Source organism: Ambystoma mexicanum, chromosome 13, assembly GCF_040938575.1.
Source record: "Ambystoma mexicanum isolate Mex_15411 chromosome 13, UKY_AmexF1_1, whole genome shotgun sequence".
Lineage (NCBI taxonomy): Eukaryota > Metazoa > Chordata > Amphibia > Caudata > Ambystomatidae > Ambystoma > Ambystoma mexicanum.
In genome coordinates, this window is record NC_090938.1 from 404,285,722 (window position 1) to 405,396,653 (window position 1,110,932).

At 49.9% G+C, this 1,110,932-nt stretch overlaps 1 protein-coding gene across 6 annotated transcripts; it reads right to left on the bottom strand.

Moving 5' to 3' along the window:
• Positions 1–50,784: 50,784 nt before the first annotated feature.
• On the bottom strand, positions 50,785–966,036 carry RNF31 (ring finger protein 31). Of its 6 annotated transcripts, none has more exons than XM_069633995.1 (22): positions 965,975–966,036; positions 858,121–858,337; positions 857,362–857,508; positions 801,948–802,103; positions 774,698–774,757; positions 763,893–763,989; positions 759,039–759,198; positions 621,760–622,282; positions 621,386–621,661; positions 619,724–619,975; positions 511,369–511,551; positions 503,160–503,366; positions 502,712–502,885; positions 465,629–465,727; positions 456,869–456,958; positions 386,418–386,532; positions 289,131–289,252; positions 288,702–288,815; positions 125,607–125,664; positions 125,243–125,339; positions 114,050–114,221; positions 50,785–51,796 (listed from the first exon to the last, which is right to left on the bottom strand). In XM_069633995.1, the coding sequence occupies exons 2-22, from the start codon at positions 858,298–858,300 to the stop codon at positions 51,746–51,748; spliced, it is 3,333 nt and encodes a 1,110-aa protein (XP_069490096.1). In that variant the 5' UTR covers positions 858,301–858,337; positions 965,975–966,036; the 3' UTR covers positions 50,785–51,745. The 6 variants fall into 6 exon arrangements, with proteins under 6 accessions (XP_069490096.1, XP_069490100.1, XP_069490099.1 ...); XM_069633999.1 differs by lacking the exon at positions 965,975–966,036 and adding an exon at positions 965,681–965,749 and having other exon boundaries at positions 50,785–51,793; XM_069633998.1 differs by having other exon boundaries at positions 51,604–51,796; positions 858,121–858,331; positions 965,975–966,003.
• Positions 966,037–1,110,932: the final 144,896 nt, after the last annotated feature.

The following is a 1,110,932-nucleotide window of genomic DNA, read 5'->3' on the forward strand; positions in this document are numbered from 1 at the left end:
AACACCAAGGGTTCGTTGAGATGGAAGTCCGACGGTACCTTGGGCATGAAGGAGGGGTGCGTCCTGAGCACTACCCTCGTGTCGTGAAAAGTCAAGTACGGGGCCTTGCAGGAAAGGGCCTGGATCTCTCCCACCCGTCGTGCAGAGGTGATGGCCACAAGAAACGCTGTTTTCCACGACAGAAACTTCAACGGAGCCGAGTGCAGAGGCTCGAACGGAGGTCCCATGAGCTTGGTCAGCACCACGTTGAGCTCCCACGCCGGGGCCGGAGCCTTCACCGGCGGGAACGATCTGAACAGCCCCTTCATGAACTCTTTCACCAGACGATGAGACCACAAGGACGTCCGGCCCGTGGTTCTGGTGTATCGGGAGATCGCAGCAAGATGAATCTTGATGGACGCGTGTGCCAGTCCAGCTTTGGCCAGCGTCAGCAGGTACGGCAGTACCTGGGGAGCCGTAATCCGTAGAGGGTTAATCTTCTGTGCGTGGCACCAGACAGAGAACCTCTTCCATTTGTGTCCGTAGCATTTAAGAGTCGAGGACGCCCTGGCCTTTGCAAGAACCTCTCTGCAGTCGGCCGGTATGTCGTATCCTCCAAACTCTAGCGCTGCAGGAGCCAGGCCTGCAAGTTCAGCGATTTCGGGTCGTGGTGGAGGATGGCGCCTCCTTCCCTGGAGAGTAGATCTGCGTCCACCGGCAGCTTGATTGGCGGGGACGCTGACAAGTCCAGAAGGTCCGGGAACCATATCTGCCTCGGCCACGCAGGTGCGACGAGGATCATCCTGCACCGTGACCTCTTGAGCTGGTTGACGAGCCGGATTAGCAGTGGCAAAGGAGGGAACGCGTAGAGGAACAGGCCCTCCCAGGGGAACGAGAAAGCATCGCCCATGCTCCTCGCCTGGGGAAACCTGCTGGCGAACCTCCGGCACTTGGAGTTCGTCGCCGTCGCGAACAGGTCGATCTGGGGTGTGCCCCACCGTCGGAAGAGGCGATCCACTAGATCCTGCCGTAGTTCCCACTCGTGGCACGAGCGCAGCTCCCTGCTGAGTGAGTCGGCGATGGTGTTTTTTATCCCTGCCAGATTAAACGGCACCAGAAACATCCTTTGGGCGACGGCCCAATGCCACAGGTCCTGTGCCTCCTTGGACAGTGCTGGGGACCTGGTTCCGCCCTGTTTCCTGATGTAAAACATGGTGGTGGTGTTGTCGGTGAAGATCCTCACCACCTTGCCCTTGAGGGACGGAAGGAAGGACCTGAGGGCCCAGAACACTGCACGGAGGTCCAGGACGTTGATATGGAGGGACTTCTCCGTCGGGAGCCAAAGGCCTCTCGCGTGCAGATTTTCGGTGTGCGCTCCCCACCCTTCCAGGGAGGCATCCGTGGTCACTGTCTCCTGGTGGTCTGGGGTCTGGAAGTCCATGCCCGCCGTCAGATGCGCGCGGATGCCCCACCACCGGACCGCTCGGCGGAAACTCTCGTCGAGTGTGATCCTCTCCTCGAAGCCGCCCGTCGTTTGGATCCAGCGCGCGTCCAGGAACTCCTGCAACGGGCGCATCCGGAGCCTGCACATGGGAATGAGGTAGATGCAAGAAGACATCATTCCGAGGAGGGACTTGATGGACCTCACCTTGGCCGCATCGGAAACCAACATCCGCTGTACCTTGCCCAGGATGGACCTGGTCCTTTCCTCCGACGGGGAGGCCAGAAGGGACACTGTGTCGAGCTTCGCTCCCAGAAACAGTGCGTTTTGCGCGGGTACCAGGTGGGACTTGGCGTAGTTCACGGAGAATCCCAGGTCCGTGAGAAGTTGGACGGTCCTTGCCGTGTGATCCACGGCGAGCTCCCTCGTCTTGGCTCGGATGAGCCAGTCGTCCAGGTAGGGGTAGACGTGGATCCCCTCGCGGCGCAGCTGCGCCGCCACCGGTGCAAGGCACTTGGTGAATACCCTGGGTGCCGACCGTAGTCCGAAGGGGAGGGCTTTGAACTGGTAGTGACGCCCTTGGACCACAAACCTGAGGAATTTTCGGTGCCCCTTTAGGATGGGAATATGGAAGTAGGCATCCTCCAAATCCAACGACGACAGGAAGTCTCCTTCCTCCAGCTGACCCAGGACGTGCTGGAGGGTGACCATCCGGAACTTTTGCGCCTTGATGAACTTGTTCAGACGTCGCAGGTCCAGGATGGGGCGCCATCCCCCCGTCTTCTTCTTCACGAGGAAGTATCTCGAGTAAACTCCGGAGCCCCGAAGCCTCTTTGGGACGAGTTCGATGGCGCCCTTCCTGAGCATCGCCCTTACCTCCAGGAGAAGTTGAGGGACGTGAAGTTCTTTCCTGGCCACGGGGGGGACGCGCGGACACCTTCTTTGAAACTCGAGCGCGTGGCCCCGGGCCAAGGTGTCCAGCACCCAACGGTCGGTGGAGATGGACTCCCACACGCTGACGAAGCTCGCCAGCCGGCCTCCCACCGGGGTGCTTCGGTGGGGGCCCGACCCCACGGCCGGTTCAATCCTGCTTCGACGAGGCTTTGCCGCCTTGTCCTTGGCGACGACGGCGGGGTCCGCCAGACTTGCCTCGTCCTCTGTAGGCCTCCTGAGCCGACGAGCGGGCCGCTTGACGGTAGGTGGAGAAACCGCCGCCGGAACTTTTGGAGGCGCCCTTGCCTCCGCTGCTCCGAAAGGGCGTCCGTCGTTGTTGCAGAACTCCAAGGGCCCGGGCCGTCTCGGTGTCCGCTTTAATGGCCTGAAGGGAATCGTCCACTGTTTTCCCAAACAGGTTGTTCCCATCGAAGGGCATGTCCAGGACTCTGGTCTGAACGTCTTGACGGAAGTCCGTAGCCTTGAGCCATCCACGCCGCCTAAGGCAAACGCCGTTGCCCAACTGGCGGAACCCAGTGTCGGCGATGTCCGTCGCAACGGTAATGGCGTGGTCCGAAGCCACCTCACCTTCCTGCAGGATCTCCAGGGCCTCTGCCCTCTTGTCGTCCGGCAAGAAGTCCAGCAGGGGAGCCAGTTTGTACCAGAGCTCCCTGTCGTAGCGGGCCACGATAGCCAAGGCGTTGGCCGCTTTAATCGTCGTCGCCGCAGACGAGATGACTCTGCGTCCCATAGCGTCCAATTTCTTTCCCTCGCCGTCCGGTGGGGAAGTCGATGTGGAGGCCGCACCCCCCCCGCGCTTTTTTCCTGGCCGCCGCGGAGACGACGGAGTCCGGGGTAGGCTGTGCCCGGAGGCACAGGGGGGCCGTGTCCGGGACCCGGTACTTCTTCTCGTACCGGTCTCTTCTAGCTGGCATCGTGGAAGGGTTCTTGAGGAGGGTGAGGCCCTCATCCCAAATGTCGTCCAATAGAGGCACTGAGAGGACCGTCTTCCTCTTGGCCTCGCGCCACTGATAAAGGAAACCTTCCTTCTTCTTCTCCTCAGGGCAGAGTTGGAAAAGCTCGGATGCCCTGGTGATCATGGAGTCGAACGATCCAATCTCGTCGGGCGGAGAAGCCCTGGTGGGAGGCGACGACGGTACATCCTCGTCGTATACCTCGTCGTCCGTACCCGTCGCTGCCGTGTCAGTCCCCGTATCATCCCCTCGGGTGGACGGGGAGGAGGGCTGGAAGGGGCGCGACGGCTGAAAAGGAGGCGGAGGGTGGATCCTTCTTTTCTTGGTAGGGGGAACACCAGAAGGTCCCGGTTCTGGGTCCCCCGACGGGAGAGGTTCCGTCGGCAACGGTAGTCTCGTCCTTATCTCTGAGCATAAGGACTGTATAGCCAACAAAATGGCCGCCGAGTTGTCTCGCGGCGCTGGCAGAGGGGAATCCGACGGGCGATCAGAGGCCCCGTCGGTACCCTCGACGATGTCGTCGTCACCTGCGTCGGGATCCATCCCGACGGGCCGGTCTTCTTCCACGCCGAGGCCGTGGCTTAAGACTTCGACCAGCTCCTCCTCCGAGGTTGAGGCCGAATCTACGACGACGCCCTGCCCCCCCTTTTTCTTCCCCACGGGGGATTTCAGGGGGTCCTATCGATGGGCACAAAAGAGGACTCCCTCCGAGGTGGCAGGGAGACTCTGAGCCCCGAGGTCGCCACCACTGGTGTAGCCTCCACAGGCTGAGCCAGGGCCACCGCAACAGTTTCGATAGAGGGCTTGGCCGGATGGATTAAGGCCTTCACCACCTTAGGTGCGCTCACCGCCTTATCCTTGAGGGGGGGACACTGCCTCGCTCCCCCTCCGCCTTCGAGCTCGACCGGGGCCTCTCCAGGAGCTTCGCCGGGTGCTCGGCCTTCCTCTTACCCGACCCAGAGCGTTGGCTCGTGGTTGATGGTGCCGGGGAGGGTGCGCCCTGCCTGGCGCCCGTAGAGCCCGACCGTTCGGCGCTGCCGGTGCCAGCGGACTCGCGGTGCTTGGCCTTATGTTGGACCCCCGTCGCCGGGGCGTCCTCAAAGGTCTTAGAAGACCGCTCGGATTTCTTCCTCTTCTTCTCGCCGGATGGGCTCTTCCCTTCCAGCCAGTTGGCGAGACGTTGATGGCGGTCCTTCATGGTCCGCTCCGACATGTTGCCGCAAAACGCACAGTCCTTCTCCACGTGCGTCTTGTCCTCATGTAGGCAGTAAAGACAAAAAGAGTGTTCGTCCTCCTTGAAGACGTTCTGCAGCTGGCATCCAGGGCAGACCCTGAACAGCTTTCCGGGCGTCGAGCTCCCCTTCTCCTGGGCCATGACCGGGCCTGAGAAACTTCTGGAGTCCTCCAAAAGCGTAGCTCGACGAAATCTTCACCCTTGAGGGGCGCAGACGAATCCGACACGGGTCCCCGTTGATCGGATGGAGAATCGGTGGAGCTTGAGGCTCTTTTGACCGAAAAAACGAAGTTTTTGAGAAAAAACGTGAAAAAAATAGCACTAACGCTCGAGAGCAATAGCACGAGGATCCCAACACATGAACGTGCGGTAAAAATCTGAAGATGGCTGCCAGAGGCGGTGCTTAGGTAGAGGGCAGTCATTGGCTGTGGTCAGTATGACGCAGAGACCAGTGATTGGTTATTACTACGAAAGACAGATCAGAAACGAAACTGATACTGGTTTTTTCTTTACCGAGGATTCCCAGCCTGACGACGGGGAATATTCATGAGCATGTGAATCCATGCCAGACCCCATGCTGGAGAACAGTCGACACTGGCGCTGGTGTTGGGGCCGACAAGCCCTATGGTCCCACTATCAAGTGCTCTTCAGGGACCACTAGGAGAGCTGAGTGCAGCAAGACCAGCAAGCAGATGCCCCTTCACAGTGGCTGGAGGTCCAGAAACGCCTGCTTGGGCGCACACCCAGTAATTGTCTATCACTGCTGCTGCCCCTTTCTTGAGGTCTGGGATGTATAATGTCATGTTGCACTTGCTGTTGATCCCCACAAAGACACTCCCTTCATTATAGAAACACAGTTCATGCATCAAGGGCCTAAACCCAGAATTCCTTGAGTCACTTTAACGAAACGTCAGGCTCTTCAGCGCTGGCGCTTCTGCGACCAGCCAGTCTTCATCGGCTACAAAGAGTCTTCCTCCCACTCCTTGCTTCAGGTAGCATGGCTTGCACACTGGGAATTTGTGTCTGTCAGTAGGAATTGCATTATGCTGTATTACGCTGATTGTAGAATACTAGAATGGTTGTGTACCTGGTTAGAACTATACACTGCATGTGTAAATATTCTTATTTACTTGTTGTGACTTGTTGACAGTTTTTACTCTTCATAAAAGCAGAGGGGGAAAAGCACTCTCAAAATCAACAAAGAGAAGCGCTCTGCGATAAACTACACTACCCAAAACTCCTAGATTCGCCTTAACGAAACATCAGGCGCTTCAGCGCCAGCACTTCCACAGGCTTCGTCGTCCATGCCAGACGCACTGCGTCCCGCGCCCAGAACGCTGATGCATTTCCACTGTTACCCACTGAGGTACGAGTTGCCTTCTCTTAATCCTGCCCTATTGTGACCGTTTTGCCCAGTGTTTTTTGTTTCCAAGCTGATAAAGCCCTCATTTGCCTTTCTCAGTATGGGTATCCATCCAGAGCTCACTTTAATACTTTCTCTACAAAAGCTAAAACGAAAAACTGGTAGAGAATTAGGTTACTGAATTCTACAAGAATGTCACTAATAGATTACACCTTGGGTCTGACAGCACTGTGAGAAATGTTACATGCCGCTGTTACAAACTCCAGTGGCACAGGCACCTTGGGCCCACCCTTATTACCAGAACCAGGCGCAATAGATGCATCCGTCCGGACTTCAGTCCTAGCTCAGCCCCAAGCAGAGCCCCGAATCTAAGCTTAGACATCCCTCCTGGTTTTAGTTTTTTGGTAAAAATCATAACTAGGGAATGGGGGCGGAAGGGAGTGGCTCTCCTGGTTAAGTCTGACCTGCACTTTTTCGAGGCCCACATTACTTGATTGGGATGCAAAATCATCCGTCTTAAATTTCTCCCTAATGTTAACTGCTGCATCAATTTCATTCTTGTATATCGACCTCCAGGTAAGATGCCTGTGTTTAATGAAGACCTACTTCACATTTTGGCACCTCTTAAACCTAACAGCGCCACTTTACTTTTAGGCAAACTGAATAGATGGTTTGCCAATTCGGAAGATAAGGAAACTATATAATTGGTAAGACATCTGAAAAACCAAAACTTTGATATCCTCAACACAGAACCCACACATGTAGGGGGAAACATCCTGGACTGGGCCGTTGTCAGGAATGTCACCATGAATATTACCAAGACTAGACCCTGTGCTTGGTCTGATCACTGTTTCATGGATTGTCTTATGCATTACCCGAATACTCCCAGAAAAATCCATAACTTAACCAAAGTAGTCACCAACAGAAACCTGAAAAGGATTGATCTCGATGATATGCATCAATTTCTCACATCAGCAGTGGAAAATACCTCTGATTTGGACCCCCTAGAAGCATTAGCAAATACATATAATAATCAGCTAATCCCCTTTCTGGATAGAGTTGACCCTCTGAAAACCAAACTGCCAGCAATCTTGGTTTTCCCACGTCTTGGTAACACTAAAAAGAACAAAAAGGCAAGCAGAACGCCTATGGGAAAAAAATCAAACGGATGAAAACAAAACTTCCTGGAAAACATCCCAAACCACCTACAAAAACAAAATTCTGTAGGCAACACAGACGTTCTATAACCAAGAAATAGAGAAGGCAGGAAAGGATTCCCAAAAATTATTTGAAATCTATCATTACATTACAATACATTATTTGGATTGTGCACTGTGGACCATGAGGCATAAAGTAGCAGACAATTGGGACAAAAACAGATAACACTGAGCATATAGCTCACAGGGAGTAGAAACTCCAGAACCAGCTTGTGGGAAAGGAAGCTGCTAACTTATTTGAACAGGTACGTTTTTGTTTTTAGATCTTTCTTGAAGACAGCCAAGTAACTTTGTAATCTAAGTGTAGTTGGTAGCTGATTCCAAAGTTTGGGTGCAACCAATTGTAAAGACCCCTTTTCGGCTTTTGAAGTTCTACTCCTAGGGACTAGTAGCAAGTTCTGTCCTCAGGATCTCAATGCTCTGCCGTTGACTTTATCAATGATGAAGTCCTGCAGATATGAAGGCATTAGTCCTTGTCTACACTTAAATGTAATGGCTAGAATCCTAAACTTAACACGTGCTTCTATAGGAAGCCAATGAAGCGACCGCCTAGCTTCTGTAACGTGGTCTTTCCTAGTCAGACACATCACAACTCTTACAGCCCTGTTTTGTATAATCTGAAGCTTATGAGCATCTCGTTTACTAAGGCCCATAAGTAAAATACCACACTAGTCCATCTTGGCACCAATAACGGCACTGGCAGTAGTTTCTGCACTAGCCAGTGTGATGAGGGGCCTAACATGATAGAGCAATTTCACATAGTACAATGATGCAGAAACCACGCTAGTAACATGTGGGCTGATAAAGAGCGTCTGATAAAGGATCACCCCAAGATTTTGAGTTTGGGGACCGGGATGATTTGTTCAACCCCTAACCTAAAGGAGCCAAATTTACTGTCCAATTTGGCAAGTGCGGCTGAACTACCCACAATCATGATTTCAGTTTTGCTCTTATTTAGCGCCAAGATATTGTTGAGCATCCACTTCTCAATAAGGTCAAAAACTCTATTTAGCTCTAGTTCATCCTGCGGGTGGCAACCTGAGAGCGGGACAACACATTGAGTGTCATCCGCGTAGTTCGAGAAAATAAGCCCCTCGGCCTCCAAGTCGGAAAAGAAGGGGGCCATAAAAATATTGTACAAGCACGGGGACATGCTTGCTCCCTGCCGAACTCTGAAGAGAACCGGAATGGGAGAGGCCTCTGCTATTTCCTAGCCGACTCTAATGTGCCTGCTCTTCAAGAAGGAAGCAATCCATGAAATCGCCTGCGGTGAAAAGTTAGCCACCTCAGACAGTCTAGACATCAGTATTGAATGATCGATCAAATCACACGTCGCCGATTGGTCGAGAGATATTAGCAAGGATAGAGACCCTTTATCCAGACGATCCAGCAGTTTTGACTTTAACTCGAGAAGAGATGCCTCAGTGCCAAAATTTCGACTAAATCCTGATTGACGCGCATGCAAGATAGGGTACAAATTTAGATGTTCCGCAATCTGACCGTATGCCACCTTATCTAATATTTTTGATAGAAACAAAGTGCTTGATATTGGGCGGTAATTCAGAGGGTTATCCGTAGCCAGGCCACCTTTTTTCAGCATCTGCGTGACCATGGTTTGTTTCAAATTATCTGGAACACTGCCTTCACACAGTGAGGTGTTGAAAAAATGGCAGACTGCCTTTATGAGGGGAGGGGGGGACAGGTTTGTATTATTAAGGACGAACAGAAGTCCCCTTTACACTGAGTAGGTTTTAATTTTTTTTATAACTTTTTATAAAGTCTCCTTTGTGATTGGATGAAACTGGAATTGAGCAACCAACGACTTACACCCTGAGGGCTTCAGATGTCCCTTAGTGGCCATTAAGGGAAGTTCCTTCTTACGATCCAGCATCCGTGCTCCTATGCCTAGTAGTTTCTTTTGCATGCCATCTTGTATACGCTGGCACCAAGTGGTGTCCCTTATCTCAAATTGATCAGATGGGAAGGGAACAACCTCCTGTTCCTTAAGGATTTAAAACATTTCCTTAGCATCTGATGCAGCATTTGCTATTCTTATGTTTTGAAAATTCTGCTTAGCTTCCAAGACGGCTAATTTGTAGTTCTTAGCTAAGGTCTTGTAGGATTGCAATAAGGCTGGAGAGGGAGCAGAGTTCCAGGAGTAAAAAGCCTTGAGTGTTAAGGATTTTAGCTTCCTAAACTCAGCCGTGAAACAAGGTTGAGTTTTGGTTTCAAGATTCTTTTGTTTCTTTAGCGGCGCTAAAGTATTGGAAATACTAGCCATGTTAAGTACTAACCCAGAGGACACGGCTTGGAGCGGTATATCTAGTGATAAACTGATATTACTGTCCAGTAGAGGCATTATGTTGTTCAGAGTAAGGCGTTTCAGATTCCTTGACAGGACATAGCCCTTAGACAAATTTCTCATTTTCACGGGAACTTCAATTTCATAGTCTGGAAAAATCATTACTTCCACCTAAGGTCCATATACCATCTAGGGAAGACTGTATTGAGGTACAGCAGGCATTTGCCAAAAAAATCTCTTCAGCTACGGCTAAAATCTCTAAGATACCGCAGAGTCATACTGTAAATCTCAGCCTGCCAATAAAGAGGACTGTGCATATTCTTTTCGCTTTCAACCAACAAGGGGCGAAATGTGCACTTTCCTTAGAGCTATGCACCCAACCCACTGTCATGGGGAAATTGAGTCCTCAAAGTTAATTCAAAGTAACCCTAATATCTTTGTGCCTTTTTTGGTTTGTTTTGTGAACTCTTCCTTCACCACGGCTCGGTTCCTGACACAATCAAACAGTTAGCGATTACGCCCCTAGTTGAAAAAACCCAACCTTAACCCAAAGGATCAAAACATCTACGCCCCATAACAAATTCACTATTTTTCATGTTGCACTGTTCGCTGCTGAGAACACTGTCTATTTATTGGATTTACTGAGCACAGCTCTGAGAAAGTGATACTTGATGGTGAAATTGGCTAAGCCACGCCCATCTGGTAACGTGGTTTCAAAAACGGGAGCGTGCGCAAGCAAGCAAGCGCTATCAAGGAGGGCTGTTTTTGCTTCTGCTCGTCCTCCCCACATGTTGTGCTGTTCACTGCTTGGAACGCTACTTATTAAATTTACTGAGCGCAGCTCTGAGAAAGTGATACTTGATGGTGAAGTGAGTACCTTCGAGTCAGACTGCAAAATTATACAAGTTATTTTGCTCAGATTGTGGAGTAATACTCTGTTGTAGATTTGCTAAGCCACGCCTATCTGGGAACGTGGTTTCAAAAAGGGGAGCCTATGCGCAATCAAGCGAACACAATCAAGTGAGCACAATCAAGCAAGCCCTATAAAGGAGGGCTGTTTGCTGGCTCAGTTGAGCCTGCGGAGGACAGCTCCTCCTTGTTGGCACGAGCTATCCCATTAAGTGGTCTGTACAACAACATAGTCAATTGCCTTGAGAGGAGGCTTGGCTTGTAGGCCCCCTGTTTTACTCTGGCAGTGATGTACAGATTAACGACGCATATGCCTCTTCGGGGCAGAGGCCCAACCATAGCGAATGCTCCGGTGGTGAGTAACACAATGGAAACAACTAATGGCGTTGCGATGAGGAATAAGAGGCCGAAAATGAAACGCTGAAAAACATTAACAAGGGATGTGAGACGTTTATGGAGTGCGAACGTGTTAGGGAGAATTCTCTCTTTAAGCTGAATTTCCTAACCTAGTGAGTCCCCCAGCAGCTTTGCTGGATTTCTGGAGTTTGTTTTTTTCCTCCTGCCAAGAGTGAGACTCTTTTTCTCCCACTCTTGGACATGATTTATGGTATTCCTTTGACTGGTAATGTGTTTTGTGGGCTATGGTGTCCTTTACTCCATAGGGTCTCATGCGTTTTTCTTATGTGTGTTACACAGCACCCTCCGTGCAGTAACACAGGGGTGTCATAGTAACACCCCACCATAGACTCCATACCCTGGGACTGACTACTGTCTTCCAGGGCATGTAAAGTCACCATTGGCTTTACTAGTCCTAAATTATTAACAGAAACCAGTACAAACCATCATATTGTGGACGTACTGGTCAGGCCAATTCGATTGCCCCGGGGTCTGTTAGTCGAGGGGGCACGTCTCCGTCCCCCCTGATCGAGTTTTGGCTGGTGGCAGTGGAAACTACTTTTTATATATGACCGCGAATATTTTCCTATGGGATTTTCCCATTGTTCGAGGCTACCAACTTTAATTATTTAATTCTCATAGCCTCGAACATACCGCCGGTTTATTTAATTAATATTAATTATCTGGTTGGTATTTTTTGCCAAGATTCGATTCTAAAATGGCGTTTGTGTTTCTCTTCTGTGACTCCAACCCAAGTCGAGCCCTTTGTTCCACTTTTTGGCGGGCTTCTCCACAGATGCCTCCAAAAGTGGTGCCACTCTTTATGGGTACCACAGGGGGTGTGGGAGGGGGTTTAGGCACCCTGGACTGAGTTATCTTGGTAACTCAAGTCGCACTCTTGTGTGATTGGCCTAAGTGGCTTAGCATGTTTGAGTGACAGCTAGGCTGAGTGAATGGGGGTTTTCTGCATAAAAGCAGGGCTTTGGGGACTGGAACTTCAGAAGTCGCCACAGGACCTGAGAATCTGAGGGAGAAGCGGAGCCGACCTACCACGACGACACCACCAGTGGAGCCCTGCGGAACCGACTCACCACTTCCCGACGACAGAGAAGATCTCCCGGCTGGAGAGGCTTCTTCCCCTGACTGGTGGGCACAACCAGTTTACCTTTCTTTCTTCACACCCCAGCCCGGTTTGTGGTCGAACTGCCCGTGCCAAGCACCCCGGCGGCCGGATAGCCAATCACCACTGAACCACGAATCAACGGAAAGCTCCTTGTACCTGAGAAAACTCTGCGGCTGGTTTCTTCCCTGGCAGTGCAACGGGCCCCTGTCTTCCTCCACGACGAGATCCTCTCTTCCCCCGGACGAAGCACTGACTTGCACCCGCTGCCAGGAACAACTGCCCCCGCTGGAGCGTTCTCACCACTTTAAGGTACCGTGTCCGCCAGGCCTCCCTTTCTAAAGATTGCAACAAGGTAATAATAACTCCTTAACCTTCTGGACTGGGCTGGCCGCCTTGACCCTCTAACTGGTCCCTTTTCTTTGATCCAACTTTACAAGACTTTTGTGCACTGCAACCGTGTGACCTTGGACACATTTCGTTTCGATCCTCTTAAAGCGGATCCGGCCTACGGACTCTGAATTCACGGTTTTACTTTGCCTTCCTCTCTTGCTATGTGTTCTTGTAAAAGTGTTGGGATCTGTTTCAATTTGTTCTCTGCTTTTTTCTCCCTTTTTAAAAAATGAACGTTTAGAGTGCCATCTACGTTTAGCGCTCACCGCTGTCTGAAAATAAGTGGGGCTTTACTTAAGACTTGTCTAATATTCTTTTAAGGGAGTGTATATCTTTTAGTGACCGTGTTTTTGAATTGGTTACTATTAGTGCCTGTGTGTTTTTTCTAGATGTGGTTTTAAATAAATAATTATCTCTTTTTTACACCAAGCCCTGGTCAGTGTTTACTTGTTCTATTGTGTGCTCTTGACCTATTGTGAATACTCTGTATACTGCCTAACTCTTCTTGAGGGAAGTCTGACTGCTCAGCCACAGCTACCAAGTGAATCTGTGTGGTACAGACTGCTACCAAGTGGGTTTACTGCCAAACACCTGTAGTCCTAAATCTTTTGCAGTGGTCCCAGAGGGAACTGCACCGGTTTCTGCCTAACATTGAACGCAATGAGGAAAACAGATGTATGTAAATCAAGTGTGATAATTGAAACAGAAAAACATCACTGTGGGAAGCAAATGCAACGTAATGGTGTGACCGACTGCACTGAGACAGTAAGCAGTTCGAAATTAGATAACTCCATTGCGGATGTAGATTTACTAGCAAAATCCAAGGAGAGCATATTACTAAGGAACGCATCTACGAGGAGGTTAATACGGATTGTAATATAATTGAATGTATTCATGATGTTGATAACGATATGAACCGTAGTGAAAATGTATGTATTCATGAAGATGATGATACTGATCGTAATGAAATGCAAATATGTGCATTGAAATCAAATGAAAGAGAGTGGATGAATTGAAAAATGAAAGTTTGCTAATGAAGCTGTTCTATCCGGGCAAAATGCTAATGCTATGATACACGAGATAGATTCAATTGAGCGACCGCTGTTGCATTCACAAGTTGTAGTTGCAAACGCTTCTGAGACGTGTGGTGCAGAGGGGGCAAATAAAACTCAGCCAATGAGCGCTATGTATATTGAAAATGAAGAAAGTATAATAAGCCCTAGCTCTATGTAAGTATGCCAAACTCAATTAGAATTACAGCCAGGAAATCACAATTACAGTTTAAATCTCTCTCACTCTCTGGTATTTTTTCCCAATCAGTCTATTTCTTCTGGTGACACATCAGCCTCTACACTGGAAACATATGCTAGACCCACACCTAGACTATCCTTTGGCCTACGCCATCCGCATTTATTGCCGCAAGATATTACATTGATTGCTGTAAATAACAACCTATTTGCACTAACAAAACTATATGAGGCTTTACTAAGTAAAGTAGCTGACCAGGATATTAACTCTCGCCTTTTCTGTGCCAAGATTGATTGGCTAGTATATAATTTACATCTTGAAAAAAATCACATGTTTGAAAAGCAAACTGATACAAATGTGAGGGACATAAGCGAAATGCAACAGGAAGCTTAATTGATAGTGAAGCAACAAATAGATGTGGGTCTGCAAATTGAAGACTGGTGTATAGGGCATGATGAACACAGCTGTAGTACTTTTTTAAAATTTGATAAGTCGAATCAAACACCCAGTGAAAATATATCTACTTAGGTTTTACCTATGATCGATGAGGTAGTGGAAAGTGTCACAGAGGCAGCCTTTATACCAAGAGAAATATAAGAACAATCGCTATATGAAGTGTTTAAACCGCATAAAGCACGTAAAAAAAGAGCAAAAACAAATTGAGAGGACAAAAAAAATCTAAGAGACAATAAGTTCAAAAAAATAGTCCATCAAATAATGCTAGTAAAATATATTCAGCAGTTATCAACACCAGATAATCAAAAGGGTATTAAAAGAAAGCATAAAATGAAGAAAGCTCCAACTCTAGCCGAAGAGTTAAATGAGCAGGTAGGACAAAATATTGATATAGAAACAATTAATATTGAAAATGTCGCAATTACTGATGAGATCTTAATGAATGTATCTACCTATTCATTACCATCTGCTGCATCTCAAATAGAAATTGAAGTGACTCAAGAAATACAGGCTGCACAAGAAGTGATGGTTATACATTAGAGGACCTTAAAGTGAATAATCTAACTCAAGAGAATGTTAAAGATTTTCTTACTCTTGATGAGAAGCGAAAATTGAAAAAAGCTAGAGATAATAAAGCTAATAGGCAAAAGGATGTAAATCTGCCTCCTCAAGAGTGCTGTGATGAAAAAAAAGGAGAAGTAAAATGTCTGATATAAGGTTCACTGACCTTCTTAAAATAACGATGAGAGATCACAGAAGAAGTGATCCATTTCCAAATCGCTCCACCCTAATGTTGGCATTTAAAGCGTTACAAAACTGTGTTTAATAAAATCATGCGATATTGAATCTCTTCGATTTAAAAGATCACGATGGTTGGATACGGTTGTCTTAACGATTCCGTCAATGATCATAAAAGAGATCATTTGGAGTGAAAGGCACGAGCTTGAGGAGGCTGTTTTCTATCTAGACTTGTCATCTTCTGTAGAACCTGAGGAAAAAAGGTGCTCCCATGAAAGATGTGGCTTCCATTGAAAGAAATAACATCTCGATAAAGTGTAAAGGGACTTCCGGCAAATTAGTGAGAACAGTTTGCTTTGAATCTGATAATCATGTGGAGAACAATTCTGATTGGTCATGGTTAGAAAAAGCCTTACATGGCAAACACCCACAACGTAAAAACTAATGCCAAAGCGCTGAGGAGCCAACCACAATAAAGATAGTGAGTAGGAATACCAGAGGGCATAGACACCTCCAAAATCTTGAGCAGGGAAATTGTTACGCAAATGCAGAGATAATAGCCTTGCAGGAAACGTAGCTATTAACAGATCCATTGCTATCAGGCTACTAACTAACTTGTATACCAGCTGTTTATGGTGGTAAAGGAAGACCCTCAGCGGGTTTACTAGCTGCGATTAAATTAGATATAGTGACTTGATAGCATGGGTTTCCCCCCCATTCATGTCTCCAATTGGATCCATGTCTCCAATTACCCCGTATTACATTCAAAGATAAGAATAATGCCAGAAGGCCACAAATTGCAGTCCTTAACATATACCGGAATTCAGCAATGTTAGCAGATTAATTGTTTTTGGATCATGTAAGAAGTATGCTTGACTTAATAGCCTTGGACAGAAATATTAGATGGTCACTAATAGTAGGAGATCTAAATTTGAGATGCTTGGGAACTACAAAACCAAAATTGTCATCTAGAGCTAGAGGGTGGTTAGAGTTAATGAGAATGAGAGGGTATAAAATGCTGAATGGCTTGATGAAAAATGACACTCCCCAAAACATACTTGTTCAAGATAGTTCCTAAGCGCAATACTGGGTTATGCTTTTATCTCAGAACATGGGCTATCACAAGTAAAAGATTGTATGATTATCCCATTATCCCGGCTGCTGCCAGTGATCATGACATTTTGGCTATTTTATGCAATATTTCTATTAATAAAAAAGATGAAGTGTACCCTTTTCCTATTGAGTTATCTCCGAGCAATTACATTAGATGGTCTGAATATAATTTGGTGAAACTAAAAGCTACATTGATAAAAGATAACCAGGAAGGTAGGAGAAACTAAGAAAATGTTGAAGCACTCCAGACTGGTGCAGAGTAAAAGAAAAGGAGGGCGAACTCAAATTACGCATAAATATAGGTTTGATCCACAGATTTGGAATTTGAAGAAAGAAAAAATATCGAATAATAGGGCAGATTAAGCTTTCGAAACGCCAAAATTGGAGACTAATATTGGCAAACATACGAGCAAGATATAAAAACGAGCTCTGATATCATAAAGAACGTAATATTCAGCTATCTAATGAATCTATATTACGTGCGTTGACTGCTAAATTCAGTGTGGAAATTTGGAGGTTGTTGAAAGTGATGCCGAATGATGCCTCTGCCTCAACACTTCTTAATAGTATTAATGAGGGTGTTTGGAACTCCTACTTTACAAATTTATTTTGATCAAGTAATGAGTCTAGTGTCTAAGAAGAAAGCTAAACTGGACTCACTTATCTTCTCTCAGGAAGACATTATGATTTTGATTGAACGTTTGAGTACATTGCGGGCACCAGGCCCTGATGGATTAACACATTTGGTTTTAAAGACAAATCCAAGGGAATGGGCAGAGATTCTGCATCTGATCTTTCAGAAAATACTGTTTACAGGATTCATTCCAACATCTTGTAGGAATTCTCTGATAGTGCCATTGTCCAAGAAGGGCAATAGGAATGATCTTTCTAATTATCGTCCTATTGCCCTTCTTTATATTCCTGGGAAGATATTAGATTGCCTTATTTTGGGCGAACTGAAGACATGGTTAGGAATGAGTGGAGTGATTGATCCCGGTCAATCAGGTTTTATAGTTGGATTGGGGACAACAGTTAATTTAATAACATTATCGGCTCTTAAATACCAGGCCCTGCATTCAAAACAAAATATCTATTTGGCATTTGTTGATCTTCGCCAAGCTTTCGATTCTGTACCGAGACAGGTCTTGTGGCAAAAGCTGTTAGATGCGAAATGCCCTCCTTCGATCTTGTACTTGATCCAACAATTATATTAAAAAAACATCAATAAAAATCATACTCAATCAAGATGGAAAACTGTCAAAGTATACGAACTTATAGGGGGCTTAAACAAGGCTGTACCCTTGCTGCAATTTTGTTTAATTTTTATATTCATGATATAGGAGTAGCTTTAAAAGCAGCACGATCATTCGCACCTAAAATGAGCGGTATGAAAATTTCACGTTTGTTATTTGCGGATAATATTGGGATTATTGACCAAACACCCATAGGGCTTCAGAGGCAGCTACATGTCCTTAACAATTATGTAATGGCAAACCAGTTGTCTATTAATTCTGCACAAATGAAGGGTTTGATCTTACCAGGGGCAAAGAAACCCTATCGAGGGAAAGCTATATGGTGGATTGGAAATGATGAACTGGATATTGTTGCTAAGTACAGGTGCCTAGATGTAGATATCAATGGATTAGTAGGAGAGACAACATATAAGAAAGATTCTAAATAAATTAACAAATCTGATATTATTACACAAATATTGCAAATTTTCATATAAACCCATGCTGATTTTTTACATACAAAAAGTGATTCCAGTGATAACGTACGGAGCGCACACGAAAAACGCAAACGACCTCCCGAAGTGGGAGTACTTAGAGGGCAAGTTCTGGAAATCAGTGCTTGGGCTGCCCATGAGTACACCAATACAAGTCAAAGTATGAACTTGGACTAACCTTGTTACAAGTTTTGGTCGATTGGCAGACTGAGCTTTTATAGGATATGCCTCCTAGAAAAGGAGCATAAAAATACGTTGATTCCTATCTTAACAATAGCAACAACTAAGTCTAAAAAATGTACCTTTTTCTACCAGTGGAGGAATCATTGTAATTTATTGTTGGCAAATGTTGGTTCGGACACAAAGATGCTAATAGAGAATCCTGATGGAGTCAAAAAGAAGTTATATAATATGGATTGGATAAATCTGTGGGAGAAGTGCCAAAAATATGTTATACAAATGGGTTGTTTTGAGATTAAAGCTAGGAAAGCCCTACCTAAATATTTCTTAAAATTTCCAGGTCCAGAATACCAGAAGGCAATTTTAAGAATGCGCTTTAATCTGTGGCTGACGAGCGCAGTCCTAGCGACCCAAGCAAAATATGTTGCTTCTGTAACGATCCTACAGCTGAGGTAAATTTGCAACATTTATTAACAAAATGCACTGCCTTGACTCAAAAAGGAACAAGTTACTTACCTGTAACTGTTGTTCTCCAGCATGGGTCTGGCATGGATTTACATGCTCATGAATATTCCCAGTCATCAGGCTGGGAATCCTCGGTAAAGAAAAAATCAGTAACAGTTTTGTTTCTGATCTGTCTTTCTTAGTAGTAACCAATCACTGGTCTCTGGGTCATACTGCCCCCAGCCAATGATTGCACCCTCCCTAAGCCCCGCCCCTGGCAGCCATCCTCAGATTTGGTAGCACGTAAAGTGGCAGTATGACCAAGTGAAGAGCCGCAGAGGGGTAGGAGGGAGGGTTCGCATGTGAATTCATGCCAGACCCATGCTGGAGAACAAAAGTTACAGGTAAGTAACTTGTTCCTTCTCCAGCACGGGGTCTGGCATGGATTCACATGCTCATGAATATAAGAATACATAACAGTACACACATGCACAACCACGGGAGGTGGCAAGGCTCAACATTAAGCATTACATAAACTCAACATTAAGCAACTCTTACCTCCTTCACCAGCCCCACCTTCAGGCGAACAGGTTGCGCAGCACTGCTTGCCCGACTCTGGACTCCTCCCTGGAATCCCGGTCAACGCAGTAGAATCTCGTGAAGGTGTGCGTCGACCTCCACGTAGCAGCCCTGCAGATGTCCAGCAGGGGCACACCAGACAGGAACGCCGTGGTAGCAGCGATCGCTCTGGTAGAATGGGCTCTGACGGCCGGGCAACGGTCGGTTTGCCAACCGATGACAGTGCATGATGCAGCCGGAGAGCCATCTGGAAATGGAAGCCTTCGAGAGAGCCTTCCCTTGGTTCACAGGTCCAAAGTTCACAAACAGCTGTGATGTCTTGCGAAAACTCTTTGTTCGGTCCATGTAGAACTTCAGCGCTCTAGCTACATCCAGCGAGTGCAAAGTCCTCTCGGCTGGCGACGAAGGCGACAGGAAAAAGACTGGTAACACCAAGGGCTCGTTGAGATGGAAGTCCGTCGGCACCTTGGGCATGAAGGAGGGGTGTGTCCGCAGCACCACCCTCGTCTCGTGGAAAGTCAGGTACGGAGGCTTGCAGGAAAGGGCCTGAATCTCTCCCACACGTTGTGCAGAGGTGATGGCCACAGGGAACGCTGTCTTCCACGACGGAACAGAGCCGAATGCAAAGGCTCGAATGGCGGGACCATGAGCCTGGTCAGCACCACGTTGAGCTCCCACGCAGGGGCTGGAGCCTTCACCGGCGGGAACGATCGGAACAGTCCTTTCATAAACTCCTTCACCAGGCGATGAGACCACAGGGACGACCGTCCTGCAGTTCTGGTGTATCGGGAAATCGCTGCCAGATGTATCTTGATGGAGGCGTGAGCTAGTCCACCTTTGGCCAGCGACAGTAAGTATGGTAGCACTTGAGGGGCTGTAATCCGTAGAGGGTTAATCTTCTGTGCATGGCACAAGACAGAGAACCTCTTCCACTTGTGTCCGTAGCACTTGAGAGTTGAGGACGCCCTGGTCTTTGCAAGAACCTCTCTGCAGTCAGCCGGGATATCGTACCCTCTAAACTCTAGTGCTGCAGGAGCCAGGACTGCAAGTTCAGCGACTCCGGGTCGTAATGAAGAATGGCGCCTCCTTCTCTGGAGAGAAGATCTGCGTCTGTCGACAGTTTGACTGGTGGGGACGCTGACAAGTCCAGAAGGTCCGGGAACCAGATCTGTCTCGGCCACCTCGGTGCAACGAGGATCATCCTGCACCGGGACCTCTTGAGTTGGTTGATGAGCCTGAGCAGCAACGGCGGGAATACATGCAGGAATAGGCTGTCCCAGGGGAACAAGAAAGCATAGCCCATGCTCCTCGGCTGGGGGAACCTGCTGGCGAACCTCTGGCACTTGGAGTTCGTCGCCGTCGCGAACAGATCGACTTGGGGCTTGTCCCATCGCCGGAAGAGTTGATCCACTTGATCCTGGCGTAGTTCACACTCGTGGCACGAGCGCAACTCCCTGCTGAGTGAGTCGGCGATGGTGTTTTTTATCCCTGCCTGATGAAAGGGTACCAGAAACATCCCCTGGGCAACAGCCCAATGCCACAGGTCCTGTGCATCCTTGGATAGGGCTGGGGATCTGTTTCCTCCCTGCTTCCGGATGTAGAACATCATGGTGGTGTTGTCGGTGAAGATCCTCACCACCTTGCCCTTGAGGGACGGGAGAAAAGACCTGAGGGCCCAGAAGACCGCTCGGAGCTCCAGGATGTTGATGTGGATCGGCTTCTCCTTGTAGATCTCCCGTGTGCGCTCCCCACCCCTCCAGGGAGGCATCCTTGGTCACTGTCACCTGGTGAGCTGGGGTCTGAAAGTCTGTGCCTGCCGCAAGATGCTTGCGGGTGCCCAACTACCGGATCGCCTGGCGGAATGTCTCATTGAGAGAGATCCAGTCTTCGAAGCTGCCCGTCGCTTGCATCCAACGGGCGTCGAGGAACTCCTGCAGAGGACGCATCCGAAGCCTGCACAGGCATACTAGATGGCCAGCAGATGCTGCACCTTGCCCAGGATGGCCTTTGTCCTTTCCTCCGGCGGTGAAGCCAGTCGCGCAACTGTATCGAGCGTCGCTCCCAGAAACAGTGCCACCTGCGACGGGACCAGGTGGGATTTGGGGAAGTTGATGGAGAAACCCAGGTCCGTGAGCAGCTGGACGGTCTTTGTTGTGTGTTCGACGGCGAGATCCCTTGTTCTTGCCCGGATGAGCCAATTGTCCAGGTAGGGGTAGACGTGGATCCCCTGTAGGCGCAGCCGCGCCGCCACCGGTGCCAGGCACTTGGTGAACACCCTGGGCGCCGACTTCAATCCGAATGGGAGGGCTTTGAACTGGTAATGCCGTCCGGAGCCTCTTTGGGACGAGCTCGATGGCACCCTTTTTGTGCATCGCCTTTACCTCCAACAGCAGTTGAGGGACGTGGTTCTCCTTCCTGGCCACGGGAGGAATGCAGGGGCACTTCTTTAGAAATTCGAGTGTGCGCCCCTTGGCCAGGGCATCTAGCACCCAACGGTCGGTGGAGATGGACTCCCACACGCTGACGAACCTCGTCAGCTGGCCTCCCAACGGGGTGCTTCGATGGGGGCCCGTCGCAACGGCCCGTTCAGCCTTGCTTGGCAGCCGCCTTGCCGCCTTGGCCTCCTTGGCGACGATGGCGAGATCCACCTGACTTGCCTCGTCCCCTGTAGGCTTCTTGCGATGAGGAACGGGCCGCTTGACGGTATGTCGAGGAGCCGCCGCCAAATCCCTTGGAGGCACCTTGCTTGCCTTCGGAGTTCCGAATGGGCGGCCGTCGTTGCTGCAGAACTCCCAAGGCCCGAGCCGTCTCCGTGTTGGTCTTGATGGCCTGAAGGGAATCATCTACCGTCTTACCAAACAGGTTGTTCCCGTCGAAGCGCATGTCCAAAACTTTGCTTGTACGTCTTGGCGGAAATCCGTCGCCTTGAGCCACCCCCGCTGTCGAAGGCAAACGCTGTTGCCCAATTGGCGGAAACCGGTGTCGGCAATGTCCGTGGCCACCGTTATTGCGTGGTCTGACGCCACCTCAGCCTCCTGCAGGATCGCCAGGGCCTCTGTCCTCTTGTCGTCCGGTAGGAAGTCCAACAGGGGGGCGATCTTGTACCACAACTCCCTGTCGTAGCGGGCCACAATGGCTAGGGCGTTGGCCGCCTTAATTGTCGTCGCCACAGAAGAGATGACTCGTCGTTCGATGGTATATAGTTTCTTTCCCTCGCCATCCGGCGGGGAAGTAGAAGTCAAAGCTGATGCCCCCCCGCTTTCTTCTTGGCCGCTGCCGAGACGACCGAATCCGGGGTCGGTTGCACTCTAAGACACAAAGGGGCGGCATCGGGGTCCCGGTACTTCTTCTCGTACCGGTCCCTCTTGGCAGGCGTCGTGGACGGGTTCTTCAGGAGAGCAAGTCCCTCGTCCCACATGTCATCCAGCAACAGCACCGCGACGACCGTCTTCCTCTTGGCCTTGCGCCGTTGGTAGAGGAAGCCTTCCTTCTTCTCTTTGGGGCAGAGCTGGAAAAGCTTGGACGCCCTGGCAATCATGGTGTGAAACGAGCCGAATTCGTCGGGCGGGGATGCCCGAGGAATCAGTGACGGGAGGTCAGTCCCGTTGTCACTGCCGTCGTCATCCGTCCCCGTCGTGGCCGTATCTGTTCCTGTGTCATCCCTCGGGATCGGTGAAGGAAACAAAGGCTGAGAGGGCCGTGAGGGCTGAAAAGGTGGGGTTGGATGAATCCTCCTCCTCTTGTTTGGAGGGCTTCATGACGGACCTGGCTCAGTCGGGTTGTCCGTCGGGGGTAGGGGCAAGCTCGTCCTTATCTCCGTGCATAAGGCTTGGATTGCCATCAAAATGGCCGCTGAGTTGTCCTGTGGGTCGGGCTGCGACGGGCACGACGGTTGCTCCTCCTCCACGGGAGCCTCGTCGTTGCCACCCTCCCTCTCGTCGTTCCCCTCGTCGGGATCTCTCCCGTGGGAACGGGCTTCTTCCAAATTCTTGTCAAGTCCCTCTTCGACTTCAACCAGCTCTTCCTTGGAGGCTGTGTCCGTAATGGCCACCGCCCCCCCCCCTTTTTCCACCGGGTTCTTCACGGGGGTCTTCTCGATGGGCCTAAAAGAGGATTGCTGGGCCCTGAGGTCGCCACCACTGGGGTAGCCTCCACAGGCTTCGCCAGGGCCGCAGCGACTCCCTCAATAGAGGCCTTGGCCGGGTGAATCAAGGCCTTCACCACCTTGGGCGCGCTAGAGGCCTTCAGCTTAGGGGGGAGGGTCACTGCCTCGCTCCCCTTCGGCCGGTTCCTTCGAGATCGACCTGGGCCTCTCCAGAAGCTTAGTCGGGTTCTCGGATTTTCTTTTCTCTGGGCCAGTCCGTTGGCTCGTGATTGATGGCGTCGGTGAAGGTGCGCCCTGCCTGGCAGCTGAGGAGACCGACCGTTCGGCGCTCCCAGTGCCTGCGGACTCGCGGTGCTTCGCCTTCGGTTGGGCCCCCGTCGCCAGGGCGCCCTCACAGGACTTAGAAGACCACTCGGACTTCTTCTTCTTCTCACCTGCTGAGCTCTTGCCTTCCACCCAGTTGGTGAGACGGGTCCGACGATCCCTCATGGTCCGTTCCGACATGTTCACGCAAAACGCACAGTCCTTCTGCACGTGCGTTTTGTCCTTGTGAAGGCAGTAGAGGCACCTCGAGTGCTTGTCCTCCTTGTTCTGTAGCTTGCATCCAGGTCAGTTCCTGAACAGCATGCCGGGTGTCGAGCTTCCTTTCTCCTGGGCCATGTCCACGAGGTAGGCATCAGAACTTCTGGAATCCTCCAAGAAGCGTAGCTCGACGAAAATTTCACCCTTGAGGGGCATAGAAAATTCCGAAACTGGTCCCCGTTGATCAGAAGAAGAAACAGTGGAGCTTGAGGCTCGATTTAACCAAAAAATGAGATAAATCTCTTTGAAAAAAGCGCTAAAACGCAAAAAAGCTCGAGAGCTATAGCACGAGGACTCCCAACACTTGAACGTGCGGTAAAAATCTGAGGATGGCTGTCAGGGGCGGGGCTTAGGGAGAGGGCAGTATGACCCAGAGGCTAGTGATTGGTTACTACTAAGAAAGACAGATCAGAAACGAAACTGATACTGATTTTTTCTTTACCGAGGATTCCCAGCCTGACGACAGGGAATATTAATGAGCATGTGAATCCATGCCAGACCCCATGCTGGAGAAAGAAGAGTTTTTATAAATGTTTAGGTGTTTTTAGACTATTAACGTATACAGACATGTGGCAGAGAATATTTAATGCAGAACATATATCCCTAAACTTAGCAGTAAAATCGTTTTTAAATCAATTGAAATTGGGAGCTGAAAGTGATAAATAGTTATCTATCTAATCTAATGTACTTTTGCAGTTGTAAATATTGGAGAATTAAGTGATAGTATTCATGTTTTTATTGATGCATACGGAGGATATGTTAATAAAGCAATTTACCCCGAGCGGCAGGGGCATTACCGACTCAGGTAATGCCCTGGGCCCATAGTTAACGAAGGCCCTGGGGCATTACCCGAGTCGGTAATGCCCCTGCCGCAAGGGGCATACAGCTATTAGTACCCCGGCCCGCAAGAAATGCTTGACCGGGGCACTAAAATCTTTTTTTGTCCCGAAACGCTGTTGCGTTTCCAGAGGAAAAAAAAGACTGAGAAAATGACTGCCGGGAAAGGGAAAACAAGTCTGTTTTCCTTTTCCATGGCGGCTATCAGGAGTGGACGCGCTGGAAACAGAAGCGTTCCCAACACGTCTGCTCCCGAGAGGTAAGTGGGGTTGGTAGGGCGGAAGGGGGAGCGGAAGGGGAAAAAAAAGAAAAGAAAACGTACCGCGGTATCCGGTGGGGGACGATGGAAGCCTCCAGCTGTGTGGAGGCTCGGAGCGGGGTAGGCCCCGCTCCCAGTCTCCACACGCCTGGAGGCTGCCATCGTCCCCCACCGGGGACCAAGGGATAGAAGGTAAGTGGGGTGGGGAGGGCAGGGCAGGGAGGTGGGAGGAAAGGGGAAAGAAAGAAAAAGCCTTACCCGAGTCCCCGGCGGGGGGCGAAGTCAGCCTCTCAGCCGTGGGGAGGCTCGAAGCGGGGATGGCCCCGCTTCGAGCCTCCTCATTGGAGGACAACGCGGCCGGGTAATGCCTCGGCGAGGGCCAATCAGAATGGCACTTTCATTCTGATTGTGGCCTCGCCGGGTACTAATTGGTTTTAGAGGCGTTTTATATTGTATTTATGTGCTTTTATCTATTGGTGTGTTTTTGTATTTTTTCATATGGAATTGAAAAGGTTAACATTTTTAGCCAAATCAAATAAAGTATTAATAATAATAATATTTCTCTTGAAGATATTGGACAAAGTGGCATCTGTGCAATTTCAACAGCACTTAGAAGAACTGGATATCCTGCACCCTATGCAATCTGGTTTCTGTCCACAACACAGCACAGAAAGTGCCCTATTGGATCTGCAGTCGCATACACTGGACTATTTGGAAAAGGGCAAAGCTGGCCTTCTAGTACTTTTAGACTTGTCAGCCGCCTTTGATTTACTAGATCATAGTTGTTTATTAGACGCTTTGATCACGACTGGGGATTGCTCGTAAGAGTTACTATAAAAGGGCACCTGGTTGATGCCTCGCTCTACACAGGTAAGTAGACTTAAATAACACAATTGAGCGAGGACATTTCAATCCAACTTGAGAATACACACTCACCCTCCTGAGTTTCAATAGAATCAAGTTTGACCAAATTGAAAGCTGCTGCAGTTATTATTTAATATATATGCAGCAGGTGTTATAATACACGTAGAAGTTGAACATTGGACTTTCAGCATGATACATCAAAAATACATGGTGTAGTACATGAATAACGAAGTATAAATCAACAATATTTGGAGTTATTTAAAGAACAGGTCTGTTGAAAGACAACAAAGAACAGGCCTGCTCTTTGTCTTTCAACCGTCACTGTTTGACATATATGTTCGTTTGACTTGGCAATTACACCTTTTATTTCTCATGGGATCAAGGCTGTACATAGAGAAATCGGGAGTTGTCGGAGGCGGCCTCTGTTTGACGGAGACTTACTGAGAGGTGCGGCTTGACACTCCTCCACGCCACTCTTGCACATCACTCGGGAAGGTTCGCAGGAAGGCTCACGGAAGGCTCAGCTGCGACTGCTTCCTGCTTCCTCGTAGGAGTGCGGTGGGTCCTTTTTTCTAAACGCCGGCATTGAGAACGAGAGGGAGAGCTCTTTGCTGTGCCGTGACCTGTTTCGGCAGCGGCGGGCATACTACTGCAGCAGAAACAAATTAATTACATCGAGCCGTATCGCAACTTTAACGGCAAGTCCTTGACCCGGAGTTTTACACGGCTCGGCAGCACGGCAGCATAAGGTAGACATCACTGAGTGAAGGTGGTGTGAGCGCACAGCAACCCCCCTGTAAAAATAGCAGGCAATGTTGATTGCCCTTGTTTGGCCATAGTTGACTGACCTGGGCTGGTCGCATGGTTACCTAGGGATAAACCCTATTAAGGCACGGTATTAATTGACAGGGTGATTTCCTGGCTTTTTCAGTTTACTTATTGCCTTTGTATTTCTCCATGTCTACTGTCTATTGCCAGACTAGGCCGGTTGAAGCAGGTAGATGCACTTTCAAACTGATGTGCATGGGATAAAGTATGCAAAGTCACGGGGAGACTGTGGGAGATAGTCCTTTGATCCCCTGTGCTAATTAGTACGGCTGAACACGCTGCCTGTCCCTTGCTACCTGTCCCTCAAATGAGGCTGACTTAAGAACAACGTTTAGCTAGTACAGCTGGTGTTCTTAACAGTTGAAATCAACGGTACTATAGAGTTAGAGGATGTTTCTATTATCCTCTTGTGGATCATTTAAGGGAACTTTTGGAAAGACAACGAGTACCTGTTCTGCGGGGGCTGGTTATAATTTACGTAAAACGATAGAGAAAGTATCGACAGTGGGAATGGTTAATAAGATGGGCAAAGGTAAAAGCAAAAAACCTCTTCCTGTAACAACGTGAGCCATTACTTTCTTTCAACCCAACCCACCAGCAGAGGGCAATTTGACACAAGAACAGTTTGTGGTACCGCCCATAGATCTGGACAACCACTCCCCGGAGCAGACCATTAATGGAGAGATAGACACATATCTAGGACGGAATTATTGTCTATCAATACAAAGGCAGATGACTCCAGCTGTGATGAGACTTCCGGAAGTTCATGTTTTGAATACCTTGTCCCCTAATTTGACGCAACCATTGAATGTGGCAGCTAGGCTGTCTGCCTCACCAAATTTGGAGGCACTTGCGATGGATCCCACCGGTGACTCCTTTACCTCGTCAGGTGGGTTTAAGGTGCTACAAGCCTCAGTGGCGTCACTGCAATTTGCGCTGAAAATACTATTAAAAATGTGTGGGCGCATTCTTGAAAATACTATTAATATGGCTGCGGCAAATGAGGCTTATTGCAACGTGACAGATAATGCAGAGAATAATCTCTCTATTGCTGCTGTTATGGTGGAGGCAGAGCCAGAGAACAAGGAGAACTCTGTCCAGGAAATCGAGGCTCCTACAAATTCTGAGATTTTCTTCTCTCGTAAACAGAGGAAAATGGCTAGAAGGGCAACTATGAGGAAGAAACCCTGTGTTGAGGCCTCACTACCTCAATCAACTGCTATACCTATCAAGACTACAAAAAAGGCGAAGAAAAAAGCGACGCGGGTAAAGAAGCGACAGTTGATAAAAGAGGGGCGCTTAAGCAGCTGGTTTATCACTGAGAAGGACAATGAAGTTAATAGTGCTATGGAAAACTCGATTGCGCTCTCAGACTCATTTATGGAAGAAGACCCTGATAAGATCTCTTCCACTCCCCGCAGTAGATGTACAACCTCCCCCACAAGAGAGAATGTTAATTTAACTTCAAAGGAGGCAGGTACGGGACAGGTGGGGATCAAGAGGAATATATGTATTATTAAGAACCTCTACCAAAAGAATGAATCTGACTGGCTCACGGGAAATGAACTCCTTACTAGATTGTATTCAATTCCACAATTGAGAGTTCTAAGATCTGAGGATTTTGAATTCATTGAACCTCTGACTTGTGTGAACACCAACGTCTCTGCTATCCACTGTAAATTTCAATCTACCATACAATTGATGAGATCATATAAAGACAATTTAGTTGAGGTGGACGTGCAATTGGACGCAGATCCTGAAAAGGAAGATCATAATTGCCCTAGGAATAAGATTCCGGAGACCAAGGATAAGACTATGAAGCCTTTGGTATCTAAAGAGAAATCTCCCCAGATAGAGGACATCCAGAATGTCTTGAAGTGGCTGGTGGAAGCATTACCAGCAGTCCTCAATAAGGACTGAAATTTTGCGATTCTGTCTTGGAATTGCAGGGGTTTTAACCATCTGTTTCAAGTAGGAGGGTCTTAGTCTATAGTAACCAAGTACCCTTGTTTTTGTTTACAGGAAACATGGTTAACCTCTCAAGTTGTGCTAAATGGATACACAGTATATCAATCCATGGCTAATAAGGGACTTCGGGGAAGACCATATGGGGGTCTGATTGTGGGAATCAAGCATAATGTCAAATCTCGTCAGATTGAGACTAATTTAGACAAAATTCTTGTTGCCGTTGAATTTGAATTGTGATCTGTGGATCATATGGAAAGCATCTTGTTAATCACTCCCTGCTCCCCGCCTGGTGCGGTCCATAATGAAGCAATCCAAGAATCTCTGCATGAGACTATGATAAAATGGTCCATAAAGCAGGGTAATAAACTCATTGCGATTATGGGGGACTTTAATTGTCACATGTGGGGAGGGAAATGGTCTACAAGTAATCCTCTCTTAAGGGCTGAGAGTAACATGTGCCAGACGAGAACTTATATGATGGGACTACAATGGTTGAGTTTCTTTAAACTCTGGGACATGGACATGATTAATGGAAGATCGTTGGGTGATAATCCTGGCAAAGAAACTTGGGTAAATGGTAAATGTAAGAGTACTCTTGATTACGCGTTTGTTATCCCGGAATTGGCAATTCTTATTAGAGACTTTGTGGTGTTGGATAATAATTGGAGTGATCATGCTTTACTTTCATTGACAGTTGCACCGTACACCACTAACATTCTTGTAAATCTCTGGGGACTCTGAGGGTAAATCGTGCGGCCACACGTATTAGTTGGTCCGAGAAAAACATAGCTAAAGCAGCTCTGGACATAGCGGAGACGCGTCATCCAGAGATAGCCATTTTCCAGGAAATGACAATAGATAACCTCGAGAACTGGATATCTGCTTTTTCCATTGAACATGCTTCTTCGAGTACGGGACTAGCATGGACTGAACAATTTAAAGTAAACAGGTATGATTTGGAAATTAGGGATGCTAAAAGATAACTTAGAACAGCAATCCGAAAAGCTAAGAAGTCTTGCCCTACTATACAGTCCTTCCATACTCTGAGTAGATTGCTTAAGAATAAGTACAAAATGTGGATTAAGCAAAAAAGATACCTAAATAAACTCAAGCAATGGCAGGACACGGTGCGTGTTTTATGCACTAAGAATACTTGTAATATATGGGCAATATTGGGGGATGTTCGGGGTAACAGGAAAACCCCCATGATCAATCCTATCGGTGCTGAGAAATAGGAAAGATTTTTGTTAGAACGTAATATCGATATGAGAGAGAAAAGTAGCATCATAAGGAAGATTATTCCTCCTGTCCCTCCTTTCTCGATTACGGTTGACCAACTTATAAATAAAATAAAAGAATTAAAATCATCCCGAGCCCCGGGGCCGAATGGTTTGGCTAATGTCACTCTGAAAAACAAGCCGAGGTTACGGGCGGAGCTTCTGAAGATTCTATACGAAAAAGTCTTCTGTGAAGGGAAAATCCCAGACTCTTGGTGGAGGGCAATATTGATCCCTATACATAAAAAGGGAGACAAGTTAGAGCCAGCTAATTATAGAGTATTGTCCATGCTGGACTGCACTAGCAAAATTTTCGCCAGTTTTCTATTAAAATAACTTCAAAGTTGGATCGATCAGAGGTCTTCTTTATCGTTTCCAGAGTGGTTTCAGGCAGGGATAACTCCACTACGCGCAATCTGCTCATTTTGGACACCTTGCGTATGAATGCCAGAAAAAAGGGGAATCCCCCCTATTTATGCCTTATTTGTAGACTTTAAAGCGGCTTTTCACCGGGTACGCAGAGAGCTACTTTGGGCTAAACTAGAAATGGTTGGCTGCCCCCAAGATGATCTTTACTATTTAAGAATTCTTCATTACAACAATACGGTTTGCCTAAAGCTTGATTCACAAGGTAACATGACAGCACAAGTGGAGCAGAATCGAGGGGTTAAACAGGGGTGCGTCACTGCACCAACACTATTCAATCTATATGTGTGTGACCTCCCCTTAGCTATACTCGAGGTACATAACTGCGCACCTCGTATAGGGGCAGAAAGATGCGCGGTACTTGCGTACGCAGACGATCTTGTCATTCTTGACCATACATTTAGTGGTCTGCGACGTTCTGCGGAAGCACTCTGGTTATATAGTAAAAGGAATGAGCTAGCAATCAATCTGGAAAAGACTCAAGTGATGGTTTTCTCCAGCAAAAAGATTGCTCGTATAAGACTTGAAGTGCTAGAATCTGTTATGTTATACCCCTTCCTATAGATATTTGGGCATTGAGTTTGAGATGACCAATGACTATCTGCCCTGTATTCAAGCTCGCAAAATCAGAGCAGCTCAAATCACGGCTTTGGTTTATCGATTTACTCTGACCCATGTGGGATTTAGCATCTGGACGGCTCGCCTATTGTTCCAGCAGGTCTTCACCCCTATGATGATTTATGGCCTTGAGGCCCTACAAAAAAATGTACCTTAAGTGGCTACAGGTGGTGGAGGGCAAATTTTGGAAAACAGTTTTGGGCCTCCCCTCCTGTATTCCGATGGCCATCATCAGTCTTGAACTGGGGTTGTTATCCTTGAAATCAATGGTGCTCAAGAAAAGGACAGAACTCTTTTTGAAGCTTAACAGTACTTCTTGTAACCAATTGTTGGTCTCTTTGTGCCAAGAATTGTGTATGGAAGCCAAGAGATCGCTATTAAAAACCAGTATTGAAAATTATTTGCACACTATAAATTGGAGCTGTCGCCAGGATACATTTTCCCCAGCAGCGAAATCTGCTTTGTCAAGGAAAATTGACTTGGCTGACTGGATAGATAATTATGCCCATTTAGAACTAAAAAAAATATGATTTTGTGAAGTATATTATATATACACACAAAAAGCCTCAACAGTACTTAAACTTATGTCCTAGCATTAGACTCGACAATTTATTTTACCTACAAGGATCAATTATCTACCAGTATTACAAAATACTGGGGTAATAAATAAATGAACCGATGAGGAGCGATGCTGTAGATTATGTGAGGACAAAATAATAATTGAGTCAGGGCAACATGTGTTAACTGGTTGCTCGAGAATGCTAAATACTTATAAAAGATATGGGAAATATGTGCATAATATGGAGCATATAAAGGAGGAAATATTTTGGTGGCGAAACTTGAATTCCACAAATTTGAAATGCTTAATAGCAATGTATAACTTGTGGTTAGAGATCGAGGGACTATTGGGTATCTCTATTTGAGACAATTGTATTGCTTGGGAATTATTCTCGTGCTTAGCTAGAGGTTTACAGAATGAACTGCAGATTGAATATTTATTTATGGATGTATATATGATAATGTTTTAGAGCTTATCTTATTGAATGTATTGAATTTTAGGCATTTTGATACAGTTTTAGCCCGTTTTATGTGTATTAATTATGAACACGTAATTTGTTTTTTTCCTTTTCTTGTTATTGGACTATGTATATATAATATGTAATCATGTGAAAAGTTTATTTATAAACAGTAACACATTAATAATACATTATTTCTCATGTCATCCCTGCTATGCCACAAAGAGAATGTTTTTTTCCTAATTTTTAAATAACTCCAAATACTGTTGATTTGGACTTCGTTATTCATGTACTACACCATGTATTTTTGATGTATCATGCTGAAAATCCTATGTTCAACTTCTACGTGTATTATAACACCTGCTGCATATATATATTAAATATTAACTGCAGCAGCTTTCAATTTGGTCAAACTTGATTCTATTGAAACTCAGGAGTGTGAGTGTGTATTCTCAAGTTGGATTGAAATGTCCTCGCTCAATTGTGTTATTATTTATGATTGCTCTAAAGAAGCCATAGACTGGATTCACACCTTCAGCAACAGGGAATCTCAAATAAAATGGGGCAGAGCTTCCTCCGATGCGGAGAAAATAGTCTATGGTGTCCCACAGGGAGACTGCTTATCACTGGGTTTGTTCAAACTATACATGAAGCCTTTTTGTGACCTATTTACCAGCCAGGGTGTTTATTTAGTCAATTATGCTGATGACACCTAGCTCGTGATTGAGCTGTGTGGAGACTACAAGATGATTCAGCTAGGTTCGCCAAAAATGTGGAGAAGTCCCTGCACGCTCACACCAGAAGCCCACTAGGGAAAAAGGCACAGCACTCCTCTTGCAAGGAGAACACGTTTTATTCTCATGAAAAACAAGTAGGCGATAGCAAACAACTCTGCTGCCACAGAGCACTCTGGCAAAACCAAGGCAAGCAACACATTAAAAGGGTGCACATCGTCACCAGTAATGTAATTTACAAATTCAAATGGCTGGTTGTTGTGACACTATACATAGGCGGCCTGCTCTACATGGGATGCCAGGTCATTGGTCCCAGCTTCTCCTGTCCATTTTCTTCCATGTGGGGTCTTCTCACTGAGTCATCAGGTGCTGGGCTCCGTAATTGGAAATTAAGGATGCAACTTGTAGCACACCCTATCTGTGGCCTAATGTGCACCCGGCACTGCAGACATGGGTGCAGAAGCTGCATTCGAGGTCACCCAATCTTATAAACCCCAGCTCGATCCCACAAATGTCAGCACCGTTCCTGGTCCTTCCAACCTGGGCTTCAAATGTGTTACTTTCCCTCCCTGGCACTCCACAGCACAAATCACAGAGGCCTTCAATATTTTGCTGTGATCTTTATAATAAATGGGTGTTGGAACAGTTTTATGGTCTGGGGTCTTGGGCTGGCTGGTACTCTGTCTAATAGTAAAGCCATATGGTATATATCTTATTTCATATGTTTTAAGGAGCGGGGGAGAACAATTCATGGGCTGAACAACAAACAAAGCAAAAAAAGTTCCCAAGGATAGGGAACACTCATCCCCTGCACACTGTCATAGGCTCAAATAACCAAACATTAAATGAGTGTCTTACACAGATGTACAACTTTTTCAACGAACTGACAAGTATGTTTCAAAATACCACTTTTTTAATAGTAAGATGTGTTAAACCAAAAGACCTTGCAGATTATAAGGTACATTTGGTTTAAGAAATCTTACTATCAATTTACATGCTTTTCGTTGAGTTTGCAAATTTATGTAATCCATTTACTGAAAAATATCCTTCTCTGATTGTTTATAGAAATATCAACTGATCAAGACCCCCCTATTCTTTTCTTTCAAAGAAATATATACATTTTTTATTAATTGACCCAAAGCGTTTCAATAAATCCCTCCAAAGGGATTTATTGAAACGCGTTGGATCAATTAAATAACATTTTATATATTTCTTTGAAAGAAAATAATGCTTTGATGTAAATTTATTATGTTCAAAGTTTCATGGGCTCAACCCACAACAGAAAGTGGTATTTTGAAACATACCTGTCAGTTCATTGAAAAAGCTGTACATCTGCGTAAGATACACATTTAATGTTTGGCTATTTTAGCCTATGACAGTGTGCAGAGGACGGGAGTTCCCTATCCGTGGGAACTTTTTTGCTTTTTTAGGGTCTTAGGTCTGAGCATCTGGTCACTGTAGCTTAAAGTTTGGGCCGAAGTAGGTCAGAGGCTTGTGACCTCCTTCTCGCAGGATAGCTGCTCGCAGGGAGCTCAGGGCCCCCTTAATGGCCTTGCAGGGAACATTCTTTCTAGGTTACATGTGCTAACAGTATGAGACAATGAGAGGTTTATGGGGTCTCTTGGATTTTTTGCTTTCCCCACTACCGGTCAAGCTGTAATCAATCCGCTCCCGCATTCACACACGTATCTCTATGCTCTGTGCTCAGGCCTACCACGCTGAGCCAGGCTTCGATTTAAAGATTGCTACAGTTTTCTAAAAATGGTGCCCTGTGTCTAGTACAATCTGCACCCAATCTCATAACCAACCCCTGATACAGCTTCTATTGGCAACCCCATGCCCCCTATAATCTCCTGAGGCATCTACAACACAGTCTTGGGCGTCTGACGCATCCGAAAACTTTTGGGAGCCTGGGCCGATCGCCCCTGCTTCCAAACAGGAGCCTGCTCTGCAAATACCCTCCCAAGGGGTAGAGGCAAGCAGAACCTCACCAGGAGAGACTCCCCTATTGGGCACAAGGACTCCCGTTCTGATGAGGAACTCCATAAGAAACACACCATTAAGATACCTCTGAAAACATCCAATAAACAAAGATATGAAGAACATACAAATCTTATTTATTAATGTTTTTAGTTCTCAGAACTTTTCATATCAACAACATATCAATCATCTTAATTAAACATAATATAGCACACACATTGTTTAAAACATACTACATATACCTCATTAGTCCCATATAAATTCCTTAGTTATCTTTAAGTAGGTAATAAAATTCCACATTTCATGATTCACAAGTAATTTGATCATTATCCTACCCTAAAATCAGGTTTCAATAAAACCATTAACACAATTTCATTATATGCGTTTTGTGGCTCCCTAATATTCACATTTACCTATACAACTGTTTATATAGCACATTAATTCATATCATTGTAAGCCGCTAATCTTCCTTCACTCGGATAGTCTATAATAGTTTCTCAATTTCCACCACAATTTTCTGCCACATCCTAAAAAGTGCAATGTTAGGGCTAAGGCTACTTGGCTTTAAAACATCTATACCAAAAGGCAGTTGTTTTTATCCAATCAAGATCATGAAGAATGTCCTCTAGGTAGCGATGTAAACCAATCCTAATGTTCGACATCTCGTCAATATATGTCTATTGGATTACAATAAATGATTAACTTGCACAGCCTACAGCTTCTTTGATTTTTCGGAATCCCCAATCAAGAGCCAATGACCCCCAATGTAGGCAAGGTGGTTGAACCACAACAAAAGGACAAACCTTCTCAATCCAGGTGACGGTAACTCTATATATCTTTGTGGATGCAAGTCGGCTGTTGGAAGATATCAAAATCTGTTATTGCAATCATAAAACCTAGACAAGGGAAACGACCTGTGGAGGAATACAGATCATGCAGCAAACAGAAAGAAAAGAATGTGACGATACGCTGGGCAAAGCCCAGGAAAGCATTATAAAGGAAGTAGGCAGAGACTGGTGAGGGAGCCTGCAAGTTACAAAGCATGCACTTGTTCCTTAGGTGGTGGGCCTGCTTGGCTTAAGGTGATTAAGGGGCCCACCCCCACACCGACAAGTGCAGAAAAAAGTCCCAACCGATCTAGAGTCCCAGTGGCGACGTCCTAACGTCCTAGAGCACTTCAAGCACAAGAGCTAATGGAAAATGGGAGACTGAAGAGAATCCTTACTGGCCCGCTCATACTCATCCAAGTTAAGATAAGACATTTACATTGAGTGAAGAGAAAGAGAAAGATTACTGGCATGCTCATACTCATCCCAGTCAAGATAAGATATGCGCATTGAGTGGAGAGAAAAAACGATTGCTGGTACACTCATACTCGTGCCAGTCAGGATAATATATTCACATTGAGTGGAGAGAAAGAGGATGATTACTGGTACGCTCATACTCGTCTCTGTCAAAATAAAATATTCGCACCAAGTGAAAAGAAGGAAAATCGTTACTGACACGCTTATATTCGCCCCAGTCAAGACACGAGACAAAGAGAATTATTATTGGGACTGTTAAACCTTTCCCAGTCGAGAAAAAGTGTTGTAGGAGAAATAATACTGGAACGCTCCTACATGCCCCAATCGAGATAGAAGATGGATGTTGAAGGAAGAGAGATTGACGTGGAATGAGGAGAAAGAAAATCATCACTGGAACGCTAACACTCGCCCCAGTCGAAATAAGAAATTGGTATTAAAGGAGGGGGTGCTGTTGGACGCCGTCAGACATGGCCGCTTGAGTTGGTAGCTGCGCCATTTATGGAAGATCCGTGTAAATATCCTGTGAGTTCAGAGTGACTGGTTTCTGTCTTCGGTGCGGGCTGTGTGTATTATCCCCCTGGGCATCGATTGGTATCTTTGTCGTGTCCCCGGTCTGGAGTTTGGGGGACTGGCGGCGATCGGAGGGGGCCGGAGGCTCGTCATGATGAAGCCGCGATCTTACGGTGGTTCCCGCCCTCTGCCCCCCAATCGGCCAGTGTGTCTGTGGAGCTGTGGCTCAATGGACTTTCGCTGCTGAGCTACTGGCGGTCCGCAGGCTCTGTGCGGGCTGAGTCCCCCCGTCCCTGTTGGCGCTGGTCCTGAGTACTGTGCCCTTCCCGGAGGAACGACAGCTGGGCGCCCGGGGTGCAGCGGATGCGGGGCTCCCCTGCGGGCCGCGGCCGCTGGTTGTGGAGATAGCTGCGGCCTCGGCTAAAGGAGGTGCCGGGCCCCCTGAGACTGGTGCTGGCTGGGTCGCGGCTGCGAGGGGGCCCCCTGCCGCTGGCCCCCACAGTGGACGGGAACATCGCGGCTTCTCCCGATGGGCCTGTGGGATGTGCTATTGTTGGGGGCGCATGACCCATCCTCTGCCTGCAGATCTTACGGCTGGGTCTCGTGCCATTTAGAGAAGTGATCCGTAGGGCCTGGACATACGCCTGGTACTGCAGCATTTACCGGTTGCGAGAGCCCCCACAGTAGGTTTGTTTGTGGAGCGGAGTTTGGTGGCTTGACAGAAGTTAACGACCGAAGATCCTGGAACGGGCTGTATGGTCAACTGCCTCCTTTCTGGTTGTGGAGGTGAGTACTTGTTCACTCCCCGGGGGCCGCCGTGTGCGCTGTGTGTGAGCGGCAGGCCTGCTGGGTTTTGGTTGAGCCCTCCCCCCCGGCTGGTGACATGGCTGGATAGCTAGGATAGCCTGCATCACTCATCCTGCGGTGGCCATTGGTCGGGTGGGATTTCGCCCATCGGTCTGCGCCACTGGGAGAGAAGTGCTGAGGGTCGAGATGTGGTGGTGCTGTGCAGCTAACGTACTGTGTATATCCTGTAGCTGGGCGCATACTACATCCTCTCCTTCACTGGGATCTCTCCTGACACCTATGGTCTGTTTAGAGTGGCCTCTTCGTGGAAGGAATGACCAGAGTCAGCAGAGCTAACAGAAGGGGCCCGATTGATGCATTCACTAACTCTGTGCAGGAGGGCGGGGGCGGGGAAAGCCCGCATGGCAGTCAGTCGACGCTCTTGGGCCTGGCGGGAGATACTCCGGACCCGTACATGGCGGCCCTACAGGCTGGGTTTGCAACAGTAAATTCCAAATTGGATGAAATGAGGTCCACGATGGCGCTCATCAAGGCTAACTTGCATAAGGTGAGCTCTTGAACGACTGAAGCCGAGACCCGAGTTGGCGCGCTGGAGGATGTAACGGCCACGCATAGAAAGGAGATTGATTCCATCAAAACGGCCCTTAATCTGGTTCAAGTGAAGTCTGACGATCTTGAATCGAGGTCATGCCGCAATAATGTAAGGATAGTCGGGCTCGCGGAGAAGCAAATCAACACCCCAATGGAGGTGTATATGGAGGGGGTGATTCGATCCATTTTTCCGGAAGCCCAATTTTCAGAACAGTTTTTGATTGAGCGTGCTCATCGATCTCTGACTGCTCCGCATAAACCTGGGGCCCCACCGAGGACGGTTATTGCCCGGTTCCTCAATTACCGGGACAGGGACATGGTCCTTCGCCTCTCGAGAGAAAAGGGCACTTTGGTATGTGACTCAAATAAGATTCATATTTATCCAGACTTTTCAAACAGTGTTCAAGCTGCACGCTGTACCTTTGACCATGTCAAGAAAGCGCTGAGGGCACGGTCTATCCCATATGCAATGCTTTTTCCTGCTAAATTGAGGCTGCTGCACGAGGGAAGGGCTCAGTTCTTTGAATCTCCAGAAGAGGCTATGAAATACATTGAGCGGAACATCCCGCATTCTCAACGTCAGGCAAATGCTCAGTCCGGCTCAAATACTTGAAGTCTGATCACCTGAATTCAGAAGATTATGGCGCGGTGGCTGTAATGGATTGGCAGGCGAAGAACGGTGGTCTGGAGGGTTGCCCAGAGCAATGCCAGTGGTTAAGATTCATTCTAAACCTTCCAGCCATCACCTCTTTTGTTTTGGCTTTGTCACCCCGAGTGGGACGGGTATGCCCAGACGTGGGTCCCGTGCCTGCTGGGCCTAGAGACCCAGGCTACTCCTCACTGATGAGCCCCAACAAGGGCGAAACATGTTTGGGGATGCTTGTGGTCTCGTGTAGAAGGGATGTGGCCTAGCAGTTCGGGCTGGACTGCCCCTTTTGGGGTGGGGCCAAGCCTGATTTGCATATGGTCTTTCCCCTTCTGTAATGGGTTGGCAGGCGAAGAACGGTGGTCTGGAGGGTTGCCCAGAGCAATGCCAGTGGTTAAGATTCATTCTAAACCTTCCAGCCATCACCTCTTTGTTTTTGGCCTGTCAGGTTGGCCTGGTCGGTTTGGTCACGTGGACGGGGCCACCAATAAGTGTCACCCGAATTTTTCGTTAAAATGTTGAACTTTAGTTTGGGGTCTACACTGTTCATTTGGGGGATAGTGAGGGAGGAGGGAGGGAACACGGGAGGACCGGTGGCCCGAGAGTTGCAGGGCACACGACATGGTATGATGGTCGGAGCGTCATGAAGATCTGTCTTGTGCAGATGATCTCGCATCCAGAACTAATACCCAGGAATACGGCCAGGGGCAAAAAATATATTGCTAAGTCGTTACTGTATCGGTTTGAACTTAAACCCTGTGCAATTGAACACGCTAAGGTTGATGCTTACTAGGGGGCAAACAGTGAATTTGCTTACATGGAACTCCCGGGTTTTAGCTCATCCAATTAAGGCCAGAAAGGTTATGGCGTATGCAAATAGACACAGGGTGGATATTCTCCTCCTGCAAGAAACTCATGCCACCCAAAAGATTATTGATTCGTTGGCGAGCAGCTGGGGTTCCCAAAGGGATAGCCACAAACTACTCCACGATGGCCAGGGGTGTGGCTATTATTGTGCATAAGCGCCTGAACTTTCATAAGTCTAAATCCATAATTGATGAGGATGGGCGATATGTGATCCTATGGGGGCAGATGAACAGTGAAGAGGTTATCGTCAATACCTATGGTCCGAATCTGGATGATCTGGCATTTTATTTACGGGTTGTGGAGCTTCTGGCATCCGTAGGCTCTGCTGCGGTGATTTGGGGAGATTTGAATCTAATCCTGGATCTGGGGCTTGATCGGTCTACAGGGCACTGCAAACAGTACACTAAAGCGGCGCTGACGCTAAAGCAGGTGATGTCTACTCTGCCGCTGAAAGACATGGCGTGAATTACATCCACTGCACAGAGAGTATACATTTTATTCCGGAGCTCATGGCTCCAGTTCGAAAATTGACTACTGGCTGTGTTCGCCTGGGCTGCTTGCTGACGTGGAGCATTGTGAAATCCTTCCAAGAACATTGTCAGATCACTCTCCGGTCCTTATGCGGCTGACATCGAGGAATTCTGTTCATTCCGTTAGATCTTGGCGTATGCCCCCTGTTAGGGAGAATTCTCTCTTTAGGCTGAATTTCCTAACCTAGTGAGTCCCCCAGCAGCTTTGCTGGATTTCTGGAGTTTTTTTTTTCTCCTGCCAAGAGTGAGACTCTTTTTCTCCCACTCTTGGACATGATTTATGGTGTTCCTTTGACTGTTAATGTGTTTTATGGGCTATGGGGTCCTTTACTCCATAGGGTCTCATGTGTTTTTACTATGTGTGTTACACAGCACCCTCCGTGCAGTAACACAGGGGTGTCATAGTGACACTCCACCATAGACTCCATACCCTGGGACTGACTACTGTCTCCCAGGGCATGTAAAGTCACCATTGGCTTTACTAGTCCCAAATTATTAACAGAAACCGGTACAAACCATCATATTGTGGACGTACTGGTCGGGGCAATTCGATTGCCCCGGGGTCTGTTAGTCGAGGGGGCACGACTCCGTCCCCCCTGATCGAGTTTTGGCTGGTGGCAGTGGATACTTCTTTTTATATTTGACCGCGAATATATCCCTATGGGATTTTCCCATTGTTCGAGGCTACCAACTTTAATTATTTAATTCTCATAGCCTCGAACATACCCGCCTGTTTATTTATTTAATATTAATTCGCCGGTTGGTATTTTTTGCCAGGACTCGATTCTAAAATGACGTTTGTGTTCTCTTCTGTGACTCCAACCCAAGTTGAGCCCTTTGTTCCACTTTCTGGCGGGCTTTTCCACAAAAGCCTCCAAAAGTGGTGCCACTCTGTCTGGGTACCACAGGGGGTGTGGGAGGGGGTTTCGGCACCCTGGACTGAGTTACCTTGGTAACTCAAGTCGCACTCTTGTGTGATTGGCCCAAGTGGTGAGCCGGCCGGCTCACTACTTAGCATGTTTAATTGACAGCTAGGCTGAGTGAATGGGGGTGTGCTGCATAAAAGCAGGGCTTTGGGGACTGGAACTTCAGAAGTCGCCACAGGACCTGAGAATCCGACGGGGGAGAAGCTGAGCCAACCTACCACGATGACACCACCGGTGGAGCCCTGCGGAACCGACTCACCACTTCCCGACGACAGAGAAGATCTCCCGGCTGGAGAGGCTTCTTCCCCTGACTGGTGGGCACAACCAGTTTACCTTTCTTTCTTCGCACCCCAGCCCGGTTTGTGGTCGAACTGCCCGTGCCAAGCACCCCGGCGGCCGGATAGCCACTTACCACTCGTTGTGATCCTCTTAAAGTGGATCCGGCCTACTGAACTCTAACTTCACGGTTTTACTTGCCTCCCTCTCTTGTTTTGTTCTTATGAAAGTGTTGGGATCTGTTTCATATTATACTCTGCTTTTCTCTCCCTTTTTAAACAAATTATTAGAGTGCCATCTACATTAAGCGCTCACCGGTGTCTGAAAATAAGTGGGGCTTTACTTAAGACTTGTCTAAATATTCTTCTAAGGGAGTGTATATCTTTTAGTGACCGTGTTTTTGAATTGCTTACTATTAGTGCCTGTGTGTTTTTCTAGATGTGGTTTTAAATAAATAATGATATCTCTTTTACACTAAGCTCTGGTCAGTGTTTACTTGTTCTACTATGTTCTTTTGACCTATTGTGAATACTCTGTATACTGCCTAACTCTTCTTGAGGGAAGTCAGACTGCTCAGCCACAGCTACCAAGTGAATCTGTGTGGTACAGACTGCTACCAGGTAGGTTTACTGCCAAACACCTGTAGTCTTAAATCTTTTGCAGTGGTCCCAGAGGGAACTGCACAGGTTTCTGCCTAACACCCCCAAACATGCTGAGGGATGAGTCGGTGCTAGAGCCCCTCTGTGTGGAAATTGAGGAGTTCTTCTGCCACAACGAAGGGTCCGTCGACTCCCTGCAATCTGTTTGGGAGGCATTTAAAGTATGGCTGAGGGGTCAGTTGATGGGAACGTCCTATGGTATCCTGAGAGACATCAGGAGGGAACTCACACAAGTCGAGAGAAAGCTCCGCGAACTTGAGGTCAACCAGCCGGCCGTCAAAGGAAGTGAATATCATCTGCAAATTCAAACTCATATATGGAAACATTCAAGGCCCTGGCTGACAGAGAGCTCCATTTCATTTCCCAGCCCATGCGGGCGCAAAGGTATGGTGAAGGGAATAAATCTAGCAAGATCATGGCTGATTTAATCTGAGCGGTAACAGGAGCTAGGCAAATTACTAGTATTTCAGACTCTGATGGGGCGATACGGACATCCCCGGAAGCCATAAATGATGTGTTTAGACAGTTTTATGCCTCACTGTACACCAACGCTGACCTGGTCGATCAGGAGTACCTCAGAAGTTTTATTGACTCTATCCTACTCCCTGAGCTGGAGGAGGAGGAGGAGAGGGCGAAGTTGGACCTCCCATTGACAATTGATGAAATTGAACATGCTATTGCAGACTTGCGAGCTGGGAACGCTCCAGGATCGGACAGGATCCCAGCTGACTTTTATAAGGTGTCTATAAGGGGTCTTGAGACGGGGTGCGGCCAGTCACAATGAGGGAGGCTGTCATTTCTGTGCTGCTTAAACCACATAAGCCTCCCCAGGATCCCTCGTCCTACCGTCCTTTATCTCTTATGAACACTGTTACAAAACATTTTGCTAAAGCTATAGCTAATTTTTTGCCATTACGTCACAACTAGACCCCAAAGCTAAAGTAGCTGCCATAACCCTAGGCGCTGAAAAAGCTTTTGATTCTGTTCCTTGGAACTATATGTTTTTGATTTTAGCCAAATTTGGGTTTGGACCGGCTTTTATTGTTTATATCCGAATGTTGTATAAGTTACCAACTGCTAGGGTAAGAACTAACAGTAACATGTCATCTCCCTTTGAGCTGGAGCGAGGTACGCGTCAGGGCTGTCCCCTTTTATTTTTGCTCTCACCATCGAGGGGATGGCTGTCAAGATTAGACAAGAACACACTTGGAGGGGCATACGTATCAGGGGTTCCCCACAGCTCCTATCATTATATGCGGATGATACGATGGTCTACGCCAGGGACCCTAAGACACATTTACCCCCTATTATGACTGCGATCTCCAAGTTTTCTACCTACTCAGGCTATAAAATTAACCAGTCAAAGTCTGAGGTCATTCCGCTAACCCCAGCCACCAGGCAATCTCCGGCATTACATGGGTTTAAATGGTCCCCTACTACGGCACGCTACCTGGGTATAATATTGGCTACAGATAGACCAACACACCTTGCAAACAATCATGAAGCGTACCTGAGCATCCTGGAACACAAACTACAACTTTGGGGGGTGCTACCAATATCTACTAATGGCAGAGTGGCAATTCTTAAAATGGTTGTGGTCCTCAAACTCCTCTACTTGTTCTGTGGGGTTCCCGTTTGGCCCGGTAGGGTCTTCTTTCAAAGGCTACAAATACTTTCTACTGCATTTGTGTGGGGAGGGAGGGCAGTCCGAATTAATTGGCCGAAAATGTGTGAAAGGTTTGAAACTGGTGGTTTGGCGGCTCCAGATTACTTACTATACTACCAGGCAGCGCAGGCGCACTTTGCTCGATACTGGGCTACCACGGCAGAGCCGCATGCTCATGGTCTGGCCGAAAAGTTTGCAGTAGCTCCCTCCAACATACAGGCAATGCCGTTCTCCGTGGTTAAGGGGAACATAACAGATGTTGACTCCGTGGCCACCACGGTCAGAACCTGGTCGTCCCTGTTCACTAGGGTGGGATGTGAAACCCCTTTCTGGCCATTCCTTTCTTTGTGGCACTACCCGGGGCTGGAGCCTTCGTTTGATTCAGCACTCCAAAAGAGATGGGACCCCGATAGGGTGATGAGGCTGGGTGATTTATATCCTGGGGGAATATTTGCCACGCTGCAATTGGTACAGGAAAAATTGGGAGCCGGCCTAATTATTACCCTACAATACTATCTGTTTAAAGCGGCATGCAAGAAACAATGGCCCACATTTCCAAATGCCCCAGAAACTCACCAATTTATCGCCGCCACCATGACTCCAGACGGGTTTAAGGCACTTTAGCTAGCCTCTACAGGGTGGCGCAGTTATATTCCCCTTCCAAAAATGGTATGAAACAAAGGTGGGAGCATGATCTGGGTATTGTGATAGATGATGCTAAATGGTCTAAATATTGTCAGCATACTAAATCTATATCGCTTAATGCCAATTTTCGTTTGATACAATTCAAAATCCTGAATCACCTGCATATTACACCACATAAAGCGTCCAAATTTAGTCGAGACCAACAGCCCATATGTCCTAAGTGTAGCTCGTGCCCGGCAGATTCTATCCATATGTACTGGAACTGCCCCCCCCATTCCGGGCGTTCTGGGGGTTAGTGATATAGTTGGTTCATCCATTCCAGCAACGCCTTTAAAGTACTTATGGGAGATATTGGTAAGGCATCTGTCAAAACCCAGCGTCTTGTTGCTCTTGCAAGTGCGGTAGCTACGAGGAACATTCTTCGATGTTGGAAAGCTAGGGTGGCCCCGACTCAAAGCCTGGCTGAAGGTCTTGATGTACGTTCAAGAGGTTGAGAAGTTATATGTTCGATCTGTGCCGTCAGCGTGCAGACTGAAAGACATTTGGGCTCCGCTAAGGGCATACCTAGATGCCAAGCGAGACAGTGGGGATGAAATAGATGATCGAATTTGCTTAATGCTTAGCTTCCGAGCCTGCTTGCTTATTTCAGAATATGGCAATTTATTAATAAATGCAAAGTTCCTGGTAAAACGCTGTTGCTTTATTCGCTAGACTTTACCCTGTCAAATTTAAGGTGTGTGATGTGCAACTCGCCTAGGGAGGGGGATGGGGTAAGGGTTTTTCTTTCGTCTTGTTGTGTTTCCCGTTTGTTGTTTGGGGAGTTTACATTGTGTATTCAAAAGGGTGTTAATTGACAGTGGAATGTTCCGGGGGATATATAGATGACTCATGGGTGTAAGTGTAAATTTGGCTCATTTGCTTTGATTTGTGGTTTTATTTGAGCTGGATGAGTTAGTGCTCAATATGATTTGAAATTTACAATGTACGTTTACACCATCTTCTCATGCATTGTCCCAGTATTATGGTTAAAAATTTGAATAAAAAGATGTTTAAAAAAAAAAGAAATTGGTATTAAAAAGGAAGAGAAAGAATTATTACTGGAATGTTCATACTTGTTCCAAGTGAATTAAGAAAATAATATGGAATGAAAATCCTCACTTGAAGGTTTATAATCCAGGAGATCAAGGAGACAACTCAGAGATATTACTACCAAATAGGACATATTGTGAGAGAGACAAATCAAGAGAAAAGGTTGAAACAGAAAACAAGGGCCAAGGCGGAGGTTAAACCAAAGACTGATAAGTAAAGATCAAGGACTCTACTCAGAAAATGAAGGGATAAGTTATAACTGTTAGACAAAGTTAGCCTATGAAAGGAAAAGGATAAATACAAATAGAGTAGGAGAAGAGAAATACAAGGAATTAAGGAATACTCAAAGGAAAGAGGCACTTGAAACCTTGACGAACCCAGTAGTAGAACTGTGTGACCTAATAACAGTAGTTACCAGGAACTAATTAAAAGTACTCTTTTGAATAGAAACTTGGCGAAAAACCTCAGAGAGGAGAGGGAGTAAGTCTCCTGGCTTTTGTTGTCATAATGGTGGTGGGGTTAAGAGTTGGTTAGTTTGGACAGTGGACTGATCCTGATTTGGACTCTCATTGACAAGCACCTTAGTTAGTTTTGTTTGGTAGTGAAGCCCTTAGTGTAGGGACTGACAGGCATTTGTTTCTTTTAGTTAATAAAGAAGTACCAGTCAGATGGAAAAATCAGAGTTTGTGTTCTTCTTCTGACCCGCTACAGTACACAATTTGAAGATATCAACTTAACCAAATTCAGATTGTGACATGAGATGAAACACATATCCAACTGTAGAAAATCGGTGTATTGTTGGGGAAGGCAGGTCAGTGTTTGATTTAGTACTACTATTAAAGCACTTCTATGTATAAACGTATCATCTGGTACTGTGTTAACATCAAGGTTGCTGGTTTCCATGGATGTAATTTCAGGGGTGTTTGTCCCCCCCAACTTTCATGGCACACCATTTTGTCTCCATTCATTTGGCTGGGGCACCTTTTCTTCAGATGGTATGTCCCCCAAACATTTTCAGTAAAGTTACTCCACGGCTGGTTTCCCATATTTCTGATAACCTCTCCCTCCATCTCTCCCAATTTCTTCCTCTACCCCTCCCGTAGTTTGAAATACCCCTCTTTTTCTGGGACATTTTTGGTTTCCCCTTTTGGGATAGAACACTCATTTCCCCTAAAAAGATCAGTGTTAGGTGGAGCTTTTCTCAATGGTCCTACGATGTTCTCTTCTTCTGCCGAGATGATGTCCGACAATTCTGGGGTGATGCTATTGTAATTAAAGTGGCTGCATTGTCTAATGATGTTTGATACAGTGAATCAGACTTCTTAGCTCAAGTATATATCCTGCCATTTTAGACGTTTTGACGTTTTGTAATTATCCTTTGTCTAATTTCATCTTGAAAACTCTGTAATGTATTATTCATTTTCTCCCAAAAGTCTGTTCTATATTAAACAATCTTTTCCTACCTTTAATTAACCTTTAAGAGACTATCTCCTCTTGTAATTGTCCATGGTTGTCACATATTTAATCAATACGTTTATCATACTAAAAGACTGTTCAGTTAAACCAGCTTCCCATTCGTGCAACAGGCTGATTTTTCTCTCCATAACTAGGGAAGGTTAAGATGCAGAGACCCCTCTGTATCATTTTGAATTCTAAATTGTTTGAAGGGTAGTACATTTCCACCATTTAGACAGAGGTGGGGCAGGAGTAGGATAGGATGAGGGAAAGGGGAGGCAGAGAATTGGTCGGCATGGCAGAGGGTATGGGTGATCCCATACCCATTAAAAGAAAAAAGATCAAAATATAACAACCAAATTTAGATCGATCATATTTATCACTTTCAAATTTCTATCAATGAAACAACATACAACTCTGCAAACACTACCTCTTGTCCTGCGTTCTAAGAAAACATGGGCGATTACATTGACTTCACATGGTTATGGTACCATTTGTTATGGTAGTGCCAAGGCATGAAACAAAATATCTTGCAATTTTAAAAATGGTACATGTGGAGGTGGTTCAACATAACCAAGGTGTGCTTTTGTACTTGTTGAAACTGCAGAAGAAAGACTACATTTTCTGAGCATGCTCAATGTACACAGCCAGTGTAACTAAGCTCACCGTTATCTAGCTATTCTCCCTGCAATTCTAGGTCACAGTCTGTATGAAGGCACGCATGATCTAAATCTTTGCTTTGCAGCGTCATAGCTCAATGGGGCCGAGCGGTGTGCTACCTCCTTCTGCAATGTGTGGTGACAGAGTAGTGTGACACAGATGTGGTCATGTAGTCTGACAAAGTGATTACAAAAGAGGTGGTAGTTTGAAAAGCTTTATTTTGATTTTTTTAGCCAGGTTTTGGTTTGGGCAAATATCTACAGGTACTAGGGTTGAACTAAAACCAAAATGGGATCACATTAATGAAGAGAGGGGTAGCAGAATAACCAAAAGTGTGAAGGGCAAGGGTTTCCTGCACACCTTTCTATAGGAGTATGGGCGAATGGCCATCTAACTTAACAAGTTTGAGTCCCCTTCTAGACATTCTCCAAAAAAGGAACTCCAAATGGTGCCAGCAGACAGTCTCACAAACTAATCTTATAAATCCTTCAACCACTTGGCTGACCCCAAGCTACAACAGAAAAGCTCAAACAGTTCTTGTCCAAAGTAAAGTCCTAATATCAACTTAAAGTATCTTCCTATCCATTCCAGTGATAGAAGAAGTCCTCTGTTTCCTCTGCTGTTGCCTTTAACTTCTAGGTACAAGACTAGGTTGGGATTAGCCCGGTGGACAGTAGGGTATAGTGTCCGTCTCACTGTTGAACCTCAATTCTGCTGAGATATAGTAGTGCTGTCTCACCCTTTAGCCTGAAATTGGTAGAATAATGGGATAAAGGGCCAGTCTCACTCTTTAGCTTGCTATGTGGAAGATACTGGGATATAGTGCAATCTTACTATTTAACGTCTCTGCTTAAGGTACTATGGTTACTAGTAGAGAGCCTCTTCGTGCAATCTCCTTCCCCAGCTGGTATTAGGCTTCCATCCTCTCAGTCAAGTTGCTGGTGCATAGCCCCCCCTGGCTTCCAACTGTGGGTTGCTCATTTGACTTGTTCTCACAGTTTCTCTCTTAGTTTGGGTCACTGGTGGAGCACCTATCTTGGTTATACAGTTCCCCACTATGGGTTACTCCCTATGCGGGCTTGGTTGGGGTTGCAGGTGGAGCTACTCTTCTGGCTCTCTAGTTCCCCAATCTGGTGATTTTCTTTATCGGGCTTCCCTTGGCTAGGGTACGGGGTCTCTGGTGGAGCACCATCTTGGATCTCCAGTTCCCCACCTTGAGTTACTATCTTTCTTCCAACTCTGCTTGGTGAAAGGTCACACCTCCCTTGGTTCTCCAGTTTCCCCAAACTGCGTCTTACCACCAGAATCCGTCCTGCAAAGTGGCATACTGCTGCTGCTTCTGTAGCTCTCCCTTTATCGGGGCATCCGAGCGCACAGCGTCTCGGGTCGAGGACTTCTCCTGTAACCTTGTTGCTAGAAGACTACTCTTTGGCATCAATGGCATTCTCCTTTGTATCTGGGTCTTTGGGCGGGCATTCGCCTGTTTCACTGCCTTCTGCTGTATCACTGCAGCTGACTGTTTCACCGTTCGTGTGTGTCTATTCCCACTGCCTGCTTTGGAGTTTTATACTTGTTTAAGAGGGCTAGTCATTTTCCTGGTAGATTGCTGCAGCTTTCTTCTTTACGAACCTTTCCTAATTAGTCTGACCCCTTAATGAGCCCATTTGATTCACCTGGTAAGTAGGGACCTATATCAGAGATACAGTGTGACCACCACCGTGGGAATCATACAGAATCTGTGCCGCAGAATGAGGAGGCAGTCATTCATTGACCCAGGAAGGCCTCCTGGTTCTCTCCAAGATAAGTATGGTGTCTGGGCTGAATGGAGGAGTGCTCACGCCAGGGCATAGCTCATGCAGTCCGGATCATCTCTGTGCCCTTCTGCAAGAGACGTGGTCCAGGTACAGGTAGTTCTGTGACATGTAGCCCTGTCAGGATCTGACCCACCTGCCATGCAGCACCACTACATGCATGCATTCAGAGACTGTGTGACATAATTGCAAAGTTAAAACGTACAAACAGCCACTGCATTAATGTACTTGTTTTACTGCTCAGTTTTAGACCAATCCAATTTCATGCTCCATTCCGGGTTTGGGTTCAACCAGCAGATACATTCTGGTACATGTATGCTGTCCAAGAGGCAGAAAGCTGGAGGAGGCATACTGAGCAAATTTGTTTGCAGCAAGCTACTAAGAGGTGGAGAGGCTCCAATTGCATTCCCCTGTTCCAAACGACTGCAGGCTAGGCTGCAGAGAGCTTGGAGAAACCTTTGCCTTGTGTATTCTGATATTGCAGTCTCTGCTTTGTACTTTGTATCTCTATCCTGTCCTGTACCTGGTTATTTCTTTCAACGCTGCTTTCCGCCTGTATTACATCTTGGTCCACTGTTGTGTAAATGGATTAGTATGAGCCCTGGGTTGGTCTCCATTCAGATCAGATAAGGGAAAGGCTTCTGCTGCCTTCTCCTAGTCCGTTGAAGTCTTACCTGCCCCAGTATATGGTCTCCAGTTTTACCCTTACACAGAGTACAACAGTCTCTTCGGTACGCCTGACTCATGGCGCTGCTGTATGACCATTGTTAAGAGTACTCTGCTGGTACCGATCCCAAGGGCTTTCCCTAATCCATGGAGACCACTTAAATTCCAGTACAACTTTTATTCTGATCAATCTGTGTTGCCCAGTACATTTGCTTGTCTTTGCATTCTCTCTGTCATTACTTACAGTCAGCTCCTGCCCCTGCAGTTCCTGTGAAACCTGGTTCAACTAAGATTATCTTGGTATGTACCCTATTTCTGTTCTACGCTTGCATTGCCTCAGGAATCTCCCCTTATCTACAGTGCATACTGTGAGATATAGCCTTTGCCCTGTGCACCCCGGTTAGCCTCCTAAATCCCCTGGCTGTTTGTGTTTCCCTGGGCACACAGTGAATTTGCATGGGGTTTGCAGCTGTATCAGGTTTGAAGGAGGACTGAGTGGAGGATTTCAAAATTGCATTGTTGTTACTGTTTCAGTTAGAACATGTGAACGAGGCAGGTTCCCACAAGCTACCCCGCTTTTACACACAGTTGGAGGTCAGACTGAGTGTGTTGAGTGCACAACTACTGTTAATAAATCAGCAGTAGCATGAGGTCAGGATCACTTAAACCAATTTATTCAAAAACATATATAAAATTCGCAAACGGCAGCATAACACTTCATTATGCAAACATAATGGTAAGACACAAATCTGACAGAAAACAGCAAGGATACAGTCCAATGCCACATGCAAGTGCTAATAATGCATGGCTACATTTATAGTGCTGTTAGTAACACAAGTGAAAGAGCAGTCCATGATGTAAATCACAACAGCAATCCACTACAAGTGTCAACACACAATGTGCTTCTGGATTAAAGGGAGGGACAGTGTCATCACATCAATTCCAGTTAGAAGAAATTGTGCTCAAGGAGCAGGATTCATGGCAACGGTTATGATTATGTGTATGACATAGAATTGGAAGAGCGGGTTCTTTGGGGTTGAACGAAGGTTGATGACCTGGGTATCATATCACAAGGCATAGGTGGCACTAGCAACAGGATTTACGAATGCAGTTGTCATCCCTAGTGTTGTGATTCATGGGTTGAGGAAGATGGCACCAGTGCTATATCACACACGGCAGGTGTCACTAGTGACAGGACTCATGGATGAGGCTGGCGATACTAGTGCTATGATCCATAAATAGGGAAGGTGGCTTGAGTGATATGATTCTTATGCAAGAGAGGAAATAACAGGTGGCACTGCCTATGATCCAACTAAAAGGAATAGGAAGCACTAATGTTGGAGTGCAGGAAAAGTGCCAGCGACTACTAATGCACCAAATTGGACTGCAAGTAAATACGAAAAATGTATGAAGAAAAGTTATTTTCCAATAAACAGATTCATATTCTAAAGAAGTCCTGTGGTTTATTTCATGAAATTACATGTGCAAAGAATGCATTGATTCACTGGAAGATTCATTTTATAAAAATAAACATATCAATGACAAAAAGTTACAGATTTTAAGAGATGTTTGGCTAAATTGGTGGCGACACCTCCCCAGAGACAATTAAAGAGTACCCCTTCTTGATAGACTGCATCAGGTGTCTTCCTTTTAGGATGTTTGGAGTGCTGCCTTTTTCACATACTTCCCATCCTTCCTTGGTAGTCTTCCCACAGCTCCTTCATTTCAAGTGACTCCTGAGTAGGTCTTGGGGCAATGGTTTCGGCATTCCTACAGAATGTGCACCCAGCAGCTTGGTTTCTGGAAGAGGCTGCTTCAGCGTTTATAGAGAGCTGGTTCTGGGGGTTCGCTCATCAGGAAAATGAAAGGCACAGCTTTATCATCTGGAGATTTTCTGATGGAGTTGCTATATGAGGCTGTTTTGCCATGGATAATGGATAGACACTGATGTATCTGGCACATGAATACTGAGGAGTCTTTGCATAGGATAGTAGTTGTATGTGTATACGGGTGAATCTGGATTTGCCAGCCACATCAATACAGAGACACTTTGGATGCGACCGTACTAGGGATTGCTGAATATGACTATTGCATGGAGAGTAGGGGTCGAGGGGGTCTATGGAACTGGCAGTAACATGGAGTCTATGAGTGCAACAATCACATGGGTGCTAGGTGTCTCAATACGACGGCGTCACTTCAGGAGTAGTAGGTCTCTGGGTGGTACTATATATTCAAATGTGTTTGTCTCTGGATTGCAGTAACTACTGAGCAATGGTTCGCTAGCTGTGAGGGTCTGTCAAGTTCTGTTGGGGTTGGGAATCTATGAAGGAGAAGCTTACATTTATACATGGGTCTCAATGTGATATAGTCACTTGGCTGAAGTCATTATTTTGATCTGTTAATTTTTCCTTGGTATTCTCTCCCCCAATGGGACATCCGTCATCAGCTTCTGCAAACCAATAAGAAGAGATAAGGAAAGAATGGGGGGGGGATAAGTGATAGGGAGGCAGTGGCGAAACAGATGGGAGACAGGGGAAGAGTAGGGAGCGATGTAAAGGAAGACCAGAAGGAAACAGGGCGGGACAGAAGTAGGTAGCCATGGGAGATGGACAGACCGATCCAGGTGCAGGACGGGGTAGTCAAGAGAGGGATAGAGAAAGAGGAAAAAGATGAGGAACCGGGGAGAGGGGAAGCTCACCGGGAATGGAGAAGGAACAGGTTGAGAGATGAGGGAGAGAGGTTAGAGACAGCGTGGGAGAAATTAGAGGAAACAAGAAAGACAATGAGGAAGAGAGGGAGACCAGTCAGAGAGTGGAAGAGCAGAGGAATTCAGGAGCAGGAAGTGGAGGATAAAGGAGGGAACGCGTGGGAAAGAGGAGGAACAAGGGGGCAATGGGGGGAGAAGAAAGAGTTAAAGATGAAAGTTATAAATATGTGAGAAAGAAGTAGGAACACCAAAGGGTGGGATAGTGACATTCAGAAGTGGGAAGAGAAATGATGGTGAGGAGGAACATAGGGCAATAGAGACAGGATGAGAGAAGAAAAGAGGCATACAGAAAGAAGGGGAAGCAAGAGTGGAAAAATGAATTAGAAGGGAATGAGTGAGGAGAGAATGTAAGAGAAGGGAGATAAAAGGAGAGAGCCTGTTATAATATGCTTTCACTATACTATACATAACACTTGATAAATACACCGTCCCATAAGGTTCAATGTGTCTCACCTACCATCATATTCAGAATTTAGTGCAAGTTATTGTCCGTAGTAATAACACATGGAGTTCTCATTTCCCTGTTTTGTATTTATTTGTATTTTATTAGGTTTTACATAGCGCTTTACACAAAAGCACTTTCCTTTCTATAACCCTTTTCTCTCTTCTTTATCCCTCTCACCTTACCCCATGAGTTGAAATATGCTCTGCAGTATTCTAAGATCCGCTTTCCACCCCCTTTGTTAACAACAGCATGTTTCAATCATTAAAACAGAAAGCACTTAGGAAATCTTCGCTCCTTTATCCACTAGAATGGTGAAATGTGTGATGGCGTGGAGGAACCAATGGCACTGTGATAACAAGTAGTGCATCAATGCTTCATCACAGTGAACACAGACAGTGTAACAAAGTGCAATTATTTAAATTGTATATATACACACGCACGTCATGTCAGTAGATGTATTTATATTTTTATTTATTAAACTTCAATTTCAAGGTGATCTGCAACTAGACTACACAATCATCTTGGACCTCCCATTTGTGTTGATTTTCTGGTTTAGATGGATGTCTTTCCCTCTTATTTTCTCGATGGGTTCCTTTTTATTATTTATCCATGTCTTTTACAGTAGGCGTCCTTTAAAAGAAGAGATTTTTTGTATGCCCCAGTTTTAGATGTTTTGTAGCATTTTAACTAACAGGGGATGTGGTTACCCAATAACGGTACTCTCTTGGTGACCTTGGAAGGAAGGATGAAAGGCTGAGTGAGTCTTGCTGGGATTGAAACATGTGACCAGCTGTCTGTTGGAGATCTGAGTAACGAATGCTTAACAAACATAACGATCTGACCATCTCGGCATTGGTTATAGGTTATCGCCTAAACGGAGTTACAGTGATTTGGCTTTCTGATCACTTCTAGAATTATGGTTGTGTTTGAGTTGTGAAATGTGGCTCACTACTGCTGAAATGGCAGTAATGGCTTAAAAGGGTGCACATTGTCATCAGTGACGCAAGTTACATAGGTGTACAAATTCAAATGGCTGGTTGGTGTGACCCTATGCATAGGCGGCCTGCTCCATATGGGATGCCAGGTCATTGGTCCCAGCTTCTCCTGCCCATTTTCTTCCATATGGGGTTCTTCTCACTGCGTCATCAGGTGCTGGGCTGGGCAACTTGTAGCACACCCTTTCTGTGGCCCCTAATGTGCACCTGTTACTGCAGACATGGGTGCAGAGGCTGCATTCGAGGTCACCCTATCTTAGAAACCCCAGCTCGATCCCAGACGTGTCAGCGCTGTTCTTGGTCCTTCCAACCTGGGCTTCAAATGTATTACTTTCCCTCTCTAGCACAAATCACAGAGGCCTTGGATATTTTGCTGTGATCTTTATAATAAATGGGTGTTCGAACTGTTTTATGGTCTTGGGCCGGCTGGTACTCTGTCTAAATAGTAAAGCCATATGGTATATATCTTAGTTCATAGGTTTTAAGGTGCAGGGGAGAAAAATTAGTCCGGGCACATGGGCTGAACAGCAAACAGAGCAAGAAACATTTCTCAAGGATAGGGAACTCCCGTCCCCTGCACACTGTCATCGGCTCAAATAGCCAAACATTAAATGAGTGTCTTACACAGACGTACAACTTTTTCAATGAACTCGCAAGTATGTTTCAAAATACCACTTTTTTATAGCAAAATTTGTTAAACCAAATGACCTTGGACATTATAAGGTACATTTGGTTTAACAAATCTTACTATCTTGCGCTGTCTGCAGGAGGAAGGCACCTTCTTTCATATACTGTGGGAATGCCCCCAGATTCAGGAATACCGGCAACGATGTTGTGATAAACTGTCTGCAGTCCTTGGCCGCACCATCTCGAGAGACCCTAGGATACAAACATTTTTTTTGACAGTGCAAGTGCCACCATAACCCAAAAGTGCCATCCGGCCAGCTGCTCGAAAGCCGGAGACTGACCTTGTATGTGTGGGCCACTAGATCCCAGGTGTAGTACATGTACCAAAAACTGACCAGAGTTATATTCCTGCAAGGCGAGTACCAGTAAGATTGAAAATCAGAGTTTGTGTACTTCTTCTGACCCACCAGAGTACACAATTTGAAGATATCAAATTAACCAAATTCAGATTGTGACATGAGACAAAACACATATCCAACTGCAAAAAATGGGTGTATTGTTGGGGAAAACAGGTCAGTGTTTGATTTAGTACTACTGTTAAAGCACGTCTATGTATAAACTTATCTGGTACCGTGTTTACATCAAGGTTGCTTACTTCCCATATTTCTGATAACCTCTCCCTCTGTCTCTCCCATTTTCTTCCTATGCCCCCCAAGTAGTTTGAAATAGCTTTCTTTTTCTGGGAAATTTTTGGTTTCTTCTTTCGGGATAGAACACGGATTTCCCCTAAAAAGATCAGTGTTAGGTGGTGCTTTTCTCAATGGTCCTACAATGTTCTCTTCTGCTGCCGAGCTGATGTCAGACAATTCTGGGGTGATGTTATTGTAATTAAAGTGGCTGCATTGTCCAATGATGTTTGATACAGTGAATCAGACTTCTTAGCTCAAGTATATATCCTGCCATTTTAGTCGCTTTGACGTTTTCTAATTTTCCTTTGTCTAATTTCATCTTGAAAACTCTGTAACGTATTATTCACTTTCTCCCAAAAGTCTGTTCTGTATTAAACGTAATCTTTTGATACCTTCAATTAATCTTTCAGAGACTGAAATTGTCCATGGTTAATTGTCACATATTTAATCAATACGTTTATCATACTAAAAGACCATTCAGTTAAACCAGCTTCCCATTCGCGCAACAGGTTGATTTTTCTCTCCATAACTAGGGAAGGTTAAGATGCAGAGGCCCCTCTATATCATTTTGAATTCTAAATTGTTTGAAGGGTGGCACATTTCCACCATTTAGACAGAGGTGGGGCAGGGGTAGGAAAAAGTGAGGGGAAGGGGAGGCAGAGGATTGGTGGGCAGCACAGAGTGAGTGGGTTTGGGTGATCCCATACCAATTAAAAGAATAAAACAAAATATAACGATCAAATTTACCATTTTCAAATTTCTATCAATGAAACACCACACAACTCTGCACACACTACCTATTGTCCTGCGTTCTAGGAAAACATGGCCTTTACATTGTCATTTGTTATGGTAGTGCCAAGGCATGAAGCCGTCACCTGAGAAGCAGGACGGAGAGCTCATTCTGGGAAGAAGGGTTCGAGAATTACAGCCATATCCCAACATCCTCACAACCTCTTGTATCCTCACAGGGGCAGTTCCAACCACCAGAGCAGTCCACAACACGGGAGCAGGGGAAGAAGCCTGATCCGGGGAAGCCAGACCCTGGGAGGGCTGCAACCGTGCACCAACGTCCCCGCAGAGACCAGGTGAGCGTGACAGAACACAAAGCATCTCTGAATCTCTGCCTGGGCGTTATGAAGACCTCAGAAACTGACCAGTTGGCCCAACTTCTGGGGGAACTGCGGGCCGAAGTTCATGCTTCTAGACAAGAAACCAGTGCCTTACGAAGGGATCCAATTGTAGCCCTAGAACAAACTGATTACTTGGCAAGACAGATGCTTCAGGCTCACGGAGGTCAGGTTCCATTACCAGCGATTGCACAGCCTCCTCTGCCGCAGCCATCGCCACCAGTCCAAGTGGTACTTCCAGGGGCAGTGCCACTGTCCCCACCCGAACGTTTTACCGGTGACCCAAACAAGTATGCTATATTTATGAACCAATGTCGTCTTCACTTTCTATATAGCCCTGGAGCCTTTCCTGACGATAGCGCAAGAGTCGCCTTTGTTCTTTCATATTTAGGAGGTAGTGCAGCGGACTGGTCAATACCATTAGTAAACCAGAATGATCCTCTACTCCGAAACTTTGGGGAATTTCAGCAGGAAATGTAAAAGTTGTTTGCTAGGCACACCCAAGGACAAGCCCTGGATATCGAACTATTGTCCCTCAGACAGGGCAATCAAGATCTGCGGACTTATATCGCCACCTTTAATCGTCTCATAGCACAGACAAACTGGCCCGAAGAGAAGAGGACCACACTCTTTTATCAGGGATTGCGTGGGGAACTAAAGGATGTGCTAGCCCACGTGGTCAACCCTCCTGAAGGTTGTGCAGAGTACATCAATCTGACGGTACAACTTGATCACAGGTTGCAGAATTGAAAAATGGATCGCACAAGAACTGAAGGAAGGTCGGTCTATATGCGACCTCGGGACAATCCAATCAAAACCCACGAACCAACAGAACCAATGCAGATGGGGGAATTACAGGCTCCTATCTCCAAGGCGGAGAGAGAGAGAAGAGGAGACAACAACTTTGTTTATATAAAAGCAGGACATTTCCTCCGGGACTGCCCAGTCAAACCTCCCAAAAGGATTGTAGGTGCAACGGACAATGGTAATGAAGAGAAAGAACTAAATCCGGAAAACTCCAACGCCCGACAAGCGCAGGGGTCCACTTGTTGAGCGAAAAGAAGGAATCTGTACAGACCTCACCTGTTCATCCCGGTACTTTTGGTCAACCATCAGCAACCAACAAAGGTACAGTGGAGGAGTGGGAAATTATATTGATCAAGATCTGGCTGCACGAATAGGCCTTCCTCTCCAGCAAAAGCTCAAATCGGAAAACGTCACAGCAGTGGATGGTTCTCATTTGTCATCTGGCCCAGTGATGCAACATACCGACAAAGTCATGCTAATGTGTCAGGATGGTCACCGGGAAGACATCTCCTTCGACCTTATTGGGGCTCCCCAGTTCCAGATTATTTTAGGAATGCAGTGGCTGGAAACACAACCCACGGATCGGCTGGTGAACACGAGTGCTGACCTTTGCTACCACAAAGAAGTAAAGACCAAGGAACTCAAAACGAAACCTATCTTGGGACTCTCTGGTTCCCTACCCCCGGAATATCTGGATTACCAGGATGTGTTCCAGAAGGAGCAAGCAAACACCCTGCCTCCCCACAGACCTTGCGACTGCCCGTTCGATCTGGTGCCCGGAGCACAAATTGCCTGCAGCTGAATTTACGCACTAACCGAGCAAGAAAACCAGCATCTGAAGACTTACCTGGATCAGTACCTAGCCAATGGTTTCATCTGCCCGTTTAAGTCCCCTGCCTCTATGGCTCTTTTCTTCATACCAAAGAAAGAGGGCGATTTAAGAACTTGTATAGATTATAGAGCACTGAACCAAATCACACGGAAGAACAGATGCCCCCTACCACTCATTCCGGAGCTGCTTGATCAAGTTAAGAATGCTCAAATCTACACTAAACTGGACCTACAAGCGACCTACCATCTTGTAAGGGTTAAAAAAGGAGACAAATGGAAAACGAAATTCCGAACCAAATATGGACTTTTCGAATATCAGGTCATGCCCTTCGGATTATGTAATGCCCCGGCGGCGTTCCAATTCTTCATGAACTATGTGCTTCATGAGTTGTTGGACGTTAGTGTACTCGTTTACATTGATGACATTCTTATTTACTCTACGTCCAAGGATGATCACGTTGGCCATGTAAGAGCAGTTCTGAAAAAGCTTTGTCAGTATCGGCTGTTTGCCAAACTGGAAAAATGCTTCTTCTATGTCACGGAAGTAGAATTTTGGGGTTTCATGCTTACCCCACGAGGAGTTCACATGGATACACGCAAGGTGGATGCTATCCTTCAGTGGCCGTCACCAACATCCACAAAAGGAGTACAAAGCGTGCTCAGATTTGCCAATTTTTATCGACTGTTTATCCCCAGGTTCTCGCAAATAGTTCATCCAATCACCTCCTTATTGAGAAAATATGAGAAATTTCTTTGGTCCCCTGAGGCAGAAAAAACTTTCCAGGAGCTGAAATTGGCCTTCACCTCAGCACCAGTTCTTCAGCACCCTCGACCCAACCTACCATATATGGTCGAAACAGATGCCTCCAGCATAGCCATGGGAGCCGTCTTATCACAGAGAGACACGGACACGGGACAACTACATCCCATAGCATTTTGGTCCAGTAAGTTTTCCGCTCCGGAATTAAACTACGCAATCACTGACAAGGAACTGTTAGCAATCAAAGGAGCCTTAAAAATATGGAGACACTGGCTTCTGGGAGCCAGACACACTGTCACGGTTATTACGGCTCACTGTAATCTACAATATTTGAAAACAGCCAGGGCCCAATCTTCACGCCAACTCCGCTGGGCTCCTTTCTTTGCAGAATACGATTTTGTCATTACTTACAGACCAGGAGTGTGCAATGAGAAAGCCGGCGCCCTAGCACGTATGGGAGAGGACAAGGAAGCTTTCGCAACATCTGAGCCTGTGGCCATCATTCCAGAAGAGCGGATTCAGAACCAAATCGCAGCAACCACCTGTTTGGAAGACTCAAAAACGGATCTCCGATCTCAGATGAACCAAACTGCACAACAGGAGTGGTTAGCTCGGGGAGACCAATATTCCATCAAGGATGATTTACCCTATTTTCAAGGAAGACTATAAATTCAGGACAAGACATTGCAACATCAGATAATAGTAAATTACCACAAATCATTAGTGGAAGGACATCCTGGGACCGCCAAGACTCGGGCCACAATTCAAAGGGCTATTGGTGGCCAACCTGGAGAAAAGACGTTGCCCAATTCATCGCCACATGTGGTGTATGCGCACAAAACAAATCTCAGAAGCTATGTCCCGCAGGGTTATTACGTCCCTTGACTGTACCACCAGTGCCATGGCATACGCTGTCTATGGACTTTATCACTGATCTGCCTCCCTGCAACGGATTTAACACAATCTTGGTTATTGTGGACGTATTCTCCAAGATGGCCCATTTTATTCCATTAAAGGGGCTTCCTACTGCTTCCGCCCTTGCCACTGTGTTTTTGGAGCAAATTGTCAAGCTACATGGTTTCCCGTCTGTATTAATTTCAGATCGCGGAACACAATTAGTCTCAGCTCTCTGGAGGAGGTGCTGCAAAATAGCCAAGATTGACCTCCGGTTATCCACGAGTCATCATCCCCCAACCGATGGTCAAATGGAAAGGACCAACCAGACCTTGGAGCAATACCTAAGGTGTATGCTGCAACAAACTGAGGAGTCCTGGAAAAATATCCTCTGGTTGACTGAATTTGCATACAGTAATTCCGTCCACACTAGCACCGGACAGACCCCGTTCTACACAGTGCAAGGTCGGCATCCTCGAACGTCCACATTTGATCCACTTGACAAACTGGAAATGCCAGCAGTCACAACATGCACAAGACTATCTCTCGAACCCTTAAAGAGACAGCTGAAAATCTGACCAGGGCCAAAGAACAGAAAACATTTGCAGACTGACATCGAAGGGAGGCTCCGCATTATCAAGTTGGGGATAAAGTTTGGCTGCCATCCAAAAATATTCCATTGAAAGGACCCTGAGCCTTACGTCCTAAATACCTAGGACCTTACCCCATCAAGGCCATCATTAATCCTGCTGCCATGAAATTGGATTTGCCAGCTAACATGCGGATCCATCCGGTATTCCATGTCTCTCTCTTAAAACCGATGAAGTCAGGCACTCAGATTGAAACACCACCTGAGCCCGACATCATACAAGGGGAACCGGAATATGAAGTCAAAAACATTCTGGATTCCAAGATAGTACGATCTAAACTGTATTACCGGATAGCTGTAAAGGTTATGGACCTCAAGATCATACATGGGAGCCTAGTGAATTCGTCCATGCCCCACGACTAGTAAGACAATTTCATCGAAATAACCCCCCCAAACCAGGACCAGGAGGGTGAGTGCCCGTGAGAGGGGCCTAGAGGGGGAGTGCTGTCATGGCCATAGGGCAAGGACCACAAGTTACATCACTTAAAGGGTCCAGTTGGACCCAGTCCTGGCGCCTTTGGCGCCATGCTCATGAAAAAGTGTGCTCTGCACACTTTATTCCTAGTGCACGTGTTATTTCATCTCTTGCAGGGCTCCCACGTGCATCCAGGCCGGGCGTGGCCATCGGAATGCATTGGGCTACATGTGCAGCATCTTCTGGGAATGGCAGGGTGGAGCCATCAAGCAGAGCAGAGGGGTGTGGCTGGGACCAGGCTATTTAAACCTGCTCCGCCCGCATACCATAACTTTGCATTAGTCTGCTCATGCAGCGTAACGCTCACTGCCGCATGAAGCGCTTCTTACCTGATTCCAGCAATACCATTGCCTGAGCGCATCTTACCTGATTCCAGCAAAACCATCGCCTGAAGCGCATCTTACCTGAATCCAGCAATACAATTGCCTGAAGCGCATCTTGCCTGATTCCAGCAATACCATCGCCTGAAGCACATCTTGCCCGAGTCCAGCAATACCATCGCCTGAAGTCTACCATCGCCATAAGCGCATTTTACCTGCTTTCAGCAATACCATCTACCATTGTCTAAAGCGCATCTACCTGACTCCAGCAACTCCATTGCCTGCAGCGCTCCTTACCTGCTCTGCAGGTCCAACACTTACGTGGGAGCTCTTCTCTACCACCATCCTCGCGGCTGCAGACATCCATCATCCGCCAACAGATCTTCGGACAGCTGCTCCTCATCGGACGTCGCCAGGCCATACCTGCAGGAGAAAAGGACAAATAAGGTCAGAAACCACATAAAGACAATTCGCTAAGGTCGCCCACTACACAATCTTCGTGCTGACCCTAGGGCCCAAACTTACCATCTATTTTGGGACATTGTAAACTCTTCAGGGCGCCGTTCGGGCTCACTTCCAGCACCACGACTCAAGGGCTCCTTTGATTGCTAATAATTCTTTGTCGGTTATGACATAGTTCTTTTCCGGTGCTGTAAACTGATGGGATCAAAATGCTATGGGATGTAACTGCCCTGAGTCCGGGTCCTTTTGCAATTACACCGCCCCCATCGCCACGCTGGAGGCATCGGTCGCAACCTACATAGGGCAAATCGGGTCGACAATGCCGAAGAACGGGTGCTGAAGTGAAAGCCAGTTTTAATTCTTGGAAGGCTTTTTCAGCGTCGGGGGACCAGGAAAACTTTTATTCTTTCTTAGTAAAGAAGTCATAGGATGCATGATTTGAGAAAATCTCGGGATGGGGTAAGCATGAAGCCCAAGAACTCGACTTCCGTGACATGGAAAAAATGTTTTTCCAACTTGGCAAACAGCCAATGCTTACGGAGCTTTTCCAGAACGGCGTTACATGACCCACATGCTCTTCTTTGGGTGCTGAATAGATGAGGATGTTGTCTATGTAAAAAAGGATACAAACGTCCAACAGTTCGTGGAGTACATAGTTCATAAAGAACTGGAATGCTGCTGGTGGGTTGCATAACCCAAAGGGCATGACCTGATACTCGAAAAGTCCGTATTTGGTTCTGAATGCTGTCTTCCATTCGTCGCCTTTTTTCACTCTTAACAAATGGTAAGCTCCCCGTAGGTCCAATTTTGTATAGATTTGAGCATTCTTTACTTGGTCAAGTAGTTCGGGAATAAGTGGCAGAGGGAATCTATTCTTCACGGTAATCTGGTTTAACGCCCTATAATCTATACAAGTTCTGAGGTCCCCTTCCTTCTTTGGCACGAAGAAGAGAGCTGAGGAGGCTGGGGACTTGGACGGGCGTATGAACCCATTAGCTAGGTACCGATCTAGGTATGTTCACAGGTGCTGGTTTTCTTGCTCAGTCAGAGCATAGATTCTGCTGCAGGGAATTTGTGCCCCTGGGACCAGATCGATTTGGCAGTCGTAAATTCTGTGTGGAGGCAGGGTGTTAGCTTGTTCCTTTTGGAACGCGTCCAGAAAATCTTGGTATTCGGAAGGTAATGAACCAGAAATTCCTAGGATGGGTTTCCCCTTGAGTTGTAGATTCCTCACGTCCCCCATTGTAGCAGCTCTTTGGACATTTTTGAGAGAAGGTCAGCTTCCTTGTACGCCAGTCAATCCCTGGGTTATGGGTTACAAGCCACAGCATTCCTAGGATCATTTGGAACTGGGGGGCCCCTATAAGATAAAAAGAAATACTTTCCTGATGACCATCTTGACATATCAGCGTTACCTTCTCAGTGTATTGAGTTACTGGCCCAGAAAACAGCTGAGAACCATCCACGGCAGTAACGTTTTCAGAGTGTGGCTTTTGTTGAAGTGGAAGGCCTATCCGGGCGGCCACATCCTGATCGATGTAACTTCCTACCCCACCACTGTCATTGTAGGCTTCTAGCTCATGTACGCTTGACGGTTGTTGGTGATGGGTTATTAATACCGGGATGACCAGGTGTGAGGTCTGTACAACTTTCTTTATTCTGCTTGACAAGTGGAACCCTATACTTGCCGGGCGTCTGAGTTCCAACTTCTGTTCCTTTTCTTCATTGTCGTTGTCTGTGGCACCTACCATCTTCTTGGGGGGATTAATTGGGCAATCTCGCAGAAAATGTCCAGCCTTACCGCAAGCAAAGTTGTTGTCTCCTTTTTTTACCTCTCAGCCTTGGAAATAGGAGTTCATAATCCCCCAATTTGCATAGGTTCAGTGGTTTCATGAGTTCTAGTTTGATTGTCCCGAGGTCGCATGTAAACCGACCTGCCTTCAGCCCTTGTGCGGTCCATTTTTCGGTCTTGCAACCCATGGTCCAATTGCACTGTCAGGTTGATATATTCCGCACATCACTTGCCACTCCCAGAGATCCTTGAGCAAGTACATCTTTTAATTCACCACGTAGCCCTCGGTAAAAGAGTGTAGTCCATTTCTCCTCAGGCCAATTAGTCTGCTATGAGACGGTTGAAGGTGTCAACAAGTCGTGGCTTCCTTGTCTAAGAGACAGTAGTTTGTTATCTAATGCTTGTCCTTGGGTGTGCCTGGCAAACAATTTTTCTAATTCCCGTTGGAATTCCCCAAAGTTCCGAAGTATTGGATCATCCTGGGTTACTAATTGTATGGACCAGTCAGCTGCACAGCCTCCCAAATAGGAAAGTACAAAGGCCACCCTTGCGCTGTCGTTAGGGAAGGCTCCTGGTCGGCACAGAAAGTGGAGGCGGAACTGGCTCATGAATACCGCGTATTTGTTAAGGGTCACCAGAGAAGCGTTCTGGTGCAGCCAGTGGGACTGCCCCTGAAAGTACCACTTGCACTGGTGGGGATGGTTGTGGCAATGGAGTTGGTGCAATCCCCGGTAACAGAACTTGTCCTGCGTGTGACTGGAGTATTTGTCTTGCCAAATCATCCGTCCGTTCTCGGGCTATAATAAGGTCTCTCCTCAAGGAATTAGTCTCTTGTCTTGAGGCATGCACTTCAGCCCGCAGCTCCCCCAATAATTGGGGCAACTGGTCGGTTTCAGAGGTTTCCAGAATGCCCAGGCAGAGATTCGGAGAGGCTTTGCATTCTGTTACGCTCACCTGGTCTCTGCGGGGGCATTGGGGAACAGTTGGAGCCCTCCCTCGACTTGACTCCCCTGGATCGACTCTCTCCCCCAGCTGCTGCAGAACCAACTGTTCTGGATGCTGGTATTGCCCCTAAGAGAAGATGAGGCAATGGGAATGGCGTGGTGGTGTTGTGAATCCCCTCGACCTTTTCGTGCCAAAACAAAGTGCGCAAGCATTTTCCCATGCAAGCTCACCTGTTTTGTAATGCTGGGCTCTCTGTCCTGCTTCTTGTAGCAGGGGCACGTAGAGTGGACCTAGTTGCTTTACTGGTCCGTGAAAGTGGCGATCCAGATCGGCTGCGACCAACCACGTAGTAGGTAAGTCTTTCGGCAATGAGTATTGTTCATTTGTTGTTATACCTTTTGCCGTGTTTGTAAATAGTAATTCTTGCAATGTCTTTTCTCTCCCCAATAGGTGTGAAGATGACTGATCGGCATCGCAGAGTGAGTCCGGGAATTCCCTTGAAAATGATGGAGCCATCAAATTAGCTGGTAAATTGGCCTTTAAGATAGATCTCTAGAGTCAGGTATGGAGTGGCCAAGCATTAGGTATTTATGTGACTTCTAACCTGTAGTGTTCTTTTTCCCTTGCAGGAGAAGTCTGGTGGTGTCGAGCGGAGTCTGGTTGCTCGAAGGTCGATCCGCGGCTGCTGGATGGAGGTACCGTGAAGAGGAAGAAGAGAAGCAGAGCTCCCGTGTAGCTGGACGTCCGTATCAGGTGAGGAAAGGCTCTGACTCCGATAGCGATGGGAGACAGGCAAGATGCGCGCACAGCGATGGAGCGCCTGGAATCAGGTAAGGTGCGCTTTCGGCGATGGAGAGGCTAGAATCAGGTAAGATGCGCCTTCCGCGATGAGGTTGCCGGATTCATGTAAGATGCGCCTTCAGCGATGGGGTAGCTGAGGTAAGATGCGCCTTCAGCGATGGAGATGCTGGAATCAAGCAGATGCACGACGAGATGAGGAACAGGTAAGAACAGCGTTAAGCGATACGTTGCAGAAAGCAGAATAACGCAAAGAAGAGGCATGTGGGTGGGTTGGCCTTAAATAGGCTGGCCCTGACCCTCCCTTTGTCCCCGCTTTGTAGCTCCAACTTGCCACTCCCAGAGATCCTTGCACGTGCCTGTAAAATAGTTGGCGGGAGATAGTTATATTGGTTCACTTAACTTTTATTTTACCATTCACTCTTGGCACATCATAAAACAACGTAAATAGGTTATCTTTCTTGGAGTTTCTCCGCTTGCCTTAATTGCTCACACAGTGCAATGTTATCTCCGCAGATTCTTCACATGCACCGCGTAACCCTCGAGAATGTCCAAAATAAAGGCTGAGATGGCTGCAGGCTTTCACTCCTTCAAGCCCAGCTGCCTGCCGTGATAAACTCTCACACCAATGAAAAAAGAAAACACTCCGGTGCCAGTCCTCACTCTTAGGATTGCCTTCCCGCAGTCTGCTGTCCTTCCCCGCCAGGTTGGGGTTTAGGTGCTCTCACAGGATAGGGAGTTGTCTTGTGACCGTTCCGCTTCTGGCTAATAAGCCCACTGATATGCCTCACTGGATTCACTCCATTCAGGCGCTACCGCGCTCCGCTCCTGCAAGAAGCGAGAGCTTCCTAGTACTTTTGCTTTGCTTTTCACCCCTGCTCCGCTCCTGCCCTCCAATTAACCCCCGCTCGTCCCAGCAACGTTTCTCCCACACATGCAATTGGGTTTCCCTCCCCCTCTCGTGCATTCTGTCCGAAGTTGCAACATGCCTCCGTTTTTCCCTTTGCGGGCTTGATAGAATATGGACCCACAGCTTCCAGCCTATGCTGTTTTTGTGTATTTCATATATTTTTCCTCCCTGCCTAATGCTGTGTCTCGTGTGGGGTTCTGGGACATGTAGTATGTCTGTGGTTTGGTTCTGCCCTCAATACTGGCTCTGGACGGCTGGCTATCGGCAGTTTATGCTCCTTTCCCCTTCCAAATGCCAACAGCTGTGTTTCTGGCTGGTGCGCCGGATTAACCCCCTCCTGCCTGGTTTGTCTCGCAAATTCCTCGTTCCTCACGGGACTTCGAGCAGCCGCCACTGCTTCACTCTCACAGTGCCTTCCAATGATTGTCTATGGCCACGCCTGGCCCTGATGCATGTGCCTCAGGCACAAAGTGTGCAAAGCACACTTTTCCATGAGCCTGGCACCAGGACTGGGTCCATTTGGACCCTGGGGGTGAAGAAGGCCTGGACCCTTCTCCAGTGGCCATGACACCCCTAAAAACCACTCAGCCTGAAAATGCCTCTTCTACCATTGAAATGTTAGAACCCAAAGAGCAAAGGGTAAGTAGTAGAGGCCAAAGAAGAACCCACTTTGTGGGGGAACTCCGGACTATCCCCTATGAAAGAGAAGAAATCCTTGAGGATTCAGGTAAGCAGACCTTCTCTTTCAAAAATGGGGGGATCCGTCCCAAAGAAAAATGGGTCCCAAAAGACCCTGAGTGGGACAGGGTAAGTATGGAGATCGACCCAGAACCAGAAACATTTTAATGCCAAACATGTGAGCTAGACAGAATTGAAACGGAGGGGATGTCCTTTCTCCAAACAGGTTCTGATAACTGTCGCCAGGTAAAGGTGGACAGCCAAGGACAAGGAGTATTCCCCAACAAATCCCATTGCGAGTTGCAAAGATTTTATTTTACAGATTCCCAAACTCCAACACAGAAAATTGCCCAAGATCTCACAGTGTTGGTGTTCAATATTAAGAAAATGACCACCGGGCTATTAAATAACAAACTTTCTTTGGCAGATTTTATGCACTGGTCAGTGTGAATTATCAGCTCAGGTGGATACTGAATCCCAAACCACCCTCCTATCCAAAAGGGCCTTTGACCAACTAAACTCAGGAGAGGGCCACCAAATTCCACCACTTCCCGGACAACTCCATCATTTCAACGGGAATGATATTTCTGATGAAGGGACTGCAGACCTGGACATAAAAATTGCTGAAACATCCAGTGATAGTTGAGACTCCAGAGGGCACACCTTGTTTACTGGGGAACGATCTCCTGGGGAGGTTATTACCTATGAGCGATTGTGTAAACAAGGTCCTCTGGAATCAGACTAACGGCCCAAAAAAATTAAAAATGAGAACCAATTATGTAAGCCTGAATGGTACCTGTCACTTTATTGATCAACGTTGTGAGAATGTAGAGTTCCATTTCAAGAATAACCAAGTCCCAGACATCACTGTCACTGGTAATGGGAACCCTTCCCCCATTCTTGAAAATCAACCTTACTCTCAGTTTTAAGTAGCAATCCACACTGGAAGGGAATAGCCTAAAATGTTACACCAATCAAAGGTCAGAAGAAACATTGAGTCCCGTGAAACCAGACAAGGCAGAACCTGCTCAAAGTCTGACGGATTTTCAGAAAAAGGGCAAACTGTTGTTTTTCCCCATTTAGTTAAATGAGGGGGAGGAGCCGGTGCTCAACCGAGTATGCCTGAATAACAGAAGTAGCTTCATCAGCGAAGAATTATTTAGGAAACTCTGAAAAGATCAGACCATTCCCACATTTAAACTGAATGACAAATGGGAAGTAGGTCTGGAAACCCCAAATTCCAAACATCTCCTGCCTAGTAGGTCTATGCTAAAAATGTCCATGGCAACAAAAGCATAGAAAATAATTGTTGGGCCGTGTGAGATGTCCCTTCTGCCTTTTATCTGGTAAGTGACATTCTCAATCGATTCGCAATTAATTTGATGACCTAGAGACCAGCAAGAAAGAATATGAAGTAGGGGACAAGGTTTACCTGAACAATTTTCAAAGGAATCAGGGCAAGGAGTGGACATTCCTTCCACCTTGGTGTGTCGCCTTTGAAATTGTAGATAAAATATCACCTGTTGCCTACAAGATCTGCATCCCAAAATGAGAACAGACAGAAGGAAAATGGGTCCACACCAATCAGTCGAAAAGCTGTCATCCCGGACTCGCTTTATGGCTGAGGAGCCAAATGAATGTCGAGCAGTGGAGCTATCTGAAGAATGAAAAGGAAGGATAAAAAATCAGATGGAAACTAAGACGAATATATATATATATATATATATATACACACACACAACAGGGAGTAATTGACTGGGTGCTCATTGTAAAGGGGAAGACAATAAATAAAATGTGTCTTGTAAAAATGGTGAAAATGTCTGTTTATACTTATATGCTGTTGTTGTTGTCAATTCTAAATCATCCAGGGAAATGTGTGTAAAAAGTACTGAACCTCTTTTTCTTTCAATTATTAGAGAACTAACCGCCTTAACTTCCAGCCTGGGGGAGAAAGGAGAATCCAGTGAGAACCCTAGGGACCCCGGAAAGAAGGATGAAAGGGGGTGCTGTGCCACACCCACAACCCAAAGATGGAAGGGGAGGCTGGAGTGCCTAACTCCCTAATGAAGGAAGAAAGAGGGTGTCATGCTACACACTCCAACCCAGAGATCGAAGGGGAGACTTAAGTGCCCAATCCATAATGAAGGAAATGGAGCCTGACGGGCTCCAACAGAAAGAGGAATACAACAACAAAATAAAGGGGAACACCTGATGAAACCCCACTCTGCCCTGCTCTTCAACACCAAACATGGGCGGGTGGACATATGGGGTGAAATCAAAGGCCCCAAATTCAAGGGTTCCTTTTACATGTAAAACATGATTTTTAAACACTGACACAAAAATGGCTTTGCATGTGTGTTTGCAAGTTAAAGCAGTTTAAATGTTACAAATGTACCCCTGCTAAAATAAAAATGTTGGGGGAAAAAGACATGGCGCGTGTTGACAACAAAAAGTAATGTATATAATGTTTTGCATGCAAAATACCAGCAAGACATTTGAAAAGAAAAGCTCACTTTGTTTCTATTAAAAAGTTTCTGTAGGCCCAAGGTAAACCCTTTGCTTGCTGTGGGACAAATGTCACAAAGAACTCCCCCCACAGAAAGACTGGTTTACATTCCCCCAGCTATTTTACAACTGCAATAAAATGTGGCTTGCTTGAAAGGTATGGAAAACCAAGTGTCCTTTAGGCTTGCTGTCTCTGCAGGGAAATTTCTCTTGGCTGGAGCATGACCAGAATTTAAGCAGGAGGTGTATAAACGGGGGCTGCAATTAAGAAAGCCTTGCGGAAAAGTAAGCTGCAGAGGGGCAGGCTGGGAGGGTACGATGTGGAATACGTCAGAGGAACATCCCATCGAAAGAACGTTACCAGGTAAGATAAGTAACTTGTTCTTCGAGGGGATTGTGTCCTCCGACGTATTCCGCATCTTTGACAGACTCCCAAAGCAGTACTAACATATGGAGGTAGGAAAAGAATTTATAATTTCATTAATTTAGAATGCCCAATCAAATTGCTGAGTATAGGACTGCCTTATAGGATATAGGATTCCCTCTGGAACCGCCTCCCTACCACTCTAAAACAAGAGGATAACCATCTCCGGTTCCGGAAGCACCTCAAGACCTTCCTCTTTTCTTCTGCCTTCGCTCCCCCTCTCTCCTGCTGATCTGTTCTCTCTTGGTACCATGCACCTGGCCACCCTCTGTCCTTCGGGCCCAGGTACCTGCTCACCCTGCCACCCTCTGTCACAGGTTTCCCCCCTTCTCACCTGTCTGTAATTGTTTGTTCGGGATCTTCGAAGTTGCCTTCTTACGCACTGTTCGGGTCTTGTACAACCCTGTGCGTGAATCCTCGGATTCCAGCGTGTGGTTCGTGACCCGACTCCAGGAAGCGTTCAGATGTCCGGGATAAGTCCAGGAATGACGAAGAGCGCACTCGGAGAATGCGCTCGCAATCCAGGGGTGCAGGATGAGGAAGAAAGGGAAGGATGATAGGAGAGGAGAATCAGGGGACCGGGAACCAGGAACAAGAAGAAATCGCCGTACGAACTCCGGCCACACACGTCCGACTACTGCAAGCGGTAGCATTGAGGCGCGCGGGCCGCAGGGGCGTGCCTGTTTTGTAGAACGTAGAGCGTACGATGCAAAGACTGGCAGACAGCGTTCCGAGTTCCCCGGCCATGTTGGGAGTACAGTTGAGTTTAATCCCCTATGGGTCAGGGACTACAAAGTCCAGAAGGGATGCGTACGGTGGTTCATGACACCCTCCCACACTGCCTCCGGGCCACCCCTTGCATTGGGGTCTGTATCTCTACCCATAGAGCCCCCCCTTTTTCTTCCTGCACTTATCAGACCTACCCTGTTTGCTGCCTTAAACCTAGCACTTGCAAATTGCTGGCTGCATTACCACTGTTTGTTGCCTTTATTATTTATTTATTGTTAATTTATCTGTTTCTCCTCTGCTTCGCACTTTCCAGTTCTCCCCCCTTCCATGCACTTTTCCCCTCCCCCCTCTCCCATGCACTTGCGCGTTCTCAATGTCAATGGGCCTAGTAAGGTCGCTGTTTTGTTCTCACCTGTTCTCCTCCCTTGCCTTGTCGCGCTCTGAAACACTTGGGTACGAGCGCAATAGAAATAAAATATCAATCAATTACCAAAGGCCAAATCTTGCCCATGGATAGAGTCCAGGGAATAGTGTCTCACAAAGGTATGGACATAAGCCCACGTAGATGCTTCGCATATACTGCAAATCGGGACGCCCCTCTCTAGAGCTGTGGAGGCAGCCACACCCCTAGTAGAGAGAGCCCGTAAGCCTACTGGAGGGTCCTTACCCGCCAACCGGTAACATTCAGAGATCGTCAAGATGATCCATCTGGACAAGGTCTGCTTGGAAACAGCCTGATCTAAACACCTTCCAGCATAACATACAAAGCGCTGATCTTCCACTCTGACCCGGGACATCCGTGAGAGATAGAAACTCAAAGCTCTCCTAGGATCCAACCTATGGAGCCACTCCCCTTCCTTACCAGGATGCGGAGGAGGATAGAAGGCCGGAAAAATCAACTTCTGGCTTAAATAAAATTCCGACACAACCTTCGGAAGAAAAGAAGGACGAACCCTAAGGACAACCCTGTCCTTATGGAACACCGTGAAAGGTGGCTTGGCGGAAAGTGCCTGCAACTCACTCACTCTACGTGCGGAAGTAACTGCAACTAAAAATACAGTCTTAAAGGACAGCAGTCTCAGCTAGCAAGAATGTAAGGGCTCAAACGGAGCTCCCATTATGAACTTTAAAACCAAATTCAAATCCCATCCCGGCACCTGGAAAGGTGACGGTGGAAACACATTAGTTAGCCCTTTTAGAAACTGAGAAATCAAAGGGAACTTAAAATAAGAACATTCCTCAGACGAGCGCTTAAATATGGACAGTGCCGCCAGGAAACCCCTAATGGTACCCACTTGCAGGCCCTTGTGGGCTAACGAATGCAAAAAAGACAGAACCAAAGGAACGGAACATTGGAAAGGATCCACATTCTGTACCCTGAACCAGTCGCAGAACTTTCTCCAACAGCAACGGTACAGGGATTTTGTTGCGGGACTTCTGGCCGAAAGCAACACCTCCATCACGTCCTCAGGGAGGTCCCAATCCTTATACCTCAGCCTTTCAGATACCAAGAATGGAGAACTCGACCCCCTCTCATGAGAGCAGATCGTCTCGGTAGGGAAGACGGCGTGGAGGGCAGATGGATGTCTAGAAGGTCCGGGTACCACGCTCTCATGGGAGGGGGTCGAGTTCTCCATGCCAGAGCAATGAGTATCATCCGGGAACCAAACCTCTGTAACCTCTGCAACACCTGCGGAATGACGGGGACTGGAGGGAACGCGCACAGTAGTGGGAAGGACCACTCCACTACGAACGCGTCCTTTGAGGCTCCTCTTGGAGGAAATTTCTGCAAGCAGAATCTTTCGGACTTCCGGTTGACACTGGTGGCGAAGAGATCCACTTGCGGGGTTCCCCAAAGGGCGAAGATCTCCAAAAGAACTTCCTGAGCCAGCTCCCACTCATGAGAGACCGTGCTCTGCCTGCTCAGAGCCTCCGGCGCTGCGTTTTCGTCTCCGTTCAGATGAACTGCCGAGATCGACATTTCCTGCTGGATGGCCCAGAACCAGAGCTGCATCGCCTCCCCGCACAGTGGGAGTGACCCTGCCCCCCCCTTTTTGTTGAGGTAGTACATGGCCACTGTATTGTCCGCCATAATCAGGACATTCTTCCCCCACACAGACGGCAGGAAAAGCCTTCATGGCTAGCCTGACAGGCCGCACCTCTAACAGATTGATGTTGAGTCTGGACTCCGACGGAGACCAATGACCGCTGGCTGTCAGCTCATTGGCATGAGCTTCCCAACCCGTGAGGGATGCGTCTGTCACGATCGTCACCTCCGGCCACGGTTGCCAAAACGGAGCCCCTTTCAACAGATTCCCTTCGACGGCCCACCACAGACGGTCCTGGGCGACCGAGGGCAGAATCTGAACAGGATGCGACATCCTGCAGGAGAGCTGTGACCACTTCATCTTGAGCGCCCACTGCAGAGATCTCATCCGCAGCCTGGCCTCTGGCACCAGTAAAATGCAGGATGCCATGAGGCCCAGCAATCTCAAGAACTCTAATGTCGGGAGACTCTGGCCACGTTGAAACTTGTCCACGATCTGCAGAATGTGATGAGCCCTCACTCGGGGAGGCGAACACTGCCCCAGGGATGTGTCGAGCACTGCTCCGATGTACTGGAGCCGCTTGGTAGGTGTCACATGAGACTTCTTTAAGTTGAGGGAGAAGCCCAGCTTGTGAAGGGAGTGGCAGGTGATGTACAGATCATCCAGGGCTTGCTTGGAAGAGCGCGCCCTGATCAACCAATTGCCCAGCTAGGGGTAGACGTGAATCCCCCCTCTCCTGAGATACGCTGCCACCACCACCATCAGCTTGGTGAAAACCCTCGGGGCGGAGGTCAATCCCAACGGCAGTACTCGGAACTGAAAATGCGGTGCACCAACCGTGCACCTCAGGCACTTCCTGTGCTTGGGATGAATCGACACATGAAAGTAAGCATCCTTGAGGTCGAGAGACACCAACCAATCCTGAAGTTGAAGGGCCTGGAGGACTTGAGATAGAGTAACCATATTGAACTTGTCCTTCCTGAGGAGCTTGTTCAAACCACGCAAGTCCATGATGGGTCTCAATCCTCAGTCTTCTTTCGGGATGAAATAAATATGGGGAATACCATCCCTTGTTCCTCTCCGCTACAAGCACCAGTTCTATGGCGCCTTTCTCCAGCAGGGATAGGATTTCCTGCGCAAGGAGCGGATCCAGACGCTTCAAAAAGAGCTTCCCCGGTGGATTGTTGTGAGGCCTCTGCTGGAAAGGAAGACAGTAGCCGTGGGCTATGATCTCCAGAACCCACACATCTGAAGTAATGGCACGCCATTCTACAAGGTGCTGCGCCAGCCTTCCCCCAACCGGCGAACCATGGGCCATGGCCTCATGACTGAGCGGAAGCGGCTGCGGCAGTGTCTGGGGGTAAGGAGGCAAATGCCCGAGCAGCTTTGGCACCTCGAGTACCTTGTTTTCCACCTCTGGTACTCCTACGTTGGCCCCTTTGATTGGCAGCTCCTCTCGATCTACCAAAGGAAGAGTAGTATTGAAAGGAACCTCCCCTCCATAGCTGTCCCCTAGGACGAAAAGGCGGAGGTTGACGTACTGCAGCGCTCAAGGACTTCGCTGCAGCTTTGGAGGTCTGCAACCTCTCAAGGCTCTTGTCAGCCCTGCTGCCAAAAAGATGGACACCATCAAAGGGCATGTTGAGAAGCCGGGACTGTACATCAGGAGCAAACCCCGACGTCCGCAACCACGCAAATCTGTGCATCACGGTGCGCGCCCCCATGCACCGGCTGACACAGTCTGCCACGTCCAGACCCGACTGAACAGATTCACACATGGCATCCTTGCCATCTTAAACGAGGGCTAGAAAATCATCCCGTTCTTCCCCTTCGGGAATATGTTCAGCCACCAAAGATACACAATTCCACAGAGTGTGAGTGAATCTTGACAAGGCACAAACAGAGTTGGCTGCCTTTAAAGCCATACCCCCAGATGAAAATACTTTCTTCGCCCAACCATCAAATCGCTTGTCTTCCCTATCAGGAGGGATGGTAGGGTACGCAGCCTGCTTCGCTGTGGCCGTAGCCACCTGCACCACCAAACTCTCTGGAGTGGGGTGTGTAGACAAGTAGCAGGAGTCACCACTGGCTGGACGGTATTTTTACGGAAGCGACTTGTTCACTGCCGGGAGACTTTCCGGAGCAGTCTAAGCCGCCGCCACCCTTCTTTGTAAGGCCATATGAAATGAAATGGCAACACCGGGTCAGTGGGTGGCCCTTGGTCCAATATATCTGTCAGGTCATCCTGCAGAAAATCCACAGGTGGAGCAGACCACCCCAGGTACTCAGTCACCCTCGACATGAGATGTCTGAATGAGGACTTGTTATGTGTACCAGGCTCAGGCCTGCCAAACTCAACCTCCGGAGAGGTGTCCAGACCACTGGCGTCATGCAAGGACTGACGTAGGTCTTCCATTTGGCTGTGACCAGACAACAGGTCATCAGGAACCTCAGGAGGTACAACCCCCTCCTCATCCAACCCTTCTTCCACCTCTGAAATATAGTCCAAAGGCTGGAATAAATCTGGGGGGATGACCAGAGAAGGGGTCAAAGACAGGCCTCACTGACTTACTGAGGGCCTTCCTCAGAGTTTCCACAGCCCTCCGGGGCACCTCCGGTAAATCCTCCAGAAAGGCGGCAAGGGCACCGATGGAATTGGCGTCGACATCGACCGAGGCGCCGACGACTTCGACAACTGCTTCGAGGCCAGAGCCCCGAGCGTGTCCTTCAACGGCCTCGGTGCCAATGGCGTCGACAACTTCCTCTGAGCCGGACCAGAGCATTGCCAGTGGTTAAGATTCATTCTAAACCTTCCATCCATCACCTCTTTGTTTTTGCTTTGTCACCCTGAGAGGGACGGGTATGCCTAGACGTGGGTCCCGTGCCTGCTGGGCCTAGAGACCCAAGCTACTCCTCACTGATGAGCCCCAACAAGGGCGAAAAATGTTTGGGGATGCTTGTGGTCTCGTGCAGAAGGGATGTGGCCTAGCAGTTCGGGCTGGACTGCCCCTTTTGGGGTGGGGCCAAGCCTGATTTGCATATGGTCTTTCCCCTTCTGTAATGGCTTGGCAGGTGAAGAACAGTGGTCTGGAGAGTTGCCCAGAGCATTGCCAGTGGTTAAGATTCATTCTAAACCTTCCAGCCATCACCTCTTTGTTTTGGCTATGCCGACCAACCTTGTCCGATCGGGACCTCGGCTACTCCCAATGATCGCACCGACCGCCCGAGCCCGAAGGCGTGCGAGCTGCAGCTCTAGCTCGTTCCTTGCCGGCTTCTCTCGAAGGCGCGGACGGAACGATGCCCTGCGATTCGAAAATCGCCATTATCTCCTTGCGCAACGCGTCCCATTCCGCCGGCGTTGAATGCTTGGTGGGACAAGCTACCCGCCGTCTGGCGGAGTCCTCTGACGAGGACGGGGAAGGTGACCGGTGACGGCCTTCCGAGAATGCCTAGAAGAGGCAGAAGAATGGCGGGACCCACTCCGCGACTGAGACCCCCTGGACTTACGCCTAAGCGGAGAGTCGTCCCTCGAGTCGTTGGTCGAAAGTCCATCAGATTTCGATTTACGGGGTTTAGATACCCTACCTACCGTTAACAACTTCTTCCGCTCCCGCAAGGCCTTCGAAGTCAGGGACTGGCAGTCATCGCAGTCGTCGGTGGCGTGGCTTTCGCTGAGGCACCAAAGGCAGACGCCGTGCGGGTCCATGATGGACATTTTGGAACCGCAGTCCCGACACTTTTTGAAGTCCGACTTCGGGGTAGAAGAAGACAAAGACATGATCTCAAACTTTCACAATCGAAGTAGAAGAATCTAGCGTGCCGGGATTCCGAAGCGAACACGTTCGCAGAAAAAACAGAACTGAGGCTACAGGCGTCGTGCATCCTAGATAGAACATCCGGTGACGTCGACCGTCGACGGAGGTCCTCGAGGGAGCGTATCAACGTCATCGACGCAGGACACCTAAAAAGTTTTCCGAAGCAGCACAGCGGTGGTAATTACAGTCAAAGATGTGGAATACATCGGAGGACACAATCCCCTCGAATAGGTGGTATAATGTAAATAAAGGGAAACATGTTACAGAAGTTTATTACGTGACTCAAGGATCTGCTGGTTAAATATATTCGATAACCGTGGGTGGGCACCAGACATATAACTTTCGTCTGCCATGAAGTGTAAGATGATGGAGGTGTGTAGCTTCTTGCAGAAAGAGTAGTGGGCAGAGGTTCGATGGCACTTGCATGCTGCTGTGATTGGCATGTAGGCGCACTCCAGACTTGGGTCCTTGTTCCACACGTGGGTTTCCTCTCTTTATGCCAGCAGAGGGGGATATATATGGTATACATTACTCACCGTAATCGTATTTCTGATGCTTGTATCTGCTTAGATTCACATGCTGTGCATAGGCCGACATCTAGTGGAAGTTGCAGAGTATTACAGTTTGTTTTTCGAAACTCGAAAAGGGGCGTTGACATAGGGTGTGCCAGTAGTACTATCCCTAGTGTGACGTCCACTGTACCCATGATCCCTCACGTGTGTAGGACCCCCAGATTGTATTTTTTCTGACATGAGGTAGCATGAGGAGTAGCGTGAGAACAGATTATCCAAGCAGATAGATGGATAGATAAGACTACAAGCATCCATGCGCCTTCTCTCAGAGGGGAGGAAGGGTAGGCGCATGTGAATCTAAGCAGATACAAGCATCAGAAATACGATTACGGTGAGTAATGTATCCCTTCTGAGGCTTGTGGAATCTGCTTAGATTACATGTTGTGCATAGATTAGCGAGCAGTGTTAGAAGAAGGTGGTGGGATGTGAGAAGGGGCATGAGCAAACAGATGTCTTAGAACCGCTTGTCCCACTTGAGTATCTGTCTTGGAAGGAGTGTCAATGCAGTAGTGCTGAGTAAAAGTGTGAATAGAGCTCCAAGTAGCTGCTTTGCAAATGGTGTCAAGGGGTACATTTGCAATGAAAGCCAGAGTGGCCCCAGTGCCTCTTGTAGAGTAGTTTCTTGGCGTAAAAGGCAGAGTTTTTTCAGAAAGGGAGTAACACAGCTGGATATAAACGACTATCCACTTTGAGATGGCACCTTTAGAGACGCCATCTCCCTCTCTGCCTGTAGCTACGGAGACAAACAGTTGGTCTATTTTTCTTAGCGGCCTGGTCTTGTCTACATAGTAGAGGACCGCTCTTCGCACATCTAGAGTGTGTAGTTTCACCTCAGCAGAGCTTTTGGGTTCTTGGAAGAAGGCCGGAAGCATGAACTTAGGTGAGAACCTAGGGTGTGTTCGTAGAACCAGTTTATCCTTATGAATAGTAAAGAAAGGATCCTGCACTGACAGAGCCTGAATTTCACTGACCATTCTTATGGATGTAATGGCTACTAAGAAGGCAGTTTTATAGGTCAGGTGTTTGAGACTGGCTTTATGCATGGGTTCAAAGGGGGGCCCCATGAGCTTAGTAAGCACCGCATTAAGGTCCCATCCTGGTGGTGGGTTTGAAATTGGAGGGTGGAGTCTCTTTACCCCTTCCATGAAGGCTTTAACTACTTGTACTTTCCACCACAAAACCTTGTTATGGGAGGTGGTGTAGGCTGACAGTGCCACCAGGTGTACCTTGAGAGAATTAAATACCAACCCTGCATCCAGCAGGTGGAGCATGTAGGTGACAATATTGGAAGGAGTGCAATCAGCCGGGTTGATTTGCTTATTTTGGCACCAGATAACAAATCTTTTCCATTTATCAAAGTAACAGTGTCTCATGTTTGGTTTCCTAGATTCTTTTAGGATGTCCATGCATCTCTGTGGTAGGTTGAGATGTCCAAACTCTATGACTTCAGGAGCCATGCTGCTAAATTCATTGAGCTGGGTTGAGGATGCACTGTTTGACCTTGGTGCTGGGATAGTAGGTTGTGCCAGCACGGGAGTCTGATAGGTTCAGACACTGCTAGTCTGCGTAGGTGTGGGAATAACGGTTGCCTCGCCCACATGGGAGCAACTAGGATGAGCGTCATCGATTCCCTGTGCATCTTGTTGACCACCTTTCTTATGAGAGGAGTTGGTGGAAAAGCGTAGGCAAACATCCCTGACCAGTTCATCCACAGGGCGTTCTCCTTGGAGTCCGGCTGGGGGAACCTGGATTCGAATCCTGGGCATTGTCTGTTTTCGCTTGTGGCAAATAGGTCTATAGTGGGGAAACCCCACTGTAAGAAGATGTCTTCTACGACTTCTCTGTGTTGACACCATTCGTGTTCTTCTGGCAGGGGATCTCTGCTCAAAGTGTCTGCTAGAGAATTGAGATCCCCTGGAACATGTTGAGATCACAGGTAAATGTTCAGTCTCAGAGCCCATGTCCACATTTTCTGGGCAAGCCTGGACAGAATTGGCAAACAAGTCCCTTCCTGCTTGTTTATGTAAAACATAGTTGTCGTGCTGCCTGTTAAGATCTGCACTGAAAGGTTCATCAGGTGGGGTTCGAACGCTCGAAGCGCTCTGAAGACTGCCAGAAGCTCTAGCAGATTGATGTGATTCTTGGCCACTGTGTGAGACCAGAAACCCTGCGCTGTGTGGTGAAGGAGGTGTGCTCCCCACCCCGATAGGGACGCGTCTGTAGTGACTACAGCCTGTATCTTCGGATCGAAAAAGGGCTTCCCCTTTGACAGGTTCTCTCTTGTCCACCAGTGAAGACTTTGTACAAGTGTTGGTGAAACAACCACTAGATCGTCCCACCGACCACTTGTCTGAGACCACTGTTTCGCCAACCATTCCTGCATGGGTCGCATGCGCAGGCGCGCGTGGGGAACCAGGTATATACATGAAGCCATCATGCCTAGCAAACGCATCGCTTTGCGCACCCTTATCTGACGACCGGGCTGATATTGAGGAATTTGCAGTAGTACATTCCGAATTCTTTCCTCTGATGGAAAGGCCAACCCCTCTTGAGTGTTTAGGACAGCTCCTAGGAACTGTTTGAAGGGGCTTGGCACCAGGCTTGATTTTTACTCGTTGATAGAGAAACCCAATTCGAAGAGGTGGTCAATAGTTCTTTGGATGTTGGATCTGCAAATTACTGGGGTTTCCCCCATGATGAGCCAGTCGTCCGGTAAGGGTACACTGGGAGTGCCTCCCTGCGTAGGTGTGCTGCCGCCACCGCCAGTACCTTGGTGAATACCCTTGGTGCCGAAGCTATCCCGAAGGGCAGTACCTTGAACTGGTAGTGCCGACTGTCCACCTTGAAGTGCAAGTACCTTCTGTGCGCTGGGAACATGGAAATATGAAAATAGGCATCTTTCATATCCAAGGTTGCCATGTAATCCCCCTTTTTTAGGAGGGGGATTACCTCTTGTAGCGTAGTCATACAAAACTTTTGGGGCTTGACATACTTGTTGGCAGGCCGTAAGTACAATACTGGGCGCATTGTCAAATCCTTTTTTGGCACAAGGAAGTAAGTTGAATAAATACCCTTGTTTACCTGGTGTCCCGCGACGAGTTCTATCGCGTCCTTTGCTAGCAGATTGGCGATCTCCTCGAGGAGAATCTTCTGATGTTCTAAAGAGTGAACTCTTTGTCGTGGAGGATGGTTCTGGGGACGCTGCAGTAGTTCTATACAGTACCCTGCGGATACTGTTGACAGCACCCATCTGTCTGATGTGATCCCTTCCCAAGCCTGGGTGAAGTTGGAAATGCGTCCCCCTACTGGGGTTGCGTGAGAAGGGACCCTGAACTGAGCGTCACTGCTTTGGTGGAGGCGGGCCGCCTCCTTTACTGGGGCTGCCTCTGCCTTTACCACGTCCTCTCCTATTACCCCTGCCGTAACCCTGGGTAGACTGTTGGCTGTTGTTGTTCCACTGTGTACCCTGCCCCTGGGAATAGTTTGATCCTCTCTGGGAATTTTGGCCGCGTGGGCGACGAAAATTACTATTCCCTCTCTGGTTAGGGGGTTTATTGGTTAACTGGCCAAGGGACTTGAGTGTCTCGTATTCGTCCTTGGCATTCTTCAGCGCGTCCTCGACCGCCTTACCAAACAACAGATCGGCTTCCACCCGTTTGTCCAACAATGATGCCTGGGTTTCTGCCTTAAAACCAGACTGCCGTAACCATGCATGTCTCTTGATAACAGTACCTTCTGCTATCAATCTGCCTGCGTTGTCCGCGGCGTCAAAGGTTGCTTTTAAAATGCAACCAGACACGACTCTACCCTCTGCGGAAATTCGCCTCGAAGGGGTCTGTAGACCTCATCGGTGTCTCAAACCGGGGCTTCTTACTTGGGGGGATAGGATCATTAGAGCCTGAGGGTGTAGCCCCTTGTGGATTATATGAAAGGAAATGGTCTGGAATTTTATCGTAAAAGTCTGCCAAAGAAGACATCCTTGACATGACCCTATCTATGTCATCACTCGACCATTTTTTGGAACTGGGAAGGACTCTCTCAGAAAGTCTAGGAGATTTATCTTGAGTAGATTTGCTGGTTTTAGAAATATCAGCAGACCTGGTCTTGTCTGTCTGTTTAGGAGGAGTGGAGTGTATCACAGGGGTGGAAGAGTGCAGAGGCTGCTTCTTCTGCTGTTTTCCCCCCTCCCCGGGAGTGGAAAGGTTTTTTCCCTGTCCCTTTGTGGCTCCGGAGGTTTTCAACGCCTGGCGTCGAGGATCGGGGGTAGAGTCCCTGTCCTTCGAACGTGGGGCCGCGCTGATCTTGTCTGCGGGCTCCGACTCCTGGAGAGCGGCCTGGGGGTGGAAGTCGTCTTCGTCCTCCGACGATCGAACTTCTGTTAGCCTAGGGAGCGAGGCACTCTTGGCAAGAGTGGATGATTGCCTGGAGTCATGCGGTGATCTCGATCGAGAACGCCCAGAGGACACCGATTCGGACCATTCTGTTTGTGCCTCTTTCCGAGAACTCGACGTCGTTGAGTCTCGGTTGGACTTCGTGTGTTTTGTGTGAGTGGCGTGTGAAGCGCTTGTGTCGCCGGGGGTCTTCCCCATAGCCGCCCTGTTGGGCGACCTTCAGAGGTCGGGGACCTGCGCTCGGCTGTCTTTCGATGCCGTAATGCCCTCGCCGTCCGAAAGCACGGCGTCGCTGCCATCGCTGAAGGCGCCCTCCGCTGCCATGGCCGCCTGCCTGGCGTGGTGGGCCCAACGCTCGTAGAACGGTCCTTAAGTGTCTTAGGTTTAAACCTACTACACGCTCTGCAGTTCGCTTCGGGGTGGTCCCTCGGCAAGCAGAGATTGCACGTGGCGTGCCTGTCGACCCAAGGGTATTTGCGATTGCACTTGGGGCAGAATTGAAAAGGGGTACCCTCCATACGCACCTTGAGGCAGCGGGCTGGTAAGTGTAGGAAATGTATAAGGTGTACCTATATACCAAGAGTGTAGAGTATGTCCAACCCCCCACTCTCCCTACTTGCAGGGCCGAGGCCAGAGGCCTTCCAAGGCCCGGGCCTCGGCCAGAGGCCTTCCGAGGCCCAAATCCGTCGTGCAGCAGCCAACGGTCGATTTCTTCTCCAAGCCGGCGTCGAGTGTCGAAGTTCGACGTTGGGATGGGGAAAGGATGTAAATTAATCAATATTTTAGCAAAAGTATGGCTAAGGCCAGGGGACTCCGCAAAATGCTTCCGACCAGTATGACGGGAAAAAACAATCTGAGGATCCTAGACGCGTGAGGGATCTTGGGTACAGTGGACGTCACACTAGGGATAGTATTACTGGCACGCCCTGTGTCGACGCCCATTTTCGAGTTTCGAAAAACAAACTGTAATACTCCGCAGCTTCCACTAGATGTCGGCCTATGCACAGCATGTGATCTAAGCAGATTCCACAAGCCTCAGAAACTTGATTACTCGGTCTTGGTAGAACCTTCAAGGATTGGTTGATGCCCTATTGATGATGGATTGGCCTTGGAGGCGCATATAGGTCTCTGGGTTTGGATGGGGTTGTTGGGGTGCCATAATTAGGGATGTCAAGATGTGAACAATGGGTGGTCACTATTGTATTTGAGTGATGTTGCCTTGTTCTTCTGACTTTGCTTGTGCCCTGGGACATGTGGGCCCTCCCTAGATCTACTGGAAATAAAGGGGTTTGCAATGGTCATTGAGTATTTGTGCATGATCTGAGGCCAATGTCAACAGGGTGTGGGGTTCATTGGTGGGCTGTGTGTTACGCTCACCTGATATCCATGGGGACGCCACCCAGCCCAGGTTGGAGGATTTGCACTCTCGAACCCTCTCCCGGTCCCTTGGTAATGCCTCTGGTTAAAGATGAGTCAGCAATATAGGAGAGCTGGATTCAATACCAGATTGTCTTTATGTTTTCCCACCTCCCTTGGCCTCAACTCCTTCCTCCCTCTTGGGCCTTCTCCTCACCTTAATATTGTAAAAGGTGGATTCTCCATCCTGCTCCTTGTGGCAGGGGCACGTAGATGTGGGGGCGAGCAGTGACCAAGTTACTTCACTGGCACAAGCCCCCCTGTGGGAATCCAGGCCTGCTGCGACTCCGTAGGTTTGCTGCTTTACAGTCTTTATATGCAGTACTTATGTTCCGTTTAGTTCAAATAATAATGTCTTGCTTTTTTCCTTTTAGGTATGGAAAGGTATTTTGATGTTGTCATGCAGTTTGAAGATGAGCATGGGCCGGTAGGCGAAAGCGCGGTGTGCGCGATGCTGTTCGGTGAGTAATGCGCGATGCGCGGCACTGTTTCGCCTTTTATATTGCTAACCTGTGTCTTTTCTCTCCTTGCAGGTTGCGATGTTCCTCGCCGAGCGCCGTAATGTTCCAGCAATGATACTGACCAGGAGATGACTATCCAGGTAAGAATTGTGTGGCTTTCTTCATTCGGGAGGAAACGGGAGGAAACGTGAGGAAACGCTTATTAATGCTGTCTTTCTTTCTCCTCTTTCCATGCTATGTTATTCCAGGATGCATGCGGTGCCGGATGATGGAGTTCGTACCTTCAGGTGAGTGGAACTGAAGTCAGCGATGGATTGAAGACAGGATACTGTTCCAGGTAAGTTTCGTAGTGTTCTTTCTCTCTCTGCAGGGCCTTGGTTTCAGGTAAGCTGGCATCAAAGAACTGGACACGGTGAGCGTTACGCTGCCCACAGCAGAATAACGCAAAGCATGTTCTGCTGTTTGGGTGTGGTTTAAATAGTCTCAGGTAAAGTAGTCCAGGTAAAATAGTCCCAGGCCTGCCACACCCAAAGTAGTCCAGGTACAGTAGTCCCAGGCCTGCCACACCCAAAAGACTAGACCGCATAGCTCAGTTCCTTATAACTGAGCTATGTGGGACCCTCCATGTTGGCTGAACCCCACTCCACACCCCCCCCCCCAAGTTAAATAGTCCCAGGTAAATAGTCCCATTCTAATGTTGGTCTTCATGATGGTTATGAGCCTGGTGCCAAAGACGCCAGGACTGACTCCAAGAGAATCTTGGATGAGGTTTAAGGCCTTTGATCTGGCCCTAACTGGAAGGCTGACTTGCCAGTGAGGGCCAGGGGCAAGGGTCATGACACTGTGGAAACAGTGATCTTGATACTGGAAACTAGGATAGAAGCTTTAAGATGACCCTTAGGCTATCGGGATTTGGAATCAGTGATATGATATTACTGATTTATGTTTAACCATCCGATATTGGTGCACAGTTCCCCAGTCCTATTACTAATTATTGAAATATCTGATGTATTTGATGTATTACATGCGATTCATAATACGATCTGCAAGTTTAATTTAAGAGCGCTAGAGAAATTAATTGTTCAGGATGATGTGGGATATGTACTTATAGGGAGTAAATGCTAGTAGTGATATAATACTGCTGGCTATATGGAGAAGGTTGGGAAATACAGCTTCGTCAAATAGGTCATAATGTATGGTGAGATGGTTCAGATAGTGGCTCCGCAGGGACAACTTAATTACTCATGAATATTGATGTGCTATACACAAAGGGATTCTGAACATGTTAACGGTTATTTCAAAAATATTGAATATTATATAAATATTAGTTGTGATTGGTGAACTGGGAAGCTGAAAATGAATGCTGTTTACTGCAAATTTTTATCAACCAGATAAAGTAAACATACATGGAATGTTGTGGGTTTGAAAGGCAATAAACTGAGTGAAAGGTATGATAGGATGGTGTTTATCCGGGATGTTGACCAGATTGAAAATAATGGTGATTTGATTTGGGAAGTGAATGGGAGGTCATGTCTATTACATAGTTTGGAGAATGACAGGATACTAATGCGCACAACATGCAAATGTGAAGATACTTAATTCAGAATTTAATATAGATGGGGTGGTATTTATTTCATATGAGGGTTTTTCAGTTGTTTTATAATTAGTATAAAATGTTCTGATGTTTATAGGAGAGGTGTCCAGGACACTGGACTGGTTAAAATGTTATATTTAGTGTTGTTGGTGACTTGCATCTATTTCAGCGGAGGGATGGGGGGGGGAGTCAGGTTCATATCTGTAAATCGCTTGTTAGGATTAATACATTTGGCTGAGGTTCCTTTATTTGGACATTCGGACACGGGTGGTGAATATGTCAGATGACCTACGTGTGATTACATGGAACGTCAATGGATTAAATAATTAAAAGAAAAAGATTGAAAGTTATGACCTATTTAAAAGAATTGAAGATTAAAAAGATTAAATCGAAAACCTGAACAGAGGTTGGGTGGGGAGGGTTTATGGCTCTTCCTTTTCCACACGCTCAAGGGGAGTTGCAATTCTGATTCGGAGAAATGTCCCAATAAAAGTATTGAGAGAATTGTCAGACCAAGAGGGAAGAATGGTGGAATTACTGGTTAATATTCAGGGATGTAAAGTGGCATTATGTAATATTTATGCCCCGTCTGTCGATGATGGGTAATTTTTTAGGAAAGTGGCTCAACCATTACAAGACCTGGGTACATATAATATTATTCTAGGTGGTGATTTTAACACTGTTTTGGACACAAATTTTGATAGAAGTGGGTCTGTGAATAGTAAGCAGACTGATTGTCACTATCAGTCTCTGAAAAACCTACTTGAGGAACACACCCTGCAGGATTGTTGGGGAGGATGGAACATCCATTGGCTAAAGAATATAGTTTTTACTCAGGTGCACATTCTGTTTATTCTAGACTTGATATGTTACTGACAGCCGGGAAAATGACAGCGAACCATAAAGCAAGAGAAATAGGCAACATTCTGCTAACAGATCATGCGCACATAACAATGTGCATTAAATTGGTGTTGGAGAAACAAAGACAATATACTTGGAGAATGAACAATGTAATCTTAAATGTAGAAGATGATTTAGAGAAATTAAAGACCGAAATAGATTTTTTTATGTCAGAAAACCACAAGGGTGAGATACGGCCTGACATTGTATGGGAAGCTTTCAAATGTACCATGTGAGGCTACTTGATTAATCCAGCGTGAAGTATAAATAGGAAACATGTTACTAGACAAAAAGAACTTGAGACGAAAATTGGTGTTTTGTCTAAGAGAAAAATGGCAGATCCAAAAGTCTCGGATGGTACTATGGAGTTGCTGAAACTGAAGAGAGAACTGAAAAATATCATTGAGGAATGGACAGATCGAAAAATATCATAGCCATAAATGTGTGTATTTTGAAAAAGGAGAGAAATGTGACCGATGACTAGCCTATTGACTGAAGAAGAGGGAGTCGGAGTGATCTATCACATGTATTCAAGACAAGGAAGGACGGGTCACCTTTCATCCAGAAGAGATCAACAAAGTCTTTTGTGACTTTTATGTAGATTTATATCGGAATGAATTTGACACATCCATCGGGGGAGGTAATTTTCTTGACAAAGCATAGCTTTCCAAACTTACAGATTGTGATTCACAATTGCTTGAAGAATTAACTTTGGATGAGATCAAAGGCACAATTAACAGATTAAATGTTAGGAAATCGCCAGGGCACGACGGTTTTCCAGTAGAGTTCTACAAGTTGTTGCCAGATTCGGCCCTCGAATTACTAAAGGATATGTACGTGGGCTCTCTAACGAATGGTCTATTTCCGACATTTACAAGACATGCAATGATATCTGTCTTTCCTAAGAAGGGGAAAGATGATAAGCTTCCTGCGAGCTATAGGCCGATCAGCCTTATTAACACAGACAATAAAAAATCATGGCAAAGGTCTTTGCTATTAGGCTGGAAAATCTTCTCGCAACTTTGATCAATGAGAAGCAATCAGGTTTTGTGAAAGGAAGAAAGACAGTAATATTAGGAGGCTGTTCCATACGATTGATAAGGCGACTGATCCATTAGATGGCGCTGCTGTTTTTTCATTGGATGCAGAGAAGGCATTTGATCGAGTGGAATGGGATTTCCTCTTTTTAGTCCTTGAAAAAATGGGATTCAGGGCGAATTTCAGGTCATGGATTAAGCTACTTTATTCAGATCTGATAGCAGATGTCAACACCAACGGTAGACGTTCAGATTCGTTTAAACTGGAAAGAGGGACAAGACAGGGGTGTCCTCTTTCTCCATTGTTATTGCGATCGAGTCACTGGCTGCTGTGATTAGAGATGACCCTAATATACACGGAATGTCATGTTGGGGGATGCAACAAAAGCTATGGTTGTTTGCTGATGACATACTTCTGATTCTCCGGAACTTGGAACAGTCATTACCGACTCTCTTGGAAGTGTTACCTTCATTTCACATTTCTTCTGGCTATAAGATAAACTGGACAAAGTCAGAGGTGATGCCCCTAGTACCTTACTGTAGTAAACGATATATAACGTGTCTGGGGTTTAGGTGGTGCCCGGATAAAATGTATCTTGGGATTGGATTACTCCGAAGGTCAGTGATTTAACATGAATTTGCTTTGTATGACCTTTAAGAGCGATTTAGAGCGTTGTGGTTTACTGAATCTTTCGCTATGGCGAAAGGTTAATGCTTTAAAGTTGGTCTCGACCCCTAAGATCAATTATATCTTGAGTATGATCCCACTAAATATTGATGCTCATTACTGGAATGAATTGGACAGACTTATTCAAGGTTTTCTGTGGGACAAGAAAACACCTAGATTAAGTTTGTGGAAGCTACAATTACCTTTGGCGAAAGGAGGTCTAGGAGTGCCAAACTTTAGGGCCTATCATCTTGACTTTATTAGTGATTTTATAGTTCAATTCCAAGCACCGGTACCTGATGCGTGGGTTGTGGCAGAGGCAAGTTATAATAGTCCTTTGTCACCAAGGGCATTATTGACCACGGTATGAAGAGCAAGGAGTGTGAAAGATCCGTTAACTGTCTGTCTGAGAAACTCATGGAAGAAATTGTCCGGATTGTTGGGTGTGTATGAATATAAAGATCCTGGTGCATCAATATGGATGAATCCTTCTATTAAATTGGAAAACCAAACTTTGTTCTGGCCAGAATGGTTTTTGGGAGGTGTCAGTTGGATTGATGATCTATTTAAAGAGGGGAAATGGATGAGTGCTAGAGAATTACAACAACAATGTAATATTGAAAATTTCAGGTTTTCAGATTGCAGGAAATTAAAGATTACTATTGGTGAGATTGATTTACAGGCTAGACTGAATCTGGATTTTCTTACAAGAGAGTCATTGGATGGAGAAGGTGGCCTAGCTAGCCGAGTATACAAACAGATTGTGAATGAATATAAAGGAAATGATTTACTGCAAGGTGAATGGAGTCGAAGGATTACAGTGGAGACATGGACAAGGATGTGCGCAAATGTCAGACTTTGTTCCCTGGGCTTAACTGAAAGAATGAGATAAATTAAGATCCTAAATCTGGGTTTATTGGACTTCTGTTAGGATCTAGAAGAGAGGTTTGAAGGATGATTCGGAACGTTGGGGCTGTGTTCATGAGACTGGTACACTGGAGCATATGATGTGGGATTGTAGTAAGGTGCGAGGTTTTTGGAAAGAAATGGGAGTAATTTTGGAGAAGGTCTTGAATGTACAGATTGGTTATGACTTTGAAACACTGATATTGGGAAATTATGTACTCACTCAGTGCCAAAAGAAGCAGTTGTTTAGAGGTGGCATGGTTGGAAAAAAATTATCCTAATAAATTGGAAATCTAATATTACTCTAGAAAAGGAAGCCTGGTTGAATGAAATGCATGGAACTTTTTTTATATAGGAAACAAGACAAGAGTGGATTATTTACTAAGATTTGGAGAACATTTCTGGCTTTATATTGAATCTGACATTTGTATATTATATGATGTGAACCAAGTGACTACCGGGGGGGGGGGGAGGGGGGGCAAAACATGCAAAGCTGCCTTTATTGAATACAGAAATGAGTAAAAGCAAGCAAAGCAACTTTTAATTTATCAACTACATGCAGAGTTGCTTTTATCGAATACCGAACTCATTAAATACAAGCAAAGCAACCTTTAATCAATCAACCTTTAATGAATACTGAATTGAATGAAACAAGTAGTTAGCTTTATTGAAAACCAAAATAGAAGAAAGACATAAGGGTGCATTTATTTAAGTGAAACCCGTAAAGAACTATTTATGGAATAACAAATTGGATGATTGAATGAAATTAAATAAGAAAAGCTGCATTTGTGATGGAATGAACAACAAACTGAAAACTAAAGAACAGCTAAGTTGAATGAATAACTATGAAGCCAAGATTGAGAAACCACTCATATGTTAAAGTTGTGAAGCTGCATTTGAGAAACTACTTGTTTGGCTATATATAGAACTTCTCAAGGAACCTTGGAAGTTCCTGGTTGCGTGACCTGTAATGGGTGGACCGTGTGGTCTGAAACTGTGCCAAGACCAGAGAACTATTATATGGTGCATCCAGAACTATTGAAAGTGAATACTAGGTTCCTGCTTGCGTGACCTGTAAAGGGTGGACTGTGTGGTCTGAAACTGTGCCAAGACCAGGGAACCCCTACATGTTGACAAGGAAGTTTGCTGTAGTGAAAGAAGGAAAACAAATGGTGAACGTCAGACTTGGGGAAGAGAGCCCTGAGTTGTAAAGTCTTGTTGAAAACCAATCACCGTTCTTCGGCCTCCTGGACCCCCCCGGAGGCCTGCCCTGCACACGCTGTCTCCGCGGGGGGCAGAGCGGGGCTGCGTCCAGCGCTCTGGGGGGCGGGGGCCATTTTGATCGCTCCTGCGGTTAGTTGCGGGCACAGGAGAGCTGTAAGGAGTGTGTCCCAGTGAGCGCCTAGTGGCTGGCGTAACGGTATTATAGCGGCACAGTGAGTCAGGGGGGCTAAGAGTGGGACTACTAACAACGCTGCCCCCCCTGCCCTCCGGCTGGGGAGCCGAGGTGGTGGGGGACCCGCTGACTGGGTTCTCCTCTCTATTCCAAACAGAGCACTATTGCCCACCGTACCTCAGCTTCACCAATGGTCACCCTTCAGCCCATGTTGCCCCCCTTCGCCTGTGCTATCCTTGGTCCCATCACCCTAATCTAAATACACAGTGAACAATGTTAGAGGCACCTGGAGGGGGGAGGACTTACTGCTGTTACTGGCCTGCTGGGCTCGATGATTGGGGTCGGATGAGGGGTCAATCGGTGGGACTGTAGCATCCACCATCTGTGAATTCTGAATTAACTAGTGGTGCCCTGGTCCGCCCTTTGGGTGTACATTTAAGGTCTCTCAGTCTTCCAGGTGCCACCTCCTCCATCCTGCTCATCTCCTTTCACTGGTGCATCACACAGTGGTGGTGGGACTGTTCCTTTATTCATCCATACCTCTTAACGACCCCCTTGAGCCCCCCGTTCCTAGCGTATCACACGATAACACGCCTATACCCAGCTCCTGGAATGGGCAACCAGAAGAAACAAGCGAAGATGGAGCAGTATGCCAAGTCGGACTCTTCGCATCTTGGGGCTGAGCCTGGCCCATCCCACCTTGATATTTCTGCGCTCAGACTCTCTTGGCACTGAAAGGCAGCACGGATAATTTGGGTGCTATTGACGCACTAACGTGCAAGGTGGATGTGTCAGCAGTACAAATTGAGAAACTATGTGGCAGGATGTCGGAGGCAGAGCGCAGGATCGGGGAGGGGAAAGACAGGGTTGGGGAACTGCAATGCAAGGTGGAGTCTCTGCAACAGATGGTGAAGAGTGTGGTCGCCAAGAATGATGACCTGGAGGGTAGGTCCAGAAGGAACAATATAAGGATTACAGGGGTTGCCAAGTCCACCCCTATAGACAATATGGAACTTTTTGTGGAGAAGCTGCTTAGAGAGGTTCTTGGCAACCCCCCCGTTACCAACATGTTCATGGTGAAGCTTGCCCACCGATCCTTTGCGGCTAAACCCCCCCCTTAGGCCACGGAGAGAGCCATTATCGCCCGTATTTTTAACTATCCGGATCAGGATGTGCTGCACTGCACCGCTAGGGAAAACAAGACCCTGCAATGGGGCTCTGCTACAATCCGACTCTTCCCAGACTTTAGTCAACAAGTACAAGACTTGAGGAAGCCCTTTCAATCTTTGAAAAATGTACTGAGGAAAAAAGACATTCGCTCCTCTATGATGTATCCTGCTAAGCTTAGGGTTGTTTACCAGGGGAAGACTTTATTCTTCACGTCACTGGAATCTGCGGAACGGTTTGCTTCTGAAATCCCAGATCCCTATCATTCGCCCTAGGCTGACTTGGTTGAGATTGTTTGGCCACCCTGTTGCGATATGCTCGTGGATCCTCAGTTACTCCCCGGAGGCCCACCTAGTGCTTTCTAGAAACAGTTACTAAGCTTGTCACTACCATCGTAGTAGCCTAATGTGGCACATGAGCCTCTGGCCAATAGGAGGCACACAGCGGCCGCAGGCACCCCCCATGCCCAGCGGCACTTAAGAGAGTTGAAGTTCAATGGTGGGTTTTGCATGGGTGGGGGGAGGGACTTGCTGGCCGGTAGGTTGGAGTTGCTGGCGTGGGTGGAGGGTGGGGGAGGGCATCTATAATTGTTCACCTGTTGGCCCACTTTGCGTTGTTCTCAGTTCATGGGGATGGGGTGGGTGGGTTTTCCCTTCCGGGCCCATAACAAGGTATGCATGTTATGTTTTGGTTAAATGTCTCTGTAACTCTACTCCAAATGAAATACCAATAGTACCAGATTATTCATCTAATACCAGTCCAGTCTCAACATGACCATCCCCCGGGGGCTGCAGGTACCTGTTAATTCTGATATCACTCTGCTCACATGGAACATCCAGGGCTTTACTAATGCGAAAAAGACTCTCCTTATTTCGAATTATGTGGGGAACCACCATGTTAACGTCTTGTGCTTACAAGAGACTCATCTGGGAAGGGATCACAAACTTCCGGCCCTGCCGGGTTGGGGTGTACATAGGTATGGGTCCCACTCGTCACATTCCCGGGGGTAGCAATATATATCAATGCAGCTTGGAATTTAAATTACACAGGCAAGTGTCGGATGGAGAGGGTCGGTTTATTCTGGTGGCGGGTAGCATTGCGGCATGGTCCGTCATATTCATAAATGTTTATGGCCCTAATTACGATTCCCCTGAGTTTTTCCAGGCATGTTCGGAACACCTATGAACATTTTCGGGGTACGAGGTGGTTTGGGTGGGGGACTTTAACTTAGCCCTCTCCGCGACACTAGGTAAATCCTCCACGGCCCAAAGATCACTTACCAGTGCTGCTCAAAAATGGCATTCCATTGCTTCAGATTACTCCTTGTTCGATATTTGGCACTGGCTTCACCCAGAGGCTCGGGAATTCACCTTTCATTCTAGTGTACATGGGAGCTCCTCCAGAATTAACTACATCCATTTGTCTCTGGGTTTGTCGTGTGGGGAGGTGATTCTCCCCCGTACTGTATAGGATCACTCCCGAGTGTTGGTGAGGTTCGAGGGTCCTCCTGTCCTTCTCAAGCAGCTTTGATGGAGGTTCTGGGCTCGGGCGCTAGAAGACGTGGCATTTCGGGAGGATCTGCGCAAAGCCATCGCAGAATTTTTTCAGATAAATATAGACTTTGTCCCTAGCCCGGGGGTTGTATGAGAAACGTTTAAGGTGTACTTACGGGGTTGGTGCATGTCTCGGGGGGGGGGGGGGGGAGGTCCTGAAAAGCATGCACAGAGCAATTGCCCTCAAAGAGAAAGAAATAAAAAATATGGAGCTTCTTCAGGGCAAGGTGGATTCTCCGTTGCTACAGGCTGAACTATGGCTGAAAAGGCGAGAAATTCGGGAGGAGAGATTCTTGGGCGAACCAGTCGCGGCGCCGAGATTTGGGGAGTGAGATCGGCCGAGTAGGTCCCTGGCCTGGGCCATTAGACAGGAGAATCGTTTAGAGCCCATATTAGAAGTGGAAACCGCCACAGGGGAACCTACCAGGGACGCAGTGGAAATAAATTAGGTATTTTGCCAGTACTATGAGAAGTTACACACCGCACGCAGTGCGGCGGGGCATGATGACATCAGCCAATATCTCGATAGAGTCGCCTTGGGGTGGCTTGACTCAGAGGTTGGGGGACTACTTAACGACCCCCCTACTGAGGAAGAAATTCGTAAGGTGATACAGTCCCCCCCAAATGGTAAGGCCCTGGGAACGGACAGGATTACGGCTGAACTATACAAGGCCTTTCCCGCCCTGCTTATTCACCATCTCAGTAATATGTTTGCGGAGGCAGCCTCTTCTGGGGTGCTTCCGGAATCTACTCGGACTGCCCTAATCACGGTGCTTCTTAAGCCTAACAAAGACCCTAATAAATGCTCGTCGTATCACCCCTTGTCCCTGATAAACACGGACAATAAAATCTTTGCAAAGCTGCTAGCGAAGCTGCTTCTCCCCCATATGCCCGCTTTGATCCTCCCGGATCAAGCAGGATTTAACCCAGGAGGATCCACCCAGAATAATTTGCGCGGATTGTTCACCTTGATGCACAATGTGAATCCGGACGTTCCTGTCGCTGTGGTGGCCTTGGACACTGAGAAGGCGTTCGACTCGGTTGAATGGCCTTTTCTGTTCGAGGTCCTCCGACGTACGGGTGTGGGCACCACGTTCCTCACCTGGGTTTGGCTTCTCTATTCAGCCCCGCAGGCTATTGTGTACACAAATGGAATCCAATCCACTCCTATTTATCCAACTAGAAGCACTAGGCAGGGGTGCCCTTTTTCTCCCCTCTTATTCGCTTTGGCCATCGAGGCGGTGGCCTGTGCCCTGAGAGAGTTCCATTCCCACCGGGACGTGACTATATGTTCATGTGTGTCTATCGTCTCCCTCTATGTGGACAATTTGTTGTTATATATAAAATACCCTCAGACCAATTTCCAACCGGTGATGGAGGAGATATCCTCATTTGGGGCGCTGTGCGGTTTGCAGATCAACTGGTCCAAATCTGGGGTACTCCCGCTTACAACTGGAGTTACGCCACAAGATGTGGGAGAGGCCTTTGCGTGGCGCCCTCAGGGAATTCGCTGTTTAGGTATATAAGTGTCCACTTCCCCTACCCGCCTCTACAAGGAGAACGATATTGCCATCTTGCAGTATTTGGAACATAGGGTGGAGGCTTGGGTGCGGCTCCCTATTTCCCAAGCGGCCTGCATCTCTCTATCCAAGATGGTTATTCTGCCGAAGCTATTATATATTTTCAACAATGTCCCAATATGGCCCCCCCATCTCCTTTTGAATCGCATTAGATCCCTGTGGTCTAGGTTGATTTGGGCAGGGAAACGGCCTCGCATCTCTTTGCGCACGATGTGCTCTCCATGCGCTCAGGGGGGTCTGGAGGTCCCTGATCTTTTCCTCTATCATCTGGTGGCTCAGATTCAATATTCAATTTGGTGGTGGTCCCCCACGAATAACACTCCTCATTCGCAACTCGAGAGGTCGATCGATCAGACTGACGACCTTAGGGGATTCTTGTGGGCAGTCAGGGATCGACATCTGAGGGCGGAGGTTCAACCTCTGGGGAGTACATTGAAGGCTTGGGACTACTTAGCGAAATGGGCTGGGCTGTGACATTGGTATTCTCCCATGATGGCCACATACAGAGTCCACGGTATTCCTCTTACACATGAGCAAATCTTCATTCAACACTTTCAGAGCCTACACATTTTTACAGTGGGGGATGTGGCACTGGATGGCAAATTTATAGCCTGGGAGGACCTTAAAGACAGGGGCGACTGATCCCCGATCACCCTGCTGTTATACTTTCGCCTTCGTGAGGTGCTGAAATCAAGGTGGCCTGACTTTCGGGTCGCCCCAACGGTTTCCCCTGTGTTGGAGTACGTTGTGAGCCCGACATCCTATAGAACGGTGATTACATCCTTAAACAGCCTGGCCCGAATGCTAGTGTCTCCATCCTCATCCCAATACAGGGTTAAATGGGAAGCCAGTATGGCAGGTGCATTGTCTGAGACCCAATGGGGTTCTATACTCGCTCAGACTAAATCAATCTCTGTCAATAATAGATTTCGTCTGATCCACTTTAAATTTGTACATCAACTGTACTATTCTCCTCTCTCATTACACAAATTGTTTCCTCTTAGGTCCACGAATTGCAAGAGATGTCAGCAGGCCCCTGCCGACTTTTACCATGTGGCATGGCTGTGTCCTCATATCCAAACTTTTTGGGAGTCCATCACTGAGGTGGTGGCAAAGGTGGTGGAGGGACCAATTCCATTTACCCCCGAGACCTTTGGTGGAACTGCAATCAGTTAGTGGTAGTCGCTTAGTAGCCATGGCCTCTGTGGTCGCTAGATCATTAGCAGCGCGCACATGGGGGGCAGCCGCAGCCCCAACAATCCATCATTGGTTGAATTCTATGTCAATGTGCGAGAGGAGAGAGTCACAATACAACCAAACTCTCCCCCTCAGCTGTAGACCCACGGACTACTGGGTGGCCTTCAGAAGCTACATGTCTAGTAACTCGCACTGTGAGAGCACATCACCCCCGCAGGGTAGTCTGGAAGTTTCTCCTGCAGGACGTCAGGGGGCTTTGGCTCCAGAGGCTACCTAGGATCTTCACTTTGACCTGGTTTTGTTTGGGGGCTCCTATCTTTATAACACTTGGACAATGTCAATCTGGATTCTTGTTGCTTTGTTGAAATGCTTCGATGTGATGTGGTTGTTGGAATGCATGACCTGGTCGCTGCCTTCTTGCGGACGGACCTGGTTTTGAACAAAGCTGCCCGAGTCTCTTCCGACTCCAGAGTGCGTTCAGTTTCCGGGACGCAGATACAGGAATCCGGGGAACTAGGAAAGGTGCAACTAGCACACGAGTCCAGGAAATAGGAGGAAAGGAAGGGGAAAGGAACGGGTAGATAGACAGGTACAAGGAAACAATACCGCGAGCTACGGGACACACGTCGGATCGCTACTTTGCAATAGCAATGAGACGCGCAGAGCCGCGGAAGGCGTGGTCTATTAATAGAATACGTTACGTCCAGCGCGTGGAGCGAGAAAGGGGTTTCACGCTGGACGACCATGTTGGGAGTATTATGGAGTGCACGCCCCGTTGTGACAAGGACCAGGAAGTCCAAAAGGGACGTGTTCTGTATTTCATGACAGCATGCCTCCTCCGAAGACCCTTTCCTCCAGGTTTGCTCAGGTGTATTAGGTGAAATCTTCTGAGCAACCGAGGGGCCTTGATATTAGAAATAGGTTCCCAGGTTCTTTCACTAGGAGGGTATCTTTTCCATTCAACCAGGCATTGAAGCTGGCCCCGTTTATACCTGGAATCGCAAATCCGGGATACCTCATATTCCAGTTGGTTGTCGACCAGCAGAGGAGGCGGTCTACAGGATTTCCGGGAGGATGGAATGTAGGGTTTCAATAAGGAGGTATGAAAAACAGGATGAATTTTCTTCCAGGCGTCTGGTAGTTCGATCCGGTATGAGACGGGGTTAATAATTTCCTTGATGGGAAATGGACCATAGTACCGGGGGGGCAATTTGTTTGGTCGTAGATGTCGGGGTAGTAATTTTGATGACAACCATACTTGGTCACCGACTGCATAAGAGGGGCCTGGTCTTCTTTTGGAATCTGCATATCTCTTGGTCTGCACTCTGGCCTTCTCTAAGTATTCCTTGGCCTCCTGGTGTATGTTGACAAGGGTTTCGATCCAGGAGTCAACAGTAGGTACCGGTGTAGAATGAGGAAGAACAGAGGGTAAAACCGATGGATGGAACCCTTGACTACAATAAAAAGGACTGGTTTTGAGCACTGAATGTTCAGAGTTGTTGTAGGCGAACTCAGCAACGGGTATCAGGAGTGACCAGTCATCCTGGACCTTGGTGGCGAAACATCAAAGATACTGTTCCAGGGTCTGATTCGCACATTCTGTGGCTCCGTCGGTTTGTGGGTGATACCCTGAAGAGAGGGCACGTTGAATTCCCAGAATTCGACAGAGATGTTTCCAGAATTGTGAGACGTATTGAGGTCCTCTATCAGATATGATCTTGGAAGGAAGTCCATGCAGGCGGAATATGTGTTCCAGAAAGATTCCAGCTAGTTTGGAGGAGGATGGTAGTTTACTGAGGGGCGTAAAATGAACCATATGAGTGAACAAGTCTATGGTAACCCTGATAGTAGTGTATCCTCGAAATGGTGGTAGTTCCACAATGAAGTCTGTAGCAATGAATTCCCATGGCCTAGTTGGCAGTGTTGGTTGCAGTAGAAGATCCGCCGGTCTCTTGTTATCATGCTTATTTTGAGCACAGACAACGCAAGCTTGGACGTACAGCTGTACGTCAGTCTTCATCTTAGGCCACAGAACTGTCTCTGTATAAGACGGAGGGTATTGGTGATGCCACGATGCCTGGAGTGAAGTGTGTCATGACAGAGGTTTATTATTTTCTGTTGTAATTTCTGTGTAGGAATGAGCAGTGCATTGTCCTTGACTAAATATCCTTCTTTGGCTCTTAGATTCCATTGATTTTTCCTTGACATATCCTTCCATTACTCAGAGGATTGGGTTTGTGCTCGGATTTCTTTCAGGTGGTTGACTGCTTGAGCTACGAAGATCGTGGGGGAAAACATCTTAGGGTATGCCTTATCTTCAGTGGTTACGTAGTCAGGACGTTGAGACAAGGCGTCGGCAATCAGGTTATGTGATCCGGGAACATGAGTGATGTGGAACTGGTACTGGGCAAAATAGTAGGCCCAACGCACCTGATGACTATTTCAACATTCCAATGACTGTAGAATCTGAAGATTCCGATGGTCCATACGGACTTGGACTGGATGTCTAGCTCCTAGAAGTAGATGCCGCCATTCAGTGAAGGCTTGGCGGATGGCTAACAATTCCTTTTCCAGGACGGAGTAGTGTGTTTCACTCGGAGTCAGGGTTCGTGAAAGATAAGCAATGGGGTGTTCCAGTTTATCTTCTAATTTCTGTTTCAACACTGCTCCTATGGCGTAATTAGAGGCATCCGTTTCCACTAGAAATGGTTGGCTTATGTCGGGTTGGGCTAAGATAGGAGCTTGTGTAAACTCGGTCTTCAAACGCTGGAAAGCTGTGTCTTGCTGTGTGGACCAGATAAAAGGGGTGTCCTTCTTTAAGAGAGCAACGATCGGTTGAACAATCTCGGAAAAGGTGGATATGAACTTTCAGTAGAAATTGGCAAGCCCCAGGAAGGATTGAACTTGTTTCACGGACGTGGGAGCAGGCCAAATGCCAGAATAGCCTTTAACTTTGAAGGGTCCATACCAATTCCCTCTGGGCTAAGGATAAATCCTAGGTAGTGAACAGAGGTAACGTGAAACAAGCATTTTTCGGGTTTGGCTAAGAGTTGGTGTCCACAGAGTCTTTGTAGTACTGCCTTTACGTGTTCTTCATGCTTTTGAGGGTGCTTGGAAAAGATCAACATGTCATCCGGATATACAATGACGAAGAGTAACAACATGTCAGAGAACACCCTATCCCTAAAACGTTGGAAGACTGCCGGGGCATTAGCTAGTCCAAAGGGCATGACCAGGTATTCGTAATGGCCAAAGGGTGTTCTAAAGGCGGTTTTCCACTCGTCTCCTTCCCGGATATGGATCAAATGATAGGCACCCCAGAGATCCAACTTGGTGAATATTACAGCGCCTCTTACGGCTTCCAGGATATCCGAAATCAAGGGTAGTGGGTATCGGTCTTTGAGGGTGCATTGATTTAGGCCACGATAATCGAGGCAGGGTCTGAGTTCCTGGGTATCCTTTTTGGGAACAAAGAATAACGAAGCACCTGCTGGAGATTTTGAAGGTTTTATGGTGCCATTTTCAAGGTTGGTATCCAGGTATTCTTTGAGGGCCTTTTTCCCGGGTTCAGAAAGGATGAACATCCTGCCGAAGGGAATCACTGCTGAGGGTTCCGTTTCTATTGCGCAGTCTTCAGGCCTGTGTGGGGGTAAGGCCTGGACTATGGCAGTCGAAAACACATCAGCGTAACCTTGGTAGGCCTCAGGGACTTGTATGATATTGGAAACCATGAGTGGTGTTTCTTGGTCTTTATGCAGTTCCTTAGGGGGTGTTAATGAAGGTTCCAGGAATAGACAGTGAGACATACAAAACTCTGATCCTAGGAATAGTGATCCTGCTGTCCAGTTGATATACGAATTGTGTTTTTGTAACCAGGGCATACCCAATACCATGGGGTAGTTGGCTGACTTAATGATGTCGAACCTAATCAGCTCTTGATGGTGATTTATTGACATCTGGATCTCCTTGGTCTGCAGGCTTACGGGCCCTGAAGTGAGGGGTCTTCCGTCGATGGCTTCTACAGGCTGCAAAGTACTTTGTGTCTCGTACGGAATCTGGTGACTAGCAACCCAATCAAGATCAATGAAGATCCCCATAGCTCTCCAGTCTACCAAGGCCAAAATGGGATAGGTCTTGCTCTTCGATGGTTATAGAAATGCCTGTAGTATGACCAATTTGTTTTTTCCAGGAGAGTTCAAGGATGGAATTGATGTGGAGCAAACATCTCTCTCCCGAACTCTGCTCCATCTTGGATCGGGAGCGGTCGTTTCTCGAATGCCGAGGGGGGGCTAGAGGACATTCCCTAACCAAATGTTTGTCCGAAGCACAATACATACACAACCCCGCATGAATCCTTCTCATCCTTTCTTGCGGGGATATGGGTCCACGGAAGGCTCCTATCTGCATGGGTTCTGTGACTGAGCCTGGGTTTGTGTCCGTTCTGACGGTGCTCTCAAAGGACACCTTGGAAGGATTTCCCCTGGATTTCTTCTTTTCAGCCTTTCTTTCCTGGATACGGAAGTCTATTTGCATGGCAAGGTCCATTAGTGCCTGGAATGAGTTTGGTCGAGCCACTCTGGCCAACTCATCATTAATCTCATCATTCAGTCCGACCTGAACAGGGTGAAACTCGCCTCAGAGGACCAATCAGCTTCCTTGACCAATTGTTTGCATCGGGTCACATAAGTGAGAATATCCTGGGAACCCTGCTGAAAGTCTAACAGGCGTTCCTGGGCACTATAGACCTGCTCAGGGCGATCAAACATGTTTTTAAGGGCCTGTATGAACCCATCACAGTCATCTAGGAGGGCATCGCCGGAGTTAACGAGGGGTGTAGCCCAGGTTAAGGCATTCCTGGAAAGGTGGGAAATTATGAAACCCACCTTAGCCCTGGGAGTCGAAAAGTAATGAGGCTTAAATGTAAAGTGGACCAAACATGAATCCAGGAATCCACAAAGGGTTTTTGCTGACCCATCGTATTTGTCAACAATGTCGCCCAACAAGACGCTTTCTTTTGTGGCCGAATCCCGGGATAGCACCAATTGTTTGAGTGCAGCGTTTTCCGCCTTTAGATTTTGGACCTCGGTGGATAGTTCTTGAATGCGACGCATCAGGTCCTGAACGGCGGCTTCCATGTCGCTATCGAGTTCGGCCTTCTCACCTGGGTCCGTTCTTTGCTGGAGTCCTTGGTCGCTGCCTTCTTGCGGACGGACCTGGTTTTGAACAAAGCTGCCTGAGTCTCTTCCGACTCCAGAGTGCGTTCAGTTTCCGGGACGCGGATCCAGGAATCCAGGGAACTAGGAAAGGTGCAACTAGCACACGAGTCCAGGAAATAGGAGGAAAGGAAGGGGAAAGGAACGGGTAGATAGACAGGTACAAGGAAACAATACCACGAGCTACGTGACACGTTGGATCGCTACTTTGCAATAGCATTGGGACGTGCGGAGCCGCAGAAGGTGTGGTCTATTAATAGAATACGTTACGTCCAGGGCGTGGATCGAGAAAGGGGTTTCACGCTGGACGACCATGTTGGGAGTATTATGGAGTGCACACCCCGTTGTGACAAGGACCAGGAAGTCCAAAAGGGACGTGTTCTGTTGTTCATGACACTTTGGGGCACTGTTAAGGGTCTTATCCATTGCCGTTACTGTCTTGTGTCTTGGTGTGTATTGAAAAGTTAATAAAAAACAAGTAAAAAAAAAAAAGAAAACCAATCACCAAACAAAGCTTCAAGACACTTCTTTTTGTGTTATATTTGAACATTGAACTTGGGGGGAGGAAACCCTACTACATATTGCCCTGAACTTTATTGAATTTGGGGAAGGGCACCCTAACCGTTGCAAAAGTGTGGAACTGTGTTTCTTCAAGTTTCAAACAAAGGTAATTGAACATTGTGAGGAATGTATTGACTTTTGGGGAACCGAAGCTGAAGAGTAAGCCTGAGCTAGAAACAGCTCAGAACTTTATGTTTGAATCACTGTTTAGTTTATGGTTGACATCCGTACACATTGTTTTGGTTTGGTTGCGAGGGCAATTAAAGGTTTTGGACACACATAGACTTTGCAGATGAATATTCTGACACAGACTTTTCTTAGTTTCTTTAGGTAGGCACCTTAGCTTAGGGGAAGATAGGCTTTACTCCATCCTGCCATTTTCTTATTAACACCTTTGTTGTTAAACTTTGAATCTGTTGTCTGTGTCTCCTTCCATGATACCAACCTCACAGTAACCTTGATATCTTTCTCAGCTGCTAGTCACAAACGTTCTTATTTTTATCAATCACTGTTTCACAGGGTATTTGCAAGCTCTGGTTTTTCAGGCTTCCGCAACCGTGATAGCTTTTACAGCCGTGAATAACAATGTTCATGCCTTGTAACGGTATGTTCTCCGTTGGGTTTCTCAGGCTCCCGTAACCTCGTGAACGTTCCCAGCGGCTACTTATCTCTGTAGCTACGGTCCAGTATTTGCTGAGCTCGGGGACTGGGGCTCCCTCAAATTATCAGGTCTCTGTGTCCGCTAGCGGCCTACCACCACTCGTTTGTGGTTGGGCCACCAGATGAGGGGTAGTCCTTCCCTTCTCTGCTCCCCATCTGACCTCGGCTTTTCAATTGGGTAAAATGCCAACCGTTCGGCTCGCTGCTTACTCACCTTCCCGGCTGCCACAGGATCCTCGGCCCAGCGTGGGTCCGCCCCGCCACAACATCAGTGATGCAGAGGCTCGGCTCTGCGTAGCACGTCTCATTTCTCTGTAGGAGTTTCCTCTCTTATACATTTCACAGGGACAAACAGAATGGTGTTCTTCGCTGATCCTAGCTTTCAGACTGCTTTCAGCATTGCCTGTAGCAAATACATTAAAAGAAGGAGCTTTGTGAAATCTGGTCGCTGCAGGAGATATTAAAGTTGGTTGCACATTCATATATGCAAGGATGTTCTGCTTTGGAAAGGGAGTGATTGTCCCCAAGATGGGAGTTAGTCCCAGTGAGTTCCCACTTTCCGAGAACCCTAGGCCGGGTCTTGCATAGCAGGCTTAACTCTCTAGCCTCAAAGCAGGTGGCTGCCCTCTGGGGAGAAGGGACGAATTGTCCAGATTTGTCAGAGTACTTTGAACCCAGCAACCTGTAACATAACCTTGTGTCATGGTCACAAGTCAGGGGCACAGGCAAGCAGGGGTCGCATGCACAGGAGACCTGGGTGGACACTGTCCTGGCGCCTTTGGCACCAGGCTCACAAACAAAAGTAAACAAGAACATCCATTTAACACCAAAAAGCTTTTATTATGGACATAGCACTTCAGATGTATTAACCGAGAACATTCCATCCATTAAGCAGGATGCATTAACCTTGAACATTCCATCCATTAAGCAGCCCCAAGTGTATTCTTGGGTGTGGCTGCTAATGGATTGCCTTCACACATGCTCACTCTCTAGGAGTGGCAGGGTGTGGCTGGTAAACCGGCCCTAATGGGCGTGCCCATGATCTCAGCTATATAAGCTGCCCCGATCCTCAAGGCAGACGCTTGGCATAAGTCTGCACTTGCAAGCAGCGTAACGCTCACCGTCACCTGAGGTCAGACTTACCTTTGAAGATCCTGCTTCCTGGACATCCTGCTTCCTGCCAGCATACTTACCAACTGGGGGAAGCTTTTCTTACCTGTACATCTCTTCGGCAAACCAAGTATTCATCGTTACACTTTCCGGAACGCCGAAATCTTCATCTTGGCACCGCAGCATGACACGCTCCATTGTCGACAACAGCGCCTGCAAGGAAAAACAGAACAGAAGGTTAGACATCGAAAAAACAGTCAGTTTAAGGTTGCGCTTCCCTTAAACCATCACTTACCTGCTGTCAAACATTGCGGTAGCATCCATCTTCCATCCGGCCGTGTCTCGCATCTCACAGCTGCATTGAGGCCACATTTCCATCTAAGGGAAGAAAACAGAAGAGAGACAATATTGCGGGCATAAATAGGAGCAACATATAAAGAAATTAAACAGAATGAACAGCATCACAAGAGCTCAAGAAAGACTTACCAATCATAAGGAGAAGCATAGTCGAGCAGGACTGGGCTAATCCTTATCAGGGATCAGTGAAGGAACTAGATCCCATTTGACGCGCCCCTGCCAGAAGTAGCAGGACTGAGAGCTTATCTTCCATAATTCACAAGTGAGCTTTATGGGCCGGCGTATGCTCACAGAAACTGTACTTTGGTGTGAAGGGTTCAAGAGGTACAACAATCACAGATTGGCGCACTCACACACTCTTATCTCTACTCAGGAGCAGTATCACCACGTACCACCGCTCGCAGCTTTTCTACTGAGGGAGAGGCCTGAAAAGGGTGATTCAAGTTCAGGGAGGGCTACAACCGTGCCCCAACACCTTCCCAGAGACCAGGTGAGCGTGACACCTTGTGCCCATGAGTCTTGACCACTATAGAGTCTCACTTCTCTCTCATCCCCCATCAATTTCTTATCCGCTGATTGCTAGGAAAGATGTATCTTTTTGCACATTTTCTACATAGTTTCTATAGACACCATTTCTTTTTGCTCTTTTTTTTCAAGAAATGTTTTTATTGTTTACACATATTAAACAGCAGAAGAAAAAGAAAAAAAAAAACACCATAACCACAATTCCCCAGCTCCCCCCCTACCCTCTGGAGGATTCCCCCTTCGTTCTTGTGGAGTTACTCAAGCTTCAAATAAATCCAGAATACTGATTTTGTGAGGGCACCACTGTACCATACAGTCCGACTGTAGAAAGTCCAGCACCACCCACCATTCTTTCGAGAAGGACCCATTGGAGCCTTGCAAATTATGAGTCAATTTTTCCATTGTGACAAGAGTCTACACCTTCTGAAGCCAGCTAAACACTAACAGAGGGTTTCGTTGCTTCCAATTCTGGGCTATGGCTGCCCATGCCGCAATAACCAGACCCATAAAACTCCTCCATTGCGCGTTTATGTATTCCTTGGCTATATGATCTCTCATCCCACACAGCCAGACCCTCTTCCCCCAATTGGGCCAAGTTATGGAACATCCCCCTGCATTTGGGACTTCACTTCAGTCCAGAAGCTCTGAATCCCTTTACAGTCCCACCAGATATGTCTCCAACTGCTCCCCGCCCCCCGCAGCCTCTCCAGCATAGTTTGGACGATTGTGGATACATCAAGTTTAGCCTCTCCGGAGTACAGTGCCATTGCATAACGATCTTAACCCACATTTCCCTCATTTGGATGGATCAGGTCAGTTTAGAGATGCTCCCCCAGAGCTCCCTCCACTGAGGCTTGCTAATGGGATCCCCCAATGTCCCTTCCCATTTTACCATGAAGCTCCACCTGACATCCTCCGTCTGCACATTTATAAATGTATAGAGAGCCGACACCAGTTTCTTCGACCCAGAATTAGTTAAGGTGTACTTTTCGAAGGGGGTAAAATCCCTCAAGGCCACCCGTTTGATACCTGGGGCCGCCCAGCCAGTGTTGGAGCTGCTCGTACTTGAATCTGTCTGACTCTTTCAGCTTTAAATGCCTGGTGCAGTCCTCAAAAGACTTGACCTCTTGGTCCTGAAACATATCTCCTATTTTTGTCCACCCTGCCTGCTCCCATTTCTTGAACACCCCTCTCTCCATTCCTGGGGGAAAGTCTGGGTTCCCGAACATAGGTGTAAACAGGCCCGGTACAATTGTCAATGTGCCCTTCCGTGTTTGGTCATCCCAGGCGTCGAGTGTGGCCCCCATGACTTTACTGATAGGCAAATTAGGGTGTCTATGGTGTATCCCTTTCCATAAAAGCTCCACCAAGGGGGATCTTGCCACCGCTTTGCCCAGATTTCTTGCCCCTCCCCCCCAATCCATTCCTTTAAAACCCACAGTTGCGCCACCTGGTAGTACCTACGGAGGTGCAGGAGTGCCACCCCCCCGTCCAGGCTCTGTGATGTCAGAACTCCTCGAGCCAGCCTAGGGGGGTTTCATTTTCCAGACAAAAGAGGAGGTTGTCTTCGCAAGTGCCCTGAAGAAGGAGTTGGGGACTCTAATCGTAAAGCCTGAAAGTAATATAACAGCTTTGGAAGGACGGTCATCTTAACCGATGCTATGCACCCCCACCAGGAGATCGCCAACAGGTTCCAGCGCTCCAGATCCCTCTCAACTTTCACTAGGAGTTCTGGGTAATTTTCCCCAAAGAGGCTATCTATCCTGTCTGTAAGGGTAACACCTAAGTATTTTATCCATCTGCCCGCTAGCTTCAGGTTTAAAAGAGGTCACCACCTGCTTGATCTCCCCACCATCCCCTGCCAGGATTAATAATTGCTACTTGTTTCTGTTAATCTTCAGTCCTGACAGCGCCCCAAATTTCTCAAGTTCCTGAATTACCATTGGTAGGGTTCGAGCCGGATCAGATAAGGCAACTAGCATATCATCAGCATACGCCACCACCCTATGCTGCGTCCCAGCCATTTCGATCCCTGCAATCGAGGGAAGTTCTCTGATTCTTATCAACAGTGGCTCCAGGAAGACGACATATAGAAGAGGCGATAGTGGGCATCCCTGTTTGGTGCCCCTCGACAGTTCTACCCTACCCATGAGTTCCCCATTCAAAGCTATCCTAATAGCAGGGGTGTTATAGTTGGCCTGGATCATTTTCAAAAATTGCTCCCCAAAACCTATGCCCCATAGGTTCCGAAACAGCATGGACCATTCTACCCAGTCAAATGCTTTTTCGGCGTCAAGCGCCAGGAGTGCTGCCGGGGTTTGCTTGATCCCAATCTTTTCCACTAAGTGAATTATTCGCCCGATATTATAATGGGTTTGACGGCCCGGGATGAAGCCTGACTGATCCTTATTTATCAGTTTGGGGAAGAGCGGGGACGTCTTGCTGCTAATATTTTTGTGTATATTTTGGAGTCTAAATTGATTAAGGCGATGGGGTGGTATGAACTCGGAAGCGTCGGATCCTTTCCTACTTTGTAAAACACCAGCACTTTGGCCTCATTCCTAGACTGTGTCACATTTCCCTCTTCCTTGAAGGTGTTATATAATTTCGCTCAAAACGGAACAAGGATGTCTGCATATTTCTTGTAAAAGGCCGCCGTGAAACCGCCAGGGCCCGGAGCTTTATTTACGTGGAGCCCTCTTATTGCCTTTCATATCTCATCTTCCCTTATCTCCCCTTCCAGGGATTCCCTCTCATCATCTGTTAAACTAGGTAGATTTATCGCTTTTAAGTAGGAATCCTGGTCCGAGCAAACTGGATTGCCGAGGCGTACAATTCCTGGTAGTAGTCCCTAAATACCACCCCCATGTCTCCTGTGCGGCTTAAAGTCTTCCCCTGTGCATTCCGTAGCTGCTTAATCGAGAGTTCCTGCTGCTTGGCTCTCAACTGCCTTGCCAGGTACATATAGGCTTTATTAGCCTTTATGTAGTACCAATGTCGGAGATGGAGGAGACTCCTCTCCGCCTTTTTTGATCTAGTTGGCCCTCCACGTGCCTTAACGCTTTTTTCAGGTGGGAGGTGGGATTCCGTGTAAGTTCCCCTCGAATGTCCGCCATCTTCAATTCCAGCTCCTTCTCCCACGCATAACGCTGCCTGCCTTTAGCTGCCTTCAGGGCAATCAAGTGCCCCCTCATGACCGCCTTAAAGGCCTCCCACACAGTCCCCTTATTAACGTCACCCGTGTCATTGAGGGCCCAGTACTCCTCTATCTTTTCCCTAATTGCGTTCCTGGGGAAGCCTCCATCTCCAGAGCCCCGACTTCCTCACCAATGTCTTTACTTCCAACCATAGAGGAGCATGATCTGATAAAGAAATGGGGCCTACATCCATCCCTTGGGCCTCCCCCAATAACCCCACTGTAACCCAAAAATAATCTATCCTAGACATTGAATTGTACACGTGGGAGAAGTATGTGTACCCCCTATTCTGGCCATTAAGTTCATGCCACACATCGCACAGTGCTAGGTGACTCATCTGTTGGCGAAGATCTTTTGAAGGAGCTCCCGGTCCTTGACTGCCCCCAGTACTCCTATCAACTGAGGGGTTCCATGCCAAATTCAGATCGCCACCCAGAATTACCTCCCCGTTTGCGAATTCCTCTAGCTTCCCCACAATCTCGCTCATAAAGCCATCTTGCCCCATTTTTTGAAGCGTATACCGAGGCCAACGTGAGATTCAACCCTTCTGTTGAGACATATTGAAATGCAATCAGGGCCCCCCTTTTTTTGTCTGCCGCATTAGATTGCACTATCCGCTTGTAACCACTTAGGCGCAGCCTTGCTTTATCCCGGAGTCTGATATGCGTTTCTTGTAACAAGATGTCCCCTCTCTCCCTTCTCAGAAACTCTTCTACTTTCTTCTTCTTAACTGGGGCCTTTAGGCCTTGCACATTATATGTTAAAACTCTCAGCTTCCCCATAGGCTATGCCCCCCATAAGTACTTAATCCCCCTTTGGACCCCACGTACCGTCTGCCCTCCGGATCCCCTTCCCCCTAATCCCCTTCCTCCCCCCTGAACTTGAACTCCCCCCAACAACCCAACAACTGTCCCGAGGAGGGCCCAGGGACCTATGTTTTCTAAGGCGCACGGCCCATCGCACCTGACACTCAGCAAACTCGGGAATAACTCCTTGGGGAGTCCTCAACCCTGCATTACCTTCGGTCTCGTGTGATTCCGGTGGAGAAGCCCTCACCGGGCCGCGATTCCATGTGTCCATTGGAACGCTAATGTCCTCCATCCTTTCCAGGCCTATATATTCACCATCCCCCCTGGAGCTTCTTGCCCCTTGTTCTTCTTGCGCCTGCTGCACTCAATGCTTTCCTCCCCCAGACTGCTTCCTCTTGCGGTGTGTCTCTTTCCATTCCCATGGTTTCTTGCAAGGTTCCGCCAAGGGCCACAGGTGCTTTTCGACCCCATCCTCCTCCTGGATGCCCATCACCTGCAGCCCCTCCTCGCAAGACGTCACCCTTCTCTGCTTTCCCTCCCAGGAGAATAACAATCCAAAAGGGAAAGTCCATTTGTACCGGATCTTCTTCGTCACCAGTTCCCTGACCACCTGGTCCATCGCCCTTCTCTTCTGAAGAGTCACCATAGCCAGATCTTGATACAGGTGAATTTCCACCCCATTCATCTTTATGTGGTCCATCCCCCTGGCTTTCCTCAAGATCTCCTCTTTCGTTGGGTACGAGGACATCCCCTCCAAGACATCTGTGGGGCGCTCAACCGGCTCACCCGTTCTTTTGGGGCCCACCCGGTGGACCCTATCAATTTTGACGATTTCGGTATCCTCCGCTGCCAAGATGTCTCTGAAAACTTCTTGCACCGCCTTCTTTAGGTCCTTTTCTTCCATCGCCTCCACCATACTCTTAATGCGGATATTCGATCTGTGGGACCGATTTTCTAGGTCCTCACACTGGAGCTCTAAATTGTGTGTCAGCCGCACCATCTGTTCCTGCGTTTCGCTATATTGCTGCGCTTCATCTTCCACATTTTGCACTAGTGTATCGGTACACTCCTCAAGCTTTGAGACATCCAGCCGTAGTGCCTGGACCGCCTGCTTCATGTCTTCTCTCATATTAGCAAAATGATCCTGTAACGTGGACATGAATTTGTCTTGCAGGTCCCTAAACCATAACTGCATGTCCTCCTTTGAAATTTGCGTTCCCTGCTGGGGGGCCCTATTCTGAGCCTCGGATGCCTCCGCCTGCATTCTCCCTCGGGTGCCGCCAGCGGTATCGGCCGACCACATCTGGACTAAATTAGCATCCTGCTTGGAGGGCTTAGTTTGTGGCCCAGATGCCCCCCCTTCCCTTTAGTCTTGGACATAGGGGCTCCAACCGCGACCCTCCAGCCACCACTGAGTTTTGCCTCGCACCTGCTGGCGCCTGCTATTCGTGGAGATGCTCCTCCAACTCACGCCCCCCCCCAGGGGCCTCTGCTCACTGGGAAAATTCACGCTCCAACCCTGCCTGCATCTCCCTGTACTTCACCATTTCACCACCTGGGGGGGAAACAAGACCGAGTGTGGCCCCGCTGGGTCTGCACCTCCACCACCCGCCTAGGGAACTCCAGTTAGCCGGGCCTCCTCCGCACTAGTGCCCCCGCACTTAAACTGTGGGGCCTCAAAACTGCACCTCCCGTGCAGAAGGCTCACTTCTGGGGCCTCAGCCCGGGTATTGGACCAAGACTTTGGGGCGGGAGGGATGCCCCTGGTTCCCCAGCCGCTATCTGGGGGCCTCCGCTCGCACCACTCCCCTGCCGTTTGCAAAATCTCTAAGGGAGGGAGCCCCTCGCCAGCACCACAACTCCTCCAGGCGGCCCCCCGCTGCTGGCTATGCGAAAGCTGGGGATGTTGTAGAGTCCCTTCAGGCGCCTGCATGCCCGCTCGCACGGGCGTCTCCCTCTGGCTGCACTGGACCACCTCCGAATCCCCCTGCATGCGGCGGCTCTCCTTGCCTGCCTGGCAGCACGTTCCCAATCGGGGTGGGGGGGGGGGGGAGTGCATGGCCGCCCGGACTACGCTGGGACCCCCCCTGGTGGCGCTCTCCTCCCGCGTGGCCGGCTCCAGATTTCTCCTTAACTGGCGCCTCACCTCCCAGCCTCTGTAGTAGCCCCTGCAGCCCCGCTCCGCTCTCTGGGTCCGGCGGCGGCCACTTCCGGGCGAACCCGCAGCTGGATGGGAGATGGTGCAGCCCCTCTCCGGGGGGCCCACCACAGGGCCGGATTCTGCTTCTCAGCTGCGCCCTCCTGAACCATCGGCAGCGTCTCCCTGGAAAAGAAAATGGCGCAGTTCCTCACTGCTGCAACCAAGTTCACTGCCCCTCACGAGCCGCCTCTCTCGATCCCGGTGTCACCTCCTGGAACCGAAGGGCCGGAAAGCCATGCTACTGCTCTCCCAATGCTTCACTGGGGTGCTTTACTATCGCGGACCGTCTCCACACCGCGGCCGCCATCTTCGAATACCTCTTTTTGCTCTCTTTTTGAACATGTTCTGACATTTTGAAGGGAAGTAAAGCCTTCAGCTTCCCTCCACTTCTCTTTTGTTCATGGTTATCAGGAAACAGATCAGTCCTTCAGACCTTTAATACTGGGAAACGTTGCTTCCCTTTTGCATTCTTTTACTTTTTAACAATGCAAACAGCATCTTACAAAGCAGTGCAATGAGGATACTTTAGCATCACCTTAGCTTTTTACACATAGAACTTTAAGTTACCTTTTTATGTGCCTAAAGACAAGCTGGTAGCAGCAGATATATTGGTACCATTGTTGCATTACTTTTAGTGTGCACATTTGCGTTCACCACGTATGGCCACTGTACGTGGCTACTGCCCTAAAATGGCAGAACCACAAGATTTTCACTTGCTTCTTTGGCTATCTTGTTGTTTGGAGCCAAGAAGAGCAGCCAGCTGAAGATCCGTAGATGACTCCTAAAGTGGCTCATCATCCCTTCCAGTAGCCGGCCTGGTGAAGCCCTGCTCCTCTGATTGATCTCTGAAGATCCTGAACAGTGCTTCAGACCGTGGCTTAGTGAGACGAAGTAGTCTCAATGCCCACTCGAGGATCCAGCCACCCAGAGCCTTCAGAAGTGTCCCTGGACTACCCGGGTGGACTGACCAGCTCTCTCGTGAGCAACCTTGACAGAAGCGTTGCTGTTCTGCGTTCAAGCCCAGCACTTTGGTGGTCGCCAACTTGTGCCACAAGTCACTCACTTCCCGAATTTCAGCCTCCCAGCATCAAGGGATCCTGTTCTGGAGCAGCCTCTGCGACCGCAACAGAAAGGACACCTGCCGTTGCCTGTGTGCAGAGACCATCACTCGAACTTGCCCTTCTCCAACTTGTGAAGTGTCCTGAGAAGGTATGCATGGGTGTTTCTTGCATTACTCCATCGACAGAGGTTGCATCTTGCAGCTGCACCAGACCAGAAGAATCCTCAAACCTGCAACTCCTGGGCACCTCTCACTGTAAACAACGGCGGAAGAACGAGTCGCCAGCAACCCCCAGACGATCCACAAATAAATCTGGGAAAATCTGAATCAGGGGGGTAAGTAAACGCAGTGCATCTGTTCCCCTTTAGTCATCCATAAGATAACATTGGGAATAGGACCCTTTTTCTCCTGCATTCCATTCGACTCACCTTTTGGCTGTCGAACATGAGGAGAGAAACCTGATATATAAGAAAAACATTTACTTAACTTAGTAAAATTGTTGAAGAACTTTCTGAACTATCACTAACACAAACAAATTACAACTCGCCTGCAGAGACTCCTTTGACTTTTGGGCACACAGCCTCATTCTACTTAAGGTTTGGACTGCTTACGTTATGTTAATGAATTGTGACCTGGTTCCATCATTTATTGCATCTAATATACTTACCTGCTTTGCTAAATAAGTCATTTGATGTATTTATGAACCTATGATGAATGTATATATTTATATCAGAGTATCGTGCGATAATAGTACCTGTTAGATTCATTTTTCAGTGTGCCCAAAGGCCTGTAATAAATACCTATGTGTTATACTTCAGGTCTAAATTTAATTATTGTGTGCCGTACTGTGTGTACTCATTGGTGGCCCCTGACCCCACTCGCACTCCCGAGAATAACCCCTGCCTGCTCTGCACACTACCTTGATTGAGTTTTGGCTAACCTCTGTGAGAACCCTGAGGGTATGATCACTTCTACTCCCTAGGGATCTTCTGTTCAGGTGGCCAGGGAAGTGCCATTGCTTTTAGATCCCGGCTCTGGGGGTGGATAAGCGAGGGATTATCACCTGGGTGGAGTGTCCTTGGGGATCTGGGTGAGAAATGGTATCCCCCCTTTCCTAACACTGACCTATTTGAACCCTAAGGAGGGATTTCCCAACCCATAACTCCCCATTAACCCCTTTCTGGTACTGAGACGAAGAAGAGGAGACTGGGAGTCATACCCACTTCCTATGGGAAACACCACTATAGTACTGCGACGAAGAAGAGGAGTATGCAGACATCTACTACTGAAGGTCAGACATGTCCCAATAATCAGATTTATTATGCTCAGGCAATACCAACTAACAACATACACCTGAAACCTATTAACAGGGCTCAGGTGTATAAAATGTGGAGCCCAAATCAGTACAGAGAGAGCTGCTATGGTACAGCAGGAAGAGCTGCCTGGGGCCAGAAGAACAATCTGCCTGGGGGCCGGAAGAGCAAGCTGCCGTGGTGCAGGAAGAGAGCTGCCTGACAGCAGACCTTGGTGGCAGGAGATCCGGAGTTCGGGAGACTTGCCACTATCCCGGAGGACCCACAGAACTAGAAGCAAGCAAGTCGCATGGTTGTTGCAGGACCGGGAGCCCATTGCAGTGAAAGAGAACAGCAGAAGCTGTCAAACTAACGAAAAGCAGAAAGACTGCAAACCGTAGCCGCTCCGATCGCCGGCGTTTGCAGAGAAGTGCCTGGCGAGGAGGAGAAGGGAAAGCAGTCTGCGGCCCGGGTGGTTCGGAGGTAAGAAGGAGCAACAGTGACCGCTGCGGTAGAGTGGGAAGACACAGTGAGGGTCAGATGACTCGGTAATGCTGGAGCACTCCCAGGGAGCTGCAGGCAAGTAGCGGTTCACAGAATTGAATGCAATTACTTGAACTTGAATATCAAACTGAACAAAGCACTACTTGAAGATAATTACTCAATCTTGAATACCAAACTTAACGAGAAGCACTATTTAAATGCAATTACTTAATCTTGAATACCGAACAGAACGAAAAATACTATTTGAATGCAATTACTCGACCTTGAATACCCAAAGTGAATGAAAAGCAATACTTGAAGGCAATTGCTTTATATTGAATAACGAACTGAACAAACAATACTGCTTGAATGCAATTACACAAACTTAAATACAGAACTGAATGAGAAGTACAGTGTGAATAAAAATATGCAATAATAAATACAGAGCAGGAGAGAAGTATTGCTTGAAGTAAACCCAAGGCATATTAAACACTGAACGAACATTGGCAAATAAACTGACAAGGCGTGTTGGACTTAGAAAAAGCAGTATTGCATACAGAACTAAAGCAAAGAGGTTAACAAAACGATGTGGAGAAGACTTGCAAAAGACTGATGTACAAGAGTGTAACAACAAAGGCCAAAGGGGAGATACTTATGGTTGTGTGACCTGTGATGGGTGGACAGTGTGGTCTGACAACTGAACCTAGACCTGAAAGTTCCCCACTGTGAATTTCACCTACAGTGCAAATCAAGTCAAGGAGAAGCACAGGGCTCCTGGTTGCGTGACCTGTGGTGGGGGGACTGTGTGTTCCGACAACTGCGCCAAGACCAGGGGGCCCTAGATAGAGAGAAGCCTGAAACTTTGTGGCAAGTCAATTCAGTACTACAGTGCAGTCTTGGGGAAGGGAATCCTGAGAACTTAAAGAACTGAGAAACACTATCTTGTGGAAGGGACGCGCAAGACTCCCTTTTCTGCGAACTGTGCTAAATTGAACCTGGGGATGGGAACATCAAGATTTGGCAGAACATTGGTTAGAACAACAGCTATTGGAACTATATGAAGCCTGAAGTATAAGACCCACTTAAGATGAAAGCAGCGGAGCCTTTATTTTTAACACTATTTTGGTTAAGAGAAATCCCACACTTTGCTTATTTATAGATTTGAGGGCAAGCATAGGTTTTGGGATGCAGACAGAACTTTGATTTGAACTTACTGACTCAGACTTTCCTTAGCTTTCTTTAGGATATAGAAATCCACATATTAGTTTTAGGGCAAGTTAGGCCTTACACCATCCTGACATTTTAATAAAGCTTGTTCAAACATGAGTTCTGTTGTCTGCGCTATCTCGCTTGATACCATGTCTGTCTCACACCTCTCAGAGTTCCCCGTTCTCTATATCTAGGGTGGCCTCCTAAATTCTGTCCAGCAGGCCAGATTCTAGAAATCCATCTTAAGACTGATCACTTCACTATTTGGAAACCAGCGTTTTAAACAAATAAAGAACAGAGAATAACTTCAATAAAGAAACAATACCAACAAAACAAAAATGTGTTTAAAATGTATATGGGGTGGGGTAAAGGATTAAAACGTGTGGTAAGGGATTTGGGGTGGGTTTAAAAGCATAGGGAAATGGGGGATTTTGGGTCACCCTGAAATAAAAAATAAATAAAAATGTGATATTTGTTTGTTATAAAAGTTTCATTATTGAAGCATTCTCAGTAATTGTATTTGTTACAATCGCATGTAACCCATCATCGTCTTCTCCTCCCCATCTAATCTTTCTCTCCAACACCCTGCATTTCCCTTTCGTCACTCCCTCTCTACATGCCCCCCTCAATCCCTCTCTGTTCTGTACAACCTAGATTTATCTCTCCCCTCCATCTTTGTCTCTCTTTAAATACTGACCTTCAGTATCCGAGTACAGTAGACCTGGTCATCCTCTGCTGGGATTCTCTGTGTGGTCCCCTGGGGCAGGTATCGGTTGCATGTGATGTTCAGCTCATTTATATCATATAAGTTAGCTGGATCCAAGGTATGGTTGTTAATAAGTCTGACTAGGTACTCTTTATAGTGTGACCTGCAATAGAGGAATTGAGATAAATGGTTAATTGAGAGAGGTAGATACAGCAAAGAGAGGGAAAAAGAGAGCAAGAGGGAGATGGATAACAGGATATCGTGAGAAGAGAAGGAACAGCGGGGACGGAATCAGGATGCATAAGGGAGCAGGAGAGTGATAGGGAGTGGGATATATAAGGGCAGAACTTGACAGGGGAAGGGAGAGAGAGCATTTGGGAAGAAATCATGCAGGGGTTGAGGAACGGTAGAAGGGGGTTTGAGTAAACAGTTATGAAGGGAGTGGGAACACTAAGGAATGGGGCAAAGGCACAGAACCCCATGTAAAAGGAACTAGAAATGTATGACTAAGATAGCAGGGAGGAAAATATCTAAGAAAACAGGAGCAAGGTAGAGACATCACAGAGGGTGAGAGATGAAGGAAGTAAGAGTGTGAAGACAGAAGCAATGGGATCGTAGAAGTGGTTCTACGTAAGAAAGACATGAGTATTTACACTTGTTACAAAGACAGGGGAAACCCTAAAAAAACAATCCAGAAACAGGGTTTGCAATTTACGTCTTTATTCAAGCATTTACAATATGCAGGTCTTTGAGAGGGTAGGTTCTTCCTTTTCAGAGATAGTAACAGGCATGGCCAACTGAAACAAAGAGATACACTTCCTGGAACATTTTTGGCAGATGGCAATGCTTTTGCAACCTCTCTGCAGTCCTGGTATTACTCTGCCGGAGCTCAGGTCAAATGTCCTATCCCCAACTTCCCTCTCCTGACAAACACCAGCCTTGATGCTCTTGTGTCCTGGCCTCCCTGGGATCGCTAGGGAATCTCACCTTGGATAGCGGGTGTCCTGAGTCAACTAGGCCATCTCTTGGGGGTCACGCGACAGTCTGTTATCACTTAAGTATGCAAACAAACTCATTTATGTATAGAAATCATAATAGAGCTATACAGTTTTGGCATAAAAATGAATACTAAACTTAAAATTGATAACCGAGTGGAGGACACAGGTCCTCGACAATGGGGTGAGAGAATTTGACTAGAAGAACAGTTAATGCAGGGGAATTTTTGGAAACAAACTGTTGACAAGGACAGGACAGAATAACATTGGAACAGGATGGTAAATTTAGGATGGAGGGAATGACTGAAGTGCTGTAGGGTTATCCGTGAGGTTAGGGAGAGACAGAAGCAGGGTGGAGTAATGTAGAGTGCTAGGAAACATGTTCTTCAGGAAGCAGGAGGGTTTTGAGGTTGGTTTTAAATAGTGTTAAGAGTTTGGAGTAGTATGGAGAGGAAGAGCATTCCAGAGTAGGGGAGCGAGGAGAGCGAGAGAATGGAAAAGACAGGTAGTGCAGGGGATCGAGTAGTGGAAAGGAGGTGAGCAGAGGATGATCGTAACGAGCGAGGGGAGAGTAGGGAATGAGCTGAACAGATAGGTAAGGTGGGGCAAATACATGGATAGTTTTGAAAATGATGAGAAGAAGTTTATACTTGGCTTTTTGTTTCATAGAGAGCCAGCCAATATGGCGACAGAGGAGGTACAGGTAAAGCGAGAAAGGCTGAAAGGTGTGCATTCCGTGAAGATGAGTACTTTGTCCAGAGGTGGAAAAGCATAGTTGTGAAGGCAATAGAAGAGAAAGGCACAGTAGACAGATCTAGAACGGTCTAAGGAGGAGATTAGCTGTTAAGCAGTATTGAAAGGAAGATGACTATTGTTTCTGATATTGAGTGGATTGAGTCTGGCTGCAGAATAAGATTTGGAGATGAAGAGGCAGAAGTGAGATGGGTTGAAGATAACACCAAGGTTATGAGCGGGAGCAGAGTAAGGAAGGTAGTTATTAAAAAAGAAGAGGGGGAGAGGAAGAGATAGTCTGTTTGGCTAGGAAGTAGAGAACATCAGTCTTAGTGGAGCTTAGCATAAGCGAGACGCCACTCAATATTTGATGGCAGAGGGGCAGTTTGACATTTTTGACAATAGCTCGTCAGATAAGGAGGGAAAGGAGAAGATCTGAATGTCGTCAGCAAATAGTTGATAGAAGAAGCCGTAAGAGGAGATCAGTGTGCCAAGAGGTGAAGTATACAGCAAAGAGTGGACCAAAGACAGACCTTTGGGGAACTCCAACAGTATGGGGAGGTAAGTCTATTCTAGGACACCTGAAAGTGTCTAGAGGCAAGGTATGAAGCAAATCAAGCAAGGGCTTCATCTCCAATGCCAAGAAGAGATAATGTAGAGAATGCCAGAATGGTTGACAGTATTGAAGGCGGCAGAGATGACGAGAAGAATATGAATAGATGAAGTTGTGGACATCGAGGAGCGATGTCTCGGTAGAATGCAGAGGTTGGACGCCAGACTTAAGAGGGTCCTCAAGATTATGAGTATCAAGGAGCTCAGTGATTCAATTGATAACTACTCATCATAGGATGTTACACTCACCTGGTCTCTGAGGAGGCATTGGAGCATGGTCGCAGCTCTCCCAGGGATGAAACTCCTCTTGTCTGTTCCTCCCTCTGCGTATGTGTGGGGAACTGCAGTGATGAGCAGTGCGGTTCCTGCGTGAATATAAGGGGGGTCATATGAGTATGCAGCCTGTGGTCCCTGACCCCTTCTCGCTGGATGTGGCTTCCCTGGGGTAGCACTACTCTTGAGGCTCACCTGTTGAATGATGATGAGCTCTCAGTCCTGCTGCCTCTGGCAGGGGTCCTTGTTCAAGGGAACCGAGTTCCTTCACTGGTCCCTTGTCGCACAAGTCCAGGCTTGCTGCGACTAGTCCATTTCTCCTGTAGGTAAGTGTTTCCCTTGTTTCCACTTGCCCGCTTGTCTTCCGACTGTTGTAATTGTATTTGTAAAGTTTGTTATCTGTACTTTGTATGTAATGTCTCTTTTCTCTGCTCTCTCCCCTTGCAGGTGGTGTAGCGGTGCTGGCGGTAGCAGAAGCGGAGCCATCGGTACGGAGGAGCGGGGCTGAGATGGTCCGACAGCTGGTAAGTAGCCTTTAATGGTGCCTTAGGGTACCTGTTGTGTTTTAAATGTGGCGCGAGCCTGGGATGGGTGTTTTCGGGAGTTCTAAACTTGTCTTGACTTCCTTTCTCGTTTCAGGACTTTGGCTTCGTGAGACAGAGAGCGCAGGTGCTGTGGCGTTGATTCAGGATCTGCCAAGAAGATGGAGCGTTGCCGTGAGATGCGAGCCAGGGTCCAGGTAAGGGTGCTGTTGTTGCAGGATCACGAGGTAAGTAGCTGGTCCAGGCGGCGGTGAACGTCACATTGCACGGAGGTGCAAAGTTACGCGAAGCGTTTGCTTGAGGGATCGGTGGGTTTATATAGTCTTGTTCCTGGCCACGCCCAGTAGCTCTGGCCTGTCTGCTGTCATGCCCTGCCACACCCGATGAGTCAGCACCTGAAGACCAGGCCTAGGGAGCCACGCCCGATGAGTCAGCACATGGGGATGTTCTCTGGAATAAAGGCTTTCAGCACCTAGAAAGTTCTTGTAAAATGAAAGCACTCCGGCACTGAAGTAAAATAAAAGCACTCCTGCACTGAAATAAAGCGTTCCTGCTGACATCTCTATATGAGACTGGCACCAAAGGCGCCAGGACTGAGTCCAGCCAGGGCCCCTGCGTTTATGAGTCCCAAATGGACATAAGTGAGTCAAGTGAACCATTGCCCCTGTCACTAGATGGTGTGGTTTTTGTGTTCTGGGGCCCATGGCCGTGATATAGGATTTTGGAACTGTGTGCTAGAAGAGAGTGTTAGAAGAGAGACAGGAATAAAGTTGTCAGTACAGTTAGGACAGAGACCAGGTTTCTCAAGGAAAGGGGTGACAATAGCGGACTTATAGCATGAGGGAAAAGAAGCATTATCAAGAGAGGAGTTGAAGAAGGACGCAAGATGTGGAGCAACACTGGGAGCTATATGTTTCACAATATGCGGGGAAAGTAGGGGCACAGGAAGGGTTAGCCATGATCAGTAAGGCAAGAATCTCATCAGGGTTGGGGCGTGCAAAGGAAGACATAGTAGCGGGAGAGGAGGGTAGGAGTGATTGAGAAACACAAGCAAGAGAAGGGGATATAACGTAGGTAGCGAGGGTACTGCGAATGGTCTAAATGGAGAGTTTAGGAGATGTTAGAATTAAGTTGAAGGATTTTTGGCGGTGCCTGGGATGGGATGACAGATGAAATGAGAGTTAGAAGTCACATTCGTCAGAGTCAAGAGCGGATGAGTAGTTTTGAAGAAAAGTGAGGTAGAGTTGGAGATCTAAGGAGTGTCTTGACCTTTGGCAAGTGCAAAGCTTTTTCTACATTGTTGTTTTCAGGGTGCGGATGAGCAGTGCAATCCAGGGCCATGAAGGGGAGAATTTAGAAGTGGAAAAAGGATAGCAAGAGGAGAAGGGACCATATAGAGCAGTGTTAAAGTTAGTGAAGGCTTCTTCGGTAGATGAAAAGGCGAGTTCAGCATAGGAAGATCGAGAGAGTAGCGTAGGTCAGAGAGGTAGTAAGGGAGATTGGATGAGGGGAAAGTTCGACTTAGTTAAGTCTTTTAAGGCTTGCCTTTCTCTTTCTTGTGCTCCCAAAGAGGAAATGCCATTAACAAAATAAACTCTTCCTCCAAAATCTGGTTCTGGGTTTCCCTGTGTCACACTTAGTTTTCAAACATCTGAAAGTTGTTAGCCACAAATAGTCTCTCCTGGTCTTTCAACACAGTCATTTACAGCCTCTTGGCACAACTAGGCTCAGGCATATCGCATCCTGTATTCTGATGGGTTCTCTCAATAGCCCCAGGATGGGTAGGCACTTGAGAAAGACTAAGCACTGGTATACCAGGAGAGTCTCTATGTGCCTGAGTCAGTGCAATGCTGCTGCTCTGGCCACAAAACTTAATTCTATCACCCAGCCTGCACTTAGTTTCCTACTTGTCGCACAGATGGTTCACTCATTCTTGGGGACCTATCTCGGTCTGGCCACTGACACTTGGGCTATCCGTTTGTTGAACTACTTCCTGTTTCACTACAAGCTTGTTCCTCCTCCCATTCCGAACAGAAAATAGTTGGATGTTGGTTGTCTCACTGACTAAGTGGCTAGCCCTACGCCTCCAGGGCCCTCTCCAGTCTCTACTTCTCCTACTTTCAACATCTCATTCCCACCTCCAGAAACATTCTCCTCCTGTAATTGCACCCACCTTTGTACCAAGATGTACTCGTGTCTCCTCATTTGCACTTTTCTCCTCCAACCACTCTTTCCTCCTTTTTTTCTGAACACTCTCCTTCAACCACTGCCCTCTCCCCTCTTGCTCGCTGTTCTCCTACACCACCCTATTCCCCTACTACACTATCCCCCTCATTTCTCCTGTACACCTCTAACCCTCTTCCTACCTCTAACACTAAAGTCCCTCTTGCACTCCTATTCCTGCACCTCAAACTGACTCATACCCTGTCTGCTTCTCTTGCACCCTCAATACTCTACCTCCTTCACCTACATCTTCCACACCTCATTTGCCATCTCTGCCTCCTCCTTCTGCACTTTCAGCTTGCTTTCCACAGCTTTCTGCACCTCCGGTCCTCCACATTTGCTCACTCTACTGCTCCAAACACTCACACTTCCTTATGCTTCTGCAAGGTATGTAGCTCCCCAATACGTGCCCCTTGGCTGGGCGATGGTCAATGGCTGGCACGTGTGTACAATAGTGATACTGAGCTGCGGATTGGTATACCAGCAAGTATTTAGGTGATTTTAATGTGCCTCAAATTGCGCATTGCACCAAAAAGACCAAGCCTATAATACAGGGCCCTGACAACATGATTTTCTACTTGTACACATGCACAGAGAAATGCAGATCTGGTGTGCACATCTGAGCAGGCCGGCAAGGACTATGGCTCTTGCTTGCGGACTACAGATGCTGTGAGGGTAACACTGCTCTGCTGATCTAGTTTGGTGTTTCTTCCCTTTCCTTCATGTGGGTCTGCATATCCACAGCACTGAAGGCTACCTCCTCCATGGCTTGGTCCAGGGGTTTATGACCTAAAATGTGGTGGGTGGAAGGTTTTGAATAAATCTGAACCACTGGCACTAATCTGGTCAACCTTCCACACCGCCATTTGTTTGCCTGTATGTGCCATCACAAAAGAGGTCCAGGCATATGCAAATCAGTCAGGTACAGCCACCAATGAGAGCAGCCCAGCCCGAACTGCTAGGCCAAGTACCCTCTGCATGAAAACAATAGCAACCTCAGACATGTTTCGGCCTTGTTGGGCCTCATTAGTGAGGTGCAGCTTGGTTCCCTATGGCACAGCGAGCAAGGGACACACACCTGGGCATTCCATCTCTCACACAAGGGGACAAACTATAAGCAAAAGAGTGGTGGGTGGAAGGTTTTGAATACATCTGAACCACTTCTTTCCCTAAGTAGGGAGACTGGATCTGGCTGGAGGGAGACTCTGGGGTTCTTAGGGTCCCTGCAGGGGCTTTTTGAGGCAGAAGTGCCGGGCTTTAGAAGCAGCGGTTAGAGGCAGCAGCACCGGGGTCACCATGCCCTACCTAGGAGAGGCACATCATTGGTTTCCCCCTGCCCCCACCAGGAGAAATTTGTGCTTTTGGAGGGGAGTTGGTTCCTGGTTACCTAAAACAGACTACAGCTACCACAATTCCTTGAGACCTATTGAGATAAATTTGTAACACCTGAAAAGACAGCCTCCCTGATGATTGTTAGAGACATGAAAGTGCTTGGAGGAGAACTGCAACTTGAAATGCAGCAGGTATCTAAAAGTGGGTGGAAGGTTTTGAATACATCTGAACCACTTCTTTCCCTAAGTAGGGAGACTGGGTCTGGCTGGAGGGAGACTCTGGGGTTCTTAGGGTCCCTGCAGGTGCTCTTTGAGGGTCTGTCAATGGTGAGGTTTAGGCGATCCAAAAGTTTCGGGAGCAAGAACCTCAAAAACAAAATTCTACCATGACACTTCCATTTGCAAAAAAGCATGTGAAGGACTCCCTTAGCTTTAAAAATATGGTGCTAGGTCCAAAAGCAGAAAAAGCTTGCATCTTGTAAACACTCCTAAGAGACGTTAAAGTTGCCATTAACATTTTCCACGTGACTAATCAAATGTCGGCTGTAGCTGTAAATTCAAAGCGTTTGTGTGTCAGGGCTGCCAAAACCATATTAAGTTCTATTATTGCTTCTTACACCAGGAGGGGCCTCCTGACTGGGGGGAAGAAATGCCTAATGAGACACTCAAGGTGTGCTGTTAAAATTGGAAAGAACCAACCCTTCATATTTCCTGAAAGCAATAAGGGCACACACACACAAATCCCAGGGTGCAATTGGGAGGAACCAGCATGATCCCACTTTTGCATTCATTATTTTAACCATGTATCAGATACATTTGCAATGAGGCTTCAAAATCTGCATGTCATACTAAGGATCCTTTAGATACACACCATAGACAATCCAGCATACACAGACTCTGCAATCTGGGATGGCATTCTATCTTATATCTTTCTAGGTAAGATGAAGGTTGAAAAAGGCAGCTCCAACTATACCTGTAGGACTGACTGACTGTTTTTCTTGGGGACATCAAAGATCCGGGAAGCGTAACATCATCTGAGTTCCAAACAAGGTACTGAATCCACTACTAAATGCGTACTTACAAGCTTCAACACTTCCTGAAGAAAAGCTAGAGTCTACCCGAAGTATAGTAAAGGGCAAAGGATAGCTTGGGAGGGGAAGAGGGAGGCAGAAGCCTCTTGAAACCACCAAGAGAAGTCAAGCGTCTGTAGACGGTTGTTGCCAAGCACAAACATGCAATGCCAGCCTCTGACCAATTGAACCGTGGATCTAGCGCCACACTCATTGACTCCTCAACTCAGCGGCTGCTGTTGAGGAGTGGGGCAAAACTGAGCCTTTAGTTGCTGGATTAAGTTTCTTGTGGCAATGGGTACTGAGCCACCGATTTAGTTGATGCGCCCTGTGCTCTTGCTGGCCTCTAACACCACTAAATGTCCTCGAGTGGGAGTCCTGTCTATTCTGGCCTTGCTAATAATCATTCATGACCGCCTTGGTTATGAATGCCAGGAACTGAACTGTCTGGGTACTGGTTGTCTTCTATGTCTGATTCCTTTATCTTTTGAGGAGTAGAAAATATCTATCAAACTGAAGATCCATGGGCTTAAAGGATTGTGTGGGTGGTGCATGTGGCTCCTGAGGGGTTTGGCTTTCTGGGATTCCACTGGAATCCATATCCCATAAGTCTGCTGAAGAGAAAGCTTGAACAAGTTGCGTATGGTAGACACTGCTGATTAGCTAACCCCCAAATGTTTGATTTGTGCACGAGTGTGTGATTGGAGGTTAGGATGACCCATAAACCCTTTAGTTTGGCTATAAAGGCTGACGCTCTGCACTGGAACTTTTTGGGATCTTTTGAACTTCAAGAAACCAGACGGAAAAGCTCTGTTTCTCTGATGAGCAGAACGATCCATGTTCGGTGCTCCTTTTTCTTGATCCGGGGGGAGGGGCATGGGACAGCTGGATACGTTGGTTTAAGTAATTCATATTATTCCACCACCTAGGGTTCACCTATGCTGCCTGGGCCCTTTTGTTTGACACATGATTGTAGCAGGATCTTAGTAGAGCTCTCCCATCGTGGTGCCCTCAAGTGCAGTGCCCTGCTGCACTTTAATCAAACCATGACTTGTGACCCCTAGCCTAGTTAGGGTCACTTGTTCCAACTACAATCTCAAGTTGCTGAGGCCTCAGTTTCTTCATGTCCACATCTTGAAGGGGTACTGCCGACCGCAACTGAGCTCAGTAGTCTGTTCCTCGGGGTCACGATCTTCATCTACTGACGTTGCCCATCTGGCTGACCATCACAACCATAGCTGCTCTAAGGACTCAGGTTCATCAATGGTGTGGCTAAGCCACAGTTTCTTTTCACGCTGCCTAACACAGAGAAAACTATTTGTGTCCTTGAAATTTATATGTGATGTTACAAATGTCTAACTGTTTATGTGTTTGCTAGTTTTATGTGAACTTCATGGCAAACGACACCTGAGGTTGAGTTTGTCTTACACACACAAAGTGGTTGTTGTGCCAAGAAACTTTTGGTTTCGTGTGTTGTAAATATTTTCTGTACTTCCGGTCAAATACCATTTTAGATGTTATCTCTTGAGTGTCTATTTTATGTTGAACTGCACAACTTTAGATAAAGAACAAGATTGATTCTACACAGAGTATGAATAAGTAATACTTTCTTTATGCAAAGGTTGATAAAAATCAGGAGTATTCTGTGAGCACTTTTTCACTTGGACCTATTCAATTGTAACTTTTGTTTCCCATTGTTAACTACTGACTAACACTGGGACTTTGGGGGCCGGGCGTGATTTCTGTGCTCAGAGGTCTGAATTTCACTGAACATCCAGTTGGAATTAGTAGACTTGTGTGAACATTCGATCTGGCGAGATCCCTACTGTGTGTTTTCCCTATGTTCTGAAAACTTACATCACTTAGCTGTAAAACAATGTTAGTCAATTTTGCACAGCTTTAGGAATTAAACATATTTTTACAGATAAATTGTGTGGACTTTCCCTTATTGTATATTTATCAAAACTGTTTACTGTGTCTATAAACCAGCTCTCTCATTCTTATGCGTTGCACTGACTGCTCAGGCCATATGTGCCCTTGGCGAAGCAGCATTACCCTGAGGAAACACCCTGTTAACCAAGTAGGGTTGCCATATCTGTGTCACAGAAATAAGGCCAAAGAAAAATGACCATAACAAGGATGGACGGGCTGGGAGGGGGAGGAAGTAGCAGGCGTGCAAGATTTCCCCTGGAGTGAGCAGATGTGTTGGCAAAGCCGGTTTGACAATAGTAACCTAATTGAGGGGCGCCTGCTACCTTTGTTGAATTCTTTGAAGGAACTTGGGGTTGGCCAACCTAGGTTACCTGGGGGCAACCAGACGTGGACTCCCTGCTCACTGTGCTTAGAGAGGCTCAGCTTCACCTCACTGATGATGCCCAACAAGGCTGAAACACGTGTATGGGGTTGCAGTTGGTACTCTTGTTCAGAGAGGAATTGCCATAGCATTTTGGTGCTGGACTACCCTTGTGGGTGGGACAAAGACTGATATGCAAATGAATATTTCCCATCTGTGAAAGGTACAGTGAGCAAAAAGCAGATGGCTGCGAACTCTCAATGTGGTTAACAACCACTGAACAGGTTATCATGCCTTGTTTTTTCGAGAGAGGGGCGCCTGCTACCTTTGTTGAAATAATTGAGAAAGCTCCTGCCACAACAAAAGATTAGAGATCAAGGAGGAAGGGTTCAAGAAAAACCATGCTGGATGAGTTAGGGAAAGATCCTGGATGGGGATTTATCGTGAGGTAGTTAGGAAGAGAAATACGACAATTGGAAAGATAATTGAAGAGAAAGGAAGGTACAAATAAAGGGTCAGGAATAGGATAGATGACCGATGGCAAGATGAGGAGACATTGAGTATGAGAGTGAAGCGAGAGTTTAAGAAATACATTTGAGGAAGAAAAAGATGAGAGTTGTAAAGATGAGCAGAGAAGGTGATGGAAGTAAGAAATCTGGGAGCTGAAGAAGTGAGGGATATGAGAGATGAGATCAAATAGTACAAGAAAAGTACAGACTGAAAAAACAGACAGATTAGAGGGTGAAGAAGAGATGGATAGAGACAAGTAAGAGACAAAGATTTGGGGAGGAAGTGCAAGGAGAGCTGGGAAGAAAGGTCTTAAAACAGTGAGATATCAGGGAATTGGAAACAATGATAGAGATCGAGAGAGGAAGCATAGAAGATGAGAACATAAAAAATATATTGGAACACTAGGGAGTGGAAGAGGAGATGACAGGGATACAACTGAATAGGCGTGAGACACGGAGGAGCAGGGAGTTAGAGAGAAGACTTAGTGAGTGAGAGGTAGTAGGGAGGCCTACATAAGAGAACAGGTCAGGGAGCAGGGAAGATCAGGGAGGAGCGAAAGTAACAACGGCTTCAGAGGGGGGGGGGGGGCAGAGGGCAGCTTACTTGCACAGTCCAGCGTGTCCTGCTGTTGTCTCTTTTCCACAGGGTTCATCCTTCATCCTGTCCAGGCCTTCCTTCTGCTCTAGAACACGGCAACCACCTACATAGATAAATGGAAGGATAATGACATTTTTTACATCTCCTATGAACAATATCAATTTTCCCCATTCTGGTATTCTTCACTGAGCGTGCAATGTGGTCCTTTGGGATTTCAAAGAATGCTAACGGACCCGCGAGTTCAGGGAGTGCTATTTCAGTTTGTGTCATCCATTACTCTGGCCCATGTGATTCAGTGTGAACAGCAGAAATGATTAAGGGTATTGTAATATCAGCACAGTTTCCGGCATGGTGGCCCATGGACTCTCACCTCCAGGGGCAGTTTGCGTTCCTGCAGGGGGGTCTGTATTAAAAGCAACCTTGTTATCCTGAAAAGAAAAGAAAAAACTAGAATCAGATCAATGTAAGCTAATGTAGAATGGATCCGGTGTAAAAGCATGAGGAACAGAAATACGATTATTGCAGCTCCAAAAATACAATGACATGAAATTAACAAGCAGAGACACTGCAAGGTATCCAGCACTGCTTTGATGAAATTACCTGATTGACAATCTGTTAAGGATTTCCATTTTAGCATAGGATGGAAACTAAGGGCTAGGTTTCCAAAAAATAGTGCAAATAAAAGGAGAGCAGAGGATGCATTGGTTTCACTTGTGCTATTTTCAGAAATGCACAGACCACTTTATTCACATTCTCTTTGGGGGATGGAAATGCTAGTGTTACACTCACGGTTTAAGCGGTGGCTGTCACACTTCAAATGCAAATCATGGCAGGGTCAGAAATGACCCTGCAATGATTTGCGCCTCCACCTGTGCCTGTTCTGAACAGGCACAGGTGAAAAGACTGTAGTGTCTAGGCATTTTAAAGCGCATCCCGTTTGAGAATTCTGGGTCTGCTTTAAAATGCCCAGAAACGCCCTCTTATTTGTGCAAATGCGCTAAAGGTAAAACAGGGCATCTAATGCCCTTTGCGAATTGGGCTAGCGCATCTCTTCACTTGCACCCAAATATGTTTTGATAATCTGTGCCCAAGTATTCATACCCCAAGAGATAGATTCACCTGAAGAATACAACAATTGACAGCTGTCTACAGAGAGCTAGGTCACAGGGTGCTTTTTTTTCAAAGCAGGGGCTATACCTGAATCATTTACATGTTCTGTGCTCGTGGGTAGATTCAGTCAGATCCTCTTGTAACCAAGGGAGTTGCAGGTGCTAGGCTAACTGGTGGTCAGTGCCAGGCCATTCTAGGTCTTCTGCTGGGGACAACACTTGCCACTTGCATTTATATACACATTTGATGGAACACTGAAACAAAGCAGGCTTTTTCTATTTTATGTATTCAGTGTACAAACTACAGTCCATATACATTAATAAAAACAGAGTTAGACTCTTTTTGAAAGGAACTGGGTTACTGCTGCATTTTTTTTTATTTGTCTGTATATTGTTTTTACTACTACTTACATACAAAAAAAACTAAATTATCTGTGATGGATATATCACAATGATGAACCCAGCAAAGAAAAATGCGAGAGGACGCCCCTCTGCTGGTTTACTTACTCTATTTAAAATAGGTATAAACCTAGAATTAATAGAATCTAATAACATCCAAAAGGGAATCCAAATCTCTATTCTTAGACAAAAAAGACCTAATAAGTTGGTAGCACCCCTCTATAAAGAACATCTATTAGTGGAAACCATTGCATTAGTAAACCTTTACTGGAACCCAATTGCCATCGCAGATCAAAAATATATAGACCTGGTATGCTCAGCGATCAACAAAATGACAGTACTGTATCCAGGCTTAAACTTTATTCTATGTGGCAATCTGAATATACACTTGTATGATAAGAAGGGATTAGATCTAGAGCAGCACATGTTATCACCAAGGGCCCGGATATGGAGTAAAGAAATGACGGCGATAGCTCTGCAAAGAGTTTCAATAACTGATAATGATACAAACTGTACAGCTTTCACATGGACCCGTGGCACTTCAGCAGCCACAATCGATTACATATACATGTCAATTAATCTTCACTCCAAAATAAAGAAAACTGGAAATATTAAAACATCCAAAAGTGATCATGAGATCCTGATGATTGAATGGTCAATGGAAAATCAAGTGAACAACCAAATATCACTTCCAGAACTAATGCTGAATAATAGGTCGATCAGATTAAGAATTCCACAATATGCTCTAGAAAAACTTCCAGAACTCTTCGACGCGGATCAACTTGAGGACAAAAAGAAATTGAACTGCACTTGGCTACTGCAACCATACAAAAATATGACTACGCTGTCTCAAGGCTCTGGTAAAGTACATCAGCCTACAATGTGGAGATAAGAAGGAAAAAACTCGAGTTACGAAGATCCATCAGCCAAATAAAGGAAAAATCACCATATGATCTAGCAACGATCAAACAACTTAAACAAAGATACCGAAATTGGAGAAAAAGCATAGAGCAACGCAAGATCAGAACGATGCAGAAGGAATGTTATATGCCTTAAACAACAAGAACACTTGAAACCTTTGGAACTTGTTGAATCCAACTGTAACACTTCAGATGAAGTTAAACGATGTTTCTGAGGAAATTTGGATGAAACACATAACTGATTTGTAACAGACCACCGAAACTTTGTGTCTGACAACAAGCGATCCTCCTATACCAACTTGCACTTTGGAATGGGAATCAGAAGATATAGAAACATGCTATAACAAAGCTGAACCCATCAAGAGCGCCGGGACCAGATGGTCTCTCCAACCAGATAATTAAGAAAGATCCGAAAATCTGGAAAAAGATTTGTGAGAACTGTTCAAACTAATCTCTAAAACCAATAAGATCCCACGCTCTTGGCAATTAGCAGTCCTGATACCGATATTCAAACAGGGTGGTCAAAAAAATCCCTATAACTACAGACCGATTGCCCCGTTAGATCCATTAGGAAAAATCTTTCCGACAATACTGCTAGAACAATTGCAATTATGGGCCAAAGAAGCGAATATGAATGCGACGAGACAAATGGGTTTTGTAAAATACATAGGCACCAATATCAATCTTCTTCTGCTAAATCTAGTAAAGCAAGAAGCATTCAGAACCAAAACAACCCTTTTAGCCTGCTTCGTCAACCTACAACAGGCCTTTGACCTTGTGAATAGAAAACTACTATGGGAAAAATTACGAACTTGGGGTTGCCCGGTGAACATAGTTGAACCCATTAAACAACTTTACTCTAGTACATCTATAAGAATAAGGATGTCCAAGTCAGGCATGATGACAGATTCTATACCCACCTGGAATGATCTAAAGCAGGGCTGCCCTTTGGAAGTGAAACTTTTCAACCTTTTCACATCAGACTTTGAAAAAAGAATACAAGTTCCAGAAACAAATCCACCAAGATTACATTTGGTACCGTTATCCTGTATAACCTATGCAGATTATATTGTCTTATTATCACAAAACAGGAGAGGACTACAAACGGCCCTGGCAATCCTTGAAACTTACATGGAACTGAATAAATTGAAAATCAACGTACGTAAAACCAAAATAATGAATTTGACATTCAAAAAATGGTTTAAATAAAATAAACCACTATTCCTGTATAAAGAAAAACTCATGCAAGTGAAATCTGTGAAATATCTGGGAATTTGGATAAATCAAACTTCAACGGAAAGTGAATGGACAACACATCTAAAAAATAAGGCCCTTTCCCTTGCAAGACAATGACGAATTCTGTATTGGAAATATGGGAAATTTTTAATGAAACCTATTGTCACCTTCCATCGACAAAAGGTAACAGCTATATTGACATATGGAGGTGAGACAATGTTGAAGTTAACTCTGGATATTTGGTATAAATTGGAAGGGATCTTCTGGAGAAAAGTGCTGTCCCTCCCAAATTTGCTACCTATAGCAAATATAAGATTTGAGTTAGCATTGCAATCAACGCAATCAATCATAACTTGGAAAAAACTAGATATTTTCAGGAAAATAACTAAAGATCAAAAAAATCCCATAACTGCGGATATTCAACACTGAATTTCATAACTCCAAAGTAACTGTATTTGAAATATGGAAACGGCAATACACTCAATTCAACTTGAAGCCGATATCTCGAAGGACATGCTCCTAAATAGACCAAAAAAAGCCAAGAAGAAACTAATCAGCAACGATTGGATTGAAACAATCAACCAAAAATCCAAATATCAAGGAACTCTAAATTGTATTTCTGATAACAGAACGGTGAATATCCTACCAAAGTACTTGGATCTGTTTCCAGTTTGACACATAAGAGACACGTAGCTAAGACTTCGTTTGAATATCTTCCGGACGAGAGAGCTACTGGCGAAGAGGAAATTAATACCAAGCGATTTGAACTTTTGTCTCTTCTGCAAAGTAAACACCATTGTGGAACCACTGGTGCACATCTTTATGCACTGCCCAGCCTTAACGGAATAAAGATCTATTTACAGAACATTCTACATGAAAACTTCAATTCCCTTATCTCCTGAGGAAAGATGGGGAAAATGTTTGTCGGGTGACAACAAAAAAGACATTTGCACGCTGGTGAAATTCTGGGAAGGAATTGTTGACCTGCAGTAATTATTTTTCTCCCTCTAGCCTAAAATGAAACGTTTTGGAAACGAAACCAAATCATCAACAAAAAAAAAACACAATAAAAACAACAACATGAGCACCTAGCCCAGGCGCATCCAAAACCTCACCTATGGCCAGCCCCATACACAACACAACCCACCCATAATCTTGTTCGCTGATGATCCAGGAGAAACTCGTAAAGGACGAAGCAAACCAAATTGCTTGATAAACAACAGTACAGTCATTATTAGATGCATGTCTTCCACCCAATTAATATGCTGTGGCTCACCATGTAGGCGGTCCGATTCCATTACTAGGATACAGTCCACATGTGCAATTACCCATATATACCCCATCAGACTCATGCCTGCTCCTGGCATCCCTGGCTCTGCAACACAGGTAGCAGTGAAACCACATACCCCTTTTCGGGGGGGTGGAGGGGAAACTGAGATTGGATAAGGTTTGCAACAGGTCCCACGCCTCATGCCACACACTATAGGGGCCTGTGCCCCACAACTCCTGGCAACGACATCCAACTTTGATTTGGACCACTTCTTCAAATCCCTGAGTCAGTTGCAAAACAGTGGTTGCCCCTGGTGCCTTCCAGGACATTGTGAGGGTGCACTTAGCAATGATCAATCCCAGGGGCAGTACTGGAAGGAGCATGTTATGCCTCTTTCCCCTTTCACAAGGGAGTACACCCAGTAAACACTGTTGGACAGTACCCTGTATGGGTAACCCAGTAAGTTCTACCAATATGTCTATCACCCGCTCCCAGAATACCTGAACCCCAGCACAGCCCCACCCCATGTGCAGATATGTTCTCACCTCTCTTCTACATCTCCAGAAATTGGTTTCTGATCCTTGGGCCATTTTGGCAACCACAATAGGTGTTATGTATGCACACATCACACATTTATACTGGATCCACTGGAACAGTGTATTCTTAGATACCTGCTTCGCATGCACAAGAATCTTAATCCAGTCACCGCCAGTGAGTGGTTCTCCCAGGTCTTCTACGTATGCAGTAATAAAATTGTGGCAAAAAAGTCATTTGTGAGAGAAATCGTGGTTTGACCCGATACCCATTATACCCTGCTCCCCTTAAATGGTATAATTGGTCCAAGGGTTGCAGGGGTGTCCCCCGCATCCATTACATGGATTGCGGCGGCAAAACAACTGCCTTTTTGGTGCAATTTATTGTGTAAACACTGATTCTTGCTGCGATTTTAACACATAGAACTGTCTTCTCCCCACCTAGTCCACTGACCTGCCGCACCATCCAATCTGGCCAAAATGGCAGTAGCATAGATCTCTGTTACACTCCTGACACCCTCAGTCAAGCTCCTCAGAGAAAGATTGATCACATGCGTCTCCGGTCGCACCGGGAACCCCTCCCATAAACCTCTAACATCAGCCATCAACCTGGCAGACTTCCAAAAATTAAGTCGTACTCCCGGATGCGCTTCTCTGAAAGCTAAATACATGGTGGCTTTATTACCCCATCCAACCTCCCCAATCTAACCGGGTAACACTACCAAACCTCTGCTTACCCACTACATACCCTAACCTACCACAAGAAAGAATTTAATAACACTAAGACAGATTCCTTATAAGTAGTCTTTCTTGCGCTGCTCAATAATCAAACATTTCCATATATGTGTGCCTTGAACGCTAAATACTCCTTCAAGGACAACTCATACAGATCATTCTTGTTAAATCTGTGAAAAATATTGGTTTACAGACTTTTGCTTATCTGTCCGATAGTTTGTAAAGACAAGTGAAATACCAATTCATTTATTTTTACAATTTAGCATACATTCCATTTGGATATCAATCTATCCTTCCACATATTAAATTAATTTCAATTATCCTTAATTATTATTGCTTATATCCCCCTTAATTCCATATATATCAATCGCTGCTCTACACCAAAATCATATTCTGTTTCATACAATCATTTTTATGTCATTTATTCCTTTATATTTTACAATACACCTTGCGCATATGGAAGGCTCTCCAAATTCAATTATCCTCCACCCCATAGTTCTTTATTTACAACTCTTGCTAGTTCACCCTCGTTTCCTGTGCGTCTTACTCACTTAGTTGCTAAGAATTATTCTAGTTGAGCTTCCCAATACACATGTAAACACACAAACCATAGCACAACAAATATGGATACTGTTGTATCTCATCATAGCACTAATACTAAGCTCATATAAACAATTATCTGTACATCTCAACATACTTTTCTTTACATGGCAAGTTGAGGAGTGTTAGGGAGAATTTTCAGTTTCTGTGTTAATTGCCTTTAACCTGAGAGACCCCCAGCACTTTTGCTGGACTCAACTATTTTTATTTTAATCTCCTGAGTGAGTGGAACTTTTTACCACTCACTCATTCTTTTTCTCTGACTGGGATTTTTATTTTTCACTGTTTTATGTAGTCTGGTAAACTCCATATGTTTAATACAGGCATCTGCTTTTTGCTTTGCGTCACCCAGCACCCTATGTGCAGTGCCACTGAAAAGTCCCTTGGACTTCGCTTATATTTAAATACATTTTCTTGTAAGAACTAACTTTGGTCTTACTTACCTTTTCTTTTGTGGGTCCGACACACACCACCCTATGTGGGGTCCTGGGGGGCGGGGGGGGTTACATTTTAAATCCTTCTCCCACTCCTCATTTAACTTTTTGTTACAAATGACTAACTTAAATGGCTAGTGGTTACTTTTTACTACCTGGTTACTAACAGTCTGATTTCTCAGCTTCAGTACAGCACCCATGGTTATGTATGCAGCTGTGTTATGCTGTTTGGGTATTCGATTTATACCATTGAACATTGCTGGGGTTATGTCTAAAAGATGATTGGGTGATCTGGTGGAGGAGACGGTCTGTGTATCTAAGCGGGTTGGGATTTGGCAGTGGAACTGAAAAATGTTGTGATTTTGATATGATGTAGTTGCAGTGGATTTTTAAATTCTTATATGTTATAATAACGCAGTGGTTTTATGGTTTCCTGATTTTTGGGTTACAGGGGATTACTTGGGGAGTTCAAGTTCTTTAGGAGAGGAGTCCAGGATGTTGGACTTCTTGGAATGTGTTTTAGAATCTTTTTCTATTAGCTGTTCTTGCCGTTTTGCATCTGTTTCAGAAAGGGGGGGGTTAGGGGTCTCGGTTGGGGTCACAAATACTTTCAAAGGTCTGTTGAGGGGGTCCTTATTGAGTTGGGTTGGGGTGGATTTTCTGTGTTTGAATATGGGGGATCAATTGCGAGTTATCTCGTGGAATTTGAATGGTCTGAATAATGCACAGAAGAAACGGAAACAGTTGGCTTATATGAATGAGTTGAAAGGGGATGTTTATTTTCTCCAGGAGACACACCTTTTGAAAGCAGATCTGAATGGTTTGACGAAAGGTTGAGTTGGGAAGGTCTATGGCTCATCTTTTGAGTCTAGGTCTAGGGGTGTGGCTATTCTTATAAGGGAAAATGCACCAATCAAGGCGGTCAAGGAGATATGTGACAAGGAAGGTAGAATGGCTGCGGTTTTAACAAATATTCAAGGAAAAGATGTCATTTTTTGTAATGTTTATGCGCCGACATCGGATGATGGTGCCTTTTTCAGTAAGGTAGCTCAAACAATTCAGGACCTCAGGTCCAGTAACATAATCTTGGGTGGCGACTTCAATACAGTTGTGGATTCAGCTTTGGACAGGAGCAATACTAGACACTGTCGTAGGATAGGTATGCAGTCTCGGGCTTTTCATGATCTGCTTGAGGAACATAATCTGAAAGACTGTTGGCGAATAGAAAATGCCTTAAAGAGGGAATATACTTTTTATTCTGGTGCACATGCTGCATATTCCAGAATTGGCATGGTGTTGATGGCAGGAGATTTGTTGCAGGAATACAAAACTAGTAGTATAGGTAATATTGTGCTGACTGACCATGCTCATGTTTCGGTGGATTTGGGTTGGAGTTTTACTATGTGTAGACAAAAAACTTGGAGACTAAATACTAAATTGCTGGACAGTCTGGATGAGATGGAACAAGTTACTTACCTGTAACTGTTGTTCTCCAGCATGGGTCTGGCATGGATTCACATGCTCATGAATATTCCCCGTCGTCAGGCTGGGAATCCTCGGTAAAGAAAAAACCAGTATCAGTTTTGTTTCTGATCTGTCTTTCGTAGTAATAACCAATCACTGGTCTCTGCGTCATACTGACCACAGCCAATGACTGCCCTCTACCTAAGCACCGCCTCTGGCAGCCATCTTCAGATTTGGAAGCACGTGAAGTGGCAGTATGACCAAGTGAAGAGCCGCAGAGGGGTAGGCGGGAGGGTTCGCATGTGAATCCATGCCAGACCCATGCTGGAGAACAACAGTTACAGGTAAGTAACTTGTTCCTTCTCTAGCATGGGGTCTGGCATGGATTCACATGCTCATGAATAAAGAATACATAGCAGTACACACATGCACAACCACGGGAGGTGGCAAAGGCTCAACATTAAGTATTACATCAAACTCAACATTAAGCACCTTACCTCCTCACCAGGCTCACCTCAGGCGAACAGGTTGCGCAGCACTGCTTGGCCGACCCTGGACTCCTCCCTGGAATCCCGATCGACGCAGTAGAATCTCGTGAAGGTGTGCGTCGACCTCCACGTAGGAGCCCTACATATGTCCAGCAGGGGCACACCAGAAAGGAACGCCGTGGTAGCTGCGATCGCTCTGGTGGAATGGGCTCTCGGACGGCCAGGCAGCGGTCGGTTTGCCAACCGATGACAGTACATGATACAGCCGGAGAGCCATCTGGAAATGGAAGCCTTCGAGAGAGCCTTCCCCTGATTGACAGGTCCAAAGTTCACAAAGAGTTGTGACGTCTTCCGAAAACACTTCGTGCGGTCCACGTAGAACTTCAGCGCTCTAGCCACATCCAGCGAGTGCAAAGTCCTCTCAGCCGGCGACGAAGGCGACGGGAAGAACACAGGCAACACCAAGGGTTCGTTGAGATGGAAGTCCGACGGTACCTTAGGCATGAAGGAGGGGTGCGTCCTGAGCACTACCCTCGTGTCGTGAAAAGTCAAGTACGGGGCCTTGCAGGAAAGGGCCTGGATCTCTCCCACCCGTCGTGCGGAGGTGATGGCCACAAGAAATGCTGTATCCACGACAGAAACTTCAACGGGGCCGAGTGCAGAGGCTCGAACGGAGGTCCCATGAGCTTGGTCAGCACCACGTTGAGCTCCCACGCCGGGGCCGGAGCCTTCACCGGCGGGAACGATCTGAACAGTCCCTTCATGAACTCTTTCACCAGACGATCAAACCACAAGGACGTCCGCCCCGTGGTTCTGGTGTATCGGGAGATCGCAGCAAGATGAATCTTGATGGACGCGTGTGCCAGTCCAGCTTTGGCCAGCGTCAGCAGGTACGGCAGTACCTGGGGAGCCGTAATCCGTAGAGGGTTAATCTTCTGTGCGTGGCACCAGACAGAGAACCTCTTCCATTTGTGTCCGTAGCATTTAAGAGTCGAGGACGCCCTGGCCTTTGCAAGAACCTCTCTGCAGTCGGCCGGTATGTCGTATCCTCCAAACTCTAGCGCTGCAGGAGCCAGGCCTGCAAGTTCAGCGATTTCGGGTCGTGGTGGAGGATGGCGCCTCCTTCCCTGGAGAGTAGATCCGCGTCCACCGGCAGCTTGATTGGCGGGGACGCTGACAAGTCCAGAAGGTCCGGGAACCATATCTGCCTCGGCCACGCAGGTGCGACGAGGATCATCCTGCACCGTGACCTCTTGAGCTGGTTGACGAGCCGGATTAGCAGTGGCAAAGGAGGGAACGCGTAGAGGAACAGGCCCTCCCAGCGGAACGAGAAAGCATCGCCCATGCTCCTCGCCTGGGGAAACCTGCTGGCGAACCTCCGGCACTTGGAGTTCGTCGCCGTCGCGAACAGGTCGATCTGGGGTGTGCCCCACCGTCGGAAGAGGCGATCCACTAGATCCTGCCGTAGTTCCCACTCGTGGCACGAGCGCAGCTCCCTGCTGAGTGAGTCGGCGATGGTGTTTTTTATCCCTGCCAGATGAAACGGCACCAGAAACATCCTTTGGGCGACGGCCCAATGCCACAGGTCCTGCGCCTCCTTGGACAGTGCTGGGGACCTGGTTCCGCCCTGTTTCCTGATGTAAAACATGGTGGTGGTATTGTCGGTGAAGATCCTCACCACCTTGCCCTTGAGGGACGGAAGGAAGGACCTGAGGGCCCAGAACACTCCACGGAGCTCCAGGACGTTGATATGGAGGGACTTCTCCGTCGGGAGCCAAAGGCCTCTCGCGTGCAGATTTTCGGTGTGTGCTCCCCACCCTTCCAGGGAGGCATCCGTGGTCACTGTCTCCTGGTGGTCTGGGGTCTGGAAGTCCATGCCCGCCGTCAGATGCGCGCGGGTGCCCCACCACCGGACCACTCGGCGGAAACTCTCGTCGAGTGTGATCCTCTCCTCGAAGCCGCCTGTTGTTTGGATCCAGCACGCGTCCAGGAACTCCTGCAACGGGCACATCCGGAGCCTGCACATGGGAATGAGGTAGATGCAAGAAGACATCATTCCGAGGAGGGACTTGATGGACCTCACCTTGGCCGCGTCGGAAACCAACATCCGCTGTACCTTGCCCAGGATGGACCTGGTCCTTTCCTCCGACGGGGAGGCCAGAAGGGACACTGTGTCGAGCTTTGCTCCCAGAAACAGTGCGTTTTGCGCGGGTACCAGGTGGGACTTGGCGTAGTTCACGGAGAATCCCAGGTCCGTGAGAAGTTGGACGGTCCTTGCTGTGTGCTCCACGGCGAGCTCCCTCGTCTTGGCTCGGATGAGCCAGTCGTCCAGGTAGGGGTAGACGTGGATCCCCTCTTGGCGCAGCTGCGCCGCTACCGGTGCAAGGCACTTGGTGAATACCCTGGGTGCCGACCGTAGTCCGAAGGGAAGGGCTTTGAACTGGTAGTGACGCCCTTGGACCACAAACCTGAGGAATTTTCGGTGCCCCTTTAGGATGGGAATATGGAAGTAGGCATCCTCCAAATCCAACGACGACAGGAAGTCTCCTTCCTCCAGCTGACCCAGGACGTGCTGGAGGGTGACCATCCAGAACTTCTGCGCCTTGATGAACTTGTTCAGACGTCGCAGGTCTAGGATGGGGCGCCATCCTCCCGTCTTCTTCTTCACGAGGAAGTATCTCGAGTAAACTCCGGAGCCCCGAAGCCTCTTTGGGACGAGTTCGATGGCGCCCTTCCTGAGCATCGCCTTTACCTCCAGGAGAAGCTGAGGAACGTGAAGCTCTTTCCTGGCCACGGGGGGACGCGCGGGCACCTTCTTTGAAACTCGAGCGCGTGGCCCCGGGCTAAGGCGTCCAGCACCCAACGGTCGGTGGAGATGGACTCCCACACGCTGACGAAGCTCGCCAGCCGGCCTCCCACCGGGGTGCTCCACTGTTTTCTCAAACAGGTTGTTCCCATCAAACGGCATGTCCAGGACTCTGGTCTGTACGTCTTGACGGAAGTCCGTAGCCTTGAGCCATCCACGCCGCCTAAGGCACACGCCGTTGCCCAACTGGCGAAACCCAGTGTCGGCGATGTCCGTCGCAATAGTGATGGCGTGGTCCGACGCCACCTCACCTTCCTGTAGGATCTCCAGGGCATCCGCCCTCTTGTCGTCCGGTAGGAAGTCCAGCAGGGGAGCCAGTTTGTACCATAGCTCCCTGTCGTAGCGGGCCACGATAGCCAAGGCGTTGGCCGCTTTAATCGTCGTCGCTGCAGACGAGATGACCCTGCGTCCCATAGCGTCCAATTTCTTTCCCTTGCCGTCCGGTGGGGAAGTCGATGTGGAGGCCGCACCCCCCCCCGCTTTCTTCCTGGCCGCCGCGGAGACGACGGAGTCCGGGGTAGGCTGTGCCCGGAGGCACAGGGGGGCCGCGTCCGGGACCCGGTACTTCTTCTCGTACCGGTCTCTTCTAGCTGGCGTCGTGGAAGGGTTCTTGAGGAGGGCGAGGCCCTCATCCCAAATGTCGTCCAGTAGAGGCACCGCGAGGACCGTCTTCCTCTTGGCCTCGCGCCGTTGATAAAGGAATCCTTCCTTTTTCTTCTCCTCAGGGCAGAGTTGGAAAAGCTCGGATGCCCTGGCGATCATGGAGTGGAACGATCCAATCTCGTCGGGCAGAGAAGCCCTGGTGGGAGGTGACGACGGTAGATCCTCGTCGTATACCTCGTCGTCCGTACCCGTCGCTGCCGTGTCAGTCCCCGTATCATCCCCTCGGGTGGACGGGGAGGAGGGCTGGACGGGGCGCGGCGGCTGAAAAGGAGGTGGAGGGTGAATCCTTCTTTTCTTGGGTGGGGGAACACCAGAAGGTCCCGGTTCAGGATCCCCCGACGGGAGAGGTTCCTCCGTCGGCAACGGTAGTCTCGTCCTTATCTCTGAGCATAACGACTGTATAGCCAACAAAATGGCCGCCGAGTTGTCTTGCGGCGCTGGCAGAGGGGAATCCGACGGACGATCAGGGGCCCCGTCGGCACCCTCGACGATGTCGTCGTCACCTGCGTCGGGATCCATTCCGACGGGCCGGTCTTCTTCCACGCCAAGGCCGTGGCTTAAGACCTCGATCAGCTCTTCCTCCGAGGTTGAAGCCGAATCTACGACGACGCCCTGCCCCCCCTTTTTCTTCCCCGCCGGGGATTTCACGGGGGTCCTATCGATGGGCACAAAAGAGGACTCCCTCCGAGGTGGCAGGGAGACTCTGAGCCCCGAGGTCGCCACCACTGGTGTAGCCTCCACAGGCTGAGCCAGGGCCCCCGCGACAGTTTCGATAGAGGGCTTGGCCGGATGGATTAAGGCCTTCACCACCTTAGGTGCGCTCACCGCCTTATCCTTGAGGGGGGGGACACTGCCTCGCTCCCCCTCCGATGGGGCCTTCGAGCTCGACCGGGGCCTCTCTAGGAGCTTCGCCGGGTGCTCGCCCTTCCTCTTACCCGGCCCAGAGCGTTGGCTCGTGGCTGAAGGTGCCGGGGAGGGTGCGCCCTGCCTGGCGCCCGTAGAGCCCGACCGTTCGGCGCTCCCGGTGCCAACGGACTCGCGGTGCTTGGCCTTGTGTTGGACCCCCGTCGCCGGGGCGTCCTCAAAGGTCTTAGAAGACCGCTCGTATTTCTTCCTCTTCTTCTCGCCTGACGGGCTCTTCCAGCCAGTTGGCGAGACGTTGATGGCGGTCCTTCATGGTCCGCTCCGACATATTGCCGCAAAACGCACAGTCCTTCTCCACGTGCGTCTTGTCCTCATGTAAGCAGTAGAGACAAAAGGAGTGTTCGTCCTCCTTAAAGACGTTCTGCAGCTGGCATCCAGGGCAGACCCTGAACAGCTTTCCGGGCGTCGAGCTTCCCTTCTCCTGGGCCATGTCCGGGCCTGAGAAGCTTCTGGAGTCCTCCAAAAGCGTAGCTCGACGAAATCTTCACCCTTGAGGGGCGCAGACGAATCCGACACGGGTCCCCGTTGATCGGATGGAGAGTCGGTGGAGCTTGAGGCTCTTTTGACCGAAAAAAACGAAGTTTTTGAGAAAAAACGTGAAAAAATAGCACTAACGCTCGAGAGCAATAGCACGAGGATCCCAACACATGAACGTGCGGTAAAAATCTGAAGATGGCTGCCAGAGGCGGTGCTTAGGTAGAGGGCAGTCATTGGCTGTGGTCAGTATGACGCAGAGACCAGTGATTGGTTATTACTACGAAAGACAGATCAGAAACGAAACTGATACTGGTTTTTTTTCTTTACCGAGGATTCCCAGCCTGACGACGGGGAATATTCATGAGCATGTGAATCCATGCCAGACCCCATGCTGGAGAAGAAACTAATTTTGAGACATTGGAAAACATCTAACCCTATTACTATTGAGGAATGGATTTCAGAGATGCAGTCTCCAGCGGATATGGAGAGGGTGTTGTATCGGACAGAGAAAAAAACTGCATTATTTAACAAGATTTGGGGTACATTTCTGTTGTTATATTAGACCAGTTCATTGATTGTTTTGTGACTCCTGGGGCGGAGGAGGGGTTTTCTGCTGTATATAGTTTTGTTGGCTTTGTTGTCATTGCTTCATGATGTGTTATTATGTACATATTTGTTCTATGTTGTGTAATTCTTGAAAATAAATATTATTTTTAAAAAGTACAGCACCCATGGGTGACCATTTTCTCAAGATGGCCCCAGTCTTCTTTTTTTGCCATTTTCCGTTTTTGTCAGTTCCTTCTGGGCTTTTCTTCTATCCTTTAGAGTAGATTTGAGTCCTTTGTGAGTTTTGCCTTTGGCGGGCTTCAGCCCTGAAGCCCGCCCAGGCTCCAGTGTGTCTGGGAAGGCATGAAATGACAGAGGAGCCCGAAACGTCACTGTTCTTTGTCTGTGGGTATTCTTGGCTGAAACCAGTTCTATATGGAAGGCTGGCTATCCTGGGGGACTGCCAACCCCTAGATTCACAGCTCTGAGTGTGTGTATGACTGGGATCCAGCATATAAGGCGGGAATCGTGGGACTACAGACAGAGCCGACCACTGGAACAAGGAATCTGAAGCAGAGGACGAGCAGAGACACCAGCAGTACCTTACAGAACCGCAAAAGCACAGGTGAAGCCTTGCAGCTGTGCTGACCCTGTTTTCACATCAACAGGGAAGACCTGCCAAGGTCGGCTTTCTCTCTTAGCCTGATGGACCAACTAGCCTCAAGACCTTCATTTTGAGCCATCCCCCGACTTGCTGTGACTTTCCTGAGTTGCAAAATCCCAATACCCGGGGTAACTGGACCATTATTGAGTACATCGTCTTCCAAAGATCGAATCCAGTTGAAACTTTGCAGGCATCCGTGTGGACCTCCAGAGGCAGGAATTAATCACCAAACATCTCCTCACCGGAGTTCAGGACTGAGTAAACTAAGAGAATCCGATCAGCGATATTTGTTTCTTCTTGGAGCTAAGAGAAAGGTGCCAAAACCACAAAGCTGCTGGAGTGAGCTGAATCCATTGCTGCTGACCCCTCGAGTGCTGCCGCAGAAGCCTGCCAGAGGCCCCCCTTTCATCACCACGACCAAGGAGCCGGAATTAGGGTCTGCAACATTGCACCTAGAAGGAAGCCATCTACAATTTCTTCTTCGCTTTAAAGGTACTGTGGGGCTTGGGTTGTAATTACCTTTTCAGTGCTTCCCGGCTTGGGAAGTGCTGTTTTCTTCAACTGAGATGTTACCTCAACTCCTTTGTGCAGGCCTTACAGATGGGCACTATCAGGTAGGCTCCCCTTGAGCTCTGGTCTTAAGAACCACTGACTGGTTAAATAACTGTTCCTCTGAAGATCTTAATCAGAACTGCAACTGTCCATTTGACTTTGGCTGTCCTGGTTTCCCAAAGGTCCATCGTCTGATCCTATTGGCTTTGGCAATGCTGGTTCCTCCATAGGTTTTAATTGTGAACACTTTTATTGCTAGGAAACAGACTGCCTATATCCCTCTGAGAGTATATTTGTTATTAACAGTTGCTAAAGTGTGTGCTGACTAACTGAAACTTTCCCTACCAACTCCATTTTGTAAAGGTGATATATATAAGTGCTACTACTGACCTTCATTTACGTCACTCTGTGTGCTGGATATGTTAAGCATAGAAAAGGTTACTAACCTGCATTATTGTTTCTTATATAACTTGATTCCATTTCATAATGAATGTTATTGTTAGTGGCGGCATTTTAGAATTGCTTGTGCGCCTTGTGTGTATATACAAAGATACTTTAATATAACTTTAAGTCAGTTTGTTTTTACTTGGATACCTGTGTGAACTGATTTCATTGTACTGCTATACAGCTCACATTATTCCCTCCTAAGATATGCCTGGCTGCTCAGCCACTCTACTGACTTGTGTAGTACAGGCCTATATTAAGTGTTGGGTCCCTAATACCAAGAGATAACTCTTATGAATTCCCACACCAGTTGGACTTTAGAAAAACTCACCTAACAAGGATACAAGCCCATTCACCCACATCCTAGAAGTTGACCCTTCATATATAACTTAACCCATCCAATAAATCGATAACCCAATCCCATCCTTTCCAACACCAGCCATGAAAACTCCCAAAAAATTGAGTCAAATGCCTTATAGGAGTCCAAACTAACTACTGCCACCTCATCTGATGAGTCCATGAACTTATCAAGGATAAGGAAATGCCTCCCGAGATTATGAGCCATGCTCCTGCCTGGGAAGAATCCAGTCTGGTCCAGGTGTACAAGCTCCTGGACTATCCGTCAAAGACGGTGAGCCAGTATATTACACGTAATCTTAATATCCACATTGATCAAGGACAACGCCTTATAGTACCTGCAATCAGCTCTGTCCCAGGCTGCTTAAGTGTGGACTACCACCAAGGCCTCCAGCATAGAATTCGGAAACCTATCCAAAGCAAATGCTTCCAAATAAACCTCTGGAAGCTTTGGAGCAAGAGAGAAGATCCTTACACGCCTTGTGAACATACACCGTTTAGCCATCAATTCCCAGTCTTACCCACATTTAAGCTATCAATTGCACCCACCACAACCTGCAGCCCTATAGGGACACCAAGCTTATCTAGCTGTACAACTGTTGGTCTGTTTAATCCAGCCTTATCCAACTATCCGACAGCTTGATCCAAAGCAAACCCATCCTTCTAGAGTACAACCTCTCGTAAAAAAGTCCCTAAAGTCCCTGCAAATATCCTCCAGACCAACCAACACGTTGCCATTCACACCCCTTATACCACCAAATGACCACTTGCCCCCCTCCCACTTCACCAACCATACAAGCAGCTGGCACGCTCCATCACCCTTAGATTGTTGGCGCTCCATATATCTTGTATATTCAAAAGCATTAAAGGTGTTCTGTGCCTTGGCCACATCTCTCCCCACCAGACTCTAGGAAGCCTGCACACTCCATCCCCCTCACCACCTTTTAGTCTCTCCAGCCCAACCATGTCGCCTTGCAGGCTCTGGACAGTATCAGTGAGTGCACTCCGTACCCCTACCCTGGCATAAAAACAAAGGCCTCTGATAAACACCTTCAGCATCTCCCATTCAGTATACCGATGGCCAGTGGACCCCAGGTACACTCAAGAACCTGAGTAATCTCATTTTTAAGGGAAGATCTAAATGCTATGTCCTGCAGCACAGTAATATTGAACATCCCCATTGGAATAGGAGCCACCCGGAGCAGCTTCAATATTTCCAGACAAAGTGGTGCATGATCAGATAGCATACTGTCCAGAATTTCTGCACCTACAACCAACCAATCCGCCTCTTCCCCACAGAATGCATAATCAATGCACGAAAAGGAGCTCTGTAATCCAGAGTAATAGGAGTAACAGTGCACGACCCATGCTTCAGTTGCCATACATCAATAAGGAGTCAATATGAGCCTGGAGAGCGTCTTAATCGCCCAGTTCGGTGGTCTAGTACATTTATATTTGGCGTGTCCCATTTCTTACATAAGACACAGGTAAAGTCCCCAACCACCACACCCCATCAACACGCTGTTGTGTAATCAATTCATGTATACTATCAAAGAAGTCCACTTGGTCCATGTTAAGAGACTAAGTATCCAACAACAGCACTGACAGGCCCATGAATCTGCCTAATACCCCCCACCTATCTCCCATCCTGGACAAAAACAGTGTGTCATGTATCGATAAGTGCACTGAGTCCATAACCCACAGAAGAGCTCCCTGCGCATAGGAAGATAATGATGAACGCACCACACGGCCCCTCCACCTCTCAGAATTTAGCCAGCTCTTCACTCATCAGGTGAGTCTCCTGCAATATAACCAAATTGGTTATATGTTATCTTACCAACCACAATTACATTACAGAGTGGTAAATTTCATCACGGACAAAATACCGAAAACACTGATCTCTTATTTTTTTTTATTTGGGGGAAACAGGGGGGGGGCAAGCCCCCTGTACTTTTACCCTCAGACTCCGTTAACGTACAAAGGGAATATGGCAACATGAAGTCGAGATTCACAGAGAGGATTTCCAGAAGACATTCTAAATAAAACGATCATCAGAACGGAACCACTAAGACGGGAAGAACTTCTAAAAGGAAATAAAAGAAAGGAAAACTGCACGCTGATGCACTCTTAAATTCTGAAGTCAGAGCTACCAAATCAAACGGATTATCCACAAAGATTGGGGATTAATTAAGTCAGATCCCTACCTCAACCGGCTATTCCCATAACCACCTATGCTCACCTACGAAAGGGGTAAAGATATTCGAGACACCCTGATTAGTGCAGAGACACCCAGGAAACTGGACAAATTACCCTGAGCAGACCTAAATGTGGCACTTTTGCGTGCCTCAATTGTCAACATTGTACTAGTATCATAAAGGGTGACTGCATCAGACATCCTAACACAGGCAAAAAAATCCCTCTTGAAGAATATGCAACCAGTGATAGAAAAACATAATTTATGCTTTAAGGTGTCCATGCGGGAACTACGATGTTGGTAAAACAATCAAAAGGGCCAAAGAGAGATGGACGGAACACAAGTCAAGTATTAGAACTGCCAACAACAAATCACCGGGATTTAGGCATTTCAAAGAAAATTGACACCATAGCACAGTTAAGATGCATCATCCTTGAGGTAATGCATCCTCTATCAAGCGGAAGTGACTTGTCCAAAAGACTTTCACAACGTGAACGGTTTTGGATCCACAATTTGGATGCAATGACATCACTAGGGATTAATGAAGAGCACTATTTGGGTCCTTACCTTTAACTCCCAATTGGCACATTAGACATCAAGGTCAGATCAACTTGTTACAGCTACTTAAGAATTGATAAACATATATCTCTCTGAGAGATGCCACAGAATGTGAACTCTTACAGAGGCAGCCAGGTTGACCTTTATGACATCAGGTTTGAAACTTGGTTATTGTAGAAGAATGTATTAGGTACATATCGGCTTTCATACCACAAGAATGTGACACCAATTGAGACAGGTTGCTCCTTTACAGTGTCTGTCTGGTTTATAGTAAAAAAGTCGAAATGTCGAAAAAAAAATGTTGAATGTAAAAAAGTCGAAAACACATACATATAATAGGAAAAGTCATAATTTCGAAAAAAAAATGTCGAAAAAAAATCGAAAACCCAAAACACTTTTTTTTTTTTACCCAGATAGTAACCTTTATTATGGGGGGGGTCCCCCCCAACCACCCATCCCAAACCCCTACCCCAACCCCCCCCCCTCCCCATCCCCCCACCCCCCATAGATATACCTTTAATTATTTAAAAAAAAATCTTTAATATAATATTAAATAATTAATTAATTATTAAAAAAAACCATCCCAAACCCCTAACCCCATCCTCCCCATCACCCCCACCCCCCATGGAAATACCTTTAATTATTTTTAAAAAAAGTTTAATAAAATATTTATTATTAACACATAAAATCGAAAAAAATCGAAAAAAAGTCGACATTTTTGTTTTTCGACATTTTTGTTTTTCGACTAAATATTTTCGACATTTTTACTTTCTAAAATATTGTATTCGACATTATGACTGGATACCGGTCTGTCTCAGGGCTGTTTGTTTTCAACCTAATATCCTGCTATGAACTATGAATAATATTACCATCTAGATAGCCAAGAACTTTTTTTTTGATCTTGTGGCAATCCAACTTTCAATTTGTTGGCTTATTACATGGTTATCAAGTGAGACATCACAACCACTAAATGTTTACCTGCATTGACACCTTATGCCTTCCGAATCTTACTAGAACTTCAGTTATTGGTTATACACCGGAGGGACAAGACTAGAGGCGCTAAGCCTCCACCTTACTTACTATAACAACTTAGGGCAAACCGTAATTCCCTTTTGATGTTAGTTTACTCTAACAATCATACCCTTAATATCTAGTTGAAAGTGCACTAGGGGCTTTTTAGGCCATTGGTCACCTTCATCCCCCGTTCCAAATCTATAACTAGTGGCTATTACGATTCCACTGTGATCTCTAAAATTATACAACTTTTTGGTAAGACATTTGACAATCTGTCTCATCAATCTTTTAGCTATTTCCCAATGCATGCATAGACTTCGGAAGTACCAACAATAATCTACACTCGACCACCACTTGTTAATCAGACGTCTGATACATCACATTTTTATTTTTGCACATTTAATTTTTTTTGTTTTGCAGGAGAACATAATATCACAACAGTACAATGTTTCAGACAACAAAGAACATGAAACTACAACCACTGGTAAGACACCCCAGCAACCTCCCCCACTTACATTAAAGCCCTCCCACATCACGCACTCTGCCTCACCCCACCACCCCCTCAACCATCCCCAAACTGTATACTCATCCTTTGTCCAGTTTGCAGGCCCTAGGAAGTTGCATAGCCAACGTTTCGGCACCCTTAGCCCGCATCCCCTACTTACTCCTTGATCCCCTTCTGAGTGGTGTCACAATTTAAACAATCCTCCACTGCTTTCAAGCCATACCCCACTACAATTCTACCTGCCGTAAAATCCCTCTCCATCACCCTGTCTGCATGCCCTGTGTCAAGTGTCTAACTGTGAAAGGGTACAACTCCATTTCTGTCGGCCACCGGCCTTCCGTGGAACCCTGCCGTGATTCTTTCGATCAAGTAAATGCTCTTGGCTACATTGATCCATTCTCTCTTACTAGGTGTATGTTCGTCTTTCCATTTGGTGGCCAGGAATAGAGCTGCCACCATTTTAGGGAGCCTGAAGTATTCCACCTCCTCCCCCTCCATTCCAAACAAAACCAGAAGGGGATTTTTATCTATAGATATCCCCTCCAGGTCTCTGACCCAACTGAGGACCTCATCCCAGAAGGCCTGTATCCTAGGACAAGCCCACCACATGTGCCAGTAATCCACCCTCCCTTCACAGCCCCCTCCAGCACTGTGGACTCACATCGGGAAACATCCTGGACATTAGACCTCGCATCGTCGTGCCCCTGTCGAGCAACTTCTCAAAGGGGGTGAGCTCTCTAACCGTCTTATCCCTTACCCTTGCATCTGTGAGTACCCCTTTTAGTTGCACGAACAGGAATACAGAAAGTTTGCCTATGCCCAGGGCTTCTTCTAAGTCCGCTATTGAGATGAATTTCCCCCCCCTTAAAAAGCTGCCCTATCCTCTCCAAGCCCACTTCGAACCACTCCTAAAACCGTCCTGGGACGGGTATGTTGTCTCTAATACCAGGTACCCACAAGTGACCCAGAGGCGAGGGCCACGTAGTGACCCCCTTCATGTCCGCCCCTGTCTCCAGATTTCCCATATAGTTCCCAGGATGGGGTGATCCCGTATTCTCCATGACAATTTATTCCTGGGGACCCACAACCATTCCCAAACCATGGCCGGGCTCAGGTGGAAGTTATCCATTGTCGCCCATTGGTGATCTGTCTGGGACTGTAAGTGGGGGATCATGACCCTAAACTGAGTTGCCTTATAGTAGAGCCGCATTTCTTGAAGGCCTACCTCGCCTTTCTCTGTTGGTAACGTTAGGGTGGACCTTGGGATTCTAGCCTTCTTCCCCTGCCAGAGGAACCTGTGAAGGGTCCCCTGTACCCCCCGAAAGAATCCCTCTGGTATGTGTATTAGTAACATTTGGAATAAATATAGCCCCCTCGGGAGGACCACCATTTCCATTGCATTCAGGCGACCCATCCAGGAAATCGTTAGCTTTTGCCATTTTGTTAGGTCCTCGTGTATTTTCTGCATTAGTGGGGAGAAATTAGCTTCATATAAGCTTTCCAAGTCTCTAGTGAGATTGACACCCAAATACCGCATCACGGACACATTAACCTCCAGCCCAAGTGGGGTGAACCTTTCAATGTCCCCGTCCCTAGCCCTATCCAGGGGGAAGAGTACCGACTTCTCCCTATTAATCTTCAGCCCAGGCCATAGTGCTCAATCAGCCAGAGAGCCGCTGGAACGGAATTCAGGGGTTCGCAAGAGTAACAGTTTCGCAAGTGTAGCAATATATCATCAGCATATAGGGCAGCCTTATATTCCACCCATCCCATGTTGATACCCCGCACCCCTGGGTTATCCCTAACCCACTTGGCGAGGGGTTCTATTGACAGAGCGTACAGCATTGGAGTGAGGGGGGCACCCCTGCCTGGAGCCCCTCCCGAGCGAGAACCACCTCAAGAACCCCCATTCACCATACCCAATGCCATAGGGGATGTATACGCCGCTAGAACCCCTTGCAGTAACCTTTCCCCTACACAAAACTTAACTAAGACGGCCCTGAGAAAACCCCATTCCACTCGGCAGAAGGCCTTCTCCGCGTCTATTGAAAGAGCCGCCCCCCGCCCCACGTCCTGGGATGCGTGCATGAGATGTAATGTCTTCCTCATTGTGTCCGCTCCCTGTCACCCCATAATGAACCCCACCTTGTCCGAGTGAATCAGGCTCGACATATACCCTTCCAATCCCGTGGCTATAACCCTGGTGTATAACTTGGCATCCGTATTGAGGAGAGAAATCAGCTGGTATGCACCACAGTTCTCATGGTCTCTACCCTCCTTGGGAATCAATGTGATCTAAGTGCGGGAGAACGATTCCGGTGCAGTGCCTGTATCGAGTATATTGTTAAACAGCTTGGTCAGGAAAGGAATTATGGCGGGAAGAAATGCGTTTTAAAACCCAGAGGTGAAGCGATCCTCCCCCGGTGCCTTTCACCCATTAGTAATCTCGCCACTGCCTTTTTTACTTCCTCCTCCGTTATGGGGGCTTCCACCGCAGAGGAGTCTTCCTCAGAGAGTTTGGGCAGGTTAATGGCCTCCAGGTAGGCACCCACATCCTGTGCCTCGGAGGAATCCTATGCTGCGTACAATTTCTCGTAGAAGGCTGCAAAAGCTTCCGGAATTCCCTTTCCTGTTAGACCAGCTACCCCATCATGCCCTCCTATTTCTGTGACCCACCTATCCACACGCTGACCCCTCAGTCGTGTGGCCAATAAGGAGTCTGCTTTATCCCCCTTTTTGTAGAACTTTTTTTTCAGGAAGAGCAGGCTGCGGGTGACTTTCCCTTCTTCCATGAGTCTCAGTTCCTTCCTCTTATCCCTCGCCTCCTGTATACGCTCCACCCGACTCCCAGAAGGGTCAGGTGTCTAATCTCCTACCTAATTCTCCTCTCAACTACTGCCCTTTCTCTCTTTGTACAGGCCCCTTCCCGAATTAGGATCCCTCTCCACTTAGCCTTCCCAGCCTCCCAGACGGTCCTCATGTCTACCTCCCAGTAATCATTGATCTTGCAGTATTCCTCTATTTCCTTTTGCACCTCGGTGAAGAACACCGGGTCCTTCCAAAGTGATTCATTGCACCTCCATTTCGAACCTTTTGGAGAAATGCCTGCCCACTGTATGTCCACTGTCACCATGTCATGGTCGGACCACGAGATCGGAACGATCTCAGAGCCCAGAGCCTCCTCCCATATATGTTGCAAGATGTACAAATAATCAATCCACATGTATGTCCCATGTGGTGGGGAGTAAAACGTGTATCCCCTTATCCCTGGGTGGAGATGGCGCCATATGTCCCTCAGCCCTCCCTCCCCCATTGAGTCATGAAACTCGTGGTGTCCGGGGATACAAAAAAGGTAGTAGCCGCTCCTCTCTCGAAAAGACACGGCATGATAACCTGTTCAGTGGTTATTAACCACTTTGAGAGTTTGTAGCCATCTGCTTTTTGCTCACTGTACCTTTCACAGATGGGAAATATCCATTTGCATATCAGTCTTTGTCCCACCCACATGGGCAGTCCAGCACCGAAATGCTATGGCAATTCCTCTCTGAACAAGAGTACCAACAGCAACCCATACACGTGTTTCAGCCTTGTTGGGCCTCATCAGTGAAGTGAAGCTGTGCCTTTCTGAGCAGTGGTGTCCGGGGCCCTGCATATCCCGTGTCCTTTCCCTACAGGTCTCCCTGTCCGTGGCCGGATCTGCCCATGTATTGAGGTCTCCCCTGTGATCAGATGCCCCAAACTTTCTACAAGGATTTTTGCCATTGTATCCTTCAGGAACCGTAACTGTCCCTGGTTTGGTGCGTTCACGGTAGCGAACGTGAACCACACCTTCCTAATATCCCCCGAGACCAGTAAGGCTATCCCGTTTACGTTAGACCAGACCTTGGTGACCTCCATCCTCAGACCCTTTTGTACCAGAATGCCCACCCCCACCTTTCGCAGAGGGCCAGAGCCCCAGAATTCTCGACCGACATGCCCACAAGGGATCCTTCGTTCCTCCCCCTTAGAGTACTTAATTTCCTGGATAAATATAACATCCAGCTCAAACCTTTGGAATTCTCTCACCAACATAGATCGTTTGGTGGGTGAATTTAAACCCTTCACATTCAGAGTGCCAATCCGTAGGCAATCACCCCCTGCTCTATTTCCCACCGATATGCTCATGTTATCCCTGTCCAGGGGTGGCCTGCCCTCCTCTTTATGGACTTCATTCTGTCAGCCTGAACCTTGTGCAAACCTAACTCTACCTCTGTTACACCCAGCACCAGTTTGGTTCCCCCCCCAACCTCCCCTTCTTCTACCCCCCACACGGCACTCGATTCCGCCCTGTTAGAATCACTGGGTAAAAACCGAACTACCTGTGTGAGGGCCCCTGCTTTCCACACCACATATATTTCAGCCCCCCTACTTTCACCAAATTTGCATCTGTTGCCCCATTAAAGCTCCTGTACACTCCCCCCTCTCCCCAACCCGCCATATCCAACTGATCCATGGGATTAACTGCCCCCCCACCCAAGAATAAGAACCATAACTCACAATGCCCCCAACCTCAGGGGGGTGGGGAGGGGGGGGTGATAACAAAATGTTACCCAGGCTCCCAGGTCCGAGTTCGTTGGGACAGTCATCTTCAAAAGCTCCACCACCCCTTGGTGGCTCGCGTTCACACGTTGCCTCCATCCCCCTCCGCCGAGGGGGGGGGGTGTTCAGTTTCCTGATCTTCCGCGAGCCCTTGATTCGCCTCCTCCTTGCCCCTGTTTTTTCCCCACTGACCTTCATATGGCTTCCTTTCCCTTGAGGTGTGGGGGGCGTCACTCCTTCTCCCATCAGTTCGCTCATTTCCCTCTTAATCTTCGTCTCCGAAGTAAGTCTACATTTGCATCCCTCCACTTCAAACAATATGGAGAAAGGGAATCCCCACCTGTATATGATTCCCTTTTCATTTAGCCAACTAGTGAGGGGGGCGTAGAGCCTTCTCTTAGAGAGGGTGAGGGACGATAGGTCCTGAAAACTGTCACCTTTGCCGAGCCATACATTATGGGTACCTTCCTTCTTGCCCGTTTGAGGATTTGGAGCCTATCACTATAGTTGTGGAAGCGAACAAGCACAGATCTGGGGCCATTGGCCGCCCCCCAGCCCTGTGTATCCGCTCTATCTTGACCTTGTCGATGGCGTGGTTTTCAAAAATGAGTTTGGTAATAGCGAAGAGGGCACTTCGCAAGTCCTTCTCGCCCCCCCTTTCTCAGGAACTCCGAAGAAGCGAAGGTTGTTGCGCCTCTCGCGATTCTCTAGGTCATCCACCTTCAGGAGGATTTCCTCCTGCCTTCTTTCAACCCACATGAGCCGCACGTCTATCTGGGTCTCCAACGTGTCCAGGGAGGACAGGTTATGTTCCACTTCCACCAGCCTTTCCTCCATCTTGTCAATTCTGTTGGTGATCTTGTCCACTCTCCCCCCAATGTCCACCCTCATGCTTCTCATCTCTTTAAGAAGGTCCGCTACGTCCTTTTTGGTGATATATGATATGATATGATAAGGCATTTGTAACATGCCTATACACGGCGCGTTTCAAGGCGCGTGGCACCAGCATCTTCTCCTGTCGTTATCTCTTGGTCCCAGTCGGGTGTTCTCCTCTCTGGGGTACGTGGGGTGTATACAAAGGGGGCCAATTTCTTCATCACGTCCAGGTGCCGCCACCCCACACCTTGCCTGTGCCGTTGGGTCCCTGGGAGGGTCCGTCCGATCTCGAGCCAATGTTGCTGTGCCTCCTGGGCCTGATGGCGCCTCTCTAAACATAGAGAGATGCCATCAGGCCCGGGGGGTACAGCAACATTGGTTCGAGATCCTGCATTCCTGAGGGCGGAGTCCCCGGGGGACGCTCTGGTGTCCTGGCCGACTGTGGTCGGGGAAGGCGGGCACCTGCCCCTGCACTTTTCCAGGGGGCCCACACCTCCGCCAGCGAAATCACAGTCCTGCTCCTCCCATCCGATGGCCCAAGTGGATGGGCACCACTTTCTACTCCTTCACTGCCGCCAAGGCCCCCAGCACGATCCTATCCATCTGCTGGGGAACACCCACATCCGCCTCTTCTCTTACTCCTCCGGGTTTGTCTTTCTGCTATTTGGGGGCCCCTGGTCCATGCAGCTCTGTGCACCTCTCCACTTTCCAGCTGCCCTCAGATGGATGGCCCTCACTTGTTGACCTCACTGTCCTGCACCTCCCGCTAGGCAGTCCAAGCCATTTCCCACCACCTAACACTGCGTCCTTGCTGGCGGTCCTCCCAGCTCGTGCCAATCCTGTTATCTGAGCTCCTCATTGCAGCTGTGTGCTTTTCCAACTGCCCTAGGGGGTTTTGGGGCCCTCTCCTACCCTAGTGGCCCACTCGATTACCTCGGCGCACCTCCTGGCCTGACTGGGTGACCCCAGCACTTTCTGGGCCCTAGCATATCCCCTGTGCCTCCCAGTTCGCTGGCACTTCCTCCCCCCCCACCCCCCCCCCAAGGGGCCAGCAGGGAGGAATCCCTGGCCCGGCTACAGCGACTATGAACATATATAGGGGGAAGTCCGCCACTGAAAGCTGTCTTTAGTCCACCGGGGGCCCCCGGTTTACTATGGGGGCAGAGGCCGGGCACTCCTCTCCCTGCAACAGGATGCCTCCGCAAGTTCCAACCTCTTCCTCTCCACTCATGGGGAGGGGGGGGGGGGCGGGGATGGTGAGGGGGATTTAAGCCCTCAGTCGCTCCTTTAGTGTCAAGAGGTGTCATCCGCTGTATGCGCGGTGTGCGCTACGCCGGCCGAGCACCCCCCGCTCAGGTGCAGTAGGGACCTCCACTGTCCCAGTGGGAATTCTCCGGGAGGCCTCAAATGGAGTATTGCGCTCCACAGACGCCCTCCTAGCCTCCTCCTCTGCTCAGTGGGGGGGGGGGGCTCTGTGAAGTGACCCACTCCACCAGGTCCACTGGGGGGTCAACTGCGGCACTCTGGGCCCACCTCCACGAGTCAGGGAGGGCGGGGTGGAGCCGTCTGACGGCACCACGCGCAGGGCCTCTCACCTTGTCTTTTGGCCAGGGGGGAGGTTCACCCCCCTACACTGGCCGGGCGGGGGGTCCTCCAGTTCCAACAGTGGACCATGTATTGGCCATTGGCTCCTCGTTGATGAGGTCTCGTCTGTCGTCTCACGCTCTTCCGAAGCACTCTGGGGCTCCTCCTCCTTGCGGCGAGGTGTGCCTGTGCATTGGCCTCCAAAATCGGGAGGAATATGGGGGTGGTCACTGTTCCTTTGGAAGCCCCTGATCTATACTGGCATAGTGGGCCACTCCTCACCCCGTGGAGAGCCTCTCTCCTGGTGTCGTGTGGCGGCTCGGGGCTTTGTCACTGGCCGCTGCTGAGAGTCCAGTGCTTTTCTCCCGTTTCCTGGCACCCCCAGTCTTTGGAGTTGGAACGGGGAGTGCACCCAACCTTTGCATGTCTCATAGATGTATAATCTTCTCGGAAATCAAAAAATAAGAGGAATACCATCCCTTGTTCCTCTCTGCTACAGGCACGAGTTCTATGGCGCCTTTCTCCAGCAGGGATTGAATTTCCTGCGCAAGGAGCGGATCCGGACTCTTCAAAGAGAGATTCCCTGGTGGATTGTCTTGAGGCCTCTGCCGGAAAGGAAGACAGTAGCCGTGGGTTATGATCTCCAGAAACCACACATCTGAAGTAATGGCGTGCCACTCTGCAAGATGCTGCGCTAGCCTTCCCCCAACCGGCGAACCATGGGACATGGCCTCATGACTGAGCTGAAGCGGCATTTCCTGATGGCAAAGAGACAACAGCCCAAGCGGCCTTGGCACCTCGAGTACCTTGTTTTCCACCTCTGGCACTCCTACGGTGGCCCCTTTGACTGGCAGCTCCTTTCGCTTTACCAAAGGATGAGTAATAACGAAAGGAAACTCCCCTCCATTGCTGTCCCCTAGGACGAAAAGGCAGAGGTTGTCGAACTGCAGCGCCCAACGACTTCGCTGCAGCCTTTGAGATCTGCAACCTCTCAAGGCTCTCGTCAGCCTTGCTGCCAAAAAGATGTTCCCCATCAAAGGGCATGTTGAGGAGCCGGGCCTGCACAGCAGGAACAAACCCCGATTTACGCAGGTTTGCGTGGTTGTGGATCACGGTGCTCGCCGCCATGGACTGGCTGACGCAATCTGCCATGTCCAAACCCGACTGAATGGCCTCACACATGGCATCCTTGCCATCCTGAACCATGGCAAGGAAACCATCCCGTTCGTCCCCTTCGGGAATATGTTCAGCCGCCAAGGAAACACAGTTCCGCAGAGTGTGCGTGAAACGAGACAAGGCACATATGGAGTTGGCCGCCTGAAGCGCCATAGCCCCTGCAGAAAACACCTTCTTCGCCCGGCCGTCAAAACGCTTGTCGTCCCTATCAGGAGGGATAGTAGGGTACGACGCCTGCTTTGCCGGGGCCGTAGCCGCCTGCACCACCAAACTCTCCAGAGTAGGGTGCTTGGACAAGTAGCAGGGGGCCACTACTGGCTGGGCGGTATTTTCGCGGCAAAGACTTGCCCACTGCCGGGAGACTCTCCGGAGAAGTTCAAGCCGCCGCCACCCTCCTCTGTTTAGCCATATGAAACGGCAGTACCGGGTCAGTTGGTGGACCAATGTCGAGGATATCCTTAAGGTCATCCTGAACAAACTCCCCTGGGGGAGCAGACCATCCCAAGTACTCGGTGACCCTAGACATAAGGCGCCGGTACGAGGAGTCGTCATGAGTGCCAGGCTCAGGCCTAAAAAACTCGCGCAGTGGCATCGTGCAGTGACTGTCGTAGGTCCTTAAATTGACTATGGCCCGAGAGAATCTTGTCTGGTACCGTATCAGGAACCATGCCATCATCAGAGCCCTCATCCACCTCTGAAATAAACTCAAGATGGTGGGAAAAAGGCACAGAATGGGACCCAAAGCCATGCTTGACCTTGGCCAGAGCCTTTCTAGGGGGTTCCACCGAGCCTCGGGGTACCCCCGTCGACACAGCCTCGAAAGGCGTCGAGTGAATCGGTGCCGGCGTAGAGAGAATCGGCATCGATGACAGATGCAGCGCCGACAGCATCAACGGCGTCGACACAGGCCTCGTAGGCGGAGCCCCGAGCGTGTCCTTCGACATCCTGGGTGCTGACGGCGTCAACGACTTCCTCGGAGGTGGAGCCTCGAGAGAGTCCATCGAAGACCTCGGCGCCACAGGCATCGATGTCTTCTTCGAAGACTTCACAGGTTCGCATGGTCTCGAGCTCGTCGAGGACCGGGACCTGGAACGGGCATGACGAGAACGATTCCCTTTGTCCGAGCGGGACCTCTCCCGTGAATCGTGCCGACCATCCGAGCCCGAAGGCGTACGAGCGGTGTCTCTCGACCGATCACGACCGACCCCACTCGGAGGCATGGACGGACCGGTGCCCTACGATTCGAGAATCGCTAACATTTTCTTCCCGAAGGAAGCCCATTCCTCCGGTGTTGCATGCTTGGTGGGCTAAGCGACCCGCCGACGGGCAGAGTCCTCGGATGAGGACGGGGAAGGCGACCGATGCCGGCGCTTCCGGGAATGCCTCGAAGAGGCAGAGGAGTGGTGGGACCGACTCCCGGAGCGAGACCCACTGGACTTCCGACGACGACGCGGAGAGTCGCCCCTCGAATTGTCCGTCAACCTCGACTTCCGGGGCTTGGACACCTTACCTACCGACAACTTCTTCTTGCGCTCCCGCAAGGCTTTGGACGGGAGCGACTGGTAGTCGACACAGTCATCCCTGTCATGGGCCTCCCCGAGGCACTAGAGGCAGGCGTTGTGCGAGTCCGTCACCGACATCTTGGACCCGCAGTCCCCGAATTTCTTAAAGCCCGGATGCGGGGTGGAAGACGAGGTAGACATCTTCACGAAGAAATACTTCACAAACACCAAACAGGTTCGAAGAACCGAGAAACAACAGAAACTCCAAAGAGTCGAGGCGCGCCGAGATTCCCAAAGCGAACACATTCGCGGAAAAAACAAAACTGAGGCTACGGGAGTCGTGCGTCCTACTTATAACATCCAGTGACGTCGGCCGTCGGAGGAGGTCCTCGAGGGCGGCGTATCAACGTCATCGACACAGGACGCAGACGCTGAAGATTTTCCAAAGCAGCACAGCTGTGGTGATTACTGTCAGATATGGAATATGTCGGAGGACCCAATCCCCTCGAATTAAGTCTTATTTCTGTTACAATTTTTTTGTAGAAATCTTGTGATTACACGCCCCCTGATGAAGAGTTTATTTGAAACGCGTTGGGCCATATGTATATTAAATGCCTGAATGTATTTTTAATTGCATGGTCTCTTGCATTAATTATCAGTATGAATGAACTTTGGAAAAAAAAATGTTAAACCACACAAATTATCTTGTTCAAATTGTGAAGTGGCAAATCTGGTCCCACATCAGGAGCCATTTGTCGCTTCCCAAAGAAAAGTCTGGCTTTGATTTGGCCATAGACAGTGTGCAGGGGACGGGAGTTCCCTAATAGGAAACCTTCTTGTTATCTTTGTTGTTTATACAACCTATATGCCAAGGTTGTTGTTTTCTCCCCCGCACCTAGAAATACATTACTTTTCTGGTTTAAATTTCATTTATTAACTTTGAGAACTTCTTGAGTCAATTTAAGGAGTGCACTGTTTTTTCAAAGTTTGGTTTGAACATTTACAAAAAAAGGTAGCAGGCACAGCTCCACCTCACTGATGAGGCCCAACAAGGCTGAAACACGTGTATGGGTTTGCTGTTGGTACTCTTGTTCAAAAGGGAATTTCCATAGCATTTCGGTGCTGGACTGCCCATGTGGGCGGGACAAAAACTTATATGCAAATGGATATTTCCCATCTGTGAAAGGTACAGTGAGCAAAAAGCAGATGGCTGCGAACTCTCAAAGTGGTTACAAACCACTGAACAGATTATCATGCCGTGTTCTTTCGAGAGAGGGGCGCCTGCTACCTTTTTTGTATGGTTTGAACATTTAAAATTCAACCATCCCCTTTGGGTAGAACCATAACTTAAGACCCTCAGTCTCCACCCACCTGCTTGGTGGGAAACTGTATTTTAGTTCATTACTAAAAGGCATATTTAGCCTTTGTAATCTTCTGGCACATTTTCGGTGCCCTGCTTAAAAAAATCGACAAGGCCCAAGCTGTGAAAGGGGCTTCTGCTTTCAACATATAGAGGCGCTGGGCCATACTGCATGAAGATGTTCCCTCTGAAAACAAGGACCAGCAACCACCTCCTTAACCCAGTATAATTGGGGCAAAACAACAGGACAGCCAGCAAGCATACTCAATCCCGCTCTATTTGCCATTACTTCTCCCAATGGTAAGCAATTTAAACGGGCTCAGGTAATATGGCTTTTGGGATTTCTTGTTGGAAGATAATAAGATCAATATGACCTTCTAAGACATTTGAGGGATCCAGACAGGTATTGATGACTGGGATCATTTCAAGAGTGGTTCAGGAGAATCTGAAATTCCAGGTGAAAATGCACCAAATGACTGTTGTCCGATTTGATGCACTGGGCGGCTATAGCGTTCCAAGGCCCTGTGCATTAAGCGCAGGTTCACTGGTCACATGACATATTTGAGATTGCCTCCAACCCCAGAGTCAAGCTTTCTACCATACAGGGTGTTTTGGATGCTTTCATGGCTTTTTTGTCAGCTGCCACATATGTGGAACCTGTGACCTATCTTCATGAGAAAACCCAGAGCTCCTGGAAATGGCTCTATGTTCTGGGACGTGTAGGTTCCTGTTGGGGGTATGAGAGGGCTCTGTAGCTTCTGTGTGCCGCCCTATAGGTAGCCGAGGTGTAGCAGTACATTCCAAGCCTCTCAGCAGAGGAGAGGGGAGGACGATATACATCAAAGCACTTTTATTAGGTTAATTAAAGGATCCACAAAGTGGTATACAAAACATACATGGTAAGTACATAATGTCAAGGAGTTCCCCCCTTCTCACCTGGATCTGTTCCTTGTTGGGGTCCTTGGTCGCTGTCTTCTTGCAGACGGACCTGGCTTTTACTAAGGCTGCTCGAGTCTCCTCCGACTCCAGGTTGCGTTCACTTCCGGGATCGTGGAATCCAGGAATCCAGGAGTCTTGAATGGAACCGACTTGCACGAGAATCCAGGAAACAAGGGAAGGGCTAGAAAGAGGAAGGGAACGAGGGCAAGGAAACAAAGCCGCTAACTAGGTACACACGTCTGGTAGCCACTTGCGATAGCATTGAGACGCGCGGAGCCGCGGAAGGCGTGGTCTATAAATAGAATAGGCTACGTCCAGCGCATGGAGCGGAAAGAGGTGTTTACGCTGGACGGCCATGTTGGGAGTACTAGGGAGTGCAAGCCCCGTTGAGACAGAGACCAGGAAGTCCAAAAGGGGCATGCTCTGCGGTTCATGACAGCATGCCTCCTCCGAAGACCCCTACCTCCAGGTTTGCCCGGGTGTATGAGGTGAAATCTTCTGAGTAGTCGTGGAGCTTTGATATTTGATATAGGCTCCCAGGTCCTTTCACTATGAGGATATCCTTTCCATTCGACCAGGTATTGAAGCTGGCCCCGTCTGTACCTGGAATCACAGATCTGGGACACCTCATATTCCAGTTGATTATGAACCATTAAAGGAGGGGGTCTGCAGGGTTTCCGGGAGGAAGGAATGTAGGGTTTCAATAGAGATGTATGAAAAACTGGAATAATTCTTTTCCAGGAGTCTGGTAGTTTAATCCGGTATGAGACGGGATTTATGATTTCTGTGATGGGAAATGGACCATACTAACGGGGGGCCAATTTGTTTGGCCGTAGATGTTGGGGTAGTAATTTTGAGGACAACCAGACTTGATCACTGATTGCATAGGAAGGTCCTGGTCTTCTCTTGGAGTCAGCATACCTCTTGGTCTGTGTTCTGGCCTTCTCCGAGTAGTCCTTGGCCTCTCTGTGTATGTTGACGAGTGTTTCAATCCAGGAGTCAACAGTAGGTACCGGTGTAGAGTGAGGGAGAACTGAAGGCAAGACTGAGGGATGGAAGCCATGACTACAATAAAAAGGGCTGGTCTTAAGTGCTGAATGGTCAGAGCTGTGCTATGCAAATTCAGCTACGGGTATCAGGAGAGACCAGTCGCCCTGAACCTTGGTGGCGAAACATCAAAGATATTGTTCCAGTGTCTGACACGTTCTGTGGCTCTGTTGGTTTGAGGGTGATATCCCAAAGAGAGGGCACGTTGAATTCCTAGAATTTGACAGAGATGTTTCCAGAATTGTGAGATGTATTGAGGTCCTCGATCGGATATGATTTTGGAAGGTAGTGCATGCAAACGGAATATGTGTTCCAAGAAGATTCCTGCCAGTTCAGAGGAGGAGGGTAATTTACGCAGGGCCGTAAAATGAGCCATATGAGTGAACAAGTCGGTGGTAGCCATGATGGTAGTGTATCCTCTAGAAGGTGGTAATTCCACGATGAAGCCTGTAGCGATAATCTCCCATGGTCTTGTCAGCAATGTAGGTTGTAATAGAAGACCCGCGGGTCTCTTGTTATCATGTTTATTTTGGTTACAAACGACACAGGCTTGGATTTATCGACGTACATCAAACTTCATTTTAGGCCACCAAAACTGTCTTTGTATAAGACGGAGGGTATTGGTGATGCCGCGATGTCCCGAGTGGAGAGTGTCATGACAGAGGTTTATTAATCTTTGCTGTAACTTCTGTGTAGGAATAACCAATGCATTGTCCTTGAACAAATACCCATCCCTGGTCCTTAGATTCCATAGAATTCTTTTTGACGTATCCTTCCACAGATCAGAGGATTGAGTTTGAGCTCGAATTTCATCCAGGAAGTTAACTGCTTGAGCTACAAAGATTGTGGGGGAAAACGTTTTAGGATATGCCTTGTCTTCAATGGTTTCGTAGTCAGGAAGTCGAGATAAGGCGTCAGCGATTACATTTTGTGATCCAGGAACATGAGTGATGTGGAACTGGTACTGGGTGAAGAAATAGGCCCAGCGCGCCTGACGACTATTCCTACACTCCATTGATTGTAGAATCTGGAGGTTTCGATGGTCTGTACGGACCGGGGATATTTCGCTCCCAGAAGTAGGTGTCGCCACTCAGTGAAGGCTTGACGGATGGCTAACAGTTCCTTTTCCAGGACGGAGTAGTGTGTTTCGCTGGGAGTCAGTGTTCGTGAAAGATAAGCAATGGGGTGTTCTAGCTCATCTTCTAGCTCTTGTTTCAAGACCGCTCCTATTGCGTTATTAGAGGCATCCGTTTCCACTAGAAAGGTCCTGTTTGTGTCGGGTGGGGCCAAGACTGGCGCTTGTGTAAAGGCTGTCTTCAATCGTTGGAAAGCCATTTCTTGTGATGTAGACCAGTTGAAGGGAGTGTCGTCCTTCAGGAGGGCTACGATCGGTTGTACTATCTCAGAAAAGGTGGAGATAAACTTTCAATAGAAGTTGGCAAGCCCCAGGAAGGATTGAACCTGTTTCACGGAGGTGGGAGTAGGCCAGGCCAGGATGGCCTTTACCTTTGAAGAATCCATACCGATTCCCTCTGGACGGAGGATAAATCCTAGGTAGTGAACAGAGGTGACGTGAAACAGGCATTTTTCGGGTTTGGCTAATAGTTTGTGTTCTCGGAGTCTCTGTAGTACAGCCTTTACGTGCTCTTCATGCTTCAGAGGGTCCTTGGAGAAGATCAATGTCATCCAGATAGACAATGACGAAAAGAAACAACATGTCCGAGAACACCCTATCCATAAACGTTGGAATATCGCCGGGGCATTAGCTAATCCAAATGGCATGACTAGATATTCGTAGTGGCCAAAGGGTGTTCTGAAGGCGGTTTTCCATTTGTCACCTTTCCGGATACGAATCAAATGATAGGCACCGTGGAGGTCCAACTTGGTGAAAATTATTGCGCCTCTCACGGCTTCCAGGATGTCCGATATCAAGGGTAGAGGGTACCGGTCTTTGAGAGTACACCGATTTAGGCCGCGGTAATAGAGACAGGGTCTGAGTTCCTTGGTGTCCTTCTTGGGAACAAAAAATAACGAAGCACCAGCTGGAGATTTTGAAGGCCTTATGGTGCCATTTTCGAGGTTAGTTATCCAGGTAATCTCTAAGAGTCTTTTTCTCAGGTTCGCAGATGAACATTCTGCCGAAGGGAATCACTGCTGAGGGTTCTGTATCTATTGCGCAGTCTTCAGGTCTGTGTGGGGGTAAGGCCTGGACAATGGCAGTCGAAAACACATCAGCGTATCCTTGATAGGCCTCAGGAACTTGTATGACCTTAGACACCATGAGCGGTGTCTGTTGATCTTTAGGCGATTCCTTTTGGGATGTTGACGAGGGTTCCAGGAACAGGCAGTGTGACATACAAAATTTCGAGCCTAGGAACAATGATCCCGCTGTCCAGTTTATGTAAGGGTTATGTTTTTGTAGCCAGGGCATACCCAATACCATGGGGTAATGGGCCGATTTAATTATATCAAACCTAATCGGCTCTTGATGGTGATTTATTGAGAGCTGAATTTCCTTGTTCTGCAGGCTTATGGGTCCTGAACTGAGAGGTCTTCCATCGATGGCCTCCACCGGTTGCATGGTACCTCGTGTTTCATAAGGAATCTGGTGGCCCGCAACCCAGCCTTGATCGATGAAGATCCCCATAGCTCCACAGTCTACCAAGGCCAAAATGGGATAGGTCTTGCTCTTGGAGGGTGACAGAAATGCCTGGAGAATGATCAGCTTGTTTTGTCCAGGAGAGTTCAAGGATGGAATTGACGTGGAGCAAACATATCTCTGCCGAAGCTCTGCTCCATCTAGGATAGGGAGCTGGCGTTTCCCGAACGCCGAGGAGGCGCTAGCGGACATTCCCTAACCAAATGTTTGTCCGAAGCACAATACATACACAAGCCTGTATGGATCCTTCTCAACCTTTCTTGCGGGGATATGGGTCCACGAAATTCTCCAATCTGCATGGGTTCTGATTCAGAGGCTGAACTTGGGTTATTATCCATCTTGACTGTGCTCTCAAAGGACATCTTGGTTGGATTCCCCCTGGACTTCTTTTCAGCCTTCCTTTTCTGTATGCGGAAGTCAATCTGCATAGCAAGGTCCATTAGTGCCTGGAATGAGTTTGGTCGAGCTACTCTGGCCAACTCATCCTTTATCTCATCATTCAATCCTCTCCTAAACAGGGTAAAGCTTGCCTCAGAGGTCCAATCAGCTTCCTTGGCTAATTGTTTAAATCGCATCACATAAAAGAGCATATCCTGGGTACCCTGTTGAAAGTCTAACAAACGTTCCTGTGCAGTATAAACCTGTTCAGGACGGTCAAACATGTTCTTTAATGCCTGTATGAAGCCATCATAGTCATCCAGGAGGGCATCGCCAGTGTTAACGGGGGGCGTAGCCCAAGTCAAGGCATAACCGGATAAGTGGGATATAATTAATCCTACCTTGGCCCTGGGAGTAGAAAAGTAATAGGGCTTGAATGTAAAATGGACTAGGCATGAATCCAAAAATCTGCAAAGGGTTTTTGTCGAACCGTCATACTTGTCGACAATGCCGCCCAAGAGGACCCCTTCTTTAGTGGCAGAATCCCTGGATAGGACCAACTGTTTAAGTGCAGCGTTTTCCGCCTTTAAGTTTTGGTTGATAATTCCTGCATACGCCGCATCAAGTCCTGAACGGTGGCTTCCATGACGTTATCTAGATGGGTCGGGTGGCGCCTCAAACTGTCAAGGAGTTCCCCCCTTCTCACCTGGATCCGTTCCTTGTTGGGGTCCTTGGTCGCTGTCTTCTTGCAGACGGACCTGGCTTTTACTAAGGCTGCTCAAGTCTCCTACGACTCCAGGTTGCATTCACTTCCAGGATCGTGGAATCCAGGAATCCAGAAGTCTTGAATGGAACCGACTTGCACGGGAATCCAGGAAACAGGAAAAAAGGGAAGGGCTAGAAAGAGGAAGGGAACGAGGACAAGGAAACAAAGCCGTGAACTAGGTACACACGTCTGGTAGCCACTTGCGATAGCATGGAGACGCGCGGAGCCGCGGAAGGCGTGGTCTATAAATAGAATACGCTACGTCCAGCGCATGGAGCGGAAAGAGGTGTTTACGCTGGAAGGCCATGTTGGCAGTACTACGGAGTGCAAGCCCTGTTGAGACAGGGACCAGGAAGTCCAAAAGGGGCGTGCTCTGCGGTTCATGACACGTAAAGCAATTGAATCATTTTCCAATGTTCCAACTGAGAACAGTCTCAAATTTTGGGGATGACTTTGGCTGAGGATAATAATTCTTAACTTGTGGCTTACATTACTGAGGTGGAGAAACTTTCTTTCCTGTAAAATATTCTGTGCCGTCTGCAAGGCCCATGACAAGATGAAATATATGCCATTGTCAAGAAAGGCCTTGGACAAACAACAGGTAATAATTTCCACTTGGAACATTGGGAAGGTACACTTAATGGAAAAGGAAATGTAAATAGATTTGCAGCAAGGTACCCTTAAAATTACAACAGTCTAATAGTTCCTTTGGGATGCAGCTGAGGTGTTGGAAATGGATCACAGGTGGCAGAAAGGTGAAGAGGTAGACATGGAAGATCATAGACGTTGTCAGCCAGAGGGGGTCTGTTTCAATGGATGATGCAAAAATACACTACTAGAGAATATTGTATCCATGTATGCAGGGACAAAAGAAATTATATGAAGTTTAACTCAGAAGGGGAACATAGACACATTTCTTGATTTTATAACGGGCCCTGGCAAGGTTGCGGCGACTTCCACCATTGCAAGATGGGTTAGGAAAGCAGGCATAGATAGAGGGTGGAAAGATGGCCTTCACATCAGCATCCAGTTTTGTAACATCTTTGTTCTGAGTTAAAGAGACGAAAGAGTTGAGTTATGGGATTGGCTAGAGAATTACGAACATCTACGCAAATTAAAAAGGTATAGGTTCACGGAAACTAGATTATATACTTTCAAGAAACCACAGAAATACCTGATGCTATGCCCGTCCCCAAGATTAAGGAGGTTCATACTCCTATTAAGAATGGAATATCTTCCCATTAAGATGACCACTGGTATCATGGAAAAGATACCCAGAGAACAACGCTATTGTCGCCTGTGTAAGAATCAGGAAGCTCTAGAGAAAGCTAAACATGTACTAACTGAATGCCAGGGTATGATGGTTGACATAAAATTACACTTAAGTATGTTTGTGCATAATTGGGAGACTACTGGAGACATGCTGTTCTGGAATCATTGTGTAAACACCAACAGTATGCGTCTGTTAACTGCACTCTATTCCATTTGGTTAAGAGTGGAAGATGAGCTGGGTATATCCATATGAGGAGAGCTAGCCATCGTACTGGATAGAACTATGGGATAATACTGACCAGTATATGTATTTTAACTGCCGACATGATAAGAAATAATCAAAACTATGCTCATGTGTAACTATGGTGTGCTATTTCACGAAGAATTTTCATTTAATTTTAATTTTATGTTTATGGTGCTTTGAATTTTGTACTGAAAGTAATTAAGATGTATATGTGTAAAGTTTGAATTTTTAAACTATATCACATTAAAGATATTATTATTATTAAAAGAGACGAAAGGGGATCACAAATGATCGTTTGTAAATCGGTAGTGACCGACTGTTACGTTTATACAGAGAGAACAGTAATTACCCGAATTGGCTCTTTTGCTGAAATAACAGGTGCCATTGTGCCTTACCGAAGTGGTACGCATTTCATCAACCTCTGAATGATGTAAGCCTTAGGGAACAGTCACCAGATTTTTAAATCCGTAAATTACAGATAAGCAGGCACTCAATTTACTAAACTACTTTACCTCATGTAGAATGATTACAGTAGCAGACCCTAAGACGGTATTTCTATCTAAATAATTTAATTACTGGAGGAGGTTGGGGTAAATGTGGCGGTCATGGCCAGGTCAGTCAGATTTATTAGGTGCAGTTAAAATGTGAACTGTGAGAAAGCAAACAGTCTCTGCCCCCACACCTGCTGGAATGCATCCTGGCCTCTCGCCTGCGGATGCTGCATGCATCTACAGCACACGCCTTCTTGAGCACTCAGCCCCGAATGGCCCCCAACGCACCTGTGACTTCTGGAAAACATGCCTGCCGGCCTGCCAACCAATCACTCGAGTCTGTTTTAATTGCTGCGGGTTGCTTTTTCCAACAAGTTCAACCGTCAAAGGCGAAGCATAGCTGGACTTCAAGTGAACACAGCTTTAGGGAGTAGCGGTGGCCTTTGAGGTTGAGAGGACGCCTGTGTGCTTTCAGCCCCGTCTCCTGGTGGAGATAGCGCCAAGGTCGAAAGGCATGCATTCCTTTCGACAGACTCGTAGGAGGCAAAATGGCCTTCAATAGACGACCGGCTTGGTTATATCTTGTTGGCTGACATTTTAAGAAACGAAAGCGGGTCACTGCTGAGGTAAATCACTAGGAACAGGCTACTGGCGGCAGTTCACAGAGAGGACACGAAGGAACTGACCTGACTCTTTTTGCTCCAATAACAGCAGCTAGAACATTCCGCACTTCAGCGATACCCACTGTACCAATCTCAAAAGGATACGTGTCTAAGAGCCCAGATTTCAAACCCGCAGCCTGCTGGTTAAACTCACTCTTCTGCGGCAGGCACACAACTCACTGTGCTATTTAATCGGACGTAGAACCGTCCCTCGCAGATAACATTGTGGGGCTGTGGTGTAGATTTTGGAGCATATACATACATACTTTCACTAGGGGAGGAGGTTAGGAGAAAGCGATGACCAATTAAGTTAAATGTATTCGAGGCAGCCAAAATATGGTAGTGGTACCCAGTCAAATACACTTTAACGACGTGTCTTAGACCTCTTACGAACACCGTCCGGAACCCCTAGTATGCCATGTGACATTAAAGAACCGTCAGATGTTTGTGTGACAGCGTTTTAAATTCCGAAAACATTGAGAATATAAAAAAAACACATGGCCTCATTTTAAAACAAGCATTGCCAATGCCAACAGTTTGTGCTTTTGTGTAGGCATGGGAAAAGCACTTGCCAGGCACAGCCGGAATGACATTAACTGGCCACTGATGGGAGCAGGTGCAAACTGGGGCGAGTACCTGGGCATCTAATAGCAGTGCCTGGCAAATGCCTAATACTTATACACAAGGCACAACTGAAGGCTTTGCCAATGCTTGTTTTAACAAGACTTTGACGAAGGACACGCAGAGTGCTTATAAAATCGAGTGGCTGAAGGCAGCAGATCCGATAAAGATATTTTTATTACATCGGTAGCAGGTTTACAACTCCAATCATTAACTCTCAGAAGACTGCTTTGAAAAAACTCTGGCAGGCACTAGAACGCAACGTTTGATGGCAAGACGTGAATAAAATGAGCTCGAAGAGTTCCCATGAGGTGGCGTTTTGAGCGTGAGGGGCAGTAACTGGGAGGGCAAATAACCAAACATCACCTACAGGCTGTGTTTCCCTCCTCATATGCCATTCCGCCCAATCTGTGCTCTAATGCAGGAACCGCAAGCGACACCCAATAGCCCAAACTAAAAATGCAAATTGCTGTAAAGACAAACGATGCCTGCGAGGAGGGATGCAGCAGAGGTTTGATCTCCGCTCCTGCATCTTGTCATTGCAGGAACATTTGACAGGGAGGTAAATAAGGGTGTAAAAACATTACACATTGCTTATACGCACGAATTTCTCACTCCGCCCTATTTAAAATGAGGCGGATGGTTAATAGTGGTGGCATTCTTTCCTCCATATTCTCAGTGAAATCAGGCCCCACAAAGGGTGGTGTGGGAATCAGGATAGTGAGGTTGCGGGATAAGCATCTGCTCATTAGTGCCATCCTCACATTTCTGAAACTGCAGTCTTCGCTTTGGTGATAGACGCACCTCCAAGTGCCCCTGAAGCCTGCAAACGCCCCCTCCCCGCCCCATGTAGTACAGATTCTGCCACTAGTTCATAGTTTATTGATGTAGCCCGAATTTCCAGTCTGATGCAAGAATCAACGTCAACATCCACTGCGCTTTACTCCAGTAACCCGGATCATCTGCTGTTCTATGTCAGCAAGCGTGACCGTGATTGCCGGGGAACCTTGCGCTCTTATGGCACATCCTCTCACCTCTCCTACCGCCACAGATATTTTCCCTGCCTGCTATAAAACAGCCACTGTCGTCTCAATCATTAAAAGCACTGCTGACCCTACAATCCGTCCTCCTTCAGACCCATCTCTCTCCTGCTGCACCACTAGAAGGTCCTTCAGCGATATGTCTTTAACCGTATTGTCAGTTACCTCTCGATGATCACTCCAATCAGGATTCCTAAGCTCACACTTCACTGAACTGCTCTTGCGCATGTCTCAAACCTTCAACCTGCAAAGGTCCTTCATCCTTGCTCCACCATAATACTTCATCTGTGGACTATTCCGTCCTCCCTCAAACCTCCTCCCTTGGCTTCATGGACAACACCTGCGACTGGATGGCCTCCTATCCCCACTCATGGAATTCAAAAACCTCGTCCCCCACACCCTATCCAACGGTTCACCAACAGGGCTCTGTCCTCAGCCCACTGCTCTTCCCGGAGCAAACGCTTCCCATGCTTTGGCTTTCACTACCAGTTGTAGGAAGGTCGAGAATAGAAACATTCAAAGTGATAAGCTTGAAACTAAAGTGCCTTCATTAACTATGTGGTTTTGGGGTATGTGTTAGACAAATGTCTATAAGAACTAGGGAATGGTCTAGAAATGATGGTGGCTAACTCTGAAAATCAGTGTTAAGGATGGGGCAACACAAAGCAAACAGCAATATTGCTCCTTTCAAGCTATTCCCATTTAATGGTTCTTTAGGGTCCTCTATGTAAGCAGGCTCAGGATTGGTACTTCCTGTGGTTGACCAGTCTCGGTTCTCTTGATTGGCCCTCTCTGTAATGGATTTTTATTTGGTTTGGAATTGCATGACTACCCCCTTGGTATAGGGTACATTTTAACTGCCGCTATTGTTATTGTTATCAAATAAATGATCTAAGGCTTTCAAAAAGGTTCCTGGACCACTGGCCCTTCTTGGAATCTTTGGTGTGCTTGTTGGCGGTTCTGCAGTGGTCAGTGGAAGAACTAGGTGCTCTGGCCGGATCACACAGTGCAGCCTGGATTTTTGCTTCACTGATTGCGTAGGAACGTTCGATTCACCTAGCACTCAGTTCGCAACATATCACCAAACGTTTACTGTCTGACTAAACATCGATAGTTCAGGAAATCTGTTTGTTCCATCAACATTTTACTGTTTGGGAAAGACTTTGCCGTCTGTTTCCTTCAAATGCCCAGGGATGCTGGGACTTTGAGGTCTTTTCAAGGGTTGCAGGACAAATGGCTTCCCAGGAGGAACTATAGAAAGCGCTTCACAGATGGGGTGACAAGCCAAGGGAATTATGTTCCATCTCCCTTATTAATTGGGTAGCACCCGGCCTGTCCTTAATCCCCTGTACTAGTTTGGCTGCCTTTTACCTAAGAATAGGAAGTTTCTCTAACTCTCACACACTCCTTTGCTGACCACACCCAGAACTTTTCCTTCGCCCCTCACATCTCTCCAGGCATTGCCAGCTGCCTCACTGCCACCCGTCACTGTATGGCACTTCAATGCCAGATATGGAACAAGTTACTTACCTGTAACTGTTGTTCTCCAGCATGGGTCTGGCATGGATTCACATGCTCATGAATATTCCCCGTCGTCAGGCTGGGAATCCTCGGTAAAGAAAAAACCAGTATCAGTTTCGTTTCTGATCTGTCTTTCGTAGTAATAACCAATCACTGGTCTCTGCGTCATACTGACCACAGCCAATGACTGCCCTCTACCTAAGCACCGCCTCTGGCAGCCATCTTCAGATTTGGAAGCACGTGAAGTGGCAGTATGACCAAGTGAAGAGCCGCAGAGGGGTAGGCGGGAGGGTTCGCATGTGAATCCATGCCAGACCCATGCTGGAGAACAACAGTTACAGGTAAGTAACTTGTTCCTTCTCCAGCATGGGGTCTGGCATGGATTCACATGCTCATGAGGAACAAGTTACTTACCTGTAACTGTTGTTCTCCAGCATGGGTCTGGCATGGATTCACATGCTCATGAATATTCCCCGTCGTCAGGCTGGGAATCCTCGGTAAAGAAAAAACCAGTATCAGTTTCGTTTCTGATCTGTCTTTCGTAGTAATAACCAATCACTGGTCTCTGCGTCATACTGACCACAGCCAATGACTGCCCTCTACCTAAGCACCGCCTCTGGCAGCCATCTTCAGATTTGGAAGCACGTGAAGTGGCAGTATGACCAAGTGAAGAGCCGCAGAGGGGTAGGCGGGAGGGTTCGCATGTGAATCCATGCCAGACCCATGCTGGAGAACAACAGTTACAGGTAAGTAACTTGTTCCTTCTCCAGCATGGGGTCTGGCATGGATTCACATGCTCATGAATAAAGAATACATAGCAGTAAACACATGCACAACCACGGGAGGTGGCAAAGGCTCAACATTAAGCATCACATAAACTCAACATTAAGCATCTTACCTCCTCACCAGGCTCACCTCAGGCGAACAGGTTGCGCAGCACTGCTTGGCCGACCCTGGACTCCTCCCTGGAATCCCGGTCGACGCAGTAGAATTTCGTGAAGGTGTGCGTCGACCTCCACGTAGCAGCCCTGCATATGTCCAGCAGGGGCACACCAGATAGGAACGCCGTGGTAGCTGCGATCGCTCTGGTGGAATGGGCTCTCGGACGGCCAGGCAGCGGTCGGTTTGCCAACCGGTGACAGCACATGATACAGCCGGAGAGCCATCTGGAGATGGAAGCCTTCGAGAGAGCCTTCCCCTGATTGACAGGTCCAAAGTTCACAAAGAGTTGTGACGTCTTCCGAAAACCCTTCGTGCGGTCCACGTAGAACTTCAGCGCTCTAGCTACATCCAGCGAGTGCAAAGTCCTCTCAGCCGGCGACGAAGGCGACGGGAAAAACACAGGTAACACCAAGGGTTCGTTGAGATGGAAGTCCGACGGTACCTTGGGCATGAAGGAGGGGTGCGTCCTGAGCACTACCCTCGTGTCGTGGAAAGTCAAGTACGGGGCCTTGCAGGAAAGGGCCTGGATCTCTCCCACTCGTCGTGCGGAGGTGATGGCCACAAGAAAAGCTGTTTTCCACGATAGAAACTTCAACGGGGCCGAGTGCAGAGGCTCGAACGGAGGTCCCATGAGCTTGGTCAGCACCACGTTGAGCTCCCACGCCGGGGCCGGAGCCTTCACCGGCGGGAACGATCTGAACAGTCCCTTCATGAACTCTTTCACCAGACGATGAGACCACAAGGACGTCCGGCCCGTGGTTCTGGTGTATCGGGAGATCGCAGCAAGATGAATCTTGATGGACGCGTGTGCCAGACCAGCTTTGGCCAGCGTCAGCAGGTACGGCAGTACTTGGGGAGCCGTAATCCGTAGAGGGTTAATCTTCTGTGCGTGGCACCAGACAGAGAACCTCTTCCACTTGTGTCCGTAGCATTTAAGAGTCGAGGACGCCCTGGCCTTTGCAAGAACCTCTCTGCAATCGGCCGGTATGTCGTATCCTCCAAACTCTAGCGCTGCAGGAGCCAGGCCTGCAAGTTCAGCGACTTTGGGTCGTGGTGGAGGATGGCGCCTCCTTCCCTGGAGAGTAGATCCGCGTCCGCCGGCAGCTTGATCGGCGGGGACGCTGACAAGTCCAGAGGGTCCGGGAACCATATCTGCCTCGGCCACGCAGGTGCGATGAGGATCATCCTGCACCGTGACCTCTTGAGCTGGTTGATGAGCCGGATTAGCAGAGGCAAGGGAGGGAACGCGTAGAGGAACAGGCCCTCCCAGGGGAACGAGAAAGCATCGCCCATGCTCCTCGTCTGGGGAAACCTGCTGGCGAACCTCCGGCACTTGGTGTTCGTCGACGTCGCGAACAGGTCGATCTGGGGTGTGCCCCACCGTCGGAAGAGGCGATCCACCAGATCCTGCCGTAGCTCCCACTCGTGGCACGAGCGCAGCTCCCTGCTGAGTGAGTCGGCGATGGTGTTTTTTATCCCTGCCAGATGAAACGGCACCAGAAAAATCCCTTGGGCGACGGCCCAATGCCACAGGTCCTGCGCCTCCTTGGACAGCGCCGGGGACCTGGTTCCGCCCTGTTTCCTGATGTAAAACATGGTGGTGGTGTTGTCGGTGAAGATCCTCACCACCTTGCCCTTGAGGGACGGAAGGAAGGACCTGAGGGCCCAAAACACTGCACGGAGCTCCAGGACGTTGATATGTAGGGACTTCTCCGTCGGGAGCCAGAGTCCCCTTGCGTGCAGATTTTCGGTGTGCGCTCCCCACCCTTCCAGGGAGGCATCCGTGGTCACAGTCTCCTGGTGGGCTGGGGTCTGCAAGTCCATGCCCGCCGTCAGATGCGCGCGGGTGCCCCACCACCGTATCGCTCGTCGGAAACTCTCGTCGAGCTTGATCCTTTCCTCGAAGCTGCCCGTCGTCTGGATCCAGCGCGCATCCAGGAATTCTTGCAACGGGCGCATCCGGAGCCTGCACATGGGAATGAGGTAGATGCAGGAAGACATCATCCCGAGGAGGGACTTGATGGACCTCACTTTGGCCGCGTCGGCCACCAACATCCGTTGCACCTTGCCCAAGATGGTCCTGGTCCTCTCCTCCGACGGGGAGGCCAGAAGGGACACTGTGTCGAGCCTCGCTCCCAGAAACAGTGCGACTTGCGCGGGCACCAGGTGGGATTTGGCGTAGTTCACGGAGAATCCCAGGTCCGTGAGGAGTTGGACGGTCCTTGCCGTGTGGACCACGGCGAGCTCCCTCGTCTTGGCGCGGATGAGCCAGTCGTCCAGGTAGGGGTAGACGTGAATCCCCTCGCGGCGCAGCTGCGCCGCCACCGGTGCAAGGCACTTGGTGAATACCCTGGGTGCCGACCGTAGTCCGAAGGGGAGGGCTTTGAACTGGTCTAGGATGGGGCGCCATCCTCCCGTCTTCTTCTTCACGAGGAAGTATCTCGAGTAGACTCCGGAGCCCCGAAGCCTCTTTGGGACGAGTTCGATGGCGCCCTTTCTGAGCATCGCCTTTACCTCCAGGAGAAGTTGAGGGACGTGAAGTTCTTTCCTGGCCACGGGGGGGACGCGCGGGCACCTTCTTTGAAACTCGAGCGCGTGGCCCCGGGCCAGGGCGTCCAGCACCCAACGGTCGGTGGAGATGGACTCCCACACGCTGACGAAGCCCGCCAGCCGGCCTCCCACCGGGGTGCTTCGGTGGGGGCCCGACCCCACGGCCGGTTCAATCCTGCTTGGACGCGGCCTTGCCGCCCTGACCTCCTTGGCGACGACGGCGGGGTCCGCTAGACTTGCCTCGTCCTCTGTAGGCCTCTTGCGACGACGAGCGGGCCGCTTGACGGTAGGAAGCGAAACCGCCGCCGGAACCTTTGGAGGCGCCCTTGCCTCCGCCGCTCCGAAAGGGCGTCCGTCGTTGCAGGACTCCAAGGGCCCGGGCCGTCTCCGTATCCGCCTTGATGGCCTGAAGGGAATCGTCCACTGTCTTCCCAAACAGGTTGTTCCCGTCGAAGGGCATGTCCAGGACTCTGGTCTGGACGTCCTGCCGGAAGTCCGTAGCTTTGAGCCATCCACGACGTCGAAGGCAAACGCCGTTGCCCAGCTGGCGGAACCCAGTGTCGGCGATGTCCGTCGCCACGGTGATGGCGTGGTCCGAGGCCACCTCACCTTCCTGCAGGATCTCAAGGGCCTCCGCCCTCTTGTCGTCCGGCAGAAAATCCAGCAGGGGAGCCATCTTGTACCAGAGCTCCCTGTCGTAGCGGGCCACGATAGCCAAGGCGTTGGCCGCTTTAATCGTCGTCGCTGCCGACGAGATGACTCTACGCCCCATAGTATCCAATTTCTTTCCCTCGCCGTCCGGCGGGGAAGTCGATGTGGAGGCCGCACCCCCCCCCGCTTTCTTCCTGGCTGCCGCGGAGACGACGGAGTCCGGGGTAGGCTGCGCCCGGAGGCATAGGGGGGCCGTGTCCGGGACCCGGTACTTTTTCTCGTACCGGTCTCTTCTAGCTGGCGTCGTGGAAGGGTTCTTGAGGAGGGAAAGGCCCTCATCCCAAATGTCGTCCAACAGAGGCACTGCGAGGACCGTCTTCCTCTTGGCCTCGCGCCGCTGATAAAGGAAGCCTTCCTTTTTCTTCTCCTCAGGGCAGAGTTGGAAAAGCTCGGAAGCCCTGGAGATCATGGAGTGGAAAGATCCGATCTCGTCGGGCGGAGAGGCCCTGGTGGGAGGCGACGACGGAAAATCCTCGTCGTATGCCTCGTCGTCCGTACCCGTCGCTGCCGTGTCAGTCCCCGTATCATCCCCTCGGGTGGACGGGGAGGAGGGCTGGAAGGGGCGCGACGGTTGAAAAGGAGGTGGTGGATGGATCCTTCTTTTCTTGGTAGGGGGAACACCAGAAGGTCCCGGTTCTGGATCCCCCGACGGGAGAGGTTCCTCCGTCGGTAACGGTAGCCTCGTCCTTATCTCGGAGCATAAGGACTGTATGGCCAACAAAATGGCCGCCGAGTTGTCTTGCGGCGCTGGCAGAGGGGAATCCGACGGGCGAGCAGGGGCCCCGTCGGTATCCTCGACGATGTCGTCGTCGTCACCTGCGTCGGGGTCCATTCCGACGGGCTGGCCTTCTTCCACGCCTAGGCCGTGGCTTAAGACCTCGATCAGCTCCTCTTCTGAGGTTGAGGCCGACTCTACGACGACGCCCTGCCCCCCCTTCTTCCCCACGGGGGGTTTCACGGGGGTCCTATCGATGGGCACAAAGGAAGACTCCCTCCGAGGAGGCAGGGAGATTCTGGGCCCTGAGGTCGCCACCACTGGTGCAGCCACCACAGGCTGAGCCAGGGCCGCCGCGACCGTTTCGATAGAGGGCTTGGTCGGATGGATCAAGGCCTTCACCACCTTAGGTGCGCTCACCGCCTTATCCTTGAGGGAGGGGGCACTGCCACGCTCCTCCTCTGCCTTAGAGCTCGACCGGGGCCTCTCCAGGAGCTTCGCCGGGTGCTCGGCCTTCCTCTTACCCGACCCAGAGCGTTGGCTCGTGGTTGATGGTGCCGGGGAGGGTGCGCCCTGCCTGGCGCCCGTAGAGCCCGACCGTTCGGCGCTCCCGGTGCCAGCGGACTCGCGGTGCTTGGCCTTATGTTGGGCCCCCGTCGCCGGGGCGCCCTCAAAGGTCTTAGAAGACCGCTCGGATTTCTTCTTCTTCTCGCCAGACGGGCTCTTACCCTCCAGCCAGTTGGCGAGACGTTGATGGCGGTCCTTCATGGTCCGTTCCGACATGTTGCCGCAAAACGCACAGTCCTTCTCCACGTGCGTCTTGTCCTCATGAAGGCAGTAAAGGCAGAAAGAGTGTTCGTCCTCCTTGAAGACGTTCTGCAGCTGGCATCCAGGGCAGACCCTGAACAGCTTTCCGGGCGTCGAGCTTCCCTTCTCCTGGGCCATCTCCGAGACCGGGCCTGAGAAGCTTTTGGAGTCCTCCGAAGTGTAGCTCGACGAAATCTTCACCCTTGAGGGGCACAGATGAATCCGACACGGGTCCCCGTTGATCGGATGTAGAATCGGTGGAGCTTGAGGCTCTTTTGACCGAAAGAATCGAAGTTTTTTGTAAAAGCGCGAAAAAATAGCACTAACGCTCGAGAGCAATAGCACGAGGATCCCAACACATGAACGTGCGGTAAAAATCTGAAGATGGCTGCCAGAGGCGGTGCTTAGGTAGAGGGCAGTCATTGGCTGTGGTCAGTATGACGCAGAGACCAGTGATTGGTTATTACTACGAAAGACAGATCAGAAACGAAACTGATACTGGTTTTTTCTTTACCGAGGATTCCCAGCCTGACGACGGGGAATATTCATGAGCATGTGAATCCATGCCAGACCCCATGCTGGAGAAATAAAGAATACATAGCAGTACACACATGCACAACCACGGGAGGTGGCAAAGGCTCAACATTAAGCATTACATCAAACTCAACATTAAGCATCTTACCTCCTCACCAGGCTCACCTCAGGCGAACAGGTTGCGCAGCACTGCTTGGCCGACCCTGGACTCCTCCCTGGAATCCCGGTCGACGCAGTAGAATTTCGTGAAGGTGTGCGTCGACCTCCACGTAGCAGCCCTGCATATGTCCAGCAGGGGCACACCAGAAAGGAACGCCGTGGTAGCTGCGATCGCTCTGGTGGAATGGGCTCTCGGACGGCCAGGCAGCGGTCGGTTTGCCAACCGATGACAGTACATGATACAGCCGGAGAGCCATCTGGAAATGGAAGCCTTCGAGAGAGCCTTCCCCTGATTGACAGGTCCAAAGTTCACAAAGAGTTGTGACGTCTTCCGAAAACACTTTGTGCGGTCCACGTAGAACTTCAGCGCTCTAGCCACATCCAGCGAGTGCAAAGTCCTCTCAGCCGGCGACGAAGGCGACGGGAAGAACACAGGCAACACCAAGGGTTCGTTGAGATGGAAGTCCGACGGTACCTTGGGCATGAAGGAGGGGTGCGTCCTGAGCACTACCCTCGTGTCGTGAAAAGTCAAGTACGGGGCCTTGCAGGAAAGGGCCTGGATCTCTCCCACCCGTCGTGCGGAGGTGATGGCCACAAGAAACGCTGTTTTCCACGACAGAAACTTCAATGGGGCCGAGTGCAGAGGCTCGAACGGAGGTCCCATGAGCTTGGTCAGCACCACGTTGAGCTCCCACGCCGGGGCCGGAGCCTTCACCGGCGGGAACGATCTGAACCGTCCTTTCATGAACTCTTTCACCAGACGATGAGACCACAAGGACGTCCGGCCCGTGGTTCTGGTGTATCGGGAGATCGCAGCAAGATGAATCTTGATGGACGCGTGTGCCAGTCCAGCTTTGGCCAGTGTCAGCAGGTACGGCAGTACCTGGGGAGCCGTAATCCGTAGAGGGTTAATCTTCTGTGCGTGGCACCAGACAGAGAACCTCTTCCATTTGTGTCCGTAGCATTTAAGAGTCGAGGACGCCCTGGCCTTTGCAAGAACCTCTCTGCAGTCGGCCGGTATGTCGTATCCTCCAAACTCTAGCGCTGCAGGAGCCAGGCCTGCAAGTTCAGCGATTTCGGGTCGTGGTGGAGGATGGCGCCTCCTTCCCTGGAGAGTAGATCCGCGTCCACCGGCAGCTTGATTGGCGGGGACGCTGACAAGTCCAGAAGGTCCGGGAACCATATCTGCCTCGGCCACGCAGGTGCGACGAGGATCATCCTGCACCGTGACCTCTTGAGCTGGTTGACGAGCCGGATTAGTAGTGGCAAAGGAGGGAACGCGTAGAGGAACAGGCCCTCCCAGGGGAACGAGAAAGCATCGCCCATGCTCCTCGCCTGGGGAAACCTGCTGGCGAACCTCCGGCACTTGGAGTTCGTCGCCGTCGCGAACAGGTCGATCTGGGGTGTGCCCCACCGTCGGAAGAGGCGATCCACTAGATCCTGCCGTAGTTCCCACTCGTGGCACGAGCGCAGCTCCCTGCTGAGTGAGTCGGCGATGGTGTTTTTTATCCCTGCCAGATGAAACGGCACCAGAAACATCCTTTGGGCGACGGCCCAATGCCACAGGTCCTGCGCCTCCTTGGACAGTGCTGGGGACCTGGTTCCGCCCTGTTTCCTGATGTAAAACATGGTGGTGGTGTTGTCGGTGAAGATCCTCACCACCTTGCCCTTGAGGGACGGAAGGAAGGACCTGAGGGCCCAGAACACTGCACGGAGCTCCAGGACGTTGATATGGAGGGACTTCTCCGTCGGGAGCCAAAGGCCTCTCGCGTGCAGATTTTCGGTGTGCGCTCCCCACCCTTCCAGGGAGGCATCCGTGGTCACTGTCTCCTGGTGGTCTGGGGTCTGGAAGTCCATGCCCGCCGTCAGATGCGCGCGGATGCCCCACCACCGGACCGCTCGGCGGAAACTCTCGTCGAGTGTGATCCTCTCCTCGAAGCCGCCCGTCATTTGGATCCAGCGCGCGTCCAGGAACTCCTGCAACGGGCGCATCCGGAGCCTGCACATGGGAATGAGGTAGATGCAAGAAGACATCATTCCGAGGAGGGACTTGATGGACCTCACCTTGGCCGCGTCGGAAACCAACATCCGCTGTACATTGCCCAGGATGGACCTGGTCCTTTCCTCCGACGGGGAGGCCAGAAGGGACACTGTGTCGAGCTTCGCTCCCAGAAACAGTGCGTTTTGCGCGGGTACCAGGTGGGACTTGGCGTAGTTCACGGAGAATCCCAGGTCCGTGAGAAGTTGGACGGTCCTTGCCGTGTGATCCACGGCGAGCTCCCTCGTCTTGGCTCGGATGAGCCAGTCGTCCAGGTAGGGGTAGACGTGGATCCCCTAGCGGCGCAGCTGCGCCGCCACCGGTGCAAGGCACTTGGTGAATACCCTGGGTGCCGACCGTAGTCCGAAGGGGAGGGCTTTGAACTGGTAGTGACGCCCTTGGACCACAAACCTGAGGAATTTTCGGTGCCCTTTTAGGATGGGAATATGGAAGTAGGCATCCTCCAAATCCAACAACGACAGGAAGTCTCCTTCCTCCAGCTGACCCAGGACGTGCTGGAGGGTGACCATCCGGAACTTTTGCGCCTTGATGAACTTGTTCAGACGTCGCAGGTCCAGGATGGGGCGCCATCCCCCCGTCTTCTTCTTCACGAGGAAGTATCTCGAGTAAACTCCGGAGCCCCGAAGCCTCTTTGGGACGAGTTCGATGGCGCCCTTCCTGAGCATCGCCTTTACCTCCAGGAGAAGTTGAGGGACGTGAAGTTCTTTCCTGGCCACGGGGGGGACGCACGGACACCTTCTTTGAAACTCGAGCGCGTGGCCCCGGGCCAAGGCATCCAGCACCCAACGGTCGGTGGAGATGGACTCCCACACGCTGACGAAGCTCGCCAGCCGGCCTCCCACCGGGGTGCTTCGGTGGGGGCCTGACCCCACGGCCGGTTCAATCCTGCTTCGACGAGGCTTTGCCGCCTTGACCTCCTTGGCGACGACGGCGGGGTCCGCCAGACTTGCCTCGTCCTCTGTAGGCCTCCTGAGCCGACGAGCGGGCCGCTTGACGGTAGGTGGAGAAACCGCCGCCGGAACTTTTGGAGGCGCCCTTGCCTCCGCTGCTCCGAAAGGGCGTCCGTCGTTGTTGCAGAACTCCAAGGGCCCGGGCCGTCTCGGTGTCCGCTTTAATGGCCTGAAGGGAATCGTCCACTGTTTTCCCAAACAGGTTGTTCCCATCGAAGGGCATGTCCAGGACTCTGGTCTGAACGTCTTGACGGAAGTCCGTAGCCTTGAGCCATCCACGCCGCCTAAGGCAAACGCCGTTGCCCAACTGGCGGAACCCAGTGTCGGCGATGTCCGTCGCAACGGTAATGGCGTGGTCCGAAGCCACCTCACCTTCCTGCAGGATCTCCAGGGCCTCTGCCCTCTTGTCGTCCGGCAAGAAGTCCAGCAGGGGAGCCAGTTTGTACCAGAGCTCCCTGTCGTAGCGGGCCACGATAGCCAAGGCGTTGGCCGCTTTAATCGTCGTCGCCGCAGACGAGATGACTCTGCGTCCCATAGCGTCCAATTTCTTTCCCTCGCCGTCCGGTGGGGAAGTCGATGTGGAGGCCGCACCCCCCCTGCTTTTTTCCTGGCCGCCGCGGAGACGACGGAGTCCGGGGTGGGCTGCGCCCGGAGGCACAGGGGGGCCGTGTCCGGGACCCGGTACTTCTTCTCGTACCGGTCTCTTCTAGCTGGCGTCGTGGAAGGGTTCTTGAGGAGGGTGAGGCCCTCATCCCAAATGTCGTCCAATAGAGGCACTGAGAGGACCGTCTTCCTCTTGGCCTCGCGCCGCTGATAAAGGAAGCCTTCCTTCTTCTTCTCCTCAGGGCAGAGTTGGAAAAGCTCGGATGCCCTGGTGATCATGGAGTGGAACGATCCAATCTCATCGGGCGGAGAAGCCCTGGTGGGAGGCGACGACGGTACATCCTCGTCGTATACCTCGTCGTCCGTACCCGTCGCTGGCGTGTCAGTCCCCGTATTATCCCCTCGGGTGGACGGGGAGGAGGGCTGGAAGGGGCGCGACGGCTGAAAAGGAGGCGGAGGGTGGATCCTTCTTTTCTTGGTAGGGGGAACACCAGAAGGTCCCGGTTCTGGGTCCCCCGACGGGAGAGGTTCCGTCGGCAACGGTAGTCTCGACCTTAACTCTGAGCATAAGGACTGTATAGCCAACAAAATGGCCGCCGAGTTGTCTCGCGGCGCTGGCAGAGGGGAATCCGACGGGCGATCAGGGGCCCCGATGTCGTCACCTGCGTCGGGATCCATCCCGACGGGTCGGTCTTCTTCCACGCCGAGGCCGTGGCTTAAGACTTCGACCAGCTCCTCCTCCGAGGTTGAGGCCGAATCTACGACGACGCCCTGCCCCCCCTTTTTCTTCCCCACGGGGGATTTCACGGGGGTCCTATCGATGGGCACAAAAGAGGACTCCCTCCGAGGTGGCAGGGAGACTCTGAGCCCCGAGGTCGCCACCACTGGTGTAGCCTCCACAGGCTGAGCCAGGGCCGCCGCGACAGTTTCGATAGAGGGCTTGGCCGGATGGATTAAGGCCTTCACCACCTTGGGTGCGCTCACCGCCTTATCCTTGAGGGGGGGACACTGCCTCGCTCCCCCTCCGCCTTCGAGCTCGACCGGGGCCTCTCCAGGAGCTTCGCCGGGTGCTCGGCCTTCCTCTTACCCGACCCAGAGCGTTGGCTCGTGGTTGATGGTGCCGGGGAGGGTGCGCCCTGCCTGGCGCCCGTAGAGCCCGACCGTTCGGCGCTCCCGGTGCCAGCGGACTCGCGGTGCTTGGCCTTATGTTGGACCCCCGTCGCCGGGGCGTCCTCAAAGGTCTTAGAAGACCGCTCGGCTTTCTTCCTCTTCTTCTCGCCAGACGGGCTCTTCCCTTCCAGCCAGTTGGCGAGACGTTGATGGCGGTCCTTCATGGTCCGCTCCGACATGTTGCCGCAAAACGCACAGTCCTTCTCCACGTGCGTCTTGTCCTCATGTAGGCAGTAAAGACAAAAAGAGTGTTCGTCCTCCTTGAAGACGTTCTGCAGCTGGCATCCAGGGCAGACCCTGAACAGCTTTCCGGGCGTCGAGCTTCCCTTCTCCTGGGCCATGACCGGGCCTGAGAAACTTCTGGAGTCCTCCAAAAGCGTAGCTCGACGAAATCTTCACCCTTGAGGGGCGCAGACGAATCCGACACGGGTCCCCGTTGATCGGATGGAGAATCGGTGGAGCTTGAGGCTCTTTTTGACCGAAAAAACGAAGTTTTGAGAAAAAACGTGAAAAAAAATAGCACTAACGCTCGAGAGCAATAGCACGAGGATCCCAACACATGAACGTGCGGTAAAAATCTGAAGATGGCTGCCAGAGGCGGTGCTTAGGTAGAGGGCAGTCATTGGCTGTGGTCAGTATGACGCAGAGACCAGTGATTGGTTATTACTACGAAAGACAGATCAGAAACGAAACTGATACTGGTTTTTTCTTTACCGAGGATTCCCAGCCTGACGACGGGGAATATTCATGAGCATGTGAATCCATGCCAGACCCCATGCTGGAGAATAAACTCTTCCAAAACGGAAATCCTATTTCTGCCTGCAACCAATGCTATCCCCTCTATCCCATGTCCCTCCTCCTGGGCATCCTCATCCCCCTCTCAAGGCTCACAACATCATGGTTTCCTTTGACAGCACCATTGGACCCCCAACAATTCTTCACATCTCTTCAAATTAACGTTCTTAACATCAGAAAAATATGTCCCATCTCACCTACCATTCGAAAAAATATTAACCTCCACACTTGTGCTCAGCAAACTTGATGAGTGCTCAAGCCTACTCTTTGGTTTTTCCCTGTACTCATTCTATCCCCTTAATAAAGTCCACATGTGCACGTTCCAGCTTACCACAATTACCCCCCCCACCTCCACATACTGCCACCCTGCTGGATGGCTTTCCATGCAAAATTGCTCTCTTTAAATTCCTACTTTTCGTCTGCATAGCTATGAAAGGTCTTCGTACTCACGCTCTACTTTGCTGACTGCATCTCTTTGTATCTTCCCTTTTGACCTCTACAACCCCCTCCCCTCCTTAACCTTTCAGTCCCCTGCACTGCCTGTGCCCCCCTCCCACTTCCCCTCCTTCTACCTACTCCCTCCCTTCGACTGAAAGGCCCTCTGCCCAGACATTAAAGCCAGCCCACTGTGGAACGATTCAAAACCAGACTCAAGCTACACTTGCAATTGAACGGACTTCTCTACCCCCTCCCCTACTGCCGACACACTGGGCACACACAGTTCAACCCTTCCCACTAAACCCAACACATGTTCTATATGTATCATTCCTTAGGCTGCAGCACTAGCCTAATCTATTCTTTGCCAATTATGTACGTACCCTAGGCACAGTCATATAATCATGTTCTAGCACCATAGCCCCTCACCAACGAGTTACTCTCACTAAGATACCCCTAATCTTTTGTAAAGCCACCCTACACAGGGACTGCCTTTGGTAACTACATTGCTTCCTGTGTGTGTAATTTCTGTTTGAAATGGCACTCCAATAGTCAATAAATGCAAATTAGAAATCTAAGATATGTGGCTGTGTTGTGAGATCTCATGATTACCATGGTCATGACTGTCTCACTTCTGATACCACTACAGGCACAACCTCGCAGAACTCTCACTGCGTACTCTTCTTTCCCTTAATCTGAATGCCTACCCAGGAGCTGACAGATCTGAGAGCTTGCAAGTGGAGTCTAGTTTAGCTTTCTGTGATTCAGCCGCCTTGCATCTTGTTCCTCAGGAGGTTGGAGTTGGAGGGGTAGTTCCTAAGTTGTAAATACACGTCGGCTTGAGGTAGACTTTAACCAAAGGGCTGAGTTCTCACAGGTGCCTAGAATTACAGAGACAAGTGTTACCCAGAACCTCTCTTCTCTGGGCCTGCCAGCCTCCCTTGGAACTTGAACCAGTCGGGAAGAGAGTGGACAGCAAAGGTGTAGATCAGAGGGACTTCACATTCACAAGGTTTCACCGGTTATCTGTAAATGGTAGCATGATGCAGCTGTCATAGGATTCTGGCAGCAGCCAGCAAGAAAGAGAGGTCGTAGTATGTAGTGTGGCATAGACCCTCTATCCTTCCCCCATGCTCCGTAGAAGCCCCTGAAACACTTGCACCACAGGCATGTCAGCCTGCAGGGTAAATGTCGAGGTATTAAACGTTCAGGATGTTAAGAAATCCCTCAGCTCTGACATTCTCGCCCCTACATTGTGGAACTCTCTCTCCCTGTCGTCCTCGACAAGCTTAAAAAAAGCGGGTAAAACTTTATCTTTCAATTTAAATGCTTAGATTATACAAACGACCAGACTCCGTTGTAATTGTTTATTTAAATAGCGCTTATACACAGGTGGAGTGCCTAAAATCGCACTCTGCCCTTTCTACCCATGTGTGTGTTTTTTTGCTGCCTCTTTGTTAGTTTGTCGTTTGCACACTGAGCCACTATAAGAATTAAATAACATAGCCTACATATAAGCATCATCGTTCTTGGGTAGGAGACAGTTTAGTTTGTTTTGCTGGAGAAAATGAAATGGCCAACTTTTCCTTTTAATGTAGATGAGTGCAAGCCAATCAATAAGGGGTGTCAACATTTTCACCAATCAATGCATGCGGTGCCAGAGGTGTCCCTCGCTACCCAAACAGCAGCTCTGTCCCTCTGCGCTGTGAGTGGTATAAGGCTTTAGTGGCCTGGCACATCACATCTCAGATTCAAAAGGGCACCTTTGCCAAAAAGGAACATTTGATTTGAATGATTAAGTGAGGATGTTGTTGAATCCAACTCCAGCCCTCCACCGTACTCCTATACGGAGTCTAGGGAGATACTAAGCCAGATCCGGAGTGAGGAAGTTGTGGTGACCCCAATTCCTTTCCTCCCACCTACCTCCCCGGAGTATGCATGGTCTATGTCTGCTGGTATTGCTGTCACCTCCACAATGCCAGTCAGCCTCTTCTCTGAAAAGAGAACGCAGCTGCCAGAATGTACTTGGGTGCAACCAAGACACCCAGACCGGAAACAGGGCAATGGAATTGAGAACAGAAATGGAATGGATTGGATTTTTTATTGCCAGAGATGAAAAACCCAACAGCAAATTTACCAAACCCCGAAGGACGCCAGCAGAATGGTGCTGCAACGGGAGTGAAAAGGGACTTCAGTGGAGCCAGAGGGACACAGAAATCCTCACAAAACCGATTTGGAAGCAAAACTCACTAGCACACGAAGAAAGCCACAAGGAAAACAAGCACCCTGAGCACAAGGCTGCTAACTTGCATATGGAGACTGTAAAGGGAGTGCGCCTAAAAGCGTTTTTGATGGTGTCCAGGGATAGCTTAGCCAAAAATTGTTCAAAAGGAGCATGTGACCAGGATGACCAATGAGTCAGGAGGAGTAGTGAAAGGGTAAAGGCTGGGTTATAACAGCTAAGCCAGCAGAATCTATGCGATCACTGTGTTGCCAGTAACTGCGCAGACGAAAAGGTCGATGCCAATTAGGGTGCAGCGCAGTGATCAGATAGATCACTTTGCCCGTATCCCCCGGTCTGCATTCCCCTAACGGCTCCTACCCCCCACTTACCCGTACAGCGGCACACTTGTGTGAGTGTGTGTGCCGCTATCCCAGCGGCATCAGTTCCTCCCACTTACGTGGGTCGGAGCTGATGCCGCAGGGTCCTTTAAAAAAAAAAATCTTGTCCCCCACTTACCACAATGGTAAACAGCGAACACCCCCGCAACTCCCTACTCCCGTTACTGCGCCCAAGTAGAGCGAGGGACACCCCCGCTCTGCTTGGGCAGAGTAATGGGAGTCAGCAAAAGAGAATGTACCGAAGTCGCCATAACTGCCTAGTCGCAGTTTCGTGGTCGACATTTTGGTAATTTCTTTCAGCCAGCATAGAGGATAACGGAAGATGTTCGGGTGAGATCTGGTGGTGGATCAAGAGACCAGGCTGAGGGATGGTGCAGTGGAGTGTGGAGGAGACTGTGCCAGTGTTCTGAGAGAGTGCAGGTAAGATATTGTGCGTAGGAGTGTGGTGCCAGTTGAGTGTAGTTTGTTGACGGGTGTAAAACGTGAGTTCAAGCAAGGTGAGAGATAGAGTGAGGGAGATAAGTGTAGGTGGATTGAGAGAGGGTGAGAGTAAGTGACAAAGTGTGTGTGAAAGGAGAGTGAAGATGTAGTACTGGGGAGGGCTGGTGGGAGAGACAAGCAGAGAGTTTGGGCAAGATCAGGAAACAGAGTTGTAGACAGATGTTCTTGAAGGCGAGTGGAGTTTAGGTAGAAACAGTGTAGAGAGAGGTGCAGGTAGTGTAAGGGTGGCAGAAGTGAGGGGAGAGGAGAAGGAGGGTGAAGCAGATGGGAGAGCAGAGTAGATAGGAGGGAGAAGGGACAGAAGTGAGAGGAGAAAAAAGAGGTAAAGTTAGAGAGTGAGTGAGTCTAGGAAGATCACAGAGAGAAGAGTTGAGATAGAGGGACAGAGAGAGACAGAGAGAAGTGGGAGACAAAGAAAAAACCCAGGTGACATTGGGCAGTCCAACAGGCCAGAGGAAGGTAGGCTTTACAACATCCTGTAAGGTAAATTGTTAGAAAGGGCCAGAGCCTTTAGGTTTCCCAGCCAAGGTTAGGAAGACTTAGATAGTAGGAGCCATTTTGCTTTGGAGTATTGTCGAGGAGTCTGAGATTTAGGGACACCTGGGTGGGAGTGGAGGGAACACAGTGCGAGGTCTCAAGGGCCGTAGGTACCCCTCTACATTCAACTATTCCAGTCTTCCCAGAGCACTGCTCTAAAACGTTGATAAAATACCTAGAATCTGCTATCTTTGGCTGTGGATTTCTGAGGCCATCTATAACAGCAGCTACTGATCAAACAGTCACATTTTTGTCACAGTTCTCCTTGGTCATGTAAATGACTCTTACGAAATAACCATTGTCAGGAGGCATCTCCTGAGGCCTGTGTTATCACCCCAGATCACCACCATGTTCTAAGTAATGTCAAAGGTGGACTCGAGGACACAACTTTTTCACTATTCACAGCAATGTATTCGGAAATAGAATCCATCAACAACCATTAAATACAACATTAAAAACGCCTACATTAAAGCGATCAGAATACTCTAAACAATGTACGAAGTAACAATACAAAATACAATAAAACACAAAATGCAGCAACTCCCCTTCAAAACGAGTCCTTTCTAATAATTTAATCGAAAGCATCCTTAATAAAATCAAATACACATTTCACATCGTTGCTGTACATAAAAAAGGCCATAGCATCCATACAAGTTCTTATTTTGTTCTTAATAAAATGAGACCTAACCAGCGTTTCCTCAGCCTTGCAATTCGTTACAAAGTGCATCAAATCTTCGACACATCCCAAACCACAAGGGCAGACCTTCTCCTGGCCCAGCCATGGCGCTCTTGCTACAAGTGTTAACACATTTAACCTGGCCATTAAAATATATCTAGGTCAATCAGGAGTTTTAATCTTGGTTAAAGCGGGGGATGGCCAGGGTTCGTTTGAGCGTCGGAGAGTGATATTTTAATGAGTGCAGTTTCATAGTTCTGTCCTGCAATGCGCGAAATTCCTATTCTGCTGCTCTTTTTTTTAAGAAGCCTGCTCTAAATATGCGTTAGATCAGCCAGAGCCATTACGTCCCCCAGCTCCCAATATTTCATTAGAGCAATCCCACTGTTGTACCAGCTCGTATGGTCTTTACTAACATAATACAGAGAGAGTGCTTCATTGCAGTAGTGATATTTGGGTGGTTTATCGTGAAATTCAACTGAGCATTCAGGAAGAATTCTAAAAACCTCTGTTGTGCTTGGAGGGTTAAACTAAGTTCACGTTGCAAAATGTCCTCCGGACCATTGGGGGCAAAACCCGCAATCCTCAGAAAGACAGAATTTAGTACAATTTCCAAACACCCGCAGGGAGAAGCCGCCCAGATCTCTGCACTGTAAAGGATAGCCGCATTCATTTTAGACACCATTACTTGGAGACCCTTATCCAAACATTTCTCCCCAAATTGGTTGTAAAAGCGGACAAGCCCTCGTAATCCCACAACTGCATGCTTAGCAACCGCTTTTATACGATTTGTCTATCCTCCCATTTTGTTGAAGATCAAACACAGATACATGTATTTGTCCACCACCACCATTAACAATTTGTTCAGGACCCATTTCAAATTCGACTTTCCTTTGCCCTAAACAAGTCTCTTAGTTTCAAGAAAATTCAATGTAAGGCTGTGTCCTAGCAAATAATTATAAAAATACGCTAGACTCCGCTGTAACCCACCAGGCGTTCGACCCAAACGGACTGTATCATCAGCGTATAATAATGGTCTGAATTAATTCCCATTCAACAGTGGAGGAATTAGACCTTGAGTGACTTTATGAGGATTACAATTAAATATAAAAGTGGGGCAAGTGGGCAACCTTGCTTCACTCCTACATTTGTCTTCAAATCTCTTGAGTACTTTTAATTACTGGCATACCTAACCATAGCTGTGGTGTCCACACAGAGCAATATCATTAATTCGAGGAGCCTGCGTGGAACCCTGATCCTCCTTGGCTTTGCCCATAACAGTTTACGGTTTATAGAATCAAAGGCCTTATTTCGGTCCAGCAAAAAACTGTTTTTAATGTGCAAATAAGGAAAATCACAGATTAGGAATTATGTGTCTAGCCCTGATAAAGCTGCCTTTAGATGAAACATTTGCATGTGCACCAGTGGGCGATTGTTGGCACAGGCACAAGGGCACTGACACACCAGTGGCATGGAGTAGATGCAAGGACATTTTCATTCAATAAATATTAAATACATGAAGATAGCTCAAGAGCTTATTGAAAAAGTATACTGAACTGTGCGCACTAGGTTGGGGGGGGGGGTTGTTTTTGCATGTTTTCCCAGTCTGCTTCTGCTGTTACAGCCATTTCCCCAATAGTTGCTGACAGTGGATTACTATCAAACATAATTATATCTTCCTGCAGAAAAGAACAGCTTCAAATGACAATGCATTACTTACCGTAAAAGCATTTCTGATGGTTGTATCTACTTAGATTCACATGCTGTGCATAGTCCGACATCCAGTGGTCACTGCAGGGTATTGCATCTTGTTTTTCGTAGTCGAAAAGGGGACGTCGACAAGGCGTGTCTGTAACACTATCCCTATAGTGACGTGCGTTGTACCCACAATCCCTCACGCGTCGAGGTCCCTCTGCTTGTATTTTTTCTGCCCTGAGGGAGCCTTCTATATGTGAGTGAGTACAGAAAAGAGAGAGAGATGTAGAAAGGTGTCTATGTTCCTTGCATCCGAGCGGGGAGGAAGGGTGGGCGCATGTGAATCTAAGCAGATACAGCCATCAGAAATGCTTTTACGGTAAGTAATGCATTGTCTTCTGATGTTTGTTAATCTGCTTAGAATCACATGCTGTGCATAGACTAGCGAGCAGTACCCGGAGTTGGCGGTGGGTTATGAGAAGGAACAGTAGAGAAAAGATGTCTTAATACTGCCTGTCCCACCTGGGAGTCAGATCTAGAGTGTGCATCTAGACAGTAGTGTTTTGTAAAGGTGTGCACAGAACTCCAGGTTGCCGCTTTGCAGATGGACTCAAGGGGAACATTTGCAATGAATGCTAGGGATGCCCCAGTGCCACGAGTAGAATGTGCTCTTGGCTTGAAGGGTAGTTCTCTCTTAGCAAGAGTGTAACAGAGAGTGATGCACTGAACAATCCATCTAGATATAGTGGATTTTGAGACTGCATCTCCTTCTCTTCCTGCTGCCACCGAGACAAAGAACTGATTAGTCTTTCTCAGTGGTCTGGTTCTTTCCATATAAAACATGATAGCTCTGCACACATCAAGTGTATGCAGACTTTTTCTTCCGAATTGGAAGGGTTTTGAAAGAACGTTGGTATTTCTATTGACTGGTTTACATGGAATTTTGAGATTAATTTCGGTGCAAACCTTGGGTGCGTGCGTAGAACCACTTTATCTTCGTGAACTGCTACAAAGGGGTCTAAAACAGAAAGAGCCTGTAGTTCACTTACTCTCCTAATGGAGGTGATAGCTATTAGGAAAGCGGTCTTAAGAGTGAGGTCTTTAAGAGTTGCTTTGTGCATGGGTTCAAAGGGTGAGCCTATGAGTCTGGTAAGTACCACATTCAGGTCCCAGCCGGGAGCTGGGTTTGCTATCGGAGGGTGAATTCTCTTTACTCCCTCCATGAAGGCTTTGATAACTGGGACTTTCCACCACGACCCTTTAAGCTGGGAAGTGGTGTATGTAGAAAGTGCCGCTAGGTGGACTTTAATGGAATTGAACACTAGACCTGAGTCTAGTAAATGGGTCAGGTACAGGACAATGTGCGTGGGGGAGCAGTCAACTGGGTTGATGCTTCTTCCTCTACACCAGATGCCAAATCTCTTCCATTTGCTAGAATAACAGTGACGAGTGTTAGGCTTTCTAGCCTCCCTGAGGATGTCCATGCATCTCTGCGGGAGTTGTAAGTGTCCAAATTCTATGATCTCAGGAGCCAGGCTGCTAAGTTCATGGTCTGAGGGCATGGATGCAGTGTCCTGCCCTTGTCCTGTGACAGCATGTTGTGCGGGCAGGGAAGTTTCACTGGGGGGGATAGAGACATCTCCATCAAGTGAGCGAACCATGGCTGCCGGGCCCACATAGGGGCCACTAGTCATGGTAACCTGTTCCTGGTGCATCTTGTGCACAATCCTGTTGAGAAGGGAGTTGGGGGAAAGGCGTAAGCAAATTTCCCTGACCATGGAATCGATAGACCGTTTCCCTTGGATTGGTTCTGGGGGTACCTGGAGGCGTAATCTTGGCATTGTGAGTTCTCCAGAGTTGCGAACAGGTCTATTTCTGGGAATCCCCATTGTGTGAAGATGTCGAAGACGATGTCTTCGTGCAACTGCCATTCGTACTCAGAGGGCAGAGGGAAGTCTCTGCTGAGTTCGTCTGCTAGCAGATTGAGTTACCCTGGTACATGTTGCGACAGTAGGAACATGTTGTGTTTGAGAGCCCACTTCCAGATATTCTGTGACAGCTTGGACAGTCCTGGAGAGTGGGTGCCCCCTTGCTTGTTGAGGTAGTACATGGCTGTGGTGCTGTCCGTAAGTACCATCACTGTCTTCTTTTGTAGGTGTTCCTGGAAGGCTTTTAGTGCCTTGAACACGGCCAGTAGCTCCAGTAGGTTTATGTGCTTGGATGCTACGCTCGGAGTCCACACTCCGTGAGCAGTCTGATGGGATAGGTGAGCCCCACATCCTGTGAGGGATGCGTCTGTGGTTAGAGTGGCTTCCACTGTGGGTGTGGCAAAGGGTTTCCCTCTTACCAGGTTTTCCTTTGTCCACCACCGTAGCGAGAGAACCAAGGCCTGCGAGACCACCACTAGATCGTCCCATTGTCCGCTGGCCTGACACCACTGTCTGTTGAGCCACTCTTGCATTGGGCGCATGCGCAGGCGCGCGTGAGGTACCAAATAAATACATGACGCCATCCTTCCTAGCAAGCACATCGCTTTGCGCACCGTCACCTCCCGACCTGCCACATATTGGGGGATCTGAAACAGCATGCTTTGGACCCTCTCGTTGGAGGGGAAGACGAGGCCGTCCTTTGTTCGAATTAGAGCCCCTAGGAATTGTTTGACTTGGCTGGGGTCTAAGCTGGACTTCTTCTCGTTGATGGAGAAGCCCAGTTGGAACAAAAGGTCTACAGTCTTTTGGGTGTTTGAGAAGCATGTCTCGTAAGAATCCCCTGTTATGAGCCAGTCGACGAGGTAAGGGTATACTGGGATGGATAACCTGCGCAGATGGGCCGCTGCCACTGCCAGTACTTTCTTGAATACCCTTGGTGCAGATGCTATGCTGAAGGGTAGCACTCTGAACTGGTAGTGTTTGCCCTCTATCATGAACCTGAGGTATTTTCTGTGCGCTGGCAACATTAAAATATGAAAGTATGCATCTTTCATGTCCAGTGTCATGTAATCTCCCTGTGATAGCAGTGGGATCACTTCCTGTAAGATCACCATACGAAACTTTTGGGGTTTGACAAACTTGTTCGCTGGGCGCAGATCTAATACAGGGCGCATGGTTAGATCCTTTTTGGGTACAAGGAAGTACACTGAATAAATGCCTTCTGTTACCTGAGATAGAGGCACGACCTATATAGCTCCTTTTTCCAGTAACTGGTCCACTTCTTGGAGAAGGATGGCGAGGTGTTCTGGTGTCATGCGTCGTCCCCTCAGGGGTTTGTATGTTGGGGAACTGTTGAACTCTATACAGTAGCCGCGGGCTACGGTGGATAGTACCCAGTGGTCTGATGTTATTCCCTCACATGCTGGAAGAAAGGATGTTAACCGGCCCCCGACCGGCGATGCATGGGAGGGGACCCGAATCTTCGCGTCACTTGGGTGTTGTTGGTGGCTTGGGAGCCTCTAGGGGTGGAACCCCGGCCTCTCCCCTTGCCACGGCGTTGACCTCTCTGATTGTACTGGCCACTATTACTTTGGTAGTTGTTGGCAGAATATTGAAGTTGTTGATTCTGTTGCTGGCGTTGGCCACGAAAAGAACGCTTGTTGCCAAATCCCCGCCTGTTAGGGGGCTTTGAGATTTGGTCCAAGGTCTTTATGGTATCAAATTCTTTTTTCGCTTTTTCCAGTGCGTCGTCCACTGCCTTTCCAAAGAGGTTAGACTCTTCAATAGGCTTGTTAATGAGCGCCGCTTGCGTTTCCGCCTTAAACCCGGAATTGCGAAGCCAGACGTGGCGCTTCAGCAGAATTCCCTGTACCAAAGAGCGGCCAGCTGTATCCGCTGCATCGAGGGTATTCTTAAGGATGCATTGGTTGACCAGAGACCCTTCATTAACTGTAGCCAGCAATCTAGTTTTTAGGGGTTCAGGGACTTCCTCGATGTCCTGCTTAAGCTTTCCCCATTGCGCATCAGCATAGCTTGCCAGCAATGTGTTATTATTGGCAATTCTAGTTGAGAACGCTGCCGAGGTGGTAATTCTTTTGGCTAGGGCATAAAGCTTTTTCCCCTCCCTCTTTATTTGGGGGTGCCTTGCTGGTAGACAGTGGAACTCCAGCCCTTTTCCTAGTGTTAGTCACCACTAAGGAGTCCGGGATTGAGTAACCCTTAATGTATAGTCGGTCTGATTAAGAGGGTGAGAACAATTTTTAGATTCTTGGATTAACCCCTCTTACTAGTGCAGGGGTGGCCAGTGAAGGGTTGATTTGTCTCTTAACAGAGGCGAGTATTGGAATTGTTTGGCTGGTGGGGGGTTTTTCTTTGATAATCCTTTCCACAAAGTCAGTGTCTGGGGTGACCTCCCCAGTTTCGACCTCTAAATATGCTGCCGCCTTCCTCAGCAGCGCATTAAAGGTGGGCTGGTCGTCAACAGGCGAAGGGTTCCTGACTGGTGTGGTCTGAGGAGACCTGATGTCTATAATGTCTGGCTCTGTAGACGCTGATGGTGACTGCCAGGGATTTGGGTCACCCTCACCTGGGTCTTCTTCGTACCCTTCCTCACTTATGTTAGTGTCCTCATGGAAGCCTTCTCCCTCTTGTTGGTCTTCATCATTAATGAACTCCTCCTGGAAGTGAGTGTCCTCTTCGGTGAGGTCGTAAGAGTTCATATCCTCCTGAAAGGGGTTATAGAACAACTTCGGGTATTTAGCCCTTGGACTTTCTAGGAGTACCTCCCTAGGTCTTTTAGGTGTCCTATTTTCTGGAATGGCCATGAATCTGTCTAACTTGTCCATACAGGACTGGAACTTCTCTAAGGTCCACTGAGGTAGGCCAGAGCGGTCTGGAAGTGAAAAGGGAGTCTCTTCTCCTTGTATTCGCCTAGATCTGTCCCATAGCGTCGAAGATAAGGTGCCTTCGCCTTCTGAGAAGTGTTCTGGCAGGCTAGGGCTTTCCGTCGACGGTGGGAGCTGTCCCAGCCTACTTTCCGGCGCCTTCGGCGTTTCTTTGGCCTAGTGCGCGGTTTTCGGCGTGTCACTTGACGTCCGTCTCTGGCCGTCCTTAGAAGATATACGCGGGAGGCTTTCGGCGATCATTCTGTCTGCCGAGGGATCGCTCGCCGTCGCGCTAGGTACCGTCGAGCCTTTACTGGCAACGTGCGCACTCTTACCAGGCGTGTCGCCGCCTGAGGGTTTGGAGTTAGCGCCCTTATTTCCAGAGTGCCTGGTCGCCTGTCGCGGGAGCGGTGGTGGGGAGGGCTGGCGACCCTTACGGTCGGCGGAAGACGCCGGTGGGCCCGGCGCCTCCGTTGGCGCTATGGCTGCCTTCGTCTTCGACGAATGCGTGCCGTGGGGTATGTGTTTTTGAGATTTCTTGTGTGCGTTCTTGTCACCAGGGTGTTCATCCCCATAAGCTGGCCGTGAGCCGGGCTTGTCGGGGCCGGCGACGGACGAAGAGGAGCGCGAACGCTCCCTCGAGAGGTCTACAACCTCCGTTACGGAGGCCGTGTAATCACTGTCCTCGTCACATTCGGCGGCGGCAGCAGCGGGCGAGGAATCTGACCTAGACATGGCGTAGGCCGCCCACCTTTTGACCGTACGGTCCTTTATCGTTTTGGGTTTAAGTAACTTACAGGCCGCACAGCCGTCCTCCTTGTGATCGAGGGGCAAGCAACGGTTGCACCGCTTGTGCTTGTCCTTCCAGGTATATTTGCCTTTGCAAAGTGGGCAAAACCTAAAGGGCGTCCTCTCCATAGCTGAGGGCAAGAAGTGTGATTACGACCTCGAAAGAGAGGGAAGGGAAAGAGAAAGGCATTCTCGGAGAGAAAAGAAAAGACCACACAACCCCACTCTCCCTACTGTTTAAGGCCGGCGAGGCCAGGCCACGTGTTCGGCGACGCTGAAGGATCTCCTCCGCTCGTCCTTCCATCGAAGATCTTGCTCGGCGGAGATACAGCTTGCAGCTTCGTCGAGGGAGGGATCTATATGTTAGATATTAATAAAAATAAGTGACCAAGGGTCGAAGAAATGATTTCGCAATGTCTCTCGAGGAGCTCCGCATAGAGGCGACCAATAACTGGGTGGAAAAAAACAATCTGAGGGACCTCGACGCGTGAGGGATTGTGGGTACAACGCACGTCACTATAGGGATAGTGTTACAGACACGCCTTGTCGACGTCCCCTTTTCGACTACGAAAAACACGATGCAATACTCCGCAGTGACCACTGGATGTCGGACTATGCACAGCATGTGATTCTAAGCAGATTAACAAACATCAGAAGAACAAGTTACTTTCTTACCTGGTAACGTTCTTTCGATGGGATGGTCCGACGACGTATTCCATATCTATGACAGGTAATCACCACAGCTGTGCTGCTTCGGAAACTTTTCCGGCGTCTGCGTCCTGCGTCGATGACGTCGATACGCCGACGTCGAGGACCTCCTCCGACGTCCGACGTCATCCGATGTGATAAGTAGGACGCACGACGCCTGTAGCCTCAGTTGTAGTTTTTTCCCCCAGAACGTGTGACATAAGTCAACTGCCAGTCAGACACAAAGCCTTGCGGAACGTAAGCTGCAATCGCAAAAGAAATTCTGCAGCGGGGAAGGCAGGGCGGGAGCGATATGGAATACGTCGTCGGACCATCCCATCGAAAGAACGTTACCAGGTAAGAAAGTAACTTGTTCTTCGAGGGGATTGGGTCCTCCGACGTATTCCATATCTATGACAGACTCCCAAAGCAGTACCAGAGCAAGGAGGAGGGAAAGAATTTATAAACAAATTTAGAATAGCCAATCAAATAGCAGAGCAAAGGACCGCCTTGCCAAAGGCCAGATCCTGCCCTCTGATGGAATCGAGGGAATAATGCCGTACAAATGTATGTACTGAAGCCCAGGTGGCTGCATCACAGATGTTGCGAATAGGAACACCCCTCTGCAGGGCAGTAGATGCAGCCATACCCCTGGTAGAATGGGCCCGCAAGCCAGCCGGTGGGTCCTTACCCGCCAAGCGGTAACACTCCGAGATGGCCAAAATAATCCAGCGGGACAAAGTCTGTTTCGTCACAGCTTGCCCCAAACGCGTACCAGCGTAACCAATAAAGAGTTGATCGTCCACTCTGACCCGGGACATGCGTGAAACATAAAAGCTTAAAGCTCTCCTAGGATCAAGCCTATGGAGCCTCTCCTCTTCCTTACCAGGATGCGGAGGAGGATAGAATGCCGGAAGAACAACCTTCTGGGCTAAATGAAATTCCGTCACTACCTTCGGAAGAAAAGAAGGACGAACACGAAGGACAACCCTGTCCTTGTGGAAAACAGTGAAGGGTGGCTTAACTGAAAGTGCCTGTAACTCACTCACTCTGCGAGCGGAAGTAACCGCAACTAAAAACACAGTTTTCAGAGTTAACAGCCTCAAAGGGCAAGAATGTAAAGGCTCAAACGGAGCACCCATAAGAAACCTAAGAACAAGGTTTAAATCCCAACCGGGCACCAGGAAAGGTGACGGAGGGAACACATTAGTGAGCCCTTTCAGAAACTGTGAAATTAAAGGGATCTTAAAGTAAGAACACTCATCAGACGAGCGCTTAAAGATGGACAGCGCCGCCAGGTAACCTTTAATGGTACCCACTTGCAAGCCCCTGTGGGCCAAAGAAACCAAAAAGGACAGAACCATGGGGATGTCACATGCAAAAGGATCCACATTCCGAACTCTGCACCAGTCGCAGAATTTACGCCAACGGCAACGGTACAGAGACTTAGTTGCTGGCCTTCGGGCCGAAAGCAACACCTCCATCACGTCTTCAGGGAGGTCCCAATCCCTATACCTCAACCTTTCAGAAGCCAAGCGTGAAGGTTGAGGGATCTGACCTCTGGATGGAGAACCAGACCACCCTCCTGTGAGAGCAGATCGTCTCGGTAGGGAAGACGACGTGGAGGGCAGATGGACAAGTCGAGAAGGTCCGGGTACCACGTCCTCCGAGCCCACGACGGAGCAATGAGGATCATCCGGGAACCGAACTTCCGCAAACCTCCGCAGCACTTGCGGGATGACGGGGACTGGAGGAAACGCGTACAGCAGCGGGAACGACCAATCCACCACGAACGCGTCTCCTAAGGCTCCTCTTGGAGGAAATTCCCGCGAGCAGAACCTCCCGCACTTCCGGTTGACACTGGAGGCGAAGAGATCCACTTGAGGGGTCCCCCAAAGGGCGAAGATCTCCAGGAGAATCTCCTGAGCCAACTCCCACTCGTGAGAGATCGCGCTCTGCCTGCTCAGAGCATCCGCCGTCACGTTTTCGACTCCGGCCAGATGAACTGCCGAGACCGAAACTTCCTGCTGGATGGCCCAGAACTCGAGCTGCATCGCCTCCCTGCACAGAGGAAGTGACCCTGCCCCCCCCTTTTTGTTGAGGTAGTGCATGGCCACCGTGTTGTCCGTCAGGATCAGGACATTCCTTCCTCGCACAGTCGGCAGAAAAGCCTTCAGGGCTAGCCTGACGGCCCTCAGCTCCAACAGATTGATATGGAGTCTGGACTCCGACGGAGACCAACGACCGCTGACTGTCAGCTCGTTGGCATGAGCTCCCCATCCCGTGAGGGATGCATCCGTCACGATCGTCACCTCCGGCCAGGGAAGCCAAAATGGAGCCCCCTTCATCAAGTTGCCTTCGACGGCCCACCACAGAAGGTCCTGGGCGACCGAGGGCGGCACCTGAATCGGGTCCGACATCCTGCCGGAGGACTGCGACCATTGCATCTTGAGTGCCCACTGCAAAGATCTCATGCGCAGGCGAGCCTCTGGCACCAGAAGAATGCAGGATGCCATGAGGCCGAGCAACCTCAAGAACTCGAACGCTGGGAGCGTCTGGGCATGCTGAAACTTGTGCACCATCTGCTGAATGTGAAGAGCCCTCACCTGGGGAGGAAAACACTGCCCCAGGGAAGTGTTGAGCACTGCTCCGATGTACTGGAGCCTCTGCGTTGGCGTCAAATGGGACTTCTTTAAATTGAGGGAGAAGCCCAGCCTGTGGAGGGAGTGGCAGGTGACGGACAGATGATCCAGGACTTGCTCGGGAGAGCTCCCCCTGATCAACCAATCGTCCAGGTAGGGGTAGACGTGAATCCCCCCTTGCCTGAGATGCGCTGCCACCACCACCATGAGCTTGGTGAAAACCCTCGGGGCGGAGGTCAATCCGAACGGCAGGACCCGAAACTGAAAGTGCGAGTCGCCAACCGCGAACCTCAGGTACTTCTTGTGCTTGGGATGGATCGGCACATGGAAGTAAGCATCCTTGAGGTCGAGTGACACCAACCAGTCCTGAAGCTGAAGGGCCTGGAGGACTTGAGAGAGAGTAACCATCTTGAACTTGTCCTTCCTGAGGAGTTTGTTCAAACCGCGCAAGTCCATGATGGGTCTCAATCCCCCGTCTTTCTTGGAAATCAAAAAATAAGGGGAATACCATCCCTTGTTCCTCTCCGCTACAGGCACCAGTTCTATAGCGCCTTTCTCCAGCAGGGCTTGAATTTCCTGCGCAAGGAGCGGATCCGGACACTTCAAAGAGAGGTTCCCCGGTGGATTGTCGCGAGGCCTGTGCCGAAAGGGAAGACAGTAGCCGTGGGCTATGATCTCCAGAACCCACACATCTGAAGTAATGGCTTGCCACTCTACAAGATGCTGCGCCAGCCTTCCCCCAACCGGCGAACCATGGGACATGGCCTCATGACTGAGTAGGAGCGGCTGCGGCGTTACCCGAGGGCAAAGAGGCAACTGCCCGAGCGGCCTTGGCACCACGGGTACCCTGTCGTCCACCTCTGGTACCCCTGCGTTGGCCTCTTTGACTGCCAGCTCCTCTCGCTTTACTGAAGGATGAGTAATAGCGAAAGGAACCACCCCTCCACTGCTGTCCCCTAGGACGAAAAGGCGGAGGTTGGCGAACTGCAGCGCCCAACGACTTCGCTGCAGCTTTTGAGGTCTACAACCTCTCAAGGCTCTCGTCAGCCTTGCTGCCAAAAAGGCGTTCACCATCAAAGGGCATGTTGAGGAGCCGGGACTGCACATCAGGAGCAAACCCCGACTTCCGCAACCACGCAAACCTGCGTATCACGGTGCTCGCCGCCATGGACCTACTGACGCATTCAGCCAAGTCCAGACCCGACTGAACGGACTCACACATGGCATCCTTACCATCCTGGACCATAGCAAGGAAACCCTCCCGTTCAACCCCTTCGGGAATATGTTCAGCCGCTAACGCAACACAGTTCCACAGAGTGTGCGTGAAACGTGACAAGGCACAAATGGAGTTGGCCGCCTGAAGCGCCATACCACCAGAAGAAAACACTTTCTTCGCCCAGCCATCAAAACGTTTGTCGTCCCTATCAGGAGGGATGGTAGGGTACGACGCCTGCTTTGCCGGGGCCGTGGCCGCCTGCACCACCAAACTCTCCGGAGTGGGGTGCCTGGTCAAGTAGCAGGGGTCGCTACTGGCTGGACGGTATTTACGCGACAAGGATCTGCCCACCGCCGGGAGACTCTCCGGAGCAGTCCAAGCCGCCGCCACCCTTCTCTGTAAAGCCATATGGAACGGCAGTACCGGGTCAGTTGGGGGACCAACATCAAGGATGTCCGTCAGATCATCCTGCACAAACTCCCCTGGGGGAGCAGACCATCCCAAATACTCAGACACCCTAGCCATAAGGCGCCGGTACGAGGAATCGGCATGGGAGCCAGGCTCAGGCCTACAAAATTCCACCTCCGGAGAGGTGTCCAGTCCACTGGCATCATGCAGTGACTGCCTCAAATCGTCAAACCGACTATGGCCCGAGACAATTTCATCTGGCACCAGACTAGGAACCAGGCCATCAGAATCCTCATCCGCCTCCGAAATATATTCCAGGTGGCGAAAAGGCACCCGAGAGTGCTTGCTCTTAACCAGAGCCTTCCTAGGGGGTACACCCGTGACACGAGGCACCTCCGACACGAAAGGCGTCGATGGCGCCGAGCGAATCGGCGCCGACGCCAAGAAAACCGGCAACGGCGCCGAGAGGATCGGCGTCGACGTCGAGGAAATCGGCGTCGACGTCAAATGCAGCGCCTCCAGTATCGGCGGCGTCGACACAGCCCTCGAAGCCGGAGCTCCGAGCGTGTCCCTCGACGACCTGATTGTCGACGGCTTCGACGAGGCCCTCGAAGCCGGAGCCTCGAGAAAGCCTGTCGACGCCCTCGACGCCTCAGACGTCGATGTCTTCCTCGAAGACTTCACAGGAGCACACGGTCTCGAACGCGTCGAGGACCGGGACCTGGAACGGGTACGGCGAGAACGAGCCTCCTTGTCCGAACGGGACCGCTCCCGTGACTCGTGCCGACCACTCTTGCGAGCGGCGTCTCTCGACCTCACACGGCCGACCCCACTCGGGGGCGCGGACGGCTGAGTACCCTGCGACTCAAGAATCGCCAACATTTTCTTCCCGAAGGAAGCCCATTCTTCCGGCGTCGCACGGCTGGTGGGGTAACCGACGTGCCGTGCAGAATCCTCGGAAGAGGACCTGGAAGGCGACCGGTGACGGCGCTTCCGAGAACGCCTCGAAGAGGCCGAGGAGTGGCGAGACCCACTCCTAGAAGAAGACCGACGAGACTTCCGACGATGACGCGGAGAGTCACCCCTCGAATCATCCGTCGAAAGCCCCGCCGACTTCGACTTCCGGGGCTTGGACACCCGACCTACCGACAACTTCTTCTTACGTTCGCGTAAGGCTTTGGACGTGAGCGACTGGCAGTCAACACAGTCATCCGTGTCGTGGGCCTCCCCGAGGCACCAGAGGCAGGCGTCGTGCGAGTCAGTCACCGACATCTTGGACCCACACTCCCCGCACTTCTTAAAGCCCGGACGCGGGGTTGAAGACGAAGCGGAAGACATCGCCGAAATTCACAAACGAACAGGTTCGAAGAACCAGAAAGAACAGAACTCCAAAGAGTCGAGGCTTAGAACCGAGAAACACGAAGCAACACGTTCGCGGAAAAAACGGAACTGAGGCTACAGGCGTCGTGCGTTCTACTTATCACATCGGATGACGTCGGAGGAGGTCCTCGACGTCGGCGTATCGACGTCATCGACGCAGGACGCAGACGCCGGAAAAGTTTCCGAAGCAGCACAGCTGTGGTGATTACCTGTCATAGATATGGAATACGTCGGAGGACCCAATCCCCTCGAAACATATATACATTATTTTGTTTCAGGTTGGCGCTTCTTAACCCGAACACTGCTCATTGTTTTGCACTTCATGTATCAAGGGTACACAGCTGACAACCATCTCACAAATAAATATGACAGCATAAAGACAAAGTCGTGATGAGGACACCAGAACACACTCCACACCAAGGGGTAACACAAGCAACCCTTTTTCTACTAGAATAAGTTGTGAGGAAACATTAAGAAATATATTTGTGAAACTTGAACGCCTCTCAACAAAGGACGTCAATAAATGCTATGAGAAAGCCACTTGAACTATCTCGAAAAAAAACAAATACCCAGAGGTTTGAGAATACTCACCTTTCCTTATTTCTATAACACAAAGGACTCAGACCCGCAGATCAATGGGAATTGGACTTAAAATGAAGCTCCAAGAAAATCATAAAATGAATAGCAGAGCACGCAGCTACAGAACACAAAAGAGTAGAGAGGGAAATTGAAATTGTGGAGGAAGAAATACAGGAAAATGAGGCTCCTGAAACTACTAAACAGAAAAATGTCAAAACACTAGACAGAACAGTCAAAAGGAATTAGGATGACGTGAAACTTAGAAACGTAAGAAAGGTCTCACAAGATATGATATCATATGGCATTTATAACGCACCTATACACAAGTGTTTGAAGGTGCGACGAGGCAAGGGAGGGGAAACGGAGGGAAGACAGACAGCGATCCTACTAGGCCAGATCGCGCAAGTGCAGGGGAGGGGGTAAGGGGAAAAAGTGCAAAGGTCAAGGGGAGGGGGCAGTGCCATACATAGGATAACAGTAAAATGAATAAAGACAAAAATACATAATTACATAATAAAAGTGCGGCCAGCAGGTGGCAAGTGCAAGGGTAAGTGCAAACATGAGGTGTCTAGTGCTAATAGGGTCTGTAGGGATACAGAAAACAGTCCCCGAATGCAACGTTTGCCAGGGGTCAGTGCAGGTGTGCAACTGGCGGGCAGGGGACCTGGGCCCGAGATCAGATGGTAGCCAGGTAACCAGTGCAGTTTCAGATTCAGCCAGGAGATCAGCAGGGGAGAGGAGGAGAGAAAGCAGAAGCAAAGAGAAAGGTCTTGAGGTGCTTCCGGAACCAGAAATGGTTCTCCTCAAGTTTCAGAGAGGCAGAGATGACAAAGATTATCACCTTCATAGAGTGTACACCTTTTAACCTAAGTACTATGAAAATATTGGTAGCACATCAAGAGACAGTACACCAGGAACAGGAAAGGCTTATCTAGATTTCATTGGAAGATTTATTGTCCTCACATATCTTGAGAAACTGTCTAACCTTTTTCGATCCCTAACCTTTTCCTTTCTGCAACCTCAGAATCTGCATATAAATGCCATTACTGTCCTTGTGATTAAAGTCACCTCAGGGTGTAGGGATTGTGCAAGAACCATATCCAAAGATTATCCACTAACGTGTTTTGTTTCAGAAAAGTATTTTAAAGTGTATTTACATGGTTACAACGAATTGCCTTTTTAAAGAACGCTTATTTAAAATTGGTTAATTAAATAAATAACTATTTATAACTGAAACCTTGAGTGTGTTACCTGGCTACATGTATTTACGGATTTCCTTTGTACAGCTCACATTTACCCCTCTTAAGATAGGCCTGGCTGCTCAGTAACACTACCAACTTGTGTAGTACAGCCGTATATCAAAAGGGGAGTTACCTAGTGTTGTGTAGTCTCACACAGTGTGACTGCATCAAATCTTACCTAACACTGGTGGCAGGCGGTGGGATTGGTGTAGATAGGTTACATTGATTATTTGTTGTACCTGTGCCCAACTAAGTCAGCCACAAGGCTAAGCTCCATGTCATAATCTTTGTGGGATTGATTATGGCTATGAGTGTTGTCTTGTGAAGGACAGTGATGTCACTAACATTCTAGGTGGAGTGTTGATGTGGTGATGTCACTGGGACTCTAGAGGGAATGTTGATGTATGTTTGCTGTGCAGGGTTCTACTGATGTCAGTTGGACCTAAGGTACTGGACTAGATGGATGTCCCAGTGCTTTCTCTACTTTACAACTAAGAGAAATAAACCTACATGTAAACTACTTCCCTTCTGGTGTCCATGATTGGGAAGGAGGCATAGTTTATATCACTGGCGACAAGGATGGTTCCAATGCTGCTGGGAGGGGGCAGCTGGTGAGAAGCACTGCCTTCCTGGGAGACATCCATCGAGCAGGAAGAGGCTGCAGGCCGGGCGGTGCAGTGGAAGTCCAGGTTGGGGCCTAGGTCCAGCGGAGGCATTCAGCAGAACGGGCGGTGCAGAGGTCTGGTCAGGGTCCAGGTTGGAGATCCTGAGGGTCCGATTGCCTTGTGGCCAGATGTTGTGGCTGTGAGTATCGTGTTTGGCAGCGCAGTAAAGTGACTAGCGAGCGCTCTGCATCCAGCCGGTGGAGCTGCACACAAGTCGGTGCAGGATTGGAAGTGGCCCAGTGAATCAGTCGCTGTGGGCGCTCTGTGTTGGGGCCGGTGATATTGTGTGGCACAGTCGCTGTCCCGGATGTTACGGATGGGCACGGAGGATTTGTGGAGGGTCTCACCTGTGGTGGCCAGGTGACCCTGTATCAATGTGAGCAGTTCCGTTGTGGAGAAGAGCAGTGAGGTCATCCGATGGAGAGCTCTGCGGGCTGATTCTGGGGATGGAGGAGCTAGGGAGCGCCGATCTGCAGGCACGGTGGTTGCTGGCGCAGCGGAGCCAGGGAGCAATGTTTCTCCCCTGGCTTTGGGAACAGCTGTGATGACGTCGGCTGGGGCAGGTCTGACGGCGATCGGAGGAGCATTTGTGCTTGGTATGGTGCTCCAGCTACGCCAGCTGGAACGCAGCGCTGAAGGCCTCTCTGGCGTGGGCGTGGAACGCAATGTTCCTCAAGAGGATTACGCCGTCGCTGAATGCGGAAGCCGCGGTGTTACGGAAACGAGCAATGTTTCTCTCATGGCGTTGGGAACAGCTGTGATGACGTCGGCTGGGGTAGGTCTGACAGCGATTGGAGGAGCATTTGTGCTTGGTATGGTGCTCCAGCTACGCCAGCTGGAACGCAGCGCTGAAGGCCTCTCTGGCGTGGGCGTGGAACGCAATGTTCCTCAAGAGGATTATGCCGTTGCTGAATGCGGAAGCTGTGGTGTTACGGAAATGCTTCCTCAAGAGGATTATGCCGTCGCTGAATGCGGAAGCTGTGGTGTTACGGAAACAGCACCTTGCTACCCCACCTCTTAGGTGGGGTAGCAAGGTGTGCTGATTTTAGGACAGTCAGGTGTGGTTGTTGGTCGGGCAGCGAGGTCCTGTTGTTGATTTAAGGTTTATTTAGGTGCTGTCTAGGGCCCGGTTAGGGGTAGTTAGTGTTGCCATTACTGTACTTAAGGGGTTTTGAGGTGCTGTCTATGTCTTGGGTAAGGGCAGCTAGGTGCTGTCTGGTCATTCAAGGGGCAGTGAAGAGATGTTTGGTACTTTTAAGGTGCAGGGTGGTGCTGCCTGTGTCTAGGTTAAGGGGCAGCCAGATGATGCTTGGTCATAAGTTTCATTTTTGGGTTCCTTTCTCCTTTGTTGTTATTCAGCTGGTTAATAGTGGGGTGCCTTCAGACTTTGGGGAGGGCCTGTGGTTGGGTTTCCAGCTGTGTGTTTTCAATTTGACAGATTATGGGTTAGAATTGTGGTGTAGCACAAGGGCTTGGTTGGGAGCTGCTTGGAGATGGTTGGGCCATTTAGTGCGGAGCATTGATTGGCGGTGTTCATCCATCCTCATGGTGGGTGATGTGATTTGTCAGTGCTAGGGAGGGAGACTTATGTCATAATCTGTGTGGGATTGATTATGGCTATGAGTGTTGTCTTGTGAAGGACGGTGATGTCACTAACATTCTAGGTGGAGTGTTGATGTGGTGATGTCACTGGGACTCTAGAGGGAATGTTGATGTATGTTTGCTGTGCAGGGTTCTACTGATGTCAGTTGGACCTAAGGTACTGGACTAGATGGATGTCCCAGTGCTTTCTCTACTTTACAACTAAGAGAAATAAACCTACATGTAAACTACTTACCTTCTGGTGTCCATGATTGGGAAGGGGGCATAGTTTATATCACTTCACCAAAAAGATAAGCGACTGTAACATGCCAAATATGGATAACTTTAATGAGTCAGCCCTGATTTGCCTGGCAGTAGAACAACTGAAAGGTGTGTAAAAGTAGGGGTCTGACTCTGAAAGGAATCTAAATTGATTGTAAGGTTGTTAAATCACCAATGCTTGGGTAGGAGGCCTTTAACACCTTCTAACCAAATTAATGTGGAAGATAATGATGAGGATGCTAGTTTAGAGTTGAACTCCAATCTGCAAGAAGAGTGGAGGAGGGGGAGGAGTCTTCAGAAGTGAGCCACCCTCTTCCACAGCATGCCCCTGTACCTCAGTCACGTCCCATTTTGACCCCACAAGGTCCAAATCTAAGCCCAGAATATATTTCACTTAAGAGACTAAAATTAGAGTTGGAGTTAAAAAAAATGGTATGTGCAATCTGAAAACAAACACCAAGAAGTGAAACTAAGAGAAATAGAAATGCAGCATGAAATGGAAATGGGAACAATGATGTCCCTTGATTCTGCTTCCCTTTCAGGGTCCTCTAGGTCTGCTAGTCAAAAGAGGCCTTGCCTGCCTGAAGAAGCAGTAAGTATATATGAACCTAAACTTGATGTGTTGAATTGGCCGAGTACGTTTGGATACACCTATCGTCTTCAAGGAATAAGTGGGAATGATTTGATTCCATGGCTCATGTCTAGGCTCCCCTGAATAGTTGTGATGCTGTTATGGAGTTGGATACCAGTGAAAGAAAGGATTATGAGTCAGTTACGCTGGCATTAACAGCCATATTTGGGAATACTCCATCCCAGTACCGTAAGAGGTTTAGGACCCTCAAAAAGACTGATGGTACCCCTTGGGCTACCTGAGTATGTGAATGTTTGCATAACTTAGATGGTTGGGTTAAGGGGTGCAGAACACACACCTTTGAAGGAATGAGAAATCTTTTTTTGCTTGAATCTATTTTTGATGTCTGCTCTCCTGAGCTGACACAGCACTTGGTTGACTAAGGAAATTGATCCCAAAAAACTAGCACAATCAGCTGACTTATAGGTAGCCTACAGGGCCACTCATAAGGATTCTGGGGCTACCTCAAAGAGGAGGAGGGAAAGCAAAAAAAGATGAGAATAAAGACATTTCTAATTCCGACCACCCAGAAGAGGGCCACAAACAAAATAAGGGTAGATCCGATGGGAAACCTCATAGGTCTAGTTAACAGTCTGGTGCCCAAGCAAAGGGAGGTCAACAGAAACCTCCATTCTTAAGAGCATTTTGGAAATGTTTTGTAAGTGGGTCTGTATACCATTTGTAAGGGGATCTCAGATGCAAGGGTAAGCCTGCAGTGGTTAGCACTGCCTCATTTGCCTTCATCCCTTAGGGAGAAGTTTCAAATAGCCAGTGCACACTTTCACCTACTGGCTGAAGAACCCTTTGGGGTTCAAACCAGTGTATGGGACAAGTTACTTACCTGTAACTGTTGTTCTCCAGCATGGGTCTGGCATGGATTCACATGCTCATGAATATTCCCCGTCGTCAGGCTGGGAATCCTCGGTAAAGAAAAAAACCAGTATCAGTTTCGTTTCTGATCTGTCTTTCGTAGTAATAACCAATCACTGGTCTCTGCGTCATACTGACCACAGCCAATGACTGCCCTCTACCTAAGCACCGCCTCTGGCAGCCATCTTCAGATTTGGAAGCACGTGAAGTGGCAGTATGACCAAGTGAAGAGCCGCAGAGGGGTAGGCGGGAGGGTTTGCATGTGAATCCATGCCAGACCCATGCTGGAGAACAACAGTTACAGGTAAGTAACTTGTTCCTTCTCCAGCATGGGGTCTGGCATGGATTCACATGCTCATGAATAAAGAATACATAGCAGTACACACATGCACAACCACGGGAGGTGGCAAAGGCTCAACATTAAGCATTACATCAAACTCAACATTAAGCATCTTACCGCCTAACCAGGCTCACCTCAGGCGAACAGGTTGCGCAGCACTGCTTGGCCGACCCTGGACTCCTCCCTGGAATCCCGATCGACGCAGTAGAATCTCGTGAAGGTGTGGGTCGACCTCCACGTAGCAGCCCTGCATATGTCCAGCAGGGGCACACCAGAAAGGAACGCCGTGGTAGCTGCGATCGCTCTGGTGGAATGGGCTCTCGGACGGCCAGGCAGCGGTCGGTTTGCCAACCGATGACAGTACATGATACAGCCGGAGAGCCATCTGGAAATGGAAGCCTTCGAGAGAGCCTTCCCCTGATTGACAGGTCCAAAGTTCACAAAGAGTTGTGACGTCTTCCGAAAACACTTTGTGCGGTCCACGTAGAACTTCAGCGCTCTAGCCACATCCAGCGAGTGCAAAGTCCTCTCAGCCGGCGACGAAGGCGACGGGAAGAACACAGGCAACACCAAGGGTTCGTTGAGATGGAAGTCCGACGGTACCTTGGGCATGAAGGAGGGGTGCGTCCTGAGCACTACCCTCGTGTCGTGAAAAGTCAAGTACGGGGCCTTGCAGGAAAGGGCCTGGATCTCTCCCACACGTCGTGCGGAGGTGATGGCCACCAGGAACGCTGTCTTCCACGACAGGAACTTCAACGGGGCCGAATGCAACAGCTCAAATGGCGGGCCCATGAGCCTGGTCAGCACCATGTTGAGCTCCCACGCCGGGGCTGGAGCCTTCACCGGCGGGAACGATTGGAACAATCCTTTCATAAACTACTTCACCACGCGATGAGACCACAGGGATGACCGTCTTGCGGTTCTGGTGTATCGGGAAATCGCTGCCAGATGGATCTTGATGGAAGCATGAACCAGTCCAGCTTCGGCCAGCGACAGTAAGTATGGTAGCACTTGAGGGGCTGTAATCCGTAGAGGGTTAATCTTCTGTGCATGGCACCAGACAGAGAACCTCTTCCACTTGTGTCCGTAGCACTTGAGAGTTGAGGACGCCCTGGCCTTTGCAAGAACCTCTCTGCAGTCAGCCGGGATATCGTACCCGCCAAACTCTAGTGCTGCAGGAGCCAGCCCTGCAAGTTCAGCGACTCCGGGTCGTGATGAAGGATGGCGCCTCCTCTGGAGAGAAGATCTGCGTCAGTCGGCAGTTTGACTGGTGGGGACGCTGACAAGTCCAGAAGGTCCGGGAACCATATCTGTCTCGGCCACCTCGGTGCGACGAGGATCATCCTGCACCAGGACCTCTTGAGTTGGTTGATGAGCCTGAACAGCAACAGCAACGGGTGGAACGCATACAGGAACAGGCCGTCCCAGGGGAACGAGAAAGCATCGCCCATGCTCCTCGGCTGGGGGAACCTGCTGGCGAACCTCTGGCACTTGGAGTTTGTCGTCGTCGCGAACAGGTCGATTTGGGGTTTGCCCCATCGCCGGAAGAGTTGATCCACTTGATCCTGGTGTAGTTCCCGCTTGTGGCACGAGCGCAGCTCCCTGCTGAGTGAGTTGGCGATGGTGTTTTTTATTCTTGCTAGATGAAAAAGTTACCAGAAAAATCCCCTGGGCAACAGCCCAGTGCCACAGATGCTGGGCTTCCCTGGACAGGGCTGGGGATCTGGTTCCTACCTGCTTCCGGATGTAGAACATCGTGGTGGTGTTGTCGGTGAAGATCCTCACCACCTTGCCCTTGAGGGATGGGAGGAATGACTTGAGGGCCCAGAACACTGCTCGGAGCTCCAGTATGTTAATGTGGAGCGGCCTCTCCTCCGGAAGCCACAGGCCTCTCGCGTGAAGATCTTCGGTGGGCGCTCCCCACCCCACCAGGGAGGCATCCATCGTCACCGTCACCTGGCATGCTGGGGTCTGAAAGTCCGTGCCCGCTGTGAGATGCGCGCGGGTGACCCACCATCGAATTGCTTTGCGGAATACTTCGCTGAGCGGGATCTTGTCCTCGAAGCTGCCCGTCGCTTGCATCCAACGGGCGTCGAGGAACTCCTGCAGAGGGTGCATTCGGAGCCTGCACAGGCACACCAGATAGATCCAAGAGGACATCATCCCGAGAAGGGACTTGATGGACCTCACTCTGGCCACGTCGTGGCCAGCAGATGCTGTACCTTGCCCAGGATGGCCTGCGTTCTTTCCTCCGACGGCGAGGCCAATCGCGCCACTGTACCGAGCTTGGCTCCCAGAAACAGCGTGACCTGCGACGGAACCAGGTGGGAATTGGGGAAGTTGATGGAGAATCCCAGGTCCGTGAGTAGTCGGACGGTCTTTGCCGTGTGTTTGACTGCGAGTTCCCTTGTCCCTGCTCGGATGAGCCAGTCGTCCAGGTAGGGGTAGACGTGGATCCCCTGCAGGCGCAGCCACACCGCCACTGGTGCTAGGAACTTGGTGAACACCCTGGGCGCTGACTTCAATCCGAACGGGAGGGCCTTGAACTGGTAGTGCCGACCTTGGACTATGAACCTGAGGAACTTTGTGTCCTTTTAGGATGGGGATGTGAAAGTACGCATCCTCCAAATCCAACGATAGGAAGTCGCCTTCCTCCAGCTGGTCTAGCACGTGCTGGAGGGTGACCATCCGGAACTTCTGTGCCTTGATGTATTTGTTTAGCAGACGCAAGTCCAGGATGGGACACCAACCTCCTGTCTTCTTCCTGACGAGGAAGTATCTTGAGTATACTGCGGAGCCCCGGAGCCCCTTTGGAACACGCTCGATGGCTCCTTTCTTGAGCATCGCCTTTACCTCCAACAGCAGTTGAGGGACGTGGTTTTCCTTCCTGGCCACGGGAGGAATTCGGGGGCACTTCTTTAGAAATTCCAGAGTGTGCCCATGGGCCAGGGCATCCAGCACCCAAGGATCGGTGGAGATGGACTCCCACACGCTGACGAACTTCACCAGCCGGCCTCCCAAAGGGGTGCTTCGGTGGGGGCCCGACACAACGGCCGGTTCAGTCTTGTTTGGAAGCAGCCTTGCTTCCCTGGCCTACCTGGCGATGACGGCGAGATCCACCTGACTTGCCTCGTCCCTGTAGGCTTCTTGCGACGAGGAGCGGGCCGCCTGACAGTAGGTCGAGGAGCCTCCGCCGAATCCTCTGGAGGCACCTTGCTTGCCTCCGGATTTCCGAAAGGGCGGCCGCCGTTGCTGCAGAACTTCCAAGGCCCGAGCCGTCTCCGTGTTGGCTTTGATGGCCTGCAGCGACTCATCCACTGTCTTTCCAAACAGATTGTTCCCGTCGAAGGGCATGTCCAAAACCTTGGCTTGCACGTCCTGGTGGAAATCCGTCGTCTTGAGCCACCCCCACCATCGAAGGCAAATGCTGTTGCCCAACTGGCGGAAACCGGTGTCGGCAATGTCCGCGGCCACGGTTATGGCGTGGTCTGACGCCACCTCACCCTCCTGTAGGATCACCAGGGCCTCTGCCCTCTTGTCGTCCAGGAGGAAGTCCAACAGGGGGGTGATCTTGTACCACAATTCCCTGTCGTAGCGGGCCTTAATCGCTAGGGCGTTGGCCGCCTTAATCATCGCCGACGCGATGACTCGTCGTCCCATGGCATCCAGCTTCTTTCCCTCGCCGTCCCGTGGGGAAGTTGAAGATGAAGCCGATGCCCTCCCCCCGCTTTCTTCTTGGCCGCTGCTGAGACGACCGAATCAGGGGTCGGCTGTGCCCTAAGGCGCAACAGGGAGGCGTCGGGGACCCTCGCCCCGTTGGTAGGGGAAGCCTTCCTTCTTCTCTTTGGGGGGAAGGCGACAAAGGCTGAGAAGGCCGTGAGGGCTGAAGGGGCACTGGATGAATCCTCCTCCTCTTGTTTGGAGGGATTCCCGACAGACCCGGTTCAGCCAGTGCGTCCGTCGGGGGTAGGGGTAGTCTCGTCCTTATCTCCGTGCATAAGGCTTGGATTGCCGTCAAAATGGCCGCCGAGTTGTCCTGCGGCTCGGGCTGCGACGGGCGTGACGGGCGCGACGGTTGCTCCTCATCCACAGGAACCTCGTCGAACCTCCCGAGGGACCGGGCCTCTTCCAAATTATCGGCCAGTTCCTCCTCGGAAGTTGTGTCCGTGTCCGTAACGGCCACCGCCCCCCCCCCCTCTTTTTCAACCGGGGTCTTCACAGGGGTCAGGGAAACTCTGGGCCCCGAGGTCGCCTCCACAGTCTTCGCCAGGGCCACCACGACTCCCTCGATAGAGGCCTTCACCACCTTGGGCGCACTTGAGGCCTTCACCTTAGGGTGGTTCCTTTGAGATTAACCAGGGCCTCTCCAGAAGCTTAGCCGGGTTCTCGGATTTTCTCTTCCCAGAGCCAGAGCGTTGGCTTGTGGTTGATGTCGTTGGTGAAGGTGCGCCCTGCCTGGCAGCTGAGGAGCCCGACTGTTCAGCGCTCCCGGTGCCCTCGGACTTGCGGTGCTTTGCCTTCTGTTGGGCCCTTGTCGCCGGGGCGCCCTCACAGGACTTAGAAGACTGCTCAGACTTCTTTTTCTTCTCACCTGCTGGGCTCCTGCCTTCCAGCCAGTTGGAGAGACGGGTCCGACGATCCCTCATGGTCCAATCGGGCATGTTCATGCAAAACGCACAGTCCTTCTCCACGTGCGTTTTGTCCTCGTAGAGGCAATAAAGGCATTTCGAATCCTCGTCCTCCTTGAACACATTTTGTAGGTTGCATCCTGGGATCTCCTAAACAGTTTGCCAGGAGTCGAGCTTCCCTTCTCCTGGGCCATGTTCTTCTCATCCGTGAGGTAGGCCTCAGAAACTTCTGGAATCCTCCAAGAAGCGTAACTCGATGAAAACTTCACCCTTGAGGGGCGTAGATAAATCCGAAACCGGTCCCCGTTGATCGGAAGTAGAAACAGTGGAGCTTGAGGCTCGACTAAACCGAAAAATTAGATAAATCTCTATGAAAAAGCGGAAAATGGAGTAAAAGCTAGAGAGCTAGAGAGCTAGAGAGCTATAGCACGAGGACTCCCAACACTTGAACGTGCAGTAAAAATCTGAGGATGGCTGCCAGGGGCAGGGCTTAGGGAGAGGGCAGTCATTGGTTGGGGGCAGTATGACCCTTAGACCAGTGATTGGTTACTACTAAGTAAGACAGATCAGAAACAAAATTGATACTGATGTTTTCTTTACCGAGGATTCCCAGCCTGACGACGGGGAATATTCATGACCAGGTGAATCCATGCCAGACCCCATGCTGGAGAAGGTGTGTTACCGAATACCAAGCCGATAAGTGTTGTGTAGTCTCACACAGTGTGACTGCATCAATTCTTGCCTAACACGGAGCAATGAAGATCAAGGAAGCAGAGAAGCCCCTTGCTCTAGTGGTTGCAAGCGCATGATAGGTGTCAGGACATTTAAAACTCCAAACCAGCATGAAGCAGGGAGACACTGTCGGGAGGAGCTTCATACTCTTGATGCCGACTGAGGGACTGCTGAGCCGCACAGGAGACTGTGGAGTCGGAAGGCTTGGGAAGTCGGCAGAGGAAGGAGGACTGCAGAAGCAGGTTCACCGTGCTGGAACCGTGCCAGGACGTCTTCCTGACAGCCACAGGAACCGAAAGCAGTTCCAACACCGCCCGAATAGAGAGAATTCAAGTTTGCGGGAGCGCTGAACGGTCGGGCTCCTCAGCTGCCAGGCACCGGGAGCGCTGAACGGTCGGGTTCCTCAGCTGCCAGGCAGGGCGCACCTTCACCAACGCCATCAACCACAAGCCAACGCTCTGGCTCTGGGAAGAGAAAATCCGAATGTAAAAAGTGCGTAAATGCGAATGTAAAAAGTGAACCACATGAAAAAGGCCTGGCAGGAAAAGTATACCAGGAAAAGATAAGTTTGTGAGTCAAATTGCATTAAGTGTGGAAAGACCCTGGCACGGGAGTATAGCAGGTGTCCTGCGAGGCTGGAGCCTGTGTCCCAGTTGTTTTTGCTTTAAAGCTTTGTTGAATAAAGAATCCCAAGGAAGACTCCTACACTTAGGATTGTGAATGTTTGAAAAGACCTGAGAAAGGGGGAACTTCTTCCTAAAAGTTGACTGCAACACCAAGAGGAAAGATATCCTCTTGTGCTACAAGGAACTTTGATTGTCTTGCTGATCTTTCGTATTGGTGAAGAGAAACCTGGGGAAGGGACCATTCCCTGGAACTATGAATAGTATCCGTTGTGACATTAAATGTCACATATGGTTAAAACAGTAGTGCACACACATTAGTCTGTTAGTACATCCCTTAGTTATATTACTATCCGTTGGGAACTTTAGTGTTGGAGTTCAGTCTCGGGAGGATAGCTCAGCGGCAATATGCTCGCCTTGGAAGCAAGATGGCACGGAGAAACACAGGTTTGATCCCCGGGTCCACGCTTAATACCCAGAGGTTTATAAATAATATATCAGTTACACCTTTCTTTTGAACTATGTGAGGGCTAGAACAGGATTTCAGACAGAGGACATTTTTGCTTTGGACATCTTGACATAGGACAGACCCTTAGTTTTGGTTGTGTTAGGGAAATACCTCCTATAGTAGGGATTGTGAGGCATTTTCCAACCCCCTTTGACTTTGAATAAATGTTTGTGAACACAATCATTAGTTTGCTGCATCTGTCTCTCATTCCTGGTGCCTAGCAGTTGCACCCAGCTCCTCTGCAGCAAGCACATGCTCAGAGTTTCTTCTGTGCCATATCTGCCCCTAAGGAATAACTGAATAGGGAACAACTTGAGTGGCCACATTCAGACCTCTTTCTCAGGTGCTGCTTAGTTGGTTTTCTCTCTGGCCCACCACTGTTAATCAAAAGAGAAGCCTAGGTGGGTATCGGCTGATATAGCGGGTGGCTGTCACATTTTCGAGCAGTGAGTGCAGCAGCAGGGGCTTGGCATCCCCCGTCACCAGGACCTATACTCAGGCCTCCACTTTGTTTTGCTGCAATCAGCAGTCATGGGACTGGCTCCACATGTCCTCTTCCTTATTCCCAGGCACCACCACCACCATATTGCGCGCCACTTTTTCTCATGTCACAATAAGCTCCCAGACAATCCCTCTCATTATTACCCAAATAGAGTGGTAGGGCTATCCTGAGCAGCAGTTTTTTCCTAATTGGGGCCATCAATTTAGCTGTGCTTTCCATTAACAATATTCATAGTTAATCATTACTGTTGTTAACAAGATTTCTAAAACAACAAATTCATTAGCCCCACCAGAATCTTTTTAACAGTTCAACTAAATTATTTTCCTCCAGACATTAAACCAATGTTTTACAGTTCACTGTTTCTGGTCACTTTTCAAAGTTAATAGTCTGTTCCTCAATTTTGTTTTGAACATTTTTCTCAAGGCACTACACAATTTTTTCTCTCTCAGTGACATACTATCCCAAATAACAGGACACCCACAACTAACCTCATCCCTTCACACCTGTAGCAAACAGGCTACATGTGATTACTATCGGAAGACAGTGATTAGAAAAAGATGCTGTGAGGCAAACGTCCTAAATTGCTACTCTGGTCTGGTATCATATTATTTCACTTTTCCATAACTGCTTAACTATTTTTCTCTGATGACTTCACAGAGATTCAAATGTCTTTTGTGGTCACTGAGGCGCACTTAGTTCCTCATGGTCAGGGTACCCCATGTTACATGTAGGCCTTTGGACCCGATTAATTAGATGCTGACCCAAAAAGCAAAGGCAAGTGGAATAGGGGACCTTCCATGACCCTTCATAATGACAAACCTTGTAGAAACTCTACTTTGATACCAGAGTGAGACTAGGCCAACTGCTCCTTTCTCCTGAAATAGTGGAACACACATTTTCAAAGCTCTGAATCCTTTGTCCTCGAGGACCCCTAGCTTGCCAACAGCCAGAAAGTTCCACACAACCAATCGACAAGGGGGAGCACTGTAGCTGGCAAAGGGTGGTAGCTAATAAAAGGGTTGAAAGACAAGAGTAATAACTACAAAGATGTATAGTCGCTACATTCTCCAGAGTGTGTTCTGAATGGACTGCCATCTCATAAGTGTTCCTACAAGCTTTTCCAACTAAAGATGTTCTCTAGGACTGGACCATTCTGCTTGATTCCACAGCTTTAGAATTCCACCACCAATACAGACCTATTGTTCATTATTTAAGATTATCATCTGTGAAGGCGTCAAGACAGACAACAGATTAAAAGTTCAAAACAAACTGATTTATTAAAGTAGATGTCACGATGGTAGAATGCCTAACTTTCCCGTCACAATGGTAGAATGCCTAACTTGCCCTATGCTAAGGTGGGATTCCCTTACCTGAACGAATCTAAGGTAAGACTGAGTCCAAGTGTTCAACTTAAGACTGTCTGTGTACAAAACCTATCCTTGCCCTCGCAACTAAAGCTAAACAACGTAACAGGATTTCAATAAATAAACGGCAACCAACATAAAGTTCTGAGCTTTTTCCAGCTCCCAGCTTCATCTTCAGCTCCCCTTCCCCAAGTTCAAGACAATTCCTCCAGTTTAAGGCAATATAGTTACACACAATCCTCGGGGTTCCCTTCCCTAAGTTTCAGCAACACAGTTCAAAAGAAACAGTTCTTGAGACTGTGTTCCCAAGACAACAAATGTAACTTTCATGGTTCCCTTCCCCCAAGACTTCAGCTACACCAGTTCCACTTATTTCAGTCTTTCAAACAAATGGTTTAACAGAAGTCAAGGTTAGCTTGATCTTTTTCCTGGATTGCCTCATGCATTAACTGGCAGTGCCCCTTCTTGGTTTATTTCATAATGTTATTTCGGTTCTCACAGTTAAGGGCTCTCTGGTCTGGACGCATTTGTCAGACCGCATGGTCCACCCACCACAGGTCGCGCAACCAGGATCTCTCTCTTTGTTGGCCTCTTGGCTTTATGGATGATATTTACAGTTCTCTGGCTTCTACTTGGTAGCCTCCTCTTGCCAGTCTTTGTCCTTGCTGCACTGCATTTATTTATAAAGTTCACTCTGTGGTGTTCTTACTCCTGTCTGACATTTCTACGATGCTCTTTCACACTTGTGCTTTTTCTTATATATTGTTGTCATATGGGCATCTTCCCTCTGACTGGCCTTTTATCATTTGCTTTGCCCATAAATTGTCACTTAATTTTATATTCACCAAGCTTAATTGCGAGATTTCATTCCGCTCGGTATTCACCAAATATTCAATATGTAAAGTTTCATTCAGTTCGGTGTTTAACAAATGTTCAATATGCTTAATTTCAAGTTCACATATGGTTCGGCATTCAATATACATATATAGCATGTTCAATGTCAAGAGTTTCCTTTAATCCGGTAAAGTATTACCTTTTCGCCACCCACTAGGAACGACCCCGGCTGCCGAGTGCCTCTCCAGACACTCACAGGTCTTCGGCACTGTTCTTCGCCGGCTCCTACTGCTTCCTTCCAGCCTTGCAGGCCGGTGGGCCACTTACTGCGAGCCCTGCTCGCAGTTTGGGTCTTGTCTTGCCCTTGCTGGTTGTTCTGCTGCTTCCGTCTGACGGCAGAGAGCGTCCCTCTCTCCTGCACTTCCACTGCTGGTTTCTCGCCACAGAGGCTCCTGCAAAAGCCTAACGGCCCAATTAGTTTTGGGCTCAAGAGGCTTTCTGGACTTCTAGCCGGCATCCTGGCTCCTCCACAGGTCCCACCACGGCTGCCTCCTCCGAAAACGGGTCCCCTGCTGGTCTCCTTCCCACAGGCCTCCCTGTCTCCTCTCTTGCTGCACGTCTCCCTTTATACACCTGCAACCCTTTGACAGGTTGCAGGTGTGGACTTCCAATTGTGTTTGCCTGACTATGATTAAGAGGACATTCCTGACCTTCACTATACTCTGCAGGCATCTTCCTCGTCCCAGTACTAAAGGGGTGGCATAGCATAGTGTGCATTACTGTCAGTCTCCTCTTCTTCGTCTAAGTACTTTCAACTGTCACATGTGGGGAAATGAGGGGAGCTGGCTTATAATTGCCCATAAAGGTTGGGGGAGGGTTAGGTTGGTTGTGAATAGGGAAAGGGGGATACCATGTTTCGCCCATCTTACCCCTAATCCTTTTCACCCTCTTTCTGGTGCGTTTGGACTGGTGATTTCTCCCATTATTTCTTGGTTAATGGGACATGGACAACAATATCCCATAACTGCCTCTGGGATAGAGGCTTCTTCCTGAAATGGAAATGCTGAATACTGCGCCTCGCCTAAGAACATCTCATTCCCAATCCCCAATGACCCTCCACCCAGGTGATCCTCCTTCGCTTTTCCACCCCCAGGGTCACGATCCAAAAGCGATGGCCCTTACCTGGAACCTGCCCGGGGGACCCAAGCGGAGTAGGAGTGGGAAAAGACTCATGTTTCTCACACATCCTGCAGATGCTTACAGATGTTGCAGGATCTTTTGAACACATAATTGCACCTCTGTAGCCTCTGACATCCCCCAGAGACATCCATCTACTAGCTCTGGCTAGGTACACTAAGATTTCAGACTGCGAAGCACCAGAGCATTTGATTAGTCGAAAGAATTCTCCAAAGTGCTGTTAAGGATTCTAATGGGGCATCACACACCAGACCAGGACTCTTGATACTGACCTAGGATGCAGTGCACAATTTAAACACTTATTTACTAAGAATTCAGATTGAGAAGGCACACAACCTGTCTTATGCCCACCTTTACAAAGACCCCGGGTCGCAATGGACCATGAACCAGGCCGGTGTAATAATGCAATATTTATTTTATTTTTTAAATCAATTTTTATAGGTATTTAATGGTAACAGAGAGCTTTTACAGCGAGTAAACTTTTGGGCGGGTGCCCATCATAACACTTCAAACAAACCATAAATCCTCTGAAGTTTTCACCCACCCTACCCCCTCCCCCTAAACCCATTGTCTCGGGACGCAAAAACAGCTTTTTCCTAGTGCGTCTTCTGGGGCAACTCCGACCGTGCTAACGGCCGTCAGTGGTTAACCGACTCCCCCCAAGTCTTAGACAAAGTGTTATATGCTAAGGGTGGTTTCGGGCCGGGTCGAGGGACCCTGTGATTCTCCTGATGTTTCTTCTACGTGGCCAAATGCCTCCATAAACTGTAGCCAGTCCATCTCTATCTGAGCGCTTGAGCCCTGTATCGCTGCTGTGAGTCTTTCCATGAAATAAATGTTCTTGGCCACCGCTACCCACTCTCTTCTCGTTGGAAGGGCGGTCTTCTTCCATGTTCTAGCCCGAGCTTCCAAGAGTAACGAGTGTGTCAGGTCTGGGAGTTTTTCCCAGTGATCATCCCTTAGCTGCAGACCAAACATTAACAGGATAGGATCTTGTGGGTAAACCCCCTCCCCCGCCTCCTTTAGCCAGCTCAGGACTTCTGACCAAAAAGCTTGAACCATCTTGCATGACCACCACATGTGCCAGTAGTTGGCTTTTTCCCCACATCCATACCAGCACACCGGGTGCACGTCTGGGAACATCTTAGAGAGAGTGATCGGGTCGTACTGCCACCTATGAAGAAGTTTGATGGCATGTGTCTTGTATTGGCAGGAGATGGAGGTCTTGAATGCCCTACTGCAGATGCGTCCCCACAGACCCTCTCCTATTCCACAGCCCACGTCCCTCTCCCATTTCCTTCTGAGGCTTTTGGTTGTTCCCTCTCGGGGGATCATAAGGGCTCTGTAAAGGAGGGAGATGAGTCCTTTCATTTCTATATGGGAGTCTAGGATTTTTCGACAGGGGTAAGCTTTCTTTGTATACAGGGCTTTAGTTTTGGCTTCATTAGGACGCCCTTGAGTCATAAATATAGAAGAGTGGAGAGGCTACCAATTCCCAAGGCCGCCTCGAGCTCCTGAATGGTTATGAAGGTGTCCTCCCTCACTAACTGACCGACTCTGGCTAGTCCAGCTTCAAACCAGGACTGGTAATGTTCATGGCCTGGAATTTCTTCTAAGACTGGTGTGGAGCAAATGTGACTCAGGGGCGAGGGCCAAGTGGTCACCTTGTCTCTAGTTCCCTTCCCTGCCAGGGCTTACCACATCGTTCCAAGTATGGGGTGGTTCCCCTTTTTGGTAGCTACTTCAATTGAACCCATAACCATTCACCCACCGTGACTGGGTGCAGATAAAAGGTTTCAAGATAGACCCATTGTTTGTTGGGGTCCTCCCTAACATGTGGGGCCAACACCCTAAGCTGGGCCGCTCTATGGTATGTTTGCAGGTCTGGGAGGGCTACTCCCCCTCTTTCCTTGGGGAGGGTGAGGGTCTCATATCCTATTCTGGGTCTCTGGCCCTGCCATATGAATTTGGGGATTCGTTTTTTGGCTTCACTGATGTAGGATTCCGGGGCCTCCAACGGAAGCATCTGGAAAACGTATAGCACCCTGTGGAGGAGGTTCATCTTTATGGCATTTATTCTTCCCATTCATGATATTTGCCCCTTCGCCCAACCCTCCATATCCCTGAAGAGTTTATCAAACAGAGGGGGGCAGTTTGCCTGGCTTAGGTCTTCATTGGGTCTTACAATATTAATCTCCAAGTATCATATGCCCTCGGTGCAGATTTGGAGACCCAGGGGGACCAATTCGGCCAGATTCCTTTCCATATCTGGAGCAAAGGGAAAGATCCTCGAATTGCTTATGTTTACCCTGAACCCTGAGAAGCGACCGAACTGTGCAATGACCAGCAGGGCGGCCGGGACCGAAATAGCGGTGCTCCCTCAAGTGTAGCAGAATATTGTCTGCATAGAGGCCTAGTTTGAAGGTTTGGTCGCCTATGTCGATACCATGTACCGTCTGGGAGCCTCTGAGGTATTCTGCCAGGATCTCCATGGTCATGGCGGACAGGAGCTGGGAGAGGGGGCAACCCGTCTCGTCCCTCTCTGGAGGGCAAATATGCGTGACAGGTGGCCATTGACCGTGACCTTAGCAGAAGGGGCTGCGTATAGGGCCTTAATGGCTCGTCTGATCCCCACCCCAAAACCCAGCTTCTCAAGTACCCCGTGCAAGAACCCCCAGTATACCCGGTTGAACTCTTTTTCAGCGTATATGGATACCAGGACCGGGTTGCCCCCCTTCGGTGCCACCTCCCTCATGACATGCAGGGTCTTGCGAAGGGTATCCGCCCCCTGCCTCCCCTGTATGAAGCCCACCTGGTCAGAGTGGATTAACCCCGGCATGTAGCCATCGATCCTCGTGGCGATGATCCTGGTGAATAGTTTTGCATCCACGTTCAGGAGAGAGATCGGTCTGTAGGAACGACAGTCTGCCGGGTCCTTACCCTCCTTAGGAATCACAGTAATTGATGCTTTGACAAATGATGGGGGTCATGATGCGAGAGAATAGATTTGCCAGGAATCCCGCTAGGTGGCCCGAGAAGGCCTTGTAAAAGCCCGCAGTGTACCCATCTTCTCCCAGGGCCCTTCCCAGCTTCAGGCCTGATATTGCCTTGAGTACCTCCTCCTCTGTTATCGGGGCATCCAAGGCGGCTGCTTCTGGGACTTGAAGGGTGGGGAGGGTAACCCCACTGACGTATGCATCAAGTGTTTCCTTCTCTGACCCCCCGTCCCTCCCGTATAGAGTTTCATAGAAGCCAGCGAACTTCTCAGCTATGCCTTCTGGGTTTGAACTTTCCCCTTCTTCCCCGCTTACAATTCTTGTCACTCACCTCTCAGCCCGTTGACTTCGGAGTTTAGCTGCCAACATGGTGTCTGCCTTGTCGCCTTTTTCATAATATCTTTGGCGTAGGTATTGGAGTCCAGCTACTATTTTGCCCATCTCTAATTCCCTCAAGTCATGCCTCTTTCCTCTTGCAATGCCCAGGTCCCTCTCCCTCTCTGCCTCTCCCTTCCAATCTCTCCAGTGTGAGAATCTCGGTCCTCAGCCTGTGGGCCAGGAGAGTCCTCTCCCTCTTCTTGGAAGCCCCTTCGCTAATCAACCTACCCCACCAGGTTGCCTTCGCCACCTCCCATATTACCTCCCGGGCGACTTCTCCAGTATCATTTAGCTCAAAGTATTCTCTGATCGCCGTTATCATCTCCTCTTTAAAGACTCCGTCCCTAAGGAGGAAGTCGTTACATCTCCATAGGGATTCCCTGGGTTTTAGGCCCGATATGCCAATGTCCGACCAGACCAGGTCGTGGTCTGACCAACTAACTGGGCGAATCTGAGGCCTCCATTCTGCTCATGTACTGGTACCCTGTAAATAGTCTATTCTAGTCCTTGTACCGTGGACTGCGGAGTGGAAGGTGTATCCCCTCCCCATTGGGTGGAGCTCCGTCCATATGTCCACCAGCCCCTGCTTCCACATTAAGTCCCGGAGCCCTCCACCTGGTTGTCCCCCTCTACTGCCTGGTGGGATAGCCTTATCACTATGGTCCAACTCCCGATCCGCCCACATATTGAAATCACCCCCCAGGATGAGGAGCCTTTCCGCTCTGGTCAGCACCTCAGGAAGGGCTTCTTGGATAAATCCCATCTGACCCACATTAGGGCAGTATATAGCAGCTAAAGTAATTCTGGAGTTATGTAAACTCCCTGATACTACCATGGCTCTCCCGTCCTCCCTTCCCCATTGGGTTACCTCGGTCAGCTTATGGTTCCTGTGCAGTATGATTCCGACACCACCTCTCAGTGTGGCCGGATGCCCAAAAGGTCTAACCCACATGGGATCCCGAGATCGCCCTCTCCTCGCCCTTGACCGCTCTGGTTTCTTGTACAAAGAAGATATCAACTCTCGCATTTTTCATTTCCCTCCCCCAAAAGAGAGCGCTTCGTTGGGGAGTTAAGCCCCTTAATGTTAAGGGAACCTATTCTAAGGGTCTCGGCACGGCCCTTTTTCTCATTGTCTGTCATCGTTTCTTTGCCTGGTGTTCATCTTTACCCCGGTCCGGTGGGAGTTGCCCTGTTCCCTTTTGGAGCTGGATTCGGTCTGGACCCGAGGTCTTCTATCCCTACCACCCTCCCTTCCCCATTCGGACGCCTGCCAAAGGGCAAGCCACCAGGATGAGTGTGTATCCGTACCCCGCGGGGTATCTCAGCAAACTCTGTGTCCCCGGCCGGGATTGCACAACTGGGTCCTTGAATTCCGTGAAGGTGAAACTTTATTCGCCTAGTCCTCCCCCACCTGCGACGTGGGGGTGTTAGGTTTCCTGAATTTTCTTCTGCCCTTTGTCTTCTTCTTTGTGGACCAGGGGCCCTCAGGTTGCCTCCCGGGTTCCAGCCATGCTTGTGTGCCTTCTTCATTTCCCTCCTCTGGCATATCACCCTTGAGCACTTGGAGGACTTGCAAGGCTTCTTTGTCGCTAGTCACCATATAGTCTACACCAGATCGCTCGAAGGAGAGGACGAATGGGAACGACCATCTGTATCTTATGTCCTGGCTGGTGAGCCACTGGGTGAGCAGGCGACAATTCCTTCTGCGGGTGAGGGTAGTCAGGTCTTGGTAAATTCTAATTGGGTCGCCTTCGAAGATGAAGCTCTCAAGCCGTCTTGCCTTCTCCAGGACCTCAATTTTCTCTCTGTACCGGAGGAAACGTACCACAATGGACCTTGGGCACCCTCCGCCTCGGTGTGCTCTTTCGAGCTGGACTTCCTTGCCCCCTTCTAATGTAAACAGTTGGTTAATCAGACCTTGAACTTTCCTCCCCACATCGGCCGCCGTCTCGCCTCTTTGCTGGGTAACGCCCAATATGCGTAGGTTATTTCGGCGTTCCCTATTTTCTAGGTCATCCATCTTCAAAGTTATGTCCTCCTCTCTCATTTCAAGGTCTGTTAGCCTTGTCTCATATTTCATGTCCAACAGGTCTGTTTGGAGGTGGTTATTTTCCATTCCTTCCATTTTTTCCTCCAAGGTGTCCACTCTTCCTCTGGGGTCCACTATTGAGGCCTGTATGTCAGTGCGAATGGCTTGATTTCCTGAAGGATGTGCTTGAGATCATCCTTCGTTAGCGCTGCAGGGGTGGGGGGGGTCGCTGCCTGAGGGCATGGTGACTCCGTGGACCTCACTCAAGGCTGTTTGTGCGCGACAAAAGCATTGGAGGGAAACTATTGCCCCAGTGGCTGGAGGCCCCAGCGCTGTTTCCTTCGTGGTCGACTTCCCCCCTCAGTCTCCTCACCTCCTTTTCTTGTTGTCCTCTGGGCAGGCCGACGCTCTAGGGCTGGGCTCCTCCACTCCCTGGCGCCACCGCGTATGGATGGCCCCACAGGCCTCCCCGCTCAGGGGTGTGGTGTGCGCCGGGGCGGGGGCCCCTGCACTCTATACCCCGATGTATTCCGAGGGGAGGGCGATGGCGTGGCAGGGCAGGATGCCTACCGGGTCCCCAGCGCACAATGGGCCAGCTCGCCGGCGCCCCCTATGGATCTCTGGTGGGGGTCACTCAACCCGGGGCTCCAGATGGGGGGGGCTCCCACTCCGCTCAGGTGGGCCGCTACTGAGGACGTTGTCGAAGTCGGCCTCTGCTCGCTTGCTCCTGCGTACTGCTGATGAGTGGGGGGCCCGGATGGTGCACTCCTCCATCGCCGGGCTCCCGCAGTTCCTTGTCTTGGCGGGGGTTGGCACATCATGCCACTCGTGCGGGGCTATGGGCGCAGGAGTGTCGCCACCCGCGCCGGGTCTCCCGGCGTGTTTTGTAGGTGTGGGTCCCCACACTTCGGGCCTCACCCCGGTCCCCGGGGTGGGCGTTGGTGCTGCTAGTTGTAACGCACCCGGGGTCCCAGGTGTGGGCAGCACGCAGCTGTTAGCCCTCCTTTGGGAGGCTTCCCCTGGACCCTCGGCTCAGGGCTGCGCTGGGCTTGGTCCCTGGACAACGGCCTCGGTGGGGCTGACCGCCCAGGGTGCAGGTTCTCTCGGGCTTCCAAGAATAATCCCACCCGGGGATTGGGACTGCACGCTAGGCCCCGCGGGGCAGGAGGAGCGCGAGTCTTACACGACTGGCATGCTCCGCGCCCCCTGGTGGTCTCCAATATTTATTTTTAAACTTCAATAAAAATCACACAAATATAATATAGGGCAGCAATCACGTGTGGTGACAATTACACTGTAAATTGTTAGAACACACTTAGTTTCACCTTGTTACATGAGATACGCACTGCACAATTGAATACAGGCAAGATTACGTTTTTGGGTGGAGTTTTTTGATAGCACCACCGTTAATATTTCCCCCTGCAACACTCCCTCAAACCCCTATGAAATTAATTATGGGTGGATGGAAAGGAGTGGCAAGGAGTCAGGTATACTAGGCAACAAAAAGAATTAAAATCCAACCCCCACGAAATGGGAGGATTTAAAAACCTTTGCAATTGAACAAAATAGCACTCAGAATTAGTAAATATTTGTTTTACATGTGCAGTTGAATGAATGAGGTGAAAATGAGTATAGCAGGATCAAAGATGTAAGCACACTAGCAAACTACAAGGCAATGTACTAACAACAGGAATACAGTTTGGAAAATCAACTTTGGAAGGAAAAACACAGTGCAGCCAAATCACATGTGCAGAAATTGCATTTGCTTAGTTTCACATGTTCAAAATGTCAAAGCAGCTTGAAAAATCGGTTAAACAGACAAAATCGGAATGCGGTTTTGATGTTAAGGGACAAATGCACATCACAGGTATAATATTAAAGTGAAAGGGTAACTCTGAAGGGATGACAGTATGAGATTCTTAAAGGGGAAGGAACATTGGTTTTTAAACGGGAATCAGTTGCACTGGGAAAATTGGTTTGAAAAGGAAATGACAAGCCTTACTGAAACCATATTTTAGTGGTTAGAAAAGAGGAACGCCACCCGTGAAAAAGGGTTAAGCTGCAGTTCCAACTACCTCACGCCATGTGTCTCTTTATGTGGGAATTAATGAATTCAAAATAGTACTAAGGACTTACGCAAGGACTGGAATGAGTTGGAAAGAATGGCGCGAACACTTGGAGATCACTACAGATTTTCCTAAAAACAAGGTACACTGAGGATTCTGACAGTTTTTAAGGATTTTGCTAGGGCAATTATAGTATCTCTATGGGATTGGACTTAATACAAGGTAACAAAGCAAGGGATGCAGGGTGTGGTTGCTGGGGAAGGGAGATAGTCACAACAAGCACTTGAATGGGGTAGCTTGGATAGCGGACCGGGTTTCTGGACAGCGAGGCAAGGTCTGGTCACTGCACACAGCGGCGTGGATCAGCTGGGCAAGCAGGTAGCGGGCCAAAAGCTGGTCTGGTCACAGGATACTCCCAAAAGTGTACCACAGCTTTTCACCCTTTCTCCCTGAATTATTGGGATTTTTGTGGGGTTTTTCGAGATCAGTGGTTCTGCCTGAATAGGGTCAGCTAGCTCTGGCCTGGCAGTGGAATCTGGAATCTTTCAGGATGAATCTGGAATGTCTGGGTCTCTGGATGCATAGGAGCTGGAAAAGTCAAAAGAGTCCAGAGCTCCCAATGCCTCCCCTTTATATAAGGAGCATGGCATCAAAGGATTTCACCATGGGGCAGAACCAAGCTAGGCCTAATTCCTAGAATCGGATAGGTCAATCTGTAATGTCACCTCCTCCCTGGAAGCAGATTGGACTGAAGGAGGGGGCTCAGTTTTATGGGGGGTGTTTTATGAAGTACGGAGCCACCCAACAGTTACTTTTGCTAAAATCAGTTATGACACAAAAATGCACCTTTTTACAATTGTTATTCCATATTTGACACAGAACATGGCATTCCAACTCCCAAGGTTCTACGATGTTGTTTCGTCCTCCTAATAATCTTTTGCAATTTCTAATGGGAACAGTCTCCCCTAAAAATCTACAAAATCAGTACACTGAAGCCTATCAATGTGGGACATATTTGCATCTAACTTTCATAACTGTGTCATGCACAATTTTTTCATAAATGTCATTTTTCTGGCGTTTGCGTATCCAACCTGCTAGGAAAAGCTACAATGTCCTATTTTACTGGCGCAAAAATTACATTCGACCTGTTAAAATTTTGCATTACTGTGTTTTCAGGTTGCAAAGATAAAAGTCTTAAAGTTTATTAAATAAGAAATGTTTTTTGACCAATGTGGGCCAGCTTTGTCCCCAAAGAGGGGCAGTCTTTCCACCCCCAAGTCAATCTGGCCCACTGGCTCAGAGGTTGTCATGATGACTTCTTTGATCCTGGCAGTTGCAGCTGAGGACAGGCGTCACCAGGACTTCTCACCTGTGTGTCCTGGAAGTCCATTGTCTTTTAGCTGCAGAATGCTGCTTCGTCTGACGAGGGTGTTACATTCTCCCCCTTGCCCAATCACAGTTTGCAGGGGGAAGGTCCCCTTGGGGTAAGGTGATTCTGTTCCCAGGAAGCAAGGCCCTTTGAAGCCAGGGCCTGCCAAAAGCCTGTTCTGCTGGTTTCACAGTAATTTTATTTATTTATTTTTCTTTCCCTTAACCAAAAAGCAAGTATTTTAGAAATAAGTATCATGTATATGTTTAAAGCAAGCCCCATCATATTTCTATGCAAGCACAGGGCCTTATTTTAACATTTGATTTTTTTAAAGGACATTTTCTTGTTTGTCAAAAGCACCATTTTACATGTGGGTTAATTCTGCTTAAATGTCACTTTCAAATGCAGATTTCTCTCACATCTGTGTCCTGAGTATTTCCATGGCCCTAGTCAATTTCCACCACAAAGGAGTCTGTCCAAGGCAAGAGTCCAAAGACACTGACATAAGCAAAGAGAGAGAGGGCTTCTTGTGAAGAGTTTGTATGTAATATTTTGTTGCAAAAGTAAAGCCTTTTGCGTATGGCTTTGCTATTTCACAGATTTTGCCTGACACAACATGCCATTCAGTAAGGCAGGCCCTCATTTGCAGGTGTACACCGTGAATGTATATGGGCATTAATGTGTCTTACTGGAACAAAACTGTGTACTGTTGAAAAGATAAAAAAGAGCATCAGGGCGCAGTCATTTTAAAAAGCAGAATATTTTCTTTTTCAGTGAGAAGTTTTGAACTGGCAGCATAGCAGTGCTGCCTTTCTGGCAGCAATTTTCGAGGTTTTCTGTGTTTCCTCTTGCCCCATGTGTGTCTGGTGAGACAGCGCAACCCTTATTTTGGTGACTGCAAAACACAGTTTTAAGGCAAGGCGATAATGCTCAACAGAGCCAATACAGCTATTCTGCTGGTAACTGCCGATGTGTAGTTTGGTGAGGTAGGGGAGTTTTACTGGGCTGGTAATGTACCCCACAGTGCTGAGTGATCCAGGATGCACTTCCTACACACCCCTTCTAACCTCACCACCCATGCCTTCTCCCAAAGGGTCAATCAGATGTCTGTACGGCTCCACCCATTGATAACGAAGACCCTCAACCCGATGGCCTAAGGTACCAATGAGGAACATTAAACATACACCAAGCCCTAGTTTACTTAAAACGATACAGACTGGTCTGGAGCCTAAAACGTTTTGAATTTGGTGTTTTGTTCAGGTTTAGTTACCTACTATGGTGTCTAAATATTCACTTCTCTGTAAACCTATGTTGAAGTTATTTATCTTTTTGGTGTCAACAGTCCTTTTATTCAAAGTATTATAATGTTTATTGTCGACTCACTACCTCACCCAAGGGCTTGGCTTTCGCTGCTCAACAACTGCGACCCCTGGGTGTGCCACAGAGATTCCAAGAGAACCCCTGTTCTGGCCAGATCAGTTACCTGAACACTGTGCTTTGGCAACAGGAGAAGCTTGTGTTGTGACAGAGTGTTGTGACAGAGTGTGTGTGAGAGTCCTGCTGACTGCAAGTATGCCCACGAGCATGATGGGGAATATGTCTGGGAGAGGGATTGTGCTATGAATAACAAATTACTTACCTTTCTGTGATGTTCTTTCTGATGGATGTTCCAGCCACGGATTCCTCATCTATGATCCCAGCACAGCTGTTCTTCTGAAAGTTTTGCGCTGCACGGTTCTGCTTTGGGTCCGTCCGACACCTCCATGCGTCTTGCGCCGGAAGTAACGTCCGGATCAGTATAAGTAGCTGTGCCGTGCCCCATGACCTCAGTTCCACCCTCTTCCCCTAGCACTCTGCCGCTGAGTGACCTTAGAACCAATGGTGTACTAGCTTCCCACAAGAGGAGCAGCTAGGGAAGTCGATGAGGAATCCGTGGCAGGAACATCCATCATAAAGAACGTTACTGAGAGGTAAATAATTTGTTCTTCTAATGGATTCTTTCCTGCAAAGTATTCCTCATATATGATAGACTCCTAAAGCAGTACGTAATTTGATGGAGGTAAGAAGCAAGGACACCACTTAAACCAGAAAACTCTGGAGGACTGCACTACCAAAAAAGGCATCTTGGCCTGCTAGGGAATTCAAGCAATAATGCTTAGCAAACATGTGCAAAGATGCCCAAGTCGCAGCCTGACAGACGTCCAGGATAGGGACTGCCCAATGCAGGGCTAAGGTGTTGGCCACTCCTCTGGTAGAATGAGCTCTGAGAACCTCAGGCACATCTTTCCCAGCCAGATCGTAGCATTCTGAGATCCAGAGAATGATCCACCTGGAGAGGGTCCGTTTGGTCACAGCCCACAGCCTTGCCAGCACGAGCACCAGCGTAACTAACAAAAAGCTGCTCATCTTTTCTAGTCTATAAAGCACGAGCAACGTAGGACTTAAGGGCTGATAACAGTTCCAGTTGATTAAATTGTTCCTCTGCCTTCGAAGGGTGAGGCGGGAAAGAAAACGCAGGAATATGGATCTTCAAAGAGAGACGGTAATCCGAAACTACCTCCGGTAGAAAAGAGGGTCTCACTCTCAAAGTCCCCATCTCTTTTGAAAAACCAAATAAGGAGATAAAACAGACAATGCCTGGAGCTCACTCACCCGTCTTGCTGAAGTGATGGCAATCAGGAAAATCACCTTAGGGTTGAGCAATCTAATAGAAAAGGAATGAAGGGGCTCAAACGGAGCGCCCATCAGAAATTTTAAAACCAAATTCAAATCCCATGCTGGAACCACAAACTGGCAGGGAGGAAACTGGTTACACAAACACTGCAAGAACTGCTGAACAGTGGGGATTGTGAAAAACGAGCCCTGTTCCGGGGACCTCTTAAACACAGAAATAGCAGCAAGGAAACCCAATCTGTAGGCACGCTTGGGCCAAGGAAAGCAGAAAATCCAACACAGGGGACAGAGAACAGAACAAAGGATCCAGGTCCCTCTCCCGGCACCAAATCGAAAATGTACACCACCTGCAAGCATAAATGGATTTAATAGCAGGCCTCCCAGCTGAAAGGAGCACATCAAGGACGTCTTCCAACAAGTCCCACTCCTTGTGTCTCAGTCTCTCAGTAGCCATGCATGATGGTTCAGGCTGTTGGGGTCCAGGTGGAGGACCCACCCTTCAACTGGGAGAGCAAGTCAACTCTCCTCAGAAGGTGCCAGGGAGGGAAGACGGACATGTCCAGCAGTTCCAGATACTATGTTCTCCGGGCCCAGCCTGAGGTTATCAGGATCAGTGTGGTTCCGTACAGACAGTCTCGGGAGGACCAGCGGAATGATGGGAATCGGTGGGAATGCATAAAGGAGGTCGAAAGTCCACTCGACTGTCGAGGCATCCCCAAAGTTCCTGGTCGAGGAAATTCCCTGGAGCAGAACAACTCGCACTTCTTGTTGACACTGGATGTGAAGAGGTCTGCTTGAGGAGCCCCCAAAGGGAGAAGATCTGCTCCAGAACTTCCTGACAGAGGTCTGTCTGCTCAATGCATCTGCTAGTACGTTCTCCTTTCCGGCCAGATGAGCCGCTGTCAGAGAGATGCTGTTCTCCAAAGCCCAGGACTATAGTCTCATTGCTTCTCTGCACAGAGGCAAGGACCCCACACCATCTTGTTTTTTGAGATAGTGCATGGCCACTGTGTTGCCCACCAGGATTAGTACAGTCTTGCGTTTTACAGAGGAGAGGAAAGCGACCAGAGTCAGCTTGATCGCTCTCAGCTCACGCAAGTTGATGTGTTCTTGAGACAGCGGGAGACCACAGGCCGTTCACTGTGAGATATGACAAGTGACCACACCAACCGGTCAGAGATGTCTTCGTGACCACCGTCACCTGGGGCCAAGGTTGTCAAAACAACACTCTCTTCAGCAGGTTGTCCCGATAGGCCCACCACACGCCATCCAAGGCCACTTGACTCTAGACCTCCGGCGTCTGGCCCTGAAACTGCGACCATTGGCAACGAAGAAGCCACTGAAGCAATCTCAAGAACACAAAAAGGAGGTCATGTGCGTACGATTAACACAATCAAAGGAAAAATGCAATGCAATGTATAGAACGTTTTGCAAAAGTAAAGTATGTGCAATAAATGTAAAATAATACAAATATTCTGTTAAACAGAAGTACAAAAAAGGCATCATCCAATGAGAATCATATTTGCATAAACAACCCTACCCAGACATAATCCAGATGGCAATCAGACTAACTACACGCGGACTACACCCAGATACTCATTCCCATCTCTGGAGACTATGCAACTGACAGCAAAACCCTTAACGAAATCTACTCAGTAATACAAGCATGGATGGCGCAACATGGTGTTTGTATAGACGACGAAAAAACTGAGCTGCTTATCCTTGGTACACACGCTAAACTGAAAAAACTAAACAATGCCTTCAAATCATTTACTATAGCTGGCAACTCCATTTCTGTCTCAAACAACACTAAAACTCTCGCCATTTACCTTGATGCCACCTTATCCTTCTCCAAACAAACCAACGCGGTAGCAACATCATCCGCATATACTTGTAAACTAATCACCGCCTGCAGGCCCTTCATTTCCACACCTAATTGCATCACACTTGCTAGAACTCTAGTTCTGTCCAAAATCGATTATTGAAACGACCTCTATTTAGGTACTAGCCACAACAACAAACAAATTACAAGTAATTCAGAATAATGCCATCAGGGCAGCCCTCAACATACCCAAGAAGTTGCATATTTCTGAGACTAGACACAACCTGCACTGGCTCCCGGTAGAGCACAGAATAGCTCTCAAAACTCTTGCCCTAACACATAAAGCTAGGGCCAACCTCGCTCCAGCCTACCTTACTAACCAACTCACTTCACATACGTCCTCAAGACCACTTAGAGCGGCTCAAGCTAACATAATGTCCATACCGAGATTCAAACTCCACAACTCGGGAGGTGCTAGCTTCCCTGTACGGGCATCAAAGCTATGGAACACCCTCCCTGCCTCCCTCAGATCAGAACCCTCCTTCCACTTATTCAAGCGCAACACTAAGCGTTGGCTTCAGGACGTGGATACTATGACAGTTTAACTTTCTTGATCTTAGGCTTCTCGTCTGCCCTACTGTATTTATTGTAAATACTGTACTGTATTATTTAACTGTATCCTCCTTTATTTACTGTATGTAACTGCAACCTGTATGGCTCTGTAACACGTATGTATCTTCCTTATCTACTGTATGTAACTGTAACGTTCTGGAACCCGTTTTAAATTGATGCGCCTGGATGCCCTTGGGCCTGGCTGCGCTTTACAAATAAAATAAATACAAATAAAATAAACTAGTAACATGCACCAAGTCCAAGAAAAAAAAGAATTCACATCCAAAACAAAAAATATAATGAAAACAAGTGACAGTATCCAATCCTGTCTGGTCTGTGTTTGAAAACCTAGTGAAACCACAACAAGCATGCACTTATGCAGCATAAAAGTTGATAATTTCCTGGCCAACTCGAGTTTCGGCTTGAAATGTCATAATTTCCGTACACACCGCCTTGATCAGGGCCATAGAAAAGAATTTCAGGTTGGGTAAAATCTGTCAAAAAAAAACCAAGGGTCAGAGAGACCATGTAAAATTTAAAATTCATATTTGTGACCTTGCAAGCATCTTAGTCCGACTCACCCATGCCTGCAGCTATATATTGTGAAGGGCAGTCTGTGCCATTTAAAAACAAAAGCAAGAAAAAAAGTGAAGGACCAACGTGGACACAAACCAGACATCCGTTGCACGCCCATGCCAATACCACAGTGCACTCCCCAACCTCACTAGGCCAGAGACTACCACCCATGGAATGGTAAAGCATACGCATGTCTGTTCTTACCAAGTTAATGGCTGAGGGAACTTTACAGTTGAATCTGACATCCACATGGATAGGACCGCAGTCTACAAAATGAGCAAGACTTTCAGCCCAATGGCGCTGACCACAAAATATAGGCAGTTGACCTGGCTTAATTGCTCTACCTGTCCTCAACTATATGGTGCTTACCTAAATGGAACAAGGTATTCACGCTACTCCATAGCTACTGAAGCAATCTAATGCGCAGCCTTACCTCCGGCACGACTAGGATGCAGGAGGCCATGAAGCCCAATAGGTGCAGGAAGGGGGAGGCTAGGACTTGTGTTTGGAAGATTTCGACCATCTGAGAAATGTTTGCCACTCGATCCTCGGGTGGAAAGGCCCAGCCCAGACAAGTGTCCAAGACTGCTCGGATGAATCGGAGACACTTGTAGGGCAGAACCTGAGAATTTTTGAAGTTCAGGGAAAAGCCCAAAAAGTGCTAAAGAGTGCATGTATGGAGTAGATGCTCCGACACGAGCTCCAGTGAGCGAGCCTGGAAGAGCCAGTCATCCAAGTGGATGACGACAAAAGACGGAACGGCAAGACCTTGAATTGGTAATGTTGTTGGCCCACAGTGAACCTCAGGTACATTTTATGCTTTGGTTGAATCTGCAAATATAAGTAAGTGTCCTGAAGGATCAGGGAAACCAACCAATCCTGCAGATCGAAGGCTTGCAGGTTCTTGGCCAGAGTGATCATCTTGAATTTGTTCTTGCGAAGAATCAAATTCAGTAGCTGCAAATCCAGAATGGGGCGCAAGCTTCCGTCCTTCTTGGGCAAAAGTTGATGGGGTTGTTCGATAGTGTTCTTCGCCAGAAGTTGATGGACCTCCTCCAGAAGGAGAGGGTCCGCAAAAAGATGGGTGGACCGAGGACAGTGGTTCGGTGGGTGTAGAAGCAAGGGAAGGCGTGAGAAACCTGAAAGTGTCTCCCTGTCTACTCCCGGGGATGTCATCCAGGTGGTCAGGACACAGCCATCGCTTTTGGATCCAGTTCCTGGGGGTGGACCAGTGCGGGAGGATCACCTGGATGGGGGGTCCTTGGGGATTGAACACCGACGGGTGAGACTCGTTATCCTCTTCTTTCAACACCTTTTCTACATCCTACCACATAGGACATTCAAAACCACTGCCCCCTCCCCCTTTCCGACACGAACACTTTCGCATGACTCACCAGAGAACGGAATAACACCAGAGCCTTTTACCTGACATGTCCAATACAAGGGTTAGGCAAAGTCAGGTGATTGATCAGAACCACACACATCTGACGGCTCTTTCCTTTCCCCACAAGGATAAAAGGTGGAGCGAGAGAGCACAGTACGAGCATGGCAGACAGCACAACGGCACAGCTAACCAGGCACAGTAGTTCAAGAGAAGGAGAAAGGTGGCAGGAATAGAGAGGGTGGCGAGGATAGAAGCAACCTTTCCCTTGTCGTCCCAGGCCTGCAGAACCTTCGTAGAAGAGGACATAAGACCGCAAACAATAGCACAAGTGTCTTGCAGCAGATGTCAACAGTACACAGGGCAAGCCTATGCCACAAAGCAGGAACAAAAGAGATTCCTGCCTCCGTGGTACCGGCTTTGACTCCAGTAAAGAGGAAAGCCAAGCGGTTCATCACAGTCGAGGGGAGAATCAATAAGAACTGTGTTGAATAAAAGTTGCAAGGTGGCAATTTGAAGGAAGTTCAAAGAACTGTAAATTGTAAAAGGGAATACCAGGTGCAGAGTGAACTGGCACCACGTGGTGCTAACTGGAAATACTCAGGTCAAACCTAGGTTGAGTGAAACTTCAGATACGTGGTCATGCAGGAGGTCAAGCAAAATCCCTGTACAATGAAAAGTCTTTGATCTAAAAACTATTTAAAAGCAAGGGAAGTAATTTCCATAAGTATTGAACTGTCTATAAGAAAATTGTGAAAGTGACGATGGGTCAACTCCCAGAAGAGGGGGACCCACAAGGGGAGTGAATCCTGCATGGTGCAAAAGTAAGGGAAGCGAATCCCGCTGAGAGAGAAAGCAATGGGAGTGAATCCCGATTCACATTTGGGGTCAGCGCCCAGAAGAGTGGGACCAAGGAGGTGAAGCCATCACCCAAAAGTGGTGTCTCAAGGGTGAACGCCTAGAAGAGGGGGGCTCAGGAGTGAAGCAGTCACCCGAATGATTTGTGGAACAGAACTGTTTGTTTGTTTGAAACTATCAGGCCCTCGAGGGCAAGAGACATTTTAGTGGAAAGAGACTTTTTATCCATCGGCGAACCTGATAGCTAGAGCAGAACTGTCAGCTCGTACTGAGGAAAGTTCCAGTGTGTGCTGTGCTCGGGAGATCCACCTTGTGCTGAAAACGTGGGGAAGGGAGACCCCTGGCAATCACCTCCTGACTTATGATTTCAGAACACTTCTTTCTTTTCTTGAAAGTTATCCCACAACCTTTTTATATTAGTTGTAAGGTTTCGCAATAGGTTTCTTAGTATAGGCCCTTTTTATTTGACACAACGCCACTAGGACTGCCTTATTTTTATTTGATGGTTGACGCTTGCTCCTATCTTAGATTTAGGTTTAGATTAGGCATTTTTCTATCCTGCATTAATTGTTCAATAAACACCCTTGAACAGTGATCGCTTGTCTGTCTAACATGTTGCCACCATGAGTTTCCCTGGAACATGTTGTGCGAGTAGAAATATGTTGTGTTTCAATGCCCACAGGCAAAATGTTCTTGGCTAGTTTGGACAGCCCTGGAGAGTATGCCCCCCTGTTTGTGTATATAAAACATGGCTGTGGTACTGTCTGTTAGGATTATAACTGTTTTGTGAGCTAACTGTGTCCTGAATGCCTGAAGTATTTTGAGGACTACTCTCAGTTCAAGAAGGTTGATCCATTTCTTGGTCAATGCTTGTTCCATACCCCGAGGGCAGTGTGATGGAGGAAGTGAGCTCCCCCACCCCCTGTCATTGATGCGTCTTTTGTAAGAGTGGCATTGATCGCTGGGGTGTTGAAATGTTTTCCCTTTAACAGATTGTCTTTGGACCACCACTGTAGAGAATGAACCAGAGGTTGCAAAAGGAACAAGTTACTTACCTGTAACTGTTGTTCTCCAGCATGGGTCTGGCATGGATTCACATGCTCATGAATATTCCCCGTCGTCAGGCTGGGAATCCTCGGTAAAGAAAAATCAATATCAGTTTCATTTCTGATCTGTCTTTCTTAGTAGTAACCAATCACTGATCTCCGGGTCATACTGCCCCCAACCAATGACTGCCCTCTCCCTAAGCCCCGCCTCTGGCAGCCATCCTCAGATTTGGTAGCACGCCAAGTGGCAGTATGACCAAGTGAAGAGCCGCAGAGGGGTAGGTGGGAGGGTTCGCATGTGAATTCATGCCAGACCCATGCTGGAGAACAACAGTTACAGGTAAGTGACTTGTTCCTTCTCCAGCATGGGGTCTGGCATGGATTCACATGCTCATGAATAAAAGAATACATAGCAGTATACACATGCACAACCACGGGAGGTGGCAACAGGCTCGACATTAAGCAATACAACAACTCAACATTAAGCATCTCTTACCTCCTCACCAGGCTCACCTTAAGCGAATAGGTTGCGCAGCACTGCTTGGCGACCCTGGACTCCTCCCTGGACTCCCAATCGACGCAGTAGAATCTTGTGAAGGTGTGCGTCGACCTCCACGTAGCAGCCCTGCAGATGTCCAGCAGGGGCACACCAGACAGGAACGCTGTGGTAGCTGCGATCGCACTGATCGAATGGGCTCTCGGACGGCCGGGCAGCGGTCGGTTTGCCAACCGGTGACAATGCATGATGCAGCCGGAGAGCCATCTGGAAATGGAAGTCTTCGAGAGAGCCTTCCCTTGATTCACAGACCCAAAGTTCACAAACAGTTGTGACGTCTTCCGAAAACTCTTCGTGCAGTCCACGTGGAACTTCAGCGCTCTAGCTACATCCAGCGAGTGCAAAGTCCTCTCGGCCGGCGTCGAAGGGAAGAAAACTGGTAACACCAAGGGCTCATTGAGGTGGAAGGCCGGCGGCACCTTGGGCATGAAGGAGGGGTGCGTCCTCAGCACTACCCTTGTGTCATGAAAAGTCAAGTATGGCGGCTTGCAAGATAGGGCCTGAATCTCTCCCACTTGTCGTGCAGAGGTGATGGCCACGAGGAACGCTGCCTTCCATGACAGGAACTTCAAAGGCGCCGAATGCATAGGCTCGAATGGGGCTCCCATGAGCCTGGTCAGCACCACATTAAGCTCTCACGCCGGGGCAGGGGCCTTCACCGGCGGGAATGATCGGAATAGTCCCTTCATAAATTCCTTTACCAGGCGATGAGACCACAAGGACGCCCGTCCCGTAGTCCTGGTATATCGGGAGATGGGAGCCAGATGTATTTTTATGGAGGCGTGAGCTAGTCCAGGGGCCGTAATCCGCAGAGGGTTAATCTTCTGTGCACAGCACCAGACAGAGAACCTCTTTCACTTATAACCGTAACACTTGAGAGTCGAGGACACCCTGGCCTTTGCAAGAACCTCTCTGCAATCAGCCGGGATATCGTACCCTACAAACTCTAGTGCTGCAGGAGCCAGGCCTGCAAGTTCGGCGACTGTGGCTCGTGATGGAGGATGGCGCCTCCTTCTCTGGATAGAAGATCTGCGTCTGCCGGCAGCTTGACTGGTGGGGACGTTGACAAGTCCAGAAGGTCCGGGAACCAGATCTGCCTCGGCCACGCCGGTGCGACGAGGATCATCCTGCACCTGGACTTCTTGAGCTGGTTGATGATGCGGAGCAGCAACGGCATCGGAGGGAACGCGTATAGAAACAGGCCGTCCCAAGGGAACGAGAAAGCATCTCCCATGCTCCTCGGCTGTGGGAACCTGCTGGCGAACCTCTGGCACTTGAGTTTGTCGCCGTCGCGAACAGGTCGATCTGGGGTTTGCCCCATCGTTGGAAGAGTCGATCCACTTGTCCTGGCGCAGTTCCCACTTGTGGCACGAGCGCAGCTCCCTGCTGAGTGAGTCCGTGATGGTGTTTTTTATTCCTGCCAGGTGGAAGGGAACCAGAAACATCCCCTGGGCGACGGCCCAGTGCCACAGATCCTGGGCCTCCTTGGATAGGGCTGGGGATCTGGTACCTCCTTGCTTCCGTATATAAAACATTGTGGTGGTGTTGTCGGTGAAGATCCTCAACACTTTGCCCTTGAGGGACGGAAGGAACGACTTGAGAGCCCAGAACACTGCTCGGAGCTCCAGAATGTTGATGTGGAGAGACCTCTCCTCCGGGAGCCAAAGGCCTCTTGCGTGGAGGTCTCCGGTGTGGGTCCCCCAACCCTCCAGAGAGGCGTCCGTCGTCACCGTCTCCTGAAACGCTGGGATTTGAAATTCCGTGCCTGTCGTGAGGTGAGCACGGATGCCCCACCATAAGATCACCCGACAGAACTCCTCGTCGAGAGGGATCCTGTCCTCGAAACAGCCCCTCGCTTGAAGCCAGCGGGCGTCGAGGAACTCCTGTAGCGGACGCATCCGAAGTCTGCAAAGGGGTACAAGATAGATGCATGAGGACATCATCCCGAGGAGGGACTTGATGGACCTCACCCTGGCTACGTCCATGGCTAGCAGGCGCTGCACCTTGCCCAGGATGGTCTTGGTCCTCTCCTCTGAGGGGGAGGCCAATTGCCCCACTTTATTGAGCTTCGCTCCCAGAAACAGTGCTATCTGCGATGGAACCAGGTGGGATTTGGGGTAGTTGATGGCGAACCCCAGCTCCGTGAGTAACCGGACGGTCCTCGCCGTGTGTTCGACGGCGAGTTCACTTGTCCTTGCCCGGATTAGCCAGTCGTCCAGGTAGGGGTAAACGTGGATCCCCTGCAGACGCAGCCGCGCCACCACTGGTGCCAGGCACTTGGGGAAAACCCTGGGTGCTGACTTTAATCCGAACGGTAGGGCTCTGAATTGGTAGTGGCGTCCCTGAACCACGAACCTGAGGAACTTCCTGTGCCTTTTTAGAATAGGGATGTGGAAGTAAGCATCCTCCAGGTCCAAAGACGATAGGAAGTCGCCTTCCTCCAACTGTCCCAGCACGTGCTGGAGGGTGACCATCCTGAATTTCTGCGCCTTGATGTACTTGTTTAAGCGACGCAGATCCAGGATAGGGTGCCAACCGCCTGTCTTCTTCTTGACGAGGAAGTACCTTGAGTACACTCCGGAGCCCCGGATCCCTCTCGGGACGAGCTCGATGGCACCTTTCTTGAGCATCGCCTTTACCTCCAACAGTAGTTGAGGGACGTGATTCTCCTTCCTGGCCACGGGAGGAATGCGAGGGCACTTCTTTTGGAATTCCAGCGAGTGCCCGTTGGCCAGGGTGTCCAACATCCAACGGTCGGTGGAGATGGACTCCCACACGCTGACGAACTTCGTCAGCCGGCCTCCCACTGGGGTGCTTCGGTGGGGGCCCGACAACCCGACCGGGTCAGTCTTGCTTGGAGGCGGCCTTGCCGCATTGGCCTCCTTGGCGACGGCGGCGGGAACCCCGTTGCTTGCCGCGACCTCTGTAGGCCTCCTGGGAAGAGGAGCAGGCCGCCTGGCGGCAAGTGGAAGAGCCACCGCTGGATCCTTTGGAGGCACCCTGTCTGCCTCCGGAGCTCCGAAAGGGCAGTCGCTGTTGAAGCACCCCCAGGGCTCGGGCCGTCTCCAAGTCGGTCTTGATGGCCTGTAGGGACTCATTCACCGCCTTACCAAAAAGGTTGTTGCTGTCAAACGGCATGTCCAACACCCTGGTCTGGACGTCCTGGCGAAAGTCTGTCGCCTTGAGCCATCCTCGTAGTCGGAGGCAAACTCTGTTGCCCAGTTGGCGAAATCCAGTATCGGCAATGTCCGTTGCCACCGTTATGGCGTGATCCGACGCCGCCTCGCCTTCCTGCAGAATTTCTAGGGTCTCTGCCATTTTGTCATCAGGCAGGAAGTCTAGCAGGGGAGCTATCTTGAACCAGAGCTCCCTGTCGCAGTGGGCCGCCACGATCGCTAAGGCATTGCCGCCTTAATTGTCGTTGCCGCCGACGAGATGACTCGTCGTCCCATAGAGTCCAACTTCTTGCCCTCGCTGTCCGGCGAGGAAGTGGAAGTTGAAGCCGCCGCACCTACTGCCGCCTTCTTAGCCGCTGCCGAGACAACAGAGTCCGGCGTGGGCTGGGCCCTGAGGCACAAGGGGGCGGCATCGGGGACTCAGTACTTCTTCTCGTACCTGTCCCTCTTGGCGGGTGTCGTGGAAGGGTTCTTGAGGACAGCAAGCCCCTCGTCCCAGATGTCGTCGAGCAAAGGCACCGCGAGGACGGTCTTCCTCTTGGCCTCTCATCGTTGGTACAGAAACCCCTCCTTTTTCTGTTCTTCAGGGCAGAGCTGGAAGAGCTTGGATGCCCTGGTTATCATGGCGTGGAAAGAGCCAATTTAGTCGGCTGGAGACGCCCGCGGGGAGGGGTGAAGACGGGATGTCCGCTGTGTCATCGCCGCCGTCATCGTCCGTCCCCGTCGCTGTATCCGTCGCCGTATCCTCTCTAGGGTCCGGCGAGGGGGATGAGGGGTCCACCGGTCTCGCAGGCACGAAGGGCGGAGCGGGGTGGACTCTCCTCCGCTTGTTCGGAGGGTTTGCCGACGGGCCTGGTTCTGGATCCTCCGTCGGGATGCATGGTAATCTCGTCCTTATATCGGTGCATAAGGATTGGATTGCCAACAAAATGGCCGCCAAGCTATCCTGGGGCTCGGGCAATGGCTGCGACGGACGGGATGGCCGCTCCACTGGGCCCTGTTCGTCGTTGTCGTCGCTATTTTCGATCACGTCAGCAGGGACCACCCCCTGGGATCCAACCTTCTCGAACCTCTCGTTGAGGCCTATGAACCTCTCGTTGAGGCCTAAGGACCTCTCATTGAGGCCTATGTACCTTTCGTTGAGGCCCTTCTCGGTTTCCACCAGTTCCTCCTCAGAGGCTGATTCCGAGTCTGTAATGGTCACCCCCCCCTCTTCTTTTTCAGCCAGGGGCTTCACGGGGGTCTTAGCGATGGGCTCGAAAGAGGAATCCCTCTGTGGTGGCAGGGATGCTCTGGGCCCGGAGGGCGTTTCCACAGGCATAATCTCAGCCGGCTTCGCCAGGGTCGCAGCGACCACTTCAGTAGAGGCCTTTGCCGGGTGGATTAAAGCCCTCACCACCTTAGGTGCGTCCTGGGCCTTCGCCTTGGGGGGAGGGTCAGCGCCTCGCTCCCCCTTCGAGATCGACCGGGTCCGCTCCAGCAGCCTACCCGGGTTCTCGGACTTCCTCTTCCCCGAACCAGAGTGCTGGCTCGTGGTCGAATGTGCCGGGGAAGTTGCGCCCTGCTTGGCAACCGAAGAGCCCGACCTTTCGGCGCTCCCGGTGCCCGCGGACTCGCGGTGCTTGGCCTTCTGTCGGGCCCCTGTCGCCGGGGCGCCCTCACAGGACTTAGAAACCCGCTCAGACGTCTTCTTCGCCTTCTCACCTGCTGTGCCCTTCTCCAGCCAGGCGGCGAGGCGGGAACGACGGTCTTGTTTGGTCCGTTCCGAAAGGTTCTTGCAGAACGCACAGTCTTTCTCCAAGTGCGTCTTGTCCTCATGAAGGCAATAGAGACATTGCAAATGCTTGTCCTCCTTGAAAATGTTCTGTAATCCGCATCCAGGGCAGCACCTCGACAAGGGCCTCGAGCTTCCCTTGTCCTGGGCCATGTCCGTTGAGGTAGGCCGCAGATGTTCCAGAATCCTCCAAGAAGTATAAACTCGACGAAAGCTTCACCCTTGAGGGGCGTAGAAGAATTCCGAAACGGGTCCCCGTTATCGGAAGTAGAAACGGTGGAGCTTGAGGCTCGATTAAACCAAGAAAATGTGAAAATCTCCTGAAAAACGTGAAAACGCAGTAAAAAAAACCTGAGAGCTAAACACGAGGACTCCCAACACTTGAGCGTGCTGTAAAAATCTGAGGATTCCTGCCAGAGGCGGGGCTTAGGGAGAGGGCAGTCATTGGCTGGGGGCAGTATGACCCAGAGATCAGTGATTGGTTACTACTAAGAAAGACAGATCAGAAACGAAACTGATACTGATTTTTTCTTTACTGAGGATTCCCAGCCTGACGACGGGGAATATTCATGAGCGTGTGAATCCATGCCAGACCCCATGCTGGAGAACTACCACTAGATCGTCCCACATACCACTTGCTTGTGACTACTGTTACACCAACCACTCTTGCATAGGAAGCATGCGCATCCAGGTGTGTGGCACTGGGAAGATGCAGGAGGTCATCATTCCTAGCAGGTGCATTGCCTTTCGTACTGTCACTTGATGACCGGCTACATACTGAGGTGCTTAGAACAGCATGTTTGGACCCTCTCGTTGGAGGGGAAGACTAGAACGTAGTCTGTATTGATTAGAGCCCCTAGAAACTGTTTTACTTGCCTGGGCACTATACTTGACTTCTTTTCGTTTATGGAGAAGCCCAACTGGAACAACTGGTTGATTGCCTGTTGTGTGTTCTGTAGGCACCTTTGAATTGTGTCTCCAGTAATTAGCGAGTCATCCAAGCAAGGGTACAATGGAATGGACTGCCTTTGCAAGTACAATGCCAAATGGTAGACCTTTGAATTGGTAGTGCTTGTCTCCCAATTTAAATCTTTGGTATTTTTTGTGCACTGGCAACATTGAAATATGAAAGTATGCATTTTTCATGTCCGGTGTTGCCATGTGAACCCCCGTTTTAGTAATGGGATGACTTCCTGCAGCGTTGTCATCTAGATTTATTTAGGCTTCACATACGATTTTGGTGTTTCAGCCGAAGAGAACACAATTGCGTCTGGGTTTGCTCTAGTGGTATTTACTGGGCTTTCCCTTTGATTTTTTTTATGCAGGGATGAAGAAAGTTGTCAATGGGCTTCCTCAAAATATTCTGAGGCACAAGGGGTCTGTTTTTTAGGAGAACTAGGCTTCTTATGGTGCTTCTCCATCGAAAAGTGTGTTTTTGGCTTTTTCGACAGCCGTTTCTCACGTCTCCGCCTGATCCGTTGTTACGGAGAACTTTCATTTCTATGCTAATTCCCATCACCCTTAGAGACCCCCAGCTCTTTTGCTGGATTTAGGACTTTTTCATTTTAACCCTGGAGTGAGAGAGAGCTTTTTCTCATTCTCTCATGTGTTTTTCCCTGATTTGGATTTTATGTTTTCACTGTTTTTGGAGTCTGACAAACTCCATAGGCATCTGCTTTTTGTATAGTGACACACAGCACCTTCAGTGCAGTGTCACTGAGAAGTCCTTTGGATTTCTTTTAAGGTTTAAATACCTTTTCATGAGTGAACTACAGTTCCCAAGAATAGTAAGGTGAAATGTATCTTACTTACCTTTTCTCTTTGTAGGTCCAGCACACCATCTTATGTGCAGGAAATCCAGATCCAGAGTCCACCCACCAGAGTACCGGACCGAGGGAGCAAGGAAGCGCCAACCAGAGGTATCCGTTCTGCATCAGTTTGTGAAGTGCTGAAACCGCGATGTGCAGCTGAAAAGAAAAAACCCGTAGTTGCCAACGCCAGAGTACTGCAGCAGGTGCCCCTCCAGACATCCTCCCTCTTGTCCCCATGACTGAGGCTCAGGAACCAGGGTCTGCGTGGCTGTAGCAAGACAGAATCCAGCTGGATGCCTTTCTTCTAACCAAAGGTACTTTTTTGGGCTTGGGGGTACTTACCTTCTTGCCTTAAATCGTGTGGTCTCACTTGAAGCCTGCACTTAACTTTCTGAGTTGATTTCAACTCCCTTTATACAGGCTTCACAGTTTGTGTTCCCACAAGTGATTTTCTGAACTCTCTGACTTTGTGAAAGACTTTTATCCAAGAAGTGCATCAGAACTATAGAGTTTGTCCAAATGACTTTGGCTGTCCTGGCTCCGTAAAGAGATAGGGCTACTGCCGGCTTTCACCCTTCCCTCGCTGCTTCTGTTGAGGAGCGGCCTCAGGGTACGTGCTTGGGTGTAGTGTGTGCATGTGCACTGTCATCACCAGAAGCTTTCCCCATAGCAGTGAGCTGCAACTGCCTTTTCGAGGCTGGGACATGGGCGCGGGAGTCGGAAGGTTCCGTTGTGGTGTCTTCGGGCTCTGAATCGGAGCCTCCGCTCCTTTGGCCTTCCTGATCGGACCCGAAGAGTCCTTCATCATGGTGTGTGCTGGCCATCGCTTTGTTAGGCGCTTTTTAATCGTTTTAGGTCTAAAGAGCTTGCAATACACACCCTGTCAATGTTCCTTTTCAAACTTCGAAAACTCCATGTGCATACTCTGCAGCTACCACTAGATGTCGGCCTATGCAAAGCATGTGATTCTAAGAAGATCCACAAGCCTCAGAAATATATATACGCCCACACTTAGGAGAAATAAAATTGCATATGAATCAATTAATAGTGAAACGCAGGTGAGTAGTCGGATGCATAGAGTGGACAGATCTCTTTTAGAATCAACGCAAAACAAATTTCCTCAAACTTCTAAAGTGCAAAACTAAGATGGTTTCGGGCCTTTTGCCCAAAAGTCTCCTGTTCCAAAGCATATACTACTTCAGGTAAGTTTATACAGAGAGTTGCAGGGCCAGCAGTTATGATTAATAAAGAATTATTAAAAATTAGACAAATGTTCAAGTAAAGTTCAGGTGAGTACTCAACTAAATCCAACACACTAGGATAGGCCTACAATATTTAAAATACCATATATGTACTAAAGCAGACAAGAATATTTTAGATAGCAACTACATTTTAACAAGGGTGCTGCCTTCATATGCCATGGATGGGGTCATGATATGGAAGAGTTAGACCCAATAGAATCAACATAGGCTGATGCACTGGCATAGCTATGCCACTTATATGAAAATAAGACAAGACCCGTCCAAAAATATCTCTGATGAGATTATCAGTTACGGAAGGGACAGAGACTGGATTACTAAAAAGGAATTTGATTTCTTGACTAACAATCAAGGGAGGATACCAACCATCTATGCCCTCCCCAAGATTCACAAAAATAGTGAAAACCCACCAGGACGGCCGATCGTGTCTGGGTGTGGATCCACTCTAGAACCAGTTTTTAAGTTCATAGACTTCTTTTTAAAGCCAATGAATGTCCTAACCTCGTCATAACTACGCGACACACACACACCATTCAAACCTTTGAAGGAATGCCTTTTGACCCGTCATCATATCTGCTGGTAACCATGGACATAAAGTCTTTGTATACCAGCATAACATAAAATGAGGCGATTGAGTGTATGAGGAGACAACTAATTGAATACAACCTACAGAATAGAATCCCTGTGCCATTCATCATTGAACTACTATCTTTGGCTCTTTGCAAGAACTACTTTGATTTTGATGGCCAATTCTATTTCCAAACTAAAGGAACTGAAATGGGCGCTACTTTCACGCCCAGTTTAGCTGTCCTTTTCATGTCGGAATTCGAGGAGATCAATGTTCTCTGCGATACCAACCCATTTAAAAGAAGTCACATACACCAATGGAAGAGGTATATCAATGACATTCTCTTCATCTGGGAGGGTACAAAGGATACTTTAACACATTTTCTGACCTGGCTTAATAATATCAATGCCAATATTCAGTTTACAATGGAATCAAGTGAGACCAAGGTCAATTTTCTGAACCTGGAAATCAAACACAAAGAGGGTATGATAAAATGCAACCTCTTTCGAAAACCGAGTGACAGAAATACCCATCTACACTTTTCCAGTGACCACCCCAAACACCTCAGAGAGAACCTTCCATATGGCCAGTATTTAAGAATCAGACGCAACTGTATGGATATTGAAGATTTTTACCAACATGCGCAGGACCTGGACAGTAGACTCACCCTGAGAGGCTACCCACACCACATAATCTCTAAATCCAAAAGGCGTGCCAGATTCTACAACAGGGAGGGTTTATTATCACCCTAAATAAAAGTGCCGAGCCCTCGCGCCAGGACCACGTGTGTTATTACACACTGTACTCACTCTCACAAAATACGTAAACTTATATCTAAATACTGGCCTCTGACTCGGCTATGCCTTCAAAATGAACCAGTCCCCAGATTCGCCTACAGACGTGCCAAGAACTTGAAAGACCATCTGGTCCATTCAAGATTTGTCAAACCAGCTCCAAGACTAGGTTTATGGAACCTGAGGAGTACAGTTGGACATTTTGCGTGCGGGAACTGCACGGCCTGTAAGTTTACGAGAGAGACCAAAGACTTTGTAGTGAATGGGAGGCCACAGACCCTCCGTAACCTAACTAACTGCAAGAGAAAACGAGTGGTGTACGTCATAGAATGTCCCTGTGGCCTCAGGTATGTGGGGCAGACGATGCGAGCAGCCCATATCAGAATTTGTGAACACCGATCCAGAATCCAGTGTAAAATGCTGAGTGCACCTCTTGTCAACCACTATGTGGAACTCCATCATTCTGTTGACGACATGACTTGGTGAATTGTGGACATAGTACGATGGATCCATCGGCATGACTTTCCAAAATGGTTTGAACAAGGAATTTATACCCTCGATATAACTTGCCTCTACAGGCGAACCGTGGAACAGTTGCCTTGACTCCAATTGCTCTCTCAGACTTAGCCTGCCTACGGCCATTAAAAATATATATATATTTTTTTTGTTATATTTGACTACAAACAGCTTCATACGTTGAACAGTACAGCTTCGCACATCAATAGCTAGACATAGTTCTATTATTTTATTTAATTCTACCTGTTCTACTTTATGATTCTTTTTCTAGCTTTAGCGGTTTGTCAGTTTTGCTTTTTCCAGGTGGGCTGATTCTGCTGCGATATCTTGCTTTAGCGAGACAAGCCAATGCCCCCCTCTCCACGCTAGCCCGATGATTAACGGGGTTTAGCCTGGAGGGTTCAATGTGAATGAGAGCATGGAATGTGTCCGGAAGTATTGTCTATTTGTGCCATATGCCCATGCAGAGGCTCCTCCTGCACCGGGCTACCATGAGATCTCTTTCACTACACGCCAGCCTGCCTGGTTTTAAGTGCAGTTGCACGTTTTTTGTATGCCCCCCCCCCCCAGAAAGCTTATTTGAGCACGAGGCAGATTCTCTACACAGCCACGCTTCTCTAATATATTTTGCATTACATTTGCCCCCCCATCTTTCCAATTCAATTTGCAGTGGAAGCAGTCTTTTCTCATGATTGCCTCACCTTGCAATGTTGTACCATTCCGCGAAGGAAGACAACACCCCCTCTCCATGACAACCCTTTTTCTAATTGGGCGTCACTCAATGGGGCCAGAACGAATGGGAACTTCCCTTTTCATTTCTTCACTCGACACACCCACGTAAAGGCATTTCTTGTGCCTGGTTACCACGGCAACTTTTTTGCGACTCGACGGCCTGCCTTATTTATATGCAGCTGCTTCTCTTTATTTATTTATTTAATATTTATATTGGCGCCGGTAGCTCGCGAGCCTCGCGGCGCAGAGACAAGAACACGAAAGACAGACAAATGGTGAAAGGATGGATAGGATGGGACGATCACATAAGATTACTCTGACTGGGAGTGGAATGGGTGGCGATTTATTTGAAGAGGTGGGTTTTTACCATTTTGCGAAAGCGGGTATAGTTGGTTTCCAGTCTTAGATGGTCCGGAAAGTTGTTCCAGAGACTGGCAGCAAGAGTCGGAAAGGCTCTGCCTAGACCGCTTTTGAGTTTGTGTGGGGCCGTTGCAATTTTGCCGAGTTGGGACGATCTCCGTGTTCTATTTGGAACGTAAAGGCTTTTCTTGTGCCTGGTTACCATGGCAACCTCTTCTTAACGCGCCAGTCTGCCTAATCTATGCCCTGGAATGTCCAGTCGAGCATGACGCTGCAGCTTCGACTTCGCTGACTCTTCTTTGTCTTTCAAGGCGAGCAGTCGCTGCCTCCATGATTCCAGGTAGGATAGCCACAAACGCATACAGTGTAGCTTTAATCCCTGCAACCTAGGGCCCCTGGAGATATGATGCTTGACTAAACTATGTCAGTCACCAACCCTGAAAGATTTTACCACATATGCTGCGAGGACCCGTTCCGGTGAGGCGCTCTAGAAGATGAATGCTGTGCGTTTTGATTCGTTCTCTCTGAATCGCAATTTCTAGTGGATTTTTCAATAGTAGGTAAGAGTCCACGCATCCCTGTTCTAATTCAACCATTGGTGTGTCACTGGGATTACACATCACCAATCATACCCATGTGTCCACCTCGTATTTTTTGGCACGTTAAAAATCCACTGTCTGCCGAATTTCCTCTTACATCTCTATATTTTCAAGTTTCCTTTTTCCTTTTCAACACCAAAGTCCGGGGTATATTAACCGTTATGGTGCCACCAGCAGTACACACTACCAACTATATTCATGTTTCCATTTGGCATCTTGTTAATTCCACTCCCTGCTGCATTGTCTCACTCCAATTTACTACCCTAGCTCTGTTTTTCTTGCCCCTCCAGTTGTTGGATTTACTCAACAGTGAGGTAGTGCACCTGCCTTGATGTATTACTGGCGGACTGTTACAGATGTTATCTCAAGCCTGTGAAAGAATCCCAATATACTTGGACAACAGCACTACAGATTCCTCCTGTCTTTAATGTGTATACAGGGTGAGTGATCAGGGCCTTTTTGATCCACACCAGCAGCAAGAATTTTTGTTTTTACCTTAGAACAAGTCCAAAAGAGTTCTCCCAGTACAAATTTGTTCTATTCTTCTCTTCCCCCTTTAGGGAGAAAAATCCTACTACATCATACCTGCCCTGAGGAAGGCCCTAACAACTGATGCCAGATTGGCACGCTGAAACGTGTTTTTCATGTTTTGTTCCTTCTCGTTTTGGAATAACATTAGGAACTAGTTTATGATCTCTCTTGCACGTTGGCAGACAACAACAATCATGTTGATAATCGCTGATTAACACCCCCCTTTAACCTATCAGGGTAATTTTTAATAGACCCTGGTAGCCTCTTTTCTGTAGGAACAATTGGTTTCCTACAGAGTTTTTTCTCAATTAATTTGTCAAAAATCATTTGAATTGCTCTGATGATGACCCTTTTCTGTTATTTTGCAAACTATGTATAGATTATAAAAGCTTTGTCTTATGTCTTTTCCCTCTTTCAATATTTTTATTAAATTTGTGTAAAAAAAGATTTATAATTTTGAAGAATTTAAATATAAAATGCTTTTCCTGTATTAAATTAAACTTGTACTCTAAGGACTTCTCTTTGGTTTATTTATGTGAGTTTGTTTCAAGCAAACTCCTCTTATTTTTGGAGATAATCAAAATTAATGACAGAAATAAGGACTGTCTGAAGCGTGGGTACTCTTTGTTTTGCTTAAATAGATATGCCACTTCAGCATTGTATGTCCAGTTACCTTCATATTATGCCTGTCATAGCTGCATGTCGGGTATTATATGATAAGTAAAGCCCACACACTGCCAGTTGCTACAATACTGCAGTATTCAAATATCCAATAGATGAAAGTCAACAACAATGTACTGGCGCATTAATGCTTTGATTCATGATAAAGATTGGTTATTTACATAGCGCTTTCGCCAAAGCACTATACATAACACGTATTTAAAAAAACATCATTCCAACTGAAGTTGGTACTCATTTAGCAACCTCAGAAGAATGAAAGGCTGAGCTGGCCTTGCCGGAATTCAAACCTGCTACCTACAGTAAAGAAAAAAGAAAACCTCTCGCACTTCACGCTTAGTAAATGCAGCTCTGCAACATGTTTGACAAAAGATTATACGGTTTTAGTAATGCTTGAGTTAAAGGTCATATAGCCTTAAGTGGGCTTGTTAAGTCCAGTTTATTTTCTTGTGCAAAAGACCAGCCAAGACGTGTTTTGAACAATGTCTTTTTTAAGGCTGAGGCAAGGTAGGCGATTCCATAACACATCATATTTTCTGTAGCCTTGAGTAAAAGATGTCAAGCTACAGTAACACATACCTAGATGGGTTGCGCCAAGATGCAATCTAACCATGTAATAACACTTGTGCTTCATAGGCAGATATTGGGACGAGGAAGAGTGGCACTAGGAGTAATATTGATTACCGGTAAGTAATCCAGGTATGCAACACAAGCACACACACACAAGCACACACACAAGCACACACACAAGCACACACACGAACGCACAAGCGCGCACGCACAAGCGCGCACGCACAAGCGCGCACACACACACACACACACGCACACACACGCACGAGCGCACACACACACACACACTGCCCATTTACACACGCACTCATTCACCGTTCACTCACACAAGCATGCACAGCCACCCAATCACTGCACACATTACATCATATAGACACACTTTTACAGTCAAATAAATAAATGTCCTTACCTTCCAGAATCTGTTGCTCCTCGACTGCAGGCATGACTCTGGCTCCCATGCTCAGCATGCACATAAGAACCAGCCGCGGTTTGCGTCATGCGCAGCAGAGAACAGACGCCAGAGCCATCCATGTGCTGAGGGTAGGGGGCGGGGCTTGGGCATATTTCAAAATGAAATTATTTCTTTTTCATATCCAAGCCATCCCCAGGGGTTGCAGAGGCAGTGCCAGGAGTTGCAAGAAGGCTGCCAGGGGTTGCAGTTGCGACCCCTAGCAACCCCCAAATGACATCCCTGGTCGAGACAGGTTGTTCCCACTGCTTCAGGGGTCAAAGCATCAGCGACGGCCTTCTTCAGATCAAGACAGAGGAGCATGTCTTCACCGTGAGAACACTGCAGGGCTGTCCTCAGGTCATCAGTGGGCTGCTCGTCTTCGCAGAAGTCTTGCTTCCAACGATGATATGCCAGTCGCAGGTGTCCCCCTTTTATCTAACATTCAGGCTGGTAGTAAACCCAAGCCCACCAATGGTAAGGCCCTGTACCATTACAATAGTCAGTGGCAATCCAATCCTGGATAGCCACTGGTCACCACATCTGCCCATCAACAGACTTTCAGGAACCAGGATGTCGACTGTGACTAAACAGTACCGGCCCCTTTCTCTGGCACATAGAAACAACACCCTTTAGCCACGAAAGTCACAGCTTTTCACGGGAAAGGGATTTCCAGAGAGGGCATTTCCTGACCTGAAAAGGCAGGAAGAAGGCCAAAGAACACGTGAAAAATCTTGTGGTACGGCCATTTTAGGTTGCTAGCCACCTTTAGTAGCCATTTAAGCTAAATGCAAAAGTGTACAAGTAAAGTAAAACAAAAACAGTAAAGATATCAGAGCTGCCAACAGCTTGTCGTGGGCACATTTGCAAAAGTAATCCAACACCATTATATAAAATGTTAGAAGGATACTAAGCATCCTAACTGCACTTCACTGTAAGGTGATATGTGCAATTGTAACAATACAAGAATTGATCAAGAGAGACAGTCTCTCAGTACTGATAGTCTTAGGGACTAGTCAATTTCCCCATATAAATAAACAAAACAGTCAAGGGAAGTAAATCAGAAGGCTTTACTTAACTTCAAAAAGTCAGCACAGGGTACAGTACAAACCAAACAAAAGGAAAGGTTGTCCCATAGAAATCTATCTGGGGAAAGGTGCAAAAAGATTTTTTTTCCTAACAGACTGCTTGACAGAAAAATATAAAATCACCTTAGGAAGGAAAGCATAATGTGCTCTAATAGGCACTCTCTCTATGAAACAGAATGTAGTGTTCATGAATTCAGAGTGTTTGCACTTCACTCACTCTAAGGGCTAATGTAATAGAAACCGAGACAGCTGCTTTTCAAGAGAGATACTGCAAATCACATTTGTGCACAAGTTTGAAAATTGTGGGATAAGAGGGCATGAGCTTAGAAAGAACATGCAGCTCCCAAGGAGGATATGGCTTTCTGACAGGAGAGTACATTTTGTATTCCCCTTTAAAAAATCCTTCTGAATAAGGATTCCTTTTAGGAATTATTTCAGTAGCTAAACCGGCAGAAAGGTGCACTTTTCCTTACATACTGTGGATGTGAAGGAGAAATTACTTACCAGTAATGTTCTTTCTATAGATTCTCCTCTCACAGATTCCTCATCAGATAGATATCCCTCCCAGCATCGGCTGCTCGGAAAACCTTTCGACAGGGGGCATATTGCATCTCTGTCTTGACTCGATGCGTCGGTCGTCGACTCCGGATGTGACATATACTGTGTCACTGCACCCCCGTACCTCAGTTCCCCACCCTTTTCCCCAAGCTCAGCCACTGAAGAGGAACACCAAAAGACTGGTAAACAGCCAAACTGTTATATAAAAGAGGAACACAACAAAACTGTGGTTTTATTTATTTTTTTGGATGAGGAACAGGACTGTCAGAAGGTGTAGAGGATCACACTTCTGAATGGCAAAAAATTCTAGCTAAATGGAATAGCCCATATGATATATTGGAACAAACAAGTCCCTGTAATAATTAGGTTTCTCAACTGGACAGGCGAATGAAAACTCAAATATATCACATTAAACTTCTGAAAGAATGGAGAGAGATCCGATTAGTAACCTCCGCATTTCCCAGAATAAACAGACAGTTAACATGCAATAAAGGCACTTTTAAGGCTGAGCTGGATGGGAGGGTGATGAGGAATCTGCAGGAGAAGAATCCATAGAAAGAACATTTCCAGTAACTAATTTCTCCTTCAATGGATTGCTTTTCTACTGCAGATTCCTCATCAGACTAACACTCTCAAAGCAGTACGCGGACTGGCTGTCGGAGGAAAGTCCCGATACCAGAAAGTGATGAAGCCCTGTTCTTCCAAAACGAGCATCAGCCTCATGTGACACATCCGAACAATATTGCTTGGTAAAAATGTGCAATGAGGACCAAGTCGTAGCCCGGCAAATGTCTTTAACTGGTACTCCTCTTTGCAGTGCTAAGTATGCTGCTAAACCTCTTGTGGCGTGCGCCCTGATGCCTGATGGAAGCTCCTTCCCTGCGTGCTGATAGCTATGATGAATCGTAAGTGATTCACCCAGGAAACCTGGCCTGGAATCCTTCTCATGTGGCCAGGGAAAAAGCAGAAGCTTTCTGATCCTGACCCTGGGTGCAGTGTTAGCTGGGAGGATCACATGGGAGGGGCAACAGGTTAGGAGGAATGGGGGATTCCTTAGGTAACTTTGCCCAAGACCCCAATCTCCTAATAGCATACTTTAAAATAGAAGCTGTTGAAAGGAGTGACTTTTGTGTAGGGACTTTGAGTCCCAGAATTCCCAGAGTACTGGGACGAAGAAGAGGGCCGCAGAGGCACACGGTTGCAGAGTGCATCCCATTAAGGTTAATGACCCACACCTGAGGATGTCTTCGAGGCACAAAAGGCCCCCTCAGATGCAGGTCAAGAGACCAAGGTGGAAGAAGGCAAGGCAGCAGAAGCAGCAACAGCAGCAGGAGAGTAGTTAGTGGAGAAGTTGCAGAGTTTCAACGAAGCAGCAAAGGAAGAAATTGTGGAAGAGCCAGGATGCCGGGACCATAGTAGCGAGAGAAATAAATGCCGTTCCTGAGAGGGTCGTATGGGCTCGAGATTTCAGCAGCACAGGGTGCGTAGCGGAAAGCGCACCTTTTTATGACATTCCCCATGGTAAAGCATTCAACGGTGGCAGGTAAGCACTGGATTGCTGGGGAGCCGACAACCTCTCCTATTCGGCTTCCCACGTCTGTAAGTAACAGACGTGGGAAGCCGAATAGGAGAGGTTGCCCGGCCGCACACTAGGGCTGAGGCAGACCAGCTGGGAGCTGCTAGGTACACGGATGTGCACACCAAACCTGGTGAGTTCACTATTATATTGTGACCCTGGAGTGCTCCGTGATTACCCATTGCTTGAATCCAGACTCCCTTTTGAATACCAAACTAACATAAAACAAATGACTGATTATGACACATACAAAGCTGATATAAAACAAGGTACATGTCATAAAGAGACTTTAAAGATCCCACCTGAAGGTGGTGATTGTGATATAGTGGGTAATAATAACAACCAACCACACAAAAGGGCAGTATCTCGAGAAGGGAACACAAACCACTATTGTCAAAGCTAAAAGGGATGCACATTAAGGCAATTGATCAGGGTTGCCTATGCCAAAAGATAACTGAGCCTAACAGTGTGTGTGAAGAATAATGCCCAGGTGTAGAGAAGGGAGTAGTTCCTTACCTGTAACTCCATTTCTCCAGCGTTGGTATCTTTCATGGATTCACATGCTGTGAATATTCCCCATCGCCATGCTGGGGCACTTTGGTCACTTTAACCTAGCGTTTTCCTATGGAAAACTTCTACACTTTAGTGTCCTATCAATGTCTTTTTTGGGTGCTTTAGTCCCCACCAATAGGACGTAAGGTATAAATAGACCCACCCCCGCGGCTTCCCTTCAGATTTTAACCTCCAAAGTAGAGGGGACCCGGACCAGGTTTGCCTACAGGGGCGGCCGGCGGGCGAATGTGAATCCATGAAAGATACCAAAGCTGGAGAAATGGAGTTACAGAAACTACTCCCTTCTCAAGCATTGGATCTTTCATGGATTCACATGCTGTGAATAGATTACATAGCAGTACCAACAATGCATGGTGGAGTGTAAAAGGCAAACCAATGAACAAAATGTATCACATATGAGAAAACAAGCCCATCAAGTAAGTTCAAAATAAACACCCCGAAGCTGTGGGGCTTACCTTATTGGAACAGGCGCTGCAGGACCGCACATCCCACTTGTACATCCTCACCATGCTGCTGCCCCAGAAAGTAATGCCGGGTGAAGGTATGCAGCACCGCCCAGGAGGCCGCCTGGCAAATGTCCACCAGCAGAATCCCCGACCATAACGCCGCAGACGAAGCCGTGGATCTCGTTGACTGAGCCATAGGATTCTTCCTCAAGGCTTCCCAGCTTTAGAATGGCACAACAAAAAAGTAGAGGACACCCAACGTGGGAGTCCTTGTTTGGAGATAGCCTGTCCCTTGTTGGACAGACCATAAGCCACAAACAGTTGCTTTGACTTCCTGAAGTCTTGAGTTCGATTCAAATAAAACTTTAACGCCCTCTTAACGTCCAGAGAATGCAGAGCCTGTTTTGCTGGTGTGGATGCTGAAGCAAAAAACAAGGGCAAAACAATAGAGAGTTTGTGAAATGCTGTTGGCATTTTGGGAATAAAGTGCGGATTAGTGGCCAGAACAACCTTGTCCTTCAGGAATCTCAAGTATGGAGGGCCGACTACCTATGCCTGCAACTCCGATATTCGCCTGGCCGAAGTAATTGCCACCAGAAAAGCCACCTTCCATGACAGAAACTTCAAAGGATTCATCGACATTGGTTCAAAAGGTGGTTTCATCAGAACCAAAAGTACCACATTAAGGCTCCAGACCGGCACAAATTTCTTCATAGGAGGAAACGTTCAAAACAACCCCTTCAAAAAGTGTTTCACTAACCGATCACTAAACAGAGGTCGCCGCACGACGCCTCAGAGTAAACCTGAATATCGCAGCCCAATGTACTTTAATGGAGGACATTGCCAGGCCCTCTTCCGCTAAATTCAAAAGATACGGGAGAACCTGCTCCGGGGAAATGTTCAAAGGGTCAAACCCAGGCTGGGCCTTACACCACACGCAAAACCTTTTCCATTTACATCCGTATGAGACGTAATTCTCCATACGGATGTTCCAGAATAGGAGCCAGCCTATGCCACATTTTGCGATGATAGCGGGCTATGATCGCCAAGGAATTAGCTCCCTTGACTGTCGTCGCCCCAACAGTCAAAACCTTCTTCCCAAAGGCATCCTGCCTCCTGGCCTCACTGTCCGGAGTATTAACACATTTGTGTTGGCTTCTGGCCTTCCTGCTGGCTGCCGCCAACACCACTGACTCAGGCGTGGGCTGTGACACCAAGCATTTTGGGGTAGACTCCAGGGCCTTGAACTTCTTCTCAAGCCGACCTTTGACAGCCAGCTCTGAAAATGCATGGTGCATCATGCGCAGGCCCTCCAGCCACACATGGTCAAAAATAGGCACGGAGAAGACAGCCTTCCTTCTCTTGCCCATATGATCAAAACAGGAAGCAATCCTTCCGCGCTTCTTCTGGTGCCAATCCAAACTCCACACACGCCTTAGACATCATGGCGTGGAACGCCCCAATATCATCTGGGGTGGGGGGGTGGCTGCGCCAGACACCGAGGCTGTTCAACCTCCATGTCTGTATCCCACGCGTCGTCCCTCGTCAGCGAAGATGAAACAGTAGACAAAGTGTCCCGAGGAACACTCTGTGGCTCAGACTCTGGCAGCTCGCCTTCTTTTGGATACGACGGCGGATGACCTTCCCTCACCGGCAACAGCACAGGTAACCATGCCGGAGGAGATTTCCTCTGAGGTACACCAAGGACCTGGACCACCGGCACCGCCGGGTTCAAATTCGGAGGAAGCAACCTTGCATCCAGCTGGCCCAACAACGACTGCAGCATGGACAGCACATGGAGCGACAAAAGAGACTGTGGGTTAACCAGCGGATAACCGGCTGGACCAGCACCCATTCCACTCAACGTCGAAGGCCCAACACTTTGTAGCCCCAAAGCCGACAGGCCCAGCACATGACCCTGGTCGTCGTCAACCTCTGATGACACTGAAAAAGTTGCTGTATCTTGATGCAGAATGTTGTCGGGAAGAAGAGAATCAAAGGCGGAAGACTGCCACGGCCCCACTCGTCGACAACAATCCGTCCGTTTCCAATTGCGTGGACAAGAACAGCATCGGTCCACTGTCAATCACTGTCAGACTTCAATGCAACTGTCGACGACGGGTCCACCGTCGACGAGGTCGTCGTCGGCACCGCTTCCCTCGGCGTTGACTTCACTGGCAACCCGGTTTTCTTAGAAGCACTGGACCAGTGTTTAGAAGATTCCCGGCTGGACGACGACCTGTGATGGTCCCCAGAAGACAGGCGCTTAGATGACGATTCCTTTTCCTGCGCCTTCGACTTCTCGGGCCTACTACCAGACCCTAGGGAATGGTCCAACCGACCATGCTTGAACGAAGAGGAACCCTTCAACAGCGGCTTACTCGAAGATTTACTGCTCTTCCGCATTTTCAATGCAGGCAAAGCCGGACGAGGTTTCTTCGCCTGAGGTTTGGCCGATGCCACACAGCGATGTTCCGCAGACTTCCCAGCCCGCTCTGAGGACAGATTCCGGACCGACCCCACCTCTGAAGCTGGGTACGTGCCCTCATTGAGCCAACAGATAAGCCGCTGATTGCGGTCCTTAAGAGTCTTCTGCGAGAAACCCTGACAAATCTCGCAATTGTCTGCCAAGTAATGGGGATAAAGGCAGTAGAGGCAATCCATATGGCCGTCACCTTCATACACCTTCTTCAAACCACAAGTAGCACAGGGCAGAAAAAGAGACTTCTTCTGCCCCCCTGAAGACATCGTAGCTCTCGAGTACTAAAACGCACATGCAAAAAACATGAAGCACACAAGGTGTTCCCAACAGTTTGGAGACAGTTGAAATCTGAAGGGAAGCCGCGGGGACAGGGCTATTTGTACCCTACGTTCTATTGGAGGGGACCAAAGCACCCAAAAAGGACGTTGATAGGACACTAAAGTGTCAAAGTTTTCCATAGGAAAACACTAGGTTAAAGTGACCGAGGTTCCCCAGCCTGACGACGGGGAATATTCACAACATGTGAATCCATGAAAGATCCAATGCTGGAGAATGTCTTAAACCCACATTGCCAAAGAAGTGTGAAGAAGAGAAAGACTTATTATCAGAATTTGGTTAATAGTACAAAGGCGGAACAAGATTGGCACGGGGGCTGCCATTCAGATAAAAGAGGTTCAGGAGGAAGGAAGCATTGCCTGTCTTGCATGTGGCAAACACTCAGGTGTGATAAATTACATCAGTGTGATTCTTGTATCACTTGAAGAAAGTCCTAAACCTAATTGTGTGAAGCAGAAGACATTGTTAGAACCTTTGAAGTTGACCCATACCCCAAAAGCACTTAGAAGTAGTAGATGAGCTAGGCAAGGGACCATACCAGATCCTAGAACGTTATGCCAATTGGTTCTGCTCGGGCAGGAGAGTATACCCACACAGAGAACTGCAGTATTTTATCCTGGCTGGCATGAGAGTATAGCAGACCAAGAGCATTTGTAACCATTGGCTCTGTTCTGGCATGCATACACCAGGGTGTAGTCGAAGTGGTAACCTGGCATGAGAGTAAACCAGGTGGAAACTCATAAGTACTGTGGTGGGGTAAAGCTTATGACAAAGTGGTGCCAAAATATCCTGACAAAACATTTGTTTTAAGTTAATGAAGTTTGAACTATTTTTTTTTTTTTTGTTTTATTGGTTTGACAAAGTTAAACCTTTAACATTCCCTTAGCAATCCCTCCTCAAAGAGGTGGAGGCCACCCTAAAAATAGGGTCGAGTTCCAAAATCTCTAAATGATCGTCCCTAGGCCGGAGGCACTAGTTATTTGGGTGGCATCCACCTCAGATTCCCCCTCCTCCCACTCCAGATTCAAAGATTCAACAAATTTCAGAGCATCCAAGGTACGGCCCACTTTCTCAGCTGTGATGAGCCTTTCCCAATACTCTTCTTCATTTTCCTCCGTGATCAGACTCGTATAATTTCCCATATACATCAACCGAATTAGTTTAAGGCTCGGGCAGGTCAACATCACATGCCTTATAGTTTCCAATTGGGCCTTCTTTCGGCAAAATCTACAGTATGCTAGTGATTTATCAATTTGCCTTCTACGCCACCTTAATTCTCTCGAGTGCCAGATGTTAAACCTACAGCGCATGAGCAGATCACGATAGTGCTGTGAGGGGAATTTCATCAAATATGGAGGTAGTAAATTCAGGACTTTGCGTTCCCAGATGACATTGTGACATAGGTCTCGTGCTGATTTCTTTTCCTGTGTTTCCTCCCAATCTTTTTCCCGATTTGTTCTTTTTGCCTTTTCTGGATTGTTTTTCAGAGTATCTTCGGAAATCGACAGATGTTTCAAAGTATCTTCACACCTCTTTTTCCAGTCTTGTAGAATTGAATCACTACTGGAATCGCCTAGCTTAGCTAGGATTCTGAATGGTGCAGGTGGATTATCTAAGATGCACTTTCTATAGAGGGATAATGATTTCCACGTCGTGATTGAAATGACGGATTGCAGTCTTAATTCCATTCTTATAAGTTCCAGGGGTAATGAATTCGGAAGGCGCAAAATCTTTCGCCAGAAGTAGGCTTCACATTGGTTCCAGACCTCCCAACGTAGGGCTAGAAGAGCCTCGGCTCCATATGTGATGACGGCTACTACCTTTTGCTTGTAGAAGGTTATAACCGGCAATAAAGAGAATTTCCCATATCTGCGATGTACAAGTAGCCCTTGGTTAACCAGACTTTTTAGTTTTTCTCTGATCAGAGTATAATGAGCCTGCTCATTATAGCTTCGGTTAATTCTTATCCCAAGGTAGATCGTAGTATCGACCACTGCCAGTTTTTCTTTATTTAACGACCATGAGTATATTTTCCCTGCCGATTTCTTTCCGTGACTTGATTTCATGGTCAGGATCATTGATTTTTTCGCGTTTACTTTCATATCATTCATTTTCAGATATTCATTAAAGGCCTCAATCCTGCGCTGAAGACCTATCGGCGTCTGATCCATGAACACTACATCATCCGCATAGAGCATCCAGGGTATATCTATGCCATTGATCTTCGGTGGGAAGGCCCGGATCCGATCTTGTGAGGCTTTCATATCAGCCATGTAAAGTATGAAGAGAAAAGGGGCGAGGGCACATCCCTGCTTAATGCCTCGGGATGTCTTGATCTTCCTTGATAGTCCACCATCTGCATTAATCTGAACTTGGATTGAAGTGTCCGTATACAATGCCTGGATTGCTTCCAGTAGGTCCACAGGGCATCCCCAAGCGTTCAGTTTAGCCCAGAGCCGTTCTCTGTTTATTCCATCAAACGCCTGCTCGAGATCAATAAAGGCCAGGTAGATAGTTGTTTTTCTTTTTAAGGCCTTCGCTTTTAGTATATTGATCAGGAACAGGTTAAGGCAGGTGCCCACTCCACTCACAAAGGCAGTTTGTCGCTCGTCTAGAATTCCGGCTTGAGCTGCCCAGTTCTTTAAATCACGTAGAAGGATGGAGGCAAAGAGCTTGCCAATGGAGTCTAGTAGCGCAATCGGCCTGTAATTTCTAGGGTTGCCACGATCCCCTTTTTTAAAAATAGGCACAATGTAGGCCTCCGTCCACGTACTAGGTATTTGTTTAGTTCTCGCTATTTGTTTAAAGAGGGCGTGAATTAAATCAGACCAGCCTTCCATACTTTCTTTTAACATTTTGTTGGAGACGCCGTCTGGTCCAGCCGCCCTAGAAGAGCTTAATTTTTTGATCAGCATTTGGATTTCTTCTTTATCAAAGATCAATGACCACGTAGCGTTTCCTGTTGTTTTTTCCGCAGCCTTTCCCTCAGTTTTTCCTTTGAACAGGGCAGTATAGTGGTCGAACCAGTTTTTCTCGGAGACTTGGTTAATACCTATGGCCGATTGGTTTGAGTCTCTGTTATTAATAAGATCCCATGTGCTTTTTGTGTTGTTAGCTGCTAAGGCTGCCATCATGTGTTCTGCGTCACTTTGAGTTCTTTGATATCTGGTTGATTTTAGCCAGTTCTTGTAGATTTGACGGCATTTTCTTTCCCGATCACGTTTGTCTAGGCTATGAGATTTTTTAATACGCCTAAGGTCAGCTCTGTATCTTTTTCGTCTGGCGACTACAAATTCATTAAAGGCGTGTTTCTTCTTTATTTGCTTCAGCTTAGATGGGTCATACTGAACCTCATAGGCTTTGAACAGCCATTTATAATCGACCACCTCTTTGCCCTTTTCTACCGCTTCCTGGAAGTTTTTCACCAGTGTTGGAATAGTCTGGTCTTTAAGTCGCAGTCTGTTTCTTCCCCAGGATATCTCAGTTTCCTTCACTTTTCCTCCCCTTGGGAGAGTTCTTAAATTCCATGCAAGCTCAGTTTCCAGAAGAGAGTGATCACTATTTGCTTGCTTGATCACTCGGAACGAATTTATCCGGGCCAGCGTTTCTCTTCCCACAAAGCAATAGTCCAAGCAAGCTTTCAATTTTCCGCTATGCCAGGTGTCGGCCCCCATTAGATCACCCTTTGTTTGGCTATTTAGCATCATCATATCCCGTGTGCCCATTTCCGTCATCCATTGGCTTTCTTTTCCTGTAAGATTTTCTATCTCTTTGATTTTTCCCCTTGTGTCAAGGAGCTTGATGTTTAAATCACCATTCAGTAATATAAGATGATCTTCTTCCTCCGTCATGGACTTGTCAATGGCTTTCGTGATTGATTTTAGGTATGCCCCTGGGTTAGGCATTTTTTCCCTCCAGTATGTGTTAATCAATAGCAATTTAGTCGTCTCTTCCTGATTTTCTGTTGTAGAGGCTATTTCCAATATTTGAACATAAGGATTTGGCATTTCGTACTTCAGTATTTGAAGGTTGCTATCGATTTTTTTTAGTACCAGTAAGCCAGCAAACGGTCGACCTTTTAGCCCCTTCTTTGCCGGATTGAAGAAGACTTCAAATCCGTCACATATCGGGGGTTCACACAGCCATGATTCTTGGATACAGATGAGATCATATTTAGTCAGGAAAGCGCTTTCCGTCGAGAACAGATGATGGAATCCTCTGGTATTCCATGAGGCACAGCGAACGGATCCCTGTCCAGCTTCCTCATTCTATTGTTTCTTTTTTGAGTTGTGTTCCTTTGACAAGGGATACCGTACATTTGATTTAATCTCAAATTTGTTTTCATTTATTTTGTCCTTTCTTGGGTTTTGTGAATTATCAACCGTGAACCTCAGGGTTTTTAAGTTTTCGACGTTTTCTTTAGTACTTTGTAAGTGGCTTTCGGGGTTTTTGTTCCCTTCTTTTTCGCTTTCTTTCGAAATCTTCCTCTTATTTTCCTCTTTTTCTTGTCCTTTTTCTCCCCACCTTTTCCCCGTTGATTCTTTTTCGGTGTAGGGTGAGTACTCATTATTTTCCTTTTTTCTATCCTTTGCGGTTACATCGGTACTATCAGGCTTAAAGTCATCCTCCAATTCTGTTACGCGGAACCCCTTTTTTTTAAGGATATCAGCAGCCTTCAGAAATTTCTGCTTGATGTCATTTGAGTTGAGATGTAATATAACTTGGTCCATTCTCTGTTCTTTTGGGAATTCCACAATTTTGATATCTTTAGTAGTTATCATGCGTAGAGCTGATGTTTGGTTGCAAAGTGAGACAACGTAGCTTCTGTTGAGTAAAGCCCTTCTTGGACCATTTGATGTCGTCGCTAATTTCAGACATCGTTCTTTTGATGGGGCTGTCCTCGAGGGGGGAGCGGTCGCTTTTGTTTCTTTAATGCTCTTCTTTGTTTCTTTAATTCTATTTTTACCATCTTGTTTTAGATGAGAATTTTCAGGGTGAAATTGTACCCTTTTTTCTTTGGTAGCCAACATTTGTCTTTTTTGCTCTAAGGTTTTGAAGTTAGCAAAGTTGTCATCAGCCTCGTTGAATTCTTCTACTTCCCACGAGTCAGATCGGTTTTTTTTCTCTTTTAAGATTATCGGCAGGATATCTCGTTGGGGTGTCTTACGATTGGGGGGGTTAGAACTTCTCTCCACCAGCTCCCAGTTGTCCATAGTTTCCCATTCTGATGGGCTGATGCATTGCCATTTTTCATCCTCTCTATATTCTTCCATAATGTCAATCAAATCACTTAGGTCTTCTCGTTGGCATGATTCATCTCCATTTACCTTCTTGGTCGGAGTCGGGTCATGCCCCCCTCCCACTTCCTTAGCATTCGTATCTGCCGAAATAGTTGTGTCCCCCATTACCAATTCTCTCCTCGGCTTCTTTGCCTGTTGGGGATTTTCTCGTCTTGGTGGTGTTCTTAGATTCCTTAAAAAAGCCCTCGAGCTATTTGTCTTCCGTTTTAATCCTTCATTTTTAGTTTTTTTTCCATTTTCATTAGGTTTAGTCTTCAGCTCACTTTCCTTATCTAAGAGCAGGTCTTTGGATGTCCCACCTCTAAAGATGGCGAAGTTTGTTTTTTCTGATTGTAATTTAATATCAGAGGTTCCCATCCCCTTACAGCCAGGAGAGATCAATATTACCTCTTTGGTCATTTGCTCATTTTGCATAGGTTGATATGGTTTAATTTTGCTCAGTTTCATGGGACCTTTACCTCGACGCGGATTTTCAACCACGCTTATCTCATCTTTTTCCTGTTTACATAGATTTCGCATCCACTTGCAGTCTTCCAGGACCGCCTCCATCAATAGGGACTTATCATTAGCATCTCTCCTTGCTAGATCCGTAAGGCGATTTTGCCAAGTGAGCGATTTTTCGGCTTCTTTGTCCATTCGTACATTTAAATTTCTCAAGGACAATTCTGTTTGTATGTTTGCCTCTTTGATTTGTATGTTAGTGGTCATCTCTTTCACAGAATCATTTATCATCTCATACAGTTTTAGGTATGGGGCCAGTGTGATGTTCAAAGAGGTCATAATCACTTGCTGAAGGTGTTTCATATCCTTTTCTCTGGTCAATTGGTAAGCGTCTTTAATTAGGTGTGTAATTTGGTCTTTCGTAGAAGTTTCAGAGCACTGCTCTTGACCGTCCAACACAGAATGGCCTTGTGGTTTTGAGCTTGTCGGTCTCTCTTCGAGGCATGGGTTTCTCCTCTCCGTTAAAGATCTTTGTAATAGGGTCAGTGGCCTAGGGTCTCTTTGGGGTTTTGCAACGAGGAGCTCAGCCTCCGCGACCTCCGACTCCAGAGAGTTCCCTTTTATTTGATCCTTTTCGAGTTCAGCCATTTTTTCGCTTATTATCGAGAAGCTCCTCCTTTTTTCTCTCTCTATTTTCCCCGTCAAAAGGGTAAGGTCTTGCATGATTTTGCTAGCTAAATTTGAGTTGCTCAGATTTGCTAGTGGCAACATTGTCATTCCCTCAACACCTGTAGTTTTTGACGGAATTTCGCTATCAAAATTCCACAGGGTTTCCTTTTCTAGTCTGGCCTTTGGGGGGAGCATCCCCTTTGGATAGGGCGACTCCGGAATATCTCTATGGAGGGTCCAAGAAGGAAATTGATGGGTCGTTAGGTCATTAGGTATAAGGGCAGTTGCCTCCTGCTGGATGTTATTTTGGGGGGTCTTTTCCTTGAGCCACAGACCTCTGTTCTCTTCCCTGTATGGCTGGGAGATGTCACTTATTGTTGTGGGTTCTTCCATGGCTCTCAGATGTTGTTTATTTTTCTCTGTTTCCCTGTTGGGGTCTGGCGAAGCTTTCTCCCATAATTCTAAGTCTTTTGTGGTCCATTGAACCTCCTTTTCCCAGACAGACTCATACAGTAAAGGTCTGTTTGTAGTTTCCTTTAGGGTCAAAGTAGGGGAGGTCAATGGCAGACTAGAGTTTTCATCCGAAATGCTTTCGCACATATTTAGTATAGGTGCAGTACCATAATTGGCTGCATCATAAGTCGGCATGTGGATAGTGTCAATTCCCTTCCTTAGGGAGATTGCAGGTGGTATCGAATCACGTGAGTCTCTCCATATTTCAAAGTTGCTAGGCTGTTCTGATATATCCATTGTCTCTTCAGGGCTCAGATTAGCCGAGAGAACTGGGCTTTTCTCGGATGATACCCTTACCATTTGGTTTACTTCAACTAAGCTTTTTTCTTTGTCTCTTGGGGACTCGGTGTTGGTCGTTTTACTCAGATATCTTTCATCAGAAATTGAATCAGACTTCTTAGCCTGGTCGGCATCCTCGTGCGGGTTCGATGTTTCAACGGGGGGAGAAGGATGACTTATAAGTTCTTTGACAGTAGGAGCTGTGCAAGCCATAGGTAGAACAGGCGATTTTGGAGCTAGCCGCACAGGGTCTTCTATTGCCATACCCAGCCTTTTCTCACTACCTGTATCAATCGTTGGGGCCCCCATAGATGAGCTTTTCCGCTTCTTGGTGCAGAAAGGTAGGCGAGATTGTTTCAGCGTTGACATGTTCTGTACACACTCTGGGCTGGCATTTGCTTCCGGAAGTGATGTAAATTTTTGCCTTACCTGCAGGCGAGTTCGCACGGCTGTTCCTTGTGACTCCATGTGTACAGCCGTAGGTTTCATCCTGTATTGCAGCTCCTCGGTGTGAGCTTTATTTCCTCAGCTCCGCTTGTCGTTACAATAGGCTATTGCGTACGCAGCCCAGCAGCCAAACAGCACAACAGCAGGATACTCCGTTGAGTCGATGCCCTTTGCGCGCTCGGGCTTAGCGCCGCAAGGGTGCTTGGGAAGTCCTTATATACTTCCTGGAGGCGGTGCACGGAGGCGGGAAAGGGGCGGAGCTGGATTCGCACTTCTCTCTCCTTCTCTCTCCTTCTGTGCGCCGCTCCTCGCTCTCCTCGCTCTCCTCACTCTCCTCGCTCTCCTCGCTCTCCTCGCTCTCCTCGCAGCAACAGCAACAGCTGATCAGGACCGTAAATGCAGCCACAGCACAACAGCAGGATACTCCGTTGAGTCGATGCCCTTTGCGCGCTCGGGCTTAGTTTGAACTATTCATTGTTGATGACAAGAAGCTGTCTCAAGACCTTGCCTAGAAGGGGAAAGAGGAAAGCTTTGTTAAACAATTGTGAATCATCATTGGAATCCCAAGTTGGAACTTTGTATTGTCAAATTGGATGAGAAAGAGAAGTGAAGTGGAACTTTTGTTATGACACGTTTGTCCTTTTTAAACATTTAAAGAAAGGCCTGCTTGAATCTAGATAAGGGGAGCTTGCCCAGGTTATCCGAAGAAGCAGCTACTGTGTTGTGATTTATACCGATATATTTGTTGTTGGTAAACTGCCATATATTATTTATTTATTGTGTATATAGGTGTGAGGGACAGAAACCTTTTTGTTAGAGTTTGTCTTTATTTTAGTCAGGTAACTGCTCGTCAGGGTAGGGATAGTGAGGCATTTATCCAACCTTTTGAGTCAATAAAAATGGCATCCTTTGAAAAACGTTCACAAAGTTGTCTCCCTCACATTTCTGACCCCTCATATAGCACTCCGCTATACAAAGCATTACCCAGCGGGAGATTGTCCATTAGTAACAGCCAATCCTTTCCATGACAGGGAAAAGCTAATAACAATTGATCAGCCTTCCTGAAATCAGATGTTCTCACCACATAGAAAATAAGGGCCCTGTTGGGGTCCAATCTGTGGAATCTCTCCTCTTCATTAAAAGTGCGAGGAGGAGGGTAGAAAACAGCTAAGTCAATGCTCTAGGAGATGTGAAACTGACATGATCTTGGGCAGAAACCGAGGTTGCACTTTCAAGGACACCTTCTCCTTAAAGAAACAGAGAAAGGGAGACATGCATGACAAGGCCTGCAGCTCACTGACCCTTCTGGCTGATGTGATTGCCACCAAAAAGACAGTTTTCAGCTTGAGCACATGAGTGCATGAGCTCAAACGGAGCCGCCATAAGAAAAGATAAGACCAAATTAAGGTCCCAATCCGGGACAACGAAAGGGATGGGCGTAAACTTATTCACAAGACCTTTCAGGAATTGGACCATAACCGGGATCGTGAATAAAGAACTTTGATTCAGGGACCTTTTGAAAACAGGCAGTACCGCCAAATACCCTTTGATGTTTGTACCTGAAGGCCTGAAGAGGGAAGTGACAGGAGGAACTCCATCACTGAAGTGGTGGAGCAAGCGATCGGATGGATCATGCATTCTCTGCTCCACGCTTCAATCCTTCTCCATCTGCACGCATACAACAATCTTGTAGAAGGTCCTCATGCAGCCACCAGCACCTCAAGTACCTATTCCGAAAGGTCCCAGTCATTTCCCATCCTCTCAAGAGCCATGTATGTAGGTTGAGGGACTCCACCCGACTTTTCGACTGGGATAGGAGGTCCGGCCGCCGAGGCAACCTGAGAGGTGGGCAGATAGCCAAGTCCAGAAGTTCTGGGTACCATATTCTCGTCACCCAATCCGGGTCGACCTAGATCACGGTTGTTTGAAACCTCCTAAGAACCCACGGGATGACAGGAATCAGGGAGAAGACATAGTGGAGGTTAAAGACCCACTCCACCAGAAAAGCATCCCCCAGTGTGCCTCTCGCTGGAAATTTGCTAGAACAGAACTGTTTGCACTTCCTGTTGGACCATGTCACAAACAGATCCAATGATTTGGTTACACCATTGAGTGAAGATCTCCTCGAGAACTTCTTAACATGCCTCCCACGTTATACCGTACTGTGCCTGCTTAGAGCATCTGCCAGTCTGTTTTCCGCCCTCGCCAGATGCAATGCCGAGACAGAGATCTTGTTCTCAAGTAACCAGAACCACAGCTGCATCGTCTCCTCGCACAGGGGCAGAAACCCAACACCACCGAGAGAGGGCACAAAAGCTTTCAGTGCAAGCCTGATAGTTCGCAGCTCCAGCCTCTTGATGTGCCAACAGCTCTCCATAGCTGACCACAGATTGCTCACCTGCAGTTCGTCACAATGAGCGCCCAAACCCTTCAATGACACATCCATGATCACCCTGGCCTGAGGCCACGGAGGACAGAAGGGCCCCCCTCCCCCCATCATGTTGTCCCTAATAGCCCACCAACAAAAATGTATTGGACACTGACCTCAACATCCGGAGAACATTCTTCAGGGAGCTGAAGTACTGGGACCACTAACTCCTTAGTAGCCACTGTAGAGAATGCATTCTCAGCATAGCCTCTGGCACCACAAAGATGCAGGATTTTATGAGGCCCAGAAAGCAGAGGAAGGAGACCGCTGGCAAGCTGGAGTGGCTCTGGAACAGATCGACCATCCGCCTTACACTGGTGACTCTCTTCTTTGGACGGAAAGCCTTCCCTTCCAGAGCGTTCAGGACTGCTCCAATGAACTAGAGCCTCTGCGCAGGTAGAAGATTCAGGAAGAAGCCCAACTTGTGCAGTAGCGAGCAGGTGTCCTCAAGATGAGACGAAACATGCTCCGCTCACGTCCCTCGGATCAACCAGTCGTCCAAGTATGGGAACACATGGAAGTCAGATCTCCTCAGGTGTGCCGCTACTACTGCCATCAGCTTGGGGAAAACCCTGGGAGCAGAGGCCAACCCAAAGGGGAGCATCTTGAACTGGTAGTGCTTTTCCACTATCAGGAAATCGCAAGAACTTCCTATGCTGGGTGTGAATAGGCACATGGAAGAATAAGTTACTTAGCAACAGTGAGAAAGATATGCAAAAGCATACAAAAAGATCCAGGACATTGCGCCTTTATAAAGGTAAATGCAGATGTATTTTATTCTCATCTGTAATATGAAAATTGCCCTTCTAATTACACGTGTTTCGGCCCCTATCGGCCTTTTTCAAATTAGGGCTGGTGTAATCAAACTGATATAAAATTGGATATACAGAACAATGTATTATGGCATACATATTCGAGGTAAATGCAAAAAAGAAAAGGCAATACATGCATTCAAAGTAATATAATATAAGAACATCAAAATGATTGTATAGATAACAAACAAAAACATTCATTTAAAAGTTGTAAGAGAATTGTTGAACGGCAGGGGTATAGAGGGGAGACATACAAACAAAACAGGAGACAAAAGACAAGTAATGCATTAGTCACGGTTATTCACTAAATAATGTGTGCAGTAAAAACCACCGCTACTTCATGTCAAAACTTACCCACACCGGGGATCTTTGACTTCTCATTCAGAAAAAGTGTATTGGGTCAAATCCCATTGTTATCTAATCGGTTACCAAGAGAGAAATATAAAATTGTCTTTCAATTCAGAGTTATCACGTGTAGAATGCTGCACTCGAGTCTCAGTATTGCGAACGCGGTATTGCTGGGTTAACGTAACGTAAGTTGGGTTAACGTGTGTATTATACAAGTTATGATGTATCATGTAACGTTTTCACGTCCACAATCAAAAATCGCAATAATATGAATCGGTAAATACGCTGAGGCAACGGATGTCACTTGAAAAGGAAAGTAGTCACTCGCGTCGGCTTCGCTGATCCACACGAGCGCCATCTTGGGACTATTTTAACTCTTCCCATGGCTACCTGACGCCGAATATGCCGCTCCGCCCTGTTACTTAGCAACATGCGCGCGGATCCCTTAAACTGCATGAGCTGATAGTTGTTGTTTGTGTTTGCTGGTTTTACCCACTGAGCCAAAGTCACGAATATATCCCTACCTGATTATATTCCTCGAACTATTTATGGATATTTTTAGAAAAAATGCTGTTGCGTCATTGTTGTAGAAGTACCTTAAAGGTATATACTCACTGAATTAAATATTCTCATGTTTACTAGAGCTGAACTAGTTATTAACTGTCAATTCAAGAGCAAAAAAGGAGTATTTGTCAGAGAGTAAGCATATTAATGCTTGCTATGGGTGAACTTATTATTGACTTTCAATTTCAGAGTAATAAAAAGTATTTGACAGAACATCAGTATATTAATGAACACAAATGTTAATCTACATTGTAGTTGAGACAGTATTTACCTTACAACTTTAAAAAATACTTGTACCTATACCATAACAGGTCATTATCAGCATGTCACAAAATTATAAACACATAGGTGAAGTTAGATATATTTAAGTAACTATAAGAATGATGCCATTTCAGTATCAAGATTTAAGCCAAGTACAGTTGTGTTAAAGAAACAAATGATTTTAGCTTCTGCTTGGCGTAATGCTCAGACTCTATACCCCCCTCTTGTTCATAGTAACGTGCTTTAAACCAATAAATTGTATATCCGCCTTATCGTCCAACTGGTGATTCTGTTGCCAATGAACCAAATTTATTGATTACAGATTTGATTTTCATATTACAGATGAGAATAAAATACATCTGCATTTACCTTTATAAAGGCGCAATGTTCTGGATCTTTTTGTATGCTTTTGCATATCTTGCTCACTATTTTTGACAGATTTCTCGTGGCTTACCGTCGGTCCAGTGGTGTGCGACACATAAATGAATGTGAGGAACAGAGGGGTGATTCCTGTCCCCAGTTTGGATTTGGTTACAATTATTTTTTGCATTAAGTTAATGTTGAACGAGTCGCCCAACAGACCAGCTGTAACCCTAAGCCCAGCACTCTTGTCTTACTTAGCAACAGGTAACGTTCTTTCGACTGGATGTTCCTCCAACGTATTCCACATCTTTGACATGTAATCTCCACAGCTATGCTGCTTCGGACATTTTTCGGCAGAGGGTGTCCTGCGTCGATGGCGCCGGGTCGATGTCCCTCGAAGGCCTCTGACGAAGGTGACGTCATTGGATGTTCTAAGTAGGAAGCACAGCGCCTGTAGCCGTTTTCCCTCCACAACATGTGCCATAACGCACACCAAGCCTCCATGACTGCACATAGCCTTGTGGGAACGCAAGCTGCAATAGCATAGGAAATTCTTCAGAGAGGCAGGCTGGGAGGGCAATGCTTAATACGTTGGAGGAACATCCAGTCCAAACTCTCAGGAGTAGGGCGAGTGGATAGGTAGCTGGGGTTACTACATGATGGGTGGTATTGCTTAGTCAACAACTTGTTGACCGCCGGAAGAGACTCTGGGGTGTTCCAAGCAGCAGTCACCCTTTTCTGTAACGCCACGTGAAAAGGCCACACAGGGTCAGTGGACGGACCCTGATCTAAAATGTCAGTCAGGTCATCCTGATCGAATTCATCTGGAGGGTCGGTCCACCCCAGGTACTCCGTAACCCTTGACATCAACCTCCTATAGGAGGACTTGGCATGAGCCCCAGGCTCTGGCCAGCCAAACTCCATTTCAGGAGATGTGTCCAGGCCACAGGCATCATGTAAAGACTGACGCAGATCCTCCAATTGACTGAACTCAGAAAAACATGTCAGGAGCGTCAACAGGAGCATCAAAAGGCTCCAACTCCACATCAGACCTCTCCTCATCCTCATAGATATCTTGTATAGAGTGAAAGAACTCCCTCCTAGGTACAGGAGTAGACCTGGAGTGAACAGTGGGCCTCACAGTCTTAGAGCCTTTCTCGGTGGTTCCACAACCCTAGGGGCCGCCACCGGCAAATTTAGACCTGTAGGCCCCAATGGCGTTGAGGGCGCCTACAGCTTCGACAATGGTGCTGAGGGCTCTGAGGGCAAGGCCCTGAAAGCCGCACTCGATGGGCATGGCGCCAACGCGGTCAACACCTTCCCAGACTTCGATGGTCTCGCCGGGGACGAGGACCTCGACCTGGATCTGGCACGTCTCTGGCGATATACTGGAGCCTTGTCCGAACGGGACCTCGACGGTTCGCGATGTTGATCGCACCAACCGCCCGGGCCCGAAAGCGCACAATCGTCGGTGCAGATGGGGCAGTGCCCCGAGATTGAAAAATCTCCAACATTTTCTCCCTGAATGCCTCCCACTCCTCCGGAATAGTGGACTTAGTGGGGCAAGCCACTTTCCTCGCAGAGCCATCATCCGACGAGGACGGGGAAAGCGACCTGTGACGCCACTTCCGGGAGTGCCTCGACGAGGACGAGTGGCGAGAACCACTCCGGGACCAAGATCCCTTTTGACTCCATCCGACGGGGAGAGTCATGCTTCGAGTCGTCAGTGGAAAGACCAGTAGACTTCTTGGATTTACAGGGTTTGGATACCTGACCTACCTGCAACTTCCCCTTACGGTCCTGCAAGACCTTGGCAGTCAACAACTGGCACTTCGAGCAGTCGTCGGTATCATGGCTCTCACCCAGACACCACAAGCAGATACGGTGCGGGTCGTGATGGACATCTTGGACTTACAATCCCTGCACTTTTTAAAGCCTGACCGCAGGGTCGGAGTAGAAGTAGAAGACATTATCGAAGTAGATAACACGAGGTGAGCTGAGTTCTCGAAGCAAACACGTTTGTGAAAAATAAATGGAACTGAGGCTACAGGCGCCGTGCATCCTACTTATAACATCCGATGAAGTCACCCTCGACGGAGGCCTTCGAGGGACATCGACCCGACGCCATTGACGCAGGACGCCCTCTGCCGAAAAACTTCTGAAGCAGCACAGCTGTGGACATTACATGTCAAAGATGTGGAATACGTTGGAGGACACAATCCATTCAAAGTATGCCTCCTGAAGATTGAAGCGCCTGGAGAATCTGAGCATCCTGAATTTGTCCTTGGGTACACAAAATGGGACCCAATCCTCCTCCCTTCTTGGCTAGCAGGAAATACCGGGAATACCAGCCCGATCTTCTCTGCTCGGGAGGTACCTCTCCCATAGCAACCTTCAATAACAGGGCTCTCAGTACTTCCTGTTGCTCCTATTCCAGTTGCTGAGGGACAGGGGTGGTCTGTCTGGCGGCCATCGCAAAAAAGGAAGACAGTAATACCATTGGATGAGCTGCAGTGCACAGACGTTATCTCTCTCCACTGTGGCACCTCCTCTCCAATTTTCCCACCATCGGGAAAATGTGGGGGATGAACTCAAAACTGTTTTGAGGTCAGAGCTGACCCCCGCCACCGCTGCTGAAGGCTGCTGGCCTCTAGAGGCTCCCCTACCCCTACCGGTATTGCAGGAAATGGCTCTGCCCCTGTTTAGGTTGCATGGGCTGAGTCTTCATTCCGAATGAGGCAAACCACTGCTAGCCTCTATCCATGGAGGCGAAGCTGAAGGAAGATTTTGCCGGTTGCTGAACAGCCAGGCCCAGCGACTTTGCAGCCAACTTGGACTCTTACATCTTTCCAATGATTTGTCGGCCTCGGGGCCGAAGAGATGTTTGCCATCAAAGGCAATGCCACAAGCATGTTCTGAACATTAGGGTCAAAACCTGAGCTGCGCAAGTAGGCTTGCCCATGCATCACTGTTGCCGACCCCATCGCCCTACCATCAAAATGTGCTATATCCAGACAGGATTGCAGAGCCTGGCAGGATACCTCTTTGCCATCAACCACAAATCAGAGAACCCTCTCCTGCATTTCCCCCTGCGGGATGTACTGTGCCGCTTCTTGAACTGTCCTCCAGAGGACATATGTGTATTTGGCGAATTAATAGGAAGCCTTGGTAGCCTTGAGAACCATACTGCCAGCTGAGAATTAGAGGTGGAACTAGAATTCCTAGTGCAGACTGTGGCCACCTGGACTACTAATCCTTCTGGTGTTAGATGGGTGGATAGGTAGGGGATCCCTCTTGCCGATTTGTAATTTTTTGAAAACTCGGAATGCGCCGGGGGAATAGAACAATGTCTTTGCCACAGTATAGCGATCGGGTCAGCAATTACTAAGTTAAATGGCATAGCCTGTGTCCCCACATTGAGGATGTCAGTGAGCTTGTAACCCGAAACTGGCTTAGCTGGGGCAAAGAGGATCTGGGCGTTGACCACCCTCTCCACAGTTTGTTTGTAGGAGGCATTGGCAAGCAGTTTGAAGGCACCGTCCATAAATTGATGGTCGGTTTTGGCCCGAGCGCTTCGAACCAGACAGTCTCATTGTCGCCGGACAGACCAGGCGTAGCTGGGACTGATGAGGTCTGCTGCTTCGAGAATTTCCCTGTACCCACAGCGACTGCCTTCATCATGTCAAGCATCTGCTCTTTAAAGATTTCCCACTAGGCGCAGCTAGTACCTTTGCGAGAGCAGGACTTACCTCTTTCCTCGTATGAATCTGAGTGGTGCTGAAGACAGCGCCAACGTTTCATTTTGTGGAAAGAGGACGATGAGGAATGACTCCTGGAGTTCGACCTCTGTTTGGCCTTTTTATGGTGCCGGTCCTCTTTCTTTGGGGTGGGGTCGTCAGTCTCGTGGCCGGAAGACCTCGTAGCGGCTCGAGCTGGTGACTTTGACTGCAGACGTCCCGGCTTCAATTTAGCGGATGCACCCTCAAAGATTTAGGGTTCATCTTTTGGCACGACCCACTGTCCTTGGTCACGTGGTTGGTACCTAGGCACTAAATGCAAACACTGTGTGGGTCGGTCAAAGATATTTTAGAATTACAGTCAGGACATCTTTTGAAGCCTGAGAGTTTTGGAGCAGACATCGCGATTGAATAAATGTTGAATACTCACCAAAAATTGAATTCGAATGACAAAGAAATGCTCTCTGATGAGAAGAACCGTTCCTCAAGCAGCATGCCTAGCGCACAGAAAAAAGGAACTGAGGTACAAGGCGTAGTGATGCAGTATATGTACGGTGACCAATGCCAAATCCGGAGTCGGCGATCGAGTCAAGATGGATCGATGACTGAGTCGAGATGCATTGTGCCCCCTGTCGAAATGTTTTCGGACAGCTGACGCTGGAAAGGATATCTATCTGATGAGGAATCTGCGGGAGAAAAGCAATCCATTAAAAAGGGCTTTTATAGGAAACACGGCAAGCCCAATTTACCAAAAAAAAGACTAAGGCAGTACCATTTGCTATTGAAAGGTCGTAGGAACTTCTCTGTTGTTTCAGCACCTCACTGCAATCAGTCGCCTGGCAAGTTCCTATGCCCATATTGCAGGTGTTCAGGATCCATGCGGTCATGTTCAACAATTGCAGATTTTGGTGATGCCCACTGTCGTTCACCTTGATCAGCAGGTCTGGCCTGCATGGCAGAGTCAACTGTGGGACCTCAGAACGGTGGCTCAAATTTGAGTACCGCCAATGACTAAGCCAGGCAGGAGCTATAAGAATCATTCACGTTCTGGACTGAGTATGATGATCACTCTGGGCAACTTTGGGATGGGAGGAAACATAAAAAAGCCCTACCAAATAAACAAAAGGGCTTTCCCTTTGAATCGCGTCTCAGAAAACCTATAGATGAAGCATGGGCATATTGCGTTATATAAATATAGAAGTGGGGCGACCCATCTTCCAAAGATAGATCATTGCATAACATCATTACGCACCAATAACTGGTTTTCTAGGAACTTCCTGCTTACAGCACCTCTGAATGGACTGCAGTGATCGTGGGGTTTCTCATTAAGAACAACCTCTAGATATTCTGGGCTTATTTGGAGAGGAATCCAAACCTTGGCTTCCCTTATTTGTTGAGGTGATACATGGTTGTAGCTTTGGCATTTTGAAAAAAGATCAAAGCAACCTTTTTTGTTGGCAGGAAAGCTTCAAGGGTTAGATGCACAGCTCTCAGCACCAATATACCGATGTGATACTTTTTCTCCTTGTTGCACCAGGTCCCGGAGTGGTAAACTAGCCCATATGGGTGCACCAACCCTCCAAGGAGGAATACATTACGATTTCTTGTTGTGTCGTCAGTTTTCGAAAGTGAATCCCTCGCAGTAAGTTTTCCTCCCTGCACCACCATTGAAGGGAGTCCTTTGTTGACTGGGAACTATCAGTAGCTTCTCCCAATTGTTCGACTTCTGAGACTTTTATCAATGCATTCTTCTAGGTCTCATATCAACACTGGTGTAAAGCACAATCAAGATGCATGATGCCATTGAACAAAGAAGCAATACTATTTTTTCTGGGTGTGGTAGGAACGAACAAGACATTGCTTGACATTTTAGTCTTATAGAAGATAAACTGTCCTGATGGGACCACTTTCCTGAGTACTGTGTCCATGGTTGAACTCGGAAGGTGAAACATTTGAAAGCTTCCATCAGAGTTTTTCCAAATTGATTTGCAGTGTTAGTATGGAATGATCTTGCGCAACAGCATAAGCTACACTGAAGGGAGCGTTGGGGGGGAGGGGAGAGCGATTGCACAGTAAGCAATCGCCCATTAGCAACCATAATGATACACAGATCAGTAGGTAATCGCTTACATATAAGTATTGGTAATGCAGAGAGCTTTGGCTTTTATGTAGGCATAGGAAAAGCATTTTCGAAAAGCATTTTCCAGGCACTGTCGTGATATCAACTGGCCATCGATCGAAGCAGCTGCAAAATATTACAAGTACATGGGTATATCATAGCAGTGCCTGGCAAATGCCTAATACTTATACACAAGCCAAAACTGTTGGCTTAGCCAATGCTTGTTTTTAATAGGACTTCAGTTAAGGACACGCACAGTGCTTATAAATCAAGGGGCTGAAGGCAAACCTGGTTGACCATTTTATTAAACCAGTAGAAAGTTTACATCTCAAATTAAGTCATTGACTCTCAGAAGACTGCTTTGAAAAATCACTGGCAGGCCCTTTGGCACAGTTTGATGGTGAGGCTTAATAAAGCTAGTTCAATTATATCCCATTTGGATGTATTTTGGGAAGAGAGGGTTAGTAAGTGGATGGAAATGTCCATAGGGATTAGCAGGGTCATGGGCAGTGAAATGGGTGGGACCAAACACCACCTACATGTTTTGTGTTTCTTATATGGCATTTCTCCCTAGCTGTACTCTAATGCAATAGGTTTGGCTAGCCAAAACTAATAAGTGACCACCTTTGAAGGTGGGGTGTGGGCATTTTGAGAAGGATGTGGCTGGAGTTTGGAAGGATGTGAGGGGAAGAATGGAGGTGTGTAATAGGGATGAAATCGGGGCCCTAGGAAAGTAAGGTGACAAGGCTGCCTTGAGCTTATCTGTGGACAGAGACACACAAGGAGGAACAGAGGTGGAGATACCTCCGCCAACACCAGACAACAACCCAGAGGACTGTCAGAAAAATACAACCCAAGAGACTGTGTGATTAGGAGACACCCAGAGATCTTGTGAAGTTTGTAAGGAGACATTTGAACCGTTGACTAAACAATGTTCTAACACTTTACATTAAAGTTGGATCACTGGAGAGGTTTTTCGTGTTAAATAAAACTGTTTTGTACCAAACTTTGTGTTTTGACTTTTTATGAACCCCACTTGACTGTATGACATACATATCCCATAGGGAAAAGGAGAGAAGCCTACACAGCAACGTAAAATCAAGGTAGGAAGAATGTATCATAGCTGTTACAACGTAGTATTACTTCAGAGCAGTAAAAAATGACGAGGAAGAGGAGGACTAAGGGTAATGGAAGACCATAAACAATCCAGGCATTCTCTGGTAGAGTAATTAGGATGGGCTAATTCCCTGGCAGTCATTCTGAGAAGACATTCTAGTTCAAACATTACAAAACATATGTTCTCTGATTTAGGAGTTATAGGGAACATTTTCACTGGCATAGTCATGATGTATTCATATTCTCTAACACAGAATACACAGTTTTTCTGATAGACACATTCAATCCTACCTTGCCTGCCGGACCCCTCACCACCTATTATACACCTGCCTGCGTTCCACTTCATCCAATCTTGTAATTCACACCTTCACCCTAAGCCTACCTACAACTTCTATCACCTACCCCCTAACCCCAAAGAATAAACCCTCACGCTGAATCATTTTGCAATTTGCTAAGAAAACCACAATACTGGGTAAATAGCACATCGCTCTTTGAATTTGTAGATGTGTTTACTTTTGCAAAAACAGTGGCTAGCGTTATATTTATGACAGCAATGCACTAAGTGAGTTTTCCATATTCCATTCTCATATTTAGTCACACTTAAAGATACCTTTATTAATATATGTCATTTATAACGCGCCTGTACGCAAGTGTTTCTAGGCGTGACAAGACAAGGGAGGGAAGACAGAGGTAGGACAAGACAAACAGTCTTACTAGGCCTTGTGTCATTCAGATAGTGCAAGTGCAACAATGCAAAGTGCATGGGAAGGGAGATGGGGGAAGTGCCAGAGAAAGGGAAGTGCAATCAGGGCAGCATTGCTCTGAGTAATTGCAGCCAGGGCAGCATGGCTCTGGGTAAGTGCAAGAAGGCGGGGGACTGTTACAGCCCCTAAGTGCACTGTAGGCCCGGAGGCAGTGCAGGCGAGACTGATCATGGAGGCACCTGGTACCCAGTGAGATTCTGAGGATAGCCAAGCAACCATATTGGTGCAGCAGACAGGTAGGTCGGCATGGGAGAGAGAGAGAGAGAGAGAGAGAGAGAGAGAGAGAAAGCAGAGGAGAAAGGAAGGTCTTGAGCTGCTCCCAGGGACTTTAGGTGGTCCGGCTCAAGTGTGAGAGGGGCAGGGAGGCCATTCCAGAGGGAGGCACCTGCAGGCGAGAGATCTACCCGCCCCCCACACTCTCTGCCTGGAGGAGCGTCTGACCTTCAGAGTTTGAGGTAGCAGAGCAAAGGGCTCGAGAAAGAAGGTATTTTGGAAGAGACAGTTGGATGTAGTCTAGGCCCTAGCCCCAGAAAGCTTTGTGGACGATGCAGATGGTCTTGGACTTGATCCTTGCAGCCCCCGAGAGCCAGTGGAGAGATTTCAGGGCTGGAGAGATGCCGTCCCTGGGCTTGAGACCAAGGACAGGTCTTGCAGTCCTGTTCTGGATTAGTTGCAGAGGGTAGAGGAAGGCAGATTGAGAAAGAGGCTGTTGCAGTAGTCCAGCTTAGAGAGAACCAGGGCTGTGGAGAAAGGAAGAATACCTCTGAGGAGGTGCAGCTGGTAGTCGGACTTCTTGGCAAGGTCCGTGATGTGAGGAGAGGAGGAGAGAGTGAAGTTGAAGATGACACCAAGTTTCTTTTGCCTCACAGGAAGGCAGAGGAAGAGTGCTCAAGGATGGGGCCAGAGTGAGTGAGGGAAAGTGGGCACAGGGGTCCCAATGAGAAGGATCTCAGTCTTACTGGTATTAAGGCAGAGATTGTTGGAGGTGCACCAATCCCAAATCGTGAATAGACAGTCAGAAATGAGCGAGAGAGGGGAGGAGGCTGAGGGGAGCCTGAAAGAGAGTGTCACCTGCATAACATTGAAAGTTAGAGGAGAAGGTGGAGATCAGGTGGGACAAAGGGGCCAGGTACAAATTGAAGAGCCAGGGTGAGAGGTTAAAGCTCGGAACACCACATGTGGAGAGAGAGGTGGTGGAGAGAAAGGACCCAAGAACTCAGAGGGTCGGTCTCAGAGGAAAGTCAACCACTCCAGGGCCTGATCCGTGATGCCCAGGTTCTCACGGATTCGATTGATTAGGATGGTGTCGTTGACCGTGTCAAAAGCAGAGGAAAGGTCAAGTAGGAGGAGGACAGAAGGATGGCTGGAATCAAGATTGGTGAGCAGATCTTCACGGGTGTTCATGAGAGCAGTTTCCGTGCCTCTGGTTGCTCTGAAGCCAGACTGATGGTCATGGATTCAGCGTGGAGAGTAAGCTGTGAGATGGCCAGCTTTTCCAGGAGTTTGCCCAGGAAAGGAGTGATAGAGATTGGCAATAGTTTGCCGGTCAGGTAGGATCGGCAGAAGGATTTTTAAGGAGGGTGTGCACAACGGATTGCTTGAGGAGAGAGAGGAAAAATCCAGTGGCGAAAGTTATTTTTTTTTTATTTTTTTTTTTATTTGTTTTAATCAAACTAATGATTTTTACAAAACTTTTTTCTGCTATCGTTGTGTCATGTTGGTTTCTTAGTTTAAGAAGATTAAAAGTTAGTTTGTTCAGTTTCTCTAGAGTCTTCAGCCAGCTAGTGGCCCTTTTTAAAATTTGTCGTCCTATGCTGGATTGGTTTCCAATTTGCTTAAGGCGTACTGAAGTATTTTGGTGGTAGCGGTTTGCCAGGTTTGTCTGTCTCCACTTATCATCCTTGACCACCAGCATAGTTCAGTTTCAAGCGATAGGTCAGACGTAAAATGTTGCATATAGCTGAACCTGACCTTTCCAGTTTCTGTGCAATTGAGGAGAAGGTGCCTTACTGTTTCCTTTTCGTTTGGCTTCCTACAAAGTCGACAGTCGCTGGTCTCCGACAAACCTCTGATAAATTTTATTTCGTTTGTAGGAAGTAAATTTAACCTGGCTCTTAGGAGACAGTTTCTAGCTTGCCTGTTCGGAAATTGGTTTAGATAGGCCTGCAGTTCGTTCAGTTTTTTTGTATTTGGAGGGAGGTGTAACGTTAATTTATTTTCCGAAGCTTTCTCCAACGTCAGGACCCAATCAAGATCTTTTAATTTTCTTAGAGCCCTCGTTGGATTTGACAGCAGCTCCTCTTCGTCGCTCTCGGTTGATTTAAGGAGTGTCAGCATCCTTTCTTTCCACGTCAATAGCAATTTGTTGGTGCCCATGTCCAGTTCCGTCTTTATTAAGTTAAACAAGGTAGGGCTCGTTGTTATCAGACATTTTCTGAACAATTTAAGAGAGCTACAGTTTACTGATCCTAACAGAGACAGCAAACTTAGCTCCCTACGTATTGAGGCAACAGGCGTAGAGGAAGGCAATCCCAGAACAGTTCTCCAATAGTAGGCTTCGAGTTTATGCCAGATGGTAGTGGGGAGTTGTAACATAGCTTCTACTCCGTGTGTTATCGAAGGCACTACTTTGGATTTGTAGAAATTCACCGCTGGTATCATTGAGAATCGGCCAAATTTTCTGTCGATTGCCTTACCTTTTGAAGCTAGTTTCCTCATTTTCGAATGGAGTGCATCTTGCATGGCAAGGTCTTTTTTCGAGTTGTCCAGTGTCACTCCTAGATATTTGAAACTCTGTACTTTTTCAATCAAGGAGGAACGATAATACCATTTGTTGTTAGCTGATTTCTTCTCAGTTCTTCCCAGGACGAGAATTTTTGTCTTCTCCTTGTTAACTTCTAGGTTATTTGCTGTTACATAGGAGTCCAGGTTGTCCAGTTGCCGTTGCAAGCCCACTGGGGTCTGATCAATCAAAATTAGGTCGTCTGCGTATAGGAGTCTACTTATTTTTTGCAGTCCCAGTTTGGGTGGAAAAGATCTTACCGACGATTCTGTTTGCTGATAGTCTCCAATGTAGGCCAGAAAAATTGACGGCGCCAAAGGGCACCCTTGTTTGACTCCTCTATTTTCAAAATCCAGTGGCGAAAGTTATTGCAGAAATCGGCCAAGGCTGGAGCGAAGGTGTTAATGTGGTCCTTGATGGGTCTGGAGGAGCAGGGGAGCACCTGTTTAGAGGACACTTTCATAGATCAGAATTGTCTAGAAACATCATCAGGTGTTGTCGTAGAGACAGAGGAGAGAGTAGGAGAGGGAGAGGCACTCAGAGGGTGGCCGAGAGAGGGAGAGGGAGAGGAGAGAGAGGATAGGATGTCCTGAGTTTTAGTCGTGAAGTGAGAAGCCAGAGCAGTACAGAGTGCCTGGGAGGGAACAGGAGAGGTGAAGACGGCAGAAGGATTGGCCAGCTCCTTGCAGATTTTAAAGAGTTTGGCCGTGTTATTAGAGGCGGCGGAGACACTGGCTTGGATGTGGGATCTCTTCTTGGACAGGATATAGTTTGTATTGACTTTGGAGTCGGCAGCAGGCCAGTTTGACAGAGGTTCCGCCCAAAGCCCTTCACTTCCCCTCAGCCACCCCGCACTTGTGTTTCAGTGTGGCTAGGTCGGAGTCATACCAAGAGTTTCACTTGAAGGTAGGCTTCAGACGGATTCTCATGACAGAGGCAAAGACGCCCGAGTATTGGAGATAGAAAGATGCACGTTAGAGAGGGCTGCGTCAGAGTGCGAGTCAGCCGCAGGTATCGGAGGAGCAGAGAAAGTATAGGTAAAAGCACACGCTGCATGGGACGAATGACTGAGAAGGAAAAAGTTACTTACCTGTAACTGTTGTTCTCCAGCATGGGTCTGGCATGAATTCACATGCTCATGAATATTCCCCCTCTTCAGGCTGGGAATCCTCAGTAAAGAAAAAATCAGTATCAGTTTTGTTTCTGATCTGTCTTTCTTAGCAGTAACCAATCACTGGTCTCAGGGTCATACTGCCCCCAACCAATGACTGCCCTCTCCCTAAGCCCCGCCCCTGGCAGCCATCCTCAGATTTGGTAGTACGTAAAGTGGCAGTATGACCAAGTGAAGAGCCGCAGCGGGGTAGGAGGGAGGGTTCGCATGTGAATCCATGGCAGGCCCATGCTGGAGAACAACAGTTACAGGTAAGTAACTTGTTCATTCTCCAGCATGGAGTCTGGCATGGATTCACATGCTCATGAATATAAGAATATATAGCAGTACACACATGCACAACCACAGGAGGTGGCAAGGCTCAACATTAAGCATTACATAAACTCAAAATTAAGCATCTCTTACCTCCCCACCAGGCTCACCCTCAAGCGAACAGGTTGTGCAGCACTGCCTGGCCGACTCTGGACTCCTCCCTGGAATCCCGGTCGACACGGTAGAATCTTGTGACGGTGTGAGTCGACCTCCACGTAGCAGCCCTGCAGATGTCGAGCAGGGGCACACCAGACAAGAACGCTGTGGTAGCAGCGATCGCTGTGGTCGAATGGGCTCTCGGATGGCCGAGCAACTGTAGGTTCGCCAACCGGTGACAGTGCATGATGCAGCCTGAGAGCCATCTGGAAATGGAAGCCTTCGAGAGTGCCTTCCCCTGATTTACAGGTCCAACATTCTAAAACAACTGTGAAGTCTTCCGAAAACTCTTTGTGCGGTCCACGTAGAACTTCAGCGCTCTAGCTGCATCCAGCGAGTGCAAAGTCCTCTCAGCCGGCGACGAAGGCGACGGGAAGAAAACAGGTAACACCAAGGACTCGTTGAGTTGGAAGTCCGACGGCACCTTGGGCAGGAAGGAGGGGTGCGTCCTCAGTACCACCCTCGTCTCATGAAAAGTCAATTATGGAGGCTTGCAGGATAGGGCCTGAATCTCTCCCACGCGTCGTGCGGAGGTGATGGCCACCAGGAACGCTGTCTTCCACGACAGGAACTTCAACGGGGCCGAATGCAACGGCTCAAATGGCGGGCCCATGAGCCTGGTCAGCACCACATTGAGCTCCCACGCCAGGGCTGGAGCATTCACTGGTGGGAACGATCGGAACAGTCCTTTCATAAACTCCTTCACCAGGCGATGAGACCACAGGGATGACCGTCCTGCGGTTCTGGTGTATCGGGAAATCGCTGCCAGAGGGACAGTAAGTATGGTAGCACTTGAGGGGCTGTAATCCGTTTGGCGCTCCCGGTGCCCGCAGACTTGCGGTGCTTTGCCTTTTGTTGGGCCCCTGTCGCCGGGGCGCCCTCACAGGACTTAGAAGACCGCTCTGACTTCTTCTTCTCACCTGCTGGGCTCTTGCCTTCCAGCCAGTTGGAGAGACAGGTCCGACAATCCCTCATGGTCCGATCCGACATGTTCATGCAAAAAGCACAGTCCTTCTCCACGTGCGTTTTGTCCTCGTGGAGGCAATAAAGGCATTTCGAATGCTCGTCCTCCTTGAACACATTTTGTAGGTTGCATCCCGGGCAGATCCTAAACAGTTTGCCGGGAGTCGAGCTTCCATTCTCCTGGGCCATGTTCTTCTCGTCGGCGAGGTAGGCCTCAGAAACTTCTGGAATCCTCCAAGAAGCGTAAGGAACAAGTTACTTACCTGTAACTGTTGTTCTCCACCATGGGTCTGGCATGGATTCACATGCTCATGAATATTCCCCGTCGTCAGGCTGGGAATCCTCGGTAAAGAAAAAAACAGTATCAGTTTCGTTTCTGATCTGTCTTTCATAATAATAACCAATCACTGGTCTCTGCGTCATACTGACCACAGCCAATGACTGCCCTCTACCTAAGCACCGCCTCTGGCAGCCATCTTCAGATTTGGAAGCACGTGAAGTGGCAGTATGACCAAGTGAAGAGCCGCAGAGGGGTAGGCGGGAGGGTTCGCATGTGAATCCATGCCAGACCCATGCTGGAGAACAACAGTTACAGGTAAGTAACTTGTTCCTTCTCCAGCATGGGGTCTGGCATGGATTCACATGCTCATGAATAAAGAATACATAGCAGTACACACATGCACAACCACGGGAGGTGGCAAAGGCTCAACATTAAGCAGTACATCAAACTCAACATTAAGCATCTTACCTCCTCACCAGGCTCACCTCAGGCGAACAGGTTGCGCAGCACTGCTTGGCCGACCCTGGACTCCTCCCTGGAATCCCGATCGACGCAGTAGAATTTCGTGAAGGTGTGCGTCGACCTCCACGTAGCAGCCCTGCATATGTCCAGCAGGGGCACACCAGAAAGGAACGCCGTGGTAGCTGCGATCGCTTTGGTGGAATGGGCTCTCGGACGGCCAGGCAGCGGTCGGTTTGCCAACCGATGACAGTAAATGATACAGCCAGAGAGCCATCTGGAAATGGAAGCCTTCGAGAGAGCCTTCCCCTGATTGACAGGTCCAAAGTTCACAAAGAGTTGTGACGTCTTCCGAAAACACTTCGTGCGGTCCACGTAGAACTTCAGCGCTCTAGCCACATCCAGCGAGTGCAAAGTCCTCTCAGCCGGCGACGAAGGCGACGGGAAGAACACAGGCAACACCAAGGGTTCGTTGAGATGGAAGTCCGACGGTACCTTGGGCATGAAGGAGGGGTGCGTCCTGAGCACTACCCTCGTGTCGTGAAAAGTCAAGTACGGGACCTTGCAGGAAAGGGCCTGGATCTCTCCCACCCGTCGTGCGGAGGTGATGGCCACAAGAAACGCTGTTTTCCACGACAGAAACTTCAACGGGGCCGAGTGCAGAGGCTCGAACGGAGGTCCCATGAGCTTGGTCAGCACCACGTTGAGCTCCCACGCCGGGGCCGGAGCTTTCACCGGCGGGAACGATCTGAACAGTCCCTTCATGAACTCTTTCACCAGACGATGAGACCACAAGGACGTCCGGCCCGTGGTTCTGGTGTATCGGGAGATCGCAGCAAGATGAATCTTGATGGACGCGTGTGCCAGTCCAGCTTTGGCCAGCGTCAGCAGGTACGGCAGTACCTGGGGAGCCGTAATCCGTAGAGGGTTAATCTTCTGTGCGTGGCACCAGACAGAGAACCTCTTCCATTTGTGTCCGTAGCATTTAAGAGTCGAGGACGCCCTGGCCTTTGCAAGAACCTCTCTGCAGTCGGCCGGTATGTCGTATCCTCCAAACTCTAGCGCTGCAGGAGCCAGGCCTGCAAGTTCAGCGATTTCGGGTCGTGGTGGAGGATGGCGCCTCCTTCCCTGGAGAGTAGATCCGCGTCCACCGGCAGCTTGATTGGCGGGGACGCTGACAAGTCCAGAAGGTCCGGGAACCATATCTGCCTCGGCCACGCAGGTGCGACGAGGATCATCCTGCACCGTGACCTCTTGAGCTGGTTGACGAGCCGGATTAGCAGTGGCAAAGGAGGGAACGCGTAGAGGAACAGGCCCTCCCAGGGGAACGAGAAAGCATCGCCCATGCTCCTCGCCTGGGGAAACCTGCTGGCGAACCTCCGGCACTTGGAGTTCGTCGCCGTCGCGAACAGGTCGATCTGGGGTGTGCCCCACCGTCGGAAGAGGCGATCCACTAGATCCTGCCGTAGTTCCCACTCGTGGAACGAGCGCAGCTCCCTGCTGAGTGAGTCGGCGATGGTGTTTTTTATCCCTGCCAGATGAAATGGCACCAGAAACATCCTTTGGGCGACGGCCCAATGCCACAGGTCCTGCGCCTCCTTGGACAGTGCTGGGGACCTGGTTCCGCCCTGTTTCCTGATGTAAAACATGGTGGTGGTGTTGTCGGTGAAGATCCTCACCACCTTGCCCTTGAGGGACGGAAGGAAGGACCTGAGGGCCCAGAACACTGCACGGAGCTCCAGGACGTTGATATGGAGGGACTTCTCCGTCCGGAGCCAAAGGCCTCTCGCGTGCAGATTTTCGGTGTGCGCTCCCCACCCTTCCAGGGAGGCATCCGTGGTCACTGTCTCCTGGTGGTCTGGGGTCTGGAAGTCCATGCCCGCCGTCAGATGCGCGCGGTTGCCCCACCACCGGACCGCTCGGCGGAAACTCTTGTCGAGTGTGATCCTCTCCTCGAAGCCGCCCGTCGTTTGGATCCAGCGCGCGTCCAGGAACTCCTGCAACGGGCGCATCCGGAGCCTGCACATGGGAATGAGGTAGATGCAAGAAGACATCATTCCGAGGAGGGACTTGATGGACCTCACCTTGGCCGCGTCGGAAACCAACATCCGCTGTACCTTGCCCAGGATGGACCTGGTCCTTTCCTCCGACGGGGAGGCCAGAAGGGACACTGTGTCGAGCTTCGCTCCCAGAAACAGTGCGTTTTGCGCGGGTACCAGGTGGGACTTGGCGTAGTTCACGGAGAATCCCAGGTCTGTGAGAAGTTGGACGGTCCTTGCCGTGTGCTCCACGGCGAGCTCCCTCGTCTTGGCTCGGATGAGCCAGTCGTCCAGGTAGGGGTAGACGTGGACCCCCTCGCGGCGCAGCTGCGCCGCCACCGGTGCAAGGCACTTGGTGAATACCTTGGGTGCCGACCGTAGTCCGAAGGGGAGGGCTTTGAACTGGTAGTGACGCCCTTGGACCACAAACATGAGGAATTTTCGGTGCCCCTTTAAGATGGGAATATGGAAGTAGGCATCCTCCAAATCCAACGACGACAGGAAGTCTCCTTCCTCCAGCTGACCCAGGACGTGCTGGAGGGTGACCATCCGGAACTTCTGCGCCTTGATGAACTTGTTCAGACGTCGCAGGTCTAGGATGGGGTGCCATCCTCCCGTCTTCTTCTTCACGAGGAAGTATCTCGAGTAAACTCCGGAGCCCCGAAGCCTCTTTGGGACGAGTTCGATGGCGCCCTTCCTGAGCATCGCCTTTACCTCCAGGAGAAGCTGAGGGACGTGAAGCTCTTTCCTGGCCATGGGGGGGACGCGCGGGCACCTTCTTTGAACTCGAGCGCGTGGCCCCGGGCTAAGGCGTCCAGCACCCAACGGTCGGTGGAAATGGACTCCCACACGCTGACGAAGCTCGCCAGCCGGCCTCCCACCGGGGTGCTTCGGTGGGGCCCCGACCCCACGGCCGGTTCAATCCTGTTTCGACGAGGCTTTGCCGCCTTGACCTCCTTGGCGACGACGGCGGGGTCCGCCAGACTTGCCTCGTCCTCTGTAGGCCTCCTGAGACGACGAGCGGGCCGCTTGACGGTAGGTGGAGAAACCGCCGCCGGAACCTTTGGAGGCGCTCTTGCCTCCGCTGCTCCGAAAGGGCGTCCGTCGTTGCTGCAGAACCCCAAGGGCCCGGGCTGTCTCAGTGTCTGCTTTAATGGCCTGACGGGAATCGTCCACTGTTTTCCCAAACAGGTTGTTCCCATCGAACGGCATGTCCAGGACTCTGGTCTGTACGTCTTGACGGAAGTCCGTAGCCTTGAGCCATCCACGCCGCCTAAGGCACACGCCGTTGCCCAAATGGCGAAACCCAGTGTCGGCGATGTCCGTCGCAATAGTGATGGCGTGGTCCGACGCCACCTCACCTTCCTGTAGGATCTCCAGGGCATCCGCCCTCTTGTCGTCCGGTAGGAAGTCCAGCAGGGGAGCCAGTTTGTACCATAGCTCCCTGTCGTAGCGGGCCACGATAGCCAAGGCGTTGGCCGCTGTAATCGTCATCGCTGCAGACGAGATGACCCTGCGTCCCATAGCGTCCAATTTCTTTCCCTCGCCGTCCGGTGGGGAAGTCGATGTGGAGGCCGCACCCCCCCTGCTTTCTTCCTGGCCGCCGCGGAGACGACGGAGTCCGGAGTAGGCTGCGCCCGGAGGCACAGGGGGGCCGCGTCCGGGACCCGGTACTTCTTCTCATACCGGTCTCTTCTAGCTGGCGTCGTGGAAGGGTTCTTGAGGAGGGCGAGGCCCTCATCCCAAATGTCGTCCAGTAGAGGCACCGCGAGGACCGTCTTCCTCTTGGCCTTGCGCCGTTGATAAAGGAATCCTTCCTTTTTCTTCTCCTCAGGGCAGAGTTGGAAAAGCTCGGATGCCCTGGCGATCATGGAGTGGAACGATCCAATCTCGTCGGGCGGAGAAGCCCTGGTGGGAGGTGACGACGGTAGATCCTCGTCGTAAACCTCGTCGTCCGTACCCGTCGCTGCCGTGTCAGTCCCCGTATCATCCCCTCGGGTGGACGGGGATGAGGGCTGGATGGGGCGCGACGGCTGAAAAGGAGGTGGAGGGTGAATCCTTCTTTTCTTGGGCGGGGGAACACCAGAATGTCCCGGTTCAGGATCCCCCGACGGGAGAGGTTCCTCCGTCGGCAACGGTAGTCTCGTCCTTATCTCTGAGCATAAGGACTGTATAGCCAACAAAATGGCCGCCGAGTTGTCTTGTGGCGCTGGCAGAGGGGAATCCGACGGGCGATCAGGGGCCCCGTCGGCACCCTCGACGATGTCGTCGTCACCTGCGTCGGGATCCATCCCGACGGGCCGGTCTTCTTCCACGCCAAGGCCGTGGCTTAAGACCTCGACCAGTTCCTCCTCCGAGGTTGAGGCCGAATCTACGACGACGCCCTGCCCTCCCCTTTTTCTTCCCCGCCGGGGATTTCACGGGGGTCCTATCGATGGGCACAAAAGAGGACTCCCTCCGAGGTGGCAGGGAGACTCTGAGCCCCGAGGTCGCCACCACTGGTGCAGCCTCCACAGGCTGAGCCAGGGCCGCCGCGACATTATCGATAGAGGGCTTGGCCGGATGGATTAAGGCCTTCACCACCTTAGGTGCGCTCACCGCCTTATCCTTGAGGGGGGGGGACACTGCCTCGCTCCCCCTCAGATGGGGCCTTCGAGCTCGACCGGGGCCTCTCCAGGAGCTTCGCCGGGTGCTCGCCCTTCCTCTTACCCGACCCAGAGCGTTGGCTCGTGGCTGAAGGTGCTGGGGAGGGTGCGTCCTGCCTGGCGCCCGTAGAGCCCGACCGTTCGGCGCTCCCGATGCCAGCGGACTCGCGGTGCTTGGCCTTGTGTTGGACCCCCGTCGCCGGGGCGTCCTCAAAGGTCTTAGAAGACCGCTCTGATTTCTTCCTCTTCTTCTCGCCTGACGGGCTCTTCCCTTCCAGCCAGTTGGCGAGACGTTGATGGCGGTCCTTCATGGTCCGCTCCGACATATTGCCGCAAAACGCACAGTCCTTCTCCACGTGCGTCTTGTCCTCTGTAAGCAGTAGAGACAAAAGGAATGTTCGTCCTCCTTAAAGACGTTCTGCAGCTGGGATCCAGGGCAGATCCTGAACAGCTTTCCGGGCGTCGAGCTTCCCTTCTCCTGGGCCATGTCCGGGCCTGAGAAGCTTCTGGAGTCCTCCAAAAGCGTAGCTCGACGAAATCTTCACTCTTGAGGGGCGGAGACGAATCCGACTTCGGATGGAGAGTCGGTGGAGCTTGAGGCTCTTTTGACCGAAAAAACGAAGTTTTTGAGAAAAAACATGAAAAAATAGCACTAACGCTCGAGAGCAATAGCACGAGGATCCCAACACATGAACGTGCGGTAAAAATCTGAAGATGGCTGCCACAGGCGGTGCTTAGGTAGAGGGCAGTCATTGGCTGTGGTCAGTATGACGCAGAGACCAGTGATTGGTTATTACTACGAAAGACAGATCAGAAACGAAACTGATACTGGTTTTTTCTTTACCGAGGATTCCTAGCCTGACGACGGGGAATATTCATGAGCATGTGAATCCATGCCAGACCCCATGCTGGAGAACTCAATGAAAACTTCACCCTTGAGGGGCGTAGATAAATCTGAAACGGGTCCCTGTTGATCGGAAGTAGAAACGGTGGAGCTTGAGGCTAGACTAAACCGAAAAATGAGATAAATCTCTATGAAAAAGTGGAAAACGCAGTAAAAGCTAGAGAGCTATAACACGAGGACTCCCAACACTTGAACGTGCGGTAAAAATCTGAGGATGGCTGCCAGGGGCAGGGCTTAGGGAGAGGGCAGTCATTGGTTGGGGGCAGTATGACCCCGAGACCAGTGATTGGTTACTACTAAGAAAGACAGATCAGAAATGAAACTGATACTGATTTTTTTCTTTACCAAGGATTCCCAGCCTGACGAAGGGAATATTCATGAGCATGTGAATCCATGCCAGACCCCTTGCTGGAGAAGGTAGGTGGCAGTGCTGGGTTGGGCCAAGCCGGAGGGACAGGGTTTCAGGTGAGAAGAGAGCAGAAAGTGGTCAGTCCAGGAAAGAGAAGTGGTAAGCAGGTTCGAGAGGGGGATGTCCGAGGCGATGAGAACACGCAAGATGTGTCCGGCAGAGTATGTCGGACAAGAGGGTAGAACGGAAAGAGAGAGTGTTGCAGAAGAGCCCAGAGGAGGGATTAGAAGCATCCAGGTGGATGTTGAGGTCTCTGAGGAGAAGTTGAGGGGTAGAGGCAAGGAGAGAAGGGGGGATTTCAGCCCACTCAAAGGAAGAGGGCAACCTGGCCATGTGTCCTGTAGATGGTGGCCACAGTCAGAGAGTGGACAGGACCGCTAGAGAGCCTGCAGATCAGGCATTCAAAGGTGGAGTAGGCCTGTGTAAAAATGACAGAACCAGGGACCCACTGCCGAAAGATCAGAGCTACTCCACCCCTGGGTCAGTTGGTTATGGGTTATGAGAGGATCTTGTAGCCATCAGGGAGGAGAGTGTCAAAACTTGTAACAGAGCTGGCTGTGAACTATGCCTCGGTGAGAGCAAGGACATCCAGGTCAAGTTCTTTGAGGACGTGGTAGATGTCGGAGGAGCGTTTGATAGATTGAGAGTTGAGTAGCGACGTGGAGCAGGTGGCCACATTTGAAGGTCTTTTGGGGTGGGGTACAGGCTTGAGGTACACCCAGCAGAATTGGTAGAGGGGCCCGTGAATGGGCAGGGATGGTAGCAGGAGGAGACATAGTAGCCAATTTGAAATATTCATGATCTGTCATAGTGAAAGCTTAGACCTCTGAAGCAGGGCGCAGCAACTTTACCTTTTAAAGCAACCGCAGCCATACAAGGTCAAAGTCTGTTAAATATTGGTGCCTTTTTTTCTCTAGTGAGCCCGCTTCCTAATCTTGCAAGACCACCCTCTGTCCTATGGTTGCTATCTCCATATTTCTATGCAACAACAGTCTGATCCATCTTGGCCTCTCCTTAAAGTACATCCTGATCTAATACTTCTAAACCATGCCCTTAGACCCACCTGACCAGCCCACACTCTGACTCTGCCCCACACTCAATTATTTAATTCACCCCCATCCAAATACCACTCCCAGCATTCCCTTCCCTCCCAGTTTAAACAAGCCTACCTCTGTGCCCTCACAATGTTATCTTGCTCTCCTGTTCAGCTCAACCCAGACTGCTCTTCATACCTAGCAAACCTGCCAGCCAATACTGCACTCTCCTCCCCCCACCCACACAACTGTGCTCTTCCAAGACTGCTCACCTTTAATAGTTTCTGCAAGCGGTCCACGTCCCAGTCACGCAGATAGAACAGACAGTCCCGAGGATGATGGGCATGTAGAGTCATCTTTACCAGACAGGAGGGCTCTGTGCATTTCTGAGAGATGAGACACAAATCATAGCTAAAAGGCACGCTTAGGCCAGAAAGAGGTAAAGTTTAAATCGCCTTCCTCAACCATTCCCACCCAAACATAAGAATTCTGCCAGATATCATGACAGACCACAGAGGACCTTTCTAGAGGTGTTCAAAATGACAAAGGTCAACATATTGGAAAATGTTTAGTACACGTATCTAACTTTCCCTAAACTAAATTTGCACATCTGTAAGAATTCCGTTTATTTGAACAATGCAGATCACAAGCACACAAAAGATGACCCAACAAAGCAGAGACAGATGAACAATGGTTCTTACATTGTTGTTGTGGAAGAAAGTGTTGTAGCAGCCGCTGCAAAACTGGTGGCGGCACTGGGAACAGATGAAATGCATGCAACCACCTCGAGCAAGGGCGTATGAATACTTACAGTGTGGACAGTCTAAGGAAGACAAAAATACAGTATGAGCTTGGACCCTTGTCAGGGGACATAGAACTGTCATTGCAGAATATAAACAGGGCGTACTACTGACATTGAGAGCAGGGGAAGGTTGGACTGACAGAATAATATATTAAGAACCTGTAGAACCAGCATAATAGAAACATTTTTTCCCCCATTTTCTTATAGAGCAGACTTCAATTCAAGTAGCAATAATGCGCATATCGGAACAAATTTAAGGCAGTAAGAGCATCTTGAACATGAGGTGCTGATTATTTGTATTGGGTATTGTTAGGGAGAATTCTCAGAAATGTGCTAATTCCCTCCACCTGAGAGACCCCCAGCAACTTTGCAGGATTTTGAGGACTTGATTTTTTTTTAACATGGAGAGCGTGTGCCCCTTTTTCCCCACTTTTACTGTGATTTTGACACCGTGTTTCTTTTGGGTTGTGAAGTCTGACAAACTCCATAGGCATCATCCTTTACATTGTGTCACACAGCACCTTTAGTGCAGTGACACAGGGAAGTCTTCCAGATTTCCCAGAGGTTTGACTACCTTCTCTGGGATAAACTACTGTTTCCTAGAGAAGTAAAGTGAAATTGACTTTACTTACCATTGTAACTTTCTAGACCCAGTACACACCGGGCCTCATTACGAGTATGGAGATAGCCATGGTGCTGTTAGCGCTATGGCTGCCTCCATACCGGGCTCCAATACCAGGTTCCTGCAATGAGGAATTACCGGGTCATTCCCATATTGGAGGACCCGGTAATTCCTCCTTGCAGGAACCCAACCCCATTTCAGCAACCATAGAGCTCAATGGGAATGGGGATGGAGGTAATAACGGGCACATTACAAATGGCCCGTTATTATCTCCCTCTTCCCCTCGCGGGACCCTCGTAATAGGCGCTCCCGTAATGAAGGGTGTTGGTCCCGTACCGGCACCCTTCATTACGGGAGCGCCAGGGTCGTAATGAGGACCACTATCTTACAATAGAGTGCTGGAGGGGTTAACTAGTATCCCCTTTGTCTAGCTTCCCCTTTTCTCACTGAATGGCTGGTGGCAGTGGTTTCGTTTTGAACTATCATGGTGTGTATTTACCGCAGGCTGCATTCACAGCTACAGTAAAGCACCCACAGTAGCCATCTTTTTTCAATATGGCCCCCGTTCTTCCTTTTTCGCCATTTCTTTGTGGAAAGTTCCTTCTTGAGATCTACTCAGTGCACCAAACCAGGTTTGGTCTGTCTGTTCATTTTGCCTTTGACAGGATTCACGAGTGAAGTCTGCCTCTGGCTCCAGAGTGTCTGGGGTAGGCAGGAAGTGAGGGGGTGCCCGAAACTCCCTGTGCTTAGTCTCCTAGGAGAGCCAAATGCACTCTGTGGTGATTGGCCGGCTGACTGTCCGGCAAGGACAGCTACCCTGCTGTGTGACTGACAGCTAGGCTGGAAGGAATGGGAGAGAACTGAATAAAAGGTGAGTTTTTTGGCTTGGAGGGCAGAGTCGACTACTGGACGAAGGAACCGGAGAAGAACTTGAAGAGGACTCCTGCTGCAACTCCTGGACCGTTGGTTTTCCCGGTGAAGCCCTGCTGCAGTGCCAAAACACCAAGTTTGCATCGACAGAGAAGCCCCTGCACGGATGATTTCTCCCCTTGAGTTGGTGGCACCAATCAACTCCTAAGTAAGCCACCTGGACACCCATCTCGGAGCTGGTTGAATTTCCACAGAGTTGCTGCTGGAAACCGTATAGCCAGGGAGAGGAGCACCAGATTGTGTGCGTTACTTTTAAACTGGCCTAGAGCTTTTGGAAGATCTTCCGGACTCCCAAGAAGCAGGACTGACCGAGCCTGAGCCCCCTCAACAGAGTGCGGGACCCTAGAAGCAAGGAAGTCTATCTCAACAGCGAGGAACCGTGGTGCTGCTATTTGCGGTAGACGCGAGAAGCTGAAACACTGAACAGCCACTGAAAGTGAAGTTTGCCGGTTGAGAGTTTTGACCGTCCCAGTGCATTGCAGGAGTCCCCCAATGTCCTCCCTCCTGTCCCCACAACTGAGGCTCAGGAACAGCGAGATCTGCAGCGCTGCAGAGGAACAGAAGTCATCAGCTGCATCTTATTCTTAATTTCTAAGGTACTGTAAAAAGTCTGAGAGAACTTACCTCTTACTGTAGAGTCTTTACAACTTCTACAACTCACAAGTCTAATCAGCTTGTGGCCCTACATTTGAATCGTCTTTTCATCAAAGACTCCCAAGAACTTGTGCAAAGACTTTTCCATTTACTTACTATAAGTGCTTCATCCTATACAAGATTTTTGCCCATTGAATTTGGCTTAGCCTATTGAATTGTATGACACTTCTTGGAGGATCCAAAAGTATTTGCCTGCCTAGGAAGATTTGTTGTTCTAATAACCTTTTCCTTTTGCCAACTTCTAAGAGGATTCTAAATGCCAACAGTAGGATATTAATGTCCCCAGCGCCCTAGTTATTGAAGTCACCTGTGGGTGTAGGCTGTGTCTGTGGGCCATCCCAAAAGGGTCTTTACTGATTTAGAAACTAAGAGTGTACAGTATTTAAGTGCATTTGTGTGTTACTATTATATTGCTCCCTTCTGAAGAAGGCTTATTCTAAATGACTGATAAATAAACAAATAATTGTTTATTCAAGAAACCTTGAGTGTAAGAGTTTATTTGAATACCTGTAAATGTGAATCTCTGTCTAACTCCACTACAGCTCACATTGACCCCTCTTGAGAGAAGCCTGGCTGCTTAACACGCTACCAAAACTGTGTAGTAAAAGCCTATACCAAAGGTCGGATTTCCTATACCTGTAGTCAGAGTTGTGTGTAGTGGTCCCAGAGGGTACTGCATACAAACTTTGTCTAACGGGTATTTATTAAGTGCCTATACATCAAATAGTATTTCACATTACACAGAAAAGTATGACATGTGTGTTCCCGTTGAGCCCTGATTACAGAGAACAGGGAAGAGACAGGGAACAGGTAAGAGAATACAACTGATATAGGAAATTGTATATGTTTACTAATTTAATGGTAATAAAATAATTTGTCTTCAAACGCACAGTATTTTTAGTCAAGTGTTTAATGGAAGATTAAGCTTGGCTCCCCAGCTCCAAAATTGGTAAACCTAGCCAAATTTAGGGCTAACATCTTAACATTAAGAGGGGGCAGAATTAATTTACAGAACGTCAGATGTGACTGGCGTAATGTCAAGAAAATGTAAACCTAACATACGGGAAACCAAAGGAATGCAGGACGCATAAAATATATCAGGCAAACGTAGGATTGACAATGTGAGACTTTATTGTCTGTCCATCAGACAATATTGGCCGAGTACCCAGAAAACATGGATGGTTACACACTCCCATTGGGACTATTTTAGAGGTTGCTTTCTTACATCAGAGATTATTCGACACTACACTTGAAACCCATAGAAAATATTGCGATTGCAACCCCACCGCGACACAGAATATTTGTGTGTACCTCGTCCCATCAGAAATGATACTAGCAATTACACCCCCATCATCCAAACAATAGTGGAGCTTTTACTTTAACACTAAACAATCTAAATGCTTTATTTGTCCGTTAGTGATTATTCGAGTATCCACTGGTCCTCTCTTCTAAAGAACATTATGTGCTATACTTTTCCCCCACTAGAAATACAGAGCATAACACCACTCCTAATAATAAAAGTTGCACCCATCCACAACGGAAAACAAAGTTACAGTTTGACTCATCTTTGAGACAGTAGTAGTGTTACACTTTCATTATCCTATCAGAGAACATTTACATTTCCAACCTCAGATATAGGTGGTTACGCACTCACCACAGAAAATAATGATTTTTACATACGTCTTCCAGAAAACCCAGGAATACTTTTTGTACCCATCTGTGAATATTGGAGGTTAAACTAGAATTTTCCTTTTAGGAACAAAGGGGATGTGCTAGTCTTCAACTAGAGAAAAACAAGACTAATTTCTTCCAGAAAATGAATGCTGGTATGTCCTACATAGTGCTAGTATGTTTCTTGCAAATATGTAGGGCAGCAAATAACTTGCATCATTATCAGTGGCCTTCATTGTATCTACCTTTGAAGGGTGAAGGGTTAGGAGACTGGAACCCAAGAACTGCCGGTTAAAAACAGAAAACACTAGCAAAAACATAAATCACAACTGAGCTGTCCGACTGCCAGGCTGTCTATTGGGGCTTACACAAAACACTTTAGGAAATATTGGGGGTTACATTGCTGTACTCCCCCCCCCCCCGACTCAGAGTATAAGGTCACCGTCTACCACTCAATGGGATATGGTGGGTACACTTTCCCCTCTGAAAACTGGGTGACACCCCCAAATGACTACGGAGGATTACACAAACCTGCTTGCATAGCCCTTGAAAATATGTCTGTAAGAAATATGGAGGTGGTGCAGCATAGTTTAGTTTTGTTTAGTTCAGGATCAACAGGATACCTTCGTCAACTAAATGTAGTATTGTTAACTGGACATTTGGAAAGTGCAAGCGACCATGCATTTGGCCTTGTTGTGTTGTATGCCAGCCGGCAAATAGTGTTACACTGGAATGTCCTATTCAACCTTGACATCACAAAAACCAAGAAACCTCTGTATTTTACAATTAAAAAGCAACCGTTAGGGGGGCGCTGTTGCGCGGCAACCAATATGGCGGCACTTACTTAGATCTCCCAGAGCCCGGTGCCATTTTCGGGTGAAAATCGTCATCTGCATCGTGCTGCAAGATACTCATTTGCAAACGAGTGGCTCCCGAAAGCACCTGCCACATGTTGACCCTAATTACACACCGATGCTGGTCTGAATGAATATTCAGCGGGGGATCGGGCCTGCTGCAGCGAGCGGGGGATGGAAAACTGAGCGCCGCGGCCACATGTGAGGGACGGGCACTACCAGCAAAATCAACATTACTGAAGAATTGCGAGGCTACGCTCAGTGGCAGATTTAAGGCAAAGGGCCCCGTGGGCAGCACCTGACACAGGGCCCTAGGTGGGCGGGGCATGGAGGCGGGGCTTTGGGTGGGCGGATTTAATTGTGGTCACAAGTGAAGAATGGCAAACTTTAGGGACAAAAGCTATGTTTGTATGAAGTTGTCTTTATTACAGTTACCTAGGGGTCTGACTAACTGGAAACCTGCAATGCTCGGTGTAAGTCCAGTAACATGCTCTTTCTGCTGCCCTGTTGCAGCTTTTTCTGGATGTGTCTTTGTGGGGATTAGGTCTGGCGGTATTCCGGGTGTGAGCGGGTAGAAATTGTTCTAATGTCAGAGTATTATGCATCAGTTCTATGGGGGATACAGTATGGCCGTGAAAAAGGCTCCCTGTAAGAGAAACGCGTAGGGCCTGATTTACACACGTTTTTTAACACTGGAAAGTCCCAATGAAAACATGTTTTGTAAATCCGGCCCTTAGAAAATAAATCGCTATTTTAAAAGCATTGTGAATAACTACTACAAAATGTAATTTGAAGTGGCTAATTTAGAAGTATTTTAAACAAGTATTCCAAACTGTAATTTGAAAGGGGCACGACGATGCTGTCTGTGGCCAAAGGCCGCCTTGTATTTGGGGACTGTGTAATATACATGGCGTTAAAATATTACACGAGCAAGTGAGCGCCAATATATTACACCTTTAAAGCGCTTAAGACCGAGATACGAATTATTTTAAAAAACATGCTTTTTTAGTAGGAAAAAACCGTGTCTAGGGCAATATTTCATTTTCATAAATGCGGATAATTATATTCGAAGGAAAAAAGCACGTTTAATTGTAAACATGTCCATATAAATTGCTTAACTAGAGCAGTTAACGGGGTTTATAAATAATACACTTGTCGAGGGCATGCATTAAAGGGCCCAAGTCTTTCAGGGAAGGGATGCGCTTGGGCAATCTGAGCTCCATCTGTTCCCATTACAGTAGGACCGTAGCTAAAAAATGGGAATTATACAGGATAAACCGAGCCGCCTCTAAAGCAAGGGCTTTGAGCAGAAGAGCGCTTCGCGGCCGATCCAAGCGCTTCAAAGGGCCTTTCACGTTTTACATACACACACACACGCACACGTTGAGCAAATCAGCCCGCTAACAGATTGCTTCACTGCTGTCCTCTGCATTTATAATAGTGCCTCAGAGAAACAGGACCCTGCTGACAGGCAATGGTCTATAAAACTGCTGAGCGGCAACTACAATACGCATTCCTCTATAAAAGGAAGCACCGAAGCACCGCACTTTAAATATGTCTAAACAGAAGTTTGACCAGAATGATTGAACACGTCCAGGGAGCTGAACTGGAGTGACGTCACAGCTGAAAGGGCCCTGTGCTGTGTGGAAGGGGTGGGGCCTGGCACAGGGGCCCGGTCGTCATTTGTTTGTGACGACCGTTAAATCCGCCTCTGGCTACGCTTGCTGAGAAGGCTGTTCGTAACACGGTGAGTCCAGGTGAGGATTAACAGTGCCTCATGGCGGCGAGTTCGCTGTGGTGCTTGCGCTGCGGCGAGCGGAGTGTGATACCCTGTTGACTGTGCGACGGCTGTTCAGCTGAGCTGCCGGGATCTCCATAAGAAGCACGTCCCTGTGACAAAGATCCCAACGTGAATGATTGCCGGAGAGGCATACTAGATGAGCCCTCCCGAAGCAGAGAATGCCCAGATTGCAGCAGTGAATTCTCCGAGGCCTCTTTGGTTTTTGCACCCATACTTGGTGTGAGTCTGTGATGAAACGGACTCCTGGAATGCTTTACTTGATCATCCTCATCAATCCAACATGTAGCCGCTTGTGGCCACACAGCACCTTACCAGTTCGATTTTTGACATTCGCATCTCCACCTCCTGCCCAGCCAAGAGCCACTGCACACAGTCAGGGTAAGAAGGAGGTGACTGTCTGTATAACGGAGCATTTCTCACACGTGTAGAGTGGTACCTTTGGCATTCCTTGGCCTCTGTTAGTGGAGGGGGATTAGTGGAAGACAAGTGGGGGCTTGGTTGTCTTGAGAAGCTAGCCCAAGGAACCGCAGTTTGACAAGAGGCATAGGAGAGGCATAGGATAATGGCATCGGGAAAGGTAAAGAAAAAAGGCCTGGCAGAAGAAAACAACTTTTTCATTCCCTGTAGTGGGCAACACAACCTTGCAAAGCCTACACCTCAGGACCCCGTTATTAGCAGTGCTGGGCCAGATCGAACAGTCGATACCACGACTGGAAGGTAAACTTGACAAATTAACTGAGAAGGTGAACTTCTATGCTTGAACAGAAAAAAACAGCGAGCTGGATAAACAATGCATGCCAATGTAATCCCTGGTGCAGAAAATCATTCATGAAATGGAGTCTGTGGGTGAAGCGTACTACGGTGACGGACAACAGACTTGAATTTCTTGAAAATGCAATTCGTGCATCATAACTGCAAATTATTGGTCTCCCAACGGGTGCTAAAGGGGACGACCCAATAGGCTTTGTCTTGTCATGGGTCGCCGAGCTGCTTGAATTCGACGTGGAAGAAGACCCTATATATGTCGACTAGTGCTATAGGCTTAGGCAAGTGGGACCTAAAGCAAAGTTGCTATCCGAGGTGGGTCGCATACTGTTGGTGCGGCTAAGTGATTCCCGAGACAGAGACAGGATCCTGAAGGCGGCAGCGTCCAAGAAAATGGTGGAATTTCAAAACCATAGGATCCATTTCTTCCCAGATCTTTCCCCAACCACTGACAAATAAAGAAGGGCCCTGAATGTCACAAAGAGGGCTTTTTTGGAACGTCGGGTCAAAGCGGGCCTGCTCCATCCGGCCAAGCTCTGGGTGACCTGGAATGGGAAGGAGTACCTCTCGGGGGTGGATTGGAGGCAGAAAAACTGTTGAAATCCATACCTGCTGGGACACCACCTGCTGACAATAATGGATGAGGGTCTGGGGGAGAATGGATGAGGGTCTGGGGGATAACGGAGTAGTGTTGCCCATAATTTTCTCTTGCTGCTTGGTCTTCTCTCTACATAACATGTATGGTTAGGTTTGCACTGTCCATCTGTCATCCTCCCTACTATGTGCTCTTAGGATATTTTCGGGTCTCTGGTCATGTATGGTCCCTGGGAAGAGCTGGTGGCACCTTGTAATATCTTTCGGGGCACCTTTTGTGAACAGTTTTGGTTGCAAGTGATATCATCTTACCCCCCCTCCCCCCACACCCACTAGTTAACGTGGATGTCCAATGTTGTTCTGCTATAAGACTCAGTAACTGAACTGGATTGAGATGGTACGATTCTGGAGCTTCCTACTTTTGTACCTCTGTTTTTTTTTTTTAACAAAAAAGCAATTGGTAGAGGTGGTTCCTTCCTAGGAATCATCATATGCCATAGAGTTAGACAAGCCATAGGCCTACAGTGGTCGCAGCACTCGAGCACAGGATCACACATTGACATTAGATGGTGATTGGAGAGCCTGGCATTAGCTGTATTTTTCCCTTTTAAATATAGAACACCCAGTAAATGAGGAATGTGACTTTACGCAGTATGGGAAACATTCAGAAATGTGAACACTTCATACAGGCATGTCCTTCATATTTTGAAATAGCTGCCAATAGGCTATGTGCTGTCCCCCCCAATACAAGCTATCAATCACTCACTCCTAATCCCACCACCCTTTTCCACTGAATTAGCCCTCATGCTGCTCCCATAACCTATTTGCTGAGATTAGGATAAGACTGTTGCTGTGTATACAGAGCATGCCACTTTGAACTTGTGAATGTGTTCGACAATACTCTGGCTACAGATTTGTTTGAATCACAACCATACATTACTTTACAATATCAATTTCCATGATCATCTATAGAACCGCCTAAATATACATGTATTCAATATTAGTACCCTTCCTTGAAAGTTCTGATTTGCTCAACCAATCTGGAACGAGAATTCTGAGCAAATTCCAGGCATGATCTGCCCATTTTTGTTCAGAATTTTCTTTCCTGCTCTGCTGTGTCGAATCAACCAGAACATCCCTTAGTAGTGGCTCCCTGCTGTCCTTTCCCAGTTCCCTTAACTTCTTTCCTCTCTCCCGCGTACCACCTTACTAGCCTGTGGCCTCTTCAGCTGGCCACTTCCACACCACCAGCCTTCTCCAGAGCCAGTGCACAGCTCTTCCCCCTTTCTCAGTGCCCAGGCTACAACTTTACGTTGCCTCTGTGCATTGTGCCATGCCCCCATAACACAGCACTGCTCAACCCTTCCCCAGTCGCTGCCCATTTGAAGAGATAAAAAGTAGCCCAGCAGCTGCCCCAGCCACAGGTGATAACATTCTTAGCAACTTTTTTAGGAATTTCCAGCCAGTAGATCGCTGGAAGCCTTGTCCTAACGCCCTGATAAAGGTACATTTGTGCTTTGTGGTGTTGCTTTTTATTTACTTACAAGTACTCTGGGCATAAAGTACAGAATTTACCTGTGTTGGCATCCGGTATGTTCAAAGTTTGTATAGACCCATTCCCGGTAAACTTTATGCCAAACTTGTTAGTATTGGTGTGTGTAACGAAAGTATCAAATGATTCCTGGGTTCCTTTCCAAACAATTAGAACATCATCTATGAAGCGCCTCCATGCAATAAGATTAGTTTTAAACAATTCTTGAGTATAGATGTGCGTTTCCTCATATGGAGACATGAAAAGATTTGCCAAAGAGGGGGCGAATTTAGCGCCTATGGATACCCCCTTTGCCTGTGAATAGTATTTAAGACTCTCAAATGGGATAGATGATGTTCTTATTGTTTGGAAAGGAACCCAGGAATCATTTGATACTTTTGTTACACATTTTTGTTGAGAATGGGTCTATACAAACTAGAACATACCGGAAGCCAACAGAGGTCAATTCTGTACTTTATGCCCAGAGCAGTCATCAGAGATCTACAATAGATAATATTCCTACAGGTGAATTTTACAGAGCCAGGAGGAACTGTAGCAAATATACAGACTATTTGAAAGAATGAGATTTACTTATGGGAAGGTTTACCAATAGGGGATATAGTCGGAACAATGTAATTAAAGTGGCAAACAAATACAGTAAATATAACCAGTTGAACTTATTACTTGACTGTAACAAAAAGAAACCAAAACAAGAGCAGATTTCTATTATAATGCAATATTCACAAGATATATCAACTCTTTATCGTTTGGTGTCAAAACATTGGCATATTTTGAGATTAGACAAAGATCTGCTACCCTTTCTGTCGGAGAAACCTAAGTTCACTTTTACCATGGCCTTAACGATTAAACAGAAACTAAGCCCATCTTTTTTTTAACCTTAAGGATGATCAAACCAAAGAGAAATGGCTTAATAAGAGTAAAGGTTTTTTCAAATGTGGCAATTGCAATTACTGTAAATATGCTCATGGTAACTGCCAATCTTTTACTGATACCAATGGAGCGACTATCAAGATCAATGGGTTTATTCATTGTAAAAGATGTTAAGTGGTATATGCAATTATTTGTGTTTGTGGCAAACTCTACATAGGCAGCACTATTAGACAGTTGAGAGTCAGAATTAGGGAACATCTTGCGAGTTTGAGAAATCCCAATTCCAAATCCCCATTGGCCATACATTGGCAAGAAAAACATCAACCGAGTAGTAAGGAGGATAGCCAGTTTATTGGACTAATGAAAGCTAGGAAGGGGCAACGAGGTGGTAACCTCAGGCTTAATCTGAGACGAATTGCGTGCAAACTAATTTGTTACTTGAGAAATACTTTGATTGGTCTCTATTGTGAGCATGAAATGCATGTGTTTTTGTGATCGAATAATTTAGGGCCGTTTTTACATTAATTAAAATATGAATATTAAAATATCCCCTCTTTTTTGGGTTCCGTTGAGCTGTGAAGCCATTCCATCTCTATCCAAAACACAATAGTACAATAAGAATGGGGACAGTGATCTAATCCATAGGAACAGAGACATCACCTATAATTGCAATTGATATTTTAGGGTTTCAATCCCATCAGTAGATTTGGAAATTTGGAAAGTGCACCATCACTTGCTGAAATAGCAAAACAGGTACCAAGAACCTTAATCGCAATCTCTATCAAGAAAAGTAACAGGAATGATTATTTGAAACTGTATATTCAAAATGGACTCAATTGCTGGAATATGAAATGAGATAATCGAGGTTGTTTGTTTATGAGTATTAAGAATGAGGAATATTGGGCATATTATGTGTACTCACAACGGATATGGCACATTTAGAATATGAGGCAGGGTGATATTAATGATGCCAAGTCCACGTGGAATGTTACAATGATCTTTAAAAGACAAGTGTTCAGTTACTCCTAATTGGTTACAATCATATACTGGATTGAAATATGCAAGTACTTATTAATTTGAAGAGAGATCCGAACGCCATTGAAAATGACGTGCGTGGGACGTTTTGTTTACCCGTGACGTCATCACGTAAATATGCCGCGGTTTACTTTCGCAGCTCTTGCGGTGGGAATTCACTGCTCCAGGATGAAAGGCAAAAGGTGCAGGCACTGTCCTGCAACACTTTGATTTAAAGGGATCAATCCCTCAAACACTAAACAGGTAAATTTGTACACTTTGGAATACAGTTGTAAAAACAGGGGAACTTTTAGCAGGACGATTTTTGTGGATCATATACTTCTAGTCCGTTACTATATCTGATACTATGGTTTGCTTATCCACATCAGGGGAACTGATTATATATTTCCCTGTCATTAATTGGTACCTCTATAGCGAGGGGAACTGAACCCTGAATTTCCTGACATAGCGGTAACTTGTTGTGGTAAATAGTTGTTATTGTTTAGATATGTAAACTAAGGGTCTAGCAATACGCTTTGAATAAAGGATTCCCCCCCCCATCTGATACTTCTTATAATAGCCAACCATAATGAGGATAATTGGTAATTATAACAAGTATGGTAATATTTGGCCCAATCCTATACTATTTTGCACTTTCTATAGGTGTTTGGGCTATTTGAAGCCGGATTTTGGAGCTAAAGACACACTCTATAGAATCTGTCAACAGTCAATAGACTACAAATATTGGCACACCTGCTGCAGGTTGGTTTTACATTTGGATCCCGTCTGACTGTGAATTTCTTTGCAAACTAAAAGTATTGTATGGTCACAAATTGGTTTCTCTTATAGATGAATACTATATTAGATGGTGATTAAGACCAGGCTGCTATTAAAGTGCATACGAATATCTGTCAAGCAACTAGTTCAAGAGAGGGAGACTAATAAGCAAGTGTGAGGGTAAGCTTGTTTTAGATTAGTTCTGCATGTCAAGAGATTGCCACCTTTAATTACTTCTGAGCACATTATATCAACCAATATTCTACAATAAGAAGCAATTTTTGAGGAAACAATTTCAGACACACAATTTGGAATGGTTAATGAAATTATTGGATATGGATGTCACCATTAATATATTGGATTTGATAGGATGGCTTTGCATGCCACAGTCACATTGGTGTGCATGATGGAACAATTTAAAATTACTTTTTAAAGTATATAGTGGGGCTTGAGTCCCGTGTGTATGAATATGGATAGAGAGATTGGATGCTAACTTTTGTTTTTTTACATTTTTTCAACAACTTTTCAACCATCTTGAACATACCCGTCCATCCTGACCTGATGTTTGACACAATATGGTATGGTTTTTTTTTAATTGGTTTGATATATGAATATCTCATATTTTGTTAACATTGGTGAAACATATATTTTTGAATAATTATGTGATGTGCATATATATGGAGTACTGAAATAATTGTGATGGGTGAACCAATTAACAACCTTGAAAACGACCTGTGGTCGAAACACGTGTCGGCTGTCTACTACATAAAAAAACTATAAGAGACATTACCTAACCTAGCACTGGAGTTACTCTAAATTGAATTTGAGTTGATTAAAGTGAACTCTGAGGTTTGAGCGCGAGATAACTTCCGACATTGAATTTGTCTGTATGTACTGATATCAAACTCTGTGGGAAGTATGAGGGAAGAGATTATTCACTGCCACCTTTGTGAACTTGAGAATAACATGAGAGTGGAACTAGCGCACATCATTTATAACGATCCCACAACCTTAATTTAGAATCCTAAAAAACCTGTCGCCAAATCCTTACAGTTAAATAAGAAAAATAGTGTGGGATGGTGTTTCACAATAAAAGAAAGAAGGGTCACAAATGATAAGTTAGGATGCGGTAGCCGGGGTCTCCCTTCCCCCACGTTTTTAGCAAGGGACAAGGCGGGACCGCCTGAGCACAGTACACTTTCGGGTGTCCTCCGCACGAGGCTACAGTTCCTTTCTCAGATATTGGGACCTTTGGTGGTTAAGTCTCTTTTCTACAAAAAGTTTTTTGCCTTAGGTCAGCTGTACCAAAACAATAAAAGTTATTTTGTCAATCTTTTACATTGGGCGACTACACTTCACTTTTTGGCTCTCCCTCAGCTGGGCTCAGACCCCTCTTCAATATTAGCCTCCCTCCGTTACTGGTACACCACGGTTTTTATTCAAGAAGAGACTTCATCTTTTGCATACATGAATCTTAATGTCTTTTTAAACAATCCACTGCGGAGATCCCTCAATCGGGTTCACTCTTTGTCAACACAATGTTCGTGGGGTTACTATGCTTCCCCCCGTTCTGCAGGCTTCCCTCAGTCAGGTTCACAATTGCCAATTTCACAGTTCTCTCTGCTTTTCACCTTACAGGTTTTACTTCCCTTTGCTTCCTTTTGTTGCACGCATCAAAGACTTTCGACTGTACAAGGGGTTTTACTCGACCCTTGTATGACCACTTCAACCTTCTCTGTGAGGCACTCATATAGTAGTTTCATCAAACATAACGGGAAAGGGACCAGCCAGAGGCTTTCGAGTGAGCACCCACGTAGTGCCGGACCACTCTGCAGCTGTCTTTCCCCTTCGCTTCCGACAGTTCTTTAATGGACCTTATGTTGCCATTTGCAACCTTTGCTCAACACAGTTCGGTTTCTTTATCGGTTCCCCCTCCAACTCACCAGCTGTGACAAACGCTTGGCTTTTCTTGTCGATGGAGTCAAGGGTGGTACCACGGTAGCCGGCTCCCCTCTCTGCCTTGATCCTCAGCATAGGAGGGCTCCTTGTACCGTTGACATCTGCTACAACAAACTTTAGCTATTGTTCGCAGTCTTATGTATCCTTTTCGGAGGCTTCGCGGGTCTGAGTGGAAAAGTGCAAGGTCTCTTCACTCCTTGCCGTCCTTTTGGTTTGTGCAGTCATTCGTCTCAGTATATCTGCCTTGTTGTGCAGTCTGCCTTGCTCGTAGTATACTCTCGTGCTCCACCTTTTATCCCTGTGGGAAAGGAAAAGGGTCGTCAGGTGTGTGTGATTATTATTAATTGCCTAACCCTTGTGTTGGGACATGTCAGGTAAACTGCTCTAGTGTTAGTCGTTTTTTCCTGGTGTACGAAAATATTCATGTCAGAAAGGGGCGGGGGGTTAGAGCTTCTAAGTATCCTACCCCCAGGTACTGGATCCAATAGTGATGGCTTTGTCCTGGCCACCTGGCTGACAGATCCCTGGGGACTAGTCAGGGAGACACCTTCAGGCTTCTCACATACCCTTCCTCCATGAGATGCAGTCACATTGGTTTCACAGGGGAACCAGGAAAGGGAATCTGCATTTCCCTGCTCGCATGACCCGAGGGTTGGAGTCTTTGCATTGGCTAATCCAAACTAGGGGTCATTGATCAGTAATAAGGATGAACCTTCGTCCTAATAGGTAGTATCTAAGATGGATAATGGCCCACTTGATGGCCAGGGCCTCTAGTTCCACCACATAGTACTTTTTGTTCACTTGTGAATAGCTAGCCACTAGTAAACAATATGGAGTGTTCCAATCCATGTGCAAATCTGGGACAGGACTGCTCCTAACCCTGTAATTAAGGCATCCGTCTCTAATACAAACTCTTTAGAAAAGTCAACTACCTTCAGAATTGGGTTGTGGCACACAGTCTGTTTTAATGTGTTGTAACATATCTCAACCTCGTCATTCCAATGAAGTTTCTGGGGTTCGGCATTCTTGCGTTTATCTGTTAGTTGGGCTGTTCTTTCCGAAAAGTTGGGGATAAACCTACAGTAATATCCTGTCAACTCGAGAAAATCTCTAAGAACACTTTTGGTCTTGGGAGTTGGTGTATCTAAGACGGCTTTTATCCTCTCATGTTGAGGCTGTACATTCCCATTCCCTACAAAGAAGCCGAGGTATTTCACGGCTGACTGGGCCAATCTGCATTTAGCTGGATTAGCAGTTAGGCCAGCCCCTCTGAGAACTTTCATGATGGTATAAAGATGGAAGAGATGGTCCTCCCAAGTCTTACTATAAATGGCAATATCGTCAATATAAGCTCCACAGAAATCGGAATAGGGTTGTAGGATTTTATCCATGAGGCGTTGGAAAGTAGCTGGTGCGTTGTGTAAACCAAAAGGAAGGACTTTGAATTGGAACAGTCCTAGAGGCATTGAAAACAGTCTTTTCCTTATCTGGTGCGTATCCGGGAACTTGCCAGTACCCTTTGGTTAGATCTAGGGTAGATAGAAACGTGGCTGCTCCGAGTTTACCAATTAGGTCATCGATGCGTGGCATGGGATAGTCATCGAAGTTCGAGATGGCATTAACTTGTCGGAAGTCTATGCAGAATCTCCAGGAACTGTCAGATTTGGTGACCAGAACAATAGAAAAGGACCATGGACTTGAAGAAGGCTCGATAATATTGGCTTTCAACATTTTGTTCACCTCCTCAATCACTATCTGTTTACAAGCTTCTGGAAGTCGATTTGGTTTCAAATGAACCACTTTATCCTTAGGTGTTCTAATATAACGGTATGTGCCTTTTACTCCCCATGGTTTTTCTGACAATACATCTGGAAATTAGGTGATTACATCTTTTAGATCTTCTTCTTCTTGTTGGATAGACAGCTCGGAATTAATTAAGTCAAAGTTAGCCATCTCTTCGGGAACCATGCAGCCTAGTACTTTGGCATGGGTGGCTGACGGGTTCTCTTTCCACTCTTTCAAGAGATTTACGTGATACAAGTAGACCTTCTGACTTCTGCCCGGTTGGGCTACTTCATAAATACAGGTTCCCTTCATTCTACTATCTCATAGGGTCCGTGCCACTTGGAGACAAGTTTGTTTTCTGAGGTGGGTAAGAGGACCAGTACTTTCTGTCCTATGGAAAATTATCTTAACTCACTTTTGTTATCGTAAGTGGATTTCTGTTGGTTCTGGCCCTTCTCCATAGGAGTACACACTAGATCTCAAACCCATTTCATATGTTCTCCCATTCTGGTGGCGGTTTGCAAGATGGGAATAGGTGCCTCTTCTCGTTCTTGCCAGGTTTCCCAGAGCATGTCCAGGACATCTTTAGGTTCTCTACCATAGAGCAGCTCAAGGCAGAGAAACCTGTAAAGGACTGAGGGGTTTTCCTTACTGCAAATAATGCCCACAGGATCATTTGGTCCCAGCCTTTACTGTCCTCATTTACCAATTTTTGTAAGATTAGTTTTAGGGTTTTATTGAAACCTCTTGAACTGCCGTCTCGGTATGTCTGCCTCGTTGTGCGGTCTGCTTTGCTCCTCGTGTGCTCTCGTGCTCCACCTTTTATCCCTGTGGGGAAGGGAAAGGGCTGTCGGGTGTGTGTGATTATTATCAATTGTCTAACTCTGCACGACCCTTGTGTTGGGACATGTCAGGTAAACAGCTCTGAAAAGGGGGTGGAAGGCAGAGCTTCTAAATTTTCTTCGAGGTAGGATAGGGAAGAATTGTTATAAGGAAGGGGGAACCGCATCTCACCCATTGGTGTCCCACTTCCACTCCCAGAGGACCCCCCCATCCAGGTGATACTTTCGCCTTTTCAAATGCACATTGCATGTTGAACAATTTGATGTCCAAAATATCCCATGCTGCCCTCCTGCTAGATATCAACTCCTTGTTGATCAGTGCCATATTCATTCTTGATTTGTTTGAGTAAAGCTTTGTGAAGAACAATTCCTGTACTCTTCCCGCTCTTATTTGCACCTGACTTGAATTTTGAAAAGTGTTTGATTTTATAAGGGACCAAAAGGCTGTACCATTACTTACCCTTATCGTATCGAATTTAGCATAGCTACTGAGTATTTCTGATATAATAGAAATCTGTGACCCTTCATCCAGTTCGTGTATATTTGTCTTATCTTTTTAATCGTAGGGATACCAACCTTACCTCCCTTCTGAGCCTCCCTGGCCTGTCTCCTAAACAGCTTTTTATCCTCCTGCACAAGTATATCAAATTTATGAGTATGTGCGATATTTCCAGAGTTTGTATATAAGGCTCTCACTGAGGTAAGCCTCTTAGGACCTTTTGCATAGATGGAACAAAGTCTGCAGGAGCCCCACCCTCAAAACTGCTGCTAATGTAATAGGCTTCCACGTCCAAATTGAACCTAGATAACATTTGTGGGTGCCAAATAACTGCCTGATCTCTTGGCCTTACTTCAATGCTAAGATCTGCAGCCTTTATAGCCTGTTTACAGTACCAATCGAAGGTTAGGATAATTTGACAATGATCACACCCACTATGATTAATGACTTCTAGCCTACTACAGAATGGCACCAGCTCATTCAAGACACACACAGTCTAGCATAGATCTCGCTAATTGATTTGACCACGTATAATGGGGCAGGATAGCCCCCAACAGATTACCATTTAATACAGCGATTTCTCATTCATATAAAACCATTTGAATAACTCTCCCTCTCTCTCTTAATTCCTGGGACACCTTCCGCCTCTCTTCAAGGCTATAGAATGCAGCTTTTAGACATTTGCTATTCAAGTCACCAACAAGAATCATGCTTGTATCCAACTCTAGTGAATATACCTCTAGGATCACTAATATTTCTTCCAGTAGGTCTCTTAAGGCCGTAGTGGCGGTATCGTAGTATACATCTTTCTTTCCACCTTACAATGTCCAACCATTTTAGTTTTATTCCCAAGATATAACTCCTACCCACTTCCAAATGTTCTATACTAATAACAGAATCCATGTGTACGGCACACAACAAGCCACCATGTGGCAGTCCTCTATGACCCTTTCTCGCAGGCTCAAAAAACATTTCAAAACCTTTCAACAGTGGCATATCAAGCAGCCAGGGAAACAAATATCACAAGATGACCATAGATCATAATTTGATTGAAGATGCTTAAATACACACGTGTTCCATGAGGCCAGTTTTACAATGGCACTTCAACATTCTTTTTGTGTGTCAATACTCACATTTTCCATTGTGTTTTTAACTTGAATTACTAAGGGGTCCCTGGGAATTAATACCAGATTGCTTGAAATTATGTCTGTACTTTCACCCAACATTACCGGCTCTACTACATCAGCTATTACATTACATAGCCCAGTTGATCAAATGCCGGGGCCTCTGACAAAACAATGTTTTTTGCCAGTTTGGAGAAAAAACCCAATCTTACTACATCTACCCAGCCGTTATAAATAAACTCCACCTGGGCCAAATATTTCGTGGTGAGTGATTTTAACGGTTGGATTTCCCTGAATAGTGCAATTACATACTGTCTATTCAAAATTTAAAAAACAAACTGGAAAGGCTCTTTTAAGGGTTATACAGGAAAGATATGCAAGATAGCTCAGCGGGTTGAGCACTCGCTGCTGCGATCTGAGCGTGACCTGCAGGTCGCAGGCTTGAATCCCGGCAAGGCCAATTCAGCCTTTCATCCTTCCGAGGTCGATAAATGAGCACCAATTTAGGTTGGGTGATATTGTATGTAAATATGTGCTCTGTAAAGCGCTTTGGATTAAGGCACTATATAAATAACAAATCATTATCATTCATAATTTATAATGTGCTATCCATGGACCGGAGGCTTAAGGGCGCCAAAAAGGACATACACACAAGAAACATAAAAGAAGAGAAGAAGATAAAAAGCATCAAGGATAGCTAAGGCAGCTAAAAAGGAACAAGTTACTTACCTGTAACTGTTGTTCTCCAGCATGGGTCTGGCATGGATTCACATGCTCATGAATATTCCCCGTCGTCAGGCTGGGAATCCTCGGTAAAGAAAAAACCAGTATCAGTTTCGTTTCTGATCTGTCTTTCGTAGTAATAACCAATCACTGGTCTCTGCGTCAAACTGACCACAGCCAATGACTGCCCTCTACCTAAGCACCGCCTCTGGCAGCCATCTTCAGATTTGGAAGCACGTGAAGTGGCAGTATGACCAAGTGAAGAGCCGCAGAGGGGTAGGCGGGAGGGTTCGCATGTGAATCCATGCCAGACCCATGCTGGAGAACAACAGTTACAGGTAAGTAACTTGTTCCTTCTCCAGCATGGGGTCTGGCATGGATTCACATGCTCATGAATAAAGAATACATAGCAGTACACACATGCACAACCACGGGAGGTGGCAAAGGCTCAACATTAAGCATTACATCAAACTCAACATTAAGCATCTTACCTCCTCACCAGGCTCACCTCAGGCGAACAGGTTGCGCAGCACTGCTTGGCCGACCCTGGACTCCTCCCCGGAATCCCGATCGACGCAGTAGAATTTCGTGAAGGTGTGCGTCGACCTCCACGTAGCAGCCCTGCATATGTCCAGCAGGGGCACACCAGAAAGGAACGCCGTGGTAGCTGCGATCGCTCTGGTGGAATGGGCTCTCGGACGGCCAGGCAGCGGTCGGTTTGCCAACCGATGACAGTACATGATACAGCCGGAGAGCCATCTGGAAATGGAAGCCTTCGAGAGAGCCTTCCCCTGATTGACAGGTCCAAAGTTCACAAAGAGTTGTGACGTCTTCCGAAAACACTTCGTGCGGTCCACGTAGAACTTCAGCGCTCTAGCCACATCCAGCGAGTGCAAAGTCCTCTCAGCCGGCGACGAAGGCGACGGGAAGAACACAGGCAACACCAAGGGTTCGTTGAGATGGAAGTCTGACGGTACCTTGGGCATGAAGGAGGGGTGCGTCCTGAGCACTACCCTTGTGTCGTGAAAAGTCAAGTACGGGGCCTTGCAGGAAAGGGCCTGGATCTCTCCCACCCATCGTGCGGAGGTGATGGCCACAAGAAACGCTGTTTTCCACGACAGAAACTTCAACGGGGCCGAGTGCAGAGGCTCGAACGGAGGTCCCATGAGCTTGGTCAGCACCACGTTGAGCTCCCACACCGGGGCCGGAGCCTTCACCGGCGGGAATGATCTGAACAGTCCCTTCATGAACTCTTTCACCAGACGATGAGACCACAAGGACGTCCGGCCCGTGGTTCTGGTGTATCGGGAGATCGCAGCAAGATGAATCTTGATAGACGCGTGTGCCAGTCCAGCTTTGGCCAGCGTCAGCAGGTACGGCAGTACCTGGGGAGCCGTAATCCGTAGAGGGTTAATCTTCTGTGCGTGGCACCAGACAGAGAACCTCTTCCATTTGTGTCCGTAGCATTTAAGAGTCGAGGACGCCCTGGCCTTTGCAAGAACCTCTCTGCAGTCGGCCGGTATGTCGTATCCTCCAAACTCTAGCGCTGCAGGAGCCAGGCCTGCAAGTTCAGCGATTTCGGGTCGTGGTGGAGGATGGCGCCTCCTTCCCTGGAGAGTAGATCCGCGTCCACCGGCAGCTTGATTGGCAGGGACGCTGACAAGTCCAGAAGGTCCGGGAACCATATCTGCCTCGGCCACGCAGGTGCGACGAGGATCATCCTGCACCGTGACCTCTTGAGCTGGTTGACGAGCCGGATTAGCAGTGGCAAAGGAGGGAACGCGTAGAGGAACAGGCCCTCCCAGGGGAACGCGAAAGCATCGCCCATGCTCCTCGCCTGGGGAAACCTGCTGGCGAACCTCCGGCACTTGGAGTTTGTCGCCGTCGCGAACAGGTCGATCTGGGGTGTGCCCCACCGTCGGAAGAGGCGATCCACTAGATCCTGCCGTAGTTCCCACTCGTGGCACGAGCGCAGCTCCCTGCTGAGTGAGTCGGCGATGGTGCTTTTTATCCCTGCCAGATGAAACGGCACCAGAAACATCCTTTGGGCGACGGCCCAATGCCACAGGTCCTGCGCCTCCTTGGACAGTGCTGGGGTCCTGGTTCCGCCCTGTTTCCTGATGTAAAACGTGGTGGTGGTGTTGTCGGTGAAGATCCTCACCACCTTGCCCTTAAGGGACGGAAGGAAGGACCTGAGGGCCCAGAACACTGCACGGAGCTCCAGGACGTTGATATGGAGGGACTTCTCTGTCGGGAGCCAAAGGCCTCTCGCGTGCAGATTTTCGGTGTGCGCTCCCCACCCTTCCAGGGAGGCATCCGTGGTCACTGTCTCCTGGTGGTCTGGGGTCTGGAAGTCCATGCCCGCCGTCAGATGCGCGCGGGTGCCCCACCACCGGACCGCTCGGCGGAAACTCTCGTCGAGTGTGATCCTCTCCTCGAAGCCGCCCGTCGTTTGGATCCAGCGCGCGTCCAGGAACTCCTGCAACGGGCGCATCCGGAGCCTGCACATGGGAATGAGGTAGATGCAAGAAGACATCATTCCGAGGAGGGACTTGATGGACCTCACCTTGGCCGCGTCGGAAAACAACATCCGCTGTACCTTGCCCAGGATGGACCTGGTCCTTTCCTCCGACGGGGAGGCCAGAAGGGACACTGTGTCGCGCTTCGCTCCCAGAAACAGTGCGTTTTGCGCGGGTACCAGGTGGGACTTGGCATAGTTCACGGAGAATCCCAGGTCCGTGAGAAGTTGGACGGTCCTTGCCGTGTGCTCCACGGCGAGCTCCCTCGTCTTGGCTCGGATGAGCCAGTCGTCCAGGTAGGGGTAGACGTGGATCCCCTCGCGGCGCAGCTGCGCCGCCACCGGTGCAAGGCACTTGGTGAATACCCTGGGTGCCGACCGTAGTCCGAAGGGGAGGGCTTTGAACTGGTAGTGACGCCCTTGGACCACAAACCTGAGGAATTTTCGGTGCCCCTTTAGGATGGGAATATGGAAGTAGGCATCCTCCAAATCCAACGACGACAGGAAGTCTCCTTCCTCCAGCTGACCCAGGACGTGCTGGAGGGTGACCATCCGGAACTTCTGCGCCTTGATGAACTTGTTCAGACGTCGCAGGTCTAGGATGGGGCGCCATCCTCCCGTCTTCTTCTTCACGAGGAAGTATCTCGAGTAAACTCCGGAGCCCCGAAGCCTCTTTGGGACGAGTTCGATGGCGCCCTTCCTGAGCATCGCCTTTACCTCCAGGAGAAGCTGAGGGACGTGAAGCTCTTTCCTGGCCACGGGGGGGACGCGCGGGTACCTTCTTTGAAACTCGAGCGCGTGGCCCCGGGCTAAGGCGTCCAGCACCCAACGGTCGGTGGAGATGGACTCCCACACGCTGACGAAGCTCGCCAGCCGGCCTCCCACCGGGGTGCTTCGGTGGGGGCCCGACCCCACGGCCGGTTCAATCCTGTTTCGACGAGGCTTTGCCGCCTTGACCTCCTTGGCGATGACGGCGGGGTCCGCCAGACTTGCCTCGTCCTCTGTAGGCCTCCTGAGACGACGAGCGGGCCGCTTGACGGTAGGTGGAGAAACCGCTGCCGGAACCTTTGGAGGCGCCCTTGCCTCCGCTGCTCCGAAAGGGCGTCCGTCGTTGCTGCAGAACCCCAAGGGCCCGGGCCGTCTCAGTGTCCGCTTTAATGGCCTGAAGGGAATCGTCCACTGTTTTCCCAAACTGGTTGTTCCCATCGAACGGCATCTCCAGGACTCTGGTCTGTACGTCTTGACGGAAGTCCGTAGCCTTGAGCCATCCACGCCGCCTAAGGCACACGCCGTTGCCCAACTGGCGAAACCCAGTGTCGGCGATGTCCGTCGCAATAGTGATGGCGTGGTCCGACGCCACCTCACCTTCCTGTAGGATCTCCAGGGCATCCGCCCTCTTGTCTTCCGGTAGGAAGTCCAGCAGGGGAGCCAGTTTGTACCATAGCTCCCTGTCGTAGCGGGCCACGATAGCCAAGGCGTTGGCCGCTTTAATCGTCGTCGCTGCAGACGAGATGACCCTGCGTCCCATAGCGTCCAATTTCTTTCCCTCGCCGTCCGGTGGGGAAGTCGATGTGGAGGCCGCACCCCCCCCCCCCCGCTTTCTTCCTGGCCGCCGCGGAGACGACGGAGTCCGGAGTAGGCTGCGCCCGGAGGCACAGGGGGGCCGCGTCCGGGACCCGGTACTTCTTCTCGTACCGGTCTCTTCTAGCTGGCGCCGTGGAAGGGTTCTTGAGGAGGGCGAGGCCCTCATCCCAAATGTCGTCCAGTAGAGGCACCGCGACGACCGTCTTCCTCTTGGCCTCGCGCCGTTGATAAAGGAATCCTTCCTTTTTCTTCTCCTCAGGGCAGAGTTGGTAAAGCTCGGATGCCCTGGCGATCATGGAGTGGAACGATCCAATCTCGTCGGGCGGAGAAGCCCTGGTGGGAGGTGACGACGGTAGATCCTCGTCGTATACCTTGTCCTCCGTACCCGTCGCTGCCGTGTCAGTCCCCGTATCATCCCCTCGGGTGGACGGGGAGGAGGGCTGGACGGGGCCCGACGGCTGAAAAGGAGGTGGAGGGTGAATCCTTCTTTTCTTGGGCGGGGGAACACCAGAAGGTCCCGGTTCAGGAACCCCCGACGGGAGAGGTTCCTCCGTCGGCAACGGTAGTCTCGTCCTTATCTCTGAGCATAAGGACTGTATAGCCAACAAAATGGCCGCCGAGTTGTCTTGCGGCGCTGGCAGAGGGGAATCCGACGGGCGATCAGGGGCCCCGTCGGCACCCTCGACGATGTCGTCGTCACCTGCGTCGGGATCCATCCCGACGGGCCGGTCTTCATCCACGCCAAGGCCGTGGCTTAAGACCTCGATCAGCTCTTCCTCCGAGGTTGAAGCCGAATCCACGATGACGCCCTGCCCCCCCTTTTTCTTCCCCGCCGGGGATTTCACGGGGGTCCTATCGATGGGCACAAAAGAGGACTCCCTCCGAGGTGGCAGGGAGACTCTGAGCCCCGAGATCGCCACCACTGGTGTAGCCTCCACAGGCTGAGCCAGGGCCGCCGCGACAGTATCGATAGAGGGCTTGGCCGGATGGATTAAAGCCTTCACCACCTTAGGTGCGCTCACCCCCTTATCCTTGAGGGGGGGGGACACTGCCTCGCTCCCCCTCCGATGGGGCCTTCGAGCTCGACCGGGGCCTCTCCAGGAGCTTCGCCGGGTGCTCGCCCTTCCTCTTACCCGACCCAGAGCGTTGGCTCGTGGCTGAAGGTGCCGGGGAGGGTGCGCCCTGCCTGGCGCCCGTAGAGCCCGACCGTTCGGCGCTCCCGGTGCCAGCGGACTCGCGGTGCTTGGCCTTGTGTTGGACCCCCGTCGCCGGGGCGTCCTCAAAGGTCTTAGAAGACCGCTCGGATTTCTTCCTCTTCTTCTCGCCTGACGGGCTCTTCCCTTCCAGCCAGTTGGCGAGCCGTTGATGGCGGTCCTTCATGGTCCGCTCCGACATATTGCCGCAAAACGCACAGTCCTTCTCCACGTGCGTCTTGTCCTCATGTAAGCAGTAGAGACAAAAGGAGTGTTCGTCCTCCTTAAAGACGTTCTGCAGCTGGCATCCAGGGCAGACCCTGAACAGCTTTCCGGGCGTCGAGCTTCCCTTCTCCTGGGCCATGTCCGGGCCTGAGAAGCTTCTGGAATCCTCCAAAAACGTAGCTCGACGAAATCTTCACCCTTGAGGGGCGCAGACGAATCCGACACGGGTCCCCGTTGATCGGATGGAGAGTCGGTGGAGCTTGAGGCTCTTTTGACCGAAAAAAACGAAGTTTTTGAGAAAAAAGCGTGAAAAAATAGCACTAACGCTCGAGAGCAATAGCACGAGGATCCCAACACATGAACGTGCGGTAAAAATCTGAAGATGGCTGCCAGAGGCGGTGCTTAGGTAGAGGGCATTCATTGGCTATGGTCAGTATGACGCAGAGACCAGTGATTGGTTATTACTACGAAAGACAGATCAGAAACGAAACTGATACTGGTTTTTTCTTTAACGAGGATTCCCAGCCTGACGACGGGGAATATTCATGAGCATGTGAATCCATGCCAGACCCCATGCTGGAGAACTGTAGTACTAAAAGAGTTACTTAAAAAGCCATGTCTTGAGTTTCTTTTTAAAAACATCGATGGATTTCATTCCCCTGAGCTCAGGGGGTAGTCCATTCCAAATTCTTGGTTTCCAATTTCTCCACCATTATAGAAGTAAAGAAAAACTATGGGGCATGAAAATTAATAACCGGGTACACTTGCTTGGTGACTCCAGGAATATCTGAGTACATAGCCTTTTTACTAACAATATCTGATCTGATTTTTATCAAGGTTACCCTGCATTGCTTCCTGGATTGATGTACACCAGGCTGCATCCTTGGGAATAGTGGATATCTCCTATCTATAAGGGGTGGCCTGTTCCTTTAAAATTTTAAAAAGCTCCTTGGTTTCATATTGTGCGTTAAAAATTCTATTATTAAAATGATTTTTCTTTGCATTAATGATCGCAAGTTTGTAATCTTTTGCAGCTCTTTTATTTACAGGTAAAGAGGAGGGGGAGGATAGGCTCTTCTTCCAAGCACAAAAACATTTCAGCATATATGATTTGAGTTCCCCAAGTTCTTCAGAGGACCAAGCATTTCTAGGAACAGCTTTTCTTTGTATTAGGTTTAAGAAGAGGGAGAATGAAATTGGATAGAATTTGAGGAAAATCATCCATGACCACTGGAGGTCTGTATAGAAGCAGAAGATTAGCAGTTGCCTCAGCAGTTAGGACTAGTTTCACGAGTATCATTTCAATATCTTCCAGAGGAGGGTGTTTTACTTCCCAAATGGACAGACAAAATGTATAATTAGGGCCACTCCACCCCCCCTACCTTTAATTCTGTCATGCCAGACCATACTGTATCCATTAGGTAGAGCCAGGTCTAAAGAAAGTCCCGCAGCTTCATGGCCCCAAGATTCTGTTATGGCACGGATGTCGATTTTTTCCTCCACAATAAAACCAGCTACCTTGGTAGCATGTTTAATCAACAATTAAGTAAGACTATTTTTAATCCGGAAACAGGAGTTGTTTTACCTATGCAGTTCGAGGTTATATCTGTGACGGCCACGTTCTGCCTTCGAAGGTTTGTAGTCTCATCTTCAATCAGGGGACTGACGGCACATTGGTCATCCTGGTCAGATATGACCGGTGAAGATCCTGCGTCCGTACACAGAGGAAGCGGGGCGTTTGAGTATCCCCTCCACCCCAAAGTCATTCAAGATAGTAATATTGGGGCTATGATATTCTACTTGGCTCAAAGAAGTTTTTTGAACTAAGGGCATTACCTCAGGATGCGAGGGTCTGCCCGTATTGCTTGCAAAAATCTTCCTCGCCGTGGCTATTGCAGCCAGCACTTCCACAATTCCCATTGTCACGTCCGATGCAAGCAAAAATGGTGTCTTCCTACTTCCGGCCCTTCACGGATCGCCACATACCTCTCCTGCCTGGTATGCAAATAAAAAGGCACGAGACTGACCAAGCGGCCTGGAAGATGTAGTTTCCTGATGACAATGCATTACTTACCGTAAAAGCATTTCTGATGGTTGTATCTGCTTAGATTCACATGCTGTGCATAGTCCGACATCCAGTGGTCACTGCAGAGTATTGTATTTTGTTTTTCGTAGTCGAAAAAGAGGACGTCGACAAGGCGTGTCTGTAACACTATCCCTATAGTGACGTGCAGTGTACCCACAACTCCTCACGCGTCGAGGACCCTCTGTTTGTATTTTTTCTGCCCTGAGGGATCCTTCTATACGTGAGTGAGTACAGAAAAGAGAGAGAGATGTAGAAAGATGTCTATGTTCTCTCCATCCGAGCGGGGAGGAAGGGTGGGCGCATGTGAATCTAAGCAGATACAACCATCAGAAATGCTTTTACGGTAAGTAATGCATTGTCTTCTGATGTTTGTTAATCTGCTTAGAATCACATGCTGTGCATAGACTAGCGAGCAGTACCCGGAGTTGGAGGTGGGTTGTGAGAAGGAACAGTAGAGAAAAGATGTCTTAATACTGCTTGTCCCACCTGGGAATCAGATCTAGAGTGAGCATCTAGAGAGTATTGTTTTGTAAAGGTGTGTACAGAACTCTAGGTTGCCGCTTTGCAAATGGACTCAAGGGGAACGTTTGCAGTGAAAGCTATGGATGCCCCAGTGCCACACGTAGTGTGCGCTCTTGGCTTGAAGGTTAGTTCTCTCTTAGCAAGAGTGTAACAGAGAGTGATGCATTGAACAATCCATCTAGATATAGTGTACTTTGAGACTGCATCTCCTTCTCTTCCTGCTGCCACCGAGACAAATAACTGATTAGTCTTTCTCAGTGGCCTAGTTCTTTCCATATAAAACATGACAGCTCTGTGCACATCGAGTGTATGCAGGCTCTTTTCTCCCAAATTGGAAGGGTTTTGAAAGAAAGTTCGTAGTTCTATTGACTGGATGACATGGAATTTCGATATGAATTTCGGTGCAAACCTTGGGTGTGTGCGTAGAACCACCTTATCTTTGTGAACTGTTACGAAGGGGTCTAGAATAGAAAGAGCCTGTAGTTCACTTACTCTCCTAATGGAGGTGATAGCTATTAGGAAAGCAGTCTTAAGGGTGAGGTCCTTAAGAGTTGCCTTGTGCATGGGTTTAAAGGGTGAGCCCACGAGCCTGGTAAGTACCACATTAAGGTCCCAGCCAGGAGCTGGGTTTGCTATTGGAGGGTGTATTCTCTTTACCCCCTCCATGAAGGCTTTGATAACTGGGACTTTCCACCATGACACCTTAAGTTGAGAGGTGGTGTATGCAGAAAGTGCCGCTAGATGGACTTTAATAGAATTGAACACTAGACCTGAGTCCAATAAATGGGTGAAGTAAAGGACAATTTGTGTGGGAGAGCAGTGGACTGGGTTGATGCTCTTACCTCTCCACCAGATGACAAATCTCTTCCACTTGCTAGAATAGCAGTGGCGAGTATTGGGTTTTCTAGCTTCTTTGAGAATGTCCATGCATCTCTGAGGGAGTTGTAAATGGCCAAATTCTATGACCTCAGGAGCCAGGCTGCTAAGTTCATGTTCTGTGGGCATGGGTGTAGTGTCTTGCCCTTGTCCTGTGACAGCAAGTTGTACGGGCAGAGCAGTTTCACTGGTGGGGACAGGGACATCTCCATCAGGTGCGCAAACCATGGTTGGCAGGCCCACATCGGGGCTATCGGTATCATGGTGACTGGTTCCTGGTGCATCTTGTGCACTATCTTGTTCAGCAGAGGAGTCGGGGGAAAAGCGTAAACAAATTTCCCTAACCATGGTATCCAGAGACTGTTCCCCTTGGATCGGTTCTGTGGGTATCTGGAGGTGTAATCTAGGCATTGTGAGTTCTCCAGAGTTGCGAACAGGTCTATTTCTGGGAAGCCCCATTGTGTGAAGACGTCGAAGACGATGTCTTCGTGTAACCGCCATTCGTACTCTGAGGGCAGAGAGAAGTCTCTGCTGAGTTCGTCTGCTAGCAGATTGAGTTCCCCTGGTACATGTTGTGACAATAGGAACATGTTGTGTCTGAGAGCCCACTTCCAGATGTTCTGGGACAGCCTGGACGGTCCTGGAGAGTGAGTGCCCCCTTGCTTGTTGAGGTAGTACATGGCTGTGGTGCTGTCCGTGAGGACCATCACTGTCTTCCCCTTGTAGGTGTGTCTGGAAGGCTTTTAGTGCCTTGAACACCGCAAGTAGCTCAAATAAGTTTATGTGCTTGGAAGCTACGCTCGGAGTCCAGACTCCGTGAGCAGTTCGATGGGATAGGTGAGCCCCCCATCTTGTGAGGGATGCGTCTGTGGTTAGAGTGGCTTCCACTGCGGGGGTGGTGAACGGTTTCCCTATTACCAGGTTTTCCTTAGACCACCACCGTAGCGAGAGAACCAAGGCCTGCAAGACCGCCTCTAGATCGTCCCATTGTCCGCTGGCGTGACATCAGTGGCTGTTGAGCCACTCTTGCATTGGGCGCATGCGCAGGCGCGCGTGAGGTACCAAATAAATACATGATGTCATCATTCCTAGCAAGCGCATTGCTTTGTGTACCGTCACCTCTCGACCGGCCACATATTGAGCGATCTGAAACAGCATATTTTGGACCCTCTCGTTGGAGGGGAAGACGAGGCCGTCCTTTGTTCTAATTAGAGCCCCTACGAATTGTTTGATTTGGCTGGGGTCTAAGCTGGACTTCTTCTCGTAGATGGAGAAGCCCAGTTGGAACAAAAGGTCTACTGTCTTCTGGGTGTTTGAGAAGAATGTCTCGTAGGACTCGCCTGTTATGAGCCAATCGTCGCGGTAAGGGTATACCGGTATGGACAACCTGCGCAGGTGGGCTGCCACTACCTTCGTGAATACCCTCAGTGCAGATGCTATGCCGAAGGGTAGCACTCTGAACTGGTAGTGTTTGCCCTCTATCATGAACCTGAGGTATTTTCTGTGCGCTGGCAACATCAAAATATGAAAGTATGCATCTTTTATGTCTAGTGTTGTCATGTAGTCCCCCTGAGATAGCAGGGGAATTACCTCCTGTAATGTTACCATACGAAATTCTTGTGGTTTTACAAATTTGTTCGCTGGGTGCAGATCTAGTACAGGACGCATGGTTAGGTCTTTTTGGGTACAAGGAAGTACACTGAATAAATACCTTCCATTACCTGAGATGGGGCACGACCTCTATTGCTCCTTTCTGTAGCAGCTGTTCTACTTCTTGCAGGAGGATGACAAGGTGTTCTGGTGACAGGCGTCGTCCCCTTGGAGGTCTGTAGGTGGGGGACCGATTGAACTCTATACAGTACCGTGGGCTACGGTTGACAACACCCATTCCCATGCTGAAAGGAACGATGTTATCCGCCCCTAAACCGGAGACGGGTCATTTGGTGTTACTTGCCGGGGTGCCTCTGGGGCTGGAGCCCCAGCCTCTGCCCTTGCCATGGCGTTGAGCTCTTTGGTTATACTGGTTACTAGTACCCTGATTAGAGGGCCCGTTGCCCGCAGTGTAATGCTGTTGCTGCTTTTGGCGTTGGCCACGAAAAAAGCTCTTGGTCCCAAATCCCCGCCTGTTTGGAGGCTTTGAGATTTGGTCTAAGCTCTTTATGGTGTCGAATTCTTTCTTCGCATTTTCCAGTGCATCATCCACTGCCCTTCCAAAGAGATTTGACTCTTCTATTGGCTTATTAATGAGTGACGCCTGCGTTTCTGCCTTGAAACCGGAATTGCGAAGCCAGACGTGACGCTTCAGCAGAATTCCCTGCACCAAAGAACGGCCAGCAGTTTCTGCCGCATCAAGAGTGTTCTTAATGATGCTCTGGTTGACCAGAGCTCCTTCTGTAACTGTAGCCAATAAGCGAGTTGTTAGAGGTTCAGGGGCTTCTTCGATGTCCTGCTTAATCTTTCCCCATTGAGCATCAGTATAGCTTGCCAACAATGTATTATTATTGGCAATCCTAATTGAAAATGCTGCCGAGGCGGAAATTCTTTTGCCCAAGGCATAAAGCTTTTTCCCTTCTTTATCTGGGGGTGCCTCGCTGGTTGACAGTGGAACCCCAGCCCTCTTCCTTGCGTTAGTCACCACTAAGGAGTCCGGGACTGAGTGACCCCTGATATATAATGGGTCTGACTGAGAGGGTGAGAACAATTTCTCGATTCTTGGATTGACCCCTCTTACCAGCGCGGGGGTGGACAGCGATGGGGTGAGTCATCTCTTAACCGAGGCGAGGATAGGAATAGTTTGACTAGTGGGAGGTTTTTCTTTAATAATCCTTTCGACGAAATCAGTATCTGGGGTGACCTGCCCAGTTTCAACTTCGAAATGCGCTGCTGCCTTCCTCAGTAGCGCATTGAAGGTGGGCTGATCGTCTACTGGAGATGGGTTCCTGACCGGTGTGGTCTGAGGAGAAGAAATGTCTATAATGTCGGGGTCTGTAGACCCTGATGGCGACTGCCAGGGCTGTAAGCCACCTTCACCTGGGTCCTCCTCGTAGCCCTCCTCACCTATGTTAGTGTCATCATGAAAACCTTCTCCCTCTTGTTGGTCTTCATTATTCACAAACTCATCCTCTTCCTGGAAGTGAGAGTCCTCTTCAGTGAGGTCGTAAGAGTTCATGTCTTCCTGTAGGGGGTTAAAGAGCTTCGGGTATTTAGCCCATGGCCCCTCCTGGAGTACCTCCCTTGGCCTCTTGGGTGTCCTATTTTCTGGGATGGCCATGAACCTGTCTAGCTTGTCCATACATGACTGGAACCTCTCTACGGTCCAGTAAGGTAGGCCAGAGCGGTTTGGGAGTGAAAAGGGAGTTCCCTGTCCCTGTAGTTGCTTAGTTCTGTCCCATAGCGTCGAAGATAGAGTCCCTTCGCCTTCTGAGAAACCCTCTCGCTGGCTAGGGTCTTCTGTCGACGGTGGGAGCTGTCCCAGCCTACCCTCCGGCGTCCTTTGCGTTTCTTTGGCCTTGTGAGCGGTTTACGACGTGTCACCCGCCGTCCGTCTCTGGCCGTCTTTAGAAGCTATACGCGCGAGGCTTTCGGCGATCAGCTTCTCCGTCAAGGGATCACCCGCTGGCGCGCTAGACAATGCCGAGTCTTTACTGGCAACGTACGCACTCTTGCGAGGCGCGTCGCCTGAGGATTTGGGGTTAGCGCCCTTATTTACAGAAAGCCCGGTCGCGGAAGCGGTGGCGGGGAGGGCTTGCGACCCTTACGGTCGGCGGAAGACGCCGGTGGACCCGACGCCTCCGTTGACGCTATGGCTGCCTTCGTCTTCGACTAATGCATGCCGTGGGGTATGTGCTTATGTGGTTTTTTTGTGTTCGTCCTTGTCGCTGGGGTGTTCATCCCCATAAGCGGGGCATGAGCCGGGCTTGTCGGGGCCGGGGACAGACGACGAGGAGCGGGAACGCTCCTTCGAGAGGTCTACAACCTCCATCGCGGAGGCTGTGTAATCACTGTCCTCGTCACATTCGGCGGCAGCTGGCGAGGAGTCAGACTTAGACATCGCACATGCTGCCCACCTTTTGACCCTGCGGTCCTTTAAAGTTTTGGGTTTAAGTAACTTACAGGCCGCACAGCCGTCCTCTTTGTGATTGAGGGGAAAGCAACGGTTACACCGTTTGTGCTTGTCCTTCCAGGTAAACTTGCCCTTGCAACGCGGGCAAAACCTAAAGGGCATCCTCGCCATAGCTGAGGGCATGAAATGTGATTACGACCTCGAAAGAGAGGGAGGGGAAAGAGAAAGGCATTCTCAGAGTGTTAACAAAGAAATGACCAACAACCCCACTCTACCTACTGTGTTAGGCCGGCGAGGACCGGCCACGTGTTCGGCAGTGCCGAAGGATCTCCTCCGCTCGTCCCTCCGTCGAAGATCTTGCTCGGCGGAGGACAGCTTGGCAGCTACGTCGAGGGAGGGATCTATGTGATAGTTAATAATAATAAAACGACCAAGGGTCGAGGAAATGATTTCGCAATGTCTCTCGAGGAGCTCTGCATAAAGGCGACCAATAACTGGGCGGAAAAAAACAATCTGAGGGACCTCGACGCGTGAGGGGTTGTGGGTACACTGCACGTCACTATAGGGATAGTGTTACAGACACGCCTTGCCGACGTCCCCTTTTCGACTACGAAAAACAAAATGCAATACTCCGCAGTGACCACTGGATGTTGGAATATGCACAGCATGTGATTCTAAGCAGATTAACAAACATCAGAAATAGGAGTTACGGCTGCTTTAAAACCCGCTAGACTGCATGCAGACCGTGGCTCTTAGGAAGCTAGATGGAGCCGAGGAGCGGCACTTGGCAAACAATCAGAATTCTTAAAGCTCACTAAGTAAAAAGGAGCTAACTAAAAACAAGACACACTAGAATACAGGAGTTAAAAATAAAAGCTAAAAATGAACGGAGGAAATAGATAAGAACAGACACACGATGTAGTGTAAAAGCACCGAGTGTCTAAAACCAAATATAGATAAAGAAATACGCAGGCAAGAAAGAAATAAAACAACAAAGTATGGAGAGAATTCAGACTGCAAACTATGCAAAAGTGTTCTAATGGGAATATGAAGGTTTTAAGCTGCAAAGCACTAAAGAACCCAGATATTGAGGGAAATAGCAATGTTTTAGTAAACTCAACAAATACCATTGTAGGTTACTTACTCAAAGTGGTTAGAACTAGAGTTGTACCAATAAAGCTTTGACTTGGTTGTGAATCTGTTTTTCATGATCCTTGAGCACCAAGAGGCTATTTCAGTACAGGATATGCCCTCCTATCACATTGTATCCACATTTGGGAAGACTTCTTTTTATTTAAACCTTTAGACTCCATGTTTCAGAAACCACTCCCACACATGCTTCCACCAAAGGCGCTGGTTCATTTAGTTGCCTCACTCGTTCAGTGGAGCACAGATTGTTCATAACCCATGTGCTTTTAGTAAGTTGACACCGGCCAGATTTTCACAATGTCCCTAACAGCCAGCACCCCCACTCAGAAAATTGTTCCAGCACCACTGCCCACGGCGGTCTCCCACCCCCTCGACTGGGGACCTCCAAACGCAATTACACCGGGGCGTGATCTGACAGTGTGTGTGCTACGATGGACACATCCGAGACCTTTCCCACAACTGAGTTAGAGACCAAGAAATAGTCCAGACGAGAGGCTGCGTTATGGACTGGGGAGTGAAATGTGTACCCTGCAATCCTGGAGTGTCTAGTTCTTCAAATATCCCTTACCTCCCATGTCCAGCAGATATCCGGAATTTTACATATTGCCTTTGGCGATGATCGGTGGGCTCCCTCTGTCCTTTCCCAGTCAGGGTCCATGACTGCGTTAAAGTCCTCTGCACATATGATCTTCCTGGGTGGCATCCTCTCTTGTTGGTGACCAATCCACCCCAAATTCGAAATGACAGAGGACCCAATTTCTCGGTCTCTGCATAGTGCTAGGTCTCTATCCCAATAATCGAGCAATCAGGCAATCAGCTGCCTAGCTGGAGCTCCAGGCACTGGTTTCCTGCCACTAGGTATACAGTGGGCTCTCTCCACGATGAACAAAGCCGAGAACTCCTCGCCGCCCAGGATCCCTTTAAGCAGATTCTCCACCATTCCTTCCATGTTGCTTTAGTCCGCCGCCTCAGGTACTCCTATTATGCGCAAAATATTCTGCCGAGATCTAGATTCAAGGTCATCTTGCTGATCAGAATGTTCCTTCATTGCCTTTTTGATTGTAGCCAGATCTCTCACAGCTGTGTTGGTTTCATCCTCAATTGGGGTACACTCAGCCCTCCACCTCATTTAGACAATCCACATCTTTATGCAGGCAGACTTGCATGTGATCTACTTTTCAAGTGTCCATTTTGCCATCTAGTGATTGTATCCTTGCTTATAATTGTCCAAGCATCTTTTTAAGTCACCAAACACTCCGCGAGGGTCCAGCATCACGGGCTGCGAGTGCTCGTCTGTGGGGCACTACCCCCCACTGTCATTGATTTAGCCGGGGTTGAAGCTTCGAGGTGTAGTTTTGATTGTTGCTTACCCGATTTCTGAGACTTTGACATGGTACTGTCCCGTGGCCCGGACCAGATCCAAGGGAGTAAATGATCAGCGGCTCGCTCCCAGAGATCCTCCTGAACGCTAGATGATATGTGACTCGCCCCTGAGACACCCCTCACACTGCCAGTCAGGTGTTGTTCCCTTTTCTGGTGTGGCAAAGTAACCTGGGCCGCTTCGTTCCCTTTCACACTGTATGTGGGTATCAGTAGCCTGGCAGTGTATTTATTCAAAGGGCCTCACTGCTTTGATGTACCCGTCTGGTTCTCTTCACCCCCTGCAGATGCCTCTTTCCTCCTGAAGTCTGCTTAGACAGCACGTTTGCCTCCCATCAACCAGGGTGGTCGGTAGCGCCATGCCGGATATTTCCTCCTCCTTTCCTTGGCTCTCCAGGCTCTCGCAGAGTCACCTTGATATCCTGTGGTTCAGCCATATATATATTCCCACAAAGTAGCCAGCACAAGCAGTTGGTGGCCAGGAAGCAACTGGTGGGTCAGCTATCAATCGGGGAAGGACCAAGCAGCAGATGTGTGAAACATGAACATGCAATGATTACTTTGTGCTGCACTTTTATACAAGCTGAGTTGAGAGCTAGAAAGACATGTATTCAAAGCAGAGAAGTTCCTAATGGTAGTCCTACGATTTCTTGCAAGTGTCCTCCTGGTCGATCAATTCTTTTAAAGGTAAGGTGTCCTTCTCTGCTGTGTTGATCTTTCTTAACTGCTTGTGGTCGTACTTCTCAACCTCCTCCTTCAGTTGGGGTCCTGTTCCCCCGCCTAGGTGCGCAACCCACAACGGTGCTGTGTGGTGGGGCGTTAGCTGATGTGGCTCGCCATGGCCGCGGTCCTCCACTCGGGTCCACGAACTGTGCCCAACACCTCATGGCCTCAAGGCACCGGGCCCCCTCCAGTATTTTTGTTGATCCGCAGGAATCTAGCCACCGACGGGGCTTCCCACCCGCTCCACTGTGCCACAGCTTCAGCGCCCTGCCGCAGGGGGAGGCACAGCCCCACGCGACCCAACGCTCCCCTGGGGGGGAGACAGAGTCCCCAGTGTTGTGCCCCAGCGCCTAGACCCAGTCAGATGGTTAACAAGGGGGGGTCTGTTCTGACGTGTAACGTTTTAGGGGCGGGACTACTTCCTGATTCTAGTAGGCCCAAGTAATTTCTATTGTGTCCAAGGAAATACAAAAACACTGTAAATGTGAAGATGTACATGAAGTAGTTCAGACAAAAATAGGTATCATATATACAGCTTATAAGTTTGCTTTGCTGTTGGGTGCATTTAGTTAATCATGCATCAGTATTATTAATAAAAGACTGTTTGTACCGAGAGCAAACAGAAATGCAAAATAAATTTTTCATTCAGAGATACTTGGTGTGCAGGAGGTTAGAACAGTCTTAGCCCTGTCCTCACACCATTATAATGGCCAAATTAATTGACAAAATGCAATAAAACAAAAAGCAGGGTACCCACCACCATTAGTGACAAGTGATTATCGTGTGTTCAGATGCAAGACAACCCAAAACAAAAACATTAAATGGGAAAATTCTTGGTTGTCTGTAGCCAGGCTGGAGGGTGACCTAACACGTGGCAGACAGGAGATGCCCTGCTGATGCTGCATCACTGCCTCGGGGCCATCGTTGCAGTCCAGTCTCTATTCGCAGCAGACGGCTGTGTTCATAAACAACCATTAGCATCACCTCTGCATGGGCTCCCATCGCAGTCCCTTGCCAGGGCACAGCAGCAGATCTCTGATGTAGAGGGATCCTGGGGGTCTCCACTCAGCCAGATCTCGTCCCAGTCGCCTCCAGACTACCCTCCGTGTTGTCCGCTGCGGTTGCACCAGTGCCTCACACAGGCCCACCACGTTGCCGCGTTCAGAAAATCACTGATGCCGATATCTCTGCGAGCACAGCCTTCCGGATCTTCAGAGTTTCCACATACATCCACCAAGGTTATGTGAACTCATGGGAGTTTAATAGGGGTCTCCGCAGTTCCAGATGAGCAGGATGTAGACTGGATAGTTTAGGGCTGCCCTGGAGTTCACGGGCCTGCGGCCATCTTGACAGGGCTCTCTAGCACCCCCATCTGGGAAAACAAACATTAATCTGGTTTTTCAGTATGTTAACTCTTAATTCATTTTCTGCAGTATATAACTCCAGCTCTTCATTAGGTTCTTCATCCCCATAAACGTGTGGCTGTTGGGCAAGATTTTCATATCAATGATACATTTTCCTGACCTGTGTCAAACCCAGAACTTTTTGCTGGACTGGTAGATTATGTTTCCCTATACCTCAGTGAGTGGGAATCTTTTTCCACACTCACAGTCTTTTACTCTTTTTAAGGGTGTCATTGTTTAGACTCCCCACAGTGTCTTTTAAAAGTTATCCTCTGACAACTTTTTGGCAATAAGTGCGTATTATTGCTGGGTTACCCTAGGGGCTCCCCTTTTAACTTTCTCTGACTAAACTTGTGAGAACTACAGTTCCCAAGGGTAGAAAGGATCTTTGGATCCCTTCTACATGTTATTTGGTGAAACCAGTACACCCAACCTTATGTGGAGTGCTGGGGAGATACAGTTTTAGTGTGAAAGGGGATACATTGTAACAATCCTGTTACAGGGACAAGCTTATCTTGAATGGCTCGTGGCAGCAATACCCTTTATTAATTCGGTGCACCTTTACCGCGGGCTATTTGCACAGCCCCGTAAAGGCACCCATGGGTGCTCATTTTACCAAAATGGCCCCAGTCTTGTTTTTTCACCATTTTAGTGTTCCTTGACCTTTATTGTTCCTTCGCCTGACATCCAGGGCAGGAAATGCCTTTGTGCGATTTTCATCTTCGGCGAGAGTCCTGTGGACTCTCCACCCAGGCTCCATAGTGTCTGTGAAGGCAGAAAGCGAGGGAGGAGTCCAAACCTCTGCTGCCCTTTGTCTTCCAGCCTTAGTGCAGGATTCCAGGTAAACTGGGAGTCTGGGTGTCCTGAAAGGATTCCCAACCCCCGACCCACCAGTTTGAATGTTGCAAGAATGTTTGATTGGCTGGGTTTGTGCATAAGAGTCCGAACCTGGAAACTGAAGAGGTAGTCCACCACTGGAACCAAAACCTAAGAGGAAGATGAAGAAACTGCAACCAAGATGATTTCCAGCGACCAGAGAGCCTGCTGTGTAACCGGAGGCGGCTGTAGCCCTTCCTTTCAATCGGCCTCAGGACTCTGAAAATGAGGACCCCGACCAAGAGCCTGGTGAGACACACTAGACTGATTTTGAGCCATTCCATGCCGTGCTGCGACCTTGCGGGCTGCAATACCCTTGAACCTTGAGCCATTGTCCAGTGCACAGTCTTCCGAATCTGGCTGAAACTTCGTGGGCATCCTGCTGGATCTCCAGAGGCACGATTCAGTACAAAAGTCCCCTCACCAGAGTGCTGGACCTTGCAAACAACGAGAATCCGACCAGCAATTTTCTGTCTTATTCTGTGCTCCTGAAAAGGGGCCAAATCCACAGAGCCAGATCCAGCTGCGAGGAAACTCTTGCCTGGAGCCTTCTTCCGTGATCCCTGCTGCAAAAGTCCTTCCAAAGTCCTGTTTTCTGTCTTCTTGACAAAAGAATCCATCGACCAGGTTTTTGGCTGCATATCCTGAAGTCTTCCTGCTGCAACTCTTCTTCTGTGCTGAGGTACTGTGTTGGCTGGGGCATTTTACCTACCTTAAGCCTTGGTGATTTCTTTACAGCTTTGGGGTGCTTTCTGTGATTGGGAGGCCACTCATCCAGTTCACCCAGGCCCCTGCGGAATCCTCCTAGGGTGAAGTCCCTGGACCCTCAACTAACTTGAAAGTGAAATACTTACTTGTTTGAACAGTCTTCCTCGGGAACTCTGACTTTGCCTGCAACTGAACCCTATCTCACCCTGCCTACAGCTGGCACCTAGACCACTAGGGTCCCTCTACTGCCTCTGAGTGAACTCATGCTATAGAGTATGGGAAGGACTGGATAGGCAAAGGGTTCTGCCTTGAAAAGAATCACAAGTGTTAAAAAGTGACTTACTTGTACAAGAAGTTGGTTGGTAACTGTAACTCATAGTGCACAGTTACACAAGTTCTTACTTACCTTGAATGTGTGTTGCACTATTCTGAAAAGTATATGGGATACATTACTCACCGTAATCGTATTTCTGATGCTTGTATCTGCTTAGATTCACATGCTGTGCATAGGCCGACATCTAGTGGAAGCTGCGGAGTATTACAGTTTGTTTTTCAAAACTCGAAAATGGGCGTCGACACAGGCGTGCCAGTAATACTATCCCTAGTGTGACGTCCACTGTACCCAAGATCCCTCACGCGTCTGGGATCCTCAGATTGTATTTTTTCTGACATGAGGAAGCATGAGGAGTAGCGTGAGTACAGATAATCCAAGCAGATAGACAGAAAGGTAAGACTACAAGCAATTATGCGCCTTCTCTCGGAGGGGAGGAAGGGTGGGTCGCATGTGAATCTAAGCAGATACAAGCATCAGAAATACGATTACGGTGAGTAATGTATCCCTTCTGAGGCTTGTGGAATCTGCTTAGATCACATGCTGTGCATAGATTAGCGAGCAGTACCCGAAGAAGGAGGTGGGATGTGAGAAGGGTCATGAGCAAACAGGTGTCTTAGAACCGCTTGTCCCACTTGTGTATCTGTCTTGGAATGAGTGTCAATGCAGTAATGCTGAGTAAAAGTGTGAATAGAGCTCCAAGTAGCTGCTTTGCAAATGGTGTCGAGGGGAACATTTGCAATGAAAGCCAGAGTGGCACCAATGCCTCTAGTAGAATGGGCCCTTGGCGTAAAAGGCAGAGTTTTTTCAGAAAGAGAGTAACACAGCTGTATACAGTTGATAATCCACTTCGAGATCGCGCCTTTAGAGACGCGATCCCCCTCTCTGCCTGTAGCTACGGAGACAAACAGTTGATCTGTTTTTCTTAGCGGTCTGGTCTTATTTACATAGTAGAGGACCGCCCTACGCACATCAAGGGTGTGTAGTTTCACCTCAGCCGAGCTTTGCGGGTTCTGGAAGAAAGCCGGAAGCTCGATGGACTGGTTTACATGGAATTTAGATATAACTTTAGGTGAGAACCTAGGGTGTGTGCGTAAAACCAGTTTGTCTTTGTGGATAATAAAGAAAGGATCTTGCACTGACAGAGCCTGAATTTCACTGACCCTTCTTATGGAGGTAATGGCTACTAAGAAGGCCGTCTTATAAGTCAGGTGTTTGAGACTACTTTTATGCATGGGTTCGAAAGGGGGGCCCATGAGCTTAGCTAGCACCACATTGAGGTCCCATCCTGGCGGTGGGTTCGAAATAGGAGGGTGAAGTCTCTTTACTCCTTCCATGAAGGCTTTAACTACTGGTACTTTCCACCACGATACTTTGTTATGGGATGTGGTGTAAGCCGAGAGGGCTGCCAGGTGTACTTTCAGAGAGTTAAAAACCAACCCTGCATCCAGCAGGTGGAGCATGTATGTTACCACGTTGGAAGGAGTGCAATCAACTGGGTTGATTTGTTTATTCTGGCACCAAATAACGAATCTCTTCCACTTGTCAAAGTAACAGTGCCTAGTGTTTGGTTTCCTGGATTCTTTTAGGATGTCCATACACCTCTGTGGTAAATTGAGATGCCCAAACTCTATGACCTCAGGAGCCATGCTGCTAGGTTCATTGAGTTGGGTTCCTGGTGCACTGTTTGACCTTGTTGCTGGGACAGTAGGTTGTACCAGGCTGGGAGTTTGATGGGCTCGCACAGCGCCATCCTGCGTAGGCGTGGAAACCATGGTTGTCTCGCCCACATGGGAGCAACTAGGATGAGCGTCATCGATTCCTTGTTCATCTTGTACACCACCTTTCTGATGAGAGGGGTTGGTGGAAAAGCGTACGCAAACATCCCTGACCAGTTCATCCACAGGGCGTTCCCTTGGGAGTCTGGCTGGGGGAACCTGGATGCAAATCCTGGGCATTGTTTGTTTTCGCTTGTGGCGAATAGGTCTATAGTGGGGAAACCCCACTGAGAGAAGAGATCTTCTACGATCTCTTTGTGAAGGACCCATTCGTGTTCTTCTGGAAGGGAGTCTCTGCTTAGGGCATCCGCTAGGGAATTGAGCTCCCCTGGAACATGTTGTGCTGATAGGAAGATGTTCCGTCTGAGTGCCCATATCCAGATTTTCTGGGCAAGCTTGGACAGATTTGGCGAACGAGTCCCTCCTTGTTTGTTCAGATAGAACATGGCTGTCGTGCTGTCCGTCCGGATCTGCACCGACAAGTTTAGTAGATGGGGCTCGAACGCCCGAAGCGCTCGGAATACTGCCAGAAGCTCTAGCAGGTTGATGTGGTTCTTGGCTACTGAGTGAGACCAGAGACCCTGAGCTGTGTGGTGGAGATGGTGAGCTCCCCACCCAGTCAGGCAAGCATCTGTAGTTACCACTGCTTGTACTTCGGGATCGTAAAAGGGTTTTCCCCTTGGGAGATTCTCTTTTGTCCACCAGTGTAAGCTCTGTACGAGTGTTGGCGAAACGACCACTAGATCGTCCCGCTGACCACTTGCCTGAGACCACTGTTTCGCCAACCATTCCTGCATGGGACGCATGCGCAGACGCGCGTGGGGGACCAGGTAAATGCATGACGCCATCATGCCCAGTAACCGCATTGCTTTGCGTACCGTTATTTGTTGACCTGACTGATAATGTGGAATTTGCAGTAGTATATTCCGAATTCTTTCTTCCGAGGGGAAGGTCAACCCTTTCTGAGTATCTAGGATTGCTCCTAGGAACTGTTTTGAGGTGCTTGGCACCAGACTTGACTTCTTCTCGTTGATAGAGAAGCCTAATTCGTGGAGGAGGTCGATAGTCCTCTGAATGTTTGACCTGCAAATTCTTGGGGTTTCCCCCGTTATGAGCCAGTCGTCCAGATAAGGGTACACTGGGATTGCCTCCCTGCGTAGGTGTGCAGCTGCCACCGCCAGTACCTTGGTGAATACCCTTGGTGCTGAAGCTATCCCGAAGGGCAGTACCTTGAATTGGTAGTGGCGACTGTCCACTTTGAAGCGCAAGTATTTTCTGTGCGCCGGGAGCATGGAAATATGAAAATAGGCATCTTTCATATCCAAGGTTGCCATGTAGTCCCCCTTTTTTAGGAGGGGGATTACCTCTTGTAGCGTGGTCATACGGAATTTTTGGGGCTTGACATACTTGTTGGCAGGCCGTAAGTCCAATACTGGGCGCATTGTCAAATCTTTCTTTGGCACAAGGAAGTAAGTTGAATAGATACCCTTGTTTACCTGGTGTCCTGGGACGAGTTCTATCGCGTCCTTTTCTAGCAGAATGGCGATCTCCTCGAGAAGGATCTTCTGATGTTCTAAGGAGTGTATTCTTTGTCGTGGAGGGTGGTTCCGGGGACGCTGCAGTAATTCTATACAATATCCCGTGGACACTGTTGACAGCACCCATCTGTCTGAGGTGATCCCTTCCCAAGCCTGGGTGAAGTTGGAAATGCGTCCCCCTACTGGGGTTGCGTGAGAAGGGACCCTGAACTGAGCGTCACTGCTTTGGCGGAGGCGTGCCACCTCCCTTGTTGGGGCTGCCTCTGCCTCTTCCACGACCTCTCTTGTTACCTTTACTGTAACTTTGGGTAGACTGCTGGTTGTTGTTCCATTGTGTACCCTGTCCTTGGGCATAGTTGCCTCTTTGTGAATTTTGGCCGCGTGGGCGACGAAAATTACTGTTCCCCCTCTGGTTCGGGGGTTTGTTGGTAAGCTGGCCAAGGGATTTGAGAGTCTCGTACTCGTCCTTGGCATTTTTAAGTGCGTCTTCGACCGCTTTCCCAAACAATAGATCTGGTTCCACCGGCTTGTCTATTAATGACGCCTGTGTTTCTGTTTTGAACCCCGACTGCCGTAACCACGCATGTCTCTTGATAACAGTACCTTCTGCTATCAATCTTCCTGCGTTGTCTGCAGCGTCGAAAGTTGCTTTCAAAATGCAACCAGACACGGCTCTCCCTTCTGCTGAGATCCGAGCCAACTGGCCCTTTAACGGTTCAGGAGCAGAGGCTATGAGCGCCGCGGCCTCTTCCCATTGATGGCAGTTGTAACTTGCCAACAGGGTGGTGGAGTTTGCAATCCTTGCTTGGTAGGCGGACGTTGAGGCTACCTTCCTGCCAAACCCGTACAGTCTTTTGCTCTCCTTGTCGGGAGGAGCTTCTGACGACGATAAGGGTGTCCCAGCCCTCTTCCGAGTGTTGGTAACCACTAGGGAGTCTGGTTTGAGATGACCTCTTATATAAAGAGGGTCAGACTGGGCTGCCCGAAAAAGTTTTTCGACTCTGGGGTTGACGGCTCTGGTGAGGTTAGGATTCACCAGGGATGGATCTATTCTACGTTGGATGGATTTAAGGATAGGGATGGTCTGAGCGACCGGCCTCCTCTCTCCCACCAACTCTTCTGCAAAGTCCCTTTCCTCCTGTACACCGTGGGTGTCGATGTGAAAATGTTCTGCTGCGCGAGCAAGAACTTCATTAAGGAGGGGTTGGTTATCAACTGGCGAGTCGGTAACTGGGGCTTCGCTCTCTACCGGGGAATCTACTCTGTAAATTTCCTCATCTTCTACCTCCTCCAGGTCCTCATCCTCCGCATAGTATTCAGACCCGGTTCGTTCCTCCATAATTGAAAACTCCTGGTCCCCTTCAGGGAAAGGTTGTCCTTGGTATCTGGGGTGTGGAGTAGAGTATGGAGTAGAGTAAGGCTGCACCTCGAAGGGGTCAGGTCTTTCGACCCGGGCCTTTTTACTTAGGGGGATAGGATCAGAGGAGCCTGAGGGTGTGGCCCCTTGAGGGTCATACGAAAGGAAATGTTCTGGGTTTTTGTCATAAAAATCCGCTAAGGAAGACATCCTTGACATGACCCTGTCTATGTCCTCACTGGACCATTCTTTGGAACAGGGTATGACTTTAGTAGGCAACTTAGAGGACTTATCAAGGGTACCCTTGCTGGATGTTGCTGTCCCAGTAGATTTATGTTTATCTGTCTGCTTGGGGTGGAAGGATGGTCTTACAGGAGTGGAAGGCTGAGCTTTCCGCTGTTTCCCTCCCTCCCCGTGCGTGGAAAAATGTTTTCCCTGCCCCTTAGAGGCCCCAGAGACTTTCGACGCCTGGCGCCGAGGGTCGGGAGAGGTATTTTGTTTCGAGCGTGGGGCCTCGCTGGTGTTAACTGCGCTCTCTGTCTCTTGGAGCGCGGCCTGGGGGTGGAAGTCGTCTTCGTCTTCCGACGATCGAACTTCCGTTAATCTAGGGAGCGAGGCACTCTTGGCAAGAGTGGATGATTGCCTTGTGTCATGAGGCGATCTCGATCGAGAGCGCCCAGAGGACACCGAGTCGGACCGTTCTATCCGTGCCTCTTTCCGAGAAGTCGACGTCGTCGAGGTTCAGTTGGACTTAGTGTGCTTAGTGTGTGTAGGTGTAGCGCTTGCGTCGCCGGGGGTCTTCCCCATAGCCGCCCTGCCGGACAACCTTCCGAGGTCGGGGACCTGCGCTCGGCAGTCTTTTGACGCCGTAATGCCCTCGCCGTCCAAAAGTACGGCGTCGCTGCCATCGCTGAAGGCGCCCTCCGCTGCCATGGCTGCCTGCCTGGCGTGGTGGGCCCAACGCTTTGTCGAACGGTCCTTAAGTGTTTTAGGTTTAAACCTACTACACGCTCTGCAGTTCGCTTCGGGGTGGTCCCTCGGCAAGCAGAGATTGCACGTGGCGTGCCTGTCGACCCAAGGGTATTTGCGATTGCACTTGGGGCAGAATTGGAAAGGGGTACCCTCCATACGCACCTTGAGGCAGCGGGCTGATAAGTGTAGGAAATATATAAGGTGTACCTATATACCAAGAGTGAAGAGTATGTACCACCCCCCACTCTCCCTACTTGCAGGGCCGAGGCCAGCGGCCTACTAGGCCCGGGCCGAGGCCAGCGGCCTTCCGAGGCCCAGATCCGTCGTGCAGCAGCCGACGGTCGATGTCTTCTCCAGCCGTCGTCGAGATCGATGGTCGACGTTGGGGTGGGGAAGGATGTCAATAAATAATTTTAAATTGCAATAATAGCAAAAGTATGGCTAAGGCCAGGGGACTCCGCAAGATGCTTCCGACCAGTATGGCGGAAAAAAACAATCTGAGGATCCCAGACGCGTGAGGGATCTTGGGTACAGTGGACGTCACACTAGGGATAGTATTACTGGCACGCCTGTGTCGACGCCCATTTTCGAGTTTCGAAAAACAAACTGTAATACTCCGCAGCTTCCACTAGATGTCGGCCTATGCACAGCATGTGATCTAAGCAGATTCCACAAGCCTCAGAAATAAGGTTACATTACTCACCTGTGAATTGGTTGTGCCACTTCTCCAAAAGTAATACTGTTGGTTTCACTTTATTATTCCTGTCAGGATAATTGTATGCATGTCCCCAAATGGGTCTTGCTTCCCCGTTGCTTGTAGATCCTTAAAAAAGTATATAGGGTTTAATTACCTTGAGTATAACTGTGTTATCGTAAAATAAGTTATTGCCTCCCTTAGTCTGTAAACTGAAAAGCAAATGTGATTGAATATTACACCCCAAGGTCCAACTCCCCTAGAATAACTGTTATCCTGATTAAGAGTCATAGGTTTATACTGTACCTAGAATCTGTGTTTCACTAGATCATAAAAGTTTACTGTCCAGTTGATATTGCTATGCGGTTTCCTGCTGAGCGTCACGGTACAACTGATAGGGTATACTACCCTTGTATTACTGTAAAGTAATCTGAAAGTAACTAATGGTTTTACCCCCCCAAGAATAGGTTGCCCAACACTGAATGTGTATACATTGGTTTGACTTCCCCAGTACTCCGGTTAGGTGTTCCAAATAAGGTTATATGCTTTGGTCTGTGCACCTTCAAGCATAGTGTTGTATTTTTATAAACGTGGTGATATATAATGTGATAGTACTTATTCCCCCAAAGAGCTATCTGGGCCTACTTGTATTTAAACCATTTATCTTTAGAATACATAGTGTTTCAGTGTTTCTTTGGCCCATATGTGTAATACAATTTCATTGTACTGATTCTACAGCCCTCTTTCCCTCCTAAAATAAGCCTGGTTGCTCTGTCTACGCTACCATGAACTCAAGTGATACAGCCTTATACTAAGAGTGGAGTCTTGTACTGTCTCAGTTGAATGGTTTTACTAAACCCTTAGTTGTACTTCAGAAAAACTGTCCTAACAGTGACTAAACATGATCAAATCATCTGTGTAAAAGCATGCATGTGACCAGGTTATGACCAATTTTGGGAGAATGTCTGGCCTTCTGATCCAGACAAGCCGGCAAGTCTGCAAGAAAAAGGTTAAAAAGCAGGGGCGCCAATCAGCACCCCTGCTTTACCTCCATTCACTCTGAACTTTTCCAACAATACTCCACCATTTCCCAGACGTATCTGGGTAAAATTGTCGCTATGTAGTGCTATAACAATTTCCAATAGCCACCCTGCGCAGCCCATCCTCGCCAGCTTTTCCCATAGCATGGACTGATTTATTGAATGAAAAGCAGAATGAAAATCTACCACCTTGGAAGAGCATTTGACACATCTGGATAAGGAGTTGCAGGCCTTGAAAAGTGCTAACCTCACTATCAAGGCCACCAAGTGCCAGATAGCTCAGGGGAAAGTCATATCTTGGTCATGAGGTAGGAGGGGGTCAAATCCAACCTCTCCCCAGTAAAGTACAGGATGTACATGACTGGGAGACTCCCACTACTCAAACCCATGTGAGAGCCTTTTTGGGCCTCACTGGGTATTATCGCATTTCATGGCGGACTATGGAACCATACCGGCACCTCTGACAGCTCTGACTTTACCCAAACGACCTAGGAAGGTTAATTGGACTGAAGACTGCCAGAGGGCCTTTAATGGCTTGAAAGAAAGTCTGTGTAGGGCACCTGTGTTGTGTGCGCCTAACTACAGCAAACCCTTTATCGTCCAGACGGATGCCTGCGACACCGGAATTGGAGCGGTCTTGTGCCAGTTAGATGACAAAGGGAGGGAATCATATTCATCAGTAGACAACTCAAGGGTAGGGAATTTAGGTGGGCTACTGTTGAAAAGGAATGTTTCGGCATAGTTTGGAGCCTTAGGCGTTTTATTTTTTTACAAATTAAGCTGGCCTAAGTTGCATCTAGATACAATTGTGAATGTTAGCATATGCCACACTTAAAATTGAGAACATTAGCCTGTGCCGTACCAAGATAGGATTGTGAAGGTTAGTGAGTGCCACACTTAGACGGAATTATGTAGGTCAGCAAGAGCTACACTTAGAATAGAGAACATTACCCTGCGCTGTATCTATATAGGATTATGAATGTTAGACAGTTAGACGGAATTCCTAACTTTGCCCTGCGTCGCCTCTAGATGGAATTGTGAATGTTAGCATATGCCACAACTAGATGGAACTTGAATGTTAGCATGTGCCACACTTAGAATTGAGAACATTAGCCAGCGCCGTAGCTACATAGGATTGTGAAGGTTAGCGAGTGCCACACTTAGATAGAATTATGTAGGTCAGCAAGTGCTACACTTAGAGAGAACTGCAAATGCTTGCATGTTAAATGTCATATAACCCACTAACCAATATGTACTCAAACTCCCTGCATACTCATCTAAAAAAAAAACCTCACACAACCATCTCTCGCACAACAAGCTGCACGCACTTCACCACACTGCAACAACACATAAGCCTCACCTACAGCACACGCGGACTGACACCGATACAATACTCGCACCAAAGCTCAGCACCTGGTGTCTACCGAGTTGAAGCTGCCAACAGTACACCACTCCTCTCACTGTGCTACTCCCTCTTCACTTTACTAACCCATCCCACCTTCTCGTTTACAGATACGCCAGATCACCTGGGAACCAATTCTGTTGATGACGGTGCGCTATATAAGTACCTTTAACATAACATAGGCCACATATAGAGGCAAACTTCCTTTGATGCCTGCCCTTAGAATCAGTGCATCCAACATCCTGTTGTTGTAGAGTGTACTTGACCCTGATGGGAATCCCATTTGAAATAGATGCAGCAGATTATTTGAGAATGCCCAGCTTTGCAACTCAGCGAGCACGTATGATGCAAAATTTTCCCCAGAGACATCTAACATAGACAATCTATAATTCCCAGGTAGTAGACTTTCTCCTGCCTTAAATACGGGTACTAACAGCGCGTCTCTCCAGGACTGGGGAATTTCTCCGTCTTCACATACCTTTGGAAAAAGTTAAAGCAAATATCGAAGCCCAGCCCTTAGGGTCTTGCTTCAAGACTACCGCTGCTAGCCCATTGGGCACCGGGGCTCTTGAGCTTTTTAGACTCTTAATATTTTTACGTAAGTTATGCCAATTAAATGGTAGAGCCCATCCCAGTCAATCCCTCTTTGGCAATTTCCATACGTTACATGTCAGCTGCTCACTCTACATTTTTCCACTATGAACTTTTCCATTCCCACTCTGGTATGGGGTTAACCAGATGACCATCTTTACTGTCCCTTGCCAGAGTGAGACTCTGCCAAATGGAGCTGGTGCTCTTCTTACACAATGCCCCCACCATGTGCTGCCAGTTAATATTTTGTTTTTCTAACACATCTTTTGACCCCATTACGATGTTGGTTTTTACATTTCTTGATCTCCGCTATCGTATATTTCAGCGACATCCTACTGTTTTTTATGTGCTGGATACCCGCCGTAGATTGCGCTTCATCGCTTGTATAACGGGGTCATGTACACGTTTCACTGAATTTGCCTTAACACCATATAGCTTGCCTTGGCTGATACCAACTTTATGTGTCATGGCATACAGCCAATCTTCAATTTCCGTGGCAGTAAGGTCAATCAGGTTTAAGCATGAGGCTTGGGCCGGAGCGTATCTTATAGCTGCACATGCTTTACAGATATTTTCACAGGACCAAATAATACTATTTTTTGTATTGTTAGTCCCCGCCTCCCCAAACCCCAGGTCTTTCCCAATTATACTACAGTTTAATTGTAGGCAGAGCAATGCATGGTCACTATATTGATTTGTCACAGCCTCAGAATCTTTTACCCTTTCAAATAAGGCTTTCTTGCCACAAACGTAGTCAGGCAGATTTTGAACCCGTTCGCCAATCCCACATAAAGTGGACTCACTTTGCCCCTTGCCCATTTCGACTCCCAGTGGTCATTACACTAATTGGCAAAGGTCACTGTTGGAGGCGTTATTCCACACTGGGCATTCAAATCTCGCCCAATCAGAATTATGTCTCGGTTATCGCGCTCCTCCCAAACTCACCAGAGTCTCATCAATACAATCATACACTTCACTTGTGATGACTCCACCGGTGGGTCATAAAACCATTAATAAGTAGCACACAAAACGATGCCTGCCGCTCATTAAATGTGATCTCCACCAAAAGTAAATTTTTACTACAACCCGGCGTGGAAATTACTCTGCACTGCAGTTTAGAACTTACACCCGTGATTAAGACCCCCCTCGCCCCCGTAGGCAATAAGGAGTATAAGTCCATGTCTCCTGTAACAAAGATTGGGTACTGGACAAGCCAATCTATAGATGCACCATTGACAAAATGAGAATTGCCTCTGGTATTCCAGCAGGCAATTTTCATATCTCATACTTGGGTCGCCCCAGATCTTTCAAAAGCCCCTTCAGCCATTTCGCCATTTCCACCCGTTGTCATCCAAGGTGCCTGTATTTGTTTTGGTCTCCTTGCAATATGCATGCGGACCCTGCAGTGGAGCCAATGGCTTACAATTACAGCCCTTAATGGGTACATTCTCTGGGGTTATGTCCACGTCATATCCTAAGTAAATAATGTAATTCTTATGGGCTCTAATCAAAGATGATGTCTCTGGGAGGGAGCAATGTATTGTAGTCATGAAATTATACTTCGGACCTAAAGGTTGAATAAAATCAAAGTCACAGAAAAGCAATGTCCGTACAGATGGAATTTTAGCAAACAACTTTAAAACATCTGTTCTATTAATATTGTGTCATAGGGAATCCTTTGGTGTTTTCACTGTTAATGTTTTACATGAAGGATCCAGCAGCTCGTCTCACCTTCTCGGTCACCCAGATGCTAGCTTGACCATCGCGCCCCCGTTCTTCTCCTCTCCCTGGGATGGAATATCCAGACAGATGGTCGAGCGTGTGGTCATTACCTGAATGTTAGCTTCGTCCAGGTCCCCGCAGACCGATATAGTGTGGCAATAAGCCCCTCGACGGTGGACCAATACCATCCCAGGCAGTATTGGCCCGCCGTAGATGGGCTTATTGCCATTAGTATCCCGGCCCGTCAAATAAAATGGCAGCTGGGAAAGGGAAAACGTAGTCTGTTTTCCCTTTCCATGGTCGGCCATCGGGAGCGGACGAGCTGGGAAAAGAACTGTTCCCAGCGCGTTCGCGCCTGAGAAAAAGAAAAAAGAAGGTAAGTGGGGTTGGGAGGGCAGGGAGGGGATAGTTTGCAGGGGAGGGGGGTGGAGGAAAAAGGAAAAACATACCGAGTTCCCGGCGGGGGACAAAGGCAGCCTCCAGCCTTGGGGAGGCTCGGAGTGGGGATTGCCCCATTTCGAGCCTCCTCATTGGCTAAGGGGCTGCCACGCCCCCCGTCGAGAACAAACGCAGGTACGTACGTGCGTGGGATTCCCGGCCAGGTAATTCCCCGGCGGTTTCACAATCAGAATGCTTGTTACATTCTGATTGACCCTCGCTGTGAACTAATGTTTGTTAATTACCTTGAATGACCCTGTTCGCCAAAGTTCCAACCAAATGCTTTTGCCTTTTATTAGCATTTTTCATGGTTTTTCTCGTTCTCAGGAGCTCCGAACCGTTTGATCTAATGGTGGAATTCATGCCCTGCCTACCGCCTGTTTTGCTTACTGGCTTCGTCAGAGTAGCCACACGTTGCAACCTCTTGACACTCGTCGGTTTCTTACACGTCGGGTAAGATAGTGGCGAGGCCGGAGGTGAGACGAGCTGCACCTGTAGGCCATTAGAGTCACAAGGGGGCTGTGAGGTGATCTCTATAGGCAGAGCACCGAATTTACCATTATTTCACTAATAGGAATTTTGGAATGCCCCACATTCCCATCTCTAAGTCGATTTTGCTGGGGAAGAACTTGATTTACGAGCTCAGTTTTTTTAAGTAAGTAGACAGCAACTATAATAGAGCCATTATTTGTTGCTTTTGTTGTGGGGAAGTCCCGCCCTGCTCAGCCTCCTCGCTGATCTTCGGGTGCCCCGAAGTATTACATAGACTGTAGCACAGGTTCAGCAGGAAATGATTATCAATATCCCCAAACAAATCCCTTAATGCCCCCTGTTGGTTATCCGAGGCGAGTGCTGGGGGTTTTTGGTTCGAAGATTTCACCCCAGCCGCCTCCTTGCCAGTTCCTTTGATTGAGTGACAAAATGCTGTTATTTTATTTGTATTGTTAATGACTGCCTCTCCCCGGGATGTGGTGATTAATTGCTGACCCTCCGTACGAACACCATCTGAGTCTGACCTTCGCTGCATATCATGTTTAGATCCGAACGGCTTACGGTACAGCTTATTTTGCAGGTTGTATTTTTTCGTTTTCACTGGAACTTTGCCCGGCATTATCACATTGTTACTGTTACACCCGGGGCAGACAAGGAGTTACCAGCGCTGTACAGTTCTACTTTTCCGCAGGCACACCCCGCTCACGTTACTAGTCCAGGAGAAGATGTGACCAAGTGAATTACAGTAAAGGTCGCAGAATTTCCAGACTCACGGCCCCCTCGGACCACAGCATACCACTCCTGCTCCGTTTTCTGCGGTATCTGGGGTTTAAAAGTCCTTGCTCACAGAATAGCGCTGAATAATCACACCTCAACCCAAGGGCCACTGAAAAAATACTTATGGCACAGCGTACAGCATATACCATAGCAGACCACTTCTCCTCCACTTCTCCACTCCGCGTTCCGCACTAAATGCACTCTCGAAGTTATGATTAGATAAGCAGGAGCTAAAAGCAGCTCCTGGATATCTGTATTATTACCCATTGAGCAGGGGCTATGAATTTGGAACAAGGAACGCACATGTCACTTGTGCATAAGGTACTAACTTAATAATGGGCCTCATTATGATGTTAGCGGTAATGGTATGAACGGTGCCGGCAAGGCCCCGGCACCGTTCATACCGTCCAGCCGAATTACGAGTTATGCGCGCGGGTGACTGACAGCCCGCCAGGTCTTAACTGGCGGGCTGTGCGGCACCCGCGAGCATAACTCGTAAATGCGCCGTTATCAACAGTTCCCGGCGCATCCAGGTTCCCCAACCCCATTCTGCCCGGCAATACCGCCACCCGCAAATGGGCAATTACCAGACCATTCAACTTGTAATGGGCTGGTTATTGCCCAATCGCGGATGGCGGTGCTGGTAGCGAGCATGGTGGGAGCCGTGCCTGCCATACAGGCACGGGAGGGCTACCGCCATGCTCGTAATGAGGCCCAATGTGTCCAATATGTATGGTCACGTATGCTTTAAATGTCATAAAGGTGTGTCCTAAATCCCATCTAAAGGTAATTCCAAATGCACAAAGTTAATGTCACATAGTTATGTTTGTTAGGCATCAGTTGGCTTGGGGAACCACAAGTAGCTCCTGGCTGTTGTTGCTGTCAAGCTAACAAGGCTCTTCTAGGCTACAATCAATTTTTGAACTTTGCAAACCAAACAGTCATTTACACGCAACACAAATTACTGCTAATGTAATGTTACAGTACTAGATATCTATACCAAAAGGTTATGATTGCTCTGTAATTAAAAATATATAGTTGCGTGCAGTGCTAAACACTGCCTTTATGTATGTTCAAACTATGGCCTGTAATGTTTGCCTACTGTGCATGTGTTATGAATGCAACATACATGCATAATAGTGCAAAGGCCCCTACGGTAATTGGTTGTTCTTGGGACTGATAGACCCATTTATACATACTGCTAGTTCCACATTAGTGTAGCATCTCATTTTAGACAGCCGAGTCCCACGCTAAGATCAGACTTGTTATCTCATTCAGTGATAGCAAACTGTACCCAAAACATAAAACAGCTAATATAACACTACTATACTAGCCACCTATGCCAAAAAGGTCACTTGCCTGTAATTATAAATCTATAGTCGGATGCAAAGTACTGTTTTAATGTATGTTCAGACTGCAGTCTGCCATAATGCCAGGCAACCCAAAGTGGTTTGAGGCCATGACAATGGCAGTTCGGTGGCATACAAACATCACATAACATAACCCAAGAGAAAGTTTAAACAATCCCCTCAATGACTTCACACTTTCTAAAGCCTAAATCACTTACTCTAACTATTCTTAGCTACCTTTCAAGAGATATAATAGATATTTAGATATATACAAATCCATGTGGGTATTCCTTCATTAAAAGTAATAACATCCTGTATACACACCTCGCAGTGTGAGAGCGATCCTTAATCTTTTGACCATAGCTACCACTGGGTAAGGAAGCTGGGATACAGTCGGTTCTCAAAGATTTAGGAAAGAAAGGATAGGTTATCACCCTAGCAGCAGGGTATTCTTCATTCTTCCTACCAGACAGGGCATAGGAGTACATTAACCAGGTTACTCACCGTAGTGACCACCTTACTCCTAGTCTATAGTCCCCTTTCCTCCATACTTATCGGACATTCCTCACTCCTGTGGATCGGGACCAGAGCACTTTGTAAAAGGCATCACATTTTTCAAAAATGTGTCCTTCCTCTCTTTTTACGCAGGGTACAGCACACGGCCGTAATCCCGCCCTTCTTAGCTCCGCCCAGCGCATCGCCCAGCAGTCATTTTCTATGGAGGAAAGGGGACTATGGACTAGGAGTAAGGTGGTCACTACGATGAGTAATCTGGTTATACTCCTACGTCCCGTCCCCTTTCCTCCATACTTATGGGAGATTCCCAAGCACTCCTCACAGGAACTACGGGTGGATGGAAACCCCCATACTGAAAAGGTTTTTCAGCACAGCCTGGCCAAACTGAGCATCAGATCTGGAGCACAAGTCCAAGCAGTAATCTTTACAAAAGGCTGATGGAGAAGCCCAAATAGCCACTTTCGCGATGGTCTCCCAGGGGACATACTTTTGAAAGGCAACAGCAGCTGCCTTGCCCTGTACCAGATGTGCATGGATCCCTTTAGGAGACTGTAGACCCTGAATAGTGTAAGCCTCTGTAATACAGGCAGCAATCCATCTGGAGATAGTCGCTTTGGAGGCCTGCTTGCCATGCGGGTTACCAAAGGTCACCAAAAGCTGAGAAGAACTCCTAAATTCCAAAGTTCTATCCAGATAGAACTTAAGAGCTCTTCTGACATCCAGGCAATGCAAAACCTGCTCAGCTTCCGAAGCTGGGTTTGGAAAGAAGACAGGCAGTGAGATTGACTGATTAAGATGGAAATCAGAAACCACCTTTGGTAAGAAAGAAGGATTTGTCTTAAGGACAACCTTATCCTTGTGGAAAACCAACTAGGGATGCTCCACGACAAAGCTTGGAGCTCACTCACACGCCTTGCCGACGTAACGGCAACCAAAAAAGCCACCTTCCACGAAAGGTGCTTAAGATCTACCGTAGCTATTGGTTCGAAAGGCTTATGGCACAATGCCGTAAGAACCACGTTCAGATCCCACGTCGGATGCGGTTTGCGAACAGGAGGGTAAAGACGCGTTAGACCCGCAAAGTGCTGTTTAATCACTGGATCAGACAGTGAAAAAGAGCACTGGTTCGTGGATAGGTAGGCGGCCACAGCCAAAAGTTAAGTCCTGCATGAGAGGACATGAATACCCGATTCTGCTAGGTGAGAGACGAAGGACAAAACAGTGTCAATCGTAGCCACCCTGGGGTCCAACTGTTTAAGCACCAGTGACAGAACCAAAGCCACTTACTCTTATACTGAGACCTCGTCGAGGGCTTCCTGGCTGCCTGAATAATGCGCATGTTGTCAGTGGACAGGTTTAGATGCCCTAAAGATCTGAACTCAAGCACCCTGCTGCCAAGCTGAACGATTGTGGGGAGGGGTGCCACAGTTGCCGATCTCTCTGGTGAAGCAGATCGGAAACTAACGGAAGCCTGATTGGTGCACACACCAACAGATGTTGAAGCTCTGAAAACCAGAACCTGGCCATCCATCACAGAGTTATGAGCAGAAGAGAACAATTAACCGTGGTCTTCAGCTTGCAAATTGTCCGATGAATCAGAGGCAGAGGCGGGAAAGCACATACCCTCATTTTGTGCCATGGAATCTCAAGAGCATCTCCCAGAGAGGAAGCACCCAGCCCGTTCCTGGAGGCATACAGAGGAAGTTTCTTGTTTGCCGATGTTGCGAAGAGGTCCACTTCCGGAGTGCCCCAACACAGGAATATCTTCAAAAGGACCTCCGCTTTCAATTCCCACTCGTAGCTGACCATTGTTTGTCGGCTTGTCAGTCTAGAAATACGGATACCTCTACTTTGAGACCGCAAACGCATTTTGGTGGCCGTGGGCCAACCGTCTCATGCACGATATATGACAAAATATAGGTTTCCGAGTTTGCCAATGAAAGGTCATTTCGATGAAACGCCATTTTGTTTTCTAACCATTGCTCATTGCTTTCTGTTCCTATTGCTTCGCAGTATATTTTCCGCTTACACTGCTCGACTGTGAAACATTGTTGTCTGTATGTGAAAAGGACAAGGCCGCAGGGCCGTGAGGATAACAAGAGTTCGCTGAAACACAAACGTAGGCAGCGCCAGGAAGAATGCCTGGCTCCCTCCCGAATGTAGCCTTGAGGCAGAGCAGCAGGGCATCTAATCATTTCACAGCTGCCAGCCAGTCTCGTTATATGGTAGAATATGTTAGAATAATAACGCAGAAGGCTTGAATTATGCTTTTCTTATGGCCCCCTTTGCTGAGCCCGCTAGAGCATGTCGGCTCCCAGGACGCGAATAGCACCTGATAGATAGCAAGGTCTGGAATGCAACCCCCCCACCCCCGTATGTAGTTCGCTTCCAAGAACAGAAGCGCTGTGTTCTATTCAACAACTGAAAGATGCCTTCGCACTCACAAATTGCAAATTGTTACTAGAATAGATATTTGAAGGTGTCATAGTGGTCGGAGATGTCCATCATCACACCAAGTTAAAAGACACCCAATAAAGGGGGGGGGGTGTTAAACATGTCATAGCTGATTGTTTGATATGCATTTTGTATATATGTAACTGATGTACGTAATTCACTCTCTTGCGTCCCTCGAGGTCTAGAGATGCACGTCGCGGGACGTGAGACCGAGTTGTCCAACTGAGACTTTTGCTTTGTAATAAAACCCTAGCTTTGGGAATACAACCTCGTGTATAGCGTATCTATCGTATGTGGTGACTCGCCTTGTTTCCATAGACGTCAGGGTCCCCTAGGGGCCCCTTTCAAGATGGCACCCGAATAGGGACCCTCCCCCACTTGTTCCATCGCGTAACGTTGTAATTGAGTAAGGCAGAGAACGGCGAGGACGGGACGATCGAGCCGGGATCAAGAGGTGTTCGGGGCGCACTGTAAAAATTATGAGACTATTTTGCAGATCTGCACACATCTGATCCCTGATCGACATGCCTGGCTAGAGAACAAGGAGGCGAGGGTCCCGAAACGAGGCGGAAGCCAAGAAACGCAGACACGACGTCCTTTAGTGCGTCAGTATACAGACAACTTGATTTATCAGGTGAGTCATTCCCTGATTCAAAGTATCCTGATATTGGTTGAGAGTTGACTTTGCAAAATCAAACGCCTTAGGTAAGGTTGATTAACCAGGGGGAAGGTTGAACATGCCTGGGGTATTGTCCACCTTAGCAGGGGTTTTCCGCTGTGGTAGACAATCTTTGGAAGATGGCCAAATTGTACCACCTGGGGGAACGCCGGCGTATGAGATGTATGTGAAGTATGGAGTGGGTGCGATAATATTCTGTGAGACTTGGCATAGGCAAACCAGAAAGCAACAAGACCATCAGTGGCCGATTAATTACTGGTAGTTTTGAGATAGCGAGGATAGACAACCTGGAAAGGGTGTCGATAAGAAAGAAAGCGCGTCCTGCAGCATTTGAGACTATTAAAGACTGGAGAAAGGAAGCAATGCTCCGATTTAAAAGCAGAGCAAAGTATGCGCGCAGGCATAAATCGAAAGGTGAAGTAGCGGAAGAAAAAGAAGAGGAGAAGTGGACTGGGAGTCTGAGAAGGACAGGTAGGCGTGACCAGTTGAATATAGAATAAATATATCCACAACGAGAATTACACATAGCAGATGAATTGATAGAAAACATATTGACCCCTACAAAACAAGGCCCAAGATCAGAAGTAAGACCAGACACGTCAGTAGCTATTGCCCAGACCCCGCCCGTAGCTCAAGCTCCCCCTCCGGTAGCTCAAGCCCTCCCGCAGCCACAGACCGTGCGCGTAACACTTCCTATTAGCCAATCAGGCCCACAACAGGCACTCCCTGTTCCCATTGTCCCATCCGCACCTCCCGCTTCAGGCACAGACTCTGTACCATCCGTTCCTCCCGGGGTTGAAGTTGAAACCGCGGGAGAAAGAGGCGGGACTGACCAACGGGGGTGTACGAGGGTAACCCGCAGCGCAATCAGCAAAGAAAGGAAGGTGGAATTGCAGCAACAGGCAGAGATGTATATAGACGGGAATGATGGGACGGCAGCAGTGGCTTCGATATATGACTTCCGTAGAAGCAACGAAAGACAGGTGGTGTTGGAATGCATGGGTGACTATTTGGTGGAGAAATGGAAACAGCTAATTGGGAAATTACCACTGCAGCGATTGTTAGATATGAATGCATTAGCACGATGTAGGGAGAGGGATGAAGAAGGGAGAGAACATGTATATAGACTTTTTGAGCTTAAAGATGAATTAGATAATGATTATGTCGAAATGTTTACTGCACCTGTCAAAGTGTTTACTACACCTGCATACAGGAGTAGGGATATCGGGAGACCTGCGAAGGGAGAAAAGGGGTCGCATAATAAACGGCAGCAAACCATCGCCGGGGCAGAAGGAGATGGTGAACGAATTATCGTTGTTAAAACAGGTGGGGGCGAACTTGAAAGAATGTCTAATAAGAACACAGGTATTAATGCAGCAGGTAGTGGGACATAATAGAGGGCGAGGGAACGCACAAGGAAGGAGTAATTTGAATATGCATGGGGGAACAGTGGGACCGAATCAGTGTGCATATTGCAAAGAGGAAGGACATTGGCGAGCGCAATGTCCTCCTGGTCAGAGGAGACAGCATAGAGGACACCCAGGAGCAAATGGACCAAATAGGAATAGTATGCAGCAGCATCATAATAACGGAGGTAATCAAAACCAAGGCCCAAACCAAAATGCCCCAAACCAGAGTCAGGGACAGCAAAATGAACAATATGGAAATCAAAGTGGGGGAAATAGAGGGAAGAGTGGAAATGTTTTCGATACACAGCCAAACACGTATTACAGTAATAGTAATGATTACAAATCGGACACTTGTTATTTCCCCAATAGGATAGCCCAGGACAGGGGTCGGAACCAGTGTCTATTCCCGTGAATCAGAGAGGACCCTACATAGAAATGAGAGTCGCGAATGAGGAGCAACGCTTTCTTGTAGATACAGGAGCACAGAAGTGTTCAATAGACCATCACTTGGTTCCGGATATACCACTGTCAGGGCGAAAGAATATTTCCGTAGGGTTTGCAGGTACACCAGTCATAAACCCAGTGTCCAAACCTGTTCCAGTTACCATAGGACCATTTACTGAACATTGTCCTTTCCTTCCAACAGAAAATTGTGGAGAAAATATGTTGGGATTAAACTTGTTGAAAAAACTGGGTTCTGTTATACATTGCACGGCAGATGGAGTGTTTCTAACGATATGGCCACACGATGCCCCTGTGTCAGAATTCATGTCCGAAACGTTACCAGGGGAACTAAGTAAAGTACCAACCTGTATATGGGCAATGCAGGACAACGATGTAGGATGTTTAAAGATAGAGCCAGTAAAGATTATTTTGAAAGAAGGTGTTACCCTACTGCGAATACCCCAATACAAAATTTCAGTTGAAGGTGAGAAAGGATTGAAGAGTATTGTTACAGATTTGGTGAAATTGGGGTAATCGAGGAAATCACAGGCAGTACATGCAACAGCCCGATTCTTCCGGTTCATAAAAAAGGAGGTAATGAGGTACCATACCGTTTCATAATTGATCTACGCGCCGCAATTTCCTCTAGTGCCAGACGTCACTACAATATTGACAATGATACCTATTTCAGCAGAATATTTTAGTGTAGTAGATTTGAAAAACGCATTCTTTAGTATTCCAGTGGACAAGGAGAGCAGATATTTGTTCGCATTCACATTAGGACGACGATCATTGACATTTACGCGGATTCCGCAAGGTTACACGGAAAGTCCAAGTATTTATAGTAGAGTATTAAAAGAGCAGCTAGACATGCTGGAATTACCCGTGGGTTGTGAACCTTTGCAATACATAGACGATCTACTGCTAGCTGCAGACACAGAGGAGATTTGTAAAGAAAGCACTGTATTACTACTGTCACACCTAGCGGCACATGGCCATAAAGCTAGTTTGAAGAAATTTCAGTATAATCGAAAGGAGGTGGCCTATTTGGGCTACCTACTTTCGAAAGGAGGGAGAAGACTAACGCCAGAACGCATAGAAAGTATTTCTTGTATGCCTATTCCAAAGACACAAAAAGGAGTCAGAGCCATAATAGGCATGGCTTTATTTTGCCGACAATGGATTGGTAATTTTGCGTTAATTGTGAAACCATTAGTGAATTTAACTAGAAAGGATGCGGTTATGCCTTTGCAGTGGGATGAGGAATGTCAGAAAGCATTTGATGGATTGAAAACTGCATTATGCTCGGCTCCAGTTTTGGGTACGTAGAACTATGAGAACATTTTTAGACTATTTGTGTGTGAAAGTGAAGGATGTGCATTGGCGGTTTTGACAGAGGAACAAGGTGGAAGAAATAGGCCGTGCGGCTATTTTTCTTCTGCGCTGGACCCTGTAGGGCGCACACTACCACAATGTTTGTGACCTGTCGCGGTGGCTGCTGCGTCAGGGAAACAAACGGAAGGAATGGTATTGGGGCACACTTTAATTCTGATGGTGTCACATGCCATAGACGTTCTATTAAATAGGACACAGACGCAACACCTCACCTCTGCTAGATTGACAAGATATGAGATTATCTTGATCGCGCCCCATATCCAAATTATGAGGTGTAGCGCTTTGAATCCTGCAGAATTAATGCCACTAACCATAAAAGAAATTGGGAAGAATGAATCACCCCCCTCGATTGCTTAATGGTCACTGGGGAAGAAACCAAGGGAAGAGTGGATTTAAGTGATATTGCACAGAAAGAGCCGGATGGAGAGTTATTTTGTGACGGCTCATGTTTTAAATTACCAGATGGCACGACAACTGCCGCATACGCCATCACTACTCTAGAGAGTGTTGTAGAAAGAAAAAGAATTCCCTATAATTCAGCACAGGCCACGGAAATAATAGCATTGACCAGAGCCTGCGAGATTTCTGAAAATTTGAATGTGAATATATATACTGATAGTCAGTATGCTTTTGGAGTGGTTCATAATTTTGGTCGACTCTGGGCTGAGAGAGGGTTTCTGACATCACATGGCAACATGGCGCCAGAAAACAACATGGCCCTTTGATTGTACGATTGCTGTCTGCACTCACGTTTCCAAAGCGCCTAGCAATAGTGAAATGCGAGGCACATAAAAATGTAACATGCAAAGTAGGAGAGGGAAACGCGTTTCCAGTCAGAATTGCGAAACAAACTGCTACTGATTTGAATACCAAAATGATGACGGTTCAGAGGAAGTACCCTGTATGATAGAAGATGGAGTTGCCACTGTCAAAGAAATGCAGGCCGAGGCTACAGCCGATGAAATACAGGGGTGGGCAGAGGGATCTGCTGAGTTGGATCTGGAGGGTTGTTGGGTGGACAAGGGAACTAGAAACTGGATGTTGCCAAATTCATATGTGACTGCAATGGTCACAATGGCCCACAGCCCTACGCACATCTGTGCGAAGAAAATAATACAGCACCTTTCTACAGTTTGGCAGAATGTAAACATAAAAAAGAATGCAGAGAGGTTGGTGCAGAACTGTATCACGTGTTTGCAACACAATGTAGGGAAGGGAACAGTGACTCCAACAGGCAGTTTTGGCCCGCCCTCCATGCCATTTGAGGTCATTCATTTTGACTTCATAGAGATGGAGAGGTGCCAAAACTTAAAATACGTCTTGGTGGTGATCTGTGCATTCAGTAAGTGGGTGGAGGCATATCCTTTGAAAGACTGCACAGCAATGAGTACGGCAAAAGTAATGTTGAAGGAGTACTTTTCCAAATTTGGCTTGCCCCGAGTCCTATGGTCTGATAATGGACTGCATTTTGTGGGTGCAGTGGTATTACAGATATGTGCTGGTCTCCAGATTGATAAGATATTCCATAGTTCAAGGCATCCGAGTTCTGCCGGTCTTGTGGAGAGGCACAACGGGATTCTTAAATCAAATATTAGCAAGATTTGTGCGGGAAGCAAGTTGAGTTGGGTGGATGCATTACCAATAGCACTATTATGCATGCGTACGTCTGTACAGGCTAAAACTGGGCTCTCCCCGTACGAGATCGTAATGGGGAGGCCGACAAATGTTTGGTGCGCACCTCAGCCAAAGCGACTAAGTGAGATAGAACATCCTGTGCTTAGTACTTATTGTGGCCTTTTAATGCAGAAATTGCGTTTGATTCATCAGCAGGTGCAGGAGGCATTACCAGTGAGATACACCGGTCCGGGGCACGCGCTGGAGCCAGGAGACTGGGTGCTGCTAAAGAACTTTGAAAGGAAGTCATCATTAGTACCCAGGTGGCGCGGGCCCCATCAAGTACTTTTGACAACGCAGATGGCAATAAGGGTAGATGGAAGGAAGTCGTGGATCCATGCCACCCATGCCAAGAAGATTCCAACTGCACTGAAAGACTTGCCTGACACTGATGACCGGAAAGAGACAGCGGTCCCAGAAACGAAAGAAACTGTTGCCAGTGGGCAGCCACCTAATCTGCCAAAACGAGAAGTGAAATTCAAAGCAAAGCCTGAGACGACTGCCAAAGAGGGGGAAGGGCAAAGAGTGCCCCAACGTGGCCCAGCAGAATCGACATTACTGCTGGCCGACACGAAATCTGCCTTGCAAATACCAGCAGAAACAAATTGTGTACCCCTTTGGCGCCCACCAGCACTTGCCAGCACACCAAAGAATGGATCTGCATCATTGGCGCGGCGCTCACCAGCACCTGCAGTAGCGCCACAGGCTGACTTCAAGCCTGAATCTGGAAGTGCACCGGCACCGTTCACGGATCATACGATACCAGGAGCAAGGCAATACAACCTGCGGCCTCGGAAGACAAAGTGATCCGCAGTTCTTTTTGGTGTTTATGTCAAACCTCTGGTTCAGCTCATGGACGGAGAAGGAACCAGAGGTGTAGAGGAGAGAAGCGTGAGAATTGTGCAAGTCGGACAATTCAAGACTCGTGGCTCCTCGGTGCGATCATAAAAAGTACATGTGTATGGAACCAGAGCGGACAAGTTGGGCGCACATGGTACTATGGCAAGTGAGATAACTGATCAAAGGTCCTCTGAGCAGTATAAGAGGGGCAAGTGATCTTGCCTAAAAACGAATAATCGAATCCAGGCTAAAAAAGACAGGCAGAACTGAACTGTGACAATTCCATTGAACTTATTAACATCAGAGCAAGTGCGACGAAGAGAGATATCCACAACAAACTGTGATAAAAAAAGAAGGACGACGAGAAACATGCCGGGACCGGTTCCAGCCTCCTCCTGCACCACCACCGCTGAGAATGAGTCAATTATAAAGACTATAAGCTTAAGAAAAACGCATGGTAAAACAAATTTATGCTGGTACTAACGATAATAATGGGCTTTATGAGCGTGGTAGCACCAATATCGACCGCCCTAATATTATGGTGGGTAGAAACAATACACCCATTAGAAATGTTTTTACCAATAAGTAATATATCCACTACTGAAAGCCCGGTTCAGGTGATAACTTATACCTTACCCCCAATGGAAGAAAAACACAGGGAAGGTTTTGGAAATAACACCTTATTGAACATAATGAACATGACACATGCAATCCTGAAGAAAACAAACTGCTGGGTATGTACCCATTTACCACAGCATGCTGGCAAAGGAATAGGGTGGTATGTGCAGCCATTACCATTAAGTTCTGCATGTGGTGCATCTTTAGGTGCAATGTTCTATGGGAAATGGAATGAGAGTAATACGGGTCAATTAGACAGAACAAACATGAATGAGTTTGAGGAGATAATAATGAAGCCTGTGGGTTGTTCCATTTTCCATAAAGCACAAGTAATAGCCCCAGAGCCCTCGAGGAAAAATACACGAAAGATAACACGACGAAATAGACGAGATAGATTGTCCCCACCAGAAAAAACATCTGTAATGACATTTCCTGTAAGAACAGAAGGGGACAAAGATGCAATTCCCCCATCTTACACAGTGAATTATAGCCCAAGAACTGTCCCTTTTTGTCTAAAAAAGAAAGGCTCTTTTTCAGTCGGAACATAAGCTGGTTGTATGAATACAGTGGTACTAAAATGGGAAATAGAACCAGTATACGTAGGTGATCCAATTTATTTTATATGCGGAGAGAAAGCATACCCTTGGTTGCCCAGAAACTGGGGAGGTACATGTTACCTAGGGCTACTGTTCCCAGGAGTATTCCTCTTAGAAACAGCAGCCATGGCAGATTATCCAGAAATAGAGTGAAAAGGACTGACAACGGTGTTTTAATAGCAACTGATGTAGCAAAATCATTGATTCCATTCTTAGGGCAGATAGTGAACTCCTATAACATAAGGCAACTGTCCAGAATCCTAGAAAATACAATAAACACAACAACAGATATATTATTTAACATGACGTTGGAAGAAAGAGGAATCAGGTTAATGACGCTGCAAAATAGAATGGCTCTCGATGTGCTCCTGGTAGATCGTGAGGGAATTTGCAAAATAGTGGGATCAGCATGTTGCGTTTATGTCGATGATTATGCCCCCATGATCTTTGAAGCAATAAAGAAAATGCACGTTCTAAGCTCTGAACTCCCTACTGGAGAAGGGAGCTGGGGAATAGAATCTTGGTTTTGGGGAATACTACGATCTTGGGAAGGAAGTTGATCTCAATATTAGTAGTGGTGTTTGGAATATTCCTAACGTGCTGTTGTTGTATACATTGTTTACCCATAGTTTGTGCTGAGGTAACTGAGGGATGTACGGAAGGATGTATGCATATGATGACGAAGAAAAAACAACCTCACGATCGAACTGACCCAGACCCAGATGAGACGAGAGCAGTAAAAGAGTTGATGGCAATAGATATTGATGAGGACAATGATGTCCACGATAGCATGCGAGACTCAGACATAAGTGCTTCAGATTCATCATCACTAGAGGAGGTTTCAATAAATAGATGAGACGTTTGGCATACGGCCAAAGGAGGGTTTGTCAGTCTAGAAATACGGATACCTCTACTTTGAGACCGCAAACGCATTTTGGTAGCCGTGGGCCAACCGTCTCATGCACGATATGACAAAATATAGGTTTTCGAGTTTGCCAATGAACGGTCATTTCGATGAAACAAGAATCGACATTTTGTTTTCTAACCATTGCTCATTGCTTTCTGTTCCTATTGCTTCGCAGTATATTTTCCGCTTACACTGCTCGACTGTGAAACATTGTTGTCTGTATGTGAAAAGGACAAGGCCGCAGGGCCGTGAGGATAACAAGAGTTCGCTGAAACACAAACGTAGGCAGCGCCAGGAAGAATGCCCGGCTCCCTCCCGAATGTAGCCTTGAAGCAGAGCAGCAGGGCATCTAATCATTTCACAGCTGCCAGCCTGTCTCGTTATATGGTAGAATATGTTAGAATAATACAGCAGAAGGCTTGAATTATGCTTTTCTTACGGCCCCCCTTTGCTGAGCCTGCTAGAGCATGTCGGCTCCCAGGACGCGAATAGCACCTGATAGATAGCAAGGTCCGGAATGCAACTCCCCCCCCCGTATGTAGTTCGCTTCCAAGAACAGAAGCGCTGTGTTCTATTCAACAACTGAAAGATGCCTTGGCACTCACAAATTGCAAATTGTTACTAGAATAGATGTTTGAAGGTGTCATAGTAGTCGGAGATGTCCATCATCACGCCAAGTTCAAAGAAACCCAATAAAGGGGGGGTATTAAACATGTCATAGCTGATTGTTTGATATGCATTTTGTATATATGTAACTGATGTACGTAATTCACTCTCTTGCGTCCCTCGAGGTCTAGAGATGCACGTCGCGGGACGTGAGACCGAGTTGTCCAACTGAGACTTTTGCTTTGTAATAAAACCCTAGCTTTGGGAATACAACCTCGTGTATAGCGTATCTATCGTATGTGGTGACTCGCCTTGTTTCCATAGACGTCAGGGTCCCCTAGGGGCCCCTTTCAAGATGGCACCCGAATAGGGACCCTCCCCCACTTGTTCCATCGCGTAACGTTGTAATTGAGTAAGGCAGAGAACGGCGAGGACGGGACGATCGAGCCGGGATCAAGAGGTGTTCGGGGCGCACTGTAAAAATTATGAGACTATTTTGCAGATCTGCACACATCTGATCCCTGATCGACATGCCTGGCTAGAGAACAAGGAGGCGAGGGTCCCGAAACGAGGCGGAAGCCAAGAAACGCAGACACGACGTCCTTTAGTGCGTCAGTATACAGACAACTTGATTTATCAGGTGAGTCATTCCCTGATTCAAAGTATCCTGATATTGGTTGAGAGTTGACTTTGCAAAATCAAACGCCTTAGGTAAGGTTGATTAACCAGGGGGAAGGTTGAACATGCCTGGGGTATTGTCCACCTTAGCAGGGGTTTTCCGCTGTGGTAGACAATCTTTGGAAGATGGCCAAATTGTACCACCTGGGGGAACGCCGGCGTATGAGATGTATGTGAAGTATGGAGTGGGTGCGATAATATTCTGTGAGACTTGGCATAGGCAAACCAGAAAGCAACAAGACCATCAGTGGCCGATTAATTACTGGTAGTTTTGAGATAGCGAGGATAGACAACCTGGAAAGGGTGTCGATAAGAAAGAAAGCGCGTCCTGCAGCATTTGAGACTATTAAAGACTGGAGAAAGGAAGCAATGCTCCGATTTAAAAGCAGAGCAAAGTATGCGCGCAGGCATAAATCGAAAGGTGAAGTAGCGGAAGAAAAAGAAGAGGAGAAGTGGACTGGGAGTCTGAGAAGGACAGGTAGGCGTGACCAGTTGAATATAGAATAAATATATCCACAACGAGAATTACACATAGCAGATGAATTGATAGAAAACATATTGACCCCTACAAAACAAGGCCCAAGATCAGAAGTAAGACCAGACACGTCAGTAGCTATTGCCCAGACCCCGCCCGTAGCTCAAGCTCCCCCTCCGGTAGCTCAAGCCCTCCCGCAGCCACAGACCGTGCGCGTAACACTTCCTATTAGCCAATCAGGCCCACAACAGGCACTCCCTGTTCCCATTGTCCCATCCGCACCTCCCGCTTCAGGCACAGACTCTGTACCATCCGTTCCTCCCGGGGTTGAAGTTGAAACCGCGGGAGAAAGAGGCGGGACTGACCAACGGGGGTGTACGAGGGTAACCCGCAGCGCAATCAGCAAAGAAAGGAAGGTGGAATTGCAGCAACAGGCAGAGATGTATATAGACGGGAATGATGGGACGGCAGCAGTGGCTTCGATATATGACTTCCGTAGAAGCAACGAAAGACAGGTGGTGTTGGAATGCATGGGTGACTATTTGGTGGAGAAATGGAAACAGCTAATTGGGAAATTACCACTGCAGCGATTGTTAGATATGAATGCATTAGCACGATGTAGGGAGAGGGATGAAGAAGGGAGAGAACATGTATATAGACTTTTTGAGCTTAAAGATGAATTAGATAATGATTATGTCGAAATGTTTACTGCACCTGTCAAAGTGTTTACTACACCTGCATACAGGAGTAGGGATATCGGGAGACCTGCGAAGGGAGAAAAGGGGTCGCATAATAAACGGCAGCAAACCATCGCCGGGGCAGAAGGAGATGGTGAACGAATTATCGTTGTTAAAACAGGTGGGGGCGAACTTGAAAGAATGTCTAATAAGAACACAGGTATTAATGCAGCAGGTAGTGGGACATAATAGAGGGCGAGGGAACGCACAAGGAAGGAGTAATTTGAATATGCATGGGGGAACAGTGGGACCGAATCAGTGTGCATATTGCAAAGAGGAAGGACATTGGCGAGCGCAATGTCCGCATCTACAGAATAGAAATGGGTCTGGTCAGAGGAGACAGCATAGAGGACACCCAGGAGCAAATGGACCAAATAGGAATAGTATGCAGCAGCATCATAATAACGGAGGTAATCAAAACCAAGGCCCAAACCAAAATGCCCCAAACCAGAGTCAGGGACAGCAAAATGAACAATATGGAAATCAAAGTGGGGGAAATAGAGGGAAGAGTGGAAATGTTTTCGATACACAGCCAAACACGTATTACAGTAATAGTAATGATTACAAATCGGACACTTGTTATTTCCCCAATAGGATAGCCCAGGACAGGGGTCGGAACCAGTGTCTATTCCCGTGAATCAGAGAGGACCCTACATAGAAATGAGAGTCGCGAATGAGGAGCAACGCTTTCTTGTAGATACAGGAGCACAGAAGTGTTCAATAGACCATCACTTGGTTCCGGATATACCACTGTCAGGGCGAAAGAATATTTCCGTAGGGTTTGCAGGTACACCAGTCATAAACCCAGTGTCCAAACCTGTTCCAGTTACCATAGGACCATTTACTGAACATTGTCCTTTCCTTCCAACAGAAAATTGTGGAGAAAATATGTTGGGATTAAACTTGTTGAAAAAACTGGGTTCTGTTATACATTGCACGGCAGATGGAGTGTTTCTAACGATATGGCCACACGATGCCCCTGTGTCAGAATTCATGTCCGAAACGTTACCAGGGGAACTAAGTAAAGTACCAACCTGTATATGGGCAATGCAGGACAACGATGTAGGATGTTTAAAGATAGAGCCAGTAAAGATTATTTTGAAAGAAGGTGTTACCCTACTGCGAATACCCCAATACAAAATTTCAGTTGAAGGTGAGAAAGGATTGAAGAGTATTGTTACAGATTTGGTGAAATTGGGGTAATCGAGGAAATCACAGGCAGTACATGCAACAGCCCGATTCTTCCGGTTCATAAAAAAGGAGGTAATGAGGTACCATACCGTTTCATAATTGATCTACGCGCCGCAATTTCCTCTAGTGCCAGACGTCACTACAATATTGACAATGATACCTATTTCAGCAGAATATTTTAGTGTAGTAGATTTGAAAAACGCATTCTTTAGTATTCCAGTGGACAAGGAGAGCAGATATTTGTTCGCATTCACATTAGGACGACGATCATTGACATTTACGCGGATTCCGCAAGGTTACACGGAAAGTCCAAGTATTTATAGTAGAGTATTAAAAGAGCAGCTAGACATGCTGGAATTACCCGTGGGTTGTGAACCTTTGCAATACATAGACGATCTACTGCTAGCTGCAGACACAGAGGAGATTTGTAAAGAAAGCACTGTATTACTACTGTCACACCTAGCGGCACATGGCCATAAAGCTAGTTTGAAGAAATTTCAGTATAATCGAAAGGAGGTGGCCTATTTGGGCTACCTACTTTCGAAAGGAGGGAGAAGACTAACGCCAGAACGCATAGAAAGTATTTCTTGTATGCCTATTCCAAAGACACAAAAAGGAGTCAGAGCCATAATAGGCATGGCTTTATTTTGCCGACAATGGATTGGTAATTTTGCGTTAATTGTGAAACCATTAGTGAATTTAACTAGAAAGGATGCGGTTATGCCTTTGCAGTGGGATGAGGAATGTCAGAAAGCATTTGATGGATTGAAAACTGCATTATGCTCGGCTCCAGTTTTGGGTACGTAGAACTATGAGAACATTTTTAGACTATTTGTGTGTGAAAGTGAAGGATGTGCATTGGCGGTTTTGACAGAGGAACAAGGTGGAAGAAATAGGCCGTGCGGCTATTTTTCTTTTGCGCTGGACCCTGTAGGGCGCACACTACCACAATGTTTGTGACCTGTCGCGGTGGCTGCTGCGTCAGGGAAACAAACGGAAGGAATGGTATTGGGGCACACTTTAATTCTGATGGTGTCACATGCCATAGACGTTCTATTAAATAGGACACAGACGCAACACCTCACCTCTGCTAGATTGACAAGATATGAGATTATCTTGATCGCGCCCCATATCCAAATTATGAGGTGTAGCGCTTTGAATCCTGCAGAATTAATGCCACTAACCATAAAAGAAATTGGGAAGAATGAATCACCCCCCTCGATTGCTTAATGGTCACTGGGGAAGAAACCAAGGGAAGAGTGGATTTAAGTGATATTGCACAGAAAGAGCCGGATGGAGAGTTATTTTGTGACGGCTCATGTTTTAAATTACCAGATGGCACGACAACTGCCGCATACGCCATCACTACTCTAGAGAGTGTTGTAGAAAGAAAAAGAATTCCCTATAATTCAGCACAGGCCACGGAAATAATAGCATTGACCAGAGCCTGCGAGATTTCTGAAAATTTGAATGTGAATATATATACTGATAGTCAGTATGCTTTTGGAGTGGTTCATAATTTTGGTCGACTCTGGGCTGAGAGAGGGTTTCTGACATCACATGGCAACATGGCGCCAGAAAACAACATGGCCCTTTGATTGTACGATTGCTGTCTGCACTCACGTTTCCAAAGCGCCTAGCAATAGTGAAATGCGAGGCACATAAAAATGTAACATGCAAAGTAGGAGAGGGAAACGCGTTTCCAGTCAGAATTGCGAAACAAACTGCTACTGATTTGAATACCAAAATGATGACGGTTCAGAGGAAGTACCCTGTATGATAGAAGATGGAGTTGCCACTGTCAAAGAAATGCAGGCCGAGGCTACAGCCGATGAAATACAGGGGTGGGCAGAGGGATCTGCTGAGTTGGATCTGGAGGGTTGTTGGGTGGACAAGGGAACTAGAAACTGGATGTTGCCAAATTCATATGTGGCTGCAATGGTCACAATGGCCCACAGCCCTACGCACATCTGTGCGAAGAAAATAATACAGCACCTTTCTACAGTTTGGCAGAATGTAAACATAAAAAAGAATGCAGAGAGGTTGGTGCAGAACTGTATCACGTGTTTGCAACACAATGTAGGGAAGGGAACAGTGACTCCAACAGGCAGTTTTGGCCCGCCCTCCATGCCATTTGAGATCATTCATTTTGACTTCATAGAGATGGAGAGGTGCCAAAACTTAAAATACGTCTTGGTGGTGATCTGTGCATTCAGTAAGTGGGTGGAGGCATATCCTTTGAAAGACTGCACAGCAATGAGTACGGCAAAAGTAATGTTGAAGGAGTACTTTTCCAAATTTGGCTTGCCCCGAGTCCTATGGTCTGATAATGGACTGCATTTTGTGGGTGCAGTGGTATTACAGATATGTGCTGGTCTCCAGATTGATAAGATATTCCATAGTTCAAGGCATCCGAGTTCTGCCGGTCTTGTGGAGAGGCACAACGGGATTCTTAAATCAAATATTAGCAAGATTTGTGCGGGAAGCAAGTTGAGTTGGGTGGATGCATTACCAATAGCACTATTATGCATGCGTACGTCTGTACAGGCTAAAACTGGGCTCTCCCCGTACGAGATCGTAATGGGGAGGCCGACAAATGTTTGGTGCGCACCTCAGCCAAAGCGACTAAGTGAGATAGAACATCCTGTGCTTAGTACTTATTGTGGCCTTTTAATGCAGAAATTGCGTTTGATTCATCAGCAGGTGCAGGAGGCATTACCAGTGAGATACACCGGTCCGGGGCACGCGCTGGAGCCAGGAGACTGGGTGCTGCTAAAGAACTTTGAAAGGAAGTCATCATTAGTACCCAGGTGGCGCGGGCCCCATCAAGTACTTTTGACAACGCAGATGGCAATAAGGGTAGATGGAAGGAAGTCGTGGATCCATGCCACCCATGCCAAGAAGATTCCAACTGCACTGAAAGACTTGCCTGACACTGATGACCGGAAAGAGACAGCGGTCCCAGAAACGAAAGAAACTGTTGCCAGTGGGCAGCCACCTAATCTGCCAAAACGAGAAGTGAAATTCAAAGCAAAGCCTGAGACGACTGCCAAAGAGGGGGAAGGGCAAAGAGTGCCCCAACGTGGCCCAGCAGAATCGACATTACTGCTGGCCGACACGAAATCTGCCTTGCAAATACCAGCAGAAACAAATTGTGTACCCCTTTGGCGCCCACCAGCACTTGCCAGCACACCAAAGAATGGATCTGCATCATTGGCGCGGCGCTCACCAGCACCTGCAGTAGCGCCACAGGCTGACTTCAAGCCTGAATCTGGAAGTGCACCGGCACCGTTCACGGATCATACGATACCAGGAGCAAGGCAATACAACCTGCGGCCTCGGAAGACAAAGTGATCCGCAGTTCTTTTTGGTGTTTATGTCAAACCTCTGGTTCAGCTCATGGACGGAGAAGGAACCAGAGGTGTAGAGGAGAGAAGCGTGAGAATTGTGCAAGTCGGACAATTCAAGACTCGTGGCTCCTCGGTGCGATCATAAAAAGTACATGTGTATGGAACCAGAGCGGACAAGTTGGGCGCACATGGTACTATGGCAAGTGAGATAACTGATCAAAGGTCCTCTGAGCAGTATAAGAGGGGCAAGTGATCTTGCCTAAAAACGAATAATCGAATCCAGGCTAAAAAAGACAGGCAGAACTGAACTGTGACAATTCCATTGAACTTATTAACATCAGAGCAAGTGCGACGAAGAGAGATATCCACAACAAACTGTGATAAAAAAAGAAGGACGACGAGAAACATGCCGGGACCGGTTCCAGCCTCCTCCTGCACCACCACCGCTGAGAATGAGTCAATTATAAAGACTATAAGCTTAAGAAAAACGCATGGTAAAACAAATTTATGCTGGTACTAACGATAATAATGGGCTTTATGAGCGTGGTAGCACCAATATCGACCGCCCTAATATTATGGTGGGTAGAAACAATACACCCATTAGAAATGTTTTTACCAATAAGTAATATATCCACTACTGAAAGCCCGGTTCAGGTGATAACTTATACCTTACCCCCAATGGAAGAAAAACACAGGGAAGGTTTTGGAAATAACACCTTATTGAACATAATGAACATGACACATGCAATCCTGAAGAAAACAAACTGCTGGGTATGTACCCATTTACCACAGCATGCTGGCAAAGGAATAGGGTGGTATGTGCAGCCATTACCATTAAGTTCTGCATGTGGTGCATCTTTAGGTGCAATGTTCTATGGGAAATGGAATGAGAGTAATACGGGTCAATTAGACAGAACAAACATGAATGAGTTTGAGGAGATAATAATGAAGCCTGTGGGTTGTTCCATTTTCCATAAAGCACAAGTAATAGCCCCAGAGCCCTCGAGGAAAAATACACGAAAGATAACACGACGAAATAGACGAGATAGATTGTCCCCACCAGAAAAAACATCTGTAATGACATTTCCTGTAAGAACAGAAGGGGACAAAGATGCAATTCCCCCATCTTACACAGTGAATTATAGCCCAAGAACTGTCCCTTTTTGTCTAAAAAAGAAAGGCTCTTTTTCAGTCGGAACATAAGCTGGTTGTATGAATACAGTGGTACTAAAATGGGAAATAGAACCAGTATACGTAGGTGATCCAATTTATTTTATATGCGGAGAGAAAGCATACCCTTGGTTGCCCAGAAACTGGGGAGGTACATGTTACCTAGGGCTACTGTTCCCAGGAGTATTCCTCTTAGAAACAGCAGCCATGGCAGATTATCCAGAAATAGAGTGAAAAGGACTGACAACGGTGTTTTAATAGCAACTGATGTAGCAAAATCATTGATTCCATTCTTAGGGCAGATAGTGAACTCCTATAACATAAGGCAACTGTCCAGAATCCTAGAAAATACAATAAACACAACAACAGATATATTATTTAACATGACGTTGGAAGAAAGAGGAATCAGGTTAATGACGCTGCAAAATAGAATGGCTCTCGATGTGCTCCTGGTAGATCGTGAGGGAATTTGCAAAATAGTGGGATCAGCATGTTGCGTTTATGTCGATGATTATGCCCCCATGATCTTTGAAGCAATAAAGAAAATGCACGTTCTAAGCTCTGAACTCCCTACTGGAGAAGGGAGCTGGGGAATAGAATCTTGGTTTTGGGGAATACTACGATCTTGGGAAGGAAGTTGATCTCAATATTAGTAGTGGTGTTTGGAATATTCCTAACGTGCTGTTGTTGTATACATTGTTTACCCATAGTTTGTGCTGAGGTAACTGAGGGATGTACGGAAGGATGTATGCATATGATGACGAAGAAAAAACAACCTCACGATCGAACTGACCCAGACCCAGATGAGACGAGAGCAGTAAAAGAGTTGATGGCAATAGATATTGATGAGGACAATGATGTCCACGATAGCATGCGAGACTCAGACATAAGTGCTTCAGATTCATCATCACTAGAGGAGGTTTCAATAAATAGATGAGACGTTTGGCATACGGCCAAAGGAGGGTTTGTCAGTCTAGAAATACGGATACCTCTACTTTGAGACCGCAAACGCATTTTGGTAGCCGTGGGCCAACCGTCTCATGCACGATATGACAAAATATAGGTTTTCGAGTTTGCCAATGAACGGTCATTTCGATGAAACAAGAATCGACATTTTGTTTTCTAACCATTGCTCATTGCTTTCTGTTCCTATTGCTTCGCAGTATATTTTCCGCTTACACTGCTCGACTGTGAAACATTGTTGTCTGTATGTGAAAAGGACAAGGCCGCAGGGCCGTGAGGATAACAAGAGTTCGCTGAAACACAAACGTAGGCAGCGCCAGGAAGAATGCCCGGCTCCCTCCCGAATGTAGCCTTGAAGCAGAGCAGCAGGGCATCTAATCATTTCACAGCTGCCAGCCTGTCTCGTTATATGGTAGAATATGTTAGAATAATACAGCAGAAGGCTTGAATTATGCTTTTCTTACGGCCCCCCTTTGCTGAGCCTGCTAGAGCATGTCGGCTCCCAGGACGCGAATAGCACCTGATAGATAGCAAGGTCCGGAATGCAACTCCCCCCCCCGTATGTAGTTCGCTTCCAAGAACAGAAGCGCTGTGTTCTATTCAACAACTGAAAGATGCCTTGGCACTCACAAATTGCAAATTGTTACTAGAATAGATGTTTGAAGGTGTCATAGTAGTCGGAGATGTCCATCATCACGCCAAGTTCAAAGAAACCCAATAAAGGGGGGGTATTAAACATGTCATAGCTGATTGTTTGATATGCATTTTGTATATATGTAACTGATGTACGTAATTCACTCTCTTGCGTCCCTCGAGGTCTAGAGATGCACGTCGCGGGACGTGAGACCGAGTTGTCCAACTGAGACTTTTGCTTTGTAATAAAACCCTAGCTTTGGGAATACAACCTCGTGTATAGCGTATCTATCGTATGTGGTGACTCGCCTTGTTTCCATAGACGTCAGGGTCCCCTAGGGGCCCCTTTCAAGATGGCACCCGAATAGGGACCCTCCCCCACTTGTTCCATCGCGTAACGTTGTAATTGAGTAAGGCAGAGAACGGCGAGGACGGGACGATCGAGCCGGGATCAAGAGGTGTTCGGGGCGCACTGTAAAAATTATGAGACTATTTTGCAGATCTGCACACATCTGATCCCTGATCGACATGCCTGGCTAGAGAACAAGGAGGCGAGGGTCCCGAAACGAGGCGGAAGCCAAGAAACGCAGACACGACGTCCTTTAGTGCGTCAGTATACAGACAACTTGATTTATCAGGTGAGTCATTCCCTGATTCAAAGTATCCTGATATTGGTTGAGAGTTGACTTTGCAAAATCAAACGCCTTAGGTAAGGTTGATTAACCAGGGGGAAGGTTGAACATGCCTGGGGTATTGTCCACCTTAGCAGGGGTTTTCCGCTGTGGTAGACAATCTTTGGAAGATGGCCAAATTGTACCACCTGGGGGAACGCCGGCGTATGAGATGTATGTGAAGTATGGAGTGGGTGCGATAATATTCTGTGAGACTTGGCATAGGCAAACCAGAAAGCAACAAGACCATCAGTGGCCGATTAATTACTGGTAGTTTTGAGATAGCGAGGATAGACAACCTGGAAAGGGTGTCGATAAGAAAGAAAGCGCGTCCTGCAGCATTTGAGACTATTAAAGACTGGAGAAAGGAAGCAATGCTCCGATTTAAAAGCAGAGCAAAGTATGCGCGCAGGCATAAATCGAAAGGTGAAGTAGCGGAAGAAAAAGAAGAGGAGAAGTGGACTGGGAGTCTGAGAAGGACAGGTAGGCGTGACCAGTTGAATATAGAATAAATATATCCACAACGAGAATTACACATAGCAGATGAATTGATAGAAAACATATTGACCCCTACAAAACAAGGCCCAAGATCAGAAGTAAGACCAGACACGTCAGTAGCTATTGCCCAGACCCCGCCCGTAGCTCAAGCTCCCCCTCCGGTAGCTCAAGCCCTCCCGCAGCCACAGACCGTGCGCGTAACACTTCCTATTAGCCAATCAGGCCCACAACAGGCACTCCCTGTTCCCATTGTCCCATCCGCACCTCCCGCTTCAGGCACAGACTCTGTACCATCCGTTCCTCCCGGGGTTGAAGTTGAAACCGCGGGAGAAAGAGGCGGGACTGACCAACGGGGGTGTACGAGGGTAACCCGCAGCGCAATCAGCAAAGAAAGGAAGGTGGAATTGCAGCAACAGGCAGAGATGTATATAGACGGGAATGATGGGACGGCAGCAGTGGCTTCGATATATGACTTCCGTAGAAGCAACGAAAGACAGGTGGTGTTGGAATGCATGGGTGACTATTTGGTGGAGAAATGGAAACAGCTAATTGGGAAATTACCACTGCAGCGATTGTTAGATATGAATGCATTAGCACGATGTAGGGAGAGGGATGAAGAAGGGAGAGAACATGTATATAGACTTTTTGAGCTTAAAGATGAATTAGATAATGATTATGTCGAAATGTTTACTGCACCTGTCAAAGTGTTTACTACACCTGCATACAGGAGTAGGGATATCGGGAGACCTGCGAAGGGAGAAAAGGGGTCGCATAATAAACGGCAGCAAACCATCGCCGGGGCAGAAGGAGATGGTGAACGAATTATCGTTGTTAAAACAGGTGGGGGCGAACTTGAAAGAATGTCTAATAAGAACACAGGTATTAATGCAGCAGGTAGTGGGACATAATAGAGGGCGAGGGAACGCACAAGGAAGGAGTAATTTGAATATGCATGGGGGAACAGTGGGACCGAATCAGTGTGCATATTGCAAAGAGGAAGGACATTGGCGAGCGCAATGTCCGCATCTACAGAATAGAAATGGGTCTGGTCAGAGGAGACAGCATAGAGGACACCCAGGAGCAAATGGACCAAATAGGAATAGTATGCAGCAGCATCATAATAACGGAGGTAATCAAAACCAAGGCCCAAACCAAAATGCCCCAAACCAGAGTCAGGGACAGCAAAATGAACAATATGGAAATCAAAGTGGGGGAAATAGAGGGAAGAGTGGAAATGTTTTCGATACACAGCCAAACACGTATTACAGTAATAGTAATGATTACAAATCGGACACTTGTTATTTCCCCAATAGGATAGCCCAGGACAGGGGTCGGAACCAGTGTCTATTCCCGTGAATCAGAGAGGACCCTACATAGAAATGAGAGTCGCGAATGAGGAGCAACGCTTTCTTGTAGATACAGGAGCACAGAAGTGTTCAATAGACCATCACTTGGTTCCGGATATACCACTGTCAGGGCGAAAGAATATTTCCGTAGGGTTTGCAGGTACACCAGTCATAAACCCAGTGTCCAAACCTGTTCCAGTTACCATAGGACCATTTACTGAACATTGTCCTTTCCTTCCAACAGAAAATTGTGGAGAAAATATGTTGGGATTAAACTTGTTGAAAAAACTGGGTTCTGTTATACATTGCACGGCAGATGGAGTGTTTCTAACGATATGGCCACACGATGCCCCTGTGTCAGAATTCATGTCCGAAACGTTACCAGGGGAACTAAGTAAAGTACCAACCTGTATATGGGCAATGCAGGACAACGATGTAGGATGTTTAAAGATAGAGCCAGTAAAGATTATTTTGAAAGAAGGTGTTACCCTACTGCGAATACCCCAATACAAAATTTCAGTTGAAGGTGAGAAAGGATTGAAGAGTATTGTTACAGATTTGGTGAAATTGGGGTAATCGAGGAAATCACAGGCAGTACATGCAACAGCCCGATTCTTCCGGTTCATAAAAAAGGAGGTAATGAGGTACCATACCGTTTCATAATTGATCTACGCGCCGCAATTTCCTCTAGTGCCAGACGTCACTACAATATTGACAATGATACCTATTTCAGCAGAATATTTTAGTGTAGTAGATTTGAAAAACGCATTCTTTAGTATTCCAGTGGACAAGGAGAGCAGATATTTGTTCGCATTCACATTAGGACGACGATCATTGACATTTACGCGGATTCCGCAAGGTTACACGGAAAGTCCAAGTATTTATAGTAGAGTATTAAAAGAGCAGCTAGACATGCTGGAATTACCCGTGGGTTGTGAACCTTTGCAATACATAGACGATCTACTGCTAGCTGCAGACACAGAGGAGATTTGTAAAGAAAGCACTGTATTACTACTGTCACACCTAGCGGCACATGGCCATAAAGCTAGTTTGAAGAAATTTCAGTATAATCGAAAGGAGGTGGCCTATTTGGGCTACCTACTTTCGAAAGGAGGGAGAAGACTAACGCCAGAACGCATAGAAAGTATTTCTTGTATGCCTATTCCAAAGACACAAAAAGGAGTCAGAGCCATAATAGGCATGGCTTTATTTTGCCGACAATGGATTGGTAATTTTGCGTTAATTGTGAAACCATTAGTGAATTTAACTAGAAAGGATGCGGTTATGCCTTTGCAGTGGGATGAGGAATGTCAGAAAGCATTTGATGGATTGAAAACTGCATTATGCTCGGCTCCAGTTTTGGGTACGTAGAACTATGAGAACATTTTTAGACTATTTGTGTGTGAAAGTGAAGGATGTGCATTGGCGGTTTTGACAGAGGAACAAGGTGGAAGAAATAGGCCGTGCGGCTATTTTTCTTCTGCGCTGGACCCTGTAGGGCGCACACTACCACAATGTTTGTGACCTGTCGCGGTGGCTGCTGCGTCAGGGAAACAAACGGAAGGAATGGTATTGGGGCACACTTTAATTCTGATGGTGTCACATGCCATAGACGTTCTATTAAATAGGACACAGACGCAACACCTCACCTCTGCTAGATTGACAAGATATGAGATTATCTTGATCGCGCCCCATATCCAAATTATGAGGTGTAGCGCTTTGAATCCTGCAGAATTAATGCCACTAACCATAAAAGAAATTGGGAAGAATGAATCACCCCCCTCGATTGCTTAATGGTCACTGGGGAAGAAACCAAGGGAAGAGTGGATTTAAGTGATATTGCACAGAAAGAGCCGGATGGAGAGTTATTTTGTGACGGCTCATGTTTTAAATTACCAGATGGCACGACAACTGCCGCATACGCCATCACTACTCTAGAGAGTGTTGTAGAAAGAAAAAGAATTCCCTATAATTCAGCACAGGCCACGGAAATAATAGCATTGACCAGAGCCTGCGAGATTTCTGAAAATTTGAATGTGAATATATATACTGATAGTCAGTATGCTTTTGGAGTGGTTCATAATTTTGGTCGACTCTGGGCTGAGAGAGGGTTTCTGACATCACATGGCAACATGGCGCCAGAAAACAACATGGCCCTTTGATTGTACGATTGCTGTCTGCACTCACGTTTCCAAAGCGCCTAGCAATAGTGAAATGCGAGGCACATAAAAATGTAACATGCAAAGTAGGAGAGGGAAACGCGTTTCCAGTCAGAATTGCGAAACAAACTGCTACTGATTTGAATACCAAAATGATGACGGTTCAGAGGAAGTACCCTGTATGATAGAAGATGGAGTTGCCACTGTCAAAGAAATGCAGGCCGAGGCTACAGCCGATGAAATACAGGGGTGGGCAGAGGGATCTGCTGAGTTGGATCTGGAGGGTTGTTGGGTGGACAAGGGAACTAGAAACTGGATGTTGCCAAATTCATATGTGACTGCAATGGTCACAATGGCCCACAGCCCTACGCACATCTGTGCGAAGAAAATAATACAGCACCTTTCTACAGTTTGGCAGAATGTAAACATAAAAAAGAATGCAGAGAGGTTGGTGCAGAACTGTATCACGTGTTTGCAACACAATGTAGGGAAGGGAACAGTGACTCCAACAGGCAGTTTTGGCCCGCCCTCCATGCCATTTGAGGTCATTCATTTTGACTTCATAGAGATGGAGAGGTGCCAAAACTTAAAATACGTCTTGGTGGTGATCTGTGCATTCAGTAAGTGGGTGGAGGCATATCCTTTGAAAGACTGCACAGCAATGAGTACGGCAAAAGTAATGTTGAAGGAGTACTTTTCCAAATTTGGCTTGCCCCGAGTCCTATGGTCTGATAATGGACTGCATTTTGTGGGTGCAGTGGTATTACAGATATGTGCTGGTCTCCAGATTGATAAGATATTCCATAGTTCAAGGCATCCGAGTTCTGCCGGTCTTGTGGAGAGGCACAACGGGATTCTTAAATCAAATATTAGCAAGATTTGTGCGGGAAGCAAGTTGAGTTGGGTGGATGCATTACCAATAGCACTATTATGCATGCGTACGTCTGTACAGGCTAAAACTGGGCTCTCCCCGTACGAGATCGTAATGGGGAGGCCGACAAATGTTTGGTGCGCACCTCAGCCAAAGCGACTAAGTGAGATAGAACATCCTGTGCTTAGTACTTATTGTGGCCTTTTAATGCAGAAATTGCGTTTGATTCATCAGCAGGTGCAGGAGGCATTACCAGTGAGATACACCGGTCCGGGGCACGCGCTGGAGCCAGGAGACTGGGTGCTGCTAAAGAACTTTGAAAGGAAGTCATCATTAGTACCCAGGTGGCGCGGGCCCCATCAAGTACTTTTGACAACGCAGATGGCAATAAGGGTAGATGGAAGGAAGTCGTGGATCCATGCCACCCATGCCAAGAAGATTCCAACTGCACTGAAAGACTTGCCTGACACTGATGACCGGAAAGAGACAGCGGTCCCAGAAACGAAAGAAACTGTTGCCAGTGGGCAGCCACCTAATCTGCCAAAACGAGAAGTGAAATTCAAAGCAAAGCCTGAGACGACTGCCAAAGAGGGGGAAGGGCAAAGAGTGCCCCAACGTGGCCCAGCAGAATCGACATTACTGCTGGCCGACACGAAATCTGCCTTGCAAATACCAGCAGAAACAAATTGTGTACCCCTTTGGCGCCCACCAGCACTTGCCAGCACACCAAAGAATGGATCTGCATCATTGGCGCGGCGCTCACCAGCACCTGCAGTAGCGCCACAGGCTGACTTCAAGCCTGAATCTGGAAGTGCACCGGCACCGTTCACGGATCATACGATACCAGGAGCAAGGCAATACAACCTGCGGCCTCGGAAGACAAAGTGATCCGCAGTTCTTTTTGGTGTTTATGTCAAACCTCTGGTTCAGCTCATGGACGGAGAAGGAACCAGAGGTGTAGAGGAGAGAAGCGTGAGAATTGTGCAAGTCGGACAATTCAAGACTCGTGGCTCCTCGGTGCGATCATAAAAAGTACATGTGTATGGAACCAGAGCGGACAAGTTGGGCGCACATGGTACTATGGCAAGTGAGATAACTGATCAAAGGTCCTCTGAGCAGTATAAGAGGGGCAAGTGATCTTGCCTAAAAACGAATAATCGAATCCAGGCTAAAAAAGACAGGCAGAACTGAACTGTGACAATTCCATTGAACTTATTAACATCAGAGCAAGTGCGACGAAGAGAGATATCCACAACAAACTGTGATAAAAAAAGAAGGACGACGAGAAACATGCCGGGACCGGTTCCAGCCTCCTCCTGCACCACCACCGCTGAGAATGAGTCAATTATAAAGACTATAAGCTTAAGAAAAACGCATGGTAAAACAAATTTATGCTGGTACTAACGATAATAATGGGCTTTATGAGCGTGGTAGCACCAATATCGACCGCCCTAATATTATGGTGGGTAGAAACAATACACCCATTAGAAATGTTTTTACCAATAAGTAATATATCCACTACTGAAAGCCCGGTTCAGGTGATAACTTATACCTTACCCCCAATGGAAGAAAAACACAGGGAAGGTTTTGGAAATAACACCTTATTGAACATAATGAACATGACACATGCAATCCTGAAGAAAACAAACTGCTGGGTATGTACCCATTTACCACAGCATGCTGGCAAAGGAATAGGGTGGTATGTGCAGCCATTACCATTAAGTTCTGCATGTGGTGCATCTTTAGGTGCAATGTTCTATGGGAAATGGAATGAGAGTAATACGGGTCAATTAGACAGAACAAACATGAATGAGTTTGAGGAGATAATAATGAAGCCTGTGGGTTGTTCCATTTTCCATAAAGCACAAGTAATAGCCCCAGAGCCCTCGAGGAAAAATACACGAAAGATAACACGACGAAATAGACGAGATAGATTGTCCCCACCAGAAAAAACATCTGTAATGACATTTCCTGTAAGAACAGAAGGGGACAAAGATGCAATTCCCCCATCTTACACAGTGAATTATAGCCCAAGAACTGTCCCTTTTTGTCTAAAAAAGAAAGGCTCTTTTTCAGTCGGAACATAAGCTGGTTGTATGAATACAGTGGTACTAAAATGGGAAATAGAACCAGTATACGTAGGTGATCCAATTTATTTTATATGCGGAGAGAAAGCATACCCTTGGTTGCCCAGAAACTGGGGAGGTACATGTTACCTAGGGCTACTGTTCCCAGGAGTATTCCTCTTAGAAACAGCAGCCATGGCAGATTATCCAGAAATAGAGTGAAAAGGACTGACAACGGTGTTTTAATAGCAACTGATGTAGCAAAATCATTGATTCCATTCTTAGGGCAGATAGTGAACTCCTATAACATAAGGCAACTGTCCAGAATCCTAGAAAATACAATAAACACAACAACAGATATATTATTTAACATGACGTTGGAAGAAAGAGGAATCAGGTTAATGACGCTGCAAAATAGAATGGCTCTCGATGTGCTCCTGGTAGATCGTGAGGGAATTTGCAAAATAGTGGGATCAGCATGTTGCGTTTATGTCGATGATTATGCCCCCATGATCTTTGAAGCAATAAAGAAAATGCACGTTCTAAGCTCTGAACTCCCTACTGGAGAAGGGAGCTGGGGAATAGAATCTTGGTTTTGGGGAATACTACGATCTTGGGAAGGAAGTTGATCTCAATATTAGTAGTGGTGTTTGGAATATTCCTAACGTGCTGTTGTTGTATACATTGTTTACCCATAGTTTGTGCTGAGGTAACTGAGGGATGTACGGAAGGATGTATGCATATGATGACGAAGAAAAAACAACCTCACGATCGAACTGACCCAGACCCAGATGAGACGAGAGCAGTAAAAGAGTTGATGGCAATAGATATTGATGAGGACAATGATGTCCACGATAGCATGCGAGACTCAGACATAAGTGCTTCAGATTCATCATCACTAGAGGAGGTTTCAATAAATAGATGAGACGTTTGGCATACGGCCAAAGGAGGGTTTGTCAGTCTAGAAATACGGATACCTCTACTTTGAGACCGCAAACGCATTTTGGTAGCCGTGGGCCAACCGTCTCATGCACGATATGACAAAATATAGGTTTTCGAGTTTGCCAATGAACGGTCATTTCGATGAAACAAGAATCGACATTTTGTTTTCTAACCATTGCTCATTGCTTTCTGTTCCTATTGCTTCGCAGTATATTTTCCGCTTACACTGCTCGACTGTGAAACATTGTTGTCTGTATGTGAAAAGGACAAGGCCGCAGGGCCGTGAGGATAACAAGAGTTCGCTGAAACACAAACGTAGGCAGCGCCAGGAAGAATGCCCGGCTCCCTCCCGAATGTAGCCTTGAAGCAGAGCAGCAGGGCATCTAATCATTTCACAGCTGCCAGCCTGTCTCGTTATATGGTAGAATATGTTAGAATAATACAGCAGAAGGCTTGAATTATGCTTTTCTTACGGCCCCCCTTTGCTGAGCCTGCTAGAGCATGTCGGCTCCCAGGACGCGAATAGCACCTGATAGATAGCAAGGTCCGGAATGCAACTCCCCCCCCCGTATGTAGTTCGCTTCCAAGAACAGAAGCGCTGTGTTCTATTCAACAACTGAAAGATGCCTTGGCACTCACAAATTGCAAATTGTTACTAGAATAGATGTTTGAAGGTGTCATAGTAGTCGGAGATGTCCATCATCACGCCAAGTTCAAAGAAACCCAATAAAGGGGGGGTATTAAACATGTCATAGCTGATTGTTTGATATGCATTTTGTATATATGTAACTGATGTACGTAATTCACTCTCTTGCGTCCCTCGAGGTCTAGAGATGCACGTCGCGGGACGTGAGACCGAGTTGTCCAACTGAGACTTTTGCTTTGTAATAAAACCCTAGCTTTGGGAATACAACCTCGTGTATAGCGTATCTATCGTATGTGGTGACTCGCCTTGTTTCCATAGACGTCAGGGTCCCCTAGGGGCCCCTTTCAAGATGGCACCCGAATAGGGACCCTCCCCCACTTGTTCCATCGCGTAACGTTGTAATTGAGTAAGGCAGAGAACGGCGAGGACGGGACGATCGAGCCGGGATCAAGAGGTGTTCGGGGCGCACTGTAAAAATTATGAGACTATTTTGCAGATCTGCACACATCTGATCCCTGATCGACATGCCTGGCTAGAGAACAAGGAGGCGAGGGTCCCGAAACGAGGCGGAAGCCAAGAAACGCAGACACGACGTCCTTTAGTGCGTCAGTATACAGACAACTTGATTTATCAGGTGAGTCATTCCCTGATTCAAAGTATCCTGATATTGGTTGAGAGTTGACTTTGCAAAATCAAACGCCTTAGGTAAGGTTGATTAACCAGGGGGAAGGTTGAACATGCCTGGGGTATTGTCCACCTTAGCAGGGGTTTTCCGCTGTGGTAGACAATCTTTGGAAGATGGCCAAATTGTACCACCTGGGGGAACGCCGGCGTATGAGATGTATGTGAAGTATGGAGTGGGTGCGATAATATTCTGTGAGACTTGGCATAGGCAAACCAGAAAGCAACAAGACCATCAGTGGCCGATTAATTACTGGTAGTTTTGAGATAGCGAGGATAGACAACCTGGAAAGGGTGTCGATAAGAAAGAAAGCGCGTCCTGCAGCATTTGAGACTATTAAAGACTGGAGAAAGGAAGCAATGCTCCGATTTAAAAGCAGAGCAAAGTATGCGCGCAGGCATAAATCGAAAGGTGAAGTAGCGGAAGAAAAAGAAGAGGAGAAGTGGACTGGGAGTCTGAGAAGGACAGGTAGGCGTGACCAGTTGAATATAGAATAAATATATCCACAACGAGAATTACACATAGCAGATGAATTGATAGAAAACATATTGACCCCTACAAAACAAGGCCCAAGATCAGAAGTAAGACCAGACACGTCAGTAGCTATTGCCCAGACCCCGCCCGTAGCTCAAGCTCCCCCTCCGGTAGCTCAAGCCCTCCCGCAGCCACAGACCGTGCGCGTAACACTTCCTATTAGCCAATCAGGCCCACAACAGGCACTCCCTGTTCCCATTGTCCCATCCGCACCTCCCGCTTCAGGCACAGACTCTGTACCATCCGTTCCTCCCGGGGTTGAAGTTGAAACCGCGGGAGAAAGAGGCGGGACTGACCAACGGGGGTGTACGAGGGTAACCCGCAGCGCAATCAGCAAAGAAAGGAAGGTGGAATTGCAGCAACAGGCAGAGATGTATATAGACGGGAATGATGGGACGGCAGCAGTGGCTTCGATATATGACTTCCGTAGAAGCAACGAAAGACAGGTGGTGTTGGAATGCATGGGTGACTATTTGGTGGAGAAATGGAAACAGCTAATTGGGAAATTACCACTGCAGCGATTGTTAGATATGAATGCATTAGCACGATGTAGGGAGAGGGATGAAGAAGGGAGAGAACATGTATATAGACTTTTTGAGCTTAAAGATGAATTAGATAATGATTATGTCGAAATGTTTACTGCACCTGTCAAAGTGTTTACTACACCTGCATACAGGAGTAGGGATATCGGGAGACCTGCGAAGGGAGAAAAGGGGTCGCATAATAAACGGCAGCAAACCATCGCCGGGGCAGAAGGAGATGGTGAACGAATTATCGTTGTTAAAACAGGTGGGGGCGAACTTGAAAGAATGTCTAATAAGAACACAGGTATTAATGCAGCAGGTAGTGGGACATAATAGAGGGCGAGGGAACGCACAAGGAAGGAGTAATTTGAATATGCATGGGGGAACAGTGGGACCGAATCAGTGTGCATATTGCAAAGAGGAAGGACATTGGCGAGCGCAATGTCCGCATCTACAGAATAGAAATGGGTCTGGTCAGAGGAGACAGCATAGAGGACACCCAGGAGCAAATGGACCAAATAGGAATAGTATGCAGCAGCATCATAATAACGGAGGTAATCAAAACCAAGGCCCAAACCAAAATGCCCCAAACCAGAGTCAGGGACAGCAAAATGAACAATATGGAAATCAAAGTGGGGGAAATAGAGGGAAGAGTGGAAATGTTTTCGATACACAGCCAAACACGTATTACAGTAATAGTAATGATTACAAATCGGACACTTGTTATTTCCCCAATAGGATAGCCCAGGACAGGGGTCGGAACCAGTGTCTATTCCCGTGAATCAGAGAGGACCCTACATAGAAATGAGAGTCGCGAATGAGGAGCAACGCTTTCTTGTAGATACAGGAGCACAGAAGTGTTCAATAGACCATCACTTGGTTCCGGATATACCACTGTCAGGGCGAAAGAATATTTCCGTAGGGTTTGCAGGTACACCAGTCATAAACCCAGTGTCCAAACCTGTTCCAGTTACCATAGGACCATTTACTGAACATTGTCCTTTCCTTCCAACAGAAAATTGTGGAGAAAATATGTTGGGATTAAACTTGTTGAAAAAACTGGGTTCTGTTATACATTGCACGGCAGATGGAGTGTTTCTAACGATATGGCCACACGATGCCCCTGTGTCAGAATTCATGTCCGAAACGTTACCAGGGGAACTAAGTAAAGTACCAACCTGTATATGGGCAATGCAGGACAACGATGTAGGATGTTTAAAGATAGAGCCAGTAAAGATTATTTTGAAAGAAGGTGTTACCCTACTGCGAATACCCCAATACAAAATTTCAGTTGAAGGTGAGAAAGGATTGAAGAGTATTGTTACAGATTTGGTGAAATTGGGGTAATCGAGGAAATCACAGGCAGTACATGCAACAGCCCGATTCTTCCGGTTCATAAAAAAGGAGGTAATGAGGTACCATACCGTTTCATAATTGATCTACGCGCCGCAATTTCCTCTAGTGCCAGACGTCACTACAATATTGACAATGATACCTATTTCAGCAGAATATTTTAGTGTAGTAGATTTGAAAAACGCATTCTTTAGTATTCCAGTGGACAAGGAGAGCAGATATTTGTTCGCATTCACATTAGGACGACGATCATTGACATTTACGCGGATTCCGCAAGGTTACACGGAAAGTCCAAGTATTTATAGTAGAGTATTAAAAGAGCAGCTAGACATGCTGGAATTACCCGTGGGTTGTGAACCTTTGCAATACATAGACGATCTACTGCTAGCTGCAGACACAGAGGAGATTTGTAAAGAAAGCACTGTATTACTACTGTCACACCTAGCGGCACATGGCCATAAAGCTAGTTTGAAGAAATTTCAGTATAATCGAAAGGAGGTGGCCTATTTGGGCTACCTACTTTCGAAAGGAGGGAGAAGACTAACGCCAGAACGCATAGAAAGTATTTCTTGTATGCCTATTCCAAAGACACAAAAAGGAGTCAGAGCCATAATAGGCATGGCTTTATTTTGCCGACAATGGATTGGTAATTTTGCGTTAATTGTGAAACCATTAGTGAATTTAACTAGAAAGGATGCGGTTATGCCTTTGCAGTGGGATGAGGAATGTCAGAAAGCATTTGATGGATTGAAAACTGCATTATGCTCGGCTCCAGTTTTGGGTACGTAGAACTATGAGAACATTTTTAGACTATTTGTGTGTGAAAGTGAAGGATGTGCATTGGCGGTTTTGACAGAGGAACAAGGTGGAAGAAATAGGCCGTGCGGCTATTTTTCTTCTGCGCTGGACCCTGTAGGGCGCACACTACCACAATGTTTGTGACCTGTCGCGGTGGCTGCTGCGTCAGGGAAACAAACGGAAGGAATGGTATTGGGGCACACTTTAATTCTGATGGTGTCACATGCCATAGACGTTCTATTAAATAGGACACAGACGCAACACCTCACCTCTGCTAGATTGACAAGATATGAGATTATCTTGATCGCGCCCCATATCCAAATTATGAGGTGTAGCGCTTTGAATCCTGCAGAATTAATGCCACTAACCATAAAAGAAATTGGGAAGAATGAATCACCCCCCTCGATTGCTTAATGGTCACTGGGGAAGAAACCAAGGGAAGAGTGGATTTAAGTGATATTGCACAGAAAGAGCCGGATGGAGAGTTATTTTGTGACGGCTCATGTTTTAAATTACCAGATGGCACGACAACTGCCGCATACGCCATCACTACTCTAGAGAGTGTTGTAGAAAGAAAAAGAATTCCCTATAATTCAGCACAGGCCACGGAAATAATAGCATTGACCAGAGCCTGCGAGATTTCTGAAAATTTGAATGTGAATATATATACTGATAGTCAGTATGCTTTTGGAGTGGTTCATAATTTTGGTCGACTCTGGGCTGAGAGAGGGTTTCTGACATCACATGGCAACATGGCGCCAGAAAACAACATGGCCCTTTGATTGTACGATTGCTGTCTGCACTCACGTTTCCAAAGCGCCTAGCAATAGTGAAATGCGAGGCACATAAAAATGTAACATGCAAAGTAGGAGAGGGAAACGCGTTTCCAGTCAGAATTGCGAAACAAACTGCTACTGATTTGAATACCAAAATGATGACGGTTCAGAGGAAGTACCCTGTATGATAGAAGATGGAGTTGCCACTGTCAAAGAAATGCAGGCCGAGGCTACAGCCGATGAAATACAGGGGTGGGCAGAGGGATCTGCTGAGTTGGATCTGGAGGGTTGTTGGGTGGACAAGGGAACTAGAAACTGGATGTTGCCAAATTCATATGTGACTGCAATGGTCACAATGGCCCACAGCCCTACGCACATCTGTGCGAAGAAAATAATACAGCACCTTTCTACAGTTTGGCAGAATGTAAACATAAAAAAGAATGCAGAGAGGTTGGTGCAGAACTGTATCACGTGTTTGCAACACAATGTAGGGAAGGGAACAGTGACTCCAACAGGCAGTTTTGGCCCGCCCTCCATGCCATTTGAGGTCATTCATTTTGACTTCATAGAGATGGAGAGGTGCCAAAACTTAAAATACGTCTTGGTGGTGATCTGTGCATTCAGTAAGTGGGTGGAGGCATATCCTTTGAAAGACTGCACAGCAATGAGTACGGCAAAAGTAATGTTGAAGGAGTACTTTTCCAAATTTGGCTTGCCCCGAGTCCTATGGTCTGATAATGGACTGCATTTTGTGGGTGCAGTGGTATTACAGATATGTGCTGGTCTCCAGATTGATAAGATATTCCATAGTTCAAGGCATCCGAGTTCTGCCGGTCTTGTGGAGAGGCACAACGGGATTCTTAAATCAAATATTAGCAAGATTTGTGCGGGAAGCAAGTTGAGTTGGGTGGATGCATTACCAATAGCACTATTATGCATGCGTACGTCTGTACAGGCTAAAACTGGGCTCTCCCCGTACGAGATCGTAATGGGGAGGCCGACAAATGTTTGGTGCGCACCTCAGCCAAAGCGACTAAGTGAGATAGAACATCCTGTGCTTAGTACTTATTGTGGCCTTTTAATGCAGAAATTGCGTTTGATTCATCAGCAGGTGCAGGAGGCATTACCAGTGAGATACACCGGTCCGGGGCACGCGCTGGAGCCAGGAGACTGGGTGCTGCTAAAGAACTTTGAAAGGAAGTCATCATTAGTACCCAGGTGGCGCGGGCCCCATCAAGTACTTTTGACAACGCAGATGGCAATAAGGGTAGATGGAAGGAAGTCGTGGATCCATGCCACCCATGCCAAGAAGATTCCAACTGCACTGAAAGACTTGCCTGACACTGATGACCGGAAAGAGACAGCGGTCCCAGAAACGAAAGAAACTGTTGCCAGTGGGCAGCCACCTAATCTGCCAAAACGAGAAGTGAAATTCAAAGCAAAGCCTGAGACGACTGCCAAAGAGGGGGAAGGGCAAAGAGTGCCCCAACGTGGCCCAGCAGAATCGACATTACTGCTGGCCGACACGAAATCTGCCTTGCAAATACCAGCAGAAACAAATTGTGTACCCCTTTGGCGCCCACCAGCACTTGCCAGCACACCAAAGAATGGATCTGCATCATTGGCGCGGCGCTCACCAGCACCTGCAGTAGCGCCACAGGCTGACTTCAAGCCTGAATCTGGAAGTGCACCGGCACCGTTCACGGATCATACGATACCAGGAGCAAGGCAATACAACCTGCGGCCTCGGAAGACAAAGTGATCCGCAGTTCTTTTTGGTGTTTATGTCAAACCTCTGGTTCAGCTCATGGACGGAGAAGGAACCAGAGGTGTAGAGGAGAGAAGCGTGAGAATTGTGCAAGTCGGACAATTCAAGACTCGTGGCTCCTCGGTGCGATCATAAAAAGTACATGTGTATGGAACCAGAGCGGACAAGTTGGGCGCACATGGTACTATGGCAAGTGAGATAACTGATCAAAGGTCCTCTGAGCAGTATAAGAGGGGCAAGTGATCTTGCCTAAAAACGAATAATCGAATCCAGGCTAAAAAAGACAGGCAGAACTGAACTGTGACAATTCCATTGAACTTATTAACATCAGAGCAAGTGCGACGAAGAGAGATATCCACAACAAACTGTGATAAAAAAAGAAGGACGACGAGAAACATGCCGGGACCGGTTCCAGCCTCCTCCTGCACCACCACCGCTGAGAATGAGTCAATTATAAAGACTATAAGCTTAAGAAAAACGCATGGTAAAACAAATTTATGCTGGTACTAACGATAATAATGGGCTTTATGAGCGTGGTAGCACCAATATCGACCGCCCTAATATTATGGTGGGTAGAAACAATACACCCATTAGAAATGTTTTTACCAATAAGTAATATATCCACTACTGAAAGCCCGGTTCAGGTGATAACTTATACCTTACCCCCAATGGAAGAAAAACACAGGGAAGGTTTTGGAAATAACACCTTATTGAAGATAATGAACATGACACATGCAATCCTGAAGAAAACAAACTGCTGGGTATGTACCCATTTACCACAGCATGCTGGCAAAGGAATAGGGTGGTATGTGCAGCCATTACCATTAAGTTCTGCATGTGGTGCATCTTTAGGTGCAATGTTCTATGGGAAATGGAATGAGAGTAATACGGGTCAATTAGACAGAACAAACATGAATGAGTTTGAGGAGATAATAATGAAGCCTGTGGGTTGTTCCATTTTCCATAAAGCACAAGTAATAGCCCCAGAGCCCTCGAGGAAAAATACACGAAAGATAACACGACGAAATAGACGAGATAGATTGTCCCCACCAGAAAAAACATCTGTAATGACATTTCCTGTAAGAACAGAAGGGGACAAAGATGCAATTCCCCCATCTTACACAGTGAATTATAGCCCAAGAACTGTCCCTTTTTGTCTAAAAAAGAAAGGCTCTTTTTCAGTCGGAACATAAGCTGGTTGTATGAATACAGTGGTACTAAAATGGGAAATAGAACCAGTATACGTAGGTGATCCAATTTATTTTATATGCGGAGAGAAAGCATACCCTTGGTTGCCCAGAAACTGGGGAGGTACATGTTACCTAGGGCTACTGTTCCCAGGAGTATTCCTCTTAGAAACAGCAGCCATGGCCAGATTATCCAGAAATAGAGTGAAAAGGACTGACAACGGTGTTTTAATAGCAACTGATGTAGCAAAATCATTGATTCCATTCTTAGGGCAGATAGTGAACTCCTATAACATAAGGCAACTGTCCAGAATCCTAGAAAATACAATAAACACAACAACAGATATATTATTTAACATGACGTTGGAAGAAAGAGGAATCAGGTTAATGACGCTGCAAAATAGAATGGCTCTCGATGTGCTCCTGGTAGATCGTGAGGGAATTTGCAAAATAGTGGGATCAGCATGTTGCGTTTATGTCGATGATTATGCCCCCATGATCTTTGAAGCAATAAAGAAAATGCACGTTCTAAGCTCTGAACTCCCTACTGGAGAAGGGAGCTGGGGAATAGAATCTTGGTTTTGGGGAATACTACGATCTTGGGAAGGAAGTTGATCTCAATATTAGTAGTGGTGTTTGGAATATTCCTAACGTGCTGTTGTTGTATACATTGTTTACCCATAGTTTGTGCTGAGGTAACTGAGGGATGTACGGAAGGATGTATGCATATGATGACGAAGAAAAAACAACCTCACGATCGAACTGACCCAGACCCAGATGAGACGAGAGCAGTAAAAGAGTTGATGGCAATAGATATTGATGAGGACAATGATGTCCACGATAGCATGCGAGACTCAGACATAAGTGCTTCAGATTCATCATCACTAGAGGAGGTTTCAATAAATAGATGAGACGTTTGGCATACGGCCAAAGGAGGGTTTGTCAGTCTAGAAATACGGATACCTCTACTTTGAGACCGCAAACGCATTTTGGTAGCCGTGGGCCAACCGTCTCATGCACGATATGACAAAATATAGGTTTTCGAGTTTGCCAATGAACGGTCATTTCGATGAAACAAGAATCGACATTTTGTTTTCTAACCATTGCTCATTGCTTTCTGTTCCTATTGCTTCGCAGTATATTTTCCGCTTACACTGCTCGACTGTGAAACATTGTTGTCTGTATGTGAAAAGGACAAGGCCGCAGGGCCGTGAGGATAACAAGAGTTCGCTGAAACACAAACGTAGGCAGCGCCAGGAAGAATGCCCGGCTCCCTCCCGAATGTAGCCTTGAAGCAGAGCTGCAGGGCATCTAATCATTTCACAGCTGCCAGCCTGTCTCGTTATATGGTAGAATATGTTAGAATAATACAGCTGAAGGCTTGAATTATGCTTTTCTTACGGCCCCCCTTTGCTGAGCCTGCTAGAGCATGTCGGCTCCCAGGACGCGAATAGCACCTGATAGATAGCAAGGTCCGGAATGCAACTCCCCCCCCCGTATGTAGTTCGCTTCCAAGAACAGAAGCGCTGTGTTCTATTCAACAACTGAAAGATGCCTTGGCACTCACAAATTGCAAATTGTTACTAGAATAGATGTTTGAAGGTGTCATAGTAGTCGGAGATGTCCATCATCACGCCAAGTTCAAAGAAACCCAATAAAGGGGGGGTATTAAACATGTCATAGCTGATTGTTTGATATGCATTTTGTATATATGTAACTGATGTACGTAATTCACTCTCTTGCATCCCTCGAGGTCTAGAGATACACGTCGCGGGGCGTGAGACCGAGTTGGCCAACTGAGACTTTTGCTTTGCAATAAAACCCTAGCTTTGGGAATACAACCTCGTGTCTGGCGTATCTATCGTGTGTGGTGACTCGCCTTGTTTCCATAGACGTCATGGTCCCCTAGGGGCCCCTTTCAGGTGGAGAGCATCCGCTGTGATGTTCAGCTGGCCCTTGATGTGTACTGCCACCAGCCAGACACCATGCTGAACCGCCCATTCCCAAATCTGAATGGCCAGATCCACAAGAGGTGGAGACTTGGTGCCCCCCCGTTTGTTGATGTAAAATATGGACACCACATTGTCCGTGCGGACACAAACTACTTTCTTGGCAATGACCGGCCTGAACGCCTTGAGCACCAGAAAGATCGCCAGAGGCTCCAGATGATTTATATGAAGGAACTTGTCTTGTGGCGACCAGAGGTCGGAGCCCTGAAAAAGATCCAACGTCGCACCCCATCCCAGAAGGGAGGAGTCCGTTGTGATCGTCACCATTGGAGCAGGGTCTTGGAACCCCACACCCACCGACAGGTTGCTGAGAGACGACCACCACGTCAGGTCCACTCTCATGAAAGCCGGAATCGATATTATCTTGGAGTCCGGATCCACAGCCTGACGCCAAGAACTTCGAAGAGCCATTTGCGTCCGCCTCATTTTGAGCCGAGCAAGGGGAGTGCCAAAGCGCACGAGGCCATGAGGCCCAGAAGCCTCTGGAACCACCAGGCCGACATGCTCTCCGATTGTGCAAACATCTGACATGTGGCCAACAGATCCGCCATTCTATCCCTGGTCAGATAAACTCTACAGTCGATCGTGTTCCAACGAAAACCCAGGAAAGTCAGGTCCTGAGAGACCATCATGGAAGATTTCCGCCAGTTCACCGACAGCCCAAGGTGAAACAGGAGCTGGAGGAGAGACTGAAGATTGCTCGAGGCTTTCAGCGGACAAGGACTTCGCAGCAGCCAATCGTCCAAATACGGATACACATGGATACCCTGTAGCCGAAGATAAGCTGCGATAACCGACATCATCTTTGTAAAGACATGCGGTGCCGAGCTGAGGCCAAAAGGGAGCAATCGGAACTGGAAGTGCTCCTCCCCCACAGAAAACCGTAGGTATCTCAGATGTGGACTCCAGATCATGATATGCATATACATATCCTGGAGGTCCACCACGCTGAGCCAATCGCCATTCTGTAAAGAGGACTTTATCTGACCGGGCGTGATCATCTTGAATTTCTCTTGGGGTAGAGAGAGATTGAACTGGGAAAGGGCTAGGATGGTGCGCAGGCCAGCCTGGTTGGGTTTGGGCACCGTAAACAGTCGGGGATAGAAGCCCTCCCCTCGCTCCCCCGGAGGAACAGGTTCCACTGCCCTGAGATCCAGCAACTTCTGAATCTCAGCTCTGAGGGAGGGCGACCCCGACTGCTGGAAGGGAGGATTGATGGGTGGGGTAGGGGGAAGGGGGAAGCGGAAGCCCGCCCGAGCGACTGACAAGACCCAGCGCTCCTCGATGATGGTTTGCCATGCCTCCCAATGAGACGCAATGCGTCCTCCCACCGGGATCTCATGCGAGCGCGGAAAACCCTAATTTTGCTGGTTTGTCGGTGGCAGCACCACCTGAACCTGAGGAGGAGGCTGAGGAGCGGGAGAAAAACCGTCTCCGTTGCTGCCTTCGGCGTGAATTTCCCGACAGAGTGTCAACCCTGCAGAATTTCTGATCTAAAAAAACCCTGAAACCAGAGGAAGGTGGAGGGTTTGACAATGATCTCTGTGTCCTGAAAGGAGGTTTAACCAGGATAGACAAGAACTTGGCGGTCTGAGTGCTGTCTTTAGTTTTGGTCAGCTCCACGTCTGTTGTAGAGTGAAAGAGCTCTTTGCCATCGAAAGGTAGGTCCAAAACCTTATCCTGCACCTCCTTGGAGAACTTGGTGGCGTGCAGCCAAGCTTGACGAGAGGTATCCACACCAAGCATAAGGCTTCGGGCCGAGGTGTCGACGGGATGCACCGCAGCCTCCAGGAGATCCTGTGCCAAGACTCTGGCATCCGACAAACCCACTTTGAAATCTTCCAACTTTTCAGCGGGAATAAACTCCTCAAACTCCGACAGACCTATCCACATTTTCATATTCGCCCCCGCTAACACCAGTTCTGCATTGCCTTGACGCAGCTGAAGAGCTGAGTTAGTGAAAATCTTCCTCCTAAGGGAATCAAGAAGCTTATCTTCCTTGGCCAGAACCTGTGTAGCCGTCGAAGAGGAGGATTACACAGGTCTGGATTGCAAAGTGGCTGCCGCCACTACCGTGGAGCAGGGGGGCGGACACGACGCTAAGGCCACTTCTTCTGAAGAATAGAGCCTGTAACGCGCATCAATATTCTTATTGACAAATAGTCCAGAGTGTGGCTTCTCCCAAACTTTACGGACCTCGGCCAAAACGTCCTTCGGTAAGAACAAGCCGGTACGCTGCGAAAGAGATAACGTGAACGCCCCCGAAAGCCTGCCCTCCTGCAGAGCGGGGCTGGTCTTCGCTGTCCTGATCTCCCTGTAGATCGTCCAACAGGTCCCGATCAGGTTGAGTCACATCAGGCACCACAACAGCCTTGTCCACTGGGGGCAACGGAGGCGGGGGTGGAAGAGTAGGGGGGAGGCCCAGCCGGTAAAGGTGGCGCCGGCAGAGGCACAGGAACCTATCTCCCTGAACAAGCCTCGAAAGTACTCCTTCATGGGTCGGAACGCATCCGTTTTTTTAAACTTGCCGAAAAAAGCGTCCTCCGCCGATGACTTAGGTGTGACAGGAGGAGGCCTCTCATGAGGGGAGTAATTCCAGGGGTGTAAGGGAGAAGGTTGCCAAGAGGGCCCTTCCCCACTGTTGTCTACATAAATCAAGGGCGCTGATGCCACCGGCAGCGAGACATTGTGCGGTAGAGGCATCCGAGCGTTCCAGTCATAAACTGGACGAAACGGATGTGCACAAGGAAAGCGATGTTCACCTGAAAAAGCACCCCCTACACCTAGGGCCGATGGCGTAGTTGTAAGGGTTGTATCCAAAATGGCCGCCGTGGTCTTGGTGGGAACGGCCGCTATTTTGTCGGCATCTGAGGAGAACTGCGACACATGTGGAAGTGAAGCAGGGGTCCCCACAACTGGGTCAGGGGTCTTCATTTTAGCCTTAACACAAGGAACCTCGGCCGAGCCGGTACTGTGTGGCCTAGAATGTTTCAGTGACATCGTAACAGCCAAACTAGCCTTCAGAGGAATAACCTCTCCACTGCCGGTAACGGAGGGATTACGGTCCAAAACCTCACTCCGTGCCCCCGCAACAGAACTGGGATCACTGCAAAAGCGGGAATGATGACAAACACACCTCACCGACAAGACCATAACAGGCCTCTCAGAACTGTTGGTCACCTTAGCCTCTAAATGACAGGCCTCTGACCCGAGTCCGGTAAAAGCATCCTCACGAGGGGCCTCGAACTTTCGTTCGGTGTCAACAACCTCAACCGAGGTCTCAGGGCGCATCCCAGTGATTTTACGGGAAGCTCCAGTCAAGGAGAACTCGGAGCAAGCTCTGGTACCCGATGCCTCAGTAGAACTGGGCCCACAAACAGCCCCTACAGGAGGGGCCTCAGAATGCAATCAGGTGATAATAGGCCCCTTACAGAAGCCCTCAGAGAAAACTCCGGTAGAATTTTTAGTCCTGGAAGGCACCTCAGGGCTAGCCCCGATAATACAGCTATTGACGCTCCTCCCGGACCGGGAAGACCCCGGGAAGGAGTCCCCCGGCCGGGGTGCCCTAAAAAATAAAGGACTCAAAGGGCGTTTCTTTTTTTCGTCGATGAAAGTTTGAAAATGCGCTCGGGGAGTACGTTGAAAAACCTCCTCCCACCACTCCAAACGATGTTGAAGCGCCCAGACCGAAAGGGAGTCACAGTAAAAACACGAGTCCCACCGCCGGTCCGGACCCAAACACTCTAAGCACACAGGATGGGGATCCGCCCTAGCGAAGCGTCGCTGACAAGAAGAACAATTTGGAAAGTCTAGCTGAAAAGGCATAGACTGACTACTACGCGACTGCTAAGCCAGAGCAAGAGAGGAGGAACTGGAAGGAAAAAACTTCCGAAAACGCAAGTGCGTCCAGTCCAGAGCGAGCGGAGAAAAGGACAGATGGGCGATGAGCTGGGCAGAACTAAGAAGGGTGGGGTTACGGCCGCATGCGGTACCCCACGTAAAAAGAGAGGAAGGACACATTTTTGAAAAATGTGATGCTTTTTACAAAGTGCCCCGGTCCCGTCCCACAGGACAGAGGAATGTCCAATAAGTATGGAGGAAAGGGGTCGGGACGTAGGAGTAATAGCACATACCTCGCACAGTAAGCCTATAATGCAGTTTGCTTATACAGGAGGGTGTACAAAGGTTGTAAACTCACTAATTCCATTCTCTTGCAGGTACATTGCCAGTCCTTGCTTCTGATATTCTGGGTCATTTTCACGTTTCCAGTTCACAAAATCTTCACAAGAGATACCCTGGTGCTGTACTTCCCACTACGGACCAAGAAAATAACACAAAACAACAAATCAGCATTTTAGGTAACAAGGAAGCCTTCAATGCAACTGCCCCACTGCCAGAGAAAGGCTCCTAACAGCCAGCAGTCCAATACCAGAAGAATAAGATACTTTCATGCTATTCTGCTCTCCTGCACTGGTATCTTTCACATGTTTGCAAATTTGAATAGTCCCCACATTCACACTGGGATTCCCCAGTGCATTTAAATTCATAGACGTTTTAGGTCAGTTGCCTACCATCTGTGACACTTTTAGAACATTAAAGAAGAGAATGAGCTAAAAGCACTACCTTAGAGACCATTTTTGATAAAGAAGCATGAACAATTTATAAATCCGCCTCAACAGTGTGGCAATGGTTGTTTGTAAAACTATTAGAATTATGGAAACTACTTTTCTCTTTCCAGCATTAGGATCTTTCCTAAGATTCATCCTAAGATTCACATGCTTCAAGAGATAGTAAGCAGTGATTTACCAAGGAAAACAGGTGGTAAAAGAATTAATTAGTGAGCGTATGAGGAGTTCTCAGGATGATTTCTCTTCATATCTTCTGAAGTGTTCAGGTTAAGCACTAAAGTAACAGCCTTACCTCTTGAATGGGCCATCATCCTTCCTGGGAATGTCCCATTGCCTTTCAAGTTACAAAACGTTATGCAGAATACAAACCTCCAGGGAGTCCCTGCTTGGATTAGGCTTTCAGCTTAGTATTGAGATAAAAGTAATGAACAGTTTGATTCTCTAAAATGCTTTGTTCTGTCAATGGAATAAATCACTATCCTATTACTGTCTAATGTACAATGAGCTCAATAGGATGGAGGCGCTAGATTTCGGACGAAATGCTGATAATGGCATTGGAAGTGCAGCAGTGTAAGTGGCAGCGTAAGTGCAGTCTGTTGCACAGATCCTTACCTGCAAAGACTGCTGCTAGAGGAACAGTGTTTTTGTTGCACCAGGAGGAGGAGGGGGGGGAGCAGGCTTCATAACAGGCTCCCAGCACGGAGCTGATGTGTGGCAGTGTAAGTGAAATGTGCAACAGTTCGATGCATGAAATGCATACAAAGGACATAAAGGGAACTTTTTACGGCTGAAGGGTAAACAGTACGTAGGAGCGCAATTATTTTTTATACCATTCAGTTGGTTCGCTATAGCTCCAATAATTACCTCCTCTATTTGCTGTGCTGCCAACTTGGAGAAGGACATTAGCCCAATGTTCGAAGTACAATCTTCGAAGCAACATGGCTATTCCAGAAGCAACTTGTCCTCCTTCCCCCATTCTAATTCAAGAATCATGTCCCTCAGAGAAATAGGTGGTCAACATACAGGTAGAGGGAATGGACAAGGCAGTGCAATGTACCACAATCAAAAAACAAGGAGGAAAGATTATAATTTTTTTTTCCAAGTGCCTGAGCCCGTGTTATTCCCCCAATAATATAACACAGAATTCGTCTGGGGTTGCACAGTTAAAAAAGTCTCGATTCAGCTAGTGCATCATTATTAAACAAACAGCTTCCAACTCAGCACGGTCAAAACCGTCCTTAAATGTGGGCCCAACGTGTAGGTCTATGGGAGCTCTTTCTGTGGGTGGGTCAAGGCAAACGCTGGATAATAGCACGAAGGGTCATTGTAAAGAGGATGTTGGTTCGTCGGCTATGGTACCTCTGGCTACTTTGTCCTCCTCTTCGATTTCTGCTCTCTATCTTGTACTGCATTCTCTGGTGAGACTTTACGATAATATAAAGGAAGCAGTACAACACAATGCTTGCTTATAAAACTCAATTTGAAGAAAACTGAGTTTTGAGGATGGCAGTAAGAGAAACAGTAAACCAAGTATGCACTAGGCTACTGAAGAAAGCGGGTCTATAATATTTCCACAAAATAGCAACACCAAAACCAGGCAAGTCAAGGGCTAGAAGTTCATGAACAAACAACCTGGCACTAATGAAATTATACACATTCATAAAGGTTACATGGTTTAAATTGCTCTACTTTATTGGCTGGAGATTTCAATCAGTGGCTTCATAATAGCTCTGATAAAGAAGCTACAACACTGGAGGATGCCTTAAATAATATCGACTATCATGTCATCAATAACTCACCGACTCATAACAAGGGCAATATCCTCAACTGGGTAGTGGATAGGAACCGGATTGTGCAGGTTGACAGCACAACACTCTGTATTTGGTCAGACCATTGCTCCATGGTGTTTCAAATTCACTTACAAAACCCCCTCCTTAAAGGAAGGAACACTGTTAAACTAGTAAAAAAACATAACATTAAAAAAGTCACGGCGAGTGACTTGACAGAATGTTTGATTCTTATCATGACCTCAACCACATAGTGAGATTCCCCAAAGATCCTTGTTGATGCTTTTAACCATACTTTGGGTTCTAGTGCGAGACAACACCACCCATCAGAAATGGTGAGAGAAAATGGCTTAAATGCCTCATAGAATCAAACGATTACAATCTAGAAACTTCTAGAAAAAAACATAGAAGTTATCAATCTGTAGAAAATAATTTCTATAATAAGCAGATCAAGGATGCAAATAATAAGAGGAAATTATTAAATCCTTAGAGAAACTAGGCACTTCACCCACATTTTTCTCTCCAACAAATCACAATTGTCTCAACACATAACAGGCTTTTGAGGCAAGGGTAGACAAGGCCCGTTCTAAGATCAGACATGAACTGTCTAGAAACTTGCCTGATATACCATCTAATTCCGACATTGTACCTCAGGAGAAACATGCTGAATTAACTTTTGCTCCTATTACCATCTTTGATATGATGAATATTTTATCAGCACTATGCCCTTCTCAGTGCCTAGAAAACATAATCCCACCTAATTTAATCCTTGAGCATAAAGAAATCTTTGCCCTTTCCTTGTCAGGCTTGTTAATTCTTTGCCTCTTAGTAATCAGGTTCCGTACTCTATAAAAAAAAAGGTCACCATTACACACCTTTGACTAAGAAACCCGGGCTTGACCCCAAAGTTACAAACAATCTCATAACGAACTGCAACCTTCTGTGAATAATCCTGGATAAAAGTGCCACAATCATTTACTGAAGCATTTTACACCTTACACTCCAGACAATCTGGCTTTCGTCCTCATTACAGTATTGAGACGGGTTTCCTGGACCTGCAAACTCACATGCAGAACATCGCAGATAAAGGCAAATCCGGAATGCTTGTATAATTAGACCTGTCAGCTGCATTCAATCTCTTAGACCATGATCGTCTCCTCCTTACTCGGAGATATAGGACTGTGCAGCTCAGATACCATCACTTGGGTGCAGTCTTTTTCATCACACCTGACCGCTAGAGTCTGCTGGAGGGAGTTCACCTCGCCTCCGGCTCCTATTAGCTACAGTGTTCCACAAGGGGCTTGCATGTCTCCTTTGCTCTACAACCTTTACATCAGGCCTCTATGTGACCTCCTATATGAGCTAAAAGTGTTTTTCACTTACTACGCTGACAACACTCAGCTAATGCTCAAACTTACAGGGGACTAGGATTTTGACTCCACCAGCTTGCAAACTATATAGAGCTGCATTGAAACCTAGATGTATTTGAAACTGGATGTGCCTCAACAGGAATAAGGCCAAGCAGATGACATTCAGCACTGCTTGCACCAGGTTTAAACTTGATCTCAGATATCAGTCTTTATACACCCATGACTCTAGTATACAAGTTTCCAAAAAGATCAAATCCCTGGGCTTCCATCTAGATTCCCTGCTTGGCTCTGAAAACCATGTTAACTTCTCGTACTATCTGAGATTACTGAGGAATCTTCAACCTTTCCTCTCTGAATCCAATAGTGCCTCGGTTGCACGGGCAACCATTCTGTCTAGACTGGATTATGGAAATGCCCTCTTGATCAGTGCTTAGAAGAAAAATATACATGATCTACAAGTGATCCAAAATGACTCTGTATGCACCATCAAAAAGAAGTCAAGTAGAGAGCACATTACCCGTAGTCGGCAAGATCTACACTGGCTCATGATTACTGCTTGTCTACAATTCAAGGCGGCAACTTTGGTCCATAAATCGTTATATGGTTCGCTACCACTGTACATTAAAAACCTAGTGTCTCTTCCATTAGACCTCAGATTATTGAGGGAACATAACACTTTGTCGTCATCTAAAAACACTGCTCTTCCACTGAGGCCTTCTTAATCTTTTTCTTTTCCTGCTTGTCCCGTCCAAGATGTTGTACCTTTGTGTTTTTGTTCTGAGGCCCTGATGCCTGCGGGATCCAACGCCATACACAAATAAATAAAAATAATTAAAAAATGCCAGACAGCCTTATGCATGTATTATTTAATGACGTGGAAGACACAAGTGAAGTGGAACTCTCCATAAATGTACTACCACCGGCTAAAGAGCAACTCCCATTTTTGTAAAAAAGAAACCCAAAACGAAAGTAACAAACAAAAAAATCTATACATGGCCAATCTAAATAAGAAACGATCCTCAAGGAAAGTTGAGGAAACTAACCATATTAGTAGACAAAAAGATTTAACCTGAAAATATAAGAGGAATAAGACCAATTCCCAAAAGAAAACATCTGGCCAAAATAAAAAGCAAAGCAAGATGACAAGATTGTTCATGCCAGCTAGTCACAGACCAGACTCACAGGTTGATATAATGTAGAGGAGAACTTTGGAAGGCAGGCTTTAGAAATGGATGGAATAGAAGCCATAAATTTTGGTTCCGAAAAATCAAAAATGATTGCACCAGTGACAAATTCTTGGATAAGCTTAACAGACCAGAGCTCACATTCAGCCAATTATTGGTTGTCGGACAGACCCATTCATGGATACTGAAAAGGATAAAGGTCATCTAATTGGTTTTAAAGTATTTTTTTATGATGAGGACTTTCGGCCTTGGAATTGCTCCAAATTATTATACATCTTTGCATGGATCCCCTCTTTAAGGGCGATTGATTCGTCTGATATTGCTTAAGTGGTATTTCAAAATGATAAGGTTGACAACGATGTTGTCCATTTTCAATCGAACATTGACATTGTTGCTCGTCTTGTGTGGGAACAGATCGATTGTTTTAACAATATGGGATTAGATGTTTATTGTGGGTAAGATAATCAAGTGTGCATTAACAGAACACAACAGGGGAGAGTGAAATTGTAAGCAACCTCTTGAAACATGCTCATCGTTAACTTTTTAGTGTGACGACTCAGGGAAAGAGGTGGCAGAATTGTTCTTGGCTCAGATGCCCCAGGTAAATGGAACCAACACAGAGAAGGTTGGTCTTGGTCAACTTGTATTTTAAGCTCCACAAGAGTTTTCAAGGAATAGTTTTTAGCTTGTAGCAACTGAAATGTTTGTCATGGAGCACAAGAGGCTACAGCAATATTTTAAATAAGATCTCTCAATATTTAGCAGACTGTTGCCTGATTATGTTCAAGAAACATGGTTAACTACACCTCTTTATACAGTAGGACTTTTTACTTATGTTAAGCAAGGCCGAAGGAAAAGTCCCAACAGGGCCTAGCAATTGCAGTAGGTATAAATCAAGGTTTCGTAAGTTCGCTGATCGACACTTATTCTGATGGTTTATAGGCCATGGGATTTACCATGATGGGTGAGAGGGGGGGAGACTGAAATGTTATTGGTTAATATATATTAGACTCCAGCCGCTGCTAATCAAACAGAATTGTTTAAAATACTAAATTATCTTCTTGAAAGCTGATTTTCCAATGGTAAAAATAACATAATATAGCAAGAGATTTGATTTGTACGTGCTGTCCAGCTTTCCAACTAACTGCGTCCTCAGGTGCTGTTCCAGGGCAATCTAGTGGTAGAATAGAAAGAAAACAGTTTTATAGGAAGGGTGAACCTCAAAGTTAATGACATGGCTATTGCAACTAGGAAGAAATTGTTAAAAAGGATATAAAAGAAGTGAAGAGATTATCTCAAAATGTATCCGCCTAAAGACACGTTATAAGAATTGGGTTAGAGTCGAATAAGGGGTTGGTTGTAACTGCGCAATGGCAGATTATGTTAAATGCCCTCCGTCTAAACGACTCTAGAAAATTCTTGGTGATTATTAAGCTACACTCCAGTCCTCAAGTAGATAAGCAGGCCATGAATCCTATAGCATAAACTATTTGGATTACATAAATCGAGGACACCAATTTTAAAGATATTTCTGCAATAGTGTCACTTCGGCCTATGAAGGTATAGAGGTAAGAAACTTTGCTGACATCACGGTTGAGGACATTGTGGAGGTTATTAATAGATTAAAACCCTCTAGAGCGCTGGGGACGGATGGCCTTCCCAACATCTTCACATCCGACATCTTAATTAAGTATGATCCCGAGACCTGGGACCACATCATACACAATATGTTTACAATTATAATCGCAACCGGGGAAAAACCTTGCAGTTGGAGGAAATCCACACTTATCCCAGTGTTCGAATAAGGGTCCTCGTGATGCACCAGAGAACTATAGAATACTGGCTAAGGTGGATACAATACCAAAGATTTTCTCCTCCTTCCTGCTAGAAAAGGTCAACTCTTGGATAGTCACGTCTAAAGTACTTAGTATAAAACAGACGGATTTCAGAGGGGGGTAGGTACTGTGAAGGCATCATGGAGTAGGCTCAGACAAGATTAAAATGTGTTGTCAAAAGTTTATTTAACTTAAAATGCAGGATGGAGTAAGGCCTAACTTACCCTATGCTAAAGTGGGATTTCCCTACCTAAAGAAACTAAGGATAGTCTTTGTCAGAAAGTCCAAATCAAATGTCTGTCTGTGTCCAAAACCTATACTTGCCCTCACAACTAACTGTATACAATGTGTAGGGATGTCAGCATCAAAAGAATAGTGTTTAAAATAAAATTCAGAGCTTCTTCCAGCTCTTGGTTTAGGATCAGCTCTTGGTTTAGGATCAGCTTCCCCCAGTTCAAAACAGTACACAAAATATGAGGATTCCTTTCCCCAAGAGTTCAAATCTTCTAACAGTTCCTTGGGACACTTCCCAGCTCCTTTGATTTCAATACTTTTCAACAGTTCATTGTAGGCCGTTCTGTTTCTTAACTTCGAGTTCACATATAAGGCTGTTGCAAAACACCAGTTTCTTTATGCATATCTTCATTGGCTTTTCCATGCAGGGCACTCGGCCTAGGCGCAGTTGTCGGACCACACGTTCCACCCATTACAGGTCACACAACCGATAACCCTTCTTACTGCTTTCATCAACAATTAGTTACTGCTTCCATCTGACAGTGATGTTTAGTTGATTCCCCAGTGTCACACTCTTCAGACACTGTACCGGGACTTGCCTAGTCACCATGCACTTTTTTACACTTTTCTATATTCCTCTGGTTCTTGCCAACACAGTTTTCCTCTTAACCTGTAATTTTGGGGCCATTTTGGCCAATAATGATTTCTCCATTTCATACCCTTCTTGGTATTCTCTTGCCTTTGCCAATACTTGTTACACACAATACATTCTATGGTATCTGCCAAATGTAATACTTTGCTTTCACTACTTCCATGAGTGTTCAACTTCCTTTTCACTGTGTACGGCATTCAAAAGTGCTTTCAATTACTTTCAGTTCATTCAGCATTCAAAAAGAACGTTTGTCATAAATTACCAAAGCATCCTGGTATGAGTGATTCCCTGCTTTACACTCACCGGATGCACACAGCAGCTTCCTACTGCTTGGAGTCCCTCGCAACAGGCTTCTCAATGCTCCTTCAGCGTTCTGGCTTCCTCAAACTCTGCCTCTCCCTCGCGGCATCCACGGAAAGCACCACTTGCTCTCCTGGTTTCTTGCGGCAACTGGGGTCAATCCGTTACACTCACCTGGTCTCTGCAGAGGCGTTGGGGTACGGTTGCAGCCCTCCCGGGGGTGAGGTCGCTTGGATCCGACTTCGCCCTCTGTGCTTATGTGGTGACTGGTGGTAATAGGTGATGCTGCTCGGAACTGCTCCTGCGTGGAGAAAAGGGGGCGTGAGTATGCCAGCTTGTGCGCCTGATCCCCTTCCAGACCCCTTCTCCCAAACCGTGGTACACGTGGGATGCGCTGTCCCTGGAAAGCTCACCTGTTGATTAGGTTTGGCAAGCACTCCGGCCTGCTGATTCAGGCAGGGGCGCTTGTATGATATGGACCGAGTTCCTTCACTGGTCCCTTGCATGTGGTAGTCCAGTCCTGCTGCGATTAAGCCACTATACTTCAGGTAAGTGTTCCTGTTTGCCTTTGTCTTTCCTCGTCTGTTTTTGTTGTATTGTAAAGTTTGTTGTCTTGTATTGCTTTCAGTTCCGCTTTTGATGTTTGCTCTTTTGCTTTCTTCCCTTGCAGGTGGTGTCGCCGGCCCGGCAGAAGCTTCGGAGCTCAAGGCGGCAGCCGGAGGTGACGAGGAACGAAGCTGCAGCGGTACTGTAGCTGGTAAATTGTTATCTAGGGGGGGCGCAGGGTTCAAATGTGGTGCAGCCCTAGGATGGTTGTTCTTACCTTGTCTTTCTTCTTCACAGGGTCTGAGTTTGTGGATGCGGAGCCCGGTGCTGCGGCGTCGGGATCAAGATCACGGGATGTCAGGAGATGAGTCCACAGATGAAGTGATGAAGCACTGGTTTCCTGGAGGTGAGTATGCAGGAGAACCCCTGGTTTAAAAGGTAAGTAAACCGGTCCAAGCAGCAGTGAGCGTCACATTGCACGCAAGTACACAGTAACGCGAAGCACCAGCCTTAAGGATGGAGCAGCTTATATAGCTGAGCTTCTGAAGCCATGCCCACCAGGTTCAGCCTGCCTGCTACACCCTGCCACACCCAATGAGTCAGCACATGAAGACCAGGCCTTGGGAGCCACACCCGATGAGTTAGCACAAGAGGATGTTCTCTGGATTAAAGGCTTTCAGCTCCTGGAAACTTCTTGTAAAATAAAAGCACTCCTGCACTGAAATAAAGTCAAAGCACTCCAGCACTGAAATAAAGTGTTCCTGCTCACATCTCTATATGTGCCTGGCGCCTTTGGCGCCAGGACTGATTCCAGCCAGGGCCCCTGTGTTTATGGGTCCCAAAGGGACATAAGTGAGTCAAGTGACGCATTGCCTCCATCACTAGATGGTGTGGTTTTTGTGTTCTGGGGCCTGTAGCCATGACACAATCTGCGTTTCACAGCTCCTGCTGCGCGGGCCCATTCAGGAGGATAGCAGGACCTCCAGACCCGACCATGGCCCCAGCGTCTCTTTCTCCTGCCCAACACGACTCCCGGCAGCTGAGTCTCCAGCTCCTCTCTTCTCCAGCCCGTTCCACTTCTCTCAATGTGGCAGGCATTTTTATATATCCATCAGGTGTGTTAAGTGACCCCAGGTGTTGGTCATTGAGTTCAATTGCCCGACTATGGAGAACTCCATTAGTTGGACATGCCTGGTTGTTACACCAATATTCTTCTATAGCCCTCTTCTTCATCTCAGTACCAGAGTGGTGCTTGGAACTGTCAATAAAAGGAGTATACCTCCTTTTGTCTCTGATTTGTGTGCATCAGTCTAATGAGGATGTGTCCCTCCCAGTTGGTCTCTTCCTCGCCCAAGTACTAAGGTGGTGTTTCTGTGGGAGATTTTGGAGGGAATAAAAGGGAAAGGGCTGACAGTAGCCAACAAAGGCTTGAGGGCTAGAGGGTTCATTGTGAAACACGAAAGGAGGATACCATTTTTTATTTTATTTATTTATTTAAATTTATATAGCGCGCAAGCAGCCCAGGGGCATTGAGGCGCTGTTACTTGCAATAACTTAGTTACATGGTACATATGATAGCGATTGTTGACACATTATGAGTAGTACAGGAAATCATACTGTTGTTACAAATATAGCATTTGGGCTATAATTACAAACCTAAATGATAAGTATTTGTGGTGATGTGTCGGTCCTTATGTGAAGAGGGTAGTTTTCAGTGTTTTGCGGAAAGTGGTGAGGGAGTCCTCGCCACGGATGGTGGGAGGTAGGGCATTCCAGAGGGTGGGCGCGAGGTAGGGGAAGCTGGACCCACCCGCTTTTACTCTTTTCACTAGTGGCACAGAGAGCATGTTGGTGTACGGGGATCTGGTTGGCCTGGTGGTGGAGACAGGGTGGATCCTTTGAGAAAGGTAGGCAGGAGCAGTGAAGTGAATGCACTTGTGGGTCAGTGTCAGGGCTTTGAATACGATCCTTTCCTTTATTGGGAGCTAGTCGGCTAGTTTTCTGGCTTCAGAGATGTGTTCTCTTTTAGCAATGCCTTGGGCTGCCCGGAGAGCATTGTTCTGTATTACTTGTAGTCTCGCTAAGTTTTTGTTGGAGGTTCCAAGAAAGAGTACATTGCAGTAGTCTAGCCTGGAGCCGGTGATGGCTCTGGCTATGTTGGTGCAGTTCTCTTTGGATATAAAGGGCCTGATTGCGTTGATAAGTTTAGCATGATATGCAGCTGCGGATGCTATTGCGTTGACTTGTCTATCCATGGATAGGCTGGAGTCCAGGTAGACTCCCAGAGTTTTGACAGAATCGGAGACCGGGATTTTAATGGAGTCAATGGTGAAGTGGCTAAATTGGACATCTAGGTTTTTTAGCGTGTCAGGGGAACCTACCAGGAGGAGTTCCGTCTTGTCAGAGTTGAGGCATAGTCCGTTGTCGGCCATCCAGGCTTGGATGGTGTTGTAGAGGTTGAGGGTCAGGGAGTCGGTGTCATAGATACCTGTGAGAGTGAGGAGGATCTGGGTGTCGTCGGCGTAGTTGGTGTATGAGATGCCCATAGCGTCGAGGATGAGGAAGAGGGGTCGTGTGAAGATGTTGTATAGGGTGGGGGAGAGACAGGAGCCTTGGGGTACACCACAAAGTATAGTAGTTGGGGATGCGGCGGCTAGGTCAGAGAATACTTGCATAGTTCTGTCTTGTAAGAAGGAGGTGATCCAAGATGTGGCCTCTGGGGAGAATTTGGCGGTGGAGGAAAGGTGGTGGCAAAGGACGCCATGATCCACGAGGTCAAATGCCGCGGATAGGTCAAGGAGTAGGAGAAGTGTGGTTTACCCATGTCTCTAGCATCGTCCATTTGGTTCTTCAAGTCAAGTAGGGCGGTTTCGGTCCCGTGTCTAGGGCGGAAGCCAGATTGGCGGAGTCCAAGGAGTTTGTTCTCTTCAATGAAATGCTGGACCTGCAAGTAGGCTGCTTTGTCCAATATTTTGAGGAGGAATGGGACAGTGGTGATAGGTCTGTAGTTGTTGGGGGAGGTGGGATCGAGAGTTGGTTTTTTCAAGAGAGGTCGGACCCAAGCTTCCTTGAGGGAGGCGGGGACTTTCCCTGTGGTAAAGGAGGCATTAACAAAGGCTGTTAGGAAGGGCGCTAGCGCTTCCGTGCAGTCTTTGATAATGGAGGCTGGGCATGCATCACCTTTGCAGTTAGAGGGCTTGATGTTCCTCATAATGTTGATGATGTCTTTTTCTTGGATTGGTTTGAAGGAGAAGGGTAGGGGGGGATCCGTGGCGTGTGACGGGATAGGGATATGGCTACTGGGTACATGTCTCACCTAAGGACATCCTCTCCCCACTCCCCAAGTTCCCGCCACCCAGGTGATCCTCCCTCACATATCCACACCCAGGGTCGGGATCCAGAAGCAATGGCCTTTCCCAGGCCACCTGAGAGGGGATCTTGGGGCAAAAGAAGTGAGGACGCCCTAAGGTTCCTCACAGTACCCTGGCTAATTTATGGTCCCGGAGGATAACTGGAGCGCACACCTCTTTGTGGTAAGTTAGAGTGGGTCTGAGTAAAGAGTATTCTATGATAATTCACAGGTGCAGGGGAGAATATGCGACTCTGGTGAATAAAGTGAACTAGTAGTCAACATTTCCAGAAGCACTTTATCCAAAGAAGAAATTGACCTACTGAATCTAGAACTGTCATTCGTTCCCAATAACAACACTACATTATTTGACAAACACATTACTGTAGCCAAACTAATTAGGAAAATGAGACAAAGTCTTTTTTGACTCACTACCCCCAATGGAAGAAAGATCCAAAACTTTTTAATATTTAGAAATGAAATCTAAGCGCACGTTCAACCCTAGTGTGAAAAACTCTGCCCTAGATTTATTTGAGAACTTCATGATCAAAGATCTTAAATCCATCAAATACTTTGACATTAGAGAAAACAACCTTAGAAAACATCAACACACATGTATTATAACCAGAGCGGTTTGCCATTACTTAATGACAGGGATACCTATATTTAATCCTAGACCATGAACCCAAATCAACCATTGTACCTATAATTGAAGACATTCTCATAAATGCTCTCAATGAAGAATGGATTACGGAACGTACTAAAGATTACTTGAGTAACTAATTTCCTATCATGCCAGTATTTTACGGTCGACCGAAAATTCACAAAAATCCACTATCGCCCCCATTAAGACCCATCGTTGCTGCTACCGACAGTATTTTCGATCCTTTGTCAAGATATGTGGATAAACTCCTCCAACCAATAGTGCAGAATAGTACTACTTGCCTAAGAGACATCACACACTTTTGATTAACATTAGAACATTTGCCTGAATTCAACCCTGACTGGACACCATTTACTCTAGATGTATAAAGTTTATACATATTCATTCCCCATAGTGAAGGACTCAATGCCCTTGAAAGGGCCTTACTACGAGAATAATATTGTCCCTCTAATAAAGTCTTCACAATTGAACTGGTGAAGATTATCTTGTACAATAATTACTTCTGATTCCAGAAAGATTACTAACTTGAAATTTCAAGCACGTCCATGGGTTCCTCCATGGCATCCGCTTACAGCAATTTATTTATGTATGCCTTTGAAACTGAAGACATTTTAGAACATCCTACTTGGAAACCCAAATTTGGAGAATGGAAAAGATACATTGATGATATCTTTGGAATCTGGAAGGATCACAAAGAAGAATTACAGTTATTTCTGACTTACATTAATGAACGACTGACAAGAATTAAATTCACACTAGAAATTGGCACCCCCAGTGTCCACTTTCTAGATGTTCTCGTGACACCTTGCAGCAATCAACTTAACACTTCCATTAACAGTAAACCGACGGATGTGAACAACACACTACATTATGCCAGTTATAACCCACCACATTTCAAGAACAACCTACCACTGAGTCAATACATGAGAATACCTAGGATTATCTCAGACTACCCGGCCTACCAAGAAGCTACTGAAGATATCACTAATAGATTGAGAACAAGGGGCTATCTGATTACAACATTAGAGGAAGCCAAAAAGAAGACAACACTTTAACTAGAAAGAATCTTCTAACGCCCAAATCACATACAAGTGATCCACCTATCAACCGCCTGATGAAATTTTCCAAACAAAGTAGTCAGATTAATCGATTAATTAAGAAAAACTGGAAAATAACGCGATTAGATCCACAGCTCACAAAACTCTTTCCCAAGCCACCGATGATAGCATACACACGTGGAAGGAACTTTAAAGACAGCCTAGTTCAGGCTAAAAGGATTACTCAGAATAAACAAGGATTCTTATCCAAGCCCAATTATAGCATATTTGTGTGTCTACATTGTGGTCACTGTAATAACATTCAAAAAGGTGACTATGTGAGACACCCCTAAACTGGAGAAAAATTGAAATTACGACAGTTCGCTACATGCAACGCCAAATTCTTAAAATATGGCTTAATATGCCTTTGTGGACTCTATGTAGGTCAGACTATAATGTAAAATCAAAGACAGGATCACTGAGCATAAATCCAACATCAGAACGCAAAAGGTTAAATCTCCAGTGGCAAGACACTTTGCGAAAATACACTCAATAGCACAGTTTAAATTCGTAGTGCTAGAACTTGTTAGAACCCCACCAAGAGGTGGCAACCCAGATACTACTATCCAAATGAGAAATGTTTTGCATCCATGAATTGGATTCAATGAACACGACTGGAATGAATGAGGAATTTTCACTTACCCCATTCCTATGGATCTCCGGTACTACTGCATTCCTCAAGCTTTGTGATTATCTAAATCCAACAGGATTACTATTTTGCATTTACTATCCATTAGTTAAGTATATTTAATTATCAAGTATCACTGTATGTATTGTTACATAAGGATTACTTTACTCTTGATATATTGTCATACCTAACAGTTACTAGAGCCACTGTGACTATCTAATGGATAGGATAATTACTATCTCCTGAATCACTTGTATTTGACTCATTGTTTTCTACTTCTACAGTAGACTTTTGTACTATGAATTACTACATTTACTGCTCCAAAGGGATCACTTTTTTTGAAAATGTATTACCAATTGGAGATTATTATACAGCAGTGGGCTGTATGATTTGATGAATATAATGTACTCTGCCTCGACTCACAAACAACTATCAAAAATGAGATCCTTTTTCTGTAACCAACTGTTTAGATTTTAATTGTTATACAGAACGGAACTAATTGTACCAACTGTACCGAATGTAACTTACCTTACATGTTGTAAATTGGTATTGATATATTTTAGGTAATTTTATCATGCCAACTGAGTAAATGTTATAGCTTTCCAACACCAAATCACCATAATGTGAGGGATCTCTTTCTCAGGTGGCCAGGGCAGGGCCATCGCCCTTGGATCCAGACCCTAGGGGTGTACAAGTGCGGGAGGATCTCACCTGGGTAGCGAGCCATCTGATGGGGAGAGACGGTATTTTCCCCTTTTGACACTTCCTCCAGCTTTATAGGCCATTCTAAATCCTGTCTGGGTACCCCCCCCCATAATTCCAACAAGTACCAACTCAGAGAGGAGGCGTTTGAGAACCAGGAGAAAGAAATGGCAATTAGCATCTCGTGTATTGCAACTGCAGGACTATCCCCGTCCATAGTAACGCCTCCCTACTCTACTATCCCTCAGTTGCCATACATTATTTTAAAACCCATGCTGTTAACCCCTCCACAATTCCAACAAGCCCCAACACGGAAGAGAGGCAATCACACATCACCCCATACCCTACAACAGGACTACCCCCTTTTCTGACAATATTTTACCTGATTTTCTAAAATTCCCTAGTAAAAACTACACTTCCCAGTATTCCTCCCCTCTACAACCACTGAGACGAGGAGGAGAGAGATCAGGAGCATAAGGATTACCCATAGGAATCCCTGGGTCATTTAAGTCCTATGGACGACCAACATGTTGTCCCGCTAACGAGGACAGGCAGGGTCGGGCATTCCCCCTTCCAACCACTCGCACATGGATCCAATCACTACTCCCAGGAAGTATAAAAGGCGGGGCAGGAAAGCACACTGAGCGAGTTGGGGATGCTGGAAGGTGCAGGAAGCCGGAGGAAGACCAGAGGAGCTGCAGAGACCTGGAGGAGGAGTAAACTGCCCTCACACTGGCCCTCTGAGTTCAGAGGAGACTGTACAGAGGAGTGCGGCTGTACCTTCAGAAGGCAAGTCCAGGGGTAGCTGGGGTTGCCTGGCAGTACCAACAGCAGAATTACTTCCCTGGGCCAGTCAGGCAAACCCAGGTCTCTGAGGGTCAGCAGGAGAGACCCTGACCTCAGACCTATATCTCCTTTTTGCTCCTACAGCTCCCAAGGCCAAATGCCGTATTGGGGAGCTGAGAAGTGGGAGCAAAATACGAACAGTACATCATGGGACTGGAAGTCCCAAAAACCTTTCTGTTGAAAACTAGAGGTGTGAGAGGAGACTCGAGCCTGGCGGAGGGAAGCCTTCTTGGTGAACCTTGGAGGGGTCTGAGCCCGACAGAAGGAGAAGTTACCAGAAGGAACTTTTGTTTTTGTAAGAACCATCTCAGCCTGACCAAGGGGGATCCTAGGGTGAAGAGTAATCACTGATGTGAAAGTTACCAAAGGAACATTTGTTTGTTTACTGTTTTTGGTACAGCTGACCTTCTAAGGCAAGAGACTTTGGCAGACAAGAGACTTGGCCCCGGAAGGTCCTAGCACCATTGAAAGGAACTGTAACCTTGTGCTAGTGAGGCAGGAGTGTGCTGTGCTCGAGTCCCGCCTTTGTTCCGTGCTAGAAAAACATGGGGAAGGGAGCGGGGGTTATCTTCCCCTAACTTTCTCCTTGGTATCCCGGGTTCACATTTTCCACAGTTCCCTCTTTCATTCAGCAATCAATGCAGATTTGAAGACCTGACACAGGCATTTGTCTTCGTCTCAGACGTGATAGTCTTTACAAACCATATTTTGGTACCCAGAGAATATCCTAATGAGGTGGCATTTATATAACAAACACCAGTAATTCACGAAAGTATTTACCTTTAGAAGCATCACACTTATGGGTTCCTTTTGCTTTACTTTATAGATTTGAATGGAAGCTAGAAAATTGTTGAACTTCATGAACTTAATGAAAATTTCACTCCTGAAGAAGGTATTTCTTCCGGAATAACGTGAAGCTCTTTTTAATTGTTGACTGTTTAAATCTATTTGTGTTATATGAATTTCTCTTATGATATACCTATTAAATGTTGTTACAATTTGAATTGTGGTTCTCAACTTGATACGAGCATATTGCGTTGACTTAACTGAAAAACAATCCCAAAATTATAACAAGATATGACTGACTACTTTGTCAGTAAATGTGGTGTGCAGGGGACACGAATGTCCACTAGTTTAGGACACTTATTCTTCTAATTTATGGTCACTAACTTTCTTGATTCGCACCTTCCTCTTGGGCAAGCAATCTCCCCTATACATATGTTGTATAGATTATAGTAAGACGTGCGACACAGTCAATCGCCAAGTGCTCTGGGCGAAATTGAAGTGTTGGGGCCTTCACACTGATGTTTTATTTTGTATTAGATTAATGTACTCGGTTAACACAGTGCAGCTCAGATTAAACCAGGAAAGCCTGCTTAGCTCCAATATTAAAACAAAAATCATGGCCTGAAACAGGGCTGTACCATGGCACCGGTTCTGTTTAATTTATATAGAGCAGATCTCGAGGAATCTGTTACTAAATGTAATAACTTTCCTCTGCGGGTGGGTTCTCATACGATAGCCTGGCAGTCCTATGCTGATGATATTGTTCTTTACAGCCACACTCCGATAGGGCTCTAGCGGAGTATCATCGTCCTTTGTGAGCACGCTGATAGGAACAACCTGGCCATTAACCTTGAAAAAAAACAAAATGTTGGTTCTTAAGTCTGGGAAAAATAGGAATAATTTCTTTTTTTTTAATGGTGGTTTAAAGATGAGCAAGTAGAAGGTATTAAGAAATACTCATACTTGGGCATTCCCATCACAAACTCACTCAGCGTGAGCATCCTAGAACGAGCTATAATGGTAAAAGTGCAAAGGAAATGTAAAGCAGTTAAATAATGTGTCTCTCACAGCTGTGTCTACTCCTTAGAAGGTCTATTGCAAGTATATAGCTCTAGCATAACACTGTGTGCACTGTATGGCTTGGAAATCTGTAAGAACAAGAGACCCAGTGGCTTACGAAGTTGGAGGGAAACTTATGGCGTCCCACATTAGGTCTGTCCAAATCCACCCTGATTGAGTCGATACAATGTGAATTGGGACTCACTTCCTTGCTGACGCAGGAACAAATCGCGACTAGAATCTTTATGTTGAAAATGCTCTGTGAAAAAGAACTCGACACATCAATGTATTCAAATGTTTCAGATTTATTAGAAATCAGTTCACTGCATAAGTTCCTAAAACCTAGGCTATCGATATTGATATTTTATTTATATTGCGCTTGTACACAAGTGTTTCAGAGCGCGGCAAGGGAGGGGAACAGGGGAGAACAAAACAACAATCTTACTAGGCCCAGTGACATTGAGAACGCGCAAGTGCACGGGACAGGGTAAACGTGCATGGGAGGGGGAGAAAGTGGAAAGTGCGGATCAAAGGAGAAAACAGATTAATCATAATAAATAAATAATGAAGGCAAACAAAAGAGTGGTAGTGGAGCCAGCAAGTTGCAAGTGCTGGGTTAATGCAGCAAACAGGGTATGTCTGAGAAGTTCAGAAAGAAAAAAAAGGGTGGGGGAACTGTAAGGGTACAGATACAGGCCCCAGTGCAAGGGGTGGCCTGGAGGCAGTGCGGGAGGATGGCAGGGTGAGCAGGTACCTGGGCCTGGGCCAGGAAGACAGAGGGTAGGCCAGGTGCACGGTGCCGAGAGAGAACAGATCAGCAGGGGGAGGGGGGCGAAGGCAGAAGCAAAGAGGAAGGTCTTGAGGTGCTCCCGGAACCGGAGATTGTTCTCCTAGAGTTTCAGAGTGGCATGGAGGATGTTCCAGAGGGAGGCCCCAGCCGAAGACCGAGATCTACCCCCAGCTTGTTTCTTTGAGAAACGTCTGACCCTGAGGGAGTTAGAGTTAGAGGTAGAGGAGCAAAGAGGGGAGGTATTTGCGGAGGGCTAGCTGAAGGTAATTTGGACCCAGGCCGCTGAAATCCTTGTGGACAATAGAGAGGGCCAGAGTGAGGCTGACGGAAATCCACTCCTTTGATGAGATTGACTTTACTATCACATACCCTCTTATTTTAGGTTGAGCAGCAAAGGATATCAAACAGAAGGCCCTAACTTGGACAAGAAATAATAATATGTACGAGTTGAACAAGAAGATTTGACTAATTACGCAAATGTTTCCTGATTTATGCTCCTTTTAGATATTTGATTAAAATTAATAATGCCAAGGTTAGGGGATTTATGGTCCAGATCTGTTTAGAACAGTTACCTACCTTGGCTCGCATAGGCGCTTGGGAAAATATACCCCGAAAGGAGCACTTATATAGGATTTGTAAATTGGAGATCGAAACCACAAGACATCTATTTACTGGCTGTGACAAGCTAAAAGAACCAATCATGGGCCTATATCTATTTAGGAGAAAACCTGGTTTTGAATTGTAGCACTTACCATATTTGGCAATTTTTAATTAAGATGATCAATTTTAAAAGCTTTTCATATTGAACTGTAATTAGGAATTGTATTGTGAAAACAAAATCAAAATATCGAGGCTGAGTACCCCAAAAGGAAATAAACCGAACACGGGTTATAAAGGAACATACAAAGATCTTTATTTTATACTGAACAGTTTTCCAAGAAAAGTAACAGATAGCTATCGTCCCTCAGTACAACACAACGAACTCCAGCGTGGTTCAGTGTGCTTAGTGAGAGACGCTGTACATTAGAATTCGTTGCTCTTTTATACCATTTGCGAACATAATGTCCAACCCTACTTCGGGTTAATATTCCTCTAATACATTACTGATCTAGGGTTCATGCCAAGTTCATACCACTATATGCATAGGGATTGCCTTTAATACATTCGCCAACAAGCCTACACGGTAACAGTGTATTTTAGGATTTCTCAAAGGTCTTCTCAAACATTAATACAATGTAGTTAAACAAGTGTTCTTAGTTCAGTATTTGGATACATTGTTCTTAACATATGCTCGTGGATTAGTTTCATTGCACGAGTAATCCTTTACACACAGGTCAGCGAAGGACAAGGTCTCAGTTCACGACCCCAACAAGTGGCCTGCAGGCAAGTTACATATTAATTACACACAGAGGTCAAGACGGCCATGTTGTATTTCGGAATGACATCGTCCACCATTTTCACTCACAGGGTGACTTTACAGAGAGAACCTAAAATGGCGGATTGACCTAAAATGGCGGTTTACATTGATTCTAAGGTCAGGACCTTGCAACACGGATTCCTTCTCAAGTGGCTTATAAGCAGCTTGGCTTAGGCCAATATACATATATTCGTTGCAATAGGAGGTACCATATAATTTCCCGTTTGACAAACCCTCCTTTTGGCCAATGCCAAGTGCTAAACTACTTTGGATCACCTTGCAAATAACTCCATGCATCATCGTCCATGCACCCTGAATCGCTGTCAGAAATATCTATTGCCATCAGATCATTCGCTAACATTTCCTTTAACACGTATTCCTTGGAGGTTTTATCCGGGGCATACACTTTATGTCCTATCGTACCTATCGCTTGTGCGCAACATCCCCCTAGCATCGAACATATACTAGGAACAAAAGGAAAAACAGAATTCCCAAAATGATCATTAAGACCAAAAGTACCTTCCAACACCAAGATCGCAAGAAGTCCCAGAACCAAGCGCTAAGATCCCAATTTTCCTCGGGAACATGCACTTCTGAACTAAGCACGTGCAGATTCTGTATTGCCTTGAAGATAGTTGGGGAGGAATCTGGCACGAAAACACAGCAAGCAGACCCCACTAATTTACACACTCCACCACGTTCAGCTTGAATGACATCTAATGCCATCCGGTTCTGAAGTGCTACTAGTCTTATCGCTTTCTGTTCTAATGTCATATTATAGAGTATGTCCGTGGTCCGGTTGATGGTTCTCTCCAGTACTCTCGCTAGTCTTCTGATATCTTCAGAATTCGCTATCTGTCCCCAAAACGGCACAAATGATTTTGCTACATTTCCCAAGACCTGTGCTGGAGTGTCACCATTCTCGTCCCGCCGTGTTCCCTGCCAATCCCTGGGCAACCATGGAAATGCTACATTACCACAAACAAAGTAGACAGGTTCGCCTACATACACAGGTCTGTCTTCCCCAGTCAAATTTGCAACGTTGGCACAACCTCTAAAATCTCCCATTGATGAGTACCATTCCTCTGTATGCAAAAAGAAACGGAATCAGGGCTATGGTTAACAGTGTAAGGAGGAGGCATGGCATCCTTATTGCCTATCGGAGCCATCTTGAAGGAAATCAAAGATTGAAAAGGATGAGACAGTCTGTCAGAAGGCCTAATAGAAGCAACGTTGAGCTTACTCCTATTTGCGAAAAGCGAGCATCCCAGGGGAGTCAGAACACGTTTCTCAAAGCTATTCAAATTAGTACCATCAATGTTCCCCGAGATGCTATCGTTCCAACGACCAAAGAACAGTGCTCTAAGAGAAGCATAACAAGCAGTTGTCAAAGGTAACGGATGAATATACCAACCTAGCCCCTTATCCCCGTGTTGCGGTAAATGTGAGCAGACCCAACAGTTGGACTTATTAAAAATGGTAAGCGTGGCATTCATGATAAGTAGCAGAGTATTATTGTGGTACCTTTGTCTATGCTGGAAGTCCCTAGGGGACAGAGTATGCAAATGTAGGAAGGGAGTAGAAACAATAGGTACATTTTAAGTCGGTAACAAGGACTCTAAAGGATGAGTTTCCTCGAGATAGCATAAGACTAAGACAGTGACTATTATAAAACCAAATATTATAAGAACACAGCAATATGTTTTCGGGGCCCAAGTACTTTGTCCATTATCCCGGTTGGTCACACAATCATTTACAAGTCCCACACGAGCAGTAGCGGTGGGAGGCATTGTAGTCTTCAAACGGAAACCCCCAATGTTTGTTGCTGGCGACCTCCCGGCCGCGCGACTTCTTAGTCCTTCCACAACCCTAGCCAACAGAATCCCCTTTCTCAAATTTGGGTAAAAACAAGCCCTCGAAGATCCTTTCCTTCTTCAAATGCACAGCAAAACCGTGCCGTAAGTCTATTTTCTTGGACTTCTTTGCTTTTCCCGGTACTGATTGATCCGGAAACAATGTGTCGTCACTTCCCGTTGGAAGCAACGTATCAAGAGCAAGTGAAGATGCCGAATTTGAAACAACAATTTCCGGAAGCAAAACTTTTGGAGAGTGTGGAGACAAAATGGCAGGTTTCCCAAGCCTCACGTGCTCAGAAAGATTCTCTGATACACTCTCAGCGCTATTTACTGCTTTGGGATCGTTGGTTGCGGCATTAGCGAGGGGTTCAGTTTCTTCTGTATCGTGTGGCACTGGGTGAGGAAGTTTATTGACATGCGACGCGTGGATCCAGTTCTTTCTGCCAGAAACCCGCACCGCCGTCTGTGTGACCAACAGGACCTGGAATGAGCCCCGCCAGCGAGGTGCAAGGCAGGAAGAGTGATCAAATGCCTTGATGAGCACCCAGTTCCCAGGCTGTATGCTGTGGCCCGGGCCCTCGTAACTCACAGGTAAAGCCTGGCTGCAATAATCTGAAAGTAATACATTTTCAACATTTCTCAAAGATCTACATTTAGGAAGGTTCCAGATATTGGCAGGTCTCCCCATCACCACCTCAAATGGAGAGAGCCCTGTCTTAGTTTGAGGGGTTGTACGCATGGCTAATAACACGATCAGTAAGGCATTTTAATTTAGTGCTGGCACACGTCTTAGCGAGCTTGTTCTTGATGATACCATTGTGTCTTTCTACTAGTCCCCTGCTCTGAGCGTGTCTGGCCGAGTGGAACTGTTTGGCGATCTGTAATGCCGCACATATCTGCAGAATTACAGCAGTGACAGAATGTGGACCATTGTCTGACCAGATGACTCTTGGTAGCCCGAACCGCGGGAAGTATTCTTTTAACATGGTTTTCGCAGTAGTCATGGCTGTAGCATCTTTTACAGGGAAAGCCTCAACCCATTTACTAAAAGCACAGATGACCACTAATACGTACTTCATATTGTTTCAAATGGATGACTTCGAAGGGGACAGAGGGTGGCCCAAAACTTCCCCTTGGAGTTGCTGTCCCCTTTCCCACATTATGTTGTAGGCAAATCATGCAGTCCTGAACATAGCGCTGGGAAATTTTCGAAATTTTGTCATTTGCCCAAACTTTCTCTAACATTTTCGTGACTTTCTGGGCACATATATGCGTAGGGCCATGGGCCATGATGACCATCATCATTGCATAAGCGTCAGGGAGTAGCCATTTCCCTTCAACTATGTCCACCCAAGACCCATCATCATCGAGTTTCCCCAAGCCTTCAGCCCACCTCTTGGATTCCTCTAATGTGGCATCGGCTTGGATATCCCGTACAGACCCAACACCCTCATCCATTGTATAGGCATTTACAGTCTCCCTTGAAACATACATCTCCGTAAAGAGATCGGTAGCAGTTTGTCTAGCCATCTGATCAGCGAAAGCATTCTCTTTTCCTATGTCATCTGTAATCTTTCGATGTGCTGCACATTTTATGACGGTTAACTGAGTAGGGAGCACAAGCGCTGAGAGCAGTTGTAATATTAGCGAGCCATGTTGGATTTTGGTGCCATGTGAAGTTAAGAACCCTCTCTCTGACCAAAGTCTCCCAAAGTTGTGAACCACCCCAAAGGCATACTGACTATCAGCATATATGTTTACTGTAAGCCCTTCGGATAGTTCACAAGCTCGGGTCAATGCTATAATCTCCTTCGGATAGTTCACAAGCACGGGTCAATGCTATGATCTCTGCGGCCTGCGCAGAGTTATGCGTGATTCTCTTGGTTTCCACGACCGTGCTTAATGTGGTGATTGCATAAGCAGCTGTGGATGTACCATCTGGAGGTTTGAAGCAGGAGCCACCACAAAACAGCTCTCCTTGCAGATTATTCAAAGGAGCGTCTTTCAAATCAATTCTACCCTTTGTCTCTTGTTCAGTAGTATACAGAGAGTCATGTGACTCATCGCCGCAAGCAATATCTTGCGGGAAAGGTAGGAGTTCGGCCGGATTAAGAACACAACACCTCTTAATTTGGATGTGAGGAGCAAACAAGATCAATTCATATCTCGTCAACCGTGCGAAGTGAGGTGTTGCGTTTGGGTTCGGTTCAGTAGAACATCTACAGAGTGAGGCACCATCAGGGTTAGATCATGGCCTAGATTTAAACCCAGCAAATTCTCTCCACAATTTGAAGTCAAAAGGAATGGACAGTGGTCCGTAAACAGACCCAAAGAAATAGGTACCGGAGAAGAAACTGGACAAACAACTGGTGTGCCAGAAAACCCTACAGAAACATTAGTTTGCCTTGACAGTGGAATGTTTGGAACCCGTGAATGATCAATGGAACACTTCTGTGATCCAGTATCTATCAAAAACTGATGTTTCCTATGTCCTACTACCATTTCAACATAGGGACCTTTCTGATTGACGGGAATAGGTGTAGGTTCCAAACCCTGCTTCGGGCAATCCTAACGAAACAGAATATCATCAAAAGGAAGCTCTTCAGATAGATATGCAGCAGAAGGATGATCAAATATGTTCCTAGTATCCACACTCGGAGTCCGATTATCCTGTGAGAAAGGTTGCTGAGGATCCTGTGCAAACTGACCTCTACCAGGGCCCCCTACACCTGGGCGACCTCTGGATCGTCTACCCATATTCCCAAATGTTTTATTTGACCTCTGTTGAAGGACGGGGCATTGTGCATGCCAATTACCCTCTTGTCGACAATAGGCACACTGGTTATTGTTCACAGGACCCAAGGGCATATTCCCTTGGGGAACATACTGACCTCTAATCTGCAAACTACCCCCTCTGGGGATTTGCTGTAATAATACATTAGTCTTTAAATCATCTTTTCGTCTTTCAACTCTATCTTTTTCATTGTTGACACCATTCTCGTAGTACTGAGCCATGTGCAGAACTTCTGATTGGGACTTCGCCTGCCAAGCGCTCTCAGAAGACATAATTTGTGACTGGATGTCGGGCAGCAATCCACGCACAAATTTGTCCACAAATAATCTTTTCCCAGACTCTGTGCCTAAGTCTTGTCCGCTGAAATCCGAGAATACCTGTCTGAACCGATTAAAGAACTCGGTAGCACTCTCAGACTTCCCATGGACACAGGCCGTAAGTTTGTCCCAAATAATTATTTTCTCAGGAATTATGGTTTTCAATTTTGCAATAATTCTATCAGGCAGAGTTATTATCACCTGGGGCGGTCTTTCACCAGCTAGACTTTCTCCATCGAATATAGTTATGATCGCCCATATATCTAACAAACCCTGGTACGTCGTCTAGAGTCCTAACTTGTTTCCATAAATCTACGGGCAGGAGTACAGGAAATAACAAATCATTATCATCTAGGGTGAACACTGAAGACTGCAAGACGGACTCTATTTCTTTATAGAATCCTGTCGGATTTTTCCTAATATCAGGAATAGATTACTAATAGTATTCACTTCCTGTCTTGAGAACGGGACATGAACAAATTGTGATACATAATGTGCAGGAATGTTCACAGCGACTACATTTGTTGCAGGATCAGCCGCAATCTCAACCTTCGGGACAAATGTCAGAGGAACCTCTCTCATAGGCAACTGAGAAGTAGGCAACTCCGAACGCTTACTAAGCAACAGAGCTAAATCGAGCGCTAAAGCAGTTGAAGAGTGTCAAGTGAAAAAGCTCATTTATAAATACTCAATAACTCTGTGGGACAACTAATTTTTCTCTTTACCAGGCCTTCGTTCATTTAACAATTTGTCGATGAATGCGTCGGAAACATGAAGGTCTTTAGAAGGATACATTTTCTGAATTCCAAGTGAGAAAGCCCTATCCATAGTCCTAGTCGACTCAGCATGTTTATCTTGGTCATACAATAATGCTTTTTCGGCGTTTGTTTTATGACGGCGCGCATGTTTTGCTCTACTCTTAAGTTGCTGTAACGCTTCTTTTTTCCAATTCTGCAAAACATCGAATGCTGCAGGTCTAGCCTTTTTCTTTAAAAGAATCGACTCTAAATACTCAATACGAGGGATTTCAAAACTACCATTGATTGGCCACTGAAGTTCAGAGGCATGTCTGGTTTGTCTGTGCCAAATATCATTAAACACTATATTTCCAATGCCATACTTACAGTACATAGTACACGCCGGCGACCCCTTCTGTAGTGCTGGACGGCTAAATTCCAAAGATTGTCTCTATCACTGCGGAACAACGCAATAAAGCAGGTAGACAATTTCCCAGGCATATCAAAATATTGGTGTTACCTGGTCAATAATTGTGTCTGCAGATACAATACGCCTGGCATGATGCCTATCCCCAGGCATCTGGACCAAGCCCATCAGCCCCGGGAGCAGGCATCTAGACATTTATTAAAACCTCAGCCGCCCCGGCTAGGGGCTATCTGGGTTCAGTCCTGGCGCCTTAGGTGCCAAGCTCATAGTAGAAATCAGTCCTGGCGCCTAAGGCGCCATGCTCATAGTCATTACTTACCTCAGGCAGACCATGCTGCAAATTACTCCAATCCAACGTGAAGCCTGGAAGGGACTATTTTACTACAGGGACTATTTTTTACTCGGGTGTGGTTCTAGGGACTTCTTACCTGGGACTACTTTTGAGGCTATTTAAACCACGCCCGATCAGCAACACACGCTTCGCGCTATTCTGCATCCAGCAGCGTAATGCTCACCGTGCCTGCAAGTCAGCATCCAGACCTCTGCCACGCCTGTCCTGAATCCGGAGCTCCTAGAGAAGAAGGAAAGCAGAGGCAAGGTTAGAAAACAAACTTTATTCCAGTTTCTCACCTGATTCCAGAATCATCACGTCTCAGCACCTGGAAAGGGCATTCTTTCTACACGCGTTGCATTGCCAGCTGCAGCGCCGCGCCATGATCACCAGTCCTCATAGCACCTTTCAATCCGGCGCTGCCTCCATCATTTCTTCGCCGGGCTCCAGCATCTCGGGACAAAAGAAATAACCAGGTAAGCCGAAAGAGCCAACAAATACAATCTCTCTTACCACCATAGACTTACCTGATTTACCACCGGAGGCATTATTCTTTAACTCTCCACATAGTTAAACGCCGCATCTGAAAACAGAGAGAAAACAACACGTTAAATACATGCATCATTTACCGGACAGCATCGGGTAATACAGACTCTTACCTGAACGCCATCTACCGCCACGAGACCATCTTTTCTCGAACTCCACTGCAAGATAAGAAAGGAATGGGACAAGAGTGAACATCGAACATATTGAACTCTATGAACCCTATACTTACTGGTCTTTGCCAGGAACCTCAGAGTCAACTCTCGTCCGGAACTCCCCCAACGCCTTCTAACCAGTGAAGCAACTGGTGTCTACGCGCCCCTGCAATCCACGCAGGATGGAGAGCTCATCTTTCAAGAATATAAGGTGAGAGTACTGGAAGGGGATTTCGGAGGTGTTTAGTGGGGAACGCAGGGAGGTGCCATCACTGGAATCCACGGGTGGCTAAATTCCTCTCCCACTTGCAGGAGAATCCTTCTACGGGTCAAGCAGACGAGATTAGGAGGGCCAGTCGAGTCTGTCATGTCTACACTACGCATCACGTTGGTGGAGGCCGCAGCAGTCCGGGTCCGACCGACGCCCCTGTGTGAGCCAGGTGAGCGTAACAACGCCAAAATCAAATTATCAGGATATTTAAGAATCGGGTCACGACTCACCTGATCAATCTTAAGAATCTTATCTAACTAATCTTACCTCGTGTTTGGTGATTTCGGCAAATCTGCCCGCCTCGATAAGTGGACTCTCGTCAAGATGCCGTCTCGGACCACAAGCTAATCGTCCAGAGATCGGGTCGTGCAGCACTGCTGAGGTGTCGCGTCTCGTTCAGAAGAGGCCCCAAATTTTGTCACACTGTCCGATCCCGGTCCGATAGCGTGTGTCAACCTTCGACAATCCGGCATCAATCTTGAGGGTCCCAATTCGGGTGCCAACTGTGAAAACAAAATCAAAATATCGAGGCTGAGTACCCCAAAAGGAAATACACCGAACACGGGTAACAAAGGAACATACAAAGATCTTTATTTTATACTGAACAGTTTTCCAAGAAAAGTAACAGATAGCTATTGGCCGTCAGTACAACACGACGAACTGCAGCGTGGTTCAGTGTGCTTAGTGAGAGACGCTGTTCATTAGCATTCGTTGCTCTTTTAAACCATTTGCGAACATAATGTCCAACCCTACTTCGGGTTAATATTCCTCTAATACATTACTGATCTAGGGTTCATGCCAAGTTCATACCACTATATGCATAGGGATTGCCTTTAATACATTCGCCAACAAGCCTACACGGTAACAGTGTATTTTAGGATTTCTCATAAAGGTCTTCTCAAACATTAATACAATGTAGTTAAACAAGTGTTCTTAGTTCAGTATTTGGATACATTGTTCTTAACATATGCTCGTGGATTAGTTTCATTGCACGAGTAATCCTTTACACACAGGTCAGCGAAGGACAAGGTCTCAGTTTACGACCCCAACATGTGGCCTGCAGGCAAGTTGCATATTAATTACACACAGAGGTCAAGACGGCCATGTTGTATTTCGGAATGACATCGTCCACCATTTTAACTCACAGGGTCACTTTACAGAGAGAACCTAAAATGGCGGATTGACATTGATTCTAAGGTCAGGACCTTGCAACACGGATTCCTTCTCAAGTGGCTTATAAGCAGCTTGGTGTAGGCCAATATACATATATTCGTTGCAATAGGAGGTACGATATAATTTCCCGTTTGACAGTATGATCATTTGAGTTTATGTATTTTATTGTGAAATGTTTGAATAATATGTATACTGTGTTTTAAGGTTATATTGTAACCACAAATATGGTAATAAAAAAAAGAAAATGTATAGCGGTCGAGACTGGATGGAGTTAATGGAAAACTGGGGCTTTGTAATGCTACCATTTGATGCAAATTTACCTTTTAGCAATGTGGTTTTATGGCGTAGAAGTCCAAACCATTCATTGACTGGCTATATGTCCCATTCTGTAAACTAGAAATATTCACCCCTAAAGACGGTCTTCACAGAACTCAGTGATCATGCATTAATATCCGGCAATATGGAGGTGGACCTCTTGGTTTCTAGGAAGGCAAATCATTTGGCCCTGGTGACCACTTATAGATATGGTAAGGGGATAAGGTGGAATATGTTCATCTCTTGGCTACGTTTTTCAGTAATAATAGAAGTGCAGCTGAATCCTTCTCATCCTTAGCCTCATGTGTGGAACGGCTAGCAGAATCGCTAGACCCAGGAGATGTTGATACCGCCAAGCAAGCCGAGGTCACTTCTCTGCTGAGGAAGTGGTTGGTGGCCCTCTTGATGGCCGAGATCTTGTCTCCCGACGGGAAGACCTTCTCGGAGCACATGTCCCAAATGAGTTCCAGGAACGTCAGAGTCTGCGTAGGAAGCAGCTGTGACGTCTTGAGGTTGAGCGAGAAGCCCAGGTCGTGCAGTGTGTTCATAAGGGCATGGAAGGAGTGGAGAACCGCCTCCGGAGATGTGGCCCTGACGAGCCAGTCATCGATATATGGATAGATGTGGAGGCCCTACTCCCTGAGGAGGGCCGCTACCGAATTCATGAGTCTGGTAAAGACCCTGGGGGCCGAGTTGAGGCCAAACTGGAGGACCTTGTATTGGAAATGGTAGCCCATAATCCTGAACCGTAGAAAAGAACGATGGGGCTGCCAAATCAGGACGTCTAGGTACGCTCCTTCAGGTCTAGGGAAAACATGCAGTCTCCATTGATTAATTTCACTGCTATAAAAGCTGGAGTAACCATCTCGAATTTTTGCAAGGGTAAGGAGAGGTTGAGGGTGGAAAGGTCCAGCAGAACTCTCGGGCCCGCCTGGTTCTTCTTCTGAATGGCGAAAATCCTGGAGTAGAAGCCAAAACCTCGCTGGGAGGCTGGAACTTCCTCCACTGCATGGTTCTCTACGAGTGACCGGATCTCCGCCAAAAGAGTTGTTGTCCCAACCTGTGGAGGGGAGGAGAGGCTGGGATGGGTAGGCGGTACCCCGTGGATACTACAGATAGGATCCAGGGGTGCGCAAAATTCTGGCGCCAGAAATGTGCATGGAGAGCAAGCCTGCCCCCCACCGGAGACACGTGGACCTGAAGGGGCGTGTCATGCCATCTTTCCCTTGGAGGCTGAGGAGGGGGGACTGAAAAAAGCCCATACACCCCCCTCCCCTTTTTGTTGTTTGCGCTGGCTTTGAGACGGCGAGCAGTCCGGCTGCCTGATCTGCGTTCCTGGAAGCCACGGAACCCCCCATATGTACGACCCTTTTCCGAGCACTGCTGAGATTGGGTGTACGATTTGGGCATGGTTTTAGTAAGAATGGATAAAGACTTTGCCGTTTGTGAGCTGTTGTTCTTTTTGTCCAACTCTTCGTCTGTAGAGGAGTGGAAGAGGCCACCCCCCTCCAACGGAAGATCTAGAATGCACTCATGGACATCCGGGTTGAACTTCGTTGCTCAGAGCCAGGCTGTTCTCCTCATGTCTGTGGCAATGCAGATGGCACGACCTGAGGTATCGATATGAGCCACTGTGGATTCCGTGAGGTCATGCGCCACGAGCTTGGCCTCTGCTAGCCCTGCATTGAAGCATGATTGGCAGTGGGAGGGGAGTTCCGGGAGGAAGTACGCAATTTCCTGCCATAACAGTTGGTTGGCGGCAGCCAGCATGGCATCTGTGTTGGCCTGACGCAGGTGCAGGGAGGCGTTGGAGTAGATCTTCTTGCCGTAAGCCTCCAAGATCATCTCCTCCTTGTCTAGCAGCGCTGCAAAGGAGGCGGCTGAGGACGACTGCGGCTTGGAGTAAAGTGATGCTGCAGCGATCACCGAGGAGTGTGGCTGAGGATGGGTCGAGAGCAAGAGTGTGTCCCCCATCTACCTGTACTTGGCGTCCAGGCGTCGGTTGACCAGCTGGACCGAGTGGGGTTTGAGCCAACTCTTCTTGGCCAGGGAGACTACATCAGTTTACAGTGGAATCCCCGTGTTTGCAGAGGGGCATCTTGTGAGGACTTTGGCCAGAACCCCCTCTGCCGGCTGTTCGACCTCGGGTTGAGGGAGGCCTAGGTACTCCGCCAGACCAGCAAGACGTTTGTGGAAGGCCCTGGCTGAGGATGGCGTGTCCGGATCCTCCTCCTCGTCCATGTCCTGTGGATCCAGAGGATCTTGTGGAGGAGGAGGAGTAGATGGCCCTGGAGGCTGGGGTACTGAGACCGCAGCCGGAGGATGAGGCGGTGGCAGAGGTTGCATAGTAGGCTGTGGAGCCAGAGGAGGCAGCTGCACCGGGGTCAGGGAGCCCGATGGAGGCCTCTGGGGTGCCGCTAGCATTGTGGGGAGGACTTCCCTGACTGCGTCCTTGATGATAACCCCCATCTGAGGAGACCTCCTGAGGGCGAGGAATTTATCGAAGAGTCTCTCCTCACTGGCTGAAGAGGTGGCAGGGGTACCAACAGGGTAGCGGGGGACTGCTGGAGCCGCTGCGTACCCAGTTCATATGGACGCATGGGAAAGTTGCCCTGCGCATATGAAGGTTAGACATATGCACCTGGTTGCGACCAGTCCCACCCTGACACTCGTTCTTCGCCGAATTCGGGAAATGGCGTTGGACGGGTGTTCCTGTCTGGCGCGGCACCCATTTTGTCGAGCTGCCTGCCACGTGCCTGCAATGTGTTGCCCAGCCCGCTGGGTCCGGCCTCATCCAAGACTCTAGCGTGTGGATCACGAGACCTGCCCTGCTCCTCAGGCCTCGGCCCGGTAGGTGTGCCACCTTCGACCCGGGGTTCGGTAGAGCTGTGTATAGGCACCCCCTCGGATGTACTGCCGGTATTAGGGCGTAGCCCCTCGGCCATTGTGCCGGTAGGAGGGCATAGCCCCTCGGGTGTAGACCCGGTACAAGAACCTTCCAGTCCGTCGACACTGCGTCCGGGAGGATCCGAAGACCATTCGACCCGAAGGTCGGCAGCTGAAGCAGCCTCGGTGCACATGCCGGTGGAAGGACCTGACCGGTCCTTCCCGCGCGGGAGAGTCCCTGGGAAGGAGTCTCCCTTGCGGAGTGCGCTGGAAAATACAGGCCCTACCGTGGACCTGGGACGATATTTCACGAAGTTCTTGAGATCCTCTGGAGGTGACTTCTGGAAGAGCTCCTTCCATCTAGCTAGTCTGTTCTTCGCTCGCAAAGCCAAACCCAGGAGCGCTGGTGAATTCGGCCCGTTCCCGTCGACGCGAAAAAGGGGACTGAGGTGTGGCGCCGGAGGGCAAAGTCAGGGCAGCGCATGCTCCCTGGGCTGCGCCCCAGCGTGCCTCTAAATTTAAAGGGGAAGAAGGTTTTTCTGGTGAAAATGGTTCCGTCTCCCGTCCCTTGGAAGGGACGCCCATAGAGTATGGAGGAAAGGAGACGGGACGTAAGAGTATAATATAACCAACACCACATATGATGCACAGTTGGTCAGGGCAAAGAGGGAGAAATGGGCTATGTTCATTTATTGTGCAATTATTAGGTGCTTATACAACAAGTAAATTGTGTTTCAAAACGCCCACAGGGCAACAGGGAGGAATCATGGGATAGAAAACAATTAATCCACTGGAGGATAAAGACGAACCTACTAGGCTTTGTGGGCATTCAGAGCATGCAAGTGCAGAGAGAGGAGGAGAGTGAGGGATGGGAGTGGGGGGGTTAAGTGCTGAAGTGCCCATGCTTGTAAGTGAGCAGCAGGTGTAAAAGTGCAGGCCTACAGTGGCGAAGGCCAGTAAGTGCCAAGGAGAGTGCTGTTCGTAGGCAGAGGTGATTGGGTGTAGGGGGCCAGGGCCCCCAAAAGACACACAAGGGCCCTGGTCACCAATCACAGCAACTGAGATTAGCAGAGGAGGGAAGAAGGGATGGAGGAGGTGAAAAGGAAAGTTTTGAGGAGCTTCTGGAATTTGAGGAGGTCCGGCTCAAGACGAAGAGGAAGGGTGAGGCTATTCCATAAGAGGGAGCCAGCTGAGGCAAGAGATCGGCCTCCAGCCCTCTGTTTAGCGAAATACTTGACACGCAGAGTTGGTACCGGAGAAACAGAGGTCTAGAGGGCGAGTATTTAGTAAGAGCAAATTGTAGATAGCATGATCCTCAGCCCCAGAAAGCCTAATGGATGATGCAGTGGGATTTGAACTTGATCCTTCAGTAACTAGGAGCCAGTGAAGAGTTATTAGGGCAGGAGAGATGCGGTCCCAGGGCTTGAGGCCAAGGATAAGTCTTGCTGCCCTATTCTGGTTTAGCTGGAGGGGTTGTAGAGAGAAAGACGGTCGATTCAAGAGAAGGCTGTTGCAGTAGTCTAGCCTACAGAGAACCAGAGCTCAGGGAACATTGAGCTTCTGTGGGAAAGTGAGAAAGTAAGAAAGTTGGAGTTCTTGGCAATGTCCTGAATGTGAGGAAGGAAAAAAAGGAAGGAAAGGAAAGAGAGGAGTGGAAGATGACTCCAAGGTTTCTGGCTTGAAGATGAAGGAGAAGGGGGAGAGCCCATAGAGGATGGCCACAGTGAGGGGCAGAAAGAGGGAGCAAAGGATAGGAAGGATCTCAGTCTTGCTGGCATTGAGGCAGAGATTGTTGGAAGTGCACCAGGACTGGATGGCAGATAGGCAGTCCTTGAGACTTAGCAGTAACCGGGACAGAAAACGTGGCTACTTATGCAGTGGAGAAATGCAAAATCTGTCAAAATAACAAAAACATGACAAAAGGTTATACATTTCAACTAGTCATCAGAGAGAGTGAAAAGATTTTGAATACCGTAGATGGGTAAAATGCCTCATATTTCTGGGAGACAGAGGTGTGAGCAGTCACTGCAGTCTCCGTGGGATGGGAAGGGTGCTGCTGTCTGTTCTGTGAAGCTGTGCTGCTCGGTCCCAGCAAAACAACGAGGGACTTGGCTTCGCCCCCTTTTTACAGAGGAAGGAAGTGAGGCAGTTTAAAAGCTGATCCGGGATACCCTTGCGGCATAAGCCCACTGCAGGGAAAAGCGCAGTCTGCGGCTGTACTCAGTGACGGTGGAAGCAGGGCAGCACCAACATTGGTGAGCAAACCAACAACTTACAATTGCTAACGACACTCAGTAAGGAGTAAGCACGTTATGAACGGCCCTCCCGGCCCCCGCCCTGTGCAGCATTGATCTACCCAGCGCTACTCCCCCACTGGAATAAGAGGCCCAAAGGCCAAGCAGACAGAGGGCATTTTTACATTTATCCACAAACCCATTTTTAATCCACTACTCCTAGAAATGTTGGATCTTTTTTTATAAAGAGAGTGGTTCAGTGGTCCACATATGGCCATCTTAGAGTGGGTTTACAGTGGGTTTTCTGGATTCTACATAAACCTTTTGCATTTTGCACAGCTACTGCTTATTTTATACTATTTTAAACTTTACTATATTGTTTTGTTAATATAATTTTATACAATTTGGCACTATTTGCACAAACTGCTGACTATCTAATCTAGTTGGAGGAGCCCCAGGAAGTGACTTTGTTCTTATCTTGAACAATGGGGAAAAGAAAAGCTGCCAACCCGATTTCTCCAGTGGACGGCCACAAAAAACTTTAAAAACTATTTAAACCCATAGACAATGTCAACGTGTTGATAACTGAGATTACAGATTTCCTGGGCAACATTGAGGCTATTGATACCTTTGATGTAAGGAAGAGGGCTACTGTGCCACATGTGCCCCCCACAGTGATATCAGTTAAGCCCCCTACGAACACTACTGTAGCATGATCTATAACTCTCCCCATCCATCAGCCATATCCTTAGATTCTCTAGAAAGTAGGTCAGGCACACAATTTGACCCAATTGCCCAAAGGAATGGCCTGTCGCCAGGAAGGGGAAAATATGAGTTGACCCACTGCATGCATTTACGGTAACCAACCCACACTGCCAATGCAAAGGTAACAACTATATAATCCCGGTCTCAGGGCCAGACATATGTCCAGGCAAAGGGCATATTGAATGCAATCCTCTTCTCCCGCCCTTATTAATGCGTTGATAGCTGTGTCAAGTGAAACTCAGGCAGGAGATACAGCTCCTCGATTGACAGGGAAGGAGACAGTAACAATTGTAAAGGACCCCGCCACTTTCCTGGTGGAGGGGCATACAACTAATCATAGTGAATCTCTAGTGTACGCAGTACCCCTGTCTAACAGTTTTGAAATCCTAAGCACAGAGGCACAGACACAGGATAAGGAGCTAGGTTGTGAGAGAGTCAACAAAAAGAGTAGGGGAAGGAAGGGTGGGGGAAATGATTCTTGTCCAGTAATGACTTATAGAACTTGTTTATCCAAAGGGAGGTCAGAAACGTTTGTTAAGTTAAAACACCAGACAGTATTAGGAATATAGGCATTGGAAGTATATGCAATGGTTGGAACCCCAGTGATATAATGGTAGCTTTAACTAATATTACCAAAGAAGTAACTGAACTAAGGAGCGAAGTGGCCAGCCTGGTCAAAGTCTCCGAGGCTAGCCCAGATCAGCCAGAGTTAATGAATCTTGCCCAGGGCACTGCAAACTCAACTACGGATTTGACGAAATTGGACCCCGGGTTGGGGGGACAGAACATGCATGAGTACTCTCATCAGTCACAAAGCAGCACTAGGAGCTGATATGGTTAGAGGTCAGAAGCCACTTGGGAAACCACCTAAGAGTACATGTACCTGCAAAGACAGAACAGCAGGCTATACTAATAACGGTGGTGCAGGGGGTGTTTTACTCCGTGTTGGCTATCCCGCCTGATCATGTTTATAGGAACAAAGGCACAGGATGGCTGACCAATAGCAAAGGGGATGTGCAAAGGAACATGCAACATAGGCATAGAACCGATGGTAAGACAAAACCCAGAGGGAGTATCTCAGCAGGGGGTGACTGTAGAAATGGGTACTTGTACAATGTCCCAAAATTGACCACGGGATGTGTTGAGGTTCAATCATCACTAGTGAATAAAATCACTCACTGGCTGCGAAATGTAAGAGGGTGTAAGTCTGATTAGAGAGGACATCCTACATTGTGTGAGGGGCAGGATGCCTAAGGGAGACAGCGACTTTGTTCAGGTCTCTCTGAGTCACCCAAGTTTGGTTGAGGGTCTTCTGTCAATCGTAGCACGGTCTTACCCCCTCGTATGTACAATAATTTCTATTTGACCACGAGCACCCTGTTAGATTGTAATATAAGGCGGACCTCTAATGGGTTACGTAAAACCCCAGAGTTTGCGGTGGGTAGGATGACAGGACTCGATGATGTGGATTGACTGCCCAGTAAAGGCAATACGAACCCCCCCCCTTACGCCCCAGGAGTATCAACGGCCGATTGATGGAGGCTGATGACAATAGGGGTTTGAAGGTACTATCCTGGAATGTAGCTGGAGGTTAACAAGGTATTGGCAGACTCTGATTGGGTTAGATTTATACACCAATTTGACCTGGTTTGCCTCCAGGAAACATGGACATTGAGCCCCTTTGAACTACAGGGGTTCGGTTCCTTTTGCCTGAATGCTAAGAAAGGTTTTAGAGGAAGGCAGAATGGAGGGTTGGCTATGTTGCTCAGCCCTGCTGCAGATTTTGTAGCAAACGTGATCCCTATGGGTACTGATGATTTAATGTGCCTAGAGTTGACTAGGAGTAACGGGAGGCTTTTGTTGATATATGACATTTATAACAGGCTTGGTGGGAACGCTCAGTCTTTCAACAGCCATCTGCCGATGGTCCTGGCTATGGGCGATTTTAATGTACAATTTGAACCTGTGGAAGCGCTGGCCGGTCTGTGGGACAATCAGGATACAACACATGAGATTCCCATATTAGAAACAGATAAGCCTGCCAGGACATGTTCTGGTGCTCTAGATGTAGCTAGGCTAATATAAGAGGTGGGTTTGCACTCCTGTAATGGGAGGGTGTTACCCTATAGACCAGCAGGAGTGACATATGCAGGCCATCAGGGCAGCTCAAGGATAGACTAGGTCTTAATCAGCATGGCTGACTGGGACATGGTAACAAGTATTGAGGTGATTGCTCGAAGTGACAGTGACCATTACCCACTAAGTTGTGCTAGAAGTGTTGAGCAGGGGCAGAGTAGTAAACTGGGAGGTCCAAGGGATGGGAGGGTGCTCACGGCATCGGGACTAGCAAAGAGGGGTAAAATGGTTGGCGCAAGAAATGGGAGCGATTAAACCACTCATTTATGCAAACATTGATCGTCACATTGAGGGCATTTGTATGGCAGATAGTACCTCACCCAGCATTGGAGACCTGTTCACAGATATTACTTTGCTACATTTCTTTGTCAAGCCAGTGGGAAAGCTAAGAAAACCTAACTTTGGCAACAAGGGCTGGTTTGATGATGAATGTCAGCAGGCCAAAAAAGACATCTTAACTTAAAAATCTAAATGTGATTGATAAACCCACCTTAAGAATTCTCAGAGCGAAATATAAATTAATTGTAACATCAATAAAGACAGAGTACACTGCTAGTAAATGGGAAGAACTGCTACTTTGCAGCGAAAAAGGTGACCAAGTTAATTTTTTGGAAAAATGTTGCTGGTAACAAAATCAAAATCAGTGGGGCTCATTTCATGTAACATTCCACTCCCCCCACAATCCCCCCCCCCCCGCCCGAGTATTTGGTACAAACATTTTAGTGTGATCTATAAAAATGAACAGGGCAATAAACAGGAACTACCTCTGCAACACACTAACGTGTACTGAACTCCTGCTACCTTTTCAATTAGTGAGGTGGAAGAGGCCCTTAAGGGTTTACTTGGTGGGACTGAGTTCCTACTGATTTGCTGAAAGATAAGCCACGAGTATGGTCACCGCTGTTATAATGTGTGTTTGATTTTGTGACAGGGGTGTCCCACGATCTTGCCGCAATTTCATAATAATTCCTTTGTATAAGAAGGGTGACAATAAGAATCAACTATTGACCCATATCGCTTTTGGATGCAGTGAGCAAAGTGTATGCAAAAGTGCTGTTGACCCGCCTACAAGATTGGGCTTTAGAGAACAGTTTTATTAATCACCTCCAAGCTGGGTTTTCCCCTGGTATAAGCATGATAGACCAATGTGTCAGCTTGAATGTAATACTGGCCAAACATGTGTCTTTGCAACAGGTTAGAGTCTATGCCATTTTTATAGATCTCCGTACAGCGTTCAACAGCATTTCCCATTGCAAACTGTGGTCTGGGCTGAGGGAGAAGGGTGTTCCATGGGCCTTTATTGGCTGCTATTCAGAACCTTTACTCTGATAATAGGGCGTCAGTGAGATGGGTAGATGGTGAGCTCACAGGTTCCTTTGCTGTTGCGAGGGGTGGTCCGCCAGGGGTGTGTGTGTGTGTGTGTGTGTGTGTAGGCCCCCTTCATTTTTGGTTTGTATATTAACGCTATAATAGAGGAACTGTTGGTCTCCGGTCTAGATTGCCCCAGGCTTGGTAACAACAAATTCCCAGCATTGTTTTATGCAGATGACGCTGCTCTTTCGTCCACACCCGATGGGGTTGAGGCATAATTTGAGGGTTTTCATCAGGAAATGTAAAGAGCCTTCAACGATGCTCATCCTGGAAAAAACAATGGTGTTGGTATTTGAACGGAAAAGTCGTGAAAAGACCAAATGCGTTTTTTTTGGTAGATGAGTACGAATTAGAGCAAATATGTCACTACGATTACCTAGGGATCAAGTTTTCGAACAATCTTACGCGGACGGCCCATCTTGCAAATGCCACGGGAACCCCGGAAAAGTATAGCTGTGGAATTTGCAGTGTCTATAATAAGGGTGCCATCTCCCCAGCGCTAAAATTGTTCAAAGCCTGGGGTTGGGTAGCTGCCTCGTATGGGGCTGAGCTGTGAAGACTTTGCAAAACTACTGCACTAAAGGTAGCTGAGAATGTTTTTTTACGGGGTATACTTGTGCAAAGGCGCCTCTATGGCCAGCCTGCCCTCGGAATGCGATTTGAAGACCATCAGTGAAGAACTTGTAAATAAGCCACTACAATACTGTATCAGACTGTGGAGTACACCAGAACTAGGGAGGTACTGAGAAGTGCTTACAAACTTACGGAGTGTTACTGGTTCTGGCTTGCTCCTATGGTTTAGGTGCATTCAAAAGCGCTTTGAAGAACTGAACTTGATTAGCATATGGGCTAACCCAGAGGGGTTACCATCTAGCTCAAAGTTGGCTAAGACAAAATGCCATGTAGCCACCATTAGGAAAATGAAGAGGTCGTGTGTTGCATTAAGAACAGGTACCCTTTATGTAATGTCTAAGCAATTAGAAGGCTTTGAACCTTATTTGGATTGTGTGGCCCTTGCATATGCCCGAGCCCTATTTGTCCAACTGCGCAATAATACCCTGAAGGTGGCTGTTTTTACAGCAAGATGGTCAATCACAACAGATGTACAATGTAAAGTGTGCGGGAACTTTGAGGAATCTATAAAATATTTTTTGTTATTCTGTCCAGAGTACAGTAGAGGAACAAGTTACTTTCTTACCTTGTAACGTTCTTTCGATGGGATGTTCCGACGACGTATTCTACATCTATGACAGGTAATCACCACAGCTGTGCTGCTTTGGAAATAAAATGTCGGCATCTGTGTCCTGCGTCGATGATGTTGATACACTGTCCTCGAGGGCCTCCGTCGGGCCGACGTCACCGTATGTTATAAGTAGGACGCACGACGCCCGTAGACTCAGTTGCATGTGCAAAGTGGGAGCGAGACTTGAATAGCAAATTCTCGTATGTACAATGGAGAAAGTGTTGTCTCCTTACCAAGGAGGTGTCGATGAATGCTGGATACTGGTTAATTCAGTTTAAAATACTAAACCAGTTGCAGTATACCCCTGCCAAGATGGTTAAGTTCTCCCCGGGGGCAGCAAATGAGTGTGTGAAATGTGGGGCTACTTTGGCCAACACTCTTCATATGTTCTGGCAATGCCCTCCAATTGCCCGATACTGGCAAGCAGTGGCTGATACATTGGAGGAGGTTGTTAATGTTCCCCCTTCTATGTCCCCCCTGAAATACATATTAGGAGACATTGGTAAAGTGGCGATAGTTACCAGAAGGTTTTTCAATTTGGTATGTATTGTTGCTAAAAAATGTATCCTTGGTCACTGGAAATCTAAACTGGCACCAACGCATGAGGAATGGTTATGAGATCTGGTATATACCATTGAGAGGGAAGAGACCTTTATGACTATGTAAGGAGGCGCTCTCTGTATGCTGTGAAATCAATTACGTTGAGGCTGAAAGTAGTTTTTTTTCTGTTGTATTAACTTTTACTTTCTTGGCTTATTGGTAAAAGGATATGTCTTCAACTCTTCTGACAACCTTGTCTCGGAATAACCTCTATCAGCGCCGTTGGATGCTTCAGGTAAGTCTTAAAGGCGTTTTCTTCAATCCTCAGTCTATCTTACAGTCTCTGAAAGAACAATTCGCCTTGTTTTTCCTTCGCTCTTCTTGTCCCATTTTATCCGTGTCTTCGGCTCCTTATTTTATTGTCTCTGATCCTTTTACAAAAAAAGCTCTAGTGCTTCATTTACTAACCAGGTACGTCTCACTTTGTTATTTCTATAGTTATTATTTAGACTTTCTCACTTCCATCTTTTGTACGTTGTCAATTAACTTTCTTAATTTCCTTGGTCAATAGGTTTCGACTTGTCTTTGGTTTAAACACTCTTAGCTTTGTAATAGTCCTTTCATAACATAACACGTTTTATACTTGCACTTCTCTTCTCATTCTTTTGCCTTCACTCTCCTTTCTATGTCTCTTAGTTGCGCTTATATGCTTTCATTCTTTCATCATCTGCCTTTAGACTGAAAACGATCCTTTTCCGTGAGACTCTATTCAGCCCCTTCATAACTGGCGATCTCCGCCTTTCACTGCCTTTCTTTTCTTACCTCCGCTGCTACGAAGGTCTTCCTCTCCTCCGGTCAGCTGCTTTCTGTGGTTCGGCGTCGTCGGGAGGACTCCGCCCCTCACCTCAGCTGACTCCTTCCAGTCGGCGGCTCCGAAGCACTCCGCTTCCCCGCTCAGCTGTCTCCTCGGTCTTGGCGTCCCTGAGCGAATTCCGCTCCTCACCTCTTCTGACGTAACAGTCTTTGGTTCGAGTGCCTCAGGAGTCTTCTTGTACGACCTCGTACCAGTACAGACACGACTGGCCTTCTCTCTCCCCTCTCACGCCAACTCGGCACTCAGCTGTCAATGCTTTGAACTTCTACAAAACAGCGATTCAGACGGTCGCTTCAAACGAAACTTCAGCTATATAATGAGGGTTAAGCGCAATGGCGCAACTTTCACTTCGCTTCCTATCTTTAAAATTAGTTTTCACGTTCCGCTTCAGCAGGAAATTTCAGTAAGCCCATCCATAACCGTCGTTTTCACTCTCCTGCCCCTCCGTCTCCTAGAAACCAGGAACAACAAAGAATAGTCAAACACTGGAATCCCTGCTGGTGATTGGCTATAAACACTGTCAATTACTTCCTCCAGCTGACAGATGCAATTAACCCTTTGTTACCCTGCCTATCCTGTTTATCTTGGTATTGCCAGAGCCAACGCCTGACTGCAGATCTCCTGCACACTTCCCAATGGATTCATTACAGACTACCATAATGACTGCCTGTAGACCAAGGACATCTGGGCCCCTTTCCGCCTCTACCTGGCCCAAATGGGGACCTTGGACACTGCCCGGCAACACGCAGCATAGATAGTGGAAGTAATGCTGACCTGATACTGGGATGGCCCTAGGACACGGATCATCAACTGCCTGTTGGCTCAGGCTTGGACCCATATTGTCATGTCACACTTTGTTTATACCCTGCTGTGCCAATGTCAAGTCGTCTTTCTTTTTTGGTTTTGTTAAATAAAGTTTTTTTAAAAAAAAGAAATTAAGCTTGCTAGCTCCTTCGTATGCAGGAATTATTGCATGTGAAGTGCCTGATATAGGGCAGATATATGTAGCCCATTACACAAGGCTTCCATCCCCAAGATCACGGCTATTTTTTTTTTACACAAACTTATGAAACATGATTGCGTAAACTTTGGTTCCTGCCGCCCAGAGATCTAGGTATTAACTGTCTCTAGTTTCCAAGATAGAACAATAGACAGTCTTAGACAGTAGGTGCCAATATTCGATAGAGCTAATTTGGGGTTAAGGATGCCTGGATTAGGGAGGCGGGGTTGTAACAAGATGCGGGAGAGGGTAGGCCCCACAAATAAACAAAATAAAAACCCTTGAACTGTCTCTATGGCTAAGTGGTTTCTGCACTATCTGTGACAAAATCATCCATAGGTCATTCCCTAGTAACCACTTCTGTGGGTACCTGGAAGCAAAGGTTGGGCATTGGATATATTAGGCTGTTGCAAAGGTTGACCCACAGTGCAAAAATCAATGTCAGTGTGTCTGTGTTTATTTCACACTTGTGTTCTTGTAGGAGCACTCCGCTTTAGATGTCTGTCAGGAAGTTGTGATCTTCTGGTACGGGTTGTGCTGGGATGAAAACTTGTCTCCTGATGCAGCAGGGCCAAATCTGTTGTGCAAGGAGCAACATAGGACTCCAGAGTGTGCCACCTACTTTGTTTTTGTAAAACATGGCTGCAGTATCGTCTGATAATTAGCATACAGATGCTTATATGTATAGGGCCAAACTGATAGCCAGGAGTCCTAAAACGTTTTTGTTGATTTGTCCAAGCCCCATGTCCCGTAAGCTCTTAATAATGGGCTTCTCAGCCAACCTGAGAGGCGTCATTGTTGATAGATATTTTAACTGATGGGTGGTTGAAAAGTGTCCCATTTAGTGTGTTTGCCTCTGCCCATCAACTACCATTACCACTCTTTGCGACACCACCACTAGATCACCCAGTCGGCCAGACACCTGTGACCAATGGTCTAAGAGCCACTGTTGTAGAGGGCGCATATTTAGGCGGGCCTGTCGAACAATTAAAATGAATGAAGTCATTGTTCCTAATAGCTTCAATGACCGTTCTCTGAGTACCAACCTGCTAACAAGGAACCTGGGCTAATAATACATGCACACACTCGTGAGGGATAAGCAGGTGCCCGCTCCTCGTCTAAAATTGCTCCATGGAATTCTTTTATTTATAACGGTGTGAGGTTTGACTTGATTTTGTTGATTGAAAATGTAGTTGGAGGAGAATGCCCATGTTTTTTTGCGTGTTCTGCAACCAAATCTCCTTAGTTTCTCCTGTTATTAGCCAGTTGTCTAGACATGGGTACAGGGGAAGGTTTTAGCTTTGAAGTTGTGCCGCCACCACTGCAAGCACATTGGTGAATACATGAGGTGCTAATGGAATTCCAAAACGAAGTACCAGGACAATGGAAACGACTTGAGCATATTTTGAACCTTAGAAACTTTTGATGTCCTGGGAACAATGAAATATGAAAGAATGTATTTTTCATATACAATGTTTGCATATTATCGCCCTTTTTTAGGAGGGGGATTACTTCCTGAAGGGTGTTCATCCTGACTGTCTGCGGCTTAACATACTTGTTTACTGACCAGATGTAGAAGAGTAGACTTTTTGTTTTGTCTTTTTGGGGTTATAGGAAATAGAGGGAATAAATACCCAGGTTTAGGTTCACCTGCTGGCTGGTGTGAGAAACCTGAAGGTGTCTCCCTAGCTAGTCCCCAGGGATCTGTCATCCAGGTGGCCAGGACACGGCCATCACTTTTGGATCCAGTTCCTAGGGTTGGACCACTGAGGGAGGATCACCTGGATAGGGGGGCCTCAGGGAGTGGGAATGGGACACCTACGGGTGAGACACAGTATCCCCCTTCCTTCCAACACCTTTTCCCCACCCTCTCAAATAGGACATTAAAAACACTGCCCCCCCCTTTTCCAACACGCACAACACTTGCCCACAACACAAAAGACAACACACTAACATAAGAGCCGTTTACCTGACACGTCCCAATACAGGGGGTCAGGCAATTGATCAGAATCACACACACTCGACGGCCCTTTCCCTTCCCCACAGGGATAAAAGGTGGAGCAAGAGAGCATAGTACAAGCAAATCAGACCGCACGAAAAGACAGCTACCCAGGCCCAGCAGTTCAAGAGGAGGAGAAAGGCAGCGGATATCGAGAGGCTAACTAGGAAAGACACGGCCTTGCCCTTTTCAACTCAAACCCACAAAACCTCCACAGAGGGAATCGTAAGACTGAGCCCAAGTGTGCTGCAACAGATGTCAACGGTAAACGGAGCGTGTCGACGCTGATAAGCCGGAGCGAGGAAGACTCCTGCTTCCGTGGTATCAGCCTTGACTCCCACTACAAAAAACACCAAGAGGTTCATCAAAGCCGGTGAGTTGAAGGGAGAGCCGATAAGAACTGGGCTGTGATAAAGGAAAGTCGCAAGGTGGCATTTTGAAAGAAGTTCAAAGGAACTGTAAAAGTGTTAATGGAAGACCAGCTGCAGAGGGAACCAACACCAGGTGGGTGCTGACTCGAGAAACTCTGGTCAATCCCAACTTGATTGAAACTACAGATACCAGAAGGCAATAAGAGAGCCGTCAAAGTGGTCATAGAGGAGGTCTAGCAAAATCCCTGTACAGTCGAAAGTCTTTGACTGACAAACTGTTAAGAAAAGAAAGGGAAGTGAATCCTGCTAGCATTTAAAAGCAAAAGAGAATAGTGAAACGGCAAGAGTGAACCCGACGGAGGCATGCCAGTAATGAGGGGCAAAGTCTAAGTTCCCAAGAAACAGTCGGTTGACAAACGTGAACCCGGAAGAGGGGTGTCCATAGTGAACTGCTTATAAAGACATTGAGATTTCTGAAAAGCTAGAAAAGCCATAGTGAACCCGGCAGAGAGAGACTGAAAGTAAAGAGGGGTCAGCACCCGGAAGAGGGGGACCAAAGGGTGAAGAATCCTCACCCTTAGTAAACAAGGAAACAAACTCATTTTGTTGAAGGAACTTTTGTTTTTGTTATTTGAATACGTCAGGTCCTCGAAGGCAAGAGACTTTCAAGAGAACCAAGACTCGGCGATCGACGGCCCTGATAGCTGAAACTGAACTGTCATCTCGTGCTGGAAGAGCTCGAGAGTGTGCTGTGCTCCAAGATCCCACCTTACCCCGTGCTCAAAACGTGGGGAAGGGAGATCCAGTATACTGAATCCTGACATATTATTTGTGAACACTTCTTTCTTTCTTCTGAATACTATCCCACACTCTCTGTGTATTAATTGTAAGGTTTGCCAATAGATTTCCTAGTGTATGCCCTTTTTTTTTTGACACACCACCACTAGGACTGCCTTATTTTTCATTTGATGGTCGAAGCTTGCTCCCATCTTAGATTTAGGTTTTGTTTAAGCGTTTTTCCAACCAGAATACAGTTTAATAAACACCCTTGAACTGTGATCATGTGCGTCTGTCTTTACTGTTGCCACCATGAGTTCTTTACACTGGGAACTAGTTCAATGGCATTCTTTGACAGAAGTGCCTCGACTTCCTTTTGTATGAGTTCAAGATAATCTCGCAGCATTTTTCCATTACGTGGTGGCAAATTGCGTATTTTGTCTACAAGCTTCACACAGTAACCACAACCCAATGTATCTAACAACCACTTGCCAGATGTGATAACCTTCGATGTGTGTGTGAATTATGTTATTCTTTCTCCTACTGGGGACAAATGGAAGGGTATCAGGAGCTTTGGAGGGAGAGGAAGCCACTTTTGCGGTTTGCCCTCCATCTCTAGAGCTGCCTCTGCACAGCTAAGGAGTAACTGGAAGTCTGACTGCGGCTCTGCGACCCACCCACTACTAAAAGGTAGTGTTAGGGTGGATTGAGGTAGGACTAAAAGGCATGCTACGAAAGGTTCACGGTATGTGGCATCGCCCCTCTGTTGGTAATCCTTGCCTGAAAACTGCTCTAGGCTTTTAGAGTGTCATGATCTTTCACCTCCCTCTCTAGTGCATCATCAACTCCCTTTCCAAACAGCACTGATTCCTCAACTTGCTGGTCTGGGTGGGCAGTTTGTGTTTCCACCTTTATTATATGCCCACCCGTAGCAGGGCATGGAGTTTGATAACTACTACCCCTGCTATCTGCCAGAATGGTGGCTCTGCAGTGTCAATCGTGTTTTTAATTACTGCATTTGCAGTTTGCTTCCACTCCTGCAGGATATTTTCAAAGGTGAGTTGAAGCTGGAATATATATGCCTAGAGATTGCAGGTCATCCCACTGGGATCGATTGTACCTAGCCACGGGTGCTGTATCATTAGCAATACACACGGTGTACGTTGCTGAAGTTGCAGCCTTTCGTTCAAAACAGTACATGTGCCTACTCTCTATCAGAGGCTACTCTGTATTTGAAAGGGGTACATTGGCTTTTTCCTGGCTGTTGAGAGGACCAGAGAATCCGGGGCTGGGTGGCCTAGAATATACATTGGGTCACAAGGGGAAGGCTTACATTTCTTTTCTCTTCAGAGGTTTATTGGCTTTACAGAGATCGTTATTGATGAGTTAAGGTAAAACCGACTCCTTCACTGATTTTAATAATGGGATGCAGTGTGAGTCAGGCTTTTTCTCCTCTAAAATGTCCTATATACAATCAATCAAGCTCTCACATTAGGAGACTTCAACCTGGGCTAAAATGACCCGGATAACCATTGCGCCAGCGCCATAGCCAACACTCTCACTGAACTAGGCTTCGTGCAAAGATGCTCGACACCACGCACGCAAAAGGCAGAACACTCGACTGGGTGGCTGACTACAACTGCCTAGTGAATATCATAAATACTTCACCTTTAGCCTGGACTGACCACCACCTGGTATCATTCATGCTTTCCAGCGACAGACCCTCACCTACACCCATCACTAAGGCCCCACCCACTCTCACTAGAAACAAGAAGAACATGACAGTAAAAAGACTTATCCCCAACCTACTTCCCACACTTAACACACTTCCTGACAACCTGGATCCCGAGTCCCTGGTCGAAGAATATAATAAGATTATGGCCACCTCGCTGGACCGCTTCACCCCCTTAAACTTAGATCCAGTAAACCAAAAACGCACCTCAACAAATGGTACACACCATTCCTCAAAAATCTAAGGCAGCAAAAAAGAAACTGTGAGGGCATTTGGAAAAAATCCCCTACAATCTCCAACAAAACCAAATTCTCTAAACTAGCTGCACTTTACAAAAAAGAAATCTACCTGGCCAAACAAGCTTCCTTTGACTCTCGTATATCCAAAGCTAAATCCAACATGGAAGAACTTTTTTCCATCCTCAAAGAAATAGAAACACCCATAGCACCCCTTGACACGTGCATCAAAGATAAAAACTGGTGCTCAGAAATACAAAGTGCCCTAGTGAATAAAATCGTGACTCTTCAAAGCAAAATCTCCAGCAAAAGAGCCACCCTGAATGACACCCTTAACTCAAAAGTTCCAGATAAACCCATGCCCATAGACCCCACCCGCTTCCAGTTCTCTAAAGTCAACATATTGGAAGTTGAAAAAATGATCCTGTTCCTGAAACCGTCCAGCTCAATAAAGATGGTGCCCGTGATCTCTCCCCTTTCATCACAAAATTGATAAATGCCTCCTTCGTTTCGGGATCCATCCCAACTAACCTAAAACAATCCTGGATACTCCCACTACTGAAAAAACCCACACTTGACCCAGCCATACCTACAAATTACCGTCCTATAACGACTGTTCCCTTTTTACTAAAAATTCTGGATAAGGTTGCCTATGTACAAATACAGATGCACTTGGAAGAACACAACCTTCTAGGATGTAGACAATCTGGATTCCGTCCAAAACATGGGACCGTAACTGCTCTCATTGACCTGAAAGCACAGATCGATCGGCTCAGAGACAATGGACAAGCGGCCATACTCCTCCTCCTCGACCTATCTGCAGCTTTCGATTTGGTTGATCACTCTATCCCATGCTCACACCTCAGCTCACTTTTCCACTGAAGCCATCACCTGGATCACATCCTTCCTTAACGGTAGGACTATGAGGGTCTTTTCTCCCACAGCGGCAGCTGACCCTATACCCATCACCTGCGGTGTTCCTCAGGGCTCCTGTGTCTCCCCCACACTATACAACATATTTACCAAGCCCCTTTTCGATGAGTTGGATCATCTTGGTATCACCTACACTAACTACGCAGATGATACTCAGATCCTCCTTCCGCTTTCAGGAGATTATGAAAAGGATTTGGCCTTGCTAAATAGGGTGTACATCATCATCCAGGCATGGATGGCCACTCATGGACGATGCCTGAATGATGATAAAACAGAGCTCATCATCTTAGGTACCACATTCAGTATAAAGAAACTAGGCCCTGCCTATAATTCCTTCATGATTGACGGGAACAACATCAAAGTCGGACAGGAGGTCAAAACATTGGGATTCTACCTAGACTCTACCTTTTCCCTCAAAAGACAAGTGACCTCTCTGGCATCCGCCACAGCCTATATGTGTAAATTAATCCACGCAGCCAGACCTTTCCTGTCGAATTCCAGCTGCCTGACACTTGCCAGAGCCCTCATATTGTCTCGCCTCGACTATTGCAATGCCATGTACTTGGGGTCCACCAACGCCACCACCAGTAAATTGCAAACCCTCCAGAACAACGCCCTCAGAGCAGCTCTGGGCATTTCCAGAAGAGAGCACATTACAGGATTAAGCCAACAGAACAACTGGCTCTCCACTAGAGATAAAATTCTCTTAAAAACGGCATCACTCACCCACAAGTCCCTTAACAATGCTGCCCCAATCTACCTGATCAACAGATTCCACAGACAACCCTCCCTAAGACCGTCAGAACTATATACAAAGACTGTTTATCTGTTCCCCATTACAAATGGGCCACCACAGGGAGTAACAGTTTCCTGGTAAAAGCTGCCAAGCTCTGGAACTCGCTGCCTCCAAACCTTAGAGCAGACCTACCCTATCAGAAATTCCGATCCAAGGTTGTCTCCTGGCTGAAATTGGAGTCCCATTAAGACAATGAAATGCCCGGCGCTACCCGCACACATTGTAACCATGTGTGCCTTTCTTGCTTACTTGTTTATTACGGTCCTATAATATGACTGCTGATTTGTATATAACACTATGTACCTATTTTTGTATCATGTATTTTCTCTGTGTATTGTAAACAAGCTTTGAAATGTCTTAAATGCTGCGTCCTGATACCCCTGGGTACCCTTGCGCATTATAAATAATAAAAACAAACAAACAAAAAAATCTCTTGTTTACTCTTGAGCCTTCATGCCAGATCCTTCTACTGCCCTATTAGGCACGGTTGTGTACCGACAATGATCCTCGGTTGAAGATAAAGTAGCTCTAGGGTCTTCTTCATCAGGAGGCACCATGACAGTCATCTGGGTCTATAAATTCATTCGGACCCTGAGAGCATCCCCCGTGTCGGGTGCCATCCCCCATGCAGCTTGTACCTAAATATAGATCTTCCTACTTACCAGAGCATGTGTCTTTCTAGATCTCTTACTAAGTGGCTCCTCATGAGATACTTCAGTGCATTTACTTTGACCTCTCCTTTCATGGTCTTCCATGAAGTATACCACTGTGCTCATGTTTTCCTTAAAGTCTTTTGTTGACTACTCTGAGTTTGAGACATTTGTTCTGATGCAATAGCCACTTAAACAGGTGTTTCAGCATCAATGACTTTGATGCCTTCTTCTTCCTCCTCCCCCAAATTCTCCTCAGACTCTGAAAATTCTACTAGTCCCTGGTGTTGCATGGTCGAATAAAGTGTAGGATCTCTCTCGGTTTATGTACTCTTTCTGTACTGTGGAAGATGTGGAGTGGGTGTAGTTTTCTTTTGAACCACTATCTGCCTTCCCATGTTTTTGTGTAGGACGTGGATGTGTGTCTACATTGTGGCGTTTGCATCTACTTCAGCACTGGCATCTACTGCAAACCTTGTGTTTCATGGTCGAACCCAACCTTTCTAACTTTTTTGATTATAGTTTGTCTCCTTATGCGAGAGGGTATACCCACACGTGGGTCCTTACTCGCTGCGCCATAGGGAACTAAGCTGCACCTCACTGATGAAGCCCAACAAGGCCGAAACATGTCTGGGTTGCTTGCGTTTCCGTGCAGAGGGGACCTAGCGTAGTGGTTCGGGGCTGGGCTGCTGCCATTGGTGGAAGTACCCGACTGATTTGCACATGGCTGGACCCCTTTTGCAATGGTGCAGGCAGGCTGAAAAAACGATGGTGTGGAAGGTATCCCAGAAGAGTGCCAGTGGTTCCGATTAAATCAAAACCTTCCACCCATCACTTTTTTGGTCATAGTTCGAACCCAACCTTTCAACATTCTTGGAGCACGTACCCTCATGATGGTGTTTATGTTTATTTTATGGGAGCGTGCAGCCTCTCGATTGCAGGGCACTTCTCCACTGCACAGCGTGACTTTGAGCCATCGCAGCTGCTGACCGGCCATTAGGACTTGCCTACTGGTGCTTCAATACTGGCTCATCGAGGTTGCTGCCAATCCTGGTATTCGAAACCTTGATGTCAACAGCCTGCATTGGAGTGCTTTGGGCTTGGATTTATCCTCAGTAGGATCCTTGGCCAGACAATCATCGCACACATTTCGCGTATCTTTCTAAAAGAATTTAGAATTCAATTAAAAAGCTTTATTCGGCTGTAAGTTAGCAAAGATCAGAAAAAAGTGCAAAATGCAACAACCCAACAACTATAAAAAAAAACACAATATTATCAATCAAATAAAAACAAGTACATGAGACATCTAAAATTAAGTCAATATTCCACATGGAAAATTCAATAGGAAAATGTGCAAATAGAAAGCACATCAGAGCATTTGTTCTATAAATTGTGTCGTCACTTTGTTCGCCCCCCTGCGAAAAGACAAAGGCCCAATCAGAGTGACATGAGTTAGTCATCAGGAGTTAATAAAGAGCCAGACGACATTGCACAAACGGTTGTTGTCTGTTTACAAATATGTGTATATGCAGAGCAGAAGACCACAAAATGTAATATATCTTCCACGCTGGCATTACACAAAGGACAGCTAATGTCCAATGAAGAACCTTGCCACTTAACTGTATTAGCGCTCAGCCAAAAATTATCAAAACGTGCCCTAGTGATCAACCAACGGTCTAATTATTTTTGTCTCAGAGTAAGATATAGTTGGAAAGAATCCAAACTACTGACCGCTAGATGACTCTGATTAGCATTTATCATCAGTTCTCGTGATTCTCGTTGCTCTTTAACAAAGCTTTTAAACCTTTCCTTATAACTATTCTTCTGAACATTAGTCAACAAAGTGCAAGGTGCTAAAAGTGCTTGTGTATTCATCTGGAAGACGCTCGATTTAATATAGTAAAGCCAAGGGACCATTATCGATCCTTCTCTAGTCAAGATTTCCTTAATGATAAATTGGGTAAGAGCAACCTTGGTATTCACCCTAATTTGCAGCCAATGGAGAAGTGGGGCCTAATGCCATCCATCTTCCAAACAGCCCGCACCCAACCCCACATGGACTGTGAAATTGACTGCAGAACCAGGAAGGCCCAAACGAATTTTGAAAAATGTATTCTCGATAAAGTGTCGTTCTGACATGTTTGCCCATAGTGAAGCACCATAGTTAATGGCTTCCTTTGTCTGAATTTCATCGACCATAAACATCATTCACAAGTGATGGCCCGGGCACATTGCCATAAAGCGCATCACACCTCCTAGGGATTGGCTCACACTCATTTTGTTTATTAACATGGGCTTTACCCATCATCAAAGAAGAAAAACGTATTCCTAAATAATCAAACTCAAATACCCTAGGTATAACGACAGCATCACTTAACATGTTTCATTCAGGAGAATGATTCAAGAGAACAAGAGCACCACCAGCAACCCCAGAGACACGCTTCGACCAAGTCAGGCCTCATCAGTGAGGTGAAACTGTGCCTCTCTAAGCACAGTGAGCAAGGGGTACACATCTGGATTACTGTCTGGGGTTGCTGTTGGTACTCTTGTTCAGAGGGGAATTGCCTAGCATGTCGGTGCTGTACTGCCCAAGTGGGTGGGACCAGACTGATATGCAAATTGATATTTTTCCTCTGTGAAAAGTACAGTGAGCTAAAACGTGGTTGTGGACCCTCCCGAGTGGGAACCTACCCAGAGAACAGGTTATTTGGCTGTATTCTTTATCTGTAGAGGGGCTTCCAGACATTTTGCATATATAAGAACAAGGGCTTGCACAACCTTCCTTTTTAAAAATTGGGGAAATCATTGCATCTTTCCAAGATTAAGGTGAAACACCCGACTTTAGGATTGCATTAAAGTAAATTGTTAAAAGTGGAGCCCACATTTCGGATAGATCTTGGAAGATCGGCAGGAACTGCATCTGGCCCGGGCCCGATTATGTTGTTGGCTTCAGATGGCTAGGGTCAAGTCTTTTAAAGAAAAGTTTAACACCACAACCGAGTTAGAGATTTCAGATAACTCTATGAGCCATAGTATACGTTTGAGAAATGATCAACCGAAGCCCTGACTTCAACTGTCGTCTCTGTTCCCTTCAACACACGTTTATAAAGTGTCTCTAATGCCACAAATTTCCAGAATTGTTGGGAATCTCTACTAGATGCAGCTTCAACCAATGATTCCTAAGCCTGCTGATCTAGCTCTAGCTTATGTCTCTCTACGGCTGTCGTATATTTTGCCCTAGCATGAATTACATCCATTATAGTAGTTCACACGGCTATCAAGGTGGCAAAAAGTTCCCTTTTGGCCACTTTATATTGTTCATTAAACCAACCTCTAGCTTGGGGCTTCCTACCAGCATAGTCTTTCTGGAAAGCACCTGATAGGTTCCCTAGTAGTTCGATGAACATAATCACTGTGAATGAAGGAGCACACATCATCAAGAAAGGAACTGATCAATAACACATTTGGGGCCAACACTTCATTCTGAATATTAAGATTCTTCAGCTTAGCCCATTTTGTCCTTCTCTTACCAAAGGGATTAACCTCTGCCTGCTCATCATGGTTAATAGAGTTAGAACTTGCAATATTCTGCGGTCAGGCGATGCTTAAGCTAATGGGACAATGATCACTACAAGACTCACTCAAGATTTCGAATGTATCAATCATATGCCAATGTCTGGTCGATATACAAAAATAATCAATGGCAGAGGTGCCATAAAGGTTGCTTGGCCCGATATATAGGGTTCAACGCGTCCATTCGCTGAGCGCAACCCCATTCAATAAGTCATAGGCCAAATAATACCCCATTAACACAGGTCCGTGTGTCCTGCAGCTGGGGATATGGAATCCCCAAAACCTGATCCTCCGATTCCTCCAATAGGCCTTCTGGGAGCCCATTACCCAGATTAATATTAAAATTGTCCCCCAACATGACAATGGTATTGACATCCACCTTATAAATCACATTGTCCTCCAGAAAATCCTTAAATAAGGTCAGTCTGTCCTGTTCGGATTTATGGTGACTGTTGTAAAAATGAACAATGGTAACACTATCCCTTTTGCTCTGGGTTAGATTGATCATTTGAAGGTATCCTGCAGTCCAATGAGGCCTTCACCAAGATCAAGAGGCCCACAAAGCAGTGTACTCTGTTCTTACTAGCAGGAGAAAGAACAGACATGTAACCATCTAAGAAAAGGCTTTCAACAGCCCATGTTTATTGCAAAAGTACCACATCGAATAACTTAAAAAAGTATAATATCTGCATTCTGGAATTTAGATTTTGCTCCTGTGATGTTCCAAGAAAGAAGCTGGATTAGGTTCATTTGATGGGGCCTACTTCCGACGCCTTCAGTGCCTGTCCCAAAACTGGTGGGATCTTACAAGCAGGGACTATATCGGGAGTAAAATTACATCTAGGACATCATTCAAATGTGATGTTCTCCATTTGGGTTTCCGAAAACAGGCACAGCCTAGGGAAAGGGAAGAGAACAGAGGCATTCTGTTGGCCCCGACCAATAACACTAAATATCCGCCACACTATACCTTACTGTATGGTGGTGTTTGTCGAACACCGTCAAACGTCCTCTGCTATTCCCTGGTATCGATTGGCTGTAAGTCGGCCGTGAAAGAGCAGTCTGACGTTGAGCAACAATACAATTCCTTCCCACTATTCAAAATTGCAGCCAACTGATGGTAGAAAAAAACAATCTGTGGACATCAACAAGTGAAGGATCATGGGCCCCTGTAGATGTAGGATGCGAATAATGTAACAGGAAAACCCATGTCGATTCCCATTTTTTTAAATAAAAAAAAAATATAAAATGTAATACTCTGGATCAACCACAAGATGGCAGCCTATGCAAAGCATGTGATTAAGTATATTAACCAGTCTCAAAAATGTGTGTATGCCAAATTGAAAATGAGCACCAAATAGATTATATTGTTTTGCTTTTGTCATTTATACAGCGCCCTTTCTCCATTTGTATGGCCTCAATTCGCTTTATTGTTGGAATGCCCTCAGGGACAGAAGTCCATGTATGGGAGATTTTAAGAGTTATCTTTAAGATGCGTGTGTGCATTTTGACGGGTTAGGACTTTGGTGGGCTGGCTAGGCTCCAGTAAGCAGCCCGGAGGTCAGGTGGGTGGGCGATTGCTGTTGGTGGCTTAGGATAGAGTGCTATTAGCAGAGGCTCGATGTGTGCCCAGCTAGACCAAAAGTTTTCGTAGGTTATCGCTATACACTAATAGCAGAGGTATTGAGGCACGTCAGGGGTCTCAGTGTGGATGGCTATGCAAGCTGCTAGACCAGATTTACATAGCCATAGCTGCATTCTAAGGTGCATCGGTGGGTGGCCAAGCCTGCGGCCTGTGTCCACAGACGTGGTATAAGTTATACATACCTTAAACTCGGATAGAGTTAATCTTCAATGTGGCTTTCCTATGCTCAAACGCTATTGGCTGGTCTCGCCAAATGAGGACTCTTGAAAGCTGAGCAGTGGGAGGAGGGCCCAGAGGGGGGTGAGGTACAATCGTCTGGGAGTGACGGTGGTGGGAGAGTTTATCACTGTATCACTGGGGGGGAGGGGGCAATAGGTGTGTTGCCAGGTTTGGGCCAGTACTTCTGTGTGCGTATCCCAGCACAGAGTGCAAGAAGATTTAAAAACATGGCCAGTGTGTCTGGCGATAAATCATCCAACCAAAGAAATGCTGTTCATGAAACATCAAGGGGACATTTCTAACAATCTTTGTCTATTCTGCGCACATGCGTCGAATCTTTGAAACATCTGGGAATTGAATGTGAAGCCCTAAAAAGCCAGAGAAGTTTGTTTTTGGAGAAACACGCTCCAAAACATGATAATATGGAAGAGTGGTGGCAGGCCCTCTTATCTGGCAAGAATTTCATGTTAACGTGTGCTGCAATTGATTATTTTGATAATATGACGAACTAGTAGTGATGCTCGAGTGTTTCAGTGCTTTCTTCTAGGTTCAAGCTAGGAGGATTGCATAGTTTTATGTTTTCTCAAGAGTGTGACAGAAATGCAATGTAAAGTTTGTAATAAACTGAATTTAGAATTTAAATAAAAGAAATCATCCACGAAATTGGGGTTTTCGACTTTTTTTATCCACTGCCACCAAAATACTAAAAGCTCACTGCAGAGCTATATCCCATGGTTGTTGCATATTGGTGGTCCATGAGAGGTTATGTGGCACTACTTATTTGCTTAAACTCTGACAATCCATATAAAAAACATTGATCTATCTCATGGAACAGACCATCTTCCACCCAAGCCTGTGCTATCTTTGCTAACTCTTAACACCAGCTAACTGTGCAGCCCCCTCCCTGGATCACACAATCTACCCTTTTCCATATTCATTGCTCTCTCTAGCCTGTTACCTAGCCTACACCTTTCATTCTTTTGCTCCAAAATGCAATTAAAGAGGTGAAACAGTCAGAAGATATGCTGGGCATCCCACTGAAATAAATGGAAAAAGATGATAAAAAAACACTTAATTCAGTATACGTCCCAATTTGTAAAATGGCTGTGTTTCTCCAGTCTGCACAGGCACAGTGTACTTCGTCTGATAATCCTAGCGTACTTCCAGTTTGACAATCTGAACATCCACCCAGTTTGCAAAATCTCAGCACACACACTGCTACGCAATTACAGTATACTCCTACTTTGTACAGTACTAGTATACTCCCATTTTGGCAAGCGGTATGCTACCAGTTTGACACCTCTTCTATAATTAGTTTGTACACATTGAACATATTATGAGCTTTCCAATTCCACAAACCCCATGGTTTAATAATCCAAGACATGATTCCAGTCTATTCCCACTTTGCACAATTACAGTAAATGTATCATTTTGGAATACATTTTGCAGCATCCTAGTATGCAGTTACACAACTGCTATGTATTCCTAGGGATGTGGTAGAATATTTACCCTTATTATCTATATTACAGTACGCCTTTTCTATGCCTCCATTTCACCCTGCGCCCAGCACACTTGACTGGGCTGGCAGATTCCTGCAAGCACCAGTAACACACGTCATATCCACTGGCACCTATCTCCATAGGCTATGCCAATACCATTTATAGAATGTAATGGTTTGCGAACTTGTTTTCGCCTAACATATGCTGACTATGCTCGCAGGGCTTGTTATGATCAGGTTTCCAGTAAGGACAAGAGTTTGTTCCTATTATGCTACGAGCCACCTGGGCACATGCCAATTTGATTCTATTATCGATAGGGCTATATATGATGCTTCTCTGAGCCTAGACAACAGAGCTCCTTCTGGCAATTTCAGTGACTTGTCATAACATGCTTTTCATGCCTCAGATGACACTTGTCTATTCTGTGTTATCTTGTGCATAATAAGAAACCTGTTTTTCCCTCAGCATAGCTCCTGTGTGGATATTTCCTGTCTGATCCTCCGTGTCAGTCTCTGGCCCCACTTGGACCCTGTGGCTTTTCCAGGCCACAACACTACTTTGCAAAATTCCAGTATTTGTGCAGTCTGCACAATCAATCCCAGCATATTCTTAAATCCGTGATCAGATGGATTTCTAGAATCTGGCCTGGGACAGATTTTAGGAGGCCACCCTAGTTATAGTGAATAGGGAACTCAGAGGTTAGCCAAAACCCAATCAAGGTAAACGTGGAGAGCAGCCAAGTCTATTCTCAGGAGAGAATAAGTGAGGGTGGGGACCCTCAATGTGTGCACACAATATATAATTCAATTTAGAAATTTTTATTGCATTCACCATAGGTTCATGAAAGCATTAAAATGACTTCTTCAACAAAGGGGTAAGTAAATACAAATGGAGTGAATAAAACCAGATCACAAGAGAATTCCCTAACCTAAGCAGTCCAATCCCTAAGAAGAAGGGGGCCTTGTTCCCCAAACAGTCGCAGTCTCTTAAGTTAGGTTCCAATTTACTTGTGTTGGTGATAGTTCAAAGATGATATTCAACAAGATTACAAAGTTAAGTAATTGAGTGCTTATGTTTCAGACAATACTAACCAGGTTCGACGACCAAAAGGCAGTGGAATGGAAGGTTTAGGCAACAAAGGGACTTATTCCCAATGTTATCCTGGGGAGAGGCTGGGGAGTATGGGAGGCAGATGCTTTGCGGTTAGTGGTGGTTAAATTTCCAAGGTGACCAGGATTCTGCCGGTCAGGTCAAGATGCAACCCTTGGTGATGAAGATATGCAAGATTCACCAATAAAGGTCTCTCCAGGACACTTCACAGTGTGGGTGAAGGTGAGTTCCAGTGACAGTCATCACACAGGCGACGGCAGGTGTCCTTCCAATTGCGGTTGAAGAAGCTTCTCTAGGACAGGATCCCTTGAGGATGGGATGCTAAAATTCAGAGGGAAGGCGCCTTTTACCAGAAGCTGGCGACTACCAAAGTTCTAGGTGCAAACGTGGAATGGCGACGCTTCTGGCAAGGTAGCCCACGAGAGAGCTTGTCAGTCCACTGGGTAGTCGCAGGACACTTCAGAAGGCCCAGCAAGGCTGAATGCTCGAGAAGGTGTCGAGACTAATTGGTCTCACTAGTCCAAGGGTTGAAGCACCGCTCAGGGTCTTCGGATGTCAGGTAGTCCAATAGGGCTTCACTGGGTCAGATGCAGGAGGGGATGCTAGGCGTTACGAGAGATTCTTGGCTCCAACGCTGATCTGAAGAAATGGCTGCAGGAGTCCTCATCTTATCCAAAATCCAGCCTGGAAGCAAATCCAATCTGACCAATGGTAAAGAGTGGCACCATTCAAACAGCTAGTAGGTAGTTGTCTAATCAGGGACAACTATTGGTTTCACTCATGACCCACACCTAGATTCTCTGGCACAACAGATGTGGAAAGGTGCTAGACAGACTCACCGCCTTCATGGGTGACACACACACTAAGGTAGCACTTAACCATGAATGCAGCAGCTTCCCTGGGCAAGTGCGTGACCTTACATGAGATTTCCTTATCTGGCCAGGCAGGGGAGAAGCCAAACTACAATATGGCAAAAATCTTGTTGCACGACTATTTAAGGGCACTAGCCACATTTAGTAGCCATACGCAGGGAACGCGAATGTGAACACTAAAAAGAAGGTAAAAATGGTAAAAATGAAATGTATCTGCTGCCACCAGCTTGTCTTTAGGCACATATAGAAGTACCCAAAACTTCTAAGTGTAAAAAGCCAGGCTGATACAAACGTATCCCCATTTGTGACAGGACCAGCGTTGTAGCCCTGTCAAACTGGGTCAGGGGGGAGCCCCCCCCCCCCACAGCACAACACAGGTGTCTGTATGCAGGCAGCCTGCCCCGCCCCACCCTTTCTTACCAGCAAAGATGACTGCCTCCGGGCTGTGGATGGATAGGGGCAGAAGCACCATGATGAGGACGCTGCTAACGGTGGGGCTAGGGAGAGCCCCGCCACATCAAGCAGGAAGCCCGAAGCCACCGCTGCATCCCCGTCATGGGATACCGCAAACGCACAACACCGGCTGTAGGAGGCAGCAAAGGGAGACGCAGCACCAAGGTGTCGCATTAATCAAAACATCAGCCAGCTAAGGAGTGTGGCTCCAGCTGGTAAGTATCAGCTGGAGCATGCTCAGAAAGTCACCACTAACCCCCCAGGGAATAAACCCTTAGGAAGGCTTGGAAATCCACTATACCACCAGGGATGTCTTATAAAAGGCCCCAGAAAGGCCTTAACCACTATACCACCCGGGACATTAATATTTTAAAAGTGCCTGCAGGCCTTAAGGAATCCAGCATCCTGGGACCCCAGCAGGGTCCATGTTGGAAAACCGGCAGGGCTTACTAGCCATTTTAAAGCCTCCCATGACCTTCCCCTGTAAGAGCCCTTAGAGGCAGGTAAGTGATTGCCCAGGGTAAGCAGCCAATCCTGGGGGGGGGGGGGTATTTAAGGAGGTGTGAGTGTGCAAGTGTGGGTTAGTTCTGTGAGGACGTGTGAGAGACTATTGGAGGCGAGAGCGTTTGGAGTGTGGAGGCTTATTGTTAAGGAGGGGGTCTCTGTAGTGTTTGTGGGATGAGAGAGGAGAGTTAGTATTAGGAGGTAGAGCTAGAGTAGGAGTAGTGGCAGAGTGGAATAGTAGTAGTGTCAGAGGTAGCAGTGGTTGGGAGTAGAGTTGGTAGGTGGTGGGAGTAGCCAGCGCAGGACATTGGTGATAGAGGGGAGGTTAGTAGTAGAATGAGAGCAAGGCATCATATCCCTGAGAAACTGGAAAGGTAGTAGAGAGGGGTAGTGGTAGTAGCAGAGTGGGAACAGTAGTCGTGTTAGTAGAGTGGGAAGAGCGACAATGAGTGGAAGAGTATGAGGGGCTATTGGCATTAAGTGAGATAGAAATTACGACGAGGGGAAAAGCAAGAGGTGGGAAAGTAGAGTGAGAAGGGGAAAAGAATCAAGGTAGATGGATACTTGGAAGTACAAGAGGTAGTAAAGAAAAGAGTGGTAAAGGAAGTAAGATCGAAGGGTGAAGGTGGAAAGGAGGAGTGAAGAATTGGAGGGACAGTTACGTGGTGGGAGGAGAAAAGATTAAGGGTTCAGTACAGAAAGGATTTAAGTGTGAGAGGTTGTGAAAGGAGTGTGCGTGATGCAGGGTGAAAAAAGACACCATTCCCTGTTCCTGCAGGCTAACCAACGATAGGACAGGAAAAGCTAAAAGTTCCCTAGGGAGTCAGGTAGCCATCGTTTTAGAGCAAACACCTAAAGTGTAGAGAAGAAGACAGCCAGATGGGTGTTACCGATCTGAAGTGACTAACAGCCTGGTAGGGATGTATGGGGCTGGGAGGTGGGTCGCAAGCTTGGGAAGTTGAGAGAGGAAAGGGACGTCCCTAGCCCCAATCATCCGCAGCTCCTTAGACCCCAAAGAATAAAGAACAGAACCAGCCATTCTGATAATTACGTTTAATAAACACCCATGAACTTGACTTTAAGAGTCAGTGCGGCCCGTCACATGTGGTGTCATCGTGGGATAGACCAAATCCCTAAACAGAGATCGCCCCCGCACATCGAAAGGGAGAGATTGCCGGAATACATCCATCCTGGAAGGTTCTGAATCACTCACCCTTTTTGGACCACAGGCAAAAAGTGTGGGGAGGTGTGGAAAACCCCACATTAAACAGGGAGAAGGGACTCCAGCATATCTCAAGGAGGGATCCCATAGAGCCCGTGAGGAACCGATAGCACAGCAGAATGTCAATCCTACGGATCCCTCACTGAAACCCTGCCTAAAATCTCCTCCCAGCAAGCCAGGGGAAAGCAGACGCTTCCTGATCCTAACCCTGGGGGTGGTGTACTGCATGAGTTTCACCTAGGAGGAGACAGGGCCCAGAATGGTGAGGAGATTCTGTGCAATAAAACAATATTTTTCCTCCAACAGGAAGATTCTTCCCAATGTACCTAAAGAGGTCATGGTTTATTGAAATTTTAATGTCTCTCAACCTAATGTTAGATCTAGGGTTGTAAAACCTAAGGTTATAAAATTAGAGCAAACTATATCGAAAGAGATCCTTTTTGGTATCCCAAACTAAATACCTGCCTCAATCCCAAGGGTACACTACTTAAGGATTTTGGAAATGTTGCCTTCATTAAACCATCTTCCTCATAATAGCTCATAGCCCCTCTATAAAACACCTTAAGGGAATTAAATATACCCTTGTAAGTAATGCAGAAGTGAAAAACTAACTGTTGACACAAACTACAAGTCCCAGAATCCTAGAGGAACTGAGACGAGGAAGAGGGCTGAAGAGGCCTGTAGACAAGTATTGAACCCGTGAGGCATAAAAGGTCCCCTCAGGAGAGAAGGAGTAGAAGGAGGTGGAACGAGAGCTGGAAGGCTGACTGTAGAAGTAGAGGCAGAGAAGAAGCACAAAGTTGGCAAATCACAAGAAAGTGGAAGAACCAGAGGGATGCCGAAACGTGGCAACATCAGATTTCGCCTTCAAGTTTTGAGAGAGTCCTGTTCTTCCAGAATCTGAAGTGCAGAGGCTGTGCAGCGGAAGACATGCAGAAGACTATGTTTTCCACATGTGAGCCTGATTGCAGAGCTGCGAACGTGCAGGAAACTAAGGCCAGAAGCAAGAGGCAAGCAGAGGGTCTCGGAAGAAAAAGGAACTCACAAATCAGTTTCTTTGTATATTTGTTGTTTAGTATGACTAACAGCCTGGTAGGGACGTCTGGGTTGGAAGGCGACAGGCCCAGGAAAGTTGAGAGAGGAAAGGGACAGCTCTAGCGCCAATCATCCCCCAACTCTTAAGACCCCAAAGAATCAAGAACGGAACCAGTCATTCTGACAATTAAGTTTAATTAACACCCTTGAAATTTGACTTTAGGAGTCAGTGTGATTCTTTGTGGCGGGCCCCCCACATTACACCACTGCACTGCATTGTAAAATGCTGTGTGCAATTTTAAAAAGTCACAAAAGGTAAAAGGGAAACAGTTTACCAGTACCGATAGTCTGAAAGACTGATCAGCTTCCACACAACAAATTAGCAAAAGGCAGGGGAAGTGAAGATGAAGGCTTTACATCCGCTCAAAAAGTCAGTAGAGGTTAAAAATCAAAGCAAAACGAGTGGGGGTCCATGGAAACTATGGAGGAAAGATATCGGTTTTGGCAACTTTCCTCAACAATTGGCAACATCCATATACTCCCCATTTGCCAGCTCTAGTTTTCACAACCCCGGTATGTTCCTAGTTCAACAGACTATCCCTAGTACATTTTCAGTTGAACAGTCCCGGTCTACACTTAGTTTGAATATTCCCAGATTGCAAAATCCCTGTTAATATCTAGTTGAACCAAAACAGTATGTTACAAAATTGCAGCATGCTCATTTATTCCCAGTCCTACAATTAATTACATATACTCCCAGTTTTGAAAATCCCAGCATATTCCAGCTTGTACAATCCGAGTCTACTGCAAATTGAAGATTTTGCAAGAGTCCCAATTTTAGTATGTTCCCAGTTTTGCAGCCCAATTTGTGAAACCCCAGTATTCGCCAAGCAACTGTTCCCTAATTCCAGTATGTGCCATAGTTGCAAAATCAAAGTATGTTTCCAGCCTAGGCAATCCTTGGATATACATTTGATAATCCCAGCATGTGCTTAGTTACTAAAATCCCAGTTTACTCCAAATTGGAAAGCCCCATTATAATATGTGTCTGAACTACCCTCCTATATTAGCAATTTTACAATTGAAGTATTTTCACATTTTCTTCTCTAACCGAACTGTGCACATTTTCACTAAACTACCAATTGATTGTAACAAAATGCTGCTATACAACCAGTGTACTATTAAACAATTCTAGTATACTCATATGGCACTGTCACACAATTCAAGTACAGTAATAGTATGCATAGAGCTAGTCTATTTCCGGTCCCTAATGTTCCGGTTTGACAATTACAGAAAGCTGCTAGTTTTGCACTCCTCCTATTATATATTCGCTGTTACAAAATGTCAGTAGTGCATGTCTAGTTTAGCACACCCAGTGTATTCTGATCTTGCCAATCTTAGTCTACACCCATTGTGCAAAATCTCAGTATAATGTCAGTTTAACAGCACCAGTAGATGTTGCACTATAAATTGCAAAGCTGTCCTAAATGTCACATAGAGCTAGGGGCCTCTACAAACCCCTTCTTGTTCAGGTCAAACTGAAAAGACATTACACATCTTCCTTCTCACTATAGGACATCTAGACAAGCAACATGATGAGGCTCAGAACCCATCACACAGACATGCCTTTGCACCTACTTGAGGGGGTGGTGGAAGAAAGAAAAGAGAGAACTCCAGCAAAGTGCTGCAGTTGTAGCAGTGTGTTTTGGTCAAACGTTGGTGATTTGGAAGGGTGCAATGTTTTTATAGTGGGCGGAGGAACTAAATCGGGTGGAGCACCTATAAATGTACTGGGAGCGCAAAATGCTTCCGCCTAGTGCTGCAGTTGTATTAGGCTGGAGCATGGTACATGATTTGTTTCTGGCGAGTCCATCTTTACAGCTTAAGCACTGCTTTCAGCTATGATCTATGCAGCAACATGAAGAAATGCCCGGAAAACAGGGGGTGGGGGGAGGGGTGTTCTGGGAAACCAAGTAACTTTGGGTCTCACCTTAAGTTACCAGGGGACTCCAGACGTGGACCCCTTGCTCACTGCTCTTGGAGGGACACAGCTTCACCTCACTGATGATGCCCAACTAGGCTGAAACACGTGTATGGGGTTGCTGTGGTACTCTTGTTCAGAGGAGAATTGCCTAGCATTTCGGTGCTGGAATGCCCCTGGGCAGGACAAAGACTGATATGTGTGGAAATTTCTTCTCTGTGAAAAGAACAGTAAGATAAAGACTTGGTTGAAACTCTCCCAGGGGCCATCCACCCAAGAACAAGTCAATGGGCTTTATTTGTGCTGGTAGAGAGTTTCCCAGACCCCCCCTGTTTTGCATACTCTTATTAACAAACTACCTTACACATACTTGCATCTAGCCTAGTGTGTAACTGGGATTCATTGCACTGCTCAAGTTGTAGTTAAATGTTTTTTATTTTACAATGTTCAATCTATGTAACTTTACATTCAAGGCACATTTTCCCTACTGCTGTGTTCTTGAATCTAGGTGCATTTCCTCCCACTTCTGTGTATCTTGCTGTGTACATGTACTTTTAATTAATCTAGGTGCTTTTTCTCCACTGCTTTTTCATTACAGTCTATGAGACTGTCAGTTAGATGTTTTGGAAATTATCTATGTACTGCACTTAATGGATTTGGGGGGTACGAAATGTGTTGCACTTAGAAGGGACCTCTTCCAACTGCACGGATACTCGCACATACCTACCAATATGCGGACTCTCTCCTCTGCACCTAACAATAGAATGCGGCTATCCCCCATGATTAATTTCAGCCTTGCAGCAAACATAATTATACACCACCATGCACACCTCAACAATCTTTAGAACGCAGCTATACAACAAAATAAATCGGCATAGCTGCACACATGATCTTATATACCAGCACTACCTCCGCTAGAATGCAGCTACCCAAGACAATTCGGCCTACCTGCACACATACTACTGGTCTCACACAACCTCTACACTACTACTGGCATTAGAATGCAGCTGCCCATCACAAAATTCAGTCTAGCTGTACACATACTGAGTGCACACATGCACTGCTTACCACCCTACTTTCTCCACTGACCTGGACTATGGACTCAGAGGGTGTTCAAACCAGAGCCCATTTAGATCATACCAATGGTGAAAGGCGCTATACAAAACATTTCTCCAACCTGCTCCTAAAGGACCTTGTGGCAGAGCCTCTAGTAGGATTCCTACTGCAATCCAAAATAACTTGGCAGTGAAGGAATTATATTTGCTGGATCTAAGCTTCCATCTCTTAAGGATTTGCTAACAATCAATATATGTTGTAATCAGGCAAAGATTAGAAAGGAAGATATTCTCTCATCCAGCAGTGAAGCATTAGACTCCTGGTTGGGTGACAATGAGTCTCGTCAGGTATTGATTGGGGGCGATTGTAACCTTTGTTGCCCAGACCTCTATAAAGGGTAACCCAATAACAATCCTTTTGCTAAAACAAAATTCAGTAAGTGGGGTTTGAGATGAGTCGTACTGTTCGGGCTTAAATAAGCTAAATGGGAATGTTAAGGGTGATATACCTACTGAACAAACCGGAGTCATGATTCTAGTTTGTCAACAGTTGATTTTGTTTTTGTTTCTCGTTTTCTGTTATGAATTCCTCTTTCAGTCCTCACAATATATTGCAGACAACTTTTGATGTCCTCCTTTTGGTTTTACCCAAAGTCACTGGGCTAACTCAATTGTCCGTAAATTTGAGTAGGAATAAAATTAGTAGGGAATCGCTGCTCATCAGTCATTGTAATAGAAAACTATACTGGGTTTAGGACTACCCAAGTATAAAAGAAAAGCTTGATTGTTTTTCACCAGACAATTTGTTGTCCTTTTTATAATGTAACAAATTTACTCCCAACTCTACACGTTGTGGAATTAAAAGGAAATTCATGTTTTTGACTTCCTTATTCAAGATAAAAGTGAGTACTGAGGCAGACTCTGTTAGGGAGAATTCTCAGAAATGTTCTAATTCCCTTATACCTTAGGGGCCCCTCAGTACTTTTGCTGGACTGAAGGACTTTTCATTTTTAACTGGAGAGAGGGAGACCCTTTTTCCCACCCTGTCATGTATTTTTCTGTGGTTTGAACTGTTTCTTTTTGGTTGTGGAGTCTGACAAACTCCATAGGCATCATCTTTACATTGTGGCACACAGCACCTTCAGTGAAGTGGCACAGGGAAGTCTCTTGGATTTCCCAAAGGTTTAAATACCTTCTCTTGGATAAACTACTGTTTCCAAGAGCAGTGAAGTGAAATTGATTTTACTTACAGTTTGTAACCTTCTAGACCCAGCACACACAATAGGGTGCTGGAGGAGTTACTTAGTTATCCCCTTTGTCTAGTTTCTCCTGTAACAATTTTATGTTACCCTTTCTACAATTAATGGTGGCAGTGGTTTACTTTTTACTACCATTGTGTGTTTTTACCACGGGCTGTGTTCGCAGCTGCAGTAAGGCACCCATTGGTGCCCATTTTGTCAAAATGGCCCTGGTCGTCTTTTTTTTGCCATTTCTTGTTGCAAAGGTCCTTCTTGAGATTTACTCTGCGCGCTAAACCATGTGTGGTCCCTTTGCTTGTTTTGTCTTTGGAGGGATTCACGAGTGAAGCCCGCCTCTGGCTCCAGACTCACTGGCAGGGGCAGAAAGTGAGGGAGGTGCCCGAAACTCCCTGTGCTTAATCCCCTTGGTTACAGGAATGCACCCAAAGGTGATTGGCCAGCTGACTGTCCGGCAAGGACAGCCACCCTGCTGTGTGATTGACAGCTAGGCTGGAATGAATGGGAGAAGCCTGCATAAAAGGTGAGGCTTTTTGGTGTGGAAGGCAGAGTCGACCACTGGGCGAAGGAATCCGAAGAACTTGGAAGAGAGGCCTGCTGCAAGTCCTGGACCGTTGGTTTGCCTGATGAAGTCCTGCTGCTGTGCTGAAGCTCCCAATTCGCCTCGACTAGAGAAGCCCTGCAAGGATGACTTCTCTCCTTGAGTTGGTGGGACCAATCAACTCCAAAGTGAACTTGTTTGGAAATCCTCTCGGAGCTGGCTGTACTTCCACTGCTGCTGCTGGAACCGAAGTGCCAGGAAGAGGAACACCAAATGGAGGGCATCACTTTTAAGTCGGACCCGAGCTTGTGGAAGATCATCCGGACTCCCAGCAAGCAGGACTGACCAAGCCTGAGCCACCTCAACAAAGTGCTGGACCCCAGATGCGAGGAAAGTCCAGAGTGGTATCCGAGAGACCACAGTATTGCTACTTGCAGAGATGCGAGGAGCTGAAACCGCGAAGTGGCGCTGAATTGAAGTTTGTCCTTGGCTGCTGCTGACCGTCCCGTCGTAGTGCAGGAATCCCCAGAAGTCGTCCCTCTTGTCCCCATGACTGAGGCACAGGAACAACAGGATCTGCAGAGCTGCACAGGAACAGAAGCCAGCTGGAAACATTTCTTCTAACCAAAGGTATTGTAAAGTTTAAGAGGACTTACCTCTTGTGGTGTAGCCTTACTTGATCTCAGTTGAGACCTGTCTTGGTTAACCTTGCAGAGTTGCTTACAGCTTTGCACCTCATAAGCCTCCCAACTTGTGGCCCTACATTGATTCCACTTTTTCTACAAAGACTTTTACTTAGCTACAAGAAGTGCTTCAATTTACCTAGACGTTTGCTAACTTAACATTGGCTGGCCTGGCTCCCTGAAAGACACTTATTACCTCTGAATTGGTGTTTCACCTTTCCTCCAGGAAAGGGTGCATTTACTTTGCATTGGAGGGTTAAAAAGTACTTACCTGTTCAGAATATTTGTGTAACCTTTGTTTTATTCTTAAACCCTTTTCTTTGACACCAAACTCAGTATTGCACTAAATGTACCAGTGATATATTAATGTCCACAGTGTCCTAGTTATTTAAGTCACCTCAGGGTGTAGGAATAATCTGTGTGCCACCCCAAATGGGTACTTGCTGATTTAGAGAACCCAAGAGTGTGTATTTTGGAGTGTATTTGTGTGTTACTGTTATATTGCTCCGTTATATTGCTCCCTTCTACAGAAAGCTTATTCAACTGACTGTTAAATAAATGAATAATTGTTTAATCAAGAAACCTTGAGTATAAGAGTTTATTTGAATACTTGTCACTGTAAACCTCTGTGTAGCTCCCATACTGCTCAAGTGGACCCCTCTTGAGATAAGCCTAGCTGCTCAGCCACATTACCAACCTGTTTAGTACAGATTTATACCAAAGGTTGGGTTCCTATTGCCAGGTGGTCCGGGTTGTTGTAGTGCACCCAAAGGGCACTGCACACAATCCTGCCTAACAGACTCTTAGGAGAATTAAGCAGGATATAATTTCAGAAGATGTCCAAATGTTTGCTCAAAGGAAGGTAAAACAGATCTATAAGAACTGACTTCGAAGATCCAAGTATAAAATATATCAAAATGATAAGGCCAACTTTTTGGAGCTGCAACAGGGCGAGAGCCAGCAAGATGGCCAAACGAATGTGATATATGAATCTTTCTGGATAATCCACTTACAAAAGCACTCAGATCGATCATCAGATATGCTGATTCTCCAATATTATCTGCTGACAGTTCCATGGTAATTACTGTCATCTAACAATGACATAGAAAATGTAATTCATGAATCTAAATCCTCTAGAACAGGGTTGTCCAACTCAAGTATCACCTGTATCGATCTGATATCAGCATTTGACAGTGCAGATAGATCAATATTGGGGCTACATTGATCAAATTGAGTCCACCTATGGGTCTCCTAAGGCATAATAATCATGTTACACTCTGAATCAGAAATCCAGATTTGTTTGGATAGTAGATCTATCATCAAAAATTAAGACTTACAGGGCACTCAGGCAGGGATGCTGATTTGATCCCTTTGTGTATAATCATTACATCTCTGACTTGGGCGATATATCTGAGGCTGTCCATTCCTTCTGCCCCTATTTAGGCCAGATCATTGTTAACTAATTGGCATGTGTTGATGACAGTGATCTTAAATGACACCCCTGTTGGCCTACAATATTCTATTATAAAGTTTTATCAGTATGCAGTGGTTAATGATTTAACCTTTAATAGGGATAAATACAAAATAATATGCATTACTGGTGAAAGAAGTGTCTCGTTTTTAAATATTTGTAACAACAAATTGGATGTGATCTGTCAATGAACATTTATTTTTTTCTATTGCTAATAAACCGACAACCCAATTAGAATGTTCTAGATTGGGGCCAAAAGTAATTTTTTTTTGCAGCACAGCTGAAGAAGATAAATATGAAATTTGATTGCTTCTCATTTTTGCAGATGATTCAATATTACAAGGCTAAGGTGGTCCCGATGAGAGTCTATAGTTTAGGAATAATGGAGCTTGGAGAAGGCCATGTTTTAAACAAACAGAAGGGCCTTTTATGGCGACACATGCTCTCTCTACCTAATTGCGTACATGTCTTAAATATTACATGTGAATTGGAATTACTGCCTTGGGTTGTGAAATCTATAAATGTATACCTCGATATAAAGATCTTATAAAATCTATGGGAGGTACCCCACATACCATTATTAATCATCAGGAACTGACAAATAAAAGTTGTGGGTGTCAGAGTATGCTAGAGTCAATTTAAGGTTATAAATTATGTCATGATTTGGTCATCGAGGAATGCAAGTTGGGGGTACCGCCCCAACATTTAATAGAATTCCAGAATTATATTCCAGAATGCCACCTATAGAAATTATTTTTTAAGACTTCAATCTATTGCCCAAATATTAATTTATGGGACTAAGAGCCAAGGTTCTTCACATGGACTGTTGTTTTTGTCAGATTTGTACTTTGTCTCTTTATTCCACCAATATCTGTACTTGAATCCGCTAAGAGACAATATTTCAGGAAATGTGTTTCGAACTTCACTTCATTTGACAGTGAAGTTTTCCGGAGGTGTATTTTAGCTGGTAAACAAGTTTCTCTTATTTTGACAACCCTCATGTTCATTTAATTAATATAATCAATTAATTAGAGGGATGATACCCCTTAGAGTTGCCTTTGTAAATAAGGGAATGACATGAAAATTACCATGTTAATATTTTCGTGATATTTTAGATATGTATTTTTTATATTCTATGTTGCCTCGTGTTTTTAAAAGATGTGGTTAATTATGTATTTTTTGCGAGGTTTGTTTTTAACTGTCACACAAATAAACTAATAACTAAAAAACAGAAAGGCTACAGTGCTGGTGCCTGAAAGAAAGGCTTTCTGACAAAATTGCACATGTAACAGATAGTTAAAGCAACAAATTATATAGAAACGTGCAGGAGTACAAGACAAGGACTCCCCTTTTACTCTCCGTTTCCTTACAATAAAGTTTAGCAACTTTTAGCCGTGGCGTATAAAGCTCCATTGCTGTATAACCTACAACTACATTGTAATCCCTGCCCACTCAACAGCACTAATGCACCATAATTATAACTCCCTCATATTCAATGGTCCACCAACATAAGCTAAAATGTCCTTGCAACAAGCATGAATAAACTGAAGCTTCCTCACAACCAACTCTCCTTTGTCATAATTCAAAGCTTCCACATTTGAGTTTCTAAACCACTTCCTATACAATTCTAAAAACAAGCTTAAGAACAAAAATAAATAGTACACCATTCTCTTCAGCTCCCCCGGTCACTACTCCTACACCACTTTTGACACCTCACTCAAACACTACTCCTTTACCTATAGATGCAAGAAGCCACTTACTACACCATAGCCAGTGCTCCTACCAAGCACTCCTACACCACTGACTATAACCTCCACACATCCAGTACTGCTACCATTCCCTCCAGCTTCTAATAGACATCAATTGGATACCATCTCAATGGCTCAGTACAGTAAGCCCTTCAGACATCACACAGCCAGTACTAAACCATTCACTACAGCTCCTCCACAGTGAGCACCTCTAGACCATTCACTAAAGCACCTTATATCCAGCACCCCATACCATAATCTACAGTCCCTCACAGCCAACCTGCCTACACCACTCGCTACCATCCCGTCTAAAGTCGGTACTATCCCTTTCCATGAAAGCTCACATCCAGCACTACTACACCATTAACTGTGGCCCAAAACCAGCACTCCTATTTCATTTATTACATACACAGCCAGGCTTCTACAAAGAGTAGCAATTTACTCACCGGACGTTTGCACTTGATGCAGAAGCTCTTCAGACATTGTGGGCATTGTGCCTCAATTTGCTGCCGCTCATATATAAACCCATAGGAACACTGCAAAAATAAGATATCAATACTCAACAAACATCACTCCACACTGAACCATGCCACCCCCAGTCACTGACTCGTGACTTTACTGGACTATACCCGTGACCTGAAGAACTACAGAACCCTGACCTCCCTACTAAATGGCCTATAAATCTAATTTCTTTTACCCTGACCCATTGCCCGACTGCAAATAACTGTCTGTAAATCACTGTACCCAAACCAATACAATTAGTATTCTCTTACCCTGAACGCGGCTTACTGTACTCTTTTTACCTCATGCCCAGGCTTGCAATGCCCTTTAGACTTTGACCCCTGAACTTCTCATACTGTACTCTGTCCCCTATGCCTTAAGACCTGCTGATCTTGTACTCTAAACCAAAACCGGCACTTCAGCATTCTAAACACAAAATAACTCCACATCAATCCATCTCAACAGGAGGTCATCCAAGGATGGCTGAAAGACACACATCTTGGTGGATACACTGATCAGTTGGCTAATGAACCATGTACAGTGCACTATGGTTCATTAGTGTCAGCAAGGAACAAGTTACTTACCTGCAACTCCTGTTCTCCAGCATTGGTATCTTACATGGATTCACATGCTCGTGAATATTCCCAGTCATATAGCTGGGAAACTTCTGTAATATTAAAGCAGTTTTGCTTTACAGCCTAAAAAACGGCTTGTCATTTATATAGCACATTGCTGTCACTTTGGGTCGGACTGCTCTAACTAATGATGTTTGTCCTCTTTAGCTCCACCCCTGGTGGCGACCTTCAGATTTAAGAGCGCACATAACCATGGCAGTAGGAACCATTGGAACCCATAGCGGGATAGGACGGAGGATCGCATGTGAATCCATGTAAGAGTTACAGGTAAGTAACTTGTTCCTTTCTCCAGCATTGGATCTTACATGGATTCACATACTCACGAATATGATTATACAGCAGTACAAACAACCATGTGAGGCGGAACAGCTCAACAGAAGCAATGCAAACTCACATCTGGAACACGCACCTCAAGCAGGTTGCATAGCAAGGGAGGGAACACCAGACAGGAATGCTATAGTTGCAGCTACACCTCTGATGAAATGCACCCTTGGCCTGCCTCGCAGAGGCCTGTCCGCAAACCGGTGACAATGCGAGATGCAGCGAATAGCCACCCAGAGATGGAAGCTTTCGATCGAGCTTTCCCTTTATCGTCAGGTCCAAACGCCACAAACAACTGAAGTCTTGCAAAAGTCTTTTGTGCACTTCAATGCATGAGCAACGTCCAGTGAATGCAAAATCCTCCCTGCAGGAGAGGTAGGAGAGCCAAAGAAAACTGGTAGGTTTATGGGCTCGCTGAGATGAAAATCTGATGGGACCTTTGGCATGAAAGAAAGGTGGTACATAGTGTCACCATAGAGTGGTGAAAAGTCAAATATGGTGGCTTGCAAGAGAGAGCCTGTAATTCCCCAACATCTCTAGCAGAAGTAATAGTGACCAAAAACACAGTCTTCCATGGGAGACATTTTAATGGAGCATGGTGAAGAGGCTCAAAAGGAGGGCTCATTAACTTGAAGAGAACCACATTGAGTTCCCAAGCTGAAGCAGGCGCTTTAATTGGTGGGAACGTTCTGAAAAGGCCCTTGAGAAACTCTGTAAACAAGCATATGTGACCAAAGAGAAGTCTTGCCAGCTGCCCCAGTCTAACGCGAGACAGCCGACAAGTGAACCTTTATTGAGCCGTGTGCTAGGCCTGCTTTTGCCAATGACACGCGATACTGCAGGATCTGTCTAGCTTTCATACGAGGGTCGAGTCTATGAGAATGACACCATATAGAAAACCTTTTACACTTATGTGTGTAGCAGGACAGAGTTGAAGGAGCTCTAGCCTTTGCCAGAATCTCACAGCATTCTAAGGATAACTGGAAGTTTCCACATTCTAAGGCTGCATAAAACAGGCCCTCAATGTTAGGGACGCTGGGTCATGATGCAGGATGGCTCTGCCTTGCCTGGATAGTAGGTCTGGAAGAGGAGGAAGCTGGATGGACGATGGCACCGACAAATGCAGCTGGTCGGGGTAATAGATTTGACATGGCCACGCCGGGGCAATTAGAATCATCTTGCACCGGCTCCGTTTGAGTGCATTGAGTAGTCGTACAAGAAGAGGACCCTGAGGGAACGCATAAAAGAAATAGACCCTCCCAATGGATGAAGAAAGTGTCGCCCCCATGGATCCTGGTTTGAGGAAACATGCTGGCAAACTGGCTGCACTTGGAGTTGGCTGCCATGGTGAATATATCGATCGGAGGCTGGCTCAAACTCGAGAATAGTCCACGAATTTGTTCCTGATGGAGCTCCCACTTGTGGCAGGATCGCAGCCAGATGCTGAGGGAATCCGTGATGGTGTTGTGGATCCCGGCCAGGTGAAGTGGAATGAAGAACATCCCCTGAGCTATGGCCCAGTGCTACAGCCCTTGAGCTTCCTTGGCGAGAATGGGAGAGCGAGTCCACCCCTGCTTCTTAATGTAGAACATGGTGGTCGTGTTGTCTGTAATGATGCAGACCACTTTCCCCTGTAGCTGGGGTTGAAAAGACTTGAGGCCAGACCACCCCCCAGAGTTCTAACACATTGATGTGAAGTAACTTGTCCTCCTGTGACCAGAGACCTCTGCCATGGAGTTGTCCTGTGTATGCCGCCCACCCTTCCAGGGAGGCGTCGATTGTGACAGTCGCTTGAGGAGTCTGAGGGCAAAAGGGGGCACCCTGCGTTAGGTGCTGCTGATGCTTCCACCACTGAAGTGATCACTGAGACACTTGCTTCCATCTGGTATCTAGGAACTCTTGGAGTGGCCTCATGTACAGCATGCAGTGAGGCACCAGAGGGATGCAGGAGGACATCATCCCTAGCAGAGACCTGATCAAGCAAACTGTTGTTACCTTGAGAGCAGACAGCTGCTGAATCTTGCAGATCGTGGCATTGATTCTGTCCTCTGATGGAGTAGCAAGGCACTGCAAGGTGTCCAGCTGGGAACCCAGGAAGAGCGTGTTCTGAGACGGCGATGGACAGGGATTGGGTAAGTTTATGGAGAATCCCAGAGACGTAAGACATCCAATAGTCTCCATGGTATGGTGCAGGACCATCTAGTGAGACTGCACCTGGATCAACCAGTCTTCCAGATAAGGGTAGACGTGTATACCTGTGCAACGCAGATGGGCGGCAACTGGAGCGAGGCATTTGGTGAACACACTTGGAGCAGACTGTAGTCTGAAGGATAGAGCCTTGAACTGGTAGTGCTTCTCCTGCACTATGAAGTGAAGGAAACATCTGTGCTTCCAGTGGATGGGAATATGGAAGCATGTGTCTTCCAGATCTAGAAAAGCAAGAAAATCCCCTTGCTCCAGTTGCTCGAGAACCTACTGCAACCTGACCATGCATAATCTTTGTGATTGAAAGAACATATTGAGCTTCCTAAGATCCAGAATAGGTTTGCAACCACCAGACTTTTTTCTGACCAGGAAGTACCTGGAGTACACTCAGGAGTCACAGAGATGCAGTGGAACAGATTCTATAGCCCCCTTTTAAAGCAGGGATCGAACCTCCTTTAGGAGGAGGGACAGATTAGTTCCCTTTTACGTATGAGCGGGATTTAAGGGCATTTGTCCATAAATTAGGGTGTGCCCTCCTTGCACGATGCTGAGCATGCACCTGTCGGTGGTGATGATTCACCACTGGTCGACCAAACGAGACAACCGACCCCCCCACTGGAGTGCTGAAGAGAGTCTCTCCTTCCCAGAACTAAATGACTGCCTCCTCTGATGGAGGGTTCCTAGGGAGCAGGCAGTGTCTGTGTCCGTTTTTATGGCCTGAAGGGTCTTGCCGACCATCTTGCCAAAGAAGTTGAAGCCGTCAAAAGGCATGTCTATGACTTTAGATTGGACGTCTGGGCGGCAATTGGTGGTCTTCAACTGAGAGGAAGTGGAGGGCATCAGGCGCACCCTCTGACAAACTCGACTGCCGACTGCTCCAAAGGTAGTACAGACTTCTTTCAAGAAGAGAGCCTACATCCAAGCCTGCGTCTCTGCGGCATCTAACTACTTGGCCAAACTTTTCAAAATCTGCAAGGAGCTGGCCAATCCTGCTGCAGTCTCTACCTCTACTGTTCACTCCCAGCCCCTCTGCATGGCCCTGGCTTCTTATTTTACCACTGAAACTCAGGACATCGTGTCCACTCTCCCTTCCTCCAACTCCTCTTTCTCCTACTCTGCCACCCCTGTACCGTCTTCAGACACTTCCCCTCTTCCTTTCAACTCCTTTCCCCTGTTCACCCCTGACGATGTTTCTAGACAAGTCCATTCTATGAAAGTCTTGTCAAAGCAGGTTCTCCCCTGCTCATCCAGAACCATCAAAGAGCACATTGACACCCTGGCTCCAGCCTTGTCTGATTTCTGCAATCACTCCTTTGCCACTGGAACCTTCCCTCACCTCTTAAGCGCTCCCTTGTGCACCCCCTTAAATCCTTCCTCTCTGGCTAACTATTGCTCGATTTCCATCACTCCTTTCCTGGGCAAACTCCTGGAAAATCTGGCCAATCTCCCAGTTTAATCTGCATACTGAATCTGTTGGTTGTCTCCACGACCAGCAGTCTGACTTCAGAGCTGCCAGAAGCACGGACACTGCTCTCGTGAACACCCGCGAAGTCTTGCTCTCTAATCTTGACTCCTCATTCTCCATAATATATCCTCTGCTTTTGACACGGTCAACCATGCCATCCTGCTCAACCGCCTCCTATCACTGGTCAGGCCCTGTCCTGGTTGACCTCCTTTCTCACTGACCGACCCTGCCAGGTACAACTGGGATCTTTCCTCTCTTCTATCTCGCTCTACTTGTGGTGTTCCCCAGGGGGCTAACCTTTCTCCCTGGCTATTCAACCACTACCTGGCACCTCTGGCCCACAGCATCGCTACATTCTGTTCTAACATTCAGTGTTATGCGGATGACACCCAGCTATGCTTCAGGCTCTCTTCAGCCACTTCTGCCCTTTCTCTCATACCTGACTGACTGGCCGCAATTCAGGAATGGTGTGCTGCCAATGATCTCTGACTTAATGCCAGTAAGACCAAGATCCTCTTCATCGGAACACCTGCTCCTGCCTTTCCTCTCTCTCTCTGGCCGCCCACCGAGGGACCTCTTCCTGCTCCATCCTGTAAGGCTAAGAACCTAGGTGTCATCTTCAACTCCACCCTCTCTTTCTCTCCTCACATCTCTGACATCTCTAAGACATCACACTTTCAGCTGCACCTCCTCTGAGGTATTCTGCTTTTCCTCACTTTCCTCCAGAAGCTCACTGTCTCTAGAGCCCTGGTCCTCTTCAGGCTGGACTATTGCAACATCCTCTTTCTAAATATGCCTGTCTCTACTCTTTGATCTTTACAACACATCCAGCACAGGACTGCGAGACTTGTCCTGGGCCTCAGGCCCAGGTATCGTATCTCTCCAGCTCTGAAATCTCTGCACTGGCTCCCTATGACTGCAAGAATCAAATTCAAGACCCTTAGCGTCATCCAAAAGGCTTTCTGCCGCCTGGGACTGCACTACCTCCAACTTTCTCTTCCTAAAGATCTTGCTTCTCGACCTCTCGCTCATCCACCTCTAATTCTCTGAGGGTCAGACGCTTTTCCAAGCAGAGAATGGGGTCAGATCTCTTTCCTCGGCTGGGGCCTCCCTCTGGAACATCCTCCCTGGCTCTCTCAAACTTGAGCAGAACCACCTACGGTTCCAGAAATAACTCAAGACCTTCCTTTTCGCTTCCACTTTCTATCTTCCTCTCCCCTGCTAATGTCCCTGATAGCTCTGCACACTGGTCACCTGGCTACCGCTGAACTCGGGCCCAGGCTCCTGCAAGTCCAGTTGCCCTTGCACTGCCTCCGGGCTTCCTCAGCACTTAAGGTTCTGTATCTGTAACCCTACAGTCCCTTCTCTTTGCACGTAAGAGCCACCCTCTGGCAGCACTTATTGAGTCACCTGCACTTCTCACCCCCTCCTCCCAAACATCCTTGGCACTTCTCCCTTCCCTTCTTCCCCGCACTTGCATGATCTGAATGAAAAGGCCTAGTAAGATCATTGTTTGTCCTCCTTTTGTTCCCCCCTTCTGGTCTTGTCACACCTAGAAACACTGGTGTATAGGCACGTTATAAATGACTTCTATCATACCCACACACCGTAGGACAGCTCTGTTTCCCATCTGGCGGAAACCCGTGATCGCCCCACCCAGAGCTACTGTGATCCGATGCTATCTCACCCTTGTGCAGCAAAGCTAAAGCTTCCTCCCTCTTGTCATCTGCCAAGAAGTCTAAGAGCAGTCCCATCTTAAACCATAGTTCGCTATCACATCGGCTAACAAATTTGCACACTTGATAGTGCTAGCTGCTGTGGTAAGAATTCTTTTTACGAAAGCATCCAGCAGTTTTCCATCCTTATCCGGTGGAACCAAAGATTAAGATGAAGGGTTAGCTGACCACTTCCTGGCAGTGGCCGAAACTACAGAGTCAGGGGGCGGCTGGAAGCAAAGACACTTGAGAGTGCCCTCAAGAACTCTATATTTTTTCTCCAGTCAGTCCTTTTTCAGTGGAGCTGCAAACAGGTTCTGCATGACCAGGAGACCATCCTCCCAGATGTCGTGGAGTAAAGGTATAGCTATCACCGATTTCTCTGTTCTTCAGGTACAAGGTTGAAGTGCTTCGCAGCATGCATTAATAGAAGATGGAATGACCCCATTTCATCTGGCGATGAACTTGTGGAGGGTAGATCGACATCCGGATTCTCTCCATCTGCCGGAACCAGGTCATTATACTCATCGGCTGTAAGGGTACCTTGGAATGTGTATGTATCTGGACCCTTATCAGAGTCCATAAGGGAAGCCACTGGATGCAACAAATCCTGTGCTGGCAATGGAGGCCAAGGCTTATGTAACTTCTCCGCAGGAGGTTGTGTGGGACACACTTTAGGAGCACAGAGGGACCAGAGGGGGTTGTCGCTGCTGTAACTCTGTTACCAGAGACTGGAAAGTTGATAAAATGTCCTGCAACAAGTCCCTGGGTGCAGGGTGCACTGGGGCTGGAGCGGATGGTCCAGGGGCTGAAGACTGCAGAGGTTGATGAGGTACAAGTAGAATGGGATCACTGTCCACTTCTATCTCATTCTGGCTTGAAAATAGAGCCTCCGCATCTTCTAGCATGCTCCTCTCCTGTAGCGCTTGGGCAGGTGGCTTTGCTTTGGCCACAGGCACCAAGGTCAACAAAAGGTTTATCCTTCATGGATTTCAGGAAAGAAACCACTGGTGGAGCCGGACACCACGTCAAGAATATTGCTGATGCTGGCCTAGGGGGCAGCACCACTCTGGAGATTACGGATTTCGTGGGTAGAAATCTGAAGATGACCACCAGGGGTGGAGCCAAGGAGGACGAACATAATCAGTTGAGGCAGTGTGACCCCAAAGTGACCACAATGGGCTACATGCAGTTTTTTAGGCTTTAAAGCAAAACTGCTTTAATATTATGATATGATATGGCATTTATAACGCGCCTACATACAGAGGATTCCCAGCCTAACGACGGGGAATATTCATGAGCATGTAAATCCATGTAAGAACCAATGCTGGAGAACCATTCCTTCCAGCAACACATCAACAAAAAAGTCCTAACTGCCGGGTATTAATTAGCATTCCTCTGGAGGCTGAAACCCTTTTTCCCCACCTGAAGATTCAGAACCAAGGTCCAGGCCCTAGTAATCCGGCCCCACGGTCCTATCATTCTCCTGCCTGTGTGCTGGCCACATACCCACCTCCCTCCCCACGCCTTAGGGACCTTCAACATGCTGCTGCATGCCTCATAACTGGGAAATAAGACATTTGACCAAATCTCCTGCATGCAAAGAGAATTACACTGGCTACCATCCCAGTCATGATACTCTTCAAAACTGCCTTCATCACATATAGGGCAACACTACTGGTCCTAACACCAGTCTACCTAGTCAAAAAATGTGCAGGCTCAGGTGGGACGTGCTCCTCTGGGAGGCACATCATTGTAAGGCTAGAGACTAACCTGGAACACAAATAGAAAACGAGTAAACAGGCCTCACCATGCCTACAGGGATAACAGCCTGGTCGCAATCAGGAAGAAACTCAAGACACCGATCTTCTGGGAATACCTAGTGGTCTCTTAGGACATGCTACTTCTAGTTGTATACCACCCCTGTAGTATGGAATATTCAAGCTACTATAATCTGTAATCTTCCCTTCCACTGGCCTCTGTTAACCCCAAATTATATGTACAGCAACCCGTTGCTTCCTAGCAAGATTAGCGCTATATAAACCCAATACAATACAAAATAGAAACCCCACTCCCACCTATAGCCTCCACACTGAGTGCAGCACGATCCAGGTCCGCCCAGATGCCCTCCATGTTTGCTACACAGTGGCCCCTGCTTTACACAATCACTCCATTTTGACCCTTGAATTTCTATACTAATTTCACTCTCCTAAACCACTTGATGCACTCTGACCCTGACCTCAACACACATCTGCACTGACCAAAATCCTACCAACAAAGAGTCCCACACATCCCATCTGAATTAGGCTATAGCGACACACAAGCCAAATACCTGCCCAACCTCACAATCCCAGATTGACTTACGTGAGTGCACCATAGAAATTTCTCATCCTTCATCAGTGTGCGTTCCGTCAACTTTCTGTGGAAGAGATCAAGGATATCCCCATCCAGGCAATCCCGCAGCTGCAGGGGTCAGAAAAAAGCAACAAGGTGAAGTAGGGAAATGATGCGATTGAGAAGGTGGGTGGGAAGCAGGAGAGAGCAAAAGGAAAACAGACATGGGCAAGAGGAAAGGAACAATAGAGAAGAAGTGTTGCACTGGATTTCCTGTTGAAATAAATGCAAAGCTTGCAGTGTATGCTGCAGACAACATGTGACACTCAGAAACACAAAGACTCACAGATAAAGGTGTGGCAATATTTTGCAATCTAAAAAGCTTTGGTATTTGCATTCCTGTCTTTCTTACAGTGGTGACGCTGTGTCTGAGCACTACAAGATCCAGGAGCAGCAGCAGTGACTGTGGGGCGGAGCCCTTTGAACTGCCTCCCTTTCCTTGTATGGGGGTGGGGGGTGACAGTAGCACTAAAGCAGCGCTTTTGCATTCCTATCTTTCTTACCTGTGATGACGCTGGGTCTGAGCACAAAGCGTATCGCCATCACGCTGTCGGGCAGAGGGTCAGAGGCCGAGGCGGGCAGGACCGGGATCCCTGCTGTTACACCCTCAATCAGCATGTAGACTGTGAATTTGCACTTGGCCACCACAACTGCTCATGCTGAAGCCTCTACTTTATCTATGTTAAGCATTACATCGACTACTTCAAAAACAAGGTCTCGGAAAAACACTTATCAGTGGCACGGAACGCTTAAGAAGCGTAAGATGTAAGAGCACATCAGTAAGTGATGAGGAAATGAGATCCAAAATGACCAACTACTTCACCCCTATCCCCAATGATAAACATATCATCAGAGCAGATTAGGAACAGAGTTCAGACAGCCTAACATCGTTGCTTGTTTGTCTGGTGAGTAAACTGACACATGAGATTATCCTATCACCCCAAAAAATCAAAATCAAGGGGAGGCCTGCTCCCTCTCCATCTAATTTAATAGAGACTGCTTCTAGTGTATGTCCCCAGAGGTCCTCCCTCTTGTCCCCACGACTGAGGAACAGGAACACCAGGATCTGCAGAGCTGCACAGGAACAGAAGTAATCTGCTGCATTTCCTTCTAACTAAAAGGTAATGTAAAGTCTAAGAGAACTTACCTCTTGTTGTAGATGATCTCTTCACAAGCCTAACAGCTTGTGGACCTACATTGATTCTTCTTTTTCTTCAAAGACTTCCAAAACATTGTGCAAAGACTTTTCTTACTTACCTGCAAGAAGTAATTCAGCCACATAGACGTTTGCCTATTGACTTTGGCATAGCCTGTTTCACTAAAACACTCTTCTCTCCTCTGACATTGGGGAGGGTTGATAAGTATTTGCCTGCTTAAGTAACATTTGAGATCTCTTGTTTGCTCTAATAAGCTTTTCTTTGACACAACTCAGTACTATTCTAAATGCTAACAGTAATATATAAATGTCCAGAGTGTCCTAACTATTGAAGTCACCTGAGGGTGTAAGAAGTGTCTGTGTGTCTTCCCCAATGGGTGTTTGCTGATTTAGAAATTACGAGTGTGTATTTTGAAGGTATTTGTGTGTTGCTATCATATTGCTCCCTTCTAAAGAAGGCTTATTCAAATGACCAGTAAATAAATAAATAATTGTTTTATCAAGAAACCTTTAGTTTAAGTGTTTGTTTGAATACGTGTCACTGTGAATCTTTTTGTAACCACTCTACAGCTCACATTGACCCTTCTTGAGATAGGCCTGGCTACTTTCCCACCCTACCAACCTGTGTAGCTCCGACTTATACCAAAGGTTGGGTTCTATTGCCAGGAGGCTGAGGTTGTTGTAGTGCACCCTAAGGGTACTACCCCAAATGTTTACCTAACACTACCAGTGTTTCCCAGGATTGGGGAGGGGGAGATTGGGTGTGAACTCGAATACTCCCTGATGGTAGAAAAGGAGGGGGGGTGATGGGCATTACGAATGGGCCGAATATTGGGTCTCCCCTTTGAACATTCTCCCAGGATTCTCCACTCAGTTGGTTGTCCCTTTTTATTCTGCCTCCAGAATCAGGACTTGAGAGAGACAGTATTTCTTTGGGCCTTTGTGAAGTATAACCATTGGGAATAAGGTGGGAAAATCCCTGGGTTTTCCACAGTAACTAAGATGTTTCCGCAGATGGTGTGTTTAACCTTAATCGTAAAATCAATAAATCATTAAGGAGAAAACAGTGAAATATTGAAAAGGAGAACAACCCAACAGGAAAGCATGTTCTGAAGAAATCTAATGGAAAGACAAAGAAAGCTGCTTAGAGTGCTATTGATGGCGATATGTGTCAATACCTACTGGCACTAGTACCCTGGCCTGGACAAAACAATGATATTCCTGCTAGCATCGACGAACGGAAAAACCTCATTGATCTAACGCACCATAATGACAATCATCTTGGAAGATAATGAAAGCCTATTCAGAGAAACAAACTTGCCCTTAGACTCTGTTTAATTGCTGGAGGAAGGTGAGGGCAGGATAGGGGCTCTGCCAAAGACAGTTAACAAGCAACTCAGGACCTCCTCACATTGACACGCCCCTGTTACCGTAAAACATAATACTGCACTGACTCCTTTTAAAGTACATGATGATTCTGTTTTGCAAACTGGGCCTTTTCATAATAGACACTGTGATAATAACAGAAACTTAAGTATTTATTGATTGCATATTGGCGTGGGAAGCAGAGTTTAATAGGCTGGGTTATGAGTGCCCACCTGAATAATCACACAAACATCAGATCGACACACAGAGAAATGTGCTAACCGGTCATGTCCCCAAACAAATTATGTAAACTCCCTTAAAGGAAAGAATATTAGAACTAGAGAGGATGGGATGAACAAGCATAATGATAAAGACCTTAAGGTTAAATAAGGGGAATCCTCGAATCGTACTACTCCGTATCACTGATTGCTGAAAACCTTTTGGTTAAACCACTACAAAGGAAAGCAGATTGGTTCACTTTGTGGACGTGGACAACGTAGAAAGTGAGGAGAATAATTGACATTGGCTCTCCTCTTGTTTACCTTCCAATCCCTCGTTACGTTCTTTATCTAAGATTAAACATCTTATTGTGGAACACTCAGGGATTTACCAATTTCTTTGGAAAAACTGGCCTCTTTTAGAACTTAAATACTATTGGCATACCCGCTCTTCAAGCAATGTGGCCCCTCAATGACATCTTGGAGGGTAGAACCAAAAAGTAGCAGTAAAAGGCCAAGTGGGCCACCCAAGGGGAGGGTTGCTTATCAGTTCTGTGCTGCATTCCCTTAATTGAGTAGGCACTGATTCTGATCAAGTACTTGCATGTACAGCTAAATGAGAATCAAAAAATGGCACTAGATATGATATACTAATCGTTAATATCTATGACCCCAGGGGCAGACCAGATCAATCCCTTGAAAGCCTATTTGAGAGTATCATAGATATCTATCACAATATCCATATAATTTTGGTGCTTGGAGATTGTAACGCTAAGATTCCTCCTACGTTATGCATTCATCCTTCGGTCTTGGAAGCCTCATTATTACAAACCTCTAAAGATAGAAGAGGTATAGTTTGGGCAACATTATTTGCCCATTAAGGTATGTGCATGCTGAATGGACATTGGCCTAGTGAAACTCCAGGCAATTATACCAGGGTTTCTTACACAAGGTCCTCCGAGATTGATTATGCGTTCACACAAGAATAGCTCTTTAATCTACCACTCGATCTGCTCATTTTCCCTTGTGAAGAGAGTGATCACTTCCCTCTACATATTACTATTTGGATACCTGAACTTAAGACACAACAATGATAATAATGATAATGATGTGTTATTTATTTATATTATTTCGCGCTCTGAAACACTTGTGTACGAGCTCGATATAAATAAAATATCATTTCATTTATAAAATATCATTTAATTTAATTTCATAGCGCCTTAATCCAAAGCGCTTTACACAGGACATATTTACATACAATATAGATACAACAAGATAGGATAGGTTGAATTAAATTGAATGCAGACAAAAATCACATCAGCTGGATACCTACGAATCAGAACAAAGTTAATGCTAAGCTATCAAACCTTGTCATTTTTTTTCAACGGCTGACTGGAAAGTATTTGATTATTTGGATGATGGTCTTCCAACTAATCTCTTAAACGCCAATTGATACAACCAGAGATATAGTGATCAACCCTCTCCTCGATAGCATGGCCTGGGAAACTATGGCCAATATGAATTTGAAGCAGCTGTAAGGAAGGCATGGTACCAAAGTAAGAGACACAAATCACCACAGTTCAAGGGTGTTTATTGAACTTTCAAAGAGGTGTGATAAACGCCTATCTAAACCTAAATCTAAGATGGGAGCAAGCTACAACCATTAAATAATAAAGAATGTAGTCCTAGTGAAGTTGTGTCAAATAAAGGGCCTATACTAAATAAAAGTATTGACAATCCTTACTACTAGTTACAAATAGTGTGGGGTGCAGTTCATGAAAAAGAAAAGTGTTCACAATATAATGATCAGGATACTTGGGCCGATGGCCTCCGTTCCCCACGTATTAAACACGGGGCAAGACGTCTCACTCTGAGCAAAGCACACACTCTGGCGTATGCAGTACGAGACTACAATGGCAGTTCCAGTATCAGGGCCTACTGTACTCGAGTCTCTTTTCCATCAAAGTCTCTTGTTTCAGAGGGCCTGATGTACAAAACAAAAAAGTAGAAAGTTCCTATCTTCTTGTAACTAAACGATCTTAGAGGTTTCTCCCTGGATCCCCCTCAGCTGGGCTCAGATCAGCTTTCTCTTGTATTTCTAAAAATATTCATCCTCTGGTGACTCACGGTTCACTCCGGATCCCAGTCAGCCGTTCAGACCAATTGTAATTCACTTTATACTTATCGAAGACTTTCGTTTGTGCACAGGTTTTAGTTTGACCCGTCGCAGGACCACTTCGTTTCACTGTTCTTTTCTGACAACGCAGTTACCCTTTAGTCAGATACTCGCAGACCTTCGATTGAGCATGCCCAAGGTGCCGACCACTCTGTATACCGTATCTGATTTCGCTTTTAACAGTTCATTGTGGAATTCTTCAAACAATGTTGCCGCTTGCAACCTTGGTTCAAACATAGGGTGATTTCATATCGGTTTCTCCGACTCACCGGCTGGGCTGTTTTTGACTGGCGTGGCTTTCTCACAGAAGCCAAGGACAGTACCACAGTGGGTTATCGACACAGGAGTGCCCCGGATACCTTTGATGCACAGCGTAGGTCTGCTCAGCTTCAGTTCCTTGTCTTAGGCTTCTCACTTTTGAAGGCTCGTGTAAATAGCGGTTTCTAGAGGTCAAGAGTACTTCCCTCCTTGCAATTCTCTCTGGTCTAGCTGCCTTTCTGGTTATGTTAAATCGCCATCTTGGAACTGCTTCTTCCTTGTAGGTTTTTCCTTGCTCAGAGTGTGCTTTCATGCTCCGCCTTTTATCCGTTTGGGGGGGGAAGTGTGATGGGAGTCAGGTGTGTGTAATGATTAGTGATTGTCTGAACATGCCTGACTAAGGTGTTGGGACATGACAGGTATACGGTTCTGGTCTTAGTCTGTTGTTGCTCACGATGAACTGTCTGTGAGAAAAGTGTGTGTGTCAGAAAAGGGGGAGGTGGGGTTGAGTTTCCAGGTCTCCTACCTGGTAGGATGGGGAAAAAGGTCTTACAGGAAAGGGTCCCACTTCCACTCCCCGAAGACCCACCTCCCATCCAGGTGATCAACCCGCACTGGTCCACCCTCAGGAACTGGATCCAATAGCAATGGCTGTGTCCTGGCCACCTGGATGAGAGATCCCCGGGGACTTCCGGGTGAGACACCTTCAGGTTTCTCACATAACCTTCCTCCATGTGATGTAGCGGCATCTGCTTCACAGGGGAACCCGGAAAGGAAATCTACATTTCCTTGGTCTTTACCTTTTCTATGTTCCACTGTGAACCATTGCATGCCACAAGGGTTGGAGTCTTTTCGTTGGCTAATCCAAACCAGTGGAGAATGTTCAGTGATGAGTGTGAACTGTCTTCCTCATCCTCAGTAGTATCGAAGGTGGATAATGGCCCGCTTGATGGCTAGGGCCTCTAATTCCAGCAGAGAGTCATTCTTTTTACGTGGGAAAAGCTTGTGACTTGCAAACAGGATGGGATGTTCTAATCCATCGCAGATTTGAGAAAGGATGGCTCCTAATCTTGTTTCGGAGGCGTCTGTTTGCAATACAAATTATTTTGAGAAATCTACTACCTTTAGGATTGGGTTCTGGCCCAGGGTTTGCTTCAAGTTGTTAGAGCATATCATCCTCGTCAGTCCAATGAAGTTTTTGGGGTTCAAGCTTCTCAAGTTTATCCATCAGACTAGCTGTTTTAATCCAAAAAATTTGGGATAAACCTACGGTAATACCCAATTAATCCTAGAAAAGCTTCGAGATCTCTTTTAGTTTTAGGTATACAGGTGTCTAGATGGCCTTTACTTTCTCATGTTGTGGTTGTACATTACCATTCCCTACAAAGCAGCCAAGGTATTTCACGGCTGACTGGGCGAGTCTGCATTTAGATGGATTGTTAGTTAAACCAGCCTCTCGGAGGACCCTCTTAATAGTAAAAATATGGAAAAGATGGTCCTCACAGGTTTTACTATAAATGATGATATCATCAATATAGGTTCCACAGAAATCGGAGTAGGGCTGTAATAGTTTATGCATGACGCGTTGGAAAGTGGCTGGAGCGCTTTGTAGCCCAAAGGGGAGGACTTTCAATTGAAATAGTCCTAGGGGCATTGAGAAAGCTGTCTTTTCCTTATCAGGCCCATATACTGCGACCTGCCAGTACGCTTTTGTTAAGTCTAGGGTGGATAGAAAAGTGGCATTTCCAGGTTGATCGATTAGGTCAGCGATGCGCGGCATGGGGTAGGCAGCGAAGTCAGAAATGGCATTAACTTGGCAGAAGGCTATGCAAAACCTCCAGGAATTGAAGGCTCGAAAATATTTGCTCTTAACATCTCATTTACTTCCTCAACCACTATCTGCTTACGGGCGTTTACAGGAGTCTATATGGTTTCAGATTAACCACTTTTCCCTTAGGTGTTCTAATATAGTAATAGGTGCCTTTTACTCTTCCTGGTGTTTCTGAGAATACATTGGGAAATTATGTAACTATATCGTTTAAGTCTTCCTGTTGTTTAATAGACAGCTCTAAAGGAATTAATTCAAAGTTGTCTATTTCTTCGGGAACCAAACATGATTTACATGATATAGATGGACCTTCCGTTTTCGGTCCTGTTGGGCTACCTTATAAGTACAGGTTCCAATCATTCAATTATTTCATAAGGCCCATGCCACTTAGAGACGAGGTTTCTTTTCTGAGGTGGGCAAGAGGACTAGTACCCTTTGTCTTAAATTTGTAGTAAGCAGATTTTTGTTGACTCTGGGCTTTTTCCATATGGGTACAAACTAGATCTCGAACCAGTCTCATATGCTCCCGCAATCTGGCAGCGCGGTTTGCGAGAGAGGAATGGGTGCCTCTTCTCATTTTTCCCATGTTTCCTGGAGCATGTCCAGGACATCTCTAGGTTCTCTGCCATAAAACAATTCAAAAGGAGAGAATTCAGTATAGGCCTGAGGGGTTTTCCTGACCACAAAGGTTGCCCAGACGATCATCCGGTCCCAATCATTCCTGTTTTTGTCTACCAACTTCCTAAGGATCAATTTCAGAGTTTTATTGAATCTTTTTACCACACCATCGGTTTGGGGATTGGGACACAGAAGTTCGGAAGGTCGTAATATGGAGTAGATCTTTGACCTCAGCCACGAGCTTGCTCATAAAATTTGAACCCTGATCTGTCAGTATTTCCTTGGGAAAACCAACCCGGGAAAAGTACGGTAGGAGGTGTTTGAGAATTTGCTGGGTGGTATTATTCCGCATATGGAATGCCTCGGGGGATCTGGTGGCGTAGTCAACAACAAGTACGTTTTTGTTGCCCAGCCTTGATGTTTCCAATAGTCTAATGACGTCCATCCTGATTCTTTAAAAAGGGACTGCTTTGATCGGTAGTGGATTCAAATGGGCAGTTAATGGGATGTGACTGCGTTTTTTTTTTTTTTTTTACATATTTCACACATCTGGATAAAGGTCTTTATATAATCGTGGATACACCTACAGGTTTCTCACACAGCATGCTGAAGTATTTAACTACTATAAAAGAGATTTTTGAGGCAAGACCTCAGGACAAAGTCCAGGTCCCCACACATAAAGCTCCACACAGGCATAATTTTAATTATAGAATACGTCAGGAAAAAAGAAAGCCGAGAAGAGATTTGAGACAGCTAACTAGAAGCTTTTGTAATGCACAAAACCTTAATCAAGCTATTAAAATAAGAAAAAAAGAATACTCAAGCTGGCTAAAAAGACACCAGAAGGAGCGGAAAACAGCACAGAGGCAAGACTTAGTCATGATAATAAGATCTAACAATATGCAGAAGTTTTTGAAATTGACTAGACCTTATCTTGGTCCATCATTGATACTAGAAGGCCTGGCAACTACACAATGCAGCTACTATAAGCTGTCCTAGCATGCAAAACTATCTTTTGAAAGATTCCCGCAACCATACACATCAGGATGGAGGAAAGTGTAGGAGTAATTCCTACTAGTTCTGCCGATCCCCCAAAGGGTGCATCCTCTGAGTTAGAATGTCCAGGCAATAATGCTTCATTGACAGTTTCTTGGAGCATCATGTATGTACACACCTATTTGCAACTGCTTCCTCCTGATGAAATGGGCAAAAAAACCAACCTGGGACAACTTTCTGTTGCAGCTTTCAACACAATCATTTGGAACCAGGTTACCCTTTCCTGAGACACGCAAAAACAACGAAAATTACCTTCATGTTTGTAGCAATACTCCTAGTACTTGCTCTCCTTCCTTTACAACTGGTTGGGTAGACTGTACCACAAGCTGGACGGGAAACCGCTTCTCCAAAAGAAGGTGTTGAATCTTTAGGGATATTAGAATAGAGCTTGATACAACCAAGCACCCCTGCGCCCATGCGACACCTCCCAGTTCCACCGTGGAGGTTGTGGCAGAGCATGCGCATAGGGGGTGGTTGGTAGGGAATTGTGAAGGAGGGAGAGCAAGGACTAGGAGTACCAGAATCACCATGAAGGTAATTATTTCATACCCAAGCATCCTGCTCTCCCTTCTTCCCATCTGGTTGGGAACCAAGACTGTACAGATGCATGAAAATGGTGGAGAAGACAGCATTTGCCTGTCCAGGTTCCAAGCAAAACAGTTGTAAAGTACTTGCTGGACAAAAACAGCATCACTCCTGGATGGGGTGTCGGGAGAACAGTGTATAACAAAGGCATAAGGAGTAGCCCATGTAGCAGCTCAACAAAAGTCTGCTATGGGAACATGGTTCTGGAAAGCCACTGATGCCGCTTTGGTTCTAGTAGAGGAGACCGGTAAGCTTGTAAGCCTTAGAAATACAAGAAACAATCCACCTAGAGACAGTAGCTTTACTCATCCTGTTTGCAGAGGAAAGGTCTCCGAAGGTAATGAACAGGTGGTCCTTATTTCCTGAAAGACCTAGTCCTTTCCCAGCAGAAATGCAACCTTCTTGAGATGTCGAGTTCATGCAAAGTCTCCTCTACTGAGGTTGTGTGAGATATATGATGGACGACTGGGAAAATCTCCAAATTTAGATGAGTCCGGTAGGATTTTACAGATGAAAGATAGTACAGACCGGAGGATGAACATGTCTCTATGGAAGAAGATATAAGAGTCTAACGCAGAAAGAGTCTCAAGTCCAGGTTGCAAGAAGGTAGAGGTTCAAAGGGCCTACTCGTAATAGCAAACAGAACCACATTAAGGTCCCATGAAGGAGAAAGGTCCCTGAGAGTGGGATGACAGTTTTTGCCACAAGTGGGAAGAATAAATACAGAGAGGCCATCCTTCTGGCCAGAGACATGCCCTTCAATAAGCAGGCCATCAGAGATCCAGGGGGTCGTTATCTCATGATCAAAGGAACATTGCTATGACATCTAATGCCATTAACAACGCTTTAGGACCCAAATGAGAGGTAGGACAAATTTGTTTTGGGCTTCATTCCTAGAATCGTGTCCTTCATAGGAGGTCACCTGATTATTTGGGCCAGTGGGGGTTTGTGAACCGGGTCCAAGAGAAAACTCTTGCTGCTAGCACCACTGATTTTAAACATGCACGGTCCAGTCAACAATTTATGAGTGACCTGAATTTAATAGATATGCAGAGGTTCCAACATGTTATGTTATGTTAAGGTAGCTTGTACAGCGAACGTTCACCCAAAGGCATCTTGGCACTAGAGAGAGCAGAGACTGAAGAGTAAGTCAACGAGGAGAGCAAAGGAACTAAAACAAGGTTGTTTTGAGTATTCTCCTAAACTGTAGATGATTTGACACATTCTTGACTGTCCTAGGTAGGTCGTTCCACATTTGAGCGGCAACAACTGGAAAAGCGCGGCCTCCAATGCGAGATCTATGGAACCTTGGGATGGCCAAAAAGCCGGCATCAGCAGAGCGAATTTAGCGGGCAGGAACATAGCGGAAGGAATTTAGATTGAAGGCACTCGGACCCCTGCCCGTGAGGTGCTCTGTGCACAATGCACAAGGCACAAGGCCTTAAACCTAATCTGCTGCATGACAGGGAGCCAGTGCAGAGTGCAAAGCACAGGTGAGATGTGAACCCCAAAGGGGGTCCCAGTAGTCACCCGAGCGGCAAGGTTCTGAAGACAATGAAGTCACTGGGTGGTGATTTTGGGCTAAGCCAGATAAAGAGCATTACAATAATCAAGTCTGCTCAGCACCAAGGGGGCCATCACAGGTGAATGAAGAGTTGCTGGTATCAGAGGGAGGAGCTTACTTAGGATTTTTAACATGGGGAGGAGCGGGACTATACATTCTTCTCCCAGGTACACAGGGGGCATTCCCGCATAGATTTGCACTTCTCCTCTTCCCTAGTCTGCAGTGTTGAGCTCAACATAGATATCAGGGTCCACTCAGAACACTCCCCAGTTGTGGAAAACATTCCGGTTGACCGTCTGACATAATAAACTCAGTCATACTTTGGCATTAATGCAACACAAGGTATACCACTCAACACAATCTGGGATGTCTCTAAGGCAGTTGTACGGGGGAACCAATTTAAAAAACCACAGTCTACACCCATTTAAAGGAGGAGATTGGAAAGGGGCTGGAGGTTGAGGTAAGGCAACGCGAGTCAGTTCTCAAGATTAAGACCTTTTCCAAGTCCCAAAGAGACTTCTGAATAGCCCATCCTAAACTAGAAGCACACCTCTCAAACCGCACTACACAAATACTAATTTACACGCGAAAGCACTACTACACTCACAGGAATAAAACAAACAGGCTCCTGAACTTTGAACTATTAAAGAACCGAAGCACAAACTACATAGCGGAACTACAAGATAGAAAGGGCAACATACACATAACTGAAGAGGCAAAGGAGGTGCTAACCACTTCTTGCCCAGATTATGTCAGGAAATCCCCTCCCAGGGTCTGAACAATGGGACTACAGAGACCACACCTCATGCAATATTGCCCTGATCTATGGCAGAATCCATAAACACCCTCATCCTTAAACCGGGTAAATCCCCATTGACTGCTCTTATGATAGGCCCATATCACATTTAAACAGTAATACAAAGATCTTCGGGAACATTCTTACTGCATGGTTGGCTAGGGTTCTCCCACCACTCCTACACCAAGACTAAGCTCAATGTCACAGGCCGCTCCGTGCATACAAACATTAGAAGAGCACAAATATCATTAACTGGGCCACACGGGCACAAGTACCCTTAGTCTTAGCTGAACTGGATGCCAACAAAGCAGTTGACAAATTAGATTGGCAGTTCCTGTTGGAGGGACAGGCAAGTATGGGATGTGACCTTAACTTCATAGCTTCGGTCGATCCCCTCTCAAAGCCCCCAACACTAGGCTAACAACCGCCTCACTCCTCCATGGATCAAATGAAGCAGGGACGTTCGCCAGGGGTGCCCTTTCACCCCTCCATCCCCTACTCTACAAACTCTTTATAGAGCCATTCGCTAATTAAATTAGATCCATTGACCATAGCAAGGTCTTAGTGAGAAATACGGAGCCCCAAAAAATAGCTCTATAGGCAGACGATATCCTGCTGTTCCAAACAGAAGCCGGCTTCTCCATTCTGGGATCAATGGCAGAGATCTCCAATTTTGAAAAGGCAGTGGAATATTCAATAAATCGCACTAAGTGTCTAAACATATCAGTGACTGAGCATGTAATCAGCACCCTATGGAATGTGAGTCTTCCACACTATCTGGGGAATCAAGCTATTGCGGAAGGGAGGACATCTCATGCAACACAATCTGTCCCCTCTAATCAGGCATCTTACAGCAGACCTTGGTCTAATCAAGGCATGAATACAGTTGGGGATGTGATCATATGGATTACATTGATTAGATCCACTCCATCAATTGATTACATGTTCTTAGAATTGTTGTTAATTTAAACATGTAATGTACTTCAAAAGGAACAAGTTACTTACCTGTAACTGTTGTTCTCCAGCATGGGTATGGCATGGATTCACATGCTCATGAATATTCCCCGTCGTCAGGCTGGGAATCCTTGGTAAAGAAAAAAATCAGTATCAGTTTCGTTTCTGATCTGTCTTTCTTAGTAGTAACCAATCACTGATCTCTGGGTCATACTGCCTCCAGCCAATGACTGCCCTCTCCCAAAGCCCTGCCTCTGGCAGCCATCCTCAGATTTGGTAGCACGCAAAGTGGCAGTATGACCAAGTGAAGAGCCGCAGAGGGGTAGGCGGGAGGGTTCAAATGTGAATCCATGCCAGACCCATGCTGGAGAACAACAGTTACAGGTAAGTAACTTGTTCCTTCTCCAGCATGGGGTCTGGCATGGATTCACATGCTCATGAATAAAAGAATACATAGCAGTATACACATGCACAACCAAGGGAGGTGGCAAAGGATCAACATTAAGCATTACATCCAAAACTCAACATTAAGCAACTCTTACCTCCTCACCAGGCTCACCTTAGGCGAACAGGTTGCGCAGCACTGCTTGGCCGACCATGGACTCCTCCCTGGAGTCCCGATTGACGCAGAAAAATCGGAGACGGCGATAATCAGGTAAGTTAGCTGCTAAAAAATGACACTCCAATAGAGCGAAAGCATAAATCAAGCCTCTTTGGGACACGAGATGGTGTCACCGCTATAAACAAAAACGGGAGGCATTGGTTCTTTAATCAACAAATAAGGGTATAAATGCGTGTCTTTGCAAAATGATTCACGCCTGTGATCTAAACATAAGAGACTTCTGTTTGTCACAAAAAGCATTATTTGGTGTGTACCCAAACTAATTAGCAGAGGCTCGTGTACTGCAATGTTTTTAAACAGGCGGACCAGCACCAACTTTAGACAATAAAAAGGGAAAACACCCAAATAGGAAGTAAGATACCCCCATTTTTTGACCATCAAAACTAAAAAGGAAAAATGCACAAATATGAAGCAATACACCTCCATATTGAATAATATCAAGTTAGGTGGAACTCATATAATCAACCAAGTTGTTTGTATATTTTCTACAGACTCATGTACCAACCACTATATGAACCAGAAGGAAGGTGATGAAAGAAGGGAAGCTTTGGAATTATAAGCCTTCCTTACACACATTTTGTCTACCGACCAATACGTCTTCCACGAACCCACATTGGAACCTGTGGATGTTGCTACCTTGAGTAAGTGATTTAGCCCTTTTTAACCCGGGTCCCATCTAGAGATGGGTACCCATCATGATCTGTAAAGTTACAAAAATAATGTTGGCTTTTGCGATCAAGCGAAATGGGGACAATATAAGGTAATGGATACAATTTTTAACCCCTTAGATCAGAGGACAATTATCCTCCAGATTCCAACTGCCCCTCCTGACCCCACTGGATAGGAGGTGAGTTGGTGGTTGTCCAATATGCAATCAAATAACTTGAAAAGGAGTGACGGGGATACACAACACTCATGCAGTGTTTTATGTATTTTTATAGATGGTGTGGCCCATGTCAATATATGTGCCTGAAAAATGGGTTGTTTTGTCCTGAAGAAGGTTGCCGTACAGAGAGAGTATTAATGGTGATGCTCGCAGAGAGCTACTGAAACACGTGTCGACGTGAGAGCTGTGGGAATAACAGAACACATACTTCTGTGATACCCCAAATTGGTGGGGATGTTTTACAATGAATTGTAATCACATCGAGAGATAACAGATGTTTAAGTGTTTTTTATATACAGACCATTTTTTCAAAGAATGAAGTGTGGAATGAGAGACTGATGAGGAAAGTATGAATGTGAACGAATGAAAGAGAGTATGGGCCATAGAGTTATAAGAACTGTTTAATATGTTTTTCGATAGAGCATATTTGCTTGAATAAAATAAAACAAGCTTGGGAATTGTAAACCGAGCTCAAACTACTTGTGTACTCCGTCATCCTTGTACAGATCCTGGGCCTCCTTGGATAGGCCTGGGGATCTGGTGCCTCCCTGCTTCTGTATGTAGAACATCGTGGTGGTGTTGTTGGTAAAGATCCTCACCACCTTGTCCTTGAGGGACGGAAGGAACGACTTGAGCGGCCAGAACACTGCTCGGAGCTCCAGAATGTTGATGTGGAGAGACCTCTCCTCCGGGAGCCAAAGGCCTCTTGCGTGGAGATCTCCGGTGTGGGCCCCCCAACCCTCCAGAGAGGCGTCCGTCGTAACCGTCTCCTGAAACGCCGGGGTCTGAAAGCCCGTGCCTGTAGTGAGGTGCGCACGGGTACCCCACCATAGGATCGCCCAACGGAACTCCTCGTCGAGAGGGATCCTGTCTTCGAAGCAGCCTGTTGCCTGAAACCAGCGGGCGTCGAGGAACTCCTGTAGCGAATGCATCCGAAGTCTGCAAAGGGGCACAAGATAGATGCATGAGGACATCATCCCGAGGAGGGACTTGATGGACTTCACCCTGGCCACGTCCGTGGCTAGCAGGCGCCGCACCTTGTCCAGAATGGCCTTCGTCCTCTCTTCCGACGGGGAGGCCAATTGCCCCACTGTATCGTGCTTCGCTCCTAGAAACAGTGCTACTTGCGACGGAACCAGGTGGGATTTGGGGTAGTTGATGGCGAATCCCAGTTCTGTGAGCAGGCGGACGGTCCTCGCTGTGTGTTCGACGGCGAGTTCTCTTGTCCTTACCCGTTGTCCAGGTAGGGGTAGACGTGGATCCCCTGCAGGCGCAGCCGCGCCACCACTGGTGCCAGGCACTTGGTGAATACCCTGGCTGCCGACTTCAATCCGAACGGCAGGGCTCTGAATTGGTAGTGGCGTCCCTGAACCACAAACCTGAGGAACTTTCTGTATCCTTTTAGAATGGGGATGTGGAAGTAAGCATCCTCCAGGTCCAACGACGATAGGAAGTCGCCCTCCTCCAGCTGACCCAGCACGTGCTGGAGGGTGACCATCCTGAATTTCTGCGCCTTGATGTATTTGTTTAACCGATGCAGGTCCAGTATGGGGCGCCAACCGCCTGTCTTCTTCCGGACGAGGAAGTACCTTGAGTACACTCCGGAGCCCCGGAGCCTCCTGGGGACGAGCTCGATGGGACCTTTCTTGAGCATCGCCCTTACCTCCAACAGCAGTTGAGGGACGTGATTCTCCTTCCTGGCCACGGGAGGAATGCGAGGGCACTTCCTTTGGAATTCCAGCGAGTGCCCGTTGGCCAGGGTGCCCAGCACCCAACGGTCGGTGGAGATGGACTCCCACACGCTGACGAACTTCGTCAGCCGTCCTCACACCGGGTTGCTTTGGTGGGGGCCCGACGACACGGCCGGGTTAGTCTTGTTTGGAGGAGGCCTTGCCGCCTTGGCCTCCTTGACGACGGCGGCGGGATCCCCCTTGCTTGCAGCGACCTCTGTAGGCCTCCTGGGACGAGGAGCGGGCCGCCTGGTGGTATGTAGAAGAGCCACCGCTGGATCCCTTATAGGCACCCTGCCTGCCTCCGGAGCTCCGAAAGGGCCGTCGTTGTTGAAGTACCCCTAGGGCCCGGGCCATCTCCGAGTCGGTCTTGATGGCCTGGAGCGACTCGTCCACCGCCTTACCAAAAAGGTTGTTGCCGTCGAACGGCATATCCAACACTCTGGTCTGGATGTCCTGGCGAAAGTCCGTCGCCTTGAGCCATCCTCGTCGTCGGAGGCAAACTCTGTTGCCCAGTTGGCGAAAACCAGTATCGGCAATGTCCGTTGCCACCGTTATGACGTGATCCGACGCCACTTCGCCTTCCTGCAGAATTTGTAGGGCCTCCGCCCTCTTGTCATCCGGTAAGAAGTCTAGCAGGGGAGCTATCTTGAACCAAAGCTCCCTGTCGTAGCGGGCCACGATCGCTAAGGCATTGGCCGCCTTAATCGTCATCACCGCCGACGAGATGACTCGTCGTCCCATGGAGTCCAACTTCTTGCCCTCGCTGTCCGGCGGGGAAGTGGAAGTTAAAGCGCCGCACCCGCTGCTTTCTTCTTGGCCGCTGCCGAGACGACAGAGTCCGGCGTGGGCTGGGCCCTGAGGCACAAGGGGGCGGCATCAGGGACTCGGTACTTCTTCTCGTACCTGTCCCTCTTGGCGGGTGTCGTGGAAGGGTTCTTGAGGATAGCAAGCCCCTCGTCCCAGATGTCGTCGAGCAACGGCACCGCGAGGACCGTCTTCCTCTTGGCCTCTCGTCGTTGGTAAAGAAACCCATCCTTGTTTTGTTCTTCAGGGCAGAGCTGGAAGAGCTCGGATGCCCTGGTTATCATGGCATGAAAGGAGCCAATTTTGTTGGCTGGAGAAGCCCGAGGGGGGGGGGGGGGGGGGTGATGACGGGATGTCCGTTGTGTCATCGCTGCCGTCATCATCCGTCCCTGTCGCTGTATCCGTTGCTGTATCCTCTCTAGGGTCCGGCGAGGGGGATGAGGGGTCCACAGGCCTTGCGGGCACGAAGGGAGGCGAGGGGTGGACTCTCCTCCGCTTGTGCGGAGGGCTTCCCGACGGGCCTGGTTCCGGATCCTCCGTCGGGGTCCGTGGTAATCTCGTCCTTATCTCAGTACATAAGGATTGGATCGCCAACAAAATGGCCGCCGAGCTATCCTGGGGCTCGGGTAATGGCTGCGACGGATGGGATGGCCACTCCACTGGGCCCTCTTCGTCGCCATCGTCGCTATCTTCGATCACATCAGCGGGGACTGTCCCCTGGGATCGAACCTTCTCGAACTTCTCATTGAGGCCTATGAACCTCTCGTTGAGGCCCTTCTCGGTTTCCACCAGATCCTCCTCAGAGGCTGATTCCGAGTCTGTAATGGCCACCGGCCCCCCTCTATTTCCGCCAGGGACTTCACGGGGTCTTAACGATGGGCTGGAAACAGGATTCCCTCCGCGGTGGCAGGGATACTCTGGGCCCAGAGGCCGTTTCCACTGGCGTAGTCTCAGCCGGCTTCGCCAGGGTCACAGCGACCACTTCGATAGAGGCCTTTGCCGGCTGGATCAAAGCCCTCACCACCTTAGGTGCGTCCTGGGTCTTCGCCTTGGCGGGAGGTTCAGTGCCTCGCTCCCCCTTCGAGATCGACCGGGTCCGCTCCAGCAGTTTACCCGGGTTCTCGGACTTCCTCTTCCCCGAACCAGAGCGCTGGCTCGTGGTTGAACGTGCCGGGGAAGTCGCACCATGCCCGCCAGCCGAAGAGCCCGACCTTTCGGCGCTCCCAGTGCCCGCGGACTCGCAGTGCTTGGCCTTCTGTTTGGCCCCCGTCGCCGGGGCGCCCTCACAGGACTTAGAAGCCCGCTCAGACTTTTTCTTTGCCTTCTCACCTGCTGTGCCCTTCTCCAGCTGGGCGGCGAGGCGGGAACGATGATCTTGTTTGGTCCATTCCGAAAGGTTCTTGCAGAACGCACAGTCCTTCTCCACGTGCGTCTTGTACTCATGAAGGCAGTAGAGACATTGCGAATGCTCGTCCTCCTTGAAAACGTTTTGCAATCCACATCCAGGGCAGCACCTGAACAGCTTGGATCCGGGCGTCGAGCTTCCCTTGTCCTGGGCCATGTCCGTTGAGGTAGGCCGCAGATCTTCCGGAATCCTCCAAGAAGTGTAAACTCGACGAAAACTTCACCCTTGAGGGGCGTAGAAGAATTCCGAAACGGGTCCCCGTTATCGGAAGTAGAAACGGTGGAGCTTGAGGCTCGATTAAACCGAAAAAATGTGAAAATCTCTTGAAAAAGCGCAAAAACGCAGCAAAAACTCGAGAGCTAAAGCACGAGGACTCCCAACACTTGAGCGTGCAGTAAAAATCTGAGGATGGCTGCCAGAGGCGGGGCTTAGGGAGAGGGCAGTCATTGGCTGGGGTCAGTATGACCCAGAGATCAGTGATTGGTTACTACTAAGAAAGACAGATCAGAAACGAAACTGATACTGATTTTTTTCTTTACCGAGGATTCTCAGCCTGACGACGGGGAATATTCATGAGCATTTGAATCCATGCCAGACCCCATGCTGGAGAATATGTTTTTTTGCTGTGAATAGTAGAATGTATTTTTTACACATTGCATGTATTTTGCTATATGTTTTAGTGTTTTGTGGATTGATGATTGACATTGAACGTGGACGAATGAGTGAATGACTTATTACTACTTTGGTTATTTGGTATGTTTTTAAAGTTGATGCTTCCCTGAAACGCAAATGAAATTTGTAGTGTTGATTAATTCATGATTTGTTCATTTTGCATACATTTTGTATCATCTTAAATAAATGTTGATACCTATTCTTGAAATAACGTCCTCTGGACAATTTTTCAGTAAACTGGCTTGGTAATACCCTGGTCCTGAGCGTAGGGTTTTCCTGCATCTTTCAGTTACTCATGGATGAACTAGTTACTCTTACCTTGTAACGTTCTTTCGATGGGATGTTCCTCCGACGTATTCCTTATCTTAGATAGAAATCCTTCAGCTTTGCTGGCCTCGGAAAATTTTTTCGCCAGAGGGCGCTGCGCGTCGATGATCGCCGAGTCGATGACCCTCGACGGCCTCCGTGCCGACGTCGACGTCATCCTGCCTATAAAGGCCGCGCGCAGCGTCCGTTGCTCAGTTCCGTTTTGTAGTCCCCAGTAATGTTTTTGGATTAGACTAATCACCTTGAAGGAGCATAGGCTGCAAACCCACAGGAAGTCATACTGCGGGGATGGATGGGAGGGTCGATAAGGAATACGTCGGAGGAACATCCCATCGAAAGAACGTTACAAGGTAAGAGTAACTAGTTCTTCGAAGGGATTGTGTCCTCCGACGTATTCCTTATCTTAGATAGACTCCCATAGCAGTGGTATTGTGACTGGAGGCGGGAGTAATAAAAGTTATGTTACCCTTCCAGAATGGACAGAGTGTAACACAGCCTTGCCGAATCTAGTTTCTTGACTAGAGGAGGAATCCAGGCTATAGAATTTGGTAAATGTATGTGCGGACGACCATGTGGCAGCCGCACATATATCTCGAATTGGCACCCCTCTTTGAAGGGCTGAGGATGTTGCGATACCCCTGGTAGAATGAGCCCTTAGATTTTGAGGAGGCTCCTTTCCTGCCAATTTGTAGCACTCCAGAATGGCTAAAATAATCCATCTGGAGATGGTTTGTTTTGTTATTGGAAGGCCCAACTTATGTCCTGCATAACCTACAAAGAGTTGGTCTGCTTGTCTGATCTTAGCCAATCTGCTGATATAGAAGCTCAAGGCTCGCTTAGGGTCCAGCCTGTGCAGTCTCTCTTCCTCCTTCCCCGGATGAGGAGGAGGGTAGAAAGAAGGTAATATAATCTTCTGAGTGATGTGAAACTCCGAGACTACCTTCGGGAGGAAGTTAGGCTTCACCTGAAGAACAACTTTGTCCTTGTAAAAGATTGTATGTGGAGGTTTACACGATAAGGCTTGCAACTCGCTAACCCTTCTAGCAGATGTCAATGCTATTAGCAAAACAGTTTTGAGGGTGAGAAGCTTCAATGAACAAGAGTGTAGTGGTTCAAAAGGGGCACCCTTTAGGAAGTTTAAAATTAGGTTTAAATCCCATAAGGGAACTTGAAAAGGTTTCGGGGGATAAACATTAGTTAATCCTTTTAGGTATTGTATTACCAATGGAATTTTGAAGTATGAAGGCTCCTCTGCAGTGCGCTTAAAGATTGATAGCGCTGCGAGATAGCCCTTAATTGTGCCAACCTGTAGGCCTGAATTAGCCAGGTAAAGTAAGAATGACAACACCATAGGTGTACCACAAGAAAAGGGTTCAATATTCTTTTCTCTGCACCAGCTGCAAAATTTGTTCCAACGGCAGCGGTATAGAGTTTTAGTTGCCGGCCTTCTGGCCGAAAGCAACACCTCCATAACATCATCCGGAAGGTCCCAATCCTTGTACCTCAACCTTTCAGACACCAAGCGTGAAGGTTGAGGGTCTTGATGGCTGGATGGAGAACCTGACCTTCCTTCTGCGAGAGAAGATCCTCTCTGTATGGCAGTCGAATTGGAGGGCAGATGGACATGTCTAGAAGGTCCGGGTACCACGTTCTCCTGGCCCAATCCGGGGCAATTAGGATCATGGTCTTCCGAAACCTTCTCAACCTCCTGATCATTTGAGGAATGACAGGGACCGGAGGGAACGCGTACAGAAGTGGGAACTCCCAGTCCACTACGAACGCATCTCCTAGAGCTCCTCTCGGGGGAAATTCCCTTGAGCAAAATCTGTCGCACTTCCTGTTGATACTGGTGGCGAACAGATCCACTTGAGGGGTTCCCCAAAGGGCGAAGATCTCTTGAAGGACTTCCTGAGCTATCTCCCACTCGTGAGAGACTGTGCTCTGCCTGCTCAGAGCGTCCGCTGTCAAGTTCTTCTCTCCGGCTAGGTGAATTGCCGATAGAGAGATTCCTTCCTGAATTGCCCAAAACCAGAGCTGCATCGCCTCTCTGCACAGTGGTAGTGAGCCTACGCCTCCTCTTTTGTTGAGGTAGTGCATGGCCACTGTATTGTCCGTCATTATTAGGACGTTTCTTCCCCGTACAGACGGCAGAAAAGCCTTCAGCGCTAGTCTGATGGCTCTCAGCTCCAACAGGTTGATATGTAGTCTGGACTCCGATGGAGACCAACGACCGCTGATGGTCAAGTCGTTGGCGTGAGCTCCCCACCCCGTGAGTGAGGCATCCGTGACTACTGTTATCTCCGGCCATGGTTGCCAAAACATTTCTCCTTTCAGGATGTTCTCCCGACAGGCCCACCACTGAAGGTCTCGGGCTACTTTGACCGGGATCCGAAGGAGATCTGTCATCCTTCCTGAGAACTGTGACCACTGAGTTCTCAGTGCCCACTGGAGGGATCTCATTCTCAGGCGAGCCTCCGGCACGAGGAATATGCAGGATGCCATGAGGCCTAGCAACCTCAGAAAGTCGTAGGCTGGGAGATATTGGGCATTCTGAAATCTGATGACCATCTGCAGAATATCTCGAGCCCTCACCTCTGGTGGCAAGGCTTTTCCCAGGGAAGTGTCCAGGACTGCTCCAATGAATTGGAGTCTCTGTGATGGTATCATCTGTGACTTCTTTAAATTGAGGGAGAAGCCCAGCTTGTGAAGGAAGTGGCAAACATAATCTAGTTGTCTCTGAGCCTGTTCCGAAGATACAGCTCTGATCAACCAATCGTCTAGGTAAGGGTAGACATGAATCCCTTCCCTCCTTAGACTTGCAGCCACAACCGACATTAGCTTGGTAAAGACCCTCGGGGCGGAGGTTAGCCCAAATGGCAGAACTCGAAATTGATAATGAGAGCTGCCAATTGCGAACCTCAGGTATCTCCTGTGCCTGGGATGGATCGGCACATGGAAATAAGCGTCCTGGAGGTCTAGAGATACCAACCAGTCCTGAAGCTGGAGGGCCTGAAGGATCTGAGAGAGAGTCACCATCTTGAACTTGTCCTTTCGGAGGAATTTGTTCAATTCCCGTAAGTCTAAGATGGGTCTCAGTCCTCCGTCCTTCTTCGGTATTATGAAGTAGGGGGAGTACCAACCCTTGTTCCTTTCCGCTACAGGTACCAGTTCTATGGCACCTTTCTCTAGCAGGTCTAAAACCTCCTGCAAGAGGAGCGGATCTGGAAGCTTCAAAGGGTTGTTCCCCGGTGGATGACTCTGAGGGATATGTAGGAAGGGCAGGCAGTAACCTTGGGCCACTGTCTCCAGAGCCCAAGCATCTGACGTAATAGCCTGCCATTCCGTCAGATGGTGAGTTAACCTGCCCCCTACTGGTGTTCTGTGAGGGGAGACCTCAGAGTGGTTTTGAAGCGGCTGATGCAGTTGCCGAAGGTAAAGTGGCTCCTGCTCCTGCGGGTGCGGCTTTCTTTCCCCTACCCCGTCCACCACGGGTAAATCTTCCTTGGCCTCTTTGAGCCGGTCGTCCCCTGCCCCTTCCATATGAGGAATAGTAACGAAAGGACCGTCCTCTCCACGATGATCCCGAAGGACGAAAGGTATTCTGACGGATAGCAGCTCCCAATGACTTGGCTGCTGCCTTGGACGTTTGCAGTTTCTCCAAACTGTCATCCGCCTTCTTTCCAAAGAGGGTAGAACCGTCAAAGGGCATATTCAAAAGCCTGGTCTGCACGTCAGAGGCAAAACCAGACTTCCTCAACCACGCATGCCTGCGGATTGTGGTACTTGCCGCCATGGCCCTGCTGATACTGTCAGCAGAATCTAGGCCAGTTTGTAGGGTCTCGCACATCGCATCTTTACCATCCCTGATGATGTTTAAAAATGCGTCCCTTTCCTCTCCTTCTTGGAGGCAGTCAGCCGCTGATGAAGCGCACTCCCAAAGGGTGTGGCTGAACCTAGCGAGCGTACAGGTCGCGTTAATAGACTTTAACGCCATGCTACAGGCAGAAAAAACCTTCTTAGCCATGGCATCATACTTTTTGTCATCCCTATCCTGCGGAGCAGTGGGGTATGCAGATGTGCTGCCTGATGAGGTTGCAGCCTGTACAACCAAGCTCTCAGGAGTAGGGTGTTTTGACAAATATTCAGGGTCAGAACTAGCCACCCTGTATTTTGTTGACAGTTTTTTATTTACTGCCGGGATAATTTCTGGCGTTTCCCAGTTTGTCAAAATCCTTCTCTGTAGAGCAGAGTGAAATGGAACCACAGGATCCTCCTGTGGGCCCTTGTCCAGTATGTCAGTGAGGTCATCCTGCTGAAAGGCAGGAGAAGGTGCAGACCAACCCATAAATTCTATGATTCTAGACATCAGAGCTCTATATGGAGTCTCCGCATGTTCTCCTGGGTCTGGTTTGATAAATTCTGCTTCAGGAGAAGTGTCCAAGCCACTAGCTTCCTGAAGTGCATCCTGAAGATTTTTTAATCTTCCTTCCTCAGAGGCGAAAGTCTCTGGCTCTGGTGATGTGGTCCTCTGTAAATCAATATCTTGGTCTGAATCCTCCCTTTCCTCAAAAATCGAGGTTAAAGGGGGATACATTGGTTTTTGGAATGGTATAAACCCCATTTCCAATGCAGAAGGAGCCATCATCACAGGCCTTGAAAACGTCGATGTCGTCGACACCGACGTGAAAGTACTCGAAGGCGCCGTGAAAAGCGTCGAGAAATGTGTACTAGGCCTCGAAGAACTCGAAAGGATCGGAGTCCTGCTCGAGAACGACGTCGACGTTCTCGGCGTCGAGTCGGAGGTCTTTTGTCTAACCGTTGGCTGTGGAGTAGCCGTGGTTCTTTCCTTCACCGGCGTCGATATCGGCGTCGACGTCGGCGTCGACTCGATCGACTGATGCGCCGATGAATCCTTCGACAACGGCGTCGATGGCGCCGACCTCTGTTTCGAAGGAGTTTTCGACGATGGCGTCGATGATGCTTTATCTCCCGATGGCTCGAGGCGCTTTCGGGTTGACTTTTCCGCCGGGTACTGCGACTCGCGGCGTTTAGATTTTTTGGGTTTTTTACCCGGGGTATCACCCTCAGCTGTCTTCGAGGGGGACGAGGCCGCTTTCTCGAAGACGCTTAGCATCTTTTTCCTGAATTCCTCCCACTCAGCTTGCGAGCTGCGTTTTGTGGGGCAATGAACTCTCTCAGGAGAACTCGACGAAGATGACGAAGGGGATCTCCTACGTCTCTTCTTCGAGTGTCTCGATGTCGACGAGTGGTGGGAGCCACTTCGTGATCTAGATCGAGAGTGTTTTTTATGGTGAGGAGACGAACGTCTCGACTCTACCGAAGAAGCTTTCGAGGAAGTTAAAGTTGACCTACCTCTCTCGAGCTTCCCCCTACGCTCCTTCAAGGCTTTCGCCGTCATGGAAAGGCATTCCTCACACTCCGAACTCTGGTGCGTGATTCCCAGACACCACAAACAGACCCTGTGAGGGTCCGTCAACGACATTTTCTTCCCGCAGTCTCGGCACTTTTTGAAACCGGACCGAGGGGTCGTCGGGTCGGAGGAGGATGCCATCGATATCGAGGTAAATAGTAGTTATTATATACGTTATCTTGACGAGAACTGAGCAACGGTGTTCCGAGGCACAACGAAGCGCGGAAAAACGGAACTGAGCAACGGACGCTGCGCGCGGCCTTTATAGGCAGGATGACGTCGACGTCGGCACGGAGGCCGTCGAGGGTCATCGACTCGGCGATCATCGACGCGCAGCGCCCTCTGGCGAAAAAATTTTCCGAGGCCAGCAAAGCTGAAGGATTTCTATCTAAGATAAGGAATACGTCGGAGGACACAATCCCTTCGAAAGGGAGGATACACGCTCTAAACAATGAACATGGTCCTCAAACTGCTTTATGTGTTTAGCAGCCTCCCAGTAAAAATCCCAACGTGGGTTCCGCTGCTGCTGAAGAAGGAAATGTTTCGCTTTTTAGAGAAAGGGAGAGCCATACGAATAGCCCGTCGAGCGATGAATCGTGTGGCCGCTCGCGGCGGGCTTGGAGTTCCAAAACTACAAATAATTGCGGGCTGCCCAAATAGCGCATATATTCTCATGGCTGTTAGGCAAGATTGTATGCAGCACCCTTTGGGTGCACTACAACAATCCTGACCTCCTAGCAATAGGAACCCAACCTTTGGTACAAGTCCATACTACACAGGTTGGTAACGTGATTGAGCAGCCAGGCTTATCTCAAGAAGGGTCAATGTGAGATGTAGGGGTGTTACACAGAGATTCACAGTGACAAGTATTCAAATAAACTCTTACACACAAGGTTTCTTGATTAAACAATAATTCATTTATTTAACAGTCAGCTTGAGTAAGCCTTCTTCAGAAGGGGCAATATAATAGTAACACAAATAAACTCCAAAATGCACTTTCTTAATAGTCCTAAATCAGTAAGTACCCATTTGGGATGGCACACAGACACTTCCTACAACCTCAGGTGACTTCAAAAACTAGGACACTGTGGACATTAATATCCTACTGTTGGTATTTAGACTTAAGTGTATGCCAAAGAAAACGGTTATTAGAACAAAACAAGAGATCGCACACATATTCTGAAAGCAGATAAGTACTTTTGAAAACCCCCAATGCATACATAGTTAACCCCTTCATGGAAGAAAGACAAAACACAATGACAGAGTCATTCAGGGAGCCAGGCTAGGCAAACGTCAATTGGGCAAAAGTCTAGGTGAGCTGAAGCACTTCTCAGAGGTAGGTAAAAGTCTTGCACAATGTTTTAGAGGTCTTTGTAGAAAAGAAGAAATCAAAGTAGGGCCACAAGCTGTTTAGGCTTGTGAAGTGAAGATGCTGTCAGCAACTCTACAGAAGCAACCACAACAAGTCTCTGCTGAGATCAAATGTAGTTACACAACAAGAGGCAAGTTCTCTGAGACTGAACATTACCTTTGGTTAGAAGAAAAGGGATGTGGCTGGCTTCTGTACCTGTGCAGCTCTGCAGATCCTGTGTTCCTGGGACTCAGTCGTGGGGACAAGAGGGAGGACGTCTATAGGACTCCTGCACTGCAACGGGACGATCGGCGACAGAAAAGGACCAACTTCTATTCAGTGGCACTTCGCAGTTTAAGCTCCTCGCGTCCAAGCAAATAGCAACACCACAGACTCTTGCAACTGGGGTCCAGCACTCTGTTGAGGTGGCTTAGGCTCGGTCAGTCCTGCATCCTGGGAGTCAGGAGGATCTTCCTGGAGCTCTTGGCCAACTTAAAAGCAACGCACACAATCTGGTGTTCCTCTCCATGGCTATACGGTTCCAGCAGCAACTGCAGTGGAATTTCAACCAGCTCCGAGAGGATGTCCAGCTGGCTTACTTTGGAGTTGATTGGTCCCACCAACTCAAGGGGAGAAGTCGTCCTTGCAGGGCTTCTCTAGTCGAAACGAAATTAGAGGTTCAGCACAGAAGCAGGGCTTCACCGGCAAAACCAACTGTCCAGTAGTTGCAGCAGGCGTCGTCTTCAAGTTCTTCTTCAGATTCCTTCGTCCAGTGGTCGACTCTGCCTTCCAAGCCAAAAAGCATAGCCTTTAATGCAGGTTTCACCCATTAATTCCAGCCCAGCTGTCAGTTACCCAGTAGGGTGGCTGTCCTTGCCGGACAGCCAGCCGGCCAATCACCTAAGAGTGCATTCTGTAACCTAGGAGACTAAGTACAGGGAGTTTCGGGCACCTCCCTCGCTTCCTGCCCCCACCAGACACCCTGGAGCCAGAGGCGGGCTTCACTCGTGAATCCCGCCAAAGGCAAAGCAAACAAAGTGACCAAACCTGGTTTGCCGTCTCAAGGATGACTTTTCCACATAGAAATGACGATAAAAGAAGACCCGGGCCATTTTGACAAAAATGGCACCCTTGGGTGCTTTACTGCAGCTGCAAACGCAGCCCGCTAAATACACACCACAGTAGTTAAAAGTAAACCACTGCCACCAGCCATTTATCGAGGGAAGGGTAACAAACATGTTACATGAGCAACTAGACAAAGGTGATACTAAGTAACCCCTCCAGCACCCTATTGAAAAATAGTGTGTGCTGGGTCTACAAAGTTCCAAATGTAAGTAAAGTCAATTTCACTTCCCTGCTCTTGAAACAGTAGTTTATCCAACAGAAGGTATTTAAACCTTTGGGAAATCTGAAAGACTTCACTGCGCCACTGCACTAAAGGTGCTGTGTGACACAATCTAAAAGATGATGCCTATGGAGGTGGTCAGACGCCACAACCAAAAGAAACAGAGTTCAAATCACACTAAAAAATACATGAAAGAATGGGAAAAAAGGTTCTCACTCTCTCCAGGTTAACAATTCAAGTCCTCAAAATCCAGCAAAGTTGGTGGGGGTCTCAAGGGTAGAGAGGAATTAGCACATTTCTGAGCATTCTCCCTAACAGCTGTACAATCCCACTGACACAAGTTGGTGCCAAATTGAGCAGGTGGCCACAAAGATACGATTGCTAGTCCAGCTAGCCTAAGGGAGAAGAGACCTGCAAAACTGGTGGCCATTTTGGAGAACCGACCTCCACCTCATTGTTCTACTGGAATGGGGCACAGACTGTGGGGGGTGCGCCTGACCCTTAGCTACTTCTTCCCAGTCATAGGCAACTCGGACTTCACACCTGGATGTAATTGCACAGCCTTCCGTAGATGGATCAAGGGGGCACTAAACACCTAAAAGACTTATCTACAAGGCCAGTCACTAAGATTTAAAGAGGCTAAATCAAAGTTCAATCTTGCCAATATAGACCAATACACTTATATCGAGCTTTGCCACTGGCTTACAAACTAAGCCATTAGGAGGCTGGAAATAGTCAATCGAAACCACTTGAATTAACAATTAGTGAGGACATCCAAAAAAGGAAAGTATTCAAGCTTGATCTCCTCTTAGACAAGGGGGACAGGGAGGACGTTTTCCGCTATATGAAGAGATGGCAGGAAGAACTAGGCATGCAAATCCCCGATAGAGACATGGGCCAAAGCATTGAGATGTACTACCACCAAGTAACATATATATAAGATATTGATGAGGTGGCACTATAGACCAAATGCCCACATGGCTTTGTTATTGGTTTTAATCTCAATGCTGAAGGAGATGTGGGGCAACCAGTACTCTAGGTCACATGTGATGGGGTGCCCAAGCATCCGAATCTTTTGGAACAAGATCCTAGCTAAAATAAAAGAAATAACAGGCACATGACTGCATGATCCTAGTAATCGAGAAGGCACAAAAGGCAAAAGAGCATATTCCCCTCATTCACCCTAGACTCATCACTCACACCCTAAATGCAGCCGGAATCATGGAAGCCTATTGCAGCAAAAGTTTGGAGGGCCCCCTTTGTTAGGTCTGTGGTGGACCAAATTGTGGAATGCCTGGACAATGAACAGAATGTTTGCAATACTACAGGGTAATCTGCCAAAATTCCAATACAATTGGTCCCCTTTTGCCACCTTTTCTTGGACCACACTGTGCAACACTCGGAGACCAAACCTGTTCAATACCTTATCATATATTATAAGCTTACTATAACCATAAATCACCATAATGGAACAAACTGCTGTTTTGTACAGTAAAATGTTTCCACCTCTCAGTATGGTGCCTTGCTTGTGTCTCACCCTAGATATGTGCAGACTGGAAAACCAAATATCTTTGTATAGATGTTGCCTATGCTAAGGCTATGTATGCATTGGTTGATAGCATAGACTGGCATTCACTATATCTCAATAGCTGGATTCTAGCTGATGCCTTTTAAGTTTATGCTGCTAAATATGCCCAGACGTACTCCACCACTTCTGGTTCCACACTTTCTTTAAGCTGTAATGATACAAAAGCACCAGTGTTGCTTAGTATGCCTCCTTTTTATAGAACCTCCCCCCTTGTCTGATAGGTCCAGGCATTCTTTTCACCTGATCTCCGCCCCTCTATTTGATATGGTGAGTCTTTCCTACCAATTGGAAGTTGCTGTGTCCATTCTCTTCCGGTTATTGCATTAAGCCCTGGCCACAACAGTTCAGCAGGGTGGACTGACTGCCATGACCGACTGTGTGGACCAAGTCAATCTACCTCTCTGAGTCTGGCTGCCCTGGAGGGATTCATGGTCAGGCACTTGTTCCTGGGTTGTGAGGGTCACGGAGAGCCCATCCTCTAATGGCTTTGCAGGCCTCTTCCTCCCATCTGGACTGTGACCTGACATCTCCCAGGCTTTGTCCCTAAATCTGCTGCATCGCAGAACTGACATTTCCTGACCCTCCATTACCCTGCGGCTTTCCTCTGCCTTCTCAATGGAAGGCACTGCTGTTTCCTCGACATCCCCCTTTTTGTTTTACCGTCAGCCAGGGATGCAGGATGCAGCAGGGTGCTCCCATGAGACAGGGGATGCGGCGGTGCGCTCCGCTGCTTGCATGTCCTCCCGCAAGTCCTTACTGCATCCGGAACAGCCTCTACTCCTAAAAAAGCCTTAGGAAATGCAGAAGCTTCCACTGAAGTTGGTAATTCAGCACTGGTAAAGAAAGTACCAACGCAATATTAACAGTGTTTTGGTACAAATTTAAATCCACAAGTCTAGGTACCTGAACCTTTGTAAAGGAAATCAGTAACAAAGGCTGGGAGGCAGAGGGAAAACCCTCTGGTGAAAATTGCAGAAAGGGAGTACTCTCCTCCGAGACAGGAGCACCAACATTTTCCTGAGATAAGATTGTGAAGTATTTTTGATTTTTATTTTACACTTTGTGTAATCCGATTATTATACAAGCCGTAAACACATTTTTTTCCATTAAGAACATTTTAAAACCACATAAAAAAATTCTCATTACATCTTCAATTATATAGAGATCAATAAATAGATAAAACAATAGATAAATGAGGTGACTTCTCAGCAATTCATACTTTTCCATAAATAAAGGATGTTTCATAGTCAAGATCATAGTCATACTCATGTCAAGAATCGACTACGCCAACAGCCTCTACCTCGGAATGCCGCAATACCTACTGAAGAAACTACAATGCACCCAAAACACAGCGGCCAGATTTCTCCTCAAACTATCTAAAAGAGACCACATCACACCACGCTAGAAATGCTACACTGGCTTCCAATCAAACAACGTATCACATTCAAAACAATGTGCATAACAGAAAGAGCAGTCAGCGGCCAGGGAGCAGAATTCATACAAATGAAAACAACGATCTACAAGCCGACAAGACTCCTCAGATCAAGCAACAAAATCTTCCTGGAACCAAAACCATACGCAAGAAAAAAAACTTGGGGAATCCTCCTCCTCCCACCTGCAGGCAAAAACCTGGAACAACCTCCCGAAAGAAATAAGAAACACAAAAGACCATCTAAAATTCAGAAAACTGCTCAAAACCTGGCTCTTCAAGACCTTGGGACCAGACAGAGACAACAGAAACAAAAAGAAAAATGCAAAGGGAGCTACTTAACAACAAGCCCATGACGGGACAGACAATGCTGAGAACCAGCAGAGAAGGGGACCACCCACAGGAACTAAAGAGACATTGCAAGTCCGAACACACCACGAGCGACAATCCAATCAGGACCTAACAATACCCAACAGGGCTGACAACAGGCACAACTAACACCAAACCCACTACCCAGCATCCCCCTGCCAGACAGGATAACATAACCTCATGTGTAAATCGCCAACCCAAAGCAACCTTGCATCCACTATTCAACAATTACCTCACGCTTACAAGATAGCCATCTTCAAACCAACCTCACCATAGAAGCTTCCCGCTAGCCAATAACAGTCCACTAGTGTCACATTAAGAAACCCGCACCTAAGCTAGTAAGTAGAATATGGAAACCACAAGACTAACATACACGAAACCCAGGCAGAATCTCTGGAGATGGACTTACATCTCACACAACTAGCCTGACACACACAACCAAAATCAACTGGAGACATAGGTATGGTGACTGCCTTGCGTCAAATCTGGACATGGTGGTGATGACTGAACCACATCGCATCCAGATAGAGCTACGAGAACAGGCATGGGTCACAACTAGATAGATCCATGGCCACCAGTTTGCATCATGCACCGACTGGGATGGGAGGGATGGCCTAAGTAACAACAAAGATAACATTGAAGAGACTGACTAGCATGACTTATGGACAGAGAGGTGAGGGACAGCCTTGTGTCATCACGAAACAAGATCACTTTAAGGAAGGACATCTGTCTAAACCTTGAAAGATCCACAAAATGGGCATTTCTTCAGACAACAATGCTAATAACCAACCCTTCCAAAACCTCAGCCCTTCTGCACACACCTCTTAAACTCTAAGTAAACACAACTATACCTCTAAAACCACTACACTGCAACAAACAAACCATTCATAGCCTTACACAACAGCACACGATGGATACCAACCGGATACCACACCAAAAATCTCAGCGAACAGTGTTAACCAAACTGGAGCTGCCAACAGCACATCACAGCTCTCTTGCTCTTTCTCCAAACTTTGTTCCACTGACACACCCCAACCAACCCCCATTTTTTTTCAGATCCGCAAGGAGACCACTCTGGTGGTGACAGTGCGCGTCATAAATAACCTTTAACATTAACATAGCTTACAAATTTCATAGTCACAATTATTCTATCAATTTCTGGAATTCCTTCCATATGCAGAAGACTGCTGACGTTATAACCAGAGTCTGCCCTAAAAAAAAGTGTTCCAGAACTGGTTAGATACACACATCCTTACATCCATACAATTATTCCTATAGCCTTTTTCATAATGGCTACTCATTCTATCGCATGCTGTTAGTATGTGTCCACTAGTTTACAAGGATTCATTACAAAAGGCTGCAGGCTCGCGTCTCTATCGCAAGACCTCAACAAATTCTTTCATAACCCAAAGTCTGTAGCCGATTCATGCCAAAGGTTGGGAAGGAACCAGGGTACTCCAGAACCCCCAAGCGCTTTAGAGTTAGGCAAGACCTCTTTTAGGCACTACAATGGACTAGGGGGGAGGAAGGGCACTGGGAGGGCTTTCTCAGGCAAGCATAATCACATACACAGTCATAGGCGAGCACTGAAGAAGGTAGTTATTGTCTATAAGTCAGATCCCAGGCATTTTAAAAGCTTAGTTAGTGCTGTAGAGGAGTCAAACTCCCCCCCCCCCTCCTCCCCAGAAGGAATGCGGCCTGTGGGATCTAAATAGGCCACAGGCTTAGTGTGTGTGGTGTTCTTCACTATGGCCAGCACAAACTGACTCACCAGGTGTCCACTGTCCGTCAAGGGTCCATGCGGGTTAAAAATAGGACTCTCATGTTTTGTGCAGAAAAGTGCATTTAGAGATACAAATTGTAAGTGTAAAGTGTGGAGGAAACTACAGGACCCATATATCGAGCGCAGGATGAATGAAATATGGATAGAATGAATGAAAAATGTTTGTACATCTATAACAATGTTTATTTTTCTTTGGGCTATGCCTCAAGGTTTGTAAACCTCTGCAGAGCTGCGTGTATTTTTTCATAGCTAGCAAAATGTAGAACAGCATGCCCTGACGCAACTGCTGACAATGAAGAAAGGAGGCTTTGGAGCATCCCTTTTATGGAAAAAGGACGGATTTGTCTGAAGTCATGATCCGGCTCCAGTGACATCACCATGGAAAGCCAGGACCTATATAAACCCCTGCTTGAAACCACTTTAAAAGTAACCGGAAATCCCTTATGTGTAGGTCTGGGGTGATACAAAAGTATCCCCATTGTACTGCATTGAAAGTTGCTGTGTGCAATATAAAAAAGTTACCCAAAACAGATAACATGTAACAAGAAAAAGGAAAACAGTTCCCCAGTACAGACAGCCTGAAGAACTAGTCAGTTTCTCCATAACAAATTAGCTAAAAGTCAGAAAAAGGTGTAAAAACAGAAGCAAAAGGTTTGGGGGGGGTCAATAGAATATTGAGGAAATATTGCCGAAAAATAACACTTTGCTAACTAGGGGGAGAGCCCTTAGAGTGAGGAAAAAGATGGTGCTGAAACCAGAGTGGAGAAGGAAGAGACTCCTAGAAGGGATAAAGACTGAGACTTAGAATTGCAAGAGAGACAAAGGGACCCCATTGGAGCCTGGGTCTGCACTCCAGCTACACATTCTATGTGAATTAGTACTGTGACCATAGGCAAAAGCCCATGGTAAAGAGACAAAGGAGTGGGAGTCAGAAGCCCTCACCCATCCCATTCATTGGGCAATTCCCCAGAATATGTACTTTTTTTTCAGTTTTCTTTTCAGTGATAGAGAAAGAACTAGGTTAGGATTAAGATTCTGGTCGGAAGACTATTTATGTTTGGAACTTTTGGCATCCTGACAAAGGCCCTTTTACTTTATGTCAGGTTAGAGTAGGGCAGAGTCATACATTTAGTAAAAGGTTAGGCCTTTTCTTCATTTGTGAAAGAATAAAATACTTTAAATCGTGAGCCCTTGTCTGTCTCCTCAGTCTGACCTATCACACAATTTACGAAACAATTTAGGTGTAATGTCCTTAGCAGATACCATACTGGCTGACTCTGCGATGCTGGCTTTATGCACAGAAAAAGCATCTGACAGAGTCAGCTGGATATTCAATTGGAGGGTCCTAGAGAATTTTTGGTTTTGGAAAAACTGGCTTAAATGCCTTGGAAAACTCTATTCTGACACTATGACAAGAGTAGTGGTGAATGGTGCTAAAGCAGACATTTCCCTTATCAAGAGGCACACACCACAGCTGTCGACTCTACCTGTTGCATGCCCTAGTAATGGAGCACTTGGCAACACACTTGCAAAACTCTGATGACATGTAAGGCCTTAAGATACAAGGGCGCAAATAAAAACTAGCACTCTTTCCAGATGTCCTGATTTACATAAGAAATCCCATGTTTACAATTCCACGGACAATGACTAATATTCAATCATATAGGCAATGCTCAGAGTTCAAAATGAACTACACCAAATCCATGCTATCCCCCCCCCGGATGAGAAGTCTATCCCTATAAAAATTATCCTCACCACCCTCCCATTTACACAAGCAGAGACAAATATCAAGTCCCTTTGTATTACATCAACTAAGCATGTAGACTATCTACTGCTCATAAAAAAGTGAAAACATATGATAGGTGCAACAAATCCACTTCTGGAGCACCAGTGGTCCAGGGATGAATATCAGTTTCTAAACCATCAATCAGCCCGACACCCATCATTCAGCCCCACACATCCAGTACACAAGGGATCTGAACAGATTGGAAACACAAGCAAATTATAAACCTCCTTGTCCAATTTTGGTAATGTGGACGGAACAGCAGGCTTATCTCCAAAAGTTTGTGGATCGTTGGTTAGTTGCTACAAAATACAACCCACCCTGTAAAGGAATGCAGAGGACAGACAGTTTCAAAGAAGGAAAAGGGATGCACCCTGGATTTCGACAGGAGGGTAGTCAGTATAGGATCGTGCATCTGGCGGAAGATGTAAGGCAGACTGTGCCTTCAGCCAGGGACCAGTGGTGAGTTCTTCCTTCTGATGAAGCCTTAAAATGATCTGCCCAAAAGAGGGGCTCAAGCCTCTTGAAGCCCAATTGACCACAGGGATTGGTGTAGGCCAAGCATACCTTCATTAACAAATCCTGGGTCCCCACCAACAATCTCCTGTATGCATGCGGTCATAACCAGAGTGCTTTGCAAAAGAAAAGATAAAGGGGTGAAAACATGTAATACCAAGTTCCACACATCTTCCTGTCTATTGTGGATCAAAGATTTTCTCTGGTCAATGGAACTCTCTGTGCTTCCTGATTAAAGCGGCAGGTATCCATTGAAGCTTCTGCGAGAGCAGACTTTCTAGCGCCGCCAATCCACATACCCGTAACTTCTGAATGGGGTCCCCCTGCAGGGATGACTACTGTAATACACGCCGTCCAAGACATGACATTTCACTGTCAATCAATACTAAGGGCAGGTGCTGTCTTCAGGGTGACAGTGCATTTGAAAGGTTGTTGGGGTGACGTGTTTCTTTTGTTAACTTCTGCAGCCAGGCCCCATGTGGGCCTGTTTGAAGTACACTCATAGTATGCTAATTGCTGCCACTGGCTGCAGGGCCCAAAAAGGATAGGGCAGATTCATGGAGCATTTGTTAGTTGGCAGGGGGTAGGTTTGCCCTCCCCCTTCTGAGATAGCATGGTGTAGCTGTCATATCCCAACTAAATATGATTGGAGGGACTGCACCTGTATGCTGGGTCCACCCAGAGTACACAGGTCTATGTGTATGTTGTGTAGTGAGCATAGGAAAATGTGGGTGGATAAGTCCCACACATTTTCCAGAGGTTGATCTACCATCATTCAATTTCATTTAAAATTACAACAACAAAAAAACAGGTGAGTGCACACCCACCGTGCGGATGGTCGAATTCCGCACAATAGGTAGGTAAAAACAGATATGTCCTATATGTCCAGGCTTAATGATGTCAAAATGAATATCCTCCTGAGGGTTCTTTTCCTGTTTTAGAGGCTTCCCATCTCGATGACTAAACTCTTCTGCACATGCTTGAAAACTAAAAGATTGGCTTTTTACAGAAAAATACAAAACCTATAATGGCATGTAAAGTATTATTCCTTCACAAAGAACAAGGACAGGTGGGTCCAACAGATCTTGAAATGTTTTAAGCCTTCCAGTTGCAGGTATTGGTGGATCACATGTATTCTAAAACCACAAAAAAATGGGTTCAGCTGGAAAATGCAAAAATGTCTCCGGTGACTTAAGGTGAGTGGTTGCAAGTACCTAAAATACCTAAAAGAATTCTTCAGCATCCAGAGCTGAAAGTCTTGTGAAAGCTTTGGTCTGCCCAAAGAGATACTAGAAAGCCTTGCTACTTGAGTTGTATTTGGGCACCATCAATCATGAACAATATAATAGACCCTAATGGGTTCAAGGGTTAGTACAAAGCGGTTCTACAAAGGGCGTAACAAATGTTGTTTACAGGAGAATATAGACATGTAAATCAATTAGAGGACCTACTGAATATAGGACCACTTCAGCACAAAGGAATTTTCACTGTCAAATGGGAAAAAAATGTAGAGAACGCAAGGAAAAGGCTTGAAATCTAAACTGTACAACATTATGGTACTATCTGAACGCCCAAAGGAGTAAAGCATACGGAGACAATGGCAAATTGAACTTGGAAGGAACATAGAAGATGAGCTTTAGACTAAGCTTTGTACATTATTACTCTCTCGAACGTCGATTGCCACACAAAATAAACTACATGCATTGAAGTTACTACACAGTACACATTACCCTGCCCTAAAGATATCACATATCTACTCCAAGAGTACAACATATTGCTGGCGAGGGTGTGGTAATATTGGGACCACATGGCATATGTGGTAGACTTGCCCCTTAGTGCAAACATATTGGCATGAAGGCCTGTCTTGAAACTACGAGGTGGAAGGACAGCAAACGGAAAACAGAACCCTTATCACTTCTTTAGGTTGGAAAAAAGGGAAACAAGTATGCCTGCCACTTTGAGGCACATGATACATATTATGCTATTAGCTGCAAAAGTCAACCGGGTGAAACCATGAAAAAAGGGTATGACCTCCTATACAAACATGAGAAACACGCGTCCTAGGGCTAATGATTCGCCACAGAATGGTTCCCTTTCATAAAGAAATATTTGAGTAAGTATTCATAATTTAGCTTTGGACATCATATGACATTTTATATGAAAGCAGTGTATTACACTCAATCTGCAGAGAGGTTACTGCCATTTCATTTTGGAAGAAAACTGATCAATACAGAAGCATCAGAATTGGTGGGAGTTTGCTTGCCTCGAAGAGGGTTTTTATATTGGAATCGGTTTTCAATTGCTTATCAATAGCATCCAAGGTTGTACACGGAGTAAAAGGTGCAACATGTAATGTTGTGAAACATTTGAATAAAGTTCATTTTGGAAAAAACTCGCCTCTCCACCCCCCCACCCATTCCGGAGATTATACTTACCAGAATATCCAAGTTGGAAAAGTAGGTGATAAGTTCAGCTTCATCATTGATTTCAGGCTCTGAACAATTCGGGCACACCATGTCCTTGATGTGTTTCTCCTTCACTGCAATCGTAAAATGTTGCTTAAAACATTCTGGGCAGATTGCACACTCGCACGATGTCAGGGACTGCATCTGGAAAAGGAATCATACCCATCACACCATCGGTTAGTGTTATGTGCCCCTAGTTCGTACAATGATGGGGCAGCGGCCTAAAGGTGTGCCTAAAATAGTGAGTGATCCGGCATGCTATGACACGCTTGGGAAAGCACACAAGCGTGCTGTAGGAAGAAAACACTGTGCCATCACATTCACTTGATGGGGAAGTGGTAGACAAGGGCACGCAATAGCAACCATCATGTTCACGCAGTGGCATTTAAGTTTACAAAGTAACATCAGAATGGCCTACCTTGTTTCGCGGCAGTTCACCATAGCAGGTGGCACAGGGCTGAGCCAGTAATCTCTTGATAAACTCCTTATCAGGCGACTCCAGCACAGCCTCAACAACGTCCTGCAACTCACACTGAAGGTCCCGATCCTGCATGAGACTGAGCACCAGCTCAGCACGTCCCCAGCTCGGTAGGCTGAAGATGGCTAGGATCCTTCGCACCATACTCTGCAAACACAGGTAAGTGAACCACAATGAGAGAGAAAGACTATGCACATTCCTAAGGGAATACGAGAAAGCATTTGAAGGTTAGAGTGATTACGCCCAGAGGTAGTGAAAGTTTGTGCAATCCAGAGAGAGAAAAAGTGAGAGTGTGAGCACAATCAGTGCCACCGATGAGACGGAGCGCTCACGTGTCGAATGGCAGAGCCTTTGCACTTTTCTGATGGAGGGAGTACATACCTGAATGAACATGCATGCCTACGCAAAGAAGAAAGTGCACACAGTTCTAAGGAAGGAAGAACATACATACGGGTCTGAGGAAAAGAGGAGGGGTGGTGGAGGTGGGAAAGAGAGAAACGGACAGACGGACACACAAACACGCCTGAGGAAGGGGAACCCAAATGTTCACTCCAAGAAGGAAGGGGGCGCAAATGCTTATACGAGGAAGGGAAAATCATACAAACCAGAGGCTAGTATGGGAGAGCGTGCATGTTCATGCGAATAAAGGGAAACATGTCGCTATGTGGCGCGCGCACACACACACACACATCCGAGGAAGGGAAAGAGCACACATGCAACCGAAAAAGGAGAGCATGCACAGGCAGCTGAAGTAAGGAACAGTGCACGCACATGCCTGAGAAAACTTGAGAACACATGCGCACTCAAGGACGCAACAGCATGTATGCACACGCCTAAAAAAAGAGGGATCCCGAACATCTACCCGAGAAAGTAGAGCATGGATACAGAATAGAGGGGTGTTGGAGGAGATAGTATGTGCATGAGCCCAAAGAGGGTAGGAGAGGTGCAAATGCCTAAGGGGAAAACCAGCGAGAAAGAGAGCAGGGACGTCATTTCACCAAAATGCCAGGGGTAGCGGAAGTGACTTCACACGACCCTTGACCCCCTGATGACATCACAGGAAGTGATGTCATTTGAGCCCACCCTGAAGTGATATCGTGGGAAGCGATGGAACAGAACCTTTCACCCGTTGACAAAACTGGAAGTGGCATCACATTGCATTGTACACTATGAAAAGAACAAGTTACTTCTTACCTTGTAACGTTCTTTCGACGGGATGTTCCTCCGACGTATTCCTCATCTTAGATATCTCCTTCCAGCTCTGCTGGCCTCGGAAATTTTTTTCTCTAGAGGGCGCTGCGCGTCGACGTCCTCCGAGTCGATGTCCCTCGACAGCCGCCGTATCGACGTTCGACGTCATCCTGCCTATAAAGGCCGCGTGCAGCGTCCGTTGCTCAGTTCCGTTTTGTAGCCCACAGTATTACTGTCTGGACTAGACTAATCACCCTGAAGGAGCGTAAGCTGCAACAACAAGGGAAGTAGAACTGCGGGGATGGATGGGAGGGTCGATGAGGAATACGTCGGAGGAACATCCCGTCGAAAGAACGTTACAAGGTAAGAAGTAACTTGTTCTTCGAAGGGATTGTGTCCTCCGACGTATTCCTCATCTTAGATAGGCTCCCATAGCAGTATTCTATATTCGGAGGAGGGAGTACTGACTTCACGCTGTCTTCTATTGATGAATAGAATGCAGTACAGCCCTTCCAAACCTAGTCTCTTGACTGGAGGAGGAATCCAGATTGTAAAAACGTGTAAAGGTATGGACAGACGACCATGTAGCGGCCGCACATATGTCTTTAACCGGCACGCCTCTTTTGAGGGCCGATGAAGCTGCAATACCTCTGGTCGAATGAGCCCTAAGGTTTTGAGGGGGCTCTTTCCCTGCCAGATTATAACATTCCAGAATGGCTAGAATGATCCATCTGGAAATGGTCTGCTTAGTTATTGGTAACCCCAGCTTGTGACCTGTGTAACCTACAAACAGCTGGTCTGCCTGTCTTATCCTGGCTAGTCTACTAATGTAAAAACTTAAAGCCCTCCTAGGGTCTAGTCTGTGTAACCTCTCTTCCTCTTTCCCCGGGTGAGGAGGAGGATAGAAAGATGGTAGGGTAATCTTATGGAATTCAGAAACCACCTTTGGGAGGAAATTAGGCTTCACTTGCAGGACAACTTTGTCTTTGTGAAAGATTGTATGAGGGGGTTTACAAGAAAGAGCTTGTAATTCGCTCACCCTTCTAGCAGATGTAAGTGCTATTAATAAAACAGTTTTAAGGGTAAGGAATTTTAACGAACAAGAATGGAGAGGTTCGAAATGTGTACCCATCAGGAAAGTTAGTACTAAGTTTAAATCCCATAGGGGAACTTGGAATGGTCTTGGGGGATAAACATTGGTTAACCCCTTTAGAAACTGTATTACCAAGGGTAATTTGAAATAGGATGGTTCTTCCGCAGTACGCTTAAAGATGGATAGCGCTGCGAGATAGCCCTTAATGGTGCCAATTTGAAGGCCTGAATCTGCCAAATATAGTAGGAAGGACAAAACCATTGGGTGTACCACATGAAAATGGGTCGATATTCTGTTCTCTACACCAGCTGCAAAATCTGTTCCAACGGCAGCGGTATAAAGACTTGGTTGCTGGCCTCCTTGCCGAAAGCAACACCTCCATAACATCATCAGGGAGGTCCCAATCCTTGTACCTCAGCCGTTCAGAAGCCAAGCGTGAAGGTTGAGGGTTTTGATGTCTGGATGGAGAACCTGACCTCCCTTCTGTGAGAGTAGGTTCTCTCTGAGTGGAAGTCGAATTGGAGGGCAGATGGACAAGTCTAGAAGGTCCGGGTACCACATTCTCCTGGCCCAATCCGGGGCAATTAGGATCATGGTTCGCCGGAATCTTCTCAACCTCCTGATCATTTGAGGAATGACAGGGACCGGTGGGAACGCGTACAGAAGCGGAAACTCCCAGTCCACTATGAACGCGTCTCCCAGAGCTCCTCTCGGAGGAAATTCCCTTGAGCAGAACAGGTCGCATTTCCTGTTTAGGCTGGTGGCGAACAGATCTACCTGAGGGGTTCCCCAAAGGGCGAAGATCTCTTGAAGGACTTCCTGAGCTAGCTGCCACTCGTGGGAGACTGTGTTCTGCCTGCTCAGAGCGTCCGCTGTCAAGTTCTTCTCTCCGGCTAGGTGAACTGCTGATAGAGAGATTCCTTCTTGGATTGCCCAAAACCAGAGCTGCATCGCCTCTCTGCACAGGGGTAGTGATCCTACGCCTCCTCTTTTGTTGAGGTAATGCATGGCCACCGTGTTGTCCGTCATTACCAGGACGTTCTTCCCTTGTACAGCTGGCAGGAAAGCCTTCAGCGCAAGTCTGATGGCTCTCAGCTCTAACAGGTTGATGTGTATTCTGGACTCCGATGGAGACCAACGACCGCTGATGGTCAAGTCGTTGGCGTGGGCTCCCCACCCCGTGAGTGAGGCATCCGTGACTACTGTTATTTCCGGCCAGGGTTGCCAAAACTGTTCTCCTTTCAGAATATTCTCCTGACAGGCCCACCACTGAAGGTCTCGAGCCACCCTGCCGGGAACCTGAAGAAGATCTGTCATTCTCCCTGAGAATTGTGACCACTGAGTCCTCAGTGCCCACTGGAGGGATCTCATTCTCAGGCGAGCCTCTAGCACAAGGAAAATGCAGGATGCCATGAGGCCTAGCAACCTCAAAAAGTCGAAGGCTGGGAGACGTTGGGCATGCTGGAACTTGGTAACCATCTGTAGTATCTTGAGCCCTCACCTCTGGTGGCGAGGCTTTTCCCAGGGAAGTATCCAGGATCGCTCCTATGAACTGGAGTCTCTGCGATGGTATCATTTGTGACTTCTTTAAATTGAGGGAGAAACCCAGTCTGTGAAGGAAGTGGCACACGTGATTTAGCTGGATCTGAGCTTGTTCCGGAGAAACAGCCCTGATCAGCCAACCGTCCAGGTAGGGGTAGACGTTAATCCTTTCCCTCCTTAGACTTGCAGCCACTACCGACATTAACTTGGTGAAGACCCTCGGGGCGGAGGTCAGCCCAAATGGCAGCACTCGAAATTGATAGTGAGAGTTGCCAATTGCGAACCTCAGGTATTTCCTGTGTTTGAGATGGATAGGCATTTGGAAATAAGCGTCCTGAAGGTCCAGAGATACCAACCAGTCCTGGAACTGAAGGGCCTGGAGGATCTGAGAAAGTGTGACCATCTTGAATTTGTCTTTACTGAGGAATTTGTTCAATTCTCGCAAGTCCCAGATGGGTCTCAGTCCTCCGTCTTTCTTCGGAATGAGAAAGTAAGGGGAGTACCAGCCCTTGTTCCTCTCCGCTACAGGTACCGGTTCTATGGCACCTTTCTCTAGCAGGTCCAAAATTTCCTGCAAGAGGAGCGGATCTGGAGCTTTCTGAGAGCTGATCCCCGGTGGATGACTCTGAGGTATACGTAGGAAAGGCAGGCAGTAACCTTGGCCGACTGTTTCCAATGCCCAAGCATCTGACGTGATAGCCTGCCATACCGTCAGATGTTGAGTCAACCTGCCTCCTACAGGTGTCCTGTGAGGGGAGTCCTCAGAGTGGTTTTGGGGCGGCTGATGCAGATGCCGATGGTAAAGAGGCACCTGCTGCTGCTGCGGCTTTAGAATATCTACCCCGTCCACCTCGGGTAGTTCTTCTTTCACCCCTTTGAGCCGGTCGTCCTCTACCTCTTCTGAATGCGGAGTAGAAGCGAAAGGACTTGCCCCTCGCAGAGGTTCCAGTGGGACGAAAAGGAGTCTGACGGATTGCAGCTCCTAGGGATTTTGCTGCAGCTTTTGAAGTTTGCAGTTTCTCTAAACTGTCATCCGCCTTTTTCCCGAACAAAGAAGAGCCATCGAATGGCATGTTCAAGAGCCTGGCTTGCACATCTGGGGCAAAACCCGACTTTCTCAACCAAGCGAATCTCCTGGTTGATGTACTTGCCGCCATTGCTCTGCTGATACTGTCAGCCGAATCAATGCCCGTCTGGAGGGATTCGCACATAGTGTCTTTACCGTCCTGTATAATATTCAGGAACGCATCCCTTTCTTCTCCCTCCGGGATGCAGTCAGCCGCTGTAGAAGCACACTCCCAAAGTGTATGGCTGAACCTAGCAAGGGTGCAAGTAGCATTAACAGATTTTTACGCCATGCTACATGCTGAAAAGACTTTCTTTGCCATAGCATCATATTTTTTATCGTCCCTGTCCTGTGGGACTGTAGGATAAGCCGTCTTGACATCGTTAGAGGATGCTGCTTGTACCACCAGACTTTCTGGGGATGGGTGTTTAGACAAAAACTCTGGGTCTGTGGAAGATACCCTGTACTTTGTAGACAGTTTTTTATTTACTGCTGGTATTACATCTGGGGTTTCCCAGTTTGTCATGATCTTTCTCTGAAGAGCTTTATGAAAGGGCACCACAGGATCCTCTTGTGGGCCTTTGTCAAGAATATCCGTGAGGTCATCTTGTTGGAAAGATTGTGAAGGTGCAGACCACCCCATGAACTCTGTAATCCTGGCCATTAAGGCTCTGTAGGGGGTTTCAGCATGCTCCCCCGGGTCTGGCTTAGCAAACTCCACCTCAGGGGAAGTGTCTAACCCACTTGCCTCATGTAAAGAATCATGAAGATCCTTTAACCTGCGCTCTTCAGAGGAAAATTCCTCTGTAACTGGGGTTACAGGTCCCTGTAAGTCAAATGTGTCTTGTTCAGACAAATCACCCTCTTCTAAAATTGAGGATATAGTTCTCAATTGTTCTGAACTCATAAAGGGAGAAAATCCCATTTCCAAGGCAGAGGGTGCCGAACTTGTCATTATTGGCCTCGAAAGCGTCGATGTCGTCGACGCCGACGTCGAAGGCTTCGAGCGTGGCGTCGAAAACAGAGGTGGAGGCCTCGAGGACCTCGACAGAATCGGAATTCTACTCGACAATATCGAAGCCATCGACGTCGAGGGCCTGGGGATAGTCACTGGATGTGTGGTAACCGTGACTTTTCTTGGCGTCGACGCCGGTGTCGAGTCGACAGACCCGTGTGTCGACGGGACCCTCGTCGACGGCGTCGACGGAACCTTCGAGGAAGGTTTGGAGGTCATAGTCCTGCTCGAGGGTTCGAAACGCGCTCAAGAGGTTTCTTTCGCCAGGTACTGCGACTCGCGGCGTTTTTGACCTTCGGGTCTTTCGACCAGAGCATCGCTCTCGGCAGTCTTCGAGGGGGTCGAGGCCGCTTTCTCGAAGACGCTCATCATATTTTTTCGGAATTCCTCCCATTCAGCCCGGGAACTATGTTTCGTGGGGCAAGGGATTCTTTTTGGCGAAACAGAGGAAGAGGAAGACGGAGAAGGGGATCTTCGACGTCTCCTCTTCGAGTGCTTCGATCTCGAGGAGTGATGAGACCCACTCCGAGACCTGGAGCGCGAATGGTGACGAGGAGACGAATGTCTCGACTTCGTCGACGAAGAAGAAGCTTTAAAAGTCTTACCTTTCTCCAGCTTCCCCCTACGCTCCTTCAGGGCCTTAGCTGTCATGGACATACAGTCCTCGCATTCCGAACAATGGTGTTCAGCTCCCAAGCACCACAGACAAATTCTGTGAGGATCGGTCAACGACATCTTTTTCCCACAATCTCGACATTTTTTGCAGCCGGATCGAGGAGTTGTCGGTTCCGACGAGGAAGCCATCGAGTACGGATCGAATAACTCGAGGTAAATAGGATTAATCTGACTAAGAACTGAGCAACGGTATTCCGAGGCACTGAGTAAGCGCGGAAAAACGGAACTGAGCAACGGACGCTGCGCGCGGCCTTTATAGGCAGGATGACGTCGAACGTCGATACGGCGGCTGTCGAGGGACATCGACTCGGAGGACGTCGACGCGCAGCGCCCTCTAGAGAAAAAATTTTCCGAGGCCAGCAGAGCTGGAAGGAGATATCTAAGATGAGGAATACGTCGGAGGACAAAATCCCTTCGAAATATGGTTACGATATAACTATGTGATGTACATTTCATACAAGAATGCATCCACATATGTATTGTTAAGATCAGTGTCTATAGGTCCATATTACCGAATTACTGTGAATGCAAGCAGACGTCAATGACCAAATGATAATGATGTGTTATTATATAGCACTTACGCTTAAGTGATTTATATAGAAAAAATATACACCCAATATCACCCAACCTGTGTTGGTACTCATTTATCGACCTCAGAAGGATGAAAGGCTGATTTGAGGCGTTTAAGAACAGACTAAATCAGTGACTCGCCCCCTGAAGTGTGCCTGAAATAAACCTTTAATGAGTCTAGCAATTATTGTATAATTCCAGAATACACATTATTTTGTATTCCTATTCTTTCTTATTTAGGATCAGTGCTGAAAGAGTTAGACCTGTGGCACTCCTGTTCTTATTTTTCTTATTTTTTTTAAGGGGCCTTAACAAGAAAGCCAGCCAGTCCAGAAGTAAAGAGCCACCTGGTGCTGGCCACAGGCCAGAGGTTTGCATTAAAAAAAAACACTTAAAACAAAATATATATATATGTTTAGGGGTCGAAAGGGAGACCTCAGAAGTCGCAATTGTGACCTCTGGCGACCCCTAAATGACTCCCTGAGAGAGTTGAGAGAGAATGTGCCTTAAGCGTGGAGAAAGGGAGCAAGTGCAGAAGTGGGCGGTGGAAGAAAGTAGGGTTGAGTAAGGGTGCACCCACGAAAGAGAACAACATTAGAGGGTAGGCGAGGGAAAATGCAGCGAGTGGCAGGGAGATGGAGAAACCGAGAGAGGGGGGGGGGATAGGGAGTGTGAGAGAGCGCTAGTGGAAGCGAGAAAGGAGAAGGCAAAGGAAAAAGGTGACATATGGAGGCATGGGACAGAGAGCAAGTGAACGTGCAAGAGAGAATGAAGAGCAGAGAGATGGCAATTGAGAACACAAGAAAGGTGGTGCAGAGGCTGCGGTGGGAAGCGACTGGGAATGAGAAAAAAGGAGGTGGAATAAAGTGAGGACGAAACTCGTGAGAGAAGAACAGTATACATGCTGGGAATGGCGAGACAGCAGTAAATAACGAGTTGCAGTTTAGAAGAGCAAACTGGTTTAGAGAGGTTAGGTGCTCACATCTTGTTACTGTACCTGTTTATCGGCAGAGTCGAAGCATAGCTCCGGCTCATGATCCTGCCAGATTCGGATGTGGAAGGGCTCGAGTTGCTGGCGCTGCAGCTCTGTCACTGCACGTCCCACATCACCAGCGTTTATGTAGAGTGACTGCAGGATGCGGGCATAGTCTCTGAAGCCCAAATCCTCAATTTCCTTTATCTAAGAAAATAATGTACACCTTAGAGGGACTATATGCAAACATCACTTAATATGCTATTCAAAGCAGAGTGATGTGCAAAAGGAAGGCTTTTCCAGGAGAGAAAACAAAATGTTCAGTTCAGGCGGCTTTTATTCGACAACTGTCATCTTGCCGAAAGTACATACGTTAAGATATAACAAAAATGTAATACCATAATCACATCAATGATCCAGCAAGTCATAAACACCAATATAAAAAATACTGTGACTAAAATTAATTCTTAAAATACTAAATCTATGTCAAACGCCAAATAAGACCATACAGGTGCTCCACATGATGATATAATGAATGATATACTATAGGAATGCTCATATATCCACAATTCCCTCTTTTATGGTTTTGGTTCTTACGCACCAGGCCTGGGTAAGATAGCTTGATACACAAAAGACCACTGTGGTTTCTTCACAATTTTTAAGTAGTTGGAGCACTGCACCCGGGCAACGTATATTATACATATAACACAGGTGTGTTAGGAACGTACGTCGGGCAGCACGATAACTCTCGCAAAAGAAGAGGAAATGAGGCACCGATTCCTCTGCCAATCCACATACTGGGCAAATCTCATTTCCACCTGCGACCCACTTCTTTGTAACGCATGCCAAACTCGTATGAGAGATTCTGAACCTAATATAAAGGTTACGAGTTAGTGGGTGCCTTACATTGTCCAGATAGCTTTCAAACCCCATATATCGCTTGCTGGTCAGGTAGGAATAGCCCACTGAGAGGTTTGTGCACTTGTTAATTAATTCGGTCGAGCCCATGCGCCCCAGCAAGTTTTTAACTTGCTGGAACCATGGCAAAGATCTGCCACGCTCTGCCTCCAATATCTGAAGTACAGCTTCTTGGTATCTATACAACTCTGGAACTGACCAAAGCCTCAGCCAGTAGAGTTGCGGTCCAAAAAATGGCCTCTTTTTGAATTGGTCTGAGGCCCAATACAAGATATAATGGAATACTCGGGCTTGGTTTAGGGTGCCCCAAATGTTTCTTTAAGAATTAGCATTCCGCCAACCCCAGATTGCTGCAATCTGCATGGCCCAAAATTTCGGCCCATACATGGCTGATGATTTAGCCTGTACTGTAAACATTTTGATTGCCGGTGAAATTGGGCCTTGGCCATGGGTATACATAAATCTCACTATCCCTCTGCCCCATATTTTTCGAACTGTAGGCTGGATTTAGCCACTTGGAGGGACCAATTACCATGGTTATAAACCTAGTTATTCAAACTGCTGAGCTTGCTCGAGTGAGGTATGGTTCATGGCCAACCCCATTTTTATAACTTTGCTAAACATTGAATGAAAAACAAATAACTTGCTTTTCACCATATTAATCCCCAATCGGAGCTCAGAGCATTTCTCCACAAAGGCGTCCAGAGTAATTCTGAGGCCTTTTTACTGATGTTGCTAATATGACATGCATTACTTACCGTAATAGCACTTCTGATGATTGTATCTGCTTAGATTCACATGCTGTGCATGTGGTCCGACATCCAGTGGTAACCGCAGAGTATTGCATCTGGTCTTTCGGGGACCAAAAGGGGACGTCAGCATAGGCATGTCTGTAACACTATCCCTATGGTGACGTGTAGTGTACCCAAAATCCCTTACACGCCGAGGTCCCTCCGATTGTATTTTTTCTGCCATGAAGAAGCCCAAAGCTATTGTGAGCGAGTATATGACGAAGAGAGAAGTAGTAAGACGTCTATGTTCCTTCCTTCCACCCCGAGTGGGGAGGAAGGCAGGGCGTGTGAATCTAAGCAGATACAATCATCAAAAATGCTATTACGGTAAGTAATGCATGTCTTCTGATGCTTGTTAATCTGCTTAGAATCACATGCTGTGCATAGACTAGCGAGCAGTGCCCGGAGTTGGGGGTGGGTTGTGAGAAGGAACAGTAGAGAAAACATGTCTTAGTACTGCTTGTCCCATCTGAGAATCAACTTAGAATGAGTGTCCAGGCAATAGTGTTTTGCAAAGGTGTGTACAGAACTCCAGGTTGCCACTTTGAAAATGAAGTCTAGGGGAACATTTGCAATGAATGCTATGGAAGCCCCAGTGCCCCGAGTAGTGTGTGCTCTGGGCTTGAAGGGCAGTTCTCTTTTAGCAAGAGTGTAACATAGTGTGATGCATTTGACAATCCACCTTGAGATAGCTGATTTAGAGACAGGATCCCCTTCTCTGCCAGCTGCCACAAACAAAAAATTGGTTTGTTTTCCTCAGTGGTTTCGTTCTTTCCAGTTAGAACATGACTTCAAGATGAATTTAGGCGTGAATCTGGGACGCGTGCGCAGAACTACCTTATGCCTGTGAACTGTAACAAAGGGGTCTAAAACAGAAAGGGCCTGCAGTTCACTAACCCTTCTGATAGAAGTGCTAGCCACTAGGAAGGCTGTCTTATAAGTAAGGTATTTTATACTTGCTTTATGCATTGGCTCAAAGGGGGACCCCATGAGCCTGGTTTAAACCCCATTTAGATCCCATCCAGGAGCTGGGTGTGAAATTGGGAGGATACATTCTTTTAACCCCTTCCATAAAGGCCTTAATCACCAGTATCTTCCACCACGACACCTTTTGTTGTGACGTGGTGTAGGCTGAAAGAGCAGCCAGATTAAACTTTAGAGAATTGAAGACCAACTGTGTGTCCAACAAATGGGTTAGGTAAAGTACAATGTGTGTGGGTGAGCAATCGATGGGATTGACACCCTTGGTATTACACCAGATAACAAAACGTTTCCATTTGCTGGCATAGCAATAACGGGTGTTAGGGTTCCTCGCTTCCCTGAAAATGTCCATGCATTTCTGAGGGAGCTGTAGGTGTCCAAACTCTATGAACTCAGGAGCCAGGCTGCTAAATTCAGAGTTTGTGGGCATGGGTGTAGGTTCTCCCCCCTGCCCTGAGACAACATGTTGTACGGACAGGGTAGTTTTACTGGTGGGGAGAGGGACATTTCCATCAGATGAGCGAACCAGGGTTGGCAGCCCACATGGGGGCCACCAGTATCATGGTAACTGGTTCCTGGTGCATCTTGTGCACTATTTTATTGAGAAGGGGAGTTGGGGGGGGGGGGGGTTGACCATGTTATCCAGAGACCGTTCCCCTTGGAGCAGTTCTGGGGGTACCTTGAGGCGTAGTCTTGGCATTGGGTGTTCTCCTGAGTTGCGAACAGATCGATCTCTGGGACGCCCCATTCTGCAAAGCTGTTGGATGCAATGTCTTTGTGCAAACGCCATTCGTACTCTATGGGTAGAGGGAAATCTCTTTTGAGCACGCCTGCCAGAAGATTGAGTTCCCCCCTGGAACATGTTGGGACAACAGAAACATCTTGTGTTCGAGAGCCCATATCCAAATGTTTTGGGACAGCTTGGATAGCCCTGGAGAGTGAGTGCCCCCCTGTTTGTTCAAGAACTACATGGTTGTAGTGCTGTCTGTTAGAATCAGCACTGTCTTCCCTTGTAGTTGCATCTGAAAAACCTTTAATGCCTTGAACACCGCTAATAGCTCCAGTAAGTTTTTATGGTTGGATGCTACTTGTGGGGACCACACTCCATGCGCCATCTGCTGAAGCAGGTGAGCTCCCCACCCCGTGAAAGATGAGTCTGTCGTGAGAGTGCCTTCCACTGCAGGGGTGGTGAAGGTTTTCCCCTTCAGAAGGTTTTCCCTTCACCACCACTGCAGAGAGAGAATCGGGGCTGGCGAGACAATTACCAAATCTTCCCATTGTCTGCTGGCCTGACACCACTGGCTGTTGAGCCACTCTTGCATGGGACACATGCGCAGCCGCGCATGGGGAACCAAGTATATGCATGACGCCATCATCCCTAGCAAACAAATGGCTTTGCGCAGCGCACCTGCCGACTGGCTACATATTGAGGGATCTGAAAAAGCATGTTCTGAACCCTCTTGTTGGAGGGCAAGACGAGGCCGTCTTTCGTCCCGATTAGAGCCCCCAGAAATTGTTTTAGTTGGCTGGGGAGTAGACTGGATTTTTTCTCGCTGATGGAGAATTCCAGACTGAACAGAAGGTCTCCGGTCCTTTGTGTGTTAAAAAAACATGTGTCGTACGAATCCCCTGTTATGAGCCAGTCGTCGAGGTAAGGGTAAACCGGGACGGATAGTCTGCACAGGTGTGCTGCTGCTACTGCCAGTACCTTGGTAAACACCCTTGTCGCCGAGGCGATGTCGAAAGGGAGCACTTTGAATTGGTAATGCCTGTCCTCTACCATGAACCTTAGATATTTTCTGTGTGCTGGCAACATTGAAATATGAAAGTATGCATAATTCATGTCCAATGTTGCCATGTAGTTCCCCTGTTTCAACAGTGGGATCACCTCCTGTAGCGTTACCATGCAAACCTTTTGAGGTTTTATGAACTTATTCGCTGGGCGCAGGTCTAGAACAGGGCGCATGGGGAGGTCCATTTTGGGTACAAGGAAGTACACTGAATATATACCCTTGTTTACCTGAAGAATAGGCATGGCTTCTATGGCGTCCTTTCCCAGCAGCGCTTCCACCTCTTGATTCAGGATCTCCAGATGGTCCGGTGAGAGGTGCCGTGAGCGCGGTGGTCTGAATTGTGGAGGTCGGGCGAATTCCATGCAGTACCCGTGGGCGACCGCCCTTATGACCCACTGGTCTGAATTTATCCCCTCCCATGCCGTGAGGAAAGATGTTACGCGCCCCCCGACCGGGTTGACATGGGAGGGGACCTACATCTGATGGTCATTTCTGACCAGAGGCTGTGGCTCCTCTGGGATTGGGGCCTCTACCTCTGGCTTTGCCGCGTCGCTGACTCCTTGGAGGGTAGTATGCAGGGCTTCCTGAAGTTTGTCCAGCATTAAAGTTTCCTGTGCCATAGTTGTTCTGACTTGCACGGGACTGCCCTCGAAAGGACCGATGAGCATTACCTCCTCTCTGGGCGGGGAAGGTCTTTGAGTAATTTGTTGCAGGGACTTATGAGGCTCATGCTCTTTTTTGGTTGTTTCTAGGGCCTCATCGACCGCCTTGCCGAAGAGGTTTCAATGGGTTTATTGATGAGAGAGGCCTGCGTTTCAGGCTTAAACCCTGAGGTACGAAGCCAAGCATGCCTTTTAAGTAAGGTTCCCTGTGCCAGAGACCTGCCTGCTGTTTCAGCATTGTCCAGAGTGTTCTTTATCACATTCTGGTTCACTTGCCTGCCTTCGGCCACAATAGTGAGGAGTTTTGACCTGATGGGCTCTGGGACCTTTGGAGATCTTCCTGTACTAGGTTCCATTGAGCGCCAGCATAACTCGCCAGCAGCATAGTGTTGTTCACTATGCGCGTGGTATATGCTGCAGCCGAGGTAACCTGCATACCTAAGGCATATAACCTCTTGGATTCTCTATCTGGAGGCGCCTCCCCCGTAGCAAAGGGTAATCCTGCCCGTTTCCGGGTGGTAGTCACCACCAGGGAATCGGGGTTGGCGTGCCCTTTAATGTATTGAGGGTGCCAAGGGGCTGGCCGAAATAACTTTTCTACTCTTGGGTTCACTGTCCGGGTTTGAGTTGGTGACACCAGGGAGGGGCCCAATCTTATCTTAATAGAATTAAGGAGGGGAATGGCCTAGCTAGAGGGCGGTTTCTCCTTAAGAATATCTTCTACAAAGTCCTGCTCAGGCACTGCCTGTCGAGTAGTGATTTAAAAGTGATCTGCTGCCTTCCTTAACAGGGCATTGGAGGGCATTTGGTCGTCTACAGGTGAGGCCTGGAGAGCCGGTGTGGACGGAGGAGAATCCAGGCACAGAACATCAGTGTCCTGATCTTGTTGGGGGAGCGTCAATGGGTCCGTCCCCACTTGGTGTGTTTCTTCCCAATTGTCCGTGGCATCCACCTGGTCCTCATTGTAGCCCTGCAGGAAGGAAGGTTCTTCATCTTCACTGTAAATGTCCTGATAAGTATCCATTTGAATGATGTCTTCATGATGGACGGGGACTAAGGGCTGATCCGCTTGTAAATGTGAAGCAGATTTAGGATTAGGCTCACCACAAGATCTTTTCGGGGAAGGATGTTCAGAAAAATAAATAATTTTCTCAAGACTATCCATGCACCCTTCAAATTTCTCCCTTGTCCACTTAGAGGAACTAGAAGGGCCTACGGGTGGAAAAACGTCGTCTTCCGCCTCGACGCCGAAATGTGTCACTCATGGTGTTGGAAAGAGGCTCTCGACTGTCCTTGTAGTCATCGCGAGAATCGGGGCATCATGGAGTATCTATAGATTTGTCAGTGGCCTGCCGCAAGTTTTTCGACGGAATAGGTATAAGCCCAACCGCCGAAGAAATTGTAGCGATACTGTGTTCAATTTCCGCCGACTCAGCGTGAGATAGTGGGTCCGAAGGTCTATCGGTAGGTTTACCGCCTACCGCGGCGTTAGAAGGCCTAGCGATAGGTTTTTTCGCCTTGAGGCCTAGTCACAGATTTTGGGCCTACCGGGCCTTTCGGGACCGTCGGAGCATCGAAATTCCGCACTTTGACATGTAAACTTTATTTAGCCCTTGTTTGTCTTCAAACGCTGCTGCGGATGCACGGAAGGCTTTGGATCTGAACGATCCGAGGAATCGGCCGAAATTTTCGACGGCCCTGCTGCCGCTTTCACCTTTTTCGACATACCCGTCGAAATAGTTAGAGGGGTTGTGTGTTTAGTGTAATGTGTTTGTACGCCACTGTCGCCAGGTGTTGTCCCTGAAGCGAGACCAGAGTTAGGCCTTGAAGGGTAAGGGACGGGCGTGGCGGACCTAGAAGTGTTCGCCTCAAGGTCCATCACATCGGCAACGAATGTTTGGTCATCGGAGGTGCCCCTGTCACTTTCGGCGGGTGTGGCGGTGGGGGAGGAGGGAGCTGCCTGCGACATACCGTACGCGGCCCATCGCTTTACACGGCACTCCTTAAGGGTTTTAGGCCGAAGGAGTTTACAAGCCGCACACCGCTTCTCGTCGTTATCTAAGGGGAGACAGGAGTTGCACGTCCTGTACTCGTCCTTCCATGGGTATCTGACCCTACACTTAGGGCAGAACCTAAAAGGAGTCCTTTCCATAGCAAAAGGGAAAGATGACCAGACCTATAGGGTAAAGAGGGGGAAAGAGGAAAGACATAACGGAAATATGGCCACCCCGACCCCACTCTTCCTACTGTAAAGGCCGGCCAGAGGGCCCGACCACGTGGATGCTTCAGACGTCGGATCTTAGCGCCGAAATCCACTGCCGTAGACAAGTCCCCGTAGTCTTAGTCGAAGTTGTTCTTGCCGTCGAAATGACTTAAGGGGAAATAACCGACAAGTCAGTTTAGGATAAACAATGTCTCTTATGTAAGAGCTCCGCTATAGGGCGACTAGTTATCTGGGCGGAAAAAAACAATCTGAGGGACCTCGGCGCGTGAGGGATTTTGGTTACACTACACGTCACGATAGGGATAGTGTTACAGACACACCTATGCTGACGTCCCCTTTTGGTCCCCGAAAGAAAAGATACAATACTCCGCGGTTACCACTGGATGTCGGACCATATGCACAGCATGTGATTCTAAGCAGATTAACAAGCATCAGAAAACAGCATCGCCTGCAAAGAGGAGCGTTGGGCCTATGAGCTAGGATACATCATTGCCTCACCCCTTCCAAAATTTCAAAGGGGTAAGTTCCCCGCCCATTCCCCATCGAACTGTGGCAGTATTACAGGAATATAACTGGATTATGATCTGCAGGAGGCCAGGTAGATCCAGGAGGCCAGGTAGATCCCCCTTTTTTCCAAAATCATCCAAGAGGATTGGTCTCGACACAGAGTCAAACGCAGTGCTGAGGTCGATGAAAGCAGAATATACCTTCATCTTCCTCAGGACTGTACTTCTGGGTTATCATGTGTAAGTGAAAGGCTTGGTCTAACGTACTAATTCTTGGTTAAAATACCGCTTGAAGGTGATCACTGGTACCACTTTGTGATACCCACTCGTGCAAATGCTCGCAAATTGCCATAGCAAAAACTTTCCCTGCCCCATCCAACGAACAAATGGGCTTAAAGCTGGGTTCTACCTCACAAATTTTTCATAAATTGGTATTATGGCCTTTCGCCAGGAAGGGGGGACCCTATTTTGTCTGACGCGTGCATTAAAAAGGAGCCACAGGATGTGCGCCCACACCATTACCTCATCTTTAAATAAATCTGTGGGCATGTGGTCAGGACCTGGTGCCTGGCCCCACTTCTGAGTTGAGATTGCATTACAAACCTCCCTCAACTCCAATTGGATTGGCCTAATGGGGTTCTCGCCGTCCTGGGTCACTTGGGGTTGACCCTGGTCACACATAGGGTCACTCATTCCATAGAGCTCCTGAAAATGCTTCATCCAGAAATTACGACCTATCTCGCCCCTCATTATGCCCACTCACTAGCCTCCAAAAGGTCCATGAATCACCAGATTCACCAGCCTCCTATAATGTCATAATTTTAAAGGCTGCCCTGAGCGATCTAAGCTCTGTTTCAGCCGAGTCTTGTTAACTTTTTAAACAATTTAGAATGCCACTCTTCGCAATCCTACATTCCTTGTCATACGAAGGGCATGATTTAGTGGCATATTTTTCTCTTTTATTACTGGGTTTCGTGACAAAGGGTTGGATAGCCTCAGTAACCCAGTTATATGCAGTAGATATGTCAACTTCACCCAGTTCATAGAGGGAAAACTGTCCTATAAAGGTCTGACCATTTAAACCGATGTTTAGATTGACCCAGGATAGAAATGGGGAGGCTATGGATGCTAGGGGCGCTCAAATCATCTTTTTGAGGCCCCCCCTAGCTAATTAGCTCCAAAAGTAATGGCTTGTGGTCGCTCCCCTATACATTCAGACTTCAAAGTCTTTTATCTTGCCCCACAATTCCATGGATTAAAAACATGTAGTCAATGTGGGAGGAACCACAAGGTCCTTCAAAGGTCGGTTTCGGGTGTTGATACTTTGCAAAAACGACCATTACAAGCCCTTTGCCCCAACCCTAACAGTGCTGTAGCATAGCTGAGAGCCAAAGAATAGGCTTGCCCCCTTGGAGGCGGGACCAAGGGAGGTATGTCCCAAACCTCGTCTAGATCACCCCAAGCCCCCTTCATATCTACAAGGGGCTCTATTTGGATATTTAGATCTCCCACAAAAATAATTTGATCGCTTGGACTAGCTTGGCCCATCCTTATCAATACAAGGTCTCGGGCCAGGTCAATTCGTCGTGAACTTGGGAGAGGGTCTATTATACAAATTGCATAAGGAAACTGGTTGAGCACCCTTATAATTCATGACCAAATGCTGTACATCCGGTGACCCAGATTCTATAGATTCTATTTGTTGGTGCAGGACTATATTGATCCATATGGCAAGCTCTCCAGAGAGCCTGCCCTTGGGGCCCTTTTTTGCTGGTACCTGGAAGGCCTCATATCCCTGGAAGGTAGTCAGGTCCAAGTCCCATATCTCTTGCATACAGATCATGTCATAACCCCGGACTAGGTCACACCACTCATGATCTAACAAGTGTTTCTTAAGCCCAGCTATATTCCAGGAGATCAAGCTGATGACTTTCTCACTTTCCAAGACCTTAATGCGGGGGCATCAATATGTCAATTGATGGCCTCAAGATCCGGGCCCACCTGTCTGGTATGAATTAGTGGGATCCTTACGTCAATTAGGGGAAGAGCACATATGGGGGCAGATAGACTTTTTTTGTCGCCGTTAGGGAGCACCATCTGCCTTATGCATTTCACAATGTCACTTCTGATGACTGATTTACAGCCTCTCGTTTCTCTTAAATCGTGAATAACCTTGTTGGTCATGGAGTCAGGATTTTCGTATACCCCCGTCACCAGTTTCCCCACATTATGCAGGGTGATGGAAGGTCCTGCCAACAGGGACCTGGCACTATGTGACAGAGTAACAACAGTCCCACCCTGGTTAGAGCGGTGTTCTTCCCCTCGCATGGGCCCCAACGGTGTTGTATTTGGCTTGGTAATCCAGTGGTGGGGGTTCAAATTCAAACTTGGGGTGTGGGTTGTACCCATCGCCCAGCCTGCAATCCCTCCCCACTGCTCCTGGGGTCTATAATGGGGCACTACGCAAATAATTCGCGAGGCCAGACACATTGTGAGGCCTGGCACCCCCCAAGCACCCTATATTCCGATTGTGGGCTTGGGGATTTACACTTGGCTGGACTTGTTTTTGGGGTTGACCACCTCTTAAGATCCCATTTGGTTGGGACCCTGTAGATCAACTTAAGAATGGGCTCTCTTTAATGAATGCTATATCTGCAGCAGATGGGGCGAGATGAATCTTAATCATCTTTTCCAATTTGCAACACAAAAGGTCCATTAGACCGGGGGTTTCCCCCAAAGCCTCCACACAACTCACATCCCTCCCCGTTTCAGAAATGGCAATCATGTTTTCCCCTTTGGTCTGGGTCCCCATATCTCTTCCCATGGGACCAATCTTAGAGTCTAGCAATTTCTACGCCAGGCCCTGTGCACCTTTATTGAGGCTAACAAGAGAACCAATGGTGTTGGGGGTGGCATAAGTGCATACCTTGGAGTGTTCTTCCTCCAATACCTTGAGCCGATTTGAGGTGGATACCATGACTTGGCACTCCCCATCACTGTCGTTGGGTATGGTCGCATTGACCGCCTCCTTCCATATTCCCGGTCTAGGATAGCCTCTTTGTCCCCTGGGACAATAGGACTAGATGGAATTAAAAGATCCAGTGTTTCTGTGCAGTTCAATTACTTGAATGCCTTCCTCCCCTTGCGCAGTAAGGAGTAACATCTTTTGTTTTCTTAACCATTGGGCCTTCTATATATAGAAGGCCTTTAATTTCTGTAATAAGAATATTAACATCATTAATGGGCTCGAGTATTTTATGAGCCATTTTGCTACACCCCCTCTGTGAAATGGATTGTACAGCCGCCCGTTTAGTCATGTTTGCGGGATATACGACGGGTATGACTCAAAATAAGTAAAATTACAAATACAAGCATGCACGTAGTTCGTGGACAGAGCGCAATACAGGTACTCCCTCAAAATGCACAGAAAGTAAAGTAAAAATCAAAATGAGCAAGATTAACACGCCTATTAGGGGACACACTCCAGGCGAGTATCAAAACACCATGTAAAACCTATAGAAGTACTTTAGAATAAAATCAGTGCACTATTTGTAAAAGATGGCCAAACTTTCACTACTAATAACTCATAAAAATCCAGGACAAGAGCCAAATGAGGGAACAAATGCCTAGTCAAAAGACAAGGGCCAGAGATATGCTTCTGGGCGTGCCAATCAGTACATCCAAAGGACTCAGCAATCGCTAGAAAGCAAGCGGCGGGCAGGGAACGCCTCGACAGCTGAAGGAGTCCGACTCTCCCTCCCTGCCCCACCTTCGGGGCCTTCGTCACTCTTCGCTCTCACCAGAAAACTAATGGCTCAATTATGAGCAATGCTGCAGGGCCGCCCAAAGCGAGGCAGGGTAACTGCTGTTAACATCACCAGCCCAGGAGAGGGGCAGCCCAGCTTCCCCCCCACCTGCTCCTCTCCTCTCCCCAGCTACAGAGACACACAGTCTCTGCAACACAAAGCCAAGGAAGGGTGAGGTGTGAACAGTCACCTCACCCTTACTCCAAACAGCAAGGTGCTAAGCACCCAAGGAAACCAACAGTCAGGCAGGGTACAGGTTCAAAGACCTGCCCTCCCCAGGGGGCCAGGCAGTCGACTATCCGGCCGGGGGCTGGGACACAGCAGCCCCCACTACTATACATAACAAAGACCAGAGCTCCCCTTGGTCTTATAAGTAAGAGCAGCATGCTCTGAGAAAACACAAGCTGTTTGTGGACCCTGAACGGGGACCCAAACAAACAGGAGGTTCACTGTTTACTCAGTGTCTTCCAACCTTTGCTTCTTTAGAAAACTTCAAGAAGTTTGTTGTATTTGCAGCATCTTTTTCCCCCTTGAACAATGTTACTGTTCAAATCACTGAGCCGGGGAAGCGAGCGGCGAACACTGGAGAAACAGAAGAGAGTCCCCAGGGACGTGCCATGTGGAAGCAGGATTCCAGCCCAGCCCGAACGAAGGAGGAAGAGGACAACAGAAGCAGCCCAGCGCGGACGGCGTCAATTACAGCTGTCGCTTTCAGGTGAGCCGCCACGCCGGGATTGTGAAAAATAACTGCTACTTTGTCAATGCGTGCAATAATATACATCCGCGGGGAGCCGGCAAGAGGCAGATCCTCCGGTGGACTGAAAATCCACGCGCTTTTGGTCAATTACAGAAAAGAATGTTGCAAAGCTGAATCTCAGGCCGCGGGGAAAACTACGATTTATAAACCACGTGCTTTTGGTCAATTACAGAAAAGAATGTTGCATGTTGAAGCCCAGGTCACGGGGAAAACATTTGCTTTATAAACCTGGCCAAAAATAAGCAGCGCACAGTAAACTGGCGTTACAGCATTATGCAAATACAATTCTAGGGCCAGGCCAACAACTGGCATAATTATTCATTTCGTGTATCTGTTGTCTTCATGGACTTACAAATTGAGGCCTTTTTTATATAAAGTCTTGAGTAATAATAAGCAGCGCACAGACAACAAATGTTTCAACAGAAGTCCAATAAAACACGAGTTAGTTACAAAGAACAAAAGAGCACAACTTATACCCTAAATTAGAACTCAGGCACAATGAAGAGTTAGATCACTAATGAGCCTTGCGGTAAAATTGGGGGCAATGCAGGGGCAACAGCATAGAGACTCAGAACCAAGCCAGCACTGGGGGTAAAGGCAGTTGGCTGAGCATAGGGGAAAAGTTGTGGGACAACATCTACCAGTTACCCAACACGGGCAACAACATAACAAACCACAAAAAACCCACTATTACTACAGCTAGTCAATTTCCTTTTCTGTAAAGAGGCCAAAAAGGAACATGGGTCCCAAACGGAAAGCACAGGAACCCACAACACCGGCTCAAAAACCCAAATCACCTCCCCTTTTAGCAGCCATCGAGGCGGCAGAACACTATGGATGGGCATGGGTCAGGTAAAACATGTATGGCATGCCTAAGGAAGCAACACCCATACTGCCCGGCCAAGATGAGGACACAACACCGTCAAAAAGAAGGAAGTTAACAGAAAGCGCCAGAAAAGGTAACAAAAAACAGACAAAATGATGCGAAAATATGTCTGAATTATAACAATTATTGCTCAAAATCAGGGGAAAACAACTACCTCCCACAGGGGAACATGGGGCCACGAACATTATCATACCTCTAGAACCTGCTATAACGGTGGCCAACATCTCTACAGCACCGGTCCTTGCAACACCACTCCCACAGGTGCCAGTAACACCAACAACAGCCACCACAATTGCGCCAACGGCAGCAACAACAGACCCAGCAGGTGCCTTAAAAGCATAGGCAACCCCCATTACATACACTCTGGGGCAGACAGGATCAGGTAGCAACAACCAAACAGACATAGTAATGATCTGCAATGCTCAATTAGACTTAAAAAAGAAATCCTTCCAGACCGAAATACTAAACAGGTACAAAAGAAGCCTAGCGTGAACATTGACACCACAATCAAAGAAGCCATATGGGCCAAAGAGTTCATCGAAATCTTTTCATGTCATGATGCCTACCCCCGGGCATCTGGATCAAGCCCATCAGCCCCGGGAGCAGGCATCCAGACATTTACAAAAACCCCAGCAGCCCCAGCTAGGGGCTGTCTGGGTTCACTCCTGGCGCCATAGGCGCCAGGCTCATAGACTTTACCTACCTCATGCAGATCATGCTGCAAATAAATCCAAGCCAACGTGAGGCCTGGATGGGACTATTTTACTACAGGGACTATTTTTTACTCGGGTGTGGTCCTGGGGAACTTCTTTCCTGGGACTACTTTGGAGGCTATTTAAACCACGCCCGAACAGCAGCACATGCTTCGTGTTATTCTGCATCCAGCAGCGTGACTCTCACCGTGCTTGCAGCCAGCATCCAGTCTTCTGCCACGCCCGCGTGTCTGCAGCCAGCATCCAGTCTTCTGCCACGCCCGCCTCGAATCCGGAGCTCCTAGAATAAAGAGGAAGAAAAGGACAAGGTTAGAAAATGAACTTATTTCAAATTCCTCACCTGATTCCGGATCCATTTCATCTCCCGACCTGGAAAGTACATCAGTCCTGCACACATCGCTTCGCCAGTTCCAGCACGGCGCCATACTCACCAGTTCTCACAGCATCTTTCGATCCGGCACTGTCTCCATCATTTCTTCACCGTACCCTGGCACCTAGGGGCACAAGAATAACAAGGTGAGCCAAGGGAATCAACAAATACCTCTTACCACCATAGACTTACCTGATTTACCAACGGCGGTATTATTCTCCATATCTTCATATGCCGCATCTGTAAAGAGGGAGAAAAACAACACGTTAACGCATGCAATAGTTACCGGACAGTGTTGGGTAACACAGACTCTTAACTGAACGCCTGCAGCATCTACGAGACCTTCTTCTCACGAAATCAGTTGCAACTTAAGGAAGGAAGGGGACTAGAATGAACATCGGGCACATTGAACTCTTTGAACTTGATACTTACCAATCCCGCCTGGGACTTCAGAGTCAATGCTTACCGGAACTCTCCCAACGCCTTCAAACCAGTGAAGTAACTGGTATCTACGCGCCCCTGCAAGACATGCAGGATGGAGAGCTCATCTTTTACAAACATAAGGTGAGGTTACTAGGGGGATATCGGAGGTGATTAGTGGGGGAGAGCGAGAACAGTTGGGAGGCCATCACTAAAACCCACAGGTGGCTAATCCCTGTCTCCACTTGCAGGAAAATACTTCTTCGGGTCCAGCAGACAAGACTAGGCGGGCCAGTCCAGACAGTCATCTCTGCACTACGCATCACGTTGACGGAGACCGCAGCTGTCCGGGTCCGATCGACACCCCTGTGGGGTCCAGGTGAGCGTAACATTTCACTGATAGAAGCCTAACGCAAAGGAAAAGATGCTTTTAGGGATCCCAGAAAGATAGAGGAGAAAGCCATAGCCAGAAACGCCCAGGTAGAACAGAACTGGGACAACTGGCTGCAGGCTTTTGCCATCCTGGCAACAATATAGAAGAAAAATTCCCCAATGATGGCAGAAAACTATGGGCATATTTGGATAAAATAAGAGAAGTAAAAATCACCCAGAGAGGGAAGACCTGGCTAGCATATGATATTAGATTTAGGAGAAGCATGTCCGAGAGGCCAGCCATAGAGTGGGACGAGGTTCAAAATGACTTATAAACGCTGAACGCCGAGCCTCCATCAGAGGAAGAGGCCCCACAAACAACCTCCAAAAATAACAAAAATGCACAGGGTCCCAGACTTAATGAAAATGAAAAGAACAAAAAAGGGGAACAGCCCTTTCGGAAGAACCAGCCATGGGCCGCTAAGTCTAATGCCCACAGGCAGAACAAAAATCACTCCTCCAAGGGCAACATTCCATGCAGGAATTTTGGAAAAAACCAGTGCACATGGGGCAAAGAATGCTGGTACAAGCACACTTGCACAAACTGCAACGGTGACCATGCAGCAAGCAACTGCACCAGACTGCCAGCCAAAAAAGACTAGCACCAACACCAGCCCACCAAACCCATTTTTAGCACCAGGCAGAACTCCCATCAACCCAGACAATTTTAGAGAAGCACTCAACAATTACCCAGACAGGAAAATCAGCGAGGCGATATGGCAGGGTTTCACCAAGGGTTTCATCATCCCTTTCAAGGGCACAGGGTCACAGAATGTCACTATGAACCTGAAATCAGCCAAGGAGACCCCCTGATTGTGGAGAGCAAAATCAAGAAAGAACTGCTACTGGGCAGGATTGCAGGACCCTGGGACCGCATGCCCCTCAAAAACTACATACTATCTCCACTAGATTTGGTCCCCAAAAAGGAACCTGGGAAAATGAGGCTAATTCATCACCTATCCTATCCCAAAGGCCAATCACTAAACAACGGCGTTCCACACACGGAATCTGCGGTATCCTACACATACTTCCAAGAGGCGGTAAGACTCATACAGGAATGGGGCAGGAACGCCCTGATGGCCAAACTAGACATCGAATCTTCTTTCAGACTCTTGCCAGTCCACCCAGATTCACAGCAATGACTAGGTTTTACTTTTAATAAAAACTTCTATCTAGACAGATGCCTCCCCATGGGGTGCGCAGTATCCTGCGCCCTATTCGAGCAATTCAGCTCTTTCTTCCAATGGGATTTCCAAAATCAGAGACTAAAATAGTGCATTACCTCGATGACTTAATGGTAATGGGACCACCAAATTCTGAAGAATGCAGTAGGGCCCTGGCGAAACTAGAACAGATGGCCGCACAGTAGGGCATCCCCCTGGCAATTGAAAAAAAACGACCAAACCAGACACCAACATAATTTTCCTGGGGATTGAAATAGACTCTGCCAAGGGTCCATGCAAAATCCCGAAAACAAAAATAATGAACTCTTGGAAAAAATACAAGGCCTGACAACAAAAGACAAGGGGACAGTAAAAGAAATTCAATCTTTAGCGGGTAGTCTCAACTTCGCATCCAGAATAATCCCCCAGGGGAGGATATTTTCCAGAAGCCTGGAGTTAAAAATCAAATCATACACCAAACACCAGCTACACATACGGCTAGGCACAGAGGTGAAACAAGATCTGGAAACTTGGGGGAATTTCCTTAAAGATTTCAACGGGATCTCACTTTGGCGAACGCCATTGAACACTTGGACAAAAAGGGTCCTTTTCACCGATGCAGTGTCCAAGTGAGCAAGGGGTTTGGAGCCATACTAGACTCAGAGTGGGTAGCAGGACACTGGCCCAACTCATGGCAACTAGCAGGGTGGACAAAAAACATCACCCTCCTAGAAATATTTCCCATCTGGCTAACCTTACACATCTGGGGCAGGCAGCTAGCTAACACGGAACTCTTAGCCTGGTGCGACAACATGGCCGTAGTAGGCTCCATAAACAAAAGGTCTACCGAATGCTCTTTAGTGCTGAAAGTCCTACAAGCCATTACAGCAGTCACACTACAAGAAAACGTGGTCCAAACAAAGCATATTGCGCGGGCAGATAACATTGCAGATGCTTTATCTTGTTTTCAGTGGCCAAGATTCCGGGAGCTAGCGCCACACGCCCAAGAGCAGATGACGCCAATACCAGCGGAATGCTGGGCAATAATGGGAAATCAAGATTAACGGCATCAACGCCAGCGAGCTCAGGCCGGGATGCCCAACAAAAACCAGGCACCTTAAAAAAGGGTGCCAACAACACTTCAGGGTTCCTAACAGATGGCAGAGAAAGCACTGGCAAGCACTACCGCAGCACAGTACAGTAAGTGCTTGCAAACAGTTTTTAGAGCTACAGGTTTAAGCCATGTAGAGTTAATAACGATTAAAGACATACAAATATTTTTAAAATGGGCACATGAACAGGGCTTTAAGAGAGACTGGGCAAAAAGACACCTAGTAGCAATCTCACATTTCTAAAAAACGGGGCGATTCAGACCCCACCCAGAACGACCTCATTTCCTACGCAAAGAAAGGATGGGGCACAATAGAGGGCCCCCAGGTGGACACCCGCCGACCCCTTGACTTCAACTAACTAGTACAAATAGCAAACCAGCTAGAAGCCATATGCTGGCATCCATTTGAGATCATACTATTCAAAATAGCATTTTTTCTAGCCCGCTTTGGGGCTTTCCGGGTTGGGGAACGGATTGCCTCCAGCACCAAGGCCACAAATGGCTTGGGAGTCATGGACGTCAGGGTTAGACAGAAGAGCGTCTGCATAGAAACCCAACAGTCCAAAACGGGGGCCAAAAGAACCATCAACATCTGTTGTATTGATGAGGCAACAAACTGCCCGGTATGCATCACCAACCTTTATTACACGCAAAGACCCAAGGTGAGGGGGAGGTTTCTTATCCACAAGGACTCCTCGGCGCTAAGCCGCTACCAATTTAAAGGGGTCCTGATGAAAGCAATCAGCAAAGCAGGGTGGGGACCCCAAAAGTTTCGGCACCCACTCTTTCAGAATAGGTGCCGCCACCTCAGCATGGCAAGGAGGCCTAGCACCTCAACAGCTAAAAAACATAGTGTGATGGAAGTCAGATTGCTACAAAAGATACATCAGACCACAGTGGTCTGATGTATCTTTTGTAGCAATCTGACTTCCATCCCCCTATGTTTTTTAGCTGTTGAGGTGCTAGGCCTTCCTCCCTCACTTTTTTTCCCCCCCTCGCCCATCCCCCCCCCTGCAGAAACAACCAGCGAAGGGGGGACCTCACTCCGATCAGCATGGATAGTCGGCCACTCATTTATCTTCAGGATGGGCCGATGGGCAGAAGAGACCCAAGAAGGGCTACCCTTCAGAAACACCATTGCTTCATGGTGGGGATACAGAGGCCTACGGAGGGCAGACATCCACTAAACACTAGCCGAGCTTTCTCAATGATGGCACTCATTTATCTAACCAGGGCATGGAACATTTCTTTCGAGAAATATCAGCAACTCTAGCCTCTGGGGGTTGTCATTAGGAGATACTTTCGGGGGAACACAGCCAGCCGCCAAACTGCCCGCGTGTGGCGGCACAGGCCAAAGGGGGTAACCTCTGGACTCGGTGCCCAAGAGTATGATACTATTATGATATGTTATTATTGTTATCTCCATAACCATATTGGTACAATAAAATCCTACAGCCTTTTATTGCCAACACTTGACAAAATTTGTGAGCCAAATTATTCGGGTGTGGGTAACGGGTAGGCCAATACTAATACATGCATATGGGTTCAGCAGTTATGGGCAATGCTGCAGGGCCGCCCAAAGCGAGGCAGGGTAACTGCTGTTACCATCAGCAGCCCAGGAGAGGGGCAGCCCAGCCTCCCCCTGTCTGATCCTCTTTTCTCCCCAGCTACAGAGACATGCAGTCTCTGTAACACAAAGCCAAGGAAGGGTGAGGTGTGAACAGTCACCTCACCCTTCCTCCAAACAGCAAGGTGCTAAGCACCCAAGGAAACCAACAGTCAGGCAGGGCACAGGTTCAAAGGCCTGCCCCCCCCCCCCACGGGGCCAGACAGTCGGCTATCCGGCCGGGGGCTGGGACACAGCAGCCCCCACTACCATACATAACAAAGACCCAGGGCTCCCCTGGGTCTTATAAATAAGAGCAGCATGCTCTGAGAAAACACAAGCTGTTTGTGGACCCTGAAAGGGGACCCAAACAAACAGGAGGTTCACTGTTTACTCCGTGTCTTCCAACCTTTGCTTCTTTACCACAGAACCCTCCCACCCTACAAAATAAGGGAGAAGAACTAAGGAAAAGAAGTACAAGGCACTGTACGGTACCCACAACAAGTGGTGGGACATGAGAAGGCGAGCAAGGGCCAGAGGGGGTAACCTCAGGACCCGGTGCCCAAAGTTATGATACTATGATATGTTATTATTGTTATCTCAATAACCATATCTGTAAAATAAAATCCTACAGCCTTTTATTGCCAACACTTGACACAATTTGTGAGCCAAATTATTTGGGTGTGGGTAACGGGTAGGCCAATACTAATGCATGCATATGGGCTCAGCAGTTACTGCTGAAACACACCTAATTGAGGCTGCCAAAACACAAGTCCTTGATGCTCCGGGCAACCTTCCAATAGCATTGTTGAACGATTAAAACTCAATTAGACCAACAGTTATTCGATGTTGGTGCCTGCCTTGGGACCGTTATGACATTGCGCTATAGCACTATGGTCAAATAAAAAAGTAGAAACCAGCAACCCATCACTCATGAATAAGAATGCCACACCACAAAGATGAACGGAGCAGGTCTGCAAACTCACATGTAGCGCTGAATCCACCCGTCTCCCACAGAAAGCCACCGGACAGCACCAGACAGTGCATCCTTCACCTCGGCGGGCTTACGGCACAAGGCTGGCGCGATGAGAGTTATGTACCCTCCCTTTCCTCTTTACTCAATGTTATGGGAGTGGAGCCAAAGCGGAGCCAAGCTGGAAAGCAGTTCATAGAGCCCGGGGAACAGCCAACTGAGGCGCCCTTCACCTCGGCAGGCTTACGTTGCAAGGGTGGCCCGCTGAGGGTTATGTACCCTCCTCTTCCTTCTCACTTGATGCTATGGGGGCAGAGCCAAAGCTGGAAAGCAGTTCTTAGAGCCCGGGGGACAGCATATAGTACTGCCCTTCACCTCGGCGAGCTTACCAAAACAAATGGACAAACGGTATGAGTTTTGAGGGAAAGCACCAGTTGGTGTTTGATGTATGCAAGGGGACGGAACCTTTATGGTGTGCATATTGCATCAATGTGAGGCCAACAGAAAACCTGTGACACAGAAAACATAGTTCAACACTTTTGTTAAGTAACAGGTGAAGTGGCGAATGCCTTTAAGTGTAGGGGACAGCATAGGAAGAAAACAGGATGGCTACAGATGGCTTGGGCTAGAAAAAAGTGAATAACTCTTGTCACCCTTCCCCCTCGTCTTTTTGTTGGTTTTCTGGTGTCTTGAACTTTTTTTGCCAACAGTAATCCTAAATAAACCTTGCACCTAATGATTTAATTGATCCCCTAAGTAGCCCCAAGTACTGCTCTGTGGCAAGTTTTCTCACCCACTGAACATGTTCTTTGTGGTCCCTTCTTGTTTTTGCATGCTGATCAGCCATTTCGGCCATTCTGTCTACATGCGCTGTGGCTGAGACACCACAAATTCACCTTTTGGTTGCACAGAATCTATTGCAGGCTGGATGAGGGGCTGCCAGACACCTCATTCCACATCCCAGTGTGAATTTCAGTAAACGTAGAGTTTGGTGGCTGTCCTGATTGGATGACCCCCAAACCATGGAATGGTGCATGGACGATGATTGGAGGACTAGGTTAGTCCACAGCCCCGTGTGTTGCTATAGTCGAGGGATGGATTAATAGACTCAATACCAAATTTACTATTCAATTAATGAAAGCGATTAGGTTAGACTATTGATGGAGGCTAGGGATGATAAAGCATACAATCTCATTTCCCAAAATATCCTTCACTTTCTTTAGGACCCACGTCCTCAGCTCTTGACTCTCTCGCTTGATCAAGTTCACCTCCTTGGCAGGCAAAACAGTCATTCACAATCTCTGGGATTTTGCAGTGTCCTGAGCCCTTCATTTTTGGCTTTGGCTTTCTTGAGAACTGCCAATGTTGTCTGTGTGAAAAAATGCACCGGTCCACCTTGAATCTGCTCCCAGGAGCCCCACCTGGTAGCATTGGGTTTGTCCAAAGAGAGTCAGTCAATGGACACTGAAAAAATAGATAGCCTAAAGGGTACTCTTGGGGAGAATGTTCATTTCTGCGCCAATTCCCTCTAACCTTAGAGGCCCCCAGCTCTTTTGCTGGACACGGGGCTTTTTAATTTGTACTCCTGAGTGAGTGGGACCTTTTTCTCACTCACTCACTCATGAGTTTTCCCGACTATGATTTTCTAGGTGTTCCTTATTGTTTTATGGAGTCTAGTAAAATCCATAGATATCTGCGTTTGCATTGTGACACACAGCACCCTTTGTGCAGTGCCACTGAGAAGTCCCCTGGACTTCTCAATGTTTAACTACATTTTCTTGGGTGTACTACTGTTCCCAAGTATAGTAAGATGACCCCTTTACTTTATGGGTCGAGCACACACCACCCAATGTGGAGCTATGGGTGGTTACATAGTAACGCTTTTAACGCATTCCTCGTGTAACATTTTGTTACACTAACTCACATGAATGGCTGGTGGCAGTGGTTTCTGTTTTACTACCTGGTGACATGTATCGGCAGGCTGATACCGCAGCTGCAGTGCTACACCCAAAGGTGACCATTTCTTGTCTGTTAGTTTCTTCTGGGCTTTTCCTTTGTTTGCATCAGGTTTGAGTCCTTTGTGTTTTTTTGCCTTTGGCGGATTTCAGCCCTGAAGCCCGCCCAGGCTCCATTGTGTCTGGAAAGGCAAGAAGTGAGGGAGGGTCCTGACACTTCCCTGTCCTTTGTCTCCCTAGGTGTGCCTGAGTGAAACCAGTTCCAATTGGCTTAGGGCTGTGAATGAATGTGAACTTGCATAAAAAGCGAGGAATTTAGGACTAAGAACCGAGTCGACCACTGGAGGACAACATCCGAAGCAGAAAACCAGAGAAGACGCCAGCAGCACCCTCCGGGACCGCAAAGTGCCTGGTGAAGCCCTGCAGCTGTCCTGACCCCATTTTCGAATCAACAGGGAAGACCTGTACGGGACAACTTCCTCCCTTAGGCTAGTAGGACCAACTAGCCTCAAGTCAAACTATTTTGGCGTAAGCTTCGACTGGTGCGACTTTCCGAGGCTGCAGAATCCCAATACCCAGGGTACCCAGACCACCTGTGCGTGCATTGTCTTACGAAGTGCGAATCCGGCCAAAGTTTCATGGGCATCTAGAGGACCCTACAGAAGAAGGAAATCTGTGCCCAGAGTCCCTCACCAGAGTCCAGTACTGAGGGATCAATAACTTCCAACCAGAGCTTTCCTTTCTTCTTTGGTGCTGAGGAAAAGGTGCCAAAACCACAAAGACCAGCAGAATCGATGGAAATCCATTGCTGCAGAGTCCCTCTCTCGAGTGCTTCCGCAGGAGCCCACCAGACATCCTCCCTTTCGTCACCACGGACCAGAAACAAGGGTTTGCTGCATTGCATCCAGCTGAAACAACATCTTCAGTTCAAAGGTACTGTGGGGTTTGGGGTAGAATATCCTTTTTTCCATTTGGGGTGCTTCCTACCTTTGGGAGTGCTATTTAACCCTACTCTGAGTTGACCTCAACTCCCTTGAACTGGCATTTCAGCTTGCGCTTTCTTAAAGGCGACTCCTCTTGAGTTGCTGTGATTTCTATTTTAAACACTGACTATTTAAGAAAATGTTTCTAAGAAGAAGAGCATCAGAACTTTGACTTATCCCATTGACTTTGGCTGTCCTGGTTCCCTAAAGGTCTTCTTCTGAACCCATTGGCCTTGGCAGTGCTTGCTGCCTTACAGGTTTTAATTGTGAACACTTAAGCCTGTGAAAAAAGGCTGCATGCATCCATTTGGGAGAATAACTGTTTTTATAGAATATCAGTCTGTTCTGATCTGACCCTAACCTTTTCCTCCTTAAAAACACAATATTGCAAAGGTGATACAAAATAAGTGTTATACTGACCTCTAATGATATCAACTCCAGGTGCTGGAACATGTGTAACATGAATGAAATACTCACCTGCTTTATTGTTCACTTTTTAAATTGAATCCTAACTTGGGATTAATGTTACTGCTTTTAAAGAATGCTTCAAATATCTTTGTGTATAAATAAATAATTATATAACTTCAGGGGTGTACGTGTTTACTTGGATACCTGCATTTACTGATTCCATTGTACAGCTCTATAGCTCACATTACCCCTCTTACGATAGGCCTGGCTGCTCAGTCACACTACCAATGTGTGTAGTACAGGCCCATATTAAAAGGTGGGTTACCTAATACCTAATATCAAAAGATACGTCTTGTGTAGTCCCACACCAGTTGGACTGCACTAATTCTTATCCAACAGGTACATCAGACTTTCCCCTCCTCTTTGGTCTCAGAGTCATGTCCTCTCAGTTTAGGGCTACAGCATGGGGTCCCATCAACTCATTACTTGTCTCTGGTTTAGCACAGGCCCATGGTCGTAGCTCCTTTCCACAAGCTTAGGAGACCCTTCCCAAACCAGGTCTTAAAGAACTGTCCTGTTCCTCCATTACATCTTGGGCTTGCTTTCCTTCCCTCGTCTGGCCGATCTCTGCCTCGATTGTCTCTCTATCTCCACCTCTCAAACTCTCCCGTTTCCCCACTCATTCCTGTCCCCTCCATCCTCGAGCAAACTCACCTTCTCTCCAACTTTGTTCTGTTTTAGTGTTCTTCTCCTCCTCCTCCTCCTCCTCCTCCTCCTCCTACTCTTCCTCCTCCTCCTCCTCCTCCCTGTCCTCTAGATGTTTATCATCTGTATCTTTTCTTCCTCAACCTTACCTTCTGTGAAGCCTTCGGCCTAACCTTACAGATGGATGACGCAGTTGCCAATGGGGACTCGTCCTGCTACAAGTCACGTGATGCTGGCTCTGGTGGTGGCGTGAGGAAGATCCCCTGGTTGCCCTTACCCCATGTCAGCAACAGAAGGCAGGGGCTCCCCACATGATACCTAGGCAGGAAGCTGTCCCTCTGAAGGAATCCTCATTGGGTTGCAGAGGAGATTGTATATAGTGCTGTGAGGTCAGAGGGCAGCATAGAATACACCCCATAATACCAACAGGAGAATCTGGGAGAATGCAGATGCATGTGTAGCACCGAGGCACTGCAGTGAGTAAGAGCAAACTCATAGGGTGGAAACAGCTATAGGCAGAAACTCACTGACTTACATGAGTCCAGTCCAGGATGTAGAGCACAGGGGAGAACTGTTAAGAAATATTTCTCTTTACAGCACCTTTCCTTCCATTTGTATGTACCCCCAAACTTTTGCTTTTATTTTCGATTCTGACCTGCTCTTTTTGCAGTGCAGTGAAGTCTTAAGCTTCACTACAGTGGCTTTTGCTCATTTGTCATGGAAACTGACATGTCCTTCAGGCTGCCAGTAGTGGGAAACATTGTTTCCCTCTGTGTTGTTACGACTTTTGGTAACTGATTATCACTTTGGTAACTTTTTATCATTGTACAATGCATCTTACAATGCAGTACAATGGGGTACACTTTTTTGCCCTAGACTTACACTCAGAGGATGTTTGGTTACTCTAGATGCGCTAAGGGGACAATCCAGTGACAGCAGTTACTTTTTGCTATTTTTTGGTGTATTTTGTTTTAGAGTTAACGCGTTTACAGCGTTTGGCTATTAACTGTGGCTAGTGGTCCAACAAAGCCATGCCACAAGGTTTTTCACTCGTCCTTTAGCCATCTTATCTTTTACCCTTCTTCCCCTGGCCTGTGAGGCCAGGAAAATCCTTATATGGACTTCCAGTGCTCAGGAAAGCAGAGGCCTTTGGCGGGCTACTGGAGGGCCATGGGTGTTTGCTGCTAGGAAGGGGGTTGGGACTGTTTGGTCCCAATCCACAAACTGATTTCAAATGTGTCTGAGTGGCATGCATGAATTTTGCTGCCAGTGGTCCTGATTGGACCACTGCTGGGGTGCATGCATGGACCAGATCGGTCATTGGCTAGTGGCAGTTTCAGCTTGTACATGGCTTTTTTAATAAGAAGAGGACTCCTGCAACCACTCTAGAGAGATCCTGGAAGATCCAGAAGGAGCCAAGAATCTTGTCTAGTTGCAAGACCCACGAGGAGACCAGAGATCCGTTGAAAATCCTGGCGACCAACTTTTGCTGCTGTCCTGGTAGAGTCCTGTCATGTGGAAGATGTCCAGCAGTCCTGTGAAGGAGCTGCGACCCTTGAGTCGAGGGAACATTTCATTCTCGACAACAGCTCGCAGTCCTACGAAGAAGAACCTTCTAAGTGCCCCTAGACCGCCCAGTGTCTGACCAGCTCAGAGTTTGGGCTACCGTGCTGCAGATGTCACCGTTCCGAGTTGAGGGCTGGAACTTGGGAGATGTTCAGCTTGTGCTATAGGACATGCCTCTGTGAAGTTTCGTGGTCCTAGCATCAAGGGCACTCATAATAGGAGGCGAGGTCTGACTGCAGCTAGTTAACACCTTTGCATCGTGTGCATCGGCAGCCGTCATCGGAAACTCCTCTCCTGCATCCAGTCCTGTCCTGAGAGGGGGCCTGCATCGAGTTTGTTTGCAAACTGAAGACCTTGCACCAGCATTAGTCACCGACCTGAGAAGTGCTCAAACCTGCAATGTCTGGGGATCAAGGACACAGGCTGGCGGCAAGAAAAGCGACATCGGACCCTCTTGAGCAGACCTGCCAACTCCTACGGAGTATGGGGGGGTGAGCTGTAGCGATACTTACCTGAACCACTAACCCCCTCTTAAATGTTTTGATAACTTTTATAAACATTTGTAATAGCTTGGCTTTGCCACTGCTTGTTTGTACAAGCACTCCGAAAGTTGGGGACATGTTTGTTAATTAGATTAACTTGTCCTCCAACACTTGGAACTGTTCCTTGGATCCCAGAGACCCTACCTTCATTTTTTCCAGCTTTACAAAACTGTATGGGACTTTGATTAACTTTTGGGCACAAGGCCCCATACATCTTAGGGATGGACCTCTGAAGCTAGGATTGTATCTCTGTGGACCTGTAGTGCTTATACTAATCTGTGCCTTCCTTTTCAGGGGTTTGAAATGCATTTTGCCCTACTCCAGTGATTGTACATATGTATCTTTTATTAGTCTTGTGTGATAAGATTACATACTAGTAGTCATTTTTCATTGCGTTATATGGCCATTAAAATTCAGTATTTTTATACCCGATTGTCTAAGTGGGTTCCTTGATTTTTCACTGTGTGCTCATTGTGGACCCCTTACAATCTCACCATCTCTTGAGACTTAGCCTTGACCACTCGCCTTGCTACCTTGAACTGGTTTGGCTACAGCTCCCAGAATTGTCCCTGTCACAATACTAGGTTGGCCTCCTATACATCTGTCCACCAGGCCAGAGTATAGAAAATCAGTCCCAACACAGAGGATGGTGAAAATGGGGCACAAACCAAAGAATCAGCGAGAGGAGGCGGAAAGCAGAGAGAGGGTACAAAGCAGAGTACCTGGGGAAGCCCCCTGTATGTAACAGAGCAGAAGAAGGCAGAGCTGTCGCAGAACGCGCAGCCCGCGTAAGCCAGAGCAGCTCCAGCGTAGAATAAGAAATGCTGGGAGATTGGCATGCGAGAACAGAGGAAATCCAAACAAGTTGGAACCGAGAGTTCGGTGGTGGCATAAACATGCAGCAATCATGGTGGGCAGCCAGCCTGCACAACGACGCTGACACCACCAGCGGGAGGGAGCATCTCCCGAAGTAAGTCCCAACAACAGTTCTATCCACAAGGCGAGAGCGGGATGCATATGAAGCAGATGTTGTGGAAAGTAAACCACAGAGCCATGAAGAAGGTTAGAGTCTCTCCAAGGTCCTACAGGTACCAGCAACTTTACCCCTGAAGACAGAAGGTAATACAGGGAATGGGAAAAACAAAGTTAAAAGGGACTCTGTACAAGTTAAACGAAACAAGTCCCAGTACTAATGGGAAAGGAATTGGAAATGAGCAGGTGAATCCAAACTATATTAATGAGATAAAGAGAAACACACAAATGACAAAGTGGGAGAGAAAGAGTTGGACTCTTATTGCCTAAAGAAAAGGTCAACCCATATCCCAAAGATATGAAAGAACAGAAACAAAAGAGACATTTGGGGAGTCAAGACCTGCCAGGTCAGAAATATAAATATCATATTTGAAAGAACACCCAAGGAAGAGGTTTACTATAATTGGGAGTTCAGCAGCCAAAATTCCTGAGAGGAGAACCCTATACAAGGGTGTCTGGAGTCAGAAAAGAGAGAAAAGAGAGAGAAAAGAAACTTGAGCAAAACAAAGATAATCTATAAGAAAGAGGACAAGGAAGCTACCAGTCCACTGAAAGAACTTCAGAACCTAGTCCAAAGGATAAGCAGAGATTATTTACATATGGTCTACTGAGTAGAACAATTTAACCAAGAAAAGCCATATGAAGAAACAGCACATGGGAGAAGGGTGTCATTCTCCTCGCCTTAGTTAGTTGCACTAGTGGTAGGGTTAGATAGGTAAGATTTGGACAGTGGACAGACTGTTTTGGACATTCAATCTAACTGACAAGGCCATTAGTTAGTAAAATAAGTAGGGAACATCCCATAGACGCAGGGAAAGGTAGGCCTTATTTTACTTACATTTTGCATTTGTACGTATTTTGTACTTAAGTTCTATACGCCAAAGCACTCTTCAAATCATCACATCACAGTACACTTAATATGTAAACAATGTCAGTTAACCAGAAAAAGCTAAAGAAGATGAGCTTTGAGAGCAGAACGGAAAAGGGAATAAGAAGAAATAGAATCGAGAGAAAGTGGAGGGTGTTCCAGTGAAGAGGGGCAAGTAAAGAGAATGAACAGAATTGGGACTGGGCACATGTGTGGCGGGGAACAGTTAAAAGAAAAAGACTGGGAGCATAGAGTACAAAGAGACTAGAAGGACATCAATGAATAGGGAGGGGAAAGATAGGGAGGGGACAGATTGTGAAGGGATTTAAAGACCATACAAAGAAAGTTTAATTTAAGATGAAAATGAAAGGATAGCCAGCAAAGAGAAGATATTGAGAAAGACATCGAATCACGAGTCGAGAGAGAGCAGAGAAGACGAATAGAAGAGTTGAGATTGGACTTAAGATGGGTAGGCGAGAGGCTGGAAGGCCCAACAGAATGCAAGAGCAGTAGAAAAGACGAGAGAAGAAATGAGTTGCTTAAGTGCACTGAAAGAAAGGGCCTAGCCTTACGAATGTTTAAAAGGTGGGCCTGACGGGAACGTGAGAGTGAAGAGACATGAAGGGAAAAGGAAAGCGAAGAATCTAAGTGAAGACCAAAATTACGGGTGGAAGAAGCCAAGGAGAGAAGGGGGAAAGTAAAGATACAGGGGTAAGGAAGGGAAATAGTGGCAGCAGGAAAGAAAAGGACTTCTGTCTTGGAAGAATTGAGAACAAGATAATGATCGGATAGCCAAGATTCAATGGGCAAAAGACATGAAGTTAAATTGGCATGAATGGCAGGGAAAAACATATAAAATGTTCGGCATAAAAATGGTGCGACAACCCAAATGAAGAAATAATTGAAGCAAGAGGAGAAGCTTAAAGAGGAAAAAGAAGGACTCCCATACCAAGGCTTGGGGAACACCATGTTGAAGAGGAAATGTGGAAGAGGACTTACTAGCCCAGGACACAGAATAAGTATGATTCGACAATAAGGATTCAAACCAGAGTATAACAGAAACAGTAAATTCTAAAGAAGAAAGAGAGGACAGAAGCAATGAGTGATCGTCTATCGAAAGCAGTGGATAAATCCAAAAGAATCAGTAAGGAGTGCTTCGAACAAAGTGCCAAAAGTAGAGAATTACAGACAGAGTAGTGCAGTCTTAGTAGAATGGTGAGAACGAATTGACAAAGAGGAAGAATAGAATTGGAAGAAATAAAAGGCAAATCTTGGGAAAAGACCAGACACTCCAAGAGCTTGGAAAGAGAAGGGAGAAGAGATATAGGCCTAAAGTTACAAGGAAGATAAGGAACAAGTTACTTACCTGTAACTGTTGTTCTCCAGCATGGGTCTGGCATGGATTCACATGCTCATGAATATTTCCCGTCATCAGGCTTGGAATACTCGGTAAAGAAAAATCAGTATCAGTTTCGTTTCTGATCTGTCTTTCGTAGTAGTAACCAATCACTGATCTCTGCGTCATACTGACCACAGCCAATGATTGCCCTCTACCTAAGCATGGGGTCTGGCATGGATTCACATGCTCATGAATATAAGAATACATAGCAGTACACACATGCACAACCACGGGAGGTGGCAAAGGCTCAACATTAAGCAATACAACAACTCAACATTAAGCATCTCTTACCTCCTCACCAGGCTCACCTTAAGCGAACAGGTTGCGCAGCACTGCCTGGCCGACCCTGTACTACTCCCTGGATTCCCGATCGATGCAGTAGAATCTCGTGAAGGTGTGCGTCGACCTCCACGTAGCAGCCCTGCAGATGTCCAGCAGGGGCACACCAGATAAGAACGCCGTGGTAGCAGCGATCGCTCTGGTCGAATGGGCTCTCGGACGGCCTGGCAGCGGTCGGTTAGCCAACCGGTGGCAGTGCATGATGCAGCCGGAGAGCCATCTGGAAATAGAAGACTTCGAGAGAGCCTTCCCTTGATTCACAGGTCCAAAGTTCACGAACAGCTGTGATGTCCTCCAGAAACTCTTTGTGCGGTCCACGTAGAACTTCAGCGCTCTAGCCACATCCAGCGAGTGCAAAGTCCTCTCGGCCGGCGACGAAGGAGACGGGAAGAAAACAGGTAACACCAGGGGCTCGTTAAGATGGAAGTTCGACGGCACCTTGGGCATAAAGGAGGGGTGCATCCTAAGCACCACCCTCGAGGCATGGAAAGTCAAGTACGGTGCTTTGCAGGATAGGGCCTGGATCTCTCCCACTCGTCGTGCGGAGGTAATGGCCACCAGGAATGCAGTCTTCCACGACACAAACTTCATCGGTGCGGAGTGCATCGGCTCGAATGGGGGCCTCATGAGCCTGGTCAGCACCACGTTACGTTCCCACGCCGGGACCGGGGCCTTCACCGGCGGGAACGACCGGAACAGTCCTTTCATAAACTCTTTTACCAGTTGATGGGACCACAGGGACGTCCGTCCTGTGTTTCTGGTATATCTGGAGATCGCCGCCAGATGAATCTTAATGGAGGCATGGGCTAGCCCAGCCTTTGCCAGCGATAGCAGGTACGGCAGCACTTGAGGGGCCGTAATCCGTAGGGGGTTGATCTTCTGTGCTCGGCACCAGATAGAGAACCTCTTCCACTTATGACCGTAGCATTTGAGAGTCGAGGACACCCTGGCTTTTGCAAGAACCTCTCTGCAATCGGCCGGTATATCGTAGCCCCCAAACTCTAGCGCTGCAGGAGCCAAGGCTGCTGGTTCAGCGAAGCCAGGTCGTGGTGGAAGATGGCGCCTCCTTCTCTGGAGAGAAGGTCCGCGTCCGCCGACAGCTTGATGCGAGGGGACGTTGACAAGTCCAGAAGGTCCGGGAACCAGATCTGCCTCGGCCACGCCGGTGCAACGAGGATCATCCTGCACCGGGACCTCTTGAGCTGGTTGATGATTCGAAGCAGCAACGGCAACGGAGGGAACGCATACAGGTATAGGCCGTCCCAGGGGAACGAGAATGCATCGCCCATGCTTCTCGGCTGGGGAAACCTGCTGGCGAACCTCTTGCACTTCGAGTTCGTCGCTGTTGCGAACAGGTCCATTTGGGGTTTGCCCCATCGTCGGAAGAGTTGATCCACCTGATCCTGGCGTAGTTCCCACTCGTGACATGCGCGCAGCTCCCTGCTGAGCGAGTCGGCGATGGTGTTTCTTTCTCCTGCCAGGTGGAAGGGAACCATGAACATCCCCTGGGCGACCGCCCAGTGCCACAGATCCTGTGCCTCCTTGGATAGGGCTGGGGATCTGGTGCCTCCCTGCTTCCGTATGTAAAACATTGTGGTGGTGTTGTCCGTGAAGATCCGCACCACCTTGCCCTTGAGCGACGGGAGGAACGATTTGAGAGCCCAGAACACGGCTCGGAGTTCCAGGACGTTGATGTGCAGGAGCCTCTCCTCCGGGAGCCAGAGGCCTCTTGCGTGGAGATCTCCGGTGTGGGCGCCCCAACCTTCCAGGGAGGCATCCGTCGTCACCGTCTCCTGGTACGCCGGTGTCTGAAAGTCCTTGCCCGCCGTGAGGTGCGCTCGAACGCCCCACCACTGAATCGTCCGCCGGAACACCTCGTTGAGGGGGACCCTGTCTTCGAAGGTGCCTGTCGCCTGCATCCAACGGGCGTCGAGAAATTCTTGAAGAGGGCGCATCCGTAGTCTGCAGAGGCGCACCAGGTAGATGCAAGAGGACATCATCCCCAGGAGGGACTTGATGGACCTCACCCTGGCCACGACCGTGGCTAGCAGGCGCTGCACTTTGCCTAGAATGGTCTTCGTCCGTTCTTCCGGCGGGGCCGCCAGGCGCCTCACTGTATCGAGCTTCGCTCCCAGAAACAGGGCCACCTGCGACGGCACCAGGTGGGACTTTGGGTAGTTTATGGCGAATCCCAGGTCTGTGAGTAGCTGGACGGTCCTCGCAGTGTGTTCGACGGCGAGTTCCCTCGTCCTTGAGCGGATGAGCCAGTCGTCCAGGTAGGGGTAGACGTGAATCCCCTGCAGGCGCAGCCGCGCCGCCACAGGTGCTAGGCACTTGGTAAAGACCCTGGGGGCCGACTTCAATCCGAACAGCAGTGCTCTGAATTGGTAGTGGCGTCCCTGGACGACGAACCTGAGGAACTTTCGGTGACTTTTGAGGATGGGAACGTGGAAGTATGCATCCTCCAGGTCCAACGATGATAGAAAGTCGCCTTCCTCCAGCTGTCCCAGTACGTGCTGGAGGGTGACCATCCTGAACTTTTGTGACCTGATGTATTTGTTCAAACGACGAAGGTCCAGGATGGGGCACCAGCCGCCCATCTTCTTCCTGATGAGGAAGTACCTTGAGTACACCCCGGAGCCCCGGAGCCTCTTCGGGACAAGCTCGATGGCACCTTTCCTGAGCATCGCCCGTACTTCCAACAGCAGTTGCGGGACGTGATTTTCCTTCCTGGCCACAGGTGGAACGTGAGGGCACTTCTTCAGGAATTCGATAGAGTGTCCTCTTGCCAGGGTATCCAGCACCCAACGGTCGGTGGAGATGGACTTCCACACGCCGACGAAATTCGTCAGCCGGCCTCCCACCGGGGTGCTTCGGTGGGGGCCCGAGACCATGGCCGGTTCAGTCCTGCTTGGAGGTGGTGGCCTTGCCGCCCTGGCCACCTTGCTGACGGCGGCGAGGCGCTCCTCGCTTGCCGCGACCCCTGTAGGCCTCCTGAGACGAGGAGCGTGCCGCCTGGCGGTAGGACGACGAGCCACCGCTGGATCCCTTGGAGGCACCCTGTCTGCCTCCGGAGCTCCGAAAGGGCCGTTGTTGCTGAAGGGTTCCTAGGGCGCAGGCCGTCTCCGTGTCCGTCTTTATGGCTTGGAGGGATTCGTCCACCGCCTTCCCAAACAAGTTGCTGCCGTCGAACGGCATGTCCAACACCCTGGTCTGGACGTCCTGACGGAAGTCGGTCGCCCGGAGCCAACCCCGTCGTCGTAGGCAAACACTGTTGCCCAGCTGGCGGAACCCGGTATCGGCAATATCGGTTGCCACCGTTATGGCGTGGTCCGACGCCACCTCGCCTTCTTGAAGTATTTCCAGGGCCTCGGAACTCTTGTCGTCTGGTAGGAAGTTCAATATGGGGGCCAGCTTAAACCAGAGCTCCCTGTCGTAGCGGGCCACGATCGCCAGGGCGTTGGCCGCTTTAATCGTCGTCGCCGCCGACGAAATGACCCGCCGCCCCATGGCGTCCAACTTCTTTCCCTCGCGGTCTGGCGGGGAATTCGACGTCGAGGCTCCTGACCCCGCCGCTTTCTTCTTCGCCACCGCCGAGACGACTGAGCCTGGCGTTGGTTGGGCCCTGAGGCACAGGGGAGCGGTTTCGGGGACCCGGTACTTCTTCTCGTACCGGTCCCGTTTGGCTGGTGCAATGGAGGGGTTCTTGAGAACCGACAGGCCCTCCTCCCAGATGTCATCTATTAGAGGCACCGCGATGACAGTCTTCCTCTTGGCCTCCCGGTGCTGATAGAGGAAACCTTCCTTTTTCTGCTCCTCCGGGCAGTGCTGGAACAATTCGGACGCCCTGGCGATCATGGCGTGGAATGAGCCAATCTCGTCGGGCGGCAAGGCCCGTGCGACGGGAGACCCGTTCAGAACCCGTCGTCGAGCCCATCGCACCGTCATCTCCCGACTCGTGGGAGGATGAGGAGGGAACTGTAGGCCTCACAGAGGCGAGTGGAGGAGAGGGTTAGGTCCTCCGTCGTTTGTTCTGAGGACTACCCGACGGGCCAGGTTGCGGGTCCTCCGGCCTGGGCCGTGGGAATCTCGTCCTTATCTCAGAGCATAAGGACTGGATTGCAGACAAAATGGCCGCCGAGCCATCCTGAGGCCTAGGTTCCGGCTGCGCCGGAAGGGAAGGCTGCTCTTCCTCGCCATCTTCCTCGGTTATCTCCCGAGGATCTTCCTTACGGGATCGAACCTTCTCGAATTGGACTTCGAGGTTCCTCACGGCCTCGGTCAGTTCCTCCTCCGAGGCTGACTCCGAGCTCGAGGAGGCTACCGTGCCCCCCCTCGCTTCTTCCATCATGGTGGCCGTGACGATGGGCTGAAAAGAGGATTCCCTCCTTGGCGGCAGGGAAACTCTAGTCCCAGAGGCAGTCTCTGCTGGCGGGGTCTCTGCCGGCTTGGCCAGAGTCGCCGCGATCGCCTCGATAGAGGCCTTTGCCTGCTGGGTAGGGGCCTTCACCGCCTTAGGTGCGACCCGGGCCTTCTCCTTAGGGGGAGGGGCGACGCCTCGCTCCCCCTCTTCCGAGATCAGACGGGGCTTCTCACGAAGTTTACCCGGGGTCTCGGACTTCCTCTTCCCCAAACCGGAGCGCTGGCTCGTGGTTGACGGTGCCGGGGAAGGCGCGCCCTGCCTGGCGACCGAAGAGCCCGACCTTTCGGCGCTCCCGGAGCCAGCGGACTCGCGGCACTTGGCCTGGTGTTGGGCCCCCCTCGCCGGGGCGCCCGCACAGGACTTAGAAGCCCGCTCGGACCCTTTCTTCTTCTTCTCACCCGTTGAGCCCTTCTCCAACCAGCTGGCGAGACAGGATCGACGGTCCCTCATGGTCCGCTCCGACAAGTTCTTGCAGAACTGGCAGTCCTTCTCTACATGAGTCTTGTCCCCATGAAGACAGTAGAGGCATCGCGAATGTTCGTCTTCCTTAAACACATTCTGCAGCCCACATCCAGGGCAGCTGTGAAACAGCTTGGGTCCGGGTGACGAACTCGCGTCCTGGGCCATCTCGAAGTAGGCCGCGAATCTTCTGGAATCCTCCGAGAAGTTGATTCGATTAAATCTTCGCCCTTGAGGGGTGTAGGAAAATCCCGTAACGGGTAGCCGTTAACGGGAGTAGAAACGGTGGAGCTTGAGGCTCGATTAACCGAAAAAATGTGAAAATTCACCTGAAAAAGCGCGAAACACGCAGTAAAAGCTCGAGAGCTAAGCACGAGGACTCCCAACACTTGAACGTGCAGTAAAAATCTGAAGATGGCTGCCAGAGGCGGGGCTTAGGTAGAGGGCAATCATTGGCTGTGGTCAGTATGACGCAGAGATCAGTGATTGGTTACTACTACGAAAGACAGATCAGAAACGAAACTGATACTGATTTTTCTTCATCGAGGATTCCCAGCCTGACGACGGGGAATATTCATGAGCATGTGAATCCATGCCAGACCCCATGCTGGAGAATGGTCGAGAGACAGTTTTTTTTAAAGATGGGAAGAATAGTAGCATGCTTAAAATGATGAAGGAAAAGTTGCAGAAAGAAGAGAAATATTAAAATAGAAGTATAGTAAGACAACAGAAAAAGATAGACCTTAGGTATAATAGAGCAAGATATAGGGTCAGAAAGGGTTGCATTAGAATGGGATTGAGCAAAGAGGAGCGCAGTATCAGAAGTAGAAAGGGGAAGAAAAGAAGATAAATCTGTTGATTGAGGCAGGCTGGGGGAATAAAAAAAAAGAGGAAGGAACAATAGCAGAACGGAGAAGAATGACTTTCAAGGAAAAGTAGGAGGCGAAGTCAGTTGCAGAGAGGGGAGAAATAAGGGTAAGGTCAAGAGATGGAGAAGAAAGTATATGAGAGAGGGTTTGCAAAAGACGAGGATGAGAAGAGTTAAGATGGTCTGAATAGTAGGAACGCTTAGCAGAGAGAAGGGCTTCATCATAAAGGGAGTGAAAGGAGGAGAGAGAATCAGAATCAAAGTGTGACTTCGCCAACGGTGGTCCAAGCTGCAAAGAGTTTGTCGCATGGTGCGAAGCTGCAGCATAAACAAAGGCTATGATGGTTTACGAGTAGGTGAAAAAGAAGAAGCTTGATAGAGAGTATCAAGAGAAGTGGAAAGAGAGTAGGAGAGTAGAGAAGCAGCATAGTCTGCAGGAAGAGCTGCAAATGATGGATGAGAATGAGGACGAGACAGTATTAAAAGCGCAGAGACTGCAGCAATAATATGTATGGTGGTGAGAGGGAGCAGGAAGTGTGAAAGAAGGACAGGGAGGAGAAAATATAGAAAAGAGAAGTAGATGATGATCAGGGAAGTAAATAGGGACAGCCAAAACAGAAACGATCAATAGGGAAGTAAAATAAAAAAATATAAGATTGCGATGAGAACCAGAAGCATCGGACGGAGGGGCAAAAATAGGGGAAAAGATTGTAAGAATCAAGAATGGAGAGCAAAGGAACTGAAGAATGAGTAGAAGAGAGATGCAGATTGAAATCGCCCAAAAGGATTAGAGAAGTAGAAGGAAGAAGGACAGAAAGAAGAACATCGAGGTTATCACAAAAGGAGCTGATAGGGCGAGGAGGGCAGTAGATCGGAAGGAAAGGCAAAGAATAAGGTTTCAGAAATAAAGTGTAGGAATACTCGAAGGAGGAGAAACTAGGAAAAGCAGAACGAGCAGGAATAAAGTATGAACCATACAGAACACTGATCCACCTCACAAACCTGAGGGCATGGGGTTTGCAAGAAAGAAGTAGCAGGAGTGAAAGGAGATGCAGGGGTAGTAGTATTGGACGAAGAAATCCAGGTTTTGGTAATGCAAAAGAAATGAAGATTACATTGCAAAAAGGTTTCAAGGACCGAAAGAGATTTATTGCAGAGGGAGCGTGCTTCCGAAGTGCAAGATTGATCGTAGGTGGGATGTCAGAACAGGGGAGATAATGGAGATTAGAATGATTGCAAGTAGCAGAGGAGTTGGAGGATGGAAAGAGTACAAAGATGGAATGGGAAAAGCCATCACAACCAGTACAATTGTGTGAAAACAGAATGGCTGAAGGAGTAAAACAGGTTAAAGCGAAAATATGTAAATAAAGGAACACCCCTCTGGGAAAACTGGGAGCAGCGAAGGTGGGCAAAGAACTGATCGCTGGGCAAGTAGGTGATGGCAAAAGAAAAAGAAGACAGCCATGATAGCAAGAGGAGAAGTAAAAAGAAAATAGATAATGATAAAAGTGCCCATCAGCGAAAGGCTGCAGAAAGCAACAAACTATGTTGCCCAGACTTTGCCTGGGGCGAATAAACCATTTGGTAAACATGTTTTCACAGTGTCAGTTTCCTCCTTCTGAACCAACACTTATGGTGTCAGTAGTGGATTGTATTCCAACTGATAAAATGTGGGGACCTGTATTGTTTACCAGATTGAGTTCCAAAGCCAAAAGCCCTACAGTAGCCACAGCTGAATCCATAGGATTTGACATAGTACTGAGGAGGTCATAATACTACCAGGCGAAAGACAACTTATCCCCACGGGATTGACCTTAACCCCTCCGAAAGGAACGTATATTAGACTAGCCTCCAAGTCCGGTTTAGCATGGAAATATGGGTTAGATGCTATGGCGTGAGTCATTGATCCAGACCTCTGCAGAGATATCAAAATCCTCCTCATAACCATGGGGATCATCTGTATGTGATAAAAGAGGAAGACCAGGTGGCTCAGGCAGTTCTTGAGAGGATCTTATTCCAGATGATCTAGGAAGTAACAGAACAGAGACAGAGAGGGGAACAAAAGGGTTTGCCCTCCCCGAGTAAAGAACACTCCTGAAAAGATAGATCGCACCTCTAACTGACCTAGTCTTTGCTCAAAGGAATGACCCCATTCTCACAGAGGCCTTTAGTATGGCCATTACTGAGGAGAAGGGACAAAGTCAATCTAATCCTTTCTTCTTTCTAAAAAAAGGACTACTTTATCGAAGAGACATAACCACTGAGGGGGTATGGCGTAAGCAGCTAGATTCCTACAAAGCCATAGAAGAGTAGTTTCTCGAACTTGCACGCTCCCATTTGGCAGCCGGACACCAGGGAATAGGAAAAACTCAAAGCCACATAAAACCCATCTTTTTTTGGTCAGAAGTTTTTGCTGATATAATAAAACCCATATTTTATTGCCCAAGAGTTTTTGCTGATATGAAGAACTTTGTTCTGATTTGTGAGATCTGTCAGAAAACAGCAAACCCTCCTATCTCACCTGCTCCATTACAGCTGATCTCTGACCCACAAAGCCCTCAATAACTCCGCCCCCAGATACTTGACAGACAAATTTCACAGGAGAACCTCTCTCAGACCGACCAGAGCTGTCAATTCTAACTGTTTGATAATACCCAACTTCAGACTCACCACGATCGGTGGAAATAGCTTCCCTTTAAAGGCTGCAAAAACTTGGAATTCACTGCCTCAAGACCTGAGAGGGGACCTACCTTAACTTCGCTTCAGAAAAAATGTCATTCAACTCCTAGCCTCCACTGACCTTAGCTGACCTGTGTCACCTACCTCCCACTATAATCATTCTCGCAAACTATACTATATATTTCTGTAACTCCGATTGACCATACCTTGAACATTTTATATTTTGTAATTATCTGTGATCTAGAGACATTTATTGTACACTGCATATCATTCTATGTTGTAACCATGTAAGCTTTGCATTTTCTTACTGCTGCGCCCTGCTACCCATGGGTCTGGCGTGCATAAAAAGTGAATAAAACAAACAAACAAACAGCCTTTACGCATCGGTGAACTCACATTCTCAAGGATAGCGATAGACATTGTGGGTCCATAAGAAACATCCAAGATCGGGAATCATTACCTCCTGGTTATTATGGATTATGCCACTAGCTATCTGGAGGCCTTTTCCCTCCATAATAATACAATCCAAAAAACACTAAAACACCAGTTATCATTCTTTTTGAGGGTAGGATTGGCCAAAGAGATTCTTACAAACCAGGGTACCACCTTCATGTTGCGTCTAATGCAAGTCGTCAAAGAAATGCTCAACATTAAGACCTTAAAAACCTTGGTATATCACCCACAAAATGACGGTCTGGTGGAGCATTTCAATCAAACCCTTAAAATAATACTGCGTAGCTTGGTTGAGGCCGACTAATAGAATTGTAATGTGAGGATACCCTGAGCTAGTATACTTTGGCTAAAACAGTCTGAGCACATTTCTCAGGCATTGTAAGAGTTATATTGTCTCCCAGTAAGAAAGCGCATACAATTCAAGGCCCTTTGTTTGGTCCAAAATGCCTATTATCACCGAGGACAACCCTTTCTGTCAAGGCATTTCAGCCACTATGTCCCCAATTGCCATCTTAGATACTCCTCCGCCAGGCTTCTGGTAGGTGCTAAATTTAAACTTCAGAGGTGGTGTTGACAGGCCTTTTCCATTCAGGCTGCTAAATTGTGGAATAATCTGCCTCCACCTATTTTCATTTATTGGAGGATCATTTGGCCTTTAGGAGAACCTAGAAAAAACAGCTTTCCCCCCTAGATAAGGTGGTCGGTCAGCTTAGTATTTTCTGTATGCAGTAGGTTTCAATATTCTGCACATTGAATCCATTCGGTGGGGAGATGTTCTTGCGTTTTAAAAATCCAGTACATACATACAGGTGTTTGTATATTCTTTTCAGACTATGCAGAGTACTTGCGCTGAGTTAGACCCCTTGAAGCCGGTTGTTGACTCTTTCACTAGAGAGGTGGTGCATTCTCTAGAAGATTCTAGGTAAAATGAGCTAAGAACTTGAGCTAACCCCAGACTATTAGGTGTTGTATTCTTGTTGTCCATCTAAAGGTTAATGTCAGATGTCTTTTCCTTGTGACTTTGAAATGGAGTGTTGTGTGTGAGGGGTCAGAAATGTGAGGCAGACAACTTTGTGAAGGTTTTTCAAAAGATGCCATTTTATTAACTCAAAAGGTTGAATACACGCCTCACTATTCCTACCCTGACAAGGATTTCCCTGCCTAAAATAAACTAAAGGAAACACTAACAAAAGGTTTCAGTCCCTCACACTTGTACATACAACAACTCAATAAGGTAATATATAGCAGTTCAAATACATCAAATATGACAATGCATTACTTACCGTAAAAGCATTTCTGATGGTTTTATCTGTTTAGATTCACATGCTGTGCATAGTCCGACATCCAGTGGTCACTGTGGAGTATTGCATTTTGTTTTTCGTAGTCAAAAAGGGGGTCGTTGACAAGGCATGTCTGTAACACTATCCCTATAGTGACATGCAGTGTACCCACAATCCCTCACGCGTCGAGGTCCCTCTGTTTGTATTTTTTCTGCCCTGAGGGAGCCTTATAGACGCGAGTGAGTACAGAAAAGAGAGATAAAAGGATGTCTATTTTCCTTCCATCCGAGCGGGGAGGAATGGTGGGCGCATGTGAATCTAAGCAGATACAACCATCAGAAATGCTTTTACGGTAAGTAATGCATTGTCTTCTGATGTTTGTTAATCTGCTTAGAATCAGATGCTGTACATAGACTAGCGAGCAGTACCCGGAGTTGGAGGTGGGTTGTGAGAAGCAACAGTAGAGAAAAGGTGTCTTAATACTGCTTGTCCCACTTGGGAATCAGATCTAAAGTGGGCATCTAGACAGTAGTGTTTTGTAAAGGTGTGTACAGAACTCCAGGTTGCCGCTTTGCAAATGGACTCAAGAGGGACATTTGCAATGAATGCTATGGAAGCCCCAGTGCCTCGAGTAGTGTGTGCTCTTGGCTTGAAGGGTAGTTCTCTCTCAGCAAGAGTGTAACAGAGGGTGATGCATTGTACAATCCATCTAGATTTAGTGGATTTTCAAACTGCATCTCCCTCTCTTCCTGCTGCCACCGAGACAAAGAACTGATTAGTCTTTCTCAGTGGTCTAGTTCTTTCCATATAAACATAACAGCCCTGCACACAACCAATGTATGCAGGCTTTTTTCTCCCAAGTTTGAAGGGTTTTGAAAGAACGTTGGTAGTTCTATAGATTGGTTCACATGGAACTTAGAAGGCTGCAGAGGACTGTAGAGGGCTGCTAGGCTGAGAACCCAGCGGACAAAGGCTGTAGGTAGCAAGCAGCGGAGCGTGATCGGCTGCAAGGTAGGAGCCTGGAAGACAATGGCGGAAGGTAGCAGCTGAACGTGATCGGCTGCAAGGCAGAAGCCCGGAAGGGCAAAGGTGGAGGCTGGAAAGCAGCAGAGCGAGATCGGCTGCAATGTAGAGAGCCCGGCAGGGCACTGGAGGAGGCTAGAAAGCAGCAGAGCGAGATCGGCTGCAATGTAGAGAGCCCGGCAGGGCACTGGAGGAGGCTGGAAAGCAGCAGAGCATGATCGGCTGCAATGTAGAGAGCCCGGCAGGGCACTGGAGGAGGCTGGAAAGCAGCAGAGCGTGATCGGCTGCAAAACAGAGAGCCCGGCAGAGCACTGGATCCAAAGCAGGAGTACTGAGGAACCGCATACAAGATCCGTAGCTCGAAGCAAAAAGGTGCCGGAAAGACTCCTAATGCAAAAGACTGAGACCCTGCAGGCAGCAGCTTTTATACCGCCCTGCCCAGCACAGAGGCAGGCTAATTGGTTGCACCTGGATCAGCACACCTGCAGACAATCGGCCACCTCCCTCTCTGTTCCTGAGCTGGTGGAAGCAGAGCAGATCCCTAGTGCTTCTGGGGATTGTAGTTCCGAAGATGACGAATAGGAAGGGCCAGGAACAGATGGTTATAGCCAAGTGCATTGTGGTAAGTGTAGTTTGTTGGGAAAAATAGAAAAGCACCAAAGTCTCGCAAATGGGAAATAAGGTCCATATTGATCGCAAATGTATGCGCCCATGTCGCAGGCATGACAACCTATCTCGGAGCAAAGGGGAAAGCCTAAAACACGGCTAACCCCAAGTCTTTTCAGACAGCAGAATTTCAGGAATTTTGCTCAAGCGTACACCATACAGATATGGGCCTAGGGTGTCCAAGCCACCAAGGAAATCTGGAAACCCCATGCATTTCTGAAAAGAGGACACCCGTTGGAATCCGAAGTGGTCTGACTTGGGCGAATCGGCCCAGAATTTATTGCCCACAATCCACGACAAAGTTTGATATTTGGTGGGAAAACACACAATTTTGGTGTGATTGCCTCTACAGTTTTGTAGCACGCAGAATTCTGACGAATTGTTCTTTAAATGGAATCTCATTGTGTGACCTAGCTTTTATTAGTCTGTATCATGCAATTTGATTGATGTACTTGACAAACTTTAACATGTATATTTGATGGCTACGTAACATACACAGTGTTAATTTGTACAATTGCTGACCGACTTTTGCGATTTTCACACATCATTCATGAAGCTGAGACAACCACACATTTCCATGTAAGACACTGCTATTCCATCTGTGAGACAGCACTGCCGTTTCTTCTATAGCTTTTCTGTGTCACCACCACACCGGCAGTCATTTTTCAGGTTCACTAATGTATTTATCCTACCGCCTCGACTGCTGTGCATTTTTTCTGTTCTATTCCGAAACTTGTATGTACACATTCAGAATCGCTAATCATTGTTCTCAGCATTTCTTTTGGACGCACTGCCATTGGTAAGCCCAGACAATGCCCTTGCTCGTCTGGTCTCCCACAGCAACAGGAGCCGCCTTCTATTTGTTAGAGAGCATGTAGGCACTTCGGCCCCCAACACGCATGCGCGAGTGTGAAACACTTATCACATCAACAGCACGAACAAGGTAAAGCACCGGCGACGCTCCGTTTCCTCGTAATTTATTTTCAAAACTCTGCACATAACATAGCGACCAGGTATCACCCTTTTTCAAAGTCGCCCTGTTGCTCTGGCTTAAATAATTATCTCAGATCTTTGTTTAACAGCCCAAGCAAGCCATACGTGCTAGCCATTTATTGGTTAAGATATCAACATGCACCATGTTTTCATCGTACCTAGCTTACGACACTATGATTGTTTTCAATCGCGTATTGCCCTATTTTTCTAGGACAACACTGCAAGCTCCAGGCTAATTCCCCCCTGTTGTAATTGATAACATTGCAAATACTGGATGCCGTCTGAAGTGACCAGAGTCTGCAGTCCACCCTGTGCCCCTTTTACGTCCTGGTTGCCAGGTAACTTACCCTCATTTTTATTTTTTAATCCAGATTGTTTACCTGCGTATAGAACAGTCAGTGACTCCTGTTTTACCATTGTAGGTCGTTTAACATTTCCACACCGGCTGGTCTTCGGAATGTCTATTTGATTGCCTCAACTACTTTCCCCTTTTTTCAGCGGATTAACTCTAAAAGCTACCAATCTCAGGTACGATGCTCATTCACCGAAATTAACTCTAAACAAAACACTACCTGACTATTACAGGTCCTTGATGTAGTTACAAACCTGACTCCTTCCAAATCTGGATTGCCGCCCACAGCCCGAGAGCGCTCCCGAACCGACTAGCGGTATGTTGACAAGTTCCTCCTCGTTTGCACTATTTAACTAGAGCACAGCCATTCTTTGGCGGCACACCTTTTGACACTTTGTTTGTATTGCTTTTAGATGATGTTTTGATTCATCAACCAAATATTCCACCCACTTCCAGACTCTAAAGATGTCAAGTCCTGATGAGAGTACGGAACTATTCTGGGAACTATGTTATCCACTTTCCACAGAATAGTCTTGTAATAGCCCAAACTTGAAACAACACCTAACATAGTGTCGACAAGCTCCCATATGAGCCATACATTGAATCATAGCTCATTACGCAACATTACAACAACTTGATGCTTCTAGCACTGTAAAAACATATGCTCACATTTAATCTCATGTTATGTTTCTAATCCACAGTTTTTTCAGACCTCTGTTAATCAGATAGTGTGGTCGAATTTTTAAACACAACTGTATTTGTCATCATGTCCTCCAATATGTCTACATATTTTTTAGAATAAAATAATTTTACCCTATTTGTGTGCACTACTGGTGTAATCTAATAATGTTACACTAGGCTTCCGAATCTTGTCTTCAACCGCTCCATGCACTATCAGGGAGGGGTAGCCTTTTAACTCTGTTTATCTTCTTTTGATATGGTGGGGGAAGAAGATCCAGCCCGCGCCATGCCATAGGCGGCCCGCCACATAATGCAGCGCTCCTTAAGTGTTTTAGGCCGAAGGAGTCTACAGGCCGCGCACTGTGCTTCGTTGTGGTCAAGGGGCAGACAGTTATTGCACTTATCGTACTCGTGCTTCCACGGGTATCTGACCCTGCAAGAGGGGCAAAACCTAAATGGTGTCAATTCTATAGCGAAAGGTAATGAAGGGGATGACCAGACCTAGAGGGTAAAGAGGGGGAAAGAGGTGAGACATAGCGGAAGATATGACCACCCCAACCCCACTCTCCCTACTGTGTAGGCCGGCCAGAGGGCCCGGCCACGTGGATGGCTATGCCGCTGGATCTTAGGCGTTGAAGTCCACCGCCGTAGGAAGTCCCTGCAGTCTTAGTCGTAGTATCTGAACACCGTCGAAGTGACTTTAGGGGGAATAACCTCCAAAGTCGGTAAACAAGGATTAACAATGTCTCTTATGGAGAGCTCCGCAATAGGGCGACCAGTTATCTGGGCGGAAAAAACAATTGGAGCGACCTCAGCGCGTGAGGGATTTTGGGTACACTACACGTCACAATAGGGATAGTGTTACAGACACGCCTATACCGACGTCCCCTTTCGGTCCCCGAAAAGATGCAATACTCTGCGGTTACCACTGGATGTCGGACCATATGCACATCATGTGATTCTAAACAGATTAACAAGCATCCGAAATGTACTTCCAGTGCCTGGAAAAGCAGAGGCTTTTGGTGGGCTACTGGAGGGCTGTGTGTGTTTGCTAGCAGAATGTGGGCTGGGAATGTCTGTCTGGTCCCAATCCACAAACTGGCTTCAGTGTGTCCGAGTGTTATGCATGAGTGTTCCCGCGAGTGGTCCTGATTGGACCACTGCTGGGGTGGGTGTGGGGCTAGTTCTGCTATTGGCTAGTGGGACTTTCTGCTCTTACCTGGCTTTTGGGATAAGAAGAGTGCCCCTGCACACACTCTAGAGAGATCCCAGAGAAACCTGAAGGAGCCAAGACTCCTGTCCAGCTCTGAGACCCGTGAGAATACCGAGACCCGTCTGAAGGAGGCCTGGTGACCACCTTCTGCTGCTGTCCTGGAAGAGCCCTGTCTTGCTGTAGATCTTTGGCAGTCCTGCAAGGGAGCTCCGACCTGAGGAGTGGAGGGAACAACCATTCCTGACGTCTGCTTGGTACCCTGCGAAGAAGAGCATTTGGAAGTCCCCCGGGACTGCCTTGTGGCTGACCAGCTCTGAGTTTGGGACACTGTGTTGCTGACGTCGCCATTCCGCATTGAGGCCTGTAACTTGGAGGATCCTCAGCCATTAGTCCTAGCATCAAGGGGACCCAAGATAGGAGGGAAAGTCCGACCGCGACAAGTGAATCCCTTTGCATCGACGTGCTGCAGTGACCACTGTCCGTAACAGCCTACCTGAGTCGAGGCCAGTTCTAAGAGGGGTCCTGCATCATGTTTTGCTGCATTCTGCAACAAGAGCCCTTGCACAAGCCAAAGAGACCACCGGAAATCTGCTCAAACCTGCAACCCCTCAAGGACTGAGTCTGGTGGCAGGAAAATCAACCTCTGACCTTCTTCCATTGACCTGCAAAGCCCTGTGAAGAAGAGTATGGGGGTGAGTTACAGTGGTTCTTAAGTTCCCCTAAACTCCCTTTAAAAGTTTTGCTAACTTTTCTAAATCTTTCACAATACTTTGGCTTTGGCACTGCTTGCTCGCGCAAGCCTTCCGAAAGTTGGGGATACTTTTGTTAGTTAGAATAACTTGTCCTCTAACCCTTGGAATTGTTCACTGGACCCCAGATCCCTTACCTTAATTTTTTCCAGTGTTACAAACCGTGTCTGAACTTTTCCTGAACTTTTGGGCATAAGGCCCCAGACAATTTAGGGAAGGCCTTTTGAAGCTAGGGCTATTCTCTGTGGACCTGTAGTGCATAAACTAATATCTACTTTCCTTAACAGGGGTTTGATCTGTAGTATGCCCTATTCTAGTGACTGTATATATGTATTATATTAGTGTTGCGTGATACTTCTACCGGTTATAGTAGTAATTTCTCAGTGTTTGGCCATAAATAAATACCTGTATTTTTATACATACTAAGTGTAATTTGGGACTCCCATTGGGTGTACTCATTGTGGACCCTTTAGAAGCTCACCACCTCTTGAGACTTAGCCTAGACCTCTCATCACTGCTACCGTGAATTTGTTTAGCTACAGCTCCCAGAGTTGTCCTGGTCACAATATAGGTTGGTGTTCTATACATCTGTCCCCCAGGCCAGAGTATAGAAAATCAGTCCTAACACTGACCAATATAAATACAACTACACCTTTGTGGTCTGTTTGTCACATTCGTATCTTGCCACCTTCTCCTCTTTACATCAATGTGGTTTTCAGATTAATTCTTATTCAGCTTTTTGTCAGTTCAGTGTTCAAAATCAGAGTTATTTTGCCCCTTCACTCTTATATAATAGTTGTTTGATTAGAGCACCCCGGCTTGGCCAGCGGGCAATCACCGAGCGCTCCGTGGTCACAGCACCGTAGTGAACTCGCTGGGTCTGGCGTGTGCGTCTGCTTGCTCCGCTGCCTCCAGGTCTTTGGATTCTGCTGCTTCACGCAACCCCACAACCTGCTTCCTTCAGTTCCCTGCGGCCCGCACCACTCGACAAATGAGATTTCTCTGTTCCAGAGCTTGCCTGCCACCGGAGCCTGCCTCACTTCATGGAAAGCTTACAAAGTTTATGCTTCGCACCATGCAACCTCTGCAATTCAGGTCTCCAGGGGAATTTTAGTTTTTAGAATTTAAGTTGGTAATGTTTAAAGACTCATGTTTAATATTGCCCTGGAAATCATTGGAGCTTTCATCCCTATGAATGTCAGTGATTCATCACGTGTCATTAATATTTTTCATGCGTTCACTGAGTGAGAGGGGTTTCCAGATTTGTGGAGAGAATTTACATCAGTCTGCAGATATAGTTATTTTCTTGGAATGGGTGATGTATAAAGGTTAAGAAATAGGTTGAAAGGCTCTGAAGGAAGCAGGAGATGAAACGCCTGACAGTAGAATGTTCACAGGAGTTGTTTTGGTGTAAAGGGTTGCAAATACGGCTGGGCAAACAATTGTTCTTTTATTTCGGCTTTGTTGTTATATGGTGAGATTGGGCAAAAGTGGTGTCTGACCTGTAACTGCAGAGATGGTTTGTGAAGAAAATAAGTGGGGTTTTCATTGTTTGGTGCTAGTTTGGGGTGTATAAATGAATAGGGTGGATTCCTAACATAGAAAGTATGACATCTACATGTCTAACACTCTGGTATTGTTAAGTGCCGGTCCATCCCGAGAAGTGGGGACTTGCTGTGTAATATTCGAAGCATGAAGTAAACGCAAAACAAGTGATGCTCAGAAAACAAAAGGTTCCATGGGTAGGGTGAAAGAAGTAACTATGCCTGAAAGTTAACACTGTGAGGGGAATGCTGTGACCTGTCTGACCCGGCAACCTCCAGAAGGTCTTCATGCTAGATATTTGCTAGGAGCTATAAAAGGAAAGGCACAATCTGCAGCCATCATTGCTGGGATAAATCGCATACTAGGCCACTGGTGACGCACAAAGCCAGAACAATGCAAGGCAATTGGTCTTTGGAATCTATGCAAGTAGACCTAACCAGAAGGTAGATTAGTTCAAAGACAAAAAGGTATTCCTCTGCACACAAGATCAAAGAGTACGGCTCTCATAGACATGTGGCAATAAGAGAATTGGCATAGTATTACAATTATTAGTAAACGTTGTACTGAGACAGAGTAACGGGCATTGATTGAGGGACAGAAACTCTGGTGGACCCTGGAAGTCCAACTGTATAGGGATAAAAGGACAACAGGGAGGAAATGGAGATGTGAAGGGAGAAGACCAAACAGCTAGGGGATGCAAGAGTAGAGGGTACAGAAAAGCTATGGCAAGGACTCAAAACAACACCAGAAAAAGTCAGGTTTTTACAAGGAGGGGAAAGATAGCTGAGGCACTGGAATGAACAGAGAAGTGAGGAATAGATGTTTGCATAATCCACTCGTAGGCCAGCTCTCTCCAGTTATTGAAACTGAATGATGGTGAAAAAGGTACATTAGATTTTGGCTTGTGGTAATCAGAGTAGAAGATAAAGAAGGGAGGGAAAGAAGCTGAATAAAAGGCTGGGTAGGGAAAACTCCAGAGAAAAGGCTGTGTTCGAAGTAGATGTAAGAGCTGGAAATTATGTAAAAGCAAAATGCAAATTCCAATCTGAGAATGGAACCGGGTGAGGGACGTGGAAACTCGCTCAGCGTTTGTCTTTTCGTACTACGATGGCACGTCCAATCTGTGGGCTCAGAGGACTGCGTCAAAGCAAAATGTTTTGTCAAAAGGCTTTGGGTTGTGTGCTTATGTTTTCTATGACTGTGTGTGCCACTGTCGCTGTGGTCTCCCTACTGATGCCACCAACATGCCTTTCTGAGGGGGGCGCTGGCACCTGAGTAGCTTCTGCTCACGATTCGGCTTCCGTGCTACTATAAGCGTTAGGTGCCGCCTCCTCTGACTCTTCAGTGCCTTCTAGGACCTCTACTGCAACCTCGGCTTGCATGGTTCGGGCTGCCCAATGTTTTGTATTCCAGTTTTTGAGAGTCTTGGGTTGAAAAAGCTGGCAGGATGCACAGCGTTTTTCGGGGTGATGCCAGGGAAGGCACTGATTGCACACCTTACGGGTGTCCTTCCAGGCATACCTCTTATGGCAGAAGGAGCAGAATTTAAAGGGAGTATTTTCTATGATAAGGGAAACTTGTAAAGGTGTAAGTAGAAAAGAGGGGTAGTGAAGGGGTAGGCATTCTCTAAGGGACACTGGGAATGTGACCACCCCCTCTCCGTAGTATATAGGCCAAAGCTTGAGGTATGCCAAAGCCGTGACACTGGTCGACAAGAAGTCTCTCTGCGAAGATCTTCATCGAAAGCGCTGTCGAGAAGAACTGCGTTAGTCGAACACAATAATAATCTTAGCAATAACAATAAGAAATAATGGCTGGAAGCCACGAGCTACACAACTTGCAACATTCCACTATGGTGGAAAAAAACAATCTCAGGGACTTAACACTTTCGTGTGTATGGAATTCACACTAGGGATAGTATTATTTTATTTATTGTGCATTTGTAAGGCGCTTATACATCAACAAATTGTGTTTACAGACACGCCCTTATGATATCCCTTTTTGACTTTCGAAAACAAGTCATGCAATCCTCTGCAAGTACCACTAGATGGCGACCTATGCAAAGCATGTGATTAACAATCCTCCGAAATATATATGGGATACATTACTCGCCGTAATAGTATTTTTGATGCTTGTATCTGCTTAGATTAACATGCTCTGCATAGTCCGACATCTAGTGGAAGTTGCAGAGTATTACAAGATTTGTTTTTGTATGTCGAAAACAGACAGTGACAGTGCGTGTTACTAATACTATCCCTAGTGTGACGTATACTGTACCCATGGTCCTTCACGCATCGAGGTCACTCGGGATTGTTTGTTTCTGACATGAGGTTGCATGAAGTGTAACGCGAGTACAGATGTGATAAAGCAGAAAACATTGATAAACCAGAAAACATCTATGCGCCTTCGACTCCAGTAGGGGAGGAAGGGTGGACGCATGTGAATCTAAGCAGATACCAACATCAGAATTACGATTACGGTGAGTAATGTATCCCTTCTAAGGCTTGTGGATCTGCTTAGAGCACATGCTCTGCATAGATTAGCTAGCAGTATCTGGAGAAGGAGGTGGGATGTGAGAAGGTACAGCAGCAAATAGATATTTTAGAACCGCTTGTCCCACTTCTGAATCTGCTTTAGAGTGAGTGTAATGCTGTGGGAAAGTATGAATGGAACTCCATGTAGCACCTTTGCAAATGGCGCCTAGAGGGATGTTTGAAATGAAGGCTAAGGTCAGCCCTGGGAGTGAAAGGTAAACGTCTTTTGGATAGGGAATAGCAGAGCTGTATACACTTGATTATCCATTTGGAAATGGAATTTTTTGATATGTGATCGCCCTCTTTCCCAGGTGCTATGGAAACAAAGAGTTGGTCTGTTTTCATTAGGGGTTTAGTTTTGTTCACATAGTACAAGACCTCCCTCCGTACATCAAGTGTATGGTGGCTTCTCTCAGCGGAGTTAGATGAATTTTGAAATAAGGTAGGAAGTTCTATGGATTGATTAACATGGAACTTTGAAATTAACTTGGGTGAAAACCTCCTAGGATGTGTTCAGATTGTGGATTATGAAGAAAGGGTCTTTTACGGATAAAGCTTGTAGCTTAACGACTAGTATAGTCTTATAGACTTATAGAGGTGATGGCTAATGAGAATGCAGCTTTGTAAGTCAAATGTTTTAGGCTAGCCTTGTGCCTAGGCTCAAAGAGCGGATCCGTGAGTTTTGAGAGCACGTCATTAAGATCCCAATACAGTGGAGGGTTATAGGGTTACCACTTCCATGAATACTTTAATGACAGGAACTTTCCACCAGGACACCTTGTTTTGTGAAGTGGTGTAAGCTGACAGAGCCGCTAGGTGTACTTTGAGTTGAATACTAGGCCGGAGTCTAGTAGGTAACGCATGTAATATAGAATGTTAGCTGGGGAACATTCGGTTGGGTTTAAGGTTTGTGACCTGCACCATACCACACACCTCTTCCACTTGTTGAAATAGCAGTGTTTGGTTTTGGGTTTCCGTGCCTCCTTTAGGCTATCCATACACCTTTTCAGAAGATTTAAGTGGCCGAATACTATGATTTCAGGAGCTAAGATGCCAAGTTCATAGATTGAGGACGAGGATGGAGGGACACTTCCTTGTGTTGTGTTAGCATGTTGTAGGGGCACAGAGGCTTGATTGGATTGCACATCGCCAGTTTGAGCAGATGTAGAAACCAAGGTTGTCCAGCCCACATAGGAGCAACCAGGATTAGAGTCGCTTGTTCCTGGTGAATCTAGTGCACAATCCTGCTGAGGAGTGGGGTTGGAGGAAAAGCGTAAGCAAATTTCCCAGACCAGTACATCCGTAGGGCGTTCCCCTTGTGCCCTGGTTGGGGAAACCTGGACGCGAAGTCTGGGCATTACGCATTTAGGGCTGTGGGCCATGTTGAGTTGCCACTCGTGTTCTTCTGGTAGATGCAAGGAATTCATGGTGGCAACAAGACAGACAGACGCAAGTGATCACAGTTCAAGGGTGTTCACTGAACAATGAATGCTATATGCAGGTTGGAAAAACGGCTAATCTAAACCTAAATTTAAGATGGGAATCAAATGAAAAATAAGGCAGTCCTAAGTGGTGTCGTGTCAAATAATAAGGGCCTATACTAAGAACCAACTGCAAGCCTTACAACCAATACAAAAAGGGTGTGAAATGGCCTTCAAGGAAAGAAAGAAGTGTTGTCAAATAATGTCAGGATGCGGTAGCCTGGCTCTTCCTTCCCCACATTTTAAGCATTGGGGTAAGGTTGGATCTTGGAGCACAATATTCTCTAGAGCTTTTCCCAGCACGAGATGACAGTTCCGTTTCAGCTATCAGGGCTGTCGATGGCCAAGTCTTGTTTCACTTGAAAGTCTCTTGCCTTCGAGGACCTAACATATTCAACTAACAAAACAATTAAACAGTCTCTTTTCCATGGGCTTTGGGTGACTTTCACCCTGGATTCCCCTCTTCAGGGTGCAAATCCCCAGCAAGTTCTCTACAGTAATATCAGGACCCCAGATAGCGATGTTCTCTCATTTTCAAGGACCTGTCAGCTTCCGATATGAAGTTCAAACAAAATGTTCCTTTAACAAATGAACGTTTGTTTCCTTGTTTTACTTAGAGTGAGGATTGTACACCCCTGGGTCCCCCTCTTGTGGGCGCTGACCCTTCTTAATTGTTAACCACTGTTCACTTAGGGTTATGGCTTCACCCCTGGGTCCCCCTCTTCTGGGTGCTGATTAGATGTCAATTCTTTTCTCAATGTAATTTGGATGATAGCTTCACCACTGGATCTCCCTCGGTCAGGCTCGGACCCCTCTTGACTGTCAGTTCTTGGGTGATTGCTTTACACCTGGATCTCCCTCGGTCAGGCTCGAACCCTTCCCAAATCTCAACCTCCACCGTGCTCGCTATGGCTTTCTCTTCTCCTTAGCAGGATTCAGTTCCCTTGGTTTCTCAATGTCTTTTCAAACAGTTCATAATGGACATCCCTCGACCTGATTCACGTCTGTCAACGCTCTGTTTCTTGGGACTTTAGACTTTGACCCGCTGGATCTCCCTCGGGCGGGCTCTGACCTTTCTCATTCACTTTATTCTCAAATGTTCACAGGTTTCACTTCCCTTAATTTGCAACAGTTTGTAGATCAATGTCTTTCGAATGTATGGGGATTTTGCGTGACCCTCAGTATGACCACTTTGACCTATTTTGGTGGCCCTCCTATGGCCTCTTGGTATCTGTAGTTTCTCTAAGATGGGGAACGACCAGAGACTCTCTTGAGTTAGCACTCAAGTGGTGCCGGTTTCCCTCAGCAGCTGGTATCCCCTTTAACACTTTTTACTCTTCTTTTACAGTTCATTGAACATGGTTCAAACTTGCCACTTTGCAATTCTCAATCATCACAGCCTGGCTTTTATCAGTTCTCCCCTCAACTCACTGGCTGTGATGAACTGTTTGGTTTTCCTCTTCATTGGAGTCAAGGCCGTTAACACGGGCGCCAGAGCGTCCCTCGCTCCTGCTTATCGGCGTAGGCTTGCCCTGTGCACCGTTGACATCTGCTGCAAGACACTTGTGCTATTGTTCGCGGTCTTATGTCTTTCTCCTCGAAGGTTCTGGGGCCTAGGACGAAAAGGGCAAGGTCACTTCTCTCCTCGCCACCCTCTCGATTCCTGCTGCCATTCTCTTTCTCGTGAATTGCTGCGCTTGGTTATCGCGGTCTGCCTCTCTCGCCTTGCTCGTACTGTACTCTTTTGCTCCACTTTTTATCCATGTAGGGAAAAGGAATAGCTGTCAGGTGTGTGTGATTTAAGTCAATTGCCTGACCCTCAGGTTGGGACAACACAGGTAAGGGAATATTTTCTTACCTGTAACTCCATTTCTCCAGCATTGGTATCTTTCATGGATTCACATACTTAGAATATTCCGCGTCGTCAGGCTGGGAATCCTCGGTAAGTTATATAGACATTTTCCAAAGGAAAAAATTCAGACATTTTTGTGTCCTTTCCACCTCGTTCTGGGCCGCGCACGCCGGCGCCACTAGGACGTAGGGGTATATATAGCTCTGCCCCCACAGTAGTACGGGGGATCTCTGGTTTGTATGTTCAGGGGAGGCCAGCGGGCGCATGTGAATACATGAAAGATACCAATGCTGGAGAAATGGAGTTACAGGTAAGAAACTATTCCCTTCTCCAGCATTGGATCTTTCATGGATTCACATGCTTAGAATAGATTGTATAGCAGTATCCCCCAACATTGGAGGTGTGTATGCAAACCAACATCACAACAAGCACAGTGCTCACTTATTATGGCAACACATTACCTTATAGCATATTAACTGTAAAAGACACGACACTCTACAGCATAGTTGCCGAAGGATGCAACCCACTTGGGGCTTACCTTATTGGAACAGATGACGTAGTACTGCCCGCCCCATCTGCGTATCTTCAGCATGTTGCTGTGCGAGACAGTAATGCCGGGTAAACGTGTGTGGTACCGACCAGGAAGCCGCCTGGCAGATGTCCCCCAGCGGAATTCCGGACCACAAAGCCGTCGACAACGATGTAGATCTCGTCGAATGGGCCCTTGGACGCTTTTCTAGAGGCTTTCCGGCCTTGGAATGACAATAAGAAATGGCCAAAGACACCCATCTGGATAGTCCTTGTTTTGAAATCGCTTTACCCCTAGTCGCAGGGCCATAAGCTACGAAGAGTGGTCTCGTGTCTCTGAAGCTTTGAGTGCGATGGAGGTAAAATTTCAAAGTTCTTTTCACGTCCAATGTATGGAGAGTCTTCTCTGCTACTGAAGACGGTGTTGGAAAGAATGTAGGCAAGACTATAGCAGCGTGTTTATGGAACACGGAAGGCACTTTAGGTATGAAATGCGGGTTAGTGGCCAGCACTACTTTATTACTGAAAAACCTCAAATATGGAGGGTCGATCACTAGAGCTTGTATTTCCGACAGGCGACGAGCAGAAGTAATGGCCACCAGGAAAGCCAATTTCCAAGACAAGAATTTTAATGATGTCGATGACATTATTTCAAAGGGGGGTTTCATCAGGGCTGCCAGGACCGAGTTCAGACTCCAGATCGGAGGAAACTTCTTCTTGGGAGGAAAGGTTCTAAACAACCCTTTAAGGAAGTGTTTAACTAGGCGGTCACTGAACAGTGGAGTGGAATGCCTCTTCCGAGTAAATCTCGAGATGGCAGCTAGATGCACCTTTATGGATGAAAGAGATAACCCGTTATTTGCCAGGAGCAGCAAGTATGGTAGGAGTTGTTCCGGTGTGATCGCCCGCGGGACCAGACCTGGTTGACCTGCACACCATATGCAGAACCTTTTCCATTTGTGTGTGTATGAAGCCTTCGTGGAAGGTGCCCTTGCGGCTTGCAAAATACGACGGCAATCCGCTGGAATCGCTAACGCGCCAAACTCAGCGAAATCAGGAGCCAGGCCGCCAGACTGAGGCTGTCCGGGCCGTGATGCCAAACGGTCCCTTTCTCCTGAGACAGAAGGTTGGGGATCTTCTGGAACCTCATTGGTTCTGCCGTTGAGAGGTGAAGTAGATCGGAGAACCACACTTGTCTGGCCCAATACGGGGCCACCAGGATCACCCGCCAAGGATATCTGTGGATCCATTGCAGAGTCCGACGGATGAGAGGGAATGGGGGGAAGGCATACAGAAACTTGCCCGTCCACGGGAAGGAGAACGCGTCCCCCAGCGACTCTAGGTGTGGCCACCTGCTCGCGTACTGGGAGCATTTCTTGTTGTCTCTTGTCGCAAAGAGATCGAGGGCCGGATGACCCCATTCCGCGAAGATCCGGTGCAGTTGCTGATCTATCAATTCCCATTCGTGTTGACAATTCATCTCTCTGCTGAGAGCGTCTGCTTGCACATGTTTTACCCCTGGTAAGTGGAACGCCAACAGATGTATGTCGTTTTGTAGGGCCCAATGCCAGATCTCCTGGGCTTCTGTCGACAGGCTCCTGGAGCGAGTTCCTCCCTGCTTCCGTAGATAAAACATGGTTGTCGTGTTGTCTGTCATTATTCTCACCACTGAGCCCTTTATTTATCTGTGGCAGAAAGGATTTCAGGGCCCAACGCACCGCCCTCAACTCTAGCAGGCTGATGTGGAGGGAGGACTCTTCCGATGACCAACGACCCTGAACCTGTAAGGAGTCCAGATGAGCTCCCCACCCAGTTAGAGAAGCATCCGTAACCACTGTCTTCTGGAACGCAGGCTCCAGTAAGGGCATTCCCTTCGTTAGGTGTATGGAGATTCTCCACCATTGAAGAGCCTGCACAAGCTGGCCGTTGATGGTCAACTTGTCCGACCAGCATCCTCGAGTCTGTGTCCATCGATCCGCCAAGAATTCTTGAAGAGGTCTCATGAAGAGGCGACAGTTGTTTATCAAGGGTATGCAGGACGACATGGTCCCCAGCAGGGACATGTACCTTTGTACTGACACTTTGGTGTCGATCTCCCATTCCGATGCCTTCTGTTGCAGTTTGTGAATCCTTTCGAGGGATGGCTTCACCAGTCCCGAATGTGTGTGGAACTTGCTCCAAAAAAGACTGAGGTCCTTGAAGGCTTTAACGAGGACTTGTCGAAGTTCACTGCGAAGCCCAAACGTTGCAGGAGGGCCAGGGTGACATCTAGGCTTTGTGTCCTTTCTGGAGACAGTCCCCTCACTAGCCAATCGTCTAAATAAGGGTACACATGGTGACCTTCCTTTCTGAGCCAGGCTGCTATAGGAGCCAGACATTTGGTGAACGTCCTGGGGGGCGATTTTAGGCCGAACGGGAGGACCTTGAACTGATAGTGGGTTCGTCCGACGACAAACCGCAGAAATCTTTTGTGCCGTCGACGCATCGGGATATGGAAGTATGCGTCCTGAAGGTCTAGTGACGCCAAATAATCTCCGGGTTGTATCGATCGGATCACCTCCTGAAGCGTCAGCATTTTGAATTTTAAATTCTTGAGCAGTTTGTTGAGCGCTCGTAGATCCAGAATGGGACGCCATTTTCCATTTGGTTTCTTGACGACAAAGTACCGGGAGTACACTCCCTGTCCTTTTTCTGCCACCGGGACCAGTTCTATTGCCCCTTTCTGCAACATAAGTGCCACCTCCTGTAGCAGTACTTGAAGGTGGGGCTGGGCCGAGAACACCGGTGGAATGTGTGGTGGCTTGCCATTGAACTGTAGAGAGTGGCCCAGATGAATCGTGACTAAAACCCATCGGTCTGTTGTTATGCGCTCCCACTCGTCGAAGTGACGAGACACTCGACTCCCCATGACGCCCTGAAGCATGTCATTGTTGGTTCTTGGTTTGTTTATCTTTCGTCAACGAAGGGTAGGCACTCCGTCGTCTGGAGGTTTGGTAATCTCTTCCTCTACGTGAGGATTGGGCCGCACGCCTGTAGCCTTGGGACGAGTAGGAGGGTCTGCTGAAACCTCGGTCTCTAGATGACCCAAACCGGGAGTTACCAGAGGCCCCTCTGAAAGGACAAAAGGAGCGAAAATCCCTCCCACTCTTCAGGGCTCCGAGTGACCGTGCCGTGTCAGTATCCTCTTTCATGCCCTTCAAGGCTTCATCATCTTTTTCACCGAACAGTTGTTCCCCTTCACACGGCATATCCAAGATTTATATTGCACCTCCGGTCTGAACGTAGTGCACTTGAGCCAGGCTTGTCTACGTAGAACTACGCCATTATTGATTTGCTTAAAACCGGACTCGGCTAGGTCAACAGCAATATTTATAGCATGGTTGGAGGCCTCCTCTCCTTCCCGCACTAGCAACATTGCAGACTTTCTATGTTCCTCGGGCAAATGCTCCAAGATAGGAGCCAGGCGGTGCCAAATTTCCCTGTCATATCTAGACATAATCGCCAAGGAGTTGGCTGCTTTTACCGTAGTCGCGCCGACAGACAGCACCTTCTTGCCGAAAGCGCCTTGTCTCCTGGCCTCGTCGTCTGGAGGGGTCGTGCATTTATGTGGAGACCTGGCCTTTCTCGCCGCCGCCGCCGATACCACTGACTCCGGCGAAGGTTGAGACGTCAGGCACTTGGGAGTCGATTCCGTAGCCTTGAACTTCTTCTCCAAACGACCTTTCACTGCCGGTTCAGAGAACGGGTGCCGCATGGTCTTCAGGCCCTCTTGCCAGACATGATCCAAAATCGGGATGGCGAATACGAATTTCCTTCTCTTGCCCATATGATCAAAAAGAAAACAATCCTTTTTCTCCTCTTCAGGAACTAGGCCAAACTCCGAACACGCCTTACTCATCATGGCATGGAATGCACCCACGTCGTCAGGAGGCGATGGATGTGCTGGACTTCTCAGAGCTTCCATCTCCGCTTCAGAGTCCCAAGTTGGGTCCCTTGAGTGGGATAGTGAGATGTCTGAACCTGATCCCTCACGGTCAGAGTCCTGTAGTTCTCCTTCTTCTTGCAGTGTAGGACAACCTTCCGGCTCGTGGGAAGCGGTCATGATCCTGGTCGTTGAGCGAGGAGCCGGGCTCGGCTCGTCGACGAATAGCGTAGACTGTATCCGTGTCAGGCCCCAGGCTGGGGTATTTGTGTGTCCAAACGCTGTAACAGTTTCTGTAGCGTATTTAGCACCTCCAAGGACAGAACCGCCTGGGGGTTCAGTAATGACGAGGTAGTAGGGATGGAACCCACCCCCAAGAGCGACATCGCGCTGGTCGGCTGCAGACCCAGATCGATTAGGCGCGCGACCGTATCGTGTTCGTCGTCAACCGACGAGATGGAGAAAGTCGCCTCTGGTTGAAGCAGGGCCTCCGGCGGGACGGGATCGAAGACCTCAGGTTGCCATCCCATCGACGGGACCACCGTCGACATATGTTTCCTACCGCCGCAGTTTGACATGTGGGAGGAGCCGCTGATGACGCAGGCGTCGACGAGTGGGTCGTCGGCAAAGCCTGTGGCGCAGGGCCTTGAGGTGCTCCCGCCGCTTTTGGGGCCGACCTGCTGCCCGCGGCCTCTCGACTCAAGGTAGACTTATGACGGTCTCCTGAGGAGGTTTTAGATGGTTCTTTTCTCTCCTTTTTGGATGAGGAGGAAGAAAACAACGCCTTGTGTGAAAAGGAGGAGGCCTTCGAATGTTTCTCTGAGTGTTTTTCCGAGGGTTGTTTTTCAGCCGACTCCGAGGTTTGCTTTTCGGCAGCACGTGCCTTCTTCGTTGGGGGTTCCGACTTACTTTTTGAGGCCATGGAGCCCACCTCCTCCGATGCCGGGTACGCACCCGCTCCGTCGTTGAGCCAATCAACCAGGCATCTTTTTTGATCTTTGAGGGTTTTTTGGGAGAAACCCTGACAGATTTCACAAGTGTCCGCCGTGTGGTGAGGATGAAGGCAGTAAATGCAGTACATATGACCATCCCCTTCGTACACCTTCTTAAGGCCGCACGTAGCACACGGACGAAACAACGCCTTTCCAGACATTCTCTGAAGAAGAGCAATACAGTCGCAGAAGTAGAAAGAACAACCTAACAAAATAGCAGATACGCGAGGTAATCCCACCACTTTGGAAGACGGTTGAAATCTGAGGGAGCCGCGGGGGCGGAGCTATATATACCTCTACGTCCTAGTGGCGCCGGCGTGCGCGGCCCAGAACGACGTGGATAGGACAAAAAAGTGTCTGAATTTTTTCCTATGGAAAATGTCTATGGCCCTCATTACGACCCTGGCGGAGAACCATGGTGCAATTTGCACCATGGTCCATGGCGCTAAGCTGCCAACTCCGCCATGGTGGTTGGCGGACTTACCGCCCCATTCCGACCTTGGCGGGGCGGTAAGTCCCCAATCCCCATTTACCCTTCCCCATTCCCATTTTTGCCCCATAGGGTATAATGGGAGTGGGGAAGGCGTTAATTACGCCACCGTAAATTACGGTGGCGTAATTAACAAGTCCCGTAGCGCCATGGATTTTTCCGCCTGCAAAAAGCAGGCGTAAAAATCACCATGGCGCTACGGGAACTCGTACTCAGGCGGAAAGGGGCGCCATGGTTTACGCCGGCGTAAACCCCTTTCCGCTAGGGTCGTAATGAGGGCCTATATAATTTACCGAGGATTCCCAGCCTGACGACGGGGAATATTCTAAGCATGTGAATCCATGAAAGATCCAATGCTGGAGAAACAGGTTTATTACAAGTCTGTTGTCTATTGTGGGGTGTGAAAGTATGTGTCAGAAAATAGGGGGGCAGGGTAGTGTTTTTGAATGTCCTATGTGATAGGATGGGGAAAAGGTGTTAAGGAAGGGGGGGATACAGCGTCACACCCGTCAGCATCCCACTCCTCGAGAACCCCCCATCCAGGCGTTCCTCCCTCACTGGTCCACCCCCAGGAACTGGATCCAATAGCGATGGCCGTGTCCTGGCCACCTGGATGACAGATCCCCAGGGTTTAGTCAGGGAGACACCTTCAGGTTTCTCACAGAGGATATCTGCTTATAGTGTCTGCCAGAGCACTGAGTTCATCTGGAACGGGTTTAGAGGTTAGGAACATGTTTTGCTTGAGTGCCCACTTCCATATTTTCTGAGACAGTTTGGACAGACTTTGAAAGTGTGTTCCTCCCGGCTTGTTTATGTAGCACATAGCAGTGGTGCACTGTTTGATTTGAAAGATGTTGTTGAAATTCTTGAAGAGCCTTGAGAACTGCCAGAAGTTCTAAGAAGTAGATTTGTTTTTGGGCTGTAGCGTGTGTCAACTGGCCGAGGCTGTGTGGTGGAGGAAGTGAGCACCCCCCCCAATCCGGTGAGTGAGACATCTGTAGTTAGGATCGCTTGTGCGGGTGAACACAAAAGGCTTTTCCTTTTAGCAGGTTGTCCCTGGACTACCAGCGAAGAGCCTGTACCAGGGTTAGAGAAAACAAGCACTAGATCATCCCACTGAACACTTGCATGAGACAATTGTTTCGCTAACCACTCCTGCATTGGGCGCATGCATGCGTGTGGAACCAAGTGAATGCACGAGGCCATCATCCCGAGCAAACAAACTACTTTGCGTACAGTTATCTGGCAACCGGCCTTGTAGTGAGGTACTTGCAACAGCATGTTTTGGTACTCTCTCGTTAGACGGAAAAGCCAGCTCCTCTTTTTGTCTTTTGAATTGCTCCCAGAAAGTGTGTTATTTGGCTGGGGACTAGACTTGATTTCTTTTTCTTTATGGAGAACCCAAATTGAAAAGAAGGTCCATTGTTTTTTCTGTATGCATTTTGTCTGCAAATATGAGGCAATTCCCCTGTGATTAGCCAGTCGTCCAGATAAGGGCATACAGGGATTGACTGTCTGCGCAGTTGTGCTGCCACTACTGCAAGCACCTTTGTGAATACTCTTGGCGCAGAGGTGATGCCGAAGGGAAGTAGCTTGAACTGGCAGTGAACTCCAGATGATATTTTCTGTGCACAAGAAGCATTGCAATATGAAAATAAGCATCTTTCATATCCAATGTTGCCATGTAGTCCCCCCGTTTTAAGAGGGGGATTACCTCTTGGAGCGTTGTCATGCAAAACTTTTGGGGCTTGACATTTGTTCGCAGGGCGTAGATCTAGGAAAGGACACCTGGACCGGTCTTTTTTTGGCACAAGAAAGTACGTGGAATAAATACCCTTGTTTACCTGGTTTGCTGGGGCAATCTGTATAGAGTCCTTTTCCAGCAGTGTCTTGACTTCTTCTAATAGTATGCACCGCCCTTCTGGCATCATCTCTATGTCTTGGCGGGCAGTTGGGTTGGTTTTGTAAATGCTTGATGCAATGCCCACCTCCCACGGTGGACAACACCCAATTGTCTGACGTTATGCCCTCCTACAGCGGTGCGTCATTGTTTGGGAGGGGTGAAGCCTCTCCCAGATGTAGTTCGATGGGCCCGAAGTTGAAGACTGTCCACTAAGTGTATCCGGAAGAGCGTTGCGAACCCTGACCCAGAAATCCTCTGGAGTTTAAGGCTCCCTGTTGTACATAGGGTTTGTTGGTTAATTGGCGGAGGGATTTAAGAGTGTCACACTCTTTCTTCGTGCTCTTGAGAGCGTCTTCGACAGCCTTACCGAAAAGGACATTAGGACATTAGGTTCCACCGGCATGTTAAAGAGGGTGGCCCGAGTCTCTAATTTAAAACCAGACTGTCTGAGCCAGACGTGGTGCTTGATGAGTGTGCCTTATGCAATGATGCAGCCTGCATTGTCTGCTGCATCGAGATTATTCTTAAGGATACAGTTAGATACCCGCTTGACCTCTGAGATGGTGCTTAGTAATTGTGATTTTAGGGTTTCTAGAACCGCTCAACCTGGTGTTCCAAGTCATCCCACTTGTGGCAGCCATAACTAGCTAGGGTTGTAGTATTATTTGCAATTCTAACTTGATATGCCGCAGAGGAGGCAACCAAAAGTAATTTTTTACTCTCTCTGTCTTGCGGGGCTTCGGCCGACGCCAGAGGAATGCCAGCCCTCTTTCTGGTAGTGGTGATGACCAATGAGTCAGGTTTTAGCTGACCCCTAATATACAGGGTGTCTGTGGGCGCTGGCCTGAATCATTTTTCGATTTTAGGGTTAACCGCCCTTGTGAGGTTAGGCTTAACTAAGAAGGGCTGTATAAAGCTTTGTATAGACTAACAGTGGGATAAACTGAATGGAGGACTTCTTGTTGCTAAGAATCTCCTCCACAAAGTCGGTCTCCCTGTACCTATTGGGTGTCAATACTGAAATGTTGGGCAGCCTTCAGCAGCAGTTTGTTGTATTGGAGCCTATTATCTACAGGTGAATCTGCTACAGGCTGATCTTGGTGGTCAGGCGACTGGATGACAGATGTCATCGTAGTACTGGTCCTGACTGTATAGGTCTCCTTGAGAGAAGGGGTCTTGCGACCCTGAGAGATCAATACCATACATGTCCTGAGAGGGGTCTTGGTAAGTGGAGGCTGGGGTACCTAGGGAGGAAGTGCTTCGCTGTGGGTCAAGACAAGGTTTTCTGGCAAGGGTTGATGTTTTGCAGCCCCTGACTGGGAAGCGTCTCTAAGGGACGTTAGTTCTTCTGGATGCTTGTCCATGAAGTCAACAAAGCATGATATCCTCTTCATAACTCTGTTGAATTGTTCAGTGGTCCAGTCAGAGGAGGGTGGAAAGCTTGAAGGGGTAGGTGTGACTAGGGAGGGCGCCTGATCCTTGTGGTGCATAGCCCCTGAGAGTTTGTCTACAGGGGAGGAGGAACCCATAACCTGAGAGCTTTGGGAAGACAAAGGCGTTGAGGATTCCAATTTTTTCTGTGACTGTCATTAACAGGGTGGCAGGGACGTGTTTTTAAATTACTTCTTGCATTTTTGGTGTACATTTAGGGGACATGTATGCGCCTTTCACCGCCTGTTTTTCGGCACACAAATGTAAGTGGTGTCCGAACAGGCCTTGGGGTCCGGTTTCCGAGGCCTGTCATGAGGCGAAAAAGTAAGCGATGGCCCAGAGGACAAGGAAGATTTAGAGGCTTTTTCTGCAGACACTGCATGGGCCACGATGCTCGCCGATTTCGTTGAATGTCAGCCGTGGGCATGCGTGCGTGCGTGTGTGTGTTAGTGTTATAGCCGCCGGGTGTTGTCTCCGTCACCGAGCAGCAGGCCTGCTTAGTGGAGTCGGGGGGCCCGCACATGGGGTTTCTGACGAACATGAGTCGCCTTTGGCATCACTAAGGAAACTGATACTGCCCTCACTGGAATCCTCTGTCACGTTGATGGAGGCTTCTGCCTGCATTGCGTGGACGGCCCAGCGCTTGCTCCGGCGGTCTTTGAAAGTTTTAGGGCAGAAATGTTTGCAGGACTTGCAAAGCTTTTCGGGGTGGTCCCTAGGGAGACAGTAATTGCATACTCTGTGTGCATGCCCTTCCACAATTTCTATGGCAGGTAGGGCAACATTTAAAAGGTGTTTTTTCCATCATAAAGGGCAGTTAGGCGAGAAAAAGAGGTGGCAGAATATGCATTCTCTAAAAGAAGTCTGTATGAAAAGACCTCCCACTTTCTCCCTATTGTAAGGGCCTAGGCCCAAAGAGGTCTGTGAAAGCCTCATCTGGTCATCGACGAAGTCGCCAACGAAGTTGTCCGTCGAGCAGTTGGATGACGTTTCGGCAAAAGCTTACAGTAAAGGAAGAAAGACAAGTTTTCCATTATTGCAGCCCCATGGCCCATTGAGCAATTAAGAGGTGGGACTTAGCCCCCGTTTTCGGGATGCTGACCATTGTACCACCTCCACGGCAGGGAAGTCAGAACCAGATGGGTTAGATGTCCAATGGAAAAAGAAGGGTGGAGGATAAGAAGGGGGAAGGAAACAGGAAGGTGTTGGCTATTCGGGTGATGGCAGAAGAGGAGGTGGCAGAGCAAGCAACTAGCAAGAAGAATGATGTTGGACTGTGTTAGGTAAGAATTGATGCAGTCAAACTGAGACTGCACAACACTTATCTGCTTGGTATTAGGTAACCCACCTCTTGGTATAGGTCTGCACTACACAAGTTGGTAGTGTGACTTAGCAGCCAGGCCTATCTCAAGAGGGGTAAATGTGAGCTGTAGCACTGTACAAATGAAATCCGTAAATACAAATAACACTGACACTCATGGTTTAAGTTATAAATAGTTATTGATTCAATTAACATCAATTTTTAAATAAGCATTCTTTAAAAAGTCAATTTGTGCAACATTGTAAATATACTTTAAAATGACTTTCCATGCTTCTTATACAATTCCTAAACCCTGAGGTGACTTCAATCACAAGGACAGTAATGACGAACAAGTTACTTTCGATGGGATGTTCCGACGACGGATTCCACATCTACGACAGGTAATCATCACAGCTGTGCTGCTTTGGAAAATTTTCGGCGTCTGCGTCGATGATGTCGATACGCTGTCCTCGAGGACCTCCATAGAGCCGACGTCACCGGATGTTATAAGTAGGACGCACGATGCCCGTAGCCTCAGTTGTAGTTTTTTCCCAGAACGTGTGGCACCAATCTTCTGCCAGAATGACTGCAGAAAGCCTTGTGGAAAGGTAAGCTGCAATCACATAGGAAATTCTGTAGAGGGGCAGGCTGGGAATACGTTGTCGGAACATCCCATCGAAAGACCGTTACCAGGTAAGAAAGTAACTTGTTCTTCGAGGGGATTTGTTCCTCTAACGTATTCCACATATATGACAGACTCCCAAAGCAGTACCAACGTATGGAGGTGGGAAAAGAATTTAGAAATTTAGTATGCCCATTCAAATTGCAGAATAGAGGACCACCTTACCAAAGGCTAAGTCTTGCCCATGGATAGAGTCCAGGGAATAGTCTTTTACAAAAGTATGGACAGAGGCCCATGTGGCTGCATCACAAATGTTACGAATGGGAACACCCCTCTGCAGCGCAGTGGAGGCAGCCACACGCCTAGTAGAATGGGCCCTCAACCCTACCAGAGGGTCCTTACCCGCCAGATGGTAGCATTCCGAGATGGTCAAGATAATCCATCTAGACAAGGTCTGCTTAGTAACAGCTTGACCCAAGAGCCTTCCAGCGTATCCTACAAAGAGCTGATCGTCCACTCTGACACGGGACATGCGCGAGATGTAGAAGCTTAACGCTCTCCTATGATGCAGCCTATGGAGCCTCTCCTCTTCCTTACCAGCATGCAGAGGAGGATAGAACGCCGGAAGAGATGAAATTCCTACACACCCTTCGGAAGAAAAGAAGGACGAACCCTAAGGACAACCCTGTCCTTATGGAACACCGTGAAGGGTGGCTTGGCGGGTAGTGCCTGCGACTCACTCACTCTGCGAGTGGAAATAACCGCAACTAAAAATACAGTTTTAACGGTCAATAGTCTCAAAGGACAAGAATGTAAAGGCTCAAACTGAGCTCCCATTACGAATGTTAGAACCAGGTTCAAATCCCAACCGGGCACCTGGAAAGGTGACGGTGGGAACACATTAGTGAGCCCTTTCAGAAACTGAGAAATTAAAGGAATCTTAAAATAAGAACACTCCTCAGACGAGCACTTAAATATGGACAGCGCCGCCATGTAACCTTTAATGGGACCCACTTGCAGGCCCTTGTGGGCTAACGAAAGCAAAAAAAAGACAGAACCACAGGAATGGCACATGAAAAAGGATCCACATTCTTAACCCTGCACCAGTCGCAGAACTTCCTCCAACGGCAACGGTACAGGGACTTTGTTGCGGGCCTTCTGGCCGAAAGCAAAACCTCCATCACGTCTTCAGGGAGGTCCCAATCCTTATACCTCAACCTTTCAGAAGCCAAGCATGAAGGTTGAGGGACTTGATCTCTGGATGGAGAAACTAACCCCCCCCTCCCGTGAGAGCAGATTGTCTCGGTAGGGAAGACGGTGTGGAGGGCAGATGGACATGTCGAGACGGTCCGGGTCACTTGCGGAATGGCGGGGACTGGAGGAAACGCGTACAGCAGTGGGAAGGACCACTCCACTACGAACGCATCCCCTAATGCTCCTTTTAGAGGAAATTCCCGCAAGCAGAATCTTTCGCACTTCCGGTTGACACTGGTGGCAAAGAGATCCACTTGTGGGGTCCCCAAAGGGCAAAGATCTCCAGGAGAATCTCCTAAGCCAGCTCCCACTCGTGAGAGACCGTGCTCTGCCTGCTCAGAGCGTCCGCCGCCACGTTTTCGTCTCCGGCCAGATGAACTGCCAAGATCGAAATTTCCTGCTGGATGGCCCAGAACCAGAGCGGCATTGCCTCTCTGCACAGAGGTAGAGACCCTGCCCACCCCTTTTTATTGAGGTAGTGCATGGCCACTGTGTTGTCCGTCACAATCAGGACATTCTTCCCCCGCACAGCCGGCAGAAAAGCCTTCAGGGCTAGCCTGACAGCCCTCAGCTCCAATATATTGATACAGAGTCTGGACTCCGACGGAGACCAACGACCGCTGACTGTCAACTCGTTGGCATGAGCTCCCCATCCCGTGAGGGATGCGTCCGTCACGATCGTCACCTCCGGCCAGAGTAGCCAAAATGGAGCCCCCTTCAACAGATTGCCTTCAACGGCCCTCCACAGAAGATCCTGGGCGACCGAGGGCGGCACCTGAACGGGATCCGACATCCTGCCGGAGGCTTGCGACCACTGCATCTTGAGAGTCCACTGCAAAGATCTCATTCGCAGCCTGGTCTCTGGCACCAGAAGAATGCAGGATGCCATGACGCCGAGCAACCTCAAGAACTCGAACGCCGGGAGACACTGGGCACGTTGAAATTTGTCCACCATGATCCTCAAACCCGTCCCACCTCACCCCGATTCAGCAGACCCCATTGTTAGTACATCCTTAGCACTCGGCAAGATTTGGACAGCGGTCGCTAGACCTCACCCATTCCATGGTGACCTCCCACCCTGGAATTTCTTCCCTGACGTCCCCCACAATCCTTTATATCTCGCTGGGCTCATGCAGGCTTGACACTCCGCGATGCCTATGAACAGGGCAACTTTCTTGAATGGACAGACCTCCCTCTCTCCATCAAGCGGAAGCCTTCAGCATGGCTACAATACTCCTCTCTTCGGAAGAATCTCAAAGCCAGATACCCCAACTTCCCCACGCTGCCACGTGACGAACCCATAATTGCAGAGCTCTGCTCCTTCCCAGAGGGAAGGTGTCAAGGCTCTACACCCTACTACAGACTAGAGCTGCCCCCTCCTTCACCAAACTGAGACTCAGGTGGGAAGTGGATCTCGGAGTTGAGATTACCGATGAACGCTGGTCCCGAATGTGCGCTCGCACCCATGACGTGTCTTGTAACTCTAGGTTCAAATTAATACAATTTAAGGTGTTGCACAGATATTATCACATGCCAACCAGACTGCATCTTATGTTTCACGAATTTTCTCCCAGCTGTTCAGATGCGGCGCCGACCAAGCACCCTACATTCATATGATCTGGTATTGCCCACATCTGACTCAATACTGGACCGAAATATGCTCCACATTGTCGGACATACTGGATCACACTATAGACCCCTCCCCAATGCGCTGTATCTTCCATGACTTTCCCCAGTTGGGAAGTGACCCTAAGAAGCTAGCGGGACTCTGCATGGTACTGGCTGTACGCTGCATATTGTTGTGCTGGCTTCGCCCTAGAGCGCCCACGTATGCACAGTGGCTCAGGACAGCCACCTGGGCGCATGATACCGAGGAGGCTTGGGATGTATTGCAACATCCACACTCGAGACCAAGAGATATCTGGCGTCAATTCCGCAGTTACATGTCTGCCTTGACCTCAAACTCCTGAATTCTCTTTCCCCTCCAGGTCCCCTCAATAATGCCGCCCTGTGAATTGTGTCTCCATTAGTCCTTGTGACAGCTTGAAGTCGGAGGAAGGGGCCGTGAGAAAGGAGGAGGTGGACTCCGAGGTGGAGACGTGGTGGGGTGCCGACTGCGGCCGGCTCGCTTCCCAGTTCGCACCAAAGCCGGCTGCAGGTGACTGCACCGTTGGTTGCGCACAGAGGAGGGAGGTGACTGGAATCAAGAGCGCGGCTGTGATCAGGACCCAGGAGAACAAGGAGAGAGAAGGCCAGAGCCTGGCCTCTGCTACGCAACATGAGAGAGACCCACATTTCATGATGTCGGCATGCAGCCCCTGGGAGGAATATGACCACCGGCTCTGCACGCGGCAGAGAAAGGAAGGTCTGGGTGCTATCAAGACGGCACGCCGACACATAACCATGGCTCGAGAAAGGGCGGAAAACCCATATGAATTGCCACAAGAGAGACAATTAAAAGTCAAGTATAACACTCCCCAAAACAAGGAACAAAGCCCCAATACACACCAGAAACCTTACCTCATCGCCTGCGGGTGGAGTGCATCATGGCGAACGGCCTCAAGGAAGGAAGGGGGCGGGGCTTCGGGGGGTTTATCGGGACTCAGCTGGGTACAGGACTCTGATTGGACCAGAAGTATCCAGCCCCTATATAAACCAGAGAGAGATGCAGGACTAACCATGAATTCTCCTTCTTTGCAGAACCAACTGGATAGCGAAGCAGCAGGAGCCTCTTACAGGGCTTACGAGGACTAAGCCCAGATATAGTCCATATTCCAGAAGAAAGCTTACAAGGACTGCCTCCCCAGGCACTAAGAAGGAATACTTGGAAGCCTGACTGAAAAGATTAATTTCTTTATTTTTTTTTTCTTCCTGCTATAACTTGAAGCTGTTAAAAAGTCAATAAAGACTAGCATTTTGGTTGTTTCAGCTGCCTTGTCGGAGTGATCCCTTACAGTCCTGATTCTAATGCAGTGTCTCGAATTCAACCCTTGTGATTTATACGGAATCTTAACACTGTACTGTAAAGTTTGCATTCTGTGAAGTGCATTTTGATGTTGCTGTGTGACCATCTCTGTTTACCGGTGTGTTGTTAAGTCAAATAAACAAAGGTTTAAAAAAAAAGAAATGTGTCCACCATCTGCAGAATGCGGCGAGCCCTCACCTGGGGAGGCGAACACTGCCCCAGGGATGTGTCGAGCACTGCTCCGATGTATTGGGGCCACTGGGTACGTGTCAAATGAGACTTCTTTAAGTTGAGGGAGAAGCCCAGCTTGTGAAGGGAGTGGCAGGTGACTGACAGATGATCCACGACTTTCTCGGGAGAGCGCGTCCTGATCAACCAATCGTCTAGGTAGGGGTAGATGAGCTTGATGAAGACCCTTGGGGCGGAGGTCAATTCGAACGGCAGGACCCGAAACTGAAAATGCGAGTCGCCAACCGCAAACCTCAGGTACTTCTTGTGCTTGGGATGAATCGGCACATGAACGTAAGCGTCCTTGAGGTCGAGAGACACCAACCAGTCCTGAAGTTGAAGGGCCTGGAGTACTTGAGAAAGAGTAACCATCTTGAACTTGTCCTTCCTGAGGAGCTTGTTCAAACCACGCAAGTCCATGATCGGTCTCAGTCCCCCGTCTTTTTTCGAAATCAAAAAATAAGGGGAATACCATCCCTTGTTCATCTCCGCTACAGGCACCTGTTTTATGGCGCCTTTCTCCAGCAGGGATCTGATTTCCTGCCCAAGGAGCGGACCCAGACTCTTCACAGAGAGATTCCCTGGTGGATTGTCGTGAGGCCTCTGCCGGAAAGGAAGACAGTAGCTGTGGGCTATGATCTCCAGAACCACACATCTGAAGTAATGGCACGCCATTCTACAAGATGCTGCGCCAGCCTTCCCCCAACCGGCGAACCATGGGACATGGCCTCATGACTGAGCTGAAGCGGCTGCAGCAGTGCCCGAGGGCAGAGAGGCAACTGCCCGAGCGGCCTTGGCACCTCGAGTACCTTGTTTTCCACCTCTGGTACTCCTACGGTGGCCCCCTTGACTTGCAGCTCCCCTCGATCTACCAAAGGAAGAGTAGTATCGAAAGGAACCTCCCCTCCATTGTTTTCCCCTAGGATGAAAAGGCAGAGGTGGGCGAACTGCAGCGCTCAACGACGTTGCTGCAGCTTTGGAGGTCTGCAACCTCTCAAAGCTCTCGTCAGCCTTGCTGCCCAAAAGATGTACACCATCAAAGGGCAAGCTGAGGAGCCGGCTTGTACGTCAGGAGCAAACCCCAACTTCCTCAACCACGCAAATCTGCGCATCACGGTGCTCGCCGCCATGGACCGGCTGACACAGTCTGTCATGTCCAGACCCGATTGAACGGATTCACACATGGCATCCTTGCCATCCTGAACGAGGGCAAGAAAACCATTCCGTTCCTCCCCTTCAGGAATATGTTCAGCCGCCAAAGACACACAATTCCTCAGCGTGCGAGTGAAAAAGGCACACACAGAGTTGGCTGCCTGTAAAGCCATACCCCCTGAAGAAAAGCAACAAGTTACTTACCTGTAACTGTTGTTCTCCAGCATGGGTCTGGCATGGATTCACATGCTCATGAATATTCCCCGTCGTCAGGCTGGGAATCCTCGGTAAAGAAAAAAATCAGTATCAGTTTCCTTTCTGATCAGTCTTTCTTAGTAGTAACCAATCACTGATCTCTGGGTCATACTGCCCCCAGCTAATGACTGCCCTCTCCCTAAGCCCCGCCTCTGGCAGCCATCCTCAGTTTTGGTAGCACGCAAAGTGGCAGTATGACCAAGTGAAGAGCCGCAGAGGGGTAGGTGGGAGGGTTTGCATGTGAATCCATGCCAGACCCATGCTGGAGAACAACAGTTACAGGTAAGTAACTTGTTCCTTCTCCAGCATGGGGTCTGGCCTGGATTCACATGCTCATGAATGACAATGCATTACTTACCGTAAAAGCATTTCTGATGGTTGTATCTGCTTAGATTCACATGCTGTGCATAGGTCCGACATCCAGTGGTCACTGCGGAGTATTGCATTTTGTTTTTCGTAGTCAAAAAAGGGACGTCGACAAGGCGTGTCTGAAACACTATCCCTATAGTGACGTGCAGTGTACCCACAATCCCTCACGCGTCGAGGTCCCTCTGTTTGTATTTTTCTGCCCTGAGGGAGCCTTCTAGACGTGAGTGAGTACAGAAAAGAGAGAGAGATATAAAGGAAGTCTATGTTCCTTCCATCCGAGCGGGGAGGAAGGGTGGGCGCATGTGAATCTAAGCAGATACAACCATCAGAAATGCTTTTACGGTAAGTAATGCATTGTCTTCTGATGTTTGTTAATCTGCTTAGAATCACATGCTGTGCATAGACTAGCGAGCAGTACCCGGAGTTGGCGGTGGGTTATGAGAAGGAACAGTAGAGAAAAGGTGTCGTAATACTGCCTGTCCCACCTGGGAGTCAGATCTAGAGTGTGCATCTAGACAGTAGTGTTTTGTAAAGGTGTGCACAGAACTCCAGGTAGCCGCTTTGCAGATGGACTCAAGGGGAACATTTGCAATAAATGCTATGGATGCCCCCGTGCCTCGAGTAGAGTGTGCTCTTGGCCTAAAGGGCAGTTCTCTCTTAGCAAGAGTATAGCAGAGAGTGATGCATTGAACAATCCATCTAGAAATAGTGGACTTTGAAATCGCATCTCCTTGCCTTCCTGCTGCCACCGAGACGAAGAACTGATTAGTCTTCCTCAGTGGTCTGGTTCTTTCCATGTAGAACATGACCGCTCTGCGTACATCTAGTGTGTGCAGAGTCCTTTCTCCCAAATTGGAAGGATTTTGAAAGAACGTTGGTAGTTCTATAGATTGGTTTACGTGGAATTTAGAAATAAATTTCGGGGCAAACCTAGGGTGAGTGCGTAGAACCACCTTATCTCTGTGAACTGTAACAAAGGGGTCTAGAATAGAAAGAGCCTGAAGTTCACTTACTCTCCTGATGGAGGTGATAGCTATTAAAAAAGCAGTCTTAAGAGTGAGGTGTTTAAGAGATGCTTTGTGCATGGGTTCGAATGGAGAGCCCATGAGTCTGGTAAGTACCACATTAAGGTCCCATCCGGGAGCTGGGTCAGCTATCGGGGGGTGTATTCTCTTTACTCCCTCCATGAAGGCTTTTATAACAGGGATCCTCCACCACGACACCTTGAGTTGGGAAGTGGTGTATGCAGAAAGTGCCGCTAGGTGGACTTTAATGGAGTTAAACACTAGACCTGAATCCAAAAGGTGGGTCAGGTATAGGACAACATGTGTGGGAGAGCAGTCAATAGGGTTGATGCCTTTACTCCTGCACCAGATGACAAATCTTTTCCACTTGATAGAATAGCAGTGGCGAGTGTTAGGTTTTCTGGCTTCCCTGAGGATGTCCATGCATCTTTGCGGGAGCTGTAGATGTTCGAACTCTATGATTTCAGGAGCCAAGCTGCTAAGTTCATGTTCTGGGGGCATGGATGCAGAGTCCTGCCCTTGTCCTGAGACAGCATGTTGTACGGGCAGGGGAGTCTCACTGGGGGAGATAGAGACAACTCCATTAAGTGAGCGAACCATGGTTGACGGGCCCACATTGGGGCCACTAGTATCATGGTTACTTGTTCCTGGTGCATCTTGTGCACCACCCTGTTGAGAAGGGGAGTCGGGGGGGAAAAGCGTAAACAAATTTCCCTGACCATTGCATCGACAGACCGTTCCCCTTGGATTGGTTCTGGGGGTACCTGGAGGCGTAACTTAGGCATTGTGAGTTTTCCAGGGTTGCGAACAGGTCTATTTCTGGGAATCCCCATTGTGTGAAGACGTCGAAGACGATGTCTTCGTGCAGGCGCCATTCGTACTCTTCGGGCAGGGGGAAATCTCTGCTGAGTCTGTCTGCCAGCAGATTGATTTCCCCGGGTACATGTAGTGATAGTAGGAACATGTCCTGTTTGAGAGCCCACTTCCATATATTCTGGGCCAGCTTGGACAGGCCTGGAGAGTGGGTGCCCCCCTGCTTGTTGATGTAGTACATGGCTGTGGTGCTGTCTGTAAGGACCATTACTGTTTTGCCTTGTAGGTGTTCCTGGAAGGCTCTTAGCGCTTTGAACACAGCTAGTAGCTCCAGTAGATTTATGTGTTTGGATGCTACGTTCGGAGTCCACACTCCGTGAGCAGTCTGATGGGATAGGTGCGCCCCCCATCCTGTGAGGGATGCGTCTGTGGTTAGAGTGGCTTCCGCCGCGGGTGTGGCAAAGGATTTCCCTTTTTCCATGTTTTCCTTTGTCCACCACCGTAGCGAGAGAACCAAGGCTTGCGAGACCACAACTAGATCCTCCCATAGTCCGCTGGCCTGACACCACTGGCTGTTGAGCCACTCTTGCATTGGGCGCATGCGCAGGCGCGCGTGAGGTACCAAATAAATACACAACACCATCATTCCTATCAAGCGCATTGCTTTGCGTACCGTCACCTCTCGACCGGTCACATATTGAGGGATCTGAAACAGCATATTTTGGACCCTCTCCTTGGAGGGGAAGACGAGGCCGTCCCTTGTTTGAATTAGAGCCCCTAGGAATTGCTTGATTTGACTGGGGTCTAAACTGGACTTCTTTTTGTTGATGGAGAAGCCCAACTGGAACAAAAGGTCTACCGTCTTTTGGGTATTGGAGAAGCATGTTTCGTAAGAATCCCCTGTTATGAGCCAGTCGTCGAGGTAAGGGTAAACTGGGATGGACAACCTGCGCAGGTGGACCGCTGCCACTGCCAGCACCTTCGTGAATACCCTTGGTGCTGATGCTTTGCCGAAGGGTAGCACTTTGAACTGGTAGTGTTTGCCCTCTATCATGAACCTGAGGTATTTTCTGTGCGCTGGCAACATTAAAATATGAAAGTATGCATCTTTCATGTCCAATGTTGTCATGTAATCTCCCTGAGAAAGCAGTGGGATCACTTCCTGTAAGGTTACCATACGAAACTTTTGGGGTTTGATAAACTTGTTCACTGGGCGCAGATCTAATACAGGACACATGGTTAGATCCTTTTTGGGTACAAGGAAGTACACTGAATAAATACCTTCCGTTACCTGAGATAGAGGCACGACCTCTATGGCTCCTTTTTCCAGCAGTTGTTGTACTTCTTGGAGAAGGATGGCAAGATGTTCCGGTGTCATGCGACGTCCCCTCGGGGGTCTGTAGGATGGGGAACTGTTGAATTCGATACAGTATCCGTGGGCTACGGTGGAAAGTACCCAACGGTCTGACGTTATCTCCTCCCATGCAGGAAGAAAGGATGTTATCCGGCCCCCGACCGGTGTTGCATGGGAGGGGACGCGAATCTTCGCGTCACTTGGAGTTGTTGGTGGCTTGGGAGCCTCTGGGGGTGGATCCCCGACCTCTCCCTTTACCCCGGCGTTGGCCTCTTTGGCTGTACTGCCCACTATTGGTCTGGTAATTGGTGGCAGGGTATTGTTGATGTTGACTTTGTTGTTGTTGTAGGCGTTGGCCACGAAAAAAGCGTTTGTTGCCATAGCCGCGTCTGGTAGTGGGCTTAGAGATTTGGTCAAGAGTCTTGATAGTATCGAACTCTTTTTTAGCCATCTCTAGAGCTTCATCCACCGCTTTCCCGAAGAGGTTAGAGTCTTCCACAGGTTTATTTATTAAAGACGCCTGTGTCTCCGGTTTAAACCCTGAGTTGCGCAGCCATACATGGCGTTTTAGGAGTATTCCCTGCACCAGGGAACGTCCCGCTGTTTATGCCGCGTCCAGAGAGTTTTTTACAATGCTCTGGTTCACCTGGGTTCCTTCGCCAATAGTTTAAAGTAGGCGTGTACGTAAAGGCTCCGGTGCTTCCTCTTCGTCCTTGCGTAGTTTGGCCCACTGCGCGTCTGCTAGCAAGCAAAGAATTGTTGTTCGCAATTCTTGCTGAGAAGGCAGCCGAGGAAGTTACTCTTTTTGCAAGGGCATATAGCCTTTTGCCCTCCTTGTCAGGGGGTGCCTCACTGGTGGAAAGTGGTACCCCTGCCCTCTTTCTAGTATTAGATACTACTAGGGAATCCGGAATGGAATGTCCCCTAATGTAGAGCGGGTCTGAGGGAGAAGGAGTGAAAAGTTTTTCAATTCTCGGATTGACCCCTCTGATCAATGCGGGAGTGGCCAGCGAAGGGATGATTCTTCTCTTCACTGAAGCAAGGAGGGGAATGGTCTGGCTGACCGGGGGTTTCTCTTTAATTACTCTTTCCACAAAGTCTAATTCTGGAGAGAGCTCCCCAGTGTCCAGTTCGAAATGTGCTGCTGCTCTGCGCAACAGTGCATTGAAAGTGGGCTGATCGTCAATTGGAGACGTGTTCCTAACCGGTGAATTGTCAGGAGGATTTAGGTTTAGGACATCAGTGTCGGAATATACTGATGGGGATTGCCAGGGGTGCGAAGGTCCTTCTTCAGTGTCTTCTCCGAAGCCTTCTTCTATAATGTCTGGCCTGTCTTCCAGACATTCCTCCTGGTTCTGTCCTTCTTCATCGTCCATGAAATCATCCTCCTCCTCTAAGTATTGTTCCTCCCCAGTGAGGTCGTATACGTTATGGAAGTCTGAGGCTGTGTCCACCTGGGGATCGACTAGCCTCAGATTTTTGGCCCTGGGGTCCTCCTGAGGCCCTTCTCTAGTCTTCTTGGGAGTTTGAGAGGTCTGGGTATTCATAAACCTTTCCATCCTCTCCATACAGAGGTGGAGTCTTTCCATGGTTTCATGGGGTACCCCAGAGCGGTCTGGCGGGGGAAAAATAGAGTCATCTAGCTGGAAACGGCTCAACCTCTCTCAAAGCGTCGAGGAAAGTGTCCCGTCGCCCTCTGAAAAACCTTCAGGTGTGCTGGGTGACCCCCCGACTGAAGGGGGTAGTCCCTGCCTCCCTTCGGGCTTTTTCGGCGTGTCTTTCGACTTGTGCGTAGCACTCGACGTGACTTTCGGCGTACGCTTCTGGGCGTCGGCTACAACGATCCTCGCCAAGCTCTCGGCGACTTGTTTGTCGGCGACTCGTTTGTCGGCGGAAGCTTGCGTTTTTGACGCTACGGGTGTCGATCGCTCTAGGGCGGTATGCGCCTTCTGTTGATGCGCGCCGGCCGATGGTTTGGGGGCGGCGCCCTTATTTGCCGAAAGCCCAGTCGCTGGTCGCGGCTGCGGTTGCGAGAGGGGCTTCGAACCCGAACGGTCCGAGGAGGCCGCCGGTGGAACCTGCGTCTCCTTGGGCGCCGAAGCTCTCTTCGTTTTAGACGAAGAAGAGCCGTGGGTTGTGTGCTTAAGTGTGTTTTTGTGTGCGTCAATGTCGCCGGGGTGTTCATCCCCACAAGCAGGGCGTGAGCCGAGCCCGTCGGGGCCGGGGACAGACGACGAAGCGCGCGAGCGCTCCTTAGAGGGGTTTTCGACTTCCGTAGCGGAGGTCGTGTTATCGCGTTCCTCGTCACTGTCGGTGGTAGCAGCGGCGGGTGAACCTTCGGCCTTCGACATCGCGTAGGCCGCCCACTTTTTAACCCTACGGTCTTTTAGAGTTTAGGCTTAAGAAGCCGACAAGGCGCGCAACCTTCCTCCTTGTGATCGAGGGGCAAGCAGCGGTTACACCGTGAATGCTTGTCCTTCCAAGTAAATTTGCCTTTGCAAAACGGGCAAAATCTAAAGGGAGTCCTCTCCATAGCCGAGGTAATAAATCGTGATAACCACCCCAAGGGAAAGGAAGGGGAAAGGGAAAGGCATTCTCAGAAAAGAACCAGAGATGTCCCACGACCCCACTCTCCCTACTGTATATGGCCTGCGAGGCCAGGCCACGTGTTCGGCAACGCCGAAGGATCTCCTCCGCTCGACCCTCCGTCGAAGATCTTGCTCGGCGGAGAACAGCTTCACAACTGCGTCGATGGAGGGGGTATGTATTTAATATTAATGAGAAAACGACCAAAGGTTGAGGAGATGAAATTTGCAATGTCTCTCGAGGAGCTCCGCGTAAAGGCGACCAGTAGCTGGGCGGAAAAAAACAATCTGAGGGACCTCGGCGCGTGAGGGATTGTGGGTACAACGCACGTCACTATAGGGATAGTGTTTCAGACACGCCTTGTCGACGTCCTTTTTTCGACTACGAAAAACAAAATGCAATACTCCGCAGTGACCACTGGATGTCGGACCTATGCACAGCATGTGATTCTAAGCAGATTAACAAACATCAGAAAAAAGAATACATAGCAGTATACACATGTACAACCATGGGAGGTGGCAAAGGCTCAACATTAAGCATTACATTCAAAACTCAACATTAGCAATTCTTACCTCCTCACCAGGCTCACCTTAGGCGAACAGGTTGCGCACCACTGCTTGGCCGACCCTGGACTCCTCCCTGGAGTCCCGATCGACGCAGTAGAGTCCAGCATGGGCACACCAGACAGGAACGCTGTGGTAGCAGCGATGGCTCTGGTCGAATGAGCTCTCGGACGGCCGGGCAGCGGTCGGTTTGCCAACCGGTGACAGTGCATGATGCAGCCGGAGAGCCATCTGGAAATGGAAGTCTTCGAGAGAGCCTTCCCTTGATTCACGGACCCAAAGTTCACAAACAGTTGTGACGTCTTCCGAAAACTCTTTGTGCGGTCCACGTAGAACTTCAGCGCTCTAGCTACATCCAGCGAGTGCAAAGTCCTCTCGGCCGGCGTCGAAGGCGACAGGAAGAAAACTGGTAAGACCAAGGGCTCGTTGAGGTGGAAGTCTGACGGCACCTTGGGCATGAAGGAGGGGTGCGTCCTCAGCACCACCCTCGTGTTATGAAAAGTCAAGTATGGAGGCTTGCAAGATAGGGCCTGGATCGCTCCCACTCGTCGTGCGGAGGTGATGGCCACAAGGAACGCTGTCTTCCATGACAGGAACATCAAAGGCGCCGAATGCATAGGCGCGAATGGGGCCCCCATGAGCCTGGTCAGCACCACATTAAGCTCCCACGCCAGGGCAGGAGCCTTCACTGGCGGGAACGATCGGAATAGTCCCTTCATAAATTCCTTCACCATGCGATGAGACCACAAGGACGCACGTCCCATAGTCCTGGTATATCGGGAGATGGCAGCCAGATGTATTTTGATGGAGGCGTGAGCCAGTCCAGCTTTCGCCAGCGACAGTAGGTACACGGCAGTACTTGAGGGGCCGTAATCCGCAGAGGGTTAATCTTCTGTGCACGGCACCAGACAGAGAACCTCTTCCACTTATGACCTTAACACTTAAGAGTTGAGGACGCCCTGGCTTTTGCAAGAACCTCTCTGCAGTCAGCCGGGATATCGTACCCTCCAAATTCTAGTGCTGCAGGAGCCAGGCCTGCAAGTTCAGCGACTGTGGGTCGTGATGGAGAATAGCGCCTCCTTCTCTGGAGAGAAGATCCGTGTCCGCCAGCAGCTTGACTGGTGGGGACGTTGAAAAGTCCAGAAGGTCCGGGAACCAGATCTGCCTCGGCCACACTGGTGCGACGAGGATCATTCTGCACCTGGACTTCTTGAGCTGGTTGATGAGGCGGAGCAGCAATGGCAACGGAGGGAACGCGTATAGAAACAGGCCGTCCCAGGGGAACGAGAAAGCATCGCCCATGCTCCTCGGCTGCGGGAACCTACTGGCGAACCTCTGGCACTTGGAGTTAGTCGCCGTCACAAAAAGGTCGATCTGGGGTTTGCCCCATCGTCGAAAGAGCCGATCCACCTGGTCCTGACGTAGTTCCCACTCGTGGCACGAGCGCAGCTCCCTGCTGAGTGAGTCGTTGATGGTGTTTTTTATTCCTGCCAAGTGAAAGGGAACCAGAAACATCCCCTGGGCGATGGCCCAGTGCCACAGATCCTGGGCCTCCTTGGATAGGGCTGGGGATCTGGTGACCCCCCTGCTTCCGTATGTAGAACATCGTGATGGTGTTGTCGGTGAAGATCCTCACCACGCTGTCCTTGAGGGACGGAAGGAACGACTTGAGCGCCCAGAACACTGCTCGGAGCTCCAGAATGTTGATGTGGAGAGACCTTTACTCCGGGAGCCAAAGGCCTCTTGCGTGTAGATCTCCAGTGTGGGCCCCCCAACCCTCCAGAGAGGCGTCCGTCGCCACCGTCTCCTGAAACGCCGGGGTTTGAAAGTCTGTGCCTGTAGTGAGGTGAGCACGGGTACCCCACCATAGGATCGCCCGACGGAACTCCTCGTCGAGAGGGATCCTGTCCTCGAAGCAGCCCGTCGTCTGAAACCAGCGGGCGTTGAGGAACTCCTGTAGCGGACGCATCCGAAGTCTGCAAAGGGGTACAAGATAGATGCAGGAGGACATCCCGTGGAGTGACTTGATGGACCTCACCCTGGCCACGTCCGTGGCTAGTAGGCGCCGCACCTTGCCCAGGATAGTCTTCGTCCTCTCCTCTGATGGGGAGGCCAATTGCCCCACTGTATCGAGCTTCGCTCCCAGAAACAGTGCTACTTGCGACAGAACCAGGCGGGATTTGGGGTAGTTGATGGCGAACCCCAGTTCCTTGAGCAGCCGGACGGTCCTCGCTGTGTGTTCGACAGCGAGTTCTCTTGTCCTTGCCTGGATTAGCCAGTCGTCCAGGTAGCGGTAGACGTGGATCCCCTGCAGGCGCAGCCACGCCGCCACTGGTGCCAGGCACTTGGTGAATACCCTGGGTGCCGACTTTAGTCCGAACGGTAGGGCTCTGAATTCGTAGTGGCGTCCCTGAACCACGAACCTGAGAAACTTCCTGTGCCCTTTTAGAATGGGGATGTGGAAGTAAGCATCCTCCAGGTCCATCGACAATAGGAAGTCGCCCTCCTCCAGCTGTCCAAGCACGTGCTGGAGGGTGACCATCCTGAATGTCTGCGCCTTGATGTATTTGTTTAACCGATGCAGGTCCAGGATGGGGCGCCAACCGCCTGTCTTCTTTCTGACGAGGAAGTACCTTGAGTACACTCCGGAGCCCCGGAGCCTCCTGGGGACGAGCTCGATGGCACCTTTCTTGAGCATCACCCTTACCTCCAACAGCAGTTGAGGGACATGATTCTCCTTCCTGGCCACGGGAGGAAAGCAAGGCACTTCTTTTGGAATCCCAGCGAGTGCCCGTTGGCCAGGGTGTCTAGCACCCAACGGTCGGTGGAGATGGACTCCCACACGCCGACGAACTTCATCAGCCGGCCTCCCACCGGGGTGCTTCGGTGGGGGCCCCGACGACACGGCCGGGTCAGTCTTGCTTGGAGGCGGCCTTGCCGCCTGGGCCTCCTTGGCGACGATGGCGGGATCCCCCTTGCTTGCCGCGACCTCTGTAGGCCTCCTGGGAAGAGGAGCGGGCCGCCTGGCGGTATGTGGAAGAGCCACCGCTGGATCCTTTGGAGGCACCCCGTCTGCCTCCGGAGCTCCGACAGGGCCGTCATTGTTGTAGTACCCCTAGGGCCCGGGCCGTCACCAAGTCGGTCTTGATGGCCTGGAGAGACTCATCCACTGCCTTACCAAAAAGGTTGTTGCCGTCGAACGGCATATTCAACACTCTGGTCTGGACGTCCTGGCGAAAGTCTGTCGTCTTGAGCCATCCTCGTCGTCGGAGGCAAACTCTGTTGCCCAGTTGGCCAAATCTGGTATCGGCAATGTCCGTTGCCACTGTTATGGCGTGATCCGACGCCACCTCGCCTTCCTGCAGAAGAAGTCTAGCAGGGGAGCTTTCTTGAACCAGAGCTCCCTCTCGTAGCGTGTCACAATCGCTAAGGCATTGGCCGCCTTAATCGTCGTCGCCGCCGACGAGATGACTCGTCGTCCCATGGAGTCCAACTTCTTGCCCTCGCTGTCCGGCGGGGAAATGGAAGTTGAAGCCGCCGCACCCGCTGCTTCGAGTCCGGCGTGGGCTGGGCCCTGAGGCACAAGGGGGCGGCATCGGGGACTCTGTACTTCTTCTCGTACCTGTCCCTCTTGGCGGGTGTCATGGAAGGGTTCTTGAGGACAGCAAGCCCCTCATCCCAGATATCGTCGAGCAAAGGCACCGCGAGGACCGTCTTCCTCTTGGCCTCTCTTCGCTGGTAAAGAAACCCTTCCTTTTTTTGTTCTTAAGGGCAGAGCTGGAAGAGCTCGGGTGCCCTTGTTATCATGGCGTGAAAGGAGCCAATTTAGTCGGCTGGAGAAGCGCCCCCGTCGCTGTATCCTTCGCCGTATCCTCTCTAGGGTCCGGCGGGGGGATGAGGGGTCCACAGGCCCCGCGGGCACGAAGGAGGGTTTCCCGACAGGCCTGGTTCTGGATCCTCCGTCGGGGTCCGTGGTAACCTCGTCCTTATCTCGGTACATAAGGATTGGATCAGCAACAAAATGGCCGCTGAGCTATCCTGGGGCTCGGATAATGGCTGCGACGGACGGGATGGCCGCTCCACTGGGCCCTCTTCGTCGCCATCGTTGCTATCTTCTATCACGTCAGCGGGGACCGTCCCCTGGGATAGAACCTTCTCGAACCTCTCGTTGAGGCCTATGAACCTCTCGTTGAGGCCCTTCTTGGTTTCCACCAGCTCCTCCTCAGAGGCTGATTCTGAGTCTGTAATGGCCACCGGCCCCCCCCTCTTTTTCCGCCGGGGACTTCACAGGGGTCTTAACGATGGGCTGGAAAAAGGATTCCCTCCGCGGTAGCAGGGATACTCTGGGCCCAGAGGTCGTTTCCACTGGTGTAGTCTCAGCCGGCTTTGCCAGGGTCGCAGCGACCACTTCAATAGAGGCCTTTGCCGGCTGGATCAAAGCCCTCACCACCTTAGGTGCATCCTGGGCCTTTGCCTTGGGGGGAGGGTCAGCGCCTCGTTCCCCCTTCGAAATCGACCGGGGCCGCTCCAGCAGCTTACCCGGGTTCTTGGACTTCTTCCCCGAACCAGAGCGCTGGCTCGTGGTTGAATGTGCCGGGGAAGTCGCGCACCTGCCTGGCAGCCGAAGAGCCCGACCTTTCGGCGCTCCCGGAGCCCGCGGACTGGCGGTGCTTGGCCTTCTGTTGGGCCCCCGTCGCTGGGGCGCCCTCACAGGACTTAGCAGCCCGCTCAGACTTTTTCTTCGCCTTCTCACCTGCTGTGCCCTTCTCCAGCCGGGCGGCGAGGCGGGAACGACGATCTTGTTTGGTCCGTTCCGAAAGGTTCTTGCTGAACACACAGTCCTTCTCCACATGCGTCTTGTCCTCATGAAGGCAGTAGAGACATCGCAAATGCTCGTCCTCCTTGAAAACGTTTTGTAATCCGCATCCAGGGCAGCACCTGAACAGCTTGGATCCGGGCGTTGAGCTTCCCTTGTCCTGGGCCATGTCCGTTGAGGTAGGCCGCAGATCTTCCGGAATCCTCCAAGAAGCGTAAACTCGACGAAAACTTCACCCTTGAGGGGCGTAGAAGGATTCTGAAACGGGTCCCCGTTATCGGAAGTAGAAATGGTGGAGCTTGAGGCTCGATTAAACCGAAAAAATTAGAAAATCCCCTGAAAAAGAGCAAAAACGCAGCAAAAACTCGAGAGCTAAAGCACGAGGACTCCCAACACTTGAGCGTGCGGTAAAAATCTGAGGATGGCTGCCAGAGGCGGGGTTTAGGGAGAGGGAAGTCATTGGCTGGGGGCAGTATGACCCAGAGATCAATGATTGGTTACTACTAAGAAAGACAGATCAGAAACGAAACTGATACTGATGTTTTTCTTTACCGAGGATTCCCAGCCTGACGACAGGGAATATTCATGAGCATGTGAATCCATGCCAGACCCCATGCTGGAGAACCCTTTCTTCGCCCGGCCGTCAAAACGTTTGTCGTCCCTATCCTGAGGGATGGTAGGGTACGACGCCTGCTTTGCTGGGGCCGTAGCCGTCTGCACCACCAAACTCTCCAGAGTGGGGTGCGTAGTCAAGTAACAGGGGTCGCTACTGGCTGGACAGTATTTTTTTGGCAACGACAGCTCAATGCCGGGAGAATCTCCGGAGCAGTCCAAGCCGCCGCCACCGTTCTCTGTAAAGCCATAGGAAATGGCAGCACCGGGTCAGTGGGTGGACCTTGGTCAAGAATATCCGTCAGGTCATCCTGCAGCAAATCCACTTGTTGGTGCATACCACCCCAAGTACTCCGTCACCCTTGACATTAGATGCCAGTATGAAGACTCTGCGTGCGTGCCAGGCTTAGGCCTACCGAACTCAAACTCCGGAGAGGTGTCCAGACCGCTGGCATTGTGCAAAGACTGACGCAGGTCTTCCAACTGGCTATGACCAGATAAGAGTTTGTCAGGAACCCCTTCAGGAACCATACCTTCATCAGACCCTTCATCCACCTCAGAGATGTAATCCAGAGGCTGGAATAAATCCCTGGATGAGGGCACAGAAAAAGGTTCAAAGACAGGCCTTACTGACTTCTTCAGGGCCTTCCTCGGAGTATCCACCGAAGCATGGGGTACCCCCGGTACAGCCTCCACAAAAGGAGTCGACGGAATCAGCATTGACTTTGAGCGTGGCGCTGATGGCTTCGACACACGCCTCGAGGGCGGTGCCCCGAGCGTGTCCTTCGACGGCCTCAGCGCCGATGACTTCCTTGGAGCCGGAGCCTCAAAAGAGTCCCTCGACGGACATGGCGCCAATGGCGTTGACGTCTTCTTAGAAGACCTCACAGGCGCCACCGGTCTCGAGAAGGTCGAGGACCGGAACCTGGAGCGGGTAGGGCTAGAGTGATCCACCTTGTCCGACCGGGACCTCGAAGGTTCCCGGTGATCGTGCCGACCGCCCGAGCCCAAAGGCGTGCGAACGGTGGCCCTAGCACATTCCTTGCCGGCGTCTCTCGACGTCGTGGAAGCAACAGAGCCCTGCGACTCGAAAATCGCCATCATTTCCTTACGAAATGTGTCCCATTCCGCAGGAGAGGAATGCCTGGTACGACAAGCTACCCGCCGTCTGGCGAGTCCTCAGACGAGGAAGACGACTGGTGCCGGCGCTTCCGCGAGTGCCTAGAAGAGGCAGAGGAATGGCGGGAACCACTCCGGGACCGAGTCCCCCTGGACTTACGCCGACGATGCGGAGAGTTGCCCCTCGAATCGTCGATCGAAAGCCCAGTGGATTTCGACTTTTGGGGCTTGGAAACCCTACCTACCGACAGCAGCTTCTTTTGCTCCCGCAAGGCCTTCGACGTCAAAGACTGGCATTCGTCACAGTCATCAGTGGCATGGTCCTCGCCGAGGCACCAGGGGCAGATGTCGTGCAGGTCCGTAAGTGACATCTTGGAACTGCAGTCCCGACACTTCTTGAATCCCGACCGCGGGGTAGAAGAAGAGACAGACATGATATCTTCACAAATATACTAAGTACGAAGAATAGAACTCAGAAGAACCGAGGCACACCGAGATCTCCGAAGCAAACACGTTCGCGGAAAAAACAGAACTGAGGCTACGGGCATCGTGCGTCTTACTTCTAACATCCGGTGACGTCAACTCGACAGAGGCCCTCGAGGACAGCGTATCGACGTCATCGAAGCAGAACATTTTCCGAAGCAGCACAGCTGTGGTGATTACCTGTCATAGATGTGGAATATGTCGGAGGAACAAATCCCCTCGAAATGTAAATATCACACTAGTGGTTGCAGAAAGGAAAGGTTAGGGAAGGAAAAAGGTTAGACAGTTTATCAGTAGATGCGAGGACAACTAAATCTTCCAATGAAATCTAAATAAGCTTTTCCCCAGCAGTAACAGTATACACTTGGCTACCACCTATGAGGGACAAACAGTATCAAAGACAATGGACTAGAAGAGTCTTCAAGGAGCCAGGAAAGCCAAAGTCATTTGGGACACAGTCTATGAATCTGATGCACTTCTTAGATAAAAGTCTTGAACAAAGTTAGAGAGTTTGTTAGAAAAATCACTTGTAAAGTCACAAGCTGTCAAGCTTGTGAGAAGAGAGTAGAAATAAACTCTAAAAGGTAAGCCAATGCAATTCCCAAATGAGTAGAGCGCGGCTAAAAGGCAATGAGGTAAGTACCCCAAGCCTAAACAGAACCTCTGGTTTGAAGAAGAGTGGTCCAGCTGGATTCCGTCTTGCTACAGCGGTGCAGACTCTTGTTCCTGAGCCTTAGTCATGGGGACAAGAGGGAGGACGTCTGGAGGGCTCCTGCAGCTGTACTTGGGAGGTTGTTGGCAGCTATGGGTTTCTTTGTTTCAGAGGCACTACGCGGTTTCAGCGCTTAGCAAACAGCACTGTTGCAGATCTTAGATACCGGTTGGACTCTCTTTGCTCCCTCGGTCCTGCAATCTGGGGAAGGGACTCTGGATGTGGAGGTTCTGCTTCTGGATGGTCCTTAGGAGTCTCTTGGAGCTTCTAGCCAGATTCATTCCGCAGCAGACCTTGCACTCAGCTACAGACTCGACCCCTTGCATTGGGCTTCTGAAGCAACATTGAGGCACAGCAAGTCGGGGTGGTGGTCCAGTGGAGTTTGTCTCTGGGTTAGTTGGTCCCACTAACCCAAGTGGAGAAGTCTTTCCGTCCGGAGCTTCTCTGTCAAGGTGAAAAAGGAGTTCAGCACAGCAGCAGGGCTTTACCAGGCAATTCAAAGATCAAGGAGGTTGAGGCAAGCTTCATTCACGGTTTATTCGTCGGGTGTTTCTCCCAGTGGTCAACTCTGCCTGTAGTATCTAGACCCTCGCCTTTTAAGCAGGATTCTTCCATGCTTACAAGGCACGGTGGCTGTCCTGAAAGGACAGCGTGCCAGCCAATCAAGACTAGTTGCATTCAGGCCTTCCTAGAGACAAAGGACAGGGGAGTTTGGGGACCCCGCCCTCACATCCTGTCCTTCCAGACACACTGGAGCCAGAGGCGGGCTTCAGGCCTGAAGCCCGCCAAAGACAAGACAAACAAAGGGCTCAAACCTGTCTCAACGAACAGAGTAAAACCCAAGAAAGACCTCACAAACAGAAAATGCCAAAAAAAGAAGATGGGCCATTTTGGCGAAATGGTCACCCATTGGTGCTGTCCTGCAGATGAGGGTTCAGCCTGCGGGAGAAAAGCACAATGGAAGAAAAAGTAACCACTGCCACCAGCCATTTAAAGTAGTGAGGGTAAAATAAATATCACATGAGAAGGTAGGATACGGGGCTACTAGTTAACCCCCAAGCACTCCACGTAAAATGGTGTGTGCTGGAACTACAAAGAGAAAAGGTAAGTAAAGTCAATTTCACTTTACTATTCATGGGAACTGTAGTTCACACAAGAAAAGGTACTTAAACCTTATGAGAAATCTAAAAGGATTTCTCTGTGACACTGAACTAAAGGTGTTGTGTGTCACCATACAAAAAGTAGATGTCTAAGGAGTTTGTCAGACTCCAAAAACAGTGAAAACCCCAATATCCAAATCAGGTCGAAACACATGCGAGTGAAAAAAAGGGCCCACTTACTCAGGAGTTAAAATGAAAAAGTCCTAAGTCCAGCAAAAGAGCCGGGGGTCTCAAAGGTGGGAGGATTTTAGCACTTACATGAAAATTCTCCCTAACAAACTGTGGTGGCATATTGTGAAAATGTGAGGTATTGGTTGGTGAGAGCAAGTGGTACTGTGTTGTGAAAGTGCATGCAAGGTGGGGGACAGTGTTAGGCGTGCAGAGGGTGAGTGGAAAGTATTTCATAGAGTGAAGGTAGAGTAGTAGTGTGGAGAGGGGAGAATAGTAGAGTTTGGAGAGGAAGGTAGTAGTAGAGTGGTGAGGGGAGAGTGGTACGAGGGACTAGAAGGAAGTAACATCAGTGGGTGGAGATAGGTTGTACATGAAGGGAAATACATCGGAGGGACAGAGAAGGAAAACCTAGGACAAGAGCACAGAGAGGTGGGTGGAGATGGAGAGAAGAGCGCAGCCTGGAGAAGAATAGGAAGGGAGAGGAACATCAAGGCACGAAAAGGAAGAGGTCCCTTAGAACTAACCTGAATGTTAGGGTAGGTCTAGCCTAGAAGGTTCCTGAGGCAGTTTATACAAAGTGATTGCCTTTAGGCAGTCACTACCAGGCAGGTAGTATGTAGATAGTTGGGGTCAACTGTGCTATATACTAACCAAGGGAGTAGGGACGCCTGTACTAGGGTGGAAACTGCTTACTTTAGACGAGCGAGCCAGGGACAGCAATTAGCGCTCTGCTAAAGATTTTAATAAAAACCCTTGAACCATCTCTGGGGGTTAATGTGTTCTTAATGACATCTATGACACCATTCAAAAATGTTATTTACTTGTAAATGTCTACACACCAGCGTTGTGTATAAATAATACAAAGGACAACCCGCATTTGCTGTGTTTAGGGAGTTAATAGGTAGGCATAGATAAAAATGCAGTCGAACCAATCAATGTATTTATTTGGAAGTTATGTATAGGCCAAATGATGATATGTGGAATGTTTTTTTCATGAAAGGAGAAGAGATATATTTAAAAAAAAGACCAATACATATATGTTGAGTAAGGAATGCATAGCTGGTCTCTTTTTGAAACAGTGAAACAATGGGATCAAGGATGAAAGGATGTCTGTCTTGGCTACGCCCTTCTTAGGTTTATATGTACCAAACTGAAAAACAAAACAAAATGGCACAGTGTAGGAGTTGTAAAGTTCCTTGGTAGTCGAATCGTTCACCAAATGGGGCATTTGGCTAAGGTGGCTGTAGCCAAAGTTAAATCGTGCAGCTGTCACTAACCTACTCCCCATCAAACATTATTGGTGACAAAACTCACCCTGCGACAAAATAAGGACTACTTAAGGGTCACCCATCCTTAATGTTGTATTAGCTACAAAGGGCAGCATGCTGGAAAGAAAATGAGTTCCCTACTTTTTGTTCCGCAAGTCGTCTCCTCAACTCTCTACACCTCGTTTCAGTCTGCAGACCTGACACTGTCAAGGATGCCAGCTGTTCAAGCTTTCTCAATACAGTAAGCACACCAACTCCTTGCCAGTGGTACAATATTTAGAAGCACATATTGCCACTGCACAATTTTAGAGTTCCAAGAGTTTGATTGCTACTTCTGATCTATAAATCTATCCCACAGAGAAAGGTACTTGGGTAAACAATGCAGAATGTTTTCACTTAAGTATATAAACAGAAATAAATCGGGGGTTCTTTGTCACATTTGATACAGGTATTTTTATCCAGTTTAATGTTTTATGTTTCTATGAAAGTATTATTAGTCACAGAAATGTGTAGCTACCATTATCTATATTTGAATGTTAAGATGCATTTACTGTTATTGTCTTTTAAAGTTCGATACCTTATTTGTATCTGAATAAAGTTAATGATCGACTGACATTTGATACAGTACTAAAGGGAATTCTTTCTAGAGAGCCCAGGGATTGCCAGCCTCTTCTCCAGAGAGTTTGCTTTTGTTAAAAGATTATCTGCTGGTTTAGCTTTTGGGCACCAATATGCTCTTTTTATCAAAATTGTTCCTTATTTAGGAAAAGGGCAGCACATTTACTCTTCATGCCTTACTAGGGATAAAATACAAAACTAGGCCCGGGATCTGCAGAAGGCTTTCCTGTGGAGAGAAACTCAACTGGAAAACGACAAGATGTTCCTTAGAGTGCCACAAGACTGAGTGGATGATACATGGTGGTGATCCCTCAGGATGCACTGTGATTACTGGGGGGGAGTGGGCCACTGTTGAACTGTCAAAATTGCCAACAAATTCTAATCATCTAGACATCTTACTCCAACAACCTATGCATGTAATGATAATTTATCATTCAAAATAGAGCATCTCGGGATTCAAGATGGCCGCCGGGATGAGGTCACTCTGTTAACAGTGCTCCCTTCACCCCTTCCACCAAAAGGAGATTAAATAAGCTACAAACCGCCTCCCCGGGGGCTGTGTAGTAGCGAAATCATTCCCCAAGTGAACCGGGACCTGAAGGAAGGCACCGACTCGGGAGAGCAAGCGTCAGAAGGAGGGAACAGGGCACCAGGAAGAATACCACCAGGGACGTGTGGAGGATTAGAGACGGGTGAGGGAGCATTTTGAAGAGGGAATTGGGCATCAGCGACGAAAATAGAGCCCAAGATAAACGGCAACACAGAGAGGGAGTCCCAGAACACAACCACAGACAAGGAGCTGGATCTGTGGAGAGGAGCAGTAAAGCGAAGCCCACCACATAAACACTGATCAGGTGAAACCTAAACCCTGCCCTGCCCCCTCCCCCGTGGAAGATTCCTTCACTTCACATAGGACTGAGTGGCAAGCCAAGCAAGGAGATATCAATGAGGGCCTGGAGGGGGGCAGGGGGGGACAAAAGCCAGAGAACCCGCGGGGGCCCTAAGGGAAAGATATAAAGGCCCGGAAAGGGGCATCACTCTCACAGCCAAGGAGGGGCTGCAAAGGGAAAACTTGATCTTGGACCAAAGAGAGAGTGAAGCGGGTCCTAGGATAAGACCCATACCCAAGGAGAATCATAACACAGGACACCCCCCTCACCTATGAGACCCAGAGAGGTGTCAGCCCTCAAAAGGAAGCACCACAGTGCATGAGCCACGCTGAGGGTGGGCAGGAAGAAGAGGCCTGTGCCCCCAAGCTCAGCCTTCTCACCCCCTGAAATGCCCCCAAGGACAAGCTGAACAGCACACAGCGCACGCTGCTCCGACACATCAGGGGAGCGAAAGGGCCCACACTCTGAGAACCAGAAGGCAGCAGCTGGGATGGCCAGATACGGAGGGAAGGTCCCACAGACCCCAGTGAAAGAGGACAAAAAGAACCCGGAAGGAGCGCTGCAGAAACTGTGGAGGAGAGAGGAGGGATCTCAGCCAGACTATGACAAAGGGACGACAGGAGTGAGGAGGAAAACCCTCAAAAGGATCAGGAAGATAAGGGGGTCACAAAAGAATTAATGGAGGAATGCTTTCAAAGCTTTGGGGACAGGATGGCCAATGTGATGCAAACCCAACTCAACAGAATCAAGGAGGTACTGACTGGGGCAGAGGGAGGTAAAGAATGACATAAATGCTTTGCAAGCAAGAGTGGATACCAAACGAAACAGATTTGCAGGAGCTGGCAGACGATGCACATAAGGTAGATGACCGGGTGGAATACTTGGCCAGGGCCACGCATAATTTAGAAATTCAAACTGAAGACCTGGAAAACAGGTTGAGAAGGGCATACACAAGGGTCAATTCGATTCCTGAAACGGTGGGGGATGCAGAGCTAAAACCAACAGTGAAAGAAAAATGTGCAACCCTAAGTGACATCTCAGATCCCAAGGAAATTCTGCTGGACAGGGTCCACAGAGTGGGACCTAAGAGGAACGAACCAGGAGCAAGGCCAAGGGACGTGTTAGTGGCAATGCACGAATACACACAAAAGGAGAAGGTGCTGTTAGCCGCAAGACGCACGGACAACCTCAACTTCAACGGGGCCACAATTCAGCTATACCAGGATCTAACCCCAATCACCCTCACCAAGAGAAGACAGATGCGACTGATAACACAAGAGCTATTGAAAGGAAGCATTAGATACAAATGGACTTTCCCATTCAGCCTCTTCTTTGAAATAGACAAAAAATAGAGAAGGATCACTATGTTGAAGAGGGGACAGACATCCTCAGTATAGAGGCAGAACCAACACGGAATGAACTGCTGGACTTGGGAAAGGGAAGTCCAAAAAGGAAGGCGTGGGAATGGTCGACACAGGAATCAAAGAGGAAGGCAAGGAGAAGGAGGGGTCCATTGGGCCCGAATCCCCAGACGAATGTCCCACTGCTTGAAGGGGAGCCCTCGGGCAAGAGCCCCAATCGATAAAAGCAACACGGACTCGGGGCCACAGTAAGATCACCTGAAGGAAGGGAAATCAAAAGTCACAAGAGGTGGGAGGGTGGGGCGGAGAATCGACTGGATCACCACAGGGGTCAGGGAAGACCCACCAGAGGGGGTTCTGGGGGAGGAATGGTTCACTACACCCAAGGAGGATGCTCGTGGGAGGGGGGGGCTATAGGCTTGTGGAGCCAACCCGGTGAGAGGGGGAAGGAGGAGGGACCAGGTCAGGAAGGATGCAACGGCCCAAAATTGACTGGGGCCAAATGAAAACACTGGTAACTTAAGAGCAATGGATAGACCCTTAAAAGTCATGTCCCCAAATATCAAAGGGCTCAACTCACTGATAAAGAGGAAAACGTTGGAGTTGTTTTTAGCAAGGGAAAAGCCAGATATAGTAGCGTTACAGGAGACACATATACAGGAAAAAAAGACACAGGATGAGAATAAAACAGTACAACTGAGTACAACAAACAAATAGCCCCGGGAAGACGGGTGGTGCCCTAATAGCTTTAAAAAATAGCCTAGACCTGAAAATCACAGGCACAACAAGAGACACAGCGGGCAAATTCATAGCGTTAATCCTCCAGGGAGGGGGGAAGCCAATAACACTCGCAACAATCTACGCGCCCAACACGGGACACGATCACTTAATTCAAACAATGCTGCATAAATTAAAAGGGTTTGCCAAGGGAAACATTAGATTCACAGGGGACTTCAACCTAGCTTGGGACCCAGCAAGGGACAGGAGTGCAAGAATCTCACATACCAAATACAAACCATCGAAGGAGCTACAGGTGAGAATGGAAACACTATCTTTGGTGGACACATGGTGGGAAAAGAGGGGGGGATGCCAAGGGTTACACCTTTTACTCCCATGTACATAGGTTGGCATCGAGAACAGATTATGTCTGGATTTCACACCCCCTACAAGGCAGAGTTACAGAAGTGGAGGTGGGAGCTATCATCATCTTTGACCATGGCCCAATCAAGGTGACACTTACACGACCATCACCAGCGGCAGGGCTGTGGAGATGGAGGTACGCAGCACACATATTCAAGGATGAAACCCTGAGGGGGGAACTGTGAGAGTGGATAGATCAATATTCCCAGACAAATGACTCCCAGGAAGTGGACCCAAATATTGTTTGGGACACCTTTAAGGCCACTATTAGAGGGAAGATAATAGCGATAAAGGCTAGAAGGGACAGGGAAATCAGGAAGTTGGAAGACTACTTAGAGACTAGGCTAAAGGCAATAATGCTTGAATTGGCGATAAAACCCTCAGGGGAGATCAGACGGGAATACAGGGTGGTCAAGGGCCAACTGGAATCGATCCATTCGACCAGAGCGGAGAGGGCCGTTATGCACCTTAAACAGAGGTAATATACAAGGAACAAGTTACTTACCTGTAACTGTTGTTCTCCAGCATGGGTCTGGCATGGATTCACATGCTCATGAATATTCCCCGTTGTCAGGCTTGGAATCCTCGGTAAAGAAAAAATCAGTATCAGTTTGGTTTCTGATCTGTCTTTCTTAGTAGTAACCAATCACGGATCTCTGGGTCATACTGCCCCCAGCCAATGACTGCCCTCTCCCTAAGCCCCGCCTCTGGCAGCCATCCTCAGATTTGGTAGCACGCATGAGCCGCAGAGGGGTAGGTGGGAGGGTTCGCATGTGAATCCATGCCAGACCCATGCTGGAGAACAACAGTTACAGCTAAGTAACTTGTTCCTTCTCCAGCATGGGGTCTGGCATAGATTCACATGCTCATGAATAAAAGAATACATAGCAGTATACACATGCACAACCACGGGAGGTGGCAACAGGCTCAACATTAAGCAATACAACAACTCAACATTAAGCATCTCTTACCTCCTCACAGGCTCACCTTAAGCGAACAGGTTGCGCAGCACTGCTTGGCCGACCCTGGACTCCTCCCTGGAGTCCCGATCGACGCTGTAGAATCTTGTGAAGGTGTGCGTCGACCTCCACGTAGCAGCCCTGCAGATGTCCAGCAGGGGCACACCAGACAGGAACGCCGTGGTAGCAGCGATCGCTCTGGTCGAATGGGCTCTCGGACGGCCGGGCAGCGGTCGGTTTGCCAACCGGTGACAATGCATGATGCAGCCGGAGAGCCATCTGGAAATGGAAGTCTTCGAGAGAGCCTTCCCCTGATTCACAGACCCAAAGTTCACAAACAGTTGCGACGTCTTCCGAAAACTCTTTGTGCGGTCCACATAGAACTTCAGCACTCTAGCTACATCCAGCGAGTGCAAAGTCCTCTTGGCCGGTGTCGAAGGCGACGGAAAGAAAACTGGTAACACCAAGGGCTCGTTGAGGTGGAAGTCCGACGGCACCTTGGGCATGAAGGAGGGGTGCGTCCTCAGCACCACCCTCGTGTCATGAAAAGTCAAGTATGGAGGCTTGCAAGATAGGGCCTCAATCTCTCCCACTCGTCGTGCAGAGGTGATGGCCACGAGGAACGCTGTCTTCCATGACAGGAACTTCAAAGGGGCCGAATGCATAGGCTCGAATGGGGCCCCCCATGAGCCTGGTCAGCACCACATTAAGCTCCCACGCCGGGGCAGGAGCCTTCATCAGCGGGAATGATCAGAATAGTCCCTTCATAAATTCCTTCACCAGGCAATGAGACCACAAGGACGCCCGTCCCGTCGTCCTGGTATATCGGGAGATGGCAGCCAGGTGTATCTTTATGGAGGCGTGAGCCAGTCCAGCCTTGGCCAGCGACAGCAGGTACGGCAGCACTTGAGGGGCCGTAATTCGCATAGGGTTAATCTTCTGTGCACGGCACCAGACAGAGAACCTCTTCCATTTATGACCGTGAGACTTGAGAGTTGAGGACGCCCTGGCCTTTGCAAGAACCTCTCTGCAATCAGCCGGGATATCGTACCCTCCAAACTCTAGCGCTGCAGGAGCCAGGCCTGCAAGTTCAGCGACTGTGGGCTGTGGTGGAGAATGGCGCCTCCTTCTCTGGAGAGAAGATCCACGTCCGCCGGCAGCCTGACTGGCGGGGACGTTGACAAATCCAGAAGGTCCGGGAACCAGACCTGCCTCGGCCACGCCGGTGCGATGAGGATCATCCTGCACCTGGACTTCTTGAGCTGATTGATGAGGAGGAGCAGCAACGGCAATGGAGGGAACGCGTATAGAAACAGGCCGTCCCAAGGGAACGAGAAAGCATCGCCCACGCTCCTCCGCTCCTCGTCTGTGGGAACCTGCTGGCGAACCTCTGGCACTTGGAGTTCGTTGCCGTCGCAAACAGGTCGATCTGGGGTTTGCCCCATCGTTGGAAGAGTCGATCCACTTCATCCTGGCACAGTTCCCACTCGTGGCACGAGCGCAGCTCCCTGCTGAGTGAGTCGGCGATGGTGTTTTTTATTCCTGCCAGGTGAAAGGGAACCAGAAACAACCACTTCGGTAGGAAGCAGCAACCACTTCGGTAGGGGCCTTAGCCGGGTGGATCAAAGCCCTCAACACCTTAGGTGCGTCCTGGGCCTTTGCCTTGGGGGGGTGAGTCAGCGCCTCGCTCCCCCTTCGAGATCGACTGGGTCCGCTCCAGCAGCCTACCCGTGTTCTCGGACTTCCTCTTCCCCGAACCAGAGCGCTGGCTCGTGGTCGAACGTGCCGGGGAAGTAGCGCCCTCCTTGGCAACCGAAGAGCCTGACCTTTCGGCGCTCCCGGAGCCAGCAGACTCACGGTGCTTAGCCTTCTGTTGGGCTCCTGTTGCCGGGGCGCCCTAGAAGGTCTTAGAAGCCCGCTCTTCTTCGCCTTCTCACTTGCTGTGCCCTTCTCCAGCCAGGTGGCGAGGCGGGAACGACGATCTTGTTTGGTCCGTTCCGAAAGGTTCTTGCAGATTGCACAGTCCTTCTCCACGTGCGTCTTGTCCCCATGGAGGCAGTAGAGGCATCGCGAATGCTCGTCCTCCTTGAAAACGTTATATAATCCGCATCCAGGGCAGTTCCTGAACAGCTTGGATCCGGGCGTCGAGCTCCCTTTGTCCTGGGCCATGTCCGTTGAGGTAGGCCGCAGATCTTCTGGAATCCTCCAAGAAGTGTAAACTCGACAAAAACTTCACCCTTGAGGGGCGTAGAAGAATTCCGAAACGGGTGCTCGTTATCGGAAGTAGAAACGGTGGAGCTTGAGGCTCGATTAAACCGAAAAAATGTGAAATACTCCTGAAAAAGCGTGAAAACACAGTAAAAAAAACTCGAGAGCTAAACACGAGGACTCCCAACACTTGTGCGTGTGGTAAAAATCTGAGGGTGGCTGCCAGAGGCGGGGCTTAGGGAGAGGGCAGTCATTGGCTGGGGGCAGTATGACCCAGAGATCAGTGATTGGTTACTACTAAGAAAGACGGATCAGAAACGAAACTGATACTGATTTTTGCTTTACCGAGGATTCCCAGCCTGACGACAGAGAATATTCATGAGTATGTGAATCCATGCCAGACCCCATGCTGGAGAAATACGCAACTAAGAGAAAGAAAAAAAAAAAACTATTACGCAACTACAAAGCAAACAATTCCTGTAACAGTGCCTCGATGCCTGCGGGCTGTGTGAGTGCTTTAAAAAATGTAAAAATAAATAAATGATCAGAATCCTCTCCTTCCTCATGTATAGAGGACAAAGCTCTGAAATAATCTGACCTTGGGTATGGTTTAAAACCCATTTCTAGAGCCGAAGGGGCCAAGCTTGTAGTCACCAGTTGAGAAAACGTCGAAGTTGTCGACGTGGAAGTCAAAGGCTTCGATGAAACTGAAAAAGGCGCTGAAAAGGTATGAAGAGGCCTCGAAGAACTCGAGAGGATCGGAATCCTACTCCGAGTCATCGAGGTTATCGACGACATCCTCGAGGTCATGGTCGAAGCCCTCAGTACTACTACTGACTGAGATGTAGTAACAGCAGTAGTTTTGTCCTTTATCAGTGTCGACAGCAGCGTAGAAGACGGCGTCGATTTGACCGATTTGTGTCTCGACGGGCCCTTCGATAAAGGTTTCGATGACGCTGATTTATGAGACGAAGGAACCTTCGACGACAGCGTCGATGACGCGGTCTTACTGCCTTTTGCTCAAGGGTTCATGACGCTCTCGGGCAGTTTCTTTCGCTGGGTGCAACGACACACGGCGTTTAGATTTTTCGGGTCTTTCACCCAGGGTATCGCCTTTAGCCTTCTCCGAGGGGGTCGGGCCGCTTTCTCAAAGACGCTAAGCACCTTTTTACGGAATTCCTCCCCACACTTAGGTGGAGAGCTGTGTTTCGTGTGGCAGGTGACCCTTTCCGGGAAAGTGGAAGAAGACGAAGGAGGAGATCTACGGCGCCTCTTTTTTGAGTGTTTAGATCTCGAAGACTGATGGGAACCGCTTCGAGACCTTGAACGGGAATGTTTCCTATGATGGCGAGGAGACGAATGTCTCGACTCTGCCGAGGAAACTTTCGAAGGAGTAGAAGTTTTAAGACTCTTACCTCTTTCTAGCTTCACCTTACGCTCCTTCAAGGCTTTCGCGTCATGGACATACAGTCCTCGCATTCCGAACAGTGGTGCTCCGATCACATGCACTACAAATAGATCCTGTCAGGACCCGTCAATGACATTTTCTTCCCACAATCTCGACACTTTTTGAAGCCGGAGCGTGGGGTCGAGGGTTCGGAAGAGGAAGCCTCGAGGAATAATATAGAAATACTTGAAGAAAGAACTGAGCAACACGATTCCGAGGCCCACGAAGCGCGGAAAAACGGAACTGAGCAACAGACGCTGCGCAAGTCTATTTATACGCATGAAGACATCGGCGCCGATACGAAGGCTGTCGAGGGACACCAACTCGAGGGACGTCGACGCGCAGCGCCCTCTACTGAAAAAATGTTCCGAGGCCAGCAAGCTGGAAGTAATCTATCAAGATAAGGAATACGTCGGAGGACACAATCCCTTTGAAATGTGAGTTACCAAGGATAACATCCATTAAGACGGAGGAGCAAAGGTGGTACTACTCCCCAAACAAGGGAAGGACCCCACGACAAGCAGTGCTTACAGACCAATTGTGCTAATTAACCTAGATGCAAAGATCTATGCCAAGATACTGTCAAACAGATTAGACCATCTACTCCCAGCCTTGGTGGAGGCCGACCAATTCGGGTTCATACAGGGAAGGCAAACACATGACAACACTAGGAGAATTTCCCATTTAATAGAGAAAACTAACAAATCTTGCACTGAGGCCCTAGTGGTCGCGTTGGATGCAGAAAAAGCATTCGACAGGGTGGAGTGGAGGTGGAGTTCCTCTTCTCTATGTTGCGCAAAATTGGATCAGGGAGGCCTTCATGTCCAAAATAGAAGCTAACTACTGAAATCCCTCGTTACACCTGCTGACCAATGGGGAGTTCTCGGATCCGGTGGATGGGTCCAGAGGCACGAAACAGGGATGCCCCCTGTCACCGTTACTATACGCCATTTACCTAGAACCACTCATGAGTACTATTCGAAACACCAGAGAAATCGAAGGGGTACCCTTTGGCGGGAGGGCCCATAAAGTGGCTGCTTTTGCAGACGACATGCTGCTGACCCTAACAAACCTGCAGAAATCCTTAGAGACAGTAGACAGGAGCATGACTGAGTTTGGGAAGGTTGCAGGTCTGAAAATTAACAAGAATAAGTCTGAGGTAATGTGTTTGAAAATATCTCCAGAAAGGGAACGGGAGTTGAAGGCAGGCTAAGTGTACGCTTGGGCCCCAGTCAGAATACGATATCTTGGAATATATATAACAAAATCCATTGACGAACTATTCGAGGCCAACTATCCCCCCCTCCTGGAGAATATCAAGCTGCTGCTCCAAGGGTGGGGGCCCTCTGACCATTTCCTGGATGGGCAGGATTAATGCCCTAAAAATGGTAATCCTGCCGAAACTATTGTATGTGTTCATGGCAATCCCCACCAGGGTTCTGGGTCCCTTCTTCAGAAAGCTATGCAAATGCACACAGGCTTATGTTTGGGAGCAGAAGAAACCAAGAATAGCCCACAAACTGATGCAAATGCCCTGGGACAGGGGAGGAATCCGACTCAATAGCATATTACAGCGCAGCACAGATCAGGGTGTTAAGAGACCTGGCGAAGGAGGACCGGGGGAAGAAATTGAGGGAAACGGATAGAGCGGTAGTGGGAACGGTCCTGGAAAAGGTGTTGTGCTTCCTCGGGAGGACAGGCTCGCAACATGTACTGCAGCAAAATTGTGGGGTTGGTAGGGCAAACCTGGGACAAAGCAGCAAAGGGTTCCAAAATCACCACTTTCCTGTCATCAATCATCCCGATCCTCAAGAACCCACAATTCATACCAGGGTTGGGAGCCAAATCAGGCTTTGACACATGAAACAAAGGGGGATGTAGGATGCTAAGGGACCTTACATGCTTAATCTTACATTAGTGTGCAAAAAACATATCTACCCTTACGGCCTAGATAGTAGCTACGCGTACGCAATATATCTCCCACCGCTCTACACTGTTCTACTAAGGACCCTCCTCCACATAATTACTTTAAAAAGATTTCATTATGCTCCAACCACCACCCCCACAAGCACCTGTGCTTGAATTCGCTAAGCAGGTCGACATGATCACCAGACCTTGCAGCACTCTACGCGCGAGACTCCCAAGATTATATGACCCTCTAACCAAAATAGTATCGCGTAATGCCACTACCTCCTCTTGCAAAACTGGCCACTCCCAACACCCTCTTCAGGTCAACAGTAGACTCTTCCGTGAGCCCATTACTACTCCAAAATGCCAACACAAAGCACATTTAACAGAGGCTCAATTGGCACAGACAGGAATAAAAGGAGCACTTATAAATGCCCGCTCTATGGTGGCCCACGCAACTGAAATAGACCTATTGCATAGCGAAAAGATAGAATTCCTAGCCATCACTGCATCCTGGCTCCACCCTGCAGCTGGTCCAGCAATTATGCTAGTCATCCCAGAGGACTACACCCTCCTAATACTTGACCGTATCACCTCTCGAGGTGGAGGTCTTGCTATAATCGCCAAAACTAACCTCACTTTGAGACTCTCTCCGCCTCATAATACAGACTCATGCGAAGTTCTCACCGCTAAATTAACCATCTCCAATACCCAGTCTATCTCCATCCACCTTAAATACCGTCCACCAGGCCCCCTATGCTCCTTTGAAGAGGGCCTAACGAATATTCTCTCAAATAACATTAAGAACTCCTCTCACAGCTTCATTTTAGGAGATTTCAACCTTGGCTTTAGAGACCCCTCAGACTTAAATGCCACCCAGATTAACAATTCCTTAGAGGAATTAGGATTCACCCAAAAGATCTCTGGTGCCACCCATATCAAAAGGTAGAACCCTTGATTGGATTGCTGAGCACAACTGTCCATTAACCATCACCTCCCTAATGCCTCAGCCCTGGTCTGACCATTACCTGATCTCGTTCTCACTAGTGGCACCACCTCCCCTGCAAATTGATAACATAGCGCCATCTGTCCCAACTAGGAACAAAGAACAAGTTACTTCTTACCTTGTAACGTTCTTTCGACGGGATGTTCCTCCGACGTATTCCTCAACTTAGATATCTCCTTCCAGCTCTGCTGGCCTCGGAAAAATTTTTCTCTAGAGGGCGCTGTGCGTCGACGTCCTTCCAGTCGATGTCCTTCGACAGCCGCCGTATCGACGTCATCCTGCCTATAAAGGCCGCGCGCAGCGTCCGTTGCTCAGTTCCGTTTTGTAGCCCACAATAATACTTTCTGGACTAACTAAACACCCTGAAGGAGCGTAAGCTGCAACAACAAGGGAAGTAGAACTGCGGGGATGGATGGGAGGGTCGATGAGGAATACGTCGGAGGAACATCCCGTCGGAAGAACGTTACAAGGTAAGAAGTAACTTGTTCTTCGAAGGGATTGTGTCCTCCGACGTATTCCTCCTCTTAGATAGGCTCCCATAGCAGTATTCTATTATCGGAGGAGGGAGTACTGAGTTCACGCTGTCTTCTATTGATGAATAGAATGCAGTACAGCCCTTCCAAACCTAGTCTCTTGACTGGAGGAGGAATCCAGATTGTAAAAACGTGTAAAGGTATGGACAGACGACCATGTAGCGGCCGCACATATGTCTTTAACCGGCACGCCTCTTTTGAGGGCCGATGAAGCTGCAATACCTCTGGTCGAATGAGCCCTAAGGTTTTGAGGGGGCTCTTTCCCTGCCAGTTTATAACATTCCAGAATGGCTAGAATGATCCATCTGGAAATGGTCTGCTTAGTTATTGGTAACCCCAGCTTGTGACCTGTGTAACCTACAAACAGCTGGTCTGCCTGTCTTATCCTGGCTAGTCTACTAATGTAAAAACTTAAAGCCCTCCTAGGGTCTAGTCTGTGTAACCTCTCTTCCTCTTTCCCCGGGTGAGGAGGAGGATAGAAAGATGGTAGGGTAATCTTCTGAGTGATATGGAATTCAGAAACCACCTTTGGGAGGAAATTAGGCTTCACTTGCAGGACAACTTTGTCTTTGTGAAATATAGTATGAGGGGGTTTACAAGAAAGAGCTTGTAATTCGCTCACCCTTCTAGCAGATGTAAGTGCTATTAATAAAACAGTTTTAAGGGTAAGGAATCTTAACGAACAAGAATGGAGAGGTTCGAAAGGTGTACCCATCAGGAAAGTTAGTACTAAGTTTAAATCCCATAGGGGAACTTGGAATGGTCTTGGGGGATAAACATTGGTTAACCCCTTTAGAAACTGTATTACCAAGGGTAATTTGAAATAGGATGGTTCTTCCGCAGTACGCTTAAAGATGGATAGCGCTGCGAGATAGCCCTTAATGGTGCCAACTTGAAGGCCTGAATTTGCCAAATATAGTAGGAAGGACAAAACCATTGGTGTACCACATGAAAAAGGGTTGATATTCTGTTCTCTACACCAGCTGCAAAATCTGTTCCAACGGCAGCGGTATAAAGACTTTGTTGCTGGCCTCCTTGCCGAAAGCAACACCTCCATAACATCATCAGGGAGGTCCCAATCCTTGTACCTCAGCCTTTCAGAAGCCAAGCGTGAAGGTTGAGGGTTTTGATGTCTGGATGGAGAACCTGACCTCCCTTCTGTGAGAGTAGGTTTTCTCTGAGTGGAAGTCGAATTGGAGGGCAGATGGACAAGTCTAGAAGGTCCGGGTACCACGTTCTCCTGGCCCAATCCGGGGCAATTAGGATCATGGTTCGCCGGAATCTTCTCAACCTCCTGATCATTTGAGGAATGACAGGGACCAGAGGGAACGCGTACAGAAGCGGAAACTCCCAGTCCACTATGAACGCGTCTCCCAGAGCTCCTCTCGGGGGAAATTCCCTTGAGCAGAACAGGTCGCATTTCCTGTTTAGGCTGGTGGCGAACAGATCTACCTGAGGGGTTCCCCAAAGGGCGAAGATCCCTTGAAGGACTTCCTGAGCTAGCTCCCACTCGCGGGAGACTGTGTTCTGCCTGCTCAGAGCGTCCGCTGTCAAGTTCTTCTCTCCGGCTAGGTGAACTGCCGATAGAGAGATTCCTTCTTGGATTGCCCAAAACCAGAGCTGCATAGCCTCTCTGCACAGGGGTAGTGATCCTACGCCTCCTCTTTTGTTGAGGTAATGCATGGCCACCGTGTTGTCCGTCATTATCAGGACGTTCTTCCCTTGTACAGCTGGCAGGAACGCCTTCAGCGCAAGTCTGATGGCTCTCAGCTCTAACAGGTTGATGTGTAGTCTGGACTCCGATGGAGACCAACGACCGCTGATGGTCAAGTCGTTGGCGTGGGCTCCCCACCCCGTGAGTGAGGCATCCGTGACTACTGTTATCTCCGGCCAGGGTTGCCAAAACTGTTCTCCTTTCAGAATGTTCTCCTGACAGGCCCACCACTGAAGGTCTCGAGCCACCCTGCCGGGAACCTGAAGAAGATCTGTCATTCTCCCTGAGAATTGTGACCACTGAGTCCTCAGTGCCCACTGGAGGGATCTCATTCTCAGGCGAGCCTCTGGCACTAGGAAAATGCAGGATGCCATGAGGCCTAGCAACCTCAAAAAGTCGAAGGCTGGGAGACGTTGGGCATGCTGGAACTTGGTAACCATCTGTAGAATATCTTGAGCCCTCACCTCTGGTGGCGAGGCTTTTCCCAGGGAAGTATCCAGGATCGCTCCTATGAACTGGAGTCTCTGCGATGGTATCATTTGTGACTTCTTTAAATTGAGGGAGAAGCCCAGTCTGTGAAGGAAGTGGCACACGTGATTTAGCTGGATCTGAGCTTGTTCCGGAGAAACAGCCCTGATCAACCAATCGTCCAGGTAGGGGTAGACGTGAATCCCTTCCCTCCTTAGACTTGCAGCCACTACCGACATTAACTTGGTGAAGACCCTCGGGGCGGAGGTCAGCCCAAATGGCAGCACTCGAAATTGATAGTGAGAGTTGCCAATTGCGAACCTCAGGTATTTCCTGTGTTTGAGACGGATAGGCACATGGAAATAAGCTTCCTGAAGGTCCAGAGATACCAACCAGTCCTGGAACTGAAGGGCCTGGAGGATCTGAGAAAGAGTGACCATCTTGAATTTGTCTTTTCTGAGGAATTTGTTCAATTCTCGCAAGTCCAAGATGGGTCTCAGTCCTCCGTCTTTCTTTGGAATGAGAAAGTAAGGGGAGTACCAGCCCTTGTTCCTCTCCACTACAGGTACCGGTTCTATGGCACCTTTCTCTAGCAGGTCCCAAATTTCCTGCAAGAGGAGCGGATCTGGAGCTTTCTGAGAGCTGATCCCCGGTGGATGACTCTGAGGTATACGTAGGAAAGGCAGGCAGTAACCTTGGGCAACTGTTTCCAATGCCCAAGCATCTGACGTGATAGCCTGCCATACCGCCAGATGTTGAGTCAACCTGCCTCCTACAGGTGTCCTGTGAGGGAAGTCCTCAGAGTGGTTTTGGGGCGGCTGATGCAGATGCCGATGGTAAAGAGGCACCTGCTGTTGCTGCGGCTTTTGAATATCTACCCCGTCCACCTCGGGTAGTTCTTCTTTGACCCCTTTGAGCCGGTCGTCCTCTACCTCTTCCGAATGCGGAGTAGAAGCGAAAGGACTTGCCCCTCGCAGAGGTTCCTGTGGGACGAAAAGGAATCTGACGGATTGCAGCTCCTAGGGATTTTGCTGCTGCTTTTGAAGTTTGCAGTTTCTCTAAACTGTCATCCGCCTTTTTCCCGAACAAAGAAGAGCCATCGAATGGCATGTTCAAGAGCCTGGCTTGCACATCTGGGGCAAAACCCGACTTTCTCAACCAAGCGAATCTCCTGGTTGATGTACTTGCCGCCATTGCTCTGCTGATACTGTCAGCCGAATCAATGCCCGTCTGGAGGGATTCGCACATAGCGTCTTTACCGTCCTGTATAATATTCAGGAACGCATCCCTTTCTTCTCCCTCCGGGATGCAGTCAGCCGCTGTAGAAGCACACTCCCAAAGTGTATGGCTGAACCTAGCAAGGGTGCAAGTAGCATTAACAGATTTTAATGCCATGCTACATGCTGAAAAGACTTTCTTTGCCATAGCATCATATTTTTTATCGTCCCTGTCCTGTGGGACGGTAGGATAAGCCGTCTTGACATCGGTAGAGGATGCTGCCTGTACCACCAGACTTTCTGGGGATGGGTGTTTAGACAAAAACTCTGGGTCTGTAGAAGATACCCTGTACTTTGTAGACAGTTTTTTATTTACTGCTGGTACTACATCTGGGGTTTCCCAGTTTGTCATGATCTTTCTCTGAAGAGCTTTATGAAAAGGCACCACAGGATCCTCCTGTGGGCCTTTGTCAAGAATATCCGTGAGGTCATCTTGTTGGAAAGATTGTGAAGGTGCAGACCACCCCATGAACGCTGTAATCCTGGCCATTAAGGCTCTGTAGGGGGTTTCAGCATGCACCCCCGGGTCTGGCTTAGCAAACTCCACCTCAGGGGAAGTGTCTAACCCACTTGCCTCATGTAAAGAATCATGAAGATCCTTTAACCTGCGCTCTTCAGAGGGAAATTCCTCTCTAACTGGGGTTACAGGTCCCTGTAACTCAAATGTGTCTTCCTGTTCAGACAAATCACCCTCTTCTAAAATTGAGGATATAGTTCTCAATTGTTCTGAACTCATAAAGGGAGTAAATCCCATTTCCAAGGCAGAGGGTGCCGAACTTGTCATTATTGGCCTCGAAAACGTCGATGTCGTCGACGCCGAAGGCTTCGAGCGTGGCGTCGAAAACAGAGGCGGAGGCCTCGAAGACCTCGACAGAATTGGAATTCTACTCGACAATATCGAAGCCATCGACGTCGAGGGCCTGGGGATAGTCACTGGATGTGTGGTAACCGTGACTTTTCTTGGCGTCGACGCCGGTATCGAAGCTGGCGTCGAGTCGACAGACCCCTGTGTCGAAGGTCCCTTCGACAACGGCGTCGAAGACATCGACCTCGACGTCGACGGAACCTTCGTCGACGGAACCTTCGAGGAAGGTTTGGAGGTCATAGTCCTGCTCGAGGGTTCGAGACGCGCTCGAGAGGTTTCTTTCGCCGGGTACTGCGACTCGCAGCGTTTTTGACCTTCGGGTCTTTCGACCAGAGCATCGCTCTCGGCAGTCTTCGAGGGGGTCGAGGCCGCTTTCTCGAAGACGCTCATCATATTTTTTCGGAATTCCTCCCATTCAGCCCGGGAACTATGTTTCGTGGGGCAAGGGATTCTTTTTGGCGAAACAGAGGAAGAGGAAGACGGAGAAGGGGATCTTCGACGTCTCCTCTTCGAGTGCTTCGATCTCGAGGAGTGATGAGACCCACTCCGAGACCTGGAGCGCGAATGGTGACGAGGAGACGAATGTCTCGACTTTGTCGACGAAGAAGAAGCTTTAAAAGTCTTACCTTTCTCCAGCTTCCCCCTACGCCCCTTCAGGGCCTTAGCTGTCATGGACATACAGTCCTCGCATTCCGAACAACGGTGTTCAGCTCCCAAACACCACAGACAAATTCTGTGAGGATCGGTCAACGGCATCTTTTTCCCACAATCTCGACATTTCTTGAAGCCGGATCGAGGAGTTGTCGGTTCCGACGAGGAAGCCATCGAGTACGGATCGAATAACTCGAGGTAAATAGGATTAATCTGACTAAGAACTGAGCAACGGTATTCCGAGGCACTGAGTAAGCGCGGAAAAACGGAACTGAGCAACGGACGCTGCGCGCGGCCTTTATAGGCAGGATGACATCGACACGGTGGCTGTCGAAGGACATCGACTCGGAGGACGTTGACGCGCAGCGCCCTCTAGAGAAAAAATTTTCCGAGGCCAGCAGAGCTGGAAGGAGATATCTAAGATGAGGAATACGTCGGAGGACACAATCCCTTCGAAAGAAACATCACTCCTGAAAATCTTATCCCTCTGATTCTACCTACTCTGAACTCAATCCCGGACTACACAGACCTATTCACCATGGTAGACATGTACAACAAAGTGATGTCATTATCCCTTGATTCCAAAGCACCACTGAAAATTAGAAAGAGCAAACCCCAAAAACATGTGAACACGTGGGTTTCTCCTTATCTAAAAGCAATTAGACAAGAGAAACGTCAAAGTGAAAAAACTTGGAGATTAGATCCATCTGTGTCCAACATGAACAACTTGACTAAATTCGCATCCCTCTACAAAAAATAAATCATCCTAGCCAAACAAACTTCTTACAACCTCTGAATTTCTCAAGCCAAGTCCAATACCAAAGAGTTGTTTGCAATCCTGAAAGAGGTGGAATCACCCATTCAAACCCCAGACTCCTGCCTGAAGGACAAAAACTGATGTACGGGTATACAAAACGCCTTGGCCAATAAAATGACTACCCTCCAGGCTAAAATAAACAACAAAAAAGACTCTCTCCCTACTACTTCTAAGCCAAGTAATACCAATGCGCCAGTATCTCAAACCATCCGATCCCACCACATTCGCCTACTCCCAACTTTAACTTCCATAAAGTATCTACCAAAGAATTTGAAAAAGTTATCCTTACTCTCAAACCTTCGAACTGCCATGGCGACCTATGCCCTACACAAATCATAAAAGCCGCAGGCCGCAAACTCTCATTTTTTATCACCAAACTTATAAATGCGTCCTTTACCTCAGGCACTATACCTAACAACTTGAAACAATCCTGCGTCCTCCCTCTCCACAAAAAACAAAACCTAGATACCTCTAACCCCACCAATTACCGTCACATTACTAAAGTGCCATTCCTACTCAAAATCCTTGACAAAATTGCATACTTACAAATCCAACAACATCTTGAACACAACCATCTTCTGGGAGTCCAACAGTCAGGCTTCAGACCCCAACATGGAACTGAGACTGCGCTCATAGACCTTAAGGCACAGATTGATGTGCTGAGAGATGAGGGCAAGACTGCACTTCTACTGCTCCTTGATCTCTCAGCAGCCTTCGACTTGGTTGACCATGGGATTCTATGCAACCACTTGGAATCTGCAGCCCACTTCTCCCAAGAGGCGGTTGACTAGATTCAGTCCTTCCTCAACAATAGAACAATGAGTCTTCTCCCCTCTAGCAGCTGCGGACCCTATGCCCATCACGTGTGGTGTGCCCCAGGGCTCCTGTGTCTCTCCGACTCTGTACAACATCTTCACAAAGCCCCTTTTCGATGATCTTGATGGCCTGGGTATCACCTACAAGAATTATGCTGATGATACACAGATCCTCATCCCTTTGATGGGGGATTACGACAAGGATTTGGCCTTTGTAAATAGAGTGTACCTCATCATCCAGGCATGGATGGCCTCACACGGTCTATGCCCGAATGATGACAAAATGGAACTCCTCATATTAGGCACTACCTCTAATCTCAACAAATTAAACCAGAACTATTCCTCTTTCAAAATCGACAATAACACTATTGTGGTGGCTAAGGGGGTTAAAACCCTTGGTTTCCATCTCGATTCCTTATTAACCTTTAAAAAAACAGGTAAATGCTATGGCCTCTGCCACCTCATACACCTGCAAATTAATCAGAGCAGCCAAACCATTCCTCTCACCAAACAACTGTATTACCCTAGCTAGAGCCTTGATCCTGTCCAAACTGGACTATTGTAATGTGCTCTATGTAGGCAGTAACAAATATTTAATGAACAAGATCCAAATTTTGCAAAATAACGCTCTAAGAGCAGCCTTAAGTCTCCTGAAGAAAGCCCATATTTCAGATATCAGAAGATCTGTCAATTGGCTCTCCACGAAAGACAAGATCTTCCTTAAATCAGTCTCCTTGACTCACAAATGTCTGCACCAATCTGCCCCTCAATACCTTATAACGAAATTCACCAGACAAGTATCTTGCCGCCCTTCGAGAAAGGCCAACTCCAACCTCCTACTGGTGCCAAGATTCAAACGAACTATGACTGGTGCGAGTAGTTTTCCCATCAAAGCAGCACAACGCTGGAATTCCCTTCCTCCATCCTTAAGGAAGACCTCCCTTACTTACAATTCAGATCTAACCTCATCCATTGGATCAAGGATCATGTGAACTAACTTATATCGCTGGGAATTTCCTTTACCGCCATTTATACACCCCGCTGCAACATGAAACATGTCATTTCTAATTATTGTATGTAAATATGCCTCATCACTTTCTGTCTAACTTTGATGATATCGATGTATCCAGCATTTTAACCATGGCTGTACTCCATTTGCTGTGCCTTATGTAACCGAAGCTCTACAATCCTCTTGCTGCTTGCGCCCTGCTACCTCCGGGTTAGGCGCGCATTACAAATAATAAAACAAACAAACAAACTGACATGGATGAACAAGAAAATAATAATAACAGTCTTTCAGAGACTGGCTTTGATTACAGAGGAATACTCAAACAAGGCGATAATTACACATAAAATCCCCACCTCTAGAATCATCAATACAGATAGGTTACTCATTATTATGGAGTATCAGACCTAAAGTCAACGCAACTACAACTAGCTTCTTCTTCGTGTGCACTCTCTTATGTGTCCTTACTACCACCTTTATGTCCAACTTCCCTCTACACCCCTCCTTGTGTCCCCCACTGCTCTGCATCCTCCCCTTCTCCTGTTGTCTCCTCTTATATTATGTATTTATTTATTACGCACCAGAGCCCACGGGCATCAGGCCGCACATTGACACATTAACAATGAGAAAGAAAAACAGGACAGGAATCAGAAATGTGTCATCATCTCTTCCACATGTCCACCCGTTCTCCTCCATGTCCTTCCTCTATATCTCTGGAATCCTCCTCTTCGTAAGAACCCTTATAACTCCAGGTTTCCAAACCGTCCTCGTTTACTTCGAACTAGGGCTGGGCAATATATCGGGTTTTGGAGATATATTGATATATTTTCAAAATTGATATAGGATGGGACCATTGTTAACATCGAGATATATACATTATTACATATACCATTTTGTACTTACATTTTGATATTTACACTGCTGTGTGTATTCTCAAACAGGAAGAGGAACCCTGTATTTGCACTTTATTTTGATCAATGTAATATAAACAAAGGTGTTTGTGACATCTCAAATGTTGTTGGCAGCTTACAACTGAGCATTTAACCCACACAAACAATATTGAGATACATCGTATAAAGCCATTCAGTCCAAAAATATCGAGATATTACTTTTGGTCCATATCGCCCAGCCCTACTTCCAACCTACAACTTTTTTCGCCCATCAACATGGTCCCACTGACCCTACTTAGGCTGCTTGTTTTACGACTCGCCATATGATGTAATCTTCTTTGTTATTGTATATATTACCAAACCTGCAACCACCAATGTATGTATCCCAATGACCTGCATTACCTGTAGACACGTTTTCTGCAACCATGAGCAAGGTAATCTGCCTGTAACTAAGACACTTTCTTGCAACAGCACCTCGATCGCCTTCGGCTGTCAGTGCGCTTTACAAATGTAAAACATAAAATAAACACATCTTCGCCCAGTCTGCGCTCACCTGCTTCTTTCGGATGTTGATGCACTCCAGTGCAGCGTCTTCTATGTTACCGGCGCAGGACAGCCAGGCTTTCTTTGCCTCTTGATGAGTCACAGCCCCCACTGGGCCATTTGCTTTCTGTGCTGTGAGCTCAACCACGGTGTCCAGTACATAGGGGAGCTCAGTCTGCAGCCATTGGACAGGCTTCTCTGTGCCAGAGTACTGCACTGCACAGAATACCTCTTCTGGAGATATCCCAGACGCTTCTGCCACCTGAACAAATAGATACAAGAGAATCCAGTTCATGCACAACTACACAAACGAGAAAAAGACAGCATATGGACAAATAAATACATGGCAGTCACACACAAACACCGGAAGCGATGAAATGGCGAGCCATCACACGAGGGAAAATATGGCATGTGTGAGAGAATCAATCGCACAAAGCAACTGCGGACTAAAGACACATCAGAGGGAGAAGAAAGTGATCAGTCACATGCACGAGCTGAGAGCTGGGGAGACTCAATCGCACACATCTGAAGGAAAAGAGTACGTGGAGGGAATAACACACGCACAAACAAATATGAGAGATAGAAAAACATCCCCAATGGAAGAGATTTGACATAGCTGAAGAAACAGTGAAGGTAACCAGGGGAAGGGAGAAGCTATTGAATCCCACGCAATGGAGGGAAGAGAGCAGACGAAGGCAACTAATTCCACCTCCTTCCCCCAGGAAAGTGAGCAAAGCTGAGAAAATAAATCACACAAAAGTTAAGAGCATACAGGAGGGTATCAATCACAATATCCGCATCAATCAATCACACACAACCGAGTAAACATGAAGCATGGAGAAGGGACTCAATTAGACACACCTCATAAGAATAGGGCTCATTACGAGTATGGCTTGTTGGAAAAAAGTGGCGGTATCGAAATTACTGCCACTTTTCCTGCACTGCCATACTACACGTTTGGCCCTGGAGTTGGTGATTTACCTCCAGCATGATCTTCCCACTTTCCACCAGAAAAATTAGCAAAATCAGCCGAATTACTGATGCCGTAAATCCACAAATATCCTGCTCGCAGTACTATACATTCCAAATGAATGGGGACTAACACTGCCACTTGTAATCCTGCTGTAAATCCGCCTGACCAAGTGGCGGTAACGTTAGCTAGTTCCGTTGGGCGGTATTCTAGCAGATTTACCATCGGAATACCGCCCAACTCGTAATGAGGCCTATAATGTGGGAAGCCACGCATCACAAAAAATAGAGACAGGGACCATGCAAGCACTAATCAGCTACAAACAAGGCCCCTGGAAAGAACATTTTGCAGCAGATGTATCACCAATGCAACAGATCTTCAAAACTTTACAGGGAGGAAGCAATCCATTGCATAATTGACAATTTAAACAAAGGCCTTAAACATCAGACATATCTTTAAGGAAACACAAATCTTGCGGATGAATAACTTACTGACTAGAGTAGAGCACTTACTCAGGCTTTATCAAGTCGAGCACTACCCAATGTTGCACAGAGCATAAAAGCACAGGCCTCAGATGGCCGAGCTGCACCACATTGAACAGAGCATCTAGGGGCGACTGCCCCCACTCCTCCAGAGACCCTGCACCTCCAGCCCTGCCTTAGAGTCTAATGAGGTAAGCGAGCATGTGCATATCCCGCTTACACGTATCATGTTGATGAGTTTGGCGCCATCTTCCCGGAGGCGCTGCTGCCGTTGGAACTCCTGCTCTCCAACGATCGCCGGAGTATTGTGAACTGGGGGCGGCTCAAGACGGCCAGGCTGGGTCCCCGGCTTGGGCACTTCCTTGCGCAGATCTGCATCAGGCACAGCTGGCATCTGGATGCTGCCGCACTGCACACTAGTGCGGTCACATATCTGGCAGACATAGTTTGCTGTAGTGTTCCAGAAAGTGCAGTGTTCACAGTGCCAGCCAAACACCTGCAGGACAGGGGGAGAGGGTCACATTTCAAGAACAAACCAGACTCAAGAAATACATACAGGAGTCACGGAGCTGTACGAGGCTACCACACGCTCACCTCTTTCGGTGCATTCGCTGGGGCGACGGGTCCCAAAGGCTGTGGTTCCGGAAACGTCAGGCTCGGCTTCGCTGCCAGGCGGGGCCTCTCGCACACGACGCACAGCACCGCCGCGCTCTCGTTCTCAAAAGTGCAGGCTTGGCAACACCACCTGCCTCGGCCGAGTGACTTACCCTCCGGCTCAGGCGTCGGGGCAGTCTTGCATGCGCGGGGGCGGTCGCAGCCCACACACAGCACCGAGCGGGCCTCGTTCATGGTTGTGCAGCCGGCGCACTGCCAGGGACGACGTGATGCAGAAAGGGAAGCTGGAGAGGCCTGTGCTGGGGGCCAGGCTAAGCTCCCTGATCCAGGTGTAGGCGACCTCAGACTCCTCTGGGTCACCGATGGTTGGTCCCGATGTGTGAGGGCATCAGGAAAGAGGGAGCTGCCACGAGGTGAGTCTGAAGCCCCAGGAGACACAGCAGGAAGGTTCCTTAAGGGGAGTGGAGCGGCAGAAGGAGGACTCCCCATCAGAGCATTGGCACTGCAAAACAAACAAGCATTGGCAAAGGCAATAGTTTTGACGTTTACTGCTGTTCTTAGCATTTTGCATTTATAGGCACCTTAGGGTGCAAGGAGTAGAGAGAACACTTTCAAGGGAGGATGCGTGAAGGGATGCAGGTGTGCAAGAGAATGAATGAGAAAGGAAATAGAGGAAGCCACTGAGAGCGAGTACCATCAATATTTTAGAAAGAGGGAATATGAGCGAGAAAGGGTAAAGGAAAAGGCGAGGGTGTGAGGAAGGATGAGAGAAAAAGTAAGTGCTGCGAGCACAGGTGAGATTTAGAGAGAATGGAATGAGTGTTCTAGAAGGGATATCTTAAAGGTTACCAAGGTGAGAGGGAGAATAAGGTTGCAAGGAGGAAGGCTACAAAGAGGGAGAGAGCAACCATGCATAGAGAGCGACAGCGCGCAGTGAGAACGCATGCAGAGAGGGTGACAGCGCAGAGAGGGTGACAACGCAGAGAGGGTGACAACGCAGAGAGAGAGTGACAGCACAGAGAGAGAGAGTGACAGCACAGAGAGAGAGAGTGACAGCACAGAGAGAGAGAGTGACAGCACAGAGAGAGAGACAGCACAGAGAGAGAGACAGCACAGAGAGAGAGTGAGAGTGCAGAGAGAGAGTGAGAGTGCAGAGAGCGTGACAGTGCAGAGAGAGACAGCGCAGAGAGAGTGACAGCGCAGAGAGAGTGACAGCGCAGAGAGAGTGAGTGACAGCGCAGAGAGAGAGTGACAGCGCAGAGAGAGTGACAGCGCAGAGAGAGAGTGACAGCACAGAGAGAGACAGCACAGAGAGAGTGACAGCGCAGAGAGAGTGACAGCGCAGAGAGAGAGTGACAGCGCAGAGAGAGTGACAGCGCAGAGAGAGAGTGACAGCGCAGAGAGAGAGTGACAGCGCAGAGAGAGACAGCGCAGAGAGAGACAGACAGTGCAGAGAGAGAGACGATGCAGAGAGAGAGAGTGACGGTGCAGAGAGAGTGAGAGAGTGACGGTGCAGAGAGAGAGAGTGTGACGGTGCAGAGAGAGAGTGACGGTGCAGAGAGAGCAAGAGTGACGGTGCAGAGAGCGCGAGAGACAGCGCAGAGAGAGTGAGAGAGTTCTGCAGCAGTCCACCCGCTATGCAAAAATCCCTGGTGCACTAAATGGCTGGTGCGATTATATAGCTGCCTGTCAAATCAAGTGATATGGGACTGAGTGCGTTCCAATGAAACAATGCAATTTTAGGCAATGGTATTAGGGGCCTGAGGGTACATTTGGTCCCTAAAATTACTCATTCTGCCCTATAGTTAGGGCGTCTTTTTCATATAGTGTTAATTTAATCCCTTACAAGGACTCTTATGTGTGCAATTAAATCTATCAGAGCGAGATTTAATATTGTGCCCAGTATCACACACGTTAGCTGAACAGTGAAGTAGGGAGTTTAATCCACTCTGCAATTTAAGCACTTGACCACATACCTTGCAAACTTTAATTGGCATAAAGAAAGTTTTGGAGTTCGATGCCTACAATAATACTGTATGATAGTTAACTTGCAAAACACACCATTTGCAATAACCTGACCTGTAAATCCTTGTAGAAACATGTTAAGCTGAAAGAATATCAATGCAGCTTTATTTTTCACCTACTGAAAGGAAAAGTATAAGTACCAGACTGCAACATAATGAAAGCGTGAAACATCTACTTTACGCCACTGTACTTTTACCACTTTCAGACACACACGCAGGCGTTTTGCAATAAACTAAGTTCGTTCTGGAAATTCTTTGGCACACACTTCCAGCTCGCTGTTATGAATGATATTAAGAATATTTGACCACAGACAGGAGACTTTTTTTTGCATGTTGTGCTAGTAGACATATTTAAAAGGGTGGGCACAGATTTGCAAGATTACTGCTGCCCATTCCTGGTCACTCAGTTGGAAATGTGCCATCATGCATAAGAAAGGCTCTGATGTGGATAACAAAAGGAATGCATTTGCGAGGGTATTACGGAGCTCGCTGCAGAGACACGACGCTGTGAGGAAATGGGAAACACTTGCTCGAACCGAGCCACTGGGCCGATAATAAAGGTAGAAAGAAAATTCACCCAGGACTCTTTGTGAGCCTTTGAACCTCTGAATACATATGAACAATGTATTTCCAAATACACTGCTGTGCCGCCAAGTGGGCCAAAACAGCCATCAAAACCCCAACCAACACACTCCGACAATGTTCTGCGCAAATGGTTTTTGAGCAGCCCACTTGTGCAGGAAATAGCCCAATCTGGTAACCCTGGATGGGGTGGAGTGGACACAGACAGACGAGGGTGAGCAGGCTCACATAAAACTCACTACGCCAGCACAGGATGAAAGCATGCGGTACACCCCCTTTTGGCGCGGCCGTTTCGCCATGGGCCAGTTCGGCGCGGCCAGTTCGCCGCGCCCATTTCGGCGCGGGAGCCTTTCTGGCGCCGCCGATTTGGCGCGTGGGACGTTTGGACGTGGCTGACATTGCAGCCACATCTAAACTCCCTCACGCCAAATTTAAAAGCATAATTATTTTCAAATGCAGCACGTTGACAGGAACTGTTCCTGACAACGTGTTGCATTTGAAAATAATGTGGGGTCAAGTGACTGGCATGAAGTGTAGTATGTTTTATTGTGAATTGCCTAAATGCTTTATTATTTTTTTTTTTATTAGACTGTTGAATTATGCAAGTTAAATATGCAACTTTTTTCTACCCCCAGGCACAGGGCCAGTTTGGTCTTGTGGTTAAGTTCCAAGACTCACAATCTTGCAGGCCATGGTTCGTGGCTGGGCTAAAGCTTTTCATTTTATTGTATTTGAAAAAAAATAATGTGATATTTTGCAAATAGAATAAAATTAAAAGCGTTAGCCCAGCCACGAACCATGGCCTGCAAGATTGTGAGACTTTGAACTTAATCACAAGACCAAACTGGCCTTGTGCCTGGGCAGCAAAAGTTTTATATTTAAGTCCCATGATGATTGAACAATTGATAAAGAAAAAAATAACGAAGTATTCGGGCAATTCACAATAAAAAATAAGCATGTACTTTCAAATAAATACTGTAAAAAAATACTGTAACCCCCACCCCGCACCAAAACATCCCCGCGGCCAAACGTCGGCGCGCCAAAATGGGCGCGCCCAATTGGCTCCCGCGCCGAATCGGTCGCGGCGAATCAGCCTGCGCCGAACTGGCCGCGCCTAATCGTCCTGCTCCGGAAAGCATGTGCTTTCCAACGAGACTCCCGATTAGGAGAATCATTATAAAACACTGTCCCAAGGACAGAACAAATAACATTTTCTGATCCGATGCAGTGGATGCATACCTGAGCATTCCCAGTTGTCATGCCAACCATATAACACACATGCTTCTTGGACAACAGCTCATAGGGTTTATAATGTTATAAGGCAATGCCAGCACTCAATACTATTCACAGCAATCCCAGGCCCAATCCAAATAACAGTGGACACCCAAGTTCAAAGTAGGTCACCTAGGTTTGGGCTAGTTGGGCGTAGCTTGTAAAGTTCTTCACAGTTCTCCCATAGGAAGCAACGGTGCTTGGGCAGTGTCTAGTTGTCATCAAACTTCTGGGAGGCTGTCCTATAATGGACTTCCAGCTCAGCTACAGCTATAACTCACTCAATATTTAGAATGTGTATTGGGTCCTTATGCAGTCCCCCTACCCAGTGCAAACCAGTTGCTTTCACACAAAGTGTTTGTGCTGTCCTAAGCAACAGATAATTATATAGTCACTGATTGCCTGTGGGCAAAGAGGTTATTGGGGACCCTCCACATCGGAGGATGGATCTGGGTAGTCCTCTGGTTCTATATCCTGATCCTTATCAATAGATATATATCCCCCTGAATAATCCTTGTGTTCCAGCATCTCTCTCTCATGCCGACTTTCTTGGACTTCAGACTTTATACTTGGGCCACTTTCTATTGAAACCCCTGCTATTCTCTTCATGGGGCGATTTGTTTTAAACATTGATAAAGGACGTCTTTTAAGCATTGTCGGAATCTCCCTCTGGTCCATTTACTTGTAGAGAGTGCATGCTGTTCCTCTTCTCAGTCCGTATCTAATAAACCCTTCTTTTGCATTATTTTAGATAAGCTTCCCTCCCCTTTGGTTACTAACTGGGGAGTTCAGTGGCATGTATGTGTTTTTTTTGCAGATAATTTTAAATGACCAGAGGTTTTCGATTCAAGGCAGCACTGTAGAGGGGGCACCCCGCAGCTCAAAAGCGAGGCCAAGTAACCTGGAGCGCAAGGAGGGCGTAGGGGTATGGGCAGAACACATGCTGCAGACATGGTCAGCCCCATACCTCTCCCCTCTCCCTCAGCTGCAAAGATGCAGCAGGATGAGGGCCCTAGCGAGGTGCGAAAGCACATTTGCATGTGCCGCACCCACAGGAGAGAGCCGAGGCAGGAAATAACAGTTGGTGACCTTCAATGGTCTTCATGAGGCACTAACTACTGTCGGCGGGGGCGGGGAAAGCCACCCCACACACATGCAGTGCCTAAGGCCATTTCTAACAGAATATAAGGGGCTCCTTGGGCAGCAAGCAGCACAAACCTGGGTGCTCTGTACAGAGCACCACAAGTAATCTGCATACCAGATAACCTCTCTTCCCAAGAACCCACCCACCCAAGAAAAGAAGAAGAAAAGGGGAGAAGAAAAGAAATACAGGGCCACGAACGGGGCCCACGTCGTCGTGGGAAGAGGAAGGTGGCACGGGCCAGGGGGCACAACCATAGACCTCGTGCCCAAAAGTGTACATTATGTATGATATGGATATTATTATGACTATGTTGTGTAGTATTACATACAGTAAAATAAAAAAAAACACTGCTTTTTTATTGCCAACACTTACATAATGTGTCAGTGATCATTGGAGAAACACAATATGGGTAACAGTTGCCAACATCTTGGCGCCACTGGTTATTCCTTTGGTGTGTGTGTTTTATGCTCCGGCACCGCTTTGACACAGTGTGTGTTGATTTAATGTTTCGGCGCTGACTGAGACAATTGTTCGTGCTGCGCATCAACCGTTTTAGATAGGAGAGGCGGAGCGTGTACCCTTGGTTTCTGTTGCATCTGTTTTTTTATATTTTATATTTGTAGCCTTTGTTTTGCCAGCGGTGGTCTACAAAGCGAATCTCAACCACCCTTCGGGGTTGGGGGCTGGCTGCAGGGTAACTGCCGTTTCCTCCATGAGTGGCTCATCCACATCGCTCTCGAAACCACTGCTTCCCTGCTCGGGTTTTAAGTGTTCCAAAGCCACGGGTGACTCACCCAGTGGTTTTTTGTGTCTGCACATCATACTCTGTGCTTTGATCTGCGCTCCTAAAGTGTTTTCGGCTTGAATTGTCTGCAAGGCCAGTAATTATCTTCCCTGCAAGTCCCGTGGGAGACAACCAATGCACACCCAGTGCGTATCTACCAGGTGAAATTTAAGATTTGTGGCAAGGTCAAGAATGCAACCTTGTCAGTACAAGATCTACTTTCATGGGAAGAATGGGGTGGACAGGGGGATCCAGAGCCAGCCCTGAGGGGAAACTATAATAAAACAGGGTCTATACCAACCCCCCTAACCCATGCCAGTATGTATTTGTGTAGAACCTGGCCACCTGCCTTGCCGAAATGTACATATATAATGCTTGCCAGTATGTTTATGCTTTTACAGAGGCAAAGCCCACATGGGAACATCCAGAGAACACAGACGGGAAAAGAACCAGGGGAATTAGAAGCAGCCCTCTGCACAACCAAGACTCACATGCCGCAAAGTTCCGTGCACCGCAGAGTGGCGAGAGAAAGAGCAGCCGCCCCCCTTCTACACTGAGAAACAGAATAGCCGACCAAATGCTAGAACAGCTGCTCACCGCAGTGGAGCTACTTTGCCAATGGAATCAGCAGAGCTTGCTGGCGGTCCCACAACAAAACGATAGCGCTATAGAACCGTGACCAAGGAGATACAGGGTCAGTGTTGAAGACAGAAGGATAGATCTGAAATAGCTACCTGTCCCTGTGTTGTCCCTAAAATTAGAGAGAACTTTCCTTGGGGAGCGCTGATGTGCCCCTTACAAAAAAGGGGACAGTAAAAGAAATCAAAGAGAATCCATTTTTGAAAAACAATACCATTAAGGTTGTTAGACTCCTGTATGTCCCAGGTCACTGTTAAACCTCACAGAGGAATATAGGCAAAAAGGTATAAAAGTAAAGTTTACACCTGGACTGAAGAAACAAATACCAAATAACAAGTCCAGACTGTCTTTTGTGGGTACATCACAGTTTACAATCCCCTAGTCAGATTGAGACTTCCCAAGGTGACTCTACCGTTAAAATCTAAGAAAGAGGCTCAGACCAATGTCCCTGTGGCAGAAACACGGTGACTGAATATAGAGTATCACCCTACTAGTGACCTATGCTTTTGTGCCTTGATTGCTAAAATCGAATTTAGGTGACCCTTTGCCTATGCACCCTGCTAGTGACCTATGCTTTTGTGCCTTGATTGCTAAAATCGAATTTAGGTGACCCTTTGCCTATGCACCCTGCTAGTGACCTATGCTTTCGTGCCTTGATTGCTAAAATCAAATTTAGATGACCCTTTGCCTATGCACCCTGCTAGCACCTATGCTTTTGTGCCTCGATTGCTAAAATCGAATTTAGGTGACCCTTTGCCTATGCACCTTGCTATTGACCTATGCTTTTGTGTCCGGATTGCTAAAATCGAATTTAAGTGACCCTTTGCCTATGCACCTTGCTAGTGACCTATGCTTTTGTGCCTTGATTGATAAAATTGAATTTAAGTGACACATTAGTCTAGACCTTACGCTACCGGACAACAACTACACTGTACTAGCCTTATCTTGCCCAATATCACAATGTAGCTCCATGCGCTTTATACAGTGTTACTGAGATCAATACTGCACATCTTGAACAGCCAATACCTAACCACGCTACCCAATTTACCAGTACCTGAGCCCGCATATAACCCATACACATTAATTGAAATGACCTCCACACCTTGCCCTGTTCTCATGAGGAACCTTAGATTACGTGCCAGGCTCCCAAGGTTCTATGACCCTCTATTTAAACCAGCCCACGATAAGCTGACTAGGAATCCATCCCTTCATCCTCTTCAATTGAACAGTAGACTCCACCGTGAGCCCATCCGTGACCAGAAAAGTACGCACAAATCTGTGCCACCACCCCTAAACCCAGTAGATCTCGGGACTAAGGGTGCACTAATAAATGCCCGCTCCATGGTAGCCTATGCATCAGACATTGCCGACCTGCTACACAACTAAGACTTGGACTTCTTAGCGGTCACCGAATCTTGGCTTCACCCGACGGCAGGCCCTGCAATTATGCTAGCGGTACCAGATGACTACACGTTATTAAGACTGGATCGCACCACCTCTAGAGGTGGAGGTCTTGCCATCATAGCCAAAACTAAATTCCCTATTACAATTGAATCACCCACTAATGTTACTTCCTGTGAATCTCTAACCGCCAAGTTAACACTATCTAATACTCAATCTATCTCCATTCACCTTATCTACCGACCACCGGGCCCTCTAGGGTCATTTGAAGAAGACCTCACAGACACCTTATCTAACAATCTTAAAAACCCCTCACAACGCATCTTACTAGGAGACTTTAACCTAGGATTTAGCGACCCCGCAGACGCCAATGCCAGTACAATCAATAACACCCTAGAGGAACTGGGCTTCACCCAGATGATCACTGAGCCCACCCATATCAAAGGGAGAACTCTGGCCTGGCTAGCTGTGCACAACTGCCCAGTCCTAGTCTCTGCCATACTCCCGCAGCCTTGGACAGACCATTACTTGATTGCGTTCACCCTAGAGGCAACCCCAGCACAAGCTAACAGCACAGCTCCAGCTGTCCAATCCCAAAATAGAAAAAAAACATCACCCCCGAAAACTTGATCCCACTAATCACACCAACCTTGAATGCCATCCCGTATCATACAGATCCATTCACGATGGTGGACATCTAATAAAATCATGCTCTCATCCCTTGTTGCCATAGCCCCTTTGAAGCTAAAAAAGTGCAAGCCCCGGAAACACATCAACTCCTGGTTTTCGCCTCATCTTAAAGCCCTCAGACAGGAAAAGCGACGCTGTGAAAAAATCTGGCGAGCTTACCCCTCAGAAAATAAAAAAAACCTGAGCAGTCTAGCTTCCCAATATAAAAAAGAAATTATACTGGCCAAACAAACGTCTTATAGTACGCGAATCTCACAAGCTAAATCTAACACTAGAGAGCTTTTCACAATACTTAAAGAGGTTGAATCCCCGATCCAAGTGCCCGACTCGTGTATCAAAGATAAAAACTGGTGCACGGGCATACAAAATGCCCTAGCGAACAAAATCTCCTCCCTTAAGACTAAGATAAGCATCAAAAAAGAATCTCTGCTCTCCTCTACTAAGTCGAGTACCGCCTCCCATAAAAAGGCTCACCTGACTCAATCATCCCCCCCAGCGCACAACCCCCCCTTTAATTTCCATAAAGTATCCACCAAAGAGGTAGAAAACACTATTCTCACCCTCAAACCTTCACATTGCCACGGAGACCTATGCCCCGCTCAACTAATTAAGGATGCAGCCCGTGATCTCGCACCTTTTATTACCAAACTAATAAATGCGTCTTTCACATCAGGCACCGTACCCAATAATTTAAAACAGTCCTGGGTCCTCCCTCTGCTTAAAAAAACGAATTTAGACCCATCCACTCCAACTAACTACCGCCCCATTACCACAGTACCGTTCCTTCTCATAATCATCGACAAAATAGCATACCACCAGATCCAACATTACCTTAAGCACTTCCATCTCCTAGGCGTCCGCCAATTGGGCTTCAGGCCACAGCATGGAACCGAAACTGCACTTAAAGATCTCAAGGCACAGATAGACGAGCTGAGAGACCAGGTTAAGACAGCACTATTGCTACTCCTTGATCTCTCTGCGGCCTTCGATCTGGTCGACCATGAGATCTTGTGCAACCACCTACAAAAAGCTGCCCACTTCTCTCAAGAAGCAACCAATTGGATCCAATCCTTCCTCAATAACCGCACGATGAGAGTCTTCTCATTGTCAGCAGCAGCCGACCCTACACCTATCACTTGCGGCGTTCCTCAAGGATCTTGCGTCTCCCCTATACTTTACAACATTTTCACAAAGCCCCTTTTTGCTGATCTAGACGATCTGGGTATCACCTACACTAATTATGCCGATGATACCCAGATCCTCATCCCGTTGTCGGGGGATTACGACAAGGATTTGGCCTTCGTTAATAAAGTGTACCTCATCATCCAGGCATGGATGGCCTCACACGGTCTATGCCTGAATGATGACAAGACGGAACTCCTTATTCTAGGCTCTACACACTACCTCAACAAGCTGGGCCACAAATACTCATCGTTCATAATTGATGATAACAAGATCAAGGTAGCTAAGGAGGTTAAAACCCTCGGCGTCTATCTAGATTCCGCCCTTACATTCAACAAACAAGTGAATGCTATGGCCTCCGCCACCTCCTACACTTGCAAACTCATCAGGGCAGCCAAACCCTTTCTCTCCCCCACCAACTGTACCACCCTGGCCAGGGCGCTGATCCTGTCCAAGTTGGACTACTGCAGGGGTGCACAACTGATTTTGACAGAGGGCCGAAAGTACCTTATATGAGGGCTATAGTGGGCCGAAAAGTAAAAGTGGGTGGGGCGGTAGACAGGACATGTCAGGAGTCTTTTTCAACCCCCAATTTGTATTAAACACATGGAAAAAGATATGTTTTTGAGGGGTAACGATTTTTATTGCATTTCAAACTTACATTTTGTACTACACATTTTCCATTGCTATCATTTATTTCGATTTAGTTATTGTATATCGTCTGTTTAATTAAATTATATATATTTTATTGACCCTTGATTGGACTTTCCGTTATTTTGGACTGCTATAGTTTGCTGTTTGGGTTACCCAAGAGGAGTATGGCCTTCGTTGAGTCAGGTTTCCTCAAAAAAGCAAAGGATGTACATCTCCTAATTGTGCCTGTTTTAGCTTTATTATTGAGTTCACTCTTGGAGTGCAACACTATGCCCCATGGCTCCCATCCCCAACCAAACACTATGCCCCATGGTCCCCTCACCCCCAACCAAACACTATGCCTCATGGCTCCCATCCCCAACCAAACACTATGCCCCATGGCCCCCTCACCCCCAAGCAAACACTATGCCCCCTGTCCCTCACCCCCCAAGCAAACACTATGCCCCCTGTCCCTCACCCCCAAGCAAACACTATGGCCCATGACCCCCTCACCCCCAACCAAACACTATGCCCCATGGCCCCCTCAACCCCAACCAAACACTATGCCCCATGGCCCCCTCACCCCCAACCAAACACTATGCCCCAAACACACTCAAGCATGCACCCATACAGACCTGAACCCCCACCCCCCAAATCAACACACACACAAACATGCACCCATACAGACCCGAACCCCCCACCCCCCAAATCAACACACACACAGACATGCACCCATACAGACCCGAACCCCCCACCCCAACTCAGCACACACACACACTCAAGCATGCACCCATACAGACCTGAACCCCCCACCCCCAAATCAACACACACACAAACATGCACCCATACAGACCCGAACCCCTCACCCCCCAAATCAACACACACACAAACATGCACCCATACAGACCCGAACCCCCCACCCCCAACTCAGCACACACACACACTCAAGCATGCACCTATACAGACCCGAACCCCTACCCCCCAACTCAGCACACAAAAAACATTCAAATCAAAACATTCATACACATCCGGCACCCCTGACCCCCGCATCTCAACATACACACAAAATACATTCAAATACAAACATTCACACCCCCCCACATCTCAACATACACACAAAATACATTCAAATACAAACATTCATACACATCCGACACACCCCCCCACCCCCGCATCTCAACATACACACAAAATACATTCAAACACAAACATTCATACACATCCGACACACCCCCTCACCTCAACATATACACAAAATACATTCAAACACAAACATTCATACACATCCGACACACCCCCCCACCCCCGCATCTCAACATACACTCAAAATACATTCAAACACAAACATTCATACACATCCGTCACACCCCCTCACCCCTGCATCTCAACATACACTCAAATACATTCAAACACAAACATTCATACACATCTGACACACCCCCCACCCCCGCATCTCAACATACACTTAAAATACATTCAAACACAAACATTCATACACATCTGACACACCCCCCCACCCCCGCATCTCAACATACACTCAAAATACATTCAAACACAAACATTCATACACATCCGAAACACCCCCCCACCCCCGCATCTCAACATATACACAAAATACATTCAAACACAAACATTCATACACACAAACATAAAGCAAAACAAACCCGACACACAAACACAAACAGACCACTTACCGGAGACGTGCTGGAAGGCAGGCAGGCAGGTAAGCTGGAAGTCGCTGGAATCGCACTACGGCTGGCGTGGTCCAAGGCTGAAATGCCTTCCGGCATCAAGCCTTATGGGCCACGCCAGCCGTAGTGCTGGCCCTCCATTGGTGCAGCACACACGCATTACGTGGCTCGTAGGAGCGACGTGATGCGTGTGTGTGCTGAGCCAATGAGGGCCAGTGTTTTCACCGGCCCGGAAGACAACAAAGACTTTGCTAATGGAGGGCGGCCGCGGGTCGCCCTCCATTAGGAAAGTCTTTGTGCCTCGCGGGCCGGTCAAAAGGGCATGGCGGGCCGCAACTGGCCCGCGGGCCGTATGTTGTGCACCCATGGACTACTGCAACGCGCTTTACGTAGGTTGTAACAAATATATCTCAAATAAAATCCAAATCCTCCAAAATAACGCCCTTAGAGCGGCCCTCAGTATCCCGAAGAAAGCCCATATCTCAGATTCCAGAAGATCTGTCAACTGGCTATCCACCAAGGATAAGATATTCCTTAAATCGGTATCTCTGATTCATAAATGCCTCCAACAAGCGGCCCCTCAATACCTCATCGCCAGATTTACTAGACCCACCCTCTCTCGCCCCTCGAGAACGGCCAATTCCAACCTTCTTCTGGTGCCCAGGTTCAAACGTACAATGTCTGGAGGCAATAGCTTCCCATTAAAAGCAGCGCAATTCTGGAACTCCCTTCCTCCTACCTGCAGGGAGGACCTACCCTACCACCAGTTCAGAGCCAGGACTATCCACCGGCTCAAATCTCTCGACTCATGGCTCCTTATCTCATTGAATGTAAATATGTATATAGTACTGCCCATAGTGTTTATGTTCTACCCTTCCTATTTGGCGTGATACGTCCGGCACTGTAACCGCTGCCGGACCTCACCCTACTGTATGTAACTAAGTTTTGCAACCCTCTTGCTGCCTTTGCGCCTGGCTACCCCTGGGTATGGTGCGCACTATAAATAAATAAAAATAAATACAAATACAAATAATCCCCCCCCGTTTTAGAAGACTGCCCTGATGAAAGTGGTTACACCCAAAATACACCACTGAAACCGGTAGATAGTGGTTGTTATATGGTGGCGAATTTAAGTACACACTATCTTTACCATGAACAACCCTTTATATGTCTTTTATTGTGGCCTCACGTCTCGTCCTACCATCTAATACTCAGCTGGAAGGGATACGTGGGATACATGTTTGTCTTCATTTGAAATTTGGCTCATCTCCACCAGGGAGCACTTTCTGTCATATACTCTGAATCACAGCAGTACAACATTGGTCTGAGCCTCTTTCTTAGATTTTAACGGTAGAGTCACCCTGGGAAGTCTCGATCTGTCTATGGGATAGTGAAGTATGATGTACCCACAATAGTCAGTCTGGACTTGTTATTTGGTATTTGTTTCTTCAGTCCAAGGTGTAAACTTTACTTTTATACCTTTTTGCCTATATTCCTCTGTGAGGTTTAACAATGACCTGGGACATACAGGAGTCTAACAACCTTGATGTTGTTATTGTTATTCAAAAATTGATTCTCTTTCATTTCTTATACTGTCCCCTTTTTTGTAAGCGGCACATCAGCGCTCCCCAAGGAAAGTTCTCCCTTATTTTAGGGATAGGACAGGGACAGGTAGCTATTTCACATCTATCCTTCTGTCTTCAACACTGACCCTGTATCTCCTTGGTCACGGTTCTATAGCACTATCGTTTTGCGTAAATGGGATTCTCCCACTGCCTATTTTTAACTACATACAGTTGTGTGTTGCCCTCCTTTTCGGTGTTACAATACTAGCTTGTTAGGGCTGCACCCTGTGTACTGCACCCTTATTTCCCTTTGGGTTATTACGTTCCCACAACAAACCCACTAAAACCACCATGGATTAAAAGGGGAGGGCTTCCCTCCCTAGACTTCCCTGCAGGGCCCCGAGGAACACTGCTCAAAATCCGAACATTGAACTGCATATTCTATCACCATAAGATCTCCCAGGTGGCAAGCCCATGCAGAAGAAGTGGATGGGGCTAAGACCCATATTTAAGCGATTGCCTGCACGTACACACCCAGGAGGGAGTGCAGACAGGAGTAGGGGACAGGAAACATGAAGTGAGGATGAACAGAGGGAGGTCAAAGAAGGAGGACAACAGCCAAGAGACTAGCAGCAGGAAGGAAGATGTGGCAGACTGTGGAGAAGAGTTTTGGAGCTGCAAGGCATTGCCTTGGAAGTTAGGAGTTATCTAGTGCGAGTGTGCGTGATTTTGAGACGTGTGTAGAAAGGGCAGTATAGGGTGTACGTGTGAGAAGACTGGTACTGAGTTGAAGGAGGTTGACCGTCCAGTAAGGTGGGAGTAGTGATAGGATAGTGATAGGAGGGGTAGTAGTAGTGGGAGGAGAAGTTAGAAGTGGGAGAAGTCGTGTAGTAGTCAGAAGTGAATGTGACGACATGGTGAACAGAAGGGTCTCAGACTTTGGGTCTTTTTACAGAAATTACTTCATTAAGCAGGTGTAACCAAAACAGTAAAGTAAACTCGCCTGTCACAACTAATTCTTTAACTTAAAATAAAGGTTTCCTGAATCAAATGTTCCTTCAAAGTGAGTTGTCAGAATAGCTAAATCAAATGGTGCAAAGAAGAAAATAAACCTAAGTCCTTCCCTTGGGTGAAAAGTATTGAGGGTAGGATATCTAATTTAAAATCCAACAATTCAAAAGAGGTTTTTGCTTACAGTTTCCGCAGATAGACAAACAGGGCCACTTACGAAAGTGCAGGGCCTCATAGGCGAGGGATCAGCTGGGTCCTGCACTTTGGTGCTCCATCTCAGTCCTTCGAGTGGTTCATCCCTCTGTCTCCCTCTCTCATCCTGACTCTCTATCCTTCAGTAGTCTATCCTCTTTACCTTCCTTCTCTCTTTTTTCTTTTGCCCCTCACGTCCTCCGGGGACCTGGATGGTTGCCCCTCTCCTCTTCTGGGGATCTTTACTTTTGCCACTCTTCTCCTCTGGGTCCTGCTTCTGTCCTGGTCTCTCTCTACCACAGGGGTGTACAACTGATTTTGACAGAGGGCCGAAAGTACCTTACATGAGGGCTATAGTGGGCCGAAAAGTAAATGTGGGCGGGGCGGTAGGCGGGGCGCGGCAGGAGGCTTTTTAAACCCCCAATTTGTACTAAACACATGGAAAAAGAATGTTTTTTGAGGGGTAACGATTTTTATTTGCATTTCAAACTTACATTTTGTACTACACATTTTCCATTGTTATAATTTATTTCTATTTAGTTATTGTATCTCGCCTGTTTAATTAACATATATATTTTATTGACACTAGATACACTATGCCCCATGGCACCCTCACCCCCAACCAAACACTATGCCCCATGGCCCCCTCACCCCAACCAAACATTATGCCCCATGGCCCCCTCACCCCCAACCAAACACTATGCCCCATGGCCCCCTCACCTCCAACCAAACACTATGCCCCATGGCCCCCTCACCCCCAACCAAACACTATGCCCCATGGCCCCCTCACCCCCAAACACTATGCCCCATATGTCCCTCACCCCCAACCAAACACTATGCCCCATATGTCCCTCACCCCCAACCAAACACTATGCCCCATGGCCTCCTCACCCCCAACCAAACACTATGCCCCATGGCCTCCTCACCCCCAACCAAACCCCCACCCCATGGACCCCTCACCCCCAACTAAACCCCCCAACTCAGCACACACACAAACATGCACCCATAAAGACCCGAACCCCTACCCCCCAACTCCAAACCCCCCACCCCCCAACTCAGCACACACACTCTCAAGCATGCACCCATACAGACCCGAACCCCCACCCCCCAACTCAGCACACACACAAACATGCACCTATACAGACCCGAATCCCCCACCCCCCCAACTCCAAACCCCCCACCCCCCACTCAGCACACACACACTCAAGCATGCACCCATACAGACCCGAACCCCCCACACCCCCAACTCAGCACACACACAAACATGCACCCATACAGACCCGAACCCCCCCCAACTCAGCACACAAAAAACATTCAAATCAAAACATTCATACACATCCGACACCCCCCCACCCCCGCATCTCAACATACACACAAAATACATTCAAATACAAACATTCACACACCCCCCCACATCTCAACATACACACAAAATACATTCAAATACAAACATTCATACACATCCGACACCCCCCCACCCCCGCATCTCAACATACACACAAAATACATTCCAATACAAACATTCATACACATCCGACACACCCCCCACCCCCGCATCTCAACATACACACAAAATACATTCAAATACAAACATTCATACACATCCGACACACCCCCCACCCCCGCATCTCAACATACATACAAAATACATTCAAATACAAACATTCATACACATCTGACACCCCCCCCACCCCCGCATCTCAACATACACACAAAATACATTCAAATACAAACATTCATACACATCCGACACCCCCCCACCCCCGCATCTCAACATACACACAAAATACATTCAAATACAAACATTCATACACACCCGACACACCCCCCACCCCCGCATCTCAACATATACACAAAATACATTCAAATACAAACATTCATACACATCCGACACACCCCCCCACCCCCGCATCTCAACATACCCACAAAATACATTCAAATACAAACATTCATACACATCCGACACCCCCCCACCCCCGCATCTCAACATACACACAAAATGCATTCAAATACAAACATTCATACACATCCGACACCCCCCCTACACACACACACACACACACACACACACACACAAACATAAAGCAAAACAAACCCGACACACAAACACAAACAGACCACTTACCGGAGACGTGCTGGAAGGCAGGCAGGTAAGCGGCAGGTAAGCTGGAATGCTGGAATCGTACTACGGCTGGCGTGGTCCAAGGCTGAAATGCCTTCCGGCATCAAGCCTTATGGACCACGCCAGCCGTAGTGCTGGCCCTCCATTGGTGCAGCACACACGCATTACGTGGCTCGTAGGAGCGACGTGGTGCGAGTGTGTGCTGAGCCAATGAGGGCCAGTGTTTTCACCGGCCCGGAAGACAACAAAGACTTTCCTAATGGAGGGTGGCCGCGGGCCGCCCTCCATTAGGAAAGTCTTTGTGCCTCGCGGGCCGGTCAAAAGGGCATGGCGGGCCGCAACTGGCCCGCGGGCCGTATGTTGTGCACCCATGCTCTACCCTCGGTCAGCTAGTCTCCTTAGCATCTTCTTTGGCTTCTCAGGCAAGTCAGTTCTTCCACCCTTTTGGCCTAGGTGGGCTGCAGGGCGACTCCAGCCACCCCATGGGTGAAGGACTTAAGGGAGGAGAAGCTGGGGGTTTGCTTGTTAGCGTGGCATGGTAGAAGCCCAAAACTTGTTTTTTGGCAGGCTCTCCTCAGTCCTGCTGAAATGGCAACCTGACATAAAACATCTCCTCGATGAAGGGGCAACGTGTCCAAAAGTGAAGGCACAATAGGCCCCTCCCCACCCCCCCAAACCCCTGAACCAAGTAGATGCGGCCAAGGGGCCGGGATACCAGATGAAGCATGGAGGCCGAAGAGGGCAGAAATGGCAGTGCACGCTCATCCGTGAACGTGGAGTGAGCTAGTAGAAGCCCCATCCCACAAGTTAACCGTAAGAAGATGGGAACGGGGGTCTGCAAGATCAAGTAAGACTTGTGATGCATATGCCCTACACAAAACCCTATTAGACTTGGAACAAAATGCCCCTCGTGGAACAGAGGCACGTAATTGCAGTACTTCCCAACACAGCACCCCCACGGGACATTGATGAGCAGATTGAGGCGGTGAACACGTATCTACACACCGACTGGTGCTTCTTACTAGGCAGTGATGCAACATCCCCACCTGCCACCTGCCCCCTCGCTCCCTGCGGTACCAAACCCTCTGAAATAACAGATTGAATTGACACAGGCAGGAGGAAGCGTTACCCACTCGGGCCCAACATCTGAGCTATGAAACCCTGACAAAAGTGCAGAATATCAGCTGTGGGAGGAGGATCCCCATGTCACAAGGGTACATTTGAGGGGTGTCCCAGCATTGTGCTGGTTGAACAAAGTGAGAACCCGAGAAGGGAATAACAGATGACAAGTTGTTTTGAAGTCGCTCTGGGTCCAGGAGGCACTCACCGGGGGATCCAAGCTCCTCCTAACACCAAGATCTAAGGACTTCCCACAACAGCTGCAGGTGGCAGACCGATGCAGGGGGAAACCCACTGCCCAACGATCTGATGACAGCCCTGTCCACACTGTGGAATGCAAAAAGATGACTGCCGAAGGGGTGAAAGCAAACCAGCATTGACTGTATACAAAAAGGGACCCTCCACCATGGACACATACAGGAGTGGGATCCATGCCCTGCAGTTGGAGGCAAATCTAGGTGGTGCGATTCACCTGTCCTTGGCGTAATCAAACTCAAAACCTCGATAATCAACTGCAGGCGGACTGCCATCCCCAACATTGCCAAACAACTGAAAAATGCCAAAATTGGCAACATCATCTCCCTGATACAAGGTCAAGATAAAGATAAGCATAAAGGTAGATGCTGTGACAACGGAAAAGATACACAAACTGCCACTGAACTGCTCAGTGAAAGAAGCATTGGCAATAAAAGCAGATTTACAAGACCTTCTGGCAGGAAATCAAGAACGAACTACAGAATAATATGATGGAAATTATTTTAAAAATCTCCTCCTTGGATAAGCAAATGCAGGAATTTGGCAATAGAGCTTAAAAACCCGACTTGTGAGCAAAGCTACAAATGATCCGAAACATCTAATAACATGTAAGCTTTTGGATATTTGTGCAAAACTCTACAGGCAAATCAGGAGGATTTAGAGAATAGGACTGGACAGAACAATGTTAGGATAAGAGGCATCCCAAGACAAGTCAGGGATTCAGATCTAAAAATATATGTGAAAGATCATTTCTGCAAAATGTTAGGACTTTTGGACGACAAAGAGATGTTTCTGGATAGAAGACACAGTGTTTTTACTTCATTGCAGACAGAAAGGGACCTGACCCCAGATGTTCTCACTAGAGTACATTAATACCAAGTAAAGGGAAAATAAAAATAAATAATAAATTGCCAGGTTTGCCAGTACACAAGACATGCGGTTTTGGAAAGCAAATCTGCAGATCAAGATTTGGCAGTGAAAACGCTTTCCAAAAGGAAAGCGATGCAGAACCTGACACATTGGCTGAGAGCCAAGGAGATAAAATATCTTAGGGAAATCCCTGCACCTCAAAGTTTTTCATACCAGGACCAGCAAAAGTTAAATCCACACCAACCGAAGCTTAAACCCTGAAGGGGTGGGAGTACAGAGGAGGAAGAGAAATCATGCATAAGAGGGAGACCAAGAAGGATACCATCTGGATGGCCATGGGTTCAAAATAAACAGGGGTTTAGCGGACCAACAGCGCACCACATAAATGTGGTAAAGGCAAAGGGGATTGTAATGAAAGGTCTCGGGAGTGTAAACCCTCGCAACACAAAGAACACAAACCTGTAACTGCAGCCATATTTACAGGGTGTGTTGATGAAATAGCACATCAGGGACCAACTACTTCAAAAGACCGATTGCAAACCTTAGTTGGCGGTAAACCCGCTGCCAAGTTGTGCCTATGTAAGGAAAGATTTCTCCTTTAGCAACTTTCCCTCCATATTCTATGGACTCCCAAACGTTTTGCTTTTGTTTTTCATCCTGACATGACTTTTTACAGTGAAGTGAAGCCTTCAGCTTCAATCCACTGGGCTTTTTCTCACATTTCATGGGGAAACTGACTAGTCCTTCAGGCAGTCAGTACTAGGAAACTGTTTTTCCCTTAGTCTTTTGACTATTACTTTTTTTTAGTAAAGTTTTAACATTGGACAGTTCATCTTACAATGCACTGCAATGATGTTTCTTATGTATTACCCTAGACTACACTCAAATGGCTTTTTTGGTTACCTGAGAGGTGCTAAAGTACAGACTGGTGGCAGCACAGTTACTTTTTCCTGTACTTTTTGGTAGCCTTACCGCATTTGGCTAATAACAGTGGCTAGTGTTCAAACATGGCTGTGCCACAAGGTTTTTTGCTCGTTTCTTGGCCACCCTGCCTTTCAGCCTTCTTCCTGACCTGCCAGATCAGGAAAATCTTTATATGGTCATGCACTGCCCAGGAAAAGCATGGCTTTTTGCGGGCTAGTGCAGGGCTTGGGTGCAGGGTCCCAGGAAATGGGTGGGGACCATCTGGTCCCAATCCACATACAGGTGCCTGAATGTCTGGTGTGCCTGCTTGAATGAGACCCACAGTGGTCCCTGATTTGACCACTGCTGGTGTGCATGTGTGGTGCAGATCTTGCCATTGGAGGGCTGAGTCTGATCACTCACCTGACTTTGGGATAAGAAGGTGTCCTGCAGCCATTCCAGGAGATCAGAAGAGGACCCAAGTATCCTGTGCAGCTGTGAAGACCGAACGAAGACCCGTGGACGATCCTTGATGAGGCTGGTGACCAACTCTTGCTGAAATCCTGGTGAAGCCCGTCTCCTGGTGCCCAAGCCAATTGAAGTCTTCGGAAGTGTCCCTGGGTAATCCAGTGGGCTGAACTACTACAAAATTGGGCTACCATAATCTGAGCGTTGTGGTTCTGTGTTTTTGCCTGGAACTTTGGGGACTGCCAGCTTGTCCTACACAGGTCGTCCATGCCCAATTTCATCATTCCAACATCCAAGGGACATGTAATACGAGGCTGACTTCGACCGAGACAACTGTGTCCACTGCGGTCGCCCTGCAACAGTGACTTTCGGCAGAAACTGGTTTTCTGCATCCTGTCGTGTGCCGAGAGGATGCCTGCACCCGAGTGAGCTGCATTCTTAAAATGGAACATTTTGCATCATCAACTGTGGTTGACTAAGGACTCACTCGAACCTGCAATTCCTGGGCACAGAGGTCCGGAAGATACGTCAAGAACGTGACCTCTGACGATCTGCCAAGTCCCAAGAGAAACTAGAGTATGGGGGTGAGTTACAGGTGTACTTACCTGAAACCCTATCTCCCCCATTTAAAAGCTGTCCTAACTTTTGAAACTTTTAAATTAGTTTGGCTTTGCCATTGCTTGTTCACACACGCACTCCAAAAGCTGGGGACAGTTTTATTCGATAGAATACTACCTTATCTAACATTTGCACCCATCTCCACATTCCCAGGACCCCTCTTCTAAATATTTCCCTGACTTACAAAACTGCGCAGAACCTGGGAACTTTGGGCACAAGGCCCCATACAATTTAGGGTAGGACTTCTAAAGTTAGGATTGTGAAACCTGTGGACAGTTGGTGCTATCACAAACCATTTATTTGCCTTTTCCTTCAGGTATTGGGAGGGTGAAGTTATTGGATTTTTCTGCACCAACTTCTAGTGGCTTTATATATGTGGTATAGTATTTTAGTCTTGTGTGATATTACTTCCCAATAGTAATTTTTCCATGTGTTTTCTGGGCCTATAATACATGTGTTACTTTTATAACTTACTGTCTAAGTGTAATCCTTGGCGTTTCACTGTGTGGACTAATTGTGGACCACTGACCCAACTCAGCTCTCCTGAGATTTAGCCTTGGCCTCTCTCCATTCTATTCTAATAGATTTTGATAACGCACCAGTTCACCCGCAGGCCTCAGAGCGCTATCCATGCTACCTTGATTGGTTTGGCCAAACTCCCAGAAGCTGCTCCCTGTTCACAATAACATGGGCGGCCTCCTACACATCTGTCCACCAGGCCAGAGTGTAGAAATCCATTCTAACAGCATGGTTGAGGGGTCCAAGACTCAGCCCAAAGGACTATAACCCGGGGACACTTTTTGTACTGGTGACCTGGGGCAGAACCTGGTTTCAGTCACAGAAAGTTGACTATAGCTAAATGGCGGCAACCCGCGTGAGCGAACTGAGAAATTGGATCAATGGCATTCTCTGTGAAGGTATAGGTGTAGGAACAGGGGAGACCCATTTAGGGTGAGAGGTGGTGCCTGCTGGATTATGCCCTTGAACTAAATTTGGGACTGAGCTCAATGTGAGGGCAGTGGTGAGGGAGAAGTTGTATTGTTATCCAACTGAATGGTTCTGATTTAAATTCAGGACACACATGCAGTTATTTCTAACCCAAAAGGCCCAAAGGCTACCCAGAAAGGCGAGGTATGGCATACTGCAGGGAATACACTAGGACATGATAAGTATTTCTTTAACACTTATTAAATGATGAAGGCCTGAATGCCCTGGCTAAAAAAGTTAGCCTAATTACCTGCACCAAAAGCCTAGAGGCTCATATTGCAGTGGGCCTAGAGACCCACCTACACCCAAAGGACGATACTGCTTGCTCTCCAAGTTGTTCCCACTACAATTCTTTGCCTCTGTGGAGAAAAGAAAAGAGGGATGCCAATCTTAATAGCTAGAGGTATGCCCCTTACCAGGCGTTCTATCCAGAGGGATGAGAAGGGGAAATACTTAATGGTCAAGGGGGAGCTGTATGGGCATCTAATCAATCTTGTGCTTTTTATAACTCATGGAGCAGGAGCAGTTCCTACTGGATTAAATCCCAGGAGGTGGCTTCTTTTGCAGACGGCCACATAGTTATAGCAATCGATTATAACATGGTCTCAGATCCATCAAAAGATACATTGATAACTGCAGGGTAATGAGACTTTACCAACACACTAGCTCTAGCTAGGCTTATGCGCGAGCTGGGGATGGTATAGATATGGAGATTACTGCACCCAACAGATAGAACACACACATTTCTCATTCATGCATGCATAGGACTTTCTCCAGGATAGAGTTCTGGTTGGTCTCTTTGGCCCTGGAACCCTGTGCCCAGAATGGTTAGATCAGTGCTAGGATACTCTCTAATCATGCCCCAGTGAGACAAACAAGTATAGTAGTGGGAAGTGGTGTGTAGTAGTGGGAGGAGTTATAGTGGGAGAAGTGGTACTATCAAAGGGTGGAGGCAGAAGATAGGAGGAGTGAACACCGAAGGGGCAGAAGACTGTTGGGAGGAGAAGTAGGTAGAGAAGAGAGGGTACGGTAGAAGTGGTGAGTGTGACCAAATTGGGCGAATCCAACAGAGTAACTACACAGCACCCCCCCCTTCCAACCCTATTAGAACACTAAGAAGGGCTAGTGTAGGGAAAGTTACGAAGTTTCTGAGGAGTCTTATACAGATAAGACCACCAGCCTTTAGGTCACCACCACAGTTCGTTATTAGCATACGGAGGGTGTAACAAATCATAACAGATGGGGCAGATTTTAAGAGGAGCATCCATCAGGCCTGAAGATATTGAGGAAGCCAAGATTTTTAGGGCATGGAGGATGCGAAGGCATTGTAGTCTGACTGCTGTAAGGGCACAGAAGTAAGGCTCAAACACAAAGGTGGCATTTATCTGGGCAGAAAACTTTATTGATCAAGAAAGGGAGGGAAAAAATGCTTCTCTATCCCTGAAGCTAAGAGGGGTTTCCCTACCTCAGATAAAACTAGTGAAATTGTCAGGTTGTCCAAAACTAAAATGTCACTGTCATGTCCCCAAAAAGCCTACTTCTGTCTCTAACACTAATAACTTAGATCAACTATCCCAAAGTAAACTGTTCATTGTAGGTTCAACCAACAGAAAAGTTCCCAGTCTCTCGGGTAATCAAAATTGATGAAAGAAAATGTGTTCACAAATTTAACACTACAAGGGTAGGGTCGTGCTCATTTCCTCTAGACGCCTTGTTCTACTTTCCTTTCTTTTGGGCTCCTGAAGCCTGTATATGGTTTGGTAAATGTGACTGAGTAATTTCCAAGGATATGCGTCTCAGATTCACAGTTCTTTGTCCAACCATCTTGGCACACTTCCCTACCAAGTGAAGGTTTCCTTTTAATTAGTGGTTTTCACTTCCCGGGTTCTTGCCCCCCTTATTCTCAAACTCTCATTATTTAGCCCTTGTGGCTACGGGTCCCAGATTTGCAATAATATGAATGGCTTGGTTTACTCTCCTGCCAAGCAATTGTCCTCTCGTTGACTGTCTCTCCTTCTCTCGGGGTCCAAGACGCTCTTATTTTTCGTTACTTTAGGCTGTCATCTCTCATATTGGTGTGGTTCCCAGACTCGCAAAGTAGGGTTGTACCAGCTTGGTGTTTTCCCCTGCCAAGCATATAAATCTTCCCTGATTGTTTCTTTTACAGATAGAGTCCCAGATCCTCTTAATCTCGGATTCTCATATGGGTGCGGTTCCCAGACTCACAATTCGTTATCGTAATTGCTTGGTTCAATTTCCCGCCAAACATACGATTCCCATTTCTCTACCTTGGTTATTTTCAGGGGTCCCGGATCCTCCCGTACTGTGATTTCCATATGGATGCAGGTCTCAGGCGCGCAATCTCTTCTCACGGTCCCAGCCCCTCTCATTCCAGCTTCTGTTTTCCCCATATGGCTTCCCGGGGCCTCTAGCCCCTCTTGGGTAACCTGTGTACCTGTTATGTCAACCGCATTTGTAAAGCGCACATATGCCGAAGCATCTTGGCGCTGAGAGGAAAATAGTCCAGGAATTAAAAGATTGGTAGACATAACTGTTAAACCAAATATGTTTTTAGTGAACGAGGGAAGGCAAAAAGATTGTTGTGCGAAGAGGCAAAGGTAGAGAATTGCACAACTTAGCGGTCGCTACTGAAAAGGAGCGACCCCCTACCCTCTCAAAATGGTAGCAGGGGATCTGAAGAAGACAGACATCTTTAGAGTGCAACGCACGAGATGGCACATAAAACGGAACTTTTCCTGGAGGTACTCCGCTTCTGAGCCATACCTGTGACTTAAATTGAACACGGAGAACAGGAAGCTAACGGAGTGAGCAGAGAATTGGTCAAATATGAGCACCATATGGCGTACCTGTATAGATACGAACTGCATAATTCTGAAGAAGCTGCAGATGGTGGACTCGATACAAGGGTTGGGCCAAAAAGAGGTAATTACAGTAATCTAAACGACTCAGAATCAAAGAAGCCGTTACCATGGGCCTGAGCTGGATTGGGAGGAATGGCAGAACTTTACGCAAGACTCTTTCTGTGCAGGTACTGGTTCCCCAAGCAGCTGCGTCCCTTCCTAAGGCTCCGGTATGGGTTCTAGTAGCCGGTAGGGTCTGCAGACTGCTGTCTCTTCCCGGCTGCACATCCTCTCTCTCAGGTGCTTTGCCAGGGCCTGGAACCCCCAGAGCTTCAACTCGGCAGCAGCCTGAGTAGTTCATCCGTCCTGGACCATGTTCAGGTTCTATGTCTCCTCCTTTCACGGCATCCCTTTGGGTTCTCGTCTGTTCGCCTGGTGCAAGGCTCCTGTGGTTCCTACTGAGGACAGCTCTCTCTCAGCTGAGCTGACTTTAAACTTCTGCACTGGCTCGCTGTACTGCTTTGGGCCAATCACATATCATGAGAGGCTAGACTGCGCTCACTGGTTCTCTACAGTGACCCCCCCGGTCATCGTCTTCTCCACAGTACGTGTATTAGAATCATATGTAACATACTTTGTATTCTTTGCCGTTTTAATCCTGTCAAGTATATCAGATTGACTGACTTTACAATAGAACTCATCAAGTCGGTCTAGAGACTGGGAGGAGGATTTGGCAATGGAGAAGGGTTTGGGTGTACTGAAGCAGAGGTATACCGCGTTCTCCGAGAATGGTTGTCCCCAATCCCATAAGGGGCTTCCTTCCCCTATGTGATCCTCACTCATTGCACAACCCCCAGGGGGACTATTGTACTGTGCATGGACCACCCTGGCCCCAGGGGAAAGGTCTCCTCCTGGAGGAGAAGGGACGACATCATCTGATTTGTCACACTGCTTTGAGTTAGAAATGTCCTTACCCCTTCTACACGCGAGAAGAATATTTTTGGGCAGATGTTCGGAAGACTGCATCGAGTAGTGGTCATGTGAAAACGGATCAGTGTTGCGGTAGATAGCCAAACCGTAAACTCTAATAATGCTCGAAGGACGTTATTTTAAAATCTGCATAATTGCATCCAACACAATGTTGGAAAAAGAATCTGAGAATGCCGTCGCTGGAAGGAGCATGGTTAACTTTACATGTAGGTTAGGGATAGTGTTACAGCAACGCCTCCATCGACCCCTTTTACGAATTCAAAAGAGCACAAGATGTAAGATTCTGCCCTAACCACAGGATGTTGGCCTATGCAAAGTATGCACATCTTCTTAGAGAGAAAACAGTTTTGCTTTAGTGATACTTAGTCTGTCATTTTATATGTCTAGTATTGTTGAGATGAATATTTAGAATGAACCCTGTGGATTGATTCCAAGAAGCCACCCTATTCTGGCGAACAGGAAAAGACACTAATGCCTAGCTAAACTATCAAGGTAGCGTGACTGAGGTAGACGGATTAGACTTGGGAGATCATGGGAGTTTTGAAGGGTTCAATTAAGAACACAAACAGCAGTCTGAATAATTCAAGTTTCACAGAACATATAAAAAAATACAGTTACATGTATTAGGCTTTGAAAGAAACCCTTATGAATTCAAATCAAAGATCTGTAAACTACATCACACAAGTTATTAACATATGTGCAGTCACCTTGAGGTGTTCTGGCTATAGAGCACCAACACAGACAGAGACTTACAGAGCACTGTAATATAGTAGAGTTTGTTTGTTTATTCATTCGTATAAAGCTCCAGACCCAAGGGTATCAGGGCGCATAGTTGCAAGGATAATTCACAGCTTAGTTACACAATAGATAGATTATATATACACATATTTCACATTTAAGATACATAAATAAAATGATGGCAAGGTTAAAAATGATATACATTATAGAGACATACATATGGTAGTCCCATAAAGGGAGTGATGCTATACAGATGATGGCATTGGGCCCCCGCGAGGATGGCTAAAATAGAGCAAGGTGGCCCGATTATAGGGGATAGCGAGCTGGGATTAAAGATCAGAAGATTTCAGCCAGTTAGCGCAGTTGTTTCTGAAGTTCTGGTATGACTGAGGTTCCTGGATTGTAGGTGGCAAAGAGTTCCAGAGCTGGGCTGCTTTGATGGGAAAGCTGCTGCCTCCCACCTTGGATAGTTTGAATCTAGGGACGTGGAGACAGTTGGTGTTGGCTAGTCTAGAAGGACTATTGGAGGTTCTACTACGGAATCTCTCCGACAGGTAGCTGGGGGCAGCGTTATTCAAAGATTCATGAGTAAGCAAACAGTTTTCCTGCCAAGGCCTTGTGATACATAAAAAATATGGACGCTTCTCACTGCAACCACTGCGGAATTTCTATATACAGAAAGTGTCTCCAATTCTGGCATACGGAGCCGAAAACGCATTTGGCTGTCCGTCAACTCACTGGGCCGTGTTAGAACACATGTTCTGGACCAAGGCACTAAGTCTTCCGCCGGGAATTGCTACAGTCTGCTTACGTTATGAATTAGCCTTAACATCATTGCACGCCAAGATATGTTGGAACCAACTCTCATTGTTTCGGAAAACGAGAGTAGAAGAAGGAATCCTCCAATTTCAAATTTTCCATCATGCCTCGCGTGAAGGGCCAGGTATTTTGTCACAATGGGTAAGACGTTGCGAAGAGTTGTTAACAATGTATAACATCACCCTGGAAAACTTACTCACAAACCCCACAGCAGCCAAAAAGAAAGTATGGCGTGGGGATTGGATAAATACATGCAGCGAACGTAACAACGTCAAAGCGATGAAAGATTGCCCCGCTGAAGCAAGAGGATACGACATCCTCCAAAAATATCTAACCCGATTTCCTAATCCAAAAGCAAGAAGATCATTTATGCTCTTTAGATTAAATGCAATGAAAACTAAAGACAGAATTGGTCATTGGGCGTGTAATACACATATGACCCCAACCTGTCGGTTGTGCAAAAACGAGCTAGAATCTCTTAAACATCTAGTCTTGTTCTGCGCTGCCTTGAAAGACGTAAGATCAATTCACCTGGGACGATGGAATGATAATAACTTATCAGCATGCGCGGACGAGTGGTGGCAGACCATGTGGAACGGGCAAGATATGAAATTAATTATACCTTTGACCTCCTTCCTGGCAGTGATAGAAGAGAGACTAAAAGACAATAATGAGTGATTAAAGGTCGGCACTATTCCCACTGTATACCAGGCATTAAAGAAAAGCGGAGTAACGCTTGAACACGAGACTATAAAGAAGAGGTCACTTGGGAGAGACTTGAAATACCCAATGTAATTTTTAAAAATTTCATATGTGTTGCAAAACATTTTAAAGGTTTGAATTTAAACCAATAAAAAAAAAAAAAAAAAGCAAACAGTTTTCAGCTTGATTTTATCATTAGTGGAGAGCCAATTGTTTTGCCGTCTAAGCTTGGAAATGTGATCTCTTCTAGCCACTGCGAGGGCCGCTCTAAGGGAGTTGATTTGGAGGGTTTGGATTTTCCTGATGATAGCTTTGTTAGAGCCAATGTACAGGGTGTTGCAATAGTCAAGTCTGGGCAGAATGAGGGCTCTGGCCAGGATGATACGGTTGTTATTGGAAAGGAAGGGTTTGCCAGTTCTGATAAGTTTGCAGGAGTACGCAGTTGTGGAGGCCAGGGTAACTTGCTTAATGAAGGAGAGGGTTGAGTAGAGGTAAAATCCCAGGGTTGTAACCTCATTAGCCACTTTAATAAGGTTGCCATCAATTATGAAAGAAGTGTATTCAGAGCCTAGTTTATTAAGGTTGGTAGGGGTACCCAGGATGATCTCAGTTTTATCATAATTCAGGCATAGACCATGGGTAGCCATCCATGCCTGGTTGAGGAGATAAACTATTCACCAAGGCCAAATCCTTAACATAGTCCCCAGAGAATAAGTAAAGAAAGATGCAAGGTAAGTAAGAAACCTGTCTATGAACAGGCAAGTAGTGCACAGAGAGGACAAACACTACATAGCCTTTATAAGACTAATGCCCCTACTTAAAAAGTCCTTCTCTTGCTAAAGGAGGTTGGTCCTAGTGCTTTTAAGTGTCACAGGTCCCTACCGTTAAACCTTGCAGGAAGTTAAACTCTTAAGCAGGCTGAACAAGTGTTGGTAAAGCCAATGTAGGTGTAATTGTCTCAAGTAGTGAAGAAAAAAGCAAGCAAAGTTCTTAGGAGGCCCTCTCACGGCCAGGCAAGGGAGAGGTAGGATGATTCCATTAAACCCTATTAAGGTGAGGGATAGAAAAGCCCCTGTACTGCGACTGTCAGAAACCACTTCTGAGGCTTCTGAATCTGCTGAGCCCACTTACTTTGTGTCTTGGTTCAGTCAGATGGTGTCCAGGGGGTGGTGGTGTATAGGTCATTTTCGGCTTCGGGATTAAGGTCGACGGTTGCGCACTCAGGGAAGACGGGACCTGGCACTGGAGGGATGACACTCGCTCAATAAAGAAAAGACCACCACGATATGGACTACATTGGAGAGCCCCCAAGACGATGCAGAGGGAAGACAGCAATGACCACTGCATCAAATGGCAGAAGGTGACCTGCGTGGCTAAAACAAAGGAGCTGATCCCGCAAGGCCCCTCTTTGTGCTGGAGAGCTGCAAGTGCAGAGGAAGTCCTCTTGTTTAAATAGTCACGGGTCTGCAGATGCCCAAGTCCAGACTCAGGAAGGTGACTGATGCAGCGAGGCTGCCCGGGCGGGAGCTGTTCAAACCACAGGGTGGTCCTGGGACACTTCCGAAGGCTTCCAAGGGCAGGATCTTTGAGACTGGTTGTTCCCACCGGTCATGGAGTTGAAGAACCAATTAAACTCTTCAGGAGATCAGACAAAGGAGCAGGGCTTCAACAGGACGGTCGGTGAAGGCAATGGTGGTTTGCCGATACAATGGTCCACAGGCCTTCAGCGGGATGCTCCTCTTCAAAAGTGTCTTGGCTCCAATGACCATCTCAAGAAAGGCCTACTAATACAGTTTATGGAAATTCTGCCTTTAGGATTTGCTTAGCAGCATTCCTTATTAAGAATTAATTTGCATGAATGGCTGTTGCATGCCCTCTGCATATGCTTTCCTGCCTCCTTAGTAACTTCCCATCATCTGTGGGTATATCTAGACAACATATTGTTAGCTGGTGTAGAATCAAAGACTTAAATTCACTTACCTGGGCAGACAGAGACTTCTACCGGAGACAACAGGCAGAGATTGAGGAATCCCCCGTGGGAGTCCTGCTCTCTTCTCACTCCCCGGATTGGATATCAGAGAGGAGGGAGGCAGAATCCCCAGGGAAACCCTCCTGGGGAATAAAACCCTGAATCGCGGTGGCTCTTCGGAACGAAGGGTAGCAGCTTGGAAGGTCCCTCTAGGCGAGCTGGAGTGCGAAGAGGATTGGAAACCTTTCCGGGGAACAAGATAGAACAGGTAAATGCCAGGTAGGAAGGAATGAGAGAAAATAGAGTACTACTGTTTTGAAAGGGAAACGTACGTGGTATTCAGAATGAGATCCTCATTGGAATGAGGACGTTCTTGGGAATCTCCGGATGGCTGGAAGTCTTAGATTTGTTGAGCTGAGTGAACGGATAAGCAAGGGAATGAATGTTAACAATGGGAGGATTGAATGTGTTAAAGAGGGCACTAAGTTTAAGGGAACTTACAGACACGGGCGAAACTCCTAGCTTGAAACCTATGGTGGAGACGGGATACGGCCTGAGAAAGAATGGAGCGTCGGTATGAACAGTAGCGACGCGTATGCTAGTAACACTTCCTTCCTTATCAGGAGTCACGTGAGTAGACGCAGCAACGTAAGATGTGCGTGGAACAACTAGACCGCGGTCTTCCTCACAAGGGACCGTCGCTTTGGGAACCTACATTATAACGTTATGTGAGGTTCTTCCTAATCTCCTTCTTTGCCACCATGACCAACGCTGATAATGTGTAACACATATAGGCAACAGTGGCTACTCAACGTCCGGGATGAGCGAGTTGCAATATTTCAGCCAAATAGGTTTACTTTCCGGGAATCTCTGTGCAGAGGGAGATTCAGAAGAGCCTTTGACCACACCCTCCACCACCGAACATAATTGAGTTCAGGAAATAATCAGAAACAGAGACTCTGCTACACATATTAGTTGCTTCTTTGCAACATTCCGATTGACAAAGTGTTAGGAGGGTTTTCTGAAGTACTCTGGTGTGGATTTAGGAAGACTAACAGTTCAGGTTGTGCAGGGTTTCCACTACGTTAGTCCAAAATCTGACAACTGCTCTACTCTTAGGAAAGAGAAGGCTAGCCAAAGGTAGCAAAAGGTATAGCATATACATTCATCAGCCTTAAAAGAATTGTCCACACCATAGAATTACTGAAACTATATACTCATCATGAAAAATGTGTGCATTAAAGAATCATCTACAAAAAGGTCATTACTAAATGTTAGTCATGAATATAAAAAACAGTAAAGGTGTCTCATGGAGATACGCAATACACTTTAAAACAATAGATACATTTAAGATAGCGCTGTGCAGGGAGAGGACGAGTGTCACTGAGCTTTGTCCAAGGGGGACACACCAGTACATCAAACCGAGAGACTGACACCTTGGATGTGATATATCTGAGTGACGGAGAGGTGAGAGGGTCCCTGGCACACACATCCAATGCCGACTTCGCCCTCTTTGGCTGAAGTGTCTCCCGCTGAAGGAGGGAGGCGAATCACTTTGGGGGAAATGGTCGCCAGTCCCGGGCAGCTCCACAGAAGCCTGTGGTGATGAACTGACACTGTGCAGGGAAAGTGTTGAAGTGGGCTTCAATCCCTCCGCCATCTCCGTCTGCGAACACACACATGCCGCATATCAAACAAGTAGGGATCTGGTAAAATGCCGCGACCTGCAGAGAAATTGGGGATACAGACGCGGCAGGGCACCCGGTGGATCCCTTGGCGCCCTGGAGCGAGAGAGTTGATGTGGGAAGATAGAAATCCCCCCATTGATGTAAAAGGGAAGGCAGATGTGCAGAGGGTCGCCTGCTCCAAGACATTGTGCAGGGTCTTGACGCTCTCCTGGGAACACTGCAGCACGTTGTAGGGCAAAGCTGACTGAAGCCTGTGAATATATATATATATATATATATATATATATAAAAAGAAAGATGGTCCATCTTTAGGGTTGCCAGTCAAAAAATTGCCCTCTCCCCCCCAACCCCTTGGCAATATTGAAGCCGAAAGGGAGGGAACCTAGCTCTCGTCCTAAATCGTCAGGCACTGTGAATAAAGGTGAACTGCAGCAGAGCTGGAACAAAACCATGGAGACATCTGGGAAAATGCAGGCGATGGCAAAGAGGTTCATTCTGAAAGAACCGCTTACAGTTCAAGGTTTCTCTGAAGATCTCTGACAAGGCCTCTCTCAAGTGTCTTTCATGGAGACGTTTCAAGAGCAATTTTGCACCCTGAAAACAGATTTGACGAACTCTGTTAAAGACCTAAAAGATGAGGTGGCATAACTAGGGAACAGAATGGATGCCACTGAAAGGGCTTTGCAGGATTTCACCGACGACGCTTAGGCGACTGGGGAGCTGCTGGAGCACCTGACCAGGACAACTCAGAACCTTGAGTTTATAAATAGGGGCAACATAAGAATAATGCGTATTCCAGGGGAGATTCACAATAGGGACATCAAGCAGTGTGTGCAGAACCTCTTCGGCAAGGTCTTAGGCGACATCCCTCTAGACAACATTCTGATGGATGGGATCCACTGCATGGGCCCGAAAAGGGGAGGCCTTAACCCCTACCAAGAGATGTCCTTGCCACAATGACCGTGTACGTACAAAAAAATCGGTCTTCTCGGCAGCACGAATGTGTGGCCCAATTAAGTTTGGCGGCAAGGAGGTACTCATTTCTGGATTTGGCGCTTTGCATGCTCCAAAAACGACACTAATTAAAATTAGGGGCTAGAAGAGACATCAGATATCGATGGATCGTCCTTGTTTGGCCTCTTGTTTCAATGGGAGGAATCACACCGTTGCATCACAATGGTGAGCGAGGGTGCAGCCCTATTACAACTGCCAGATGAGGAAACAACAAGGTTATCCTCTCGCAGCTTGACTGGGATGCACAAAAGGAAGCCATGGGAATGGTGTGAGGTACCTGTGTCTTCAAGAAAGAAGGAATCGGCAAAGAGTTGGGAGGCTCCATCTAAGGACTGATGTGCAATGAGCCATTACATGGGAGAGCTCTGCTATGGTAGAGGGGTATACCACGACAAGGCGATTTCCCGTCAAAGCATGGCTTTATAGAAGGGTCAGTTAGAAGAAGGGGAATATTTACTCCCCTGGGTGGTGAAAGTGGTCTGGCATATCTTGTATCCAGTTGAGGCCCCTAGGAGACCAGTAGATCAAAGCCTGAGCCTTAGGGTTCGTAGTAGTCCATGGGACAATTTGATCCTGGTCCCAATTCTTATTTCGTAGTATTATGTTTGACTTTTTGTACTAAAGGTTTCAACCTTTGTGATTCAGTTGGGATGCTTAAGGGTTAGGGGATGGGGTCACGTGGAGGTTGGAAAGGAAGAAAGGATGGGATTTTGGTCATGGTATATTTTGGAGTTTATAAAGCACAGTGGGAAGACAGTGATAGATTGCATAGGACCGGGACAATGAAAGACATTGCTCACTGTCAAATCCAAGGAATTCATGTATACACTCTTAACATAAGGGGGCTGAATTCCCTGACAAAGAGGAAGAAAGTAGAATACCTCATCCGGAGGGACAACCAGGAAGTTGTTGCACTGCAAGACACACATGCATTCCAAAGATGCCTCCATAGTGAGGTTTCAGGGCTAGTCCTGAACCAAGCCATCACATCAAGTAAAAGGTGCAGGCCCTCTTAGCCTTCAGGGACAATGTTATCTTATAGTGGACAATATTAAAAAAGATGAATACGGTAGGCTCCTACTCATTAATGGGAGGTTGGGCTATCAACGACTTACATTCTATACCACCAACAAAGGCCAAGAGAGTTTTATTTTGGAGACGTTGAGCAAATGGGAAAACTTTATGATGGGTGAACTGATCCTTATGGGGGACTTCAATTTAGCCTGGTCTGCCACCATGGATAGAAGTAGGAGCAGAGCGAGTGGAGGGGGTTTCGCATTGAAGAGACTCAAACTGAGTAACGACAAATGTAGGGAAGTCTGATTCATAAGAAAACATGCAGCACAAGGCATCATTTTAAAAACAATTTTTAAGCTGCAGCCTGCGCACAGCAGTTGGGAAACGCAAGCGCAAACAATATGCAATTTGTTGCAGCCACTCAAAACGTCTGAGATGAACATTTCAAGTACCAGAAAATAACCTGCAACGTTTGTTAAAATGGGCAACTGTTTAACCTAAGGAGAAAGAGTAATGTAGTTTGAAGAAAGGAAAAACGAATATATTATGCTGCTGTGTTTTTGGGGAAAATGTAAAATCAGTGGGGCACAGGAAAATGCACGTTTTGAATGTTGAAGTGTGAATGGGACCCATATTAAAGGAAGCCAGACTGAACTCTTGATGTGTGCATTCTGCTCATGCCACCTCTACCAAAATTAGATGTGAAAACAGATAGCATTTTTTTTCACAGAGATTAACTGGTTTACGGGACCTGACCGTAAATCCTAAAACGGCGCTTATGGGTTGCATCTGTGTCTTGTGGGTTTAAGATAATTAACTAATGGGGGTTCTGTGGTGCCTAATCTAATCTCCCAGGCCTCTCTTGAAAGAAGGAATCTTGATACTTGGAAAAATAAAGTTTACCTGAAAATCTAAAAGATCTAGCTGTATGTAGGGGTTGGACAGAAGTCGTAAAACCGCCAGGAACAGCAAACTACAAGTGATGTTACCATGTCCAGGCCCTGTCATAAATAACGTGCTGCTCTGCATTAACTGCATGGACAACAGATAACAGGCAGAACAACCAAAGATGTGAAGTGATAATTTTTATTTTAAAAAAAACATGGGATTCACTATTTTGCCTATAATTGTTGAACAGGACCACATAGAAACTTAAGGTTTTTTATAAAATGTCCAGTTTGCTAATGTGAGTTTTAATCATGCAAATTAGGCGAATTTGTATTTTGAGGCATAGAAATGGCGCACGCCAGGAAATTATATGTTCTAGCATCTGCAGAGATGACCCTGTTACTATGAGATGGGAACAAAGTTGAATATAACTGTAGAAGTGAGTTAAATGGAAAAATCTACAAATCAGTCATTATTTGTGCTATTATGATGAAAATGATCAATTGATTCTTGCCAGAGAGAGAAATCCGGGGAGCTGATTATTAAAGTGATCACATAGGTGGCATTTACTGTTTCAGATTCGGATACATTTTAATGCAAGAAATCCCTAAAATGATATCACATTAAATGGGAGGGAAACTGGGTTTAGAAGTTACTCCCATCATACAGCCTTCTTCATTAATAGGCCCAATGACTGTGAAGCGGCATGTCTACTGTGATGTAATTCTTTTAACATTGTCCAATCACATACACTGACCAATTAGATTGGAAAAAGTACATAGACCTCAAAAAGGTGGGGTTACTGCTCTATATAAATTTCAACACACACTCTAGACAGGGGAGACACTGACATCCTCACTTGCTCACTCACTCACTGATGGGGAAGAAGGAGAGAAAGGAAGATTGATAACAGACAGAAGGAGATTGAATAGATTGCTCTCTTTTTGGACAAATTTTGGATTATCACCGGAGACCTGAACGCTAGGCCTAGGAGAAGTTAAAGACCTAGGCCTTCTTGAGTGGAAGAGAAAGCAGACAGGCTGTGGAGAAAAGCTGATCCTATCTTACTGGCTGAGGCCCACCTGTTCCTGGAGGGGGAGAATTGAAGCAGTCCTTAAGAGGGGGTAACCACCTGTCTGCGATTCAGCTAAAATAAATCCGGATGTGAGTATTATCTAAAAGGGAAGTAATCTTGTGGGGAATGATCCTATAAAAGGGAATTAGAGTAAATTCCGGCACCTATAATTTGTTAGTACTCAGGGGTGGGAATAGATAAATCAATTGTGCATCCCATGAAACTAGGGAGCATTTCAGAAGTGTATGTGCGTCTGGAATATGACAATGCATTACTTACTGTAAAAGCATTTCTGATGGTTGTATCTGCTTAGAATCACATGCTGTGCATAGTCCAGCATCCAGTGGTCACTGCAGAGTATTGCATTTTGTTTTTCGTAGTCGAAAAGGGGACGTCGACAAGGCATGTCTGTAACACTATCCCTATAGTGACGTGCAGTGTACCCACAATCCCCCACGCGTCAAGGTCCCTGGGTTTGTATTTTCTCTGCCCCGATGGAGCCTTATAGACGTGAGTGAGTACAGAAAAGAGAGATAAAAGGATGTCTATGTTCCTTCCATCCGAGCGGGGAGGAAGGGTGGGCGCATGTGAATCTAAGCAGATACAACCATCAGAAATGCTTTTACGGTAAGTAATGCATTGTCTTCTGATGTATGTTAATCTGCTTAGAATCACATGCTGTGCATAGACTAGCGAGCAGTACCCGGAGTTGGAGGTGGGTTGTGAGAAGGTACAGTAGAGAAAAGGTGTCTTAATATTGCTTGTCCCACCTGTGAATCAGACCTAGAGTGGGCATCTAGACAGTAGTGTTTTGTAAAGGTGTGTACAGAACTCCAGGTTGCCGCCTTGCAAATGGACTCAAGAGGGACATTTGCAATGAATGCTATGGAAGCCCCAGTGCCTCAAGTAGAGTGTGCTCTTGGCTTGAAGGGTAGTTCTCTCTTAGCAAGAGTGTAACAGAGGGTGATGCATTGTACGATCCATCTAGATATAGTGGATTTTGAAACTGCATCTCCTTCTCTTCCTACTGCCACCGAGACAAAGAACTGATTAGTCTTTCTCAGTGGTCTAGTTCTTTCCATATAAAACATAACAGCCCTGCGCACATCCAGTGTATGCAGGCTTTTTTATCCCAAGTTTGAAGGGTTTTGAAAGAACGTTGGTAGTTCTATAGATTGGTTCACATGGAACTTAGAAATTAATTTAGGTGCAAACCTAGGGTGTGTGCGTAGAACCACCTTATCTTTGTGAACTGTTACAAAGGGGTCTCGAATAGATAGCGCTTGTAGTTCACTTACTCTCCTTATGGAGGTGATAGCTATTAGAAAAGCAGTTTTAAGGGTGAGGTCCTTAAGCGTTGCTTTGTGCATGGGTTCAAAGGGTGAGCCCATGAGCCTGGTTAATACCACATTTAGGTCCCATCCGGGAGCTGGGTTAGCTATGGTAGGGTGTATTCTTTTAACTCCTTCCATGAAGGCTTTAATAATTGGGACTTTCCACCACAACACTTTAAGTGGTGTATGCGGAAAGTGCGGCTAAACGAACCTTAATAGAATTAAACACTAATCCTGAGTCTAGTAGGTGTTCAGGTAGAGAACAATTTGTGTGGGAGAGCAGTCAACCGGGTTGATGCTCTTATTTCTACACCATATGACGAATCTCTTCCACTTGCTAGAATAACAGTGACGAGTGTTAGGCTTTCTAGCTTCTTTGAGAATGTCCATGCATCTCTGCGGGAGTTGTAAATGACCAAATTCCAGGATCTCAGGAGCCATGCTGCTAAGTTCATGGTCTGTGGGCATGGGTGTAGTGTCCTGCCCTTGTCCTGTGACAGCATGTTCTATGGGCAGGGTAGTTTGACCGGTGGAGACAGAGACATCTCCATCAGGTGTGCGAACCATGGTTGACGGGCCCACATAGGGGCCACTAGTATCATGGTGACTGGTTCCTGGTGCATCTTGTGCACTATCTTGTTGAGAAGGGGAGTTGGGGGAAAAGCGTAAACAAATTTCCCTGACCATGGTATCGATAGACTGTTCCCCATGGACTGGTTCTGCGGGTACCTGGAGGCGTAATCTTGGCATTGGGAGTTCTCCAGAGTTGCGAGCAGATCTATTTATGGGAATCCCCATTGCGTGAAGACATTGAAGACGATGTCTTCTTGTAACCACCATTCGTACTCTTCGGGCAGAGGGAAGTCTCTGCTGAGTTCTTCTGCTAGCAGATTGAGTTCCCCCGGTACATATGACAACAGGAACATGTGTTTGAGAGCCCACTTCCAGATGTTCTGGGACAGCTTGGACAGTCCTGGAGAGTGAGTGCCCCCTTGCTTGTTCAGATAGTACATGGCTGTGGTGCTGGCTGTGGTGCTGTCTGTGAGGACCATCACTGTCTTCCCTTGCAGGCGAGCCTTAAAAGCCTTCAGTGCTTTAAAGACGGCTAACAGTTCCAGCAAGTTTATGTGTTTGGACGCTACGCTCGGAGTCCAAACTCCGTGTGCAGTCTGATGGGATAGGTGAGCCTCCCATCCTGTGAGGGATGCATCTGTGGTTAGAGTGGCCTCCACTGCGGGGGTGGCAAATAGTTTCCCTATTACAAGGTTTTCCTTCGACCACCACCGCAGCGAGAGAACCAAGGCCTGCGAGACCACCACTAGATCGTCCCATTGTACGCTGGCCTGACACCACTGGCTGTTGAGCCACTCTTGCATAGGGCGCATGCGCAGTCGCACGTGAGGTACCAAATATATACATGACGCCATAACTCCCAGCAAACGCATTGCTTTGCGCACCGTCACCTCTCGACCGGCCACATATTGAGCGATCTGAAACAGCATATTTTGGACCCTCTCGTTGGAGGGGAAGACGAGGCCGTCCTTTGTTCGAATTAGAGCCCCTAGGAATTGTTTGATTTGGCTGGGCTCTAGGCTGGACTTCTAGAAGCATGTCTCGTAAGAATCCCATGTTATGAGCCAATCGTCAAGGTAAGGGTATACTGGGATGGACAACCTGCGCAGGTGGGCCGCTGCCACTGCCAGTACTTTCGTGAATATCCTCGGCGCTGACGCTCTGCCGAAGGGTAGCACTCTGAACTGGTAGTGTTTGCCCTCTATCATGAACCTCAGGTATTTTCTGTGCGCTGGCAACATTAAAATATGAAAGTATGCATCTTTCATGCCCAGTTTTGCCATGTAATCCCCTTGAGATAACAGGGGGATTACTTCCTGTAATGTCACCATCCGAAATTTTTGAGGTTTTACAAATATGTTCGCTGGGCGCAGATCTAGTACAGGGCGCATGGTTAAATCCTTTTTGGGTACAAGAAAGTACACTGAATAAATACCTTCCGTTACCGGTGATAGAGGCACGACCTCTATTGCTCCTTTTTCTAGTAGCTGATCCACGTCTTGATGAAGGATGGCGAGGTGCTCTGGTGACAGGCGTCGTCCCCTTGGGGGTCTGTACGTCGGGGAGCAGTTGAATTCTATACAGTAGCCGCGGGCTATGGTTGAGAGTACCCAGTGGTCTGATGTTATTCCCTCCCATGCTGGAAGAAAGGATGTTAACCGGCCCACGACCAGCGCTGCATGGGAGGGGACCCGAATCTTCGGGTCATTTGGTGTTGGTGGCTTGGGAACCTCTAGGGGTGGGACCCCAACCTCTTCCCTTGCCACAACGCTGTCCTCTCTGGGTGTATTGTCCACTGGTTCCTTGATTTGAGGACCAGTTGCCTGCAGAGTATTGCTGCTGTTGTTGATGTTGTTGCTGGCGTTGGCCTAGAAAAAAGCGTCTGTTTCCATAACCTCGCTTGTTGGGAGGCCTTGAAATTTGATCTAGGGTCTTAATGGTGTCAAAATCCTTTTTTGCAGTCTCTAGTGCATCATCCACCGCCTTCCCAAAGAGGTTGGCCTCCTCTATTGGTTTGTTAATGAGAGATGCTTGTGTTTCGGGTTTAAACCCTGAATTACGTAGCTAGACATGAAGTTTGAGGAGGATTCCTTAGACTAGGGAACAGCCAGCCGTTTCTGCAGCATCTAGAGTATTCTTAATGATGCTCTGGTTGACTAAGGTTCCCTCAGTAACCGTGGCCAGAAGCCGAGTTCTTAGGGGTTAAGGTACCTCCTCGATGTCTTTGCGTAGTTTGCTCCTTGGGCATCTGCATAACTTGACAGTAAGGAGTTGTTGTTGGCAATCCTGATGGAAAAGGCTGCCGATGCTGTAATCCTTTTACCTAGGGCATACAGCTTTTTACCTTCTTTATCTGGTGGTGCCTCACTGGTTGATAGCGGGACCCCTGCCCTCTTTCTTGTATTTGTTACTATAAGGAGTCCAGTACAGAGTGGCCCCTGATGTATAATGGGTCCGATGGAGAGGGGCTAAATAATTTTTCTATCCTTGGGTTGACCCCTCTGACCAATGCGGGTGTAGATAGCGAAGGAATGATTTGTCTCTTTACTGAGGCAAGGAGGGGAGGCGTGTGACTGACAGGGGGTTATTCCTTGATGATCTTTTCCACAAAGTCTATGTCAGGAGAAATTTCCCCAGTCTCGATTTCGAAATGCGCTGCTGCTTTGCGTAGTAGTGCATTAAAGGTAGGTTGATCGTCTACAGGTGACGTATTCCTGATTGGTAAGTCTTTGGGGGGGGCAGGTTTAGGGCGTCAGGGTCTGTAGACACTGATGGGGACTGCCAGGGCTGTGAAGCACCTTCGTCTGGGTCTTCTTCAAAGCACCCACCAGCCGTGTCAGGGTTATCCTCGAAACCTTCCTGGTCTAGGTTTTGTTCTTGTTCGTTACTTAAGAACTCCTCGTCTTCATGAAAATGGGAGTCCTCTTCAGTGAGGTCATATAACTCTACATCCTCCTGAGGGGGGAGGGGGGGCGGGTTAAACAGCCTAGGGTATTTAGCCCTAGGATCCTCCTGAGGCCCTTCTCTTGGTCTTTTGCGTGTGGGTAGGTATTGAGTACACATATAACTCTCCATTTTGTCCATACAAAGCTGTTAAGGTCCCTTGTGGTAACCAAGAGAGGTCTGGGGGGGAAAAGGGAAGGCTTTCGGCCTGTAAACGCTTTGACGTCGAGGATAAACTCCCATCGCCTTCTGAGAAGCCTTCTAGTAGGCTAGGAGTCCCTTTCAACGGAGGGGGCAGTTCCTGCCTTCCTTCCGCTCCTTTCGGCATTTCCCTGGCCTTGCGAGCGGTATTCGGCATCTCTTTCGCCGTCCGTCTCTGGCTATCGGTGGAAACAATACGCGCCAGGCTCTCGACGACTAAATGGTCTGTCGAGGGTTCCTCTGGCGTCGATGTTACAGGTGTTGCGTTCTCTACGCCGACGGGCGCTCGCTGATGGGGCACATCGTCTGGCGGTTTGGTGATAGCACCCTTATCTGGGGGTAGCCCAGTCGCTGGTCGCGGTTGCGAGGGGGGCTTTGGACCCTTACGGTCAGTGGAGGCCGCCGTTAGGACCTGCGTCTCCGTTGGCGCTAATGCTTTATTCGTCTTCGACGAGGAAGACCAGTGGGTCGTGTGCTTATGTGAGTGCTTGTGTGCGTCAGTGTCGCCGGAGTGTGAGCCGAACTTGTCGGGGCCAGGGACAGACGACGAGGAGTGTGACCGCTCCCTAGAGGGGTGTACAACCTCCGAAGCGGAGGTCGGGTTATCACTTTCCTCGTCACTTTCGGCGGCGGCGGGTGAGGAATCAGACCTAGACATGGCGTAGGCTGACCACCTCTTGACCCTGCGGTCCTTTAAAGTCTTAGGCTTAAGAAGCTTACAGACCGCACAACCGTCTACTTTGTGGTCGAGGGGAAGCAACGGTTGCACCGTTTGTGCTTCTCTTTCCAGGTGAATTTGCTCTTGCAGCGCGGGCAAAACCTAAATGGTGTCCTCTCCATAGCTGAGGAAAAGATAAGACGTGATAACAACCCAGTAGGAAAAGGTGGGGAAAGAGAAAGGCATTCTTAAAGAGAAGCAAGAAATGTCCCACGACCCCACTTTCCCTACTGTTTGAGGCAGGCGAGGCCAGGCCACGTGTTCGGCGATGCCGAAGGATCTTCTCCGTCGAAGGCACAGCCGTTGAAGCTCTTGTGGCAGAGAACAGCTTTGTCGAAGGAGGAACCTAACGAAAGTTAAATAATGACCAAAGGTAGAGTGAATATTTAAATATTGACTAAATGGTCGAGTGAATATTTGCAATGTCTCTCGAGGAGCTCCGTGTAAAGGCGACCAATATCTGGACGGAATAAAACAATCTGAGGGACCTCAACCCGTGAGGGATTGTGGGTACACTGCACGTCACTATATGGATAGTGTTACAGACACGCCTTGTCGACGTCCCCTTTTCGACTACGAAAAACAAAATGCAATACTCCGCTGTGACCACTGGATGTCGGACTATGCACAGCATGCGATTCTAAGCAGATTAACAAATATCAGAAATATATATATTGATAGATTAGGTTCCATGGTGTGTGTACATTGAGATTCGTCTGACCCTTTTCTCTGGCGATGACGTCTAGCTGAGAAGAACTATTAACAGGGGACGAAAAGGTCATCTTACTATGTGCCTACCTAGAAAAAGATCCTTGAAGTAATTCCTTGTGTGAGAAACCAGAATGTGTCTTACCCACTAGTACCCGTCGATCTGTCATCCAGGTGGCCAGGACACAGCTTTTGGATCCAGTTCCTGGGGGCGGACCAGTGTGGGAGGATCACCTGGGTGACTGGTCTTCAGGGAGTGGGACCCTGGATGGTGAGACGTGGTATCCCCTGCCCTAGCACCTTTTCCCATCCTACCAAGTAGGATACGTAGGAACTTTACCCCCGCCCCTTTCACAACACTAACACTTTCTCACAGACAGCCCGCTATGAGAGACAACGGACTAACACCCGAGCCGTATACCTGACATGTCCCAATACAATGGTCAGGCAATTACTGATCAACACAAACACCTGGCTTGCATTACAATCCCCACAAGGATAAAAGGTGGAGCACGAGAGCACACTCAGAGAGGCAGAACACAAGAGGAAACAACAGTTGCAAGATGGTAGTTTAATACGAGAGGAAAGCCAGCAAGACCGAAGGGGATCGTAAGGAGGGAAATTCTCTTGACCTTTTCGACAAGGAACCATTACTTTCCAGAGGCCTCGAAGATAGAAAGCGTAAGACCAGGAAAACAGGCTGAAGAATCCTGCTTTGTGGGTCGGAGATACCCGGGACCCTTCTGCGTCAGTAATCCAGGCAGGAAGAATCACAAGCCTCTGTGGTGCTGTCCTTGGTTCCAAGTTCAAAGCAGCAAATAAACACAGCCAATGAGTTGGGGAGATCAATTCAAGACTGGTCTGTGTTGAAGCTAAGGTTGCAAGCAGCAAGATTGTATGGCGAGCACTGGAACGAACATTGTTAAAAACTCATGTGATAAGAAAAGCAAGTGAAGTTAAACTGCTGATGAGTGGTTGAACTTTGAAATCGAAATATGACACCTTTGACAGAGGGGTCCAGCACCGCATGTGTGCTCAATAGAAAGTCTCTGTAAGGTATCCATCTGAGAATTGGCTAAGTGAAAGTAAGAGCGAAAGCACATCAAGAAAAGAGTAACTGTGAATCGAATGGTCCTGCAGCGGGTTGCGGAAAATGCAGTGCACAATTGAATGTCTTCGATTTCTGAAGTAAAGAAAGTTTGGAAAAAGTAGAGCAAGTTGGCCCAAGCCCAGCAGAGGGAGATCAATTGAAAGCTTGGTGTTAAAGTGGGTCTGAACCCGGCAGAAGTGGATCTTGGGTGAACGGTGAATCATCTGAGAACATTTTGTGTGTTCAAAGGGGTCTGAGCCGGGGTGAATCAAAAATCACCCAAGAAGTTGTCTATGACAATCTTGAAGAGAAAGGAACTTTTGAATGTTTGTTGCATCAGGTCCTCTGAAATATGAGACTTTGAATGACAAGAGACTTTGGCACAGAAGGCCCAGATACTGGGATGTAAACTGCATCCTCGTTCTATAGAAGCCAGAGACTGTGCTAAGCTCGAGTGTGAAGCCTTGTCCCGTGCTGAAAACAAGGTGCAGGGAAGCCAATGGCTTCAATAGCCTGACATATCATTTCTTGAACACTTTTCCTTTGCATAACATTTTTCCCACTTTATTTGTATTTAGAAATAAGGATTGGCAATAGGTTTATTAGTCTAGGCCCTTTAATTGTGACATGACACCACTAGGACTGCGTTATTATTTGAAGGTTGTAGCTTGCTCACATCTTTATAATTCAGGATTAGACAAGCGTTTTTCGAACCCAACTGAAGTTCAATAAACACCCTTCAACTGTGATCACTTGTGTCTGTCTTACTGTTTGATACCATGACTTCCTTACACTCGGTATACCATCAAGCAGAATAGTGTTATTAATGCAGGGTTGCTCAAGATAACTGGGACAGGGTGATTCTTCGCAGTCCATTTCTTTTCACTGTTCAAGGTGCCCATTGAAAGGGAGAAAGGGAAATTTTACCCGGTAATTAAATCGCAACATCACTGAAGGGAATTTTGACACCATACTGCTGAACATAAATTTCCTTTTCTATAAGCCATTCACATACCTGAAAATTCCAGTAGTTTATTCCAATTCAGTTTAAAATGCTGTTGAAATTCTGACATGTCTATCGAGTAAAGGGGGTGGTATTTTCAATGAAGGGGAAGTGGCAAGAATTGGATTTGCAGGAATATCTCATCTAATTTGTTGTTCTTACACATGAAAGATTCCTCATGGACTCTGATGCATTCAATCCATGGTGCCTGCATGCTCAGGGTGAATTCAATGCATAGATACTTATGGTGTAGTGTGAGTTACAAAATTCTCCATTTCCATAATTGTGACATTGAAAACTGAAGTGACTATGGTGTTGATTATTTCTCATCACTGGCATTTTATAAAGAAACTATTTGTTTATCTGTAATCTGTTTTATTTCCATTTGGTTAATAAGGAACAAGTTACTTACCTGTAACTGTTGTTCTCCAGCATGGGTCTGGCATGGATTCACATGCTCATGAATATTCCCCGTCGTCAGGCTGGGAATCCTCGGTAAAGAAAAAACCAGTATCAGTTTCGTTTCTGATCTGTCGATCGTAGTAATAACCAATCACTGGTCTCTGCGTCATACTGACCACAGCCAATGACTGCCTTCTACCTAAGCACCGCCTCTGGCAGCCATCTTCAGATTTGGAAGCACGTGAAGTGGCAGTATGACCAAGTGAAGAGCCGCAGAGGGGTAGGCGGGAGGGTTCGCATGTGAATCCATGCCAGACCCATGCTGGAGAACAACAGTTACAGGTAAGTAACTTGTTCCTTCTCCACCATGGGGTCTGGCATGGATTCACATGCTCATGAATAAAGAATACATAGCAGTACACACATGCACAACCACGGGAGGTGGCAAAGGCTCAACATTAAGCATTACATCAAACTCAACATTAAGCATCTTACCTCCTCACCAGGCTCACCTCAGGCGAACAGGTTGCGCAGCACTGCTTGGCCGACCCTGGACTCCTCCCTGGAATCCCGGTCGACGCAGTAGAATTTCGTGAAGGTGTGCGTCGACCTCCACGTAGCAGCCCTGCATATGTCCAGCAGGGGCACACCAGAAAGGAACGCTGTGGTAGCTGCGATCGCTCTGGTGGAATGGGCTCTCGGACGGCCAGGCAGCGGTCGGTTTGCCAACCGATGACAGTACATGATACAGCCGGAGAGCCATCTGGAAATGGAAGCCTTCGAGAGAGCCTTCCCCTGATTGACAGGTCCAAAGTTCACAAAGAGTTGCGACGTCTTCCGAAAACACTTTGTGCGGTCCACGTAGAACTTCAGCGCTCTAGCCACATCCTGCGAATGCAAAGTCCTCTCAGCCGGCGACGAAGGCGACGGGAAGAACACAGGCAACACCAAGGGTTCGTTGAGATGGAAGTCCGACGGTACCTTGGGCATGAAGGAGGGGTGCATCCTGAGCACTACCCTCGTGTCGTGAAAAGTCAAGTACGGGGCCTTGCAGGAAAGGGCCTGGATCTCTCCCACCCGTCGTGCGGAGGTGATGGCCACAAGAAACGCTGTTTTCCACGACAGAAACTTCAATGGGCCGAGTGCAGAGGCTCGAACGGAGGTCCCATGAGCTTGGTCAGCACCACGTTGAGCTCCCACGCCGGGGCCGGAGCCTTCACCGGCGGGAACGATCTGAACAGTCCCTTCATGAACTCTTTCATCAGACGATGAGACCACAAGGACGTCCGCCCCGTGGTTCTGGTGTATCGGGAGATCGCAGCAAGATGAATCTTGATGGACGCGTGTGCCAGTACAGCTTTGGCCAGCGTCAGCAGGTACGGCAGTACCTGGGGAGCCGTAACCCGTAGAGGGTTAATCTTCTGTGCGTGGCACCAGACAGAGAACCTCTTCCATTTGTGTCCGTAGCATTTAAGAGTCGAGGACGCCCTGGCCTTTGCAAGAACCTCTCTGCAGTCGGCCGGTATGTCGTATCCTCCAAACTCTAGCGCTGCAGGAGCCAGGCCTGCAAGTTCAGCGATTTCGGGTCGTGGTGGAGGATGGCGCCTCCTTCCCTGGAGAGTAGATCCGCGTCCACCGGCAGCTTGATTGGCGGGGACGCTGACAAGTCCAGAAGGTCCGGGAACCATATCTGCCTCGGCCACGCAGGTGCGACGAGGATCATCCTGCACCGTGACCTCTTGAGCTGGTTGACGAGCCGGATTAGCAGTGGCAAAGGAGGGAACGCGTAGAGGAACAGGCCCTCCCAGGGGAACGAGAAAGCATCACCCATGCTCCTCGCCTGGGGAAACCTGCTGGCGAACCTCAGGCACTTGGAGTTCGTCGCCGTCGCGAACAGGTCGATCTGGGGTGTGCCCCACCGTCGGAAGAGGCGATCCACTAGATCCTGCCGTAGTTCCCACTCGTGGCACGAGCGCAGCTCCCTGCTGAGTGAGTCGGCGATGGTGTTTTTTATCCCTGCCAGATGAAACGGCACCAAAAACATCCTTTGGGCGACGGCCCAATGCCACAGGTCCTGCGCCTCCTTGGACAGTGCTGGGGACCTGGTTCCGCCCTGTTTTCTGATGTAAAACATGGTGGTGGTGTTGTCGGTGAAGATCCTCACCACCTTTCCCTTGAGGGACGGAAGGAAGGACCTGAGGGCCCAGAACACTGCACGGAGCTCCAGGACGTTGATATGGAGGGACTTCTCCGTCGGGAGCCAAAGGCCTCTCGCGTGCAGATTTTCGGTGTGCGCTCCCCACCCTTCCAGGGAGGCATCCGTGGTCACTGTCTCCTGGTGGTCTGGGGTCTGGAAGTCCATGCCCGCCGTCAGATGCGCGCGGATGCCCCACCACCGGACCGCTCGGCGGAAACTCTCGTCGAGTGTGATCCTCTCCTCGAAGCCGCCCGTCGTTTGGATCCAGCGCGCGTCCAGGAACTCCTGCAACGGGCGCATCCGGAGCCTGCACATGGGAATGAGGTAGATGCAAGAAGATATCATTCCGAGGAGGGACTTGATGGACCTCACCTTGGCCGCGTCGGAAACCAACATCCGCTGTACCTTGCCCAGGATGGACCTGGTCCTTTCCTCCGACGGGGAGGCCAGAAGGGACACTGTGTCGAGCTTCGCTCCCGGAAACAGTGCGTTTTGCGCGGGTACCAGGTGGGACTTGGCGTAGTTCACGGAGAATCCCAGGTCCGTGAGAAGTTGAACGGTCCTTGCCGTGTGATCCACGGCGAGCTCCCTCGTCTTGGCTCGGATGAGCCAGTCGTCCAGGTAGGGGTAGACGTGGATCCCCTCGCGGCGCAGCTGCGCCGCCACCGGTGCAAGGCACTTGGTGAATACCCTGGGTGCCGACCGTAGTCCGAAGGGGAGGGCTTTGAACTGGTAGTGACGCCCTTGGACCACAAACCTGAGGAATTTTCGGTGCCCCTTTAGGATGGGAATATGGAAGTAGGCATCCTCCAAATCCAACGACGACAGGAAGTCTCCTTCCTCCAGCTGACCCAGGACGTGCTGGAGGGTGACCATCCGGAACTTTTGCGCCTTGATGAACTTGTTCAGACGTCGCAGGTCCAGGATGGGGCGCCATCCCCCCGTCTTCTTCTTCACGAGGAAGTATCTAGAGTAAACTCCGGAGCCCCGAAGCCTCTTTGGGACGAGTTCGATGGCGCCCTTCCTGAGCATCGCCTTTACCTCCAGGAGAAGTTGAGGGACGTGAAGTTCTTTCCTGGCCACGGGGGGGACGCGCGGACACCTTCTTTGAAACTCGAGCGCGTGGCCCCGGGCCAAGGCGTCCAGCACCCAACGGTCGGTGGAGATGGACTCCCACACGCTGACGAAGCTCAACAGCCGGCCTCCCACCGGGGTGCTTCGGTGGGGGCCCGACCCCACGGCCGGTTCAATCCTGCTTCGACGAGGCTTTGCCGCCTTGACCTCCTTGGCGACGACGGCGGGGTCCGCCAGACTTGCCTCGTCCTTTGTAGGCCTCCTGAGCCGACGAGCGGGCCGCTTGACGGTAGGTGGAGAAACCGCCGCCTGAACTTTTGGAGGCGCCCTTGCCTCCGCTGCTCCGAAAGGGCGTCCGTCGTTGTTGCAGAACTCCAAGGGCCCGGGCCGTCTCGGTGTCCGCTTTAATGGCCTGAAGGGAATCGTCCACTGTTTTCCCAAACAGGTTGTTCCCATCGAAGGGCATGTCCAGGACTCTGGTCTGAACGTCTTGACGGAAGTCCGTAGCCTTGAGCCATCCACGCCGCCTAAGGCAAACGCCGTTGCCCAACTGGCGGAACCCAGTGTCGGCGATGTCCGTCGCAACGGTAATGGCGTGGTCCGAAGCCACCTCACCTTCCTGCAGGATCTCCAGGGCCTCTGCCCTCTTGTCGTCCGGCAAGAAGTCCAGCAGGGGAGCCAGTTTGTACCAGAGCTCCCTGTCGTAGCGGGCCACGATAGCCAAGGCGTTGGCCGCTTTAATCGTCGTCGACTCTGCGTCCCATAGCGTCCATTTTCTTTCCCTCCCTGCCCGGTCGGGAAGTCGATGTGGAGGCCGCACCCCCCCCCCCGCTTTTTTCCTGGCCGCCACGGAGACGACGGAGTCCGGGGTGGGCTGCGCCCGGAGGCACAGGGGGGCCGTGTCCGGGACCCGGTACTTCTTCTCGTACCGGTCTCTTCTAGCTGGCGTCGTGGAAGGGTTCTTGAGGAGGGTGAGGCCCTCATCCCAAATGTCGTCCAATAGAGGCACTGAGAGGACCGTCTTCCTCTTCGCCTCGCGCCGCTGATAAAGGAAGCCTTCCTTCTTTTTCTCCTCAGGGCAGAGTTGGAAAAGCTCGGATGCCCTGGTGATCATGGAGTGGAACGATCCAATCTCATCGGGCGGAGAAGCCCTGGTGGGAGGCGACGACGGTACATCCTCGTCGTATACCTCGTCGTCCGTACCCGTCGCTGCCGTGTCAGTCCCCGTATCATCCCCTCGGGTGGACGGGGAGGAGGGCTGGAAGGGGCGCGACGGCTGAAAAGGAGGCGGAGGGTGGATCCTTCTTTTCTTGGTAGGGGGAACACCAGAAGGTCCCGGTTCTGGGTCCCCCGACGGGAGAGGTTCCGTCGGCAACGGTAGTCTCGTCCTTATCTCTGAGCATAAGGACTGTATAGCCAACAAAATGGCCGCCGAGTTGTCTCGCGGCGCTGGCAGAGGGGAATCCGACGGGCGATCAGGGGCCCCGTCGGTACCCTCGACGATGTCGTCGTCACCTGCGTTGGGATCCATCCCGACGGGTCGGTCTTCTTCCACGCCGAGGCCGTGGCTTAAGACTTCGACCAGCTCCTCCTCCGAGGTTGAGGCCGAATCTACGACGACGCCCTGCCCCCCCTTTTTCTTCCCCACGGGGTATTTCACGGGGGTCCTATCGATGGGCACAAAAGAGGACTCCCTCCGAGGTGGCAGGGAGACTCTGAGCCCCGAGGTCGCCACCACTGGTGTAGCCTCCACAGGCTGAGCCAGGGCCGCCGCGACAGTTTCGATAGAGGGCTTGGCCGGATGGATTAAGGCCTTCACCACCTTAGGTGCGCTCACCGCCTTATCCTTGGGGGGGGGGGGACACTGCCTCGCTCCCCCTCCGCCTTCGAGCTCGACCGGGGCCTCTCCAGGAGCTTCGCCGGGTGCTCGGCCTTCCTCTTACCCGACCCCGAGCGTTGGCTCGTGGTTGATGGTGCCGGGGAGGGTGCGCCCTGCCTGGCGCCCGTAGAGCCCGACCGTTCGGCGCTCCCGGTGCCAGCGGACTCGCGGTGCTTAGCCTTATGTTGGACCCCCGTCGCCGGGGCGTCCTCAAAGGTCTTAGAAGACTGCTCGGCTTTCTTCCTCTTCTTCTCGCCGGACGGGCTCTTCCCTTCCAGCCAGTTGGCGAGACGTTGATGGCGGTCCTTCATGGTCCGCTCCGACATGTTGCCGCAAAACGCACAGTCCTTCTCCACGTGCGTCTTGTCCTCATGTAGGCAGTAAAGACAAAAAGAGTGTTCGTCCTCCTTGAAGACGTTCTGCAGCTGGCATCCAGGGCAGACCCTGAACAGCTTTCCGGGCGTCGAGCTTCCCTTCTCCTGGGCCATGACCGGGCCTGAGAAACTTCTGGAGTCCTCCAAAAGCGTAGCTCGACGAAATCTTCACCCTTGAGGGGCGCAGACGAATCCGACACGGGTCCCCGTTGATCGGATGGAGAATCGGTGGAGCTTGAGGCTCTTTTTGACCGAAAAAACGAAGTTTTGAGAAAAAAACGTGAAAAAAATAGCACTAACGCTCGAGAGCAATAGCACGAGGATCCCAACACATGAACGTGCTGTAAAAATCTGAAGATGGCTGCCAGAGGCGGTGCTTAGGTAGAGGGCAGTCATTGGCTGTGGTCAGTATGACGCAGAGACCAGTGATTGGTTATTACTACGAAAGACAGATCAGAAACGAAACTGATACTGGTTTTTTCTTTACCGAGGATTCCCAGCCTGACGACGGGGAATATTCATGAGCATGTGAATCCATGCCAGACCCCATGCTGGAGAAATATACTTTCTGTGCAACTGTGGGTGTTTCTTGTCCCGAGAGGGGAGGGAAGCATTAAGGAATCAATTCTATAAAATGTGAGTTTCCAGATTCATAAAAAGAACTTTATGAATTAAAAGAGATTTGTGTGTACTTGGATTGGGGTGGGTGGAAAATTCCCCTGAAGTAGATATCGCCCAGTTAAAACATCCTACACAAGTTACACCTTACAGACGTCTGGCCCAAGACAGAGGACTACACTTTCTATTTCAACATGCACCAAACCTTCTTTAGGATAGATTATATTTGGGTGACTTCTACTCTAATGGATGGGCAAGGTGAAGGAAGCCTTTATCAGGAGCATTTCCATATCTAACCATGCCCCAGTCCATGCGAGCATCAATTTCATCCAGCACAATGGGGGTATATGCAGATGGTTCTTTCTTACAGAAATGTTGAAGGACACTGTGGTTGTAGAAACAATACAAGACAAGATTCTAGACCTCTTTAATGACAATTGTGAGAAACCTGAGGGTATTCTCACTCCTCAACCCCTTGGATCCTCTATGCAGGTGGCCAGGGAAAGGCCATCGCTATTGGATCCTGACCCTGGGGGCGGAGAAGCAAAGGAGCATCACTTGGGTGGAGGGTTCTTGGAGACTAGGAGTGGGGTACCCTAGGTCGAGACATGGTATCCCCCTTTTCCTAGTGACAACCAACCCAACCCTGCCATAACCATTATGGGGTATTATAAGTCAGCTCCCCCTATTCTTCCACCACTGGCACTTGACAGTACTGGGATGAAGAAGAGGCAACTAAGAGCAATGAAGACTATGCTCTTTTACCACTTTAGTACTGGGACGAGGAAGATTCCTGCTAAGAGTAGTGAAAGTCAGGCATGTCCCTTTAATTGTGGTCAGGAAAAGTGGAAGAATCATCCACACCTGCATCCTGTTAAAGGACTGCAGGAATTTAAATGGAGCCAAACCCAGTGGGGACGGTGAACGACAGAAGAAGGACCGGGAGGCAGATGCAGGAAGCAGAGGACCCTCAAACCTGGCGTGGGAGTGGGGACTCCCTGAAGCAGAGCGGTAAAGGTGAAGAAAGACATGCTGGAAGGCTGCCCCTTTCCTTTCAATTCAACATGCTTGTTTCCCCTGTGGTGGATGACCACCCCCCGGAGTGTATGAGGGGCAGGAACTGGAGCCCTGACACTGAAGAGAGAAGGCTGTGTGATTTGCGCTGCACAATCAACTTTCAAAGCGACCAGTGAGTTTCTGGAAATGGAGAAACACGGTGCGCGTGTGTGAACTTGAACATTTCTTGAAATACTTTGTAGCGGAGTGGTCGTGTGTAGCGAGATGCACGTTTTCAAAGGTCTCTGAACATTAAACGACTCATTAAAGGGAAACAAATTATATTTGTCAATTACTTAACAGAAGTAAATAATTTGGGCCTTATCACAAGTTTGGCGGTAAATCGGCGCAATTACAGCTGGGTGCAAATAGCTTTACGGGTCTTGCAGCGGTATCAGTGCTGCATCACAACCTGGCATGGACACGCCCCGTCTCCGACAGTAACGCTTTTAGAGCCCAAGCGGAAATAAGAGCTACCGCCAGAAAACCGGCTCTAAAAGCGCCAGCAAAAATTGCATCACTGCCAGGGTGGGAAGCATCGTAGCGGCATTTTTGAAAAACACAATCCATTAAATATCTCCACTTCTTACAGCCAGCCAGCACTGCAAACCATCCAAACACTGTCTCAGGAGACAAATCATCTCAGAAAGCCCACATTTTGAGAGGGTGAGCTTGAGGTAGTGGCCCACTGTGAGGAGCTGTATGGAGCCAGGCAAAGAAAGACTAGTGGGCAGAGGCAGACAGCAATATGGAACAACATCGCTCAGAAGGTCATAGCAGTTATTAGTGTACCCCGTGATGGTGAGGACTGCCGGAAAAGGGGGCACGACCTGAGGGTAAGGGTGCAGAGACTGCTGTCCCAACACTGCTATGAGTCCCTGGCGACAGGAGGAGGCACTGCCAAGCCACTGGCACTCACTGCTTGGGAGGAGAAATGCAGCATGGTGCTGGACCTCAAGGGGATAGAGGGAGACAGCAGTGCTGAGGCAGGAGCCAGCAGCCAGGAGGTAGGTATGTGACCTCCACCCCCCCAAAATGCATGCATAAACGACAACCCAGCACAGGAAGCCCCAGTGGACAGGGACACAAATCAGCATACCCCAAAGCGGAGCACGCCAACAGGGCAGAGTGATGGGATGGCCCCTCAGCCATCCTCCACATCAGCCTTGGGGCAAATCACCAAGGGCACCCCTGAGCATCACAGCAGCTGGAAGGGCAGGAAAGTAAACAAATACATGCCATGTGCACCCCACCCCTACTGGTACCCCCTGTGCCAGCGTGAATGATGTGCGTGAATGACCATGACACTGTGTCGCAGTCACGGCAGCAAGAAACTGTCCCAGTAGGCCTGCTCCATGACGGCACGTCAGACTGTTAGGCAAAATTGCATGCAGTACCCTCTGGGACCACCACACACAATTAGGACTACAGGTGTTAGCCAAACCAACCTTTGGTATAAGTCTGTACCACACAGTTTATGGTAGCGAGCTGAGCAGCCAGGCTTATCTCAAGAGTGAATGTGAGCAGTACAAGTAATTACACAGAGGACTTTCAATAACAGTGGTTCAAGTAAACACTTATACTCAAGGTTTCTTGGTAAAAACTCTTATTACACAATCATTTATAAAACATTTCACTAGAAGCAGACAACTTAATATTATATACCAATACACTTCAATACAAAACTCAATATTTTGAGAAAGTTGAAGCTCCCCTGAAATAGGAGCCAAATGGCAGTTCAGTTACTTAGAAGTGAGCAAAAGGGACAAGGTAAGTAGAATAGATCACATATACTTGTTAGACAGTGCAAATAGTTTTAGGTCACCAGAAGAGTTAAATTCAAGTCAATAGGTCAGGCCAAAGTCAATGGGCTAGTGTTCTAGATAGGAAAGAGCAGTTCTGGTATCAAACGGTAAAGTTCTCAGAAGTAGTTTAGGCGAAAAAGGATCATATGTCGGGTCACAAGCTGATTAAGCCTGCAAGTTAGGAAAGTTTCACAAACTTTCACCGCGAGAGTGGCGTTCTCTCAATCGGGTTGACACAGTACCTTAGTATGAAGAATAAAATGCAGCTCAAGACGTTGATTCCTGGCAGGTCCTGCAGATCTCACTATTCCTGAGCCTCAGTCATGGGGACATGAGGGAGGACGTCGGGGGACTCCTGCACTGCATCGTCGAAAAAGCAAACAAGATGAGTCACTTCAGTTCCAGCAGCTGTACATTAAAGCGCACAAGCTGGTATCCCTCTCGCTGGTTAATCCTAACCAGCATTGAGAGGTATACATGTGGCTTATGAGTTGATTGGTCCCACCAACTCAAAGGAAGAAGTCGCCCTTGAAGGGGCTTCTCTGTCGAGATGAACTTGGCAATTTGGACCTGCAGCAGAGCCTCACCAGGCAAACCAACGGTCCAGGAGTTGCAGCAGCCGTCCTCTTCCAGCTCTTCTTTGGTTTTTTCGTTCCAGTGGTCGACTCTGCTTTCCAGTCCTGGAGACTCGCCTTTTAAACAGTTCTCTCCCTTTCATTCCAGCCTAGCTGTCACTCACCCAGCAGGGTGGCTGTCCTTGCTGGACAGTCAGCCAATCACGACAAGGTGCATTTGGGTCTCCTAGGAGACTAAGCACAGGGAGCTTCGGGCACCTCCCTCACTTCATGACCACCCCAGACACTTAGACGCCAGAAGCGGTCTTCAGTCCTGAAGCCCGCCAAAGGCATACGAACAAAGGAACCAAACCTGGTTTGGCGAGCAGAGAAACACTGGAAGGACCTTTCCAAAAATAAACATCAAAAAAAGAAGACCGGGACCTGTTTAAACAAAGGGACTTAAGGCGCCATCTTGAAAAACATGGCTCCCGTGATTTTTTGCTACCGGTGTTCGCGGTCGGGAAAAATCATGGTAGTTTGTTGTAAAACCACTGCCACCAGCCTTTTCAATAGGAAAGGGTAGCATTTGACAGCTACATGAGTATTTAGACACAGGGGATACTATGTAACCCCTCCAGCACTCCATTGTAAGATGGTGTGTGCTGGGTCTAGGAATTTGGAAAGACTATTAAAGTCAATTTCACTTTACATTCTCTGGGAAACAGTAGTAGTGGGAAGTCTAAAAGGCATCCCTGTGTCACTGCACTCAGGGTGCTGTGTGACACACCTGACATGATGATGCCTATGGAGTTATCTAAAACTCCATAATCAAAGAACACAAGTGTAAAACACACATCAAAATACATGAGAGGAGGAACAAAAGCTCACACTCTTTCTAGGTAATAAAACCAAGTCCTCAAAAATGCTGCAAAGTTGCTGGGGGTCTCTAAGGTGAAGGGAATTAGCACATTTATGAGAATTCTCCCTAACAGACAAGCCACAGGGAAGTACATGTCCCACACACAGACATGTGCCCAGCCTGCCAATCACTGTGCACCACAGTACAGTCCTGCTGGCAGCATAGCATTGCCCCATGGAGCCATGACAGTGCCATGGAATATGTCACTTCCCCGCCCGGGTCCACAAGCATGCTCGTCAGACATAGACCGGCCCAGCATGGACACAGTACCTACACAAACACAGGCCAATGAGCAACAGGCTGTAGGTCTCACACCCATCGCCACAGGCAACCTCATACCTGTGGCCCCACATGCATCCCTCCCAAGGCCAAACATAGCCATCTGCCCATATGTGTGAGGTCACACTTTGTACCGCTGCAATTGTGTCTTGGAATGCCAACACACGTGGGTGAACCATACCTGATGACACTTCCTATGCCCCCTACAGGCACTCGCACATAGCCAGAGGCCTCGGAGGAGGAGGTTGTTGCAGGCCTATCAGAGGGAGTGTCCCTACAAGGCCCTTAAGGTATGCAACCACCACCCCACAAAGGCGCACGCAATCCTCACCACGGCGCACAGACTGCTGTGCAATGTCTACAGCCTGCAAGGTCAAGCCTGCCGGTGGCAAACCTTGCCCTTTGCCGACACCAGCAGCTGTAGGCATGGACACAGAGGCATCACATGCTTCCAGGGCCACTGAGGAGCCACAGCGCGACAGCAGCCCGGATTCACCACCAGCAGCAGGCCCGCATTCCCCAGGTAGAGCTCCGCGCGGCCAGCGCATGTCCACACCAGAGCCGGATGTAGACACCCCATCACCTGGCTCACTGCTTGCAGCCCCGGCCCAATGCAAAGCTCCACACCCACACAGCCTAATTTGTCTTGCAGTGTGCTGCTACAAAGGCTGGATGTGATGGAGCGCAGGCAGCGTGAGATGGACATGATCAGGCGCACTCACTCTGCAAACCTGCAGGCTGTCAGAGACTAGATACAGGGGGCCACCCACAGGGTAGTGTGTCAGATGGTGCGGAAAAGGGCCGAGATCAGTGCAAACACGTCCGCCCTGGCACTCTATGCGCAACATGTCCACGAAATGACAGAGGTTGAGTTGCAGCAGAAGAACCTGGTGTCCCATCCATCTCCACAGCAGAGGTGTCACAGCAGGGCATGCCTCGATGACAGTCGCAGCGATTATTGCACCCAAGATCACAGGAGCCCGGCAGAGGGGGGGTGGGAGGCCCAGACAGTGAATGACACTGGGACACGAGGGGCCATGCCGGGAAGTTGGAGGTGGGAGGGCGGATAGTGTGCTGGGAAGTTGGTAGCAATAAATCTGTTGAACTGCATCAATGTGAGGACATTGTTGATTGTGTCAAAGTCGCGTTTATTCACAGTGGTGGGTCTCACTCAGTGGTAAAGCTCTCTTGCCATGCATATGTGTCTGAAAAAAAAACTGTCCATGAGTGCCTGGCGTGCAATTCTGCCATCCCTGACATCTCTGTTGATGTGTACTGCAGCCCCGGCATCATGATCAGGATCCTCATCCTCTGGGGGAGGCATGTCTTCATCAGGGGGTAGCGGTACATTTCACTGCATACAGATATTGTGCAAAATAGTAGCACAATTCGGGCAACTTATTCTGAGACGTACATCAGTGCCCTCACCAGCGCGATCAAGGCAGCGGAAACGTGCCTTCAGCGGGCCAAAGGTGCACTCAATGCACATGCGGGTCCTGCTGTGCGAGTGGGTGTACGCTGTCTCTTGCAGTGTTTGGGGATCCCACAAAGGGGTCACAAGCCAAGGCAGCTGCGGATATCCAGAGTCACCTGCATGGGGACACACACGGCCATGCGACAATGTGTAACATGGGGGGGTGGTGTAAGGAACTCATGGTGCCAACAGTAGAGACAGACACAAGTGAACATTATTGTTTATTTTAACAGTGTTCAGGTTGGAAAAACACCTAATCTAACTTAAATCTGAGATGGGAGCAATCTTCCAACATCAAATGAAAAATAAGGCAGTCCTTGTGGTGTTTGGTCAAAACAAAAGGGCCTATACTACAAAAACTATTGCTAGTCCATACAACTAATATAGAAAAAGTGTGGGACGGGAGGTACAATAATAAAAGAAGTGTTCACAAATGATAGTCAGGATGTGCTAGCCAGGGGTCTCCCTTCCCCACGTTCTGAGCACGGGATAAGGTGGCACTTCTGATCACAGCACAGGCTCGAGCTTTCCCCAGCACGAGCTGACAGTTCTGCTTTCAATTATCAGGCTCTTCGATGGTTGAGTCTTTTGACACATAAAAACTATTTCTTTCCTTCGAGGACCGGAGGCATCGCACCACAACTTAAAGTTCCTTTCAAACGGTAGTTTAGGATGATAGTGGTTCACCCATGGGTCCCCCTCTTCTGGGCGCAGACCTCTCTCGATTCTCTCACACCTTAAAGTTCCGTTCACACAGTTGTAAAGGTGGAGCCAAGTACCCACTCCCAAAGCTCCTCCCCCATGTTGCCTATATGTTGGGAGCCAGAGTGTGAGACACGTGTAGTACCAATGAGAGTACCTATACCGAAAGGGATCATGGAAGTAAGGTTCCCATTAAGAAAAACATATGCATTCACGACAATATGATGGCCATCTGAATGAAATCCCGAAAGAAGTAGGCGAGACGAGTAAAAGTGCAGATTGGTGATGTCATAAAGGAGCAGAGCTGTCGCACCCAGAAGAGATGCATACACGAGAGAACATACAAATTCTATAGACACCCAAGAAGAAGTGTTAAAGATGAGCAACATTTCGGGCTAGAGATGAAGATGTTCATGCTATTGAAATAATGAAGAAGATATTAAGTCGTTTTACAAGTGTACAGTCGCAGCAACGCAAGTAGATAAAGTATTCTTTAAGGCTGGCTATATAGTGAATAGATTGCAGCGATGCGCCAACATATGTGTGTAAGCCCCTTCTTCAGCCCGAATGACTCCCGCCCAAACTCATACCCAAAGATAAGGGCTCCAACCTTGAAACCAAGCAGGAGGTTGAGGGCGCTGCAGACGATGCCTGGTGGGGAAAAGACATTCTAAGACCAGTCCACCCAGCAAGCGGCGGCGGGGTGAACAGAGAATGCAGGGTATCTTGTGGCCGGCAAGCCGTAGCCGACGGGGTGCAGATGATTGGAGGCTTGAATGTCCTTGCGCCAGCCGACGGCGCGAAAAGAGGAAGCCTAGGGGCACTGGGATGAAGGGAGAACACCGGGGCTGGACATGCGTGTCCCCCCTCACCCAGCAGAGGCAGGCGGAAGTGGGGAGGTCCTACATACGGGGAACCCAGATGAAAGGGAATGGGGCAGTTGTACATCAGAAAAGGGACGATGTTTAAACAATAAAATAAACATCAAGGATGCTGGGGTTTTCTCACCTCTTACTCCGGTGCATGGAACTTTCAATAGAGAGTTTACACGCGGCCGCCGTGCCTTCTCCATTATGGCACCCTTCGTTCTGGGAAGAAGGGGGCAGGTTCTGGGGGGGGCTTATCTAAGCTCCACAGTATGGAGGATCCTAATTGGCTTAGGAGTCTACAGCCCCTATATAAACTATTTGTATTTATGTATTTGTATTGCGCACCTTTCCCAAGGGTTTATGAGCGCATGTTTGGGAAAGTTACAGGTTACAGCAGAGGTATAAACAATATACAGTTACAAGTTATAGTTACATCAAAGTCACAGTTACAGGTTACAGCAGAGGTATAAACAATATACAATTACAAGTGATATTTACATCAAAGTCGAAAGGGTAGCAAGCCTATGCAAATTATGCACATATAAATACAGACGTGTTCTGAATAAAAGAGTGCGGTAAGCAGCGCAAAACAGCATTAGCAACTGACAGATGACGGGGTGGCGGCTAAGGCATCTTGTTCAAGTAACCATAGTTTGGTTTTGGCTTTAAAGGAATGGCAGTGCGGAATGTTCCTCAGGACATTGGGAAGCGAGTTCCAAAGCTTGGCAGCAAGGACAGGGAAACTCGACCCTCCAGCAGTGCAGAGCTTGAAGCTGGGAATATCCAGGGGGTGTGCCTGGACGGATCTCAATGGTCTAGCCGCTGTGTGTTGAGTGAAGCGTGATGCTAGATAAGCAGGAGCTGCATTATTCTGGGCCTTTTGGGTTATCACAAGTGATTTGAGTGATATGCGGTGAGAGATAGGTAAGCACTGAAGGTTCAGTCTGGTATTGGAGATGTGAGTACGTCTGGGTATGTTTGTTGAGTGCTGCCCTTATGGCGTTGTTTTGCGTGATCTGGAGTTTGTCAAGGTTTCTTTGGCTAGTCCCTAAGTAGAGGGCGTTGCAATAGTCGATTTTAGACAAGGTGAGGGTTCTTGCGAGTATCAGGCAGTTGCCCGTTGTCAGGAGGGGACGGCAAGCTGTAATCAGTTTGCAAGTGTAAAATGATGCAGAAACAACTGCATTCGTTTGTCGATTGAGGGACAGGGTGGAATCAAGGTATATTCCTAGAGTTTTAGTGACATTGGCGACTTTAATATCATTCCCGTCAATAGAGAAGGAATTATATTTGGGGTTAAGTTGAGTAAGTTTAGATTGTGAGCCAAGGATGATTAGCTCGGTTTTTTCATCACTGAGGCAAAGCCCATGATTAGCCATCCAGGCCTGGATGACGGTGTAGACTGTATTAAGAGATTTAGTGTCGGTTACATAATCACCAGTGATAGGGATGAGTATCTGGGTGTCATCCGCATAATTATTGCAGGCGACACCCAGATAGTCAAGAATATCAAAGAGTGGTTTAGTGAACACGTTATATAGTGTAGGAGATACACAGGATCCTTGTGGGACTCCGCACGGGACATGGGCCGGGTCAGCTGCAGCTAGAGGAGAAAAAACCCTCATGGTTCTGTTAGCAAGGAATGAGCTGATCCAGGATGTTGCTGCGTCAGAAAAGTGGGCGGCAATTTTGAGATGGTGACAGAGGATTTGATGGTCGACCAAATCAAAGGCTGCTGAGATCAACTAGGAGCAGGAGCGCCTGTTTGCCCTCATCTTTCAGGTCCTCGATTTGGGTTTTTAGATCAATTAACTAGACAGCAAGGAAGGACTAACGTGTGTTTCTTCTCCATTCTGTTTCAGAACAGAGACAAGAGAGAAGGTGCTTCAAACTGCGTGGGGCTTATGAGGACTAAACCCAGGTTCTGTCCTTACCCTCAAGAGGAGCCCCACACCAAAGCTGTAGTTGGACCACCTTTAAGGAGAGTTATCCTGACATTTATTTTTCTGCGTTTTTTTTGTCAATAAAGACTTTTATTTAAAACCAGAACCTGTCCAGTGTGTTCTTACAATGTGCATAGGAAGTCTATGGACTATGGACGACTCCACAACGCATTTTAGCAGAGCTGGACACCTTGTGCAGAAAGGATTTTACAGTGTGTCGCAGTTAGAAATTGAAAGCTTAACCATGGAGGTGAATCAAGGAAAGGCTTGGTTGGCCCGACACCAATAAGTCAAGGCCACCTTGGGCCAGGATGTTCTTACAGAAGCTACGAAACGTGTTAAGGTAGTGAACTCTTGGACAAAGGAAGATATGAGAACATTGAAGATGTCAGAGGTTCTTCATTTAATAGAGTTTAATACAGCAAAAGGCTCAAAATCATGGTCTGCAGTCACGTGGTTGGATGAAAATAGACACTTGGATGAGCTACATCGAAACTAAAAGACAGATTATGCCTACACTCCCTTTTATTCACAAGCACAGTGAACATTTCCAAAGCCGAGTTCAAAGCCTTAATTGACTAGCAGACTGCAAGGGTGATGATGGATGACAAGCTAATTGGTGGGAAGCTGTGGTTATGACCAGCCCAAGCAGCACCTGGCTGCCAGCCTGCATGCTGCTTGCGTGTGTGGAATATTACAGGAGGGTACAAGGGTGCCAACCAATTATAGAGGGACACGTAGTAGAGAGCGCTATAGTTTGTATAACCAATGGGACGTTGTGTATTTGATGATGTTCATAGTGACTTGCACTAACGGAGGGCTTAGTTACCCACCTGATGTTAGATATCCAATCACCTTTCCGGACAAGTATGGAACGTGTACTTAGATGTTCCCTGTAAACCTATCACATTCCCAAGTAGGTTTTTGTAGTTTGCCACGTAGACTGACATCATTAGTAACGAGTTCTTAGTATAAAAGTAACTTTTCTTATTAAATGCATTGAGTGAGAAAATCGAGCAAGTTTATTGATGTCCGTTGTAACTCCCTGTTTTAGATAATGGATATTGAAACAGATGTACTTTGCCAACTTCCTGAGTCAGTTTTATTATTGATGTTTGAGAATATTCTGCATCGCCATCCATCTCAAAGTATGGCTACCTCGTCTTAAAGAGCTGGGTTGGACACCCCAGTTCATAGTAGTAGGAGTGATAATGTCTCACCCCTGGGTCCCCCTCCTCTGGACGTAGACATCCCCCCCGTAGATTCTTAGCCTCCCTCTGCCGGGTTCACTATGGCTTTTAAACAGAATTTAGGGTGATGGCTCTTCACCCCTGGGTCTCCCTCTTCCGGGCACAGACCTTTCTTGAATCTTAGCCTCTCTCTGCCGGGTTAACTCTGGCTTGTTCAGAGAAGCTTTTCTTGCTTGCATTCACATGTAGTTTGGGTGATTGCTTCTCACCCCTGGATCTGCCTCTGCCGGGCTCAGACCCCTCTCAAGTGGTTGCCCTCCCTCCGCCGGGTTCACTATTGCCTTCTCTCTCACATTTTCTTATTGCATTTGCAAATCTTAATGTCTTTTTACGCAGTTCAACGTGGACATCCCTCTGCCGGGTTCACTACGGCCAATCACACAGAGTTGCTTCTTTCTTCTCTCTATTTTGCTGGTCAAAGACTTTCAACTGTACAGAGGATTTTACAAGACCCCTGTATGACCACTTTGACCCCCTTTAGTTAAAGCCCTCCTATGGCCTTCTGGTATCGGTAGTTTTAAAAAGTACAGAATTTACCAGAGTCTCTCGAGTGAACACGGATGTGGTGCTAGACCCCTCTTGCAGCTGGTTTTCCCTTAACATTAATTGTTCTTTGAACTTTCCTTCTTTAGTCACTTTGCAACTTTCATTGAACACAGTTCAGTTTCGTATCGGCTCTCCCCTCGACTCACAGACTATGATGATCTGTATGGCTTCTTTGGCATCCGTAGTCAAGGACGATACCACGGTAGTAGGCGTCTCTCTCTGTCCTGCTTATCTGCGTAGGCAGGCTCTTCATACCATTGACATCTGCCGCTACTCACGTTGGCTATTGTCTGCGATCTTAGTTCTTTGCAGGGGGGTTCCGCGGGTCTGGATTGGAAGGGGCAAGGTCGCTTCTCTCCTTGTCGCCCCTTCGATTCTCGCCACCTTTCTCATCCTCTTGCATTGCTGTGCTGGATTAGCTGTCTCGTTGTGCAGTCTGTCTTGCTCATACTGGGCCCTCGTGCTCCACCTTTTATCCCTATGGGGGAAGGGAAAGGGCCGTCAGGTTGCATGGTTCTTGTCAATTGCCTGACTTTGCCTGACCCTCGTATTGTGACATGTTGGTTAAACAGCTCTGGTGTTAGTCCATTGTCTTTCATAGTGTGTGAAAGTGTTCGTATTGGAAAAGGGGGGTGGGGGGCAGTGTTTTTGAACATCCTACGTGGTAAGATGAGGAAAACGTATTGAAAGAAGGGGGATACCGTGTCTCACCCATCAGTCTCCCACTCCCCGAGTGTAAAGACTGGAGGGGGTATCTGTACTCCTGCCCTCTATACAGCAGAGTAGGAGCACAGAGCACCCCAGCTAAGACTCTCTATCAAGGCTAAAGCTCTCAGGAGGTGATTCAGGCTGGTTCGTAAGTACAGTGTAGTCCCCAAGCCCCTAACAAAGGAATGTCCACACACTATGTTGTGATAACACAGTTCTTTATATAAATAAGGTTCAATATATATACACAATCAATAACACACTTTGGCAATACTAATATGATAAATATGTACAATGTCTATGTGGTACCACAGTTAACTCTTGACTCCTTTAAAATGCCCCATCTGCTGACACTTTCAAAGACATACAAGTCCAATAGCAATGTGAATCAACATCAGACATCGGAATGAAGACAAGTTAGGTAAAACAATGGCAGAATAGTTTGTTCTACTACCATGAAACAGTTCTCTGTGAGGATCCACCCAGTTTAGCAGAGTTTCTTTGACAGATCCCTCGTTGGTGAACTCCCTTTAAAGCAGGAGCCACATGGCATCGAGATTCCTCAAAGAAATGTGAACACTGTTGTCAGGACAGCCTCTTCGATCTTCACGGTGCTCGACGATTGGTCGCGGACGTCTTGTGAAGATGAGGCATGTGGTACACCTCGATCACAAGAGTTTGTTTCCGCAAAGATTACTGGATGAAGAACGTAGGCCCGGCAGCGGGCGTCTGGTGTCGGCGTCGACGATCAGGACTTTCGGATCTTTGTTGGTCTTTGTGGACTTCGGGCGGCAGGAGACCCACCGGCGGATTCTCCTCGGCTCATCGACAACCTCTACTTTCTCCGGTGGGACAAAGCGGTCGACGGTGATGGCAAGGGAGTCCTTCGTTTCAAATGTCTTGGACAAAAGAGCGTTGCGGCTCCGGTCAAAGAGGTAACGGCGGTCCTCCGAACCCCGGTTGACGGTGATGGTCGTCGACGGCCTTGACGTCCTGGTGCTTTACTTTAGATACCTCGGCGGTCGCAGTGTCCGGTCGGCAGTCTTTGGGATTGACTTCCAGGGTGCCTGGGTGAGGATTAGCTTTCTGCACGATGTACCCTCGTAGCTCGGGAAGAGGTCTAATAGCCAGGTCCTCTCTTGGATCAGTCCTTCACAGACACAGTAGCTTTCAGATTCCGTCAACGGTGAGCAGCAGCAAACCTTCAGCTGGGCTTCAAGGATAAGCAGCTTCAAGTTTCAACTTCAGCTTCTGAACAATTCTGGTAAGTGAGAGGTCCCCAGCTATACTGTTCTGTCTCTCATTCACACTGCTGAGCCAGGCTCAGCTAGACAATCATTCAGAAGGGCATTCATGCAGGCAGCCAGCCAATCAGGCCATTCACATCCAACCAGACACCAATAACAAGGAATGTGGATTGGGACAAGCACCCAGCCTTTCAGAACACCACACCACACTGCATTCATGTCAGTTTCGGGCAGGGCTGACTCATTCTTTGTGTCACACACACAGATACCAGACACCCATAACATGAAGTGCATATTGGTCACAAACTCCATTCACCCAGCTCCCACCCCAACGGTGTACCCACAACAGTCACTGGGAAGGCTCCAGCCAGTCTGGCCTGGACTTCCCCACAATACCATATATGGAACTTCCACCCAACAGCCAGTCAGGCGAAGGGACATAGTCAGGGCTTCCCAGGACTGGGAAACCAAGGTAACAGGTTATAGGAACCAAGAGGCCACAGGGGCCATCTTGTCTCCTAACAGGAATCCACTGATTCCTATAGCAGGGCCTGCGTATCCCAACATGGAGGCTACTCAGAGCACCTGTCACATTCAGCATGAGCATGGAGCTCTCACCAGCCCATACCCTGTTCTGTGGGACCACACAGGTGTCCAAAAACATACACTAGGGGTACAGGGTTGTACCCCCACCCAGTCCATGGGTGCCATAAGGGTATCCCAAGGGTCTGGTTCACAACCAAAAAGAGGAAGAGCTGCACTGCCAGGAGTCCCACATGGACTCTGGTGCATAAAACACAGAAAATGCATAAGGGAGTACAGGACAAGGATACGGAGGCCCTGTCCCTTCAATACATTTCCAGCATTACAGTCGCCCCTCTGCCCCCCCAGAATGAGGTTAGGGTGGTCTATTCTACCAAAAGATCAACACCCGCCTCCAGACGGTCGACATACCTTCTGGAAAGGCCAACTACATTATCATGACTCTTCCCTGGTCTATGCTCAATACTGAAGTCTAGCCCTTGCAGGCTAATGGCCCACCTGAGCAGTTTCAGATTTTCACCCTTCATCTGCATAAGCCATTTTAAGGGCTTATGGTATGTTTGGACCTTGAAGATAGACCCCATAAGGTAGGGCCTAAAATGCCCAGCGCTCCAAACTATACTGAAACATTCCTTTTCAACAGTAGCCCACCTAAGTTCTCTACCTTTGAGTTGCCTACTGATTAATATGATAGGATGTTCCCTCCCTTTGTCATCTAACTGGGACAAGACGGCTCCAATTCCAGTGTCACAGGCACCAGTTTGAACATTGAAGGGTTTGCTGTGGTCAGGTGCACACAACATAGGTGCCCTACACAGACTTTCCTTCAAGCCAACAAAGGTCCTCTGACAGTCTTCCGTCCAATTAACCTTCCTCGGTTGTTTGAGCAAAGTCAGAGCTGTCAGAGGGGCAGCTATTGTTCCATAGTCCGCCATGAAGTTCCGGTAATATCCAGTGAGGCCCAAAAAAGCTCTCACCTGGGTTTGAGTAGTGGGAGTCTCCCATTCATGTACATCCTGTACTTTACTGGGGAGAGGTTGGATTCAACCCCTTCCTACCTCATGATCAAGATAAGTGACTTTCCCCTGAGCTATCTGGTACTTGGTCGCTTTGATAGAGCGGTTAGCCCTTTGCAAGGCCTGCAACACCCTATCCAAATGAGTCAAATGCTCTTCCCAGGTGGAACTGTAGACAGCAATGTCATCTAGTTAGGCCACACAAAAGACCTCCAGCCACTGAGTGCTTGGTTGACTAATATTTGGAAGGTGGCAGGTGCATTTTTCAACTCAAAAGGCATGACTCTAAACTGGTAGAGCCCCTGAGGTGTTGAGAACGCAGTCTTTTCCTTGGCATGGTCCGTCAGAGCTATTTGCCAATAGCCTGAGGTAAGGTCAAAGGTGCTTACAAATTTGGCAGCACCTATGGTGTCCACAACCTCATCAGCCCTGGGCAATGTGTGTGCGTCAGTTTTGGTGACGACATTGACCCCCTCTGTAGTCCACAAAGAACCGCCAATCCTGAGTACTTGCCTGAAAGCATGCCTTGGGGACAAGGACCACTGGACTGGACCAGGGACTGGTCGAGGGTTCAGTTACACCCAGATTCAACATCTTGGTGACCTCAGCCTGGATATGGTTCTTCACGGTATCTGACATCCGATAGCACCTGCCTTTCACAGGTAAACTATCACCAGTGTCAATTTCGTGCCTGCACCATGGGGTGAGGCCTGGTGTCAGTAAGAACAGAGGGGCATACTGCTGGAGCAAAGCCCTGCAGGCCCTCTGCTGCTCTGGCGTCAGATTAGGAGAGAGCTGCACTCCCTCCACTGAGCCATCCTGAGGGTTGCTATGCAGCAAATCAGGAAGGAGCTCACTCTCGCCCTCCTCTTGCTCAGAAGCTAACAGAAGACATGAGATTTCCTCTCGCCCGTGGAAAGGTTTGAGCCTATTAGTTTAATTTATTTATTTGTAGAGCGCGCCAAGCCCTGAGGCATCTGGGCACTTAGCTTACAGGTTACATAGTTATAGCGACAAGTTTACAGTTTAATATAATACATATATACAAATAATTTTACCAAGGACATAGGAAAGTAGGACATACATGTGTTAGATATATATTTCCAATACTGCCAATAATACACTTTTTACCAAAAATCCACAAATGTAAGAGAACACCACCGGGAAGGCCAATAGCTGCATCTATTGATTCCCTGTTGGAGAACACACCGAAATACCTGGATCAATTTTTGTTTCCATTTGTCCAGACATTGCCATCCTACGTCAAGGATACATCTGACTTTCTCTAACAAGTCGATGGAATACCATGGAGACCGGGGTACCTACTAGTAACTTTGGATGTGATATCTCTATAAACATGTATCAGACATCAAGAAGGTATGGAAGCCATCAAAAGATTTCTATCTAGTAGATCATTACGTTTTAGAGACCATTCACAAATGTTATTGGACATGCTTTTCTTTTGCCTCATACACAATGCCTTTATGTTTGATGGCCAACATTATAAACAACTGTGTGGTACAGCAATGGGTACGACGGCAGCACCAACATACGTGAACCTATTTATGGGGGCCTAGGAAGCTAAATTTTTCTCTGAAGAAACACTATCAATACACACAAATAAGGTGGCCCTTTGGCGTCGTTACATTGACAACTTGTTTATATTGTGGGATGGCAGTGAACAAGAATGGATGGCTTTCTTTAACATCTTGAATGCACATGATACCAATCTGAAATTCACCGAACAGCACAATCTATTTGAGGTGGTATTTTTGGACATTAAGATCTTGGTAAAGAATGAAGCACTGACGACTGAAACTTATAGGAAACCAACAAGTACCAACTCACTGCTTCATGCCGAGAGTGCACATCCAAAATGTCTAAAAGACAGTATACCCTACGGGGAATTTTTAAGAATGAAAAGGAACTGTAGCGAAAACAAAACTTTTGAAAAAAATGCCAAAACAACAGCAATTAATTTTATGGCAAGAGGCTACAAGAAATCGACTATCAATAGTGCTTTCAATCAATGTATCAAACAGACACGAGCTGATATTTTCAGAAGAAATAAGGAGAAAAATGAATTGAAGCTATTGGAAACTAAATCCGACAATATACGTTTCATCACAACTTACAACAATGGGGCTAAAGACATTCAAAAAATTCTGGCTAAACGATGGGCGCTATTACAGAGAGATCCAGCTATCGCAGGACACATTCAGAAAAATGCCAGTGTGACATTCAGGAAAGCGAAATCGCTACAATCAGAAATGTCACCAAGTCTCTTCTCGACCCCGACACATACATCAAATCAATGGCTATAAAGCAATCAGGGGGGGGGTTCCACAAATGCACCAAATGCAAGGCCTGTAAATATGGGGTGTCTTTGAAAAACTATATACATCCTCGAACCAAGAGGGAAGTGACTATCAAGAAACATATTACCTGTGTAACAACTTATGTGGTTTATGTAATAACATGTGGTTACAACCTATGGTATATAGGTAGCACGAAATTAGAAGTAAAACTTCGGATCTTGCAACATCTTCGTGCTATTAAAAACAAAGATCCAATTTACCCCCTAGCCAAGCATTTTGAGGAAAAACATAATGGAGATATCTCATCATTCAGATATTATGGCATAGACAAAATCTTACCAAACCCAAGAGGGGGTAATCGAGAACTGAGGTTGAGACAAACTGAATGTAAATATATTGTCGACTACCAAACAAAATACCCAGGTGGCCACAACAAGGACGAGGAGCTCTATACATTTGTGGGAAACTAGAATTGGTTTTTGGTTTATCAGTTATATGCTTATATATAAGATACACATAAAGCAAAATAAGAGAAGAGAAATAAGAATATGAATGCTTTGTCTAAAAATATGAGGCCACTGTAGGTCTGCTTTTCTTTGTCATATACTTTCTTTTAACACACTGTTTTACACAACAGTCCTTACATTTCTTAACATGTAGGAGGCTTTTTAAATCATCATATATACATTTGTTTGAACATGGTTGCATTTTCTCAACTTGTTACAGGTTTTTTAAACACTTGGTAAATATGTTATTCCCCTTGTTTCCTCTCATCCCTTTCCCCACAGTCGTCTTTCCCCCTCTTGACTTTTCTGGTCTGTTCGTTTTTGATCCTTTTGCGTGAATAATCTACATTTCAAAACTGAGATAATGCAAGACCGAAAGGAGTGACCATATATAGTGAAAGCAACAAGTACCCTAATTTGGGCAAAGAGGTTTTTATTATCTAGGGAAAACTGTGGCATGAATATTATGATGTAAAATACATGGTACTTATAATCAGCCTAGTTAAGTTATATACTGAATGCACTAAGCACTTTATTTTGACAAAAATACTTTTATAATTAGTGAAGAACTTCGCAAGATTATTGTGTTGCACTATGCACTTTACTTGTAGCACTAGTCACTTGTAAGATGCGGAATATCTACTGCTATTATGCATAATGCACTTTACCCAGTGTTTGAGAAACAGTGGAGGCTGTGGAATATTGATTATTATGATGAACACTGCATTCTTTTTTTAAGGGTGGGAAATGATTTCTTTTACTCCTTGAAATATTGAGAGATATCTGTTGCCGAAAGTATTTTAATCGATGCTATCATATGCACTATGCACTTTATTCAAGGTAATAGAAACTTTGGCAAATTTGGAAACATCGGCAGCTATAATGCACAATGCAATTTAGTAATAGTACTCGATACTTTATAATATGGTAGCTTTAATGGAAGAGATGCTTTTTCCAAAGATTGATGGTCATAATTTGATATTCTGTTAACATATGACCTATAACAGCACGAATTGTTTCGAAACAGTGGAAATACATATTGTCATAATGCACAATGCACTTTATTGAAAGCGCGAGGCATTTTAGGTATATTGAAAGTGCAACAGGGGCAGCATATAAGAAAATATCTTTCTAAAAATATGGGTCACTATGGACAATCTGGGGAGTGCAATGTTTGTTGTCAAAATGTGGAAAAAACGCAAGAAAACATGAAACAGTGCAAAATAATGCATAACAATGCAAATACGATCAATATGGGGAAAATATATTAGCCTATGAGTATCTTGGTTGGTATGTTGTAACATCTTTGAAAGCAACACACTCAATGCAAAACATGAAAGTATTGGGCTTTACTTGCATTCATGAGAATATATATGTGTATGTACTTTATACCATTCCAAGATGTCACTCAGAGAAACACGCATTTGGTTTGAGAGGCAAACTCAAGGGAAAGTAAAGAAGGACTATTTTCTTGTATGCACAAGTGTTTAAATGAGAAGCCTGTCATTTATGTTTACAACCAGACGAAGCCCGCAAGGGTGAAACGCGTAGTTGTTTTTGTTCTCTCCTGAGCAACTTGTCCACTGTACTTGCCAAATAAAGGAAGTTTGATGGAGATCCTTTTTGACATATCTGGGTGATTTTGTGATTGAGGAAGAGTGCCGTCCAGGAAGTGGTATTCCACTTTCATTTTCTTTTATATATATATATATATATATATATATATATATATATATATATATATATATATATATTTATATATATATATATATATGGGATACATTACTCACCGTAATCGTATTTCTGATGCTTGTATCTGCTTAGATTCACATGCTGTGCATAGGCCGACATCTAGTGGAAGCTGCGGAGTATTACAGTTTGTTTTTCGAAACTCGAAAATGGGCGTCGACACAGGCGTGCCAGTAATACTATCCCTAGTGTGACGTCCACTGTACCCAAGATCCCTCACGCGTCTGGGATCCTCAGATTGTATTTTTTCTGACATGAGGAAGCATGAGGAGTAGCGTGAGTACAGATAATCCAAGCAGATAGACAGAAACGTAAGACTACAAGCAATCATGCGCCTTCTCTCGGAGGGGAGGAAGGGTGGGTCGCATGTGAATCTAAGCAGATACAAGCATCAGAAATACGATTACGGTGAGTAATGTATCCCTTCTGAGGCTTGTGGAATCTGCTTAGATCACATGCTGTGCATAGATTAGCGAGCAGTACCCGAAGAAGGAGGTGGGATGTGAGAAGGGTCATGAGCAAACAGGTGTCTTAGAACCGCTTGTCCCACTTGTGTATCTGTCTTGGAATGAGTGTCAATGCAGTAATACTGAGTAAAAGTGTGAATGGAGCTCCAAGTAGCTGCTTTGCAAATGGTGTCGAGGGGAACATTTGCAATGAAAGCCAGAGTGGCACCAATGCCTCTAGTAGAATGGGCCCTTGGCGTAAAAGGCAGAGTTTTTTCAGAAAGAGAGTAACACAGCTGTATACAGTTGATAATCCACTTCGAGATCGCGCCTTTAGAGACGCGATCCCCCTCTCTGCCTGTAGCTACGGAGACAAACAGTTGATCTGTTTTTCTTAGCGGTCTGGTCTTATTTACATAGTAGAGGACCGCCCTACGCACATCAAGGGTGTGTAGTTTCACCTCAGCCGAGCTTTGCGGGTTCTGGAAGAAAGCCGGAAGCTCGATGGACTGGTTTACATGGAATTTAGATATAACTTTAGGTGAGAACCTAGGGTGTGTGCGTAAAACCAGTTTGTCTTTGTGGATAATAAAGAAAGGATCTTGCACTGACAGAGCCTGAATTTCACTGACCCTTCTTATGGAGGTAATGGCTACTAAGAAGGCCGTTTTATAAGTCAGGTGTTTGAGACTACTTTTATGCATGGGTTCGAAAGGGGGCCCCATGAGCTTAGCTAGCACCACATTGAGGTCCCATCCTGGCGGTGGGTTCGAAATAGGAGGGTGAAGTCTCTTTACTCCTTCCATGAAGGCTTTAACTACTGGTACTTTCCACCACGATACCTTGTTATGGGATGTGGTGTAAGCCGAGAGGGCTGCCAGGTGTACTTTCAGAGAGTTAAAAACCAACCCTGCATCCAGCAGGTGGAGCATGTATGTTACCACGTTGGAAGGAGTGCAATCAACAGGGTTGATTTGTTTATTCTGGCACCAAATAACGAATCTTTTCCACTTGTCAAAGTAACAGTGCCTTGTGTTTGGTTTCCTGGATTCTTTTAGGATGTCCATACACCTCTGTGGTAAATTGAGATGGCCAAACTCTATGACCTCAGGAGCCATGCTGCTAGGTTCATTGAGTTGGGTTCCTGGTGCACTGTTAGACCTTGTTGCTGGGACAGTAGGTTGTACCAGGCTGGGAGTTTGATGGGCTCGCACAGCGCCATCCTGCGTAAGTGTGGGAACCATGGTTGTCTCGCCCACATGGGAGCAACTAGGATGAGCGTCATCGATTCCTTGTTCATCTTGTACACCACCTTTCTGATGAGAGGGGTTGGTGGAAAAGCGTACGCAAACATCCCTGACCAGTTCATCCACAGGGCGTTCCCTTGGGAGTCTGGCTGGGGGAACCTGGATGCAAATCCTGGGCATTGTTTGTTTTCGCTTGTGGCGAATAGGTCTATAGTGGGGAAACCCCACTGAGAGAAGAGATCTTCTACGATATCTCTGTGAAGGACCCATTCGTGTTCTCTTGGGAGGGAGTCTCTGCTTAGGGCATCCGCTAGGGAATTGAGCTCCCCTGGAACATGTTGTGATGACAGGAAGATGTTCCGTCTGAGTGCCCATATCCAGATTTTCTGGGCAAGCTTGGACAGATTTGGCGAACGAGTCCCTCCTTGTTTGTTCAGATAGAACATGGCTGTCGTGCTGTCCGTCTGGATCTGCACCGACAAGTTTAGCAGATGGGGCTCGAACGCCCGAAGCGCTCGGAATACTGCCAGAAGCTCTAGCAGGTTGATGTGGTTCTTGGCTACTGAGTGAGACCAGAGACCCTGAGCTGTGTGGTGGAGATGGTGAGCTCCCCACCCAGTCAGGCATGCATCTGTAGTCACCACTGCCTGTACTTCGGGATCGTAAAAGGGTTTTCCCCTTGCGAGATTCTCTCTTGTCCACCAGTGGAAGCTCTGTACGAGTGTTGGCGAAACGACCACTAGATCGTCCCACTGACCACTTGCCTGAGACCACTGTTTCGCCAACCATTCCTGCATGGGACGCATGCGCAGACGCGCCTGGGGGACCAGGTAAATGCATGACGCCATCATGCCCAGTAACCGCATTGCTTTGCGTACCGTTATTTGTTGACCTGACTGATAAAGTGGAATTTGCAGTAGTATATTCCGAATTCTCTCTTCCGAAGGGAAGGTCAACCCTTTCTGAGTATCTAGGATTGCTCCTAGGAACTGTTTTGAGGTGCTTGGCACCAGACTTGACTTCTTCTCGTTGATAGAGAAGCCTAATTCGTGGAGGAGGTCGATAGTCCTCTGAATGTTTGACATGCAAATTCCTGGGGTTTCCCCCGTTATGAGCCAGTCGTCCAGATAAGGGTACACTGGGATTGCCTCCCTGCGTAGGTGTGCAGCTGCCACCGCCAGTACCTTGGTGAATACCCTTGGTGCTGAAGCTATCCCGAAGGGCAGTACCTTGAATTGGTAGTGGCGACTGTCCACCTTGAAGCGCAAGTACTTTCTGTGCGCTGGGAGCATGGAAATATGAAAATAAGCATCTTTCATATCCAAGGTTGCCATGTAATCCCCCTTTTTTAGGAGGGGGATTACCTCTTGTAGCGTGGTCATACCGAATTTTTGGGGCTTGACATACTTGTTGGCAGGCCGTAAGTCCAATACTGGGCGCATTGTCAAATCTTTCTTTGGCACAAGGAAGTAAGTTGAATAGATACCCTTGTTTACCTGGTGTCCTGGGACGAGTTCTATCGCGTCCTTTTCTAGCAGAATGGCGATCTCCTCGAGAAGGATCTTCTGATGTTCTAAGGAGTGTATTCTTTGTCGTGGAGGGTGGTTCCGGGGACGCTGCAGTAATTCTATACAATATCCTGCGGACACTGTTGACAGCACCCATCTGTCTGAGGTGATCCCTTCCCAAGCCTGGGTGAAGTTGGAAATGCGTCCCCCTACTGGGGTTGCGTGAGAAGGGACCCTGAACTGAGCGTCACTGCTTTGGCGGAGGCGTGCCACCTCCCTTGTTGGGGCTGCCTCTGCCTCTTCCACGACCTCTCTTGTTACCTTTACTGTAACTTTGGGTAGACTGCTGGTTGTTGTTCCATTGTGTACCCTGTCCTTGGGCATAGTTGCCTCTTTGTGAATTTTGGCCGCGTGGGCGACGAAAATTACTGTTCCCCCTCTGGTTCGGGGGTTTGTTGGTAAGCTGGCCAAGGGATTTGAGAGTCTCGTACTCGTCCTTGGCATTTTTAAGTGCGTCTTCGACCGCTTTCCCAAACAATAGATCGGGTTCCACCGGCTTGTCTATTAATGACGCCTGTGTTTCTGTCTTGAACCCCGACTGCCGTAACCATGCATGTCTCTTGATAACAGTACCTTCTGCTATCAATCTTCCTGCGTTGTCTGCAGCGTCGAAAGTTGCTTTTAAAATGCAACCAGACACGGCTCTCCCTTCTGCCGAGATCCGAGCCAACTGGCCCTTTAACGGTTCAGGAGCAGAGGCTATGAGCGCCGCGACCTCTTCCCATTGATGGCAGTTGTAACTTGCCAACAGGGTGGTGGAGTTAGCAATCCTTGCTTGGTAGGCGGACGTTGAGGCTACCTTCCTGCCAAACCCATACAGTCTTTTGCTCTCCTTGTCGGGAGGAGCTTCTGACGACGATAAGGGTGTCCCAGCCCTCTTCCGAGTGTTGGTAACCACTAGGGAGTCTGGTTTAAGATGACCTCTTATATAAAGAGGGTCAGACTGGGCTGCCCGAAAAAGTTTTTCGACTCTGGGGTTGACGGCTCTGGTGAGGTTAGGATTCACCAGGGATGGATCTATCCTACGTTGGATGGATTTAAGGATAGGGATGGTCTGAGCGACCGGCCTCCTCTCTCCCACCAACTCTTCTGCGAAGTCCCTTTCCTCCTGTACACCGTGGGTGTCGATGTGAAAATGTTCTGCTGCGCGAGCAAGAACTTCATTAAGGAGGGGTTGGTTATCAACTGGCGAGTCGGTAACTGGGGCTTCGCTTTCTACCGGGGAATCTACTCTGTAAATTTCCTCATCTTCTACCTCCTCCAGGTCCTCATCCTCCGCATAGTATTCAGACCCGGTTCGTTCCTCCATAATTGAAAACTCCTGGTCCCCTTCAGGGAAAGGTTGTCCTTGGTATCTGGGGTGAGGAGTAGAGTATGGAGTAGAGTAAGGCTGCACCTCGAAGGGGTCAGGTCTTTCGACCCGGGCCTTTTTACTTAGGGGGATAGGATCAGAGGAGCCTGAGGGTGTGGCCCCTTGAGGGTCATACGAAAGGAAATGCTCTGGGTTTTTGTCATAAAAATCCGCTAAGGAAGACATTCTTGACATGACCCTGTCTATGTCCTCACTGGACCATTCTTTGGAACAGGGTATGAGTTTAGTAGGCAACTTAGAGGACTTATCAAGGGTACCCTTGCTGGATGTTGCTGTCCCAGTAGATTTATGTTTATCTGTCTGCTTGGGGTGGAAGGATGGTCTTACAGGAGTGGAAGGCTGAGCTTTCCGCTGTTTCCCTCCCTCCCCGTGCGTGGAAAAATGTTTTCCCTGCCCCTTAGAGGCCCCAGAGACCTTCGACGCCTGGCGCCGAGGGTCTGGAGAGGTATATTGTTTCGAGCGTGGGGCCTCGCTGGTGTTAACTGCGCTCTCGGTCTCTTGGAGCGCGGCCTGGGGGTGGAAGTCGTCTTCGTCTTCTGACGATGGAACTTCCGTTAATCTAGGGAGCGAGGCACTCTTGGCAAGAGTGGATGATTGCCTTGCGTCATGAGGCGATCTCGATCGAGAGCGCCCAGAGGACACCGAGTCGGACCGTTCTATCCGTGCCTCTTTCCGAGAAGTCGACGTCGTCGAGGTTCGGTTGGACTTAGTGTGCTTAGTGTGTGTAGGTGTAGCGCTTGCGTCGCCGGGGGTCTTCCCCATAGCCGCCCTGCCGGACAACCTTCCGAGGTCGGGGACATGCGCTCGGCAGTCTTTCGACGCCGTAATGCCCTCGCCGTCCGAAAGTACGGCGTCGCTGCCATCGCTGAAGGCGCCCTCCGCTGCCATGGCTGCCTGCCTGGCGTGGTGGGCCCAACGCTTTGTCGAACGGTCCTTAAGTGTCTTAGGTTTAAACCTACTACACGCTCTGCAGTTCGCTTCGGGGTGGTCCCTAGGCAAGCAGAGATTGCACGTGGTGTGCCTGTCGACCCAAGGGTATTTGCGATTGCACTTGGGGCAGAATTGGAAAGGGGTACCCTCCATACGCACCTTGAGGCAGCGGGCTGATAAGTGTAGGAAATATATAAGGTGTACCTATATACCAAGAGTGAAGAGTATGTACCACCCCCCACTCTCCCTACTTTCAGGGCCGAGGCCAGCGGCCTACTAGGCCCGGGCCGAGGCCAGTGGCCTTCCTAGGCCCAGATCCGTCGTGCAGCAGCCGACGGTCGATGTCTTCTCCAGCCGTCGTCGAGATCGATGGTCGACGTTGGGGTGGGGAAGGATGTCAATAAATAATTTTAAATTGCAATATAATAGCAAAAGTATGGCTAAGGCCAGGGGACTCCGCAAGATGCTTCCGACCAGTATGGCGGAAAAAAACAATCTGAGGATCCCAGACGCGTGAGGGATCTTGGGTACAGTGGACGTCACACTAGGGATAGTATTACTGGCACGCCTGTGTCGACGCCCATTTTCGAGTTTCGAAAAACAAACTGTAATACTCCGCAGCTTCCACTAGATGTCGGCCTATGCACAGCATGTGATCTAAGCAGATTCCACAAGCCTCAGAAATATATATATATTCAGTAAAAAAACTTTGTTAAGGGGACGTTATGGCTCAAAGTAAAACCGAAAAACCCCTGAAATTCGGCAGTTATGGTAAGATAAGCAACCATAACTCGCGCCACCGTGCACTGCTAACACTAACACCCAGGACATCAAAGATGACATCACAAATGTCATTGATGACATCACTGATGACATCACATGTGCATTTACTTTTCATGAAAACTCTGTAGGAGGGATTATTATAATGTTGACCAAAAAGTGTCAAGGATCATTTGAATAAATATCATGAGCTAATTAGTGCATTAAGCAATCCATTGATATAAATAGCATTCTATTACGAAGTTCTATCAAGTATACTAAGCAACTCATGCAGAAACTTAGGCAGTGTGTGCAGTATACATGATGAAGGTGCAATATTCATAATCTTGCCATGTAGAATAATGAAATGATAACTGCTTTCTTATTAGAGTTTTGCGTACTGTGAAACATGTAATAAGTAACTAATAAAACCCACTTAATACATAATTACATTATTACAGACAAAACACAAAGACAACAACACATACAAATATGAGTATATACAGGGACAGAGAAGTAAGCAAAAAAGCAGAAGTAGTAGCAGAAAGAGTTCATAACCTAACTGATTATCTTTATGCAGAGGAATGATTGCTCCGTTTCAAAGCTGCTACTTACTGTATGTATGTGTATCAAATGATGTCAGTGAACCCTAAGGAAAGGAGTGTGAGTACAATGTATACAAATATGAGCATATGCAGGGAAGGTATAGTAATAAAAATAAAACTATGAGAAAGTGCTGATAACTCTAATGATTATCTTCATGCACAGAAAGGATTGCTCTCTTTCAAGCCTGTGTCTTCCGCTATATATATGTTTCATATGATATGACTTGACCCTAAGTCTACAAATATAGTACCTTTTCAATTTTTACTTCCTGACTGTTACTGAAGAAAACTATGTGGCTTAGATATGTCAGTAAAGGAAACAAAGGGAGAGCCAGCCATGTGATGTCATCAGTGATGTCATCAATTCTATTTGTGATGTCATCTTTGATGTCCTGGGTGTTAGTGTTAGCAGTGCACGGTGGCGCGAGTTATGGTTGCTTATTTTACCATAACTGCCGAATTTCAGGGGGTTTTCGGTTTTACTTTGAACCATAACGTCCCTTTAACAAAATTTTTTTTACTGAATTTGATAGGTTTTTAGTAGCGCAACTTAACCATAACGTCCCTTTAACAAAGTTTTTTTTACTGAATTTCATATGTTTTTAGTAGCACAACTTAACCATAATATTCCTGACTTTATATACCTGTAACATAGAACATACTGAAACCCAAGCTAGTGATTTCGATGTCCGCGGACCACCGCCATGTCCGCGGACATATCGAAAATCTGAGCGTGGTGAATGTAAATTTAAATAGTGTGCCCCATTTCCCCTTTGAGGTTGGCTCTGAAAAGAGACGTTTTTTTTGGTTTTTTTGCAGATGCTTGACAGACACCTGTTATTTTGTATTTTTTTTTTCTTTTACTCCTAAAATCTTCACATAACCTTCTCCAAAGCAACCTTTACATTCCAAAACAGAATGGCATTTCCCATAAAAGATAAGGAAATGCCATCATCTTTAAAATAAACAGCATTACTGGAATCAATATTCTCATTATTACAGAAGAACATACCAGCTCTAAGCATGAAGGTACACATGCCTCGGTTGATTACACACCTAGCATTGTTTTGCTGAGGAAAAAAAACTGAACTATTGTCCCATATCGCCCTTGGTACTAATCCAGAAAAAAATACTTTGGCATTTGGAAGGATGTTCATTACTGCTTGAACCAAGTGTTCCAAATCTGCCAACAAAGTAGGGGCACTGACATAGCCCAAATGGAAAGCACCATAGTGCAAAACTACCACATGGGGACTGTTCATCCTGCCCATACCTTCACAAACGTGTACAATTCCCTGTACATTGCAATCAGGCACAGTGCTCCACACCACCTCCACTCCTTTAACATCAAAATTCTTTGCAACATGCCTGCATTGAGCATACTGTTGTAAACCATGCACAAACATATCTCCAAGCACCAACACCCTGACTTTCTCCACTTCTGCCATCTTCACTACACACAGTCTCTTTGAACACAAATCCACAACCTCAACATCTGATTGGCTGATCCCTACAGTCTTCTTTCCATGCTGGATTTGCTGGAAAACCCCGAATGTAGCACGCCCTGTCCGCGGACCGCGTAGCCCTTCTACCATTTCCACTTCATTCTCTGTGCCATTCCCTCATTGGATACAGCTAAGCAGGCACACAATACGGAGAACGTCCTCAGAACACCCCCCTTTTGTTTATTTTTGAACATTTCAGAACACCGCGAGTGTTCTTAGAACACATTCAACTTGCCAGCGAACAATACGGACAACGTCTTCAGGACACCCCCTGCGAACATTCCAGGACCCCACGAGTCTTCTTAGAACACTTTCAACTCGACACCGAATCCATTCTGTTAATTTACTAACATTTCAGAACAGCTGTGTTGTCCGCAGAAAAATCCAACACAACAAAAGTGTCTAGCACATAAAAAAAACAGAACATTGAACCTATCTCATACTCCCCTACCCTCCCCAAACACTCTTACACACCAACACACTCCACTAAATACAATTTTGAATCCAAGTTTCACTGCGCTGTCCGCGGTCGTCCGCAAATGCAATATGGCGGGCGCCACAGAAAATCTGACGCGCTTCACGCACCACGCCGTCCAATCAGCGAACACGTCAGAGATATCACTAATTTTTTTGCCTTACATTTTGGTCATTTTAAAAAAAAAAAACTACTGGACGGATTTACACCAAATTTGCAAAAGCACGCTTTCGGGACCAAGCCCCCGCGCTTGCCGCAAATCTGGTGTAAATCCGTCCAGCGAGTTGGGCTATAGGCGTGCGCAAAGTTTTTTTCCCATTATGTCTATGGGAAAAAACAAAAGTTTTGGGACCCCCTTATAACTTTGCCCCCCCTGGACCAAACCTCTCCAAACATTGCAAAAAAATTCAGAGTGGGCCATATACTTTTTTTGCAAAGTTTGGTGAGGATTCGTCCAGAGGGAGCGAAGTTATAAGCCACCCAAAAAATGCTCTTCCTATGGAAACACCAACTTAACCATAACTACATGGATGCTACCGCGTCCATGTAATATATATATATATATATAGTTAGAATAGATAATACACGGTCAGAGGAAAAAGAGGAGAAGCTTTACAGTGGACAGTATTATGAGGAATTGCTACATTCTTGCTTGTGTAGCCATATCTTGACATTGTTCCTAAATAAGTGGTCGGAGGGTTCTGATCTTAGTGTAGTGGGGAGCGTGTTCCAACTTTTGGCTACTAGGATAGGGAAGCTGATCCCTCCAGCTCTTTGTAGATTGAACCGTGGAATCTTGATGCAGTGAGTCTGCGCAGTTCTAGCCGTCGGGCTGGTATATTGCGTGTAAGGCTGTTAGACAGGTATTTGGGTGCCAGGTTGGAGAGACACTTGTGCGTAAGAGACAAGGTTTTGAGTGCGATTCTTTGCTTGACTGCAAGCCTGTTCAGATTGCATCTCGTTTCAGAGATGTGATCTCGAGATATTAAGGGCTGACCTGATGGCGTTATTTTGTATGATTTGCATCTTATTTAGGTTCGTTGGGTGGTGCCTAGATAAAATGAGTTACAATAGTCGAGTTTAGAGAGGGCTAAGGCTCTAGCTATTGTGATACAATTTGCCGTAGTTAGGAATGGTCTGCACACTGTAATCAATTTACAGGTATAGGCGGAAGAGGAGGCAATAGCATTAGTTTGTCTTGTTAAAGAGAGAGCAGAATCGATATAAATGCCCAATGTTTTGTACATCTTTGGATATTTTGATTATATTACAGTCAATGTTGAAGGAAGTAAATTGATGATCTAGTTTGCTCAGGTTAACAGGTGATCCAAGGAGGAGCGACTCTGTCTTGTCGTCATCAAGTCCATGCTTAGCCATCCAGGCGTGTATAATGAGGTAGATGTCATTGAGTATTTTACTGTCTGTGGCATAGTCACCGGTGATGGGGATGAGTATTTGGGTGTCATCAGCAAAAAGTGGCTTGGTGAACACATTGTAGAGTGTGGGTGACATGGAGGATCCTTGGGGAACACCACATGTGACGTGTGTTGGTTCTGCAGATGCTAATGACATACATATCATATGTTCCTAATGCATAAGCTGTATTGTAATGACTAACTGTACCAACCTAAATATCAGTTCTATGCCTTATAGAAATCATAATGTATCACTGAATGCCACTATTCCTGTAACTAAGCTCTTGCAAGTAACAGCGCCTCAATGCCCATGGGCTGCTTGTGTGCTATATAAATTTAAATAAATAAATGAAAAGACCCTCATAGATCTGTTGTTGAGAAAGGACTGGATCCAAGCGTTTGCTCCATCCGAGAAGTGTGCAGGAGATGTGAGATGGTTGCAAAGGATTTTATGGTTCACAAGGTCAAATGCTGCTGACAGGTCGAGGAGCAGGGCCAGTTTCCCTTTATCTTTAAGGGGTTGTATTTGGGTCTTATCAATCAGTGCTGTTTCGGTCCCATGTCTGGATCGAAACCCTGATTGTCTAAGACCAAGAATACCCGAGGGGCTACCCCAGGAACTCTCATGTCAACCAGATAGTTGACTTTGCCCATCTTGGAGATTATCCTGAAGGGCCCAGTCCACTTATCTGCCAAAGCTCAAGGCTTGGTAGGCTCCATCACAATCATCTCCTGTCCTTGAGTCCAAACCACTTGTGACGCTTTAAGGTCATGCCAGTATTTGTTCAATTCCTGGTTTGCCCTGAGAGTCGCTGTCAACTGGCCCATCATCTGCTTCATCCTCCGTCTGAGGCCTAACATATAGTGCCCCACTTGCTTGGCAGGACCTGGAGGGGTGGCTTCCAAATCCTCACTGATTAAGGCAAGGGGCCCCCTCACGCAATGTCCAAAGAGAAGTTAAAAGGGTCTGAAACCAACACCCTGTTGAGGCACTTCTCTATAGGCGATCAGCAGGCATGGTAGTAGGAAATCCCATTTCCTCCTTAGGGGCTCTTCCAAAGCACCCAGCATGCCCTTGAGAGTTTTATTAAACCTCTCAACCAGACCATTCGTCTGGGAATGGTAAGAGGTGAAGAATTTATAGGTAACCCCACATTCCTTCCACATTGCTTGCATGTAACTAGACATGAAGTTGGATCCTCTGTCAGAGACCACCTCTTTAGGGAATCAAACTCTGGTAAAAATGCCCAGCAGAGCCCTGGCAACCTCCTTGGAAGCAACGGTCCAAAGGGGTATAGCCTCAGGTTACCTGGGGGCATGATCTACCAGGACCAGGATGAACCAAAGTCCACCTGATGTGGGTGGGTCAAGGGGACCGACAATGTTGATGCCAACCCCCTCAAATGGTGTGACAACCACTGGCAAAAGCTGCAGTGGGGCAATGACACTACCTCCAGTCTTGCCAGACAACTGACAAGTGGGACAGGTTCAGCAGTGGGACTCCACTTCTACTCCCATCCGGGGCCAGTAGAAATGTGCAGAGAGCCTTTGTTTAGTCTTCTTGGTCCCAAGATGATCAACTAAGGGCACCTCATGTGCCAACTGCAACAAGAAGGGCCTGTAAACCTGGGCAACCACCAACCTCTTGAGGGCCACAGGTTCAGGCTTAGTGGGCTCACTACAAAGGAGCTCACCCTCCCAATATATTTTGAAAGAACTAGACACTTCTGCCTGGGCCTGTTTTCTTAGACCTTCAAGAGAGTGACACTCTCTCTGACCCTTACAGAAGTCTCCCCTAGAGGGCCCCCCTTCAGCCAGCAGGCATTGAAGGTCAGGGTGATCCTCTGGGTTGAGCACCTCTCACACAGGAGGGTCTTCTGGCTCTTCTCCCTCAGGAGTTGAGTCTTAGGTTAACACTGGACCCAGCCCGTCCGGAGCCTGAATCCCAGTGGTGCTGTTGAAACAGCGGGAAGAGAAGGAGCCCCCTTCACAAAGGTGGCCTTCTTGCTCTTCCGTCTTGTCTTGGATCTCCCCTTTGGCTTGGGTACCTGACACGCAGTCAGACCCATTGTGACCCGTGACCTAGTGACTGCAGCAGCAGTAAGGGGTAGTCCATCCAAGATGAACCACAACTCCACTAGATCATTTACCAACAAAATGTTGGCAGGCACATTGTCCTGAACCAGGAAGGGAAGCTTCACTGTCTTGTCCACAATCATGATGGTGACTAGGGCAACAAGAGAAAATTTGGGACGCCCACCAGCTAACCTGGTAGTTCTCAGAGGAGCACCCACATACGGTTATAGGTGATATGATCTAAAACAAAAGGATCAAATGCCTTTTTTTCGACACCAAAAGGACCGAAAAAAAGGGTTGAATTATTATATTTATTTTTATTTATTTTATGGGGGGGGGTTCCCACACCCAACCCCCGTTTTCTTTTTTTTTTTTTAAACTTTTTTTGCACACTAAACTTAAAAATATATAAATAAATAAATAAAAAGGCATTCAACCCTTTTTTTTTGGTCCTTTTGGTTCCGAAACAAAAGGCATTTGATCCTTTTTTTTCCGATCCTTTGGCTGGACACCCCCACATAGTCCTATGGCATGAGCAGGGTCCTGTCCACCACTGTCATACTTGCACCAGTGTCTCTCAAGCCAGTAGAAGGCTGGCCATTCAGCCTGTAGAAGGCTGGCCATTCAGGAGAACACTTCTCAAAAATCTGCGGGTGTTTTGTGGGATAGTAGCCAGTACTTATGCATACTGGTCCCAGGCCCCAAGGGACACTAGGGCAATTTCTGCAGGAGCACCAAATGAGATTCTTGAAGAGGAGGGGAGGACAGTGGCCTCCACCTCAGGCATGAAGTAAGGGTAGGTCAGCCTGGACTCCAAGTGCCTTACCTTTACACTTGGGATCACCCTTCTTGTGGTCCAGAGCCCCACAGTCCCAACAAGTGCCAGGAATGCAAGGTACAGTATTGGATCCACTGGGAGCCTGCTTTGCAGCAGGATGACCACTACTCTTACTCCTAACCACATAAGACTTATCCCCACTAGATATTTGGGTTTTAGGAGAGGAAGGTTTTGATTTACTCAACTGTGATTGCTTTTGGGATTCCTCAGACCTCTGAGGGGCCCCTTTCTCTTTGTCCTTGTCCTTCTCACTGGGTTCCTTAAGGAGCACCCGGTGGGAGACCCACTTGTCAGCCAGTCTGGCCAGCTTAAAGAGATCCAAAATGTTCTGGTCAGCAAAATACTGACGCAGTTCTGGTGAACAGGCTTCAGAAAAATGCTCAAAAAACTTAAAGGTGGGACAATTCAACAAAGGTTTTCACCTTGTAGCCATCAATCTACCCAATCATGTTCATATGTGCAGCACTCACCCAATCAACCCAAGACACATTCTCCCTTTTCTTGTATTCCCTGAACCTTTTAATGTATTGGGTAGGTGTCTTGCCAAACTTGGCAATCAAATAAGATTTCATGCACTCATACTGACCCCTTTCTTCCACACTCAGTTTCAAAATACGGTCATAACCAGTCTGAGGCACTCTGCTTAACAAACACTTAGCCCAATCTCTTATCAAGCTCATGGATTCCACAAGCCATTTCAAACGCTTCAATCCATGAAGAATATCAGAACCCACCACATACACACCAACCAAATCTTTCATAAACTTGGTGGCAGGGGACCTACCACTCTCAACTGGTTTGGCTTAAGTCTCCACTCTAGCTTTCTCTAGCTGGATTCTATGACATTCAGTGTACTTGTTTTTAAGTTCAAAATCCCTATTTTTGAGTATCACTTGCTGTGCAAACTCCGCTTAAATTCAGCTTCAGTTTCCAACTTTCTATATTAAAAAGCCAATTTCATCCTCAATAATTCAAGTTCCAAGGAATTCCCTGAAGAAACAGTGCTGGGTTTCGGAGTAGAGGCAGCCGGAGAGGTGGCCCTCCCAGAAACAGATTCAATAATAAGCCCAGGGGCAGGGTTGTCAATGGTTGCATCCCCCCTTCCTCAAGAGCATCACAATCAATCGGGTAGTTCACCAGGGTAGCTCACCTCAGCCCTAGACTTATCTGCAAAGTCGAACTCCCTGGCTTGACAAGCACTCTGGAGAGCCTCTAAACTCATCCTAGTCAATTTACCATTTGCAATAGATTCCATTGCTTGTAATATAGTTATCTCAGTACACAACTAAATATCAAATTAACAAAGTGTGGATATTCTGTAAGTGGCAAGGTTACACACTGATTGTAAAAACCCATTAGCATACCACCGCTGCCACCAGAGTTAAGACTGGAAGGGTTGTTATCTGTACTCCTGCCCTCTATACGGCAGAGTAGAAGCACAGAGCACCCCAGCCAAGATTCTCTATGCGGTAGCAATGAACGAGCAATCAAGGCTTAAGCTTTCAGGAGGTGATGCAGGCTGGTTCTTATTATTGAAAGAAGGGGGATACCGTGTCTCACCCATCGGTCTCCCACTCCCCGAGTGTAAAGATTGGAGGGGGTATCTGTACTCCTGCCCTCTATACAGCAGAGTAGGAGCACAGAGCACCCCAGCTAAGATTCTCTATCAAGGCTAAAGCTCTCAGGAGGTGATGCAGGCTGGTTCGTAAGTACAGTGTAGTCCCCAAGTCCCTAACAAAGGAATGTCCACACACTACATTATGTGATAACCCAGTTCTTTATATAAATAAGGTTCAATATATATACACAATCAATAACACATTTGTGCTTTGGCAATACTAATATGATAAATATGTACAATGTTTACGTGGTACCACAGTTAACTCTTGACTCCTTTAAAATGCCCCAACTGCTGACAGTTTCAATGCCATACAAGTGCAATAGCAATGTGAATCAACATCAGACATAGGAAGGAAGACAAGTTAGGTTAAAAAATGGCAGAATAGTTTGTTCTACTACCATGAAACAGTTCTGTGTAAGGATCCCCCCCACAACCTGGACAACCTGTAAATAAAGTATCAACAAGCCCAGTCCTTATATGTTTAAAAGTCTTGTTTCCTGCTAAAATGGTCTACTACCCCAATGTGCCTGAGTTTAGCAGAGTTTCTTTGACGGTTCGTCGATGGATCCCTCGTGGTTGAACTCCCTTTAAAGCAGGAGCCATAGGGCGTTGAGATTCATTGAAGAAATGTGGGCACTCATCAGGACAGCCGTTTTGACCTTCGCGGTGCTAGTCGAGGATCGGTCGTGGACATCCTGTGAAGATGTGGCGTGCGGTGCACCTCGATGACGAGTTTGTTGCAGCAAAGATTACTGAATGAAGAACATAGGCCCGGCATTGGGTGTCTGCTGTCGACGATCGGCACTCGACCAAGGCTGGCTTCCGGATATTCGTTGGTCTTTGTGGACTTCGTGTGGCGGGAAACCCACTGGCGGATTCTCCTCGACTCGTCCACAACTACTTTCTCCGGCGGGATAAAGCGGTCGACGGTGATTGCAAGGGAGTCCTTTGTTTCAAATGTCTTAGGCAATGGAGTGTTGCGGCTCCAGTCGACGAGGAAACGGCGGTTCTCCGTGATGGTCAACTCTGGCCTCGACATCCTGTGTTTCACTTCAGATTCCTCGGCAGTCCCCATCTCCGCGACGGCAGCCTTTCGGGAATGACTTCCAGGGTGCCTGGGTGAAGATTAGCTTTCTGCACAATGTTCCCTCGTAGCTCGGGAAGACGTCTCCTAGCCAGGTCCTCTATTGGATCAATCCTTGACAGACACAGCAGCTTTCAGATTCCGTCGATGGTGAGCAGCAGCAAACCTTCTTCAGCTGGGCTTCAAGGATAAGCAGCTTCAAGTTTCAACTTCAGCTTCTGAACAATTTTGGTAAGTGAGAGGTCACCATATATACTGTTCTGTCTCTCATTTACACTGCTGAGCCAGGCTCAGCCAGCTAATCATCCAGAAAGGCATTCAAGCCGGCAGGTAGCCAATCAGGCGCACAGTGCATTCAGGCCATTCACTTTCACCCAGACACCCATAACAAGGAATGTGGATTGGGGCCAGCACCCAGCCTTTCAGGACACCACACTGCATTGATGTCTGTTTCGGGCAAGGATGTCTCATTCTTTGTGTCACACACACAGATACCAGACACCCATAACATGAAGTGCATATTGGTCACACACTCCATTCACCCAGTTCCCACCCCAAGGGTGTACCCACAACATACAGTCACTGGGAAGGCTTCAACCAGTCTGGCCTGGACTTCCCCACAATACATATATGGAACCTCCACCCAACAGCAAGTCAGGGGAAGGGCCAGAGTCAGGGCCACAGTGGCCATCTTATCTCCTATCAGGAATTCACTGATTCCTATGGCAGGGCCTGGGTATCCCAAAATGGAGCATACTCAGAGCACCTGTAAAATTCAGCAGGCAGCTGCCACCAGCCCATACCCTGCTCTGTGGCCCAAAAACATACACTAGGGGTACATGGTTGTACCCCCACCCATGGGTGCCATAAGGGTATCCCAAGGGTCTGTTCACCACAACCAAAAAGAGGAAGAGCTGCACTGCCAGGAGTCCCACATGGACTCCGGTGCAGAAAACACAGAAAATACATAAGAGAAAACAGGACAAGGATATGGAGGCCCTGTCCCTTCAATGCATTTCCAGAATCACACAGAGGAACCCCCATCCAAGTGATCCTCCCTCACTGGTCCACCCCCAGGAACTGGCTCCAATAGCGATGGCCGTGTCCTGGCCACCTGGATGACAGATCCCTGGGGGCTAGTTAGGGAGACACCTTCAGGTTTCTCACAGTGGACTTTAACAGTATCATGGAAATGCTCATCATCTTGAGGTATATGCAGCATTAATCCGTGGAATGTGCCTGTCCTATGTCCATGTCTACTGTGTCACTCGTGTGATGTATGGTTTTCAATTCACATGCCCCCTGTCCCTTAAAAGCTGGTGTTACGTGCTGTGTCTGTCAGTGAGATGTGATGCCGACATGGTAGTAGTCCTGTGTGGGTGTATTGGTCTGAGGGTATGGGGGGTTGACTATCGGCAACCTGTACACCTCTGGGTACAGTGGTTCACCATTGTGAGGTTGGTGTACATAGGTGCATGCCAGTGGTACTGGCAGGGTTACTGTGGTGAGGTTTTATGTGGAACTCTTGGCAGTTGTCGCTGTTTTTGTATATTGCATTCTGGTACCTGTAAGCATGTTGGTGTTTACAAATCTATGTTTATACAGGCTTATCCCTCATGTTGGGTGCAACATGTGCATGCTCGCTGGGCTGCATTGTGAGGCTGGTATGGGAGGTGGACAGGTCAAACTCTTGCAGACATTTATCATGCAATGCTTTGTGTCGGTGTTCACGTCGTCCACAACCCCCCCAAATCCCCCAATTTGGTCAGGTGCTCCGCGTTGCATGCATGCAGCCAGTTGTACTCGCCCGCAATCGATATCCAATGTCCATGGTGCCTCTTCATGTAACCTGGAAGTGTGCTGTTCCGTAGCACCATGGAATCGTGGGTGGAACCTGGTAGTGGGCACAGCAGTGGGTGATGAGGTCGGGTCACAGGTCAGCTGCACATTGAGGGAGTGGTAGTGTTTGCGTAATCTGTAGACTGCTTTGTGGGCCGTGGGTGCCACCAATGCCACATGGGTGCAGTCCAGGGCTGCTATCACATTTGGCATGTGTGCTATGGCACAGAACCGTGACTTCATAACATTCACCTGGGCTGGGGTGGTGGGCAGTGTGATGTGGTATTGCACATGACGCAAGAGGGCATCCATCACCTGGCCCAACACTGCAGAGAATGTGGGCCCCGTCATGCCGTGCACCATGGCCACGGAATGCTGGAAAATGCCTGTATCTAGGAATTGGAGTTCTCAGCACTGGAGGCACAGCTGTACGGATGTTAATCCTGTTCCCTATGTCATCCTGGATTATTGTGAGCAGCTCTCTGATGGTCTCCCTGTTCAGACGGTACAGTGTCACCAACTGGGTGTCAGTGAGGGTCCAGGGCGAGGGGCTGTCCCTGGGGAAGGGTGCGCTCCTTGCTTGTGCTCTTCTACTCCTCCTCTCCCACCATGTGCTCCCTGTGCCCTGGCCTGCCCCTCCTGCCTTTCTGCTTCCAGATGCAGCATGAGCAACTGCCTGTCCCAGCTCACAGTGGCTAATGGCAGAATGGAGTGGGAAACAGTGACTTTTGTAGCCCTCTGAGATGTATTGGGATCACCTGTGGCTTCATTTAAGGCATCTGTGTTCATTTCGCTCCAGCTAGAAGCTGGAGGTAACTGTGCTGTGTTTTCGGCATTATTAGCGCCAGTTTTCAGTGCTAATAGCACCGGACATGGACTTGTGATGCGGCTATGTTTGGGCCTCATGTGGCTGGCTGTAATAGTGCAGGTTGTTTTTACAGTCAGCGGTATTCGCACTGGCTCATGATCCGGCAGAGGGGTATCGGCAGTGCTATTACCGTTACTATTGCTTTTAAGGTTTGCTGCCAGACTTATGATGAGGTCCCTTCTATCGGAATGGTCACGTGTGGCAAAGCACATGTTTTCGAAAGTCTCTGAAGGCTGCAAGTGAAACAAACACTTATATTTGTGAACTATTAAATTATAAATTACTCACCGTAGTGAGTCCTTAGTCCCCTTTCCTCCATGCTACATGGGCGTCCCTTCCAAGGGACAGGAGACGGAACCTTTTTCACCAGAAAAAACCTTCCCCTTTGAATTTAGAGGCGTAGTGGTGCGGCCCTGGGAGCATGCACTGCCCTGACTCCGCCCTCCGGCGCCACACCTCAGTCCCCATAGACGCGTCAACAATAGATTAACACTGCAACACTGCCTAATGACACCAGTTTTATTAGGGGGGAGGCTGGTGGACGTATGGAGGAAAGGGGACTAAGAGTATGTTAGTCACTATGGTGAGTAACTTATAATTACTCTTACGTCCCGTCCCCTTTCCATATACTGCATGGGCGAGTACAACTGAGTGTAGCCTCAGGGGGGAGAGAAGACCCTCCTTAAGCAAACAGGTTTCTAAGAACCGCCTGTCCAAAAGTCACGTCTGATCTAGAGCCGGCATCCAAACAGTAGTGCTTGCAGAAAGCCGATGGGGTGGCCCATGTTGCCGCCCGGTTTATGACTTGCCAAGGGACATGCCGCTGGAATGCAATGGCTGTTGCCTTGGCTCTGACCGCGTGGGCCTGCATGTTGGCCGGCAGTGGCTTATGCTGACCCTCGAAAACCTGTATGATGGGCGACCCCCATCGAATAGCCTATGGAGGCTTTGGAGGCCTGATATTCTGGGGTCGAGCCATCCGAAGGTGACGAAAAGTGTCTGACTTGCGGAAGCCCTTGGTCCTGTCCAAGTAGAATTTCAGGGTACGCATGACATCCGGGCAGTGTAGAACTCTCTGTGCATCGTCCGTGGGCTCAGCAAAAAACATAGGCAGCACCATTTCTTCGTTCAGATCGAATGCGGAAGGCACCTTAGGTAGGAATGCTGGGTGTGTCCGCCGGACTACTTTATCTCTGTGAAACATAGTGTAGGGCTCTGAGGCGACCAGCACCTGGATTTTGCTTATCCTGCGAGCTGAGGTGAGGCCGACTAGCAAGGCCATCTTGATGGTGACCAGCCTGATGTCCGTGGACGCCATTGGTTCACATGGTTTGTGGCCTCTCGATGGGCGGGTAGAGTCTGGCAAGTCCCGTTTGATGCTTCTTGACAAACGGATTGGAAGAGAAGACATCTTCCTCCGAGTTTCTGTAGGCCCCATTGGCTGCCATGTAAGTGCAGCAAGTGTCTAACTGAACGCCCGAGTGGGCGCGGTGCGCCGAGAAGGAGAGCATGTCGTCCAATGTACATGCAAGGGGGTTGATATCCTTAGAGTATGCCCAGTGGAAGAACCTGGTCCACCTGCTCTTATACGGGGCCCTGGTAGCTTTGCTCCTAGCGCCCTGTATGATCTCTATTAGCCTGGTACAGGCTGAGGTGTCCTAGCATGACCAGCTTCAGAAACCACACTGTGAGGGCTAGTTTCTGTGGCGCGGGGTGAATGACCCTGCCCCCCTGCAGCACCAGAAGATGTGCTGGGGCTAGTCGGAAGGCGAACGGCGAACTCTCCGAGAGGCTGTGCAGCTCCGGGAACCACGGCCTGGCTAGCCACCATGGAGCTATCAGAATGACGCTAAGGTGGTGAGACTCCTTGGCCTTGCATATTACACTGTGCATCAGCGGCGTGGGCAGGAAGGCGTATGCTGTCCTGCCGTTCCACTGAATCTGAAATGCATCGCCCAGGGAGCCGTGGCCCTGCCCCTGCCAGGGGGCAAACTGTTGGCACTTCCTGTTGTCCCAGGAGGCAAAGAGGTCCACCTGGGGGTGTCCCCACCTGCTGAAGATCACCTGCAGTACGAGGTTGTTTAGCTGCCACTCGTAATTGTCCACTCCCAGTCTGCTGAGCCTGTCCGCCTCCAGGTTGGATTCCCCCGGAAGTTGGATGGCCCTGAGGTAGATGTTGATCTCCAGGGCCCATTCCCACTGACTGCCAGTCTGCACAGTGGAGGGGACCTGGTACCTCCCTGCTTGTTGACCTAGAACATGCTGGTTGAGTTTTCCAAATGAGGACATCCTTGCCCTCGATAACCGGAAAGAAGGCTCTGAGTGCTAGCCTGAGCCTTCAGTTCCAGCCAATTGATGTGTTACTCCTGTCGGGTCCAGGTGCCATGGACGCAGTGGTTGTCCAGGGTGGCCCCCCCATCCCTCGAGAGAGGAGTCCGTAGTGATGGTGACCTATGGGGTGGGTTGCGGGAAGGGCTTGCCCGTCCGCAGGTTGCCGTCCCTGGACCATGATGTGAGGTCCGGGTGAAGAGAAGGAGGAACAATGACCATCTCCACCTGACAGCCCCGTTCCTGGTTCCCTGATGCTGCGAAGTGCAGCTGTATTCTCCCCATCCTGAGTTTTGCGGCCAATAGGACTGCTGCCATGAGACCCAGTAGGTGTTAGTACCACCAGGCCAATGACACTTCTCTGCTGAGGAGGTGCTCAGTGGCCCTCTTGGTTGTCCTCTCAAGGAAAAACTCCCTCAGAGCCTGCCCAGATGAGCCCCAATAAGGTCAGAGTCTGCATAGACTGCAGCTGCAACTTCTTGAGATTGAGCGAAAAGCCCAGATTGTGAAGTGTGTTCATGAGGGCGTGAGAGGTGTATCTCAATTGATGGCCGCTATCTTGTGCTCCGAGGGAAAAACTCCTACAGAGCTTGTGTCCGAGACGAGGCCCAAGAAGGTCCAGCTCTGCGTGGGCTGCAGCCGAGACTTCTTGCGATTGATAGTGAACCCCCGGTAGTGGAGTGTGTACATCAGTGCGGGTAAGCGTCCTGCAGATCCAGAGAGCATATCTAGTCTCCCTTTATCCACGTTTCTGCAATAAATGCTGGCGTAACCATCTTAAATATTTGCAGAGGGAGGGAGAGATCGAGGGTGGAAAGGTGAGCCCCACTCTCCTGCCGGTCTGGTTCTTCTTCTGTATGGCGGAAATCCTGGCATAAAAGCCCAAACCTTGCTGGGAGGTGGGGACTTCAACAGCCTGGCTCTAGAGGAGCGGCCGGGACTACTCCAGCAGAGGTGCTATCCCGCCTGTGGGAGAGGAAGGTACCGGTAGGCGGTACCGCACGGAGACTACGAAGAATATCCAGGGGTCCGAATAATTGCACGTGAAATGCAAGGAGGCGCCCCACCGGGGTCGTGTGGACTCAAAGGGGCGTGTCATGCCCCCCTTTTTTTTTTGCAGAGGAGGGGGTTTGGAAGAACCTCTTGTCCCCTCCGCTTTGTCGTCTCCTCCGATGCCGACTCAAAGAAAGTTAGGGCTGTCTGGACCTACGCCCAGGAAGCCTCGAAACCCACCAAGCGCCCGCCCCGGTGGGAGCGTGGCTGCGAAGGGATGAGGTCTTGGGCATGGCCTTTATAAGAAGAGATAAAGCCCTTGTGGTGTGCAAGCTGTTTCACCTTTTATCTAATTCCCCATCCGTGGAGGAGCGGAAAAGGTCGCCTCCCTCGAAGGGAAGGTCCAATATGCGTTTCATAGACCCCAGGATTATCTTGGTAGCCTGGGGCCAGGTTGTCCTCCTCATGTCCGTGGCAATGTGGATGGCCCGGGCAGAGGCATCGATGTGGGCATTGGAGGACTCCATAATGTCCTGCGCTGTCAACCTGGATTCCCCTAGTCCTGCCTTGAGGAGCGCTGTCTCCGTAGGCCGCTGAAAGCAAGAGTGTGTTCCCCTCCATGTGCCATTACCTGGCGTTGAGGCACCGAGCGATAGGCTGGGCCGAGTGCGGCACAAGCCCCCCCTTGTCGGCCAGGGCAACTACCTCTTTCTGCATCAGGATCCTCATTTCTGGTAGGGGGCCTTGGGTGAGAGCTTCTGCTAAGACCCCCTCCTGGGGCTGCTCTACTTAGGTCCAAGGAAGGCCCAAATACTCTGCCAATCCTGAGAGGCGTTCGTGGAAGGCCCCAACTGAAGATGGCGTGCAAGGTGGCACTCCTCGTCTGTGTCCACTGGGCTCGGGGGGTCCGGAGCTGGCAGAGGAGTGCTGGGCTCAGTGGGCTGCGGCGTGGAGACCAGCGCCGGTGGCTGGTGTGGACCCACCTGTACTGTGGGAGGTAGGGAAGCCGGAATCGGAAGAGCCGGCTGGTGCAGCGGCATCTGCGTTGTGGCCCGTGGCACCGGAGCCATCAGAGAAATTACTATGGGTGCAGGAGGGTGTCCTGAGGGAGCATGTCACATCAGCCCCAGGTAACTTGCAAAGAACCTGTCCTCAGAGGGCATCTAGGGCCAGGGCACACTCTACCTGGGGTGCAGGGGAAACCTGCCCTGCGCCGTTGATGAATTGACTTTTGGCCACACACCTGGTTGACGCCATTCTCCCCTTGTGATCTTGCCTCCACCCGCTCCGCAAGAGGGAGTATCGGACGAGCGCCCATCTTGTCTGGCGCAGCAGCCATTTTGTCGAGCTGCGTGCCACCTGCCAAAGTCATGGTGCCAGGCTCTCTTGACCTAGCCCCGCCCAAGATGGTTGGTGTTGGAACAAAAGGCCTATCCCACACCTCAGACTGTAACCTGGAAGGCGTATTGCCCTCGGCAGAGCTGCCGGTAGTGCTGCGTGAAGGCGCCCCCTCTGACCTGATGCCAGTACTAGGGCATTGCCCCTCACTAGTAACCCCGGTAAAAGAACCTTGCGGTCCCTCAGCATAGATAACGGAAGGATCCGGAGACCCCTCGGCCGTGAGGCCGGAGCTGGACTAGCTTTGGTACGTGTGCTGGTATTAGAACCCAACAGGTTCTGGAAATAAGAACCTTCCGGTCCCTCAGCACTGTCACCGGGAGGATCTGCTGGCCTTTCGGCCAGTAGCTGACTTAGCCTTGGTACTCGTGCTGGTATGAGATCCTGAGCGGTCTCTCCCACGCAGGCGAGTCCCTGGAAGGAGTATCCCTTGCAGGGTGTGCTGGAAAAGGGTGGCCCTACCTTCAGCCTAGGTCGATGATTGGCAAAGTCCTTCACGTCCTCTGGAGGCAGTCTCTGGAAGAGCTCTGGAAGAGCTAGTCTGTTCTTCAGAGATCTTGAGGAAAGCGCATTGCACGCGGTACAAGCTTGCCAGCCATGGTCGGGGCCAAGGCAACGTAGGTAGAGGGCGTGGAGGTCTAAAGTTGGAAAGAGTCAGTCGCAGGATGGACACCTGCTGACCCCTGTAGAAGTCGACATACGCCGTGGAGGAGTGCCTGAGGACAGAGTACCTGAATGATAAAAAGACAAAGACAGAAGAAGTATCCGCGCATGGAATGACATGGTCGAAGCAAACCCAGGAGCACTGGTGAATTCGTCTGCTCCCGTCGACACGGAAAAGGGGACTGAGGTGTGGCACTGGAGGGCGGAGTCAGGGCAGTGCATGCTCCCAGGGCCGCACCCTGCACGCCTCTACATTTAAAGGGGAAGAAGGTTTTTTTCTGGTGAAAAAGGTTCCGTCTCTCGTCCCTTGAAGGGACGCCCATGCAGTATGGAGGAAAGGGGACGGTACGTAAGAGTAACAAAGGGAAACATTTTACATCAAGCGATCGCGTGTGGCAAGAAACAAGTTTTCAAAGATGTCCAAACATTGAAATACTAAGTTAAAGTGAAACAAACAATTGTTGAATCACAAAATGAAGGGAAAAAAAATCCCAAGCTAAAGACTTTACTATTGAACACCGAATTGAATTAAAGCTTTACTACTAACCAAATCAAATCCAATATGAGGAGCGGAAGTTTAAATTCATACAAATCATCATACATTGAAGTGCTAAAATGAACATAATTATAAACCAACCACAGTATTCTGAAATATGTGATTTGAAAAGAACAGACAACCAAAAGATATTGAAGCCTAATATACAGTTAACTTTTTTCAATGTGTGTGAAAGCTGAAAAATCATCCATACTGTGTTTTTGACAACATTTTGAAGTGCATCAATTGGAGCTTGGGGAAGGACACCCTGAGTTCTGACAAGGAACATTTCACTTCAAGGCTGTTTGCAAGGCTGTTTGAATTATATGACTTGGAGCTTGGGGAAGGACACCCCGAGTCCTAACTTGGGGGAGGAGACCCTGAGATCTGAAAACACAAAGTGCTTTCTAATTCTAAAAAATTGAACTTTGAGACTTTACTTTGTTCAAATGTTTTATACTTGGGGAAGGGAGCTGAAGAAAACTGTGAGCTGGAAGAAGCTCAAAACTTTGTGTTAAACAGTGGTATTGTTTTTGGTTGCTGACATCCCTACACATTGAATGGTTATAGTTGTGAAGGCAAGCATAGGTTGTGGATGCAGACATATTTCCAAGTTGAACTCTTTGACTCAGACTTCCCTTAATTGTATTTGGGTAGGGAAATCCCACCCTAGCATAGGGCAAATTAGGCCTTTCTCCATCCTGACATTTAATTTAATAAAGTTGATTATTTGAAGCTGGAATCTGTTGTCCGTATCCTCCTTTATGATGCCGTCACACAATACGGCAGACTTCACCTCAGAGTCTGGCTAGGGGTGTTTTTAAGGCAGCACTCAGGGAACATTTGATTTTGCTGAAATCTCACAGAGTAAAACAGCTGAAAGTGGCAGAACTGGAGTTGGAGAAAGAGCTAGCTGAGTGGAAGGCAACCCTGAGAAGACACCCAACAAGGATCAATCTTAAGGCCTACAGAGGGATATTGGAAGGAAGATTTGGAGAAAGTGTCGGACCACTTGTGGACAACAATCCTCATGATGTGGGGTTGTTGAAAAGTGCAGGACCAGTACAGATTAAATTAAAACCAGGAGCAATATTGCCACTCGTTAGGCAATAAACCATGTCTAAGGAGGCAGACAAAGGGATTTTTGAGATCATTATGGTGTTGTTAAAGCAAGGTATTATACAACCATCAGTATCCCCATGCAATGCAGCCATCTACCCTGTGAAGAAAGCAGAGGGGTCCAGTTGGAGGATGGTCCAGGATTTGCGATCTCTGAACAACATTGTTGAAGCAGAGTTTCCGGTGGTACCGAATCCTGCCACCATTCTCTAACATCCCTACTGGGTCGACCCATTTTACAGTAATTGATTTTTTTTAAATGCCCTTTTCTCTGTCCCCTTACACCCCAATTCCCAGTACCTCAAAACATTTACGTATCGTGGGCAGAGATTTGAGAACAAGAGGTTATCCTCGGGGTACTGTGCAGCTCCTAGTGTTTTTAACATGGTCATTCAAATGGATTTGGGAAACGTACAAGTGTCCAGTATTGTAATTCAGTATGTGGACTTATTAGTCTGTAATGGTTCAGAGGAGCATTGTCGAGGAGATTCAATCAAGCTCCTTGCCCTACTCATGGAGGAGTGCAAAGTGGGCAAAGATTAATTGCAGTATTGCCAGACACAGGTAGTATATTTGGGACAGATAAATCGTCTGCAGGGAGAAAGGGGATGCCACCGTAGGCCAGAATACACCTCAGTCAGTTACGGTAAAACAGATGCAGCTGGGGCTCTGTAACTATTGTAGGTCTGGATTTTTGACTACTCAAGTTACACAAGGCCCCTACTTCAAGCACTTAAGGAATCACAAAAGTAGAAGGATCCGATAAAATGGTCAGAGGAAATGAAAATATATTCTGGGAACTCAAGACTGTGATCAGTATTGCTCCAGTTTTGGCGACCCCAAATTACCAGAAACCGTTTTTTCTATTTTACATACAGATGGAAAGGTATATGATATGATGTAGCATTTATAACATGCCTGTACACAAGTGTTTTAGGCCTTGTCTCATTCAGATCGCGCAAGTGCGGGGAAGGGGAGAAGTGCCAGGGTGGGGGGACGGGGAAGTGCAGTTAACTCACAAGTGCAGCCTGCGGCTGGCTCACAAGTGCAGAGAGAAGGGACTGTAGGGTTGCAAATACAGACCCTTAAGTGCTGGGGAGCTCAGAGGCAGTGCGAGGGCAACTGGACATGTAGGAGGGTGGGCCCAAGTTCAGAGGGTGGCCAGTGCGCAGAGCATTCTGGTGCATCAGCAGGGGAGAGGAAGAGAGAAAGCAGAAGTGTAAACAAAGGTCTTGAGTTGCATCCGGAACCGGAGGTGGTTCTGCTGAAGTTTGAGAGAGGCAGGAAGGCTGTTCCAGAGGGAGTCCCCAGCCGAGGAGATAGCTCTGGCCCCAACACTCTGCTTGGAGAAGCGTCTGACATTCAGAGAGTTGGAGGTGGATGAGCTCAAGAAGGAAGATGTTTTGGAAGAGAGAGTTGGAGCACTCCCAGGCCCCAGAAAGCCTTGTGGATGATGCAGAGGGTCTTGTACTTCATCCTTGCAGCCACAGGGGGCCAGTGAAGAGATTTCAGAGCTGGAGAGATATGATCCCTGGGCTTGACACCAACGACAAGTGTTGCAGTCTTGTTCTGGATAAGATGTAAAGGTCGAAGAGTAGAGGCAGGAAGATTTAGAAAGAGGCTGTTGCAATAGTCCAGCATAGAGAGGACCAGAACTCTGGAGACATTGAGCTTCTGGGGGAAACTGAGAAAAAGAAGAATACCTCTGGGGAGGTGCAGCTGATAGTTTGAATTTTAGAGACTTCAGAGATGTGAGGAGAGAAGGAGAGGGTGGAGTAGAAGAGGACACCAAGGTTCTTAGCCTCACAGGAAGGAGCAGGAAGAGAGCCCATAGTGGGATGCCAGAGAGAGAAAGGATAGGAGGGAGCGGGTGTCCCAATGAGGAGGATCTCAGTCTTACCGGCATTAAGGCAGAGATCATTGGTGGCACACAATTCCTGAATTGTGGCCAGTCTGGTATGAGAAAAGAAACAGAGGTGGCTGAGGGAGCGAGTCATCCGCATAACACTGAAAATTGGAGCAGAATGTAGCGATGCAGTGGGCAAGAGGTGCCAGGTAGTGGTTGAAGAGCCAGGGAGAGAGGTTAGACCCCTGGGGAACACCACAAGTAGAGATCTAGAAGAGAGGAAAGACCCCAGTTGGACCTGAGGGGGGGTCGGTCGGTGAGAAAGGAGGTCAACCAGGCCAGGGCCGATCAGTAATACCAAGGTTATCGCAGAGGCGATTGAGCAGTATGGCATGGTTAACTGTCAAACACTGAGGAAAGATCGAGGAGAATGAGGAGAGAAGGGAGATTAGAGTCAAGATTGGAGACCAGGTCTTCACAGGTGTTCAGGAGAGCAGTTTCTGTGCTTCTGGTAGCTCTGAAGTCAGACTGGTGGTCATGGAGGCAACCAACAGATTCAGTATGTAGATTAAGCTGGGAGATGGCCAGCTTTTCCAAGAGTTTGCCCAGGAAAGGAGTGATGGAGATCAGCGATAGTTAGCCGGAGAGGAAGGATCGGCCGAGGGTTTCTTTAGAAGGAAGTGCACAAGAGAGTGCTTAAGGGGGCAGGTGAAAGTTCCAGTGGCAAAGGAGGGACTGCAGAATCGGCCAAGGCTGGAGCAAGGGTGTCTATGTGGTCCTTGATGGTTGTGGATGAGCAAGAGAGAACCTGCTTTGACGAGACTAGAAACATCGTCTGGGGTGAACAGGGGAAAGGAGGAGGAGAGATGGCCCCATACGGGCCAGGAATGGTAGAGGAGGAGGAAGAGGAGGTAGAGGAACGGAGGGTGGACAGGATGTCCTGAGATTTAGTAGTGAAATGAGAGATCAAGGCCATGCAGAGGGCCTGGGAGGGAACAGGAGAGGTAGAGACTGCAGCAGGATTGGCCAGCTCCTTGCAGATTCTGAAAAGTTCAGCTGAGTTGTTAGATGCTGCAGAGATGCGGGCTTGGATGTAGGCTCTCTTCTTAGAGAGGACAGAGAGTCTCTACTGCCTTTGGAGCAGGCAGCAGGCAAGTTTGTCAGGGGAGCGCTGATGCCCTCCACTTCCTCTACGCCGCCCTACACTTGCATTTAAGGGGGGCGAACTCGGAATCGTACCAAGAGTTGCACTTGGATTTGGGCTTCAAGCGGATCCTCATGACAGGGGCAAGGACATCCAGACTGTTAGAGATAGAGAGATGAAGGTTAGAGAGGGCTGTGTCAGGGTGCAAGTCAGCCAAAGGTACAAGAGGAGGAGAGAAAGGAGGAGAGAAAGTAGCAGCAAAAGCCTTACCTGACACACGCTTCATGGGTCGGATGACCCAGAAGGTAGGCGGAAGTGCCGGAGTTGGCTTGACTTGCTGGGAAGAGAGAGGTGGGAAGAAAGGAGAAAGTGATCACTGCAATAGAGGAGTGGTGAGAGGGTTAGAGAAGGGGGAGGTCTGAGGAGATGAGAACATCCAGGGTGTGCCCTGCAGAGTGAGTTGGGAGAGAGAGAGAGAGCAAGAGAGAGAGCAAGAGAGAGAGCAAGAGAGTGAGAAAGAAAAGAGAAAGAGAGAATGAAAAGAGAGAGAGAGAGAGAGAGAGTCCTGAAGAAGGGTAGAGGCAAGGAGCGAGGAGGAAAGGTCAGCCCACTCAGAGAGGAAGAGGGCGACCTGGCTAGGCGGCCTGTAGATGGTGGCCACAGTGAGAGAGAGGCCAGGAGAGATCGAGAGCCTGCAGACTAGGCATTCAGGAGGAGTAGTGCTGCATTGGAATGATAGAAACAGGGATCCACTCTGGGAAAATCAAGGCTACACCGGGACGGTTGGTTCTGGGTTCAGAGACTATCTTGAAGCCATCGGGAAGAAGAGTGTCGAAACTCGTGACAGAGCTGGCCGTGAACCAAGTCTCGATGAGACAGACTACATCCAAATCAAGCTCTTCCAGGAGACGGCAGAGGTCAGAGGAGTATTTGACAGCTGAACGAGAGTTCAGAGTAGTGATGTGGAGCAGGTTGCCACATTTGAAAGACTTGCGGGGAGGGGTACAGGCCAGAGGTACTCCCTGCGGAAGTGTTGGAGGTGCCCGAGGAGGAAGGAAGAGAAGGCAGGGTAATCCGAGCGGGAGAAGAGAGTGCCAGAGGGTTGGCAGAGGAGGGAGGCAACAGGATTGCCAGAGAAGCAGCAGGGGTGCCTAAGAGGTGGCAGTGGAGCAAGAGAGGGGTAAGAAGGGATAGCAGGAGAGGAAAGGAAGTTAAGGTGCAGGAAGCGTCTATCAAAGAGGAGAAGATTGGTCTGAGGGCCCTGGACCAAGTTGGCGCCATTTAAGTAGACATTAATGATGGTCTTAGTGGAGTGGAAGGAGGCCAGGAGGGCATCCTACCGGGTTCCAACATTAATGGGAGAGAAGGAAAAAGGAGAGCGAACAGAGACCATATGGGGGGTCCATAGGCCTGGAGAGGGAACGACCAAGAGTATGTTGGTAAGGGTCTGTCTGGAGGAAGCACTGGTATAGCAGCAATAGGGAGGCCTGGGTGTGAGACTAGGATGTCCCTTTTGAGATTTTTCCTGCCAGACTTAGTGAGAGGGTAGGCTAGTCGATAGAAAAGCAGTTAGAAAAGATAGGTGAGGGAGCACCATAAGTGGTGCGGGGAGGAAAGGTGGTGTAGGGTGAGCGGAGCCCAGGCAGGGGAGGGGAGGTCACATAGGGGAGGTCACGCAGGGGTTTGTGGGGGGGCACGACAAAGAACAAGCACAATGGACCTACAAATCAGATACAGTACAGAACCATCCGCAAAGAAAAGAGCACAACATGGAACCTAGAAGTAGAGAATGCAGATGTAGTACAGAAGCAAGACAAAGCACAACAGGGAACCTGAAAGTAAAGATTGTAGATGCAATACAGGACCAAAAGCAAAACACATAGGTCAGCAGGGAACCTAGAAGTGAAGAATGCAGGCAATTGCAAAGTGATGCCACAAACCGCGGATAGCAACAAAATATTAAGAACCGTAGAGAGCAAACACAAAGTCAATGCAGTCAACAAGCCACAGAAAACAAACGGAACCTAGAAGAATAATGCAGGCCAACTAAAGTAATGCCAGAAAAACAGTGGAGCACGAGACAGTGTCAGAATAGTACTCAATAGATCGAAGAGGGAAGGGGTGAGATGCAAGAGGAAGGAAGGGAAATGCAGGAGGGCGGGCGGAACAGGATGTGGGGGACCTACAATGCGCGGGAGCGTACACATCTAGGGAAACAAGGGAGCACACGTGGCATGAAGTTGCGGAGGAACGCACATGGCCCGAGTTGAAGGGAGCACACATAGAGGGGTGACGCAAGCACATGGTTTGGGAGGATAAGTTGCAGGGGAATCAACACATATGCAAGAGGGGGAACGGGTGCAAGGTCAGGGGGCTGCGTGGAGTGAAGCTAACACTCCCTGAACCTTCTTACCTTGCGGCCGCAGACAGGAGGCTGAGGTCGTCCTCGCTCACAGTCTGCGCCGCTACCCCACCGCCACTAAGCACATGCGTTGCTCAACATTGCGGCCTTGTCCTGGAAGGGCTTTGCTGCAGAGGGTGTGAAAACACCCAGATTCGACTTTCCCAGACGGGGGAAAAAAAGGCTATGTTTTTTAGCACAGCACAATACAACACACCCATATTCGACTTACCTGATCAGTCGCAGCAGGTCGACTGCTGCAGGTGACATGCTACCACGGCAGACACCAGCAGACACCACTGGAGCTATCAAATATATAGAAAACACAGGTGCCAAACGTAAAGCTGTATCTCTGTGAGGCTCCAATACATCTGAACTTCAAACCTGCAATGTTCAGCCAATGGGTTTGCATCACTTTTCTCATCTGAGGCTGTTGCTTGAAGATGTATTTCTATGAGGTTCCAATACATCTGAACTTCAAATATGAGGCTGTTACTGGTAACGACAGTGGTCCTGGCTCAAAATACATCACTAGGTCACAAACCTGTGGCTTATTACAGCAGGCTTTTAGATTCAGTTATGCAAGGTCAATTCCCGTATGAACAAGCTCTCACAGCAGCAGCCTTTACGACTGCAAGTCTTCAACCATTACTATGGGCTGCCCAGTGATGATTTATGTGGAGCATGCAGTTTTGGCAATCCTGGAAAAGTCTAAGTCGACTCCGACAACCCAAAGAGTATCAATGTATGAAGTTTTTTGTCAAATGCTTCTATATATCAGGTAAGGTGTCACCTAGTTAATCCGGCGAAATTTGTAGCCGAACCAATGAAAACAGACAATGTTGTCCACAAATGTGCAACTTATCAGGAAGAAGAGGAAGAGAGGGCAAATGTTAAGGAAGATGCCTTGAAAGGAGGCGAGGTACTCATGGGTCATCAACAATTAACCGGGACACTGGTGAGAGGCACACAGAAGCGGCTGTTGTAGATCTAGTGGATGGGCAATACCAGGTCGGAGTGGAGAAACGGCTACCTTCCCATTACACTGTGCAATCGGTGGGACTAATCTCACTTATTATCGAGGCACTAGAGTTGAATAAGGGGAAGGCAGTCACCATCTACTCCGACTACGCATATGTCACCTCCATGGTATATTCTGGGTCATCTAAATGGCAGAGAAGAGGGTTTAAAAGATCTAACATCTCCTGCATGCTGTGCTGCTATCCGACTAATCGAAGCGCTAACATTGCTCGCAGAGGTAGGAATAATGAAGTGTGCAGCACATACTAACAGAATTGATTTAATAGTGCTAGGTAAGGATGCCGCAGACAGAGCGGCAAAGGAAGCAGCATATTTGCCCTTTTCAGAACCTCCAAAAATGGAAATGGTGTCCCAACAGGTACAATTGCCAGTCCCATATACTGCATTCCCTTTGCTTCAGATAGTAGAAATTCAGTGAAAGGCACCTCAAGAGGAGGAGGAGATCTGGGCAAGGAGGGGATGTATGCTCTTTCCCACAGATTAGTCAGGGAGAAAGGAGCTGACGGGGAAGGTAGCAATGCCTGTAGAGATGCTTCTTATGGGTCTAGACCAACTAAATTACCCATCACATCTGTCGCAACAGGGTACTCTCTCCCGCTTTCTCCGAAATTACTATCGGCCGCCATCCTACATGTGATTTTGACACATTGCACAGGAGTTCAGCAGGGTTGTTCCATGCAACCCTACCGCGAGATAGTCTCTTTATATCGAGGGTTTCCAATAGCTGAGGAATGCTTTGTGGGATTTAGAACTACCGTTCTGGAATGGGTTACTTTGACGACTTATGGGGTTCTCTATTTCTTGACAGTGCTGTGGGTGTTAGTGATTGTACCGGTACTTTATGTAGCGAGTGTAGAAGTATTTGGAAAGGGATGGTAGGTCGAGGCACAGAGGAGATCAATTTCGGTGTAGTGTACTGACATTTGAAAGATATATATTTCTCATTCCCAGTGGCATGAGGTGTTAAGGAGGGAAAGTGTTATTAGCAGTGACTTGCTGCATTGGTAAAACCCTGGAGTTCACAGGCTATACCCATGGAGAAGCGAAATCGAACTGTTAGGTCATCAGAGAACCCTGATAGTTGACTGTCCGAAGCGTTGTGGTGGCTGGCATTGCGGTACTAACGCTAGTTACATTGTTCGGTGTTGGAATGGCTCTGGCGCTTGAAGGACCTTACTGGGGTGGTACTCCTACTAGAGCTGATTAAACTGAATGTTTATTGTTGTGATAATGGTATATATTATTTCTACCGCTGTTTTGACAATTCGTTAGATGCGTATTTGACAACCGTAATCATCGGTACCAGAGCTGGCAAGTATTCAGTTGTGTATGTGACATTTTGAGTGATGCAACCAGCCTAATAAAATGCGACCAAGAGCAGTTGGCTGTTGTGGCAGTAGACACGAGTAAGGGAGGCCAGGTTAGAGAAAGAAAGATTACCGATTAACGGATGTATTCATCATGAGCATTGCCTAAAGGCATTCTTGTATGTGATGACTGGTCTATGTGTAACGTTTTCCATATAGTGCTACAAATGTGTCAAAGTAGATGTTACATTTGGAAGATGGAACAGATAGAGTGGATGGAATGCGTAGAGTAGATGGAACCCGCAGAGTGGATGGACGGATAGAGCCGACAGACGGATAGAGCCGATGAACGGATAGAATGAATGGAACCGACAGAGTGAATAGAACGGATGGAGTGGATGTAGTGGATGGAACGGATGGAATGGATGGAGTGGATGGAATCGATGGAACGGTTGGAGTGCATGGGACGGATGGAGTGGATGGGACGGATGGAGTGGATGGGACGGAACGGATGGAGCGGATGGGACGGAACAGATGGAGTGGATGGGACGGAGCGGATGGAGTGGATGGGATGGAGTGGATGGGACGGAGCGGATGGAGTGGATGGGACGGAGCGGATGGAGTGGATGGGACGGAGCGGATGGGACGGAGCGGATGGAACGGAGCAGATGGAATGGATGGGACGGATGGAGTGCATGGAACGCATAGAACGGAGGGAATGCTTGGAACGAATGGAGCACATGGAATGGATGAAGCGGATGGAACAGATGGAGTGGATGGAATCGATGGAACGGATAGAGTGCATGGAACGGATAGAGTGGATGGGACGGATGGAGTGGATGGGACGGATAGAACAGATGGGACGGATAGAACAGATGGGACGGATAGAACAGATGGGACGGATAGAACAGATGGGACAGATAGAACAGATGGGACAGATAGAACAGATGGGACAGATAGAACAGATGGGACAGATGGGACAGATGGGACAGATGGGACAGATAGAACAGATGTGACGGATAGAACAGATGAAGTGGATGTAACGGATGGAGTGGACGGAATGGATGGAGCAGATGGATCTGATGAAGTGAGTAAAACACATGGAACAGATCGCCTTACTGAAAACCACCATATAACACCACCACGCTTACTCTCTCCTATACACCACCACTCAACTAGAACACAGCGATACTATGACACATTCGGTATAGCTGTTTTCATGCTAACACCCGCCACATACTCATCATCCTAATTAAACACAGCTAGCTGAGCGCACACCGCTAACCTTAGCGTCTCCTCAGGCCTAACGCAGTCAGAAATCACTCTGGGTATCATCCCACCAGAATGAACACATTCCTGACCTCCCAACCACCACACCTACCGCTAAGAAGCAGCTATCATACAAGTGCCACACCAGCTGCACACATATACGGTGCACCAACGCACCTTATGACTCTCTCCCTCTCTCTCTACTGACTTGAACTACAGTTCCCGAAGGCGTTCCACCTACCAGCACTTTGAGATCATGCCAATGATACATAAGGCGCTATATAAATGCAAAATATCATAACATATAGCAACAGAATTCCAGGAGGAGTGGTTTATACCAAACATTCACGAACAGGATAGTAGGCTCATAGGGAAATTAATTCAATCCTGGTAACCATGAAAGCAGTGAGAGGGGTAATACCCTGGCCTTCAGGTACTTTCAGAGAACTTCATATTGATTTTGTCGACATGATACAGAAGTGTAATAACTTTATGTATCTGATCGTAATTATATGTCCATTTTACCAATGGGTTGAGGTTGGTCCCTGCGTGCACCCCGATGCAAAATCAGCAACTACATTTTTGGTGAGCGAGGTATTTCCACAGTGCGGAATATGTGAGGTCCTTAGATTAGATAATGGTACCCATTTTTTGAATGCATTATTTGCCGAGATTACGTCACTTCTGAGTATCAAGTACAGGTTGTGCTCTGTGTATCACAGACAAGCCAACAGACCAGTGGAAAGACTTAATGGTTTGCTTAAAATGCAGCGGTCTAAACTATGTAGTCAATTGCAAAAAAGTTGGTTGCATTTTCTTCCGTTGGCCTTGTTATAGTTCCAAAATAAGCCAGGGAAAGATCACCACCTCAGCCCTCATAAGGTGGGGACGGTCTGTAGATTGTAAACACCACTCTCACCTGCACGCACAGGTTAAGATGCACATAAGTCAGAGATTCTTGGAGAAGAGTTTGGGGAATAGTTTCGGGCCTTAACTACAAGCGTTAGAATTGTGTCTTCACAGGTTACAGCATCACATCAGCAAGCAACAGGAAAAGACATCAAGGAATAAGAAGATCGGCAGCATCCATTGCTACCCCGGGGGACTCCATCTATGTGCATTCCTATGTTTGTCGTTTGCACACGCCACTTTGCTACACCGACTGCAATCAAAGTGGAGGGCAACAAGAATTGGATCCATGTCTTTGACATGCGAAGACTCAACTGAAGCTTGGGAAAGAGCAGTCCCAAAAAGATAAGTGTGCCCTAGGGAACGGCAGTTCATGACAGTGGAAAGGGGCAGTGCACAAAGATAGAGAAGAACAAGTTACTTTCTTACCTGGTAACGTTCTTTCGATGGGATGGTCCGACGACGTATTCCATATCTATGACAGGTAATCACCACAGCTGTGCTGCTTCGGAAACTTTTCCGGCGTCTGCGTCCTGCGTCGATGACGTCGATACGCCGACGTCGAGGACCTCCTCCGACGTCCGACGTCATCCGATGTGATAAGTAGGACGCACGACGCCTGTAGCCTCAGTTGTAGTTTTTTCCCCCAGAACGTGTGACATAAGTCAACTGCCAGTCAGACACAAAGCCTTGCGGAACGTAAGCTGCAATCGCAAAAGAAATTCTGCAGCGGGGAAGGCAGGGCGGGAGCGATATGGAATACGTCGTCGGACCATCCCATCGAAAGAACGTTACCAGGTAAGAAAGTAACTTGTTCTTCGAGGGGATTGGGTCCTCCGACGTATTCCATATCTAGGACAGACTCCCAAAGCAGTACCAGAGCAAGGAGGAGGGAAACAATTTATAAACAAATTTAGAATAGCCAATCAAATAGCAGAGCAAAGGACCGCCTTGCCAAAGGCCAAATCCTGCCCTCTGATGGAATCGAGGGAATAATGCCGTACAAATGTATGTACTGAAGCCCAGGTGGCAGCATCACAGATGTTGCGAATAGGAACACCCCTCTGCAGGGCAGTAGATGCAGCCATACCCCTGGTAGAATGGGCCTGCAAGCCAGCCGGTGGGTCCTTACCCGCCAAGCGGTAACACTCCGAGATGGCCAAAATAATCCAGCGGGACAAAGTCTGTTTCGTCACAGCTTGCCCCAAACGCTTACCAGCGTAACCAATAAAGAGTTGATCGTCCACTCTGACCCGGGACATGCGTGAAACATAAAAGCTTAAAGCTCTCCTAGGATCAAGCCTATGGAGCCTCTCCTCTTCCTTACCAGGATGCGGAGGAGGATAGAATGCCGGAAGAACAACCTTCTGGGCTAAATGAAATTCCGTCACTACCTTCGGAAGAAAAGAAGGACGAACACGAAGGACAACCCTGTCCTTGTGGAAAACAGTGAAGGGTGGCTTAACTGAAAGTGCCTGTAACTCACTCACTCTGCGAGCGGAAGTAACCGCAACTAAAAACACAGTTTTCAGAGTTAACAGCCTCAAAGGGCAAGAATGTAAAGGCTCAAACGGAGCACCCATAAGAAACCTAAGAACAAGGTTTAAATCCCAACCGGGCACCAGGAAAGGTGACGGAGGGAACACATTAGTGAGCCCTTTCAGAAACTGTGAAATTAAAGGGATCTTAAAGTAAGAACACTCATCAGACGAGCGCTTAAAGATGGACAGCGCCGCCAGGTAACCTTTAATGGTACCCACTTGCAAGCCCCTGTGGGCCAAAGAAAGCAAAAAGGACAGAACCATTGGGATGTCACATGCAAAAGGATCCACATTCCGAACTCTGCACCAGTCGAAGAACTTACGGCAACGGTACAGAGACTTAGTTGCTGGCCTTCGGGCCGAAAGCAACACCTCCATCACGTCTTCAGGGAGGTCCCAATCCCTATACCTCAACCTTTCAGAAGCCAAGCGTGAAGGTTGAGGGATCTGACCTCTGGATGGAGAACCAGACCCCCCTCCCGTGAGAGCAGATCGTCTCGGTAGGGAAGACGACGTGGAGGGCAGATGGACAAGTCGAGAAGGTCCGGGTACCACGTCCTCCGAGCCCACGCCGGAGCAATGAGGATCATCCGGGAACCGAACTTCCGCAACCTCCGCAGCACTTGCGGGATGACGGGGACTGGAGGAAACGCGTACAGCAGCGGGAACGACCAATCCACCACGAACGCGTCTCCTAAGGCTGCTCTTGGAGGAAATTCCCGCGAGCAGAACCTCCCGCACTTCCGGTTGACACTGGAGGCGAAGAGATCCACTTGAGGGGTCCCCCAAAGGGCGAAGATCTCCAGGAGAATCTCCTGAGCCAACTCCCACTCGTGAGAGATCGCGCTCTGCCTGCTCAGAGCGTCCGCCGTCACGTTTTCGACTCCGGCCAGATGAACTGCAGAGACCGAAACTTCCTGCCGGATGGCCCAGAACTCGAGCTGCATCGCCTCCCTGCACAGAGGAAGTGACCCTGCCCCCCCTTTTTGTTGAGGTAGTGCATGGCCACCGTGTTGTCCGTCAGGATCAGGACATTCCTTCCTCGCACAGTCGGCAGAAAAGCCTTCAGGGCTAGCCTGACGGCCCTCAGCTCCAACAGATTGATATGGAGTCTGGACTCCGACGGAGACCAACGACCGCTGACTGTCAGCTCGTTGGCATGAGCTCCCCATCCCGTGAGGGATGCATCCGTCACGATCGTCACCTCCGGCCAGGGAAGCCAAAATGGAGCCCCCTTCACCAAGTTGCCTTCGACGGCCCACCACAGAAGGTCCTGGGCGACCGAGGGCGGCACCTGAATCGGGTCCGACATCCTGCCGGAGGACTGCGACCATTGCATCTTGAGTGCCCACTGCAAAGATCTCATGCGCAGGCGAGCCTCTGGCACCAGAAGAATGCAGGATGCCATGAGGCCGAGCAACATCAAGAACTCGAACGCTGGGAGCGTCTGGGCATGCTGAAACTTGTGCACCATCTGCTGAATGTGAAGCGCCCTCACCTGGGGAGGAAAACACTGCCCCAGGGAAGTGTCCAGCACTGCTCCGATGTACTGGAGCCTCTGCGTTGGCGTCAAATGGGACTTCTTTAAATTGAGGGAGAAGCCCAGCCTGTGGAGGGATTGGCAGGTGACGGACAGATGATCCAGGACTTGCTCGGGAGAGCTCCCCGTGATCAACCAATCGTCCAGGTAGGGGTAGACGTGAATCCCCCCTTGCCTGAGATGCGCTGCCACCACCGCCATGAGCTTGGTGAAAACCCTCGGGGCGGAGGTCAATCCGAACGGCAGGACCCGAAACTGAAAGTGCGAGTCGCCAACCGCGAACCTCAGGTACTTCTTGTGCTTGGGATGGATTGGCACATGGAAGTAAGCATCCTTGAGGTCGAGTGACACCAACTAGTCCTGAAGCTGAAGGGCCTGGAGGACTTGAGAGAGAGTAACCATCTTGAACTTGTCCTTCCTGAGGAGTTTGTTCAAACCGCGCAAGTCCATGATGGGTCTCAATCCCCCGTCTTTCTTGGAAATCAAAAAAATAAGGGGAATACCATCCCTTGTTCCTCTCCGCTACAGGCACCAGTTCTATAGCGCCTTTCTCCAGCAGGGCTTGAATTTCCTGCGCAAGGAGCAGATCCGGACACTTCAAAGAGAGGTTCCCCGGTGGATTGTCGCGAGGCCTGTGCCGAAAGGGAAGACAGTAGCCGTGGGCTATGATCTCCAGAACCCACACATCTGAAGTAATGGCTTGCCACTCTACAAGATGCTGCGCCAGCCTTCCCCCAACCGGCGAACCATGGGACATGGCCTCATGACTGAGTAGGAGCGGCTGCGGCGTTACCCAAGGGCAAAGAGGCAACTGCCCGAGCGGCCTTGGCACCACGGGTACCCTGTCGTCCACCTCTGGTACCCCTGCGTTGGCCTCTTTGACTGCCAGCTCCTCTCGCTTTACTGAAGGATGAGTAATAGCGAAAGGAACCACCCCTCCACTGCTGTCCCCTAGGACGAAAAGGCGGAGGTTGGCGAACTGCAGCGCCCAACGACTTCGCTGCAGCTTTAGAGGTCTGCAACCTCTCAAGGCTCTCGTCAGCCTTGCTGCCAAAAAGGTGTTCACCATCAAAGGGCATGTTGAGGAGCCGGGACTGCACATCAGGAGCAAACCCCGACTTCCGCAACCACGCAAACCTGCGTATCACGGTGCTCGCCGCCATGGACCTACTGACGCATTCAGCCAAGTCCAGACCCGACTGAACGGACTCACACATGGCATCCTTACCATCCTGGACCATAGCAAGGAAACCCTCCCGTTCAACCCCTTCGGGAATATGTTCAGCCGCTAACGCAACACAGTTCCACAGAGTGTGCGTTAAACGTGACAAGGCACAAATGGAGTTGGCCGCCTGAAGCGCCATACCACCAGAAGAAAACACTTTCTTCGCCCAGCCATCAAAACGTTTGTCGTCCCCATCAGGAGGGATGGTAGGGTACGACGCCTGCTTTGCCGGGGCCGTGGCCGCCTGCACCACCAAACGCTCCGGAGTGGGGTGCCTGGTCAAGTAGCAGGGGTCGCTACTGGCTGGACGGTATTTACGCGACAAGGATCTGCCCACCGCCGGGAGACTCTCCGGAGCAGTCCAAGCCGCCGCCACCCTTCTCTGTAAAGCCATATGGAACGGCAGTACCGGGTCAGTTGGGGGACCAACATCAAGGATGTCCGTCAGATCATCCTGCACAAACTCCCCTGGGGGAGCAGACCATCCCAAATACTCAGACACCCTAGCCATAAGGCGCCGGTACGAGGAATCGGCATGGGAGCCAGGCTCAGGCCTACAAAATTCCACCTCCGGAGAGGTGTCCAGTCCACTGGCATCATGCAGTGACTGCCTCAAATCGTCAAACTGACTATGGCCCGAGACAATTTCATCTGGCACCAGACTAGGAACCAGGCCATCAGAATCCTCATCCGCCTCCGAAATATATTCCAGGTGGCGAAAAGGCACCCGAGAGTGCTTGCTCTTAACCAGAGCCTTCCTAGGGGGTACATCCGTGACACGGGGCACCTCCAACACGAAAGGCGTCGATGGCGCCGAGCAAACCGGCAACGGCGCCGAGAGGATCGGCGTCGACGTCGAGGAAATCGGCGTCGACGTCAAATGCAGCGCCTCCAGTATCGGCGGCGTCGACACAGCCCTCGAAGCCGGAGCTCCGAGCGTGTCCCTCGACGACCTGATCGTCGACGGTTTCGACGAGGCCCTCGAAGCCGGAGCCTCGAGAAAGCCTGTCGACGCCCTCGACGCCTCAGACGTCGATGTCTTCCTCGAAGACTTCACAGGAGCACACGGTCTCGAACGCGTCGAGGACCGGGACCTGGAACGGGTACGGCGAGAACGAGCCTCCTTGTCCAAACGGGACCGCTCCCGTGACTCGTGCCGACCACTCTTGCGAGCGGCGTCTCTCAACCTCACACGGCCGACCCCACTCGGGGGCGCGGACGGCTGAGTACCCTGCGACTCAAGAATCGCCAACATTTTCTTCCCGAAGGAAGCCCATTCTTCCGGCGTCGCACGGCTGGTGGGGTAACCGACGTGCCGTGCAGAATCCTCGGAAGAGGACCTGGAAGGCGACCGGTGACGGCGCTTCCGAGAACGCCTCGAAGAGGCCGAGGAGTGGCGAGACCCACTCCTAGAAGAAGACCGACGAGACTTCCGACGATGACGCGGAGAGTCACCCCTCGAATCATCCGTCGAAAGCCCCGCCGACCTCGACTTCCGGGGCTTGGACACCCGACCTACCGACAACTTCTTCTTACGTTCGCGTAAGGCTTTGGACGTGAGCGACTGGCAGTCAACACAGTCATCCGTGTCGTGGGCCTCCCCGAAGGCACCAGAGGCAGGCGTCGTGCGAGTCAGTCACCGACATCTTGGACCCACACTCCCCGCACTTCTTAAAGCCCGGACGCGGGGTTGAAGACGAAGTGGAAGACATCGCAACAGGTTCGAAGAACCAGAAAGAACAGAACTCCAAAGAGTCGAGGCTTAGAACCGAGAAACACGAAGCAACACGTTTGCGGAAAAAACGGAACTGAGGCTACAGGCGTCGTGCGTCCTACTTATCACATCGGATGACGTCGGACGTCGGAGGAGGTCCTCGACGTCGGCGTATCGACGTCATCGACGCAGGACGCAGACGCCGGAAAAGTTTCCGAAGCAGCACAGCTGTGGTGATTACCTGTCATAGATATGGAATACGTCGGAGGACCCAATCCCCTCGAATTGTTATTCAGACTGTAAAACAAAAGAATGTATTTAATAATGTGTAGATTTATTTCTCTCTTGATTTCTGTGGTATATGTTTTTAATAGTAGGAATGTAAATGAATCTGAGTTATTAAGTACTCTGGTATGGCAGAACAATTATTAAGAGCACAACAAGTCCTTGAAACAGATTTTGTAAATAATGATGAACATTTAAAAATAGTAAATGATGCACAATGCTATCATCATATGAAGACTGTAGGGAAAGTTGGAGTTAGAGAGTCATGTTATATCTGCTCTTATCCCCTATGCTTCTGGTGTCGCTAGATTATGTATTGCCAACGAGGTAGCGGAGGCACAGTGTCTACTGCACCTAGCCTTCTGCAGAGTCTGAGGGCAGTTTCAGGGGCAATCTGGTGCACCTTCCATCCTCCGTCGAAGAAGAATGTTTAATATTAGATGGGGAAAAACAGAAGGATGTCCGTTGCATGCAAAGAGTAAAGTTCAATCTTGAAGGACTTATTATGAACAATAAATGGGAGCAAGTGGCAAAGAGTTGCAGAACAGGAGGATTGGTAGGACTCTACAAAGGAGGGGTGGCACAAATAAACCTAGTATGTGGAAGTGCATGGAAAAAGTATGTGAACTCTCTGTGTTTTAAGGGCAATGGCACGGTGCCTATAGGCACGACGCAAAAATGCAGCCTCACGCTTTGCATTACGGATCTGGCTAGAGGTACAGCAACACACTTTTCTAATTGTTCTGGTACTGCTGACCTTTTTGCTAACAGCAGTTACCTTCAACCTGGCAAGGCGTTTGTAGTCTCACCAACCTGCATGTGCCCAACCTTGTGGTTCCTTGTGGTTCCCCAGAGCCACCTGACACTTGCACATTCAAAACCTGAGTCGACATTTGCGCCCATCTGTTCCCCGTGCCCCTTGCATCCCTTGTGCCATCAGATAAACAAGTTACTTTCTTACCTGGTAACGTTCTTTCGATGGGATGGTCCGACGACGTATTCCATATCTATGACAGGTAATGTCCACAGCTGTGCTGCTTCGGAAAATCTTCGGCGTCTGCGTCCTGTGTCGATGACGTCGATGCGCCGTCCCCGAGGACCTCCTCCGACGGCACCCGATGTGATAAGTAGGACGCACGACGCCCATAGCCTCAGTTATAGTTTTTTCCCCCAGAACGTGTGCCACCAGTTTTCTGCCAGTCAGACACACAAGGCCTTGCGGAACGCAAGCTGCAATCGCAAAAGAAATTCGGCAGCGGGGAAGGTAGGGAGGGAGCGATATGGAATACGTCGTCGGACCATCCCATCGAAAGAACGTTACCAGGTAAGAAGAACTAGTTACTCTTACCTTGTAACGTTCTTTCGATGGGATGTTCCTCCGACGTATTCCTTATCTTAGATAGAAATCCTTCAGCTTTGCTGGCCTCGGAAAATTTTTTCGCCAGAGGGCGCTGCGCGTCGATGATCGCTGAGTCGATGACCCTCGACGGCCTCCGTGCCGACGTCGACGTCATCCTGCCTATAAAGGCCGCGCGCAGCGTCCGTTGCTCAGTTCCGTTTTGTAGTCCCCAGTAATGTTTTTGGATTAGACTAATCACCTTGAAGGAGCATAGGCTGCAAACCCACAGGAAGTCATACTGCGGGGATGGATGGGAGGGTCGATAAGGAATACGTCGGAGGAACATCCCATCGAAAGAACGTTACAAGGTAAGAGTAACTAGTTCTTCGAAGGGATTGTGTCCTCCGACGTATTCCTTATCTTAGATAGACTCCCATAGCAGTGGTATTGTGACTGGAGGCGGGAGTAATAAAAGTTATGTTACCCTTCCAGAATGGACAGAGTGTAACACAGCCTTGCCGAATCTAGTTTCTTGACTAGAGGAGGAATCCAGGCTATAGAATTTGGTAAATGTATGTGCGGACGACCATGTGGCAGCCGCACATATATCTCGAATTGGCACCCCTCTTTGAAGGGCTGAGGATGTTGCGATACCCCTGGTAGAATGAGCCCTTAGATTTTGAGGAGGCTCCTTTCCTGCCAATTTGTAGCACTCCAGAATGGCTAAAATAATCCATCTGGAGATGGTTTGTTTTGTTATTGGAAGGCCCAACTTATGTCCTGCATAACCTACAAAGAGTTGGTCTGCTTGTCTGATCTTAGCCAATCTGCTGATATAGAAGCTCAAGGCTCGCTTAGGGTCCAGCCTGTGCAGTCTCTCTTCCTCCTTCCCCGGATGAGGAGGAGGGTAGAAAGAAGGTAATATAATCTTCTGAGTGATGTGAAACTCCGAGACTACCTTCGGGAGGAAGTTAGGCTTCACCTGAAGAACAACTTTGTCCTTGTAAAAGATTGTATGTGGAGGTTTACACGATAAGGCTTGCAACTCGCTAACCCTTCTAGCAGATGTCAATGCTATTAGCAAAACAGTTTTGAGGGTGAGAAGCTTCAATGAACAAGAGTGTAGTGGTTCAAAAGGGGCACCCTTTAGGAAGTTTAAAATTAGGTTTAAATCCCATAAGGGAACTTGAAAAGGTTTCGGGGGATAAACATTAGTTAATCCTTTTAGGTATTGTATTACCAATGGAATTTTGAAGTATGAAGGCTCCTCTGCAGTGCGCTTAAAGATTGATAGCGCTGCGAGATAGCCCTTAATTGTGCCAACCTGTAGGCCTGAATTAGCCAGGTAAAGTAAGAATGACAACACCATAGGTGTACCACAAGAAAAGGGTTCAATATTCTTTTCTCTGCACCAGCTGCAAAATTTGTTCCAACGGCAGCGGTATAGAGTTTTAGTTGCCGGCCTTCTGGCCGAAAGCAACACCTCCATAACATCATCCGGAAGGTCCCAATCCTTGTACCTCAACCTTTCAGACACCAAGCGTGAAGGTTGAGGGTCTTGATGGCTGGATGGAGAACCTGACCTTCCTTCTGCGAGAGAAGATCCTCTCTGTATGGCAGTCGAATTGGAGGGCAGATGGACATGTCTAGAAGGTCCGGGTACCACGTTCTCCTGGCCCAATCCGGGGCAATTAGGATCATGGTCTTCCGAAACCTTCTCAACCTCCTGATCATTTGAGGAATGACAGGGACCGGAGGGAACGCGTACAGAAGTGGGAACTCCCAGTCCACTACGAACGCATCTCCTAGAGCTCCTCTCGGGGGAAATTCCCTTGAGCAAAATCTGTCGCACTTCCTGTTGATACTGGTGGCGAACAGATCCACTTGAGGGGTTCCCCAAAGGGCGAAGATCTCTTGAAGGACTTCCTGAGCTATCTCCCACTCGTGAGAGACTGTGCTCTGCCTGCTCAGAGCGTCCGCTGTCAAGTTCTTCTCTCCGGCTAGGTGAATTGCCGATAGAGAGATTCCTTCCTGAATTGCCCAAAACCAGAGCTGCATCGCCTCTCTGCACAGTGGTAGTGAGCCTACGCCTCCTCTTTTGTTGAGGTAGTGCATGGCCACTGTATTGTCCGTCATTATTAGGACGTTTCTTCCCCGTACAGACGGCAGAAAAGCCTTCAGCGCTAGTCTGATGGCTCTCAGCTCCAACAGGTTGATATGTAGTCTGGACTCCGATGGAGACCAACGACCGCTGATGGTCAAGTCGTTGGCGTGAGCTCCCCACCCCGTGAGTGAGGCATCCGTGACTACTGTTATCTCCGGCCATGGTTGCCAAAACATTTCTCCTTTCAGGATGTTCTCCCGACAGGCCCACCACTGAAGGTCTCGGGCTACTTTGACCGGGATCCGAAGGAGATCTGTCATCCTTCCTGAGAACTGTGACCACTGAGTTCTCAGTGCCCACTGGAGGGATCTCATTCTCAGGCGAGCCTCCGGCACGAGGAATATGCAGGATGCCATGAGGCCTAGCAACCTCAGAAAGTCGTAGGCTGGGAGATATTGGGCATTCTGAAATCTGATGACCATCTGCAGAATATCTCGAGCCCTCACCTCTGGTGGCAAGGCTTTTCCCAGGGAAGTGTCCAGGACTGCTCCAATGAATTGGAGTCTCTGTGATGGTATCATCTGTGACTTCTTTAAATTGAGGGAGAAGCCCAGCTTGTGAAGGAAGTGGCAAACATAATCTAGTTGTCTCTGAGCCTGTTCCGAAGATACAGCTCTGATCAACCAATCGTCTAGGTAAGGGTAGACATGAATCCCTTCCCTCCTTAGACTTGCAGCCACAACCGACATTAGCTTGGTAAAGACCCTCGGGGCGGAGGTTAGCCCAAATGGCAGAACTCGAAATTGATAATGAGAGCTGCCAATTGCGAACCTCAGGTATCTCCTGTGCCTGGGATGGATCGGCACATGGAAATAAGCGTCCTGGAGGTCTAGAGATACCAACCAGTCCTGAAGCTGGAGGGCCTGAAGGATCTGAGAGAGAGTCACCATCTTGAACTTGTCCTTTCGGAGGAATTTGTTCAATTCCCGTAAGTCTAAGATGGGTCTCAGTCCTCCGTCCTTCTTCGGTATTATGAAGTAGGGGGAGTACCAACCCTTGTTCCTTTCCGCTACAGGTACCAGTTCTATGGCACCTTTCTCTAGCAGGTCTAAAACCTCCTGCAAGAGGAGCGGATCTGGAAGCTTCAAAGGGTTGTTCCCCGGTGGATGACTCTGAGGGATATGTAGGAAGGGCAGGCAGTAACCTTGGGCCACTGTCTCCAGAGCCCAAGCATCTGACGTAATAGCCTGCCATTCCGTCAGATGGTGAGTTAACCTGCCCCCTACTGGTGTTCTGTGAGGGGAGACCTCAGAGTGGTTTTGAAGCGGCTGATGCAGTTGCCGAAGGTAAAGTGGCTCCTGCTCCTGCGGGTGCGGCTTTCTTTCCCCTACCCCGTCCACCACGGGTAAATCTTCCTTGGCCTCTTTGAGCCGGTCGTCCCCTGCCCCTTCCATATGAGGAATAGTAACGAAAGGACCGTCCTCTCCACGATGATCCCGAAGGACGAAAGGTATTCTGACGGATAGCAGCTCCCAATGACTTGGCTGCTGCCTTGGACGTTTGCAGTTTCTCCAAACTGTCATCCGCCTTCTTTCCAAAGAGGGTAGAACCGTCAAAGGGCATATTCAAAAGCCTGGTCTGCACGTCAGAGGCAAAACCAGACTTCCTCAACCACGCATGCCTGCGGATTGTGGTACTTGCCGCCATGGCCCTGCTGATACTGTCAGCAGAATCTAGGCCAGTTTGTAGGGTCTCGCACATCGCATCTTTACCATCCCTGATGATGTTTAAAAATGCGTCCCTTTCCTCTCCTTCTTGGAGGCAGTCAGCCGCTGATGAAGCGCACTCCCAAAGGGTGTGGCTGAACCTAGCGAGCGTACAGGTCGCGTTAATAGACTTTAACGCCATGCTACAGGCAGAAAAAACCTTCTTAGCCATGGCATCATACTTTTTGTCATCCCTATCCTGCGGAGCAGTGGGGTATGCAGATGTGCTGCCTGATGAGGTTGCAGCCTGTACAACCAAGCTCTCAGGAGTAGGGTGTTTTGACAAATATTCAGGGTCAGAACTAGCCACCCTGTATTTTGTTGACAGTTTTTTATTTACTGCCGGGATAATTTCTGGCGTTTCCCAGTTTGTCAAAATCCTTCTCTGTAGAGCAGAGTGAAATGGAACCACAGGATCCTCCTGTGGGCCCTTGTCCAGTATGTCAGTGAGGTCATCCTGCTGAAAGGCAGGAGAAGGTGCAGACCAACCCATAAATTCTATGATTCTAGACATCAGAGCTCTATATGGAGTCTCCGCATGTTCTCCTGGGTCTGGTTTGATAAATTCTGCTTCAGGAGAAGTGTCCAAGCCACTAGCTTCCTGAAGTGCATCCTGAAGATTTTTTAATCTTCCTTCCTCAGAGGCGAAAGTCTCTGGCTCTGGTGATGTGGTCCTCTGTAAATCAATATCTTGGTCTGAATCCTCCCTTTCCTCAAAAATCGAGGTTAAAGGGGGATACATTGGTTTTTGGAATGGTATAAACCCCATTTCCAATGCAGAAGGAGCCATCATCACAGGCCTTGAAAACGTCGATGTCGTCGACACCGACGTGAAAGTACTCGAAGGCGCCGTGAAAAGCGTCGAGAAATGTGTACTAGGCCTCGAAGAACTCGAAAGGATCGGAGTCCTGCTCGAGAACGACGTCGACGTTCTCGGCGTCGAGTCGGAGGTCTTTTGTCTAACCGTTGGCTGTGGAGTAGCCGTGGTTCTTTCCTTCACCGGCGTCGATATCGGCGTCGACGTCGGCGTCGACTCGATCGACTGATGCGCCGATGAATCCTTCGACAACGGCGTCGATGGCGCCGACCTCTGTTTCGAAGGAGTTTTCGACGATGGCGTCGATGATGCTTTATCTCCCGATGGCTCGAGGCGCTTTCGGGTTGACTTTTCCGCCGGGTACTGCGACTCGCGGCGTTTAGATTTTTTGGGTTTTTTACCCGGGGTATCACCCTCAGCTGTCTTCGAGGGGGACGAGGCCGCTTTCTCGAAGACGCTTAGCATCTTTTTCCTGAATTCCTCCCACTCAGCTTGCGAGCTGCGTTTTGTGGGGCAATGAACTCTCTCAGGAGAACTCGACGAAGATGACGAAGGGGATCTCCTACGTCTCTTCTTCGAGTGTCTCGATGTCGACGAGTGGTGGGAGCCACTTCGTGATCTAGATCGAGAGTGTTTTTTATGGTGAGGAGACGAACGTCTCGACTCTACCGAAGAAGCTTTCGAGGAAGTTAAAGTTGACCTACCTCTCTCGAGCTTCCCCCTACGCTCCTTCAAGGCTTTCGCCGTCATGGAAAGGCATTCCTCACACTCCGAACTCTGGTGCGTGATTCCCAGACACCACAAACAGACCCTGTGAGGGTCCGTCAACGACATTTTCTTCCCGCAGTCTCGGCACTTTTTGAAACCGGACCGAGGGGTCGTCGGGTCGGAGGAGGATGCCATCGATATCGAGGTAAATAGTAGTTATTATATACGTTATCTTGACGAGAACTGAGCAACGGTGTTCCGAGGCACAACGAAGCGCGGAAAAACGGAACTGAGCAACGGACGCTGCGCGCGGCCTTTATAGGCAGGATGACGTCGACGTCGGCACGGAGGCCGTCGAGGGTCATCGACTCAGCGATCATCGACGCGCAGCGCCCTCTGGCGAAAAAATTTTCCGAGGCCAGCAAAGCTGAAGGATTTCTATCTAAGATAAGGAATACGTCGGAGGACACAATCCCTTCGAAAGTAACTTCTTCTTCGAGGGGATTGGGTCCTCCGACGTATACCATATCTATGACAGACTCCCAAAGCAGTACCAAGCAAGGAGGTGGGAAAAGAATTTAGAACACAAATTTAGCATGCCCAATCAAATTGCGGAATAAAGTACTGCCTTGCCAAAGGCCAGATCCTGCCCTCTGATGGAATCGAGGGAGTAGTGACGTACAAAAGTATGTACTGAAGCCCAGGTGGCTGCATCACAGATGTGACGAATAGAACACCCCTCTGCAGGGCAGTAGACGCAGCCACTCCCCTGGTAGAATGGGCCCGCAAGCCAGCCGGAGGGTCCTTACCTGCCAAGCGGTAACACTCGGAGATAGCTAAAATAATCCAATGAGACAAAGTCTGTTTCGTCACAGCTTTCCAGCGTAACCAATGAAAAGTTGATCGTCCACTCTGACCTGAGACATGCGCGAAATATAAAAGCTCAACGCTCTCCTAGGATCAAGCCTATGGAGCCTCTCCTCTTCCTTACCAGGATGAGGAGGAGGATAGAATGCCGGAAGAACAACCTTCTGGCTCAAATGAAATTCCGAAACCACCTTCGGAAGAAAAGAAGGACGAACTCTAAGGACAATCCTGTCCTTATGAAACACAGTGAAGGGTGGCTTAACTGAAAGTGCCTGTAACTCACTCACTCTGCGAGCGGAAGTAACCGCAACCAAAAACACAGTTTTAAGAGTTAGCAGTCTCAAAGGGCAAGAATGTAAAGGCTCAAACGGAGCACCCATAAGAAACTTAAGAACAAGGTTCAAATCCCAACCGGGCACCAGAAAAGGTGACGGAGGGAACACATTAGTGAGCCCTTTCAAAAACTGAGAAATTAAAGGAATCTTAAAATAGGAACACTCTTCAGACGAGCGCTTAAATATGGACAGCGCCGCCAGGTAACCTTTAATGGTCCCCACTTGCAAGCCCCTGTGGGCCAAAGAAAGCAAAAAAGACAGAACCATGGGAATGTCACATTCAAAAGGATCCACATTCTTAACTCTGCACCAGTCGCAGAACTTTCTCCAACGGCAACGGTACAGAGACTTTGTTGCCGGCCGCCTGGCCGAGAGCAACACCTCCATCACGTCTTCAGGGAGGTCCCAATCCTTATACCTCAACATTTCAGAAGCCAAGCGTGAAGGTTGAGGGATCTGACCTCTGGATGGAGAACCTGACCCCCCTCCCGTGAGAGCAGATCGTCTCGGTAGGGAAGACGATGTGTAGGGCAGATGGACAAGTTGAGAAGGTCCGGGTACCACGTCCTCCGGGCCCACGCCGGAGCAATGAGGATCATCCGGGAACCGAACCTCCATAACCTCCGCAGTACTTGCGGGATGACGGGGACTGGAGGAAACGCGTACAGCAGTGGGAATGACCACTCCACCACAAACGCGTCTCCTAAGGCTCCTTTTGGAGGAAATTCCCGCGAGCAAAACCTTTCGCACTTCCGGTTGACACTGGAGGCGAAGAGATCTACTTGAGGGGTCCCCCAAAGGGCGAAGATCTCCAGGAGAATCTCCTGAGCCAGCTCCCACTCGTGAGAGATCGTGCTCTGCCTGCTCAGAGCGTCCGCCGTCTCGTTGTCGTCTCCGGCCAGATGAACAGCTGAGATCGAAACTTCCTGCTGGATGGCCCAGAACTCGAGCTGCATCACCTCCCTGCACAGAGGAAGTGACCCTGCCCCCCTTTTTGTTGAGGTAGTGCATGGCCACTGTGTTGTCCGTTAGAATCAGGACACTCTTTCCTCGCACAGTCGGCAGAAAAGCCTTCAGGGCAAGCCTGACAGCCCTTAGCTCCAACAGATTGATATGGAGTCTGGACTCCGACGGAGACCAACGACCGCTGACTGTCAACTCGTTGGCATGAGCTCCCCATCCCGTGAGGGTGTCATGATGCCTACCTCCAAGGAGCCAGGTCCGACCCAGCAACCCCAGAGGCAGGCATCATTCCCCCCCCAGGGAAGTGCCAGTGGGCCCAAGCTGGGGCTCATGTTGGACCCCTGTCCTGGCGCCTTAGGCGCCAGGCTCATAAAGCTAGACATGTGTTCAAGTGTTTTAATGTGCACTTACCTGATGCAGACCGTGCTGCTACATCCAGGCCCTCTTGAGGCCTTAATGGAACTACTTTACCTGTGGGACTACTTTCCACCTGGGTGTGGTCGGGGAAGGATACATACCTGATTGGTGGAAGGATACATACCTGGAACTTCTTCCAAAGCTATTTAAACCACGCCCGATCAGCAACTCACGCTTCGCGTTGTTCTGCTCCTCGCAGCTGGACGCTCACCGTGTCAGCTCCTGCATCTGGACTTCAGCCACGCCGGTCAGCATCCTGGGTCTCTATCGAAGATTCATCCCGGAATTTTCCCGAACAGTCCAACCCATCACAGCTCTCCTAAAGAAAAACAAACGCTTTGAATGGACTCTAGAGGCCGAACAAGCCTTTCAGGACCTGAAAACCAAATTCACCTCTGCACCTGTATTGAAGCACCCGCACCCAGATCTCCCTTACATTGTGGAAACCGACGCATCCAGTTAGGCCATGGGAGCTGTCCTGTCGCAAAGAGACCCAGAAACTAACCAACTACACCCAGTGGCCTTTTGGTCCAGGAAAGTTTCTCCTCCTGAAATCAACTACGCAATTACCGACAAAGAGTTACTGGCTATTAAATCTGCTTTCAAGGCTTGGCGTCACTACCTTCTCGGGGCAAGACACACCATCACCGTAATTACGGACCACAGAAATTTACAGTATTTAAAGACGGCCAAAGCTCAATCTTCACGACAACTCCGATGGGCTCTATTCTTTGCGGAATTTGATTTTGTAATTACCTATCGCCCTGGCTGCAAGAATGGTAAAGCGGACGCCTTATCCCGGATTGGCATGGAAGAACCCAATTCGAGTTTAGAACCTGTGCCAATCATACCTGAACAAAGAATCTTAGGCCTAACTTCATTGCAAATTATTGAGGACATCCAAACGCAAGTAAAACAACTTCTAGACTCTTCAGCCTTACAGGAATGGAGTCAAAAGGGTCCTCATTACACCGTTAAGGATGATTTACCCTACTTCCAGGAGCGGTTGTTTCTGCCAAGTAAAGAATTGCAAGAACTTGTTATTGCCCATCATCATGAATCATTAATGGAAGGACAGCCTGGTATCGCTAAAACGGAGGAAAAAATCAAACGCCACTTCTGGTGGCCTTCTTGGAGAAAAGACAAAGTCTTTTGTACTGTCTTGCGGAATTTGCGCCCAAAACAAGGGTCAAAAGAAAAGGCCAGCCGGCCTACTTCAACCCTTGGATATTCCACCGGCACCATGGCACACCTTGTCAATGGACTTTATAACTGACCTGCCTCCTTGTGCTGGTTACAACACTATTCTTGTAATTGTGGACCTATTCTCCAAAATGGCCCACTTTATCCCTTTAAAAGGTTTGCCTTCAGCTTCCACCTTGGCCAAGGAATTTCTGGAGAATATAGTTTGCATACATGGTTTCCCTCCCATATTAGTCTCGGATCGTGGAAGTCAATTTATCTCCCATTTTTGGAAGAAGTGTTGCCAACTAGCACAAATAGATGTGCGGTTATCCAGCAGCCACCACCCCCAGACCGACGGGCAAACCGAGAGAACCAATCAGACTCTCGAGCAATATCTTCGGTGCATGTTACACCAATTCGAGTTAAATTGGAAAGACATCCTTTGGATCGCAGAATATGCATACAACAATTCAGTGCATTCTGGAACCGGACAAACTCCTTTTTATACTTTGTATGGTCACCATCCTCGGACCTCTGACCTAGATCCACCTCTGACCCTGGAAATGCCTGCAGTAAATCATTTGCATTCCACAATAACCCGAGCCTTCAAAGAAGCTGCAACTCATTTACAGCAAGCCAAGAAAAAGTATAAAGAAAACGCTGATTGGCACCGAAGTAAAACTCCTCCTTACCAAGTAGGAGGCCAGGTATGGCTAGCAACAAAACATTTACCCCTCAAGGGCCCGCGAACCTTCAATCCCAGGTTCATAGGACCTTATCCAATCAAGGCTATAATCAATCCCGTGGCCTTTAAACTGGATTTACCGTCCAACATGCGTATTCATCCAGTTTTTCATGCATCACTTTTGAAGCCAGTACAACCAGGGACCCGACTGTCCAAGCCTCCAGACCCAGTTCAAATTGAAGGGGAATTAGAATTCGAAGTTAAAGACATATTAGACTCCAAGGTGTTAATGTCAAAACTCTTCTATCTTGTTGACTGGAAGGGATATGGACCTCAGGAGAGATCGTGGGAGCCTAGTAACCATGTTCACGCACCTCGATTAATACAAAGGTTCCACCGGAGATTTCCGAACAAGCCAAAACCCCCGGAGGGAACAACCTTGGGAGGGGCCTTGAGGGGGGTACTGTCATGATGCCTACCTCCAAGGAGCCAGGTCCGACCCAGCAACCCCAGAGGCAGGCATCATTCCCCCCCAGGGAAGTGCCAGTGGGCCCAAGCTGGGGCCCTTTGGACACAGTCCTGGCGCCTTAGGCGCCAGGCTCATGTTGGACCCCTGTCCTGGCGCCTTAGGTGACAGGCTCATAAAGCTAGACATGTGTTCAAGTGTTTTAATATGCACTTACCTGATGCAGACCATGCTGCTACATCCAGGCCCTCTTGAGGCCTGAATGGAACTACTTTACCTGTGGGACTACTTTCCACCTGGGTGTGGTCGGGGAAGGATACATACCTGGAACTTCTTCCAAAGCTATTTAAACCACGCCCGATCAGCAACTCACGCTTCGCGTTGTTCTGCTCCTCGCAGCTGGACGCTCACCGTGTCAGCTCCTGCATCTGGACTTCAGCCACGCCTGTCAGCATCCTGGGTCACCTGCAAAGGGAGATAAGAGAGAATTGGGGAGAAAGAAGACCTTACCTGCTAAAGCTGTATCACAGAGACATCACACCGACGATCCTGAAAGGGAAGACATCATTTTTAAAAGCATTTCGCTTCGATCGCTGCAGCGCTGCATTTCACTCACCTTTCCTGGGCACCTCCATCTTCAGCAGCGATCATCCGGATCTGCAGCCACTTCCCAGAGCCTAGAGAGAAAAAGACAAGAACACAAGGTGAGAGAAGGAAGGGAATAGGAAAAGCTCAGTTTCCTTCTAAGACTTACCTGTTGGGTCATTCCCATTTCATTTCGGGTCCTGCCGCTTCCAGTCATTCCGGACCCCGGCCCCTATGGGGAAAAAAGACAAAGACATTGAATGAGCGAATGCAAAGACATTACCCAAACGCTCATCCAGAACTTACCTGTCATTATTTGGAACTGCACGTTTCACTTCGGGTCGGCGCCATATCTCCGGCATTCCGAACCCCGGCCCCTAAGGGGAAAAAGACATAAGCGTTAGCGCTTGCTGCAATAAGACTATGAACATTATTATAAGGCTTGAACTTTTGAACTTGCAACAGAACTCTTACAGCGCCTTACCTGAATAGTCAAGCCTATTTGAACTTCCAACAAACCTCAATCCAGTGAAGTAACTGGGTTTCAACGCGCCCCTGCATCAGAAGCAGGATGGAGAACTCATCCTTCCAGACCCTAAGGTGAGACTTCACAGGGAATCATGGAAGGGAATCGTGGAGGGTTGGAAGGGAGTGGGAGGCTTGAGCATTATTCCGTCAGTAGGTAATACTCCCTTTTCACGCACAGGGGAATATTCCTGCGAGTCAGAGAAGCCAGAGTAGAGGGGCCCTACCTGTCCATCTTCAGAGTCCTGCGCTTCACCATTGAAGAAGCCTCAGCACTCAAAGCCAGATCTGCGCCTCCGTGGGAATCAGGTGAGCGTGACAGAGGGATGCGTCCGTCACGATCGTCACCTCCGTCCAGGGCAGCCAAAATGGGGCCTCCTTCATTAGATTGCCTTTGACGGCCCACCACAGAAGGTCCTGGGCGACTGAGGGTGGCACCTGAATAGGGTCCGAGAGCCTGCCAGAGGACTGAGACCACTGGAGCTTGAGTGCCCACTGCAAAGATCTCATCCGCAGACGAGCCTCTGGCACCAGAAGAATGCAGGATGGCATGAGGCCGAGCAGTCTCAAGAACTCGGACGCTGGGAGATTCTGGGCACGTTGAAACTTGTGCACCATCTGCTGAATGTGAAGAGCCCTCACCTGGGGAGGAAAACACTGCCCCAGGGACGTATCGAGCACTGCTCCGATGTACTGGAGCCGCTGCGTTGGTGTCAAATGGGACTTCTTTAAATTGAGGGAGAAGCCCAGCTTGTGAAGGGAGTGGCAGGTGACAGACAGATGATCCAGGACTTGCTCGGGAGAGCTCCTCCTGATCAACCAATCGTCCAGGTAGGGGTAGACGTGAATCCCCCCTTTCCTGAGATGCGCTGCCACCACCACCATGAGCTTGGTGAAAACCCTTGGGGCGGAGGTCAATCCGAACGGCAGGACCCGAAACTGAAAGTGAGAGTCGCCAACTGGGAACCTCAGGTACTTCTTGTGCTTGGGATGGATTGGCACATGGAAGTAAGCATCCTTGAGGTTGAGAGACACCAACCAGTCCTGAAGTTGAAGGGCCTGGAGGACTTGAGAGAGAGTAACCATCTTGAACTTGTCCTTCCTGAGGAGTTTGTTCAAACCGCGCAAGTCCATGATGGGTCTCAATCCCCCGTCTTTCTTCGAAATCAAAAAATAAGGGGAATACCATCCCTTGTTCCTCTCCGCTACAGGCACCAGTTATATGGCGCCTTTCTCTAGCAGGGCTTGAATTTCCTGCGCAAGGAGCGGACTCTTCAAAGAGAGGTTCCCAGGTGGATTGGCGTGAGGCCTCTGCCGAAAAGGAAGACAGTAGCCGTGGGTTATGATCTCCAGAACCCACATATCTGAAGTAATGGCTCGCCACTCTACAAGATGCTGCGCCAGCCTTCCCCCAACCAGCGAACCATGGGACCTGGCCTCATGACTGAGTGGTAGCGGCTGCGGCGTTGCCTGAGGGCAAAGAGGCAACTGCCTGAGCGGCCTTGGCACCTCGAGTACCCTTGTTTCCACCTCTGGCACTCTTACGGTGGCCTCTTTGACTGCTAGCTCCTCTCGCTTTACTGAAGGACGAGTAATAGCGAAAGGAACCACCCCTCCATTGCTGTCCCCTAGAACGAAAAGGCGGAGGTTGGCGAACTGCAGCGCCCAACGACTTCGCTGCAGCTTTGGAGGTCTGCAACCTCTCAAGACTCTCGAGAGCCTTGCTGCCAAAAAGATGTTCACCATCAAAGGGCATGTTGAGGAGCCGGGACTGCACATCAGGAGCGAACCTAGACTTCCGCAACCACGCAAACCTGCGTATCACGGTGCTCGCCGCCATGGACCGGATGACACAATCTGCCATGTCCAAACCCGACTGAACGGCCTCACACATGGCATCCTTGCATCATAGCAAGGAAACCATCCCGTTCGTCCCCTTCGGGAATACGTTCAGCCGCTAATGCAACACAGTTCCACAGAGTGTGTGTGAAATGAGACAAGGCACATATGGAATTGGCCGCCTGAAGCGCCATACCCCCTGAAGAAAACACTTTCTTCGCCCAGCCGTCAAAACGTTTGTCGTCCCTATCCGGAGGGATGGTAGGATACGACGCCTGCTTTGCCGGTGCCGTAGCCGCCTGCACCACCAAACTCTCCGGTGTGGGGTGCCTGGACAACTAGCAGGGGTCGCTACTGGCTGGACGGTATTTTCGCGACAAAGACTTGCCCACTGCCGGGAGACTCTCCGGAGCAGTCCAAGCCGCCGCCACCCTTCTCTGCAGAGCCATATGAAATGGCAAAACCGGGTCAGTGGGGGGCCAAGATCAAGAATGTCCATGAGATCATCCTGAACGAACTCCCCGGGGGGAGCTGACCAACCCAAGTACTCGGTGACCCGAGACATAAGGCGCCGTTATGAAGAATCGGCATGAGTGCCAGGCTCCGGCATACAAAACTACACCTCCGGAGAGGTGTCCAGTCCACTGGCATCATGCAGTGACTGCCTCAGGTCATCAAACTGGCTATGGCCCGAGATAAGCTCATCAGGCACCGTAACCGGAACCAAGCCATCATCAGAGCCTTCATCACCCTCTGAAATGTACTCCAGACGGGGAGAGGAAGACATCTGGGGACCAAAGCAGTGCCTGACCTTAGCCAGAGCCTTTCTAGGGGCTAACTCTGTGCCACGGGGCCCCTCCGACACCACCGCCTCGAAAGGCGTCGAGGGCACTGATAGAGGCGGCGCCGGCGTCGACAGAAACGGCATCGACGTCGAGCAAATCGGCGTCGACATCAGCTGCAGCGCCGCCAGCATCGACGGTGTCGACACAGGCCTCGAAGCCGGAGCTCCGAGCGGGTCTCTCGACGACCTAGGCGCCGACAGCGTCGACGACCCCCTCGGAGGCAGAGCCTTGAGAGAAATCGTCGACGTCTTCTTCGAAGACGGCACAGGATCACGCGGTCTCGAGCGCGTCGAGGACCAGGACCTGGAACGGGCATGGCGAGAACGGCTACCCTTGTCCGAGCGGGACCTCTCCCGCGAGCCGTGCCGACCACCTGAGCCCGAAGGCATACGAGCGGTGTCTCTCGACCGTGGCGACCGACCCCACTCGGAGTCGCGGACGGACTGGTGCCCTGCGATTCAAGAATCGCTAGCATCTGCTTCCCGAAGGAAGCCCATTCCTCCGGTGTCGCTTGCATGGAGGGATAAGCGACCCGCCGACGGGCGGAGTCCTCGGAAGAGGACGGGGAAGGCGACCGATGCTGGCGCTTCCGGAAATGCCTCAAAGAGGCGGAGGAGTGGCGAGACTGGACTTCCGATGATGACGAGGAGAGTAGCCCCTCGAGTCATCCGTCGAAAGCCCAGTAGACCTCTACTTCCAGGGCTTAGACACCCGACCTACCGACAGCTTCTTCTTGCGTTCCCGCAAGGCCTTTGCCGTGAGCGACTGGCAGTCGACACAGTCGTCCGTATCGTGGGCCTTCCCAAGGCACCAGAGGCAGGCGTTGTGCGAGTCCATGACCGACATCTTGGACCCACAGTCCCCGCATTTCTTGAAGCCCGGACGCGGGGTTGAAGACGAAGTAGACATCATCACGAACAGGTCTTCACAAAAAACCGAACAGGTTCAACGAACCGAGAAGAAAACAGCAAACTCCAAAGAGTCGAGGCTTATCGAGATTCACGTAGCGGACACGTTCGCGGAAAAAATGCAACTGAGGCTATGGCCGTCGTGCGTCCTGCTTATCACATCGGGTGACGTCGGCCGTTGGAGGAGGTCCTCGGGGACGGCGCATCGACATCATCGACGCAGGACGCAGACGACAAAGATTTTCCGAAGCAGCACAGCTGTGGACATCACCTGTCATAGATATGGAATACGTCAGAGGACCCAATCCCCTCGAAATGGACAATCCAAAGACTTTATAGACTTTTGGAGAAACGAACTGCTTGAAACGATCGAAAAGATCGAACTATATTTCATCAGCATCCACTTGTGCTCTTATGAACATTCCTGAACAATTTCGACTATTCAGCTGGACTGAGAAGTTGTTCACGTCCCTTTTGGCCCCTGGTGTACAAACTTCAGTGAACTCTAAAAGGTTTCAAATTGTTCAATACGAGTTATTTGTGAATTCCTCAGAATCAGCATTTATTGCAATTAAAGAAGAACTCGGAGCCTTGAAGCTTGTAGTGTCGGAGAATTGGTATATCCTCAACCTCTTAATGGCTATGGAGGGCAGGGTTTGCCAGAAGATCAGGAGTATGTGTTGCACATATGAACCTCCCAATGATTTGGATAATGGAACTCTGACTCAGACGATTGTTGCACTTGCTTTTTAAGTGGTAGGTCTACTTTGTGTTATGGTGATCAAAGGTGCACTCCTACAAAAGTCAAAACGTTTGGGGATCTATAGAATATGGAGGGAATGTTGCCTAAAAGAGAAATCATTCTTAAGACCCGCCGGTTCAAATGAAGGAATGGCCTGCAAAGAGGTTTCCTCTGGTAGTTGAGACAAAGCAGGTCTGGATCCCCTACAGATATACATAACATAGACGACTGAGGATTCCTTCAGCCCTCCAACCACTCTCCAGTTCCCATTCAAAGATATGGGGCCATTCAATCAGGGATGTCCTACCAGCCTCCATTTGCATGGGCACAGACACATGGATGAGAGTTAAAGAAGGTTAGAGAGATTCATATCAGAACAAGCTGGATTCTTTTCTGTCAGAGGCTCCTGAGTGCCCTCTGTTCAGAGAATGCAACGGTAAATGCCCACAGATAGCCATTCCTGCTGGGAAAATAGAGAAAGACTACCAACAAACTAGTGTTTTGATTAGCATAGCTTAAACATGCCAGGTTGTTTTTTTGCCACTAACAAAGGACAAAAGGCTACCTCAGGCTAAAACCGCTACACCGCGGTGCCACACTTTACCAAGTAAAAAGTATAATACTGCCACCAGCATTCGGTAAACACATTGGATGTGGACTCACCCAGGAACAAGACAGAAAGGGTAAATGGAATACCCTGTCCTGGCAGCCTTATGGGCTTATATGATAACACACTAAAATAATATGTTACACTTAAAAGTGAAGCTTGGAAAAAGCCTCATTCAAAAATAAGGTCAGGTCAAGAAAGAAGTCAGCCAAAATTCTGTGGGGTTCACTAAATGAGTCAAAAAGCAGTGAACAGGAGAAATCATTCCTAACAGAAGGCTACTCCCACAAGAGCATGACAGGCTCTGTGCGTACATTGCTACAGGATCTAGGATTTCAGTGGGTTTGTGTACCATCTATTGCATAGAGGACACACTGATATCCCGAGTATCCAAGGCCCTATCCATAATGATTGCAAAGGATGGTCCTAAGTGGGATGGAAAATATATTTTGGGAGGAGGAGTTATCCACAATCTCCACCAGTACTACTTAGAAGGGAGACCAGGAGGCTTCTACTGAGTCAGACTCCAATATGTTTTTCAGAATTCTACAGAGGTAGATTCCTTGACATTTTCATCTAGCATACCTTTCTTGGTTCAACAGGAGAGAACAGCGATAAGGATCTCACCAGCTTCAGGGGCAGTTGCAGTTTTAGTCCAGGTCCTTGTGCCATCCATGGAAAGGCGATTCAGTCAGCAGTAAACTGGCCTACAGGGAACTCTGAAGATGCTGCAGTGGGCCTCAGCACCATGGGGCTTTTATGTGGATCCCCCACATCTTTCACATCAGTGCATGGCACAAACACAAGGATGATGTAGAAAAAGAAAACAGAACTATGTTGTGTAACCTTCTTTTTGCTTCTCAGAAATGTGAGGTGGGTTTTGCTGAATGCCACCTCCCAGTCTCTAATCGTAGGCGCTGGCATGAGATACATCCCTTTGGGGACAGGCAGAAGGAGGCAGCCAGAAGCCATGAGCAGGGCACTATTAGGAACTCTCTATACGTACAGCTCTGAAAGGGAGGACGTTTTCTTGTGGCATGTACTCACTAATTTGGGCCATCTCTATTTGAGTTGCTCTGTGAGAGAGGGATACTTAAGATGCAAGGTAGTGGAGTGCCTGTATGCAGATTTCGGAAAGGCAGGAGAGCAATATTTCATTATTTTAGCTTGAGCTTTTCCAGCGAATGGGAACTGCAATACTATCATGGAACATAATTGTGTGGTCTAATGCAGGTACTAGTATTAGACAATTCAGTTATGCTTGTACTGCTAGTTTATTTTGTATAAGACCCCTCTCCTAAATAATTCACAAAAACATTGCTTAGGTAGTGAATCTTTGCTAATTGATGCTATTTAGCATGAGTATAAGACAACTGCTAGAGACAATATCGGTCTACAAGAATGTCAGCATAAAACTAGATCAAATAAAAAATATATTAACAGAGAGCAAGTTTACCAATGTTTAATATGCAGACCGTATTTTTTCCTTGGGTTAGGGAGACTGTCAGTTCCTGCTTGCAGATACATGGTAATTTAGTGCACTGAAGCATTAGATAGTCTCTGCTCCTATGGACAAATGATGTTAGGGAGACAGTTATAAACCCCTGTATTGAGGGTCTTTCTTGGTCGTTGGTGGCAGTTGTGGTAGGTCAGACACGGGAGGCCTATTTGAACGGTGATCTATTAATAAAAGTAAAGAAAACCTTCTCCAATCCCCATCCATAAAATGGTTTCCCAATGCTAGAAAAAAAATATGGATGCATGTCAGGACGTCTCACAAAATAAGTTCAGTCCGCCGTCCCAAAACTATGCTAACCTTTGACTATCCTAACTCTATTAGAAAGAAAAAAAGGGATTCTAAGCTAATGTTTAGACTAGGGTTACTGCACCCCAGAACTAGTGCTTGCTGGTTTTCCGACCTCCACCCAATGGTTCATACAGTCCCCCGACATTCAAAAATAAAAAAATGGTTTATTCCAGTTGTCTCCCAAGTAATATCCGAGTCAGGTGCTTGGGTTTTATCCCGTCTCCACGGATATGCAGACTTGACACGGAAAGGTTGGTGCGCCTAGACCTTCAGACCGGTCTGCTCTCTCTATTGCTTTTTGTAGAGTGGTCCCCCTTTCTGCCCCGGCTGGGCTATAACATCTTTAGCCCCGTTGAATTCTTGGCCTGGTTCACATTTTCTTGGGGTAGTCCTTCGGTTAGCCCCTCATGGGCTACGAGATTCACAGGCCCCGTAGGCTGCTGGGTTTCATTCACTGCTGTATGGGGCACTCCTTTCTGTCAGCCCGTCACAGGATATGGGCTTCTCTGGCCTTTGTGGTCCTGCATCCTCTACTATCTCCAGGTCAAGGGGGACAGTGGCTCAGAGTGGCTTCTTCCTGCTGTGAGCCTTGGCGTCGGTGTTCCGGTACACTGGTACCTCTTGACCTCGATGCTGGTGTGTTAGGCAAGATTGTATGCAGTACCCTTTGGGTGCACTACAACAACCCTGACCTCCTGGCAATAGGAACCCAACCTATGGTATAAGCTTGTACTCCACAGGTTGGTAGCGTGTTGAGCAGCCAGGCTTATCTCAAGAGGGGTCACTGTGAGCTGTAGGGGAGTTACACAGAGATTCACAGTGACTAGTATTCAAATAAACACTTTCACAAAAGATTTCTTGAACAAACAGTTATTAATTTATTTATCAGTCAGTTAGAATAAGCCTTCTTCAGAAGGGAGCAATGTAAAAGCAACACACAAATACACTTCAAAACTACACACTCTTAGTTTCTAAATCAGTAAAGACCCTTTTGGGACGGCCCACAGTCACAACCTACACCCTCAGGTGATTTCAATAGCTAGGGTGCTGGGGGCATTAATATCGTACTGTTGCATTTAGAATACTCTTAGAACTTCGTCAAAGGAAAAGGTTATTAGAACAAACAAGAGACCACAAATATTCTTAATCGGGCAAATACTTCTGGATCCCCTAAGCAGTCATTAAGTATAACAGGTTAAGCCAAAGTCAATGGGGAAAAGTTTATACGAGCTGAAGCACTTCTGATAGGTAAGTAGAAAAGTCTTTGCACAATGTTTTAGAAGTCTTTGAAGAAAAGAAGAATCAATGTAGGGCCACAAGCTGTTTAGGCTTGTGAGTAGTAGAAGATGCAAGAAACTCTACAATAAGAGGTAAGTTCTCTCAGACTTTACAGTACCTTTGGATTGAAGAAAAAGTGCAGCAAATGACACCGGTTCCTGTGCAGCTATGCAGATCTCATTGTTCCTGGGCCTAAGTCGTGGGGACAAGAGGGAGGACTTCTGGGGACTCCTGCACTGCAATGGGACGGTCACCGCTCGCAACCGGCAATCTTCAAACAAGTGGCACTTCGGCGTTTCAGCTACTCCCCACTACCGCAAAATAGCAACACAGCGGTTTCTGGCTGTCGACATGGACTTTCCTTGCTTCTGGGGTCCCGTACACTCATTGAGAGGGCTCAGGCTTGGTCAGTCCTGCTTCCTGGGAGTCCTGAGGATCTTCCTGGAGCTCTTAGCCAACTTAAAAGCAACGCACACAATCTGGTGTTACTCTCCCCGACGTTTCAGTTTCCAGCAGCAAATCTGTGGAAATGCAACAGGTTCCAAGACAATGTCCAGGTGGCTTACTTTGGAGTTAATTGGTTCCACCAACTGAAGGGGAGAAGCCGTCCTTGCAGGGGCTTCTCTGTCAATACGAATTTGGAGTTTCAGCACAGCAGCAGGGCTTCACCGGGCAAACCAACGGTCCAGGAGTTACAGCAGACGTCCTCTTGAAGTTCTTCTTCGGTTCCTTCATCCAGTGGTCGACTCTGCCTTCCAAGCAAAAAGCCTCGCCTTTTATTCTGTTCTTTCCAGCCCAGCTGTCAGTCACCCAGCAGGGTGGCTGTCCTTGCCAGACAGCCAGCCAGCCAGTCACTATAGAGTGCATTTGGGGCTCCTATGAGACTAAGCACAGGGAGTTTCGGGCACCTCCCTCACTTCCTGCCCCCACCAGACACCAAGGAGCCAGAGGCAGGCACCACTCGTGAACCCCACCAAAGGCAAAGCAAACAAAGGGACCAAACCTGGTTTGGCGCGCAGAGTAAATCTCAAGAAGGACCTTTCCACAAAGAAATGGTGAAAAAAAGAAGATCAGGGCCATTTTGACAAAAATGGCCCCCTTGGGTGCTTTACTGGAGCTGTGAACGCAGCCCGCAGTAAATGCACACCACAGTAGTTAAAAGTAAACCACTGCCACCAGCCATTCCGTGAGGAAGGGTAACCTAAAATGTTACATGAGAAGTTAGACAAAGGGGATACTAAGTAACTCCTCCAGCATCCTATTGTAAGATAGTGTGTGCTGGGTCTAGAAAGTTACAAATGTAAGTAAAGTAAATTTCACTTTACTGCTCTGGGAAACAGTAGTTTATCCCAGAGAAGGTATTTAAACCTTGGGGAAATCTGAAAGACTTCCCTGTGCCACTGCAGTGAAGGTGCTGTGTGATCAATGTAAAAGATGATGCCTATGGAGTTTGTTAGACTTCACAAACAAAAGAAACACAGAGTCAAATCACATTAAAATACATGGGAGAGTGGGAAAAAGGGTCTCACTCTCTACAGGTTAAAAAAATCAATTCCTTAAAATTGAGAAGGGACGAATTCCCTGGCACAGAACAGACTCCATTTTCTAAAGGGACTGCGTTAGGCATTTGCAAAGACAAATGTGAATCAACATTTAATGATACATTAAAGAACACATATCTCTCAAGGCCACTCCCTTCATTGCTGAGAGAACAAGGGCTACACCAGTGAGCTTAGATTCACACAAATTAGAATTGTATACTACTGCATGGTGCTCTAGGCCCTCCTAATGTGGGACATGATATTTCTGGGCATGGGAAGGATTAGTGTACTTCAATCTGGGTTTGAGCTGGTAAAATCCAAGGCTTGGTTGCGGGTAACTCCTTTACCTATGCAACAAAGTCATAACTGGCAACCCCATGGAGATAGGCAGAATTTGTGCACGTGCGCTAAAAGGCGAAAATTTATTTTTCCAATACAGATGTGCAATACAAACCATTAAGACACCCAGACCAAAAGTAGCGGCCCCTGCTTAGCGTACTCATTGATGTAGTATTTGAAACCTGCCACTCTGCTTCTGCAGTGGTTGAAGTCTGAAACAGAACAATCTCAGGCTTACCTCTCAAAGAGAAATCTATCTTTGATGGCACTCTCCTGTTTCACATTCAGCAAGTCAGACAAATACTGTTTGTCCTGAAAAACACGCTGCTTAACTGTCAGTCATCGTTTACTTTCTGCCTGGTACTATCTCACATTTATTTTATGTTTGCTGAAACACATCATAATCGCTCTATGATGTCATCTTTTGCAACTTTGGACAGAGTTTACAATAGAAGTGGTTTCTGAGGTCACTTTGAAGGGGAGGACCAGGACTAGGAAACACTTAAAATATACCTTCCACTCACGCTAACAAGCAGCAGATGTGAATACTCTTAATCCATAACCTAATACTCATAAATGCACTTAAAGATGCCCACTTCAACTCCCCTCGACAATCTCCTGCCCTTTAGCACTTTGAGGCAGACACTGGGCAGTACTAAGTACTACATCAACAAACTAAGATTGAGGTCTGCTTTTCTGCTCCTTTTAACCTTTCTATCAAACAACCAACCTCCTTCCTTTCATCTTCCCTCATCCCCCAAAGCCCTTTGAAGTAAAGAATTTGTTATATCGCTTCCAGTATGCTTTTTGTCACTCTTAATAGATATTATGTCTGTTTTTTGCTGTTAAATGGCTTATTAATGCTTTTATATGAACAAAATTGCTTAAAAAGTAGCCATTTCAACCAAATTGTTTCCACATTGTCTTTTAAAACCACCCAAACATTCATTGAAATGATTAGTCTTGGTTGCTACGTCTGTTTGCACAGTGTAATATAGGGGCACACTGACGCAGGGCCACTTTTTATTCCTAGTCCACCCGTGCATTCAGCAGTACTAGTGCCAGCCTTAATGCCGTCAGGTGAGAGGGAACAAGGAATATTGGCCCAAAGAACTAATTCAAGAGTGGTCAGTGTAAAGTATCATATCCCAATGTATGATACAATGAAAGATCAGCAAGGAGCTGCAGGCTTAGACAAGAATGTGAGAAATGTGACCTTTTTTTCTGAATCTTCTTGAAGGATGGGCAATGCTTCTTTGTCGAACTAGGGAGGGCTTGCTTGTGGAGTTAAGGTCCCACAGCATCCGCCTACACAACAGGGTGAAGAAGAGGGATTCCAGGAAGACTATTCACTCCTGGAGAGCGATCCAATGATTTTACCTCTTCTTTTTCTCAGTGTCCACTGAAATGAACTCTGGGTCGGAACCTTGTGTCACAAACAATCCAAGGTACACTATTGGTGCCAAGACTGAGAACGGCTACCCCAAAGTTTGTCTGGCTCCATGAAAATGGTTTCATTATGCTCTTGAAAGTCCATTGGGTGTGAGGATTGGCAGCATGAACAAGGGTCCACCTCTGGAGCTAGGCACAAGCACCATTGTTACAGATCCATGTCAGACATCGCCCCCTTGATATCACTGCAAGGGTTGAAGCCTTCGACCATTATGTATAACATGGTGGAAACCATCCAAAACAAGACAGTAATAACAATCATGGAGGCTGGATCCCAGATTGGCATCTTCAGAAAAAGCAATTAGGAATACTAGGCAAAAGCAACTCCACATGTGAACGCAAGATGTCTGCTCTGATGCTAGTGGTGCTATAGTTTCTATGGTGGCTGTGAAAGCGCGTCTCTGATCCTTGAATGACATATCGACAATGATGTCAACTAGAGATACAAACGTGTGAGCTAATAGGAGAGGTACTTCCCTTGTGGATAAGAAAAGGCACAGCCACTTTCGGAACAAGGCCAAAAAGAAAAAGATGGAACGGCTAGCAATGATATCCAAGTGTTATCAAAATAGAAGGGAGAATGTAAAGTGAGACAAAAATAATTGTCAGAGGATACCTACAAGAGATGAGACAGAAAGACACATGGGTAATGCTCAGGTCCAAGTATGGGTTCTGAACTTCTCTTGCTGCCCAGAGATGGGGTGCCAAGGCTTCTTACCTAATGCTTGTTGGACCACTTGCTGCAACATTCACCCTCTGGTGGTGGGCCCTTGATGGGTGTTTGTGGAACCTTCCATCACACTCATTGCAGAGTGCCTGCTGACAGGTGGGGCAATGTACAGAGGTATTCTGCTCTCCACAAAGGCCACACGACAATGCTGTAGAACAAAAAATAAATGATTGCCAGCAACGGAAACACACCACCAAAAGAATACAGCCAGTACTCGCACAACTCCTACAACACTCCAGAGTCAGTGCATCAAGTCCTGTCGCTCCACAAACACCAGCACTCCTACAGCCCAAAATCAAATTTATTTCTCATGGGTCTGCAATGTCAACACTTCCATACTATTATCTAATGCTCTTAACAGGCAGCACTTGCAGTGCCCAAAAAACAGTACTCCAAAACATTTCCCTTCAGCCTCCCCACTATCACTGGTGCACTCAAATATGGTACTACTAAACCATTCCCCAGAGACAACCAAAGAGTTTTCCAAGTGAGGTAGTATACAGGACAAAGAGTAGGGGGCTAAGGATGGAGTATTGAGACAGCTGCAAGTAGAATAGTGAGTGCAACGTTATACAAGCCCAATGCAACAGTGTGTTATTAGTTAGATTGCTAGAAGATAAACCAGGCAAGTGATTTTACTGAGAACTCCTGCTTCATCACCTATTCCATTATATTGTGATCAACAGAGACAAACAGTGGAGAGTTGAATGAGAGAGCAATCAGTTGGAAGAAAAGACAGCTGCCGTTTGGTTTCTGCAGAACTACACTTCAGCATTCACATTAACAGTTACTTTGTGTCACATTGCATACGTCCTGTGGTAAGGACAGATGCCAAGACTTGTGTCTATGATCCTGGAGTTGGACAAATTAAAATGATATCTATGCACTGGTCACTTCTACAACAAGACCCAGTCATGTTGAACATACAAAAAACATACCTTTAAATGATTTAAATGCCCAAATAGTGGTGAGAAAATAATCAATGTTCATCTTCCTGCTCCTGGTACAAGAATGTGATGAAAGGGTATCATTTCTTTCATTCAATCATGGACAAAAAAAAATCCTTTTAAAGATTTCACCAAACGTACATCAGATCATGCCCTCTTGCAATGTACATGTGATGAAATATACGTTGGACAAACATTGATGAGATTGCTGAAATAATGTCTCATTGAACATAAAATCGATTTGCAACAGAAACCACTTTACAGAAATGGATCATAACTTTGCTTAGATTAGGTCTTTGATTCTTGAACAGGTTAAACCTCATCTACGATGCAGAGATGTAACCCATCGTTTATTTGTGAGATGTTTTGGGGATTTATTATTTACAAAATCAATACCCCAAAGGCATGAATAATCAGTTGTCCTGGAACGTTTACCATTAGCATTTTGCTAATTTATTAGTTTCAGTATTTCATTTATCTTCATGAGGCAGGCATCATTATTAAGGACATTACTACGCGTTTTATCCCTTTGATGACAACTTCCTTTCAGACTGTTTTCCTGCATGGTGAGCTTATGGGTTAATGAATGATGGTGCTTTTGAAATAACACAACTGTTAAAGAGGTTTGGCATGAGTTCACACATATTGTACAGGTATTTGGTTCTGCTGTATAGGTATAAAAGGATCTTGTTGTATCGTTATAAGTTAGTCATGCAGCTTTTTTACAAGAGCAAAAGAAGATATTTTCTGAACTTTTGTAGCGTTTGATAATGGAGTTCTTTGAAATATGCAGTGCCTTTACTTAGAAATGTGGAATGATTGTTACGCATGAAATGAATAAACAAGCACCCTGTTATCACATCTGTGCATCTAAAACAATTCTTTTGAACACACATGGAAAAATGTCCAACTGGAGACCGAGTTTGTGCGCGGATTCAAAATGCTTTATGTCCACTGATTGGTGATGTATGGTTACAGCAGAAACTAGAATGAAAGTGGGTTTGGAGGCATTTGATGAAACACAGTTGAAGGAAGATCTGATGGGGAAAAACATAAGGGGGAAGACTCGTATTGAGCTTGGGAGGAGGAAGGTTTCTGGGGGATGGTAACAATTAGTTTAAAACCAAGGGGTGAGTGGGTGCAGTCTTGGTTAGAGTGATGTATTGCCTATGTGGGTTAGTATGAGACTATGAGTTATATAAGGTCTTGGGTTGACAATTTAAGGGCCATAGTGGTCAAGATAGTCAATAGAGCAATTTGCTGCTGTAATAATAGGGGTGACTTTGATGGGCCAAGTGTGAAAGAGGCAAGCACTTGTATTGGAGCACAAGGCATAAGCGGGCGAGGGGCGACCCATGAGGGCAGCAAAGGGACACTTTGGTTGTCGCAGTCTTGTTATCGAAGAATAGTGCAAAGTTCTCAGCAATAAATGAGCAAACTGTGGCAAACAGATTCAATGTAATAATATGGTTGAACAAAACTGAACATAAAATTAAGGAGAAAACCTAGCCATGACACTAACTAATTTTACATTAACATTAATGTACTATATAAGAGTAAGCAAATAACAAGGGGAGTCCTGGGAGACGCTCTGCCAGACATGAGTCCTGGTTACAAGAGCCTTACCCAGAGTCTTTAGCTCACTATATTTCACAGAGAAGAAATATGCCAAACATATACGTCTTTGTCCTGCCCTGGGGCAGTCCAGCACCGAAATGATAGGCAATTTTCCTCTGAACAAGAGTACCAACAGCAACCCCAGACATGTGTTTCGGTCTGGTTGAACCTCATCAGTAGGGTGTAGCTGTGCCTCTCTAAGAATAGTGAGCAAGGGGTCCATGTCTGGATTCCCCTAGTAATTTAGGGTGAGACCCAAAGTTACTTGAAATATGCAAATAACATATCAGTCTTTGTCCTGATAGGCAATTTTCCTCTGAACAAGAGTACCAACAGCAACCCCTTGTTCAGAAGAGAGTTGCCTAGCATTTCGGTGCTGGACTGCCCCAGGGCAGGACAAAGACTAATATGTTTAGGAGATTTCTCCTCTGTGAAAGATAGTGAGCTAAAGACTCTGGGAAAGGCTCTTGTAAAATAGGACTCATGTCTGGCAGAGAGTCTCCCAGGACCCCCCTTGTTATCTACATAAGAGTAAAACAAAACGAATAGCGAAATTGAACATAAGACATTCAAATAAATACATCTATCCTAATAATATTTTTAGTTTTACTAATGTGACCCTCTTTCACACATTTTAATTTGCGGGCATAACCCTTAAACCGGCCACCCTGTCCCGTGCTGCACTGCTTTTACATTTTCTTATTTGGAATGTAATTTGATATTTTAAAACAGGGAAGCACCTGTACTTCTAGCATCTTTCATACCCTCTGCCACTCGCCTCATTTGGACTTCCTCATACAACGTCTTGCCAGGAGTGTATATTAAGTTGCCCAGCAACTTTGGGGATTATTTTTTTTTTTAAAGTTATAGGCTCTAAGATACTATGTTCCTTATATGGTCTTATTTTTAGGTTGGTTATTTTAAGAATTAATAATTTGTACCTCTTTATATTCCGTTTTTTAAATTGCGGAGAGGCGAGCTTAGGGTCAACGCGCCTGTCTTGGAAGCAAGACAACTCAGAACAACACAGGTTTGAATCCCGGACCTGTGCTTAGAGACTGATCTCCGGTATTAAGCGCATTATAAAAGATGAATTAATTAATCTTTACTATGCAACAACAATGGGCTGGGGTCTACAGCGATTGGAAGATGTGAGTCACTATGGTCAATTTGGGGTAACAAATGGAGCATCTAGTGTAATATTAATATTTGTTGAAATCTGGGGAAGAGCAAAGGATGGAAAACATTGTGGGATACAAAATGTTCTCCAACTACAGAGAAATATGCAAATAGAAGTCTTGGTAGAGTGTCGATGGCACTCTGAGCAGACATCGGTTAAGAATGTGCAGATTGAGAGGTGTGGCAGGCTGGAGAGCGAGGTAATGGGGATATTTAAATGAACAACTAATCACACGTGACAGGGTCAGTTTGGAATTAATGTGAGAAATAAAGATGCATGAAAGCATGTTTCCGCTGGTCTAGGTGAGGACTGCGTGGATAAGACAATGAGTGAAGAGCAGTGTTGACACAGGTGCAGGGGTGTTGCTAAGTCTGGAAGAGATCCGGGGCTACACTAATGTCAGGACTAACGGGACTCGGGGCTAGCTAGCATTTGGTTTGCAGCCCCTGAGATTCTATCCGGGGCTACAACCAAAAGACCCAGGGCTATAGCCCACTTATCCCCCCAGCAACGCCTCTGCACAGGTGGATGTAAAGGTTAAAAATTAAGCCATAAAAACGTGCTTGAGGAAGCATGTCACAGCCAGCACTTCTACACAAACTGTAGCACCCTGAGGCCTACGGGTATGAGACGCGGTACAAAAATTAAAATAAAGAAAATAAAGAAACTCCCAGCAAGTGTTTACAGCATGCGGTCTATTGAAGTCCCCGCTCGGTCAGCACTCCGGTCTGTTGAAGTCCCCACTCAGTCAGCACTCCTAAAGCAACACCACAACACTCCATAGACAACCGCAAAAAGGCAGTGCTCCTAACTCCGTTTTTATGGCACCCCCATATCTAGCACTCTTATGCCATTCCCGACAGTCACTCAATAGTCATACGACATCCACAATAGCTCCATCAAAACAAGTTTTCATACACCATTTCATTCAGCTACCACAAAGTCAGTCCTAAACCAATCTCTATAGCTTTCTGACAGGGAGTTCCCCTACAACATTCTGCACAGTTACTCTCAAAGCCATTACTCTTAACCCACTTTCTATCGAGGACATCCAACCGATCAACATGATTCTGTAGCCTGCAGAAGGGGCATCTTTACCTGAAGGTTGTTGATTGGCTGGAGGACTGGGCATCACTATTTCACTTTGGGCAGATTGATCTGGAATTGGATAGGAATCTGCAGTAGGGGCGGGCTTCTGAAAAGAAAAACAACATCTGTCTGCCAAACGTAATGATGAAAACCCCACTTCAGGCTCTGCCTTTAAAATCAAAAGTCTGCTTTTTGATATCTCTGCCTCCTTTCCCTAATTATCTTGGATGGCTGGACACAATTAGGAGATTGGTCAAGGACTCTGCTGAGTCTGTGAATCAAACCAGTGAAGATAACCTCTAGCATGCCAACAGCCTCACTTACATATCTTTGGATGCAGTTGGTCCTTGTTAGGAGGGATTTTCAGAACCACTACTATTGTATGGCTCTGGGAAGCCAACCCTAGTAGACCTGCAAGATTTGCACAACGTATAACCAAACACTCACTGGTAGAGTGGCTCAGCAGTAAGGCTTAGATTAAGATGATGAGCAAACAAGTGTAAAGTACAGTTAACATTCACAGTGGCTTTCAAGGAGTATTGTTCACAAAAGTGAAGTATGAAATATATGAATGTTTAACTACACTGATGCATTAATCTAGGAATACCTCAAGTAAAACTCCATGTACACAATCACATTATATGTATTCAATTGGGACACCCAGCACACTTCAAATCAAAAGACAGTTATTCGGTAATACAGTGTTAGACAAGATAATGTGGGGGAGGGGGTGTGTGTTAACAGTCATCATTAGTCTTATACAATTCTAAGGCACACCAACACTTGGTAAATTACCTTCAGCAGTCCAACCATCCCCTAGGATCCAGTATTCAATAAGAGTACAAGGTAGGTAGCCAGTTTAGTGGAGTTTACAACAGTTACCAAAGTTCTCCCATAGGATTCAATGCGGCTCAATGCAATAGTTAAGGGTGGTTCTATATGACGGAAGAGGGGGGAGGGCAGTAAAAAGTCCCCGAAATTAGCACAGCATGGGATAATTAGCCCAACCACTGAAGAGCACTGGTGAGGGAAGGGGGTGGTGGGTTAGGGAGAATTTTCAAAAATGTGCTAATTCTCTCTGACCCCGAGCAACTTTGCTGAATTTTGAGGACTTTCTTTTTTTAACCTGGAGAGAGTGAGACCCTTTTTCCCACTCTCTCATGTATTTTGAATGTGAATGTTACATCTGTGTTTCTTTTGGTTATGGAGTCTGACAAACTCCATAGACGACATCTTTTACAGTGTGTGACACAGCACCTTCAGTGTAGTGACACAGTGAAGTCTTTTAGATTTCCCAAGGTTTAAATACCTTCTCTGGGATAAACTACTGTTTCCCAAAGCAGTAAAGTGAAATTGACTTTACCTAGCAGTGTACTTGCTAGACCGGGATACTGCACTGAAGGTGCTGTGCGTCACAATACAAAAGGCAGATGCCTATGGAGTTTGTCAGAGAAAGTCCTCCATCCGACAAACAAGAACTATCAATTCCAACCGCCTGATAATTCCCAGATTCAAACTCTCCACCATTGGTGGGAACAGTTTCCCGGTGAAAGCTGCCATGCTCTGGAATTCGCTGCCACACAACCTAAGAGCTGACCAACCATACTTACACTTTAGAAAACACCTCATCAGTCACCTTAACTCCAATAACCCTTGTATGTAGCTGCACTTTTCTATACCTAGGCATAGATAGTGATACCTTGCTCGCGACCTCGCCCTCGCCTCTAACAGCCCTTACAGCACATATCTGTACACTTTCGTCCTGTATAGATATTGACCTTTTATGTATGAAGATTTGTATACATTTCCATACCTCCTATTCCTGTAATCCTGAATATTTTTTCTCAGGAGTACCCGCCTCTAACAGCCCTGTACAAATTTGTATATTTGTATATTTACCCCTGCCTAGATATTGACTTTGTATGTATGAAGATTTGTACTTTTCTTATTCTGTAATTCTGGTTATCTCTATCACTACCTCAATGTGTATATTTCTGCAACATTGTAAGCTTCGAATTATCTTCTGCCTGCGCCCTGTTGCCCCTGGGTAAGGTGCGCCATACAAATAAACAAACAAACAAACAAACAAAAACAAAGAAATCACAGAGTCCAAATCAGATCAAAATACATGAGAGAGTGAGAAAAAGGTCTCACTCCAGGATACAAATTAAAAAGTCCTAAAGTCCAGCAAAACAGCTTGGGGTCTCTAAGGTTGAAGGAAATTAGCACAGAAATGAGAATTCTCCCTAACACCCACACAAGGGCCAAGGAACGTATGAGGATCCGGAAAACCTCAAGAACAAATATATCCACTGGATCCGGCATACAAAAGGTTGTTTGTCGGTAATCAGAGAGGACCTGGTGTTCTGCCAGAGGAGCAGGTCACAAGATCCTCATTTTGACTATACACGGGTGTTCTTTTGCTCGGGGGAACAAGTAGAGGGTCTATTGAGTATAGCTCACAGGACTCAGTTAGGAAGTCCGCAATCGCCTTAAGATCTCCAGAGTTTCTGAAAATATGGAGGACTATCAATAATACTAGTATTACAGAAAGAGACTATCGGTAACAGGGTGAATATTTTAGAACCGGGAGGGAGCAGGAGGAAAAATAAGGAATCAACCAAACAAGCCATGTGCCCAGGTGACCCAACATGTGTATTGACTGGGAGGGGGCCAGATCAGTCCAACCAAGAAGGAAGGGGGTTTCTCCCTAGTTTCCTGGAACATAGCGGTTTTGAATAGACATTTGGATGATGCAAATTGGTGCACCTTCATAAGAAATGTTAATGTAATAGTGCTACAGGAGACGTGGTCCCTTGATCTATTCTTTTTTTCAAGGATATCAAACATTCCATGTACCAGCCACAAAGGGCAGACCGAGTGGTGGTCTGATGATTTGGGTGGAGGTTAGCTTGGGTTGGAGGGTGGTGTTCCAGCAAACGAGTACCGTAGATTTGCAATGGTTATCCATCTTAGCAGGAGAACATGAACTAATAGAATCGTTTAACATCTACAATAGACACTCGTCCAAAATGGGTATGGCGACAATATCTAGTTTAAGGGACAGCTCGAATACCACCCAACGGGGAAAAGCAGGAATAGCTTAATACTATTAGTAGGAGATTTTAACCTGCAAATTGAACCAGTAGCAATACTGGAAGGCATATGGGATGATCAGGATGTAGCCTGGGACATTCCTGACCGGATAGCACTGCCCCCAGTGAGACTCCACCACCTGGCAGCAGAAACAGCATGTATATTTTATAACCTAAACCTAAGAGCGATGAGCAAGGTCGTAAAGACCAGCCTGCTTCAAACACCTTTAGGGGCCATAACAGGTCCTCACTTATAGATTACATTCTTATCTCAGGTGTTGCTTGCGCCCGGGTAGAAGATTTTGAGATTCAACCTAGAGTGGAGAGTGACCATTATCCCTGGAGAATACGAATCAGTGGTCAAGGGATAAGGAGTGGCAATCACAGAAAATCAATACATGCTCAAAGCCTATTAATATGAGGCCATGCACGTAAAGCAGTGAAGTGGGTAAAAGTGTTGGAGGAAGATGGAAAACCCTTACCTTATACGGCAATCATCTCGGACATAGAAGCCACCTGTGACCCTGAATCTAATGATTCATGTATATTAGAAGTTTATGAGAGGCTAAAAGAAAACATATTCCCTCACATCTCGGTATCTAAGCGCACAATAAAAAAGAAAACCCTTAGCAAAAATGAATGATGGGAGAGTGCTGAGAGGCAAAAAAGAAAATCTTGGGCTGTATGGACTTTAAGAGGGATGTAGATAAAAATAAGTTAGATTGTGCACACACAGAATATAAAAAAATAACATCTTTAAAAAAGAAAAACGGTGAAGCATGTCAGAGGCCTTGGAGAATAAAAATGATATTCTATTTTGGCAATTTGTAACTAACAAGGACCCGAAGGGTGACTAGACACTCAACTGCTGTATAGGAGTAGATGAATGATGCCTCCATTTTAAGAACTTGTATGGGGGCAGGGAGAAAAGCAGCTCTTCCAAGTTTGACAAATAATGAGGTTGTTCCTTTGAGCGACGATGGGCTGTGTATAACAGGCAGTGTATAACAATAGGAGATGTAGCGCAGCAATAAAATCCTAAAAAGGTGGTAAAGCAGCAGGGCTAGACCTCATCCCTGCAGATTTGTTTAAAGATGAGGTGGATATTTGGGCACCAATGTAATGTAGGATATTTAATGCTCCCATAAGGAAAAGAGTGATCCCTGAATCTTGGCATAAGGCTACTATAATTCCCTTATATAAAAAAGGTGCGAGGAACAGCCCAGCCAACTATCGCCCGATATCGCTCCTTGACAACGCAGGTAAACTATTTGGGAAGATTAAATTAAGCTAGCTTCAAGAGTGGGTTGAAGGCAACAATGTCATAAGCGAACTACAGGCAGGTTTCAGAAAGAAGAGGAACCATTGATCGTTGCTTCCTGTTACATATGCTGATACAGAAATACACAGTATTGAAGCAAATAAAATTATATGCTGTATTCCTCGATTTGAGGACAGCATTTGATGCAGTATCAAGGGAAACATTGTGGAAACTTAACATTGCGTAAAGCTCCGGCACATTTGGTTGGGATAATCAGACTCCTCTCTTCAAGAAACAGTGCTGTGTGAGGTAACCGAAGCCTTTGATGTAAGAAAGGGGGTGAGGCAGGGATGCGCCCTGGCACCTCTTTCATTCAACCTGTACATACATGAGATAATAGACAGGTTGTTAAGGGAGTGCAGGACTGCCCCAAAATGGCCATGGATAAGTATCCCATGCTATTTTACTCGGATGATACTGTTTTATTGGCAACAACCCATCAAGACCTGGAAAAAGCACTGGCGATATTTAAGACCTGGAACTGCATTTGAATTTAGATACATCGAAGACAATGGTATTCAAGCCCTAATTCGTGAAATCTAAGCCCCTAGTGTTAAAGGTAAATGAAACCCAATTAGATCAAGTCAAAAATGTTGACTACCTAGGGGTTCGCTTTCAAGAATCAGAGGAATGGACAGCCTAAGTGAAACGGTCTGTTATTACCCTAAAAGAAATGTGGAGGTTCTATTCAGGCTTTCCATGCTAGTCATGGAAGAGGAGCAATTTCACCGGAACTTGATCTATATGGGAAACAGGCCGTTGCGGCTGCTTTAAATGGGGTGGAATTAGGAAGGTCTGCCAATCTGGCAATACTATCAACTAGCGAATTAAAACATTAAAAAAAAAATTGGTTCCGTTACCTAAAAGCACTCCCTCTGGAGCTCGAGATAACCCCACTGGCCACATTGGTATCCATTAGCCAAGTAATTTACTGGCTACGACTCTGGAACCAGGAAGGACTGGAGAAATACAGAGATGCCCTACGCCATGTGATGTCCTTGGATGATGGGAAGACAATGGACTGGTTATGTCACGTTAGAAAAACCTCTTTGAACTAGGAGGTGGGGATTTATGGGAAAATCCTCATAACCAGGCGAGCGGAGTAAGGAGAGTGCCAAGGACCAGTTGATGGCCGGTGCCCTGAAGTTAAAATTAGGCCCTGCATACCTTGAGCTGATGACCCCCGGTAAGTATATCTAGACCTAATAACTCCCCCGCATAAAAAGTCCCTATACATGCGGGTGAGATTGGGAACTCCTCCAGTGGCAGCTTTTACACACATCTGGAAAGATCCGTCCTCAAATCTATGTATAATGTGCGGGGAAAAGACAGAATCAATGATGCATTTTATGTTAATGTGTGGAAAAACAAAGCATTTGCGTCATATGTACCAGAGGCCAGCATTGCGGGGGGCAGGGGTAAGAGATACAAGAATAGCAATGTCATTTTTGCAACAGTGCACTCTACCTCATGTAGTTTATGATGTGGCCCAATACACACATAGGTCTTGGTTACTGAGAAAGAAGCTGTCGAATATCGTTATGACAATGTAATTGGGTTATAAACAGTACAGAGGCTGCGAGCGGGGCTCTCCTCTGTGCCTTATTCCTAAAAGGTTGTTCAATGGCTTAAGTTATGATTTACATACTGTTAACCTTGATATTTCTTATATGAATTTTATGTATTGTATTTTATGCATTGTCTTGAAGATTTTAAACCAAATAAAAGCGTGTTGACTGACTGACTGGTTTCTTGGCCCAAGCAAGGCCTGTGTCTGTAGTAGCTTTAGCTGCTGAATGCATAATGTTGCACTTTTCTTGCCCATGGTGCCAGAAGCACATGCTGCTGTACAGAATGCACAACCCTCAGCCTTCCCTGTTCCATGCCCCTGTGGAAACCTTTGTTTGCAATAGTGCCTGTGCACTCTGTCAATACGGACATCTATGATTTTGTGGCTGGAGCCACAAGGTATATTCTGTTTATGTTGAAATGTAATTTTAAAATACTCAAAGATATTCAATTACAAGAAAAGAAAAAACAATTACTGCCCGAGGTCATTCCTTCACCTGTTCTGTAATTTAGACCATCTATATACGCAGAAAATGCACAGTCTTTTTCCATGATGCTGAAACAGGACGAATATGCAGGTTGAGCACACCAGTGCCTTTGCATTAAGTACAGGAATAAAGAACGACCTGCCAGTTAAGGAACACCTTCGGTTCTAGGACAATATTACAAACATAATAATGACAATTCTGAAAGGACCCTTCAAATCATAGAGACAAATAGACAGGCACATTTAAAATTGTGCAAATATTTGGTGCCTTTGGAAATAGATAAAACGAACTGCGGATTTTGTTTCCCACTTCCAAATCTGAACCTCTATTAATCCACTCCCTCTCCCCCAACACTCCACACTGAGACAATCCACCCCACTCAATATTTGGACTATAGGCAAGAAGAAATAAGAACAAACATCTCCGCCTTTCCCCTTTAACCGTGAAAAACAAAAAATCTTTCAAGCTGCCACATTTTACACAGGGTGCCATTTCTCCCATTCTGATAATATCTTGTCACTATAGTGCCGCAGGGAGGCTCAATAGAACAATGTCTGTCTGATGTACCTGCCCACGGACTGCTTTGAAGGACAGTTAAAAGCAAAACAGAGAACCAAGTATAGGTGATCCATTCCAGGTTTAAAAAAATGTCAATATTTACTCAGACACTTACATGGACAATGGACTCTGCTTTCCCATAACTGTGGCCTAAATGCCAGAGGAAGAGAAATATGAATCCTCAGCCAAACCCACATATGAGCCTAATAACATAATTAATAGTTTTGAAGAGTGTTTCTTGTTTTCTTCATATCAGTTTTCATCAGTGAGCCTAGTCAGTGGGAGAGAACCTGTAGTCTCAGATTTCAACCAGAAAGCATTAGCAGCGTTATGTGAGACATTGGTACATAACGCCAAAGTTTTTTTTTAAAAAATACATTTTTACTGATTTATTCAAACAAAAACAATACAACCACCCACACAGTGTATGCATCAACAAAACAAATGTTCATCAAGTTATTCTGGCCACTGCTTCCCCCATCCCACCCCCCTTTACGAGCCTATTTGTTCCACGCACTCTGTATCTGCCTAGCGTGGTGGGGTCTCACACACTGTGGATCCTGTAAGGTCTTGTGTCGTTCCAAACAACTCTGCTATTCAAGATCTCAATGCTATCAGGCTTCCCGCCTCCTCCTCTCCCCCTACATTGCTTGCCTCCAGCCATACCATGGTGTCTGCCTCCGCCCATTTCTGCAAATCCTTCCACTACACCTCCACCCTTGGTATATTGACATATCTTCCATCCCATGGCAATCCTTTTTGCAAGCACATATGCTAAATGCTTCAATTTACTAACATGCTTAAGTTTCTGCGATCTGGGGAACCCCCCAGCAAGCAAGCCCAAGCTGTATTTACAACCATTGTGACCCCTTTTTCCTCTAGTTTATGTGCTACTTCACCCCAGAAGCGCTCAATTACCAGGCATGCCCAGAACATGTGCACCATGCCAGCCTTTTCCTCATCGCATTTGGGACACGCTTGTCTCCCAGTGTCCTTGAACTTGGATATCCTATCTGGTGTCATGTATGCTCTATGCGTAATATATAGCTGTATCTGTTTCAGTCTCACATTCCTTGACACCTTCTTGCGGTATCCCAAAGCACGTTCCCACAACCCGAACTCTAGTGGGGCGCTCACTTCCGCTTCCCAGTCTAGTCTCAGTTGTATTAACTCCTTCCCGACCTTGGACATCATCATCTCATAAAGTCTGGAGATCTCATGCCCCCCCTCTGTCATATCATATATCATGTCTACAGTAGCATCTGGTTCTCCCTCCAGTACCGTTTCAGGCCATGTTCTTCTGATTCTCTGGACCATCATGTGATATGTAATATACAGGCCCGTGTGTAACCCCATCTCTTCCCCCAGCACTTCGAACTCTATGATGGTCCCCTCCAGCCAAATATCCCCCATTGTCACCACCCCAACCGCCTCCCAGTGGTTTCTAAGTATCATCCTCAGCTGCTCATCTCCCCCCGCCAGTGCGACTAGTGGTACCTGCGGGGAGCATGGGAATGGGTTTTCCATCATCTGGCACGCTCGGCGCCACATCTCCCACCCGAGCTTCATCATCTTGGGGTGCGATTCCATTTCTGTCTTGGGCAGCCAGATCAATTCTTTCAGATAAAATGGGGCACAATCGTGTCCAAACAACCTGGGTTCGGGGGTCAATTCATCTGCGAGCCATTTAGCTATATATTGCAACTGGCTCGCTACATAATAGACCTCATAATTAGGCAGTATGATTCCCCCTTTTTCGTAAAAGTTCTGCAGCTTCCATAATGCCACTCTGTTCCGGGTACCATGCCAAAGGAAATCCCTACACATGCTGTTCAGTTTGGTGAAAAATTTCTTGGGTATCAGATATGGAATATTTCTGAAATAGTGCAGGAGCCTGGGCAGGACCATCATCTTAAGCATCGCCCCTCGACCCATCATTGCTAGGGGCAACTTCTCCCAGAACTTCATGCACTTCTCAATTCTCTCAACGGCTTTTACGGTATTGTGTCTGTGCTCCTCTTCCACCGCATGGTACACGTCTATACCAAGATACCTAAATGTGCTAACCGCCCATGGTGTTTGTAGCACTGGTAACCTCCCCATAGGGATTCCCTTGTAACTACCCAGCGGGAAGATACTAGATTTTTGGGGATTCACCGCTATGCCAGATAGCCCTGCATATTTATCCATCACTTCTAGTATGTACTGGAGATTTTCCTCCGGATACCTTAGGTACAGCAGCAAGTCATCGGCATACAAGGAAATCAGGTGCCGTTCTCCCGCCACCTCGATACCTATAGTGTCATATTGTTGCCTAAGGCATATCGCTAAGGGCTCCAAGGCTAGTATGTAGAGCATTGGGGACCATGGGCACCCTTGTCTGGTGCCTCTACTTAGTTGCCATCTTTCAGATATCACCGACCCTGTTCTGACCCTGGCTAACAGTTCACTATATAGCATCTTTGCCCACCTTATGTATCCAGGCCCCATTCCGTAACTCGCTAAGGCGGCAAGCAGCCATGGCCACTTGACTGAATCAAAGTCCTTAACCGCGTCTAAGGACACAATTGCCATTTCGCCCTCGTTCTTGCTCCCCCACTCAACCACCCGATGGAGTCATCTATGATTATGAGTTATATTTCTATTCGGGACAAAGCCAGTCTGGTCAGGGTGTATTAGTTTGCCAATAACTCTGCGCAGTCTGTTCGCCAGGACAGCCGTCAGTATCTTACTGTCCTGGTTCAACATTGACAAAGGTCTATAGGAGCCACAACTATGCCCAGGCTTGTTGGGTTTGGGAAGCGGTATTATGATCGCCTCTCTGAGTGACTCCGGCAGCCGTCCTACCTCAAACGCTTCATTTAACATTTCTAACATTGGGGCGAGCACTTCCTCCTTATATACTTTGTAAAATTCACTCGGGAACCCGTCTGACCCTGGGGTCTTACCGGTAGGCAGCTGCCTCACCACTTCCACCAACTCCTCCAAGGTAATCGGTGCATCCAGCCCCTCTCTTTGCTCTGCACTTATCCTAGGCAGTCCTATGTCCTCCAGTGTTTCTGTGATCTCCCCAAGACTATTACCCTCCTCATCCCCATACAGTAACTTATAATATTCTGCAAACACCTCATTAACTATTTCCTGGGTGTCAGCTACACTCCCATCTTCTCTCGCAATCGTTCTAATCATGGGCCTGGGAGTTTCGCTCTTGTATAGCCACGCTAGAAGACTTCCTGTTTTATCCCCCTCGCATGCTGTCTCTCTATGTATTTTTTTATAGTTGAGGTTACATAATCTTTCCCATTGCTCCACACATTTCTGCTGCAGTTTCAGTATCAGTTCCATGTCTGCAACTCCCTCCTTCGATGCCTTTTCCAGTTCCCTTTAACGCCAAAAACAGTTAATTATTTTTCCTGGTAGCCTGGTCTCTTCCGCATTACCTTATGCCTCTCATTCTCTCTCCCTATCCTTGTACACACACCTCTGCCTCTTTCATGCATACCCTTTTCAAAAACCTCTTTTCGCTTGCTTAACCTTTTCCTGGTCTCCATTTTATCCCTTTGGCTTCCACTTCTTTCCATTGCATCAAACTTTCCATCACTTCCTTTGTGTTTGCTCCCCCACTATTCACCCTTTCTCTCACTCACCGCCTGCCTCCACCCATCTTTTCACATCCTATTTCTAAATCGCCATAACTGCCTCTCTGTATTTATAATCCCTTTACATCAGCCCTCTTAAGTTTTCTTAGCATTTCACACTTGGTTTGAAAAAGCTCCAACGTACCTGCGAAAGAGAGCTCCACTGCAGCAGTTCCTGGAAGATCTCTGGGTGAGGATGCACAGTCTGAAACCAAAAAACAATAGTTAGTGTCCACAAACGAGTTTTACTAGGATGTGGAAAGGGCACAATATCTTGGAAGAAATCACAGTCTGCAAGCAGAAATGTCTGCACTGCGGAAGAGGGAACCACAGCCATGGTTCACCCAGTTTAGTATTTATTCGAGCAGCATCAGTATCCATCATCTAGGCCTCTAGTCAGCAACATGTGAGGGAAAACCTGAAATGGCCTATAACTCTTGTACAATCCACTGTGATGCCTAGAAATCTTTGTGCTTTGGTGATGTTGGTTCTGAAAATGATCTCATGTCCTAGATCAAGAATCTTCATGTTTCCTGTGGGCCCCAAAGAATTAATTCCTGAATGTATCAGGGTGGATCAGCTCCAGTATCCATGCAGACCATGATCTTGCAAGGGTAGAGACAAGCTCCACCTCTGATGAGGAACAGAGGTGGTCTCCTCCTGGCCAACGAGAGTGCCACAATTCCCAGGATAAGCCTGCCTAATTGATTGATTCCCACTTAGCTTTTGTATGATTTATTTTTATTTATGTTACTTGTAGAGCTCAAACTAAGGCCTAAGACACCAGGCACTGCCTAAATATTAGACTGTGCCAACTTGGTCCCTAAAGTCTGTTTGTCCACTGTGTCCAACTCTACCTGAACAATCCTGTTACTTGATCTATACATTTCTTCAGTTATAAAGCCACTTTGCAGAGCCCATCTACCAAAGCACAACAACAACTACAGTCGGAGGGTTGCTCTCAGTGTCCCTTACACTACCTGGCAGTGCCTACCTGTCTATGTCCCCCAAGAATTGTGGCTCATTTGCTTGCCCCATAGTATAAACATATGAGTCAGACAGTCCCAGCAAAAATAAAAATTTCTGTTCTTCTGTACCAGATTGGGCCTGTGACAGTCTGCCAATCTTTAATCAATCTGAATTAGGTTTTACCCGTACCATACTTTGCTAGTGTTAAAATATAGCCTGACAGCGTTCGCAGAATTTCTAAATCCTATTAAATTATATGATCAGTGGTTCTTAATGCAACGATCTCGGGGGAGCACTCACTAGCTATATAGTGTTCTGGGGTTACAATTGGTCATAGTAACCCATAGTAACAGGTGCGCACCTGTGAGCAAGTGTCTGCACAAGTGACCTGCGTTTTGGCTGTGTTCCCTACGGGCTGAAAACTATGTTTATACTCTGGAGAGGACACCAAGACACGCCCATCTCTCCCGACTCACTATACATTTGTGGGTCACGCACTTTGTGCCCACGTGCCTTTGAGCAAGTGTCTGCATAAGTGTCCTGCTGTTTGGCTGGTCGGCTACTCGGCTCCTGGATGGCAGGTGAGAAAAGAGACGATTATTAACAACTACCAAAGACTGTTACAGCAGGTGGGTACCCACTGGAAGGATGCAGCTTTGATTAACTGTTAGTTTTTTGAAAATGTCCAACTATAAACAAATTTGGAGGTCATCTAAAGTACATAATCTACATAGTGGTGTTATGTCTGATGACTTACGAGCTCCTGAGCTGGATAATGGGCGTTGGCACAAGCCAGCTAGCTCTATGGAGGAAATTAGTAAAAAGCCCAGCCTTGATTAGTCGGGCCCTAACTAGCTCAACTCACGATCAGACAAATGCACTTGAAAACTTTGATTTACCTCATCACAGCATTGTAGCTGAGGATTTCTCTTCGCAGTGCACTTCCCAGCCAACTACAAAATATGTGGGCTAGCGGGTTGGAATTTACCGTCATGGCAAAAAACATAAAAAAGAAAATAAATTAATGTTTTTCTAGAAAACAATGGAGCACCGCCGATGTGGATCCATTTGAGGATTACGGACAGCTTACTTCATCAGTCCCAATGGAAACGTTGAATGGGGATAACGTGACACTCACAACATGCACTCAGTATCTCTGAAGCCTCCAGATTCGCCTACCATCGATTTGGAAGGTGATGCTTCGAACAAAATCTTCTATGAGGCAAGTCTCTCCCATTCAAAATATAGATAACATTCATATGTAAGTTGGCAGGCTTTCTCAACCTTGTCTGGATGTTACACTGTTGGATTGACATTTTGTCCTGACATCTCCATTAAATGTTTTTGGACTTTTAAAGACAGTAGTACAAGTTCACTCGGGATTACTATTGGAACTGTCCCAAGATAGAGGCACCGGTTAATCAACTCTGGTTGGTTTAAGGTCAGCAATTAATACTGACCTATTGAACATAATGAGGGAAATAAGGGAGCAAGTAAAGAAACCAAGAGAATAACATGTTGGAATTTCAGCAAACAACTGAAGGCTCATTAAAGCGAATTGAAGATTCGATTAACGCTAAACAGGCGGAGGGGGCTGTTCTCCTATTACTACTTATGAAGAAAGAGCTATGAGCTCGCAAATTGTCAACAACTCAAATTAAATCTTTTATGATGCACCATTGTCTTAATCCATTTTAGAAGAATTTATAAGATTGGCAAATATAACTATTGATGTGACAGATCAAGGAAAACAAATTATTGATTTGATTCAGGGACTGTGAGGGATAGGGGGAAATTGTACCACGTCAGCCTCTGTGCAATGGCTGAACCAGGTCCAAAAGGAAATTAAAGATAGTAAAAGAGCCAGTGGATCAAAATTTAGATAATAGAGCCCAAATCTAAAAATAAAAAGGGCAACAAAAAAAAGAACTCTGTTAAAACTAGCTTTGTACGGTCTCTACATTTCCCAGCCAACGAGGTAGATAAAGCTTCTAAGATGGTTGTGAAGCAAAAGAAGACTGTTTACAGGAATCGCTCAACAATCTATTCCATCATCTTCTTTGGGGTAGAATGAAGTCCAATTTCCGATGGAATCACCGACCATTACCCAAATGGCTGGCAAGTTTTCTATCGGTTCCCAAACAGACAAAATAATGGAATCCAAGAAGTTAGAGCCCATCTTTCATAGATGTAAGAAGTATCAATTAGGACAAACTACCTTGTCTGAGCCTACAGTTATTCTTGCTACGGTACAAGGCTCTTTACTCCCTGATAAGAATGGTTCATCTGGGTCAACAAAACCATAAATCAAATGGAGAATGGCAACGCAGTTGCAAAGTTGGACCCAATTTTTTACCAAGGAAATAAGACTGTATTGAATGTTTGGGCAAAACCTATACTCTCAACTACAAGGGCGATTGCGACAAATACAGTGGAGTGTATTGTGGGGGGTTCAACGGTAACGGAAACCTGCTCAAGCTCTACCCTGATAAATCAGCAGCCGCCGAGGGAAGTGAACATTATACCCTTTGGGAGTGAAATTCAAAGTCCTGCACTAAAAATGGTGGTTTCTTTTGTACATCTACCCCCCACCCCCTTCCAATTCCGAGGTCATGGCTGTATCAATTTGAGAGAGGGAAGGAATTTAGGGCTCTTAATAGGAGTACAATTCTGTTAGCATTAAAGAATATTCCAAATGTATACATGTTCTCGTCCGATGACATTGAGTTTGTTGGCTTTCCCTATTCAAATTGTCCATATATAGCAGAGTTGGGTTTGAAAAGTAGAGTTGATGCTGACGCTTTAATGTCTTCTGAGATGGAATTGCACAACTTCGATCTGGAAAATTCCTCGCAGGTAATTGCTCATCAAGAGCAGCGCTTAACCTGTAGAGAAGAGGGTCTGGACCGCAACTTGATTTCAAACACAGCAGCTCCTATCGTTGCTGTGACAACCAAACTGAAGACTTTTGCACTAGCGAGGGACAGAGTCTTTAGAGACTCCAAATCTAGTATGTGGGAAATATTACCAGTGATAATAACTCAAGTATGTGAGAAGTTGAGGGGGAATGAAGATTTACTTTAGTAAAGAGTAATCTGAAAATATTGGGATGGAACACGCCGGGTTCCAGTTCATATAAATTGAAATTAATGAAGGATGAGATTTTTGGTAATTGTGATCTCGTCTTATTTCAAGAAACCTGACTGCTGAACCGTCTAAAGTTGGATGGCTTTGTTACGGTAGAGCAACTAGCCACTAGGTGATTCTGTGACTGTCCCGCAGGGGGGTCTTATGATCTCAGTCCACGCGTCGTTGTGTGAATATTTAGAATTATTGTCTAGTAATACAACAGGGTTGTTGGCTGCCCTATTGATATTGAAAAGCTCTCCCTCTCCCTTACATTTAAGTAGTGAATAATATTTACTGGAACCAGGCCTGTGCCAACCCAATAGTTTTTGGGAACCATTGTTGGAATTGTATTACTGCCGGGGCTATACGCCAAACTGCCAGACCCCCCAGCGCCATTAGCGCCGGATCACAGGTTTGGTGGCACGGTAAGGCCCCATTCCCCATTGGGCTCAATGGGGAATGATCAGCGCTATTACCGCTGGCGGTATTCCGCCGGCGGCAATAGCACCAAAAATCGGCAAAATCGTGGCGGATTTGCCCCCAGCTCAGAGCTGGGGGTAAATCCACCAAGCCCATGATTTGGCGGACCCTTAAATGCGGAGGTAATAGCGTTAACACCACATTTAAGGGTTACCGCCATCCTCGTGATGAGGCCCTTTGCATTGCTTGGCTGGGATCATTTTAACTGGGAACCTCAATCCAAGAAGAAGAAGAAAAAAGAAAAAAAAAAAAATCAATAGATTGTATCTGCTTAGATTCACATGCTGTGCATATAGTCCGTCATCCAGTGATAACCGCAGAGTATTGCATCTAGTCTTTCGAAAGGGGACGTCAACATGGGCGTGCCTGTAACACCAACCCTAATGTGACGTGTAGTTTACTCAAAATCCCTCACGCGTCGAGGTCCCTCCGATTGTATTTTTTCTGCCATGAGGGAGCCCAATGACTATCGTGAGTGAGTACATAAAAGAGAAAGTAGAAAGATGTCTATGTTCCTTCCACCCGAGCGGTGAGGAAGGGTGGGCGCATGTGAATCTAAGCAGATACAATCATCAGAAATGCTATTACTGAGAGTAATGCATGTTTTCTGATTCTTGTTAATCTGTTTAGAATCACATGCTGTGCATAGACTAGCGAGCAGTACCCGGAGTTGGAGGTGGGTTGTGAGAAGGAACAGTAGTGAAACGAGGTCTTAATGCTGCTTGTCCCACCTGAGAATCAGACCTAGAACAAGTGTCTAGGCAATAGTGTTTTGTAAAAGTGTGTACAGAACTCCAGGTTGCCGCTTTGCAAATTAACTCTAGGGGAACATTTCCAATGAAAGCTATGGAAGCCCCAGTGCCTCGAGTAGAATGTGCTCTATGCGTGAAGGGCAGTTCTCTCTTAGCAAGAGTGTAATAGAGTGTAATGCATTTGAGAATCCACCTTGAGATGGCCGATTTAGAGACATGATTCCCCTTCTCTACCAGCTGCCACTGAAACGATAAAAATGGTTTGTTTTCCTCAGTGGTCTAGTTCTTTCCAGGTAAAACATGACTGCCCTGCGCACATCTAATGTGTGTAGGCTTCTTTCGGCCACGTTAGTGGGATTCTGGAAGACAGTAGGCAGTTCTATTGATTGGTTTACATGGAACTTGGATATTAATTTAGGCGCAAATTGAGGGTGAGTGCGTAGAACAACCTTATCTCTGAACTGTAACGAAATAGTCTAGAACATAAAGGGCTTGTAGTTCAATAACTCTCCTTATAGAAGTGACAGCCACTAGGAAAGCTGTCTTATAGGTAAAATCTTTGAGACTTGCCCATAAATCTAGTCAGTACCACATTTAGGTCCCATCCGGGAGTCTGGTTAGAAATGGGGGGATGAATCCTTTTAACCCCTTCCATGAAAGACTTAATAACTGATATTTTCTACCACAACACATTTTATTGTGACTTAGTGTAGGCTGAGAGAGCAGCTAAGTGAACCTTCAGGGAATTAAAAACAAGGCCTGAGTCTAGTACGTGAGTCAGGTACAATACAATGTGAGTAGGAGAGCAGTCAATAGGAATGACACCCTTGGAATTGCACCAGATAAAGCACTTCCATTTACTGGATTTGCAGTATCAGGTGTTAGGTTTTCTCGCCTCCCTAAGTATGCCCATGCATCTCTGAGGGATTTGTAGGTATTTGTATTATTTATATTGCGCACCTTGCCCCAAGGCATCTGGGCGCGAAATTTAAGGAGATGGTTACATACATGAGTAAAGCAATACAAAATTTAAAGGATATAGTTACATACAAGAGTAAAGGATTTCACAAGTGGGAAAGAGCCAAAAGAGCTTTGCTTGGCGAGTAACAAGTGATCCAATGGTAGTAGGCAAATAGTTACAGCAGTACAATCAGTGAGTTACGTCGACTGAAGTTAAAGAAAAACAGGTTACATAACAATGTTTCAACAGTGATTATGTCGATACCTACATCCTACCTATCTGGGTAAGTTAGGAGGTGGAGGTTGAGATGTCAATTTTGTGGAGCCAAAGTTTGTTTTTGTTTTTGAAGGATAGGAAGGAAGGATCGCTCAAAGTGATGTGGGTAAAGTGTTCCAAAGTTTAGCCGCAAGGACAGGGAAGCTAGATCCTCCTGCTGTCTGATGCTTGTATCTGGGAACTGCGAGTGTGTTGGAATGGACAGACTTCAACGGTCTATTAGCCGTGTGTCGTGTGAAGCGATTGGATAGGTAGGCAGGAGCTAAATTGTTCTGAGCCTTGTGCGTTAGTGCCAGAGTTTTGAGAGAGATTCGGTGAGTAACAGACAACCAATGTAGGTTGCGTCTTGTATCAGAGATGTGGAGCCTCCTGGGGATTTTAAGGGCTGCCCTTATGGCATTGTTCTGTGAGACTTGAAGCTTATTGATATTTCTTTGGCTAGTTCCTAAATACAGTGCATTACAGTAATCAATTTTGGCCATAATGAGGGTTCTCGCGAGGATCATGCAATTGTCAGTGGTTAAGAATGGTCTACAGGCTGTGATCAGTTTGCATGTGTATGCAGCAGCAGAGACAACAGCATTTGTTTGTCTCGTTAGGGAGAGTGTAGAGTCCAGGTAAATGCCAAGTGTTTTCGTATCATTGGACACTTTGATGGTGTTCCCATCTATAGAGAAGGTTTTATAGGCAGAGTCAAGTTTGGAGAGTTTGGTGTGTGACCCAAGGATGATTAACTCAGTTTTTTAATCATTAAGGCAGAGCCCATGATGTGCCATCCAGGCCTGAATGACAAGGTAAACATCGTTGAGTGCTTTAGAATCAGTGATGTAATCACCAGTGATGGGGATGAGTATCTGGATGTCATCTGCATAGTTGGTATACGAGACACCCAGATAGTCAAGAATGTCGAAGAGTGGCTTTGTGAACACATTGTAAAGAGTTGGAGAGACGCAGGAGCCTTGAGGGACTCCACATGGAACAGGAGCAGGATCGGCCAAGGCAGAGGGTGATAAAACCCTCATGGTTCTGTTGGCCAAGAAGGCTTAAAAGCTGCAGATAGATCCAAGAGGAGTAATAGCGCCAGCTTGCCATTGTCTTTTAGGTCCTCTAGTTATGTTTTTAAATCAATCAAGGCTGTTTCAGTTCCATGCCTGGGGCGGAAGCCTGATTGCCTGAGACCTAAGTGGTTGTTAGATTCGAGGTATTCCTGAATTTGGAGGTAGGCGGCACGGTCAAGAATTATCAGTAGGTAGGGCACAGTAGTGATGGGCCTGTAGTTAGATGGGTTACTCGGGTCCAGAGAAAGCTTTTTGATTAGTGGGATGACCCAAGCATCCTTGAGGTTGTCAGGTACAATTCCCGATTTGAATGAAGCATTTATGAGAGTGGTAATAAAAGGCGCAAGGTCATGAGCAGCCTCCTTAATGATGGGAGCTGGACATAGGTCGCCTTGGCAGTTGGAAGGTTTAAGCTTCTTAATTATATTTTCAACCTCCCAGGTAGAGAGAGGGGAGAAACTGAATGGTTTGAATGCATGTTTGGGAGTAGTGGTGTTGTACGTCTGAGGGTAGAGTGCTGGATCTACGATATTGCTTCTTTTGGCATTGATTTTAGATTGGAGCATGCTGCCCGAATTCTATGATCTCAGGAGTTAAGTCGCTAAGTTCAGGGTTTTCGGGCATGGGTGAAGAGTCTCTCCCTTGTCCTGAGATAACATGTTGTAAAGGCAAGGCAGTTTCATTGGAGGAGCGGGACATCTCCATCAGATGAGAGAACCAGGGTTGGCGGGCCGACATGGGGGCCACCAATATCATGGTAACTGGTTCCTGGTGCATGTTGTGCACAATCCTGTTGAGTAGGGGAGTCGGGGGAAGGGGGGAGAGCGTAAACAAATTTCCTTGACCATGTTATCCAGAGACCGTTCCCCTTGGATCGGTTCTGGGGGTACCTGGAGGCGTAATCTTGGCATTGGGAGTTCTCCAGAGTTGCAAACAGGTTGATCTCTGGGAAACCCCATTGTACGCAAATGTTGGAGACTAGGTCTTTGTATAGTCGCCATTTGTACTCTACGGGCAGTGTGAAGTATCTGCGGAGCATGTCCGCTAGAAGATGGGAGATCCCCTGGAACGTGTTGAGACAACATGAACATCCTGTGTTTGAGAGCCAATTTCCAAATGTTCTGGGACAGCTTGGATAGCTCTGGAGAGTGTGTGCCCCCTTGCTTGTCTGAAAGGCTTTCAGTGCCTTGAATACGGCTAACAGCTCCAACAGATGTATGTGGTTGTGCACTACTTCTGGGGACCACACGCTGTGTGTCGTCTGCTGAAGCAAATGAGCCCCCCACCCTGTGAGAGATGCATCGGTCGTGAGAGTGGCTTCTACTGCGGGGGTGGTGAAGGTTTTCCCCTTCAAGAGGTTTTCCCTCGACCACCACTGCAGAGAGAGAATAAGGTCTGGCAAGACAACCACCAGATCTTCCCATTGTCCACTGGCCTGACACCACTGGCTGTTGAGCCACTCTTGCATAGGACGCATGTGCAGATGCACGTGAGGAACTGAGTAAATGTATGACGCCATCATTCCTAACAGTCGCATGGCTTTGCGTACCGTCACCTCTCGACTGGCTACATATTGAGGGCTCTGAAACAGCATGTTTTGAACCCTCTCGTTGGAGGTGAAGACAAGGTCATCTTCTGTCTGAATTAGAGAGCCTAGGAACTGTTTGACCCGACTGGGGTCTAGGCTGGATTTCTTCTCGTTGATGGAGAATCCCAGGCTGAATAAGAGGTCTATTGTCTTTTGGGTGTTCAACAGGCATGTTCCATAGGAATCCTTTGTTATAAGCCAGTCGTCGAGGTAAGGGTAAACCGAAGCAGATTCTCTGCGTAGGTGCGCTGCTGCCACTACCTTCGTAAACACCCTTGGCGCTGAGGCAATGCCGAAGGGGAGTACTTTGAACTGATGGTGCTTGTCCTCCATCATGAACCTTAGGTATTTTCTGTGTGCCGGCAACATTGAAATATGAAAGTATGCATCTTTGATATCCAGTGTTGCCATGTAATCCTCCTGTTTCAGCAGAGGGATTATCTTCTGCAAAGTGACCATACAAAACCTTTGAGGTTTGACAAATTTGTTCGCTGGGCGCAAGTCTAGCACAGGGCGCATGGTGAGATCCTTTTTGGATACAAGGAAGTACACTGAATAAATGCCCTTGTTTACCTGTAGTAGAGAGACAACTTCTATGGTGCCCTTTTCCTGCAGGATCTCAACCTCTTGCAGCAGGATGCGCAGGTGTTACGGCGTCAGGATTTTGGAGGTCTGAATTGTGGTGGTAGGCAAAAGTCTATACAGTACCCGTGGGCGATGGTCTTCAGCATCCACTGGTCTGTTATCCCCTCCCATGCATGAAGGAATGATGTTGGACGTCCCCCGACCGGTGAGGCATGGGAGGGGACCTGGATCTGAGGGTCATTTCTGACTTGAGGTTGGGGAGCCTCTGGGAGTGGAATTCCGGCCTCTACCCTTTCCATGGTGTTGTCCTCTAGGTGGATACGTGGCGGTGGTGTTGGATCCTTGTCCTGAAGACCAGTTGTTTCCTGAACTATACTGGCTTTGAGGGAGCGAGATTGCCCATGAAAGGAACGACAAGAACCGCCCCCTCTCTGTTGTGAAGGCCTTTGAGTAATATGGTTTAAGGTTTTGAGAGTCTGATGCTCCTTCTTAGCTGTCTCAAGCGCTTTGTCTACGGCCTTGCCAAACAAATTGGTCTCCTCAACCGGCTTGCTTATCAAGGCTGCTTGGGTTTCAGGCTTAAAATCAGAGTTCCTCAACCAGGCGTGCCATTTTAATAGTGTATCCTGGGCCAAGGTCCTTCCCGCTGTTTCAGCAGCATCCAAAGTGTTCTTCAGAATGTTGTGTTTGATTTGCTTGCCTTCCGAGTCAATCGCGAGCTGTTTAGCCCGCATTGGTTCGGGGACCTCTTGAAGGGCCTCTTGCAACAAATTCCACTGTACATCTGAGTAGCTAGCCAACAGAGTGGTTGTTGGCTATTCGGGTGGAGAATGTAGCAGCAGTCAGGACCCTTTTTCCCAGTCCATACAACTTCTTGCCTTCTTTATCAGGTGGTGCCTCCCCTGTAGACAGGGGGACACCTGCCCTCTTTCTCATAGTCGTAACTACCAGGGAATCTGGAGTGGCATTCCCTTTAATGTAAAGGGGGTTGGTAGGAGAAGGGCAAAAACACTTTTCTACCCTCGGATTAATCGCCGTGGTCTGGGCTGGAGTTAACAATGCACGTGCACCAGGCTATGCCAGGCCAAGTATACACCTCTCAGCCTACCCCAACTCACGAGAGAAACCTTAAATTACGCGCCAGACTTAATAAACTCTATGAACCTCTTAGAAGATCCCTCCCCACTATAAAACGCACAACGAAAGACCAACACATTAGAATATGCACTGTACCCCCACAATCCTCCCCATCAGTGAATACAAATATGCTTAAGACAAATACCAACTCATCCAACTCGGCCATAACCAAAATGGACCCTAAAGGACACTCCCTCAAGGGATTACTCCTTAATGCAAGATCCCTAGTGGCACACGCCATTGACCTAGCTGATTTAATCACAGAAGCCAATCTGGACTTTACTGCTATAACTGAGACCTGGCTACAAAATGCGGCAGGCCCATCGCTCACGTTGGCCATTCCTGACGGTTACACCATTTCTAGGCAGGACCAAGAAGGCTCCTGCGGAGGTGGAATCGCCATTATATCCAAAATAAACTTATCACTACGCCTAATCCCTACCACAACTATGCAATCCTGTGAAACTCTCACTGCCAAAATTCCCATAAACAACACCCAAACTCTTCAATTCACCTAATTTACAGACCACCGGGTCCACTTGGAACCTTCGAGAAGGACCTGCACAGCCTTCTGTCCAAAAATACCAAAACTACCTCCCAATTGCTGATATTAGGGGACTTTAACCTTGGCTTCAATGACCAAGCAGATGCCCATGCTTCCACTATTGCCAATACCCTTCACACCTTAGGACTTACCCAAAAAGTTAGCACCCCCACACATGCAAAGGGTAGAATACTTGACTGGATCGCTGATTCCAACTGCTCAGCCACAGTTTCTTCTATTACGCCCCTCTCCTGGACAGACCACTCCTTGGTATCCTTTAATTTACTAACTACCAAACCACCCAACCCTGACCCACAGGTAGCTCCACCATGTCCTACAAGAAACAAAAAGAATATTACAGCGGATATTATTCCCCTGATCCTTCCTACCTTAAATGCACTGCCAGACAACCTCGACCCTAGTGCATTGGTCAACGAATTCAACAACATCATGCGCACCACTATGGACAAAGTCGCCCCTCTCAAAATGCGAACAAGCAAACCCAAGGCACATTTAAACAAGTGGTTCACGCCAGAACTTAAGGCCTTGCGCCTAAACAAAAGAAAATGCGAATCCGACTGGAAACTATGTCCAACCGAAGAGAATAAAGCAAATTTAACCAATATCTCTCAGCATAATAAAAATGAAATCTGTCTAGCGAAACGTAACTCCTACAATGTTCGCATTGCCAATGCCAACTCAAGTATGAAGGAGCTCTTCTCCATCTTGAAAGAACTTGAGTCCCCCATTGCCACACCAAATACCTGCATTAAAGACCAGACCTGGTGCACAGATATCCAAACAGCCCTAGCAAATAAAATCACCACACTGCAAAACAAAATCCAACTCAAAAAAGATTCCCTAAACCTCACAAACAAGCCGCCACCTAACAACACTATCAACGACCCAACCAACAAATTATCCTTCACTAAAACTACCATCTTAGAGGTAGAGAAAATCATCCTCTCCCTCAAACCGTCGAACTGCAAAGGTGACATCTGCCCAGCACAACTAATAAAAGACGCTGCCAGAGACCTTTCACCGTTCATCTCAAAATTGATCAACACCTCCTTCGCCACAGGTAATATCCCAGCGAACCTAAAACAATCATGGGTGCTCCCACTTCTCAAGAAGCAGACTCTTGACCCCCTCATCCCCACTAATTATCGGCCCATCACTACCGTACCCTTCCTACTGAAGATACTAGACAAGGTTGCCTATACACAAATTCAAAGACACCTTGAATTAAACAATCTACTGGGAGCCAGACAATCTGGTTTCCGTCCACTCCACGGTACTGAAACTGCACTCATTGGTCTAAAGACCCAAATAGACGAACTGAGAGATCAAGGTAAGACAGCACTCCTCCTCTTACTTGATCTCTCAGCTGCTTTCGATCTGGTGGATCACAAGGTCCTCTGCAAACACTTGGACACTGCTGCACACTTCTCCACGCATGCCAACAAATGGATTGAATCCTTTCTGAGTGAGAGAACAATGAGAGTCTTCTCCCCCTCGGCAGCAGCCGACCCTCTTCCAATCACATGCGGCGTCCCTCAAGGCTCCTGCGTCTCACCAACCCTGTACAACATATTGACTGAACCCCTCTTCGATGATCTGGACCTTCTAGGTATCACCTACACTAACTATGCAGATGATACACAGATTCTCCTCCCGCTTTCTGGGGATCACAGTAAGGACAGGGAGTTGGTGAATAGGGTGTACCTCATTATTCAGGCATGGATGGCATCACATGGCCTCTGCCTGAATGATGATAAGACTGAGCTGATGATTCTGGGCACGCAGGCCAATATCAACAAACTAGGCAAGGACTATTCCACGTTTAACATAGATGGCAATAGCATCAATGTTTCGAGTGAAGTAAAAACACTAGGCTTCTATCTCGACTCCACCATGTCTTTTGCCAAACAAGTCAACTCATTAGCTTCCACGACAGCCTATACCTGCAAATTAATAAGAGCAGGTAAACCTTTCTTATCTAATAACAGTTGCATGATCCTAGCGCGAGCCTTAATACTATTACGACTCGATTATTGCAATGCCCTCTACAGTGGCGCTAACAAAACTATCACCAAAAGGCTACAAATCCTACAAAATAACGCCCTTAGAGCCGCCTTAGGCATAAACAAAAGGGAACATATCTCCTCCACTAGACAACAATACAAATGGCTCTCCACCGACAATAAAATTCACCTAAAAATGCTCTCCTTGACGCACAAAGCCCTCAATAACGCTGCCCCCATTTACCTGATGTACAAGATAAAAAGAAAAAACTCTAGCAGACCTACAAGAACTCCCAACTCCAACTGTCTGGAAATTCCAAGATTTAAACTTGCCAAAATTGGCGGCACAAGCTTCCCTGTGCTAGCCGCTAAATGGTGGAATGCCCTGCCACACAACCTTAGATCAGACCAACCTTTCCCTCACTTTAGAACAAATCTTATCAAACACTTCAATGACAACAACATGTAAGGTTTGAAATACCTTAATTTGTGTTATGTTACTTATCTGAATGTATATATGTACCATCAAAGATTTATCACTATTGTAAATATTAATTATGCAACATTCTAAATTGCTGTAACACTAATTTCTATGCAACATTGTAAGCCTCGTATATTCTGTTCACTGCGCCAGCCCGGTTACCCTTGGGTCTGGCACGCAATACAAAAAAATAAACAAACAAACAAACAAAACAATGAAGGCATCAGACGTCTCGTAATAGAGTTCAATAAGGGAATGGCCTGACTGGCAGGAGGCTTTTCCTTCAGTATGTCTTCTACAAAATGCGAATCCTGCACAGCCTCCTGTGCGGCGATTTGAAAATGTTCAGCTGCCTTCTTTAAGGAGGAGGGGAATCCATACACAGAGCCAGGGTAGGAGTAGGGGACGCCCAGGGTTGATTATCAACTGATTGGCTGTCTTCCCAACTCTCAATGGGATCAGCAGGATCATCCATAGGGTCCCCAAAGGTATCATCATCCTGCATGTAGGTATTGATGGGCACCTCGTCATCTGCAAAGTCAAAACCATTCTGTTCATGAGGATCCTCAAAGGTCCTCTGAAACTTAGACATAGGCGTAAAAGGAAGTTCCTCACAAGGCCTCTTGCGAGCAAACCTCTCTGAAAATTCAACAAACTTCTCCAGTCTGTTCATGCACCCCTCAAACTTCTCCCTGGCCATGATGATGAACCGGAGGCGGCCAGGGGAGGAAAGGGATCTTCTTGACGAATTCCCTCTTCAGAAAGTCGAGATTTTTATTCTAAAGTCTTGGATAAAGACAAAGGGCTCTCAGAGTACACTCTTCGAGGCTCCGGGCATTGTGACGTGTCTTTAGACGCGTCTTTAGGCCGTTCTTTTTGTTTCAACAGTTTTTTGTTTAACCGCCAAAGCGATCCTTGCGATACTATCGCTGATGCTTTGGGTTTCAGGGAGGTGTGGCGGTGGATTTCGGTGCCACTGGGGCCTTAAGCAGTGTCAGAGCCTTCTTCTGAAGCGTCTCGATGGATGTGTGTGATTTGGAGCTAGCGCCCTTACTTTTGGATTGCCCGGACGCATGCCGCTGTCACGGTTGCAGGGAGGGCTGCCAATCATGAGGATCAGCGGGCACCAAAGTATCAGACGTGCCCGTTGGTGCTTTCGAGCGCTCCGACTAGACCGCCAAAGCAGAACCATGGGTTGTGTGCTTAGTGTGGGAATTGGGTGCGTCCCTGTCAGTGGGATGCATCGTCCCCATAGCAGGACTCACGTCGTGCCCATCAGGGCCGGGGACGGACTCTGTGGAACGAGAACTTTCCATGGTAAGGTCAATGGTCTCCGAAGTGGAGCCTTGGTCATGGCTAATCCCTTCGTCACACTCGCCGGCTGTGGCGGCGGGGGAATTACTTTTGGCCTGAGACATACTGTAGGCCGCCCACTGCTTCAAACGGCGCTCCTTAAGAGTCTTAGACCGTAGGAGTTTATAGGCTGTAAGGCCGCCTCGTTGTGGACGAGGGGGAAGACAAGTGTTGCACTGACGGTGCTAGTCTTTGCACAAGTATTTTGCCTTACAGAAGGACAACATCTAAATGGAGTCCTGTCCGTAGCCCAGGATCGTGCTAGCGACGACAAACCCAAAGGAACAAAGAGACGGGAAAAGGAAAGGCAATCCTGAAAAGAATATGACCACCCCGACCCCACTCTCCCTACTGTAAAGGCCGCCAAGAACGCCCGGCCACGTGGTCAGCAGCTTCGACCGGATCAACAGCGGTCGAAATTCCATCGTCAGCTGTCTTAGGCGGGGGCGCAGGAATCAACCGTCGAAGGGAGTGACAATGAGAATAAACGACCAAAGGTCGAGAAATAGACCAATAACGCAATGTTTTATGACAATCTTTGCATTAGGGCGACCTGATAGCTGGGCAGAAAAAAACAATCTGAGGGACCTCAACGCGCAAGGGATTTTGGGTACACTACACGTCACGTTAGGGATAGTGTTACAGGCACGCCCATGTCTACGCCCCCTTTCAATTTTGGAAAGACAAGATGCAATACTCTGCCGTTACCACTGGATTTCGGACTATATGCACAGCATGCGATTCTAAGCAGATTAACAAGCATACGAATTTTTTTTTAACTTCTTTGAAAATTGGAATCTAGAGATAGGTTAACGGGAGTGCGAAAGGTGATACGCCTCCCACAACCACATTGTGCTACTGCTTCAATGCTGGATTACCTTGCTATCGGAAGAATTGTTTTCCCTGTGTTCATCCTTCCAGGCTTTGGGCAAAGGCTCAAGTGACCATAATGGATAATTAATGAGTTTTGAGCACAATTATACAGTGTCATCTATTTACTCAAACTTGATTGTAAATAACTGCAAGGATTGTGTTGTCAAGTTTAAGGATAATGGGAATATTCTGAATGATAGGTTGATGAGAACAATGAGGGAGATACCAAAGGAAGAACTAGTTATTTATGTAACCCCCTCTAGGCTTTGTAAATATTTTATGGGATTTGAATCAACCGATTCCCTTTAATACTGTACGGAATAAGAAATGTAAACATTCATTTGATGAAGAAACCTGGGTTAGAAAGAGATGTAAGAAAGTTTATTAGAAATTTAAATCGCAAAGTAAATATTCAACAAGAATACAGGACTGAATCTAAAGTGTTGCAATATCAGGAATTGGTCGCGAGCACATAAATACCTGCACCATCAGCAGGATGTGGAGATTATGTTGAAGATCTTGCGATCTAAAAATGCACAAAATTATAGGAATTTAATTAACAATTCGACCCAGTCTCAGTGTGAATTCCAAAGTAATGTGATCTCAGATGATGTATGGTGTTAGAGAGAATTCTCATGTATGTGTTACCTTAGAGCCCCACAGCTCTTTTGCTGGACTTTAGGACTTTTACATTTTTTACCTGGAGTGAGTGAGACCTTTTTCTCACTCTCTCGTGTGTATTGGCCTGATTTGGATTATATGTTTCCTCTGTTTTTGGAGTTTGACAAACTCCATAGGCATTACTTTTTTCATGGTGACACACAACACATTTAGTGCAGTGTACAGAGAAATCCTTTCGATTTCTCATAAGGTTTAAATACCTATTGTTTGAACTACTGTTCCCAAGAATAGTAAAGTGAAGGAACAAGTTACTTACCTGTAACTATCGTTCTCCAGCATGGGTCTGGCATGGATTCACATGCTCATGAATATTCCCCGTCGTCAGGCTGGGAATCCTCGGTAAAGAAAAAATCAGTATCAGTTTCGTTTCTGATCTGTCTTTCGTAGTAGTAACCAATCACTGATCTCTGCGTCATACTGACCACAGCCAATGACTGCCCTCTACCTAAGCCCCGCCTCTGGCAGCCATCTTCAGATTTGGTAGCACGTGAAGTAGCAGTATGATCAAGTGAAGAGCCGCAGAGGGGTAGGCGGGAGGGTTTGCATGTGAATCCATGCCAGACCCATGCTGGAGAACAACAGTTACAGGTAAGTAACTTGTTCCTTCTCCACCATGGGGTCTGGCATGGATTCACATGCTCATGAATAAGGAATACATAGCAGTACACACATGCACAACCACGGGAGGTGGCAAAGGCTCAACATTAAGCATTACATCAAACTCAACATTAAGCATTACATCAAACTCAACATTAAGCAATTCTTACCTCCTCACCAGGCTCACCTTAGGCGAACAGATTGCGCAGCACTGCTTGGCCGACCCTGGACTCCTCCCTGGAATCCCGATCGACGCAGTAGAATTTCGTGAAGGTGTGCGTCGACCTCCATGTAGCAGCCCTGCAGATGTCCAGCAAGGGCACACCAGATAGGAACGCCGTGGTAGCTGCGATCGCTCTGGTGGAATGGGCTCTCGGACGGCCAGGCAGCGGTCGGTTTGCCAACCAATGACAGTACATGATACAGCCGGAGAGCCGTCTGGAAATGGAGGCCTTTGAGGGAGCCTTCGCCTGATTGACATGGCCAAAGTTCACAAAAAGTTGTGACGTCTTCCGAAAACACTTCGTGCGGTCCACGTAAAACTTCAGCGCTCTAGCCACATCCAGCGAGTGCAAAGTCCTTTCGGCCGGCGACGAAGGCGACGGGAAGAAAACAGGCAACACCAAGGGTTCGTTGAGGTGGAAGTCCGAAGGCACCTTGGGCATGAAGGAGGGGTGCGTCCTGAGCACTACCCTCGTGTCGTGAAAAGTCAAGTACGGGGGCTTGCAGGAAAGGGCCTGGATCTCTCCCACTCTTCGTGCGGAGGTGATGGCCACAAGAAACGCTGTTTTCCACGACAAGAACTTCAACGGAGCCGAGTGCAGAGGCTCGAACGGAGGTCCCATGAGCTTGGTCAGCACCACATTGAGCTCCCACGCCGGGGCCGGAGCCTTCACCGGCGGGAACGACCTGAACAGTCCCTTCATGAATTCTTTCACCAGACGATGAGACTACAAAGACGTCCGCCCCGTGGTTCTGGTGTATTGGGAGATCGCAGCAAGATGAATCTTGATGGACGCGTGCGCCAGTCCAGCCTTGGCCAGCGTCAGAAGGTACGGCAGTACCTGGGGAGCCGTAATCCGTAGAGGGTCAATCTTCTGTGCGTGGCACCAGACAGAGAACCTCTTCCATTTGTGTCCGTAGCATTTAAGAGTTGAGGACGCCCTGGCCTTTGCAAGAACCTCTCTGCAGTCGGCCGGTATGTCGTAACCTCCAAACTCTAACGCTGCAGGAGCCAGGCCTGCAAGTTCAGCGACTTCGGGTCGTGCTGGAGGATGGCGCCTCCTTCCCTGGAGAGAAGATCCGCGTCCACTGGCAGCTTGATTGACGGGGACGCTGACAAGTCCAGAAGGTCCGGGAACCATATCTGCCTCGGCCACGCAGGTGCGACGAGGATCATCCTGCACCGTGACCTCTTGAGCTGGTTGATGAGCCGGATCAGCAATGGCAATGGAGGGAACGCGTATAGAAACAGGCCCTCCCAGGGGAACGAGAAAGCATCGCCCATGCTCCTCGGCTGGGGAAACCTGCTGGCGAACCTCCGGCACTTGGAGTTCGTCGCCGTCGCGAACAGATCGATCTGGGGTGTGCCCCACCGTTGGAAGAGGCGGTCCACTAGATCCTGTCGTAGTTCCCACTCGTGGCACGAGCGCAGCTCTCTGCTGAGCGAGTCGGCGATGGTGTTTTTTATCCCTGCCAGATGAAACAGCACCAGAAACATCCCTTGGGCGACGGCCCAAAGCTACAGATCCTGCGCCTCCTTGGACAGGGCTGGGGACCTGGTTCCGCCTTGCTTCCTGATGTAGAACATGGTGGTGGTGTTGTCGGTGAAGATCCTCACCACCTTGCCCTTGAGGGACGGAAGAAAGGACCTGAGGGCCCAAAACACTGCACGGAGCTCCAGGACGTTGATATGGAGGGACTCCGTCGGAAGCCAAAGGCCTCTCGCGTGCAGATTTTCGGTGTGCGCTCCCCACCCTTCCAGGGAGGCATCCGTGGTCACTGTCTCCTGGTGGCCGGGGGTCTGGAAGTCCATGCCCGCCGTCAGATGCGCGCGGGTGCCCCACCACCGGATCGCTCGTCGGAAACTCTCGTTGAGTGTGATCCTCTCCTCGAAGCTGCCCGTCGTCTGGATCCAGCGCGCGTCCAGGAACTCCTGCGACGGGCGCATCCGGAGCCTGCACAGGCGGATGAGATAAATGCAAGAAGACATCATTCCGAGGAGGGACTTGATGGACCTCACCCTGGCCGCGTCCGCAACCAGCATCCGCTGCACCTTGCCCAAGATGGCCCTCGTCCTTTCCTCCGACGGAGAGGCCAGAAGCGACACTGTGTCGAGCTTCGCTCCCAGAAACAGTGCGTATTGCGCGGGCACCAGGTGGGACTTGGCGTAGTTTATGGAGAATCCCAGGTCCGTGAGTAGTTGGACGGTCCTTGCCGTGTGCTCCACGGCGAGCTCCTTCGTCTTTGCTCGGATGAGCCAGTCGTCCAGGTAGGGGTAGACGTGGATCCCCTCTCGGCGCAGCTGCGCCGCCACCGGTGCGAGGCTCTTGGTGAACACCCTGGGTGCCGACCTCAATCCGAAGGGAAGGGCTCTGAACTGGTAGTGACGCCCTTGGACCACGAACCTGAGAAACTTTCGGTGTCCCTTTAGGATGGGAATATGGAAGTAGGCATCCTCCAAATCCAACGACGACAGGAAATCGCCCTCCTCCAGTTGACCCAGGACGTGTTGGAGGGTGACCACCCGTAACTTCTGTGCCTTGATGAATTTGTTCAGTCGTCGTAGGTCCAGGATGGGACGCCATCCTCCAGTCTTCTTCTTCACGAGGAAGTATCTTGAGTAAACTCCGGAGCCCCGAAGCCTCTTTGGGACGAGCTCGATGGCGCCCTTCTTGAGCATCGCCTTTACCTCCAAGAGAAGTTGAGGGACGTGATGTTCCTTCCTGGCCACAGGGGGGACGCGCGGGCACCTCTTTAGAAACTCGAGCGCGTGACCCTGAGCTAGGGCGTCCAGCACCCAACTGTCGGTGGAGATGGACTCCCACACGCTGACGAAGCTCGCCGGCCTCCCACCGGGGTGCTTCGGTGGGGCCCCGACCCCACGGCCGGTTCAGTCCTGCTTCGACGAGGCTTTGCCGTCTTGTCTTCCTTGGCGACGACGGCGGGGTCCGCCTGACTTGCCTCGTCCCCTGTAAGCTTCCTGTGACGACGAACGGGCCGCTTGACAGTAGGTGGAAAATCCGCCGCTGGAACCTTTGGAGGCACCCTGTTTGCCTCCGCTGCTCCGAAAGGGCGGCCGCCGTTGCTGGAGAACCCCAAGAGCCCGGGCCGTCTCCGTGTCCGCCTTGATGGCTTGAAGGGAATCGTCCACTGTTTTACCAAACAGGTTGTTTCCGTCGAACGGCATGTCCAAGACTCTGGTCTGCACGTCCTGACGGAAGTCAGTAGCCTTGAGCCATCCACGCCGCCTAAGGCACACGCCGTTGCCCAACTGGCGAAATCCAGTGTCAGCGATGTCCGTCGCAATCGTAATGGCGTGGTCCGACACCACCTCTCCTTCCTGCAAGATCTCTAGGGCTTCCGCCCTCTTGTCGTCTGGTAGGAAGTCCAGCAGGGGGGCCAGTTTGTACCACAACTCCCTGTCGTAGCGGGCTACGATAGCCAAGGCGTTGGCCGCCTTAATCGTCGTTGCTGCCGACGAGATGACTCTGCGTCCCATTGTGTCTAATTTCTTTCCCTCGCCGTCCAGCGGGGAGGTTGACGTAGAGGCCGCGCTCCCCCGCTTTCTTCCTGGCCGCCGCAGAGACGACCGAGTCCGGGGTCGGCTGTGCCCGAAGGCACAAGGGGGCCGCGTCCGGGACCCGGTACTTCTTCTCGTACCGATCCCTTCTAGCCGGCGTCGTGGATGGGTTCTTGAGGAGGGCGAGGCCCTCATCCCAAATATCGTCTAGTAGAGGTACAGCGAGGACCGTCTTCCTCTTGGTCTCGCGCCGTTGATAAAGGAAACCTTCCTTCTTCTTCTGTTCCGGGCAGAGCTGGAAAAGCTCGGATGCCCTGGCGATCATGGAGTGAAACGATCCAATCTCGTCGGGCGGGGAAGCCCGGGTGGGAGGTGACGACGGGAGATCCTCGTCGTAAACCTTGTCGTCTGTACTCGTCGCGGCCATGTCAGTCCCCGTATCATCCCCATGTGTCGTGGACGGGGAGGAGGGCTGAACAGGGCGCGATGGCTGAAAAGGAGGTGGAGGATGAATCCTTCTTCTCGTAGGGGGAGGGCTCCCAGAAGGGCCTGGCTCCGGGTCCCCCGTCGGGAGCGGTTCCTCCGTTGGTGGTAACGGCAGTCTCGTCCTTATCTCCAAGCATAAGGACTGTATAGCCAACAAAATGGCTGCCGAGTTGTCTTGCAGCACTGGTTGAGGGAGATCCGACGGGCGATCAGGAGCCCCGTCGGCATCCTCGACGCCCTCGTCGTCTTCCACGTCGGGGTCCCTCCCGACAGGATGCCCTTCTTCCACACCAGAGCCGTGGCCTAAGACTTCGATCAGCTCCTCCTCAGAGGTTGAGGCTGAGTCCACGACGACCCCCTGCCCCCCTTTTTCTTCTCCGTCGGAGGTTTCACAGGGGTCCTGTCGATGGGCTTGAAAGAGGACTCCCTCCGCGGTGGCAGGGAGATTCTGGGCCCCGGGGTCGCCACCACTGGTGTAGCCTCCACAGGCTGAGCCAGGGCCGCCGCGACTGTCTCGATAGAGGCCTTGGCCGGATGGATCAAGGCTTTCACCACCTTAGGTGCGCTCACCGCCTTCTCCTTGGGGGGAGGGTCACCACCTCGCTCCCCCTCCGATGGGGCCTTAGGGCACGACCAAGGTCTCTCCAGGAGTTTCGCCGGGTGCTCGGCCTTCCTCTTACCCGAGCCAGAGCGTTGGCTCGTGGTTGATGGCGCCGGGGAGGATGCGCCCTGCCTGGGGCCCGTAGAGCCCGACCGTTCGGCACTCCCGTTGCCAGCGGACTCGCGGTGCTTGGCCTTCTGTTGGACCCCCGTCGCCAGGGCGCCCTCAAAGGTCTTAGAATACCGCTCGGACTTCTTCTTCTTCTTCTCGCCTGACGGGCTCCTTCCTTCCAGCCAGTTGGCGAGACGTTGATGGCGGTCCTTCATGGTCCGCTCCGACATATTGCCGCAAAACGCACAGTCCTTCTCCACGTGCGTCTTGTCCTCATGTAGGCAGTAAAGGCAAAGGGAGTGTTCGTCCTCCTTAAAGACATTCTGAAGCTGGCATGCAGGGCAGACCCTGAACAGCTTTCCGGGCGTCGAGCCTCCCTTCTGGGCCATGTCCGAGATGGGCCTGAGAAACTTCTGGAGTCCTTCAAAAGCGTGGCTCGACGAAATCTTCACCCTTGAGGGGCGTAGATGAATCCGACACGGCTCCCCATTGATCGGATGAAGAAACGGTGGAACTTGAGGCTCTTTTGACCGAAAAAAGAGAAATTTTTCTGAGAAAAAACATGAAAAATAGCACTAACGCTCGAGAGCAATAGCACGAGGATCCCAACACTTGAACGTGCAGTAAAAATCTGAAGATGGCTGCCAGAGGCGGGGCTTAGGTAGAGGGCAGTCATTGGCTGTGGTCAGTATGACGCAGAGATCAGTGATTGGTTACTACTACGAAAGACAGATCAGAAACGAAACTGATACTGATTTTTTCTTTACCGAGGATTCCCAGCCTGACGACGGGGAATATTCATGAGCATGTGAATCCATGCCAGACCCCATGCTGGAGAAATTGACATTACTTACCTTTTCTCTTTGTAGGTACTTCACACACCATCTTATGTGGAGTGCTGGGGGGGGTTACCTATTACATCCCCTGACTTGCATTGGTCCTGTCCTTGTAATGAGGCCAGGCAGAGTCAGGCATGTAGCTCTAACAATGTACACCTGCCACTTATTAACATTCCCTGTGAAGATAAAAAGGTAGCACGCACAGGCACACTTTGAGCGAGAGGAACAGCTCTTGCGAGGCTGATGGGAACCAGGTTGTGGAAGGTGAAGGCCAACGGCTGATCAAAAGTTGAGAGGATCAAGAGAAAGCCAGGTAAGATTTCCATGCTTTCGGGAGGCCGTGAGCGTTCAAAGAGCAAAGCCGAGCAAGCGGAGAAAAGAAACCTTCCAAGTTGCTAGAAAGTGGCCCGTTGAACCGGGGAAAGGTGTTGGTTCTGATGCCATTCTGATATTTCCCTTTGAGACACTATTTTCATTTTGTATTCCCTTAACACATTTGTTGTTCCAAGGAGGGCAATACTAGGGTTTTCTTAGTATAAGCCTTTTTAAATTGACCAGATTGACTTGGATGTATTTGCTTTTGTTTAATGGTCTAGATTACTCCCATTTTAGACTTTGCACCAGTTAGGAATTCTACCATCCCAATCAAAAGAGTAAATAAAGGTTTTCGAAACTTGTATCAATTGCGTCTGTGTCTATTGCTCGATACCATGCCTTCCTCACAAGGGTCTAAAAGGTTCACGGCTCCTTGTCAACTGCTGAGAAGCCGAGGGGTTTCTTGGCAAATTATCTGACTTGTTTTACCAATCAAAAGTTAAGAACAGAATTTTTGAGACTATGTCTTAATTTGATGAAAACTGGGGGGATCCAGTCCACTCATGATACGCTTGTAACAGGCCCTAATATGTGTAATTTATGTGGGGAGGATGTTGTACAGACCCTACACCCATTTGTTGATAATATGTAGGGGTACGAGAGAAATTTGTGTAGAATGTTTGGGAATCTTTGTGGACAATTTGGTCTGGCTCTCACTAAATGATTTCTAGGAAAGATGAATTGCTGGACATGAGAGATGCCTCACAATTGAAGTCCTAAATGTACTGTGAACCTTAGGTTTGATTACATTTAAGTAATGTTTGGTGAATTTTGTTTTAATGCCTTATAAAAAGGTATGTCATTTATTAAGAATCTGCATTTTATTGAAATTAGAAAGTATTGTTTTATGTGAAAAACCGTACATTCCGGCTAAAACACAATAAAAACTTTTTTTTAAACTGGCCACAATATTCCATAGGTTACCTTTTCCTCTGCATTGTTTTCTTACTTTATGTCAGTGGTCTTCAGACTGTGGGTCTGGCCCCCCCAGGAGTATGTCGACTGATTATAACAGAATATATTAGCAGAAATGACATCCACGGGGCCCAGCAGCAATATTTTGGATCTACGTGATTTTTCCGTCGCGGAAAAGTCTGCGACAGAAAAGTTTGCATGAGAAATGTACGCACCACAAAAGGTTTGTACATTTCCCATGCAAATATAATTTTAAAAACCCTACAAAACCCACACCCCCACAACACACCCCACGCACACCCTACTTACCTTTTAAAACGCTCTGTGCCCCAGCAGCGCAAGTTCCCTTTCACTTCGGTGATCGGGAACCAACGCTGTAGGGTCCTTTTTTTTTTTTTTGACCAGCTGCAGGGCTTTCCCCCCGCAACCCCCATTCACTATACTGTGTAGTATAGGGAGCAGGGTGTTGTGGGGGGACACGCCCGCATCCCCCATTTTTTTTCTCTTTAGAATTTTTTTCTCTTTAGAATTTTTTTCTCCTCGGGAGTGTTGCGGGGATGTCCCCCGCAACACCCCACTCACTATACTGTACAGTGTAGTGAGTGGGGTGTTGCGGGGGACATACCCGCAGCCCGCTTTTTTTTGGGGTTTGCTGCAGGGGTGTACCCTGCAACCCCCCCGCAAACCATACTATATAGTATGGTGAGCAGGGTGTTGCGGGGGACACCCTTGCAGTGTTTTTTTTTTTAAATGAATGCCACCAAAGGTTCAAACCTTTGGTGGCATGCTTTTACAACCTTTTTTTATAGTTCGAACCTTTTTTTCGGTAATTTCTACCGATTCCAATATTTTTATTCAAGGGGGGGCTCGGCAACAACATTTTTACTCAAGTGGTGCTCAGCATAAACAAGTTTGAATATCACTGCTGTATGTGAACTCCACCCATCTGTCCTGCAACTCTTTTGCCCTTTCTGTACCAGCCCACCGATGGTTGGTCCTTACATATGACTGCAGCAATTGGTGTGGCTTACGAAAACGCAGTGTGTTGCTTAAGTCTAGCCAAGACCTTTTTGTCTTTCAGGTATGAGATCTATGGTGTCACCCTTTACATAGGTTTATAAGCTTTTGTGCAATTTGGTTTCTGGGTATTTCAACAGCAATCTTACACAGTGTTGTTAGCAGGAAGCAGTACATAGTTTGCTTTTTTTCCAATTGGAACTGTTTGCCTTCTTTACAGATTCAGTTACATGCCTAACATGGGTGGACTGGCTGATGCCCTGCAAGATCAGCGTTCCATATTCGGTGCTACTTTACTTTCCTGCTAATTCTAGGAATACAGGTTAAGCTCTGCACATGTTACGTAATGGATTTCTCCAAGAATAAATAGGTGCCTGTTCTTAGTCTAGATTACACCACAGTTAATGAGTAATTGTATTCAACCCATGATCTGCCACCAGGGAGGACTCTTGCCTCTAGGCACCGACAGTTTAAGGGGCAATTGAGTGTCATAGCTCATGCAATAAGTGGGTTTTTAGAGGGGATTTAAAAGGAAGGTGACCTTTTTTAAAGGCTCAGAGGCAGGTTGATTCAGTATCTGACCCGTCTCTCAAAAAATGCTCAGTAATGGACCTGAGGATGATTACTTGAACGGCTCCTGGGAGTTGGTATGGCAAGATGTTCATTCAAGGAAGAAAGTGGCAGAACAATTAACTGATAAGCTATGCAGAGGAATTTTAATTTAGTATCAAGAGAGCTAACCAAGTATGGGATCCGATAATTGGTGGTACATGGTCCCACCATTTAGTCAGACACAGTGCAGCCTGGCACTTTTTACCAATTCTCCAGGTGGTCTACCATGAACCAAGAGTTCTATGAAGGAAACTAAGGAACGGAAAAATCCTTTGAGGTGTTCTCAGATTAAACAATCTTCTCCTAACATTGCTAGATATTCGGGGAGATTTTACCCAAGTACCTCCCTTATACCCAGAATCACCCTATTCCACTATGAGCATGTCAAAAGCCTAACAAGCTGCTAGATGCCCACAACGAATCGCAGCTTATTCATCACTGGGTTTTGCTAAAGAGGGCTGACTCATTACTTTAGCGTGTCACTTGTAATCCGATTGCTTTGCATTGTAGAAGACTATAGAAGGCAAAAATAGCATACTGAATAATGCAAAGTGGTTATGTATTAAGGAAAAAGCAGCTTGCTACAACATATGTTTCTGCAAACACACAAAACAATCAAATAAAAACATAAATATATCAGGAGAATTCCCTAGGGGTTGGTGCCTCTGATGACAAAGGCCGAAAGAGCAAAAGATTGCCAGGACTGCCTCGACCTAGAGAGACAAACCTCATTTCCCAGAATACCTTTAAATCGTTTAATAAGCAAATATAGAGAAAATCTTTCTTGATGGCCATATGAATCAGACTGTGGTCTAAAATACTGAATGATGCAATGTAATTCTTTACTACAGTAATGTGCATGGTGCCTACAAGGTAGATGACACGAGGAACTAGAATCAAGACGCCAGTCAGCTTCTGCCTCATTGATCAGGGAATTTGCATAAGGTGATAAAACGATGGGTAATGCTCATTTTCTTTGTGGCATGCAGACAGGTCAGCTACTAACGCTGCTGCTCTTCACTCACCCTTCTGCCTGTCAGCCAAATCCCAATGACCCGATCCCCAATGTGCAGCCAGTCCTGCTTATGAAAATGTTCCCGCTCAACTCCCTCTGACAATTTTTCAATGCAGACTTTATATGCCTCCTTACACTGTGCTAGCACTCATGCTGCTGACATTGCTCCCTTCTCTCTGCCTGTGCTCACTTACCTTTAAGAGTAGGTTGAGCTCCAGGCGCAGCAGAGTCACGTCCAGTGTCACTGAGGCTACTTGATCGTGGTTGGGTTCCTCCACCTCATCCAGGAAACTCATACCATCTGCCTGCTCCACTGTGTAGCCATAGAGCCGCAGAATATCACGCCCTCCCTGTGGAAACATGCTGTATTAGGACAGTGGCAAAAAAGAGACCAGATGCCACAAAAGTCTCAGGAAAGTCCTGGAGGGCAAACAGTTGATTTAAATCAATGATGTTTTCTAAATGTCACATGCTGCCTATGAAGTACAGAAATAGAACAAACATATAAAATACAAATATTACACTTGAAAACTAGCTCACATAAATGCACCAGATACTTGGAAATTCAAAACAAACGAGTTATTGTTTCCTGGGGAATGTGAGAAACCTGAGGGTATTCTCCAGAGTAGACCCAGAGAATCCCTTATTCAGGTGGCCAGGGAAGGGCTGGGGCTCTGAGATCCCAACCCTGGGGGTGGGCGAGCAAGGGAGGATTACCTGGGTAGGGGAGCCTGGGGTTATGCTCGGGGAAATGCCCCAGGTGAGACATGGTATTATACCGAGGAAGAAGGAGGACAAAATCCCTAAGACCTTTGGAGGTTGCACTACATTTTCCTCCCTTTCTTTCTTGTCACAAACCAACAACCCCTCCATGTACAACAAATCCCCTAGGATCCTAAACCCTGTTACATCCAGAAACTCGCTCTCCAAAAACCCTGTTTTCCTGAGTCTTACCCACGAATACTCACGGTCATTCTTTTCCACATCCCTCTAGTCATTTTCCAAACTCTCAATCAGCATTAACAAAAACACTACCGTTCCCACAATCCCCCCTGTCTTGTTCATTCCACAATAATAATCCCGGTCAATCCCGTTTGTTTCCCAGACCCTACCAATCTCCCACTTCTGAGGTCTCCAACCCCCTCTAGTACGAGGATCATAATTCCATGTAACATCCAGTGCTCCAGATAATATTTTGAGGTGGGAGTATTTTATGCATGATTTTTCAAATTAGAGAGTAAATGCAATTGCAAGAGAGTAAAAATGAGTTTTCTCCTCTGCAAGAGAGTAAAACTTATCCAACACATACACCCAATACATACGTAAAATCAGACCCATAGACCAAAAGCGTTGTAGATCAAAGTTATCTGGCTTGTGCAGAGTCCTTCACTCCGCATGCAAACAGCACATCCCGTCTGGGCACTTAATAACAGTACATCACTCCACTTGATAATGGCATATATCCTGCCTGAACATGCTAGCTACGCATCTCCTCTTGACACATACTAACAAGTATGCCACGTACTCTGTGCACATGGTAAAGGCACATCTACTTTCAGCATTTTCAGAGATGTGCTGTTAGCATTAGAAGAGCAAATTTGTGTCATTTGCGTGTGTACATTGCACCTTTACAGGTATCAGGTAATAATATCACCATATATATGGTCGCCGTATATAATATCGCCGGGAAAAGGTTGTGGCGATATTATATTGGTGACCATATATATAGGGACAAGGGCAGCAAAAAAAAAAAAAAATTGGGGGTTGCGGGGGTGTCCTCCGCATGTTCAATGCAATAATGTCCCCACAAAAAATGGCCATTTTTCGGCGACATTTTTGCATGGCGATATTTTTGAGGGGACATTATTACATGGAACCCCTTTACACAGTGCGCATGCTAACAGCACATCTCTATGCATATGCTAATAGCAGACATTGTTTTCACGTATTGATAGAACATGTTCTGTTTAGCAAGCCTGATATTTGTACACGTTAACAGGACATATCTCTACCCATAGTGACCTCCAATCTCTTCTCTGCGCATGCTATTGGCACATCTCTTCTCGTCTGCTAATGGTGCATCTTCTCTCAGCACATACTAGTGGGACAACTCTCTGTACATGTGTGATAACTGCGCCCATGTACACAGAGGAGATGTGCATGCTAACGACATGCCTTCTACGCACATGCTAATGGGACGTATCCTCTCTGCACATGCTAACTGCACATCCCATGCCTGCACGTACTAACTGCACATCCTGTGCAGTGACGGGATGTGCATTTAGCATGTGCAAACTCCACATCCCGTCTATGCAGATGCTAACAGCAGATCTCGGCTCTGCATGCTAACAGTACATCTCAGCTCTGCATGCTAATTGCCCTTCTGTTCCATGGCACGTGCAAATGACACATCTTCACTAAGTACGTACTATGGGGACATTTCTTCTCTGTGAGTGCTAACGTAGCATCTCCTCTGCCCATGCTATAACAGCACATCTCCTCTCTGCCAGTCGTAACGGCAGGGCTCCCTTCTGCACAGGCTAAAACGTTGCATCCAAAGAAAGGGTGGAAAGCTACTGGGCAGGAGGGTGGCCTGCACTTCCCAAGTTTCAATTACGTGACGCAGCCTTGATGGGTGTGGCGCAGAGCGAAGTTGCTTCTTTCTTACAAGAAATGCAATAATGAAGAATGACCGTCACACAAGTTACTATCAGTGCTCGAAATTGACAAAATGTACTGGGGCCAAATGTACCCGATTTGCCCCCTCCCGATTCCTTATTCATCCTGACTCGAACATGTCCTCGCCAGCCCCCACCACAATGCCCAACAGTGCTCCCCTGGCATTCTGCTGTGTTTTGCTGTAATAAATGAAGTACCATTCGAAATGGGATAATAACCACTACCACAGTGCTTAAAAGAAGAAGGAATCTTGCTAAAAGCACTATGTAAGAACACATACTCCCTTTCGACCGGTTATTGGCATAGCTTCCTTACACATGCAGCAGCACATCTCCTCTCTGCACATGCTAACTGAGCATCTCTTTTCTGCATGTGCCAGTGGCACATGGCCTCCCTGCATGTGCTATTGGCAAATATATTCAGTTCAGGCTAATGGAACCTTTCATCCCTGCATGGGTTAATGGCCCATCCCTCGTGGTATAGCCCAACAGCAAGCGCACGTCTTACTACAGCCAGCATAACTTTATAAATTATACATTACAGAGCATGTTTACAACAGGCAGCAAGTAAAGGAATAATTGCAGATGTGTTGGCTCCCGTCCCTTTATTTCAGCACTTTGAGGGGAGAGGTGGGGGTGGCTGGTGGCTTGTGAGAGTAAGCCGATTTACCTGATCTCTCTCCCATGCAGGGTCACAACAAAACCTACATTTCGGGGGGCAGGAGGGGGGAATTAAGTCGTGATGGGAGGGGCCACTTCAGAAAATAGGTAGGGCAAACTAGGAGGCTCTGCCCCCACTGTTCTACCCAACTCCTCCCATGGTCTGGTGTGGGGAAGAACTATTGAATAGTATATTTTAAAGCGCAATATGCAGAGGTGATGGAAGACTTTCTTGAAAGTAACAGCTTTAAAGTTTTACTGCGTTTGTTCAAGTACATTTTTCTGAGCACACACAGTAAAACTTTAACACCGCCAACTTGAAGGAAAGACTTCCCTCACCTCCCTGCCTATCAAAATGCAAGTGCGCACATCCAGGGGTGCACCTAGGCTAAAATGTAGGCTGGGGCTAACCCTTTAAATGTTGGGAGAGGCACTAACTTCAGAGACTGGGGAGGAATGGTACACTTACTTGTGTAGGAGCATCTAACTTCATTACTCATTATAATAAGACTATTCCAGTGTAGCATCAATGTTACAATCAGTTAACTGCTCTCTCCTTTGAGTTTGAAACACCCACTTCTTGCAGAAGCTGAAGGTCCTAGAAAGTGTCAAATAGTGTGCAATGAAAGCCTCAATATCCTAGCATAACGGAGCATTGCAGAGTGTGGGCAGTACTCTGGACGAAACAAGCACCTTCAGTGGCTGGGAGCAACAGGGGAGAAAATGGAATGTTGGTTCTACCACAGTCCGCTATACTAGAATCTCTGGTGCACTGACTGGCTGGTGACACTATGTCTGCCTGTCAAATCCAGTGTTACAAGAATGGGGGAGGGCCAGTGTAACAATAATGCAATTCTATGCAGCAGCAGATGTCAACGGTACACAGAGCATGCCTATGCAGCAGTATTGGAGCCACTAGCAGAGGAGCACCAGTATACACCAATGTGTCCCTACACTATTAAAACTGTCCTTTTGTAAGGGTGTAAACTTATATGCACTCCAATTTTTGCAATTGAAGTCAGGGTGAGATTACAGTATTTGCCCAGCATCACACACTTACAGTGAAGCTGGGATTTCAATTTGGGCATAGCCACCTTCTTCCGCCCTTTACTTGGAACAAAACCTTTAGTTTTGGGTGCCAAGACCTACAATAATAATGTCCTATAGAGTTTACTTGCATAGTAAAGCATCATAACATGTAAATCCATATAGCAGCATTAAACTCACTTAGGTTTGGAGATTGGTCACAAACTTCCAGCGTGTTATGTATGGTTATTAAAGAATATTCAACTAAGGACATCAAAGCAAACTTTACTTTTTAGCATATCAAGCTATTAGATGTTATGGGTATGAACACATTTTAAAAGGGTGCATGCTTTATTGTGTTGCTTGCTTAGCTGTCACAGATTTGGTCTTTCAGTTGGAAAATCACCATCATGTGTCAGAAAGGCTATGCTGCTGACAAAAGAAACGCTACAGTGCCATCTAGTGGTGGAAAGTATGTTTTTTTAAATGAATAAATCAAAGCGTACACGGTACGGAGTAGAAAATGAAATCATGTGTATTTGTCATAATTTCATGTGTAAAAAGGCCAAATATGCACGTTATCTGCAGGGCTGGTAACACCTTCCCCTTCCGACCCTGTAGGATACTTGGAAACTCTACCACCTTCCTTTTCCAAAACAAATACTATCCCATCCTGTAAAAGACAACAGACTAACCACCAAACCGTTTACTGGACATGCCCCGACACAAGGGTCAGGCAATTGACAAGAATCACACACACCTGACGGCCCTTTCCTTTCCCCACAGGGATAAAAGATGGAGCACAAGATGTGGAAGACAGAACGCATGACGAGACAGCCATCCTAGCACGGCAATTCAAGAGGACAAGAAAGGCAGCGAGAACCGAGAGGGTGACAAGGAGAGAAGCAACTTTGCCCTTTCCGTCCCAGGCCCGCAAAACCTCAGTGGAAGGAATCGTAAGACCGAGAACAGCAGCCAACGTGTGTTGCAGCAGATGTCAACGGTACACAGAGCATGCCTATGCTGATAAGCAGGACAGAGAGAGAGGCCTGCTACCGTGGTACCATCCTTGACTCCAGTTACAACAAAGACCAAGCGGTTCATCACAGCCGTCGAGTCGAAGGGAGAGCGGATAAGAAACCGAACTGGGTTGAATGAAAGCAGCAACGTAAGGGAAGTTCAAAGAACTGGTGATATAAGTGGAAAAACCAGCTGCAGAGGGGTCCGGCACCACGTGTGTGCTTGCTCAGAGAAACTCTGGTCAACCCTGCGTTTGTTGAAACTACAGATACCAGAAGGCATTAGGAAAGGTCAAAGTGTTCATACAGGGGTCCAGCAAAATCCTCTGTACAGTCGAAAGTCTTAAACCAGCAAACCATTGAAAAGTTAAGGGAAGGAAATCCCGAAGAGTGTGAAACAAAAGTTGGCAAGGTTGAACCCGACAGAGGGATGCCGATATAGAGGGGTGAAGCCTCAAGTCCTTAGGAACAGTGTTTGACAAAAGTGAACCAGACAGAGGGATGTCCACTGTGAACTGTGTAAAAATACATTAAGATTCATGAAAGAAAGGGAATCCATAGTGAAATTCTCCTGAATTCCCACTGCCAATATTTACTTTACACAGAATATATGGTATTGGGTCGCCCCCAAGTTTCCAGGTACATGGGGTGCCTTGTTGCCTTAGGGTGTAGGTTGGTGGCAGCTATACTTCACCATGGGTGCAAGATGTTTTACCACATTGGTTGCCCAATGTACCTTTTTGGTAGCCATTGGGTTTTTTGAAAATCCTGCTCCTGGCAATTGTGTCTTTTAAGGCTCCATAGGTGACCAAAATGGCAGTTCGATCAACAAAGCCTCTTTATGAGCCCACAACCGCAGCATCCATATTGGTGCTAACTGGTTAAGACCAAAATAGGTCCCTGGACTATCCCTCTCACTTCCTGTGGGGTGGCTAAGGCCAAGTTGCAGTCCTACTGCCCAACCTGTATGGTTGGTCATCTGTCCCTTAGCCCCAGCCTCTTTCAGTGATTGGCTGGCTGGCCTTGGGCCAGTCCCTCTTTTGCAGGGGTATTTAGTTTCTGCTCTACACCATTCCTTTTCTCGGTTTCCTCTTCTGCAACGATGTCAGGGTAGCCCGTCCAAGTTGCCCTCGTGGTGAAGACGAAGAATTCTACCCTGCAATGTAACCCTGTGTCTGGACACAAATAAACCAGCACCACGGATCAATTGCTTGGAAGAATGGACCCAAACGCTATGCCAAAGACTCTCTTCTTGGAAGGAGACGAATTCCCAGGTGACCCCCTTCGCTTTGCAATAACATCAACACCAAAGAAACACAGGAACAATTCTGTCACAATAAACCAAAACACAGAAGTCCGAGTACTTACAGAATACCAGAGTGAATAGAGGAAAAAAACAGGAATATGGACACTTCTTACCATGGGATGGATAGATGATATTCCAAATGATGCAAATGCTCCCGGTAAGACCACCAGGTGCAGGGGTTGTTGGGACTATTCCCGCCGGCAAGCGGACGCCTTTGGGGTAGGAAGTCCAGCAAGGGATACCCGACGAAACGAGGACGCTCCACCCTCACCCTGAGATGGTACTCTTGTAGTCTCTAGTCCGTATTAGGGCGAGGAGAGGATGAAGGCATCGGCAGTCTTTTAGGGCGCTTGCAGCCGTGTCGGTCCAAAGAATATAAGCAATCCAAACGAAGTCCGGGCTGGAGACCAACTGTGACAAAGCATGAGGCAATAGCAATCCAGAAGGCAAATACGGGTCGGCAACGGGGAATCTTCACCAATGACAAAACGTGAGGCAGTAGACAGTCCTGGAAGAGTTCCGAGTCGTCAGCAGGAATGAAGCCTGTAGCAGTTCAAGAGAGGATTTCAGAAGAGGTAACAGGTAAGCAGCAAGCGGGAGGTAGGAACACAATGGAGAGTAAGGTAGAGCAGGAATACATGAAGGGAAGGCTCGACTTTCGTGAAACCAAGATGCAAAACTCAGAGAGGAACTTGAAAGGCAAGGCGGGAACAACAAACAATCAAAAGCAGAAAAGGTTCTTGAATCCAAAAGATGTAGCGTACTTCAAGCAAAATTAGAAGCAACGAACAGACTACACGCTAGAGTTTATCAAGCTAAAGTCACATGACCCTAGCTTGCGTCTGACGTAGGGATTCAGCGTCCTTGCCCCAATTTCCATGGCAACCGCCACCGCGACCAGGCAGAAGGATAAATGTTCACAAACTTGGTGCGGCAGTGTGTTAACCTTCTTTTTGTTGTATGAGGAGGAGAACAAAACCGTAACAATGAGGCATGGTGTAAAGAGCGCATTCCGGAATGTCCCTGTTTTTGACAAGATGGGGACGGCACTTGCCTTGTACGATTTCAGCCACGCCCACCTTGATTCCTGACAAACGAGGAAGCAGGTCTGTTGACCTGCTGAAGGAGATTTTTGCTGTGAGTCCTGATTTTTTTTACTGTTTTCAACCTGATGTTTCAAATTCCAAGTAAGCTTGCTTTCCATTTTTTTACCCAATGCATTATTTTTTTAATTGTAGAAACAGGGAACATAAGGAAAGGAGGGGATTCAACATCCATCATTAAAGGGACAATCACAGTGCCAACAAAGAGCATTTAACGACATTACAGTTCGTACAGTAACAGATCTCAGCGATATTACGTGTAATGATTGGAATAGAAAGGAACCTTAATCTGTAGCCACACTGGCACAGCCAGTACACCGACACCATAGTCCTTGCCCCCTCTTGTCTAGATCTTAGTACTTTGTGAACGATCTGAGACTCAGCAGCTTGCGCACCACCCCTGGGAATCGGTCTGCATATTTAAGGAGAGGGGGGCCAAATACTGTGGAATTTCCCCATGCTCCCCTGGTGCACTGCTGTGATTTTCTTCCCCCGCCACTGTGTCCCAACATTTCACCACATAGTGCACGCAGGCCCCTCAGGTTTCTTCCAGAGACGTGCTATGGTAGTTTCTGCCGCCGTGAGGAGGTGCCTAATGAGTTCAACCATGGGGCACGTCAGAGAAACCTTCCAACTCCTGCGTCGCCCAACATCACTATCCCTGGATCGCAGGGGACCATCAGTCCGGTTACATGTTTAATTTGTGCCAGAACTTCCCTCCAGTATCAGGCTGTTTTCCCGCAGGACCACAGGAGGTGGAAAAGCAAGCCTGCAGTTGTGCACCCCCTCCGAGCCTGCAGTTGTGCACCCCCTCCAGATAGTGGAGACAGTAAGGGATTACTTTTATACAAGATTTCTGGTGTAATATACCATCTATAGCACACCTTTCCAGCCCCCTCCCTGTTTGTGATGCACCTGGAGCTTATGAATGTGCAGGCCCAGATCCGGTTCCACTCCTCCGTCCCCAGCTCTCTCCCCAGATCTCTTTCCCACCTGGCCATGTAGCTCTCCTTCTTGGAGGGGTCTGATCTGTCAAGTAGTCTGTAGAGGACTAGAGGACTGAAGTCTTGCCCCTGGGTGCTGCAGCAGTCAAGGTAAGCTCGAGTGCGTTAAGCTCCCTGCCCCCATGTTTTTGTCTTGTGTTTTGACATCCAGTGCCGAAGCTGAGTGCATCTGAATCTCTCTTCCTCAGGGATTCGGAATTTGGTCTTGCACTCCTCAAAGGACAGGGGGAACACCACTACTAAAGAAATCTTTCAGATGGGATAAGCCTCCCACTTACCAACTGCAGAACCCTGCAGAGTTGCAACCCAGTGTGAACTCTGGGTTGTTCGGGTGAGAGGACCCAAGGTAGTGCTGACGCCCCATCGGCTGACTGCCCTCCTCCAACAACTAATGGAGTTTTTGGTAGAAGCCAGCGGGCCTCCATTACGGGCCTGCTGCATCAGCAGGAGGTATGGCAGAGCGGGTTGGGGGGGCTAAAACCAAGAATACTGCAATGTACTTCCACTTGGGTGGATCATTAGTCTATTGCCATGAAAAGGAGAAGGATAACTGCGCCACCAGGCAGTACCTGGAGACATCTGTGACTCCCAGGCAACCACCGGGATTCCCCCCTAAGCATCACCTTCTTGGCCACCAGTGGTTTTTTCCTGCCCCATACGAACTTCATCATACACCTCTGCAATCTCCCGAGGTTCTTTTCGGGAATCGCGACATGCAGAGCAAGGCAGTGGCAGAGGAGCCTCAGGACTAGATTCATATTAATTGCAGCAATTCTCCCAAACCTTGAAACCTCTTGCTTGTGCCAGCATTGGTAGGACTGATTTTCTCTACTCTGGCCTGGGGGACAGATGTATAGAAGGCCAACATATATTGTGACTGGGACAACTCTGGGATCTGTAGCCAAACCAGTTCAAGATAGCAGTGACAAGTGGTCAAGACGCAGTCTCAAGAGGTGGGGAGTACACACAATGGGAGTCACAAATTACACTTATAAAAAGACAGTTATTTATGGCCAAAAACAGTATGAAAAATAACAGGTGGAAGTATCAAACAAAACTAATAACAGAATACATATATACAGTTAGAGTAGGGCATAATATAGATCAGACCCCTGCAAAGGAAAGTGTAGATTAGTTTATGCACTACAGGTCCATAGAGAATTAACCGTAGCTTCAAAAGTCCTTCCCTAAGTTGTCTGCTTCCTTATGCCCAAAAGTTCAGGAAAAGTTCAGACAGTTTATAACGCTGGAAAAAATGAAGGTAGGGTTTCTGGGGTCCAGTGAACGATTCCAAGGGTTAGAGGACAAGTTATTCTAACAAGTGTCCCTAACTTTTGGAAGGCTTGCGCAAGCAAGCAATGGCAAAGTGTTGTAAAAGTTTGTAAAAGTTAGCAAAACTTTTAAAGGGAGTTTAGGGGCAGGTAAGAACCACTAACTCACTACCAGTACTCGGATTCTTCACAGGACTTGGCCGGTCGGTGGAAGAACGTCAGAGGTCGCTTTTCCCACCATCAGTCTTATTCCTTGATTTGCAGGGGTTGCAGGTTTGAGCAGATATCTGTTCGGTGTATTTGGCTAGTGCAAAAACTCTTGGTGGCAGAATGTAGCAAAGCATGATGCAGGACCCCTCTCAGGACTGTATTCGACTCAGCCAAGCGGTTTCAGAAGGTGGTTACCACAGCACAGCGACTCAAAGGGACTCACTTGTCATGGTCAGACTTTCCCTCCTATCTCAGGTCCCCTTGATGCTAGGACTCCCTCGCAGGACTGCTGAAGATCGATAGCAAGGCAGGACTCTTCCAGGACAGCAGCAGAAGTTGGTCGCAAGGCCTCCTTCAGATGGGTCACAGGTCTCCTCACGGGTCTCACAGCTGGACAGGAGTCTTGGCTGCTTCAGGTTTCTCTAGGGTCTCTTTAGAGTGGGTGCAGGGGTCCTCTTATCCCAAAAGCCAGGTAAGGAACAAGTTACTTACCTGTAACTATTGTTCTCCAGCATGGGTCTGGCATGGATTCACATGCTCATGAATATTCCCAGTCGTCAGGCTGGGAATCTTCTGTAAAAAAAATAACAGTTACACTGTCACTTACAAAGTGTATTTCTCCTCTAAACCAATCACTGTCCTCTGGGTCATACTGCCCCCATCCAATGACAGTACTCTCCTTAAGCTCCTCCTCTGGCAGCCATCTTCAGATTTGGTAAGCACGTAAAGTGGCAGTATGACCAAGAAGAGGTACAGAGGGGACAGAGGGGGCGTTTGCATGTGAATCCATGTCAGACCCATGCTGGAGAACAATAGTTATAGGTACGTAACTTGTTTCTTCTCCAGAATGGGGTCTGACATGGATTCAGATGCTCATGAATAACAAATACCCAGCAGTACAACATTACACAACCACAGGAGGTGGCAAGGCTCAACAGAAGAAATTAATCTGACCTCCGGAACAGACTCAGCGAACAGGTTGTGTAGCCTTGCTTGGCTGACTCTGGACTTCTCCCTGGAATCCCTGTTGACGCAGTAGAATCTCATAAAGGTGTGCGTGGTCCTCCACATAGCAGCCCTGCAGATGTCCTGCAGGGGTACACCAGCAAAGAACGCCGTCGTCGCTGCGATCGCTCTGGTGGAGTAGGCTCTCGACCAGCCGGGCAACGGTCGTTTTGCCAATCCATGACAGTGCATGATGCAGCTGGAGAGCCACTTTGAGATGGAAGCCTTGGACAAGGCCTTCCTATGGTTCACAAGATCAAAGTTCATGAACAGCTATGAAGTCTTTCAAAAAAGCTTTGTGCATGCCACGTAGAACTTCAGGGCACGAGCAATGTCCAGCGAGTGCAAAGCCCTTCAGCCGGTGACAAAGGTTTCGGGAAAAAAACAGGTAATATCAAAGGTTAGTTGAAGTGGAATCCCAACGGAACCTTTGGCATGAAAGAAGGGTGCGTCCACAGCACCACCCTCGAATCGTGGAAAGTCGGGTACAGCTGTTAGCAGGATAGGGCCTGTATCTCACCCGCCCTCCTGGCAGAGGTGATGGCCACAAGGAAAGCCATTTTCCACAAGAGGAACTTGAGAGGGGTCTGAAGCATCAGCTCAAAAGGCCCCCCTTCCCCCCACGAACCTCGTCGCAACTACGCTGAGCTCCCACGCCAGGGCAGAAGCCTTCACCAGCGGGAAAGATCAAAAAAGTAATTTAAGGAATTCCTTGAGTCGTCGATGAGACCAAAGTGAAGACCTTCCTGGAGACCTGGTGTAGCGGGTGATAGCCGCCAGGTGTACCTTGATCGAGGCGTGGATAGTAAGTATGGAAGAATCTGGGGTGCCGGGCCGTGACCCTCAGAGGAGTAATCTTCTGCGACCGGCACCACGTAGCGAAAGGCTTCCATTTGTGACGGTAGCATTTCGAAGTCAACGATGTCCTGGCCTTTGCGAGGACCTCCCTGCAGTCCGCTGGCAACTCATATCCTCCGAACTGTAGGGCTGCAGGAGACAAGCCCTCAGGTTGAGCAATCCTGGGTCGTGATGCAGGATTTCGCTTCAATCTCTGGTGAGAAGATCCGGGACCGTAGGCAGCTTGACCAGAGGCAAATATGGCTCAGCAATGCCGGGGCGACGAGTATCCTTCTGCACTGACAGTCGGAGTGTGTTGATGACTCGTAATAGGAGAGGCAATGGAGGAAATGCATACAGATACTTTTCTTCCCATGGGAAAGAACACGTCCCCCCAGGGTCCTTGGCTGGTGGAATCTGCTGGCAAACTTCTGGCATTTGCAGTTCTCCGCCGTCACAAACAGATCGATCTGGGGCCTGCCCCACTTGGCAAAGATGCGGTCCACCTGCTCCTGCCGAAGTTCGCACTCATGGCAGGAGCGCAATTCCGCAATGGTGTTCTTGACTCCTGCTAGATGAAGAGGGATGAGGAACATCTTTTGTCCGACGGCCCAGTGCCACAAGTCCTGCGCCTCCCTGGAGAGCGCCGGGGATCGAGTGCCCCCTTGCATCCTGATGTAGAACATCATGGTGGTGTTGTCCGTGAAGATCCTCACCAGCTTGCCCTTCAGAGACGGAAGGAATGACTTAAGGGCCCAGAACACTGCCCATAGCTCCTTCTCCTACGGCAGCCACATGCCTCTGGAGTACAGACGCCTGGTATGGGCTTCCCAACCTTCCAGAGAAGCGTCTTTGGTAATCCGTTTCCTGGAATGGGGATTCTGAAACCCTGTGCCCCGGGCGATGTTGGAGCAGATGCCCCACCACCTTCTCACCAGAAGCAACTCGTCGTCCAGAGTGACCGCTAAGTTTCCGGACACTTGTACCCAGCGAGCATCCAGGAACTCCCAAAAAGGTTGCATCTGTAACCTGCAAAGCCAGATGAGGTAGATGCAGGACAACATCATGCCGAGCAACGGCTTGATGGTCCGCTCCATGTCTGTCTTCATTGACAACAGCTGCTCCACCTTTCCCTGAATGGCCGCTACCCTCTCCTCCAAGGGAGATGCCAGGCAGGACACTGTATTGAGTCTGACCCCCAGGAACAGAGCGTTCTGTGATGGTGTCAAGCAGGATTTTGGATAAATGATGGAGAATCCTAGATACGTCAGCAGCTTGACAGCCGCCTCGGTGTGTCTGACGGCCAACTCTCACGAGCTGACCGCGATGAGCCAATCGTCAAGGTCCATACGTGCATCCCTCGTACTCTGGGGGCAGACTTCAAGCTGAAGGGTCGGGTCTTGAACTGGTAGTGCTGTCCTTGCGCGACAAAGTGCAGAAACCTTCGGTGCTTCATGTGAATGGGTATGTTGAAGTAGGCGTCTTAAATCCTCCCTTTCCCACTTGGCCAAGCACGTGTTGCAATGTGACAATAAGAGACTTGAGGTACTTGTTTAGATGTTGGTCTAGAATTGGCTCCCCATCTTTTTTCTGAGCAAGACGTGTCTGGAATATACTCTGCAGCCCCGGAGTCGCTGGGGTACTAGCTCTATCTCCCCTTTTGGTAGCATGTCCTGTACATCCTCCAAGAGCTGAGGGAAGTGCTGCTCCTGACAGGCCACCAGAGGGATCCACTGACACCGTCCTGAAATTCGAGGGTATATCCTTGGGCAAAAGCATCCAACACCCATCTGACAGTGGTGACCTTTTCCACTCGCTGACGAATTTTGTCAGCCGGCCTCCCACCAGGGTGCACTGGTGGGGGCCCGACGTTCTGACCGGTTTAGGCTTGCGCCGGTGCCCTGCCCTGCCCTGCGGCCGATGCTGTCCTCCGTCACCTTAGACCTGGGAACGGCCTCTGTAGGCTTCCCAGTCGTTGATCTGGATGGCTGACGGTACAAGGAGGAGAAACCTTTTGAAGACCTGCCTGACTTTCCTCTGGAGAAGCAAGAAGAAGAGCAGTGCTGCTGGAGAGTGCCCAGGGAACGGCCATTTCTGTAACAGCCTTGATGGCCTGTTGGGACTTGTCTGTGACCTTCCGAAAAGGTTATCTCTCTGTCGAAAGGCATGTCCAGTACCTTCATTTGGACCTCCTGGTGGACATTCGTGGTCTTCATCCACCCTTAGCAACGAAGGCAGACACCATTCCCCATCTGCCACAACCCTGTGTCGGCAACATCCAATGCCACTGTGATCCGACACTGCTTCTCCCTCCTGGAGAGAGCCATCACATCCATCCTCTTGTCGTCCGGGAGGAACTCCAAAATCGGGCCCAGCTTGTACCACAGCTTCCTGTTGTAGCTGGCTAGGATCACCAGCGCGTTGGTCGCCTTGATGGTGGACGCCGTGGTGTAAATCACTTTCCTCCCCATGGCGTCCACCTTTTTACCGTTGCTGTCTGGAGAGAAGACGACGAGGACTGGTTAGCTGACCATTTCCTCGCGGCCACCGAAATGACTGAATCCGGCGATGGTTGCGATTTTAGGCATGTGGGTGGGGATTCCAGAACCTGGTATTTCTTCTCCAGCCTATCCTGTGTGGCTGGAGCCATGCAAGGGTCCTTCAAGACGGCCAGGCCCTCCTCCCACACGTCGTCCAGGAGGGGCACCACCATGACTGTCTTCCTCTTGGCCTCGCGCCTTTTGTACATGAGTCCCTCCTTCTTGGTCTCCTCGGGCACGAGTTGGAACAGCTCAGAGGCTTTGCCGGTCATGGAATGGACGCCCTAGGCTGCAGGGATCCGGAGGCCGCTGCGGCGACTTAGTCTGTAACGCCATCTGCCGTCGTGGCTGTGTCCATCCCTGTGTCCATGCCTGCTGGGGGAGAGGGGGCCCGACGCGGGTGTGCAGGCTGAAAAGGTAGCGTCAGATGGTGCTTTCTCTTCGCTGCGCTGGTAGTTGGTCAGGGGCCTGGGGGACCACCGGAACCAGCCCTTGTGGCATCCTCTTCTGGATCACTGACACCAAGGTGGGGAGGGTTAATAGGATGTCCAGCAACACATCCCTCGGGGGAACTGCCGTGATCGGAACACTAGGCCCTGCGCCGTCGTCGTCCTCTTGCACGTTCTCGTGGACCGTGCGCAAGAGCTCCAGGTCTTCGTCGTCCATCGATGAAATTTCCATGGCCTGGGCCACAGCCTCGGACTGATCCGGGGGCCTCCTTGCATCCCCATTTTATCCACCCTGTGAGGCTGGAAGCAGGTTCTAAGACGTGTCTTCTTCTCAGGCGTGCTGGCAGACCTTGTCAAAGTCACTACGGCGGCCTCCCGCTTCAGAGGGAGGGAACCCTTCAGCGCTGCACGGGCTACTTTCTCAGGGTCAGCCCCCTTAGCTTTTGAGGGAGCAGCCACCATTAGCTCCATCGTCGACGAAGACTTATCTTGTGCTGCCTGGGCCTTCTTGGGCAGCTCGGCCTTCTTCTCCATCTGTGGCCTCTCGGGTTTCTCCCACAGTTTAGCCGGGTTGGACGATTTTCTCTTTAGTGAGGAGCTCGATTGCCAGCTGGCAATGGAGGCGGAAGGTGATGTCGATTGCGCCCTGTCTGCCGTGGGACCCGCTTCCGCAGCGACCCCGGTGGATCTGGAATTGCAGTTCTTGGCCTTATTTTGGACCCCCATGGAGGAAGCACCCTCACAGGACTTAGAAGAACGCTCCTCTGACCGACTGGCCTTGGGTGAGGCATGCCACTGCACGTGGCAGAGGCTTTGGCGTTCAGTCACGCTGCCAGTCTACTGTGCCTCTCCTTTGTTGTCTTCTTGGAGAATCCTCAGCATATCTTGCAATCTCCTTCCTTGTGGTCAGGGTGCAGGCAGTAGAGGCACTGTAGGTGCTTGTCCTCCACAAACACATTACGAAGCCCGCAATTGTCGCAGGGCTTGAAGAGGGACCTTCCTTCCTTCTCCTCCGTCATGGTTGGAGGGCGCGAAGTAGGCCCAATGTCCTTCTGGAAACTTGACGATCTTCGTCCTTGAGGGGCGCTGAACTTCACAGACAACGGATCCTCGCTGTCGGTAGATGGAGAGAAGAGCACACGGGCTCTTTCGGAACAAAATAGAACCATTTTCCGCGAATAACAAAAAAAATGTACAGGTAGCTCGCAGAGCAAACTCGAGGACTCCCAACACTGAAGCGTGCAGTACAAATCTGAAGATGGCTGTCAGAGGAGGGGCTTAGGGAGAGGACTCTAATTAGATGGGGGCAGTATGACACAGAGGACAGGGATTGGTTTAGAGGAGAAATACAGTTTGTAAGTGAAAGAGAAACTGTTTTTCTTGTTACCAAGGATTCCCAGCCTGACGACGGGGAATATTCATGTGCATGTGATCCATGCCAGACCCCATGCTGGGGAAGAGAAACTCCCACTAGCCAATAGCAGAATTAGCCCCACACACACCACAGCAGTGGACCAATCAGGACCACTGGCGGGCCCACTCATGCATAACACTCAAACACACTGAAACCAGTTTGTGGTTTGGGGCCAGACAGTCCCAGCCCACATCCTGCCAGCAAAGTCACATAGCCCTCCAGTACCCCGCCAAAAGCCTCTGCTTTACCGGGCACTGCAAGTCCATATACGGATTGTTCTGGCCTCACAGGCCAGGAAGAAGACTAAAAGACAAGCTGGCCACAGGACAAACGAAAAACCTTGTGGCATGGCCAGGTTTGGTCACTAGCCACACTTAGTAGCCAAACACAGTAAACGCGGGAAGGCTAAAACGAAAAGCACCACATATGTTTTAATAAAAAGTCACTCTTGCCACCAGCTTGTCCATTTAGCAGACCTAGAGTAACCAAACATCCTATGAGTGTTCATCTAGGGAAGTGTACTCCATTATACTGCATTGTAAAATGCATTATAGAATGATAAAAGTTAGCACAACTGATAACAAGTTACTAAAAGTAGTAACTACACTAAGGGAAACAATGTTTCCCAGTACTGACAGCCTGAAGGTCATGCCAGTTTCCCCATAACGGATGAGCAAAAGAAAGTGTAGTTAAGCTTAACTGCACTGTAAAAAGTACATGTCAGGATAAAAAACAAAAGCAAAAAGTTTGGGGGTCCATTAAAATGGCAGGAAAGGTGCAGTAAAGATAGATTTTTCCTAACAAGTGGTCTAAGTCGTCCAGCAGGGTCCTAAATAAGTGTGGGAAGTTGGCCAGATAAGCTTGCGTGACCTTGTTCTGAATACAGACACCTAGGTAGGTGATGCTAGCCTTGCCCAGGGGACTGGGCTATTGTTTGCAACCAGCTCCAGTTGTCTCTGCGAGATGTTTACCCCCATAGCACTGGATTTCGAGTAGTTAACCCTGAAACCTGACACTCCACCGAACATCGAGATCTCTTTCCATAAAGTCTCTAGGGATTAGGTCAATTGTGTGAAGGAGAGCAACACATCATCTGCGTACAAAGAAATTTTATGGCAGTGCCCTCCTAACTGCATTCCCTTTATCTGCTGCTTGGCCCGGATCCTGGTGGCAAATGGCTCCATCGATCATGCCAAAATTAAGGGCAACAGAGGGCAGTCCTGCCAGGTGCCTTGCGAGATTTCTAATTTTGGGGAATGAAGGCCATGGATTCTAAGCGATGTGGCGGGTTGCTGATAGCTGGCCAAGATCAATTTATTGAAGGTCAGGCCAAACCCGTAGTGGGTGAGAACCTTAGTTATATAGCCCCAATCCACCAGATCGAATGCTCTATGGGCGTCCAGTGAAACAACACCCAACTCTGCTCCTTTCCTAGAGGCGCTCTCAATGAGGTTTAGAATATGCCTGACATCGCAGGTGTACGGCCCGCGATGATCCCCATCTGATCAGGGTGACACAAGTGTCGCAAGACCGCAGAGAGTCCCGATGCCAGAATCTTGGAGAATATTTTTGCATCATTGTTCATCAGTGTTATGGGCCAGTAAGAGCCGCAATCCTTTGGGTCTTTTCCCGGCTTGGGTATGAGCACTGTCAGAGATTCTTCCATGGATGGCGATATGCGCCCCGTGACCAGGAAGGGGTTCAGAGAACAGTGAGGCAGGGAGTCTAGGCGTGGGCATACGTTGTGTAGAATCGCGCTGTGAAGCCGTCGGGCCGTGAAGCAGTGTTTCAGGGACTTCATTGCTGCTACCTCCTCAGGGGAGATGGGGAGTTCGAGTGGGTCCAGCAAGCCTGGTGGGACAGTGGGAGTGAGGAGAGGGGTGGTGGCCTGGTAGTCCTTCTGTATTTTGCTCCCAATTGGGGCTCACTGATAGCGCCTCTGTGGTGTTCTAATATTGTATGCAACGTAACCCCCTCCGAGGACTTCAGAGAACCCTCCAGACCCATAAGTGTTTGGATGTTGTTGCGTGACTGTATCTTCTTTAGCCTGTACACCAGCAACCGGTGTGCCGTATTGCTATTTGCATCATAAAACTGCTTGGTATACGAGAGGGCTTGAGCAATTTATTGGCCAAATGCATCTCCTGCAGGGATTTTGCTTTTTTGTTAGAATGACCGAGTTTGTGTACCCTCTCTAGTGCAGAAACCTTGTCCTCTAACTGCGCATGTTGCAGATTACCGTTTTTCTGCAGGGCTGCAGCTCAAGTGATACATTTCCTCGAATCACCGCCTTCATGACGTTTCAGACTGTTCAGAGCAAGCAGTCAGAGGAGTTTTCTGTGAAGTAGTTAGCTAAGGCTGTGGACATTTCCTGCCGGATTGCTACATACTGAAGTAAGGAATTCTGCAGTTACAGACTTTAGAGTAGGTCTGGGAACACAATAGCTTTAATACGGGCCACCACGGGGCGTGGTCCGAGATTACCCATGGTAGAATGCTATCCTCGACAAGACAGGAGAAGAGAGCGCTGGGCATGAAATCAGGTCAATTCTTGAGAGGCCCTTATGGATGTGGGAGTAGAACATGTAATTGCGCAGCCCTGCATGAGATATCCTCCAGACTTCCACTATCCCGACCTCCCTGAGAAATCTGGTGAACCCAGTGGCCCGTTTAGAATACTCTTTTTGTGGGCGGCAGAGTTTTGTCGACCATTGGGTCAGGGAGCAAATTAAAATCACCCCCTATGAGAATACAGCACTCTGCAAAGGAGAGTCTGGGGAGATTGTTTGCAGGAACCGCTCTGGCGTGCTGTTCGGACAATAGAGTGATGCAAATTCAAGTATTTGTTCATACAGGTGCCCCTTCACCAGTATATATCTGCCCATTGGGTCCCATTTCACTGTGACTTTGGTTACGGCCACCCCCTTTTTTCCTTTCCCCGATGCAGCAAAGTAGGATTTACAGAACCACCCAAATTGAATGTGTCGCTCATCAGCGGCTAGGAGATGCGACTGACTTGGACTTCCGCTTCGCCGGGGAGTTAAGGCCCTGTACATTCCACGTAATCATACATAGTTCTTTCACACTGCTGTCAGTCATGATTTATTACCTACGCAGTAAATGCAGCCGTAGGCGTGTGCCCCACGCTGCATTTAAGTACGGCTGCATGAGCCCTGACATGTGCTGTGATTAAGTGCTGCACTAGTGGTGATGTGATACGAACCAAATCCCCTAGAAGCTCCCTCCCCAGTAAACCCACCCCCCCTTAACTGCCCCCTCTACTCACCCCATCCAACCAAACCTGGAAACAACAAAAGAGCAAAGCCCGCATTCCCAGGGGTAACCAGTCCCAACCCGGCAACCAACCCTGAAGAACAATTAAACAAATGTATCATTGATTCCCCCCCCCCAACTGCCACCCCCAATTCCCTTATTTCGCAAGCTGCTCAAAAGACCCCAGGCATTCCCCGGAGGAACTGTTGAGTCCTTGTCCATCCTGCAGCCGTTAACACTCCAAAGCCTTAACCCATTACTCATCCCGCCTCCCCCGAGCGCTGCCGCAGCACCCCGTAGCAGGCTAGCGGCCTATCACAGCCCCCCAAGTGTTGAGTCGTAGCTCTCCAACCGGCGAGCCCCCAGAGCAGGAATCCACATCCACGCTCGCCGACAACCCTCCTTGCCTCAACCCACTGAGCCTTTCTTGTTCTTGCAGGTCAGACAATTCGGTTTCCTTCTTATGCCCCCCCGGGCAATGAGTTGTCAGTATCCCCCCTCCCTCGGGGCATCCGGGTTGCGCAGTTTCTCCACTTCCTTCATCGAGCGCCCCTTCCATGGCTTGCCACCTGCAGAGAAAAGCAGTGCCGCGGGGAATCCCCATTGATAGGGTGGTTTTGAGAACGAAAAAAAAATCACCTATTAGCGGCCTCAAGTCCATCCTCTTCGTCAGTGTGAAGGCTGCTAGGTCCTGGTACAGTGCGACCGAGACGTCCCTGAACTGGACTTGTGGCGATTTCCTAGCTGCTTTTATATTTTCCTCCTTGACCTCGTAAAAATGAACTCTTGCCAGGACATTCGGAGGCGAGGCCTGCGCCTGGGTGAGATGCACTCTATCCAGTTCTAGGGACGCACTTTCGGGGAGGGTGGAAGAGGTCACGCACTAACAAAGTCCTCCAGATCAGCATCCAGGACAGTGGATGGGATGCCTCGGAAGCGAGTATTATTGCAGCAGGAGCCATTCTTGGTATTTTCCTGTTTAGCTTCTAAGGCTTCGCACCTGGCTTCCAGCACGGTAATCCTGCCGGCTCCCTCACCTATTTCGTAGCTCTGCTCGCATAGGGCGGCCTCCACTTCAGCCTCTCTACCCTCCACCTCCTCAATGCGCATGTACCGGCTAGTGATCTTCAGGAGCTCTTCGGTAAATTTTTGGTATTCCCTTGTCATAGCGGCAAGGAGGTCCTACAGCTCCGTCTTCATCACTGTTTGGGACGGAAGCAGATGACCCGGCGCGCTGAGCTCCGCATGAATCACAGCTTCAAACCATTCTCCTTTTTTGGGTTTATCTGTGGTGCTCATTAGCAAGGTTGGAATGTCCAGCTGCTTTGTCACTTTGGGGGGTTTCCCAATGGTGTACTCTGGGAGTGATGCGTGAGCCCCTCGAGGGATAGTGATGTTTGCCAGCCGAGGTGCAGCCTCTGTGGTTCACCAGCGTTTGCCTGCCACCCCGGCTTTACAAAATGTGCGATACATGGAAGCCTCCAAGTTTCAGCACCCGCTCCACCAACTCAACAAGTGTCAGGACCCCCCCACCCCCCAACAGGCTACTGGTTGCAAAGAGGCCAGTCCGCCCTTTTACTCTTCAGGTCCAGGAAGGCACCAGCGCTGTCCTGGGGCTGAGCTCAAGGTGGAGGGCTGCTTCAGCCCCCCAGATGTGGAGGGGGTGGGGAGCTCGGCTCAAGGTAGAGGGCTGCCTCAGGCCCCAGATGTGGAGGGGGTGGGGAAGGGACGAGGGACCAATGCAATTACCAGGAGCAGTCACACTCCAACGGTGCCCTGCCAGGCCAGCAGTGCGTTCGACAGAGATGTCCTGCTCACACTATCCCAGCAGGATCCTTAGCCTCTGCCAGCAGTACACGAGCATGTGAAGTGCGGCCCACAATGTGCACAGTCGAAGGTGCAGATAATGTGAGCAGCTGGAGCGGTTGGGGCTTCAAAGGCAAGGCAGGTTCGCTCCTCCCCTCACCTTATCTTATCTCAGTCAGATTCTGCTCCACATCATTGTGATGAGCTGTGCTGCAACAGTATAGAGAGATGCCTGTTGCATGGGGGAAGCTCCTGAAAGGCGGAGAGCCCAACCCCATGGATCCCCTTGAGCTCTCTCTGGGTCGGGCTGCACATGGAGGCCAAAGGGGGCTCACAACACACCCCTTCGGCCAGGTTCGATCACCGGGCAATCAGACGGCGCCTCAGCAAACACACTGCATTAAGAACATCTTCAGAGCCAAGGAGCCACTCCTGCCTCAGACCAACCCGCTCCTGGCCTGCTGACAGAAATCGCTGGCCCCTCCCCCAACCAGGTACTGTAGCCGGGAGCCTCCAGGGCGGACAAAGACTGATATGTTTTGGATATTACTCCTCTGTGAAAGATAGTGAGCTAAAGACGCTGGGTAAGGCTCTCGCAACCAGGACTAATGGAGCGACTCCCAGGACCCCCCCTTGTTATTAGCCCTTTGCAGCAGCACCAACAAAGGACACAGATCGCCAGGTCAATCTTCTTCGCTTCCTGCAGTCCCACACTCTGGTGAGAGAATCTGGGTGAGTTGGATCGGATCTCTGGAGTGTCCTTACGGTTTCAGCAAAGATTTGGACGGATTCGGCCTTTCCACAATGATGCACTTGAAATGGGCAGCAGGTCTCCTGGTATTGAGCTCTGGAAGCTCCTAGGACCTCGGGAGATGGCTTGTTTCAAAGTTCGTCCTGGGACTGATTGTTCCCTCCAGCCAAAGGGAAGGAGTTGTCCTTTTGGAGCTCCTCTGTCGCATAGAAAACGGGGTCAGGACAGCAGTGGTCACTTCACAGTCTTGCAAAGGGTCTGCAGACGTCTTTAGTCGTCTTCTTCGGTTACCTCCGTTTACTGTGGTCGACTTGTTTTACACTCCAGAAGCCTCACCTTTTGTACAGTTCCAGCACACACTCCTCTGCAATCTCTCTCAGCATTTTACAGAAAGGGGTGGTTGGCTGTCCAATCAGGACAGCCAGACCCCCTGTGGGAGCTGGACCTATTCAGGCACTTTGGCAGACAAAGGACAGGGGGAGGAAGACTCCTCCCAGACTTCCTGCCTGCCCAGACACTCTGGAGCCTAGGCAGGGATATCTCCTTGTTCCCACCAAAGGCAAACACACACACAGACCTCTCCCTCACAGAATGGCAAAAGAAGGGCTAACAAAGATCAACCATGCTAGTAATGGTGAAAGAAAAAGGGAGGCCCCAAGTTGGTACTTGGGTGCCTCTATTGTGCACTACTGAGGCTATGGACATAACCTGCGGTATAGAAAATACACCACAGTTGGTGGTAGTATCCTGCACGTGCGCGTTCTCAATGTCACTGGGCTTAGTAAGATTGTTGTTTTTGTTCTCTCCTGTTCCCCTTCCCTTGCTTTGCCGTACTCTGAAACACTTGTGTATGAGCAGGATAGAAATAAAAAAATATCAATAGAACACGTCCTCTGCCAACAGCCATAACTAGATGATTGTCTATTTGACTAAAAAGTCACAGGAGCAGAGAGAAGGGGGGTACTAAGTATCCCTTTGGCACTCCACTGAAGTGGTGTGTGTCCATCTCTCAGACTATAGAGTTTTGGGAGAAATATGAACTGGAGGATATAGGAAAAGAATCTTAAAAGGAGGGCCCCAAGAGTCCCCTGCAACACTGCCCATAAAGAGCTGTGCTGCAGTAGTACAAAACAGATGACTTTAAGAGCTATGGAGCAGACAGACTCCATAGTACAGGTAAAATACAAAGAATAGAGTCACAAAAGACAGAGCCCACAAGAATGAATGAGTGGAAAAAGCCTTCACTCATTCAGGACTGAAAGAAAAAGGTCCACAAGTCCAGCAAAAAGTGCTGGGGGTCTCACTAGAAGAGGGGATGAAGCATACAAATGATAAATCTCCCCTAACACGCCCTCACCTGTGAGACCCCCAGAACGTTTTGCTGGACTTGTGGATTTATTTTTCTATGTTCCTGGGTGAGTGGGAACGTTTTTCCCCACTCACCCTTTCTTTTACTCTATCTTTGGGAGTAATTTCTATGTCTCTCCATACTTTATTTTTGGAATATATATTTTACCATAACATTTTGGGCATCTATATTTTATTATTGCAGCACGCAGCACTTTCTGGGCAGTGTTGCTGGGGAGCCACTTGGGATTCCCTTTTTATTTTCTCCGATTTAGCATTTGTGAAATAATGTTCCCAAGGGTAGACAGATCCTTTCTATCCTTTCTACAATCCCAATTGCGAGATCAGCACACCCCACCTTATGTGGAGTGTTGAGGAGTTACACAGTATCCCCTTTTCTCATTGCCCCTGTAACATTTCTCTTACAATGACGAGCATACCTCCTGGAACACACGTGGGTTCTGTCAAGGATCTACGGAAAGAGGCTGACTTGATTTGTATTCAAGAATCATTTATGCTTGATACTTAATGCCTTACCGGACACTAATGATCCTAACACTCTAATTAACATCTACAACGAGACCATGACTAAAGCCATTGATGATATTGCCCCGCTAAAACTACGTAAAAGCAAACCTATAGCCCATCTTAACTTGTGGTTCACTCCAGAGCTGAAAACACTCCGCACTGAAAAAAGAAAATGGGAATCACGTTGGAAATCATCCCACACACCTGAAAACAAAACTAACCTGGCCACTATCACTGCCACTTACAAAAATAAGATAATCCAGGCCACAAAAGAAAGCTATAATGACAGAATAGCCCAAGCCAGTTCCAGTACTAAATAATTATTCAACATTCTAAGAGAACTAGAGAACCCCAATCCACCGCCATATACATGCACCAAGGATAAAGCCTGGTGTACCGGCATTCAAAATGCCCTCTCCAACAAAATCAAAGGACTGCAGACCAAAATAGCTGACAAAAGATCCCAACTAACAGTCACTACACCAGCTCCTACCCCTACCCCTCACATTAACTCAGGTTTCATATTCAATAAGGTCACCATTCATGAAGTCCAAAAAATAATTGCGTCTCTTAAACCATCAAACTGCAAGGGCGACAGTTGCCCTGCCCAGATTATAAAAGATGCAGCTAGAGACCTCGCCCCATTCATCACCAAACTTGTAAACTCCTCCTTCTCCAACAATTCCGTCCCAAGTAACCTCAAACAGTCCTGGGTTCTACCACTATTAAAAAAACAGACCCTTGACCCAGCCATACCCACCAACTATAGACCAATTACGACAGTCCCCTTTCTATTGAAAATCTTGGACAGAATAGCCTACTTGCAAATACAAGATTATCTGGAAGCTCACAAACTACTCGGCACCCGTCAATCTGGTTTCAGACCTCGGCACGGAACAGAAACCGCACTTGTCGACCTCAAAAGCCAGACTGATGAATTAAAAGACAAAGGAAAGATGGCCATCCTACTTCTACTCAACTTCTCTGCGGCTTTTGATCTGGTGGATCACTCCATACTTTGTAACCACCTTTCCTCAGCGGCCCATTTCTCTAGTTCTGCAGTTGCCTGGATCCAATCTTTCCTCGCCAACAGAACCATGCGCGTGTTCTCAGCCTCAGCAGCTGCTGACCCCATCCCCATCACCTGCAGAGTCCCTCAAGGATCCTGCGTTTCACCCACTTTGTACAACATTTTTACAAAGCCACTATTTGACAAATTGGACCTTCTGGGTGTCACCTACACAAATTATGCAGATGACACCCAGATACTCCTACCCCTCTCAGGAACCTATGATATAGACGTCGCGCGGATTAATGAAGTCTACATCATCATTCAGGCATGGATGGCCACACATGGCCTTTGCCTGAATGATGATAAGACCGAATTGCTCCTAGTCGGTCATCTAACAACATCCTCAAACTAAGTCCTCACTACACAAATATCGTCATCGATGGGAACAGTATACCCATTGCCAAACATGTAAAAACTCTAGGTTTCTACTTCGATGCCCAGTCTAACCTAACTAAGCACATCAACATGACCTCATCGGCCGCAGCCTACACCGGCAAGTTGATCAGAGCCTGTAGACCTTTACTATCCCCCACTAGCTGCCTTACTCTGGCGAGAGCGCTCATACAATCCAAAGTAGATTATTGCAACAGTCTTCATTTAGGAGCGAACAAAACCATCTTAAATAAACTACAGATTATGCAAAATTACGCGCTCAGAGCCGCGCTGAATATTCCCAAAAGAGAGCATATATCAGAAACGAGAAAGCACCACAGGTGGCTCTCTATACAGGACAAAATTGCCCTAAAAACGATCTGCCTCACTCACAAAGCGCTTAACCACCAAGCCCCCCCCTACCTCACAGATAAGTTCACATGGAGGGATCCAACAGAACCACCAGATCTTCCAACATACCATGTCTGGTGGTGCCCAGATACATCTAAAAAGAGCCGGAGGTTCCAGCTTCCCAGTATTAGCTGCCCAGCTTTGGAACTCTCTCCCACAGAATATTCAAACCATTCAGACCTTTAACAATTTCAGAAGTCAGGCTATCACCTGGATACTAAATAAAACATAAAATAACAGCTCCTGATACCACTAACTGTTAGGTGATCGGCTCATACTACTGCTATGACCCAATGTATAATATGTATAATGTTCAATTTCTATATATGCACCATTGTAACTTTACCTTGTATGTTCAAACTGTATTAATGCACATAACTGTCTATTCTATGCCTTGTAACCGTTACTATCCTTAGCGCCCAATTACCTCCGGGTCAGGTGCGCGATATAAATAAAATAAACAAACAAACAAACTCCTCTCGTGGATGGCTTTTCTATTTTGCATGAGCCAGCCAGGAAAGGATCAAAGGGTAGGCCTTATGGCAGTTTAATCAGTGCCTGGTATGTGTCCCCTGGCTCAAACAGCGAAAATATGCTTATGGGCCATCCTGATATTTTAGGTTGCAAAGTCACATGGTTTGATCCCTATGAAGAGGTTTCAAGAGTGTTGATAGTTTTAAATATTTATTTTAATCCTGTGTCTAATCCTTTGCCAGACTTTTTATCATCCATTACCAATGCATGTAATTTGTATCCTTTATTACCAAATGTGCGTTTTTTGATTATGGTGATTTTAATTCAGAATGTTTAGATGCTCAGTGGTATCGACCTGGGGCCACCAGATGTTTTTATCAATCTGCAAGAGCACGAGGGATATTATTCTGTGTTTTTCTGGACAGTTTGGATCTAGTACCCTTAAACAGGAATACCTCGGGTGATGTCCCTCCTAACTATACTAATGGCTCCCATAAATCTGCCTTGGATTTTAGATTTGTGTCTGCTCATATTTTTCCTATTGTTAACTGTTTCGTAGTCGATTCCAAGACTAGTAGCGACCACTCGCTGCTTCGGGCATGCTTTGGAGGCATCAGGAGAGCAGACGTTCCAGACCAGATCCTCGATCCCATTGAGATTAATCCTCGAAATCATGCTGTAATTTGGTGTCCCAAATTAGCAGCCCGTTTCAATGCTAAGATTGACCACGATCTACTGGTGAGATGGTGGGGTGAGGTGGGGGCGTCTTGACATGTGTCCCCACTCTTTTTCCCCTCACATGCAGGTGGTCCTCGTAGGTTTGATTCCGTCCTCCAGCCTAAGAATGGACAGCAACCGTCTGGACTTCAGTGCAGAGGTATGCGCCAGGAAGAAGAAGCTGAGAGGGGACATTAGGAAAGCGCGAAAATTGGGCCCCAATGCTTATACTATTATAGCTAATCTGAAGCAGGTCTATAGAAATTGGGAAAGGGTCATCATGGCTTGTAATTACAAAAAGACGCAGGGGACCTGTTAGCAGTTTTGGCCTTTAGAGATTGAGCCAATTTCTGGCGATTGATATGAGGAGGGGAAAGTACAATCCTCATTGCACAATCAGCCGATCCCTGACCATTTGTGGGAGCTCTATTTTAGTAACCTGTACGCTGCTGTGAGTTACCAAGTTGTCTCTGTATGGGGGCTTTTCTGGGTATTGAGGCTTGAGAGCTGTTAGATACTGATCTTTTAGGGATTCACGTGACTATTACGAAGGCTAAGTCTTCTAATGCCCCTGGACCTGATAGCCTTTCCAATTTAACATTAAAATCAGCACTGTGGGCTGAGGTGCTGTTCCAAATGTTTGGCAACGTGGTTGGGCAGGCCAGGTGCCCCTCAACTTGTAAAGAGGCCATTGTAACAGTTATTTTTAAAAAGGGCGATAGGGCGGATCCGGGGAATTACCACCCCATCTCCCTGCTGGATGTGACCTACAAGGTATTTTACGGCTTCTTCTTGCGTGCACTCGAGAGATGGGCTGTCGACGCCGACATGCTGGAGTTTAATCAATCAGGGTTTCGCAAGGGAACGAGTACAGCTTTGAACTGCCTTGTGATACAACTCTTGAAGAATCAGGCGTTTAAATCCAAACAAACCTTGTTTCTGTCTTTTTTCGATATCTCTAAGGTGTTTGGCGTGTTGATCGAGCTAGGCTATGGGGGATGCTTAGGTCCTGGGGCTGTCCGGAGGCCTTGGTTCAGATGCTGGAACCTTTGCATAAAGACTTCAGAATCAAGGTCAGGCTGGACAAAAAGGGGCACGTACTCTGGGTGGATTTCTGTGGACCGCAGTTTATGCCAGGGGTGTATATTAGCTCCCTTCATATTCAATTTATATATCCTTGGAATTAGGGCAGATTTAGAAGGTACTGGTGTTAATCCATCCGAGACTGGTTCATGAGAAAATTCACTATCTTATGTATGCCGATGATCTTGTGTTACACGATTATACCGCAATAGGCCTACAGAAATCTCTAATGTGGGCATATGATTTTTTCAGGGAGCTTGGGCTGGACAGCAGTGTGACCAAGTCTAAAATCTTGGTTATTAATCGCAGAAAGATTTTGTCAGCCACGTCGAATTTTGGTTGGTACATTGATGGTAAGAAGTTGGAGGTGGCTGGAGAGTTTAGGTATCTTAGTTTTGTGATTAAAACAAATCGGTCAAGGTCCTTGGCTAACCAGGCCTTGAAACTTGATGCTATTTCAGCGGCCACGCAACTTCGTGTACTGGATAGAAAATATGTCCGTTTCTCATTATTGGCACTGCTGAAAATGTATAACCAGGTGGTTGTTCCAAGGCGGACTTATGGAGCCGAGGTATGGGTGGTTGGTTTGGAATGGGCCACAATGGAGTCTTATCAGGAAATTACTTCTGTCCCTTCCAACGGGCACTCCGTTTTCTGCGGTTATACACATTTTGGGTATTACATCACTAGAAACTAAGTCCATTGGAGAAAAATGTTGCCCCTACGACCTATGTTTCCGCCGACCTTGACCTGCACCTTATTTTTCCAATTGAACGCACTTTATAATCTTGGTAACTGTGCCGCCTTAGAGCCTGGGTAAGTTCTGAGCCAGCCATGTTGAATGAGAGAGCAGTCGCTTGAAGGATTAGAGCGTAATCCAGGGTTGTATACGAATTGTTCGTTTTACAACTGTTCGAATTACAATTGACCTTTTCACAATTGACCGAATTGTGAAGGTCAATTGTAACATATGTGGGGGGAAACCCCCCACAACGCCAACCCCCCAAAACCCCTATATATATATATATCCAAACCGATATATATATGATTCCACAAGCCTCAGAAATATATATATATACGGTCAATTGTGAAAAGGTCAATTGTGACCCTTTAAATTCGGTCAATTGTTCATTCGAACAATTGTAAACGAACAATTTGGGTAATACCTAATCCAGCTAAGGTAAAAAAGATATTACTTAAAAATGCCTGGATCAAAAACAGAAAAAAAACTGCTCTCTTAGTTGTTCGAGCATTTCTCTTTGGATGTTAAACCCTTTAACTCTACTCAGAAGAACAAGTTACTTTCTTACCTGGTAACGTTCTTTCGATGGGATGGTCCGACTATGTATTCCATATCTATGACAGGTAATCACCACAGCTTTGCTACTTCGGAGACTTTTTTCGGCGTCTGTGTCCTGCGTCGATGACGTCGATGCGCCGTCGTCGAGGACCTCCTCCGACGTCCGACATCATCCGATGTGATAAGTAGGACGCACGACGCCCATAGCCTCAGTTGTAGTTTTTTTCCTCAGAACGTGTGACATTAGTCCACTGCCAGTCAGACACAAAGCCTTGCGGAACGTAAGCTGCAATCGCATAAGAAATTCTGCAGCGGGGAATGTAGGGAGGGAGCGATATGGAATACGTCGTCGGACCATCCCATCGAAAGAACGTTACCAGGTAAGAAAGTAACTTGTTCTTCGAGGGGATTGGGTCCTCCGACGTATTCCATATCTATGACAGACTCCTAAAGCAGTACCAGAGCAAGGAGGAGGGAAAGAATTTAGAATTAAAATTTAGAATTGCCAATCAAATAGCAGAGCAAAGGACCGCCTTGCCAAAGGCCAGATCCTGTCCTCGGATGGAATCGAGGGAAAAGTGGCGTACAAATGTATGTACTGAAGCCCAGGTGGCTGCATCACAGATGTTGCGAATAGGAACACCCCTCTGCAGGGCAGTGGATGCAGCCATACCCCTGGTAGAATGGGCCCGCAAGCCAGCCTGTGGGTCCTTACCCGCCAAGCGGTAACACTCCGAGATGGCCAAAATAATCCAGCGAGACAAAGTCTGTTTCGTCACAGCTTGTCCCAAACGCTTTCCAGCGTAACCAATAAAGAGTTGATCGTCCACTCTGACCCGGGACATGTGTGAAACATAAAAGCTTAAAGCTCTCGTAGGATCAAGCCTATGGAGCCTCTCCTCTTCCTTACCAGGATGCGGAGGAGGATAGAATGCCGGAAGAACAACCTTCGGAAGAAAAGAAGGACGAACTCTAAGGACAACCCTGTCTTTGTGAAATACAGTGAAGGGTGGCTTAACTGAAAGTGCCTGTAACTCACTCACTCTGCGAGCGGAAGTAACCGCAACTAAAAACACAGTTTTCAGAGTGAACAGCCTCAAAGGGCAAGAATGTAAAGGCTCAAACAGAGAGCCCATAAGAAACTTAAGAACAAGGTTTAAATCCCAACTGGGCACCAGGAAAGGTGACGGAGGGAACACATTAGTGAGCCCTTTCAGAAACTGTGAAATTAAAGGGATTTTAAAGTAGGAACACTCTTCAGACGAGCGCTTAAAGATGGACAGCGCCGCCAGGTAACCTTTAATGGTACCCACTTGCAAGCCCCTGTGGGCCAAAGAAAGTAAAAAGGACAGAACCATGGGGATGTCACATGCAAAAGGATCCACATACAGTCGCAGAACTTATGCCAACGGTACAGAGACTTTGATGCAGGCCGTCGGGCCGAGAGCAACACCTCCCTCACGTCTTCAGGGAGGTCCCAATCCTTATACCTCAACCTCTCAGAAGCCAAGCGTGAAGGTTGAGGGATCTGACCTCTGCATGGAGAACCTGACCCCCCCTCCCGTGAGAGCAGATCGTCTCGGTAGGGAAGACGACGTGCAGGGCAGATGGACAAGTCGAGAAGGTCCGGGTACCACGTCCTCCGAGCCCACGCCGGAGCAATGAGGATCCTCCGGGAACCGAACTTCCGTAACCTCCGCAGCACTTGCGGGATGACGGGGACCGGAGGAAACGCGTACAGCAGTGGGAATGACCACTCCACCACGAACGCGTCTCCTAAGGCTCCTCTTGGAGGAAATTCCCGCGAGCAGAACCTCTCGCACTTCCGGTTGACACTGGAGGCGAAGAGATCCACTTGAGGGGTCCACCAAAAGGCGAAGATCTCCAGGAGAATCTCCTGAGCCATCTCCCACTCGTGAGAGATCGTACTCTGCCTGCTCAGAGCGTCCGCCGTCACGTTTTTGTCTCCGGCCAAATGAACTGCCGAGATCGAAACTTCCTGCTGGATGGCCCAGAACTCGAGCTGCATCGCCTCCCTGCACAGAGGAAGTGACCCTGCCCCCCACTTTTGTTGAGGTAGTGCATGGCCACTGTGTTGTCCGTCAGGATCAGGACATTCTTTCCTCGCACAGTCGGCAGAAAAGCCTTCAGGGCTAGCCTGACGGCCCTCAGCTCCAACAGATTGATATGGAGTCTGGACTCCGACGGAGACCAACGACCGCTGACTGTCAGCTCGTTGGCATAAGCTCCCCATCCCGTGAGGGATGCATCCGTCACGATCGTCACCTCCGGCCAGGGAAGCCAAAACGGAGCCCCCTTCATCAAATTGCCTTCAACGGCCCACCACAGAAGGTCCTGGGCGACCGAGGGCGGCACCTGAACCGGGTCCGACATCCTGCCGGAGGACTGCGACCATTGCATCGTGAGTGCCCACTGCAAAGATCTCATCCGCAGGCGAGCCTCTGGCACCAGAAGAATGCAGGATGCCATGAGGCCGAGCAACCTCAAGAACTCGAACGCTGGGAGCGTCTGGGCATGCCGAAACTTGTGCACCATCTGCTGAATGTGAAGAGCCCTCACCTGGGGAGGAAAACACTGCCCCAGGGAAGTGTCGAGCACTGCTCCGATGTACTGGAGGCTGCTGTGTTGGCGTCAAATGGGACTTCTTTAAATTGAGGGAGAAGCCCAGCTTGTGAAGGGAGTGGCAGGTGACGGACAGATGATCCAGGACTTGCTCGGGAGAGCTCCCCCTGATCAACCAATCGTCCAGGTAGGGGTAGACGTGAATCCCCCCTTGCCTGAGATGCGCTGCCACCACCACCATGAGCTTGGTGAAAACCCTTGGGGCGGAGGTCAATCCGAACGGCAGGACCCGAAACTGAAAGTGCGAGTCGCCAACCGCGAACCTCAGGTACTTCTTGTGCTTGGGATGGATCGGCACATGGAAGAAAGCATCCTTGAGGTCGAGAGACACCAACCAGTCCTGAAGCTGAAGGGCCTGGAGGACCTGAGAGAGAGTAACCATCTTGAACTTGTCCTTCCTGAGGAGTTTGTTCAAACCGTGCAAGTCCATGATGGGTCTCAATCCCCAGTCTTTCTTCAAAATCAAAAAATAAGGGGAATACCATCCCTTGTTGCTCTCCGCTACAGGCACCAGTTCTATGGCGCCTTTCTCCAGCAGGGCTTGAATTTCCTGCGCAAGGAGCGGATCCGGACTCTTCAAAGAGAGGTTCCCTGGTGGATTGTCGTGAGGCCTCTGCCGAAAGGGAAGACAGTAGCCGTGGGTTATGATATCCAGAACCCACACATCTGAAGTAATGGCACGCCACTCTACAAGATGCTGCGCCAGCCTTCCCCCAACCGGCGAACCATGGGACCTGACCTCATGACTGAGTGGTAGCGGCTGCAGCATTGCCTGAGGGCAAAGAGGCAACTGCCCGAGCGGCCTTGGCACCACGGGTACCCTGTCGTCCACCTCTGGTACCCCTGCGTTGGCCTCTTTGACTGCTAGCTCCTCTTGCTTTACTGAAGGACGAGTAATAGCGAAAGGAACCACCCCTCCATTGCTGTCCCCTAGGACGAAAAGGCGGAGGTTGTCGAACTGCAGCGCCCAACGACTTCGCTGCAGCTTTGGAGGTCTGCAACCTCTCAAGGCTCTCGTCAGCCTTGCTGCAAAAAAGGTGTTCACCATCAAAGGGCATGTTGAGGAGCCGGGACTGCACATCAGGAGCAAACCCCGACTTCCGCAACCACGCAAACCTGCGTATCACGGTGCTCGCCGCCATGGACCTGCTGACGCATTCAGCTATGTCGAAACCCGACTGAACGGACTCACACATGGCATCCTTACCATCCGAGACCATAGCAAGGAAACCATCCCGTTCGTCCCCTTCAGGAATATGGTCAGCCGCTAACGCAACACAGTTCCACAGAGTGTGTGTGAAACGCGACAAGGCACATATGGAGTTGGCCGCCTGAAGCGCCATACCCCCAGAAGAAAACACTTTCTTTGCCCAGCCATCAAAAAGTTTGTCGGTCCTATCAGGAGGGATGGTAGGGTACGACGCCTGCTTTGCCGGGGCCGTGGCCGCCTGCACCACCAAACTCTCCGGAGTGGGGTGCCTGGTCAAGTAGCAGGGGCCGCTACTGGCTGGACGGTATTTTCGCAACAAGGACCTGCCTACCGCCGGAAGACTCTCCGGAGCAGTCCAAGCCGCCGCCACCCTTCTCTGTAGAGCCATATGAAACGGCAATACCGGGTCAGTTGGGGGACCAACATCAAGGATGTCCGTGAGATCATCCTGCACAAACTCCCCTGAGGAAGCTGACCATCCCAAGTACTTGGAGACCCTAGCCATAAGGCGCCGGTACGAGGAATCGGCATGAGAGCCAGGCTCAGGCCTACAAAACTCCACCTCCGGAGAGGTGTCCAGTCCACTGGCATCATGCAGTGACTGCCTCAAATCGTCAAATTGACTATGGCCCGAGACCATCTCATCTGGAACCTGACTAGGAACCAGGCCATCAGAATCCTCATCCACCTCCGAAATATATTCCAGGTGGTGAAAAGAAGGCACCCGAGAGTGCTTGCTCTTAATCAGAGCCTTTCTAGGGGGTTCCCCCTTGCCACGGGGTACCTCCGACACCCCGGCCTCGAAAGGCGTCGAGAGAACAGGCATCGGCACAGAGAGGATCGGCGTCGACGTCAGATGCAGCGCCGCCAGCATCGACGGCGTCGACACAGTCCTCGAAGCCGGAGCTCCGAGCGTGTCCTTCGACGACCTGAGCATCGACGGCTTTGACTACTTCCTCGGAGTCGGAGCCTCGAGAAAGCCTGTCGACGCCCTCGACGCCTCAGGCGTCGATGTCTTCCTCGAAGACATCACAGGTGCACACGGTCTCGAACGCGTCGAGGACCAGGACCTGGAACGGGTACGTCGAGAACGAGTCCCCTTGTCCGAACGGGACCTCTCCCGTGACTCGTGCCGACCACTCTTGCGAGCGGTGTCTCTCGACCTCTCACGGCCGACCCCACTCGGGGGCGCGGATGGCTTAGTACCCTGCGACTCGAGAATCGCCAGCATTTTCTTCCCGAAGGAAGCCCATTGCTCAGACATCGCACGGCTGGTGGGGTAAGCGACGTGCCGGGCAGAGTCCTCAGAAGAGGACCTGGAAGACGACCGCTGTTGGCGCTTCCGAGAATGCCTCGAAGAGGCCGAGGAGTGGCGAGACCGACTCCTAGGAGACCCACGAGACCTCCGACGACGAGGAGAGTCACCTCTCGAATCATCCGTCGAAAGCCCCGCAGACTTCGACTTCCGGGGCTTGGACACCCGACCTACCGACAACTTCTTCTTACGTTCCCGTAAGGCTTTGGACGTGAGCGACTGGCAGTCGATACAGTCATCTGTGTCGTGGGCCTCCCCGAGGCACCAGAGGCAGGCGTCGTGCGAGTCCGTCACCGACATCTTGGACCCACACTCCCCGCAGTTTTTGAAGCCCGGACGCGGGGTCGAAGACGAAGTAGAAGACATCTTCTTACGAAGGATTTTCGCACAAAATACGAACAGGTTCGAAGAACCGAGAAGAACAGAACTCCAAAGAGTCGAGGCGTAACCGAGATTCACGAAGCAACACGTTCGCGGAAAAAACGGAACTGAGGCTATGAGCGTTGTGCGTCCTACTTATCACATCGTCGGACGTCGGAGGAGGTCCTCGACGACGGCGCATCGACGTCATCGACGCAGGAAAAAGTTTCCGAAGCAGCACAGCTGTGGTGATTACCTGTCATAGATATGGAATACGTCGGGGAACCCAATCCCCTCGAAATTTATGTTAAAACATGCCTAGATATTTGTTTTTTGACTATGCATAAAACTAAATTTAATCTCAACTAATGATGTCTTAGGTGGTTGGTCCTCAGCACCATCTAGTGATTGCTTGTGTCGCTGTTGTAGACTCACTAGTGAAACCTGTGAGAAACCTGAAGGTGGCTCTCTGACTAGTCCCTGGGGATCTCTCATCCAGGTGCCCAGGACACTGCCATCACTATTGGATCCAGTTCCTCAGGGTGGGCCAGTGCGGGCGGATCACCTGGATGGGGTGGGGGGGTTTCGGTGAGTGGAAGTGGGACACCGACAGGTGAGACGCGGTATTTCATCGGGGAAGAGGACGAAGTCCTTGAGGGCTTTATAGACTGTTCCAACTCAACCTCCTTTCCACCCAAAGAATCTCCCTTTCCCGAATCCAGAAGCCCCTCTGCATTTTGTAAATCCAATAGGAACCCACACCCTGCTGCACTAGGAAACTACATCTCCCGGAATCCCCAGTCTACTTTGACAAAACACAACTGTCTCGCCTATTCATTTCACAAACCCTACCAAACTCATCCTTCTGAATTCATCTACCCCACTAGGATGAAGAATATAATTCCTCATGACACCTTTTCCCCATCCTACAGCGTAGGATACTTGAAACCTCAACCCCCCCACCCCTTTTCTTAACACAAACACTTTCTCACAGACCGATTACCCTGAAAGACAACGGACTAACATCAGAGCCATATACCTGACATGTCCCAACTCAAGAGTCAGAAAATTGCTACTGATTTCACACACCTGACGGCCCTTTCCCTTACCCACAGGTATAAAAGGCGGAGCACAAGAGCAGCCTACAAGCAAAGCAGACTGCACAACGAGACAGCTATTCCAGGACGGCAGTTCAAGAGGAGACGAAAGACGCGAGAACCAAAAGCATGACAAGGAGAGAGAGCCCTTGCCAAACCAGACCCGCGAAGCCTCCGTAAAAGGAAACATAAGACCACGAACAATAACCAGAGTGTGTTGTAGCAGGTGTCCACGGTGCACAGAGCCCTTGGTACCGTCCTTGACTCGAGACAAGAAAGCCAAGTGGTTCATCACTGCCGGTGAGTCGGAGGGAGAAACGATAAAGAAACAGAACTGTGTTGAGCAAAGGTTGCAAACGGTAACATAAGGTGATGCAAAGAACTGTTGAAAGCAAAGAGGAAAGGCCAGCTGTAGAGTGGTCCGGCATCATGTGGGTGCTCACTCGAAAGACTCTGGTTGGGCCTCCTTGTTATGTTTGATAAAACTACTGATACCAGAAGGCCCTAAGAAAGCCTCACAGAGAAGGTGAAAGTGGTCATACAAGGGTACAGTCGAAAGACTTTGACCTGTGAACAAAAGGAAGCCAAGGGAAGTCAGATAGAACCCTATAATTGGCAATCGTGAACCCGACTGAGGGATGCCTGCAGAATGGGGTGAAGCATAGTAACCTTACGATCATTGTGATGACTAAGAGTGAACCCGACAGAGGGATGTCCACAGTGAATTATTTAAAAAGACATTGAGACTTGTGAATGAAACAGGTGAAATCTTTTGAATAAAAGCCGTAGTGAACCCGAAGGAGGGAGGCTAACATTCGAGAAGGGTCTGTGCCCGGAAGAGGGGGACCCAGGGGAGAAAAGTCCTCACCAAACGTGCCTATGGAAAGGAACTTTTTGTTTTGTGATTTTGTACACGTCAGGTCCTCGGAGGCAAGAGACTTATTATAGAAAAGAGACTTAACCCCCAAAGGTCCAGATACCAGTGAAAGGAACTGTAGCCTCGTGCTGAGGACGCCTGAAAGTGGGCTGTTCTCAGGAGTCCCGCCTTGTCCCGTGCTAAAAACATGGGGCAGGGAAACCCCAGCTACCACATCCCGATTTATCATTTGTGAACACTTCTTTCTTTTCTTGTGAAACACTATCCCACACTTGATGAATGTAGTTGTAATGATTGGCAATAGGTTTTTTTCTTAGTATAGGCCCTGTTATTTGACAAGACACCACTAGTATTGCCTTATTTTGATTTAACTGTCGTAGCTTGCTCCCATCTTAGATTTAGGTTTAGATTAGGCGTTTTTCCAACCCCTTTATACAGTTAACCCCTTAACTGCCATGGGTTCTCCTCCTCCTCCCACTCCCCCCCATGCCCCAAGTGCCACAGCCTTTTTTGGTGATTTCCGTAGATCGCCATTCAATCCCTTGTAACTTTTTTGTTACATGAGATATCTCGGCCAAATTTGGCGCCTTGTCTTCCCACATGTAGGAATCCTAGTTTGCTGTAGGTGGGTGAGAGAAAATAACCCAAATGGGAGATAATTTTGGATAGCTCGTCCTTGGCACTAAAGAGGTTCAACTGTGATCACTTGTGTCCGTCTTTACTGTTGCCACCATGAGTTCCTTACAAACCTTCAAACACCTAATTGTTGAGTGCTTGGCTCTTACTGCTTTACACACTGATGTTTTCAGGTCTTATTTTATCACCTGCCCCTTGTTCACTTGGGAAATGCTCTGGTGGAACTTATTAAACCCCAAAGATCGTCTGCTAATTAATGTGATTCATTTTTTAAGTTGCTTCTGCCTTTGACATCTTTGTTTTAAGACTTTTTTTATGACTTATATTGATGTTTTATGATTCTGTATGAAGAACATAATGTTTTAGTGTGCCTATTCTTTTATGTGAACATGTGTGTGATGTTTCTTTTTTTGAAAACTAAATCACACAAATAATGGCTTTATAGCTGGTGGCAGTGGGCGTGTTCTACTGACTTTTGTGTGATTTTTACCCAAAGGCTGGCTCCACAGCAATGCACAGATGGGTCCCTGTTGACCCACAATGGTGACTATTACTTTTTCACAATTTCTTGTGTGCTTGTTCTTTCTTGGTCCTTCTGCTGTCCTGGGTGAGGGAGGTCCTGGTTTGATGTTTGTCTTTGGCGGGAATCCTTTGTGAAGCCCGCCAAGCAGTGCTTAATTAGTAAAAAAATAAGTGCTGATATTCCAAGATGGCCGCCTAGGGAGCAGGACGCGTCGCCCTGCGCTCCTGACCTGCGTTGTGACTTAGACCCGTCCAAAGTATTAGCAGCCCTCCCCGGCGTATGGACTGGTCGCTGGAGCGCCCAGGAAGACCACAGTTCACCGAGTTTGCAGACGTCCCCGGAGCGACGTGACACGGTGCGCCAGTGACGGGAGGCGCTCACGCGGCTTGGCTCTGAAGTATCCAGTTGAGGTGTCGGTCCGGGCCGCGGTGCAGGGCGCCCGACCTGAGGTTGGTGTTCTCCCCTCCACCCCCCCCCCGCGGTTCCCGATGCGCTGAGCGGGGGGCCTCAGCGGGTGGCCGCCGACGGGCTGTGGGCCCCTCTCCCCTGGTCTCGGGAGCTCCGCCTGACCGGCGCGTCTCGGCCGTTTGGTCGGCTGGCATTGGAGGGGGCGGAGGTGGCCCGTGGCCCGAATCAGGGGCCTTCATTTTGGACCAGGAGAGGCTGGAGCGGCCCCTCCCCCCCCTCGGGAGGACCACGGGCGGTGTGGGTGGACCGCTTCGCCCTGCAGGGGGCTGGCTGGGTGGAACTCTTCTGCCTCCCCTCACGGGGGCACATCACCAGCAACGAGGAAAGCGGCAGGTGGACTGATGTTGCACAAGGTCAGTGCTCGTTGATGAGAGTGGGCTTCCTGTGTGGCGGTGGTGTGGGGCCCTCGGGGATTGGAGCGGGAGCGGCTACCCTAGTTGAACTCCACAGAGAAACTTAGGCGGCAGGCGCTGGAGCGGGGCGCCGCCAGGGAGATTCTGTTGGGCTTGGCCTGCGGGGGCGCTGACTGGTTCTTGCCTGTTGGGTGCGCAGTTGCTTGAGACTTTGCCCTGCTGGTGGTGTGCCCGCTCCTGCCGCTCGTTGACCTGCTATCCGGGAGTTGTTGTAGCATTCTCCGGTGGATCTCTGGAGATGGGGGGGCGGTCGCCCTTAGTGGCCATGTCACAAAACAAGAATAGAGACGGTCCATCCTAAGGGAAGACCCCGAAAAAGGCACCGGAGGGCCACCTCATGAAATTCTGGTCCAGAGAAGCAGATGCGGCCGAGGACACACAGCCCACGCAGGACTCCTCGGTGAGCGCCTCCGCGGGTTCCCATGAGGGTCAAGACAGACCAATTACTCAAGCTATGCTCTCACAGTTTATGGGAGAGCTGGTGGAGAAAATTACGGCTGCGGGCCAGCAGCAGATGGACAAGTTGCGCGAGGACCTAGCTGAAAATCTAAGAGACCTTAAAAGAGACGTCAATAATATTGAGGAGCGTGTGGACATTAACGAGCGGGCCATACAGGAACTATCGGAGGACGCTAGAAAAGCAGACAATTTGCTGGAGTCTCTGGCTACGGGCACGCAAAATCTGGAATTATTGGCAGAGGATTTAGAGAACAGATCTCAACGGGCAAACAGAATAAAATCCTTGCCGGAAGATGTCCAGGACCAGCAGCTAGGCCCGGTCTTGAAAGCTATATTTGTCGACTTGCTGGAAGCCAATCCTGACCCTGAAATGCAGTTCGACAGAGTCCACAGAGTAGGACCGCGCAAAGCTGAGCCGGGAACCAGACCGCGAGACGTTTTGGTTGCCTTTCATAGCTATGCAATGAAGGAGAAGATCATGGAAAGAGCGAGACAGGCTACCTGTATCACCTACAATGGGCAAGAAATTTCACTGTATCACGACCTGGCGAGGAGCACTCTAATTAAAAGGCGATGGATGGGTCCGGTCTTGTCCTTCTTAAGATCGCAGCATATCCGGTACAGATGGGCTCACCCATTTGGTTTGTCTTTCACGTGGCAAGGTACCCATCATAAGATCACGACCTGTGACCAAGGGATGTCATTGTTGGGCCTAGAAGAGCAGGCCCCGCCCCCATTAGAGGGCACTGATGATCCTTCAGCTATTCGAAAGCCTTGGGAATGGTCCACAGCCAGGCGTAGGAGAGGTCGCAAGAGGGCTACAGATTTGTACCGTGCAAAGACTACAGCTGGCGGGCCCACTGACCGGTTGGTGGAGCAGGGTGGTTCTCCATCAGTAGATTGAGACTTTCCTCGGTGGAGCTAATTAGTGAATGGAGTCCGGGGAGGGCGTTATTGACAGCTGTTTACGAGTGGTGGATGGGTTGTTTGAGTGATGAGAGAGGCGGGTTGGGGGTGGGAGGTGGCCGGGACTCTTGGAATGGGGAAGGGTTTCCCTGCGTTGGAAGTATCCGGGTTGGTTAATGGGTTCGGCTCTCGTGGCACATCACAAGGGGGGCTGAGGGCCAGTCGTTCCCGCCTGGAGGGGGATTGGGTGAGGGGGGGAGGTGGATGGGGGGATGGGAGAGGTTTTAGATCCAGGTTCCAGGGTGAGGAGCCTAACTATGGCGCCTTTGGTAGGAGCAAGATGTATACAAAAATGGTAACTCTTGCGGAGCTGCACGCGGGGTTCTCCAGTGTTAATATAGCCCACATGAATTGAGCTAATGAATAGTTCCAAGGTGGTAAAATTCCTTTCCTCAAATATGAATGGTCTCAATTCCCCGGTTAAGAGGCGAAGAGTTGAGAGGTTTCTCAAGAGAGAGCAGCCCCAGGTAGTAGCCTTGCAATAGACTCATGTGCACACCAAGGATTCTCATAGAATTAGATTTTGGGGATATTCCAAATTGGTACAGGCCACGCAATCCAGCAAGAAAGGGGGGTCTTAATTGCACTACGGGACGGGTCAGGTCTTTCCATTAGAGACATGCAGAAGGATAGTCAGGGACGTTATTTGGCCGTGTTGGTGGAGGGCACGGGCGAAATCATCACGGTGGCGACTCTATACGCCCCAAATCAGGCCCAAGACGCCTTCCTTCAAAAATCCCTCACAAGACTGGGGAATTTTGTGGTAGGTAACATAGTCCTAATGGGGGACTTCAATATGGCATGGGACCCTGCCATAGATAGGAGCTCCGTATCGTGGGGGACTCAGAGCAGCCCATCAGGGGATCTGGTTGGGAAACTGAGGGATTTGACCCTAGTGGACACTTGGCGGGAACTTTAAGGTCAAATGCAGGGGTTTACCTTCTACTCGCATGCACACCACTCTCATTCCCGGATAGATTATGCCTGGATCTCGAAATCACTGCTAGGGAGGGTTAAAGCATTGGAGATTGGAGCGATTACATTGGGCGCTCACACCCCACTCACTCCGATAACGGCAGCCCCCAGGAGTCCTCCGTACATCTGGAAATGGAGATATCCAGCCTTGCTGTTTAGGGATTTGCTCTTGGTTGGTGAGGTGGAGAAGGAACTAGGTGATTACTCTCATAATAACAAGTGGGAAGACACTACCCCTACTACTACAACTGAGGTTGGAGAAAAACACATTTGGAGGTGAGGCTGAAGGAGATTATGGCTCGTATGGGCACGGGGATGTCGTCAGCTATCAAAAAAGAATACAGAGCCGTGCGGGGTGAGTTAAACCTCATACAAACAAGAGCGGCTGAGCGTAGCCTCCTTTGTCAGCGACAAAGACATTACGTCAAAGGCAACAAAGCTGACTGTTTGCTGGCCAGAAGGTTGCGTAAAGAAGCAGGCGATAAGACAATAACAAAAATAAAGGGTGTGGATGGAGTATTGCTTACGTAGAACTCCGACATTGAAGCTCAATTTGCTAAATTCTACACTGCCCTCTATAGCTCAAATTACCCTGATTGCGTAGACCAGGAGGCTTACCTGCAGAAGGTAAATGTCCGACTTTCGACATTGAAGCTCAATTTACTAAATTCTACACTGCCCTCTATAGCTCAAATTACCCTGATTGCGTAGACCAGGAGGCTTACCTGCAGAAGGTAAATGTCCGACGGTTGTCACAGGAGGATAGGGATGCGATGGAGGCCGAGATCACGGCAGATGAGGTGAGGAGAGCTATTATTAACCTTCCGTCCGGCAAAGCCCCGGGCCCAGATGGCTTTGCCATTGAATTCTACAAGACCCATAGGGAATTTCTGATTCCCATTCTAACCAAACTTTTTAATTATATGGGGAGATGGGCTCTCTTCCCAATTCTATGAACGAGGCCAAGGTAATTTTGATACATAAATCGGGCAAAGACCTGACGGACTGCGCGTTTTACCGGCCCATTGCTCTAATTAACGTGGACGCCAAGAGCCATGCTAAGATCTTGGCTAACTGCCTGGAATCCATCCTTCCCAAGTTAATCCACCGTGATCAGTCGGGGTTTATGAAGGGCAGACAAACCTCAGATAATGTAAGAAGGTTGGCACACCTGGTTGAAAAGTCTCAGAAGAAGAGCATAGCGGCCCTTCTCCTAGCTATCGATGCCGAGAAGGCTTTCGACCGGGTTGAGTGGGGCTTCTTGTTTACGGTCCTGGGTCGGATGGGGTTTGGCCTGGGTTTCATAGCTCTGATAAGAGCGAACTACCGAAACCCGGTCATACGTCTTGCAATTAATGGCCAAGTCTCTGCCCTGATACTGGTGGGAAGAGGCACCAAGTAGGGTTGTCCGATGACACCGCTGCTTTATGTTCTCCACCTCAAACCGTTCTTAGAGATGGTCAGAGGGGCTGAGGACATCAAGGGAATTCCATTTGGGGGAGGGATTCATAAGATTGCGGCCTTTGCCGACGACATGATTTTTTCGTTGACCCACCCAACCACCTCACTGTCAGCGGTAGGAAGAGAGCTTAACAGATTCGGGCAGGTAGCAGGTTTAAAAATTAATATCCATAAATCTGAGGTGCTTCCCCTTACCTTATCTTCATCCGCCATTCAAGACCTCAGAAGGGTTTATGATTATAGGTGGGTGGACTCCTCCTTGAGGTATTTGGGGATCCAACTGACCAAAGTGGTTGAGCATCTCTATACAGCAAATTATCTCCCGCTTCTGCAGAAGGTGAAATCCAAGTTGGTAGACTGGGGTCCCCTGGAGATCTCTTGGTTGGGAAGAGTTACTACTTTAAAGATGGCAATTCTCCCGCTCCTCCTATATCACTTCGCGGCCCTCCCAGTTCGGGTCCCTGCTTCTTTCATCAAGCCCTGCAGAAAATAACGAGTAAGTTCGTATGGAACCATAAGCACCCAATGGTAGCAGCCCCCACGATGAAGGCATTGCCGGAAAGAGGGGGATTGGGGGAGCCCGACTTCCGAGTGTACTATCTACCAGCACAATTGAGGGCCATTAGAGACTGGCAAAGGGACGATAGAGGCAAGGTGTGGAGGTGGATGGACGGGGCGGTGGTGGGGAGAGACCTGGAGGGGGTTTTGTGGCTCCCAAAGCAGGACAGGCCAACTAGAATGTACTGTAGTGCATTAACATCAACAACAGGGGAGGCATGGGATCAGGCTGTAATGAGAGCACAGATCACCTCCTTCCCATCCCCGTTCACACCCCTGCATGGTAACCCGCAGTTCTCCCCTGCGGCCACATATGATCCGAGCTTTGACCCTTGGTTCTCGGGGGGGTTGCAGGATGCTGCGTGATATGCTAAAGGGGGGGGAGGTGAAGCAGTTCAAGCAGTGTAAGAGGGACTTTGGAGTGGGGGAAAAGCAGAGATTCTCGTATCTCCAGATCAGGCACTGGCTCTCCCATCCAGCAATAAAGCAGGCGGGTTCACACCCCCTTACCCATTTTGAAAAGTTTCTAGATACGGAGTCGGGTGATAAGGAGTTAATTTCCTCCATTTACAGACTAATAAAACGTGAGCAACCGCTACACTCTAGGAACTGTAGGAGTAAATGGGCGCAAAATCTCAGGTCAGACATAGAGGAACAGGAATGGCTTAGGCTATGGTCCCAAATCCCAAAACTTGCAAAGTCTATTCAAATTCGCGAGATCTGAGTGAAGCTCCTACTAAGATGGCACCGCACCCCCCTTAGGCTACATAAAATGTTCCCCACGGTTTCAGAGAAATGCTGGAGGGAATGTGTGAGGTGGGTTCAGGGTCTCACATATGGTGGGAGTGCCCGAAACTTGATGCTTTCTGGTCACAGGTTCAACTGACTACGGCCCAGGTGCTGGGGCTTCGGGAATCTGCCGACAGGGGTATAAGCTTGTTGGGCTTAAACGCAGTCTTCTCCGATCTGTCTTCTAAAGCGGATCGTAAACTATATGTGATAATGTGCTGCTCTGGTCTTAGCTAGAAAGTGGAATTCGAGGGTCCCACCTCAGGAGCACGAGTGGGTTGCGAAGCTTTGGTCACTGATCGCTATGGAATGGTTAACTTACACGATCCAGGGGTGTCATATGCGCTTTTACACGGACTGGGCCAGTCTTCTATCATTTCTAAGGGAAGGTGCACGCCGTGCCTGGTGCCCCAAAGCGATGGAACTCTTGGGCATAATTCACCCTCAAGACGAACCAGACTTGTGAACCTACCTTGATTGTTGTTTATGTCGCTAGTTCATTTGTTGATTTTGTGCCATCTCTGAACCTCTGGGATCTGGGAGGGGATGGGAGGGGAGGGGGGAAGTGTGAGGGGGGTGGGGGATAGTTGAGGGGGCTTAGGGGCTAGGCTGTTGACCTTATTGCTCTTGTTTCCTTGAAAATTTGTTAATAAAAACTTATTGGAAAAAAAAATAATAAGTGCCAGTGCCCAAAAAATATTGCCCCCTTAATACCGGGCGTGGCGCCGCTCGCAGAGCGGGCGCGGCGTGACCTTCAGCACGGGCGCGGCACCGTCCTCAGCGCGGGCCAGCCGGACACACCAGTTCAGTGCCCGACCTACCTAGATTGGCCCACCACCAGCCCATCACACTGCTGCTGCTCCATGTCACATGTTTGGCGCTGCAGCAACTGCTGGCACAGGCTAGTAGTGGGATGGATGGGGAAGGGCACACATGAGTTGAGAAAGTATAATGCTTTAAAGTTGGAAAACACTTGTTATGGTAGGTGTAGTGGTTCCAGCATTCCGGCAAACCCAGAGGCAAAAGAGTGCATTTGAACACACTTCTAAGTTCTAGACCACACTTGTTAGACGTCTGGACCATACTTGCTGTCCTCGAAGTGATAATGCATTTGATAAAATTGTTGCAAACCTGGGGATGTTATCTTATTTGTCAATTTTGTAGAATGACCCCCCCCCCACCGCCCAGCCCATCCCCTCCCACCGCCCTGTTTCCCAAATGGCTCTGAGTGGAGTTGCGTTGCAATCATTGTCCCGGGATTCAGGATAGCTCAGCAGCAATGTGCTCACTTGGAAGCAAGACGACACGAAGCAACACAGGTTCGATCCCTGACTCCTCGCTTAGAAATCTCTGGGTATTAAGCACGTTATAAATAAGCAACTAAGACATGCTCCTCCTGTAACTGCGCCTCGATGCCCCCGGGCTGTGTGAGCACTTTAAAAATGCAAATAAATAAAAAAGCATTCTTTTTCAGTCACTGTTGCACTGTATGTGTCTCTAACCCTTCTGCCCCATCTGACAGTCTGTTAAAGTACACCAAGTATTGTTAATCGGTTACCTCAGGAAGAGCACCCTGCTCAGTCACCTCATCCAGGTGTTTTGTGTAATCAATTTACTCTCAAGCCCTTATCAGTCATCACATCTCATAAATGCACCCACCTTCACACTTCCTTCAAGCATGAGCATGGTATTGTAGAACTTGGAAAAAGTAATTTCTGGAAGACATGGTTGTGAAATCAACGGCCTGTGCTACTTCTGCTTTAGGGCCTCTTTCCACCTTAACACATATTAAAAAACTAAATATGTTTTGTCACCCAATATTCAGGAGCCAGAGGAGAATGCATATTCGGATATCTCCTTCCCACTGACATGTTCTTGACATACTTCACTAAACTGCGGTGTGTAACAGACACCCACCTCTATTTGAGGATTCCTATCTGAGGATTGCATGTGTTCTCATTCGGAGCACATGCTCGGAGTGTATTGTACCCAGGTTAAGGGGCCACATCTGGTGTATAAACCACACATCAAAACAGAAAACATGCGCTGGAATTATGTAAAGAAATCACAGCAAAAGACGGTTGAGAATTATACACGAATACTCAACTAGTGCTTTTATTTATGGCGACAGATTAGTGGACACGTGCACCATGTTTATCCCCGTCTAGTTTCCATGTGTGTATCTTTGCCTTTTCGTCTTCCATGTGTGTATCTTTGCCTTTTCGTCTTTGCATGGGCTTTTCTCGCGAAGTGCAGCCGGTTCGGTTTCGGCCCAATACGTGCACCATTCCGGACCGGGTGCCCTCGCTGAAGCTCGTTTGTGAACTAATGAGGCTAATAACATTAAAAGGAAGAACGGAAACACCCAGGCAAAAAATTCACTGTTCATGTTTCGCTTAGATGAATGCTATCCAGGGTCGGACTGGGACATACAATTGTCTCGAGTCGGGCTCGGCACCAATGAAAAAGTGGCCAAAGTTGCAAACAACATTTCATTCCTTTTGTGACAAACTAGTGGGACAACGCTGCCGCCCGTGCCCCACCCGCTCCTGGGCCTTGCCCTGCCTTGCCTCAATCACGTAGGCTACCTTCCGTGGGGCCGCCGCCGCCATGGCCTTGCTGAGCCTGATGATGACAAAAATAGGTGCGCGGCGCAGCGGCCCCTCGGAAGGTAAGATTTTAAAAGAAAAAACGTATATATGGGCGACTGAGGCCCATCACTTTCGAAGAGATGGGCCACAGCCAGCACTCAAAATAAGTTATTTCTTTTAAAACCTACCTTCCGTGGGGCAGGGCCCTGGCCACTGGCCCCACGGAAGGCCAGGTTTAAAAAAAAAAAAAAGTAAAAACGTACTTTTGGGCACAATACACGGGCCCGGCTGCCCGCGGCTCAGTCATCCGACTCAGTCTGTGGCAGCTGGCAGCCCCTTGTCACAGAAATTGGCCTGGGCCTGGCACTGACTGCAGTCAGCAGCACACTGCACACAGGTCACACAGACAGAAGCCCGGGCGCGGATAGGCCCCTGGTGGGGTCCTGACTCCTGGGCAGTCAGGACACCACCAGGGGACCGTGCCACCACCCGGGCCCTGACCTGGGCCTTGCCTGATCACTAGACTGTGACAGGCTCAGGCTGCACCGCACGCAACAACAAGTGACTTACCTGCTTTGCCGGCTGGGACTTTGTCTCCTGTCGGGGCATCAGGGTGGGGGGTGGGGGTGGGCGGGTGCGCACCCTGGCACCTGCACAAATGAAAAAGCAGGCAGAGGGGGCACCAGTAAGCAACTAGGCTGCACCACGCACGGTAGGCTCTCTCTCTCACAAGTCAGGACCGACGACGCCACAACACCTTCACTTCACAGTAATTTGTGAAATGAAGGTGGCGCTGCGCTGCCTCCTGTGACAACAACACGTCACCATGTAATTTCACTGGCTCAGAAGAACAGCCAATGAAAACTGCACATTCTGTGTTACTATACAGAATGTATCAAATACTGCATAGTAACAAAAGAATGGTAGTTTTCATTGGCTGTTGTTTGTAACAGTTTGTTGTTCATTGCTATTGCTGGCCCCTCCCAGGCCCAGCCAGCCATGGTCTGCAAACTGCAAGTAAGAGAGAGATCGAGATCAGAACGACAAATCCCAATGATTTCTAAGCGAAGCAAAAGGAGTCCAAAACCTCTCAGTCCTTTGTCCTCAAGCCTGTCTGGAACCAGTTCCAACTGGGAGGCTGGCTGTCCTCACAGGACAGCCATCCCCCAAAGTTTGAAAATAGCATGAGTGTCGATTGGCTGGGTTCCTAGATAAATGGCCTGGATCAGGAAGCGGAAGACAAGAGGGCCACTAGAGCTGAATCTGATGAGAAAGAAGAAGAGAAGACACCTGTAGCTACTTCTAGCAACCGGAGATGCCTGTGAATAACAGCAGCCTGTATTGACCCTTTCTTCCATGGACAGGGTCATCCCAAAGACGAGGACTTCGACTATTGGAATGGTGGGACCAATCAGTCTTAAGAACACCTGCATTTCGAGCCATCCCACGATGAGATGTGACCATCTTGGGCTGCAAATCGCCAATACCCTGGGACCTCGAGGCTGAGTGCTGTGCATCGTCTTCTGAAGAACAAATCTCGCTGAAACTTTGGTGGACTCCTGCTGGACCTCCAGAAGCAAGGTCCTCTCACCAGTGGGCTGGAATGAGAAAGCGAGACAAATCGATCAGACGATAACCGTTCTTCATCTGTAACCTTGGAAAGGGCGCCAAAACCAGGGCTGGGAGAAGCACTGAAGAATCCTTTTGCTGGGAGCCTTTCCTCTCGACTGCTGCTGCAATTTTCCATCCAGTGTCCTTTCTTTCGTCTGAAGACCAAGAATACAGAGACTGGAACCTGTAGCTGCTGCATCGTAAAAGCATCCGTCTGCAACATCATCTGCACTGCTGAGGTACTGTGTGGGTTGAATTAATACTGACCTAAAGTCGTTGTGTCGCTCCTGTGTGGCTAGGGTGGTCATTTGTGAAGTTGGGGGGATTTCACCCATACAGTTCGCCCAGGCCTAACGCTGGAATGCATACTACAGGGAGCCTTCTACAAAGTCCCTGGACCCTTTTACAGACTCTAAAGTAATGTACTTACTTGTTCTAAGAAGATACCCTCAGGAACTCTCGTACAGTTTGCCTGATCTTGTTTTGCCTACTGTTGGCCACTGGACCATCAGTGTCTCCTTCTGCCTCTGGGAACACTCATGCCTTAGATAAGGGAAGGACTGCAAAGTGTAAGGCCTCTGTGGAGGAATTCTTACTTGCTATGTGTTGGTGCTGTAACTGTATATTCCTGAAATAGAATAATTTACAAAGTTATTACTTACCTTTAAAGTGCATACTGCCATTCTGAAAAGTAAAACAAAGTTATTGCTTAACTTTGAATTGTGTTCCACTATTCTAGAAAGTAACATTGTTGGTATAACTGAATTATTCCTAAAACAGAAAAAGGAACAAGTTACTTACCTGTAACTATTGTTCTCCAGCATGGGCCTGGCATGAATTCACATGCGCATGAATATTCGGTCGTCAGGACGGGAATCCTCAGTAAAAGAAAAAGTTTCACTTTCATTTACCAACTGTATTTATCCTCTAAACCAATCAGTGTAATCTGGATCATACGGCCTCCAGCCAATGACAGTCCTCTCCCTAAGCCCCTCCTCTGGCAGCCATCTTCAGATTTGATAAGCACGTAAATTGGCAGTATGACTAAGAAGAGCCGCATAGGGGTAGGAGGGAGGGTTTGCATGTGAAACCATGCCAGACCCATGCTGGAGAACAAGTTACAAGTAAGTAAATTGTTCTGTCTCCATCATGGGGTCTGGCATGGATTCACATGCTCATGGATAACTAATACATAGCAGTACAACATTACACAACTGCGGGAGGTGACAAGGCTCAACAGAAGCAGTTACCCTTACCTCTGAAACATGCTCACCTCAAGCAAACAGGATGCGCAGCACTGCTTGGCAGACTCTGGACTCCTCTCTGGAATCCCTGTCGATGCAGTAGAACTTCATGAAGGTGTGCGTGGACCTCCACGTAGCAGCCCTGCAGTTGTCCAGCAGTGGCACACCAGACAGGAACGCCGTTGTCGCAGCGATCTCTGATGGAGTGGGCTCACGGACGGCCAGGCAGCGGTCGGTTCACCAACCGATGACAGTGCGTGATGCAGCCGGAGATCCACCTTGAAATGGAAGCCTTGGACAAGGTCTTTCCATTGTTTACAGGACCAAAGTTCACAAACAGTTGTGAAGTCTTCCGAAAACGCTTCGTGCGTGTCACATAGAACTTCAGGGAACAAGCAACATCCAGCGAGTGCAAGGCCCTTTCGCCCGGTGACAAAGGCTTTGTGAAAAACGCAGGCAACACCAAAGGCTCATTGAGGTTGAATTCCGACTGAACCTTCGGCATGAGAGAGGGGTGAGTCTGCAGCACCACACCAGACTTGTGCAAAGTCCGATAGCTGTTTGCAGGATAGGGCCTGGCTCTCACCCACCCTCCTGACTGAGGTGATGGCCACAAGGAAAGCAGCTTGCCACAACAGTAACTTGAGATGGTCCTGATGCATAGGCTCGAAGGGAGCCCCCCCGCCCCCATGAGCCTCATAAGCACAACATTGAGTTCCCACACCGGGGCAGGAGCCTTCACTGGCGGGAAAGATCGAAACAGTCCTTTGAGGAACTCCTTGGCAAGACAGTGAGACCAAAGAGAAGATCTTTCTGGAGAGCTGGTGTAGCGGAGATAGCTGCCAGATGCACCTTGATAGAGGCGTGCGCCAGTCCCAAGTATGGAAGAATCTTCAGCGCCGTGACCCTAAGAGGGGAGGTGGGGGGTATCTTCTGCGACCGGCACCACGTAGCTAAACGCTTCCACTTGTGACCATAGCACTTCAGAGTCGACGACGCTCTGGCCTTAGCAAGGACCTCCCTGCAGTCTGCTGGCAACTCTTTATCCTCCAAACTCTAGGACTGCAGGAGCCAAGCCCTCAGGTTCAACAATTCTGGGTCATGAGGCAGAATTGTGCCTCGTTCTCTGGTGAGGCTGACAGATTGAGAAGGTCTGGGTACCAAATCTGCATCTGCCATGCCGGGGCGATATCATCTTGCATCAGCACTGTTGGAGTGTGTTGCTCACTCATAGCAGGAGGCAACGGCGGGAACGTGTACAGGAACAGGCCTTCCCACAGGAAGGAGAAGCAACCCCCAGGCTCCTCTGTTGGTGGAATCTGATGGTGAACTTATGGCATTTGGAGTTCACCGCCACCGCAAACAGATCTATCTGGGGCCTGCCCCACTTGATGAAGATGCGGTCCACCTGGTCCTGCCTACACTCCCATTAGTGGCAGGAGCGCAATACCTGCTGAGTGAGTCAGCAGTGGTGTTCTTGACTCTTGCCAGGTGAAAGGGGACGAGGAACATCTCTTGTCCGACGGCCCAGTGCCACAAGTCCTGCGCCTCTTTGAAGAGTGCTGGGATCGAGTGCCCCCTTGTTTCTGGATGTAGAACATGGTGGTGGTGTTGTCCATGGAGATCCTCACCACCTTGCCCTTCAGAGACAGGAGGAATGACTTGAGGGCCCAGAACACTGGCCACAGCTCCAGGATAATGATGTGAAGATCCTTCTCCTCCGTCAGCCTCAGGCCTCTGGCGTGCAGACATCCGGTGTGGGCTCCCCATCCTTCCAAGGAAGCATCCGTGGTGACCGTTTCGTGGTATGGGGGGGGGTTTCGAAACCCTGTTCACCAGGCGGCGGAGTGAATGCCCCACCACCTTATCACCCGATGGAATTCCTCGTTGAGCGGTATCTTGTCCACGAAGCTTCCGGACACCTGTATCCAACGAGCATCAAGGAAGTCCTGAAGAGGTCGCATCTGTAACAGGCAGAGCTGGATAAGGTAGATGCAAGAAAACATCAATGCTGAGAAGTGACTTGATGGTCCACACCGTGAACACCCTGGGGGCTGACTTCAGGCCAAAGGGGAGGGCCTTGAACTGGTAGTGCCATCCCTGCACTATGAAGCGTAGGAACTTTCGGTGACTCTGGTGAATGGGGATCTGGAAGTAGGCGTCCTCCAGGTCCAGCGGCATCAAAAAGTCACCTTCCTCGGGTTGGCCGAGCACGTGCTGCCACGTGACCATCCTGAATCTTTGGGACTTGAGGTACTTGTTGAGACGTCGCAGGTCTAGAATGGGCTTTTTGACTAAGAATTATCTGGAGGAGACTCCGGAGTCATCGTGGAACCAGCTCTATCGCCCCTTATCGGAACATGGCCCATACTTCCTCCAAGAGTTGAGGGATGTGCTGCTCCCGATGGGACACCGGAGAGATCCGCAGACACTTGTGTTGAAATGCCAGGGTATGTCCATGGGCGAGAGCGTCGAGCACCCATCTGTCAGTGGAGATCTTCTCCCACGCGCTGATGAATGCCATCAGCCGGCCTCCCACCGGGGTGCACGGGTGGGGGCCCCACGTCCTGGTTGGTTCAGTCCTGCTTCGGCGCTTGTGTCCTGCCTTGAGGACGACAGCGGCGCTGACCACCTCCACCGTAGGCCTGGGAATGGCCTCTGCAGACCTCCTGCGTCGTGGACCTGGAGGGCTGGCGGTACGAGAAGAAACCTTTTTGTCAATCTGCTCGACTTCCCTCTGGAGGAGTGAAAGGAAGAGCGGTGTTGCTGGAGCATGCCCAGGGCACGGGCCGTCTCTGTATCTGCCTTGATGGCCTGCAGGTACTCGTCGACGACCTTCCTAAAAAGGTGATCTCCGTCAAACGGCATGTCCTGTACCCTCACCTGGCCCTCCTGGTGGAAATTCGTGGCCATCAGCCAGCCTTGACGCAGAGGCAGACACCATTTGCCATCTGCCAGAACTCTGTGTCAGCGACGTCCAGTGCCACTGTGCTGGCATGGTCTGAAGCCACCTCTCCCTCCTGGAAGAGGGCGATCGCCTCCATCCTCTTGTCATCGGGGAGGAACTCCAGAATCGGGCCTAGCTTGTATCACAGCTCCCTGTCGTACCTGGCCAGGATCGCCAGTGCATTGGCCGCCTTGATGGTGGACGCCGCTGTGTAAATACCCTTTCTTCCCATGGGGTGCAACTTCTTCCCCTCACTGTCTGGAGGGACCGAGGATGACAAGAAAGGATTTGACAACCTTTTCCGTAGGCACCTGGATGCAGACTCCGGCACCCGGTACTTTTTCTCCAGTCCATCCCGTTTAGCCGGGGCCGTGCAAGGGTTCTTCAAGAGGGCCAGGCCTTCCTCCCACACGTCGTCCAGAAGGGGTACTGCCATGATGGTATTCCTTTTGGCCTAACGCCTCTGGTACAGGAAAGTCTCCTTCTTGGTCTCCTCGGGCGTAAGGTGGAAAAGCTTGGAAGCTTTGGTGACCATGGAATGGAACAACCCCACCTAATCCGGTGGGGATGCCCTCGGCTGCGGAGATCTGCCCGCCGTGACAATTATCGTCATTGTTGTCATTGTGGCCGTATCCATCCCCGTGTCCGGAGGCTAAAAAGGGGGCGTCGGATGACGCTTCCTCTTCTTAGCCAGAGGCTCATTGGGGGCCGCAGGAACCGGGCCCTACGGCAATCTCTTCTGGATTTCAGACACTAAAGTGTGTAGGGTCGATAGGATATCCAGATTTATATATCCCTCGGTTGAGCTGGCGTGATCGGAACAATAGGCCCCACGCCATCATCGCCCTCCTCCTCCACGTCCTCGTGGACCATGTGTAGGGAGTCCAGGTCCTAGTCTGTGGACGAAACTGCCATGGCCTGGGGCACAGCCTGGGACTTTCTTGCCCCCCCCCTTTTCTGCACCCTAAGGGGTCATAGCCGGGCTCAGAGACGGCAGCCTCTTCTCCAGCGTGCTAGCAGGCTTTGCCAGTCACTGTGGGGGGTCCCACCTCAGAGGCAGGGACACCTTGGGCACTGTGGGGGTTACCTTAATGGGGTCAGCCCCTTTCGCCTTCGGGAGAGCAGCCACCAGCAGCTCAATCATTGACTAAGAATTCCCCTGAGCCGCCTGGGCCTTCTTGGGCAGGTTGGCTGCCTTTTCCTGCGTCCTTGGCTTCTCTGGCTTCTCCCTCAGCTTAGCTGGGTTGGACGATTTCCTTTCAGAGGAGGAGCTTGATTGCTGGCTTGCGATGGAGGCAGATGGTGATGATCGAGCCCTGTCCATCGCGGCACCCGGCTGGTCTTGGGTGGGGTATGACCCTGCTCGGGGCATGGAGCAGAGGCCTTGGCTTTTAGCCATGCCACCACTCTACTGTGTCGATCGTTCATCTTTTTCTTGGAGAAGCTGAGGCCGATCTCGCACTCTCCTTCCTTGTGGTCCGGGTGAAAACAGAGGCATTGGAGGTGTTTGTTCTCCACAAACACGTTCCGTAGCCCACATCTGGTGCAGGGCCTGAAAAGGGATATCCCTTCCTTCCTTCTCCTCCGTCATGGCCGGAGGTGCGGAGTAGGCCCGATGGCCTTCTGGAAACTCAACGATCCTCCACTTGCGGGTTGCTGAAATTCACTGACAAACAGATCCCACAGCACACAGGCTCATTTTTGACAAAAATATAACTTTTCCATCAAAAAAACAAAAAAATGTATAACTAGCTCACAGAGCAAAACTCTAGGACTCCCACACTGAAACGTGTCGTAAAAATCTGAAGATGACTGCCAGAGGAGGGGCTTAGGGAGAGGACTGTAATTTACTCGGGGCAGTATGACCCAGAGGACAGTGGTTGGTTTAGAGGTGAAATACAGTTTGTAAGTCAAAGTGAAACTGTTTTTCTTTTACCAAGGATTCCCGGCCTGACGACGGGGAATATTCATGAGCATGTGAATCCATGCCGGACCCCATGCTGGAGAAGTGTGTAATAATTGACTACAAATAGGTTTTTACTCACCTTGAATTGCAGACTGCCATTCTAAAATAATTATATACTTTTGGTTACTTAACAGAAGTATTGTGTTGGTTTTTATATTGTGTTTATGACTTAGAATAGTACTTATCTTTCTAAAGAATTCTCTTTGCCAGTGTATATATAAAATAAACCATTTTTTTTTACCATATATCAGTATATAAGTGTTTCTTTGGACCATATGTATGCTACAAGTTCTTTGTACTATCCTACAGCCCTGTCTCCCTCCTAAGATAAGCCTGACTGCTCTGTCATTGCTACCCTTACCCTGAGTGGTACAGACTTACACTAAGAGGTGTGTTTCTGAATTTGCCCAAGGAATAAAGTCCTTTGGGTGGACTTCAGAAAAACTGTCCTAACCTGGGGTAGGGGTATTAATTAGCCATGGGAGATGTAAGGAGGGCTGCTGGGGTCTCCCCATGCATTTATTTGTGAGAAAAAGTGTGAACTGTGAGGAGAATAAATTCAACATTTTCACGATTCTCAGTTCAAAATGTGCAGTAATCACATAGATTCCAATGTTCTGGGCAGGAGAGCTGAGCCGAGGCTGCGTGAATTGTGGAATATGCTTTTCGACATGTCATGGTGCGGCTTTTCCAACACATTTTCTTCTGTGCTGTTCTCTCCACTAGAGTTGTTCTATGGGGAAGTGCCTGCTTACAGTGTGCTTCCTCTAATCCTTCTATATATGCTTGAACCTTATCCTTGCTATATAGATACCAACAGTGAAACACTCCAGCTATCCTCACCTTGATGGCATCCACTGTGGTTTTGAAGACTGGGTTGTTGAATTTCACAGAGCGCCAGTATTTGGGCTTCTGCGGGTTCAGCAGGTTCCGCCCATACTTCTCCAAGATGTTGAGAGCTGTTGAGATTCTTTGCAGGTAAAGAGAGGGCTGATAGATGAGGGGGGAGATCAACATAGGAAAGGAAGGTATTTAATATAAGAAATAAAAGGTTGAAAGAGGAGGGAGTTGTTACAAAGAGGAAGGAGGAGGGCGAAGGCAGAAAGAGGTGCAGGGAAGATAACAGCAGGAACAACAAGAGAATACGGGACAATGTGAGTCTATAGGAATTTTACAACATTACACAAAATGTAACTAATGCACTCAAAAACATTGTGGGTAATTATTCTTGAAAGTCTAAAATCCTGCAATCATTTAGCCTCTTCTTCTATGACCAGACACCAGAGTTAAGACACAACAGCTTCACAGCTTTCCCTTTGGCAGTCTGTATTACTCTGTACAGTTGAATTGGTTTCTCACCCACACAACTTAGAAGAGACCTCCTCTGAAAGGAGCTTGGGTGGAGAGCTGTCTGGCTATGCAAGCAAATGTTTGAGAGATCAGATATATACCTCAGAGGACAAAGCTTGAAAGCTTCTGCATTACAGTTTCCCCATATAGAAGCATTCCCAAATCAAAACCCCTGAAACAATATGCTGCCACTTATGCGATTTATCAGTGACACCAGCATCTAAACTGGTCTCTACGTGGGATACCACTCACCTGACCTACTACATTGCTGAGGATGATACCTACAGCGTTGATCTCCTGATACCTCTCCTCCAATGGCAGCGGGCTCTCAACCAGGGGCTTGAGATCATCATTGCCAATTTCAACAGAACCCAAACTGAGAGCACTCATCAAGTTCTGCCTGACGTCTAGGAACTGGCTTTTTGGATCCATGTTGACCACTTGGCTTCAGTACTCCAGGCTTCTGGAACTTCAGAAAGAAATAATCAAGCATCTTAATTATCAAGCAAAAAAAAGCAAGAACCTTTACTTCAGGTGGCGAGAGAACATCCTTGTAAATGATTGAAAAGCAAGCACCAATCAAAGCACGGAAACATTCTGAATGGGCCCTCTGTCTACCAGTGGTGGTGGTAGCGACAACTCAGCCAGTAAATGGTACCCAAGAGGATGGAAGAAAAGCCTTTAATGAGACATTCTACAGAGGTACCTAGGGAAAATACGTTGATAGTAAAATGGAGCACAGCCAATGGAGACCACAGAGAGGAGAACATAGGGAGCAGGACAATATTATTTTGTTTCTGCATAGGGCTAAAGTCCCCTATAGAGTGTGTCTGAATTTTCTTTTTGACTTAGAGGTTTAGTAAGATATTGTTATGGGAGGTAAGCTGATGGTCAGCACTTTCCTCCAGACCCCAGGCATAGTGGTGTGCGTAGAATACCAATAGAAGCAGAGGAGGTGTTGCTGAGTGTTAAAAAGAGTTTTTTCAGACCCACTAATGATATAGGGTTCTGGGAAACCAACCTTACTAGAGCTTGCACGTTTTCACAAACGTCTAACCCAAGTCTCACTTGGTAATGAGGCTTGGTATTAGAATTAGACCAAGGAGATAAGGGGTTTGTTGTAAAGTGCAATTAACATACACACAAGCTTGTCCACAGAGGTAAGTACACAAATACTCTGTTTAGTAAAACACATGCAGTGAAAAATTCTGAAAGGTGAGAAAAACAATATCTCGTCACAGATGGACTTACTCACAAATCTTAGGTGCGTCTTAAGGGTTTATATTAGAAACGTTCTTAGTTTGATGCTGTAAGGAAGGCATGGTATCAACAGTAAGACAGACACAAGTGACCACAGTTCAAGGGTGTTTATTCAACTTAACTTTAACAAGGGTGAGATAAACGTCTATCTAAACCTACAGATGGGAGCAAGCTACGGCCATCAAATAATAATAATGCAGTCTTACTGGAGACTTGTCAAATTAAAAAGGGCCTATGCTATAAAAAAAACTATTGCCAATCCTTACCACTAATTTACATGTAATGTGGGGTGATGTCCATGAAAAGGAAAGAAGTGTTCACAAAATGATAAGTCAGATTATTCAGGCTGTTTGCCTTCCTGCCATGAGTTTTTAGCTGGGGCAAGGCAGTTCACACGAGGAAAACGCACCCTCTGGCTTCTGCGGCACAAGTATACAGTTCCATTTTCAAAGGTCAGGACCTTCTGTGTCCAAGTCTCTTTACTTATTGCAAGTCGATTGACTCAGAGGGTCTGGTATACAAAAACATGAAAACTTTCTTTTCCTTTCTCAGTATTCAATTTGGGTGTTCCTCCCTGGATCCCCCTCAGCTGGGCTCAGGATCCCTTTCTTCCACTCAATTAGTCTCCCTCAGCTGGGCTTGGACCAATTTTGATTTACTTTAAACTAACCAAGACTTTCGAATGTGCACAGGGTTCAGCTTGACCCATTGCAAGACCACTTCGATCTCAATATTCCTTTCTCTCACACTCAGCATCAGTTGGATACCTAACAGACTTTCGAATGAGCACCAACGTGGCCCCGGACCACACTATGTACAGTATCTTTTTTTTTTGGCCTCCCAAAGTTCAATTATAAAGTTCAACTACTCCTTTGGTCTCCAATTACATTCGGGTTGTCATCACAAACGCCTCACACACTGTTCTCTTTGTACAAAGTTGTCGCTTGCAACCTTGGTTCAACAAGCTGGTTTGGCATCAGTCTCTCTGACTCACCGGTCGTGCTGTCTTTTCTGACGCTGCTTTGTTGTATGAGCCACAGTGGATAGTACCACAGCGGCAATCGCTCCTCCCCGCCTTGGTTATCGACACTGGAGAGCCCCGGGTACCTCTGACACACTGTACAGGTTTAATCAGCCTTAGTTCCTGGTCTTCAGTTACTTACTGCAGGTGATTTACGGTAAGAGGGAGGGTGTGTAGGCCGCTCTGAATAACATTTTATTGATTTTGATGGGTTTAAAATTGAATTGGCACACCTGCACTTGGCTCATCCATTCTCCTTCCCCCGTTCCCTCCGCCCCATGCCCCCTATTATGATTGGTCCTTCACCACCTTTTAACACAGCCTCCCTGGGCAGCCCTCTGTCCGTGCAGCCCAGCGGGTAAAGTCCCAAGGCAAAGGGCGGCTCCTGAAGCAGCGGCTCCAGACAGTGTTTGCAGGTGTCAGCAGGGGAAACCAGTGGCCAGCCACTAACATACACCATAACCTAACCCCTATTTCCCGCTACTCCATTGGCACTTATCCACGTAATCAGCGTGACCTACCACCTAGTTAGCCCTATGCACCCCACAAGTACGGCCAACTAGTGGCTGCAAAGGTACCCCATCCAAACCAGCAGTTGCATCAGGCCGCAGTACCCTTGACATGACGCACGACAAACAGGCTGCCATCAACCAGCATCAACGGACAAGGTAGGAACAATTTTCTATCTACAAACTGCATTGTGGAGTGTAGGCCACTCTCCCACTGTACAGGACTCTCAAATACAGGTGTCCTCTCCCGTGCCAAACTGCATTGAAAAACGTAGGCCTCTCCCACTACACAGAACTCACAATTGAGGTGTGTTCTCCTGTACCTAAACTATACCTAGGTGTGCTCCCCTGTACCTGCCTGAACTGCACTGTGAGACATTGGCCTCTCCCCCACAGTACATGAAAGTAAATTCTAGGTGTGTTCCCATTTCTGGCTTTTACTATTAAACCTGCTACACTGTGAGGCCTGAACCTCTCCAACTGTCTAGGTGTCCAGTCTAGGTGTCCAATTGCTGCCTGCCTTCTGTGAGGCCTGGACCTTCCTCCCGATGTCTAGGCATCTTTAAAATGATGCATTAATTACCACCCATCTCTCTTAGGCCTAAGCCTCCCCGGTCACCTAGGTGTCCCAAACCTGATAATTGATCACTGCCTGCCTTCTGTGAGGCCTAAACCTCCTCCCGATAGCTAGGTGTCCCATTCTCGATCACTGCCTGCCATTTGCAGAACACAGGCCAATCCGCTGTCGTCCAGGGATCAGGAATCGAGGTGTTCAATCATCGCTTGGCTCCCACCGAAACCTACATCCCTTCGGCTATCTGATATCCTTAACCCAAGAGTACTATCTCATTGTGAAACCATCTGTAAATCCTAGGCTCTTCCCTTCTTGTCTTCTCATTCTTCAGGATATTATCAGCACCTGCCACAATTGAATCCTAGGAACCTGACACCCTAGAACACCAATCAACCACCAAAGCCATTAACTACTACCATATTCTCCACACTAATTAACCTGCACCCTTAGTCCATATCCAGCCGTGCCACGCACCAACGCCCAGTACTCCCTAGGATAGCCCTTCCGTTGTAAGAGGAACACCCTACCCAACCAACTGAACAAACAGACCACCTCAGAAAGCATCCAGACACTGCACCTTAAGAGGATTAAACTCTACACTAGCCTATCACAGGGCACAACAATTGGGCAACTGCCCCCGTAAATTCAACACCCAGGCCAACACCTTCCGCAGAGGACCCAAAATGCCCGACGCAGAATCAGACGCTGACAAAGAGAAAAGGAACACAGTAAAAATAATACGGATACAGAAGCTCAACCGCCCCCAGTAGGAAACGCCTTCAATACAGAACAAACCCTGCCAAATAATACTATCAACAGAACAACCATAAGAGAAAAATCCTTATAACTTACACCATACCTCGTACCAACCAAAGAACCTAGATACTTCAATGAAAGAACTCCCTCGAACAACAGAACAAAAGATGGGAGTACCCAATCAGAGAATGGGAGGACACCAATCCCCTTACTTCTTATATCACAAGAACAGAAGGGCACTAGCGACACCCACATCAAATGAAAGGAAATGGCGAAGCAATAGAAGCCAGCAACCCAATCATCAATCTTACAGACCAATTCAATGACGAAGCCCCCTCCACGGATCGTCAACCAATTGAACACCCACAAATCAAAACAGGGAACAACAAATAAACCAAGTCACACCAAAAAGATCCACTGCAATGTAATCAACGCAAGGTCAATGTCCAAACATGCCACTGAAATCTACAACCTAAGTAACGAAGGCATCAACATCTTATTCATAACCAAAACATGGCTAGATGACAACTACAAGATCACCCTCAATAACTGCCTGCCAGATACCCTCAAGTGCGTCCAAGCAAACAGGAAAACCAAAAGAGGTGGTGGACTAGCAATCATCCATAAAGAACACTTGGAAATTAAAGTGGAAGGCACATTAAACATCGATACATTTGAATCCTTAATCCTCAGTCTATCAACAAATCCCAGAACAAACCTGAAATGTATACTGGTATACAGACCACCAATTTATGATGCAGCCTTCGTAGACACCTTCACGGAAGCAATCACCAACCTAGCTATCGAGCATAACCAACTGATTATCCTCGGAGACTTCAACATCTGGTTCGATGAAGAAACCACAACCTCACAAAAATACCTTACCAGCTAACTAGCAACAGTGAAATTACATCAGCTAGTCAAAAGAGCAACCCACACAGCAGGACATACACTAGACGCAATCTTCGCCAACAAAAAACTAATTACCACAGCATCACCCATTCAGATTCTCTGCAGCGACCACCTCATCATCCCCTTCAATCACACTGCCCACCCCGATAACCAAGCAACAGGGAAAGCTACCGATCATCATGAAAAGAAACTGGAGAATGTCACGACCCGTGACCCAGAACCCCACTGGCATGGTCACATGCCAGGTAGGGTTAGGACTCGGGGTTCATTTGGGGCCCCAAGGGCCTTACATTATCACCAGGGACTCTCCTGGAGTCAGTCCTGGTGCCTTTGGTGCCAGGCTCATATTTGGAATAGGACTTGAGGGGACTACTTTTTGTGTGGAAGCCTGCAGCCAACATGGAGACACCCACACAGTCTAGTCCCGAAGAACCAGACTTTGCGGTGCAATGTTTTAGGGTGTGGTAGTCAAGACTACTTTACCTGGACTACTTTACAGGAGTAGGCTATATAAACCACACCCAAGCTAAAGAACGTGCTTTGCGTTATTCTGCAGCCAGCAGCATGACGCTCATCGTGTTCAGAGACCAGCACCCGGCGTTCCTGGAATCGCCAACCTGCAGAGGAGACAAAAGAACATCATTAGCAGTCCCAGCTTACCTGCAGCTTTCCATCCTTCGATCCCGGCTGCTCGCGGTCTTCCATCCCGTTGGCAGCATCTTCAGGACATCACGCACGCACCAAAACAAAGCACCTGGAGGGGAGAGAGAAAAAGGGACAACGTTAAACAGGTTACTCACGGCAATCACAGCAGTAACCATAACCTCCTCACCTGGCTGGGCATATCTTGGCCGGTTCCGCTCCGGAAATCACCACACGCCCAGAAAGACCATCACGACCTGAAATGGAATAAAGAATACCGGTTCGCCCAAAAAGACATTAGCGCGCCGCTCTTCGCGCTGAACCTACCTTTCTTCATACGCTCCGCGTCCATAAATCCCGGCAGGAGCCTGACCCAAGCAGCGCACCCAGCAAAGCTCCGCACACCTAAGGGGGAAACAATCAAGGAAAGACATTTATAGCACAAAAGAAAAGCAAAGGCCTTCAGAGACTGCTATAATCGAACTTACCTCATTAAAGACACTTGAATGGGTTGGCACCAGTGAAGTTAACTCGGTCGCTTCAACCCGCAGAAAACTACGCGCCCCTGCGAAGAAAGCAGGATGGAGAGCACGCCAGACATCATAACAAGGTGAGGAGGAGGCCATCAGGTCGTGTCCAAGGGGCTGGTGGGAGGAAACGAAATCTGTGCCTAAGTCCAGTCCTCCTGTGTTTTTAGGCCCACCTGCCATAGAAGACATCATCCCGAATTGAGCACATCCGGGGGGGAATCCGGCAACCAGGGCATACGGTCGTCCCCGTGGATACCAGGTGAGTGTAACAAGAACCATAAAAAACTCCAACTTGAGATCACCAAACCACAACCGACAATTATGGACAAAGCTAACCTGGACACTAAAACAGATACTTCGCTACTGGATCATGACAACAATTTCCGAGATTGCCAAAGACATTTTTTTTTTGTCCATCCCGCAAAAGATCAAAGGCAAAATGGTTCACCCCACTACTCGGCGCCATGAAAAGGAAAAAAACGAAAACTTGAACTAGAATGGAGGATCAATAAAGACTGCGGAAAGAAATTCAAACTTCAACAACATACCCATTCTTACAAAGAGGAAATACAAAAAGCGAAAAGGAAATACTACGACAACCGAATCCTCAAAGCACCAAACACCCAAAAAGAACTCTTTAAAATCATAAGCAAAATTAAAAAAACAACAACGCTCCAACACCATCGGAGAAACTATGCAATGACCTTGCAGACCATGTCAAAAACAAAATCATGACCATCCAAAAACAGACCATGCGACCCCAATATGAAGACACCCGCCTCTACGAGAACGCCGGATCCAACTCTGAAACTTCCAGCATATATCAGTGGAGACATTCGTCAAACTGGTAAATCAAAGCAACAAATCAGGTTCTCCTGTGGATCCGTGCCCCCCCTGACATTTACAAATCAATCCTCACACAAGGAACACCCATAGAATATCAAGGAATGTCCCCAATCAATCAATCTCAAAAGGGAAAGTGCCACAATCATTCAAATCAGCACACAACAAACCACTCCTCAAGGATACAAAAGAAAACGTAGAGGACGTCTCCAATTACAGAGCCATCTCCAACATCCCATACCCAGCTAAACTCCTGGAAACACACATATATAGAGCAACCCAAGAATTCATAGAAGAACACTGCCTATTAAACCAGGCACAAGTAGGCTTTAGACCAATGATAGGAACGGAAACAGCACTTCTCTCAATCTGGGATGATCTAAAGGCAAACGCAGACTCAAACAACAGCACCACTTTGATACTTCTAGACCTCTCTGTGGCATTTGACACAACTAACCACGACATCCTCATCATGAAACTGGAAGAATTTGGAATCATGGCAACGCCTTACTATAGATCAAATCCTTCCTAACAAACAGAACAGAAACGATATGGATGAAACATTTCAAATCAAGCCCAAGAGAATCGGCATGCGGAGTCCCAGAAGGATCATCCTCCTCCCCACTATTATTCAACATCTACCTGTCTCAACAAATTAAAATCATCGAAAGTCATGGCCTCACCTGTTATGACTATGCTGACAACACACAAATAGTCTATAAAATACAAGACTCACAAGAAGAAAACTCAACATTAGAGAACTGCCTTCACGAAATATACAACTGGATGAACTCAAACTACCTCAAACTCAACCCAAGTAAAACAGAAATAATGATCCTCGCAGAAAACAGAGAAGACAAACACTACATCCCCTGGCCAACAGAACTTGGTGAAACCCCAGCCCCATTGTCGATTGTCTATCAGGACTGCCACGGTTTTTTACAAAGAACTTACTCTAGAGCCACAAGTAAACTCCCTAATCAAGAAATACTTCTTTCTCCTGCGAGCAGTAAAAAAGATTCTACCATTCCTGTCATTCATCAACAAAACAATTACCGTCATCGCTCTTTTCAAGTCCAGATTGGACGCCTATAGCTTATATCTAGGCATGCCTGAACGACTTCTAAAAAAACTATAACACACACAAAATGCAGCTGCCAGACTGCTCCTTAAACTACCTCGAAGTGAACACTCCACACCAGCGCTAAAGACACTACAGTGGCTACCCATCAAACAGCAAATCAAGTTCAAATCAATGTGCATAACACACAGAGCAATCCACGATCAAGGCACAGAGTTCCTTAGAAGAAAGGTAAACGCACATCGCACAACAAGGCAGCTCAGATCCAGTAGCTACATCCGTATGCAACCAAAACCATACATCAAAAGAAAAAACTCAGAGGATCCTCTTTCTCTCACCAAAAACCTGGAACGAACTACCAAAGAACATATGGAGCACAAGAGATCACCTACAATTCAGGAAACTCCTCACATCCTAGCTCTTCATCCCATAACTAGAAAGAATGCCTATAGGGGCAATACACACCAGAAACAATACTGAGAGAGGAAACCTATTCCCTAAGCCATTGACCCTCAACAGAAGTAAGGTATATACCATCTACAACATATCCACCTCCCAATTGAAAGATACATACCAAAGAACGACCACAGATCAATCGGGATGGAAGTTAAAGATGACCTATCCATAACACCTTCGCCCACAGTGTAAATCACAGGGAGCAATGGACTACCGATAGTAATAGATAGGAAGAGACCGGGTGAATGTAAATACAGCACCATTACCAGAGTGGCGGATAATGCTCGCCCAACCGGGTGTACTAAGCTCAAATAACATAGCTGGGAACCAGCCACACCATTGCCGTAGAAATAGACAGTCGGGAAGGAAAGAGAAAGAATACACCACCCTGTATGACAACTGGATACATAGAACAAGAATTACAAGAATTAAGAGACATATAACCCACAAACGCAAAGCTCAAATTTCTGCATACTTAACTCGCACAAAACCCACACAACCACTTCTCGTACAGCAAACTGCACGCACTTCACCACAACGCAACAACAAACAACCAGCACATAAATCGCACCAACAGCACACAAGGAATCGCCTCGATCCGACATTCACACCCAAGTTCAGCGCTCTGTGAAAACCGAACTGAAGCTGCCAACAGGACACCACTTTCTCACTTTCCTACGCCCTCTTCACCCCACTAACCCACCACCTCCTCCTTGTTTGCAGATCCGCCTGAGCGCCTGGGGACCAATTCTGTTGGTTACGCTGCGCTATATAAATACCTTTAACATTAACATTACTTTCCAAGGCTCACGAAAATAACTTGTCTTTAGAGGTCAAGGGTACTTCCCTCCTTGCGACCCTCTCTGGCCTCGCCGTCTTTCTCCTTGTATTAAACTGCCATCTTGGAACTGCTGTTTCCTCGTGTGCTTTGCCTCGTTCAGAGTATGCGTTCGTGCTCCTCCTTTTATCCGTGTGGGGGAAGTGTGATAGAAGTCAGTTGTGTGTAATAATCTATAATTGCCTGACCATTGTGTTGGAGCATGTCAGGTATACAGCTCTGGTGTTAGTCCATTGTCGCTCACGGTAGGCTGTCCGTGAGAAAATTGTGTGTCGGGAAAGGGGCTGGGGGGCTGAATTCCTAGGTATCCCACCTGGTAGGATGGGGAAAAGGTGTAATAGTGAAGGGGATACTGCGTCTCACCCTTTGGTGTCCCACTTCCACTCCCCGAAGACCCCTCAGCCAGGTGATCCTCCCGCACTGGTCCAGCCCCAGAAACTGGACCCAAAATCGATGGCTGTGTCCCGGCCACCTAGATGAAAGCTCCCCGGGGACGCGGGTGAGACACCTTTAGGTTTCTCGCATACCCTTGCCCTATGCGATGTAGCTGCATCTGGTTCACAGGGGAAGCAAGAGAGGAAATCCACATTCGCTTGGTCTTTACCGTTTTGGGTGCCCCACAGTGAAACAGTACGGTTGCAGGTCTAAGAACCATCACATGACTCGAGGGTTACAGTCTTTTCGTTGGCTAATCCAAACTAGTGGAGAATGGTCCGTGACAAGTGTGAACTTTCTTCCTAGGAGGTAGTATCGAAGATGGATAATGGCCCACTTGATAGCAAGGGCCTCGAATTCCAGGACAGAATAATTGCTTTCATATGGGAAAAGTTTGGGACTCGTAAATACGAATTATTTTGAGAAATGTACTACCTTCAGGATCGGGTTCTGGCACAGGGGTTTGTTTTAGCTTGTTGCAACATATATCATCCTAATCAGTCCAATGAATTTTCTAGGATTCAACGTTCTTTAGTTTGTCAGCCTAGCTGTCCTGTCCGAGAAGTTTGGGATAAACCTACGGTAATAACCGATTAACCATAGAAATTCTCTGAGTTCCCATTTAGGTGTAGCGGTATCTAGTACGGCTTTCACTTTCTCGCGTTGAGGTTGCACACTACCATTCCCTACAAAGCAGCCGAGGTATTTCACGCTGATTGGGCCAGTATGCATTTGGATGGATTGGCAGGTACGCCAGCTTCATCGAGAGCTCTCATGATGGTAAAGAGATGGAAAAGGTGGTCTTCTCAGGTTTTACTTTAAATGACGAGATCATCAATATAAGTTCCACAGAAATCAGATTAGGGCTGTAACAATTTGTCCATAAGCCATTGAAAAGTGGCTGGAGCCCTGTGCAAGCCAAAAGGGAGGACTTTGAACTGAAATAGTACTAGGGGTGTTGAGAAAGCTGTATTTTCCTTATCAGGTCCATACACTGGGGCCTGCCAGTACCCTTTTGTTACGTCTAGGGTTGATAGAAAGGTGGCATTTCCGAGTTTATCAATTAGGTTATCGATGCGTGGCATGGGATAAGCATTGAAGTCGGAAATGGCATTAACTTGACGGAAATCTATGCAAAACCTCCAGGAATGGTCAGGTTTGGTGACCAATACAATAGGGGAGGACCATGGGCTTGAAGAGGGCTCGAAATGTTTGCTCTTAACATTTAATTTACTTCCTCAAACGCTATCTGTTTGTGGGCTTCCGGGAGTCTATATGGTTTCAGATTAACCACTTTTTCCTTATATGTTCCACTGTAGTGATAGGTGCCTTTCACTGTTCCTGGTTTCTCCGACAATACATCGGGGAACGTGATAATTAAATCATTTAAATGTTCTTGTTGACTAGATAGCTCTTGAGGAATTCATTCAAAGTTGTCTACCTCTTCTGGCACCAAACAGGATAGTATGCTAACATTGGTGGCAGACAGGTTTTCCTCCCACTCTGAGATTTGCATGATATAGATGGATGTTCGGTTTCCCGTCAGGTTGCTACCTTACAAGTACAGGTTCTTGTTTGTTCCAGTATTTGATATGGCCCATGCCACTAAAAAACAAGCTTGTTTTTTTCGAATTGGGCAAGAGGACCAATACTTTCTGTCCTACGGAAAATTATCTTAAGCACACCCTTATGTCATAGGTGGATTATTCCTGGATTTGGACCTTTTCCATATGAGTATATACTAGATCTCGAACAAGTCTCATATGGTCTCACAGTCTGGTAGCCGTCTGCGAAAGGGGAATGGGTGCCTCCTCTCATTCTTCCCAGGTCTCCCAGAGCATGTCCAGGACATCTCTAACTTCTCTACCATAGAGGAGCAAGAAAGGAGAGAATCCAGTAGATGCCCGATGGGTTTTTCTCACTGCGAACAGTGCCCAGGGGATCATACGGTCCCAGCCCTTCTCATCCTTACCTACCAACTTTCTTAGGATAATTTTAAACGTTTTCTTCAATCTGTCTACCAAACCATCTGTTTGGCAATGGTACACTGAAGTTCGTAAGGTGGTAATATGGAGTAGTTCCTCGACTTCCCCCCCAAGAGCTTGCTCAAAAAATGTGAACCATGATCCATCAGGATTTCCTTAGGAAAGCCAACTCTGGAAAAATACGGTAGGAGGTGCTTTAGAATATGCTGAGTGGTGTTGTTCTGCATAGGAAATGCCTCAGGGTATCTCATTGCGTAATCGACAATCACAAGGACATATCAGTGGCCCAGTCTAGAGGTTTCTAAAGGTCCAATGATATCCATCCCGATTCTTGAAAAAGGGACTTCTATGATTGGTAAAGGATTCAGAGGGGCAGGCAATGGGATGCGAGTACTGGTTTTCTGACATATTTCACACATCCGAATAAAGGTTTTTATATCAGCAAGGATACCTGGCAGGAAAACTTCCAGCTGATGTGTGCCTGGGTTTAAGATTGTCCTAACTGTCCCCCGGTCAGATGGCAATGCGCAATCTCTAGCATTACCTTTTTCGGTGGGTTTTGGGTATTACTAATTGGGTTTTACTCAAGCCTTCTGTAGATGTTTCTTTTCTATATAGCAATCTTTTCTTTAAGAAAAAGAAAGGGCTTCCCCTTCTCTAAACCCTCTCCTTTGGGAATTGCTTGCAAGAAAGCCTCAGCGAGAGCTGGGTCATTTCCCTGGTCGAAGGTTAGGTTCGGATAGATGGTAGACGCTTCTTCCTTTTTCTTTTCAGTACTCCATGGTTTATCAGCTTCCCCAAAACCTAAGGTACCTCTCTCCATTTCTTCTGGTTCACTTTCTCTAAAATGAGAAACTTTTTTAATAATCCCTTGGGCAATTTGGACGCCACGATGTACTTCAAATGGGATCTCGCCATGGTTCTGTAAGAGAACCTTTATGTCTCCCCGGAAGTCGGGATCGATAAAACCTGCTAGAACATCTATACCGAACTTCCAAGCCAGGACAGATTTTGGGGCCAAGCTTATATATAACACCCACGAGGGGGGTATCAAAACTAAGTCTGCGGGAGTCTTTCCCCTTTTCCTAGGAGGGATAATAGTCTCTCTACTGCTACAGATATCGAAGCCTATTGATTTTTTTGTGGCAACAGAGGGGTTGGAGGCTCTAGGACTAAGCTTCTGGAATTGTAGGGTTCCCTAATTTGTTTCAATTGAGTCATATCCCACCCCTGACACCACATGCAAGGAAGGCATGGTATCAACAGTAAGACAGACAAGCGACCGCAGTTCAATGGTGTTTATTGAAATTTCACAGGGGTGAGATAAACGACTATCTAAACCTAGATCTACAAATGGGAGTAAGCTACGACCATCGAAAAATAATAATGCAGTCCTAGTGGAGTCTTGTCAAATTAAAAAGGGTCTATACTAAAAAAAATCTATTGCCAATCCTTATCACTAATTTACAAATAATGTGGGGTGATGTTCATGAAAAAGAAAGAAGTGCTCACAAAGTGATAAGTCGGGATATTTGGGCCATTGGCCTCCTTTCCCCACTTTTTGAAGCTGGGACACGGTGGTTCACTCGAGCAAAGCAAACACTCTGGCTTCTGTGGCACGAGGATACAGTTCCATTTTCACAGTTCAGGACCTTCTGTGTCCAAGCCTTTTTAATTCTTGCAAGTCCCTGAACTCAGAGGGTCTGGTATACAAAAGCAACACGAAAACGTTCTTTTCTTTTCTCAGTATTCAATTTGGGTGTTCGCCCTGGATCCCCCTCAGCCAGTCTCAGATCGCTTTCAAACTATGTTCAGATAATTCTCTCTCGGGTGACTCACGGTTCACCCCAGATCCCCTCAGCTGGGTTCAGAGTCCTTTCTTTCAATCAATTAGTCTCCCTCAGCCAGGCTCGGACCAATTGTGATGTACTTTAAACTAGGTGAGTGCGCTGGGATAGTATTCACTTTTTGCCTTCCGATCAACTATGCAAATGCAACAGACCATTCAAGATGGCGGTTCAGCTGACATATGACGCTTGATGCGTAACGCTCTTTCCATGGAACAAGCGAAGACAGTAAAAAGTAAAAACATACTAAGGCAAACTCACAGCGTCTAGGAATCATGCCGCGAGTGATGACATTGAATGGGAAGTACATAGTAAGTATAAATGTCTCCTTGACAAATAGCCACTAATTCCAAGCGTAATCTGTGAGCGTTTCAGTAACTATAGCATTCGCTTTTTGGCCACTAGATCATCCGGTCCCAATATTACAATCGGCTGAGATATGATGATACATATGGTGCGGTTTTGGCCGCCCACGATACATGCAATGCCCGCTGCTTGCAGAATCTTTTCCAAGGGACCCATATTTGATCGAAGTGGTAACCGTTTGCCCATATTACTGGGAGATAAAAATGTTGCACGATGTGCATACGTAACCATTTACGGTAACATCGGCACCCCATGTATTTATTTCACTAAATTGTCTGGGGATGTTGAATATCAAGTCACCCGGATCTGGGCACTTGATGTCCATGCGTACAATAACCTTTGCAGAATGGAAGCATGCCTCTGTCAAACAAGATACAGGTACTCAAAATAAAAATATACCTTTTTTCTATACAATAAGAGTTTGCATAAGAGCATTCGACTCTGTGTTTCTGCACAACAAAGGAGTTAGCATTAAAACAAAATATGCGTGTTTCTCCAGTTCTGTAGTAAAGGAATTACCCTAATGCTGCCATGCAACTGATGAGCTCAAATAATCGCCAGAGAAAATTACTCCCTACATCCCGTGAAACTAAAGAGAAGGTTAGTAGTTTGAACTCCCCTTGTGTGTCAATTTGGAATAAGCCTACCTAAAAATAGGGCCGACCAGATTTTTAATCCAGCATTTTATTGTTAAATTAATGGGCTTGAACGTCTGATGCAAGGGGCCCTGTGCAGGAAGCCATGTTACCAATTGTAAAATGCGTCCTGAAGACGGGTCTCGACAACACACCGACATCAAGAGTTACTACATTCCGGTGTTCTGTTTCGATACCCAGAAACACAAATTATTGTTGACGCCCCATGTCTTAGAGTCTCCTATTCATGAACTCAAACAGTCACCTGTTACTAACATCTCATAGGCTGAATGAACAGTTGCATTATAGTATATGTGCGATACATGTTGATGCATTGTTTTCTCGCTCTTCAAAAACGCAAACAAATTGTTTCTGTATATGATTTTATTTTGAATAACTTGTTTTAACTTGATAAGGATATGTATACCTATTAAAATATGCTGTTCGACCACATCTGTTTTTTGACCATATATATTGCCTTTTGTAGACACTTGGGGACTCTCATCTACAACCTGGTTGCAGGGAAGCTGGGTAGCTAGTGGTGGAACTTTACGTTTTCCATGTATGCCCTTCTGCATCCACCACAGCCCCCTATATAAAAAAAGAGGAAAGTCCCTTGCTCACACTTTGCGAGTCCTGAGGTGACAGCCACATGACTCAAGGGTCCTGTTGGGGAGCATGATCTGAGGGAGCATGTGTGGGTGCACTGGGTGAGCCTGGCAAGGCAAACTGCTGAATTCAAATGGTATGATCATTGGAGGCGACGGTAGCCTGGTAGATAGGTGGTGGGGGACCCAAGAGAGCAGGCCTCTGGTATTGGTGGAGGGCCCAGCCATGCCTAGTGGGAAGCCGAGTTTGCAGAAAAGACAGGCGAAAATTGATACATTTACGCAGAAGACCCACACATCGAAGACACCGAACTCACCCAAACTATCGGGGCAGCTGGAGTCAGCTGCCAGGGATGTGAGCGGAGAGGAGGGTCAAGATGGGACGATATTGGAGGCAATTGCAGCACTCCGTAGATCACCGCGGAAGTACTTGAAAGTACCGTTTGCTGTCTCTGCCTGCTGCTCGAGTTTCTGCTGCTACTGCTAATTGCATTATCAGCGTTTTCTGACAGCGTTTTCCTGGGACTCGACCAGCTTTATCGGCTGGAGGAATTATTTTGCAGTGACACTCGCTTGCATCTACCGCTTTAAGAAAAGCTCCTGACTGAAGTTGATCCCGCCCCCTCAATCTGTGGGTGGGCGGCATAAATATTGCTGCTCCTGCGCATTCGCGCGCGCACCGCGGAAGTACTTGAAAGTACTGTTTGCTGTTCGCGGCGCGCGGCGAAGCGCCGGAGCGTCCCTAATTTGGTTTCTACTTTCGGGGAATCACCATAAGTAAGTCGGCTTTTTCAATTATTCAAGCCCGAAAGATTTGTAAAAACAATCTTATTCCTTTGGGCGTATTAGTTCCTTACCCATCAAACATGAGACACATGTACACATTAAGCACTGGAATGCCACTGCTCCCTAATGTTTGGAGAATCGAACGCGAACATGAACAAACAAAAACGAGTGAAACCTCCGCTAATACCAACACTGCTCCTAGCATTGCTCCTGCATGCTCTACACCCAGATTAGTACCTGGGAGCAGAAGGCGTGTTAACAAGAAGGTTTCTGTTGGTAACACACCAGATATTCGATCCTTTTGTTTTCCTGCTGTTCCCACTAGTACTGGTACTGCTTTTCAAACAGCCATACCGATTGTCAACACTATTAGTGGTTTGTTTGATGATAAAATCAATGAAGGTTTTGATGAAGACGCTGTGATAGAAATAACAGGATGTGACATCTCCTTATCAGACAGTACCGTTTTGAGAGGGGAATCTAGACCTCATACCAGCGTTGCTATGGGTAGCTGTTCTTCTCCCTCCCATAATGATGTGCCAATGACAATTGACTTAGTAGACTCCAAGATTGATAGTTCCAATCACGTGTTAGAAGAAAAATTATCCTTTTCACCTAACATCTCTGCAATTACCTACCAGAATCAATGTGTGTCATCCTCCTCATTTATAAATCCTACACCCCGTAGGCAAACTGAATCACAAAGTCATCCAGTGCAAGAGGGCGTGTCTAGGGCAGTCATCATATCGTTTGAAGCTATGCAAACGACAATGAACATCCTGCTTAAACTATTTGACACTTTGAATGATAAGATAAAGACCCAAACTGATTTACTTAATTTAGTGGTATCTTGGCAAACCAAACAAGATGCTGCACTTGTAATGCATAATGTCGTAACAACCACTGATCCAAAAGCAATAAAACACCCAACAATGGCTGCTAAGGCTGCATCATCTGTTTCTGAAGTGAATGCTAAACCTTGCCCTGATACTAGTTTATGGACTCCAGTACTCCCCTGCTTTCCAAACATCATCGTTGACCAAGTTAGTAATGCTACAGTAGACTTGGTCCTACTGGATAAACAAGGGAATAAGACCCTTCCAAATACAGAAGATAGTGATGTTTACACTATCTTTTCTAAAAAGGAACATCCTATAAAGCTAATAAGCCCTAAAAAATTACCAAACAGAGCGATTAAAAAATCTAAAAACATCAAGGGCTCCAAACAGTCAATGACTGCCGCTTCCAAGCAGTTCATTAAACAACTTAAAGTACCTAATACAAGTGCTCAAGCAGCTTCTTCTGCTGTAGCAAAAAAATATCAGTTATTAGCACAAACTCGCAAACAACAAACTATTGTTGCTTCACTTGTCAAACAGAAAGCAACTCATTACGAGCCTCTTGACGAATTAATTAAGGCAGTAGATTCTCACGCAAGTTTGCACAAAGAAACCACACCAAAAGCAGTCCCAGCGTCTTCAACAGCTGAACAGTTGAGTCACCTGGCAAATAACTCAATGAACAATGCTGTAATTCGCCGCGATGAGATTAGGAAAGCAGTGGACGCTTACATGGCTCAATGCCCAGCTCAAAGAAACCTCACAACCCCTACATTCACAAACACACCCATTTTGTCCTTGACATCTTGTGAGTCTCAAGCTATGAGTGATCGTCCAGATAAGGGTGGTGTTGGAAAATCTACAAACACTAATTCCAAAAATACCAAATCCCCATGTTCTGTTGCTCACATGGATGGCAAGCTCTCTGCCTCCAACTGTAAGGAAAAACATGAATCGGAAATAGCTCAAATGGTTAAAGCACTTCTGCCAACAAAAAATAATGGTTAAACAGGTACTCGGACTTCGATATTATCGAACCACAACACGTCTACTTTTCAAGAAACATTACAACCCAAACCCAGTCATCCCAATCTAGGATCACTGGTATTGAGTTGTCGTCCAAATCCATACCCTCAATACACACTAAATCGTCAAAGTATTTTAGAAATATTCTTTGACATAGATTCCTTGAACGATGTAACTAGTTATGACATTGAACAAGTTGAATTCATATTGTCCAAACAACAGAGCATAGTCAGACTATGGTTTCGATCAAGAGTAATCAAAAATTTAGTTTGGCAGGCAAGGGAGGTCCTATTTTCCATGGGCTTTCTGGTAATGTGTGAATCGTAAATAGAGACCGAGTACAGTCCCTCTGCCAAAGAAAATGTTAAAAAGAATGTTACTTGGTGCAGTGATGTTGACAATTATGAGTCGAACCGTGCCATAAGTCAGAAATGTAAATGCCATTGTAAAATCAGTGAAAGTTAACTAGAGCAAGAGAACGGGAAAACTGTTATATCCCTTGTTTCCTGGAACACACGTGGTTTTGGTCATCTATTAGGAAACAATGATAAATCACTTTTGGAGTTTGATATCGTAATGTTACAGGAAACCTGGATTACAAAACAAATTTTATGGGACAATCATGAACTCCATACCACGTTAGCTCTTAAAAATCAAAGAGGCCGTCCCATGTGTGGCTTGTTGACTGCCATCAAAAGCAGTGCAAACATAACCATTATATACAAATATTCTCCGAATCATTTTTCTCAATTAACTATTGCATCTATCAACTCCGTTTTGTATGCTCTGGTTAACCTTTATTGGAATCCTCTTAAAATTGATGATTCAGAATTTGTTTTTGCTGTATCAACATTACTGGATTATTTAACTGTTGTACCTAAAATATCACATACTATTGTAGCAGGCGATTTAAATCTTCACTGTGTTACAAAATTGAAAGTATCTGAGCAAAATCAGAGAATCCTATGGAACCATCTCATGAAATCAAGAGGTTTCCTGATGATGAATGGGTTAGGACCTAAAGATCAACCTCCACAAAACACATGGTCGCAAGGAGGTAGCAGTGGAATCATTGACTATATTTATGTTAATGATACACTATCCTTGCTCTCACCTGAATTTAAAATTACTCAAACTCAAAATAGCGATCATAACTTGCTATGCTTGCAATGGATGGTACCTTATTGACAACTACCGATCAGTGAAATAAAATGGGATCATTCTTTAACGACAAATAACGGTGTCAATAGAGTACGGTGGACAACAGACACCATCACTCAATTTGGTATGATGTTGGAATCTGCCTTTGACAGCACTCATAGTAGCATCGTTCCGAGCTCAGCGTATTATGACATTCTACAAAAGATGACTCAAACTTACAACAAGCCGAGATTCTATAAGACGCGATTCCATGTGTTCGATGGTAAAATCAAGGATAAGAAAGCATCTTTTAGGAAAGCAAAGCGAGAAGCTATGCTTCTACCAATATGTGTTCGCTTCCAAAAACTCAAACAGTTAAAAACGAACTACAAAAATTGGATTCGGCACCATAAAGCTCAGATGCTACAAACAGATGGAGAACACATGTTGGAACTTATAAAAGATAAGAACACCTCGGATATATGGAAAGCCATAAATGATTCATCCTTAATTTCACAACACTGTAAACAAATTCAACAGGTCTCTGAATCCACATGGGTCGAATACTTCCAGAAAATTCTTGCGTCTCCTAATCAAGATACCCAAGTATTCACCCAAACTAAGGCCAATCCTTTTTTTCTTAAAATAGAGAGAACTGATATTCTGTATTACATTCAAACAATAAGCGCTTCAAGAGCACCAGGGCCTGATGGGTTGTCTAATTACATCTTCAAACAAAACCCAGAATTGTGGTCTAATATTCTACTCTCTCTATTTCAGCAAATCAATTATTCTCAAATCTTACCTAGCTCCTGGAAACACTCCATCATAGTTCCATTGTACAAAAAAGGCAACCGAGAGAAACCTGAAAGTTATAGACCCATTGCGCTGCTTGATGCGCCGGGCAAAATATACTCCAGGTTTGTTCTAAAAGAACTGAACACATGGATGAATTTAGTTAACATGCGTGACCCTTTCCAAACTGGGTTTGTTTCAGGTCTTGGCACGACACCGAACATGCTTGTCCTCAATCTGCTAAGAACCAAATATATTAATCGTAACCAAAGTCTTTTTATGGCATTTGTGGACTTTCGCGGTGCCTTTGATTCTGTTGACAGAAGTCTGTTATTTTGTAAACTTAGAAGGTACGGTTGTCCTCATTCACTATTACGAATTATTGAAGAACTTCATTCGGATACAACGATTCAGATTAGATTATCCACAGAAGGATTATTGTCCAGGCGAATAAAATCGGAAAGAGGCGTTAAACAAGGTTGCATCTTAGCCTCAACGCTCTTCAATCTGTTCCTTTTAGATCTAGGAACGGATTTTGAGGAAATAGAAAGTGATGCTCCTAAATTAGGATCCCAAAGAATCCAATGGATCCTCTATGCTGATGATTTAGTATTGGTATCCCAAACTCCTAGAGGCCTCCAGAACTTGATTCAATGTCTTGAAAACTATAGCAGAGCGAATAATTTGATAATTAACACAGAAAAAACGCAGGTGTTGATCTGTCAAAAAAACAATGCTAAGGAAAAATTTAAACGATGCAAATGGATACTAAACAATGAAAACCTTTGCTTAGTTAACACTTACAAATATCTAGGTTTACACTTTGCTGGAAGCCCGATGCCTCTGCTACAACCGTCCATCCTAAAAGCAAAAATTCAATCTTTAGCCTCACAAGCCTCTATTATCCTGCGAAAATATGGGAAATTCACAACTAATCATGTGTTGCTTTTTTATAAACAAAAAATAATTCCCATAATAGCTTATGGGGCCGACTCACAAGTACCACAATCAAGAAAATATTGGGATAAGTATGAAGGCACATTTTGAAAGTCGGTATTTAAATTACCAAATTGCACACCGATGGCATTGTTGAGACTAGAAATGGGCTCTAATTCGATTTATTGTCATGTCCTATGGAAAATGTGTTGTTCTTTTAGAAAGTGTCTGATAGGTGTCTCCCAGAAAAATGTGTTGAACACTATTGCGCACTACTTGCTAACTTCTGCTGACAGATTTCCAAAAGTTTGGCTCCAATATGTGATTAACATACTTACTGAAGCTAATATTTCCCTGCAAATGCTAATTTCAAATCCAACTAAAGCGAAGAAAACATTGTTCTTATATGATTGGATTTTGACCCAAGATCTGTGTAAAAATCTAGTTGATTTTTCTTGGACTATTTTTCATCCCAAAAAATTGGGTATAATGGAAAAGTATTTACAAAAATGTCCTTCTCATTTTGTACGAGCCCAGATGCTAAGAATGCGCTTAAATCTTCATCCTACATATGAAATTCTGTCCAGACGCGATAAGAACTTAAGCAAATGGTGTCGGTTTTGTAATGATAATAACTGTATTGAAACCCTTAAACACCTAGTAGTGTCATGTTCTGCATTAGAGACACCTCGGCAAATATATTTTAAAAATTCTCTACAGCTTTATTGCTTTCACACTGAGGAAGAAATTTGGGGCCTAGTAATTAATAGTGAACGCTCAGCGATTTTAACTGCTTTAGTTAAATATCTACTATCCTCTATTAATATGGAATGTTGTAAGTATAAAGAGGTGTAAGGAACAAGTTACTTACCTGTAACTGTTGTTCTCCAGCATGGGTCTGGCATGGATTCACATGCTCATGAATATTCCCCGTCGTCAGGCTGGGAATCCTCGGTAAAGAAAAAACCAGTATCAGTTTCGTTTCTGATCTGTCTTTCGTAGTAATAACCAATCACTGGTCTCTGCGTCATACTGACCACAGCCAATGACTGCCCTCTACCTAAGCACCGCCTCCGGCAGCCATCTTCAGATTTGGAAGCACGTGAAGTGGCAGTATGACCAAGTGAAGAGCCGCAGAGGGGTAGGCGGGAGGGTTCGCATGTGAATCCATGCCAGACCCATGCTGGAGAACAACAGTTACAGGTAAGTAACTTGTTCCTTCTCCAGCATGGGGTCTGGCATGGATTCACATGCTCATGAATAAAGAATACATAGCAGTACACACATGCACAACCACGGGAGGTGGCAAAGGCTCAACATTAAGCATCACATTAACTCAACATTAAGCATCTTACCTCCTCACCAGGCTCACCTCAGGCGAACAGGTTGCGCAGCACTGCTTGGCCGACCCTGGACTCCTCCCTGGAATCCCGGTCGACGCAGTAGAATTTCGTGAAGGTGTGCGTCGACCTCCACGTAGCAGCCCTGCATATGTCCAGCAGGGGCACACCAGATAGGAACGCCGTGGTAGCTGCGATCGCTCTGGTGGAATGGGCTCTCGGACGGCCAGGCAGCGGTCGGTTTGCCAACCGGTGACAGTACATGATACAGCCGGAGAGCCATCTGGAGATGGAAGCCTTCGAGAGAGCCTTCCCCTGATTGACAGGTCCAAAGTTCACAAAGAGTTGTGACGTCTTCCGAAAACCCTTCGTGCGGTCCACGTAGAACTTCAGCGCTCTAGCTACATCCAGCGAGTGCAAAGTCCTCTCAGCCGGCGACGAAGGCGACGGGAAGAACACAGGTAACACCAAGGGTTCGTTGAGATGGAAGTCCGACGGTACCTTGGGCATGAAGGAGGGGTGCGTCCTGAGCACTACCCTCGTGTCATGGAAAGTCAAGTACGGGGCCTTGCAGGAAAGGGCCTGGATCTCTCCCACTCGTCGTGCGGAGGTGATGGCCACGAGAAAAGCTGTTTTCCACGATAGAAACTTCAACGGGGCCGAGTGCAGAGGCTCGAACGGAGGTCCCATGAGCTTGGTCAGCACCACGTTGAGCTCCCACGCCGGGGCCGGAGCCTTCACCGGCGGGAACGATCTGAACAGTCCCTTCATGAACTCTTTCACCAGACGATGAGACCACAAGGACGTCCGGCCCGTGGTTCTGGTGTATCTGGAGATCGCAGCAAGATGAATCTTGATGGACGCGTGTGCCAGACCAGCTTTGGCCAGCGTCAGCAGGTACGGCAGTACTTGGGGAGCCGTAATCCGTAGAGGGTTAATCTTCTGTGCGTGGCACCAGACAGAGAACCTCTTCCATTTGTGTCCGTAGCATTTAAGAGTCGAGGACGCCCTGGCCTTTGCAAGAACCTCTCTGCAATCGGCCGGTATGTCGTATCCTCCAAACTCTAGCGCTGCAGGAGCCAGGCCTGCAAGTTCAGCGACTTCGGGACGTGGTGGAGGATGGCGCCTCCTTCCCTGGAGAGTAGATCCGCGTCCGCCGGCAGCTTGATCGGCGGGGACGCTGACAAATCCAGAAGGTCCGGGAACCATATCTGCCTCGGCCACGCAGGTGCGACGAGGATCATCCTGCACCGTGACCTCTTGAGCTGGTTGACGAGCCGGATTAGTAGAGGCAAGGGAGGGAACGCGTAGAGGAACAGGCCCTCCCAGGGGAACGAGAAAGCATCGCCCATGCTCCTCGTCTGGGGAAACCTGCTGGCGAACCTCCGGCACTTGGTGTTCGTCGCCGTCGCGAACAGGTCGATCTGGGGTGTGCCCCACCGTCGGAAGAGGCGATCCACCAGATCCTGCCATAGTTCCCACTCGTGGCACGAGCGCAGCTCCCTGCTGAGTGAGTCGGCGATGGTGTTTTTTATCCCTGCCAGATGAAACGGCACCAGAAGAATCCCTTGGGCGACGGCCCAATGCCACAGGTCCTGCGCCTCCTTGGACAGCGCTGGGGACCTGGTTCCGCCCTGTTTCCTGATGTAAAACATGGTGGTGGTGTTGTCGGTGAAGATCCTCACCACCTTGCCCTTGAGGGACGGAAGGAAGGACCTGAGGGCCCAAAACACTGCACGGAGCTCCAGGACGTTGATATGCAGGGACTTCTCCGTCGGGAGCCAGAGTCCCCTTGCGTGCAGATTTTCGGTGTGCGCTCCCCACCCTTCTAGGGAGGCATCCGTGGTCACAGTCACCTGGTGGGCTGGGGTCTGGAAGTCCATGCCCGCCGTCAGATGCGCGCGGGTGCCCCACCACCGTATCGCTCGTCGGAAACTCTCGTCGAGCTTGATCCTTTCCTCGAAGCTGCCCGTCGTCTGGATCCAGCGCGCATCCAGGAATTCTTGCAACGGGCGCATCCGGAGCCTGCACATGGGAATGAGGTAGATGCAGGAAGACATCATCCCGAGGAGGGACTTGATGGACCTCACTTTGGCCGCGTCGGCCACCAACATCCGTTGCACCTTGCCCAAGATGGTCCTGGTCCTCTCCTCCGACGGGGAGGCCAGAAGGGACACTGTGTCGAGCCTCGCTCCCAGAAACAGTGCGACTTGCGCGGGCACCAGGTGGGATTTGGGGTAGTTCACGGAGAATCCCAGGTCCGTGAGGAGTTGGACGGTCCTTGCCGTGTGGACCACGGCGAGCTCCCTCGTCTTGGCGCGGATGAGCCAGTCGTCCAGGTAGGGGTAGACGTGAATCCCCTCGCGGCGCAGCTGCGCCGCCACCGGTGCGAGGCACTTGGTGAAAACCCTGGGTGCAGACCGTAGTCCGAAGGGAAGGGCTTTGAACTGGTAATGACGCCCTTGGACCACGAATCTGAGGAATTTTCGGTGCCCCTTTAGGATGGGAATGTGGAAGTAGGCGTCCTCCAAATCCAACGACGATAGGAAGTCTCCTTCCTCCAGCTGACCCAGGACGTGCTGGAGGGTGACCATCCGGAACTTCTGCGCCTTGATGAACTTGTTCAGACGTCGCAGGTCCAGGATGGGGCGCCATCCTCCCGTCTTCTTCTTCACGAGGAAGTATCGCGAGTAGACTCCGGAGCCCCGAAGCCTCTTTGGGACGAGTTCGATGGCGCCCTTTCTGAGCATCGCCTTTACCTCCCGGAGAAGTTGAGGGACGTGAAGTTCTTTCCTGGCCACGGGGGGGACGCGCGGGCACCTTCTTTGAAATTCGAGCGCGTGGCCCCGGGCCAGGGCGTCCAGCACCCAACGGTCGGTGGAGATGGACTCCCACACGCTGACGAAGCCCGCCAGCCGGCCTCCCACCGGGGTGCTTCGGTGGGGGCCCGACCCCACGGCCGGTTCAATCCTGCTTGGACGCGGCCTTGCCGCCTTGACCTCCTTGGCGACGACGGCGGGGTCCGCTAGACTTGCCTCGTCCTCTGTAGGCCTCTTGCGACGACGAGCGGGCCGCTTGACGGTAGGAAGCGAAACCGCCGCCGGAACCTTTGGAGGCGCCCTTGCCTCCGCCGCTCCGAAAGGGCGTCCGTCGTTGCTGCAGGACTCCAAGGGCCCGGGCCGTCTCAGTGTCCGCCTTGATGGCCTGAAGGGAATCGTCCACTGTCTTCCCAAACAGGTTGTTCCCGTCGAAAGGCATGTCCAGGACTCTGGTCTGGACGTCCTGCCGAAAGTCCGTAGCTTTGAGCCATCCACGACGTCGAAGGCAAACGCCGTTGCCCAGCTGGCGGAACCCAGTGTCGGCGATGTCCGTCGCTACGGTGATGGCGTGGTCAGAAGCCACCTCACCTTCCTGCAGGATCTCAAGGGCCTCCGCCCTCTTGTCGTCCGGCAGAAAATCCAGCAGGGGAGCCATCTTGTACCAGAGCTCCCTGTCGTAGCGGGCCACGATAGCCAAGGCGTTGGCCGCTTTAATCGTCGTCGCTGCCGACGAGATGACTCTACGTCCCATAGCATCCAATTTCTTTCCCTCGCCGTCCGGCGGGGAAGTAGACGTGGAGGCCGCACCCCCCCCCCGCTTTCTTCCTGGCTGCCGCAAAGACGACGGAGTCCGGGGTAGGCTGCGCCCGGAGGCATAGGGGGGCCGTGTCCGGGACCCGGTACTTTTTCTCGTACCGGTCTCTTCTCGCTGGCGTCGTGGAAGGGTTCTTGAGGAGGGAAAGGCCCTCATCCCAAATGTCGTCCAACAGAGGCACTGCGAGGACCGTCTTCCTCTTGGCCTCGCGCCGCTGATAAAGGAAGCCTTCCTTTTTCTTCTCCTCAGGGCAGAGTTGGAAAAGCTCGGAAGCCCTGGAGATCATGGAGTGGAAAGATCCGATCTCGTCGGGCGGAGAAGCCCTGGTGGGAGGCGACGACGGAAAATCCTCGTCGTATGCCTCGTCGTCCGTACCCGTCGCTGCCGTGTCAGTCCCCGTATCATCCCCTCGGGTGGACGGGGAGGAGGGCTGGACGGGGCGCGATGGTTGAAAAGGAGGTGGTGGATGGATCCTTCTTTTCTTGGTAGGGGGAACACCAGAAGGTCCCGGTTCTGGATCCCCCGACGGGAGAGGTTCCTCCGTCGGTAACGGTAGCCTCGTCCTTATCTCGGAGCATAAGGACTGTATGGCCAACAAAATGGCCGCCGAGTTGTCTTGCGGCGCTGGCAGAGGGGAATCCGACGGGCGAGCAGGGGCCCCGTCGGTATCCTCGACGATGTCGTCGTCGTCACCTGCGTCGGGGTCCATTCCGACGGGCTGGCCTTCTTCCACGCCTAGGCCGTGGCTTAAGACCTCGATCAGTTCCTCTTCTGAGGTTGAGGCCGACTCTACGACGACGCCCTGCCCCCCCTTCTTCTTCCCCACGGAGGGTTTCACGGGGGTCCTATCGATGGGCACAAAGGAAGACTCCCTCCGAGGAGGCAGGGAGATTCTGGGCCCTGAGGTCGCCACCACTGGTGCAGCCACCACAGGCTGAGCCAGGGCCGCCGCGACCGTTTCGATAGAGGGCTTGGTCGGATGGATCAAGGCCTTCACCACCTTAGGTGCGCTCACCGCCTTATCCTTGAGGGAGGGGGCACTGCCACGCTCCTCCTCTGCCTTAGAGCTCGACCGGGGCCTCTCCAGGAGCTTCGCCGGGTGCTCGGCCTTCCTCTTACCCGACCCAGAGCGTTGGCTCGTGGTTGATGGTGCCGGGGAGGGTGCGCCCTGCCTGGCGCCCGTAGAGCCCGACCGTTCGGCGCTCCCGGTGCCAGCGGACTCGCGGTGCTTGGCCTTATGTTGGGCCCCCGTCGCCGGGGCGCCCTCAAAGGTCTTAGAAGACCGCTCGGATTTCTTCTTCTTCTCGCCAGACGGGCTCTTACCCTCCAGCCAGTTGGCGAGACGTTGATGGCGGTCCTTCATGGTCCGTTCCGACATGTTGCCGCAAAACGCACAGTCCTTCTCCACGTGCGTCCTGTCCTCATGAAGGCAGTAAAGGCAGAAAGAGTGTTCGTCCTCCTTGAAGACGTTCTGCAGCTGGCATCCAGGGCAGACCCTGAACAGCTTTCCGGGCGTCGAGCTTCCCTTCTCCTGGGCCATCTCCGAGATCGGGCCTGAGAAGCTTCTGGAGTCCTCCGAAGTGTAGCTCGACGAAATCTTCACCCTTGAGGGGCACAGATGAATCCGACACAGGTCCCCGTAGATCGGATATAGGATCGGTGGAGCTTGAGGCTCTTTTGACCGAAAGAATCGAAGTTTTTTTGTGAAAAAGCGCGAAAAATAGCACTAACGCTCGAGAGGAATAGCACGAGGATCCCAACACATGAACGTGCGGTAAAAATCTGAAGATGGCTGCCGGAGGCGGTGCTTAGGTAGAGGGCAGTCATTGGCTGTGGTCAGTATGACGCAGAGACCAGTGATTGGTTATTACTACGAAAGACAGATCAGAAACGAAACTGATACTGGTTTTTTCTTTACCGAGGATTCCCAGCCTGACGACGGGGAATATTCATGAGCATGTGAATCCATGCCAGACCCCATGCTGGAGAATATATTTTTCTTTGTTCATGTGTTGAAGATGAAATGTAATGAATTTTAAATTGTTATGTATTGACAGACTCAAAATAATCCTTCCTCTATCTTTCTTTCTTATGTTGTTTTATATTAAATATTTGAAAGGTTGAATATCAGCCAAACAAATTAAAAAAAAAAAAATAAAAAAAAAAAAAGATCACTTAAGACCAAAGTGGAGGAAGTGATGACGGATGTCTCACTACTGCAGCGGTACCCGAGTAACCTATCTGACCAGGCAAATGATCAAGAAAGGGGTATTGTGGAAATATCGGCAACTACGGCCACGCTACAGAGACAGGTCAGAGATCTACAATCTCATTCTAGACTGCAAGAAAGCAGGTTTGAGGACACAGAGGGCATGGCAAGGAGGAATAATGTCTGCATTGTGGGGAGGCCGGAGGGTGAAGAAGGGCAGAAAGTTAAGGAATACATGGAAAATCTGTTTCTGCAGTTGTTGGGCCCTGGTAAACTGTCTCAAGATTTCCCAGTGGAACAGGCCCATCGTGCCACAAGCAGACAATCTCCTCCAGGGGGTCCCTCTTGCGTTACTGCTATGATCTGAAAAACAAGGAGCTTATACTTAGGCACACTCGTGAGGGTGGCAAGATTTGTTGAGGTAATAGATCTTTGGTGGTCTTCTTGGACTACATGCGGCAGGTTTAGACAAATCGTAGGGCATTCAAGGAAGCTAAATAGGCCCTGCATCAAGGAAAGCTTTGCAACATGCTCCTATTCACTGCAAAATGTAGGGTTCTTTATGGGACAGTCCCTGTTCTTCAACGCACCACAAGATGTCATGGCGTGGCTGAACACTCGAGGCAATGAGGGCACAGAGGAGAGCGAGGATCCCCGGAGACTGGTGAAGACGCTTAGACGGTTCGACATGAAAAGGAGTAAAGAATACACAGATGGAAAGGGGCAGAGGGATCCAGAGGAACCGGCACCGCCGGATGGTGCACAGAGCAGCAGCACTAGGGGTCTGGAAGATTGTCTCGACGCCTCTGAGATGGACTCTATTAAGGTAGACCTGCGTGGAATGAGGATTGTACCCAGTGTTCTTTAGTGGGACTCTGAGGATCTTCAATATGTGGATGCTGGAAATCACCAGCAACAAAAATATTGGGCAAGCAGAGGCGATTGGATTTGGACAATATACATGGTAAAGGACCTGCAGTTTATCCTAGCTATAAGGACCATCTGTGCTGCATTTGGTGTGCTTCTGGGCACTGTGAGCCCCAGGCCTTCTCTGATGGCTTTTTGTTGTAAGGAATATGGTTGTTTCGTTTTGGTTGGGGTGTGTGTTGAGATGAGTGGTCGGGAGGGGGGGTTGAAGACCACGTGTATGCATCTATGTTTTACGGGATGGGAGAATGTGGGGGGGTTGTTCTTACTCAGATTGGGGGGGTATGGCAGATCCTGGATACAACGGTATCACTGAGGGGGGTTGAGGGTCAGAGGGTTTTGGCACTGTAATGGAGGGGAGACTTAGAGGTATGTCATGTAATGCACAAGGATTGAACGCCTTCATTAAAAGATGTAGGGTCAGAAAGTACCTTAGGAGATCAATGGTAGACACAGTGTTCCTTTGAGAGAATCATATCCAACCAGATAAACGTGGTGCATTAAATCAGAAAGTGGGGTGGACAGGGGTTTGGATCCACATACACTGCATACGCTAGGGGGGTATTTATTTGGGGTTTGAGTACTGTCCCTCTTAATGTATAGCAGGTGCTCCGCGACACAGAGGAAAGCGATTGAATAAGGCTCCATTGAGGGAAGGGATGTATGTCTCATCAACTACCATTCCCCCAGTATGGACACTGCTGACTTTTCTCCTGAGCTATTGTGTAAGTGCACCGAATACAGACAGGCAGTACGGCTATGGGACAGTGACAAATTGCATACTGGATCTGGTGTTTGATAGGACTACCCAGCCCGTTGCTCGATCAAGGGCTTTGCAATCCCTAAGAGACAGTATGCAGACCTTTGGTGCAGTGGACGTGTGGAGGGTAAGACACCTGATGCGACAGCGTTACTCCTTTTATTCCTGCCCTCACGGGGGTGCAAACTAGGATTGACCCCTTATCTGTGAAGGAGGATTTACAGGTTTGCGGGATGTCACTTATTTGGAGAGAAAGTCAGACTATTCACCGATACTGATGTTAGTAAAAATACAGAACACTAGGCTGACCGTACCACTGTGGAGATTTATGGGGGCGAAAGGGGTGCGTGATCAGGCCTTTCAAGAAATGTTGGAGGCAAAGATAGATAATTATTTTGAAATTAACGACAAACGGCCTGTAATGTGGGAGTGGAGTGGGAGGCGTTCAAGGTGGTAATTCACAGGGTAGGCATTCCGCTACCTATGGAGTGAGATCCACAATGAAAAGGCCTCTTGAGAAAATCGAGAAAGATATAGAGTTGACTGAAGGAGGGGAGGGAGTGTTGTCGGGGAAGGGAAGGGGAGGGAGTGTTGTTGGGGAAGGAGAAGGTGTTTGGAGCACTGCGAAACAGTATATGGAGTCATGGGAAGCATTGGAGAAACAGGATTTTGGTACCTATGAGGAGAACCCGCACAGAGAGGTGGATATGTCTGGTAGACTGTTGGCAAGGCTTATACGAAGTGAGCGACCACAGACAACGATTATGTCGGTACGAACCCGGGAGGGAGTTGAGGTGCACACTCAACTAAAGATAAATAAATGATTTTGCAGATTCTTATGAGACGTTGTACACAGAGGGCTCAAAAGCTGGGGGACAGGAAGGAGAAGACATGCTTAGTCTGACTGATGTGTCAAGCCTCACCAGGAGGCAGGTGGAGGTGCTGGATGGACCCATTAACACTGATGAAAATTGAGGATGTTATACAGGGGCTTCCCCAGGGGAAGTCTCTGGGTCCGGATGGATTTCTGTCAGAATTCTTCGCATTTCAATCGATGCTGGGTGATAAAACTGTTGGGGGTTTTCCAGCATGCTTTTGAGATCTGCACCCTACCATCATCAATGCGGGAGGCACTGGTGGTGCTGGTCCCCAAACAGGAAAAGGATACTAGGGAAATGGGTTTGTATCGCCTTTTGTCAATGTTGTATATGGATGTCAAGATCCTAAGGGCGCACGAATAGCAGCTAGACTACAGAAAGTGTTGATGAGTTTGGTGCACTCGGATCAGGCAGGTTTTATGTCGGGAAGGAATACATGCATGACTTGAGGAGATTGCATCAAGGTTATAACATATATGGATGATCGTGATATTCACTGTGCGGCTGTGTCCTTAGATGCCGAAAAAGTGTGTGACTCTTTGCACTGGGAATGGATGAGTTCTGTGTTATCAAAGTTCCAATTTAGCCCCAATATTTTAACCCCTTAAGTGCCATGGACGAGGGATCTCAACCTTGGGATTACACCCAGGGTGCCAAAGACGAGATAGCTTGTCCTTTTTGGCACCTTGTTTTGAGCGATCCCTGCAAAGCCACTAGGCACCAGGGATATTTCTGGCATATGAAAGGGTGGTGGCCCTCCCCCTCCCACCCCAAGTGGAAAGGGGGGCCACCCCTTGTATCCCTCCATGGGGGCAGATTTCTGCCACCAGGCAGGAGTACATGAGGTGGACCCCCATCCAACTGGATTGGGGGCACCAGGAATAAGTGTGCAGGCCCCCCAAAGGATGGGGCCTGCAGGTAAGGGCCCCCTCAGGGCAGATGGCTGAACATCTGCCCCCAGGGAAGGGGGCAAAATGAATTAAAAAAACAAAAAACAAAAGGGAGATTTGGATGAGGGGCCACTATCCACCAGGGATTTATTTTACGGAAAAGGGGGGTGGCCCTCTCCCCCTCACCCCAAGGGGAAATGGGGGGACCCCTTTTAGCCCTCTCTGGGGTCAGATATGCTCCTATGAAGGGGAATCCGACCCCAGGGAGAGTTGATTGAGATGGCCCCATTTCATTTGGTGTGGGTGAGGAGAGGCCCTCTCCTCCCCCACCCCAAATGGAGGGGGGTGTACCTCACACAGCCATTTGGAGTATCGGTCCTAAAACCACTCTGAAAGTGATCTAGGGTCCCGGTTTTATCCACCCATACTGGTAGAACTTTTAACATGAGGGAGGCAAACATTTTCCTGGTACTGTCCAGCATAGAGAGGAGACAATAGTTGGCAGGGTCCAATTTGTTACCCTTTTTGAAAACTGGGACCAAAATGGCCATTTGCCATGTTGTCGGAATCCTACCATCCATTAAGACTTTTTCGGATAATACCTTCATAAGATTCACCCAGAACTGCAGATTATTTTTTATAACTGCATTAGAGAGACCATTAGGACCCAGTGCACAAGACGCTTTTAATTTCTTAATTTTGCTTATTAACTCCTCAGTTGTAACTGAAAGGGAGGGGCGATTAGAGTGATACTATTCGTCACCACTTCCGGGCTAAATTTGGTATCATTTCGGTTCTCAAGAAAGGACCCCCATTTGTGGGCACCTATCGGATTAAGCATTGGCAAACTTCCGTTACCCTTTGCTCCCCCCAATACAGCCCAAATATTCCGGGTGTTCTTAGAGCACAGCGCACTTACTGTTTTACACCCATTGCCCAATTTTCAATTTTTTTTTTACAATTTTAGCCAAGAATGATATTAATTTTTTTGCTTTCTGATGCTACTGTGGATTGTAATCGGGGAGTATTTAGCAGTTCTAAGCTTTCGTATATCTCCCCTAACCTTGCGTTTGGCATCACGAATTTCCTTGTCAAATGGAGAACTAGAGGCTGATTCCTTCAGGGCTATGTGCCTTCTACACATAGCATGATCGCCCGAGAAATTGACAATCCATTTTTCGATTTCTTCTGGCGTCATGAGTCCTAGCTTCACTTGATGGCCCCTCTCCCACCGGCCAATTACCCTATTGGCCTTAAGAATATTATTATCAGACCAGATAATGCGATTAGCTGTATGATTTACAGTTATCATCCCACTAGAAGTGGTCTCAAGAATGAAGGGTGTAACATCTATGTTCAAAATAAGTGGTTTGTGATTCCTCCATAAACTCTGGGTAACTGTCATATCACAAACCATAGATGCCACCTCAGCACTCGTATAAATGTAGTCAATCGTACTGACCATTATGCCACGTGCTCTTCCGTGGTCTGTCACTCCGGGTTCGACCATTCATTATTTCAAGGTCCCAACATTTGAAGAATAATCGACAACATTCACCCTCAGCATCCTCTGAGTCATTCACCATTATCCTATACTGATGTAGGCGGTTATTGTTAGCAGTGCCCCCAGCCACAGTAATAAGACAATTCAAATCACCAGCCAAAATGATAAAATTAGACCTGTTATCCATTTTCCATTGGCCCAATAACTCATGTAGTGCCTCTTGTATTAATTCCCGGTGATTAGCACCAGGGGGATTATATATGTTAACTAGGAGCACTTTTTCCCATGAATATCCTATCAATATAGTGACTTCAATTGTGCAGAGGTGATCCTCATAGTTGGTAATTATCCTTCTACTTGTGATAGAGTTCTTCACTCCTACTAGTAGTCCGCCATACAGCCATCCCAGTGGCCCTTTCTTGGCCGGGGAGTGGTACAGAGAGTATCCATCCATAAGTAGCGGTGACATAAGACAAGTCTCCTGAAGTAAGAAGACATTTTGGGTGTCAATAAATAAGGATCCCTGGGTAGTAAGAAGATGACTAAAACCATGAGTGTTCCAAGTCAGTAAAGAGCAAATTCAATGTTTCTGGAGGACCATGGGGAGTGAATCTGCCAGCCATTTCAAGGTGTCCTGAATATCACTTAACTGTACCTTCTTTCTGGTAGGGAGAATAGGTATAGTAAGCTGTTCGTTGTTCACAGGCTTGACATTGTTAATAATTTGTTGATCCTCATCTTCCCTGTTCACATCCACCCCCAAACCCACTTGGATTAGGCTAGATTTATGTGCACAAATCAACTGAATCGTGTCCTGAACCACACAATGCAACACAGAAACGTTGGGGTTACATACCCTCAAGGGTTCCACGAAGGAAAAGTCTTCAGACCGTAGTACCCGTAATTGTGGTATGAGGTGAAGTTTAGCCAACACCTGAGATCTAGACAACCATTTATCTGCGTGTTTTTGGTTAAAGTTTTTAATGATACACATTTTCTGGTCCATACGATCAAGATTCTCATTGTGCTCTCTGCCAGGAGAAGGTTTCTGAACTTGTTGTTTACCTTTCCTTCGGGGGGTGGAATATATATTTGTTTCTCCCTCTGAGTAAATTGATGAGTCTGGATCTTGATCATTACTACTGATATATGAAATCCTGTTAGGTTTGTCAGGTAATATCAAGCTAGTTAGTTTGCCTGCTTGATTACTTAGGCGCTTCTTGGATCTACGTGCTCTTTTCCTTGCTTTCCTGGATTTTATTGGCAAGGGAGCTGTTGCAGGAAGTGGAGAAGCTATAGTCACAGGAACATTCTGGATCGCCAAACGCCTGGTCAAACGCCGTTGTTTCCTGGATATTAGAACCACAGAGTCATCTGTTGAGGCAGGTTTCATTTCCTCATTAGTGGAAGGAAACTCAATTTCAGGATTCATTCTAGGCGCTTTGTCTTCAGGTTGAGAAATATCTTTCAAGATTCTTGGGTCTGGCAACCCCAGTTGGAGGACCGTGTTGACATGTATTCTTCCACACAATTTCAATAGGATTTTTAATGCGAACTGCATAGTTACCATAGAAGCTTGTAGTTCAACAATTGATGCTGCATGGATATGGGATAGCTCATTAGACCCAGTTTCATCCGTCGGTGCTGATCCTTCCAAATCAATATAGAGATTAGGTGAGGCAGAGAGCCGGTCCCTTTCTGAACTCAATAAGGAAGCAGCAGGGATAGTCGATACCAGTCCCTCAGGTATGACAGGGGAGGTATCTTCAGTTGCTTCTGGGTCCTGGGTCTCTGTAAGTGTGGCTGCCGTACTATCATCTGCATGTAAAACCTGAGCTTCAATTATCTGATCTCCATCATTAACTGGGATACAGCCTGTAGTAGTGGAAGTCATGGATTTTTGGATGGACAGGCACAAATTCAATAAAGAGTTGTTGTCAATATCGTCATAATTAGAAACATCCATTACCTGACTCCCATTAGGGTTAGAAACTCAGACTTCTCCTTCTGGTTCACAAACTGTTTTTTTAGTTTTAGGGATGACTTTTTGAAAGAGTGCAGGAATTGTACCCTTATTACTCTTCCCGCCCTTGGGAGTGGTGGTGTTATTATTTTTGGCAGTAAGTGTACAATCTTCCTTATTAGTGTTACCCTTCCCCAAATTATAGCGTGACTTGGTGGTTTTGGATTTAGTCATGCTTAAGTATATTCAGTAAAATAAATATCCGGGATCAAAGAGGGTATCACAACCTCTGCAGTCTCCCAGTAACAGAGCAGTAAGCAGTACGTTTCTGAGCTTACCATATGTATTTCGTTCCACAACGTTCGCAGTAGCAGCCCGCGTCCAGTTTTTAATCATTTACGAGGAGGTCTCCCGCCTCCAGCCCAAACAGCAACAAACAGTGCGCAACGAACGCCCTTCACACCACCAGGGCTTAACCCGTAACTGTTTTTTATCATTCTATGGTTAGAGCCCACTGTCAGTGGGGTGGGTGAGAGTGGGGCTGGATTGTTGGTGTGGGTGGAATGGGCTGTCTGGGCAGATATTTTGGTGGGCTTGGACACAATGGCAGGGGCAGGCCACAAATTGCCCCCCATGCCAGCAGAACATCGGCGTTTCCCTGGGAGCGGATGCCTCCCATGTGGGTTGTCCGCCTGCTGCTGCTCTGCTTAGGGGGTGATACACCCACATGGTACAAGGTTTGTCCAAGGCCAGGGACATCACCTCCAACCGTCCTGGAGTTGCGGCTGGGCTGCATTACAGCTTTTCCCTTCGGGGAAGTATTGGCACACTGCCGGGACTCCCTGGTGGGGAGAAGCTGTAACGCAGGGCAGCCAGGGTTCCAGCAAAGCCGGCGGTAATATCCCTGGCCTTGGGCACCCTTCTCCCATATGGGTCTTTGCCGGGGTTAAGGGTAATACATTCTGGGCCGATTTGCGTAAGTCCGACCTCTGTAGATTCCCACGGGTGTCCTCCTTTGGGAAATGCATGGGGTTCCCCGTTTGCCTTGCTGGCTCTGACACCCTAGGCCCAAATCTGTAGGTTGCCCACATGAACAAAATGTGCTGTGCCGAAAGGCTTGGGGTTAACAGTGGGTTACCCTTTTCCTTTTGCGCCCCGGTAGGTGCATCCACATATGTGAGGCACGGTTTTCATCAGGACACCTGTGGGAACGCGGGAAGGTATGACATCTATTGCTGGCGACGTGGCCCCCAGAATTTATTACCCAGAACCCCTGGCAAAGTCCAAATTTGGGGGGGGACTATTTCCACACATTTTACTCTGGTCACCTACCGAAACATGGCAACACCACATGGCCTACCGTCCTGCGTTCCCACAGATGTCCAGAGGGAAAACGGTACCTCGCATGTGTGGGTGTACATACCAGGGCGCAAAGGGCGAAGCCAAAACACGGGTAACCCAAACTCTTTTCGTGCAGCAGGATTGCAGGATTTTGACTCATGTGCACACCATACAGATTTGGGCCTAGGGTGTGCAAGCCACCAAGGAAAACTGGGACCACCATGCATTTCTAAAAAGAGGACACCCGTGGGAATGCACAGAGGTCTGACTTGTGGGAAGCGGCCCAGAATTTATTACTCACAATCCCTGACAAAGTGTGATATTTGGTCAAGGTTTCTGGGTAATAAATTCTGGGCCAATTTGCGCAAGTCAGAGCTCTGCGGATTCCCACGGGTATCCTCTTTTCGGAAATGCATGGGGTTCCCCGTTTTCCTTGGTGGCTTGGACACCCTAGGCCCATATCTGTATGGTGTGCACTTCTGAAAAAATCATGAAATTCAGCTGTCGGAAAAGACTTGGGGTTAGCCGTGTTTTAGGCTTTTACCTTTGGCACCCGGGTAGGTGCACCCACACGTGAGGTACCGTTTTCATCAGGACACGTGTGGGAACGCGGGAAGATAGGCCATGTGTTGTGGCTGCGTGTTTTGGTGGGTGAGCCGAGTGAAATGTGCGGAAATTGGGTTTTCTTCGCCACATTTTGGACTTTGCCGGGCTTTCTGGGTAATACATTCCGGGCCGATTTGCGCAAGTCAGACTTCTGCAGATTCCAACGGGTGTCCAATTTTTGGAAATGCATGGGGTTCCCCGTTTTCCTTGGTGGCTTGGACACCCTAGGCCCATATCTGTATGGTGTGCCCTTCTGAAAAAATCGTGAAATTCAGCTGTCGGAAAAGACTTGGGGTTAGCCATGTTTTAGGCTTTTCCCTTGGTGCCCAGGTAAGTGCACTCACACATTTGAGGTACCGTTTTCGTCGGGACACGTGTAGGAACGGGGGAAGGTATGACATTTGTTGTGTTTGTGTGGTTTTCATAGCGTTTCGACCCATTTGCTGGTGCCCTTTGTCACACAACCCTTTCATTTCCTAAATGTACCCTACATTTCGTCGCTGCTTTAGGCACCATACACTTTTCTAACCTGCACAAGTCACCTACCCTTGAAAAGGTCTGCCTGTGCTCTTTCAAAAAATGCATGCTTGCCGTTCCTCACCACATTGGTTTTCCGGATTTACACATGCTAAATACGTCTGTTCAGGCCGTAAGCATAAAACTCCTGTGTACCATGGCTCAGTGTTTGGCTTGTGGTATTGCTTGTTTTGTGAAACACTACAAAAATTGTGTGATTTCCTAACTGAAAGAGTCGGGGGAATGTAGCGGAGCATTGTTTTTCTCAAAATTCATAGAAGCCATTGCCGTACCAAGCCAACCATGTCCACCACATACCTTTTTTCGGTCATTTTCCTGCTTTTTCCCCCAAACTATGGAATTTTCCCCTACCTAGTTGTTGCCTGACCTGCGCAAATCACCCCCTTCCTAAACCTGGAATGTTGTTTACTTTTCAGAAATGTATGCCTTTCTGTCCTCCAATTCGGATTTCCTACCCTTTTCTTCCATTCCGTCCACGCATGTCCAACTGGCAAAAATTGACAAAATCGCCTACCTCTCACAAAACGGTTGATAACCACATCAAAATAATTATTTCGTTTCCACTCAACCAGTTCTTGAAAGCCAGGAAATTGGGGAATTCGGCGCAGCAACCATTTGTTCCTAGCTATTACAAGGAACAAACCACAGGCTTCTTTGTACATCATTTTATTGACATTTTTTGAAAAAACACGAAATTTTCCCCCTTTTTGGTTATTTTCTCTCATCCCCCCCACCCCCCACCCTACAGCAACCTAGGATTCCTTGGTGGCGTTACGCCCGCCTACTGGGGAAAAAGGGACCAAATTTGGCTGAGATATCTCATGTAACAAAAAAGTTACAAGGCATTGAATGGCGACATACCGAAATCATCAAAAAAGGCCTTGGCACTGGGGGGGGGGGGGGCTCATGGCACTTAAAGGGTTAAGATGGATTGAGCTGCTATATACCTTGGTAGAGAGTGCAGACAGGCAAACAGGTCTCAGATAGTTGAAAAGTTGGCAAGCAAACAAGACATGGGTGCCCACTGTCCCCTAGCTTGTTAGCACTGACTCAGGAGCCAATGGTATGTATGCTTAAGCAGGGCATGGCAGAAGCAGGTATTTTGATAGCTGGCGCCTCGCATGTCATGTGTATGTATGTGGATGACCTGCTTATGTACGTACTAAACCCGGGGACGATGTACCCATATTGCTGGAAGTGGACTCTCAGGGATAAAGATTAACAACTCTAAATCATGAATATTCCCGTTGGGTTCTACATCATCTCTTACTGGAGGCTTATTACGTGGTGGCACAATTACAATTCGTGGTGCAGTGGTTGTCGGATGAGGAAACCCCAGAATGGAGATTTTTGGCTGGATCAGTGAAACCCTATAATGTTAAAGAGATACTGTGGCTTGCTGGGAGGGGGGGGGCGCTGAAAGGGAAACCTATCTAGTACGACTAGGTAGAAGGGTGTGCAAAAAGACGAACCATTGAAAGGGCTGCATGAGAACTAACATATCCCATTATGTATGGGCAGAGAGCACCTGGGATCTTTGAGAAGAGTGAGATTGAATATATATGGTACAATGGGGTTAGCAGTCTGGAGACCCTCTCCAGATTGTTGAGACATCGGGGTTGATGATGGGATATTTCCTATTTCACACTGGTATTACGCGGAGAGGTAGAAAAGGGTGGGGAACACTGCCGGAGGAACCCCCGGCGTGCCCTATGCTGGAAGGGCTGTATGAGCTGGGGCTGTGGAAGACCGACATCCACAATGTATGCTATATTAGTATAACAAAGGTTCAGCGATTTGAAGGAGCTAAAAGTAAAAGCTAAATGGGAAAGGGACCTGGGGCTTTTGGGGAGGAACAATGGCAGAATGCTGGAAAAGGAAACTTAAGACCGCGAACAATAGCCAGAGTGTGTTTGTATTTGTATTTTATTGTTAGCGCTTTAATCCAAAGCGCTTTACAGTTTAACAACACGGGAACATTAAACATGTAACATAGAAGCAATAACAGTATATATGAGACAAACCAGAAAAACAGCATGTGGAACAATTTGCATTTGAGGTGGAAGAAGAATGGAGGGGAGGGGTGGGGAGGGACGGAAAAAGGGAGAAAGCGTAGGGAGTGGTGGGAGTTGGGAGGGAGGATGGAGATCATGGGGAGACAGGGAAGATAGAGGGATGAGGAAGAGGGTATTGGAAGGAGAGAGAAAAGGTGTCAGAGAGGGGAGTGGAGAAGGAGTGCTTTCAAGGAGGAACAGGTGGAAGTGGAGCAGATACTGAAAGGAAGGGAGTTCCAATGTAGAGGGGCAAGGAACTGAAAGGAGCGGAAACTAGAAGAGGCGCAAGATGGTGGGGGGGTGGAAAGTAAGAAGAGATCTGCAGAACGAAGAGAGCAAGAGGGGTAATAGAATGAGAGATGAGGACAGCTAAGGAGGGGAAAGGTCATGAAGAGATTTAAAGACACAACAAAGGAAGTGAAATTTAAGTTGGGAATGGAAAGGAAGCCAGCCGCGGTTGGAAAGTGAGTTGGAGATGGAATCATGGGGAGAGAGAAGACAGAGGGTACGGATGGCAGTGTGGTAGAAGAATTTAAGGGGGGCAAGATGGGAGGCAGGGAGACTGAAAAAGAGAGAACAGTAGAAAAGGCGAGAAAAGATAAGGGAGGAGATTAAGAGCATGGAAGGTGAGAAGAACGGACTTTACGGATATTGAAGAGGTTGTAGCGACAAGAGCGAGACATAAGGGAAATATGGCGAGTAAAGGACAGTGATGAGTCCAAGTAGATTGCTAGATTCCGGGCATGAGAGGTAATCGGAGGATTAGAAGGGGGAAAATGAATAGAGGGAGCGGGAGAGGGAGGAGGAATTGTGTTAGAAGGGAAGAATAAGACCTCAGTCTTGTCAGTATTAAGAGAGATATAGTAAGAGGACATCCAATTTTTAATGGCGGTGAGACAGGAGGAGAAATTTAGATGTAGGTCAGGAGAGAAGGAAGAAAAGGAGAGGAAAAGCAGAGTATCATCAGCATAGAAATTGTCAGCAATACCGAATGATGAGATGAGAGGAGCAAGAAATGAAGTATACAGAGAGAATAAGAAGGGTCCAAGGACAGAGTCTTGAGGAACGCTGTGGTCCAGAGGGAAGGTGGAGAAGGTATGTCCACCCCAAGAGACGGCGAATGAGTGGTGTGAAAGGTAAGAGGAGAGTCAGTTAAGGACTGAGCCTTGGAAGCCAAAGGAGGAAAGAGTATTGAGAAGTAAGGGGTGATCGACAGTATCAAAAGCAGTGGAGAGGTCGAGGAGGATGAGGACAGAGGATTGCTTAGCATAGCGAGCTGTAAGGAGGGAGTTAAGGACACAAATAAGAGCAGATTCAGTGGAATGTTTGGGGCGGAAGCCAGATTGAGAGGGAGGAAGGAGAGAGTGGCTAGAGATAAAGGTCAAAAGTTGAGAATAGGCTAGGCGTTCGTAATTTAGAGAGAAAAGATAGAAGTGAGATTGGGCGAAAGTTATCTGTAAGAAGGGGATTAGCAGAAGCATTTATAAGGATAGGGATAAAAGTGGCATGCTTGAAGGCCGTAGGAAAGGTGGCCGTGGAGAGACGTGTTGAAGAAGGAGGTTATATAGGGAATAAGAAGGGGGTAAACCTTGGGAATAAGAAGGGTAGGGATGGGATCAGAAGGGGCGGCGGTGGGGTGGGATTTGGTTAGGAGGAGAGAAGAGATGGGAGAAAATTCAGACATGCAGGCCAAAGGGGAGTGCGTGGAGGGAGGGGGATGGGAGTAAGAAGGAGAGGAGATCATTTTTTGGCAAAGAGAAAAAAGTGTTGTAGCAGCTGTCAGCGGTGCACGGATCTCTCCTACGCTGATGATCAAGGCAGAGAGAGATGCCTGCTACCGTGGTACCGCTCTTGACTCCAGAGACAAGAAAGCCAAGCGGTTTATCATAGCCAGTGAGTCGGAGGGAGAACCGATAAAGAAACCAAACTATTGAGTGAAGGTTGCAAATGGCAACATAAGGTAGATCAAAGAATTGTTGGAAGTAAAGGGGAAAGACCAGCTGCAAAGTGGTCTGGAAAAACTCTGGCTGGTTCCCCCCTCTCATGGTTGATGAAACTCTTGATACCAGAAGGCCGTAGGAGAGCCTCAGAGAGATAGTCAAAGTGGTCATACAAGTCGAGTAAAACCCCTTGTACAATCGAAAATATCTGACCCGTGAACAAAAGGAAGCTAAGGGAAATAAATCCTGTATCGTGATAAAGCAGAAGGAACTGTATAAATTGGCAATCGTGAACCCAACTGTGGGATGCCTACAAGACGGGGTGAAGCATAGTAACCCTATGAACATGTGTTTGAATAATAGCCATAGTGAACCCGATGGAGGGAGGCTAACATTCGAGAGGGCTCTGAGCCCGGAAGAGGGGTGAAAAGTCCTCATCCAACGTGCTTATGAAAAGGAACTTTTTGTTTGGTGGTTTTGAACACGTCAGGTACTCAGCGGCAAGACGTATTTGTGAACACTTCTTTTTTTTCTTGTGCAACACTATCCCACCCTTTGTTTTTGTATGTAGTTGTAAGAATGGTCTATAGGTTTTTCTTAGTATAGGCCCTTTTATTTAACAAGACACCACGAGGACTGCCTTATTTTGATTTGATGGTCGTAGCTTGCTCCCATCTTAGATTTAGGTTAGGCGTTTTTCCAACCCCTTTCTACAGTTTATTAAACACCCTTGAACAGTGATCACTTGTGTCTGTCTTTACTATTGCCACCGTGAGTTCCTTACAATGCACTGACTACCACCACTTCATAATTAAACTAAGTCTGAGACAATAAGTGCCGGGACTGAAAAATAAATGCCAGGGCTTAACCCTGGTAACACCTTCACTAATTAAGCACTGATGACACTGTGAGAAAAAATAGACAAGAAAAGAGCATGATAATATTTGCGATGGGAAACTAAGGAGTAAAACTTGGGTTTTATGGAACAACTGAATACAGATCCTGATTAATGAATGCATTATGTCAAAAGGATAGTTATATCCTGGACAACTCTAACTAAATGCCACATAAGATTAAGTGTGACCTCTAAGCGAAACACGAGTCAGCATTAATTTTGCGCGTTGTGTAGATGTATCAAATGTGCATAATTTGGCATTCATTTTATGTGGGTGTATCAAATTTGCACAATTTGTATTTGAGACATTTTAAGAAAGAATGCTTAAGAGAGATGGAAATTATTGGTTTACAAGGTGTCATTTTTCGGATGAATTACACAATAGTTTAAACATTGGCCAACATAGATCTGGTAAAAAGGTGTGTTAATTACGTGTGGCGATGTAGGGTTTTAATGTGAAATGGTTTAGTTCAACAAGTGCTCTTACAGGTTGGGGCCAGATTAACCATATGCTGCCATATTTAAGGTTAGAATTTGGTGTATGAGTACTTTTAGTATAGTGTTAGTAAGTGTCAGCGCAAGTAGGATCACTTTAGGAACCAGAGTCAGTACTTGTGTTTATATGTAGATTATGTTTTTAAAATGTATTTGTGGGTGCGTAGCTTAGCCAGAGAGCCATGCAGACACTCTCTGCTCCATCTCCTGACCATGTGGAAGAATGCAGTGGCCTTTCATCTTCTCCCCCTCAGATGCAGCATCTGTGATGGTGTTGCTGTATGGGGGACTCTCTTGCGCCTATTCTGTGAAGGTTTGGGGCTTGGAGGAGCCCCTGTTAGCAAGTTGCCCCCCACCATCGCGGACTTTGTTCCACCAATCCTAAAATGGCGCTGCCCAGGACCTGCTGCTACTGCCACTTCTCCAGAAGAGGCGGGGGATGCACCCTGTTACCATTTGGCTGCGTGATCACACCATCATATACAGATGTGGGTTCCCCCTTAAGCTCCTCTTTGACTACCAGAATGTTCCATGTCAGGTCTCTTCACTGGAGGACGCCTCCGTTTTGCTCTGAACCGTCTTCTCTACGGATGGGCCTGGGTCACCCCGGTGATACCCATAACGTCATCACTCAGTGAACAACGGCCCCCACCTTCAACTGATCTGTTTCAGCCGCTGTAACTTCCCTCCCTGCTCTAGCAGCTACACCCCCATGGATTATACAGGCTATATCCTTTATTTTGGTCAAAGATCACCATAGTTTTTCGGTTCCTGTTTTAGAGCCACATTGGCCATGTTGGCTCTTTTCATGAACTTGCCATGGTTATTTTATTTGTTCAACAATTGTATACTCGGCGCTGTTGAGCAGCCGATGGATGCAGTCATAACTTTTTACTCATCCGCCTGGGCTGCCCATATCCTGCATTTCTCCTGCTGAATAACCACAATAATCTGCTAAAAAACACTGTCGGTGGAGAGGGGAGGGTTCCTGCATCACCCTCCCGAAATTCTGAGGAAAATCGGAGCTGCTTTGCCCAAAAACGCAGTTGGAAGCCTTGCTGCGGCCCTGAACGGAACAGAGCCCGCGACATCCACAGGAGAGAGCAGCCTCACTGGGCCGTAGAAAGCAAAGGAGGGGGTCCTCCTGGCGGGCCGTGCAGACGAGCACCCAGTGCAGACCTCCACCGCATAATTCTCACGACCCACAGCGGTGCCGCGCAGCAGGGGTGCCTGACCAGAGGAGGGAGGAAACGAGATACTAGTGGATTGGCGCTGAAATGCCACAGCTCCCGAGAAACACACTGCGCGGTTAACGCAGTGCCCCGCCAGCCAAAACGACCACCCAATATCACACGTCCAGGTGGATTGTGAGCTGACACTCCGGACAGAACACTCAAGGAAGCACACAGGGACCTGCCCCTGAGTCATAGGACAAACCTTGGACTGCTGGGTTGGGCCACCGCGGTGGTGAAATTCCCCCGCCCCGGGGCAAAGTAAACGACTGGGCTGAAGCGCCAACTACCCTTGGATACCCCAAGTAAGTGGACTCCTGCAGGGGCCTGGGCAGGGGCGCTCTGGGGATATTCAGATCTTGAGAAACTGGGTGTGGACTAAGGGATCCGCGCAAAGGTCTTGTGGAATTGGCCCAGAACTCAAAGAGCCACAGGACACCTGATACGACTAGTCATGTTACACCCACCTCCAAAAGAACGCATACACAGCAGCCTACCTCGTGCGCATTAGATATAGCTGCGAACTGCGAACCCTGACCCCCCCTGAAACTTGTGGGAGGCTCACACAGAATTAAGTTTCCCAGCTCCGGGAGCAGACAAAGACCCCCCAATACTTGGTGGCCAACGGAACATCCCACAACCAACCGGAGACGCCCGGATGGTGGCAGACCAGAACCGTGACCGCAGTGGGCTGGGGAGACAGAAGCCCTGATGAACTCTGTCAATACTCCCCGGATTAAGGGAACCACACCAGAGGCGGTGTAACCGGGCCGGAGCCGCAGGGGCTACGCAGTACCTGCCAACGTGAGACTTCACCCTGCAGTCTCCCCTCACTAAACAGGATGTACATATTGGGGGTTGCCTGCCAATACACTGGAACAACAGTGAGCTGTGGGTTCTGCCTTCCCTTGAGCCCACCAGCACGCCTGAGACGCCGGGCCACATCCGCCTCACCTTTGAGCCTGGCGCTGGGATAGTCCACTCATCTGCGTGCCCCCCGGGGTAGGCGATCACCCGCTTTGATACAACACTGGACCTGTGACATCGATCTTGGAACCAGCAGGACACCTGCCCCCAGACCAACCCACCAAACCAACTCTGATAGGGAGACACTTGTTTCGTAAAACCACAGCACAGAGCAAAATCAATAGATACACCATGTCGGCCACGACGAAAGCCCCAAACTCCACAGACGATGCCGGAAACGGCGCCTCAACTCGCGAAACTGGTCAAACCCTGTTACTCACAGACATCATGGCGGCCATCGGCGAATCTAGAACGTCAGTAGAGACAAAACTCGAAGGGCTAACCTCTGAGGTATCCTTCCTGTGACAAGACTTACGGAACCTAACATCCCGAGTGGGTGACATGGAACAGAGGATCTCAGACACTGAAGACACTGTTAAGAAGCTAGAGGACCGCCTGTAACATGTGGAGAAGCAATTTACCACTCTAGGGGCCAGAGCAGAGGACAGCGAAGGCAGATCCCGCCGCAATAATCTCTGCATCCTGGGGCTTCCGGAACGAGAAGAAGGGCCATCTATGGAACTCTTCCTGGAAGGATGGCTCTCAGACCTTATGGCCCCCAAGAAACTCTCAAAATGTTTCTCCAGAGACTGAAGAACTCGAGTCCTGAGCTGCTTCTTCTGAACAACGCCCCAGCCCGCCTGCACGGTGGTGAGTAACAGATTATACTCTAGAAGTTCAGAAATCCCAGCAGTCCTATGACTCCATCAAGAAGAAACTTGCATCCCTGAACATCAAATATGCTCTCTTTTTCCCTGCCACCCTCAAACTGTACCACAATAACACAGTCCATGTGTTCCATAACCCGCGTGAGACTTGGGAATATCTTGAGACGCAGGTTCTGTCCTCCCCACACTCAAGAGACTACACACCACGGAAAGAAAATGGTCGAAATTCTCCAGAGTGGAGCTAAACCCCCATGCCAAGCATAGATGGCACGTAGGACAACTCGCCTGGCAACGTAAGAAAGACTTGAGGACCAAATAGATATGCCACGCGACCTACAAAGTCTGCACCGCCTTCGTGGAGGGGCTCTACTCGCTTCTCAACTCTCCCCAAATATCAAAAACCAGCACCGGAATTCGGAATCCACAAATTGGGCATCCCAAGACGGGAATGAGAAGAAGCAAATTAACCCCCGCAGAGTTTCCCGATCAGGGCTCGAGTGGCACCGGGCTCAACTGATCGAGCTGCTTTGGTGGAGGGCCCACACTGGTTCTCTTACTCTCCCTCCCCCTGGGTATGATACGCTTAACTTGTAAGACACTTGTATTCAGATTGGGCAGCCCAGAAGGGGAAGGAAGAGCAGCGGCCTAACCCCCTGGGGAGTTCCCCCAAATAAGTTCTTATTGTTTATGGTTACACGTTTGGGCAACAGGTGATTCCGGTTGGGGGGGTACAGGGTGTGGGGAGTTCACGGGTGTTGGCTGCCAAGAATCACAGAACATGAAGTCAAGATATCTGTTGCAGTTGGTGCAGGAAGCGCAGACACTTCATCCATTGGGATTGGGGCACCCAAAATGCCCTGGGTTAAGTTACGCAGTTACATGGCAGCCTTTAAACAGGCCCTTGAAAATGGTACATCCGGACACCCAGAGCTTATATCACATGCCCACTTGGCAGCATTGGGATCAATGTGCATGGGGCACCTGGACAAGGGACGGGAGGGGACATACATACGGGTTGGGGGGCCACCAAGACACATGATCCTTTTTGATATTTCAAAACGCTGCACACGCGCTTAGGACGCACGCTGATAAACTGTCTATTGACCTGGAACGTCAATGGCCCTGGTTCCTGTGTCAAACGCAGACTAGTGCTCCAATACCTCAATCGATACTCACCAGATATAGTCCTCCTCACACAAACCCATTTGTTCGGAACCAGCAGTGGCTTCTTTAAAAGGTCCAGCTACCCGCACACATACCAGGCTGGGTTCTCAAGAGGTGCCAGGGGCACGATGATATTCATCCACAAACGAGTGCCGCGGCACGTCAGGAAAGTGCGGGCCGACCCACGTGGCCAATTCGTAGTGGTACTCTGTGACATATGGGGAGAACGTTGGGGCCTCATTGCGGCTTACACTCCCCCCCCCCCCACGCTCACGAGGGAACTCCTTGGTGAACTACAGAACATATTGCTAGAGGAATAAGCAGACCTGTGGGCCCTAGGGGGGGATTTTAAAGAAGTCATGGAGGTCGCTGTTGGTAGATCACACAGGGGACCCGGGATTCGGCACACCCCAACTACTCTTTACACTTTTGCCGAAATACTGGGATTGTCTGACACTTGGAGAACACTACATGGTAGCGACACCATGTTCTCGTTTTATTCCAATGCACATAAGACATTCTCGAGAATGGACTGAATTTTTGGCAAGTGGTATCTCAGATCACTCCCCTCTACTTATAACCCTGAAAAGCACACGCCACCGACCCGAGATTGCCAAGGGACTAGAGAAGAAGACCGCGGAATACTTCGAAACAAACAAAGGCTCTGTGGACTGCCCGATCACGATGTGGGAGGCATACAAAACAGTCCTTCGTGGGGAAGCCATCTCCTTGGTGTTGGCCCACTGTAATCAACACACCCAGAAGATTGTGGACGCTGAAAGATGGGTGTCCGAGAGTGAGGAACAATTCCTTGTGCAGGGAACCAGGGCCTCATAAGAGGCCTTGATAACTGCACAAGAGGCCCTCAGCAACATAGCCCTAGACAACCCCCGGACCGCTCACTGGCTGGTCCGGAGCCAAATCTACATGAGAGGGGATAAGGCAAGCAAGATCCAGGCATGGCTGGAGAGACGCAAACAAAGTAAGGGTCATGTGCGGACCATCCGATCACCCGATGGGGAGCTATAGCAGACTCCGACATAGTGGAGGCCTTTGCCACCTACTACGAAAAACTTGATTCCCCACCCGTAGCGAGTCCCACACCCGCTCACGCCAACTTTCTTGACTAGATAGAGATCCCGAGACTCTCCACACAGCAGGCAGAGGTCCTAGACACTGATCACAGAAAATGAAGTGCAGGAGGCGCTAGCACAGCTTCAAACTGGAAAGACCCCGGGGCCCAACGGTTTCCCAGTGGAAACCTGGAAACGCCTAGGCAACGCATTAACAGGGCACATGCACTGCATGTTTCACCGGAGCAAAGAACACGGCGTACTCCCCCTAGACCTCAGAAGAACGTGCATAGTGGTCATTCTTAAACCCGGGAAGCCCCCAGAAAACTGTGCCTCTTATCGGCCCATCTCGCTGATCAACGGAGAGGCAAAAATCCTTGCACAGGTACTTGCTTATACACTGCTCGGCGTGATTGAATCCCTCGTTCACCCAGACCAGTATCCACCCGCATGAACCTACGCAGAGCCCAACTCGCTCTCGACAGGGCCCAGGAGATACCGTACCCACTAGCCTTGCTAGCGTTCAATTTCGAAAAAGCATTTGACTCTGTCTGGTGGGAGGCCCTGTGGGATATCATCGGTCGGATGAACTTCAGGCAGGGCTTCGTCTCCTGGGTTAAGCTTCTCTATGCATCCCCAGAAGCAACTGTGAGAGTGAACGGCAGGTCGTCTAGATTGGTTCCACTGGGCCACGGAACCAGGCAGGGCTGCCCTCTCCCCCCCCCCTCTCTATTATTACTAGCTATCGAGCCACTATCAATTAAACTCCGAAACAGATAAAAACTGGTCTGGATTCACCTGGCCAGGGGGAGGGGAGGATCGACTTTCACTATATGCAGACAACCTCCTCATATACCTTAGTAACCCTGTGAGCTCCTGGCCAATTGAGTCCCATACTCTTAGGAAATACCAACATTTTGCCAGTCTAAAGATGAACAACCAAAAAACGGTGTATTTCCAGATTCACAGAGAGGGGACGCCACGATCCCCGAGACTTGCCCCTACCACGTCTCCATTCTGGACTTCTCATATCTGGGCAACTCTGGATAGGTTCCTTCAGCTTAACCTACAACCTGTACTAGACAGATTTAGTAGGGACGTTTCCCATTGGCAATCGCTCCCACTATCATTAATGGGCAGTGCTGTTCAAGATGATGACACTCCCGAGACTCTTCTACGTCCTGCAAAATGCTCCAGTCCCCATCCCCCTCGAAACCTTTGCATTAATAGACAAGAACTTACGCACATTGCTTTGGGGGGGGGGGGGGAACAACCCAGAATCGCTCTCACAACACTGCAGCGCTCAGTATGGGAGGGAGGCATTGGATTACCATGCAATTGCACATACTATTTAGCGGCACAGATGGGGGTGATAAACGAATGGCTACATGGTGATGCCACACATCTGCATAGAGACAGCGGCTATGCACCCCATACCACCCTTCCAGACTCTGTACACTGACAACGGGCGAGTATCGAAAATACCAAGAATGTCACTTCATACCCGCCAAACATGGAGGGAAGCACACAAACATATTGGTTGGGGAGCAAAACCAACACTAGTCCAACACTTATGGCACAATGCACACCTCCCAGAAATACAAAGAATGGGCCGTTTCAAGAACTGGGAAAAGCGAGGGATATGCACACTGGCACACATGATCCAAGAGGAATGCCTACTAGCGTTTGAAACCTTGAATGACAAATTTGGCCTGATGCCTATGGCCCGGTTTAGGTATGCATAACTTGCTCATGCCATGCATACCCAGTTCTCGGACATAACTACTATACCTCCTTGCTCCCCACTGGAGACCAACATTCTCCCGCAACGTATCACCTCCAACGTCACCTCCACGCTTTACCAGGCCCTTAACTCTTTCGCAACTAAGGAACTTATTAAATTGAAGGAAAAGTGGGAAAGGGACCTGGGTAAGCTAGAACCGGAGGACTGGGTAGATGTATTGATGTTCCCCTGAGAGATAGGTATTGAGGCTAAACTGAGGCCGATACAACTCAGAATACTCCACCACTCCCATTATCCTCAGACAGCCCTTGCCAAATGGGGAGGGACCGGGGATGAGACTTGTCTCTGATGTAAACAGAGAACGGCACCTTCTTTCATATGATCTGGGACATGTTACAATCCTTCTGGGAGGAATGCATCAATAAGCTCTCCAACATAATAGGATCACCAATCCCAAAGGACCCCAAAATGACGCTCCTGGGGATCTGGGGAGAGGTGGACCTCACCAAATATGAAAAATCGTTCCTAGCGGTGGCATTGGGAGCAGGAAAACGTCTCATCGCCGCAACTTGGGGTTCGGCAGAGTCAATATGCCTGAACCAATGGATCAACGAAGTAAGCAGGTGCACATCTATGGAACACTGCATCTACAAAGCGAGAGGCTGCCCCCGGAAATTCAAAAAGATATGTGGGAAATGGCTAGATGTGTACTGATAAATGTCTTTCTCTCCCCTCCACCCACTCCCTCTTTTCTCCCTCCCCTTGGACACCGATGGACTTGGAACTGCCATCCGTTTTGTTTTTCTGATATATCCAATGTACCCCCTGACCTTTCTGCCTCTTACTATCATTACTGACATAGGTGCTCTGTTGTATAAACTCAAATAAACAGTGTTATTAACAAAATAAAAAAACAATTGTATACTCTGTCCTATTGGAAGAGGAAGAGTTGTGCACATGTGAAACTGGGGTTAGGTACTGGTTTCTATGTGGAGCTGTCTGATTATAAAATAGGGGCTCCCCAGGGTTCATCTCTTCTTGTCTTCTCTCAAAATGGGAGGTGGGTGGTCTGCTTTTTGGTGGAAGGTCTGCTTTGTGGGGTATTACATGGGGGCTATGCGGATTTATTTAATATCTTGGGTTGGTTGACTCAAGTGTTCTCTTGCTACACATACCATTGGCTGTTAAGATCGTTTCCGCAAATACACAGGGGCTTAACTCCCTATTTAAGAAGAAAGCACTACTTCATTGTCCTGCTCACTGTGATCCCGATGTGGTTCTTCAGGAGACCCACTTAAAGCAGTCTGATGAATGGCATTTGACTTCTCGTAGGTTCCCTCGAGAGTGTTTTGTCACAGGGGTACTAAACAGAGGTGTGGCAATACTGCTTAATTCAAAAACGCCCTTCGTCAAAATACGGGTGTTCACGCATAAAGAGGGATGGTATGTGGGGCTGTTACTTTTTTCTCCATTTATGACCCTAACGATAACCAATGCTCCTTCTTCACCCGCCTTTTTCATACTATAGCCCAGTTCGCAGATGGAGAATTGTTTCTTGGAGGTGATTTTAACGCTCTAATCGATCCTGTAAGGGATCGCTCCTCGGTGGCCTCCTCAGTATGTAATAGTCCTGCAGCTTCTTTCTCCAATTCTCCAGTTCACCCCTGGCCTGGCTAGCAGAGACTCTCTCAAATGGCAAGAGGGTGGTGTTGGTGAACTATGTAATTTATAGGACGGTGGGACCCCCCCTCACCTTTGAGCAGTGCAAGATTACCTTCACATTACCAGAATCCGAGAGATTCCATTATGTAGAACTTAGGCACTGGGCATCCCACCCCAAGACCAAGAGATAGGGGAGGTAGGGATCCGAGGCTTTTTAAGTTGGTATTGTTTAATCTTTCCTGTCAAAGGTTCTTCAATATATACAAGCTTTTGGTGACAGGCACAGGGGAAAGAGATGGAGGGATACATGAGGAGCTGGGAGAAGGATTGTTACGCTCACCTGGTATCCACGGGGACGCCACCCAGCCCTGGCTGGATGATTTGCACTCTCAAACCCTCTCCCGGTCCCTTGGTAAGGCCTCTGGTTAAAGATGGGTCTTAATATTGTAAAAGGTGGATTCTCCATCCTGCTCCTCGTGGCAGGGGTGCGTAGATGTGGAGGGCGAGCAGCAACCAAATTACATCACTGGTGCAAGCCCCCCCTGTGGGAATTCAAGCCTGCTGCGACTCCGTAGGTTTGCTGCTTTACAGTCTTTATATGCAGTTCTTATGTTCCTCTTAGTTCGAATAATAATGTCTTGCTTCTTTCCTTTTAGGTATGGAAAGGTATTTTGGTGTTGTCATGCAGTTTGAAGATGAGCATGTGGCAGTAGGCGAAAGCGCGGTGTGCGCGATGCTGTCCGGTGAATAATGCGTGATGCGCGGTGCTGTTTTGCCTTTTATATTGCTAACCTGTGTCTTTTCTCTCCTTGTAGGTTGCGATGTTCCTCACCGAGCGCCTTAATGTTCCAGCAATGATACTGACCAGGAGACGACTACCCAGGTAAGAATTGTGTGGCTTTCTTCATTCGTGAGGAAACGTGAGTAAACGCTTACTAATGCTGTCTTTCTTTCTCCTCTTTTCAGGTTATGGTATTCCAAGATGCATGCGGTGCCGGATGATGGAGTTCGTACCTTCAGGTGAGTGGAACTGAAGTCAGCGATGGATTGAAGACAGGATACTGTTCCAGGTAGGTTTCGTAGTGTTCTTTATCTCTATGCGGGTCCTTGGTTTCAGGTAAGCTGGCATCAAAGAACTGGACACGGTGAACGGTACGCTGCCCACAGCAGAATAACGCAAAGCATGTTCTGCTGTTTGGGCACGGTTTAAATAGTCTCAGGTAAAGTAGTCCAGTAAAAAAGTCCCAGGCCTGCCACACCCAAAAGACTACACCGCATAGCTCAGTTCCTCGTAACTGAGCTATGTGTGTGCCTCCATGTTGGCTGAACCGCCCCCCGCCCCCGAGTTAAATAGTCCCAAGTAAATAGTCCCATTCTAATGTCTTTATGATGGTTATGAGCCTGGTGCCAAAGGCGCCGGGACTGACTCCAAGAGTGTCTTGGATGAGGCTTTAAGGCCTTTGACCTGGCCCTAACTGGAAGACTGACTTGCCAATGAGGGGCAAGGGTCATGACAGGATTTGGGTCGCACGATCCCAATCACATCATGGGAAATAATGTGGACGAGGGCCTCTAGGGCACCCATATGTACCACCATATTTGAGATCTCTTAAAAAATTCTTTATCATTTTGTACCTCACGCCTGACCAGTTTGCATGCTATGCATCCACTGGTCTCTCCTTGCTGCTGTAGGGGGTGTGCGGAGGTCGGATCTATGGCTCATATATGGTGGCATTGCCCCATCATTAACCCCTACTGGGCTGCTATTATCACATTAATCCAGCAAATTGAGGGTATTCAGCTTCCCCTAGATCCCCTGGTGGTGATTTTGCAAGACATGGGTGATCAAGCAGTCTTCACCATTGGGGGCCCTCATTCAGTGCTATCTAACTACATGCTTACAGCAGCTAAGCTAACCATCGCTCAACATTAGAGAAAGGCGGATGCTCCTTCGTTCAACATGTGGTGGGCAAACATTTGGTATATCTGCGCCATGGAGAAGATCACTGCCACCCTCTCCGATTCTTTAATTAAATATAGGCATATGTGAGATCCTTTTGTAACCTTTGTGACTTTGAAAGCATATAGCCCACGGATCCCCCACCAATGCAAATCATGTTCATTACTATAAATAAGAGACATTACAAGGTGGAGTGGATGGACACTTTCCTGGGGGCTCGTTTCATGGGTTTGGGTTGGTGAGCAGCGAACCGTTCAGAGTATCTATTTTGGACAGCTACAAGCGATTTGGACGCCCCCTTTCAAACTTGGGGTTTATTTCTTTTGCCCCTCTAATTGTGTGCACACCAGAAACAATTAGATATATGTCGCTGCTTTTCTACTATACCTCTTCCTAATTGTTATTTGTTTGGTTTGGCTCGTCGTTTTCCACTTCCTTTATTTGATACATTGAAAAAATTCAATAAATATACTGTTAAGAAAATTGTATTTGTGATGTTCAAATTTGGTCATGTAGATATGTGCCAATATTTATTTGTATAATTCAGCATGTGTTTAGATAAGAGGACATTCTTTTTCGGTTTGGGTCAGATGTACACAAATAAAACTGAAGTATAGCTTCTGAACTAGGAATGTAGTTAATTTCGGAATACTTTTATGAGAATCTAACCAAGTAGGCATAGCATCAGAGGCACACGTTATGCTGTTATGTTACCCTTGAGCCCCTAAGTGATATCTTCACCAACTTTGCTGTCAGTACCAGGTGATCATTGAGTGTCTTTTCCATCCACTGAGATTGCAGTGAAGTGAGTTTGGAGCAGTGAAGGAGTCATGCTAACACCTTTCTAAATGAATTGAAAAGGTCGGAGCTGGGTTGTATAAATACATGGGCCATTGTTTTATGGAGGAATGCAGAAAGCCGAACTCAGCCAGGGCTCTTTCCTATTTTAAATCTTTGATGGTATCTAGTAACCCCCTCTGGGGTTATTGGCGAGTCTAAAAGAACTCTTTGCACTTCTATTACTGTGGGAAAATCATCTCCAAATAAGCCTTCAGTTTACCCGGATCCAGTTGTTCAACACAAAGATTTAAAAACGTATATAAAAAAAGGCTTTTATTCCCTGAAATAAAAACCGCAGTTTACAGCATGCCCAAAAATGTTTAAACTCTATCAACAGAGAAGATGTCGATGGTAAATGCTTTCTAATGTATAACATTTGAAGGGCACTAAAAGCCACGAGCGCAGTGAATGGTTGTGAAGAAGATGAACCTAACTGCTTCTCTTTAACAGGTTTGAATGTCGTTGGGAAGGCGAGCCGCAGAGGTTTGCAGACACCAAACAGACAGGAATTAATTCATGAACATATCAATAAAATCCTGTTCTTTGAGTGAGGAGCCGATCAGGTGCGGTCGGGGGAAACAGCAAACCACGCTTGCTATGAGAACGCTGACCATTGCAGAACACTGCAGACCCGCTGGCATTTGCGGATTGAAAAGGAAGCTAATGGGCCGACTCAACGTTTCAAAGCGCAGGGCCAACCGTAACTCAACATGTACATCAATAACTGGCCACTGTCAAAAGAGAGATACAAATAACAACACGTTTCAAATGCAACGTCATGAGAGAAAAAAAAAACAATCCGGAAATTAAAACAAGCCACTCACTAAAAGGACCAATTCTAGGCCAGCTTAAAAAAAAAAAAATCAGCAATAAGACCAGCACTATAAAACCGGCTGGAAATCACCAGAGGGGTGAACACTGGAATTAAGTAGACCTGCTTTCATCTGCTCCCTGGATACAATGGCTGACAACTATCTGGGAAGAAGTAGTTCATTTAGTATCAGCTGTGCAGCAGTTGCTTTTGCAGAGGTATGCGCTGAAGAGACGATCTAGGGATAGATAGGTCCTAGCCACCAAACCTGTACCCAGAAGGAAGACCTGTTTTTCTTTTCTTAAACAGGGCACTATGACGGCATCAGGGTGTGGTGCTACTAAAGACGATACCAACCAGGGGTCACAAATATGAAAACTTAGGAGCTTCAGGTATGCAATGCTGATGCCTGCAGACTGAGCTCCAATTGGCAGAAGGATGAAAAAACAATGCTCCATGCTGGTTCAAAGCCATAGAGAACAAAGAAGGAATGTGAAGTCTTCCGGGTTCTCTCCTACATCCATAACATCACCACATGTTGTAAAACTAAGATGTCATATGAAAAAGTAACCACAGAGCTGGGCGCTTCCAAAAAGGTCTGCAGGACCTAAAAATTGAGTTGGTAAGAGCCTGATCAAATAAGTGTCAGCAAATCCCTGGAAGCACGACCCTGACCATAATAGACTTGCCTTGTGACATCCTGGGGAAAATGATGGAAGCAGTTCTGCTCAAAACTGGTCAAATGAGCTCTTGCAAATGCACTGCAGCATGGGAGAGGGGGCTCTCAAAGGAACAGAGCTGGTTGACACCAGTCCCCCAGAAAAGGAGAATGGAAGAGCCACCAAAGAGAACATGACTAGTAGAGGTTGCAACAGGAGATCCTGTCAGACTATCACTGAAAAAACATTTACCAGGGGAAGCACAGGGCTGCAAAAAACAAGTTGTTCCCCCTTGCTAGGTTTACCCAAACCAAAATCAGAACTACTGAAATGAAGGATGCAGTAGCTTCAGCTACCATGCAGGAAATACAGAGGCGGGCATGCCTGAAAAAAAGGAGGGACCAACGTCAGTAAAGACATCTATGCTGGTCATAAAGGAAAATACATTTCTTTTTTTTAAATTTAATGTGATACAGTTTATATAAATAAACTTTACACATAATTCATGCATAAATCCTAATCATAGTCATATTACATTACAACAGAATAAAATAAAGAAAAACATTCTCAACAATAATACTGTAACATATATAAAACCAAATGAGGAAAAAAGAATTCATCATAATCCTTTAACAGATTTCCTTGTCACACATCACATAGAACCAAATAAAGACAACTTTAGTTGCTACTGTCACTATTTGTATATATGTGAATTAAATTAAAACTGAGATTATGGTCAGTGGTTTTTATATCGATATCGATATTCCCAAAAGATTTATCACCAGCCAGACATTATAGACTGATATGAGAAGCTTAATATTTGTCACATTAATACATCAAAGCCAAAAGGCCATCTCACTTACAGAGTCCAGACCGTGTAAATATCTGTCATAATGGAACAGGTACGTCCTTGTCATATTTGGGTATTCAGTCAGCAGATGTTTGGCTGTCTGTTATTTCTCAGTTTTTGCATAGCCGACAATAATGTTTGGATGAGGACAACTGGCTTGCAGTTCCAATGACTGCCAAAACAGGTAAATGATCAATCCTGGTGAGTAAAATAAACCGTCTAAGTCTGATTGAGGGGAAGAGGCTTAAATATTGCGGAAGACTCTTAAATGTATATAGTATATATGAGACAAATTGATATTTCCTTAGTCTGCTAAGGTGGCTATAATTTTTTAGCCAATCCCACAAGTCTACACGTTTGGATAGTGAGTGCTTCATCGAACCAATCTCCCCTTTCTGCCATTGTGTGGACCAACAGATCTCTCTATAGAAACTTTCCATACCCTTCTTAAGATGGGAATTTGTTGACTCCTTCGATATTTCTTGGGATTTTAATGATAAGAGCCCCAATTCTAACCTAATGATGGCCATAGGTATGCATGTAGGGAGGCCTAAAATCTTCTTCCAGAATGTATCTTATGCTACTTGTAGCCATTTTAGATCAATCATCAGGAGTGATTCAAGACCATAGATACCATTGGGACAAGTACCTGGATATATAGCTCGCGAGCACCTCAGATAGTATATCCACCATGGTTGATAGTGAATCGGTGCACCAATGCTGTAATTTGAGCAGCCCTAGGTATACTAGCATGTTTACAGGTAGTATAGTCTCCCTTGACATCTATTTCGATGCCTAGATATTTATATTGGGACGTATAATAAATCTCCAGATCTCGGACCATTAATCTAAGGCGAATGATCTTCCTACCCATAATCACCATCAGTTGAGTTTTCTCACGTTTGATTGTTAATCCGTTGTCTTCCGCATAAGCACATAATGCTTCAGCAGATCTGTGATCCTGGATGACTAAATCATCAGTATAAGCTAGTACTCGGCAGTGTTCTGTACCAATTATAGGGGGCAATTGTGAATTGTTGAAATAGCCACAGGGAGATCATAAACAAAGAGATTGTAAAGTAACAGGGCCGTCACACAACCCTGTTTGACTCCTCTGTTCTATATTATCTGGTTAGTCATATTCCCCTGGGAATCAAGTTTAAGGGACACAGTGGTATTTTGGTGAAGCAACCTCAAATAACGCAGCAATCCCTCTGGGTAACCTAATGACTAACTTTAGCCACAGTTTTTCTCTGCGCAGCAAATCGAATGCCGCTTTGAAGTCCACATAAAGAGCATACCATGGAGGGTCAAACCTTTTTCCTAGCGCACGTGCGAAGAGTGTCCATGATAACAAGGTTGTGCGTTGTTGAATAGCCTTGTCTGAATCCACTTTGGAATCGATTAAGCAGCCCTGACTTGTCAACCCATTCTTGTAACTCATGCAATAGGAGAGTTGCAAAGAGTATACCTGTGCAATCTAGTATGGATAGGAGCCTATCATTTCTCAGTTCCATTTTATTACCCTTCTTGTGTACCGGGATTAATATGGCATCTGCCAAGATACAGGTATGCATCCTTCGACTAGTACCTTTTCGAATACGATTTTAAGTAGGCCTGCCCAAAATTCCAGCTTACTCTTAAGCACAATATTGGCCAGACCATTAGGGCCTGGTGCTCGGGAGGATGTTAATTTTTTAATCTTGGAAAGTAGCAGGTCAATAGTTACTCTGAAGGGAGGACAGGGTGAAGCAGGATTTGCTACAGCCATACCTTCTTCACAGGTGGGAATATTGCGACTTTCCAAGAAACTCTCCCATTGATGGGGACTAATAGGGTTAATCAGGGGAGTTCTTCTATTAACCCTGGCTTCCCCCAGTAATGTCCAAATACTTTGGGTGTTTGTAGAGCACAACACTTGAACAGTTTCCACCATTGAGTTATCTTCTTTGTGCGCCTCTTTAGTTTAATCCAAGATCTGAACTTATTCTTAAACGCCCTAACGGTAGAATGATAGGACGCTAACGTAATACAGGTTTTTTTAGCCTTACGGATTTCGAATCTAAGTTGCCTTTTCGCATCTCTTATACTTTTGTCATAGGGTTTACTTTTAGTAGTATCTATGGCTATCATCCCTACAGTAGAGGTAGCGTGGGTGCTCGCAAAAGCAGAGATCCACTTCTCAATATCATTCACCGATACTGCCATGGATAGTCTATAGTTGGAAGTAGACTCTGTAGACATTGCGTGATCCGCTTTATCTATGTTTCTTTCCAACCAGTAAATGCGGGTCGAAGAGTGGTTTACCCTCAAATTGCCCATAGATTTAGCATTGTAGTGGGCTTCATCGATTGCATATGTTAGTATTAATAAATCATGGTCGCTCCACTCATTACAGCTTACCTCCATGTCCTTAACCCGGGACGCTATTTCAGGACTAACAAATATATAATCAAGCGTACTTTGAGCGCAGCCACTTTTCCAGGTATATTTACAAGAATAGTCACTAAGAGTCCTCCCGTTTACCATTTCGAGGTCCTAGCTACCAAAAAAATGTAGCCACTACAATCCCTCGCGGTCATCCACAGAGTGAATCATCTCACTCCTAGCTTTAAGGTGAGGGTTAATGGAGGTCCCCTCGTCCCCCCCTCACGTGAAAGTTCAAGTCACGTGTAATAATAGCTTTATTCCCAGGGACCAAAGTCTATTGAATCAGGAGGATGTGTAAGGCCTCCTGAGTACACTCTTTCAGATTGACTCCCGGTGGATTACATAGGCTAAGTAACAGGATTCTTTCCATGATGCCTCCATAATAACTTTCCATCTCAACTGCAATAAGATTGTAATCCAAGTCTATGTGTTAACGACTTGATTTTACAGTGTGTGATACTCCAATAATCATTCCCCCCCATAAGAACTTCCTCAAAGTCCCTTTTTTCCTAGGGACTGATGCATTGAAAAACCGTTCAGTACAATAGATGAGGTTAACCAATCTTCCTGGAGACAGATGTACGTGTGATTAATGATGTAGGAAACTGAGCCTGATGGGGGACAAGTGGCTAAAACCTCTACAGTTCTAGGAGATAAATTGAATAATCTCACTATTTTTGCACAACCACTGGAAGAGATTATGCAAACCATTTAAGCATTTTCTAAACATCTACCATCTGAACCTCTTTACCGATCGGCAGTAGGGGCTAAATACATTTCTAAGGCATTGAGACTCAATATCTTACAACATGTGTGGAAGAATCTTAACTTTCCTGAACAGGAACTGTGCCTGATGAAGAGGAAGCCTGTTAAACCATGTTTGAAACGCCTACACTGTCACAGCTTCAAGTACTAAGATCAGTACCTAAGATTATCAAGAGGGAATGAATGAACTAGAGAACTTGTGGTTACTAGAGTTCATGTCCTGGGGGTATCATCAGGCCTCCAGATAAGGTGCATACGAGGTCTTTTTAAGCATGAAAATCTTGTAAATACGACAGCTTTATTATTTTCCTGTGTACATTTACACACACGTTTGGAGCAGAGAGAAGTGCAAAGGTCAGGTTACTTGACAGAAACCAGAACACTTCTTTTGATTTTTATCTACATGGATGTAATTCAAGCCATCGATAAAAGTCTCTGAAACAGAATGTATTTCTCTGAAGCCTTCTCTGAAACTGCACACTGTGATGAAAGGAACGGTTTCTTTCCATTCAGCTTCAACAATGGTGGGTGTGTAGCAAACAGAAGCACTGTGCATATTTATTTTCCTAGCATTTTAGGATTGTATAAGATGGAAAACTAAGATGCAATTGAGAATTCATATTTTGTAGTGAAAGCAAACCAGTATGACAATTTCGGTTCTGTGTGCATAACCATGCGGAGGCGGATCATTTTTACACTTATAATTTAATTTACACTGTAATTATAAAAACAGTGTGTAAAATGATGACTATGCACTGTCTAGTTTACATCCATTCAATCTTGCAGTCAAATGGTACCATTGTAAATGGCCAGTGGCAGCAGAGTCTTTGCTCAATGGTGAGCATCATTACATCAATCACAGGTGTTCTAACCTCTCAAATCTTCAAGACTACAATTAAAACATCCAAAACCTGACTCTCCAGGCAGTGCAAGCGCTGTTCAAAAACAAACAAATGAAAGTTACATTTATAATTGAAATAGAAACTCAGCAAAACCTGTCCCTGTGATGATTAAGATAGTTATTTAACTTTGTAGCGCTTCATACGTAGTTTGTCCAACATCTAGGCACTGTGATTATTATACCTCAGTCGATACTCTGTTTACCGACCTCTGAAGGATGTTAGCCAATAAGATAGTTCAGCCAATTGAGCACTTGTTGCTGCAATGTGTGCGTGATCTGTATGTTGTAGGTTTGAATCCCGACAAAGCCAACTCAGTCTTTCCTCCTTTCAAGGTCGATAAAGAAGTACCGACTTCGGTTTGGTGATAATTGTTATTAACATGTTCCATGTACAGCGCTTTGCCAAAAGCGCTATATAAATAACCATTTGACCATGAGATTAGGAATAGAATTTAGCATGGAGTACTTGCCTCTCTGCACTGTTGTATCATAACACTGGCAAACCATAACATAGTAATAGCTCTAGGAAATGAGGACTTTCATTAAACATCAAAAGACAATTGAGCTATCGAACCTCAAAACACACAAAATTCATGCTGACTTTACTGTGTAATTTGCTAGGTTTTCGTGTTTTCAACATTTAAATATATACAGGAGAGATCAAATGGCCAGACCTTAGAGAAATAATTAAAGGTGTATTCTCTGTCACAATCGTCGGCAGGATGTCGCATAAATTTTACTCTCTTACAAAGGAGAAAAGTCATTTTTACTCTTAAAATCACATTTTCTCTCGAAGTTTAAAAATAGGGAATAAAATACTCCCACCTCAAAATCTTACCTGGAGCACTGTTAAGGGAAAGGGATGTAGAGCTTTCAGATTCAGTAAATATGGATTCTATGGTTTCAAACCTAGAAGGAATATTCCCAATGGCAGCTGGGGACATGGCACCAAAGGACTCAGTGCACCGGAGAGGGGATGCGGTTCAAAAAAGGACATTCTCTTTCTCCGATAGCAGGTATACTTTCCAAGTCGATCATTAAAGATTTGACTACGATGTTTTAGAAGATGGATGCAGATAAAACTCAAAGAAGGAACTAATGATAATTGAGCAGCAAGCCCAGTTGGCATCAGACACCACTATGGATGCTATCACTGCAGAAGCTATGACTGGAGTACCCATTGCCGGGGTCAGGAAACAAATGTATGAGAATGGAAAACCAATTCCAAACAGAAAATCGTTTGTTTTAATCATGGAAGGGAAGGTTTTAGGCCTAAATGTGACATAAATGGAGAAAAAAAATGTTATAAAGTTAGGACCTATTCTGGACCCTTGCAGGGTTAGGCACCTTCCTCAAGTAAACGGCTGACACCAAGATCCCAGAATTACAAAACTTTAAAAAGGGCTATTCTCAAGACCTTCTTACGGGTCAGATAACAAACCTGGGAAATAGACTACAGTAAAACATTCTACTATGGCACAGCACTCCCAACTGACTGCTGGGTCATAAACCAAAAGGCGTCTGGGATTCTCTCAGGAATGGACAGTAGTGATTTAAAATCCATGAGTCTGCATGCTCTTTTCAGAAAGTTACCAGATAGAATTCTTAAGCTCCCCCAGAAACGGCTATGATGTGGACTGTAAGCCCCAAGTCAAACACATAGAAGATGGCTATGTAGAAGATAATCAACTCTCTGATGCACAACAAGGTAATCAAAGATGTTACGAGTTCACAGGAAGGAAGAGTATTCAACATCACTATTAGGTGTCTCTCTGCCATATTAAGCAGACAATACCAGTACATGGTACTCTAGTTTGGTCTGGCAGCCGCTCACAGGATCTTCAGGAATGTAGGACATCTCATGATCAAGCAAAAGTGAAGACGAAGAGGGTTTGTTCTATCTGCAGAAAATACAGGGTTTCTGACCAATCATTGCAAGTCCAATCTTTCCTGTTCTTAATCGCGAGACTTGAAACAGTAGTAGTTACTTTTATCAGGCTTGTTGGCACAGTCTCCCTGCCTGCAGCAAGCATAATGATGCTGCGAAAGACACTGAAGGCATTAATGACAGAAGATTGGCCAGAGCAAGATACTGATTAAATGTCCAGGGGGACATGGGAGACAAAGTATTTCTGGTTCCCTGGGCAAGAGCACACAAGAAATCCCTAATCGTGTATTAACTAGCACTATGGAAGCCTCAATCATGGATATAAGAAACTGGAATCTGCATGTCACAGAAGTTGAGATTGCAAACGCAGTGGTGGACGAGGATGAAGAAACTGGAGAAAGGGTTCCAGTTGAGTTCAAAGAATCCAAAAGTGGACACAACGGACAGTCCGTTGGGTTTGGGGGGGGCACATGGAGAGGCCAGTGAGCACAAGATAAAGAGTCGAAGAGAGAGCAAGATGTCCACCAGCTGGAGAGAACTTCGGGCTATCAGGCCCTCTTATCATTTCCCAGCACCGGATGAAAAAGAATGGCAATAAGGATGGACAACGATACAGCAACAGCCTATGTCAAACGTTATGGATGGATCAAATCAAGATATGACATTGTCCGAGAACACTTGTACCTGGAAGACACAATGTTATCGGATCTAAAAGCAACATACATTTACGGTTCAGGGAATGCAGAGGTGGATGAGGATCAACTAAGATGAGTATTTCCATCTTCCCAGGATGTGCCTGTTGACGAGTCTTTCCTCACGATATACTGCTGTCTGGGATATCCACAAATAACGTAATTGTTGGATCAGTCCAACGCCTTGCTACTCCTTCCTGGAACTAAGTCCGTGAAGCATGGGATGTGAACACAAATGGGCCTCATTATTCATTGTTGGATCAGTCCATGCCTTGCTACTTCTTCCTGGAACTCAGTCCGGGAAGCATGAGATGTGAACACAAACGGGCCTCATATGTTTGGTGGTACCCCACCAGTAAATCCGATGGGATACCACCAAACGGTATTCCCGTTACCAGCACTTGATCTGGGGAAATTACAGCCAGATTACATATTTGCTGGTGGGGAGGCAGAATTACCTCCAGCTGACTTGAAGTATGCAGGTGTGGAAATGTGCTGGTAAACGGAATTACCGGCAGATTAATTCCACACCGGCATACTCATAATGAAGACCGTGGCCCAAAGTCCTTCTGTACACCTTCCCTCCCTTTCCACTGATCTCAAGGGCTATGACAGAAATAATCTATTCTAAAGCTTGGTGATGCCAGATGTTCCGTTTTGGCCTCTAATATGTTAGTTTGCAGTGATCCACAAGTTGGCTGTTGCACCAGTGTTGAGGCTTCCTATCTGTCCCCCCTCTGGTAAATTTCCCAATATTGTCCTGGGAGAAATTGTCCAAGCTTAATCTGATTAAAGAAACGGCTCCAGCACATAGAAAAGTCATTGAAAGCGGATAAGGCCATTCAAAGGGCTAGGAGACCCAAGACGTCTTTCAGGGTAGGGTGTTTGACAAAAAGATTGAAACATTTGTGATGCCCCAAAGAGCTAGGAGTTTTTGTTAGATGGGTCTTAACACGGGTTGCCATGGCAAACTTAACAATACAGTAGAAAATAGTCGGCCTTTCCCAGGGAGTATAGTTACTGGATGATTTGGTACCTAGACTACTGAAAGGGTTTCTGCTAATTTCCCAGAGGAAAGCTGTGTTTAACCTTGAGATCTGCAGGTGGTTCTGGAAGCACTTCAGAGACCTCCATTTGAGCCACAGTCTAGAGTTGGATTTTCTATCATAAAAGACATTGTTTTAATGAAAAGGTCTTCAGCAAAAAGGTTGGTGTGGTTCTGGCAGCACTGTCTTTGTCGCCTTCCCTATTTACACGGCTACAGATACGCCAGTATTGAGACCTGGACCGGAATGGTATGCTCTAATTTTTATTTGGGTCAAGAAGGGATCCTGCTAACCCTGGTTTCCTCCGATTCAAGCCTAGTGAACCAGAAGTCTGGTTTCCTGGATGTTTACAGGGTGGCATGCATCTATATAAAGAAAACAGAACACTTCAGGAACTGTGATACTTCGTATTTGTCATTTGAAAAGGTTTGACAGGCAAGTAAGCCTTGCATGGTCACCCTAAGTAGGTGGATCAGGTTGTGTATTATCATGGATGTACCATGTGTCACTCTCGCTAATTGTACAGAGTCAGTCAACTATAGGTTTGGTTGCTTCTTGGGTAGAAGATCTTAAGAGTTCCGCTAATGCTACTACTTGTTCTTCTCCCACAACCTTCATGACCCACTACAAACGGACATGTTGCCAGAGGCGAATGTAAGGTTGGCGATTCTTTGCGCTTTAAACAAATTTGCCTGAATGATACGATAGGTTATTTATAACGCACTTAATACCCAGAGGTTTCTAAGCGCGGGCCCAGGGATCGAGCATGTGCTGCTCTATGTCGTCTCGCTTCCAAGACGAGCACGTTGCCCCTAGGCTATCCTCCTGAGCCTCCAGAATACAACACAGGATAATAAACTCATGTGTGATGCATTCACTTTGAATCCATATTCCTGTGACAATTGGGACCAAATGCCTAATGTGTGGTATGCCCCTGTACACAGGGAGGAGGATAAGGAAGGTGACCAAGAGCAATGCCTTAATTATGTATTGTAATCTCCATTATCCTGGTCTCCTCCCTGTGCCCGCCCTCAATTCTCTCCCCCCAGAACCTGCATGGCCTGGCACCAGAGAGTGTCTTGGATACAAAAATGGTGAGGCAACTCTGGTTAAAACCTTTGTACTCGGGATAGGAGGAGCCATAGGTAAGGAGGAGAACGTAAAACTTCTAAATTAAAACTAATGGGCAGATAAACATCATACATGAGGAAGGAGAGCGAGAGAGGGTGATGGGGATTAACCTTACCTAATCAAGGAATTTGTGTCGGCAGGTAAGAGTAGGCTTTGAAGAACCCACTATATCGTACTTGCCAATAGGCACACGCAGTACGATATCCATGCTTTCTGAGAGAGCCAATATGTGCCTGACTAGGCTTGTTGATTAATATATCTGCTACATCCCATTATTAAACAAAACACATAATGCTGTTTTAAGTTCTATTTGCATTCTTCGAATTAGTACCCTCCGTTTCCTTCTGCTGCCTATCTACGTACTCTTAGCTTCTCACTATTATTCTTGGTATTACCCCTTATCCTCGCAGGCTACTTTTATTGAATCCTATTTCACATGTTTTTTTACCGCCAATATGTAGATGGAGTTTGGGGTTAGGTATTTAGAATGCTGGGAGCGAGGAGGTCAGGTGGTGTGAAACGGGATTCGGCAAAACCCATGCGAGGAAATGACACATTCGTATTCTTGATTGGTGTAGAGTTGCCTTTAGTACAGTATCTGAAGGAAATGCAAGAAAAATAAACTGGCCTGCTGCGACATATGCCTCATGTAAACCTGCCACTTTTTTGCACTCTCGGAAATGTCTAAATGGCTCCTTTGCAGTATCGCAAGCTTCTAGAACCTCTGTAGACTCCCCCTTTGCAGCCATGTACCCCAATCTCACATCCTAACATTTAGGGTCATAACATATACAGTGCGATATGACTGCCCTGACCATGATGTAACGTTCATTCTGAGAGAAAGCTTTGCATTAAAAAGAGAGGCTGTCTTTGAGGAAGCGCTGATGTAAACCTTTCTCTCAGAATAATAAACAGTGATTAATCTATACCCACAACGGAACGAAGCTCGGCATTGCATAAACTTTAACTTGTCATTAAAATACGAGGCTTCGACTGAAGCCATTAATGACTCGTTACAGTTCATGAAATGTCGAGCTGCGCTTTGTGGTGATAACAAGACAGTTACATCTTATGAAAAGCCTCCCTATATTATCCTGTAAGTGGAGTATTCAGCATTGCAAGATGTGGTGAGGGGGACAGCCACGGTGAAACGCCTACTACTTTCCCCTCAAAGGTAGTGCACGCAATTCCAGGTTGTCTCGTTCGCACCCACAAACCGCCCACCCCTGCCCCAATCTATTTTTTTGGTAACATTACTAGTGGCATCTCACATTTTAACACAACAAAAAAAAAAAGGCAGAATCATTACAGATGCAGGGAACTCATATATTAGAACTCTGTCCAGGCACTCTGGGGCAAAATACATGCACATCAACTAATTTGCATATGGATTGCACCAACAGAAATTACTTCACAGAAAGCAAATCGCAAGGAGCATCATCAGTCTTTGATACTTGGAGGCAGAATGCAAGTGACTTTAGAATAAGTTGTCATAAGTAAGCCAAGTGGCAAATAATTTTGTGGTGCAAAATACCTAAATTGCACTGTTATATATGGAGCAAGTCAGGCTTGTTTTTTTAAATAACAGCATGATATATTAAAGCTTTGAAGTGAATCACTTACAGAGCTGCAGATAAGACGCAGTCTGATTACATGGTCTGCCCATGATCACACACTTTGGTTAAATGGTGAAACTGGGATGTGGACAATTTAAGCAACTGAGCACATCTTCACAGTTTTAGTTTATATATATATTTATTAATGTTTCCCTTTGCATTTCATCTGCTTAAATAATACTTTAATTATAGCAATGCCTTGGAAGCAAAGCACATTACATAAGAAACTACCCTTTCATTATTAACTTTAACTATACATCATTATAGAAATATGTTGAGCAATAAGAGGATGGATTTAGTTTTATTGTCCCCATCATGCATGCAAAGTCACAATAGCATCATGCAGATTAATGTGAGCCTAACAAACCCCCCTTGGGTAAAGCAATACTCATTATTTCATAAAGCCTGCAGCATTATGCAACCGTCTCAACACCTGATCACTCCCTCCCATGCACATTTCTAAAGGGACAAAAGTCCCTGCTAATAGTCCACCCTCCCTCCCATCAGTGCCTAATGGTTCACATTGAAATGCTCGGATGACACAGAGCAACTTGCGAGCCCCTCTGCTGCTGCCTGGAGCTCCTTGGGACATTGTCCTGGCAGAGGTTTCGGAAAGGGTAAGGTGTCCTGCTGCCAGGACAATTATTGTGCTGAGCAGGAATTACTCAGCACACATTGTCCTGCCAGGGGGACACCTTTCCCGTTTGAGCACCTTCATTGAGGTGCCGAACAGGAGAGGTGGCCCACTGACGAAAGTCCCAGTCAGGCTCTCAAAAGAGCCTGTGGGGTGGCATTGTGCCCCCCACAACCTCTGCTCGGTACGCCACTGTGTCCAGGTGTTCTCCAACCGATCAAGATATGAAGCTTTACAGTCCCTGGTGCCACATCTATGAGTTCATGAACCACCCTTGTGCATTTCACCCATCCTACTGATTGAAGGGCTTTAACACACCACATAAGACTTCCTCCATTAGGTTCTACACTTTTTTTGTCAAAATGTTATATTCAAGAAAGAGCGTGAACAGTAATTTCAACAAAGTGATACATACTCATCATATACCAGATTCCTTACATAAATCAAGAAATGCAACCATTCAAATACAATTTTCCATCAAAGAGCAACTAATAAAAACAACCACAAACAGCAATACATAAAAGTCGGTGGGTACAAGGTGTGTTTGTGACAGACAGCAACATCGACAAGACTGAGCACACTGATACAAGACGCATTAGCAATGCGAACAGTTTGGGCTTTTTTGTAGGCATGGCAAAGGCACTTGTCAGGCACAGACATATTGGTATTAACTGCCCATTGGTAGTTGCAGGTGCAAAATGGTGGCAGTACCTTGGCATCTAAGCAGTGCCCGGCAAGTTCCTAAAATTATACACAAGCCAAAACTGTTGGCTTTGCCAATGCTTGTGCTTAACAGCACTTCAATGAAATGAGTGCTTATAAATTAAGTGGCTGAATGCAGACCTGGCTTCAGCATTTTTATTACACCAGTAGCGTGTTTACAGCAGCAATTAAGTCTGCAAGCTGTGTGACCCTCCTCATATGCCGACACCTGAAGGGTTTCTGTCAAAGAGGTTGATACCTTAAAAGTAGGTACTAGGACAAGGAAGAGGAACATGGAGGTAATATGCCTGAGAGATGTGTGTAGAAATGAGCATTTCTACACATAAAGTTGACTTACGACTGTGCCGGCCCGGTAACAGCGGTGCCGGTAAGCTACCGGCACTGTTGTTACCGGACCGGCACAGTACGACTCTTCGGGCAGGTGCCGTCCTGCCCGCAGAGTTTCACGGAAGCACCAAAAACGTTATTAACGGTGACGTTGCTTCCTTGGTCCCCATTCCCATTGAGTCCTATCGGACTCAATGGGAATGGGGACGAACAGAATTACCGGCGCCCGACTTCCCGGCCACTAGGGTTGTAATACCTTGGTGTTACCGGGAAATCAGGTGCTGGTAATTTTTGTCAGGTCTGGCGGCAACCCACCGTTTTTAGCGGCAGGGTTACCGCCAGACCCGTAATGAGGCCCATAGCCTTGCTATTGTTAACAAGATACAGTATTATTCTTCATAGAGTACATATGCTGCTATCACACCCGGCTGGTGTGCATAGTGTAGTTCACTCCACAAGCAGGAGAGCCCCATGGGAGAAACCTCTCTGCCTGCCACTTTGTGCTTTTCTGTGCAGCACCCTCCGAGTGTCATGCTCACCTGGTCTCCACGGGGGCGTGCTCGTGTGCGTATGGTGATGTCTGTCCTGATGCTGCTCTGCTTCACTGGAGATGCTAGCTTGCGTCTCCCCTTAGTCCTTGCTTCAGGAGATGTTTGCCTACAAGTCGAAACAAGATATTAGCTACCGAAGGGAGCTGGTCAGTGGTTTCACCTCCTTCTGATCTTTCCTTCTCTTCTTCTGGCTCACCTCGGTTTTTTAATGGGCGAGCTCTCCATCCTGCACACTCTGGCAGGGGCGCGGTTCACAGTCTTTCCTGGATCGAGTTACATCATTGATCCGAAGAAGGTTGCTGAAGTAGAAGGCCCGGGAGTAAGCAGGTAAGTCTCTATTCCAATAACTCCTTGGAATAACTGCCTTTAAGTCTTTCTGTTCAAGATAACTAATGTCCGTTATTATCTGACAGGTGCGGCGTTTAAGTGACCTTCGGATGATGGATGACTCTCCTGACAATGATGCTCAGGACTCCTGCCGGTAAAGTATAGCGCTGTGCTGGGCACGCAAATGTTCGCCTCTTTAGCTTTCTTTTGCTACGTGCGACTAACCGGCTTGTCTTTTTCTGTTCAGCAGGTACGGTGTAATTCCAGGAAGAAGAATGGAAGATCCGTGTGACGGTGTCGAGCTGCGGCGTGCTGCTGAGTTTAGAACTGCCCGATGAAGTTCCTGGTGCGGGCCAATCAGGTGAGTAGCTACCCGAGAGGGTACTTTTCGTTCTGTTCTGCAGTTGCGGCGGTCCATGGGAAAGCAGGAGAGGAGATCTGGATATACTGCAGGTAAGGCCTTCGATGCTTAAATAACTCCTGTTATTCCCTGTTCGCAGGTGCCGATGGATGGAAGACTCTGGACAGGCGTGGCAGAGGGAAGCAAGAGCTGATCTGACACAGTGAGCGTTACGCTGCAGGAGTGCAGAATAACGCGAAGCGTGTTCAGATTGCTGGGTGCGGTTTAAATAGCCTTGCAAGTAGTTCCAAGAAAATAGTCCTCTTCTCAGTATCCCGTCTCTCAGGTAAAGTAGTTCCAGGCCACACCCTGAACTGAATGGCTCAGCCTCTCAGAGCCAATTTAATGGACCATGTAGCTAACACCTCCATGAGCCTGGCGCCAGCAGTGCCAGGACTGAGTCCAGGTGAGCCTGGCTGGGGCCTGATAAGCCCCCAAGGAGGCCAAAGTCCGGGATGGCCCCACCAGTTTAGGGGTTTTGGATGCATGCACCATGACAGCACTCCCCACCAGGGCCCCCCCTAAAGTCTGATCCACTCATTGGTCCTGGTTTGTTTGGGTGATTGTGGTGGAACCTTTTCACCGTGGAGCATGTACATTCTCTGTAGGTTCCCATGATCTTTCATGCAGTCCGTACCCTTTCCAGTCTATCAAGTAAAAGAGTTTTGATTTGGTGATTTTTGAGTCCAGAATCTCTTTAACCTCGAACTCTGGTTCCCCGTTTACTGTGACCGGTTTCGGTGGTTTCACAACTCGTGTTCCAGGTTGCACCGGTTTTAAAAGTGAGACGTGGAACACTGGATGAATTTTCATGTGCGGTGGTAAGTTCAATTTCATAGCCACTGGATTGATTATGGCCTTAATGGTATACGGACCCAAATATCTGGGATTGAAGGTACGAGGCCCTTTCACAGGTATGTGCTTTGACGCCAACCAGACTTCATCCCCAACCTGATATCTTGGAGCTTCACTTCTATGCGCGTCGGCTGATTTCTTGTACCTTTCCTTAGCCTGCCTTAGATGATCTGTTGCTTGTTTGAAGGCTTGGGAGATGGTAGAGTGCAAACTTTTCACAGCTGGCATTTCCAGAAGTTGTGGTGGGTCTAGGTTGGAAGTTCGTGGGTGTAACCCGTAGATTGTATAGAAGGGACTTTGACCTGTGCTGGAATGGAGTGAGTTGTTACAGGCATACTCAGTGATCCATAAAACATCCTTCCAGCTGCCTTCAGTTTGATGTAACATGCACCTGATATATTGCTCCAAGGTCTAGTTTGTTCTCTCTGTTTGACCATCGGTTTGGGGATGGTGACTGGTGGAAAGTCTTACGTCGATTTGAGCTAACTCGCAACACTTCTTCCAGAAGCGTGAGATAAACTGGCTGCCACGGTCTGAGATCAGAATGGAAGGGAATCCGTGAATTCGGACAATCTGTTCCAGAAATTCTTTAGCCAGAATTGAAGCTGAGGGTAGTCCTTTTAACGGGATGAAATGGGCCATTTTTGAAAACAAATCCAGCACTACTAAAATTATGTTGAATCAGTTACTCAGAGGAAGGTCTGTTATAAAATCAAGAGATAGTGTATGCCAAGGTGTTGGTGGAATGCCTAATGGCTGAAGCAGGCCTGGTGATTTTTTTTTTTTGGGCCTTATTCTGAGCGCAAACTCCACAGGATAGCACAAACTGCTTGATGTCCTTAAGCTATGCGGCCACCAAAAATGTCGTTTGACCTTGGCCTCAGTGTTTGCGATTCCAGCATGACTTTCTACTAATGAGTCATGGTAATGTGAGATGACTTTTTCCTGAAGTTCTCTGCTGGGTAGATAGAGACATCCTCAAAAATAGGGTAGTTGGTTTGTGACCGAGTGGTGAGGACTTTTGGTCAGCCAATCCCTTAGGGTGTTGGAATCCATGAGAAAGATACTCTCTTGAATGTCTTCTAATGTTAGAGACGTAGTTATCCCAAGAATCTTCTCACCAGGAATGATAGGCACTGGGTCGTGGTTGGTGTTTTCCTCGTGTACTCCTATACGGGACAGTGCGTCTGCCTTGCCATTTCGACAGCCAGGTTGGTAGGTAATTACAAAGTCAAACTCAGCAAAATATAATGCCAATCGGAGTTGGCGAGATGATTGGGCTTTTGCCACCTTCAGGTACTGTAAATTGAGATGATCGGTAATTACTGTGATGGTGTGTCTAGCTCCGAGGAGGTAATGTTTCCAGGCTTTGAAGGCCGCCTTGATGGCTAACAGTTCCTTGTCCGTAATACCATAGTTCAGCTCGGGAGCCGTACATTTCCGTGACCAAAAGGCTACCGGGTGCAGATGACCCATTTCGGGATCCCTTTGTGAAAGGACTGCTCCCATCGCCAGACTGGAAGCATCCGTTTCGACCACGTACGGTAGATCTGGACGAGGGTGTTTCAAGATCGGGGCTGAGATGAATCTTTGTTTTAGCTCCTGGAAGGCTTTCTCAGCTTCTTCGGACCATTGAAAACGCTTGTTTTTGCGCAACAGAGTGGTGATGGGGTGCACTAGTTGCGAGAATCGTGGAATGAAGTGACGATAAAAGTTTGCAAATCCTAGCATACTCTGAACTCCTTTAATCGAGGTTGGCAACAGCCAGTTGAGAATGGCGTCCACCTTTCGTGAATCCATGCACACACCATGAGGGGTTAGGACAAATCCGAGGAACTCAACCTCAGTAACATGGAAAAAACATTTCTCCAACTTTGCAAATAGTTTGTGTTGTCGAAGTTTGTCCAAAACTGCTCGGACATGTTTCACATGTTCTTGCTCTGAACGGGAGTATACCAGAATGTCGTCGATGTATACTACGACACACACATCATGTAACGCTCACCTGACTCCCACGGAGGCGCTGGCCTGGTTCGCGCTGCTGTGACCTCTTCTAAGGTGATGCGCAGGGTTCGGAAAACGGACTGGACCGGGCCCCCAAATCTGGCTTGTCTGGCTCGCAGAAGTATCCTTCTGTAGGCGAAAATAGGGGATTAACTGTCTGCGGGGTAATGCAATCGGCCTCCCACTTTCCCCTCTCACCCTCCTCGAAACACTTCTGTGATTCCCCGTAGCGTCTCACCTTAGGGTCTGGAAGGACGAGCTCTCCATCCTGCTTCTGATGCAGGGGCGCGTTGGTATCCAGTTACTTCACTGGATTTTCGGATTGGTGAGAACCAAACTTGCTTGGCTTCCAGGTAAGTTTTTTGATAAGAGGTTCCCCTTGTGTCCATGCATTAATGTACTAATGCTAGTGTCTTTTTCCCCATAGGGGCCGGGGTACGGAATGCCGGGGAACAGGCACTGACCCGAGATGAGAGTTGAAATCCTTGTAGAAATCAGGTAAGTCTTTAATGAGCGTTTTTTGGTAATGTCTTTTCATTCGCTCATTAACGCTGATGTCTCCCCTTAGGGGCCGGGGTCCGGAAATGCCAGGATGCGGTGCGGACCCGAAATGAAGAGGGAATGAATCAACAGGTAAGTCTTAACATGGAGATTTAGCTTTCCTTATTCCCTTCTCTCTCTCATCTTTTGTTCTTGCCTTTTTCTCCCTAGGCGCTGGGGCGTGACTGCGAATCCGGATGATCGCTGCTGAACATGGAGGCGCCCTGTAAAGGTGAGTGGAATGCGGCGCTGCAGCGATCGACGCGATGAGCTTTTAAATAAAAGTCTTCCTTTCCAGGATTGTCGGCGAGATGTCTCCGGGATGTGGTTTTAGCAGGTAAGGACTTTTCCTTCTTCTGTTCTCTTCTTCTCTTCCTTTGCAGGTGATCCAGGATGCTGGCAGGCGTGGCAGAAGTCAGGATGCAGGAGCAGACACAGTGAGCGTCCAGCTGCTAGATGCAGAACAAGGCGAAGCACGTGTGGCTGTTCGGGTGGGGTTTAAATAGCCTTGGAAGAAGTTCCAGGTATGTATCCTTCCTCCAATCAGGTATGTATCCTTCCCCGACCACGCCCGGATGGTAAATTAGTCCCACAGGTTAAGTAGTCCCTTTCAGGCCTCAAGGAGGCCGGGATCCTGCAGCATGGTCTGCATCAGGTAAGTGCACCCAAGCACTCCCATAATGAGCCTGGCGCCTATGGCGCCAGGACTGATGTCTTTTATGAGCCTGGTGCCATAGGCGCCAGGACACTGTCCAAAGGGCCCCTATATGGGGTTGCTGGGTCTTTCCTTGGGGACTGGATGTCCGCTTTCGGGGACGCAGGGCTTGAACCGGCTCCCCGGGAGCGGGCATTATGACACATCAATCATTTCTCGCAAAACATCGTTCATGAAATATTGGAACGCCGCTGGGACGTGCAAAGGCAAAAGGCATCACCTGTTATTCAAATAGCCTGTATTTGGTGCAGAAAGCGGTCTTCCATTCGTCCCCTTTCCTGATCCATACCAGGTGGGAAGCTCCGCAGAGGTCTAACTTGGTGTAAATCCGGGCATCTTTGACTTGATCCAATAAGTCAGGAATCAGAGGCAACGGGTAATGGTTTTTAACAGTGACCTGATTCAATGCGCAGTAGTCGATGCAAGTCCTAAGGTCACCTTCCTTTTTAGGCACGAAGAATAACGGTGAAGCCGCCGGGGACTTGGATGGGCGGATGAAACCGTTAGCCAGATACTGGTCTAAATATTTTCTCAAATGCAGGTTCTCGGGTTCTGTGAGAGCATAGATTCGACCGCACGGAATATGTGCTCCTGGCACTAGGTCGATCTGACAGTCATACGACCTGTGAGGGGGCAGTGTGTTGGCTTGATCCTTTAGGAATACATCCTGATAGTCTTGATATACCAGAGGTAGAGAGTTGGTTGGTTTCATGATCGTTGTCGCTCCAGTGACCAAAGGTCCTTTAGTTGGATAACAAGTTTGAACACAAGTCGACTGAGAAGGTCAGCCTCTTGGCACGCCAGTCTATGCAAGGATTGTGTGATTCCAACCATGGCATACCCAGAATTATCTGAAATTGTGGGGCCTTGATTATATCAAACACTATGGTTTCCCGATTACCGTCTTGGCACAAAATAGTCATCTCAGTCGTAGAGTGTGTTACCGGACCCGAAGCTAATTCAGTTCCGTCGACTGTGGTGACTAAGTCTGTTGTTGCCTTTTCGCAAGGGGAAAGGTTCATCCTTGAAGCCAATTCTTGATCCATATAATTTCCAATGGCTCCACTGTCGATGTATGCTCAGACTGCATGCATTCGAGACGGTTGCTGGTGGTTTATAAGGACCATAGGCAAAACTAGGTGCGAGATCTGGGAGTCCTTCTTTTCGCTCGGCAAGCAGACCTCTATGCCTGCCGGGCGCAGACGTTTTCTGGCTCAGACTCAGTTTCAACCTTACCAGCGACTCCTACTGCCTTTATGGGTGGCTTCACTGGGCATTCTTTAAGGAAATGGCTGGCTGAACCACAATATAAACACAACTGTTGTTGTCTTCTCCTATCCCTTTTGGCCTTGGTTAACGGCCCTCGTACTCCCCCGATTTGCATGGGTTCTGACACATCGGTGGTCCTGGAGGCATTTTCCATGGGGCGCACAAATACTCTAGAATCAATACTAGCACGATCTGCCTTACAGTTCTGCAGTCTGTGATCTAGCTGGACTACCAAGTCTGTGTACTCAGCACAGTCCCTGGGCGGGTTAACCACTTGAGCTAAAACGTCCTTTAACTCCCCTCTCAGACCACGGTAAAAAAGTGTTGTTCTCTTGTCGTCCAGCCAATCAGTTTCCACAAGCAGTCTGTTGAAGGTCGCGATGTAGGTTAACAAATCCTGATTGCCCTGACGCAAAGACAAAATCTCATTATCTAATGCCTGACCTTGACAACGCCGGGCAAAAAGCTTCTCCATATCCAATTGGAATCTTTGGAAGTCTCACAAATTGGGACCATCCCGACTGACCAGCGGTACCGACCAGTCAGCAGCACTGCCACTAAGATATGAAAGTACAAAAGCCACTTTGGACTGGTCGTTTGGAAAGGCTCCTGGCCTGCATAGAAAATGTAGACGGCACTGGTTCATAAACACTGCATACCTTTTTTCGGATCCCCAGCGAATCGTTCTGGGGGTGCCAAGAGTACAGCTCCTGGGAGGACCACCTGAACTGGATTGCTTGATGCGGGGGGTACTGTTGACCCCACCCCGGGTAGCGGCGTCTGCCCTGCCTGTGACTGGAGCAGCTGTCTGGTGAGATCGTCGGTGCGGTCCTTGGCTACAATCAGTTCTCTTCGTAAGGCATTGGTTTCCTGTCTAGCCGAATGGACCTCGGCCCTGAGTTCCCCCAAAAGCTGAGCTAGCTGATCAGTTTCCAAGGTTTCCATGACGCCCAGGTAGAGAATATTGTGTAAGGCTTCGCGTTCTGTCATGCTCACCTGGTCTCCACTGGGGCGTGCTCGTGTGCGTAGGGTGATGTCTGTCCTGATGCTGCTCTGCTTGACTGGAGATGCTAGCTTGCATCTCCCCTTAGTCCTTGCTTCAGGAGATGTTCGCCTACAAGTCGAAACAAGATATTACCTACCGAAGGGTGCTGGTCAGTGGTTTCACCTCCTTCCGATCTTTCCTTCTCTTCTTCTGGCTCACCTCGTTTTTTAATGGGCGAGCTCTCCGTCCTGCACACTCTGGCAGGGGCGCGGTTCACAGTCTTTTCTGGATCGAGTTACGTCACTGATCCGAAGAAGGTTGCTGAAGTAGAAGGCACGGGAGTAAGCAGGTAAGTCTCTATTCCAATAACTCCTTGGAATAACTGCCTTTAAGTCTTTCAGTTCAAGATAACTAATGTCCGTTATTGTCTTACAGGAGCGGCGTTTAAGCGACCTTCGGATGATGGATGACTCTCCTGACAATGATGCTCAGGATTCCTGCCGGTAAGTATAGCGCTGTGCTGGGCGCGCAAATGTTTGCCTCTTTAGCTTTCCTTTGCTATGTGCGAATAACCTGCTTGTGTTTTTCTGTTCAGCAGGTATGGCGCGATTCCAGGAAGAAGAATGGAAGATCCGTGTGACGGTGTCGAGCTGCGGCACGCTGCTGAGTGAAGAACTGCCCGATGAAGTTAGTGGAGCGGGCCGATCAGGTGAGTAGCTACCCGAGAGGGTACTTTTCGTTCTGTTCTGCAGATGCGGCGGTCCGTGGGAAAGCAGGGGATGAGATCTAGATGTACTGCAGCGAAGGCCTTCGATGCTTAAATAACTCCTGTTATTCTCTGTTCGCAGGTGCCAATGGATGGAAGATTCTGGACGGGCATGGCAGAGGGAAGCAAGAGCTGATCTGACACAGTGAGCGTTACGCTGCAAGAGTGTTCAGATTGCTGGGTGCGGTTTAAATAGCCTTGCAAGTAGTTCCAAGAAAATAGTCCTCTTCTCCGTATCCCGTCTCTCAGGTAAAGTAGTTCCAGGCCACACCCTGAACTGAATGGCTCAGCCTCTCAGAGCCAAGTTAATGGACCATGTAGCTAACACCTCCATGAGCCTTGCGCCAGGACTGAGTCCAGGTGAGCCTGGATGGGGCCTGATAAGCCCCCAAGGAGGCCAAAGTCCGGGATGGCCCCACCAGTTTCAGGGTTTTAGGTGCTTGCACCATGACAGCGAGACCCTCACACTCGACCATGAACGGCGTGTCCTTGTGGCGTGGGGCAGAGCGATGCGGGCAACACAGTATGCTGTGCAGAAACATCAACACCGTAGGCATACATGGTTGTGCTTCTCACCCCTTCCAGCATCTACGGGTAAGAAGCCCTCAATTCTGAACACAAGTGGGATACTGCTTTGGTGCATGGGTGCAGCAGGCACGCATTATGTTGCCTCCCTTTTACAATGGCCTGGGCTCAGACCCTGAGTCAGGAGATAAGTGAGATGTTGTGCTGCTGCAAAGTGCCACATCTTCTCTCCTGCATGTCCTTTGGTCTCACGTCCTTAGTTCAGAAGATGTGCATGAGTGGAGTACTGTACTGATATATTCCTCTTTTGTGCAGATCAATACAGAAAGCCCTGCCGGATTATATGTCAGTGAGTAGGACTGATACAGCCTTCCCTGGTTTAGCAAAGTCTTCCATACCAGACGATACTCTTAGAACGTGGAACTGTTCCTATTTCATCAACCTTGCGGCAGTGGAAGCTGTCAATGCTGTCAACGCTGTGAGGCCTCATTAGAATGTTTCACCATGAAAATATTTTAAATAAATAAAATAAAAATTGTACCTACTCCTGCTCACATGGAGATCACGGTAGAAAGTGTATTAATCCTCTCCACAGCAATATTACCAGTCTACCTATCTTATAGGCTTTGTATATCATACATTTGTTAAGAAGGAGATGCATACAGCAGGCACAGGCAGTATGTAAAAACAGATTCATTGGCATGCTTATTAATGCCGTTCAAGGGTGCCCCAGTGATTGGTGGTGTTCCACAGGTGGGGATTATATTTATAACATGTGTTTATCCCTTACATGATGATTTTATGGATGCCATATTGGGTGCTGGAATGGTGTTTGTCTTTATCTCTCTCTACCTGTCTCTCTCACGCAATCTTTGACAAAACACCCTCCATAAACTAAATGCACTCTTGCCACTTCAATAATACACCTTCACCATTAACCTCATATAATTTCAAGGTCTTTGATAGACCCTGAAAGTATACAAATTGCAGTTTAGAGGTGTTCCTCAGATCTCTATGGTGGGGACTCAACCCACAGAACAACCTTACTGGCTCAACAGATGGCTATAGTCAGCCATGGTCCACAATCGCGGTCCATGATCGGAAAGACTTGACCATGATTGGCGATGCTTGGCAATGGTTAGCTATGATTGGGGATGGTGGGCCATGGTTGGCAATGATTGACTTGGGGATAGGCAACTGTGGTAGGTTTGGACGCTGGCGAAAGTCAGCAATGGCCAACTGTGTTTGGCAATGGTCGCCTGCTGTCTGATCCTAAAAAAAGTTTGGTAATATGAATAATGCAAAATCTTTTAATGCAGATAACCAAGACAAAAGACAGTTCAGCCAAACAAAAGCCAGACTCTATATCTGCCTCTGCCAACCCTAATGTCATGCTTTTGCCTACTTGGCGCTTATCTGATCAGGTTTCATTTTGGAAACGCTTTCAAATTGTGTCCCGATCCAAGATGGCTCCCAGACACTCTTGCCACGCGGTGACATCATCGCGTTCATGTGCTCGGCAACATCTGATACCCGGAAATAAATAGAGGTAATTCAGAAGGCTTCTCGCGTTGCAATTGTTTTGTATTGCGGGACGCTAGTTTGCCTTGCAACCTCATGTTTTCTACTTGTTCCTGGTTCCTGAAAAGACAAATTCCCAGAATAACAAATGTACCTGGAACGTCTTCTCAGCACCTTGTCCCCCCACCCTAAAGGTTTTTTCCCCCCTGGGACCTGGCTCCCGGGGTAGCCGTAGTGCTTACCCGTTATCCTGTAATCGGGTTGCATGGTGGCTGCCTGAAAGGACAGGCCTTACCTCTTCCCAGCAAAGGAGTCCAGAAGCAAAGAGGTAAGGACTGAACCTGACGCCTTATCTCCTAGTCATCATTTAGGGCATTCATTTTGGCTCACATGCAGAGGGGAACTAAACCACCACCTCATAGAGCCAAAACGTAAAAATTCAAATGTAATCAGTACTCAAATAATTCTACTAAAATAAAAAGTCAAATAAAAAATGAATCAAATAAGAGATAAAAGTAAGTTTGAGTCCCTGTAATATAGCCACGGGTGTTAATGTCTCTGTTACAGAGATATACTTGTATCCTACGGGTCCTAATTTCCCATTCCCAGTTAGATTGCACAAAGGGTTAATATGCCTGCTCTGATTCGTCTGTTACATGCACTGCACATACCTACCATTCTAAACAATGGAAGAGCTTTGGCCCCTGCAGCCCACCCCTGAAAAACTGAAAAATAGATTACGATTTGCTCCTCATAAAAACAAATGTCCCTTCTTCTGGGTGCTCCAGCACGGGAGCAGGACTATTTTCATTTCAATAGGGCACTGCTGCTACACCAGAATGGGACAGCCTTTGAAAAACTGCCCATGCTGGTCAGGCAGCGGCGCACTATTTAAGTGATAAGCTCTCCGCTCATACACAGCAGCTTGGAGCTTTTCATTTAAGTAGGACGTTGCTGCTACACCAGTACAGGGTAGCTTCTGAAAGGCTTCCCTGAGCTACTTTGGCAGCGGTGCCCTATCACCCACCAGATACAGAGGGACGCCCTGCGGCAGACCGGGGTTACAGCCGCCCGTCTGCCTCATGGGGTAGAGCTTGCTAAGGTGGGTCGTAGCAAGGTTCTGGACCCAACTGGGACTTGCCTGTACTTCAGAGACCTATTCTAGAATCGGGAGACGCTGCTCTAGTATTTGTGTGAGTGGGTGGGGGCTGTGCATGGGGGATGTAGCCGCTTCCCTCGTGTGCTGAGGAGGGACACATTGAAACAATCAGTGAGGGATCCTAGCATTCTCAGTGTCCCAAAAACAAGTCTGTTTGGGTTGTAGCTGAAGACTGTGATGGGAGGCAGACCTAGTTCTCAACTTGTCAACTAACTGCCAACTCACCCTAGTTTTGGCAGAGCCTCCATGGTTTGTGATTGCCCAGATACAATTCCCTTTCACACTTTCCCTTCAACATAAAAAACATACAGTAGTCACTCAGTGGCCGATTAAAGCTTGCACCCTATGCCTGTTTAACCGCTGTGAGAAACCTGAAGGTGTCACCCTGGCTAAATCCCGGAGATCTGTCATCCAGGTGGCCAGGACATGGCCATCCCTATTGGATCCTGTGGGTGGACTAGTGAGGGAGGATCACCTGGATGGGGGGGCCTCGGGGAGTGGGAGTGGGACACTGACGGGTGAGACGTGGTATCCCCCTTCCTTCAACACCTTTTCCCCATCCTCTTCCGTAGGACACTCAAAAACACGGCCCCCCTTTTCCGACACGAACACTTTCGCACAACATGAAAGACAATGATCTAACACCAGACTCTGATTGATCCCTGAGTGAAACTACAGATACAAGCCATCGAGATAGCTCAAAGTGGTCATACAGGAGGTCACGCAAAATCCCTGTACAGTCGAAAGCCTTTGACCTAAGAACTATAAGAAATCAAGGGAAGTAAGGAACAAGTTACTTACCTGTAACTGTTGTTCTCCAGCATGGGTCTGGGATGGATTCACATGCTCATGAATATTCCCCGTCGTCGGGCTGGGAATCCTCGGTAAAGAAAAAATCAGTTTCTGAACTGTCTTTCTACTAGTAACCAATCACTGGTCTCTGGGTCATACTGCCCCCAACCAATGACTGCGCTCAACCTAAGCCCCTTCTCTGGCAGCCATCTTCAGATCTGGTAGCACGTAAAGTGGCAGTAAGACCAAGAGAAGAGCAGCAGAGGGGTTGGAGGGAGGGTTCACATGTGAATCCATGCCAGACCCATGCTGGAGAACAACAGTTACAGGTAAGTAACTTGTTCCTTCTCCAGCATGGGGTCTGGCATGGATTCACATGCTCATGAATACAAGAATACATAGCAGTACACACATGCACAACCACGGGAGGTGGCAAGGCTCAACATTAAGCATTTCAACAACTCAACATTAAGCATCTCTTACCTCCTCACCAGGCTCACCTTCAGGCAAACAGGTTGCGCAGCACTGCCTGGCCGACTCTGGACTCCTCCCTGGAATCCCGGTCGATGCAGTAGAAACTCGTGAAGGTGTGCGTCGACCTCCATGTAGCAGCCCTGCAGATGTCCAGCAGTGGAACACCAGACAGGAACGCCATGGTAGCAGCAATCGCTCTGGTTGAATGGGCTCTCGGACAGCCGGGCAACGGTCGGTTTGCCAACCGGTGACAGTGCATGATGCAGTGCATGATGCAGCCGGAAGCCATCTGGAAATGGAAGCCTTCGAGAGAGCCTTCCCTTGGTTCACAGGTCCAAAGTTCACAAACAGCTGTGATGTCTTCTGAAGACTCTTTGTGCGGTCCACGTAGAACTTCAGCGCTCTAGCCACATCCAGCGAGTGCAAAGTCCTCTCAGCCGGCGACGGGAAGAAAACAGGTAATACCAAAGGCTCGTTGAGATGGAAGTCCGACGGCACCTTGGGCATGAAGGAGGGGTGCATCCTCAGCACTACCCTCATCTCGTGGAATGTCAGGTATGGAGGTTTACAGGAGAGGGCCTGGATCTCTCCCATTTGTCGTGCAGAGGTGATGGCCACAAGAAACACTGCCTTCCACGACAGGAACTTCAACGGTGCCGAATGCAGAGGCTCGAATGGCGGCCCCATGAGCCTGGTCAGCACTACGTTGAGCTCCCATGCCGGGGCTGAGGCCTTCACCGGCAGGAACGACCGGAACAGTCCTTTCATTAACTCCTTCACCAGGCGATGAGACCACAGAGATGCCCGCCCCGGAGTTCTGGTGTAGTGGGAGATAGCCGCCAGATGGATCTTGATGGAGGCATGTGCCAGCCCCGCCTTGGCCAGCGATAGCAAGTACGGCTGCACTTGAGGGGCCGTAATCTGCAGAGGGTTAATCTTCTGTGCAAGGCACCAGACAGAGAACCTCTTCCATTTGTGTCCATAGCACTTGAGAGTTGAGGACGCCCTGGCCTTTGCAAGCAAGCACCTCCTTGCAGTCCGCCGGGTTATTGTACCCTCCGAACTCTAGTGCTGCAGGAGTCAGGCCTACAGGTTCAGCGATCCTGGGTCGTGATGGAGGATGGTGCCTCCTTCCCTGGCGAGAAGATCCGTGTCTGTCGGTAGTTTGACCAAGGGGACGCTGACATGTCCAGAAGATCTGGGAACCAGATCTGCCTCGGCCTCGCTGGTGCGATGAGGATCATCCTGCACCGGGACCATCTGAGTTGACTGAGTGGCAGCAGCAACGGCAATGGAGGGAACGCATACAGGAACAGGCCGTCTCGGGGGAATGAGAATGCTCCCCGGCTGGGGAAACCTGCTGGCAAACCTCCGGCACTTGGCATTCGTCGCCGTCGCGAATAGGTCGATCTGAGGATTGCCCCATCGTCGGAATAGGAGATCCACTTGATCCTGCTGAAACTCCCACTCGTGGCACGAGCGCAGCTCCCTGCTGAGTGAGTAGGCAATGGTTTTCTTTATTCCTGCCAGATGGAAAGGTACCAGGAACATCCCTTGGGCAACGGCCCAGTGCCACAGATCCTGCTTCCTGATGTAGAACATTCTGGTGGTGTTGTCGGTGAAGACCCTTACCACCTTGCCCTTGAGGGATGGAAGGAACGACCTGAGGGCCCAGAACATGGCTCGGAGCTCCAGGACGTTGATTTTTAGTGACCTCTCCTCCGGGAGCCAAAGGCCTCTTGCGTGGAGAACTACGGTGTGCGCTCCCCATCCTTCCAGGGAGGCGTCCGTTGCCACCGTTTCCTGATGTGCCGGGGTCTTGAAGTCCATGCCCGCCGCTAGATGCGCGCGGGTGCCCCACCACCGGATCGCTTGGCGGAAAGTCTCGCTGAGTGAGATCCTGTCTTTGAAGCTGCCCGCCGCTTGCATCCAACAGGCGTCGAGGAACTCCTGCATTGGTCGCATCCGCAACCTGCATAGGCGCACGCGGTAAATGCACAATGACATCATGCTGAGTAGGGAGTTCATGGACCTCACCCTAGCCACGTCCATGGTCAACAGCCGTTGTACATTGCCCAAGATGGCCTTCGTCCTTTCCTCTGACCGCAAAGCCAATTGCGCCACTGTGTCGAGTCTTGCTCCCAGGAACAGGGCGTCTTGCGACGGTACCAAGTGGGGTTTTGCAAAGTTGATTGAGAATCCCAGATCCGTGAGCAGTTGGACGGTCTTCACTGTGTGATCGACAGCGAGTTTCCTTGACTTTGCTTCGGATAAGCCAATCGTCCAGGTAGGGGTAAACGTGGATCCCCTACATGTGCAGCCGCGCCACCACCACCGGTGCCAGGCACTTGGTGAAGACCCTGGGTGCTGACTTCAATCCGAAGGGAACGGCCTTGAACTGATAGTGTCGTCCTTGGACCACGAATCGTAGGAACTTTCGATGTCCTTTGAGAATGGGGATGTGGAAGTAGGCATCCTTCAAGTCCAGCGACGATAGGAAGTCACCTTCCTCCAGCTGTCCCAGCACCTGCTGGAGGGTGACATCCGGAATTTCTGGGACTTGATGTATTTGTTTAGACGACGAAGGTCCAGGATGGGTCGCCAACCGCTGGTCTTCTTTCGGACGAGGAAGTACCGCGAGTACACTCCGGAGCCCCGGAGCCTCTTCGGGATGAGTTCTATCGCGCCCTTTTTCAGCATTGCTCGTACCTCCGAAGTAGCTGTGGGACAAGGTTTTCCTTCCTGGCCAGAGGTGGTAGACGGGGACACTTTCTTTGGAATTCCAGAGTGTGCCCGCGGCCCAGCGCATTCAGCACCCAACGGTCGGTGGAGATGGACTCCCACACGCTGATGAATTTCACCAGCCGGCCTCCCACTGGGGTGCTTCGGTGGGGGCCAGATGCCGTGGCCGGTTCAATCCTGCTTCGCCGAGGCCTTGGCCTCCCTGGTGACGACGTCGTCCTCCGGCCTTGCCGCGGCCTCTGTAGGCCTCCTGTGACGACGAATGGGCCGCTTGGCGGTACAACGAGGAACCGCCACCAAATCCTTTGGAGGCACCTTAAGACTTGCCTCCGGAGGTCCGAAAGGGCGACCGTCGTCGTTGGAGAGAACCCAAGGCCCGGGCCGTCTCGGTGTCCGCCTTGATGGCCTGCAGTGACTCATCCACTACCTTGCCGAACGGGTTGTTCCCGTCGAAGGGCATGTCCAGTACCCTGGTCTGCAGGTCCTGACAGAAATCGGTGGCCTTACGCCAACCGCGCCGAAGGAAAACGCTGTTGCCCATCTGGCGAAAGCCGGTGTCGGCGATGTCCGTGGCCACCGTGATGGTGTGGTTTGAAGCCACCTCACCTTTCTGCAGGATTTCAAGGGATTCTGCCCTTTTGTCATCTGGGAGGAAGTCCAGGAGGGGAGCGATATTGAACCACAGCTCCCTGTCGTAGCGCGCCACGATCGCGAGGGCGTTGGCCACTTTGATGGTCATCACTGCCGACGAGATGACTCGTCACCCCATGGCGTCCAGCTTCTTCCCCTCGCCGTCCGGTGGGGAAGTGGAAGCTGATCCCGTCGCCCCTGCCGATTTCTTCCTGCCCACTGCGCAGACCACCGAATCCGGGGATGGCTGAGCTCTGAGGCACATCGGGCGGAATCTGGGACCCGGTACTACTTCTCATAACGGTCCCTCTTCGCAGGAGTCGTGGACGGGTTCTTGAGTAGCGACAGTCCTTCGTCCCAGATGTCGTCTAGTAACCGTACTGAGAGGACGGTCTTCCTCTTGGCCTCCCGTCGCTGATAGAGGAAGCCCTCCTTCTGTTCTTCGGTACAAAGTTGGAAGAGCTCCGAAGCCCTGGCGATCATGGTGCGGAAAGAGCCAATTTCGTCAGGAGGGGAGGCTCGGGCAGGAGGTGATGGGAGATCCGTCCCGTCGTCACCACTGCCGTCGTCCGTCCCCGTCGTCACTGTCTCTGTTCCAGTCTCATCCCTCGGTGCAGGGGAAGGAGGTGAAGGCTGGAAAGGAGGGGGAGGATGGATTCACCTCTGCTTGTTCAGTGGGCTTCCCAACGGTCCAGGCACTGCTGGATCATCCGCTGGGGTTAAGGGCAATCTTGTCCTTATCTCTGTACACAGGGCCTGGATAGCCATCAAGATTGCTCCTGAGTTGTCCTGTGGCATAGGCACCAGTTGCGACAGGAGCAACGGCTGGGGAGTAGGGTCCTCCGTCTCCTCCACAGTCCACGGCTCCTTGTCGGCTCCACCATCGCTTTCTATGTCCGCCTCGTCGGGATCCCTCCCGTAGGACTGGACTTCCTCGAACCTCTTGTCCAGGATCTTTGCGATGCCAGCCAGCTCATCTTCAGAAGTGGTATCTGTGTCTGTTATGGCTACCGTGCCCCCCCCCCCTCTTTCTCCACCCGGGGTTTCACAGGGGTCTTATTGATAGGCTGAAAACAGGATTCCCTAGGCCCGGATGTCGTCTCTACTGGGTTAGCCTCCACAGGCTTGGCCAGGGCCGCCACGATTCCTTCGATCAACGCCTTAGCCGGGTGAATCGGGGCCTTCGCGACTTTGGGCACGCCTGAGGCCTTCCCTTCACCTTGTGGGGAGGGTCGCTTCCTCGCTCACCCTCGGCTACTGCCGTCGGGATCGACCGGGGCTTTCCCCTCCAGCCAGTTGGCAAGTCGGGTACAATGATCCCTCATTGTCCGTTCCGACATGTTCTTACAAAACGCACAGTCCTTCCCCACGTGCGATTTGTCGTTGTGAAGGCAATAGAGGCACTGGAGTGCTCATCTTCCTTGAAGACATTCTGTAGTCCGCATCCAGGGCAGCCTCTGAACAGCTTGGGTCCTGGAGTCGTGTTTCCCTTGTCCTGGACCATGACCACGCGGTGTAGGCCTCAAAGGACTTGTGGAATACTCCGAGAAGTGAAAACTCGACGAAAATTCGCCCTTGAGGGGCGTAGAAAATTCCAAAACGGGTCCCGTTGATCGGAAGTAAACTCTTCAAAAAATCGCGAGAGCTATGGCACGAGGACTCTTGAATGTGCGGTTAAAATCTGAAGATGGCTGCCAGAGGAGGGGCTTAGGTAGAGGGCAGTCATTGGTTGGGGGCAGCATGACCCCGAGACCAGTGATTGGTTACTAGTAAAAAGACAGTTCAGAAACTAAACTGAAACTGATTTTTTCTTTACCGAGGATTCCCAGCCTGACGACGGGGGAATATTCATGAGCATGTGAATCCATGCCAGACCCCATGCTGGAGAAATCCTGCAAACATTGAAAGTAAATGTGAATGTGAAGTTGGCCAGAGTGAACCCGGAAGAGTGATGCTGACTAAGATGGGACAAAGTCTAAAGTCCCAAAAAACAGTGCTTTGACAAACGTGAACCTGGTAGAGGGATGTCCACTATGAACTGTTAGAAAAGACATTAAGATTCGGGAACCAAGAGAAAGCCATATTGAGCCTGGTGGAGGGAGGCTGAAAGCAAAGAGGGGTCTGCGCCCGGAAGAGCAGGACGCAGGGGTGAACCCCTCACACGAAAAATAAGCCATAGTGAACCCATTGGAGGAAGACGGAAAGCAACGAGGGGTCTGCGCCCGGAAGAGGGGGATCCAGGGGTGAAGCCATCCCTGTTAGGGAGAATTCTCAATTATGGCTAATTTCCCTCACCTAGAGAGTCCCCCAGCAGCTTTGCTAGACTTCTGGAGTTTATTTTTCTCCACTTGGTAAGAGTGAGAGCTTTTCCTTCACTCTTACCTGTGTTTTGCTATGTGTCTCCAAATGTTTTTGTGAGTGTGGACTCTGAAGTACACCACTTTGGTAGCCCCCTTCTTTGTGTGTGTCACACAGCACCTTCAGTGCCGTAGCACAGGGTTGTCTTTGAGACTTCCCTCGACTCCATTTCTGAGGCGACTACTGTCCCCCAGATAAGGGTAAAGTTACCATTAACTTTACTTAGTCAATCTAACACAGGTCCAGTACACCCCATCTTCCATGGAGTACTGGAAAGGGTTAACTTGTATCCCTTTTTATCTGTACCTCCTAGAGCATTGTTTCTCTTTTAACATTTAGACTTGGCTGGTGGCAGTGGTATCTACCCTAACTTTTCTACCGCGATTATATTAGATAAACGTGGTACTGTTCTTGGCTATTATATTAGCCTCGAACATAAACCCGCTTGACCAAATCGTCTTTCTTTTTGCTCCGGTTGGGTTTATTCGCCATTTCTTTTTGTTAAAGTCCTTCTTGTGTTTTACTTTGCGTGGCAAACCAGGTTCACCTTCTTTGTTCACCATCTTTTGCCGGGCTTCTGCTCAGAAGCCCTCCTCAAGGCGCCTGGGTGTCTAGGTAGGCTGAATGTGAGGGAGGGGTGTAGTCACCCCCTGCACAGGGTATCCTGGGAAACCCAAGTCGCACTTTGTCATGATTGGCCAGGGTAGTTGTCTGGGCTGGACAAGCCCCCTGCTGGGTGATTGACAGCCAGGCTGCGTGAATGGGGGTTTTTCGCATAAAAGGCAGGTCTCTTTGGCTAGAAGTCAGAGAGTCGCCACTGGAACTACAAGGAACCGAAGAGAAGCGGAGAGAACGATGGCTGCTGCAACTACCCCGTCCCGGTGAAGCCCTGCTGCAGTCCTGAGCTATCTGCCCTTCAACGACTCAGAGAAGATCCAGTCCGGAAGTCTTCTTCCCTTTAGCTTGGTGGGGATAACCAGCTAATCTTCTTCAGCCAGAGGATCCTCTTCTGTGGTCGAAATCGCTGCACACTGCTGTAGTGGTCCAGATAGCCATCTGAAGAGCCTCTCCTGTTTTTAAGGAGCGCACCTTTTATTCTGTGCCGCTGCTGCCGGCCTCATCCCTGTGTGGTGCAGACCCCCTTCAGACGTCCTTCCTTTGCGACGAAGCTCCAGGAATCGTGGGTCTGCGGGACACCAACAGGAACAACTGCCAGGGCACCAGCTGCACCATTGGAACAAGGTACTGTGTTCTGCTGAGGAAACTGGGTGAATCCCTTTTCTTCATTTTCAAGGCTTGCCCTTGTCTTCCCTCCTTCTTGTAACTTTTGCTTCCGAACATTGACAATATCGAAGTACTTTTGGCTGCGTTGAATCGTGAACTGTCTGACCGTGTGATCTTCGGCAACTGGCCCCGCCGTCTTTCGACCCTGGCTCCGGCCCTTTGACTTTTGAACTCCTGTCTCGTGTTTCTTGATTATGCCTGCCTAACCAAAATATTGCCTGTGATTTTTGCCTCCAACTCCCTCTGGGTATCTCAGGTGCCAAGTGTGTTTTTGCCCCGGTAGCATTTCATGTCACGGATACGCGTTTGTTTAGTAGACCGAACTGTCAAAAAGTGATCGCAATCATATTCGCGGTAACGTGTTTTGTGCCTAAAACCTGTTCATTCCAACACAGGGTACTTACCTTGAGACTTACTGTACAAAGTGAATTGGTTAGTTGTAGTATATTTAATGTGTGATTTTTATTGAAGTTTCATAGAAGTGTTGTGTTTATAACAAATGGTTTAAAAATAAATGTACTTATATTTTTCTACCTGAAACCTTGAGTCAGTGTTTGCTTGAGTCACAGTAATTGTAGTCCCTTTGTGTAATCTCTGCTACTGCTTATATACTCTTGAGACCACCTGTAGTCTTAATTGTGTGTAGTGGTCCCTAAGGGCACTGCACAGGATTCTGCCTAACAATCCCCTGAGGAATACGTAGAACAGAACTTTGCGTTTGTTAGTCATTTTTGTAAACCTATCAGGCCCTCGGAAACAGGAGACTCAAACACTGAAGGCCTTGATATCGATAGGAACTGTTTTAGGATCCAAGCCCAGAAGTGGGGGTTCCCGGGGTGGAAGTCATCACCCAAGACCCACTGAAAGGGGACTGTATATATGATTTGTGGAAAGCGATTGGTACCTGAAAAGGAACTTTGTGTTTGTTATTTTACTCACCCTAGAAGGCAAGAGACTTTTTGAAGATAAAAGAGACTTGGCCATCGAGGCTCCTGATAAGCTAAAACAGAACTGTCGTCTCATGCTGGGATAGCTCGAGACTGTGCTGTGCTCCAAGATCCCACCTTACCCTGTGCTCAAAACGTGGGCAAGGAAGACCCAGGCTACCATATCCTGACATATTATTTGTGAACACTTCTTTCTTTTATTTGAGAACTTTTTCTATTAGTTGGAAGGCTTGGCAATAGGTTTCTTAGTATAGGCCCTTTTTCATTTGACACAATGCCACTAGGACTGCTTTATTTTCGTTTGATGGTCGACGCTTGCTTTAGGTTTAGATTAGGCATTTTTCCAACCTGCATACAGTTTAATTAACACCCTTGAACTGTGATCACTTGTGTATCTTTACTGTCGCCACCATGAGTTCCTTACGCCGCCCTCCCCCTTTTTCTATCTGCCCCCTCATCCACAGAACTTCCTGACAAGAGTTCATATCTGCCAAGTAGATATATGCCACCACACGTAGTGCTATAGGTCTATGGGAGGCACAATTACTGGGGTCTTTCCTGGGCTTCAGGATTAGCGTAATCATGGCTTCACCAGAGAAGGAGGGAGGGAGCCTTGCTGGAAAGCTTCTTGCCAGACTTTCAACAAGTCCTAGGACACTTTAGGACTAAATTTGTTAAAAAAAATAATGTGGTTAAACCATCCGATACCAGGACTTTTGAGGTGGGTAGCACTGCAATGGCATTCATTATATCCTTTTCCGTGATTGGGGCATTTAAGAGTATAGGGTGCTCTGATTTAACTTGCGCATTGGCATATCGCATAGGTTTGCTTTGAGTTCCATAGGGAATTGCGTATTCTTCCTAGCATACAGTGTCTTGCTAGAAGTATGAAACATGTACACTAAGTCACTCAGATCTGACATAAGTGTCCCTTCATCGTTCAAATTGGCGGTTATGTTGGTAGGCCCCCGTTCAGAATGCAAAACAAAAGAGGTGATGGCTGGAAGGTTTAGAATTAATCTTAACTACTGGCATTGCTCTGGGCAACCCTCCAGGCCATTGTTCTTTGCCTGCCAAGCCATTACAAAAGGGGAAAGACCATATGCAAATCAGGCTTGGTCCCACCCCAAAAGGGGCAGTCTAGCCTGATCTACTAGGTCACATCCCTTCTGCACGAGACCACAAGCATCCACAAACATGTTTTGGTCTGGTTAGGTCTTATCAGTGAGCAGTAGCTTGGGGGTCTCGGCCCAGCAGTCACGGGGCCCATGTCTGGGCATACCCGTCCCACTCGGGGTGACTACAGCAAAACAAAAGAGGTGATGGCTCTTTCAGAACACAACAGTAAGGCTAGTAAGCGGCAGGTCTTCCGTCCTCTCCATATTTCGGGTCTGTGTCTGGGCAGAAACTAATTTCACCTCCTGATCTGCCAGTGAGCGGAATTGGTCCAGGTGAACTTTTTATGGATGGAAGCAGGATGTTATTGCTGGACCTGATCCATTTCAATCTCAAGTTGTCTGATCTCTACCTCGAGTTGCGTCAAACTCCTCCTTATGGCCTTATGGACTCCATTCTCTATGCCTATGCAGCATGAAGATAAACCTTGACCGTGTCCCAGATAGTAAATATTCAGGGGGACCAAGCCGATATTAGTTTAAAAAAAGGTGTTAATGACCACGTTGATGTCACTTTTAAATGCTACATCCGACAGTGAATGCAATTTAAAATGCCAGAGAAGTTGCTCAATCACATTCTCCTCAAGAAGAAATGTCCACAATAAGTGGGGGTGTTCTGATAGTCCTGAGGAGCAGAATACACTCCCGAGACCTATGTAACAGTCCCGTCCCGATTAAGATACATTCAATCCGTGACTGCATTTCATGGACTGAAGAGATATATGAATATTCTCTATCACTTGGATGGAGTGTCCTCCACAGGTCTAAAAGCTCAAAATCATGCATGCCCTTGTGAATTTCCTGTGCAGAGGATGAAAGAGCTCTAGCAACTCTGCTGGATCTACCTAGGGAAGTGCTTAAAATGGTGTTGAAATCTCCAGCCTTTATAAACTGGGTATGAAGATGATTAGCACATTTACTGCTATTTTTCTGCCTATGCTCACGTGAGGTGGAGGAGCATTTAACCCTAACACAAGCGCGGAGCGTGGCGCAGAGGTGAAGTCAAGGCACAAGTGATTATTGGTGGGGGACTGCCAGCCTTTCCAGTCTGTTTTTGCTGCCTATGTTCATGTGAGGTGGCGGAGGAGGAGCATTTAACCCTAACACGAGCGCAGAGTGCTCCCCAGAGGTGAAGTGAAGGCACAAGTGGTTATTGGTGGTTCGTGGTGGAGCGGCATGGAGGGGGTTACTCCAGCCACCAAGGTCTGCAAGTAAGTCATTGGCCGACCTCCGTTGGTAACCCGGGTTTCCTCACCCCTCTGCACTTTGGTACTTCCGCATGATAGTGGAGTGCAGAAAACCTGTAACCCGAAAGTGGGAAAGTGAAAGCTGGACTGTTAAAAAAACTGTACGTGAATATATTTGCACTGCCCTCCACTTTTGCCTGCTACTCTATGTCCAGCCAACTGAGTGGCTATTTACTTATTCCGGCAATTGGATAAGGAGGAGTGTGCCAAGCTAGGATCCCTCCCGTGAGCCGTGCTACTGGTTGACTATTGATTTGCCTCTGAAATCTATCGCTCTCCAATGCCTCTGACTGTTTCAAGTTTTGTGTTTATGAGAGTGGGGTTAGGGGGAGACAGACAGACTAAGGCTGCTCCTTGAGCCATCGGGCGTTCCCTGTCCCCCCTCTCTGGGTCTCTGGAGGTTTTTCCTGAGGACTGGCTGCCGGTGGCCATCTGTGACCATGGGTGTTGTGGCTGCCTTTGGAGCCGAACAGTCCTTACTAAGCTATCAATCCAGGGTGGCGGGTGGCTGTATGTGTCCCGCAGATGGTTGTGGTCCTCTGTGGCCAACAACCCATTATCATTTGTTTCTTATGCTCTGGCGCATGCAGAAGGTCCCACTGCATAGTCACCATTTAGACATTGACGTTTTAGCTGTATGTTTACTCTTTTTAACCATTTTAATAATGGCTCAATTTACTGTTCTTAGGTGCATTTCCACCATAAGCAAGGGATGATCGGAGAGACCGGGGGCGCTGACAGAAAGGGCAAAAAAACGAAACAAATTAAAACGGCCCAGGAGCTTGCCAAGGTTAAGCCCCATCTTTTGCAACACTCCCTTGATTCGTATTTGGAAGACATCGCCAGCAAAATAGTGAATCGCATTACTGTTACTGGAAAAGCAACATGGGATGCTATTTCAGGTTCAGGAGGGAATCCCAAAGGTAGCACCACTGAAAAGAATAGTTGTATTGAGGGCATGGGGGCCTTAGGGGGCAGTGGTTCAGGTAATGGCTCTACAAGAGCAGTTGCTTGGGGTGTGTATGCCTCAGGATCCTCTGCACCCTGGTATGGAGGCAGATAAGGAAGTAGAAGTGGAAGGGGAGGGGGTGAGACTAGGGATGGGGCACCGGATGGTGAGTGTTAGAGGTTACAGTTTATCATATTAGAAGTTATTATATTTAAATGTCTATGTATTGATGGGCTTGTGTGTGCAATACATCACATCCATAACTTGGTTACTGTTGTCATAATATGTTCACTGACATCACCTCTTGGAATGTGGAGTCTCAGGATCTGGGGGACTCCACATTCCACTAGGTCAGTTGCGAAGATTTCCCCTGGCTGGGAGTCGTTGCTGTTATTCATGAGGAATCTTATTAGAAAAGGTGTGTTGTTTGATTGGGATGAGAAGTGTATGAAGGAGTTTACAGACATTAAACAGGCTGTGGTGAATGCTCCCGTGTTGAGCAGTTTTGTAGAGTCAAGGAACACTTTGTTATTTGTGGATGCAAGCAACTATGGCTTGGGTGGTGTTCTCATGCAGGAGGATGGCTCGGAGCTTTATAATGTGGCGTTTGCCTCGAGACCTCTTAAGGAAGTTAAACGTAGGTACTCTGTTGTTGAGAAAGAGGTGTTTTGGTGTCTGTCTGGGGTGTGGAGAAATTTAAAAGAAACTTATGGGGATGAGAGTTTACTATTTGCACTGACCACAAACCATTGGTTAGTACATTTTCTAAGGGTGGTCTGGAAGGTGTGTCCAGACGCATCATCAAGTGGGTGAGCAGTTTACAAGGTTTACAATTTGTTATGATGCATATGCAAGGAGAAAATAATGTGGTTGCAGATGCGTTGTCGAGGTCTGTGATGAAAACAGTAGAGTGGGGAAGGTACTGTCCACGAGGAGGAAGAATCTGGGGAAATCTTTAGAAGTGGAAGGGGAGGGGGTCAGACTAGAGATGGGGGACCGGATGGTGAGTGTTAGAGGTTACAGTTTATCATATTAGAAGTTATTATATTTAAATGTCTACGTATTGATGGGCCTGTGTGTGCGCAATACATCTTATTCATAACTTGGTTACTGTTGTCATAATATGTTCACTGACATCGCCTCCTGGAATGTGGAGTCCCAGCATCTGAGGCACTCCACATTCCACTAGGTCAATTGAGAAGATTTCCCCTGGCTGGGGGTTGTTGCTGTTACTAACTCAATAAAGAGTTAATTATAACTTTGCGCAGTGTGGATACATCATTATGTGTCTTAACAGTGAGGGGGTGTAGCAACGGATCAATTGGTGAATAGCCATATGGGTGGGAGCCCGGAGAGAGAACTGAGACAGGATCTAAATTCCTCCTCCAGGGGGGAGGAGGATAAGCTCTGGCTGGAATCACTTCTAGATGTAAAGCTCAAGCCCCTTTAGACCATCCTAGAGTCATTGCAGATGTTTAAGTCTGGTGTAATGAACACACTGTCTATCCTGGATGACTCAGAGTTCTAACAAAGAGTGGCAGAAATAAGTATGGTTGGGGTTGGTGCAAAGCCAAATGGTAAGATACTATCGGGGGGGGGGTTGAGTGGTGAGCGTCCTGGCCCGGTCACTGAGGTTGGCGGGCTGGTGATGCCGGCAAAGGATAATGCAGTAACCACACAGTTAAGCTCAGTAACTGTTAATTCAAATTTTACGGGTACTGGGAGGTCCGACTTAAGCTTTAGGACTTTCATAGGGGACACTGGGGCTAACATGCATATAGAAGGGCTGTAGAAGAGCAGTTTGAATTTACTGCCTGCAGCAGCCCCTCTAATGGGGATTATCATGGGTGTTCCGGGGCTCCCTAAGTGTGGATTTGAATTAAATATTTCACTAATAAATAAAACGACCTATTGGATCAACACCAACCTGATTGGACCGAGCATTGACCCAAGCCTTATATTAATGGCAAGAAGGGTAGGAAGGGTAGGCCAAAAACCCTAATTTATGAAGGGGGACTGCATAGTGGTTTCCTTCCCGGATGCAACAATGGTTTGTTATTTGGTCAACTCTAATTTATCCAGAGGCCTAAAACCAAACACCTACAGTCTCCATAGTAGGCTGGTCTCTCAGGATTTGTTTTAAGGTTGTACAGGGAGGGTGGCTGATTCAGTGAACCGCTTGAGCAAATTTGTTAGGAAGAGGGAAGCACAGAGTACCCCTTGCACAGGGGCCTTTGTATCCACCTCTTGGCCACAGATTACCCTTGGGTTGGAGGTCCAACCCTAATTTAGAAAGATTGACCCCACAGAAGGGAGAGGCGCATACTATTGGGGTTGAGCTAGCTAATCGGTATGAGGCCCTAACCTCCTGTGAAGATCTGGACTGACGTACGGCTGACCGGCCCAGCCCAGTCGACTGGGAGCTTTCTGAGGGGGGGCGGGGAGGGACAATGAAGAATGCAAGTCTGGATGTACTCCTAGTACAAGAAACTAGAACAGTGAAAGGTGAAGAAGGGTGCATTCCAGGTTCACATGTGGGCCAGATATTCTGGGCATCGGGCCCCACCAAAAAGGGAGGAGTTGGGATCCTACTCCGCAGAAACCTTAGGCTAGAGTCGTCAGTTTGGGGCAGAGCAGATGGAAGAGCGTTGGTGGTCTCGGGAAACCTGGAAAATTCCAGAATTACCATAGCAGCCATGTATGTCCCAAATATGGGTCAGATGCAATTCATCAAGGAGGTACTGAGGGAGGTATTGGATAGGGTCGAGGGGCTCATCCTCTTGGGAGGCAATTTTAACATGTGGGCAGACCAGGGATTGGATCATAGTGGGAAGCCGATCCCCACAGGTAGTAGGAGGGGCAGCCATATAGAGGGTTCTTGGACTTAATGTGCAACCACAGGTTGGTAGATCTTTGGAGGGAGACTCCAATTATGAAAGGCTATACATTTATCGCCGCAGTCCATGGCTCCAGATCCAGGATTGATTATATATTTCTTGAACACCAGCATATGAGCAGAACTGATGCTTGTAACCATCACCGGGTTAGCTGGTCAGTTCATGACCTGGTTTGGGCAGACATTATATCAGATTTAAACCCAAGGGAATCATTGTGGAGGTGCAACAACAACCTATTGAGGGATGTGGTTTTTAGAGAGCAGATGATGTTTTCAGCCATTAGAGAGTACTTTGAGTTAAACAACACTGGTGAAGTTCACTTGGAGACAGTATGGGAGGCGTCTAAAGCTACATGGCGGGGTAGATTGATTAGTGAAGGGGCGGCCAAGAAGAGAACTAGAACGCTCTTGGCCCACAAACTAAGATCTGAGATGCGCCTATTGGAGAGTGTCGAGGGGAAGGAAGAGAAGGAGAGAGACCTGGGGATCACCAAAACCAAGAGACAGGAACTTAGAGAAATGGAGATGGGTAAAATTGTAGCAAGCCTCCAACACCTGAGACAGAAATATTACGAAAAAGGGGATAAGGCGGGTGCCAGGCTGGTAGCGAAGCTCCGCGCCCAGCGGCCAGATAGATGGGTGGCAAAGATCAAGAATGGGAAAGAGGGGGAAAAGATCGGACCCAGAGGGGATAGCGGGATAATTTGCCAGTTTCTATGAGATATTGTACGAGAAGGAAGGAGTTATAGGAGGGGAAACATTAGAATCCTATTTGCAGGGTGTGACCCTCCGGACCCTTAGACCTGGAAAAGTCTTCACCCTAGAGGCCCCAATAACAGATGAGGAAGTCCTCCGGGCAATATCAGGTTTGAAGCTGGGGAAGGCCCCGGGAGAGGACGGGATCACGGCAGGCTTCTATAAGGCATTTGCATGCCAACTGGCGGATCTGTTCACAAATATGTCCACAGGGAGGGCCCCTCTGTCATTTGGGAAAGCATTAATCACGGTCATCCCCAAAGAAGGAAAAGACCCTGCAGACTATCTCCCTCCTGACATGGATGCAAAGTTGTTCACCAGAATAATTGCAACAAGACTAGAGAGCCTCCTTCCGGGGCTCATCCATTCTGATCAGGTGGGCTTCATACAGGGGAGGCAGGGAGCAGACACCCTCAGGAAGACTCTCCATCTTATGAGGGAGGCAGTACCCAGGGGGGGCAACCCAGTCTTGGTACCCATAGATGCCAAAAAGGCCTTTGACCGAGTCAACTGGGAGTTTCTACATGGGGTACTAGAGAAATTTGGTTTTGGTGAGGGTGCCCGACGAGCGATCAAGGCTCTATTCGCAGAAACGTCAGCCAGAGCTACGGTAAATGGGTGGCTATAATGTAGATTTAATCTTCAGCGAGGGACCAGACAGGGCTGCCCCCCTTGCCCCTATTGTTTGCAATGACCATGGATATTTTGGCGGAATATCTGAGGGGGTCCCCTGATGTGATGGGTATAGATGTGGGAGACAGTACCTTTAAACTCGGTCTCTATGCAGATGATGTAATGCTCCACGTGAGGCAGCCAACCCAATCTGTCCCAGCCGCCTTGCGGGTGATAGAGGAGTTCGGGCATTTTTCAGGATTGAAGGTGAATGTGGGCACATTTGGTCCCCACCGATTTGCAGGGTGGGTCAGTTGGTGAAAGAAAGTACATTCATAAGCATCCAGGAACTGGAGGAAGCATTGGGCATTGGCAGGCTGTCCCCACTCTATCTAAGATTGAAGGGGGTATTCATGGCAGGGAAATGGAAGCAGCATATACAGAGGCCACTCACCCCAGTAGAGAAGGTCTTGGACACGCATGTAGATATGAAAGGTCTCATCTCCCTTCTGTATACGGCGCTTTTGTCCGGCCGTAAAGGGGCAATGGGGGGTCTAAGAACGAGATGGGAGAGGGACTTGGGCTGTGAAATTGGGGACGGTTTATGGGTGCAACTCTGTAGTAGGGCATTTAAGACCTCAATTTCGTGTCAATATAAGATGCATGCCATAAAACTGCTTCACAGGTGGAAATATGACCGGGTAGTACTCTCCAAGATGTTTCCAGCGGTGATTCCCCGTTGCTGGCATGGATGCGGGGAAAAAGCCAATTTATGTGGTGGACATGTCACAGAGTGCGCACATATTGAACAGAAGTGTTGAGCTGGATCAAAGAGGCGGACAGAGGATCCCACCCACTAGACCCAATCTTAGTATTATTTGGACTTGAAAGAAGGGATGAGCAGTTGGACAAGCTTCCACACCTGTCACATTGTTTACTTTTAGCGGCCAGAGCCTGTCGAACTAGAACTTGGAAAAGGACCTGCCTCCCCATGAAGAAAGAATGGGTGGCAGTGGCCAGGGATATTTATCTTATGGAAAAGATCACAGAAGCTATACAGGGATCCAGCGTTCTGATAGAGACTGAATGGCTCGTGTTCTTTAGTGCCTTTAGTAACATGGAAAGTACTGGTTGAAATTCCCGGAGAACAGTGACTCGGCCTCACCAAATAGTTTACTTGGAAAACACTGACTTTAATTCAGAGGAATCGGCCCATTTCCGATGATCTAGTGCCGACAACAGATTGCACAGTATTAGTGAAAGCAGCGATCAGAGACTGTGCGTGAAAGGGGGTGGGAGAGGTTGTATACGCCAGGGAATTATCTCATTTTTTTGTATAAGGTTTATAGGGACACAAGTCCCTTTCCTGTTTGCTCCGAAGGTTCTCTGTTGTTTCATAAAACCAATAAAAATAAATAAAATTTAAAAAAAACAACGTCATTCTCCTGCAAGAGACCTGGGCCTTGGAGACCACACTGTTAGATGGCTACACATCGTAGGGGATATCAGCGAAAAAAATGCTAGAGTAAGATGTTATGGGGGTCTGGCGATTTTCATTTAAGCCTCCCTTACCTGTAGGTTTAGGGTAGTGGAGACTAACGTGGACTACCTACAGGTGCTCCGTATTTTACCCTCTAGGGGGGACCCGTTAATCATTTTGAACCTCTATAACAGCCACCATAAGGCTGAGGCAGACAGGTTAGCCAAAGTCAAGGCGTTTATTGATGAGTTATTTCTAAACGGGAGGAATCGTAATGAGCAATGCATATGGGGAGGAGATTTTAACCTCAAAATGGGTGTAGGTCTGCCAAAGGATGTGTTAGATCCGCTGGAGGACTGGTCACTGAACATCCCCTTGCCCACAATGAAATATGGACGAGTGTGTGCAAAGGGTCTCCAAATGTGTTTATGGCTCATCAAATAGGGGCTGCACACACTAAACGGATGCAAAGCACCCGATATACCGGGTAACCTTACCTTCAATAATCACCAAGTTTGGAGGGGGGTGTGGCCAGCAAGCGGGCAATGAGGACGTGATTCCTCACTGCTCCCAGTCCGCCAGCTAGATCCTGCCTTTATCCTGACAATTCATGTTGTTAAACTCACGAAAATAGCTTCCAAAAGAGGCGGAACGGGTTGCTGCACTATGGACCTGAACCGACGTGTGGTTCCGGAGATATGTGGTGTGGAATCCAGAAGCGGCTGACTGCGTATGCCAGACAAGATGGCCGCCGGGACTGCGAGCTAAGAGGAAGGTGCGCATTACGTTAAAGGCTCCACTGAACCAAGCGCCCTGCGACACAACTACCATCACTTCGCTGAGGCCGAAATCAGGAATACTAAACACTGATCCCGACCCCAAACAACACTGCGAGTAGGCGGCAAGCACGCCCATGAAAGCAGGCAGGCACTGGTATCCCTTGCTCCGATATGAGGTGGAGCAACCCTGCTTGAGGATGACAGAGAGGACCAGCCGACGTTACGATCCTGATCACTGCAGCGACAAGGTGAGCCGCGCTATGGGTCCTCCCCCCTGATGGGATCTCCAAGTGCTAGCGAGGCTCGGCTCCTACCTGCTGCCCCGGCGGTCGATGGGGCGGTCCCATCTGAGGCTGCGAGAAGCTGCTGTGGGCCCCTGGGAACGACGCGACCCGAGCTAGCAGGCGAACCGAGGAAGGGTGCCTGAAGGCGCTCTGGTATCAGGAGAGCCAGGCCGACAGCAAAGCGAGCAGCGCTTGCGACAAGGAGTGAGCGGGGGCAACCAAATCAAACACGTCTCCGACCCAGAGACGCTGCGAAGAAGCTAAACTGCCTACCAACAACGATACGCAGCAGAATTATCCCTGGACCCCAACCGCTCATAGTGGGGCCCTGAAAAGTGGAACGCGACATGTGGATTGCAACACACGTGCCACAAAGCAACCGAGAATGGAAGGTAAGCTGCCTACGCTGAGGGCATGGCTGTTATAAGGTGAATGAGAACTGCGCACTGAATCTACAACGCTCCGAGCTCCCAATGAAGTAGTGATGTGGCTGAGTGTCCCTGGTGAACCCAATAAGACTAACATCCTGTAAATATGTCACCTAGCCACCATAACACGCAGCAATAAACAAGGTTTACACACTTAAAATCGCTTGTGAGCCAAGACCGTTATCAAAAGCAACCACCTGCTGGGAGGCGAGCTTGTACACAACCGGTGCGCTGACTTGAGTGGCAGCACGCACTTCAGAAGCTGCAAGGATTTGAGAGAGCAAAACAACATTCTGATATCACCGGCCCCGATCAAAGACTACTACTGAGGACAACTGAAACGAGCACGTCTCCCAGGAAAGGAGGCAACTGGAGCACTGGCCTGCTTGTCCGTGGTGTGAAGCGGCAACAGGGCCCCTAATCCTGCTCTATACGAGTCTAAGACACACGTTTAAACTGAGACTAATAGAAACACCTCCTTCCCGAAAGATAGGGTGCCGACCAAGCCAATCCTCAGGCTCACAAAACAAAGGAGGGAGAGGACATAGGTGATAACGCAGCAGACTTCTGGTAAGAAAACCACAAAGTGGACAGTGCATGTAAGCCGTAATAGAAACCAAAAGGAGGGAAGAGGTGTTAAGAGATTACAATGGCACCTCCCTAGCGAGATAGAAGCCAAGGCTTGTGGCTCTGCCGTCTTCGGAGTACCGCAGCCGGGTGGTCACGGACAGCACCATTTGGTAATAAACGCTGGACAGTGCACCTGCGAAGGCGGAACAAGTGTCTCTGGTGAACCACTTGACCAGTATCCACAAGATCCTGAACCAACAGCAACAACTGGATGGTGCCTTGCCGAATCGTTGCGCCCGAAGCGAGCACCCCACTGACCTAAACAGCTGCACAAACATCGGCTGAGAGGGAAGGGAGCAACTGCAAATCAACATTGCCTTGACCACCATGGGGAAAGACAGGGCAAAGAACGTGACAACGCAGAGCAAAATGGAGCAGTACACAATCACTACCCAAGTTCCCCCGCAGGAGCAGGGCAACTCTGGCGATGCATTGGGACCGAAGGATGACAATATATCCCTTAAAGACATCATGAATGCTATCACAAATTCAAGGACCTCTATGGAAAAAAAGATGGATGGCATAAGTACTGAGGTGTCGCTATTGCGTCATGAGCTGCAAAAATTCACGGCTCGTACCAGGGAAGCAGAGGGCCGCATGTCAGAAACAGAGGACAGCCTGAGGACTGTAAATCACCAAATGACTGGAGCGTTGGCACGCCTCAAGGCACTGGAAGAATGAGTGGAAGAGGGTGAGGGCAGAGCAAGACGGAACATCATCTGGATCCTTGGATTGCCTGAAAACTCCGAAGGCCCAAGCATAGAGCTATTCCTAGAGCAATGGCTTGCGGATCTATTCGCTCTCAAGACCCTACCAAAATTCTTCTCAGTTGAACATGCTGACCAACGGGCAGACAAATACCCGGAGCTCCCCCACGGACGGTAATAGCAAATCTCCTGAACTATAGAGATCGGGACGCCATACTGCAGATGGCCAGAACTAAGGGCTCCATAACATTTAATGGCTCCAGAATCGCCTTTTTCCCCAGACTTCACCAGGGAGGGCCAGAAAGCGAGGCAGTCCTTCGACCCAGTCAAGAAACGCCTTCAAGCTGTTCACATAAAATACAGACTTCTGTTCCCAGCACAACTGAAAATATACCACAATGGTACGGCAGTGCATTTCACGGGTCCCAGTGAATCATGGAGCTGGGTGGAAAGAAACCTAGAGGGTGACTGGAGGCCGAAACAGAGGCAAGACATCAACAGGAGTCGCCCACGACCAGAGAGAGCACCACCTGGGCTCCCACAACAGGAGATGGAGGCACTGCCAAATTAAGGCAATGACTTCTGGAAGCAATCACATCCTTTTTTTTTTAAGGGGATACCAAATATAATGGCTAATATAGGGTTGTAATATTTGGTATCCCCTTGATGATGAGGGGTAACATTTAAAAACGCACTGCTTGAACTATCCCTTGCATTGGGGAGGGGAGTACATCATAAGCCTTCACTGTGACAGCTTCTGATGCCATCCCATCCTTTTTTTGAAGGGGATACCAAATATAATGGCTAATATAGGGTTGTAATATTTGGTATCCCCTTGATTTTGAGGGGTAACATTTAACAAAGCACTGCTTGAACTATCCCTTGCGTTGGGGAGTGGAGTACATCATAAGCCTACACTGTGACAGCTTCTGGAAGTTATCTCATCCTTTTTTTTAAGGGGATACCAAATATTACAGCCAATATAGTGTTGTAATATTTGGTATCCCCTTGATTTTGAGGGGTAACATTTAACAACGCACTGCTTGAACTATCCTTTGCATTGGGAAGGGGAGCACATCATAAGCCTTCACTGTGACAGCTTCTGGAAGCCAAGGGGATACCAAATATAATGGCTAATATAGGGTTGTAATATTTGGTATCCCCCTGATGTTGAGGGACAACATTTGACAAAGCACTGCTTGAACTATCCCTTGCATTGGGGAGGGCAGTACATCATAAGCCTACACTGCGACAGCTTCTGGAAGCCATCTCATCCTTTTTTTGAAGGGGATACCAAATATTACAGCTAATATAGTGTTGGAATATCTGGTAACCCCTTGATTTTGAGGGGTAACATTTAAAGGTATGGTCTAGTAAAAAATGTTATTTAAAAAATAGATAGGCAACATAAAAAAAAAAATACTAGCATTCTCTTTTTTAAAACTTCCTATGTAAAATTTTGAGCTATTCAAGCTCAAAATTTGCAAAAGCAAGCACATGGGCGCATCCATTTGGTGAAATGGATGCCCTTCTGTGCTGGCTTTTGCGGCACTAATGAAGGAAAGCCAGCCAGCTGTAGTAAACAAAAGCTACCGCTGGTTGGCTTTCCCTTCATTAGTGATGTACGCGGAAGACGGGGACCGGAGACCAGAGCAGGAAAGCTGCAGCTGAATCTCGGTAAGTGCTATTTATTTTTTTTTAAAAATAAGCACTAGCTGGGGTTTTTTTTCTAAGTTTTCCGGGCTGGAGGAGCCCGGAAAACTTAGAAATAAAACCGCAGCTTTAAAAACGTATTTATGTTTGCGGTCGCTTTTGAAGCGACCGCAAACATAAATACAACGTTATTGTGTTGGAAAACGCTGCGGTTTTTCTTTCCAAGTTTCTCAGGCTCCTCTGCCTCGGAGGAGCCTGAGAAACTCGGAAAGAAAAACCGCAGCGTTTTCCAAAACAACCGCGTTGTTTCTGCCTGAATCTGCTTTCCCATTTGGGGCTCTCGGGCTCCCCGTGGGGAGCCCGAGAGCCCCAAATGGGAAATCAGATTTAGGCAGAAACACTGCAGCATTTAGCATTTCCCATTTGGGGATCTCTGGCCCCCCGTGGGGAGCACGACAGCCCCAAATGGGAAATCAGCTGTAGGCAGAACCACTGCGGCATGTAAACACAACCGTGTTGTGTTTCTGCCTGCCGTGGCTTTCGCTTTGGGTCTCCGGTGCTCCTAAAAGCGACCGTAAACATAAATACAACGTTTTTAAAGCTGCAGTTTTATTTCTAAGTTTTCCGGGCTCCTCCAGCCCAGAAAACTTAGAAAAAAAACTGCAGCTAGTGCTTATTTAAAAAAAAAAAAAATAGCACTTACCGAGATTCAGCTGCAGCTTTCCTGCTCTGGTCTCCGGTCCCCGTCCTCCGTGTACAGCACTAATGAAGGGAAAGCCACCCAGCGGTAGCTTTTGTTTACTACAGCTGGCTGGCTTTTCCTTCATTAGTGCCGCAAAAGCAAAAGCCAGCACAGGAGGGCATCCATTTCACAAAATGGAGGCGCCCATGTGCTTGCTTTGGCGAATTTTGAGCTTGAATAGCTCAAAATTTTACATAGGAAGTTTTAAAAAAGAGAATGCTAGTATTTTTTTTTTATGTTGCCTATCTATTTTTTAAATAAAAATGTTTACTAGACCATGCCTTTAACAACGCACTGCTTGAACTATCCCTTGCATTGGGGAGGGGAGCACATCATAAGCCTTCACTGTGTCAGCTTCGGGAAGCCATCCCATCCTTTTTTTGAAGGGGATACCAAATATAATGGCTAATATAGTGTTGTAATATTTGGTAACAAAGCACTGCTTGAACTATCCCTTGCATTGGGGAGGAGAGTACATCATCAGCCTACACTTTGACAGCTTCTCGAAGCCATCTCATCCTTTTTTTTGAAGGGTATACCAAATATTACAGCTAATATAGTGTTGTAATATTTGGTATCCCCTTGATTTTGAGGGGTAACATTTAACAACGCACTGCTTGAAATATCCCTTGCATTGGGTAGGGAGCACATCATAAGCCTTCACTGTGACAGCTTCTAGAAGCCATCTCATCCTTTTTATGAAGGAGATACCAAATATTACAGCTAATATAGTGTTGTAATATTTGGTATCCCCTTGATTTTGAGGGGTAATATTTAACAATGCTCTGCTTGAACTATCCCTTGCATTGGGGAGGGGAGTACATCATAAGCCTACACTGTGACAGCTTCTGGAAGCCATCTCATCATTTTTTTGAAGGGGATACCAAATATTACAGCTAATATAGTGTTGTAATATTTGGTATCCCCTTGGATTTTGAGGGGTAATATTTAACAATGCTCTGCTTGAACTGTCCATTGCATTGGGGAGGGCAGTACATCATAATCCTTCACTGCGACAGCTGCTACTGGAAGCCATCCCATACTTTTTTTTGAAGATTACAAATATAATGGCTAATATAGGGTTGTAATATTTGGTATCCCCTTGTTTTTGAGGGGTAACATTTAACAACGCTCTGCTTGAACTATCCCTTGAATTGGGGAGTGGAGTACATAATTTATGTGCACTGTGACTCTGAGGCAGCCCAACAGGTGCTCGGGGCACCAACACAAAATTAATGTGGCAGGGATCACCTTGATCGTCGTGGTCACACAACAAGACGGCAGCTGCCGTAGGCTCCCGGACTAGCAGCTGCTCTGCGATCACACAGAGGGCCAGTGGCCTGGAGGCACGCCGTTACACATGCTGGTCTGGGGCACCCAGAGCGCACCCAGACTAGCAGGGCCGCAGGCCTATGATCACAAGGGGTAGGCCTGCAGGCCCTACACAGTGAGACACAGAGACAGAGTGCCATTACATTTAGTCTACCACCGTGGTATTGCACATGCATGCGGAGGCTCCTTCTTCCAGTCAGGTATGAGGCTGTCATGACACATCCTTAGAGGGTATGAGAAAATGGGGCGAGATCCTCTTTTTTGTGCGGGGCCTGACTCTAGAGGGTGTAGAGAGGAATGTCAAGAGAGGATTAGAGTCAAAGGCCTAGAACAAGGGTAGGTTTTGACTCTATACCTCTCTTGACATCCTTAGTGGGGCAATACATGTTCTTAGAAGGGAAACACCACAATTACTCCCACTATGCTATGAGATGTGTAATATATATATTGTCAGTCTCGTTTATTGTGGGATTTATCTGCGTTTCATGTCAATCCAGTAAAATGAAATATTATTTGTATGTGTTTTACGTGCCTGCCATGATGACTGCATCGCTACACAACACCCTCTACAGTGAACCCATCTATCGGGTCAATTTCCCTAAGGAGGTAGTATTTCAGAGTATTTTTTCAATTTCCAAGCGTAGTTTGTGTACCCATTTCCATCACTGTTGGCAGCTTGCTACTAATAACCAAATAACCCACCAAGTGTTGGCAGCTGTGATTTTTTTAAGCTACCAATAACCATATAACCAACTAAGTTTCATTTAACTCAATGCAGTTCAGCTGACTGATCAAGTAACAGTGGCATACCGCCGAGCCAGGGGTTGGGGGGGGCATGCTGCCGCCCCACAGGCTCTTTTTAGAGCCTGACCATCGTCAGTGGGCCACCCTTCCCGTTCGGCACCTCAATGAGGGTGCCCAATGAGAAAGGTGTCCCACTGGCAGGACAATGTGTGCTCAGTAATTCCTGCTCAGCGCAGTAATTGTCCTGGCAGCAGGACACCTTACCCTTCCCGAAACCTCTGGCAGGACAATGTTCCAAGGAGCTCAGGGCAGCAGCAGAGGGGCTCGCAAGTTGCTCTGTGTCAACAGAGCATTTCAATGTGAGCCATTAGGCACTATTGAGAGGGAGGGGGTACTATTAGCAGGGACTTTTGTCATTTTAGAAATGTGCATGGCAGGGAGTGATCAGGTGTTAGAAGGTTGCATGATGCTACAGGCTTTATGAAATAATGACTATGGCTTTACCCAAGGGGGATTTGTTAGGCTCACATTAATCTGCATGATGCTATTGTGACTTTGCATGCAGGGAGGGGAGAATAAACCCAAATCCATCCTCTTATTGCTCAACATATTTCTATAATGATATATAGTGTAAAGTTAATAATGAAAGGGAAGTTTATGTAATGTAGTTTGCTTCCAAGGCATTGATATAAATAAAGTATTATTTAAGCACATGAAACGCAAAGGGAAAAATTAATAAATATCTAAATAAACAAAAACTGTGAAGATGTGCTCAGCTGCTTAAATTGTCTCCATCCCGGTTTCACTATTAACCAAAGTGTGTGATCCTGGGCAGATCATGAAATCAGACTGTGTCTTATCTGCAGCTCTCTAAGTGTTTCACTTCAAAGCTTATGTGTTAATATATGATGCTGTTATCTAAAAAAAAAATGTAAAAAGCCCAACTTGCTCCATATATAACAGTGCAATTTTGGTATTTTGCAGCACAACATTATTTGCCACTTGGCTTACGTATGACAACTTATTCTAAAGTCACTTGCATTCTGCCTCCAAGTATAAAACACTGATGATGCTCCTTGCTATGTGCTTTCTGTGAAGTAATGTCGGTCGAGGCAATCCGTATGCAGATTAGTTGATGTGCATGTTTTTTGCCCCAGAGCGCCTGGACAGGACTCTAATAGATGAGTTCCCTGCATCTGTAATGAATCTGCCGTTGTTTTTTTTGTGTGTTAAAATGCGAGATGCCACTAGTAATGTTACCAAAAAAAAAATTGGGCAGGGGTGGGCGGTTTCTGGGCGCGAATGAGAACCTGGAAATGCGTGCTCTGCATTTGAGGGGAAAGTAGCAGGAGTTTCACCGTGGTTGTCCCCCAGCCTCTCTGGCAATGCTGAATACTCCCGACTGGACAATATAGAACTCGGGCGTTATGACGGTGTTGTGCAACATTTGGTACCCCATACCGAGGCTCGGAACTCTCCTACTTTGGTCTGCGATCTACGAAGACAGCCGAAGACAGGGGGTACGGGATACCAAATATTACATAACAGTGCCACAATTATTAGTGAAAATGTCGTTTCCCAAAGCTACCCGTGGAAAGCATACAACCCGAACCAACGTATATCGTGGTAAAGTTCAAAGGTGAGTAGCATGTACGTGTCAGAATGTAGGCAGTACCCTCGTTTAATCTCTGCACGGTTGCGAGCTACACTATGAGAGTCCAGGCGAGGAAAGGGACAGACTCGTCATTTACAGTTTCTATTTCCCAGAAACCTTTCCTCGCCTTCTCTGCTGCTTTGTGACTTGTTACTACTGGCGAAGTCTCGTGTCCCTGTCCCACCTTCTCTGTCCCCGTCAGCGCCGCCCCCTCCTCCTGCTCCGTGGTCTCTCGCTCTCCTCTCAGGAGCCCCCTAACCTCTCACCTTCTTCCTCTCACTCAGCCGTCTCGAGCTGTTCGCTCTTCTCTTCCTAGATTTCTCCCCCTAAACCCCTCCTACTTTAAGTTTCACTTTCGTTTCTCACGTCTGCATCTTTCACCCGCTTCCGGCAGTGTTCCCCAGCGAACTCCCATGCATAAGTTTCAGAAAACGAACGCGCATTTATCTCCCACCATGGACCCTCTCTAAAGCCCCACTAGCGACAGACTAGAAGCGGGGTCTCGGTATCACCCCTGGCCAGGCAGCCCCTCTCCTCCCCTCTTGTGGACACCCACCTACCCTGCAGCTGCTCCAGGGCTGGAGTCTCTCGGACATTGAAAACTATTGGATCAGCTGATCAGAGAGCATGAGGGTGGGAGGGGTGTCCGAGGGAGCGCTATAGCACCACCCAGCGCGTGGGAGGGAGACTGCAGGATAGCCTATTTATTTCCCATAGCCAGATAGGGTTGCTATGGCTGCTTTTTGTCATGCAATGACGCGCGTTGGCAAGGACTTTTAATGACCTGTTGCAATTGCTTAGCCATATTTTTTGGCACTGATGGTCTGAAAGACCCCACCCCACGGTTCATTAAGATAGCAAAAACGTTTTCACCTACCTACACTTAATTTAGCAGGAAACCCTTTGGAGGCTGGCTCACCTGGTGGGGCTTTTCTATTTGCCGTGTGTCATTTGTTGTGGCTGGACCTGGGATCACAAAGGCCATCTGACAGTTGTTGGGGGCACCCAGCACACACTTTGGCATACTTGCCAACATTCTGTGACCAAAAAGAGGTAGGAATTTTCAAGTTTCAAAAATAGTCAGCAAAATGGCATCATCGCAGGATATGTATGACATGACACAAAATGTGCCTCTGATCAGATTGCAAGAAATGTCTAACTGGGAGCGTAGGGTTTCCTGAGAAATCACATAACGACATACATGCCAACCCTCCCCATTTTTCAGTGAGAAATATTGCTTTTTCTCACGTTCTCCCGCCTAAGATAATTCCAGCGCCAATACATTCCTATGGGAAAAACTACGTTTCCCGATTTGCTCTCTCAAAACTCCCTCTTAGGTACGTGTGAATGTTGGCATGTATGTAACAAAGGAGTGACTGTGAGCACTGTGGTAAGTTCCATCTTCTTCAGGTTCATGTTTAAGAGTGAATTAAAGAAGTAGTGTGTGACCTTGGTGGTTGTGACACCCCATCCCAAATCTGTGGGTTGTCCACAAAGCCAAATCCAGGCTTCCCCAGGGCATTTGATGTACCAGTGGTCTGGCCTTCTCCCTTTGCGCCCAGGTAGGTGCACCCCCACATCTGAGCTACCATTTACGCCGGTACACCTGTGGGAATGTGAGCTGGTAGGACATTTGTTATTTTCTCTTGGTGTTCATAACGTTTTAATACATTTGCTACTGCACTTTGTTACACAACCCTTTCATTTCCCACATTTCCCAAACGTAACCTACATTTAGGGCCTCATTACATGGAAGGCGGTAAGGGTTAACGGTCACCGGTAAGGGTACCAGTGACCGTTAACCCTTACCGCCTTACTACGAGGTCCCTTTGCAGGACCCGACCTTAACGCCTGGTGTAGACCAGCTGTTAAAGTTGGGACCCGCAAAAGGACCTTGGTGCTAATTACGGTACCGCAATTTGCGGTACCGTAATTACTGCCTTCCCCATTCCCATTAAGCCCTATGGGGCAAAAATGGGAATGGGGAAGGGCCATGGAGAAAGGGGGAATTACCGCCCGCCAACCTTGGAATGGGGTGGTAATTCCCCTTTTCTCCATGGTGGTACTGGTATGGTACCGGCGGCAACCATGGTGTTAATAGCACCATGGTTTACCACCTTCCGTGTAATGAGACCCTTAGTCTCTGCTTTAGGCACTGCACGCTTTTGTAACCTGCAAAAGTCACCTACCCTTCAAAAGGTCTGCTGGTGCTTTTCAAAAAATGTATGCTTGCCATTCTGCACCACATTTTTTTTTCCTTATTTATACATGCTAAATACGTCTGTTTAGGCCATCAGCATAAAAATCATGTGTACCATGGCTCCGTTTTTGGCTTGTGGTATTGCTTGTTTTGTGAAACATTACAAAAAATGTGTGATTTCCTAACTAGAAGAGTAGGGGAATGTAGCTGTGCATTGCTTTTCTCAAAATCTACGGAAGTCATTACCTTACAGGTCCAACTATGTCCAGCACATACCTTTTTTCTGTCATTTTGTCCCTAAACAATGGTAATTTTACTGGCATAGTGGTTGCCTGACCTGTGCAAATGACTGCTTCCTAAACTTGGAATTTTGTCTACTTTTCAGAAATGTATGTCTTTCAGCTTTCCTACCCTCCTCTTCCATTCCGTCCACACATGTCCTATTGGAAAAAAAGGGTAAAATCGCCTACATCTCACCAAACTTATGGTAACCTTATGAAAATATGTTTTTTGGTTTCCACTCAACCTGTTCGTCAAAGCCTGGAAAATGTCGAATTCAGAACAGCAAACCATTTGCTCCTAGCTCTTACAAGGAAAAAAACACAGGTTTTTTTGTACACCATCTTATTGGCATTTTTTGAAAAAACGTATAATTTGCTCTCTTTTTGGTTATTTTCTCTCACCCCCATACAAAAAAACTAGGATTTCTTGGTGGCGTTATGACCGCCTACACGTGGAAAGAAAAGGGCCAAATTTGGCCAAGATATCACATGTAACAATAAAGTTACAAGGGTTTGAATTGCGACATTGTGAAATCACCAAAAAAGGGCTTGGCACTGGGAGGGAAAACCATTGTCAGGAGTTATAGAAACCTCACTTGGATCCTGCTCTCCCACCTAACCATCGTCCTATATCTTTTCTTCCAATTCTTATGAAACATATGAAACCCTTATCACACCTCAGTTTTCTCGCTTTCTTGAATCAAACCACCTCTTGCACCCTACCCTTTCCAATCCGGTTTTAGACCGCTGATGAGCACAAAGTCATTATTGATCTTCATCTTGGATGATTTGGCTCTGCTTCAGGACTGCAGTGAGGTCAGTGTATTGATTCTCCTCAACCTCTTGGCGGCCTTTGATACCAAGGGTCACAGTATTCTTCTCCGCCATCTACAAATATCGGGCATATCTAGTTCTTCTTTATCTTGGTTTGCCTCTTTTCTTACAGATTGCACTCAATTGGTATCTCTTGTTCCTTCCCGCCCTTCGCCTGTAGCTTTAACATGCAGTGTTCCCTAGGAATCTTCCCTTTCCCCTCTTCTTTTTAACCGTTATCTCTGCCATCTGGCTGAGTTCATTGCAGAACATGGTGTGCATTTCTACACATATGCAGATGACACCCAGCTGATTTTTCGTCTTTATTCACACAAATCTGGTCCTCCTCCTAAACTGAGGACGTGTATATCTGCGATCAGTAACTGAATGTCTAGTACCTGGCTAAAATGAAACAGGGACAAAACAGAGATTCTTGTGATTGTCTCCTCCAATTCCAATATGGACTGGAATTCTTAATACTGGACTGCTTCGTTGGGGCCTTATCCCGCCCAAGTGCATCTTTTAAAAGTCTTGGAATACAACTCTTGCCTTCCGGCTCTGGAGAAGCACAGATCTCCTGGGTCTGCAATTCTGGCTTTCTCAAACTGAAACTTCTAAAAAAGATAAAAAGATCCTCCCTTTCATACTATGTGAGCAACGCTCCACAGTTGTGACTTCATCAATCATGGAATTTCTTGATTATTGTATTAGAATTTATCTTGGTCAACCTGATTTCTTAATTCAGCATCTGCAAATTTTGCAAAATTCAGCAGCATGTCTAGCCCTGGAAGCTTCCAGGCTGTCACATTTTAATTCAGCAGCTTCACTGGCTGCCAGTGAAAAGCCACGTTAACTTTAAGATTCTGTGTATCACACCTCGCACCATGCATCTGTCTGCCTCAAATCGAAACTGACTCACTATACCCCCCCAAGACCTCTTCATTCGTCCTTGCAACTCCTTCTGAAAATCCTGAAAATTGCAAGAAGCAAGCTGAAGGGCGCTCCTTCTCTATTCTTGCCCCTTCCCTATGGAACTCTCTCCCCTACCAGCTTTGTGAAATCACAGATAATTTTAGCTTTGGAAAAGCTCTCAAAACGTACCAGTTTAAATTATTTTATAGCTTTCCGTGGCAGTCTCCCGGGGTGTGCCTGTTAGTTTTTAAATACAAATACATACATAAATACATACACCCAAAGTGCTTTTCTATAGAAGAAGAGGAGGGGACAGGAAGGAGAGAGATAGCGAGGTAGAGAGAAACACGATGGTGAAAGTCTTCCTCCACTGTACAGAGTCCTCCTGGTTACTCTATCCCCAACCCCTTCCCTTCTCACTAGAATCAAAAGACCTTTAGAAATGCAGCACCCTGGCGTGAGGCTACTCCCTTTGAATGGGTAGGCTCCTTTGATGCCTGGGTCCAGGATAGCTGACTGTGGTGAAGCTCTCTCTGCGGTAGGGCGTTACCTACCCTCAAAAAGAGATCAAAGAAGATGCATGGCCATTCAGGTTCCTGTCCTGTCAGTTTGTAGGCTCAGCCTGTCTTGCCAGAATACACATCACCTTCCACAGCTGAGCTGGCTCACTGGAGCTGATGCACATCTGACATCAAATAGAATGTAGCTGCAATGATCATGAGTAGTAGCATGCCTTAACCTAGGCATAGCTTATCTTTAGAGTTTACCCTACCACCAGCCTGGGTTACTTATGATCATCATAGTTTTGGTACAGGGGTGCATATCTTAAATGCATCCCCATGTGCTGCAGAGACTTGGCTGTAACTGCAGCTGTCAAATCGGCACCAGTGAAGTCTGAACCTGCTTACTGCTAGTGGTATTGAAACCAGTAAACCTGGTGTTGTGACTGTCTGTTCAATTCATACTGAATAATGAATACATATGTAGCAATGACTATTTTCACATCGGAGTGCTCGTATGTGTGGACATGATATTTCTGGACCAATGAATTGCTGGATTCGAAACCAGCAAATCAGGTGCTGTGACAGTTTTCGCAACTCACCAACTGTCACGGCTCAGGTTCCTATATGGCGGCGCCTGTGCATGCCTACAAACACCTGGAGGCTACCCTGGCATCATTCCCAGCATCACACTATCCACGCTCAGAAACGGACCAGAGCCCCCAGCAATCCTCGGCAACCTATCTCGTGACACGCATGTAGCATGCCGTTCGCGTCCTCATGCTGCTTAGCTGCTTAACTCTTTCAAGCCATGGCCCGGGTGCTCCTTAACAGAGTTACTTCCCACTTAGTTTAGAGTGCGCTTGTACTAATTATCAACTTATCCCTGGTTTTTTGACTTGGCTCGTTTCTACGGATTGGTATTTGGAAGTTCCCTTTGATGCTCCGACGCCTGACGCCCTTCGCAGCTCCCCCCTTGGTTACCGGACTCCTAGCTTCTGCATCCACAGCAATTCTACTGGTCTTGTCCTTCTGTTCTGATGTACCCAGATTTCTGGACCCACTCCGTGTGTCAACGCTTGCTTACCGAGTGCTGGATGCCATTCTGACGAGCACTTCTTTCCCGTGCTGGTCCCTGCAACTCCCATCGTTTGTCTGTTTATTGGTTTCACCTTTCTTCATCAAACACTCCCTCCCTCATGCTGTAAGGCACTTTCTACTGCACCCCTCACGAACGCTCTCCTGACTTCTCCATTGGTTACCTTCTGGATTTTTTTGGACCCTCTGCTGTTTCACCCAGGATTTACTTTGGACTCTGGTTAGTGTGCGCCCTCGTGCCGTTCGGGTTAGGAGTGTCCACAAAGACTCTCTCTGGATATTGCACTCTACTACAACCTACGTTATAGTTGAATATGATGTGTTCATACACGTAGGCAGACCTGCAAAAACCAACAAATCAGATAATTGTACAAAAAAGTATTGAGCGCATTTTTTGTGTCTTCTATTGTAATCTCTGTTTTTGATTGATTTTGTTTGTATCTGATACTTTTTGCATATTAACTCTCTAAAGGGTTATTTTTGAATAGATGTTTTTTTATATTTTTTATTCTTCCTTATGTTTTTATAGCTAAATTTTGAAAAATAAATCCCTATTTTGAAAATATTGTCCCTTATGCTTCCATTAAGATTCCTAATGGGAAAACTTTGAGGTGATATCTGTTTTTGGATACACACAATAGTTAAAGGATTAATTAAATTGTCTTTTAAAACATGTTTGCATCAGCAGCGTGGTTTCTATTTGTGTTTCACTTCGATGACCCCTACCATAACTGTCCACAATGGGGACCCGCTATTATTTTAATACTGCTAGTGGAATAGCAAGCAGGAGCTAATGATCAGGATACTGATGCAGGAAGGCACACATACACACTATGCTTTTTTATTGAGCTAATGAAAGGGGAATCTCATCAGCAGATTACCCTTTCAGAGATTGAATTACCTGCATCATTTTATTAATTAATACAAATCAAAAAAGCCTGGTCTTTTAAACACACTTGCCAAATGGTAATCTGTCACACAGTACCACATTGAGCCCCCAGACCAGTCCTCTGCTTCCCCTACTGTACTCACTAAAGCACATTTACAGCCCTGTGCAGGGTCACATTTTAATTTAAACACTAATAACCAAACTTTATCCGTACCACAATAATGCTCGACCACATATTGAATGCCATAATGTGGAGGTCCCAGTTCTATTTTGTCCATCTGAATGGTTGCGTTTGATTTAATTTCAACCCAGCCAGAAAACTGTAATCCCAATATCATCTCCAGAGACGTAATACTCTCTTGGATGTGATGAATCCAATGGAGTCATCACAGATTCCACAGGGGTGACCTCCTCCCATGTGGCCAGGGGACAGCAGCCGCTACCTGATCCTGACCCTGGGGGCGGCTATATGAGGGAGGATCACATGGTGGAGATAACTACCGGGGGATATTATGACTTCATTGGATGAGACATGGTATCCCCATTTGTCCATCAGAAGACTCCCTTACACCCAACACCCGAATGGCCTATTGCCACTCGACTGTCCCCCCTGTAAGGCATGGCATCAAATTAAGACAGACACAAGTAATCACAGTTCAAGGGGGTTCATTAAACTGTACAATGGGTGAGATAAACCTATAATCTAAACCTAAATCTAAGATGGGAGCAAGCTACAACCATCAAATAATAATAATAATACAGTCCTAATAAGAGTTTAGTAAAATAAAAAGGGCCACTACCAAATAACCTATAGCCAATCCTTACTATTATGCTACAAAATAGTGTGGGATAATGTTCACAAGAAAAGAAAGAAGTTTTCCCAAAATAATAAATCAGGATGTTATGGCCGGGGTCTCCCTTCCCCACATTTTTAGCATGGGACAAGGCGAGACTCTTGTGTACAGCACTCTCCTGGGCTTCCCCAGCATAAACGTACAGTTTCTTTTCTCAGTATCAGGGCCTTCTTTGCCCAAGTCTCTTCTCATGCAAAGTCTCTTGCTTCAGAACAACAAAACAAAAGTTCCTTCTGTTAACCTTTACGTCCAGTGATTACCCTTCATCCTTGGATCCCCCTCAGCCGGGCTCTGATCCTTCTCTCAGTCATCAGCCTCCCTCAGTTGGGCTCAGACCAACCAGAGCGCTTGCCAATTTAAACAGAGACTTCCGAAGGGCGAGCTTGTCTCGCTGGGTCACTCTGTTAACTTACGGCAAGCGCGGGCTTCATATCATCACAGTTCACCCGGCGTTCCCCTCATGAACGCCTGTTTCACATATCAAAACGTCTGCAATGTGTCAAGGTCCTTTGATTGTACAAGGAATTTGGCTTGAGCTTTGTATGACCACCTTAACACCTTATACCGGCCTTCCCTATGGCCTCTTGGTACTTGTAGTTTCTTTACTCACAATGTTCAACAGTCTCTTTGTTTAGGAGAGGGGTACCAGCCATAGACCTTCAACTGAGTGCCCACTTGACGCTGGACCACTCTATCTCTGGTGCCAAGTTTGTTCACAAAATACCTCTTGTCTATTTATCTTCTTAATGTTGCAACTGAAACCTTGAGCCTAACACAGGCCGGTCGACTATCAGGTTCTTTCAACTCACCGTCTGTGCTGAACTCGTTGGCGGTTCCTTTGTCACTGGAGTCAAGGATGGTACCACAATAGCAACAGCGCCTCTCCACCTTGGCTAACAGTGCGGGAGGCTGCCATGTACCGCTGACATCTGTCACACCATTTGCCAGCTGCGATTCCCGGTCTTATGTTCCTTTCATCTGAGGCTTTGCTAGTCTGGATTGAAAAGGGCAAGGGCAACTCCCTCCTTGACGGCCTTTCAGGTCTCACCGCCTTTCTCCTCCGTTTGAACTGCTGTCCAGATATGGCTGCTTTATCGTGTGTTCGGCCTTGCTCGTAGTGTGCTCTTGTGCTCCGTCTTTTATCCCTATAGGGAAGGAAAAGGGTAGTCAGGTGTGTGTAGTTGTCGGTAATTGCCTGACTCTGCCTGATCCTTGCATTGGGACATGTCAGGTAAACGCGGCTCGGGTATTAGTCCGTTGTCGTTCACGCTGTGAAAGAATATTTGTGTTGGAAAAGGGGGCTGCAGCGGTAGAGTGTCTAAGTATCCTACTGGGCAGGATGGGGAATATGTGTCATAAGGAAGGGGATACCGCATCTCACCCTTCGGTGTCCCAATTCCACTCCCCGAAGACCATCCAGGTGATCCTCCCACACTGGTCCACCCCCAGGAACTGTATTCAATAGCGATGGTCGTGTCCTAGCCACCTGGGTGACAGATCTCCGGGAGCTAGCGGGTGAGACACCTTCAGGTTTCTCACACCCGCTTAGGGAAAATAGAGAAACCTTTTCCCAACATCTTTTAGACAAACTCCCAATCATGGTCTGAAAAATAAAAGCTCCCAGAAAACCTTTTTCAGTTCTAATTTCCCTTCATATAGAACTGATCCTTCATATGGAATCATTGAGAGAGGTTCTCCAAGTAATGTGCATCAGTTGATACCAGTGAACTCCAATTCCCACAAACACCGAAGTACTGAGATGAGGAGGATGAAGGAAATGATGCAAAGCAGCAGGAGCCCCAAGCTCAAGGATCGTGCTATTTGTTTTGAGAAAGCACCTATACGTGGGACATTTAAAAATGGAAACCAAAATGTGAGAAGAAGCTTAAGAGAAGACGTTGCATCTCCCTTGGATGCGCGTGCAAGCTGGAGGCACGAGTCAGTTTAGAGGAGCCAAGGGCTTGCCAGCAAAGAGGGAAAGAATTGTTGCGAGAGCAAGCAGGGCCGCAGAAACACCAGGGACCACGAAACAATTCCTGGGCATTCGGCAGCTGCAGGAAGCAGCGTTATCCATAACGAGACCTGAAGGCGAGCCGGCGTGCAGGAGCGGGACCGCGGTTAAAGGCGGAGAGACGTCAAGGCACTCCAGAGTAGAAGGCAGCAGCAGAGCTGTGCCACGTAAACGTGACTGAGACTGACAATGCCAGGAAGAGCCAGTGAGTCAGCCCAAGCGAAGTGGGGACCCTGGGGCATTTCGGCATACATGCCAAACACAATTCAGACGTTTTTACACCACAAAAACAGACACGATAAGAAGATTGTTTGTAAATCAAAAAGGCAGAATATAAATGCAACGCCAAACAATGTATAAGTGCATGAAAGTGAACATTGAAAGGAAAAGAAACACATTTGTGAATGTGAAGAGAAACTGTTACACATATATGGAAATAGGAAATCCTGGCAGGCGAGTAAACCACGCAAAGTGCAAGCATATGGGAAGTCCTGGAAAGGAAGTACACTAGGCACTTGGAAGTGTTTATGAAGTCCTGGCAAGGAAGTATCCCAGGCAGGTGGAAGTGCATGAGAAGTCCTGGCAGGGGAGTATGCCAGGCAATTGCAAACCTACACAGAAGTCCCAAGAAAGGACAGTGTGTGATTGAACAAATAAGGAACTTTTTAAAGAAGGAAATCACAACGGTGAACAGCTTTGTACCTAGCAGGATTGTTGTGGGCTAAGGTAAGACACAAAGAACTGTTAGAACAAGAGACATTGCCATCCCATTGAAGAATCCAGGGGAAGGGAACCACCCTCTGGAAACAAGTTTGTGTTACCTTGGAGAATCTTTGTGTTGGAGTTGTTATATTTTCATTTATGAACACTTTTTGCAAATACCAGGTTAAAGACATTTCCCTTCTCACTTTATTATTTAGTTTGTAGTGTGAGGGTCAGGATAGAACGTTTGGACACAAAGACTGCTTTTAATTTCTGACATCCTGACAAAGACAGATCCTTAGTTTTTGGTTATTGGTAAGGAAATCCCTCTTAGAGCAGGGTTAGAGAGGCATTTTCCAAACCCATTTATGTTCATAAAGGTATTTTACCAAAAACATGACAACTTTGTGTCCGGCTTTCATTTCTGACCCCTCACATGGAACACTGTCTCCTGCTCTCTATGTTGGTGAGTCCAATTGGAGTCGAAAGTCATGCATTGACATGGTATGGTCAGACTTCCTTCTTGCTTACTGAGTGATTTATCATCCCTATTTTACCCATAGATGCTTAGTGCTTCCAAGGCAAACACTCTCTCTTTTAGTGAGGTCCATCTAGTCACACATCAACCACACATGGAATTGCCAATGGCTGTAAATGGAGAAATACCAGCTCCTGACTACCGGAAAATCATCCACGTATCCATAAAATAAATCTCCTGTATTATTGCCCCATAGTAAAATAACATCCGGTTTTAGGACATGTTGTATCTGTTTCTTTTACTCTTCTAGTCAGTTGTCCTTCCAGTGTGCTTATTGCTGCTGTGTATTAGATGGCTGCCATCACTGCACTCATTCTCGCCAGCGGTTCTGCCTACTGTGCCTTTTTGCGCCAGGAGGTGTCAGCATCTTTGCCCTTACCCATCATGATATGATATGATATGATATGGCATTTATAATACGCCTATGCACAGGTGCTTCAAGGCGTGACGAGGCAAGGGAGGGGAACAAAGGGAGGACAGACAACGATCCTACTAGGACAGGTGGCATTCAGATCGCGCAAGTGCGTGGGAAGGTGGGTGGAACAGTGCAATACAAGAAGATAACAATAAGTAAGTAGCAGCCAGCAAGTGGCAAGTGCAAGGGTAAGTGTGGACATCCAGTGCCAGGGGCTGGTAGGGAGACTGTAGGGATACAGAAACAGTCCCCAAGTGTGGGGGTTGCCGGGTTGGGGGGAAGTGCAGGTGTGAGACTCTGGCAGGAGAGGGACCTGGGCCCGAGATAAGAGGGTGTCCAGGTAGCCAGTGTAGTTCAGGTTTCAGCCAGGAGGTCAGCAGAGGAGAGGAGGAGAAAAGGCAGAAGCAAAGAGAAAGGTTTTGAGGTGCTTGAGGGTTTTAAGCATCTCCTACAAGCACTGTTGGTGTGGCCCAGAAAACACCTCAGGTACACATTCTATTGCCCATTTAATATGGTGAGATGGAGAGCACAATTATATGACAACCTGTGTCTGGTTGAAACTAGCTTTCAAATGTCCTGCACAACAAAACCACAACCTTGCCAACCTTCCTCAAACTCATTTTAAAAGTTTACACTCCAAGACCGCCACGGGGCGCGGAGCATGACGGACGTGTGAAGCTTGCGCTCTGCCAGCACTGCAGGGCCTAGTGTGCTATTTCAATCTCCGGCGGCTGGGAGTAGGAAACGGGGCCGAAGAACACCAGTGCTCGAGTAGTCGGCCCCACGAAGTGAGCAGGCTCAGGTGCTCACCCCTATGCCGATTCGGAGCGAAGCTCCTTCAGGGGGTTATCGGGAGGGCACCCGCAACGGAGTCCATTATACACCCAGGACCCCGGAGGCAATTCGCTCCACAGCGACATCGGACCCCCAGAGGCCTTCTGGAAAGCCCGAAATACTGAGGCCTCCCCCCGCTCCCACAAAGCGCATCCAGAAGTCGGGCATTGGAGGTGGCGTCCCAATGCGCACAATCCCGAGCAGAGGGTGTCGTTACAGGGACCAAGCCAAGACGAGGTGCCACGCGGGCCCGGGGGCGGAGAGGAGCCCAGCCCGGGCCCCCCACTATGCACAGCACGCCGAAGCACGAAAGTGGAGGGGAGCGCCCTGCAGGATCCCAAGAGCTCCCCACCCGAACTGTGACAGGAACCCCCCAACCTGCCTCCAGAGCGGGAAAGCCTGAACGGCGACCAGTACACGGCAGTGTCCACAGAGGAGGAGCCCGGGCCCAGGATGTCGGCTCCGCGGGCACGAAAGACGCACACCAGGCCCCGGCAGCCACCCGGCGGGGCCCGACCCAGAGGCAGCAACTAGGAAGAGGTGAGAAGACTGCAGGGGGAAAGCGGGACAGGGGGGACGCTCTGATGAGGGCCAACCCCCCCGCTCGCAAGTTCCGGCACTCTCACAGAGCCCCGGCTAACATTAAGGTCCACAAACAGGAATACTGTCCCCTCGAAACATAGAGGGGCTGGGGCCACCGAGTGGAGCATTGAGACCCACTTAGGAGAGTCCAGATAGCGTCACCACACCAAGGTGCATCTATAAAGAGCATAATCCTGGAGCAGGCTCCATCCACCAGGGCAATCCTCTCTCTTCAACGCTTTCGCAGGTCACACACAGCCCCGAGCGAGACTCACAGAGCCACCATGCCCACAGGAAATGACCCCCCCTCCTCAGCGCTCACTAAGGACGACCTCAAGGACATTCTCCAGGAGAATAAAGCAATCCGCACTGATATACAGGCCTCAATAGTAGATCTCAGAGGGAGAGTGGACACCCTGGAAGAAAGAATGGAAGGAATGGAAAATAACCACCTCCAGACAGACCTGCTGGACATGAAATACGAGTCGAGGCTAACAGACCTAGAAATAAGGGAGTAGGACATAATCCTGAAGATGGACGACCTTGAAAATAGGGAACGCTGAAATAATCTGCGCATCATTGGCGTGACCCAGCAAAGGGGCGAGACAGCAGCCGACGTGGGGAGGAAAGTCCAAGGTCTGATAAACCAACTCTTCACATTAGAGGGGGGCAAGGAAGTCCAACTGAAAAGAGCACATCGATGTGGAGGTGGTGGAGGGGGAGGCCCAAGGACCATTGTGGTGCAGTTCCTTCGCTATAGAGAGAAAATGGAGGTTCTGGAGAAGGCAAAAAGCCTGGGGAACTTTATCTTTGAAGGGGACACAATCAGGATCTACCAAGACCTGTCCACCCTCACGCTCACCTGCCGAAGAGAGTGCCATCCACTCACCCAGTGGCTCACCAGCCAGGACATAAGATATAGATGGTCGGTCCCATTTGCCCTCTACTTCGAACGAGCCGGAGTAGACTACAGAGTGATTAATGGCAAAGAGGCCTCACAAGTGCTGCAGGTGCTTAAGGGAGACGCCCCAGAGGAAGGAAACGAAGAGGCTGTACAGGCATTACCAGAAACCAGGAGAGAACCGGAGGGCCCCTGGTCCACAAAGAAAAAGACAAAGGGCAGGAGAAAATTCAAGAAACTAAATACCCCGACGATGAATGAAAGAGACGACTAAGTGAATAAAGATACACCATCAGGGCGTGTAAGGGCAATAGTCAAGCAATCCCGGCCGGGGACACAGTGTTCACCTAGGGAGCTGCGGTGGACGGAAGTACATTCCCCCTGGTGGCTTGCCTGTTGGCAGGTGTCGTGAACAGGGAAGGGAGGAGGGAGGGGGCAGGGGAGGGAGTTGGGGTAGGGGTTTTCGGGCTCAGCATGGATCCAGCTTCAAAAGGGAATAGAGCAGCCCCCACAGGACCGGGAGGGCAACGAACACAAGGCAAAGTCTTAATGGCAGACAATGAGAGGAAGGGCCGGGTCGAGACACTCAGGGTGGGCTCTCTTAATGTTAAGGGGCTTAACTCCCCAGCAAAGCGCTCCCTTCTGGGGAGGGAATTGAAGAATGCGGGAGTAGATGTTCTTTTCGTGCAAGAAACTAGAACAGTGAATGGAAAGGAGAGGGCCATCCCAGGATCTCATGTGGGCCAGACCTTCTGGGCATCCGGCCACACAAAGAGAGGCGGAGTCGGAATCATATTACACAGGAACCATAAGCTCACAGAGTTATCTTGGTGGGGAAAGACGGATGGGAGGGTCATGGTGGTGTCGGGCAATTTGCACAACTCCAGAGTCACCTTAGCAGCCATATACTCCCCCAACGTGGGTCAGATGGAATTCACTCAGGAAGCTGTGAGAGAGTTGATGGCCAAAGCGGAAGGGCTCCTTCTCCTGGGTGGAGATTTTAACATGTGGGCTGACCGGGAACTGGACCACAGTGGGGAGACCATCCCGCTAGGCAGTAGAGGGGGACGACCACATGGGGGATTCCAGGATCTAATGTGGGAGCATGGGTTGGTGGACATATGGAGGAAGCGACACCCAATCAGAAAAGGATATACTTTCTACTCTGCAGTCCATGGCACTAGGACGAGAATAGATTATGTTCTCACGGAGCACCAGTACATGAGCAGAGTGGACGCTTGTGAGGTCCGCCCAGTCAGATGGTCGGACCACAACCTGGTCTGGTCACACATCAGCATATCTGGCCTAAAACCCAGGGAATCCCTAGGGAAATGTAATGACTCCCTACTTAGGGATGCGGTTTTCAAGAAGGAGATGAGAACGGCAATCAGAGAATATTTTGAGCTGAATGATACTGGAGAAGTTTACCGGGAGATAGTATGGGAGGCGGCGAAGGCAACCTGGAGGGGTTGGTTGATTAGTGAAGGGGCATCCAAAAAGATGGTTAGGACCTGTCATGATCTCTGCTTCCAAAAGGTCAGGGTTTTCCCAACTCCCTTGGAAGCAGATCCATAACCCAGGTTCCGAGTGCCAACCAGTCCCAATTGGGACCTTTTGGACCCAGTCCTGGCGCCAGTGGCACCAGGCTCATAAATATGCCCAGTCCCAGCGCTGGAAGCGCCGGGCTCATAATGCTTGGGTGGACTTACCTGCAGCAGACCATGCTGCTTACTTGCCTGCCAGTTGAGCCTCTGATCCTCTTCTGTTTGGAACTACTTTTCCTGTTGGGTGGGGCAGGAGCCACTCCCTAGATTCAGAACACTGGAACTCTTCTGGAAAGCAGGAACTCTTTTCTTACCTAGGCGTGGCTGTGGAAGGAGACACCTAAGCACTACAGGAGGCTATTTAAACCACACCCTATGGATGAATCTTGCTTTGCGTTATTCTGCATCCTCTGCAGCAGAACGCTCATTGTGTCTTCTGCATCTGATCCTGGGCCCAAGGAAAAAGGCTTACCATCCTGAATCCAGTCTTCAGCAACACCTATAAAGACAAGAAAGAACAGGTTAGCATTACGGTCTTCAGTGACAGCTCTTCACTTACCTGGTCCATCGGCTGTTACCAACGCCTCGCGCTGCATTCCGGCATCTGAAAGACAAAGGCTTACCTACTCTTCGTGCGCTCCGGAGGTCTTCACACTGCATTCCGGCATCTGAAAGACAAAAGCTTACCAACTCTTCGCACGCTCCGGAGGCCTTCGGCGCTGCATCCCGCATCTGAAAGACAAAACAAGGTGCGTTTAAAGACATTGGGGAACTTTAATACTCACGTGCCATTACTCCTTTCCACATCTAACCCAGTGGGTATTCCGGCACCCTGCAGCCGCTCCGAACTTGTACCTGCAAAATAAAAAGACAGTTAGAGCGCATCGTGAAGCAGGCAACAAGCGCTTACTTACGTGCTTCCAGGCGCTTCTATTCATCACACGGGCTCCATCTTCAACTCACTTCAGCCCGTCATCCGCCATCGCCGGAACCCTGCAAAACAAGAAACATCATTACTAAAGACTTTAAAGACATTAGAATTACTCGAAACTTACCGTTCGTGCAGTAAACGACGGACAGCAGTCCTCTGAAGTCAAGAGGCCTGCTCCCCTTATCCAGTGAAGAAACTGGTTACAGCACCCTTCCCCGAGGCAGATGGAGAGCACGGCGTTCACTTACCTAAGACATCTTACCCTTCGAGTCAGACATACAGTGCACAGAGGTCCCAAAGAGCCAGCCGATGTTACACATCACCTTTGAAGATACGGTATACGCCCAGTCAAGACCGGCGCCTCTACGGGAATCAGGTGAGCGTTACAGAACGCAAAGCCTACCACAAAACTCCCGTCCAGGCGCTATGGAAACCTCGGATACCGACCAGCTAGCCCAGTTACTTGGGGAACTAAGGGCAGAAGTGCATGCAGCCCGTCAGGAAACAAACTCTCTAAGAAGGGAACTGATTATTTCCAAGGAGCGAACAGATGATCTCGCTAGACAATTGCTACAGTCACAAGCCGGACAGACCCCGTTACCCGCATCTGGGGGAAATCTTCCTTCTACATCCTCTATGAATCCAGTGCAGATCAACCTACCTGGGAATGTACCTCTGGCTCCGCCCGAACGATTTTCTGGTGACCCAAAGAGGTTTGCAGTATTCATCAATCAGTCCCGGTTGCATTTCTTATGCCGGCCAGCAGCCTTTCCAACTGATCAAGCTAAAGTAGCTTTCGTGCTTTCGTACCTTAGTGGCAATGCGGCAGACTGGTCGATCCCTCTAGTAAATCAAGATGATCCGGTCCTCCATGATTTTCAAGCTTTTCAGCTCAGTATGGAAAAACTGTTCGCAAGACATTCACAGGGGCAGGCCTTGGACAATGAGCTTCTTTCGTTGCGACAAGGTAATCAAGACCTTTTGGCTTATATTGTGTCTTTCAACAGACTGATAGTGGAAACTCAATGGCCTGAGGACAAAAGGATTACGCTGTTTTATAGAGGTCTACGTGGAGAGCTCAAAGATGTGTTAGCCCAAGTAGTGAATCCCCCACAAGATTGTTCGGACTATATAGACTTAGTCGTTCAAATAGATCACAGACTGCAGAACAGGAAGGCCGATCGTTCCAAGTTTGATGCTCGAGTATTTTCCAAACCGCCAACTCCTTCCAAAGGAGTAGACTCTGGGGAACCCATGCAAATAGGGGGTCTGAAAGGTCCTCTAACACAAAAGGAGTGGGAAAGGAGAAAACAGTTGCAATTATGCCTCTATTGCGGAAACTCAGGGCACTTTCTTCGAGACTGTCCGGTGAAACCTGCCAAGAAGGCAGTAGGAGCTGCAGTTACCAAAGTTACAAACTCTGAGCAGGGAAACGACCTCGCCCGACAAGAATAGAGGTCCTCTTGCCGAGCGTGAAAACCAGTTCCGTGACCTCGCATTTCGTGATACCTATGGTCCTCATTAGCCCTGATAATCCAGATCGATTACATGCAATTGAAGCTTACGTCGACAGCGGTGCCATCGGCAATTATGTGGATCATGAAATGGTTTTGAGGATGAATCTAACTCTTTGTCCCAAGGCTGTAAAGGACGTCATTACTACGGTGGATGGTACGGAGATAGCCTCCGGGCCAGTAGCGCATACCACTCAAGAGGTGACGCTAGTAAGTCAAGATGGACACCATGAGAAGATCGTGTTCGATGTGATCAAGGCCCCTCAGTTTCAGATTATTCTAGGAATACCTTGGTTAGAGAAACACAATCCTCTGATCGATTGGCGAGCAAGAACGGTCCAGTTTCCAGAATGTTTCTCTACTTGTCACCCTCCACCTGGTGTTGCACTGGCAGCAATTTCTTCAGAGACTCCCCAGTTACCTCCCGAATACCTAGAATACCAAGATGTTTTCTGGAAGGATCAGGCTAACTCTCTACCTCCTCATAGGTCTTATGACTGCCAGATAGACCTGATACCTGGATCTACTCCTCCTTGTAGTAGAATTTATGCCCTCACCGAGCCTGAGAACCTTCACCTTCGACAATACCTGGATCAATACCTGGCAAATGGGTTTATTTGACCTTCCAAGTCCCCTGCTTCTTCAGCTTTGTTCTTCGTTCCAAAAAAGGAAGGAGACCTTAGAACTTGTATAGATTATCGCTCCCTGAACCAGATCACCGTTAAGAATAGATATCCGTTACCTTTGATCCTTGAACTCCTGGACCAAGTCAGAAAAGCATGCATATATACAAAGCTGGATCTTAGAGGAGCTTACCACTTGGTACGAGTAAAAGAGGGCGATGAATGGAAGACGGCCTTCCGCACCAAGTATGGGCTATGTGAATATCAGGTCATGCCCTTCGGACTTTGCAATGCCCCGGCCGCCTTTCAATATTTTATGAACGATGTCCTCAGAGAGCTCATAGATGTGTGTGTTGTTGTTTACATTGACGACATCCTCGTTTATTCTTCATCGGAATCTGAACATCGGAAACACGTGAAAATGGTCCTCGAAAGATTGCGTCAACACAAACTTTTCGCTAAGTTGGAAAAATGTGTTTTCAACGTGACTGAAGTTGAATTCTTGGGATTCATATTATCACCTGGCGGAGTGCGTATGGATTCAAAGAAGGTCGATGCAGTTCTCAAATGGCCATCACCATCCTCCGTAAAAGGTGTGCAAAGCATGTTAGGCTTCGCTAACTTTTACCGCAAGTTTATCCCCAAATTCTCTCGAATAGTCCAGCCCATCACTGCCTTGTTAAAGAAAAACAAACGTTTTGAATGATCTACCGAGGCGGAACAAGCTTTCCAGGATTTGAAGACTAAATTTATCTCTGCACCAATCTTAAAACACCCTCGCCCCGAACTCCCCTACATCGTGGAAACTGATGCTTCAAGCCTTGCCATGGGGGCAGTTCTATCACAAAAGGACCCGGTAACCAATCAGTTGCATCCCGTGGCATTTTGGTCCCGCAAATTCTCGCCTCCTGAAATCAATTACACGATTACTGACAAGGAACTTCTGGCTATCAAGTCTGCCTTTAAGGCTTGGCGGCATTATCTGCTGGGGGCCCGACACACCGTTACTGTGATTACGGATCACCGAAACCTGCAATATTTGAAAACCGCAAAAGCCCAATCCTCTAGACAACTCCGTTGGGCATTATTCTTTGCCGAGTTTGACTTCATAATTACCTATCGACCTGGTACAAAGAATGGTAAAGCTGATGCCCTTTCTCGGATGGGAGTGGAAGAACACTTGATCAACCCTAAACCTGTACCAATCATTCCCGAACAAAGAATTCTGGGTGTAATCGCCACAGAATCCATAGAGGAAGTTAAGGATAAAGCCAGGCAACTTGTCACTCCAGCAGACATACAGAATTGGCATCTGCAGGGAAAGGACTTTGCAGTAAAGGACAACTTATTGTATTTCCAAGAACGATTATACCTACCCAGCACAGATTTACAGAAAAAAGTAATCTCTTGTTATCACGATTCTTTAATGGAAGGACATCCCGGTATGGCCAAGACCTCAGAAAAGATCAAGCGCTACTTCTGGTGGCCGTCTTGGAAAAAAGATATCAGAGACTTTATAATGTCCTGTGCAGTATGCGCCCAAAACAAGAGTCAAAAGGGAAAGTCCAGCAGGCCTCTTACGCCCTATTGACATCCCACCTCGCCCTTGGCATACGCTTTCTATGGACTTCATCACCGATCTACCTCCATGCTCCGGATACAATACGATTCTAGTAATCGTGGACTTATTCTCCAAGATGGCGCATTTCATTCCGCTCAAAGGCTTGCCAACAGCAGCAACTCTGGCCCGAGAATTTCTCGAAAACATCGTCCGACTGCACGGTTTTCCTTCGGTTCTAATTTCGGATCGAGGTAGTCAATTTATTTCTCATTTTTGGCGAAGTTGCTGTCGGTCGGCTCAAATTGATGTGAGACTATCGACCAGTCACCACCCTCAGACCGACGGACAAACCGAAAGGACCAATCAAACTCTGGAACAGTATTTACGCTGCATGCTGCAACAAACTGAAAAAACTTGGAAAGACATCCTTTGGATAGCCGAATATGCCTACAATAACTCTGTCCATTCGGGAACTGGGAAAACCCCGTTTTTTCTTTTGTACGGCAGTCACCCTCGAACCTCGGAGTTGGATCCCCTCCAAGATCTTGAAACACCAGCAGTAGACTACCTGCATTCTACAATCACCCAAGCCTTTAAGGAAGCTGTTTCTCACCTTCAAAGGGCTAAAGAACAATACAAGAAAGGAGCAGATCAACATCGGAAGGAAGCCCCTCAATATCAAGTAGGGGATCAAGTCTGGTTATCCACCAAATATCTACCTCTAAAAGGGCCACGCACATTCAACCCAAGATACCTTGGTCCCTATTCCATCACTACCATAGTAAACCCAGTAGCGGTCAAGTTGGACTTGCCCCCGCACATGAAGATACATCCGGTCTTCCACGTCTCTCTATTAAAACCCGTGCAACCTCAAACCCGACTAACTAAATCTCCAAAACCTATCCTAGTTGATGGAGAACTCGAGTTTGAAGTCAAAAGCATTCTGGACTCCAAGATCTCCAAATCTAAACTATTTTACCTAATTGACTGGAAAGGCTACGGCCCCCAAGAGAGATCCTGGGAACCTGCTGAATATGTCCACGCTCCTCGCCTAATCAAAAGATTTCACCGAACATTTCCTGACAAGCCAAAACCCCCAGAGAAGCCCGGTTTGGGAGGGGCCTTGAGGGGGGGTACTGTCATGATCTCTGCTTCCAAAAGGTCAGGGTTTTCCCAACTCCCTTGGAAGCAGATCCATAACCCAGGTTCCGAGTGCCAACCAGTCCCAATTGGGACCTTTTGGACCCAGTCCTGGCGCCAGTGGCACCAGGCTCATAAATATGCCCAGTCCCAGCGCTGGAAGCGCCAGGCTCATAATGCTTGGGTGGACTTACCTGCAGCAGACCATGCTGCTTACTTGCCTGCCAGTTGAGCCTCTGATCCTCTTCTGTTTGGAACTACTTTTCCTGTTGGGTGGGGCAGGAGCCACTCCCTAGATTCAGAACACTGGAACTCTTCTGGAAAGCAGGAACTCTTTTCTTACCTAGGCGTGGCTGTGGAAGGAGACACCTAAGCACTACAGGAGGCTATTTAAACCACACCCGATGGATGAATCTTGCTTTGCGTTATTCTGCATCCTCTGCAGCAGAACGCTCATCATGTCTTCTGCATCTGATCCTGGGCCTAAGGAAAAAGGCTTACCATCCTGAATCCAGTCTTCAGCAACACCTATAAAGACAAGAAAGAACAGGTTAGCATTACGGTCTTCAGTGACAGCTCTTCACTTACCTGGTCCATCGGCTGTTACCAACGCCTCGCGCTGCATTCCGGCATCTGAAAGACAAAGGATAACCTACTCTTCGTGCGCTCCGGAGGTCTTCACACTGCATTCCGGCATCTGAAAGACAAAAGCTTACCAACTCTTCGCACGCTCCGGAGGCCTTCGGCGCTGCATCCCGCATCTGAAAGACAAAACAAGGTGCGTTTAAAGACATTGGGGAACTTTAATACTCACGTGCCATTACTCCTTTCCACATCTAACCCAGTGGGTATTCCGGCACCCTGCAGCCGCTCAGAACTTGTACCTGAAAAATAAAAAGACAGTTAGAGCGCATCGTGAAGCAGGCAACAAGCGCTTACTTACGTGCTTCCAGGCGCTTCTATTCATCACACGGGCTCCATCTTCAACTCACTTCAGCCCGTCATCCGCCATCGCCGGAACCCTGCAAAACAAGAAACATCATTACTAAAGACTTTAAAGACATTAGAATTACTCGAAACTTACTGTTCGTGCAGTAAACGACGGACAGCAGTCCTCTGAAGTCAAGAGGCCTGCTCCCCTTATCCAGTGGAGAAACTGGTTACAGCACCCTTCCCCGAGGCAGATGGAGAGCACAGCGTTCACTTACCTAAGACATCTTACCTTCGAGTCAGACATACAGTGCACAGAGGTCCAGCCCAAAGAGCCAGCCGTGTGTTACACATCACCTTTGTAAATACGGTATACGCCCAGTCAAGACCGGCGCCTCTACGGGAATCAGGTGAGCGTTACAGGACCCTCCTGGCTCACAGACTGAGGTCAGAGATAATTTCACTGGAGAGGTCGGAAGGGAAAGGGGAGGACGACAAGGAGAGGGACCTGGGCATTGCAAGAGGGAAGAGACAAGAACTAAGGGAATTGGAGATGGGCAAAATTGTAGCTGGACTCCAACACCTGCGTCAAAGATATTTTGAAAAAGGCGACAAGGCTGACGCCATGCTGGCAGCCAAACTTCGAGGCCAGAGTGCAGACAGATGGGTGGCAAGAATTGTGAGTGGGGAAGAGGGAGAAAGATCGGACCCGGAAGGCGTAGTGGAGAAATTCGCCTGTTTCTATGAGACTTTATACGGAAGGGAAGGGGAGGCACAGGAGGAAGCAATGGAGGCATACCTCAATGGGGTCACCCTCCCCGTCCTTGGAATCCCAGAGGCGTCCGCCCTGGATGCCCCGATAACGGAGGAGGAGGTACTTAAGGCAATATCGGGCTTGAAGTGGGGCAGGGCCCCAGGGGAGGATGGGTTTACTGCAGGCTTCTACAAGGCCTTCTCGGGCCAATTGGCGGGGTTCCTAGCAAGTCTATTTTCTAACATAATGACGACGGGGAGGGCTCCCCCATCTTTTGGCAAAGCATTAATCACGGTGATCCCGAAGGAGGGGAAGGACCCGGCAGACTGCTGGTCCTACAGACCAATCTCTCTCCTGAATGTGGATGCAAAGCTGTTCACCAGGATCATTGCTACGAGGCTGGACAGCCATATTCCGGGGCTTATCCACTCTGACCAGGTGGGCTTTATACAGGGGAGGCAGGGGGCATACACCTTTCGTAAAACTCTGCACCTCATGAGGGAGGCAGCACCAAGGGGGAATAACCCGGTCCTGGTGGCCATCGATGCTGAAAAAGCGTTCGACCGGGTGGACTGGGGATTCCTACATGGGGTACTTGAGAAACTGGGTTTTGGAGAGGGGATCCGCCAAGCTATTAAGGCCCTATACGCAGCCCCATCAGCTAGAGTCACGGTGAATGGGCAGTTATCGCGCATTTTTAGCCTTCAAAGAGGGACTAGGCAGGGCTGTCTCCTCTCCCCACTCCTGTTCGCCATGACCATGGAGATACTCACAGAATACCTCAGAGGTTCCCCGATGGTACGGGGTATTGAAGTGGGAGACCGTACCTTCAAACTCGGCCTCTACGCAGATGATATTTTGTTACATCTGAGGGAGCCCTCTAGGTCGGTCCTAGCCGCCTTGCAGGTTATAGAACAGTTTGGACGTTTCTCAGGGTTCAGGGTAAATGTAGGCAAGTCAATGATCTTTCCCTTCGCACCAGACACGGATAGAAACCTGGTTGAACTGATGCCCTTGGGCCTCCAAATCTGCACTGAGGGGATAAAATACCTGGGGATTAATATTGTTAGACCCAATGAGGATCTGAGCCAGGCAAACTAACCCCCACTGTTTGAAAAATTATTCAGGGACATGGAGGGCTGGGGGAAGGGGCAAATATCGTGGATGGGAAGGATAAACGCCATAAAGATGAATCTTCTCCCCAGGGTGTTATATGTCTTTCAGATGCTCCCACTGGAGGCTCCAGAAACCTATCTCAGAGAAGCCAAAAAGCGAATAACGAAATTCATATGGCAAGGCCAAAGACCGAGAATAGATTACGAGACCTTCACCCCCCCCAAAGAAACGTGGGGGTCGCCCTCCCAGACCTGCAGACCTTTCACCGGTTTCTATGAGATTTTATATGGAAGGGAAGGGGAGGCAGAGGAGGAAGCAATGGAGGCATACCTCAATGGGGTCACCCTCCCCGTCCTTGGAATCCCAGAGGCGTCCACCCTGGACGCCCCCATAACGGAGGAGGTACTTAAGGCAATATCGGGCTTGAAGCGGGGCAGGGCCCCAGAGGAGGATGGGTTTACTGCAGGCTTCTACAAGGCCTTCTCGGGCCAATTGGCAGGGTTCCTAGCAGGTCTATTTTCACAGAGCGGCCAAACTAAGGGCACTGGCTCCCCACCTTAGAGAGGACCCCAACAAACAATGGGTCTACCTTGAAAACTTTCACCTGTGCCCAGTCACAGTCGGTGAATGGTTGTGGGTTCCGTTGAAAAAGCTCCCAAAAAGAATCAGGGACTACCCAATACTAGGAACAATGTGGAAAGCGTTAGCAGGGAAGGGAAATAGAGAAAAGGTGACCACGTGGCCCTCGCCACTGAGCCACATTTGGTCCTCGCCAGTGTTAGAATAAATTCCAGGCCATATTACCAGTCCTGGTTCGACGCTGGACTCTGTAGGGTCGGCCAGCTGGTGAGGGAGGACACCTTCATAAGTATCCAGGAGCTTGAGGAGGCGTTGGGAATTGGCAGACTCTCTCCGCTCCTATACCTACGGCTTAAGGGAGTTCTAATGAAGTCGAAACTAAAGCCATGCATACAAAGAAAGCTCACCCCTGTGGAAAAGTCCTAGACACCCATGTAGAAATGAAAGGACTCATTTCCCTCCTTTATGGAGCGCTCATGACCCCCCGGGAGGGAACAACTAAAAGCCTTAGAAGGAAATGGGAGAGGGACCTGGGCTGCCGAATTGGGGATAGTCTGTGGGGGCGAATCTGCAGCAGGGCTTTTAAGACATCGATCTCCTGCCAATATAAGACACATGCCATCAAACTCCTCCACAGGTGGCAGTATGACCCGATCACACTCTCAAGGATATTCCCGGATGTCGTCTCTGTGTGTTGGCATGGATGTGGGGAAAAAGCCAATTATTGGCACATGTGGTTGTCATGCAAAAAATTCCAAGCTTACTGGTCAGAAGTGCTCAGTTGGCTTAAGGAGGCGGGAGAGGGGGTTTACCCACGAGATCCAATCCTTTTAATATTTGGGCTACAGCAAAGGGATGAACACTGGGAAAAACTCCCGGACTTGACACATTCATTACTCTTGGCAGCCAGAGCCGCTCGGGCTAGAACATGGAAGAGGGCCGCCCTTCCCACAAGGAGAGAATGGGTGGCAGTGGCCAAGGACATCTATTTTATGGAGAGAATTACAGCAGCAATACAGGGCTCAAGTGTACAGATAGAGACTGAATGGCTACAGTTCATGGAGGCGTTTGTCAACACGGAGGACACGCCCTGAGGACCACATGGGCCCTCGATCCGGCCCGAAACCCGCCTTAATACAGAACACATTGCCCTTGATTTAGGGGAGTCGGTTAGCCACTGACGGTTTTGAGCCCTGTCAGAGCTGCCCAAAGAGGTTTATCATGGACAAGCGGATCCTGTGTCCTGAGTCAATGGGTTTGGGGGAGGGGGGAGGAGGGAATTTTGGCTTCCTTTTGGAGCTATGGAGGGCAGGTGCCCAAAGTTGTTGTTTTGAATAAGCTCTCTGTTGTCTATAAAAACCAATAAAATTGAATTAAAAAAAAAAAGTTTACACTCCCTTTAACTCACCATGTATCTATGCAGTTATCATCAACTACATAGTTCAGACTTTTTAAATATTCAAAAATGTTTTTTTAATTAAGCATCATCTCAATGGTATTACATTTCTATTTAGGTATGGTACACAGGGTAAAAGGAGTAGAATTCTTATTGAAATGTACATCTCAAAATACCCTGGGTGACCTTGCCAAAGTCCCACTAGTATTATTAATTTAAAAGCATGTTTCCTTGTTATACACTTCTGCTTTATTCCTAATTGTTTTTTTTAAACTTGTAATCTGGCCTTTACTGTGTTCTTGTTCCTACTAAATTATCTTTTTTTCTATTACAATCGTCATATATTAAAATTAACATAGCCCTTGCTATTGTTAGTAATGAATGCCATATCAGCGACCCTATTACAAAATGCTGATCGTGTGCTTATTGTTTTGATTCGTAGGGCCTCGTTACGGGTCAGGTGGTAGCTGTGCCGGTAAAACCGGCATGTAGCCGCTGGACCCGTAATGAATTACCGGCACCTGACTTCCTGGTGCCACCGGGCTATTCCAAGTCCGGTGGCCGAGAAGTCGGGCACCGGTAATTTTGTTAGTCCCCATTCCCATGGAGTCCCATAGGACTCCATGGGAATGGGGACACGGGAGCACCGGCACCGTTAACAACATTGCATACACTGTTTCTTCCATGGGAACACCAGAACTGAGCTGCCATGCGTATATTGTTGGTTCCATGGGTGTAGTCATTGTTAGAACATCCTACAGTTTTCGGTGTATGGCTGGAGATGGTGCAGTGCCAAGTCCTGCAGTGTGCACACTGGGTGCAGTGTTGGAATACTGTCAGTGTACAAGAGGGTAGGGTTCAAGTGCATCTTCTATGTGTTTGGATACTGCAGTGTGTCAACTGGGTGCAATGTTCTAATAGTGTGTACATCGAAGTGGATAGGGTTGTAGTGCATATTTTATGGGCTTGGGTAGTGTCCATTGCGCGGAGTGCTGACTACTGTACTGCACTGTGAAGTATTGGTTTTGTGGACTGAATAGGCTGCTGGGAGCACGGCCACTGTTGTGAACAATTCTTTGGGTCGGTTGGCAGTAACAACATAGTATGTGAATAAAAGTGGGTAGGGGTGCCGGAGGCTGTGTTATATTTGTAGATTCTGCTAACTGTTGCGTGTTCCATGTATAGCTGTATCATGGTGCGTGGTTGGGTAGGAGTGCTGGTGGCTGTGGTACATTTGTGGATTCTGGTACTTGGTCACATGTTGGCATGCATGCTTGCATTACGTTGCAGTGGGTGTGTCCAAGGCCTAGACTCTTGGGTTCATGGCCAAAGTCCATAGGCCATGCACCCAAGAGCCAAGGCCTTGACCACACCCACCGCAGCAGTTTGGACTCTGCATCAGTCGGAGGGTGGTGACTTGTAAAGAATGGTTGTGGAGCACAATTTAGACTTGATAGAGCACCAGAAGTGAGCTGACCAGCGTACATTGTTGGTTCCATGGGTGTGGTCATTGTTAGAACATCTACAGTTTTCGGTGTATGGCTAGAGATGGTGCAGTGACAAGTCCTGCAGTGTGGACACTGAGTGCAGTGTTGGAATACTGTCAGTATAGAAGAGGGTAGGGTTGAAGTGGATATTCTATGTTCTTGGATACTGTACTTTGTGGAGATTGGTGGGAGTAGGGCCAATGTTGTGAAGATTTTGTGGTTTGGTTGACAGTTACACAATACTTAGTGAATTGAAGTGGGTAGGGGTGCCGGAGGCTGTGGTATGTTTGTGGATTCTGCTGTTACATGTTTCTAAGCATCGCTGTGTTATGGTGCAGGGGTTGGGTAGAAGTGTCGCTGGCTATGTTACGTTTGTGGATTGTGGTATCTGGCCACATGTTCACATGCATGGCTCCATTATGTTGTGCTGGGTGTGGGCAAGGCCTAGACTCTTGTGTGCATGGCCAAAGTCATGATGGGTGCCGTTCTGGATAAATTTGGATGTTGAAATCGTGGATTCTTTTGCAGAAGTTTCTACTGGAGGTGCTTTGGAAGCGCACGCGACGGGCACTCGAAATGTGTAACGGTAAATATGGAGTGCTGTACAGAAATGATAGTGTTGGATGCAGAGGTCTTGTCTGTCCTTGGTGCATGCATGTGTGAATATTTCACAGTACCCAATGAGGGAGTGCTGGAAAAAGAACAGTGGAAAGGGAAGAATTACTGTCCCTGCTTTACTGAGGCACGGCCCTTGCTGTAGCTGGGAAAGTGCACGTGCTGCATCCTACCATTCCAAGGTGGGCAGGGAAATGGAACTGTGGGAATTATCCAATCAGGTGTTCAGGGTGTGGTTGACAGGAATGGGCGGTTCTATTTGTTCACACTACTCTGTGTAGTGAGGTTGGTACAGATGGAGAGACGCACAGTGCTGATCGTGGGTGATACCTTTGTGCAACATCTGCACAGGTGTGCCCTGCAAAGAGGCGTTGCTGCTAATTCCGGGTTAGAAGGAGTGGACGCTTTGTGGGGCAGTCTCTATGAGTGCAGTTTCCGTGGGATGGTTCGCCTTTGCAGATATGTGGCTACCGTTAATGTTGTTGTGGTGCATTATGGAAGTCTATATTTGGGTTACATGTCATGTGGACGTTTGCACCGTCACCTGAAGAAGTTGGTGAATGCAGTGATTCAGATTTTTCCCACTGCCAAGGTCGTTTTCTCATGCAGAACACCAAGAGGAGCATGGGACCATGCCGGTGTAATTTGCCCCCAGCTAGAGCTCGGAAGGTGTCTTATAAACAGAAGCATGTGTGAATTTATGTGCACTGCTGGGATGTTCTCTACCTATTATGAGATCATGAGGTCACAAAATATGCAGTGGTTCCATAGAAATTGCATTTATTTGACCGCCATTGGCAATGCCATTTTCATTTACACTGTGCACGAAGCGTTGACCAGAATACAGTAAAAATGCAAGGAAGAGCAGCAATCAGAAACATATGTCAAGAGAAAAAAAGGTTGTTTGCAAGCACGTAAAAAAAACCCCAAAAAAAAATATATTTCCAGAGCCACCTCTACAGACCCAATCCCCTACCCTGTTTCAAATTTCTTTCCTCCCCTCCCCTTCCTAGCACGATAACGCAGCGGATTCCGCGGTAGTCTTAGGATTACACATGCCACATCCAGCCCTTTTCAGGATGGCAGGCATGGAAATGGGACTGTGAAGGCTAACGCATTGCTCAATAAGGTTTGTGGTTGTGGTGTGCATGCAAAAACACTGACAGAAGGCCTATTTGTACAGAGACCTGCAGAAGGCTATGGTTGAAGTGTGCAAGGCAAGGGGAAGGTATCCTGTTTGGATGCATGCACTGTATGTACTTCATGTAAGTTGCTAAGAAACACTGGATGCCGCTTTTCTGCAATATTTTTATGAATTTTGTAGGAGATGGGTAAGTGCGGAACAAAATTTGTAGCATTGTCAGAAGGCAAGAAGACAGTTACTGTTTGGATATTTGAATGGCTAATATGGTTAAATGAAAATGTTGAAAGCATATTCCATTGCAGTGGCACTAGGTGGTAGATGATGGGAGAAAGAACAGTACGTCTTGTAAGTACTTTGTGGAAGTTCAGTGGCAGAGAGCCTGCTCAGAGGCACTTATAACAGAGTTGTAAAAATAGTGTACAGAAAATATTTCTACCTGTACTTTGCAGTGATGGGTGGCCATGTGGATGAATGTGGATGCAGAAATCTTGGATAGTTTTACAGAACTTTCTACTGGAGGTGCTTTTGAATCACACAGCACTTGCACTCTGATTGTGTAATGGTAAATATGATGTGTTATACAGAACTGACAGTATTACATGCTGATGTCTTCGATGTGATTGGTGGATGCGTGTGTGACTATTTAACAGTACCCAATGAGGTATTGCTGGACAAAACATGGTGGAAAGGGAAGAAGGCCTGGTCCTGCTTTACTGGGGCACAGCCCTCACGGTACTTGGGGAATCGCACGTGCCACAGTCTGCGCTTCTCACCATGCGGGCCAATGGAAATGGGACTCTGGGGATTATCCAATCAGGTACTGAGGGTGTGGTTCACAGGAAGGGGCGGTAATACTAATTTTCATTACGCTGCGTAGTGAGGAGGACTGACATGGAGAAATGCATTGTATTTATTTTGGGTGATACCTTTGTGGTAGATCTGCACAAGTATGCCCAGGAAAGGCACGTTGATGACGATTTCAGTTTGGAAGGAGTGGACGCATTGTGGTGCGATGACGATGTCCGCAGCTTTGGCATTATTCTGGACCTTTGCAGACAAGTGGCCAGGTTTGTACAGTGCACGTTGTCGCTGTGCATTATGGCGCCATGCATTTGGGTTACATGACTTGTTCACATGTGTTCCATCAACTGAAGAGGTTGATGAAGGCAGTGAAGAGGCTTTTTCCCACTGGCCAGGTGGTTTTCTCTGCCATTACACCAAGAAGAGTATTGGACTATCGTAATGTATGCTGTACCCAGCCAGAGGCTGGAAGGGGTCTCATCAATAGAAGCATGTGTGATTTTTTTGTCCGCTCGTGGGATCGTCTTCTGCAACCATGACAGCATTCATTCTCGAAATGCGGTGTTTCCATGCAAATGTCATTTCTTTGTCCAGCATTGGTAATGCTCTTTTGTTTGCACATATACAGGAGGCGTTGAAAGGTTTATTGTAAGAATGTGGGGAGGAGAAGAAAATAGAAAACCCTATAAAAACTGAAAATAAAGGTGTTTCTCTAGAAGCATCTACAAAAAAGCCTCTTTCAGAGCCACCACTGATGATGAAATCCCCTGTCCTGGTTTCAATTTATTCCCCCACGCCCGCACACAGCACGAAAGCAACATCCAGGGCTTTTGAGGATATGATATGATATAATATGATATGGCATTTATAACGCGCCTATAAACAAGTGATTCAAGGCGTGACGAGGCGAGGGAGGAGAAGACAGTGGAAGACAGACAACGATCCTACTACGCCAGGTGTCATTCAGATCGCGCAAGTGCGAGGATAGGGAGAAAGGGAAGAAGTGCCAGGGGAATTGAAAAGGGAAAAGTGCAGTACATGGGAAAGAAGAATAAATACGATAAATAACGGCCTGAAGGTGGCAAGTGCAAGGTAAGAGCAGACATAAGTGCTGGTAAGGGACTGATGGGATACAGAACCTGTCCCCAAGGGCATGGGGTTGCCAGGGAGGCAAGGCAGGTGAGCAAACAGCGGGACCTGGTCCTAAAATCAGAAAGGGTGGCCAGGTAACCAGTGCCGAATCGGCAGGGAATATCAGCAGGGGAGAGCAGCAGAGAAAGCAGAAGCAAAGAGGAAGGTTTTGAGGTTCTTCCGGAACCAGAGATGGTTCTCCTCAAGTTTCAGGGAGGCAGGAAGGCTGTTCCAGAGGGAGGCCCCAGCCGAGGAGAGAGATCAACCACCAACTCGTTGCTTGGAGAAGCGGCTGACCCTGAGGGAGTTGGAGGCAGATGAGCGAAGAGCCCGAGAAGGAAGGTATTTAGGAAGAGAGAGTTGAAGGTAATGCGGTCCCAGGCCCCAGGATGGCGGGCATGGAAATGGGACTGTGCAGGCTAATGGATTGCGCAATAACATTTCTGGGTGTGGTGTGTATGCAGAGGAATATTGTTCAGAACTGATAGTGTTACATGGAGAGCTCTTCATTGTGATTGGTGGATGCGTGTGTGACTATTTATCAGTACTGAATGAGGAGTTGCTGGAAAGAAGATAGTGGAAAGGGAAGAAGGGCTGTTACTGCATTACTAGGGCGCGTCCCTCGCGGAACATCAGGAAGCGCACGTGCTACATACTTCCGTTGTGAGCATTCTGCCCATGGGAATGGGGCTGTGGGGATTATTGGTGCTGAGGGTGTGCTTTACAGGAAGGCGCGTTAATACTTCTCTCCATTACTGTGCATAGTGAGCCAGGCTGACATGGTTGCCATTACGTGCAAAGGTAATGTAGCATAGCAGAAATTGTTCCAAACTCAGTTATAACTGACAGCTATGTAGGTTGCTACTCTGTTCTGAAAAGCTACAAACCGAATGCAGAGCAGGTCTGGGGTGTGACCTTTTATAGGGCTGCTGCAGAGACCTTGCAACCGGCAAAGATGCCTACATCGTTGCACCAAATACATACATACATGTGCAATGGCACATTGTGGGGAGTTTGTAAGCATGCAATTTCCCAATAACACTTCGTAGATCGCAGAACATTGCACTTTTCCACTGGTTGAGGGTCCGGATCGTGTCCGCGCCATAAGGGCCCACGCGCAGTGTGGGTGCGGTCCCATGGTGATGTTGCGCATGTTCTCCATTGGGACGGCTGTCCGCATAGGACACTGCGAGATCCGCAACGGTGTCCTATGCACACCGTTGGGATCTCTGCAGTAATTAATAGTTTTACACATGTGCGCCAACCATTTTGGGACACACTGGGTGTTTGTAGGGTATAGCAGGTGGGATGTTTATGTGTACGGTTACCTGTAGGACGTGGGTGGGCGCCTCGACCTACTTAAAGTTTGCCACAAGTTTGTTTGCATATGCTGGACAGGGGCGGTGTTACCAGGAGATAGAGGAAGAGATGCGCATGCGTGTACTTGTGCAACATACAAACGTCCGTTCCCACAACTAGTTATAGGTGGTTCACAAGGTGCCGACATGCGGTTCGTACTGGCGTGGTACAGTTGCCTCCATTGTGATTGCGGATAGGCTGGGCAGGTGCGGTGTCAGTATGACACCAACCTTTTCCTTAATTGCGGGAATTCCCACCAGTACTGTGCACCGCTGAGTTATAACGGCATTTTAAAACCAAAGGAAAAGGCACATGTACACTCAGCAACAACTTACATATCAACGTTTACTTCCACACAATCATACATGCCATTAGAAAAGGGAGGGGGTAACAGAAGTGGGTACTTATTGTGGGGAATTGGGGATTTGGTCGTGAGGAGAGGAAGAGATTGAGGTAGCAGCGTAACGTTTCGAATCACACAGATTTTGATGGGATGGCGGGCTGTGAAATGGGGAAGGGGTACACGTTAAGGTCGGGCAGTGGTGTTTTATTTTGATCATATTATTGTCATGGTTCGTGGTTTTGGTCAAGGAAAATTGGCTTCCTTTAATGCAGGAAAACCAGGTAGCAGAAAGAACCAAGGCCATTTTCACTATACCACTACTAAGCATGCTTTTGCTTTAAGCAAAGCCCTTCGTAGCAGCCAGTTGATGGACAGATAGTGGTTGCCATGGAAACAGTGGCGTCCGTTTCGCCTGGGACGGATCAGAAGTGTCACGTGATCAGGTCTTTATCCGTTCCAGAGGGAAAAGGCGCTTCTGAACTTTTCCCAGTATGCCGTATTTTTGTCTTGGAATCTTTCATTGCCGAATCTCTTGCCTGGTTTTCGTTGGATACTGCTTTCGTTTTGCCCTTGTCGGACTTGGCGCTTGGTTATTTCTGATTCACTGGTATCTTGAACTTGGAACGTCCACGATATGCCTTTTGGCTTCCTCCTAACTTGTGCCTTACTGTTAAGACTTGATGGTTGTGTAGGTGATGAAACCTCCGTCCCCAAGTACCACACGGGCAAATAATAAAATCACTGCCCATGCAATCTTTGAGGCCACAGGTGTAGAGTACCATCAGCCTGGAAACAGGAACGCCGGAAGGACCCTCCTGACCAGTGCAAGGCAAGCAACGAGGTTAGGCAATGGAAAGCAAATCTAATTAGACCAATGAAAAAGGCACACAAGAAGGCTTACCCGAATGCAGGTGGTAAGATGCCCTGGGTGTAGCAAATGGGTAGGGGTCTGTAGTAGTCGACGGCAGCAGGCGACAGATGGTAATTAGAATGGCACTCTAGGTAGATGGTGCACACCTGAATCAGCAGAGAAGCATGAGCATGGTACAATGGCAGGAAAATCCGTAATCAGTACAGTACACAATCTGAGGTCAAAAACCAGGAGGTAGCGTCTATTGCGGGGGAAATCCAGGAAACAATCCAGAAGACAAGCCAAGGTCAAGAGTTCCAGGTAAGGCAAAAAAAATGCAGGGGTACCAAGGAGAGACAAGGAGAGGTCTGTGGAAGCAGTCCGTGATCGATTGAGCCAAAGGAACGATAACAATGAAGACGCCAAACAGTACCTGCCGAGAGCAGCTATGAAGAGTTGTCTGGAGTCCGCTCGATTCATTTGAAACGGTAGCGTGGTCACATGATTGGATCACGTGACGCAGGCCCCGTGTCACGTGCTCTTTCCACTGGGGTGCCTTCCTGATCATGTGGATCACGTGATGCGTGATCAGCGTCCCTCCTTCCTCTCCTGAATTACTTCCTGGTCGCGTGCCGATGCACGCGACTAGCCCCCAAGCACCGCCGAAAACCATGGTGCAGCGAACACAGACGCCACGGCACTCGCCACCGGAGGAAAGGAGTCTGCACCGGGCACAGGATCCCCCTATGCCTGCACCAGGAATCGTCGCGCAACTGCCGTCGCCAGGTGTGTGGAGGCAAGTGGGAACCCGGGGGGGTTGGTTCGTGACTGAGGACGTGATAGGGGACGTGACAGGGGACGTGACAGAGCCCCCCCAAAAGGCCCACGACCCCGTGGGCTGGAAGGGTGATCCCTATGAAAACGGGCGACCAACTGCGGGGCATGGACATCCGAAGAGGAAACCCAGGAGCGATCCTCAGGGCCGTAACCCACCCAATCCACCAGGTACTGCAGCCGTCCCCGATAGGGACGAGAACCCAAAATGGCACTGAGCTCGAACACATCAGGGGACCCTACAGAAACAGGAGCAGGAGGAGAGACAAGGCGGGTAGAGCCCGGGCAGGGTTTGAGCAATGCGGTATGGAACACTGGGTGTAGCCGCCAGGCAGAGGGGACAGCGAGGCGGTAAGCAACCGGATTCAGAACCTTGGAAACACGATAGGGCCCAACAAAACGCGGAAGCAGTTTTCGGCAACCAGGGATATGCAGATGGCGAGAGGACAACCAAACCCGCTCACCCACACGGTAAGTAGGAGCATCCACCCACCTCTTATCAGCAGCTGCCTTCCTGGAAGACTGGTCCTCACTGAGATGGACGAGGGTCTAGGCATGAACCGTGGCCAAGTCACGGGCACAGGCATTGGCTGCAGGGGTACTGGTGGGGGTGAAATCAGGAAAAGGAAGAGTGCGAGGGTGTTGGCCATAAAGGGAATAGAACGGGGAAAAACCGGTGGAGGAATGTAAGGCATTATTGTATGCGAATTCTGCAAGGTGAAGCCAACTAATCCAGGTGTGTTGAAACTGGAGGGACAGGCAACGTAGATACTGCTCTAAAACCTGATTCACCCACTCAGTCTGTCCGTCACTCTCAGGATGGTAGGCGGATGAGAAATGCGCATCGATGCCAAGAAGCTTGGTAAGGGCCTGCCAAAAGCGGGACGTGAATTGGGAGCCACGGTCTGACACGATAACCTGCGGCAAACCGAACAGACAAAAGACAGATCTGAAAAACATCCGGGCTAGTGAGGGAGCAGAAGGGATACCTTTACAGGGGACAAAACGAGCCATCTTGTTACATGAGTCCACCACTACCCAAACCGTGTCGAAACCCTGTGTGCGAGGTAAATCAGTGATCAGGTCCATCGAGACCGTATGCCAGGGCCTCGGAGGTATTGGCAGAGGTTATAGCAGTCCTAGTGTGTGGTCTCTTCGTGACTTGCATTGAGCACATATCGAGCAGGTGCTCACGTAGTTCTCCACGTCGCGTCTCATCGATGGCCACCAACACCATGTTTTCAGCAGATCTAAGGTGCGCCTTTGTCCCGGATGGGCATTGATGAGAGCGTTGTGGGACCAATCCAGGGCTTGATTACGTGTGTCGCTGGTGGGCAAAAACAGCTTCCCTTGTATGAACGGCAAGCCGTCCTGAAATACCAGGTCCCGCTCAGTCAATGCTTGGGGATGTTGCAAGACCCATTGGCGTATGGCGGACAACATGGGTTGTGAGGGAGTGCATGCACATACTACGTGTCCCTGTTCTAACAACATGTCCGGAAAGGACGGGAGAGACACCCCCCTGGCGAACGGGACAAAGCATCTGCCTTACTGTGAACCACCCCCGGCCTGTGTTTCACCACGAAGTTGTAGGCAGCAAAGAACAGATGCCAACGGACTTGTCGGCTGTTAACACATTTGAGTGATGCTAGGTTCTGTACATTCTTGTGATCGGTGTACACAACAGTCTGATGCTTAGCCCCTAGAAGATGGTGTCTCCAAACCTGAAAAGCATCCTTGATGGCAAGGAGTTCCTTCTCTGTGACTGTATAATGTGTTTCGATTGACGTGAATTTCCGTGAGTGATAAGCCACTGGATGCAGATGACCAGTCGTTGGACAGGGCTGAGAAAGGACAGCACCCAATGCGATCGAAGACGCATCTCCTTCCACAATAAAGGGGAGTTCTGGGCCCGGGTGTTGTAGAACCGGAGCTGTAGTGAACGTAGCCTTAAGGGCATCAAGGGCAGCTTGATGTTCAGTAGAACAGGAGAAAGATACAAGAGGACTGGTCAAGGCAGTTAAGGGGGCAACAATAGAAGAAAAGTTAGCGATGAACTGTCGGTAAAAATTAGCAAACCCTAAGAAAAATTGGAGATGCTTAATGGTCTCTGGAACCGGCCAGTCTGTGATTGCAAGGATCTTAGACTGATTCATCGCCAACCCTCCTGGAGAGATATGGAACCCCAAGAATTCAACTTCCCTAGTATGAAACAGACACTTTTCAGGTTTCGCGAATAACACGTTCTTTCTGAGTTGGGATAACACTTCTCTGACATGGATGATATGTTCCTCAAGTGTAGAGGAGAACACGAGTATGTTATCCAAATATACAACGACATAGATGTCTAAGATGTCGCTAAATACATCATTAATAAAGCGCTGAAAGGTGGCCGGAGCGTTATACAAGCCGAAGGGCATCACAGTATACTCAAACAGACCTTGGCGAGTGCAGAACGCTGTCTTCCACTCATCCCCTCTGCGCATACGGATCAGATTGTAGGCCCCCCGGAGATCCAATTTGGTGTATATAGATGCATGGGTTAGTTTATCTAAGAGCGTAGAGATGAGAGGGATGGGGTAGCGATTCTTTATGGTAACAGCATTCAAACGGCTGTAATCCACACAGGGGCGTAGATCCCCCTCCTTCTTCGGGACGAATAATATGCGGCTGGCTGCGGGCGAGGAAGAGGGTCTGATGTGGCCCAGAAGTAGGGCTTGTTGGACTTAATCTTTCAGGGCCTGTTCTTCAGAAGGCGACATGGAATAGATACGGCCTTTTGGTATCGAGGCCTCGGTAACCAAATCAATGGGGCAGTCATACGGCCGATGTGGTGACAAACCCTCTGCTGATGCCTTATCGAACACAACGTGAAAATCGTGATACACCAAGTGTATGCCAGTTAGGGTCGCCACTACCGTATGTGAAACACCAGCCGATACCTCCTCCCCGAGTGTTAAAGAAGCCACCGACCCAAGAGCCCTTGCAGGGTTGGACATGCCCTCTGGTTCCACCAAACAGTAGTGCTGACATACTTCAGACTCAAAAAGGACCTGGCCCGTACCCCAGTTGATAAGCGGGTTATGCTTCCTCAACCAGGGTATGCCGAGTATGATCCCAAACTGTGATGTGGAAATGAGGTCAAAGGATAACGTTTCCTTATGGGTGCCTTGAATGACTACGTCCATTGGGGCGGTTTGTTGTTTGATCGGACCGGATGCAAGAGAGGTACCATCAACGGCCTGGACTGGTTCGGGATGTTTCTTGGTGATCAATGGTAAATTCAATGTGTTGACCAATGCGATATCAATGAAACAACCAGTAGCCCCTGAGTCTATGATTATGTGTACTGAGTGTGAGCACTCCCTGGTGGGGTATAGCAGAGCATGGACTATGACTGGTTTTATAGGACCAAAGGCTGGGATAATTTCGGAGGAGTTTTGCAACAAGCTCGCCTTGTCCCCCGATCTCAAGGGCGAGCTTTCCGAAAATCCGGATTCCTGTTTTTTGTACGACGGGGACACTCCTTGACATAATGCCCATTGAGACTGCAGTAAAAACAGGCGTTGTCTGTTCTTCTGCATTCTCGTTCAGCAAGGGTGATGGGGCTGCGTATTCCCCCTATTTGCATGGGTTCACTGGTAGTATCTGACGGAGGGAGGGATTGGTTGCTAGAAAGGCCGGCTTCTGCCCGACGCTCGGTTCTCCGGGCATCCACCTGCAGGGTCAGATCGACCAAGTCAGAATAAGAGGCTGGGAGGGATGGAACAACCGAGAGGGCATCTTTCAAAGCACTGCAGAAACCCCTATAGAACACCACGGCTTTCTTGTTCTCGGGCCATGACGTTTCTGCAGATAACTGGTTGAACCATGTGATGTATTCTATTAGGGTTTGTCTGCCCTGAGTGAGGTCTAATAGCTCTAGGTCCCGGGATTGTGCCTTATGCTTGGTGTCAAAGACTTTGGACATCTCGCTCTCCAGGAGGTCAAAATCGTAAAGGGCTGGGTGGTCACTTTCCAACAGAGGGTTCGCCCAGGTAGCAGCTACACCTGTCAAGTGTGAGAGCAAAAAGGCTGCCTTGGTGGTTGAGTCATGGAAGGCTTGGGGCCGGCAGAGGAAATGGAGTTTGCATTGGTTGAGGAATATCCGGTACTTCCTGGGATCACCCTGATACTTTTCCGGGGCAGCTAGAGGGAACGGGGTAGGGATCACCACGGGAACCGGCGGTGTGGGAGGCGTGGAGGGGTCAGGATTTTGGGACGTGGAATCTCCAAACTCAGAGTCCGCCGGTAGAGGGTGGCAGGCACTCTGCAAGGATTCTAGACGGTGATAGATAGCAGTAGTGGCTGCAGCCATGTCTGTCCTAAGGGCCGTGACGGCTTGCATTAAAGCGGCCACGGAGTCCCCAGCTGAGGCTTCCATAATCTAGATGACAAGTAGGCTTCACAGTCTGTTAAGACTTGATGGTCGTGTAGATGATGAAACCTCCGTCCCCAAGTACCACACGGGCAAATAATAAAATCACTGCCCGTGCAATCTTTGAAGCCACAGATGTAGAGTACCGTCAGCCTGGAAACAGGAACACCGGAGGGACACACCTGACCACTGCAAGGCAAGCAACAAGGTTAGGCAATGGAAAGCGATTCTAATTAGACCAATGAAAAAGGCACACAAGAAGGCTTACCCAAATGCAGGTGGTAGGATGCCCTGGGTGTAGCAAATGGGTAGGGGTCTGTAGTGGTCGACGGCAGCAGGCGACAGATGGTAATTAGAATGGCACTCTAGGTTGATGGTGCACACCTGAATCAGCAGAGAAGCATGAGCATGGTACAATGGCAGGAAAATCCGTAATCAGTCCAGTACACAATCCGAGGTCAAAAACCATGAGGTAGCGTCTATTGCAGGGGAAATCCAAGAAACAATCCAGAAGACAAGCCAAGGTCAAGAGTTCCAGGTAAGGCAAAAAAAATGTACAGGTACCAAGGAGAGACAAGGAGAGGTCAGTGGAAGCAGTCCGTGATCGATTGAGCCAAAGGAACGATAACAATGAAGACACCAAACAGTACCTGCCGAGAGCAGCTGTGTAGCGTTGTCTGGAGTCTGCTCAATTCATTTGAAATGGTAGCGTGGTCACATGATCGGATCACGTGACGCAGGCACCGTGTCACGTGCTCTTTCCACTGGGGTGCCTTCCTGATCATGTGGATCACGTGATGCGTGATAAGCGTCCCTCCTTCCTCTCCTGAGTTACTTCCTGGTCACGTGCCGATGCACGCGACGAGCCCCCAAGAACCGCCGAAAACCATGGTGCAGCAAAGTCAGACGCCACCGCACTCACCACCGGAGGAAAGGAGTCCGCACCGGGCACAGGATCCCCCTATGCCTGCACCAGGAACTGTCGCGCAACTGCCGTCGCCGGGTGTGTGGAGACAAGTGGTAACCATGGGGGGGGGGGTTGGTTCGTGACTGAGGATGTGACAGGGGACGTGACACTTACCTGCTCTTCGGTTCTTGTTGCTCCGAGTGGGTCCTTCCTGCTGGTTTCCTGCTGACTTGGAACCCTGTGACAGCAGCTCTGCATCTATTTCTTCGTCTTCAGAAAATATGCGATCGGGCGCACCGAGGGATCAAATTTTCTTCTGTTCACTGGAACAACTCTCGTATATTCTTTTCACTGCGCTCGGGTAACTTTGGGTCTGGCGCGCAATACAAATAAATAAACAAACAAACAAACAAACAAACAAAACTCTGAGGACGCGAACGCGCGCACTGAGGGAGCAACTTTTCTTTACTTCTTTACCATCTGAGGAAACGTGAACGCGCGCATCGAGGGAGACTCTTGGTTACCGGTTGCTTTTGCAATTAGAGATCTGCCTTGGTCCACCGCAGTTTACATATTACATATTTGGTTTGCCTGGTTCTTCATCTGTTCTGATTATTTTCATCGGATTCACGGGTAAGATCTACTCCTACTTCTTACATATAAGTATATTTCAGGTTAGAAGACTTTGCTGATACTTTGCTTTGATTGTTTAGATTAATCACTTCCTGGCTCTCACTGTCCCACTATTATGAGTCAAGTCAATCATCCAGTACAGGTTAGGAAGTGTTCAGATATGCTATGTTTTTGCACTGTAGTTTGATCTTATCATTAACAGTGCGTTCTTTCCTTCCTTACAGCCTGGCGTTCTGTGGGATCCATATTCCAACCAATTTGTCCTTCTGTATGTATATTTAAGACATCCAGAGGGTCAGATTGGTAGGAAGAACAAATAATCTTCACTACGTGTCAAGTAACAAGGAAGGAGTATTTTATGGTTTTCTGATGTTCATGATGGATTCAGAAGCCTTACAATGGATCCCACTGAAGCTTTGGCTAATATACTTCAGTTAGTGGCTGAGCTCTGTACTGATATGGTTACGACGCATGACGCCACGCAAAATCGTATCACTGAACTTCAAACCAGCATGCAACAACCAAGGGGTCGATTCATGGAATTAATGTGCGCCGAAAATTCCCGCGCAGAGGTGCCAAAACATGCGATTCGCAGCAAAAGTGCGAAAATCGCAAGGAAACCAGCGCACATCGATTCATGGAAGTCCGTGCGCGAGAAAAACATTGGATGTGCGCTAAAAATGTGCACCGCACACGCCGGCGCACAGGTCATCCAACAGCGTGCGCCATGGCCACTGCGAAATCGTACATAGCGCGGCGCACATCACAAAAGTAGGCGGAACACGGGGCGGAACACTCGGAATGGGGAACAACGCGTGAAAATATGGGCATCACGGGGGAAGTACAGGAGGCAAGTGCGCGGAACGCCCACACGCTCGCCTACAACCCGTATTCATGGAATCGAATAGGGCAAACCAGCGCATGGTCAAAGACGCGCACAGGGCCAAACAAGTACGCCACAAGAAAGCAGGCGGTAGAGCCCCTGCGCCTGAAAAAAATGTGCGCCAAAATGTGCGCTAACAAAAAGCACCCATATACAGCCATGATGAATGGTCCATACAGTGGCCCTCTAGGACAAATGAGGTGCAAAGGGGTACCAACAAACACGGACACCCGCTGTGTGAAAAATAGCGTGTGCGTGTGTTCCTGGGTGCGCGGGAAGTTCCACACGCGATTAGCCTGGGTACGTGTGTTTCGGGGTGCGCGGGAAGTTCCACACGTGATTGGCCTGGGTACGTGTACTTCGGGGTGCGCGGGAAGTTCCACACGCGATTGGCCTGGGTACGTGTACTTCAGGGTGCACGGGAAGTTCCACACGCGATTGGCCTGGATACATGTACTTCGGGATGCGCGTGAAGTTCCACACGTGATTGTCCTGGGTACGTGTACTTCGGGTGCGCGGGAAGTTCCACACGCGATTGGCCTGGGTACGTGTATTCCGAGGTGCGCGGGAAGATTCACACGCAATTTCAGCAGGGTGCGTGTATTTCGGTGGTGCCGGGGAATGCTACACGTGATTTGGCCGTGTGGGTCCTCCCAGGTGTTCCCTCTACACCCTCCATGGCCCCTGCAGGCAGCCCACACCACAGGGGACTACCCTGCACCCCTGCTCATGTCCCACAGGCAACCCATCCACCATGGCCATGCCCACCAGCCAACCCACATGTCACCTTGCACTACTGATCACCAACACATGTCTCCCAGCACCCCCACCCCCCAGCATCCAGGGGCACCCTCCACCAGGCCCCCACTCATGTCTCCCTGCACCCCAACCCCCCAGCAGTGCAGGGGCTCCCTCCACCAGGCCCCCACTCATGTCTGCCACCACCCCACCCCCCAGCATCCAGGGGCACCCTCCACCAGGCCCCACTCATGTCTCCCACCACCCCCACCCCCAAGCAGTGCAGGGGCGCCCTCCACCAGGCCCCCACTCATGTCTCCCACCACCCCCACCACCCAGCATCCAGGGGCACCCTCCACCAGGCCCCCACTCATGTCTCCCACCACCCCCACCCCCCAGCATCCAGGGGCACCCTCCACCAGGCCCCCACTCATGTCTCCCACCACCCCCACCCCCCAGCATCCATGGGCAGCCTCCACCAGGCCCCCACTCATGTCTCCCACCACCCCCACCCCCAAGCAGTGCAGGGGTAGCCTCCACCAGGCCCCCACTCATGTCTCCCACCACCCCCACCCCCCAGAATCCAGGGGCACCCTCCACCAGGCCCCCACTCATGTCTCACACCACCCCCACCCCCCAGCATCCAGGGGCAGCCTCCACCAGGCCCCCACTCATGTCCAACTCATGTTTCCCTGCACCCCCACCGCCCAGCAGTGCAGGGGCAGCCTCCACCAGGCCCCCACTCATGTCTCCCACCACCTCCACCCCCCAGCAGTGCAGGAGCAGCCTCCACCAGGCCCCCACTCATGTCCCCCATCACACCCACCCCCCAGCATCCAGGGGCACCCTCCACCAGGCCCCCACTCATGTCTACCACCACCCCACCCCCCAGCAGTGCAGGGGCAGCCTCCACCAGGCCCCCACTCATGTCCAACTCATGTCTCCCTGCACCCCCACCACCCAGCAGTGCAGGGGCAGCCTCCACCAGGCCCCCACTCATGTCTCCCACCACCCCCTCCCCCACCCCTCAGCAGTGCAGGAGCAGCCTCCACCAGGCCCACACTCATGTCTCCCATCACCCCCACACCCCAGCAGTGCAGGGGCAGCCTCCACCAGGCCCCCACTCATGTCTACCACCACCCCCACCCCCCAGCAGTGCAGGGGCAGCCTCCACCAGGCCCACACTCATGTCTCCCACCACCCCCACCCTCCAGCAGTGCAGGAGCAGCCTCCACCAGGCACCACTCATGTCTCCCATCACCCCCACCCCCAGCATCCAGGGCACCCTCCACCAGGCCCCCACTCATGTCTACCACCACCCCCCAGCAGTGCAGGGGCAGCCTCCACCAGGCCCCACTCATGTCCCCCTGCACCCCCACCCCCCATCAGTGCAGGGGCAGCCTCCACCAGGCCCCCACTCATGTCTCCCACCACCCCCACCCCCCAGCATCCAGGGGCACCCTCCACCAGGCCCCCACTCATGTCCCCCTGCACCCCCACCCCCCAGCATCCATGGGCACCCTCCACCAGGCCCCCACTCATGTCTCCCACCACCCCCACTCCCCAGCAGTGCAGGAGCAGCCTCCACCAGGCCCCCACTCATGTCTCCCATCACCCTCACCCCCCAGCATCCAGGGGCACCCTCCACCAGGCCCACACTCATGTCTCCCACCACCCCCACCCCTCAGCAGTACAGGAGCAGCCTCAACCAGGCCCCCACTCATGTCTCCCATCACCCCCACCCCCCAGCATCCAGGGGCACCCTCCACCAGGCCCCCACTCATGTCTACCACCACCCCCACGCCCCAGCAGTGCAGGGGCAGCCTCCATCAGGCCCCCACTCATGTCTCCCACCACCCCCACCCCCCAGCAGTGCAGGAGCAGCCTCCACCAGGCCCCCACTCATGTCTCCCGTCACCCCCACCCCCCAGCAGTGCAGGGGCAGCCTCCACCAGGCCCCCACTCATGTCTACCACCGCCCCACCCCCCAGCAGTGCAGGGGCAGCCTCAACCAGGCCCCCACTCATGTCCAACTCATGTCTCCCTGCACCCCCACCCCCCAGCAGTGCAGGGGCACCCTCCACCAGGCCCCCACTCATGTCTCCCACCACCCCCACCCCCCAGCAGTGCAGGAGCAGCCTCCACCAGGCCCCCACTCATGTCTCCCATCACCCTCACCCACCAGCATCCAGGGGCACCCTCCACCAGGCCCCCACTCATGTCTACCACCACCCCCACCCCCCAGCAGTGCAGGGGCAGCCTCCACCAGGCCCCCACTCATGTCCCCCTGCACCCCCACCCCCCAGCAGTGCAGGGGCAGCCTCCACCAGGCCCCCATTCATGTCTCCCACCGCCCCCACCCCCCAGCATCCAGGGGCACCCTCCACCAGGCCCCCACTCATGTCCCCCTGCACCCCCACCCCCCAGCATCCAGGGATACCCTCCACCAGGCCCCCACTCATGTCTCCCACCACCCACACCCCCAGCATCCAGGGGCACCCTCCACCAGGCCCCCACTCATGTCTCCCACCACCCCCACCCCCAGCATCCAGGGGCACCCTCCACCAGGCCCCCAGTCATGTCTCCCACCACCCACACCCCCCAGCATCCAGGGGCAGCTTCCACCAGGCCCCCACTCATGTCCAACTCATGTCTCCCTGCACCCCCACCCCCAGCAGTGCAGGGGCAGCCTCCACCAGGCCCCCACTCATGTCTCCCACCACCCCGACCCCCCAGCATTGCAGGAGCAGCCTCCACCAGGCCCCCACTCATGTCTGCCATCACCCCCAGCCCCCAGCATCCAGGGGCACCCTCCACCAGGCCCCCACTCATGTCTACCACCACCCCCACCCCCCAGCAGTGCAGGGGCAGCCTCCACCAGGCCCCCACTCATGTCCAACTCATGTCTCCCTGCACCCCTACCCCCCAGCAGTGCAGGGGCAGCCTCCAATAGGCCCCCACTCATGTCTACCACCACCCCACCCCCCAGCAGTGCAGGGGCACCCTCCACCAGGCCCCCAACCATGTCTACCATCACCCCCACCCCCCAGCAGTGCAGGGGCAGCCTCCACCAGGCCCCCACGCATGTCTTCCATCACCCCCACCCCCCAGCAGTGCAGGGGCAGCCTCCACCAGGCCCCCACTCTGGTCCACTATCACCCCCACCCCCCAGCAGTACAGGGGCAGCCTCCACCAGGCCCCCACTCATGTCCCCCTGCACCCCACCCCCCAGCAGTGCAGGGGCACCCTCCACCAGGCCCCCACTGATGTCTCCCACCACCCCCACCCCCCAGCATCCTGGGGCACCCTCCACCAGGCCCCCACTCTTGTCTCCCACCACCCCCACCCCCCAGCATCCAGGGGCAGCCTCCACCAGGCCCCCACTCATGTCCAACTCATGTCTCCCTGCACCCCCAGCTTTGCAGGGGCAGCCTCCACCAGGCCCCCACTCATGTCTCCCACCGCCCCACCCCCCAGCAGTGCAGGAGCAGCCTCAACCAGGCCCCCACTCATGTCTCCCATCACCCCCACCCCCAGCATCCAGGGGCACCCTCCACCAGGCCCCCACTCATGTCTACCACCACCCCCACACCCCAGCAGTGCAGGGGCAGCCTCCACCAGGCCCCCACTCATGTCCAACTCATGTCTCCCTGCACCCCCACCCCCCAGCAGTGCAGGGCCAGCCTCCACTAGGCCCCCACTCATGTCTCCCACCACCCCCACCCCCCAGCAGTCCAGGAGCAGCCTCCACCAGGCCCCCACTCATGTCTCCCATCACCCCTACCCCCCAGCAGTGCAGGGGAAGCCTCCACCAGGCCCCACTCATGTCTACCACCACCCCCACCCACAGCAGTGCAGGGGCAGCCTCCACCAGGCCCCCACTCATGTCCAACTCATGTCTCCCTGCACCCCCACCCCCCAGCAGTGCAGGGGCAGCCTCCACCAGACCCCCACTCATGTCTCCCACCACCCCCACCCCCCAGCAGTGCAGGAGCAGCCTCCACCAGGCCCCCACTCATGTCTCCCATCACCCTCACCCCCCAGCATCCAGGGGCACCCTCCACCAGGCCCCCACTCATGCTTACCACCCCCCCCAGCCCCCAGCAGTGCAGGGGCAGCCTCCACCAGGCCCCCACTCATGTCCCCCTGCACCCCCACCCCCCAGCAGTGCAGGGGCAGCCTCCACCAGGCCCCCACTCATGTCTCCCACCACCCCCACCCCCCAGCATCCAGGGGCACCCTCGACCAGGCCCCCACTCATGTCCCCCTGCACCCCCACCCCCCAGCATCCAGGGGCACCCTCCACCAGGCCCTCACTCATGTCTCCCACCACCCCCACCCCCCAGCATCCAGGGGCACCCTCCACCAGGCCCCCACTCATGTCTCCCACCACCCCCACCCCCAGCATCCGGGGCAGCCTCCACTAGGCCCCCACTCATGTCTACCATCACCCCCACCCCCCAGCAGTGCAGGGGCACCCTCCACCAGGCCCCCACTCATGTCTACCATCACCCCCACCCCCCAGCAGTGCAGGGGCAGCCTCCACCAGGCCCCCACTCATGTCTCCCATCACCCCCACCCCCCAGCAGTGCAGGGGCAGCCTCCACCAGGCCCCCACTCATGTCTACCACCGCCCCACCCCCCAGCAGTGCAGGGGCAGCCTCCACCAGGCCCCCACTCATGTCTACAACCACCCCCACCCCCCAGCAGTGCAGGGGCAGCCTGCACCAGGCCCCCACTCATGTCCAACTCATGTCTCCCTGCACCCCCACCCCCCCAGCTTTGCAGGGGCAGCCTCCACCAGGCCCCCACTCATGTCTCCCACCACCCCCACCCCCCAGCAGTGCAGGAGCAGCCTCAACCAGGCCCCCACTCATGTCTCCCATCACCCCCTCCCCCAGCATCCAGGGGCACCCTCCACCAGGCCCCCACTCATGTCTACCACCACCCCCACCCCCCAGCAGTGCAGGGGCAGCCTCCACCAGGCCCCCACTCATGTCCAACTCATGTCTCCCTGCACCCCCACCCCCCAGCAGTGCAGGGCCAGCCTCCACCAGGCCCCCACTCATGTCTCCCATCACCCCCACCCCCCAGCAGTGCAGGGGCAGCCTCCACCAGGCCCCCACTCATGTCTCCCATCACCCCCACCCCCCAGCAGTGTAGGGGCAGCCTCCACCAGGCCCCCACTCATGTCTACCACCACCCCCACCCCCAGCAGTGCAGGGGCAGCCTCCACCAGGCCCCCACTCATGTCCAACTCATGTCTCCCTGCACCCCCACCCCCCAGCAGTGCAGGAGCAGCCTCCACCAGGCCCCCACTCATGTCTCCCATCACCCTCACCCCCCAGCATCCAGGGGCACCCTCCACCAGGCCCCCACTCATGCTTACCACCACCCCCACCCCCCAGCAGTGCAGGGGCAGCCTCCACCAGGCCCCCACTCATGTCCCCCTGCACCCCCACCCCCCAGCAGTGCAGGGGCAGCCTCCACCAGGCCCCCACTCATGTCTCCCACCACCCCCACCCCCCAGCATCCAGGGGCACCCTCCACCAGGCCCCCACTCATGTCCCCCTGCACCCCCACCCCGCAGCATCCAGGGGCACCCTCCACCAGGTCCTCACTCATGTCTCCACCACCCCCACCCCCAGCATCCAGGGGCACCCTCCACCAGGCCCCCACTCATGTCTCCCACCACCCCCACCCCCAGCATCCAGGGGCAGCCTCCACTAGGCCCCCACTCATGTCTACCATCACCCCCACCCCCCAGCAGTGCAGGGGCACCCTCCACCAGGCCCCGACTCATGTCTACCATCACCCCCACCCCCCAGCAGTGCAGGGGCAGCCTCCACCAGGCCCCCACTCATGTCTCCCATCACCCCCACCCCCCAGCAGTGCAGGGGCAGCCTCCACCAGGCCCCCACTCATGTCCCCCTGCACCCCCACCCCCCAGCAGTGCAGGGGCAGCCTCCACCAGGCCCCCACTCATGTCTCCCACCACCCCCACCCCCCAGCATCCAGGGGCACCCTCCACCAGGCCCCCACACATGTCCACCACCACCCCCACCCCCCAGCATCCAAGGGCACCCTCCACCAGGCCCCCACACATGTCCACCACCACCCCCACCCCCCAGCATCCAGGGGCAGCCTCCACCAGGCCCCCACTCATGTCTCCCACCACCCCCACCCCCCAGCATCCAGGGGCACCCTCCACCAGGCCCCCACTCATGTCTCCCACCACCCCCACCCCCCAGCATCCAGGGGCAGCCTCCACCAGGCCCCCACTCATGTCCAACTCATGTCTCCATGCACCCCCACCCCCAGCAGTGCAGGGGCAGCCTCCACCAGGCCCCCACTCATGTCTCCCACCACCCCCATCCCCCAGCAGTGCAGGAGCAGCCTCCACCAGGCCCCCACTCATGTCTCCCATCACCCCCACCCCCCAGCATCCAGGGGCACCCTCCACCAGGCCCCCACTCATGTCCAACTCATGTCTCCCTGCACCCCCACCCCCCAGCAGTGCAGGGGCAGCCTGCACCAGGCCCCCACTCATGTCTCCCATCGCCCCCACCCCCCAGCAGTGCAGGGGCAGCCTCCACCAGGCCCCCACTCATGTCTACCACCACCCCCACCCCTCAGCAGTGCAGGGGCAGCCTCCACCAGGCCCCCACTCATGTCCAACTCATGTCTGCCTGCACCCCCACCCCCCAGCAGTGCAGGGGCAGCCTCCACCAGGCCCCCACTCATGTCTACCACCACCCCCACCCCCAGCAGTGCAGGGGCAGCCTCCACCAGTCCCCCACTCATGTCTACCACCACCCCACCCCCCAGCAGTGCAGGGGCACCCTCCACCAGGCCCCCACTCATGTCTACCATCACCCCCACCCCCCAGCAGTGCAGGGGCAGCCTCCACCAGGCCCCCACACATGTCTCCCATCACCCCCACCCCCCAGCAGTGCAGAGGCAACCTCCACCAGGCCCCCACTCATGTCCCCTATCACCCCCACCCCCCAGCAGTGCAGGGGCAGCCTCCACCAGGCCCCCACTCATGTCTCCCACCACCCCCACCCCCCAGCATCCTGGGGCACCCTCCACCAGGCCCCCACTCATGTCTCCCACCACCCCCACCCCCCTGCAGTGCAGGGGCAGCCTCCACCAGCCCCCCCCTCTTGTCTCCCACCACCCCCACCCCCCAGCATCCAGGAGCAGCCTCCACCAGGCCCCCACTCATATCTCCCACCACCCCCACCCCACAGCATCCAGGGGCACCCTCCACCAGGCCCCCACTCATATCTACCATCACCCCCACCCCCCAGCAGTGCAGGGGCACCCTCCACCAGCCCCCCCCTCATGTCTACCATCACCCCCATCCCCCAGCAGTGCAGGGGCAGCCTCCACCAGGCCCCCACTCATGTCTCCCATCACCCCCACTCCCCAGCAGTGCAGGGGCAGCCTCCACCAGGCCCCCACTCATGTCCCCTATCACCCCACCCCCCAGCAGTGCAGGGGCAGCCTCCACCAGGCCCCCACTCATGTCCTCCTGCACCCCACCCCCCAGCAGTGCAGGGGCATACTCCACCAGGCCCCCACCCATGTCTCCCACCACCCCCAACCCCCAGCATCCAGGGGCACCCTCCACCAGGCCCCCACACATGTCCACCACCACCCCCACCCCCCAGCATCCAGGGGCACCCTCCACCAGGCCCCCACACATGTCCACCACCACCCCACCCCCCAGCATCCGGGGGAAGCCTCCACCAGGCCCCCACTCATGTCTCCCACCACCCCCACCACCCAGCATCCAGGGGCACCCTCCACCTGGCCCCCACTCATGTCCCCCTGCACCCCCACCCCCCAGCATCCAGGGGCACCCTCCACCAGGCCCCCACTCATGTCTACCACCACCCCACCCCCCAGCAGTGCAGGGGCAGCCTCCACCAGGCCCCCACTCATGTCCCCCTGCACCCCCACCCCCCAGCAGTGCAGGGGCAGCCTCCACCAGGCCCCCACTCATGTCTCCCACCACCCCCCCAGCGTCCAGGGGCACCCTCCACCAGGCCCCCACTCATGTCCCCCTGCACCCCCACCCCCCAGCATCCAGGGGCACCCTCCACCAGGCCCCCACTCATGTTTCCCACCACCCACACCCCCCAGCATCCAGGGGCACCCTCCACCAGGCCCCCACTCATGTCTCCCACCACCCCCACACCCCAGCATCCAGGGGCAGCCTCCACCAGGCCCCCACTCATGTCTAACATCACCCCCACCCCCCAGCAGTGCAGGGGCACCCTCCACCAGGCCCCCACTCATGTCTACCATCACCCCCACCCCCCGCAGTGCAGGGGCAGCCTCCACCAGGCCCCCACTCATGTCTCCCATCACCCCCACCCCCCAGCAGTGCAGGGGCAGCCTCCACCAGGCCCCCACTCATGTCCCCCTTCACCCCCACCCCCCAGCAGTGCAGGGCCAGCCTCCACCAGGCCCCCACTCATGTCTCCCACCACCCCCACCCCCCAGCATCCAGGGGCACCCTCCACCAGGCCCCCACACATGTCCACCACCAGCCCCACCCCCCAGCATCCAGGGGCACCCTCTACCAGACCCCCACACATGTCCACCACCACCCTCACCCCCCAGCATCCAGGGGCAGCCTCCACCAGGCCCCCACTCATGTCTCCCACCACCCCCACCCCCCAGCACCCAGGGGCACCCTCCACCAGGCCCCCACTCATGTCTCCCACCACCCCCACCCCCCAGCATCCAGGGGCAGCTTCCACCAGGCCCCCACTCATGTCCAATTCATGTCTCCCTGCACCCCCACCCCCAGCAGTGCTGGGGCAGCCTCCACCAGGCCCCCACTCATGTCTCCCACCACCCCCACCAGTGCAGGAGCAGCCTCCACCAGGCCCCCACTCATGTCTCCCATCACCCCCTCTCCCCAGCATCCAGGGGCACCCTCCACCAGGCCCCCACTCATGTCTACCACCACCCCCACCCCCCAGCAGTGCAGGGACAGCCTCCACCAGGCCCCCACTCATGTCCAACTCATGTCTCCCTGCACCCCCACCCCCCAGCAGTGCAGGGGAAGCCTCCACCAGGCCCCCACTCATGTCTCCCATCACCCCCACCCCCCAGCAGTGCTGGGGCAGCCTCCACCAGGCCCCCACTCATGTCTACCACCACCCCCACCCCTCAGCAGTGCAGGGGCAGCCTCCACCAGGCCCCCACTCATGTCCAACTCATGTCTCCCTGCACCCCCACCCCCCAGCAGTGCAGGGGCAGCCTCCACCAGGCCCCCACTCATGTCTACCACCACCCCACCCCCCAGCAGTGCAAGGGCACCCTCCACCAGGCTCCCACTCATGTCTACCATCACCCCACCCCCCAGCAGTGCAGGGGCAGCCTCCACCAGGCCCCCACTCATGTCTCCCATCACCCCTACCCCCCAGCAGTGCAGGGGCAGCCTCCACCAGGCCCCCACTCATGTCCCCTATCACCCCCATCCCCCAGCAGTACAGGGGCAGCCTCCATCATGCCCCCACTCATGTCCCCCTGCACCCCCACCCCCCAGCAGTGCAGGGGCACCCTCCACCAGGCCCCCACTCATGTCTCCCACCACCCCCACCCCCCCCAGCATCCAGGGGCAGCCTCCACCAGGCCCCCCACTCATGTCTACCATCACCCCCACCCCCCAGCAGTGCAGGGGCACCCTCCACCAGGCCCCCACTCATGTCTACCATCACCCCCACCCCCGCAGTGCAGGGGCAGCCTCCACCAGGCCCCCACTCATGTCTCCCATCACCCCCACCCCCCAGCAGTGCAGGGGCAGCCTCCACCAGGCCCCCACTCATGTCCCCTTCACCCCCACCCCCCAGCAGTGCAGGGCCAGCCTCCACCAGGCCCCCACTCATGTCTCCCACCACCCCCACCCCCCAGCATCCAGGGGCACCCTCCACCAGGCCCCCACACATGTCCACCACCAGCCCCACCCCCCAGCATCCAGGGGCACCCTCTACCAGACCCCCACACATGTCCACCACCACCCTCACCCCCCAGCATCCAGGGGCAGCCTCCACCAGGCCCCCACTCATGTCTCCCACCACCCCCACCCCCAGCACCCAGGGCACCCTCCACCAGGCCCCCACTCATGTCTCCCACCACCCCCACCCCCCAGCATCCAGGGGCAGCTTCCACCAGGCCCCCACTCATGTCCAACTCATGTCTCCCTGCACCCCCACCCCCCAGCAGTGCAGGGGCAGCCTCCACCAGGCCCCCACTCATGTCTCCCATCGCCCCCACCCCCCAGCAGTGCAGGGGCAGCCTCCACCAGGCCCCCACTCATGTCTACCACCACCCCCACCCCTCAGCAGTGCAGGGGCAGCCTCCACCAGGCCCCCACTCATGTCCAACTCATGTCTGCCTGCACCCCCACCCCCCAGCAGTGCAGGGGCAGCCTCCACCAGGCCCCCACTCATGTCTACCACCACCCCCACCCCCAGCAGTGCAGGGGCAGCCTCCACCAGTCCCCCACTCATGTCTACCACCACCCCACCCCCCAGCAGTGCAGGGGCACCCTCCACCAGGCCCCCACTCATGTCTACCATCACCCCCACCCCCCAGCAGTGCAGGGGCAGCCTCCACCAGGCCCCCACACATGTCTCCCATCACCCCCACCCCCCAGCAGTGCAGAGGCAGCCTCCACCAGGCCCCCACTCATGTCCCCTATCACCCCCACCCCCCAGCAGTGCAGGGGCAGCCTCCACCAGGGCCCCCACTCATGTCTCCCACCACCCCCACCCCCCAGCATCCTGGGGCACCCTCCACCAGGCCCCCACTCATGTCTCCCACCACCCCCACACCCCTGCAGTGCAGGGGCAGCCTCCACCAGCCCCCCCTCTTGTCTCCCACCACCCCCACCCCCCAGCATCCAGGAGCAGCCTCCACCAGGCCCCCACTCATATCTCCCACCACCCCCACCCCCCAGCATCCAGGGGCACCCTCCACCAGGCCCCCACTCATATCTACCATCACCCCCACCCCCCAGCAGTGCAGGGGCACCCTCCACCAGCCCCCCCCTCATGTCTACCATCACCCCCATCCCAGCAGTGCAGGGGCAGCCTCCACCAGGCCCCCACTCATGTCTCCCATCACCCCCACTCCCCAGCAGTGCAGGGGCAGCCTCCACCAGGCCCCCACTCATGTCCCCTATCACCCCACCCCCCAGCAGTGCAGGGGCAGCCTCCACCAGGCCCCCACTCATGTCCTCCTGCACCCCACCCCCCAGCAGTGCAGGGGCATACTCCACCAGGCCCCACCCATGTCTCCCACCACCCCCAACCCCCAGCATCCAGGGGCACCCTCCACCAGGCCCCCACACATGTCCACCACCACCCCCACCCCCAGCATCCAGGGGCACCCTCCACCAGGCCCCCACACATGTCCACCACCACCCCCACCCCCCAGCATCCGGGGGAAGCCTCCACCAGGCCCCCACTCATGTCTCCCACCACCCCCACCACCCAGCATCCAGGGGCACCCTCCACCTGGCCCCCACTCATGTCCCCCTGCACCCCCACCCCCCAGCATCCAGGGGCACCCTCCACCAGGCCCCCACTCATGTCTACCACCACCCCACCCCCCAGCAGTGCAGGGGCAGCCTCCACCAGGCCCCCACTCATGTCCCCCTGCACCCCCACCCCCCAGCAGTGCAGGGGCAGCCTCCACCAGGCCCCCACTCATGTCTCCCACCACCCCCAGCGTCCAGGGGCACCCTCCACCAGGCCCCCACTCATGTCCCCCTGCACCCCCACCCCCCAGCATCCAGGGGCACCCTCCACCAGGCCCCCACTCATGTTTCCCACCACCCACACCCCCCAGCATCCAGGGGCACCCTCCACCAGGCCCCCACTCATGTCTCCCACCACCCCCACACCCCAGCATCCAGGGGCAGCCTCCACCAGGCCCCCACTCATGTCTACCATCACCCCCACCCCCCAGCAGTGCAGGGGCACCCTCCACCAGGCCCCCACTCATGTCTACCATCACCCCCACCCCCCGCAGTGCAGGGGCAGCCTCCACCAGGCCCCCACTCATGTCTCCCATCACCCCCACCCCCCAGCAGTGCAGGGGCAGCCTCCACCAGGCCCCCACTCATGTCCCCCTTCACCCCCACCCCCCAGCAGTGCAGGGCCAGCCTCCACCAGGCCCCCACTCATGTCTCCCACCACCCCCACCCCCCAGCATCCAGGGGCACCCTCCACCAGGCCCCCACACATGTCCACCACCAGCCCCACCCCCCAGCATCCAGGGGCACCCTCTACCAGACCCCCACACATGTCCACCACCACCCTCACCCCCCAGCATCCAGGGGCAGCCTCCACCAGGCCCCCACTCATGTCTCCCACCACCCCCACCCCCCAGCACCCAGGGGCACCCTCCACCAGGCCCCCACTCATGTCTCCCACCACCCCCACCCCCCAGCATCCAGGGGCAGCTTCCACCAGGCCCCCACTCATGTCCAACTCATGTCTCCCTGCACCCCCACCCCCAGCAGTGCTGGGGCAGCCTCCACCAGGCCCCCACTTATGTCTCCCACCACCCCCACCAGTGCAGGAGCAGCCTCCACCAGGCCCCCACTCATGTCTCCCATCACCCCCTCTCCCCAGCATCCAGGGGCACCCTCCACCAGGCCCCCACTCATGTCTACCACCACCCCCACCCCCCAGCAGTGCAGGGACAGCCTCCACCAGGCCCCCACTCATGTCCAACTCATGTCTCCCTGCACCCCCACCCCCCAGCAGTGCAGGGGAAGCCTCCACCAGGCCCCCACTCATGTCTCCCATCACCCCCACCCCCCAGCAGTGCAGGGGCAGCCTCCACCAGGCCCCCACTCATGTCTACCACCACCCCCACCCCTCAGCAGTGCAGGGGCAGCCTCCACCAGGCCCCCACTCATGTCCAACTCATGTCTCCCTGCACCCCCACCCCCCAGCAGTGCAGGGGCAGCCTCCACCAGGCCCCCACTCATGTCTACCACCACCCCACCCCCCAGCAGTGCAGGGGCACCCTCCACCAGGCTCCCACTCATGTCTACCATCACCCCACCCCCCAGCAGTGCAGGGGCAGCCTCCACCAGGCCCCCACTCATGTCTCCCATCACCCCTACCCCCCAGCAGTGCAGGGGCAGCCTCCACCAGGCCCCCACTCATGTCCCCTATCACCCCCATCCCCCAGCAGTACAGGGGCAGCCTCCATCAGGCCCCCACTCATGTCCCCCTGCACCCCCACCCCCCAGCAGTGCAGGGGCACCCTCCACCAGGCCCCCACTGATGTCTCCCACCACCTCCACCCCCCAGCATCCTAGGGCACCCTCTACCAGGCCCCCACTCATGTCTCCCACCACCCCCACCCCCCAGCTGTGCAGGGGCAGCCTCCACCAGGCCCCCACTCTTGTCTCCCACCACCCCCACCCCCAGCATCCAGGGGCAGCCTCCAGCAGGCCCCCACACATGTCCAACTCATGTCTCCCTGCACCCCCACCCCCAAGCAGTGCAGGGGCAGCCTCCACCAGGCCCTCACTCATGTCTCCCACCACCCTCACCCCCCAGCAGTGCAGGAGCAGCCTCAACCAGGCCCCACTCATGTCTCCCATCACCCCACCCCCCAGCATCCAGGGGCACCCTCCACCAGGCCCCCACTCATGTCTACCATCACCCCCACCCCCCAGCAGTGCAGGGGCAGCCTCCACCAGGCCCCCACTCATGTCCAACTCATGTCTCCCTGCACCCCCACCCCCCAGCAGTGCAGGGGCAGCCTCCACCAGGCCCCCACTCATGTCTCCCACCACCCCACCCCCCAGCAGTGCAGGAGCAGCCTCCACCAGGCCCCCACTCATGTCTCCCATCACCCCCACCCCCCAGCAGTGCAGGGGCAGCCTCCACCAGGCCCCCACTCATGTCTACCACCACCCACACCCCCCAGCAGTGCAGGGGCAGCCTCCACCAGGCCCCCACTCATGTCCAACTCATGTCTCCCTGCACCCCCACCCCCAGCAGTGCAGGGGCAGCCTCCACCAGGCCCCCACTCATGTCTCCCACCACCCCCACCGCCCAGCAGTGCAGGAGCAGCCTCCACCAGGCCCCCACTCATGTCTCCCATCACCCTCACCCCCCAGCATCCAGGGGCACCCTCCACCAGGCCCCCACTCATGTCTACTACCACCCCCACCCCCCAGCTGTGCAGGGGCAGCCTCCACCAGGCCCCCAGTCATGTCTCCCTGCACCCTCACCCCCCAGCAGTGCAGGGGCAGCCTCCACCAGGCCCCCACTCATGTCTCCCACCACCCCCACCCCCCAGCATCCAGGGGCACCCTCCACCAGGCCCCCACTCATGTCCCCCTGCACCCCCACCCCCCAGCATCCAGGAGCACCCTCCACCAGGCCCCCACTCATGTCTCCCACCCCCCCACCCCCCAGCATCCAGGGGCACCCTCCACCAGGCCCCCACTCATGTCTCCCACCACCCCCACCCCCCAGCATCCAGGGGCAGCCTCCACCAGGCCCCCACTCATGTTTACCATCACCCCCACCCCCCAGCAGTGCAGGGGTAGCCTCCACCAGGCCCCCACTCATGTCTCCCATCACCCCCACCCCCCAGCAGTGCAGGGGCAGCCTCCACCAGGCCCCCACTCATGTCCTCCTGCACCCCCACCCCCCAGCAGTGCAGGGGCAGCCTCCACCAGGCCCCCACTCATGTCTCCCACCACCCCCACCCCCCAGCATCCAGGGGCACCCTCCACCAGGCCCCCACACATGTCCACCACCACCGCCACCCCCCAGCATCCAGGGGCACCCTCCACCAGGCCCCCACACATGTCCACCACCAACCCCACCCCCAGCATCCAGGGGCACCCTCCACCAGGCCCCCACTCATGTCTCCCATCACCCCCACCCCCCAGCAGTGCAGGGGCAGCCTCCACCAGGCCCCCACTCATGTCCCCTATCACCCCCACCCCCCAGCAGTGCAGGGGCAGCCTCCACCAGGCCCCCACTCATGTCTCCCACCACCCCCCCAGCGTCCAGGGGCACCCTCCACCAGGCCCCCACTCATGTCCCCCTGCACCCCCACCCCCCAGCATCCAGGGGCACCCTCCACCAGGCCCCCACTCATGTTTCCCACCACCCACACCCCCCAGCATCCAGGGGCACCCTCCACCAGGCCCCCACTCATGTCTCCCACCACCCCCACACCCCAGCATCCAGGGGCAGCCTCCACCAGGCCCCCACTCATGTCTACCATCACCCCCACCCCCCAGCAGTGCAGGGGCACCCTCCACCAGGCCCCCACTCATGTCTACCATCACCCCCACCCCCCGCAGTGCAGGGGCAGCCTCCACCAGGCCCCCACTCATGTCTCCCATCACCCCCACCCCCCAGCAGTGCAGGGGCAGCCTCCACCAGGCCCCCACTCATGTCCCCCTTCACCCCCACCCCCCAGCAGTGCAGGGCCAGCCTCCACCAGGCCCCCACTCATGTCTCCCACCACCCCCACCCCCCAGCATCCAGGGGCACCCTCCACCATGCCCCCACACATGTCCACCACCAGCCCCACCCCCCAGCATCCAGGGGCACCCTCTACCAGACCCCCACACATGTCCACCACCACCACCCTCACCCCCCAGCATCCAGGGGCAGCCTCCACCAGGCCCCCACTCATGTCTCCCACCACCCCCACCCCCCAGCACCCAGGGGCACCCTCCACCAGGCCCCCACTCATGTCTCCCACCACCCCCACCCCCCAGCATCCAGGGGCAGCTTCCACCAGGCCCCCACTCATGTCCAACTCATGTCTCCCTGCACCCCCACCCCCAGCAGTGCTGGGGCAGCCTCCACCAGGCCCCCACTCATGTCTCCCACCACCCCCACCAGTGCAGGAGCAGCCTCCACCAGGCCCCCACTCATGTCTCCCATCACCCCCTCTCCCCAGCATCCAGGGGCACCCTCCACCAGGCCCCCACTCATGTCTACCACCACCCCCACCCCCCAGCAGTGCAGGGACAGCCTCCACCAGGCCCCCACTCATGTCCAACTCATGTCTCCCTGCACCCCCACCCCCCAGCAGTGCAGGGGAAGCCTCCACCAGGCCCCCACTCATGTCTCCCATCACCCCCACCCCCCAGCAGTGCAGGGGCAGCCTCCACCAGGCCCCCACTCATGTCTACCACCACCCCCACCCCTCAGCAGTGCAGGGGCAGCCTCCACCAGGCCCTCACTCATGTCCAACTCATGTCTCCCTGCACCCCCACCCCCCAGCAGTGCAGGGGCAGCCTCCACCAGGCCCCCACTCATGTCTACCACCACCCCACCCCCCAGCAGTGCAGGGGCACCCTCCACCAGGCTCCCACTCATGTCTACCATCACCCCACCCCCCAGCAGTGCAGGGGCAGCCTCCATCAGGCCCCCACTCATGTCTCCCATCACCCCTACCCCCCAGCAGTGCAGGGGCAGCCTCCACCAGGCCCCCACTCATGTCCCCTATCACCCCCATCCCCCAGCAGTACAGGGGCAGCCTCCATCAGGCCCCCACTCATGTCCCCCTGCACCCCCACCCCCCAGCAGTGCAGGGGCACCCTCCACCAGGCCCCCACTGATGTCTCCCACCACCTCCACCCCCCAGCATCCTAGGGCACCCTCCACCAGGCCCCCACTCATGTCTCCCCCACCCCCACCCCCCAGCTGTGCAGGGGCAGCCTCCACCAGGCCCCCACTCTTGTCTCCCACCACCCCCACCCCCAGCCATCCAGGGGCAGCCTCCAGCAGGCCCCCACACATGTCCAACTCATGTCTCCCTGCACCCCCACCCCCAAGCAGTGCAGGGGCAGCCTCCACCAGGCCCTCACTCATGTCTCCCACCACCCTCACCCCCAGCAGTGCAGGAGCAGCCTCAACCAGGCCCCACTCATGTCTCCCATCACCCCACCCCCAGCATCCAGGGGCACCCTCCACCAGGCCCCCACTCATGTCTACCATCACCCCACCCCCCAGCAGTGCAGGGGCAGCCTCCACCAGGCCCCCACTCATGTCCAACTCATGTCTCCCTGCACCCCCACCCCCCAGCAGTGCAGGGGCAGCCTCCACCAGGCCCCCACTCATGTCTCCCACCACCCCACCCCCCAGCAGTGCAGGAGCAGCCTCCACCAGGCCCCCACTCATGTCTCCCATCACCCCCACCCCCCAGCAGTGCAGGGGCAGCCTCCACCCAGGCCCCCACTCATGTCTACCACCCCCCCCCCACCCCCCAGCAGTGCAGGGGCAGCCTCCACCAGGCCCCCACTCATGTCTCCCACCACCCCACCCCCCAGCAGTGCAGGAGCAGCCTCCACCAGGCCCCAGTCATGTCTCCCTGCACCCTCACCCCCCAGCAGTGCAGGGGCAGCCTCCACCAGGCCCCCACTCATGTCTCCCACCACCCCCACCCCCCAGCATCCAGGGGCACCCTCCACCAGGCCCCCACTCATGTCCCCCTGCACCCCCACCCCCCAGCATCCAGGAGCACCTCCACCAGGCCCCCACTCATGTCTCCCACCACCCCCACCCACCAGCATCCAGGGGCACCCTCCACCAGGCCCCCACTCATGTCTCCCACCACCCCCACCCCCCAGCATCCAGGGGCAGCCTCCACCAGGCCCCCACTCATGTTTACCATCACCCCCACCCCCCAGCAGTGCAGGGGCAGCCTCCACCAGGCCCCACTCATGTCCTCCTGCACCCCCACCCCCCAGCAGTGGAGGGGCAGCCTCCACCAGGCCCCCACTCATGTCTCCCACCACCCCCACCCCCCAGCATCCAGGGGCACCCTCCACCAGGCCCCCCACACATGTCCACCACCACCGCCACCCCCCAGCATCCAGGGGCACCCTCCACCAGGCCCCCACACATGTCCACCACCAACCCCACCCCCAGCATCCAGGGGCACCCTCCACCAGGCCCCCACTCATGTCTCCCATCACCCCCACCCCCCAGCAGTGCAGGGGCAGCCTCCACCAGGCCCCCACTCATGTCCCCTATCACCCCCACCCCCCAGCAGTGCAGGGGCAGCCTCCACCAGGCCCCCACTCATGTCCCCCTGCACCCTCACCCCCCAGCAGTGCAGGGGCAGCCTCCACCAGGCCCCCACTCATGTCTCCCACCACCTCACCCCCCAGCATCCAAGGGCACCCTCCACCAGGCCCCCACTCATGTCTCCCACCACCCCCACCCCCTAGTATCCAGGGGCAGCCTCCACCAGGCCCCCACTCATGTCCAACTCATGTCTCCCTGCGCCCCCACCCCCCAGCAGTGCAGGGGCAGCCTCCACCAGGCCCTCACTCATGTCTCCCACCACCCCCACCCCTCAGCAGTACAGGAGCAGCCTCAACCAGGCCCCCACTCATGTCTCCCATCACCCCCACCCCCCAGCATCCAGGGGCACCCTCCACCAGGCCCCCACTCATGTCTACCACCACCCCCACGCCCCAGCAGTGCAGGGGCAGCCTCAACCAGGCCCCCACTCATGTCTCCCATCACCCCCACCCCCCAGCATCCAGGGGCACCCTCCACCAGGCCCCCACTCATGTCTACCACCACCCCCACGCCCCAGCAGTGCAGGGGCAGCCTCCACCAGGCCCCCACTCATGTCCAACTCATGTCTCCCACCACCCCCACCCCCCAGCAGTGCAGGAGCAGCCTCCACCAGGCCCCCACTCATGTCTCCCGTCACCCCCACCCTCCAGCAGTGCAGGGGCAGCCTCCACCAGGCCCCCACTCATGTCTACCACCACCCCCACCCCCCAGCAGTGCAGGGGCAGCCTCAACCAGGCCCCCACTCATGTCCAACTCATGTCTCCCTGCACCCACACCCCCCAGCAGTGCAGGGGCACCGTCCACCAGGCCCCCACTCATGTCTCCCACCACCCCCACCCCCCAGCAGTGCAGGAGCAGCCTCCACCAGGCCCCCACTCATGTCTCCCATCACCCTCACCCCCCAGCATCCAGGGGCACCCTCCACCAGGCCCCCACTCATGTCTACCACCACCCCCACCCCCCAGCAGTGCAGGGGCAGCCTCCACCAGGCCCCCACTCATGTCCCCCTGCACCCCCACCCCCCAGCAGTGCAGGGGCAGCCTCCACCAGGCCCCCATTCATGTCTCCCACCGCCCCCACCCCCCAGCATCCAGGGGCACCCTCCACCAGGCCCCCACTCATGTCTCCCACCACCCACACCCCCAGCATCTAGGGGCACCCTCCACCAGGCCCCCACTCATGTCTCCCACCACCCCCACCCCCAGCATCCAGAGGCACCCTCCACCAGGCCCCCACTCATGTCTCCCACCACCCACACCCCCCAGCATCCAGGGGCACCCTCCACCAGGCCCCCACTCATGTCTCCCATCACCCCCACCCCCAGCAGTGCAGGGGCAGCCTCCACCAGGCCCCCACTCATGTCCCCCTGCACCCCCACCCCCCAGCAGTGCAGGGGCAGGCTCCACCAGGCCCCCACTCATGTCCCCCTGCACCCCCAACCCCCAGCAGTGCAGGGGCAGCCTCCACCAGGCCCCCACTCATGTCTCCCACCACCCCCACCCCCCAGCATCCAGGGGCACCCTCCACCAGGCCCCCACACATGTCCACCACCACCCCCACCCCCCAGCATCCAAGGGCACCCTCCACCAGGCCCCCACACATGTCCACCACCACCCCCACCCCCCAGCATCCAGGGGCAGCCTCCACCAGGCCCCCACTCATGTCTCCCACCACCCCCCAGCATCCAGGGGAACCCTCCACCAGGCCCCCACTCATGTCTCCCACCACCCCCACCCCTCAGCAGTTCAGGAGCAGCCTCAACCAGGCCCCCACTCATGTCTCCCACCACCCCCACCCCCCAGCAGTGCAGGAGCAGCCTCCACCAGGCCCCCACTCATGTCTCCCACCACCCCCACGCCCCAGCAGTGCAGGGGCAGCCTCCACCAGGCCCCCACTCATGTCCAACTCATGTCTCCCTGCACCCCCACCCCCCAGCAGTGCAGGGGCAGCCTCCATCAGGCCCCCACTCATGTCTCCCACCACCCCCACCCCCCAGCAGTGCAGGAGCAGCCTCCACCGGGCCCCCACTCATGTCTCCCGTCACCCCCATCCCCCAGCAGTGCAGGGGCAGCCTCCACCAGGCCCCCACTCATGTCTACCACCACCCCCACCCCCCAGCAGTGCAGGGGCAGCCTCAACCAGGCCCCCACTCATGTCCAACTCATGTCTCCCTGCACCCCCACCCCCCAGCAGTGCAGGGGCACCCTCCACCAGGCCCCAATTCATGTCTCCCACCGCCCCCACCCCCCAGCATCCAGGGGCACCCTCCACCAGGCCCCCACTCATGTCTCCCACCACCCACACCCCCAGCAGCCAGGGGCACCCTCCACCAGGCCCCCACTCATGTCTCCCACCACCCCCACCCCCAGCATCCAGGGGCACCCTCCACCAGGCCCCCACTCATGTCTCCCACCACCCACACCCCCCAGCATCCAGGGGCACCCTCCACCAGGCCCCCACTCATGTCTCCCATAACCCCCACCCCCAGCAGTGCAGGGGCAGCCTCCACCAGGCCCCCACTCATGTCTCCCACCCCCCCCACCCCCCAGCATCCAGGGGCACCCTCCACCAGGCCCCCACACATGTCCACCACCACCCCCACCCCCCAGCATCCAAGGGCACCCTCCACCAGGCCCCCACACATGTCCACCACCACCCCCACCCCCCAGCATCCAGGGGCAGCCTCCACCAGGCCCCCACTCATGTCTCCCACCACCCCCACCCCCCAGCATCCAGGGGCACCCTCCACCAGGCCCCCACTCATGTCTCCCACCACCCCCACCGCCCAGCATCCAGGGGCAGCCTCCACCAGGCCCCCACTCATGTCCAACTCATGTCTCCCTGCACCCCCACCCCCAGCAGTGCAGGGGCAGCCTCCACCAGGCCCCCACTCATGTCTCCCACCACCCCCATCCCCCAGCAGTGCAGGAGCAGCCTCCACCAGGCCCCCACTCATGTCTCCCATCACCCCCACCCCCCAGCATCCAGGGGCACCCTCCACCAGGCCCCCACTCATGTCCAACTCATGTCTCCCTGTACCCCCACCCCCCAGCAGTGCAGGGGCAGCCTCCACCAGGCCCCCACTCATGTCTCCCATCACCCCCACCCCCCAGCAGTGCAGGGGCAGCCTCCACCAGTCCCCCACTCATGTCTACCACCACCCCACCCCCCAGCAGTGCAGGGGCAGCCTCCACCAGGCCCCCCCTCATGTCCAACTAATGTCTGCCTGCACCCCCACCCCCAGCAGTGCAGGGGCAGCCTCCACCAGGCCCCCACTCATGTCTCCCACCACCCCCATCCCCCAGCAGTGCAGGAGCAGCCTCCACCAGGCCCCCACTCATGTCTCCCATCACCCCCACCCCCCAGCATCCAGGGGCACCCTCCACCAGGCCCCCACTCATGTCCAACTCATGTCTCCCTGTACCCCCACCCCCCAGCAGTGCAGGGGCAGCCTCCACCAGGCCCCCACTCATGTCTCCCATCACCCCCACCCCCCAGCAGTGCAGGGGCAGCCTCCACCAGTCCCCCACTCATGTCTACCACCACCCCACCCCCCAGCAGTGCAGGGGCAGCCTCCACCAGGCCCCCCCTCATGTCCAACTAATGTCTGCCTGCACCCCACCCCCCAGCAGTGCAGGGGCACCCTCCACCCGGCCCCCACTCATGTCTACCACCACCCCCACCCCCAGCAGTGCAGGGGCAGCCTCCACCAGGCCCCCACTCATGTCTCCCGTCACCCCCACCCCTCAGCAATGCAGGGGCAGCTTCCACCAGGCCCCCACTCATGTCTACCACCACCCCCAACCCCCAGCAGTGCAGGGGCAGCCTCAACCAGGCCCCCACTCATGTCCAACTCATGTCTCCCTGCACCCCCACCCCCCAGCAGTGCAGGGGCCCCCTCCACCAGGCCCCCACTCATGTCTCCCACCACCCCCACTCCCAGCATCCAGGGGCACCCTCCACTAGGCCCCCACTCATGTCTCCCACCACCCACACCCCCCAGCATCCAGGGCCACCCTCCACCAGGCCCCCACTCATGTCTCCCATCACCCCCACCCCCAGCAGTGCAGGGGCAGCCTTCACCAGGCCCCCACTCATGTCCCCCTGCACCCCCACCCCCCAGCAGTGCAGGGGCAGGCTCCACCAGGCCCCCACTCATGTCCCCCTGCACCCCCACCCCCCAGCAGTGCAGGGGCAGCCTCCACCAGGCCCCCACTCATGTCTCCCACCACCCCCAACCCCCAGCATCCAGGGGCACCCTCCACCAGGCCCCCACACATGTCCACCACCACCCCCAGCATCCAAGGGCACCCTCCACCAGGCCCCCACACATGTCCACCACTACCCCCACCCCCCAGCATCCAGGGGCAGCCTCCACCAGGCCCCCACTCATGTCTCCCACCACCCCCACCCCCCAGCATCCAGGGGCACCCTCCACCAGGCCCCCACTCATGTCTCCCACCACCCCCACCCCCCAGCATCCAGGGGCAGCCTCCACCAGGCCCCCACTCATGTCCAACTCATGTCTCCCTGCACCCCCACCCCCAGCAGTGCAGGGGCAGCCTCCACCAGGCCCCCACTCATGTCTCCCACCACCCCCATCCCCCAGCAGTGCAGGAGCAGCCTCCACCAGGCCCCCACTCATGTCTCCCATCACCCCCACCCCCAGCATCCAGGGGCACCCTCCACCAGGCCCCCACTCATGTCCAACTCATGTCTCCCTGCACCCCCACCCCCCAGCAGTGCAGGGGCAGCCTCCACCAGGCCCCCACTCATGTCTCCCATCACCCCCACCCCCCAGCAGTGCAGAGGCAGCCTCCACCAGGCCCCCACTCATGTCTACCACCACCCCCACCCCTCAGCAGTGCAGGGGCAGCCTCCACCAGGCCCACACTCATGTCCAACTCATGTCTGCCTGCACCCCCACCCCCCAGCAGTGCAGGGGCAGCCTCCACCAGGCCCCCACTCATGTCTACCACCACCCCCACCCCCAGCAGTGCAGGGGCAGCCTCCACCAGTCCCCCACTCATGTCTACCACCACCCCACCCCCCAGCAGTGCAGGGGCACCCTCCACCAGGCCCCCACTCATGTCTACCATCACCCCCACCCCCCAGCAGTGCAGGGGCAGCCTCCACCAGGCCCCCACACATGTCTCCCATCACCCCCACCCCCCAGCAGTGCAGAGGCAGCCTCCACCAGGCCCCCACTCATGTCCCCTATCACCCGCAGCAGTGCAGGGGCAGCCTCCACCAGGCCCCCACTCATGTCTCCCACCACCCCCACCCCCCAGCATCCTGGGGCACCCTCCACCAGGCCCCCACTCATGTCTCCCACCCCCCCCCACCCCCCAGCATCCAGGGGCAGCCTCCACCAGGCCCCCACTCATGTCGCCCACCACCCCAACCCCCAGCAGTGCAGGGGCAGCCTCCACCAGTCCCCCACTCATGTCCCCCACCACCCCCACCCCCCAGCAGTGCAGGAGCAGCCTCCACCAGGCCCCCACTCATGTCTCCCGTCACCCCCACCCCCCAGCAGTGCAGGGGCAGCCTCCACCAGGCCCCCACTCATGTCTACCACCACCCCCACCCCCCAGCAGTGCAGGGGCAGCCTCAACAAGGCCCCCACTCATGTCCAACTCATGTCTCCCTGCACCCCCACCCCCCAGCAGTGCAGGGGCACCCTCCACCAGGCCCCCACTCATGTCTCCCACCACCCCCACACCCCAGCAGTGCAGGAGCAGCCTCCACCAGGCCCCCACTCATGTCTCCCATCACCCTCACCCCCCAGCATCCAGGGGCACCCTCCACCAGGCCCCCACTCATGTCTACCACCACCCGCACCCCCCAGCAGTGCAGGGGCAGCCTCCACCAGGCCCCCACTCATGTCCCCCTGCACCCCCACCCTCCAGCAGTGCAGGGGCAGCCTCCACCAGGCCCCCATTCATGTCTCCCACCGCCCCCACCCCCAGCATCCAGTGGCACCCTCCACCAGGCCCCCACTCATGTCTCCCACCACCCACACCCCCAGCATCCAGGGGCACCCTCCACCAGGCCCCCACTCATGTTTCCCACCACCCCCACCCCCAGCATCCAGGGGCACCCTCCACCAGGCCCCCACTCATGTCTCCCACCACCCACACCCCCCAGCATCCAGGGGCACCCTCCACCAGTCCCCCACTCATGTCTCCCATCACCCCCACCCCCAGCAGTGCAGGGGCAGCCTCCACCAGGCCCCCACTCATGTCCCCCTGCACCCCCACCCCCCAGCAGTGCAGGGGCAGGCTCCACCAGGCCCCCACTCATGTCCCCCTGCACCCCCACCCCCCAGCAGTGCAGGGGCAGCCTCCACCAGGCCCCCACTCATGTCTCCCACCACCCCCACCCCCCAGCATCCAGGGGCACCCTCCACCAGGCCCCCACACATGTCCACCACCACCCCCACCCCCCAGCATCCAAGGGCACCCTCCACCAGGCCCCCACACATGTCCACCACCACCCCCACCCCCCAGCATCCAGGGGCAGCCTCCACCAGGCCTCCACTCATGTCTCCCACCACCCCCACCCCCCAGCATCCAGGGGCACCCTCCACCAGGCCCCCACTCATGTCTCCCATCACCCCCACCCCCCAGCATCCAGGGGCAGCCTCCACCAGGCCCCCACTCATGTCCAACTCATGTCTCCCTGCACCCCCACCCCCAGCAGTGCAGGGGCAGCCTCTACCAGGCCCCCACTCATGTCTCCCACCACCCCCATCCCCCAGCAGTGCAGGAGCAGCCTCCACCAGGCCCCCACTCATGTCTCCCATCACCCTCACCCCCCAGCATCCAGGGGCACCCTCCACCAGGCCCCCACTCATGTCCAACTCACGTCTCCCTGCACCCCCACCCCCCAGCAGTGCAGGGGCAGCCTCCACCAGTCCCCCACTCATGTCTCCCATCACCCCCACCCCCAGCAGTGCAGGGGCAGCCTCCACCAGGCCCCCACTCATGTCCCCCTGCACCCCCACCCCCCAGCAGTGCAGGGGCAGGCTCCACCAGGCCCCCACTCATGTCCCCCTGCACCCCCACCCCCCAGCAGTGCAGGGGCAGCCTCCACCAGGCCCCCACTCATGTCTCCCACCACCCCCACCCCCCAGCATCCAGGGGCACCCTCCACCAGGCCCCCACACATGTCCACCACCACCCCCACCCCCCAGCATCCAAGGGCACCCTCCACCAGGCCCCCACACATGTCCACCACCACCCCCACCCCCCAGCATCCAGGGGCAGCCTCCACCAGGCCTCCACTCATGTCTCCCACCACCCCCACCCCCCAGCATCCAGGGGCACCCTCCACCAGGCCCCCACTCATGTCTCCCATCACCCCCACCCCCCAGCATCCAGGGGCAGCCTCCACCAGGCCCCCACTCATGTCCAACTCATGTCTCCCTGCACCCCCACCCCCAGCAGTGCAGGGGCAGCCTCTACCAGGCCCCCACTCATGTCTCCCACCACCCCCATCCCCCAGCAGTGCAGGAGCAGCCTCCACCAGGCCCCCACTCATGTCTCCCATCACCCTCACCCCCCAGCATCCAGGGGCACCCTCCACCAGGCCCCCACTCATGTCCAACTCACGTCTCCCTGCACCCCCACCCCCCAGCAGTGCAGGGGCAGCCTCCACCAGGCCCCCACTCATGTCTCCCATCACCCCCACCCCCCAGCAGTGCAGGGGCAGCCTCCACCAGGCCCCCACTCATGTCTACCACCACCCCCACCCCTCAGCAGTGCAGGGGCAGCCTCCACCAGGCCCCCACTCATGTCCAACTCATGTCTGCATGCACCCCCACCCCCCAGCAGTGCAGGGGCAGCCTCCACCAGGCCCCCACTCATGTCTACCACCACCCCCACACCCAGCAGTGCAGGGACAGCCTCCACCAGTCCCCCACTCATGTCTACCACCACCCCACCCCCCAGCAGTGCAGGGGCACCCTCCACCAGGCCTCCACTCATGTCTACCATCACCCCCACCCCCCAGCAGTGCAGGGGCAGCCTCCACCAGGCCCCCACACATGTCTCCCATCACCCCCACCCCCCAGCAGTGCAGAGGCAGCCTCCACCAGGCCCCCACTCATGTCCCCTATCACCCCCACCCCCCAGCAGTGCAAGGGCAGCCTCCACCAGGCCCCCACTCATGTCTCCCACCACCCCCACCCCCCAGCATCCTGGGGCACCCTCCACCAGGCCCCCACTCTTGTCTCCCACCACCCCCACCCCCCAGCATCCAGGGGCAGCCTCCACCAGGCCCCCACTCATGTCGCCCACCACCCCAACCCCCAGCAGTGCAGGGGCAGCCTCCACCAGTCCCCCACTCATGTCTCCCACCACCCCACCCCCCAGCAGTGCAGGAGCAGCCTCCACCAGGCCCCCACTCATGTCTCCCGTCACCCCCACCCCCCAGCAGTGCAGAGGCAGCCTCCACCAGGCCCCCACTCATGTCTACCACCACCCCCACCCCCCAGCAGTGCAGGGGCAGCCTCCACCAGGCCCCCACTCATGTCTCCCACCACCCCCACCCCCCAGCAGTGCAGGAGCAGCCTCCACCAGGCCCCCACTCATGTCTCCCATCACCCTCACCCCCCAGCATCCAGGGGCACCCTCCACCAGGCCCCCACTCATGTCTACCACCACCCCCACCCCCCAGCAGTGCAGGGGCAGCCTCCACCAGGCCCCCACGCATGTCCCCCTGCACCCCCACCCCCCAGCAGTGCAGGGGCAGCCTCCACCAGGCCCCCATTCATGTCTCCCACCGCCCCCACCCCCAGCATCCAGGGGCACCCTCCACCAGGCCCCCACTCATGTCTCCCACCACCCACACCCCCAGCATCCAGGGGCACCCTCCACCAGGCCCCCACTCATGTCTCCCACCACCCCCACCCCCAGCATCCAGGGGAATCCTCCACCAGGCCCCCACTCATGTCTCCCACCACCCACACCCCCCAGCATCCAGGGGCACCCTCCACCAGGCCCCCACTCATGTCCCCCTGCACCCCTACCCCCCAGCAGTGCAGGGGCAGCCTCCACCAGGCCCCCACTCATGTCTCCCACCCCCCCACCCCCCAGCATCCAGGGGCACCCTCCACCAGGCCCCCACACATGTCCACCACCACCCCCACCCCCAGCATCCAAGGGCACCCTCCACCAGGCCCCCACACATGTCCACCACCACCCCCACCCCCCAGCATCCAGGGGCAGCCTCCACCAGGCCCCCACTCATGTCTCCCACCACCCCAACCCCCCAGCATCCAGGGGCACCCTCCACCAGGCCCCCACTCATGTCTCCCACCACCCCCACCCCCCAGCATCCAGGGGCAGCCTCCACCAGGGCCCCACTCATGTCCAACTCATGTCTCCCTGCACCCCCACCCCCAGCAGTGCAGGGGCAGCCTCCACCAGGCCCCCGCTCATGTCTCCCACCACCCCCATCCCCCAGCAGTGCAGGAGCAGCCTCCACCAGGCCCCCACTCATGTCTCCCATCACCCCCACCCCCCAGCATCCAGGGGCACCCTCCACCAGGCCCCCACTCATGTCCAACTCATGTCTCCCTGCACCCCCACCCCCCAGCAGTGCAGGGGCAGCCTCCACCAGGCCCCCACTCATGTCTCCCATCACCCCCACCCCCCAGCAGTGCAGGGGCAGCCTCCACCAGTCCCCCACGCATGTCTACCACCACCCCACCTCCCAGCAGTGCAGGGGCAGCCTCCACCAGGCCCCCACTCATGTCCAACTCATGTCTGCCTGCACCCCACCCCCCAGCAGTGCAGGGGCACCCTCCACCAGGCCCCCACTCATGTCTACCACCACCCCCACCCCCAGCAGTGCAGGGGCAGCCTCCACCAGGCCCCCACTCATGTCTCCCGTCACCCCCACCCCCCAGCAATGCAGGGGCAGCTTCCACCAGGCCCCCACTCATGTCTACCACCACCTCCACCCCCCAGCAGTGCAGGGGCAGCCTCAACCAGGCCCCCACTCATGTCCAACTCATGTCTCCCTGCACCCCCACCCCCCAGCAGTGCAGGGGCACCCTCCACCAGGCCCCCACTCATGTCTCCCACCACCCCCACCCCCAGCATCCAGGGGCACCCTCCACCAGGCCCCCACTCATGTCTCCCACCACCCACACCCCCCAGCATCCAGGGCCACACTCCACCAGGCCCCCACTCATGTCTCCCATCACCCCCACCCCCAGCGGTGCAGGGGCAGCCTCCACCAGGCCCCCACTCATGTCCCCTTGCACCCCCACCCCCCAGCAGTGCAGGGGCAGGCTCCACCAGGCCCCCACTCATGTCCCCCTGCACCCCCACCCCCCACCAGTGCAGGGGCAGCCTCCACCAGGCCCCCACTCATGTCTCCCACCACCCCCACCCCCCAGCATCCAGGGGCACCCTCCACCAGGCCCCCACACATGTCCACCACCACCCCCACCCCCCAGCATCCAAGGGCACCCTCCACCAGGCCCCCACACATGTCCACCACCGCCCCCACCCCCCAGCATCCAGGGGCAGCCTCCACCAGGCCCCCACTCATGTCTCCCACCACCCCCACCCCCCAGCATCCAGGGGCACCCTCCACCAGGCCCCCACTCATGTCTCCCACCACCCCCACCCCCCAGCATCCAGGGGCAGCCTCCACTAGGCCCCCACTCATGTCCAACTCATGTCTCCCTGCACCCCCACCCCCAGCAGTGCAGGGGCAGCCTCCACCAGTCCCCCACTCATGTCCCCCACCACCCCCACCCCCCAGCAGTGCAGGAGCAGCCTCCACCAGGCCCCCACTCATGTCTCCCGTCACCCCCACCCCCCAGCAGTGCAGGGGCAGCCTCCACCAGGCCCCCACTCATGTCTACCACCACCCCCACCCCCCAGCAGTGCAGGGGCAGCCTCAACAAGGCCCCCACTCATGTCCAACTCATGTCTCCCTGCACCCCCACCCCCCAGCAGTGCAGGGGCACCCTCCACCAGGCCCCCACTCATGTCTCCCACCACCCCCACCCCCCAGCAGTGCAGGAGCAGCCTCCACCAGGCCCCCACTCATGTCTCCCATCACCCTCACCCCCCAGCATCCAGGGGCACCCTCCACCAGGCCCCCACTCATGTCTACCACCACCCGCACCCCCCAGCAGTGCAGGGGCAGCCTCCACCAGGCCCCCACTCATGTCCCCCTGCACCCCCACCCTCCAGCAGTGCAGGGGCAGCCTCCACCAGGCCCCCATTCATGTCTCCCACCGCCCCCACCCCCAGCATCCAGGGGCACCCTCCACCAGGCCCCCACTCATGTCTCCCACCACCCACACCCCCAGCATCCAGGGGCACCCTCCACCAGGCCCCCACTCATGTTTCCCACCACCCCCACCCCCAGCATCCAGGGGCACCCTCCACCAGGCCCCCACTCATGTCTCCCACCACCCACACCCCCCAGCATCCAGGGGCACCCTCCACCAGTCCCCCACTCATGTCTCCCATCACCCCCACCCCCAGCAGTGCAGGGGCAGCCTCCACCAGGCCCCCACTCATGTCCCCCTGACCCCACCCCCCAGCAGTGCAGGGGCAGGCTCCACCAGGCCCCCACTCATGTCCCCCTGCACCCCCACCCCCCAGCAGTGCAGGGGCAGCCTCCACCAGGCCCCCACTCATGTCTCCCACCACCCCCACCCCCCAGCATCCAGGGGCACCCTCCACCAGGCCCCCACACATGTCCACCACCACCCCCACCCCCCAGCATCCAAGGGCACCCTCCACCAGGCCCCCACACATGTCCACCACCACCCCCACCCCCCAGCATCCAGGGGCAGCCTCCACCAGGCCCCCACTCATGTCCCCCTGCACCCCCACCCTCCAGCAGTGCAGGGGCAGCCTCCACCAGGCCCCCATTCATGTCTCCCACCGCCCCCACCCCCAGCATCCAGGGGCACCCTCCACCAGGCCCCCACTCATGTCTCCCACCACCCACACCCCCAGCATCCAGGGGCACCCTCCACCAGGCCCCCACTCATGTTTCCCACCACCCCCACCCCCAGCATCCAGGGGCACCCTCCACCAGGCCCCCACTCATGTCTCCCACCACCCACACCCCCCAGCATCCAGGGGCACCCTCCACCAGTCCCCCACTCATGTCTCCCATCACCCCCACCCCCAGCAGTGCAGGGGCAGCCTCCACCAGGCCCCCACTCATGTCCCCCTGACCCCACCCCCCAGCAGTGCAGGGGCAGGCTCCACCAGGCCCCCACTCATGTCCCCCTGCACCCCCACCCCCCAGCAGTGCAGGGGCAGCCTCCACCAGGCCCCCACTCATGTCTCCCACCACCCCCACCCCCCAGCATCCAGGGGCACCCTCCACCAGGCCCCCACACATGTCCACCACCACCCCCACCCCCCAGCATCCAAGGGCACCCTCCACCAGGCCCCCACACATGTCCACCACCACCCCCACCCCCCAGCATCCAGGGGCAGCCTCCACCAGGCCCCCACTCATGTCTCCCACCACCCCCACCCCCCAGCATCCAGGGGCACCCTCCAGCAGGCCCCCACTCATGTCTCCCATCACCCCCACCCCCCAGCATCCAGGGGCAGCCTCCACCAGGCCCCCACTCATGTCCAACTCATGTCTCCCTGCACCCCCACCCCCAGCAGTGCAGGGGCAGCCTCTACCAGGCCCCCACTCATGTCTCCCACCACCCCCATCCCCCAGCAGTGCAGGAGCAGCCTCCACCAGGCCCCCACTCATGTCTCCCATCACCCTCACCCCCCAGCATCCAGGGGCACCCTCCACCAGGCCCCCACTCATGTCCAACTCACGTCTCCCTGCACCCCCACCCCCCAGCAGTGCAGGGGCAGCCTCCACCAGGCCCCCACTCATGTCTCCCATCACCCCCACCCCCCAGCAGTGCAGGGGCAGCCTCAACAAGGCCCCCACTCATGTCCAACTCATGTCTCCCTGCACCCCCACCCCCCAGCAGTGCAGGGGCACCCTCCACCAGGCCCCCACTCATGTCTCCCACCACCCCCACCCCCCAGCAGTGCAGGAGCAGCCTCCACCAGGCCCCCACTCATGTCTCCCATCACCCTCACCCCCCAGCATCCAGGGGCACCCTCCACCAGGCCCCCACTCATGTCTACCACCACCCGCACCCCCCAGCAGTGCAGGGGCAGCCTCCACCAGGCCCCCACTCATGTCCCCCTGCACCCCCACCCTCCAGCAGTGCAGGGGCAGCCTCCACCAGGCCCCCATTCATGTCTCCCACCGCCCCCACCCCCAGCATCCAGGGGCACCCTCCACCAGGCCCCCACTCATGTCTCCCACCACCCACACCCCCAGCATCCAGGGGCACCCTCCACCAGGCCCCCACTCATGTTTCCCACCACCCCCACCCCCAGCATCCAGGGGCACCCTCCACCAGGCCCCCACTCATGTCTCCCACCACCCACACCCCCCAGCATCCAGGGGCACCCTCCACCAGTCCCCCACTCATGTCTCCCATCACCCCCACCCCCAGCAGTGCAGGGGCAGCCTCCACCAGGCCCCCACTCATGTCCCCCTGACCCCACCCCCCAGCAGTGCAGGGGCAGGCTCCACCAGGCCCCCACTCATGTCCCCCTGCACCCCCACCCCCCAGCAGTGCAGGGGCAGCCTCCACCAGGCCCCCACTCATGTCTCCCACCACCCCCACCCCCCAGCATCCAGGGGCACCCTCCACCAGGCCCCCACACATGTCCACCACCACCCCCACCCCCCAGCATCCAAGGGCACCCTCCACCAGGCCCCCACACATGTCCACCACCACCCCCACCCCCCAGCATCCAGGGGCAGCCTCCACCAGGCCCCCACTCATGTCCCCCTGCACCCCCACCCTCCAGCAGTGCAGGGGCAGCCTCCACCAGGCCCCCATTCATGTCTCCCACCGCCCCCACCCCCAGCATCCAGGGGCACCCTCCACCAGGCCCCCACTCATGTCTCCCACCACCCACACCCCCAGCATCCAGGGGCACCCTCCACCAGGCCCCCACTCATGTTTCCCACCACCCCCACCCCCAGCATCCAGGGGCACCCTCCACCAGGCCCCCACTCATGTCTCCCACCACCCACACCCCCCAGCATCCAGGGGCACCCTCCACCAGTCCCCCACTCATGTCTCCCATCACCCCCACCCCCAGCAGTGCAGGGGCAGCCTCCACCAGGCCCCCACTCATGTCCCCCTGACCCCACCCCCCAGCAGTGCAGGGGCAGGCTCCACCAGGCCCCCACTCATGTCCCCCTGCACCCCCACCCCCCAGCAGTGCAGGGGCAGCCTCCACCAGGCCCCCACTCATGTCTCCCACCACCCCCACCCCCCAGCATCCAGGGGCACCCTCCACCAGGCCCCCACACATGTCCACCACCACCCCCACCCCCCAGCATCCAAGGGCACCCTCCACCAGGCCCCCACACATGTCCACCACCACCCCCACCCCCCAGCATCCAGGGGCAGCCTCCACCAGGCCCCCACTCATGTCTCCCACCACCCCCACCCCCCAGCATCCAGGGGCACCCTCCAGCAGGCCCCCACTCATGTCTCCCATCACCCCCACCCCCCAGCATCCAGGGGCAGCCTCCACCAGGCCCCCACTCATGTCCAACTCATGTCTCCCTGCACCCCCACCCCCAGCAGTGCAGGGGCAGCCTCTACCAGGCCCCCACTCATGTCTCCCACCACCCCCATCCCCCAGCAGTGCAGGAGCAGCCTCCACCAGGCCCCCACTCATGTCTCCCATCACCCTCACCCCCCAGCATCCAGGGGCACCCTCCACCAGGCCCCCACTCATGTCCAACTCACGTCTCCCTGCACCCCCACCCCCCAGCAGTGCAGGGGCAGCCTCCACCAGGCCCCCACTCATGTCTCCCATCACCCCCACCCCCCAGCAGTGCAGGGGCAGCCTCCACCAGGCCCCCACTCATGTCTACCACCACCCCCACCCCTCAGCAGTGCAGGGGCAGCCTCCACCAGGCCCCCACTCATGTCCAACTCATGTCTGCATGCACCCCCACCCCCCAGCAGTGCAGGGGCAGCCTCCACCAGGCCCCCACTCATGTCTACCACCACCCCCACACCCAGCAGTGCAGGGGCAGCCTCCACCAGTCCCCCACTCATGTCTACCACCACCCCACCCCCCAGCAGTGCAGGGGCACCCTCCACCAGGCCTCCACTCATGTCTACCATCACCCCCACCCCCCAGCAGTGCAGGGGCAGCCTCCACCAGGCCCCCACACATGTCTCCCATCACCCCCACCCCCCAGCAGTGCAGAGGCAGCCTCCACCAGGCCCCCACTCATGTCCCCTATCACCCCCACCCCCCAGCAGTGCAAGGGCAGCCTCCACCAGGCCCCCACTCATGTCTCCCACCACCCCCACCCCCCAGCATCCTGGGGCACCCTCCACCAGGCCCCCACTCATGTCTCCCACCACCCCCACCCCCCTGCAGTGCAGGGGCAGCCTCCACCAGGCCCCCACTCTTGTCTCCCACCACCCCCACCCCCCAGCATCCAGGGGCAGCCTCCACCAGGCCCCCACTCATGTCGCCCACCACCCCAACCCCCAGCAGTGCAGGGGCAGCCTCCACCAGTCCCCCACTCATGTCTCCCACCACCCCCACCCCCCAGCAGTGCAGGAGCAGCCTCCACCAGGCCCCCACTCATGTCTCCCGTCACCCCCACCCCCCAGCAGTGCAGAGGCAGCCTCCACCAGGCCCCCACTCATGTCTACCACCACCCCCACCCCCCAGCAGTGCAGGGGAAGCCTCCACCAGGCCCCCACTCATGTCTCCCACCACCCCCACCCCCCAGCAGTGCAGGAGCAGCCTCCACCAGGCCCCCACTCATGTCTCCCATCACCCTCACCCCCCAGCATCCAGGGGCACCCTCCACCAGGCCCCCACTCATGTCTACCACCACCCCCACCCCCCAGCAGTGCAGGGGCAGCCTCCACCAGGCCCCCACTCATGTCCCCCTGCACCCCCACCCCCCAGCAGTGCAGGGGCAGCCTCCACCAGGCCCCCATTCATGTCTCCCACCGCCCCCACCCCCAGCATCCAGGGGCACCCTCCACCAGGCCCCCACTCATGTCTCCCACCACCCACACCCCCAGCATCCAGGGGCACCCTCCACCAGGCCCCCACTCATGTCTCCCACCACCCCCACCCCCAGCATCCAGGGGAATCCTCCACCAGGCCCCCACTCATGTCTCCCACCACCCACACCCCCCAGCATCCAGGGGCACCCTCCACCAGGCCCCCACTCATGTCCCCCTGCACCCCCATCCCCCAGCAGTGCAGGGGCAGGCTCCACCAGGCCCCCACTCATGTCCCCCTGCACCCCTACCCCCCAGCAGTGCAGGGGCAGCCTCCACCAGGCCCCCACTCATGTCTCCCACCCCCCCCACCCCCAGCATCCAGGGGCACCCTCCACCAGGCCCCCACACATGTCCACCACCACCCCCACCCCCCAGCATCCAAGGGCACCCTCCACCAGGCCCCCACACATGTCCACCACCACCCCCACCCCCCAGCATCCAGGGGCAGCCTCCACCAGGCCCCCACTCATGTCTCCCACCACCCCAACCCCCCAGCATCCAGGGGCACCCTCCACCAGGCCCCCACTCATGTCTCCCACCACCCCCACCCCCCAGCATCCAGGGGCAGCCTCCACCAGGGCCCCACTCATGTCCAACTCATGTCTCCCTGCACCCCCACCCCCAGCAGTGCAGGGGCAGCCTCCACCAGGCCCCCACTCATGTCTCCCACCACCCCCATCCCCCAGCAGTGCAGGAGCAGCCTCCACCAGGCCCCCACTCATGTCTCCCATCACCCCCACCCCCCAGCATCCAGGGGCACCCTCCACCAGGCCCCCACTCATGTCCAACTCATGTCTCCCTGCACCCCCACCCCCCAGCAGTGCAGGGGCAGCCTCCACCAGGCCCCCACTCATGTCTCCCATCACCCCCACCCCCCAGCAGTGCAGGGGCAGCCTCCACCAGTCCCCCACGCATGTCTACCACCACCCCACCCCCCAGCAGTGCAGGGGCAGCCTCCACCAGGCCCCCACTCATGTCCAACTCATGTCTGCCTGCACCCCACCCCCCAGCAGTGCAGGGGCACCCTCCACCAGGCCCCCACTCATGTCTACCACCACCCCCACCCCCAGCAGTGCAGGGGCAGCCTCCACCAGGCCCCCACTCATGTCTCCCGTCACCCCCACCCCCCAGCAATGCAGGGGCAGCTTCCACCAGGCCCCCACTCATGTCTACCACCACCCCCACCCCCCAGCAGTGCAGGGGCAGCCTCAACCAGGCCCCCACTCATGTCCAACTCATGTCTCCCTGCACCCCCACCCCCCAGCAGTGCAGGGGCACCCTCCACCAGGCCCCCACTCATGTCTCCCACCACCCCCACCCCCAGCATCCAGGGGCACCCTCCACCAGGCCCCCACTCATGTCTCCCACCACCCACACCCCCCAGCATCCAGGGCCACCCTCCACCAGGCCCCCACTCATGTCTCCCATCACCCCCACCCCCAGCGGTGCAGGGGCAGCCTCCACCAGGCCCCCACTCATGTCCCCTTGCACCCCCACCCCCCAGCAGTGCAGGGGCAGGCTCCACCAGGCCCCCACTCATGTCCCCCTGCACCCCCACCCCCCACCAGTGCAGGGGCAGCCTCCACCAGGCCCCCACTCATGTCTCCCACCACCCCCACCCCCCAGCATCCAGGGGCACCCTCCACCAGGCCCCCACACATGTCCACCACCACCCCCACCCCCCAGCATCCAAGGGCACCCTCCACCAGGCCCCCACACATGTCCACCACCGCCCCCACCCCCCAGCATCCAGGGGCAGCCTCCACCAGGCCCTCACTCATGTCTCCCACCACCCTCACCCCCCAGCAGTGCAGGAGCAGCCTCAACCAGGCCCCACTCATGTCTCCCATCACCCCACCCCCCAGCATCCAGGGGCACCCTCCACCAGGCCCCCACTCATGTCTACCATCACCCCCACCCCCCAGCAGTGCAGGGGCAGCCTCCACCAGGCCCCCACTCATGTCCAACTCATGTCTCCCTGCACCCCCACCCCCCAGCAGTGCAGGGGCAGCCTCCACCAGGCCCCCACTCATGTCTCCCACCACCCCACCCCCCAGCAGTGCAGGAGCAGCCTCCACCAGGCCCCCACTCATGTCTCCCATCACCCCCACCCCCCAGCAGTGCAGGGGCAGCCTCCACCAGGCCCCCACTCATGTCTACCACCCCCCCCCCCACCCCCCAGCAGTGCAGGGGCAGCCTCCACCAGGCCCCCACTCATGTCTCCCACCACCCCACCCCCCAGCAGTGCAGGAGCAGCCTCCACCAGGCCCCCAGTCATGTCTCCCTGCACCCTCACCCCCCAGCAGTGCAGGGGCAGCCTCCACCAGGCCCCCACTCATGTCTCCCACCACCCCCACCCCCCAGCATCCAGGGGCACCCTCCACCAGGCCCCCACTCATGTCCCCCTGCACCCCCACCCCCCAGCATCCAGGAGCACCCTCCACCAGGCCCCCACTCATGTCTCCCACCACCCCCACCCACCAGCATCCAGGGGCACCCTCCACCAGGCCCCCACTCATGTCTCCCACCACCCCCACCCCCCAGCATCCAGGGGCAGCCTCCACCAGGCCCCCACTCATGTTTACCATCACCCCCACCCCCCAGCAGTGCAGGGGTAGCCTCCACCAGGCCCCCACTCATGTCTCCCATCACCCCCACCCCCCAGCAGTGCAGGGGCAGCCTCCACCAGGCCCCCACTCATGTCCTCCTGCACCCCCACCCCCCAGCAGTGCAGGGGCAGCCTCCACCAGGCCCCCACTCATGTCTCCCACCACCCCCACCCCCCCAGCATCCAGGGGCACCCTCCACCAGGCCCCCACACATGTCCACCACCACCGCCACCCCCCAGCATCCAGGGGCACCCTCCACCAGGCCCCCACACATGTCCACCACCAACCCCACCCCCAGCATCCAGGGGCACCCTCCACCAGGCCCCCACTCATGTCTCCCATCACCCCCACCCCCCAGCAGTGCAGGGGCAGCCTCCACCAGGCCCCCACTCATGTCCCCTATCACCCCCACCCCCCAGCAGTGCAGGGGCAGCCTCCACCAGGCCCCCACTCATGTCCCCCTGCACCCTCACCCCCCAGCAGTGCAGGGGCAGCCTCCACCAGGCCCCCACTCATGTCTCCCACCACCCCACCCCCCAGCATCCAAGGGCACCCTCCACCAGGCCCCCACTCATGTCTCCCACCACCCCCACCCCCTAGTATCCAGGGGCAGCCTCCACCAGGCCCCCACTCATGTCCAACTCATGTCTCCCTGCGCCCCCACCCCCCAGCAGTGCAGGGGCAGCCTCCACCAGGCCCTCACTCATGTCTCCCACCACCCCACCCCTCAGCAGTACAGGAGCAGCCTCAACCAGGCCCCCACTCATGTCTCCCATCACCCCCACCCCCCAGCATCCAGGGGCACCCTCCACCAGGCCCCCACTCATGTCTACCACCACCCCCACGCCCCAGCAGTGCAGGGGCAGCCTCAACCAGGCCCCCACTCATGTCTCCCATCACCCCCACCCCCCAGCATCCAGGGGCACCCTCCACCAGGCCCCCACTCATGTCTACCACCACCCCCACGCCCCAGCAGTGCAGGGGCAGCCTCCACCAGGCCCCCACTCATGTCCAACTCATGTCTCCCACCACCCCCACCCCCCAGCAGTGCAGGAGCAGCCTCCACCAGGCCCCCACTCATGTCTCCCGTCACCCCCACCCTCCAGCAGTGCAGGGGCAACCTCCACCAGGCCCCCACTCATGTCTACCACCACCCCCACCCCCCAGCAGTGCAGGGGCAGCCTCAACCAGGCCCCCACTCATGTCCAACTCATGTCTCCCTGCACCCACACCCCCCAGCAGTGCAGGGGCACCGTCCACCAGGCCCCCACTCATGTCTCCCACCACCCCCACCCCCCAGCAGTGCAGGAGCAGCCTCCACCAGGCCCCCACTCATGTCTCCCATCACCCTCACCCCCCAGCATCCAGGGGCACCCTCCACCAGGCCCCCACTCATGTCTACCACCACCCCCACCCCCCAGCAGTGCAGGGGCAGCCTCCACCAGGCCCCCACTCATGTCCCCCTGCACCCCCACCCCCCAGCAGTGCAGGGGCAGCCTCCACCAGGCCCCCATTCATGTCTCCCACCGCCCCCACCCCCCAGCATCCAGGGGCACCCTCCACCAGGCCCCCACTCATGTCTCCCACCACCCACACCCCCAGCATCTAGGGGCACCCTCCACCAGGCCCCCACTCATGTCTCCCACCACCCCCACCCCCAGCATCCAGAGGCACCCTCCACCAGGCCCCCACTCATGTCTCCCACCACCCACACCCCCCAGCATCCAGGGGCACCCTCCACCAGGCCCCCACTCATGTCTCCCATCACCCCCACCCCCAGCAGTGCAGGGGCAGCCTCCACCAGGCCCCCACTCATGTCCCCCTGCACCCCCACCCCCCAGCAGTGCAGGGGCAGGCTCCACCAGGCCCCCACTCATGTCCCCCTGCACCCCCAACCCCCAGCAGTGCAGGGGCAGCCTCCACCAGGCCCCCACTCATGTCTCCCACCACCCCCACCCCCCAGCATCCAGGGGCACCCTCCACCAGGCCCCCACACATGTCCACCACCACCCCCACCCCCCAGCATCCAAGGGCACCCTCCACCAGGCCCCCACACATGTCCACCACCACCCCCACCCCCCAGCATCCAGGGGCAGCCTCCACCAGGCCCCCACTCATGTCTCCCACCACCCCCCAGCATCCAGGGGAACCCTCCACCAGGCCCCCACTCATGTCTCCCACCACCCCCACCCCTCAGCAGTTCAGGAGCAGCCTCAACCAGGCCCCCACTCATGTCTCCCACCACCCCCACCCCCCAGCAGTGCAGGAGCAGCCTCCACCAGGCCCCCACTCATGTCTCCCACCACCCCCACGCCCCAGCAGTGCAGGGGCAGCCTCCACCAGGCCCCCACTCATGTCCAACTCATGTCTCCCTGCACCCCCACCCCCCAGCAGTGCAGGGGCAGCCTCCATCAGGCCCCCACTCATGTCTCCCACCACCCCCACCCCCCAGCAGTGCAGGAGCAGCCTCCACCGGGCCCCCACTCATGTCTCCCGTCACCCCCATCCCCCAGCAGTGCAGGGGCAGCCTCCACCAGGCCCCCACTCATGTCTACCACCACCTCCACCCCCCAGCAGTGCAGGGGCAGCCTCAACCAGGCCCCCACTCATGTCCAACTCATGTCTCCCTGCACCCCCACCCCCCAGCAGTGCAGGGGCACCCTCCACCAGGCCCCAATTCATGTCTCCCACCGCCCCCACCCCCCAGCATCCAGGGGCACCCTCCACCAGGCCCCCACTCATGTCTCCCACCACCCACACCCCCAGCAGCCAGGGGCACCCTCCACCAGGCCCCCACTCATGTCTCCCACCACCCCCACCCCCAGCATCCAGGGGCACCCTCCACCAGGCCCCCACTCATGTCTCCCACCACCCACACCCCCCAGCATCCAGGGGCACCCTCCACCAGGCCCCCACTCATGTCTCCCATAACCCCCACCCCCAGCAGTGCAGGGGCAGCCTCCACCAGGCCCCCACTCATGTCTCCCACCCCCCCCACCCCCCAGCATCCAGGGGCACCCTCCACCAGGCCCCCACTCATGTCCAACTCATGTCTCCCTGTACCCCCACCCCCCAGCAGTGCAGGGGCAGCCTCCACCAGGCCCCCACTCATGTCTCCCATCACCCCCACCCCCCAGCAGTGCAGGGGCAGCCTCCACCAGTCCCCCACTCATGTCTACCACCACCCCACCCCCCAGCAGTGCAGGGGCAGCCTCCACCAGTCCCCCACTCATGTCTACCACCACCCCACCCCCCAGCAGTGCAGGGGCAGCCTCCACCAGGCCCCCCCTCATGTCCAACTAATGTCTGCCTGCACCCCCACCCCCAGCAGTGCAGGGGCAGCCTCCACCAGGCCCCCACTCATGTCTCCCACCACCCCCATCCCCCAGCAGTGCAGGAGCAGCCTCCACCAGGCCCCCACTCATGTCTCCCATCACCCCCACCCCCCAGCATCCAGGGGCACCCTCCACCAGGCCCCCACTCATGTCCAACTCATGTCTCCCTGTACCCCCACCCCCCAGCAGTGCAGGGGCAGCCTCCACCAGGCCCCCACTCATGTCTCCCATCACCCCCACCCCCCAGCAGTGCAGGGGCAGCCTCCACCAGTCCCCCACTCATGTCTACCACCACCCCACCCCCCAGCAGTGCAGGGGCAGCCTCCACCAGGCCCCCCCTCATGTCCAACTAATGTCTGCCTGCACCCCCACCCCCAGCAGTGCAGGGGCAGCCTCCACCAGGCCCCCACTCATGTCTCCCACCACCCCCATCCCCCAGCAGTGCAGGAGCAGCCTCCACCAGGCCCCCACTCATGTCTCCCACCCCCCCCACCCCCCAGCATCCAGGGGCACCCTCCACCAGGCCCCCACACATGTCCACCACCACCCCCACCCCCCAGCATCCAAGGGCACCCTCCACCAGGCCCCCACACATGTCCACCACCACCCCCACCCCCCAGCATCCAGGGGCAGCCTCCACCACGCCCCCACTCATGTCTCCCACCACCCCCACCCCCCAGCATCCAGGGGCACCCTCCACCAGGCCCCCACTCATGTCTCCCACCACCCCCACCGCCCAGCATCCAGGGGCAGCCTCCACCAGGCCCCCACTCATGTCCAACTCATGTCTCCCTGCACCCCCACCCCCAGCAGTGCAGGGGCAGCCTCCACCAGGCCCCCACTCATGTCTCCCACCACCCCCATCCCCCAGCAGTGCAGGAGCAGCCTCCACCAGGCCCCCACTCATGTCTCCCATCACCCCCACCCCCCAGCATCCAGGGGCACCCTCCACCAGGCCCCCACTCATGTCCAACTCATGTCTCCCTGTACCCCCACCCCCCAGCAGTGCAGGGGCAGCCTCCACCAGGCCCCCACTCATGTCTCCCATCACCCCCACCCCCCAGCAGTGCAGGGGCAGCCTCCACCAGTCCCCCACTCATGTCTACCACCACCCCACCCCCCAGCAGTGCAGGGGCAGCCTCCACCAGGCCCCCCCTCATGTCCAACTAATGTCTGCCTGCACCCCCACCCCCAGCAGTGCAGGGGCAGCCTCCACCAGGCCCCCACTCATGTCTCCCACCACCCCCATCCCCCAGCAGTGCAGGAGCAGCCTCCACCAGGCCCCCACTCATGTCTCCCATCACCCCCACCCCCCAGCATCCAGGGGCACCCTCCACCAGGCCCCCACTCATGTCCAACTCATGTCTCCCTGTACCCCCACCCCCCAGCAGTGCAGGGGCAGCCTCCACCAGGCCCCCACTCATGTCTCCCATCACCCCCACCCCCCAGCAGTGCAGGGGCAGCCTCCACCAGTCCCCCACTCATGTCTACCACCACCCCACCCCCCAGCAGTGCAGGGGCAGCCTCCACCAGGCCCCCCCTCATGTCCAACTAATGTCTGCCTGCACCCCACCCCCCAGCAGTGCAGGGGCACCCTCCACCCGGCCCCCACTCATGTCTACCACCACCCCCACCCCCAGCAGTGCAGGGGCAGCCTCCACCAGGCCCCCACTCATGTCTCCCGTCACCCCCACCCCTCAGCAATGCAGGGGCAGCTTCCACCAGGCCCCCACTCATGTCTACCACCACCCCCAACCCCCAGCAGTGCAGGGGCAGCCTCAACCAGGCCCCCACTCATGTCCAACTCATGTCTCCCTGCACCCCCACCCCCCAGCAGTGCAGGGGCCCCCTCCACCAGGCCCCCACTCATGTCTCCCACCACCCCCACTCCCAGCATCCAGGGGCACCCTCCACTAGGCCCCCACTCATGTCTCCCACCACCCACACCCCCCAGCATCCAGGGCCACCCTCCACCAGGCCCCCACTCATGTCTCCCATCACCCCCACCCCCAGCAGTGCAGGGGCAGCCTTCACCAGGCCCCCACTCATGTCCCCCTGCACCCCCACCCCCCAGCAGTGCAGGGGCAGGCTCCACCAGGCCCCCACTCATGTCCCCCTGCACCCCCACCCCCCAGCAGTGCAGGGGCAGCCTCCACCAGGCCCCCACTCATGTCTCCCACCACCCCCAACCCCCAGCATCCAGGGGCACCCTCCACCAGGCCCCCACACATGTCCACCACCACCCCCAGCATCCAAGGGCACCCTCCACCAGGCCCCCACACATGTCCACCACTACCCCCACCCCCCAGCATCCAGGGGCAGCCTCCACCAGGCCCCCACTCATGTCTCCCACCACCCCCACCCCCCAGCATCCAGGGGCACCCTCCACCAGGCCCCCACTCATGTCTCCCACCACCCCCACCCCCCAGCATCCAGGGGCAGCCTCCACCAGGCCCCCACTCATGTCCAACTCATGTCTCCCTGCACCCCCACCCCCAGCAGTGCAGGGGCAGCCTCCACCAGGCCCCCACTCATGTCTCCCACCACCCCCATCCCCCAGCAGTGCAGGAGCAGCCTCCACCAGGCCCCCACTCATGTCTCCCATCACCCCCACCCCCAGCATCCAGGGGCACCCTCCACCAGGCCCCCACTCATGTCCAACTCATGTCTCCCTGCACCCCCACCCCCCAGCAGTGCAGGGGCAGCCTCCACCAGGCCCCCACTCATGTCTCCCATCACCCCCACCCCCCAGCAGTGCAGAGGCAGCCTCCACCAGGCCCCCACTCATGTCTACCACCACCCCCACCCCTCAGCAGTGCAGGGGCAGCCTCCACCAGGCCCACACTCATGTCCAACTCATGTCTGCCTGCACCCCCACCCCCCAGCAGTGCAGGGGCAGCCTCCACCAGGCCCCCACTCATGTCTACCACCACCCCCACCCCCAGCAGTGCAGGGGCAGCCTCCACCAGTCCCCCACTCATGTCTACCACCACCCCACCCCCCAGCAGTGCAGGGGCACCCTCCACCAGGCCCCCACTCATGTCTACCATCACCCCCACCCCCCAGCAGTGCAGGGGCAGCCTCCACCAGGCCCCCACACATGTCTCCCATCACCCCCACCCCCCAGCAGTGCAGAGGCAGCCTCCACCAGGCCCCCACTCATGTCCCCTATCACCCGCAGCAGTGCAGGGGCAGCCTCCACCAGGCCCCCACTCATGTCTCCCACCACCCCCACCCCCCAGCATCCTGGGGCACCCTCCACCAGGCCCCCACTCATGTCTCCCACCCCCCCCACCCCCCAGCATCCAGGGGCAGCCTCCACCAGGCCCCCACTCATGTCGCCCACCACCCCAACCCCCAGCAGTGCAGGGGCAGCCTCCACCAGTCCCCCACTCATGTCCCCCACCACCCCCACCCCCCAGCAGTGCAGGAGCAGCCTCCACCAGGCCCCCACTCATGTCTCCCGTCACCCCCACCCCCCAGCAGTGCAGGGGCAGCCTCCACCAGGCCCCCACTCATGTCTACCACCACCCCCACCCCCCAGCAGTGCAGGGGCAGCCTCAACAAGGCCCCCACTCATGTCCAACTCATGTCTCCCTGCACCCCCACCCCCCAGCAGTGCAGGGGCACCCTCCACCAGGCCCCCACTCATGTCTCCCACCACCCCCACACCCCAGCAGTGCAGGAGCAGCCTCCACCAGGCCCCCACTCATGTCTCCCATCACCCTCACCCCCCAGCATCCAGGGGCACCCTCCACCAGGCCCCCACTCATGTCTACCACCACCCGCACCCCCCAGCAGTGCAGGGGCAGCCTCCACCAGGCCCCCACTCATGTCCCCCTGCACCCCCACCCTCCAGCAGTGCAGGGGCAGCCTCCACCAGGCCCCCATTCATGTCTCCCACCGCCCCCACCCCCAGCATCCAGTGGCACCCTCCACCAGGCCCCCACTCATGTCTCCCACCACCCACACCCCCAGCATCCAGGGGCACCCTCCACCAGGCCCCCACTCATGTTTCCCACCACCCCCACCCCCAGCATCCAGGGGCACCCTCCACCAGGCCCCCACTCATGTCTCCCACCACCCACACCCCCCAGCATCCAGGGGCACCCTCCACCAGTCCCCCACTCATGTCTCCCATCACCCCCACCCCCAGCAGTGCAGGGGCAGCCTCCACCAGGCCCCCACTCATGTCCCCCTGCACCCCCACCCCCCAGCAGTGCAGGGGCAGGCTCCACCAGGCCCCCACTCATGTCCCCCTGCACCCCCACCCCCCAGCAGTGCAGGGGCAGCCTCCACCAGGCCCCCACTCATGTCTCCCACCACCCCCACCCCCCAGCATCCAGGGGCACCCTCCACCAGGCCCCCACACATGTCCACCACCACCCCCACCCCCCAGCATCCAAGGGCACCCTCCACCAGGCCCCCACACATGTCCACCACCACCCCCACCCCCCAGCATCCAGGGGCAGCCTCCACCAGGCCTCCACTCATGTCTCCCACCACCCCCACCCCCCAGCATCCAGGGGCACCCTCCACCAGGCCCCCACTCATGTCTCCCATCACCCCCACCCCCCAGCATCCAGGGGCAGCCTCCACCAGGCCCCCACTCATGTCCAACTCATGTCTCCCTGCACCCCCACCCCCAGCAGTGCAGGGGCAGCCTCTACCAGGCCCCCACTCATGTCTCCCACCACCCCCATCCCCCAGCAGTGCAGGAGCAGCCTCCACCAGGCCCCCACTCATGTCTCCCATCACCCTCACCCCCCAGCATCCAGGGGCACCCTCCACCAGGCCCCCACTCATGTCCAACCCACGTCTCCCTGCACCCCCACCCCCCAGCAGTGCAGGGGCAGCCTCCACCAGGCCCCCACTCATGTCTCCCATCACCCCCACCCCCCAGCAGTGCAGGGGCAGCCTCCACCAGGCCCCCACTCATGTCTACCACCACCCCCACCCCTCAGCAGTGCAGGGGCAGCCTCCACCAGGCCCCCACTCATGTCCAACTCATGTCTGCATGCACCCCCACCCCCCAGCAGTGCAGGGGCAGCCTCCACCAGGCCCCCACTCATGTCTACCACCACCCCCACACCCAGCAGTGCAGGGACAGCCTCCACCAGGCCCCCACTCATGTCTCCCATCACCCTCACCCCCCAGCATCCAGGGGCACCCTCCACCAGGCCCCCACTCATGTCCAACTCACGTCTCCCTGCACCCCCACCCCCCAGCAGTGCAGGGGCAGCCTCCACCAGGCCCCCACTCATGTCTCCCATCACCCCCACCCCCCAGCAGTGCAGGGGCAGCCTCAACAAGGCCCCCACTCATGTCCAACTCATGTCTCCCTGCACCCCCACCCCCCAGCAGTGCAGGGGCACCCTCCACCAGGCCCCCACTCATGTCTCCCACCACCCCCACCCCCCAGCAGTGCAGGAGCAGCCTCCACCAGGCCCCCACTCATGTCTCCCATCACCCTCACCCCCCAGCATCCAGGGGCACCCTCCACCAGGCCCCCACTCATGTCTACCACCACCCGCACCCCCCAGCAGTGCAGGGGCAGCCTCCACCAGGCCCCCACTCATGTCCCCCTGCACCCCCACCCTCCAGCAGTGCAGGGGCAGCCTCCACCAGGCCCCCATTCATGTCTCCCACCGCCCCCACCCCCAGCATCCAGGGGCACCCTCCACCAGGCCCCCACTCATGTCTCCCACCACCCACACCCCCAGCATCCAGGGGCACCCTCCACCAGGCCCCCACTCATGTTTCCCACCACCCCCACCCCCAGCATCCAGGGGCACCCTCCACCAGGCCCCCACTCATGTCTCCCACCACCCACACCCCCCAGCATCCAGGGGCACCCTCCACCAGTCCCCCACTCATGTCTCCCATCACCCCCACCCCCAGCAGTGCAGGGGCAGCCTCCACCAGGCCCCCACTCATGTCCCCCTGACCCCACCCCCCAGCAGTGCAGGGGCAGGCTCCACCAGGCCCCCACTCATGTCCCCCTGCACCCCCACCCCCCAGCAGTGCAGGGGCAGCCTCCACCAGGCCCCCACTCATGTCTCCCACCACCCCCACCCCCCAGCATCCAGGGGCACCCTCCACCAGGCCCCCACACATGTCCACCACCACCCCCACCCCCCAGCATCCAAGGGCACCCTCCACCAGGCCCCCACACATGTCCACCACCACCCCCACCCCCCAGCATCCAGGGGCAGCCTCCACCAGGCCCCCACTCATGTCCCCCTGCACCCCCACCCTCCAGCAGTGCAGGGGCAGCCTCCACCAGGCCCCCATTCATGTCTCCCACCGCCCCCACCCCCAGCATCCAGGGGCACCCTCCACCAGGCCCCCACTCATGTCTCCCACCACCCACACCCCCAGCATCCAGGGGCACCCTCCACCAGGCCCCCACTCATGTTTCCCACCACCCCCACCCCCAGCATCCAGGGGCACCCTCCACCAGGCCCCCACTCATGTCTCCCACCACCCACACCCCCCAGCATCCAGGGGCACCCTCCACCAGTCCCCCACTCATGTCTCCCATCACCCCCACCCCCAGCAGTGCAGGGGCAGCCTCCACCAGGCCCCCACTCATGTCCCCCTGACCCCACCCCCCAGCAGTGCAGGGGCAGGCTCCACCAGGCCCCCACTCATGTCCCCCTGCACCCCCACCCCCCAGCAGTGCAGGGGCAGCCTCCACCAGGCCCCCACTCATGTCTCCCACCACCCCCACCCCCCAGCATCCAGGGGCACCCTCCACCAGGCCCCCACACATGTCCACCACCACCCCCACCCCCCAGCATCCAAGGGCACCCTCCACCAGGCCCCCACACATGTCCACCACCACCCCCACCCCCCAGCATCCAGGGGCAGCCTCCACCAGGCCCCCACTCATGTCTCCCACCACCCCCACCCCCCAGCATCCAGGGGCACCCTCCAGCAGGCCCCCACTCATGTCTCCCATCACCCCCACCCCCCAGCATCCAGGGGCAGCCTCCACCAGGCCCCCACTCATGTCCAACTCATGTCTCCCTGCACCCCCACCCCCAGCAGTGCAGGGGCAGCCTCTACCAGGCCCCCACTCATGTCTCCCACCACCCCCATCCCCCAGCAGTGCAGGAGCAGCCTCCACCAGGCCCCCACTCATGTCTCCCATCACCCTCACCCCCCAGCATCCAGGGGCACCCTCCACCAGGCCCCCACTCATGTCCAACTCACGTCTCCCTGCACCCCCACCCCCCAGCAGTGCAGGGGCAGCCTCCACCAGGCCCCCACTCATGTCTCCCATCACCCCCACCCCCCAGCAGTGCAGGGGCAGCCTCCACCAGGCCCCCACTCATGTCTACCACCACCCCCACCCCTCAGCAGTGCAGGGGCAGCCTCCACCAGGCCCCCACTCATGTCCAACTCATGTCTGCATGCACCCCCACCCCCCAGCAGTGCAGGGGCAGCCTCTACCAGGCCCCCACTCATGTCTCCCACCACCCCCATCCCCCAGCAGTGCAGGAGCAGCCTCCACCAGGCCCCCACTCATGTCTCCCATCACCCTCACCCCCCAGCATCCAGGGGCACCCTCCACCAGGCCCCCACTCATGTCCAACTCACGTCTCCCTGCACCCCCACCCCCCAGCAGTGCAGGGGCAGCCTCCACCAGGCCCCCACTCATGTCTCCCATCACCCCCACCCCCCAGCAGTGCAGGGGCACCCTCCACCAGGCCCCCACACATGTCCACCACCACCCCCACCCCCCAGCATCCAGGGGCAGCCTCCACCAGGCCCCCACTCATGTCCCCCTGCACCCCCACCCTCCAGCAGTGCAGGGGCAGCCTCCACCAGGCCCCCATTCATGTCTCCCACCGCCCCCACCCCCAGCATCCAGGGGCACCCTCCACCAGGCCCCCACTCATGTCTCCCACCACCCACACCCCCAGCATCCAGGGGCACCCTCCACCAGGCCCCCACTCATGTTTCCCACCACCCCCACCCCCAGCATCCAGGGGCACCCTCCACCAGGCCCCCACTCATGTCTCCCACCACCCACACCCCCCAGCATCCAGGGGCACCCTCCACCAGTCCCCCACTCATGTCTCCCATCACCCCCACCCCCAGCAGTGCAGGGGCAGCCTCCACCAGGCCCCCACTCATGTCCCCCTGACCCCACCCCCCAGCAGTGCAGGGGCAGGCTCCACCAGGCCCCCACTCATGTCCCCCTGCACCCCCACCCCCCAGCAGTGCAGGGGCAGCCTCCACCAGGCCCCCACTCATGTCTCCCACCACCCCCACCCCCCAGCATCCAGGGGCACCCTCCACCAGGCCCCCACACATGTCCACCACCACCCCCACCCCCCAGCATCCAAGGGCACCCTCCACCAGGCCCCCACACATGTCCACCACCACCCCCACCCCCCAGCATCCAGGGGCAGCCTCCACCAGGCCCCCACTCATGTCTCCCACCACCCCCACCCCCCAGCATCCAGGGGCACCCTCCAGCAGGCCCCCACTCATGTCTCCCATCACCCCCACCCCCCAGCATCCAGGGGCAGCCTCCACCAGGCCCCCACTCATGTCCAACTCATGTCTCCCTGCACCCCCACCCCCAGCAGTGCAGGGGCAGCCTCTACCAGGCCCCCACTCATGTCTCCCACCACCCCCATCCCCCAGCAGTGCAGGAGCAGCCTCCACCAGGCCCCCACTCATGTCTCCCATCACCCTCACCCCCCAGCATCCAGGGGCACCCTCCACCAGGCCCCCACTCATGTCCAACTCACGTCTCCCTGCACCCCCACCCCCCAGCAGTGCAGGGGCAGCCTCCACCAGGCCCCCACTCATGTCTCCCATCACCCCCACCCCCCAGCAGTGCAGGGGCAGCCTCCACCAGGCCCCCACTCATGTCTACCACCACCCCCACCCCTCAGCAGTGCAGGGGCAGCCTCCACCAGGCCCCCACTCATGTCCAACTCATGTCTGCATGCACCCCCACCCCCCAGCAGTGCAGGGGCAGCCTCCACCAGGCCCCCACTCATGTCTACCACCACCCCCACACCCAGCAGTGCAGGGGCAGCCTCCACCAGTCCCCCACTCATGTCTACCACCACCCCACCCCCCAGCAGTGCAGGGGCACCCTCCACCAGGCCTCCACTCATGTCTACCATCACCCCCACCCCCCAGCAGTGCAGGGGCAGCCTCCACCAGGCCCCCACACATGTCTCCCATCACCCCCACCCCCCAGCAGTGCAGAGGCAGCCTCCACCAGGCCCCCACTCATGTCCCCTATCACCCCCACCCCCCAGCAGTGCAAGGGCAGCCTCCACCAGGCCCCCACTCATGTCTCCCACCACCCCCACCCCCCAGCATCCTGGGGCACCCTCCACCAGGCCCCCACTCATGTCTCCCACCACCCCCACCCCCCTGCAGTGCAGGGGCAGCCTCCACCAGGCCCCCACTCTTGTCTCCCACCACCCCCACCCCCCAGCATCCAGGGGCAGCCTCCACCAGGCCCCCACTCATGTCGCCCACCACCCCAACCCCCAGCAGTGCAGGGGCAGCCTCCACCAGTCCCCCACTCATGTCTCCCACCACCCCCACCCCCCAGCAGTGCAGGAGCAGCCTCCACCAGGCCCCCACTCATGTCTCCCGTCACCCCCACCCCCCAGCAGTGCAGAGGCAGCCTCCACCAGGCCCCCACTCATGTCTACCACCACCCCCACCCCCCAGCAGTGCAGGGGAAGCCTCCACCAGGCCCCCACTCATGTCTCCCACCACCCCCACCCCCCAGCAGTGCAGGAGCAGCCTCCACCAGGCCCCCACTCATGTCTCCCATCACCCTCACCCCCCAGCATCCAGGGGCACCCTCCACCAGGCCCCCACTCATGTCTACCACCACCCCCACCCCCCAGCAGTGCAGGGGCAGCCTCCACCAGGCCCCCACTCATGTCCCCCTGCACCCCCACCCCCCAGCAGTGCAGGGGCAGCCTCCACCAGGCCCCCATTCATGTCTCCCACCGCCCCCACCCCCAGCATCCAGGGGCACCCTCCACCAGGCCCCCACTCATGTCTCCCACCACCCACACCCCCAGCATCCAGGGGCACCCTCCACCAGGCCCCCACTCATGTCTCCCACCACCCCCACCCCCAGCATCCAGGGGAATCCTCCACCAGGCCCCCACTCATGTCTCCCACCACCCACACCCCCCAGCATCCAGGGGCACCCTCCACCAGGCCCCCACTCATGTCCCCCTGCACCCCCATCCCCCAGCAGTGCAGGGGCAGGCTCCACCAGGCCCCCACTCATGTCCCCCTGCACCCCTACCCCCCAGCAGTGCAGGGGCAGCCTCCACCAGGCCCCCACTCATGTCTCCCACCCCCCCCACCCCCAGCATCCAGGGGCACCCTCCACCAGGCCCCCACACATGTCCACCACCACCCCCACCCCCCAGCATCCAAGGGCACCCTCCACCAGGCCCCCACACATGTCCACCACCACCCCCACCCCCCAGCATCCAGGGGCAGCCTCCACCAGGCCCCCACTCATGTCTCCCACCACCCCAACCCCCCAGCATCCAGGGGCACCCTCCACCAGGCCCCCACTCATGTCTCCCACCACCCCCACCCCCCAGCATCCAGGGGCAGCCTCCACCAGGGCCCCACTCATGTCCAACTCATGTCTCCCTGCACCCCCACCCCCAGCAGTGCAGGGGCAGCCTCCACCAGGCCCCCACTCATGTCTCCCACCACCCCCATCCCCCAGCAGTGCAGGAGCAGCCTCCACCAGGCCCCCACTCATGTCTCCCATCACCCCCACCCCCCAGCATCCAGGGGCACCCTCCACCAGGCCCCCACTCATGTCCAACTCATGTCTCCCTGCACCCCCACCCCCCAGCAGTGCAGGGGCAGCCTCCACCAGGCCCCCACTCATGTCTCCCATCACCCCCACCCCCCAGCAGTGCAGGGGCAGCCTCCACCAGTCCCCCACGCATGTCTACCACCACCCCACCCCCCAGCAGTGCAGGGGCAGCCTCCACCAGGCCCCCACTCATGTCCAACTCATGTCTGCCTGCACCCCACCCCCCAGCAGTGCAGGGGCACCCTCCACCAGGCCCCCACTCATGTCTACCACCACCCCCACCCCCAGCAGTGCAGGGGCAGCCTCCACCAGGCCCCCACTCATGTCTCCCGTCACCCCCACCCCCCAGCAATGCAGGGGCAGCTTCCACCAGGCCCCCACTCATGTCTACCACCACCCCCACCCCCCAGCAGTGCAGGGGCAGCCTCAACCAGGCCCCCACTCATGTCCAACTCATGTCTCCCTGCACCCCCACCCCCCAGCAGTGCAGGGGCACCCTCCACCAGGCCCCCACTCATGTCTCCCACCACCCCCACCCCCAGCATCCAGGGGCACCCTCCACCAGGCCCCCACTCATGTCTCCCACCACCCACACCCCCCAGCATCCAGGGCCACCCTCCACCAGGCCCCCACTCATGTCTCCCATCACCCCCACCCCCAGCGGTGCAGGGGCAGCCTCCACCAGGCCCCCACTCATGTCCCCTTGCACCCCCACCCCCCAGCAGTGCAGGGGCAGGCTCCACCAGGCCCCCACTCATGTCCCCCTGCACCCCCACCCCCCACCAGTGCAGGGGCAGCCTCCACCAGGCCCCCACTCATGTCTCCCACCACCCCCACCCCCCAGCATCCAGGGGCACCCTCCACCAGGCCCCCACACATGTCCACCACCACCCCCACCCCCCAGCATCCAAGGGCACCCTCCACCAGGCCCCCACACATGTCCACCACCGCCCCCACCCCCCAGCATCCAGGGGCAGCCTCCACCAGGCCCTCACTCATGTCTCCCACCACCCTCACCCCCCAGCAGTGCAGGAGCAGCCTCAACCAGGCCCCACTCATGTCTCCCATCACCCCACCCCCCAGCATCCAGGGGCACCCTCCACCAGGCCCCCACTCATGTCTACCATCACCCCCACCCCCCAGCAGTGCAGGGGCAGCCTCCACCAGGCCCCCACTCATGTCCAACTCATGTCTCCCTGCACCCCCACCCCCCAGCAGTGCAGGGGCAGCCTCCACCAGGCCCCCACTCATGTCTCCCACCACCCCACCCCCCAGCAGTGCAGGAGCAGCCTCCACCAGGCCCCCACTCATGTCTCCCATCACCCCCACCCCCCAGCAGTGCAGGGGCAGCCTCCACCAGGCCCCCACTCATGTCTACCACCCCCCCCCCACCCCCCAGCAGTGCAGGGGCAGCCTCCACCAGGCCCCCACTCATGTCTCCCACCACCCCACCCCCCAGCAGTGCAGGAGCAGCCTCCACCAGGCCCCCAGTCATGTCTCCCTGCACCCTCACCCCCCAGCAGTGCAGGGGCAGCCTCCACCAGGCCCCCACTCATGTCTCCCACCACCCCCACCCCCCAGCATCCAGGGGCACCCTCCACCAGGCCCCCACTCATGTCCCCCTGCACCCCCACCCCCCAGCATCCAGGAGCACCCTCCACCAGGCCCCCACTCATGTCTCCCACCACCCCCACCCACCAGCATCCAGGGGCACCCTCCACCAGGCCCCCACTCATGTCTCCCACCACCCCCACCCCCCAGCATCCAGGGGCAGCCTCCACCAGGCCCCCACTCATGTTTACCATCACCCCCACCCCCCAGCAGTGCAGGGGTAGCCTCCACCAGGCCCCCACTCATGTCTCCCATCACCCCCACCCCCCAGCAGTGCAGGGGCAGCCTCCACCAGGCCCCCACTCATGTCCTCCTGCACCCCCACCCCCCAGCAGTGCAGGGGCAGCCTCCACCAGGCCCCCACTCATGTCTCCCACCACCCCCACCCCCCAGCATCCAGGGGCACCCTCCACCAGGCCCCCACACATGTCCACCACCACCGCCACCCCCCAGCATCCAGGGGCACCCTCCACCAGGCCCCCACACATGTCCACCACCAACCCCACCCCCAGCATCCAGGGGCACCCTCCACCAGGCCCCCACTCATGTCTCCCATCACCCCCACCCCCCAGCAGTGCAGGGGCAGCCTCCACCAGGCCCCCACTCATGTCCCCTATCACCCCCACCCCCCAGCAGTGCAGGGGCAGCCTCCACCAGGCCCCCACTCATGTCCCCCTGCACCCTCACCCCCCAGCAGTGCAGGGGCAGCCTCCACCAGGCCCCCACTCATGTCTCCCACCACCCCACCCCCCAGCATCCAAGGGCACCCTCCACCAGGCCCCCACTCATGTCTCCCACCACCCCCACCCCCTAGTATCCAGGGGCAGCCTCCACCAGGCCCCCACTCATGTCCAACTCATGTCTCCCTGCGCCCCCACCCCCCAGCAGTGCAGGGGCAGCCTCCACCAGGCCCTCACTCATGTCTCCCACCACCCCCACCCCTCAGCAGTACAGGAGCAGCCTCAACCAGGCCCCCACTCATGTCTCCCATCACCCCCACCCCCCAGCATCCAGGGGCACCCTCCACCAGGCCCCCACTCATGTCTACCACCACCCCCACGCCCCAGCAGTGCAGGGGCAGCCTCAACCAGGCCCCCACTCATGTCTCCCATCACCCCCACCCCCCAGCATCCAGGGGCACCCTCCACCAGGCCCCCACTCATGTCTACCACCACCCCCACGCCCCAGCAGTGCAGGGGCAGCCTCCACCAGGCCCCCACTCATGTCCAACTCATGTCTCCCACCACCCCCACCCCCCAGCAGTGCAGGAGCAGCCTCCACCAGGCCCCCACTCATGTCTCCCGTCACCCCCACCCTCCAGCAGTGCAGGGGCAGCCTCCACCAGGCCCCCACTCATGTCTACCACCACCCCCACCCCCCAGCAGTGCAGGGGCAGCCTCAACCAGGCCCCCACTCATGTCCAACTCATGTCTCCCTGCACCCACACCCCCCAGCAGTGCAGGGGCACCGTCCACCAGGCCCCCACTCATGTCTCCCACCACCCCCACCCCCCAGCAGTGCAGGAGCAGCCTCCACCAGGCCCCCACTCATGTCTCCCATCACCCTCACCCCCCAGCATCCAGGGGCACCCTCCACCAGGCCCCCACTCATGTCTACCACCACCCCCACCCCCCAGCAGTGCAGGGGCAGCCTCCACCAGGCCCCCACTCATGTCCCCCTGCACCCCCACCCCCCAGCAGTGCAGGGGCAGCCTCCACCAGGCCCCCATTCATGTCTCCCACCGCCCCCACCCCCCAGCATCCAGGGGCACCCTCCACCAGGCCCCCACTCATGTCTCCCACCACCCACACCCCCAGCATCTAGGGGCACCCTCCACCAGGCCCCCACTCATGTCTCCCACCACCCCCACCCCCAGCATCCAGAGGCACCCTCCACCAGGCCCCCACTCATGTCTCCCACCACCCACACCCCCCAGCATCCAGGGGCACCCTCCACCAGGCCCCCACTCATGTCTCCCATCACCCCCACCCCCAGCAGTGCAGGGGCAGCCTCCACCAGGCCCCCACTCATGTCCCCCTGCACCCCCACCCCCCAGCAGTGCAGGGGCAGGCTCCACCAGGCCCCCACTCATGTCCCCCTGCACCCCCAACCCCCAGCAGTGCAGGGGCAGCCTCCACCAGGCCCCCACTCATGTCTCCCACCACCCCCACCCCCCAGCATCCAGGGGCACCCTCCACCAGCCCCCCACACATGTCCACCACCACCCCCACCCCCCAGCATCCAAGGGCACCCTCCACCAGGCCCCCACACATGTCCACCACCACCCCCACCCCCCAGCATCCAGGGGCAGCCTCCACCAGGCCCCCACTCATGTCTCCCACCACCCCCCAGCATCCAGGGGAACCCTCCACCAGGCCCCCACTCATGTCTCCCACCACCCCCACCCCTCAGCAGTTCAGGAGCAGCCTCAACCAGGCCCCCACTCATGTCTCCCACCACCCCCACCCCCCAGCAGTGCAGGAGCAGCCTCCACCAGGCCCCCACTCATGTCTCCCACCACCCCCACGCCCCAGCAGTGCAGGGGCAGCCTCCACCAGGCCCCCACTCATGTCCAACTCATGTCTCCCTGCACCCCCACCCCCCAGCAGTGCAGGGGCAGCCTCCATCAGGCCCCCACTCATGTCTCCCACCACCCCCACCCCCCAGCAGTGCAGGAGCAGCCTCCACCGGGCCCCCACTCATGTCTCCCGTCACCCCCATCCCCCAGCAGTGCAGGGGCAGCCTCCACCAGGCCCCCACTCATGTCTACCACCACCTCCACCCCCCAGCAGTGCAGGGGCAGCCTCAACCAGGCCCCCACTCATGTCCAACTCATGTCTCCCTGCACCCCCACCCCCCAGCAGTGCAGGGGCACCCTCCACCAGGCCCCAATTCATGTCTCCCACCGCCCCCACCCCCCAGCATCCAGGGGCACCCTCCACCAGGCCCCCACTCATGTCTCCCACCACCCACACCCCCAGCAGCCAGGGGCACCCTCCACCAGGCCCCCACTCATGTCTCCCACCACCCCCACCCCCAGCATCCAGGGGCACCCTCCACCAGGCCCCCACTCATGTCTCCCACCACCCACACCCCCCAGCATCCAGGGGCACCCTCCACCAGGCCCCCACTCATGTCTCCCATAACCCCCACCCCCAGCAGTGCAGGGGCAGCCTCCACCAGGCCCCCACTCATGTCTCCCACCCCCCCCCACCCCCCAGCATCCAGGGGCACCCTCCACCAGGCCCCCACACATGTCCACCACCACCCCCACCCCCCAGCATCCAAGGGCACCCTCCACCAGGCCCCCACACATGTCCACCACCACCCCCACCCCCCAGCATCCAGGGGCAGCCTCCACCAGGCCCCCACTCATGTCTCCCACCACCCCCACCCCCCAGCATCCAGGGGCACCCTCCACCAGGCCCCCACTCATGTCTCCCACCACCCCCACCGCCCAGCATCCAGGGGCAGCCTCCACCAGGCCCCCACTCATGTCCAACTCATGTCTCCCTGCACCCCCACCCCCAGCAGTGCAGGGGCAGCCTCCACCAGGCCCCCACTCATGTCTCCCACCACCCCCATCCCCCAGCAGTGCAGGAGCAGCCTCCACCAGGCCCCCACTCATGTCTCCCATCACCCCCACCCCCCAGCATCCAGGGGCACCCTCCACCAGGCCCCCACTCATGTCCAACTCATGTCTCCCTGTACCCCCACCCCCCAGCAGTGCAGGGGCAGCCTCCACCAGGCCCCCACTCATGTCTCCCATCACCCCCACCCCCCAGCAGTGCAGGGGCAGCCTCCACCAGTCCCCCACTCATGTCTACCACCACCCCACCCCCCAGCAGTGCAGGGGCAGCCTCCACCAGGCCCCCCCTCATGTCCAACTAATGTCTGCCTGCACCCCCACCCCCAGCAGTGCAGGGGCAGCCTCCACCAGGCCCCCACTCATGTCTCCCACCACCCCCATCCCCCAGCAGTGCAGGAGCAGCCTCCACCAGGCCCCCACTCATGTCTCCCATCACCCCCACCCCCCAGCATCCAGGGGCACCCTCCACCAGGCCCCCACTCATGTCCAACTCATGTCTCCCTGTACCCCCACCCCCCAGCAGTGCAGGGGCAGCCTCCACCAGGCCCCCACTCATGTCTCCCATCACCCCCACCCCCCAGCAGTGCAGGGGCAGCCTCCACCAGTCCCCCACTCATGTCTACCACCACCCCACCCCCCAGCAGTGCAGGGGCAGCCTCCACCAGGCCCCCCCTCATGTCCAACTAATGTCTGCCTGCACCCCACCCCCCAGCAGTGCAGGGGCACCCTCCACCCGGCCCCCACTCATGTCTACCACCACCCCCACCCCCAGCAGTGCAGGGGCAGCCTCCACCAGGCCCCCACTCATGTCTCCCGTCACCCCCACCCCTCAGCAATGCAGGGGCAGCTTCCACCAGGCCCCCACTCATGTCTACCACCACCCCCAACCCCCAGCAGTGCAGGGGCAGCCTCAACCAGGCCCCCACTCATGTCCAACTCATGTCTCCCTGCACCCCCACCCCCCAGCAGTGCAGGGGCCCCCTCCACCAGGCCCCCACTCATGTCTCCCACCACCCCCACTCCCAGCATCCAGGGGCACCCTCCACTAGGCCCCCACTCATGTCTCCCACCACCCACACCCCCCAGCATCCAGGGCCACCCTCCACCAGGCCCCCACTCATGTCTCCCATCACCCCCACCCCCAGCAGTGCAGGGGCAGCCTTCACCAGGCCCCCACTCATGTCCCCCTGCACCCCCACCCCCCAGCAGTGCAGGGGCAGGCTCCACCAGGCCCCCACTCATGTCCCCCTGCACCCCCACCCCCCAGCAGTGCAGGGGCAGCCTCCACCAGGCCCCCACTCATGTCTCCCACCACCCCCAACCCCCAGCATCCAGGGGCACCCTCCACCAGGCCCCCACACATGTCCACCACCACCCCCAGCATCCAAGGGCACCCTCCACCAGGCCCCCACACATGTCCACCACTACCCCCACCCCCCAGCATCCAGGGGCAGCCTCCACCAGGCCCCCACTCATGTCTCCCACCACCCCCACCCCCCAGCATCCAGGGGCACCCTCCACCAGGCCCCCACTCATGTCTCCCACCACCCCCACCCCCCAGCATCCAGGGGCAGCCTCCACCAGGCCCCCACTCATGTCCAACTCATGTCTCCCTGCACCCCCACCCCCAGCAGTGCAGGGGCAGCCTCCACCAGGCCCCCACTCATGTCTCCCACCACCCCCATCCCCCAGCAGTGCAGGAGCAGCCTCCACCAGGCCCCCACTCATGTCTCCCATCACCCCCACCCCCAGCATCCAGGGGCACCCTCCACCAGGCCCCCACTCATGTCCAACTCATGTCTCCCTGCACCCCCACCCCCCAGCAGTGCAGGGGCAGCCTCCACCAGGCCCCCACTCATGTCTCCCATCACCCCCACCCCCCAGCAGTGCAGAGGCAGCCTCCACCAGGCCCCCACTCATGTCTACCACCACCCCCACCCCTCAGCAGTGCAGGGGCAGCCTCCACCAGGCCCACACTCATGTCCAACTCATGTCTGCCTGCACCCCCACCCCCCAGCAGTGCAGGGGCAGCCTCCACCAGGCCCCCACTCATGTCTACCACCACCCCCACCCCCAGCAGTGCAGGGGCAGCCTCCACCAGTCCCCCACTCATGTCTACCACCACCCCACCCCCCAGCAGTGCAGGGGCACCCTCCACCAGGCCCCCACTCATGTCTACCATCACCCCCACCCCCCAGCAGTGCAGGGGCAGCCTCCACCAGGCCCCCACACATGTCTCCCATCACCCCCACCCCCCAGCAGTGCAGAGGCAGCCTCCACCAGGCCCCCACTCATGTCCCCTATCACCCGCAGCAGTGCAGGGGCAGCCTCCACCAGGCCCCCACTCATGTCTCCCACCACCCCCACCCCCCAGCATCCTGGGGCACCCTCCACCAGGCCCCCACTCATGTCTCCCACCCCCCCCACCCCCCAGCATCCAGGGGCAGCCTCCACCAGGCCCCCACTCATGTCGCCCACCACCCCAACCCCCAGCAGTGCAGGGGCAGCCTCCACCAGTCCCCCACTCATGTCCCCCACCACCCCCACCCCCCAGCAGTGCAGGAGCAGCCTCCACCAGGCCCCCACTCATGTCTCCCGTCACCCCCACCCCCCAGCAGTGCAGGGGCAGCCTCCACCAGGCCCCCACTCATGTCTACCACCACCCCCACCCCCCAGCAGTGCAGGGGCAGCCTCAACAAGGCCCCCACTCATGTCCAACTCATGTCTCCCTGCACCCCCACCCCCCAGCAGTGCAGGGGCACCCTCCACCAGGCCCCCACTCATGTCTCCCACCACCCCCACACCCCAGCAGTGCAGGAGCAGCCTCCACCAGGCCCCCACTCATGTCTCCCATCACCCTCACCCCCCAGCATCCAGGGGCACCCTCCACCAGGCCCCCACTCATGTCTACCACCACCCGCACCCCCCAGCAGTGCAGGGGCAGCCTCCACCAGGCCCCCACTCATGTCCCCCTGCACCCCCACCCTCCAGCAGTGCAGGGGCAGCCTCCACCAGGCCCCCATTCATGTCTCCCACCGCCCCCACCCCCAGCATCCAGTGGCACCCTCCACCAGGCCCCCACTCATGTCTCCCACCACCCACACCCCCAGCATCCAGGGGCACCCTCCACCAGGCCCCCACTCATGTTTCCCACCACCCCCACCCCCAGCATCCAGGGGCACCCTCCACCAGGCCCCCACTCATGTCTCCCACCACCCACACCCCCCAGCATCCAGGGGCACCCTCCACCAGTCCCCCACTCATGTCTCCCATCACCCCCACCCCCAGCAGTGCAGGGGCAGCCTCCACCAGGCCCCCACTCATGTCCCCCTGCACCCCCACCCCCCAGCAGTGCAGGGGCAGGCTCCACCAGGCCCCCACTCATGTCCCCCTGCACCCCCACCCCCCAGCAGTGCAGGGGCAGCCTCCACCAGGCCCCCACTCATGTCTCCCACCACCCCCACCCCCCAGCATCCAGGGGCACCCTCCACCAGGCCCCCACACATGTCCACCACCACCCCCACCCCCCAGCATCCAAGGGCACCCTCCACCAGGCCCCCACACATGTCCACCACCACCCCCACCCCCCAGCATCCAGGGGCAGCCTCCACCAGGCCTCCACTCATGTCTCCCACCACCCCCACCCCCCAGCATCCAGGGGCACCCTCCACCAGGCCCCCACTCATGTCTCCCATCACCCCCACCCCCCAGCATCCAGGGGCAGCCTCCACCAGGCCCCCACTCATGTCCAACTCATGTCTCCCTGCACCCCCACCCCCAGCAGTGCAGGGGCAGCCTCTACCAGGCCCCCACTCATGTCTCCCACCACCCCCATCCCCCAGCAGTGCAGGAGCAGCCTCCACCAGGCCCCCACTCATGTCTCCCATCACCCTCACCCCCCAGCATCCAGGGGCACCCTCCACCAGGCCCCCACTCATGTCCAACTCACGTCTCCCTGCACCCCCACCCCCCAGCAGTGCAGGGGCAGCCTCCACCAGGCCCCCACTCATGTCTCCCATCACCCCCACCCCCCAGCAGTGCAGGGGCAGCCTCCACCAGGCCCCCACTCATGTCTACCACCACCCCCACCCCTCAGCAGTGCAGGGGCAGCCTCCACCAGGCCCCCACTCATGTCCAACTCATGTCTGCATGCACCCCCACCCCCCAGCAGTGCAGGGGCAGCCTCCACCAGGCCCCCACTCATGTCTACCACCACCCCCACACCCAGCAGTGCAGGGACAGCCTCCACCAGTCCCCCACTCATGTCTACCACCACCCCACCCCCCAGCAGTGCAGGGGCACCCTCCACCAGGCCTCCACTCATGTCTACCATCACCCCCACCCCCCAGCAGTGCAGGGGCAGCCTCCACCAGGCCCCCACACATGTCTCCCATCACCCCCACCCCCCAGCAGTGCAGAGGCAGCCTCCACCAGGCCCCCACTCATGTCCCCTATCACCCCCACCCCCCAGCAGTGCAAGGGCAGCCTCCACCAGGCCCCCACTCATGTCTCCCACCACCCCCACCCCCCAGCATCCTGGGGCACCCTCCACCAGGCCCCCACTCTTGTCTCCCACCACCCCCACCCCCCAGCATCCAGGGGCAGCCTCCACCAGGCCCCCACTCATGTCGCCCACCACCCCAACCCCCAGCAGTGCAGGGGCAGCCTCCACCAGTCCCCCACTCATGTCTCCCACCACCCCACCCCCCAGCAGTGCAGGAGCAGCCTCCACCAGGCCCCCACTCATGTCTCCCGTCACCCCCACCCCCCAGCAGTGCAGAGGCAACCTCCACCAGGCCCCCACTCATGTCTACCACCACCCCCACCCCCCAGCAGTGCAGGGGCAGCCTCCACCAGGCCCCCACTCATGTCTCCCACCACCCCCACCCCCCAGCAGTGCAGGAGCAGCCTCCACCAGGCCCCCACTCATGTCTCCCATCACCCTCACCCCCCAGCATCCAGGGGCACCCTCCACCAGGCCCCCACTCATGTCTACCACCACCCCCACCCCCCAGCAGTGCAGGGGCAGCCTCCACCAGGCCCCCACGCATGTCCCCCTGCACCCCCACCCCCCAGCAGTGCAGGGGCAGCCTCCACCAGGCCCCCATTCATGTCTCCCACCGCCCCCACCCCCAGCATCCAGGGGCACCCTCCACCAGGCCCCCACTCATGTCTCCCACCACCCACACCCCCAGCATCCAGGGGCACCCTCCACCAGGCCCCCACTCATGTCTCCCACCACCCCCACCCCCAGCATCCAGGGGAATCCTCCACCAGGCCCCCACTCATGTCTCCCACCACCCACACCCCCCAGCATCCAGGGGCACCCTCCACCAGGCCCCCACTCATGTCCCCCTGCACCCCCATCCCCCAGCAGTGCAGGGGCAGGCTCCACCAGGCCCCCACTCATGTCCCCCTGCACCCCTACCCCCCAGCAGTGCAGGGGCAGCCTCCACCAGGCCCCCACTCATGTCTCCCACCCCCCCACCCCCCAGCATCCAGGGGCACCCTCCACCAGGCCCCCACACATGTCCACCACCACCCCCACCCCCAGCATCCAAGGGCACCCTCCACCAGGCCCCCACACATGTCCACCACCACCCCCACCCCCCAGCATCCAGGGGCAGCCTCCACCAGGCCCCCACTCATGTCTCCCACCACCCCAACCCCCCAGCATCCAGGGGCACCCTCCACCAGGCCCCCACTCATGTCTCCCACCACCCCCACCCCCCAGCATCCAGGGGCAGCCTCCACCAGGGCCCCACTCATGTCCAACTCATGTCTCCCTGCACCCCCACCCCCAGCAGTGCAGGGGCAGCCTCCACCAGGCCCCCGCTCATGTCTCCCACCACCCCCATCCCCCAGCAGTGCAGGAGCAGCCTCCACCAGGCCCCCACTCATGTCTCCCATCACCCCCACCCCCCAGCATCCAGGGGCACCCTCCACCAGGCCCCCACTCATGTCCAACTCATGTCTCCCTGCACCCCCACCCCCCAGCAGTGCAGGGGCAGCCTCCACCAGGCCCCCACTCATGTCTCCCATCACCCCCACCCCCCAGCAGTGCAGGGGCAGCCTCCACCAGTCCCCCACGCATGTCTACCACCACCCCACCTCCCAGCAGTGCAGGGGCAGCCTCCACCAGGCCCCCACTCATGTCCAACTCATGTCTGCCTGCACCCCACCCCCCAGCAGTGCAGGGGCACCCTCCACCAGGCCCCCACTCATGTCTACCACCACCCCCACCCCCAGCAGTGCAGGGGCAGCCTCCACCAGGCCCCCACTCATGTCTCCCGTCACCCCCACCCCCCAGCAATGCAGGGGCAGCTTCCACCAGGCCCCCACTCATGTCTACCACCACCTCCACCCCCCAGCAGTGCAGGGGCAGCCTCAACCAGGCCCCCACTCATGTCCAACTCATGTCTCCCTGCACCCCCACCCCCCAGCAGTGCAGGGGCACCCTCCACCAGGCCCCCACTCATGTCTCCCACCACCCCCACCCCCAGCATCCAGGGGCACCCTCCACCAGGCCCCCACTCATGTCTCCCACCACCCACACCCCCCAGCATCCAGGGCCACACTCCACCAGGCCCCCACTCATGTCTCCCATCACCCCCACCCCCAGCGGTGCAGGGGCAGCCTCCACCAGGCCCCCACTCATGTCCCCTTGCACCCCCACCCCCCAGCAGTGCAGGGGCAGGCTCCACCAGGCCCCCACTCATGTCCCCCTGCACCCCCACCCCCCACCAGTGCAGGGGCAGCCTCCACCAGGCCCCCACTCATGTCTCCCACCACCCCCACCCCCCAGCATCCAGGGGCACCCTCCACCAGGCCCCCACACATGTCCACCACCACCCCCACCCCCCAGCATCCAAGGGCACCTCCACCAGGCCCCCACACATGTCCACCACCGCCCCCACCCCCCAGCATCCAGGGGCAGCCTCCACCAGGCCCCCACTCATGTCTCCCACCACCCCCACCCCCCAGCATCCAGGGGCACCCTCCACCAGGCCCCCACTCATGTCTCCCACCACCCCCACCCCCCAGCATCCAGGGGCAGCCTCCACTAGGCCCCCACTCATGTCCAACTCATGTCTCCCTGCACCCCCACCCCCAGCAGTGCAGGGGCAGCCTCCACCAGTCCCCCACTCATGTCCCCCACCACCCCCACCCCCCAGCAGTGCAGGAGCAGCCTCCACCAGGCCCCCACTCATGTCTCCCGTCACCCCCACCCCCCAGCAGTGCAGGGGCAGCCTCCACCAGGCCCCCACTCATGTCTACCACCACCCCCACCCCCCAGCAGTGCAGGGGCAGCCTCAACAAGGCCCCCACTCATGTCCAACTCATGTCTCCCTGCACCCCCACCCCCCAGCAGTGCAGGGGCACCCTCCACCAGGCCCCCACTCATGTCTCCCACCACCCCCACCCCCCAGCAGTGCAGGAGCAGCCTCCACCAGGCCCCCACTCATGTCTCCCATCACCCTCACCGCCCAGCATCCAGGGGCACCCTCCACCAGGCCCCCACTCATGTCTACCACCACCCGCACCCCCCAGCAGTGCAGGGGCAGCCTCCACCAGGCCCCCACTCATGTCCCCCTGCACCCCCACCCTCCAGCAGTGCAGGGGCAGCCTCCACCAGGCCCCCATTCATGTCTCCCACCGCCCCCACCCCCAGCATCCAGGGGCACCCTCCACCAGGCCCCCACTCATGTCTCCCACCACCCACACCCCCAGCATCCAGGGGCACCCTCCACCAGGCCCCCACTCATGTTTCCCACCACCCCCACCCCCAGCATCCAGGGGCACCCTCCACCAGGCCCCCACTCATGTCTCCCACCACCCACACCCCCCAGCATCCAGGGGCACCCTCCACCAGTCCCCCACTCATGTCTCCCATCACCCCCACCCCCAGCAGTGCAGGGGCAGCCTCCACCAGGCCCCCACTCATGTCCCCCTGACCCCACCCCCCAGCAGTGCAGGGGCAGGCTCCACCAGGCCCCCACTCATGTCCCCCTGCACCCCCACCCCCCAGCAGTGCAGGGGCAGCCTCCACCAGGCCCCCACTCATGTCTCCCACCACCCCCACCCCCCAGCATCCAGGGGCACCCTCCACCAGGCCCCCACACATGTCCACCACCACCCCCACCCCCAGCATCCAAGGGCACCCTCCACCAGGCCCCCACACATGTCCACCACCACCCCCACCCCCCAGCATCCAGGGGCAGCCTCCACCAGGCCCCCACTCATGTCCCCCTGCACCCCCACCCTCCAGCAGTGCAGGGGCAGCCTCCACCAGGCCCCCATTCATGTCTCCCACCGCCCCCACCCCCAGCATCCAGGGGCACCCTCCACCAGGCCCCCACTCATGTCTCCCACCACCCACACCCCCAGCATCCAGGGGCACCCTCCACCAGGCCCCCACTCATGTTTCCCACCACCCCCACCCCCAGCATCCAGGGGCACCCTCCACCAGGCCCCCACTCATGTCTCCCACCACCCACACCCCCCAGCATCCAGGGGCACCCTCCACCAGTCCCCCACTCATGTCTCCCATCACCCCCACCCCCAGCAGTGCAGGGGCAGCCTCCACCAGGCCCCCACTCATGTCCCCCTGACCCCACCCCCCAGCAGTGCAGGGGCAGGCTCCACCAGGCCCCCACTCATGTCCCCCTGCACCCCCACCCCCCAGCAGTGCAGGGGCAGCCTCCACCAGGCCCCCACTCATGTCTCCCACCACCCCCACCCCCCAGCATCCAGGGGCACCCTCCACCAGGCCCCCACACATGTCCACCACCACCCCCACCCCCCAGCATCCAAGGGCACCCTCCACCAGGCCCCCACACATGTCCACCACCACCCCCACCCCCCAGCATCCAGGGGCAGCCTCCACCAGGCCCCCACTCATGTCTCCCACCACCCCCACCCCCCAGCATCCAGGGGCACCCTCCAGCAGGCCCCCACTCATGTCTCCCATCACCCCCACCCCCCAGCATCCAGGGGCAGCCTCCACCAGGCCCCCACTCATGTCCAACTCATGTCTCCCTGCACCCCCACCCCCAGCAGTGCAGGGGCAGCCTCTACCAGGCCCCCACTCATGTCTCCCACCACCCCCATCCCCCAGCAGTGCAGGAGCAGCCTCCACCAGGCCCCCACTCATGTCTCCCATCACCCTCACCCCCCAGCATCCAGGGGCACCCTCCACCAGGCCCCCACTCATGTCCAACTCACGTCTCCCTGCACCCCCACCCCCCAGCAGTGCAGGGGCAGCCTCCACCAGGCCCCCACTCATGTCTCCCATCACCCCCACCCCCCAGCAGTGCAGGGGCAGCCTCCACCAGGCCCCCACTCATGTCTACCACCACCCCCACCCCTCAGCAGTGCAGGGGCAGCCTCCACCAGGCCCCCACTCATGTCCAACTCATGTCTGCATGCACCCCCACCCCCCAGCAGTGCAGGGGCAGCCTCCACCAGGCCCCCACTCATGTCTACCACCACCCCCACACCCAGCAGTGCAGGGGCAGCCTCCACCAGTCCCCCACTCATGTCTACCACCACCCCACCCCCCAGCAGTGCAGGGGCACCCTCCACCAGGCCTCCACTCATGTCTACCATCACCCCCACCCCCCAGCAGTGCAGGGGCAGCCTCCACCAGGCCCCCACACATGTCTCCCATCACCCCCACCCCCCAGCAGTGCAGAGGCAGCCTCCACCAGGCCCCCACTCATGTCCCCTATCACCCCCACCCCCCAGCAGTGCAAGGGCAGCCTCCACCAGGCCCCCACTCATGTCTCCCACCACCCCCACCCCCCAGCATCCTGGGGCACCCTCCACCAGGCCCCCACTCATGTCTCCCACCACCCCCACCCCCCTGCAGTGCAGGGGCAGCCTCCACCAGGCCCCCACTCTTGTCTCCCACCACCCCCACCCCCCAGCATCCAGGGGCAGCCTCCACCAGGCCCCCACTCATGTCGCCCACCACCCCAACCCCCAGCAGTGCAGGGGCAGCCTCCACCAGTCCCCCACTCATGTCTCCCACCACCCCCACCCCCCAGCAGTGCAGGAGCAGCCTCCACCAGGCCCCCACTCATGTCTCCCGTCACCCCCACCCCCCAGCAGTGCAGAGGCAGCCTCCACCAGGCCCCCACTCATGTCTACCACCACCCCCACCCCCCAGCAGTGCAGGGGAAGCCTCCACCAGGCCCCCACTCATGTCTCCCACCACCCCCACCCCCCAGCAGTGCAGGAGCAGCCTCCACCAGGCCCCCACTCATGTCTCCCATCACCCTCACCCCCCAGCATCCAGGGGCACCCTCCACCAGGCCCCCACTCATGTCTACCACCACCCCCACCCCCCAGCAGTGCAGGGGCAGCCTCCACCAGGCCCCCACTCATGTCCCCCTGCACCCCCACCCCCCAGCAGTGCAGGGGCAGCCTCCACCAGGCCCCCATTCATGTCTCCCACCGCCCCCACCCCCAGCATCCAGGGGCACCCTCCACCAGGCCCCCACTCATGTCTCCCACCACCCACACCCCCAGCATCCAGGGGCACCCTCCACCAGGCCCCCACTCATGTCTCCCACCACCCCCACCCCCAGCATCCAGGGGAATCCTCCACCAGGCCCCCACTCATGTCTCCCACCACCCACACCCCCCAGCATCCAGGGGCACCCTCCACCAGGCCCCCACTCATGTCCCCCTGCACCCCCATCCCCCAGCAGTGCAGGGGCAGGCTCCACCAGGCCCCCACTCATGTCCCCCTGCACCCCTACCCCCCAGCAGTGCAGGGGCAGCCTCCACCAGGCCCCCACTCATGTCTCCCACCCCCCCCACCCCCAGCATCCAGGGGCACCCTCCACCAGGCCCCCACACATGTCCACCACCACCCCCACCCCCCAGCATCCAAGGGCACCCTCCACCAGGCCCCCACACATGTCCACCACCACCCCCACCCCCCAGCATCCAGGGGCAGCCTCCACCAGGCCCCCACTCATGTCTCCCACCACCCCAACCCCCCAGCATCCAGGGGCACCCTCCACCAGGCCCCCACTCATGTCTCCCACCACCCCCACCCCCCAGCATCCAGGGGCAGCCTCCACCAGGGCCCCACTCATGTCCAACTCATGTCTCCCTGCACCCCCACCCCCAGCAGTGCAGGGGCAGCCTCCACCAGGCCCCCACTCATGTCTCCCACCACCCCCATCCCCCAGCAGTGCAGGAGCAGCCTCCACCAGGCCCCCACTCATGTCTCCCATCACCCCCACCCCCCAGCATCCAGGGGCACCCTCCACCAGGCCCCCACTCATGTCCAACTCATGTCTCCCTGCACCCCCACCCCCCAGCAGTGCAGGGGCAGCCTCCACCAGGCCCCCACTCATGTCTCCCATCACCCCCACCCCCCAGCAGTGCAGGGGCAGCCTCCACCAGTCCCCCACGCATGTCTACCACCACCCCACCCCCCAGCAGTGCAGGGGCAGCCTCCACCAGGCCCCCACTCATGTCCAACTCATGTCTGCCTGCACCCCACCCCCCCAGCAGTGCAGGGGCACCCTCCACCAGGCCCCCACTCATGTCTACCACCACCCCCACCCCCAGCAGTGCAGGGGCAGCCTCCACCAGGCCCCCACTCATGTCTCCCGTCACCCCCACCCCCCAGCAATGCAGGGGCAGCTTCCACCAGGCCCCCACTCATGTCTACCACCACCCCCACCCCCCAGCAGTGCAGGGGCAGCCTCAACCAGGCCCCCACTCATGTCCAACTCATGTCTCCCTGCACCCCCACCCCCCAGCAGTGCAGGGGCACCCTCCACCAGGCCCCCACTCATGTCTCCCACCACCCCCACCCCCAGCATCCAGGGGCACCCTCCACCAGGCCCCCACTCATGTCTCCCACCACCCACACCCCCCAGCATCCAGGGCCACCCTCCACCAGGCCCCCACTCATGTCTCCCATCACCCCCACCCCCAGCGGTGCAGGGGCAGCCTCCACCAGGCCCCCACTCATGTCCCCTTGCACCCCCACCCCCCAGCAGTGCAGGGGCAGGCTCCACCAGGCCCCCACTCATGTCCCCCTGCACCCCCACCCCCCACCAGTGCAGGGGCAGCCTCCACCAGGCCCCCACTCATGTCTCCCACCACCCCCACCCCCCAGCATCCAGGGGCACCCTCCACCAGGCCCCCACACATGTCCACACCACCCCCACCCCCCAGCATCCAAGGGCACCCTCCACCAGGCCCCCACACATGTCCACCACCGCCCCCACCCCCCAGCATCCAGGGGCAGCCTCCACCAGGCCCCCACTCATGTCTCCCACCACCCCCACCCCCCAGCATCCAGGGGCACCCTCCACCAGGCCCCCACTCATGTCTCCCACCACCCCCACCCCCCAGCATCCAGGGGCAGCCTCCACCAGGCCCCCACTCATGTCCAACTCATGTCTCCCTGCACCCCCACCCCCAGCAGTGCAGGGGCAGCCTCCACCAGGCCCCCACTCATGTCTCCCACCACCCCCATCCCCCAGCAGTGCAGGAGCAGCCTCCACCAGGCCCCCACTCATGTCTCCCATCACCCCCACCCCCCAGCATCCAGGGGCACCCTCCACCAGGCCCCCACTCATGTCCAGCTCATGTCTCCCTGCACCCCCACCCCCCAGCAGTGCAGGGGCAGCCTCCACCAGGCCCCCACTCATGTCTCCCATCACCCCCACCCCCAGCAGTGCAGAGGCAGCCTCCACCAGGCCCCCACTCATGTCTACCACCACCCCCACCCCTCAGCAGTGCAGGGGCAGCCTCCACCAGGCCCCCACTCATGTCCAACTCATGTCTGCCTGCACCCCCACCCCCCAGCAGTGCAGGGGCAGCCTCCACCAGGGCCCCCACTCATGTCTACCACCACCCCCACCCCCAGCAGTGCAGGGGCAGCCTCCACCAGTCCCCCACTCATGTCTACCACCACCCCACCCCCCAGCAGTGCAGGGGCACCCTCCACCAGGCCCCCACTCATGTCTACCATCACCCCCACCCCCCAGCAGTGCAGGGGCAGCCTCCACCAGGCCCCCACACATGTCTCCCATCACCCCCACCCCCCAGCAGTGCAGAGGCAGCCTCCACCAGGCCCCCACTCATGTCCCCTATCACCCCCACCCCCCAGCAGTGCAGGGGCAGCCTCCACCAGGCCCCCACTCATGTCTCCCACCACCCCCACCCCCCAGCATCCTGGGGCACCCTCCACCAGGCCCCCACTCATGTCTCCCACCCCCCACCCCCCTGCAGTGCAGGGGCAGCCTCCAGCAGGCCCCCACTCTTGTCTCCCACCACCCCCACCCCCCAGCATCCAGGGGCAGCCTCCACCAGGCCCCCACTCATGTCGCCCACCACCCCAACCCCCAGCAGTGCAGGGGCAGCCTCCACCAGTCCCCACTCATGCCCCCACCACCCCCACCCCCCAGCAGTGCAGGAGCAGCCTCCACCAGGCCCCCACTCATGTCTCCCGTCACCCCCACCCCCCAGCAGTGCAGGGGCAGCCTCCACCAGGCCCCCACTCATGTCTACCACCACCCCCACCCCCCAGCAGTGCAGGGGCAGCCTCAACAAGGCCCCCACTCATGTCCAACTCATGTCTCCCCTGCACCCCCACCCCCCAGCAGTGCAGGGGCACCCTCCACCAGGCCCCCACTCATGTCTCCCACCACCCCCACCCCCCAGCAGTGCAGGAGCAGCCTCCACCAGGCCCCCACTCATGTCTCCCATCACCCTCACCCCCCAGCATCCAGGGGCACCCTCCACCAGGCCCCCACTCTTGTCTACCACCACCCGCACCCCCCAGCAGTGCAGGGGCAGCCTCCACCAGGCCCCCACTCATGTCCCCCTGCACCCCCACCCCCCAGCAGTGCAGGGACAGCCTCCACCAGGCCCCCATTCATGTCTCCCACCGCCCCCACCCCCAGCATCCAGGGGCACCCTCCACCAGGCCCCCACTCATGTCTCCCACCACCCACACCCCCAGTGCTTTAAGTGGGGTAAGAAATTGAGGGGGGCCCTCGTTTGGGGGCGTGGTTTTCATTGTGGGCGTGGCCTAAAAGTGCACAAATCATAGTAAGGTGCGCAAACAAATATATAAATGTATGTGAGCATTATATGTTTGTATGCGTACTACTATGGTGTGTGTACTTTTCAAGCCATATTTTATAAACATAGCAATGTTACATATTTCTATGTTTATAAAAGGTGGCTTGAAAAGTGCACAAACCATAGTAAGTTACGCACGCTTGTGTGCTTACCTTACTATGGTTTGTGTACTTTTCAAGCCACCTTTTATAAACATAGATATTTGTAACATGTTTCTATGTTTCTAAAAGATGGCTTGACCGTAAACAATTCAAGGCATCTTTTATGAAGCGTTGATGACGGACAAAACAAACCGCAAGGTGGCTTTGTCCGTCGACAAAGCTTTATAAAAGATGCCTTGAATTGTGCACGTTTCAAGCCGTCTTTTATAAACATAGAAATATTTCTACCTTTATAAAAGATGGCTTGAAACGTACACAGTTCAAGGCATCTTTTATAAAGCTTTGCCGACGGAGAAAGCACCTCGGGCTCTGTGATCTCTGCTCAGAGCACATAGATCACTGAGCCCGAGGCGTCTTTCACCCTCTGCGAACCCGCGGGCTCCGTGATTTAATCTGCATATTAGATCACGGAGCCCGCGGGGGTCAGTGACCTGGGGAGGGAAAACAAAGGGACAGTAACTTCCTCTGATGACCCTGATGAGGGGTCATCAGAGGGAGTTACACTAACTGACAGAAGTGCCGCCAGCCTCAGGGTCACTGTGGCTGGCTGGCACTTCTGTCAGCTTGGCCGACATAATGAAGGGCGCATCTCCCGTCGCGGCCCGCGGCCGTGGCGGGATAATGCATCCCGCCAATGTTGTGTGGGACGGGGGGCCCCGGCTGGGCCCCGGCTCAGCCCCACTTTCTGGAGACTGCCGGGGCCCGGCCCCGGCAGGCCCCGGCCCACTTAAAGCACTGCACACCCCCAGCATCCAGGGGCACCCTCCACCAGGCCCCCACTCATGTCTCCCACCACCCCCATCCCCAGCATCCAGGGGCACCCTCCACCAGGCCCCCACTCATGTCTCCCACCACCCACACCCCCAGCATCCAGGGGCACCCTCCACCAGGCCCCCACTCATGTCTCCCATCACCCCCACCCCCAGCAGTGCAGGGGCAGCCTCCACCAGGCCCCCACTCATGTCCCCCTGCACCCCCACCCCCCAGCAGTGCAGGGGCAGGCTCCACCAGGCCCCCACTCATGTCCCCCTGCACCCCCACCCCCAGCAGTGCAGGGGCAGCCTCCACCAGGCCCCCACTCATGTCTCCCACCACCCCCACCCCCCAGCATCCAGGGGCACCCTCCACCAGGCCCCCACACATGTCCACCACCACCCCCACCCCCCAGCATCCAAGGGCACCCTCCACCAGGCCCCCACACATGTCCACCACCACCCCCACCCCCCAGCATCCAGGGGCAGCCTCCACCAGGCCCCCACTCATGTCTCCCACCACCCCCACCCCCCAGCATCCAGGGGCACCCTCCACCAGGCCCCCACTCATGTCTCCCACCACCCCCACCCCCCAGCATCCAGGGGCAGCCTCCACCAGGCCCCCACTCATGTCCAACTCATGTCTCCCTGCACCCCCACCCCCAGCAGTGCAGGGGCAGCCTCCACCAGGCCCCCACTCATGTCTCCCACCACCCCCATCCCCCAGCAGTGCAGGAGCAGCCTCCACCAGGCCCCCACTCATGTCTCCCATCACCCTCACCCCCCAGCATCCAGGGGCACCCTCCACCAGGCCCCCACTCATGTCCAACTCATGTCTCCCTGCACCCCCACCCCCCAGCAGTGCAGGGGCAGCCTCCACCAGGCCCCCACTCATGTCTCCCATCACCCCCACCCCCAGCAGTGCAGGGGCAGCCTCCAACAGGCCCCCACTCATGTCTACCACCACCCCCACCCCTCAGCAGTGCAGGGGCAGCCTCCACCAGGCCCCCACTCATGTCCAACTCATGTCTGCATGCACCCCCACCCCCCAGCAGTGCAGGGGCAGCCTCCACCAGGCCCCACTCATGTCTACCACCACCCCACACCCAGCAGTGCATGGGGCAGCCTCCACCAGTCCCCCACTCATGTCTACCACCACCCCACCCCCCAGCAGTGCAGGGGCACCCTCCACCAGGCCCCCACTCATGTCTACCATCACCCCCACCCCCCAGCAGTGCAGGGGCAGCCTCACCAGGCCCCCACACATGTCTCCCATCACCCCCACCCCCCAGCAGTGCAGAGGCAGCCTCCACCAGGCCCCCACTCATGTCCCCTATCACCCCCACCCCCCAGCAGTGCAGGGGCAGCCTCCACCAGGCCCCCACTCTTGTCTCCCACCACCCCCACCCCCAGCATCCAGGGGCAGCCTCCACCAGGCCCCCACTCATGTCGCCCACCACCCCAACCCCCAGCAGTGCAGGGACAGCCTCCACCAGTCCCCCACTCATGTCTCCCACCACCCCCACCCCCCAGCAGTGCAGGAGCAGCCTCCACCAGGCCCCCACTCATGTCTCCCGTCACCCCCACCCCCCAGCAGTGCAGGGGCAGCCTCCACCAGGCCCCCACTCATGTCTACCACCACCCCCACCCCCCAGCAGTGCAGGGGCAGCCTCCACCAGGCCCCCACTCATGTCTCCCACCACCCCCACCCCCCAGCAGTGCAGGAGCAGCCTCCACCAGGCCCCCACTCATGTCTCCCATCACCCTCACCCTCCAGCATCCAGGGGCACCCTCCACCAGGCCCCCACTCATGTCTACCACCACCCCCACCCCACAGCAGTGCAGGGGCAGCCTCCACCAGGCCCCCACTCATGTCCCCCTGCACCCCCACCCCCCAGCAGTGCAGGGGCAGCCTCCACCAGGCCCCCATTCATGTCTCCCACCGCCCCCACCCCCAGCATACAGGGGCACCCTCCACCAGGCCCCCACTCATGTCTCCCACCACCCACACCCCCAGCATCCAGGGGCACCCTCCACCAGGCCCCCACTCATGTCTCCCACCACCCCCACCCCCAGCATCCAGGGGCATCCTCCACCAGGCCCCCACTCATGTCTCCCACCACCCACACCCCCCAGCATCCAGGGGCACCCTCCACCAGGCCCCCACTCATGTCTCCCATCACCCCCACCCCCAGCAGTGCAGGGGCAGCCTCCACCAGGCCCCCACTCATGTCCCCCTGCACCCCCACCCCCCAGCATTGCAGGGGCAGGCTCCACCAGGCCCCCACTCATGTCCCCCTGCACCCCCACCCCCCAGCAGTGCAGGGGCAGCCTCCACCAGGCCCCCACTCATGTCTACCACCACCCCCACCCCCCAGCAGTGCAGGGGCAGCCTCCACCAGGCCCCCACTCATGTCTCCCACCACCCCACCCCCCAGCAGTGCAGGAGCAGCCTCCACCAGGCCCCCACTCATGTCTCCCATCACCCTCACCCTCCAGCATCCACGGGCACCCTCCACCAGGCCCCCACTCATGTCTACCACCACCCCCACCCCACAGCAGTGCAGGGGCAGCCTCCACCAGGCCCCCACTCATGTCCCCCTGCACCCCCACCCCCCAGCAGTGCAGGGGCAGCCTCCACCGGGCCCCCATTCATGTCTCCCACCGCCCCCACCCCCAGCATACAGGGGCACCCTCCACCAGGCCCCCACTCATGTCTCCCACCACCCACACCCCCAGCATCCAGGGGCACCCTCCACCAGGCCCCCACTCATGTCTCCCACCACCCCCACCCCCAGCATCCAGGGGCATCCTCCACCAGGCCCCCACTCATGTCTCCCACCACCCACACCCCCAGCATCCAGGGGCACCCTCCACCAGGCCCCCACTCATGTCTCCCATCACCCCCACCCCCAGCAGTGCAGGGGCAGCCTCCACCAGGCCCCCACTCATGTCCCCCTGCACCCCCACCCCCCAGCATTGCAGGGGCAGGCTCCACCAGGCCCCCACTCATGTCCCCCTGCACCCCCACCCCCCAGCAGTGCAGGGGCAGCCTCCACCAGGCCCCCACTCATGTCTCCCACCACCCCCACCCCCCAGCATCCAGGGGCACCCTCCACCAGGCCCCCACACATGTCCACCACCACCCCCACCCCCCAGCATCCAAGGGCACCCTCCACCAGGCCCCCACACATGTCCACCACCACCCCCACCCCCTAGCATCCAGGGGCAGCCTCCACCAGGCCCCCACTCATGTCTCCCACCACCCCAGCATCCAGGGGCAGCCTCCACCAGGCCCCCACTCATGTCTCCCACCACCCCCATCCCCCAGCAGTGCAGGAGCAGCCTCCACCAGGCCCCCACTCATGTCTCCCATCACCCCCACCCCCCAGCATCCAGGGGCACCCTCCACTAGGCCCCCACTCATGTCCAACTCATGTCTCCCTGCACCCCCACCCCCCAGCAGTGCAGGGGCAGCCGCCACCAGGCCCCCACTCATGTCTCCCATCACCCCCACCACCCAGCAGTGCAGGGGCAGCCTCCACCAGGCCCCCACTCATGTCTACCACTACCCCCACCCCTCACCAGTGCAGGGGCAGCCTCCACCAGGCCCCCACTCATGTCCAACTCATGTCTGCCTGCACCCCCACCCCCCAGCAGTGCAGGGGCAGCCTCCACCAGGCCCCCACTCATGTCTACCACCACCCCCACCCCCAGCAGTGCAGGGGCAGCCTCTACCAGGCCCCCACTCATGTCCCCCTGCACCCCCACCCCCCAGCATTGCAGGGGCAGGCTCCACCAGGCCCCCACTCATGTCCCCCTGCACCCCCACCCCCAGCAGTGCAGGGGCAGCCTCCACCAGGCCCCCACTCATGTCCAACTCATGTCTGCCTGCACCCCCACCCCCCAGCAGTGCAGGGGCAGCCTCCACCAGGCCCCCACTCATGTCTACCACCACCCCCACCCCCAGCAGTGCAGGGGCAGCCTCTACCAGGCCCCCACTCATGTCTCCCACCACCCCCACCCCCCAGCATCCAGGGGCACCCTCCACCAGGCCCCCACACATGTCCACCACCACCCCCACCCCCCAGCATCCAAGGGCACCCTCCACCTGGCCCCCACACATGTCCACCACCACCCCCACCCCCTAGCATCCAGGGGCAGCCTCCACCAGGCCCCCACTCATGTCTCCCACCACCCCCACCCCCCAGCATCCAGGGGCACCCTCCACCAGGCCCCCACTCATGTCTCCCACCACCCCCACCCCCCAGCATCCAGGGGCAGCCTCCACCAGGCCCCCACTCATGTCCAACTCATGTCTCCCTGCACCCCCACCCCCAGCAGTGCAGGGGCAGCCTCCACCAGGCCCCCACTCATGTCTCCCACCACCCCCATCCCCCAGCAGTGCAGGAGCAGCCTCCACCAGGCCCCCACTCATGTCTCCCATCACCCCCCACCCCCCAGCATCCAGGGGCACCCTCCACCAGGCCCCCACTCATGTCCAACTCATGTCTCCCTGCACCCCCACCCCCCTGCAGTGCAGGGGCAGCCTCCACCAGGCCCCCACTCATGTCTCCCATCACCCCCACCCCCCAGCAGTGCAGGGGCAGCCTCCACCAGGCCCCCACTCATGTCTACCACCACCCCCACCCCTCAGCAGTGCAGGGGCAGCCTCCACCAGGCCCCCACTCATGTCCAACTCATGTCTGCCTGCACCCCCCCCCCCAGCAGTGCAGGGGCAGCCTCCACCAGGCCCCCACTCATGTCTACCACCACCCCCACCCCCAGCAGTGCAGGGGCAGCCTCCACCAGTCCCCCACTCATGTCTACCACCACCCCACCCCCCCAGCAGTACAGGGGCACCCTCCACCAGGCCCCCACTCATGTCTACCATCACCCCCACCCCCCAGCAGTGCAGGGGAAGCCTCCACCAGGCCCCCACTCATGTCTCCCACCACCCCCACCCCCCAGCATCCTGGGGCACCCTCCACCAGGCCCCCACTCATGTCTCCCACCACCCCCACCCCCCAGCATCCAGGGGCAGCCTCCACCAGGCCCCCACTCATGTCGCCCACCACCCCAACCCCCAGCAGTGCAGGGGCAGCCTCCACCAGGCCCCCACTCATGTCTCCCACCACCCCCAACCCCCAGCATCCTGGGGCACCCTCCACCAGGCCCCCACTCTTGTCTCCCACCACCCCCACCCCCCAGCATCCAGGGGCAGCCTCCACCAGGCCCCCACTCATGTCGCCCACCACCCCAACCCCCAGCAGTGCAGGGGCAGCCTCCACCAGTCCCCCACTCATGTCTCCCACCACCCCCACCCCCCAGCATCCAGGGGCACCGTCCACCAGGCCCCCACTCATATCTCCCACCACCCCCACCCCCCAGCATCCAGGGGCACCCTCCACGGCCCCCACTCATATCTACCATCACCCCCACCCCGCAGCAGTGCCGGGGCACCCTCCACCAGCCCCCCCCTCATGTCTACCATCACCCCCACTCCCCAGCAGTGCAGGGGCAGCCTCCACCAGGCCCCCACTCTTGTCTCCCACCACCCCCACCCCCCAGCATCCAGCGGCACCCTCCACCAGGCCCCCACTCATGTCTCCCATCACCCCCACCCCCCTGCATCCAGGGGCAGCCTCCACCAGGCCCCCACTCATGTCCAACTCATGTCTCCCTGCACCCCCACCCCCAGCAGTGCAGGGGCAGCCTCCACCAGGCCCCCACTCATGTCTCCCACCACCCCCATCCCCCAGCAGTGCAGGAGCAGCCTCCACCAGGCCCCCACTCATGTCTCCCATCACCCTCACCCCCCAGCATCCAGGGGCACCCTCCACCAGGCCCCCACTCATGTCCAACTCATGTCTCCCTGCACCCCCACCCCCCAGCAGTGCAGGGGCAGCCTCCACCAGGCCCCCACTCATGTCTCCCATCACCCCCACCCCCCAGCAGTGCAGGGGCAGCCTCCACCAGGCCCCCACTCATGTCTACCACCACCCCACCCCTCAGCAGTGCAGGGGCAGCCTCCACCAGGCCTCCACTCATGTCCAACTCATGTCTGCATGCACCCCCACCCCCCAGCAGTGCAGGGGCAGCCTCCACCAGGCCCCCACTCATGTCTACCACCACCCCCACACCCAGCAGTGCAGGGGCAGCCTCCACCAGTCCCCCACTCATGTCTACCACCACCCCACCCCCCAGCAGTGCAGGGGCACCCTCCACCAGGCCCCCACTCATGTCTACCATCACCCCCACCCCCCAGCAGTGCAGGGGCAGCCTCCACCAGGCCCCTACACATGTCTCCCATCACCCCCACCCCCCAGCAGTGCAGAGGCAGCCTCCACCAGGCCCCCACTCATGTCCCCTATCACCCCCACCCCCCAGCAGTGCAGGGGCAGCCTCCACCAGGCCCCCACTCATGTCTCCCACCACCCCCACCCCCCTGCAGTGCAGGGGCAGCCTCCACCAGGCCCACACTCTTGTCTCCCACCACCCCCACCCCCCAGCATCCAGGGGCAGCCTCCACCAGGCCCCCACTCATGTCGCCCACCACCCCAACCCCCAGCAGTGCAGGGGCAGCCTCCACCAGTCCCCCACTCATGTCTCCCACCACCCCCACCCCCCAGCAGTGCAGGAGCAGCCTCCACCAGGCCCCCACTCATGTCTCCCGTCACCCCCACCCCCCAGCAGTGCAGAGGCAGCCTCCACCAGGCCCCCACTCATGTCTACCACCACCCCACCCCCCAGCAGTGCAGGGGCAGCCTCCACCAGGCCCCCACTCATGTCTCCCACCACCCCCACCCCCCAGCAGTGCAGGAGCAGCCTCCACCAGGCCCCCACTCATGTCTCCCATCACCCTCACCCCCCAGCAGTGCAGGGGCACCCTCCACCAGGCCCCCACTCATGTCTACCACCACCCCCACCCACCAGCAGTGCAGGGGCAGCCTCCACCAGGCCCCCACTCATGTCCCCCTGCACCCCCACCCCCCAGCAGTGCAGGGGCAGCCTCCACCAGGCCCCCATTCATGTCTCCCACCGCCCCCACCCCCAGCATCCAGGGGCACCCTCCACCAGGCCCCCACTCATGTCTCCCACCACCCACACCCCCAGCATCCAGGGGCACCCTCCACCAGGCCCCCACTCATGTCTCCCACCACCCCCACCCCCAGCATCCAGGGGAATCCTCCACCAGGCCCCCACTCATGTCTCCCACCACCCACACCCCCCAGCATCCAGGGGCACCCTCCACCAGGCCCCCACTCATGTCCCCCTGCACCCCCATCCCCCAGCAGTGCAGGGGCAGGCTCCACCAGGCCCCCACTCATGTCCCCCTGCACCCCTACCCCCCAGCAGTGCAGGGGCAGCCTCCACCAGGCCCCCACTCATGTCTCCCACCCCCCCACCCCCCAGCATCCAGGGGCACCCTCCACCAGGCCCCCACACATGTCCACCACCACCCCCACCCCCACCCCCCAGCATCCAAGGGCACCCTCCACCAGGCCCCCACACATGTCCACCACCACCCCCACCCCCCAGCATCCAGGGGCAGCCTCCACCAGGCCCCCACTCATGTCTCCCACCACCCCCACCCCCCAGCATCCAGGGGCACCATCCACCAGGCCCCCACTCATGTCTCCCACCGCCCCCACCCCCCAGCATCCAGGGGCAGCCTCCACCAGGGCCCCACTCATGTCCAACTCATGTCTCCCTGCACCCCCACCCCCAGCAGTGCAGGGGCAGCCTCCACCAGGCCCCCACTCATGTCTCCCACCACCCCCATCCCCCAGCAGTGCAGGAGCAGCCTCCACCAGGCCCCCACTCATGTCTCCCATCACCCCCACCCCCCAGCATCCAGGGGCACCCTCCACCAGGCCCCCACTCATGTCCAACTCATGTCTCCCTGCACCCCCACCCCCCAGCAGTGCAGGGGCAGCCTCCACCAGGCCCCCACTCATGTCTCCCATCACCCCCACCCCCCAGCAGTGCAGGGGCAGCCTCCACCAGTCCCCCACTCATGTCTACCACCACCCCACCCCCCAGCAGTGCAGGGGCAGCCTCCACCAGGCCCCCACTCATGTCCAACTCATGTCTGCCTGCACCCCACCCCCCAGCAGTGCAGGGGCACCCTCCACCAGGCCCCCACTCATGTCTACCACCACCCCCACCCCCAGCAGTGCAGGGGCAGCCTCCACCAGGCCCCCACTCATGTCTCCCGTCACCCCCACCCCCCAGCAATGCAGGGGCAGCTTCCACCAGGCCCCCACTCATGTCTACCACCACCCCCACCCCCCAGCAGTGCAGGGGCAGCCTCAACCAGGCCCCCACTCATGTCCAACTCATGTCTCCCTGCACCCCCACACCCCAGCAGTGCAGGGGCACCCTCCACCAGGCCCCCACTCATGCTCCCACCACCCCCACCCCCAGCATCCAGGGGCACCCTCCACCAGGCCCCCACTCATGTCTTCCACCACCCACACCCCCCAGCATCCAGGGCCACCCTCCACCAGGCCCCCACTCATGTCTCCCATCACCCCCACCCCCAGCAGTGCAGGGGCAGCCTCCACCAGGCCCCCACTCATGTCCCCCTGCACCCCCACCCCCCAGCAGTGCAGGGGCAGGCTCCACCAGGCCCCCACTCATGTCCCCCTGCACCCCCACCCCCCACCAGTGCAGGGGCAGCCTCCACCAGGCCCCCACTCATGTCTCCCACCACCCCCACCCCCCAGCATCCAGGGGCACCCTCCACCAGGCCCCCACACATGTCCACCACCACCCCCACCCCCCAGCATCCAAGGGCACCCTCCATCAGGACCCCACACATGTCCACCACCGCCCCCACCCCCCAGCATCCAGGGGCAGCCTCCACCAGGCCCCCACTCATGTCTCCCACCACCCCCACCCCCCAGCATCCAGGGGCACCCTCCACCAGGCCCCCACTCATGTCTCCCACCACCCCCACCCCCAGCATCCAGGGGCAGCCTCCACCAGGCCCCCACTCATGTCCAACTCATGTCTCCCTGCACCCCCACCCCCAGCAGTGCAGGGGCAGCCTCCACCAGGCCCCCACTCATGTCTCCCACCACCCCCATCCCCCAGCAGTGCAGGAGCAGCCTCCACCAGGCCCCCACTCATGTCTCCCATCACCCCCACCCCCCAGCATCCAGGGGCACCCTCCACCAGGCCCCCACTCATGTCCAGCTCATGTCTCCCTGCACCCCCACCCCCCAGCAGTGCAGGGGCAGCCTCCACCAGGCCCCCCACTCATGTCTCCCATCACCCCCACCCCCCAGCAGTGCAGAGGCAGCCTCCACCAGGCCCCCACTCATGTCTACCACCACCCCCACCTCTCAGCAGTGCAGGGGCAGCCTCCACCAGGCCCCCACTCATGTCCAACTCATGTCTGCCTGCACCCCCACCCCCCAGCAGTGCAGGGGCAGCCTCCACCAGGCCCCCACTCATGTCTACCACCGCCCCCACCCCCAGCAGTGCAGGGGCAGCCTCCACCAGTCCCCCACTCATGTCTACCACCACCCCAACCCCCAGCAGTGCAGGGGCACCCTCCACCAGGCCCCCACTCATGTCTACCATCACCCCCACCCCCCAGCAGTGCAGGGGCAGCCTCCACCAGGCCCCCACACATGTCTCCCATCACCCCCACCCCCCAGCAGTGCAGAGGCAGCCTCCACCAGGCCCCCACTCATGTCCCCTATCACCCCCACCCCCCAGCACTGCAGGGGCAGCCTCCACCAGGCCCCCACTCATGTCTCCCACCACCCCCCACCCCCCAGCATCCTGGGGCACCCTCCACCAGGCCCCCACTCATGTCTCCCACCCCCCCCACCCCCCTGCAGTGCAGGGGCAGCCTCCACCAGGCCCCCACTCTTGTCTCCCACCACCCCCACCCACAGCATCCAGGGGCAGCCTCCACCAGGCCCCCACTCATGTCGCCCACCACCCCAACCCCCAGCAGTGCAGGGGCAGCCTCCACCAGTCCCCCACTCATGTCCCCCACCACCCCCACCCCCCAGCAGTGCAGGAGCAGCCTCCACCAGGCCCCCACTCATGTCTCCCGTCACCCCCACCCCCCAGCAGTGCAGGGGCAGCCTCCACCAGGCCCCCACTCATGTCTACCACCACCCCCACCCCCCAGCAGTGCAGGGGCAGCCTCAACAAGGCCCCCACTCATGTCCAACTCATGTCTCCCTGCACCCCCACCCCCCAGCAGTGCAGGGGCACCCTCCACCAGGCCCCCACTCATGTCTCCCACCACCCCCACCCCCCAGCAGTGCAGGAGCAGCCTCCACCAGGCCCCCACTCATGTCTCCCATCACCCTCACCCCCCAGCATCCAGGGGCACCCTCCACCAGGCCCCCACTCATGTCTACCACCACCCGCACCCCCCAGCAGTGCAGGGGCAGCCTCCACCAGGCCCCCACTCATGTCCCCCCTGCACCCCCACCCCCCAGCAGTGCAGGGACAGCCTCCACCAGGCCCCCATTCATGTCTCCCACCGCCCCACCCCCAGCATCCAGGGGCACCCTCCACCAGGCCCCCACTCATGTCTCCCACCACCCACACCCCCAGCATCCAGGGGCACCCTCCACCAGGCCCCCACTCATGTCTCCCACCACCCCCACCCCCAGCATCCAGGGGCACCCTCCACCAGGCCCCCACTCATGTCTCCCACCACCCACACCCCCCAGCATCCAGGGGCACCCTCCACCAGGCCCCCACTCATGTCTCCCATCACCCCCACCCCCAGCAGTGCAGGGGCAGCCTCCACCAGGCCCCCACTCATGTCCCCCTGCACCCCCACCCCCCAGCAGTGCAGGGGCAGGCTCCACCAGGCCCCCACTCATGTCCCCCTGCACCCCCACCCCCCAGCAGTGCAGGGGCAGCCTCCACCAGGCCCCCACTCATGTCTCCCACCACCCCCACCCCCCAGCATCCAGGGGCACCCTCCACAAGGCCCCCACACATGTCCACCACCACCCCCACCCCCCAGCATCCAAGGGCACCCTACACCAGGCCCCCACACATGTCCACCACCACCCCCACCCCCCAGCATCCAGGGGCAGCCTCCACCAGGCCCCCACTCATGTCTCCCACCACCCCCACCCCCCAGCATCCAGGGGCACCCTCCACCAGGCCCCCACTCATGTCTCCCACCACCCCCACCCCCCAGCATCCAGGGGCAGCCTCCACCAGGCCCCCACTCATGTCCAACTCATGTCTCCCTGCACCCCCACCCCCAGCAGTGCAGGGGCAGCCTCCACCAGGCCCCCACTCATGTCTCCCACCACCCCCATCCCCCAGCAGTGCAGGAGCAGCCTCCACCAGGCCCCCACTCATGTCTCCCATCACCCTCACCCCCCAGCATCCAGGGGCACCCTCCACCAGGCCCCCACTCATGTCCAACTCATGTCTCCCTGCACCCCCACCCCCCAGCAGTGCAGGGGCAGCCTCCACCAGGCCCCCACTCATGTCTCCCATCACCCCCACCCCCCAGCAGTGCAGGGGCAGCCTCCACCAGGCCCCCACTCATGTCTACCACCACCCCCACCCCTCAGCAGTGCAGGGGCAGCCTCCACCAGGCCCCCACTCATGTCCAACTCATGTCTGCATGCACCCCCACCCCCCAGCAGTGCAGGGGCAGCCTCCACCAGGCCCCACTCATGTCTACCATCACCCCCACACCCAGCAGTGCAGGGGCAGCCTCCACCAGTCCCCCACTCATGTCTACCACCACCCCACCCCCCAGCAGTGCAGGGGCACCCTCCACCAGGCCCCCACTCATGTCTACCATTACCCCCACCCCCAGCAGTGCAGGGGCAGCCTCCACCAGGCCCCCACACATGTCTCCCATCACCCCCACCCCCCAGCAGTGCAGAGGCAGCCTCCACCAGGCCCCCACTCATGTCCCCTATCACCCCCACCCCCCAGCAGTGCAGGGGCAGCCTCCACCAGGCCCCCACTCATGTCTCCCACCACCCCCACCACCCAGCATCCTGGGGCACCCTCCACCAGGCCCCCACTCATGTCTCCCACCACCCCACCCCCCTGCAGTGCAGGGGCAGCCTCCACCAGGCCCCCACTCTTGTCTCCCACCACCCCCACCCCCCAGCATCCAGGGGCAGCCTCCACCAGGCCCCCACTCATGTCGCCCACCACCCCCAACCCCCAGCAGTGCAGGGACAGCCTCCACCAGTCCCCCACTCATGTCTCCCACCACCCCCACCCCCCAGCAGTGCAGGAGCAGCCTCCACCAGGCCCCCACTCATGTCTCCCGTCACCCCCACCCCCCAGCAGTGCAGGGGCAGCCTCCACCAGGCCCCCACTCATGTCTACCACCACCCCCACCCCCCAGCAGTGCAGGGGCAGCCTCCACCAGGCCCCCACTCATGTCTCCCACCACCCCCACCCCCCAGCAGTGCAGGAGCAGCCTCCACCAGGCCCCCACTCATGTCTCCCATCACCCTCACCCCCCAGCATCCAGGGGCACCCTCCACCAGGCCCCCACTCATGTCTACCACCACCCCCACCCCCCAGCAGTGCAGGGGCAGCCTCCACCAGGCCCCCACTCATGTCCCCCTGCACCCCCACCCCCCAGCAGTGCAGTGGCAGCCTCCACCAGGCCCCCATTCATGTCTCCCACCGCCCCCACCCCCAGCATACAGGGGCACCCTCCACCAGGCCCCCACTCATGTCTCCCACCACCCACACCCCCAGCATCCAGGGCACCCTCCACCAGGCCCCCACTCATGTCTCCCACCACCCCCACCCCCAGCATCCAGGGGCATCCTCCACCAGGCCCCCACTCATGTCTCCCACCACCCCACACCCCCCAGCATCCAGGGGCACCCTCCACCAGGCCCCCACTCATGTCTCCCATCACCCCCACCCCCAGCAGTGCAGGGGCAGCCTCCACCAGGCCCCCACTCATGTCCCCCTGCACCCGCACCCCCCAGCATTGCAGGGGCAGGCTCCACCAGGCCCCCACTCATGTCCCCCTGCACCCCCACCCCCCAGCAGTGCAGGGGCAGCCTCCACCAGGCCCCCACTCATGTCTCCCACCACCCCCACCCCCCAGCATCCAGGGGCACCCTCCACCAGGCCCCCACACATGTCCACCACCACCCCCACCCCCCAGCATCCAAGGGCACCCTCCACCAGGCCCCCACACATGTCCACCACCACCCCCACCCCCTAGCATCCAGGGGCAGCCTCCACCAGGCCCCCACTCATGTCTCCCACCACCCCCACCCCCCAGCATCCAGGGGCAGCCTCCACCAGGCCCCCACTCATGTCTCCCACCACCCCCATCCCCCAGCAGTGCAGGAGCAGCCTCCACCAGGCCCCCACTCATGTCTCCCATCACCCCCACCCCCCAGCATCCAGGGGCACCCTCCACCAGGCCCCCACTCATGTCCAACTCATGTCTCCCTGCACCCCCACCCCCCAGCAGTGCAGGGGCAGCCGCCACCAGGCCCCCACTCATGTCTCCCATCACCCCCACCCCCCAGCAGTGCAGGGGCAGCCTCCACCAGGCCCCCACTCATGTCTACCACCACCCCCACCCCTCAGCAGTGCAGGGGCAGCCTCCACCAGGCCCCCACTCATGTCCAACTCATGTCTGCCTGCACCCCCACCCCCCAGCAGTGCAGGGGCAGCCTCCACCAGGCCCCCACTCATGTCTACCACCACCCCCACCCCCAGCAGTGCAGGGGCAGCCTCCACCAGGCCCCCACTCATGTCCCCCTGCACCCCCACCCCCCAGCATTGCAGGGGCAGGCTCCACCAGGCCCCCACTCATGTCCCCCTGCACCCCCACCCCCCAGCAGTGCAGGGGCAGCCTCCACCAGGCCCCCGCTCATGTCTCCCACCACCCCCACCCCCCAGCATCCAGGGGCACCCTCCACCAGGCCCCCACACATGTCCACCACCACCCCCACCCCCCAGCATCCAAGGGCACCCTCCACCAGGCCCCCACACATGTCCACCACCACCCCCACCCCCTAGCATCCAGGGGCAGCCTCCACCAGGCCCCCACTCATGTCTCCCACCACCCCCACCCCCCAGCATCCAGGGGCACCCTCCACCAGGCCCCCACTCATGTCTCCCACCCCCCCACCCCCCAGCATCCAGGGGCAGCCTCCACCAGGCCCCCACTCATGTCCAACTCATGTCTCCCTGCACCCCCACCCCCAGCAGTGCAGGGGCAGCCTCCACCAGGCCCCCACTCATGTCTCCCACCACCCCCATCCCCCAGCAGTGCAGGAGCAGCCTCCATCAGGCCCCCACTCATGTCTCCCATCACCCCCCACCCCCCAGCATCCAGGGGCACCCTCCACCAGGCCCCCACTCATGTCCAACTCATGTCTCCCTGCACCCCCACCCCCCAGCAGTGCAGGGGCAGCCTCCACCAGGCCCCCACTCATGTCTCCCATCACCCCCACCCCCCAGCAGTGCAGGGGCAGCCTCCACCAGGCCCCCACTCATGTCTACCACCACCCCCACCCCTCAGCAGTACAGGGGCAGCCTCCACCAGGCCCCCACTCATGTCCAACTCATGTCTGCCTGCACCCCCCCCCCCCCCCAGCAGTGCAGGGGCAGCCTCCACCAGGCCCCCACTCATGTCTACCACCACCCCCACCCCCATCAGTGCAGGGGCAGCCTCCACCAGTCCCCCACTCATGTCTACCACCACCCCACCCCCCAGCAGTACAGGGGCACCCTCCACCAGGCCCCCACTCATGTCTACCATCACCCCCACCCCCCAGCAGTGCAGGGGCAGCCTCCACCAGGCCCCCACTCATGTCTCCCACCACCCCCACCCCCCAGCATCCTGGGGCACCCTCCACCAGGCCCCCACTCATGTCTCCCACCACCCCCACCCCCCAGCATCCAGGGGCAGCCTCCACCAGGCCCCCACTCATGTCGCCCACCACCCCAACCCCCAGCAGTGCAGGGGCAGCCTCCACCAGGCCCCCACTCATGTCTCCCACCACCCCCACCCCCCAGCATCCTGGGGCACCCTCCACCAGGCCCCCACTCTTGTCTCCCACCACCCCCACCCCCCAGCATCCAGGGGCAGCCTCCACCAGGCCCCCACTCATGTCGCCCACCACCCCAACCCCCAGCAGTGCAGGGGCAGCCTCCACCAGTCCCCCACTCATGTCTCCCACCACCCCCACCCCCCAGCATCCAGGGGCACCCTCCACCAGGCCCCCACTCATATCTCCCACCACCCCCCACCCCCCAGCATCCAGGGGCACCCTCCACGGCCCCCACTCATATCTACCATCACCCCCACCCCCCCCAGCAGTGCCGGGGCACCCTCCACCAGCCCCCCCCCCTCATGTCTACCATCACCCCCACCCCCCAGCAGTGCAGGGGCAGCCTCCACCAGGCCCCCCACTCATGTCTCCCTTCACCCCCACCCCCCAGCAGTGCAGGGGCAGCCTCCACCAGGCCCCCACTCATGTCCCCTATCACCCCACCCCCCAGCAGTGCAGGGGCAGCCTCCACCAGGCCCCCACTCATGTCCCCCTGCACCCCACCCCCCAGCAATGCAGGGGCAGCCTCCACCAGGCCCCCACTCATGTCTCCCACCACCCCCAAACCCCTGCATCCAGGGGCACCCTCCACCAGGCCCCCACACATTTCCACCACCACCCCCACCCCCCAGCATCCAGGGGCACCCTCCACCAGGCCCCCACACATGTCCACCACCACCCCCACCCCCCAGCATCCAGGGGCAGCCTCCACCAGGCCCCCACTCATGTCTCCCACCACCCCCACCACCCAGCATCCAGGGGCACCCTCCACCAGGCCCCACTCATGTCCACCTGCACCCCCACCCCCCAGCATCCAGGGGCACCCTCGACCAGGCCCCCACTCATGTCTACCACCACCCCACCCCCCAGCAGTGCAGGGGCAGCCTCCACCAGGCCCCCACTCATGTCCCCTGTACCCCCACCACCCAGCAGTGCAGGGCAGCCTCCACCAGGCCCCCACTCATGTCTCCCACCACCCGCACCCCCCAGCGTCCAGGGGCACCCTCCACCGGGCCCCCACTCATGTCCCCCTGCACCCCCACCCCCCAGCATCCAGGGGCACCCTCCACCAGGCCCCCACTCATGTTTCCCACCACCCACACCCCCCAGCATCCAGGGGCACCCTCCACCAGGCCCCCACTCATGTCTCCCACCACCCCCACCCCCCCAGCATCCAGGGCATCCTCCACCAGGCCCCCACTCATGTCTACCATCACCCCCACCCCCCAGCAGTGCAGGGGCAGCCTCCACCAGGCCCCCACTCATGTCTCCCATCACCCCCACCCCCCAGCAGTGCAGGGGCAGCCTCCACCAGGCCCCCACTCCTGTCCCCCTTCACCCCCACCCCCCAGCAGTGCAGGGGCAGCCTCCACCAGGCCCCCACTCATGTCTCCCACCACCCCCACCCCCCAGCATCCAGGGGCACCCTCCACCCAGGCCCCCACACATGTCCACCACCACCCCCACCACCCAGCATCCAGGGGCACCCTCTACCAGGCCCCCACTCATGTCTCCACCACCCTCACTCCCCAGCATCCAGGGGCAGCCTCCACCAGGCCCCCACTCATGTCCAACTCATGTCTCCCTGCACCCCCACCCCCAGCAGTGCTGGGGCAGCCTCCACCAGGCCTCCACTCATGTCTCCCACCACCCCCACCCCCCAGCAGTGCAGGAGCAGCCTCCACCAGGCCCCCACTCATGTCTCCCATCACCCCCTCTCCCCAGCATCCAAGGGCACCCTCCACCAGGCCCCTACTCATGTCTACCACCCCCCCCACCCCCCAGCAGTGCAGGGGCAGCCTCCACCAGGCCCCCACTCATGTCCAACTCATGTCTCCCTGCACCCCCACCCTCCAGCAGTGCAGGGGCAGCCTCCACCAGGCCCCCACTCATGTCTCCCATCACCCCCACCTCCCAGCAGTGCAGGGGCAGCCTCCACCAGGCCCCACTTATGTCTACCACCACCCCCACCCCTCAGCAGTGCAGGGGCAGCCTCCACCAGGCCCCCACTCATGTCCAACTCATGTCTCCCTGCACCCCCACCCCCCAGCAGTGCAGGGGCAGCCTCCACCAGTCCCCCACTCATGTCTACCACCACCCCACCCCCCAGCAGTGCAGGGGCACCCTCCACCAGGCCCCCACTCATGTCTACCATCACCCCACCCCCCAGCAGTGCAGGGGCAGCCTCCACCAGGCCCCCACTCATGTCTCCAATCACCCCCACCCCCCAGCAGTGCAGGGGCAGCCTCCACCAGGCCCCCACTCATGTCCCCTATCACCCCCATCCCGCAGCAGTACAGGGGCAGCCTCCATCAGGCCCCCACTCATGTCCCCCTGCACCCCCACCCCCCAGCAGTGCAGGGGCACCCTCCACCAGGCCCCCACTGATGTCTCCCACCACCTCCACCCCCCAGCATCCTGGGGCACCCTCCACCAGGCCCCCACTCATGTCTCCCACCACCCCCACCCCCCAGCTGTGCAGGGGCAGCCTCCACCAGCCCCCCACTCTTGTCTCCCACCACCCCCACCCCCCAGCATCCAGGGGCAGCCTCCACCAGGCCCCCAACACATGTCCAACTCATGTCTCCCTGCACCCCCACCCCCAAGCAGTGCAGGGGCAGCCTCCACCAGGCCCTCACTCATGTCTCCCACCACCCCCACCCCCCAGCAGTGCAGGAGCAGCCTCAACCAGGCCCCACTCATGTCTCCCATCACCCCACCCCCCAGCATCCAGGGGCACACTCCACCAGGCCCCCACTCATGTCTACCATCACCCCCACCCCCCAGCAGTGCAGGGGCAGCCTCCACCAGGCCCCCACTCATGTCCAACTCATGTCTCCCTGCACCCCCACCCCCAGCAGTGCAGGGGCAGCCTCCACCAGGCCCCCACTCATGTCTCCCACCACCCCCACCCCCCAGCAGTGCAGGAGCAGCCTCCACCAGGCCCCCACTCATGTCTCCCATCACCCCCACACCCCAGCAGTGCAGGGGCAGCCTCCACCAGGCCCCCACTCATGTCTACCACCACCCACACCCCCCAGCAGTGCAGGGGCAGCCTCCACCAGGCCCCCACTCATGTCCAACTCATGTCTCCCTGCACCCCCACCCCCCAGCAGTGCAGGGCAGCCTCCACCAGGCCCCCACTCATGTCTCCCACCACCCCCACCGCCCAGCAGTGCAGGAGCAGCCTCCACCAGGCCCCCACTCATGTCTCCCATCACCCTCACCCCCCAGCATCCAGGGGCACCCTCCACCAGGCCCCCACTCATGTCTACCACCACCCCCACCCCCCAGCTCTGCAGGGGCAGCCTCCACCAGGCCCCCAGTCATGTCCCCCTGCACCCTCACCCCCCAGCAGTGCAGGGGCAGCCTCCACCAGGCCCCCACTCATGTCTCCCACCACCCCCACCCCCCAGCATCCAGGGGCACCCTCCACCAGGCCCCCACTCATGTCCCCCTGCACCCCCCACCCCCCAGCATCCAGGAGCACCCTCCACCAGGCCCCCACTCATGTCTCCCACCACCCCCACTCCCCAGCATCCAGGGGCACCCTCCACCAGGCCCCCACTCATGTCTCCCACCACCCCCACCCCCCAGCATCCAGGGGCACCCTCCACCAGGCCCCCACTCATGTCTCCCACCACCCCCACCCCCCAGCATCCAGGGGCAGCCTCCACCAGGCCCCCACTCTTGTCTCCCACCACCCCCACCCCCCAGCATCCAGGGGCAGCCTCCACCAGGCCCCCACACATGTCCAACTCATGTCTCCCTGCACCCCCACCCCCAAGCAGTGCAGGGGCAGCCTCCACCAGGCCCTCACTCATGTCTCCCACCACCCCCACCCCCCAGCAGTGCAGGAGCAGCCTCAACCAGGCCCCACTCATGTCTCCCATCACCCCACCCCCCAGCATCCAGGGGCACACTCCACCAGGCCCCCACTCATGTCTACCATCACCCCCACCCCCCAGCCGTGCAGAGGCAGCCTCCACCAGGCCCCCACTCATGTCCAACTCATGTCTCCCTGCACCCCCACCCCCAGCAGTGCAGGGGCAGCCTCCACCAGGCCCCCACTCATGTCTCCCACCACCCCCACCCCCCAGCAGTGCAGGAGCAGCCTCCACCAGGCCCCCCACTCATGTCTCCCATCACCCCCACCCCCCAGCAGTGCAAGGGCAGCCTCCACCAGGCCCCCACTCATGTCTACCACCACCCACACCCCCCAGCAGTGCAGGGGCAGCCTCCACCAGGCCCCCACTCATGTCCAACTCATGTCTCCCTGCACCCCCACCCCCCAGCAGTGCAGGGCAGCCTCCACCAGGCCCCCACTCATGTCTCCCACCACCCTCACCGCCCAGCAGTGCAGGAGCAGCCTCCACCAGGCCCCCACTCATGTCTCCCATCACCCTCACCCCCCAGCATCCAGGGGCACCCTCCACCAGGCCCCCACTCATGTCTACCACCACCCCCACCCCCCAGCTGTGCAGGGGCAGCCTCCACCAGGCCCCCAGTCATGTCCCCCTGCACCCTCACCCCCCAGCAGTGCAGGGGCAGCCTCCACCAGGCCCCCACTCATGTCTCCCACCACCCCCACCCCCCAGCATCCAGGGGCACCCTCCACCAGGCCCCCACTCATGTCCCCCTGCACCCCCACCCCCCAGCATCCAGGAGCACCCTCCACCAGGCACCCACTCATGTCTCCCACCACCCCCACTCCCCAGCATCCAGGGGCACCCTCCACCAGGCCCCCACTCATGTCTCCCACCACCCCCACCCCCCAGCATCCAGGGGCACCCTCCACCAGGCCCCCACTCATGTCTCCCACCACCCCCACCCCCCAGCATCCAGGGGCAGCCTCCACCAGGCCCCCACTCATGTCCAACTCATGTCTCCCTGCACCCCCACCCCCAGCAGTCCAGGGGCAGCCTCCACCAGGCCCCCACTCATGTCTCCCACCACCCCCATCCCCCAGCAGTGCAGGAGCAGCCTCCACCAGGCCCCCACTCATGTCTCCCATCACCCCCACCCCCCAGCATCCAGGGGCACCCTCCACCAGGCCCCCACTCATGTCCAACTCATGTCTCCCTGCACCCCCACCCCCCAGCAGTGCAGGGGCAGCCTCCACCAGGCCCCCACTCATGTCTCCCATCACGCCCACCCCCCAGCAGTGCAGGGGCAGCCTCCACCAGGCCCCCACTCATGTCCAACTCATGTCTGCCTGCACCCCCACCCCCCAGCAGTGCAGGGGCAGCCTCCACCAGGCCCCCACTCATGTCTACCACCACCCCCACCCCCAGCAGTGCAGGGGCAGCCTCCACCAGTCCCCCACTCATGTCTACCACCACCCCACCCCCCAGCAGTACAGGGGCACCCTCCACCAGGCCCCCCACTCATGTCTACCATCACCCCCACCCCCCAGCAGTGCAGGGGCAGCCTCCACCAGGCCCCCACTCATGTCTCCCACCACCCCCACCCCCCAGCATCCTGGGGCACCCTCCACCAGGCCCCCACTCATGTCTCCCACCACCCCCACCCCCCAGCATCCAGGGGCAGCCTCCACCAGGCCCCCACTCATGTCGCCCACCACCCCAACCCCCAGCAGTGCAGGGGCAGCCTCCACCAGGCCCCCACTCATGTCTCCCACCACCCCCACCCCCCATCATCCTGGGGCACCCTCCACCAGGCCCCCACTCTTGTCTCCCACCACCCCCACCCCCCAGCATCCAGGGGCAGCCTCCACCAGGCCCCCACTCATGTCGCCCACCACCCCAACCCCCAGCAGTGCAGGGGCAGCTTCCACCAGTCCCCCACTCATGTCTCCCACCACCCCCACCCCCCAGCATCCAGGGGCACCCTCCACCAGGCCCCCACTCATATCTCCCACCACCCCCACCCCCCAGCATCCAGGGGCACCCTCCACGGCCCCCACTCATATCTACCATCACCCCACCCCCCAGCAGTGCAGGGGCAGCCTCCACCAGGCCCCCACTCATGTCTCCCATCACCCCCCACCCCCCAGCAGTGCAGGGGCAGCCTCCACCAGGCCCCCACTCATGTCCCCTATCACCCCACCCCCCAGCAGTGCAGGGGCAGCCTCCACCAGGCCCCCACTCATGTCCCCCTGCACCCCACCCCCCAGCAGTGCAGGGGCAGCCTCCACCAGGCCCCCACTCATGTCTCCCACCACCCCCAACCCCCAGCATCCAGGGGCACCCTCCACCAGGCCCCCACACATTTCCACCACCACCCCCACCCCCCAGCATCCAGGGGCACCCTCCACCAGGCCCCCACACATGTCCACCACCACCCCCACCCCCTAGCATCCAGGGGCAGCCTCAACCAGGCCCCCACTCATGTCTCCCACCACCCCCACCACCCAGCATCCAGGGGCACCCTCCACCAGGCCCCCACTCATGTCCCCCTGCACCCCCCCCAGCATCCAGGGGCACCCTCCACCAGGCCCCCACTCATGTCCCCCTGCACCCCACCCCCCAGCAGTGCAGGGGCAGCCTCCACCAGGCCCCCACTCATGTCCCCCTGCACCCCCACCCCCAGCAGTGCAGGGGCAGCCTCCACCAGGCCCCCACTCATGTCTCCCACCACCCCCACCCCCAAGCGTCCAGGGGCACCCTCCACCGGGCCCCCACTCATGTCCCCCTGCACCCCCACCCCCCAGCATCCAGGGGCACCCTCCACCAGGCCCCCAGTCATGTTTCCCACCACCCACACCCCCCAGCATCCAGGGGCACCCTCCACCAGGCCCCCACTCATGTCTCCCACCACCCCCACCCCCCAGCATCCAGGGGCATCCTCCACCAGGCCCCCACTCATGTCTACCATCACCCCCACCCCCAGCAGTGCAGGGGCAGCCTCCACCAGGCCCCCACTCATGTCTCCCATCACCCCCACCCCCCAGCAGTGCAGGGGCAGCCTCCACCAGGCCCCCACTCCTGTCCCCCTTCACCCCCACCCCCCAGCAGTGCAGGGGCAGCCTCCACCAGGCCCCCACTCATGTCTCCCACCACCCCCACCCCCCAGCATCCAGGAGCACCCTCCACCAGGCCCCCACACATGTCCACCACCACCCCCACCCCCCAGCATCCATGGGCACCCTCTACCAGGCCCACACACATGTCCACCACCACCCTCACCCCCCAGCACCCAGGGGCACCCTCCACCAGGCCCCCACTCATGTCTCCCATCACCCCCTCTCCCCAGCATCCAGGGGCACCCTCCACCAGGCCCCCACTCATGTCTACCACCACCCCCACCCCCAGCAGTGCAGGGGCAGCCTCCACCAGGCCCCCACTCATGTCCAACTCATGTCTCCCTGCACCCCCACCCTCCAGCAGTGCAGGGGCAGCCTCCACCAGGCCCCCACTCATGTCTCCCATCACCCCCACCCCCCAGCAGTGCAGGGGCAGCCTCCACCAGGCCCCCACTTATGTCTACCACCACCCCCACCCCTCAGCAGTGCAGGGGCAGCCTCCACCAGGCCCCCACTCATGTCCAACTCATGTCTCCCTGCCCCCAACCCCCCAGCAGTGCAGGGGCAGCCTCCACCAGTCCCCCACTCATGTCTACCACCACCCCACCCCCCAGCAGTGCAGGGGCACCCTCCACCAGGCCCCCACTCATGTCTACCATCACCCCACCCCCCAGCAGTGCAGGGGCAGCCTCCACCAGGCCCCCACTCATGTCTCCCATCACCCCCACCCCCCAGCAGTGCAGGGGCAGCCTCCACCAGGCCCCCACTCATGTCCCCTATCACCCCCATCCCGCAGCAGTACAGGGGCAGCCTCCATCAGGCCCCCACTCATGTCCCCCTGCACCCCCACCCCCCAGCAGTGCAGGGGCACCCTCCACCAGCCCCCCACTGATGTCTCCCACCACCTCCACCCCCCAGCATCCTGGGGCACCCTCCACCAGGCCCCCACTCATGTCTCCCACCACCCCCACCCCCCAGCTGTGCAGGGGCAGCCTCCACCAGGCCCCCACTCTTGTCTCCCACCACCCCCACCCCCCAGCATCCAGGGGCAGCCTCCACCAGGCCCCCACACATGTCCAACTGATGTCTCCCTGCACCCCCACCCCCAAGCAGTGCAGGGGCAGCCTCCACCAGGCCCTCACTCATGCTCCCCACCACCCCCACCACCCAGCAGTGCAGGAGCAGCCTCAACCAGGCCCCACTCATGTCTCCCATCACCCCACCCCCCAGCATCCAGGGGCACACTCCACCAGGCCCCCCACTCATGTCTACCATCACCCCCACCCCCCAGCAGTGCAGGGGCAGCCTCCACCAGGCCCCCACTCATGTCCAACTCATGTCTCCCTGCACCCCCACCCCCAGCAGTGCAGGGGCAGCCTCCACCAGGCCCCCACTCATGTCTCCCACCACCCCCACCCCCCAGCAGGGCAGGAGCAGCCTCCACCAGGCCCCCACTCATGTCTCCCATCACCCCCACCCCCAGCAGTGCAGGGGCAGCCTCCACCAGGCCCCCACTCATGTCTACCACCACCCACACCCCCCAGCAGTGCAGGGGCAGCCTCCACCAGGCCCCCACTCATGTCCAACTCATGTCTCCCTGCACCCCCATCCCCCAGCAGTGCAGGGCAGCCTCCACCAGGCCCCCACTCATGTCTCCCACCACCCCCACCGCCCAGCAGTGCAGGAGCAGCCTCCCCCAGGCCCCCACTCATGTCTCCCATCACCCTCACCCCCCAGCATCCAGGGGCACCCTCCACCAGGCCCCCACTCATGTCTACCACCACCCCCACCCCCAGCTGTGCAGGGGCAGCCTCCACCAGGCCCCCAGTCATGTCCCCCTGCACCCTCACCCCCCAGCAGTGTAGGGGCAGCCTCCACCAGGCCCCCACTCATGTCTCCCACCACCCCCACCCCCCAGCATCCAGGGGCACCCTCCACCAGGCCCCCACTCATGTCCCCCTGCACCCCCACCCCCCAGCATCCAGGAGCACCCTCCACCAGGCCCCCACTCATGTCTCCCACCACCCCCACCCCCCAGCATCCAGGGGCATCCTCCACCAGGCCCCCACTCATGTCTCCCACCACCCCCACCCCCAGCATCCAGGGGCAGCCTCCACCAGGCCCCCACTCATGTTCACCATCACCCCACCCCCCAGCAGTGCAGGGGTAGCCTCCACCAGGCCCCCACTCATGTCTCCCATCACCCCCACCCCCCAGCAGTGCAGGGGCAGCCTCCACCAGGCCCCCACTCATGTCCTCCTGCACCCCCACCCCCAGCAGTGCAGGGGCAGCCTCCACCAGGCCCCCACTCATGTCTCCCACCACCCCCACCCCCCAGCATCCAGGGGCACCCTCCACCAGGCCCCCACACATGTCCACCACCACCCCCACCCCCCAGCATCCAGGGGCACCCTCCACCAGGCCCCCACACATGTCCACCACCAGCCCCACCCCCCAGCATCCAGGGGCACCCTCCACCAGGCCCCCACTCATGTCTCCCATCACCCCCACCCCCCAGCAGTGCAGGGGCAGCCTCCACCAGACCCCCACTCATGTCCCCTATCACCCCCACCCCCCAGCAGTGCAGGGGCAGCCTCCACCAGGCCCCAACTCATGTCCCTCTGCACCCTCACCCCCCAGCATCCAGGGGCAGCCTCCACCAGGCCCCCACTCTTGTCTCCCACCACCCCCACCCCCCAGCATCCAGGGGCAGCCTCCACCAGGCCCCCACACATGTCCAACTCATGTCTCCCTGCACCCCCACCCCCAAGCAGTGCAGGGGCAGCCTCCACCAGGCCCTCACTCATGTCTCCCACCACCCCCACCCCCCAGCAGTGCAGGAGCAGCCTCAACCAGGCCCCACTCATGTCTCCCATCACCCCACCCCCCAGCATCCAGGGGCACACTCCACCAGGCCCCCACTCATGTCTACCATCACCCCCACCCCCCAGCCGTGCAGAGGCAGCCTCCACCAGGCCCCCACTCATGTCCAACTCATGTCTCCCTGCACCCCCACCCCCAGCAGTGCAGGGGCAGCCTCCACCAGGCCCCCACTCATGTCTCCCACCACCCCCACCCCCCAGCAGTGCAGGAGCAGCCTCCACCAGGCCCCCACTCATGTCTCCCATCACCCCCACCCCCCAGCAGTGCAAGGGCAGCCTCCACCAGGCCCCCACTCATGTCTACCACCACCCACACCCCCCAGCAGTGCAGGGGCAGCCTCCACCAGGCCCCCACTCATGTCCAACTCATGTCTCCCTGCACCCCCACCCCCCAGCAGTGCAGGGCAGCCTCCACCAGGCCCCCACTCATGTCTCCCACCACCCTCACCGCCCAGCAGTGCAGGAGCAGCCTCCACCAGGCCCCCACTCATGTCTCCCATCACCCTCACCCCCCAGCATCCAGGGGCACCCTCCACCAGGCCCCCACTCATGTCTACCACCACCCCCACCCCCCAGCTGTGCAGGGGCAGCCTCCACCAGGCCCCCAGTCATGTCCCCCTGCACCCTCACCCCCCAGCAGTGCAGGGGCAGCCTCCACCAGGCCCCCACTCATGTCTCCCACCACCCCCACCCCCCAGCATCCAGGGGCACCCTCCACCAGGCCCCCACTCATGTCCCCCTGCACCCCCACCCCCCAGCATCCAGGAGCACCCTCCACCAGGCACCCACTCATGTCTCCCACCACCCCCACTCCCCAGCATCCAGGGGCACCCTCCACCAGGCCCCCACTCATGTCTCCCACCACCCCCACCCCCCAGCATCCAGGGGCACCCTCCACCAGGCCCCCACTCATGTCTCCCACCACCCCCACCCCCCAGCATCCAGGGGCAGCCTCCACCAGGCCCCCACTCATGTCCAACTCATGTCTCCCTGCACCCCCACCCCCAGCAGTCCAGGGGCAGCCTCCACCAGGCCCCCACTCATGTCTCCCACCACCCCCATCCCCCAGCAGTGCAGGAGCAGCCTCCACCAGGCCCCCACTCATGTCTCCCATCACCCCCACCCCCCAGCATCCAGGGGCACCCTCCACCAGGCCCCCACTCATGTCCAACTCATGTCTCCCTGCACCCCCACCCCCCAGCAGTGCAGGGGCAGCCTCCACCAGGCCCCCACTCATGTCTCCCATCACGCCCACCCCCCAGCAGTGCAGGGGCAGCCTCCACCAGGCCCCCACTCATGTCCAACTCATGTCTGCCTGCACCCCCACCCCCCAGCAGTGCAGGGGCAGCCTCACCAGGCCCCCACTCATGTCTACCACCACCCCCACCCCCAGCAGTGCAGGGGCAGCCTCCACCAGTCCCCCACTCATGTCTACCACCACCCCACCCCCCAGCAGTACAGGGGCACCCTCCACCAGGCCCCCACTCATGTCTACCATCACCCCCACCCCCCAGCAGTGCAGGGGCAGCCTCCACCAGGCCCCCACTCATGTCTCCCACCACCCCCACCCCCCAGCATCCTGGGGCACCCTCCACCAGGCCCCCACTCATGTCTCCCACCACCCCCACCCCCCAGCATCCAGGGGCAGCCTCCACCAGGCCCCCACTCATGTCGCCCACCACCCCAACCCCCAGCAGTGCAGGGGCAGCCTCCACCAGGCCCCCACTCATGTCTCCCACCACCCCCACCCCCCATCATCCTGGGGCACCCTCCACCAGGCCCCCACTCTTGTCTCCCACCACCCCCACCCCCCAGCATCCAGGGGCAGCCTCCACCAGGCCCCCACTCATGTCGCCCACCACCCCAACCCCCAGCAGTGCAGGGGCAGCTTCCACCAGTCCCCCACTCATGTCTCCCACCACCCCCACCCCCCAGCATCCAGGGGCACCCTCCACCAGGCCCCCACTCATATCTCCCACCACCCCCACCCCCCAGCATCCAGGGGCACCCTCCACGGCCCCCACTCATATCTACCATCACCCCACCCCCCAGCAGTGCAGGGGCAGCCTCCACCAGGCCCCCACTCATGTCTCCCATCACCCCCACCCCCCAGCAGTGCAGGGGCAGCCTCCACCAGGCCCCCACTCATGTCCCCTATCACCCCACCCCCCAGCAGTGCAGGGGCAGCCTCCACCAGGCCCCCACTCATGTCCCCCTGCACCCCACCCCCCAGCAGTGCAGGGGCAGCCTCCACCAGGCCCCCACTCATGTCTCCCACCACCCCCAACCCCCAGCATCCAGGGGCACCCTCCACCAGGCCCCCACACATTTCCACCACCACCCCCACCCCCCAGCATCCAGGGGCACCCTCCACCAGGCCCCCACACATGTCCACCACCACCCCCACCCCCTAGCATCCAGGGGCAGCCTCAACCAGGCCCCCACTCATGTCTCCCACCACCCCCACCACCCAGCATCCAGGGGCACCCTCCACCAGGCCCCCACTCATGTCCCCCTGCACCCCCCCCAGCATCCAGGGGCACCCTCCACCAGGCCCCCACTCATGTCCCCCTGCACCCCACCCCCCAGCAGTGCAGGGGCAGCCTCCACCAGGCCCCCACTCATGTCCCCCTGCACCCCCACCCCCCAGCAGTGCAGGGGCAGCCTCCACCAGGCCCCCACTCATGTCTCCCACCACCCCCACCCCCAAGCGTCCAGGGGCACCCTCCACCGGGCCCCCACTCATGTCCCCCTGCACCCCCACCCCCCAGCATCCAGGGGCACCCTCCACCAGGCCCCCAGTCATGTTTCCCACCACCCACACCCCCCAGCATCCAGGGGCACCCTCCACCAGGCCCCCACTCATGTCTCCCACCACCCCCACCCCCCCAGCATCCAGGGGCATCCTCCACCAGGCCCCCACTCATGTCTACCATCACCCCCACCCCCAGCAGTGCAGGGGCAGCCTCCACCAGGCCCCCACTCATGTCTCCCATCACCCCCACCCCCCAGCAGTGCAGGGGCAGCCTCCACCAGGCCCCCACTCCTGTCCCCCTTCACCCCCACCCCCCAGCAGTGCAGGGGCAGCCTCCACCAGGCCCCCACTCATGTCTCCCACCACCCCCACCCCCCAGCATCCAGGAGCACCCTCCACCAGGCCCCCACACATGTCCACCACCACCCCCACCCCCCAGCATCCATGGGCACCCTCTACCAGGCCCACACACATGTCCACCACCACCCTCACCCCCCAGCACCCAGGGGCACCCTCCACCAGGCCCCCACTCATGTCTCCCATCACCCCCTCTCCCCAGCATCCAGGGGCACCCTCCACCAGGCCCCCACTCATGTCTACCACCACCCCCACCCCCCAGCAGTGCAGGGGCAGCCTCCACCAGGCCCCCACTCATGTCCAACTCATGTCTCCCTGCACCCCCACCCTCCAGCAGTGCAGGGGCAGCCTCCACCAGGCCCCCACTCATGTCTCCCATCACCCCCACCCCCCAGCAGTGCAGGGGCAGCCTCCACCAGGCCCCCACTTATGTCTACCACCACCCCCACCCCTCAGCAGTGCAGGGGCAGCCTCCACCAGGCCCCCACTCATGTCCAACTCATGTCTCCCTGCCCCCAACCCCCCAGCAGTGCAGGGGCAGCCTCCACCAGTCCCCCACTCATGTCTACCACCACCCCACCCCCCAGCAGTGCAGGGGCACCCTCCACCAGGCCCCCACTCATGTCTACCATCACCCCACCCCCCAGCAGTGCAGGGGCAGCCTCCACCAGGCCCCCACTCATGTCTCCCATCACCCCCACCCCCCAGCAGTGCAGGGGCAGCCTCCACCAGGCCCCCACTCATGTCCCCTATCACCCCCATCCCGCAGCAGTACAGGGGCAGCCTCCATCAGGCCCCCACTCATGTCCCCCTGCACCCCCACCCCCCAGCAGTGCAGGGGCACCCTCCACCAGCCCCCCACTGATGTCTCCCACCACCTCCACCCCCCAGCATCCTGGGGCACCCTCCACCAGGCCCCCACTCATGTCTCCCACCACCCCCACCCCCCAGCTGTGCAGGGGCAGCCTCCACCAGGCCCCCACTCTTGTCTCCCACCACCCCCACCCCCCAGCATCCAGGGGCAGCCTCCACCAGGCCCCCACACATGTCCAACTGATGTCTCCCTGCACCCCCACCCCCAAGCAGTGCAGGGCAGCCTCCACCAGGCCCTCACTCATGCTCCCACCACCCCCACCACCCAGCAGTGCAGGAGCAGCCTCAACCAGGCCCCACTCATGTCTCCCATCACCCCACCCCCCAGCATCCAGGGGCACACTCCACCAGGCCCCCACTCATGTCTACCATCACCCCCCACCCCCCAGCAGTGCAGGGGCAGCCTCCACCAGGCCCCCACTCATGTCCAACTCATGTCTCCCTGCACCCCCACCCCCAGCAGTGCAGGGGCAGCCTCCACCAGGCCCCCACTCATGTCTCCCACCACCCCCACCCCCCAGCAGGGCAGGAGCAGCCTCCACCAGGCCCCCACTCATGTCTCCCATCACCCCCACCCCCAGCAGTGCAGGGGCAGCCTCCACCAGGCCCCCACTCATGTCTACCACCACCCACACCCCCCAGCAGTGCAGGGGCAGCCTCCACCAGGCCCCCACTCATGTCCAACTCATGTCTCCCTGCACCCCCATCCCCCAGCAGTGCAGGGCAGCCTCCACCAGGCCCCCACTCATGTCTCCCACCACCCCCACCGCCCAGCAGTGCAGGAGCAGCCTCCCCCAGGCCCCCACTCATGTCTCCCATCACCCTCACCCCCCAGCATCCAGGGGCACCCTCCACCAGGCCCCCACTCATGTCTACCACCACCCCCACCCCCAGCTGTGCAGGGGCAGCCTCCACCAGGCCCCCAGTCATGTCCCCCTGCACCCTCACCCCCCAGCAGTGTAGGGGCAGCCTCCACCAGGCCCCCACTCATGTCTCCCACCACCCCCACCCCCCAGCATCCAGGGGCACCCTCCACCAGGCCCCCACTCATGTCCCCCTGCACCCCCACCCCCCAGCATCCAGGAGCACCCTCCACCAGGCCCCCACTCATGTCTCCCACCACCCCCACCCCCCAGCATCCAGGGGCATCCTCCACCAGGCCCCCACTCATGTCTCCCACCACCCCCACCCCCAGCATCCAGGGGCAGCCTCCACCAGGCCCCCACTCATGTTCACCATCACCCCCCACCCCCCAGCAGTGCAGGGGTAGCCTCCACCAGGCCCCCACTCATGTCTCCCATCACCCCCACCCCCCAGCAGTGCAGGGGCAGCCTCCACCAGGCCCCCACTCATGTCCTCCTGCACCCCCACCCCCCAGCAGTGCAGGGGCAGCCTCCACCAGGCCCCCACTCATGTCTCCCACCACCCCCACCCCCCAGCATCCAGGGGCACCCTCCACCAGGCCCCCACACATGTCCACCACCACCCCCACCCCCCAGCATCCAGGGGCACCCTCCACCAGGCCCCCACACATGTCCACCACCAGCCCCACCCCCCAGCATCCAGGGGCACCCTCCACCAGGCCCCCACTCATGTCTCCCATCACCCCCACCCCCCAGCAGTGCAGGGGCAGCCTCCACCAGACCCCCACTCATGTCCCCTATCACCCCCACCCCCCAGCAGTGCAGGGGCAGCCTCCACCAGGCCCCAACTCATGTCCCTCTGCACCCTCACCCCCCAGCAGTGCAGGGACAGCCTCCACCAGGCCCCCACTCATGTCTCCCACCACCCCCACCCCCCAGCATCCAAGGGCACCCTCCACCAGGCCCCCACTCATGTCTCCCACCACCCCCACCCCCCATCATCCAGGGGAAGCCTCCACCAGGCCCCCACTCATGTCCAACTCATGTCTCCCTGCACCCCCACCCGCCAGCAGTGCAGGGGCAGCCTCCACCAGGCCCCCACTCATGTCTCCCACCGCCCCCACCCCTCAGCAGTACAGGAGCAGCCTCCACCAGGCCCCCACTCATGTCTCCCACCACCCCCACCCCCCAGCATCCAAGGGCACCCTCCACCAGGCCCCCACTCATGTCTCCCACCACCCTCACCCCCCAGCATCCAGGGGCAGCCTCCACCAGGCCCCCACTTATGTCCAACTCATGTCTCCCTGCACCCCCACCCCCCAGCAGTGCAGGGGCAGCCTCCACCAGGCCCCCACTCATGTCTCCCACCACCCCCACCCCTCAGCAGTACAGGAGCAGCCTCAACCAGGCCCCCACTCATGTCTCCCATCACCCCCACCCCCCAGCATCCAGGGGCACCCTCCACCAGGCCCCCACTCATGTCTACCACCACCCCCACGCCCCAGCAGTGTAGGGGCAGCCTCCACCAGGCCCCCACTCATGTCCAACTCATGTCTCCCTGCACTCCACCCCCCAGCAGTGCAGAGGCAGCCTCCATCAGGCCCCCACTCATGTCTCCCACCCCCCCCACCCCCCAGCAGTGCAGGAGCAGCCTCCACCAGGCCCCCACTCATGTCTCCCGTCACCCCCACCCACCAGCAGTGCAGGGGCAGCCTCCACCAGGCCCGCACTCATGTCTACAACCAGTCCCACCCCCCAGCAGTGCAGGGCCAGCCTCAACCAGGCCCCCACTCATGTCCAACTCATGTCTCCCTGCACCCCCACCCCCAGCAGTGCAGGGGCACCCTCCACCAGGCCCCCACTCATGTCTCCCACCACCCCCACCCCCCAGCAGTGCAGGAGCAGCCTCCACCAGGCCCCCACTCATGTCTCCCATCACCCTCACCCCCCAGCATCCAGGGGCACCCTCCACCAGGCCCCCACTCATGTCTACCACCACCCCCACCCCCCAGCAGTGCAGGGGCAGCCTCCACCAGGCCCCCACTCATGTCCCCCTGCACCCCCACCCCCCAGCAGTGTAGGGGCAGCCTCCACCAGGCCCCCATTCATGTCTCCCACCGCCCCCACCCCCCAGCATCCAGGGGCACCCTCCACCAGGCCCCCACTCATGTCTCCCACCACCCACACCCCCAGCATCCAGGGGCACCCTCCACCAGGCCCCCACTCATGTCTCCCACCACCCACACCCCGAGCATCCAGGGGCACCCTCCACCAGGCCCCCACTCATGTCTCCCACCACCCACACCCCCCAGCATCCAGGGGCACCCTCCACCATGCCCCCACTCATGTCTCCCATCACCCCCACCCCCAGCAGTGCAGGGGCAGCCTCCGCCAGGCCCCCACTCATGTCCCCCTGCACCCCCACCCCCCAGCAGTGCAGGGGCAGGCTCCACCAGGCCCCCACTCATGTCTCCCACCACCCCCACCCCCCAGCATCCAGGGGCACCCTCCACCAGGCCCCCATACATGTCCACCACCACCCCCACCCCCCAGCATCCAGGGGCACCCTCCACCAGGCCCCCACACATGTCCACCACCACCCCCACCCCCCAGCATCTAGGGGCACCCTCCACCAGGCCCCCACTCATGTCCCCCTGCACCCCCACCCCCCAGCATCCAGGAGCACCCTCCACCAGGCCCCCACTC

Coding starts and splice junctions, on each gene's coding strand:
- RNF31 (XM_069633995.1), bottom strand. CDS start 858,300: ATGGATCCAAAAAGCCAGTTCCTAGACGTCAGGCAGAACTTGATGAGT. Junction 511,552..619,723: donor TCAACATCCGAAAGAAGCAG/GTGAGCGCAGAC, acceptor TTATTTTCTTAG/ATAAAGGAAATTGAGGATTT. Junction 51,797..114,049: donor ACTGTACTCGGATACTGAAG/GTCAGTATTTAA, acceptor ATTGGTTTGCAG/AAGCTGATGACGGATGTCCC.